Source organism: Pongo pygmaeus, chromosome X (assembly GCF_028885625.2).
Source record: "Pongo pygmaeus isolate AG05252 chromosome X, NHGRI_mPonPyg2-v2.0_pri, whole genome shotgun sequence".
NCBI classification, from domain to species: Eukaryota; Metazoa; Chordata; class Mammalia; order Primates; family Hominidae; genus Pongo; species Pongo pygmaeus.
In genome coordinates, this window is record NC_072396.2 from 89,959,937 (window position 1) to 91,113,369 (window position 1,153,433).

At 35.9% G+C, this 1,153,433-nt stretch overlaps 2 protein-coding genes, 1 long non-coding RNA gene, 1 other non-coding gene and 2 pseudogenes across 4 annotated transcripts; 3 read left to right on the forward strand and 3 right to left on the reverse strand.

Moving 5' to 3' along the window:
- Nucleotides 1-311: 311 nt before the first annotated feature.
- Nucleotides 312-673,093, forward strand: DACH2 (dachshund family transcription factor 2). Its single transcript, XM_054470661.1, has 12 exons — nt 312-969; nt 223,967-224,005; nt 357,645-357,757; nt 491,647-491,778; nt 543,504-543,662; nt 563,482-563,654; nt 580,662-580,797; nt 653,046-653,194; nt 653,320-653,467; nt 654,869-655,015; nt 656,356-656,421; nt 672,596-673,093. Exons 1-12 carry the CDS (start codon nt 482-484, stop codon nt 672,643-672,645), a joined length of 1,800 nt encoding a protein of 599 aa, XP_054326636.1. The 5' UTR covers nt 312-481; the 3' UTR covers nt 672,646-673,093.
- LOC129023831 (elongation factor 1-alpha 1-like) lies at nt 12,084-13,197 on the reverse strand. The gene is made up of 2 exons (XM_054470662.2): nt 12,646-13,197; nt 12,084-12,611 (listed from the first exon to the last, which is right to left on the reverse strand). The coding sequence occupies exons 1-2, from the start codon at nt 13,046-13,048 to the stop codon at nt 12,127-12,129; spliced, it is 888 nt and encodes a 295-aa protein (XP_054326637.1). The 5' UTR covers nt 13,049-13,197; the 3' UTR covers nt 12,084-12,126.
- On the forward strand, nt 128,070-148,362 carry LOC129025404 (gem-associated protein 8-like; annotated as a pseudogene).
- LOC129023832 (COP9 signalosome complex subunit 8-like) lies at nt 638,845-639,472 on the reverse strand (annotated as a pseudogene).
- Nucleotides 653,132-653,979, reverse strand: LOC134739001 (uncharacterized). Its single transcript, XR_010125359.1, has 3 exons — nt 653,892-653,979; nt 653,312-653,402; nt 653,132-653,207 (listed from the first exon to the last, which is right to left on the reverse strand). It is a non-coding gene; the product is annotated as an uncharacterized LOC134739001 (long non-coding RNA).
- Nucleotides 673,094-1,012,252: 339,159 nt separating the features above from the next.
- On the forward strand, nt 1,012,253-1,012,324 carry LOC129025545 (small nucleolar RNA SNORD45). The gene has a single exon (XR_008497293.1). It is a non-coding gene; the product is annotated as a small nucleolar RNA SNORD45 (small nucleolar RNA).
- The last annotated feature ends 141,109 nt before the right edge of the window (nt 1,012,325-1,153,433 follow it).

Here is a 1,153,433-nt window from a genome sequence, read left to right on the forward strand (position 1 = left end):
GGATGGGTTCACAGCATAGGCCACTTTGAGAACTCTGCGTGACATTTGGGAGTTCTCTCGTCTGGCTGAGAGGCGAGAAGCAGAGGCACCACACTGCCCCCTTCTCGGACTGGATCTCTGTTCTTCGTCGAGCCTGAACCCACTCAGGTAGTCGGACGCCGGCCAGGGAGTCTCCACCTCCTCGCCAGCGGCAGCCATTCGGAGCGCTCGGGCGCAGAAGGGGTGGGGCCCATTGGCTGTGGGACGCTGCCAGTCTCCGGAGGGGGTGTGGTGGGGGTGGGGTCTGGGGCGGCAGCGGGTCCTGGCTGCTCACTGTTTGCTGAGCTTGAGCGTGAGCCCGCTGCTGAAGACTTGCGAACAGTTCGGAGCCAGCGAGAGCGCGCCAGAGAGAGCGAGAGTGAGGGAGTGAGTGCGAGGGGATCTAGAGGAGTCAGGACGAGAAAGCGAGGGCCGGAGGACCCACGATTGAGACAGAGTGACCATGGCTGTCTCCGCATCTCCAGTGATCTCTGCAACTTCCAGCGGCGCCGGCGTCCCGGGGGGCTTATTCCGGGCCGAATCCCTGTACTCGACTCCAGGAGAGCCCCCTCGTCTTACTCCTAATATGATCAATAGTTTCATGGTTAATAACCACAGCAGCAGTGCCGGAGGCGGCGGCAGCGGCAACACCAACACCAACGAGTGCCGCATGGTCGACATGCATGGGATGAAGGTGGCTTCGTTCCTGATGGACGGCCAGGAACTGATCTGCCTGCCGCAAGTCTTTGATCTTTTTCTCAAGCACCTGGTGGGAGGTTTGCACACTGTGTACACCAAGCTGAAGAGACTGGATATATCCCCCGTGGTGTGTACTGTCGAGCAGGTCCGGATCCTCCGCGGGCTGGGGGCCATCCAGCCTGGGGTAAACCGCTGCAAACTCATCACCAGGAAAGACTTCGAAACTTTGTTCACCGATTGCACCAATGCCAGGTGAGACACTCGTTTCTTGGCTCTCCCACTTCTCTTACCCCTTTAGCCTCTTCTGCATGCCTCACCACCCTCATCCAACTTTGTTTGTAGAGTGAGTCTTAACTAGTTTGCTTCCATTCTTCACGCTGTAAATCGGTGGGGAAACAGGACTAGAAGCTTTCAATAATGCCGGTGCCTTCTAGTCCACGCTCAGTGTGCAAGGGCTTGGGTCTAAAAAAGTCCCGCACAAACTTGAGTTTGCAGTCGTCTATTGAAACTTTCCAGCCTTTTGCCCATATCTTGCATGGCTTTTGGCTGTTTGTGGTTATTTGTTAATTTCTCTATTTGGTTTTCTTTCCTGCTCTTTTGTGGCCGTACGGGTCGGATAGGTTTTCTTCTGAACACGGATACCAAGGGCTTTCTCTGGGGGCTGGCAGAGCTGTAAACTGGGCTCCTAAGCTGGCAAGCCAGAACACAGCATTTGGGGCATGCAGGAGGTGGGAAGTCTAGAATCCATCCCAGAGGGTGATTCGATCCCCATCCCGTGTGTTTGTTGTGAGAATGTGTGGGGTGTGTGGTGTTGTTGTTTGTGGTGGTGTTGGTGTGTGTGTGTGTGCGTGTGCAAGTGCGCGTGAGAACGTATGCTCATGCTTGCTGCGCAAAGCTCCCCAGTACACGATACAGGAAAGTCGATGGATACTATTTTTACAAAAGGACGAAGACAAATATCACTTTCCTGGGATCGTCCGTTTTGGGCTATCTGCAGAGGGCAATGTGGGGCATGAATCACTGTGGCTGGGACTGGATTGGAGGTTGGTGTACAAGTTGGCAGATTTTCTAGAGAGGATGCTCTCAGCTCTTCCAGGCGAACAGTTGGAAGGATCCCATTCCCTTAAAGATAGGATTCCTTAAATGATGATGGCCAGCTTCCCTGGTTGTAAGTGTACCTCCTTCATATCACAGTTTAGAAGTACACTAGTGAATAAATGTCCATTTGTATATGAGAAGCAAATTGTGTTCAATGTTTCTGAGTTTAAAAAGAAAAAAGTATACTTAAGATTATCTGACTTTTTAAACACCTGTGAATTAGTCTTCTAGTATTTATTCCATCTCCAGTTTGGTAACATCTCAGGAAAGCACAGATTGGGCACAAAAATCACCATCACGTGGTTAAAAGGAGCAAAGGATTTTGTTGTAAAACGGCACTACTGCTTATTATTTTGCAAAAATAAAATAGAATAAAAAACCAACAACTCTCTCAAAATGAACTTTAAATCATAAAATCTCTGGGTCTGTGAACTAAAACTGTAACAATTTGCCACATCTGTTGTAAAATCCAAATTGCCATGTATAGTTGAATGATACTGACAACTTGTAGGCAAACTGTTGCTTACTGCTGCAATAAGATAATGCTGCAGAACTTACAAGGGAACCTTTTTACTTCTTTTTTCTTCAATTGAGCAGTGTTTTTCTGTGTTCAAGCAATTAAACAGAAAACTATTTATGTGAGAACTCCTACCTGATTCATATTTAGGGCTTACAAAGCTGGTTTATTATATCAGCTTTTCTTAAGGAAGATAGATGGCCTTAAAACACAAAGGATAACAGCTCCCTCAATAAAACAGGCAATTATGGATTGTAAGAGTAAAAAGACAATTTTATTTCGACTACAAAGCATTTTATTAGTACGCAAACTAAAAAGGTTACAAGGGACTTCAGATAGTGGCCATCTAATTCATTTGTTGCCATCCAAAAACACTCAAACATTTAAGTAATTGCAGACATGAAAACCTATTCTCTTATTAACTCTCTCTCTTTATCAGTCTCTCATCTCCCCATCCCTGTTCTTTGTCTCTTGCCCCTCTCCCGTCTCTAAAAATGCCCATTCTTAAAGTGGAACAATTATTACACTTAGGAAATTCTTCCTTCCTCAATTAATTTGCACATTCTTGAGAAAAACCTATGATCATGATTTTCAAATAAATAGATTAGTATTTTAATATGATTTTGATACTTTTCTCTATAAATGGAAAGTTTTCCTAATTTTTATTAGAGCTACTTACTAAAAAAAAATCCAGGGGCAGGTGATCTTGTAATATTTTTGGACCCTGTTATACCATGTATTTTTAGGTTATTATTTTTATCTAATTAGCTTTTATTTACTGCTTATCATGCAATAGTAACTTTTCATGTGTGTGAATTGCTTTTGTGTATGTGTGTGTATAAAGGTGATAGAGAAATATTAAATATGTAGGAAGAAATAGATCTGTGATGTGATGCATGTGCCTTTTATTGCATTTTCTTTTCTTTATGGGTATTTGGTTTATTATATTCATATTTTAAAACTGTGTTACAAGTATTGCAATTTTATTAATTGTAAAAATTTACGAAGTATATTCTATGAGTGCAATCCATCAGTGAAGATGAGGAAAGCTACTAGAAACACACCTAAATTGCAATTTTAGATAGAAGACAACCACAATTTCTGGGAAAAATCTAATTAATGATAAAATGATATCAACAAATTTTACTGATTCGAAGTGCCCTCCTAACCACATTATTAAAATTACAAAATATAATAATGCATTTAATAAACGCTTTATGACCTTAGGTAAGATTTACAGAAATGTATACTTTAAGTTACTTCCAAAATCTGAATTTTTAAAGAAAATTGCGAAATTTTTAGATCAACATTATTTCTGTGACTTTTCTATTCAGTGGAAAGAAAGATAAGGGATGTAAATAGGAAAGAAGTCCAAAAGAGACAAAGTAAGGTAGATGAGACTCGAGGCCAGTGAGAGAGTAGAAATGCAGGAAAAGAGCAGAGTGATGCCTTGAGACAGAGTGAAAGATGGAACAGAAGAGCTTATAGAGATGCCCCAAGATCAGTGATGTACCAATGGAGATCTGGCTAAAGAGGATTGTCCTTCAGGACTCATGACTTCTTAGTGCTTCTAGCTAAGAGCAGGGAGGGAAGTGCAAGGAAAAAGTAAATGTTTAGCAAATGGAAACTCTTAAACACTATTCTTATTTCAAAGAAGAGATTCATCTTCATCGCTTGATGGATAAATGTTCATAATATGTTGTTGAATGGAAGGCCTATTTGTAATGGTGTCATTGGCAATTTTCTCTTCCTGTATAATAAACATTTCTTCTCCTCTCTGTTGAGTATGTGGGGAAGAGTACAAGTCTTGACTTAGAGCATTTGGAATGCTTTCTGCGCTATCCCAGAACACACAAAATGGACTGTTTTCAAATTGGTCATTTTCAAGGACCTTAAGGTATTCCCACTAAGTGACATTTTGATTTGCTTCAGTGCCCATTATGTGCACTGAAGAAAAATGAATGAGTGAAATATATACATAATTGTTTCTTTGATAGTACTGAAAGTCACAGCAAGAACTACCAGTGCTTTATATTAACTATTTTGTTGTTAGCCAATTATCAAAATATTCAGTTGTCTTCCTAGAAAATAAGTTAAGAAATAATATCTGCTTCAACTACTAGAGAGGTAGTAAGATTAAAACTCTTGACCATTCATTGTTCTGTTCGACAAGTCAAGGTTTCCATCACTGTAATTTCAAAGAACTGTACAACATTTTTCCTTCATGACTGTTAACTTCCAAAATTAATTATAAGGATATGATTTTGAGGATTATTTTTTAAATGATGATAAAAATAATCAACACTAAGTTGGAAAAATTACTATACTGTTTTGGATTTTGTTTTTGCAGATAAAGCACTGTGATTTCTGTTTAATATTTTGTGCAAGAAAACTTAGAGTTTTTAATACCAGAGAGAACAGGCAGGTTTAGAAAGTAAATGTTGACAATTTTCACTCTTATGCAATAGATTTTTCTTACTAAATTCTCCTAAGTTTAATGCAGCAGTAAAATAGTAAATTAAAAATTGTTTTTCCTAAATATGAAAATTACTAAACAATCAATAAATTTTAGTGTTTCTCTTTTTACCTACCTATCAATATAAAAGTAAAATATTGTCAGATTTCATGACCAGCATTTAATTTGGTTTGAGGACCAACTGATTAAATGTTATTCGGTCATTTAGAGTTAAATGGGTGCTTGAAGAAACAAGAAAGTATGATTAAGAAAATATTTTAGTAATGCATTTGGAGACATGATTCAACATGTATTCAAACAAATAGAATTCAGTTTTTAAAGTTAAAATTTCCAATTGTAGTTTCTTGTTATTTTGATGGTATATAAACAGAACATAAATACGGTTTTATATTAAAGAGATTTTTAATATCAAAGCACATTTTACAACATTTTAAAACTATTTTCAAATACTAGAAATATGGTTATTATGAGCACTCAATGAGTTTGGCTTTGTAGTCACACCTGATGAGTACTTTATAGTTCATGATCCATACAGAGTAGCATAATTTACTTTGAAAATTTATGTTTTACATTTACAGTTAGGCAATGTCAAATTTTTGCAGAACTTGAATCACTTTCCTGAGCTAATATTTTGCATGGCTTACATTTTCAGTAATGATAAAAACATTTTAGAAAAGAATCTGTGTAGTAAATGCACATTTTATTCTATAGGACGATGAAAAGATAGTCATATTGTCTGTTAAAAGCAGCCACATGGTCAACAATGCTCTGTCCTTTATGAGAAGAATGATGTCAAGATTATAATTAAAGCAATTATAATTATATGCCAATGCATAGACTTTCCATGTTTACATTCATTTTAAATATATGCTTCTGAATAACCAACAGTTGTGTATTTAACTACTTTAGCTTGTATTCATATGTGCCTCACTCATTTATTAGGTGATGGATACTACATTAAAGAAATGATCCATGACATGATGCAGTATATCTTTGGATTTTTATGTATCATATTATCCTCAATGTATAGCACATGAATGTCAATAAATAATTAGGACATGATGGTCTTCAGACATTAATGTTTTATATGGTTTTACACAGGAAATATCTAGTACCTATAGAAGATATCAAGTCTGAATTATTTGATGCTTTCTTAGGTAACCTTATTTTGTCTTAATGAAATTCATAGATGTCTTTAACATGCTTCTAGCAGACAAATCTAATTGTGAAAAGCCTAATCACAACATGTTATATTTCAGTTGGTAATCTAGCTCTCCAGTGGCACTTTATCTTATGCATTTAGAGATACAAATGATTTGGGGTTATCTACTCTCTACATTTTAAATATGTATTAAAACCATCCTAATTGATCCAAAACTGAAAATATTATGTTTTTGTGAAAAAGACATCAAACCTTTCCCTCAAAGCAAAACAATTAGGTATTAATGATATTCTTGTTGCATATTCAAAAAGCCTTTGGTTGCATTTATTTCCTCATTTTCTTCCCTTTCACCATCTCAACCTGCAAAACTCTTCACTGTCACTTCAGATCACACAATTCTAAAAAGATAAAACAACATTTAAACACATTTGCTTTGGAAGGGAAATTGAGCATTTGTACCCAATAAGCCTGATTGTGGAACTGCATGCAAATTGTGTTTTGATTTATCTCTTTTACACTTTTTTCCATTTGAATTGATCTTGCATTAATTTCACCAAGCGGCTCTGTGAGGCTGCAGATGTTGCCCTGTGTTTAATAAATCAATGAGACAGATCTGAATGAATCACTTCAGATGGATTCTCTGCTGGGTTTGATGTCTAGATGTTATTCTTAGCTTGTTATCATGACAGATGCATTAATGTTCCCATACACTGCCAGCAATGTCAAAGAGATTGAAGCTTTTAAAGTGGCGGCATCCCTTTTTCCATTTTCTGCTAGAACAACTAAATTTATTTTATTTGAGAATCAGAGAAAAATACCAAATCAATCTTAAGATTTTTCATGGGAAAGAGTCTCAATACTCATGCTATATTGTGAACTATTCCAAAATGGTGGAAATCAACATATTAAAGCCTAAATATAGTGTAGCTGCCTAATAGTGCCTCTACATTTATATTTAATCATAGGAGGAAAAATAAGAATTAGTAATATATGATTGGGACACATTGAAAGTGTCACTATAAATAGAATAATACTGTATCCAAATTGATTACAGAAGGGTGTTAGTTTTTAAATCCTTACTAATAAGCTTTTTGTTGGCTTAATGCAGCTGCAATATACTCTTATGAAGGGATTTAGAACCCCTTCAGGATTTAACATTTTTTTAGCAGAAAGGAGACAGCCTGTCCGTTGTGTATTCATCATTTATTCACTTTGTAATGCTGAAAATCCCAGGAAAGTTTATTTCATTTTAATATATTTATATTCTTGGTAATTATTTGTAAATCATAAATTATCCAGTAGCAATAAATGCTACTTTTATAGTTTAATTTCTTAAACTATAGAAAAGCATATGGTCACCAAAAGGAACTTTGATATAACGCTAGTGAAATTCATTACTTACCTGCATTAAATATCATAACTACCATACTTCATTTCATTTAACCCATGGCTTTGTTTCCTTGATTCTGAGAGAGAAACAATGCTGTCAATTGATGTGAAATATTTTGAATTTAATATTGTAGGTGATATAACTTTTCAGTTAGTCTGATATTTGAAAATGCAAATTTTAAAAAGAAGGTTCAAATTTTCTCTTATTCAGCTTTCTGAAGAATATATATTTTAAAAATCAGTTTTTAGAAGTAGATCCTCTTTGAAAGCCTATACAGTATTCCTTAATCATAATTTTATTCCTACCTTTATTAGAATAGGAAAACAGTAAACACCGTTAAATGATACTATTTAGATCTCAAATTCAGGAAAAAATGTATCTCCAGTGGTTAGGCTAATAATGTTGGATGTTTATGATACGTATACTATTATCTATGGTGGAGTTTAAAGAAAAGTTGAAAATGAACTTCAATACATTATGGACAATAGTTAACTTTTTTTTCAATGTTTCTTTAAAATGTGTAAATGCCTTTATGGTGGTATCTCACCACATCCTTCTTCAACACTAAATTTGTATGTTAAAATTGGTGAAAATATTATACTGAGACTGTGAATTTAAGAAGTAACACAAATTGTTTTATGCAAAATTGAATATATTTTAAGAAAAAGATATCTTTATCAATACCTATCATGGTATCCTTAAAAAAGAACTGAATTTGTTACATAAAACAAAACCTTGGGTTTATAATAATAATTTCTGAGGAGTCATTTTTAACTCCAGTAATTTTCTTTGAAAAGGTTCATTAAGCCTAATATTCTGTTTATATTAGACATTTAATTCACATTTGTTGAATGAATACGACTATGCATACACATATACATACATTTATTCCTCTTATCAGAATTCTTTGCAGTATATGACGTTCCTTAACCAAAGGTAAGAAATAGTTAAATAAAGTATGCAGTTATTGAAGAGATACTAATCCTGAAATTTTAAATCCAATATAAAACAATTTGTAATCATGCCATAAACCTTTCACAAATACACATGTGAAGGTATCAAAATCTAATATATGAACTTAGAATATTTGAAATGAAGTATATTTTCAAAGCAAGTATGACTTCTTGATATTTCCCTTAGGTGAAAACCCAGTAGAGATGCTCAAATATTATGAAAAGGCAAGAATTAATAAATAAAGTGAGCCTGAGACCATAAAATGATTATTGGTGATTTAGATTTATACTACTTGATATGAACACTAACCCTTGTGGCAGTTGACTTGTGATCCTGTTTTCAAACAGTAAATGCATGCGTATTCAAAATGAGTTGGTAAAAGGAGGGTTTTCCTCCCTTCTTTCTAGTCTGTGAATATAATACAAATATATGTTAAAAAGAATGATTTGATTTTTTTCCTGAATAATCTTAAGACCCAATCCAATGGAAACTCAAATTTGCATGAAGTATCTTCCTCACCACCCATTTAAAAGAATAACTTAGTTCTTTCAGGTGTAATTAATTTTGAAGAGTAAAATTTCCTTTAATCTAGGAACCCTGAAGTTGAAACTACTAGTATCTGTGTTCTATTTTGACCCATCACAATTACTTTGTTTATTAGAGCAAATTGTAGTGGAAACTTTGTAATTATACTACTGGAAAAAGTATATGGTACAGGAAAGTTTAAAAAATAATAAGCCACAGTATTTTTATTGCTATATAATCTTTTTATTTTTAAATAAATTGACTGTTTAATGGTGTGTAATGTAGTGTGTATACAAAGGTATATAGCATTCGATTGCAATTGTGTACAACCATCTTATCAGGTTGCTGGCAACTACTAGCTAGTAACAGCATTTGGGCTACATTTAGTCTATCTGCTATTTATGTGATGGGTTAAAAAGAAAAAAGTAATATTGATCTGTCGCCGGATTAAAGTTTGAAATGGGCAACAGCCTGAACACAAAAGCCTTTTTTTTATGATTTCTCAGCTTGCCATTGATCTAGTTTTATTGCATTCATTATTTATTAAAAGAATTTGCAAGCTAAACATAACGTTAAGCTAGTTTGCACACAGGGACCGCACTTAGGAAATTGAATGGAAATTGCATTAGAGATGAACATCTGTGCTATTTTTCCACTCATGTGTTTATGGGTTTGTATAAAAGGTGTATTGGATTAACAGTTATAACCATTATAGCTTACAACAATATGTTAGTTTCTGAGCTTTCAGTTATTTTGAGAGAAGTCTCTCTCTCATGTTTGTCTAAAAAGTATAGTACTATCATCACAAACAATATTAATTATGTATTTATTTTTATGAACAGTATTTAGAAAAATTTATTTTTATTATCATACTGTTAATGCATTATGTATGTTATGTATACATTATGAGATATCCTGCTATACTGAAGTAAAAACATTTTGAAAACACATGTAATTATCATATAAGACTGTACTATCTCTTAATGGCCTTTGGTAACAGGGTATATAGGTGCAATTACAGAGCACCTATTTTAAGAATCTTGAGTTTAATGCCATATTAAAGCATACTAAATTCACAGAAACTATATAAAAACTTTAATATGATAAAAAAGATCATCCATAAAATATTATATATGTAGTCAAAGCCTTGATCATTCTAAAATGATAGTAAATGTGCAGACACTGAAGACTTGCTCTATATAACACTACTGATGATAAGATGGGATGCATTATGATATGGTTCCCTTTTTGGGTTCAATCCAAGGAAGTTTAATTACCAAACCTCAAGTTGACCTCCCCAGAGGACATAAGTTAGACGGCAGTGCGTATGGGTTTTTTTTGTGTGTGTGTGTGTTTTGTTTTTGTTTTTGTTTGGGACAAGGTCTGGCTCTGTCACCCAGGCAGGAGCGCAGTGGCAACCAGTGAGTATGTCTTTTGCTGTATTGTCTTTAAGCTGTAGACGTTTGGAAAATTCATGTCTATTTAATTATTGGAATTTAAATAAAAACTTCTTCACAACCATTTTGATCGCTCATGATTAGATTTGTTATGATAGCCTGTGTGTGTGTGTGTGTGTGTGTGTGTGTGTGTGTGCGTGTGTGTGTCTATCCAGCACTTATTAAAGGTATTCTTTGTGGTGCCAGGCAGTGGTCTAGGTGCTAGGTGCTGTGAATGAAATGAACAAAACAGTCTGTTCTTTCATGGACCATACAGACTACCATCATCCTATCGTTAGCTTAGGGTATATAAGCTGTATTATCCCTCCTATTATATTTACTAAATTATGAAATATTTGAGATTACAAAATTTTGCCACATCTATTATTGAATAATCCTTAAATTTCCTTTCCCATATCTGCCTCATGCATTATATCAGTAAACATTAGACTCTTTTTCAGTCTTCAGAATTATACCAGAAAAGTCCAACTAAAAATAGTCAGTTATTAAGATACAAAACAAGGTATTTTAGTTTTATGAGTGCAGAACGTGTTCTTATCTTATAAAGTACACATAAAAAGGAGCATGAAATAAAACATGTATTTCCACTTAAGAATGACCATAGTTAATTGACCTTAGTAACTTTTTATGATATATATTTGTTAAAAGGGATATGAATTCTTAAAATTCATAAAGTTAATCAATCCATGAGACACATGTTTTTGTTATAAAACATGCAACTGTGGATTTTTAAAAAAATTTGTTAAAAAGCTTGCTTTGATTTGTGTTAAGTGTTTTAAACTAGTAAGATCCTCAATCTTAGAGCATCATTTGCTTTGCATGTGGTCCTATCCAATATTATGCCAAAAATTAAAACAGAGATGACAGTTGTTTATTTTTGTTCATCCAGAGTACATGGACCCTTAAATATGTTACATTTAAATGTAAATAACTTTACAAAACCAGATTATTTGCAAACACGTATAATTAAATGTTTAATGTTACTGTTAAGCTTGCTGCTTTGAAAATATCCTGTAATCTGCTAAACTTCTAAATTTATTTTGTAGAAAAATCTGTGAGTTCCCTCTAGGTTTTTATCTGAGGTATGCAAAAGGGGAATTTGTTCATAGAAAAAAAATTACTCCATAGTACATTTTATGCAAAGCATACAATCTTTAGGTCTCACTTTATAAGCCAATTAGCATATTCACTTTAAACATGATATTTTCCAATTCAATTCATTTCAACAAATATTTAGTAAGCACCTGCTATGTGCAAGGCTCCTTATCAGGGGAAGTGGTGATACTAAGAACTTGCCACATTCTTATTGTCTCATCTCCAGATTATCTAGGTTGAGTTTTATTGTTTCATGGTTAACTCTCAGCTAACCTACATTAGTGGAAGGAAGAGTACACAATACATATAATTCAAAAACGTGGAAAATTAAAATAACATTGATTTGGCTTTGCAGTGGATTATAAAATGTTCTCAGCATATTTACCTGTCTAAATATATTTTACTTATTCTAATATTAAATTTTATTTACCTTTTTCTCATTAAACTCTGTTTATTGGGTCTCAAAATTGTGTGACAGATTTTGATCAAGTTGTTTCCATTAAAAAGTACTGATTTTAAAAACTAATAACTTAAAACTGCCACATGTAAAAAAAAAAAACAAAAAAAAAAGTGGTCCACAAAACATTCTGCCTTCCTTCTGAAGATTTTACAATGCATTGTTATCATTAACCAGTCTTTTACTATTAAACTTAAATGGCCCATTGAAACAAACAGTTCAAAGACTCTTCTTCCACCACTGATTAAGACTGGGGTGACAGGTATTAGGGATAATATTCATTTAGCCTTCTGAGCTTTCTGGGCAGACTTGGTGACCTTGCCAGCTCCAGCAGCCTTCTGGTCCACTGCCTTGATGACACCCACAGCAACTGTCTGTCTCATATCACAAACAGCGAAGTGACCCAGAGGAGGATAGTCTGAGAAGCTCTCAATACACACGAGGTTGCCAGGAACCATATCAATGATGGCAGCATCAACGGACTTCAAGAATTTAGAGCCATCTTCCAACTTCTTACCAGAATGGTGATCAATCTTTTCCTTCAGTACAGCAAACTTGCATGCAGTGTGAGCCATGTGGCAATCTAGTTCTGGGGTATAGCCAGCAATGATTTGGCCTGGATGGTTCAGGATAATCACCTGAGCAGTGATGCCGGCTGCTTTCCTTGGTGGGCCATTTTTGCTGTCACCAGCAATGTTGCCACAACGAACATCCTTCACAGACACATTCTTGATATTGAAGCCCATGTTGTTCCCAGGAATAAAGCTTTATTTCATTTCACTCGAAGCTTTATTTTATTTCACTCAAAGCTTCCTGGTGCATTTCAACAGACTTTATTTCAGTTGTAACATCGACTGCAGCAAAGGTGACCACCGTACCGGGTTTGAGAACACTAGTCTTCACTTGACCACCAGGTACAGTACCAATACCATCAATTTTGTGGACATCCTGGAGAGGCAGGCGCAAGGGCTTGTCATTTGGACCAGATGGTGGTAGGATGCCATCTTTACAGGTGACTTTCCATCCCTTGAACCAAGGCACGTTAGCAGTTGGCTCCAGCATGTTGTCATCATTCCAACCAGAAATTGGCACAAATGCTACTGTGTTGGGGTTGTAGCCAATTTTCTTAATGTAAGTGCTGACTTCCTTAACGATTTCTTCATATCTCTTCTGGCTGCAGGGTGGCTCAGTGGAATCCATTTTGTTAACACCAACAATTAGTTGTTTCACATCCAGTGTGTAAGCCAGAAGGGCATGCTCACTGATCTGCCCATTCTTGGAGATACTAGCTTCAAATTCACCAACACCAGCAGCAACAATCAAGACAGCACAGTCAACCTGAGATGTCCCTGTAATCACGTTCTTAATGGATACAGTAGTCATTACAGATGTTAGCAGATCAAAACCTGGCAAATTACATGAGGCCAGTTATTAACTTTAACACACCTTCCTGTGTTCAGAGCCCCTAAATAACCGTCTTCCTTCAGTTAAATAAAAATTTCTTGACACCAGAGGAATTATAGCTTTGGGTTAGAATGCATTGATGAGTGTAACTCTAAATCAGATTTTTGTGAAGCGTTCCTACTCTGTGAAGAGAATAATTAATTGATTTTCAGCTTGCAATTAAGAAAAGGAACATTATATAGTCTTGATGCTGATTATATCCTGTCAAGAGCAGTCATTTTCATGATGGGCACATATAGAACATTGTGACCTCTAAGGAGAGTAGTAACTGCTCCAGTGATTAATTGGTATACGTACATTTGATATAGCCACATTCTTACATTTGCAGTTCTTTTGGGTTGTTCCTTGTCATGCTAGAGGACTGACAGGTTTTTGTTATTTTAGGGGCATGTTCTTTTTTATAAAGTCATATGATGTTTACATAATCCCTATTCTGCCACAATCTAAAGCTTTTATTATTCTTCCTTGTTTTAAAGTGAAAGCAAGTTTATCAAGAAAGTAAAGGAATAAAGGAATGACTACTCCATAGGCAGAGCAGCCTAAAGCTTTCATTATTCTTTACAGTTTTGTCTCATTGAATGGAATGGCAGATATGCTGTGTATTCAGTTTGGTATTTTGTTTCATTTTTTTTTAATTTTTATTTTTTTGTTTCCAAGATGGTTCTCAGTTTTTAAATGTAAATAAAATCCAAGAATTCCTTTTTTTTGAGGTCCTTCTCTACATTAGTGGGAAATGTGTAAAAGCCTTTGTGCCATATGGATTCATGTTCCTTCAAAGAAGGGGCAGTGAAGCTCAATAATTTAGTTTTCTGTTTAGTTAGGAAGCCTCTTGATTTTACAGACAGGTGGAGTATATTTGGGTCATGTTAGCATTGACGGAGTTCTATTTGGGAATGAACAAAGGAATGAAGCTAAAAAAGGGTGGAGAAAACTTGGTGAGAAAATGTTTCTAATGTAAATAGAGAATAGACCAGGAACTAACTGATAGGTGGGAAGTAGGCAGTATAGAGTGTACTGATAAAGGCATATCCATAGAGTTCTTGAATGAATTATCCCTTTTAATTGTCTTCATTTTAGTGGTAAGATTAATCAGATTAATAATGAACAGGAACAAAGGACATACAAATATTAGCTGTGAATAAAAAGAAAAAAACACTGAAGGCAAAATGTAGAAATGTTATTCCATTTGAGGTGGCATTAAAAACCTTAATAAAACATTTGTATACATGTTGTATTAAAGTAATATTCGTTTAGTATTCTTGTAAATGTTACTTTAATTAAAAAATTATAAAGTGTCCATTTACATGTCCTTGGTAAATGTTCTTACTATTCCTGTTCTGTTTGCTTGATTCTAGCTTACCATAGCACATTTTTGAAACGTGTTGAGAATAAATTATTTATATTTTTGTATATACACTTTTTTAGGTAAAAGTTTATTTTTAAGTTATTTTTTAAAATTTTTGTGGTTACATAGTAGATGTATGTATTTATGGGGTACATGAGATATTTTTATATAGGCATGCAATGTGAAATAACCACATCATGGAGAGTGGGGTATCCATCCACTCAAGCATTTATTCTTTGAGTTATAAACAATTTCATTACACTCTAAGTTATTTTAAAAAGTACAGTTAAGTTCTTATTGACTCTAGTCACCCTATTGTACTATCAAATAGTAGGTCTTATTCATTCCCTCTATTTTTTTTGTACCCATTAACCATCCCCACCTTCCGTCCAGCCCCTCACTATTCTTCGAAGCCTCTGGTAACCATCCTTCTACTTTCTGTGTCTATTAGTTCAATTGTTTTGATTTTAAGATCCCACAAATAAGTGAGAACATGTGATGTGTGTCTTCCTGTGCCTGGATTATTTCACTTAGCATAATGATCTCCAGTTCCATGCATGTTGTTGCAAATGACTGGGTCTCACTCTTTTTTATGGCTAATAGTACTCCGTTGTGTGTATGTACCACATTTTCTTTTTTTTAATGTTTATTTTAGGTTCAGGAATACCTGTGAAGGTTTGTTACATAGGTAAACTCATGTGACTGGGATTTGTTATACAGATTATCTCGTCACCCAGGAATTAAGCCCAGTACCCAATAATAATCTTTTCTTCTTCTCTTTCTCCTCCCACCTCCCTACTCAAGTATATCCCAATGTCTGCTGTTTACTTTTTTGTGTTCATAAGTTCTCATCATTTAGCTCCCACTTATAAGTGAGAATATGTGGTATTTGGTTTTCTGTTCTTGCATTGGTTTGCTGAGGATAATAGCCTCCAGCCTCCCACAAAAGACACAATCTCATTCTTTTTTATGGCTGCATAAAATTCCGTGGTGTGTTATGTATCACTTTTTTTTAATCCATTTCTGTCATTGATGGGCATTTATGTTGATTCTATGTCTTTGCTATTGTGAATAGCGCTGCAATGAACAGACACGTGCATGTGTCTTTATAATAAAACAGATTATATTCCTTCGGTTATATACCCAGTACTGGGATTGCTGGGTCAAATGGTAGTTCTGCTTTTTGCTCTTTGAGGAATCACCAAACTGTTTTACACAATGGTTGAACTAATTTACACTCTGCCCAACAGTGTATAAGTGTTCCCTTTTCTCCTCAACCTCACCAGCATGTTATTTATTTATGTATTTTTTGCTTTCTAGTAATAGCCATTTTGACTGGTGTGAGATGGTATCTCATTGTGGTTTTGATTTGGTTTCTCTAATGATCAGTGATACTGAGCTTTTTTCATATGCTTGTTGGCCACATGTCTGTCTTCTTTTGAAAAGCGTCTGTTCAGGTCCTTTGCTCAATTTTTAATGGGGTGGTTTGTTTTTTTCTTGTAAATTTGCTTAAGTTCCTTATAGATATTTGATATTACCTTTATCAAATGCATAGTTTTTGAATATTTTCTCCCATTCTGTAGGTTTTCTGTTTACGCTGTTGATAGTTTCTTTTGCTGTGCAGAATCTCTTAAATTTAATTAGATTCCACTTGTCAATTTTTGCTTTTGTTGCGATTGCCTTTGGTGTCTTTGACATGAAATCTTTGCCTGTTCCTATGTCCAGGATGGTATTGACTAGGTTGTCTTCCAGGATTTTAATAGTTTTGGGTTTTACATTTAAGTCTTTAATCCATCCTGAGTTGAGTTTAGTATATGGTGTAAGGAAGGGGTCCAGCTTCAGTCTTCTGCATATGTCTAGCCAGTTATCCCATCACCATTTATTGAATAGGGAGTCTTTTGCTTATTGCTTGTCTTTGTTAGGTTTGTCAAAGATCAGGTGGTTGTAGGTGTGCGGCCTTATTTCTGGGTTCTGTATTCTGTTCCATTGGTCTGTGTGTCTGTTCTTGTACCAGTACCATGCTGTTTTGGTTACTGTAGTCCTGTAGTATAGTATGAAGTTGGGTAATGTGATGCCTCCGGCTTTGTTCTTTTTGCTTAGGAACGCCTTGGCTATTCGGGCTCTTTTTTGGTTCTGTATGAATTTTAAAATAGTTTTTTTTTCTAGTTTTGTGAAGAATGTCATTGGTAGTTTGATAGGAATAGCATTGAATCTGTAAATTGCTTTGGGCATTGTAGCCATTTTAATGATATTGATTATTTTGACCCATAAGCATGGGATGTTTTTCCATTTGTATCTTTTCTGATTTTTTTTGAGCAGTGTTTTGTAATTCTCTTTGTAGAGATCTTTCACCTCCCTGGTTCATTGTATTCGTAGGTATTTTATTCTTTTTGGGGCAATTGTGTACCACATTTTCTTTATCCATTCATCCGTTGATGGAACTTAGGTTGCTTCCAAATCTTAGCTATCGTAAACAGTGCTGCAATGAACAAGGGAGTGCAGGTATCTCTTTGATATACTGATTTCCTTTCTTTTGTGTATATACTCTGCAGTGGTATTGCGGGATCATATGGTAGCTCAAATTTTAGTTTTTTGAGGACCCTCCAAATTGTTCTCCATAGTTATTGCACTATGGCGGAATTTACATTTCCGCCAACAATGTACAAAGGTCCCCTTTTCTCTACATCCTCACCAGTGTTTATTATTGCCTGTCCTTTGGATATAAGTGATTTAAATTGGGGTGAGAGGGTATCTCATTGCAGTTTTGATTTGCATTTCTCTGATGACAAATGATGTTGGGCACCTTTTCATATGCCTGTTTGCCATTTGTATGTCTTCTTTTGAGAAATGTCTTCTCAAATCTTTTTCTCATTTTTTTTTGATTGGATTATTAGATTTTTTTCATATATAGTTGTTTGAGCTCCTTATATATTCTGGTTATTAATACCTTGTTACATGAGTAGTTTGCAAATATTTTCTTCTATTTTGTGGGTTATCTCTTCACTTTGTTAAATGTATCCTTTGCTGTGCAGAAGCTTTTTAACTGGATGTGATCCCATTTGTCCATTTTTGCTTTGGTTGCCTATACTTGTGGGGTATTGCTCAAGAAATCTTTGCCCAGACCAATATCCTGGAGATCTTTACCAAAGTTTTCTTGTAGCAGTTTCACAGTTCGAGGTCTTATGTTTAAGTCTTTAATCCATTTTGATTTGATTTTTGCATATGGTGAGACATAGGGATCTAGTTTCATTCCTCTGTATATACATTTCCACCTTTCCCAGCTCTCTTTATTGAAGAGATCGTCTTTTCCCCAGGGTGTATTTTTGGCACCTTTGTTGAAAATGAGTTTACTGTAGGTTTGTGGATTTGTTTCTGGGTTCTCTATTCTGTTCCATTGGTGTATATGTCTGTTTTTATGCCATTAACATGCTGTTTTGGTTCCTTATAGCTCTGTAGTATAATTTGAAGTAAAATAATAAAACTCTTCTAGTTTTGCTTTTTTGGTTAGGATAGGTTTGGTTATTCAGGGTCTTTTGTGGTTCTATATAAGTTTTAGAATTTTTTCTTTTTCAGATTGTTCACTGTTGGCATATAGAAATGCTACTGGTATTTGTACGTTGATTTTGTATTCTGTAACTTTATTTAATTTATCAGTTCTAACAACTTTCTTGTGGAGTCTTTATGTTTTTCCAAATATAAGATCATATCATCTGCAAACAAGGATAATTTGACTTCTCCCTTTTTAATTTGGCTGCCCTTTATATTTTTCTCTTGTCTGATTGCTCTAGCTAGGCCTCCAGTAATATGTTGAATAACAGTGATGACAGTGGGCATCACTGTCGTGTTCCAGATCTTAAAAGAAAGGCTTTCAGTTTTTCCCCATTTAGTGTGATACTAGCTGTGGGTCTGTCATATATGGCTTTTATTATGTTGAGATATATTCCTTCTATCCCCAGTTTTTTGAGGCTTTTTACCATGAAGGGATGTTGGACTCACCAAATGCTTTTCTAGCATTATTTGAAATGATTACATAGTTTTTATTCTTTATTCTGTTGATATGATGTGTCAAAATGATTGATTTGTATATGCTGAACCAGCCTTGCATCCCAGCGATAAATCCCATTTGGCCATGTTGATCTTTCTAATGTATTCCTGAATTTGTTTTGATAGTATTTTGCTGAGGATTTTTGCATCAAATTCATAGGAGATATTGGATTGCAGTTTTCATTTTTTGATGTGTTTTTGTCTGGTTTTGGTATCAGGTTAATACTGGCCTCATAAATTCAGTTTGGAAGTATTTCCTCCTCTTCTATTTTTCGTAATAGTTTGAGTAGTATTGGGTTTCGTTCTTTTTAAAATGTTTGGTAGAATTTATCAGTGAAGCCTTCATGTCCCAGGCTTTTCTTTACTGGGGGAATTTTTATTACTGCTTCAATGTCATTACTTGTTATTGAACTGTTCAGGTTTTGGATTTCTTTCTGTTTCAATCTTGGTATGTATGTATCTAGGAATTTCTTCATTTCTTTTAGATTTTCCAATTTATTGCCATATAGTTGCTCATAGTAGCCACTAATGATCCTTTGGATTTCTGCAGTATCCATTGTAATGTCTCCTTTTTTCATTTCTAATTGTATTTATTGGGATTTTCTCTTTTTTTTCTTAGTTAGTCTGGCTAAAGGTTTGTCAATTTTGTTTAACAAATCAATTTTTTTGTTTTATAGATCTTTCGTTTTCTATAATTTCAATTTTATTTCTTTCCTAATTTTCATTATTTATTTTCTTCTACTAATTTTGAGTTTGATTTGCTCTTGCTTTTTAAGTTCTTTTAGGTGTAATATTAGATAGTTTATTTGAAGTTTTTCTTCTTTTTTGATGTACGCACTTACAGCTATAAACTTCCCTCTTATTATTGCTTTTGCTGAATCCCATAGTTTTGGTATTTTGTGGTTCTATTATCATTTGTTTCAGTACAATTTTAGTTTGCTTCTTAATTTCTTTATTGACCCACTGGTCATTCAGGAGTATATTGCTTAATTTCCATGTCTTTGTATAGTTTCCAAAATTCTTCTTGATATTAATTTCTAGTTTTATTCCATTGTAATCAGAGAAGATGTTTGATATTATTTCAAGTTTTTTGAATGTTTTAAGACATGTTTTGTGATTTAACATATGGTCTGTCCTTGAGAATGATCCATGTGCTGAGGAAAATAATGTGTATCCTGCAGCTCTTGGATGAAATATTCTACAATTGTCTATTAGATCCATTTGGTCTATAGTGCAGATGAAGTCTGATGTTTCATTTCGGATTTTCTGTCTGGAAGATCTGTCCAATGTTGAAAGTAAGGTGTTGAAATCTCCAGCTATTATTGAATTTGGGTTTATCTCTCTCTAGCTCTAATCATATTTTCTTTATATGGCTGGATGCTCCATTATTGGGTGCATAGTTATTTACAATTGTTATATCCTCTTGCTGAATTGACCCCTTTATCATTATATAGTGACCTTCCTTGTCTCTTTTTATAGATTTTGTCTTGAGATTTATTTTGTCTGATATAAATATAGTGACTCCCTTGCTTCTTTGATTTCCATTGGCATGGAATATTTTTTCCTATCCCTTTAGTTTCAGTCTTCGTGTGTATTTATAGGTGAAGTGTGTTTCTTGTGGGCAACGGATCAATGGGTCTTGTTTTTTCATCCATTCAAACACTCTTTGTGTTTTGATCAGAGAGTTTAGTCTATTTACATTCAGTATTCTTGATAAGGACTTATGCCATTTTGTTATTTGTTTTCTTGTCTTTTTTTTCCTTCCTTTCTTTGTCTAGTAAGGTGACTTTCTCGGTGATACAATTCAGTTTTTTGCTTTTTATTTTTTGTGTCTCTTTTGCATGTCTTTTGGTTTGAGTTTACCATGAGCTTTGCAAATACTATCTTATAACCCATTATTTTAAGCTGAAAAAACTATGCTTTGCATAAAAAAAGACAACTAATAAAAACACTATGCCATAACTTTGTCCCCTTGCTTTTTAACCTTTTGTTTTTTCTATTTATATTTTATTGTACTATGTCTTGAAATGTTGTCGTTATTTTTTTTCATTGGTTTGTTGTTTAGTCTTTTTACTTATGATAAGAGTAGTTTACACACCACATTTACAGTGTTACAATATTCTGTGTTTTTTTGTGTGCTTATTATTACCAGTGCATTTTGTACCTTCCAAACCCTTACTTATTGCTCTTTAATGTCCTTTTCTTTCTGATTGAAGTATTCCCTTTAGCATTGCTTGTAAGATAGGTCTGAAGTTGATAAAATCCCTCAGCTTTTGTTTGTCTGGGAAAGTCTTAAATTCTCCTTTGTGTTTGAAGGATATTTTTACTGGATATACTATTCTATGGTAAAAGTATTTTTCCTTCAACCCTTTAAATATGTTCTGCCACTCTCTCCCGGCCTGTAAGATTTCCACTGAATAGTCTGCTGCCTGACATATTGCAGCTCCATTTTACGTCATTTTTTACCTCTTACTGCTTTTAGGATCCTTTCTTTTTCCTTTGGGAGTTTGATTATTAAATGCATTGAGATAGTCTTCTTTGTGTTACATCTGCTTGGTGTTCTATAACATTCTTGTACTTGGATATTGATATCTTTCTCTAGGTTTGAGACATTCTCCATTATCTTTTTGAATAAACTTTCTACCCTTATCTCTACCCCTATCTTCTCTTTAAGGCCAGTAGCTCTTAGACTTGCCCTTTTAATGCTGTTTTCTAGATCCAGTAGGTATGCTTCATTGTTTCGTATTCTCTTTTTTTGTCTCCTCTGTGTATTTTCAAATAGCCTGTCTTCAAGCTCACTAAGTCTTTCTTCTGCTTGATCAATTGCATTTTCAGCTCAAAATTTGTGCTTGATTATTTTCGATTGTTTTAATTTCTTTGTTAAATTTATCTGATAGAATTCTGAATTCCTTCTTTGCATTATCTTGAATTTCTTTGAGTTTCCTCAACAAGGCTATTTTGAATTCTCTATCTTAATGGTCACATACCTGTTTCTCCACAATTGGTCCGTGGTGCCTTATTTAGTTCATTTGGTGAAGTCATGTTTTCCTGGATGATGTTGATGCTAATAGATGTTCTTTGATGTGTGGGTATTGAAGAGTTAGGTATTTGTTGTAGTCTTCACTGGGCTTATTTGTCCATCCCAAGAAGGATGGCTTTCCAGGCACTTGAAAAGACTTGGGTGTTGTGATCTAAGCTGTGTCTGCTTCAAGGGCACCCCAAGTCTAGTACTGCTGTGGTTCTTGCAGGCTCATAGAGGTACTGCCTTGATGGTCTTGGACAAGATCTGGGAGAATTTTATGGATTACCAGGCACAGACTCTTGTTCTTTTCTCTTACTTTTTCTCAAACGAAAAGCATCTCTCTCTCTCTGTCTGTTCTAGCCACCTAAAGCTGGGGGTGGAGTGACACAAGCACCTCTGTTGCCACTACCGCTATGACTGCACTGGGTCAGATCTGAAGTCATCACAGCACTGGTTCTTACCCAATTTCAGCTGTAACAACTCCCTGGCTATTGTCTATGTTCGCTTAAGGCCCTGGGGTTCTACATTCAACGGGTGACAAAGCCAGCATGACCTGTGTTCTTCCCTTCAGGGCGGCAAGGTCCTCTTGGCCTAGTGTGGGCCCAGAGGTGCTGTCAGGGATTCAGGTACTACAGTCAAAGACCTTAGAAGTCTACCTGGTGTTCTATTGTATTGTGGCTGAGCTGGCCCTCAAATCACAAGACTTAGTCTTTCCCATTCTTTTTGCCCCTTTGCCAATGCAAAGGAGCCTCACTCCATAGCTGCTGCCACCCTAAGCCACAAGGAGGACTGCCAGACTACTGTTGATGTTCTCTTAAGTCCCAAGGACTCTTTAGTCAGCTTGTCATTGTTAATCTAAAATATCTGAGACAGGTCTCAGTCAATTTAGAAAGTTTATTTTGCCAAGGTTAAGCACGTGCCTGTGACACAGCTTTAGGAGGTCCTGATGACATGTGCCCAAGGTGATCAGGGCAGAGCTTGGTTTTCTACATTTTAGGGAGACATGAGACCTCAATCAATATATTTAAGAGGTACATTGGTTCAGTGCAGAAAGGCAGGACAACTTGAAGTAGGGAGGGGGCTTCCAGATCATAGCTAGGTAAGAGACAAAGAGTTGCATTCTCTTGAATTTCTGATTAGCCTGTTCAAAGGAGGCAATCAGATATGCATCTATCTAAGTGAGCAGAGAGATGACTATGAATAGAATGGGAGGCTGGTTGGCCCTATGCAGCTCCCAACTTGACTTTTCCTTTTAGTTTAATGATTTTGGTGCCCCAAGATTTATTTTCTTTTCACACGGTGAATGGTGCCCTATCCTGCTGTAGCTGAGCTGGTATTCTAAATGCAAGACAAGGTCCTTTCCACTCTTCCCTCTCCTCTCCTCAAGTGGGAGGAAAGGGGTGTGTCTCGGAACCAGGAGCCATGCAGCCTGGGGTTATGGGAGGGGTGATGCCAGCACTCCTTTGGCTGTCCCAGCTGGTCTCTCAGTATGTCATGCCTTCCCCCGCAACCACCCCCCGTCCATATCTCTGGGCCTAGTTCAGCACTAGGACTTGCCTAAGTGTTGCAGTCTTTATGGCCTAGATTGCCTTTCAAGGTTACTTAGAGACTGAGAGCACTTTGGCCCTCAGTGGCGAGGTTTGCTGATGCTCCAGTTTGGACAGCTGGGATTGGGGATTCCCCTCTTACTAGGGCTGGTTTAAATGCGTCCTCCATGGGCAGCTGTAAGACGAGTTTGGTCTGGGATTTTTCTGCTCTAACATGACAGCACCGAGTTCAGTGCCTCACAATTGCTGTGTTCTCCCTCTCCCAGCACCCAGAGATGCTCTCTGACCCACATGCTGCTATTGCTGCTGGAGGGTTGGGGAAGGGTAGCATTAGCAATTCAGGACTTTTTTCTATCTCTTCGGTGTCTCTTTCAGCGATATGAAGTTAAAATTAGATACTATGAGTGCTCACTTGATGTTTGGTTCTTATGAAGGTTTTTTTTCTGTGTAGATAGTTGTTAACTTGTGGCGCTTTCTATTCGGCTATGTTGCTTTGCCTTGAGAATGAGTTTTTTTTAAAAAGGATTAAAATTTGCCTTTGGGTACACGTGTGAAGTTTTTATTGTATTCAGTACTAACTAAGTTCGCATTTCAGGGAGTAATTTGAACAACTGCATTCGAGGTTATTTAATGAACATTACAATTTGAATTCAAGAACACTAGCATGGCATTTTTGTCACTTTTGCAATTAAGTAAAGTTTAAGTATTTACTAAAACCCTTTTGTCTAAAACTATATCTGAAAGTTTAAATTACTATCAAGGTTTATAGTTTATACAGTGCTTTCACATATACTGGCTCATAAATCTGATCCTTAGAAGTGTCTGTTTTTATAATTTTGTGGTGAAATTTCTAAATTTTTATAAATAAATGGCTGATTACAACAAGGCATGTTTGGAGATCACTTAATCTCATTTAGACTTTTTTTTACTCAATGTTAAATCAGCATCATCCATTGTGATAATGAAGCCGACAATGCTTCTAGGAAGTAATAGTATCTCATGGTCTGCGGCAGTTCCCAGGCTGCAAGGTGTATTCACACACTATCTGAGGTTATTCTCACAACAATCCTATGAGGCAGATCACCCCATCTGAAATGTAAGTGAGAAAATGGAAATGTAGGCAAGTAAAATGAATTACCTGAGGCCTCACAGTCTATTACAGGCAGAGCCAATTCTTGAATCTAAGTCTTCTGTTGTGCTTCCTCTGGTACGTTATCCTCTCTATGCTGTCTCTTGAATGATGGGCTTGAGCAAACAAGTTTAATTACGTGGTGGATTGTTCTATATAGTCAGGGAATTATGGAAAATCTAGTGGTGGGAATTAGGGATAAACAAAGTAGAAGAAGAGAGAAGCACTACACAGGAATTTCACTGTAATTTCTTTAAGGTGCATGCCCTGATAGGAAATACTGCCTTTTAATGATGGTGTCTTCAGAAATACACTAACAAAGATCCTTTGAATGGAGACTCAATTCCACATGCATTTACAGAAAGGTTTTGGGAATCAACAAAAACTTAATAGTTTGAAAGAAAAAGTAAAAGGACATAATTCAAGAAAGTGTTTAGAGACAACAGCATAATATTGAAGTATAAAATTTAAGTATAAAACTGAGATCCAGTTACTAAGAAAATATGAATTATCCTTTGTGTCCAAAATACTATGCTAGGATCTGTGGATGCTTTCAGAAAGATTTAAATCTTATTGTAGAGAAAACACATACACGTATAAAAAAGATTACCATTCATTCATTTACTCATCAAATAGTTATTGGGTGTACTCTGCGTCAGGCACTCTTCTAGGTGCTTGGGATACATCTGTTAAAAAGAAACAGGCAAAGACCTCTTCCCTTGAAAAAGAGATTATATTCTAGTGTGTGGTATTGTGGATGTGGAAGACAATAAATAATATGCATACCAAAGTAGGAAATTATATTACATGTTAGAAGTGGTAAGTGCTATGGAAAAATAGAGCAAGTAGAGCAAAGTAGAGGTATGGGAGGATTGGAGTCAGTTGCAGTTTTAAATAGGATGGGCATTGTAGGCTTCATTAAGTATGTGAGATTTGTTCACAGTCTTGAAAGGGAGGGTAGTTAGGCAAGTAGAATCTGGGGAAAGTGTGTCAGACTGAGAGAACCGTTGGACCAGAAGCCAGGAGCATACCTGGAAGGTTTGAGGAATGTTAAGAAGCCTGCAAGAGTGAATGAGGGGAGAGTGTTCATAATGGAGTAGGAAACAGATCATAATGGTAATGTTGGGGAGTTGGCCACATGGATCCTTTTAGACCATTTTGAAGACTTTGGTTTTTTCCTGAATGAAATGGATTATTGCAGTGTTTTAAGCAGGAGTATAGGAGGATCTGACTTAGATTTTGAAAGGATCGCTCTGGCTAGGTTGAGAATAGGCTCATATAAGGCAAAGGTAGAAGCAGGATGCTATTGCAGTGAACCATGAGAGAGATGGCAATGGCTTAGACCATAGTGTTAGAGTAGAGGTGATAACAGTTGGGCAGAGCCTGGATAGGTTTTGAAGGTAGAACCAACAGCACTTCATGATGGATTAGATGCTGGGTGTGAGAGAAAGAAAAGAGTCATGAGCAACTCCAGGAATTTGACATATGCAACTGGGAGGCTGAAGTTTCCTTCATTTGGGGGAGGGGAAGCTGGAGGTAGAGTAGGTCAGGGGGCAGAGTTCAAGAATACAGTTTTTTTTTTTTTTTTTTTTTTTGAGACAGGGTCTTGCTCTGTCATCCAGGCTGGAGTGCAGTGGCATGATCATCGCTAACTGTAGCCTTGAATTCCTGAGCTCAAGCGATCATCCTGCCTCAGCCTCCTGAGTAGCTGGGACTACAGGCAAACATCACCATGGCCAGGTAATTTAAATAATTTATTTTTTAGAGACCTGAGTCTCACTGTGTTGCCCAGGCTGTTCTTGAACTTCTGGCCTCAAGCGATCCTCCTGCCTTCACCTCCCAAAGTGGTGGGATCACAGGTGTTAGCCACCATGCCCAGACTATTTTTAAAAATCTCCCTATGTAGATTGTAATGTTCTTGATCTCAGATACTATGGTTGATGATCTTTGTATTTTCCATAGTACAGAGCCTTTTGCCCATAGTTGATGTTCAGCAAACATTTGTAGAATAAATATTGAACTAAGAAACTTCTGTGATGAGGTGTGAAGATAAATGTAGTCTTTATGGATCCAGTATGCAAACTATTAGATATAAATTACAAGCATGTTTGAAAAGCTTTCTTCAATTCTTTTCTTTTTATTTTTAGAGACAGGGTCTTGCTGTGTTGCCCAGGCTGGAGTGCAGTGGCATGATCGATCATAGCTCCTTGCAGCCTTGAACTCCTGGGCTCAAGTTATACTCCTGCCTCAGCCCCCTGAGCAGCTAGGACTACAGGTACATGCCACCATCCCCAGTTAATTATTTTTAATTTTTTTTGTGTAGAGAAAGAGGTCTTGCTATGTTGCCCAAGCTGGCCTTGAACTCCTGGGCTCAAGTGATTCTCCCACCTCAGCCTCCAAAAGCACTGGGATTACAGGTGTAAACCACCATGCCCAGTGTCTTTTACCTCTTTAAGTAGAGATGTAGAGTAGGCATTAGATATACAAGTTCAGTGTTTGGGATAGATGTCTGGACAAGAGATATATGCTTAGGAGAGGAATGACTGTAAATAGAAAAGAGTAGAGTTTCAAGGACTGAGTCCTGGGTCACACTGGCCTAAAGAGATCAGAGAGAAGAGGAGGAATCAGCAAAGAGCCTGACAAAGAACATCCAGTCAGATGAGAGGAAAACTAAGAGAGAATTATGTTCTGAAAGCTAATCAAAAACAACATATCCACAATGAGGGAATAATCAGCTGTGTCAAATGCTGTTAATAAGTCACATGAGAATTGGCAATTGGATGTGGCAATGAAAGTCATTGGTAATCTTGATGAGAAAAGTTTTGATAGAGAAGTGGGAATGAAAAGTTTGAGTGGCATGTGTTTAAGAAAGAATAAGAGGAGAGGAAGTGGAGTATCAACAACTCTTTCCAGGGATTTGCTGCAAAGATAGCAAATAACTTAGGGTTGGCAGGAAGTAGCGTGAAAACAGTGGATGTGAGGGGAGGGGGTCATGAGGTTATTTTTTTATGATGATGTAAGGCGTAATAGCATATGCTATTAGGAATAATCAAGTAAAAATGAAATTAATGTTGTGTGAAAGAAGAGTATTGCTGAAGTGATATTCCTGAATAGGAAAGAGTGGATGGGATCTGATGTACAAGTAGAAGTATCTTCCTTTAGACAGAAGCAAGATTAGTGCATCTACATTAACAGGTGGGAAGGCAGAGTATGTAGATGAAGATTCTAGTTGATACAGTATTGGGTCGCCATGGAAGTCCTCTTCTAATTGTTTCAATTTTCTCAATGAAGTGGGCAACAAGATCATCATTTCAAAATGAGGATTGGAAAGGAGGTATTGCTGTGAAATAGCTATCTGGGTAAGTATTAGAGTAAACTATTAAAAGAAGTTTAATATGACTGCCAGGCAACATTAAGTGCCCATTAAGGTTGTGGTCATAAATTCAAAATGGTCAATGTGATTGTGTGTTTTAATTTCACCACGTAAAGCTGTGTCAGTACTGGTGCAAAGTAGGCAAATAATAGTATTTAATTAGAATTGTGGTTTTGCTAAGCAGTATGAGTATAACAAAGCAAGAGTGGCAGAAGAGTTGAGGGTTTATGCAAAAGGTGATGTAGTGAATGAGAATACATTTTAAATCATTTAGGTAGAAAGAAGATATCAAGGAGGTGAGAGGCAGTGATGGTATTTTCAATGAATTGGAATTCCAAGAAGGGGCCAAAGGATTGTTGGAGTCGGAGTACTAGAAGGAATGAATAAAAGAGATATTGGTGGTCAGAGAGTAGGATACACCAAATTAAGAATATGGAAGAGTTGCAGTTATTGGTAATTACAAAGGTTAGGATATGGGCTTGAGTGGCTGAAGCGCAGAGGACAAGACCTTTGGAGGAGAGGAGGTCAAGAAACTGAAAGGCTAGAGTGTTGGGATTATCCTCCACATGTGCATTGTTTATTGAAGTGTCTAAGGATTAAGAGAGGTCAATGTATCTAAAATTTTGTACTATATATAATAATACTATCAGATTTTAAGTTGTTAAACAATAATTCTTAATTTCTAAAATTTAAAAATTAAAGTTGTTGGAATTAAGAACTCTGAGAACTTGACTGAAGGTATTGTTTTCAAACTAATCCACATTCGCCATTATATGAAGGTTTGAATATTTATGCTAATAATCTCTGATTTGTCATGGGCATGCTGTGCTTCAGTGAAGCTGTCTGAAGAATACTGTGAAAATAACATTTTCCAAATAATTGAATACATTTGCTTTACATCATTTAGTGTTAACATTATTTTCCAATGGAAGATTGTAATTTATTATAAACTGATTTCATACTGGGAATGTTATTGGTGTGTTTGTTGATCTTATTAGTACGTCGTGTATTCAGGAAGAGTAAATTAAGTTCTCACTCTTGTTTTAGCACATTACTATTTTAAAATTTTTGGTTTTAATTTTCGTGGCTACATATTAGGTGCGTAATGGGGTACATGAGGTATTTTGATACAGGCATACAATGGATAATAATCACATCAGAGTAAATGGGGTATCCATCACCTCAAGCATATGTTCTTTCTTTGTGTTACAGATAATCCGATTATACTTTCTTAGTTAATCTGAAATGTACAATAAATTATTGTTGACTGTAGTCACCATGTGGCAGCACATAACTGTCTTACAAAGAGTACTACAAATCTGTTAGATACAGTGAAGAACTTAGAAACAGTCATGATCCTTTACCTATAGATGCTTCATAATGCATTCAAAGTGGCAGAAACCAAATCAGTATATATTTTTAACACCTGAGTCATTCATTATTAACCTCACATGGAAGCTACTTAGACAGCTCTTGCTGTAGTCACCACTTCTCACAGCTAGTCTTTGACTACTCTTGGGATTTCTGTGACCTTGGAGGTTTGGCGATGAAGAAATAGTTAAGCTTTAAATCAGGTTCTCATGTGAAATCATTGCAGAGCAAAGTTGAGAAGTTGGCTATCTCAATCTTGACTCCTTGCTGATTACCTAGGAAACAAATTTTCTCTGGTGGGGCTTGTCCAGTCATTCACCTGGCATCTTAATAGAGTATTTGGAAAGGAGGTTTTGGTCAGCATTTGCAAACTCCCATTAGATCCTATCACTGATTCTGAGTGAATTTTAATTTCTGCAGCTGGAGAATAGCAAGGGAAGCCATATGTAGTAACATCTGCTATTAAGGCTCTTGTTTAGGGAGAAAGAAGGCAGTTTTATTGTTAAAATTTTAGTTTTGTGGGATTGATTTAAGAAATCTTGTTTCCCTTCTTTATCTAGCATTGAAAAGCGATATATTTATGCACTAAACACGGGGTTATCTCAATCAGGATAGGTTGTCCTAAGTGTTGTAGAGAGACTGTTTAAGGCACTATGACCCTAACCTCTACTATACAAAAGCAAAGTAAAACAAACGAACAAACAAGTACTCATCCTTCCTGATATTTGATATCTGATGACATTAGAACTTCAAATGAATATTTTATCAAGGAAGAATCATTGGCAGGTTTGTTAAAACTGAATGGAAGTGCACTGATGTAATTGCCTGAGGAAACTGTTATCAGAAAATATGGGGTTGTGATTCCTTTCTAGGAGTAATTGCCCTACTCAAGCTTTTGCTCAGAACAACCATCTTTAAAGATCTAGCTGAAGTCTTATCTTCTCTATGAGGACTTCTCTCATGGTGCATGGTTGATCCCTTGCTTCTGTGAACTTTTATCTGCAGACAGCCTATCTCTTTTTTTGTATAAATTGTTAGGATTTAAAGTGTTTATGTTTTCTCTCTCTGAAAACTAGCTTGTAAATTCTTCAACTTCAGGAACAGTTTGATATGTCATTTTATCATTCACAGTGCCAAAGATAGTACATGGATGTAAGTACTGAAAATGCTTTCAGTTTGTTGGTTTGACAGTGTTAACTATGATTTATTATAATTAAATGTATTTATTCTGGGAAGTGTTCATATTTTAAGAAAATCTATTGCTATACTTTAAGGGTATGTCAGAATAACATACTCCTAAATAGAAGCCTAGAAAATTACTGTTTTGTTTCAGGCACAGTTGTTCTGATATTAATACTTTCTAGATGTATGACCATCTAAGCCTCAGTTTTTTCATCTAAAAATGGGAATAATATTGGCTACGTAAATCATGAGGTTTTTAAGATTAATAAGCCTCATGTGCATAAAATGCTTAACACAATAAGATCATAAAACATTAGCTCTTATTTCTGAAATTAGTGCTCACACCAATAAATGTGAACACACACATATATGTACATTCATAACACAAGAAAAACAGCAAATTGCAGAATAAAATGAAACAGTTTTCAGAAATTTTTGCAAACAAGACTAAATTAACTGGTTGACTGAATGACACTGTGTGCACTTCATTTTCTAGGAAATTCTTGTATGTTGACTTTCTAGGCTGATATGGCAGCTGGTAGGCCATTTATTACTAGTTCTGTTGTGGAAAATTCAGTCTTGTGTGTCATTTAGAGTTTGTGACACATGTACCCTCCCAGGGCTTAATGAGTTGTCTGCAGATGGACTGTTATTTATTACAGTCATGTAGAATAAAATTGATTGTCTTCTAAAATTAATTTTTCATTTGCCTCCAGCCTTACTTTAATAGGGGACACACAGTTGCCTGTTTGCAGAAATACTGTTTAATCACATTAATATCTCAGCCCCCCAGGCTGAAGAAGATAATTGTACAAACGAACAGCAAAATCTGCATCTTTACCTTCTTTTTATGATTAAATTATGCAAATAACTTATCTCCTGCCCTTCTAAACACTAATCATCTAATTAGGAATGATGTGTTAAAGCGATGGTTTTGAATCAGGAGAGAGAAGAATGCAGGAAGCAGAAAATGGGAGCTGACAATGAAACCACTGAAGGTACAGTAATGTGTAGTAGATGAATCTATGTATTTGACACAAGAAGAGGTGGGAAGGCTAATATGTACTATCCATATACCTGACACGTGTCATCTATTGGCAGGAAATATAATTCCTTATCTCTGATGACAAGTTTTTTGATATTAACTTCACATTTTTAGTAAGGCAAATGTTAAATTTCCTGCATTTTTGAGCACTCAAGGAAAGTAGGATATTTATTATCTCACCCAATGAGGGAGCTGGCTTGCTCTTTTAATCCATGCAGGATAATATACGGCAAAGCAATGAGACTGCACCTTGATTGTGAACATACACTAGGTTGTTCAGATTATTCCTTTAAAGAAAATATTGCTTAACGAAAAGCAGTCCTTTCTTTTTTCCTGAGAAATTAATCAAAGTCAGGACATGCAAACCCAGAACAGATATAGTCCCCTTACTGAGGGATTCAGGATTCAATTCCAAAGCATCATTCCAAATATGTATTTGCAAGATCTTGCCTTGATTTTGTGCTTCTGCCTCCAGACACTGACTGTGAAGAGTTTTTAGCACCTTAGTCCTAATTATTACATTTAATACATATATTGTGTCTTTATCCAACATAATTATTATATTAATAGTAACTGTAATAGTGATAAACAATACTATTAATGTCCCCTAGCAACCATGCCAAACCATATATATATATATGGTTCTTATAGTAATGTGAAATAAATCAGGATAAATCAGTAAATCAGGCCATAGAAATAATATAAGTTTACTGTGGATATTTTAGAACCTCTCAAAATTTTTTCTTATGGGTACATTTGTGAGAGTCAGCAATCATAATGTTCAGGTCCTTTTAATATAGTCTTATTGATTTGAATTCAGTGCTTTAACATTTTTACAGTCAACTCTGGAGTATTTAAAAAAAATATAATGCAAACCATCTCCCGAGGCATTTGAGAACAAAATTTCAAGACATATATCCAAAATAGAACATAAACAAAAATTTGTGGATTGGACCAGATAAATTTTCTCAAGTTCTTGAGACCAGTGCTGTCATTCTCTTAGTATTGCTAGTTTAGCTTATTCTCTTATATGTGCTGGTTCAGGCCACTAAGAAGACCCACTGATCACCACCAGTTGCTATTCTGTTGAAGTGTGGCAGATGCTTACTATATTGATGCCAGCTGGTTACAGTCATTTGTTTTACATCTTTCCTTTTTTAAGGGTAGGCATCAAACTACAGTCTATCTGTGTTTACAGGGAAAAATGCTTAATCTATTTATTTTGATAATCAAAGCCAGTGAGTCTAACGTATTGAACTTTCCAAGGTTGACTTTTTGAACATTGTTCTGGAGAATTTTTGGCACATGCATTCCTGTGGAGGATAGTCTTTTATAGATTTCTACAGTGAAGACAACATTGCCTCCATGGTTGCACCAAAGTCAGAAGGGCCAAGTTAGCCTGTGGAAGTGAAGGGTGAGTCCCTTAGAACTTATTCCATTGCTATCTCATGAAGCTTTATCTCACTTTTCTAAAACTAACATGATTATTACATTTCCCCAAACATAGGTGGTGCATTACCATGTCATATGATTAAAAAAAACCCTAAAGAACTGGCTATGTCCCTGTTAGACGTCATATGTCTGTCTGTCTATCTATCTATCTATCTATCTATCTATCTATCTATCTATCTATTTTTCAAATTATACTTTAAGTTCTGGGATACATGTGCAGAACGTGAAGGTTTGTTACATAGATCTACACATGCCATGGTGGTTTGCTGCACCCATCAACCCGTCATCTACATTAGGTATTTCTCCTAATGCTATCTCTCCCCTAGCCTCCCAACCCCCGACAGGCCCTGGTGTGTGATGTTCTCCTCCCTGTGTCCATGTGTTCTCATTGTTCAACTCCCATTTATGAGTGAAAACATGCGATGTTTGGTTTTCTGTTCCTGTGTTAGTTTGCTGAGAATGACGGTTTCCATCTTCATTCATGTCCCTGCAAAGGACGTGAACTCATCCTTTTTTATGGCTGCATAGTATTCCATGGTGTATATGTGCCACATTTTCTTTATCCAGTCTATCACTGATGGGCATTTGGGTTGGTTCCAAGTCTTTGCTATTGTGAACAGTGCTGCAATAAACATACGTGTGCATGTGTCTATACAGTAGAATGATTTATAATCCTTTGGGTATATACCCAGTAATGGGATTGCTGGGTCAAATGGTATTTCTGGTTCTAGATTCTTGAGGAATCACCACACTGTCTTCCACAATGGTTGAATTCATTTACACTCCCACCAACAGTGTAAAAATGTTCTATTTTTCCACATCCTCTCCAGCATCTGTTGTTTTCTGACTTTGTAATGGTCACCATTCTAACTGGTGTGAGATGGTATCTCATTGTGGTTTTGATTTGCATTTCTCTAATGACCAGTGATGATGAGCTTTTTTTCATATGTTCATTGGCCTCATAAATGTCTTCTTTTAAGAAGTGTCTGTTCATGTCCTTCACCCACTTTTTGATGGGGTTGTTTGTTTTTTTCTTGAAAATTTGTTTAAGTTCCTTGTAGATTCTGGATATTAGCTCTTTGTCAGATGGATAGATTACAAAAATTTTCTCCCATTCTGTAGGTTGCCTGTTCACTCTGATGATAATTTCTTTGGCTGTGCAGAAGCTCTTTAGTTTAATTAGATCCAGTTTGTCAATTTTGGCTTTTGTTGCCATTGCTTTTGGTGTTTTAGTCATGAAGTCTTTGCCCATGCCTGTGTCCTGAATGGTATTGCCCAGGTTTTCTTCTAGGATTTTTATGGTTTTAGGTCTTAAATTTAAGTCTTTAATCCATCTTGAGTTAATTTTTGTATAAGGTGTAAGGAAGGGGTCCAGTTTCAGTTTTCTGCATATGGCTAGCCAGTTTTCCCAACACCATTTATTAAGTAGGGAATCCTTTCCCCATTGCTTGTTTTTGTCAGGTTTGTCGAAGATCAGATAGCTGTAGATGTGTGGCATTATTTCTGAGGCCTCTGTTCTGTTCCATTTGTCTACATATCTGTTTTGGTACCAGTACCATGCAGTCTTGGCCTTGTAGTATAGTTTGAAGTCAGGTAGCATGATGCTTCCAGCTTTGTTCTTTTTGCTTCAAATTTTCTTGGCTATACGGGCTCATTTTTGGTTCCATATGAAATTTAAAGTAGTTTTTCCTAATTCTATGAAGAAAGTCAATGGTAGCTTGATGGGGATAGCATTGAATCTATAAATTACTTTGGTCAGTATGGTCATTTTCACGATATTGATACTTTCTATCCATGAGCATGGAATGTTTTTCCATTTGTTTGTGTCCTCTTTTATTTCGTTGAGTAGTGGTTTGTAGTTCTCCTAGAAGAGGTCGTTTGCATGCCTTATAAGTTGTATTCCTAGGTATTTTATTCTTTTTGTAGCAATTGTGAATGGGAGTTCACTCATGACTTGGTTCTTTGTTTCTCTATTATTGGTGTATAGGAATACCTGTGATTTTTGCACATTGTGATTTTGTATCCTGAGACTTTGCTGAAGTTGCTTATCAGCTTAAGGAGATTTGGGGAAGTTGCTTATCAGCTTAAGGAGATTTGGGGCTGAGATGATGGGGTTTTCTAAATGTACAATCATGTCATCTGCAAACAGAGACAATTTGACTTCTTCTCTTCCTATTTGAATCCCCTTTATTTCTTTCTCTTGCCTGATTGCCCTGGCCACAACTTCCAATACTATGTTGATAGGAGTGGTGAGAGAGGGCATCCTTGTCTTGTGCTGGTTTTCAAAGGGAATGCTTCCAGCTTTTGCCCATTCAGTATGATATTGGCTGTAGGTTTGTCATAAATAGCTCTTATTATTTTGAGATATGTTGTGAATACCTAATTTATTGAGAGTGTTTAGCATGACAGTGTGTTGAATTTTATCAAAGGCCTTTTCTGCATCTACTGAGATAATCATGTGGTTTTTGTCATTGGTTCTGTTTATGTGATGGATTACATTTATTGATTTGCATATGTTGAACCAGCCTTGCATCCCAGGGATGAAGCCGACTTGATTGTGGTGGATAAGCTTTTGGATGTGCTGCTGGATTCGGGTTGACGGTATTTTATTGAGGATTTTTGCATTGATGTTCATCAGGGATATTGGCCTGAAATTTTCTTTTTTTGTTGTGTCTCTGCCAGGTTTTGGTATCAGGATGATGCTGGCCTCATAAAATGAATTAGGGAGGAGTCCCTCTTTTTCTATTGTTTGGAATAGTTTCAGAAGGAATGGTACCAGCTCCTCTTTGTACCTCTGGTATAATTCAGGTGTGAATCTGTCTGGTCTTGCGCTTTTTTTGGTTGGTAGGGTATTAATTACTGCCTCAATTTCAGAACTTGTTATTGCTCTGTTCAGGGATTTGACTTCTTCCTGGTTTAGACTTGGGAGGGTGTATGTGTCCAGGAATTTATCCATTTCTTCTGGATTTTCTAGTTTATTTGCATAGAGATGTTATAGTATTCTCTGATGGTAGTTTGTATTTCTGTGGGATCAGTGGTGATATCCCTTTTATCATTTTTTATTGTGTCTATTAGATTTTTCTCTATTTTCTTCTTTATTAGTCCGGCTAGCAGTGTATCTATTTTGTTAATCTTTTCAAAAAACCAGCTCCTGGATTCATTGATTTTTGAAGGGTTTTTGGTGTTTCTATCTCCTTCAGTTCTGCTTTTATCTTGTTATTTCTAGTCTTCTGATTTTTCTTTTTTTTTGATAGAGTTTCGCTCTGTTGCCCAGGCTGCAGTGCAGTGGTGTGATCTTGGCTCACTGCAACTTCCGCCTCCCAGGTTCAAGGGATTCTCGTGCCTCAGCCTCCTGAGTAGCTGAAATTACAGGTACACGCCACCATGCCTGGCTAATTTTTGTATTTTTTGGTAGAGACGGGGTTTCACCATGTTGGCCGGGCTGGTCTCGAACTGTTGGCCTCAAGTGATCTGCCCACCTCGGCCTCCCAAAGTGCTAGGATTACAGGAGACATCCTTTTGTTTTTAAAGGAGCCAAAGAAGAGTTTGAATATATGGGAATAGTAGTAATCAATTTTATAAGCTCTGGCTTTAATAAGTTTTCCACAGCATGTCATTTGTACATGGTGATAGAACTTGATATACAAACTCACTTTTCTTACTTTATAATGGCAAAATGAATATTTTTATTATTTATTATTTACACAAAAGATTTTAAAAGATCTGTGTTAATTGGTTGAGATAGTCCCCAGATCTCTGATTCAGTTACATCATCAAGTGCTACCAATATCACTTGAGTTCTTAAAGCACTTCTATAGAATCTGAGGGCTACCGGACACAGATTTTCAAACACAACATGGAACAATTAAGTGCTTTATAAGTATTATCAAGAAAGTTGGACAATAATTCGAGTCATTTTTTTTTCTTTATTCAAGGGCTAGAATAAAGGATACATAAAACAATCTGATTATCCATCAAATAGGGGATTAGGTACCCTCTATGCAAGAGGCTTATCTTCTCTGAGAATTGAAAAAAAAACTCTGAGAAACATGTCATCTGTTGTTGCATTATAGGTAGAATTATGGCATCACTTTCTTAAAATTCCAAATTTTTACTGTTGAACTTTTAGTATACCTCCAAAGGACTTAGTGGAACAGGAAATATGGAATATTAACCTGCACCTGTTTTCTCTTTCTGTTTAATAATAGGGAATGGTGAGTGATCTTTTGAAAAACCTAAGGTTGTCATGCATATTTGGCAACTTGCTATACGTCAAATCTTGTAAATGATCCAGTGGCAACAATATATGCCTACCTGTAGGCAAGGTTCTCAGTTTCTTCAGAATATAGGGCAGCAAAGAAATAGCTTTGCTCAGTTCTCTTATTGCTGTTACTTTTGCTTTTCTCTAGCCCTTTATTCCATGTAGGGGTAGGGAATCTTAATGAGACGGGACAGGGTCTAACTTCAGGCTGTAATTTCTAGGTAATTAGTTTAAGAGGTTGAGGCAGGAGAAGAATATGCCTTTTAGTTTGCTAAAGGGTCTGATTCCTTACCCTATACATGCTTTACCTTCTGGCATACTCAGTTCTCTAGAATCTTACTCTTAGTTAATATCAGTTTGTTGGTAGTGATTTTTCTGTCTTTTTTGTAGATGCTTTTGAAGTTCACTCATTTTCTCAGTTCTAGTAAACTATCTAGAGTGACATTTATTAAATAAAGGCATTATGTAGCCTTTCATACATGATTCATATATAGTGATTACCAAATAAATGTTAAATAATTTTCTAACATTATTTAGTTTAAAAACCTGATTTATTACATTGTATTCATTACTGTGTCTATACCTAAACATAGACATGGCTTTTATACTGAAATGAAAATCTGTAAAATTCTCAGAAAAATAGAAGCCTGCCATGTTTATATAGGGTTTGAAGTTATAATAATAATTTCTTTTTATTGAGCATCATTAATGCCCAGACACTGTAGCTGGGACTTTCCATTCATTGCTCAATTTAGTCCTCACAAAACCTTACAAGTTATTTATTGCTAATATCTTTTTACAGTTGAGAAAACTGAACCTCAGGGAAATTAGGTAAATTGCCCACAGTAACAGTCAATGCAGAGTCAGGAATTCTCTGACACCAAACTGATGCTCTTTCTACTGTAAAATCCTATACTAACCGAACTAATATGTTTACTAAAAATCTATACATTAAGCCATCATTGGATTGGGCTTTAAGAAAGGATATTTGAGATAACAACATAAAATTAAAATTATGTACTTCAGGGAAGAATATAGTACACATCTTGAACATGGGTATAAACGTTTGCATTTCAGGGAGATGATAGTATTGGCAAATGCCAGTTTTCTTCAGATCTACTTTCATCAAACTCTGACTATAAAATGAAATAGTGATTGTCATATTGTATAATGAATATGAATTTATTTTGAAAGTCACTTATTTATTGAACTTATCAATAAACATTCCAAAAATGAAGAATATTATTTCAGGGGAAGTAGAATCATTGAGCCTACCCTTGTTCTGTTTCCCTTGTCTACTGCCTTTAAATGATAAAATGGAGTTTTGAAGACAGGTAGTAACAATCCTGTAAAAATAATTCAGGCTGTTGAATGTTAAGTAGGATGTTTACAAAGAGCTATAAAGTGGAAAAAGTGTTACATCTCGGCTGCACAGGATTTAATTACGCAAAATGCTGTGAATTCAAGGAAAATGAAAGACGAGGTTTCACATACTATTGTAAGAGAAGTACACTGGGAAAAGAAAGGAGTAATGAGAATCCATACAAGCTGGGATCCAGACGCCAGACAAAGGTATAGAATATGTCAATCAATTAACATTTTTCTAATAATAGTGGTGATCTAAATTTTAGGCCATATGTTGACTTTCTTCTTTATACATATATTTTCATGACACCTCTGTCAGGTTGGTACTATTTCATTTTGCAGATGGAGAAACCTAGTCTCGTAAGAACTAAATGCCTTATTAAAGTCAAATTGGCAATGATAGAAAAGAAACAGGAATTTATTTACTTTGAGTCTTCTAGTCATTGGATAATGTTTCCTATAATATTATTTTATTGCCATATAACTCAGTTTTCTTTGTGATCTTGAAATAGCTTAACAGTAGTTAATGAAGTATTACAGATATATAGGATGACAAAATTTAATGAGAGATATATGAGTGGAGTGAGATAGATATTTAACTGGATATTGAGAAAATATGGTTAGAGGTGTCACCTACTTGAAGATTATCATTGAACGCCACCAGAGGAAATTGTTAGCACGGCACAAAACACTATTAGAGTGCACAGAGAAAGGTTTAGATATAATCACTATTTCAATAACTTTTTTTATAATGTAGAAACTGTAATATATTTTAGTTCAGCTATAATTTCTATTCAGTAATTACAAATAAGGTAGCTTGCTATCTGACTTAGATTTTTTTTTTTTTTTTTTGAGATGGAGTCTCACTCTGTCACCCAGGCTAGAGGGCAGTGGTGGGATCCCAGCTCACTGCAACTTCTGCCTCCCAGGTTCAAGTGATCCTCGTGCCTCAGTCTCATGGGTAGCTGGGGGTACAGGTGTGTGCCACCATGCCCAGCTAATTTTTGTATTTTTGAATTTTTAGTAGAGACAGGGTTTCGCCATCTTAGCCAGGCTGGTCTCGAATTCCTGGCCTCAAGTGATCTGCCCACCTTGGCCTCCCAAAGCGCTGGGATTACAGGCCCGAACCACCAAGCCTAACCCTGACTTAGATTTTATTTTTTTAAACACTTCTACAAAACTTTTCCTCCAATTTGAGACTATGAAGGTAGCAGAATATATCTAAGTCTGAGATTCCACTATAAGAAAGGAGGAACCTCTAGGACATAGAATGTCAGAAGGATAGTAATAAGGTTAGAAGAAAGATATAAAAAGACATAGGATAAAGGAAATAATAATGAAATCTTAGACTTGATTTATTGCCATATACTTTTATAATAGTTTGTAGAGAACTACTGGTCCTATCTTCCAGCAACTACTGATATGGAAATGGTACACCAGTAATGAAGGAGGTTATTTTATTGATTGGACAGCCTCTTTAACCCCTAAGAAAATAAGCTTTAAAAACTTCATGTGGTCTGACATATCTGTACAATTGATGAAAGGAACGCCAAGTAGCAATTGCCAAATAACAATTCCAGGACAGCCAACCTCTGCTAATGATGTAACTGGCAGGAGTCTCTAAGACCATTTTATTTTCCCTGGTCCCCAGTCTAATTGCTGTAAATTAAAAACTAAGGGAAGATAGAGACGATAGTAGTTGAAACTCAGGGTGAATTAGCAGCTGGGAAAAGTTGTGCTGCCCTCTACTCCTAACCTTTAGTCTAGTTACAGGCAAGGAGGTGTTCTCTGTTGGGGTTTTGGATAAAGTATTTATTGGTGGCTAGACCACTGATCTTATCAAATAGGGTGTTTGATATCAGTTGTTATCTTTAAAAAATGATGTGCCCTGTGGTTGGCTCCTCAAAGTTGTACTACTCCCTGGAACCTGTGAATATTACCTTACATGATAAAAAGAATTTTGCTGATGTGATTAAGGTTAAGGACTTTAATATGAAAGATTATCTCAGATTTTCCATGTTGACCCAATATGATCAAAAGGGGCCTTTTAAGACCAAACCAGGAGGGACAGAGTCAGTAGCAGCAGATGTGACAATGGAAACAAGAGGTTGGAGTGATGCAAGGAAGGGGCCATTAGCCAAGGAATGCAGAGAAGGACTCTACAAACTGAAAAATGTAAGGGAATAGATTCTCCCCGAAAGGAACCATCCTTGTTGACACCTTGAGTTTAGACTTGAGTTTAGATTTCTGCCCTCCAGAACTGTAAGAGAAAAAGTTTGTGGTATTTTAAGTCACTAAGTTTGTAGTAATTTATTTCATCAGCAATAGGAAAACAACACATACCTTAAGCCCAATTTTCTCTCCACAGCATATAGCACATGACTGAACACATGGTAGACAGTCAACATTTATTCATTGAAGATCTTACCAGAAAAGCTAGTAAAAGATTAATTCGAAGTGACTCAGTATTTATATAGAGAATATCTATATAATCAATGGACAGTTGTTGGAAAGGATTTGGAAACGCTTTAAAATTTCTGTAAAATGCTTGAATTTTTCTTGAGCAGATTAAGGACCAAGGTTGCTAAACTGTATGCAAAGCACTATAGGTCTCCATATTTAGAAAGTGTGGGTAGTTAGTAGTCCTTAGAAAATTTGACATTGTATGTTATTTTTCAGCTCTAGCAGAAATATCTGAGTGCAGTAGGCCATCTACATTACTGTTTTTATCACTGGAATTCAAATCTAATTATAATAAGTAGGAAGAAGATAGTTTGGGGTGTTTGGGGGTGTTTGGTTACATTCATCTTCATCAACCATGTCAGTGAACAAATGTAATTAATTTAATTGTTTAAGACTCCATCATATAGATAGGTTCATATAATGGACAAGAGCATATGCAGATAGGCATGTTTAAAATAATAGCCTACATGGTGCTATAATAGCCTCAGAATGAGTTATATAAAGTAGTGTGTTTGTTAGTTTAAGTTGAAGGCCCTGAAGTAGGGTGCATTTGTTACTAAGTGAGTAGCTAAACCAAAATAATATAAATAGTACTTTTTCTTAGGCTATGGTACAAAAATTGACTGTAAAAATATTATATAAGTTGTAGCTGATTAGAAATAAACAAGATATTAAAATAGAAAATACTCATTTTAATGTCTTTCTGGTATTGAAACATCTTAAAAATGAAATTTATCATCTTGTCATTACCAGATGGCCACTCTTTCTCCTTTTTTGAGCTTGTTAATAGTGTCATGTAATCTTATAATAATTTTTTTTTACAACATCACTTCCTGGCTGGCACGGTGGCTCATGCCTGTAATCCCAGAGCTTTGGGAGGCTGAGGTGGGCAGATCACTTGAGGTCAGGAGTTTGGGACAAGCCTGGCCAACATGGTGAAACCCCGTCTCTACTAAAAATACAAAAATTAGCCAGGCGTGGTGGCATGTGCCCGTAATCCCAGCTACTTGGGAGGTTGAGGCATGAAAATCACTTGAACCTGGGAGGCAGAGGCTGCAGTGAGCCAAGATCATGCCACTGCACTCCAGCCTGGGCGATAGAGTGAGACTCCATCTCAAAAAAAAAAAAAAAAGTAAAATAAAAGCTTCATTTCTTTTGTCTTTTATATGTAAATTATAATACTAAATCCTGCTAATTCTTACTTGTTAATGTCTCTGAGACTGTCCCCTTTCTGCACTCTCATCTAATTCTCTACAATTTTGTTCTTTTCATGATTACAGAAACTTCTATATTAACTCCTTCTGCTTTTCATCTGTCGCATATTCCTATTTCACTACTCATTTCTCTCTATCATGGATGCTTTTCAGCAAACGTTTTAATCTGCTTCAATTTTCCTGAATCAAGGTGTGTTCTTTCTTGGAACACCCTCTTCATTCATTTCCACTAATGCATATCTCTTACTCCTTCAGCATGAACAGACACTTTTCGAAAGAAAACAAACACGTGGCCAACAAGCACATGAAAAAATGCTTAATGTTGCTTATCATTAGAGAAATGCAAATCAAATTCTCAATGAGATACCATCTCATATCAGTCAAAATTGCTATTATTAAAAAGTAAAAGGCCAGGCGCGGTGGCTCACGCCTGTAATCCCAGCACTTTGGGAGGCCAAGGTGGGTGGAGCACCTGAGGTCGGGAGTTCAAGACCAGTCTGACCAACATGGAGAAACCCCATCTCTACTAAAAATACAAAATTAGCTGGGCGTGGTGGCTCATGCCTGTAATCCCCGCTACTCGAGAGGCTGAAGCAGGAGAATCACTTGAACCCAGAAGGCAGAGTTTGCGGTGAGCTGAGATTGCACCATTGCACTCCAGCCTGGGCAACAAGGGCAAAACTTCATCTCAAAAATAAATAAATAAATAAATAAAATAAAATAAAATAAAAAGAAGATGCTAGCAAGGTTGTGGAGAAAAGAGAACACTGATACACTGTTCATGGGAATGTAAATTAGTTCAGCCATTGTGGAAAGCAGTTTGGTGATTTCTCAAATAACTTAAAACAGAACTGCCATTTGACCCAGCAATCCCATTCTTGGGTATATACCCAAAGCAATATAAATCATTCTACCCTAAAGACACATGCACGTGTATGTTCATTCCAGCACCATTCATAATAGCAAAGTTATAGAATCAACCTCAATGCCAATCAACGGTAGACTGGATAAAGAAAATGTGGTATATATACACCATGGAATACTACACTGCCATTAAAATGAACAAGACCATGTCCTTTGCAGCAACATGATGAAGCTGGAGGCTGTTAATCTATTAGAACTAACGCAAGGACAGAAAACCAAATACTGCATGTTCTCACTTATAAGTGGGAGCTAAGCCTCAAGTACATATAGACACAAAGAAGGGAACAGCAGACATTGGGGCCCAGTATAGGGTAGTGGGTGGGAGGAGAGTGAGGACTGAAAAACTGCCTATAAGGTACTATACTTATTATGTAGGTGACAAAATCTGTACACCAAACCCCTGTGACCTGCAATTTACCTATATAACAAATGTGCATGTGTACCCCTGAACCTAAAATAAAAGCTAAGAAGAAAACTAATTCAAAACTTTTTGTAGCTGCGGTGGCTCTCAGGTGTAAGCCCAGCACTTTGGGAGGCTGAGACGGGCGGATCACTTGAGGTCAGGAGTTTGAGACCAGTCTGGCCAATGTGATGACACCCTGTCTGTACTAAAAATACAAAAATTAGCCAAACGTGGTAGCGGGCACCTGTAATCCCAGCCACTTGGGAGGCTGAGGCAGGAGAATTGCTTGAACCCAAGAGACGGAGGTTTCAGTGAGCCAAGATTGCGCCACTGCACTCCAGATTGGGTGACAGAGCGAGACTCCATCTCAAAAAACAAAAAAAAACCTTAAAACATCTTTACTGATTAGTTTTATTCAACTTTAGTTCCTCTTTATTCTTATTGTGTTTCCCTGCATCTACTGATTCTCTGACTTGTGCTTGGTAGGTGAGGCAATGTTGGTTCATATGCACTCTGTCACTCTTGTTAGGTGCTGGCCTCATCTCTGTCGATGTCCCAGATGTGTATACTATCTGTTCGGTGTTCTTCAATGCAGATTCAGCTTTATACACAGGCAAGTTTCACAGAACAAAGGTCAAAAGCCATAGCTAAAGAAAATGGCATTTTGTGCTTATGACTGCTGTTTTCTAGGTTATTACCTCCTTGAAATCAGTAACAAGCCTTGTTTGTTTTGATTCTTCCACAAAACAGTGCCTTACAAATAATAGGTGCTCAATAAGTATTGAGCTTGACAGAAACATTATAATTAATTTTTTATTAAATATTAAATCATGCAAATAGCTGCTTTTAACTTTTACTATTCAATCTATTTGCAATCAGCATGACTTTAGTGTATGTGTATGTGTGTAGCCTAACATAGGGTCAGCTACACAGTGAATGTTTAGTTGATGGCAATTAACAACAGTAATATTTGAAAAAGATCCAGTCTTCCTTTACAAATATGCAATAGAGATTTGGTGCATTGTTGCTATAAATTGTTAACTTGGTTAACTCTATGTAACCGTCTAAAATAAATTTAACAAGTAGTGTTCACTAATGTATTTAGGATTAGAACAGGAATAGTCAATTGCCAGTAAGTAAATGATCTACTCCTGTTTCCTATCTTCAAGGAATACTGTTGGGTAATCAAAGTGTGCACACATGAAATAACATAATAACATAATTACTTGTTCCACGACATGTGACACAAAATCTTAAGTTCTGTAGAAGTTTAGAAAAGGAAGGGATGTCATCGTTTTCAGGTTTTTTGTTTAAAGTAAGTCTGCTTTTTATTTATTTTGGAATGGTTTGGAGAATCACAGCCTCTTTATCCTTACACATTTAAACTGTATACACTATTTGCAAGAATTTTGCTTTTCTTTTTTTTATGCAGTATAGTGCCCTCTGGTGAATGTTCATTCCTGCATAAGAATTCTATTTCACTTATTAATTTTGTAAAATTAATTATTGTATGAAACATAGCTAGAAAATAAATTCTATTTACATATTAATTTCTAGAAAATAGTGACATGTTGAATTAGAGAAAGATAATATTCTAGTTTATAATTAAAAATTTTAATTGATTGTGACTTAAACTCATGCAGATTTCTTTTAGTAGGTGTAAGGAAAATTTGCCTGCCTTCTTTCTGCAGTTACTTTCCTTTGTGAGAAGTAGATTATCTCTGTGTTTATTAGTAGTGTTGTTAGTTGCTATTTTTGCATTTCTTAAAGATAAACAGGTTTTACTTAAACTGATGCCTCAATGAAATACAATAAAGTCAAGGGCATTATTCTACAGGGGAAACCATTTGACCTGTAGGCTCAAATATCCCAGGTCAAACTGGGCTGCATTAATTTTTTTCCTTATTTAAGTCATGAATTATCTCTTAACCCTTTATTAACAACATGCTTACTTAATGAGACAGAATCTAGTTTTTCTGGACATAACTGAAAGCTAGTGTTTAAAATGGTTTGTAACAGTGTAGTGAGTCAGGGCAAATAGCTGTTTTAGTTAGATAGATTTTAAGATTTTGAATACAGACTATGACTTCAGTCCAATTCTTGACTTTTCTCAAGAATTAAACTAAATTTCACCAAAATAAAAAGGTGAGTATCTTAAAAGAACAGTAATTGCCCTTACCAATTTTTAAGTTCTAGGTACTAAGAACTCTTTCAGATAGTAACAAGACAACTAACTGCAGGTTTAATCTGCTATTTGTGAATGACTCTATTGTTTCTTTTAGAGACCTGATTACGGCACTTATAAAGACATTAACATATATATATAATATATATTTATATTTATTTATTTATTTTTAAGTGGACATAAGTTGAAGGGAATATATATTGAATTCTGCTAATTATTCACGTCAACTCTGCTGTTCACATCATGTTGATATGATCTTCCTTTCCCACTAGTAACCTCTATATATATCACTCAAAACTCCCTTCTGAACTGACAGATTGATGGAAATATTTTTAATTCCTTGTGACAAAGAAAGAAACCAGGCTAGCCAAGTTCGGCTAATTTGACTATTGAAGACTAATTAACATTGACATGTTTGTTGCAAAAATATCAAAGCCATGGGGAACTTGGTCAAAAATAATGCTCACAAGTTTGGAGAATTTAGTACATCTTGGATAAAGTCCTTCATATTCTTCATGAAGAAACTTATATACTCACTAAAATGTATTCTCCCTTCAAGATATAGCTAAGTAGATAAATTTGAACTGGATATTGGGGGCAAGATGGCCGACTAGATGCAGCCAGTTGAAACAGCTGCCACTGAGGGAATGAGACAACTGGTGCACTAACAGATCTTCAGAAGGAGGGCACTGAGAATGGACAGAGGGAAGACATGGAAGCTGGGCTGAAGGGGAAAGAACCTGGAAACTCTGCACCAGGCTACTGCACACTAGGACTCATTTCTGGCCTCCAGCGAATCCAGGGGAATGAATGAATTGAACTGACAAGGAGCAACCTGCTCTTGCCATGGACCTCTGGAATCCTGGCAGAAGGAGACCGACCCCTTGACCACCATGGACACTTGAGTTGGCAGGGAGAGCTGCTTAGAGAAGTGGTAGGGGCAGCATGCCAGCTGATGTGGAGTCCAAGGGTTTGGCACGGGAGTGTCTGTAACAAAGCATGGTCAGGGATGGCCACCCACTAAGCTTGACTTGCTCCCACAGGAGACATTAGCCTTAGAGGAACTCTTGGACTTGAATTCTGCAAGATAGTCTTGCCTGTCAGAGGGGGCCAGGCCGACTTGAGCATCCCTTGGTCTGCTGGCCTCTCCTGGGGCCCTATCCTGGCTGTGCCTGCTAGTAGGGCAGACTTTGGTTCTCTGGGAGCCCACGTTATACCTTCTGTGTTGGCAGACCATGCCTGACTGGTGGAGAGCTCCAGCACTGGGGCCTCCATGGCCATGCATCAGTCCTCCTGCTCCTTCCCCATACTGCAGCTTCCCCTGGGCCCACAGCAAGCCTGTACATCTTTTTGCCAGCATGTGCATGTACAGGCGGGTTTTGGTTTCCTTGCCTGCCAGCCAGAATAGTGTGTGCATGCACTCTGCCCTGCCACTGCCACAGCAGGAGTGCAGTCCACCTCCCTTTCCCTCACCAACTGCCATTGCAAATGGAGCCTTGATGGGCACAGAGCCAGCCTGCCCTGCCTCTGCCAGTGCCTTGCCCTGTGCCAACACTGGTTTGGGAGAGCAACTAGGCACAGAGAACAACATACCCTCCTCCACCCTGAGTTACTATGCCTGTGGCAAACAGAGAAAGCACACAGACCTATGCCCACCAGCACCCAGTCCCTGTTCCAACACCACTACCAGCGTGACCTCACACATAGTTGCCAGCAGGGGCTGCCTGCACCCCCACCAGTCACATTGCCTCCGCCAATGTAGTGAATGTCTGCACAGAGGCAGGCATCCTGGTACCCACTAGCACCCTGCCACAGCCAATGAGCATGCACTCTGCCATGCTACTGCTGCTGCTGGCATGTGCAAATGAGGACAGATCCCTTTGTCACAACACTATAAAATGCTTTGGGTGACACCACCCTTTGGAGTGCAGTGAGCAGTGGTCCAGGAGCACATCACCCCCCCGCACCCCAGTGCAGTGGATTCCTAACCTCAAGGAGCCAAGTTCAGGGCCCAATACAACTCCTCCTGCATTACAGCACCCAGTCCAGGAGTTGGGAACTGGGTGTTGGCTCCCTAAAATCTTCCAGAAATGAAGCCAGTAAGGTGAATCTATTTATACCATAATCAAACCCTCAAGGCAATCAAATAGGATAAAAGAAAAAACCCATCCAAAGGGCAGCAACTTCAAAGACTGAAGGAACATAAGCCCACAAAGATGAGAAAGAACCTTTGCTAGAACCCTGACAGCTCAAAACGCCAGAGTGCCTTCTTTCCTCCAAATGACCATACCACTTCTCCAGTAAGGGTTCTGAACTGGGCTGAGATGGCTGAAATGACATAAACAGAATTAAGAACATGGATAGGAATTAAGATCATTGAGATGCAAGAGTACATTGACACCCAATCCAAGGAAGCTAAGAGTCACAATAAAATGATGCAGGAGCTGACAGACAAAATAGGCAGTATAGAAAAGAACATTAACTGATAGAGCTGAAAAACACACTACAAGAGTTTATTAATGCAACCATAAGTATTAAAAGCAGAATAGACCAAGCGGAGGAAAGAATCTCAGAGCTATAAGATTGGCTCTCTAAAATAAGACAGGCAGACAAGAATACAGAAATAAGAATGAAAAGGAACAAGCAGGCTGGATGCGGTGGCTCACACCTGTAATCCCAGCACTTTGGGAGGCCAAGGTGGATGGATCATGAGGTCAGGAGGTTGAGACCATCCTGGCTAACACAGTGAAACCCTATCTCTAGTAAAAGTACAAAAAAAATTAGCCAGGCATGGTGGTGGGTGCCTGCAGTCCCAGCTACTTGGGAGGCTGATGCAGGAGAATGACGTGAACCCGAGAGGTGGAGCTTGCAGTGAGCCGAGATCATGCCACTGCATTCCATCCTGGGTGACAAAGCAAGACTCCATCTCAAAAAAAAAAAAAAAAAAAAAAAGAAAAGAAAAGGAACAAACAAAATCTCCTAGAAATATGGAATTATGTAAAGAAATTAAGTCTATGACTCATTGGTGTCCCTGAAAGAGATGGGGAGAGTACAACCAACTTCGAAAACATATTTCAGGATATCATTCACGAGAAGTTAGCCAACCTAGCTAGAGAGGCAGACATTCAAATTCAGGAAATGCAGGGAACCCAAGTAAGATACTTCAAAAGAAGATCATCCCGAAGACACATAATCATCAGATTCTCCAAGTTCGAAATGAAAGAAAAAATTTTAAAGGCAACTAGAGAGAAAGGCCAGGTCACCTACAAAGGGAAGCCTGTCAAACTAACAGCAGATCTCTCAGCTGAAAACCGACAAGCCAGAAGAGATTGGGTGCCAATATTCAACATTCTTAAATAAAAGAAATTCCAACCCAGAATTTCATATCTAGCAAAACTAAGCTTCATAAGCAGAGGAGAATAAGATCCTTTTCAGACAAACAAATGATGAGGGAAATTCGATACCAGCAGACTGCCTTACAAAACCTCCTGAAGGAGGCACTAAATATAGAAAAGAAAGGCTGTTACCAGCCCTTGGAAAAACACACTGGAGTACACAGACCAGTGACACTATAAAGCAACCATATAAACAAGTCTGCATAATAATCAGTAATATCATAATGACAGGATCAAATCCACACATATGAATACCAACCTTGAATGTAAACAGGATAAATATCTCAATTAAAAGGTGACAAATGGCAAGTTGGATAAAGAATGAAGACCCAATGGTATGCTGTCTTCAAGAAACCCATCTTGCATGCAATGACACCTCTTAGGTTCAAAATAAAGGGCTGGAGAAAAATCTACCAAGCAAATAGAAAACAGAAAAAAAAGCAGGGGTTCTAATCCTGATTTCAGACAAAACAGACTTTAAACGAAGAAAGATCAAAAAAGACAAAAAAAAAAAAAAAGAGAGCATTACATAATGGTAAAGCGTTCAATTCCACAAGAAGACCTAAGTATCCTAAATATATATGCAGTCAACACAGGAGCACCCAGATTCATAAAGCAAGTCCTTAGAGACCTTCAAAGAGACTCCCACGGAATAATAGTGAGAGACTTTAACACCCCACTGACAATATCAGACAGATCATCAAGACAGAAAATTAACAAATATATTCAGGACCTGAACTCAGCTCTGAATCAAGTGGATCTGGTAGATTTCTACAGAACTCACCACCCAAAGACAACAGAATATACATTCTTCTCATTGCTACATGGTACATACTCTAAAATTGATCACATGATTAGACATAAAACACTTCTCAACAAAGGCCAAAAGAACTGAAATCACAACAAACAATCTCTCAGACCACAGCATAATCAAATTAGAAATCAAGACTAAGAAATTCACTCAAAACCAGACAGTTACATGGAAATTGAATAACCTGCTCCTGAGTTACTTCTGGGTAAATAATGAAATTAAGGCAGAAACCAAGATGTTCTTTGAAACTAATGAAAGCAAAGGTACAACATACCAGAATCTCTGGGGCACAGCTTAGGCAGTGTTAAGAGGGACATTTATAGTGATAAACACCCACAACAAAAAGTTAGAAAGATCTCAATGTAACAACCTAACATAGCAACTAAAAGAACTAGAGAACCAAGAGAAAACCGAGCCCAGAAAACCAAATGTAGCAGAAGACCAGTAATAACCCAAATCAGAGCTGAACAGAAGGAGATTGGGACAGTTAAAACCATTCAAAAGATCAACATATCCAGGTGTTAGTTTTTCTTTTAAATTAATAAAACAGATAGACTGCTAGCTAAACTAATAAAGAAAAAAAGAGAGAAGATCCATAATTAAAAACAAAAAAGGGGATATTACCACTGATCACACAGAAATACAAATAGCCATCAGATAATATTATGAATACCTCTATGCATATAAACCAGAAAATCTAGAAGAAATGGATAAATTTCTGGAAAAATACACTCTCTCAAGACTGAACCAGGAAGAAATTGAATCCTCAAATAGACCAATAATGAGCTCTGAAATTGAGGCAGTAATAAATAACCTACCAACCAATAAAAGCCCAGGATCAGACAGAATCACAGCTGAATTCTACCAGATGTACAAAGAAGAGCTGGTACCACTTCTACAGACATGATTCCAAAAAGTTGAGGAGGAGGGACTCCTCCTTAAGTCATTCTGTGATTCCAACATCATCCTGATATCAAAACATGGCAGAGACACAACAGAAAAGAAAACTTCAGTCCAATATCCTCGATGAACATTGATGCAAAAATTCTCAACAAAATACTGGCAAACTGAATCCAGCAGCACATCAAAAAGCTTACTCACCATGATCAAGTATGCTTTATGCCTAGGATGCAAAGTTAGTTCAATATACACAAATCAATAAATGTGATTCATCATATAAACAGAAGTAAAGAAAAAACCACATGATTATTTCAGTAGAAGCACAAAAGGCTTTTGATAAATTTCAACAGCCCGTCATGTTACAAACTCTCAAAAAACTAGGTATTGAAGGAATATACCTCAAAATAATAAGAGCCATCTCTGAGAAACCCACAGCCTACATCACATTGAATGGGCAAAAGCTGGAAGCATTCCCCTTGAAAAGAGGCACAAGTGAAGGATGCCTCTCTCACCACTCCTATTCAACATAGTATTGGAAGTCCTGGCCAGAGCAATCAGGCAAGAGAAAGAAATAAAGGCATCCAAATAGGAAGAGAGGAAGCCAAACTATCCCTGTTTGCAGACACATGATCTTATATCAAGAAAACCCCATAGTCTCAGCCCAAAAGCTCTTTAAACTGATAAACAACTTGAGCAAAGTCTCAGAATACAAAGTCAGTGTAGAAACATTACTGGCATTCCTATAGAACAGTCAAGCTGAGAGCCAAATCAGGAATTCAATCCCCTTCACAATTGCCAGAAAATGAATAAAATACCTAGGCGGTAGGTATTGTAAATAATAGTAAATAGGAGTAAATACAGCTAATCAGAAAGGTGAAAGATCTCTACAAGGAGAACTACAAAAAACTGCTTAATGAAATCAGTGATGACACAAACAAATGGAAAAACATTTCATGCTCATGGATAGGAAGAATTAATATCATTACAATGGCCATACTGCTCAAAGCAATGTATAGATTCAGTGCTATTTCTCTTAAACTACCAATGACATTTTTCACAAAACTAGAAAAAAACTATTTTAAAATTCATATGCAACCAAAAATAGCCCAAATAAGTAAGGCAATCCTAAGCAAGTGAACAAAGCTGGAAGCATCATGGTACTTGACTTCAGACTATGCTACACGGCAACAGTAACCAAAATAGCATGGTACTGGTATAAGAACAGACACATGGAACAATGGAACAGGATAAAGAGCCCAGAATTATGGCTGCACACCTACAACGATCTGATCCTTGACAAAGCTGACAAAAACAACCAATAGGGAAAGGACTCCCTATTCAATAAATGATGCTGGGATAACTGGCTAGAAGACTGAAGCTAGACCCCTTCCTTACACCATATTCTAAAATCAACTCAAGATGGATTAAAGACTTAAATGTAAAACCCAAAACTATAAAAACCCTGGAAGAAAACCTAGTCAATACCATTCTAGACATAGAATCAGGCAAAGATTTTATGCCACAGATGGCAAAAGCAATTGCAACAGAAGCAAAAATTCACAAATAAGACCTAATTATGTTAAAGAGCACAACAAAAAAACTATCAACAGAGTAAACAGAGAACATACAGAATGGGAGAAAATTTTTGCAAACAATGTGTCTGACAATTGTCTAATACACAGGGTCTACAAGGAACTTTACAAGAAATTTAAAAGATAAAAGAAAACAACCCCATTGAAAAGTGGGCAAAGGACATGAACTTTTCAAAAAAAAAAAAAAAAAAGACATATATGAGGCCAACAAGCATATGAAAAAAAGCTCAAAATCAGTGATCATTAGAGAAATGCAAATGAAAGCCAAAATGAGATACCATCTCATACCTCTTAGAATGGCTATTATGAAAAAGTCAAAAAATAACATGCTGGCAAGGTTGCAGAGAAAGAGAAATGGTTATACATTGTTTGTGGGAGTGTAAATTAGGTCAACCATTGTGGAAAGTAGTGTGGCAATTCCTCAAAGACCTAAAAACACAAATACCCTTTGACTCAGCAATTCCATTACTTGGTATATACCCAAAGGTATACAAATCATTCTGTAATAAAAACCCATGCGTGCATCTGTTCATTGCAGTGCTTTTCACAATAGAAAAGACAGGGCATCAACCTAAATGCCCATCAATGATTTGATTGGATAAAGAAGATGTGGTAAATAAATATAGTGGAATACTATGCAGTCATAGAAAAGAATGAGATTATGTCCTTTCCACAAACATGGCTGGAGCTGGAGGCCATTATTCTTAGCAAAGTAACACGGGAAGAGAAAACTAAATACTGCATGTTCTCACTTATAAGTGGGAGCTAAATGATAAGAGCTTAGGAACACAGAGAAGGAAACAACAGACACCAGGGTCTTCTTGAGGGGGGTGGGTGGGAGAAGGGAGAGGATCAGGAAAAATAACTAATAGGTACTAGGATTAATACCTGGGTGATTAAATAATCTGTACAACAAACCCCCATGACACAAGTTTACCTATATGACAATCATGCACATGTACCCCTGAACTTAAACATTAAAAAAGAAAAAAGTGATAAATGTCATTTTATGCATTTATTTAAAATTAATTTTCTCAGTTGTTGTTGTTGTTCACTGTAAAATACCTAATGTTTATTGCCATCTCTTAAGCCACTTTTAAACACAGTAGCCATCAAATATTTAACAACTGTTCATATTTAATATTAAATATTTAACAAAAAAAGTTTATGGAATGAAAATGAAAAAATATAGACTACTAAGTCAGATATAAAACTTATTCAGTAGAATTCAGCTTTACTAGATTAATGTATATTTTATTTGGGTAGGCTAAGAGTACTTCTACCATTATCTGTATAAAATTCAGTCTAAATTTATACAGCTTGGCAAGTTCTTGCTATGATTTTACCTTCTTCAGACTAGAAGTATACTTCCTTCTAGTAAGAGTCAAGTGATGAAGGTTCTAGTTTGTCCCACTCCTTTTAACTTCCTGTGTGACATTAAGGCAAGTCACTTATCCTTTCTCAGCCCTATTTATATATAAAAGAGGAATTATAACCGTCTTACTTGCTTCCCTAAGTAGTTGGAAAAATTGAGTAAAAAATGTGAAAATGTGTTTGCAAAGTAACAATATATATTTTTATTTGTTTTGTTCCTGCCTTCACTAGATTATAAGCTACTTTAAGACAGAAACCACATTTTATTGTCTTATCCCAATTTTCATTTATTAAGTACTGGTAACATACTAGGCTGTGTTCTAGCTACTTGAAACAAAAAGATTAATAATGGTATCTATTCTGGAAGGGCATATACTTTATTATATGGGAGGATGGAGGAGGGGATTAAGTGGGAATGGCAGACAAGCGTTCAACCAATTATAATGCTATAGACCTATGTAACAGAGGCATATAAAAATACAAGAAAGTGACACTGAAACAGAGATGGGAAAGTTATTGATTCTGGCTTGTGGGAATCATATTGTTTCTCAGAGGAGATGGCTTTAGAAGCTGTTCCTGAAGCATAGGTAGGATATTTTTTCAGGCAAAGTTGGAAAGGAAGGGGATTCTAAGCAGAGAGAAGAACCAGGAGAAAGCACAGATGTGTAAAAGTACTTTGCATTTTCTGGAAAGACTGAGTAATTTGGTATTATTGAGGTGAAGGGTAAATGCCTGGGGAACTAGCTTGAGAAGATCCCAGAGAAGTTGGCTACGCTTTTTTTAGAAGCTTGGAGAAAATATTCTCAGAAGAAAGATTGGTTAGAGGAAAAGGAGACCAGAGGCTGGGGGATTATCTAGAAGGCTGCTGTAGTTCTCTGTAATCCTCAAAGAGATTTTGAGGATTTGGCAGTGGCAATGGGAATGAAGAAGGGATTTGTTTGAGAACTATCGCTGAAATAACATTGACAAGATTTGGTGATTGAAAGAATAATGTAAGAGAGCGAAAATGAACATTTTCAGCTCTTGTGACTCAGAACCACGCACATCGCCTTGTACATAGGAAGAAGCTATTAAATTGTTGTCTAATCGGATTGATTAAAGCTCTTTGCTAGTAGCACATATTAATAATATTATCATAAAGTTAAAGCTTTAGTTTCTTTTCTAGGCTGCCATTCCAGTAACGTTTGGGAGCATGAAATTCACTATTAAATGATTTTTAAGGTCTCTAAGGGCAAGAAAACAATTCTGTTTTTCAAGTGAAAGCATAAAGAATTTATAGATTGGCTTTCTTGTTCTTGAAGACAGAGAAATATAGATATTTGAAAACTTGCTAATTGCTATTATTTCAACAAAATTGGGTTGAAGTTTATATTTTCAGTATACTTAGCAAAAGGGCTTACTATACAGATTTATAGTAACTTTAATTAGAAGATTGCATTTGTAAAAATTTTTAATTACCTTACGTAATTCTCAAAAAAGGCCTCTGAAGTTGACTGAAAATATATTATCATACCCAAATGGTAGCTGAATATGCTGATGCTTAAAAAAGTGAAATCACTTGTCTAAGTATGACAGCTAGTAAATTCCAGTGTCAGGAATTGCCTTCATCTTTTTTTTCCCAAATTGACTTATTTATTTTTTACATTGACATATAAAATTGTATTTATCATGTACAATACAATGTTTTGAAGTATGTATACAATGTGGATAATAGCTAAGATATGGAAGCAACCGAATTGTTTATCAACAGATGAATAGATTTAAAAAATCTGGTATATATCAACAATGGTATAAAATTCAGCTGTAAAAATAACATTTTTTATTTGTAACAGCATGGGTGAATCTGGAGGACATGCCCCCATCTTTTGATTTCAATTTTTGATTGAGACCCAGGAATATGATTTTCTAACAGGCTCCTCAGGTTACTCTTCAACAGATAGCACTTGAGGATAATTACATTTGTAAACTAATCTGGGGAGTAAAAGACAAGAATAGAGTTTGGGAGGAGAATTATCTAAAATAGAAGTTGTTGTCTACGGGATTGTAATGGGATTGTAGAGGACTGTAGGGTAGAGTCTGGGAAACACGGAGAAGAAGTTAAACTTCTAAGCCCTTAACCCAATTCCTGAGTTCAGAAACATGGAGCAGTGCTTGTGGTGGTGGTACTGCTGTCTTTTTTGTTATTATTTGTGTATTTAAGCCAACATCAAATTAAGCAGAAGTGGAGCAAATCTAAGTATAAAAAGTATCTGTCCTCCCTTACTTGGACCTAATGGTGAAAATGTGTTCATAACTTCCCTGGTGAAAGTCAGAATGCATATCTTGCGCAAAATATAAGCTCCAAGAGGGCAAGATCTTTGCCTGCTTTCTTCATTGTTCTCTCTTTAGAACCTAGAACCATGTCTGCCATAGACTATGTACTACAAAAATATTTATGGAATCAAATTTCCGGTGGAAAGACATGTTTTAAATGTATCCTTTGTTCTTGTTGTTAAGAAATGATACTGTTTCTGTAATTGAAATGTCAAAAGGCTAAGATATCAGAACATAACATAAAAGCAATAGTTGTTTGGTCGCATTGCTGTTCATTGAACTTCCATAAGTACTCCCCAAGACTGGACTGAGCACTGTTTGGAAAGGCATGATCTCAGTGGCTGTTGGGTCTTTTTGAAATAGAACTATTACTCCAGGTACATTATACACTAAATAGACCTTTGTGAGCTGGCCTAGGGATATTACATTTAGAATGAGTTGCGTCAGTTGACTTGCAATTTAGGAAAAGTGGTAAATCGATGTTCAGGGGATGACTATGAAATAATCTGAAAGATGTTTGCACCTTGGTAAGGTTTAATTTTTACTATTTTTTGATAGTACTAATTAAGATCCTTGTTTATTTATTCCAAAGGCCTTTTATCCATGATCTGATTTATATTGGCACTCACGGCAGCAGCTCAATCGGATGGGAGATATTATTCCTATTTTATAGATGATGTTTGAGACTTGATCTAAAGCAAGGCACATCAAATTGCTTGGAAATTTGGTCTAGTTTTGTTGGTTATAGTTTTGTCTCCCTATGGATGAGATAAAGTCACAGTGCTGGGTTACTTTTAATTACTTTGAAAATTTAAAGTAACAAATATAAATTCAGAAACACTTTTCAAATTGTAGTCAAAGCAATAAGTGATGAGTACAGTTAGAATAATTTGCTGCTTAGCACAAGTCCAACAATATAATAAAAGATAATAATTAAAAATAATTAAAAGTGAAGAATATAATTTCCAAACATGTTCACGTCTTATTTCACTGAATTCTTGAAATAATGTCTATTTTATGGGTAAGGAAACTGAGTTTCACGGGAAACAAATGACTTACCCAGGGCTATATAACTGGAAAGAGTCGTTCCACTTCTATAAAGTATATTTCTCCAAGTGTGCCCAATAGAAAATGAGTTTTGAAGATTTTAAAAGATTTCTCCCATCTCCTCCAGAATAAGAAGCTTTATTTTCAAATAAGCCTAAGAAACACTGGGTTGAGTTCCTTCCTTCCTTCCTCCCTCCCTCCCTCCTTTCCTTCCTTCTTTCTTTCCTTCCTTCCTTCCTTCCTTCCTTCCTTGCCTCCCTCCCTCCCTTCCTCCCTCCTTTCTTCCTTCCTTCCTTCCTTCCTTCCCTCCCTCCTTCCCTCCTTCCTTCCTTTCTTCCTTCCTTCCTTCCTTCCTTCCTTCCTTCCTTCTTTCCTTTCTTCCTTCTTTTTCTTTCTTTTCTTTCTTCTTCTTTTTTTAAGACAAGGTCTTGCTGTCACCCAGGCTGGAGTGCAGTGGCATGATCATAGCTCACTACAACCTCAACCTCCTGGGCTCAACCCATCCTCCCTCCTCAGCCTCCCTAGTAGCTGGGACTACATACATGCACCACCATGCCTGGCTATTTTTTCTTTTGTAAATTTTAGTAGAGACCAGGTTTTGCTATGTTGCCCAAGTTGACCTCGAATTCCTGACCTCAAGTGATCCTTCCGCCTGAGCCTCCCAAAGTGCTGAGATGAGAAGCATGAGCCACCCGTCCCAGCCTAAGATGTGGTTTTCTATGTTCAAATGTTTGTAACTGAGTTATAACCTATTACCTACTGCCTACTCCAAATCAATAGCTTTCATGTTTTACAAAGTACTTTGATACATATTCTCTCACTGACTTTTCATAAAACTTGAGAGTCAAGTAGAGCAGACTTTTATCTCATTTTATAGGGAAGGGAAATGACTTACTTGGAGGTCTACCACTAATAAATGATTAGAAGAGCTAGTGCAATCTGCACTATATGTGTGAAGAACCAAACCCAGATCAATCCCTTGCTAGGAAGTTGTCCCTGATGAACTACACTCATGTTATCATTCTGCTCAGTCAGTATTACATATGAATTTGCATTCTTTGGTATATACATTCAGCCTGTTTTTAGGTCATTTTCACTGGGGCATGGTCCGAAAGGTGGAAAAAAAAAAGAAACTAGGTTTACTTGTTTTTCAAATCCTCTCCTAGTTAGCGTTCTGTTGGCACATGGTGAAGAATGCGCTTCCCTGAGAATCTTTTGCACTTGATGATGGTTGTGTCTGAGTCTGTCTAGTACCTTGCGCCCTTGCATTGCCTGTCTAAATGAACGCTGTTGATAAAGTACATACTGCATTTGTAAAATGTACAATGATTTGTACACTTATCTGCTGATAGAATAAAATACAAATGTATTCATTTGACTTACGAGGAAGGCATCATGATACAATAGAAAGATACCAGAAGCCAGACTAAAGTCAGAAGTCAGTAGTTCAAGTCACGGCTCCTGAATTTACAAATATGTAGTCATGGCAAAGTCATTTAGCCTTGCTAAATCTCTTTCCTCATCTGTAAATGGGAAAGATAATAGCCTGTTTGCTTCCTTGGGTGTAAACTGTCTTATTTTCTTCACAGTTTTACTATCTGGAAGCCCATCTTTGGGTCCTACCCTACCGTAGTTTTCAAACCTAGAGTGTTGCCCACACATGAAATTGATGTCAGTAGCCTGAAGAGGCTAATGCACTTTCATAACACGGGATTTTTGTTCTCATATTTTTGGAGGGAAAGTAAGTTGCATAATTGGGTAAGCACCTTAAATATTTTTCGTAATATATTTTTAAATTGATAATGTCATTTCTTAACATCATAAAGCAGTGATTCTCAAACTTAGGAGAACATTATAGACTGGAGGGAGCTTGTTAAACAGTATACATTTTCAAGTTTCACCCAAAGTTTCCATGGTTTTGGGTGGGAGAGTCACCATTAAAAACCCTGTTTCAGGCATGAAGAATCCCATGAACAAAGATGTAAAATAAAATGACTTATGAAGATTAGTCAGGCACAGATACAAGTTCCCAGTTCTGGGTCCATTATTTTGTGTTTCAGGCCACTCTTCCGTCTCTGTTGCCAAGAAGGGCAGATATAGATTGGGTGATGTTCTTGTATGTCTTAGAACACAAATCCATTGTAATCTGGTTTCATGAACTCTATAATCAGTCTCTGTGCAAATCTGTGCATCATATTGCTTTGGCACTGGTGCGAGGATCATTTTAGTGGATGTATTGCATCCACAGAATTGACTGGGTGTATGCTAAAATATATGTGCACTAAAAATAGAGTTTTAGCCTCATTTATCTTGGTGTGATTATTACACATTGTGTGCCTGTATCAAAATATGTTGTGTACCCCATAAATATATACAATCTAGTATAAAATAAAAAATAAAAATAAAAATAAAAATAAAAAAACAGATTTTTAGGATTTTGTTACTGATTATGATTCTGACAGAAGACAGTGATGAATCTAGAAACTGTCAACAACAAACTTCTGTATTTTAAAATAAAACTATTTTTGTGGATCCATAAACAGACTGAGAAAGAGTATAATTTGGTGTTGCTAATGTGAAAAGACAGGTAATGGGTGTTGGGGCTAAAGTTTTGACTTAAAACATTTATAATTGAGAATTATGCTTGTAATGATCTGCTTACACATCCTAAAAAGGAAGAAAAATACTTATTCAAGTTACAAGATAAGTAGCTTTGAGGTAAAAATTTGGACTGAACCATTTTCTATACTAAGTACTTATTTCAACTTTATTTTATTCTACTTTTTAGTGTTTAATATTTTTCATTTCCATTACTTCATAGAGGCCCTGTAACAGTATATTTGCTTTAGGTTAAAGAAAACAAAAGCAGAAACACAACCCATCCCAGTAGGTTAAGCATTTCAGTCTGCCCTCTATAGTACTTTTTAAGTGTGGTAGTCATATTTTGTTACTCAATATTAATATAATTACAATCAGAAAATACTACAGTTTCTAATATAAGGTATGAATATATCATAAATGTTTCCTGATCACAAATAATAATAATTTTTTTTCTGAAATTTAACTCCTGGGCAGACAGCGTGTTTTAGAAGACTTTGAAATCTTACTAGGAAAAACATAAAAATGTAGCTTTTATTATCATCACATGGCCATTATAACTGTAAAATTGATTGTGTTAAGAATTGAAGATCAGGGTTCATGGATTACATTGTCAATTTTGTCATAAACTTCCTATTTAACTGTGAACATCCAACTTCACACCTTTTGTTCTTGAATTTACCTTCTGTAAAATATGGTAATAATATTTAACTATGTTATACAGGATATTATGAAGCTTAACTTTCCTTTTTCAAGATACCCAAATATAAAGGACCATAAAAAATATTAGCACTATTATTCTGACTGCCATTTTTGTGACCAGTTTTAGCACAGTATGTATAAATAAATTGGTGAGGTATAGTCTCCTTTTTTCTACTATGTAGTTCAAGAATTTTGCATGTATCTTTCCCTTTTATTTCTCATGGACTCAAAGGAACTCATGGACTTGAAGGAAACATCTTGCACACCCTTTGACTTAAGATGAAAAATTATTTATTTTATTAATTGAGCAAGCATTTATTGGACACCTACATTCCAGCAATTGCATTTTGTCCTGGAAGTTCAAAAATGGTATTGTCCCTGTTCCTGCTTTTAGGGGGCTCAAAAGTATAGACCTCAAGTTTCTTCATCTGAGTCCTTCTACTATTGCTTTAGGTACAGTGCAGGAACGCAGAATGCTGATAGGGCCAAACAAACATGTCAGTTGATCATGTCTACTATTCATGATTATGTCTGCTATTTCATAGGCATGAAGCTTTAAGGCACTCAGTCTTAGTTTCCATCATTCATACATTATCTAGCTGTGAGACCTTGGGCACATCAGCTATGCTCCTTTGCATCACAGTTTTCTCGCCTGTGATCTCTGAGACCTCATTAGTTCTCAGTTTCTGTGGTTTCTATCTTCCACCTGTGGATGTGACACTGGTTTATAAAGGCAAAGAAGTTTGTTTCTTTAGATTAGCCTCATTAGACAATCAAGACTGGCAAAGAGTGTCTGGGATGCAAGGTCTCCTATCAACCCTTGAGTAAATAACATCTTCCATGGTACGTTAAAGGGAGATGATGAGCTTGGTGATTCTATCTAACCCTCCGTAAACACAAACAAACTCTTAAACTAAGTTTGTTGTCTGCTTGGATTGCATTTCCTTAAATTAGAGCAATGAATCAAACTGTATTTTACTTTGAGATTATTGTTATGTGTAGTGTTAAGTGAAACCAGAAATGATACTTTTTATTTTTCAAACAAGGGGCTTTATGTGATTTACTGTACCTTTGTAGTAGGCTGATTTATATTGCTCAGGATATCCTCATTGTTTGTACTCCTCAGAGTCCTTCGAAAACTCAATGCATAATTTCCATCCCAGTGCAGATAACACAGGCTCCCCAAAAGTTTCAACTTAGAATCTGTGTTTTTCTTTTCCTCCTTCACATGAGTGAGTGGAAGGAGGCTTACAGGGAGGAGCTGGCCTCCTACCACTTGTGTATCATGGCCCAGCAACTCAGTGCTTTAGGCCATTATTTCAAAATCCAATATATTCAAACTTTGGCCTCTGAGAACAATAATATCAGTACACAAGAACAACAGAGTGATAAATAGAGAAATTTCATCAAGGAAAAGACTGTATCCTGTCATTTTGAATCAATGTTTAGAAGATGATCTCAGCATTCACCACCTACTATGGGCTTTAGCTTTGTGCTTATGAAGAAAAAAATGATTAGAAAAGAAGGTGACTGTGCTTCTTTCAAATATTATCATGGCGTAATGAAATAAGTTTAATATATGCCAAGAGTGAGCTCCACTAACACTGTGATGATAATTTGATGTGAGTCCCTTTTGAGCCTTGTGTAATTGCTGCCATGATAGATAGTGCAGTGCAGTGAAGAATGGTTTGTGCATAGCGACCCAAAATTTAGCTGACTGGCATAACACAACTGTTAAATTTTCTAGTTTTATTTTTCTTCACAGTATTGGTTCATTTGTTACCATTAAAAATGCCCATTTTGTTCAAAAGCATGATTACTATCTCTATTTTTTTGAATTACATATTATATCATGATCACAAAAGCGATTTTGTATTAAAATGCATGTACTTTTGCATTTAGGATGTGTATAATTTTTCTGAGTGTGATTATATCCTTTTAAGAATACTAATCTAAAAACCTCCCTCATTTAACCTTGTGAGAGTTTAATTTTTAAAAAATCTCAAAAAGCAAAGGAATGAATTAGTAGTAACTTTATTGTTGTTAGTCTATGGACTTGGTTCTGCAAACTTCTGTTTAAGATTTCTTTGATAGTGAATTAAAAGAAAATAAAAGAAAGACAAGAAACACTGACATCAGCTCAAAAGGTTTTTGCTGATTTTTAGTTAAGAAAGCTCTCAATGGCTACTAGTCTTCCACCTGCAATCCAGTGTAATAAACCTTCACTGAAGAAGTCAAATTCTAGGGGAAAAAAGTTGGAAGCCCACACTTACACCATAAAACCTTGTTTATGACAACCATCAGTCTTCTAAGATATGCCCCACAATGGGATTTGGTAAAGCCATTACAAGGTGCTGTATGAGTTCCATTTGCCTACAGTAAATAGAATGTCAGAAGTGTCAGGGGGAAATAAATATCGGGCTGGTTAAAAGGGAGCAGAGATGGTTCAAAGCATCATTGAGAGGATTGATTTATCTGGCGCGCTGTAATGACTGCAGATGTGGATCTGTTATTCTAGATGAGCAATGAATTTGATGAGCTGATAACACAGGGCCAGAGAGGCCTGGTTTTAATTACTGATGAGGAATTTATTTGTGAAGCACTGTGATTTACTGAGGGTTTGTTCTGTTATTGACAGGTGACCTTGGGGCTTTTCTTTTCTGATGAGCTACAGAAAAGGAGCTTTTAAAATAAATAATCAAACAGAAACTATTTTATCTGTACTTAGAATGCAATGAAGTCATTTGAGATACATTGTTGGGGTGGAAGCTACGTTCCTGCTCACACAAAAAGTTTGCCGCTTTGGTTTTTTGCTTATAAATTACTGCTGATTTCTACTCTTAAGTATATTTATATATTTTTCCTTTTAAGCAAGACTTGTTTCTGTGACTAGATATTGGTATCTATTTGTATGCTTCTGTCATTAATATAAACTGTTGAAGCAGAATTGGAGGAAACACTGGGATGTCAAGCATAGCTGGCTCATTAAATAATAGCTAATTTGTGTACTATGAATTGGGAGTCAGAAGGGAGAATATGACTCTGATATAGTTTTGTTGGTGACCAGCAGTTTCTCATTCTTATGAATGATACAGAAAATCTAAATTAAAGAAAAGAAGGTCAAAAGAAGAGCAGTCATTGGTATTCATAGTTTTAACTCCCCTTCAAGTTCAGGAATTTGACAAATGACAAATTTTGGATATTTGTAGTGCTATTTGTATACCCTTTACCTTGGCAAAATATGGTTGATCTGGAAATCCTATGTATTTTCTTTTAAATTTAAATTTGGTACTTTGAGGCTTTCATCTAAAGTATAAATTCAAGTGTGAGTTCCAAAGCGTCACTTGTCTATTTTATTTTATTTCAACTAGCAGTTTACAGAAGTGATTCAGACTTCTGTGTTAAACATAGTAATTTCTGTATGTGCACTCTGTTAGAGTTGTTTGTAAAAAATGTTGAACCAGTTCATTTTATAGATAATTCATTTTTTACCAGCTATTTAAAAAGTCACAAAAAAAGAAAACATCTGGACTTCAAAAGTTCCTAGAGAAGACCTGAATTGCATTGAAGGGTATTTATGTGTATAAACTACTGTCGTTCATTTGGGGAGTCAAGAATCGAGTCAATTGGGAGGTAGTCAACTAATTATCTTTTGCAATCTTTGTATCTTACTGCATTTCTTTATTTTGCTCTAATTTTTGAAGAGCTAAAAGGCAATGGCACTGCAGTTTTTGTGAGGATTGCAGTGTTTTCTGCAAAATTATTATACAATCCAGAATGTTGAAAATCTTTGTGTATATAAACAGACATTAGATTGCTTTGTCTGGATTTGTATGCATGTAAAAACTAATTAAACTATTTTACATATAGTGTTATTTTATTAACTAATATTCTGAAGGTTTTGGACTGAGAAATTTTTATGAATCATGACAAATGTGACTACTTTAGAATGAATTTATGACCTAACAAGCACTCTAAATTGTATCATAACATGTACCTAATGTATGTGTTCATGCAACTATGGAATTTTTTGATTTATCAAGCCAGGTTGATTGGAATATCTTTAAAATTGAAGTGTAGTAGAGATAAAATAATAATTACAGAAGAATTTGCCTGCCTTTTTGTCTGTATTGTGGTTTTATATTTTTATTGGGGAGACATTGTTTTTCCTTCTTGCATTTTTCTATTGTGGAATTACCACTATAAACTACATGTAAATTTTTATATTATCTCATTAACTAGGAGATTCACTTCTCATCTTACTGATTTTGAATAGGTTAAGTTCCACTAAACAAATATCAAATGTGTATTTTAAGACAATGTGTTCTAAATGCTCTGAAACTCAAGCACGTTAGTTAAAGGATCAAATGGATAAAATTACAGTCTATTTTTTACTGCAACTTTTACCCAGGAGGCACAAAAGTCAGTGCCTTCCTCGAAGCATGTGACTTACTTCTGCCATAGAATAAATTTCATTTATCTGCCTTTACATACACTCTTTAAACTCTTCAGTGCAGTATTCTATTAGTATTCTATTAGTCTCCAAAGAAAATAGCAGTATTTAAATTCTCCTAACAGTATTATATTAATATTTATTAGTCTCCAGTGAAAATATAAATAAACGGCATAAATTCCCTTTACCATGATGAGACTGAAGAATTAAAATTAAATACTTTTAAAAAGTTGACCTAGGAAGGGAATGAGCATAATCAAGGGGCCAAGGCTAGACAAAGGAATAAAGGTAACATAGGCCCTCGCCTATGAATTGTGTATACAATGTGATATTTAATGAACATATCAGAATTTATTTATCCAAACAAGTTATTTAGATACAAATATTTCCCAATAATACTGCTTCTGCTCATAACAATTTTGAGTCATCCATTTTTGGAATTATTTTCTAATTATTTGGTTCATCTTTCTAAATATAGTCAGTGGTGGCAGTCCTTGTCCTTTAGGGTGGATTATTTTTCATTATAACATCACAAAATTTAGATATTAGTGAAAAGCTGGCAAACTTAAATTATCTATTTTTAAGTCTCGTTTTCCTTGACCTTCCTGCAGCCTTTGAAAAGATTGACGTTCTTTCCTTCCTTGCCTTCTGTGACAAAATAATATTTTTTCCTCTTTGATTTCTCTTCATTTGTTGGGCTCAATTTACACCCATGCCTAAGGAATAATAAAATTCTGTTCTTGGCTCTCTGTTCTTATACTTCTATATTCATTGCCAGGAAGAGTTCATGACTTAAATTACCACCTCGTCAGAAATGATCCACAAACTTCAGAAACAATAGCTTCTTTTCTTCCCTGTCTTAAAATTCCAGCTGCCTTCAGTATTGTCTACTTCATGTATCCCAAACTGAACTCAGAATTCCCATCTCCAAATCAGCCTTCATAATTGTTCATATTAATATTAACTGCTTATATAATAAGTATATATATTCTTAAGAATTGTATATAGCATCGCTATGTTTCCAGTTTAAGAATCTCAGGGTTCTCATTCATACTTCCTGACTTTTGACTCCATTTTCTTTTTTTTTTTTAAAAGAGATTTTCTTTTTTTAAATTTATTTATTTTATTATTATTATTATTATTTTATTATTATTATTATTATACTTTAGGTTTTATGGTACATGTGCGCAATGTGCAGGTAAGTTACATGTGTATACATGTGCCATGCTGGTGCGCTGCACCCACTAACTCGTCATCTAGCATTAGGTATATCTCCCAATGCTATCCCTCCCCCCTCCCCGCACCCCACAACAGTCCCTGAAGTGTGATGTTCCCCTTCCTGTGTCCATGTGTTCTCATTGTTCAATTCCCACCTATGAGTGAGAATATGCGGTGTTTGGTTTTTTGTTCTTGCGATAGTTTACTGAGAATGATGATTTCCAATTTCATCCATGTCCCTACAAAGGACATGAACTCATCATTTTTTATGGCTGCATAGTATTCCATGGTGTATATGTGCCACATTTTCTTAATCCAGTCTATCATTGTTGGACATTTGGGTTGGTTCCAAGTCTTTGCTATTGTGAATAATGCCACAATAAACATACGTGTGCATGTGTCTTTATAGCAGCATGATTTATAGTCCTTTGGGTATATACCCAGTAATGGGATGGCTGGGTCGAATGGAATTTCTAGTTCTAGATCCCTGAGAAATCGCCACACTGACTTCCACAAGGGTTGAACTAGTTTAACTAGTTGACTCCATTTTCAATCATTTACCTAATGTAAGCCAAACTTTCCTTTTCAACATTTTTTTCGGAATTTTCCTCTTTTTATTCCCCTTCCTTATTTTCCATTTCTTGTCAACTCAAACATACCACAACTATAATACTTTAATAGCCTTCTAAGTGTTTCAGTTTCTTCTTCTTCTGGTTTATCCTTCACATTGCTTCTAGGACATTCATTTTCTTTTTAAAGTTGTATGGCATGATGTTATTCTCCTTAAGAATCTTTAGTAAATCCTTAAGAGACTCTTTAGTTGCCCTTAGTAACAAATTTGAACACTTGAGCCAAGCATTCAGCCTTTTCATTTGATTGGTTATCTTCTGTCTATAAAACTTTATCTGACCTTCAGAATTTTAATTTGCACATCTTCAATTGTCACCCATGTGACTCACAAATTAATATTTTCAGTTTGATGTGGCAGAAGAAGGATGAAACCGGTAAATCAAGTTGCTTGGCTTGGCTTCTATGCAAGTAAGTGTGGGTGAGTCAGAGATCTCTACAGTGCATGCAGATGACACTTAAATATTGATAGAATTAAGATACTGCTTAAACAGTGTTCTATGACTATATCACCATTTAAGAGTAGCTGTCTTTATTTTCCTAGATGAACATTGATATCACAGGTATAGCATATCCAGACAATTTTTCGGCATTAGTTCTAGACACCCTTTTATTGTCTGTGTAAGATTCAAAATAAAGAAAATTTAGCATCTTTTATAGCTGTAACCATTTGGGTTCACAGTGAAAAACCTGGTGGTTGAACTGAATGTTCTTCCATCTGTTTAGCTGTTTAAAGTAGAAGAAAATACATAATCATTTGGCACTTGTATCACGTACAAGATAAAGGGAGAAAAATCTAAACCTATTGTATCTAACATGGAGTATATTTTATTCAAGTCATTAGCATTCTAAAAAAACAAGGTTGATATTAAATGATGGAGGAAGCATTTGTGATGTCAGGATTGGTATAAGGTGCAGAGGGTGAGATAGTTTCCTTTCTCTCTCCCCTTTCTCTGTCTTATTCTTATCTTGGTTACAGTCCTTTTCAGTATACCTATAATCACATTAACTTTTTTTTCTAATTGGAGATATTTCTTTTCTTCCCTCTCTTTCTCTGCACTTTTTTGGAAATAAGTTACCCATTTGGAAGGCATGTAGTTGACAAATTTGATGAACATCTACAGAATACTTGGACATAAGGAAAAGGTAGAGTTGAATCTCAGGAATTTTTGACCATGTAAGAATTCTTAGTATTTTACCTAGAATGGCTGAAGTTTCTTTGGTATCCTCCTTGGGAAGAATTTGCTAAGTGAAACAAAAATAGTAAGATTGAATAGGCAATATTTTAAAAAAGCTATGCAAGAGATAGTTCATTTTCCAATGTTTTAGCCATAGCTCGTCATATATAAGCAATGAGTTTACTATCCTATATTGCGTAATATACATAGACTTTTATAAAATTGAGGTTCTTTTTGAATAGGTAATGTAGGCATGTGTTAAGAAACATTACAAAAGAGCATGACATAAAAAGGAAACCTTTCCTTCCATTGACCCCTGTCTACCAGTTACCTAGTTTCCTTTGATTGAGGTTACATGTATTTGAGGTTGTCCCACTTCAATTCTGAGCACCTGTCTTTTGCTAATTAACTGACTAGCCTGAAAAGAGATTGGTTAGAGTACAAGCACAAATGCTAGGGTCTTGTCTTCCTGATAGAGGTGGGGGAAATTCTGCTATTTGCAGTAACTAGATAAGGGCAAGGATAGAGAATTACCCAAATTTCTACAAAAAAGAAGGTTGACATATGTTAGATAGACTCAAAACCTTTTATTACAATTGTAAATGAGCTACAGCTGATTAGTAAAGCAATCCTTAGCAACTTTGTTAGCGGTTCTCAGATATGACTACATGGATCTACATTCTATACATAAAAATCTTTCACTATATCCAGTGAGTATTTCCTATATTCCCAAATGAGCAAATCTATATATACCTATCAAATTCTAAATTAAATGTATTAATAACTAGTCCAGCAATAAGATGATTTTTTGTGCATGATGGCAACCACCTTTAAATACATTATTGATCTCAAATTTGATACAATATTTAATTGAGTACGTATGGACAGATTGCCAAATATTAGCATGGAGATATGTATTTTTTAAATTATACTTTAAGTTCTAGGGTACATGTGCACAACGTGCAGGTTTGTTACATAGGTATACATGTGCCATGTTGGTTTGCTGCACCCATCAACTCTTCATTTACATTAGGTATTTCTCCTAATGCTATCCCTCCCCGAGCCCACCACCCCCAAACAGGCCCCGGTGTGTGATGTTCCCCACCCTGTGTCCATGTGTTCTCATTGTTCAGCTCCCACTTATGAGTAAGAACATGCGGTGTTAGGTTTTCTGTCCTTGTGATGGTTTGCTTAGAATGATGGTTTCCAGCTTCATTCATGTCCCTGCAAAAGACATGAACTCGTCCTTTTTTATGGCTGCATAGTATAGCATGGAGATATGTTTTAGGAAATATCAATATAAATGAAAGCTTCATATTTGAGAGATAAATGTTTTTCTGGATACCTGTTTGATAGTTTGTATTTGTGATGAGAGTTACTAGTTGAATGCTGAATTCAATAAATTCTGCCCCAGAGACTATTTAGGAGGGATTTGGAAAAAATTTATATTGTTGAATAAAGAGGGAGACACCACAATTATATAGCAAGAGTTATAAACATTGAAAAGAAACAGGAGGCTGGGCGTGGTGGCTCATGCCTGTAATCCCAGCACTTTGGGAAGCTGAGGCAGGTGGATCACTCAAGGCCAGGAGTTCGAGACCAGCCTGGCCAACGTAGCTAAACCTGACTCTAAAAATACAAAAATTAGATAGGCGTGGTGACACTCACCTGTAACCCCAGCTACTCAGGAGGCTGAGGCAGGATAATCACTTGAACCTGGAAGGCAGAGGTTGCAGGAAGCTGAGATAGTGCCACTGCCTCCAGCCTGGGCGACAGAGCGAGACTCCATCTCAAAAATAAAAAAAAAAAAGAAAGAAAAGAAACAGAAATGTAATAACTATATAGGGACTCATTTTTTTCAATATGGCATTGAAATACAAAAGTTTACCTTTCAATAATGCATAAAAAAAGAAGCATAGAAAGGAACAGAAAGTACAGAAAAAGTAAAAATGAAATAAATATAGCAAGTAAAATGCTGTATCATCTGTTATAAACATCCTATTTGAAGAAAAATAGGTTGACTTGCAAATCGCTGTGCTCCATTCTACTTTTCTATTCTTAACCTAATAGGAAAACGATTATGCATCAGGGCATCTATTCATTAAATAAAACAATGACCTGTTAGGGAAGTAATAAGCATGCTGTGAATTTATTACTAATAATAAAACTATAGAAAATGTCACTTATTACATCTAAATGTTTACAATGGTAAGTTCAGACAGTGATAAGTAGAAAATGAAAGGTTCATTTATTTGAGTAGTATACTAGAATTTCAGGGAACATAGTAATACACATATAAAATGCATGCAGTGTTAGTTAAGTCAATAATCGAATCTGGCAGTGAAATATGGGCCTGGATTTGAGAGGGACAGAGAAAGAATTAAAACTATAAAAATAGAAATATTGAGATAATTGGTACATGTATAACTGATAAAAAAGAAATACTAGTACTTAAGAAAAAGAAACAAATATTTTATCATTAATAACATTATAGAAGAAATCAGGTAGATGATGACAGAAAGATCATGTAGGAAGCATAAGAAACCAAGTGATTAGAAACTGTAAGGAGAGTGAATATGGATAACAAATGTAATGTAATGAAAACTTTGAGGTTACGTATCTACAGAATGGGGTCTGATGCTTATAAAAGGGCTTCAAGTGGAGCAGCTGTATTACATGTTGGGTTTCCAGGTAGCGTTGCTTAAATGTCTCCTCTCCTGCCTTGTACTTGCTCTATCTTTATCACTCATTCTATCTATTTACTTTAGTCCAATTCCCTCATTTTACTGATGAGCAAAATGCAAAAGAGAAGGCTAGTGATCGCCCAAGATCTCACAGTTAGTATAAGGAATAGGCCTGAACATCATACTGTATATTACAACTATGTTAGTGTGTAAAGCAAAGAAATCAAGAAGGTTATATGAATTTATTGTACCTCAAACTTATTTAAATTTGAAAAGTTACTTATGTTTTCTTTGATAATTTTATTTAAAAGGCTTATTAATAAATATTTTCCATGTTATACAAGTGTTTTGTATTATCTTTAGTGATTATTATTTAAATAGTCTCCTCAGAAATAGCTATTAAATTATCTATTAATTTCTCCTCATTAGTTGTAAAATTTTTATCTAAAATTGGTCATCAGAAGCAGGCCTTCTCATTACTGACAATCAGTGAAATTCTACTGTATTGACTGACTTTTAAGTAACGTTATCAGCACTATCACATTTATTATATGGTATAATGCTTTCTGATTATTCTGCGTGTTAAAGTGTAATGGTTGTTGGTAAAACTCGTGTACAATTACATGAATTTTAAAGAACCATAAAGCACAGTTCTGTGGATTACAAACTGCAGTTTGTGAAATTTTGAAGTTCTCAAATCCCACTTCCTTTTTTTCTTTTTGTGATTTCTCATTGAGATCTGCACATTATATAAGTTGAGATTTTAATAAGGACAATTGATTTTTATGTTGTTTGTATTCTACAATATATAGCTTAAAATCAAATTTTATTAATAATAATCAATGTTTATGCTTAAAGGGAATACATCCACAGCTCCACCAATCCTGAATTCTTATCCCTGGGTTGAAATGTGATAGGAGAATATTTAAAGAAATACATACAGGGTTGATCTTCTCTCATTTCTTCTTTGATATCCTGATAAAGCCTAGGAAATAGTTTGAATGTCCACCAAATATACAATGGATAGAAGATGTCTGATGCATTTTTATAGCTTTTCTTTTAATACATAATTTTAGTAACAATTGGTACTATGACTACTAAATGTTAGTTTTTTAATGAACCGTGTATACAAACTCAGAACGTGAGTTGATGCATTTAGAATATTAGGTCTGTACTTATGTATTACCTTTAAGTGCGAACACTTCATAGAAAATAGATTCACCTGGTATCAACTTCACAGAAGAGGGTTTATGGTCTCTAGGGAATTTTCCATGGAATTTTTTTTTCTATTATGTTGGTTTAGTGCAAAAAGATTGTGACTAAACCACTTTTTAAAAACTTTTATTTTAGCTTCAGTGGTACATGTGAAGGTTTGTTTTATAGGTGAACGTGTCATGGGGGTTTGTCGTACAGATTATTTCATCACCTAGGCATTAAGCCCAGTACCCAATAGTTATCTTTTCTGCTCCTCTCCCTCCTCCCACCCTCCACCTTCAAGTAGACCCCAGTGTCTCTTGTTCCCTTCTTTGTATGAACAATGCTTTTAAATAGTAATGATTGATAAGTTGAAACATGAATTATGGAAATAATTATTTAACACAACGTTATATTATATATAACGTAATAAAGCTGTGTATATGTACATTGAAAATATTTTCTCCCATTACATAGGTTGTCTTTTCACTCTGTTGATTGTTTCCTTTGATGTGCAAAAGCTTTTTAGTTTGCATATCTGCGTATATGTATATAAACAGCTTTACTGAGGTATAATAGTTACACAAAAACTGCACAATTCATTATGTACAATTTGATGGATTTGAACACATGCACTCATGAAAACATCACTACAATCAAGGTAATACATTTATCCATCACCTCCAAAAGTTTTCTCCTGGCCAGGAGCGGTGGCTCACACCTGTAATCCCAGCACTTTGGGAGGCCGAGGCGGGCAGGGTCATTTGAGGTCAGGAGTTCCAGACCAGCCTGACCAACATGGAGAAACCCCATCTCTACCAAAAATACAAAAAAAAAAAAAAAAAAAAAAAAGCCAGGCGTGGTGGTGCATGCCTGTAGTTCCAGCTACTTAAGAGGCTGAGGCAGGAGAATTGCTTGAGCCTGGGAGGCGGAGGTTGCAGTGAGCCAAGATCGTGCCATTGCACTCCAACCTGGGTGACAGAACGAGACTCTGTCTAAAAAAAAAATAAATAAATTTTCCCGCCCCTTTGTTGTGAATGTGTGCATGTGTGTTTAGAACACTTCACATGATATCTACCGTCTTACATTTTTAAGTGTATAATGCATTATTGTTTACTATAGGCACTATGTGGTACAACAGGTTGCTAGAATATATTCATCATGCATAACAAACTTTATGGCTTTGGAACAATTCCCCATTTCCCACTTCCCTCAAACCTTGGCAACCACCATTCTACTCTCTGCTTCTGTGAACTTTTCTGTTTTAGGTACCTCATACAAGTGAAATTATGCAGGATTTTTCCTATGATTGGCTTGTTTTACCTAGCATAATGTCCTCTAGGTGCATCTGTGTTGTAACAAATGGCAGAATTTCCTTCTTCTCTAAGGCTGAATACTCTTCTATTGTATGTGTATACCACATTTTCTTTATCCATTTGTACATTAAAGAATATTTGGGTTGTCTTCGTGTTTTGGCTGTTGTGAATAGTACTGCTACGCACCTGGGAGTGCAGATATATTTTCAAGATGCTGATTGTAATTTTTTGAATATATACACAGAAGTGATTATTGAATCATGTGGTAGTACTATTTTTAATTTTTTGAGGAACCTCCATACTGTTTTCCACAGTAAATGTACCATTTTACATATCCATTGTAGTGTATAAGGATTACAATTTCTTCACATCCTTGCTAATGCTTGTTATCTTTTATAAAAATTAATAGCCATCCTAACAGGTGTGAGGTGATATCTAATTGTGGTTTTGATTTGCATTTCCCTGATGATTAGTGATGTTGAACACCTTTTTATATTTTTTTCCCTTTCTATAGGTCAACTTTTCACTCTGTTGATTGTTTCTTTTGCTGTGGCAAAGCTTTTTAGTTTGATGTAGTTCTGCTTGTCTGTTTTTGCTTTTGTTGCCTGTGCTTTTAGTGTTATTTCCAGGAGATCACTGCCAAGACCAATTCCATGATGCTTTTCCTTTATGTTTTCCTCTACGAGTTTTATAGCTTTAAATCTTCTGTTTAAGTCTTTAATCCATTTTGATTTGATTTTTGTGTATGATGTAAGATAAGGATCCAATTTCATTCTTTTATGTGTGGTTATTCAGTTTTCCAAACATTATTTGTTGAAGAGACTATCTTTTCCCTACTGTGTATTCTTAAAACTCTTATTGAAGATCAGCTAATCATATATGCATGGGTTTAATTCTGAGCTCTCTATTCTGTTTTATTTGTCTATATCTCTGTCTTTATGCTAGTGCCATCCTGTTTTAATTATCATAGCTTTGTAATATATTTTGAAATCAGGAAATGTGAGGCCATCAGCTTTGTTCTTTTTTTTGTCAAGACTGCTTTGGCTAAACAGTTGACTTTTGTGGTTCCACATGAATTTTAGAATTTTTTATCTCTGTAAAAATGCCATTTGGATTTTGATGGGTGTAACATTAAATCTCTCAGAAACTGAATTTATGATCCCTGCCATCCAACAGTTAGTGTATTTATATTCATGTTTAGTAACATAAATAGCAAACTGGAGCAATAGTAGATCCATAAAGCCAGGCACATTAGTCTGCTAGGGCTGCCTTAACAAAGCACCACAGACTGGGTGTCATAAACAAATAGAAATTAATTTTCTCACAGTTCTGGAGGCTGGAAGTCCAAGGTCAAGGTGTTGGGCAGGTTTAATTTTTATTGAGGCCTTTCTCCTTAGCTTGCAGATGGCTGCCTTCTTGCTGTATCCTCACATGGCTTTTCCTCTGTGTGTACATGCTGGGAGAGAAAGAGAGAGACCTCTCATGTCTATTCCTCTTGATAAGGACAACAGCCATTTTGGATTAGAGCCACCATTCTTATGATTTTGCTTAACCTTAGTTACCTCTTTAAAGACTCTGTTTCCAAATACATTCACATTGGGGGTTAGGGTTTCAACATATTAATTTTTGGGAAACACAATTTAGTCTATAGTGCCCTGTAAACTCTTATTTAAAATACAATTGCTGTACATGAAAATAATAGAAATGCATTAAATTGGATTAAAATATGTGAAGAGGAATCTCTCAATCCACTCAAATATTAGCAGGATGGGCTTTCTCTGGAAAGTGTTGCTTTAGATTTTGACAGGCTGGAGTAATGGGTCAGTTCTAGAAGATGACCTGTGCTGTATAAAAGTAAGGATCTGCACATACATTCAAGAAAACATTTTAGAAATACAGAATCGGCAAGATCTAGCTTAACAGCAGCACATGAGCAAATAATCTAAGATCCAAGAATACAAGGCAGGGCTCAAGGTAGGTATTATGTAGTAGCAAGTAGATTCCTTTGGGAATTGGGTACAAAACAAATATATTGGGACTAGATATTGAGAGTTCTGGGGCATGGGGTCAGTTATTGGGTGGGAAGACTTAGGCATTCAGGGACAGCAGTTAAGACTAGAACTAGTACTGAGAGAGGGTATCTGGCAGTAAAATGGTAGTTGGGGACCCTCAAAAGGCAGACTTAATTTCACAATTTACACCAGGGTGCTAAAAGGAAACTTAATGAAGAAAATGCAGTACTAGGAAATGGGACACAAAGCAGGCTACTTAACTGAGAGATCTGAATCAAGAAAAATAGCCACCAATCAGGAGAGCCTGGGAAAGAGGAGAAAAGTATGAGAAAGTGGCATGAAAGAAAGAAGGGAAATTACCTCGCCCTCATATAAAGGGAGTACAATTAGTAAGGGCCAAAGTTGAAAATGACAAACAGAGGAAGAATATACCTCAAAATGTACAATAAAGAGGAGTATGTGTGAAAGCAGAGAGAAAAGTTTAATATCTAGGGAAGAAGGTACAAACATTGGGTTATGATGCAATGTAAACTTGCCTCAAAAACCAAAAAACCAAATACCTACAGCTTCTGCTTACAAAGTGAAGGGTATTTCCAAATATGCATGCTATTAAATGGCTATAATGTAAGTCATGGATGAGTTAGTAATTCATTGGTTTGTAAACAGTAAGAGCTCATTAATACCTCACTGCTATTCAGTTATAGGCCTCTGCATTACTGCTACTTACCCTGACCATTATAAGAAATTAAAGTGTAATCACATTGCTATCTTTGTGTGTTTCATATGCAATATAGTGTCTTTACTAGAGAATGCTGCTTCCTTTTACATCAAACCTCAAAAAGGTAGGTTTTCTTTTATACATACAGATTTTGGTTTTTCTTGGTGTCTTTAAATTTTAGCATTATTCCCTTTTTGTTAAATCTCCTACATTTGCATGATGGTCCAGCAATATATTCTACTACTTGAACATAGGGATACTCTGAATTTTTGTGCCTATAAGTAATCTCACATAATTATGTATATTATGTAAGTAAATATATAGCATTTTGTGTGTATGTATAGTAATGAACATCCTTTTTTCTTTTCATAATTTATTTGGTGCTAGATTAAACAAAACCCTCTTTCTTGCACCAGAAGATAGAATTGGAAGATGTCTTTATGATGACGAGCTTATCATTAGCTCATAGATCATCCTGACAAATTCCATTTTCAAGAGAAGGTCCAAACCGAAAAGGACATCACAGTTTGTCTCCCTGACAAAGGAACAGAGATAGATCTGAGCTTTAAGGAGAAATAGCCTTTGCTGTTCATTTGACTGTTGTTGGGGTTGTGGTTATCTTCTGTTGTGTACACATTCTAAAGCACTGAATATTCTACTGATGTTCTCCTTTTTAGGTGCTGACCATCTCTTGAGAAATAGAAACTTGGTGTATAGCTTGTATGTCTTAGTGACATGGAAAGGTGATTCTTCATTTATCAAAGAGGGTTCTCTTTGAAATTCTAGTTTCATAACTTTCTCCATCTGTCTCTTCTCCATTTTTTGAATGTCATTTCTGTTTTGCCTCTGGGGCTATTGATCTGGTCTTTGCCCTTTCCTGCAGAAAGGAAGGCTGTCATTAAAAAATAATGTGAATTTTTAAGTTTATTCATGTCAGCTTTTTTTTTCACTTGGAAACTGAAAATGGGAGGAGATATGCATATTTATCTAGAAATGAGTGCAACTTGAAGATGTTATTTAAGAGCAAGTGTTTTTGTGAAGCTTTGGTCATATGTTTTAAAAAACAAATATATTCAGGAGTATCATGGGAATTTATTTGATTCTTGTGCCTGTGTTGGCTAGTATGTCCGCTATCTCTTAGCCGAAAAGCATGTTCCACGTTATCTGGTGGTTAACACTGATGCATGTGCATATTGTCACTTATTAATCACAAGCCCGCGCCTTCCACACTGAATCGTAACAATAACAGTAAATGACCCAAATTACTTAGAAATTTCAGAATAAGATTAATAGCCATCCCTATTCTTTTATTTGGAATGGCTGCTAATAACTTAGTGAGGTGGCACATGACAGTTTTTTTTTGAAATCAGGATTGTTCTTATATTTTATTGGGATGTAAAATTTGTGTATATCACAAAAATATTATAAAGAGGAAGAAATTTTGTGAAACGCTGAGAACGCAGGATTTTTTTAAACTAGTTCATCATTCTTTTAATCCTATTCCTGAAATGATTTAATATGCGATCATTTTACACAGCTTAAGAATAGGAAAATGCATGATCATCAAGAAAGCCTATAGAGTTTCCCCATTATTGGCATCACAAATGATGTGTTAACTCAACAGGGCTGCTTTGTTGTTTCTAATGCAACCCCTGCTCAATTTTTTTCCCCACAATACTTGGAGAGTCCATTCCTAGCTTTAGCAGTAGTCTTGAGTGAGCTTCTAAATGATTGGTTAGAGCTGGCAATGCTGACAGGAAATGGAAATGTTCCTTGTTAAGAGAGTCAGAGATAACTTGCTCTTCATTTATTTGTGAGCCCTGGCATTAATATTTTTTATTAAAATTATTTTGCATGTATTCAATTAAAAATTGATGAACACTCTAAAATGAGAGCTAGTTTGTATATCTAAATATGCTGATCACTTGCGTTGAGCAGTTAAGTGAACTTAGATATATCATTTCAGATTCATGTTCCAATACATAATTTTGTTGAGATTTTGTTTCAATTCAAATTCATAAGGTACTCATTCTCTACCATTACCACATTTAGAAGCCAGGAGTTTATATTTTTTAAATTCTTGATCCAGCTTATTTTCATGACTCTGGTAATTAGTGGCTTAGGATGTTTGTATTTCAGATTTAGCCTGGGAATTACCTAGTTTTAGAATTTACCAAAGAGATTTTCCCCTGTTAATTCTTTTTTGCATAAAGTGTCTCAAAATGTGACACAAAATTCTTCTCGGTGGATATTATTTTGAAGTTGTTTAAAGTGGATCTGAAATGTGATTATCTTTTGCTTCACAAGGTTTCTCCTTTAAAAAAAAAAGTCTGTAGCTAAAAAGTAGCTTATTTGCTCCAAAACATATGAAAGGGAGAGGGATAGAGGGTTGGGACCCATCTTGATAACAACGGTCTTCCTTTGTAAGGTTTCATTCCAGGCTAATGGCTGGTGAAATTGTTCTGGGTAGCTAAAATGAAATGAAATGAGTTAAAGAATATGAAGTAGAGCAAGCAGAATGGGTTATTGCTTTTCTTTGAAGTCACAATAGCCATACTCTGTCTCTTTTTGTTATTCATATCTATGTGGCAGATAAAGCCAGGGTTTTGAATGCCACGATATGGCCAAAAGAAGGCTATAAATTCAGAGCTTTGGTGCAAAATTCTGTAGCTAGCAGGTACTAGAACAGGATGCCAAAGATTTGGTTACTCAAATTGTTTTAATTGATGAGTATTCACAGTTGAAAAAAGAAGGAAGCAGAATTCTTACCCCTCTCTGAGAAACATCATGTTAGAAGTGAAATAGCTAGTGTTCTCCTAAAAAGTACACTTATTGAACACAGACATAAGAAGGAAAAGCATTGTGAAAGTCAAAATTGGTATTTCTTTCAGGACTATTCAGAAGTTTTCCTGAGAACGCTATAAAAATGAAGGCAGTTTTGAACGTGTAAAAAAGTCAACTGATAGGCTATTTATAATTCAGTTTTAAAAAGTATTCGTCTATGTGATTTTATCTTCTTTCAGTGAACAGAAAAGGACTTTTAAATGTCTGGAAGCTTGCAGCTATCAATGCAAAAGTTTCATGAATTAGTATAATGAAGTGGAAAAAAGTACCTGGTTTTACAGTGTTGTTACACAGCTGAAAAAAAAAGTGTCATATCAGGTTGGGATCACATTTGTCTAAGAAAAAATAACATAAGTCTTTCTTTTGTCAACACAGGAGATAAGCTGTATGATACCGGGAAATTATACTCTCTGATCTAGCCTTCTCTTATGGAAGTAACTAGAGATTAAAGTCTCCATCTAGAGTTGCATTACTTTTATACAGTTTTTATGTAAGGCAATTTTTGCAAGAGAAAAATACTAGCAAAAAAGGTCCAAATTTCTTTACAAAATCACAAGTCCATTTGGAATTCTGCATTTTTATTTCTTTCTCCTGGTGTTATGATATGTAGAACAAAGAAAAGCCAAGTATTCCAAGTTAAGAAGTTGTATATATGGATAGCATGTGCTTCTAATATGTCTTTATTTATCATATGTTGTGTGTGAAAAAATTTGCATATTGTTTACTCCAAATAATCTAATACATATTATAGTGTGAATATAATATGTCATTGGCAAATAACACTAATTTCCTATTAAAATATACTTTTAACATTAACTAGATACAAATCCTGTTATAAAAATAAAAATACCTTATTTTTTGAAAATTTTTGTCCTTGTCTTTTAGTTATAAGTTTAGTCATTTCATTTGGGAGAAAAGTAATATCCTACCCACTCTTTCAAGATTAGTATTCTTTCAAATATATTTACTATGAAAATAATTTAATGGATGAAATTATTAGGCACTTAAAAATACTGGTTTACATTTATTGGACATATCCTATGTGCCCAACACCAATATTCATTTTAAGCCAAGCACAATAATATGAAATGGGTTTTATGATGTGTAAATTATCTTTCATGTGTTTTTGACACTGTTATTCATGTGTTTGCCTTTTTACTACAGATTAGGGATACATGAAATATGCCATGCTGGTTTACAAAGACTTAGTTTTCTACTTGTATAAAGAGTGTTTGTCCCTGTACCCTTTGGTATGTTTACTCAATTTCTTTACTTGGTTTTATTTATCTCACCACCAAATGATATAAAATTTTCTTTATTTTGTATTATTCCTGTTTATGTTAAGCATTCTTTCAGCCATACTCTCTGTGGTAGTCTTTGAAGAACATCAAAAGGTACTCATTCAACCAAAAATATTTGTCCCCTTCCCATGAGCTAGCTTGTTTCTTGAAATTCCCAGCATTAGGCAGCCCCCTCGCCCATCTTGGCATTCATACCTCTGTTAAAATGCTGATAGATTCTTTTTTTTTTTTTTAAAAGTTTTCAAATTTAGTAGCCCTTACTACCACTTACATTGCACCCTTCCTTTCTTTTCCCTTCTATTTCCTGTTCTATGCTATTCTTCTTTTTAAAAAAAAGCTGGTCACAACCTACTAAATTATTTTAATAAACAATTACTAAAGAGGATCAACCCATCATTTGAAAAACACTAACAATATTTAACCTGACTTAAAGAAAGTTGCATTTAAAACCAACTTAAATACATTTAAAACATATATTCTTTTACCTAGAATAGTCTTTGTTTTTGAGCCAGTCAGTAATGCAATGCTGATTTCTTTTTTTACCAAATCCTTATGACTTATTTTTTTTTTAATTTTATTTTTCCATAAGTTGTTGGGGGTACAGATGGTATTTGGTTACATGAGTAAGTTCTTTAGTGGAGATTTGTGAGAACCTGGTGCACCTATCACCCGAGCAGTATACACTGCACCATATTTGTAGTCTTTTATTCCTCGCCCCCTTCCACTCTTACCCCCAAGTCTCCAAGTCCATTGTATCATTCTTATGCATTTGTGTCCTCATAGCTTAGCTCCCATATATCAGTGAGAACATACGATGTTTGGTTTTCCATTCCTGAGTTACTTCACTTAGAATAATAGTCTCTAATCTCATCCTGGTCATTGCAAATGCTGTATATGTACGTACATATATATCAGAGTTTCTTTATCCACTCGTTGATTGAAAGGCATTTTGGTTGGTTCCACGATTTTGCTATTGTGAATTGTGCTGCTGTAAACATGTGTGTGCGAGTATCTTTTTCAAATAATGACTTCTTTTCCTCTGGGTAAAGAGGAAAAAAAAAAAAAAAGAAAACCCAGTAGTGGGTTTGCTGGATCAAATGGTGGTTCTACTTTTAGTTCTTTAAGAAATCTCCACACTGTTTTCCATAGTGGCTGTACTAGTTTACATCCTCACCAGCAGCGTAGAAGTGTTCCCTGATCATCGCATCCACGCCAACATCTACTGTTTTTTGATTCTTTGATTATGGCCATTCTTACAGGAGTAAGGAGGTATTGTATTGTGGTTTTGATTTGCATTTCCCTGATTATTAGTGATGTTGAGCACTTTTTCATATGTTTGTTGGCCATTTGTGTATCTTCTTTTGAGAATTGTCTATTTATGTCCTTAGCCCACTTTTCTATGCGATTGATTGTTTTTTTTCATACTGATTTGTTTGAGTTAGTTGTAGATTCTGGATATTAGTCTTTTGTCAAATGTAAAGATTGTGAAAGTTTTCTCCTATTCTGTGGGTTGTCTGTTCACTCTGTTGACTGTTCCTTTTGCTGTGCAAAAACTCTTTAGTTTAATTAGGTCCCAGCTATTTATCCTTGTTTTTATTGCAATTGCTTTTGGGTTTTTGGTCATGAACTCCTTGCCTATGCCAATGTCTAGAGGGTTTTTTTCTGAGTTTATCTTCTAGAATTTTTACAGTTTTAGGTCTTAGGTTTAAGTCCTTAATCCATCTTGAGTTGATTTTTGTACAAGATGAGAGATGAGGATCCAGTTTCATTCTCCTACATGTGGTTAGCCAGTTATCCCAGCACCATTTGTTGAAAAGGGTATCCTTTCCTCACTTTATGTTTTTGTTTGCTTTGTCGAAGATCAGTTGGCTGTAAGTATTTGGATTTGTTTCTGGATTCTCTATTCTGTTCCATTGGTCTATGTGCTTATTTTTCTGCCAGTATCATGCCATTTTGGGGCCTTATAGTATAGTTTGAAATCAGGTAGCGTGATGCCTCCAGTTTTGATCTTTTTGCTCAGTCTTGCTTTGGCTATGCAGGTTCTTTTTTGGCTCCACATTAATTTTACAATTGTTTTTTCTAACTCTGTGAAGAATGATGGTGGTATTTTGATGGGGATCGCATTGAATTTGCAGATTGCTTTTGGCAGTATGGTCATTTTAACAATATTAATTCTACCCATCCATGAGCATGGATGTGTTTCCATTTGTTTGTGTCGTCTATGATTTCTTGTAGCAGTGTTTTGTAGTTTTCCCTGTAGAGGTCTTTTGACTCCTTTGTGAGATATATTCCTAAGTATTTTTTTTTTTTGCAGTTATTGTGAAAGGGGTTGAGTTATTGATTTGATTTTCTGCTTGGTCACTGTTGGTGCATAGAAGAGCTACTGATTTGTGTACATTAATCTTGTATCCAGAAACCTTGCTGAATTTTTTATCAGTTCTAGAAGCTTTCTGGAGGAGTCCTTAGGGTTTTCAAGGTAAACAATCATATTGTCAGCAAAGAGGGTCAGCTTGACTTCCTTTTTACTGATTTGGATGCCCTTTATCTTTTTCTCTTGTCTGATTTCTCTGCGTAAGACTTCCAGTACTATGTTGGGGTCATGAGAATGGCATCCTTGTCATGTTACCGTTCTCAGGGGGAATGCTTTCAACTTTTTCCCATTCAGTATTATGTTGACTGTGGATTTGTCTTAGATAGCTTTTATTACATTAAGGAATGTCCCTTGTATGTTGATTTTGCTGAGGGTTTTTTTCAGAAAGGGATGCTGGATTTTGTCGAATGCTTTTTCTGCATCCTTTAAGATGATCATGTGATTTTTGTTTTTAATTCTGTTTATGTGGTGAATCACATTGATTGACTTGCATATGTTAAACCATCCCTGCATCCTTGGGATGAAACGCACTTGATCATGGTGGTTGGTTTTTGGTATGTTGTTGTTGATATGTTTTTAGATATGTTGTTGGATTCGGTTAGCTAGTATTTTGTTAAGGATTTTGGCATCTATGTTCATCAAGGATATTGGTCTGTAGTTTCCTTCTTTAGTTGTGTCCTTTCCTGCTTTTGGTATTAGGATGATGCTGGCTTCATAGAATGAATTAGGGAGGGTTCCTTCTTTCTCTATCTCATGGAATAGTGTCAAAAGGATTAGTACCAATTTTTCTTTGAATGTCTGGTAGAATTCTGCTATGAATCTGTCTGGTCCTGGACTTTTTTTGTTGGTAATTTTTAGATTACCATTTCAATCTCACTGCTTCTTATTGGTCTGTTCGGGGTATGTAATTCTCCCTGATTTAAGCTAGGAGGGTTGTTTTTTTCCAGGAATTTATCCACCTCTTCTAGGTCTTTTAGTTTATGTGCATAAAGGTGTTCATAATAGCCTTGAATGATCTTTTGTATTTCAGTGTTGTCAGTTGTAATATCTCCTATTTCATTTCTCAGTGAGGTTATTTGAATTTTCTCTCTTTTTTTCTTAGGTTAATCTTGCAAATGGTGTATCAATCTTATTTATGTTTTCAAAGAACCAGCTTCTTGTTTCATTTATCTTTTGTACTTTTAAAAATTTCAATTTGTTTAGTTCTGCTTTGATCTTGGTTATTTCCTTTCTTCTGCTGGGTTTGGGTTTGGTTTGTTCTTGTTTCTCCAGTTCTTTGAGGCATGACCTTAGATTGTCTCTTTGTCCTGTTTCACACTTTTTGATGTAGGCGTTAGGGCTATGAACTTTCCTCTTAGCACTGCCTTAGCTGTATCCCAGAGGTTTTGATAGGTTGTGTCATTATTGTCGTTCAAACTGAGGGTGCTTAGCTTTGGTGGTTTAATGCTCTATTTTTGTGCTGGTTTACCACCTGCCAGGAGGTGGCACTTTCCAAAAAGCATCAGCTGTAGTAGTGTGGAGAGGGACTGGCAGTGGGCAGAGCCCTAGAGTTCCCAAGATTATATGTCCTTTGTCTTTGGCTACCAGAGTGGGTAGGGAAGGACCATTAGGTAGGGGCGGGGCTAGGTGTGTCTGAACTCAGACTCTCTTTGGGCAGGTCTTGCTGTGGCTGCTGTGGGGGATGGGGGTGAGATTCCCAGGTCACTGGAGTTGTGTACCTAGGAGGATTATGGCTGCCTCTGCTGAGTCATGCAGGTTGTCACGGAAGTGGGGAAAATCCAGCAGTCGCAGGCCTCACCCAGCTCCTATGCAAACTGAAGGGCTGGTCTCACTCCCACCATGCCACCTGCAACAACCCCAAGTCTGTTTCCAGGTGGAGGGCAGGCTTAAAAACTTGCCCGAGGCTTTCTGCCACCCAGCTGTGAGAGAAAAGGGCTTTAGTTCTTCCCTTGCCTGTGAAGTCTGCAAGCTGGATTCACACCCTCCCCTGAGTTCTGACCAAGAGGCTTTTCATCCCGCTCAAATTGTTACAAAGTTCAGCTAGGGAAGTTCTTCTCCCCCGTGGGGTTTTACCCCTTGTCCTCTGGCCTCCCTCCTGATGGATCCCTGTGGTGCCAGGCAGAAATGGGTTGCCTGGGGGTTCGGTGAGCTCCCAGGGCCTCCCTGCTGCCTTCTCCACCCCTGTATTTCACTCAGCTTGGCTCTCTAACTTGACTCAGCTCCAGGTAAGGTTGGAACATCTCCTGCAAACAGATTTTCAGCTTCTCCAGTGGGGGTGTGTGTTTGGGAAAGGAGCAAAATGCTGATAGATTCTTGAGGGTAGGCCTAGATGGTGTGCCATTGTACACAAGCAACCCTGGGCATGTTGACTCTAGATGACCAGTAGAGAGCAGGCCAATTGGGAAAAATCAAGTTGAAGATCTTGAAAAGATAACATATACACAAATCAACTGAAGATGGAATAAAGACTTAAATGTAAAACCCAAAACTGTAAAAACCCTGGAAGATAACCTAAGCAATACCATTCTGGATATAGAAACTGGCAAAGATTTCATGACAAAGACACCAAAAGCAATTGCAACAAAAGCAAAAATTGACAAATGGAATTTAATTAAAAAACTTCTGCACAGCAAAAGAAACCATCAACAAAGTAAACAGACAACTTATAGAATGGGAGAAAATATTCATGTACTATGCATCTGACAAAGGTCTAGTATCCAGCATCTATAAGAAACTTAAATTTACAAGAGAAAAACAAACAACTGCATTAAAAAGAGGGCAAAGGACATGAACGAACACTTTACAAAAGAAGACATACATCAGCCGACAAGCATATGAAAAAAAGCTAAATATCAGTAATTATTAGAGAAATGCAAACCACAACAAGATACCATCTCACACATTTAAGTAGCCATCACATTTAAGTAGCATCATACCATCATACCATCACATTTAAGTAGCCAATCAGAATGGCTACTTAAAAAGTAAACAAACAAACAAACAGATACTGGCAAGGTTGAGGAGAAAAGGGAATGCTTATACACTGTTGGCGGGAATCTAAATTAGTTCAAGTATTGTGGAAAGCAATGTGGTAATTCCTAAGAGAGCTAAAAGTAGAGCTATCATTCAACGCAGCAATCTCATTACTGGGTGTATGCCCAAAGGAATATACATTATTCTATCATAAAGGCACATGCACATGTATGTTCATTGCAGAACTTTTTACGATAGCAAGGATATGGAATCAACCTACATGTCCATCAGTGGTAGACTGGATATAGAAAATGTACATATACACAATGGAATGCTATGCAACCATAAAAAAGAATGAGATCACATCCTTTCCAGGAACATGAATGGAGCTGGAGGTCATTATCCTTAGCAAACTAATGCAGGAACAGTAAAAGCAAATACTGCTTGTTCTCACTTATAAGTGGGAGCTAAATGATGAGAACACGTGGACACATAGAGAGGAACAATACACACTGGGTCTATAGGAGGGTGAAGGGTGGAAGGAGGGAGAGGATCAGGAAAAATAACTAATGGATACTAGGCTTAGTACCTGAGTCATGAAAAATTCTGTACAACAAAGCCCATGACACAAGTTTACCTATATAACAAACCTGCACATGTACACCTGAACCTAAAATACGAGTTAAAAAAGAAAGAAAGAAAAGATACCAAAGGCAAGCCTACTTCAATTCATTTGCCTAATTAATAACACCAACTAGTTGATGGGGTGAGTTGGAATTTTGAACTGTTTTCAGAGTTACCAAGAATGCAACTCTTTTGGACCATCCATTTAAACTGGTTTCCAGGTTGGGACTTGAAATCCCAACTTACGGCAAGAGTTAATCTCATCTGCTCTAGGATGAAAGATAGTAATGAGGATAAACCTAGAGAGAAATAAATAAAGTTGTGTCTCTGGGAGGGTTTCAGGTAAACTAGAGGGAGACTGTATTAGTCCCTTTTCACGCTGCTGATAAAGACATACCCGAGACTGGGAAGAAAAAGAGGTTTAGTTGGACTTAAGTTCCACGTGGTTGGGGAGGCCTCAGAATCGTGGCAGGAGGCAAAAGGCACTTCTTACATGGTGGCAGCAAGAGAAAATGAGGAGGATGCAAAAGCAGAAACCCCTGATAAAACCATCAGATCTCGTGAGACTTATTCACTACCATGAGAACAGTGTGGGGGACACTGCCCCTGTGATTCAAATAATCTCTTACCATGTCCCTCCCACAACATGTGAGAATTATGGGAGTACAATTCAAGATGAGATTTGGGAGGGGACACAGAGCCAAACCATATCAGAGACTTTGTAGAGGAAATGCTTTATTGGAAAATGGAGGATGAGCAGTTCTTCATTGTAGGTGTTTATGGTTCAGGAGAGTAGATAAACATCTCTCTGCATTTATCTTTCACTTTGTAATGTACTTTTCACAGAGATAAACTAAGGAGACATTACACTTTGAATGAAGAGGATTTAAAAACATGGCACACATTGTCCCCTTTGAAACCCTTGGAGAGTGACATGTGCATATGGAATGAGTGGTGACCACATCAAGAAGACTAAATATAATTTGATGTATTTTGAGAAGCTTCAAGCTGATCTACAACAATTGGTATTCTTTCTATAATTTCAGTTAACGTTACTTTATAATATGAACTCTGCATACAAATTAATCTGAAACACTCAATATTCTCTAGACACATACTACTCTCTACCAAAATATTACATTGGTCACCCCCAACCCCATTTTTATAGACTTATTTTTAGGACAGTTATAGATTTTCAGAAAAATTTAGAAGTACAGAGAATTCTCATATATCCTGTACCTAGTTTCCCCTATTTTTACCATCTTAAATTAATATGGTAAATTTCTTATAATTAATGAGCCAATAGTTGTACTTTATTTGTATTTTAATTTAATTTTTTTTTTTTTGAGACAGAGTCTTGCTCTACCACCCAGGCTGGAGTGCAGTGGTGCAATCTCGGCTCACTGCAACTTCTTCCTTCCGGACTCCAGTGATCCTCCCACCTCAGCCTCCTGAATAGCTGGGATTGCGTGTGTGCACCACCATGCCTGCTAATTTTTGTATGTTTTGTAGAGATAGGGTTTCGCCAAGTTGTCCAGACTGGTCTGGAACTCCCGGGCTCAAGCTATCTGCCTGCCTCGACTTCCCAAGGTGCTAGGGTTATAGCCATGAGCCACTGCGCCCAGCCCAATATTTGTACTTTAGTATTAACTAAAGTTTATACTTTATTCAGAATTCCGTAGTTTTTACCTAATGTCCTTTTCCTGTTCTGTGATTGCATCCGGGATACCACATTCCATTTAGTTGTCATGTTTCTAGGCTGCTCTTGTCTGTGACAGTTTCTCAGATTTGCCTTGTTTTTGATGACCTTTACGGTTTTGAGTACTGGTCAGGTATTTTTTAGAATATTCCTCAATAGTATTTGTCTGATGTTTTTCTGATGATAAGCCTGGGTTTATGGGTTACTGGGAGAAAGACCATTTTCATCACATCATGTCAAGGGTACATACTATCAGCATGATTTATAACTGTAGACTCCGGGCTTTCATAATAAAGTTTTAAATCTTTGGTTTAGCTTGATGTCTAGTATTCCACCATTTTCTGTCATCAGCCCACACTGAAACTATACTGACCTCCATGTACAGCTATACAGCACTTCTTGCTATTTCACGTCTTTACACATGTGTTTCCCCGCTTACCTTCCATCTTCACCTAGGTCATGCATTCATATTTTTCAGAAATAGCACGTTTGCTGGGATGTTGCTGCTCGGTCATAATTGGATGACCTCCTTCTCTGCTAACTTTGGAGCTAATAAAAAATGTTCCATTGGCTGAAACTTTGCGTACCAACATGATGCCACATGGGTAGCAGAGATAGTAACGCCTTTGCTTTCTGATAGTTCAATGTACAAAAACTTTGTTTCATGCACAAAATTATTTAAAATACTCTAGAAAATTACTTTAAGGCTATGTGTATTAGGTGAGTATGAAACATTATTCCATGTTTAGACTTGGGACCCCTCCTCAAGATATCTCATTATGTATCGGAAAATCTTCCAAAATCCAAAATGATCTGAAATTCAAAACACTTCTGTTCCCAAGCATTTTAGGTAAGGGATACTAGGCTGGGAATGGTGGTTCACACCTGTAATCCCAGCACTTTGGGAGGCCAAGGTGGGTAGATCACCTGAGGTCAGGAGTTCGAGACCAGCCTGGCCAACATGGCAAAACACCATCTCTACTGAAAATACAAAACTAGCTGGGCATGGTGGTGGGTGCCTGTCATCCCAGTTACTCGGGAGGCTGAGTCGGGAGAATCACTTGAACCCGAGAAGTGGAGGTTGCAGTGAGGCAAGGTCGCGCTACTGCACTCCAGCCTGGGTGACAGAGCAAGGCTCCATCTCAAAAAAAATATAGATAAGGGATACTGAATCTGCACAACACTGTCCATATTTCTATACAGCACCTATTAAGCTGTTTGATAATGGTTTTCCTTGTTTGACTTTCCCACTGGATTTAAGCATCAGGACAAGAACTGTCTTATTTGTGTTTGTATCCTCAAACAGCAACATCTTGTACATTGTGGACACATAATAAGTGCTTATTGGATGAATAAATGAATAAAGAAGTGAATAAAATAACTCTGAAGCTGAAAACAAAATTGTTAACACAAGCCCATACGTTATATATTTAATACACAGTCATGCATCATTTATCGATGGGGATACATTCTAAGAAATGCATAATTCGGCAATTTTGTCATTGTGCTAGGGTTATACAGTGCACTTACACAAATTTCAATGAAATAGCCTACGACACACCTAGGCTATATGACACAGCCTATTGTTTTTAAGCTATAAACCTGTACAGCATGTTACTGTACTGAATATTGTAGGCAATTGCAACACTATGGTATTTGTGAATCTGAACATACCTAAACATAGAAAAGGTACAGTAAAAATATGGCATAAAAGATAGAAAATGGCACATGTATATAGGGCACCATGAACAATATGTGGACTGCAGGTTACACTGAGTAAGTTGGTGAAGGAGTGGTGAGTGAATGTGAAGTCCTAAGACATTACTGTAGACTTTACAAACACTACATTTAGACTACACCAAATTTACTTTAAAAAGTTTATTTCTTGAATAATAAATTAACCTTAGCTTATTGTAAGTTTTTTACTTTACAAACTTCTATATTTTTAAAAAACTGTTTTACCCTTTTGTAATAGCACAGCTTAATACAGAACCACATTGTACAATTGTACAAAAATATTTTCTTTCTTTATTTATTCTATAAGCTTTTTCCTATTAATTTTTTAAAACTTTTTATACTTTCTTGTTAAAAGTTAAGACACAAAAACAAACATGAGCCTAGGCCTACACTGGGTTGGGATCATAAATGTCACTGTCTTGCACTGAAAGTTCTTCTGGGGCAATAACACACATAGAGCTGCCATCTCCTGTAATAACAATACCTTCTTCTGTAATACTTCTTGAAAGATCTGCCCAGGGCTGTTTTACATTAACTTTTTTTTAATAAGTAGAGGGAGTACACTCTAAAATAATGATAAAAGGTACAGTATAATACATACACGAACCAGTAACATAGTCCTTTACTATATCAAGTACCATGTACTGTAAATAATTGTATGTGTTATACTTTTTATAGGACTGTCAGCACAGTAGGTTTTTTTACACCAGCATCACCACGAACACGTGAGTAATGTATTAAATCATGACACATCGACAGCTATGGCATTGTTATGAGATCCCTGGGGTATGCTTTGTCATCCAGAAACCTCTGTGGCTGGTGGCGCCTCTGCCCGAGTTTTTACTTGAGCCCACTGTTCTCGTTCCACCCATTTGGCCTGGCAGTGCTCGGCTTGTGCTACTGGCCCGAATCTCACACCTGGCAAGGGAAGCCAGGTGTGGAGCGGCAAGGGGTGTGTGAGTGAGTGAGCATGGGGTCTGGCCACTGCACATGGCTGGGCATGACGGCTGCGGTGGGGTGGGTAGCTCCAGGCACTGGCACGGACACTGGCTCCCTGTGAGGCTGTGGCTGAACCAGGCCTAACCACAAGCAGCTTTCATGGCTGACACCAAGGAATGCAGTGGTGACTGCAAGCTTGGAGATGTCGGGAATGGCAGAGCCCCAAAGAGACTGTCACAGCCATGGCTCAAGGAGCTCCTAGGTCTGGGCTCCCTGAAGTGCCACAGCTCTTCTCTCCTTCTTATCTCGCTCAATGTAGTGAGCAAGGGGCATGTTTCAGCCTTGTTTGTGTTAAGGCTCTTTCAGTCCCGCCATTCAGCAGGTCCCAAGTTCTTGTCCCATGCCGAGTTATATTTTATTTGACAGATTTTAGCAGGGTCATATTCACAATAATAAATATTTCACAGTTCTAATGATTTATCCCTAATCACTCTTTTTACCTCATTGAACTCATTTTGTTTACCTTTTAGATGCTATTTGGCAGGATCCCTTTTCTAAATGCCATCAGATTTCTCCTAATGATATGGGAAGCATTCAGGATATGTTTCTGGCAATCCAGGGTGATATTTTAAAAAGTGACATTGTTCTTGATTTTTTTTTTGTGCTAACCAACTTTTATATATAGCTTTGTCTTTATTGGAAGGCCTTCAAATATTTTCATAGCACTAGACACATGTGATACATTCTTACAAGGAGCTAATCAAGTCCCTTGTAGCAAAGAATAAAATGCCAAACTAGTAGTTTTTCATAGTTATAAAGCCTGCTCTTAAACTTTGAAAATGATATATACGTCAATAAAAATATTTATAATGTTCCAGCATAAGTCATTGCCCATTTATTCAACTGCTACAACAGTACTGCATTCAAATAATGAAAACTCAACATTCAAATGGTGTTTAATAAAATTGCTCTCTGCCTCTCTCTGATTGTTATCTTGGATGAAAGAGCAATTCAGATATAATAATAGCTTGCATCATATAATGAATGTGTGTCCCTACCAGTACATAATCCAATAACATGAAATTAATACAAATAAAAGCTTTATTTTTTTTGATATCAGTTGTATGCTTTCTTTTTGTGTTCAGTTGATTAGTGGGATAACTAAATTTTATAATAAAATTCAATAAAATTTTTTTTATTTAAAAATATCAATATTCTTCTTAAACAAACAAATGTAAATCATGATAAGATAATTCAGCTACAACAGGATGGCATTAGTGTGTTGTATATTTATGAGGATTAATGGGGTGACTGCTAAAAGTGAGAAGTACTAGAAATTCAAAAAAGTAAAGAATTTGCATTTTTGTAGCCAGTGAACCACTTCTCTGCTAACAGAGAAAGCAGTAAGGTTACAATCCCAAATTTTATTCATCATAGCTTATATTAGTTGATGTAGTATTATTTTAGTATTATTTGCTTTGATGGGATAAAGCAATCATAGTTTTTGGTTTGAGCTTTGAAGTAACTGATTTAGATTGTTAATTTTTTTTATTGAACTATAAAGATGAGTGCAGAAATTATAAGTATACAACTTCGCTGATTTTTTTGCGAGGGAAATACACCTGTGCCAGTGTAGCCAGCAACTAGGTCAACAGACCCCAGAATGGTAGGTCCACTGACCGCTTGCACCATACATCTGGAAAAGCTGCAGGTACTCATCACCAGACCATGAAAGCAGCCAAAGGTGCTGTGCCCTGCAAAGCTACAGGGGTGGGGCTTCCCAAGGCCTTACGAGCCCACCCCTTGCATCACTGTGTCCTGGATGTGAGTCAGGGAGTCAAAGGAGATTATTTTGGAGCTTTAAGATTTATTGAGTGCCCTGCTGCATTCAGACTTGCATGAAGCCTATAGCCCCTTCGTTTTGGCCAATTTCTCCCTTTGGAATGGTAGCATTTACTTAATGCCTGTACCCCCATTTTATCTTGAAGGTAACTGAATTGTTTTGATTTTACTGGTTCATAGGCAGAAAGGACTTGCCTTGTCTGAGATGAGACTTTGGACTTATTTGGACTTTTGAGTTAATGCTGGAATGAGTTAAGACTTTGGGGGACTGTTGGGAAGGCAAGACTGGTTTTGAATTGTGAGAAGGACATGAGATTTGTGAGAAGCCAGGGGCTGAATGATATGATCCGGCTCTCTGTCCCCTCCCAAGTCTCATGTCAAATTGTAATCCCCACATGTCAGGGGAGGGACCTGGTGGGAGGTAATTGGATCATGGGGGATGGGTTTCTCCCTAGTTGCTCTTGTGATAGTGAGCGTGTTCTCATGAGATCTGATGGTTTAAAAGTGTGTGGCACTTCCCCCTTCTTTCTCCTGTTCCACTTTGGTAAGATGTGCTTGCTTACTCTTCACCTTCCACCGTGATTGTAAGTTTTCTGAGGCCTCATAGCCATGCTTCCTGTATAGCCTATGAAACTGTGAGTCAATTAAACCTCTTATCTTTATCAATTACCCAGTCTCAGGTAGTTCTTTATTACAGTGTGAGAACGGACTAATATAGACGGGGGTCTCACTATGTTGACCAGGCTGGTCTCCAACAGAGTAGTATTATTTTACTTCTTGTTCTTCATTCTTTCCCAAATTGTTTTTAGAATTAGATGACATAGTGGTTACTAGGAGCTGTGTGAGCTGGAGTTGGTAGAAAATGAGGAGATATGGATCTAAAGATACAAAGGAGCATATACATAGGAAAAAAATGTCGAGAGATCTAATCTACCACCTGAAGACTATAGTGAATAAAATTTTTTTGGATTAGGAATATTTGTCAAATAGGTAGATTTTAGTTACTTTTCTAAAGAAAGTAACTATGTGAGATGATAATATGTGTTGTTTCACTATAGTAAGGATTTTACTATTTCCATGCCATAACATCATTTTGTAAACCTCAGTCACACTAAAATTCATGTTTTTTTAAAAAAAGAACTGGATCATAGTGAAGAGATAATTTCTCTGTCAGTTATCATTTTCTGGTCATTACCTGTGTAAGAGAGATTGTTTTTTTCTACCTTAATAGAGTATCTTGATTTGGTAAATTGCCCACTATTCAGAGACAGTGGATTTATACAGAGGCAGAGAATATTTTCTTTGTTGTTATCACTACTCAGGGTTCTCTCCAAGAAAAGTGTGCTCTCCGCATCTCTGCGGAGATGAACTATTTCTTTAGTTCATCAGAATAAGACTGTAAGTAAAGCACAGAAAGAACATTTGTAAGTAAAGCATAGAAAGAACATACTGTCAGTAAAGCATAGAAATAAATCAGATCAATGTTTGTGAAGTTTAATTTGTTATGGACTATTCAATCAGGTCACAAATTAATTCTAGGGTGTAATTTTCTTCAGAGTCCTGGAAACCATTTAGATCTTTCCATATGAAGCATCTATACTTCATCACCTTTACATTAGGAAATTGGCAGTATTTTATAGCATTATATTAAATATTTAATAAAAATTTTGTGTTGATAATTTAGAATAATCTATTTTTATTTTCTTATATATCAATATCTGATTACCTGGGAAATTCAATGAATCTTTTACATTCACATAGCAACATTTGTGTGTTTGGCCTACTGTAATACATTTTAATAACTGACTATTTTGCATTAAGATGTGGAAATTATTCTTAAAGGGGTTTTATTTGTTAATAGGTCCTAAGTGAAGCCACATAGCAAAGCCAATCAAAAAGATTGAGTACATCAATCTGAGTTTATTGCAGTTCTACACTGAATTTGAACACGGGACAAAAGGCTTTCTGTTCTATAATCATCCTCTGAGTTAATTGATTATCCCAATACTATCAATACTTCTTCTAATACTGAATAAATTCGTGGGAAGATACAATCATAGCTAACTTAGGGATAGTGCAAGGAAAATTATTTTATTAGATGGAGGTGTAAGCAGTGTGTTGCAGCAGAAGGAAGAATAGAAGACAGAAAATATCCAATTTCCTCCAAAATTAGCTGGGCATGTTGACATGCACCTCTAGTTCCAGCTACTCGGGAGGCTGAGGTGGGTGGATCGCTTAAGCCCTTGAGTTTGACACTGCAGTGAGCCACGATTGTACCACTGCACTCCAGCCTGGGCAGTAGAGTGAGACGCCATCTCTAAAAATAACTCTAGTCTTGGGTTGGCTGAACCTGTTGCTGTCTGTGTGACATGCAATTCGCTTAACTTCTCTTGATCATAGCTTCCTTGTCTGTAAAATGAAGAGAAATATTTACTGTTACTACCTTAAATATTTATCACAAGCATTAAAAAGTTTTTCAAATTTATAATACTCTGTAGACAACACATTATAATTAGAATTTCACAATCTGGGATAAAGAGATTGCCACTAAAAATTATTATAGAAACAGAAAATACTTGCTTCCCAATGAACACACATTATATGTAACTGGTGAAATAAGTAAAAACAAACTAGAAAAATACATCTATCACCTTGTATTATATGTAGATATGCAGTCTTTATTATTTAATAATGTTTGCACTGTCAGTAAGATATAGCCTGGTAAAGGACTTAAGGCAGGACTATAAGAACAACAAAATTAAGGTTATTACAGAAAATAATATAAGATATAATGTGATGAAACCAATACAACAAATTGTTTTTATAGCTATTATAAAAGCTGATATTGTTTTATAACTGTTATAGCTGTCTTACTTTGAAGAAACATTGAAAAAAAACTCAGTGTTCCTGCTGGCACTAACGTACCCCACCCCGCCACTGTCAGGACATGTGCATGCGCAGGCACTGCCACAGAGCCACAACTAGTGCAAGTGCATGCTTGCATTCCCCACCACCCTGACACCACCTATGCATGCTTATAGACTCTGTTGCTCCACTACTGCTGGCAGATGTGCACGAGCATGGAACATGCTGTCACCACCTGATGAGGTGCTTTTGCTGGTAACTCCCCATCAAAATGTTATTGCCAGTGTACCAGGAACATCTTGCCCCTTTAGAGCAGAAGGTGTTTAACCTTGAGGGGCCAGAGAACAAATTCATGGGCCTGGTACTAGCCCCGCGAGGTTATAGCATGTAGCCCAGGAATGCTGAGCTGATCTTTGGTCCCCTGAAACCAGCCAGAAACGAAAGCAGTTGACGGAATCAAAGTTATACTACAGTCAAATCTTCAAAGGTGTAAAAGAATATAAAAGCAAAAAATCCCATCCAAAAAGCAGCAACATCAAAGATTAAATGAATATCAGCCCACACAGGAGAAAGAACCAGCACCTGAACTCTGGCAATTCTGTAAGCCAGAATATCTTGCCTCCAAGCAACCACACTAACTCTCCAGCCATGATTTTTAACCAGGCTGAAATGGCAGAAATGACATATAGAATTCGGAATCTGGATAGCAACGAAGATAATCAGAATTCAGGTGAAAGCTGAAACCCAATCCAAAGAATCTTAGGAATCTAATAAAATGTTACAAGAGCTGCAAGATGAAGTAGCCATTTTAAGAAAGAAACAAACTGATCTGATAGAGCTGAAACATACACTACAGGAATTTCACAATACAATCAGAAGTATTAGCAACAGAATACACCAACCCAAGGAAAGGATCTCAGGGCTTGAACACTGGTTCTTTGAACCACCTCAATCAAATAAAAATAAAGAAAAAAGAATAAAATGGAATGAAGAAAGTCTCGAAGAAATACAGGATTATGTAAAGGGACCAATCATATGAAACATTGGCATCCCTGAAAGTGAGGGAGAGAACACAAGCAAATTGGAAACATATTTGAAGATATTGTCCATGAAAAATTTCCCAAACTTGCTAGAGAGGTCAACATTCAAATTCAGGAAATTCAGACAACCCATGTGAAATACTATACAAGAGGATCATCCCCAAGACATATAGTCATCAGATTCTCCTTCTCCAAGGTCAACAGGAAAGAAAAAACATTAAAGACAGCTAGAGAGAAGGGGAAGGTTGCCTGCAAAGTGAACCCTATCAGGCTAACAGTGAACCTTTCAGCAGAGACCCTATAATCCAGAAGAGATTGGGGGCATATATTGAGCATTGTGAAAGAAAAGGAATTCCAAACAAGAATTTCATATCTGGCCAAGCTAAGCCTTATAAGTGAAAGGTGAAATAAGTTCCTTTTCAGACAAGTAAATGCTAAAATAATTTGTTACCACCAGACCTGTCTTACCAGAGGTCCTTAAGTGAGTGCTAAACATGGAAATGAGACAGTTACCAGCCACCATGAAAACGCACTTAAGTATATTGCCAAAACATACTTTGACCATTGACAATACAAAGCAATTATATGATCAAGTCTGAATAACAGCCAGATAACAGTGTGATAGGATGAAGTCCACACATATCAATATGAACCTTGAATGTAAACAGGCTAAACACCTTACTTAAAAGGCTTAGAGTGGTAAGTTGGATAAAGAGGCAAGACCCAACTATTTGCTGTCTTTAAGAGACCCATTTCACATGCAATGACACGGATAGGCTCAAAGAAAAGGGATAGAGAAAAATCTACCAAGTAAATGAAAAACAAAATAAAAACATGGGTTGCTTTTTAATTTCAGACAAAACAAATTTTAAACCAATGAAGATGAAAAAGACAAAGACAGGCATTGTATAATGGTAAGGTTCAATTCAACAAGAAGACTTAACTATTTTATATTTATATGCATCCAACACTGGAGCAGCTAGATTCATAAAGCAAGTTCTGTGAAGTTCCTAACATCACATGTAGAGAAACTAGAAAAACAATTGTGTACCAACCCTAAAGCTAGCAAGAAAAGAAGTAACCAAAATCAGAACTGAACTGAATGAAATTGAGACATGAAAAACCACACAAAAGATCAATGAAACCAAATTTGGTCCTTTTAAAGAATAAATAGATCAATAGACCACTACCTAGACTACTGAAGAAGAAAAAAAGAGAAGACCCAAATAAAAATAATCAGAAATGACAAAGGAGATATTACCACCAACTCCACAGAAATTCAAAAAACACCCAGTGATTATTACAAATACCTTTATGCATACAAACTAGAAAACAATAGATAAATTCCAGGAAACTTACAACTTCTCAAGATTGAACCAGGAAGAAATTGAATCTCTGAACAGACTTATAATTTATGAGTTCCAAAATTGAATCAATAATCTATGTTCATAGATATGAACATAGATTCATTAACATGAACATAGAGGGCCTCCTCCCTAACTCATTCTATGAGGCCAGCATCATTCTGATACAAAACCCAGCAGAGACACAACACAAAAAGAAAACTTTAGGCCAATATCCCTGATTAACATAGATGGAAAAATCCTCAACAAAATACTAGCAAACTAAATCTAGCTGCACATCAAAAAGCAAATCCATCATGATCAAGTAGCCTTTATTCCCGGGATGCAAGGTTGGCTCAATCTATGCAAATCAATAAAGGTGATTCATCACATAGATAGAACTAGAAACAAAAACCACATGGTCATCTCAATAGATGCAGAAAAGGTTTTCAATAAAGTTCAATATCCCTTCATGATAAAACTCAACAAACTAGGCATTAAAAAAACATACCTCAAAATAATAAGGGCCCTCTATTACAAACCCACAGCCAACATTATACTGAATGGGCAAAAGCTGCAAGCATTCTTCTTGAGAACTGCAACAAGACAAGTATATCCACTCTCACCACTTCTGTTCAACATAGTACTGGAATTCCTAGCCAGAGCAATCAGGCAAGAGAAAGAAATAAAAGGCACCCTCATAGGAAGAGAGGATGTCAAAATAACTCTCTTCACAGACAGTATGATTTTATAGCTAGAAAACCCCATAGTTTCTGCTCCAAAGCTCCTAGATCTGATAAATGACTTCATCAGTGTTTCAGGATACAAAATCAATACACAAAAATCAGCAACATTTTTATATACTAACAACCTCCAAGCTGAGAGCCTTATCAAGAATACAATTCCATTTACAATAGCCATAAAGAAAGAAAAATATACCTAGGAATATGCAAATGGGGGAGGGTAAATATCTCTACAATGAGAATTATAAAACACTGCTGAAAGTAATCAGAGATGACACACACAAATGAAGAAACACACCATCCTCATGGATAGGTAGAATCAATATTGTTAAAATGTTGTTACTCCCCAAAGCAGTGTATAGATTCAATGCTATTCCTATCAATCTACTAATACCATTTTTCACAGAATTAGAAAAAATTGTTCCAGAATTCATATGAAACCAAAAAAGAGCTCAAATAGCTGAAACAATCCTAAGTAAAAAGTATAGAGCCTGAGGAATCACCACCATACTCAACTTCAGACTATGCTCAAGGCTACAGTAACCAAAACAGCATGGTACTGGTACAAAGACAGGTACACAGAATGATAGAACATAATAGGGAATCCAGAAATCAGATTGCTTTGTTGCACACCCATAACCATCTGATCTTTGAGAAAGTCAACAACAAAAAAAAGCGATGGGGAAAGAACTCCCTATTCAATAAATAGTGTTGGGATAACTGACTACTTATATTCAGAAGGTTGAAACTGGACCCCTTCCTTACACCATACACAAAAATCAACACAAAATGGATTAAAGACTTATAGGTAAAACCTACAACTTAAAAAACCCTAGAAGAAAACCTACTACATTCTATTCTGTACATAGCCCCTGGCAGAGTTTTCATGACAAAGCCTTCAAAAGCAATTTCAACAAACAAAAACTGATAAGTGGGGCCTAATTTAACTAAGGAGCTTTTGCAAAGCAAAAGAAACTATTAACAGAGTAAACAGACAGCCTACAGAATGAGAGAAAATATTTGTATCTTATGCGTGCAACAAATGTCTCATATCCAGAATCTATAAGGAAATTAAGCAAATGAACAAGAAAAAAAACACCCTATTAAAAAATGGGCAAAGGACATGAACAGATACTTCTCTGTAGAAGACATACACTTGGCCAACAAGCGTATGAAAAAATGTTCAATATCACTATTCACTAGAGAAATGTAAATTAAAACCACAATGAGATATCATCTCACACTAATCAGAATGGTTGTTATTAAAAAGTTAAAAAATCACAGATGCTGGTGTTGCTGTAGAGAAAATGGAACACTTATATACTGCTGGTGTGAGTATAAATTAGCTCAGCCACTGTGAAAAGCACTTTGGAGATTTCTTGAAGACCTTAAAACATAACTACCACTTGGCACAGCAATCCTATTACTGGGTATATACCCAAAGGAATATAAATTATTCTACCATTAAGACACATACACATCTATGTTCATCACAGCACTATTCACAATAGCAAAGACCTGGAATCAATCTATATGCCCACCAATAGTGGATTACATAAAGAAAATGTGATACATATACACCATGGATTACTACACAACCATAATAAAGAATGAGATCATGTCCTTTTCAGCAACTTGGATGGAGCTAGAGGTTATCATCCCAAGCATATTAATGCAGGAACAGAAAGCAAATACTACATGTTCTCACTTATAAGTGGAAGCTAAACATCAAGTACATATGGACACAAAGAAGGAAACAACAGACACCAGGGCCTACCTGATGGTGGAGGGAGGGAGGAGGGCGAGGAATAAAAAATTACCTATCAGGTAGTATGCTTATTACCTGTGTGATGAAATAATCTGTACACCAAACCCCTGTGTTGCCCAATTTACCCATGTAACAAACTTGCACATGTACTTCATGAACCTAAAATAAAAGTTGGAAAGAAAAGAAAAACTCATTGTGAATACTCTGCCATCTATTCTTCCCATCCTTGGCCAAGGAACTAACGTAATTGGGAAGATTTGAGATTATCAAAGGAAAACCATTAAAATGTTGTCAATGTGGTCATTTTCTATGCACTGGCAGGGTATATTTGAGAACTGAGAGTCTATTATTTTGGTATAATAGGAGGAATTTCAACATGTGCCTATTACAGGTATTTCTAGTTCAGAGTATTGCTTCATTCTTGGCTAATAAGTCAATATTGTTATATGGATACACAAAAAATCAACTGGAGTTATAAAAACAATTGTTAATAATACTGCATATTTTATGCCACTTTGTACTGTTTTAAAGTAATTTTACATATTTTCCTATTTCTTCTTTTGAAGTCATTACACATTTTGAAAATGTTTTCTGAGTGCTATACATTCTTATTATAAACAGTGTTTAAATGTAACTACAAAGTTCTAAGAGTGGGGAAATTAGGATGTATCATTTCAGATAACATTTATTTGGTTTTTAAGTTAATGTTGCTGATAAGACTCTGCAATATAATAATTCAATGAATCCACAGTAATTTAACACCAGATAAAGAATTTATAATATTGTTCTTTCTGGGTTATTACATCTGCTTTTAAAGGTAAGTGGAGCATTAACAACTGAGGCTACAGCATTGATTATAACATTGTTATTGTAAAAGTCTCACTGCTGTTGTTTTAATTCTAAGATAAAATAAAGTTCAGCCTACCTTTCAATCAGGTGATTAACTTTCTGGAACTGCAATTGAGGTTTCCAGTTTCAAAAAGGTATGTGTGCCTGTAGGTATCCTGACCCCTAACTTTTATAGATGCTGTAGGCATCAGATACTTACTTGCATTGTCCTTCCAGTAGTACAATTTGTCCACACCTTCACTGAGCATAAAAATGTTAGTAAAAGTATGTAAAGCATAGTTGTCCATTAAAAATAGACATACATTAAATGAGGCTTGGAGAAGGTATAAGAAATCTCCATGGTTTCATGGCAATATCAAAGTTGTAAAAGCAGCAAATTTCTTCTAAGTTTCATTAAATGAAGAAATACTTTAGTCTGTTTGGAATCTTCTCTGTTATTTCATTGACAATCGTTTTAAATTTTTATTTCCATAGGTTTTTGGGGAACAGGTGATATTTGGTTACATGAGTAAGTTCTTTAATGGTGATTTCTGAGATTTTGGTGCACCCATCACCTAAGCAGTATACACTGAACCCAGTTTGTAGTCTTTTATCCCTCACCACTCTCTCACCCTTTCCCCCGAGTCCCCAAAGTCCATTTTATCATTCTTATGCCTTTGCATCTTCATAGGTTAGCTTCCAATTATGAGTGAGAACATACGATGTTTGGTTTTCCATTCCTGAGTTACTTCCGTTAGAATAATAGTCTCCAGTTCCATGCAGGTTGCTGCAAATGCCATTAATTTGTTACTATTTATGACTGAGTAGTGTTCCATCATATATATGTATACCACATTGTCTTTATCCACTCGTTGATTGATGGGCATTTGGGCTGGTTCCATATTTTTGCAGTTGCGAGTTGTGCTGCTATAAACATGCATGTACAAGTATCTTTTTCGTATAATGACTTCTTTTCCTCTGGATAGGTACCCAGTAGTGGGATTGCTGGGTCAAATGGTAGTTCTACTTTTAGTTCTTTAAGGAATCTTCGCACTGTTCTCCATAATGATTTTACTAGTTTACATTCCCATCAGCAGCGTAGAAGTGTTTCCTTTTCACTGTGTCATGCCAATATCTAATTATTATTATTTTTTTATTGTGGCCATTCTTGCAGGAGTAAGGTGGTATCACACTGTGGTTTTGATTTTCATTTCCCTGATAATTAGTGATGTTGACCATTTTTTTCACGTTTGTTGGCCATTTGTATATCTTCTTTTGAGAATTGTCTATTCATACCCTTAGCCCTCTTTTTGATGGGATTGATTTTTTTTCTTGCTAATTTGTTTGAGTTCCTTCTAAATTCTGGATATTAGTCCTTTGCTGGATGTATAGATTGTGAAGATTTTCTCCCACTCTCTGAGTTGTCTGTTTATTCTGCTGACTGTTTCTTTTGCTATGCAGAAGCTCTTTAGTTTAATTAGGTCCCATATATTTATCTTTGTTTTTGTTGCATTTGCTTTTGAGTTCTTGGCCATGAAGTCTTTGCCTGAGACAGTGTCTAAAATGGTTTTTCTGATTTTATCTTCTATAATTTTTATAGACTTAGGTCTTAAATTTAAGTTCTTGATCGATCTTGAGTTGATTTTTGTGTAAGTTGAGAGATGAGGATGCAATTTCATTCTCCTACATGTGGCTTGCCAATTATCCCAGCAACATTTGTTGAAGGGTGTCCTTTCCCCACTTTATGTTTTTGTTTGCTCTGTCGAAGATCAGTTGGCTGTAAGTATTTGGGTTTATTTCTGGCTTCTCTATTCTGTTCCATTGGTCTATATGTCTATTTTTCTACCAGTACTATGCTGTTTTGGTGAATATGGCCTTATAGTATAGTTTGAAGTCAGGTAATGTGATGCCTCCAGCTTTGTTCTTTTTGCTTAGTCTTGGTTTGGCTATGTGGGCTCTTTTTTGTTTCTGTATGAATTTTAGGATTGTTTTCTCTAGATCTTTTATTACTTCTATTCAACATAGTATTGGAAGTCCTAGCCAGAGCAATCAGACAAGAGAAAGAAATAAAGGGCATCCCAATCAGTAAAGAGAAAGTGCAACTGTCACTGTTTGCAGTTGATATGATTATATACCTAGAAAACTTTAAAGACTCCTCTAAAAAACCCCTAGAACTGATAAATAAATTCAGCAAAGTTTCAGAATACAAAATTAATGTAAGCAAATCAGTAGTTCTACTATACACCAACAGTGACCAAGCTGAGAATCAAATCAATAACTCAACCCCTTTTACAATAGCTGCAAAAAAATAAATAAAAAAAACCCATGTAGGAATATACCTAACCAAGGAGGGGAAAGCCCTCTACAAGGAAAACTACAAAACAGTGCTGAAAGAAATCATAGACAACACAAACAAATGGAAACACATTCAATGCTCATGGGTGGGTAGAATCAACATTGTGAAAATGACCATACTGTCAAAAGCAATCTACAAATTCAACGCAATTCCCGTTGACAATCTTATCACCTCTTAAAAGCTGCTTCCAAAATTCCCTTCTATTATTTTGCTATTGCTCAAGTGATCAATACGTATTGCCTTATTGCATGTTGATGTGCAAATTTAACAATTTTTAAAAACCTTCAACAAGACTAGTGAGATTCAGATTTGCCATCTAAATAGCTGCAGCATACAAAGTTCTAAACCATTTTTGACAGAAGGCCTAAATAATGATTTTTATGTCTTCAGGTCAGAAATTCTAGGGGAGCTTGGTATAACATGTGACTCCCAGAAGAATGTGTTATTTGTGTCTGAAAAATTATTTTTGCCTTACCCTGTGTTTGCAGTCATCATTGGTTTAAGAACCAGATGGATTTTGAAAACCAGGAAACTCTGGGATGTAAGAGAAGGATAAAGAAAGGCAACATCTATAAGGCCCTATAAGTTACCTAGACATCTGATTGGATTCTTTATGCTTACTGTATCAGGGCGATGATGCCAGAAAGGAAGTGACACAGATATTTGCAAATTATATTATTTGTACTTTTTGACACATTGGTTGATAAGGTTCTAATATTTATAGAAAAATCTATTAAATCTTCACAAATATTTTTGTAAGATGTATTGGGTTTCTAAAAGTTTTCTATGGATATTATCAATCAGGGAATATTAAGTTAAAAAGAATCAGCTCCAGAAACAATCCTTGCATATAAGGGGAACATCAAACTTCTTGTTAGATGATCAGCTTTAGTCAAAATATATTCTTTGCATGTGGCTTTTACATTTTAGATCATAGGGAAATTGGAGTTCTGACAATTGGCTAACGATTTCTAATATGTTTTGTTTAGATAAATTTGACCATGTATTAAAGATCGTCCTACAGAGATGTAACAGTGTCACTTTAATATTCTTATGCCTACTTCATAGTAAGGCAAATAAAATCTTCAGAATTGTTGCTGGCTGCCTAAACATGGGTTACTGTTTATTAATATTTTCTTTTTCTTGTTTGTTACCTTTCTAGAAACTTGAGATTTTCATGTGATGCTCTCTTTGTCTCTTTTTGTATGCCCTGAAGTATTTTCTGTAAAGCAATTAAAACAGTAATTTCAGTAACTAGTTTATGTCATGTACCAAATTCAAAAATGACAGCTAAGAATGAAATTTAGCTCTAGCAAGGAGGTTTTAATTAAAGTATCCTTGCATGTATTTCAGTGACTTCCTGGTAGTAATTCAACCATCTCCTGGTTCACTATTTCTGCAGTGCTCTGAAAATGAAGCTTCTCTACTTACTTTTATTTTGTTTTGTTTCGTAAGAATTGAAGAAGCACTCATAAGAAAGGGAAAGAGGGAAAGCAAATGGACCTAGGATATCATGCCAAGTGTGTGGGGTGTTATTCAAATATATATATATGTATGTATATATATATGTGTGTGTGTGTATATATATATACATACATACATATATATACACACACACACACATATATATGTATATATACGAGAGAGAGAAGGTTTGTAAAACAAAAATTGCAGAAAGTATATTTTTACTATTTGTTTAAAGAAGAACCCATAAAAGAAGTTTTCTGAGATAAAGTTGAAAAATGCACATAGGGGCAGGTGGTGCCATTAGCCCTGCTGTTGGGACTGACAGATCAGTACTGAAGTGGCATGAGGGTAGGAAGGTATCAGCTTCAGTAATGGAGAGATGTCCAAAGGAAAGATTGCTCTATCACAGTGATGGGATCCTAGCATGTTATAAATCGAAGATTGTTCTCTCCTGCCACTGAGATGAGCAGCTCTTTCTCCTTTCGAGAATGAAATGTTGGACAGAGACAAGGAAAAGATGAAAACAAAAAAGTAGAAAAAAGTTTTTTCTCTTTGACATAAATCTCCCGGGAGAACAGACAGTGTAGTGCCAATCTCCATTTTTAAACAGGAGGCGAAGAAAATGCTCGCTTTTGGCAATTTCTTCTCATCTTAGCATACAGAATAGGTAAATTATGGTAATAGTTCTATATGTCTCTTGATATAACTTGATTCTTATTGTTTTTTAAATTGGAACTATTAATAGATTTACACTTTTTGGTTTGGAATGAAAGATATATTGAGCTGGGATGAGATTCGGTTAGAAGAAGGTGCAGTGTGTGGTAAAACCTGTACAATCCAGGTTTTGATTTCTCGCCAACTTGCTCTTACATATAACTAACTAGGAGATATTAGGCAAGATACTTTCCCTCTTTGAGTGTAGGTCTCCTGATCAGTGAACTGGGAGATGACATGTAAATAGAACCTAGCACAGGACCGTGTGTGTAGTAAGTAGTTGAAAAATGTTAGTCTCTTTTCCTTCCCAGCAGTCTAAGTTAACCTACGTGGCCAATATTTGTCTTTTTCTGGAAATAAGTAAGTGGGAACAAAATAACTTTCTTCTGATTATTTTAAAAATATTTTATTGCGTTAAGATGATATTAGTGAAGTTCTATATAAATCATGAAGTTTGCAAAACTGATTGCATTTTAATAAACAAAATTAAAGGAAACACACATAATTAACACACAAAATTTCCAACAAAATATATAAATTATAACATGGGGAGGGTTACAACTTTGTTATTATTTTAGCCACAGGTTGATTGAAGAAGCTGCCCAAACCCCCACATGAAGATTATTGACAAAGGTGGAAATGAGCACCACATTTTTCTTTCTTTCCATCTAGCACTCCAGCTTTAGGCTCATAAAATGTGTCACTGGGCAAACTAAGTTAGCATAGGGATTTTTATTTTCTTAAAAAAGGAATATAACAAAAAACAAAACTAGTGGGAAAAAAGCACATCATGTGAAGTGAGGTACCTCTTTTAGGGAAACATATAGAAGATCAGTGAAGGTACTAATTGATCTATATATTAATTAATCATCATACTAATCAGAAATAAAATACCAAATTATAACTTCTTGAAGAGAAGCATGGTATTTCTCTACATACTCTATTTTGACCAAAATAGCGAAGCATGACTTTCTTCTGAAGAGAGACATGCCACTGATGTCCAAGATGAGAATTACAATAAAAGATAAATATTCTCACAAAATAATGCATTGAATTAAGGAAGCAGTTCTCAAACTACAGTCTTGGGTACTCCCAGAGGCCCCTAAGATGCTTTCAATGGTTCCATGAGTCCCTCCTTTTTCAAGTACACATGTGTGTGAGACTAAATTTTCTCCCTGTACTTTAACCAAAACAACATACTGCATCCGACTGAACGTAGAAGAGAATTCAGTTGTCTTTTGAATTTACAAAAAATGTAAAACAGTGCCATTCTTGTCACTGAATATTGTTTTTGCTTATTTGTTTGTTTTCAAAAATAGTTACCTTGTCTTAAAATGTATTATTTATGTTAATAGATAATGGTTTTATTATTGTATTTTTAATGAATTGATAAATAAGATGGAAAACAGTCCTAAGACCAAAACCTTTGAGAACTGCCTATTTAAGGTATGAGAATTTTTGTGTTTAGAGATTAGATCTCCATCTCATTTTGTGTGTGTGTATATATATGTGTGTGTATATTCTGCTTATAAAAGTAAAATATAAGTTAGAAAACATTTGGGAATTTGTGTAAAGTCAAATATTAATCTCCTATATTCACATAATCCAAAGGTATTGCGTTATCTTTCTTCATTTCCTCTATGCACACATCTACATATTTATTTAAACAACATTAGGATCATAGGCTTTACACATTTCTGCATCTTTTTTCACTTAACATTGTATGATGAATACTTTTGTGATTTTTCAATAATCTTCAGAAATATGCTATTTAATGACTGTGTAATGATCCTTTATATAAAATCCTTAAGCACTGTGTTGGTGGGCACATTGATTGTATTTTTAGGTGTTGTTAGTATCATCTTAATCATCATCACTTTTGTCATCGTATTTAACATTTATTAGGCTCTTATTATGCTCTAGGCAATGTGCTAAACTCTTTATGTGCCTTATTGCATGTAACCTACTTTTGGGGTGTCTTGATATTTCCTCTAAGAAATGGTCTTCCTCTTTCTTCCACTTACATCCCTTCAATTATTTCTGTCATTGGATCTAGCTGACAGATCATATGGAAAAGGGAGTGAGATATATTGAACCAATTCTTTTTTTTTTTTTTTTTTGGAGACAGGTGTGATCTTGGTTCACTGCAGCCTCCGCTCCTGGGCTCAAGCCATCCTCCTCCTGCCTCAGCCTCCTGAGTAGTTAGGGCCACAGGCCCATGCCACCATGCTCATCTAATTTTTTGTATTTTTGTAGAGATGGGGTTTCACTATATTTCCCAGGCTGGTCTCCAACTCCTGGGGTCAAGAGATCCTCCCACCTAGGCTTGCTAAAGTGCTAGGATTACAGGCGTGAGCCACCACACCTGGCCTACAACTCTTGCTCTTAATATATAAGAAGTAAAGGAAAAAAATGCCTGATTATTGCAGTCTAATTCATTCTAATGACAATAACTATATAAAAATATTGTCATTATGGTTTTATTTTTTCTGCTTTTGTTTGATATGGTCAGCTAAGATGCTTTCTTTTTCTTTTCTATTCAGGATTCTTGGGATGGTGGAATTTGCTCTAGTTAGTTTGGTTAGAATCACCACAGATATGGATACAGATTGGATAGGGGCTAGATAGCCCTAAACTCAGACAAATTCTGCCTCACAGATATGCAATATACTAATTCCAGTCTGCTCCTTTAAGAACACATGTCATTGGTTATTAGGACAATCAGGCAAGAGAATGTGGATAGCTCACTATAAACCATCCATAGGGATGGTTGAGTACTACTGACATTTTGGCATATTGGAAAAAAATATTTTTCAGAATAAAGAATTGAGTATTGATTTCCTCACCATCATACAATTCTTTTTAAATTTTTTAAATCAGAAAGTTGTTCATTTTTTAAGCTTGGCTTTGCAGGTTAGGTTTTTTGAAAGTATTCAGGCACATTCTAAACTTCCCAGATGTGAGAAAATTGAAAGCACACAATGTTTACTGAAGTGTAAAACTCTAGGACACAGTTTTCATTAGTTAAATTTAAAATCTGTTCTTTTTTACCCTTTGTAAATGTGACCAGTGAGTCAGATTAAATTAGCTAGGGAAGTCAGAGGCTAAGGGTCATTTTGCCTCTCATCTGCATGTGCAATATCAACTGAAATAAGTGATTATTTTTCATTGCAATCATGATTATTATCTATTGTATTTTCATACCATTTCCTGTAGTGAAATTATGCATTATGCTTTTTAAATCTAGTATCTTAATGGAAACTCACGTTAGAAATATAGAAGCTAGCTGTGAGACTGTGTTCTTAAAACTAATGATCTAGATGCATGAAAGGATAAGAATACTTAGTTTAATATATTTTCCAGTGCATATATTTATGTGCCATCTTTAACTTCAATGTTGTATTCTTTGAACAACTTGTTCTTTAGGAATGAAATAATTTTTCAGAAGATACCCATGTTAGTGGTGACAAGACCTATTAAATATTTAAATAGCGTTATTAGGTACATCATAAAAATACATGTAGAAATTGTCTATTTAAAAATATTTAGCCATATGTCTAATATAAAATGTTACTAATGTGCTGAGTTGAGGAGACTTTGGTTAACTTTTGAGTAGGTTGAGTGTCATGTAACCTTTCAGGATTCTTTCCTTTTCTTTAAGGAGACAAATGGATGATTGTAACATGAACATTTAAAAATGGTACCATAGAGCCTAAAGTATAATAATAATAATAATAAAAAGAAAAAAAAAGTATGAGAGGATGAATATGTTAATTAACTTGATTGTGATAATTATTTCATAATGTGTATTAAAAATCACATTGTAAAAATAAAATAAAAAAAAAGAAATGCTTAATGGAAACATGAATAAATGGAAACAGATTTGCCTGTCAAAAATTAAATAGCAATATTCTTTGAATAATATCAAAATCTAATCTAAAATAGTTTTAGCCATTTCATGCAGGTGACATCTGTGCTTAAATATAATTTTCTCTCCCTGTTCTGGCATGACTGTTAATTACTTACTCAATGTAGTTCAACATTTAGTTAATAAATATGTCAAGCTTTTTCCTTAGTGTTCTTTTTGCAGAGTTGTGAATTTGCAATTAGTTTTAGATTTACAACATGGTGACAGACAGTGCTGTATAAATAGAGGTTAAACACACAATTTACATATTAATTTCATGATTCATTTATTCAATGATTTATGGGGATATAGATTATATTTAATGTCTGTCCTGTAGTTGTTTCAGGCATGACAAAAGGAATCACTATAGTAGCAGAGAAGTAGTGGTGTCTATATTGAACTACAGGGTGTTGAGGGGAAAATAAGAAAGGTTTGGAACACAATGATTCATTACCTTTAATACTCTCCAAGAGGCAAGTGAAAAGTAATAATTGATTTTTAAAAGGATTACATCTGATAATTCTAAGAGTAGGGGAGGAGATAAATTAACCCGCTAGCATAGTGTCTTGCACATAGTAGGAACTAAAATGTTTGTTAAATTGAAGTGACTTGAAGTTGAGGATCATAATATATTTTTAAGACTGGATAAAACTTAAGTTAAACTTTGAGAAGCTTTAAACAAATCTTTTTTAGCTGACTTCTATTAATTGGCCTTGTTTCCTCATGACAGGTGCCCTCATATTTTAAAAATCCTCTTCTTATCCATTATCTATGTAGATTTATTAGATATTCTTGGCCATGTTGATGCAATGTCAAACATAGATTGCAATAAGGAGATTTTCTTACTGCTTATTTTTTTTTAGACGTATCAATATGTCTGAATGATTAAAATAGGCTATGTTATGTAATGAAACAAAAACCTCTCAAGTTTGTAGTGGACATAGGTCTGCTTTCAAGATATTTCCAAAAAATCTATTCAAGATAGGTAAATGCTGTCTATACTCCTTTTTTGCAATATCAAACTTATGATTAATTAACTTATGGATTTCATCCATAAGTTTAAACCAGATAAAACTTACTAGATACAGTAATATTCCTGAAGCAACTTGTGGTCCTCAAACTGACTTCATGTTTCCCCTTTAAATGTCAACAGCAGTTATTGTGGAGCATACTTAACTTAGTGCTGGGAGACTGACCTTGTTTTCTTCTTGAGAAGATCATGCCCTACAAATCTGATACTCTCAAGAACCTCCTCTATGTAAAGGTACAAATGTAAAACCCATTAATGCTCAGCAAGGACTGTGGATTACTTTCACAGGTCACTGAGCTAGGTTCTCCGAATAGGTAAAGTACTTTGGGGACATCTTTGCATTACCTGTGTACTTTTTCAAGCCACTAGAGTTAGCAATTACTACAAGAAGCAGAATTTTTTAACTTAAATTCTAGTGGCTGGAAATCATACCAAAAACCCAGGAACTGTAAGTTTAATTTAATAAATCTGTTCAATATGCACTTGTTTAATCCCTACTTAATTCCAAGTCATTTTACATACTTGCCAAGTCCTTTTACAAAATCCAAAGATCTCATTTAATCCTTATATACCCCTCAATAGGGCATGATTAAATCCGTTTTGCAGATGCAAAATCTGAGCCTCTGGGAGGATACATGGCTTGCTTTGGAGACAGTTTTGTAAGGATTGGAACTCAAATGGGTCTGGCTCCAAGGAGTTACCTTTTCTTTCACATCACGGTGGCTCCTATTATGGGATGGAGTTAATGTGTTTGCAGAGGCACCTAAAGTATCCCAACAAGTAAAATTGGAGGGTTTAATCCAGGATGTTCCATCTTAAACCTTGGCAACATTGGTTCAACTCTTACTTAACGTTGCCCAGTCTAAATGATGCTTCCAGTAATTTTAGCAATTTTAATTAAGTAGACAGAGTTGATTACTTCAATTGCCTGCGTTTCCTTTTTTCAGCGGTTCAAATCCAGCTATTTCACATGTTCAGAGCTCCCAAGTGCTTCAGAAAAGTTCTAGGAGCTAAAGAGTTAAACGACTGGTGAATAAATCTTCACACTTTTTCACACTTCTTTACTCAGTGGTATCTCAGCATTTTTCTTGAATGGAGCAGTTTCTTATAATTTTACTAGAAAGATTAAAACACGTTTCCAGTGAAGGCAGTATGCAAATACATGACGTGCGTTGGATCCCTGAGGTAATCTAATGATATAATGCAGGGAGATTTAGTGAAAAATAAAGTCATAGCACCAAAACAATTGGTGGTAAAGCAAACAGAAAATTTCAAAGCCAGTTCTTTGGTTCCTCTTCCTCTGATGGCTCTTATCCTTTTTCTCTTTATCTTTTCCTTCTTGACTCCATTTTCTACTGCCTTGTGGCTTTCCAAACAGTGAGGCAGGGATTAAGGCTTGATTTTATTTAAAATTCACAGCAAAAATGTAATGGACTTAAAACTGCCAAAAATGATTGACTAGGAGTGGAAGATGAAGAGAAATTTCTAGGAAGAAAAATGCTTAGTGGAGTACATTTCATTCTGGGATCCATACTTGAAATTATAACCGTCCCCACTTGCTGAGCACCTAATAGGAACTTTCCAAGTTGAGCAAATAGAGGTCAATAAAATAAACTCCTTCCCATTAATAAAAGTTAGCTTATTATAGCCTTCTGCACTGTAAGCTGTCTTTTCAGCCAATGATTAATGCCACCTAGAGCTTGCATATGGAGGGAAATTGAAGTAAGGTGAGTGAAGTGATTATTTTCAACAGTAGATTACCTAGAAAAAGACAATAATGAATGAACAGGTAGGTTCATTTTTGGCCAGATTTTAAATATGGTCTCAAAAATAAACACTTGAGGCCAGGCATAGTGGCTCACATCAGTAATCCCAGCATCTTGGGATGCTGAGGTGGGAGGACTGCATGAGGCCAGGAGTTCAAAACAGGCCTGTTCAACATGGCAAGATCCCATCTCTATAAAAGAAAAAAAAAAAAAAACACATACTAGCTGGGCCTGGCGGCATGCCTCTGTAGTTCCAGCTCCTCAGGAGGCTGAGGCAGAGGACTGCTTGATCCCAGGAATCTGAGGCTTCCATGAGCCATGATCCTGCCACTGCACTCCAGCCTGGGTGATAGAGGGAGACCCTGTCTCAAAACAAAACAAAACAGACAAACAAACAAAAAAATAAACACTTGAAAGCTAAGGACAGGAGAGGGTGCTGAAGCTCACATATTCTTCTCCCATATAGATCCACAAAACTGAATCAATTGCATTTCCATTTATTTAAATAATTTGCATATATCAGCAGTGTATTCTTATCTTGGTTTGTAGATGAGTTTCTCTTTTCTTGCTGGACGTAGAGTTGAATCTCACTTTTAAATCCCTTGAAATTGAAATGTGATGAGCAGATGACTATAGGGAGCAGGTGTCAAACAATATTTAAATGACATTTTCGACAAAATAAATATTTGAACCACCCTGTCACACTGGTGATAGAATAATCTGCTCCAAAAAAAAAAAAATGCCATTCATTGTATACCGCCTCTGACATTTGTTCTTCAGGAATTACTTACAGTTTATCTTCTGAGCTGGAGCCTTTTATCAGCAAAGCAGTTGAACTACAGTGTAAAAAATGGTAATTGAGTATTTTATCAAATGCTTCTAACAAAATGGACTTTGAAACATGTACATGAAAATTAAAACCATTGGTTGCAGGGATGAACAAATTGGCATGATTTATTATCAGAAATATCAATATGTCACTGTTCAGAAATAGAAAGAAACAAACAATCTCAGTCTCCCTCCACGTTAAAACTCCCCCCATCCCATTCCCAGACATATGCACCCAAAGCACTCGTAGTTGCAGCCAAAGCAGTGGAAGGTAAGTACATTTTAATTCTTTGTGCTAGCAAAATCGCTAAAGAAAAAGGAGAAAAAGCATCATAATAATAGACCAGCTGCTGCAGGACATTATGTAAGGAAAAGAGACAGTAATAAAGGAACCATGTCAAAAGAAAGCAGCTATGAATGTGTACTTCAGTGCTGGTGGTTGCAGAAGGAGGATTAAATATAATATATGGGGCAATTTAGAAAAGTGAATTTACTGCTTATGTTTATCACCTAAGTAGCCAATGCCTTTAAAATGGGCTTTATTTAACTTATGTAACATAGCTTTAAAAAAATGGCATTGGAAGAATAGCATTGCAGGAGTATTTTATACTAATTGTTTAAATTTTGCATTTATTTAGATTAAATGCACCGTATGTGTGAGTTCAGGTTGGAGACATCAAGTAGATTAACAACATGGGTGGGAGTGGATGTGTTTTTTCTTGAATTTTATTAAATTGAATATTAAGGTTTTTCTTTTTAAAGAAAAAGATCAGAAATAAAATGTGTAAAAGAGAAACCCTTTTTGTGACAGTTCAAGCTGCTTTTAAAAATGGTGTCTTGACTTTGGGGATGTCACTGAATAAGAATGTTTAGCTTGCTTCCAGGCTGCCAGCAGGATGCCATTGTCTGTGCTGTTCTTCTCTGTGTGAATCTAAGAGTTTACTTCTCTCACCCATGATCACCCATGACTATTCACTAAGTACAAATCAAATGGGCTTACATCAGGTAGAAACCCAGACTGGGACCTTTTTTAAGGCATGCAGAAAACAATTAGGTATACCTCTTTAAGACTGGATAAAGGGAACTTTATTTTCTTCCCTCATTTCCCTAAAACTTCCATGTCCTTTAGATCTTTTGGATATAAAATTCAAGAGGCAATTGATTGTTAGTTACATGCCAAGCTTAGTATAATTTTATAAAGCAGTCATAGGTAGTTGAACAATATTTTTTAAAACCTAAGGAATCTTCTTCTACATTGCTTTTTAGACACATGAAAAGAAAATGATTTTCTGTATATAATTTATATGTAGTGTATGCTTAAAATATTTCTTTGAATTAGTTATTGCAAGCAACTTGCAAAACTGGATTCATCTAGAGGGTTGAGCAAAACTAGCAAATTTGTAGAAAAAAAGGTAAAATCAAATTACTAACTTGCACTTGGGAGAGAACATTCTGAATTAATGAAAAGTTTGACAGGATATTTTTTAAAGTTATAATTTTTCATGTACATTTAGTAACTTGAATTGCTCTTTTCTGGCGGCTGTCAGAGACTATTTTAATGAACATATATTTGCATACACTTATTGTTGGAAAGTTTTTAAGTAGCCTTTTCTCTCAGCTAAGTTAAGCCAGCTCAATTACCAGTTTATTTACATTTTTAATAATTTTTGCAAACTCATTTTTATTAGATAGTATAAAGATATTCAAAATTTGTATCTGTGAAACTGTAGGGTTGTATCCCTTATACTAAAAGCCTGATATCTTTACTAGTTCTGCCCAATCCAGGTTAAATGGGTAGTTCAATCTCATGACCTTTTAAAAACCTAAAGATGTTACGAAACTGTTGTCTTACAATTGAACCAACACTGTTACTTACTACGTCTGTCTGTTTGTGTGAAAAGGCAAAATCTTTCCCAATACTTCTATTTTTGTATTATAAATAGTATTATTGAAAGAGAGGCATGGTCATGTTATGAAAGAACTGATGGGCTTCGGCTCCTTTTTCACAGCTCGTGGCACTATGCTATATAGACTTGCCCCTCACTGTGAAGGCCAATCAATTGATTTCTTTTAGATTGAAGAAAAATAATTCCCAAGTTCTCAGGTCTCTGTGGGAAACATCCTTTATCATTTTTGCTGAAGTACAAACCTAGGGGTAGGATAACAAGAGGACTGTAATTAACATCTCCAGTCCTAAAGATGCATGGGTAGTTGGGAGGGGTTCGTAATCTCCGTGGCCATTAGATTCAAAGCCATCTTAAAAGTTCTAACCATAAGCTCAGCATTGAAATATACAGAAAATCAGTGCATACTATGAAGAGTGGATATGGCAGTTCCTTGTACTTCCATGGTTTGATAGAAGCTATTCTTTTTATAAATGAATACATATAGTTGATATTATTGCGGGACAGATGAGTGGCAAAACAAGATTCTCCCAGTCTTCCTAGAGTGTAAGTGATCTTCTCTTAAGGAAACATATGTATTTACCTCCAGTAGTACACGTTATATTATATTCCTAAAAGACTAATGTCACCCTTTGTATTCTAAAAGGCTTGTTACCACTTTTTTTTTTTTTCCCTTTCGTGCTGACCAATTCTTACAGAGCACAGGTAAAGGGTGAAAGTTTTAAAAAACAGAAAACGTTATTTATTTTTATTCTTTAGTGATTAGCTTTTCTTTTTCATTTGTCCTTGAATCATAGTCCCAGAAACTTTATGTTTTAGTTTTTCAGGAAGTACTATTTGAATAAAGGAAATCTGGTGGGCATACATTATCTTTGAAAAAACATTTTGAATATTTGCACATACTATAAAATCAGAGAATATTAATTGTGCCTCTCTATTTCTTCTTGCATCTTGTGAAAGAGTTGGTGCCTGTTAAAGTGTATTCCACAGATGCTGAGATCACAGGAAAAAAGAGATACATTTTATTCTCTTAAGGTGAAACTTTTGTGGAGGGGAGATTTCTTCAAAAAGGGAGGCAAGGGTGGAGATTGGAATGGACACATACCTGGGAGATGGCAGAGCTATCTATAAAATACACATAACATCACATCTGTTTATGTGTATTATGTAGACAGTATTATTAGTTATAGGTATGATCATGTTATTTACGTGTGTAATGTAGATAATATGTATGTGCATGTGTGTATGTGTGTGTATGTGTATATATGATTTGTGTCTTTAGGAGTAGGTGAAAAGGCTACTTTTTTACTCCGCATGTAAAACTGAAGGGATTTCAACCAACAAAATGAACTTGTTCATAATTAGAACTTGAATTTAGGGAAAACACAGTGGTTTTCAACCTTTATCATGCCTCAGAATCCCCTCAAGTGTTTGTTAAGACACAGATTACTGGGCCCCACCCCCTAAATTTCTGATTTGCTAGATGTGGGATAGGACTGAGACTTTGGATTTCTAACAAGTTCCCAGGTGATGTCCATGCTGCTTGTCCAGAGACCACGCAGCGAAACACTGTTTTAGAATCAATCTATTATATTTCACTTTCATATTCAGTTTACCTGAACTGTGCTGGAAACACGGGTGTCATACAACCGTAGTTAACAAAATGATTTAAAACAATAATAAGTCCCTGAGCTTTAGTTTCCTTATCTGTAGAATGAAGAAATTAGACTTGCATAATTTTGAAGGCCACTGCAAAACTGACATTCTAAAAACATTATAAGGTAGTGGCAACTGATACTGTCAAAGTATATAGTTTTGTCTATTCCATGTCTTCATGCAAAATTTCGTGCAACATATTGCATGCAAATTTGTAGCTTGATTTGGAGGCAGCATAATCTAATAGTTAATAGTGTGGATTCTTGAACCAGACTGCCCGGTTTTGAGTATTACCTTTGCAACTGACTATGAGTGTGACTTTGGGCGTGTTATTTAACTTCTCTGGGCCTCAGTTTTCTTAACATGTTATATGGTCCCTTCCTTGTGGAGTTATGAAAAATAAGTTGTACTATACATTAGAAGTGTATAAAACATGTTACTGCTCCATAGTAGTGCCGTATAACTATCAGTTACTAATACTATTTGTTAATTATGTACATTTATCTTTTTAAAATGTTTTTATAGAATATTGAACTGTTGTCTTTGATAGTTAATATATTTTATGGATAAAAAATAATTCAGATGGTCTGAAATCATCATACTGATGCATGTCAGAATACTTTCGAAATTATATTTTCTCAATGTTTGAAGCCAGATTTAAATCAATTTAATCAAATTATTTGATTATCTTTAAATTGACAAATGATCATGAGTTTACACCAATGACTAGCTGTGCTGTTGATTTGTAATAGTTGAAATGAATATGTCACTCATCACTGTGGATGAAGTCTTCTGTGTACAGATGTACACATATGCAATTATCTGAATATTTAATATCTAAATGTTAAAAAATATTCCTTAAGTGCTAGAACATAGAGATCAGTGAGCATAACCTTATTTATTGGAAGCTCCTATATTGATGAGACAAATGTTCATATAGAAATCTGTGAATATAACAATCTATATAAATATGAATAAGCATCTGAGGATGGTCTTGATTATTTAAATATACATTTTGTGTTTATGGAATTTTATGTTTGCGAGATTTTACACACAAAATCTGAAAATTTGAAATCTGGAAACTTCAAAAGCTATTGATTTGTCCTGAACTTTTTCATTCATGTTATCTTTAGTTTCTTGAAAATCAGTACCTAATATAAACACTAATGATTTAAATGTCTGTCAAAGATGGATTTGTACGTCTTTGCATGGGCCAGCAGGCTGTGTGTCTTTGGTCAGTTCATTTAATCTTTTAGGGCCCTCAGTTCCCTCATTTGTAAAATGATGTGGTCAGCATCAATGGTTTTAAGTTCCCTCTTAGCCATAATATTCTGTGATTCTTATACTATGAATACTTTAGGAAAGTAATCACAGTAATGTGACAAATAGAAATTATTCATGCTTCATTGTCTGCATGTTTTAAAATCACTCCTGGCTTAGGCTTAGTGTCCCCCCACCCCATTAGCTGATATTAAATGTTATAGTTCCATTCTATAGACCTAAACCTCACTATACATTGGCTGCATGGGTAATATAGATAAAAGAACTTCTCCTTACGTAAATGGCATAAACATCAGTCTGCCTAGCTAAATTCTGACATCAAAAAATTCTGACACCAAAAATTCTGACACTATGTGCTAATTGTTTTATGTCTATGTGTTTGTAATTGGGAGAACAGCGGTAGATGAGAAAAATTGTCAGGAAAGAAAAAAGATCACTAGAAAACTTAAGCAAAAAATTTCTTTCAAGGAGTTTAGTGATTTCAACTTTGCGTGTGAAAAGAGCTGGGTTAAATTCATTTTATTATGTGCCAAAAGGCCATAATATAACCGGCTTCCTTAATTGTTTAATTCATATAATGAGAAAATAACAGACTCCAATTCCTTGTGTTCTTTGAGAAAAGTAATCATAGTAAATAATAGTTAATGTTCATTGAGTGCTTACTATGTGCCAGGAAATCTTCTAACTGCTTTGTACATATTAACTCATTTAAGCCTCACAACAAATTTTGAGCTAGGTACTACCATCATCTCCATTTTTCAGATGAAGCACAAAGAAGCAAAGCAATGTAACCAATGCCACATGGGAAATCAAAAGTGAATCTTTTCAAAAAATTTTTTCATTCATTTAAAACATTTATTTTATTTTATTTTATTTTATTTTATTTTATTTGAGATGGAGTCTTGCTCTGTCACCTAGGCTGGAATGCAGTGGTGAGATCTCAGCTCACGGCAATCTCTGCCTCCAGGGTGCAAGCGATTCTCGTGCCTCACTCTCTCGAGTAGCTAGGATGACAGGAGGCACCACCACGCCCCGCTAATTTTTGTATTTTTAGTAGAGACAGGGTTTCGCCATGTTGGCCAGGCTGGTCTCGAACTCCTGACCTCAAGCGATCTGCTTGCCTAGACCTCCCAAAGTGGTGGGATTACAAGTGTGACCCACTGAGCTTGGACAATTTATTTTAATTTTTGTGGTTACATAGTAGGTGTATATATTTATGGGGTACATGAGATGTTTTGATACAGGCATGCGATCTATAATAATCGCATCTTATAAAATGGAGTATCCATCCCCTCAAGAATTTATCCTTTGTGTTACAGTCCAGTTACCCTCTTTTGGTTATTTTAAAATGTACAATTAAGTTACTATTGACTGTAGTCACCCTGTTGTGCTATCAAATACTAGGTGTTATTCATTCTTTCTAACTATTTTTTTGTACCTGTGAAACATCCCTATCTACCCCTCCCCATCCCCCAACTACCCTTCTCAGCCTCTGGTAACCAGCATACTCTCTATGTCCATGAGATCAATTGTTTTGATTTTTAAATCCCACAAATAAGTGAGAACATGTGATGATTGCAATGTTTGTCTTTCTGTGCCTGGCTTATTTCATTTAGCCTAATGACCTCCAGTATTATCCCATGTTGTTGCAAATGACAGAATCTCTTAATTTTTTTGTGGCTGGATAGAACTCCTTTGTGTATATGTACCACATTTTTGAACTTTCTAAGAACCTGTTGATGACAACTTTGAGGACTTACTCTATAAATGTTGCTGAAAGCGCTTTGGCCTACTAACATATTTGGCTTGAGCTTTTCACAGCTAAATTCTACACACCACATAAAGGGACAGTCCACTGGCACATATTTTAGTGACTCAGACAGAAGTATAACAATTTTTAAAAGTACAAGATCTGATAATACAGGTAATCAAATTTCACACTTAACAGAATATGCTGTTCTTCTTCAAGGGCAGGGAGGAAATTTTCTGAAGAAGAGATATACAGAACTCAACAATTGACTAGGTATATTATTATTATTCTTTTAACCTCCATTCTTGGGATCCGGCATGTCCTTTTACCAAAGGCAGGACTGAAATTTAGAAGTATATTACAATGAAACAAATATTACATAGAAACGACATGTTAGAACCTACTTTTGGTCTCTAATGAGGTTCTTTGAGATTTGTCATTTTGTGTTAAAAAGTACTCTGAGGCTTTTAGGGCTTTGCTGTTTGGTTTTATATATTCACTATTATTGTCAACAAGGATAACATTTTTAAGCTAATAAGAGGATTGGTTCGAAGTATAAGGCTTTCAGAAAAGTGAATATAAAACAATTCTTCACCCACTCCTCAAAGCAGGAAACAAACTAAGATAAGATTCATGTTTTAATTATATATATATATTATATATATATATATATATATATATTATATATATATATATATATATATATTTTTTTTTTTTTTCCCCTAAAGAGTTTACCACCTTTTACATGTATTTTGTCAATCAGATGATTCTTCCATTGGGTTGACTTGGCTTGGGGGTGGGGATACATGCAGATTGTAGAAATCCACATTTCCAAATGGATGTGTTTTGGTCAGAGTAAAGTTGAGTGACTTGCCAAGCTTTGAAGACGGATATCGGAACCTAGTTCGTCTGATTCCCAATCAAATACTCTGTTCTTTAGACTTTGACACAAAATATGGCTTTGAATGGTAATGCCTTTGTTTCTACACTGATATTGAATATAGAAAAGAGACAACACATAGATTGCTTTTTGAGACTATAGCAGGGGACTTCTGAGAATGGAACAAGTGGAAGGGAAAATAAGACAATGGCCATCAAGTACATTTCTCCATATACACACTTGTGAATAGCTCACTCTCTACAAAAGACTTACGAGTCAAGTGTAGTATTTCAGCACCTCTAGAAGTCACTTGGATTAAAAGATATGGTTAGATAGAGGTGGGATTCGTTTCATGCCAGATTTTTTATAAGCTTTATGAGGTTAATTCCTCAATAGTCATTGATTTTGATGCTTCAAAGCCACAAGCAGATTATCAAAACCTTCACCCTTTATATTTTCTACATATTTTAGAAAATTTTCTTTTAACTTATTTATAACTGCTCTTGCCAAATACATTGTTATATCTGGATAATGGAAAGACAGGGTGTAGACTTAACTGTGTATAAAATATTGTGTCTCCATCTGGTTTCATAGTGTACAGATTGCATCTGTGTTTCACTTTATTATGTGACTGAATGCAGATATTCTTTTCTGACTACTTGTGGGTCCCCAATAGAGGGAGAAATCACTTCTTTTTAAGAGAAATAAAAATAAATTAATATTTAGATAAACATCTGTAATATCTTTCATTTGAATCAATCAGTTAATTAACTGTATCTTGGTTGTCGACTATGTGGCCACCCTATAATAGATATTGGGAAATTTCTAAGAAATATAAGACATTTTGGCACTTACAGAACTCATAGTCTTTTGTAAGAGTGAAGATGTACAAAAAAATTAGAGTACACAGCAACCCTATAACAAATAAGTGCCAAATAATGTATTATAGAGAACAAGTGCTACAGGAAGTCAGAGAAGAGATTGATAAAAGAGAGGACCATCAAGGCTCTTCAAGAATTAGCTTGTCTGACTCTCTGACAATGTTAATGCTGTTGTTTCAGCCTTATAGGGCAGTCCCTAAGTGTTCCCTGCTTAAATTTCTATTTGTAATATTTCAAGGCAAATTCAAATTCCGTCTTTTCCATGAATCCACATAGTTAGATTTGATTTTTCCTTTTCTGTACGCAGAATATTATAATGCAATATTTCTATAATATATTTGCCTTTAGTTTCTATCACAGTACTTTGCTCATAGCAGAATTTCAATGAATGCTATATTCAATGGAACTATTAAAGATGAGAAATGTAAAGAAGCTGAGACATGAAAGATGAGTAGGAATTGGTTGAGCAGGGAGATGTAAGGAACATAGCCATGGGTGTGCAAATGAATTTGGTGATGGTAGAAGCAGTAAGAACACTACGTTCCAAAATGTACATTTTGATTTGGGTCGAATAAAAGCATTTTTAAATTTTCCATTCTACTCCCAGAACCAAGAAATTTTAATGCAAGAGCTAAAATATGTTACCTTAAATTTTATCATGTCCTTGTTAAAATAGTTTTATAAAAAGGATCAGTGTATTTCCAACTTTCCTTCCTCAAATAATGCCTACCACACTAAGTATACTTTTTGATTTGTACAAATTTGTGGGGTACAAGTGCAATTTTGTTATATGCATAGGTTGTGTAGTGGTGAAGTGAGGGCATTTAGGGTATCCATCACCTTAATAATGTACACTGTACCCAAAAAGTAATTTCTCATCCCTCACTGCCTGCCCAGCTCCTCATGCTCCCCAGTCTCCAATATTTATTATTCCACACTTTGTGACCATGTTTACACATTATTTAGCTCTCACTTATGTGAGAACATGTGGTATTTGACTTTCTGTTTTTGAGTTGTTTCACTTAAGATAATGGCCTCCAGTTCCATCCATGTTGCTGTGAAACATATGATTTCATTCTTTTTAATGGCTGAATAGTATTCCTTTGAGTATGTGTGTGTGTGTGTGTGTGTGCGCGCGCGTGTGTGTGTGTATATATATATCACATTTTCTTTATCTAATTACTTGTTTATGGATGCTTAGGTTGATTTCATATCTTTGCTATTGTGAATAGTCCTGTAAATATACTATTTTAACAGAGGGAATTTTGAGAAAAATGAGAAAAATGTCAAGATGACAAAATTTAACTTGGATTCAGACAGAACTAAAGGGTAGCAGTGCCTCACACTCCCTGCAAGTAGCTAGAGTTTGCAGGTAAGACAACAGCAGCAACAGCAGCAGCAACAACAATGAGAAAAATAGCTTTGTGTAAAAAACAGCCATGAAGAAAACATCTTTGTGTGAGCATTACTAAGATAATTTTAGATTGGAGTAGATTAGACACCTGATGAAAGGAATAGAGAGATCTCTAGTTCCTTCCGATGGAAAGTAAAAATTTCAAAACTAGTAACATTGAGGAGGGACTAAGTTTACATTGCTATTGATTTGAATTGTATGGATCAGTTTAGAAGTCAGCTCAAGTGAGGTGTTCTATGGCAGAGAAAACGAGTCCCTATAAAAGTTTACTTGATGATTCCATATAATAAAATTAGTTGAAAATTGAGGTGCTCTACATCAGAGTAAACAAGTCCCTATAAAGGTTTACTTCATGATTCCATATAATAAGATTAGTTGAAAACTGTTTTTTAACGAAGAAGATCTTTCTCTAACATTTTAAATACTATCAGATCTCTCAATGCAGTAATGTAGCTTTTAATCAATATACCAGCAAATCAGTGGCTTTCTTGGTTTATGTTGTATCTGTTGACTGCATTGTAGTTATGTTTTTGGGAGGAAGGAGATCTAAAGATTTTTAATGCTGATAGGCCCACCAAATAGGTTTCCCTTCTTCCCAAGTTGTTTCCTTCCTTTGTAAGAAAGATGACAACCAAATGGGAGACATGCAAATGACCCCATACCACTCAATAGACAAACCAATTATATGATAATAGTTTTATAAATGCATTCATGTTTCTGTTTCCATTCATAGACCTTTTTGTAGTACCCCAGGTTTCTATATGTGCATTTTAGAAGAACCAAATTGTAGAAATAAAACATTATGTATTTTTTTACCATGAATAATTAGATATTTGTTCCCAGAAGTCCTTATTTATCTTTAGTGTTCAATTAGCTCTATACATTAATTTCCTATTTGTTTATTTTAAAATGAGCCTTTTTCCTATGAAATCTCACACTTTATTTGAATAGGATGTCCAGCCAGTTTTCTGAGGATTTGCATGACTTGCTGGTTGTTAATTATAGTTTAATTGAATCTTTCTGACCTCTGTTTAGCACACTTGCATTGTTACATATTTAGTAATGCCTTACTTAGTCTTCTGAAAGAATACATATATCCCACTTGTTCCTAACAAGAATGCGGACTATGACTATTTGGTGTAAAAAACGTTTCCTTTCAAGCAAATATTCCATCAGACAAAATGAAAAATTATTAAAAAGAGTTTCAGCATACACCATCTACATTTTCTCCAGATATACAAAAGTGTGTTTTGGTATAAATGTAGTCAATGTGGGATATGATGATTTTTGAGAGATCTATAGTATTATGGTTTTGTGGGGAATAAAAATCATTCACCTGAAAACAAGCCAGGCTCTTGATATTAGTAACTTTTCAGAAAATAAAAAATACTTTGCTTTTCCAAATTTTATCATTCTGGTCTAATGGGATTACACCCCAATTCACATTTAAGAGCAAACCAGTGGGTCACACAAATAATATGCTTGTTCCTTTAGAATTTATTTGAACGTTCAGAGTACTTTCTTTTGATCTTTACAGAATGTGCATTTTAGATGTAGATATCCTATTTAGGTATTTTTATATTTTTCCTTTAGGAAACGTTATTTGCATGCATTCTGTGCTAGAAGTTTCAAGGTCAGCATTTCTTGCACAGTTGTAATAGTCCCAACAGAAAGATAAATATATATTGACTGAGGCTGGAGTTCTAGTTCTTTCAGTTGCTGAAGGTCAACAGCCCCTTAGAGATACTCTCCAACTTTCAAATATCTATAGGTTAAATTACTGATGAATCACTGCACTTTTCTAAATGGAGGAAACCGACGTTGTACTGGGAAGCAGACCTATGTATTGTGTGTTTTGACTGTTGCAATTTTGAACAAGATAGGAAGCAATTTCGATCCAGGCCTGGTTCCAAAACTTTATGGAAATGATTGCAAAACTGACCACTCAGGCTGAATATTACTAGGCAAAAAGATTTAGGGGCATCATTTCTTTGGCAGATTTAAGTTGTAACATTGTCATAGGATTTATTTAGAATGAGCTAATAACATTAAATTCTTTTTTTTTTTTTTTTTTTTTTTTTTTTTTGAGACGGAGTCTCGCTCTGTCTCCCAGGCTGGAGTGCAGTGGTGTGATCTCGGCTCACTGCAAGCTCCGTCTCCCGGGTTCATGCCATTCTCCCGCCTCAGCCTCCTGAGTAGCTGGGATTACAGGCGCCTGCCACCACGCCTGGCTAATTTTTTTTTTGTATTTTTAGTAGAGACGGGGTTTCACCGTGTTAGCCAGGATGGTCTCGATCTGCTGACCTCGTGATCCACCCACCTCGGCCTCCCAAAGTGCTGAGATTACAGGCATGAGCCACCGCGCCTGGCCAACATTAAATTCTAAAGCATGTTAACATTTAAATTATTTAGGTACTGAAGGCATGTTTGATACAGTTGGGAATGTTGGAGGAAGAATTACTAAAAACAGTAAATGACAACAAAAAAGATCACTATATAGTCATCTTCAATTAATACAAAAGGATTTGAAGCTTGAGGAAATCATATGGCCCAGTGTATTGAAAGCAGCACACCAAAATATAGTGAAAGTAAATGAGACACTTGACTTTTGCATATTTCTACTGGCATATTTTAGAGAATATGATCCCTGCAAGCCAGGGTTGAGAGAACTAAATGAACTAAATAGGCAGAATGAAGGAGAATGTATTGCAACAGCTGCTTAATTTTTTTCTCCTGTTTTACATATAACGAAGCAATATACTACAAAGGGTTTATACCACAAACTTAATTATATAACTTAAAACTTCTTTTTAATTCAGTAAAATTTACATTACAGAAAGTTAATTCCATAACTATCTTTAGACATTTTTCTTTCAAAAATGAATTCATGTACAGGGAATTGCATTTTAATTATTGTTTGATACTAATTTAGAATCATTTAAATTGAAATTTTGTTGTTTTAACCTTTAAATTTTTAATTTTAATTTTTGTGGGTACATAGTAGGTGTATATATTTATGAGGTACATTAGATGTTTTGATCCAAGCATACAATGTGAAATAAGCACATCAAGGAGAATGAGGTGTCCATCCCCTTAAGCACTTAATCTTTCAGTTACAAACAATTGAATCACTCTCTTTAAGTTATTTAAATATGTACAGTTAATTTATTATTGACTCTAGCCACCCTGTTGTGCTATCAAATAGAAGGTCTTATTCATTCTTTCTATATTTTCTGTACCCATTAACTGTCCCCACCTCCCCTTTACTCTCCCACTACCCTTCCTGGCATCTGGAAACCATCCTTCTACTCTCTGTATTCATGAGTTCAATTGTTTTTATTTTTAGATCCCACAAATAAGTGAGAACATGTGATGTTTGTCTTTCTGTGCCTGGCTTATTTCACTTAACATAATGATCTCCAGTTCTACCCATGTTGTTGCAAATGACAGGATCTCTCATTTGTTTTTATTGCTGAATACTATTCCATTATGTATATGTACCACATTTTCTTTATTCATTCATCTCTTGATGGACACTTAGGTTGATTCCGAATATTAGCTATTGTAAACAGTGCTGCAACAAACACAGGAGTGTATATATCTCTTCGATATACTGAATTTCCTTTCTTTTGGGTATATACCCAGCAGTGAGATTGCTGGATCATATGATATCTTAAACTGTTCTCCACAGTGGTTGTACTAATTTACATTCCCACCAACAGTGTACAAGGGTTCCCTTTTCTCCGCATCCTCGCCAGCCTTTGTTATTGCCCGTCTTTTGGATATAAGCCATTTGAACTAGGGTGAGATGATAGATCACTGTAGTTTTGATTTGCATTTCTCTAATGATCAGTGATGTTGATCACCTTTTCATGTGCCTGTTTGCCACTTGGATGTCTTCTTTTGAGAAATGTCTATTCAAATACTTTGCCCGTTTTTGATCAGATTATTAAAATTTTTCTATAGCGTTGTTTGAGCTCCTTATATATTCTTCTTATTAATCCCTTGTTAGACGGGTGGTTTACAAATATTTTCTCCCATTCTGTGAGTTGTGTTTTCACTTTGTTGATTGTATTCTTTGCCGTGTGGAAGCTTTTTAACTGGCTGTGATCCCATTTGTTCATTTTTGCTTTGGTTGCCTGTGCTTGTGGGGTATTGCTCAAGAAGTTTTTGCCCAGACCAATGTCCTGGAGATTTTCCCCAATGTTTTCTTGTAGTATTTTCATATTTTGAGGACTTAGATTTGTCTTTAATCATTTCGATTTTATTTTTTGTATATGGCAAGAGATAGAGATCTGGTTTCATTCTTCTGCGTGTGGAATTCCAATTTTCCCAACACTCTTTATTGAAGAGACTGCCTTTTCCCCAGCGTATGTTGTTGGTACCTTTGTCAAAGATGAGTTAATTATAGGTGTGTGGATTTGTTTCTGGCTTCTCTATTCTGTTTCATTGGCCTATGTGTCTGTTTTTATGCCAGTACCATGCTGTTTTGGTTCCTATAGCTTTGTAGTATAAAATTTGTAGTTGGGTAATGAGATTATTTCAGTTTTGTTCTTTTTGCTTAGAATAGGTTGGGCTGCTCTGGGTCTTTTGTAGTTCCAAATAAACTTCAGGATTTTTTTTTCTATTTCTGCGAAGAATGTCATCAGTATTTTGATAGGGATAGCATTGATTCTGTAGATTGCTTTGGGTAGTATGGATATTTTAACAATATTGATTCTTCTAATTTATATCCATGGAATGTCTTCATTTTTTGATGTCTTCTTCAATTTCTTTTACCAGTCTTTTATAGTTTTTATTATAGAGGTTTTTCACTTTTTTGGTTAATTTCTAGGTATTTAATTTTATTTGTGGCTATTGTAAACAGATGACTTTTTTGATTTCTTTTTCAGATTGTTCACTGTTGGCATATACTCAGTTGGTGCAAATGTAATTATGGTTTTTGCATTGTTGGAATTTGCCATTTGATATTGGAATACATTCTTAAATAAATGTGGTTATGTTATACATCATTTTAATGGGCATTTCTTGCTTTATTTTTTTTGCTAATGACATATTACTTGCTGTTTATTTCAAGTTTATTTTAGACTATGGAAATTATGTTAGACAAAAAACAAATTCAAGTGATTTTCTTATTCGAGTTAAAAATGGGCTGTAAGGCAGCAGAGACAACTTGCAACATCAACAACGCATTTGGCCTAGGAACTGCTAACAAACATACAGTGCAGTGGTGGTTCAAGAAGTTTTGCAAAGGAGATGAGAGTCTTGAAGATGAGGAGCATAGTGGCTAGCCATTGGAAGTTGACAACAACCAATTGAGAGCAATCATTGAAGCCAGTCCTTTTACAACTACACAAGAAGCTGTGGAAGAACTCAATGTCCACCATTCTATAATCGTTTGGCATTTGAAGCAAATTGGAAAGTTGAAAAAGATCGATAAGTGGGCGCCTCATGAGCTGAGCAAAAATTTAAAAAAATTGTCATTTTGAAATGTTATCTTCTCCTATTCTATGCAACAACAATGAACCATTTCTCAATCGGATTGTGACATGCGACGAAAAGTGGATTTTAGACAACAACTGGAGACAGCCAGCTCAGTGGTTCGACCAAGAAGATGCTCCAAAGCACTTCCCAAAGCCAAACTTGCACCCAGAAAAGGTCATATGGTTACTGTTTGGTGGTCTGCTGCCAGTCTGATTCACTACAGCTTTCTGAATACTGGCGAAACCATTATATCTGAGAAGTATGCTCAGCAAATCGATGAGATGAACTGAAAACTTCAATGCCTGCAGCCATCATTATTCAACAGAAAGGGCCCAACTCTTCCCCATGACAACTCCTGAGTACACATCACACAACCAATGCTTCAAAAGTTGGACCAATTGGGCTATGAAGTTTTGCCTCATCTGCCATGTTTATCTGACCTCTCACCAACTGACTACCACTTCTTCAAGCATCTTGACCACTTTTTGCAGGGCAAATGCATCCACAACCAGCAGGATGCAGAAAGTGTTTTCCAAGAATTTGTCGAATCCTGAAGCATGAATTTTTATGCTACAGGAATAAACAAACTTCTCATTGGCAAAAACGTGTTGATTGTAATGGTTCCTATTTTGATTACTAAAGATGTGTTTGAGCCTAGCTAAAATGATTTAAAAATTCACTGTGCAAAACCACAATTACTTTCATACCAATCTAAAAGAAATGCTACTGACTTTTGGAGTTTCTTTTAAAGCCCAGTGGCACCTGGAATGCCAGTGAGACAGAACTGTTCACTCCCCTGGAAGGGGGGCTGAAGCCAGGGAGCCAAGTGGTCTAACTCAGTGGATCCCATCCCCACAGAGCCCAGCAAGCTAAGATCCACTGGCTTGAAATTCTCGCTGCCAGCACAGCAGTCTGAAATCGACCTGGGATGCTCGAGTTTGGTGGGGGGAGGGGCGTCCGCAATTACTGAGGCTTGAGTAGGCAGTTTTCCCCTCACAGTGTAAACAAAGCCTCCAGAAAGTTTGAAGTGGGCGGAGCACACCACAGTTCGGCAAAGCCGCGATAGCCAGACTGCCTCTCTAGATTCCTCCTCTACAGGCAGGACATCTTTGAAATAAAGGCATCAGCTCCAGTCAGGGGCTTATAGATAAAACTCTCATCTCCCTGGGACAGAGCACCTGGGGGAAGGGGTGGCTGTGGATGCAGCTTCAGCAGACTTAAGCATTCCTGCCTGCTGACTCTGAAGAGAGCAGCCAATGTCCCGGCACAGTGCTTGAACTCTACTAAAGGACAGACTGCCTCCTCAAGTGGGTCCCTGACCCCTGTGCCTCCTGACAGGGAGACACCTCCCAGCAGGGGGCACAGACACCTTATACAGGAGAGCTCTGGCTGGCATCTGGCAGGTGCCCCTCTGGGATGAAGCTTCCAGAGGAAGGAACAGGCAGAAATCTGCTGTTCTGCAGCCACCACTGGTAATACCCAGGCAAAGAGGATCTGGAGAGGACCTCCAGCACACCTGCAGCAGAGGGGCCTGACTGTTAGAGGGAAAACTAACAAACAGAAAGGAATAGCATTAACATCAACAAAAAGGACGTCCACACAGAAACCCCAACATCAAAGACCAAAGGTAGATAAATCCACAAAGATGAGGAAAAACCAGCACAAAAAGGCTGAAAATTCTGAAAACCAGAAAGCCTTTCTCCTACAAAGGATCACAACTCCTTGCCAGCAAGGGAACAAAACTGGACAGAGAATGAGTTTTATGAATTGACAGAAGTAGGCTTCAGAAGATAGGTAATAACAAACTCCTCTGAGCTAGAGGAGCATGTTCTAACCCAATGCAAGGAAGCTAAGAACCTTGAAAAAAGATTAGACAAATTTCTAACTAGAATAAACAGTTTAGAGAAGAACATAAATGACCTGATGGAGCTGAAAAACACAGCATGAGAACTTTGTGAAGCATACACAAGTATCAATAGCTGAACTGATCAAGCAGAAGAAAGGATATCAGAGATTGAAAATCAACTGGAAATATGGAAGTATTTGAAAAGACCAAACCTACGTTTTACTGGTGTACCTGAAAGTGATGGGGAGAATGGAAACAAGCTGGAAAACACTCTTCAGGATATTATCCAGGAGAACTTCCCCAATCTAGAAAGACAGGCCAACATTCAAATTCAGGAAATAGAGAGAACACCACGAAGACACTCCTCGAGAAGAGCAACCCCAAGACATATAATCATCAGATTCACCAAGGTTGAAATGAAGGAAGAAATGTTAAGGGCAGCCAGAGAGAAAGGTCAGGTTACCCACAAAGGGAAGCCCATCAGACTAACAGTGGATCTCTCTGCAGAAACCCTGCAAGCCAGAAGAGAGTGGGGGCCAATAGTCAACATCCTTAAAGAAAAGAATTTTCAACCCAGAGTTTCATATATAACCGAACTAAGCTTCATAAGCAAAGGAGAAATAAAATCCTTTCCTGACAAGCAAATGCTAAGAGATTTTGTCACCACCAGACCTGCCTTACAAGAGCTCCTGAAGAAAGCACTAAACATGGAAAGGAAAAACTGGTACTAGTCACTGCAAAAACATACCAAATGGTAAAGACCATCAACACTATGAAGAAACTGCATCAACTAATGGGCAAAAACCAGGTAGCATCATAACAACAGGATCAAATTCACACATTACAATATTAACTTTAAATGTAAATGGGCTAAATGCCCCAATTAAAAGACACAGACTGGCAAATTGGATAAAGAGTCATGACCCATTGAGGTGCTGTATTCAGGAGACCCATCAAACATGTGAAGACACACATAGCCTCAAAATAAAGGGATGGAGGAATATTTACCAAGCAAATGGAAAGCACAAATAGCAGGGTTTGCAATCCTAGTCTCTGATAAAACAGACTTTAAACCAACAAAGATCAAAAGAGACAAAGAAAGGCATTACATGATGGTAAAGGGATCAATGCAATAAGAAGAGCTAACTACCCTAAATATACATGCACCAAATACAGGAGCATCCAGATTCATAAAGCAAGTTCTTAGAGACCTAAAAAGAGACTTAGACTCCCACACAATAATAGTGGAAGACTTTAAAACCCCACTGTCAATATTAGACAGATCAATGAGACAGAAAATTAGCAAGGATATTCAGGACTTGAACTCAGCTCTGTACCAAGCAAACCTAACAGACATCTACAGAACTCTCCACCCCAAATCAACAGAATATACATTCTTCTCAGCACCACATCACACTTATTCTAAAATTGAACACATACACAAACACACAAAATTTCAGGCCAATATCCCTGATGAACATCAGTGCGAAAATTCTCAATAAAATACTGGCAAACCGAATCCAGCAGCACATCAAAAAGCTTATCCACCATGATCAAGTTGGCATCATCCCTGGGATGCAAGGCTGGTTAAACATACACAAATTAATAAATGTAATCCATCACATGAACAGAACCAGTGACAAAAACCACGATTATCTCAGTAGATGCAGAAAAGGCCTTCAATAAAATTCAACACCCCATCATGCTAAACACTCTCAATCAACTAAGTATTGATGGAACATATCTCAAAATAATAAGAGCTATTTATGACAAACACACAGCCAGTATCATACTGAATGGGCAAAAGCTGGAAGCCTTCCCTTTGAAAACTGGCACAAGACAAGGATATCCTCTCTCACCACTTCTATACAACATAATATTGGAAGATCCGGCCAGGGCAATCAGGCAAGTGAAAGAAATAAAGTGTATTCAAATAGAAAGAGAGGAAGTCAAATTGGCTCTGTTTGTAGATGACATGATTGTGTATTTAGAAAACCCCATCGTCTCAGCCCAAAATCTCTTTAAGCTGATAAGCAACTTCAGCAAAGTCTCAGGATACAAAATCAATGTGCAAAAAGCACAGACATTCCTATACACCAATAATAGAGAAACAGAGAACCAAATCATGAGTGAACTCCCATTCACAGTTGCTACAAAGATCATAAAATTCCTAGGAATAAAATTTACTAGGGATGTGAAGGACCTCTTCAAAGAAAACTCCAACCACTTCTCAAGAAAATAAGAGAGGACACAATCAAATGGAAAAACATTCCATGCTCAGGTATAGGAAGAATGAATATCGTGAAAATAGCCTTACTGGCCAAAGTAATTTATAGATTCAATGCTATCCCCATCAAGCTACCATTGCCTTTCTTCAAAGAATTAGAAAAATTTACTTTAAATTTCGTATGGAACCAAAAAAGAGCCCATATAGCCAAGACAATCCTAAGCAAAAAGAACAAAGCTGGAGGCATCATGCTATGTGACTTCAAACTATACTACAAGGCTACAGTAACCAAAACAGCATGGTACTGGTACCAAAACAGATATGTAGATGAATGGAACAGAACACAGGCCTCAGAATGAATGCCACACATCTACAATCATCTGATCTTTGACAAACCTGACAAAAACAAGCAATGGGGAAAGGATTCTCTATTTAATAAACGGTGTTGGGAAAACTGGCTAGCCATATACAGAAAAAGGAAACTGGTCCCCTTCCTTACACCTTATACAAAAATTGACTTAAAATGGATTAAAGACCTAAAATCATAAAAACTCTAGAAGGAAAGGTAGGCTATACCATTCAGGACATAGGCATGGGCAAAGACTTCGTGATTAAAACACCAAAAGCAATGGCAACAAAAGCCAAAATTAACAAATGGGATCTAATTAAACTAAGGAGCTTCTGCACAGAAAAAGAAACTATCATCAGAGTGAACAGGAAACCTACAGAATGAGAGAAAAATTTTTTCAATCTATTCATATGACAAAGGGCTAATATCCAGAATCTGCAAAGAACTTAAACAAATTTACAAGAAACAAACAAACAACCCCATGAAAAATTGGGCAAATGATATGAACAGACACTTCTCAAAAGAAGACATTTATGTAGCTAACAAACATATGAGAAAAAGCTCTTCATCACTGGTCATTAGAGAAATGCAAATCAAAATCACAATGAAATACCATCTCATGCCATTTAGAATACTGATCATTAAAAAGTCAGGAAACTACTGATGCTGGAGAGGATGTGGAGAAATAGGGACACTTTTACACTGTTGGTTGGAGTTTAAATTAATTCAACCATTGTGGAAGACAGTGTGGCAATTCCTCAAGGATCTAGAACTAGAAATACCATTGACCCAGCAATCCCATTACTGGGTATGTACCCAGTGGATTATAAATCATTCCACATAAAGACAAATGCACATGTATGTTTATTGCAGCACTGTTCACAATAGCAAAGACTCAGAACCAACCCAAATGCCAATCTATAATAGAATGGATACAGAAAATGTGGCACATACACACTACGGAATACTATGCAGCTGTAAAAAAGGATGAGTTCATGTCCTTTGCAGGGAGATGGATGAAGCTGGAAACTATCATTCTCAGCAAACTAACACAGGAACAGAAAACCAAACACCATATTCTCACTCATAAATGGGATTTGAACAATGAGAACACATGGACACAGGGAGGGGAACATCACACATTGGGGCCTGTTGGGGGTGGGGGGACTGGGGTGGGGATAGCATTTGGAGAAATACCTAATATAGATGGGTTGATGGGTACAGCAAACCACCATGGCAGGTGTATACCTATGTAACAAACCTGCATGTTCTGCACATGTATCCTAGAACTTAAAGTATATATATATATATATATATATATATATACATATATATATACACACACATATATGAAATCCTGCTGACTTTTGTGCGTTGATTTTGTGTCCCACGACTTTACTGAATTTATCAGTTTTAATTTTTTTTGGTGTATTCTTTAGTTTTTTCCAATTATAATATTATACCCTCTGCAAACAAGGATAATTTGACTTCTTCCTTTCTAATTTGGATGCCCTTTATATCTTTCTCTTGTCTGATTGCTCTAGCTAAAACGTCCAATACTACATTAAATAACAGTGATGAAAGTGGGCATTCTTGTCATGTTCCAGATCTTAAAGGAAAGGCTTTCAGTTTTTCCCCAGTAAGTATGATACTAGCTTTTAGTCTGTCATATATGGCTTATATTATGTTCTTTCTATCCCCAGTTTTTTAAGGGTATTTATCATGAAGGGGTGTTGAATTTTATCAAATGCCTTTTCAGCATCAATTGAAATGATCATATGGTTATTGTTCTTCATTCCATTGATATGACTTATCACAATAATTAATTTGTTTATGTTGAACTATCCTTGTATCCCAAGGACAAATCCACTTGGTCATGATAAATGATCTTTTACATTTATTGTTGAATTTTGTTTGCTAGTATTTTGTTGAGAATTTTCACAGCAATATTCATCAGAGTTACTGGCCTGTAGTTTTCTTTTCTTTCTTTCTTTTTTTTTATGTGTCTTTGTCTGGTTTTGGAATCAGAGTAGTACTGGTTTCATAGAATGAGTTTGGAAGCATTCTTCCTCACCTATTTTTCAGAATTGTTTGAGTAGGATTGGTATTAGTTCTTCTTTAAATGTTTTGTAGAATTCAACAGGAAGTTGTTGGGTTGCACGCTTTTCTTTACTGGGAGACTGTTCAGCTTCGATCTCATTTATTCAATCTTGTTACTTTGATCTCATTTTGGCTTCAATCTCATTACTTGTTATTGGTCTGCTCAGGTTTTGAACTTCTTCATGGTTCAATCTTGGTGGGTTATATATGTTTAGGAAGTTGTCCATTTCTTCTAGATTTTCCAATTTATTGACATGTAATTGATCACAGTAGCCACTAATGATCCTTTGAATTTCTCAGTATTAGTTGTAATGTCTCCTTTTATATTTATTTACTTATTTGTATTTATTTGGATCTTCTCTCATTTATTTAATCTTTTTTATTTATTTGAATCTTCTTTCTTCTTTGATCAGCTAGTCTGGCTTACGGTTTGTCAATTTTACTTAACTTTTAAAAATATCAGCCTTTTGTTTCATTCGTTTTTTGCATTATTTTTGTTTCAATTTCAGTTATTTTTGTTCTCATGGTTATTTCTTTTCTTCTAGTGATTTTGGGTTTGGTTTGCTCTTGCTTTTGTAGTTCTTTAAGATATCTCATCAGATTGTTTATTTGAAGTTTTACTTCATTTTTGATGTACGCACTTATAGCTATAAACTTTTCTCTTAGTACTGCTATTACTGTATCCCATCAATTTTTGTATGTTGTATTTTTATTATTATTTGTTTTAAGAAAATTTTTCCATCTTAAATAATTGATTGACCCGCTGGTGATTTAGAAGCATATGGTTTAATTTGTGTATTTATATAGTTTCCAAAATTCCTCTTGATATTGTTTTGTTTCATTGTGTTCAGAGAAGATGCGTGGTATTATTTCAATTTTTGTGAATGTTTTAAGACTTGTTTTATGACCTAAGGTATGGTCTTTTTTTTTACAATGATCCACATGCTGAGTAGAGGAATGTGCGTTCTGCAGCAGTAGGATGAAATGTTCTGTAAATATCTATTATGTTCATTTGGCCTATAAGTGCAGATCATGTCCATTCAATATTTCTTTGTTGATATTCTGTCTGAAAGATCTGTCCAATGCTAAAAGTGGCATATTGAAGTCTTCAGTTATTACTGTATTGGGGTCTCGCCTCTCTTTAGCTTTAATAATATTTTCTTTATATATTTGGGTGCTCCAGTGTTGGGTGTATATATATTTAAATTGTTGTATTTTCTTGCTGAATTGACTCCTTTATTGTTATATAATGACTTTCTTTGTCTCTCATAGTTTTTTTTCTTGAAATCTAGTTTTTCTGATATAAGTGTAGGTACTCATGCTCTTTTTTGTTTGCCTTGGCATGGCATATCTTTTTCCTTTCCTTTGTTTTCAGTCTATATGTGTCTTTATAGGTGAAGTGTGTTTCTTGTAGGCAACAAATCAATGGTTCTTGTTCTTCCATCCATTCAGCCAGTCTGTTTTGATTGGAGAGTTTAGTCTATTTACATTTGTTGTTATTACTGGTAAGTAAGGACTTACTCCTGCCATTTTGTTGTTTGATTTTTGGTAGTTTGTGGTATTCTCCTCCTTCATTTTTTCCCTTCCTGTGTTCCTTTTAGAGAAGGTGGTTTCCTCTGGTGATACTGTTTAGTTTCTTGCTTTATATATATATTTTGGACCCCTCATATTTTTTTGCTTTAAGGTTAACATGGGGATTGCAAATTTTATTTTATAAACCATTGTTTTAAGCTCATAACAACTTACACTGTTTGCATAAACTTGCAAACAAACAAGCAAAAAGGAAATGTAACAACAACTTTATGCCTTAGCTTCATTCTCCAACTTTTAAACTTTTAGTTGTTTCTATTTAAATCTTATTTTACTATGTCTGAAAATGTAGTTGTAGTTATTATTTTTTATTCATTCATTGTTTAGTGTTTCTATATAAAGTAAGAGTATTTACACACCACAGTTACTGTGTCGTAATAGTCTGTGTTTTTTTCTGTAATTACTATTAATATTACCAGTGAGGATTGTACCATCAGATGATTTCTTATTGCTCATTAATGTTCTTTTGTTTCTCATTGAAGGACTTCATTTAGCATGTCACTTATGTGTAATAGGTCTAGGTCTGGTGTTGATTATATCCCTCAGCTTTTGTTTGTCTGGGAAAGTCTTTACTTCTCCTTCATGTTTCAAGGATATTTTTGCCAGATATACTATTCTAGGGTAAATATATTTTTTTCCTTCAGCATTTTAAATACGTCTTGCCACTCTTTACTGGCCTGTGAGGTTTCCATTGAAAAGTCTGCTGCCAGCTGTAATGGAGATCCATTGTATGTTATTTGTTTCTTTTCTTTTGCTGCTTTTACTATCTTTTCTTTATCTTAGGCCTTTGGGAGTTTGATTATGAAATGCTTAGAGTTAGTCTTCTTTGGGTTAAATCTACTTGGTATTCTATAACCTTCCTGTGCATCAATATTGATATCTTTCTCCAGGTTTTGGAAATTCTCTGTTATTATCCCTTTGAATAAACTTTCTACCGCTGCATTTTTCTCTGTCTGCTCTTCATGGCCTGTAACTCTTAGATTTGCCCTTTTGAGTCTATATTCTAGATCTTGTAGGTGTGCTTCGTTGTTTTTGTCTTTTTCTTTTATCTCTTCTAACTGTGTATTTTTAAATAGCCTGTTTTCAAGCTCATGAACTTATTATTCTACTTGATTGACTCTACTTTTAAGACTCTAATGCATTATTCAGTGTGCCAATTACATTTTTTTAGCTCCAGAATTTCTGCTTATTTTTGATTATTTCTACGTTTTAATTAAATTTATCTGATAGAAATCTGAATTCCTTCTCTGCGTTATGTTGAATTTCTTTGAGTTTTCTCAAAACAGCTGTTTTGAATTCTCTATCTAAAAGGTCACATATCTCTGTTTCTCCAGTTTTCGTACCTGGTGCCTTATTTAGTTCATTTGGTGAGGTCATGTTTTCCTAGAGGGTCTTGATGCTTGTATATATTCCTCAGTGTCTGGGAATTGAAGTGTTAGGTATTTTTTGTATTCATCTCAGTCTGTGTTTGTTTGTACCTATCCTTCTTGTGATGGCTTTCCAGATATTTGAAAGGACTTGGGTGATGCAATCTAAGCTGTATGTGCTTTAGGGAGCACCCTAAGCCCAGTTAGCTCTGTGACTCTTGCAGACTCCTAGAGGTATTACCTTGATGGTCTTGGACAAGATTGCAGAGAATTCTCCAGATTTTTAGGAGAGAGATTTTTGTTCTTCTCCCTTATTATCTCCCAAGAAAAGGAGTCTTTCTCTCTGTTCTGAGTCACCTAAAGCTAGAGGTGGAGTGACACAAGTACCTCTATGGCCACCACTTCTATGACTGCACTGGGTCAGACCTGATGCCACCACAGCACTGAGTCTCACACAAGGCCTGCTGTAACCCCTCCCTGGTTACTGCCTATGTTTGCTCAAGGCCCTGGGGCTCTACAATCAGCAGTAGAAAAGCCTCCAGACCTGTGTCCTTCCCTTCAGAGTGGTGAGCTCCCCCAAGACCCCTGGCATATCCAGAGGTGCTGTCTGGCAGGCAGGCCCTAGAGCCACATACTTTAGAGGTGTAATTGTGTATTCTATTGTACTGTGGCTGCCCTGGCACTCAAACCACAAGACAGAGTCCTTTTCACTCTTCCCTCCCTTTCTTAAATGCAGAGGAGCCTCACCCAGTGGCTACCAGTACCATAGGCCCACAGGAAATATTGCCAGACTACCACTGATATTTCCTTAAGACCCAGGGCTGTTCACTCAGCTTGTGTTGAATACTTTGACTTTGGACTGACTCTTCAGGGCAGTGGGCTCCCCTCTTGCCCAAGGCAGGTACAGAAATGCTGTACTAGAGCCAAGTCCTGGAATAAGTAACCTCAAAGGCTGGTTTGGTGCTTTATTATCCTGTGGCAGAGCTGGTACCTAAGGTTGTGGGACAAAGTCCCATTTACTTTTCTCTCTACTTTTCTCAAGTGGAAGGAGTCTTGCCCTGTAGCCACCATAGCTGGGAGTGTGTAGTCTCACCTGAAGCCAGCAAGTCTCAGTGTCTCACAGCCCTTGATGTAGTATCTGGGTATCACTGCTGGTTATTCAGGGGCCAAGGGCTCTTCAGTTAGCAGGTGATGATTTCTTCCAGGTCTTGGTCATTCCCTTCAAGTTAGAAGGTTCCCTTACGGCCCAGGATGGGTCCAGAAATGTTGCTCAGGAGGAAGGTCCTGGAAAGGATGCCTCATGACTAACCAGTGCTCTATTCTGCTGTGGCTGAGCTGGTATTCAAGATGCAAGACAAAGTCCTCCTCACTCTTATCTCTCCTCTCCTCAAGCAGAAGGATGGGGTATCTTTTGGAACTGCAAGCTGTGCAGCCTGCGGTTAGGGGAGGGTTGATGTAAGCATTCCCTTAGCTGCCTCAGTTGGTGTCTAAGTAGTTTTCATACCCAACCAGTTCACTTTCTCTGGGACCAGTTTAACACTTCGGCTTGCTCAGGAGTTGTGATCCTCTTGGTGTTGACTGTCTTTCAAGTTTATTTGCGGCCCCAGAACAGTTTAGCCCATGGTGGTGAGGCTTGTGGGAACTCAAGTTTGGACTACTTGGATTGACAATTCCCCTCTGACTAGGGCTGGTTTAAATGCTCTCTCCTTGGTCGGGCATCAGCTGAGTTTGGTCGAGTTTTGCTTTTTGTTGTAAGAGGGCAACACTGAGTTCTATGCCTCACAATTGCTATGATTTCTGTCTCCTCAGACACAGAAATGGTCTCCACAATAAGCTTCAAAAGACAGAGGAGCCAGGGGGATTTGGGATGGGTGGCATCAGAGAACAAGACTTTTTTTTTTGTACTTCTTCAGTGCCTCTTTCAGTGATTTTGAAGTTATAATCAGGTACTATGAGTGCTCACCTGATTTTTGGTTCTTATGAAGGGGTGTGTGTGTGTGTGTGTGTGTAGATAGTTGTTAAATTGATATCCTTTGGTGGGGAAGATGATTGGTGAAACCTATTCTGCCATCTTGCCTTGAACACCTAATTAAAATTTTGGATGCAATAATAATTTAACTTTTTTACCAAAAATTATTTGTGAAAATTATATATGAAATATCTTGTGAGTTCATGACATAGTTGATATAATTTGTGACAAATACATCACCTCAACTATATAAGTCAACTTTAATCTTTATTGTTAGAGATCCCATGTTCAAGTTTGCCTACAAATGCAAGAATTAGTGGCAGTGTGTTTTATAAATTTATATCAGAGGATAATCTTATTTTTTCATTATTAGACCCTCTTTGTTACTGTGCTTTCTTTTGGTTTGTCTCTAAAATGAGTACTAATAGAATCCTTTTGATTTCAAATGTATTTTGAGATGTATACATACATATCACTTTGATTAAAAATCATTCACAAAAATATTTGGTAAAATTTATGACATATATACTGGAGACTTTACACATTTTACTAGGCTTATTCATTTTATTATGGTAGATCATTCTTGAGAATCCAGGTTGTGGGGGGCATGTATAGATTGTGCACAAAAGATAAAATAATACATATGACTGGTAGTATCTTGTTGGTAGATAGTGAACTAGGAAACAGGGATGTAGCACATATTTAGACACACATGTCATAACATACACATGCATGCACATATATGCAAACATACTTTTTCTGTCTTCAGAGTCATGTATAGAAACATATACAGTCCTTTAAATAAATAGAATTGTGTATATATATATATATATATATAGACATATAATTATTAGAGCACTTAACGCAATGAAAACCATTACAATTGTACACATAGAAACCATTGGTCTGGCTACTGTATAATAGGGTAAGTAGCTCAATTTTCAGAATATTATGGGGTTAGAGAAAAAATAGCTTCAACCTTCTTAGGACATTCTTTTGGGCATTCTTTCCAAAGGCCAAGGGACAAACAAGACCAAATTCTCAGTCCATGGGTCACATCTGGCTCTCACTCTAATCTGATACAACCTCCATCACTACACAGTGATAGTGAGTACTTTTCTGTTTTCTGCTGTAAAAAAATAATTTGTCAGTTGCAGTGGTGTGTGAGCAGCTGTCTGAACACCAAAGCATATAGCAACCCCATCATAGGAGGTTAGTTGTAATAGGAATAGGTGGTCCTGTAATTATATGATTTTATGTAGAACATTTTAGAAGCCTTCTAAATGAAATCTCTTCCTGACAAGAGTAATGACAAAAAGATAATTTATTGGAAAGCAGTCAGATTGTACAAGGCTGTTAAATTACTCTACTACAGGTGAATCAGGGGCTAAGTGTGTTAAATTGGTGATAGCTGAATTGTTACTGATAACGCTTAATGGTCACACCATATTATGTTGGCTTAGAAAATGTTTCATGGTCTATTCTTATTGTTATCAGAAGTACTATCTCTGGATAAAGGAGAAAGTAAAAATATTTCCTCTAGTAGATAATTGTAGACATTTATATATAGTCAATGGGATATTAATAGGGAAATCATATACTTTATTTTCCAAACTGGAACACTTTTGAAAGTGAAAGTGACCACTATTAATAATTACATCACAACAACAGGCATAAACAAGGAAGCGGGTTCAGGGAAATTGGGATGTATAGTTACTCTAAGAATGACATATAAAACTTGACAAGATAGTTCCACAGGTGACTCAGGCCTGGCCAGCAGTGAACCTCCTTGCCTTCTGCCTTCTATTGAAGTGACATTTGTATAAATGAATTGGTTTCCATGTTATAGGTATTCATTTCATAATATGAGGATATAATATGGTTCCTGAGTGCATTGTTTGTATTGGTTTTGCTTTAGAGCCCTAGAAATGTTTGAATGTGGTAGTGTGTTGCAGTATCATTAGATGGAGATGGCTGGTACAATGGCTGTCATCCAAAATGATATATTTCCATAATTCTCAGTAGTGATTTGACCCTCTTGGTCTACCTCCAGTTTCTGTTTCCTTCTTATGATTTTTGTGGGAGGCCAATTTCTGATTTAAGAAAACATGTTATATTTTATTTACTTCCTCTTTTAACTCTATTTTTCTGCACAACTGACTAACATGAATATTGTAGTTAATAGAGGCTTGTAAGAAACACTCTTAATTCTCTTGTTTGCTCTAACGATATCTCACTGTGGCATCTTAGATAAATGACCAAGTGGTTTTGTTGACATATTTATGAAGTTTTATAATAGAATAAACTGGGTAAAGTTCATTTTATGGAGCTTACTTAGGTTTTTAGTTTAAAGACAATATAGCCACAAGGAGTAGTACTATTTCAATAAACCCCAAACTAAGTCCTTTTCATCCACAATTCTTTAATTCTCTGTTAAAAATGTCATTGTAAAGATGATCTTTATACTTTTGAAAAGTACCTAATTAGATCAATCATTTCAGGTATCTCTGAATTATTTTTACAAAAAAGCTTTCAGAGTTCAGGTCCAACTTGTAAAATGATGGCAAAAATTATTTTAGCTGTGAGTTGCTTGGCTTATTCATATTTCTTTTTGTTTTTCTGCACCTTTGGTATATTACTAGATTTACATAATTTTCATAATAGTTTGAAGAAAACCACAGTTAAGTTAAAAATTTGTTGTGACTGTGAAACTGTGCTGTTGAATAAGGACACTCCACCCTGTTCATTGGCTAAGAGGAAATGTAATCAAAGTGTTCTCTTTGTTCAGTCCATAGTCAACTTGCATTATTTCTTAATTTGTATCTTTAGATTCTGGGATATATTGAGTTTAGAAAGTTTCTTTTTACTCTGTCAACATCTTTCTTTTAAAACAATTTCTCATTTGTACACAAATATTTTAGTTGCTTCAAGCTTTACTTTTATAAGTTACACAAATGTTATTTGTGAATATAAAGTATCTTTTTTGAAGGAGAATACATAATGTTGGTTGCCTTTTATAATTAAGCTACTGTGGATCAACCTTTTATGACAAATAAGAGACAATTTTGTTATGACTCCTATGTTGCACTGTGATGCAGTTCTCTCCACTTTTCCATGCCCCCAATGAGGGGGGTTTTCATTCTACTTCAGCTTCCTTATATCCAGTGACATGTGTTTAATAGATCATGTTCAGCTTAGCAGTGATTCTGACAGTGCTCAACACAAAGTAGATGCTCAGTACTTCTTTGCTGGATCTAAGTTAGCTATTGAATTTCTTTTTGCATCTCATAAAGATATGTGTGTTGAGATATGATTACTTAAGGAATATTCAGGACAATGGGGAGCTGTTATGGTTGCTTTAGGCTGGGTTTGTTTTACCTACAATGGGGAAAAGAGTGACTACCACCCAAAATTTGTTTTATATTCTGAGAAGTCAGGTTTATTTCATAACTTGAAAAAAATGTCGGTGTTTATTCAAATGAAGAAGCAAACATTTTCAAATAATATGCATTCACATAGAGCTCGGCTTAAAATCAGGGCCATTTGTGGCATTTCTCCCCCTTTGGCCTCCTCCATTTGTCAGCTTTTTGAGAAGGTGTATATATTTCCATAAAATTCACAGTTGGCTGACAGTAACAACATAAAACTTATTTTAGAGATTATCATTGTATTTTTTAAATTTGTTATTGGTACATATTTGTACGTATTTATGGGATACATGTTAACTTTTGTTACGTGCATAGAATGTGTAATGGTCAACTAGAGGGGTATCCAACATGTTGAGTGTTTAGCATTTCTATGTGTTGGGAACATTTCAAGTCCTCCGTTTCAGCTGTTTTGAAATATACAATACATTGTTGTTAACTATAGTCACCCTACCCTGGTATAGAACATTAGGACTTATTCTGACTCTATGTTTGTACCCATTAGCCATTAATTATATAGGCATCCCAAATAGAATACTTAATGAAGAACCTTGAATGAACTGAACTTTACTTCTTTGCAAAAGAAAATTGCATGATAGTGCTTAAGAAAAATGTGTATATTTAATTTCATACTGACAATCTTGGGTTTTAATGTTATTTCACTTTACTAATGGGTTTTTTCATTTTGTATTACTTTTATTTTAATCATGAGAGAGACTTGTTTTTAAAAAGTTTATTTTATTAGTATTCCAGTTCTTAATTTATCGCAAGGACAAAAAACCAAACACCGCATGTTCTCGCTCATAGGTGGGAATTGAACAATGAGAACGCATGGACACAGGAAGGGGAACATCACACAGTGGGGCCTGCTGTGGGGTGGGGGGAGGGGGAGGGGGGAGGGATAGCATTAAGAGAGATACCTAATGTGAATGACGAGCTACTGGGTGCAGCACACCAACATGGCACATGTATACATATGTAACAAACCTGCACATTATGCACATGTACCCTAAAACTTTAAGTATAATAATAAAAAAAGTTTAGCCTAATAAAAATAAGCAAAAATAAAATTCAGGTGGGTCCTCTTCATTTAGATGCTCAGTGGCTTTATACTTGAATACTTGACTATACAATTTATAGTTATATTAGTCAGGGTATGGCACATGGAAATTGTATTTTGCCATTTTCTGTGCTCATTCAGCTTCCTTTGGTTTAAAAATTATTAAAATGGAATAAATATTTAGCACCAGCTAAGAAAAATTTTATTTCAAACTGAAGCAGTACAAAGGTTATTGGCCATATTGTGAACAATGTAGTATGAAGTGGATTCCTTTAGTTGTTCACTTATTAAGGAAGGTAACTGGAAAAAGGGAGAAAGAATACAATGTTTGTGTTATTTGTGACCTATATTGCCCTTCAAATACTGAAGTAACACATTGGACTTAAGAATGGTAAGAGGAATAAAGATTATAAAGCATATACAAAAATCCATTATTTGGGGCTTTCTCTTACATCAGTCACGGAAAAATCTGGCATGGGAGAGAAAAGTGATGGAATTATTTGTATGTCCTATAATACTAGTAAAGAACATCATAAAAATTTATTAATCAAACTTTTCCAACAAGACAATGGATTGTGCAACAGATACATCTAATGTAGCAGAATTTTCTTTGTTTTATCAGTGCCAAATATAGGTTCATAACTATATTACTGAAGACATTTTAATTTTAAAGCCTTGCCCTTCTGCTTCAGTGATAAAAAATTAGTTTTGAAATGCAAGGAAAATTATTCTTGAAATATAAAAAAACTGCCCTGTGGTCAATGATAGTCTTAACTACCTGTCAGTCAAAAGCAGAAGTTTGTTGAGACATTTAATTACAAGGTAATGTAGTCATCAAAATGTCATTGTGGTAACTGACAGCTCATTTTGGACTGAAAGTGTGCAACTACCTCCCCTGAGGTCAGAGATGTTTGGAGGTTAACTTAGTAATGACAAATCCTTTATTATTACATTATGACATTGAAAAAATGTAATTACACCAATAAATAAATAACAGTAATAAAATGACAGTCATAATTGCATAATGTACAAGTTGTCAACTGCGTTTTTGTTACATGGTTGGAATTTTTATCTTATCAGTATATTTGCAGTATGTTAATTGTCCCAAATATGGAACAGACACAGAAGGATTTCCAAAATTTTTCAAATGCCATGGTCTATACTTATGGGAGTCCAGTGTATCCATACTTTGATTCTACTCATATTCTTCCCACCTCTTTCTCTTCTGCTGTTTTACAAAGCCTTAAAATAAATAAGGAGAATTTGCAATTACCACCTGACCCAGTGTTAATGTGTAGTTAATATCCTTTTTATCTCAGAAAGTTTTGACTTCTGTCTGAAGAAAATTTTGGCTTAAATGTCTTGTACTTAATGCATCCAGAAAAAATGAAAGGAAAAGGACAGGGTTTTATACATTTATTTTATCTTATTTTATTTTATTATTTTATTTCATTTTAAATAGCTGTAGATGCAATCTTTGACTTCCTAACTTTGCATAAATATCCAAAGTAGATCTCCTTAGTATCTAACTTCCTTCTGCCTTGAAATCTTCCAGCTAATATAACTAGGAGCTGGCTAATAATAGGTTTATGCGTGTAGTGATCTAGCCATGAGTTGGCACTTGATAGATGACATTTATTTATAAAGAGAACTTGTGGAAAAAATGATTAGTTGGCTACTGTTTTCATTGACTTGAATTATAGAGAATTAATTGTATGCCTTTTCAAACTTTTCCATGGGGTAACAGATGACCTTTTAAAATGGTGATTTGCCTGTTCTTTTTATATTTGCTTGCAATTCTTTATTTATATCTTCTCCTGAGTGCACTTAGAAACTTCTGGGTGTGCTGGGAAGAAAAGGTTTGCTCTTTGGTACCCAAGTCAGAAAGTTTACCAAAATCTCTGCCAGGACCATAGATTTAATAAACTGTTAAAAGGACTGATTTCTTTGAGAGGAGTTTGAAGGTAGTATACAATAGCTTTTAGATTATGTATTATTTATATATCTATATATAGCATATATATTTTATATATAATAATTAGGAAGCTTACATTGTTTTTTCCTCAAAGGAAAGAAGGAATGCTCCAGAGTCAAATATGTTTTAGGGGAGCCTAAAGATTCTTAGGAACTCATTGGTAATATGGCTCTGCAGTGTTTTGCAAGTTTGAAAAGATGATAAATGATAATAATAACCAATATGTATTGAGTAAATTTTACTACGTTCTCAGCACTTATTAAGAAGATAGCAATGCTAACACAAACAATCTTCCCAAAATGTATGAAGAGGTACTATTATTATCTTCATATTGCAGATGAGAAACTGAAGCACAGAGCAGGTAAGTAGCTTGCCTCAAATTATACATCTATTGTGTTGTGGAGGTGGGATTCAAACCCAGACATTGTTGTCCCATAGTCCATGTTCTTAAACCACTAAGGATATTGGAGGAAAACATACATAAAGAGCACTGCACCAGGAATCAGGAGACTTGAATTCTAGTTTTACTGCTACTAAATAGTCCTTATGGTCTTGCACAATGTTACTCTGTGGTCCCAAGTTTCCTTACTCCTAAAAATGGACAAGTTCATGGGTCTGTAATCTGGTTTTATGAGAACTCTGAAAGCAGACATTCTTTTTGCATTCACTCTTTGACCATAGAGCTTTCCGTTTCCATTTGTTATGTTGGCTATAGAGGGTGAGGTTAAATGAAAAGCAATATGGGTCCAAATGTGAAATAGAACATATTAGTCTGAGCTGTCCAAAGACAGAATAGAACTTATTTAAACAAATGGTGCATTTACCATCAAATGGAAATGTTCAATCAGAGGATGGATGACCAGTTAGTGGGGTACTGAAGAGAAGACTCAAGTATCAGTTGGGAAGTGGGATATACCAGATGACTTTTAATATTTCTTTCTACCTTGGGATTTTATGTTTCTGCAAATCTCATTAATATTTTATTCATTCATTTAACAAAAGCAACTTACCTGTAATGATATATAAGAACATATGTATAATTATGTGAACATACTATATGTATATCTTTCTGTACCCATAACCTGACTTATAGAGTGAATCTTGCAAGAATTTCATCTATTAAAAATAATAAATACTATTCAAAGCGATCTACAGATTCAGTGCAATCCCTAGCAATGACATTCTTCACAGAAATAAAAAACACAATCTGAAAATTCATATGGAACCACAAAAGACTCAGAATAGTCAAAGCAATCTTGAGTAGAACAAAGCTGGAGGTATCACACTACCTGACTTCAAAATATACTATAGTTATAGTAACCAAAACAGCATGCCATTGACATAAAAACAGACTGATAAACTACTGAAACAAAATAAAGAGCCCAGATAAATCCATGCATTTACAACCAACTGATTTTTGTGCCAAGAACACACAATGGGGGAAAGAACAGTTGCTTCAATAAATGGTGCTAGGAAAACTGGATATCCACATGTAGAAGAATGGAACTAGACTCCTCTCTCTTACCCTATACAAAAATCACCTCAGAGTTGCCCTGGGAACAGCCTTCTCCTGACTACTCCTCTGTCTCTCCAGTGAAAAATGGGCCCCTGCTTGCCCACTGCTCAGAAGCTGCAAGCTGTGTACTCATGAATTTTGGAGCCCATTTGGACTTTCATAATCAGTGATGGCAGTAAAGGCATCAACTTTGAGAGCTACTGAGTTTTGGTTCTCTCATCAGGTGTATTTACGTTATTGGCAACATTATCATCATGTCATGGCTTGGATGCAAAGCCACCAGAATGCCTGTAGAAAGGCTGTGGAATCCTATTTCAGTCTTCCATGGTCATTTCCTCCTGCAGTTCTTCCCTGAAGAGCTTACGACAACCAGGCTGGATATCCTATGTCCTTCTCTGACCATCACATGGCCTGGCAGGACTCCTACCTCAGTTCTACAGATTTCAGAAGGTCTGGGCTGCATCCACATGACAGTAGTAGGATCCAGGCATCCAGAAGAGAAGACCAAGCTTAGTCTAAAGAGGAGGAGATGGAGACCAAGTCAGGTGGGGAGGTAGAATGCGACCTAAGCAATATGGAAGTCACCCAGGACCTCTGCCAGTACTTTGCAGAGACCCAGAGGCACAGAGAAGACCAATGGTGGCAGCAGCAGCTGGATGCAGAATACCTGGATGACTACATGAACGCTGACCACACACCTGTACTACAACATCTACTGGTCAGTGGAGCCCCTGACTAAGAGGCCCAGTGAGCAGCAACAGACTGAGAATAAAACATTTGTTTGGGAGAGCGCCACCAAGATCCAGGCCATGGAGGCTGCAGTGCAGCTGAGCTTTAACAAGCACTGTGACAGAAAAAGCAGCCCAAGTATTGGCTGGTCATCACCCTGAAGTTCTGTGCACTGGGCATAGGAACCCCTGAGAGTGCTTTCTGACAGAGTCCCCAGCCTCACCCTTTTTGGGGGGTACACGCTCTATATCTCTCCTTCTGTACATTTCTCATGGAAAGGAGAATTTGTAGTGAGGCACAGGCATGTTCACCAATGTCCCAGTTGTCCTGTCATGGGTGTATGTACTATGCCAGCCCCTTAGTGGTCAGCCAGATGTGTACTGTTGGCAACATGTGAAATTTTCTGCTGATATAAAAATGATAATTTTGTATATATTACACTGTTTTTGGATGTTGTCAATAACAGTTCAATTCGTTAAAGTTCTTGCCTAGAAAAAAAAATTAACTCAAAATGGATTAAAGACTCAAATGTAAGGCTCTAAACTATAGAACTGCTAAAAGAATAAGCACAGGAGAAATGCTTCATGATATTGTTCAGGGCAAGGATTTTTTGGGTAAGACCCCAAATTGTAGACTACAAAAGCAAAAATAGACAAGTGGGATTTCATCAAACTAAAATGCTTCTGCATAGCAAAAGAAATAATTAACAGAGTGAAGAGACAACATATAGAATGGGAGAAAATATTTATGAACAATGCATCTGACAAGGGATCGATATCAGGAATATATATAACAAAATCAAACAACTTGATAGCAGAAAAAAAAAACACACCCTAAATAATCTGATTTAAAAACAGGCAAAAGACCTGAATAGACATTTCTCAAAAGAAGATATACAAATGACAAATAACCAGCAGGTATATGACAAAATTTTCAACATCATTCATCATCAGGGAAATGCAAATCAAAACCACAATGAAATGTCATCTCACACCAGTTAGAATGGCTATCGTCAAAAAGACAAAAAACTAACAAATGCTGGTAATGATAGAGTTAAAAGGGAACTCTTATACACTGTTGGTGGGAATGTAAATTAGTGTAGTCATATGGGAAATACTATGGAGGTTTCTCAAAAAACGAAAAGTAGAACTACATATAATTCAACAATCCTACTGCTGAATATATATCCAAAGAAATTGAAATTTATTTGTCAAAGAGATACCTATACTCTCATCTCTATTCCAGCACTATTTGTATTAGCCAGATATGAAATCAACCTAAATGTCCATCAAAAGATGAATAGCTAAAGAAAATGTAGTATTTATAAACAATGGAATGTTACTCAGCTACAAAAGAGAATGAAATCCTGGTATTTGCAGCAACATGGATAAACCTGGAGGACGTTATGTTAGGTAAAATGAGCCAGGCACCAAAGGACAAATGTCACATCATCTTACTCATATGTGAAACCTAAATAAGTTGATGTCTGTGATGGTTAATACTGAGTGTCAACTTGATTGGATTGAGGGATACAGAATATTAATCCTGGGTGTGTATGTGTGGGTGTTGCCCAAAAGAGATTAACATTTGAGTCAGTGGGCTGGGGAAGGCAAATCCAGCCTTAATCTGGTGAGCAAAATCTAATCAGCTTCCAGGAAATATAAAGCAGGCAGAAAAACATGAAAAGGCAAGATGACCCTAGCCTCCTAGCCTACATGTGTCTCCTGTGCTGGATGCTTCCTTCTCTCAAACATTGGACTCCAAGTTCTTCAATTTTGCAACTTGGACTGGCTCTCCTTGCTCCTCAGCTTGCAGACAGCCTATTGTGGGACCTTGTGATTATGTAAGTTAATACTCAATAAACTCATATATATGTCCTATTAGTTCTGTTCCTCCCAGAGAACCTTGACTAATAAAGATTTTGGTACCAGAAGTGGGGTGATTCTAGAGGAATATAATATAAATGATGAAGTTTTTTCCTTGGTTTTGGGGTTTCTGAAGTTGGCTGCTTAATATGAGTAGACCCAAAAATGCTAAGGACTCTACTTCTAATAGTATGGAGAACACCGATATTCCTTGGCATGAACTATTTAGAGAGTTATGCAAAATAAATGCATTTGACACTCCTGATTCACTGCTCATGAAAGGCAAGGAGTTTAGTGACTCTATACATAATACCATTGGCCATATATGGAGAACCAAGGAACATAATGAATCTGGTTGGTTGCTCCAAAGTTCAGTGGACAAAATGATGAAAGAAAATGATGAACTCAGGGATTCTGTCTCCTGGCTTCAGAAGCAGATACTGAGCTTCAGATCTGCTAAGATTGCCCTGAGTGAGAGTCTTATCTCCTACTGAGAGAGAGCTGACATTGTAGAAAAACAGACACAGGTTCTTGTCATGAAAGTGGCTGACCTGCAATGAAAGATGCATGGACTTCCTTGCCAGGTGTCTACTGTTAAAGTGAAGGCATTTATTGGAAAATAATGGGACGCTGCAACTTGGAATGGGGATGTGTGAGAAGACCCTGATGAAGCTGGGGACACTGTGTTTGTAAATTCTGATGAAACTTTTTTGCCAGAAGGAACAGCTTTACCATCCCCAGTAGTGACAACATCCCCTCCCTGACCCATGCTGCCATCAGCCTTTCCACCTTTGTCTGAGGAGATAAACCCTGCACTGCCTGTGGCAACAGTGATGGCCTCCAGTGAGGCAGTTGCCAGGCAGGATAATATTGATTCTCCTCAGAAGCCACCCCCAACACCTCTGTTTGCTTCTAGACCTATCAGTAGACTAAAGTCATTGTGGGCCCCTAGAGGTGAGCTTGAAAGTGTGACCCCTGAGGAGGTGTGCTACACTTGAAAACAACTGTCTGAGTTCTCTAAATTATATAAACAGCAATCTGGAGAACAGGAATTGGAATGGATACAAAGGGCATGGAATAATGGTGGAAGCAACATAGACTTGGATCAGGTGGAATTTATTGATTTGGGCCCACTCAGTAGGGACTCTGCATTTAATGTTGCAGCTCAGGGTGTTAAAAAAGGTTTTAATAGTTTACTTACTTGGTTTGCTGAAATATAGATTAAAAGATGGCCCACTCTGAGTGACCTGGAAATGCCTGATCTCCCTTGGTTTAATGTAGAGAAAGGGATCCAAAGGCTTAGGAGATTGGGATCGTGGATTGGATTAGTCACTTTAGACCTACTCATCCCAGCTGGGAGGGTCCAGAATATATACCCTTGACCTATGCCTTGTGAAATAGATTTGTGAGGGCAGTACTTGCATCTTTGAAGAGCCCTATTGTTGTTGTTTTCTGCATATTAGGTTCCCTAAAGGTGGGAACCACAATTACTCAACTACAAAATTTAAATACAATGGGAACAATTGGATCCTTAGGTGGCAGAGGCCAAGTGGCAGCACTCAATTGTCAAAGGCAAGGTGGGCATAGCTACCATAATGGACAAAAGAGGCAAAGCAGCAATCGTGTAGAGCTCTGGCATTGGCTAATTAATCACAGTATTCCTAGAAGTGAAATTGATAGGAAGCTTACTGAATTCCCACTTAAATTATACAAACAGAAAACTTGTAAGTCGAATGGACAAAATACTAACTTGAATTATAAAAACAGAGAATCATGGCCCCTTAATCAATTTTCAGACTTTAGCCAGTTTACAGAACCAGAACCTCTTGAATGAAGGGGAGGCCGGGTCCCCTTGAGGAAGGACCACACTACATTACCAACAATTTATGTAGTGAATCTTTCACCCATCTTTCCCCAAGGAGACCACTGGCCTTTTACCAGGGTAAGTGTGCACTGGGGAAAGGGAAATGATCAGACGTTCGGGGACTAGTGGATAGTGGCTCTGAGCTGATGTTGATTCCAGGCAACTCGTAATGTCAATGTGGTCCTTCAGTTAAAGTAGGGGCTTATGGAGGTCAGGTAATTAATGGAGTTTTAGCTCAGGTCTGACTTACAGTGGGTCCAGTGAGTCACTGGACTCATCCTGTGGTCATTCACCCAGTGCCAGAATGCATAATTGGCATAGACATACTTAACAGCTAGCAGGACCCCCACGTTGGCTCCCTGACTGGTAGGGTGAGGGCTAATTATGGTGGGAAAGGCCAAATGGAAGCCATTAGAGCTGCCTCTACCTAGAAAATTGTAAATTAAAAACAATATCACATCCCTGGAGGGATTGCGGAGATTAGTGCCACCATCAAGGACTTGAAAGACACAGAGGTGGTGATTCCCACCACATCCCTGTTAAATTCTCCCATTTGGCCTGTGCAGAAGACAGACAGATCTTGGAGAATGACAGTGGATTACTGTAATCTTAACCAAGTGGTGACTCCAATTGCAGCTGCTGTACCAGATGTGGTTTGATTGCTTGAGCAAAATGACACATCTCCTGGTACCTGGTATGCAACCATTGACTGTACAAATGCCTTTTTCTCCATTCCTGTTTATAAGCCCCAACAGAAGCAATTTGCCTTCAGCTGGTAAGGACAGCAATATACCTTTACTGTCCTATCACAGGGGTATATCTACTCTCCATCTTTCTGTCATAATCTTTTTGGAGAGCCCTTAGTCCCTTTTTGCTTCCACAAGATATCACACTGGTCCATTACATTGATGACGTTATGTTGATTGGATCCAGTGAGCAAGAAGTAGTAAACACATTGGAGACATTTGCATGCCAGAGGATGGGAAATAAATCTGACTAAAATTGAGAGACAATCTACCTCAGTAAAATTTCTAGGGGTTCTGTGGTTTGGGGCCTGTTGAGATATTCTAAACTGGAGAATAAATTGCTGTATTTGACCCTCCTACAACCAAGAAAGAGGCACAATGCCTAGTAGGCTTATTTGGATTTTGGAGGCAATACATTCCTCATTAGGGTGTGTTACTCCAGCCCATTTACCCAGTGACTCCCAAAGGCTGCCAGTTTTGGGTGGGGTCCAGAACAGAAGAAGGCTCTGCAACAGGTCCAGGCTGCTGTGCAAGCTGTCTGCCACTTGGCACATATGACCTAGCAGATCCAATGGTGCTTGAGGTTTCAGTGTCAGATAGGGATGCTGTTTGGAGCCCTTGGCAGGCTCCCATAGGGGAATAACAGCAAAGACTTCTAGGATTTTGGAGCAAGAACCTGTCATCTTCTGCAGATAACTACTCTCCTTTTAAGAGACAGCTCTTGACCTGTTACTCGGCTTTGGTGGAAACTGAACATTTGACTATGGGTCATCAAGTCACTATGCGACCTGTACTGCCTATCATGAACTGGGTGCCTTCTGACCCATCTAGCCGTAAAGTGTGTCATGCACAGCACCATTCCATCATCAAATGGAAGTTGTATATACATGATTGGGCACACTTGAGCAGGTCCTGGAGGCACAAGTAAGTTACATGAGGAAGTAGCTTAAATGCCCATGGTCTTCACTCCAGCCACCCGGTCTTCTCTCCCCCAGCCTGCACCAATGGCCTCATGTGGAGTTCCCTATGATCAGTTGGCTGAGGAAGAGAAGACTAGGGCCTGTTTCAGATAGTTCTGCATGATATGCAGGCACCACCCAAAAGAGGACAGCTGCAGCACAACAGCCCGTTTCTAGGACATCCCTGAAGGACCGCGGTGAAGGGAAATCTTCCCAGTGGGCAGAACTTTGAGCAGTGCACCTGGTTGTGCACTTTGCATGGAAGGACAAATGGCCAGATGTGCGATTATATACTGATTCATGAGGTGTAGCCAATGGTTTGGCTGGATGGTCAGGGACTTGGAAAAAGTATGATTGGAAAATTGGTGACAAAGAAATTTAGGAATGGGGTATGTGTATGGACCTCTCTGAGTGGTCAAAAACTGTGAAGATATTTGTATCCCATGTGAGTGCTCACCAACAGGTGACCTCAGTGGAGGAGGAGTTTAATAATCAAGTGGATAGGGTGACCCATTCTCTGGACACCACTCAGCCTCTTTCTCCAGCCACCCCTGTCATTGCCCAGTGAGCCCATGAACAAAGAGGCCATGGTGGCAGGGATGGAGGTTATGCATGGGCTCAGCAACATGAACTTCCACTCATCAGGGCTGACCTTGCTATGGCCACTGCTGAGTGCTCAGTTTTCCAGCAGCAGAGATCAACACCAAGCCCTTGATACGGCACCATTCCTTTGGGTAATCAGCCAACTACCTGGTAGCAGGTTATTATATTGGACCTCTTCCATCATGGAAAGAACAAAGGTTTGTCCTCATAGGAATAGACACTTACTCCAGATATGGGTTTGCCTATCCTGCATGCAATGCTTCTGCCAAGACTACCATCCATGGACTCACGGAATGCCTTATCCACCATCACGGTATTCCACACAGCATTGCCTCTGACGAAGGCACTCTATGGCTGAAGAAGTGCAGCAGTGAGCTCAGGCTTATGGAATTCACTGGTCTTACCATGTTCCCTATCATCCTGAAGCAGCTGGATTGATAGAATGGTGGAATGGTCTTTTGAAGTCACAATTACAACACCAACTAGGTGACAATACTCTGCCAGGCTGGGGCAAAGTTCTCCAGAAGGCCATGTATGCTCCGAATCACCATCCAATATATGGTACTGTTTCTCTCATAGCCAGGATTCATGGGTCCAGGAATCAAGGGGTGGAAATGGAAGTGGCACCACTCACCATCACCGCTAGTGAGCCACTAGCAAAATTTTTGCTTCCTGTTCCTACAACATTACATTCTGCTGGTCTAGATATCTTAGTTCCAAAGGGAGGAACGCTGCCACCAGGAGACACAACAACAATTCCATTGAACTGTAAGTTAAGTTTGGCACCTGGACACTTTGGGCTCCTCCTACCTTTAAGTTAACAGGTTAAGAAGGGAGTTACAGGGTTGGCTGGGGTGATTGATGCAGACTATCAAGATGAAATCAGTCTACTACTCCATAACAGAGGTAAGGAAGAGTATGCATGGAATACAGGAGATCCATTAGGGCGTCTTTTAGTATTACCATGCCCTGTGATTAAGGTCAATGGGAAACTATGACAGCTCAATCCAGGCAGGATTACAAATGATCCAGACCCTTCAGGAATGAAGGTTTAGGTCCCTCCACCAGGAAAAAAACCACGACCTGCTGAGGTGCTTCCTGAAGGCAACAGGAATACGGAATGGGTAGTAGAAGAAGGTAGTCATCATTACCAGCTACAATTATGTACCGGCTGCAGAAACGAGGACTGTGTCATGAGTATTTCCTCCTTCTTTTGTTAAAAACATGTTTGTGCATGTATACACTTGTACTAAGAAAATATTTTGATTTTATTTCCTTTTCCTTTATCATGTAACATAGGATTTATTGACTCCATATCAGCATTTAAGTATTGTTAACTTTATGTAATAGTATTTGGATTGGGAATTGGTGCCATTTTAATTGTATGAAGGATAGTTGTATTATGTTAAGTGTAATTATGACCTCACTATTTTCTTTATTTGAAGATTATGTATGATCTCAGGACATGTCTATGGGTTCAAGTTGACAAGGGGTGGACTTATGATGGTTGATACTGAGTGTCAACTTGATTGGATTGAGGAATATAGAGTATTAATTCTGGGTGTGGCTGTGTGGGTGTTGTCCAAAAGTGATTAACATTTGAGTCAGTAGGCTGGGGAAGGCAGATCTACCCTTAATCTGGTGTGCAGAATCTAATCATCTGCCAGTGAATATAAAGCAGGCAGAAAAACGTGAAAGGCGTGACTGGCCTAGCCTCCCAGCCGACATTTTCTCCCTTGCTGGATGCTCCCCGCCCTTGAATATTGGACTCCAAGTTCTTCAGTTTTGGGACTTGGACTTGCTCTCCTTGCTCCTCAGCTTGCAGACAGCCTATTGTGGGACCTTGTGATTGTGTAAGTTAATACTCAATAAACTCTCCTATTAGTTCTGTCCCTCTCAGAGAACTCCTAGAAGTACAGAGTAGAATAGTGATTACTAGGGACTGGTGAAGTGGGAGAGGAGTGGGAATGGGGAGAATTTGTTCAATTGGTACAAAGATACTGCTAGATAAGAGGAATAATTTCTGGTGTTATATTGTGCGGTAGGTGACTACAGTTAATAATATTGTACTATATGTTTCAAAGTAGCTGGAAGAGAGAACCTTGAAATGTTATCATAACATTGAAATAAGCTAATCACCATGATATGATTATTATACAATATATACATGTATTGAAACATCACACTGCACCCCATAAACTTGTACTATTATATCAGTTATATAATTTAAAAACTCATATTAAAAATCTTGTAGATCTAGTTCTAAAAAAGCTGAAATGTAATATGCAATGTTCCTTATTTTTAAAAGACAAATGGTTACAATGTTTCTGTTTAGGATAAAAGTAGATCTGTACCTTAATATGACATTGCACAGGAGGTTTCAGATACATAGTAAGTAGATATTTTGGGATGGAGCATATTCAAAGTAAATGAAACTGCATAAAGAATGGTGCCTGGAATGAATTATACTCCACTTGACACTTTCTTCTTCATTTCTCAATTTAAAACAACTGAGCGGCCATAGGTAAGCGCTCTGAAGAAAACACCGACTCAACTTGAATGCAGGTCCTACTATTACTACCTGTGAAACTTGGAAAGTAATTTAACAATTTCAAACATCACTTTCCTCACTTGTAAACTGAGGGCAATTACAGACCTGCATCCTAGGGTTATTATTGGAATTAAATGATTTAATACATGGGTCTTTACACTATTATTTATATCTATGTTCTTTTTGTTTTTTTTAATATGATCCATTAGCAACTTCAAAAATTATAGTAGAAGATTGATGGTATGAAGACATACCTCATTTTATTGGACTTCACTTTATTGTGCTTCTCAGGTATTTCCTTTTTAAGAAGTTGTGGCAACCCCACATTAAGCAATTGTTTCAGCACTATATTTCTTATAGCATGTGCTCACTTTGTGCTGCTGTGTCACATTTTGGTAATTCTTGCAATACTGCAAATGGTTTCATTATTATTATATCTGTTATGGTGATCTATGATCAGTGATCTTTGATGTCCTCATTGTAATTGATTTGGAGCACCACAAACCATGCCCATGTAAAATGATGAACTTAATAAATGTGTATGTTCTCACTGCTCTACTGCTTGGCTATTTCTTAATCTCTCTCCCTCTCCTTGGGTCTCCCTATTCCCTGAGGCACAACAGTATTAATACCAGGCCAATTAATGATCCAGCAATGGCCTGTAAGCATTTAAGTGAAAGGAAGAATCACACATCTCTAGCTTTAAATCAAAAGCTAGAAATGGGCCAGGTGCCTTAGCTCACACATTTAATTACAGCACTTTGGGAGGCCTAGGCGAGAGGATCATTTGAGCCCAGGAGTTTGAGACCAGACTGGGAAATATAGCGAAACCTCATCTCTACAAGAAAATTAAAAAATTAGCTGAGCATACGGGTTCATGGCTGTAGTCCCAGCTGCTAGGGAGGCTGAAATAGGAGGATCACTTGGGCCCAGGGGGTCGAGGCTGCAGTGAGCCATGAGTGTGCCACTGCACTCCAACCTGGGTTACACATCAAGACTCTGTGTGGAAAAAAAAGAGGAGAGAAATGATTAAGCTTAGTGAAGCTTGTGGAAAACCTCTAAGATAGGCAAAAATCTAGGCCTTTTATGCCAAACAGTTATCCAGATCTTGAATGCAAGGGAAACGTTTTTGAGGAAAGTTAAAAGTGTTACATCAGTGAACGTACAGATAATAAGAAAGCGAAACAGGCTTTTGCTGATATGAAGAAAGTTTGTGTGGTCTGGCTAGATCAAATCAGCCACAACATTTCCTTGAGCCAAAGCCTAAACCAGAGCAAAGCCCTACCTCTCTTCAATTCTATGAAGGCTGAGAGAGATAACACGCTGCAGAAGAAAAGATGGAAGCTAGCCAAAGTCAGTTCATGAGGATTTAAGGAAAGAAGCTGTCTCCACAATATAAAACAGCGAGGTGAAGCAGCAAGTGCTGATTCAGAATGCAGCTAAGATAATTGAGGAAATTGTTTGGTTACATTAGACAACAGATTTTCAATGTAGATGAAACAGTCTCATAGGGGGATAACATGCTGTCTAGAAATTTGTAGCTGGAGAGAAATCAATGCCAGGCTTCAAAACGTCAAAAGACAGGCTGACTCTTTTGTTAGAGTCTAATGCAGTTGATGACTTTAGTTGAAACCAATGCTCATCTACCATCCTGAAAATCTTAAGGACCTTAAAAAATATGCTATATCTACTCTGCCTGTGCTTTGCAAATGGCACAACAAAACTTGGATGACAGACTGCACGTTTCTTTACAGCATGGTTTACTGAATATTTTAAGCCCACTATTGAAACCTACTGTTCAGAAAAAAAAGATTTCTCTCAATATATTACCGTTCATTGACAAAGCATCTGGTCACCCAAGAGCCGTGATGGAGATGTACAGGAGATTCACGTTGTTTTCATGACTGCTAACATAGCATCCATTCTGCAGCCCATGGATCAAGGAGCAATTTTGATGTTCAAGTCTCTTTTTCTAAGGAATACATTTTGTAAGGCTACAGTGGCCACAGAAAGTGATTCATCTGATGGATCTGGAAAAAGCCCATTGAACACCTTCAGGAAAGGATTCATCATTCTAGTTGCCATTAAGAACATTTCTGACTTACAGGAGGAGGTCAGCATCAATAGGAGTTTGTAAAAAGTTGATTCCAGCCCTCAGGGATGACTGAGGTATTCAAAAGACTTCATTGGAAGATGTAACTGCAGATGTTGTAGTGAAGCTGCCTAGTTGTCTGGAGTAAATACTGAGGTTCTTGCTCTCACGGCCAAGGAAATCGAGGGTCATGGACACACACACAGAGAGAGAGAGAGAGAGAGAGAGGGAGATTGGAGCAGGAGTTTAATAGGCAAAAGAAAAGAACTGCTCTCTGTCATAGAGAGGGGTCTGAAGTGGGTTGCCAAGTTGTAGTAAAAATGTCAGGGATTTTATAAGTGGACTAGTGAGGAGGAGGTGTCTTATCTTCCTAAGTCCCGAAGATTTAGTTGGGACCAGGTATGCTATCTTTTTAGAGCAGAGTTTTCTATCAGCTCTTGCCCTGTTCCTTGATCATGTAAGCAGACTCAGTCTGTCCTGCTCTGTGCTGTTTTTTTTTGTTTGTTTTTTGTTTTTTGCTTATCTGGGAGGGAGAGTTTCTGTGCCTGTTCCCAGACATCTTCTTACAGTTGCAGGCATCCCCCATGTGTCTGCTTCTAGATTCCCTATCTTAGTGTGCCTGTGTCTGCTTCTAGATTCCTTATCTTAGTGGGCCTAAGGGGAAAGGAAAGTGTTTATTAAGGCCCACTGTTTTTACTGGGGCTCATTGTATGAGTGTGAAGTTTGGTGCTCACCCAGGAGACTCCCCACTCCTTCTGTGCCTGAGTTGTTTATCTGTGTTTTACAGCCTGATCTTCCAGGCTGTCTTTTTCTGGAAGAGAAGTGATTTCTTTGAACTGCATGAGGTTAGAAAGGGAGCTATTTATGCTTTTTGTTGGAAGGAAAGTTTTCTGCAGGGGACTCTTTTCACTTGAACTGTCTACTCAAATAATTTCTATCTTCTACAACTTATTTCTCCTCTCAGGAATGGAATACCTAACGACTGTTAGGGGGAATTGGGCAATGACTTCTGGCTACTTCCTGCTGGAGGGAGGTGTTCTGTGGGGAACAGCAGCTAGGGCTCCTCCTGAGGTCGATCTCAGTGTCCCTGGTAGACGTAAATGTCATTTTCAATTTTGGCTCCATTTGCAGCACCATCTGAAGCTTGATGGCTTGTAGGCGAGAAGAGATAAACTTTACAAGGAGGTTTAGAATATAGGGTCCAAGGCCGGGCACGGTGGCTCATGCCTGTAATCCCAGCACTTTGGGAGTCTGAGGCAGGTGGATCGCGAGGTCAGAAGTTCAAGACCAGCCTGGCCAAGATGGTGAAACCCCATCTCTACTAAAAATACAAAAATTAGCAGAGTGTTGTGGTGGGTGCCTGTAATCCCAGCTACTTGGGAGGCTGAGGCAGAGAACTGCTTGAACCCGGGAGGCAGAGGTTGCAGTGAGCCAAGATTGCACCACTGCACTCCAGCCTGGGCAACAGAGTGAGACTCCATCTCAAAAAAAAAAAAAAAAAAAAAAAGAAAAAAGGAATATAAGGTCCAAATGTGAGTATTAAGACTACCATTATTAGCGGGGGAACTGTAGGCCATAACCATGACAACAGAGTTTGTTTGATACCTGTGAACCATATAGATGGTTTGTGTTGTTGTAAGTGGGTGTATGGGGCTTGGCTTTGTTCAGCTTCCTTGGTCTTACTTTCTCCAAAAAAAGGAAACCTCTGGGTTATAGGTTATCTGGCAGGATTTGTAGGATAATTGCCCAGAACTAGAACATTGTTCAAGATTTTCTACATTACCCATCCCTTTTTGTTTTCTTTGAGACACAGCTGGAGATTTGTGGTTGGCTCACAGGAATAAGCATGGTTAGTTTAAAATGTAGGCAAAAACTTAAAAACAACTGAGACTAGAAGTTAATAGAAGATTTATGAAGTTTTAAAAGATAATTTTTCTCTCTTTAGTCCTCAATTTTGTTAAAAACAACTTATGATAGGACTGAGCTGTTTGCAAAATAAACTTTAGTCTTATACTTGGCCTGATTATTTGCATAAAGCACAGCAAGTGTGATCACCTTTACATAGGCCTTTTTTATTGGCTTTGTTGGAACTCTGTTTCACAAGGAATCTCAGATAGGACTTTTTAAAGCCAAGCCCAGCCATAGGTTTGTACTTTCAAATGCCTGTGAGTTGGGTAAACTTCTTTTTTCTTGAGGTTCCAAGAGCATGGGGTTCCTAGGCCTGTTAGAAAGTGACATTCTTTACTCACTGCAAGTTAGGAACCCTGTCTACACAGGGGCTGTGTAGACAAGGTGTGAGGCCAGTTTCCCAAGGGGCTTTTATTGGCTTTGCAAATCAAGCTTGACTCCTTAAAGGGAAATACACCCTTTCAGTCAAAGTCTTGGTGAAACAACCAGTTTTTCCAATTGTGTCCTGTTGCAAAATGAAATGGATTCTTATTGCACTGATGCAAACAACTATATTGTTATAAGTCAAGAATACTTGCAACCAGTTTCTGAATTCTAGAGGAATCAGGCAGAGCAAACAAATATGTTTCAAACCTTGTTTACGGGAGTATACCTTATTTAGTTGTTAAAGGCTGTAGTTAGCTCAAGACAGGTTTCCTTGAGGGTCAGCAATGTTCCAAGCATAAGTCAAAAAATTGCTTTAGTTTTCTATAATTCAGTCCATTCCATTAACTCTCATTCTGCTTGATATTTGTAAACATTTCAGCTTTTTATGAGTGCTGTACATTTTTCTGTTATCAGAAACCTGCATTTAAGAGCACCTATTAAAATTCCACAGATGATTATAAACTATTTTTTATTTTGAACAAGATGAAAACAAGATAAAAATTGTCTGTAAATGACAAAATGTCCAGGGTGGTTACAATCAAGAGCATGATTGACAAATTTGATTATTACCATTGGCTTACAATAACCCAACATAACAACCTTAATTGTGATTAATAGCACATATTTCAACACTAGAACCTTAGACATCCCATACAGTTTTGGAACATATCTTAATATTATTCTCTAAGATATAACCTGAAGTGCATTAGACATCATTTTGGCAATTCCATGTACCTAAACATGTTAAATAATCCTATTTACCTCTCTTCCGGATGCTCCAGGGGCCCTCTGTAGCACCCAAAAGCCAGGGATCAGGAAGGACAACCTTGAGACTAAAGTTTGATTTTGGGAACCTGTTAAAGATGTTCAAAATTTAAAACACTTGATATTATGAAATAGAATTTTAGATTACCATAAGTTACTTATTTTTCCAAAATGATGAGTCAAAAATTTGAAAAAGCAAAAACCACTCATCAGCCTTTTCTATTACATGAAAATCATGTTCAAGAGAGAAAGTTAGATTTTACCCTTGCATTAATTTGCTATTAATGTTAACCTTAATTTTTTAATGAAACCTTATAGACAATTATATTCAATTTTAACCAGTTTGACCATAAGGTGAGATTTTTACATACCTGTTATAATTGACGAGTTTTGCTAAAGAGCAGATTGGCATTTTAAGAAAACCTTGTTGCGCTTTTATTTCAGAGTTTAATTTACAGAAAAAAAACCGTATAATACCCTTTAGTTAATAGGTTCACACAGAGTTTCCTTTGCAAGATTAATTTTTACAGTCTTTTCACAATTTGCTTAAACCTTCCACTTTAATTTAATTTAACACAATTCTTTATTTCTAGGCAGAATGTACGTGTCCCTGCCTTCTTATAATCTTTAACTAAAAACATATTTTACTGTTTTTTTACTCACCTTGTATGCAAATCCATGTTCAGTAGTCTCAATTACATGTCATAGCTCTTAGCAATTTTTCACTTCAATGTAAAACCTGATAAGTTGTTTTAATTATGTACTAGATGCAGATAAAATTTGACTCCTTTCAGCATAGTTAGGGTCATGGTTATTTCCATATGTTCCTAGGCCTTGCCAATTGTGAAGCAGGTAAGTTGACAGTTTTTAAAGGCCAAAGAAGCAGTTACAACCTTAAAACATTTAGCAAACCTAGTATCTGACCTGTATAATTTAGACCACATTTTTACACCTTGAAGACATTTGTATTTTACCAATAATTCCTAACACTGTTTTTATTTTTAAAGATTAAAGTTGCGTGAACTGAAAGGTACCACAGCTTTTACTTTTCTCTTAAAAATATTTGATTTAAGTGCTTATTTTTCTTAGGAAAATTAATTAGAGCTCTTTTTAAATAGACAGTACACACATAACACATATGTAACCACACAGACAAACAGAAGAAGATCCAGTAGTTATAAGATTTTTCATTTGCTAATTTCCCAATTGGATTATTGGCCTGTGGGTGAGACCCTTTAAGAACAGGGCCAGGAAGACAGTTTCCAGGGCCTAATAACCAAGCATAGCCAGAAGACAAAGACATATTTTGAGAGGTAATAATTCACCTCTAATTCCAGGAGTTCAATGAGGAAAACAGAGATTTTTTCCAAAATGGGATTTGTGGCACCTTTTGTTTTCCCTAGGAGTCCCTGGCCACCAGAAGTTATTTTAGGGTCTTTCATGCATGCACCAAGAGTGTCAAGACACACTGAAAAAAAGTAATACAGTTGACTGAGAAAAAAACCTTTTCCAGGAAAACTAGATCTATGAAGAGAAAAACATAAAGGCCTTTAAAATATACCCATAGCTTGGATATCCACTTTCAATTAAGCTGAGCACTCTTTAAGAAAATCCTTTTTCATTAATTAAACCATTACAGAGAATGTAAACAGTGATTCTTACCATTTTTCCCCCAATTTGCACCACTACCTGTTCACAGTCACATTTAGTTTCTCCAGTTTTCTCTGGGAAAAAGTGGTTGGACTCAGGCAAGGGCAGGTTTTCAACTGGACTGCAGATCCCTTTAGCAGCAAAGCTTGATAATTGAGGAGGCAATTGTCTGTTAGCTAAAGCCTTTCCTTAAAGGCCAGCGGTCCTGCTATATTGTGTGGGGTGTAAACAGTTAAGTTATTCCGCATGGTTAACCTAGTGGCCTCTGGCACCAGCAAAACCACTACTGCAACTGTGGTTTGCAGGAGGCAGGCTGACCATACTTTAGCCACTAAGCTAAGTTCCTTGGTTAAGTAGCCATTGGCTTTTGATTTGGACCTCAAGCCATAGGTAAAACTTCCAGGGCCATTTCCTTCCTTTTTGACACATAGAGACTGAATGCTTTCCCTATGGGAAGACTGAGGGCTGGTGTTTTAAGGAAGGCTTGCTTTAGCTGGTTAAAGGCTTTTTGAGCCTCAGATTCCCAAGTGGGGGAGGGGGTGAGTTTTAACCTTTTGAGTTTTTCTTACGAGATGGTATAAAGGGTGAGCCATTTCTCTGTACCCAGGTACTCACAGTCTGAAAAATTCAGTAATGCCCAATAATCCCCTTAACTGTTAAAGGAAATGGGCTTAATCTTCTCCTCACCTGGTACTCTAGTTCCTTCTAATAAGACTAGACCTAGGTTCTTTACTGAAGTCTGACAGAGCTGAGCTTTAGATTTTGAAACCCTATATCCCCTTTCAGCTAAGAAATTGAAGAGGGTCTTAGTGCCTTCCTGAGACCTCCTTGGTCCCAACCAAAAAATAATATTGTTATTATTAGGCGCAGAGGAGAGTGTCATTTACACACTGCAAAGTTTCAACTTGATAGTGAGAAAAACTAGAAAGAATTTTAAACAGGGCCTGTGTAAGCAACTTCCTCCCAATATCAGGGGCTTTCTGAGGAATGAACCTTTTCTTTACTGAATTGGGAGACAAGGAGGTGTGTTTTACTAAAACCTCTCTCAGTCTTTCTAAAAAGGCAGGGAGATTTTCATCTGGTTTCTGGTTCAACAAGGACAGTTTAGAATAATTAAGAGGTTTGGTCCTAGTCCTTTGGCCCTCTAATATGCACATTTAAAAGTGTTTCCTTTTCCATTCATCGATGGGGTCACAGGCCATCTAGTCAGGATTGTCAAGAAGTATAGCCTCTCTACTTATTGGGAATGGTTTTTCCATTATTTCCTCACCTTCCTTATCTCCCCTTTTCCTTTTTGTTCTACTATAGGGACATATTGTTCATCTCTGAACTTTTCTGCTGCTTGAAAAGCTGGCTGCTTTTCAGCTGCAGTGAGGGTTTGGCCTAGAAGCAACATAGCATCTCTCCATGTAAGATTAAACACTTGGGTTAAATTTTGGAAAGCCTGTATATATTTATCAGGGTCATCAGAGAACCTGCATATATCCTTCTTTATTTGTCTAAAGTCTTGCAATAAGCAGGGAACTGGTACTCTAGTGGTGCCCCTTCCATCTGGCATTTCTTTTAGGAGTAGTATTGAAACTTGGACAATGGGGAGCTTTGGAGATGGTGGAGCTGGAGGAGCTCATGGTGCAGTTGGAAGGGGCACCAGATGAGGGAAACTGGAAGCACTGGGGCACTTAGGAGTCACCGCCAATGGTTCCTCCAAAACTCGCTCTTCTGACTTAGGGGAACTACTCTCCACAGACCTGCCTGATTTGATTGCTAAGAGGGCTGAGTCGATTGTGCAATGCTTGATCTAATAGTTGGATAATATTAAAATTAAGGATCCTTTCCACAGGTCAGTTTTGTTCATTCCCAAGATGGTAAGAAGGCCATGGTAAGAAGATGTCTCCTTGTGCAAAAGAAAATGAGCGGCTTTTTCTTTAGAGTTTTGGGGTCAAAGGAGTTCAAAATGCACTCCAGAGGAGTGTGGGCCAAAGATGGCTTGCTACCCATCCTAGAAAAGAGACAAGATAAGAGGCATCCCTCAGTCTCCTTGTTCTTTTTAGTGTGACCCAAGGTGGAGGGGAAGACAGTGGGGGCGCCCCCACCAACTATTCTCCCTCTTTGGTCCCTGGGTCCTAGCACCATAATTGCCACCGTATGGTTGCAGGTATGACCCTCAAACATGGGACCAGAGGAAGAAGTTAATGGGGCTAGTCACACTTGCCTATGTGACCTTATTCCTCTGCCTGGTAATTGCCCTTTGACCTCCATGACTTGTATGAACTGCATGGCTCCTTGATGGATGAATCTCAGGAGAGATTATGTAACAGTTGCATTTGAGCAAGGCCCCTTAATGGAGGGAGTGTACTGGACTGAGCTTTATACTCTGCTGTTATAGACTGGAATAGAGAATTTATTCTTAGGTGGTGGTTCCAGTTAACTTTCAGACATAAAATCCCCTTTCTATTTAGATGCCATTCTAGTTGTAGACACAATAGGTGTCTTAAGAAAACATAAGGGTCAAATGGTGGCATTCCTGCTAATGGAGAGAGTATCGAGACTAAAATTTGTTTTTAGAGGACATTTTTCTCCTCACTGCTGAAAGCAGAGTTCTCCTGCTCACAGAGGGGGCATAAGGTTTGGTCTCTAGCAGAGGGACGTAAAAGGGAGAAGAATTGGAAAGCTAGAGAGAGGCTTTCGCCAAAGGGCAGACAAAGTTCCCCATGGAGAGGATTCCTATTCCACTAGGTGGCGCTGTAAGCCTTGAAATTCCAGGCAGTAACTTTGCCTCCATATGCTTTCTAAACAAAGGATGGAGAGGGAAGTCAGACATTTGGCAAGCTGTCTCCACAACATACCTCCTAGCAGGAGAAAGTTACTTCACCTCATAGAGGGACTATCCAGTTTGACTGGGCAGTGCTGGCTCCTTACATGGAAAAAGAAATAGCCTAGGTGGAGAGAAGGACATTCACTGGGGTACGGAGTAACCTCCTACTCAACCCCAGGAAGTGTTATCATTAGGAGTTAAACAGTCTTTGAGATATGGAACATGAAGTCCCCCTGTCTGTAGAAAGTCACAAAAACAGCAATCTCTTGACCTGCATGCCTGGTTGCTAAGCCTGCCTAATTGAATTATTTCCCGGGGCTGTAAAAACTCCTGCAGCATTGCATATGGAGAGGGGATGGGAGACATGGTGACCACGGAAGGAAAGAAGGAAAATAAAATGTGCAATAGGAAAGCTTGGAGATCCTATGTCTGACAACCAGTCGGGCATAGGGGGCTGGTTGGGGCTAGGGTCAGCCTAGGAGCCTTTGGACAACACCAGGGTGTAGCTCTCATCAGAAATCCTCAGTTGCTCCAGGACCTATTCCAGCCCTGCACAACGGCAAAGTTCTCCATGAAAGGAAACTTGTTTGGACAGAGCCAACATTCCTAGCACCCTGAGGGTACTGGGTGATTGACTAAGTCCTCCCCAGCAAGCCTCACATCTGAGTCTTCAAGACCGGCGGCTAGCCCTCATGGCTCATTAATCAGCTGACAGATGCTCGGTTTTTAAAATAGCTCTTTGAGAGAATAAAAACTGAGTACAGGAAACCTTGGAAATGAAAGTAGAGAGTCTGCTCCTTTACTCACTTTTCCGGTGAATTCGCCTTCTAATCCTAGGCGAGCCCCCCAAATGAAGCAACTTTATTGTCTGGGGTAAATCTTCCAGACTGCTGTTTGTTAGAAGAGAAGTGATTTCTTTGAACTGCGTGAGGTTAGAAAGGGATTTCTGAGCTTCTTTTTGTTAGATGGAAAGTTTTCTGCCAGGGAATCTTTTTACGCTGTCTAGCCAAATAATTTCTTTCTATCTCCTATAACAGTAGAAAGAGCAAGAGAACTAGATTTAGAAGTGGAGCCTGAATATGTGACTGAATTGCTGCAACCTCATTTTAAAACTTGAATGGCTAGGGAGTTCCTTCCTATGGATGACCAAAGACAGTGGTTTCTTGAGAGGGAGTCTATCCCTGGTGAAGATGCTGTGAACATTGCCGAAATGACAATAAAGTGTTTAGAATATTATATAAACTTAGTTGATAAAGCAGTAGTAGAGTTTGAGAGGATTGACTCCAATTTTGAAAGTTCTACTGTGGGTAAAATGCTATCAAACGGCATCACATACTACAGAGAAATATTTTGTGAAAGAAGTCAATTGATGTGTCAAACTCACTGTTGTTTTTTTTTGTTTTGTTTTGAGATGGAGTCTCCCTCTGTGGCCCAGGCTGGAGTGCAGTGGCATGATCTCGGCTCACTGCAAGCTCCGCCTCCCGGGTTCACGCCATTCTCCTGCCTCAGCCTCCCAAGTAGCTGGGACTACAGGCGCCCACCACCACGCCCAGCTAATTTTTTGTATTTTTAGTAGAAATGGGGTTTCACCATGTTAGCCAGGATGGTCTCAATCTCCTGACCTCGTGATCCACTGTTGTCTTATTTTAAGAAATTGTCACAGCCACTCAAGCCTTCAGCAGATCCCACCCTGATCAGTCAGAAGCCATCAATATATGGGACCAGCTGGTGGTGCCTCCACCAGCAAAAGTATTAGGACTTGCCTAAGGCTCAGATGATTGTTAGCAATTTTTAGCAATAATATATTTTTAGATTAAGATACGTACATGGTTTTTTGGATATCATGTGATTGCAAACTGAGTAGGCTACAGTATAGTGTAAACATAACTTTTCTATGTACTGGGAAAGGAAAAAAATTGTGACTTGGTTTATTGTGATATTTACTTTATTGTGGTGGCCTGAAACCCAACCCGTAATATCTCCAAACCTGTATTTCAGGCTCATATAATGTTGATGTTGCTATGTGAATATCTGGTATCTAAAAGGTATCTAAAGCATATGACTTTCATGTCAGTATACACTTGCCAGTGAGCTCATGCTTAATTGAGTATGCCACAGGTTCCACCAGAAGTTCAAGAGAAATGAGTGAAGTGAAAGAGAGATGGAATGAGAGAGAGAGAGAGAGAGGAAAAAGTTTTATGATCTTTTAATATCATTTTAATATCAAGTTAGATGACTCTGATTGTCCTTGGAAATGCTCTTGCAGAAATGTGATTCATATTGGGAGCTCAGCTTTTATTGAGGATTGAATTAAGTTTTTGTCATATAAACAACAATTTTGAATCTATTTTAATGACATTTTCTTTAATGGTCAATTTTTAATATTTTAATTTAATTTTCATTGTCACCATTTGGTATTATAAAGCTTATGCAATCAACTTGATGCAATTTTAGTGAGATCAGTTACTACTCATCACTGTTGCATAATTTGTAAATGTGAACTGGAAGTAAAAATTTTCACACAACATTTCCAACTTTAGAAGTGCCGTTATTGTGGAGTGTTGTTACATTTAGGTAAATTCTGTAATTGTAACAAGGTGAACAGAGTTTTGCCTTACAGATAGACTATTACAGTATAGCAGAAAAAGTGGGAGCTTTGGAGTAGATAGATATGGGTTTGATCCTTGCTCAGCTACTAGCTGCGATTTTGGGTAAATCAGTTAAATCAGTTTTTCTGAGCCTCAGGATTTTTTTTATTTTTCATTTGGATTAGTAATATATCTCTAAATGAGTTGTTGGAGGACTTCACTAAATATTGTATGTAAAACATCTATCAAGTGTTTGCATGCAAATAACTACTTTTGAAAAATTTGAATTTTTCACTTTGTCAGGCTACTCCCTTGAACTTCTCCACTGGTCACCATTTATACAGAATACAATGCAAATGGCACATCCTAGAATTATGCAATATGTAGTCCTTCTTTGCATTTAAAAATATCTATATCTGGCCGGGCACAGTGGCTCACGCCTGTAATCCCAGCACTTTGGGAGGCTGAGGTGGGCAAATTATGAGGTCAGGAGTTCGAGAGCAGCCTGGCCAACATGGTGAAACTCTGTCTCTACAAAAAATTAGCTGGGCATAGTGGCAGGCACCTGTAATTTCAGCTACTTGGAGGGCTGAGGCAGGAGAATCGCTTGAACCCAGGAGGCGGAGGTTGTAGTGAGCCAAGATTTTGCCACTGCACTCCAGTTAGGGTGATGGAGTGAGTGAGACTCCGTAAAAGTTAAAAAATTATACACACACACATGCACACACACACACACACACACACATATGTATATATATATAATTTTTTAACTTATTTTGGATTCAGCAGGGTATATATGCAGTTTTGTTACAAAGGTATATTGGGTGATGCTGAGGTTTGGAGTGCGAATGAATCTGTCACTCAGGCAGTGAGCATAATACTCAATAGGTAGTTTTTCATCTCTTGCCCTTCTCCCTTTTTGGCCCTCCTGTGTCCCTCAGTATTTGTTTTCCTTATCCTTATGTCCATGTGTAACCAATGTTTCGCTCCCACTTATAAGTGAGAACATATGGTTAAAAAATCTATTTATTAAGGGATTTTACATTCTAGGTAATAAAGAGGTAAATTTCAGGTTGGATGTGTTCAAAACCATTCCAAATGGCACTACCTTTTGTATGTAATGAAGACGTCAAGTAAAGGAAATAACCATCAGTCGGTTCATGTATCCATCCACCCATCTACTCATGTATTCATTCATTTAACAGATATTTTTCAAGAGTTGACTGTGTGCCAGGCACCATCATAGATGCTTAAATCTGTATGAGTGGATGAAAATGAAATACAGATTTGAACTTTAGTAATTACACCCACCCTGAGGGATAAAATTATACAATTACTTTTTTAAAAACAAGCGTTCTCTGGTAGTAGATGTAAACTAAATAAGATATCTGGAAATCTTCATACTTCCTCTTCGCTCAGGACATCTGCCCAATATTCTTTCAGTTGTCACTATGAAATATGGGGCACTTTAGAAAATGAATAGTGAAACATAAATGGAAAGGAGCTGTTACTTATAAATACTCCTTTTATCATTACTTGCAGTTTCTGGTGCTTTACCTGCCTCTGGTTTTGTTTCTCTCCAAGACACACATACATCATTCTCAGGCCAGTCTTTCTCCTTAGGCTTTAAGAAATTTGTAGAGGGATTTATGCGATCTGAAGAGAAACCAGAGTATATGGGATCTAATTAAACTAAAGAGCTTCTGCACAGCATAGGAGACTACCATCAGAGTGAACAGGCAACCTACAAAATGGGAGAAAATTTTTGCAACCTACTCATCTGACAAAGGGCTAATATCCAGAATCTACAGTGAACTCCAACAAATTTACAAGAAAAAAACAAACAACCCCATCAAAAAGTGGGCAAAGGACATGAACAGACACTTCTCAAAAGAAGACATTTATGCAGCCAAAAAACACATGAAAAAATGTTCACCATCACTGGCCATCAGAGAAATGCAAATCAAAACCACAATGAGATACCATCTCACACCAGTTAGAATGGCAATCATTAAAAAGTCAGGAAACAACAGGTGCTGGAGAGGATGTGGAGAAATAGGAACACTTTTACACTGTTGGTGGGACTGTAAACTAGTTCAACCCTTGTGGAAGTCAGTGTGGCGATTCCTCAGGGATCTAGAACTAGAAATTCCATTCGACCCAGCCATCCCATTACTGGGTATATACCCAAAGGACTATAAATCATGCTGCTATAAAGACACATGCACACGTATGTTTATTGCCACATTATTCACAATAGCAAAGACTTGGAACCAACCTAAATGTCCAACAATGATAGACTGGATTCAGAAAATGTGGCACATATACACCATGGAATACTATGCAGCCATAAAAAATGATGAGTTCATGTCCTTTGTAGGGACATGGATGAAATTGGAAATCATCATTCTCAGTAAACTATCGCAAGAACAAAAAACCAAACACCGCATATTCTCACTCATAGGTGGGAACTGAACAATGAGAACACATGGACACAGGAAGGGCAACATCACACTTCGGGGACTGTTGCGGGGTCAGGGGAGGGGGGAGGGATAGCATTGGGAGATATACCTAATGCTAGATGACGAGTTAGTGGGTGGAGCGCACCAGCATGGCACATGTATACATATGTAACTTACCTGCACATTGCGCACATGTACCATAAAACCCAAAGTATAATAATAATAATAAGAAGAAGAAGAAGAAGAAGAAGAAGAAAAAAATAATAAAATAAAAATGTATTGCCAAGAGAAAAAAAAAAAGAAATTTAAAATGCATTGAATATGTAGAAATCTCTGATTGGGGGAAAAAGAACTTGATTTAAGGAACTCAAAAGTGAGAGGCACATATATTCTTTATTAAAATGAACTTAATAAAGCAAAATTAACTCAAAAAAAAGAAATTTGTAGAGAAAAAGAAATGTTAGATTGAGATTCCTATTATTTTTCACTGATTGGCAATTCCAGGTAAATCAATGTTTTTGAATAAGGGACAAAATTAAATAGTGGTAAAGGTGTCAAGGGTGGATTATTTTCCCCCTGTCCCTGTTACAGAATGAAGCTATCATGAGTACAAGAAAAAAGGGAGGACGAAAAGTTAGTGTTGTAAACATTTAAGCTTTTCTGTGGTTTCAGTTATCTCAGAATTGTCATTAGGTTTAAGAGACATAAGAAATGTTAGAAATCATTTAGTTTGCTCTCTTAGTTTATAGATGAGGAAAGGAATTTAAGAAAATGAAATTACTTGTTTTTGGTAGCTCAAATAGCCATTGGAACTTAGTTTTTGAGACACAGCCCAGTGATCTTCGTGGCATATCAAGCTTATTCTTGATTTTCTCTTGTTAATTATTTTACTCATCTCCATGAATTTAAAGGATATCTGGAACAAGTCTTTCTTTGCAAATCACATTAAATTATTATGTTGGTATTTTTAACTTTCATTTCTGCATTTGTGTATTTCTCAATCTTCCTTATAATTTACCACCTTTTACCATTATTGCAATACTTGTTTTTTTCTTCCTCATTTGTTACTTTATTTCTCAGCAGTTTTCTTTATTTTTTCATTTCTCATCAGAAATGTCATTTACTATGACTACATACTAAAACATGAAAATAATTAAATTTACACCAGGCATATTAACTTTCGTTTTAATCTGTCTATGCATCAAGCAGGGTACAATATTCCTTTTGATAATGGATATTGTACAAGGACTGAGAGAATGAAAATCTTAGTCTAGATGTCTGTCGTGTATTAAACTTTTGGGAGAGAAGCATGTATTGTACTTGTGAGCATATTATTAGTAATGTAATATGATAATAGGAGTATCTCATTGGGGGAGTCATTCACTTAAACAATTTCATTTTCACAGATGACCATTAACCTGAAAGTACAAGTTGAAGGTAAAATAAGGAAAATTACTCAAAATTGATTTTTCAAGTAACAATTCTAAGAAATCTATTAAGTTAATCCCCATGCAGTATTGTTTTTAACCATTAATATTTTTGAACTTGTCTCTCATTTCCCAAGATGAACAAAATGATCTGAATATGTTTACTTCAGCAGAAGTTGGAAAAAACAACAAAAAAAGAAAGTTCAAAAGAAAAATGTCCTTTGATTTTGAGACCTGGGACTTCGTTTCAGCTTTGAGTCTCTAAACATAATGTGTTCTGTAGTCTGCTTCCATTTGGGTTTGAGAGGATTCTGCCTATACCTAGATTTCAAGTCATTCACCTTCAATTCCTGAATTGCAATTAGATAGAGTATAAGCCTTTTTTCTTGCCCCCAATTTCCCTTCTTGCTTTTTAGGACAGCAATCTGAAAAGTTTGAGTGAATAGGTTACCATTTTCTGCATCTCTAGTAGTCTGACTGATAAAGCTATTAAATAAAAGCCAACTGTAATTCTCTATTATCTACATGCCTCATTTATGCTCTTTGCCCTGGAGAAGAGCAGCATTAAAGATCAGAGTGTTGTTGAAAACTCCTGAAAAATAATAAACTGCTTGATCACTCAAACAATGACACAATTCCTTGGAAAAACAGATTTTACTGTGTATGTGCGGATGGGGAGGGGTATTCATCCTGAAGGATTGAAGTGGTGTGATGAGGGTGAAAAAATTATACATAAAGGACTGCTGGAGAAACATAAAGAGAAGCTGGAACATCTATATGATAAATACACTTATAATTAGTGAGATCATTAGCACAGAGTATACTTTGGTATCCACAAAGAAGTCTTTAAGCTAGGCAGTTAGCTTCACTATGAAGGGGGAAAAAATGAGCTATATACAGCTGAATAGGCTTTTCAGTCTCCAAGGAGGTGACTTGTCTGTTGATCGCCAGTGGGGGTGGAAGAGTGAAATAATTACTTAACAGCATGTAAACAAAGTGAGATGTGAAGTATGCTTCCCTGCTCCCCTCCCTTTTCATTGAGAGAGTTTCTTGTTTTGATGGCTCCAGTGGGAGAGGCAGCAGAGAAATTTGATTAAATGGATGCCTGGGGTCATGACCCTGTCTAAACATGGTTCAGCTCTCAGCATCAATCAAATAAATTTTTTTTCTTACTTAAGAAAAATCTGATCTTGCTGTATATGAGTACCAGTGAGCTTTGGATTTGGTGGTGGTTCAGTAGGGGATGTGTAAGTCTGTGTTAGCATTCTGTTTACAGAAAAATAACCGAAGAAGAGGCAGTCTTCTGGGACAGCAGAAACCTATAGCTTTATTTTAGATCATGTTATGGGACTTTCTTTTGACGATAGCTTATCAACAGCCAGTGGGATTTGGAGTTCCATTAGAATTCACTAGGACTCATTTGTTGCAAACCATTGCTGACATTGATCTGAGTGTTTGGAAGATATTTATAGTGTTGTAGTTGATGTGGGATTCCCGTGTTCAGGAACTCTCTTAGGATAGTTTTATTTGGGGCTAGTGTTTGAAAGCAGCTTGGAAGTGATTTTTCTTTGAAAATGGAGAAAACTCTGTGTTTGTTGAGATAACTAGAATAGTTGTCACTGGTGACACCAATAAGAGCAACACAATTGGAAGTTTTCTGAGCAGGCAAGTGCCATTGTATTAAAGAGAATATTTGCTTTGGATGACAGACTTGTCATTAATTCTTGTTTTAAGAAAGAGGGCAATTTTAATACAATTAAATAGTTGTTTCCTTCATAGGAATTGACATAGAAGAGTGTACAACCTATTTTAGATCATCAAAATCTTATTTTTTCCAAATAAGAAAGCTTTTGTATGAGAATGTGGATGGCTTACATCAAAAATCTTGATTAACTTAGAATCACAAGGCAAGGAGTTTCCAGCTAATTGAAATTAATCATGTTTGTGTTGTTAATCCTTGTTGAAAATAATTTTAATAAATATTATCCCATTTTATTGCCTGCCTTAGCATTGTACAGTAAATATGAATTCAACTTTAGTTGGATGATTGAAATCTTACTGCCTCAGAATCAGCTTTCTACTCATCAATTTTAATTAGACAACAAGATGGATAAAATTATAGAAGGTGCAAGAGCTTGGTCCTGCTGTCTTAGAATGTGCTTGGAAGTCAGTGATGTGTTATGAAATAATAATAATTTTAAAAACAACACCTCTAAGTAATTTTAAAATATTTTTTCTTAATGGTAGTATATAATTAAATGATGTTAATTGACTGCATTATATAATTAAATTCTGGATAATCAAGGTACGTAATTTGGGTCTTCTTTGAATAACAGTTGATTGAAGATATGTTTGCATGTTTTTGTGAAGTAAGCATACTTCTTACAATACTTTTAGACAGTAATATATAGGAGCTTAAGAAATACTAAAATGAAAAGTATTTTCCCATAAGGTGGATAATTTAGACTGTTCTGACCATGACCACGTGGATTTTGTCCCGAGTTCCTAATTTGAACAACTAGAAAGAACATGATTTCAAATATACAGAGTTCATTTGAACTAAATATACTATTTACACATGAAATTTTACTTTAAAAAACCACAGTTTCATTGTTATTCTGGGAAAATGGGAAAGAAGGAGTATGTTTTTCACTAGAGAATTATGATTCAAACCAGTTGGACTGTAAAGAATAAAACACCAGCCTTGTATTTGAACTTGGAAAGTTACTTTCAAAGCCTACCCACTCACCATGGAGTTTGCACATGTCAAAGCAAACAGTTTTTGCTATAATACATCATTGGATGAAAGGTTTATCAAGTTACTCCTGTTGAGATATTTACAAGAGTCGAGGCTGTCGGTGTCAGTAAATGCAGGTTCCCATTGACACAAACTAACCCAATGTGGTTAGCTATACTTCTTCGTGACACCTGGGCTTTAAAATAACAGCAGGGTCACTTGGATAACATTTCAGACAAGGGCTCATTTCTGAAATCTTGCTACTACCTCGAGCTTTAGAATATTAAATACACTAAATTAGAATATAAATCCTGGAAGATAAAACAAACAAACAAACAAAAAAAACAGAAGTAAGCCTGTTTGAAGTCTAATTGTCACTTACTGGTGCCTGTCCTCCAGGCTGACATTGCTATCAGATAGGGCTTTTTATAGGAAGGCTTTTACAAAAGGGGAAAATGGCAGAAAAATGTGCATATCATATCAGGGAATTATTATAGAAATTCTCAACACTTCTATTGATTGATATTTTACTGTCAGATATCTACTTTTAAGCATAATTTCAAAAATTATAGATTAATATTAAAAATACACTATAGAAGTGTCAACTCTTTCAACTTGCAGTGTATGTGATGGGTTTGATATGGGGAGGAAGATTAGAGACATGACCCAATTCTAGGATGTTACCCTTCAGCAACCTGCTCATGCTAGTGATGATACATGTACAGACTGAGTATATCAAGACCCTGGGAGGTTCTGAGCCATTGGAAAAAAATAAAAGTTGAATTATATTCCCTATCTGAGTTTATAAGACTCAGTTTGAAAAGATTTTTCACCAACATGGAGTTTTCTGAGTTTTCTCTTTAATACTTGGTTAACCTGAAAATTAAGCTAAGCGAAAGCTCAGATTTGTCTGAACAGTATAGTGACTGAGGTTTCATTACGTATTGAAGATAGTGCTTTAAATTTATGGTTATATAGTCACTAAGCTTGGAATCCAGAAAACATTGTATGTGGTAGGTAAAATTTTTATGGCATGTTGATATATGTCCCTTAGTGCTCGGAGCTATTTATTTCTCACTTTATTTTGTAACAAACAAAATACTTTAATTTTAAAATGCCTTGATTCTTCAATAACAGTTTTGCCCAGTTAATAAATACTACTTTCCAGGATACTAAATTGTATCTAAGAATCATAATTATGGCCTCCAACTACCAGGTATTGGTTCTATTTTTGTATGATTAGTCTAATAGGGCAAATCAAAAAGTACTTTAATCACTAAAGAGTAAAATGAGGCAGATTCTGACTGCAGTCCGGTCTTTACTATTGAACTCAACTTCTTAATGAAAGTCAATCTGCAAATTAATGACTATAGTATTTCTTCAATTCTTATTTTTGTATGTGTGTATTCAGATAACATATTAAAACCTTTTTGAGTTCTTTAGAGAAATATTATAAACATGTAACACTAACATCTCTAAAGCACAGGGACCTGAAAAAAATTACTGATATCATCAGGGAATTAGTTATGATAGTAAAAATTATACCAAATTGAATACTTTTTTAAAAAGACAGATTTAAATTCTGAATATTTCTTTGTCTTTTGTGTTTGCTTTGGAGTAGAAGGCTAAAATTCCATAATTCAAGTTAGAGAATTCCAGTGCAATATATTATAACAAGTTTGTTTCATCTCACCAAATGTATAAGATTATATCAGAGGAATAAAATACATTGAGGATAATAAACGTATGTGTGTATTTGTGCATGTGTTATAGTCTGCTTAATGCTATCATTTTAATCAAGCTTTCAGTAATTTATGCTTATTAGTTTTTCACTGATCTGTTGCTGTGACTAAGACTTTATAAATGGATAATATATTAACTCTTCTGCAAGGAAAATAAAACAACAATATAGAGACAGTACCTTGTGATTTAGTATATTCAAAATCTAGGGATAAATGACTGTATGATTTCATGCTGCTGGATGTAGACTTTTTATATTTTCTATTGTTCCTTCTTTAATTCTCTTGATTTCCAATTTTTGAAGTTTTTAGACTTAGCAATGACCATTTAATCTATTTTTTGAATCTTCAAATGAAATAAAACTTAAAAGATGAAGCAATTAAGTATTTAAAAATCATGCACACTTATGAAAAAGGTGAGCCTATTGGTTAATTTCAAAAGACTGTCATGAAAGCCTCCATTTTACTGCAAGAAAAATGCAAGAGAGGCTTGCTCCCTATCTCTGTGTGAATTCTCCAGTAAGTCTATGGGAAGGAGTGACCTTGCTGACCTTCTCACACTCTTAACAGTAGCAAGTGTGGTCATTTAGTTTGAACTGGAAACAAGGGGTTCAGAAAGACAACTAGAAAGCTAACAACTTAAAGTATAATAATAATAATAAAAAAATTTAAAAAAATTAAAGAAAGAAAAAAAGAAAGCTAACAACAAGAATTAGTAACTAGTGGACAAGTCCAAACATAGGCAAAAAGTGCCCTTGAAGACTTAAATCAAATAAGCCTGACAATCCTTTACATACTACTCTTTTCCCCATACAGATTAAAGAACAATAGATATTTGAGGGAAAAGTAATGAGATAGGAGAATTTGTAAGATTAATTTGGTCAAGATGTTTGATCTTTCATAATTATTTTACAATTAAATGATTATACTTATTAATTTTTAATTATACTTTAAGTTCTGGGATACATGTGCAGAAAGTGCAGATTTGTTACATAGGTATACACCTGCCATGGTGGTTTGCTGCAACCATCAACCCATCATCTAATTAGGTATTTCTCCTAATGCTATCCCTCTCCTAGTCCCCCACCACCCGACAGGCCCCAGTGTGTGAGGTTCCCCTCCCTGTGTCCATGTGTTCTCATTGTTCAACTCCCATTTATGAGTGATAACATACACTGTTTTGTTTTCTGTTCTTGTGTTAGTTTGCTGAGAATGATGGTTTCGAGTTTCATCCATGTCCCTTCAAAACACATGAATTCATCCTTTTTATGGCTGCATAGTATTCCATGGTGTATATGTGCCACATTTTCTTTATCCAGTCTATCATTGATGGGCATTTGGATTGTTTCCAAGTCCTTGCTATTGTGAACAGTGCCACAATAAACATAAGTGTGCATGTGTCTTTATAGTAGAATAATTTATAATCCATTGGGTCTACACCCAGTAATGGGATTGCTGGGTCAAAAGGTATTTCTAGGTTTAGATCCTTGAGGAATCGCCACACTGTCTTCCACAATGGTTGAACCAATTTACACTTCCACTAACAGTGTAAAAGCATTCTTATTTCTCCACATCCTCTCCAGCATCTGTTGTTTCCTTACTTTTTAATGATCACCATTCTAACTGATGTGAGATGGTATCTCATTGTGTTTTGATTTGCATTTCTCTAATGACCACAGATGATGAGCCTTTTTCCATATGTTTGCTGACTGCATAAATGTCTTCTTATAAGAAGTGTCTGTTCATATTCTTCACCCACTTTTTGATGGGGTTGTTTGTTTTTTCTGGTAAATTTGTTTAAGTTCTTTGTAGATTCTGAATATTAGCCCTTTGTCAGACAGATTTATTGCAAATGTCTTCTCCCACTCTGTAGGATGCCTGTTCACTCTGATGATAGTTTCTTTTGCTGTGTAGAAGCTCTTTAGTTTAGTTAGATCCCATTTCTCAATTTTGGCTTTTGTTGCCAATGCTTTTGGTGTTTTAGTCATGAAGTGTTTGCCCATGCCTATGTCCTGAATGGTATTGCCTAGGGTTTCTTCTAGGGTTTTTATGGTTTTAGGTCTTACCTTTAAGTCTTTAATCCATCTTGATTTAATTTATGTATAAGGTGTAAGGAAGGGGTCCAATTTCAGTTTTCTGCATATGGCTAGCCAGTTTTCCCAAGAACATTTATTAAATAGAGAATCCTTTCCCCATTGCTTGTTTTTGTCAGGTTTGCCAAAGATCAGATGGTTGTAGATGTGGGGCATTATTTCCGAGGCCTCTGTTCTGTTCCATTGTTCTACATATCTGTTTTGGTACTGGTAACATGCTGTTTTGATTACTGTAGCCTTGTAGTAAAGTTTGAAGTCAGGTAGCGTGATGCCTCCAGCTTTGTTCTTTTTGCTTCTTGGCTACACATGCTCTTTTTCAGTTCCATATAAAATTTAAAGTATTTTTTTTTCTAATTCTGTGAAGAAACTCAATGGTAGCTTGATGGGGATAACACTGAATCTATAAATTACTTCGAGCAGTATGGCCATTTTCACAATATTGATTCTTCCTATCCATAACATGGAATATTTTTCCATGTATTTGTGTCCTCTCTTATTTCCTTGAGCAGTGGTTTGTAGTTCTCCTTGAATAGGTCCTTTACATCCCTTGGAAGTTGGATTCCTAGGTATTTTATTCTCTTTGTAGAAATTGTGAAAGGAACTTCACTCATAATTTGGCTCTCTGTTTGTCTGTTCTTGGTGTGTAGGAATGCTTGTGATTTTTGCACATTGATTTTGTATCCTGAGACTTTGCTGAAGTTGCTTATCAGCTTAATGAGATTTTGGGCTGAGATGATGGGGTTTTCTGAATATGCAATCATGTATTCTGCAAACAGAGACAATTTGACTTCCTCTCTTCCTATTTGAATACTCTTTATTGCTTTCCATTGCCTGATTGCCCTGGCCAGAACTTCCAATACTATGTTGAATAAGAGTGGTGAGAGAGGGCATCCGTGTCTTGTGCTGGTTGTCATAGGGCATGCTTCCAGCTTTTGCCTATTCAGTATGATATTGGGTTTATCATAAACAGCTCTTATTATTTTGAGATACGTTCCATCAATACCTAGTTTATTGAGAGTTTTTAGCATGAAGGGCTGTTGAATTTTGTTGAAGGCTTTTTCTGCATCTATTGAGATAATCATGTGGTTTTTGTCATTGGTCCTGTTTATGTGATAGATGACGTTTATTGGTTTGCATATTTTGAACCAGCCTTGCATCCCAGGTATGAAGCCAGCTTGATCATGGTGGATAAGCTTTTTGATGTGCTGTTGGATTCAGTTTGCCAGTATTTTATTGAGGATTTCTGCATCTATGTTAATCAGGGCTATTGGCCTGAAATTTTCTTTTTTTGTGTGTCTCTGCCAGGTTTTGGTATCAGGATGATGCTGGCCTCATAAAATAATTTAGGGAGGATACCCTCTTTTTCTGTTGTTTGGAATAGTTTCAGAAAGAATGGTCCCAGCTCCTCTTTGTACCTCTGGTAGAATTCAGCTGTGAATCTGTCTGGTCCTGGACTTCCAGAGGAAGGAACAGGCAGCAATCTTTGCTGTTCTGTAGCCTCTGCTGGTGATACCCAGGCAAACAGGGTCTGGAGTGGACCTCCAGCAAACTCGAGCAGACCTGCAGCAAAGGGGCCTGACTGTTAGAGGGAAAACTAGCAAACAGAAAGGAAGAGCATATCCACTCAGAGACCCCATAGAAGGTCACCCTCATCAAAGACCAAAGGTAGATAAATCCATGAAGATGGGGAGAAACAAGTGCAAAAAGGCTTAAAATTCTAAAAACCAGAATGCCTCTTCTCCTCCAAAGGATCACAACTTCTCATCAGCAAGGGAACAAAACTGGATTGAGAACGAGTTTCACAAATAGACAGAAGTAGGCTTCAGAAGGTGGGTAACAATAAACTCCTCTGAGCTAAAGGAGCATGTTCTAACCCAATGCAAGAAAGCTAAGAACCTTGAAAAAAGGTTAGACAAATTGCTAACTAGAGTAACCAGTTTAGAGAAGAACATAAATGACCTGACAGAGCTGAAAAACACAGCATGAGAACTTTGTGAAGCATACACAAGTATCAATAGCTGAATCGATCAAGCAGAAGAAAGAATATCAGAGATTGAAGATCAACTTAATGAAATAAAGTGAGAAGACAAGATTAGAGAAAAAAGAATGAAAAAGAATGAACAAAGCCTCCAAGAAATATGGGACTATGTGAAAAGATCAAATCTACATTTGATTGGTGTACCTGAAAGTGACAGGGAGAATGGAACCAAGTTGGAAAAGACTCTTCAGGATATTACCCAGGAGAACTTCCTCAACCTATCAAGACAGGCCAACATTCAAATTCAGGAAATACAGAGAATGCCACAAAGATACTCCTCGAGAAGAGCAACTCCAAGACACATAATTCTCAGATTCACCAAGGTTGAAATGAAGGAAAAAATGTTAAGAGCAGCCAGCGAGAAAGGTCGGGTTACCCATAAAGGGAAGCCCATCAGGCTAACAGCTGATCTCTCTGCAGAAACCTTACAAGCCAGAAGAGAGTGGGGGCCAATATTCAACATTCTTAAAGAAAATAATTTTCAACCCAGAATTTCATATCCACCCAAACTAAGCTTCATAAGTGAAGGAGAAATAAAATTCTTCACAGACAAGCAAATGCCTTACAAGTCTGCCTTACAAGAGCTCCGGAAAGAAGCACTAAACATGGAAAGGAACAACTGGTAACAGCCAGTGAAAAAACATACCAAATTGTAAAGGCCATCGACACTATGGAAAAACTGGATTAACTAACAGGCAAAATAACCACCTAGCATCATAATGACTTGATCAAATTCACACATAACAATATTAATCTTAAATGTAAATAGGCTAAATGCCCCAATTAAAAGTCATAGACTGGCAAATTGGGTAAAGAGTCAAGACCCATCGGTGTGCTGTATTCAGGAGACCAATCTCATGTGCAGAGACACACACAGGCTCAAAATAAAGGGATGTAGGATTATTTACCAAGTAAATGGAAAGCAAAAAAATCGGGGGTTGTAGACCCAGTCTCTGATAAAACAGACTTTAAACCAACAAAGATCAAAAGAGACAAAGAAGGGCATTACATAATGGTAAAGGGATTAATGCAACAAGAAGAACTATCTATCCTAAATATATATGCACCCAATACAGGAGCACTCAGATTCATAAACCAAGTTCTTAGAGACCTACAAAGAGACTTAGGCTCCTACACAATAATAGACAGATACTTTAACACTCCACTGTAAGTATTAGACAGATCAACAAGACACAAAATTAGCAAGGATATTCAGGACTTCAACTCTGCTCTGGACCAAGCAGACCTAATACACATCTACAGAACTGTCCACCCCAAATCAATAGAATGCACATTCTTCTCAGCACCACATCACACTTATTCTAAAATTGACCACATAATTGGAAGTAAAACACTCTACAGCAAATCTGAAAGAACAGAAAATCATAACAAACAGTCTCTCAGACCACAGTGCAATCAAATTAGAACTCAGGATTAAGAAGCTTACTCAAAACTGCACAACTACATGGAAACTGACTGAACAACCTGCTCCTGAAAGACTACTGGGTAAATAACAAAATTAAGGCATAAATGAAGATGTTCTTTGAAACCAATAAGAACAAAGACACAACATACCAGAATCTCTGGGACACATTTAAGGCAGTGTTTAGAGGGAAATTTATAGCATTAAATGCCCACAATTGAAAGCAGGAAAGATCTGAAATCGACACCCTAACATCAAAATTAAAAGAACTAGTGAAACAAGAGCAAACAAATTCAAAAGCTAGGAGAAGACAAGAAATAATTAAGATAATTATTCTTAATAATTAATAATAATTAATTATTATTTTATTAATTAATAATTAATTAAGATAATTATTCTTAAATAATTAAGATCAGAGCAGAACTGAAGGAGATAGAGACCCTTCAAAAAAATCAATGAATCCAGGAGCTGGTTTTCTGAAAAGGTCAACATAATAGATAGACAGTTAGCCAGACTAATAAAGAAGAAAAGAGAGAAGAATCAAATAGATGCAATAAAAAGTGATAAAGGGGATATCACCACTGATCCCACAGAAATACAAACTACCATCAGAGAATACTGTAAACATCTCTATGCAAATAAACTAGAAAATCTAGAAGAAATGGATAAGTTCCTGGACAAATACATCCTCCCAAGTCTAAACCAGGAAGAAGTCAAATCCCTGAATAGACCAATAACAAGTCTGAAATTAAGGCAGTAATTAATAGCCTACCAACCAAAAAAAGTCCAGGACCAGACAGATTCACAGCTGAATTCTACCAGAGGTACAAAGAGGAGTTGGTACCCCCCTTCTGAAATTATTCCAAACAATATGAATTTATACCTGCCACAATATAAAACAGGGAGTATCATTAAATCTGCTACTATCTCTTAAAGAGAAATGACAATACCTAGTGATCAAGAACTTATTCCTTATAGAATTGTTTCTCAAGAAATCAGAGCAAGGGACTTTACCATTCTATAGTTTTAAATATTAAAGGTTCATTTAGTAAGTAAAGTAGATCTTACGGACTAAGATAAATCTTATGATTAAATCTTATAGTCTTATGATACTTGATTTATCAGAATAATGATTTTAACAAACACATCCCTTACTATCTGGCGGGCACAAACTTGAGCACTTTAATATATTTTGAACACATTGAATAAAGACAACATCCCTATGAAATAAGTACTATTATTATTCCTGTTTTACAGATAAGAAACCTGAGGCACAAGGTCAAATGACTTGCTCAAGGTCACATAGCTAATAAGTGGTGAAGCTCAGAGTCTGTATGTATTTCCCAACTCTGGCTTCAAAGTCTATACTCTTAATCTCTGCACCACACTGCCTCTTAGGTTTGGTGCCCGTTTGCCAGGAAATCAGAAAATGGAAGGAAAAAGTCTGAAGATCTGCAATAGTTTTTAAAACTTCATGCTAAAAGATTCTTCAAAATGCTAATATGATGCATATCCACTATAAATTCAACCCTTCATGAGGCTAAGTGAAATTCTAGAAAATAATACATAAAATGGCCAGGTACCATAATATTAAAACTTTGTCACAGAGATTTCTTTATGTTAGACCAAGAACTTATTGATTACATAAAGTGCCTTGATATACTTTGTACATTATCTTTATTGCTAACCTTTATGAAATATTTTTTAAAAAGGTTTTGAAATTTTTATATCTCCTCAGCACTTACACAATTAATAAATATCAATAAAAACACTATTTTTACTTTTTACGTTTGGCTTGGCTGATTTTCCTAGGATACCTTGTACAGGCATACCTTGTTTTATTGTGCCTTACTTTATTGCACTTAGTTGATATTGTGTTTTTTTTACAAATTAAAGTTTGTGGCAACCCTGGATCAAACAAGTCTATCAGCACCATTTTCCAACATCTTGTGTTCACTTTGTGTTTCTGTGTGACAATTTGGTAATTCTCACAAATATGCAAACATTTTCATTATTATTATATCTGTTATGATGATCTATGGTCAGTGATCTTTGATGTTATCACTGCAATTATTTTGGAACACCACAAACCACAGCAATGTAAATGGCAAACTTAATCGCTAAATGTGTGTGTGTCCTCACTGCTCCACTGATTGGTCTTTCCTCTATCTCTTCCCCTCTCCTTGGGTTTCCCTATTCCCTGAGACACAGCAGTATTAAAACTAGTCCAAGTAAACACCCAACAATGCCCTCTAAGTGTTCAAGTGAAAGGAAGAGTCACACATCTCTCACTTTAAACCAAAAGCTAGAAATGATTAAGCTTAGCGAGGAAGACATGTCAAAACCCTCTGAGACAGGCCCAAAGCCAGGCCTCTTACAAAAAACAGTTAGCCAGGTCATGAATGCAAAGGAAAGGTTCTTGAGGGAAATTAAAAAGTGCTATGCCAGTGAACACACGGATAATAATAAGTGAAACAGCCGTTTGCTGATGTGAAGAAAGTTTGAGTGGTCTGGCTAGATCAAATCAGCCACAACATTCCCTTAAGCCAAAGCCTAATCCAGAGCAAGGCCCTACCCGTCTTCAATTCTATGAATGCTGAGAGAGGTTAAGAAGCTTCAGAAGAAAAGTTGGAAGCTAGCTGAATTTGGTTCATGAGATTTAAGGAAAGAAGCTGTCTCCACAGTATCAAAGTGTGAGGTAAAGCAGCAAGTGCTGATTTAGAATCTGGTGCAAGTTATCCAGAAGATCCAGCTAAGATAATTGAGGAAGTTGTTTGGTTACATTAAATAGCAGAATTTCAGTGTAGATGAAACAGTCTCATAGTGGGAAAACATACTGTCTAGAACTTTTGTAGCTAGAGAAAAGTCAATGCCAGCCTTCAAAACGTCGAAAGACAGGCTGACTCTCTTGTTAGAGTCTAATGCTGTTGGTGACTTTAGTTGAAACCAATGCTCATTTACCATTCTGAAAATCCTAAGGCCCTTAAAAAGTATGCTAAAACTACTCTGCCTGTGCTCTACAAATGGCACAAGAAAACTTAGATGACAGCATGTTTGTTTACAGCACGGTTTAATAAATATTTTAAGCCCACTATTGAAACCTACTGTTCAGAAAAAAAAAGGATTTCTTTCAATATATTACTGTTCATTGACAAAGCATCTGGTCACCCAAGAGCCATGATTTGTTTTCATGCCTGCTAACATAGCATCCATTCTGCAGCCCATGGTTCAAGGAAAAATTTCGATGTTCAAGTCTCTTTTTCTAAGGAATACATTTTGTAAGGCTACAGCGGCCATAGATAGTGATTCATCTGATGGATCTGGAAAAAGTCAATTGAACACCTTCTGGAAAAGATTCACCATTCTAGTTGCCTTTAAGAACATTTGTGATTCACAAGAGGAGGTCAATATATCAACATCAACAGGAGTTTGGAAAACGTTGATTCCAGCTCTCAGGGATGACTGAGGTATTCAAGACGTCAGTGAAGGATGTAACTGCAGATGTGGTAGAAAGAGCAAGAGAACTAGAATTAAAAGTGGAGCCTGAAGATGTGAATGAATTGCTGCAATCTCATGCTAAAACCTGAATGGCTGAGGAGTTGCTTCTTATGGATGAGCAAAGACAGTGGTTTCTTGAGATGGAATCTATCCCTGTTAAAGATGCTGTGATCATTGCCGAAATGACAACAAAGTATTTAGAATATTACATAAACGTAGTTGATAAAGCAGTGGTAGCATTTGAGAGGGCTGAATCCAATTTTGAAATAAGTACTACTGTGAGTAAAATGCTATCAAACAGCATCACATACTACAGGGAAATCTTTTGTGAAAGAAGTCAATTGATGTGGCAAACTCGCTGTTGTCTTATTTTAAGACAGTTTGCAGCCAGTCATGATGGCTCATGTCTGTATTCCAAGCCCTTCGTAAGTCCGATGTAGGAGGATCTCTTGAGCCCAGGAGTTCAAGACCAGATGGCGTAACATAGGGAGACCCTGTCTCTACAAAAAAAAAAAAAAAAAAAAAAAAATTAGCTGAGTTATGTGGGGCACACCTATAGTCCCAGATACCCAGGAAGCTAAAGTGCAAGCCAGACTGCCTGAGCCTGGGAGGTTGATGCTGCAATGAGCAGTGATTATGCCACTGCACTCCAGCCTGGGTGTTAATAGAGTGAGACCCTGTCTCAAGAAAATAAAACTAAATTGGGCCAGGTACGGTGGCTCACTCCTGTAATCCCAGTACTTTGGGAGGCTGAGGCAGACGGATCATTTGATGTAAAGAATTCGAGACCAGCTTGGCCAACATGACGAAACCCCATTTCTACTAAAAATACAAAAATTAGCCAGGCATGGTGGTGCACACCTGTAATCACAGGTACTCAGGAGGCTGAGGCATGAGAATCTTTTGAACTCAGGAGTGAGACGAGATCACCCCACTGCACTCCAGCCTGGGTGATGGAGTGAGACTCTGTCTCAAGAAATATAAATAAATAAATAAATTAATTAATTAAAAAGAGATTGCCACAGCCATTGTAACCCTCACCAGCCACCACCCTGACCAGTCAGCAGCCATCAACATGTAAACAAGACCGTCCACCGGCAAAAGGATTAGGACTTGCCAAAGGCTCAGATGATTCTTAGCATTTTAAAGCACAATAATTGTTTAAATTAAGATATATACATTGGCTTTTTAGACATCATACAGTTTCACACTTTAGTAGACTTCAGTATAGTGTAAACAGAACTTTTGTATGCACTGGGCAACCCATAAATTTGTATGACTTGTTCTATTGTGATACTGGCTTTATTAGGATGGTCTTGAATTTAATCTACAATATCTCTAAGGTATGCCTGTACTACTGTTGAATTTGGGTAATGGCTTATTCTTTATCAGCAAAAGTATATATCAATCAAGAATCCATTGTTGAGTGGGAAAAGAGCCCGTTTCTGGTGGAGAGATGTTTAATTTCCAAGTTATTGAAAGTGGTTGTGGGCAGAGCTGTTTGATGTCTTTTCTTATACTTCAGATATTAAGCTTATAATAACAGTTCTTGACAAGGAAATTGGAGACTTAGCCCTATCAGTCACTGGTCTGAGTATGTTTATGACATCAATACCAATTTGCATCATCTGTCCAGAACTGTGACTTAGAGCTTGAGAAATTACATGCATAGAGTCTTCTAATCATTTTCAATGGAAGAAATATTTACTTTTTAAAGGCAGCATTCTTCTGCAGTCATTTATTGTCTAGAGGAAAAGAGAGAATGTAGCCCAAGCAGTAAATGTCAAGAATAAGAGCTAAAGTGATAATATCTTTGGCATTTTACCCATTAGGGTTTGAACTTAGAGACTTTAAGGGTAAGGTCTTTATTAAGGATTTGGCTGTAGATTGAGGGTGAATCCCAAGGATTAGCAATTAAAAATGTAAATAAAATTATTTGTAAACTTGTATTTATTATATTGATGTCCTTAGAAGACATAATTTAAAAACATTTGCCATCTATTTCATAGAGGACACATAGTGGAAACTTGGATCCATATTTTAAAAAATTTTATCATTGGAGAGTGTAGAAGGATGGTTACCAGAGGCTGGGAAGGGTAGTGGGGGGCTGAGGAGGAAGTGGGGATGGTTAATGAATACAAAAATATCATGAGAAATAATGAATAAGACCCACTACTTGATACACAACAGGGTAACTAAAGTCAATAATGACTTATTGTACATTTTTAAATAACTCAAAGGTGTAATTGGATTGTTTGTAACTCAAATAATAAATTCTTGAGGGGATGGCCACCTCACTCTCCATGATGTGCTTATTTCACATTGCATGCCTGTATCAAAACATCTCATATATACCATAAATACCATAAATATATACCATTACTGTGTACCCACATAAATTAAAAATAAAATTAAATAAATAAATTCCATCATTGGAAGAACACTGGAAAGAAGCAGCAAACAGCAAGGTACTAATGATGTAGTCTAAATTAAAAGGTACTTGGAAGTGCATGTGTGTATATATATATATATATATATATATATATACACACACACACACATTGAAATACGCATTATGCTGAAAATTGATATTGTTTTCAGTCCTCTTGTTAATATCCTCTACATTATTAATTTTTCTAGGTCTCTAGGCTTGAAACCTTATGTTTACTTTTTTGTTTTTTCTCTTAGCCAATATATCAACAAGAACTATCAACACTTATTCTGCAATGTGTTTTAGAGAAATCATACCTTTTAGTTTTATATTCTTACTTTTCATTCTGACTTAGGCTCTCTTCACTTCATATTGGGAACTTCTTTCATCAATTTCTACTCCCCTTTGCTTCTGTCTACAGTCACTTTTCCTTTCTAATCCTGCAGATAGATGCTTTTGCCTAAACACTGCTTTTATTATATTTTTTCTGTTCTTATGTACTTGTGGTGACTTATTTGAATACTTCCGCATGATCTTCAGGGTTCTGACAGTCTCCTTTCCCTTTGTCTCATTGCTCCTAGGGACCAAACATACATTTCACAACTTTCTCTCTGGTTAACTTCTTTTTACAGGATTATCTTTCTAAGCCCATTAATGTAGCTCGGGGCCAGTGGCGCAATGGATAACGCATCTGACTACGGATCAGAAGATTCTAAGCCCATTAATGTTCAACCACCTTCAATGAGTATTAAATTGTAAATGCTTGTGTTTTCTTGTATTCTGGATTTCATGTTACTGATAACCTGCTTTGGAAACTCTAAAGTAGTTATGGTTAGGAATTCCATAGTCTTACTTGAATGAGCAGTATTACAATTATATTACTTTTCCTTTCATCTTAAATCATTAAGCCTTTCAAGTTATTTCCTGTTTTCCTATAAGATTTCTCTTTTTTTCCCCACAAAAGTGGTAATTCAAAGGCTTAATGTATCTTTAATTAACTGAGCAGGGTTGCTAGGAAAAAATGTCCTTATCCAGATGAAGTTGATATGTCAGCTGTGGTTTCTTTATCCTTATGGACTCAGGAAATGGGAAGTATTTAGGTTTTGTCATGCCTTCTTTTTCATGGCCAATAAACCTTATTATAGTAGCTCCATGAGTTTAATATTTCACACATTAAATGATTAAAACTAAGAATGCAAAACCTCTCCATCAATAGATTTCCTGACATGAATTAAATTGTATTTTAAAATTCCTTGCAGGAAAAAAAATAGAAGGAAGAGGAAAGGAAGGAAAGATTGTAAAGAAAAGATGGAGGGAGAGAGGGAGAAAGTTATGAGGAAGGAATAAAGGAAAGAAGGAAAAACGAAAGAAAAGATCAATGAAGTACAGAAAAAGAAATAAAACATATTTTGAATCAAAATGTCCTTTCCTAGAGGCGAAAGCAATTCAGTATTATTCAAGTTTTATTTAGTATTATTCAATAAATTTATCAAATTTTTTAGTAAATATAATGGACCATGCAGCCTCAAGTCACACAGACTGCCTGACAAGGCAAGGCTGGATTTATGCGTGTCTCCTGTTTACCCAAGAATGCAGACATTTCCCTTACAAAATGAGACAGCCTTATCTTTACTATTATAGGGCATTTTAGTTTACAGTTTTGCTATGAGTAACATTTAGATGCTTATTTCAAGACCCCTAAATAAAAGAACAGGGAAAAATACTGCTTATTGCTAGCAATCTACATTTTTTATATTGCATGATTAAAAGCAAGTATTGCTGACAACAGAAAAATAATTGAAAATGATGATTGTGATTTATTTATGTAGAATCTGTTTGACTAACAGAAGGTAAATTGGGCTGATGAAAAAAACCTTGTTTACGTTTTTTAAATATAGGCCAGATTGTGATGACCTGGAAACTGAAGTACTGGCAACATCAAAGAAGACATTCCTCTTTCTTTTAATCTGATATTTGCCAAAATTGCCGTGATGGTAAAACATATTTACTTGAGTACTAGTACACAGTGCACAATAATTTGCCTAACCCCTAGTCAGGGCATAAATTCATCCTGTTACCATTTCTCTGACTCTGCAGGCTGAAAGACAGAGTTTTCTTTGCTATGGGATACATTTTTCTTTTTTTAGCAAAAACCAAATAATTTAGTGTTAATTGCATTGCACTACTGATACCCACAGCAGGTATCACTTTCTCATCTCAGGACAAACTTAGAGCTTCGGATTTTATAGATATCTATCCATTCCATGTCATTAAAAAAAACTGATATAAGTTAGAGCTGAGAGTATGATTTTCTTCTGAAGATAAAATCCTATAAACTAAAATAGCATGGGTTGGAGCAGTATGTACCATTTTCATCTTAAGATAAAACCCCAAAAAACAAAACAGCTGACTTGAGCTGAAACAGTGCATGCATGCTATCTCTATACTACAAATCTGTTTCTTATTTTCTAGCTATATATTCAAAGTATAAGTTCATAAAGTTTTAAGTGTTTCTCCCTTTTCCCCATCCAAATTACATATTGCTCTGTTAAAGATGAATTAAAATATGGATCCCCTATACTTTTTTGTGGTGATTGTATGCACTGAAACCATATGGAGGAAACGTGACCACATACAATCACTGGGAGCATGGACTATTTCATTTTAGAGTTGAGTATACCCTCTGTGCCTTTATAAATTATTATAGTAGTTTTTGATTATAAGGTTAGGGAAGTGAGTATACTTTTATTTGTTTTATTTTATATTTTAATTTTATGCTCTAAAAATTTAGTGCTCTCTAGACACAATGTTTTCACGGGGAATTGTTTTGTAATGTTAAACACAGTTATATTTGCAGTTGCCCATACATAATAAAGAATTATCACTATGAAAAAATTAATAGAAAATTTGGGTAGTGATTCTTCTGGTAGAAGACTAGTCAGTCTTAAAAGAATTCTGTGACGCCTACAGAGAATTTTTTTATTCAAGAAATTCTAACTATTGAAATCGTTTAAAACAATAACAAGCGAAGAAAAACCATCAATATTCAAATCATCATTATTTCATTAGCATCGCTGATTCTGTCTCTCAAGGTATTTTGCTCTGATTAAGTGCAATTTGGATTTTCTCAAGCCGTAAAATAAGCAATGAATTGCCCACAACAGAATAGTTGAAGTAGTCGGCAAAGAGAATTTGGTCTCTGTATTCCTCTCCCCTCAGCACATGGGTGCACTTGCACACATATGCAAAAGCGCACACACACACACCATTTCTATAGTTACAGTTTCACCCCAGGAGGTTTGTCTCTTCTAATTAGATACACATAATCCATTCAGCTCATTTGTAAAGTTTACAAGTTGATTTTCTCTCACTCTCTTGTCTTCACTGTCTTCAACCAGACAATGAAAACAAAGATACAGTAGAGCTCATTTTCTCATTATTGATTTCATGCACCAGCTGCCAGCTGTTTTAGCTTGTTCGTTTATATAACCCTCTGGGCAACTTTTAAAAAGTACATTTCTTTGACCATCTGCTAAATACAATTGGTTTAATAATTAAAGACTCACCATTCCATTTTAAAGAAACATAAGTGTTGCTATTGCAGCTGAGATATCAACATTTTGGTTTCAAATACAGAAACAGGTTTCATTCCATTAATCAGTATCGTACACTTTGGGACACTAGTATTTCATGCTTTTTTCTTCCATCAGTTTATGCTAAGAGGAAAAGTTCCTTATAATTTGTAAACTTTCTGTTGCAGATCTTATTTTCCCTCTCAGCTTTTGCTTCCAGTTGTTAAGTATTGATACTTAAGCCTGTTGATAGCTTGTTTTTATAAATACATAAGTCGTTGTTGAATATATATTCAGGAAGGCATATCAGCCAGATGCACTCATAAGACCACCCGTTATAATGAATGCAGATATATTTCTAGAGAGAATCAAGCTCATGGCCTCTACCGTGCCACATTGTTTACAAGTCACCATCCCACCACCCATCTTTTTCTTAGTAAAAGGCTAGTTCATGTACAGACAGAATCAGAGGACCTCCTACACAAACACTTATCATCTCGGACTGTTGCAAAAATCTACTGTTTTGTCATTAGGTTTATGAGTGATGTGATGTTTTATGTGAAGATGGATGCAACTTCCATTTGAACTCTTCTTTAAAGCTCTGACTAGGCTTAAACATTCCAATAATTTTGTACTACTTAACGTGTTATTTGGAAAACTCTTGTATATAAAACAATTTACTCTTTGTTTCCAGGGTATCTTGGAACTGAACCATAAATGTATAGTCATATGGGGTGAAAAAGTTTATTTCATTTTTATGCCATTTCTATACTATTACTGATGCATTTTGTTACAGAATCATTCAGTCAGCCATATACATCAACTGCAAAATTCATATTTGCTAAATTTGTTGAGGAAATTGGAGTACATTTTGGATTTTCGAGGTAAAGTTAATTATTTTCTTTTTTTTTTAAATCGAATAAAGCCATTTTCTTCAAAATGGAAAAAAAGGAACATTTCCTTGGTAAGGTGGACATAACTTATGTTAACTTCTGTGAACCTGAGCATTTGCACTTCGTTTTATAAAGTATTCCCCTCTTTAATGTTTTTGTCATTATAAGTGAAACAGGGAAAGTTCCCTTGTTCCCCTCGCAGGGCTTGTGATTGGCGTGTGGCTCTCTTCTTTGGTGCCCCACTGCTCATAACCCCTAGGGGGAGCAGGCAGAAGGGCAGGTTGGGGAGAGCATGGGCTCCGACCCCTAGGCAGCATCTAGGGGTGAATGCTTACAGCTCCCGAAGCCCCAGTGGGCATGCTACAGTGTGCGCCTTTAGTTTTGCCACCTGTAGGCAGCTTGTGTTAATCAGCTCAATTAGACCCTCTGCCTTATCACAAGAACAGAGGGCTTTCTGTATCCCAGGGTTCTTTCCTTGGTGTACCGGAAGAATTGGATCACTCGTGGGCTTGGAGAATTTAAGTGCAAGGTTTTTTATTGAGTGGTAGTTCTCTGCGAGGTGGATGGGGAGGCCAGAAGGGGGATGGAGTGGGAAAGTGATTTTCCCCTGGAGTCAGGCCACCCAGTTGTCAGGCTCTCACCGACCACCTGGGCCAAACTCCCCGTCATTTCGCCTCCCCGGTTGATGGCCTGCTGGTGTCAGCCGCTACCTGTTGGTGTGCTCTTCCACCTGTGTGTTCCTCTCTACATCCAGCTGCTTGTATCTCTGCCCGCTAGGGTCTCAGGGTTTTTATAGGCACAGGATGGGGGCGTGGCGGGCCAAGGTTGTCTTGGAAAATGCAACCTTTGGGTGCGAAAACAGGAGTGCCTGTCCTCACCTGGGTCCTTGGGCACAGGCCCAGGAATGGAGCCCTCGCCAGGGTCCGCGCCCTTCTCCTCCCAGCACTTCCCCGAACCCTTCCCATTCATAAACACAGCTCGAGTTTAGTCAGTTATTAACGTTGGTTCCTGATAATTCTTAAAATGGACAAGAACAAGTTGAGCTTTCCAAGATAATCTGGTTAAATACTCTTACACATCAAATTGATCTCATTCTGATTAAGGTGGTAAATTTGAATGGGAAGCTGCATTTTACAGTAATCTTTTTTTAAAAATTTTTCTGTGATTCTTCTCATCATGGTTCTAATGCATCTAATGCCTCACGATCATTTTCATTTTTAAATTGAAATATTAGATTTATTTACACTACAGTTAGTTCAGGCCGGGCGTGGTGGCTCACGCCTGTAATCCCAGCACTTTGGGAGGCTGAGGCGGGCGGATCACTTGAGGTCAGGAGTTTGAGACCAGCCTGGCCAACCTGGTGAAACCCCCCGTCTCTACTAAAAATACAAAAATTAGCCGTGCCTGATGGTGCATGCCTGTAGTCCCAGCTCCTCAGGAGGTTGAGGCAGGAGAATTTCTCCAACCTGGGAGGCGGAGGTTGCAGTGAGCCGAGATCACACCACTGCACTCCAGCCTGGGTGACAGAGCGAGACACTGTCTCAAAAACAAAACAAAATAAAACACTACAGTTATTTCACTATATTTTAAATATTCTTTTTTTTTCTTTCTATCTTTTATTTTAGGTTCAGAGGGTATATGTGCAATTTTATTCCATGGGTAAATTGTGTGTTTTGGGGATTAGGTGTACAGTTATTTTGTCACCTAGGTAATAAGCATAATACCTCATAGGTAGTTTTCTGATCCTCACCCTCCACCCTCAAGTAGGACTCAGTGTCTATTGTTCCCTTTTTTCTGTCCACGTGTACACAATGTTTAGCTCCCACTTATATGTGAACATACGTGGTATTTGGTTTTTTGTTCCTACATTGATTTGCTTAGGATAATGGCCTCCAGCTCCAGCCATCTTGCTACAGAGGATATGATCTTGTTCTTTTTATGGCTGCATAGTATTTCATGGTGTACATACATATACACATCTTTGCTATTGTGAATAGTGTGGCGATGAACATATGTGTGTATATGCCTTTATGGTAGAATGATTTATATTCCTTTGGGTGTATACCCAGTAATAAGATTGCTGTGTTGAATGGCAGTTCTGTTTTATGATCTTTGAGAAATCTCCAAACTGCCTTCCACAGTGGCTGAACTAATTACATTCTGACCAATAGTGTATAAGCATTACCTTTTCTCTGCCACCTTGACAGCACTGTTATTTTTTCACTTATTTATTTATTTAAAGACAGGATCTCACTTCGTCACCCAGGCTGAAGTGCAGTGGCGCAATTTCAGCTCACTGCTGCCTCCACCTCCTGGGCTCAAGTGATCCACCCACCTCAGCCCCTAAAGTAGCTGGGACTACAGGTACGGGCCACCACACCCAGCCTATTTTTTGACTTTTAAATCATAGCCTTTCTGACTGGCGTGAGATGGTATCTCACTGTGGTTTTGATTTGCATTTCTCTAGTGATTAGTGATGTTAAGTATTTTTTCATATGCTTGTTGACCACATATAAAGGTCTTCTTTTGAGAAGGGTCTGTTCCTGCCCTTTGTCCATTTTTTAATGGGGTTGTTTCTTTTTTGCTTATTTAATTGTTTAAGTTCCTTATAGATTCTAAATATTAGACCTTTGTTAGATGCATAGTTTGCCAATTTTTTTTCCCATTCTGTAGGTTGTCTGTTTACTCTGTTGATAGTTTTTTTGCTTTGCAAAAGCTCTTTAGTTTAATATTTGGTCCCACTTGTCAATATTTGCTTTTTTTGCAATTGCTTTCAGTATGTTCATTATGAAATCTTTGTCAGAGCCTATGTCTAAAATAGTATTTCCTAGGTTGTCTTCAAGGATTTTTATAATTTTAGGTTTTACATTTAAATTTTTAATCCATCTTGAGTTGATTTTTGTATATGGTGAAAGAAAGGGGTCCAGTTTCAATCTTCTGCATATGGCTAGCCAGTTATCCCAGCACCATTTACTGAATAGGGAGTCCTTTCCCCATTGTTTGTTTTTGTTAGCTTTGTTGAAGATCAGATGGTTGTAGGTGTGTGGCCTTATTTCTGAGTTCTCTATTCTGTTCTATTGGTCTATGTGTCTGTTTTTTTTTTGCAGTACCATGTTGTTTTCATTACTGTAGCCTTGTAGCATAGTTTTAAGTTGGGTAATGTGATGCCTCCAGCTTTGCTCTTTTTGCTTAAGATTGCTTTGGCTATTTGGACTCGTTTTGGGTTCCATGCGAATTTTAGAAGAATTGTTTCTAATTCTATAAAAAATATCCTTGATAGTTTGATAGGAATAGCACTGAATCTGTAAATTGCTTTGGACAATATGGCCATTTAAACAATATTGATTCTTCCTATCCATGAGCATGGAATCACAAAATCATTTTTATATTTATTTTTTCATGTTGTTCTGTAATTTATTTAAAAAAATAAAAAAAATGCTAGATCTTGGCAGATATATGAGTTGAAAATATTTTTTCAAGCTATCTTTTTACTTTCTTTTCTTGAATTTTGTTAATTTCATTAGCTTTAGGGTACAAGAAGAGGCTTTTGGTTGCTTGGATGCAATGTATAGTGGTGAAGTCTGAGATTTTAGTGCACCTATCACTGGAGTAGCATACACTGTACCTAGTATGTAGGTTTTTATCCCTTTCTCCCCTACTTTCTGTCTTCTGAGTCTCCATAGTCCATTGTATCACTCTGTATGCCTTTGTATACCCATAGCTTAGCTCCCACTTGTAAGTGAGAATATACTGTATTGAATTTTCCATTCCTGAGTTACTTCACTTACAACAATGGCCTCCAGCTCCATCCAAGTTACTTACTCCTACAAGAATGGCCATTACTAAAAAGTCAAAAAAACCGAAAATCATTGTTAGAAACACAACCAACTATGCAAGCTTACTTGAAATGGTCCTCTGAGTGGATTTCCTCTGTGCCTTTTAAAAGTTATATTCTGTATTTGCTTTTTAATAAATAAACTTGTATTTATCAAACTCCTGCATTTGTTATTTTTATTATGCATAATACATAGGATTACAAATATTTTGACACTTAGTTCTGTGTTTCAGTTTTAGGGACTAGACAAAGAACATGTTTTCTGCATTATAGAGCTTTAAACTGGTTGGGCACACAATGCTTTTCACATGTGAAGCAACCTGGCCTCTCTACAAGAAAACATAAGAAACATAGAGATAAATGTATTCCTTACATAAGCTAGTGTAACTTTTAGGGTCATATTACAAAGGTAATGTTTTTTATCCTTTGAGTAAAATTCCGTTATGTGACATTCTTCGTGTATTTTAATAAGTTAGAATAGAGTAATACCATTTGTATTAAGCATTTTTCTGGGCTTTTTCAAACATACAGCCTTAATAAGGTAATGTTTTCGTATTACATATATGCTTTCCAACTCATTCTTTCTTTAACCTGGAAATCAAAGGATAAAATTCACTTGTTATACACATGTGTGCTTGATCAAATGGAGTGAACTGATGAAAGGATATTACTAGATATCTTGTTTGTGTATTTCCATGTTTTATTCGGCATATCCATGAGACAAAAGTATTTATGACTATCTTCTCCCATTCATTCTTCAATCAAGGGCTTAGGTTAGTCTTGTAGGGACAGAGAAAGCAGCGCTTGAGCTGAGTTTTTAAGGACAGCTAGAGAAGTTTGTTGGGCAGACAAGGAATGTGTGTGGGTGTGTACAGGTAATGGGAACACTACATTTTTGGATTGCTCTCCTCCTCACCCACCTTGTTTTATCTTTCTTCATCCTCCCTGTCATGTCCTCTCCCACTTCATTGCCTTGTATTTTCCTGCAGGATTTTGTTAAATATTATAATCTGAGCAAACTCAAGAGTAGTCCACTATTTAATATTTGCTGTACAGCAATATTTCTATATAAAGTATCTCATTAGAAATAATTCTGTCTTTCAGCCAAGTTGTAAGAGATAGAAAAAAATCGTTTAGATCTGTATTCTAGCTAGAGTTCTCTGTGTTTCTTCCAATAAGTGTTTCTTCCAATCACTTTCTCCTTTGCTTAAACGGACTTGTTCTTATTTAGTTTTAAGTACTATTCGAAGTAGATTTACCTGAGATAGAAATGTATTTTCCAAATTATGCCATCCCAGCCCCGCCACACACACACACACACACACACACACACACACACACACACACACACACAATCCCAGAGAGAGCTGGGCAGCAATTATGGAGTGATGGCAATGCCCCTACAAGCCCTGCTGATAATTCTCTTCTTTCTACCCTCTTATCATTAGGCTATCTACAATTGCTGAGGAGCAAACTCAGCAGGAGAATCTTGGCCAGAAGCAATACCCAGTGGCAAGATGGCAACGTTAGGTAGTGGAAAAATTTCTGATAGAAGCTATTTCTTTCTCCCAGCTCATCTTTGGTTATTCTTGATTGGTAAAAGAAAAAAAAATTCTAGTCTCAGTTTTGCAAGTGACTGGTGAAAGGATGCTGTAAACATGTTGTTTAAGACTGAAATCTGATGCACTTTCCATAGAAGGCCAGTTTTCACTGGCGTATATCTGACATATGCTAGTAACTGAATTTGGAGGGAACCTTGAGCTTCTTGGATAAGAAGCTAGGCCTGCAGAATATCATTGAAGTTTAAAAAACTTTCAGATCAGATTTGAAAACGAGGAACTACTGTCACAGAGCCAGGTTGTGTAGCCAGTGGAATGTGACACATTAGTAGATGTTATATATTGGTCAAGAATGTGGCATCAGAGAAAGGGAGAAATAGAACCATTATATTTTGTCTTATGTGTGTGTGTGTTTGTGTGTGTGCATGTGTGTATTTAATTAAAGAGTGCCTTTAATTTCTTACAGGTAATTTTATTACAATTAAAATTAATTTATATTGATTCTGGTGAGAAATATAAATGCTATTATCAGATTCAAAATAAAATATAAAGTCAAATGAAAAATTTAGATAGAAATATATTGCAATACTAGTTTCATATGAAATGTCACCTGTGAACTGAACTACATTTTGATACTATACATTAAAAATAGCCACCTTCCATAATCTGTGACATTTTGTATTATCCTAGAGTGCATGATTTTCTAATAGCATTAGATCAGGGAAAGAAAGCCTAAGCTTGTATAGTCAGATAGAAGACCAAGAGAGGCCAGGTGTGGTGGCTCAAACCTGTAATCCCAGCACTTTGGGAGGCCAAGGCCGAAGGATTGGTTGAGGCCAGGAATTGGAGACCAGCCTGGTCAACATAGTGAGACCCAATCTATACCAACAATTTTTAAAGTTAACTGCATACCGTGGTGCATGTCTGTAGTCCCAGCTACTCGGGAGGCTAAGGGAAGAGAATCGCTTGAGCCCAGCTGGTCAAAACTACAATGAGCCATGATTGTGCCACTATACTCCAGCCTTGTGACAATGCAAGACCCTGTCTCAGTTAAAAAAAAACAAAAACAAAAACAAAAAAGAAAACTAAGAGAAAGCTAAGAAAGTGTTAAGTTCAGACTTTAGCTGACCAAAATTCCTTCTGCCTGCCCAGCGAGTACATTTGATTCTTCTGTTCATTTTATTTTTTATTTTTTATTTTTATTTTGAGACAGGGTTTTGCTCTGATGCTCAGGCTGGAGTACAGTGGTTCATGCAACTAGATCACTACTCGCTGCAGCCTTGACCTCCTGGGCTCTAGCTATCCCTCACCTCAGCCTCCTGAGTAGCTGGGACCATACATGTGTGTCACCATGCCTGGATAATTTTTATTTTTATTTTTGTAGAGATGGGGTCTCCCTAGGTGGCCTAGACTACTCTGTTTATTTTAGATGTTTGGTTTCTCAAAGATTGTTTCCCTCTAATTAAATATTCCTCATTTATATGGCATCCAGAACAGTGTGTTATACATCTGTATGTTTTTTTCTTTTAAGCACTATAATCCTTTGTATGACAGTAACACAGAATCAGATGTTTATATATCATCATCATTGCCACCCTACAGAATGCTCTCTTTCCCAAGGATTTTCCCCTTATGCCCCACACTTTCATTCTGTTGGGCATTTTTCTATAAAACACTGTGAGAATGATATTTGGAACTTGAGGGTAACATATACACATATACATATATTCAAGCACATATAGTAAAATGGACATTTCTCATTAATATCTTTTTCTTGTGTTTTTCCCCAAGAAAATAAGGTCATTGAATTTTTCAGTGTTTGAGAAGCCTATAAATATTTAAGGAAAAAACACACTTTTACATTTTGTCATATCAACCCAATACATGCTTTCACTCTATCGACACATTTATGTAATTGTATATGATTCTTCCAAAGTCCTGCAGCTAATGTACATTCCTTTTTGATTTAAATCCATGTGCTATCCTTTCCTGAGAAGAATTGAATCTATCTTTATCTCTTTGGTAGTAAAAAGTTTTCGTAAAACAAAACTAAATGATTTCCCAGACAAACATTTTGAACTCAGATAAATAACCAATGTATTTAAAAAAAACATTTTTGCCCTAATGGCATTAAAGGAAATGAAACTTATATATAAAATAATATTTTAATGGTATTTTAATATTTATTTTTGAGTGTTAATCCAGAATGTGCATTTTTTTTGTTGCTGAGCATATTTTGAGTGATAGTATATGCTTACATGCTTTGATTGTTATTCTGAAGAACCCTAAAAAAACCTACCATTAACACAAACATTATTGAATTGTAACACATATAAAACCTGCAATAAACTTTCAGAAGTTAAAGAACAGCTTATCTTTTTTCTACTGCATCTGGCAATCTGCTAAAATTTGAAAAACTCTTTAAAGTGTACCTGCTTTTATAGCATTTTTTCAGCAAACAATATGTAACTTGTATAAATGCATATAATTTTACTATTTTGTGTGTAGACCTACTGCTTATCTTTGTTTTGAATGGAGTGTTTAAGGTAGCCAAAGGCAAATTATGAATATTTCTCAATATCATAGGTTTTAAAAATATGATTTATATCTGAAGATGATGGTTATTGGAATAATGATACATTTTTCAGTTTACATATGATCAAAATAAAAGATGCAGTTAAATAATTTTGATTTCATTATTTTATACCAATATTTCAAAAAGAGAACTCCAACAATTATCTTGATATTTCATGACGGGATCTACCTTTCGAGCAATCCAGTGATGTTTCAGTGTGTCTAATCATAGTAAGGTTATCATTCATTCTGTTAATATTTTATTTCTCCATAAAATAAGGTAGTTTTATATTTAAGTTAAGTGTTTAGGGGCTTTATTTGCAAGCTGACAAGATACAGTGAATTTAATTGATGCTATTAAGACTTTATAGTACATTTTTATTCAAAAGGTATAAGCATATATGTACTATCACATAAAGATATAAACTTAATAAATTGTCTTCTTTTGTAAAATATCTTGACATGGTGTGCAGTTTGTGTTAAACTTACATCATTTGACAGAATTACAAATATTTTGAAATGAAAATTCAGTTGAACAGGAGGAAGTAGAATAAAATATATCTATTTTTCTCTTCTGGGTATTAAGTTAAATATGGCAGATGCAAAGTTATTTATCTTGCAACCTTTAAAAATAATATATTGGAGACCTCCAAACTCATTTAAAATTCAGAAATAAGAAAATTAACTTATCAGTTGTTATTTTGACAGTTACAATTGCAATAATTATTAAATAGTAAAATTTCATCTATATTAGTAAATCTCTTTAATATCTATAAATGATTATGCCTGTAGAAAAACATACTGAGATTATATCCCAAAAATCCTTAGATTACTGTCCCTTTTCACTCAGTAAGTATTTACTCAATGTTTAGCAAATGTTAGGATTTAGAACAATGCTAGATACTGTTTAAACCTAAATATTCAAATAAAAAGTCAGTCAGAAGTGGGACAGTTATTATGGACCAGGACGAAGATGAATGAGGAACTTTTAGTCCAGGATTTTAGTTCTACTCTAAGGTATAAATTCAGAGAGAAAATGAGAGCCTCTTAGTGGCATTAATTTTATAAATTATGAAACTGCACACGCATGCACACAAAACTGAGCTGACAGAAAAAGCAGATGGCCAAAAAATAAACTTAAAAAAATTGACTAAAATGTAGAGGTGATTAGCTTTATCCAAAACCACTGAAAGAAATCAAAACAAATTTAAGGTGGTAAACTAAATAAAATAGAAAACTTTAAAAAGGAGGATTGTTTTGAAAAACGTTCACAGGAGATCCACAATTAAAACACAATTCCACAATTAACTTGGGGGAATTGGTTTGGAAATGACAGCAGATTCCTAATTCCATGGCATTCCCCCCACACATTATAATAATTTTCTTAAGTGAAAGGAAAACATACACTTAATGTTTTCTTAGACATTTGATCTCTCCCTTTTCTAGAGCCGGTGCAAACAGAACTGCTAATTAGTCTAACATGTCTCCAACCTACTGAACTTTGAAAAGATAGTGGCTCTAAAATATTGTAGATGTGCCAGTTGCTAAACAGGTGATTTTTCAGTACCATATTCTAGTTTTAACAGTTGGGCTTACTTTTAATTGTGATAATACGTGTAGTCTAGATATCATAATAATAGCTTTGAGAGGAGCAGTTCATTAGCAGCAAAAATCCTTTAGTAAAGTGGCATAGGCTTGAAACTCAGTGCTTCAAAGCACTGTGGGTACTTTAAGTATAGGAAAATGATGCCAGAATCTAGTTCATAATATTGACCAATTTTCAATCAAAAGAAAAGTTGATTTTAGAGAAAAAATATGTGACAATAATTCATATTGTTTAGAATTTACTCCTATTTAGTAGTATTTTTCCTTAGTAAAAATTTTCCAGTTACACATGTAATATATGTTTAGATTATATTTAAGGTATATCAAATAAGTTAGGGTTTCAGTGGTAAATTTAGGTGCTTTATCTGGAGTGAGATTTTTGTAAAGTTTTTCTTTGAAAGATAGCAATTAGAGAAAGATAAATTGACTTTATGCTTCATTGTTACTTTTCAGGTGTTCTTGGTATTTCAAATAAATTGCAAAGAAAATTTTCTGTCTGGTAATCATCCTTCTTGCAACTCCATATCTTGCAAAAGTTTTTACTGAAATATTATAGGATTACCATTAAAATAATTTGATCATGTATGTGATCCTATTGATACTGTCATATGACAACATGATGAGATAAGTTTCATAATTATAACAATTATAACAATTTATTATAACAAATTATAACAGTTGTCAAAAGTATATTATAACTGATTTTCAAAAGTTTGCTATAAAGACAGCTTGTTTCTATCTGTACTCAATTGTAAATATACATGATTGCTTTCATCAGTTTCTTCTAGTAAGAGAACAAAATAGAAATTTTAATGATGACAGTTAATTATAAAATTATATTTTCTTCTGAAAAATAGTTTGGAAATATCGTGGGATCTGGTATTGAGATATTATTTCTCTGGTTGGAGCACATATATATTTGTACGTAGGTTTACATTCTATGTACATATTATGTTGAGCAGATGAAACGGATGAACCATAATAGTATGTAAAGAAAATTTTAAAATCTATTTGATTAACAGCCATTTCTAATTTAAAAACATTTTGTTTCCTATAGTTAAAAAATTATCCTCTGCTGCTGCTCCTGGGGTTTCTTTTATTTTTTGGCTTTATCACTTAAAGACTATTAAAATAGGAAATGAGTTTCTTTCCTATTAAAAGCCTTTAAAGAAAATGATGCTTTAAAAGAAAGCCAAGACACTAAACACCTTTGGGCATTTTTCTCCATCTCCTAAATGCTCTGTAATTTGTATGTAAAGAATGTAAGACCTGTCTGCTTATTTTGCATGGCATTGCTATTTAATTTTTTTTATTTTTGTTTGTCGCAATTGTTATGGGTAAATGGTGAGTGTGAGGTAATAAGGACATGCTATCTGTGAGAATTGCAAAATGTATTGTTTCATACTACGAATGCATCTTCAGAATAAGTGGGTGGTCTTTCATTGCCACTTGATGTGATTTTTAAGGGAAGGCATTCACAGATACAAAGACATTCTTCAAAATGTGATCACTATAAGACCAAGAGCCTCACAAATAAGCAGAGTAAAAGACTAAGAATCTCATATAGTATTGCTAACAATGCGTAGAGGGGAAATAAAGGAAGGCCTATTTGCCCTGGAGAGATGAGGAAGCAATCCGAAATTCCTTGATTGCGGTGTGAAGACTGTTACACTTTATACAACGTGGATGAGAAAGAAGGTAAAGCTAAGGAATCCTAAACAAGGGGTGACTTTAGAGACGTGAGGAGAAGCATGACGTGATGGGAAGGTAGGACCCACACCCCATGCTAGGGAGTATTCAATCATCTCCATTAGCAATAATTAATATTCACACAACAGGAAAGAGGAAGACTTTTCTTCTATTCTTGCACTTTTCTTTCATTTTTCCTTTCTTTTAAAAATTTGTTTGAATTAAGAGATAAGTGGATAGTAACGGTTTTCTTTAAAACCCTTTGGCATGAGAACTGATGAAACTTTAGGGAAAAAAATACATGCCTGTTGAAGTTTTAGACTTAAGAGAGCATATTGGAAGAGAGATTTGAATAAAGAAGATGCTCATGTGTTATTTTAGAAGAGAGTTACGGGAGTAACCTCTAGTAATTGATAAGATAAAAGGATAACTATACAAAAGGAATAATACAGATAGCTTTTGAAAAGGTAGAATAAAACCCACTAGCGACATAAAGCCAGAATGACTAACAGGAAATATTAGGTAGTGGAATGGCTAACAATCTTCATAGGTACTTGTTTAATTCTAATCATAACCCTCGACATGGATTTAGCTAAGAAATTTATACTTCAATAAACTCCCTGGATACCCACATATTGTACATTTTATTTGGAGGCATATTGGTGGACTTGTTCGATTTTGCTAAAACATTAAATTTGATACCAAATATAGAAGACAGTGTCAGTATATTGACTTCCACCAAGGGGAAATTATTCTTTAATTTCATTGAGATCAAGAGATAAAGGCGAAAAACTTGCATGTAAAAAAAAAAAACAGCTAAGCAAGTCCAGAATTAAACTCCTCATTACTGCTATTAGGCATTAACTTAATTGGTGATGATTATTTTGGTACATTTTTCTTTTTTTTTTTTTTTTTCTTTTTTTTTTTCCTTTTTTTTTCTTTTATTATTATTATTATTATTATTATTATTATTATACTTTTGGTTTTATGGTACATGTGCGCAATGTGCAGGTAAGTTACATATGTATACATGTGCCCAAATCCTGTAATAGAGATGGTGTTTCTGTGAAATGAAGGAAATCTATATACAAAATGTGAGAGCAAATCAAAATCAATTAAGCATACCATGACTTAGCTTCTAGAGATAAGCTTTGGAAAAACCTGAAAGATTTATTTTATTTCACAAGAAGGCAAACATCCTTGACAAGTGGGTAATACATGTTCTGCTCGTATAATTCCTATGATACAGTATTCGCTTCAGTTTGATTTAAGTAGACATCATGGAATGGTTTCTACACATTAAGCACTCTGTTAAAAGCTGCAACTACAAATAGCAATGGTGTGTGCATTTGTGTGTATGTGTATTAGTATTTTATTTTGTTTCAGGATGTGTTTCTAAATATGTAAGGACTTATAGAAAAAAATCACAGTGAATAAAAAACAAAATTTTTAATAGCAAGGGGAAGAAAATTAGGTGTATCTGTAAACATGGGTAATATAAATAATTATGCCATAAAGTCCTCTTCACTTTTGCAAATAGGACACTAAATGACAAGTAAGACATGTCCATTTGTGTTCAATTGAATATTTTCTTAGGCTGTTTTTCAGAGAGGAATGAGTGAGTGTGACCGTTCTAAACATTTTTGACTCATAATGCCAGTTTGTCCTCTGTGAAGGTTATTTCAATTTATAATCTTGCCAGCTTTGTATAACAATGTCTGTTTTTTCCATGTTAGCTAGTTCTTCTGATCATTCCTTAATTATGTTAATATATTCTTTAATTTATTTCTTATATTATTCTTCTTTTAATCATTGCCGTCCTAATTAAATAATATACCATTTCTATTTCCATTCCCATGGCTATTAAAGCAGTTGAAATTAAAAAAAAAAAAACAGATAATGTGGTACACTTTTGAGACAACAGAAAACTAAATAAAGAAGAGTGAAAGGAATACAATCATCTTTAGGGAAGGACATTTCAGTTGGAGGAAATTTCCTATAATTTAAAATGTATGGAATTGCAACAAGATAAAAAGTATTACAATCAAAGAATATAAAAAATGCAAACTTTGTTCATGAGGATTTTAACAGTATCCGTCGGTATTTGGGAAATAATAAGCATAACAAAAATGCAGATTAATTTTTAATTTCCATTAAAAAGCATGTTTTCATTGCATTGAAGACAATATAGGACCTGGAAAAAATGAGCTTTTATCTTGATAGTTATATTTGAAGTCAATACTATCGCCCCAAAGACTTTTAAACAAACACATGTCTTCTAAAGGCTTTAGTACTGTTTTATAATGTTTGCACTTTTCTTGTTCTCCAGGAAGTGTTTAGTAGTTAGGTTTTGTTTCTTTTCAATAATTGAAGCCTAGTGAGGGAGACAGGCATGCAACTGAGTTCTATAACAGAGGCACACACAAATTGCCAGGTAAGCAGAGAGGTAGGAGTCGTAATTCAGCTTGTATGTCTAAAAAATGAAGTGACCAGTGTCAAAGATTAGCAAGTTATTTGACCCGATTTTATTATTAGAAAGGAATATAGTAACTTATTCACAGCAGAGGTAGGGGTCAGAAAGTTTCACAGCTCTTTTAAGTGTTCATTATAACAACCTTTTCACACCACTATAATTAGGTGCTTTTGTGTACATTGTCTTTTGCTAGACATTACAAGGAGATATCCATTAGTTCTGGGTCTTCCTTTTGGTGCTTGGCATTGTAAATGATGAAAATCAATGCACACTCATGGGGTTAGGTAATAGTTGAACATATTAATAGATGAAAATGTACATATTGTTAATGTCCATTCACTTTTCTCTAAGGAGGATGAAGTGGGATAGTAATTAGCAGTCAGTAGGTGTGGCATGTTTTTCTCTGTGGAACTGCTAGGCAAGTAATTTAATTCATTCACTCTTTTTATAAGAATTATCCAATCAGAAAGTTCAAGATAAAACTAACTGCCTGGAGGAGAAATGAAAATTAAATGGAGACTTTCTTGATAAATGACAGCCTTGATTTTACCTGAATGCATGGTCATAGCAAAGACCTAAATAGCTACATGACTTATAATGAGATTGTATCATTCCTAATAACCCCACTTAGAATATTACATTTATTTCTGACTACCATATGATATAGTTTGGATGTTTGTCCCCTCTAAATCTCATGTCAAAATGTGATTCTTAACGTTGGAGGTGGGGCCTCATGGGAGGTGTTTGGGCTGTGGGGGTAGATCCCTCATGGATGGCCTGGTACCCTACTTATGGTAATGAGTTCACATAAGATTTGGTTGTTGAGAAGAGTCTGCGACCCCACTCCCCTTTTTGCTTCCCCTCTAGCCATGTGACATGCCTATTTCCCCTTTGCCTTCCACCATGATTATAAGCTGCTGGAGGCCTCACCAGAAGCAGATGATGGCACTATGTTTTTTGTACAGCCTATAGAAATGTGAGCCAAATAAACCTCTTTTTTAAATAAATTACCCAGTCTTGGGTGTTCCTTTATACCAAAGCAAAATGGACTAATGCACCAGATTTTTTTAAAAGGTGCAGCATTTGAAAGAGAGAATTAGATTGACCTTAGGATATGAGCTGTGAAGACAGGATAGAATCCTGAGTTTCTGTGACTTTTAAAGAGCAAATTTAAGATTTAATTGAAAATAATATAAACATATCAATGTACATAGAGATAGACAATGTCTTTTTATTATAGTATAGATTATTGTAAAAGAGATGCATAAATTTTAGCAGAAGAAAAACTTGCTGAAACAAACATCGGAGCTTCTCAGCTTTTCAAGACCATTTTTCTGCAGCGTGCAAACAGAATAATGCACTACTGATTTATTCTATGAAGGAAAATGTCTACAGGATTTTTCAGAGAGTGCTTTTCTGAAACATAGAAGAGAATGCCCCTTAGCTGAATACCTCTAACAGGCATGCAATAACTTTAAATCAGAGGAAAAAGGGTATGTCTCAGGAGTGGCAACTAAACTGCAACCGTCACTGACCTCTCAGAAGACTTTCAATGTAATCTACCTATATTGTAGGCAGGTAGCCAACAATTTAGGAATCAGAGAACTACAGGGTTTTTGAGCTGTGATGGGCTGGAGAGATCAACTTATTCAACCTTGGTTTTACAAAGAAGTGTACTGGGATCTCGAGAGGGGAAGTAATTTGCTCATGGTGACATGGTTAATGGTGACACAGTTAATGGCCTAGTTGGGACCAATACCCAAGTTTCCTTATGCCTTGTTCAGTGTTTTTCTGTTAACTCTATTACATTCAGAATTGGCTGTTGTTCATAAGTTGGAAAATAATTTTTCATGGAAACAAAGTCATAAGCTCAGAGTTCTCCTTTGTTCCATTCTATACTTAGTTTCCATAAGTCAGGCTTTAAATCATATTAATGTTGGCTTTAGACTTTCTGTTGCACATGTCCTTTCCTTTTGATTTTCATCTCCACCACCCTGAAGTAACCTCCTACTTGGTCTCCTCACCTACACACTCTCTTATAACAATCCACTCTGTGCATCTTGTCAGTTTTAATTTCCTAAAGCATTGTTATCCTCTTTCAGTCTTTGTTCTTTAAAACCTATTTCAAGACCCAAGTCAAACTTTACCTCCCTCATAGTGACTGCACTGACCACTTCAGGTAAAAGTGATACTTTCATCTTATGAATTGTTATAGTACTTAATTTAATTTCACCCATGGATTCAACATTCATTAATCAGATGTATTTGAGTATTTACTATATACCAGGAAATCAAGTGGTGCTTATCACTCACAGATATTCAATGTTACATTTGTGATCATAATTTCTCTCTTTTTAGATCATAATATTCTTGATGTAAGATACTATGGTTGAAGATCTTTGTATTCTCTTTGTATCCTCCATAGCACAGAGCCTTTTGTACATAGTTGATGATCACTAAACATTTGTAGAATAAATATTGAACTAAGAATCTGCTATGATAAGGTGTGAAGATAAATATGGCCTCTACGGAATCAGTATACAAACTGTTAGATATCAATTATAAGGATGTTTGAAGAGCTTTCGTCAATAGTCAATATTTTTACTTTCTTTCTTCTTCTTCTTCTTTTTTTTTTTTTGAGACAGGGTTTCACTCTGTCACCCAGGCTGGAGTGCAGTGGTGCGATCATAGCTCACTGCAGGTTGAAATACCTGGGCTCAAGCTATCCTCTCACCTCAGCCTCCTGAGTAGCTAGGACTACATGCATGTGCCACCATGCTCAGCTAATGACAAAAAAATTCTGTAGAGAAGGGGTTGCGCTAGTTGCCAAGGCTGGTCATGAACTCCTGGTCTCGAGGGATTACGGATGTAAGCCACCATGCTCAGCCTTTTTGATTCTTAAGTTAATTCTTTGCAGTGCATAAAAGTCACATAGCTTATTAAGGAAAAAAGCATCAAGATAAAACAGTAATTCAGTCATATTCACATAGATAAATATTAACAAGAAGTTGTAGAATACTGAATCAGATTAAAAACTCTTCAATCTCACTTTCTACATATATAATTTTCATGTATATATTACATATGAAAATATATGAAGATTCAAACCTACTTTTGCACACAAAATAGTTTTATTCTATTAGGCAATGAAGAGAAAATGCTCTGTTAACTGTAAAACTATACAACAAGTGGTATTATTATTTAAACATGAAATTTTGAACCTGTAAACAAACTTATATATATTGCTTTGAAAGATAATAATTTGTAATTTTAAATATCTGCCTCTGGTCTCTTAATTGGTAAGGAACATGGATTTTATTTTATTTTAAAATAGATTTTAAATAGATTTCAAAATAGATTTATTTATCTTATTTTAAAATATTTTATTTTAGACTATTTTAAAATATTTTATTTTACTATATTTTATTTATTTTAAAATTCTTGTCAGGGATTAAGTCAGGAGATGAATATAAGGGTTTTAATGGACTTTCAAATCGGTAATCCTCTTCATTCCCATTTTTGATTCCCAGTAATACATTAAGAGCATGTCCAGGCCAAGATTCCTTTGCTCTGACCCTGCTTGATTGTCTTCATCTACAGCTACACTAAACCAGATAGGGTTGTCAGAATGATCAATTGGCAAATGAACTCATTTTCTTAGAAACAGCTTAGCTGAGTTCTACTTACAGAATTGCTTTTCACATCTAATTTAAGCTTAATTAGACCAATTTGCCAAATGTTAGAAGAAGTTAAGGTATAATTCAAATAAATTTTATAGCATTATTTATTTTCATGAATAGCTTTATAATGAATCTATATTTTTACCAATCAATAATTCAGTATATTTGCTGCCATCAATAAGTTTGGACTTATAAAGTTTCTGATAAATTTTGGCTACTCAGAGAAAGTTTACTCAGATTCTGGAACACCATGGCTGTCCTTATACAAATCATGTGTCATAATTAATTATGTTAATCAGCACTGCAAAGTAGAAATACATTCTCAAAATATGTTTTATAAAAATAACCTTAAAGACTGTACAGTGATGATTTTGAATAAGGGTAAAGTGTCTCTTCACAAGGTCAACATTCATCTCAGTTGACAAATATTTACTGATGACTACTGCCTGCCAGCATTGTGTGGGCTGATGGAATGAAACAGCAAATATAAAGCCTAACCTACTATCTCATGGAGATTACAGTGTCACTGGAAAAGTAGACCTAAAACAAGTAAATAGGTAAAATAATTACACATTGTGATAAGTGCTAGGAAGGAAACATCATTTTAATGAGCAATTCAGGGTTGGAAGTTGACACCAAGTTCTCCACAAAGGCAGTAAACTAGGAAGTAAGCCAGTTTACTACTGTCTCAGTGTGATATCAAACCATCAAACACAAAGTTAGCTAAAAGCTGATAAAGCAGTAATTGTGTCCAATGTTTTAAGGGCTGCAGAGTATATCTACCATAAATGTTTTGTTTGGCTTCTGAAGCATTTCTTTAGTGTTTTCTGTGAGTCATTCTGAACACACAATAGCAGGACATGATCATCGACTGGAAGACATGAAATATAAATAGTGTAATGGTGCTGAAAAATCCCTTACTGGAGGCTGGCTAGAACCCCTATGCAGATCAAAGCACACAATTCAAAGGTCACCCATGATGTCTAGCCAAACCTACAAACATGAATGGCAAGACTGAAAGATAAAAAATTTCCAACAGAAACATTGTAGACAAAGATGACATAGCATTAAGTAATCTAAAATTTATGAACGTTTTGGGGAATTTTAACGTTTAAAGCTTTATACGACAGAAATGATTTCAGGCAAATTAGCTAATAATCAAAGTTTATGTATGTGACCGATATTTACTGAATTTGAATATGTGGAAGAATATCATTGAAAATACTAGTTGGTATACATTCATAGTACCACTAAAGGTATTTAATGGGCATCATCCTTGGTGGTACATATATTCATATATCACACATATTGAAACACTTATTGTTGTACCATGAGAAGAGCAAATTATTCTATTTTTTAAAATGAACATTGCCTTGAAAAAGATATTTGATGCTGTGAACAGTAATCCTATTTTTGATATTCTTTGTTTTGGTAGGACATATGAGAAATATCATTGAAACTGCTGAGGCTACTTGGACAGGACCAATAAAATATTGTTTGTATAAAGGATCATCTGTCAGAGACAATTTACATAGGGTCTTGCATTCTTTGAGTTATATTGACACTCTATGTTAATACAAGAGTGTATATATATATAACCAAAAATCCTATCTCCTACAAACAAACTAGTAAAAAAATTCCATAGGCCCATTTATCTTCACCATCACCCCATCCCATATTCAATTTTTTTTCTTTTTCCTCTTGACTCTGACTTTAAATCTCACTGATTTTTTAAAAGACTCAAGTGTGTGCACCAAAATTTATCAGAAGCAGCAAATACTTAATATAACCAAAGTTTTTGTCATTCCCAAATAATTACAGGAAAAAAAATTCTGAGAGGAAGCAAATGGTCAGTTTTACTTGTCTGGGCCTTGCTTCAGAAAATCATGTGCTTGGAGATTTAACAGACAAAGCGTTTGTTTGGATGCCTCCTACAAACTTAAATAGGCCTGAAATATACAGGCTATTAAATTTATACCTTTAAAATAAGGATATCTTCAGGTTTTTTTTCTGTTAATATATATGTTTGCCAAACATTTTTCAGGATTCCTAAAGTGATTAAATGGCTTTAAACCAGCTGCTGTGGAGCAAGTGTTGTTATATAAGATGCATAAAGTTATCATCTAAGAGTGAGGAAAGACCTTTAAAAGTTCCAACAGTGGAAATGCAACAGTTAACATGATTTGGTCAAATCTTCAAAGATAACTTTTAAAAGTTTTACCAGCACATACTTATTGGCAATTTATCCCCTACTGATGATGTCTGATGGGAGGTGGGGAGGCATTGCTTGACTTATACTTCATTTATTTATTATGTTTTATTAGCAAATAGACATTTTGTTTATTGTATTGGGCCAGAAAAATAAATTGCATGACTAAAAGATGTTACCTGTGTAAGGGGCAACCGAAACTTAATTTAGTAGTCCCCAAATATGGCAGTATATGTCAACAGCTGACTTCCATTTCAAAGCATAGGGAACATTTTTATTGATCTTTTAGAATTTTAAATATGTAGCTTCTACTCTGAATGACATTGTATCTGTGAGCATAATCAGAATTTGTTTTTTTTCTTTTATTATTATGATTATGATTATTATTATTATTATTATTATTATACTTTAGGTTTTATGGTACATGTGCCCAATGTGCAGGTAAGTTACATATGTATACATGTGCCATGCTGGTGCGCTGCACCCACCAACTCGTCATCTAGCATTAGGTATATCTCCCAATGCTATCCCTCCCCCCTCCCCCGAACCCACAACAGTCCCCGAAGTGTGATGTTCCCCTTCCTGTGTCCATGTGTTCTCATTGTTCAATTCCCACCTATGAGTCAGAATATGCGGTGTTTGGTTTTTTGTTCTTGCGATAGTTTACTGAGAATGATGATTTCCAATTTCATCCATGTCCCTACAAAGGACATGAACTCATCATTTTTTATGGCTGCATAATATTCCATGGTGTATATGTGCCACATTTTCTTAATCCAGTCTATCATTGTTGGACATTTGGGTTGGTTCCAAGTCTTTGCTATTGTGAATAATGCGGCAATAAATATACGTGTGCATGTGTCTTTATAGCAGCATGATTTATAGTCCTTTGGGTATATACCCAGTAATGGGATGGCTGGGTCGAATGGAATTTCTAGTTCTAGATCCCTGAGGAATCGCCACACTGACTTCCACAAGGGTTGAACTAGTTTACAGTCCCACCAACAGTGTAAAAGTGTTCCTATTTCTCCACATCCTCTCCAGCACCTGTTGTTTCCTAACTTTTTAATGATTGCCATTCTAACTGGTGTGAGATGGTATCTCATTGTGGTTTTGATTTGCATTTCTCTGATGGCCAGTGATGGTGAGCATTTTTTCATGTGTTTTTTGGCTGCATAAATGTCTTCTTTTGAGAAGTGTCTGTTCATGTCCTTCGCCCACTTTTTGATGGGGTTGTTTGTTTTTTTCTTGTAAATTTGTTGGAGTTCATTGTAGATTCTGGATATTAGCCCTTTGTCAGATGAGTAGGTTGCGAAAATTTTCTCCCATTTTGTAGGTTGCCTGTTCACTCTGATGGTAGTTTCCTTTGCTGTGCAGAAGCTCTTTAGTTTAATTAGATCCCATTTGTCAATTTTGGCTTTTGTTGCCATTGCTTTTGGTGTTTTAGACATGAAGTCCTTGCCCATGCCTATGTCCTGAATGGTATTGCCTAGGTTTTCTTCTAGGGTTTTTATGGTTTTAGGTCTAACATTTAAGTCTTTAATCCATCTTGAATTGATTTTTGTATAAGGTGTAAGGAAGGGATCCAGTTTCAGCTTTCTACATATGGCTAGCCAGTTTTCCCAGCACCATTTATTAAATAGGGAATCCTTTCCCCATTTCTTGTTTTTCTCAGGTTTGTCAAAGATCAGATGGTTGTAGATATGTGGCATTATTTCTGACGGCTCTGTTCTGTTCCATTGATCTATATCTCTGTTTTGGTACCAGTACCATGCTGTTTTGGTTACTGTAGCCTTGTAGTATAGTTTGAAGTCAGGTAGTGTGATGCCTCCAGCTTTGTTCTTTTGGCTTAGGATTGACTTGGTGATGCGGGCTCTTTTTTGGTTCCATATGAACTTTAAAGTAGTTTTTTCCAATTCTGTGAAGAAAGTCATTGGTAGCTTGATGGGGATGGCATTGAATCTGTAAATTACCTTGGGAAGGATGGCCATTTTCATGATATTGATTCTTCCTACCCATGAGCATAGAATGTTCTTCCATTTGTTTGTATCCTCTTTTATTTCCTTGAGCAGTGGTTTGTAGTTCTCCTTGAAGAGGTCTTTCACATCCCTTGTAAGTTGGATTCCTAGGTATTTTATTCTCTTTGAAGCAATTGTGAATGGGAGTTCACTCATGATTTGGCTCTCTGTTTGTCTGTTATTGATGTATAAGAATGCTTGTGATTTTTGCACATTGATTTTGTATCCTGAGACTTTGCTGAAGTTGCTTATCAGCTTAAGGAGATTTTGGGCTGAGACAATGGGGTTTTCTAGATATACTATCATGTCATCTGCAAACAGGGACAATTTGACTTCCTCTTTTCCTAATTGAATACCCTTGATTTCCTTCTCCTGCCTAATTGCCCTGGCCAGAACTTCCAACACTATGTTGAATAGAAGTGGCGAGAGAGGGCATCCCTGTCTTGTGCCAGTTTTCAAAGGGAATGCTTCCAGTTTTTGCCCATTCAGTATGATATTGGCTGTGGGTTTGTCATAAATAGCTCTTATTATTTTGAGATACGTCCCATCAATTCCTAATTTATTGAGAGTTTTTAGCATGAAGGGTTGTTGAATTTTGTCAAAGGCCTTTTCTGCATCTATTGAGATAATCATGTGGTTTTCATCTTTGGTTCTGTTTATATGCTGGATTACATTTATTGATTTGCGTATATTGAACCAGCCTTGCATCGCCGGGATGAAGCCCACTTGATCATGGTGGATAAGTTTTTTGATGTGCTGCTGGATTCTGTTTGCCAGTATTTTATTGAGGATTTTTGCATCAATGTTCATCAAGGATATTGGTCTAAAATTCTCTTTTTTTGTTGTGTCTCTGCCAGGCTTTGGTATCAGGATGATGCTGGCCTCATAAAATGAGTTAGGGAGGATTCCCTCTTTTTCTATTGATTGAAATAGTTTCAGAAGGAATGGTACCAGCTCCTCCTTGTACCTCTGGTAGAATTCGGCTGTGAACCCATCTGGTCCTGGACTTTTTTTGGTTGGTAAGCTATTGATTATTGCCACAATTTCAGCTCCTGTTATTGGTCTATTCAGAGATTCAACTTCTTCTGGGTTTAGTCTTGGGAGGGTGTATGTGTTGAGGAATTTATCCATTTCTTCTAGATTTTCTAGTTTATTTGCATAGAGGTGTTTGTAATATTCTCTGATGGTAGTTTGTATTTCTGTGGGATCGGTGGTGATATCCCCTTTATCATTTTTTATTGCATCTATTTGATTCTTCTCTCTTTTTTTCTTTATTAATCTTGCTAGCGGTCTATCAATTTTGTTGATCCTTTCAAAAAACCAGCTCCTGGATTCATTTATTTTTTGAAGGGTTTTTTGTGTCTCTATTTCCTTCAGTTCTGCTCTGATTTTAGTTATTTCTTGCCTTCTGCTAGCTTTTGAATGTGTTTGCTCTTGCTTTTCTAGTTCTTTTAATTGTGATGTTAGGGTGTCAATTTTGGATCTTTCCTGCTTTCTCTTGTGGGCATTTAGTGCTATAAATTTCCCTCTACACACTGCTTTGAATGCATCCCAGAGATTCTGGTATGTTGTGTCTTGGTTCTCGTTGGTTTCAAAGAACATCTTTATTTCTGCCTTCATTTCGTTATGTAACCAGTAGTCATTCAGGAGCAGGTTGTTCAGTTTCCACGTAGTTGAGCGGTTTTGAGTGAGATTCTTAGTCCTGAGTTCTAGCTTGATTGCACTGTGATCTGAGAGATAGTTTGTTACAATTTCTATTCTTTTACATTTATTGAGGAGAGCTTTACTTCCAAGGATATGGTCAATTTTGGAATAGGTGTGGTGTGGTGCTGAAAAAAATGTATATTCTGTTGATTTGGGGTGGAGAGTTCTGTAGATGTCTATTAGGTCTGCTTGGTGCAGAGCTGAGTTCAATTCCTGGGTATCCTTGTTGACTTTCTGTCTCGTTGATCTGTCTAATGTTGACAGTGGGGTGTTAAAGTCTCCCATTATTAATGTGTGGGAGTCTAAGTCTCTTTGTAGGTCACTCAGGACTTGCTTTATGAATCTGGGTGCTCCTGTATTGGGTGCATATATATTTAGGATAGTTAGCTCTTCTTGTTGAATTAAACCCTTTACCATTATGTAATGGCCTTCTTTGTCTCTTTTGATTTTTGTTGGTTTAAAGTCTGTTTTATCAGAGACTAGGATTGCAACCCCTGCCTTTTTTTGTTTTCCATTTGCTTGGTAGATCTTCCTCCATCCTTTTATTTTGAGCCTATGTGTGTCTCTGCACATGAGATGGGTTTCCTGAATACAGCACACTGATGGGTCTTGAGTCTTTATCCAATTTGCCAGTCTGTGTCTTTTAATTGGAGCATTTAGTCCATTTACATTTAAAGTTAATATTGTTATGTGTGAATTTGATCCTGTCATTATGATGTTAGCTGGATATTTTGCTCGTTAGTTGATGCAGTCTCTTCCTAGTCTCAATGGTCTTTACATTTCGGTATGATTTTGCAGTGGCTGGTACCGGTTGTGCCTTTCCATGTTTAGTGCTTCCTTCAAGAGCTCTTTTAGGGCAGGCCTGGTGGTGACAAAATCTCTCAGCATGTGCTTGTCTGTAAAGTATTTTATTTCTCCTTCACTTATGAAGCTTAGTTTGGCAGGATATGAAATTCTGGGTTGAAAATTCTTTTCTTTAAGAATGTTGAATATTGGCCCCCACTCTCTTCTGGCTTGTAGGGTTTCTGCCGAGAGATCCGCTGTTAGTCTGATGGGCTTCCCTTTGATGGTAACCCGTCCTTTCTCTCTGGCTGCCCTTAACATTTTTTCCTTCATTTCAACTTTGGTGAATCTGACAATTATGTGTCTTGGAGTTGCTCTTCTCGAAGAGTATCTTTGTGGCGTTCTCTGTATTTCCTGAATCTGAATGTTGGCCTGCCTTGCTAGATTGGGGAAGTTCTCCTGGATAATATCCTGCAGAGTGTTTTCCAACTTGTTTCCATTCTCCCCGTCACTTTCAGGTACACCAATCAGACGTAGATTTGGTCTTTTCACATAGTCCCACATTTCTTGGAGGCTTTGCTCGTTTCTTTTTATTCTTTTTTCTCTAAACTTCCCTTCTCGCTTCATTTCATTCATTTCATCTTCCAGGGCTGATACCCTTTCTTCCATTTGATCGCATCGGCTCCTGAGGCTTCTGCATTCTTCACGTAGTTCTCGAGCCTTGGTTTTCAGCTCCATCAGCTCCTTTAAGCACTTCTCTGTATTGGTTATTCTAGTTATACATTTTTCTAAATTTTTTTCAAAGTTTTCAACTTCTTTGCCTTTGGTTTGAATATCCTCCCGTAGCTCGGAGTAATTTGATCGTCTGAAGCCTTCTTCTCTCAGCTCGTCAAAGTCATTCTCCGTCCAGCTTTGTTCCGTTGCTGGTGAGGAACTGCGTTCCTTTGGAGGAGGAGAGGTACTCTGGTTTTTAGAGTTTCCAGTTTTTCTGCTCTGTTTTTTCCCCCTCTTTGTGGTTTTATCTACTTTTGGTCTTTGATGATGGTGATGTACAGATGGGTTTTTGGTGTGGATGTCCTTTCTGTTAGTTTTCCTTCTAACAGACAGAACCCTCAGCTGCAGGTCTGTTGGAGTACCTGGCCAGCCGTGTGAGGTGTCAGTCTGCCCCTGCTGGGGGGTGCCTCCCAGCTAGGCTGCTCGGGGGTCAGGGGTCAGGGACCCACTTGAGGAGGCAGTCAGCCCGTTCTCAGATCTCCAGCTGCGTGCTGGGAGAACGACTGCTCTCCTCAAAGCTGTCAGACAGGGACATTTAAGTCTGCAGAGGTTACTGCTGTCTTTTTGTTTGTCTGTGCCCTGCCCCCAGAGGTGGAGCCTACAGAGGCAGGCAGGCCTCCTTGAGCTGTGGTGGGCTCCACCCAGTTCAAGCTTCCAGGCTGCTTTGTTTACCTAAGCGAGCCTGGGCAATGGCGGGCGCCCCTCCCACAGCCTCGCTGCCGACTTGCTGTTTGATCTCAGACTGCTGTGCTAGCAATCAGAGAGACTCCGTGGGCGTAGGACCCTCTGAGCCAGGTGCGGGCTATACTCTCCTGGGGCACCATTTCCTAAGCCCGTCAGAAAAGCACAGTATTCGGGTGGGAGTGGCCCGATTTTCCAGGTGCCATCTGTCACCCCTGGAAGGGGAACTCCCTGACCCCTTGCGCTTCCCGAGTGAGGCAATGCCTCATCCCTGCTTCGGCTGGCGCACGGTGCGCTCACCCACTGACCTGCGCCCACTGTCTGGCACTCCCTAGTGAGATGAACACGGTACCTCAGATGGAAATGCAGAAATCACCCGTCTCTGCGTGGCTCGCGCTGGGAGCTGTAGACCGGAGCTGTTCCTATTCCCAGAATTTGTTTCTTATTTAATCTATGTTTATCTGATGCAACTTGCTTTAGGTGCTATTCTATATATAGGGATGTCAACTTCAAAGGTCAAAGGCTTATCTTTCTTCATTAATAAAAGTACATATGACTTTTTTTAGGTTGATAGATGATTTAGCACTCTTAGTGCACCTTCAGTCAATACCTTACACACACATGGAAGTTTTCAGAAATCCCATACTTTCTTTAGGGAAATTGATTAATTTTGGGTAAATTACACCTATAACCCTTAAAATAGCAGCCATAAAATTCATATTCTGCCTGGGACCTTGGAAATAACATAAATTCAACATAAATTCATTAACAGGGCCAGGTACAAGGTCATAAGAAATTGTGGGAACTGTGGGGAACAGTAGAGTGCATGCTCTTTCTATGGGGTAGCCATTGCTAATCTACTTTATCTAGTTGTGCCAAACCAGTAAGAATGTGAAACCAGTATTGCCAGATCTCTCTTTTTAGTAAAAATTTCAACCTTATTTTAGATTCGGGAGTACATTATTTTAGATTTGGGGGGTACGTGTGCAAGTTTGTTACGTGGGTATATTGCGTGTTGCTGAGGTTTGAGGTGTGAATGATCCTGTCACTCAGAGAGCATAGTACCTAATAGGCAATTTTTCAGCCCTTGCTCCTCTTTCCTCTCCCCTACTTCTAGTAGTCCCCAATGTCTATTGTTGCCATCTTTATGTCCATGTGTACCCAGTGTTTAGCTCCCACTTGTAAGTGAGAAGATGCAGTATATGGTTTTCTGTCCCTGTGTTAATTCTCTTAGGATAATGGCCTCCAGCTGCTTCCATGTTGCTGCAAAGGACATGATTTTGTTCTTTTTTATGGCTGTGTAATATTCCATGGTATACGTGTACCACATTTTCTTTATTCAATTCCCTGTTGCTAGGCACTTGGGTTGATTCCATGTCTTTGCTATTATGAGTAGTGCTGTGATGAACATACGAGTCCATGTGTATTTTTGGTAGAAAAATTTATTTTCCTCTGGTATGTGCCCAGTAATGAGATTGCTGAGTCAAATGGTAGTTTTTTTTTAAGTTCTTTGAGAAATCCCCAAAGTGCTTTCCACAGTGGCTGAACTAATTTACATTCCTACCAAGAGTGTATAAGCACATTGAAATTCAGATTTTATGTAAAATGTTTTGATTTTTAAAGCTCTGTACAGAAAGATCACTGGCTTAGAGATCAAGGGAGCCACAAATCTTCTCTCTTCTACTATCTAAATATATATGTAATGTTTATCAACCTTATTATGTCCCCATGAGGATAAAACAGGTATGACAGTCTTTGGGAGGACATTAAAGAAGTGGTTCTCTAATATACAGTAGAGGAAGCAGGATTAAAAATGTAGGGGCAGTAGCTGTCATTCAGGTCAGTATATTGGGTGATCTGACACTAACTTCCTCTGTGACTTTTGCCAAATAATTGAACATCTCAGGGGAAAATTTCCTTGTCTGTTGAATGGTGGTGGTGGTGGTAGGTGGTTAACCAAAGCAGTTCAGGCACCCCCATTGTATCACATAGGAAAAGGAAAAGCTGCACTAATGAAAGGATATAAGAGAATTGCTCCCTTTTTCCTTCTACTATACATTAGCAGTTTCACTGAAGTTTTTTAGAATCCAGTTTGAAATCCATTGCAGTAGATAATTCCAAAAGTTGACTGTATCTTTAAAATGCTCTGTTTGAAGTACTTTCCTTTGTTTGAAGAATCGGTGAAAGGAACAGTCTCTTTAGTTTACTTCACATCAGAGGCTGAACATAATATGTGATATTAGGTAGTGATTTTTAAATTTATCCTAAAAAGGACCTAAATACTTAAATTAAAAGATCCTGACATTTTAACTGGACTCCTTATTATGTGGTATTTTATTGCCTCTTGTCATGTGTCTCGCATGCTGTTTCTCTATATTATTAAATGAGATTCTGTGGGCTAAATTTAGGTTTCAAAAGTGAGAATATCACATCTCTGATTCTTATACTAAACTGACTGCAATCAAAGATGAGCACGCTAGGTAGCAATCACTGTCGTTAACTTTGTTGAGCTTCACATTCACATGCCCAAAGTTGGAAGAATCAAAGTATGAAAATTTATTTATCAGTGGTACAGGGTAAAAATGACCTTGACTAATTCTAAATAAAGCCAGCTCTCAATTATTAACTTCTTGGGTCTCAGCCAGAATAGAATCACCTTCTAGTCATAACTTGTGCATATGGGAAGGCTCTCTCTACAGTAAGGTTAATCAATGTCCTAATGTGGTACAATCATGATGATGATTGGAACTAGTGAGTTGTGTAGAGAACCCTCACTACTTACCACCATATGTTGTAAAACCTCAGTTGCTAATAGTTCTGTTGGTGGTAGTTGTATACTGTGTATTGTATCTGCCACAATGTTCTTGACTGTGTGTAACCCTTGTTTTGTTAGTGGCTTTATAAGAATGTGAACATATGTTATGTCAGCCACAAAGACACATTTTAGTAAATTTCAGGCCTTTTCATCATGACTTTTGTTTCATAGCCAGAATCAGAAGTGGAGAGGGGCAGCAAAAAGAAAACTTTAGTAGACAAAGAGGAAATAGAAGGAATACAAAACATTTTGGGCCAACTCCAGGGAACCCAGCTGACTTTTTTTCACATTATAACCTATTCTGTACTGAGCTAATAATATTAGTATCATCATCTGCTTATTCAATAAAGTTTTCCAAAATGTTGATTATTTGGCAAAGTATAAGGAAAACTAAAATTAATTAATTGATATCACTAAAAAGAACAAATTCAGAAGTATAGAAGTCACATTTTACTTAGAATGTCAAAAACAAAATATATCTATTTAACTTGTAGGCCTTAAAGCCCTAGAGTTATAGCTAGTTTGTTAAGCACTATTGTAAAGTACATTCCTTACATTGGACAAGATAAATGAGAAATTTTCAAATATCAAGGTAAACTCCTAATTTTCTAAGTAAGTTTTAAATTGTTAATAAAAGGACAGTTAACTCATGGGTGTTTATATATTCATTGAATAATTCTAACACGAATGTTTCTGTAGTCAATGATTTCAGAGTCTAAGTTTAACTAACCTATGAAACTCATGCCATAGGAGATGTAAATGATTTTGATTTTGGTGAGGATTAGTATAATTATATATATGTATTTATTTATATAGTATAATTATATATATTATACTATATATATATATATATATATATAGCGATAACCAAAAAAGTTTGTTGAGCTTAGAAAGTTTTATTGTTAAAAAAGAGAGGGATCTTTGGTAAAATTGAAAAAATGCCCTCAAATCCAGTCATATATAGCCCATTAAAATAAGGAAGGATGCATTATCACTGACTTGGTGTGTATGATTATATTTTATTTAAGAAAAGTGTCACCTCAGAAGAGGTTGGGTGAGTGAGTTGTAAAGCAAAATCAAATAGATATGGCAGTGGAGTGACAGAACGTAAGAGTAGGTGAAAAAAGGCTCACCTTCACTCTTACCTCCTCTCCCCAGCAACCCCAGATATATTTTGATTTTTTTTTTAGAAAGCTCTCTACAGACTTTGAGCAGAGAAGCAGTTGCTTTTCAAAAGCAAACAAAACCAAACCAAACAGATGATATTTTTGTTTTTGTTCAACAAAAAGATGATGAATTAACCACATATATTTGTAGTGGGCATTATAGGAAGGTTCCCATTTCTGTATTACTAAGAAGTACATTAAGGGTTAAAAGAACCACATTATAGTCCTCACAGTTTTTTTTGCATGTCATTTTAGATTTCACTGTTCTTTTATTAAAGGATTGGAGAACACTGAGAGTTACTGCACTGCTGGAAAGAATAATTATTTTGTTAACAAGGCTAATTATGTGTTGTTTAAAATGGATCTCTTTTGTATGTGTTTAATTTCTTTTGTGTGGATGTATGTATGACTGTGTGTGTGTATGTGTGTGTGTGTGTGTGTGTGTGTGTGTGTGTGTGTGAATGTGCATGTGTAACCCTTGTGAGGAAGATGTAAGATAATTCAGTATGCTCCAGAAAAATGTATAAAGTGATCTGTCGGAGATCAATGGCTCCATGTTTAGGAAATAAGCACAACATTGATATTGGCTTACTTTCATCATCCTGATGGCCAAATAAAAGATGAGAGAAAATTAGAAAGGGATTTTTCCCTCCAAAATGTTGGAATACCTAATGGGATGGGAAGGAAGGCTCTGAGAGAGAGGGAAAAGATATAATATTGCTGATTTTTTTTGGAATTGTTACGACCCAAGGCCACTTTCTTCAACAGAAATCTATAACCTTATTTCCTTGTCTTCATATATGGAAAAGCCCTAAACCACATGACATTTCACATTATTCTTTAGTCAATGGGGATTATACTAGAAATGTGCTAACATTATTCATATATTTAAAACACTAATAGCAATTCAGGCTTCCTTACCTTCTATGTGCTCTTCCCTGCTGGTGTTTCATTGTGTGTAACCTATCTAAAATTTCTGCAGAATTTAGGAAGATGTTTTGTGAAATATAATAAAGCCTTGCTTAATTGGAAGCTAACTAACCAGAACTCTCAATTAACCAGTTTTATTTATTTATTTTCTGCTACACTCTCCTTTTAGAAGGAAGAGGCAAATGACAAGAAAACAAGCTGTTAACAGGTATTTATGTATTTATTTTTTAAAAATCAAATTCCTGAGAATGTCCTGGAGCCTGTACAGATTCAGCCACACTTTCATAATCTTGTTCCCTGTACTATACTCACTAAGGTAGGAAAGTAGAGCCATTTAAAATTTTCAGCAGCAAATGCTGAATCTTGCTTAATCTTCAGTTCATTAGAAAAAATGAAATCCAAAGAGTGAATTACAATCTGTCCATCCAGTTGGAGGTTATAAAGCAGAAGTCAGAGAAAGGCTGCAAGGTTGGTTGGGGTTGAGTGAACATCACTGACATAAAAACTTTGACAGCTATGTAAAATAATGGGGAAGTTATTCAGATGTCCACCCGCCCCTTTGTTCTGGAATGCTTAGGAAGGTACATTCACTTTTGCAGGGCAGCACAGGCTATTAAGTGTGCTACAACGATAATGGAAAAGAATCTGGCTTTCTAATCTTCTGAGTCATTCTAAGCGTTAGGCACAGATATGTGTTGTAGGCATGTTAGAAGTTCTAAAACATTTAAATTATTTTCTTCTAATATATTTTAAACAAATATTTGGAAGTCTAAGAAGATTTATACTTGAAACCTCTTAAAATATCTATGAAAATCTTAGTAAAAGGGCAATCAGAGATAATATATTGTTCCAGGCCTCAGACATTTTAGGTTGTAGTGGTGAAAAGAACACACAGTGACTCAGAGACAAGGGCCAAGGGGGGGAACCCATGATCCTAAAATATATTTTGATAGTTCCTGTCAGTAGTGCCCCTCTTCCACACTTCTTTCTCAGGTTACATTAACTTTTGGTGATTTTTTTTTTTTGCCCCTTTCTTTAGGGCTGCCCTTGATGCAGGCTTTATCCATATTTTTCTATAAGAAAAATGTCATGGAGGTGTAGGGGAGATGAGGACTACACCATGGATTTATCCTGGATTTTCAACATACAAAATAAAACATCACTATGGTGGTGTTTCTAGTATTTGTGACATTTTCTATATTAAAAGTTAGTTTTACATGTCATGCACACTAAATAATACCCAAGTGACCTGAAGCAGTGGATGTGCCTCCTTAAGTGCCAAACTTTCTATTAGACAATGATATCAATGCTGGGGAGACTAAAACCCACTAGATTTTATTAATGACTGAGTTTAACTGTAAAATAGTAAATGGATTATGTTTTGAGTCTAGGCTTGGATATTGAAAGTGTTTCCAATTTTATATGAATGCAATTGAATTCAGGCATTGAAATTGGCTTTCACTGTATTTTTGATTTTCTAGTAAAATGACAAGCAAATTAAGCAAGTTCTTTCTTCATTAAATATAGCAGCAATTTATAACTATATAGATTTATTTCTGGATTATCAAAACATACTTTTCATATGTACATATATATATATAATATTTTTACATTTATTGCAATCAGAGAAAAACCATGAAGTGTTTTTGAAAGTATATGTATCAAGTCACTCACATAAACTATAGAGAAACCAGGAGAGTCGCAAACTCTAATGCCTACTGAGGCAAGGCTGGTAACATAAATGAAAGACTACAAGCAATATAGAGTGGTGGGGACTATGGTGAACCAGGGAGTATATATTCTTTTCCAAAGTGGTGGCTATTACTCAGTTTGGCTGATTATTACCATGTGGGAATGCAGGCTCAGTGTTGTTAAGATCTGACTTTTTTAAAAGAAGCTGGGAATTACGATTTTTCCATGAAATTCTCCAATTCTTAAATGTTGGTAACTAACTCAATAAAAAGCAAAACAAAACAAAAAAAGCAACACTGCACAGGCAAAACAAAATCCATCTGGGGTCAGGATATAGCCCATGGGCTGTCGGTTTGCGACCTCTGCTCTAAATTGTGAGTCCTCAAGATATTGCAATTGCAAAAAGAATCACAGTTTGTTATAAATGCACCTAAAGCCTTTGGTCATGGAAAATTCATATAAGGTGAATAAATAACCAGTGGGAGTGCTTAAAAATAATTATTCTGGTACTCAGAATGGTGGTTATGCACTTTGTGGGTTTTATTTTTTACTACTTCAAAATAGGCAATATAGTTTTTCCTTCAAGTGATTTGAAAATTAAAATTAAATTAGTATTTTTTTGCTTTCATGTTATCAGTGAAATGCAGTATGAAACTGATTATTACTGCCATGTCCACAAAAGAATACTTAAGTATAGTTCTCATCACATAACATAATTAAGGTTTCTATTTAAAGTCCAATTTATTTTGTTTTAATAAGAAGAAAGCCATGTGTATAACATGTGTTGTTTTATTTTAAATTGGCTTGCCTTTAAACAAATTCCCAATTCCATCTAGCGAAATTCCTTTATTTTTACAAATGGTTAAAATAAGAAATAAAAGAAATGTAAGCAGTTAACACAACAAAACTTCATTTGAACTTTTGATAGGCATTGGCAAAGATAAAACAAAGTTGGTCATCTGAGATTTTATTAAAAGGTAACTGTTTGACTGATCTGAGACTCTGCTTGTTTGTCTGTCCTGCCATGGACCTTAGCACATAATCCCACTGTGCTACAATGTTTTTGACATCTGTATGCCCCCTTCATCACTGGCAATCCAAAAGCATATTTGTCTAAAAAGGAAACAATTAAATTCCAATCTCTCTAGAAAAAAAAAAAAAAAGAAAGAAAAAGAGAAAGAAAAACACCCCACTGTTAAACCTGCTTTAATGGTCACAATGATTTGTACCATAAATCCTTAGTGAGGATGGTAAATTAACATTTTCATTTCTGATGAGAAAGTCGAGAACTTTAAAAAGAAAAGTAAAAAAAAGAAAGAGAAAGAATTGAAGGCATTATCTCAAATCCTAAATAAACTAGAAAAAATCTCATTCCTTGACAAATCATTCTAATTCCAGATTTAACACAAACACACGTAAAAGATGAGAAATTGTTGAGTAACTGGTCAACACATATGACAATGTGCAAAATAGCTGATGTTTACTTAAATAAAATTTGGGTAGACAGTGCTGCCCTTTCCAGATCATCAGCTAGCTTTGACCACAAGTAATCTGTTACATGATTGGGATGCAATATGTTTAAATATACTAATTAATGAAACTTATTTACTAAAACTCTAATAATTAAGGATCTTTAGTTAAGTGGTTAATCCTCAAAGGTAGAGAATTTAAGAAATGAGTGATTATTTGATGCATTTGACCAGCATAGACATATAAATAAGATAATTCAGGATAAAATATTGATGAACAATTAATCCTCTTTTTTTGCCAAGACATAATAATATTTAACATTTATCAAATGTGAGTTCAGCTGATTTTCACATATTAGTTCTTTTAATCACCATAACAACTCTATAAGATAGGTGCTGCAATTATAATCGTTGTCTTACAGTTGGTGGTACTGAGTCACAGAGAAGGTTAAATGATTTACCCAAGGACATACAGCCTATAAATACTAGGGACAGCATTTGAATCAAAGCAGTCTAGTTTCAAAGCTCATATGCCTTGGGCCAATATATTTTATAACCGGCCAAATGGAATCAGACTAATTAGAAAAACACCCCATTTACTATTATATATTAAATGACTTATTGAAAAATGACATTTCCATTCAGAAATCAAGTTTGGTAGCATCATTTTGATAGTGTAATAAGTTAGCAAGATTAATTATAAAATAGTTCAGATAGAGCAGGAAGGAAAAATAAGGACACAGCAGGAAATACTGAGAAAAACTTGTGGATCAATATTCAGGTCTACATTTTGCTACACTTAATCCACAGTTTAATTTGAAAAATTGTATCTGAAAAAAATTTGTATCTGTGAAACATTAATATTATGACTAACAATAATCTCCTTTTTACTCCACAAATGAAAGATGACCACTAATCCTAAAATCAGTGTGTATCATTGCTGTGTCTTTTTAAAATTATGTGTGTATTTATACACAAACAGTATACAATGTTGATTTTTGTGTTTTTTTTTATTTTTGTGTTTTAAGATGTATCAAACTGGTGTGATATCATACTATTCTTTTTAAGTATTTTTACATTATGTTTTTGAGATTTATCCATATTGATATATATAAATCTAGTTCACTTATTTTTTAATTGTCCGTTATACTACCTTGTATAACACAATTTGATAATTCTTTCCTATATCCATAGGTTGATAATTAGGTTGTTTCCAATTTTTTGTTGGAAACTGTGCTGCAATGGACATGTCTTGCACCCATATGGGAGTATTTCTCTAGGATATCAGCCTAGAAGTGCAATTTCTAGGTTGTGGGCTATGTGTGTCTTCAACTTTAATGGTTACTGCCAAATTGTTCTCCAAAGCTGTTCTGATTTACTCTCCTACCAGCAATATACAAGAGGTCCCATTTCCTCACATTATTGCCAGTGTAGTAGATATTTTTAATGAACGATCTGTTTGAAGAAAAAATAATTCTTTTTATTCTCTTATGATTATACACATACATATGAAATATTGATTCTGATCACTTAGCACAGATAACAATGTTTACAGATACTATTTTTGTCATTATTCTTCATCATAAAACATATGTAATTAAGATAAGGATTAAAGATACTATTTTAAATTTGTAAAGTATTGTCTAGGTTACAAGCACTTTCCCATAAACTTTCATTTGACGAGACAGTATGGTATAACAGCAAGAGCTCTGGGGAAAAAAAGAGTCATAAGGCCATGGACTTAACTCTGCACATAAATCTGTGGCTTTGGACCTCAGTTGCTGCATCTTTTAAGTTACAGTATTAGACTAAACAATCTGTTAGATAAATAGTATATGCTTTGATCTATGATACATATCTTCCCTTTTCCTTGAAGCTATAATTTACTTATTGTGCATAAAACATAAGGAGAAAATTGAATTTGGTCAATTTGTGAAAATTGCTGTAACACTCTCTCTGGCTCAGTTAATAAGATCATAACTTGACCGTCATTGTATTTACATTTCTTCTAATTCAAGGACAGTTAGGGGTGGATGGTGGAAGAGAAGACGTGACACATGATTTTGAATTCATGTTCAGTTTTTCCCATTTCAAAGCGTCACATTCTAAATGCTGAAATAAAAAACAATGAAAGCTCAACAACTATTTGTTATGACTTTGTGCTTGCTTTCAAGCTCTTTTTATGCACATTTCTGATTCAGAAGAAAATATTCAAGATTTTCAGCTCATTTAATGTTTGATTCCAGCAGTACTTTTATGGTGCTACACGTAACTACTTAAAGTAGAGAGAGGACTCAGGTTGACGACTCTGTATATTCTTTCTTTCTTTTCTTTTCGTTTTTTCTAAGGACACGAGCCCATGAAACAGCCTCAGGAGGTCCTGAGACACGTGCCCCCTTTATTTCTTTTTGAATAAGGGGTTAAGTAATTAGATTTTGTGTTTGGAGAGAGACTTTTTATTTGAAAGATCTGGATCTTTATCCTGAGGTTTAACACAGAACTTTCAGCTTTTCTTAGATTCTATGTGTATGGGAAAGACCACTGAGTTAGAAACCAAACTGTCTAATATTATAGGAAATTAAAGTAGAAAAGGAAATCAGTAGAAACTGATTTTATTTAAATTCTCAGAGTTGCAAATATGCTACATTCACACACACACACACACACACACACACACACACACACACACACACACACATCCTCTTACCAGCACAGAATATCTGCTATTTTCAATGACTTTTAAAAAGAAAACTTAACCTGTGAGGACATTGAACACTGGTTACGAGTGAAGCTTCTACTTATGGAAGGTGCCAGTTCTGGCAAACAAAATATAAATCAGTTAATCTCTTGTGATGAAGACATTCTTAGAGACCTTTCTTTCTATAAATAGTCCTGGGAAAATGTTTTGACTATAGCATTCCTAGAAAGTGAATTGACCTCCTACAGAGTTTCAACACCAGATATTACAAAAAAATTGTGGTTCACACACTTTGTTCAAATTATCTTCAGATTAATACAATTTGCATACATATACCTAATTGTCCAAATGTAACAATAAGCCTAGAGAATCCCACTTAAGTTGCTTTGGGCCTGTTTGTTAACGGACTGTGGGGCCCATATTTAAGAGCTTTCATTGCTATTTTTGCTAATTGCCATCCTGTTTTTAGTTGAAGCATACTCTGGAAACCACTATTTTATTGTGTTGCTTCCACTAGTTCAGAGAATCAAAATCTCTGCCAAGATAATCTACAGTATTTCTGCCCAGATCCTACCTATCCTATGTGGAGATTCAACTGGGTTAGCTAATTTTTTTCATAAACACGAAATAAATCACTTAAAACACAAGCTATCTCAAAATCTTTCATACAGTTTCAAAGATGTAGGTCAGAACATTTTCAAGACAACACTTCTTGGACATATTTCACCAAGTAACTGACAAGACTATTGGGAAATTAGTACTCTCCTTAAAAAATATATTGCAGTTGCTCAGTATTTATTAAAAAACAAGAAAGGAGGAAATATGAACATTGTCATATGGCCTTTATCACCTGCATTATTCAGAAATGCTATATGTATTTGACGCGTTGATACATCTCTATTCGCAAAACCAATTGCAGTCGTTCCTTGAACTACTCCTTATTGAGTATCCCCACTTTTGTTAGTCTGAATGAAGCCTTAGCAAACAAAACTTGTTATCTTTTATCAAAAAAACGTCAAAACCATGGACATGTTTGTCTTGACCACTGACTTCAAGAATACCCATGTGCTTTGCCAAGGACGGCATCTAGATAATAATACTATAATATTACTATAAAATATTTTCTTTTATTATTGAAAACCCAGTTTGAACCTTGAGCAAGTCATTTACATGCTGTTTCTTTGGGATTACCTACATTCTTGTCCACTCTGACCTTGTAATATTTCTCACAGTTGGAATTGTAATGCAGAGTGACTAAGATAATGTTGTTTACACAGACTTTAAGTGGAGTGACATTATAGTCAAGCAAGTGTCACATCACCCAATGTGAAGGAAGACTTAATTACCATAATCCTGTGAATACTAAAATTTCTTAGCCACGTGTAGCATAATAATGTAATGTTTTGCATGTACATTTAATAATGCAAAGGTGTCTCAGGCTGTGTGTTTCTTTAAAAATGAAAGCAAAGTGGGATTACAGAAAGAAAATAGACTTTTGAAATTGGAGGATACTTATCTGAATGTTCAGGTGAAGTCTGTCGTTTCTTTTAAACTCCAAAGAGTTGCCTAGTGATGTGAAAATGAAGGGACTGCTGAAATATCCATAAATCTATACACCAATGAGTAGGGTGACAGACCATGAATTTCTCTGGAGGGCACAGGGTAGATGTAACTAAATGACTGAGACAGGATAAAGAGGAAAGGCTCATAACCACCTATTATTTTGCAATGGGGAACATATCATTAATTTACAAAAGAGTGGTGACATTTTCTAAAATTGTATAGCCCTATTCTTAAAAGTTTGTCAGTGTAACTAATTAGTTTCTAAAATGGAGTTGATTCTAAGACCCAGTATGAATGCATTTGAAAAGGCAAGGCATTGTCCCTAAATTGGTAGGGTTTGTAATACATCTTGATGAAAGCTACAAAAATAATGTTAAGAAATAGGACTATTATGGTTTGTAGTCCTTGAAGGAATTATGCTCCATGGCAACGTGCCCTAAAGACATGTCCTGCTTTCTGTTTTTGATAACACTGAGTTTTCAATACAAAGAATTCAATTGCTCAATGGGTTCTTCTCCCAGTGTATGAGGACTCTAAAGATCTTTTGTTATTTTAGGCTATCATTGGAATTTTTGTTTTTAAACTAATGTTAATGTTCAAAAGAGGGCAAGTATAAAATGAATCAGCAATAAAATGTGAAGTTGTTTTAAAATAAATCCATTAGAAAGGTGAGATGTAAAAAATGTGTAGCTCAATCAATAGATTTATGTTAGTGATATTCATAATTTATGATTCAAAATACTGTATCAACTGAGACAGTGTTCCAGATGTTTTTAAAAATGTGCAAAAGCTATTAAAACATATAAAACATCAAACCCTGTTAATAACAGCAGCCATGCTTTACAATTAGGAGAGTTTAAAAGGATTGTGAACTGATTTATCATTATAAAATACTCTTCCAATAGAGAATACTTTTTCTGAAATATATAAACCAAATTTTCTTTGGTTTTTATTTGAACATTTTTATTTCAATTTGGACATTTTCCTTTTAGCTGGCTAGTCCTAGCCAAACAGTATATTAGTGTAACATAGTTTGTCAACAGATCTGTATTGTTTTGTTGCTTTAAAATGAAACTAGTCTAAATTACAAAAATGGTGACGTTATATGCTTTATGCTGCAAGTTTTACAAATACCCACTAAATCCCATATTAATGTTTCTAATATATTAGGTATAAAGAAGATAGTAGTTTTTATTTTTTATCATCAATTATACTTGGCATTATAGCACCCACTGTATTCAGAACATTAAGTGAAGGGATTTGGAACATCTGATTGACACATCCCATTTAAAAATGGTGTATACATAGAGGCAGCCCTTCGTATCCATGGTTCTGCATCCTTGGATTGAAGATATTTGAAAAAAATAAACAAACAATAAAAATAGCAAGACAGCAATAAAAACAAATACAAATAAAGATTCAGTATACAACAATTTATGTAGCATCTACATTGTATTAGGTATTATAAATAATTTAGAGATGATTCAGAGCATATAGAAGGATGGGCACAGGTTATATGCAAATACTATGTCATTTTACATAAGGGACTTGAGCATCCATAGATTTTTGCATCTTTGGGGGTCCTGGAACCAATCCCCCTGGGATATCGAGTGATGACTATATTTTACTTTTTAGTAGCATTAAAATCACATTGTGCTTTACATAGTTTATGACTGTCCAGATCTCTATCTTCAAAAATCACTCTGAATTTTGGAACTAAATTAGATACAATTAATGTGGGGTAAAGCACTTTTTAATAACCTTGGGTTCAGCACAGAAGTGGTTAAAGGCAGTGTGTGTGTTTTAAAATACACTTTTATTTTTAGGACAGTTTTAAAAATAAAATACAGAAAAAAAGCAAATACTGCACTGAGAGTTCCCATTCACCCCGTAGCCAGTTTCCTCTGTTGTTAACATCTTACAATTACAGAATCAATTTGTCCCAACTAATGAACCAGTATTGATACACTGTTAACTAAGTTTATACTTTACTCATATTTCTTCAGTTTTTCTCTAATGTTTCTTTTCTGTTCCAAAATGTAGGACATCACACTTTATTTAATCCGCAGGTCTCTTAAAGCTCCTCTCAGCTGTAACAGTTTCTCTCCTTGTTTTCAATGACCTTGATAGTTTTGAGGAGTAGTGGTCAGGTATTCGTAGGATGTCCCTCAACTGGGGTTCACCTGATGCTTTTTTCATGATTAAATTGGGGTTATGTGTTTTTGGGGGAAAGACCCCAGAGGCAAAATGCCATTTTCATCATATCATATCAAGGGTATATACTATTCTTTTGACTTATTACTGTTGAGATTGACCTTGATCACAGGGCTCAGGAAGTATCTGTCAGGTTTTTCTATTGTAAAGTTTACTCTCTTACTTTTTTTTTCTTTCTTTCTATATTATACCCTTTGGCAGTCTTTGGAAAGCAGTCACTGTGCAAAATTATTTGGAATTCTTCTAAATGGGGGATTTGCCTTTTCTGTCACATTTATGTATTTATTCAATTATTTATATCAGCATAGACTTCTAGGTGTTTATTTTATGCTTTGGGTTATAATCTGGTACTACAATATTTATTTTATTGCTTAAATTGTTTCAGCATTGGCCATTGGGAGCTCTTTCAGTAGGCTCCTGCGTACCTTTGACACGCCCCCAACATTGTGGATTTTTTCATACACTTCCGTACTTTCTTGCACTAGATGTTCTAGACTCATCTTGTATATTTCCTGCTCCAGTCCTAGAGTCAGAAACCATTTCTTCAAGTAGTGGTTAGGAGAATTTTTGATCTGCTCAATCCTAAGAAAGTGCTAAAGGTGGCCAAAAAAGAGGATCAGAGAGTCTCTCTTTGTTTCATTTTCTTGTTTGTCTCCTAAATTTTCCGTCATCCTGGTAATGCACATAAGTCTTATTCTCTCACCATATGAATTTGCCCATTACTCTCATAACATCCAGCAGCAAGAAAAGAATGAAAAGCCTCATAGTCTTCTACAGTCACACACCTTAATTTTCATGCATAGGTTTAGAAATGTGCTATGTAACTCCAAGATACATGTCCTACCTGAAACCTATCCCCTTATCCCGCATCCCAATACACTACTTAATCTTCAGTTTGTGAGTCACTCTGGGCTCATTTTATTTTTCTCAGAGAGGGTTTTGGGGTCAAATAAATTTGGGAAATATGGGATTACATAAAGGTAAACAAACTTGGTTACTGCAGGTCTTCTTGGAGCCTATAATTTGTTAATTTGCTTTGTGATTCTATAAGAAAATATATTATATAGAAGGCTTTCCAGTCTTTTTTGATTAAAGTAGCTTTTTGTTCTGGAAACTAGTATTCCATAAAATGCACTTTAGGAAATGCCATACGAGTGGTAAGAGGCTGGAATTTGTCTTTGGAAATCTTGTGTTCAGTCCCTCACTGGACCATCTACTGGCTCTATGATAACAAGCAAATCACTTAACATCTAGAAGTCTCTATTTTTTTAATCCATAAAATGAACCTAGGAATTTCTCTTCCAGGGTTGTTATGAAAAGCAAAAATGAGTAAAACCAAAACTTATAAGAATTCTTTGAAAATGCATAATGCAATGCAAATTTCCTAAACACTGTAAAGGTCAGGACCATGCCTTTGTTTTGCTAACCATTGTCTCTTTGGTATCTAGCATATTTTCCTGGCATTTAGGTTTCAATATTCAATAAATATTTATTGAGCAATTGAATTATATTACTAACAGTTACAGTATTTTCTATTTCTCACCAACTATTGTATAGCAGTTTATGACATTTTATAAATTACTTTTTGATATTAGAAGTCCATGTAACAAAATGCAGGCAGAAACATACAGTTGAAATGGCTATATATATGCAAAAAAAGCCCCCAAACTTTTGATTCTAGCCTTTGTTTTGCTGAGCATGTGCTCCCAGCCAATGGCTGGCTGCATTCTGATTAGTTTTCATTGCTTCAAGCTGACCAGATTTTCTTTTGAAATAAGGGCACGGAAGCTTTCACCTCAATTCTGTGGTGATGTAAAATTCCTGTTGCAGAGTCACTGAGCTGGTGCTAGAAGAAGAGGAGCACCTGTGAGCACAGGCTGTCAGGAGGCCCTTGGAGCCCTAGAGTGTTGAGGCTACAGCTGCTGGGTTGAGAAGCAGTTGGAAGCGCTTTGTCACTCCTTCTTGTGCAACCACAGGAGATCCACTAAAGGATTTTTACTTTCTTTGGATGTATAATTTGTGTTATCAGGAGTTATGGAAAGGATCTCTTTTATAAAATTGAAGACAGAGTAAAGCTTTGATGGGGGTGGCAAGTTAGGCCCTGTTAAGCAATATATTTTGGTGAGAATAGTTTGGAGATAGTAATAGGGCCCTCATGTCTCCCATTTTGCCTAGTTCCCCACAAACCAATGTATTCTGTACGTATTCCCAGAGGTAAACTTTTCCGTTTCTAGCTTCTCTTTACAGAGAATCAACTGGAGCATGTTTATTGTATTTGAATGTGAGAAGTTGTCAGCCTCCCTGGAAATGCTACGTTAATATTTGAAGTCTAGGAAGAACCCATGTAGCTTTGGAAATTGCAAAAATATTTCAATCAAATTCTAGGCTTTGGGATTAGTGAGACAATGGTCAAGATCAGTTTAGGCGGTCTTTCCTTTCTTAATATTTAAATCATAATTATATATACTAGCATACCTTTGTCCGTTATGTAATTCATGAATGCTAGAAAACAGAAATGTTTTAGTTAAAAAAACTCTGTATGGGATAATGGTGGCCTAACATTTTCCACAGGTGTTGGTCGGAGTCAGAAATTCTCTAATGATAGTTAATTTTATGGCATTGCTGTTATTCACACTCTGAAATAGCAATTTTCTCCCCATCTTTATCTCTCTTGCTCAAAAAAATATAGACTTTAAGGCTTATATAAAATATGTGTTTCGGTGAGAAAGGGAGGGCTTAATATTAGACCATACAGTACTATGACTTTACTGCCTTATGGATTTATTATTATTCCCTGACCCCACACCTGAAACTACTGCTTTTTTTAAATTTTTTTATTATTATTACACTTTAAGTTTTAGGGTACTACTGCTTTCTTTCAAAAGCTAGACTACTCATTCGTAGTATCAACTGGTACTTTCATTTAAATTATTCACTACAGTTTTCAACCAAATATCTTAGTTCTTTATTTGATTGAAATGAATAGATGGACACTCTTGCAAGTATGTTCTTGATAATTTTACAACTTTATTAGGTAAAATATAACCATCTTCTTTTAAATGATCAGTTATGGGAAGGAGTTTTAAGCGAAAATTTCAACCTCAATCCATAAATTACGTTTAGGAATCTTTACTTGCACTTTACAAATTTATTGAGTTTACTGAACTTGTAGCAGCACAGCTAAATTCCAGCAACTGCAAAAATAATTAGTGATATTAAGTTGAAAATGTTGTAAACAAGTGAAGTTATTATTCATTCTGTACCACACTACAAATGTGGGAGGACAAGTTAAATGATAAATTAGGCATGAACTGCTTTAATCTGTAAACTGAACATGTTAGCAAATGGCTTGCGTTTGTAATTAGTATTTATGGCCACAGGAGAGTGCCTCTTTAAAAACAGTGACAGAAAATTGATCAGTTTAGGTCGTCATAGCAACCAAAAAGTCCCATTGCTTCTGTTAGTTTTAGGTTATTATGCTATATACTCATGCTTAGAAATATATTTATGAACTGTAAAGATAAACAATAAACTACTCAATAATGTAAAAGAGGTTGGGATGCCAAAATGCCAAACTGACAAAGTCCAAATGAATACCGAATCACTTGATAACGAGCTTAAGTGTTCTGCGGTTGTCATGACATTTCTTTTACAAAGCAAATGATGCTGGAAAAAAATCTTAAAACTAGACTAAAATGCAAATCCTTTTATGACAGTATGTGGTTGTCACGTTCATAATAACAGGCAATAATTGATGATTTATAAGATGACACCATGGCAACAGAGTCTTTCATCATTGGCACCCCTTGGTTACTTTTATATTAGGAGCTTGAGGATGCCTGTGAAAAGTTTCCAAGATGACATACAAGAAGATCTACTCTCATTAGCTCTCGTTTAAAACAGGGTGGAAGCATTGTCGAGATTTTGGAATCACCTGACAAAATAAAAGCTGGCAATGTCTCTGGTTAAAAAAAAAAACATCTCTGCTAAACTAATTTATTCCCATGTAAGCACATTCAGTAGCTAAAATTGGACAGATTTGTTTTGGTCACTTAACCTTTCAAAGAAAGTCTGTAATGCCTCTCAAGTTTGAGTGTAAGTTGTTAGGTTGTTTAAAATAATGGTGAATGATAATATCCTTACACAGGAGGTGGGAGAAGAGGAGAGGGAGTGCAGGAAACCTTGACCTTGCTTTTAACTCCTAAAAAGATGATTTTAAAAATAGGATTTTAGTGTTGAGGACTTTATGAAAGTGGAATAAATTTGTAATTAGATATTCTAATTTATCCCATTTAATGTATTTGGTAGACTGAGGAGTAAAATGTTGGAATTTCTTAGAAGCAATAATCTAATCAGTTTTTCAATTATAGATTATTATTATTTTTTATTTTTAGAGAGACAGTCTCACTCTGTCACCCAGGCTAGAGTACAGTGATGGGATCTCAGCTCACTGCAACCTCTGCCTCTCAGGTTCAAGCGATTCTGCTGCCTCAGCCTCCGGGGTAGTCGAGATTACAGGCATGCACCACCACACCTGGCTAATTTTCGTATTTTTAGTTAAGACAAGGTTTCACCATATTGACCAGGCTGGTCTCGAACTCCTGACCTCAAGTAATCTGCCCACCTCGGCTTCCCAAAGTTCTGGGATTATGGATGTGAGCCACCATGCCCGATTATAGGTTATTTAAAACATAGGAAATATAGTAAACCTCCTCTCTTGGTTTTATTGTCAGTTTATGAAAAAATAAAATCCTTTAGTATTTGGAGCTTTTGAAAAGTTTCTCGGCCCGGTGCGGTGGCTCATGCCCGTAATCCCAGCACTTTGGGAGGCTGAGGTGGGTGGATCACCTGAGGTCAGGAGTTGGAGACCAGCCTGGCCAACATGGTGAAACTCCGTCTCTACTAAAAATACAAAAAAGTTAGCCAGGTGTGGTGGTACACGCTTGTAATCCCAGCTACTAGGAGGCTGAGGCATGAGAATCACCTAAACCCAGAAGGCAGAGGTTGCAGTGAGCTGAGATCATGCCAGTGCACCACTGCACTCCAGCCTGGGTGACAGAGTGGGGCTCTGTCTAAAAAAAAAAAAAAAGACTGGTTTCTGGATTATTCAGTCACTTATTTGATTGAACCAAAAATCTAGACAATACGTTTTGAGGTTCTTTCCAGTGGAATTGTACTATAATTTATAAGGGGTTGTAGAAACACCAACTATTTGAAATATTGAATATAAAATACTGAAACTACCACATTTAAATGACATAAGTGGAATATAACCATGTACATCAAAGTTAACCTCGTCTTTCTACATGAGGTTTTAAGAAATATGGCTTTGAGGATTTTTCTAAACACTTATTTCTTACATAATTTAAGCTTTTGTAAAGATAAAAATCCATAGTACTCATTTCCTTAAGAACATCACATAACCAATTACATAAAGTAGGATCTCTGGTCGTACTTTTTATTGATACATTCCCTACAAAGTGGTGTAAGGGATATAAAATCCTTAATTTAGGAGCCCCAACTATGCAAAGAATCAGCAAAATTTGTTCCTAGTTAACAGTTAAGAAAATGGGGTTTACCATTAAATGTAAGAATGATTTACCTTTACTTACATAAGAAAATAAGTTAAGTTTAATTCTGAATCTTATTCTAGATCGTGGGTAAATCACACAATAGAACATGATTTTTTTTGCACTAGACACTAATAATTTATTTTTCATTTTTTAAATGGTTTGTAATTTTATTTTTTTATTATACATTAAGTTCTGAGATTCATGTGCAGAACGGGCAGGTTTGTTACATAAGTATACATATTTTTCATTTTCTTTATTAAAGAAAACATGTTTTCTCCAACATTTTGCTATAATAGATGTTTCAATTATTAATTTTATATTTGTTTTCCTATCCACTTCCATAATGGAGTTCTATTAGAATAATTGCTTAGTTGAAGGGTATAAACATACATTTTGATACATAATGCTTGATTCTGAATTTAATTAAAATGATACCTGTTCTTGGCAAACATTTTACTCTGTGATGTATAAAATGTATAACATGCAGAACATATTGTTTCTGTTTTCTAGGAGTTTATAATTTAGTCCACAAAGATACCAACTATGAGCCTGAATAAACCATAAAATAATCCCAAAGTACTAAATAAAGAAAGGGTGATATTGTATGATGTATAGACCACAGACATAAGAATTAAAATTACTCAATTATTCTTGGTAAGAGAAAAAGTTAGTCTGAAATGGTTTTGTGGAGGATAATAAGTCAGGACATAAGATTATCCAAATTTAGAACTTAAGTCAATTTGGGAGATTTGAATCATCAGAAAACTGTTACTCTAGATTTTAAGAGCCCACATGACCAAAGGCAGAGAGCTAGAAATAATTATGGCATATGATGGGAATACTAAAGAACACTTTCCCACTTACACTGAAATGGTAGCACTGCAGAACAAGAAAAATAACACTTAGATATTGCTTACTCACCTGATTTGCATCTCTGTCTCCATTCTTGACTAATCTTGAGAATTAGTCCTTCCTTAACAGTGCTACACACGCTGCCCCTCTTGCTCTTAGAATAAAGTTAAAATATCTTAACATAGCTTACAAGGTCCTATGCCAGTGGTTCTCAACCAGAGGTGATTTTTGCTCCTATGGGACATTTGGCAATGTTTGGAGGCCTTTTTGGTTGTCGCAATGGGTGGTGGTGGTGCTATGGCATCTAATGGGTAGCAGCCAGGAATGCTAATAAACATCCTATAATGCACAGGACAGTTCCCATAAAGTGAAGAATTATCCAGCCTAAGATGTCAATAGTGCTGGGGTTGAGAAAAATAAGAAATGCTACCCTGTAGCATTTTATGTAACCCCCGCCCACCTTGTTAATCTTTTAAATCTTAAGCTACTTTCTCCCTACTCATTATCAATTCAATTACCTTGGTGTCCTTGAACATTCCATTTTCTCTCTCACATTCAGAATTTCACATGTGCTGTCTCTCTACCTGAAACACACTTCTGTTCCCCTCCTCCCCATACCTCAGCCCTTCATCTTGTTAAATCTACTCATCATTCTATATATGCCTATCAACTAGATTCTTTGAGTACGTGAGTCATGCTTTATCCATCTTTGTATTGCCATTGCTCAGCATGTTGTTTGAGACATAATAAATGTATGTTAAAGCAATACATAGATTACTGGAGAGTTTGGATGCTAAGATAAACAAAGGTGGTTAAGGGTTTGGGTGATTATGTATAATGGCTGTAGTAATAAAGAGAATAAAGTAACTTTGAGAGAAACTGCAAAGGCAGAACTCCCATGGCTTGGTCACTGATTTGATGTGGATTGTGACAAAAGAGTTAAAGATGATTTCTACATACCAGGTAAACTGAGGGAATGGGGACAGAAATTGTAGAACTGGGAAGGAATCTTTATTTTGAGATATCAGACAATGGGAATCTATTTTTATTTACTTGGTGATGCCTATAAGCAGCTAGAAATAGAGTTTAATTTGGGTGAACTTGATATTTCTGTAACTGTGGGAAAGTAATTTAACTTCAGTCTCTTCATTTGTAAAATGGAGAAAGAATGAGTACCTACCTGACTGGGTGGGATTAAGTGAGTTAACACATATAAAACACTTATCTTTATCCCAGTGTTGGACATAGAATTAACACTTAATAAATGGTAGCTATTTTATTATTATTATTATTTTCATCATTATAAATGTCTTTTTTTTTCCTTTGTCTCTGCATTTTGAAATTATACCTTTCAGTACAGCTACCGCTTTCCCATGAAACCTTTTATGATGTTTCAGGGTATCAATGTTCACCTTCCTCCCCTGTAACCGTATAGCATTCTACATTAAATACTTTTTTTTGCACTTCTCATGTACTGCCCAGTCCCATGATTGCATACGTGTTTACATTATGATCCCTGTTATATTGTAAGTTCTTGTAGGGTAAGACTCTGACTTACTCTTCTTTTCCTGACATACAGTAACTGCTAAATAAATATTAGTTTATGATAATTAGTTATAGTTTTATTATTGTCATTGGAAAGTCATCAACAGAGGTATTATAGTTGACTCAGAATTAATATGCCTTCCAATTTATATTCAGTATTAATGCTCTTAGTATTTTCAAAGAATATCAATTATGTTTTATGAAATAGAACAAAATATCATTTTAAATTAAGTACTAAGTAATCTGAAAAATTTAAAATGTATTTTTAATGTGCTAAGTAATCTGAAAAATTTAAAATGTATAGTCAAGTTTCATTATTATAGAAAAGCTTTCCTGATAAAAGAGTATTTCTTTTGAAAAATTTGATATTTTCAAGTTGCTGACTAATAGTGAAAGATCTTTTGCTTATAAGCTATGAAAGAATATTTTTCCTTGTAATGCCAAACCTTTGAAGAAACTGGGATATTAAACAATCTTATGAAAATGGTAAAGATTTTAAAAAATGAAATACTCTTTTATCAGGAAAGCTTTTCTATAATAATGAAACTTGACTATACATTTTAAATTTTTCAGATTACTTAGCACATTAAAAATACATTTTAAATTTTTCAGATTACTTAGCACTTAATTTAAAATGATATTTTGTTCTATTTCATAAAACATAATTGATATTCTTTGAAAATCATATTTCATACATTCTTTGAAAATGTATATCCTTTCTGACTTCCTTTAAGATATAATGTATAAAACATCATCTTGGTAAGTTGTTCAGAACCAAGTTTAGGAAATATAGCCCAGGAGTGTCTGAAGAGTTTTGTAGTCACAATAAATAACATAAGAACTTTGATATGAGACATTCTTACTTGTCTTTTGCACACAATTTACTTTGATTCATCAACTCAATAAAGTGCTCTGTGCGTAGAAAAGTGATTTATATTTGCAATTTATTTATTTACATGGCCGTCATCCCTACTTGGGCCAACCTTCTATTACTACTGATGTGTTTGGAACTGCCATTGGAAACAACTGAGACTCTAAGTGCACATCTTAGGGATACATTTTGTCTTTGGTTGAGGTATGTAAAAAGGGCAGTATCATAAATGAATCTTAACTGAAAGGTTACATGAGCATCCTCTCTGATTTATAATGATGATCTCTAACATATAGCCCCATTTGGATGAAATAATTTTCTAATGTATTACAGTATTTTCTTCTAAGCAATTTCACTCTCTCATAAAAGTAGATCCTTTCCAAGTGTTCAGTAGCTTTAGTAAAATTGTCCATAATTAATGAAGTTATTTTAGTCATTTGGGATAAATTATGTGATACAACAAACTATTTGGCATATATATTATATTTCTTTTTTTATTTTTATTTCATTATTATTACACTTTAAGTTTTAGGGTACGTGTGCACAACGTGCAGGTTTGTTACATATGTATACATGTGCCATGCTGGTGTGCTGCACCCATTAACTCATCATTTAGCATTAGGTATATCTCCTAATGCTATCCCTCCCCGCTCCCCCCACCCCACAACAGTCCCCGGTGTGTGATGTTCCCCTTCCTGTGTCCAAGTGTTCTCATTGTTCAATTCCCACCTATGAGTGAGAACATACAGTGTTTGGTTGTTTGTACTTATGGTAGTTTGCTGAGAATGATGGTTTCCAGCTTCATCCACATCCCTACAAAGGACATGAACTCATCACTTTTTATGACTGCATAGTATTCCATGGTGTAGATGTGCCACATTTTCTTAATCTAGTCTATCATTGTTGGACATTTGGGTTGGTTCCAAATCTTTGCTATTGTGAATAGTGCCGCAATAAACATATGTGTGCATGTGTCTTTATAGCAGCATGATTTATAATCCTTTGGGTATATACCCAGTAATGGGATGGCTGGGTCAAATGGTATTTCTAGTTCTAGATCCCTGAGGAATCACCACACTGACTTCCACAATGGTTGAACTAGTTTACAATCCCACCAACAGTGTAAAAGTGTTCCTATTTCTCCACATCCTCTCCAGCACCTGTTGTTTCCTGACTTTTTAATGATTGCCATTCTAACTGGTGTGAGATGGTATCTCGTTGTGGTTTTGATTTGTATTTCTCTGATGGCCAATGATGATGAGCATTTTTTCATGTGTTTTTTGGCTGCATAAATGTCTTCTTTTGAGAAGTGTCTGTTCATATCCTTCTACCACTTTTTGGTGGGGTTGTTTTTTTCTTGTAAATTTGTTTGAGTTCATTGTAGATTCTGGATATTGGCCCTTTGTCAGATGAGTAGGTTGCAAAAATTTTCTCCCATTCTGTAGGTTGCCTGTTCACTCTGACGGTAGTTTCTTTTGCTGTGCAGAAGCTCCTTAGTTTAATTAGATCCCATTTGTCAATTTTGGCTTTTGTTGCCATTGCTTTTGGTGTTTTAGACATGAAGTCCTTTCCCATGCATATGTCCTGAATGGTATTGCCTAAGTTTTCTTCTAGGGTTTTTATGGTTTTAGGTCTAACATTTAAGTCTTTAATCCATCTTGAATTAATTTTTGTATAAGGTGTAAGGAAGGGATCCAGTTTCAGCTTTCTACATGTGGCTAGCCAGTCTTCCCAGCACCATTTATTAAATAGGGAATCTTTTCCCCATTGCTTGTTTTTGTCAGGTTTGTCAAAGATCAGATAGTTGCAGATATGTGGCATTATTTCTGAGGGCTCTGTTCCCTTCCATTGGTCTATATCTCTGTTTTGGTACGAGTACCATGCTGTTTTGGTTACTGTAGCCTTGTAGTATAGTTTGAAGTCAGGTAGCGTGATGCCTCCGGCTTTGTTCTTTTGGCTTAGGATTGACTTGGCAATGTGGGCTCTTTTTTGGTTCCATATGAACTTTAAAGTAGTTTTTTCCAATTCTGTGAAGAAAGTCATCGGTAGCTTGATGGGGATGGCATTGAATCTATAAATTACCTTGGGCAGTATGGCCATGTTCACGATATTGATTCTTCCTACCCATGAGCATGGAATGTTCTTCCATTTGTTTGTATCCTCTTGAGGATACAAGAGGTTTGTAGTTCTCCTTGAAGGCCATTGAGCAGTGGTTTGTAGTTCTCCTTGAAGAGGTCCTTCACATCCCTTGTAAGTTGGATTCCTAGGTATTTTGTTCCCTTTGAAGCAATTGTGAATGGGAGTTCACTCATGATTTGGCTCTCTGTTTGTCTGTTATTGGTGTATAAGAATGCTTGTGATTTTTGCACATTGATTTTGCATCCTGAGACTTTGCTGAAGTTGCTTATCAGCTTAAGGAGATTTTGGGCTGAGACGATGGGGTTTTCTGGATATACTATCATGTCATCTGCAAACAGAGACAATTTGACTTCCTCTTTTCCTAATTGAATTCCATTTATTTCCTTCTCCTGCCTGATTGCCCTGGCCAGAACTTCCAACACTGTGTTGAATAGGAGTGGTGAGAGAGGGCATCCCTGTCTTGTGCCAGTTTTCAAAGGGAATGCTTCTAGTTTTTGTCCATTCAGTATGATATTGGCTGTGGGTTTGTCATAGATGGCTCTTATTATTTTGAGATATGTCCCATCAATACCTAATTTACTGAGAGTTTTTAGCATGAAGCTTGTTGAATTTTGTCAAAGGCCTTTTCTGCATCTATTGAGATAATCATGTGGTTTTTGTCTTTGGTTCTGTTTATATGCTGGATTACGTTTATTGATTTTCGTATGTTGAACCAGCTTTGCATCCCAGGGATGAAGCCCACTTGATCATGGTGGATAAGGTTTTTGATGTGTTGCTGGACTCGATTTGCCAGTATTTTATTGAGGATTTTTGCATCAATGTTCATCAAGGATATTGGTCTCAAATTCTCTTTTTTGGTTGTGTCTCTGCCAGGCTTTGGTATCAGGATGATGCCGGCCTCATAAAATGAGTTAGGGAGGATTCCCTCTTTTTCTATTGATTGGAATAGTTTCAAAAGGAATGGTACCAGCTCCTCCTTGCACCTCTGGTAGAATTCGGCTGTGAACCCATCTGGTCCTGGACTTGTTTTGGTTGGTAAGCTATTAATTATTGCCTCAATTTCAGAGCCTGTTATTGGTCTATTCAGAGATTCAACTTCTTCCTGGTTTAGTCTTGGGAGGGTGTATGTGTCGAGGAATTTATCCATTTCTTCTAGATGTTCTAGTTTATTTGTGTAGAGGTGTTTATAGTATTCTCTGATGGTAGTTTGTATTTCTGTGGGATCGGTGTTGATATCCCCTTTGTCATTTTTGGTTGTGTCTGTTTGATTCTTCTCTCTTTTCTTCTTTATTAGTCTTCCTAGGGGTCTATCAATTTTGTTGATCTTTTCAAAATACCAGCTCCTGGATTCACTGATTTTTTGAAGGGATTTTGTGTCTCTATTTCCTTCAGTTCTGCTCTGATCTTAGTTATTTTTTGCCTTCTGTTATCTTTTGAATGTGTTTGCTCTTGCTTCTCTAGTTCTTTTAATTGTGATGTTAGGGTGTCAATTTTAGATCTTTCCTGCTTTCTCTTGTGGGCATTTAGTGCTATAAATTTCCCTCTACAGACTGCTTTGAATGTGTCCCAGAGATTCTGGTATGTTGTGTCTTTGTTCTTAATGGCTTCAAAGAACATCTTTATTTCTGCCTTCATTTCGTTATGTAACCAGTAGTCATTCAGGAGCAGGTTGTTCAGTTTCCATGTAGTTGAGCAGTTTTGAGTGAGTTTCTTAATCCTGAGTTCTAGTTTGATTGCACTATGGTCTGAGAGACAGTTTGTTATAATTTCTGTTCTTTTACATTTGCTGAGGAGTGCTTTACTTCCAACCATGTGGTCAATTTTGGAATAGTTGTGGTGTGGTGCTGAAAAGAATGTATATTCTGTTGATTTGGATGGGAGAGTTCTGTAGATGTCTATTAGGTCCACTTGGTGCAGAGCTGAGTTCAATTCCTGTGTATCCTTGTTAACTTTCTGTCTCGTTGATCTGTCTAATGTTGACAGTGGGGTGTTAAAGTCTCCCATTATTATTGTGTGGGAGTCTAAGTCTCTTTGTAGGTCACTAAGGACTTGCTTTATGAATCTCAGTCCTCCTGTATTGGGTGCATATATATTTAGGATAGTTAGTTCCTCTCGTTGAGTTGATCCCTTTACCATTATGTAATGGCCTTCTTTGTCTCTTTTGATCTTTGTTGGTTTAAAGTCTGTTTTATCAGAGACTAGGATTGCAACCCCTGCCTTTTTTTGTTTTCTATTTGCTTGGTAAATCTTCCTCCATCCCTTTATTTTGAACCTATGTGTTTCTCTGCATGTGAGATGGGTTTCCTGAATACAGCACACTGATGGGTCTTGACTCTTTATCCAGTTTGCCAGTCTGTGCCTTTTAATTGGAGCATTTAGCCCGTTTATACTTAAGGTTAGTATTGTTATGTGTGAATTTGGTCCTGTCATTATGATGTTAGCTGGTTATTTTGCTCGTTAGTTGATGCAGTTTCTTCCTAGCCTCGACGGTCTTTACAATTTGGCATGTTTTTGCAGTGGCTGGTACAGGTTGTTCCTTTCCATGTTTAGTGCTTCCTTCAGGAGCTCTTTTAGGGCATGCCTGGTGGTGACAAAATCTCTCGGCATTTGCTTGTCTGTAAAGGATTTTATTTCTCTTTCACTTATGAAGCTTAGTTTGGCTGAATATGAAATTCTGGGTTGAAAATTCTTTTCTCTAAGAATGTTGAATATTGGCCCCCACTCTCTTCTGGCTTGTAGAGTTTCTGCCAAGACATCAGCTGTTAGTCTGATGGGCTTCCCTTTGTGGGTAACCAGACCTTTCTCTCTGGCTGCCCTTAACATTTTTTCCTCCATTTCAACTTTGGTGAATCTGACAATTATGTGTCTTGGACTTGCTCTTCTTGTGGAGTATCTTTGTGGCATTCTCTGTATTTCCTGAATTTGAATGTTGACCTGCCTTGCTAGATTGGGGAAGTTCTCCTGGATCATATCCTGCAGAGTGTTTTCCAACTTGATTCCATTCTCCCTGTCACTTTCAGGTACACCAATCAGACATAGATTTGGTCTTTTCACATAGTCCCATATTTCTTGGAGGCTTTGTTCATTTCTTTTTATTCTTTTTTCTCTAAACTTCTCTTCACGCTTCATTTCATTCATTTCATCTTCCATCACTGATACCCTTTCTTCCAGTTGATCGCATCGGCTACTGAGGCTTGTTCATTCATCACGTAGTTCTTGTGCCATGGTTTTCAGCTCCATCAGGTCCTTTAAGGACTTCTCTGCATTGGTTATTCTAGTTATCCATTGGTCTAATTTTTTTTCAAAGTTTTTAACTTCTTTGCCATTGGTTCGAACTTCCTCCTTTAGCTCAGAGTAGTTTGATCTTCTGAAGCCTTCGTCTCTCAACTTGTCAAAGTCATTCTCTGTCCAGATTTGTTCCATTGCTGGTGAGGAGCTGCATTCCTTTGGAGGAGGAGAGACGCTCTGAGTTCTAGAGTTTCCAGTTTTTCTCCTCTGTTTTTTCCCCATCTTTGTGGTTTTGTCTACCTTTGGTCTTTGATGATAGTGACGTACAGATGGGTTTTTGGTGTGGATATCCTTTCTGTTTGTTAGTTTTCCTTCTAACAGTCAGGACCCTCAGCTGCAGGTCTGTTGGAGTTTGCTGGAGGTCCACTCCAGACCCTGTTTGCCTAGGTATCAGCAGTAGTGGCTGCAGAACAGTGGATATTGGTGAACCGCAAATGCTGCTGCCTGATCGTTCCTCTGGAAGTTTTGTCTCAGAGGAGTACCTGGCCATGTGAGGTGTCAGTCCGACCCTACTGGGGAGTGCCTCCCAGTTAGGCTACTTGGGGGTCAGCGACCCACTTGAGGAGGCAGTCTGCCCGTTCTCAGATCTCAAGCTGTGTGCTGGGAGAACCACTACTCTTTTCAAAGCTGTCAGACAGGACATTTAAGTCTGCAGAGATTATTACTGTCCTTTGTTTGTCTGTGCCCTGCCCCTAGAGGTGGAGCCTACAGAGGCAGGCAGGCCTCCTTGAGCTGTGGTGGGCTCCACCCAGTTCGAGCTTCCTGGCCGCTTTGTTTACCTACTCAAGCCTGGTTAATGGCGGGTGCTCCTCCCCCAGCCTCGCTGCTACCTTGCATTTTGATCTCAGACAGCTGTGCTAGCAATGAGCAAGGCTCCATGGGTGGTAGGACCCTCCGAGCCAGGTGTGGGATATAATCTCCTGGTGTGCCATTTGTTAAGCCCATTGGAAAAGCACGGTATTAGGGTGGGAGTGACCCGTTTTTCCAGGTGCCATCTGTTACCCCTTTGTTTGACTAGGAAAGGGAATTCCCTGACCCCTTGCACTTCCCGGGTGAGGCGATGCCTTGCCCTGCTTCAGCTCACGCACGGTGCGCTGCACCCACTGTCCTGCACCCACTGTCCGGCACTCCCCAGTGAGATGAACCCGGTACCTCAGTTGGAAATGCAGAAATCACCCGTCTTCTGCATCGCTCATGCTGGGAGCTGTAGACTGGAGCTGTTTCTATTCGGCCATCTTGGCTTCACCTATATATTATATATCAAATGAAATTAATGGTTGCTTTAAAAACTGAAAGAATGGAGTTTCTTGGCTGTTGCATAAATAGGCAAAAGTGGCATGAGAATATTTATTACATTATTCATGAACATGTATCAACAACAGTTACATTGTAACTGTAAGTGAAAGGTAGTTAAACTAGTGAGGCAGTGACCAAAAAAAAAAAAAAAAAAACAACAACAACAAAAAAAACTTCAGATTAATGCCCCGATGAACATAGATGAAAAAATCTTCAACAAAATACTAGTAAATTGATTTTGGCAGCACATCAAAAAGTTAATTTACCACAATAAAGTAGGCTTTATTCCTGGGATGTAAGGTTGGTTCAACATATACACATCAAGAAATGTGATTCACCACATAAACAGAATTAAACACAAAAACTATATGGTCATTTCAATAGATGCACAAAAAGCTTTAGGTAAAATCCAACATTACTTTGTGATGAAAACCCTCAAAAGTCTAGGCATTGAAGGGGCATAACTAAAAATAAAAGTGCCATCTATGACAAACCCACAGGCAGTATCATACTGAATAAGGAAAAGCTATAAGTGTTCCCCTTGAGAACCAGAAAAAGACAAAGATGCCCACTCTCATTACTTCTATTCAATATAGTGGAGGAAATTTTAACCAGAAGAATCAGACAAGAGAAAGAAACAAAATCTATCCAAATAGGAAAAGAAGAAATCAAACTATCTCCCTTCACTTATGATATAATTTTATACATTGAAAACTCTAAAGAGTCTGCTAAAAGGCTCCTAGAACTGATAAACAACTTAAGTGTCAGGATGCAAATTCAGTTTACTGAAATCAATAGGATTTGTATACTTCAATAACTTCCAGGCTGAGAGTCAAATCGGGAACATGATCCCATTTTCAGTAGTCACAAAGAAAATGAAATACCTAGGAATACAGGTAACCAAGGAGGTGTAATATCTCTACAAGGAGAACTGCAAGACATTGCTGAAATAAATTAGAAATGACATAAATAAATGAGAAATAGTCCATACTCATGGATTGGAAGTATCAGTATCATTAAAAGGGTCATACTGCCCAAGGAAATGTACAGATTCCATGCCATTCCTATAAAGCTACCAACATCATTTTTCACACAATTAGAAAGATTTAGTCTACAATTCATACAGAACCAAAAAAAAAAAAAGAGCCCAAATAGTCAAAGCAATCCTGAGCAAAAAGAACAAAGCCAGAGACATCATACAACCTGACTTTAAACTGTTCTTTAAGGCTACAGTAACCAAAAAAGCAATATATTTTTACAAAAACAGCCATATTGACAAATGGTATGGAATAGAAAACTGAGAAATAAATCCACACACCTACAACCATCTGATCTTTTTAAGGCTGACAAAAATAAGCAAAGGGGAAAGGACTTCCTATCCAATAAATGGCACTGGGATAACTGGCTAGCCATATGTAGAAGAATGAAACTAGAGGCCTAAATTTTACCATATACAAAAATTAACTGAAGATGGATCAAAGATTTAAATGTAAAACCTCAAACTATAAAAATTCTAGAAGAAGTTCTAGGAAATACATTTCTTAACATTGGCCTTGGCAAAAAAAATTTGACTAAGTCCTCAAAAGCAATTGCAACACAAACAAAAATTGTGAAGTGGGACCTAATTAAACTAAAGAGCTTCTGCACAGCAAAAGAAATTTTCATCAGAGTAAACAGACAAACTACAGAATGGGAGAAAATATTCACAAACTATGCATCTGTCAAAGGTCTAATATACAGAATCTATCAGGATCTTAGGTCAACAGACAAAAACCAAAAAACTTCATTAAAAAATGGACAAAGGACATGAACAGACACTTCTCAAGAAGAGTCATAAATTGGCCAACGAAAATATGAAAAAATGTTCAACATCACTAATCATCAGAGAAGTGCAAATCAAAACCACAATAAGGTACCATTTCACATCAGTCAGAATGGCTATTACTAAAGTGTCAAAAACAAAAGAAAACAAAACAAAACAGAAATAGATGCTGGCCAGGCTGTGAAGAGGGAACACTTATGCACTGTGGGAATGTAAATCAGTTCAGCCATTGGGAAAAAATAGTTTGGAGATTTCTCAAAGAATTTAAATCAGATCTACCATTTGGCACAGCAGTTCCATTACTGTGTATATACTCAAAAGCAAATAAATCATTCTACCAAAAAGACACATGCACACACATGTTCATAGTAACACCATTCACAATAGCAAGACCATGGTGTATTAGTCTGTTTTCACTCTGCTATAAGGACATACCCAAGACTGGGTAATTTATAAAGGAAAGAGGTTTAATTGACTCACACTTCTGCAGGGCTTGGGAGGATTCAGGGGACTTACATTCATGGTAGAAGGGGAAGGTAACACATCCTTCTTCACATGGTGACAGCAAGGAGAAGTGCAGAGTAAAGTGGGGGCAAAGTTTTTTTTTTTTTTTTTAAAGCATCAGATCTCGTGAAAACTCACTCACTGTCATGAGAACAGCATGGAGTAACTACCCCCATGATTCAGTAATGTCCCACTGGGTCCCTTTCACAACACGTTGGGATTATGGGAACTACCATTCAAGATGAGATTTTTGTGGGGACACAGCCAAACCATATCATCCCACCCCTTGCCCCTCCCAAATCTCATGTCCTCACAATTCAAAACACAATCATGCCCTTCCAACAGTCCCCCAGAGTCTTAACTCATTCCAGCATTAACTCAAAAGTCCAAGTCCAAAGTTTCACCTGAGACAAGGCAAGGCCCCTCCACCTATGAGCCTGTTTAATGAAAAACAAGTTATTTACTTCCTAGATACAATGAGGGTACAGGCATTGGGTAAATAAACCCATTCCAAATGGGAGGAATTGGCCAAAACAAAGAGCCTACAGGCCCCATGCAAGTCCAAAATCCAATAGGGCAGTCATTTAACCTTAAAGTTCCAAAATTATCTCCCTGGACTCCACTCCATGTCTCACATCCAGGTTATGCTGATGCAAGAGGTGGGCTCCCATGGACTTTGGCAGCTGTGCCTCTGTGGCTTTGCAGGATACAACCCTGCTTCTGGCTGCTTTCACTGCCGGCATTGAGAGTCTGCGGGTTTTCCAGGTGCACGATGCAAGCTGTTGGTTGATCTAACATTCTGGGGTCTGGAGAATGGTGTCCCTTTTCTCACAGCTCCACTAGTCAGTGCCCCTGTGGAAACTCTGTGTGGGAGCTCCAACCCCACATTTCCTTTCTGCACTGCCCTAGCAGAGGATCTCCATGAGAGCTCCACCCCTGTGTAGACTTCTGCCTTGATATCCAGGTATTTCCTTACATCCTTGACAATCGATTTGGAGGATTGCAAATCTCAATTTTTGACTTCTGTGCATCCATAGGCTCAATACCATGTGGAAGCCACCAAGGCTTGGGGCTTGCACCCTCTGAAGCAGCAGCCTGAGCTCTACGTTGTCCCCTTTTAGCCACAGCCATGGCTTGAGCAGTTGTGATGCAGGGCACCGATTCCCAAGGCTGTACATGGCAGGGGTTCCCTGGACCTGGCCCAGGTAACCATTTTTCCCTCCTAGGTCTTGGGGCCTGTGATTGGAGTTGCTGCTATGAATGGCTCTGACATGCCCTGGAGATATTTTCCCCGTTGTCTTGGTGATTAACATTTGCCTTCTGGCTACTTATGCAATGGGCTAGAATTCCTCCCCAGAAAATAAGTTTTTCTTGTCTAGCACATCATCAGGCTGCAAATTTTCCAAACTTTTACACTCTGCTTCCTCTTGAATGCTTTGCCGCTTAGAAATGTCTTCCTGCAGATACCCTAAATTATCTCTCTCAAGTTCAAAGTTCCACAGATCTTTGGGGCAGGGGTAAAATATGGCCAGTCTCTTTTCATCAGAAGAATGACCCTTACTCTAGTTCCCAACAAGCTTTTCATCTCTGTCTGAGACCAACTCAGCCTGAACCTTATTGTCCATATCCCTGTCAGCATTTTGGTCAAAGCCATTCAACAAGTCTCTAGGACGTCCAAACTTTCCCACATCTTCCTGTTTTCTGAGCTCTCCAATTCTCTAGGAAGTTCCAAACTTTCCCACATTTTCCTGTCTTCTTCTGAGCCCTCAAAACTGTTCCAATCTCTGCTGGGTAATTTATAAAGGAAGGAGGTTTAATTGATCCACAGTTCCAGAGGTCTGGGGAGGCCTCAGGAAACATACAATCATGATGGAAGGGGAAACAAACATGTCCTAATTCACATGGTGGTGGTGGCAAGAAGTGAGGAGTGATGGGTGGGGAACCCCCTTATGAAACCATCAGGTCTCGTGATAACTCACTATCATGAGAAGAGCATGGAGGAAATCACCCGATGATTCAATTACCTCCCACTGGGCCCCTCCCATGACACATGGGGATTATGGGAACTACAATTCAAGATGAGATTTGGTTTGGGACACAGCCAAATCATATCATATTGAATTAATCTACATGCCTATCAATGGTAGACATGATAAAAAAAAGTAGTACATATGCACAATGCAATACTATGTAGTCATAAAAAAGAATGAGATCATGTCCTTTGTAGTAACATGGTTGGATCTGGAGGCCATTATCCTACACAAACTAAGAGAGGAACAGAAAACTAAATACCACATGTTTTCACTTATAAATGGGAGCTAAATATTCAGTAGTCCTCGACATAAAGATGGCATCAATAGACACTGGGGACTACTAGAGTGGGGAATTAGGGAGGTTGAAAAACTACCTATTGAGTACTATGTCCACTACCTGGGTGATGTTATCTCTTCCCCAAGCCTCAGCATCACATCATGCATTATAGCCATTTAACAAACCTGCACATGTTCACCCTGAATCTAAAATGAAAGTTGAAATTAGAAAAGAGAAAGAAGTTTGCTAGAGGTGTTACTAGTTAAACTGACATGGTTTTAGTTTATATTGACATGCTTAAGACACAGACATAATTGCATGTTAGTTCAGAAATGTTAAGATATGTCCAGAATATATGGGAGAATGACTGATCCCTATAGTAAGCTTTGAACTGAGTGCTGGAAAAAATGTATTCCACAGTTTCACTTTCTAACAGCAGAAACAGAATATGCATGCTTATTTTCTAAGTTTCTGCTGAGAGTGCGTCTCCTCATATATGTCTTCTGGTCCAGGATCTAAAGAACATTCTTAGATCTAAATTTAAAAATACATATTGCATGTTAATTATTTCAGTTTGTTTTAAATCCAAAGAAATTTAAAACCTAAAATGCAAATGGGAGGGAAAATGCATGCAAATCAACTAATGAAGCACTCATGTAGGAATTAGTGTCAGACCAAGTTATTTCATTTTATTTTTTGCTTTTCTGGGAAACTAAAGTAAAGCTGCATAAACACAGAGACTGGAACTAACATGATTTGGTCTGAAAAGTTTTAGTTAACATAAGAATGTAATAATCAAATAAAACAGTGAACTCATGAAGAATATTGAGAACCTATTATATTTCAAGGAATATATATAGAATAACCTATATAATTTCAAGGAATAAAGCCTGGAAGTTTGGAAATTTAACTGAATGAACATGATAAACTTGGATTTCTATCCGCACAACTGCCAGTTTCTCTGTGACTTTTGCCAGTTATATAGTCTTGTTGAGCCTTCATTTTCTTATTTATAGAAAAGGATACTAATATTCCCTACACTGTTACTTTTTTATGAGAAGATACAATACATGTAAACGACCTATCCCTCAATACTCAGTCAATAAAGGGTGGCTTTTCTCATCACTCAGAATCTTTGAATTTTAAGCAAGTGTCTGATTACAAGCCAGGCACGATTAGTACAGACAAAGGTTTTGAGGAGAGAGCGAGATCACTGTGGACCAGCATACTTTGTGACTCCATGAACAAAGAAATGGCATTTTGCTTTTATTGAATTTTGAACTGTATTCAGTTGCTAAAGAATGGGGAAGAGCTTCTAAATGGAGATAATCCATACCCAACCATACGGAGACAGAAAGGCTGATGAGTTTTGATAAGTCAGTGATGCAGTTTTTTTTAAGGCCTAGAGGCCCAAAGATTTAAAAGCATGGGGGTTACATGTGAGCAGGATAGGCAGAGCATTGAATTTTGTGGATAGAGTATGATTTTGTAGCAGACTGAAGTGGTTCTTCAGAAGAATCTGCGATAACTGAGCATTTGAAAATAATTCTTTGACTTACAGTTTCTGTTCTACAAAGCTTTCTGGTATCACAACCCATTTATTTATCAGACCATCTGTGTGAAGAGGGCAATAATAGATATTATTTTTCTCTTTTTTTCAGATGAAGAAACGAATATCATTTGTTTTATAATTAGCAAATGGCAGATTTGGGACTTAAACACAAGCCATTTGACTGAATGTACAGTGCCCCTTTCACCACACTGCTTGGCTAAGTGTTATGCAACGTCACAATGTCCCAGGTTCAAAGCAAAATGATATCGTTGTGACTACATACTATTAAATGGTGAGGGATTCTCAGTTGCACCCATTAGAAACTGTATGATCTTGCCTATGGTACTATTTGAATACAGTATAACCAGATTTGCTGATGTGTGACAGAAAATATTTAATAAACATGTATTATATGCCAGAGATTGTATTAAACATCAGAGACACAAAGATGCATGTGCCTTTATCTCTACTCTCAAGTAGCTCAGTGTTATGGATACTGGGATCAGATAGAGGGAAGTGAGTGAAAAGTTGTGGAAGATTTTATGCCAGTGGTATGACTCAAGGGCTATGGGATCATGTGAAAGCATTCCTCCTCTCACCTTAACTTAAAAATAAATTCTAATATAGATGGAGTGAATAACACTGTAGTTTCTTTTATGAGTATTATTATTACATAAATAATGTCTTTTACAACAAATATAGCATCTTGGATTATTTTACTAAAATTATGATAGTTGCTTCAATTGGAAATTTGTTATGCTAACCTCACAAGTAATTCAGCTACATTTGTATGAGGCTCTTGTGACTTGAGAGGTAGGAATAAAATTGGAGTAGAAAAAACATCTGGGAGAAGCTCTCTTTCTTGGATGTGCACTTTCTAATTATTCCTATTAGGATCTGAACACAGGACACCCCTTGAGTCATTAGTCACATACACCATATATGATTTGTGTCACAAACTATGCTGTAAAGTTTCAGAGGACAGGTATCAATAAATTTGTTTTGTTACCCTGGATGATCCAATATTGTGCATGTTAGTAGATGCTCAATGAGTAACTGTAAGGTAAATGAATGAATTGATGAATAAATATAAATAGAGTAAAGAAATGGACAAACTACTCCAGAAAGTGAAAGTACATTAAATGTTTACCACAGGTCCTTCAAGAGCCTACCTTCTTATATCTCTCCAGGATAGTCCAGGGGAGTAGGTTAGTTTTTGAGATTATTAAAGGGAGAAAAATATTTGGATGATTATCTTTGAGTAGAGAGAATTAATCATCACTCTTTTTTTTTCTGGTGATTTGTTAAGTTATTTATACAAGGCTGAATAACTTTTAGTTATTTTTGCAGACCATCACACATCCCAACATTCTTCTCAGGTTGCAAAGGTACAGTATGTGAGGCAACTGTTTAAAAGACTACTCATAATTAAGTGACCATCCATAAGTAAAGCACATGGAGTAGTAACTTGGCATAGTGGCACTTCATATTGATACTGATGTAGTTTGGATGTGTGTCCCCGGCCAAATTTCATGTTGAAATGTAATCTCCAATGTTGAAGGTGGGGCCTGGTAGGAAGTGATTGGATCATGGGGGTGGATGCCCCATGAATGGTTTAGCACCATTCCTTGGTGCTGTCCTTGTGATAGCAAGTGAGTTCTTGGGAGATCTGGTCATTTAAAAGGGTGTGACACCTTCCCCTTCTCTCTCTTGCTCCTACTTTCACCATGTGACATACCTGCTTCCCCTTTGCCATCCATCATGATTGAAAGTTTCCTGAGACCTCCCCAGAAGTAGATGCCACCACACTTCCTGTATACCCTATAGAACCGTGAACCAATCAAACCTTTTTCATTTATAAATTACCCAGTCTCAGATATTTCTTTATAACAATGCAAGAATAGCCTAATGCAGATATACAAAGGATCATATAGCAAATGTAGGAATGAAAGTAAAACTGATATTTCTCTTGTAGTTAATCTAAAGCCCATTTCAAATTGTTAAATGCCATCTGTCCAACTGAAGAATCTAAATAAAAGCAACTGAAAACTTGCTCTGAAGTAAACAGGTGAATAGTATGTAAGACAAAGCAGTTTCCCAAAGGCATTCTTAATACCTGCTCTTTATTTAACCCCTGTCTTAAAATAAACAAGGCTGATGGGATGTGTTGGAGAGGTATGATATATGACTAGTGCCAATACTGTAGGCTGATAACCTATAGCATGACATCCTTATCTATAAACTTTGTCAGATGCATCACTTTGTTATTGTCACTTCATTAACTTGCACCGTTAATAGCAAAAGACAGTCTTTCCATTATTTAAAACAGCAATACTTTACTAAGTGAAATATTTGAGAAACAATGAATGAAGTTCAGTTTTTTACCAAGGAACAATCCTTTACACTTGGATTCATATTAAGTAGCTTTTTCTCAGTATGAGATAAAGTTGTTTGCACATCAACAGCAGACACTAAACTGTTTTGCCATGAATTATTTATGCTAAATAATCATGAAAGCTTTCTTTAAAAAATAATGCTTTGCTAGAAAATGTTACTCTGGATGTCTAAATTAAACATTGTTGCCTAATATATTAATATTTTGGTCTTGTGAATTGTAATTGGAAACAAACAGCTGTTCCTAGTTGGAACTAACTACGTGATTTTCTAACAGTCATCTTTCCACTCTGTGGGTACAGGGGAATTTCACAAGCCTTCCCAAAAACATGGGAAAGTAAATCAGTCTCATCTTATTATGCATGAGAATTAAAAAACTAATGCTCTGGTGACATCTTTTCAGACAATTTAATATTTTTGCTTGCTGGATTTTCTGCCAATATCCTGATATCAGTCACCTGATATTAGATTAATTTCTTATGTCAACTTGAAATTTGTTGTCTCAAATCCCAACTAAAATGTGTTTGGAGCTAGGATGCAAATTACTTATTTCTTTGACCTTTTCCTTTCCCAAGAGATGTCCAAATATGCTTGATTTCATATTCACTGTCCTGACCTCCATAGTGTCCTTGTGTTTTGTTTTTCCAAATCTTTAACAGTTCAGCCTATCTTTTTGCCACATTTGCTTTGTCTGTACATCTATGCTAATCATATAGTATATCGTGAAAGTAGTGCTTAGTACATGTATTAGTCAGGGTTCTCTAGAGGGATAGAACTAATAGGATATATATATATATATGTATGTATATATGTAAATGGGAGTTTATTTAGTATCAACTTACATGATCACAAGGTCCCACAATAGGCTGTCTTCAAGCTGCTGAGCAAGGAGAGCCAGTCCGAGTCCCAGAACTGAAGGACTTGGAGTCCGATGTTCGAGGGCAGGAAGCATGCAGCACAGCATGGAAGAAAGATGTAGGCTGGGAGGCTAGGCCAATCTCTTGTTTTTACGTTTTCTGCCTGCTTTATATTTGCTGGCAGCTGACTAGATTGGGCCCACCAGATTAAGGGTGGATCTGCCTTCCCCAGCCCACCGACTCAAATGTTAATCTTTTTAACATTTCAACAGACACACCCAGGGTCAATACTTTGTATCTTTCAATCCAATCATCTTGACACTCAGTATTAACCATCACAGGTCCACTCCTTGTCAACTTGAACCCATACACATCTTCTGAGATTATACATAATCTTAAATCAAGACAATAATGAGGTCATAATTACACCTAACATAATATGACTCTCTCTTGTACAACTGGAAATGCACTGCTCCCCAACCCAAATACTATTATATAAAGTTAACAATACTTAAATGCAGCTATGAATTCAATAAATCTTATGTCACTTGATAAAGGAAAATTAAATAAAATAAAGACATTTTCTTAGTACAAGCGTATACGTGCACAAACATGTTTTTAGCAAAAGAAGGAGGGAATACTCACGAAAATTACAGTCCCCGTTTCTGCAGCTGGTCACGTGGTCATAGCTGGTATTGATGACTACCTTCTTCTACTACCCATTCTATATTCCCTTAGCCTTCAGCAAGCACCTCAGCAGGTTGTGTTTTTTTCCCCTGGTAACATGACCCAAATCTTCATTCCTGAGGTATCTGGGCCATTTGTAGTCCTGCCTGGATTGCACTGTTGTAGTTCTCATTGACCTTAATGACAGGGCATGGTAATACCAAGAGACACCCTAATGGATCTCCTGAATTCCATGCATACTCTTCGTTACCTCCATTTTGGAGTAGTAGACTGATTTCATCCTGATAGTCTGGGTCAATAACCCTAGCCAACACTATAACTGCCTTCTTAGCCTGTTGACTTAAAGGTAGGAGGAGCCCAAAGTGTCCAGGTGGCAATATTAACTTCCAGTTCAATGGAATTGTTGTTGTGTCTCCTGGTGGCAGCATTCCTCCATCTGGAACTAAGACCTCTAGGCCAGGAGAACGTAATGTTGCAGGAACGGAAAGCAAAAATTTTGCTAGTGGATCACTAGGGGTGATGGTGAGTGATGCCACTTCTACTTCCACCCCTTGATTCCAGGACTCATGAATCCTGGAAATGGGAAAAACAGTACCATATATTGGATGCTGATTCAGAGCATACATGGCCTTCTGGAGAACTTTGCCCCAGCCCTGCAAAGCATTGTCACCTAGTTGGTGTTGTAATTGTGACTTCAAAAAGTCATTCCGCCATTCTATCAATCCAGCTGCTTCAGGATGATGGGGAATATGGTAAGACCAGTGAATTCCATGAGCATGAGCCCACTCACACAATTCTTTAGCCGTAAAGTGAGGGCCTTGGTCAGAGGCAATGCTGTGTGGAATACCATGATGGTGGATAAGGCATTCCATGAGTCCACGTATACTAGTCTTGGCAGAAGATGGCAGGGCCTTACTTCAAAATCCTAGAGGCCTTTGCTGTGATTCATTTATGGGGGCCTGCCAAAGGCTCCAGACAGCATGCCTATCTGCCACTGGCACCTCAAGCACCATTGGACCTACTGGGTCATATGGCCCAAGTGGCAGAGTAGCTTCTACAGCAGCCTAGACCTGTTGCAGCGCCTTCTCCTGTTTTGGTCCCCATTCAAAACTGGCAGCCTTTCCAGTCACTCAATAAGTGGGCTCGAGTAATATACCCAAATGAGAAATGTGTTGTCTCCAAATTTTAAATAGGTCCACTGGGCGTTGTTCCTTTTCTTGGTTGTAGGAGAGGCCAAATGCATCACTTACCCCTCACCTTAGAAAGAGTATCTCGACAGGCTCCATACCACAGTACCCCTAGAAATTTTACTGAGGTAGAAGTTCCCTAAATTTTAGTCAGATTTATTTCCCATCCTCTGGCATGCAAATGTCTCACCAATAAGTCCAGTGTGTCTGCTACTTCTTGCTTACTGGATCCAGTCAGCATAATGTCATCAATATAATGGACCAGTGTGATATTTTGCAGAAGCAAAAAGCAATCAAAGTCTTTTCGAAGAGTTGACATACCCCTGAGGTAGGACAGTAAAGGTATATTGCTGGTCTTGCCAGCTGAAGGCAAATTGCTTCCGGTGGGCCTTATGGACAGGAATGGAGAAAAAAAGAATTTGCCAAGTCAGTGACTGCAAACCAGGTGCCAGGAGATGTGTTAACTTACTCAAGCAATGAAACCACATCTGGTACAGCAGCTACAATTGGAGTCACAACTTGGTTAAGCTTATGATATTCTACTGTCATTCTCCAATATCCATCTGTTTTCTGCACAGGCCAAATGGGAAAGTTGAATGGGGATGTAGTGGGAATCACCACCCCTGTTTCTTTCAAGTCCTTGATGCTGGGTCTCTGCAGTCTCTTCTTGGATGCTATATTGTTTTTGATTTACTATCTTTCTAGGTAGAGACAGCTCTAATGGCTTCCACTGGGTATTTCCCACCATCATATCCCTCACCCTACCAGTCAGGGAGTCAATGTGGGGGGTTCCTTCAGCTGTGAAGTATGTCTATGCCAATTATGCATTCTGGCACTGGGGAAATGACCACAGGATGAGTCCAGGGACCTACTGGACCCACTGTAAGTTGGACCTGAGCTAAAACTTCATTAATTATCTGACCTTCATTAGCATCTACTTTAACTGGAGGATCACATTGATATTTTGGGTCCCCCGGAATCAATGTCAGCTCAAAGCCAGTGTCCAAAATGCCTGATCACTTCCCTTTTCCTAATGCACAGTTATCCTGGTAAAAGGTCGGAGGTCTCCTTAGAGAAGGATGGGAGAAAGGTTCACTGCAAAAATTGTCAGTAAGGTAGTGGGATTCTTCCTCAAGGGGACCCAGCCTCCCCTTCATTCAAGGGGTTTTGGGTCTGTAAACTGGCTAACTGGCTCAAGTCTGGAAATTGTTTGAGGGGCCATGATTCTGTTTCTATAATTCAAATCAGTCTTTTTGTCCATTCAAACTGGAAGTTTTCTGTCTGTAAAAATTAAGTAGGAATGCAGTAGGCTTCCTATCGATTTCACTTCTAGGAACACCATGATTAATTAGCCAGTGCCAGAGCTCTACACAAGTCACACTGTTCTGATTTCCACTTTGCCTTTGCTGTCCATTATGGTTGCTATGCCTACCTTTACCTTGATGTTTGAGGGTCGCCAGTTGGCCCCTGCTATCTTGGGACCCAATTATTCCCATTATATTTAAATTTTGTAGTTGAGTGACTGAGGTTCCTACCATTAGATCTGACATACAGAGAAGAGCAATTATAGGGCTCTTCAAAGATTCAGCTGCTGCCCTCACAAATCTATTTCACAAGGCATTGGTCAAGGGTATATCTTTTGGACCCTCCCAGCTGGAATGAGTAGGTCTAAAGTGACTAATCTACTCCACCATCCCAATCAACCTAAGCCTTTGGATTCCTTCCTCTACATTAAACCAAGCGAGATCAGGCATTTCCAGCTCACTCGCAGTGGGACATCTTTTAACCCATATTTCAGCTAACCAAACAAATAAACTATTAGAACCTTTTTTTTAACTCCCTCAACTGCAACATTAAAAGCACAGTCCCTACTTAGTGGCTCAAATTCATAAATTCTGCTCCTCTTGAACCACTCGTGGTACCAAAATCTTTATTAGTCAGGGTTCTCTAGAGGGACAGGACTTACAGGACTCAAATGTTAATCCTTCTTTGGCAGCACCCTCATAGACACATCCAGGATCAATACTTTGTATTCTTCAATCCAATCAAGTTGACACTCAGTATTAAACATCACAGTACATGTGAATGTTTTCATGCAGCTATATGGCTTTGACAATCATATCAAGTGTTAGACTGCAAGAAGATGATATACTTCTTCTTGTTTAGATTTATTACCAATATGTCCTGAGCACCTGTGTCTTATTAAATAGACCAGAATTGATGAAAAAACTAAGACTTAAAGCAATTTGGACTGACAGTCTATTAGCTGGGATCTTTTCTTTCTTTCTTTTCAACATAGGGCTCATTTCTGTAGAAATTTTTAGAAGCACTTGGTCAAAGTTACGCAGTTCCTTCATTGTTTTTGTGGTGTGCATCAGTCACTGGAGAGTATAGCTCTATTGAAAGCAAACCAGTTACATTTGTCTTCATTTTGCCTAATTCCAAATCATCTTTTACCTTGGTTTTTCATTTGATAAGAAAAAGAAAAGAATTGTGATTTCCCTCTACATCTCTATTCTATTTCTACATCTCAGTTTTCAACAACAGGCCATCACAATGAATTTTTTATTTTAATTCAGGAGATTATCTTGCCTTGGTGTAGCTTTTTCTTTAAGTCCTCCATTATTCACCATCTTTCCTCCCCTTCATTCACGTTACTGCAATTCAATTTGCTGAATGATATGGAAATACTTTAAAGAAAATTTTCCCAAAATTATACAAAAAGTCATAAGAATGATTTGTACTCATCACAACATTTCATCTGGAGAAAATACATGGCTCTCACTGTATTTTAGCTGTAGTCCAGCATTTCCAATAAGAGGGGAATTGCAATATTCTCTTTAACCAGAAAATAATTGTTAGTTAGAAGATGTCTGGGAGAGTCATGTTTTGAGAAACTTATAAAATGTTGTGTATATATAAGAAAATAGTACTGCCTCTATAATCCACTAGGTTTCTGAGAGGAAGGAAGAAAACGTACTCATTGGTTTTACTACCTTTTTGTACTCAAGACCCCAAAGCTCCTTCTGATAAGATTTCTGGTTTGAAGTCAAGCAACATATTGCTAATTTATATTGAGAAAGAGGTAGGGGACCAAAATGAGAATTATAACTGGGAATTGGAGAAAAATCAAGAAAATGTGGAAAACTGAAAAATATATGTTTAGGAATTTTACACAATTGTATGTGCAGAAAACTCTTCTTTTGTATCTGAAATTAAAGCCACAGAGTGATGAACAGAAATGTGACTGTGTATTTGTTTGAAGAAATGAGTGGTCAGTGTAAATTCCAGAGAGCTTGACTGGGTTGGGTGGGAAGAATACAACTTATGCAATGGACTCTCACAGTGAATGGATTCAAGTCACTTATCCTCTAGTTTTACTATCTTAAGTGGGATTTATTGCATAGATGTCTATATTCTATGTGTTTCTCATTGCAGTTGATATACAGTATTTTAAAAAATATTCAAGGTGTATGTGTGTGTGGGCACACACATTTATTATAAATGATCTTGCTGTTACTTAACAGACACTTGAGTGCCTTTAAACTGCATTTCTGTTTATGAGAGTAGCAAAAGATGCAGAAATATCTGTTCATCAGCAAGATGAGAGTGAAGAGTGTCTTAGTCCATTTTGCATTGCTTGAAAGGAATACTTGAGAAAAGGGATTTATTTGGCTCACAGTTCAGCAAGCTGTATAAGAAGCATGATGTCAGCATCGGCTTCTGTTGAGGGCTTCAGGAAGCTTTCATTCGTGGCAGAAGGCAAAGGGGAGCAGACATCACATGGCAAGAGAGGGAGCAAGAGAGAGAGGGGAGGGAACTGCTAGGGACTTTTTAACAGTCAATCAGGTCTGGCCAGGTGTGGTGGCTGACGTCTGTAATCCCAGAACTTTGAGAGCCCAAGGTGGGTGGATCACCTGAGGTCAGGATTTCAAGCCTGGCCAATATGGCGAAATGCCGTCTCTACTAAAAATGCAAAAATTAGCCAAGTGTGGTTGTGGGCACCTGTAGTCCCAGCTACTCAGGAGTCTGAAGCAGAAGAATCCCTTGAACCTGGGAGGTGGAGGTTGCAGTGAGTCAAGATCATGCCACTGCACTCCAGCCTGATCAACAGAGACTCCATCTCAAAAAAAAAAAAAAAAAAAAAAAGAAACCACAATCAGATCTCCCATACACTAATAGATCAAGAAGACACTCCATTACTGTGAGGAAAGTATCAAGCCTTTCATGAGGAATCTGACCCCATAACCCAAACATCTCCCACCTGGCTGAACTTCCAATATTGGGGATCAAATTTCAATGCAAGATTTGGAGAAGACAAATATCCAAACTATATTAAAGAGCTCTAGATTTACTAAATTGTTTTAAAGTGTATTAGTCGATTTTCATGCTGCCAATAAAGACATAGCTGAGATGGGTCAATTTACAAAAAAAAGAGATTTATTAGACTTACAGGGCCACAGGGCTGAGGAGGCCTCACAATAATGGCAGAAGGCAAGAAGGAGCAAGTCATATCCTACATGGATGGCAGCAGGCAAAAAGAGAGAGAACTTGTGCCAGGAAGCTCCTGTTTCTGTTTTTAAAACCATCAGATCTCATGAGACTCATTCACTATAACGAGAACAGTGCAGGAAAGACCCACCCCCATAATTCAGTCATGTCCCACCTGGTTCCTCCCATGTCATGTGGGAATTGTGGGAGTTACAATTCAAGGTGAGATTTGGGTGGGGACACAGCCAAACCATATCATTCCACACCTGGTCCCTCCCAAATATCATGTCCTCACATTTCAATACCAATCATGTCTTCCCAACAGTCACCCAAAGTCTTAACTCATTTCAGAATTAAATGAGTTAATTCTCATTTAAATGTCCACAGTTCAATGTCTCATCTGAGACAAGGCAAGTACCTTCTGCTTATGAGCCCATAAAAATCAAAAGCAAGTTAGTTCCTTCCTAGATACAATGGGGGTACAGGCATGGGTAAATACAGCCATTCCAAATGGGAGAAATTGGCCAAAACAAAGGGACTCTAGGCTCCATGCAAGTCCAACATCTAGCAGGGCAGTCAAATCTTAAAACTCCAAAATGATCTCCTTTGACTCCATGTCTCACATCCAGGTCACACTGATGAAAGAGGTGGGTTCCCATGGTCTTGGATAGCTCCACCCCTGTGGCTTTGCAGGGTACAGCCTTCTCCCAGCTGCTTTCACAGGCTAGCATTGAGTGTCTGGGGATTTTCCAGGTGCACAATGTAAGCTGTCAGTGGATCTATCATTCTGGGGTCTGGAGGAGAGTGGCCCTCTTCTCACAGCTCCACTAGGTGGTGCCCAAGCAGGGACTCTGTGTGGGGTCTCCGACCCCACAGTTCCCTTTTTCACTGCCCTAGCAGAAGTTCTCCATGAGAGCCCTATCCCTGCAGCTAACTTCTGCCTGGAAATCCAGGTGTTTCCATACATCCTCTGAAATCTAGGCAGAGGTTTTCAAACCTTAATTTTTGACTTCTGTGCACTTGCAGGATCAACACGACATGGAAGCTGCCAAGGCTTGAGGCTTGCACCCTCTGAAGCCATGGCCCCAGCTCTATGTTGGCCCATTTCAGTCATACTCAGGGCAGCTGAGATGAAGGGCACCAAGTCTGTAGGCTGCACACAGCACGTGGACCAAGTCTGTAGGCTGCACACAGCACGTGGACCCTGGGCCTGGCCCACAAAACCACTTATTTTCTGAGGCCTCTTGGCCTGTGATGGGAGGCGCTGCTGTGAAAACCTCTGACATGCCCTGGAGACATTTTCCCCATTGTCTTGGGGATTAACATTTGGCTCCTCATTACTTGTGCTTGAATTTCTCCTTAAAAATTAGGGTTTTCTTTTCTATCACATTGACAGACTGCATGTTTTCCAAACTTCTATGCTCTGCTTCCCTTATAAAACTGAATGTCATTAACAGCACCCAAGTCACCCCTTGAATGCTTTGCTGCTTAGAGATTTCTTCTGCCAGATACCCTGAAGTTCAAAGTTCCACAAGTCTCTAGGGCAGGGCCCAAATGCCTCCAGTCTCTTTGCTAAAACATAACAAGGGTTGCCTTTGATCCAGTTCCCAACAAATTTTTCATCTTCATCTGAGACCACCTCAGCCTGGATTTCCTTGTTCATATCATTATCAGCATTTTGGTCAAAGCCATTCAAGAAGTCTCTAGGAAGTTCCAAACTTTCCCACATTTTCTTGTCTTCTTCTGAGCCCTCCAAACTGTCCCCACCTCTGCCAATTACCCAGTTCCAAAGTCTTTTCCACATTTTCAGGTATTTTTTCAGCAACGCCCAACTCTACTGGTAGGAATTTGCTGTATTAGTCCATTTTCATGCTGCTGTTAAGGACATACCCGAGACCGGGATATTTGCAAAAGAAAGAGGTTTATTGGACTTACAGTTCCACATGCCTGGGAGACCTCACAATCATGGCAGAAAGCAAGTCACAACAAGTCACATCTTACATGTGTGGCCACAGGCAAAAAGCAAGAGAGCTTGTTCAGGGAAACTCCCCATTTTTAAAACCATCAGATCTCGTGAGGCTCATTCACTAGCATAAGAACAGTGCAGTAAAGACCCACCCCCATAATTCAATCACCTCCCGCTGGATTCCTTCCATGACATGTGGGAATTGTGGGAGTTACAATTCAAGATGAGATTTGGGTGTGGACACAGCCAAACCATATCAAAAGGCTACTTTCTCATGGTTAGCTTTTGTGATGTAGAATGTGAATTTCATGAGAATGTTGCTGTTGTGAGGGGATTATCTCAGAAAATTATGTGGAATGATAACACCACAAAGTAGTCACTTTTGTAGGTAATGTCCTGATCCTTGAATTGAGGTGAGGATGCCATAAGACCATACAGATGATGCCTAGCTTCAGGAGGTAGCATGGTCCAATAGAAAGGGCGGAGTTGTTGGCATCAGAGATATCTTGGTTCAAATTCATGCACTATTTCTTCTAGCTATTGTGACCTGGGGAAAGTTTCTGAAACTCTGTGAGCTCAGTATTCTCAGATAAAAAAATTAAACTAGTATGCACGTTGATGCGTTATTGTGAAGATTAGATGAGAACTGACACAAACCACTACTTCATAAATAGCATTCTCACCTGCAGTGAACATCCCTACTCATGCAGTTTTTCTGTTGGCTTCGGATCCTCATAGAGAACGAAAACAGTTAAGGAATAAAGCAAAGTGGCTAGTCAATCATATATACCTCAATTATGGGAAGGCATGCTGGTGAAGGTAGAGTGCCAGTGCCATAATGCCAGATAAATAAGTAACTGCACTTTGTATGTTCTATATTTTATTATGCTCTGAGTTCCTGAAAAAGATATTTTTCTTTTGGCCAGAAATAATTACTGATGACTTTATTGTCTTGTGATGCATAAATGAGGGGGCAGACTGTTAATAAATTTTTGTGACAGACGTGAACATGCACACTTCTTTTTCCTTACATAATTATGAATTTGCATCTTTAGAGAGGGCTTTGTTAAAATATTCCATGGAGTTTATGCCTTGTCTAATAATGTCATAGGTACTGTGCATGTACTTGTGGCTAAATGGTTTTCTTTTTGTAACAGAACACATTTATATGAATAAAAAATCGAACCTGTCATATTTTCCCAGCGGCTTACTTTTACGGTATAATTGCATTACAGAAAATTGACCCTCTGTGTAACCCTTAATTATATTCACATGCGTCTAAAGTATATTGCTTAATGTCAGAAGTTAATAATAATAATATTCTTCATTTACCTTTATGTAGCATTTAAAGAACACAAGAAATTGTAAACGTTTAAAGTTATTTGCTTCACTGAGACATGAATTAATAAAGGTTTTGAGCCTATGAATTTTGTCTCTTAGATGTCAATAATTTTGGTCATATTTTACTTTTTCACTTTTAGAACATTTTGAACAGTTTTAAAGAAGCTTGGTAGATTGTACCCTTAAATGGTTTTTAAATGACTTTCAACTTAATAAATCAAGCCCAAAGAAAAATGTAAATATATATTATGAAGGAGTTTTCAGGAACTGATGGTAGAAGGCTAATTTTCATCCACTTCTTCAAGCAGAAAATATGTTTCTCTTCAAGACTTTTTTCTCCCCATTTGTCATGCACAAAAGCACACAATACTTTTAATATACACATGTACACAGATTTTCAGAATAAGTAAATTATAAATTATAAATGTAAACTTTATGGCACCTCTTTATAGAGCTTGAAAATTAAGAAAATATTTCATGGCAGATGCTTTCATTTATGTATCCAGCAAGTATTTTTGAGTGCTTACATCAATAGTTAACAACCATATAGTGCTTCATAATTTAATGAGTGGTTTAACTCATGTTATCTCATTTGATTTTTAAAGCAGCCCTAGGAGTTTGGTGGTGTTAAGTAAAGAGGTAGGTCTTTTAAGAGTGACAGATCAGTGATGCCAGTATTATCAATGACTGGCAGAAGATTTAAGGCAACTCATTTGAGTGGTACCTTGAAGGGTGATTGATTTGACTAAGTGTAGAAAGGGAATGGCAAAAACAAGAGCAAACAAGGTTTTTGGATGAGAACTTGGTAGAAAAATTTTCTTTGCCTTTTTCATCTCCTTAAAGATAAATCCAAATTCCCAACAAATGAAGTTATTATTTTAAAGTGAGGTTTAGCTAGTGGGAATTTTTTCATAGAATATTGACTTATATAACTAATTTCTATATTAATTTTTAAAACCTTTTGTAGTATGAATATATTGGTATTGGCTTCCTTTCTTAAATCTACTTCTATTATAAAAATGATTATATTCCTGTGGAATTGAATGGAAGTGTAAGCTCCTTGACTAAAAGTGTAGGATGTAAGTCCTAAAGAATATTTGAGATTTGGAAAAAAAAAATGATTATATTGTTGGAATGCTACTTATCTGTTAGATGGAGGGAGAAACTTCTTAGGCATATGGAAGAATTATGCATATTTTGTTTTTCCAACCATTTGTATTGGCAACAAGATCTGCTTAGTCATATAGGATAACATTTATAATAGTTAAATTCTTACCAGTGACCTTGCAGCTATGTAAATAGCTTCATAGCTTAATGTAATACACCAAGTGAGAGAAACCGTCTGAGGAGAGTTGAGGCAATGGGCCAGAATACGGCTGAAAAATTTAAACTTATGCCAATAACTTGTATGTAGGAACTACTCAGTGAAAATTGAGGGAAAAAAATTTCAATGTGTAAATATAGTTTATTGTTTCTTGGTATTTAAAGATGTGACATCCTTACAACTAAGACCCATTTTTTTTTAAGTTAGCACAGAACAGAAGGGAGCTGACATGTATAGTGTGCCTGATGAAATGAGTTGAATAAATATTCTACAGAGAAAAAAAGGTGCAGATCCAAGTTTCTATTTGATCTTTTTTTTTCTGAATCAACTGACAGGATAGTTTCAAAAGACTATTTTGTCCTTGGTTTGTTTTATATTCTGATTCCATTATTTACTTACTTTGTCTATAGTTTTCCTTCCTTTTCTAGAGGAAGTTGACAGTTGATAATAGCATTGCCAATTTTGGAACCTTTTGTGATACTTGTGAGGAAAGTTTACCCTATAATTGACTGTCTCTCATACATGAAAATCACACTTTTGAGTCTTAGAATGAATGGTTTTTCAAGTGTTTTTAAAAATTTTTTTTGTGGGTTGATAGTAGGTATATATATTTATTGGGAACATGGAATGTTTTGATACAGGCATGCAATGTGAAATAAGCACATCATGGATAATGGGTTATCTATCCTCTCAAGCATTTACCATTTGAGTTACAATCCAATTACACTCTTTGAGTTATTTTAAAATGTACAGTGAGTTATGATTGACTCTAGTCTCCCTGTTGTGCTATCAAATACTAGGTCTTATTCATTTATTCTATTTTTTGCATCCATTAACCATCCCCACCTCCCCCAAAGTCCACCACTATCTTTTCCAGCCTCTGGTAATCATCCTTCTACTCTCCATCTCCATGAGTTCAATTGTCTTGATTTTAAGATCCTACAAATAAGTGAGAACAGGTGATGTTTGTCTTTCTGTGCCTGACTTATTTCATTTAGCATAATATTCTCCAGTTCCATCCATGTTGTTGCAAATGACTGGATCTCATTCTTTTTATGGCTGAAAAGTACTGCATTGTGCATATGTACCACATTTTCTATATCCATTCATCTGTTTTTGGATGCTTCGATTGTATCCAAATCTTAGCTACTGTAAACAGTGCTGCAACAAACACAGGAGTGCAAATATCTCTTCAATATACTGATTTCATTTCTTTTGGGTATATAGCCAGCAGGGAGATTGTGGAATAATATGGTAGCTCAGTTTGTAGTTTTGAGGAACCTCCAAACTGTTCTCCACAGTGGTTGTACTAATTTACACTCCCACTAATAGTCTATGAGGCTTTCCTTTACTCCACATCCTGACCACCATTTTTTATTGCCTGTCTTTTGGATATAAGCCATTTTAACTGGGGTGAGATGATATCTCATTGTAGTTTTTGATTTGCGTTTCTCTGATGATCAGTGATGTTTTTCACCTTTTCATATGCCTGTTTGCCCTTTGTATGTCTTCTTTTGAGAAGTGTCTTTTCAAACCTTTGGCCCTTTTTAAATCAGATTATTAGATTTTTTTTTTTCTATAGACTTGTTTGAGCTCCTTTTATATTCTACCCTTTTCAGATGGGTAGTTTGCAAATATTTTCTCCCATTCTGTGAGTTGTGTCTTTGTTGACTGTTTCCTTTACTGTGCAGAAGCTTTTTAACTTGATGTGATTTCATGTGTCTATTTTTCCTCTGGTTGCTTGCACTTGTGAGGTTTTGCTCAAGAAAGTTTTGCCCAAACCAAAGTCCTGGAGACTTTTCCCAGTGTTTTCTTGTAGCAGTTTCATAGCTTGAGGTCTTAGATTTAGGTCTTCAATCCATTTTGATTTGATTTTTGTATCAAATCAAAGATCAGAGATAGGGGTCAAATCAGAGATAGGGGTCTAGTTTCATTCTTCTGCATATGAATGTCCAGTTTTCCTAGCACTATTTATTGAAGAAACCATCTTTTCCCCCAGTATATACTGTTGGCATCTTTGTCAAAAATGAGTTCACTGTAGGTGTGTGGATTTGTTTCTGGGTTCTCAGTTCTGTTCCATTACTATATATGTCAGTTTTTATGCCAGTACCATCTTGTTTTGGTTCCTATAGCTCTGTAGTGTAGTTTGCAGTCAGGTAATGTGATTCCTTCAGTTTTTTTTCTTTTTGCTTAGGAAAACCTTGGCTATTCTGGATCTTTTGTCATTCTACATAAGTTTTAGGATGTTTTTCTATTTCTGTGAAGAATGTCATTGGTATTTTGATAGGGATTTCAGTGAACCTGTAGATTGCTTTGTGTACTATGGACATTTTAACAATATTGATTCTTCCAATCCATGAAAATGAAATATTTTTTCTATTTTTTGATGTCCTTTTCAATTTTTTTATCAGTGTTTTGCAGTTTACATTATAGAGATCATTTACTTCTTCAGTTAATTTCTAGCTATTTAAATTTATGTGTGGGTGTTGTAAATGAGATTACTTTTTAATTTTTTTCACATTGTTCACTGTTGGCATATAAAAATGCTACTGATTTTTGAATGTTGAGGCTGTATCCTGCCAACTTACTGAATTTTTTAAATCAGTTCAAATAGTTTTCTTTTGTAGTCTTTAGGTTTTTCCAAATATAATATCACATCATTTGCAAACAAGAATACTTTAACTTCTTCCTTTTCAATTTTGATGCCCTTTATATCTTTCTCTTGTATGATTGCTCTAGCCAGGACTTCCAGTACTATGTTGAATAACAGTGATGATAGTGAACATCCTTGTTTTGTTCCAGATCTTAGAGAAAAGGCTTTCAGTTTTTCCCCAGTTAGTATGACACTTGCTGTAAGTCTGCTTATATGGCTTTCGTTACGAGGCATGTTCCTTCTAAAACAAGTTTTTCAGGGTTTTTATCAGGAAAGAATGTTGAATTTTATTAAATGCTTTTTCAGGATCTGTGGAAATGATCATATGGTTTTATTTTTCATTCTGTTGATACCATGTATCACATTAATTGATTTGCATATGTTGAATTGTCCTTGTACCCCAGGGATAGAGCCCACTTGGTCATGATGAATGATCTTTCTAATGTATTGTTTAATTTGATTTGCTAGCATTTTGTTTAGGATTTTTGCATCACGATTCACCAGAGATGTTGGCCTATATTTCTCTTTTTGTGTGTGTCTTTATCTGGTTTTAGTATCAGGGTGATACTAGTCTCATAGAATGAGTTTGGAAGTATTCCTTCCTCTCCTGTTTTTTGGAAAAGTTTGAATAGTATCGGTATTAGTTCTTCTATAAATGTTTGGTAGAATTCATCAGTGAAGCCATCAGGTCCCTGCATTTTCTTTACCAGAAGACTTTTTATTACGACTTCAGTCTCGTTACTTATTATTGGTCTGTTCAGGTTTTGGATTTCTTCCTGGTTCGATCTTGGTAGGTTGCATGTGTCTAGGGAATTTGTCTATTTCTTCTAGATTTTCTAATTTATTGACATATAATTGCTCATAACAGCCACTAATGATCCTTTGAGTTTCTGTGGTATCATTTGTTTTGTCTCCTTTTTGATTTCTGATTTTATTTATTTGGATCTTCTCTCTTTTTTTAAATTAGTCTGGATAAAGCTTTGCCAATTTTGTTTAACTTCAAAAAACCAACTTTTTGTTTCATGGATTTTTTGTATTGTTTTCTTCATTTCAATTTCACTTATTTCTGCTCTAACCTTTATTATATTTAAGGGTGTAGGGCTAAAGGATCAGCTTTACTTACTCTGAGTTATAGTGAAGACCTATGAAGCACAGATTATTAAGTGAAATGATGAACAAGGGTTAGGTGAGATTTGAGGTACAGTATTACTCAGATGGGCTAGGAGGACAGCTCCCGGGCAACATCAAATAACTATGTTTAGTAGTGATAAGTAGTAGAAGAACAAGTGTGCCTTGTAGTAGAAAAATAAGTTGGAAATTATGAGACCTGCAATGAGCTGGTAGTAGACTCCTTTAGGATGAAAAATTAACTTGAAAGAAGGGAATGTTTGCATTACTGAAACCGCATGCTTAGAAGACTCATATATTGGAACAATTATGTAAAGATTCTTCAGTTTTTAAATGATAAATATTGTAGCCACAAAATTGAATGGTGAGCATGGAGTTGCTCTTTCATCTTCCCTATATGGACTTTGTGTATGCATAAAGTTAGCTAGGCAAAAGAATATTTATCAAAGTATTAAAGTTGTCACTGCTGCAATTTCCTTCTGTTGATGGGGTAACATTATGTGTGTGTGCTACATACGTGAACACCTATCAAATCTTTTCCCCACTCCATGTGTGTCCTCTCTCTTCTTTGGTAGCTATAGCTGTTTCCTTCACCTCTGATTTGCTTCCTTTCTCTACTTAAGAACATACTATTTCTGAGACTTGATTTGGCTGTGTCATCTATGATGTTACTCTAAAAACATCTTTTTAATCATCAAAAAATTTCTTTAAAGCTACAATTACCAAAGAAAGCTATTGTAGAAGATTCATTAGGTAACTTTCTAATGTAATGTATTCTTAACCCTAAACAATTTTGCTAAACTTATACAGCGATATACTTTTTCCCATTTCTAGATGCTTATGTGCAGAATAGAAATAAATTGTACCTTTATTTCCCAGTCTGCCTCCAGCTTTTCTTTGCAGAGAGAGGATAATTTCCCGTCATCATAGTTTCAATATTTCAATTTATCATGCTTACTGGAATTGTACTCTAAGTCCTACACCCATTCCTAAGTCTAACCCCAAAGAGACAAGTTATACAATCTCCCAAGATAGACTGCATTTTGAGTATTTCCATTTGCCTTTATTCACCAAGTGGAATTTAAAAATGAACAATAACCAGAAATATGTTAATAAGGAACTAGTAAAAACATTTCATAAGAACACATTAAATCCAATTAAAACCCTCTAGAAAAGCTGGTGTATTTGCTTTTTTAATATATTTCATTTAGAAAGTGCCTATCAGGCAAAATGCAGAGACACCATTGAAGTATTTAGAATACATCCTTTTTTGTCAGTTTTCTTTTTGTTATTTCTCTTGCCTAATGACTCCACTTATATCATTCAAAAGGAGTCAATCCGGATGATAGGAGCTCTTTGTTACATTTAATAGCTTACAAGAGCAATTTACTCCTACCTGAGCCAGACTGCCCTTTATCTGTAAAGACAGGCTGTGCTGTAGATTGAAGTCTAGGATTGGTGGTACTTTGGACACGGATCATACCTCTTAATTGGGTCACAAAGTATTGTTGTATGTTTGAGAGATGGGGGTTTTAGATTTTTTTCCAGAAGTAATGCTGGAAATTGTGGAAAATTTTTTATAAATTAAGAATTTGAGGATCTGATGAATAGAAAATTGTTGAGGATTAGTTCCCCGACTTGAGGGAAAGATTTTTACCACTTTTTCTTATCAGTGATTTATTTTTATGAAATAAATTTGTTCTGAGCATGTGGTGAACTGTCTGTGGAAAAAAGAAGTCCATTCTGGGACTATAAATGTTGGAAATGAAAGTTGTTCTGCAATCTCGGAAGTATTTCCACTGGTTAAGAGACTATGGCTCCTTATTACTTGGAAATGCTCTAAACTTTAAGTATTCTTTGCTGAAACTGGAGCTGATTCTACATCCCTAAGAACAATTTGTTTAGAAAAAGAAGAATTCTTTTAACCAAAGTTTTCATGAAATAATGGTAAATTAAATATAAATGAAAAGCCTTAAATACATAATCTGTAAAAAGCAGCTACCATTAAGTATTTGTCAACTTGGTTCAAAAAATGGAAATAAAACAACTAAAGTCAAAGAAATATGAATCAAATGACCTAGTTGACAGTAAAAGGAAATGTTTATGTTTACATTTTGACTTTAGTCTCTTAGCTCTACTCCCAGAAAGGTTGATGGCTGAAGGATTATTTTAGAAAGCAAAAGATTGAGGTAGTGTAAGTAGTTCTTTAATTTCAGAAACTGACCTTGAACACTTTTGGTTGAGTAATGAAAAAGCGTGGATTGTTATTCAAATTTCAGCTCACTTAAATGGAAGTGTGTGCAATACTTAAAAGTTAGACTACCTGTCCTTTTTAAAAATTCTAATGGAATTTATACTAACTAGAGTAGATTGCTGAATTTAGAGGATGCACAAAATTAGGAAGATAGGTTAAATAGATCAGTTAAATCTTATATTACAAAATTTACAAATTAATAAGGTAGTAACTTAAATATAATGTGAACATACTGTATGATATACCAAATAATGATAAAAAAGTTAAGATTAAATAGTAGCCTTTGAAATTAATATTGTACATATTCATTCAAAAATGTTAGTAAAAATTCAAATAAAGGGATGAGCATAAATACAGATTATTAAATTTATAATAATTTATACTGACATATATTCCCATAAGTTACTGAATACAGGTGTTAAAGTTCTGCTTTGGTTTTTATTTTTACAAAAGCCACCATGCTAATGCCTCTTTGATTGTCATCTGCTTCAGATGGATGACTAATACTATTATGATGTTTTGGGTTTAAGGGCTGATCTAATTCTACAAATAGAATTCCTGCAGACAACTGAAAATGTCTATTATTAGAACTGGAAAGCATTCAAATGAGTGGCCTTAGAGGTGAAAGGCTATCTTACCATTTTCCTCTTTAGTTACTTAGAAATTTTTAAAAATATCTTAGCATATTAGTTGATATAAAATTTTAACGCCAGACAAGACTATACCATATGTTATTTAAATTCCCATTCTTAAGTTTTGATTCACTAGGTTTTTTTGAAAAAAAAAAAATTTCAAACGCTTTAATGGCCTGGATTTGTCTGAAACTTTACTTAGTATTATGGGAGCTCATCCTTAAGCTTGTTATTTTTCTTAGGGTATTTTATAATTTGAAGATAATATTAAGCAGTAAAGTTCAGTAACAAAGGACTTAACTGCAATAAAATTATATATACAGGATTTAATTCTCCCTTTTTAGGCAAATGAAGGGTAAATTGGAGACTTAAAAGCCCAGCATGTAGCTATAGGCTCCCTTAATTCATGGCCAGATCTACCCTGCTCTTCATTGTATCAGCATCTAAAATGGTGCATGGCCTGGCATATACTGTACAGCTTAGGTATTCTCTGAATTTGTCCTTTATAAAATTATAGAGCCTGTGGGCTTCGGAAAATGCAGAGGAGACGTTTATATTCTTTTCTGAGAAAAACAAAATTGGAATCTTTACAAAGTTATATAGAGTGAAGAATCCCTTTCTGTGAATTCACTTTCACTGGGTCCTATCATTTTTTTCTTCTCCCAGTTGCATTTTACCCCATACTTTTTATGAATTGTGTTTATCAAGATTGAAATGAACATATCTGATTTTGATTTGGGAAAACAAAAGCACTTGGGGCACTGAAATAAACACTGATTCCAAATGTAACCCGCAGGTGTTTGGGAGGATGAAGTTGTCACCGTTAATACTATAATTCAAAGAAAACATATTGTTGTTAATAAAATGACTTTTCTAAAGTGCATTTCTTTTCTTTTCTTTTTTTTTTTTTTTTTTTTTTTTTTTTTTTCTTGAGACCGTCTCGGTCTGTCACCCAGGCTGGAGTGCAGTGGTGCGATCTTGGCTCACTGCAACCTCTGCCTCCCAGGTTCAAGTCATTCTGTTGCCTTAGCCTCCCGAGTAGCTGGGACTCCACACCCGGCTAGTTTTTGTATTTTTAGTAAGGATGAGGTTTCGCCATATTGGCCAGGCTGTTCTTGAAGTCCTGGCCTTAAGCAATCTGCCCGCCTCAGCCTCCCAAAGTGCTAGGATTACAGGCGTGAGCCACCTCGCCTGGCCTAAAGTGCATTAAATGATTCCATTTCTTTTCTGAAACATAGAACTTCTAGAATTTTATAGAACTAAATCATACAAAATGAAATAACTTCTGGAGTGGAAAATGTGAATTTTCTGTTTCAGTACTGGAACAAAATGTGGAATATTTTCACACAGACTTTTATGGAATCCATCTGATTTCAGTGAAGTCCAGTGACAAATTCTGTACAATTGATATAACATTGTGGCATGGTTTGAACAAGTTTAGGCAAACTTATCTGGCATTCTTAAACTTCTTTTTATAGTTTCTATTATTTTGTACTTTGTAACATACTTTATAGCTTGTATTACAGTCTTGTATTGTGAAGCTTTAAACCTGCGGTATTTAACATGATAGGCACTAGGTGCATGTAGCTATTGAGATTTTTGAAATATGGTTAGACAAAATTGAGATGTGCTGTGAGTGTAAAATACACACTAAGTTTCAAAGATAGTATGGAAAATGTTAAATAACTCATTAATAATTTTTAATGTTGATTATATGTTGAAATTATAATATTTTGGACATATGGGGTTAAACTATTAAAATTAACTTAACTGATTAATTATACTTTTAAAAATGTTAGGTACTAGAAAATTTAAAATTACCTATGTTACCTACATGGTATTTCTTTCTACTTGACAATGCGTTTCCAAATTGTTTTAACTAAATTATATCTAAATCTGGCAATTCTCCTGTGGGTACAATGTAGGCACTGGCTTTATAGAAGAAACTGACCATGAAGGTCTTAGCCATAAGGCCATTTCCTACAGCCAGTTGAAAATGCCTATTATTGTACTGGTCATTTTTGGTTGAGTGATTATCTTTTCTTAATTCACCTTCTCTAACAATGAAGCATGGAAGGATAATTAAGGACCCCAAAAAACATTCTTCTCTCCTTGCTACACAAAAGATGCAGTGTGCTCACGTAACTCAAACCTATCCCCCTGTTTTAACCAATAGTAATAAGAGGCATGCAGAGTCATTTTGTAAGATGCTGAAGTATTATAAAATTGGTGAGACGATGACATGTTGTTACCTAAAAACCTTAGCTTATAGTCCTATTCAAAGTTGTAACTACTGTGCAAGTCCCCTTCTAAGCATTAATTCTGTTGTGAGTGACTAAACGCTATAGTTTGCTGACTTGAAGTTTTTATATTTTATTTATTGATTTTATTAAGTAAATTTCATCTCTTTAGGCTTGAGAGTGAATAATCTAGGCATGGTAATCATGTGTAGTGATTTTTTTATGGGTTTATAGTTTCTCCAAAGAGAGACCAGGAGCTGCAAAAAGCAAATCTGCATCTCTCTCTTGATGGTTTATATGACTTAAAAGTGCATAGCCAGCCTTACATAAATTTTGTGAGCCTGGGAAAATTGGGATTATTATTATTTAGTCGAATTGGTTTTATTGAATTATTTAAGGTTGAAGTAATAGGTGGTGTAATGCTTGAGATAATTTTTAAAAAGGGAAAAAAGCAAAATGAAACAAATGGTATCTTATTTAGAAGGCTGTGTCCAAATGGATTTAATTACCACAAAATTTGTCATAATATGTAGTCAGCAATTATAGAGAAGAATAATGTGAGCTTTTGAGGACTTATATCTGATGGAGAGCATGAAACATCAGACATACGATGTGAATGTGATGATTGGCATAAGAAGTGTAGTGCTGGAAATAGAATTCTTTAAATGCATGTGTCCGAATGGTATACACAGAATGACTCAGCTCCTCCAAATCATATGTTACATCACCATGGCATTGTAACAATAATAATAAAGCAATATAATAACAGTGTTATTAGAATAATAACAGTGGCCATTTGTACAGTCTCTTAAAATTTAAGGTTCTGAATAATTAGATTACTTGCTTAGTACTAGTTGTCTAATTTGTACCACAAGTAGACAGTGGCTATTTTGAATTTTTACTAGTCATCCATTTGATGTTATATTCTTCTTTAAACAAATGATAAGGTTGAATTTGTAAAGGTAGCACTAATTATTATATTTATGTTATATATTCTAGGATAATATTGGGGCAAGATAATTAGAATTAATGAAGAGCTTTCCATATTTAGTTAGAGATTTTACAGTCTCAGTAAAAAAATGTATTTGTTGTTTCTGGATTGACAACTTTATAATAAAGAGGAAGTTTAAGGTCCAGAGAAAACTCATTTTAATAAAAAAGAAATCTATCTGCTGGTTTTATTTGGATTGACAAGCATGCTCAGCATACACTGCTGGCTGCCACTGAAACATGCTTCAACAGAGAAATCTACAAAGTCCCCAAAGTCAACTTAAATGTTGAATAACTTAGAATATCAGAATCTTGGAATGGTTTGAGCAACAGAAAAGAAGCTGATTTTTTTTTTGTTTTCTCTTTGATTTGTTTGTAGGTACAAAACAGAATCCAGTGATTATTTACATTTTCCTATGATGTTGTGAATTGCTACTGTTTTAAACAAATTTTAGAGTAGAATTTCAAACAAATATCACCAAATGAGCTCAGGGTTCTGTTTTCCCTGGTACTGAGGGACAGTAATCCTGACAAAAGAGAGTTACTGCCATTAGTAAATGCTGTTATGTAGTTCCCTCCATAGTCTGTAATGCACGTTGGTAACAATAGGAAGGACCAGAAATGCGAAGAAATACCATTCATCTTGAAGCTTGGAAGAACACTGAGGTGTTTCAAATGTCTTAGGCAGATATCTTGATTAACAGAAATTTCGGTTGTTGGGCCAGACTTACATGTGACACTATGCATTGGAGACTCAAAATGATGCATCTCCTTTATAGAGAGGAATTTGGTATAAGGCAAGTTTCTCTTGACTCCAGCCTGTGGATTTATTACTGTATCTATCTAAAGAACTTCATCTATGAAATTCCATGTATCTGGAGTTTTAGGTTTAGATTTACAGAATTTTACACTTGCATAGGCAGATGAGTTGTATATTAGTTAAAAGCTGTGCTTGTGGATGTGAATCACATTGTGAAAATGAATCTGTTAAGACTACAGAACATAATTTGGCCACTGGAGAATTGGAGACAACCAGTAAAATCATATGTAGAAGAAGCATTGCGTGGTCGTTAAATACATGGACTGTGGACCCAGACTGTTCAGTATATAACCCTAGATTCATCACTTGCTAGCTACGTGGTCTTGGACAATTTGATTAAATGGGGATGGTGATAACAATAGTATCTACCTCTAGTGCTATTTTAAGAATTAAAGAGTTTAGTTTTTAAAAGTTTTTGGAACAATCTCTGACATGTAGAATAAGCATGTGTAAAATGCTACAAAGATGATACAAAAAGTGTCTGTTAAGTATAAAAATAAAATTGGGAGAAAAAATAACGTCAGCCCTCATCAATGAAATTATAGGCTGTTATTTCCTGTAGTAAGATCTAGACAAACCTTGCCTGATTAGTTCCACATGGTTAAATATGTAAAGCTAACACATATTATTGTGGTTTCTTTGATAAATTTAATGGGTGCTTCAGATTTATCCAGGGTAAGTCTTAGGATATGTCCAAACAAAATAATGTCCAGTTGTAAAAAAAAGAAAGGTAACCCTCAATAATTTATGGGATGTTTGTAACATTTCTTTTCTTCCTTCTTTTTTTCATTCTTCTGTATACAAGGCAGTATGCTAGGTAGCTAGAACTTTAATTAGAGCATAGTTAGGAAAAGAAAAGGAAATGGAGCTTTGTTTTTTAAATTATTGGTGGCTTTTACAGATAGTTTGACAGGAGGAACCATCCAGGCTGTAATTGTGGTAAGGAAGACATGGTTGAATTTCACTTTTTATGTCTTTATTTTGGAATTCTGTAGCTAGGTAGTTACAGTTATGTAAAATTAGGCTGGGAAGTTAAACTTCTACTTAATTTCTTCATGTTGGCAGATTATCGGGTGTTTATTGTAGTAAGAAAGAAGGCCCAAGCGTTGAAGAAAAATTAGCAGGAGTTTATTATATTTAACAGAGAAGGCCCAAGCAATGCCAAACATTATCATGCATGTCCCTGGGCCAAATCTTTGTGAGAACTGTTGTGTGAATGGTATGCAGTGTTCACAGAAGGTAATCTACAGCATCAAGTAATATGACAGACATGAAGGCATTAATTATTTGTGACTGTACTAGGCAGTTTGCTATTCCTTAATGTCTTTGATGTTTTGATCAATAACTGTATGAGATTAAAAAAACATACTTTTTAACAAGGAGGATTTCATTCATTAGATGTTAATGCTTTAAAAAATATATGAAAGACACAGCGATTTTTATTTTATGCTGACTTTTATTTTTTATTTTTATTTTTTGTGGGTACATAATTATATATATTTATGGAGTACATGAGATATTTTGATATGGGCATGTAGTGCATAATAATCACATAATGGAGAATGGGATATCCATCCCCTCAATCCTTTGTGTTACAAACAATCTAATTATACTTATCGCTACATTTAAAAGTGTACCCTTTTAAAATGTAAGCTAATTTCCTCACTTGTGACATGTTGATTGGTTGCTATATATTTTCTCAGTCTATCTCAGAATAAAATATTTCACTTCTCTGATGACTCATTCCTCTTATCATGGTATATTCACTTATTTTTTAATACAAGTAAAAGTATAGAAACATTTCATTATTCAAACTCATTTTGCAATTTGGCAAGATTAAGGTACAGCTGTAAAACTCCTAAACTACCTTCATTATGTGTTACCAGGTCCCATTTTGTCTCTTTTTGTGTACATCCATAGAAGATTCTTTTTTCCACCACTGTTTTTGTTTTTCTTGAATTCTCTTCAAACAGACTGTATTAGTCCATTCTTGAATTGCTATAAAGAAATACCAGAGACTGGGTAATTTTTAGAGAAAATAAGTTTCATTGGCTCACGGTTGTGCAGGCTGTACAGGAATTATGGTGCTGACATCTGCTCAGCTTCTGGGAAGGCCTCAGGAAGCTTATAATCATGCCGGAAGGTAAAGAGAGAGCAGGCACATCGCATAGCAAAAGCAGGAGAACGTGAGAGAGATTGGGGTTGGGAGGGGGAAGTGCCACATGCTTTTAGATGACCTGATCTTGTAAGAACTCACTCATCATTGCACCAAGCCATGAGGGATCTACTCCCCTGACCCTAACACTGCCCACTAGACCCCATCTCCAGCATTGGGGGTTACAATTCAACATGAGATTTGGGCAGATATTCAAACAACGTCACAGAATTCGGTGAGAAAATTGGATTTTTCAGTGAGGGCTAGACAAAAGGAGTGCCAAGTGGGTAAATGAGTTGTGACTCATCTGATGATTTTTATTTATCTTGGAAAAACACCTAACCTCTTGATTCTAGCTTCTGTTGTGGCAATTACTTTCCATATTTGTCAAGAACTTTTAGCATCAAGGTTTTCAAGTTTGGTTAAATATAAAATTATTTCAGTAATGATCACCCGCTTATATTGAAAACCTGTGCATTTCCAAATTTATATTCATTTGAATTTAATAGTTCTGTTTGTTCATTAGCAGAAACTTAAATCACATAATAAAATATTAAAACTTAAAATTGAATCAAAGCAAATGTGACTTAAAAATATTATGATCCATTCAGTATTATTGGGTTTTCAAAATCATACAATGTTTGATTTCAAAAAAATTTCCCAACTGCTTATTTTTGCTTTGGAATCTCCACATCGATACGATTTTGGAAAAATTTTTAAGTGAAGATACAGTTGCAAATTTAGGTAAAGGTTGAATTTCTATTCTTTCCAAAGCCTACCATCTTGTCGCATTGTACATAAATAAGCCTGCATTTAGTAGAGTATTAATTTGTATATTTTAGTCATAGAAAGCTGGATACAAATGTCAGGGTGAGAATGTGCATTCATTTGTAAGGCAATCCGTCTCCCTTTTTACAAATAAATGGCAGTTAGCATGTACAAAATAGCATTAAGTAGGTAATGCCTATGATTTAACAAGGGATTAGTGATCCAAATAAGTGAAATCTGTTTCTCCTAAACTTGTGGCATTTGTGAATGTCTTTATTTCATAATAGTTTGTAGAAGAACTGACTGATTTCTAACTGAATTTGATGTACTAGTAAATATATCCCACAATATTTTAGTACAAATATCTTCTGTAATTTCTCTGTGGGAGATCTATAATTCATTAATTAACACTTTATTAGTTTATAATGTATTATGAAATATGAGCAGTTCCTTTAATTATAGACCTCCCCAGGACTATACCATAAATCCTGAAATCTCTATTAAAAAATTTGAAGTTATGCTTATAAGGAAACTTTGATCAACTACCATATTAATTCAAGGGCATAACTGAAACTCTTCAGTAGTGTTCCACATTTGTTTTCATCTTGTTCAAGATTAAACTCCTGTGGCAAAAGTGGAACTGAAACCAGGCACATTTTTTTCTACCTAAGGTGGTGATATATATATATATATATATATATATATATATATAGAGAGAGAGAGAGAGAGAGAGAGAGAGAGAGAGAGTAATACATCAAACACAGATATGAATAGAACAAACATATTTTTCTTCTTTAGCCTGTTGAGGTGATGGACTGTGTTAACTGGTTTTCACAAGTTGAATGAGATTTGCATAAATGGAATAAATTCCACTTGGTTATGTTGTGTGATTATTTTATACGTTGTTTCATTTACTTTGACGATATTTTGTTGACAGATTTGGACTGTGGTTTTTTTCTTGCAATGGCTTTAGTTTTGGTATCGGGTTAATGCTAAGCTCATAGTATGAGTTAGGAAATATTTTCTTTGATTCTACCTTTAAGAAAAGATTATAGAGAATTGGTACAATTTCTTTCTTAAATGCTTGGTAGAATTAATCAGTGTACAAGTCTGGGCCTCATGCTTTTTATTTTGGAAGGTTATTGTTTATTGATTCAACTTTAAAAATAGATATAGGCCTTTTCAAAGTGTCTACTTCTTCTGTGAAATTTGGTAGATGTGTCTTTCAAGGAGCTGGTCCATTTCATGTAAGTTATCAAATTGTGAGCATAGAGTTGTTCATAATATTCATATATATTCATATACTATCCTTATATTGTCCATGAGATCTGTAGTGCTGTCCCCTCTTTTATTTCTGACATTAGTGATTGGTGTCTTCTCTCTTTTATTCTTAGGTATCCTGGCTAGAGGCTTATTGATTGTATTACTCTATTCCAGAAACAGCTTTTCCATTCCTTGTTTTTCTCTTTTGATTTGTTTTCAACTTTGTTAATTTCCACACTGATTTTTTTATTGATACAACATATTTTACATATTTATGGGGTACATATTATATTTTGTTACATGCATAGAAGGTGTAATAATCAAGTTGGGATATTTAGGCTATCCACCACATTGGTATTTATTACTTCTATGTGTTGGGGACATTTCAAGATCTCTCTTCCAGCTACTTAGAAATATACAATACATTGTTGCTAACTATGGTCATCCTACGTTTTATTAAAATGTATACATTCTATCTAACTGTGTGTTTGTTCCCATTGACCAACTTCTATCCATTCCTCCTACCCACCCACTCAACCTTCCTAGCCTCTGGTATTTACCATTCTGTTCTCTACTTTCATAAGATCTACTTTTTAAATTCCCACACTATGAGGAAAAATATGAGATTTTTTTGTGTGTGTCTGGCTTATTTTACTTAACATAATGACCTCCAAGTTCTTTCTCTGTTGCTACTAATGGCATGATTTCATTTTTAATGGCCGATAATATTCCATCGTGTATATATACCATACTTTCTTTATCCATGCATTCATTGATAGACAGTTAGGTCAATTCCGTATCTTTATTATTTTGAATAGTGCTGCAATTAACCTGTGAGTGCAGATATTGCTTTGCTACACCGGTTTCTCTTCTGTTGGATAAATAACCAGTTGTGGGATTACTGGTAGTTTTTTTAGTTTTTTTTTCTTGAAGATTTGATATATTCAATTTTATTTTTATTTTATTTGTGTTTTTTAAACTTTTATTTTAGGTTCAAGGGTAAATGTGCAGATTTGTTATATATGTAAACTCATGTCCTGGGGGTTTGTTATACGGATTATTTTGTCACCCAGGTACTAAGCCTAGTACCCAATAGTTTTTTTCTGAGTATCTCCCCCTCCTCCTACCCTGTACCCTCCAACAGACTCCAGGGTGTGTTGTTCCCCTCTTTGCGTCCGTATGTTCTTATAATTTAGCTCCCACTTACAAGTGAGAACATCTGGTATTTGGTTTTCTGTTCCTTCATTAGTTTGCTTAGGATAATGGCCTCCAGCTCCATCCATGTTTCTGCAAAGGACATGATCTTGTGTTTTTTTTTATTTTTTATTTTTTTTTGAGACAGAGTTTCGCTCTTGTTGCCTGGGCTGGAGTGCAATGGCGTGATCTTGGCTCACTGCAACCTCCGCCTCCAGGGTTCAAGTGATTCTCCTGCCTCTGCCTCCCAAGGAGCTGGGATTACAGGCCCCCACCATCACGCCCGGCTAATTTTTTTTTTGTATTTTTAGTAGAGACGGGGTTTTGCCATGTTGGCCAGGCTGGTCTTGAACTCCTGCCCTCAGGTGATCCACCCACCTCGACCTCCCAAAGTGCTGGAATTACAGGTGGGAGACACGGCACCTGGCCCAGACTCATTCTTTTTATGGGTGCATAATATTCTATGGTGTATGGGTGCCACATTGTCTTTAACCAGTCTATCAGTGATGGGCATTTAGGTTGATTCCATGTATTTGCTATTGTGAATAGTGTTGCAATGAACATAGGCATGCATGTGTCTTTATGATACAACTATTTATATTCCTTTGGGTATATACCCAGTAATGGGATTGCTGGATCAAATTGTATTTCTGTGTCTAGGTTTTTGAGGAATTGCCACACTGTCTTCCACAATGGTTGAACCAATTTACACTCCCACCAATAGTGTATAAGCATTCTCTTTTCTCTGCAACCTTGCCAGCACCTGTTATTTTTTGACTTTTTAGTAATAGCCAGTCTGACTGTGTGAGATGGTGTCTCACTGTGGTTTTGATTTGCATCTTTTATTTTTAGTTTGTTTTAGAAGTCTCCATAATGTTTTCCATAGTGGCTGTACAAATTTACATTCCTACCAGTGGTGAATAAGAATATACTTCTCTTCACATCCTTGCCAGCACCTGTTATTTTCTGACTTTTTAATAATGGCTATTCTAACCAGGGTAAGATGATATCTCATTGTGGTTTTGAATTGCATTTCCCTGATGATTAATGATGTTGGACATTTTTTCATATAACTGTTAGCCATTTGTATGTCTTCTTTTGAGAAATGTCTATTCATGTTCTTTGCCCACTTTTTAATGAAATACTTCTTATTAATACATTATTATTACTTCTTTACTATTGAAGTAAAGTATTGAGTTGTTTGAGTTCCTTGTGTGTTCTGGATTTCAGTCCCTTGTTGGATGAATAGTTTGCAAATATTTTCTCCCATTCAAGAGGGTATTTCTCCATTGTGTTGGTTATTTCCTTGGCTGTGAATAAGTTTTTTAGTTTAAGATAGTCCCTTTTGTCTATTTTTGTTTTTATTGTCTGTGCTTTTGATGTTTTAGCCATAAAATATTTGCCTACATCAGGATTCTGAAGTGTTTTCCCCATGTTTTCTAGTAGCTTTATAGCTTTTGGTCTCACACTTGAATCTTTAATCTATCTCGAGTTGATTTTTGTATACCATGTGAGATAAGGGCTCGGTTTCGTTCTTCTGCATATGGATATCCAATATTCCACTCTAATTTTTCTTCTTTCTTCTGCTCAGTTTGGATTTAATTTGCCTTGTCTTTCTTTAGTTTCCTAAGGTAGAAGATTAGATTATTAATTTTATATTTTTCTTCATTTCTAATTTGTACCTTCAATGCTGTAAATTTCCTTCTAAGCAGTTTTTTCTGCATCCCATAAATTTTGAATAGTTGTATTTTTACTTTTATTTAGTACAAAATATTTTTAAATTTCCATGGAAACTTCTTATTTGACCCTTGTGTTATTTAGAAGTGTGTTTAATCTCCAAGTATTCTGGGGGTTTCTAGCTATCTTTATGTTACTGATTCCTGTTTAATTCCATTGTGGTCTGAGAACAGACCTTGTATAATTTCCTTTCTTTTAAAATTGTTCAGGGTTTTTTTTATGGCCCAAAATGTGATCTGTCTTAGTGAATGTTCCAAGTGAACTTGAGAAGAATGTGTAATTTGCCGTTGCTGGATGAAGTAATCTACAGAGGTAGATTATATCCAGTTGATTGATGGTTTCATTGAATTCAACTATGTCCTTACTGACTTCCTGCCTGCTAGATCTGTCCATATCTGAGAGACGGGTGTTAAAGTCTCCTGCTCTAATAGTTGATTCACCTATGTATTCTTGAACTTCTATCAGTTTTGCCTCACATTTTGATGCTCTGTGGCAAATATTTTAAGGTTGTCTGTGTCTTTTTGGAAAATTGACTCCTCTCTCATTTTGTACTGGCCCCCTTTATTTCTGATAAATTTCCTTACACTGAAGTCTCCCTGGAATTAAATTAATATGGCAACTCAAGCTTTCTTTTGATTTGTGTTAGCATGGTACAACTTATCCATCCCTTTACTTTTAATTTGTGTACATATTTATATTTAAAATGGAATTTGTTGGCAAGGTATAGTTGGACCTTGTATTTTGATCCACTCTGACAATTTCTCTTCTTTAATTGATGTATCTAGACCATTGAAGTTGGATACACATCTACCATATTTGTTACTATTTTTAATTCATTGTCCTTGTTCTTTGTTCTTATTTTTGCCTTCCATCCTTTTTCTGCTTTGTGTGTGTTTGTGTGTGTTTCTTTTATTTTGGTGCAGACATTCTTTTTTAAAGTTTTGTGTAAAAATCAATGCAGGATATTTAGCATATATATTGCCTCATGTATTTATCATTTCTTTATTGTGAGAACATTAAAAATCTTGTCTTCAAGCTATTTTGAAATTTATAATACAATATTGTTAATTATAGTCTCCTTATGTAGTTACTCTACTGTGCAATGGAACACCAGAGATTATCCCTCTTATGTAACTGTAATGTTGTACCTGTTGACCAACCTCTCACTCTCTCCTCCTCCCTCACACCATTTCCTAGATGATGGAAACCACTATTCTACTCTCTTCTTCTATAAGACCAACCTCTTTAATTTTTAATTTTTATGAGTAAATGGTAGGTGTATATATTTATAGGGTGCATGAGATATTTTGATACAGGCATATAGTGTATAGTAATCACATCAGGGTAAAATGGGGAAGACTTCACCTCAATAATTTATCATTTCTTTGTTTTACAAGCATTCTGATTATACTCTTTTAGTTATTTAAAATGTACGGTAGATTACTGTTGACTCTAATTACATTGTGGTGCTATCAAATATTAGATCTTATTCATTCTATCTAACTATATTGTTATATTCATTAAGCATCTCCACTTTTCTCCCTCCTCCCAAGTGCCCTTCCCAGCTTCTGGTAACCATCATTCTCCTCTCTATCTCCATTAGTTCGACGGTTTGATTTTTAGGTGCCACAGATGAGTGAGAACATGTGAAGATTGTCTTTCTATGTCTGGTTTAACTTAACATAATGAGCGCCAGGTTCATCCATGTTGTTGCAAATGACAGGATTTTATTCTTTTTTATGACTGAAAAGTATTCCACTGTGTGTGTGTGTCTGTGTGTGTATGTGTGTGTGTGTGTATACACCACATTTTCTTTATCCATTAATCTGTTCATGAACACAAGTTGATTCCATATCTTGGCTATTGTGAATTTTGCTGTAATAAACATGGGAATGCAGATACCTCTTTGATATACTGATTTTATTTCCTTTGGATATACAACTAGTAGTGAGATTGCTGGATCATATAGTAATTTCATTTTTAATTATTTGAGGAAACTCCATATTATTTTTCATAATGACTACGTTAATTTTCATTTCCACCAAAAGTGTATGAGTTCCTCTTTTTTCACATCTACAGCAGCATTTGCTACTCCTTGTTTAAAAATTATATATTATTACATATATTATACTATACATATGTGTGTGTATATATATATATTAGTGACAGAGTCTTGCTCTGTTGTGCAGGCTAGAGTTCAGTGGTATGATCAAACTCCTGGGCTCAAGTGATTATGCTGCTTCAGCCTCTTGAGTAATTGGTATTATAGGCATATGCCACCATGCCCAGTTATTCTTTTAACATTTTTTTGTGGAGATGGGAATTTGCTATGTTGCACAGGCTGGTCTCAAACTTTTGGCCTTAAGGGATGCTTCTGCTTCAGCTTCCCAAAGTCCTGGGATTACAGGCATGAGTCACTGCACCCAGCCTTATTTTTTGTCTTTTTGATAACGGCCACTCTAATTTGGGTGAGGTGATCTCTCATTGTGGCTTTGATTTCCATTTACATTATGGTGAATGATGCAGAACATTTTTTTTTACCTGCCTGTTGGCCATTCTTGTGTCTTCTTTTGAGAAATGTCTATTCAGGTCTTTTGCTCATTTTTAAGTTGTATTTTGTGTGTGTGTGTGTGTGTGTGTGTGTGTGTGTGTTTTCTTTTTGCTATTGTCTTTTTTGAGTTTCTTATACAATCTGGATATTAACCCCTTGTCAGATGCATAGTTGTAAATATTTTCTCTCTCATTTTGTAGGTTGTCTTTTCATTGTGGTGATTGTTTCTTTTGCTGTGCAGAAACTTTTAAGTTTGTTGAAATCCCATTTGTTTCTTTTTGCTTTTGTAGCTTATTCTTTTGGGGTCTTATCCAAAAATTTTTTGCCTAGATCAGTGTCATAAACCATCTCCCCTATGTTTTCCTCTGGGGTTTTTTTTCATTTCAGGTTTTACATTTATGTCATTCATCCATTTCCAGTTGATTTTTGTATATGCTGAGAGATAAGGGACTTCTAGCTTCATTCCTCTGCAAGTGGATATCCAGCTTTCTCAGCACTATTTGTGGAAGAGACGGTCATTTCTCCATCGTGTGTCCTTGCCACCTTTGGGAAGAATCAGTAGGTTGTAAACACATGGATTTATGTCTGGGCACGCATGGATTTATTTTTGGGCTATCTTTTCTGTCCCATTGGTCTATGTGTCTGTTTTCATGCCAGTACCATGCTGTTTTGGTTACTATAACTTTGCAATATATTTGGAAGTCAGGTAGTGTGATGCCTCTAGCTTTGTTTCTTTTGCTCAAGCTTACTTTGGCTATTTGGGGTCTTTTGTAGTTCCATACAATTTTTTAGAATTTTTTATCTATTTCTGTAAGAAAATTCATTGATATTTTAATAGAGATTGCATTGAATCTGTAATATTGATGTTTTTACAATATTAATTAGTCCAATCCATAATCGCAGAATATTCTTCCATTTATTTGTGCCTTCTTCAATATCTTTCATCAATATTTTATAGTTTTCAGTGTAGAGAACTTTATCCTCATTGATTAATGTTTTTTATAAATATTTTATTTTTTGTACCTATTGATATTTCACTGTGTATAGAAATACTATTGTTTATATACTTTAATTTTGTATTCTGCAACTTTGCTGAAATCATTTATTAGTTTGAATAGTTTTTCACTGGAGTCTGTTTGGTTTCCTACATATAAGACTATACTTTCTGCAAACGTAGACAGTTTAACTTCTACTTTTCCAATTTGAATGAATTTATTTTTTTTTTCTGGTCTAGTTTCTTTGGTTAGGGATAATTCTGTGTTGAAAAAGAAGTGATGAAAGTGGGGATCCTTTCCAAGTCTTATAGGGAAAGCCTTCAACATTTCGCCATTGAGTATGATGTAAACTACAGGTTTGTCATATATGGTCTTTATTATCTTAAGGTGTGTTCCTTGTAATCCTAGTGTGTTTGGAGTTATTTTGAATTTTGTCAAATGCTTTTTCTGCACCAACTGAAATTATCATGTGGTCTTTGTCCTACATTTTGTTAATGAGATTTATCATGTTTATCAATTTGCATTTATTGAAACATACTTGCATGCCTGGGATGAATCCAACTTAATCGTGGTGACTAATATTTTTAATGTGCTGTTAAATTCACTTTGCTAGTATTTTGTTGGGGATTTTTGCATCTATGCATATTAGAGATATTTGCCTGTAGTTTTCTTTTTCTGTGCTCTTCTCTGATTTTGGTATTATGGTAATGCTGACCTTGTAGAATGATTCTGGAAATACTCTCTCACCTTTACGTTTTTGGAATAATTTGAGAGAGAATTGGTATTAGCTGTTTACTTTATTCTATTTTTTATTAAGATAAGGCCTTGCCCTGTCACCCAGGCTGGAATGCAGTGGTGCTGTCATGTTTCACTGTAGCCTTGAACTCAGCTTAAGTGACACTCTCATCAGCCTCCTAAATAGCTGGCAATACAGGCACACATGACGATAACTGGCAAATTAATTTTTTTTTTTTTGTAGAGACAGGGTCTTGCTATGTTGCCCAGGCTGATCTCAAACTCCTGGTCTCAAGCAATCCTCCTGCCTTGGCCTCCCAATAGTCTAGGACTACAGGTTTGAGCCATCATGTGTGGCTAGTTCTTCCTTATATGTTTGGTAGAATTCAGCAGTAAAGTCATGAGGTCCTGGGCTTTTCTCTGATAGTAAAGTTTTTGTTACTGATTCAATCTCAAACTTATTATTGGTTTGTTGGAATTTTTTGTTTCTTTATGATTCAACCTTGGTAGGTTGTATGAGTACAGGAATTTATCCAATTTGTTGGTGTATAATTGTTCACAATAGTTATTTTATATTTCTGTGGTATCAGTTGTAATATCTCCTTTTTCATCTCTGGTTTTGTTTATTTGAGTTTTCTCTCTTTTTCCTTAGTGTGGATAATGGTTTGTTGATTTTGTTTACCTTTTCATAATACCAATTCTGCATTTTGTTGATCTTTTGTGCTCTTTTATTTTTTATTTCATTTATTTCTTCTATGATTTTTAAATTTTTTTTCTAATGAATGTATTTATTAGGCTTATATTTAAGAGATCATATAAGTTTTATCTTAAACACTGGTTTAGTATCTGCAAAGTTTGATTAGTGGTTTGGGAGTTGTTTACATACTGAAAAACAAGTTTAAAAAATAGAAAGATATAAAATAATTTATATCATAAGCAATAAAATGAGAGCTTTTAAAAGTATTGAAATTATGGAATGCTTATCAGAAAGGCAGGGGAAAGACTTTCCCACTGTTCTCAATCATCTTCTTTTTTGGGGGGGTTTAATTCATTCTTGTTTTTATAGTTTTCTGAGGTGCACAGTTACATTGCTTATTTGAGATATTTCCTTTTTTTGAAGCAATTGTTTATTGCTATAAACTTTACACTTAGAATTGCTTTTGATGTATCCCATAGGATTTGGTATGCTGTGTTTTGAATTTCACTTTTCTCAAGAAATTTTTAAAATGTCATCAAATTTCTTAATTAAACTTTTGGTTATTAATGAGCATTTTTACAAATTTTCATGTATTTGTAGAAGTTTCGAAGTTTCTTCTATTACTGATTTCTACTGTTATATCACTGTGGTAAGAAAAAATTTGATATAATTTCAATCTCTTAAATAGGTTAAGACTTGTTTTGTGGCATAATATATGATCTATCCTAGGGAATGTTCCATATGCAGTTGAGAAGGTTGTATATTCTGCAGCTGTTTATTGTATAAATTTCACTTAGGTCCATTTGGATTCGAATGCTGATGAAATACAATGTTTCTTTGTTGGTTTTCTGTGTGGAAGATCAGTCAGTTTCTGTAAGTGAGACGTTGATGTCCCCTACTAGTATTGTGTTGCAGTCAATCTCTCCCTTAAGAACTATTAATATTTGTTTTATATATTTAAGTGCCCCAATGTTGGGTGCATATATATTTATGATTATTATATTCTCTTGCTGAATTAATCCCTTTATCATTATGTAATTACTTTTTTGTCTCTGTGTGGTTTTCATTTTAAAGTCTAATTTACCTGCTACAAGTATAGCTACTCCTCTCTTTTGGTTTCTTTTTGCGTGGAATGTCTTTTTTTATTCCTTCACTTTCAGGCTATGTTTGTCCTTACCTATTAATTCAGTTTCTTGTAAGAAGCATATAGTTGAGTCTTGTTTCTTTATTTATTCAGCCACTCTATATCTTTTAAGTGGAGAATTTAGTCAATTTTTATTCAAGGACATTATTGAAGGGTAAGGACACATTACTGCTATTTTAAAAATTGTTTTCTAGTTTTCTTATAGATCATTTCTTCCTTTCTTCATCTCTTATTGTCTTTCTTTGTAGTTAAGTGATTTCCTCTAGTAGTATATTTTGATTTCTTGCTTTTTATTTTAGCATATGTATTACAAGATTTTGCTTTGTTGTTACCATGAGGCTTATAAAAAACATCTTACAGATATACCAGGTCATTTTAAGCTGGAAACAATTTTACTTTGATCACATTAATAAAAAGTTTCTATATTTTAATCCCTCCCCCAGCTTGGATCTTTGACATCATAATTTATATCTGTTTATACTGAATATAATTTAACAAATTATTGTAACTATTATTTTTAACAGTTTTGTGTTTTTACTTACATACTTATGATATGTGATTCACTCATCATTGTTTCAGTGTTAGAGTATTCTTAACTTGTCTATGTATATTCTTTTGCCAGTGAATTTTATACTTTCAAATGATTTCAGGTTACTCATTAATGTATTTTACTTTCAGTTTGAAGAACTTCCTTTAGTCTTTTATGTCTTTTTTTTCTTCAACTTTTATTTTAAGTTCTGGGGTACATGTGCAGGATGTGTAGGTTTGGTACATAGGAAAACGTGTGCTATGTTGTTTTGCTGCACAGATTGTTGCATCGCCTAGGTATTAAGCCTGACATTCATTAGCTATTCTTCCTGATGCTCTTCATCCTCCATGACCCCCAACAACAGGCCCCAGTGTATGTTGTTCCCACCATATGTCCATGTGTTCTTATCATTCAGCTCCCACTTATAGGTGAGAACATGCAGTATTTGGTTTTCTCTTCCTGCATTAGTTTGAGGAGGATAATGGCTTCCAACTCCATCCATGACCCTGAAAAGGACATGATTTTTTTTCATTTTGTGGCTACATAGTATTCCATGGTGCATATGTACCACATTTTCTTTATCCAGTCTATCACTGATGGGGATTTAGGTTGATTCGATGTCTTTGCTATTGTGAATAGTGCTGCAATTAACATACACGTGCATGTATCCTTATGGTAGAAGGATTTATATTTCTTTGGGTATGTACCCAGTAATGGAATTGCTGGGTCAAATGGTATTCCTGGTTTTAGGTCTTTGGGGAATTGCCACACCGTCTTCCACATGGTTGAAATAATTTACGCTCCCATCACAGTATAAAAGGGTTCCTTTTTCTCCACAAGCTCGCCAGAACCTGTTTTTTTTTTTTTTTTGACTTTTTAATAATTGCCATTCTGACTGGCATGAGATGGTATCTAATTGTGGTTTTGATTTGCATTTCTCTATTGATCAGAGATGAGCTTTTAAAAATATGTTTGTTGGCCATATGTATGTCTTCTTTGATAAGTGTCTTTTCATGTCCTTTGCCAACTTTTTCATGGGGTTGTTTTTTTCTTGTAAATAATTTGTTTAAGTTTCTTGTAGACTCTGGATATTAGACCTTTGTCAAATGGATAGATTGCAAACATTTTCTCTCATTCTGTAGATTGTCTGTTCACTCTCATGATAGTTTCTCTTGCTTTGCAGAAGCTCTTCAGTTTAGTTAGATCCAATTTGTCCAATTTCCTTTCATTGCAATTGCTTTTGGTGTTTTTGTTATGAAATCTTTGCCCATGCCTATGTTGTGAATATTATTGCCTAGATTTTCTTCTAGGGTTTTAGGTTTTACATTTGAGTCTTTAATCCATCTTGAATTAATTTTTGTATATGGTATAAGGAAGGGGCCTGATTTCAATTTTCTGCAAATGGCTAGCCAGTTATTCCAGCACCATTTATTAAATAGGTAATTCTTTCCCCATTGCTTATTTTTGTCAGGTTTGTTGAAGATTAGATGGTTGTAGGTGTGCCATCTTATTTCTGAGTTCTCTATTCTGTTACATCGGTCTATGTGTCATTTCTTGTACTAGTGCCAGGCTGTTTTGGTTGCTGTAGGCTTGTAGCATAGTTTGAAGTCAGATAGCATGATGCCTCCAGCTTAGTTCTTTTTGTTTAGGATTGTCTGGGCTTTTTGGGCTCTTTTTTGGTCCCATATGAGTTTTAAAAGTTTTTTTCTAATTCTGTGAAGAATGTCAATGATAGTTTAATGAAAATAGATTTGAATCTATAAGTTACTTTGGGCAGTTTGGCCATTTTCACAATATTGATTCCTCCTATCAATGAAGATGAAATGTTTTTCCATTTGTTTGTGTCATCTCTGATTTTTTTGAGCCGTGGTTTGTAGTTCTTTTTAAAGAGGTTCTTCACTAGGATCATGTCATCTGCATACAAAGATAATTTAGTTCCCCTCTTCCTGTTGGGTTGCTCTTTATTTCTTTCTCTTGCCTGTTTGATCTGTCCAGAACTTCCAATACTATGTTCAATAAAAGTGGTGAGAGAGGACATGCTTGTCTTGTACCGGTTGTAAGGGGAATGCTTTCAGCTTTTGCTTATATATATGTTATAGACGGCTCTTATTATTTTGAGGTATGTTCCTTCATTATATAGTTTATTTAGAGTTTTTAACATAAAGGGATGTTGAATTTTATCAAAAGTGTTTTCTGCATCTATTGAGATAATTATGTGGTTTTTGTCTTTAGTTCTGTTTATGTGACAAATAACATTTATTGATTTGCATATGTGAAACTAGCTTTGCATCCCAGAGATAAAGCCTACTTGATTATGCTGGATAAGCTTTTTGATGTGCAGCTGCATTTGGTTTGCCAGTATTTTATTAAGATTTTTTGCATCAATGTTCGTCAAGTATATTGACCTGAGTATTATATTTTGTTGTATTTCTGCCAGGTTTTGGTATCAAGATGATTCTGGCCTGATAGAATGAGTTAGAGAGGAGTCCTTCCTTTTCAATTTTTTGGAATAGTTTCGGTAGAAATGGTGCTAGCTCTTCTTTGTACATCTGGTAGAATTCGGCTGTTAATCTTTCTGGTTCTGGGCCTTTTTTGGTTGGTAGGCTAGTTATTACTGCCTCAATTTCAGAACTCGTTATTTGTCTATGCAGTGATTCATTTTATTCCTGGTACATTTTTAGGAGGGTGTATGTGCTCAGAAATTTATTCATTTCATCTACATTTTCTAGTTTATGTGCATAGAGATGTTTATAGTATTCTGTGATGGTTTTTGCATTTCTGTGGAGTCAGTGGTGATCCCCTTTATCATTTCTGATTGTGTTTGCTTCTTCTCTCTTTTTTCTTTATTAGTCTAGCTAGTGGTATATCTATTTTATTAATTTTTTAAAAAATCAGCTTCTAGATTCATTGTTTTTCTGAAGGGATTTTTGTGTCTCTATATCGTTCAGTTCAGCTCTGATCTTGGTTATTTCTTGTCTTCTGCTAGCTTTTGGGTCTGTTTGCTCTAGTTCTCTAGTTCTTTTAGTTGTGATGTTAGGTTGTTAACTTGAGATCTTTCTAGCTTTTTGATGTGGGCATTTAGTGCTATAAATTTCCCTCTTAACACTTTTTTAGCTGCATCCCAGAGATTCTGGTATGTTGCCTGTTTGTTCTCATTAGTTTCAAAGAACTTCTTGATTTCTGCCTTAATTTCATTATTTACCCCAGAGTCATTCAGGAGCAGGTTGTTCAATTTCCATGTAGTTGTGTGGTTTTGAGTGAATTCTTTAATCTTGAGTTCTAATTTGATTGTGCTGTGGTCTGAAAGACTGTTATGATCTCAGTTTATTTGCATTTGCTCAGGAGTGTTTTACTTTAGATTATGAAATCATATTCAGATTAAGTGCCATGAGGCAATTAGAAGAATACTGTATATTTTGCTGTTTTTGGGTGGAGAGTTCTGTCAATATCAGATCCACTTCATCCAGAGCTGAGTTTAGGCCCTGAATATCTTTGTTAATTTTCTGTCTCATTGGTCTATCTTATACTGTCAGTGAGGTTTCAACGTCTTCCACTATTATTGTGTGGGAGTATAAGTTTTTTTGTAGGACTCTAAGAACTTGCTTTATGAATCTGGGTACTCATGTATTGGTTGCATATATATTTAGGGTAGTTAGCTCTTCTTGTTGAATTGAACCTTTTACCATTAGGTAATGTCCCTGTTTGTCTTTTTTTATCTTTGTTGGTTTAAAGTCTGTTTTGTAAGAAACTATGATTGTAACCCCTGTTTTTTTCTGTTTTCCATTTGCTTGGTAAATTTTCCTTTATTTCTTTATTTTGAGCCTATGTGTGTCTTTGCAGGTGAGATGGGTATCTTGAAGATAGCATACCAGTGGGTCTTGGTTCTTTATCCAGCTTGCTGCTCTGTGTTTTTTAATTGGGACAATTAGCTCATGTACCTTTACAGTTAGTATTGTTATGTGTGAATTTGAAACTTGTTTATGTAATTGCTTCATAGTGTCACTTGTCTGTGTACAGCAGTGTGTTTCTGTAGTGGCTGGTAATGGTTTTTCTTTCCCATATTTAGTGCTTTCTTCAGGATCTCTTGCAAAGCAGGCCTGGTGGTGATGAATTCTTTCAGAATTTGCTTATCTGAAAAGCAGCTTTTTTCTCCTTTGCTTATGAAGCTTTGTTTGGCTAGATATGAAATTCTGGGTTAGAAACTTTTCTCTTTAAAAATTTTGAATAGTGGCCCCCAATCTCTTCTGGCTTGTAGGATATCCGCTGAGAGGTCTGCCATTATTCTGGTGGGCTTCTAATTTTAGGTGACCTGAACTTTCTCCCTGGCTGTCATTAACACTTTTTCTTTCATTTTGACCTCAGAGAGTCTGAGGATTATGTGTCTTGGGGTGGACCTTCTCATGGAGTATCTTCCTGCGTTTCCCACAGTTCCTGAATTTTGATGTTAGCCTGTCTTGCCATGTTGGGGAAGTTCTTGCGGATGATATTCTGGAGTATGTTTTCCAATTTGCTTCCTTTATCCCCATCTCTTTCAGGTACCCCAATCAGTCATAGGTTTGGTTTCATTACACAATCCCATGTTTCTCAGAGGTTTTGTCATTTCTTGTCATTCTTTATTTTGTATTCTTGTCTGACTGTCTTATTTCAGAAAGATAGTCTTCAAGTTCTGAGGTTCTTTCCTCCATCTCTTTTGCTATTGGTACTTGTGATTGCCTTGTGAAGTTCTTGTTGTCTGCTTTTTAGCTCTATCAGGGTCAGTTATATTCTTCTCTAAACTGGCTATTCTGGCTATCAGCTCCTGTATTATTTGTCATGATTCTTAGCTTTTTTGCATTGGGTTACAACGTGCTCTTTTAGCGCAGTGAAGTTTGTTACTATCCACCTTCTAAAGCCTACTTCTGTGTATTCAGTTATCTCAGCCCCAGCCCACTTCTGTGCCCTTGCTGGACAGGTGTTACAGTCATTTGAAGGAGAAGAGGCACTCTGGTTTTTTTGAATTTTCAGCGTTTTTGTGTTGATCATTTCTCATCTTTGCGGGCTTATCTACCTTCAATCTTTTAGTTTTCTGAACTTTGGATGGGGTTTTTATGGGGACTTTTTTGTTGTTGTTGTTGTTTTCTGTTTGTTTGTTTTTCTTTTAACAGTCAGACCACTCTTCTGTAGGGCTGCTGTGGTTTGCTGGGGGTCCACTTGAGACCCCAGTTGCCTCATTTTTTTCCCGTACCTGGAGGTGTCACCAGTGAAGGCTGTGAAAGAGCAAAGATGGCAACCTATTCCTTCCTCTGGAAGCTTTGTACCAGGGCAGTATTGACCTGTTGCCAGCCTGAATGCACTTGTAGGAGGTGCCTGGAGACCCATTTTTGGAGGTCTCACCCAGTCAGCCGAAATGGGATCAGGGACCTGCTTAAAGAAGCAGTCTGGCAATTTTTTGGTAGAGCAGGTGTCCTATGTTGTGCTGGGGGGATTCTTTCTCTTCTGGACCATTTGGACTCTCCAAAGTTCACAAAGTAGAACAGCTGGATTCACAGAATTGCAGCGATGGTGGCCACGCCTCCCCCTGGAACTCTGTCCCAGGGAGAGATCAGAGCTCTGTTCATATAATCTTTGCTGGAGTGGTTGAAGCCCCCTCAGAGGGTCCCAGCCCAGTGAAGAGGAATAGATTGGGGTCCCAGTTAAAGAAGAAGTCTGGCCACAATCTGGCAAAGCAGCTGTGCTGCATTGTGGGGGACCCTCCCTCCTCCAGATCATTTGGATTCTGTAGAGCCAGCAGGCTGGAATGTATGCGTTTACTGAACCACAGAGAGGGTGGTCACCCCTTTCCCTGGGAACTTGGTCCCGTCTCAGGCAGACTCCAGCCTGTTGCCACTGGGTGGCTGGAATTCCAAGCCAGCGGATCTTAACTTTAGAGGTGCTGTGGAAGTGGGGCCCACAGAACAATGCTGCTTGGCTCCCTGGATTCAGCCTCCTTTCTAGGGATATCTACAGATGGGGATCCCAGGGCCAGAGTATATTAAACTCATGGGTGTCTGTGTATGTCTTAGTGGCTGCTCTGCTGAGAATTCACACAGCTTTTTGTGTCAGACCCAAGGCTCTGATGGCATGGGTTCATGAGGGGATCTCCTGATCTGTGGGTTGCAAAGATCCTTGGGAGAAGCATGGTTTCCCTGGCAGGGTAGCACAATCACTCACCACTTCCTTGGCTGGGGCTGGCAGTTCCTCTGGCTCCATGCCACTCCTGGTTGGGCCTTCGCCCCACCCTGCTTTTCTTTGTTCTCCATGGATGAAGTTGTTTGCCTGGTGAGTTTCAGTGTGAGAACCCGGATATTTCAGTTGAAGATGCTGAATTCACTTGCCCCTTTCATTTTTCTCTGAGCGCTGTGGACCGCAGCTGCTTCTAATCAGCTATCCTGGCCCCAGGCCTTCTGTTGTTTTAACTGAACGTTTTTTTTTTTTATCATTCTCTTTCCTGTTTTCTTAACATATCAATTATACTTTTTATTCTTTAGTGATTATAGTAGAGTTAGACATATACATTTAAAACTAATCCAAGTCCACTTTTGAAATAACACTAGATCATGTCACAGGTAGTGTAATTATCTTGCAATAACAAAATATTCCTAATTCCTTCTTTCTATCCCTTTTATCATTGCTGTCATTAATTTCACTTATAATATATATGTTTATATGTTTTAATAATCAAGTACATTATTATTATTTTGCAAAAACTGTTATTCATTAGATCAAAGTAGAGAAAATTTTTAAAAATTACTTTCACTTATTCCTTCTGTAATGTTCTTTCTTTTTTTTATGTAGATCTGAGTTTGTGACCTATATCATTTTCTTTCTTTGTGATAAGCTTCTTTATTTTTTTTTGTTTGTTTTTGTAAGGAAGATCTACTGGCAACGATTGCCCTCAATTTTTTTTTTTTTTTTTTGTCTGAGAAAGTATTTCTCCTTCACTTTTAAATTTACTTTTGAAGGAGAAATTGATAGGATACATAATTCTAGGTTGGTGTTTTTGTTTTTGTTTTCTCAATACGTCAAATATTCCAATACACTCTCTTCTTACTTGCATTGTTTCTTAGGAGGAGTTTGGTGTAATTTGTATCTTTGTTTTCTTGTATGTCTGATGTTTCTCTTTTTAATCTGACCTCTATCAAAATTTTTTCTTTATCTTTAATATTCTACAGTTTGACTATGACATGACTAGTTGTAGTCAAATTTAGTTTTTATGTCATTGTCTTCTACACCTGTGGAATAGGGTATGAGGGTGGGGCTAAGGAGTTGTCTCACTGACTTGATGAGAAGGAAGCCCAAGGCTTATGAAAAAAAAGTAGAAGCAGTAAGAATGAGTCATCACAGCAGCCTGTGAGACTCAAGGAATTCTGTGTAAGAAGGATGGATAACGGTTCTCTAAGTAACAGCTATTATAGGGACCAGAGTATTACATAGCCTATCACCTCAGGGAGACCAAGAGAAAGTAAAATGAGGTGTTACCTTTTATGAGACTAACTGTGCCTAGTTATGACTGATTTAGAGCAGCTAGACTTTAGGGGCAAAGTCACCCACATGAATCTCACCAATCAATTTAAATTATACTATTGTGTTAATTTAAATGTAGTGTGTGTACGTGTCACTAAATACAACTTACTATGTTGAACTTTATTAGTTTGCTAATTCACAAAATATTTATTGAAAACTTACATGCTAGGTTTTGTTTTAGGTCCGAGGAATGCAATAATGAATAAAGCAAAACTACACATTATAGTTGGAAATGACAGATAATGAACAAGTAAATGAAGTAAATCTTTATGAAATAAGTACTATGAAGAAAAATAAAGTCAAGGGAGGAATGAGAATGAATTTGTGATGTTCTTTCAATTTTGTTGGTCAGTCCTTTCTAATAAAGTGATACTTGAACCTGAGTAGATGCATGGGCAAGTAATCTAAATAATGAGTGCTTTAGGTAGAGGGAACAGCAAGTACAAAGGTTCTGAAGCTGACCTTTTAAGGCTTAGTCTGGCAAGGGAATGTTGAAAGTTTTTTACCCATGTGTATTTGCTTGGGGGTTGACAGATCTCTAAAGGAGATAGTCCCTGGGAATATTTACATTACATGAATGAAATATGAAACAATACAGTGGTCAAGTTTAAATACAATACTGCACTTCATTTAGTGACTGTATTTTAGTCAATTCTAGATTGTTTTGGGAAATTTGATTGAGAAGAAACATGAAGGCAAATTTTGCTTTTAGACCAACTTTCTTACTCATTGCTCTTTTTATCTTCTCTGAGTTTAAACTTAGAATTGAATCATCCAATCTCTTTCACTTCTAGGAAAATTTTATAGTTCATACTCTTTTGCATCATATTTTTCATGGTAAAAGTTTCCAATGAAAAGGTAAATGTTGGCAAAAACCTCAAGTCAAAAGTGATTCTTCAATTTGACACTCATGACAGGAATTGAGTCCTAGATGAAGACCCTGTTAGTAATGTGAAAAGGTAACACACTATCTGGAAATTAAAGCTGCTTCCCCAGTGTCAGGGGCTGATAAAATGTGATTAATGAGGGGGATAATGGACTTAAGAAATATAACAAAAGAGAACACTTGTCTTGGATGAGGCCTGTGTTTTGATGCATGTTAAAGGATACAATATTATCCATAATGGGACTTCATACTAAGTCATTACATGACTTCAAATAGTGATGATGTGGTCATGAAATAACACAGCATTTTTGTTCTCATTAAACACTCAATTTGTGTAAATAGGACATTATCATAATGAGTATGAAAATTGGTTTTATGTTCAAATATGTACCAAATAATTTATAATGAAAAGTGCCAGATATAGAATAAAAGGAAAATTTTATAAAGATTCTTTGAGGATAAGGGTTAAATCAATTTGGGGAAGAATTTGATCATACAGAGGCATTACTTATGATTTAAGAGCTTCAGTTGAACAATGAGAACACATGGACACAGGGAGGGGAATATCACATACTGTGGCCTGTCATGGGGTGGAGGCTAGGGGAGGGATAGCATTAGGAGAAATACCTAAAGTAGGTGATGGGTTGATGGGTGCAGCAAACCACCAGGGCACGTGTATACCTATGTAACAAAACTGCATGCTCTGCACATGTACCCCAGAACTTAAAGTCTAATAAAAAAATTATTACATTTTAAAGAAAAAATAGAGCTTAAACTATTTTAAACTAAAAACAAGAGAAGTGTTTTTAATAACAAATAATTGGTTTCAAGCTATGTAAACATTCTGAATATAAACATTTTCTTTCCACATCAGACATGAAAAAATAGCATTCTATTTTTCTCTTCTATTGTTTTATATCACATTTTTTAAACCTATGATAAACTAGTTTCCATGTTAAGCCTAAGTTGTGCATTGGGACAGATATTTATAGAAGCTGCATGAACAGTTGAAGACCATTAGAAGGCTCTTGGATGCTTCTCAAAAGCAATTTATAAAAGGGTTAATTATACTTTTGCAAGAACTTTGTTGCTTTAAAATGCTATCAGACAGAATCCTTTCAGTTATTTAAACACAACCTTTGGGCACCCAGTGTGTACCTGGAACCATGTTTTAGGCTTTATCTGTTTGCTCATTTGAATGCGTGGGGATTCAAATGTATTTTACTAACTTCTAAGTTTGTATGACAAACTAATGTAGTAAATGACCTTTAACTTAGTAAACAACCGGAAATATTAAAGGTAATTAGAATTTTCTTATTTCTTCTTTGTCACCTCTATTTTCTTAGATAATGTTTATTTTTACTTAAGGGATGAGAGGCCTGTAAGTTTTCAGTTTACCAAATCTAATGGTTAGCATGGCAATAATTTTGTAATGCAAACAGCTCTAAAATGTTAGTACGTGTGCAGACTGTTGCTATTAAGTAGAGTGTTTAGCATTTCTATTCCCAAAATGAAGTTTCTTTACTCAAATTCTCTTTGATAAAATAAAACAAATGCCATTAATGGGCTCTTGACTTTTTATAGGATTATGATTATTTTTATTATATTATTGATTACTTATTGCTAAACTACTATAAAATTGTCCAGCCAGTGATTTTCAAAATGTGTTTCCACAACTAAATTGCTAATAAAGACTTAATTTGAACATCTAGTTTGCTCCCCCATTTATATTAACAACAAAGAATTTTTTCTCCTAGTTTTATGACAAATGATAATAGTTACTTAAAAATGAAAGAAGATCAAAAGCTGAAAACCTTAGCCTGCTTTTACTTGAATAGAACGTGGTAGAAATTACGGTGATTTCTTAACAAAAAGCTTAAGAGAAACATAATTATTAGATTAGAAGGTATAACAATAATTTTAGCAAATATTTTGGAAAAAATGTGGCCTTTGAAATAGAAAAGTATTTCTATATGTTATCTCAGTATAGAACCCTCTTTTATCTATATAAGAATACTACATTTCAAAATGTTATGTGTAAACAAATTATGCGTGTTATGTTTAGAATATGTTTTCTCTGAACATTCACAAAAAGTGTTTCATATAAGGTTATTATTTGTAGAATTAAATTCTATTGTAATAGAGATTACCTTTAAAACATATATTTGATTATACTACAGGTCAAATTTCATTTTTAGAAGTATAACCAATACATACTTTAGAAGTGAATAAATATGCAATTATATGCAAGATCCTTTAGTGAGAACTTATACTCTTAGATTCTAATATATATAGCATATAAAATTAGCTATTTTAAATATAAAGATCTAAAATTTTTAGAGTATGAATTATTCATTACTAGAATGTATTCTCCTTTTATGACCAACAAAACTCAGTGATCTAAAAGACTATAAATTTTTTCAAGAAATCACAACAAGGGAAATAGCCTATATTCGGCAGTAGGTAGTACATTAAGCAAGGAAACTTACAAGTGGGACTAGAATAGTGTCACAATCTGAAAAACTGTATTCAAATTAGTAATTTTCAAGAAATTCATATGTAAAATTAAAAAAAAGTGAGATCTATGATGTTAACAAAACCCTTATTGCCTATTCCCAATACAATGATGTGTATAATTGTTAACATAATTGTAACATGGCCTCATTATTGCTTGCCTTGAGCAAATTGATAGAGACTGACTCTTTACAAGTCTAGCTCAATGTAAAACCTATTTTTAACTTTGTGAAATAACAAACAATAAACCCACTGAAATGCTTAAAGCAGTTATATCTTAACACTGAATTAAATGGCCTCACACTGTACCTATTTATGTTTTAAAAACCCATGAATTCCAGTGTAGTCTTTTAGTAACCTCCATTTCCTTGAATGACTTGATAATGTGTGAGGAATAATTTGTGCATGTTCATCATTATTTACCACCCAATTTAGAATACAAGAATTCAAGTGTTTGAGAGAAGTGCTTGTTAGCATATATTGATTAAGCAATAATAATTATTTAATTATTCTTCAGTGAATAAATTCTGAATGCTGTTAACTTATGTGTAATGTTCAACAAACTAGGATCAGTATACAAACCTTATATCCAAAGACTATTGAATTGGGGGGTGGATTCTCATTCTGACTCTACCACCAATGTTTGGAAGAGAAGAATGTTATGTAAATAAAAGTGTGGCAGAAAGGGATTTTTTTCTTTATTTACTTATTGCTAGAAAAGCTTAATGATGTTTTAGAAGTGATATTATACCTCAGAAAAGGGGTAATGCATCTTTAAAAGCTAAACTACATCTTCTTTACTTTTATCAAATTCTCTATAAATCTTTCATGACAGTTTATTTAACAAAGTGTCATTGAAACTGTATAGATGATTGATGTGACCCATGTAAAATCAACATGAAATGTTTGTAAATGTCAGCAAAATGTGACCATCTAAAAGCATATAAAAATGGAGGTTCTGTGAAAGCAAAAAACAAACAGAAAAATGTTTATCTTATTCTTTGCTTTCTGATATGCTATTACAAATTCATAGAAGAAGTATTGTGTTTTATTTTTTTGAAGTTCGTATCATCACAGGCCTAATTTGCTTTTGACATCTACTTTTTCAAAGCTTTGGTGTCTTATTCATTGGGTATATTTTCTCTGCTACCTGTGGAAAAAAATTATAGGCTCAGAACTTCTTAGCAAGAAGATAATTGTTTTGGAATGTATCAGCAGAACCTTGACCTGAAACTTTATGCACAAATTAAAGGAGGCTATCAACAGAGAAATGTCACTGAAGGGTTACCATCTACACTTGGATACAGAAAACCATTGTTGGTTTTTTATTTACTTGAAAACCTTAATGATAAAAAACATGTGCTATAAGATACAGAATAAAAGAGAAGGATGAAATAACAGTTTAAACTACAAATATCATATAAGAACAACACCTTATTGCTCACTCTGAACTGAAGAGTTTCTTTATATTTCTCTTTGATGCATTTTTGTATAAAACAAATATTATTGTTAGGCTAGAGCACATTCTTTCTTTGGGAATTATGTTTTGCTTGTTTTTGCATTACATTGTACAAAGCAGAATGCATACAGTGAAATAAATGCAAATGATGATGGGAAATTAATAGTAGATAATAGAAAACTAAAATTTGAAAATCTGTAGGTACTAGTAAAGTTTTCCTATTGAAATGAGTAAAATTTTACAGTTGGCAGGGGCAAGAGGTCTTGTACATATATTGTTCATCTAATTACACGTTCTTCATTCCTTTTTGCAAATAATTGCAGGAGTCCACAATTACCGTGGAGAATTGCAGAATACCTAATCATCAGTACAGGCTGTTTCCTATCACAGTGGTTATATATATCTTTGCATAATATATATTTGGTGTTTGGATGCCTTGCTCATTCTTCAGAGCAGGTAGGAATGCTTGGTAATGGTACAACAAAACCATGACTAATTGGAAAACAACTATTTCAGATCCTCAAGTATACACATTTCTCTCAGGAGTTATACCTACCTTTGAGGAAGTCATGGCAAGATAAAACAATACAAGAAGCACCTTGGGATCAGTGCACATTTCTTCCCATTTTCTTTGCTGTCTGCATCTCTAGAATGGCACAATGGTTAGTTATGTTCACAGTTATGACACTAAGTTATAGCAAGGTCTCTGGTCATGTGATAAAGATCCTATTTTATTTATAAACTTATATTTATAAAAGTAGGAAATTGTTCTAACATATTTTGTAAAAATATTATACCACAGGGCTTTGAGCATAATATAAATTGAAATTTTGGAACAGATTCTGATTGCAAAGCACTACGATAGACACTAACCATAATATCCAATTCCATGAACATTCCTGTTAGTTATTGTACTTTGAGAAAGAGGTTAACTATTTTTCAACCTATTATGTATGTATTATTATATTTTCTTGTATAAGATGATATTGAAAAAACTGTACTAAAAATCATGAGAATATATGTAGGCACAGATTTAGTTTCTGCTTGTCCATTGATTAATCTAGTAGGAGAAATAGTTCATAATTATTGATTATTCAAATAAAAAGTAAGAAGTGTAAATGCCTTAAGATAGGTGTAGAACATCTACAATCACCTGATTTTCAACAAACCTGACAAAAACAAGCAATGGGGAAAGGATTCCCTATTTAATAAATGGTGCTGGAAAAACTGGCTAGCCATATGCAGAAAACTGAAACTGGACCCCTTCCTTACACCTTATACAAAAATTAACTCAAGATGGGTTAAAGACTTAAATGAAAAACCCCAAATCATAAAAACCCTAGAAGAAAACCTGGGCAATACCATTAAGGACACAGGCATGGGCAAAGACTTCATGACTAAAACACCAAAAGCAATAATAACAAAAGCCAAAATTGACAAATGGGATCTAGTCAAACTAAAGAGCTTCTGCACAGCAAAAGAGACTATCATTAGAATGAACAGGCAACCTACAGAATGGGAGAAAATTTTTGCAATCTTTCCATGTGACAAAGGTTTAATATCCAGAATCTACAAGGAACTTAAACAAATTTACAAGAAAAAAATAAACAACTCCATCAAAAAGTGGGCGAAGGGTATAAACAGACCCTTCTCAAAAGAAGACAATTATGCGGCCAACAAACATGAAAAAAAACTTATCATCACTGGTTGTTAGATAAATGCAAATCAAAAGCACAATGAGATACCATCTCACGCCAGTTAGAATGGCAATCATTAAAAAGTCAAGAAACAACAGATGCTGGAGAGGATGTGAAGAAATAGGAATGCTTTTACACTGTTGGGGGGAGTGTAAATTAGTTCAACCATTGTAGAAGACAGTGTGGCAACTCCTCAAGGATCTAAAACCAGAGATACCACTTGACCCAGTAATCCCATTAACTGGGTATATACTCAAAGGATTATAAATCATTCAACTATAAAGACACATACACACACGTACATTTATTCTGGCACTATTCACAATAGCAAAGACTTGGAACCAACCCAAATGCCCATCAATTATAGACTAGATAAAGAAAACGTGGCACATATACACCATGGAATACTATGCAGCCATAAAAAAGAATCAGTTCATGTCCTTTGCAGGGACATGGATGAAGCTGGAAGCCATCATTCTCAGCAAACTAACACAGGAACAGAAAACCAAACGCTGCATGTTCTCACTCATAAGTGGGAGTTGAACCACGAAAACACATGGATACAGAGAAGGGAACATCACACACTAGGGCCTGTTGGGGATTGTGGGTCAAGGGGAAGAAAAGCATTAGTACAAATACCTAATGCATGTGGGGCTTAAAACCTAGATGACGGGTTGATAGGTGCAGCAAACCACCATGGGGCATGTATACCTGTGTAACAAACCTGCATGTTCTGCACATGTATCCCATAACTTAAAGTAAAATAAAAAAACACAAATAAATACAAAATAAATATTCAAAAAAGATAGGTGTAGAAAAATATCTGAGGTAATAGGTATAGATATCATAAAAGGATTAGTAACTTTAAGCTGCTAAAAACAGGAAGACTTACACAGAAGAAAAATGACTGAAAGTCAGTCTCTCAATAAAAAAAACACAAATCTATACTATTAAGAAAAGAACATAACTGAACTCAATATTACACATTTTTCCTAAGTACCAATTTTGTAAAACTCATAATTCAAAACTAAATAATGTTAAAATTTAGTTTGCTGTTTCTCTCTGTAATAAAGTATATGAGTGACTTTTCTTTCTGCTTTTCCATGATAGTATTTTTAACAGTAGTTAAAATATTGAATTAAACTTGAAATACAGCGAATCTTAAAATTCAGAGACAAATACACAAATAGCAAACTATTTGATAATGTCAGAAAATTACACTAAATTTTAATTCACAAATGGGAATTTTTGTTAAACTTGGCACTCTTCTCTCCTTTCAAAACAAAAAAAGTAGAGACAGAGACTTACATGAATGCTAATGTCCAAAAAACAGATGAGCTACTTTTACTTCTTTTGCAAACCCTTTGTCTTGATACAGTCTGGAATATTTGCATGTTTCCAGCAGCTTATCATTGAAAGGAGCCTGACATGCCCACCATATCATGTTTAGATACTCGAAGTAGCCAAGACTAGAGCTTTGAACTTTTGACATTCCTAAGTAGTGAAGGTCACATCCAGATACCATAGCCTATGGCAGCTACTTAGAGGCTCTTTGGAGTAAGGGGCACCACATAAAATGAAATTGAGTGGAATTTTGGCAATCTGGAAAAGATGTACATATAATGTTGTGGAATATCAAGTTGATGACTCAGGTCTTCTATGTCCTACCTTGAGCCTTACTGGCTTTTAAAAGATGGTTCAGAGTATTTATTACATCAGAAAGAGATCCCTCCTTTTAATCATAGTAGAGGGTTTGCATTAATATATTTGTTTTTTATGCTTTTTCAAAATGGATGACCTGAAGAGTCTTGTAGTTGGACTTCTCCGTATAGTAGATTACAAATATGGATAATATGTTTGTTTTGCCTATATGCCATTGATTTTCTATACCATGACTCTTCAATGTAATCATGAAAACTTTGAAAGACTCACTTTATTTTGCTATTTCTTGGCAAGAAGATTGCAGGTGTTCAAGACTATGCTATGTGATTTTTCATAGCTGTACAATTGATATGCAAACCTAACATTGTGGGTGAGATAAGTAGTAGGCTACATGTATGAATTTTTTGGATAATAAAAGTAGGAAAGGTACTGCATTAGTCCGTTTTCATGTTGCTGATAAAGACATACCAGAGACTGGGGAAAAACAGGTTTAATTAGACTTATAGTTCAACGTGGCTGGGGAAGCCTCAGAATCATGGTGGGAGGTAAAAGGCACTTCTTACATGGTGGCAGCAAGAGAAAATGAGAGAGATGCAAAAGTGGAAACCCCTGATAAAACCATCAGACCTTGTAAGACTTATTCAATTCACTACTATGAGAACAGTATGGGGTAAACAGCCCCCATGATTCAAGTTATCTCCGATTGAGTCCTTCCCACAAGATGCAGGAATTGTGGGAGTACAATACAGGATGAGATTTGGGTGGGGACACAGAGCTGGACACAGAACCAAACTCATTGCGTCCCTCCCACAACATGTAGGAATTGTGGAAGTACAATACAAGATGAGATTTGGGTGGGGACAGAGAGCCAAACCATATCATTCTGCCCCTGGCCCCTCTGAATCTCAGGTCCTCCCACTTCAGAACCAATCATGCTTCCCAACAGTCCCCCAAAGTCTTAACTCATTTCAGCATTAACCTAGAAGTCCACAGTCCAAAGTCTCATCTGAGACAAAGCAAGTCCCTTCCACTTATAAGCCTGTAAAATAAAAAGTAAGCTAGTTACTTCTTAGATACAATGGGGGTATAGGCATTGGGTAAACCTGCAGTAAACTTTTGCCTGAGTATCTAGGCATTTCCATACATCCTCTGAAATCTAGGTGGAGGCTCCCAAACCTCAATTCTTGACTTCTATGCACTCATAGGCTCAACACCGCATGGAAGCTGCCAAGCCTTGAGGCTTGCACCCTCTGAAGCCATGTCCCCAGCTCTACCTTGGCCCCTTTCAGCCATGGCTGGAGTGGCTGGAATGGAGGGCACCAAATCCCCAGGCTGCACACAACACAGGGACCCTGGACCTGGGCAACAAAACCACTTTTTCCTCCTAGGCCTCCAAGCCTGTGATGGGAGGCGCTGCCGAGAAGGCCTCTGACATGCCATGGAGACACTTTCCCTAACGTTTTGGTGATTAAAATCCAGCTTCTCATTAGTTATACAAATTTCTGCAGCCAGATTGAATTTCTCCTCAGAAAATGAGTTTTTCTTTTCTATCACATTGTCAGGCTGCACATTTTTTGAACTTTTATGCCCTGCTTCCCTTATAAAATGGAATTCCTTTAACAGCACCCAAGTCACCTCTTGAATGCTTTGCTACTTAGAAATTTCTTCCACCAGATACCCTAAATAATCTCTCTCAAGTTCACAGTTCCACAGATATCTAGGGCAGGGGCAACATGCTGCCAGTCTCTTTCCTAAAGCATACAAGAGTCACCTTTGCTTCATTTCCCAACAAGTTTCTCATCTCTATCTGAGATCAACTCAGCCTGGACTTTATTGTTCATATCACTATCAGCTTTTTGGTCAAAGCCATTCAACAAGTCTTTAGGAAGTTCCAAACTTTTCCCCATCTTCCTGTTTTCTGAGCCCTCCAAGTCTTAGAAAGTTCCAAACTTTCCCACATTTTTCTGTATTCTTCTGAGCCCTCCAAACTGTTCCAACCTCTTCCTGTTACCCGGTTCCAATGTTGCCTCCACATTTCCAGGTGGCCTTATAGCAGCACCCCACTCTCTGGGTACCAATTTACTGTATTAGTTCTTTCTCACACTGCTAATAAAGACATACCCGAGCCTGAGTAATTTATAAAGGAAAGAGGTTTAATTAACTCACAGTTTCACAGGGCTGGGGAGGCCTCAGGAAACATACAATCATGGTGGAAGGGAAAGGAAACACATTCTTCTTCCCATGGTGGCAGCAAGGAGAAGTGCAGAGCAAAGGGGGGAAAGCTCCTTGTAAAACCGTCAGATCTCATGGAACTCACTCACTGTCATGAGAAGAGCATGGAGGTAAATGGCCCCATAATTCAATTTTCTCCCCTGGGTCCCTCCCATGATACATGGAGATTATAGGAACTACAATGCAAGATGAGATTTGGGTGGGGATGTAGCCAAACCATATCACTAACTTACCTATTGTTTCATGTTATCAGTGCCAGAAGTGAGAAGAAAATTCCAATTCTTTCTGAAAATGAATGATTCAAAAGAATTACTACAGCCATCCTATATTCTATTTGGACAATATTTTAATCTAGAAATATATAGTAAATGTTGAACGGCTTCGGGTTAAGTTTATCAGTGCTTGGGCAATAATGCAGAATATGGCAAAAAGAAAATATTATGAAATATATAAAATCATTGATTTAAATTTGGTTTTACAATATTGCTGGCTACAGTAATGTTTTAAGTAGTCAGCTATCACTGTGGAGCTCTCCTCTTTCTTTGAATATATATGTGAGTGGCTTAGAAAGCTACCTCCATTTTACTCATCTTATTTATTTCTTGGTATACCATCTATCATTGGTTCTTATTCTATTTTAGCAGACTGTATCCCACTTATTTAACTACAACAACTTCTTTTAAAGTGTTAGAAACTCTGTTTATTGTAGTGTCAATTAAAAGCCTACTGAGAGTACTTCCAATTTCTTCTTGAGTTTCATGCTAAAGATATAAACTCACTGAATTTCCAGTGAAGATATCAGTAGAATACCATTCTATATGCTGATTACAAGTATGTCATTCCCAGAAATTTATAGGCCTACAAAACAAGGTCAGAGTTGCCATCAGTGAATCTTTTCAGCATATTAAAGACTTGTATTCAAAGTCCAACAAAGTCTATTGTGGGGATGTAAATTAGTACGGCCACTATACAAAACAGCATGGAGGTTCCTCAGAAAATTAAAAACAGAACTACCATATGATCCAACAATCCCACTGCTAGATATGTCTCCAAAGGATATGAATCAATATGTCAAAAGGACACTGCACTCCCAAGTTTATTGTAGCATTATTCACAATAGCCAAATATGGAATCAACTTAAGTGTCTATAAGTGGATTAATGGATAAAGAAAATGTTGTATATATACACAATGTAATACTCTTTGACCATAAAAAGAATGAAATCTTGTCATCTTTAGTAATATGGATGACATTATGGAGGACATTATGTGAAATGAAATAAGCCAGGCAGAGATAAACAAATATTACATGATCTCACTAATATGTGGAGTGTGAAAAAGTCGAATTCATAAAATCAAGGAGTAAAATGGTGGTTACCAGAGGCTGGATGATGAGGGGATTGAGGAGATGTTGGACAAAGGACACAAAATTTTAGTTAGACAATGGAATACATTCAAGGTTTCTATTGTACGTCATGGTGACTACAGTTATTTACAATATATTGTAGATATGAAAATTTCTTAGGAAGGAGATTTTAAGTGTTCTCACCACAAAAAGGATGTGAGGTGATACATATGTTAAATAGATTGATTTAGCCATTCCCCAATGTATATTTAAAATATTACATTGTATACCATAAATATATATAAAATTTTACTTATCAAATTCTAGAAGAGTCCAACAAAGCCTAAAAGACACTTATAATTTGATATTGTCTAGTGTATTTGAAATTAAGGATTTGCTTCTCTATTTAGCCCACATGGTTTACAGGAAAGGTAGGTATAAAGTGATAAGTATTAGTAGTACATGAAGACATATTTTAGTGTCTTTCATTCTAACCCCCAGTCCCCAATATAATGCTGTTGGTAGAGGAGATATGACAATAAATTTATATCAAGTTAGTTGTGGAAAATGAAAGGGGAATACATCATTACATCATTCAGTAATTACTGATTAAGGATTTGCCATGTCCCATGCATTCTACTAGGCTTTGCTAATGTGGAAATATATGTATACGTGTGTGTGTGTGTGTGTGTGTGTGTGTGTATTTTCTGAATTCTACTAGATCTGTAATAAGTGCTAATGAACAGCAAATTTTTTTTAATTCAATAAATATTTGCCATATCCAACCACCGGAATGAAAATTTAGCAATCTGTTTCTTACCTAAACTCTGTTTGTTTCTATCCTGACAGATGCTCTCAGTTAGATATTTCATTGATATTCTGCTGTGGCACTGTTAATCTTATTTTGATTGAAACAGAGTTCTGGACAGCAAAATTGATGGGTGCTTATCGGCAGAGTATCGCAAAAAAGTGATAAAAAGTCTTCACGTGTAGGTCTGCATGGGGCAAGAATTATGACCTTCCTTAAACTTGTAATTTAGAAAATACTTATTGTCATACTTTTAGCACTGTATGGATTATCAATCTATTTAAGCACTTTTAATAGCTATATTTTGATTGACATGTTTCTTGTCATTTTCAATGATTTTCTTGCCTAAGCAACATATGATAGAGTTCACAATGGACAGAGCATTTATCTTTATTTTTAGATGATGTCTTTTCTAACACTGAAGTTGAATAGCTAGTCATGTCACATAATAATATCATCAGATCCTTGAGGATAAATCATATGTAGCATATTTATTGTATATGTTAATTTTAGGGCAGTTTCATTAGATATGGAATATAAGGAAGAAATAAATTGAAAATTAATACAATATGGAAGGATGGTACGCTTAATCTAACGCACACATTAGTACACATGGACAGAGTGGAATAACAGATATTGGAGACTCCAAAAGGTGGAACAGTGACTGGGAGGTGGGTGAGGGATGAGAAATTACCTATTGGGTATAATGTATAGTATTTGGGTGATGGTTACACTAAAAGCCCAGACTTCACCACTCTGCAATGTATCCATGTATCAAAACTGCACTTGTACTCCCCAAATCTGTAAAAATAAAAGATACACATTATATGTCAAAAATAAAAGAGTTTTTTTTTTTGCAGTGCTATAATTTAGTCATTAGTCTAGCCCTTTGCTAATGGCTAAAATAAGGATTTGACCTAAACCAAATAATGAACTAAAAACTCAGTAAACATTATTAATTTGCAACACTCAACCCCCCAAAATATCATTATTATTTTTATTGAACTACAAACTGAATTAAAGGTGTTTTTTAAAAATTCAGTGATGCACTTAGAACTGGAATTGAACATATATATTTTCTTTAACAATTAAACAGTTAACAATTAAACTAGAACAAAACCAGTATATCAAAATATTTTCTAAGCATGTATCTCATTCAGTTCATACATTCCTAGCATAAAATATTTTATATTATCCTTCAAATATGTTTTAAAGCAAAGTTAGACCACTGACAATGCTGTGAGTTTTACAAACAGAATATTTTATTTGTAGTCATTGTTTGAGAGACCTTCTCCTTTACTTAAGCTTACAATAGTTCTTAATTAGTTAATTGTAATTAATGTTTAGATTACTGAGTAACATAGACTATATTGATACACAGCTTGTAAAACATCAGTCTTATTATTTGGATTTTTGGGAGTTTTATTTGCTGAAAGAACTTGGAATCTCCTTGGTTTAAATTCTGCTGTGCTTTTTCACCTCGGAAATAGTTTCCTCCCTATATGCAATTAGGAATTTACTGCAGTAAGCATAAGATATGAAGACCTGTTTACTAATAATTCAGTAAGACAGCATTTAATATTAGAGCTTCATGTCTCTGAAAGATAAATAACCACCCCAAAAGATATGGGGGTGCAGTGTTTTTCCTGAAATAGAGAAGAAATGTGTCTTTCTTGAAGAGAGACGGTTGACAGGCATCATACATTACTCTTCATTTAGGGAGATATAATAAGATAAACTTTAGTGAACAGCAGTTCTGATTTAAGTAAAGACTTTTGCCCTTAAAATTCTGGTTAGATAGGGGAAATAAGTTCAAGAGATCTATTGTACAACATGGTGACTGTACTTAATAACAACCTATTATATTCTTGAAAATTGCTAAGGGAGTAGATTTTAAGTGTTCTCATTCCAAAAGATGATATAAACATGTGATGTAATACATATGTTAATTAGCTCAATTGAACAATTCCAAAATATATGCATATTTGAAAACATCATGTTGTACATGATAAACCTATTAGATTTTTATTTGTCAATTAAAAATGATTAATTGGTTAATTTAAAAAGAACAAAAATGAAATCTAGAATGAATGCGGATTATTACGTTATTCACTCTTCTTAAGAGGAATAACTGGGACACTGGAAATAGCAAGGGCTCTCTGAGTGGCACTTTCCTGCTTATAAGATTGGAATAACAGCTCTTACTACAACATTGTCTGGGTTGTCCCTTTGTAATCATAAAGATCCTTATAGAAGAAAGAGGGAGGCAGGAGAGTCAGAGAAAGAGATGTGGCAATGGAAGTAGTGATGAGATTGCTGGCTTTGAACAGGGAAGAAGGACCATGAAGCAAGGAATACAGGCAACCTCTAGAAAGCTGAAAAGGTAGGGAAATGGATTATCCCCAAGAGCCTGTGGAAGGAAGCGAATCCTTTTGACACCTTGAAGTTAGGTTAGTAAAGCACATTTCAGACTTCTGACCCCAGAACTGTAAGACAATAAATTTGTGTTGTTGTAGTCTACTAAAAAATAAAAGACCCAAGTCCTCTAAGATAAAAATGGTATAGTAATAAATGATCACTGTTTAGCTATAGGACGCTTCTGTGGGACATATCCCCACTACACTGCATTTCTTAAAATAAAATATTCCAGACATTATTTAATTAGTTGATGAGTACCAATAGTTATTATTCTAAAGATCTGTCCCTAAGGATTGTTTTTCTGACTATAATACAATTATGGTTAGTTTCTTGATGATAATTAAAATCCATGTAGATTTAATAGGGTTTATAAGTGGAGGATTTGAAGAAAGGGTGGAAAATGAACTCTGAATGCTGGAGTATTTGACACATTAAATATCGATAGATTAGTCTTAGCATTGTTAACCGAACCTAATAACCCATGAGAGATTCTTTTGTTCAGAAGCAAACTAAAATTTTTTTTCTCAGAGTTAAATTATAGCCAAGGAGGTGACATTAAAACTCTCCCTCATACATGTTTAATATTTTGTTCTACAGTACCAAGTTTTAAAAAAATATTTAACTTCCGTGGGTACATAGTAGGTATACATATTTATGGGTTACATGAAATATTTTTTATACAGGCATGCAATGCGTAATAATCGCAACAGTTAAATGGGATATCCATCACCACAAGCGTTTATCCTTTGTGTTAAAACAAGCCAATTATATTCTTTAAGTTGTTTTAATATGTATAATTAAATTATTAAAAAACACATTTATATTAATTTTTATGGGTACATAGTAAGTATATATAGTTATGTGGTACATGAGAAGTCTTGATACAGGTATACAATGTGAAATAAGCGCATCATGTAAAATGGGGCATCCATCCCCTCAAGCATTTATCCTTTATGTTACAGACAATCCGACTGAACTCTTTTGGTTATTTTAAAATGTACAATTAAATTATTACTGACTATAGCCATTCTGTTGTACTATCAAATAATAGGTATTATTCATCTTACTATATTTTTATACCCATTAACTATCCCTACTTACCCTCCTCCCCCATCACCCACTACCCTTCCAAGCCTCTGAAAACTACCATTCTACTCTCTATTTCCATGAGTTCATTTTTTTTTTTTTAATTTTTGGATCCCACAAATAAGTGAAAACATGTAATGTTTGTCTCTGTGCCTGGCTTATTTCACTTAGCATAATAATCTCCACTTCCACCCATGTTGTTGCAAATGACAAATCTCATTCTTTTTTTTATGGCTGAATAGTACTCCATTGTGTGTAAGTACTATGTTTTCTATATTCATTCATCTTGATGGACACTTACATGGCTTCCAAATCTTAGCTTTGTGAACAGTACTACACCAAACACAAGAGTGTAGATATCTCTTTGGTTTACCGATTTTCTTTCATTTGGGTATATACTCAGCATCAAGATTATGGAATACAGTAGCTCTATTTTTCATTTTTTGAGGAACCTCCAAAGTGTCTTCCATAGCAGTTGTGGTAATTTAAATTCTCACCAGCAGTGAATGAGGGTTCTGTTTTCTTCACATACTTGGCAGCATTTGTTTTTGCCTGTCTTTGGATATAAGCCATTTTAACTGTGGTGAGATGATATCTCATTGTAGTTTTGATTTGCATTTCTCTGATGATGAATAATGTTGAACACCTTTTCATATGCCTGTTTGCCATTTGCATATCTGCTTTTGAGAAAAGTCTATGCAAAGATTTTAATACGTCCCATTTTAAAATCTGATTATTAGATTTTCTTGTATAGAGTTGTTTGAGCTCCTTATATATTCTTGTTATTAACCCCCTATCAGATGGGTAGTTTGCAAATATTTTCTCCTATTTTGTGGGTTTTGTCTTTGTTGATTGTTTCCTTTGCTGTGCATAAGCATTTTAACTTGATGTGATCACATTTATCAATTTTTACTTTGGTTGGCTGTGTTTGTGGAGTATTAAGAAAATTTTGCCCAGATCAATGTCCTGAAGAGTTTCCCCAATGTTTTCTTGTAGTAGATTTATAGTTTGAGGTCTTAGATTTAAGTATTTAATCTATTTTGATTTGATTTTTCTATATGGCAAGAGATAGGGGTCTAGTTTCATTTTTCTGCATATGGATATCCAGTTTTTCCAGCAGTATTATTTGAACTATCTTTTTCCCAGTATATGTTCTTGCCATCTTTGTTGGAAATGAGTTCACTGTGTGTGTGGATTTGTTTCTGGGTTATTCATTCTGTTCTATTGATCTATGTTCTGTTTGTTTTTTTTGTTTTGTTTTGTTTTTGTTTTTGTTTTTGTTTTGAGATGGAGTTTTGCTCTTGTTGCCCAGGCTGGAGTGCAATGGCACGATCTCGGCTCACTGCAACCTCCGCCTCCCGGGTTCAAGCAATTTTCCTGCCTCAGTTTCCTGAGTAGCTGGGATTACAGGTGCCTACCACCATGCCCAGCTAATTTTTGTATTTTTAGTAGAGACAGGGTTTCACGATGTTGGCCAGGCTGGTCTCAAACTCCTGACCTCAGGTGATCCACCCTCCTCGACCTCCCACAGTGCTGGGGATTACAGCTGTGAGCCACTGCTCCTGGCCTATGTAATGTGTTTATACCACTACCATGCTGTTTTGATTCCTACAGCTCTGTAGTATAATTTGAAGTCAGGTAATGTAATTCCTCCAATTTTGTTGTTTTTGCTCGGGATAGTTTTGGTTATTCTGGGTCTTTTGTGGTACGATATAAGTTTTAGAATTATTTATTCTATTTCTGTTGAGGAATGTCATTGGTATTTTGATAGGGATATATTGAATCTGTAGATTGCTTAGGGTAGTATGGACAACATTTGAACAATATTGATTATTTCAATCCATGAAAAGGAATATATTTTTTGTGTATGTGTCCTCTTCAATTTCTTTCATCTGTGTTTTATAATTTTCATTATAGAAATCCTTCACTTCTTTGATTAATTTCTAGGTATTTAATTTCATTTATGGCTATTGTAAACAGGATTACTTTTTGATTTATTTTTCAGGTTGTTCACTGTTGGCATATAGAAATACTAATGATTTTGGCACATTGATTTTGTATCCTGCAACTACTGAATTTGTTTATAAGTTCTAATAATTTTTTGGTGGACTCTTTAGATTTTTCCAAATATAATATCATATCATCTACAAACAATGACAATTTGACTTCTTCCTTTCCAAACTGAATGATCTTTATTTCTTTCTCTTTTCTCTTCACTCTAGTAAGGACTTCTGGTATGATGTTGAGTAACAATGGTGACAGTGGGCATCCTTGTTGTGTTTCAGATCTTACAGGAAAGACTTTTACTCTTTTCCCATTCAGTATGATACTAGCTGTGGTTCTATAGTATATGGCTTTTATTATGAGATATGTTCTTTTATATGAGGTATATGGCTTTTAAATGAGATATGTTCCTCATTTTTTGAGGGTTTTTATCATGAAAGGATGTTGAATTTTTTCAAATGCTTTTTCAACATCAATGAAAATGATCATACGATTGTTGTCTTTCATTCTGTTGATACAATGTATCACATCAACTGATTTGTGTATGTGGAACCATTGTTGTATCCCTGGGATAAATCCCACTTTGTCATGATGAATGATCTTTTAATTTCATTGTTGAATTCAGGTTGCTCGTATTTTGTTGAGGATTTTTGCATCATTTTTCATCAGAGATATTGGCCTATAGTTTTCTTTTTTTGATGTGTCTTTGTCTGGTTTTGGTATCAAGGTAAACTGGCCTTGTAGAATGAGTTTGGAGGTGTTCCCTTCTTCTCTCTTTTCCAGAATAGTTTGAGTAGGATGGTTATTAGTTTGTTGAATGTTTGGTGGAATTCAGCAGTGAAGCCATCAGGTCCCTGGCTTTTTCTTCAGTGAGATACTTTTCATTACAGCTTGTTATTGGTCTAGTTTTTTATTTCTTCCTAGTTTAATCTTGGTAGGTTGTATGTGTATAAAAAATTTCACTTCTTCTAGATTTTCTGGTTTATTGGCAAATAGTTGTTCATAGTAGTCACTAATCCTTTGAACTTCTGCAGTACCAGTTGTAATGTCTCATTTTTCACCTCTGATTTTATTTATTTGGATCTTGTCTCTTTTTTTTCTTACTTAGTTTGGTTAAAGGTTTCTCAGTTTTGGTTAACTTTTCAAAATCCAACTTTTTGTTTCCTTGATCTTTTGTATTGTTTGCTTCATGTCAGTGTCATTATTTCTGCTCTGACCTTTATTATTTATTTTTTCCTACTAATTTTGTGTTCAGTTTGCTCTAGCTTACCAGTTCTTTAAGATTCATTGTTAGGTTGTGTATTTGAAATTTTTCTTCTTTTTATGATGTAGGCACTTACAGCTGTATACTTCTCTCTTAGTATTGTTTTTGCTGTATCCCACAGGTTTTTGCATATTGTGTTTTCATTATCATTTGTTTCAAGAAGGTTTTCAATTTTCTTCTTAATTTATTCATTGAGCCACTGGTCATTCAGCAGCATAATGTTTAAGTTCTGTGCTTCTATAGTTTCCAAAATTCCTCCTTTTATTGATTTCTAGTTTTATTTCATTGTGGCCAGCGAAGATGCTTGATAGTATTTGAATTTTTTGAATATTTTAAGACTTTTTTGTGACTTAACATGTGGTCTGTCCTTGAGAGTGATCCACGTGCTGATGAGAATGTATTCTGTAGCTATTATATAAAATGATCTATAAAGATAGATTAGGTTTATTTTGTCTATAGTGCAGATTAAGTCTAATGATACTTTGTTGATTTTCTCTCTGAAAGATGTCCAGTGCTGAAAGTGGAATGTTTATTTCTCTGACTGTTATTGTATTAGGGTTTCTTTCTTTCTCTCTTTAGCTCTAATAATATTCCCTTTATGTATCTGAGTTCTTCAGTGTTGAGTGCATATATATATATAATTGTTATGTCCTCTTGTTTAATTGACTCCTTTATCATGATATAGTGACCTTCTTTGTCTCTTCTTATAGTTTTGTCTTGAAATCAATTAAGTCTGATACATTTATAGTGACACCTGCTCTTTTTTGTTTTTTTATTGGCAGGGATTATATTTTTTTCTCTGTATTTTCAGCCTATGTGTTTCTATATAGGTGAAGTATGTTTCTTACAGGCAGCAGATCATTGGGTTCAATTTTAAAAAATCTATTCATCCACTATATCTTTTGATTGCAGTTTATTTCATTTACATACAATGTTATTACTATAAATAAGGACTTACTCCTGCCATTTTATTATTTGTTTTTTGATGGTTTTGTGATCCTTTCCTCCTTCTTTCCTTTATTTCTGTGTTGCTTTTAGTGAAAGTAATTTTCTCTGGTAGTATGATTAATTTCTTGCTCTTTATCTTTTGTGTATCTATTTTATATATTTTTTTAAATTCCAGGTAACCATTAGGATTGTAGATACTATTTTGTAGCCCATTATTTTAAGCTGATAACAACTTAATACTGTTTGCTTAAACAAAGGAACAAACAGGCAAAAAAAAGGAACAAACAGGCAAAAACAAAACTAATGAAAACTCTACAGTTTAACTCTGTCCCTCTGATTTTTAACTTATTGTTTTTTCTATTTATATCTTCTTGTACTTTCTATGTCTTGAAAAGTTTTTGTAGTTGTTATTTTTGATTGGTTCATTATTTAGCCTTTCTACTTAAGAGTAGTTAACATACCACAATTACAGTTTTATATAATATTCTGTATTTTTCTGTGTGGTTACCATGACCAGTAAGTTTTGTACCTTCAGATGGTTTCTTATTGCTTATTAATGTGCTTTTCTTTCTGATTGAAGTACTCTCTTTTGCATTTCTTGCAGGACAGGTCTGGTGTTGATGAAATCCCTCAGCTTTTGTTTGTTTAGGGAAGTCTTTATTTCTCCTTCATGTGTGAAGGATATTTTTGCCACACACACTATTCTAGGGTAAAAGGTTTTTTCCTTCAGTACTTTAAATATGTCATGCCACTCTCTCCTGGCCTGTAAGATATCCACTCAAAAGTGGGCTGTCAGATGCATTGGAACTCCATTGTATGTTATTTGTTTCTCTTGCTGCTTTTAGTTTTTTTCTTTTTTGTTTTTATTTATTTATTTTTTATGTCACTATCTCCCATTCACACATCTTGCTGCTTTTAGGATCCTTTCTTTATCATTGATCTTTGGGTTGTTTTGAAACTGGAGGGGTTCCCTTATCCCCCTCACAGGGCATGTGACAGGGGTTTGGCTTGCTTCTTTGATGCCCTGCTGCTCAAATTCCTAGGGGGAGCAGACAGCCAGGCAGGTCTTGAGGAGCATTTTTGGGCTTCGACCCCATGGCAGCATCTAGGGTTGAGTGTTTACAGCTCCAGAAGCCCCAGTGGCCATGTGTTACAGTGTGCTCTTTCAGCTTAGCCATCTGCAGGCAGCTTGTGTTAATCAGCTCAATTAGACCCTCTGCCTTATTGCAAGGACAGAAGGCTTTCTGTATTCCGAGTTTTTTGCCCCGATTTACCAGAAAAATCAGATCATACATGGGCTTGGAGAATGAGTGCAAGGTTTTATTGAGTGGTGGAAGTTGCTCTCAGCAGATGGTTGGGGAGCAGAAGGGGGATGGGGTGGGAAGGTGGTCTTCCCTCAGAGTTGGGTCACCCAGCAGCTGGACTCTCCTCTGACTGAATTCCTCTCAGAGACCACGTCGTTTCGCTGTCGATGGCCTGTCGGCATCTGCCTGTGTGTTCTTCTGCCGGTGTGTTCCTCTCAACATCCAGCCATTTGTGTGTATGCCCGCTAGGGTCTTGGGGTTTTTATGGGTACAGGATGGAGGGCATGGCAGGCCAGTGTGGTCTTGGAAAATGCAACATTTGGGCGTGAAAACAGGAGTGCCTGTCCTCACCTAGGTCTGTGAGCACAGGCCTGAGGATGGAGCCCTCAGCGGGTACCCCACCATTTTCTACCCAGCACTTCCCTGCCCCCTGTTCCATATCAGTTTGATTATTAAGTTCCTTGAGGTAGTCTTTTTTGGGGTTAAAACTGCTTGGTGTCCTATAACTATCTTATACTTGAATGTTGATATCTTTCTCTTGGTTTGGGAAGTTGTCTTTATCCCTTTGAATAAATTTTCTTCCCTTATGTTTTTCGCTGTCTTCTTTTTAAGCCAATAACTCAGATTTGTCCTTTTCAGGTAACTTTCTAGGTCCTCTGGGCAAGCTTCAAATTTTAAAATCCTTTTTTCTTTTGTCTCCTTTAACTATGTATTTTCAATTGACCTGTCTTCAAGCTCACTATTTCTTTCTTCCCCTTTACCAATGCTATTTAAAGATTCTGATGCATTCCTCAGTATGTCAATTGTATTATTCAACTCCAGATATTCTGCGTCTTTTTAAATATTTCAATATCTTTGTTAAATTTATCTGATAAAATTGTGAATTCTTTTTCTGTGTTATCTTAAATTTCTATGAGTTTCCTCAAAACAACTATTTTGCATTCTTGTTCTGAAAGGCCACATATCTCTGTTTCTACAAAATTCATACCTGGTGGCTTATTTAGTTCATTTTGTGAGGTTGTGCTTTCCTGGATGGTCCTGGTGCCAGTTGACATTTGTCTGTGTCTGGTCATTGAAAAATTAGTTTTTTATTGTGGTCTTCATAGTCTGGGCTTGTTTGTACCCATCGTTTCAGGGAAGGTTTTTCATGTATGCAAAAGAACCTGGGCATTGTGATTAAAGCCATATCTACATCAAGGGGCATCCCAAGCCCAGTAATGCTGTGGTTCTTGCAGACTTGCAGAGGTACCACCTTGGTGGTGTTGGATAAGATCCAGAAGAATTTTCTCATTTACCAGGCAGAGACTCTTGTTCTTCTCTCTTACTTTCTGCTAAACAAATGGATTCTCTGTCTGTTCTGAGCTTACTGGAGGTGGGAGTGAAATGATACAAGCACCCCTTTGGCCACCGCCACTGGGATTGTGCTGGGTTAGACCTGAAGCCAGCACAACACTGGGTCTTACCAAAGGTCTACTGTAACTCTACCTTGCTATCACCTATGTCCACTCAAGAACTTGAAGCTCTACAATCAGTAAGTGGTGAAGCCAGCCAGGCCTGTGTGTTTCCCTTCAGAGTGGCAGGTTCCCCCAGGCTCAGAGTACGGTATCAAGTACATAAACCCCATTCCAAAAAGTAAGAAGTACTGCCTCTTGTAATAATTTTGGATTTAACTTACACGACAAATATAGGCCTATTATCTGTTTTAAGGAAATCATGATTTTGCAAGTTAAAGAAGATGTTAGAAATAAAAAACATATAATCTTTTCTGATAAAATAATTCCACTAATGTTACTATGTTTGTATTCCAGCTAATGGTTAACTCAGGCTACTATCATATGGCAGTAGAATATAAGATTGTCTAATGGTCAATATTTGACGTATGTAAAAACACAGTTTATACTAAATCAGTTGGATAAACCATGGAAAATAGTATAAAATTAAGAGATACAATATTTATTTCACATAAACATGGGAGATATTCTTATTGTTCCTGTGTTTTTCTGCTTTGATCATTAGCCAAATTTTCAAGTTAGTTTTTATTATGGGATTGTTTAGGAGCACATATATGAAAATTGCAGTGATACAGAGAAAGATTAGTATGTCTTCTCTACAAGGCATGCACATTTGTGGAAGTCTACATTTTGATCCTACTCATGTTTAAAAACTAGACAAATTGCCACCTCCTTTGGTCTCCTCAGGTCAAATATTTCTCTCTTTTATGCTCTGTAATGCATTGTTTATTTCAGTTCTATTGCCATTTGTGTACATATGTATCTTTCTCATTAGATTATGAACTCTGATCCTGTAAAATACAACTTTATATTCCCCACAGCAGCTAATCCATTGACTTGTAAATAGTGAGCAGTCAAAATGTTTTTATGGAGTTGAGTTTTGTGAGTCATTTGCTGAATATTAGCAGCAGGACACACTCATACAAACACACAGGCTTATATAAATTCCATCTTCTCCATAAGTAAATATCCTATATAAAATAAATGAGAGAAGAACATTTAAATTCTCTAGTTGTTATCTGTATACCAAGTATATCCCTGTATAAATGACTTTGTAATGGCTGAAATTGAAAAATTTAGGCAGAAATAGCTAGTTTCTCTAAGGATCACCAAGTATAGAAGATTTGAATAATTAGCATGCACACACTAAATCACTTATGCAGATGACTGCTTCATACGAGAGTAATTCAGCACATGTTTACATTGTGCTCACAGTTGATCAGGACCTGAAATGAATCTGGAAGATCCCTGGAGCTCATACCATGTACATTCCTAACTATAGATACAACGTTGAATGGATGACAGATAATTATGGAGCCCTTTGGGTCTAATTCTTACAAGGCAAAGTTCCTTTGACTTTTTTGATCAACTTTCTCTGTTGCCAGTTTGTTAAACATGCGATAGCATGAATTATTATTTTATTCATCCATTTGCTCTATTATAAGCTATTTTATGGTTAAATACACTCAATCATTGATGCTATTTTGTAAATGGTATTTTTGTCTCATTTAAAAATTTTAAATCATGATCAACTGGTAAAGATTTTGGACAGAAAGAATATGTCTTATTCTTTTTTTGAACTCTGTTGCACATTGTGGTGAATACAGTTAAGAACAGAGTATTTTACCTTTTAAAATTGCTGAGAGTAAATTTCAAATATTCTCACCACAAAAAAGTATAGTATTTTCGGTAAACGATATGTTAACTAGTTTGATTTAATTATTCCACATTGTATTCATAAATTATAACATCACTTTGTAACCCATAAATTTATGCAATTATAAATTTTCAATTTACAGTTAAAATTGTTGCATCTTCTTATAAAAATACAAATACATAAAAATAAATTATCCAGTTTCCATAAATTTTAGAAGTTTTGCATATGCTCAGATGATACAGGAAGTGGTGGCGTATTTTAGAAAAAGAGAGGAAGTGATTGTGTGGGGCAGAACAACTGTCCTTGGTCCAAGCAGCATCTTTACCGGCCAATGGTTGTCTTGGAATTCTAAAATAAATATATACCTGATGTTAAGAAATAAATTCATGCAAAATATTGTGATAATCATTGATCTATGCTGGAGATAGCCTACCTCATTATATCATTCGAATTGCCTCTTTCTTTTTATTGTATGTGGTGTCTTATAAGCAAATCATTTTTCCTTTGGGACTACTGGAATGGCCTTTGTTCTCAGTATGTATAACGGATAAACGCGTCTTGTAACAGCTTATATCCCATAAGGAAAATGTAGCATTGCTTCTCTTTGGTTGTAGAAATGGTGCTAAGAAAGACTTGCCGGGCTGTGTGTGGTGGCTCACGCCTGTTATCCCAGCACTTTGGGAGGCTGAGGCTCAAGTGATCCACTTGAGCCCAGGAGTTCGAGACAAGCCTGGGCAACACGATGAAACCCTGTCTCTACAAACAATACAAAAATTAGCTAGGCATGATGGCATGTGCCTGTGGTCCCAGCTACTTGGGAGTTGAGGTGGAAGGATTGCTTGAGCCTGGGAGGTGGAGGCTTCAGTGAGCCATAATCGTGTCACTGTACCCCAGCCTCAGCAACATAGTGAGACCTTGTCTCAAAAAAAAAAAATGCAGTCAGGAAAAGTTATGAGTATCTTGTTTTTGCCACATCTAAAGCTTTCAAAGTGTTCTGAATGAGCCACTCTAGACTCTGACATTTTCACCACTCTTTCTCTATTTTTGTGCGTGTATGTATACATGAGTGTCATATATGTATGTACACACCAAAAACACAGTTTTATATATATATATATTTTATTTACTCATATATGCCATGCTAAACATATAATTGCCTTCTATTTGGTTGGAGGGATGATTTGTAGTTTAACTACTTTGTCTGGCTTTGCTGAAGCTCAGCAATTATTCTGTATCTTTACTGTAACTTTAAAACATTACTATGAGTGGGAGAAGGGCTGTTGAATTCTCACCACTATACATTTGCATCAAGATTAAGTAAAATGTTAATCTCTGCCAAACTGATTTAGCTGAATAGAATCTATCAAAGTATAGTCATAGTTTCCTAAGCGTGCTTGGGGCTCTGCAGATGTGCAAAGAAATACCATATGGAAGTGGCTTTCTCCACGGCACGAGTGGTATGGTTTTGTGTGTTGTGGTGTGTCTGTTGCCATTGTTGGCAGTTCAGCACCCTGGGAAAGGCATTGCTTTCAAACATGAGTAATTGATGAATTGTATGTAATATGCAAATGTGAATGCATAAATCTCCTGAATGACAGCTTAATTTATGTGAGCTTTTAAGAATGTGGTATTAGATTTTAATTAAGTATCTTCAAAGGCGCTCTGACTTATTCAGGTTTTTGGCTGCTGTCTTTAGAAAGAAGTGGGTGAAGGTTTAAATCATAATTTTACACACATTCACATTTTTGTACTAAATGGTCATTGTTTCATAGAAAAATCAAGATATATAAAGTAGAAAGGCATTTGTCTTTAATTTTAAAAACACTGCTTTTATATTACAGTGGTTATAGTTCATCTTATATGATAGATACAGGAAAGTATAAGTGATCTGAAAATTAATGTCTTAAACTTCAAATGTAATCTTTGAGCATATTTCAGATACTGCCATATATTTTACTATGCAACATTAAATAATGACAACTGCAGATGAAATTTCTTAGCACATATTGTTGGGATGTTAATACAGCATATGACTTTCAAAGTATAATTATCTTAAAAATAACCAAAAGAGTTGATAGAGATACAGCTGTCTAAGTCCACTTTATTCTTAGATAGGAAGTATGTATAAATGTAGCTCTGCATGTGTATTTTTGTGTGTGTGTAGTTTTAACCTATATTTGGTAATAGTATTTCAAACCTTATATAATATACAGATTAGGAAAAAAGATATTAATTATAAAAATTATAAAATTTACAAGCATTTTTTCCTCTTTAATCTTTCTATGCAATCAGGTAATGAATTAAAAGGATATGAATTTAATAGATCCACTTAAAGTTTGCTGTAAATGCTGTTAATTCTTTACAAAATATATTCCAAGAGAAGCACTGCAAGATCTCACTCATATATGGAGTCTAAAAAGTTGATCTCATAGAAGTAGAAAGTAGAATAGTGATTGCCAGAGAATGGGGAGGGCAGGCTAAAGGGGACTGGAGAAAGATTAGTTAATGGGTGCAAACCTACAGTTAGATAGGAAGGATAAGTTCTGGTGTTCTATTGCATAGTAGGATGACCGGAGTTAACAGTAATGTATTATATGTTTCAAAATACCTAGATATTCTCATCACAAAGAAATTATAAATGTTTAAGGTGATAAATATGGCAATTACTCTTATATGATCATTACACTATGTATACATGTATTGAAACATCATATTGTATCCCATACATATGTACAATTACTATGTCGATTATAAATTTAAAAAATCTTTCAACCGATTTATAGTTTATAGTAAATCACATTGCCTTTAAGTGATAAATACAAAAAAAACTCTTGATCAATAATGAATTATGCCTACCTTTTAACTGTTTTTCCCACATATTTGTTTTCTCTTAATTTATATTCAAGAGCTTAATTTTTGACTACAGCAACAATTAAGCTATACTTTTTTACTTGAATGTGTTTCTCCTCTGATGTATCATTGTAGTGGTTAATTGCACAGACTTTGGAATTATACTTCATAGTTCTTAAATGCCAGCTCTGACACTACCTCCTGTGTGACCTTGGGCAGAGCAATTAACTGTGTCTAAGTTTCTGGATTGTTGTTAGAATTACATGACTTAATACAAAGTGCTTAGAAGAGTGCCTGGCACCTGGTAAGCCCTATGCAACTTATTGTTATTATTTATTTCCACCATACCCTCATTTTTACCTGGCAGGACTGTTTCCTTGTTGACTGGCCCCAAGACCACTTAATTCCCATTTTCATGATTTTGTCTGGAATGTGTCTACCATGTATACTCTCCCTGTGCAGGTTCTATTCAATCTTGAGACCTAAGGGTCCCTTTTTTTCTAGGAAGTCATCATTGACTCCTTCCTCTGAACTAGCTCCATTTTTTGTCAGTTTTCTTCTATCACAGTATTTTTTTGTTTAATCGTTTCCATATTTATTTTTGTTTATACCAAGCTTACAACTGTGAAACTTGTAGTCCACTTACTTAGTTTCTGTCAAGTATGTTGACTTGAAAATTACATCTAGTGTGAAGTTCCAGCTTCCTTTACCTAATTTGCCTTTATCTAGGTTTGGTATATCATGGAGATACAGGATGTTTCAGTCTCCAAGGGAGATGGCCGTGCACAATTCTCCTCTTCAGACTCCTGCTATTCTGGTTCTCTTATGGTTGAGACTGTTTTTTCCCACTCTGAGGAGGGGCTTTTCTGTTTATTAGAAATTAAAGATGGAAAAGTCATTTGTCTCATGTTGAAAAATAAACTCATACAATATAATATATACAGTCAAACAGATAAGGGCTACAATTCTGGTCCTGCTGTCTGGCTTTCAGCAAGTTAGCCTCTCTGAGGCTTAACTTCTCACCTTAAAATAGGGATAGTAGTACCAATTTCATGGAACTATTTAGAGAATTAAGTTGATGTGAACCTTAGCATAGTGCTAGACATATACTATGGGTTAATTTACCAGTATTTTTCTTCCCATTAATCATCTAGCAACAGTAACAAGACTTATAATAATGGGCTATGTGATGGGATCAAAGCTATTCCTTAACCAAAATATTAAACACAATGCCAGTGAAGAGTTTGTCCAGGAGCAGTGTGAGACTAAGTTTTGTAATTTCTTCTCTAAAGGGACCAGAATGTATAGACACCAATTTTAACATATACTATTATTTTTTAAAGTAGAGATCAGTATGCATCTGTTCTGTACTTTTAAAATCAGAACATAGAAGCTAGCTAAACATAAACACTTAGGTTGCCCCAACTTTCACAGAGGAAGCCAAACTATTCAACTATGGGCATACTGGAATTGTACTCACTTTAAATGTAATCACTCTGGTTGTAGTCATTTCAATGCTAGCAAAAGCCTATTATATATTCTTTCCTGTTCAATTTTGTGAAGCTGGTATAACATTTTCTGTAATGTAAGTCAACTTACATTTGTGTATAAGGTGCTATTCCAGGAACGGTGGTAGACTTAAAGATGGAATTAGTAAGCCCCACATAGCCCTGGCCATGTGTGCCTAATGTGGTGAGGAGATCTTGCAGAGCATTTTGCACCAGCTAGGTGGTCAGTAAATATTTATTTAATTTGACAATTCAATTTTTAGTGGATAGAGCTTCTTTGCAGTGCATGTCAACATGTAAGACTGTTACTCATACTCACTTTTCAAGATAATCCTTTTATAAATTATATAGTCATATTGCAAAACACTTGATGAGATTTTAGTTTAAACAACTTTTCTTTTACTTCATTAGATACAGCTTAATGCCAAATACTTTATAAAAATAATATGGTGTTTAATTAATAAATGGTATTTTAATTGCAACCATTCTTGCCAACAGCATATAAATTGGAAAAATAAATTTTGAACTTATTATAAAAGTCCAAAAATATTTCTCCACGAAGTAAAAGTTGCAAAATATCTTCAAATTATAACCACTTTTCAGTACAAATAATGTAGAAGTTTAGAGTCTAGCAGATGTGCTTTTGAGTTCTTATACTAGCTCTGTGACATTAGCTGTGTTATCTAATCTCTGTGAGCCTTAGTTTTCTATAAATTGGGGACAATAATGTCTACTTGCAAACTTTTGGTAGGTATTATACTTATTGTATCTATATCTCTATCTATCACTCATCTATCATACTTTCTAGATCACACTTTATATTTCAATGTTTCCATTTATTGTTGCTTCTACACAATCAAATTCAGCTCAGATAATTTTATATATGCATCATTTTTAATAGTTAAGATGGGATGAATGAAACATAAGAAGAAATATTTAAAAGGATTATAGTCATTGTTATGGTAAGAACCATGGATTGGAAGTCAGTAAATGTGGGTTGCAATCATGGTTTTTCCCTAGCAAACTGTGTGATCACAGATAGGCAAGTCATTTTACCCCATTGAGCTTTTGCTTCCCTATCTGTACAAATAAGAATTTTCACTAACTCTTGTCTATGGTTTCATTCAGCTTTAATATTCCTGGATTATTTATATTCTTTGGCTCTTGAGATAACATAGCATAGTGAGTCAGTGTGCTGGATCTAGATTCAGATTTACTGGGCTCTAATCTCAGTTCCCCAGAGTAATAGCGTTATGACTTGGCCAAGTCATTTATACCCCTTGAACCACAGTTTCATTATCTTTAAAATGAGTATGGCAAAAATAGCTAAAAGTGAGGATTTTAAATATTCTTACCACAAGGAAATATAAATATTTGAAGTAATGGATTACTCATTAGCCTGATTTGATCATTCCACAATGTATACATGTATTGAAGCATCACCTTGTGCCCCATATACAATTATTATTTGTCAATTCAAAATAAAATAAAACTTTAGAAGTATTTAACAAGGATTGAAATCATTGAGAAGTTAGCATGGTAATAACAATACATACTTCATAGTGTTATTCAAAGTATTAAATGAGTCAATATATATAAAAAATTTAGAAAAATGCTTGGTGCATAGTAAGTATTCGCTAACCACTACATATGATCATTACCTAATGATACAGAAGTGTGACTAGTGAAATATGTTCCTCTTATTTCAACTCCTGATGATGCAAGCATATATCTATAAGGCAGGCAGTCAGTGGCTATAGACAGTAATCCAGCATGGTACTTTATTCATCTATTCCCATACTGAGATCTTATTTTGAATCTGCATAGAATTGAATGATCTCAGTTTACACTAATGTTATGTTTTCTTGTAATTTTAGGTATCCGTTCATAAATTTATATCTTAATTTCCAAAGTATTTGAAGATAAGATTCATACCTCATATTTCCTATTGCACCTCATTGAGATCACCTGAGATTGGACCTTGTATCTAGTAGATACTCATAAATAATTGATTGATGACATAGATTTTAATTCTTCCCTAGATAGATGCATTTAAAAAAATCCCCAAAGTTTTCATTTTTAAGTTTAATAAAACCTCAGGCACATATTTATGGAAGAATGTTTCCTGAATTATGATAAACAAATAACAATATCACATAATATGGAATAATATAAATTATAGATTTTTTTCTATTATACAACATGGTAACTATAATAATATACTGTATACTTGAAAATTGCTAAGAGAGAAGATTTTACACGTTCTTGCCTCAAAAAAAGTATGTGAAGTAATGCGTATGTTAATTAGCTTGACTTAGCCATTTCACAATGTAAATATATATCAAAATATCATGTTGTACACCATAAATATATACACTGTTTTAGTTGTCAATTAAATAAAAAGATTATAAATGATCTCACTTCATAAATTACATTTTAGTCTAAACCGCGTTCACTGTCACTTTTTTAACTGAATTTTTTTAAGTAATATATCCTCATATATTATCTTCCTAGATGAATAGTGCTCATTATTGTGCATTAAAATTGGAAAAATATTGTCTTGGTAGAAGAAGAAAATTACTCTGGATAAAATCTGGAATTTATTGTTTGTAATTATTTAGAATGTCTACCTAGTATGATTTACATGAGGACTTAAAATAAATAGACTAGAAAGTTACTAGAAAATAGCGCCTTTGGACAAGGAAATTTACTCTGTCATTAACGTTTACTTAAGAAAAAGCTATGTAATCAAAGCCAGGAAGTATACTTTGGAAGGAATGTTAAACTCTTTTTGTCTGCCACCATTTGGACGTAGTTGCATCCATGTGCTTTTTTATTCACTTTTTAATTTATTTTGCCCCATACATTTTAATTAGAGAACACCCACATTAGGTACTACCCACATCATGTAGGTTATAAAGTGGAGGCAAGCTATTCTTTATTTTTTCTTCCTAATCAGAAGAAATAGCAAATATAGATATCTCCTTTTTGCCTTATTGGGTCAACATACAACTCATTCTAAGCAAAGTTTTGCATGTCTCATTGTGAAGACAACTGAGCTCAGGTCAATTTTGCAGAATATCATAGAGAAGAAAAGAGGGTAAACTTCCACTACTGATCCTTGTGCTGGAGGCAGTTGTGGATCTTAGAGCTATGTGTTATCACTGGTATCATAATCTGGAAGCAAAAGGGGAGATGGCTCTAAGAAATAGAAATGGACAGTCAGTCTGACTGTATCTGAATAATAATGCCAAGATATGTAATGATGGAATATAGCAACTGCCTTTGGCCACATTTGTTCAATTCTAGAAGAATTGATCCTAATCCAGAGACGTGCTTCCCTTTGAGTTATCTGGGTTTGAGATGGCTACGTGTTGGTTATATCCTATGATGTTTTTCTGTGGCTTAAAATTCACCTTCGTTTATTCGATAAGTCTGGGATAAGGCATAGGTGGTTATAATTTTTAAAAGCTCTATAGGTAATTCTGATGTATAGATTGAGAATTATCAGGTTAACCTTCTCTGTGATAAAAATTGTCTCAATTTTCCCTTTAATATAGGATGAAGCTGCTTTCCCTTTGAGAGGCTACTAATTTACTGAACAATGTCATGCTGTAAACATTAGAATATTTACATTGGTGGACTTTTTGGGTAGAGAGTTATAGCCTATTTCTTGTACAAGTAGGCAGCTCCTTTGAGTGGAGGCATGAGTATGAGTATAGATTTGGAGGATTAGAGTTTGGAATCATTAGCCAAATGATAACATAAAATACACAAAATCAGCCTAATTGTCAGAAATAATTTCCAAGTAGAAGTAAATTGAGTTTCCTAGCATATGTTATGCACTCAGTAAAGAGAAATCCTGAGAATAGTTCTACATGAAAATAAAACTATAGCCTAAAATGTGAAAAATTCAGTCTGTCTGTCTTCTTACTACCTGCTGTACACGATGCTTTTACTCCAGATGTTTCAGTCTCATGGACATACATTGTACAGGACACACTTCTTAACAGAATGGTTGAAGTTTTCATTACTCATATAGGTATTTTGTTGCAACACAGTTGCCACCTCAAAATGTTAAACCTGTGCAGGAAGGGGAGTTTTGAAATACAAGGACCTCTAATTTTATTCAACAAAATGTTTGCTTCTATATGAAAAGAGAAACAAACCTTTATTTTGGCAGCAAATGTTTCCAAAGGAAGTAAATGTTTTAGTGACTGTGGCCAACATAAATGTTTTCTTTTAGGCAGTTAAGGCAGACAAATATTTTCATAGCATTTTCAGAGTGTTTCCACCCTTTATTTTCACAGAGAGAGTCTCTCTCCTTCCCACCCATCACCCTATGGAAATATTTTCAGAACGTATTTTGACCATGAAAACAACGAAAACATTTTGCATGTGTTGTCTTTATAATAGTTAAAAGGATGTTCTCAATGTTTAAGAAAGAGAAAACAAAATGACAGTCAGGATGAGACAGCTGAAAGAATACTAAAAGCAGCAAAACTGAGATCTAGCTTTTACCCTGCTACTTACCTGCTGGGTGACCTTTAACTGACAATTCACCTTTCTTGGCTTTCACTATTAATCAGCAAGATGAGGGAGTTCCATTAAATGTTACCCAATCTACATTTTGCATTTTCTTTTCATAAAAATGATAGTCATATAATTAATACATGTGCCTTTTAACATCAACATACCCTATCTATATTTTTGTAAATTTTATTGTGTTAAAAACACTTAACATGAGACTTATCCTCTTAACAATTTTTGATTATATAAGTTTGACTATTTTAGATAGCTCGTGTATGTGGAATCCTACAGTATTTGTCTGTCTGTGACTGCTTTATTTCATTTAGCATATCCTCACAGTTCATTCATGTTGTCACATATTACAGATCAAAAACAACCCGTATCATACTTTTGGTTTTTTTAATGACAAATTCTTCTAAGTCTGTGTTTTGTTTTAGGAATAGAATCAGACAAATAAAATACACATAGTATTCTAATACCTGGATAAAGTCTTGCCAGCTGTGTGTACTGATCTCCTAGCAGCTATGGATGAATTCAAACTTTTTCCACTACAACACAATTACCTTAAAACCAATCCAAAATATTTCCCTTCTTGCCTCAGTTTCCCAGATAGAACAAGTAAAAATACTTGAATCTATTTTGAGTTCATTTTTTATTTAAACTTTTTTGTAGGTTCAGAAGGTGCATGTGCAATTTTGTTACAAAGTTATATTGCATGATGCTGAGGTTTGAGATACAAATGATCCTATCACCCAGGTAGTAAGCATAATATCCAAGTTAGTTTTCCAAACCTTGCTCTTTCCTCCCTCTTCCCTCTAGTAGTCCCCAGAGTCTATTGTTGCCATCTTCATGTCTGTGAGTACCTGATATTTAGCTCTCACTTATAAGTGAGAACTTGCAGTATTCTGATTTTCTGTCTCTGTGTTAATTCACTTAGGACAATGGTCTCTGGCTGCATCCATGTTGCTGCAAAGGACATTTTTTCTTTCTTTTTTATGGCTGCGTAGTATTTCATGGTGTATATGTACCACATTTTCTTTATTCAGTCCACTGTTGATGGGCACCTACATTGATTTCATGTCTTTGCTATTGTGAATAGTGCTGTGATGAACATATGAGTGTATATGTCTTTTTGGTAGAATGATTTATTTTCTTTGGATATATATCAAGTAATCAGATTTCTGGGTCAAATGGTAGCTCTGTTTTAATTTCTTTGAGAAATCGCCAAAGTGCTTTCCCCAGTGGCTGAGCTAATTTCCATTCCCAGCAACAGTCTATAAGTGTTCCCTTTTCTCTGTAGCCTTGCCAGCAACAGTTTCTTTTTTTTTTTTTTTCACTTTTTAATAATAGCCATTCTGACTGGTGTAAGATGGCATCTCCTTGTGGTTTTGATTTGCATTTTCAAGTTAAATTTGACAAATAAGGAAAAAGTGAATATAAACCCTAAATGAATCATGAACAGTACTTTTTCATTATACCACCATTTGTGGTTCAATACTATTAAGTTCCCATAGGAGTTTTGAGTTTAACTCAAACAGTACTCATAAGAGGTTTAAGAAAAGCAAAATACCATGCTCAATAGGTACTATATCATGGTGAAAGCAAAAAGTTAGAATTAAGTAAACTATACCAATTTAGCAGTTCTAAGATTCTTAATTATACTACTACTACCATTAATAACCGCCAAATTATTAGGCAGGATTGTTAAAGACTATGTACCAGGCACTACTCTGAAGGCATATTTTCTCTCTCTGATGTATATGTTTGTGTACGTGCATGTGTGCATGCATATGTGAGTACGTGTATATCTTTATTACAGCTCTGCAAGGTAGGTGTTAATACTTCCAGTTTACAGATTAGGAATATGATTCCTATAGACATTAAAAGACAGATGGTATATGTGAGCTGATAGCTGATAGATAATAGGTTCAAAACATGGTCTGCCTGATAGTAAAATAATTTAAACTACTTATGTGTTTGTCACAAAACAGTGGCAGATAACAACTTTATAATAATAATACATTAGGTAGGTGAAGGATGTGAGCCAGACAGTTTCATCAATTGCTAGAGACCTTTTCACTTGAATGCTAGAATGAGAGTAGGATAGAAGCAATCTTGATTGCCCTGAAAAAATGATCTGTCCAGAGCTAGGCTTCAAAGTCAAACTCTGGTCATAATTCTTGGAGATCTATTTGGTGCCGTATGACTTAGAAGGCCGCAAGGTACTCTCAGCCCATTATTGTGTCCTAAATGGAGAGAGTGCTGGCCCTGCTCTGGCCTGGCCGTTGTTGATTTCTGCCTAGTTCTGAGTGGCAGTGAAACCCCTATGATTGCAAGAGAGAAAATAATTTAACAAAGTTACAGGAAGATGTAGCTGTGACATTTTATGTACATGGAACAAGCCTTTAGCAAATGAAGGAAAGTTGCAGGGAGTGGCTTTTAAAAACTTACTTGTTTTTAAGGATTGCTCTTGATTTATAATTGCTTCTAAATGAGAAGTTTTCCTTTCTGGGTCAATGTTTGGAACTCACTAATAGATACTGAGTGGCTACTATGAGCCCAACCCAGCACTCTTTTTTTCTCAGCATCAAAGGTGGATGTAAGTAAGTGTAAAGATGCAGGCTTGCTCAAAGAAATTGAAATACAGTTAGGAAAATGAAAGGTTAATTAAATTTTTAAATATGGGATTTACATGACAATATCCAATAAGGACGTAAGAAATGTCACATGGTGGATGAGCGCAATGAGCAAATAAAATGTTTAACTTCAGAGCTCTGATTGGGCATCTAACTCCTAACCTTGAAATCTCATCAATATGTTTAATCTTGTATTTTTTTGGTATAAACCACTGTGCATAATTCTTTTCCATCTCTGAGTCAACAAGTGGTACCTTAATCTTCTTTCACGTCATCTTGTCTTTTTCAGAGACTCTTATTTTATGTCAATGACATGAAACTTAAAAACCAAAATTATCAATTGCAATAATGCAATTGATATTTTACAGATATAAGTACTATATAAATATTCAAAATGGGCATTGCCCAATAGAAATATAACGTGAGTCACAAATGTTACATGTAATTTCAATATTTCTAGTGGCCGCATTTAAAAAGTAAAAAGAAACAGGTGAAATTAATTTTAACAAGTTTTGTTTAACCCAATACAGCCAAAATATCATTGCAAAATATAAAAACATAAAATATTAATGAGATAGTTTGCATTATTTATTCATTCATTTATTTATTTATTTATTTTGGAGACCGAGTCTTGCTCTGTCACCCAGGCAGGAGTGCAGTGGTGCAATTTCGGCTCACTGCACGCTCCGCCTCCCAGTTTCAAGTGATTCTCTTGCCTCAGCCTCCCAAGTAGCTGAGACTACAAGCGCCTGCCACCAGGCCTGGCTATTTTTTTTTGTTTTTTTTAGTAGAGATGATGTTTCACCATTTTGGCCAGGCTGGCCTTGAGCTCCTGACCTTCTGATCCACCCGCCTCGGTTTCCCAAAGTGCTGGGATTACAGAGGTGAGCCACTGTGTCCAGACTTTTTTTTTTTTTTTTTTTTTTTTTTTTTTTTTTTTTTTTTTTTACTAAGACTTCAAAATCCAGTGTGTATTTTACAATTACGCATCACAATTTAGACTCGCCGCATTTCAAGTGCTTAATAGCCACATGAGGCTGATGGTTACCTTATTGGTCAGCAAAGCTATGGACTCATACAGACAAATAAGAATTCAAGCTGTGTGGCCTGGCATGGTGGCTCAAGCCTGTAATACCAACACTTTGGGAGGCCAAGGCAGGAAGATCACTCGGGGCCAGTATACTGTTCAGTACCAGCCTGGGCAACATAGTGAGATCTCATCTCTAAAAAAGAAAATACAAAAATTAACCTGGTATGGTGGTCCATGACTATAGTCCTAGCTACTCAGGAGGCTAAGGCAAATGGATGAATCCCTTGAGTCAGCCCAAGGGTTTGAGGCTGCATTGAGCTATGATTGATCATACCGCTGCACTCTAGCTTAGGAAAAAAAAAAAAGAAAGAAAATAAATTCAAGTTCAAGCTGTGACCTTGTGCAAGCTATTTAACCTACCTTTGATTCATATTTCTTTTCTAAAAAATGGAACAATAGTACCTAAGATGTTACAATAGGTACAATAACGTACCTAAGATGTAGGTACTATTATTGTTCCATTTTTTAGAAAGTGGAACGATTTGGGATTAAATTAAGTGACTTGGGATTAAATTAAGTGATTATGTATAAAGGCTCAGAACAGTGCTTTGCACATAATAAGTGTGAAGTGCTTATTATCTTTACACTATGGAATATAAAGCAAGGCATATTTTAATATATAGATAAATTTCTATATTTTGTTTACAACTATTATTATCATTGATTTTTAAAATGAAAAACAATTTGAATGAAGGAAGTGAAACATTTATCTAAATTAAAAATGTGATAAACTAATTCTTTAATACATAAACCCATCTTCAGAAATATAATACATTATTTTATACTAATTCTTTTATATTCTTTTTATATCAGTATCCTTAGGACGTTTTTCTTGGGCTAGTATAAATTTCCAGATTCAGATCACCTTACATTATTAGGAAATATTTTTACTCTGACATTTATTCAATAGTGTAGGTATAGAATTCTAGATCCTCTAATCTTCTTCCTGGTATGTTTGTACCCAATTTTCAGTAATGGGGAGGGGAAAGGTCCTCAAATTTGATATGTAAACTTTTACTTAATTCTACCCATGTAATTGCATAGGATGATTTTTCTTAGGTTCTTTCAATGTAAAGAGAAGGGAGGGGGGATCTTTGAGCTCTGGGAGAATTGTTATGATCACCCTGTAAAAGCAGGAGGGATTCCAGTCCAAAGTTTGGTTCAGATGTTGAGACTGATGATGCCACACACACATGAAAAAGCTATGGAAAGGTTTATTACTTACAGAATTCAGGTCTCTAGGAAGAGCAGGGCAGGCCTCTCAAGCAGATCCTAAATGGCTTGAAAGAGCTAGGAAAGGAGACTGGAATGGGTGTTTATTGCTGTTAGGTGATGCTAGCCCAGGTAAGGGTTCACTTGCAAAGAAGATTGCATGGTTTGAATCTCCCACCAATGCCAAAGCAGGGAGCCCCCAGGATTTCTTATCAGCTTGCCTAGATGTGGGACAAAAGAGGAAGAAGGAAGGTGAAGGTTAATGAAGTTAATCCTCATTACAGGAATGCTCTGGACAGAGGGCAGAACATTTAAGAATGGCTTCCACTTTCAGAAAATGTTACAAGGGGAGATTGTCTTACCAAGGTCTGAGATAGAGAAAGACTTTAATTTGAAAGCTCCAATTTTCCCTTTGTATGGCTAATGATGAGGTCAGGAGTATGTAGGTGATTCTACTGCTAGGAAAACTTGTTAAATGACCTTTCATATGCAGTGGCTCTCAGAGTATGAGAGATCACCAGCAGCATCAGCAGCTCCAGAGAATTCATTACAAATGCAAATTCTCTGGGGATGAGGCCTTACAATATTGGTTTTAACAACCCTTCCCGTGATGCTAATACTTTCTCAAATTTGAGTACTTTAGATGTAGAGTATGCAAGCTAATCCATGTCTGGGAAGGAGCTGGAGAACTAAATGGCACAGTATCGTGGGCATAATGAAGAAAAGGACTTTTGAATTTTTTATTGGCAGGTGGAAGAGACAGGAAGACAGGTCATGTCCCTGGGAAGAGCAGGTACAGGGGAAGATTCCTGGAGAGAGGAGAGGAGCCCTACAACATGGCAGGAGGCTAGGGTCTGAGGAGGAAGAGAGCTGGTGAGAATTTCCAAGGGGTAGGGATGGTTAAAAAGGTCTTAAGATGGTGATGTGTGACACTCTGCTTTATGCTTTCTATGCTGTAATATTCCTCTCTCAGTCATGAGTGGTCAGTAGAAGTCAATTATACTGGCCAGGCATGGTGGCTCACGTCTGTAATCTCAGCACTTTGGGAGGCTGAGGTGGGCAGGTCACTTGAGGCCAGGAGTTCAAGACCAACTTGGCCAACATAGCAAAACCCCATGTCTACTAAAAATACAAAAATTAGCCAGGCATGGTGGCACATGTCTGTAGTCCCAGCTACTCGGGAGGCTGAGGCACGAGAATTGCTTGAACCCAGGAGGTAGGGGTTGCAGAGAGCTGAGATCGTGCCACTGCACTCCAGCCTAGGGAACAGAGTGAAACTCTCTTTCAAAAAAAAAAAAAGTCAATTATGCACAACCAAACTATAGTAGACAGTGGGGAATGAAGAAGAAGAGGTCAAGGAGGAAAAAAATTACCATTACTCTGTGCAGAGAGAGGATGTCTTTTTAATTTTTTCTTATCAATGCATTCAGTATTCACTCACTGACTGACTAAATAAATGAAATGTCTGAGTACTTCTAGATTTATGGAAGGGACTTAGGCCTATTTTTTTAAAAGAAGTAATTTGTTGCCTTAAGCATATCATGTATTAAAAATAGAAATAAAAAAAGAAATGTGATAAACTAATTCTTTAATACATAAACCCATCTTCAGAAATATAATCAACTAATTCTTTTATACACCATCCTCACTAAACAGGCAAATAAAATTAAGTGACCATAGATTTAGCATATGGCTGAAGAGTAATATTTGCAAATATTTTACATCACAGGTAGATGATTTATAAGAACATTGACAGTTATGTTCCTGGCATAGATGCATTATTAGCATGTTCATGTTTTGGAAAGGCATTCTGTTTCTGCACATCACGTTATCTGTACCTTCCGATGTGGAAACACACTTGCTGTGAATCATTCCTCAGAATTGTTCTTGCTTAGGAAACGAGCAGTTACTGAAGAGTCGTCTTTGACTTTATGTTTTTACTTTGAATCTTTAAATTTAAGTAAATCTTTCAAAGACTCCTACCTGGCTTATAGTTATGAATTGCCATAAATTTTAATGAAACATCAAATTATGTAAAGATGACCTAAACCATTTTACTCATGTGCCATATTTTCCCTTCAGCACTTGAATATTTATTTTTTGCCTGCCTGTTGAATAGCACTTCTCTCAAAAGTGCATGATTTTTTATTCTGATTTAAGTAAGATAAGTTTTGTCTTTGTTGCTCTTAATCTAGAATGTTTTGATTTGTATATTATTTTAAATATTGTTTCTGGTTATAGAAGCTGATTACTTAGCTGCTTTGTATTTCTTTTACCCGTGTACTTAGAGACCTTTAAAAATAATCAGCATTTTAAATATTTTCATCATATCACAAGTTATGTCTGGCAACATTGTGCATTAGCTACCAACATATGCATAGGTACTTTACTTATTTTGAAAGTTCCTGCCAACGTTATATAAAAACAACTTTGGATTTGAAGCTGTCTATCTTCAATGGAAATAAGGAAATTGTTGCTTGAAGTGCAACTGGTTTAGCATGCTATTCATTGACATTTCTGGACAGATAACGTACAGAAAGAGAATTCCTGATAATGTAGGAAGGTAAATGGCAGAACTGAGACCCCTAAGGGATAAGAGTTGCTATTAAGTTCCCATAACCCATTCCAATCATTCCAATTGGTATTCCCGCCTGCTCCAAAAAAAGATAGGAAAAACTGATCAGTATGGAGGCAAGTGAAATGTTCCATGGTATGATCACAAAAATCCTGTAATATTAAACTACAAGGCATAGAGGAGGTCATTTAGCCTAATATCTTCAGCTTATAATTATAGAGGGATGGTATTCAGAGGGGCTAGATAATTTACCCAAGATCACAGATATAATAATGCGACTCCCAAATCTGTTGTAATACTCTCATGCATCTATGCTCATTTTCACAACTGCTAAATGTTAAGAAAAATGGCTTTTCACGTGTTTTAGTACATAGACATGTTTTTCATAGTTAAATTTTGCCAAAATCAGATACATTATCATGTCTTCCTTCATGATTTTTCATTGCAATTGTAATGGTTTTATCTTCAATTACATAAAAAATGAAAATGACAAGCTCAAAAAGAATTATTTGATTTAGAAAATATTACCACAGTGCTTTCCTTTCGGGCAATCATGTGCTGGTAAATGTTTAACAACTGGCTGGGGGTGGAGCAGGAAGGGGTGGGATGGAGCTGTGATAGGATTTGCTGATTTCTGTGGTGTGAATACTGCCGCCATGGCCAATTTCAAGCTACCAACATGAGGTCCTCAATGTGAAGTTGGGAATTGATGCACACAATTGGTGCCTGCAAGTGGATACAAGCTGGTTTTATCACATCATTGTTTTCAGAGCACAAACAACAAAACTTGAGGTCCAATTTGGGATCTTTCTTTTATTTCAGTTGAGTCTTGATTTTCAGTTTATATACATATATGTGCACTCATACATTTGACCCCTGAATTTTATGTTTTTGTCTACATTCTCTTTAAATCCAATATACACTGGTTTGGTAGTAGATCACTATTTCTTCGCCTATTAAAGGCATTTGAATTATAACATTTTGTTCATAGGAGGATGTAAACCCTAACCGTAATCAGTGCGTTTCAGGGGAAAAGAACAAAACAAAAGAGAAGGAATTCCCTAATAATTCATACATAGCAAGATTTGAGAAAAATCTCTATGCCTTTGCCTTTGACTTTAGGTTCTAAATAATATGACATACTTCCCTAAGGAACATCTTCTATCTGTATCCCACACGCCTACTCACTCCTTCAAGAAATAAAACTGTAAAAAAAATGTCATTTAAAGTAGAATCCTGAAAAATAAACAGTAAGCTTCTAGTGTAATGTTTCAGAGGACAGAAAGATCTTGTATTCATTGTAATTTATCTGGAACACAACTTACTTGACTTTCTGTGGTCCTCTTGAAGGTGATTAATCACCAATTTTAGAGCACCAACAATTGCACAATATTAATGTTTAATTAGCAAAAGGGAAGCACCTGGAGTGTGGAGGAAGCTACTCTAAGATTAGACTATATGCTTTCAGGTTATAACAAAAGACAAATTTAATGACCATACTATTTATCCTTAGGGAAAATATAGTTGATAAGTTGTTAGATAGCCTCAACTCAAGGAGAGTACAAGCAGTAAGTAACCTTTTGCATGTTTATTTCATTGCCGACTTTTTACCAATAAATACCAATGAGGCATATTTGTGAGCTTTTCTATCCTTCCAACACAAAGGGAGGCAGATTGTGCTTGGGATGATGAGACAGATCTATGACACCATCGGTTTGATGTGTCATGCTTTGCACTTGACATGTTGCTTCTCACCAAAATAAATTGATTTGTCTTCCCCCACCTAATTATCTTCTTCATCAGCCTTCTTGTATTCAAATGGAAAAGATTATTCTAAATGCTTGCTTAACACCTTTCCTTTGCTGCCACTTTTATATTCATAATTATCCTTTTATGAAAGTATAAAAAGATTTAAAATGATTATTCTTGGCAGGAGGCCCAAGGTGAAATCCTGTTGTATTTAATGTTAAAACCTAAAGTATAATAATAAAAAAAATTATAATGTGTGCAGTTTTGAAGCAGGGTTTTGGTGAAATGCTCATGTAACTGCAAAAATTTAAAGGAAGCTGTCAAAGAGTTTACACTCTTTCATGGCTAATATTAATTGAAAAACATCTCATAATATGTTATATCTGAAGGATAAATGGATAATTTAAGTTAAACACAGCCATTAACTTTCTGGAAGACAGGAAGATAAAGGATTACAATAGCCTCTCAGCAAGGGTTTAGGAAAATGCAAAACCCCTTCCTTTCCTCAGTTACTTTGAAGCGTATTTGAAATGATTAATTTTCCTGTGAATATTAAGAGAATTAAAGAATTGAGAATTGAATAGAAACTGTGTTACCTTGCGGACCTTGCTAACAACTGACCTTGCTTCCCCACTTTTCAAACTGAACTTGTGTATGGCTTTTCTGACCAAATGCATCTGAAGCAAAAACAATCCTTTCATCTAAATAGAAAACTAAAGGAAAACATTTTTTAGTTTTTATATTCTGCCAATTTTCAAAAACTCTCCCCTTCTAAATTTAGATTGTAAAAATATTCAGTGTGCTTGTCTCCTGTTGTGCTAACTGGTAACCCTGCCACCTGTTAATTTTGGTATTTTAAACCAGTTAGAGCGGGGTTGATGAAAAAAATCAATATATTTGGATCTTATTTCTACCTCCAAAACTCCAAAGAAAACTCACAAAAGTGCTTACAATAGCACAGTACAAACATTTTGAATAATCCCTCCTTCCTTCCTTCCTTCTTTCTTTCCTTCCTTTGAACCAAGAACTATGTTAGACACAATCAAGGAATACTCACATGGTAAGATACAGTCCCTACTAACAGTAAACTTAAGAGTCTGGACAAGTAGCTATATCTTACTTAATTTAATTGTTTACAACAGGTAGAGTAGGACAAACTGCTCACTTTACCATGGTGCTGACATTAAATAATTTAAGTTGATAAAATGCCTAAAAGGATGAAAGTGCTGTGCACCTGCAGGAAATGCCTGGAGCTGGAAAGGGTGTTAGGGTGAAGGTTATCACAAGTTCTCTCATGAAGTGGAGGTTTCATTGTTTAGCCTACCCCATTGATGGACTTCAGTTGCCCAAAATATTTTAGAACTTTAAATCTTCAGTGGTTTTCACCTTGAGAAATATTATTTATTCTACAAAAAGAGAAACAATCAACAGATTTTTTTTTTCTACTGAAGACTGGCCTTTAAATTCTATTTAACAATTATGTAATAGGAACATGTTCATTGAATTTGTCTTAGAAAAAGTCTTCACTGATGACTACTTTTCATTTCAGGATATAAAGGTGTGTTTTTATCTTCTCTTGCCTTCAGGGAATGTTATTTAATAGCATATTTGTGATCTTCTAGCCTTTTGTGCCAAAAAATAGCATTCCCTCAAAGCAGAAAATAGATAATTCCCAGAAGGAGAAAGTCCAAAGACAACAAATACATACACCGAGCTTGTCCAACCCACAGCCCAGGGGCTGCATGTGGCCAGAACAGCTTTGAATGTGATCCAACACAAATTTGTACACTTTCTTAAAACATTATGAGATTTTTTTTTCTCATCGGCTGTCGTTAGTATTAATGTATTTTATGTGTAGCCCAAGTCAATTCTTCCAAGTGGCCTAGGGAAGCCAAAAGATTGGACACCTCTGACATACACTAGGGGATTCTGTCACAGAAATTATTTTCTAAAACAGTAATTATAGTAATACTAATATAAGAGCAATGGTCTAAAGTCATGACACAAAATAAAAGCAAAAACACACAATACACACATAGTCTCATTTCTCATTTAAAAAATAGAATTCCCTCATGTAAATTTCAAAGAGGTTTTTAATATGTTTTCTATTCTCTTCCCTTACCCATATTTAAGGATAAATGTTGTGGTTTTAGGCATTAAACCGTGAATGTAAGGGTGTTTTACACAGTGAACACATTTACTGACAGTAAAGCTACGGTTTTACAATTTGAGCTGTATCAGGATATGTTTCTAATCCTGAACTGAACTGATCACTAAACTATGGGTTTAGTCATCAGGAACATACCCGTCCTATCCTTATAGGCCTGTACATCTGAACAGGATTTGAATCTAAAGTTAACTAATGTATTAATTAGTGGAATTTGATTTCATGCATATTTTTGTATAGAAGTCAGCTTTTAGTTACTTGGAATACATTGCCTTTTTGCAACATTGTCTCGTTGTTAGGTAGGAACTATATATTCAAATTATCATTAGTAGTATCAAAGGGACTCTCACATGAAATGCAGATCCACAATGGTCATGGCCACTGTTGATTTCATTTTGCTTCAGAATATTGCAAAACATTCCATGGTGAGTCAAAAGTACTCATAAGGGAATGCAAAAAAGCAGAATCTTAAATAAGCAAATGGTATTGTTTTATTCTTTCTATGGTTAAACAAAAGATATGTTATAGGTATGGGGGGAAATATCACACTTTTAGGAAAAGGTTGTCTTTTATAGAAAGGGTTTATTTATATTGAGTCATTGGAAGCCAGAAGGAAATAGGAAAATAATCTTTGTCAGCTGTTGGATCTTGGTAGGTTTATTTACTTAAAATAGTGAGAGAAAAGGAGATTTTAACAAATTGAGTAACTGAAAGTGATACTGCTGTTGACTAGGAAAAGTTAAAAAAGGGGAAAATATAACTTCAGAGACATCCTTATAGAAACATGATCAAAGTGATTGTATAGTGCTACCACTATTATATCAGATGACTATTCATTTAAATTGGAAAATTTTGCTCAAAGATGTTCACATGTTGGTTGTTTCTTTTTTCCTTTTGTACATTATTACATTATGAAGGATTTTAGAGAGAGGAGCTGCCAATTCCTCATAATTCTTTGAGTCAAATCATTTTGGTACCAAATAGCAGATGAAACTGAAGCATAGAGGTTGAGTTTCTCAGGGCCACAAACTGAATCAATGGCATAGGTAAATTCAAACAGCGTTTTTGAGTCCACAGTTTATTTCTGGTTTGTTGTATTGTGCTACCTCCTGGAAACTATAATTTAGAAAGAAAAATTACTTTTTAGGTGTATTAGTCTGTATCCAGTTTCCTGGAATCAATTGTCTTAAGATTTACTTGTGATATTTGAATCTACCCAAATTTACCTGGCTTCAAGTTCAAAGTGAGGGAGGGAAAAAAATAGATCTTATTTATTTATTTATTTATTTTAAAATTTCCGTAAAATACACAAAACATAAAATGTACCATCTTAACTGTTTTTAAGTGTATACTTCACTTGTGTTAACAATATTCATGTTGTTGTACAACAGAACTCTGGAACTTTTTCTTCTTATGACATCTAATTGCTCATGAGCATGTCCACTGCCATGGCAACTTTAAAGATCTTCATGCTCATTTATTAAAGTCTAGCAATTTATCCATAATAATACAGTTATGAACAACAAAGAAAATTATGATTTACTTCTCTATTTCCCAGTCAACTGCTATAATCTATTCTGTCCTTGATGAAAATCGTCTTTATTAGCTTGAAAAAGGAAAGAAGTGTGGGGCAAAGATTTTGGGGGGAGAGATGCCTCACAAATGTTTTCCTGTCAAAGTAAGGAATGGGGAAGGGAAAATAATGAGAAACAAATCTGCATATAAACATGAAAATATATTGCAGTTATATTAAGAAAAATTACAGTTGTGAAATTAAAATGCAAAGCTTGAACTCTTTAATCCTGCCTTAGAAGTAAGGACGTCTCAAGGTGTAAATTAAGTGTGTGTTATAGATGTAAGAGATAGTTGGGAGTGTTGGTAATTCTAGTATTCAGGTGAGGCAAGTTTTGCAGTATGTAAACTTCATGATGTATCCCTCTAGATTTTTTTTCCTTTGACATTCAAAATGATTTCAGTGGAAAATGTGAATCTATTAGTAACTGCAAACATAGCAACAATACTGTCTTATAAATGTATATAACTTTTAAAAAACTGCGGTAAAATGTATCTTCTTAGCTATTTTTAATTGTACAGCTCGGTAGTGTTAACTATATTCACACTGTTGTGCTGCAGGCCACTGGAACTTTTTCATCTTGCAAAACTGAAATTCTATACCCATTGAACAACAACTCCCCATCTTCCCCTCTTTTCAACCCTTGGCAACCACATTCTTACTTTTTGTTTCCATGAATTTGACTACTTTAGATACTTCATGTAAGTGAAATCATATGGTATTTGTCTTATTGTGACTTCACTATTTCACTTAGCATGATGCCCAAAAGTTTCATCTATGTTGTGGCATGTGTCAGGATTCCCTTCCTTTTTAAGTTGTTTAGCACTTGTAACCTTGAAACCAGTGTTCAGATATATTGACTAATTACACGCATGTATCAGTTGGAGAAAATGCTATGGCATTATGCACAAACTGTGTGTTTTATTTATTTATCTTTCAATTTTCCATAGGACCAATCCTGCAACTTAATGTAACTTAAAATAGAAATTAAAACAGACAGATTAGAAAGTGAAAATATGAAATATATTTTGAAGTTAATGAATTATCTGCATTTGACCTGAACTATAACATGGTTATAATGATCAAATTCGTAGATTATTAAGTTTACATCTCCAATCCTAATGTGGTAAAAAACTTCTAGAATAGTGATGTGATTTGCCTGAGGTCACACAGCTCAATATGGCAAAACTAGTATATTAGATTTCTGTTGCTATACAACCAATTGTGACGGACAGCAACTGAAAATAACACCCATTTATTACCTTGCAGTTCTGTATGTTAAAAGTCTGGATGGGCTTGACTGGGTTTTCTTCTAGAGTCTGACAAGGCTGAAATCAACGTGGTAGCCAGGCTGGGCTCATATTGGAAGCTCTGCAGGGAATAACTGTCTCAAAAGCTCATTGAAATTTTTGGCAGAATTTAATTCATTATGATTGTAGGGCTTATGTTGCTGTTTCCTTACTGGCTGTCAGTACAGGGCTGAGTTTGGCTTACTAAAGTCATTTGCATTCCTTGTTGTGGCCCCTTCCATCTTCAAACCAGTAGTGGTATGTTCTTTGTTTTTCTTTGCACTTTATTTTATTTACTTATTATTTTTGAGACAGTATGTTGCTGTCTCACCCAGGCTGGAGTGCAGTGGCACGATCATAGCTCATTGCAACCTCAAACTCCTAGGCTCAAGTGATCCTTCTGCCTCAGCCTCCTGAGTAGCAAGGACTACAGGTGTGTGACATGATGCTCAGCTAATCTTTTAATTTTTTGTAGAGATGGCTGTCTTGCTATGTTGCACAGGCTGGTCTCAAACTCCTGGCCTCAAGTGATCCTCCTTCCTCAGCCTCCCAGAGTGCTGGGATCATAGGCATGAACCACCACACCTGGCTCTCCTTTCCACTTTTAAAGGGCTCACATGATTAGATTGGCTCACCTGGACAATCTCATTTTTTATTAACTCAGAGTCAACTGATTTGTTATTTTAATCACATTGGCAGAATTTCTCTTGCTGTGTAATGTAACATAATCTTGGGCATGATAGCTCATGATATTCACAATTCTATTAAGTAGGGCTGGAAATCTTGTCATGGAGACAATTTTGGAATTCTACCTACTGCAACTGGGATTAGAACTCAGATTTCACTTTAAGTGCTTTCCACTGCACTACCTTGAATATCTACGATTGTTCAAGGTACTTTTATTTTAAGATTAGTTGCTAATATTTATCCATGAAGAGCAAAAGTTTAAAAGAAGTTTAAGTCAGCAAGGAAACTGGCTTCTGAGTTTATTGATTGAATGTGTGCTTCCAGGCTGTATCACTATCCATAGAGACTAATGCAGGCAGGTTAATAGTGATCAGCTTTCTGATGGACTTGCTCAAGTTCCTAAGATATCCTAAATTGTAATATTAACGCCATGCTGCTGCATTTTCTGATTGCCATTCAAACTTGAAATGCTGAATGTTGAGGTTATCATGAGATTATAGACTGACAATATTACAGGCTGATGATTATTGATGAGACTTCATTTATCAGGCATGGAAAACATTATTTTGGCTAGTTGCAATAGTATCCTTCTTGCTGCTATTAACATGTCCTTTGCAATAACCATTAAAGAAAGTCTGTTTGATGACACAAAGGAAAAGTCAGTGACCTTTCAAAAAAAAAAAAAAAAAAAAAAAAACAGCGGCAGTTACAGCAAATTACACAGAAGCCTTCCCAAGGCAGTGGAGCTTAACAAAACATGGCCCCAGGAAACCTAATACCTTGAGATGTTTCTTCTGTGGTTAAATACTACGGTTAGCATGTAGTAAATTCACTAGTTTAGCTGGAGTGGAGGACTCATTTAAGTAGTAATTGGAGAAAAGGCAAGAAAGATATATTGGAGCAGGTTACCAGACTAAAGTATTTAGACTTTATTTTGTATGCAGTCAGAAATATTGAAGGTTCTGGAGCAAAATATGACATAATGAAAGGGGTATTTCGTCAAAATTCATTGCAGTTTATTTAGAATGGATTGGAACACAGTGAGGCAACCTGTTACAAATAACTAGGGATGAAGGGATGAAGGCTTGAATTAGAGTGTCAGAAGTAAAAAATGGAGAGAAGTGAAATATTGCAACACATATTATGATGGAACAAAAATATTGAAGACTCTAAATGAAAGGAGAGGACAAGGAGAGAAGTTTATAGTTTTCGCAACTGAGAGCATTCCTATATTGCTGACAGAACAGAAGAGTGGAAAATGGGATATGAGGGAAGAATATGCAGAATGTAAGGCACCAGTGGAATGTGTCCAAATGTGAATGTTAATTTCTTATCCATTCATCGTAAGTTTTCCACAGTGATACTTTGTAAACTCCAGAATAACTTTGTTTTACAAACATTGTGTCTGACAGTGATATGATACACAATAGAAGGGGAAATATTTATTTAATTTGATTCACTCTAAGATTTACTAATGTGCAGCCCGGCGAAGTGACTCTCACCTGTTATCCCAGCATTTTGGGAGGCCGAGGCAGGCAGATCACTTGAGGCCAGGAGTTTGAGACCAGCCTGGCCAACATGGCAAAACCCCGTCTCTACTAAAAATACAAAAAATTAGTCGGGCATGGTGGGGCACGCCTATAGTCCCAGCTACTTGGGAGGCTGAGACACAAGAATCGCTTGAACCCGGGAGGAAGAGGTTGCAGTGGGCTGAGATTGCACCACTGCACTCCAGCCTGGGTGACAGAGTGAGACTCTGTGTCAAAAAAAAAAAAAAAGATTTACTAAGGTGCATTGATTCTACTGATGTTAACAGGAATTACACAAGCAGAAAGAGAAAAGGTTGCTAATAATTCAAGTCATACACTAGCATTTATGTTATAAAATCATTGTTAATTATATGAAGGTCTTTATTAGAATTCAGTGAATTTAGGACAAAAAGTAAACTTGTTTAAAGGTGCTAACACCAGATTTAGAGCACATTTCATTTAAACAGGGAACAGAATCAAATAAATGAAGTATAAAATAGCTTCACAGTTATACTTCCTATCAAGTGTGTAGTCAACCCATACGTTGTCTATGCCATCAGATTTCTTTTGTTTTTGAAGGAAAAGAAACAGAAATTCAGCATTAGTGTGAGAAAGAAGCATCACCATTTTAAAACATAGCTATAAATAATTCAACTTATTATAATTATAAAATTAATACATAAACACGGGTTGTTCTACATGAGCCTTAACATTTTCATGCATGACCCATTGACAAGTGGAGGTTTTCCTTCATCCGCCTCAACAATCTTATGTTAATTTCCTTAACTTGCCTGATACTAATGAAATGCTGGTGTTGATGCTTTTAATATATCTACGCTTAAGTTTGGGATATGCGTATAAGATCTGAAAAGGGTAGAAAATGCTAATAGAATCTAAATGATCTTCTCTCTGGTGTGTTTTTTAATTCTTTGTATTGATCACTCCTGAAGACAGGATAAACCATACTTTAAGTTCCCATGAACCAAGAGCTGATTGATGCCCAGTTTAACATAAGCACCATTTTATGAGAGTTACCATAGTGATCAGGTTCCAGTTATCAGCTTGAACAATTTAATATATGATTAATGTTAATTGCCCATTTTGCATGGATGACTTCTTCCTGGTTGCTGAATTGGTTGCTGCTGCCTTTGATCTAGTTGGAAATTCAATCCAGTGTAATAGTTAGGCAAGTGATCTGTTTGCCAGCACAGAAAAGATGGATTCAGGTTGCTGTGAGGTCAGAGTTTGTTTCTCTTCATAAACACTGGAAGGTCAGGTAGAGTTTAGCTACCATTGGCATCCTTGAAATGTTGTAATAAATGTCAGACCTAAGAGATTATTATTAATCCACACAGCAATTGGAAGTCTTACTGTTCTGGCAAAATAAAGAGATTCTTATTTAATATAACATGCACATTGAAACTCAGAGCAGCACTTTCATAGTCAGGTAAACAACGCCTTCAAAGCTAATGTCATTTTTGCTTTTCTGGCTTCTAATGTACGCTAAACAGTGATACATTCAGGTACCATCTCAAGGGATTTTAAATATCAGTGATATTTAAATTAAATATGTGATATTAAATCAGAGATAACTCTGAAAAGTAAATCCCAGGTCATTGGTAATGGCTTTCACTTCAGGAATTCAATTGCAGTGGTTTTTACAAGTTGCTGCTAATACCACCCTTAACTACCACTATATTTGCAGCAGTTTTCACAGACTGTCCTGGGATGTTATAAGTGTTTCTTTAAGAAGTAGGAAGACAAGCTTTCATTGAAGGGATGACATAACCTGTGATTCCTTATTAAATCAAGGACTGCTCGTATGATTTGTATTAAATATCTTTAAGGCTTATGACATAATTAATTAATTAACTGGATTTTTTCTTTGGAACAACAAAAATCACTCTTCTTACTCAGTTGCTTACTCCTTGATTCACAAATAGCTGATGACATGAAATAAAAATAAATTCAACGGTCAAATTTAGTAATCTTAATGAATGATGTATGAGCTACTTTGTCTATTGCTCAACTTGGAATAGATATATCACAGAATGTGTCCTATCTTATTGACACTAGAAGACCTGCTGAAATTCTCTCTTAGGGAATTGCCAACTCTACAAAGTTTGTAAACCTCAAGGTAATGCTCTGATGGTAATCCACTTCAACTGCAGAAATATGAAGTACTGTTAATATATATTTTAAGTTGGTTTATTTTTCAATCTCAGGAAGCTGGGTGAGTATTTCATTTCTTCTAAAGAAGTTTACAGAATGAAGGGGAAATCATATGAGGATAAATTATGTTAAAGGATAACCTGGGCCCAGAGAAATTATGATTATTTGGTGTAATTTCCCTTTAAATAACCGATAAATATTACACTTAATGTGAATTCTATAAAGCTGAATCTCTCCAAGATTTAGCTGAGGTATTTAATAAGTTTGTATGGGGTTTTTTGCCTTGTACCATAACAACTTTCCTTTACAGTGTACATGAGTGATATATTGGCAGAGCCATTTGGATGGGAACTTTGTAAAAAGGCCTGTTTTATTTTACAGACTACAAATAACCTTGTAATTAAACTGAAAACAAATAATTGCGAAGAAACAATTATCGTTCAATTAAAGAGTAATTACATGGTTATTTGTGCCCTGTAAAATAAAGCATTACTAAGATCAGTAATGCAATCAACATTTTAGTAGAAGCAGGATGCTACAGTGATGGACCTTTCAACCTATGCTGATTAAATTGTCATCCAAATAACAGTTACCTAGTTAAACCACCACATGTTTATTTGCCTTGATTAATATGTGAATATCTGCCTGATGCTAATACAGCTCTTAAAGATAAGAAGTATGGCAAGATCATATATCAAGAAAGATCCTTCTCGACTTTTTACAGAGTCCTCCACAATCTTTCATCATGTTGTCAGGCTCGTGTTCTTTAAAATGAAATGCAGGAATGTCTAGGAATGTCATACTATGGAGAATCAGTAGGTCTAATAGAATAAAGCTATCTTATATTTGTAGGTAGGTATATTGACTGTAAAGCACTTTCACAAACTTCATTCCAATTAATTTACTCTTGGGGCCCAAGTCTTTGTTCCAAAATTAAAAACAAAGAAATCTGAATGTGATATTTGATGACTGATAAATGTAAACAAGTTTGGAAGCAGTTATCTCAGAACCATACTCACTAAAGGGTCAATCAGAAATTTTAAATAACAGGGCAAACACACATCTCTATAACTAGACCACAAGCTCCTGAAAGGCAAAACTTGTTCCAGGTTCTCACAATATATCAATGAAAAAAACAAACCAAAATCTTTGCCCTCGTTGAGGTTACATTTTACCCTCTGTGTCACTGATACCTAGCATTATACCACACACATGCTTAATGGGTACCTAGTGCATGTTTTTTTACTAGATGACTGAATAAGTGATATCGTTACTGCATATGTGTGACTGCAGGGGCCTTTATTCCTTAAGCAGATCTTGAAGCTTGTAGGGCTTCTAAGTGAATAAGACAATGGGATCTATCCATAGCCTTCTTTAGCCTTGTACACAGTCAGATTTGGGTTGATCATGTTTTGAAGCTGCTATAATTATTGTGAAGTTCAAGATTTAAAAACATAATTATGTTATGATTAAATGAAACTGGCACTCTGTTCTTGTGATCAAAGAGACCACAGTAATTGAAGGAATATTTGGAAACTGTACAAACAGTGAAAGATTGTTTCCTATGTATATTAATTAATTGACTTAATTAACTTTTTGCTGGATCTTACTTTCTGCTAGAAACCATCAGAACTGCTTAGGATACAGTATCAAACAAAACCAGACAAGTATGCTACTTTCATGGAGCTTAGATTCCAGTTGGGGAGATTCACAACCATACCAACAACATAAAATTATGAACTGCGATGAAAGTTAGGATGGAGAATATGGTCCTCCTGGATTTTATAACATGTGGAATAGATAGTACCAAGCCATTTGTGAAATAAGCTGTGAAACCATTTTTTTTTTTTTTTCAAATCTTCACCTTTAAGGTAGAACTACTGGACTAAGAGGCCTCTAATGCTTCCCAAGCCTGGGTCAGATTGTTGGAAAAGAGTTGCTTCAGATAGTGAGAACTGACCAAGAAATTTGGAACAGAACTAGTTAAACCTTATGGCTTTCAAAGTGTACTGTTAACTGCTGGCAGTCATATGGCTCATCACGTGGAAGTAGAGGGAGCATCAGGCTGCTTAGTTCTGGAGGCAGCCAGTCTGAAAGTGTTCATGAGAATGGAGATAGCACTGAGATGTTTACAGTGGAAAAATACAAAGAGTAATTAGGTGTGTTTAAATAAAGTTAGTAGGCTTGAGTTCTGACAAATAGAAGGACACAAAAAAGCATTTAGAGAGTATAGATTTGATGAAGTTTATTCAATAAAATAATGTGTCTTTCTCTGATGCCTGGATATACCCCGATGAATATTTTTCAGTGATATTGGGATCCTTTAGAACATTCGAAGTACATAGGATATTTCTGCTTCCAGCATTCCTTAAAAGAGTCAGAAAGCCATAAAATAGGGCAAAGGCAAAGAAGGTAAAACACTGACTTAAAGAAAATAAATTACGGCCCAGAATCAAGTAGAAAGAAGGAGAGGAGAGTCCATTTATAAAATTGAAACATCAAATGAGAAAAACAGAATCTTTTGCGCTAGATTGATATATAATATTGATGTACAATAGAAGAAAATAACACTAGCACTGTGTATGAAAAATGAACTGGGTAATGATACCTCCGTGTAAGGTTGCTAGAAGTTGTTTTTCATTTAAAAGCGGAGTTTGTCTTACATTGATGGAGCATTTTGCTACTGCAAAGTTGATAGAGTGAAGTTTAACTTAAATTTCTTTGTAAACCAAAAGTCATTTTGGGATATGTTCTCTATCTGAACCTCATACATTTTTGCTGCTGAAGTTATTTAATATAGTATTTTGCAGTATTTTGTCAAAACTCATATCATTCAGCTTTGTAAAATGCATTTCTACTAAAAGGCAACAGCAATATCTTAGGCAACATTAGAAAGTAATATTTGAAATATATTGGGTGACTCGAGAATAACTTGATCCTAATGTTCTATGACTTACAAGTCTCTTCATGTAGTGACAGCTTTAAAATATTTTCAGTACCCTAACTCTATTACAGTACAAGATGGAGGCAACAGATACTGACTTTTTATTTCATTATTTTATGAATTAGCATTTGCAATTACAGTTTCTGAACTGCTCATGGGTGAAGAATGTACAAATGCAATGGGTTAGGTTAATGTTATAAGTTTATCATCAACTCATTAGTTAAAAACACCAATCAATCTGAGAGAAAAGACAGCCTAGATTGCAAAGGTGGCAGGTTTTGTTAGTGTGGCCACTCCAAGAGAGTGAACTGCTTGTTATACAGCTTGATTTAAAAACTACATAGGAAAACAAAACCTACTGAGGGTGGTAACCCTTTGTTCCTCATGGGCTCCCAGCAGCTGTGGAAATGCTAATAAACATCAGCTTCTATTCTACATCTCTCAGCTCTTTACCATTCACCTCTGGCATGCTGGGCAGAGACTTAATTACTTCACATTCTATATAATCTTAATTCTGTGAGTCACTATCTCAGATCTCAGAAGCATTTATTAATACTTCAGATCAAGTGTAGCTTTAAAAACAGGGGTAACTTAGGGTTTCTCACACAACAGGTAAGCTGCATTGCAAAGTGCTGGCCTGTAAATGGAATCTAAACTAAAATTGATCCCTTATGGCGCTAGTGTTTGCCATAACAATGGTGGGAAATTTAGCAGAAAGTAAAGAATTGGTCTCTTAGTAATCCACGAAAATAGTCTTTAATGTAAAATTCTATCACTTTTGGCAATTAAACAAGATTTAAAAGGGAAATATTGCAAGTGATGGTTTTCTCAAAAAGAGTACATTTTTAACCTTTATCTATATTTGTCTGTTTTTCAACAGTTCAAGACCTGGCAGGCCCCCTAAGCGTTCTTTGGGAGTGTTGCAGGAAAATGCCCGCCTTCTGCCCCATGCAGTCCCAGGCCTCTTATCGCCAGGACTTATCACTCCAACAGGTAATAAAATCCATCTGATGATCAGCCATGTCTCTTCGTACTGCCCAGCATTTGAAATAAACCAATATTGATCTAACTGCCTTGTCCTTCAGAGCTTTTCAAGCTCTATTAGAGGTTACATTATTGAATTTTTTTAAGTGTTCGTGAAAACAAGTTTTTTTACTTGAGCGACAAATCAAATGGATGTGATTTTAAAAATTGTCATATCATTGCAGAAAATCCCTTTCAAGTCCTTATTGTTTGTATATATGTATATGTTTCTGTGCTAGGGACGAGAATGGAGGCACTGGCCCAAACAGCATCATCTCAAAGCCTCCCATAGGGTGCAGCACTCCTGTATACTTAGGTCTCAGTAATATTCTTTTAGTTTCCAGGGGTTCTGGGCATCCGTTTATGTTGTCCAAGTTATTACTCTAGGTTAAAAAGTGACCTAAAATGCATCCTTGGTATAGGAGCCTTATGATTAGAGAAGAAGAAGGTGCAGGTGGTCATTGTCCTGAACGATGTCTTAGTGTTTTTCATTGGACACTGTGAACAACTGGTAAAATTCCAGTGTCATAAATTAGCACTGAACTTTGTTGAGTCCCTAAAAAAGTACCTGAGAGTACACAAAAACACTTAAAAATAAGCTTAATATTTCTATAATTGAATCTTTAAAAATCATTAAAGCTATTACATTATAGAAAATGAATTTAATAACAATGATATCTTTATATATAATGATACGAACATTTATAAAGCATCTGTTGTGTTCTGGGTACTCATTTCTAGGCATTGTAAAAATATACGAGTAGTGGTCCTTGCCACGCTAGAACTGGGGAGAGTGGAATGTAAATTAATAATTGCATTAAAGTGTCATAGAGGCCAAAATACAAGCACATACAAGGTGCTATAATATCACATAAGTGGAAGCAGTTATATCAATTTTGGTAAGTTGGGTAATACTCCATAAGATGGAAACTTTGGAGCTGTATTTTGTAGGCTGAGCATTGGACAGATGGAGAATCAGAGGAAGAGCATTCCAAGCAGATAGAAGAGTACAGATGGATGAGAAAAAGCCCAGTGTGTTATGGGGAGTACCAGTTAAGTTGAAGAGACTGGAGCAGAGCTTTAAGGTAGAAGACTTATAGGTGATGTGGTTGGAATAGAAAGGGAGGGAAAAGCCAGCTTGTGAAACCAGTTTTTGATTTACCATGTTAAGCAATTTAAGTTCTTTCCTTTAGACCAGTGGTTTCCAAAGTGTCTTTCAGGGCTTTCCTTACTGGCTGACATAGAAGTGAGGAAGTATTTCCATGCTCCACACTTCTGCCTCAGTTAGAATTTTATATGTTCTCCTTCGCATATGATTTTGTTTTGTTTTATTCTTAAAGAAACTTCTATAGGTAAAAGGAGCCCTTGCTAAGGAACTGAGTAAATGATCGGAAAACAATTGCCTGGAGGGTAGATAGCAATGAAGGTAATGAAATGAAGGAATATCCGTTGCTACTGTTCAAAGGAGAAATATTGAGGGCCTGAAGGCAAATCCAATAGAATGGAGAAAAGGTTCTGAGTGCTTCAGTAATTAGAGTTAATCACACTTGATAACTGATTAAATGTAGAGGCTAAGGTGGTGGTCTAGGATTATTCATGTCTAGCTTGGGTGATAGGCTGGATGATGGTATAATTAACTCAGACAGAGAACTTGGGAAGACACTCAGGCTTTGAGGGGGAAGATAATGAATTTTCAACTTTAAATATTTATAAACAAATTCTGATATAAGAGAGTAGCCCTGTGCATATAAATGAAGATAGAAAGCATAACAACATCTGAAATATATCTCGGTATTCAATGAATGACCATCTATTTCTTGCCTCCTGAAATACATTCCTAGAGCCTAGAAAGAGTACCATGCAAATAATCAAATCTGTGTCCTGGTTTTGTGGGAATGTACAGATGAAAGAAGAAAAGGATTTTAAAATTGCCTTGAAGCTAAATCATTTTGAGTAAACATTAATAGGTTATTTGTTGAGGAAAAGCTCTAATATATATTAAGTTCTTTTTATGTACTAGCCGTGGGTGCCAAGTGTTTTATATATACTTCATTTAATCTTCATAGTAGCCTTATTGACAATGGCTTCATTTTTAAGGTAAACAATCTATGGCTCTGTGAGTTTAAATTATTTGCTTAAGGTCACAAAGCAAGTGAGTGGCAGAACTGAGTTTCTTTTTTTTAATTTTATTTAGTTTAATTAATTTATTTTTGTTTGTACATATTGTTTCATCACCCAGGTATTAAGCTCATTACCCAATAGTAATGTTTTCTGCTCCTCTCCCTCTTCCTGCCCCTTCTCAAGTAGACCTCAGTATCTGTTGTTTCTTTCTTTGTGTTCATAAATTCTTATCATTTATCTCCCACTTATAAGTGAGAACATGCGGTATTTGGTTTTCTATTCCTGCATTAGTTTGCTAAGGATAATAGTCTTCAGCTCCATCCATGTTCCTACAAAAGACATGATCTCTTTTTTATGGCTGCATAGTATTCCATGGTGTATATATACTACATTTTCTTTTTTCAATCTGTTATTGATGGGCATTAGGTTGATTCTGTGTCTTTGCTATCATGAATAGTGCTGCAATGAATATTCACGTGCATGTTTCTTTATCATAGCATGATATATTTTCCTCAGGGTGTATATACCCAGTAATAGAATTTCAGGGTGGTAGTTCTGCTTTTAACTCTTTGAGGAATTGCCATACTGCTTTTGACAATGGTTGAACTAATTTACACTTCCACCAACAATGTATAAGTGTTCCCTTTTCTCTGCAAACTCGTCAGCATGTTTTTTTGACTTTTTAGTAATAGCCATTCTGATTGGTGAAGGATGGTATTTCATTGTGATTTTGATTTATCACAAATCTAATGATCGCAAAATCTAATGATACCACAAAATGTAATGATCAGTGATATTTAGCTTTTCTTCATATGCTTGTTGGCTGCATGTATGTCTCCTTTTGGAAAGTGTCTGCTCGTGTCCTTTGCCCACTTTTTGTTGTTGTTGTTTTTTTTTTTTTTTGAGATGGGGTCTTGCTCTGTCACCCAGGCTGGAGTGCAGTGGTGCAATCTTGGCTCACTGCAACCTCTGCCTCCTGGGCTCTCGCCATTCTCCTGCCTCAGCCTCCCGAGTAGCTGGGACTACAGGCGCCCACCACCACACCCGGCTAAATTTTTTTGTATTTTTAATAGAGACGAGGTTTCACCATGTTAGCCAGGATGGTCTCAATCTCCTGACCTCACGATCCACCCACCTCAGCCTCCCAAAGTCCTGGGATTACAGTTGTGAGCCACCACGCCTGGCCCTTTACCCACTTTTTAAGGGGTTATTTGTTTTTCTCTGGTAAATTTGTTAAAGTTTCTTATAGATGCTGGATACTAGACCTTTGTCAGATGCATAGTTTGCACATTTTTTTTCCATTGTGTAGGTTGTCTGTTTACTCTGTTGATAGTTTCTTTTGCTGTGCATAAGCCCTTAAGTTTAATTAGATGCCACTTGTCAATTTTTGCTTTTGTCGTGATTGCTTTTGGTGTCTATGTCATGAAATCTTTGCCCATTCCTATGTCTAGGATGGTATTGCCTTGGTTGTCTTCCAGGGATTTTATAATTTTGGGTTTTACATTTAAGTCTTTAATCCATCTTGAGCTGATTTCTGTATATGGTGTAAGGAAGGGGTCCAGTTTGTCTTCTGCGTATGGCTAGCAAATTATCAAAGTGTCATTTATTGAATAAGAAAGTTTTCTTCCCATTCCTTATTTTTGTCTGCTTTGTTGAAGATCAGTTGGTCATAGATGCATAGCATTATTTCTGGGTGCTCCAAACTGTTCCGTTGGTCTGTGTGCCTGTTTTTGTATGAATACAATGCTGTTTTGGTCACTGCAGCCTTGTAGTGTAGTTTGAAGTTGGGTGACATGATGCCTCCAGCTTTGTTCTTTTTGCTTATGATTGCCTTGGCTATTTGGGCTCTTTTTTGGTTCCAGATAAATTTTAAAATAGGTTTTTCTAGTTCTATGAAGAATGCCATAGGTAGTCTGATAGGAATAGTATTGAATCTGTAAATTGCTTTGGGCAATATGGCCATTTTAATGATATTAATTATTCCCATCCATGAGCATGGGATGTTTTTCAATTTGCTTATGTCTTCTCTGACTTCTTTGAGCAGTGTTTTGTAATTCTCATTGTAGAGATTTTCACCTCCCTGGTTAGCTGTATTCCTAGGTGTTTTACTGATTTTATGACAATTGTGAATGGGATTGCCTTTCTGATTTGGCTCTCAGTTTGGCTGTTATTGGTGTATAGGAATGCTAGTGAGTTCTGTATATTGGTTTTGTATCCTGCAACTTTGCTGAAGTTGTTTATCAGCTGGAGCAGCTTTGGGACTGAGACAATGGGGTTTTCTAGATACAAAATCATGTTACCTGCAAATGGAGGTATATCAACTTCCTTGCTTCCTAGTGGGGTGCCCTCTGTTTCTTTCTCTTGCCTGATTGCTCTGGCTGGGAGCTCCAATAATATGTTGAATAGAAAAGTTCAGAAAGGGCATCCTTATCTTGTTACAGTTTTCAAGAGAAATGCTTTCAGCCTTTGCCCATTCAGTATAATGTTGGCTGTGGGTTTCTCATAGATGGCTCTTATTATTTTAAGGTATGTTCCTTTAATACCTAGTTTATTGAGCATTTTTAACATGAAGATGTGTTGAATTTTATCATAAACCAGTTCTGCATCTATTGAGATAATCATGTGGTTTTTGTCTTTAGTTCTGTTTATGTTATTAATCACATCTATTGATTTGAATATGTTGAACCAACCTTACATCCTGAGGATGAAGCCTGCTTGATCTTGATAGTTTATCTTTTTGATGTGCTTCTGAATTCAATTTGCAAGTGTTTTGTTCTGGATTTTTTCATCGATGTTCATGAAGGGCATTGGCCTGAAGTTTTCTTTTTTGTTGTGTCTCTTCCAGGCTTTAGTATCAAGATGATCATGGCCTCATAGAATGAGTTAGGGAGGAGTCCCTCCTCTTTAATTTTTTGGAATAGCTTCAGTAGGAATAATACCGGCTCTTCTTTATACATCTGGTAAAATTTAGCTATGAATCCAACAGATCCCAGGTTTGTTTTGGTTGGGAGGCTATTTATTATGGATCCAATTTCAGAGTGTGTTATTTGTCTGTTTAGAGAATCACTTTCTTCCTGGCTCAGTCTTTGGAGGGCGTATATGTCCACGAATTTATCCATCTCTTGTAGTTTTTTTAATTTTGTGTGTGTAGAGGTGTTCGTAGTAGTTTCTGATGGTTGTTTTTATTTCTGTGGTGTCAGTAATAACATTCCCTTCATCATCTCTAATTGTGTTTATTTGTATCTTCTCTCTTTTTTCCTTATTAGTCTAGCTAGTGGCCTATATATTTCATTAAATTTTTCAAACAAACTTCCTGGATTTGTTTATCTTTTGAATTTTTGTTGTTGTTGTTTCTCAATTACCTTGAGTTCAGCTCTGATTTTTTTTATTTCTTCTCTTCTGCTAGCCTTGGGCTTCATTTGTTCCTGCTTCTCTAATTATATCAGTTGTGAAGTTAGGTCGTTAATTTGAGATCTTTCTAACTTTTTTATGTTTACATTTAGTGGTATGAATTTTCCTCTTAATACTGCCTTAGCTTTGTCCCAGAGATTCTGGTATGTTGTGTCTTTGTTCTCTTTATTTTCAAAGTACTTTTTGATTTCTGCCTTAATTTCATTATTCACCCAAAAGTCATTCAGGAGCATGTTGCTTAATTCCCATGTAATTGTATGGTTTTGAATCATTTTCATCATCTTCACTTCTGTTTCTATTGTGCTGTGGTCCAAGAGTGTGTTTTGTATGATTTTGGTTCTTTAAAAATTTGTCAAGGATTGTTTTATGTCCAATTATGTGGCTGATTTTAAAGTATGTGCCATGTGGTGGTGAGAATGTATATTCTGTTATTTTTGGGTGGAGAGTTATGTAAAGTTCTATCAGACCCAGTTGGTCCAATGTTGAATTAAGGTCTTGAATATCTTTGTTCATTTTCTGCCTCAATGATTTGCCTAATACTTTCATTGGAGGGTTGAAGTCTCTCACTATTATTATGTGGGAGTCTATGTCTCTTTGTAGGTCTCCAAGAACCTGTTTTATGAATCTGGGTGCTCCTGGGTTGAGTGCATATATATTTAGGATAGTGAGGTCTTCTTGCTGAATTGAACACTTTACCATTATGTAATGCCTCTTCTTAAAAATATTTCATTGGTTGGAAATCTGTTTTTTCTGAAATTAAGGTTGCAACTCCTGCTTTTTTTCTGTTTTCCATTTGCTTGGTAGATTTTTCTCCATCCCTTTATTTTTGAGCCTATGAGTGTCATTAATTGTGAGATGGGTCTCTTGAAGACAGCATGCCTTTAGGTCTTGCCTTTTTATCCATCTTGCCACTATGCGCCTTTTAAGTGGGGCATTTAGCCCATTTACATTCAAGGTTAATATTGACATTTGTGGATTTTATCCTGTCATTGTGCTATTAGCTTGCTATTACGTTGGCTTGTTTGTGTGGTTGCTTTAGGGTGACACTGGTCTGTGTGTTTAAGTGTGTTTTTATATTAGCTGGCTGTGGTCTTCCCTCTCTTTGCTTAGTGCTCCTTTCAAGATCTTTTGTAAGACAGGTCTGGTGGTAAGGAATTCACTCAAGATTTGCTAATCTGAAAAGGATCTTATTTCTCCTTCACTTAGGAAGCTACGTTTGGCTGGATATGGAATTCTTCGTTGAAGATTTTTTCTTTAAGAATGTTGAATATAGGCTTCCAATTTCTTCTGGCTTATAGGGTTTCAGCTAAGAGGTCCACTGTTAGCCTGATACGGTTACTTGTGTAGGTGACCTGCCCTTTCTTTCTAGCTGCCTTTACCATTCTTACTTTCATTTTGACCTTGGAAAATCTGATGATTATGTGTCTTGGGGATGATCTTGTGTAGAATCTTGCAGAAGTTCTCTGTATTTCCTGAATTTGACTGTTGACCTCTCTAGCAAGTTTGGGGAAGTCTTCATGGATGACATTCTGAAATATGTTTTTCAAGTTACTCATACTGTCATACTCCTTGGATTCAAGCTCTGTTTTACTTCCTGCCACTTGGCTTTACCATCAAGTGAGCCATTGAGACAAAACTCTTCAATTTTTAGTCCTTTGCTTGTGCCTAGAATGGGATTATAGAGCTAGACAAAACGTTGAGCGAGGAAAGACATGAGCACATTTGTTAAAGATGCAGACAGTTAAAAAAGTAATCAAGGAAAGGTGGAGGAATCTGCAGAGCTCTACATAAATTCCTTCCTTAGTTTACATGAATTTATTTTATATGCCCAACAGTATCTTTTTCACCTGCATTCAAATGTGTGGAGGAAAAGTTAAATTGTTGGTCTTTTTTCCTCAGCAGGTGCATGCAAAAAATGCCAGTGAAAAGGGTTAGAAAAAGCTCAGGCATCATTCTTAGATTTATTTCAGAATAGTCCTTTAATTTATATAGCTTGACATGTAAATCATCCAGGATGCAGTATAATGTTAGGTGTGCCATATTGCTTTATTTGCATACTATAAAGTCTTCTATTTTTATCCGATTTTATTTTCTTCTGTAATTTGTATTTTTGTTTTAATTTAAAAGACATTTATTTTACTCTTGGTTATATTTTTCCTACATAAGGAAACCTGATTTATTTAAACTCCACCAGTTCAGAATTTGTGAGAGTTCAGACAGTGTATATGCCAAAGTCTCTGGTATTAGTAAGAATATCTTATTTAGCAAATGAATGTATGAACAATAAGTGTGTGTGTATGTGAATATGTGCACAAATGTAGTGTCGTTAAAATATTTTGGGGTTATTTAGGTACCTGAAATCACTTTAGTAAGATCTATTATACAAGTAATCAACATACTAACTAATACTAATTCATCTTTATTCACTAAGGTAAGTCTCTTAGGATCTATTGTTGATAATATTGTCAGATATTCATTTAGATATTATATCTATGTAACTATTGACATATATACTATTGAAATAGATTTAGAGCTATATATGCATTCATTCTTTCATTTAACATTTATTCATTGAACATCTGCTCTGTACCAAACAATATAAGAATACATTATAACACTAAAATAACATTCATTTTGTGAGTTAGAGTTTTCCCAGATTCCACCTAGCCTTTCTCTAGATGTTCCAAAATAATGAAGTTAGACTGCTTGTTGCCTTTATATATTTGAACTACTGATATTCCCATTTTATGTATTTCTGTCTTTGTTTCCATCATATAATCAATAGCTTAATTCTCCAATAGCTCATTCTTATATAAGAATCCCATTTTCTAGTATTTTCTATAAAACATTTAGGGATACACAGGGAGAAAAGGAGAGGGAATATTATATACATCCTTCTGTGTATCTCTGCAGAAGTGCTGATATCTCTGGATCATGCTGATGGGATGGATTTGTTGTTTGTGCCTTTGAATTTCCCAAAAGATGATGGCTTCCCTTTCCTCAACTTATGAAGCATTTCTAATAGACAGATGTGAAATTTGGCCTGAGAAAGATTTAAACTGACAGCTTACAAGGAAGTAATAAAGTGCTTCAGATGAAAATTCTGTAGTGTTCATTCCTTAAAAGATTCTTAAGTTGGTTTGTTTATTCTAGCTTTATCATGGCAAAATTGTTTTTTAAGAATGTCAGATGCCATTCACGTCTTCAGGTAACTAAGCCCATGAAGATTCAATTCAGCAATAGTACCTACAACACTCAACTCAGGATTAGCAAAACCAAAAGTAGAATTACATCTAGTGTTGACAGTGTGAATTCAATCTCATAATATAAGGCCAATTAACTTCATTGCATCATTGGTATCAGTATCCCTCTCTTTTCATGATGCGTTTCAAATTTTCACTCACTTAGATTGGATGCTAACAAGTGGTCATAAAGAGATGTCCTAGGACATTCTCAGTTTAAAAAAAAAATCAAGCCTTCATTTTAGAAAACAAACTAAACTTTCTGATAGTTTCCTTAAATCAAATAAATTTTTCCTTTTTTAGCAGTAAAAAATAGTTTAATTGACATAAAGACAATCACACAGGAGATGAAGTTATTACTCAAATCAATCTCTAAAGGCTTGTAGGTTAGGGTTTTTTTGGACAATTCTGTGGGCAGGGGACTGAAAAATGGGTGCTGCTGATTGGTTGAGGAATGAAATCATAGGGTTGTGGAAAACAGTTTTCATGTGCTGATCCTGTCTCTGGATGGGATCGCAGGACAAGTCGAATCCCAAGTCATGAATCTGGGTGGGGTCAGGCTGAAAAAAATATCCAAAAACCAACCTTAGATTCTACTATAGTGATGTTATCTACAGGAGCAATTGGGGAAGTCACAAATCTTAAGACTTCAGGCCACATGTCTCCTGAGCAGTATTGGGTTAGAATAACTACACCTATATTTTATCAGAACTCAGGCCCCTCCCATAATCCCAGTGTTGTTGCTTTACATGAATTTTACCTAGGCAGTTTTATCCCCAGAACAGGGAGTGGACTAGTTTGAAGGAGGAACTATTATCATCCTTGCTTCAAAGTTAAACTTTAAACTAAATTCCTCCAAAATTTACCTTGGCCTATGCCCAGGAATGACCAAGGACAGCTTGGAGGTTAGAAGCAAGATGGAGTCAACTATGTCAGATTTCTTTTACTGTCATAATTTTGCAAAGGCAGTTTCAATCTCCCTCTTTCAGTTTCAGCACACCTCTATCCTGAGTTGTGAGCTAAGGAGTTGGGAAAAAGCTGATGACTGCTGTAACTACTTCCTGCTGACAGGGGGTGGAGTTGGAGTCAGGATTGCTCCTTGGATGAGAGGAGTGAAAGCAGTGAAGCTGTTTTACAGTGTCTAAAAACATATCTTTTCCTAAGACTACCTTTGGGTTTTTTAACGAGCAATATTGTAAAGTATGCTTCATATCATATAAACAGTATATGGTGTTTTTTATGTCATTGCATTTTCTTTAATTCTTGTGTGCTCACGAAGAAACATTGGTGTAATAGGAGCTAGAATTTGAATTACTAATATTTCTAACGTAGAGTTTAGACTAACATGCATTTGCATATTCTCTACTAAAGAAAAAGCTTAAACACATCAGCTTAATAATTAGAACTACATTTATTATATTAGCTGAATCTCAGTTTCCCAAACACAAATTTTTGTTTTAAGATGTCTGTCAGTGCTCCTTATTCTATATGTAGTATATTTATTTTAACTTAAAAATGTCTCCCCCCAATTTTTTAGGCTCCTGCCAATAATATTTGTCCTGCATGGCTGGGTCATAGGGCAGAAGACATTGCTTATTTCTGGAGGTGGAGGGGAGAAATTTAAGCAAACCTATAGGAAGTTGGTGATGGTGATGGTGATGATGATGGTAATGATGATGATGACATATGTTAATAATCTATATAGTGCTTTATCAAACATCCTCACATCTTTAATGTCTGTATATGTATATGCATGTAGCTCTATGTTATAAAGAACTATTTTCAATTGTTTCTCATTTGATCCTCTCAGCAATCTGGTGAGGTTAGCATTTTTAGCATTTCTGATTAGGAAATGAAGAAAATGAGTTTTTAAGAAGCTCAGTGACTTACTCTAAATCTCAGAGACAATAAAGATTTGAGCCAGAATTTATAAGGCCAGGCTTTTTATTTATCATAAACACCATACTTTCCCAAATACGCTGAACTATCTCTGACAAAAACAAACAAAAAAACCCTAGGTATTAAAAATTGAGGTTATGAATCTTCAGGCTCGTATTGGAACCACTTAAGTTAAATGTAGGAGATCAGATGTTTGGTGTTTCAGAAATAGGAAATCCTTGGAATAATCCATCTATTTATCTGTTGTTGATCATATAACTTCAATAAAATAAAACACTTTAATTTTCTTTTTTGCTCCTTCTTATAGTAGTTTACGTGTGGGACAGCTAGTATAAAAACAGTTGATGATTATTGTTATTATTTGTTGTGGCTACAATTTTTCCTTCTAAGAAGTATGCAAAATCTCCTGAATGACTGCAACCTACTTTTTTGTGTAGAGAAAGGTAACAGTTACAAATTGTTCCTTGTGACAATTCCTGAGTGAATTACTTTGATATATATGGCTAATGAATTAATATGATTAAGTTAATGAGAAATGCAAGTGTTGCCAAACTCCACTACTCTGGCAGTAATGCTGCTCCACATTTGCAGTTTTAGCTTCCCCCTGTGTTGAGAGGATCACTGATGCCTACACATTGTCATTGTGATAAATGATGTATCCCACAGTGCCCTGCTTTCCATCTGGTCCATCCTCAAACCATCCCCAAATGAGAGATCTCTTACAAAAATTACATAGTCACAAGCCAAGTCTATTGGATTATAAAAAGACATTTCCATCCCTAGGGCCCATCCTTCAACCACATTTTCCCCATAATACACAAATTACATGAAATAAAATACACAAGTTTTCACCTACTACTTGTGTTACTCTTTCATTGTCTGCTCTTTATTCTGGTGAGCTTTTGTTTTTCAGGGCAGAAAGGGAACATTTACATAGCACAATAAAGCTTTCCGTTGTATAATATGCCTGACAAATGATAAGCTGCCTTGTTACTACTTTATTTTATTGGATGGGTGGATGGCTGTACTAAAATAACCCATTATACTAAAGCATGTAGTTTATCAAAAGATATTCTGTATCCTTCTTAAACAAAATACATTTTATCAATCATCCAAGGGATCCTGCAGAGCAAAATAGAGTGTCTATCATTTCCTATTGAAGAATTAAAGAGTAATAAAATTTAGCATATGCAAGTATCACCTACATATTGTGACCAAAAATGAGTAACAAAATGTATCCTTGGCACCTAGAACTCACCTTTTAAAAATTGATAGACAATAAGGTATTCTGCTATTTTAATTAACCAAAGGTTGGGGAACAGGAATTGAGTACTTTGATTGTAGTGGTGAAAATTTTTTTTGTGACTTCTTTGCTCCCTTTCTGGCAATGTCTAAAATCTAGATCATGTTTTGAACTAATTTTCAGTTTATGTTCAATGTAGGAAAAATTATGAGAGCTCTCAAAATGGTAGTTCTTAGTAACACATTCATACACATACCTGAGTCAAGGTAGAGAATGCCCAAACGTAGAGCTTAAAAATGTTATTAATACCTGTTTTTGTTTTCCCAGAGGGCTGTTATTTAACTCTTTTAATGTATACCTGAAAGTGTCAGGTGAGAATGCTTTCTGAAACACTGTGTTAGATCAAACTGGGTTAGCAAATCATGCTTTCTACATGATTAGTAGAAATGAAAATTAGAATTCCCAGACTAAATTACAACATAAAAAGGGGCAGTTACACTCTGACTTAATTTATTATTTTTTTTCTGAACTCTCAACAGTAATGACGCTTCATTTCTCAGTAGTGTTACTTGCGTAATCAAGGGACCAACAGAGAAGAACTATATTTTTAGTAATATAGAAGACCCTTTCTCCCTTAAACCTTATATGACAATATATGAAGTCACATAAACAACTGTAAAAAGAGTAACTGAAGTGGGTCATAGTAGATAGCAAAGAATATTAAATTGAGGTGAGGGTAAGAAAGGAGGGCGATTTTCTCATATAGCACCAATATTGGGTGAAAATTTAATAATCAGTTGATAGATGTCTGCCTATCTATAGTTATTTGAGAAGACTAAGGTCCTTGTTAACAACTACTTTCTTTAAAAAAGGTTTTGCTGAGGTATAATTGACATGGAATAAATTGTACATAGAAAGTACAATTTGAGAATTTTGGACTGTTGCTCACCTATGAAACCATCACCACAATCAAGATAGTGAGCATACTCATTTTCCCAACCTTTCTATTACTACACCTTTTCTTCCCTGTCTGTCTCCCAGGTAACCACTGATCTGTGTTCTGTCAATATATATTAGTTTGTATTTTCTAACGTTTTATATAAAGAGATTACGTAGAGAATGCACTATTTTTTGTCTGACTTCTTTCCTTTAGCATAATTTTATTGAGATTCCAAATTGTTGTGCATATCAATAGTTCATTCATTTTTATTGCTTAGCAGTATTTTATGGTATGAATATAACATAATTTGTTTATATATTTCACTCTTTCAGACATTGGAGTTCTTTTCCCAGTTTTTATCTATTGTGATTGACACTGCTTTAAGGCTTTATGTATACATTTTGTGTGGAAATGTTTTCATTTACCTTGATTAAAACTAGAAATGGAATTGCTGGGTTGTATGGTGAGTGTATGTCTATGTTTATAGGAAACTTTAAAACTGTTTTCCAAAGTCGTGTCATTTTGCATTCCCGTCAGCTATGTATGGTTGTTCATATCATTGCCAGCACTTACTGTGTCCAGTCTTAGAAATATATTTTCAACAATATATCCCACTTGAATTCAAACATTTCGCCAACATACTGTCTCCTGTCTAGAAGTGGATTTTTTCATTAAAGTAAGTCATACTTTGTTTGATCATGACTTAGTATAAATTAGTATCTATTTCTGCTTAAATACAGGTTTATAGTCTAGGAGTAATGGAAACTGAGGTCCAGAGTGAAGGGCATATTATCTGGGGGTGATCAGTGGTTTGGCTCTCTACAGCATCATGGACCTTCACATTGTGAAGAGGAACTAAAAGAGCAAGAGAGAGGAGCATAGAGAAAGTGGAAAGGTGACCCAAACAAATTCTTCCTACTTCTCAGTTTTGCTTAGTGTCAGTCTAGTGTATAAAACAAATATTTGCAAACTAAAAGTTGGAATCATACTATTTATGACTTTGTTATAGTCACACAGTTGGCTTTTTGATCTGGATCACATTTAAAGCTGAAAAAGATATCCTTTGGAAGGAAAAAGCAACTTCCTGCAAGGCTAAAGGAGAAAAATGATTTTCCTTGTATTTGTGGCAAGGGCATTGTGAAAAAAAAAGCATACTTTTTGGACTTAGGGTACTCTGACCACAGGAGATAAAAGACCCATGTTTAGTTTCAAAGGAAAAACTCTTAAGATATTACACCTCATTGTAAACGTGTGAATTGAATTCTAAGCTTAATTAAAGTAATTAGGTAAATGGATAAATAAATGGGAAGACATATTACCCTTAAACTGTCTGAAATGTATGGCATTTTGTCACAGTATTAAACTGAAATTGAAGTTTGAAGTCAGTGTCTGGTATGCATTTTAATGAAAAATATATGATTTAGAGAAGTAAATCTTTTTATTTTCAGAGTGTAACCACTATGCTTCATACTTTTTAAAAATTGGGACCCAGGCTAATATTTGGTTTCTGTAGATAATTTTTTGAATTTTTTAAATATATTATACTTGTACATACTTATGAAGTACATATGAAATGTTATTACATGTGTAGAATGTGTAATGACCAAGTCAGGGTATTCAAGATATCCATCACCTGAGTATTTATCATTTCTATGTGTTGAGTACATTTCAGATCCTGTCTTGTAGCTATTTTGAAAAATGCAATACATTGGTGTTAACTGTAGTCACATAGTCACCCTATTCTGCTACTGAACATTAGAACTTATTCCTTCTTTCTTTGTTTTTAGAGAAAAGGTCTTGCTCTGTCACATAGGCTGCAGTGCAGTGGCATGATCATAGCTCACTGCAACCTCGAATGTCTGGGCTCAAGTGATCTTCTCACTTCTCCTCTGCAGTAGCTAGGACTACAGACACACACTACTACACTTGGATAAATTTTTAAACTTTTTGTAAAGACTGGGTCTCAGTGTGCTGTTCACGCTGGCTTTGAACTCCTGGCCTAAAGTGATCCTCCTGCTTCAGCTTCCCAAAGTGCTGGGATTATAGGTGTGAGCCACTACACCTGGCCTTAGAACTTATTCTTTCTATCAAACTGTATGATTCTATCTGTTAACCTACCTCTCTTCACCCCCTCCTGTACTCATACCCCATTCCCAGTCTTTGGTATTTATCATTCCACTCTACCCCCATGTGATCAACATTTTTTTTTTTTTTTTGAGATGGAGTCTCACTCGTCGCCCAGGCTGGAGTGCAGTGGCACAATCTTGGCTCACTGCAAGCTCTGCCTCCCGGGTTCACGCCACTCTTCTGCCTCAGCCTCCTCAGTAGCTGGGACTACAGGCACCCACCTCCACACTCAGCTAATTTTTTGTATTTTTAGTAGAGACGGGGTTTCACCATGTTAGCCAGGATGGTCTCAATCTCTGACCTCGTGATCCATCTGCCCCGGCCTCCCAAAGTGCTGGGATTACAGGTGTGAGCCACTGCTCCCAGTCTTGATCAACTTTTTTAGCTCCCTCATATGAGTGAGAACATGTGATGTTTGCCTTTCTGTGCATAAATAAGCTATGGCTTATTTCCTTTAACATAATGACCTCCATTTCCATCCATGTTGCTGCAAATGACATTACTTCATTTTTCTGTATGGTCAAATAGTATTCCATTGTACATACACACACACACACACACACACACACACACACACACACAATCACATTTTCTTTATCCATTCATCTATTGAGATTTTTTTAGGACCAGAATATCTATTGACTTTTTTGTGAAAGATAACTAAAGTAAACAAGGGCATAGAGAAGCTTGCCTATAAAGCATATTAGCCCATTCAAGGCATGGACTGAGTGATTAAAGTGATTAAAAATTATTTACTAATTTAAAAAATATGAAATAATATCTCAAAGATCATAGAAGGAAATAGGAGTAATACTTGAAAATTTTATAGGCTGAAAGGGAGAGGGAAATATAGATTTTCTGGTTTAAAAGTTTGTCCCAATCATAGTTTATATGGTTTGGCTCTGTGTCCCCACCCAAATCTCATCTCAAACTGTAATCCTCATGTGTCGGAGGAGGAACCTGGTAGGAGACGATTGGATCATGGGATAGATTTCTCCTTCGATGTTCTCATGATAGAGTGAATTTTCATGAGATCTGATGGTTTTAAAGCGTGGTACTTCCTTTCTCTCTCTCTCTTTCTCTCTCTTTCTCTCCTGCCATGTAAGATGTGCCTTGCTTCTCCTTTGCCTTCTGCCATGATGGTAAGTTTCCTGAAGTCTCCCCATCCATGTGGAACTGTGAGTCAATTAAACCTCTTTTCTTTATAAATTACTCAGTCTTAGGAAGTTCTTTATAGCAGTGTGAAAATGGGCTAACACAGAAAAGTGGTACTGAGTGAAGTGGAACATTGCTATAAAGATACCTGAAAATGTGGAAACAACTTTGGAACTGGATAAGGGGAAGAGGTTGGAAGAATTTGGAGGGCTCAGAAGAAGACAGGAAGATGAGGTAAAATCTGGGGCTTCCTAGAAACTTGTTGAATGGTTGTGACCAAATTGCTGATAGTGATAAGGACAATGAAGTTCAGGCCAAGGTGGTCTCAGATGGAGATGAGAAACTTCTTGGGAACTGGAGTAAAGGTCACTCTTGCTATGCTTTAGCTAAGAGACTGGAAGCATTGTGCCCCTGTCCTAGAAAGTTGTGGACCTTTGAACTTAAAAGAGATTATTTAGGGTATCTGGTGTAAGAAATTTCTAAGCAGCAAAACATTCAAGATGTGACATGACTTTTTCTAAAAGTGTATGCTCATATGCGTGAAGAAAGAGATGGTCTGAAATTGGAATTTGTGATTAAAAGCGAAGTAGAGCATAAAAATTTGTAAAATTTGCAGCCTGACCATGAGGGAGAAAAGAAACACCCATTTTCTGTGGAGAAATTCAAATCGGCTGCAGAAATTTTCATGAGTAACAAGGAGCCCAATGTTAATAGCCAAGACAATGGAGAAAATATCTCCAGGGCATTTCAGAGATCTTTGCCCCAGCCCCTCCCATCACAGACCTGGAGGCATAGGAGGGAAAAATGGTTCTGTGGGGTGGGCCTAAGGTCCTGCTGCTGCTCTGTGCAGCCTCAGGATTTGGTGCCCTGTGTCCCTGCCACTCCAGTTCCAACCATGGCTAAAAGGAACCAAGGCACTGCTTGGGCTGTTGCTTCAGAGAGTGCAAGCCCCAAGTGTTGGCAGCTTCCACATGGTGTTGGGTCTACAGATGTGCAGAAGACAAGAGTTAAGGTTTCAGAACGTCTGCCTAGATTTCAGAGGATGTATGGAAATGCCTGGATGTCCAGGCAGAAGTCTGCTACAGGGGCAGAGCCCTCATGAAGAATCTCTACTAGGGCAATGCAGAGGGAAAATGTGGAATTGGGGCCCCCACACAGCATCCCCACTGGGGCACTGCCTAGTGGAGCTGAGAGAAGAGGGACACCATCCTCCAGAACATGGAATAGGAGATCCACCAACAGCTTGCACCATGAACCTGGAAAAGCCGCAGGCACTCAATGCCAGCCCTTGAAAGCAACTGCTCAGGCTATACCCTGCTGAGCCACTGGTAGAGCTGCCCAAGTTCTTGGTAGTCCACCCCTTGCATCAGCATGCCCTCGATGTGAGACATGGAATCAAAGGAGAATATTTTAGAGCTTTAGGATTTAATGACTGCTCAGCTGGGTTTTGGACTTGCATGGGGCCTGTGGCCCCTTTGTTTCAGGCAATTTCTCCAATTTGGAGTGGGAACATTTAAGCCATGCCTGTTCCCCCATTGTATCTTGGAAGTAACTATATTGTTTTGATTTTACAGGCTGATAGGTGAAAGGGCCTTGCCTTGTCTGAGATGAGACTTTGGACTTGGACTTTAGAGTTAATGCTGGAATGAGTTAAGATTTTGGGGTACTGTTGGGAAGGCATGATTGGTTTTCAGTGTGAAAAGGGCATGAGATTTGGAAAGGGCCAGGGGTAGAATGATATAGTTTGTCTCTGTGTCTCCAGCAACGTGTCATCTTGAATTGCAATCCCTATGTGTCAGAGAAGGGGCCTGGTGGGAGATGATTGGATCATGGGTACAGATTTTGTCCTTGCTGTTCTTGTGGTAGCATGTGAGTTTTCACAGAAGCTGATGGTTTTGAAGTATAGCTCTCTCTCTCTCTCTCTCTCACTCTCTCTTTCTCTCTTTTTTGCCACCATGTAATATGTGCCTTGCTTCTCCTTCATCTTCTGCCATGATTGTGTTTCCTGAGGCTTCCTCAGCCATGCAGAGCTGTGAGTCAATTAAACCCCTTTTCTTTAAAATTACCCAGTCTCAAGTAGTTCTTTATAGCGGTATGAAAATGAACTAAGAGTCTAGTTCAAGTTCTGTTAGAGATACTTATTGAGATAATAAATTTATAGAGAGTGATTTATATAACCTTAGGTTTTTTCATAATAAGCTCATTTTTTTCTGAAGATGACATCTGTTGAAGTTTATGATCTCAATTTCCCAAATATCCTTCTTGAGTATCCTATTTGAGATAGAATCATACATTGTTCATTTCTAAAGCAATGTTTTAGAAATGTATAACATTGTTTAAAAGAAATAAGTAAAATAAAGTTCTCTGTTTCTCTTTGTTTCTTTGGAATTTATAACAAAAACCATAATTTGCTTACCTTTTAGTTTTGTTCATTTGACTAGCAATGGACAATTTTCTAACAACTTACATTGTTTTATTTATTTATTTATTTATTTATTTATTTATTTATTTTTAAACACAGAGTCTCACTCTGTTGCCCAGGCTGCAGGGCAGTGGCATAGTCATAGGTCACTGCAGCCTTGAACTCCTAGACTCAAGTGACTCTCCTGCCTCAGCCTCCAAATTAGCTAGCACTACGGGAATGTGACATCATGCATGGCTAAATTTTTTGTGTTGGTTTGTAGAGGTTTAGTCTCACTGTGTTGCCAAGGCTGGTCTCTGACTTCCCAAATTATTTTACATTTATTTTTATTAATTATCTGTCCCTTGCTTGAAACTCATCTGTGCCCTTTCATTGAAAGTAAAGTTAAAATTCCTTAACATAGAAAAAGTGTTTTTCTGATCTTCTTTATTGTAACTTTCTATCATCATCTCCAATAACTTCTTTAAATACAGTGTACTCTGTAACCTAAATAAACTTCTCTCTGTTCTTCATATATCTCTTACTCTTTCACACTTCTATGGCTTTTTGCATGCTCTTCACTCTGTTTTGTATGATTTATGCAGGTAAGCAAAAGCTTATTATCAAATCATATTATTTTTTGACATAAGTACTTCTGAGTTAGTATAGCAGAGCATTAATTACATACAATCATTTTTATTCTCTTTAAAGTAAAAATAAAATATTGAATAGTGAGACCATTTTCCCCAATTTATTAGGAGTACCAAGTTCTTTCTACAAAATAATTTGAGCAATGATTATTGACCACCAGCTCCATTTTCTACTCTTACAAGTTCTTTGGTGCCACTACTTCTGTGCCATTTTTTTTTTTTTAATTCCAGAATGGTAGGATCAAGGAGGCCAGATAAAGCCCGTGATATCTCATGTGATATTTGTGGCTTGTCAAATGTATGCAAAAACAAGAATTTCTATGAAGACATCTCCTTTAATTTGTGTATCTGAAAAAGGGTACTGCTAACCTTCTTAGACTCCTAAGAGTTTCTGCACATACTCTGCTACTCAGAAAATTGGACTGATAACTTAAGGCTGCTAAAAGTGCTCTGGCATATTTATTAATTTACTAGCAAATTCCCTATAGCCTGATTGCTTCCTATTTGAATTTGTTAATTTGAAACCTTGGTCACTTGTCTTTGCAGTATTCCATGACGAAGTTAGGGAGAGTGGCTATAAGGCAAATCAAAACAAAAGATGGTGGGAGGTAAAGTGCCCCAAGTTGAAGCTTTATCATAGTATGGCAACAGTTTTGTGTAGTTATAGGAAGGGAAGGAAGAAGTTAATTGGCCATTTGTATTTGTCTAGACAGAATGAAAGTAGGTTGTATGAACTATTTCTGTTCACGGAATAGAAAGCTGAAAAATTATTTCTGAATTGTATCATGTATGTTGGATGACAAGATGACACACAAATAGGGAATGAAGTAGCAAATTATTTGAAAGTCATTATATATTTTCTTCTGTTAATATCTGCAATATCACTTAAAAATAAAAACCTCAATGAACAGAAAACTCAAGAGTTTGAAATTTAGCTCTACTGGTCAGACCATATTTGGCTTGAGCTAAATCACGCATTAGACTCTACTTGGCTTTCTTTCTAGACTCAGTAACACCCTTCTCTGTTTCTATTGCTGAATGACCTAGTATTCCCTTTCATTTAGCCCTATAACTTTACTAAAATGCTTTCTCTTTTTTAATTGTTTATTTTCCTTTATGGATTTCATGGTTGCATGCTTTTGGCTTTATTATTGTATGTCTTTTTACTTTAGGATTGTATACTCTCTCAGTTTTCTCCTATGTCCCATTTGCTGTTCACTTCAATTTATGCCTTTTAAGTGGACTTTCAAGGAATTTAATAATCACATGATAAATTAAATTTATATTTTTTCAAAAGTCTTTAAATTTTAATTTATCTTATCAAATTTGCATTGATCATCAACTAAATTTAAAACAAAGTTATCTAGTTGTCTGCTCACAATGAACAAATTTATAATTTTTATATCATGCACATTATTTTAGAATAAGCAAGGAGGTAGAAAGGACAGCCAATATATTGATGTTTCTTGATTAAAAGTTATGAATAGCTCTATTTGAAAAGCATTGTTTAATTTTATGTTTTTTTAGGCAGATGGGATGAAAGTCATAATTTCATTTTTGCAATGTCTTCTTCATTCAACTCATCCATTTAGTATTTAGTCACCGTCTGTTATGTGCCTCAAAATGAGAATTCAAAATTGTATATGATATGATCCTTGCCTTCAAAGAACCAGTCCTCCAGATTGAGAGAATGTCTTAGTATGTTTTGTGCTGCTGTAACAGAATATGTGAGACCGGGTAATATATAATTATAAACCAAAAGTAATACTCTAAGCCCCCCAGCCAATTGAATAGACTCCTCTCTTGGCCATGGGTATCCCAAGGAAATCTGAAAAACTATTTCAGGCCATGATGGGAAGCAGGGGTCAGGATGTGCCTCATTATACTTTCTTCCCTTTGCAGTTTAGACACATTGAACCCACATTAACATTAAAACAGAGATCTTAAGACTGACAAAACACACTGTAGCAATAAGATATCAACTTCCAACCTGACTCTGGTATAGCATCGCATTGTAACACCAAAGGTTCTTGCCTTAGCCACGCCAAAGTATTGGTGTGGTGGTGGCCCGTGGCAAGAGAAATACACGGATCTGATAGAGAGAAAAAAAGCTGTAGGCTTTATTGAGCAGAGTGACAGTACAAAGCTTCCACGGCGTGGAAGGGGTCCCAAGCGGGTAGCCAGTGTTAGATTTTTCGATCACCTTTTAAACTCTTTAAGGCGGGAAATACGTGCAGTGGGAAGACGTTACCAGAGCGAGAAACAGGGACAATTAGCATGTCTCAGATCTTGAGGAAAACCGGAATTGCAACTTAAGTTTTATCTACTTTATGACCTTGCAGCGGCATGGCAAAGGAGACAGGATCTCACAGGATTTTACAAATTGTGTTACAAGAAATTGGAATTGGGAGCATAGATAAGGTCTGCTGGTCACAGAAGAACGGGCTTTTAACATTCCTTTTAGTTGCAGGGGAAGGGGAAGGGAGAGAGGGAGAGAGGACACAGGGAAGCTTACAGCACAATTTTTGCTGTTTATAGCTTTCTTTGGGAAGAAAACACATGCACAAATTCTGATGTTAGGAATATTTTAAGCATATATCTTCAATATTATTCATCCAGGACCAAAGTAAGTCCTGATGGGGGAAATGAGTGAGTTTCACAGCTTTCTGAGCCCCTACTCGACCCAGGAAGCCCAGCTGGCACCTCCTCTCAACATGACATGTAACATTCCCTGAAGGAAATCAAAGTATTTTATCTGAAAATATATTTCTTTGGCATGTTTTGAAAGGGCCCTGCAAAGCTGTCTCTTATGGGGGAAATTTGCTCTCTGTAGAGAATCTCCTTCCATTACTATGTCTTTTCAAGAGAGTCTGACAAGAGGACATCCACCATCTATTTTCTCTGGAACCTGATACCTGGAGGCTTCATCTACATGATAAAAACCTTGGCTTCTACAACCCCCTTTATCTTGAATCAAGCTGAGTTCAACTCTTCAGGTGGTGTTCAACTCTTTCAATGAATTGTCAGTCAGGAAATCTTTGAATCCACCAATGACCTGGAATTCCCCCACTTCAAGATGTCCCACCTTTCAGAGCCAAACCAATGTATACCTTATATGTATTAATGTATGTCTTTCCTGTAACATCTGTCTCCCCAAAATGTATAAAACGATGCTGTAACCCAACCACCTTGGGTGCATGTTCTCAGGACCACCTGAGGCTATGACAGAGGCCATTGTCCTTAATCTTGGCAAAAGAAACCTCTAAACAAATTTAGACTTGTCTCAGATAGCTTTTGGTTTATATAATGAACAGAAGTATATTGGCTCACAATTCTAGGGTCTTGTGGATGGCCTCACTCCCACAGTTCTGCTGGGCATTGTTTTACTAGAAGCTCTCTGTGGTGGCTCCACCACCATGACAAGTCTCTGCCTGAGTTCCCAAGATATTGGAAACATCCTTTGAAATCTGGGTGGAGAAAGCTATGCCCCACATTCCTTGCATTCTTTGTAATTGCAGAATTGGCACCATATGTAGGCTGCCAACGTTTATAGCTTGTACTATCCAGTGTGTCAAATCAAGCCACCCTTGGACCCACATGAGCTATGGCTGCGTGGCTTAAGAGTGTTGCATTAGAATGTATTTAGCAAAGACTTGAGGTGACCCTAAGCAGGGATTCCCAAAGTCCCAAGCATGCCCCAGGACTCTTTTGATGTATTTCCTTCCTCCAGGTCTTCTTCCTCTGGGCCTGTGATGGGAAGGGCAGCACCAGTAATTTCTAAAGTGCGTTTGGGGTCATTCTCCCATTGTACTGATGAATAACCTCTGGCTTTGTTCTATTTATACTAATATTTGCAAACATTTTCTGGGCCACACTCTTGTTTTCCTCCCCTGAAAATGCTTTCATTCTCTAACACATAGGGATTCTTCTAATCAATAAATTCTGTTTCCTTTTAATTATAAATTCCATCTTTAAATTATTTTTTCCTTCTCAAATTTTACTATAATCAGTTAAAAGAAGCCACACAGCAACTTGAATTCTTTGCTTCTTAGTTATTTTTTTCACCAGATATTCTAGTTCATTGCTCTTAAATTTTACCTTCCACAAAGCCCTTTGGCATGGATACAATTCGGCCACATTCTTTGCCACTTACAACAATGATGGTCTGTCAGGCCTCTGAGCCCAAGCCTGCAGGTATACATCCAGATGGCCTGAAGCAACAGAAGAATCACAAAAGAAGTGAAAATGGCCAGTTCCTGCCTTAACTGATGACACTACCTTGTGAAATTCCTTCTCCTGGCTCAGAAGCTCCCCTACTGAGCACCTTGTGAACCCCGCCCCTGCCGGCCAGAGAACAACCCCCTTTGATTGTAATTTTCCACTACCTATCCAAATCCTATAAAATGGCCCTACCCCTATCTCCCTTTGCTGACTCTCTTTTTGGACTCAGCCCACCTGCACCCAGGTGATTAAAAAGCTTTATTGCTCACACAAAGCCTGTTTGGTGGTCTCTTCACATGGATGCATGTGACATGGTCTTTACTCTATTTTCTAATATCTTGTTCCTCATTTCCTTCTGAGACCTCATCAGAATGTTCTTTACCATCCATATTTCTCTCAACACCCTGATAATCACCACTTAAATAATCTCTAGAAGTTTCAGAATTTTCTACAATTCTTTTCTTTTGAGCCCTCACCAAAATTTTCCTTAGCACTCTATTTATGGCAATCTAGGCTTTTTCTTCCCTTCACCTCCAAATTATTCCAGCCTCTACTAATTACCCAGTTCCAAATCTTCTTTTACATTTTCAGGTACTTGTTATTAACAGTAGCCCCACTTCTCAGCAATAATTTTCTATCTTAGTTCGTTTTTACTTCTGTATCAGAACATCACAGACTTGGTAATTTATGATGAACAGAAATTTGTTAGCTCACAGTTCTGGAAACTTGGAAGTCCAAGATCAAGGGGCTGGCAACTGTGCAGGCCTTCCTGCAGAATCAGCAGGTGGCAAAAGGCAAGATAGCAAGAGAGGGCAAGAGAGCAAACTTGTACCCTCAAGTTCTTTTTATAATCAGTATTTTTCAATTCATGTGAGTGGAGCTTTCATGACCCAAACACCTCCCCTTAGGCCTCACTTCCGAACACTGTTGCTTTGGGGATTACATGTTGATCACATGCTTTTTGGGGGACATATTCAAACTGTTGCAGAGCGTGTCCCAATAAGTAAAGAGTTATGAGATAATTTTATTTAAGTATCTCTGCATGTGAAGGAGAGGACTCATGAGAAAGTTTGAAAGCTTCAAACCAAAGAAATAATCATGAGTTAGAAATAGCTACAGGTGTAGGGAGCCAAATGTGTTTACCATAGAAAGATGTGGCACACATCTATGAGAGTATAATGAGTGCAAAATGGAGAGACTGATGAGATACTAATATTGTTTGGCTCTGTGTCCCCACCCAAATAAACTGTTTTCAAAATTCCACCAGCAGATGGATTTAACCTAAGGTAGTAGATGTTCAATGTTTGGCTCCATGAGCTGATCTTGTATTTGAGAACTCCCCAACACCTCCTACCTCCCTTTCTTCTTCTTCTTTTTCTTCTTTTTTTTTTTTTTTTTTTTTTTTTTTTAGACAGAGTCTTGTTCTGTCTCCCACTGTCACCCAGGCTGTAGTGCAATGGTGCAATCTCGGCTCACTGCAACCTCCGCCTCCTGGGTCCAAATGATTTTCCTGCCTCAGCCTCCCGAGTAGCTGTGATTACAGGCACGTGCCACCAACCTGTCTAATTTTTTTGTATTTTCAGTAGAGAAGGGATTTCACCATGTTGGCCAGGATGGTCTGAATCTCCTGAACTTGAGATCTGCCAGCCTCGGCCTCCCAAAGTGCTGGAATTACAGGCTTGAGCCACTGCGCCCAGCCAACACCTCCCTTTCAAACTGGATCGTGGGGCAGATGCCTCAAAACTACTGTTTGAAAATATCTACTTACCTACTTTTTTGCAGGTTATAAGCCTTCTGAACTGCGCCCATTTTCACTTGTTTTTAATGATTAGCACTACAAGACTTGACCCTGTCCTCCCTTGCCCTGGTTGTGTCCTCTTCACCTTCTAATCCCCTTTATCTGGACCCACTATACCAGTAAAGTGTAGACAAATTCAGGCCATGCACCTGTGAATTAGATACCCTTGTTTTTAGTATAAGAGTGAGAACAACATGAAATCCTCCAGTGCTCCAATCCAGTTGTTTTGTCCGAAGTCCCTTTGACATGTCAGAGAGAATCCCGATTATGTAAAGAAATAGGTCAACCTGTGGAAACACAATATGGGTTCAGTAAAACTTTATTGAATACCTCCAATGTGCATGGCAATTAAATGAAACCAAGGGAGTTTCCTTAGATAAAATTAAAAAATGTCATTGGCCAGTGGGACTATCTATTATGTATCTCTAACAGATAGAAATAAATTTTGCAAAGATCGCTTTTTATTAGTAAAGTTTTGGATTTATAATTCTTTGTTATTTTCTCACTGAAGATCATTTCGACTTTTTCATTGGATTTGTTATCTTGCATTATGTTAGTATGGTGCCATTTCAGTCACCTTTTAGAGAAAAGGAAACCTAACATGCTGCAGAAACACAAACACACACACACACACACACACACATCACAGCTGCCTATAGTGAAACACATTACAGAAATGATTCAATTTTGTTTGATTCAGAGTGTCACTTAAAGTGTTTTCTTTTGTTCATTTGTAGTTCATTTTAAACACGTATTTTAAAATCTACTAGTAAAGGAAGAGAACATACCATTAGCGCTGATTGGGAAGGGTGGTTACTTGAGGATGTAAAATGGCTAGCTCCATTTCACGTTACATTTAATATGGAAAGGAAATCATAATACTGCATTAGGAAGAGTTAATTCTGACTGTCATTAATGCCCAGTAGTTCTGCACATGTATGCAGAAAGCTGCTGTTCTTGTTACTCCCTGCACACACTCTGTGCTCAGTGGAGTGCAATTGTCTTGGCCCCAGCAATTGCTGAGCAGGTGACTTGATTATACTGAAATCAGGCAGAAAATGTCCTCTTCTGGCCACTCAAGTGAATCAGTCAAATTATTGAGTGGCAAAACTAATTCTATGCCTTGGGCCATCAGAACTGCCACTTCCTATAAGTCAAGCCTTCACTTAGTGTGAAATTGTTTTTTATTTTATTCTCTTTCATTTATTATGCTTATTTCAGCTAATCCACTTAGTGGATGTGAATTAGCTCACATGCTTGGGCAGCTTTAGATATGCAACTTTCTGATCTAGTAGTGTTAAAATATTTTGGATTTCCAATTCATTTAAGAAACATCCAAAATTTTTTATGATCCATATTGCTGGGAGATACAAGGCAATGCTTGTGATTTTAAAATGAGGTACAATAAGAAAGAAAAGATAAAATAAGATGAGATTTAATGAAATTTTACTTCTACTAAATTTTTCTTAATAGAATTACAGACATTTAAGCTTCAGAAAATGGGAAATTGGTTAAATGCAGATTCTTAAGTGAGAAATAATTTACTGTTGCTTAGTCACATAGTTCCTCTTGTCCGTCTCTGAAACAAATCTCCATGCAGTTCCTTATATACTTTTGAATTTCTGGGTCAAATTTTATGCTTATTAACAGTCATTGTTATCATTGTCATTGACAAGCTGGGGAGTATTTATTCATGAATACTGCTGACACGTGAAACCCATTTTCCTTAAGTTAGAGAATACCAAAAGACAGCATCTTGTGTGCATGTGTGTGGAAACTTAAGGTGTGCATTAGAGTTTTATATGTCTATCAACTTCTTTATTTGCCATTTGAATGGGATAAAGTATTTATACCAACCATCTTAAAATATTTAACAAATAATTTGTATAACATGTAGTTTTCTGTTCACTTCTGCTTATTCCGTGATACATAAGAGGAAAATGTACTATTTTGGAGCAATCAAAAACCTGAACTTGAGACCAGTGTTTTAAAGAATAGCAAATATTTGCTTATATTTCCATGACAGGGAGCATTTTTTCAGTGATCTAACAGATTCTGTGAAGATTTATTCTCCTATTAGAGAATGCCCCTTAAATCTTGGAGGAGGGAAATGGCAGTTGAATTGTTGAGGGATTTCTGCCTACACATATTCATTTAACAAAACTAGATGGTATTTGCAGAAGTGGATGAGCTATAATGTCAGATATTGTATGTCACATGTTAGATGTCACACACATGCATTTCTTTAGGTTAATGGCTGGGAAAAAAATCTCATGTTCTACATATTTTGTTTGATAAGACATATTTGCATATTTAGAGATACACATGTATGAACTCTTTTCTCTTGGAACAGGTATCCAAATAATATGATACATGTTTAAAAAATAATAATGATAATATTTTCCCTTGAGATAGCACAGTTTAGATCTATAAGGCCATTATCAAGAAATAGTCTTTGGCATGTTTAATAGAGTTTTGCACAATTTTTAAGTATAGATTCATAGAATTCTAGTAACATGTAAGAGAAACATGGAATATTTAAAATCTTATTTTAAATGTATAATTATTTCTGATACAGGAATCAGGAGAGAAAGCCTTTTTTTCTTTTATATTCTTTCAGGTATAATTTACGAATACTATTTATCTTTTTTTAAATTAAATTTTTATTTTTGCCTTTCTCTGAAAAAATGATATTTTTCTCTATAACAATTTTGAGGTTCTGAAGACTTTTTGTACCTAGAAAATCACTAAAAGTATAGTGAAAATGTAGTCAAAATTAAAACATTTTATTAAATCCACATCTGACATTACTGGTGTATTTTTAAGAATAGTTATTTAGATAATAAAATGTATTTAGAAAAAATTAATTGTGTTTGATTAATTTCAACTTTCACTTTTCAATTTAATTTCTATAAACAGTTTTTTTGCAGCCAAGGAATACATTAACTAAAAATTATTATTAGTCAATCAATACTTACATTTAATAAATGACTAGATTTATACTCATAATGTAAATAGTCCTCAATCAACAGTTTCTTTGAAAACTGTTATTTATCAGTAAAAGATGAGGCTTATTTTCTTGGCTCATAAATGTGTATATCTGTAAAGATAATTGTAGTAATCTTTGTATTGATAATTGTAGCCCTTGAAATCTAATGGGTGTCACTTCTGAATGCAAAATGTTATACACTAGTGAGATAGAATTTGAGTGTTGCATAATTCTTGGTGATACAAAGAAAATCATAATGAACGATGCATTTTGATATTTTTGAACTTAAGGTGAAGCATATGAAAAGTTTTCAAGCCAATAAAGAAAGAATAGAGAGGATAATTTTGAATAGTTTTGTTTTACATTTTTGGAATTTTGCAGTATCTTATAGGAGATAATTGAATTTTATTTATGGAAAAAATTTATTTGAAATTAGTATGTTTGGGTTTTTTTCTTCATGGCAAGGTGGTAGAAATGTTTGGGTATTTTAAGTGTAGAATAACAGCTTCTAGGAGTAAACTATTAGATAGATGTAATAAAGTATTCTGTTGCATAATTGGTCATTTTTCACTGTTTAACTTAGCAGTGAAAACTCTATTAAGTCACAAGGCCACCAAAAGTCCTATATTTTTCTTCATACTAGGGCCATGTCATGAGGTCCCTGTGCTATTCTCAGGTTGTGACAATCTGGTGTCATTGGCCTTCCTAGAGGAAAAAATTCTGCACCCAGAGATTTTTATGGGTAAAAGACAGTCTGTGGGTAATGCTGTTTGTTTTCTCTTTACCAGTTACAAAAAGAAAGTGCCCTATGCGAAGCTCCATGGTGAATACTTTCATCAAGTGTTTGGGTTCTACAGTTAGAAGACTGACTAAAAGTTACACCATTGCTGTGGAAACTGTTAAGCACCATGTGGAAAAAAATGGCCTAATTGTTGTGTACCTGATAAATGTAATTCCTAAAGGTTGTTTTACGCGGAGTATATGACTGTTTCAACAAGCTTTTAAAAAGTGAAGGGTGCAAAGGGGGAATATGGTTTCAGTGTCCTTTCAGTGGCAAGAAATGAAAGGTTTGTTCCTCATTAAATCATTTATTGATGTTTCCCAATAGATTTTGAGCTGAGCACTTGTTAATCTCAAAGCTCTGACAAGCGAGGCCTGCAAAATTAGGCCAACCACTGCTACAAATATCTAGTGTACATGAAACGGTAATCATTGCTTTCCAGTCTATTATTAGATTAACTTCATAGGAATTGCTTTTTTCTCTTGTGAGTTGATGCATAAATGGCATGCTTTATCCTCCAATAAATCTAATAGCAGAGTGCCTATGACATGATGTTCATAGCCCTTGGTCCCATGACAGATTATTTTTTATTGCTGCTGGAGTTCAGAGCAGCTTGAAACCATTAGAATTTGAAGGCATCCTTGAATATTACAGCATACCTGACTCATACAGAATACTGCTGACTCTGAGTTATGTTCACAGCTTTTTGTCCCATGGTCTTGACTGTCACTCTGTGACAAACTTAAGAAATTATTTAGAAATTCTCAATTGAGTTAATAAACAATTTTACGACAAGATGTAAGAGTGGTATCTCCATCTCTTGAGGATTCCTAGCATTGCTAAATGTCACCAGGGAGAGTTTCTGTTGATATTTTGCATCTCACTACTCTGAAACTTCTTTTCCTTGTTATGAGTTACATTAGAAAGGTGTGATATTAGATGCCAAGTCTCTTATACAGGGAATTCTAAATACATTCTTTCTGTAGCAGATCAGTAACTTGTATTTTGGTTGATATTTTCTTTTCACCTCAACATGCAACTTCCTTTCTGATGACTTAAATCCAATCTGTTTATCATTTCTCAATCTTGTAAAAATGGCTAAGATAAGCAGTTAGTAGAAACTGATCTGAGTGTGCTTTCCCCAGGTTGTGGAACTTTGAAGCTTTCAATGTATACAAGTGTGGTTCTAAGTGTTTCTTGGTTCTCTGTCAATTTAATTTTAGGAGAATCTCATGTTTTATACCCAGGGTGATTTATTTTCCTGAGATATTTTTGGTTTATGTCTGTTTTGATGCCCTATCTAGTTTAGTGTTTTATCACTATCTAAAGTGTTTTTGTTTGAAAAATAAACTATACAGTTATCTTTCTTATTAAACCAACTAATCTTTATATGAGTAAATTGATCTATGGGTGTCTTGGGGTTTCAGATGTATGGAAAGAAATTGTAACCTTGTTACTGACTCTTTCTCTTTTTTAGCCAATACCTTTAATTCAACATTTCTCTACGTGAATATAAAGAGACATATAATACATAGTAGGCCACCTCATTTCAGATCTTCTATGGAGACAATTGTAATACTAAGTTGAGTCTAAAAAGTTTGAAGCATTGTTGCACCAAACATTGATCTTCACCCTTTCCATGCTAAAACAGCCATAAAGTAACACATCATGTACCTCAGTTTTTTTCCCTATTATCACAATGTGAAGCACTAAAGACGTATTTACTTATATGTTTCTATTCATTGCATTAGGCGTAGGCATTATTGCAAACCACCCCAGGCAGCACAACTAATGAGGGAGTTAAGGATGGACCTCTTCTTAGGGAAGATTAAAACACAAAACAACTTGGAATTGCTTTAATGAGAAATTTTGAGCATTTAAAAATTTGTAAGTAACAACGCAGTGCATGCTATGAAAATGCATGGTATGCCTGACTTTAGCTGCACGTGTAGTCAAGTGTACTATAATTTGATTGAGAAATGCCTTCATTAATTGTATAGTAAGATTTGCTACACATAGAACCTAGACCCAATGTGAATCCAATTTAATACAATGGTTTTTTTTTTTTTTAATAATTGACTTTCCTGGCTTCTATGTTAAGTATATGGTAGCAGTTTGACAGCATTGAAAGACCCATAGGGAAGCAAAAAATGTTCCCAATATAGTGGTGTTTATTGTTATTTATGTAGTACATTTTAATGACTAAATATGCATCAGATGTTACACAGCATGGTATATAATCAGCGACCAAACAACAGACACATTGAGGGATAAGAGCTTATTTCAAAGTGTATTAGTCAGGGTTCCCTAGAGGGGCAGAACTAATAGGATAGATGTATATATGAAGGGGAATTTATTAAGGAATATTGACTCACACAATCACAAGGTGAAGTCCCACAACAGGCCATATGAAAGCTGAGGAGCAAGGAAGCCAGTCCGCATCCCAAAACCTCAAAAGTAAGGAAGCTGACGGTGCAGCCTTCAGTCTGTGGCCAAAGTCCCTAGAGCCCCTGGCAAATCACTGGTATAAGTCCAAGAGTCCAAAAGCTGAAGAACTTGGAGTCTGATGTTCGAGGGCAGGAAGCATCCAGCACGGAAGAAAGATGAAGGCCAGAAGACTCAGCAAGTCTCCTCATTCCACTTTCTTCTGCCTGCTTTATTCTAGCCATGCTGGCAGCTGATTAGATGGTGCCCACTCAGATTGAGGGTGGGTCTGCCTCCACCAGTCCACTGACTCAAATGTTAATCTCCTTTGGCAACGTCGTCACAGACACACCCAGGAACAATACTTTGCATCCTTCAATGCAATCAAGTTGACACTCATTATTAATTATCACAAGTCCACCTCTTGTCGACTTGAACCCATACACATAATCCTGAAGTTGACAATATTAACCATCATACAGAGAGAAAAAAGCATAAATGTTCATAGTAATGGTAAGTAGATGAGTTTAGACATTTTGTAGGTAGGTAGGAAAGTTTTGTATGTATGTAGATATGTTTAGAAATCAGATGAATTCGATAGGGCTCATTTCAAACGATCAACTATAAAGGTCAGATGTGGTAAACCACTGATTCCTACCTACTTCCAGGTTGCTTGGATCACCCCCATGGCAAACAGGCTTTCTTGATCATGAGTTTAGAAACACTCCTTAACCATATTTGCCAAATACAAATGATTCATGGGTAACTATAGGGAAAAAAACCCCACAACACATGTCTGAGTACTGAGGTCAGAGCACCTTATCCAGTGACTGCTCAGGATAATTTTTTTTTTTGCTTGACAATGTGCTTTAAAGCAAGTTTCTTGTGTGTGTGTGTTTGTGTGTATGCTTGTGTGTGTGTGTGTGTGTGGCATAATATGTGTTTCTATAATGCAGCTAATTTAGAAACATTTGATAACTCATATATTTTGTATTACATAAATGTATGAACACAAATGAGAAGTTAATACAAGAGTTTTGATGCTTTAGTTGGATTTTGTATAGTTTTTGTAAGTATCAAGTAGAATGGTGTAATAATATCACCCAGAGGCAGTCTGCACATAACAACAATGATATTATTAATAGTAACAATCTGTATATAACAAAAACAACGACAACATATATGAAGTAAGTGTTTCTATCATCTTTGTGGAAATGTATTTTGTGTTTTAGTCTCAAGATTTTAAATGGTCAACTCATTTTATTATTAAATTGTTTGTCATGCCTATACTGAAGCTAGAACCAATAAATCAGATAGAAAGTTCTACAGATTTTTTACACAGGGGCATATATAGCATATAGTAATATGTCTTTTATGAAATAAATCATGTCATATATTATTCTAATTATAATTGATGGATTAGGATGCAGCTGGACAAAAGGAAGTATTTATGCTAACTTCAATTATAACTTGGAGAGTACCAAAATGTTTCTTATCTTCTGACTCTGTTATGGCAATATGATGCCATAGAATGAGATTGGATTGAGTCCTATCTAACGACCAATTAAGTATTGTTTCTGATAAGCCATTTATCTTCTCCAAGGAATATTTTTTCTTCTCTGTAACATGTAGATAGTCATGCTTGCCCTGCTTATTTCTTACCTTGTTATGAATTGCATATGAATATATAAATCATATGTGAAAGCATTTTGAATGATGCAAAATACTGTATGTGGTATGTTTTTTAAAAATATTTCTTTGAATTTCTTTGCTTTTTGTCAATTAATGCTTTACTATTACTGTAGGCTATATTTTGGAATAAGAAAATAGATTTTGTTGGAAAATGAAGAAAAACATTTTGATTTTATGGGTATTATAGTCCAGCTCATGATGAGCTCAATGATTTTTTTTCTTGACCTATAAAATATATTTCATTACCACCAAAATGTATTATTCATCCACTGTTTATACCCAGATGGTTTATAACATATGGAATAAATCTACACACCTGCAGTGTAACAAGTTCCTCATGCTATAGCATAATATCTTAAGTAATGCCACAGGATACTTATAATGACTTCAAAGCTATTCAGAATCACATGCATACTGAAAACATTTTATTATTTGTAATTCTTGGATTTGTCTATATTAAATGTAAAAGTAATGAGTTTTGTAGAAAGTTGTCTTTCCACATGTGATCAATATGTTTTGAAGCTCACATATGCTCTCAGGAATTAATGTTTTCAATATTTACAAGAGTAAATCATTCTGAAGGTCCTAGTGCTATGTATGCTATCAGATGGGCAGGCAGCCACCATTTGGAAAAAAGTCTTCTAATTTCTATCATCCTATAGTTTTGTACAATTTAAAGCATAATTTATATCTTGGAGAGGAAAAATGCTAGTTGAAATCATGTCATAAAAATGTAATTTAGCAAAACTGTTAGTTTTGGGTATTTTACTATTTTAAGCCAAATATTTTTTAAATCACTTGAATATTAAATAGGTTGTAAAATTGTGTTGGGTATCAGCACATTATGTCTTCAAATGCATTTTAATTCTCATTTTCCTTTGTTTAAATAGTGAAAACTTTATAAATTAGAAACTGAAATTAATTGAATAAACTCCAATAGGACATTTTTGTATGCATTTAAAAAAATGTATCATAAATATTTTAGAGCTTGTGATGGTGGGTAACGTGTCCATCCCTCTGGATTTTAATGCAGTACCAGGGGAAATAATGCTAATATCATGTGAAGCACAATTTATTTTCAGTTTTTAAGCCCATCATGGTTACTCAGTTAGTATATACTTTAATGCCAGCATCTAAAATATCTAAATTAGATTTTAATAGCAAGATTTCCCAACCAATACAGAAACTATGATTTGTGCCATAGCTATTTCATCCCACAGACTCCCAAAATACCTTATGTGATGATGAGTAAAAGAGAGGCATTTGCCAATTTAATGACATGTTTTCTATATGCTTCAGATGCCTTTATTCATTTTAATAACAGAACTCATAGAATCCTAGAAGTGCTAGAAAGCTCGCAATAGGGGAAGCTCTCCTGTTTCTCATACAAGGAAGCCTCTCAATAGGGTCATACAATGGTGGGGAGGGCCTAACTCTCATTTATCAACCTAGAAAGCCAATTGTTGCCTGTTCTGGAATAAGAGTGCTAGGTGCTTTACATCTCTTATCTCATTTAACTCCTGTAAGAACTATGAGGTAAGCGTTCATTATCTTTGTTGTGTAGATGAGGAAACAGAGAAGCTTCTAGACGTCACACTACTAGTGAATCAATGCCAAATATAACTGGCTTTTCGAAGATTGTGTTCTTAAATACTTGGCCACATTACTTTTCTCAAGTTCTAAATATTGGCCAAAAGAAAGGCCCTGTTTTGGTATCTGCTAGTTAGTGTAGAATATAAGAATCACAGAAAGATAATGGGCTGTTTCTAGTCCTTGATGCACCTTTAGCCAGATTTTGAACTGAGGTAAATCACTTAACTTTATTGTTGTATCATCTATCAAATGAGAATGATAGTCTCTGCATACGGGTCATTGGGATAATAAAATTAGGTGAGAGATGTGTATTAGTCAGAGTTCTACAGAGAAACAGAACCTATATATATATATATATAGAGAGAGAGAGAGAGAGAGAGAGAGAGAGAGAGAGATAAAAGAAGAAATGTACTACGGGAATTTGCTCACGCAGTTATGGAGGCTAAGAAGTCTTGCGATATGCTGTCTGCAAGCTGGAGAACTAGGAAAGCCAGTGATGTAATTCAGTCCGAGTGTGAAGGCCTGAGAACCAGGGAGCCTATGGCATAACTCTAAGATCTACATCAAGGTCTGAGAACTGAAGGGGGCTGCTGGTATAAGTCCAGGAGTCTGAAGGCCTGAGTGCAAAGAATTCAGGTACCTGAGGGCAGGAAAGGATGGATGGTGCAACTGAAACAAATGCAAATTCATCTTTCCTCTTTCTTTTTGTTCTATCTTGGCCCTCAGAGGATGGGATATCTACCCACATTGGTGAGGGTGGATTTCCTTTACTAAGCTTACTGATTCAAATGCTAAACTTTTCCTGAAACACCCTCACAGACACATCCAGAAATAATGTTTTATCAGCTATCTGTGTATTCCTTAACACAGTCAGTGGACTCATAAATTAACCATCACAACATGTGAGTGGGCTTTTAAAAAATCTTTTGAAGGTGTTATAAAAATGAATTTATATTCCAAAGGTAAAGCTTCCCACCAACACATACTTTTTTTTTTTTTTCATTTTTTGATATTTGGGAGCAAGGTGATATTTTCTCATTTTTCTTTTCATGGGGGTGGCCAGGTAGTAATAGTAACTATTGTACTGTGGCCTGTCAGGATGGTTGAGTTTTCAAGAAGGCGACACGTGTTTTTTTTGTTTTGTTTTGTTTTGTTTTTTGCCAGTAAAATTTGTTTTATTTATTTCTTCTTCCTTTTTCCCCCCTCAATTTATCTGTGGCATTGAGATTATCTATTTCATTGAGAAAAGATAGCACAATTTCACTTCATTTGAAAGAACGTGGGATGCCTTCCTAATTATGTGACTTATGAATGGTATATGCTTGAAAAGAAGGATTAGGAAAGTTTGGAGGAGTGAAGAGCTTTTCTCATTTTAACCAGACAGTGTATCTAATCATAACAATCTTTCCAAAACCTCTTAACCTAAATGGTCTGCATTTCACATATGAGCTACCTATTTAATGTTGCTTAAAATTGTATACACATATAATACATACATAAATTCACCAAATTAAGGTTTTCTCTCTGTGTGTGCATACAGATATTTTGTGTGTATGTGTAAAACTTCGGTATTCTAGCTTTTAATCCAAAAGAGTTTTAATCCAAGCTTAGGAAGGTTTTGTTTGAAAAAAAGTATATGAATATGCATTTTACAAAAAGGGACATGATCTTCTAGAACTCTGCTTTTCCATGTTATTATTTCTAATGATTACATGATATGTTGATACCTTAACTGTATTGCGTCATGAATGCATGTTTCTAATACTTAATTTCCTTATTCAAAATCCAACATTTATTTGGAAACAGGTAGGTGAAAAGATAGCAACATAAATATGATTCTATAAACATTTCTCTTTATATTAGAAGGTAGAAATTGTAAATGGCCAAATGATAACTTGAAAGGCATATACAGAATATTTGGACTTCATGACTATATTTTGCTGCACTAGACTTTAGATTGGTCTAGGTTTCCTAAGAAAGGAGTGAGGGAAATCTAGTTTTGTCTCATGTTCACCTTTAGGATAATTATCTTTTTTTTCCTGAAATAGACAACACTTTATAAGTATGGTATGGGTACTAAGTAGAGACTGATCATTGGATTTCTACAAAATAGTGGGAGTTTTAAAGGAGTCAATGCCATTGACCTAATTTTAAGGAAATTTTATTATTTTGTGTATAGTTATAGCACCAATTAAGAACTATCACAATTATTTTTGGATTTCAAGTAAATGTTAAAGAAGAATAATATATTAATTTTATGGTCTTGACCACTTACATGGATATTGCCACCTTGATAGTTCCACTAGTTGTAATACAGGGTTTAGCTATAAAACAACAGCTGTGTATAGATCCAGTAGTTGTAATATTGAAAATAATTTGAAATTCATTTGAAAATGTAATATTAAAATTATCAAAGGGAAAGATTTCAGACTATTTTGGGATATAACAATCCAAATATGAAACAATGCTTATTATTAACCAAGGGACCCAACATTATGTAATTAAGAAATAAATGGAATGTAAGATGTCCGACCAAGAGAACACATGTAGTCATGTAAGCAGTCTCATGTTTTGTCTTACTCCAGTCACTTACTAGTTCTGTGTCCTTAGGAAAGTCTTTTATCAGGACTTCAATTTTTAGTATGGACTACTATCTCCTATGTCCCTCCTAAGTTCAATACCCATTGGCCCACCTCTGTGAAGCACCATGCAAACATAATGTGCGATTATTGGTTGTATTATAAGATAAATAATATCACTGGCATTCTAACAAATAGCTATAAAAATCACAATATTTTGTTGATTATACAAATACATTCCCTTATTTCCACATTTTTGTGTTACCTTACAGAAATCTGTACCTCTTAATTTTTAAAAATTTTCTCACTTAACCCTTCATATGTACTACATCAATATATACTTCTCACAGAAGACAGTGATATTCAGGAGCAGCCAATAAACCTTAAGATAACTGAAGGAAGAACACTTAGATGTTTCCTATTTTTCTTCCTCAAATATGGTACAAAATCTGAGTCAATGCCGTATTGACACAGCTTTTCTATTTGCTATCATTTATAAATTCTGGGATTATCTGAGTGATTGTTTTCTCAGAAAACCATAATGTAATCTCAAACCTAATACTCCAACTATCATGCACTAATTAAAACTGCAATTATATTTTTGCTCAAACAAAACGACTTAATAAACATTATTGCAAACTGTTTACCCTTCCCCAAAACAATTTATGTTCACTAATACAATTTTCCATTAAAACTGCTGCCAGGTAAATTAAAAACTATGAAAATAGTAAGTAAGTGGGAAATTAATTCAACAGTTTAATCTAGACCTAATAACAGTTGCAAGCACAGAAAAAGATTGCTACAGTGGGGAGTTAATTAACAGCTTATTCCCCATTTGATAAAAGTAATCCACTTTAATTCCAGTGTAATTTACCTCAATGTAATATAAAACCACAAGCTGCCTCTGGTGCTGGTAATTATTAGCTTTGTCCTGTGGCCACATTGACAATAAAAGTCAGCAGTATCTTAATAATAAGAGACTATCTGCTAAACACCCACAATTAAAGATGTAATATGAAATCTTCTAACAGCAGCAACCATGTGTATTGCTATACAAGCAGGGTTGCAGTGGATTTAAACTGCATTTAATTGTTCCACCTACTTCTGGAAAGCAGGTGTGGCGTGTGAAAAGTAAGCATTTTATTGGCTTCATATAAGGAAGCACAGGGAATATTAGTGATGCGTTCATCCCATTGTTTCCATCCCTACTACCAGTGTCTCAGTACAGCTATCATCTCTTTTCACTTAGACTACTGCACAAATCTATGCAGTTTCTCCACCCACTTCTCACTCCAACCCATCCTCTATGTAGTCAGACACACAAATTTCATCATGTAACCTTCATGGATATAAACCTTCATTGACATTCATTTATTGTTCACAAGATGAAATTGAAATTCTCTGCATGATGTAAAAGTGGTTCCATATTCTGCCCTCAATCTACCATTCAAACCTTATTTATCAACTTGAAAAATAAAGAAGATAAATTCATCTGCAGCACCCTTTCCTTGCTTGTCTCCTATCTCCTCTGTGAAGTTTTCTTAGACACTCCCCATGAACATTTAGTCATTACTTTTTCTATTCTTTTACAAGACTTTATATTCACCTATTATTTCACTTTTCAAATTGCTGTTTATTTCTATTAACATGTCTGTATCCACCTACTAGACTAGTGGCTCTCAAAGTGTGGTCCCTGGACCACCAGCATTAGCATTACTTGGGTACAAACTTCGAAGCAAATTCTCAGGCTTCACCCTAGACCTACTGAATCAAAAACACTGGCAGCGGGGCCCAGCAGTCTGTCTCAACAAGCCCTCTGGGTGATTCTAATGGATAGTAAACTTTGAGAACCAGTCTCAACTGTGAGTATGTTGGGGATATATACAGTGGCTTATTCTCTTTTTATTTTCTTCATCTGGCCATTTATAGCACATAGAAGGTACTCAAAAATATTTTTTGAATAAATGAGTTATGATGGAATAAGTGGTAGCAAAAATAGCAAATCTAGGGAAGGTATGGAAACACAAGTGACCTCCAAGTTGCTCCTTTATCTAACTAAAATGAAAAGTCTGTGTTTCTCTGAGAGAGTAGATTATTTAAATAGGAAAAGTCAAGAATCTAAATTATTATCAATATTTCAAGTCCTTCTGTGCAAAAAAGAAAAATCACACAGAAGTATGTTTGTATGATTACTGATATTCTCAACAGGTTAATCTAGTTTCTTTTCTCTTTGGAAGTTATGGTTTCGGTAAAAAAACATTTAGACTGTGTTAGGCAGCCAATATTGTCTAATTCTTTTAAATGTTATAATTATTACTCTTTTTTAAAAACTCATAACTTTTAGCTAACACTATGTGTTAAATGCAATAGCATATGTTGTATGTACATATTATTTTGGCTGTGGACACTAAACTAAAAAATTTGCTTGCTCTTAACTGAATTCTTTAATATAGATAAGTAATATGTAGATAAATTAGATCATTAAAAATAATAGACTTTCTCAAACTACAATGAAGTCATTTAAAAGTACATTTGTGGGGAGGAGCCAAGATGGCCGAATAGGAACAGCTCCGGTCTACAGCTCCCAGCGCGAGCGACGCAGAAGACGGGTGATTTCTGCATTTCCATCTGAGGTACCGTGTTCATCTCACTAAGGAGTGCCAGACAGTGGGCGCAGGTCAGTGGGTGAGTGCACCGTGCGCCAGCCGAAGCAGGGGCGAGGCATTGCCTCACTCGGGAAGCACAAGGGGTCAGGGAGTTCCCTTTCCAGGGGTGACAGAGGGCACCTGGAAAATCGGGCCACTCCCACCCGAATACTGTGCTTTTCCGACAGGCTTAGGAAACGGTGCCCCAGGAGAGTATAGCCCGCACCTGGCTCAGAGGGTCCTACGCCCACGGAGTCTCACTGATTGCTAGCACAGCAGTCTGAGATCAAACAGCAAGTCAGCAGCGAGGCTGGGGGAGGGGCGCCCGCCATTGCCCAGGCTCGCTTAGGTAAACAAAGCAGCCTGGAAGCTCGAACTGGGTGGAGCCCACCACAGCTCAAGGAGGCCTGCCTGCCTCTGTAGGCTCCACCTCTGGGGGCAGGACACAGACAAACAAAAAGACAGCAGTAACCTCTGCAGACTTAAATGTCCCTGTCTGACAGCTTTGAGGAGAGCAGTGGTTCTCCCAGCATGCAGCTGGAGATCTGAGAACGGGCAGACTGCCTCCTCAAGTGGGTCCCTGACCCCTGACCCCCGAGCAGCCTAACTGGGAGGCACCCCCCAGCAGGGGCAGACTGACACCTCACACGGCCGGCCAGGTACTCCAACAGACCTGCAGCTGAGGGTCCTGTCTGTTAGAAGGAAAACTAACAGAAAGGACATCCACACCAAAAACCCATCTGTACATCACCATCATCAAAGACCAAAAGTAGATAAAACCACAAAGATGGGGAAAAAACAGAGCGGAAAAACTGGAAACTCTAAAAAGCAGAGTACCTCTCCTCCTCCAAAGGAACGCAGTTCCTCACCAGCAACGGAACAAAGCTGGACGGAGAATGACTTTGACGAGCTGAGAGAAGCAGGCTTCAGACGATCAAATTACTCCGAGCTACGGGAGGATATTCAAACCAAAGGCAAAGAAGTTGAAAACTTTGAAAAAAATTTAGAAGAATGTATAACTAGAATAACCAATACAGAGAAGTGCTTAAAGGAGCTGATGGAGCTGAAAACCAAGGCTCGAGAACTACGTGAAGAATGCAGAAGCCTCAGGAGCCGATGCGATCAAATGGAAGAAGGGGTATCAGCCCTGGAAGATGAAATGAATGAAATGAAGCGAGAAGGGAAGTTTAGAGAAAAAAGAATAAAAAGAAACGAGCAAAGCCTCCAAGAAATGTGGGACTATGTGAAAAGACCAAATCCACGTCTGATTGGTGTACATGAAAGTGACGGGGAGAATGGAAACAAGTTGGAAAACACTCTGCAGGATATTATCCAGGAGAACTTCCCCAATCTAGCAAGGCAGGCCAACATTCAGATTCAGGAAATACAGAGAATGCCACAAAGATACTCCTCGAGAAGAGCAACTCCAAGACACATAATTGTCAGATTCACCAAAGTTGAAATGAAGGAAAAAATGTTAAGGGCAGCCAGAGAGAAAGGTCAGGTTACCATCAAAGGGAAGCCCATCAGACTAACAGCGGATCTCTCAGCAGAAACCCTACAAGCCAGAAGAGAGTGGGGGCCAATATTCAACATTCTTAAAGAAAAGAATTTTCAACCCAGAATTTCATATCCTGCCAAACTAAGCTTCATAAGTGAAGGAGAAATAAAATACTTTACAGACAAGCAAATGCTGAGAGATTTTGTCACCACCAGGCCTGCCCTAAAAGAGCTCCTGAAGGAAGCGCTAAACATGGAAAGGCACAACCGGTACCAGCCACTGCAAAATCATACCGAAATGTAAAGACCATCGAGACTAGGAAGAGACTGCATCAACTAACGAGCAAAATATCCAGCTAACATCATAATGACAGGATCATATTCACACATAACAATATTAACTTTAAATGTAAATGAACTAAATGCTCCAATTAAAAGACACAGACTGGCAAATTGGATAAAGACTCAAGACTCATCAGTGTGCTGTATTCAGGAAACCCATCTCACGTGCAGAGACACACATAGACTCAGAATAAAAGGATGGAGGAAGATCTACCAAGCAAATGGAAAACAAAAACAGGCAGGGGTTGCAATCCTAGTCTCTGATAAAACAGACTTTAAACCAACAAAGATCAAAAGAGACAAAGAAGGCCATTACATAATGGTAAAGGGATTAATTCAACAAGAAGAGCTAACTATCCTAAATATATATGCACCCAATACAGGAGCACCCAGATTCATAAAGCAAGTCCTGAGTGACCTACAAAGAGACTTAGACTCCCACACATTAATAATGGGAGACTTTAACACCCCACTGTCAACATTAGACAGATCAACGAGACAGAAAGTCAACAAGGATACCCAGGAATTGAACTCAGCTCTGCACCAAGTGGACCTAATAGACATCTACAGAACTCTCCACCCCAAATCAACAGAATATACATTTTTTGCAGCACCACACCACACCTATTCCAAAATTGACCATATACTTGGAAGTAAAGCTCTCCTCAATAAATGTAAAAGAACAGAAATTATAACAAACTATCTCTCAGATCACAGTGCAATCAAGCTAGAACTCAGGATTAAGAATCTCACTCAAAACCGCTCAACTACATGGAAACTGAACAACCTGCTCCTGAATGACTACTGGTTACATAACAAAATGAAGGCAGAAATAAAGATGTTCTTTGAAACCAATGAGAACCAAGACACAACATACCAGAATCTCTGGGATGCATTCAAAGCAGTGTGTAGAGGGAAATTTATAGCACTAAATGCCCACAAGAAAAAGCAGGAAAGATCCAAAATTGACACCCTAACATCACAATTAAAAGAACTAGAAAAGCAAGAGCAAACACATTCAAAAGCTAGCAGAAGGCAAGAAATAACTAAAATCAGAGCAGAACTGAAGGAAATAGAGACACAAAAAACCCTTCAAAAAATCAATGAATCCAGGAGCTGGTTTTTTGAAAGGATCAACAAAATTGATAGACCGCTAGCAAGATTAATAAAGAAAAAAAGAGAGAAGAATCAAATAGATGCAATAAAAAATGATAAAGGGGATATCACCACCGATCCCACAGAAATACAAACTACCATCAGAGAATATTACAAACACCTCTACGCAAATAAACTAGAAAATCTAGAAGAAATGGATAAATTCCTCAACACATACACCCTCCCAAGACTAAACCAGGAAGAAGTTGAATCTCTGAATAGACCAATAACAGGAGCTGAAATTGTGGCAATAATCAATAGCTTACCAACCAAAAAAAGTCCAGGACCAGATGGGTTCACAGCCAAATTCTACCAGAGGTACAAGGAGGAGCTGGTACCATTCCTTCTGAAACTATTCCAATCAATAGAAAAAGAGGGAATCCTCCCTAACTCATTTTATGAGGCCAGCATCATCCTGATACCAAAGCCTGGCAGAGACACAACAAAAAAAGAGAATTTTAGACCAATATCCTTGATGAACATTGATGCAAAAATCCTCAATAAAATACTGGCAAACCAAATCCAGCAGCATATCAAAAAGCTTATCCACCATGATCAAGTGGGCTTCATCCCTGGGATGCAAGGCTGGTTCAATATATGCAAATCAATAAATGTAATCCAGCATATAAACAGAACCAAAGACAAAAACCACATGATTATCTCAATAGATGCAGAAAAGGCCTTTGACAAAATTCAACAACCCTTCATGCTAAAAACTCTCAATAAATTAGGAATTGATGGGACGTATCTCAAAATAATAAGAGCTATCTATGACAAACCCACAGCCAATATCATACTGAATGGGCAAAAACTGGAAGCATTCCCTTTGAAAACTGGCACAAGACAGGGATGCCCTCTCTCACCACTTCTATTCAACATAGTGTTGGAAGTTCTGGCCAGGGCAATTAGGCAAGAGAAGGAAATCAAGGGTATTCAATTAGGAAAAGAGGAAGTCAAATTGTCCCTGTTTGCAGATGACATGATAGTATATCTAGAAAACCCCATTGTCTCAGCCCAAAATCTCCTTAAGCTGATAAGCAACTTCAGCAAAGTCTCAGGATACAAAATCAATGTACACAAATCACAAGCATTCTTATACATCAATAACAGACAAACAGAGAGCCAAATCATGAGTGAACTCCCATTCACAATTGCTTCAAAGAGAATAAAATACCTAGGAATCCAACTTACAAGGGATGTGAAGGACCTCTTCAAGGAGAACTGCGAACCACTGCTCAAGGAAATAAAAGAGGATACAAACAAATGGAAGAACATTCCATGCTCATGGGTAGGAAGAATCAATATCATGAAAATGGCCATCCTTCCCAAGGTAATTTACAGATTCAATGCCATCCCCATCAAGTTACCAATGACTTTCTTCACAGAATTGGAAAAAACTACTTTAAAGTTCATATGGAACCAAAAAAGAGCCCTCATCGCCAAGTCAATCCTAAGCCAAAAGAACAAAGCTGGAGGCATCACACTACCTGACTTCAAACTATACTACAAGGCTACAGTAACCAAAACAGCATGGTACTGGTACCAAAACAGAGATATAGATCAATGGAACAGAACAGAGCCGTCAGAAATAATGCCACATATCTACAACTATCTGATCTTTGACAAACCTGAGAAAAACAAGAAATGGGGAAAGGATTCCCTATTTAATAAATGGTGCTGGGAAAACTGGCTAGCCATATGTAGAAAGCTGAAACTGGATCCCTTCCTTACACCTTATACAAAAATCAATTCAAGATGGATTAAAGACTTAAATGTTAGACCTAAAACCATAAAAACCCTAGAAGAAAACCTAGGCATTACCATTCAGGACATAGGCCTGGGCAAGGACTTCATGTCTAAAACACCAAAAGCAATGGCAACAAAAGCCACAATTGACAAATGGGATCTCATTAAACTCAAGAGCTTCTGCACAGCAAAGGAAACTACCATCAGAGTGAACAGGCAACCTACAAAATGGGAGAAAATTTTCGCAACCTACTCCTCTGACAAAGGGCTAATATCCAGAATCTACAATGAACTCAAACAAATTTACAAGAAAAAAACAAACAACCCCATCAAAAAGTGGGCAAAGGACATGAACAGACACTTCTCAAAAGAAGACATTTATGCAGCCAAAAAACACATGAAAAAATGCTCACCATCACTGGCCATCAGAGAAATGCAAATCAAAACCACAATGAGATACCATCTCACACCAGTTAGAATGGCAATCATTAAAAAGTCAGGAAACAACAGGTGCTGGAGAGGATGTGGAGAAATAGGAACACTTTTACACTGTTGGTGGGACTGTAAACTAGTTCAACCCTTGTGGAAGTCAGTGTGGCGATTCCTCAGGGATCTAGAACTAGAAATTCCATTTGACCCAGCCATCCCATTACTGGGTATATACCCAAAGGACTATAAATCATGCTGCTATAAAGACACATGCACACGTATGTTTATTGCGGCATTATTCACAATAGCAAAGACTTGGAACCAACCCAAATGTCCAACAATGATAGACTGGATTAAGAAAATGTGGCACATATACACCATGGAATACTATGCAGCCATAAAAAATGATGAGTTCACGTCCTTTGTAGGGACATGGATGAAATTGGAAATCATCATTCTCAGTAAACTATCACAAGAACAAAAACCAAACACCGTATATTCTCACTCATAGGTGGGAATTGAACAATGAGAACACATGGACACAGGAAGGGGAACATCACACTTCGGGGACTGTTGTGGGGTGGGGGGAGGGGGGAGGGATAGCATTGGGAGATATACCTAATGCTAGATGACGAGTTGGTGGGTGCAGCACACCAGCATGGCACATGTATACATATGTAACTTACCTGCACGTTGCGCACATGTACCATAGAGCCTAAAGTATAATAATAATAATAATAATAATAATAATAAAAAAAGTAAAAAAAAGAAAAAATAAAAATAAAATATAATAAAAGTACATTTGTGTTTCTTATAGTACATGAATCCCAATTACAGATGTAAAGTAATGTATGTTATTATCCCACAACATTAGATGTTAGCAAGGATTAAGTGTTTTTTATTCCCCATTATTGCCTATAACGTTTGTTTATAACATGAGTCCATTTGAGCAGCCTCCTTCTGGGCTTTTAATGTATTCTTTAGAAAGAGAGTGACTTTTGAGGGGAGTACTATCAGATAGAGAAGCCAAACAAATTCAAGTGATGTTGTAATGCAACCTTTCTATTATTCTATCTAGAAAATGTATATGATTTTCAGGAACAGAAAATAAGTCTTAGTCGATTAAAAACTGTTAGCTATTGTATAGGAGCATCATACATTATACTGCTCATGTAGATATACGTAAAAACAGATATTTGTGAGACATGAATTTATGTGTATGCCCATACTACGTGGTTACCTTTATTGTGACTTTTAATGATGGCTATTTTAAAAGCAAACAGTTCTGTACATGCAAGTGTACTTCATCATCATCATCATCATTATAATGACATAAAAACATCTTTGTGTTTCAAAATAATTTCACATTCAATTTCTTATTTTATCCTCGCAAGTATCCTATAAAATACTCAAAGCAGATATTATCCTTATTTTGCAGATGAAGAAACCAAAATCAGATAAATTTAAATGAAAGACAAAGCTGGAATTAGAGCCCAGGTTGCCTGAATTCTACTTAAGTGCTCCTTCCACTTTCTTACACTTCTCTTACATATGTATGAACTTAATTCCATTGACCAAACATGTACAGAGTGACTACTATATGTCAGGAAATATGCTTGGGTATATTTGGGTGTGGTGCATTTCAGTGTATGTCTTGAAGGATGGGTAGTGTTTGGATATTTTGTAAGTAAAAAGGAAACAAGCTTAGGGTGGAATGAGGGCATAATCAAAACAGATGTGGTTTAAGATGAGGCATATTGAAGAATGGGTGATGAATAAATGATTCACTTTAGAGAAGAGTGGAAGATGAAGTTGGAAAGATAGGTTGTGATTTATTGTCATGATTATCTTTTTCCAAACTGGAGTTTTAAATTTATTCCATAGTCAATAGGAAGCCAATGAAACTCTTCCGAACAGAGGATACTGGAACAGGAATTTTAACCAGATTTATCTGGCAGATCTAGGTGGTTATATTGGAGCAGAGTGGTAGGTATGAAGAGTGTCTGGAGCTTGGGCTCTAATTAGAAGCTGCAATAATCCCATCTTGAGGAGATAAGGCCTGAGCTAGAATATCAGCAGTGGCCATAGAAAAGAGTAACACGTGTGTTCCTCCTTTGTACATGTATGGAATGTGCTGACTTTCTCCCTTGTTTATAAGATTTTTGCTAGTTACTATGTACAGTTTTAAAAATTTCTACATATCTCCCACAGAGCTTGGCAAGTACAGTGCCGTGCTTATTGTAGGTGTCCAGTAAATATTGTTAACTGGCCAGCTGTTTGAAATGTTCACAGTATTTATAATAGATGAGGCTGTGATGGCATTTTATTGTTAAACTTTAGAGTTGGCCATTGTGGCTGAGTTTTTTAAAAGTCCACACTTCTTGGTATTTTCACAAATGAGCTGAAAACTTACATCCAAATAAAATCTGCATAGTGATGTGTATAGCAGCTTTTTTTTTCATAGTTTCCAAAACATGAAAGCAACCAAGATATTCTGCAGTAGGTGAATGGGTAAATAAATTGTGGTACATCAAGGCAATTGAATATTATTCGCTGCTAAAAGAAATGCAATATCAAGCAATGAAAAGACACGGGAGTAGCTTAAATGCATATTGCTAAGTGAAAGAAGCCAATCTAAAAAGGCCCCATACTGTATTATTACAATTGTCTGACATTCTGTAAAAGGCAGAACTATGGAGACAGTGAAAAAGAGTTTGGAGGGAATGAGGGATTAATAGGAGGATCACAGAGGATTTTTAGTGTGTCAAACTATTCTGTATAACACTCTAATTGTGGATAAATGTCATTATACACTGCGAAATCACATAGAATATACAGTACTGACAGTGAATCCTAATGTAAACTCAGGGTTTTGGGTGATTAAGATGTGTCAATAGAGGTTCATCAATTGTAACAAATGTACCACTCTGGTATGAGTGAGTGGGAGCCGGGAGGGGTATTATGATGTATGGAGTAAGGTGGTGTATGGATCTATATTTTTTTTCTCAATTTTGCTATGAACAGAAACTGCTCTAAAATAAAGTCTATTGAAAATCAAAACAAAAGAAGTCAATTAGCTATTAAAACTTTCAGTAGTTGGTGTTAATTAACATATGAGTCGAGAGAGGAAGATTAAAGTGGAAGGTTAACAGTGAGTGTTTGAGTTACCTGTTTTTAGAAAAGTAATATCAAACCTTCCTAACTTTTCTATACATTATATGGATGAAAATATGAGGTGTGAAGTGTCAAGTTGTGAAGGAAGTTCTTTTTTCATTCATGTTTGCAGCATTTGTGTTAGATTCCTGATGCACGAATGGGGCTGTGTAAAGCTATATGCTAGACACTACTCCTTAATAAACATGACCATTCCTTTTTGTTATTTTGTTATTTAAAAAGGTTGATGTGTGGGCAGTAAAATAATAAAGTAAATATCAAAAATCCAAAGTTATGGAGACATTGACTTGGGAAGAAATTAGTTACGTCTGTCTTGATCACTTCCGATTTCACCTTCTGGGTATTTTCTTCTTCTGTGGTTCTATTTATCTCCTATCTTCTGTACAGAAGCTCCTCTGTATCTAAGCAGATCTAAAACTCACAAGGTTTTACATAAACACATTTGTTTTTAAGTTGAATGTGACAGACAAGATTTAGCCCACAGTCTTTACATGCATTTTTACTAAATGGTACTGTGAGTTGGTCCTTCAGGGCTTTGATATCAGTCAAACTCTTGTCTTCCTTACTAATACTCATTTCACCAAGCACCTTTTCCCAAAGTAAGCTAGATTTGGTTTGTGATAATAACGTGTTAAGTCAGGTAATGCTCATCGTTGATGAGCTTCACAATTGCCCTAGGGAACTTCTTAGCAGCCCACTTTAATGCTGTACAGATATAATAGCTTTTGAAATTATGAAGCCATCCATGACTTGTGACAAAGGTGTAATTAGAAGCACTTTCTCTATGCTTAACCTTTAAGTTCTCAACCATTTGCATAATCAAAAACAAACTAACCAAACCAAATTGAAATGAAAATATATCGTTTCTAAAAAAGAAGGAGGGGATGATCAAATACCAATACAGATCCTTCACCTGAGCTCCAGATTATACGTTCACCCATCTACTGGGTCCCTACGTGTCCAAAATGCGACTTAAACTCGGCATTTTGAAAGTCAAGCTCATCTTCACCCTCAACAATTTATCCTTCTTCTAAAACTATAAAAACCCTAGAAGATCTAGGCAATACCCTTCAGGACATAGGCATGGGCAAAGATGTTATGATGAAATCTCCAAAAGCAGTTCTGACAAAAGCAAACATTGATAAATGGGATCTAATTAAACTAAAGAGCTTCTGCATAGCAAAAGAAACTATCATCAGAGCAAACAGACAATATACAGAATGGGAGAACATTTTTGCAATATATCTGTCTGACAAAGGTCTAATATCCAGAACCTACAAGGAACTTAAACATATTTACAAAAAGAAACCCAAAACCATTAAAAAGTGGGCAAAGGAAATGTACAGACATTTCTCAAAAGAAGACATTTATGTGACCAGCAAACATATGAAAAAAAGCTGAACATCATTGATCATTAGAGAAATGCAAATGAAAACCACAATGAGATACCATCTCATGCCAGTCAGAATGGCAATTACAACAAGTCAAGAAACAACAGATGCTGGCAAGGTGTGGAGAAATAGGGACACTTTTACACTGTTGGTGGGAATGTAAATTTATTCAACTACTGTGGAAGACTGTGTGGTGGTTCCTCAAAGATTTAGAGCTGCAAATACCATTTGACCCAGCAATCTCATTACTGGGTATATACCCAAAGGAATATAAATCATTCTATTACAAAGATACATGCACGTGTATGTTCATTGCAGCACTATTCACAACAGCAAAGACATGGAATCAATCCAAATACCCATTAATGATAGACTAGATAAAGAAAATGTGGTACATATACATTATGGAATACTATGCAGCCATAAAGGGGAATGAGATTATGTCCTTTGCAGGGAGATGGATGAAGCTTGAAGGCCATTATCCTCTGCAAACTAATGCAGGAACGGAAAATGAAATACTACCTGTTCTCACTTATAAGTGGGAGCTGAACAATGAGAACACATGGACACAGGGAGAGGAACAACACACTCTGGGGCCTGTTGGGGGAGGGTGAAGGGGGAGAGCATTAGGAAAAAGACAAATGCATGCTGGGCTTAATGCCTAGTTGATGGGTTGACAGGTTCAGCAAACCACCCTGGCACGCGTTTACCTATGTAACAGACCTCACATCCTGCACATGTGCCCAGAAACTTAAAAAAAAGTCTGTTTAAAATGCTCAAAAATCTTTTGCTCATTTTAAAAATGGGGTTGTTGGTTTTATATTATTGTTTTGTAAGATTTCTTTATATAGTTTGGATGGAAGCTCTTTGTCAAATAAATATTTTACAAAGATTTTATCCCAGTTAGCCATTTGTCTTTTCCTTTTCCTAACTGTGTTTTTCAAAGAGCTGTAGTTTCCAATTCTAATGAATTACATTATATCAAATTTTTATTTTATAGTTTGTGATTTTGTGTTTTGTATAATACATTTTTGCCTAACACAATGACACAGAGATTTTCTACTGTGTTTTCTTATAGAAGTTTTATCATTTTTGCTTTTATATTTTAATATATGATCCACTTTGAGTTAATTATTATTTGTGTTATGAGGTAAACTTTGAGGTTTTATTTTCTACATGAATATTCAATTTTCCCAGAATCATTTGTTGAAAATCTTTTCCACAGGGAATTACCTTGGCAACTTTGTTGGAAATTCAATGACCATATAAGTGTGAGCCTATTTCTGGACCCTCTATTAGGTCCCATGGGTTTTTATTCTTTTTTTATTATTATTATACTTCAAGTTTTAGTGTACATGTGCACAATGTGCAGGTTTGTTACATATGTATACATGTGCCATGTTGGTGTGCTGCACCCTTAACTTGTCATTTAGCATTAGGTATATCTCCTAATGCTATCCCTCCCCCCTCCCCCCACCCCACAACAGTCCCTGGTGTGTGATGTTCCCCTTCCTGTGTCCATGTGACATGGATGAAACTGGAAACCATCATTCTCAGCAAACTATCGCAAGGACAAAAAAATAAACACTGCATGTTCTCACTCATAGGTGGGAATTGAACAATGAGAACACGTGGACACAGGAAGGGTTTTTATTCTTAATCTCACATCAGGACCCCACTGTGATGATTATTGTAGCTTGTAAGTCTTGAAATCGGGTAATGCAAGATTTTTTTTTAAATTGGCAATCCTAGGTCTTTTGCCTTTCTATATAAATTTAAATTAAAGTAATTAATTTCTTCTAACAAAGCTTACTAAGAGGATGTGATTGGAATTATATCAAATAAATAGATCAATTTGGGGAACATTACCATGTTAACAACATTGAATCTTCCAATGCATGAATATATATAGGTGTCCCTTTAAGTATTATTTTATTTCCTTCATAAAGGAATGCTTTATGATTTTTAGGGTATAAAACTTGCACATATTTCACTAAATTCATTCCTGTATCTTGTTGATGCCTTTGTAAATATAGATTTTTTAAAAAAATTCAATGTTCAATGAGAACCCTTGGACACAGGAAGCGGAACATCACACACTGGGGCCTGTCGTGGGGTGGGGGGAGGGGTAGGGATAGCATTAGGAGATATACCTAATGTAAATTACGAGTTAATGGGTGCAGCACACCAACATGGCACATGTATACATATGTAACAAACCTACACGTTGTGCACATGTACCCTAGAACTTAAAGTATAATAAAAAAAGATAGACAATTCTTACCATACTATGCCAAACTCCATCTATTCTGTTACCATTAAAGGAAATACTGAAATGCACAGAAAAATTCAATGTTCAAATGTTTATTGCTACTTTGTTGAAGTGTAATTTTTTGTTTATTGATGTTGTATACTATGAGCTCACTAGATTCAGCTATTCATTTTAGTAGCTTTCTGTAGAATCCTTAATCTTTTCTACATGCATGTTCATATTATTTAGGAATAACAGCAGTTTCACTTTTTCTTTTTCATTCTGTACATCTTTTACTTATTGCCTTATTTAACTGGATATGACCTCCAGTAAAATACTAAATAGAAATAGTGAGAGTACACATTCTTGCATTGTTCCTGGAAAGCATTTAGTATTTAGATATTGAGTATGATGTTGGCTGTAGGGATTTTGTAGATGCCCATTTTCAGATTCATCATATATATCAGGCCGTAGTTCTCCTAAGCATGCCATACTGCTTCAAACCTCTGTTACTTTACATAACCTCATTTCTCTGTTTGATTCAAATGTTGTGCCTAAGCTTCACCTAGCTAATTTTAAACTCTTATTACTAGTCTCAGGAAGCTCCTTTTTTTTCAGCAAAAGCTTTAGTGATTTCACATGATGCTCTCTCCTCCCACCCACCACTCTGTGCCCCATTACAAACTGTGTCATGTGTTCTTCCTTTGTCATTGAAAAGTACCAGGCAAGTGTAGCCTTCCTTATGTTTGCTAAATTTGATTTCTTTTTGCTCTTATTTAACTTAGGTTACTGAGTTCTAGGGCTTTGAGCATTTATCTCTGCATTTTCAGTCAGTGCCCAGTACATAGAAAATGCTCAACAATCACTAGAATGAAAGAAGCAAAGGAAAGATCAGAGGAAGACAGGAGGAAAGAGAGGGAGGGAGGAAAGAAGAAAGGGGGAAAGGGATAGAGGGAGAAAACAAGGAAAGAAATAAGGGAAGAGCAGAAGGAAAAGACAAGGGAGGGGAGAGGTAAAGAACTTTTCAGTAAATATCACCACTGGTAGTTTTAATTGGAGACAAGAGAACTGAAGAGTGTATGCTCCTAGAGCAGACCTGGATCTGACTCACTTCTGCCATTCATATTAGAAACTGGAAACATCAATCTTTAAAAACATCTGTCATCATTAATCCTCCGGGGCTCTCCCATGCATTAGGAAGATTTACAAAAATAAATGATGTGAAGAAATTCAAAGAGATTGCTTGTTGGATAGCAGTGATATATCCCCTAGAAGCCATAGAGTTAGTTCATTGCTTGGCCTAGACCCATGCTACTGACACTCAGTCCAGGCTTGTATTGGCATCTCCTAAAATGATAGACCCTATAAATTGACCAGCCTCCACCTGTGTGATTATAAATACCTGGACTGAAGTTTCTTCCTCCATAGGTTTTATTGCTCTCAAGAATAGCCGTGCTGCCAGAGGAAAAATGTAATGTACTTACAAATATAAAGCAAATACTGTGTGCCCCCTATGTGCCTAATTCCACAATACTATTCAGACTACTTCTGTCCAACTGTATGTCCTCACTCAACTGGTTTTAATACCATGTTACCCCTACTCAGGCTGCAAATACTTTTATGTCTCCTCAATACAGCCATACAATATGTGCGTGTTTTAAACACCATTCTACCCTTAAAGGCGGTTTTAGTCATGACTCTTCTCCTCATCGTTAAAAAAATTCAGCATATTCTAACCCAAGTGAAAAGCACAGTATTATTGAAAAATCCTATTTTATGTTTGCTTATGTGCTGAATATATCTACATGACCCAAGGGTTTAGGAAGTATGACCTGGTACCTATTCTGATGTCACTTATTCAGTCAGGGCATGATCTTTTATTCTGCCATGATGGAATTGAAGTTACCCCAAAGAGTAGAGTAGAACTACTCCTCAAATTGGGTGGAATTCGTTCTCAAAATACACACAAAATTCTGATTACTCCAAGAGGCTCCTGGTAATCTAAATCTGTGGCAACAGCTTTTAGGCAGCTCTGTTCAAAGCAGGTCTTCTTTAGTAGCTATACAAACAATCTCTCTCAGTTGACCTAATTTTTACCAGCCAATTAAAACTATGCATCATTAATGCTTACTGTGATGACATTTAATTGGTGAAACCTGCCTGACCCTCCATTATTATTACTCTGACCCATTGATCTTAAAAATTACAAACCTAAAAGTTCACCTATGAATATCCTTCATATTAAGAAATGCATGTGCCTAGGCATAGAGATATACATATTGCCATTTTTGAGATTTTCAGTATGTGGCTTCTCTTCTTTTTCACACTCAATATGTATAACCATCTATCTGTGCCTGGACAGGTATGGAGAGCTATGCACATACATTCTGGACATTTAAAACTTTAGGCAGGTATTTTAAATATTAAAATAAAGGAATGTATTGTTACATGTGAAATTTTTGCATTGTTTATTAAATATGAGTTTCAAAGTAAGTTGGGAAATCTATTTTAATATGCCTTTATGCTGCAGCAATGTTTCAGTGGAGAAGGTCAGAATATTTTAGGTTCAGTTCCCCAAACCTGAACTCTTTCTTATCAGGAATACATCAAGTATTGATAAGCTGAGATGTGCACATTAGTTATTCTCTCTTTATATAAAATGTATTTGTTAGTAGCTCATGGGCATATATGAAATCTCAAGTTAAAAAAATCTCTCATGGTAAAACAAAATAGCATACAAATATTTCTTAAATACTAATTTATGATAAATATTTTAGTTATTCCTATATCAATATGAGAGATGGGTGAAAAATAACTTAATGGAAGGAAAAAATTTCTTCTTTATGTGAATGTGGATCATTGGTTTGCTGATGTGTCAGGTTGAGCACTTGCTCATAAAGAGCAGTGTTTCCATTATAAACATCATTTCAGTGAGGTAAAAAAATAATCTATGAAGACTGATGCCAACTTTAAACTCTTTCTATAATAGATTTGGCACTTGAGAGCAATCTTTTCTTTACAAATTTTAATGACCAAAAAATGGATCTGTCTTTCCTGTGAGTTACAGTGAATTAAAAACAAATTGTTCATTATGTTCAGCTGCAATGGTGGGGGGGAAGCTTAAAATCCCAAAAAATGACCATGATTTCAATAAGAGTTGGCAAGTGATTATTCAGTTTTAGTTGCATTGTATATGCCATTTAAAAGAAGGAGCCTAAGAAGGTCATTTAACATTGAAGTATATTCTATCTAATTTGCAAATGAATTTTATGTGGTGCTCCTAACCTTTTTAAAAAATTCTCTGGAACTCCACTATAACATAATTGTTCATAGGTCAGAATTCTGTAAAACTTGAATTAATTTTATGCCTAAAAGAGGGTATAGTTATTAATGTAATAGAAGAAAAATCACATTAAAACACATTGAAAATACAAGGCTACTTGTATACACAAGTGCACAATAAGTACTGAAGATCAATCATACTTTGATGTTACAGTGTGACATGGTCAGTTCAGCTAGGTTTCACACCATACAAGTAAAGTACATGTTGTAGGATTTTGGGAGAACTTAGTCCCATGGTCATAGATGGTAGCCTCCCCTCAACCAACACTTGTATTAATATGCGATACTGGTCACAGAAAAATAGACTGTATAAACTGTAGATGGAACAATTAATATCTTTACTAGTTATGAAAACTACCTACTGGTTACATGTATGCATGTGCAGATGCACAGTGAACCCGCAAAATGTTACATTTTGAAGTCTAATTTTCAAAATAAACACAATGTAATTGTGATTATTCCTTTCTTCATCCATTCATTCATTTACTCAACAAATACTTAATGCCTTTTTTGGTCCAAGCACTATGATAAACATGGAGCACGAATAGATAAAGAAGATAACATTTGTCCTTAAGAGCTTAAAATCTGTAGTAGTCTAAAATCATTCACAGATAGTCAATGCTGAATACAAATACTGTTAAGAGAGAGGCAAAAAAAAAGTCACATTACATTTTTGTGGGGCAATCAGGATATGCATTACAAAGGAGATATGTGAATGCTAGATACAAGAAAATAGTACCTGATTTTGCCTAATATACATTAACATATTTTACTCTAACTTTATAAGGGCATCCTTTTTAAAAACATACATTTTTATTGGTGTTTGTTAAAATGTAGTCTTTCCTTGAATTCAACATAGACTAAAACATGAAATATGCACAACATAAAATATGTGGAATGTTCTTGAGGTTAGAAAAGTTTTACTGCAAATGATTATTTCCAATCTAGCCATTCTGTTTCATCATCTGCATAAGGGGTTGATTTCAAAGCAACATTTAAAAATTTTCTTTTCAAAATTGCAGACTTAAACCAAATACTAGATACCATTTACTTCACTCATTATCGTATGCCATAGTTTGGATGCTTGTTCTCCAAATATCATGTGGAAATTTGATCCCAATTTTGAAGGCGGGGCCTACTAGGAGGTGTTTGGGTCATAGAGTCTGATTCCTCATGAAGAGATCAATGCCCTCCCTTGGGGGTGAGCTCTCTGTTAGTTCCCCTGAGAACTGACTGTTGAAAAGAACCTGACATCTTCCTCATCTCCCTCTCTCATTTCCTCCCTTGCCATGTAATCTCTGCACACACCAGCTGCCTTTTGCCTTCTGCTCTGAGTGGAAGCTACCTGAGGCCCTCACCAAAAGCAGATGCTGGCAACATGCTTCTTGTATAGCCTGTAGAACTGTAAGCCAAAAAACTACTTTTCTTTATTAATTACCCAGTCTCAGGTATTCTTTTATTGCAATGCAAAATGAACTAAGCCATCGTAATAACTATATTCAAGAAATATTTACTTTATACTATATGTCAGGTACTACAATGGGTAAAACATCTAATTTAGATATCGAACCAATGGCAGTTGCTATTAATTTCATTTTCTAAAGATTTTGGGGATGTGCGTTTCTTTGTTTCTGAGTGCTTGTGTGTGTGTTTTGTTTTGGAGCAAAACAGGAGGAGTTAGTTAAGATGGGAGAAAATAAGAAGTAGATGTCTTTCAGGTTGTTTTTAATAGGCTATTATAATTAATACTATAGCCTTCTTTATAGTAAAATTCTCTATTATTTAGAATCTTAATCTACTGTGTTCCTCCATTAAATTTTAACATTTAAAATTTATTTTTAATAATATGGAAGAATAGGCTTATTTATTATAGGATTTTATAAATATTTTAAATAAAAGATATAAAAATATTTTTAGATTTACAGAAATGTTGCAAAGATAGTACAGAATTTTCCTCTATACTCTTGTGATATTATAAAGTATGTATTTGGTCTTTAATGATTTCCTGGCATACAACTACTAAAATCCTCAGAATCTCCAAAGTGATGCCTTTTTGTATTCTAATGAGTTGACTTATGGCTGGCAGCCCCTGGGGGTCTAGTCACCAGAAAGACCAAGCTATGATTGGAGGGCAAAACTTCCGGAGAGTGTACAAAGGCTGAAGATTAAGTTGATCACCATTGACCAATGGTTTAATCAATCATGCCCACCTAATAACGTCTTCCTAAGAACCCAAGAGGGCTGGCTATGTAAAGCTTTCGGATTGTTAAATATGTGGAGGGTCCTGGAAGATAACATGTCCAGGGAAGGCCTGGAAGCTTCACACCCCTTACCATATACCTTGACCTATTCAAATATTTGAACTGATTTTAGTATCCTTTGTAATATCCTCTATAATAAACTGGGAAATGTAAGAATTTACATGAGTTCTATGAGTGGCACTAAGAAATTAATCAAACCACAAATGGGGAGTATGTGAAGCCAAACTTGAAACCTACGGGCCAGAACTTTCAGAGGCCCAGGCTTGATTGGTGTCTGGTGGAGAGGTCAGTCTTGCAGGACTGAGCCCTCAATCTGTGGGATCTAATGCCATCTCCAGGTAACATCAGCATTAAATTGGAGGAAATTCAGCTGGTGTCACTGCAGAATTGATTGCTTTCTTCTTGTTGGAGAGAAATCCCCACACATTTGATCTCATAACTCTCTGTGTTCATTGTTGTGTGGTGTGAGAGGAGAAGAAAAATAGGTTATTTTTTTTTTTTTAACCTCAGGCATTCGATTTTTCCTGTTGTTAGCATCTCAACATTACTATGGTATATTTGTTACTTTTGAACCAATATTGATACATTATTTGTCACTAAAATCCATTATTTACTCAGATTTCCTTGGTTATTAATTCACATTTATTTGGTTTTGCCATTTCAAGAATGTTATATAATTGGAATCATAGAATATCTGACTTTTTCAGACTGGCTTCTTTATTTAGCAATATGCACTTAAGATTCATCCATATTGTTGTGTGGACTGGTAGGTCGTTCCTTTTGTATTTCCCAACATTGTGTAGATGTACTATAGTTAAGCCTTTCACCTATTGAAGGACATCTTGGCAATCACCATATTTTTGGTGATTATGAACAAAGTTGCAGTAAAAATTATAGTGGGGGTTTTCTTGTGTAGATTAGTTTTCAGTTCACTTGAGTACATATCGAGGAATGTTATTACTGAGTTGTATAGTATATAATGGCTACATTCTCTTTGAAAGTGTATGTAGCATTTTGTATTCCCACCAGCAATGTTCGTTCTAGTTGATCTTCATCTTTGACAAATTTTTTAAATCAATATATATATATTTCTAAATTTTAGCCATTCTAACAGATACCATGGTATTGTGACATGAATTTACTTTGCATTTCCCTAATTGCTAATGATGCTGATTATTTTCTATGTGCTTATTTTTCACTTGCATATATTATTTGGTGCAGTATGTGTTCAAGTTTATTGTTCACTTTTTAGTTTAGTTTTTTTTTTTTTTTTTTTGAGACGGAGTTTCACTCTTGTTGCCCAGGCTGGAGTGCAATGGCACAATCTCAGCTCACTGCAACCACCGCCTCCCAGGTTCAAGCAATTCTCCTGTCTCAGCTGGGATTACAGGCACCTGCCACCATGCCTGGCTAATTTTTGTATTTTTAGTAGAGTTGAGGTTTCACTGTGTTGGCCAGGCTGGTCTCGAACTCCTGAACTCAAGTGATCCACCCACTTCGGCCTTCCAAAGCGCTAGGATTACAGATGTGAGCCACTGCACCCGGCTACCATTTTTTAGTTTTTTTAAACTGGAGTTTTGAAAGCTCTTTATACATTCTGTATATAATATATGTCTCTCAATAGGTGAATGGAAAAAAGAAATGCACTGTAGTACATCCATACAATGAAATAGTATTTAGAGATAAATACAAATGAACTACCTACCGATCAACGCAATGATTTGAATTTGTGATTTGAAAATATTTCCACCTATTCTGTAGCTTGTGTTTTTTATTCTCTTAAAAGTGCCTTCCACAGAGCAAATGTTATTAATTTTGATGAAACCCAATTTATTATTCTTTTCAGTATGGATCTTGTTATTGTTTTACATTTAGATATAATTTGTATTTTGCATAAAGTGTAAGGTTTAGGTAGATGTTCCTGTTGGCATATAGCTTGCAATTTTTACGTATCATTTGTTGAAGATGATTGTTTTCCATTCAAAAATTAGTTAGCACTTTGCTTACACTGCTATACCACCACAGCCGACATGCGTGCAGCCTGCTGTGCTGCCATGGCTGCTGGCACCTGCAAGTGAGCACAGATTATACTGCAGTGACTTTGATGAAGTGCTTTGGCATGCACCACCCAGAGGAGTTCGGTGGCCAGCACACCAGGAACACCTCGGCCCCTCCAGGGCAGCAGGTTTCTAACCTTGAGGTGCCAGTGAACAAAGCTGGGAGCCCAGTACCAGCTCACGGGAGTTTGAGCATGCAGACCAGGAGCTCTTACTTGAGTCTAAGCCCGCTAAAATCTTCCAGAAATGAAGCCAGTTGACTAAATCCCACCTTATGCTACAATCAAATCCCCAAGGGCATCAAAGAAGATAAAATTTTTAAAATCCCATTCAAAGGATAGCAACTTCAAACACTGAAGGAACATTAGCACACTGAAATGAGAGAGAACCAGTGCAAGAAATCTGGCAACTTGAAAAGCCGCAACATCTTCTCACCTCTAAATGACTGCACTAGTTCCTGAGTAATGGCTCTTAACCATGCTGAAATGGTATAAATGACAGAAATAGAATTCAGAATATGGACACAAATGAAGATTACTGAGGTTCAGGATAAAATTGAAACCCAATTCAATGATTCTAAATAATGACAAAAAATGACAGAGGAGATGAAAGATGACATGGCCATTTTAAGAAATAACCAAACTAATCTGATAGAGCTGAAAAACTCACATCAAGAATTTCATAATACAATCACGAGTAATAACAGGAGAATCAACCAAGCTGAGGAAAGAAACTAAGAGCATGAAGACTGGTTCTCCAAATAAGTCAATCAGATAAAACTAAAGAAGAAAGAATAAAGAAAAATGAACAAAGCTTTTGAGAAATAAGGGATTATGTGAAGAGTACAAATCTAGCACTCATTAGTGCCCCTAAAATAGGGAGAGAAAATAAGCAACGTGGAAAACATATTTGAGTATATCATCCATAAAAATTTCCCCGCTATTGCTACAGATCCCAACATTCAAATTCAGAAAATGCAGAGAACCCTTGTTGAATGCTGTACAAGATGACAATCCCCAGGACACACAGTTATGAAATTCTCCAAGGTCCACATGAAATTTTAAAAAAATTAAAGGGAGCTAGAGGGAAGGGGCAGGTCACCTACAAAGGGAACCCCATCAGGCTAACAGTAGATCTTTCATCAGAAACCCTATAAGCAGAAGCGAATGGGGGCTTATATTCAACATTCTTAAGGAAAATAAATTCCAACAAAGGATTTCATTTCTGGCCAAACTAAGAAAGGAGAAATAAGATCCTTCTCATACAAGCAAATGCTAAGGGCAATTTTACCGCCAGATCTGCCTTCTAAGAGATCCTGAAGGGATGCTAAATATGGAAAGGAAAGACCACTACCACCCACCTCAAAAACACACCTAAGTACATAGATCATTGACACTATACAGCAATCACACAAACAAGTCTGCATAATAACCAGCTAACATCAAAATGACAGCAAATCCACACATACCAATATTAACCTTGAATGTATGTGGGCTAAATGCCCCAGCTAAAAGGCACAGAGTGGCAAGTGGGAGAAATAAGCAAGACTCAATGGTGTGCAGTGTTTGAGAAATGCATCTCACATGCAATGACACCCGTAGGCTCAAAGTAAATGGAGCTTGGAGAAAACTCTACCAAGCAAACAGAAAACAAAACAGAACAAAACAAAACAAACAGGGTTGCTGTTGTAATTTTACAAAAAGCAGATTTCAGCATAACAAAAAGTAAAAAAATAAAAAATAAAAAATTGGCATTACATAATGGTAATTAGTTCAATTCAACAAGAAGAAGTAACTATCCTAAATATAGATACACCCAACACAGGAGCACTCAGATTCATAGTGCAAGTTCTTAGAGACCTATGAAGAGACTTATATAACCACACAATAATTTTGAGTGGGAGACTTTAACACCCCACTGAAAGTGTTAGACAGATTATTGAGGCAGAAAACTAACAGAGATATTTAGGACCTAAACTCAACACTTGACCAATAAGCCTACCCTAAAACAACAGAATATACATTCTTTTCATTTACAGATGGCACAGACTCTAAAATTGACCATAAAATCTGGCATAAAACAATTCTCATCCAATTCAAAACAGAAATTATACCATTCACACTCAAAGACAACAGTACAATAAAATGGAAATCAATACTAAGGAAATCTGTCAAAAACATATTACATTACATTGAAATTAAACAACCTTCTACTGAATAACTTTTGGGTAAACAATGAAATTAAGACAGAAATTATTTGAAACAAATGAGAAAAAAATACCATAAACTAGAATCTCTGGGAAATAGCTACAGGAGTGTTATAGAGGAAAATTTATAGCACTAAATGCCCACATCAAAAAGTTAAAAAGATCTGAAGTTAACAACCTAACGTCACACCTAAAGGAACTAGAGAAACACAAGCAAACCAGCAATATAGGTAGCAGAAGACAGGAAATAACCAAAATCAGAGCTGAAATGAACAAAATTAAAATGCAAAAATAAAAAATAAAAAAGAGCAATGAATTCAGGAGTTTATTTTTTGAAAGAATAAATAAGATTAATAGACTGGTAGATAGATGAATAAAGAAAAAATCCAAATAAACACAATAAGAAATGATAAAGGCATATTTCCATTGACCTTACAGAAATGCACACACACACACAAAAGCCCTCAGATACTACTATGAGCATCCCTATGCACACAACTAGAAAACCTAGAATTAAATGAATATATTCCTGGAAACGCACAACATCCCAAGATTGGACCAGGAAGAAATTGAATCTCCTAACTGACCAATAACGAGATCTGAAATTCAGTCAGTAATAAAAAGCCTACCAACCAGAAGAAGCCCAGGACCAGATGGATTCACTGCTAAAGTCTACCAGATGTGTAAAGAAAAGTCTACCAGATATGTAAAGAAGAGCTGGTACCATTCCTACTAAAACTATTTAAAAGAAAATGAGGAGGAGAAACTCCTGCCTAACTCATTCTATGATGGCAGCATCATGCTGATGCCAAAACCTGGCAGAAACAACAACAAAAAGGAAAATTTTAGGCCAAATTTTTTATGAAAATAGATGCAAAATTTCTCAACAAAATACTAACAAACCGAATTCAGTAGCACATCGAAAAGCTAATCCACCACGATCAAGCAGAGTTTATCCCTGTGATGCAAGGTTGATTCAACATAAGCAAATTAATAAATGTGATTTATCACATAAACAGAACTAAACACAAAAAGTAAATCATCATCTCAATAGACGCAGAAAAGGCTTTCACTAAAATTCAACATTCCTTCATATTAAAAAACCCTCAACAAACTAGACATTGATGGAACATATCTCAAAATAATAGCCATCTATGACAAACCCACACCCCAAATTATACTGAACATGAAAAAACTGGAAGCATTTCGTTTGAGAACTGGAATAAGACAAGGATGCCAAACCTTATCACTCTTATTGAACACAGTACTGGAATTCCTATCTAGAGCAATCAGGCAAGAAAAAAAAAATGGAAAGGCATCGAAATAGGTAGAGCAGAAGTCAAAGTATCTCTATTAGCAGATATGATTCTATACCTAGAAAATCCCATTGTCTTTGCCCAAAAGCTCCTTGATTTGATAAACTACTTCAGAGGAAATTATCTTCTATTTCTATTTGCTGTTTTTTTAAACCATACTTTATTATTGGATTTTGTCAAATGTTTTTTTCATCAGTTGATAAGACCATATGGTTTTTCTTTTTTAGACTGTTAGTGTGGTGAAATACATTGATTAATTTTCAAATAAATAACCAGCCTTGCATCTCAGGAATAAACCCCACTTGGTCATAGTGTGTGAGTGAGTGTGTGTGTGTCTACGTAAATATTTGTAGAACTGAATTCTGTTAATATTTCTTAAGAGTTTATGTTTCCATATTGTTGAGACAGATTCACATGGAGTTTTCTCCTTTTTTACACAATCATTTTCTGGTTTGGTTATGAGAGTAATGCCTGCTTAGTAAAACGAAATTGTAAGTGTTCAGTTCTCTTCTACTACCTAGAAGAGATTATGTAGAATTGGTGCTATTTCTTATTTAAATGTTTAATATTAATAGAATTCACCATTGGAATCACGTGGGCCTGGAGATTTGTTTTTTGAAAAGTTTTCAACTATGAATTCAATTTCTTTGTTTTCAAATTTTTACTTAATTTCTTTTATTTAATTTGAACTTCTTTGAAGATTTTAGAAATAGGCTGTCTCTGTGCAATCTATATCAGTTTGGGTGACTTCTGGTGGTTTGCAGTTTTTAAGGACTTGTTCTTTTTTATTTGAATTTTCCAATTTATGGGCACATATTTATTAGTTTTATTCTATTATTATTATCTTGAATTATTCTGGATGTTTAAGATATTCTCTCTTTTATTTCTGATACCTTTGCCATTTTTCACTTTTTCATGGTTTGATATTTTCCTGTTTTATTAATCATTTAATAAACAGCTTTTGCATTCATTGATTTTCTCTGTTGTTTTTATATGTTACGCTTATTCTTTTAATATGATCCTTCATTCTGCTTTATTTAGGTTCATTTTTCTCTTCTTTTTGTAGATTCTTAAGGTGGAAGTTTAAATTGTTGATTCAAAATCACCTTTCTTTTATAATATAAGCACTTAATGCTATACTTTTGCTCTCAGCACTGCTTTAGTAGCATATCACATTTTTTGGGTCATTCATTAATTTTCTTGGTCATAATCTTTGTGAGTACATAATAGATGTATAGTTTAAAATTTAATTTTAGATTCAGGGGATATTGCATGACACTGGGGTGTGTTGTATGAATGATCCTATCATCCAGGTAGTGACTATAGTACACAATAGGTAGCTTTTCAGCTTTTCAATGTTCTAGTACACCCCGGTGTCTATTGTTCCCATCTTTATGTCCATAAGTGCCCAGTTTTTAGCTTTCATTTATATATGAGAACATGCAATATTTGATATTCTGTTACTGCATTAATTCATTTAGAAGGCCTCCACCTGAATCTATGTCACTGCAAAGAACATGATTTTATTCTTTTTTATGGCTGTGCAGTATTCCATGGTGTACATGTACCAGATTTTCTTAATCCAACCCACTGTTGATGGGCACCTAGGCTGATGTCATGTCTTTGCTATTGTGAATAGTGCTGTGATCAACATGTGTATGCATGTGTCTTTTTGGTAGAATAATTTATTTTCCTTTGGATATATATGTTTACAGTAATGATACTGCTGGGTCCAATGATAGTTTTGTTATAAGATCTTTGAGAAATCTCCAAACTGCATTCCACAGTGGCTGAACTAATTTACATTCTCACGATCATTGTAATGTTTCCTTTTTCCATAGCCTTTCCAGTATCTGCTATTTTTTGTGCTTTTAGTAATAGTTATTCTGACAGATGTGAAATGGTATCTCAATGTAGTTTAATTAATTAATTAATTATTATAATTTAACTTTTATTTTAGGTTCAGGGGTACACATGCAGGTTTGTTATACAGGCAAATTGCGTATCATGGGGATTTTGTATACAGATTATTTCCTCACCCAGGTAATAAGCGTAGTACCCTATAGGTATATTTTCTGATCCTCTCCCTCCTCCAACCCTCCATCCTCAGGTAGGCCCTGGTGTCTGTTGTTCCCCACTATGTGTCCATGTGTTCTCATTGGTTAGCTCTCACTTATAAATGGGAATGTGTGGTATTCAATTTTCTGTTCCTGCATTAGTATGCTTAGCATAACGGCCTGGGGTTTCATCCATGTTGCAGCAAAGGACATGATCTTGTTTTTTTTTTTTTTTATGTCTGTTTAGTACTCCATGGTGTATATGTACCACACTTTCATTATTCGATTTGTCATTGATGGGAATTTAGGTTGATTACGTATCTTTGCTATGTGAATAGTGCTGTAATGAATGTGTGTGCATGTGTCTACATGGTAGAATTATTTATATTCCCTTGAGTATATACCCAATAGTGGAATTGCTGGGTCGAATGGTAATTCTGTTTTAAGTTCTTTGAAAAATTGCTGTACTGCTTTCCACAGTGGCGAAACTATTTTAGACTCCCCCAACAGTGTATAAGCATTCCCTTTACTCCACAACCTTGCCAGCATTTATTTTTTTTCATTTCTAATAATAGCCAGTCTTACTGGTATGAGATGGTATCACATTGTGGTTTTGATTTACATTTCTGTGATGATTAGTGATGCTGAGTATTTTTTCATATGCTTGTTGGCTACACATATGTCTTCTTTTGAAAAATGTCTGTTCATTTCCTTTGCCCACTTTTTAATGGGGTTGTTTGATTTTTACTTGCAAATTTGCTTAAGTTCCTTACTGATTCTGGATATTAGACCTTTGTTAGATGCATAGTTTGCAAATACTTTCCCCTATTCTTTAGGTTGTCTGTTTACTCCGTTGGTAGTTTCTTTTGCTATGGAAAAGCTCTTTAGTTTAATTAGGTTCCATTTGTCAGTTTTTGTTTTTATTGCAATTGCTTTTGCCATCTTCATCATGAAACCTTTGCCAGGTCCTATGTCCAGAAGGATATTGCCTAGGTTGTCTTTCAGGGTTTTTACATTTAAGTTTTTACATTTGTGTTTTACATTTAAGTCTTTAATCCATCTTCAGTTGATTTTTGTGTATGGTGAAGAAGAGGTCCAGTTTCAATCTTCTACATGTGACTAGACAGTTATCCTGGCACCATTTATTGAATAGGGAGTCCTTTCCCCATTGCTTGTTTTTGTTGGCTTTGTCTAATCAGATGGATGTATTATACAGGCTTAGTCTGGGCTATCTATTCTGTTCCAATGGTCTGTGTGACTGTTTTTGTATCATTACCATGCTGTCTTGGTTACTGTAGCCTTGTAGTATAGTTTGAAGGCAGTTAAAGTGATCCTTCAGCTTTGGTCCTTTTGGTTAGGGTTGCCTTGGCTATTAGGTATCTCTTCAATTCCATATACATTTTAAAATAGTTCTTTAAGTTCTGTGAAGAATGTAATTGGTAGTTTGATAGGAGTAACACTGAATCTGTACATTGCTTTGGAATGGCCATTTTAACGATATTGATTCTTCCTATTCATGAGCATGGAATGTTTTTCTATTTGTTTGTGTCATCTCTGACTTCTTTGAGCAGTGTTTTGTAATTCTCATTGTAGAGATCTCTCACCTCTGTGGTTAGCTATATTCCAAAGCATTTTATTCTTTTCATGTCAGTTATGAATGGGATTGCGTTTTTGATTTGGCTCTGTTTGGACGTTATTGGTGTGTTGGGATAGTACTGATTTTTCTACATCGAATTTGTCTCCTGAAACTTTGCTGAAGTTGTTTTTTCAGAGCAAGAAGCTTTGGCGAAAAGACTATGGGGTCTTCTAGATATAGCATCATGACATCTCCAAACAGAGATAGTTTGACTTCTTCTCTTGTTATTTGGATAACTTTTATTTCTTTCTTCTGCCTGATTGCTCTGGCTAGGAATTGCAGTACTATGTTGAACACGGGTGGTTAGAGTGATCATCCTTGTCTTGTGTAGGTTTCGTGGGGAATATTTCCAACTTTTGCCTATTCAGTATGATGTTGGATGTGGATTTGGCATCTATGGCTCTTATTTTGATGTATGTTTCTTCAATGCGCAGTTTGTTGAGAGTTTTTAACATGAACCTCTAATGTTTATCAATGATAAGCATTTGTTCAAATGTTTGTTGGCTGCTTGTATGTCTTCCTTTGAAAGTGTTTATGTCCTTTGCCCATTTATAAATGCGGTTGTTTATTCTCATTGATTTAAGTTTCAGATTAGGGATATTAAACCTTTATTGAATGCATAGTTTGCAAATATTTGCTTCTATTCTGTGCATTGTCTGTTTACTTTCTTTATAGTTTGTTTTGCTGTGCAAAGCTTTCGTTTAATTAGGTCCTACCTGTCAATTTTTGTTTTTCCTGAAATTGCTTTTGAGGATTTAGTCATAAATTCTTTGCCAATGGTGATACGCAGAATGGTATTTCCTAGGTTTTCTTCTAGGATTTTTATAGTGTGAGGTCTTAAATTTAAATCTTTAATTAATCATGAGTTAAGTTTTGTGTATTGTAAAAAGTAGGGATCTAGTTTCCTTCTTCTGAGTATGGATAGACAGTTATCCCAGCACCATTTATTAAATAGGTAGTCATTTTCCTGTTGTTTATTTTTGTTGACTTTGTTGAAAGTCAGATCACTGTAGGTGTGCAGGATTTTTTCTAGGCAGTCTATTTTTTCCATTGGTCTCTGTGCTGTTTTTATGCCAGTACCATGCTGTTTCAATTATCATAGCCTTATAGTATAGATTGAATCTGATAACATGATGTCTTTGGCTTTTTTCCCCCTTAGGACTGCTTTGTATATTCAGGCTGCTATTTGGTTCAATATGAATTTTAGAATAGATTTTTCTAATTCTGCAAAAAGTGACATTGGTGGCTTTATAGGAAGAACATTAAATCTGTAGATTGCTTTTGGCAGTATGGCTATTTTAATGATATTAATTCTTCCAATCCATAAGCATGGAATATTTTTCCTTTTGTTTCTGTCATCTCTGATTTCTTTCAGCAGTTTTTAAACATTTTCTCCTCATAGAGAAATTTCACCTCCTTGGTTAGCTCTACTCCTAGGTATTCTATTGTTTGTGGTTATTGTGAATGGGACTGTGTTCTTGATTTGGCTCTCAGCTTGGAAGTTATTGGGGTGTAGAAATGCTACTGGGTTTTCTAAATGGATTTTGAATCCTAAACCTTTACTGCAGTCATTTATCAGATCTAGGAGCCTTTTGGTGGAGTCTCTGGGGTTTCCTAGGTATTGAATTGTTTTGTTAGCAAAGAGTTATTTTGACTTCCTCTCTTCCTGTTAGGATGATTTTATGTTTCTTACTCTTGCTTGATTGCCATGGCTAGGACTTTCAGTACTATGTTGAGTAGGAGTGCTGAGAGCTTGCATCCTCATGTTGTTCATCTTCTTAGAGGAAATGTTTACAGCTTTTACCCATTCAGCATGATGTTGGCTGCGGATTTGTCATAGATGCTTTTTATTACTTTAAGTTATGATTCTTCAATGCCTTGTTCGTTGAGAGTATTTATCATGAAGAGATGTTGGATTTTATTGAAAGTTTTTGTCTTTCTATTGAAGTGATCGTATGGTTTTTGTTTTTAATTCTGCTTGTGTTCATTTGGATTTTCTCTCCTCGTTCTATGTTAATCTAACTATTGATCTATTGATCTTATTTATTGTTTCAAAGAACCAAGTTTTGGTTTTTTGAATACAACTTTGTATGAATTTTTGAGTCCCAATTTTATTCAGTTCTGCTCTGATTTTAGTTATTTCTTTTCTTCTGCTAGATTTAGAGTTAGTTTTTTTCTAGCGAATGGAAAATATTACCTCACTCTATTTTTAAAAAAAATCATATTATTTACTTTTAGATACATTTTAAGTTTATAGAAATGGAATGGAATGAATGGAAACTATGGTGACTTTTTATACGTCCCTCTTCACTTACACACTATTTTCCTTTTATTAAATTGTGTTAGTGTTGTGCATTTGGCATAAGTGTTGGACCAATAATGATACATTATTAAGTAAAGTCTATAATTTATGTAAAGTTCATTGTATGTGTTGTAGAGTTCTACAGTTTTCACAAATGTATAATATCATGTATTTATTATTATAATATTACAGAGAATAGTTTGACTTCACCTATTCACCTCTCCCTCACTTCCCCTGAATGCCTGATGACCACTGATCTTTGTCTTGTTTCTATAGTTTTGCCTTTCCTGGAGTGTTATCTATTGGAGTTTTACCATATGTAGCATTTTAGCCTGCATTCTTTCACTTAGCAATATGCACTTAAGGTCTCTCCATGTCTTTTCACATCTTATACCTCATTTCTTTTCATTGTTGAATAACATTCCATTTATTGGATTTACCACAGTATGTTTATACATTCACTTTTTTAAAGGTGGGAAATTGGTTAAGTGTTGGAGTATTGAAATATCAAAGAGAGGACACTTAGGAAACACAGATAATAAATAACTAAAGCAAGCAGTTACCACCTCTAAGGTTGGGGGAACAAAGAGAAATGGTTGGCTTGTAGAAATTTAGTCCCCATTATACTGGGACTCAGACCTCTGAGGAGGGGTCACTGTCTCACCGCTGCTAGTTCTTTGGAAGGGGCTCAGTGACACTGTTTAGGAATATAAGAAAGAAGCTGAAGATTGATATTAACTGCTCTGCTAAGGTAAAGGGCCATTGCTGAGGCAATTTGAGAACAGGAAGCAAAGCAAAAAGGAGTATGTCAGTTCTTCCTCCTCCAGCCTTGCAGTCTCTTCTAGTACCTTTATGGAGGAAGAACCTAAAAGGAAGCCTCCTTTTCAAAGGAACAATGAAATCTAATAAGTCCTGGCCCCATCATCACAAAGCAGAGTTCAGAGGAGTAGGTTTGTTACAGACAGAATATTGTTTAGTAACTGGTACATTCACTTATTGAAGGACATCTTAGTTGCTTCCAAGTTTTAGTAATTATCAACGAAGTTGCTGTATATATTTTTATGGAGGTGTATATGTGGATATACATTTTCAGCTAATTTGGGTAACTACAAAGAAGCATAACTGCTTTATCATACGGCAAGAGTATGTCTAGTTTTGTATGAAACTAATAATTTGCTTTCCGATGTTTCTATCATTTTGCATTCTCACTAGCTGTGAATATGAATTCTGGTTGCTGCACAAACTTGCCAGCATTTTGTGGTGTTTGTGTTTTGGATTTTAACCATTCTAATAGATATATAGGTAAATAGGTAACTCACTGTTTTATTTTTTTAAATTTTATTATTACTATACTTTAAGTTTTAGGGTACATGTGCACAACGTGCAGGTTTGTTACGTATGTATATACGTGCCATGTTGGTGTGCTGCACCCATTAACTCATCATTTAGCATTAGGTATATCTCCTAATGCTATCCCTCCCCTCTCCCCCCACCCCACAACAGTCCCCGATGTGTGATGTTCCCCTTCCTGTGTCCATGTGTTCTCATTGTTCAATTCCCACCTATGAGTGAGAATATGTAGTGTTTGGTTTTTTGTCCTTGCGATAGTTTGCTGAGAATGATGGTTTCCAGCTTCATCCATGTGCCTACAAAGGACATGAACTCATCATTTTTTATGGCTGCATAGTATTCCATGGTGTATATGTGCCACATTTTCTTAATCCAGTCTATCATTGTTGGACATTTGGGTTGGTTCCAAGTCTTTGCTATTGTGAATAGTGCCACAATAACCATACGTGTGCATGTGTCTTTATAGCAGCATGATTTATAATCCTTTGGGTATATACCCAGTAATGGGATGGCTGAGTCAAATGGTATTTCTAGTTCTGGATCCCTGAGGAATTGCCACACTGACTTCCACAATGGTTGAACTAGTTTACAGTCCCACCAACATTACAATTTTTTAATAACATAGGATGTTGGGCATTTTTCATATGGTTATTTGCCATCTGTGTATCTTCTTTGATTAGGTGTCTGCTCAGTTCTTTGGCTATTTTTTTTTTTTTTTTTGAGATGGAGTCTTGCTCTGTTGCTCAGGCTGGAGTGCAGTGGCACAATCTCTGCTCACTGCAACCTCCGCCTCCTGGGTTCAAGCAATTCTTCTGCCTCAGCCTCCCGAGTAGCTGGGACTACAGGCGAGCACCTCTACACCTGGCTGATTTTTGTATTTTTAGTAGAGATGGAGTTTCATCATATTGGCCAGGCTGGTGTCGAACTCCTGACCTCGTGATTCACCCGCTTCAGCCTCCCAAAGTGCTGGGATTACAGGCATGAGCCACCGCACCTGGCTTCTTTGGCTAAATTTTTAATTGGATTGTTTATTTTCTTATTGTTGAGAGTTGTATATTCTTCATATATTTTAGAATAAACCCTGTATCATATATGTGTTTTGCAAGATTTGTTTCTGGCCTGTGGCTTGTCTTTCCATTCTTGTAATAACCTTTTTGGCAGAGAAAAAGTTCTAAATTTCCAAAATTTTTAAAGTTCTTAACTATGATTTTTTTTTATTTTATCGATTGTGCTTATGTTGTTATATCTAAAAAGTCTTCATCAAACCCAAGGTATATTAGATTTTTTCCTATGTTATTTTCTAGGAGTTTTATAATTTTGTGTTTTATATTCAGGTCTAGAATCCATTCTTAATTAAATTGTTGTAAATGGTGTAAGATCTGTATCTAGATTCATTTTTTTTTTGCATGTGGATATCCAGTACCATTTGTTAAAAAGACTATGATTTCTCAATTGACTTGCCTTTTCAGTTTGTCAAAGTTGACTATATTTGTGTGGGTCTATTTCTGGGATCTCTAGTCTGTTTCATTGATGTTTTTGTTTATTCTTTCACTATTACCCACTATTACCACACTGTCTTGATTACTATAAATTTATAGTAAGTCTTAGAAAAAGGTAGTATCAGTCCTCTGACTTTGTTTTTTTCTTTCAATATTGTGGTGGCTATTCCAGGTCTTTTGCATTTTCATATAAATGTTAGAATGAGTTTACCAATTTCACAAACTAATCTTCTGGGATTTTGATTGGGATTGTGTTGAATGTATAGATCAAGTTGTATAGAACTGTTATCTTAATTATATTAATTGCTTACATCCATAAATGTGGAATATGCCTGTATTTATTTAGGTCTGCATGGATTTCTGTTATTAGAGTTTTGTAGTTTTTCTCCATTTCTTATAAATACTTTGTTACATTTATATCTAGCTATTTCATTTTTGGTGCTAATGTAAAGGAAGGTTTGTTTTCAAGTTCAAATTTTAATTGTGCATTGCTGGTATAGAGGAAAGCAGTTGACTTGGATATGTAACCATGTATCCTGCAAACTTGCTGTAATTACTTATTAGTTCAAAGAGTTATCTTATTTGGGATCGGCTGTATACACAATCATGTCATCTACAAACAAAGGCAGTTTTAATTTCTTCTTTTCAATATGTATATCCTGTATTTTCTTTTCTTTTCCTATTGTGTTGGCTTGGACTTTCAGTATGATCTTGATGATAAATGGTGAGAGGGGATATCCTCGATATTTTCTTGACCTTAGCAGAGAAACATCTAGTTTCTGACCATTAAGTATAATATAAAATTAGCTGTAGGATTTCTGTGGATGTTCTTTATCAAGTTGAATAGATTTTTCTCTATTTCTGTCTTGTTGAGAGTTTTTAAGGTGAATGAGTGTTTCATTTTGTAAACTGTTTTTTCTCATCTATTAATTTTATCACATTATTTTTATTCTTTATCCTCTTGATATGACTGATTAATTGAATTTTGTATGTTAATCCAACCTTGCACACCTGAAGTAAACCCTATTTGATCATGATGTAATTCTTTCATATATATATACATATATATATACACATATATATACACACATATATATAACTATAGCTCATATATATAGCTATAGTTATATATATAATATATATATAGCTATAGTTATATATATAATATATATAGCTATAGTTATATATATATGTGTGTGTATATATATATATATATATAACTATAGCTAAATTACAACCAGAAAAGGCAGAAAAGGAATAGGAAACATATATAGAAAGAAAGACAAAGGGCAATGAATAAAAATAGTTACAAACATGGAAGATACTAACCAACTATATCAATAATCACTTTAAAAGTCAATGACTTAAATACCCAAATAAAAAGACTATATATATATATGTGTGTGTATATATATATACATATATATGTATATATGTATTTTATCTGTATATATGTATATATATATGTGTGTATATATATATATTTTATTTGTTTTGAGACAGTATCTCACTCTGTCACACAGGCTGGAGTGCGGTGGCAGGATTTTGGCTCACTGAAACCTCCACCTTCTGGGTTCAAGCGATTCTCCTGCCTCAGCCTCCCGAGTAGCTGGGATTACAGGCTCCCTAAATCATGCTTGGCTAAGTTTTGTATTTTTTGTAGAGATGGGGTTTCACCATGTTGACTAGACTGATCTCGAACTCCTGACCTCAAGTCATCTGCCCGCCTCGGCCTCCCAAAGTTCTGGGATTACAGGCATGAGTCACTGTGCCTGGACAATATATTGTTGAATTTTAGTGGCTGGTATTTTTCAGAACATTTTCATCTATGTTTTTCAGTAACATTGATCTGCAGTTTTAATTTCTTGTAATATTTGTATCTGTTTTTGGTATTAGGGTATCACTGGCCTCATAGAATTAGTTAGGAAGTATTCCATTTGCTTACATTTTCTGGAAGAGATTACAGAGAACTGGTATAACTTCTTCCTTAAATGTTTGGTAGAATTCACCGGTACACCCATCGTAGCCTGGTTATTATTCTTTTAGAAAATTATTAATAATTGATTCAGGTTCTTTAATAAATTTGATCCTCATCAGATTGTTTATTTCTTCTTGTGTGAATTTTCGTAATTGACTCTTTCAAGGAATTGGTCTGCTTCATCTATGTTATCAAATTTGTTGGCCCACAGTTGTTTATAATATTCCTTTATTATTTTAAAATTGTTTTTATGAACACTAGTGATAATTCTCTTCTCATTTTTGATATTAGTAATTTATGTGATATCTCTTTTGTTTTCTTAGTTATCCTGTTTAGAGGTTTACCGGTGTTATTGATTTTTTTCAGAGAATCAAGTTTTAGTTTCAGTGATTTCATGTTATCAATCACATTGATTTTTGCAGTAATTTTTATTATTACTTTTTTCTGCTTATTTTGTTTTAATATGATCTTCTTCTTTCTAGTTTCCAAAGGCAAAAGCATGGATAACCTATTTTCTTTCTTTCTTCTTTCTAATATATACATGCTGATCTACAAGTTTCTCTGTAAGCACTGCATCATTGCATCTAATAAATTTTGATAAGTTGTATTTTTATTTTCATTTCATTCAAAATACTTTTCATTTATCTTGAAACTTTTTTTTCCATAAACGTGTTATGTAGAAATGTGCTGTTTAATCTCTACATATTGGGGTTTTCCAGGTATTTTTTGTTATTGATTTCTAGTTTAATTTCATCAGAGCCTGGGAGCATTTTATAGCTTAGATTCTGGTCAGTCTTGGTAAATAATCCATGTAAGTTTATAAAGAATGTGTATTTTGCTGTTATTGGATGAAAAATATATAAATATCAACTAGAGCCAGTTGACTGATGGTGTTATTCAGTTTAATTCTGTCCTAAGATATTTTCTGTCGGCCAGATCTGTGAATTACTGATAGATGGCTGCTGAAATGTCCAACTATAACAATGGATTCATTTTTTTACCCTTGAATTTTTATCAGTTTTGCCTCATGTATCTTGTGCTGTGTTGTTAGGCACATTCACCTTCAGAATTTTTATTTCTTCATAGGAAATTGACTCCTTTATCATTTTTTAATTCCCTTGTTTGTAAATGTTTTGGTTCTGAAAGTTTCATTTATCTGAAATTGATAGAGCTACTCCAGCTTGTTTTCTTCTTCAATTATATATTTTTTAATTTTTAAAGTAAGGATCTCACTCTGTTACCCCAGCTGCAGTGCAGAGGCATGATCATAGCTCACTGCAACCTAAATTTTTTTTGGCTCAAGCGATCCTCCCAAATAGCTTGGACTACAGTTGTGCATCACCCTGTCTGGATAATTTTGGTTTTTAAAATTTTTTGTGGAGACTGAGTCTTGCTATTTTGCTCAAGCTGTTCTCAAACTTTTGGCCTCAAGTGATCCTCCCACCGCAGGATCTCAAAGTGCTGAGATTATAGGAGTGAGCCACCATACCTGGCTAAGCTACTTCAGCTTTCTTTAGATTAGTGCTAGCATGACATATAATTCTCTATCTTTTTACTTTTAATCTATTTCTGTCTTTAAGTTTAAAGTTGATTTCTTGTAAAAAACAGAGTTGGGCAGTCTTAAATCCACTGTGACAGTGTCTGTCTTTTTATTTGGGTATTTAAGTCATTGACTTTTAAAGTGATTATTGATATAGTTGGTTAATATCTTCCATGTTTGTAAATATTTTTATTCATTGCTCTTTGTCTTTCTTTCTATATGTTTCCTATTCCTTTTCTGCCTTTTCTGGTTGTAATTGAGCTACAGTTATATATATAGTTTTACATATATATAGTAGTATATATAGTTTTATATATATAGTTTTACATATATTCAATTTACAAAGTTACAGTATTGTACAACTCTCACTAATATGTAGTTTCAGAACTTTTTCTTTTTTTTTTTTTTTTGCAGTATTAGATGCCATGTTTTTTTTTTCTTTTATTATTATTATTATTATTATTATACTTTAGGTTTTATGGTACATGTGCGCAATGTGCAGGTAAGTTACATATGTATACATGTGCCATGCTGGTGCGCTGCACCCACCAACTCGTCATCTAGCATGAGGTATATCTCCCAATGCTATCCCTCCCCCCTCCCCCCACCCCACAACAGTCCCCAGAGTGTGATGTTCCCCTTCCTGTGTCCATGTGTTCTCATTGTTCAATTCCCACCTGTGAGTGAGAATATGCGGTGTTTGGTTTTTTGCTCTTGCGATAGTTTACTGAGAATGATGATTTCCAATTTCATCCATGTCCCTACAAAGGACGTGAACTCATCATTTTTTATGACTGCATAGTATTCCATGGTGTATATGTGCCACATTTTCTTAATCCAGTCTATCATTGTTGGAACTTTTTCAAGACCTGAAAGTGAAACCCCATACTCTTTAAAGTTACTTGCTATTACTCCCTAGTCCCTGCCTGTTGTTACCACCAATCTGCTTTCTGTCTCCAAATTCTGGATATTTATCTATTCTGAATATTTCATTTCATGTAAATGTATTCATACAATATATGGCCTTCTGTACTTGGCATCTTTCATATAACATAATGTTTTCAAGTATCATCCATGTTGCAGCAAGTATTAGTTCTCATGTTCCAGCAAGTATTAGTTCTCATTCTTTTGTATGGCTGAATAATAGTCTGTTATACAGATATATAACAATTTTTAATCCATTTATCAGTTGATGGACATTTGCTGCTATAAACATTTTTGTACAATTTTTATTTTAATACCTGTTTTCAATTCTTTTGAGTATTTACGTAAGAGTAGAAATTTTGGGTCATATGGTAATCTCGTGTCTAACTTTTTTAGGAACCACCAAACTGTTTTACACAGTAATTGCATCATTGTACATTCTTACCAGCAATGTATATGAATTTTAATTTCTCCACGTCTTTTCAAACGCGTATTTTCTGATTTTTTCATTATGACCCTCATTGTGCATATTTCATTGTGGTTTTGATTTACTTTTTACTAATGACTAATGATGTTGAGCATTTTTCTTGTTTTTATTGGCCATTTGTACATGTTCTTTGGAGAAATGTCTATTCAAACCCTTTGTCTTTACTTAATTGGTTTAATTGTTTAATTTTTTGTCTTTTTTTAAGTTATTAGGGTTCTCTACATTTTTTGGATATAGATTTATCAGATACATAGTTTTAAAATATTCTCTCGAGTTCTATCAGTTGTCTTTTTAACTCTCTTGATATGTCATCTGATGCACAAAATGTTTTATTTTTGTGAATTCCAATTTATCTATTTTTCCTTTTGTTGCTTGTCCCCTCAGTGCCAAATCTAAAAAACTATTGCCACATCCAAAATCACCAAGATGTACCCTTATAATTTCTTCTAAAAGTTTTATAGCTTTAGCTGTAGTTATCCCAGCACCATTTGTTGAAGCAACTGTTTTTTTCCCCATTGAGTGTCCTTATCAATGTTGTTGAAAATCAATTGACCACAGATTTATAGGTCTATTATTGGATTTTCCTTTCTCTTTCATTGATCTGCATGTCTATCTTTACAAAAGTTCTAGACTGCCTTGATTAATGCAGTCTTGTAGTAAGTTTTGAAATTGGGAAGTTTGAGTCCCTGAGCATTGTTTTTCTTTTCCAAGATGTTTTGCCTATTCAGGGCCCCTTGCAATTCCATATGAATTACATGTTTGGGTTTCCTAGTTCTGCAAAAAGGCAATTGTGATATTGATTAGAATTGCATTGAGTCTGTTAATTGCTGTGGTGAGCACTGACATCTTAACAATATTGTTTTCCAAACCAGGAACACAGGATGTCTTTCTGTCTTCATTTTTAGTGTAGTATTTTACAGCTGTGATTTCTCCCTTAAGTACTTCTTTAGCTGCATTCAATGCATTTTGGTGTTTCGTGTCTTCATTTTTATTAATCTCAAACTACTTTCTAATTTTCCTTGTGATCTCATCTTTCATCCTTTGGTTTAGAAGCGTGTATTTCAATTTCCTTATATTTCCTAAATTTCTTTTTGTAATTAATTTCAAATTAGTTCTACTGTGGTCAGAGGATATACTTTGCTTGATTTAAATTCTTTAAATTTATTGATATTTGTTTTATTGTGTAGCATGTGGTTTTTCCCGGAGAATGTTCCATCCATGTGCACTTGAGAATAGGTTTCCACTGGGTTTTGGTGGAGCAGTCTCTAGATGTCTTGTTTATCTAATTGCTCTACAGTATTGTTCAAACTTTATATTTCCTTAGTGATATTTTGTCTAGTTTTTCTATGTGTTATTGTAAGTGGAATATTGAAGTCTCCGATCATTATTAGAATTGTTTATTTTCCCTTCATTCCTTCAGGCTTTGCATCATTACTTCAGGGCTGTAATTTTAGGCACATATATTGTATTAGTCCGTTTTCACACTGCTGATAAAGATATACCCAATACAGGGCAATTTACAGAAGAAAGAGGTTTAATGGACTTACAGTCTCACGTGGCTGGGGAGGCCTCGCAATCATGGTGGAAGGTGAAAGGCACATTTCACATGGTGGCAGACAAGAGAAGGGAGCCTGTGCAGGGAAGCTCCCCTTTTAAAAACCATCAGATCTCGTAAGATTTATTCACTGTCACGAGAACAGCATGGGAAAGACCTGCCACCATGACTCAATTACCTCCTACCGCGTCCCTCCCACAACACGGGAATTCAAGATGAGATTTGGGTGGGGACACAGCCAAATCATATCATGTATGTTTGTAATTATCACATCTTCCAGATATAGTGACCATTATAAAATATGCCTCTTTATTGCTGGTAACATTTTAAAAATGTTTATTTTGTGTGTCCTTAGAGGGTGCATCCTTAGGCCTAAGTACAGTCATCATGAAATTGCAAGGTTTTAGCATCGTTCTCTTTGACTGTCACTTTCACTGGTATCTGTGTTAAGCCATTTGTCTGTTGGTATCACACCCAGCTGTTAGCTCTGAGTTACAGTTAATTATTCTATTGCTTTGACAGTGCATTGGGACATAAATGCTGCATAGTCTGATCCAATTATATTCCAGTGTCTTTGCAAGGGTAGTTTTATAGGGTAGTTTTTGCGGTTTTTTTCTACCACAGGAGAGAAATTACTCTCCTTTGCATGATCCTTGCTGGTTAACAAGCCGGTCTGTGGCTTAGCTTTTTTCTCTCATGGAGCTAAGTTGTAGCCCCTTTTTTTCTCTCCTCTTCACTGCTTACATCTAAAATCTCCATTGTATTTAAGAGTACCCTTAAGTTTGAAATTCCCACACTGTTCCAAAAAAAAGTTAGCCCCCTTAGGGAGAGCTTCTTAGTTTTCTTTTCTTTTTTTTTTTTTTTTTGTCTTTATTATACTTTAAGTTCTAGGGTACATTTGCACAATGTGCAGGTTTGTTACATATGTATACATGTGCCATGTTGGTGTGCTGCACCCATTAACTCGTCATTTACATTAGGTATATCTCCTAATGCTATCCCTCCCCCCTCTCCCCACCCCACTACAGGCCCCAGTGTGTGATGTTCCCCTTTCTGTGTCCAAGTGGTCTCATTGTTCAATTCCCACCTATGAGTAAGAATATGCGGTGTTTGGTTTTTTGTCCTTGCAATAGTTTGCTGAGAATGATGGTTTCCAGCTTCATCCATGTCCCTACAAAGGACATGAACTCATCCTTTTTTATGGCTGCATAGTATTCCATGGTGTATACGTGCCACATTTTCTTAATCTTAGTTTTCTATTATTGTGGCCTATTCCTTCCTTTCTAGGGGAAAAACCTGCATCTCTGCTCTGGAGTTGGGGGTAAGGAGGGTGGCTCATTTCTCTCAGAATAAAAAAAGAAATTGCCTCTTTTCTTCTTTCTTTCTCTTTCTTTCTTTCTTTTTCTTTCTTTCTTTCTCTTCCTCTCCCTTTCTTTCCCTTTCTTTCAGAAATTGCCTCTTTTCTTCTTTCTTTCTTTTTCTTTTTCCTTTCTCTTCCTCTCTCTTTCTCTTTCTTTCTTTCTTTCTTTCTTTCTTTCTTTCTTTCTTTCTTTCTTTCTTTCTTTCTTTCTTTCCTTCTTTTCTTCTTTCTTTCACAGAGTCTCTCTCTGTCAACCAGCTGGAGTGCAGTGGCACAATCTTGGCTCACTGCAACCTTCACCTCCAAAGTTCAAGCGATTCTCCCACCTCAGCCTCCTGAGTAGCTAGGACTACAGGCGCACGCTACCATACCCAGCTAACATTTGTATTTTTGCTAGAGACAGGTTTTGCCACGTTACCCAGGATGGTCTTGAACTCCTGACCTCAAGTGATCCACCTGCCTCAGCCTCCTAAAGTGCTGGCATTAGAGACATGAGCCACCATGCCCAGCCAGAAGTTGCCTCTTTCATTATTAGCTTGCCTATCCCAGAATGGAATCTTCACCCTTTGAATCTCATGGGGCAAGGATGATATGGGCCCCATTGTTCTTGTCCTACTTTACCTGTATTAGAGCTACTACCACATGATATGTGATTTGGTGGAGTGAGTGAGCTCCAAAGCTCTCAGCTGCTCGGGAAGAGAGTTTTGCAACATGGAACTGGAGATGATGAGAAATGAGAAATGGCTTGTGTCTTTTAGGAGATATTGTAACATTCAGCTGTAAACTGGGAAAAGAGGGAGCCCTGTGTTTTTTGTCACATCAATTCAGAGTGGAGCACCTATGTTACTGAGTGGAGGTAGGGAGAATTTCGTGGCTTTTGTTGTAGACACTTGCTATTCTCATTGAGATTTAGCAGATATTTTTTAATAAATATTTTTTCTTTTGCTATATGCAATTTGGACTATTTCCAGAGGCTTTAAGTTTTTGTTCTAAAATCTCACCAATTATGATTTTTTCCCCTGGGGAAATTTTTCCATGAAAACTTTTGAGTTTACTCTGGGTCTAATAATTTTTGAACTATATGCTGTATATTTTGAGTATTATACCAGTATTATTTAAAGTCTAGGCAGAATGTTCCCTGTGCAGAATGCTGATAGTTTTTCTTTCTAGTGAATGGGACTATTCACGTTTAGGCAACAATTTCTCATCTATGCTGTGTGTACTGTGCTTTCAAGGTAATTGCTGTTTTTAAAGTCTGTGCAGTGATTTTTGGATCTATCCTTTGTGTACATTACCTAGGCCATTTTGGCACTTGGCCAGTGGTATATCTGTTAATTTAGATATTAAAGTCTTTGGCAGGCACATTAACATCAGATCCCTGTGTATGCACAGCCCAGGATTGATTTCAGGATGTCATAGCCACTTTTATTGGCTCATTGTCCTCACTGCCTCCTTTTTTCCTAAGCTCTCCTGTACCTTCCAGTTCTTTGGGTGTCCTCTTTTCAGTCTTTTGGCCGGATGCTTGAGACTTAGTTACCCCACTATATTGTGCACTTCCACTCCTGTGTGTGCGTTCAAGTTCAAGTGGTGGGAAGTCAGAGAGCAAAAACAAAACAAAACAAAAAAATCAATGTGCTTGGCCCCACTTTCTTTATGCCATAGCTCCTGTGGTCAGAGAGGGAGATTCCTGTGTTCCTGTTTCTACCCTACAGATTACATGGAATCTAGGACATAGGCAATAGACAAGGAAAATGTACACCCTTGGGACAGTAGGCATTCACCTTTCTGCTCCCTGAACCAAAATTAAAGGGGGTTTTCTATATTCCTCTCTGTACCCCAGTGCCTATTCATGGTATTCGGAGTGCACTTTTGAAAGTCATATCAATGGAAATTCATATACCCCAAACAGTTTTTATTCCTGAAAATTGAGGAAATTATTAGATTTTCCTGAGTTTTTATTGGGGCAGATACTGGTTTTAAAAAAATTCAAATATTAATAAAACAAATATGGAAACTTTCAGAATTCTGTAGGAAGCTGTTAAATAAAAAGTATACTTAGTTACAGTAAAGAAAAATGCTGTCCTGATTTCAACTTTTATCCATTCAATAAACATTTATTGCATACTAATAATTGTAAAAATATTGTTCTAGTCAAGCATTGTACACTGAAATAGCTTTTGTTGATGGAAATGATGGCCAACATAGTGGCTAGTATGGTAACCACTAGCCACATGTGGTTATTAAGCACTTGAAATGTGGCAAGTGCAAATGATAAACTAGCTAAAGACTATGATATTGTACAGTACAGTTCTAGACATTTTTGAGAACACAAATATAACTGCTAATGAGGTAGTAGTTATCTATTGCACATTGTATTAATATTTTATGTTTGTTTATCTCATTCATTATAACCATTTGATCATTATATGTTTATAGCAGAAGAAACTGTGGTCTAGAGAGGTAAAGTAACTTTTTCAAAGTCACAGAGTTATGAAACAGCAAAATTTGGCTTCACAGCCATGTACGTATTATTTGAGGGTCTTTTATTGGAAACTGCACTATTTATTGACAGGGATACTGCAGTACAATTTACATACATGGAAATTCACTATTTAGAGTATACCATTCTATAGTTATTGATAAATGAATTCAGCTGTGTAATCATCACCACAAAAATAAACATAAAGAATATTTCCATCAATCAAAAAAGTTAATTCCTGCCCCTTTGTAAACCCTTACACTCATGACCAGCAACTACTGATCTGTTTTGGTATCTCTACAATTTTGCCCATTCAAGAATGCAATATTAACAGAGATTTATGTTATAAATAGCTTCTTTGAGTCTTGATTCTTTATAATCATCAGTGTTGTAGCCTTTGTTAGTAGTTGGTTTCTTTTTATTTCTGTGTAATGTTCCATTGTGTGGATATAGCACCATTTGTTTACTCGCCAATAAGAAGATATTTTTGTTGCTTACGGTTTCTGCCAATTGCAAATATACCTTCTATAAACATCTGTATACAGATGTTTGTGTGAATATCATTGTAAGTTGTGGATAAATACCTTGAGTAGGACTAGTGGGTTATGTGGTAACTTTATGTTTATAAGAAAATGCCCAACTGTTTTCCTGAGTGGCTGTATAATTTTGCATTCCCATTGGCAATGAATGAGTTTCCAGTGAATGATTCACATCCTTGTGAGAAATTGGTAATATCAGTTTTGTTGGATTTTAGGCATTTTAACAGGGATGTTGTACTATCTAATTGTGGTAGTCATTTGCATTTCCTGAATAACTAATAATGCCAGAGGTATCTTTATATGTGCTTTCGTGCATTTCTTCTTTGGTACATGTCTGTCGAGATCTTTTGTCATATCTTATTGGGTTAATTTTTATCATTGAGTTTAACTATTTCACATACAATTTATTAATCAGATATATCCTTTTCAAATATATTTCCCCCATTTTTGGGTTGTCTTTTTATTTCGTAACAGTGCCATTCTAAGGAACAAAACATTAAATTTAGATGAAGCTCAAATTAACAAGTTTTAAAGATGCTGTTTTTTCATATTATTTAAGAAATCTTTGCCTAATCCAAGGTCACAAGATTTTCTCCTATGTTTTCCCTAAAATATTTATAATTTTAGGTTTTACTATAGGTCTATTGTATTAATTTGCTAAGGCTCTCATAACTAAATACCACAAACTTGTTGGTGTAAACAACAGAAATTTATTTTCTCACAGTTCTGGATCCTGGAAGTCAAAATTCAAGGTGTCAGCTGAGTTGGTTCCTTCTGAAGGCTGTGAGTGAGTGGTCTACTCTATGTCTGTTTCCTTGGTTTGTAAGTGGCCTTTTCTTTTTCATATTGTTTTTCCTCTATGTGTGCCTGTGCCATATTTTCCCTTCTTTCAGGGCAGCAGTGATATTGGATTCGACCTCACCCTAATTACTTGATCTTAACTTGATTACCTCTATAAAGATCCCATCTCTAAACAAGGTCATATTTTGAGGTACTGAGGGTTAGGATTTCAACATTTGAATTTTGGGGAGGACACAACTGAACCTATAACAGTCTGTCCTTTGCCTTCCCACAGTTCATGTCCTTTTCACATGCAAAATACATTCACCCCCATTCCAACATCCCCAAAAGTGTTCATCCATTTTAGCATCATCTGTAATTCCAAAATCTCATAAAAATCTCATCTAAATCAGCTATGGATGAGACTATGGTTATGATTCATGTTGAGGCAAAATTCTCATCTAGCTGTGAACCCAGACAACAAGTTATCTGACTGCTTTATTAATTACTATTAATTTTTCAACTATCCAGCTTTTGATTTCATTGTTTTTTACTATAAATTTTATACTTTTATTTTCATTGAATTCTCTTCATCTCTGTAGCTTCTACTCTTCTTGCACTTGGCTTGATATGCTATTCCTTCTCTTGAGCTTAAAGTGAAATAATTGATTTGAAATCTTTCTTCTTCTCTTAAGTATTCTCATTAATACTAGAAATTTTCCTCTAACCATTGTTTTACTTTGTTCCCTTTTCATTTACAATGATTTCAGAACTAATTTTCTATTTGACTTCTTCTTTGCCATGGGTTATTTAGAAGTGTGGTGTTTATTTTTAAAGTGTTTGGGGATTATCTAGATATTTTTCTCTTATCAGTTTCTAGTTTCCTGAAATTACAATCAGTCTTATATCTGTGATTTCATTCCTTTTAAAACTGAGGTTTCTTTAATGGCTCAGAATTTGGCCAGTTTTAAAGAAGACAGTGTGTTCTTGAAAAAAAGTATATTCTGCTGCTACTGGATGGATTTTCTATTAATAGGATTTAAGTCAATTTTAAAATAATGTTGTTTAGCAATTTTGTATCATCACTGATGTTATGTTTACTTATTCTCTTGTACATTTGGGTTGAGTATAGATAATCATTATGTTTTATCTCTACTAGGTAGAGGTATACATAATAAACCTCTTTCCAAATTATTTTAGTGTTTGCCCTAGGGTTTATATTATACATCTTACTTTTATGCTGTCTATTGTTAAATAATGTTGTACGCCTTCATGTATAATGTAAGAACGTTACAAGAATATATTTTTAATTCCGCTCTTTGATGCTCTGCTATATTACTTTATTACATTATGTTCCTGAATATGCTATAAATCTGAATAAATTGTGAGCATTCTGATTTAGATCATAGATTATTTTGAGTGTTTGCATATTAGAAGACATGTATTTTATATTTGCCTTGTATAGTAGGCAAAATTCTAAAGACTTCCCCCATGCTTCCCATCTCCTGATGATTTAAACACTAATCTATTTCCTCTGTTGAAGGGATTTGATGATGTAATTAAAATGACTTACCAGCTGATCTTAAAATAGGAAGATTATCTTGGATCATCTAGGTAGCCCCAATGTAATCACATGAGTCCTTAAAAGCATATGAGGAAGGCAGAAGTGTCAGTTAGAGGGATGTAGTGAAAGAGCAAAGTGAAAGTGGTGACTCAGAAGGGGAAGTCAGAGCTATTACATGTATGAGAAAGATATGAAGATATGTTGTTATTGGTTCTGAGATGTAGGAGCCCATCTGTGAGGACTCAGAAAAAGCCTTTAAGAGCTAAGGCCTATCACTGGCTCACAACCAGACAAAAGAATGTAATCTCAGTCCTATAAGTGATAAAAACCTAATTCATATAATAACCTGAATGACCTTATAAATGGATTCTTCCCCTGAACCTTGAGTAAGGCTCTTCTGATGCAATTATTCTAGTGAGTCCTGTGTTAGACTGCTGGCCTACAGAAACTGTGAGACAGTAAATTTGATTTGAATCAAGCAGTTTAGTCTATTCCAATTTGTTACATCAGCAATATCAAATTATTGGACTTTCATTTTAGTTATTTCTGTTTCTTTTCATTTCTTTGTTTACATGCAAACTCCTGTCTGGTATCATATTGTTTCTATCTGAAACCCCCCCTTTAAAAAACATTTCTTTTAATGCTGGTCTGCTGGTACTTTGTTCTCTTAGCTTTTGTTCATGTATAACAAATTCTTTATTTTGCCTTTTTTCTGAAATGCATATATTTATGGGTATGGAATTCTGAGTTGGCACATATTTTTGTCTTTAACGTCTATAAAGATGTCACCCATTTCTTTTAATTTGCATAGTTTCCTATAAAAAGTCTGATTTTAAAAAAATCTTTGTTCTTTTATATGTAATATAACTTTTAGCCTCTTGTTTTCTTCAATAATTTGTTTTTAATCTTCATTTTGTAAGCATTTGGCCATTTTCTCTTCAAATAATTTTTGGCCATTTTCTTTTAAAATACTTTTTCAGCCCTTTTTGCTCTCTCTTGTTTTCCTTATTCCAATTATGCATATGTTTAGCCCTTTGATATTTTCTCACAGTTCTTGGATGCTTTTTCTCACAGTTCTTGGATGCTTTTTTTTTTTCCTTTTTTCAATCTTTTTTTTTGTCTTTTTTACTCAATTTGGTGTTTTTATTAATCTACTTCAAGTTCACTGTTTCTTGTTTGTATTGAGTCTGTTGATGTCACAGGCATTCATTTTTTCTTTGTCTTTTTAAAAAACTGTTTTAATTTTATACTTTCTTTTAGTTTACATCTCTGCTTAAATTCTCCTTTGTTCATGCTGTTTTTTACCTTTTCCAATAGACTCTATAGTATATTAACTGTGGTCCCCATGTAATACTTTTGATTTTGACATTATCTCTGAATCTGGTTCTATTGTTTTGTTTCTTGGCAATGGTTTGTTTTCCTTGCTTGCTTTACTGTGTGTCTTATAATCTTTTATTGAATGGTAATCATGTCTTGTAGAATAGAAGAAACTTAAGGGGATTATATTTGTGTCTTAAACTGGGCATGCTTCTTCTGCTCTAATCTTTATTATATCTTTTTTCTAGTAATTTTGGGTTTTGCTTACTGTTGCTTTTCTAGTTTTTTATGAGACATGACACATTGTTAGATTTTTTATTTGAAGTTTTTTTTTTTTTTGATGTAAGCACTTATAGCTGTAAACTTCCCTCTTAGTACTGCCTTTTCTGTATTCCATAGTTTTTGGTATGCTGTGTTTCCATTATCATTTGTTTCAAGAAATTTTTTCAATTTTTCAATTAATTTTTTCATTGACACACTGGTCATTCAGGAGCATATTGTTTGCTTTCCATGTATTTGTATAGTTTCTAAAATTTCTCTTGTTATCGATTTCTAGTTTTCTTTTATTGTGACCAGAGAGGATACTTGATATTATTACATCTTTTTCTGAATGTTTTAAGGCTTGTTTTGTGACCTAACATATTGTCTGGTCTTTCTCTGAGAGTGATCCATGTGCTGAGGAAAAGAATGTGTACTCTGCTGCTGTTGGCTAAAATGTTCTCTAAGTATAGATTAGATCTATTTGTTCTATAGTGCAGATTAAAACTGATGTTTGTTTGTTGATTCTCTGTCTGAAAGACCTGTCCAATGCTGAAAGTGGGTTGTTAAAATCTCCAGATACTATTCTATTGGGGTTTATTTCTCTCTTTAGCTCCAATAGTATTTACTTTTCACACCTGGGTGTTCTGTTGTTGGATGCATATGTATTTAAAATTGTTATATTGTCTTGCTGAATTGAGCCATTTATCATCATATAGTGGCCTCGTTTGTCTATTTTTATAGTTTTTGTCTTGAAATCTACTTAGTCTGATATAAGTATAGCAACGTTTGCTTTTTATGGTTTCCATTAGCATGGGATATCTTTTTATTTTTAGTCTGTGTGTGTCTTTATAGATGAATTGTGTTTCTTGTAGGCAACAGATCAATGGTTCGTTTCTATTATTATTTCAATCACTCTATGTCTTTTGATTATACTGTTTAGTCCATTTTCATCCAACATTATTATTGATAAGTGACGACTTATTTCTGTCATTTTGTTATTTGTTTTCTGAGCATTTTGGTGTCTTTTCATGCTTCTTTCTCTTTTTCCTGTGATTTGTCACTGAAGGTAATTCTCTCTGGCAACATGATTTAGTTTCTTGCTTTTTATTTTTGTGTGTTTGTTGTATATTTTTTGGTTTGAGTTTACCATGAGGTACATATATGCTATCTTATAACCCATTATTATGAGGTTATAATGGCTTAACACCATTTGCATAAATAAAGAAACAAACAACCAAAATAGAAACTAATAAAACTCCACATCTTAACTTTGTTTCCCCAGTTTTTATCTTTTTGTTGTTTCTATTTATATCTTATTGTACTGTCTGATTATCTTGAAAAGTTGTTTTAGGTATTGTTTTTGATTGGTTCATTATTTAGTCTTTCTACTTAGGATAAGAGTAGTTGACATACCACAGTTACAGTGTTATTACAGTCTGTGTTTTTCTGTGCACTTATTATTACCAGTTAGTTGTGTACCTTCAGGTCATTACTTATTGCTCATTAATATCTATTTTCTTTCTGATTGAAATATTCCCTTTAGCATTTCTTGTAGAACATGTCTGGTGTGGATGAAATCCCTCAGGTTTTGTTTGTCTGGGATAGTCATTATTTCTCCTTCATGTTTAAAGAATATTTTCACCAGATATATTACTCTAGCGAAGAAGTGGGGTTTTTTGTTTTGTGTTTTGTTTTGGTTTGGTTTTATCCTTCAGCACTTTAAATATGCCATACCATTCTCTCCTATTCTGTAAGGTTTACACTAAAAATTTGCTGTCAGGCATATTGGAGCTCCATTGCATGTTGTTGGTTTCTTTTCTTCTGCTGCTTTTAGGATCCTTTCTTTAGCCTTGTTCTTTGGAAGTTTGATTATTAAATGCCTTGTGGTAGTCTTTTTTGGGTTAAATCTGTTTGGTTTTCTATAATATCCTTGTACTTGGATATTGATAACTTTCTCTTGGTTTGGGAAGTTCTCTATTATTGTCCCTTTGAATAAACTTTCTACTTCTGTCTCTTTCTCTGCCTCCTCTTTAATGCCAATAACTCCTAGGTTTGCCCTTTTGAGGCTATTTTATAGATCCTGTAAGCATGTTTCATTTTTTGAACCATTTTTTTCTTTTGTTTTTCTGACTGTATTTTCAAGTAGCCTGATGTCAAGCTTACAGATTGTTTCTTCTTGATAATTCTGCTTTTAAAGACTCTGATATATTCTTCATTATGCCAGTTGCATTTATCCGCTCCAGAATTTTTGCTTAATTATTTCAATGCATGTGTTAAATTATCTGATAGAATTCTGAATTCCTTCCTTGTGTTATCTTGAATTTCTTTGTGTTTCCTCAATACAACTATTTTGAATTCTCTGTCAGAAAGTTCATATATCTTGGTTTCTCCTGGATTGGTCTCTTGTGCCTTATTTAATTCAATTTCTGAGATAGTGTTTTCCTGAATTATCTTTATACTTGTTGGTGTTTGTGTCTGGTTATTGAAGAGTTGAGTATTTATTATTGTCTTCACAGTTTAGTCTTGTTTGTACCTTCTTTCTTTTTTGGAAGGCGTTCAGATATTCTAAAGGACTTGGGCTTTGTAATTTAAGTTCTATCTGCTTTAATGGGAACCTCAAGCCCAGTAGTGCTGTGTTTATTATGGACTCATAGAGGTACCTTTCTGATGGTCTTGGACAACATATGGGAGAGTTCTCCAGATTACCATACTGAGACTCTTGTTCTTTTCCCTTACCTTCTCCCCTGCAAAATAGAGTCTCTTTCTCTGTTCTGAGCCACCTATTACTGGGGGTGGAGTGACAAAAGCAGCCCTATGGCCACCCCCTTAAGACTGTGCTGAATGATAACTGAAGCCAGCACAGCATTGTATCTCACCCAAGACCTGGTGTAACCACTTCCTGGCTTCCACCCATATATACTTAATGATCTGGGAATTTACAATCAGCAGTTGGCAAAGTCAGCCAAGTCTGTGTTTTTCCCTTCAAGGCAACGAGGTCCCCTAGGCCTTGAGGAGGTTCTAAGTGCCATCCAGGAGCTAGGGACTAGCTAGGGACTAGAATTTAAAACCTTAGAAGTCTATCTGATGTTCTGTTCTATACTGCAGCAGACCTTCCCATTCTTCCATTCTTCCCTCCCATTTCCAAAGGCAAAGCTGCCTCTTCCTGTGGCCACAGCTACCTCAGCCCCATGTGTATAGTACTGCCAGAGTAATGACAGTGTACTTGTTAAGACCCAAGGGTTTCTTTCTTTCTTCCTTTCTCCTTCCTTCCTTCCTTCCTTCCTTTCTTTTTCTTTCTTTCTTTCTGACAGGGTCTCACTCTGTCACCCAGGCTGGAGTGCAGTGGCTCAATCTTGGCTCACTGCAACCTCCACCTGCCAGGCTCAAGCCATCCTTCCACCTCAGCCTCCTGAGTAGCTGGGACTACAGGTGTGTGCCACCAAGTGCAGCCCAAGCTCAGTTAATTTTTGTGTTTTTTTGTAGAAACGGAGTTTCACCATGTTGCCCAGGCTGATCTTGAACTCCTGAGCTCAAGCAATCTGCCCACCTCAGCCTCACAATTGCTGGGATTACGTGTGTGAGCCACCATGCCTAGTCGCCAAGGGTTCTTAAGTTAGTTTTGGTGAATAATACCTGTCCTGGGACTCATTCTTCGGGGAAGTTGACTCCCTTCTGGCCCAGGGCAGGTCCAGAAATGCTGTCCAAGGGCCAAGTCCTCAAATCAGGAACCCTAAGATCCCACTTGGTGCTCCCCCACCCTGTAGCTAAGCTGGTGACTATGGTTCAAGAAAAATTTCCTTTACTTTTCCCTCTGCTTTTCTCAATCTGAAGGAGTCTCTCAGTGTAGTCACCACAGCTCACAATATGTTGGGTCTCACCTGAAGCCAGCACACTACAGTCTCACTCAAGGCCCTCGGTGTACTACCTTGGTATCACTGCTGGTTATTCGGGGCCCAAGGTCTCTTTATTCAGCAGGTGATGGGTTCTGTTAGGTTTGAGCTCTTGCCTTTAAGGAAGTTGGTTTCCTTTTGGCTCAGGATATGTCTAGAGAAGTTTTTTGGGAGCTAGGGCATGGAATGGGTGCCTCACAACCCTAACCTGTGTTCTGTTCTACAGTGGCTGAGCATGTATCCAAGATGCCAGGCAAAGTCCTTTTTACTCTTCTTCCTTTCTCAAGCAGGAGCAAGGGATCTCTTTTGGAGCTGCACGCTGTGCCACCTGGGGTTGGGAGAGAGGTGGCACAATCCCTCCCTTATCTGCCTGGGCTGTTGTCTCAGTGGGTTGCATGCCCCTCAAGTCCACTGGCTTTGAGCCCAGCTCTGCACTAGGACTTGCTTAAGGATTGCAGTTCTTGTGGCCTAGGCTTCCTTTCAAGTTTGTTTGGGGCCCCAGATAATTGTAGTCCATGATCATGAAGCTTGCCATAATTAAAGATCTGACTGATGGGAAGGGAGATTTCCCTCTGGCTAGGGTTGGTCTAAATTCTCCCTCTGTAGGCAGGCATCAGTTGCGTTCAGCCTGGTTTTCCTTACCACTGTGACAGGGCAGCACTAAATTCAATGCCAAGTCTCACAATCTCCGTGCTCTTTCTCTCCCAATCCCACAGACTCTCTCTCTACATCACAGTGCTGCTATCACAGGATGGGGCAACGGTGGTGTCAGTGATTAAAAACTGTCTTTCTTACCCTCTTCAGTGCCTCTTTCAGTGATGTGACATTAAAACCAGGTACTCTGAATTCTCACCTGATTTTTGGTTCTTATTAATGTGCTTCTTTTGTGAAGACAGTTGTTGAAATTGTTGTTCCTGTGTGTGTGTGTGTGTGGGTGGGGGGGGGATGATAGGTGGATCCTTATATTCAGCCATCTTGCCCAGCCCCCTCTCTAAAAGGTTTTTTTTAGTCAGCAGGTGATGAATACTGCCAGGACAGAGTCCTTCCCTTCAAGGTAGTGGGTTCCCTTCTTGCTCGAGTTTTGTATAGAAATGTCATCCAGGAATTAGTGCCTGGAATGGGGGGCCTCGCCACTCTGCCTGGGACCCTATCCTATGTGACTGACCTGATACACAGCTCTGTTGCAAGACAGATTTCTTTTTACTCTTCTCTCTCCTCTCTTCAAGCAGAAGGATGGTGCTCTTTTGGAGCTGAAGCTCCACTGCCTGGTATTGGGGAAAGGGTCATGCAAGCACTTCCTCAGCTGGCCCACACAGGTTGTGTGCCTCCCTAGTCCACTGGCTCTAATCTCAGCACAGCACTAGGAACTGCATAAGAATTTCAGTCTTTGTGGCCTAAACTGCCTTTTGAGTTCATTTAGAACCCCAGAGCACTTTAGCCTACAGGGTCAAGGCTTACCAATGTCAATTTTTGAATGTTAAAATGGGAAATTCCCTTCTGGCTAGGGCTGATCTAAATGCTCCTTTGTGGATGTTGGTGTTGGCAGCACTAAGCTCCCATAATAGCTGTGCTTTCTCTCCTGCCAACACATAGATTCTCTCTCCATACCAGGTGGCTGCTGCCAGGGGATGGGGCAGAGGTGGCGTTCACAATTCAAGACTGTCTTTCCTACCCGCTACAGTGCCTCTTTCAACATATGAAGTTAAAACCAGGTCTTGTGATTGCTCACCTGATTTTTGATTCTTATGAGCGTACTTTTTGTGTAGATAATTGTCAAATTTGGTGTTCCTACAGGGAAGACAATTGTTGGAGACTTCCATTGAGTCATCTTGCCCCACCTCATGACCTAGTTTTAAAAGCCAGATCATATTTAACCTATTGTTCTAGGACTTGAAATAGGCTTTTAAAGTTACAGAATATTTACTATCAGGAAATTCATCTTTTAAACTGATTGAAATTTGTTTTGCCATGTTGTTTTTCTGGCTAAATATCTAGGTTTTCCTATCCAAAGTCAAATGCATGTTAACATGAATAAATAGCAGCATATAGTTTATTATATAAAATATTTCTGCTTTGCAAGTTCTTTAATCCTTAATATAGATATTTTGTGCAAATCTGCCACCTGTAATTATCAGCTTTGTACTTTCAGTAGTTCTCTGTTTAAAATAATCTATAATTTATTTTTGGTTAAAAAATGTATCTGTGTCCCTTAGATGAAAGGTCTTCAGAGTTTTTTCAACTTTCTGGCTCCTGTCAGTGATTGTGTTTCTCTAACTCTTACCTTTCTTTTTCCTTTTCATCTGCATATCTCTTATGTTTACCTTTATTCTGTGCTGACTAGTGCTCCTGGCACCTTTCTATTTCAATGCTTATATTAAAAAAAACTTTATAACATTCCTCTTTAAATTACTATTCTGTTACTATAGACTATAAAACCAATTATAAATTTTTTTGGTTAATGAAAAAATATGGGCAATGACTTCCCAATGGTGTATACTATAAGCTGCTCAGTGGTTAACTTCTTGGTTTTGAGAAAATAAATCATCTTCAGTTCTTCATTTTGCCTACCTTGGCAGAACCTCATAATTAAAAAATTTGTTTAATTTTGGGGTTATCTAGGTTCTGGTGTTTCCTGAGAATAAGGTACTATCATTGATGCCTTCTTGCCAGATAGTATGATCTCTTGATTTTTCTTATAAAACATAATATATAAGCATAAGTATCAATAATTCAGTATCTATGGCATAAGTCAGTCACATGGTCTGTTCTAGAAGATAGAGTAGCTCCTTCTACTTTCATACTTAAGACCTAATTTATAAAATATTATTCAGCATATTTCTATGTAACTCTCATGTACTTCATAAAGGGAAAGTACAGAATATACTCTTTGGTATAAATTAATGTAGAGCCTTTTTGACAAACTTTTTACCATGCACATATTCAAATATTAAAGGTGAACTAACTGTGTGAAATAGTTCAGCATTTTACTCAAAGGTAAACTACATCACAGTAACGTCATCATTTTATTAAATAAATCTGTTTTCAAGTGAGATACCTGATCTACTGAAGAAAACATTTTGTTTATTGAGTTTTATACAGGCACCTTGACCAAATGACTATATTATTTAGATGGATAAGTGAGTATTCATTACTATTGAACTATAATTATGTCAAGATTCATTATCTTAGGTGGAACTTTATAGTGTTTAGGAAATCTTATACTCTGCCTCCAAAAAGCAAGCTTGTTAATGGGGAGTAGAATTTATTTGTAATAATATACTCAGATTTGTAGAGGATTATTAAAATGATCTTGAAAAAATAGAAAAAATTAAGAAAAATATAATATTGTGACCATTTAAAAGGTCTTGAGAAAAATAACTCTCTTGGATATGTCTAATGTTTGTGAAAGTATTCTTCATATCTCTTGTAATAAATCTGCAGAGAAGATGTTATCCCATTTTGCAGGTGAGGAAATCAAAGTTTAGAGTTTCCCATTAGTCCTTTGATATTCTGTTCAGTATCTTTTTTTATCACCTTCACAATGGACTTTTTAGTTTGATGACAATTTAATTTTATCTAATTTGACAATGGAGAGCTGGCCACTGCTATTTATGTCACAGCAGAGGGATCAGGTAGTGTTGTTGAAAATCCTACAAATTCTGCTTTCCATAAAATTTTGAGTGGAATACAGCTCAAGATAGCAGTGCTCATCAGCAAAATGAGTTAATTCATACTCTCATTTAAGGTGAGCTGTACCTAGCAGGGTAATCCCAAAAGGCATTTTAGGACGGTTGAATGTAAAGAAGAAAAAATTATAGAAGATTTTCTCTATGTTTTTGATACAAAGTCTCAGCCATCATTTGGCAAAGAATAGCAAGGTTTCTTGAATTTGTCTGTTCCTTACAATTTTGTATCTTTTTTTCTATACAAAGCCTTCTTTGTGAGGAAACAAAGTGAATAGGTCCATAAAATGTTAGATCACCTTGAAATCTTCTAAAGCACTCTATCAGTGCCTGTTGTCACCCACTCTTATTGGTCTTTTCTGGAAAAGATCTTAAGGCAAATCATACTAAGAGAATCTCTTCATCTGAAGAAAGAGAAGCTCTATTGCTATCAGAATGTGGATTTGAGTTTCATGAAGGAATTCAACTTTTCCCCTTTGAAATGACATTTCAAGTATTTCTGGGATGAAATTAGCAGATACAAACCTATTATAGGTCCAACTACCTTGTCTTCATATTATTTAATTATTATGACAACACTGTGAATGAATATTGTTGCTCCCATTTTACATAGGCGAGAACTAAAGTTCTGACAGATAAAGTGACTTTGTCAAAGTAGGTGATAGAGCTGAAACTTGAAATCAGATTTACATGTCTCCAGATCACCTTGCTCTGGTGGCAGAACTGGATTTCATAGTTCAAGACTAATAATACTAATAATACTCTGTCATATTTTGACTGCTCAGTGTATTTATGTTTTATTTTCCTGAGCTGTCTTACTCAGCGCAGTAACCCCACAATTTGTAAAGTATAGTAATTGACTTTGTTTTATAAGTGAGAACCCTGAAGATTTGCACAAGATTATACATCCAAGGAGTAACTAAAGCACTATTTTAGTGTAAATCTTTCTCTCCCGTTATCCTATAATCTGTATTATATACCACATAGAACTTATAGAGTGACAGCAGCCATTTAACTGCCTACTGATTTTTTTTTTTTCATTTCAGGTTCAGGGGTACATGTGCAGTTTTGTTATATAGGTAAACTTGTGTCCTGGGGGTTACTTGTACAGATTATTTCATCACCCAGGTACTAAGCGTAGTATCCAATAGTTATTTTTTTTCTGATCCTCTCCCTCCTCCCACACTCTACCCTCAACTAGGCCACAGTGTCTGTTGTCTCCCTCATTGTGTCCATGAGTTCTCATCATTTAGCTCCCACTTATAAGTGAGAATATGTGGTGTTCGTTCTGTTTCTACATTAGTTTGCTAAGGATAATGGCCTCCAGTTCCATCCATGTTCCCCAAAACACATGATCTCATTCTTGTTTACAGCTGCATAATATTCCATGGTGTATCTGAACCATATTTTTTTAATTCAATCTGTCATTGATGGACATTTAGGTTTATTCCATGTCTTTGTTATTGTGAATAGTGCTGTAATGAACATTCACATGCATGTGTCTTCATAGTAGAAAGATTTATATTCCTCTGGGCATGTACCCAGTACCGGGATTGCCGGGTCAAACTGCAGTTCTGTTTTCAGATTTTTGAGGAATCACCACATTGTTTTCCGCAATGGTTTAACTAATTCACACTCCCATCTACAGTGTATAAGCGTTCCCTTTTCTCCACAAGCTCACCAACATCTGTTATTCTTTGACTTGTTATAGCCATTCTGACTGGTGTAAGGTTGTATCTCATTGGGATTTTGATGTGCATTTCTTTAATGATCAGTGATACCGAGCATTTTTTCATATGCTTGTTGGCTGATGTATGTCTTCTTTTGAAGCGTCTGCTCATGTTCTTTGCCCACTTTTTAATGGGGTTGCTTGCTTTTTACTTGTAAATTTCTTTAAGTTCCTTATAGATGCTAGATATTAAAACTTTGTCAGATGTATAATTTGTATTTTTTTTCTCTTTCTATAGGATGCCTGTTTACTCTGTTGGTAGTTTCTTTCACTGTGTAGAAACTATTAAGTTTGATTACATTTCATTTGTCAAGTTTTGCTTTTGTGGCAATCGCTTTTGGTGTCTTTGTCATGTAATCTTTGCCTATTTCTATGTCCGCAATGGTATTGCCTAGGTTGTCCTCCTCGGTTTTTATAGTTTTTGGTTTTACATTTAATTCTTTAATTGACCTTGGAGTTGATTTCTGTATATGGTGTGAGAAAGGTGTCCAATTTCGATCTTCTGCATTTGGCTAGCCAGTTATCACAGCACCAATCATTCAATAGGGAGTTCTTTCCCCATTGTTTTCAACTGCTTTGTTGAAGATCAAATGGTTGAAGGTGTGTGCCATTATTTCTGGGCTCTTTATTCTATTCCATTGGTTTATGTGTCTATCTTTTGTACCAGTACCATGCTGTTTTGGTTATTGTAGTCCTGTAGTATAGTCTGAAGTTGAGTAATATGACACCTACAGCTTTGTTCTTTTTGCTTAGGATTGCTTTGGCTATTTAGGCTCTTTTTTTTTTTTTTTTTTTTGTTCCATACGAATTTTAAAATAGTTTTTTTTTTCGACTTCTATGAATAGTATCATTGGTAGTTTGATAGGGATAGCATTGAGTCTGTAAATTTCTTTGGGCAGTATGACCATTTTAATGATGTTGATTCTTTCTAGCTATAAGCACGAGCTGTTTTTCCATTTGTTTGTGTCTTCTCTGATTTATTTTAGCAGTGTTTTGTAATTCTCATAGTTGAACTCTTTCTCCTCTCTATTCAGCTGTATTCCTAGGTATTTTATTCTTTTTATGTAACTGCTTACTGTTTCTAGAGTTTATTTTCTGCAAACATTGGTAACACTTCTCTTTTTTTTACAAATATTGGTAACATTTGTATCAACCTTCATGTGGTACATGTTAAGCATGCATATGTTGACCAAATATTATTAGAAAAAGTGCTCTTTCTACCATCAAATAAAATTTCAAGTACAAGTACTATAAAATGTGAATTATCAATGCAGAATAAGGGTTTTTCTGACTTTTAAATCCAATTTTGAGCAATGTAACCTGAAGTAGTCTGGTTTATTAAAACATTAGTTTATAATGAAAGCCTTTGCATTGAATTCTGTTTTCACCATCGCTTAGCAAACTGAATAAGCTATTTAATGTTTCTTTGTTCCACTTTCTTTACCTGTAAAATGAGATAGCAACTTTTAGTTCCTTTAAGATTATGATGAGAATTGACTGAAATAATTTATATTAAAGAAACTATCAGCTGAGCATACTGGCTTGTGCCTGTAATCCCGGGTAGTTGGGAGGCTGAGGTGGAGGCATTGCTTGAGCCGAGGAGTTTGGGACCAGCCTGGGCTACATAGATAAACACTGTCTCATATATTTAGCCAGGCCTGGTGCTGTGCATCTGTGGTCTCAGCTATTTGGGAGGCTGAAGTGGGAAGATTACTTGAGCCCAAGAGTTTGAGGCTGCAGTGAGTTATGATTGTGCCACTGCACTCCAGCCTGGGTCAAGACCCCATCTCAATAAATTTTCAAAAACAAAAGTATCATATTGCCAGATATCGTTTATGAGCTCAATGAATATTATTTTGGTGATTCAGTGAAAAATATACTATAATATGTTTGTTTATCATGAATAAAAGAAAAGAATGGAAAGAGTCACAATTTTATAAAAATCTTTCTATGTTTGTTGTTTTTGTTTATAATCTTTGCTATCATAGCAATATAAAATGGATAAATGTATCATACATAGTAGGTGTTCATAATATAGACTTATTGACATAATCTAAGCCTAGAGTGTACTACTTTGTAGAAATTTTTTCATAATTCAATGATACATGTACAAATATGTTTTACATAAACTGTGAATCTATACATAGATGTAAACTATTATTAATTGTTTAGTTATCATAATATTGTTTTAAATAACCAAATAGATATATATGATAATATGCAAAGTTAAAAGACAGTGTTTTGAGTTATCGACTTTTCATGAGTAGTTTTATCTTTTTATGCTTTACATTAGATTTCTTACAATTCCCTTATTTTTTTCTAACTCTCAATTCTACTATGGTTACTTAAAAATGCATTCAGTTTTAAAATGGAAAGTTTTGAGAATTTGGGGAAGGAAGAAGAATTTATACTTGCTTATTTATATAAACTACATTGACTAACACACTAGAATTGGCTCTTACCATGACTTAGGTTCAGTTCTTGCTTTTTAAACACCATACATTCTCTCATGTATTTTCTCCCATATTGTCCAGCTATTCACATCAACTTGTAATTTTCTGTGAAAATACACTTGCTAGTCTAAAATGAATTTCTCCAGCTGGAATTTTTAACAATGTTTGCACAGAAATTTAATCATCAATTATAGCCAAGATCCTATAATTATTTTTGTAAATCAGAGAGAAGATGAAATATTCAAATGCTTGTTTGAGTAGGTCTTCCCAGAACCCTACCACATAAAGGCACAAAATAACTCTATGTAAAAATTACCTTTGAAAAATCCATGTCTACTGTAGTTGAATATCTATGGTTTAGACTTGGGCAGCTGCCCTATGTAATATTTTATCTTCTTTATTTTCTTCTTTCTTGCAACTAAAAAAACCTTTAACCCAGTATTCCTGAAGCCAGAAAAAACAAATCAAGGCTAATATTCTCGTGTGAATTTTTTAATGACATAAGTAGGGACAAGAGAGGATATAGTAGAAATGATTTTAACGTAGTGCAGCATATACCAATTTATTGACCCCAATATTTTTCTATTTATAAGGAAGTAACTATTCTGAAAATTGTCCTATGCACTCTGTGGCATTAACAATGAACTCTTGAGATTTCTTCAAGCCATAGATCTTGACTGACAGTGCTATTAAATAAACCATGGTCCTTAGAATTACAGATACTGCATAATACTGACCTATCATTTTTTCCCACGCAAACTGTGCAAGTGAATTGCTGAATGAACAGGAAGGGGCACTATCAGTTGTTCTTGGGGCAGATAATATGGCATTTCATCTTAGTTACTGTACCATGAAATGTTGCATTACAATCACTCTGATAATTTAACGACATTTAAAAAATGAAAATGCTTAGAGTTGTGCTATATAGGCAAACATTAAATGCTTACACTACAAAGCCATTATACACAAAGAGACTGCAATGCAGTTGTTAGGTAGATGCCAATTTTTCCTGGGAAAAATTACAGCAAACTTAAAATATGTTTCTTTTTAATCCAGTGACTTCTCTACCTAGATTGCAAACTTTAAATTAACCCTGATTGAGATGGGAAACCTAGCCATGACTGTTTAAAGGATGCCTTTTCAAACTTATTCTATTACAAATATCCACAGAATTATTTAAAGTGGCTAACTTTTATTTTATTTAGGCCTTAAGTTACTGAAATACTTTGTTACTGTTGGTAGTAAAGGTAAGGTGGTTCCAGTGAACTGTTAACTGGTCCTTTATGGTCATAACTTTTAAAGTGGAAAAGTTAGTTGCCTTTAAAGTTGTACATAGAAAAAGGCCGTGAACTAGGATGGTATCTTCTCTTTATATCAGGTAACAAACTGCTGAGGCTCTCAGTTGTGCTTAGTTCCCCATCGCTTTAGGACTAGAGTCGGGGAATTGGTTTTGAAACATGGGGAATATTTTTTTCCTTTTCCGTGGGTATCACGGACAGCAGCTTTCCCTGGCTTTCTCACACTGACACTCATGAAGAAAAGCATGAGAGACGATAACTGCTAAAATATCCTCAGTATTCCCCTAACATATTGGTCTATTTTCTCTCTGAAACTGGAATGCCAAACATATTGTAAATCCTCTGAGTCTCAAATATATTTTAATCTGAGCCTTCTATCCTTAGGACATATAAATTTTGATTTATTCCAGAGAACAGTAACATAGTTCTTTTGTTAGTTTCTCCATTGTGCCTTTTGTTTGTGATTGAGAGACTGTGGAAGGGCTGAGGGCTGGGGACTGAGTAGTGGGAACAGTGCAGGAGGGGAATAAAGGCCACTAAATAATCTTTTGACAAGCAAATAAAACAAAAAAAGTGGGAGAAAGAGGATATTTAATCTACCCCATGTTTTTCAAAGACAAGTAGATTCGAGAGGATCTCTGCTTCTGGGAAGTTCTCCGTTTTCAGTATAGAGAGTCCTTAATCTTTGTGATTGACATCCCTCTTTTTAAAGGCTAGTGTGACATAAGAATTATGGGTCTGTCTTTTAATACAGGTGAAATATTTAAAATATGTTAAGAAAAGGCTACTACTTATAATGATTCCTTTGGGCTTTTTCTATTTTATTCTAAAAACATTTGTTAATCTATTAATTTGGAAACTCCAGTTTATCATTAGAATCACTGAGCTTTGTGGTGATCATTTGTATTTAAAAATACATTGAGTAAAGTCTTTTGATAATATATGAGAAGATGTCTTCTAGAAAGCTCTAGTTCTAATTTTTTTCAAATCATTACAAGATGTAGATACTTGGAGACAGCTTGCACCTGCAAAGAGAAGTGGCACAGTGAGACAGTTATTAGCATCATTGAGGAAATAAGACACAATACCCTAAACTTTCACAGTGGTAATTTGTAAATATTAGACAAAACATAATTTGGGGAGGCATGAATTATCTAGACAAGTGCTTGATAAATTAAGTGATATAACTCTTCCCCTATATCTCAATCCCTCATACTGGATTATATAAGCCTAACTAATTTATTGCTCTAGTTTTGAGAATGATTTAATTCATGGAACTATAAAAGAACTTTTTTGGTTCCAGAATTTTAATAATTAAAAAAAACATAAGAAGAATAGAACTTTCGAGTTAGATTAAAGCTTTGCTCAAATCTCTGCCTTATTACTTATTCACTATGTGATCTTGCCCATGCTAGTCAGTCTCTCTTGCCTTTGCTTTCCTCATCTGTGTAATTGGCATAATAGTTCTTGCATTTTCATAGAGTTGTTTTGAAGATTAAATAAGATAATGTATGTGAAGTTTCGAAATAGTGCTTGACATACAGCAGTGGGTGTCCAATAATAGTTCTCATTTTTTCTCTTACATTGGCTCTGTCCAGTGATGAGCTAAAGTAGCAAACTGTTTTAGTTCATGGAAAATGTACATTCAAAATAATGTAGCTTAAAATTAAGAAGGCTCTTTGCCATTTGCAAATTTAGTGACTTCAGTGCTGATTTTCTTTCAAGAACCTTTCATAGGAATTAGTTTTTCAGCTCCCTTTCATATTTTTGGAAAAATCTAGTGTGTATATCATATAATAGTGGTATTTATGAATGAAAAAAACTTGTTTACAACTAATACTGCAATACCAGTTTAGAAAACAGGGATCTGCTTCACTAAACTTTGCTAAATGCCAAAATAATACATAGCTATTAAAACCTCAAGAAAAAAAAGACAATTCATTTCAGTCACGATATCACCTAAAACTAAAGTATTATAAAAGCTAAACAATGCCAAGTGGATTTTGTTGAGATCAAAAGTCAAACCAATTTATTTATTTTATTTCATTTTCAGTGTTTCTTTTCCTAGGACTATCACCTTAGTCAAACATCTACTAGAGTTAGCTTTTGATCTCAACCTTCTTTTGGGGTAAAAAGGAAGTCAATCTTGAATTTTTTTCTTCTAGAGACAGTCACTCTATTGTGTTTTAATGTTCCAATAGTGTGTGAGTAAATAAGATTCTCTGACATATGTGATAGAAGACTGGTTAAATGGGACAATCATTTTTGTGTAAGAGACAAGAATCAAAAGGAAGCATTCTTCACAAGCTATTAACTGAAAAAGAAATCCCCTCAGGTCAGTGGAAATATGTTAAATGGTCAGTCTTCTGCCTTTTTAGGTCTTTTGATGAAAATGCCTTGTAATTTGATAACAGATAGTTGCTCATTAGTAGTATAATTTTCTCCTTACCATTCGTAGTTACTCCATGATTAATCAGGAGGAAATTTTTTTTAACCTAGATATTTTGCTTAAAAACTTTGCTTAAAATGTCTTAATATCTCTAGAAAGGATCATGCATTTTTCATTCTTCTTGTCATAGATTGATCAAACTATAGGGAAATTTTCATGATATATTAAAGACACAAGAGACATGACAACACATGATGATTACAGTTGAATTAAAAAGAAAAAAAACTGGTGTTTGCTGGCAGTGAAGGTATGTTTGTGAGTACTATTAACCCATGTGTATGACTACATTCTAACTATTGAAGATCTTTATATCACCTTTACTAAATCTATTTCATTACATGGTAAATTCATTAGGCAGGTATTTATCAAGTACTGCCTACCTGGGAAAGACCTCTCTAGGTCATACTGTGAGTACAAAGCTGAGTAAGACATAGTCAATGACCTATAGCAGACTTCACAGCCTTTCTCTGAGTTGAGAAAATGAGACCTACGTGTAGACATAATTATAATAAAAGGCAAAAAACCCATATTTATAAGCATACATATGTTTGTGTAAATATGTCTATGTGATATAGGGACATTCAAAGATGAGAGTAATTATTAACAGTTGTGGGAATTAAAGAAAATATTTGGTGTTGATGGCATTTAATTTGTGCCTTAAAGATTGGTTAAGTTGCAGTTGGCAAAACAGGGATAAAAGCATTTCAGGGGAAAGTGGCAATGGTCTGAACACAAGCAAATATTAATACCAAGTTTTTTTGGGTAACAGAGAGTTCAGTCTAGCTAGAATAGTGGGTTTATGATGGAAAAAAAAGGAGCTCTGTCTGAAGATGGGTGGGGATAGATTATTGGAGATTGTAACTCCCATATTAAAAGTTTTGAACTTTATTCTACAGGAAGTATCAAACCACAAAACACTTTTTTGTAGGTGAGCTATGTGAAGATACTCCTCTTTACAAGAATGTCACTATTAAGAGAATATACCATAGACTGGAAAGGCAAAGAGTTAGAGGCAGAGAGATCACTCAGGAAGTTCTTCAAGTAGTCTAGCTGAGAAAGAATACAGACCTATTAAAAAGTGGCTGTGCAGTTCATATTTCCTTTTATAGAGTCAATAAATCTCCTTTAGACTTACAATGTATAACTCTGAAGTAATGCTATTTAAACCTGCTTTGGAAAATAAATGTGTTTGAAATCACTAGTAGCAGGATTTCAAACTAAAAAATAAAGTGTACTTTATCTATACATTCCTATCAGTTCATGTAGAATTTTCTAACGTTCCTATGCTTCTGATTCAATTGCAACCAAGCAGATCATATTGCTTTTTTAAAAAAATGTGTTTATCTTACATGAGGTACATGGCAATTTTTAAAAAATGGCACATAAGCTATACTAAGATTCTGTGTTTCTTAAAAGCAAAAAGAAGAGAAAGTATAATTTGACAAAAAGTTGAAAGGGGTTCATTATTAGGATCACAAACAGAAGGAATGGTGGTATAGATCACCTGGAAATTATACCTTTGACTTTGGAAAGCTCATGATTTATGCCAATCTGTTTGAACAAGTTAAGAAGTTACCACAGTCTTTCAGGGAACACAGTCTTCCAACAATATCCAAGATCTAGGAGGACAAAATGGGAAAAGGAAGAAATCATTGAAATGAACGGGAGTAAACACAACATAGTTTAGTAAAATATTATCTAGGGTGATGTTTCTATTCTCATTTTATTGATTCTGAACATATACAGTTATATTCATGGCAAAAATACCCATGGAAATTCTCAAAGCTACAAAAGATGGAGTGCCTTTTCTCATCACCAAGATGGTATAGTGTTACTAGCATTGTGCTGGGCCAACCCATCCTCATCTACCTCCCAGCTGTGTATGTTTGCTTATCTCTAGCATAGCAGTTTTAAGGTCAGACATATTATTACAAAAATGTTTCAAATTCTGACTGAAAAAAAAGGTAGGAGAAAGATAAATTTCTTTATGGATTCTGTTTAATTTGACCCATTTGAGTTAGTATGCCCGTTAGCAACCTCAAGATATTGGTTCCAAACATAAAAATGGTTTGTATCTCTTTTGGAATTTATTGTTAATAGGACTGTGACAGAATTCAGGAAACCAGAAAGAATATTCCACCTTACAAATCATTCAACTATCCCATATCTCTATACAAAAGCCTTCTTTGTGTGTGTGTGTGTGTGTGTGTGTGTGTGTGTGTGTTGGGGGGGTGGGTTTCTCTTTCCTCTATTAATAACCTGGCATAAATTATTTAATGGAGAAATATTTTTCTATTAACCAAGAACTACCTTGCATATATCAGATAATGACACTTTTGAGCAGGATGAGCTGATATCAGAATTTTCCTTTGCACCTATTTTTCTCCTGAGCCATTATGAAATACTGTCTGTGTGTAATTCAAACATGTCATTTGAGTGTCCTAACTGATAGTAATATGCTCCACAGAAATTTTAGGAGAAAATTATGCCAATTGTATATTTTCTTAGTGTTAGAGGCAATACACTAAACCCCACTGTATTAGTCTCTTCTGATGCTGTTAATAAAGACATACCCAAGACTGCCTAATTTATAAAGGAAAGAGGTTTATTTGACTCACAGTTCCACATGGCTAGGGAGGCCTCACCATTATGGCAGAAGGCAAATTAGGAGCAAAGTCACCTCTTACATGGCAGCTAGCAAGAGAGAGTTTGTGTAGGGGAGCTCCCCTTTATAAAACCATCAGATCTCATAAGACTTATTTGCTATCATGAGAACAGCATGGGAAAACCCCACTCCATTGATTCAATTACCTCCCACCAGGTCTTCCCCATGACATGTGGGGATTATGGGAGCTACAATTCAAGATGGGATTTGGGTGGGGACACAGCCAAACCTTATTATTCCACCCCCAGCCCCTCCCAAATCTCATGTCCTCACATTTCAATACCAATTATGTCTGCCAAACAGTCCCCCAAAGTCTTGACTCATTTCTACATTAACTCAAAAGTCCACAGTCCAAAGTCTCATCTGAGGCAAGGCAAGTCCCTTCCACCTATGAACCTGTAAAATCAAAAGCAAGTTAGTTACTTGCTACATACAATGGAGGTACAGGAATTGGGTAAAACACACATTCCAAATGGGAGAAATTGGCCAAATCAAAGAGGCTACAAGCCTTTTGCAAGTCTGAAATCCAGCAGGGCAATCAAATCTTAAAGCTCTTAAATGATCTCCTTTGACTTGATGTTTCATATCCAGGTCATGCTGATGCAAGAGGTGGGTTCCCATGATCTTGGGCAGCTCCACCCCCGTGGCTTGCAGGGTATAGCCCCACTCCTGGCTACTTTCATGGGCTGGTGTTGAGTGTCTGTGGCTTTTCCAGGCACATGGTGCAAGCTGTCAGTGGAAGTACTATTCTGGAGACTGGAGGACTGTGGTTCTCTGCTCACTGCTCCACTGGGCAGTGCACTAGTGGGGACTCTGTGTGGGGGATCCCACCCCCCATTTCCCTTCTGCACTGCCCTAGTAGTACATGTTCTCCATGAGAGCCCTGCCCCTGCAGCAAGCTTCTGTCAAGACATCCAGGAGCTTCTGTACATCCTCTGAAATCTAGGTGGAGGTTCCCAAACCTCAGTTCTTGACTTCTGGGCACCCAAAGGCTTAACATCATGTGGAAGCCACAAAGGCTTGGGGCTTGCACCTTCTGAAGCAACAGCCTGAGCTGTATGTTGGTCTCTTTTAATCATAGCTGAGACACAGGGCATCAAGTCCCAAGAGTGCACAAAGCAGCAAGGCCCTGGGCCCTGCCCAGGAAACCATTTTAACCTGCTAGGCCTCCTGGCTTGTGATGGGAGGGGCTGCTGGGAAGACCTCTGACATGTCCTGGAGACATTTTTCCCATTGTCTTGGCAATTTACATTTGCCTCCTTCTTACTTATGCAAATTTCTGCAGCTGGCTTGAATTTCTCTCAGAAAGTGTTTTTTTTTCTTTCTATCACATCATCAGGCTGCAATTTTTTTAAACTTTTATGCTCTGCTTGTCTTTTGAACATAAGTTCCAATTCCAAAACCTATCCTTGGGAATACATAAAACTGAATGCCTTTAAAAGCACCCAAGTCACATCTTGAATGCTTTGCTGCTTCAAAATTTCTTCCTCCAGATACCCTAAATCATCTCTTTCAAGTTCAATGTTCCACAGATCTGTAGGGCAGTGGCAAAATACTGCCAGTTTCTTTGCTAAAACATAGCAAGAGTCACCTTTATTCTAGTTTTTAATAAGTTTCTCATCTCCATCTGAGACCGCCTTAGCCTAGGTTTTATTGTATCTATTTATATGATATCTATCTTTTCTTGTCACATAACAATTGTTAATGTTGTTGTTGGTTGTTTCAGGTAGCTTCTAGTACAATAACTATACATTCCAATAGTTAATAGAAACATAGTTTTTGATATTTGTATCTCAAAACATGTGGATATATAATTAAATATTATTGTTATAATAAGCTTAATTTAGGTACTGTCTAAATCTCTTGTTTCTGGAGGTTGAGAATCAGTCTCTTAAAAGTGGTAGATTATAAACAATTAGGATTCACATTTCTTTACATATTATTCAAATGCAAACCTCTGAAATGTGATTACAAGTCTATTCATACATTCATATCAATACATCTATATTTAATTTTATGTACTCATTAAATTGAGAATGACAAGTTCTGTCACAAAGTTTTCACATAATTGTGTCCACTGTATCATATTGCTTTGCTTTCTAAAACAGATGCTTGATGTATTTGGCTTCAGTAAATACAAGCATAAACTGATGATAAAGAATGAAACCATCAGACAGTCAAAGAGTAAAACAAAGGCAAACACTTTCAGTGTTTGAGTGAACCATCTTCGTCCCTGTGCACTTCTCACTTTTGTTGTTATGTCTTAACAGGATAGTCAGGCAGAATGTGATTGTGAAGAGAACGTAAAGTAGACCTGCTTCTAGAGAAGCATACTTGCCTACCAGCATTGGGCTAATAGCCCTTTTTCCTCCTCCTGCTGTTGTCCCTTCTGAACATGCATATTGTTATTCTGCAGTTGTTTCCTGGGCATCACTATGGACTCACTACTGTGTCAGGCAACAGGGAATACAAAATATAAGAATAATACACTTCTAGTTTATGGTAGTCAGCACCTTACAGCCTTGGTAAGGGAGACATTATTAATATATACAATTAATAAATGACTAGTTCATTTTGGTTATTTTGGAAGTATTTCATTCCGCTTAGACTCTCTGAAGTTTAACAGTGAATTGAACCTCATTTTAAAGACATGCACATTGATTCTTAAGATAAAGTGACTCAGATACGCATACAAGTAGCTATAGATAAATGCAGTTTTAATATCCAGACTTTATGATTCCTCAGTCAGTATTCTTTACATCATAATTCGGGCTAGACAAACACTATCCTCGTTGTTTTCTCAGGTCTTTCTTGATGTTATGAATTACACATTTAATTATCATAAATATATTGCAAGCAACATTAAAAATGCAGCTTTTTAGACAAATTAACATCTCCAGATGTATTGCTGGATTCTTTGTCCTTCATTTAAGTAGTATACACATATTTAAAACACAAAATATCACAATGTTGAATAAAAACAACAAAGAATCACAGTAGTTGCTCTCTGCGGCAACAGAGCATGACACTGGTTGAGAATCACTATTCTGAAGAGTGGAGAATTGATTGCACGGTTGATTCTCTGGCATTTATGTGGTATATCCAAGAGAAGACTGGCTACTGAAAAGCCACAAGAGAAGTGATCTTTAGGAAGCCAATTACCTTTCTGGAAAGTGGTTCATTATTGAGATTTAATATTCTCCTACTGGCAGTTTGATATCTTTTAACAAGTACAAAACACATTTGAATTTTCATTAGCTGCTACACAGAAGTTAGCACTACAATTTAATTTTAGACTAAAATATATTATTGAATTTGAGGTTAATTTCCCATTTATTCTACTTATAGAGGGAAATTTATTGTACTGTATTTTGCCAAGTATTGCCGGTTTTCTACACAGACAGAACTGCCTTTCTAAAAAACAGGAGTATGTGTTGCTGCTAGTTTTCTTGGTTTCCCAGCATTTCAGGTAGTCTTCCTGCATTTCTGGGCTAACTAGGCATGGAAAGAGTCACTCTTGGCCCAATGTCAGAAATTAGGAGTGTTTTGTCACCTCTAGTCCATATCTAATGCACATTCTCTCCTAGAGTCACAATGGTATTTGCTGGTCATACCACTTCTGATATTCTGATTTAGATATCATTGTCCTGTGGCAAGTCAGGGCTGGAAATTCCTTAAAAATGATCTTGAAACATCCAGTAATACTCTATAAAAATGCTCAAATAAGTCACCTTAGGGCAGAGTGCAACTTACTGGAATTTGTATATAATATTAATAATTCTTATGCCTCAAATTTTCTTAAACAAGAAGATTGTCTATTCAGTGGTACCAGAAAGACAATTAATTATAATGTATAAAAAATATAATGTATAAAAAGAGGAAACATTTAAAATTTAAAATATCACCAGTGGGCTGGGTGCGGTGGCTCGTGCCTCTAATCTTAGCACTTTGGGAAACTGAGGTGGTTGGATCACTTGAGCCCAGAAGTTCAAGACCAGCCTGAGCAACATGGTGAAACCCTGTCTCTGCAGAATAATAAAAAAAAAAAAAATAGCCAGGCTTAGTGGCACATGCCTGTAGTCTCAGGAGGCTGAGGTGGGAGGAGCCATTGAGTCTGGGGTGGTTGAGGCTGCAGTGAACTGTGATTGTGCCACTGCACTCCAGCCTGAGCAACAGAGCGAGACCCTGTCTCAAAAAAATTAATAATAATAATAAATGATAAAAATAAATTACCAACGGACAAGTATAACTCATGATTACCCAATGAGAGAACAGATGAACTTTATATAAATTTTAAGAAATCCTGATATCAATATACAGCTTAAATTCAAATTCAGAAAATAGTAGTATCCAAGCAGATGAAGTTGAGCTTATATCCTTTGCTAAAAGAAATAGATTTAGTGCAGCATTTTTCAGACTGTGTTCTACAGAGTTTTAGTATCTTTAGATCAAATAATAGGTATTCCATTTTATGTCTGTTTTGGAAATTCATTAAAATATTACATGTGTAAAGCTTTGAAAAAACTGCCATTAAAAAAACCTGGAGTACCTGGGTTTAAACCCCAATTTCAAGATTTATTAGCTGTATGACAATAGACAAGTTATTCAGTTTCTTTCTTGGTTTACTGATCTGAGAAATGGAAATAGTAATGTTATTACCCTCTTTTAAGGTTGCTTTGAATTATATACATATATATGTGTATATATGCACATATATACACATATATGTGTATATATACGCATATATAGTGTATATATACGCATATATACACATATGTGTATATATACGCATATATACACATATATACATATATATACACATATATACATACATATATATACACACATATATATATATATATATATATGAGCGAGAGAGAGCTTGTGGCATATGATAAGTGCTAGGTAAGGTTTTTATTAACTCATTGTTACCTAATTTGGCCTGGGAAATTTCTTACCCAATTTCTCCATTTTTAAATGGATGCTCTTTTAACATTTTGTGGAACAAGTAGTCAAATGAAAAGTAGTTTGGAAAAAGTTGATATAAGACAGGTTCTGTATGGTGCTTCTCTTTTGTTTTTAATCTTTTAACAATAGATGTAATAGGAGTGTCTGAAGAGCTTATTAAACTTTTTTTTTTTAACTGAGTCTTGCTCTGTCGCCCAGGCTAGAGTGCAGTGGCGTGATCTCAGCTCACTGCAACTTCCGCCTCCTGGGTTTAAGCGATTCTCCTGCCTCAGCCTCCAGGGTAGCTTGGATTACAGGCACCTGAAGTGCCTATTATGCATTTTCAGAAAGGTAACTGCAAATTCACTGCCTGATTATGCATCCTCCAATTGTTGTTTTGGTGAGGCAAGTGGAACTTTAGCACAGATTGTGTATTCTCTCTTAATATCTATCTGTAACTCAACAGATATTTGCAAAATATAGTCAACTTCTAGTGCTCACATCACATTCACTGATGTGTAGCAAAATGCAGCTCCTGTTGAATGTTTTGAGATCCTTCCAAAGCTGTATTGTGTCAACTTTTCCCTCACTGCGGAAGAATTGAACTAAATTTTAATCTTTTGTCTATCCATGAATGGTGATACTTAAGAACCACCGGAATTTTTGTTCCTCATTTGTTTAGCCTATAACTACCTTCATGTGGTTTATTTACTCTTTCAGTCTCTAGTATTTTTCTGAGTAGAATTCAAAGCCTAGGCATCTACTGAAAATAAATCCAAATACTACCTCTATTTGGAAAGATTTGCATCTTCCCAGTTGATTTGTAGAGAATTTCAAAATTGTTTCCGGTAGATTCAATGTGATATATAACATTAACATTTCATACCACCAGCTGTTTTATTAATAACATTTTGATACATCACATTTGACCCAAAGTAGCTTTGATTGCAATAACAAACAAGCTAACACATGGTACTTGACAGATAGACTGAAATAATATGGCAGATCTAAACTGCTTTTCATTTTTGGAGGGATATTATCATTTGCAATGCCTTGACTGTTAATTTAATTGTGTTATTTTTAAAATATAAAACCATATTTCAGTGAACTGACTCACCATTACATTTAGTTAATTGTAAACCTCAAGATTTGATTACTCATAGTTCTCCCTTGGTTAATTTACTTGCTCTCAGTATTGACAGAAAACATTTCAAACTAATATGATGGGAAGGACATAGTTCACATCACTGTAGGAACCCAAAGTTACCAAACTTTTTTGGTTCTTTTTCTTGTAAATTGTATTGGAAGCCATCATTTTTTTTTCACATATTGATAGTTTAAGGACTGTAGATCACATAAAGTTGTAAATCAAATCCTTGCTTACTAGTGAGAAAGCAGTACAAGATAAACTTTGTTTTAGTGCATGCGTGAATGATTAAAAAAACAATTTCAGAAAACTATCTAGTACAAAGCAAATCTAGACAGAATCATTGCTTCATAAAGGACCTTAAGGACAATCTGGCTGAACTCCATTTTGCACATGAATAAACTGAAGTCCAGAAAAGTTATATGACGCAATTTCTCCTTTATTCTGGTCAGTGACATATAAAGTATCTCTGCGAATCCATTTTAGAGAGTTTTAAATAAGTTCAAATCAAGATTATGAATTTTGGGATTAGTAAAGAAAGCACTCAGGCAAAAAGGCTTCATTATCTCCGTTTGGCATGGAACACCATCCAATTATTTGAAGTTTTCCATTTTGTGTGGACTTTATAACTCTACCACTGACTGACTCCGTTATCTTTAGCCCCTGCTTCACTTTTCCACTCTAGACTTAGAGTTTTGCATTTATAAAATGGAGGGATTGATTTAGATGTTTATTAAAGTTATCATAACACTTAAGAACTTCTCTCAACATTCTAAGTCTCAAGTTGGACCTAATATACGTGCTAACAATTATAACAGTCATACACACGCACACACACACATATATGGGTTGTTTTTCAAACTGTTATGTTAAATTTTAAGTTAAGAAGAGGATGTAGACAGAATACACAATGGGGACAAGCTAGTCCCTCCAATACATGGTGTTGGGAAAACTTGGTATTCACTTCAGAGAATGAAGTTGGACCTTTCAGCAAACACAAAAATCAACTCACAATGAATTAAAGATAGCCTCAATAAATTGTTTAAAATTGAAATCATATCAAGTATTTTCTCAGACCTCAGAGAAAACTAGAAATCAACACCAAGAGGAATTCTAGAAGCTATACGTATACCTGGAAATTAAACAAAATGCTCCTGAGAGTTCTTTGGGTCAATGACAAAATTATGATGGAAATTAAAAACTTTTCTAAAACAAAAATGAAGATACAATATACTAAAACCTATAGGATACAGCAAAGGCAGTGCTAAGAGAGAAATTTATAGAGTTAAATTCTCACATCAAGAAAAAATAGATCACAAATTAACCAAATGTTGCACCTCAAGAAACTAGAAAAAGAAGAGCAAACCAAACTCCCAACCCAAAGCTAGCCGAAACAAACAAACAAATAAACAAAACAAACAAAAACAGAGATTAGAGTGAACTAAATGAAATAAAGACCAAAAAAATACAAAGGATAAAGGAAATGAAATGTTGGTTCTTTGAAAGATAAACAAAATGGATAAAGCTCTAGTTGGACAAACTAAGAAGAGAGAAGATCCAAATAAACATAATTAAAAATGAAAAAAAGACATTACTAATGGTAACACAGAAATACAAAAGATCGTTAGAGACTACTATGAAGGACTATAATACACTCGCCAATTAAAAAACAGAGAAATTGGATAAATTCTTGTAAATATACAACCTCCAAATATTGAACAAGGAAGAAATGCTGAACAGACCAATAATAAGCTGTAAGATTTAATCAGTAATAATTAAAAACAATCTCGCAACACACACAAAAAAATCCTGGGACTAGATAAATTCACGGATGAATTCTACCAGACATGCATAGAAGAACTGGTACCAATCCTCCTAAGACTCTTTCAAAGTATCTAAAAGGAAGTAATACTCCCTAACTCCTTCTACAAGGCCAGTATTTCCTGAATTCCAAAGCCCGACAAGCACACAACTAGAAAAGGAAAACTACAGGCCAATATCCCCAATGAACATAGATACAAAAACCCTCAATAAAATACTAGCAAGCCAAATCCAACAACACAACTAAAAGAAGCAGAACTAAATGGTAATACACCATGATCAAGTGGTTTTTACACAAGAGATGGAAGCATGGTTCAACATACCTGAATCAATAAATGTGATTCACCATATTAACAGAATTAAAAACAAAAACAACATGACCATTTCAATAGAAGCAGAAAAATGCATTTGATAAAATTCAGCATGCTTTCATAATAAAAACCCTCAAGAAATGAGACTGGGTAATTTATGAAGAGAAGAGGTTTAATTGACTCACAGTTACACAGGCTATATAGGAAGCATTACTAGGAGGCCATAGGAAACTTACAATCATGGTGGAAGATGAAGGGGAAGCAAGCATTTCTTACCATGGCTGAGTAGGAGAGAGAGAGCAAGTGAAGGGGGAAGTGCCACACACCTTTAAACCATCTGATCTCATGAGAACTCACTCACTATCAGGAGAACAGCAAGCGGAAAATTCACCCCCATTATCCAATCACCTCCCACCACTGCTTCCTCCAATTTGACATGAGGTTTGGGCGGGGAGACAAATCGAAACCATATCAACATAGAACATACATCAAAATAATAAAAGCAATACATAACAAACTTACAGCCAACAACATATTGAATGGGGAAAAGATGAAAGCAATCCTCCTAAGAACTAGAATAAGACAAGGATGCCCACTTTCACCACTTCTACTCAACATATTGCTGAAAACTCTAGCCAGAGCAACTAGACAAGAGAAAGAAATAAAAGACATTCAAATTGGAAACAGGGAAGTCAAATTGGTCCACTTTGAAGATGACATGATCTTATATTTAGAATACCAAAAGACTCCACCAAAAAACTCAGACTTCATAAATGAATTTAGTAAATTTTCAGGACACAAAATCAAGGTACGAAAATCAGTGGCATTTGTGTACACCAACAACAATCAAGCTTAGAACCAAATTAATCCCATTTATAATAGCTACAAAAATTAAAATACCTAGGAATATATTTAACCAAGAAAATGAAAGATCTGTAAAAGGAAACTACAAAACATGGATGAAAGAAATTGTAGAGGACAAAAACAAATGAAAATATATACCATGTTCATGAATTAGAAGAATTAATATAATCAAAATGACAGTACTGCCCAAAGCAATCTACAGATTCCCTGCAATCTTTATCAAAATATCAAAGTCTCACAGCTGAATTACACTAGATATGAAAAGAAGAGCTGGTACCATGCCAGCTGAAAACATTCCCCAAAAAATTGAGAACGAGGGTCTCCTCCCTAACTTATTCTATAAGGCCAGCATTATCCTGATGCCAAAACCTGATATAGACATAAGGAAAGGAAAACTTCAGGCTAATACCTTTGAGGAACATCAGATGCAAAAATCCTCAACAAAATACTGGCAAAACAAATTCTGCAGCACATCAAAAAAGCTTATCTACCACAATCAAGTAGGCTTTATTCCTGGGATGCAAGGTTGCTTCAACATGCACAAATCAATAAATGTGACTCATCATATAAACAGAACTGATGACAAAACCAGATGATTATCTCAATAGATGCAGAAAAGGCTTTGGATAAAATTTAACACTCCATAGTGTTAAAAAAAAAAAAAAAACCTCTCAAACTAGGTATTGAAGGAGCATACCTCAAAATAGCAAGAAACATCTATGACAAACCCACAGCCAACATCATACTTAATGGTTAAAAGCCAGAAGCATTCCCCTTGAAAACTGGCACAAGACAAAAATGCCCTCTCTCACCACTCCTATTCAGCATAATATTGGAAGTGCTGGGTAGAGCAATCAATCAAGAGAAAGAAATAAACTGCATGCCAATAGAAAAAGAGGAAGTCAAGCAATCTCTGTTTGCAGATGACATGATCCTATATCTAGAAAACCCCATAGTCTTGGCCCAAAAGCTCCTTAAACTAATAAACAACTTCAATAAAGTCTCAAAATACCAAATCAATGCACAAAAATCACTAACATTCCTATACACCAACAACAGTCAATTTGAGAATCAAATCATGAACACAGTCTCATTCACAATTGCCACAAAAAGTATAAAATTCCTAGGAATACAGCTAACCAGGGAAGTGTAAGATCCCTACAAGAAGAACTACTGAACACTGCCCAAGGAAATCAGAGATGACACAAACAAATGGAAAAACATCCCATACTCATGGATAGAAATAAATAATATTTTTAAAATGTTCATACTTCCCAAAGCAATTGATAGATTCAGTGCTATTCCTATTAAACTATCAATGACATTCTTCACAAACCCAGAGAAAACTATTTTAAAATTCATATGGAGCCAAAATGAGCCCAAATAGCCAAAGCAATTTTAAGTAAAAGGGACAAAGCTCGGGGGATCATGCTACCTGAGTTTAAACTGTATTACAGGTCTACATTAACCAAAACAGCATGCTAGGCTGGGCACGGTGGCTCACACCTGTAATCTCAACACTTTGGGAGGCTGAGGCAGGCAGATCACCTGAGGTCAGGAGTTCGAGACCAGACTGGCCAACATGGTGAAACCTCATCTCTACTAAAAATACCAAAAATGAGCCGGCTGTAGTGGCGGGTGCCTGTAATCCCAGCTACTCAGGAAGCTGAGGCAGCAGAATCACTTGAACCCAGGAGGTAGAGGTTGCAGTGAGCTGAGATCACCCCATTGCATTGCAGCCTGGGCAGCAAGAGTGAAATTCCATCTCAAAATAAACAAACTAACAAAAAAAGAAAACAAAAAAACAAAAACAAAAACAAAACAAAACCAGCAAGCTTCTGATACAAAAACAGACACATAGACCAATGAAACCGAATAGAGAGCCCAGAAAAAAGGCCACACGACTACAACTACCTGATCTTTGACAACACTGACAAAAACAAGCAATGGGGAAAGAACTGCCTATTCAATAAATGATGCTGGGATAACTGGCTAGCCGTATGCAGAAAATTGACACTATACCCCATTCTTACATCATACACAAAAATTAACTCAATATGGATTAATGTTTTAAATGTAACACCCCAAACTATAAAAACTCTAGAATACAACCTATGCAATACCATTCTGGACAAAGGAATGGGCAAAGATTTCATGACAAAGACACCAAAAGCAATTGCAACAAAAACAGAAATTGACAAATGAGATTTAATTAAACTAAGAGCTTCTGTACAGCAAAAGAGAGTATCAGCAGAGTAAACACGTAACCTACAGAATGGGAGAAAATTTTTTCAAAGTATACCTGTGACAAAGTTCAAATATCCAGCATCTATAATAAACTTAAACAAATTTACAAAAAAAAAAAAAAAAAACTGAGTAATCCCATTAAAAAGTGGGCAAAGGACATGAACAGACACTTTTCAAAAGAAGACACACATGCAAAAGAAGCATATGAAAAAAAGCTCAACATCACTGATTATTAGAGAAATGCAAATCAAAACCACAATGACATACCACCTAGCATGAGTCAGAATGGCTATTACTGAAAAGCCAAAAAAAACAGATGCTGGTTAGTTTTCAGAGAAAAAGGAACACTTATATACTGTTGGTTGGTGTGTAAGATAATTCAACCATCATGGAAAACAGTGTGGCTATTCCTCAAAGACCTAAAAAAATATACTATTCAACTCAGCAATCCCCATTAGAGGATTGCTGTGTTGAATGCTATTATTATACCCAAAGATATTTGCAGCACTATTCACAATGGTAGAGACACAGAATCAACCTAAATTTCCACCAATGGTAGACTGATTAAAGAAAATGTGGTATATATACACCATGGAATACTATGCAGCCATAAAAAAGAACAAAATCATGTTCTTTGTATGAACGTGGATGGAGTTGCAGATCATTATCCTTAGCAAACTAATACAGGAGCAGAAAAGCAAATACCACATATCCTCACTTATAAGTGGGAGCTAAATGATGAGAACACATGGACACATAGAGGGAAACTACACATACTGGGGCCTACCAGAGAGTGGAGCTTGGGAGGAGGGAGCAGATCAGGAAAAGTAACTAATGGGTACTAGGCATAGTACCTGAGTGATGAAATAATCTGTGTAACAAACCCTCGTGACACAAATTTACCTACATACTAAACCTGTACATGTACCCCAAAACCTAAAGTACAAGTTAAATTTTAAAAAATACCAATGTCATTTTCCTAAAATTCATGTGGAACCAAAAACGAGCCTAAATAGCCAAAGCAATCCTAAGCAAAAAGAACAAGGGTAGAGGCATCACAGTACTGATCCCAAATTATACATTAGAGGTACACTAACGAAAACAACAAGAAACTGGTGTTAAAACAGACACAGAGATCAGTGGAACAGAATAGAGATCCCAGAAATAAAGCCATACATGTACAGCCAACTGATGTTTAACAAAGTTGACAAAAACATACACTGGGGAATGGACAGCCACCCTCTTCAATGGTGCTGGGAACATTGGATTACCATATGCAGAAGAATGAAACTGGATCCCTGTCTCTCACCATATGAAAAAACTAGCTCCAGATGGATTAATGAGTTAAATGTAACACCTGAAATTATAAAAATATCAGAAGAAAACCCAGGAAAAACTCATCTGGACATTTGTCTAAGCAATTAATTCATGATTAAGTCCTTAAAGGCACAAACAATAAAAACAGAAATAGACAAATGGGAATTAAACTAAAAAATTTGGCACAGTAAAAGAAATAATCTACAGAGTGAACAGACCACTGGAAGAGTGGGAGAAAATATTTGCAAACTCTGCATCCAACAGGAGATTGATAGTCATAATTTATAAGAGACTAAAACAACTCAACAACAAATTAAAAAAAGACCCCGTTAACAAGTGGGCAAAGGACATGAATAGACACTTTTGAAAAGAAGACATACAAACGGCAAACAAGCATGTGAAAAAATGCTTAATGTCCCTATTCATCAGATAAATTCAAATTAATACCATAATGAGATATTATCTTAGACTGGCTATTTTTAAAAAGGAAAAAAAAGATAACAAATGTTGGTGAGTAGATGGAGAAAGGAAATGCTTATACACTGTTAGTGGGTATGTAAGTTAGTACAATCTATATGGAAACAGTATGGAAATTTCTCAATGAACTAAAAATAGAACTACCATTCAATCCAGCAGTCCCACAACTGGGTATCTACCAAAAGGAAAAGGAATTATTATATCAAAAATATACCTACACTTATATGTTTATTGCAGCACTAGTCACAATAGCAAAGATATGGAATCAACCTAAATGTCCATCAGTGAATGAGTGGATAAGAAAATAAGGTAGCGATGAGTGGCCAAGATGGCCAACTAGAAGCAGCTAGTGTGTGTGGCTCTCACAGAGAGGAACAGAGAGGAACAGAAACTGCCAGTAAACACAACATCTTCAACTGTAACATCCAGGTACTCACATTGCAATTGATCCAGGAAACAACTTGACCCACAGAGAATGAAGAAAAGCAAGACCGGAAAACAGCCCCCCTGGGAGCAACATGAAGCCTTGCCCAGGGAAGTGGTGAATGAATGAGCAACCCTGGGAAACCACACTTCTCCCACAGATCTTTGCAACACTCAGGTCAGGAGATGTCCTTGTGAACCCAGTCCACCAGGGCCTTCAGTCTTCAGTCTGACCGACAGAGCTACGTGGAGCTCTGAGCAGCTGCTCAGGTATGTGTTGGAGACCCTGGAGCCTTAAATACTTGGGCTTACTGGCAAAAGTAGCTGCAGCTCCTGCAAAATGGGAGGTTAGACTATGGTACATACCCCTAGGAAAGAGGCTGAATCCAGGGGGCTGAGAAGCAACAGCCTGCAGGCCCCACTTCCAAGGCGCATCACAATATAAGACCCACTGGTTTGGAATTCCAGCCAGCTACCAGTAGTGGCATTGCACCTCCCTAAGAAGGAGCTCCTTGGTGGAGGGGCAGGCCACCATTTTTGCTACTGGGGCACCTTAGTAGTTCCAGCCATCAGGCTTTGAAGATTCTGAGCTGACCCAGGGCAGAAGGGATCCCCAAGCATAGCACAGCTGAGACTGCTGCTTTAAGTGGATGCCCGATCCTATTTCTCCTCACTGAGAAGGACCTCCCAACTAGGGTCTCCAGCCACTTCCTACAGGTGCTTTTGGAACAGCAACAGGTTTGTACCTCCCTGGGATAAATCTCCCAGAGGGAGGGACAGGCTACCATCTTTGCTGTTTTGCATCCTTCACTGATGACACCTCTGGGTTCTGGAAAATCCCAGGTGACTAGGGACTGGAGCAGGCCCCAAGCATACTGCAGCAGCCCTAAGGAAAAGTGGCCAGCTTGTTACATGGGTGCCTGTTCCCATATCTCCTCATCTGGCAGGCCCTCCAGCCTGTGCTTCCAGCCACCCCCCGCCAGAGCTATTGAGCCAGTACAAACTCAGCAACTCCCTAGACAGAGCCTCCAAGGGCAACTGAAAGCCTCTCTGCCGCTGCCTCTGCGGTGGAACTGTCCTTGCCACTCCCAGACTAATGAAGAAGCAAAGACCCTAAGTGCTTTATCCACATCTCCAACAAGCTACAGTTGACACAAGGAGAGGCCAGTCAGTCTCCCCCATGCCCCACACACCTCTCACGGTTCATAACCAGACAGTAAACCCCTGGCATGGGCCCAAAGCAGAAACCTTCTCTCTTGGGCTGACTGGATGGAGTGATTGCTTACACATGCATCTCTCTCTGCGGTAGATCCCCCCCAAGAGTCAAGCAAAATAACCCTTGGCCACAACCACTAAGATCTCTTCATCTGCTGCCTCTGAGCTGGGGAAGGAACATAAACACTGAGATCGCCTAGGAACTGCAGTGGGCAGCTAAGGAGTGCCAAGTCATGAACTACAGCAAGCACTCAAGGGGGAGAGGAAGCCACCCTTTCAGAGCATGAGAGGGAACACAGCTGCAACTGTGAGGAAGCATAGGGGAGCCACACAACCAAGCAAGGGTCTACCAACTGACGAATAAGGCTAAGTGTCACCTCCTGGATCACATCCCAAAGCTTCAACCCCAACAATACTTTACTGTCATTTCCCCATCTGAAACCAGAGATGAAAAGTCAGCTGCAAATAAAGACTCTACACAAAGCCTTGGCCCAGTGAAAACATCCAAAAAAGAAGTCTATTGACTCTATTCAATTTACACTGCAATTAAAGGAACAATCACACACAGAGATGAGAAAGAACCAGCCTAAGAACTCTAATGACTAAAATGGCCAGAGTGTCATATATTCTCCAAATGATCACACCAGCCCTCCAACAAGAGTTCTTAACCAGGCAAAACTGCCTGGAATAACAGAAATAGAATTCAGAATATGGATAGGAACAAAAATCATTGAGATTTAGGAGGATGGCAAAACCCAATCCCAGGAAAATATGAATCACAATAAAGTGATACAGGAGCTGAAGGACAAAACAGTTGGTGTAAAGAAGAACCTAATGTGTCTGGCAGAGCTGAATAACACAATAGAAGAATTTCACAATGCAGTCACAAGTGTCAGCAGCAGAATAAACCAAGTTGATAAAAGAATCTGGGAACCTGAAGACTGGTTCTCTGAAATAAGACAATCAGACAAAAATAAAGAAAAAAATTAAAAATGAATGACAAGAATATCCAGGAAATATGGGATTATGTAAAGAGGCAAAATCTATGAATCATTGGCATCCCTAAAAGGGAGGGGGAGAAGCAAACAACTTGGAAAATATATTTCAGAAGATTGTTCATGAAAACTTCCCAACCTTGCTAGAGAGGCCAACAGTCAAATTCAGCAAATATAGAGAACTCCTGCAAGATTCTACACAAGAAGATACTCCCCAAGACACATAACCATCGATTTTCCAAGATTGAAATGAAAGAAAGAATGTTCAACACACCCGAGGAGAAAGGGCGGGTAACCTACAAAGGGATGCCCATCAGGCTAACAGCAGACCTCTCAACTGAAATCCTACAAGCCTTAAGAGATTGGGGGCCTATATTTATTCAACATTCTTAAAGAAAAAAATCTTCAACCAATAATTTCATATCCAGCCAAATGTAGCTTCCTAAGTGAAGGAGAAATAAGATCCTCTTCAGAGAAGCAAATTGTGAGGGACTTTATTACCACTAGAAGTGTCTTACAAGGGATCTTGAAAGGACCACTAAATATAGAAAGGAAATATCACTACCAGCTAAGACAAAAACACACTTAAACACACAGACCAGTGTCACTGTAAAGCAATCACACAAACAAGCCAACATAGTTACCAGCTAACAGCATAATGACAATATGAAATCCACACATATCAATACTAACCTTGAATGTAAATGGGCTAAATGCCCCACTTAAAAGGTACACAGTGGTAAGCTGGATAAAAAAGCAAGACCCCATAGTATTCTGTCTTCAAGAGATCCACCTCACATGTCATGACACTCATAGGCTCAAAATAAAGGGATGTAGAAAAATCTAGCAAGCAAATGGAAAACAGAAAAAAACAGGAGTTGCAACTCTAATTTCAGAAAAACAGATTTCCAACCAATAAAGATAAAAAAAGACAAGGAAGAGCATTACATAATGGTAAGTGTTCAATTCAACAAGAAGAGCTAACTATCCTAAATATATATGCACCCAACACAGGAACATCCAGATTCAGAAAGCAAGACATACAAAGAGACATACACTCCCACCAAATAAGAGTGGGAGACTTCAACACTCCACTGACAGCGTTAGATAGATCATTGAGGAAGAAAATGACCAAAGATATTGAGGACATAAACTCAGCATTGGACCAAATGGATCTGATAGACCTTCACAGAATTCTTCACCCTAAAACAACAGAATATTCATTCTTCTCATTGCCACATGGCACATACTCTAAAATCAACTAAATAATTGAACATAAAACAATCCCCAACAAATGGAAAAGAACCAAAATCATTCCAAACACATTTTCAGACCACAGCTCAATAAAAATAGAAATCAACACAATGAAAATCTCTAAAAAATATACAATTATATGAAAATTAAACAACATGCTCCTGAAAGATTTGGAGTAAATAATGAAATTAAGGCAGAAATCAATAAGTTCTTTAAAAATAATGAGAACAAAGATGCAACATACCAGAATCTCTGGGACACATAGAAGGCAGTGTTAAGAGGGAAATTCATAGCAGTAAATGCCCACATAAAAAAGTTAGGAAGATTTCAAATTAACAATCTAATTTCACAACAGAATTAATTAGAGAAGCAAGAACTGATCAACCCCAAATCTAGCAGAAGATGAGAAATAACAAAAATCAGAGCTGAACTGAAGGAAACTGAGGCCCATAAAAGCCATTCAAAAGATCAGTGAATCCAGGAATTGTTTTTTTTTTTTGAAAAAAATAAAATAAAATATGCCACTAGCTAGACTAATTAAGAAAGAAAGAGAGAAGATCCAAATAAACACAATTAGAAATGAGGAAGGGAATGATACTACTGACCCCACAGAAATCAAAACAACGATCAGAAGCTACTACAAACACTTCTACACACACAAACTAGAAAACCTAGAAGATACAGATAAATTCCTGGACACATACAACCTCCCAAGACTGAGCCTGGAAGAAATTGATTCCCAGAACAGACCAATAACGAGCTCTGAAATTGAATCAGTAATAAGCCTACCAACCAAATTTTTTTCAATCTGCTCCATATGGCTAGCCCAGTTATCCCAGCACCATTTATGAAATAGGGAGTCTTTTCCCCATTGCTGATGTGATGGGTCACATCAGCCCAGGACCTGATGGAATCACAGCCATATTCCACCAGATGTACAAAGAAGAGCTCATACAATTTCTACTGAAATTATTTCAAACAACTGAAGAGAAGGGACTCCTCCCCAACTTATTCTAAGAGACCGTCATCATCCTGAAACCAAAACCTGGCAGACACACAACAAAAAAAGAAAACTTCAGGTGAATATCCTTGATGAATATTGATGCAAATAAAAACCTCCACAAAAATATTTGCAAACCAGATCTTGCAACATATCAAAAAGCTAATCCACCATAATCAAGTAGGCTTCATCCCCAGGATGCAAGGTTGGTTCAACATACAAAAATCAATAAATGTGATTCATCACATAAACGGAACAAAAGACAAAAACCAAATGATTATCTCCATAGACGTAGAAAAGGTTTTTGATAAAATTGAACACCTCTGCATGTTAAGAACTCTCAATGAAGTAGGTTTTGAAGGAACATACCTCAAAATAATAAGAACCTTCTATGACAAACCCACAGTAAACATTATACTGAACATGCAAAAGCTGAAAGCATTCTCTTTGAAAACTGGAACGAGACAAGGATGCCCTCTTTCATCACATCTATTCAACATAGTATTGGAAATCCTAGCCAGAGCAATCAGGCGAAGGAGAGAAAAAAGGGCATCTGAATAGGAAGAGAGAGAGGAAGTCAAATGATCTCTGTTTGTGGACGATATGATTCTATATCTAGAAAACCCCATAGTTTCGGCCCCAAAGCCCCTTCAGCTGACACATAACTTCAGCAAAGTTGCAAGATGCGAAATCAATGTACAAAAATTACTAGCTTTCCTATACACCAACAACAGCCAAACTGAGAGCCAAATCAGAAAGACAATCCCACTTATAATTGTCACAAGAAATTAAAATACCTAGGAATACAGCTAACTAGGGAGGTGAAAGATCTCTGCAATGAGAATTACAAAACACTGTTCAAATAAATCAGAGAAGACACAAATGGATGGAAAAACATTCTTTGCTTGTGGATAGGAAGAATCAACATAATTAAAATAGCTAGACTGCCCAAAGCAATGTACAAATTTAACACTATTCCTATCAAACTACCAACAACATTCTTCACAGAACTAGGAAAAAATAAATTTATATGGAACCAAAAAAGAGCTGGAATAGCCAAGGAAATTCTAAGCAAAAAGAACAAAGCTGGAGAAATCACATTACCTGACTTCAAACTATACTAAAAGGCTACAGTGTCCAAAACAGTGTGGCACTGGTACAAAAACAGGTGCATAGATCAATGGAACAAAATAGAGAGTGTAGAAATAACTGAATATCTATGACCATCTGATCTTTGACATAGCTGACAAAAACAAGCAATGGGGAAAAGACTCCCTATTTCATAAATGGTGCTGGGATAACTGGGCTAGCCATATGGAGCAGATTGAAGCTGGACCCCTTCTTTAAAGCATATACAAAAATTAACTCAATATGGATTAATGACTTAAATGTATAACCAAAAACTATAAAAATCCTGGAAGACAACCTAGGCAATACCATCCTGGACCTAGGAATGGGCAAAGATTTCATGAGAAAGACACCAAAAGCAAGCACAACAAAAGCAAACATTAACAACTGAGATCTAATTAAACTTCAAGGCTTCTGCACAGCAAAAGAACCTATCAACAGAGTAAGCAGACAACTTACAGATTAGGAGAAAATATTTGCAAACTATGCATCTGACAAAATTCTAATATCCAGCATCTATAAGGGACTTAAACAAATTTACAAGATAAAAACAACCCCTCTAAAAAGTGGGCAAAGGACATGAACAGACACTTTTCAAAAGAAGACATACATGCAGTGAACAAGCATATGAAAAAACAACTCTATATCACTGATCGTTATAAAAATGCAAATCAAAATGGGTATCATAAAAAAGAAAAAAAATAACATATGCTGGCAAGGTTACAAAGAAGAGGGAACACTTATGCACTGTTGATAGGAGTGTGAATTAGTTCAATCTTTGTAGAAAGCAGTATGGGGATTCCTCAAAGAGCTAAAAGCAAAACTACTATTTGACCCAGCAATGCTATTACTGGGTATATACCCAGAAGAATATAAAGCATTCTACCAGAAAGGCACATGCATGCAAATGTTCATTGCAGCACTGTTCACAACACTAAAGACATGGAATCAACTTAAATGTCCAGCAATGATGGACTGGATAAAGAAAATGTGGTACATATACCCTATGGAATATTATGCAGCCATAAGAAGGAACAAGATCATGCCTTTTTGGGGAACATGGATGAAATTGGAGGCTATCATCCTTAACAAACTAAGGCAGGAACAGAAAACCAAATACTGCATGTTTTCACTTCTAAGTGAGAGCTAAATGATAGGAACTTATGAACACAAAGAAGGGAACAGCAGACACCGGGGTCTACTTTAGGGGAGAGGGTGGTGGAGGATATAAGCAAAAAAGATAACTATTGGGTACTGCGATTAATACCTGGGTGATGTAATAATATGTACAACAAACTCCCATGACATATGTTTATCTATGTAACAGACTTTCTCATGTACCCCCAAGCCTGAAATAAAAAGTTTAAAAAAGAAATAAAATATGGTTTACACACACACCATGGGATACTATTTAGCTGTAAGAAAGAATGACATGTCTTTTGCAGCAACATGCGTAGAACTGGAGGCCATTATTTTAAGTACAACAAGTCAGAAATGAAAATTCAAACACTGCATGTTCTCACTTATAAATGGGAGCTAAATGACATGTATACGTGCACACAGAGTGTAAAGTAATATTCATTGGAGATTCAGAAGGGTGGGAGGGCAGGTAGGAGATGAGGGTTGAGAAATTACTTAATGGGTACAATACAAACTGTTCGGATGATTGTTACACTAAAAATTCAGAGTTCACCAATACACAATATATCCATAAAACTGCACTGGTAACCCTTAAATATATACTTTTATTTTAAAAAAATGGAGTTAAATATAAGACCTGACGTGACAAAACTGATAGAAGAAAACATAGGGAAAAAATTTCTTGATATTGGTCTAGGCAATGATTTCTTGGATATGACACCAAAAGCATGGGTAACACAAGCAAACATGAAGTGGTACTATATCAAACTAAAAAGCTTCTACACAGCAAAGAAAGCAATCAACAGAGTGAAAGGGCAACCTACAGAATGGGAGAATATATTTTCAAATCATATACATAACAAAGGGTTAGTATACAAAATATATAAGGATATCCTGCAACTCAATAACAAAAAATAAACACTAAAAGCCCAGACCTTATCTCTATGCAATATATGGATGCATGAAACTGACACTTATACATCCTAAATATATTTAAATAAATAAATAAATGTATAGGCAACAGAGCTGAAAATATTTTTTTCTTGAAATAAGACATACAAATGACCAACAGGTATATGAAAAAACATGTTCAACATCACTAATCATCAGGGAAATGCAAATCAAAACCGTAATGAGATATCACCTCACACTTGTTAATAGGACTATTATTTTTAAAAATATATGTAAGAAATAATGGAGAAAATGTGGATTAAGAGAACGTTTGCACAATTATATTGGTGAGAATGTAAACTGGTTTAGCCAGTATGGAAAACAGTATGTTGGTTTCTCAAAAAATGAAAAATAGAACTATCATACCATCCAATGATCCCACTTCTGAATATATATAAGAGGTAAAATCATAATCTCAAAGAAATATCTGCACTCCCATGTTCATTGCTGCTTTATTAACAATAGCCAACATGTTAAAAAGCCTAAATGACCAACAATGGATGAATGGATTTAAAAAACCTGGTATTTATATATTATATACAATGGAATTTTATTCAGCTTTTACAAAGAATGAAATCTTCCCGTTTGTGACAACATGAATAAACCTGAAGCATGATATGCTAAACAAAATAAGTCAGACAGAGGGACAAACACCGTGACACCACTTATATGATGAATCTAAAATAGTCAAACTCATGGAAGCAGAGATTAGAATGGTGGTTGCCGTGCACTGAGAAGAAGAGGAAACAGGGTGCTATTAGTTGAGATGAGCAAAGTTTCAGATGTACAAGATGAATAAGTCCTAGAGATCTACTGTACAGCATAGTGTCTATAGTTAACAATACTGTATTGCATACTTAAAACTTTGCTAAGAGGGTAGGTCTTATGTTACATGTTTTTATCACACAAACAACAACTGTAATATATAAAGTGGACAGGCAGAAACTTATGGAGGTTTGTGGTATAGACTATGGTAATGGTTTCATGGATATATACATATGTCCAAACTCATCAAGTTTATGCATTACATATTTACAGCTTTTTGTATCTGAATCATACCTCAGTAAAGTAGTTTTTAAAAAAGAAAATAACAAATCAAATAACTTAATAAATATATTTAAATTATAAAAAGAAGAGTGTAGAGTACCATAAGGGCTATACGTTATGACTTGGTCAATAATTACAGTGACTAGACATTGAGGCAATAATGAAATCAAGTGAACAAGAATAGAAGGCATTGAGGATACAGAAGTAAATGCTCAGTTATCAGTCAGTGTAAAATGTGAATGTTTTCCCAGTAACATTGAATCTCTGCCTTTCCAAACCAATTTCAATGATTTAAATATATGTAATTTGAACATAATGTAAATGTGTTATTTTCAGATTCAGTGACTGAAAAGGACAACTTTTATACTTCTAGGTACATGTGTGACTTTTTACCTATATTGTAGCACTTTCACTTTTAAATGAATCTTTTCATTTTCATCTAACTTACTATTTTCTAGTTGTCCGGTGCAAGTTGAAATTTTGGTTCCCAAGTAAAATTTAACTAAGTAACTCCAGAATCAGCTTTATGTATTGCCCTTTTTATGTATCATTCCAGACCTGCATTTTGAGAACTTGTGGCCAGGTGCTAAATTGCTATTCTAAATCTATCAGTGTTACACTGAGAAGCTTCCTGAGGATAAGAATTTAATTGAACAGTTGAATAAAAGGCCAAATTGCTATGAAAAATTCATATGAACCAAAACATCTTTCCCACTGTTTTCCTATCCTTGACTATAGTTTTATCTGAAGACACAGATATTCAGGTGCTGTACTGAAGACTAAACAAATAGGATTTAAGAGTTTCATAAGCTTAAAGTCACTGCAATTATGGTATAAATTATGGTGATGGTTTCATGGGTATATACTTAGCTCCACGCTCATCAAGTTGTATACATTATATATGTACAGATTATTGTATCTCAATTGTACCTCTGTAAAGTAGTTTTTTAAAAATAAAACAAAAAATCAAATAAAATTTTTCTGCACCATGAGGCAATACAAAATATATGTTATATAGGCTATACCTCTAAACTTTGAATCAAGTGTAAGGAGCTATATAAAAGACAACAAAAAATGCATGACCATATGTGGTAAGGGGATCTCATCCTTTAGAGATTTTTTTTAACTCATGTGTGAGCTACTTTAGGACTTTAACAAATACATCTAGGTTCCATCAGGAAACTTGGACTTCTGCTCCATATCTTCACCTAAATAACCGACCTATAATGGTTCAATCTGAGACTCAGTTTCCTCATTTGCAAACTGAAGAATTAAACTAGCTCCTAAATCTTTTGTACAAATTAAAAATATGTGGGGAGTCTGGCTCATTAATTCTTTTAATATCATCATAGGAGACAAATATTTTACCATGAATTTTCTTTATCTGTGAGAGGGTTTAGATATTTGTATACCTTTCGTTTTCAGAGTTAGGAAGTATATATTGTTCACTGAAATCCATTATTTACCCTACAAATAATAAAATACCTATTAATTCAGTAATTATCATAGCCAGGATTCAGTTCTGAGGAGCCAATGTAAATTCTGGAAACTTATTGATACAGTTTTGATTATGAGGCACTCAGTCATGGTGGTCCTAAGCAAGGTCCATTTGTTTAAATCATTGCCATCGTATTTTCTGTCTAGACATACCCTTTGGGAGCTGAATGGGTTATTCGGGGGACTGGAATTTTACAAAGCTAAACTAGATGTGGCAAGAAAATCTCTTTGGCCGTCAAGATAATGTACAAATGTAAATCATTAGTTTAGATACTAAGGAAATTTCCCTTCAGATTTTTTTTTTGCCATGATTTAGAGACAATCTAATGTGATGAAAAGTTTGCTTCATTATGAGTTTTCTATTCATAAGGAGTACAGAATGGCAAAATAGAACCTTAGTTATTCTACCAAACACACTGTTAGATGGTTTAGGCTGTATTTACCTCAGCTTACATATTTGATAAGGATTCACTTTACCTCTTAGAATCAGGATCTTCTAGTGACAGTTATGATTTTTTTTTGAAAAACCAATATTTGCCTTCTTTTCCTTGAATCACATTTTTATGGTAGGATGAATTTTACTGAATTCTGAAATAATCCTTCAAAATCTACCAAATCAACAGAATATACCTTTTTTTCAGCACCACACCACACCTATTCCAAAATTGACCACATAGTTGGAAGTAAAGCTCTCCTCAGCAAATGTAAAAGATCAGAAATTATAACAAACTGTCTCTCAGACCACAGCGCAATCAAACTAGAACTCAGGATTCAGAAACTCATTCAAAACCGCTCAACTACGTGGAAACTGAACAACTTGCTCCTGAATGACTACTGGGTACATAACGAAATGAAGGCAAAAATAAAGATGTTCTTTGAAACCAATGAGAACAAAGACACAACATACCAGAATCTCTGGGACACCTTCAAAGCAGTGTGTAGAAGGAAATTTATAGCACTAAATGCCCACAAGACAAAGCAGGAAAGATCCAAAATTGACACCCTAACATCACAATTAAAAGAACTAGAAAAGCAAGAGCAAACACATTCAAAAGCTAGCAGAAGGCAAGAAATAACTAAAATCAGAGCAGAACTGAAGGAAATAGAGACACAAAAAACCCTTCAAAAATTAATGAATCCAGGAGCTGGTTTTTTGAAAGGATCAACAAAATTGATAGACTGCTAGCAAGACTAATAAAGAAGAAAAGAGAGAAGAATCAAATAGACGCAATAAAAAATGATAAAGGGGATATCACCAACGATCCCACAGAAATACAAACTACCATCAGAGAATACTACAAACACCTCTACGCAAATAAACTAGAAAATCTAGAAGAAATGGATAAATTCCTCGACACATACACCCTCCCAAGACTAAACCAGGAAGAAGTTGAATCTCTGAATAGATCAATAACAGGCTCTGAAATTGTGGCAATAATCAATGGCTTACTAACCAAAAAGAGTCCAGGACCAGATGGATTCACAGCCGAATTCTACCAGAGGTACAAGGGGAGCTGATACCATTCCTTCTGAAACTATTCCAATCAATAGAAAAAGAGGGAATCCTCCCTAACTCATTTTATGAGGCCAGCATCATCCTGATACCAAAGCCTGGCAGAGACACAACCAAAAAAGAGAATTTTAGACCAATATCCTTGATGAACATTGATGCAAAAATCCTCAATAAAATACTGGCAAACCAAATCCAGCAGCACATCAAAAAGCTTATCCACATGATCAAGTGGGCTTCATCCCTGGGATGCAAGGCTGGTTCAATATACGTGAATCAATAAACGTAATCCAGCATATAAACAGAACCAAAGACAAAAACCACATGATTATCTCAATAGATGCAGGAAAGGCCTTGGACAAAATTCAACAACCCTTCATGCTAAAAACTCTCAATAAATTAGGTACTGATGGGACGTATCTCAAAATAATAAGAGCTATCTATGACAAACCCACAGCCAATATCATACTGAATGGGCAAAAACTGGAAGCATTCCCTTTGAAAACTGGCACAAGACAGGGATGCCCTCTCTCACCACTCCTATTCAACAGAGTGTTAGAAGTTCTGGCCAGGGCAATTAGGCAGGAGAAGGAAATAAAGGGTATTCAATTAGGACAAGAGGAAATCAAATTGTCCTTGTTCGCAGATGACATGATTGTATATCTAGAAAACCCCATTGTCTCAGCCCAAAAATCTCCTTAAGCTGATAAGCAACTTCAGCAAAGTCTCAGGATACAAAATCAATGTACACAAATCACAAGCATTCTTATACATCAATAACAGACAAACAGAGAGCCAAATCATGAGTGAACTCCCATTCACAATTGCTTGAAAGAGAATAAAATACCTAGGAATCCAACTTACAAGGGACATCAAGGACCTCTTCAAGGAGAACTACAAACCACTGCTCAAGGAAATAAAAGAGGATACAAACAAATGGAAGAACATTCCATACTCATGGGTAGAAAGAATCAATTTCATGAAAATGGCCATACTGCCCAAGGTAATTTATAGATTCAATGCCATCCCCATCAAGCTACCAATGACTTTCTTCACAGAATTGGAAAAAACTACTTTAAAGTTCATATGGAACCAAAAAAGAGCCCGCATCACCAAGTCAAACCTAAGCCAAAAGAACAAAGCTGGAGGCATCACGCTACCTGACTTCAAACTATACTACAAGGCTACAGTAACCAAAACAGCATGGTACTGGTACCAAAACAGAGATATAGATCAATGGAACAAAACAGAGCCCTCAGAAATAATGCCACATATCTACAACTATCTGATCTTTGACAAATCTGACAAAAACAAGCAATGGGGAAAGGATTCCCTATTTAATAAATGGTGCTGGGAAAACTGGCTAGCCATATGTAGAAAGCTGAAACTGGATCCCTTCCTTACACCTTATACAAAAATTAATTCAAGATGGATTAAAGACTTAAACGTTAGACCTAAAACCATAAAAACCCTAGAAGAAAACCTGGGCATTACCATTCAGGACATAGGCCTGGGCAAGAACTTCATGTGGAAAACACCAAAAGCAATGGCAATAAAAGCCAAAATTGACAAATGCGATCTAATTAAACTCAAGAGCTTCTGCACAGCAAAAGAAACTACCATCAGAGTGAACAGGCAACCTACAAATTGGGAGAAAATGTTCACAACCTGCTCATCTGACAAAGGGGTAATATCCTGAATCTACAATGAACTCAAACAAATTTACAAGAAAAAAACAAACGACCCCATCAAAAAGTGGGCAAAGGACATGAACAGACACTTCTCAAAAGAAGACATTTATACAGCCAAAAAACACATGAAAAAATGCTCACCATCACTGGCCATCAAAGAAATGCAAATCAAAACCACAATGAGATACCATCTCACACCAGTTAGAATGGCAATCATTAAAAAGTCAGGAAACAACAGGTGCTGGAGAGGATGTGGAGAAATAGGAACACTTTTACACTGTTGATGGGACTGTAAACTAGTTCGACCCTTGTGGAAGTCAGTGTGGCCATTCCTCAGAGATCTAGAACTAGAAATACCATTTGACCCAGCCATCCCATTACTGGGTATATACCCAAAGGACTATAAATCATGCTGCTATAAAGACACATGCACACGTATGTTTATTGGGACACTATTCACAATAGCAAAGACTTGGAACCAACCCAAATGTCCAACAATGATAGACTGGATTAAGAAAATGTGGCACATATACACCATGGAATACTATGCAGCCATAAAAAAGATGAGTTCATGTCCTTTGTAGGGACATGGATGAAATTGGAAATCATCATTCTCAGTAAACTATCGCAAGAACAAAAAACCAAACACCACATATTCTCACTCATAGGTGGGAATTGAACAATGAGAACACATGGACACAGGAAGGGGAACATCACACTCTGGGGACTGTTGTTGGGTGGGGGGAGTGGGGAGGGATAGCTTTAGGAGATACACTTAATGCTAAATGATGAGTTAATGGGTGCAGCACACCAGCATGGCACATGTATACATATGTAACTAACCTGCACATTGTGCAAATGTACCTTAAAACTTAAAGTATAATAATAATAAAATTTTTAAAAATCTACCAAATTTTTCTTTTTTCTTTTTGGCCCGTGGTAGCAGAGTACCAGTAGATGATTAGGGACATTATCTAAAAATAATTAAGTTGAATTCACTAGACTTTTTGGAGGACATCGTTGGAGTATGGATTTTTCTGGTACTTTTAGTAGTTGTTTCCTTATATATGGTTGTGTTACTGTCTGATATAGACTTCCTAGGAGAAATAATTTGAAACTTACATATTCACTTTTTAATCTGTGGCCATTCCCCCACACCCCACCTCTTTATACCATTATGCTGAGAGCTTTATTTTAATATCTGACTTTTATTAATACAAAAGATTATAACTATACTACAGATGCTGGCTATATAGGTGGCATGCCATGTTTTCATTCATTTGGTCCCTCAGTGTATAAGTATGAGGCAGATAAAAAGGTAGAAAGAATACCTGAAGTCTTTTCCTTCTTCTCCCCATCCCTGCTAAGCTGATCCTCATAGGGTAGGCAGCCTATACTTTATAAAAGTGCCAGCAAGGATATGCACTAGAAAAGGGTTCCTTTAGATATGCACTAATGAGGATACACACTCAAAGGGGTTTCTTTTAGAATTTCAGAGTGCTCCCACTGACAATGTTGTTTTAGATGGAATTTACTACATAGTGAATTCTGTCCAAAATAACTGTCCAAAACTCTTAGCAGACAAAAGAATACATTAGCAAGAGTCTTGGAATTTTTTAAACTATTTGCATTTTACTATCTTTGTTTTATTTGTGTTTCAAATTGGGGATCAGATATATATTTAATATTTTTTTAAATTTATAAACTATTCATTGTAGCATGAAGGAATTATAAGAATTTAAAGTTACATTGTTAAAATATTAACAAATTCAAGTTAATTTTGGTTTGTGCTATGTAGCATAGCTCTGTTAAATAAATTTATCCAGCTTTCAATTACATTAAGAAATGATCCCCATTTTCCAAAGGATCATCCATAGCTCAAACCTCAGTATCATGCAGTATTTTCATGTGAAAAACCTGCCCTTGTACCCCCAAATCTAAAATAAAAGTTGAAATTATTAATATAAATCAATAAATGGAATGAAATAATTCTGCTTTTAGGTATAACAGCTGCAGCAATGGCTGAGGCGATGAAACTGCAGAAGATGAAGCTTATGGCTATGAACACTCTTCAGGGAAATGGAAGCCAAAATGGGACTGAATCAGAGCCTGATGATCTTAATTCTAACACAGGTGAGTGTCTTCCAGAATCCCAGACAGGTGACTCTTACTGTTTTATTGTGGGGCAGCAGAGAGGTGGGATGAGGATGGAGGAGAGAATAATAAGTCTACTTTGGTTATAAAGATACTCAAGAGGGATGCTTAGCTCTATTGCTAACATTTGTACACTGAAATTAGAAAACAGTTACAAGTCATAATCTCATTTTGGAAACATTTAGTTATCTTCACTGTTTTGCTGTGGTATAATTGTATTATAATTCCTATAGTGCTAGCCATTGTGCTCTCTGCCTGACAAAGACTGGTCCACTCCAGTATCACCCCAGGTTTCTTACTCCATCCTATTCTAAATAATTTACCACTGAAAGGCAATGCTGACAGTCCAGGTTGGCTGGGCTGAAGTCTTTTCAGCTGGAGTACCACTTCCTTAGCTAAAGGAAAGTGCTGGCTGACTCCAGGCATTATCAACAGGGATTAATGAAAAGAGGTAGAACCGGGAGCAAGCAAAGAAGAAAAGATGGATGAAAAGAAAATAAAACAGAGGTGACCTGTAGAGTGGAAAGTCCTCTCCTCTCATGTTACTTGTTTCTTTCTTTTACCCCGTGATCATTGTACCTTGGCCTTGATCATAAGACCCCTCAGATCCCTTTGGAAGGTAGGTGGGATTATAACTATCAACATACATGAATGGATGGATGGACGGATGGAAAGATGGATGGATGGATAAATGGATGGATCAATGGATGATAGAAGGATGGACACATAAATAAAGGAAAGATTTAAGAAACATTTAATTTTATTTTAGGTTTAGGAGTACATGTTCAGGTTTGTTAAATAGGTAAATACATGATTTGGGGATTTGGTGTACATACCGATTATTTTGCCACTTGGGTACTAAAGATAGTACCTGACAGTTTTATTTCTTTTCTGAACTTCTCCCTCTGCCCACCCTTCTCCCTCAAGTAGGCCCCAGTGCCTATTGTTCCCTTTTTTTCTGTTCATATGTTCTCATCATTTAGCTCCCACTTATAAGTGAGAACATGCAGTATTTGATTTTATGTTCCTGCATTAGTTTGCTATGGGTAATGGCCTCACTCCATCCATTTTCCTGTAAAGGAAATTATCTCATTGTTTTTTATTGCTGCATAGTATTCCATGGTGCACATTTCCCACATTTTCTTTATCCACTCTCTCATTGTTGGACATTCAGGTTGATTCCATGTCTTTGCTATTGTGAATAGTGCTGCAATAAACATATGTGCATGTGTGTCTTCATGGTAGAACAATTTATATTCCTTTGGGTGTATACCCAGCAGTGGGATGGTTGGGTCAAATAGTACTTCTGTTTTTAGTTCTTTGAGGAATCACCATACTGCTTTCCCTAATGGTTGAACTAATTTACACTTCCATCAGCAATGTATAAACATTCCCCTTTCTCTACAACCTTGCCAGAATCTGTTATTTTTTGACTTCATAGTAATAGCCATTCTGACTGGTGTGAGATTGTATCTTATCGTGGTTTTGATTTGCATTTCTCTAATAATCAATGGTGTTGAGCTTTTATCATATGCTTCTTGGTCACATGTATGTCTTCTTTAGAAAAGTGTCTGTTCATGTACTTTGCCCACATTTGAACAGGGTTGTTTTTTGCTTGCACATTTGTTTAAGTTCCTTGAAGATTCTTGATATTAGACCTTTGTCAGATATATAGACTGCAAATATTTTCTCCCATTCTCTAGGTTGCCTTCTTACTCTGTTGATAGTTTCTTTTGCTGTGCAGAAGCTCTTTACTTTAATTAGGTCCCATTTCTCACGTTTTACTTTTGCTGCAATTGCTTCTGGCATCTTCTTCATGAAATCTTTGCTAATTCCTGTGTCCAAAATGGTATTTCCTAGGTTATCTCCCAAGGTTTTTACAATTTGAGGTTTTATATTTAGGAATTTAATCCATTTTGAGTTGATTTTTGTATATGTCATAAAGAACGGGTCCAATTTCAGTCTTCTGCATACAGCTAGCCAGTTATCCCAGCACCATTTATTGAATAGGGAGTCCTTTTCCATTGCTTGTTTTTGTCAGCTTTATTAAAGATCAGATGGTTGCAGGTCTGTGACTTTATTTCTGGGTTAGCTATTCTGTAACATTGGTCTAGTGTTTGTTTTGTACCTGTAGTATGCGGTTTTGTTTACTGTATCGGTGTAATATAATTTGAAGGCAGGTAACATGATGCCTTCAGCTTTGTTCTTTTTGCTTAGGATTGCTTTGGGTATTTGGGATCTTTTTTGGTTCCATATGAATTTTAGAATAGTTTTCTCTAGATATGTGAAGAATATCATTGATAGTTTGATAGTAATAGCATTGAATCTGGAAATTGCTTTGGGCAGTTTGGCCATTTTAACAATATTATTCTTCCTATCCAAGAACAGGAAATGTGTTTCCATTTGGTAATGAATTGCCTCAGCATTTGCTTGTCTGGAAAGGATCTTATTTCTCCTTCACTTATGAAGCTTAGTTTGGCCGGATATGAAATTCTTTTTTTTTTTTTTTTTGAACACTCTATCGCTCAGGCTGGAGTGCAGTGGCACAGTCTCGGCTCTCTACAACCTCCACCTCCTGGGTTCAAGCAATTCTCCCTGTCTCAGCCTCCCAATTAGCTAAGATTACAGGTGCCCACCACCATGCCTGGCTAATTTTTGTATTTTTAGTAGAGAAGGGGTTTCACCTTGTTGGCCACACTAGTCTCGACCTCCTGATCTCAGGTGATCCACCTGCCTCGGCATCTCAAAATGCTAGGATTATAGGTGTGAGCCACTGCGCCTGGCCACTGGTATGAAATTCTTGGTTGGAATTTCCTTTCTGTAACAATGTTGAATATAGGCCCCCAACCTCTTCTGGCTTGTAGGGTTTCTGCTGAGAGGTTTGCTGTTATTCTGATGTGCTTCCTTATGTAGGTGTCCTGCCCTTTTCCTCTAGCTGCCTTTACCATTTTTTTCTTACATGTCAGCTTTGTAGAATCTGATGATTATGTGTCTTGGGGAAAATCTTCATGTGAAGTGCTTGTGAAGGTTTACATAATTTCACATTTCTCAGATATTTTGTTTGTTCCTTTTCATTTTTTTTCGTTTTTAAAAATAATCAAAAGACTGAAATTTGATTAGATAAAGATGCTATTAGTAGAGGAATATATGAAGGCTCTAGCAATTGTTGCCCGACTGGCTACCAGTGGCAGAGTTGGGTGGTGGTAGCCAAGTTTGGGTCAAAGCAGGACTGCTGGGCCAGAAGCTGGCACTGAGCCCTGGCTGAAAAACGGTGGTGGAGCAGTGTTAATGTTCCCTGACATTGCAACTGTGGCCTCTACTGGGGCTGTGGCACATGTGCTGGTTTGTTCCAGGGTCCAAGACTTATGGAGGTCCCCTTAGACTTGGGAGTTACCCCCACAAAACCTTCAGGTGGCTCTTTGCCTCAGTCTAAAAGCATGGTGGAAGGGTGCGGGGGAGCAGGGTGACTCCCCATTCCCAGTCTTGCACAGGTCCCTGTGGGGAGCACGAATCTCCCTGGGGGCTCTCACTCACTCACCCTTTCCATGTTAGGGAGGTTCTCCTGGCTATTTTAACAATATTGATTCTTCCTATTCAAGAACATGAAATGTTTTTCCATTTAGTAATGAATTCCCTCAGCATTTGCTTGTCTGAAAAGGATCTTATTTCTCCTTCGCTTATGAAGCTTAGTTTGGCTGGATATAAAATCCTTTTTTTTTTTTTTTTTTTTTTTGAGACAGAGTCTCACTCTATCGCCCAGGCTGGAGTGCAGTGGCACGATCTTGGCTCACTACAACCTCTGCCTCCTGGGTTCAAGCAATTCTCCCTGCCACAGCCTCCCAAGTAGCTGAGATTACAGGTGCCCACCACCACGCCCGGCTAATTTGTGTACTTTTAGTAGAGAAGGGGTTTCACCATGACAGCCAGGCTAGTCTCAAACTCCTTACCTCAGGTGATCCACCTGCCTCAGCCTCCCAAAGTGCTGGGATTACAGGTGAGAGCCACTGTGCCCGGCCAATATTTTTTAAGATGCTGATACCTAACAGGTTGGTGGCCAGCTTTGTTCCTCTCTGTCCTCTGTTTCTTCCTGCTGCCTTGATGGATCCCGACATGATTTCTCTGTTGATTGGCCTGCACGGCAGTGGTCTCTAGCCCTTTGCTTTCTTCTCCATGAGAGCAGTGCACATGAACTGCTTCTAGTTCATCATCTTGGCCCTGTCTTCCAAACATTTTTAGTAAAAAAAAAAAAAAAAGGCAATTAAAGATGGTTTTAGGATCCAGAGATTTCCAAGCTAACTCAGCAGTTAAATTCAATATAATGTGATAGGTAAATTGGCAGCAGCTTTACATCTCTTTTTCTAGCCTCCTGGAAATTCAAGCATGGTGGGGCTTTATTTTGCAGGGAAGTGGGAAGAGCAATTAAAGAGGAAAATCATTGAATGAAATTAGTATGAGAAACTACTCTGACTTCAGGACAGTGTAGATCACCTCATGTAAAATTACAGTTTTCATGGTGAAATACAAGATGAGAATTGCTCTTCAACCAGTACTAACAGTGACTTTTTTCTACATAGCCTGGATGCAATTTACTGGGGAATCAATGGAAAATTCATATTTTACTGGGTTCTTGGAAACTGAAAACAACCCATAGATAAGAATAAAATTAACACTAAATAATAATAATAGCAACAGTAAGAATAGTTGCTAGTTACTATGTACTAAGTGTCTCACATAGTAACTCATTTAATTTTGACCTAAATCTTGAGAACAAGGTACTTTCAATACTCCCATTTTATAGATCAGGAAACAGAAGCACAAAGGTTCAGCCTTGCCCATAATCACAAAACTAGTAAATTGCAGACCTAAGTTTGAGGCTTGTGTCTAGTTAAATCCAAAGTGTTTGCTTTTCCCACATTATGCTTCCTCTTCAATGCTTGTTTGTAATGAGAATTTGACTTTATCAAACCCCTGGAATAAAAAATGTTAAAATGAAGATACAGTGAGAAAACTGATTATCAGTTTCCTAATCCTAATGCCAGTTAACTCATACTGGCTTTCAAATCTTAAAGTAACTCAGAAGTGACCAATATTCTAAAGGAAGCCTCTTATAATCTAATGTTGTTATAAAGCAGTGTTTTGTACCAATAAAAATTAGTGAGAGTTCACACAGTAATTTCTTTCATGTTTGTCTCAGGAATACCAGTTTCTGGAAACAGATTTTCTACAAAGTTTTTAATGTGTCTCCTTTGTAATAAGCTGTCATATTTGAGAGCTATACTGGCGCCTAATTTTAAACTTGCTAAATAGTTAATAATTTTCCTGGCTAGATATAATCTGGCCTAATTCTGAATATCTATCATTGTGATAAAATAAAGATTTCCATCTGTGTATGATGTTATACTTGGTGCAATAGAAATTGAGTGACAGAAGTCATTGTCCTTGGCCATGCAGAGATTACAATCTAATTATCCTTATCTTGTTGTAATGAAGTGAAGCTGACTTGTAGTATTATAATAATAATTATTATATAGATTTAAATGAAGTTTCTGAAGCATTTCAAAGTCTGAATAAATGAAATTCCTGCTCTACTGGAAAGTGAAACTACTACAATTTCATAAATGATCATTTGTAAATGAAAATGTATTTCAAGCATTTTAGATCTGAAAATTTTTGGTAATCTGAGGACTAGTGTGTCTTTGTTGCCCTTTGGGTCACCTATCTCACCATATAAACTGAGATCAAAGACTGGGCTTGATTTCTCTGTTTCCAACTTTTATCTACTTTAGTTCCTTCCAAGAAGCGACAGAAGTAGATCATTTCAACAAGGGGGATCAGGGTTCATAGCATTTATGGTCTGATTATTAGTTATGAGAATGTTCTCTCTGAATGCTCATGGTTCAAGTAGGACTGGGAAATTGGCTATTTAATCCAAAGGAAAGCTAGATCTTGGAGAAACATTAAAACTTTTTTCACAAAATAAGTACTAGATCTAATCAGGCAAAAGAAAAGCAGTCAGTTTGGTAAATATTCAATTGTGTGGGCTGTGAGGTATCCTGAGGGATACAAATTGAATATTTCCATCATTTATGTGGTGACATAGAAGTGAGTGTTAGATTATGATAAAATGCAGTTATTTTCAATTTTGTTGTAAAGAATTCCAGTTGTATATTTGAAGTGACTAGCAAATAATAGACATTCCATGAAGGGCAAGTACATAAATGAAATAAGCAGTGTGGCTAGTGACTATTTCTAAACCACTCCATGAGGGATTAGAGTAATTCTTGAATATGATTCTCAACAAAATTCAATTTAATATTTATTAGGCTCCACAATGTACAATATTCCAACAGTTAAAAAGGCAATATGTTGGTAGTCTGAGGAGAGAAGACAAAAAAAATCACTGTATTTCAAATGCTTATGATCCAGATAGGAGAGGAGATAAAAATGAATCAATATATAAATGACTATACTCTGACGTGGAATGTGACAAAAGCAAAAAGAAGAACTGTGACAATATAGAGAAAGAAAAAATTACTTCTAAGATAATCAAAAAGAGATTCAATTGTAGGATGTAGCATTTGAACTGTTCTTTGAAGGAGGTGAAATTGGACATCAGAAAAAAAGTGCATAGCTTTGAATGAAGTATTAAACAGATTGTCTCAATTGTGTTGAGTGCCTCCAGACCAAGGAGTATATCATCAAGACTTTGTCCAGTGCGGAAGAGACCAAGAAATAAAGCTCCCCCCACTTATCTGTACATAATGGCCTCAGTGATTACATAGATTAATCACTAAAATAAAACAAGCCTTCAAAAAATAAACACACTGTACTATTCCCCTGGACAGTCATTTTAAAATAGTGATTCTCAGAGACCTCAGGACATTTCTAGGGGTTGGGTAAGCATTGAGGACATGGCTTGAGGAAATTTTATGTTTGATTGCTAGAAAGTTTTGATCAATTACATTTTTAGGTTAACTATAAAGCACCTATTGTTTACAATCTTATTGGCAAAGATTTCTAAAATTAAAATTTAGAGTCCTAAGTAACTTCAGATAATTAAATCCCAACCCCTCATACTACAGATGATGTTTGAAGCATGAGAAATTGGCCAGTAATCACACAGATAGGTAGTGAGAGATCTGGCACTGATTCACAGCTCCTTGATCTTTCCATCGTAACATTATGCTTCTAATGTTTGAATCAATTTTCTAGTATAGTTTAAGCTACATAATCTAATTTCTTTCTTTTATATTGAATCTCAATCAATAAACCTAGAGATAGAGATGCAGCTGATAAAGGAGATTGTCCTTAATTTGGCTTGACTAATATTTTGTTGACAAAATAGTTACCAGACTTCAGATTAGACCTGACCTGACCTCAAGATCTACTCTGGGAATTACTGTTTTCACTACAACTCTGATAGATTTTCTTTCTTGATATCATCTTTTTTCTCTTCAATTAAGTAAGATATAGAAAACAAATGTTTCACTTGAAGTTCTGAAACTGTCCAATTAATCAAGCCATAAAATACATATACATATTAAAATACATACATATATATATATATAGTGAAGTAGTGTTCAGCCATAAAAATATAACAAGATCCTGTCATTTGCAACAACATTAATGGAACTGGAGGTTAATACATTAAGTGAAGTAAGCCAGGCAGGGAAAGACAAACTTTGCATATTCTCACTTATTTGTGGGAGCTAAAAATTAAAATGAGTGAATACATGGAGATAGAGAGTAGAAGGTGGCTCAGAAGGGTAGTGGGGAGTGAGGTGGAGAGGTGATGTGGGGAGGGTTAACGGGTACAAAAATAGAAAGAATGAATAAAACCTAGTATTTGCTAGCACAACAGGGTTACTATAGTCAAAAATAATTTAGTTGCACATTTAAATATAACTAAAAGAGTGTAATTGGATTATATGCTTTGTGGATAACACAAAGGGTAAATGCTTGAGGTGATAGATACCCCATTTACCCTGATGTGATTATTATGTTTTGTATACCTGTATCAAAATATCTCATGTAATCCATAAATATACTTACCATGTACCCACAAAAATTAAAAATTGAAATTAAAAATCTAGTTAGATCCACAAATATTATAAATTATTAAATATGATTTAGAATTCTATATTGTTTTAAGTGTAAACTCAATGATTTAGAGCCCTGCTCTGAAATTGAGCTGAGTGCATATTACCTTTCCTGTTTTCTCCCTTATGAGTGGCATTTGTTTTTATAAGACACAATTATAAATATAAATGAATGGTCTCTGTTTGTTGAATGTATTTTTGGTCATATGAACATTTTACTTGAGAAAGGACAATTTTTGCTTCTTATAAGCCATTTTCACAATGGTTTGTGTAGCCAGAAAATTTTAAAAATGAGCTTGTTTTTCAATTTAAGAGGGAGCACACTCTGTTTTAAATGCCTTATTGTGGCAGGATTGCTGTTTAATTTCATTATTGTTATTAGTGGCTAAATCCCCTGAAGGCAAAATATGGCAGATATAAAAACATGCCAAGTATTCAATTAAAATTTTTCTGCTGGTGTTAATATGTTTATCTATCTTGTCATTTTAAAAAGGATCATATTTTATTTTCTCAGCATATTCCTTGTAACTTTTTATTCTAGCCCCCCATTACCCGTTGATTCTTGCCATTTAATTATGGAGGTACTGGCTTTTATTTGTGAAAAGCTTTATCAAAATAGGGATTAAAATATCATGTTTTCACAATTCAACTAAACAGAGAAATGTACAGCAATGTACTATCTTCCTAGAGGGTATGAGATCAACCATTGTGCATTTTGCTCTTCACAAAAAAACCAACCAGCGTTGTCAGAGAGCACCTACTTCATGACCTAAGGAAATTTCCAAATTTATTGACACATCCTGAAATAAGCAGGACACTGACCTAAAAATATTGGAAGGCTGTATTTAGTTGAGATGTTTGAATGTGTGTGAAAAAGAGTTTTTCTGCTGGGAGTTCTTACATCTTCTATTTTGCTTAAGTTGATATTTTTGGGTGATTCGACAAGAGCAGAGGCAGGACAGTATGAAAATAGAGTCAGTATCATTAAGCTTTAAAAGGAAAAAGCAAATATAGGAGTTAGAATATTCTTTTTTTTTCTTTTATTATTATTATTATTATTATTATACTTTAGGTTTTATGGTACATGTGCACAATGTGCAGGTAAGTTACATATGTGTACATGTGCCATGCTGGTGCGCTGCACCCACCAACTCGTCATCTCGCATTAGGTATAGTTAGAATATTCTTACGCAAGAACCGAATTTTCTCTTTGAAGGCAGACCTATAGTTTCTTTGATTTGAGGTTTGTTTAATAGTTTCCATAACGGCTGCACCATGACTCTGCATCAAGATTTCAGCATGAATAACAACTTCTTCATGTTTCATTTAGCTCCAAATGAGAAATTCTGTTTTTTATTGTTTTAGGAAATTAGTCTGTGTACTATTTCTCATGGAGCTTTATAATTAATCACTAAAGGTTATGGCTGTAGAGAGTTTGTGGGAAATAGATGCTTGAATGATTATAATCGTAGCTGTCAAATTAGAAATATAGTTGTACAGTAGCAGAATCTATTTTTAAACTATAACAAAGACTTCCAGGGTTGCCCATTTACTTGTAGAAATAAATGGAGTGTTTTTAACTGCATTGCTTATTTCAGGAAGAACTATGCTCAGTGATGTTCTCTGGAGAACCCACGATTATAACCATGTAAATCTTTATCCTCTGAGTCCCTGCCTTTTCTGACTTTTGTGTCAGTTTTGCTTCCATGGAGCAGATGTTGAGTACTTTACCTTTTGGAAAGTATAGTTTATAGTGGAGAGAATCAAAGTGTATATGGTTGATTAACTTGCAAAGTTGAATTAGAAAATCCCAAGATTGCCTTCTTTCTTTATGTTATCCAAACACCTCATTAGATATGGAGCAATATGTTTCTAGGGAATCAAGCGAGGCATGTTGTTTTTATTAGCTCCTGAAACCAAGAACTGTTTTGAGAGGGTTTTCTTTCCAGGTAGAATTTTCAACTTTTACTACTCTACCCATCTTTCTTCTGTGCTTATGACCCCTTAAAAAGTAAGCCAGAAGAACCTATTGTTTTTTAAGTACCCTTCTATAACTCATTCCAGGAGTAAGCAACTCTCACTACTGGGGAATTGTTTATTATGTCTATTCCTAATACCTCATCTAGTGAATTACATTTCTTGTTTTGTCAGTAATATTAAGGTCAGTTTGTATTAAGCCACCTCAGAGTTTGGCCTAATGTTATCTCTTCCTCACAATTAATAATTTGAAATGATGTGATCTATCCTTATAGATCTTACTAGCCAACGCGTAATCATTCTGATCTTCCTAGTCCTCCACCTTCCTCCTGTCCCCAACTATGCTATTATCAAATCAAAGGGCAGAACTTCACTTTTGAGAAGATCTAGTCAGTGTTGAATATATTGTCTTGGTTCCTACATGTTATTCTCAGTTAGTGTTTCTGGTTTTTTGTACATTAATGCTAAATATCTAGCTCTGCTACAGTTTTGTGTGAGTCAAAACAAGTGATTTCTAACAAGTATCCTCTCGTGTGCCTTGATTACAATGAACGAATCTGAGATAATCACATTGCCTTTGAATTCTAATCTTCATTATTATAATTCTTGAGCATCATTAGTCTAGTCCCATCTTCTGTTTGTATTGTTTTTACTTAATGGGTACTCTCCTGAATCTGTTGCTCTCATAGTCCATACTACTTATTCCTTACAGAATCTTTCACTTAGTGATGTCACTTCAGGTTCTGAACCCTTCCTTAGAAGTTTGAGGTTAGTGTCATGTAATCAAAATGTGCCTCTGTCCATGTTCAGTACACTGACAGAAATGTTTTTGCTGCTTTTGGGATTTGGAAAATACTTTTTTGTATAATTGCCTCAACTTAACATTTATTCATGGGTGATCACTCTTCGTGCCCCTGCTGGGAACTCTCTTCAGGTGTGTGATCTGACTGGACTTTCACAATATATTGATGAGCCAATTGTTTAGAATGGTCTCAAAAACCTTAGTAAAGTCAAAATAAATTATATCTATTGCTTCCCCTCTATCTCCCAGGCTGTCATTCTGTCACAGGAGATTAGATTCGCCTGACAAGACTCAATCTTTAGGAAGCCATGCAGGGTGTTATCCAGCATACTGTTCCCTTCAAGATATTTGCAAATTGATTTGCAGTATCTTCCAAGACACACACGTTATCCTTGCAGGTTAAGTACAAACAGGTAAAAAATAACAGAATGGGAAAATATAGGCAATGGTTCTTAAACTGGGCCAAAAAGTAATAGAATTTTATTTTATTTTCTAAAACCTTTGAGGATATTATTGTCATATCTATTAGTTAAGAGATTGTGTTCATAAACGGAGTTTGCAATAAGTAATTATTGGTATACGCTATCATTTAAGAAGTGTTCCTTCATGAATTAACTGGAACATGACAAAATATTCAATAGTAATTTGCTTAATACAATGCCAGATTTCAAAGTTAATTTACAGCATATATTGATTTTGAGTATCTACCTCTTTAGAGTATATATGTATCTAAAAATCAAAATAATAGTAATTCTGCACTGTCATGGTATACATATATACTCTTATTATTTTGTTTCTGTTTACTTTTTTAAAGGCAGTTTAATAAGCATATAGTTTCACATAGAGTTGGGCTCATTAAATATCTCCCACATTTAATGGATTCTACTTTTACACTGGACATACTAGTGTAAGGGACTCAGAAATAATCACTATTATTTTTTCTAAATCCTAAGTTTCTATGATCCTATACTCGGATATTAACATCACAGTCACGGATATGATCAGTATATACAGTGAACCTAGTTCATGCATTGAACTCCAGTAAGAAATACTTGTGCCCTTATGGAAAGGTTTGGATGTTCTGTAGTATCCAAAGTGAAAATTTTATGAGTTTTATTGAGGTAAAATTCACATACCATAAAATTCACTCTTTTGAAGTGTAGAAGTCAGTGGTTTTAGTATATTTACAGAATTATACAACTACTATCATTATCTAATTCTAGTCCTAATAACTTGTTATCAAATTCCAGAAATATTTTATCACTCCATGAAGAAATCCTGTACCCATTAGGATGCCCATTTCTCTGCATCCGCAAGAACCTAGAAACCACTAATCTACTATTACATCGTACTCTCTGTATGGATTTACCTATTCTGGATATTTCATGTAAATGGAATCATACAATATGTGACCTCCTGTGTCTGACTTATTTTACTTGGAATAATGTTTTTAAGGTTCATCCATATTGTAGCATGTATCAGAACTTCACTTATTTTAATGCCTCAATAAGATTCCGTTTTATGAAAATACTACATTTTGTTTATCCGTTTATCTGTTCATGGCCATTTGGGTTGCTTCCACTTTCTGGCTATTATAAATGATGTTGCTATAAACATCTGTGTGCAAGATTTGTGTAGACATATGGTTTCATTTCTCTGGGATATATACCAAGGAGTAGAATTGCTGGGTAAAATGATAACTCTGTTGTTAACACTTTGAAGAAATGCCAAACATTTTACATTTCCAAAGTGAATTTTATACATTACATATTCACAGATTGGTTTCAAAAAATAGATTTTCATACACCATGCATTTCCTGGATACTCTGCACTCTATGGTCTTTCTTATGCAAATTTCTTGATATTCCAACATTGTAGTTCCCCTTTTTAGAGGCAAGCTGATCCTGCCAAGTAGCAGAAACTTTAATGCCCTCAATAATAAAAACAAAGCTTGTGACTTTAAAGAAAGTTTAAGAAGTGAAATATGATGGTTTGGTTGATATGTATAGAGAGGAATTTACCTCTGACTTTTCTAAAGTTTATAGTATAAACAATATAGAGTGAGAAAATAAATTATGCCACATAGGGGTCATCATAGCAGTATTGTCATCAAAACCAATGCTTTCATAGACACAGCTCTACTAGAATTAGCCTAGTATTCTAACCCTTGGCTTCTGGTCACATATGGGGTAAGACAGTTCAGATTCAGGGGGAGGAAATGTAGGCAGAGTAAAGTAGGACGGTATTGAGAGGTGACATGGTGCTGGCAGTCCTCACAGCCCTCGCTCGCTCTTGGCGCCTCCTCTGCCTGGGCTACCATTTTGGTGGCACTTGAGGAGCCCTTCAGCCCACCGCTGCACAGTGGGAGCCCCTTTCTGGGCTGGCCAAGGCTGGAGCCCACTCCCTCAGCTTGCAGGCAGGTGTGGAGGGAGAGGCGCGAGCGGGAACCGGGGTTGTGTGCGGCGCTTGCGGGCCAGCTGGAGTTCCGGGTGGGCATGAGCTTGGCGGGCCCTGCACTTGGAGCAGTCGGCCAGCCCTGCCGGCCCCGGGCAATGAGGGACTTAGCACCCGGGCCAGCGGCTGTGGAGGGTATACTGGGTCCCCCAGCAGTGCCAGCCCACCGGTGCTGCGCTCAATTTCTCGCCGGGCCTTAGCTGCTTTCCCACGGGGCAGGCCTTGGGACTGCAGCCTGCCATACCTGAGCCTTCCTCCGCCTCCCTGGGTTCCTGTGCAGCCCGAGCCTCCCCGATGAGCGCCGCCCCCTGCTCCATGGCGCCCAGTCCCATTGACCACCCAAGGGCTGAGGAGCGCAAGCACAGGGCGCGGGACTGGCAGGCAGCTCCACCTGCAGCCCAGATGCAGGATCCACTAGGTGAAGCCAGCTGGGCTCTTGAGTCTGGTGAGGACGTGGAGAGTCTCTGTATCTAGCTCAAGGATTGTAAACACACCAATCAGCACCCTGTGTTTAGCTCAAGGTTTGTGAGTGCACCAATCGACACTGTATCTAGCTGCTCTGGTGGGGCCTTGGAGAACCTTTATGTCTAGCTCAGGGATTGTAAACACACCAATCGGCACTCTGTATCTAGCTCAAGGTTTGTAAACACACCAATCAGCACCCTGTGTTTAGCTCAAGGTTTGTGAGTGCACCAATCGATACTCTGTATCTAGCTGCTCTGGTGGGGCCTTGGAGAACCTTTATGTCTAGCTCAGGGATTGTAAACACACCAATCGGCACTCTGTAGCTAGCTCAAGGTTTGTAAACACACCAATCAGCACCCTGTGTTTAGCTCAGGTTTGTGAGTGCACCAATCGATACTCTGTATCTAGCTGCTCTGGTGGGGCCTTAGAGAACCTGTGTGTCGAAACTCTGTATCTAACTAATCTGATGGGGACATGGAGAACCTTTGTATCTAGCTCAGGGATTGTAAACGCACCAATCAGCGCCCTGTCAAAACAGGCCACTTGGCTCTACCAATCAGCGGGATGTGGGTGGGGCCAGATAAGAGAAAAAAAGCAGGCTGCCTGAGCCAGCAGTGGCAACCCACTCGGGTCCTCTTCCACACTGTGGAAGCTTTGTTCTTTCACTCTTTGCAATAAATCTTGCTACTGCTCACTCTTTGGGTCCACGCTGCTTTTATGAGCTGTAACACTCACCACGAAGATCTGCAGCTTCACTCCTGAACCCAGCGAGACCACGAGCCCACCAGGAGGAACAACAACTCCAGACGCGCTGCCTTAAGAGCTGTAACACTCACCGCAAAGGTCTGCAGCTTCACTCCTCAGCCAGTGAGACTACGAACCCACCCGAAGGAAGAAACTCCGAACACATCCGAACATCAGAAGGAACAAACTGCAGACGCGCCACCTTAAGAGCTGTAACACTCACCGCGAGGGTCCGCGGCTTCATTCTTGAAGTCAGTGAGACCAAGAACCCACCAATTCCGGACACAGTATCACTAGTTGGGACAAAGCCATGTCTATTTTACTTCAAAAGGTGGGAGGTGGCTCACACCTGTAATTCCAGCACTTTGGGAGGCCGAGGCGGGCAGATCACGAGATCAGGAGATCGAGATCATCCTGGCTAACACAGTGAAACCCTGACACTACTAATACTAAAAATACAAAAAATTAGCCGGGCATGGTGGCACACTCCTGTAGTCCCAGCTACTCGGGAGGCAGGAGAATAGCTTGAACCCGGGAGGTGGAGGTTGCAGTGAGCTGAGATCACGCTGCTGCACTCCAGCCTGGGTGACAGAGCGAGACTCCGTGTCAAAAAAAAAAAAAAAAAAAAAGTGGGAGTTGGGGGTTATGTAAGTTTTTTCTACTGAAATAACATGAACAGTAGTACAAGGAGAGAAGAAAAAGCAAATTCTGGGGAAGTTGCCACTGGGTGAACTGTCTTAAGATACAGTCTCATAGGTTTTGGTAAGTCCTTAAGGGAGTTATATCTTCCTAGATTTTTTTCTCTTCTCTTCTGGCTTACTATGGAGAATTATGCCTAAATCTTAAACCTTACAACAGTTAAATAAGACCCCTTTCAAAGGGATTAACACACTGAATATTATATACATACAGATTTATATTTATGCGCCATACACATATATATTCTTTATCTGTATATAAATATGTGATGATAATGATAAAAGGACAATGATTACACATAGGATAAACATTTATCAAAAATTGTACTATAAATAGTAAAACAGTAAAATATAAAGTGAAATAAAAAATAGAACACAATTATAAACAGTGAAAATTAGTAGCTTTTTAATAAGAAGAGAAGAATATAGTTGGAGAAACTTTCAAGAAACCGCTATTAAGACCATTGACTCTCGGAGTAAAACTCAATATAGGAACAATGTAGGCACTCACCATAGGAAATATTCATTTCTCTCATGTATGAGAGTTTTGGTTTTTAACTTACTGAGGGAAGTTGATGGGCACAGATTCTAAAGGGTATGTTTCCTTTCAGAATTAGATACAATTAATGAAGTAACATAAGACACTTTCTCAGAGCTAACCTTATCTTTAAGTAAGATAATTTTATGGACTCTGAGAAATTGTCATGTTTCTGCCATTGCCATCTCTTAGGATGTGTTTAATGCAAAGCAGAAAGTTAATTGTAAAGCTACCCAGGGTATTATATTTTTGACACTTATCAGTTGTTTACATGTTAGTGTGAATCAAAGTTTGAGAGCTAAAGCTGATGAGAGGAGGGAATTCCCTGGATAGAGATTTTAAACAACAGGAGAGAAAAAAGAACTAAAAGTTAGGGTCCCAGACACAAATTCTACCTGTTTCAAAGTTTACCTCATTCTTTTCTGAACCTGCAATATTTCCTAATGAACGGTATTTCTAAATCTTATTGAAGACGCCTAACTTCTCTTTCTTGGCAAAAAAAGGAAGTTGTTCCTTCACAAGGATCATTCTCCATGTGTGAATTGACACCAGGTCCACTTAACTTAATGCATTATCAGACCAGGTCTCTTTTTTTTTCTACATGAATTAAATTGTCAAGTCTCTCTAGCTGCATCATAAATGGTTGGTTACAAGTGCCTCCTCTAGGTGATCATAATAAGATCCTAATGTTTATCTTAAATGGCTTGCAGAAATTTGCAAAGAAACCTCTATAAACCATTAGGACTGATTTGCATCTAAATCATTTTTAACCAGGAGGCAAAATTTATTTTCTGCAGATGGTCAAGGTTTGTATTTTATAGGCAGCAGCATCTATGAAAAATACATACCTCATTATAGAAATAGAGCACAAATGCTATTCCCTTCTAACTTTCTGGCTTTTAGACTTGTTTCTCCTACTGGGACATAATCAATGGAACATCAATGCATTGTACTGGAGACAGTACCTGTTCCCATAAAACACTGAGCAAAGAACAAAGCATTTGTTTTCCTAGTGTAGATGCTGAAGTTAACATGCATTATTTAATAAATATATTTTTGCTTTCTCAAGAGATATATCAAGCAGTAGTAAATATTTCAGTGTTATTTCTTTAGGAAGTTCAAATGTTTTGAGTGTAGAACTTCTTTTGGCAGGGTAGAGGGTGGTGTTGGTTCGGAGGAGGGAGGGAGTTGGAGGTATCAAAGGAATGAGGAAAAGCATCATGCTGTAAAGTTTGATTGTTGTTCTACCCCTTTTTCCAACTATACCTGCCATGGAGTTTTCTCATAAATGCAAACATCCTTCATAATAGTTTAAAAACAACAAATACATCACTTGGATGAATATTTAAGGAACCATCAGGAGGGGAAAAACTCATTGGTTTAATGGAATGCTGTCAAGGCAAATCAACATCATGAAAGACACTGGGGCAGAATTGATACCTTTGCACTGACATGTTAAAAGAAAAGCCCATGCATTATTTAGAAAACCCAGAAATCTGTCAACTGCATGATTGCCGAGTTAGCAGATGCAGGAGGATTCTGCTCGAGTTGAAAAGAAATGCGTAGGCACAGATCCATATTGTAACCTTTCATGTTCTACACCCACCATGAATTCTCAGCTATTATGCAGTCAGCATTTTTGAGTTTTTCTTTTTTAAATTTTCAAGTGCTTCAAAAGGCAAAAGGGGTACATCTTTTAGTCTAAAAAAGCAAAATGCCTAGGCTGTTATTTTAGTGTTAGAGTAAAGATGACAAGACCAAAGATTGTTTTTCATGTTTCTGAGTGTTGTGCAAGGTTCCCAGGAGTGTTTTGAAGTTGTTACAGTAGGTATTACTTTTACACATTTATCCCATGAACAAAGTGTTTTCTTAACCATTTTGCCTTCAATAAACATAAGGAAACACTTTATTTTAGTGATTTAAGCACATGAGCATGCCATTTATAAACATGAAAAGTTTTATAGTCTACTAATACAAAAACGAATTTATAGATACTATACATGTAAGCATTTAAAATAATTTTATTGAATACACAAGGGCAGCATTCTCTAGTAACATCTTGCCAAAATATAGTTATTGACATACTTATGCCTTTGTATTACCCCTATGAGGCAAGTAAGAAGCCAGTATTCTGACTATTATCATAGAAGAGACAAAGAGAGGCACAAAAGAATCAAGTGTGTCTCTAAAGGTTACATATTTTGACAATAAGAGAAAATTAGTGGTAATAGAGCCAAGATTTTGTGTTTTCAGTCTAGTGAGCTTAATGTGTTTTCCACTCTACTGCTGCATCCCACCATTTCTCTGTAAGCCTCTCTGCATTTATAAGTGTTTAATTGTCTCTAAGCCAGAAAATACTTAATGAAAATCTTCTATTCCATATTAGCTGCTAATTTATAGCCAATGAAGGAAAAATCACAACCAGCCAATCAGGATTAATGGCATAGAATTGGAAAGTAATATTTTTTGTATCATCTATATTTTGGAAAAGTCTGTCCAAATAGATTTCAGGAAGTTAATTGCTGATGAGGGTTCGATTTAAAATTATATATTACTTTGTTAAGAAAAAACCCTACAAATCTTTTGATGGGATTTCCACTGGAAATAATGAATAGCAAAATTTATAAAACATATGTTATTCCCTGATTTCTGGGTCACTAGCATTTCTATGGAAACAGATGTGCATACTTCGACATATAGATGGTTAAAATTTCTTTTCATAAGTTCTTGTGGATTTTGTATTGCATACAGGACTTCTTTGGGAGGAGCATTAATTTACACTTTTTTATTTTCAGAAAACTCATCATCATCACTATTATATGCTATTTCTACTGGCAAAATAACAATAAGTGAAAAATTCAGGAAGCTAAATTAGTATTTTGAGTCAACTTGTAGAATGGTCTGAGGTCTGGATTCTCATTTTGCCTGGTTCCTTTGCTTCCGGATGATATTTTCTAACTGTATCCTCTCTTTTTCATCTCCACCAACCTCTGTTTACTCCTCTTCTCTACTACGTCTACCAGATATATTAAGTTAATAAAGGCATTCATATACTTCAGCAATGTTTTTGGAGTGGGATGTGTGTGTGTGTGTGTGTGTGTGTGTGTGTGTGTGAGAGAGAGAGAGAGAGAGAGAGAGAGAGAGAGAGAGAGAGAGAGAGAATAAGCACATGCATGCTGAAGTGCTGAAGCACCTGCATCAACATTACTATCACTACAGTCATAGTCCAGGAAAGATGTCCCTGCTTTCAAGCAAGAAACAAGAACTACCATGATGGTTTGGGAATGAGGAAAAATAAGAGGGTGAAATAAGAGAGTGCATTTGACATTAAGTTGGGAAATTGCAGAGGAAGCAACCTAACATTAGGTGTTAAAAGACCTGGATTCTAGAACCACCTCTGCCAAGAAGTAGCTGCGAATCCAGGTAAGTCTCTTTCTGTACCTAAGCCTCAGTTTTCTGATGTGTAAAATAGTAAGTGCGATTAGATTACAGTAAAGACAATTCTATTCACTCTGATGGTAGTTTCTTTTGCTGTGCAGAAGCTCTTTAGTTTAATTAGATCCCATTTGTCAATTTTGGCTTTTGTTGCCATTGCTTTTGGTGTTTTCGACATGAAGTCCTTGCCCATGTCTATGTCCTGAATGGTAATGCCTAGGTTTTCTTCTAGGGTTTTTATGGTTCTAGGTCTAACGTTTAAGTCTTTAAACCATCTTGAATTAATTTTTGTATAAGGTGTAAGGAAGGGATTCAGTTTCAGCTTTCTACATATGGCTAGCCAGTTTTCCCAGCACCATTTATTAAATAGGGAATCCTTTCCCCATTGCTTGTTTTTCTCAGATTTGTCAAAGATCAGATAGTTGTAGATATGCGACGTTATTTCTGAGGGCTCTGTTTTGTTCCATTGATCTATGTCTCTGTTGTCATACCAGTACCATGCTGTTTTGGTTATTGTAGCCTTGTAGTATAGTTTGAAGTCAGGTAGCGTGATGCCTCCAGCTTTCTTCTTTTGGCTTAGGTTTGACTTGGCGATGCGGGCTCTTTTTTGGTTCCATATGAACTTTAAAGTAGTTTTTTCCAATTCTGTGAAGAAAGTCATTGGTAGCTTCATGGGGATGGCATTGAATCTATAAATTACCTTGGGCAGTATGGCCATTTTCATGATATTGATTCTTCCTACCCATGAGCATGGAATGTTCTTCCATTTCTTTGTATCCTCTTTTATTTCATTGAGCAGTGGTTTGTAGTTCTCCTTGAAGAGGTCCTTCACGTCCTTTGTGAGTTGGATTCCTAGGTATTTTATTCTCTTTGAAGCAATTGTGAATGGGAGTTCACTCATGATTTGGCTCTCTGTTTTTCTGTTATTGGTGTATAAGAATGCTTGTGATTTTTGTACATTGATTTTGTATCCAGAGACTTTGCTGAAGTTACTTATCAGCTTAAGGAGATTTTGGGCTGAGACAATGGGGTTTTCTAGATATACAATCATGTCATCTGCACACAGGGACAATTTGACTTCCTCTTTTCCTAATTGAATACCATTTATTTCCTTCTCCTGCCTAATTGCCCTGGCCAGAACTTCCAACACTCTGTTGAATAGGAGTGGTGAGAGAGGGCATCCCTGTCTTGTGCCAGTTTTCAAAGGGAATGCTTCCAGTTTTTGCCCATTCAGTATGATATTGGCTGTGGGTTTGTCATAGATAGCTCTTATTATTTTGAGATACATCCCATCAATACCTAATTTATTGATAGTTTTTAGCATGAAGGGTTGTTGAATTTTGTCAAAGGCCTTTCCTGCATCTATTGAGATAATCAGGTGGTTTTTGTCTTTGGTTCTGTTTATATGCTGGATTACATTTCCTACAAAATGGGAGAAAATTTTCACAACCTACTCATCTGACAAAGGGCTAATATCCAGAATCTACAATGAACTCAAATTTACAAGAAAAAAACAAACAACCCCATCAAAAAGTGGGTGAAAGACATGAACAGACACTTCTCAAAAGACGGCATTTATGCAGCCAAAAAACACATGAAAAAATGCTCACCATCACTGGCCATCAGAGAAATGCAAATCAAAACCACAATGAGATACCATGTCACACCAGTTAGAATGGCAATCATTAAAAAGTCAGGAAACAATAGGTGCTGGAGAGGATGTGGAGAAATAGGAACACTTTTACACTGTTGGTGGGACTGTAAAGTAGTTCAACCCTTGTGGAAGTCAGTGTGGCCATTCCTCAGGGATCTAGAACTAGAAACACTGTTTGACCCAGCCATCCGATTACTGGGTATATACCCAAAGGACTATAAATCATGTTGCTATAAGGACACATGCACACGTATGTTTATTGTGGCACTATTCACAATAGCAAAGACTTGGAACCAACCCAAATGTCCAACAATGATAGACTGGATTAAGAAAATGTGGCACATATACACCATGGAATACTATGCAGCCATAAAAAAGGATGAGTTCATGTCCTTTCTAGGGACATGGATGAAATTGGAAATCATCATTCTCAGTAAACTATCACAAGAACAAAAAGCCAAACACCACATATTCTCACTCATAGGTGGGAATTGAACAATGAGAACACATGGACACTGGAAGGGGAACATCACACTCTGGGGACTGTTGTTGGGTGGGGGAGTGGGGAAGGATAGCTTTAGGAGATACACCTAATGCTAAATGATGAGTTAATGGGTGCAGCACACCAGCATGGCACATGTATACATATGTACCTAACCTGCACATTGTGCACATGTACCCTAAAACTTAAAGTATAATAATAATAAAATAAAATAAAAAGAAATCTTAAAAAAAAAAGACAATTCTAGCTGTGGCAATTTTCTCTTTTTATATAGAGTAATGAGTTATTGCTGTCACTCTAATTGCAGAAGGGAAAAAGAGAGGTGTGGCAATACATAGGTAAGATGCCCATTTAGTTCAGGAACTGTCTGTAAAGAAACTTTAGAAAATTAATAATCCAGATATTATTTCATTGCCAATTCTTCATTTTCTTCTAGAATTCTAGAATAACTACATTTCCTTCATACACGTTAGAAAACACTGAGTTGCTGTGTGATGCGTCTTAACAGTGCATAGTAAAGAATGTGGCCCTGGGCTAGGCGTGGTGGCTCTCGCCTGTAATCCCAGCACTTTGGGAGGCTGAGGCAGGTGGATCACTTGAGGCCAGGAGTTCCAGACCAGCCTAGCCAACACGGAGAAACCCCGTCTCTACTAAAAAAAAAAAAAAAATTAGCCTGGCGTGGTGGTGCAAACCTGTAGTCCCAGCTACTTGGGAGGCTGAGGCACGAGAATCACTTGAACCTGGGAGGTGGAGGTTACAGTGAGCCGAGATCACACCACTGCACTCCACCCTGGATGACAGAGCAAGACTCTGTCAAAAAAAAAAAAAAAGAAAAAAAAGAAAGAAAGAGAGAGAGAAAGAGAGAGAGAGAGAGGAAAGAAGGAAGGAAGGAATGAATGAACGAAGGAAGGAAGGAAAAAAAGAAAGAAAAGAATAGAGAAAAAAAGAAAGAAGGAAGAAAAGCAAGAAAGCAAGAAAGAAAGAAAGAAGAAAGAGAAAGAAAGAAAGAAAGGAAGGCCCTGGTCTTAACCACTTTCCATCCACAATAAAAGAGTAAAAGGATTGATGTAATATATTAGATTTGTCATTATTCTTTAAAGAGTTAAAATTCAAATGAGAAGCCTTCTCTCTCCTTTCCCTGTGTGACCAGAGCCATCATATTTAACTTTCTTCAGTTTAGAATTGTTTGGATCTCCATGAGCTATATGGCTTAAAATACTATGAACAGGGACACTTTAAAGTTCTGTTTGGACTACGTGAAACAAACTTTCCATAAGAAAATTGTAAGTAAATAAAGTGCAAAAAATGTGTCCTTCAGACATTCAGCAATGTCTTCCCTGGATTCATTAACGTTAATGAGAACTGCACATTTCATTGAAGGAAAATATATACCTCTTAGTTTATATTTCATCCATTTAGGGATATTGCATGAACCACTTTACTTGGTTTATTTATTCTGTTACCTTCCTTGTATTTGAAGAATTAGCACTGTGTTTTAATAGGAGAAAAAAAAATAACTTTGTCTTATTGAATCAAAATTACCTACTTGAAAGTAATCTATTTTCTTATGTAAGTTTTGTTGTAGCACATTTACTTTGAAGTATGAGGAACATGTCTTTGTAGAGCACAAGGAGATACCTCCAGGCACCTGCCAAGCAAGAGAGAAGGAATTTTTCAGTTTCTTGTTAATTTCCATATGTACTAAATGCAACACAATAAAAACTAATGACAAAATGCAAGTAGCACAGCCTAAGCTACATAAAATAAAGCATTTTTACATATCTATAACTTTGCTGATCTTTGACAAATTTATAGTCTCTAAGTACAGAGGTCTAAATCTTCAAAGCTTGAAAAGCAGAGGTGCAGCATGAACTAATCTTCATTTTTCCCCTATCTTCTTACAGCAGCATTAATGGAAATGTATTTTGTTTAATGACTCTGAAATCCTGTTTGTAATTAGATGTGGGAATTGGTCTTACTTTGCAACAGATGATACTGGAATAATAATATGAGAGATGCTACACTGAGACCACTATCCTCCTAAATCTATATCATTTTTCATTTTATTGACAAGAGATGTGTACAAGAAACAAAGAAATTGATTTTAAAAGGGAAGAAAATAATATCTAATAAAAACTTCCAATCCAAATATTTTAGTGTTATTTTCAATATGTTGCAGTGGGGAAAGGAAAGAGTATGCACCTTGTTTTTAATTTTAGGAAACAAGGGTTTTGGATTTGTTGCTTTATTCCTGATAATGATCTCTGAATATTATTGCAAAGACTAGGTAGAGAAGTTTAATTAAGCGACAGATATCATATCATTGAAGCACGTATTATATGTTAATATGGTTATACAAAATAATATCGTCTTTTAAATAAAAATTTTATGTTCAAACAAAGAATTTAATGAGTTGACAGGCTAAATGTAACAGCTATTCCATATGTTACGTACTTCATCATCAGTAAATGCTACAGTCACAAATCATTCTGGTCACTGAAGACTTACTAATACCTGGAGGTCTTAGATTTTTTTCTTGTTTAATGTTAATGGACTCCAGGGGCCAAAAAAGTAGCCTAAAAAGAAATTATATGCATTAAGAATAGGTTTCATCTTCCCTTCAAAACACATGTATTATTGCCCATTGATAATAGTAAGAATGATCGGAAGTACTGACACATTCTTGGTGGTGTTTCCGATTATACCTATCTAATAGTATATGATTATCAGCTTCAGTCATGCTGCATTTGTTTGCTTTCCAATTCTTGTTTTAGACCCTTCTTAGTAGATACAAGAATTGGCAAAAAAAAGATATTATATATTGGATATTTATTTGGAGGCTCACATTTGTTTAGCAATTTAGTTCACAAAGCAGTTTCACATCAACATATTTCCTTTGATTATCGTGAAAATTCTATAAGGCAAGTAGAGCGAGTAGTATCATGATTTCTCTTTGGTATTAGAAGAAACTAAGGCCCAAAGAGGCTCAGTGATTTAGTAAAGTTCAAATAGACAGTATATGGTCAAATACATGAATTTTAACTCCAAAGCTTACATTATTTTCATGGCAAAATAACTCATTGTAAATAAATTGAGAACACGTATGATTCCATCAATGTACAGGTTAATAGATTTTGGTGACATCATAATGGGTAAGAACACAATGTAATTAGAATGGAAATTTTCCTAAACCCTGGGTTCTTGACTCTGCATACTGCAAAGCAGTAGAGTAGATTTCAGTTTGATGATGGTGAACAGCACCTTTTATTTGCTATGATAACTAGCATTAGGTTTTTTTTTTAAAAAATGATATGTAACACTGTCACAGGGGTCTCTATCTTTTTCTTTCTTTTGCAAAGGAAAAGACAGCTATTACAATCAATTTATTTGTTCTTTGTACATGCAATCTGTTAGTGATAAACGCTAATAAAAATAACCTGTTTGAGCTCAAATGTACAAATCAACTGTAAGGGAGTCTAGCTGCTTCATTATGAAAGCTACTTATACTTATTCAACAATGTAATACTTGTCTGTTTTTCATTTTTATGTTCATTAGTCTAGAATAGTGTCTTACATAAAGTTAGGATGATAAATATATCAAGAATAGATCAATTATTTCACCTTTCACACAAGTTTCTGGCCGAAAGTAGGCACTCAATAATAAATATTTGATGAATGCTGATTGTGTAGTGTGCCATTGCATTCTATATGTTATGCTGAGAGTTATGTGGATTACTGTATTGTAGGACATACTGTTATTCTGGCTCCGTCTTCGTTATAGACAAAGATTCTTTCGTCAATAAAAACAAAGAATTGCCTCTCTCTACAATGTCCAAAATAAATAAATAAATAAATAGAAATTTTATAATAAACATTGATTTTTCTTCTAATCAGTCTACTGGAAAGTGTATGCAGAGGTGAAATAATTATAATGAACAAATCTGTGATAAGTTTCAACTCAGAAACTCTGAAGGAAAACATTAAATTTGTTGCTGTGATTTGATTTGCTGCTGCAAAGTCAGTAACAGCAGTTCTTATAAATGCATTATTTTGGGTCACTTCCAAGTTGAACAATACACTTGTCTCAGTAAAGGGAGCACTAGTACAGAGAATTTCAGGTATTAGGCATGGCAGTTAACATAAACAAGTGATCATACAGAATTTGAAGCAAGTTCAAACAACTGAGAGCACTAGAGTATAAGATATTTTGACGTGCTGCTGATAGCATGTGTCGGGGTAGATGGAAGAGGGCAGTGATGGGTGTTTGGTCAGTAGATATAAAGCTAGAAGGAACAGGAGCAACGTATATTAAACCAGTAGGGCCTTGATATCCCAAAAGCAAAAGTCAACTAATGGTTGCAATGGGGTAATTGGAAACCTGTTGAAAGTCACAATATTGAATATAAAAGAGGTTCCAATAAGATAAAATCCACAAAGGCTAGGTTACAATGGTCAATAAAATAAGCAAAGAAAAAAATGCACAAGAGCAAGCATAAGCATACCTACATTCTTCACCCATTTGTGGACGTACTTAGAGAATCTCATCACATCTGAGTTGAATTCAGTTATACAAATTATACTAAACTACGATAGTCCTAAATATAGGACTGCAATATAAGTTAGGACATTGCCATGAAGCTATAATACTAAAGAAGAATTACGGCAAGGTTGTGCACTTAGGGATTAAAATATCCTTACAAATACAGAATTGTAGAGACAGATTATTACAGACATATTGCTAAAAATACTCTAAAAATGAATACCAGTCTACTTTGTTCTTTTCTCCCTATTAATTTACACATTTACCCAAACCCCTTATTCCTCTATCTTTTAATTTATATATTCATTCAATAAGCCCTTATTGATTGCCTAATATGTGGCATTGATGTTAAGGAGAATAAGACACAGTCCTTTTCGTGGAGGTACTCATAGAACTGTTGTGAAAATAAAATGAAATAATGGATTTAAAAGTGCTTTCAAAAGTTAAAATGCTTACAAATGCTGGGAATTTTTATAACAAAGTCCATTTATGTATTTGATAATTTAATAAACTTGGATAGTATATACAGACTGTTTATTTGAGTGAATTAGACCATGCTATTATCTTTTTTCCTACTACTTCTGAGAAATATATTTGAGAGGGGAAGTGGTTAGCAAGCTTTTCACTTAATTGAAATAATAATATATTAAAGTTATATAAGTTATACAGAAATTTTTTGTCAAAGCTATTTTACTTTCATTATCTCATTATTTTTTGTTGTGAAAATAAAATGAGGTTATGGATGTGAAAAATACTTTGTAAATTCTAACAGTCAAATATATGTGAGGGGTGATTATTTACATATTTTAAGAATGGAGATTGTTTTTCTCCTATGGCCAGAAAAGAGGTGCCTCCCTCAGTAGAACCCTGTGGATTCTAATGCTGCTCCCAACCTAAGCTTGATCCCTATAATGGCCCTACATCTTAGGGATGACTTATACCTCTCTGCCTATCTTTTTGGCTGATGAACAAAAACAGCTTTTAACAGTAAACTAATGGTTCATCCACTAATTAGCAGTTGACCTTGGCCTTCATTTATGTTAATCTCAGGTTTCCCTATCAGTAAAATGATCGTTTTAAAGGTTCCTTTCTTCTGAAATATGCTCTGTTACCATAAGGACAAATTACAGTATGTTGACTCTTTTTAAAATCTATAGCATGAAGAAATAGTATATGGACATTGTTATAGTGACTAAATTGACCAGCATATTTTAATTTACCCTTTAGTGAGGCTCTATTGTCTTTTCTGAGGAGTCGGTGCTACACAGCCATTTGGTGCAAATAGAATCGCTAGTGACACATATAAAAAGGATAGGATGTTTTCAATAAGATATATTCACAATCCAAATTCATTGTGTGTATTTCCTTGCATTTAATTGTTTCTTTTGTTTTAGTAACATAACAATTGAATCACATTCGAGTGACAAAAAGTCTGTATGTCTTCTCTGCCATATGAGTATAAAATGGACTGGTAAAGCTAGAAATAAATACCATTATTTTTTAGCACTACAGTTCTCTGGGATCTTCATTGTATATACATGATACCTTCTAATTCAATTAAGATCAGCCATATTCCACATTAGGTTGTATGATAAAATCCATAAAGGATATTGCAACGAAAGGTATTAATTTGGTAATACCAGATTAACTAGTTTTAGCTTGTGAACTTGATACCAAAAGTGTTATAGAGGCTGGTATGGTTTGTATTTGTGTCCCTGTCTGAATCTCATGTTGGATTGTAATCCCCAATGTTGGATTGTAATCCCCAATGTTGGAGGAGAGTCATGGTGGAGATGATTGAATGACAGGAAGATTTTCCTCTTGCCATTCTCATGATAGTGTGTGAGTTCTCAAGAGAGCTGGTTGTTGAAAAGTGTGCAGCACCTCCCCCTTTACTCTGTTCCTCCTGTTCCAGCCATGTATAACATGCCTGCTTCCTTCCCCTTTGCCTTCCGCCATGATTGTAAGTTTCCTGAGACCTCCACAGCCAGACTTACTGTACAGCCTGTGGAAGTGTGAGCTAATTAAAGTTCTTTTCTTTATAAATTATCCAGTCTCAGGTATTTCTTTATAGCAATATGAGAATGGAATGATACAGAATATTAGTACCGAGGAGTGGGGCATTGCTATAAAGATACCTGAAAATGTGGAAGCAGCTTTGAAACTGGGTAACGGGCAGAGGTTAGAACAGTTGCGAGGGCTCAGAAGAGGACAGGAAGATGAGGGAAGTTTGGAACTTCCTGAAGCATTGTGGAGTGGTTTTGACCAAAATGCTGATAGTAATATGAACAGAGATGGCCAGGCTGATGAGGTGTCAGATGGAGATGAGGAAATTTTTGGGAACTGGAGGAAAGGTCACTCTTGCTATGCTTTAGTAAAGAGACTGGCAGCATTGTGCCCATGCTCTAGGTATCTGTGGAACTTTGAACTTGAGACAGATTATTTAGAGTATCTGACAGAAGAAATTTCTAAGCAGTAAAGCATTCAAGAATTAGCCTAGCTGCTTCCATCAGCCTATGCTCATATGTGTGAGCAAAGACACGATCTGAAACTGGAACTTATATTTAAGAGGGAAGCAGAGCATAAAAGTTTGGAAAATTTACAGCCTGGCTATGTGGTAGAAAAGAAAAACTGATTTTCTGGGGAGGAATTTAAGCTGGCTAAAGAAGTTTGCATAAGAGGTGCCAAATGTTAATAGCCAAGACAATAGGGGAAAATGCCTCAAAGGGATTTCAGAGACATTTATGGCAGCAGCCCCTCACATCACAGGCCTGTGGGCTGAGGAGGGAAGAATGGTATTGCAGGCTGGACCCAGGACTCCAATGCTCTGATCAACCTCAGGATGCTGCTCCCTGATCCCGGCTGCTCTAGCTCCAGCCATGGCTAAAAGGGCCCCAGATATGTCTCAGGCTGCTGCTCCAGAGGGTGAAAGTTGTTGGCCTTGGCAGCTTTGACATTGTGTTAAGCCTATGGGTGTGCAGAGGGCAAGAGTTGAGGCTTGGGGGCCTCCACTTAGATTTCAGAGGGTGTACAGAAATGCACAGATGTGCAGACAGAAGCCCACTACAGTGGCAGAGCCCTCATGGAGAACCTCTACTGGGGGCAGTGTGAGGGGAAAAAATGTGGGGTTGAAGCTGCCATGCAGAGTCACCACTGGGGCACTGCTTAGTGGAGCTGTGAGAAGAGGGTCACCATCCTCCAGACCCCAGAATAGTAGATCCACTGACGACTTGCATTGTGCACCTGGAAAAGCTGCAGACATTTAATGCCAGCCTGTGCAAGTAACCAAGGGGGCTGTACACGCAGACACACAGAAGCAGAGCTTCCCAAGGTCTAGGGAGCTCGCCCCCTTGCATAAGTGTGGTCTGGATGTGAGACATGGAGTCAAAGAATATTTTGGGCCGGGCATGGTGGCTCACACCTGTAATCCCAGCACTTTGGGAGGCCGAGGCGGGTGGATCATGAGGTCAGGAGATGGAGACCATCCTGGCTAACATGGTGATACCCCATCTCTACTAAAAATACAAAAAAATTAGCCAGGTGTGGTGGTGGGCACCTGTAGTCCCAGCTACTCAGGAGGCTGAGGCAGGAGAATGGTATGAACCCGGGAGGCGGAGCTTGCAGTGAGCCGAGATCATGCCACTGCATTCCAGTCTGGGGACAGAGCAAGACTCCATCTCAAAAAAAAAAAAAAAAAAAAAGAAGAAGAAGAAGAAGAAGATTTTGGAGCTTTAAGATTTAATGAATTCCTTGCTGGGTTTCAGACTTGGCATGGGGACTGTTGCCCCTTTGTTTGGGCTTATTTCTTCCTTTTGCAACAGGTGTATTTATCCGATGCCTGTACCCCCATTGTATCTTGAGAGTAACTAACTTGATTTTGGTTTTACAGGTTGATGGGCAGAAAAGACTTGCCTTATCTCAGATGAGACTTTGGACTGTGGAATTTTGAGTTAATGCTGAAATAAGTTGAGACTTGGGGGACTGTTGAGAAGGGGTGATTGTATTTTGTAGTGTGAGGACATGAGATTTGGGAGGGGCCAGGGGCAGAATGATATGATTTGGATTTGTGGCCCTGCCCAAATCTCCTGTTGAGTTGTCATTCCCGGTGTTGGAGGTGGGGCCTGTTGCGCGGATTTCTTCCTTGCAGTTCTTATGATAGGGAGTGAGTTATCAAGAGATCTGGTGTTTTAAAAGTGTGTAGCACCTCCCCCTTTGCTCTCTTCCTCCTTCTCCAGCCATGTAGGACATACCTGCTTCCCCTTCATGCTTCCACCATGATTGTAAGTTTCCTTAGGCCTCCCCAGCTAGGGGAGCCTGTACAGCCTGTAAAAGCATGAGCTAATTAAACCTCTTTTCTACGTAAATTACCTAGTCTCAGGTAGTTCTTTATAGCAATGGATGAATGGACTAATCTAAGGCAAAACCTTTGGATAATTCTGTTCCCTACATAATTCCCCAGAATGCTAAAAATTCATTGTAACCCTCAGGTCTTCTCTTTGATTTTCTCTATTCTCTTTGGTTAGTGTCAAAATTTACTATTGGTACATTTTTGCATGTGTACTCAGAGGACATTGTTCATTACTCTTTTCTGAAATAAGCCTTTAATAGACTCTCAAAAGAGAAGTAATTTACCACCGTCTAGCCACAGTCTCTTAGTTTGACAACTTCAGAAGTCACAATTCATTGGAGTTTACTAGCCACTGGGCTCAAGAAATAAGCAGTGATTAGAACTTGAACTACAAATATTCAAATGTTCTACCAGCAAAGAAGGCTGTAAAACCTCCATTGTCAAGCTTGTTCTATCTCGAATTGATTTTTATGAGTGTGTACATACAGTTGGTTTTGATATTTTACAGCTGAATGGCCAAAAGAGCAGAATAGAATCATGTTCAATGGAAATTTTAGCTCAGGACCCACTCATTAAGATGTTGAACTTATTTCAAATAAGCAATGTCAGTGTGAATAGAAATATCTTGAGTATCCAGTGTTTATCTTTTCTGGCTCCGGAATCTCTTATTGCAGAAATGACAAGTCTGTTACCCTTCTGCATTTTTTCTTTGTCATATCCAAAAACTGATGAAAATACTGGATTTTGGCTTTGAAAGAAAATGACAAGTATTTCAAGCTAGTTTTATAATCTCTGAGCAATCTGGGCTCATCATCCACTCCTCTTCTACTTGTATTTCCTTTAAAGAAGTCTTGCCCCGTGCTTTTATGTAGCACAGCCTAACATCAGATAACTTGATTCTTAGAATCAAATGGAGTAGCCATTCAGTAATTTCCTCATGCTATCTTTTAAAAATATTAGAATTGAAAAAAACAACATGTAATATGTATAAATTATTAGTGAACTCATTAGACAACTCAAGAACTAAAAGATTATCAGAAGCTTGCATTTACATATATGCACATCCCTTTTCCCATCCCTCTGCCTCCCAACCAAAGATAAGCACTCTCCGGGATTTTGCATTTAGCATTTCACCACTTTTTTGTGCTGCTTATATTTAAATAAATATTTATTTATAGAAACAACCTATAGAATCATGGAATGCCAGAGCTGGAAGGCAGCTTTGAGATCATCCAGCTCAACTTAATAATTGTACAAGAAAGGAAACTGAAACCTATAGGAGGCAAACTGAGGATGTCTAGTCTTTTAGTGGGAAGGTAATCATCAATTGAGAGGTTGGAAAATTACTAGTATTCTATGATTCTATCCATTTATTTATAATTGCAACATAAAATTTGATATTAAGGCTAGGTGCAGTGGCTCACACCTGTAATCCTAGCACTTTACGAAGTCGAGGCAGGTGGATCACTTGAGCCCAGGAGTTCGAGCCCAGGAGTTCAAGACCAACCTGGGCAACATGGCAAGAGATCGTCCCTAGAAAAACACAAAAGTTTGCTGGACATGGTGGCACATGCCTATAGTCCCAGCTTCTCGGGAGGCTGACATAGAAGGATCAGCTGAGCCCAGGGTGGTTGAGGCTGCAGTGAGTGGTGATTGTGCCACTGCACTCCAGCCTTGGTGGACAGAGTGAAACACTGTCTCGAAAAAAAATTGATATTAAAATGCTTAACATTAAAACTTGGTGCTACGAGTCTCAAATTAAAAGTTTTTTTTTCTTTTTTTTTTTTTTACTTAAAACTATGCAATTTGTAAGAGAACATATTTACAGATAAACTGCTTATCAAACTTGTTTGTATTGCATTTATCAGTCTCTAAATTATGTTATAAACCAAGAGCCTCGGTCCTATTGAAAAGTAGTAAAATTTAAAAGATGCAATAAAGTCTTTTTAAAACAATTTCAGTGAAAAATAATTTCCGATAAAAATATTAATCTGCTCTGATTTTATTTAGAATTGTATTGCTGAACATGTGTGTGCACATACACATGTGTATGTAATATTTTCAGACTAGCTGAGCATAGCATTAATTTCCAAAGTATTCCCCAGAAATTGTAGCATATTATTTCTTTGATTTTATGGTCATCACCTTAAATAAGTAATAACCTAAGACTTATTTCTGATGACTTTCCATTGTCACACTACATACCTTGGCTATGTAAGGGAAATTGTGGGTAAAATAGCAGATATTTAGCTGAAGAATAACCTTTTCTAAAGTTTCTTAAAACCTTAAAAAGACATTGGTGCTTTGTAAACACACCCATAATGTTTTTCTAATGTTTATCAACTAAGCCTATTGAAACTGAAGCTTCTAGCACTCCACCTGAGAAAATTGAAGGAATTCTGAATCCCTTTGTAAACTGAAGACTCTGACTTTGATTTATCTGTTCTTACATCCCTAGTCTGCCTACAGTTCAACCTCACTAGTTTGTGTGAATGGGGTGGCAGTAACTCTGAAATATAGACCAGCAGTGACCAATAGAACTTTCTGTGATGATGGAAATGTTCTTCCATGCTGTCCATCATAGTAGGCTTGGTGTGATTGAGGAACTGAATTTTCCATTTTATTTATTTATTTAAATTTAAATAGACATATGTGTCCAGTGGCTACTATATTACACAGCTCAGATAAAAAAAAACAATTTAATTTGTGTTTTCAAGAAATAAGAATGTAACCATAAAGAGTCCTCATACTGCATGTATATGCCTGAATTGATCAACATTTGTAATTAGCATACCGTTTGTTTTGAAATAAATACTTTTAGGTTGTTGGTTTTGTGAGCGAAACAAATCACAAATTGAAAAAGCATTTATCTTGCCACATTCCTTTTCATAGAGTGGGCAAAGGCATCCATCACCCCACACTAGATTAGTACAGTTACATATTCTAAATTTATTAATTTAGTTTTATTGTTTTCTCACAAGAAGTAACAATTCAAAGGCACACAGAGATATTTACAAATGAGATAATGAGAATAATTTTTACATGACAAAATAGAGAAAAAATATCAACGGAGATACTGCACCTCAAAATATTTAATTTCTATGTTAGCATCCTCAACTAAATGCCCAACATAGCCATTTCTGTAGTTAGAAAAAGATATTTCATATTTTAAGTTAGTCGCTGCCTAAACATGTTTGTAGTTAACTTTGACAGAGCTGCCATTTTCATTTAGGAAGCATAATAATGAAAATAACAAGCTTAATATAAATATGTAAATTTTACCTTAGAAAATACTGGTTTTGCCAATCTCTAAAGATGCCTTACAGCATGTTTGTAAAGCTGGCCCTGCCTTTTCATCACAAACTATCAAAAAGAATGCAGTTTGCACACTATTCTCCTAAAATTAAAAGATAAGCTGCTTTTCACTCACTCTGAAGAGTTCTCTTGGCTTCTAATCATGTAAAAATGAAAGAACTGCCAATTTGTCCTAAACACTGGACCACAATTAAGGTAAAATGGGCTTCAGATTCTCACTGTATTCAGGTTGTAAACACTTGCGTGACAACAACTGAAAGCAAGGAATTTGGGTATTTGGAGGTGGGTATTAGTCCTGAAGTATAACAGGTGTAGTAGCCCTCAGTAATTAGGACATTAAGAGACTGTGTGAGAAACAACTTTACCAAACAACTAACTGAGTTATCAGAAGTGAAAAGTGAATTCTCAAGTTTTATAAAGTATAAGAGCTTTGGGAAGTGTGTGTTTGTCATTATGGTTAATTTGCACATACCTCACTGAAGAAAAGGCCAGGGGAGCTAGGCCGAGAACACAGCTGTACAGGCGGCTCAACTAATTGCCTATCCACCCTCAACCTCATTTATCTTCATTTCTTCCCAATTATACCAAATTATCAATAGTCTCTGTTGCATCAGAGTCTTAATCCCCTTTATTCAGGCAGCATTAGGTGGTGGCAGATGAATACTTGGAGGGAGTCAGGGTAAACAGCCATGAATGCCACCTCTGGCAGATGGCACTGCTTACAAGAAATGTGACAAAACATTTGGAATTTGTAACTGGGCATTGGTATGAGGATGCAAGCTGTTAATATTTTTTTAAAGGTAATCAAGGTGATACATGGTAAAAATGCAACCCGTATTTTAAAGAAAAATACAAGGGTGCAGGTGTTCACATCAACTTAAAATAATACATTTTTAGATAGTATATTCCCACTGAGCACTGTAACCATGAAATTTTTTCAGGCTATGATATTTTATGATAATCAGTGGCCTATTTCCATTTGAAGCAAGGTATACATGTTCTGTATTCAAAGAAAAAATATTATTTATTTTTCTTTCCAATCAAATAACAGACTGTGCAATATTTATTGCGTCCATTGCCAAATTGGAAATATGTTTCAAAATTGGATAACAAATTGAACAGCCAAAAGAAAACATGATAGTGAGAAAAGAATGTTTGAAAACATTTACAATTATTACATTTTTCACTTGGTAAAAATAAGACAATAAGAATTAATGTTTTGTGTCATTTACAAAAATATCAATACTATAATAGAAACATAAATACTTTATTTTCATTCAATAACAGATTTGGTACTTTGCAGAAATAATCACATAACTTATGTATGCTTTTATGAATTTCAGTTTCAGGAGCATATGAACTATAGATGTTATCACATAGATGGAATGAGTAAATAAATAAATAAATAAGAACAATCATTAAAATGAAACATAAAATAAAAAAAAAATAGGCCGCTTTCAAGTATTTTATTATCAAGTCATAGATCTTTTTAAAAGAGCCGGCTGATTTAACTTTGACATTTTCTGGAATAGGTAGCATTGCTTTAAGTAGTGGTATCCCTTTCATCTTTGTCATTTACATATTGGTGCTGAATTCAATTGCATGACCACAAATTAGATTTCTTGGTCAGAAACAGAGAAGGTGAAAAGTAGACAAAACTATGGAGCTGCCTGTTCCCTTGGTATCTTAGGTTCCAGATCTCCATGTCCTTTTATCCTCTCCTTCTTTGGCTACACCTAGGCAACTGTATCTTCCACCATTCTCCCTGTCCTACACAATCCTACCCAAGTTATCTCCCACAAATGTTCTTTCCCACCTCCATTTCTACAATAATTTAAATTTTTTATACTTACTTTATAAAATATGTCTAAACTGTCTAGACTGCATGAGGTAAGACTGTATGAATTGAGTCATTAATCAAGTTTGGAAGGTAGTAATTGCTAGCCTGTTTTCCAAATTTGCTTTTAAGGCCTTTTGATTTGAAATCCAGTTTCTTAGGCTACTCTGTATATTGTGCATTGTTAGGATGGCAGAGCTTAGGAAGTTTGTGTGAATGTGTAGGTATGAATTACCCCCATATACATCTATGAAGAACTATTTCTTTTTACTTTGAGCTTGGATGGTGCTCTTTCCTGTTCTACAAAGTTCTAAAACATACATATTGCTACTGTTGACAATACACAAATATTTTCAACACAAGAAAACTTTAAAATGCCAATAGTTTTGCAATGTTATTAACTTTGAAGTTACTATTATTTTATAAAACTCCAAAAAGTTAAACTGTAGCATACAGACTTCGCTTTTGGTGCCAGGCATAGGTTTTATATGTCTCTCTCTCTCTCTGTCTCTGTGTGTGTGTGTGTGTGTGTGTGTGTGTGTGTGTATTCCCAAATATACTTATCATGCCAGGTTGTTGGCCTTGGAAACAAGTCTGTAAATTGGCCAAAAGCATCACACATTATTTTGCTATAAGTGTCTGCTACTTTTGCTGCACTGCCAACCCTAATAAACCGAGCCTTATTAGGTGTGTGTGGTGTGCTGGTGTGTGGTATGTGTGGTGTGCTGGTGCATACTTAACCTTACCTCCTTACAGAAATGGGTCTGAGCTTAACGGTCATTATGTATTAAAAGTTGGTAGGCTGTGGGCAATAGAGAATCTCATACTAAATTATACTGTGCAACTGAATTCAGGCTTGTATGTGAAAGAATATCTAGTCTATTAGTGATTCACAAGATTTTTATATTTAGGCAAAACAGACTCATTTGTTTATATTCTACTCCCTCTCTTGTGAGCATACTATACATCGTGTGAAGAGACCAATTCAAATAATTTAATGATAGCAAAATATTCCATTTTTAAAAAAGATCCAGACATCTCAAATTGTGCTGTTGTTAAGATCAATCTCTCTCCTCTCTCTTCCAAACCTTACTGAATTTTGAAATTGAATATTGAAACATAACTGCATGCTTTAAAACTTTTCCAACTATTGTAACTGCTCTGGAGAAACTAAAAGTTCTTAAAAATATAATTATCATCCAGCCATTAACACAAAATATATAATCATATTTTGTAAACATCCTTCTATTGTGTGTAGGTAGTAAAAACTGCAGCTAAACTATTAACGTATTAAATTGCATAAGTTAATCCAATATTTGATACTTTTCTTTGAAAAATATGTCCAAAGGAACAATCTGGAATGAAAACAAATTACCAGATACTATTTTTTACTGCCCTGTTGCCTAACGTGTGTTGAATGACCATTTGGAAAGCAAGTCAGTGCTTCTCCTTAATCACTTGAAAATTTTGTGCATATTTTAACTATACTCATCATTATTTTCTTTAAAAGAAACTAATGGCTTTTTCAACCCGTAAATGTATTTTAATTATTGAATTCGTAATGACTCATTTCTTTTTTTTTTTTTTTTTGAGACAGGGTCTCACTCTGTCATCCAGGCTGGAGTGCAGTGGTGAGATCATAGCTCACTGCAGCCTTGACCTCCTGGACTCAAGCTATCCTCCTGCCTCAGTACCTGGGACTACAGATGCATACCACCTGCCTGGCTATTTTTTTAATTGGTTTTTATTTTTTGTAAACATGGGGCCATGCTATGTTGCCCAGTCTGGTCTTAACCCCTTGGCCTTAAGCAATCCTCCTGCCTCAGCCTCCCACATTGCCACTGGTGTCAGTCCTTGCATCCAGCTGCCCTTGAACATTTCTAACATCGGTGGACAGGGAGTGGATACTATGCCTTCCATATGCATCTATGTATCTATATCTATCTATCTATCTATGTATCTATCTATGTGTCTGTCTATCTATCTATCTATCTATCTATCTATCTATCTATCTATCTGACTCCCTTCTATCTTGCTTGATATAATTTTCTTGAATTTGTTTCTTTATGATATGGTAAGCATTTCATATTAACAAAACTGCAACTTGAAAAGGATGTGTTCTTTTGTTTTGGTCAAGAAAAGCAGACAATCTTATTCTTAATGCTTGTCTAGCACACTACTTGAAAAATAATTTTAGCTGCTCAAAGAGAAGTTCAGGAATTGAGGTTAAGAAAAACAATGTTTAAAAAGTTTTCTCGGCCAGCTGCAGTTGTTCATGCCTGTAATCCCAGCACTTTATGAGGATCATTTGAGCCCAGGAGTTCAGGATCAGCCCGGGAAACAGTGAGACCCCATCTCTACAGAAAATAGAAAAAATTAGCCAGACATGGTGTTGCACACCTGTATTGCCAGCTATTCGGGAGGCTGAGCTGAAAGGATCACTTGAGCCCAGGAGTTCAAAGCTCTAGTGAGCCATGATTGCACCACTGCACTCCAGCCTGGGTGACAGAGTGAGACCCTCTCTCTCTCTCTCTCTCTCTTTCTCTCTCTCTCTCTATATATATATATAATATATATATCATATATATCATATATGTTATATATGATATATATGATATAATATATAATTATATAACATATATGATATATATGATATTATATATATGTTATTTATATTATATATATATAGTCTACTTGTGTCATTTTTATTGTATTCTGAATTAGATATATTTTCATTACTTTAAGCCCATGGCTTTTAGTACTTTTTTCTGATCATTAAAGAAGTGTTAATAATCACATTGGATGTAGTAATAATGCCTTTTCCACTTAAATTATTGTTTTCAATTGTGGAATTAGGCCTTGTATGTTCTGTCCTTCTTTTAGTGATTGGCTTCCAAGAAATACCATTATTTTCCCACTCTTTTCTCTTCAGGCATCAACTTGGCCCTTTTCCTTCAGATGCTTTGCAGCCTTACCCTCATTTTCAGAAGACAGAAAAAACACTACCCATAATTGACTCATATCATTTATATTTTAAAAAGACTTCACTTTAAAGGAGGGACGTGAATAAGAAAGTAGCTTTCCTATGCCACTTGGAATTGAGGGATTTTCTCTGAAGGCCTTCGATACTTCATGATTCCCAGGTCTGCCCACTACAGATCTCAGACTAGGCTGAGATCTTTGAAACTACCACTTTCTTAGTTCTCTTCACCAAAATGCCTCGTTTTGTTGCTCAGATTCTAAACCATGCACATTCACAATCAAAGCCTCAGTTAAAAGGACTTATATGCCTCATATCAGTAACAATTGAGGATAGTGATTTAGTGTGTGTGTTCTGGAGCCTTTCCTGGTTTGATTCTTTACTAGTGGTACAAGTGTGGGAAAATCAGTCTTTGGAGTTTCAGTTTTCTCCATAAAATGTGGCTAATTATAGTACCTATCACATGGTGTTCTGAGGATTAGGTGAATACTTTCTACCACACGTCAAGTGCCCAGTGTGCTTTCAACGTTTTTCAGGCACATAGTGTGTGTTCAGTGAATGTGATTTTCACAGGTATTAGACATATATGTGGTAAGTGTTTTGTAAGCAGTGGCCGGTAACTGATAATTGTAGTTTTAATTACTCAGTGTAGTGATAAAATCCATTTATGAATCTCTTTGATATCATCATCAGTAATTCATGAGCCCCAGTGTAATACAAGTGAAACATCCATTCCATACACTCATAGGCACTACGATCCCAGAGCCAGTAAATGTTCCATGTCAAATCTATACTTGCTATATATTGATTCTATCTATTGATTTATTTTACTTCTACTCCATTTTCTTCTTTTATTTTTCATTAAAAAACTGTATTTCCTTATCCCTTTCTTTTTTCCATATAGAAGAATTTTTGGTGATAAAATTAGAATTATTCAGTCTAATGCCTCAGCTTAACAAATATGTTTCTTTCTCTTTGTATTGTTATTTCAGGCTCTGCCATGTATTTCAATTTGTCATATTTTTCCCAGTTTTATAGATTTCTCTGAATTTGAGTCTGCGGGTTTTATCTTTATTTGGGTAAAATGATTATTTTTTTCTTGCTGAAATTCTTTCTTTTTTGTGTCTTTCATGTTCGTGTTCTATGCTTGCCTCTTTCCTCTTATCTTTTGTTTTATCTTGTATTCAGTTTAGAGCAATATGAAAATTACTGGCAAAAGTTATTCTCCATTATTTCTACCAACTTTCTCCTCTTTCTTCATATTGAATATTTTGTTCTTTCTTATCATTCTTCTTTTAAGAAGTCCTAGGATTAATAATCAATGTTTACCAGCCAAACCCAGTCTTTTCTGTACAGAGAGAGAAAAAACAAAGAGCCATCTGCTTCTGCTTTCTCAAGAGGAGAACAGGCTATATATGGTTGTTTAGTCTCACTGCTGAACCACTTGATACATTATTAAAAGTAGCCTAGTAAAGCCGTATCTGGAGTCCTCCTTTTCAATGTTTTACTGTATCCTATTATACAATCTGCTTTAAGAGCAACAAGTTAAAATGCACATGGCCATGAAAATTAATGTGGTTAACTGCAAAAATAATAGAGTTTTACCTTTGCAAATTATTCCTTTAATTCTTGGGGTCACTAGTGGTCTTCATCATCTTTTGTTAGTAGTATAGTTAAAAAGGTAGTCACCCTACAGACAGGTTAATAAAGTTAATACCCTATTTTGTCCTTTATATTCTAAAAAAACTTAAATGATAACAGCTTACACTTATTTAGTGTTTGTTATGTCTAGATATTGTATTGTTTTACATATTCTGTCTCATTTAATCCTTAAAACAACCCTAGAGCAGGTAGACTATATTTCCGTATCAGATATTAAGAAACTCAGACTCAAAGAACCCTAATGTCATTTCCAAAGCCCATAGATAGTAAATAGAGCGGCCAGAATTCAACATCAGGTCTGTCTGATGCTCCTTCCACTATGCTGTTAGGATTTTTTGAAGGATACAATTCTTCCCTCTCTATTTTGTGTCGGTCTCTATCTGCCACTTTCATAGAACTTTGCCAGTTAACCACTACCAGTCAAGTAAGATCACTTTAACCTCACCACTCCAAAGCATACAGACAAGCTGAAATCTCAACAAGAAAACTTGCTGTGTGAGTAATAATTAACTCTCACCATTGGCTGCAAAAGATCATAATGCTTTCATCTCGATTTATTGGTCAAAATAAATTCTGTTGTCTAGAGACTGCATTATGGTTTCCCTAAATAATTTTTTGATAGCTGTAAGAATTGCACTGACAGGAAGATATTTATACCTACAGAAATGATATTAGCTTATGTGCAGGGATAAAAAGAAGAGACAAACTATTCTGCCTCCTTCTATGTGGCCAGTCTTGTCCTCTGCTTTTTGGTTTAATTCATTAGCTTCTAAAGCATGGCTTATTTGGTTAAATTAACAGTGTAATAGAAAAAGTACTTTAATTATGCTTTGGGTGAGTATATATGCTTAAATTATATTATGGGTAGGGAAATATACTTAAATTATGTAGGTATATATACTTAAATTATGTTATGGGTAGGTATATATACTTAAATTATGTTACAAGTAGGTAAATCTATTTAAATTGTGTTATGGGTAGGTAAATATACATCCATAATATTACACTTTTACAACACTAATTTTTCATCTTCTTAGTTGATCTATGAAAAATGAGTGTTGTAAATATATAATATTGCACATGTATGTTTTAAAAAATTTTCTGATTGATTATGAAAAAAACTGTAAATTTGTGCCGTTTAAATTTTTTTTAATTCAAGGCAGTCATTGAAACCTTATGTTCATACACTCTACCAGGTAAATAATAAGTATGCTCTTTTAGTGTACATAAAGTAAATTTCGAGCTGTATACATGCACTAACATATGCACACAAAATAGAAATTAAATAGAAATAATTAACAAGATTAAACAAGATTTTAACTAATAAATTTTATTAATTACATAAAACTTTTAAAACATATATTCTTAGTATCAGTGAGGACAATGTGATTAATACATCAAATCTGATGACCTTTACAATATTTTACTTCTTAATGAAGGTGATAGAGTTCCTACATTGAGTAGGAGAAGTATCAGCTCTGCTATTTTATATCTCTTCTTCTGTGCTTACATTATTGTCTTCAGTCTGAGGTTGTAATGTGTTGTTCACTTTGTAAAGGCTAGTTTATTGAATCCACTCAGTTGAGTGTACGTAGAACATATCACAATGAGTTCAGAATAAATAAAAGTCTAGGGCTGCCAATGGCCAACCACTTGCCCTGCTGAAAACTCCTACTCTTTTTTTTCCTCTGGGTTCCTCTAATACTTGAGTGGTGAAGGCATCAGTGATGGTTCATATCTTAAATATTGGTGACACATAATGTTGTACTTACTTTTTGATTAACATGTAAAATAAATATTAAAACTCAAATATCTTACTCTATCTTTGTAGGTCAGCTTTTACATTTTCTAGGGTATGCATAACCTCATTTTAAGGACCTCCAATTTAAGGTATATCTTACAAGAGCACATGTCACAGCTTATAAATTCTAGGAACTAGCTCTTTAAAACAAATAATTTGCCTGTATTCTCAGTAATTGTTCAATATTTCAGAAATATGACAAAAGAGGGAAACGATAGATGGTGATTCTGCTTGGCTTCTGGTGAAGCCTCAGGGAGCTTTTATTCATGGTGGAAGGCAAAGGGGGAATAGTCACATCACATGGCAAAAGCAGTAGGAATGGAGAGAGGGTGAGGGCGAGGTTCCACACACTTTAATTAAATCTTGCAAGAACTCACTCACTGTCAGGAAGACAGCACCAAGCCATAAGGGTTCCATTCCCATGATCCTAACACTTTCCACCAGGCCCCACCTCCAGCATTCGAAATTAAAATTCAACATGAGATTTGGGTGGGGACAAATATCTAAGCTATATTGGTGGCATTATATGATTATTTACTGCGAAGTGACTTGATAATATGTTTGTCATTTAGACAGACCACATGTTATTAAGAATGAAAGAAGGAACTCAAATTCAGATAAGAAAATGCTATCACTGTCTTGAACTTAGATTTTTCGAGTCTTTCAACTTGCAATACTTACACTAGCAAGAAATGAATTCAAATTTCCAAAAAGTGTCTTGTCACACATAAACAAATTTTTCTGTACTTGCCAGAGCAGACAGGTTAGATAGAATTGAAGTGTATTTTTATTTATTTATTTTTTGAGATGGAGTCTCGCTCTGTCGCCAGGCTGGAGTTCAGTCGTATGATATCGGCTCACTGCAACCTCTGCCTGCTGGGTTCAAGCAATTCTCCTGCCTCAGCCTCCTGAGTAGCTGGGACTACAGGTGCGCACCAACATGCCCAATTAATTTTTGTATTGTTAGTAGAGACAGGGTTTCACCATGTTGGCCAAGATGTCTTGATCTCCTGACCTCGTGACCCGCCCGCCTCAGCCTCCCAAAGTGCTGGGTTCACAGGTGTGAGCCACCATGCCCAGTCATTGAAGGGTATTTTTTAAGAAAACTTCTACTCCAGGCAACATAACATAATACCAAGATAAATATGACAATTTAAAAATTGGGGGGGTTCATAGGAGAGTGAATAAAATAAGATTATCATTTGGAATTTCAAAATAATATCTGGCATAACCCCATTTTCTTCATGTCCACAATAAAATATCTTTTAACCAGAGTGTATTTTAAGTTATGCAAACTAATAGTTTGCAAGAGTTTCTCCAACCATATCATCACACTCAGCAGGTCATATGGAAGAGCACTGTGCTTCCATCACTTGTGATATAATTCCTGATACAATTAAACTAATTTTTGAAACTCAATAATGTGATGTTCAAGTTTTAGCCATTGTGCTTTAAAGTGGCACTCAGGGAATACTTACATCTTGCAACATTTTAATTTAGAAACAAAAATTTTGGGACTTTTTTTTAATTTAACATTTACTTTGTGAAACATATTAGCCTTATTTTTAGCAATATGTATGAGTTAGGTGCAATTTACTTGAGTAAGCCTGTGGTGAGTACTTATTTTTTTTTTAATTATTAAGTCTACTTTGAAGCATCAGTTCCTTTTAAATCCAGAAACAAATTTGTTCACTATTAATTTTGAAACTTTTGAACTAGACTCCTGATCTTTTTGGATGATGGTGATGATAAAAGTATAGAGTCATTTGTTTGATTTTTTTCATTTGTTTGTTTGGTTGGTGGTTTTGCTCGTAAAGATAAGGCACCCAAAAAACATATGTAAAAAAGCTCATCATCACTGGTCATTAGAGAAATACAAATCAAAACCACAATGAGATACCATCTCACACCAGTTAGAATGGCTATCATTTAAAAGTCAGGAAACAACAGATGCTGGAGAGGTTGTGGAAAAATAGAAACGCTTTTACACTGTTGGTGGGAGTATAAATTAGTATGACCATTGTGGAAGACAGTGTGGTGATTCCTCAAGGATCTAGAACCGGAAATACCATTTGACCCAGCAATCCCATTACTGGACATATACCCAAAGGATTATAAATCATTCTATGATAAAGATACATGCAAATGTATGTTTATTGTGGCACTATTCACAATAGCAAAGACTTGGAACCAGTCCAAATATCCATCAATGATAGACTGGATTAAGAAAATGTGGCACATATACACCATGGAATACTATGCAGCCATAAAAAAGGATGAGTTCACCAGGCGCGGTGGCTGACGCCTGTAATCCCAGCACTTTGGGAGGCTGAGGCGGGTGGATTACGAGGTCAGGAGATTGAGACCATGGTGAAACCCCGTCTCTACTAAAAATACAAAAAATTAGCCGGGTGCAGTGGCAGGTGCCTGTAGTTCCAGCTACTCGGGAGGCTGAGGCAGGAGAATGGCGTGAACCAGGGAGACAGAGCTTGCAGTGAGCCAAGATCGCGCCACTGCACTCCAGCCTGGGGGACAGAGCGAGACTCCGTCACAAAAAAAAAAAAAAAAAAAAAAAGGATGAGTTCATGTTCTTTGCAGGGACATGGATGAAGTTGGAAACCATCATTCTCAACAAACTATCGCAAGATCAGAACACCAAACACCGCATGTTCTCACTCATAAGTAGGAGTTGAACAATGAGAACACATGGACACAGGGAGGGGAACATCACACACTGGGGCCTGTCAGGGGGTGGGGGGCTAGGGGAGGGATAACATTAAGAGAAATACCTAATGTAGGTGATGGGTTGATAGGTGCAGCAAACCACCAGGGCATGTGTATACCTATGTAACAAAACTGCACATTCTGCACGTGTAACCCAGAACTTAAAGTATAATAAAAAAAGAAAGAAGATAATGCTTATATATTCATACAACAGTTGTAGTGCATGTTGGTCCATCCATCACACTCTCTCAGAGTCTTAGCACATTTCTTGGAACCCCTTGAGGGTTTGTATATAAACATTCTGGTCATGCAACCAAGGTATTCTTTTCTTTCTTCTTGGGTACTGCTCTGCTCAGTTTTATTCTCTTCTTTTTAAATTGTCCTTTCTGATACTCCATCTTCTTTATTTTTGTTTTTCATGTTTATTTCAGTTGTTATGTCAAGGGCCAATTGGAGGAGATGAGGCTAGTAGTAGGAAAGGTAGTTAAGAGTCTCTTGAGATGATTGTAATGTGTGAGAGTCATGAGGGTTCAAACAAAAGCAGTGTCAGTGGGAATGGAAGGGAACCCAGTGTAAAGTCAATTCCAGATAATTTGGCCACTTACACAGAGTGAATGGTTAAGAGATGATAATGATACTTATTATTAGACAGAGATCTTTGAAGGCAAGGGATTTGCCTTTTATTTCTATATTCTCAGTACCTGCAAATAGCACCTGACACATGTTAAGTACTCAGAAATTTCCCATTGAAACAATTGCATTATGCCACTAACAGATATAGGAAATAAAGGAGCAAGACCTGTTTCATTGAATAATGGTCAATTTAGTTTCAGACATGTTGAATTGAAGATGCTGTAGATACCTGTGTTTTAAATTGTTTTACACAAACTGCTTATACTCTAGGATAGCACTTTCTAGTATAACTTTCTGCAACGAAGTAAATTATCAATATCTGTGCTTCCCAATATGATAGTCCCTAGCTGCATGTGGCCTTTGAGCACTTGTAATGTGGAGCTGAATTTTTTCATTCTTTTTACTTTCTTTTAATTAATTAAAACTTATATTTAAATAGCCACAGGTGACTAGTGGCTATTGTATTGGCAAGTGCAACCCTAGCAGCTCATCAATTAGCTGCTATTATATCTCTGATTAAACTTGAAATTCCTAGACCATCGCCCTGTGGTGTGGCTCTTCCTAGGTAATGTTTTAAAGTAAAAGAGGAGATAAACTAGTTGAGACCTTCTCAATATTTTAAAGTGAATAATTGTTATCTATTTTCTATCCATATCGGTTCAAATTTCAGATACAGTGCATGATTGCACTACTGAAGTCACCAGTCTGGTAAACTGCTGAATATTCTATTTTCTGAATGCATACAGGAAAAGCAAATAAAAGAATAATATGATAAGGTTGTAGAGTATAGCACCTCTACACATACACGCCTCGTTTTCCATTCATGTGTTAGCACTTTACAATATACTAAACCCTGAATTTGTGTCTACGTGTGTGTGTACACCTCCCCGCTACACACACTTATACTATATTATTATTTAGAAAAAATAAGTCTTTAATGGTTTAATTATGATTTAAAATATCTTTCTACTACAAAATGCTTCATGCTGTGTAGATTCATCAAACAATGTGCATTTATCTAAGATTCTAGCTAAACAAATATTCTATGGCTGAGAGAACAAGCTCGATTTAGGCCGTATGCTTCATAGACCTCTTCCCATTTGACTTCTTTTTCTTTGCCTTATGTACATAATATTACTGGAAACATGATCAATTTAGACCTATATTTTCAAATAATCTGACTTATATGTTTTGTAGTAGCTACAAAAGTTTCAATGTAAGTACAGCTTTTTATAAACACTTCTATTTTTCACAGTCAAGGCCATAGTTTTGAATTTAATAATTACCTTATATATTTTTTCCTAGTAGGTGGCTTTTAAATTTGTACATTGCAAAATATAGTAGCAACTGCTACTATAGTATTCCTCTAAAATATTAAGTTACACTCAACTTGAATTCATAAGACAGAGATCATTTTTAAATTATGAAACTGTTGCGTATGACTCACACAATTCTAGTAGTCTTAGAAACTCAAACCTACAGAAATTAAAGCTTATGCATTTATAAAGAGGATCACTGATCCCTATGGGTGGATGAGGAAGACTGTTTACTAAATTGTCTTGATTCTCTTCAGTGAATATTTTATTAGCTTCCTTCACTCATTCTTAACAACATGGTGCTAAGGTGAAGAATGATTGCTTGGAATTTTTATTTAGAGCCTTACTGCTGGATTTCCTTTATATTCATTTGAAACATTTTGGTGTTTGGGTGTTTTAGCTTGTAGGCTTATGCTAATTTGTTTGAACACATCATAATGATCTTTGCTATTGATTTTCACAAACCTGACCATAGTAAGCATTCTGCTATTAGAATGGGAAATGCAGAAGTGCTAATTAGACAAAATTTTAGCAAATTAAAAAATTAAAATACTGCTTTGGGTCCCACCCATGATATGCTCCTGCTCCTTTTTCAAGTTATTATTTTTAACTAAATGGATAAAAAGGTCCTTTTTGTGTCTTAAATTCCATGTTTCTGTTGTAAGGTCCCCATGATTCATAGGTCTCTGTCCTCTACCCACTTATCCTACAAAGAAAATGCAACAAAAACAAATAACCTTCTGGGAACCCTAACATTTTAAAATGGGTTTTTTAAAAAGGTCTAAATTGCAAACTGAAGAGTTTCTGACTAAGGCAATAGAAGTTTGTCAGATGCCTTGTTAAATTAATGTTTCCCCATAGTGAATCACTTTATTGTTCTTACACTGATTCTAACTAAGAATATATACTTCTACGAAGTAAGGGCTTATAAAAAATGTAGTTCTCTCTAGCTTTCTTATTGGTAAAGTTGGGATTAAATTAGTTAGTGTTAATGTAGCAATAGTTGCTTGTAATACTGTTTATTGTGTTACATTCTTTACTGTCATCAATTTAGTTTTACTAAATATTGTGCTAAAACAGTGATAAGTAGTTGATATGGAAAAGCTCAAATAAATTATTCAGTTAATAGGGATTTGCTGCATTTTCTACATCATCTTTACATACTTAGGACTGTGTTGGGTTACGTTTATACTTAATACAAAATTTCTTGAAGACTTAAAGAGGTTACTTTATTTTCCCAAACCCACTGCTTACCGTGCTGGCCTCTTAGTCATGCCTTGTTAAAAATGCTGTTCAGTTTCTCTCCTCTTTACTGGAGGAATTCCCTCACAAAGCTAGTATGGTCTGGTTCCAACAAATGTGCATACTTTAGTGTTATGGGCTGAATCATGTACCCCTAAAATTCAGATATTGAAGCCCTAACCCCTAGTTGCTTTGAAATGTGACTGTATTTGTAGCTAAGGCTTTTAAGGAGGTTATTAAGTGTATTTTAAAATAAAGAATCTAACTCTATTACTTGTAACTCAAAGGATAAATGATTGAGGGGATGAATACCTCATTCTCCATGATGTACTTATTTCACATTGCATGCCTGTATCAAAACATATCAGGTACTCCATAAATATATACACCTATTCTGTAACCACAAAATTTAAAAATAATAACAATTTAAATGGATAAATAAATCCGGCCTAGAGTGGATTCTAATCCAGTCTGCTTGGAGTTCTTATAAGAAGAGGAAACTTGTGCATAAAAGAGTTACCAAGGATGAACTCGCACAGAGAAAAGAGCATGTGAGGACATAGGGAAAACACAGTCATCTGCAAACCATAGAGGAAAGCCTAAGGAGAAACTAATCCTGCCAAAACCATGATCTTGGACTTCTGACCTCCAGAACTGTGAGAAACTAAATTCTTGTTGTTTAAGCCATCCTGTCTGTGGCAGCCTTAGCTAACTACTGCATTTGGAGGTAGACAGACAGACAGATAGATAGGATGAGGAAAGTGGATACCCAAGCCTTCAAAATAGTGGTTAATGAAAGGCTGACTGTAGCTTAGATTAGTCAAAATACCTTGCTAGTTTTAAGGGCAATGGGTATTACTGCATCTTGACAAAGAGGCATAAAAAATGCAAATATTGGGGTCACTGAACATTCCAGATTGAGTCATAATTAATGTTTACACTTAAAAATGATAAGAGATTTAGGTCAAAAGACAAAAATGTGTTCAGAGCATTCATACCTCCTAATCCAAATATCTAGAATGTTCCACACTCCTCAGCCACTCGATTCATATACAGTTGCCTTTACATTGCAGGATAATACTTACATCCACATTTGGTGGAGGTGGGAAGAGATGGAAACTACCTTTTCTTTTTTTTTATTATTATACTTTAAGTTCTAGGGTACCTGTGCACAATGTGCAAGTTTGTTACATATGTATACATGTACCATGTTGGTGTGCTGCACCCATTAACTCATCATACATTAGGTATATCTCCTAATGCTATCCCTCCCCCTCCCCCCGCCCCACCTTTTCTATCATTAACATAGTAGTTAACAAAGGTGTGAGCTGTTGGAAAATGTGTATCCAAAGTTCTCATCAAAACATACACAAAACCATATTGAAATCCTTTGATAAGATTTTAAAAGCATTTCTATTCAAGCTTATTTGGAAAATGTGATACACAAACCATGAGAATACTACCTAATGTACCATTTAATATTAAATGTAGAGTAAACAGTTTTAAATTTATAAAATAAATATTGATATAATCTCAGCTCCAATATTGCTGTGTTGCTGTTGCTGCTGTGATAGTGCAGTACTATATTATTATCATATGGTATAATTTAATGTCTTCTAAATGTATCTTCTTTTGTCAATATTTTGCTCATTTTATAAATTACAGTTCTGCAGTGGTGGGGTAATTCATATCTTGAACACAGTGCTAAAATGATGTAGTGCTTCCATTTTTGCTCAGCAATTGATCTTTCAAATTTTTGCATTTTCTGGTATTAATCATGTTTATTGGCCTAATGTTTCTATAAAGAATTCTCAGTGTTGCAGTGGTTACTTTCATAGTTTATTAAAATACTCCCTTCCCCCACCATCTCTCTTCATTACAGTATAACAATGTCTTATTGATTTTAATTGAAATTCCAAATTTGTTAACACTAAAATATGTCAATGCACCAAACCATAAATTACTTTCTTGCTCTTAAGCACATGCTGTACAACAGCCAACATCTGGATGAAAAGAGAGAACAAGTGGTAATCATAGAAGTATTGCATGTTTTCAATGAACATAGCAGACCTCAACATGATCAAGGGAATGATTTCTGGTCCATTAAACCAGTCTATCAAATTCAACCAAATTTCCTACCTACTAAGCTTTCATGCATCTTATCTGAATGGCTTATAGCAGGACCCCAACCAGTAACTGCTAATTTCTTCCCACGTTTGATTGGAAAATCTGTGTCCATATCAGCAGGGCCAGATACCCTTCAATCTTTACATATACTGTGCTAGAATCCGGTGTTTCCTTATCTCAGCTCATCTAGTTGGAGGCTCATCAAGACTCTCACTTTTGGATTAGAGATTAACTTTGGCCACAAAAGAGCTTGAAAGAATACCGAAGAGGAGGACTGGAATAAGGTTCTTCCTCTTCAGGACTGGGGTAAAAGTGGATGAGTGGACAGGAAGGTTAAACAATCCTTTCAGAGATTCTTAGCATGTAATTTGCTTGAATAAATGTTAAATCTTGAGGGGGGATACCAATTGGGCCTGAAGACATTTCCCTGAAAAGTTTACAACTCTCAAAACTGCTTTTGCAAATGTGGTTTTTGAAATAAAAGTATAAAAATGTTTGTCCCCTTTGACTCAAATTCCACTCAGGGAATTAATTGATTCTAAGGAAATAATTTAAATGAATGTTTTTGTTATAATGTAGACTATAATAGTGACAATTGGAAGCAAAGTCCAGTGTTTAATAGTCATTACCCTTTGTAGATATGATACCTGAAGCGACATGACAGGCTGCTTATAATGTAAAAATGGGTATCCATATGAACAAAGTGTGGGAGGGAACTCAAAGAAGTGAAAATAATCACAATATTCAATGTTGTGGATATGAGTATGTTGATTTTTCTACCTTAAAAAAAACATTAAATATACGTATTTTACAGAGCTCCCAAGAGTCCCAAGCCTAAACCCCACACACAGTGTCAGAGTTTTAGGCAGTAAGTGGGCTGGTGTGAGCCAGGTAGAGTGCTAATGTTGCAGTCCCAGCATGGGAATGGAGGCGGAACCACTGACCCCTGAATGAATGAAGCACATCAAGCAAATAGATGGAGCTGCCTGCACAACCATTTTGTTTTCTAAAGCCAGACTATCTGCTCCTGCAGTTATTGGAATCCCACCCTTTACTCTCCTGTTTAAAGTATTCTCTTGAAAGAATGTCCTGGAAATTATTCTGTGTTTGTTTTCCATATGGTTTTAAGCAATGGTTCTATCCCCCATAGTATGCTAGACACCAGATAAAATAGCTATGCCAATGTAGATCATGATAATACAGTATTCTGCATTTATATACACTTTACCTGACTCTCTAGCATGAAGGATCAAAATAAGTATAATTTCAAATTGGAAGGAATGGTTTCCTATTTTCGTCCAGCTTATTTTACACAAAACTCTAGTGTGTATGAATAGATTTGCTTCTCTGAGTGACCTGAGAAGAAAAGATCATTTTGTTTCTTACCATGTATTTTTGCATGTTGTCATGCTCTTACAAATGAGTGTGTTCTTTTTCAGTGATCAGTACAGTCCTTTAAAATATAATATGTGTATGTTAAAGGTTTAGAATACAAGGCAGTGGTGGTCAATTAATGTTCCTCAACATGTAAGTGCTTCTAAAAGCTATTCATTATGATTCCAGATTTGTTGAGACTACCAACAAGTCAAGAGTGCCTATACTATTATTGAGAATGATTTGGCCTTCCCAGAGGCAGCTTACATCTCTAGACTATTGAAAGTTTTTGAAACTGTCATAAAAATGAGTTAACTGTGTTCAATAATAATTTTCTAAGAGGTAGTATTCATGATTACAGCCCTAAAAGGGAATTTTAAAAAGCTTTCTTATGGAAAGTTGTCAAGTTGAAATATGTTTATATGAATATTTTTCAGGTGGAAGTGAATCCTCCTGGGATAAGGATAAGATGCAGTCTCCATTTGCTGCACCTGGACCCCAACATGGAATTGCTCATGCAGCCCTAGCTGGCCAGCCAGGCATTGGGGGTGCGCCAGCCCTCAATCCACTGCAGCAGAACCACCTGCTAACCAATAGTATGTATACTGTCCTCACAAAACTGGGTGTGTTGAACAAAATACTATCCAAGACCTACTAGAAACCTTTGGCTGGCAGGGCTTAGTCTATTTTTCTTCAGTAAGGTTTAACAATTTAATATCAGAAGGGGAGGTAAAGAAGGACTCACTTTCCCTCTTTACCTCCCCTTCTGATATTACATGGTTAAATCTTAGATACATGTAAGGGTACATGGGAGGTACGTGGAAAGTAGAGGTACATAAATAGAGGTACATGGGAGGCTATGTATCACAGTAGTTAAGAATATTGGCTAAAGTCACACAAACTTGTGTTTGAATTCCACATTTTGAATTTTCTTTTTTTAATGGAGTTTTGCTCTTGTCGCCCAGGCTGCAGTGCAATGGCGTGATCTCGGCTCATTGCAACCTCTGCCTCCTGGTTCAAGCAATTCTCCTGCCTCAGCCTCCCAAGTAGCTGGGATTACAGGCATCTGCCACAACGTCCAGCTAAACTTTTTTGTATTTTTAGTAAAGACGGGGTTTCACCATGCTGGCCAGGCTAGTCTTGAACTCCTGACCTCAGGTGATCCACCCACCTAGGCCTCCCAAAGTGCTGGGATTACAGGTGTGAGCCACCACACCCGGCCACATGTTTTGAATTCTACATCATTGTTAGACGTTGGAGAAGTCACCTAACCTTTCCAAGCCTTAATATCCACAACTATAGACTGTGGATAAAAATACATCCACTTAAGGTTACCGTGACGTCTCCAGATAATAAAGTAAAATATGTTAACAGTGAATTGCATATAGTAAGTACTGTATATATCACAAGTAGTATTATTACTTAGCAATCACACTATAGCTAATGTATACAAATTCAGGTTTACATGATGTTTTAGGGACTTCAAAGACTCACAAGTCTTTCTGCAGCAAAGCAGATCTTGTGTATATTACTTTTGTATATATCTTACTTTTCTTACAAATGGATAATCCAGGATAGGGTTTCATTACTCTCTTCCCTGACATTTTTATTCTCCCATTCTACCTTAGGATTAAGGCAACAGAGGAATTCTAAGACATTTTAATATGATGTTCCAAATCTTAGTGAAATTGGTCAGTTACTAAGCACACAAAAATAAGTTATGGTGTGTTACTTTAAAGTGGTTATAATATCAAGCATAAAATGTCCCATACAAAATGAAATGTTAAGCAAAAGCAAATGAAATGAATGCCAGAAAAGTTATAAATATTATGTTATGAAAAGTTAAAAAAGGACTGATTAAAGTAGATTCAGGTTATAAAGAGGGTAATTTAGAAGACTTTGGCCTCTAGTCTGACATATAAAGAGCTTGGAAGTCATTACTCCCATCCTTGCAACTAGAAAAAAGATAAACAATCTGAAAATCACTAACTCTTATTAAAGCCATCAGAGTTTGAGGTCACAGAGCCGCACCATGCTGGAAACTAGAGAGAAAGGCAGCACAACTCATAAGGAGAAGAAGCCACAGCTAGATTCTGGTAGAAGTATTTAAAAGATAATTGAGTAATTGCAGGAGACTCACTGTAGATCTAGCTCGAGAGACAAAAACTCATGGGGGCCCTGTCTTATGGGGCCCCTACACTTTCATGAGTTTTATTTCTAGGAGCTATACCAGATTCTCAGGGTGAAGATATGAGAAAATTCCCCTCATGTTTCTAGCAAGGGGAAAGGAAAAGTAACAACTTTGAAATATGCTCATAGTGCTCTGTTCTCCTGAAGGCCCGTCCTCAAAGAAAACTATTTTACCAGAACGTAAACTACTTGGTTTTGCTAGAGCCTAATTGACCTGAGGAAAGGGATATACTAACCTCCAACACCCTCTAGCTTTTATGTAAGGGGAAAAGAATAGTACAATTCCAGCAGCCTTAAGCCTCTTGTCTCACCTAAGGACTTACGGGAGCTAAAAATCACTTGTGAAAGTCACAGCCCAAGGATACAGGCTCACTAAGGGACTAAGACCTAATCATAAGATTATAGAATGTTTGTTCTCTCACATTTAACTGTCGCTACAGTAGTGCTCGTGTATAACAAAGGGGGATTACAGCTTAAAGAGCTGGAATTTTCAGACCCTATTTATGACAGGTTCTCTAGGGAGAAGCAAAAATAAGGAGGAGAGAAACAAGACTAGAGGAAAATGTAGACACTAATGCCACAGGTAGAGCAAGCATTTATGATAGCCTAACTCCCAGCCAGATCAGCATAAAACCTATCACCAAAGGCCTATTTACTTCAGTCTCTCCTAATACATCATTTCTGGCTTTAAACGAAAAAAAATGCAAACATAAAATCAAGTAACACAATCTGAAGAGACAGAGCAAACAACAGAACCAAATTCAGACATAGCTGATATTTTAGAATTATCAGACTGAGAACTTAAAAAAACAACTAATATACTAAGACAATGGAAAAAATGAACATCATACAGAACACATGAGATAGTTAATCAGAAAGGTAGAAACCCTAAGAAAAAATCAAAAGAAAATGCTAGGAATGAAAAAAAAAAGAACTCCAACAAAATGAAGGGTATCTTATATGAAATCATCGATAGAATACACAGAGCCAAGGAAAGAAACAGTAAGCTTGAAGATGTTTCAACACATACTTCCCAAGGTGAAAAAAGAGAAACGATGACTGAAATAAAATAGCAGAATGGACTAAGAACTGTGTGACAAAGAGAAGAAAAAGATGAAAGAACAGAAGACATATTTGAAATAACAACTGAGAGTTTTCCAAAATTAATGAGAAACACCAAACCACAAATTGTTCAGCAAACACTAAGTAGGATAAATACCAAAATCTACAAATACCCATATCATATTCCAACTGCAGAAAACCAATCACAAAAAGAAAATCTTGAAAGAAGACAGAGAAAAAAATTTATTTTCATACAGAAACAAAGATAATAATTACACTGGACTTCTCTTTAGAAACCAGGCAAACAGGAAGAGAGTAGAATGAAATATTTAGAGTGTTGAAAAAGAAAACACCATAAATGTATACCCCTACTATCTAACCACAAGAATTAAAAAATATATATTTAAAACCCCACAAACCTAGAATTCTGTCTCCAGGAAAATTTCCCTTTAAAAGTGAAGGAGAAATAAAAACTTTCTCAAACAAAAATTGAGGTAATTTGTTACCATACCAGTAGACCTGCATCGTAAGAAACATTGAAACGTCTTCAGAAAAAAAGAAAATTGTATACGTTGGAAAGTTTGATTTATGTAAAGAAAGGAGGAGCACTAGAGGAAGAATAAATTTAGATAAATTAATTTTTTTAATTTCTTCTTTTTGTTTTGTTAGTTTGTTTTTTTTTACAGGGTCTCACTCTGTCACCCAGGCTGGAGTGTAGTGGTGTGATCATGGCTCACTGCAGCCTTGACCTCCCAGGCTCTGGTAAGCCTCTCAACTAACCCCCTCCACCCCCCAGTAGCTGGGACTACAGGCATGTGCCACCACTCCTAGCTAACCTTTGTATATTTTAGTAGAAACAGGGTTTTGCCATGCTGCCTAGGCTGGTCTTGAATTCCTGGGCTCAAGAGACCTGCCTGTCTTGGCCTCCCAGAGTGCTGGGAATACAGGCATGAGCCACCATGCCCAGCCAATTTATAAAAATTCTTAATCTAACACATAATGGTCTGTTCAAATAATAAAAACAACATAAGCAGGAGTAGCAATTCTTATATCAGATAAAACAGACTGTAAAACAAAAGCAGTGAAGAAAAGACAAAGAATGTCATTATATTAATATATTGATAAAAGGATACATCCAACAAGAAGATATTACATTCCTAAATATACCTGCACCTAACTCTGAAGCTCCCAGATTCATAAAACAGTTACTACTAGACCTAGGAAAAGAGGTAGACAGCAGCACAATCATAATGAGCGTCTTCAACACTCCACTGACAGAAATAGACAGAACATCAAAGCAGAAAGTGAACAAGGACTTAAACTGAACTCTAGAACAAACGGACCTAAAAGTATTTACAGAACATTTTACCCAATAAATTCAGAATTTACATTCTTCTCATCAGCACATGGCACATTCTCTAAGACAGAACATGGATTAGTCCATTTTCACGCTGCTGGTAAAGACATACACAAGGCTGGGCAATTTACAAAAGAAGGAGATTTACTGGACTTACACTTCCACATGGTTAAAGAGACCTCACAATCATGGTGGAAGGCGAAAGGCTCTTCTTACATGGCGGTGGCAAGAGAGAGAATGAGAACCAAGGGAAGAGGTTTATCCTTATAAAACCATCAGATCTCGTGAGACTTATTCACTACCATGAGAACAATATGGGATAAACCACTCCCATGATTCAATTATCTCCCACTGGGTCCCTCCCAAAACACATGGGAATTATGGGAATACAATTCAAGATGAGATTTGGATGGGGACACAGAGCCAAACCATATCAGCCCATATGATAGGCCAAAAAACGTGTACAATTTATTTCCATTCAGCTCAGATTTTGATTATTTTTGTCTTCTGACATGTTTGGGGTTGGTTTGCTCATGCTTCTCCAGTTTCTCTAGTTGTGAGATTAGGTTGTTAATTTGAGATCTTTCAAACTATTTTATGTAGGCATATAATGCTATAAACTTCAATACTAACACTGACTTCGCTGTGTCCCAAAGATTGTCATATGTACTATCTTTGGTCTCATTAGTCTCAAAGAATTTCTTGATTTCTGCCTTAATTTTATTATTTACCCAAAAGTCATTTGGGAGCAGGTTATTTAATTTCCATGTAATTATATGATTGAATTTTTTAGTATTGATTTCTATTTTTACTATCGTGCTGTCCAAGTGTGGCTGGTATAATTTCACTTTTTTCAATTTGCTGAAGATTGTTTTATGTTTGATTATGTGGTCAATTTTAGTATGATTTCTTTTTTTCTCAATTTTCTGAGATTTTTTTTATATTTGATTATGTGGTCAATTTTAAAGTATGTGCATGTGCAGATGGGAAGAATGTGTATTCTGTTGTCTTTGGTTGGAGAGTTCTGTAAATGTGTATTAGGCCCATTTGGTCAAGTATGAGTTCAGGTCTTGAATATCTTTGTTAATTTTATGCTTTGATGATTTGTCCAATACTGTCAGTATAATGTTGAAGTCTCTCACTATTATTGTGTGTAAATCCAAGTTTCATCATAGTTCTCTAAGAACTTGCTTTATGAATCTGGGTGCTCCTCTGTTGGGTGCATATTTATTTAGGATAGTTAGGTCTTCTTGGTGAATTAAACCCTTTATTATTATGTAATGCTCTTTTTTTAATCTAACCCCAGTTAAAAAAAAAAGGAATTCATGATTTTGTTCTTTGAAAAAATTAATAAGATAACATAAACCACTAACTAGACTAACAAAGATACAAAAGAGAGAAAATCCAAATAAACACAATTACAAATGACAAAGGGGACATTACCACTAACCCACAGAAATACAAAAAATCCTCAGAGACTTACTATAAATACCTCTATGCACACAAACTGGAAAATCTAGAAGAAATTGATATATTCCTGAAAATATACAACCACCCAAGACTGAACAAAAAAGAAATGGAATATCTGAACAGACCAATAATGAGTTCCAAAATTGAAACAGTAATAAAAAGTCTACCAAACAAGAAAAGCCAGGGACTAAATGGATTCACAGCTGAATTATATTAGATGCACAAAGAAGGGCTGGTACCATTTATGCAGAAAATATTCCAAAAAACTGAGGAGAAGGTACCTTTCTAACTTGTTCTATGAGGCCAGGATCATCCTGATACCAAATCCTTGCAGATGCACACCAAAAACAGTAAAAGGTAAAAAGAAAACTTCAGAACAATATCCTTGATGAACACAGATGGGAAAATCTTCAAGAAAATACTAGCAAACCAAATTGAGCAACACATAAAAAGCTAATCCACCATGATCAAGTATGCTGTATCCCTGGCATCCAAGGTTGTTTCAACATATGAAAATAAATACATGTGATTCATCATATAAAGAGAAGTAAAAAACCACATGGTTATCTCAATAGCTGCACAAAAGGCTTTTGGTAAAATTGAAGATCCCTTCATGTTAAAAACCCTCAGTAAACTAGGCATTGAAGGAGCTACCGCAAAATAATAAGAGCCATCTCTGACAAACCCACAGCCAACATCACATTGAACTGGCAAAAGCTGGAAACATTCCCCTTGAAAACCAGCACAAGACAAGGATGCCTTATCTCGCCACTCTTATTCAACATAGTACTGGAAGTCCTGGCCAGAGCAATCAGGCGGGGGGAAGAAATCAAAGGCATCCAAAAAGGAAGAGAGGGTGTCAAACTATCCCTAATTGAAGATGACATAATTCTACATCATGAAATTAACCCAAATGCCCATCAACAGTAGACTAGATAAAGGAAGTGTTGTACATATACACCATGGAATACTACACAGCCAAAAAACAGAATTAGATCATGCTCTCTGCATCAGCATGAATGGAGCTGGAGGCCATTACCCTAAGAAACTAATGCACGAACAGAAAACTAAATACAACTTATTCTCACTCAAAAGTGGGAGCTAAACCACGAGAACACATGGATACAAAGAGGAAAACAACAGACACTTGGGCCTACTGGAGGGTGGAGGGTGGAAGGAGGGAGATGATCAGAAAAAATACCTATTGGGTACTATGCTTATTACTTGAATAAGGAAATAGTCTATACACCAAACCCACATGACACACAGTTTACCTATATAACAAATTTACACATATACACCTGAACCTAAAATAAAAGTTAAAAAAGTCTCAATAAGTTTTTTAAAAATAAAGTTATATGAAATATCTTCTCAGGCCACAGTGGAATAAAACTAGAAATCAACTGCCAAAGGAACCCTCAACACTATAGAAGAACATGGAAATTAAACAATCTGCTCTTGAAAGATTTTTGGTTTGACAATAAAATCAAGATGGAAATTTAAAAAATATTCAAAATGAATGATAATAGTGACACAAGTTATTAAAACAGCTGGGATATAGAAAGAAAAACAGTGTCAAGAGGAAGGTTTATGGTGCTAGATGCCTACATCGAAAAGTCTGAAACGTCACAAATTAACAACCTAACATCACACCTCAAGGAACTAGAGCAACTAGCCGAAACCAAACCCAAAGGTAGCAGAAGAAAAGAAATAACAAGGATTAGAGCAGAACTAAATAAAATTGACACAAAATCTATGAAAAAGATCAATTAAAGAAAAAGTTGGTTCTGTGAAAAGATAAACAAAATCAATAGAACATTAGGTAGCTTAATCAAGAAAAGAAGAGAGATGATTCAAATAAACTCAATTAGAAATAAAAATGGAGCTATTACAACCAACACCACAGAAATTCAAAAGATTATTTGAGACTACTATGACCCCCTCTGTGCACGCAAACTAGAAAACCTAGAGGAAATGAATGAATTCCTGGAAACATACAACCCTTTTAGCTTGAATCAGGAAGAACTAGAAATCCTCAACAGACCAGTAACAGGCAATGAGATTGAATCACTAATTTAAAAATTGCCAATGAAACAAAAGCCCAGGGCTAGATGGACTGAAAGCCAAATTCACTGGACCTTCAAAGAAGTGGTACCAATCCTACCGAAACTTTTCCAAAATATTGAGGGTGAATCCCCTCCAACTCATTCTATGAAGCCAGCATCACCTTGTTACCCAAGCAAGGAAAGCACATAACCAAAAAAAAAGATAACTACAGACCAATATCCCTCATGAACCTAGACGAAAAAATCCTCAATAAATTACGAGCAAACCAACTCCAACGACACATCAAAAAGATAATACACCATGATCAAGTGGGTTTCATCCCAGTGATACAGTGATAGGTCAATGTACTCAAGTCCAGAAATGTGATTCACCACCTAAACACAATTTAAAACCTAAAGCATATGATCATTTCAATAAATGCAGAAAAAACGTTCAATAAAATCAAGCATTCCTTTATTATAAAAACCCTCAACAAATTAGACATTGAAGAAACATAATTTAAAATTATAAAAGTCATATATGACAAACCAACAGCCAGCATCATACTGGAAGGGCATACACTGGTGGAATTTTCCCCATAAGAAATGGAACAAGAGAAGGTTGCCCATTTTTACCACTCCTATACAACATACTACTGGAAGTCCTAGCCAGAACAATCAGGCAAGAGAAAGAAAGAAAAGACATACAAATAGGAAAAGAGGACATTAAAATATCTCTCTTCACTAACAATATGATTGTATACGTAGAAAACCCTATAGACTCTATCAAAGGATTTCAAGACGTGCTAAATGACTTCAGTAATGTTTCAGGATACAAAATCAACATACAAAAAAATTGTAGCATTTCTATACACCCATAAGATTCAAGCTGAGAGCCAAATCAAGAATGCAATCCCATTTACGATAGTCACAAAAATGTAAAATATCTAGGAATACATCTAAACAATGAGTCAAAAGATCTCTACCTAGGAATACATCTAAGCAATGAGTCGAAAGAGCTCTACAAGGAGAACTACAAAACACTCCTGAAAGAAATAATAGATGACACAAACAAATGGAAAAACATTCCATGCTCATGGATTGGAAGAATCAATATTGTCAAAATGGCCATACTGCCCAAAGCCATCTACAGACTCATTACAATTTCTATCAAACTACCAATGCCATTATTAACAAAAAAACTATTATAAAACTAATATGGAAGAAAAAAATTGGCCTGAATAGCCAAAGCAATCCTAAACAAAATGAACAAAGCTGCAGAGCCATCACATTGCTGGATTTTTAATTATACTACAAGGATATAGTAACCAAAACCAAAACAGCATGGTACTTATATGAATATAGACATATAGACCAGTGAAACAGAATAGAGAACCCAGAAATAAAGCTAATTTTTGACAAAGCATCCAAAAACATAAGTTGGGGAAAGGGCACCCTATTCAACAAATGGTGCTTGGAAAATTGGATAACCATGTGTAGAAGAATGAAACTAGATCCCTGTCTTTCACCATATACAAAAACAAACTCGAGATGGATTAAAGACTTAAATCTAAGACCTCAATTAATAAAAATTCTAGAAGAAAACATAGAAAAATCTCTTCTAAACATTGGCCTAAACAAAGAACTTGTGATTAAGACCCAAAAAGCAAATGTAATAAAAATAAATAAATAAATGGGGCCTAATTAAACAAAAAAAAAGCTTCTGCACAGCAAAAGTAATAATCTTCAGAGTAAACAGCCAACTCACAGAATGGCAGAAAATGTTTTCAAACTCTGCATCTAACAAAGGACTAATATCCAAATTCTACAAAGAACTCAAACAAATCAGCAAGACAAAAACAATACCATCAAAAATGTGGGCAAGTGACATTAGTAGACACTTATCAAAAGAAGATATACAGGAAATGCAAATCTAAACCACAGTGCAATACCACCTTACTGCTGCAAGAATGGCCATAATCAATAAATCAAAACATAATAGATGTTGGGTTGGTGTGGATGCAGTGAAAAGGGAACACTTCTACACTGCTGGTGGGAATGTAAACTAGTGCAACCACTGTGGAAAACAGTGTGGAGATTCCTTAAAGAACTAAAAGTAGAACTACCATTTGATCCAGCCATCCTACTACTGGGTATGTACCCAGAGGAAAAGAAGTCGTTATACAAAAAAGATAAATGCACATTTATAGCAGCACAATTCACAATTGCAAAAATATGGAACCAGCCCAAATACTCATCAATCAACAAGTGAATAAATAAATTGTTATATATATGTATATATATAAAACATGTTATATATATCTCACATATATATGTGAGAGATATATATATGTGATATATATATAATGGAATACTACTCAGCCATATAAAGGAACAAATTAATTGCATCCACAGCAGCCTAGATGGAACTGGAGATTATTCTTCTAAGTGAAGTAACTCAGGAATGGAAAACCAAACATTGTGTGTTCCCACTCATAAGCAGGAGGTAAGCTATGAGGATACAAAGGCATAAGAATGACACAATGGACTTTGGGGACTCTGGAAAATTCGGGAGGTGGAAGAGGGCTAAAAGACTATAAAATGGGTTCAGTGTATACTGCTTGGGTGATGGGTGCACCATTCTCAGAAATTACCAAAAAAGAACTTAATCATGTAACCAAATGCCACCTGTTGTCCAAAAGCTCATGGAAACAAGAAATAAGAAAAAAGATATACAAATGACAAAGAGCATATGAGAAAATGCTCAACATCACTAATCAATAGGGAAACGCAAATTAAAACCACAACGAGATGCTACCTTACCCCAGCCAGAATGGATATTATTAAAAATTTTTTAAAAAATAGATACTGGCTTGGATGTAATGAAAAAGGAACGCTTATACACTGCTGATGGGAATGTAATTTAGTACAGCCTCTATGGAAAACAATATGGAGATTTCTCAAAGAACTAAAAGTAGATCTACCATTCAATCCAGCAATCCCTCTACTGTGTATCTATCCAAAAGAAAAGAAGTCATTATATCAGAAAGACACCTGTGCTTGTATGCTTACCACAGCACAATTCACAATTGCAAACATATGGAATCACCCTAAGTGTTCATCAACTGATGAGTAGATAAAGATAACGTGTTATATGTATACACCATGGAATACTACTCAGCCACAAAAAGAAGAAATTAATATCTTTTGCAGTCACTTGGATGGAGCTGAAGGCCATCATTCTAAGTGAAGAAGTAACTCAGGAATGGAAAACCAAGTATTGTATATTCTCACTTAAAAGTGGGATTTAAGCTATGTGTATGCAAAGAAATACAGAGTGGTATAATGGACATTGTAGAATCAGAAGGGAGGAGTGTGGGGGGTGGGTGAGGGACAAAAAAACTACTTATGTACTTATGGGTACAGTGTACACTTCTCAGGTGACAGGTGCACTAAAATCTCAGATTTCACACTATACAATTCATCCATGTAACCAAAAGTTACTTGTACCCTCAAAGCTATTGAAATACGAACAATAACAATACAAAGTAATTTTAAAAAGAATGTATTGGATGATTATACCTTGTGGATAAGTGAAATAAATGAGAGCAATGTTATAAAGGACTGAAAGGAGGAATTGAGAATTGAGAATACTCTGTTATAAGGTATTTTTAGTACCCCTAAAGTAGTATAGTGGTATTTGTAAATGGAATAAGACTAATTGTAAATGTATATTGAAAGCTGTAAGGCAAACACTAAAAAACATTAAAAGTTTTAATAGTTTAATTTTTAAAATATTAAAAATTTTAATAAAAATTTTAAATTCCTCTTAAATTCTTGTGGAACATTCACCAAGATAGGACACATTCTGGGCCATAAAATACACTTTAACACACTTAAAAGAATAGAAATTAGACAAAGTATGCTCTCAGTCATAAAGGAATTAAACGAGAAGCCAATAACAGAAAGACAGCTGTAAAGTCAAAAAATACTTGGAGACTAAACAGTACACTTATAAATACCACACAAGTCAAAAAAGAACCCCCAAGAAAAATTCAAAAGTATTTTAAAGTAAATGACAATAAAAATATAATTTATCAAATTTCATAGGATGTAGCAAAAGCAGTGCTTAGAGGGAAATATATAGCATTGAATTAATTAATATATTAAAAAGGATAAAGAGATAAAATCAATAACCAAAGCTTCTACCTTAGGAAAATAAAAAGATAAAAAATTAAATCTAAAGCAGAAGAAAATAAATAATAATTCTTAGTATAGAAATGAATGAAATTGAAAACAGAAAATCAACAGAGAAAATCAATGAAACCAAAAGCTGGTTGGTTCATTGACAAGACAAATGAAATTGATAAACCCCTAGGCAGGCTAACTAAGAAAAAGAGAGAAGATGCAAATTACTATTATCAGAAAATAGAGGCCATCACTATTTATCCTATGACATTAAGATGATAATATAGGAATACTCAACAACTCTATACCCACAAATTTGATAACTTGGATGAAATTAGCCAATTTTTTGAAAGATACAATCTACCATTACTCACACAAGAAGAAACAGATAATCTGAAAAGGCCTGTACATATTACAGAATTAGAATCTATAATTAAAACCCTTCCACAACAGAAAGCACCATGTTCAAATGGGTTCACAGGTAAAGTCTACCAAACATTTAAAGAAGAAAATATACCAATTGTTTGCAATCTCTTCCAGAAGATAGAAGCAGAGGGAATACTTTCTAACTCATTCTATGAGATCAGAATTACCCAAATACCAAAATACCACAGAAAGGCAACATAGGAAGGGGAAACTACAGATCAGTATCTCTGATGAACATAATGCAAAAATCCTGAAAACAGAACAGTACATTAAAGTTAACAATGTATAGGAAAAATTACACACCGCCCAGGCGCGGTGGCCCACACCTGTAATCCCAGCATTTTAGGAGGCTGAGGCCGGTAGATCACGGGGTCAAGAGATCGAGACCATCCTGGCCAACATGCTGAAACCCCGTCTCTACTAAAAGTACAAAAATTAGCTGTGTGTGGTGGCATGCACCTGTAGTTTCAGCTACTTGGGAGGCTGAAGCAGGAGAATCGCTTGAACCAGGGAGATGGAGGTTGCAGTGAGCCGAGATCACACCACTGTATTCCAGCCTTGTGACAGAGTGAGACTCCATCTAAAAAAAAAAAAAAATTACACACCATGACCAAGTGGAATTTATTCCAAGTATGCAACGGTAGCTCAACATTGGAAAATCAATTGATGTAATGTATTACATCAGTAGGCTAGAGAATAAAAATAATATGATACTAAAAGTAGATGCAGAAAAACTTTTTGAGAAAATACAATACCCATTCATAACAAAAACTCTTAGAAAAAAATAGGAATAGAGGGGAACTACCTCAACTTGTTAAAGAACATCTATAAAAACCTACTGCTGACATCTTTTTTTTTTTTTAAGAGAATACTGCTGTGCATTTCTTTTTTTTCTTTTATTATTATTATTATTATTATTATTATTATACTTTAGGTTTTATGGTACATGTGCCCAATGTGCAGGTAAGTTACATATGTATACATGTGCCATGCTGGTGCGCTGCACCCACCAACTCGTCATCTAGCATTAGGTATATCTCCCAATGCTATCCCTCCCCCCTCCCCGCAACCCACAACAGTCCCCAAAGTGTGATGTTCCCCTTCCTGTGTCCATGTGTTCTCATTGTTCAATTCCCACCTATGAGTGAGAATATGCGGTGTTTGGTTTTTTGTTCTTGCGATAGTTTACTGAGAATGATGATTTCCAATTTCATCCATGTCCCTACAAAGGACATGAACTCATCATTTTTTATGGCTGCATAGTATTCCATGGTGTATATATGTCTTACTCAATGGTGAAAAACTAGATGCTTTTCCCCTAAGATCTAAAACAAGGGAAGGACGTTACCTCTTATCACTTCTATTCATCATTATACTGGAGGCCTTAGTTGGTTAAAAAATGACAAAAAAAACGAAATAACATTTATACCAATTAGGGAAGAAAAAATTATATTGGTTCAAAGATGACTGATTATCTTTGTAAACTTTCAAAAGATTTTACAAAAAAGTTTCATAGAACTAATAAGAGATTATAGTAAGGTTGCAGGATACAAAATTAATGTACAAAATCAACTGCTTTCTTGTATACCAACAATGAACAGTTGCAATTTGAAATTAAAAACACATCTTAAGTGAAACAACTCTGAAACAGAAAGTCAAAAACTTATAAGTGGGAACTAAATCATATGTACACATGGACATAGTGTAGAATAATAGACATTGGAGATTTGGAAGGATGGGAGGGTGGGAAGGGAGTGGGGGAGGAGGAAGTACTTAATGGGTACAGAGCACATTGTTTGGGTGATGATTACAGTAAAAACCTAGATTTCACCACTACACAATATATCCATGTAACAAAACTGCACTTGTACCTCGTAAATTTATACAAATAAAAACACAAAATTGTTTAAATTAGCAACACTAATTGAAATACTTAGGAGTAAACATAGCAAAATATATATAAGATTATTAGAATGACTACTGCAGAACTCCGATGAAAAAATCCAGGAATATATAAATAAATGGAGAGATATCTTATGTTCATGGATAGGAAGACTCAATATGATTAGAACAGCAATTCTTCCCAACTTGATCTATAGATTCAATATATTCCCCATCAAAATCCAAGGAAGTTGTTTTGTGGATACTCACATAGTGATTCCAACATTTATATGGAAAGTAAAAGACCCAAAATAGCCAGCAAAGTATTGAACAAGAAAAAATGTAGTGGACTGACACTACCATACTTCATTATTTACTATAAAGTTACAGTAATCATGATAGTGTGATTTTGGCAAAAGAACTGACAAGTAGATTAATATTAATAGAACAGAATAGAGAGCCTAGAAATAGATCCACACAAATGTAGTCAATTGGTATTTGATGGAAGAGCAAAGACAATTCAATAGAAAGATCATAGCATTTTTCTACAAATTACAGTGGAACAATTGGGATATCACAGGCAAAGAATGAACCTAGACACAGACCATCTGCCCTTCACAAAAATTAACTCAAAAGGGTCATAGGCCTAAATGTAAATTGCAAAACTCTGAATCTATTAGAAGATAACATCAGAGAAAAGCTAGGTGATCTTGGGTTTGACAATGAGGTTTTAGATGCAATATCAAAAGCATAAACCTTAAAATAAACTAATAAGTTGGATTTCATTAAACTTAAAAACCGTTCATGACGCACACTGTTAAGACAATGAAAAGACAAACAACAGAGTAGGAAAAAGTCTTTGCACAACTCATATATGATAAAGGACCAATAGATATACAAAGAACTTTTAATCTCAACAATAAGAAATAAGCAACCAAATTAAAAAGTGGACAAAAGTCCTAAACAGACATCTCATTAATTAAGACATAGATGGATAATAAGCATATGAAAACATGTTGAATATAATATGTCACTAGGGAATTGCAAATTAAAACAACTAGGAGATACCCATACAAACCTGTTGAAATAACTAAAATCCAAAATTGTCAACTTCAATTGTTCACAAAGATTTGGAGCAACAGGAACTTTCAGTTTGTTTTTAATGGAAATGCAAAATACTATAGTGACTTTGGAAGACATTTTGGGCATTTTTTTAACTAAAGTAAACATAGTCCTGTATGTTTACTTTAGTTAACATACAAGTCCTCCAAATCAATGGAGAACTTAAAGTTCACACAAAAACCTATACACCAAAGTTTATAGTAACTTTATTCATAATTGCTAAAAATTAGAAACAACCAAGATATCCTTTAATAGGTGAATGCATAAAACAACTGTGGTATATATGTACTATGGAAACATATTTAGCAATAAATACAAATGAGCTATCAAACCTTGAAAAGACTTGGGTGAACCTTAAGTGCAAATTGCTAGGTGAAACAAATCAGTCTGAAAAGGCTAAATAGTGTGTGATTCTAACTAGATAGCATTCAGGTAAAGGCAAATCTATAGAGCCTAAAAAGACCAGTGGTTGCTAGAGGTTGGGGAGAGGGATAAAACAAGCGACCTCTGCTGTAAACTGTGGACTCTGGTTAATACATCAATACTGATTTTTCAAATGTAGATATATAACAGATTATTACAAGATAGTAATATGAGGGCCAACTGTGTGATGGCAGAGTGGAGATATAAGGAAATTCTCTGTAACTTCTGCTAATGTGTTTATTAATCTAAGACTGCTCTAAAACTAGTCTATTTTTTAAAGGGAAGGGGTATTTATATAGGCAAATCAATTGGGATAGAAAGGCAGATTCCAGAGAGAAGCATTAACATGAGTGAAGGCTAACGTGAATTCAAACTGTAGATGTAAATAGTCCAGTGGGGCTAGAGAACAGCATACAGAGAGGAATATAATGAAACATTACAACCAGAAAGGTAATTTTGGATGAAATAAAAATGCTTATATTTTATTCTGGTAGCCGTAAGTAGTCACTGGAAGTCTTAAAAACGGAGTGGAAAGGCAAATGAAAAGCCATAGGAAGACAGATTGGGAAGATAGGGTACTTGTATCAAGGGATTAATGCCTGGTAGTCACTGTAGAAATGACAAAATATTACAGAAGTCAACGTGACTTAGAAATCAAATCAATGTGGGATTTAGATAGACAGAGGATTATTAAAGTTTGTACCTTTCATGGCTAGAAGGAGGTGGTGCTATGCACTTACATAAAAATTATAGGAGTTGCTGAAATACCAAGATGCATTAGAAATTATTCTTACAGGCCCAGCTCTGTGGCTCACGCCTGTAATCCCAGGACATTGGGAGACCGAGGCGGGCAGATGACTTGAGGTCAGGAGTTCGAGACCAGCTTGGCCAACATGGTGAAACTCCATCTGTACTAAAAATAAAAAAAATTAGCTGGGCATGGTGGCACATGCCAGTAATGCCAGCTACTCGGGAGGCTGAGGCAGGAGAATCGCTTGAGCCCGGGAGGCGGAGGTTGCAGTGAGCCGAGATCTCTCCACTGCACTTCAGCCTGGACGACAGAGTGAGACTCCATCTCATTAAAAAAATAAATAAATAAAAAATAAAAAAAGTAAATTAAATTAAAAAAAGAATTATTCTTTTAGTAACTTGCATAATGTCTGCGAAGTCAATAGGAAAAGAGATAACCCATTTTGGTGATTTTTAAAAAAGATTTGTCTTTATTACCATGCTATTAAAAGGCTACCTGTATATCTAGCGTGTGACTAAGTGAGCCAGATTGCGGGTGTGGTGTGTACTACTGATGGTTTTTAATTTCATGTGTTCAGTTTCAGAAAAGTTTGACTTTCATAATTCAGTATTTGCATATGCTTTGCATGGAGAACTCATGTGTGGTCACTGTTAAACTGGCCTGTAATGTAAGTACTAGCTTGGGGTAAAGTCTAGGGCATTACAGTCAATTGACAGTTATTGCAGGTCATGATTTCAAAGTATGAGTTTTAAGCCTTTCATGGTCATTTGAAATGTTTGATGAATTAGATTTTAAAACTGCCAATGGGCTGTTAAATTCTTTTTGTAGTTTGCATTTAGTTTGCATGTCAATTGGACTTTAAGTAGGCATATTTCTTATTATCACCAGATGGTGTCTAGGTGATGCTGAAAATCTTTGGAGAATGAGGATAGATTATTACACTGTTAAGGGAACTGTAAATTGAACAAAAGCTTATTTAAGCATTTGAATAGTAAATAGGAGCCCTGATGGCTACTTTTCATCCAAGTTTGATCAATTTGTGACTGAAGCAGTGTACACAAAGAAGGACTGAAGTGTATAATTACCTTGGGCTTGTGGTAAATGATAGCCTTATATAGAAACCTACTTAGGTCATTGATTGTCGTTATTATGTTGAGCATCATGTGAAGGTTTCAGGAGAAAGATAAACAGTGATTAGTTTAATATATATTATAAAATATCATTATAGCATAAGCTATATGATAATTTAAGTATAAAAATGCATATGTACCTAAGTAATTTTAGAAGGCTAACTGAAAATATGCTTCTAGTTTTAAAGGGAGTGAGTTCCACATACAAATGAGATTGTATAGCATTTGTCTTTCTGTGCCTGGCTTATTTTGCTTAGCATAATGTTCTCCAGAATGACAAGTGTTTGAGGTGATGGATATATTAATTAGCTTTATTTAATTATCCCACATTGTGTGTATATATATGTATGTGTGTATATAGGTGTGTGTACACATATATAATATATAATAGGATCACTTTGTATTCCATAAGTATACACAATTGTAATTTGTCAATTTATAATAAAAATTTTAACTATTAAAAATAAAAATAACCAAAAGTGAGTGGAAAAGGCCACTTTGAATTCAATGTTGTAAGAGTTGTTTTGAGGCCTCATTGATAAATTAATAATTGCAAGAAAATTGTTTCAGAGCTCGTAAGTCTAGTTTGGAAGGTTGTTCCTAAAAAGGATTTACAGATAGTGAGCCATAAGTGAACACGGATAGGAGAAAAGTTTAAAATATTTTCTGACTCTAGGATATGGAGTCAGATAGGGAGTACAGAGAATGTTTCCTTTCCTGAGTTCCACGCAGAAACCTAACCTAGGTTAGGTTTTATCCTTATGTAATTCTGATAACACTGCATTTTGTGACTATCTTTATCAGAAACACTGGTGGCTAGTGTTTTCTTTATTTAGGAATTCCTTTCATTGTGATGATCACTTGAGTGTTGTATGAGACCTTACCTACCTGGAAATGTATTCCATTGCTTGTGCTGCCTTTGTACTTTCTTGTTAACAGTTTTAGATCAACCATTATAATTGAAATCAGGAGACAGACATCAAATAAATTAACACTGCTTCTTCCTTCTAGCTCCCATTAAAATTGGACTTTATTAAAATTAAAAACTACTCTGTGAAACACATTGTTAAGAAAATGAAAAGAAGCCATAGAATGCGAGAAAATCTTTGTCCTAAAAGTATATGTGTTTTGAGTGTTTGTATTACTGCCACTTTGTTTTGAGGAATGAGATTTAGGGAGCTTTTTAATATACTTCCTATAGATTCACTGATGTTCTTTTTCTGTTGTGATAAGGGAAACAAGGAAAAGTGAAGCGATTACCAAGAGTAAAAAAGGACGTTATTAATACTTAATATTTGTGCACAGAATCAACATAAATGCTGTCCACCATAGAATTTCTGTAGTCTGTGATAATTTAGAAAAATTATAAGCAGGGATATTTTAGAACAACTATTAAAGACTACTGATTTCTGGGCTTCTGTCCAAAATTAGGCACGATTACTGTAGAGGTAATTGTTTTTAATAAGTGCTATGGTTTGCTCACAGTCACGTTCACATCCATGAAGCTAGACTAAATTTTAGTAGACTCTGCTCAACCTCCTTTCCTCCTACAAATTTCAGCCTATTAAGGGATAAGTAGACGATTTTAATGTTACCTTTTACATGATAGCATACCTGTGGCTACCAGAAGTTGAATGTGGATAGTAATTGAGATATATTCTTTCAGATATTTCAAATGTGTGAAAATTATTTCAACTTGCATAAGAAAAAAAATGAAATTCCTGAAATGGCCTAACAATATTTGTTATTAAGTATTTCTTATTAAACTAGAAAATAGGTTGATATTTTGATAGGGGAGTTATTATTTATTGACAAAGAGTTTAAATTAAAGCTATTAATATAAGCATTCATTTTAGAGATTTATATCTAAAAGGTTATAACATACTCCAAGTCTTGTTTTCTTCTACAGTTCTGAAGCTTAGAGAATCTACATCCTGCCTTATCAGCACCTCTGTTAAGTGTCTTAAAGAAATTGTAAAGCTGTCAACTATCAACACATCAATGCATTATTGTTATGATGTTACAAAATGGTTATAATGATTAAGAAGAAAGTTCTTATTTTTGAAATGCAATGATGTTTGGCTTAAAGATTTGTGTTTGTTTTATGGGTAAAAATTTTGCATCTTATAAATATTTGGGGAGTGAAAGCAAGAACAAAGCATATTTATAATTAAATGTGTGGATACAGGAAGATTTTTAAAATTATTAAACAATATAAAATACCACAGGTACTATTAATGGCACAAGGAGACACTAAGATATAATAAAAATTGTTTTTATAAGAAAACTAAGAATGAATTTAGGTACTTTTTAACAAACTATTTCAGATAATCATAATGTAACAAGTTTAATATGCACTGTCTCTTTTAGGACTGGATCTGCCATTTATGATGATGCCTCATCCCCTACTTCCAGTCAGCTTACCTCCTGCATCAGTTGCCATGGCAATGAATCAGATGAACCATCTCAATACTATTGCCAACATGGCTGCTGCAGCACAGATTCACAGTCCACTCTCCAGAGCTGGTACCTCTGTTATAAAGGTAAGAATCGTGATTTAGAAAAGGACAAAGGTGTCAATTTCATGGAAATTTTGATAAAATATTAACAATCCCACTGGATCTTCAGTAGTAACTCAGCTCATTGACTCAGTTAGTTAGCATACAGTATTGATGGGTTTAGTTTGTGACCAGGCCTGCCAGGTTTGTTGTTGTTTGTTTGTTTTCATTCCATGGCCACAGATCTCACTTTTAATTCTATTTCCTGTCTTACAGTCATGTGCACAGTGTGTGGGAGGCATGGGCAGACTAATGACAGAGTAGAAGAGTGTGCAAAAACCATTCCCATGGCTGGGGTGAAACAAAGTAAACACTGTGCATCTTTTTGGAGTTTGAGAGACAGTTATGAGGTATGATATAACATACAGGACTTATAGTCAGACAGATTTGGGTTCCAATTCTGATTTGCAACTTAGCTAAATGAACTTGGGTATGACAGCCCTCCTGAACATGTTTCCTCAACTATAAAATGAACGTCATAGTTAATAATCTATGCTGCTTATTTCATGGGCTGTCTGGAGATAATATGAGTAAAATATGTGTAAAAACCTGTAAAACATTAACAATATTTATGATAATATATTGCATTAACATTATAATGTTAGAATACTATTTTTTTCAAGTTTATGGGCATTGGATAATGAAACACAAAGGATATTTCGTAGCTACCCCTTCTTTTTCCTCTTAGTTTGGCATATGGCTTTTCTGCTCTCTTTCCAATTATCATATGAACTAGGCTTTTGAATGCTTTTTCTTCTTGTGAGGAGGTGATATATGGGTACATAGGATCCCAAGATTTTAGTTAATCACAGAAACCCATTGATTTCCTCCTTTATTCCTTCACTTACTGAACAAATATTATACCCTTAATAATTACATGCCAGGTTATTGAGCAATATGGGAAATTTATAAGTAAGATATACACCTTGACTTCCAGGAGCTCCCAAACATAAATGTGAGACAAACAAGTACCCACTTAATTTGTACTAACAAGACAGACTATGATGGATAACATAAGAGAACCACCAAGTATTACAGCAATTTAGGGGAAGGAGTGATTATACCTACCTTTAAGAAGAGAGGAGGCGGGGATCTGGGAAGGCATTATAGTTGATGGATTTCAACTGAGCCTTGCAATATTGATATGATTGTAATAGATAGGCATGGAGGTGAAAGAACTGAAGGCAGAGGAAATGTGACATTTTGGACATATTTGTTTCATTTTAAAATCAGCTTGTAATTTTGGAGGCTTCTAAAGCACTGAAAAAAATTTAAAGCATAACCTTTGTAAGAAAGGAACAGAAAAATTGATCATTTTTATAAAGCTTCATCTATATATTTAAAACACCAAGTGGAAGCATGCTTCCTGGAAAGACTGGTTACAGACTTCACCACTACACAAGTTCCCTGGCAACAAAACTGCACTTGTATCCCTGAATCAATCAAAAAAATTAAAGGGTAAAAATAAAGCCTGTGGTTGATAATGGATTAGTCTATCCTAACTAATGAGAGCTCTGTTACTAAAATATTTGATGGGAGTGTAAACTTGGAGTTAGAGTTGTCTTTGAGAAGAAAATTACCCATGAAATGTGGGATAAATTTCCCATTATGTTGAAACTGGATGGCTATTAAGAAAATATGACAACACAAACAAATTGTGAAATTATATTAAAAAGCAAACCTGGGAGCAGTGGCAGTGACATGTGCCTGTAGTCCCAGCTGCTTAGCCGCCTAAGGAGAGGAAGATCACTTGAAACTAGGGGTTCAAGATCAGCCTGAGCAACATTGTGAGACTCCTTCTCTAAAACAAACAGACAAACAAAAGCACTTCAAAGTAATGGTATTGTCATATTGGCTTTGGAATGATGGAAGAGTACTCTTAATAGAGGCGTGCATATGACTCTTCAAAAGTACATTGGTTTGTTTTCATAAGTACCATATTTAATTAGCTATATTTTGTTTGAATGTTTGAGACTTCAGTTAGCTTTGTGAATAATTTGAGTCAAGAGGCACATGGAAATGTGATTCATAATTGTGGTCCTGGAAATGGAAAAGATAATTATCTTCTTAATCCAAATATTGTTTTATTTTTTACCCATTATGACAATATAACTGAAATTTTGTTTAGGGCTTATTAGTCTATTTCATATGCAACCTTTTAAAAAAGAAACTTGGAATTGTCACAAGCAATTTTACACAACATTTTAAAAGGTGAAATTAGATCACATGCTTATTTATGTCCTGCCAAATACACAAATACACAGAAACCATTTTATGCTAAAGAGAAATGGATCTACTTTCATGTGGTTATTTTGACTAAAGTAAGTTAAGAGAGATATATTTAATTAAAACACTGATAAAAATTTCTATTTCTCTACAAATCTATCAGCAATATATTTTGTCATATGCATAGATTGCATGGTGGTGGAAAAAGGGCTCTTTGGGTATCCATTATCTAAATAATGTACATTGTACCCAGTGAGTAATCTCTCATCATGCACCCTATTCCATCCCCTCACCTTTCCATTGTCTATCATTCCACACTTTACACTCCTGTGTACACATTATTTAGTTCCCACTTATAAGTGAGAACATATGGTATTTGTCTTTCTGTGCCTGACTTGTTATGCTTAAGATAATGGCCTCCATTTTCATCCATATTGCTGCAAAAGACAGATTTCATTCTTTCTTATGGCTAAATAGTATTCCATTTACATATATAGATACATAGTATTCATATACACATATATGTATATGTAGATAGATAGATAGGAATTTGATAATGAGTTAGTCTATCCTAACTAATGAGAGGTCTGTTATTAAAATATTTGACTGGAGTGTAAACTTGGACATAGAATTGTCTTTGAGAAGAAAATTATCCATGAAATGTAGGATAAATTTCCCATGATTTTGAAACTGGATGGCTATTAAGAAAATATGACAACACAAACAAATGGTGAAATTATATTAAAAAGCAAACCTGGGAGCAGTGGCGGTGACATGTGCCTTATTATATATAATATATATATATATGAATACTATTTGGAATATATATATATAATGGAATACTATGATCCTAAAAAAGTGCAAGATATATATTTTTATATATATATGCATATGCATATGTGTGTGTATATATATATATCTTGCAGTTTTTCTTTATCCTATCATCTGTTGATGGACACATAGGTTGATCACATATCATAGCTGTTGTGAATAGTACTGCAATAAACATATGAGTACAGATATCTTTTTGATATAGTGAGTTATTTTCCTTTGGGTAGATACCCAATAGTGGGATTGTTGGATTGAGTGGTAGTTCTATTTAAAGTTCTTTGAGAAATCTCCATACTGTCATAGTGAATGTACTAATTTACATTTTTACCAACAGTGCATAAGCATTACATTTTCTCCTCACAAACATTTGTTATTTTTTCTTTTGAAAAATAGCCATTCTGACTCATGTAAAATGATATCCCATTGTGGTTTTAATTTGCGTTTCTCTGATAATTAGTGATGTTGAGCATTTTCATATGCCTGTTAGCCATTTGTATGTTTATTCATGTCCTTTGCCAACTTTGTACTGGGATTATTTTGAGTTTTCTTTTTGAGTTGTTTGAGTTCCTTCTAAATTCTGGTTACTAATCCCCTGTCACATGCATTATTTGCAAATATTATCTCCCATTCTATAGGTTGCCTGTTCAATCTTGATTATTTCTTTTGCTGTGCAAAAGATTTTTGGTTTAATTAAGTCCCATTTGTCTATTTTTGTTTTTGTTGCCTGTGCTTTTTACATCTTATTCATAAATACTTTGCCTAGACCAATGTCCAGGAGAATTTTCCTTAGGTATTTTTACAGTACTTTTATAATTTCATGTCTTGCTTTTAAGGGTTTAATCCATGTTGAGTTGATTTTTGAATATGCTGAAAGATAAGGGTCCAATTTCATTCTTCTGTGTATGGCAATCAAATTTTCCCAGCACCATTTGTTGAAAAGGGTGTCATTTCCCCAGTATATGTTCCTGTTGATTTTGTCACAAAAGAGCTGGCTCTGAGTGCATGGCTTTATTTCTGTGTTCCCTGTTGTGTTCCCTGTTTTTTCCCTTGATCTATGTGTCTATTTTTATATCAGTACCATGCTGCTTTGGTTACTGTAGCCTTATAGTATAATTTGAAGTCAGGTAATGAGATGCCTCCAGCCTTATTCTTTTTGCTTAGTATTTATTTGGCTATTTGGGCTCTTTTTTAGTTCCATATGATTTTGAGGATAGTATTTTCTATTTCTGTGAAAAATGAATTTTTTTAGGGATTGCATTAAATCTATGGATTGCTTTGCACAGTATGGTCATTTTAATAATGTTAGTTTTTTCTAATCCAAGAGCAAGGGATATTTTTCCATTTGTTTTTGACATCTACAATTACTTTCACCAGTGTTTTGTAGTTTTCCTTGTAGATATCTTTTACCTCTTTGGCTAAAATTATTCTTAGTTTATTTTTCACTAGCTGTTGTAAATGGGATTGCTGTCTTTATTTGTTTATCTGCTGGATCATTATTGGTATGTAGAAATGCTACCAATTTTTTGTAAAGGGATCTTCAAACTTTACTAAACTAATTTCTCAAATTCAAAAGATACTTGGTGGAGACTGAGGTTTTCTAGATGTAGGTCATATCATCAGTGAACTGGGAAAATTTGACTTCCCCTTTTCAATTTGGATGCCTTTTATTTCTTTCTTTTGCATGATTGCTCTGGCTGGGTGTATTAGTTCCTTCTCAAGCTGCTATGAAAAAATACCTGAGACTGGGTAATTTATTTTAAAAAGATGTTTAATTGACTCACAGTTCCACGTGGCTGGGGATGCCTCAGGAAACTTACAACCATGGCAGGAGGCAACTCTTCACAGGGCAGCAGGAGAGAGAATGACCGCCAAGAGGGGAAATGCCAGACATTTATAAAAATCATCAGATCTCAGGGGGAGGGATAGCATTGGGAGATATACCTAATGCTAGATGACGAGTTGGTGGGTGCAGCGCACCAGCATGGCACATGTATACATATGTAACTTACCTGCACGTTGCGCACATGTACCATAGAGCCTAAAGTATAATAATAATAATAATAAATAAAATAAAATAAAATAAAGAAAAAACTTGGAATAAAAGCACACTATTCGTTTTAGAAAATTGGTGCTCTCATTACTCCACACCCTGTCCCCAACCAATAAAGGCAATATAAATTAAAAAAAAAAAAAAAAAAAACATCAGATCTCATGAGACTCACTCTTTCACAATAGCAGCATGGAGGAAACCACGCCCATGATTCAATTACCTCTACCTGGTCCTTTCCTTGACATGTGGGGATTATAACAATTCAAGGTGAGATTTGGGTGGGGACACAGAGGCAAACCATATCATTTCACCACTGCCCCTCCAAAATCTCATGTCCTCACATTTCCAAACACAATCATACCCTTTCAATAGTCCCTCCAAATCTTTTTTTTTCTTTTTTTTTTTTTTGAGATGGAGTCTCTCTCTGTCGCCCAGCCTAGAGTGCAGTGGTGCTATCTTGGCTCACTGCAAGCTCCACCTCCCAGGTTCACACCATTCTCCTGCCTCAGCCTCCAGAGTAGCTGGACTATAGGCCCCCGCCACCATGCACAGCTAATTTTTTGTATTTTTAGTAGAGACGGGGTTTCACTGTGTTAGCCAGGATGGTCTTGATCTCCCGACCTAGTGATCTGCCTGCCTCAGCCTCCCAAAGTGCTGGGATTACAGCCATGAGCCACTGCACCTGGCCTAGTCCCCGCAAATGTTAATGCATCCCGGCATTAACCCAAAAGTCCAAGTCCAAAGTTTTATCTGAGAAGGGACTCAAGGCAAGTTCCTTTTGCCTATGAGTCTGTAAAATCAAAAGCAAGTTAGTTACTTCCTAAATACAGTAGGGGGACAGGCATTGGGCAAATACACTCATTCCAAATGGGAGAAATTCGGCCAAAACAAAGGAGCCACAGACCCTATGCAAGTCCGCAATCCAATAGGGCAGTCATTAAACCTTAAAGTTCCCTAATAATATTCTTTGACTCCATATCTCACATCCAGGTCATACTGATGCAAAAGGTGGCCTCCCATGGCCTTGGGAAGCTCTGCCCCTGTGTCTTCGCAGGGTACAGCACCCTTCCAGCTGCTTTCACAGGATGGTGTTGAGTGTCTGTGGCTTTTCCAGGTGCACGGTGAAAGCTGTTGGTGGATCTAACATTCCATGGTCTGGAAAACAGTGGCCCTCTTCTCAATGTTCCACTAGGCAGTGCTCCAGTGGGGGACTCTGTGTGGGGGCTCGCACGACACATTTTCCTTCTGCACTGCCCTAGCAGAGGTTCTCCTTTTGGGCTGTGTCCCTGCAGCAAACTTCTGCTGGATATCCAAAGGTTTCCATACATCCTCTGAAATCTAGGCAGAGGTCCCTGAACCTCAATTCTTGTCTTCTGCACACCTGCAGGCCTAACACCACATGGAAGCCACCAGGGCTTGGGGCTTGCACCCTCTGAAATATTGAACTGACCTGTATATTGGCCCCTTTTAGCCACAGCTGGAGCAGCTGGGACGAAGGGCACCAAGTCCCTAGGCTGCACACAGCAAGGGGGCCCTGAATCCTGCCCAGGAAACCATTTCCCCCTCCTAGGCATCCAAACCTGTGATGGGAAGATCTCTTACATGCCTTGGAGGCATTTTCCCCTTTGTCTTGGTGATTAGCATTTGGCTCCTCATTACTTATGCAAATTTATGCAGCTGGCTACAATTCCTCTCCAGAAAATGGGATTTTTCTATTGCATCATCAGGCTTCACATTTTCCAAAGTTTTGTGCTCTGCTTCCTCTTGAATGCTTTGCTACTTAGAAATTTCTTACACCAGATACCCTAAATCATCTCTCTCAAGGTCGAAGTTCCACAGATCTCTAGGGCAGGGGCAAAATGCTGCCAATCTCTTTGCTAAAGCATAGCAAGAGTCACCTTTATTCAAGTTGCCAACAAGTTTTTTATCTCTATCTAAGACCACCTCAGCCTGGACTTCATTGTGCATATCACTGTCAGCATTTTGGTCAAACCCATTCAATGAGTCTCTAGAAAGTTCCAAATGTTATCACATCTTCCTGTCTTCTTCTAAGCCCTCCAAGGTGTTCCAACCTCTGTCTGTTACCCAGACAGTTCCAAAGTTGCTTCCACATGTTTGGGTACGTTTACAGCAGTGCCGCACTATCTCCACACAATTTACTATATTAGTTCATTCTCATGATGCTATGAGACTGAGTAATTTATAAAGAAAAGAGGTTTAATTGACTCACAGTTCTGCATGACTGGGGAGGCCTCAGGAAACTTACAGTCATGGCAGAAAGCAGCTCTTCACAGGGCAGGAGGAGAGAGAATGACTGCCAGCAGCGGAAATGAAAGCCTGATGCTTATAAAACTTCCAGATATCCTGAGACTCACTCAGTATCATAAGAACAGCATGGGGGAACCCACCCCCATGATTCAATTACCTCCACCTGGTCCTGCCCTTGACACTTGGGGATTATTACTATTCAAGGCAAGATTTGTGTGGGGACACAGAGCCAAACCTTATTACTGGGACTCCAGCACTATGTTGAATCAGACTGGTGAGCATAGGCATCTTTGTCTTGTTCCAGTTCTTAGAATACTTTCAACTTTTCTCCAGTCAGTATGATATTGGTTGTGGGTTTGTCATAATGGTTCTTATCGTTTTGAGGTATTTTCCTTTTATGGAACCTTAGTTCATTGAGCTCTTTTATCATGAAGGGAAGTTGGATTTTTATTAAACGCATTTTCTGCATGTGTTGAGATGATTATATGATTTTTGTTTTTAATTTGTATTGTGTAATATATCTTATTTATGTATTTATGTATTTCTTTATTTAAAGACAGTGTTTTGCTCTCTCATTCAAGCTGGAGAGCAGTGGGGCAATTATAGCTCACTGTAGCTGCATACTCCTGGGCTCAAGTGATTCTCCCACCTCAGCCTCTGGAGTAGCTGGGACTACTGACATGTTCCACCATGCCTTGCTAATGTGTTTTTTTTATTTTATTTTTTGTAGAGGTAGATGTCTTACTATGTTGCCTAGGCTGGCCTTGAATTTCTGACCTCAAGCCCTTCTTTCAACTTGGTGTCCCAAAGTGCCAAGATTATCACATTTATTGATTTGTATATGTAGATTCATCCTTACATTCCTAGTATAAAACACACTTGATCATTATATATTATCTTTTTGATGTGTTATTGACTTAATTTATTAATATTTTGTTGAGGATATTTGCATCTATGCTTTTCAAGGATATTGGCCTGTAGTTTCCTTTTATTGTTGTATTGTCCTCTGGTTTTGTTATCAGGATGTTACTGGCCTCATAGCATTATTTAGGGATAATTTCCTCCTCCTCAACTTTTTGTAACAATTTCGGGATGATTGGTGTTTAGTAGAATTTGGCTGTGAATACATCTGATCATGGGCTTTGTTTTGTTTGACGGTTATTTGTATTAATGATTCAATCCCGCTACTCATTATTGTTCTGCTCAGGTTCTATATTTCTTCTTGGTTCAATCTTGAGAGAATGTAAGTTTCTAAGAATTTATCCATTTCCTCTAAGTTTTCAAGTATGCAAGCTTTTACTTCTTCATAGTAGTCTCTGATGATCTTTCATTTTTCTGTGGAATCAATTGTAATGTCTCCTTTTTATTTATGATTTTTATTTGTATCTTTTGTTAGTCTAGCTAATGGGTTATCAATTTTGTTTATGTTTTCAAAGAGCTAATTTCTCATGTTGGTTTTTCATACTTTTTCATTATTTATTTCATTTAGTTCTGCTCTGGTATTTATTTCTTCTGCTAATTTATTTATTTTTTTTTGCTTTTTTGCTTTTCTTGCTCCTTGAGGTGTGATGTTAGGTTGATAATTTGTAAGCTTTCTACATGTTTGAAGTAGGCAGTTAATGGTATAAACTTCCCTCTTAGCACAATTTTTGTATGTCTCATAGGTTTTGATATGTAGTGGTTCCATTTCCACTTGTTTTAAGAAATTTCTAGATTTCCTTCTTAATTTCTTCCTTAAGCCAATAATTGCTCAAGAGCATGTTGTTTAATTTCCATATATTTGTAGTTTCCTTAGTTTTTCTTTTCAGTGATTTTTAGTTTTATTCCATTGTGGTCTGAGAAGATGCTGGATATGAATTTGAATTTTAAAAATGTGTTGATATTTGTTCTGTGGCCAAGTATATGGTCTATCTTGGAGACTGTTCCATGTGCTGAAGAGAAGAAGGAATATTCTGTAGTTGTCAGATAGAATATTCTATAGATGGTTCTTCCATGTTGAGTGCTTATGTTTTTAGAATCGTGATATCCTCTTGCTGAACTGATCATTTTATCAGTATCACTTGAGTTCTCTTTTTTTTTTACTGTTTTTGATTAAAAGTCTGTTGTATTTGATATAAATATAGCTACTCCTGCTGGCTTTTGATTTTCATTTGCATGAAATATCTTTTTTTTCACCCCTTTGATTCTGTATTTGTTTTTAAAGGAAAGTTTCTTGTTATCAGCATAAAGTTGGATCATGTTTTTTAATGTATTTCACCCATCTATGTCTTAAGTGTAACATTTAATCTATTTACATTCCAGGTTATTGTTGACATGTGAAGTTTTGTGCCTGTCATGTTTTTTATTCCTTTTAATTGTTTTTATAAATTATTTGCTTTTTCCTTATTCTCTATGTTTCTTTATGATTTGATGGAATTCTGTCATGTTGTCATTTGATTATTGCTCTTTCTGCTTTGTATGACTGTTTTGTAAGTCTTGTGAGTTTTATACTTCCACATGTTTTCGTGATGGTGAATAGTGAACTTTTGTTTCCATGTTTAAAACTCTTTTGAACATTTAATGTATGATCAGTGTGGTGGGGAGGAATTATCAGTGTTTGCTTGTCTGGGAAATATTTTATTTCTCCTTAACTTATGAAGCTTCCTCTTGTGGATAAAAAATGCTTGTCTGGCAGTTTTTTCTTCTTTTAACACTTTGAAAATGTCGTACAATTCTCTTCTGGCCTGTAACATTTCAGCTGAGAATTCCACTGTCTGATGGGTGTTCCTTTATAGATGACTAGATGTTTTTCTCTTTCTGATTTTAAAATTATTTATTTCCTGTTGATTTTAGTTATTTTGACTATAATGTGGTATGGTGAAGTCCTTTTTGCAATGTGTATTCTTGGAGATTGCTAATTCTCCTTTAGATGTCTGACACTCTTGCTAGAAATGCAAAATCCTCATAAATTACTCCCTCATATAGGTTTTCTAGACTTTTGGTTCTTTCTTCCCCTTTGGAAACACAGATAATTCTTAAGTTTGTTGCTTTATGTACTTCAAAATGTGCTCTAGTCTTTATTCATTCTTTTAATTATTTTTTTTGACTGACTGGATTATTTCAAAAGACTGGTCTTCATGTTATGAGACTTTTCCTTCTGCTTGGTCTTGTCTATTACTGAAATATTCAAATGTTGCAAACAAATGTTTCTTGTTGTTTTTTGTCAGTAGATAGTTTGGGAATATTGCTACACAAGGCAAATGGTAAATTTTAGTTCTGGCTCAGATCCCTTTGGTGTTGGCTCAACTATTAGCATGTGTAGCTAATAACTAATATAGCTATAACATGAATTGGAAATTGCATTATGATCATTAGGCTTGCAAGACTATTAATCCTTCAATTATATTACTGAATGTGGCAAAATCATGAAGACAAAAATAGGTAAAATACCTTACTGTTATGGAATTCTATTCCCTGTTTGACATTTAAGTGTCTTACAGTACATTTTTCTCTATTTGTGGGAAACTGTGTAATGTCAGTGTGCCATAGCTTTTTTCTGATAACACATTTAAGAAATTTAAGTTGGGAGCTGTTATTTGGCAGTTTACCAACACCATCTGATTAGCTCTGTTTCTTGTTTGGCTGAGCAGCTGGCAATTAATGAATTGATAGGAAATGGTCACACGGCAGTGGCACTAGCGTGTGAACATCTGGTATTAAAATTAGTCAATACAGAGAGGTTTTTGTGTGATAATTCAAATTTACTGACAAAAATCACTACTTGGGTATCCTTCTAAGTGCTCTATGGAAAGAGAAAGCTATTACTATCTCAGAGCATGAGATGAAGATGCATTGAGTGGGCATTAAGGGTTGTTTGTGTTTGTTTGTTTGTTTGTTTGGGTGGGTGGGTGGGTGGCAGAGTTACAAGCCCACAACTTAACTTGGAAACCATGCATTTTTCCCTCTGAACTATCTATTCTCCCACTTGAAGGTATTTTATGCTATGGTCAGATATTATGGCTGATTCCTTTAATCTGTAAGCCTTTTCCAGGACAAGTTCATCACATTAAAGAGATGAGAGGGTTCTTTGTTCAAACACCGCATAGGTCACACATAGGGTGTGTGTATTATTTTGGACTCTCGTGCTTACATATTCCAGCTGCACCCCCAATCTGGCATTATTTCTTATGCATAATATTATATTACCTCTTCTAATTCGGGATTGAAATTATGCCTTTAAAACCACTGAAGAGTGAAAGCTCCCAATATCTAGAATATTTTTTCTGAGTGGTGAGTTTCTTAACCACTCCTAGAGAAACAAGGTAAGATTATTGCGGATTCACTGTTTCATAGACTAATGAAACACATATATTGTGATAACTTCTACCCTGGAATAGGGAGTTTAGCAATTACTAAATTGCATAATTTTTCCTTTTTAACCTCAAGAGCCCTTTTACCATTTTTTAAGTTTATGAAAACTTCGCTATATTCATCATTGTTAATTTAAATTCAATGGTAAATTGGTGATTGTAGAACACAGACCAATGCTTGAATTGGTTCATAAAGATCCATAAAGTGTCATGCTTCCAATAGTATTTAGATATACCAACTTTCAGCATCAAATTACTCCCCCTGTTTAGTGGTAAGCCACGTTAGTAACAACAATGAGCAAATTTTTATTTTACTGTCTCGGTTTTATTATTAAAGTCTTTCAAGTTACGTCTGTTCTGTTTCTGCAGAACTCTGGTGACAACACAAAAGAAGCATATCAATTAAATATGAAATATCAAGATAAATACATGCATAAAATATCCAGCATTCAAATGAACTTCCAAAAGCCACTCCTCAGTAGCAAAATGCCATTAAATCCTTTGGGAACTCATTAATAGATTAACATTTGGAAAAGTGATTACAATGAGAGTTGAAGTCAAACTAAATAAAAAAAGAAGACATCTATTACGTAATTCTACTGAATTCTTGAAAGAAATCAACATAATAAAATATCAGAGGAAATTCAACGTTGAGACAGTTGTTTTTAAAAGGCAATGGAACATGTGCACATACATATTACCACATGGTAGAGATATTTAACACACATATGTTAGTACTTCATAAATTCTGTGTATACTTCCATATTTCCAAGAATGTAAAATAATATATTGAAATGAAATAAATGGCCTCTATGAACATGGTCAGAGTTGATACTTTAGTGCCAATAAACTGAATCCTAAGCCAAATTGACTGTGTTAAACCTTATAAAAAACTAAATTTTCTAAACATTGTCCCGTTCTTTATGAAGGTTCAAATGTACTTTCAAATTATTTGATATAATGGGCAACATTTTTAACCGTTTGTGATATATCTCTAAAGAAAAGGAACTGGTATAGTAGAGGAAGGGATTGTATGTACTAATTAACAGCATTTTCCATAACAACTTGTTCTTTTTAGGCAAAGTCCTTGAACTGTGTAAGTACACATCAGAATCTGAGTTATTATTGAAGATTGTATTACTAATTGCAGGGAAAAATAGGAATTGTGAGAATGTATAAATTTTGGAAATCTCTGTCCTTTGCTACTTTGGATTTGGAGAAGACTTCTCTGGTGTTTCATAGGAGCTACAGCTATTTTCGATGGGCCACAAATTAAATACGTGAAAAGTAACAGGGTTGTAAAAGTCATAAATGCCACATAAATGAAGTTATCAATGAGTAAAAGTGATTAGGGTTTTAGATTTGCAAGTTTCCTTTTTAAATGTACTTATTGATTTGTTGCAAATACTGTTAACCCTGTATTTGGCAAATGGTGAAGGCATTATCACTTGTGTTCTCATTTGTAATAAAACAGATTAACTTGTTTTGAAATTTTAACTAGGCTGAGACACAACAGTAGCCACCTAATGAACCAAAGCATATTGCAGTTAAGCATCTATGCTAAATAGATGCATAGTTATTACAGGGCTAAAAAATGGATCTGTTTACTTGCAAAGGAGAAATTGTTCATATAATTATTCATTATTTTAGGAGAACTTAAACATTCCACTTCCACAGATAATTAAAAAAAAAAAACACACAACACCTAATTCTTAATCAATGTAAGACACTGCATTCATATAACATGGTTTGCATGGTGAAAAAAGTCTGACTTCTGTGCTGCCTTAGAAAAATAACAATGGACTGAACCTTGATCGAATTTGGTAAGTACAGGCTACAAAATCTTAAAGGAGAAAATTTGCTTCATGCAAAATGTTACTGTCACTCTTAATATTCACCTTCTAAATTATGTTCTCAAAGTTAGTTCATTGTTTCACATAATATGCTGCTGAAAATGCAAAGAAGGAGTTTCAGCATAAATTATTGGAGTTTATATCATTTTATCCTATGCTAATTTTAAATATGTTAGGGGAATCCACTATTTTTTCTTAATATTAGTTAATATCAATTGCATTTTTGTTAACGTTCTTGATATTTTCTGTTTTTATAGGTACTCTTATGATTTTTATTTATTCATAATGAGCATTCAGTTTTTATTAGGCAGAGTGAGCAAGACCAAGTATCACTGTCAGTTGGATTCTCTTGCTTTTTTAAACCATGAAACTGTAGGGATCACTCAAAAATTGTTTATTTTTATTCCAGCAGCATACATTGCTGTATATGTGATTCTGGTTTGCTATTACACAGTGATTTTCCTTTTGTCGGTTTTATTTTTTCACAATAACTGCTGCACTTTTTCCCTCTCCATTCATTCAGAGGTCCGTTAGAGATAAACATAGTTCATTGAATTACACATATTTAAAGGAAATTTTCAGGGTTGGAATTCAAACACAAATAGTGAATGTTCTGCAGTTTTTGCACATATTTTGGCATGGAATCAGTGAAACACAATAATGAAAGGCAAAAAAATGGCCACATATATTAAATTCCTTTTATATATATACACATGCACACACATACTATTTAAATAATATATTTTAAAGCATTATAGTTTAAGTTGAATTTCACAACTGATAAACTACAAGTCTATTTTTAAAAAGTGAAAGGGTATGATAGAAGGGCTGTATGGATATTGCTGTCAGTACCCATACCATCCCTCCAAAATGTGAATAGAATTATTGGGGGAAAAAACTTGATTCTTTTCTTCTGTTTTGCTTCTATATTTCTTTTTATTTTTCCTTGCGGACATTATGTGACAAGTAGATATTTTCCTGCATACTAAATATAAAAGAAATGTATCAGTATTCTACTCTGTTTGGAAACATTGTTTTGGAGGCATGACAACAGCAATAAAGTCCTTAACATGTAATACACATTTAAAATTATTGGTATTTAATTAGCATATACTGTAGCTAATATACTCAAAGCCTACTATTCATTTCACTGAAGTTATTGGATGTTAATGAAATGCTAAGCAATAATGTAAAACAAATTTAAAAATATGCATACTACATTGATGACCGTATTAATGTTCTATTGTTGCTATAACAAATTGCCACAAATTTAGTGGTTTAACACAGTGCAAATTTATTATCTGGGAGTTCTGTAGGTCAGAAGTTGGACATGAAGTTCACTAGGTTAAAAGCAAGGTGTGGTCAAGGTGTGCTGCATTTCTTTCTATAGGCTCCAGAGAAGAATCTGTTATCTGTTTTCTTTTATTCTTTTAAAATAATTTCAACTTTTAATTTAGATATATGGGATACATGTGCAAGCTTTTTACACGGATATATTATGTGATGGTGAGGTTTAGGGTACTAATGATCCTGTCACCTAGGTAGTGAGTATAGTGTCTAATAGGTAGTTTTTCAGCCCTTTCCCTCTCCCTGTCTACCCCCTCTAGAAGTGCCCAGTGTTTATTGTTAAAGGTCACTCACATCTCTTTGCTCATGGCTCCCTTCTTCCATCTTCAAAGCCAGCAACGTTGCATCTCTATGACAATTCCTCTGCAGTCATGTCTCCCTCTGACCCTTTTCTGCCTGTGTCTTCCACAGTTTAGAATCCTGGTGATCAGATTGGGTCCACTAAGATAATCCAGTACCATCTCCCTATTTCATGATTCTCAATTGTATCTGCAAAGTCCCTTCGGCCATGTGAAGTAACAAATTCACAGGTTCCTGTAATTAAGATGTGGATTGGAGATTTTAAGTTGGAGAGGTGGCATCACTGTGCCTGCTGCAATGCCAGACATTGGATAATGTTAACCACTGCTAATGAAATAATAAATTTTAACTTTAATGCTATTACTTTTGCACTAAACAAACAGTTTTTTAGGGGGGTTATTTGGGCTTCTCATGCAAAATCAATGTAGAAATGTACAAGCACATATTTGACAAATTATTTCTTAATGTTATGATGATTAGAATAATGATGTGATTACAGATAATTAGACACAACATTTAATTGAAGAAATTTATTATGGATGAATTAAATATTTTATAGAACATTCTCTGTGCTGGCATGTCTATCACCCAGTCACATTTATTGCATAAGTGCATAAACTCTGCAGTTTGGTTCTTTTATTGATCAAATTAACTTAATGATTTGGATTTAGTCATCAATTTGTGATGCATAAATAGAGTGAATAGCTTCAGTGTTTTATAGCAATTTTAATAATCAGAAGTCTCGAGAGCCATGTTACTGCAGAAGTATGCAAAAATATTTTATTAAAATACATTATTAAAAACTAAAAAAATCTATGGAATACTAGAAGAATTGACCTTGATAGATCATAGTGTAAGTTTGAAAAAAACAATAATGGTGTACTGTGACTATTAAAATATATATACTTGTTTTGATATGAAGCTTTGCTCTTGTTGCCCAGGCTGGAGTGCAAAGGCGTGACTTTGGCTCACTGCAATGTCCACCTCTTGGGTTCAAGAGATTCTTCTACCTCAGCCTCCACAGTAGCTGGGATTACAGGTGCCTGCCACCATGCCCAGCTGATTTTTTGTATTTTTAGTGGAGACAGGGTTTCACCATTTTGATCAGGCTTGTCTCGAACTCCTGACCTCAGGTGATCCACCCGCCTCGGCCTCCCAAATTGCTGAGATTACATGCGTGAGCCACCATGCCCAGCCTATTAAAATATTTTGTTGGCAGAATTCAACATAAGTTATTAAGGTCTGAGAGGTTACAGGTATCTAATATACAAGTATATTATTTCTATAAATTTTGTCCATGCAGAAAAGCGCAACATGTTCCAGGTGCCACAATTTGTGAGTTTTATTCCAGGGCTCTCAAGTCTTTACATTTGGGAGTTCTCCTTCTTAATGAGATAGGAGTATCACCCTCCAGGTCTTGCCACGAACTTTACATCAATCTAGAAACTACAATAACAATAACCTTCAAAACACACCTACACAGTTAATCATTTATGAATTTTTTAGCAGAGCAAATGGAAATTAACTTTTCTTGACCCTTTACTATATTTTTTTGACTTTTTCTATAATTTAGCCCTCATGATATTTTATTAATTTCACAAGAATCAAAAACATATTTTTGTTTAAATATATGTATTTAAGACCAATTATTGTAGATGTGTACACTTTCACAATAAGTGAGAGGTCAACATTTCAAATGTGTAGACTCAACCAACATAAAAACTTGGCGCATAGATGACATTTCCTTTTGTGTTTCCTTTTGTGTCAGGAGCGGATCCCAGAGAGTCCTTCTCCTGCTCCTTCTCTGGAAGAGAATCATCGTCCTGGGAGCCAGACCTCTTCCCACACCAGCAGCAGTGTGTCCAGCTCTCCCTCTCAGATGGATCATCACTTGGAAAGAATGGGTGAGTAACTTTTCTGAAACAGGTAATTGGAAAATATTGTTTCTGGAAATTAGTTTTTAGGAAAAATAGAGGAGAAGGAAAAGCTGGGGAAGCTGACACCTCCTTAATATAAATAGCTTTTTGAAATTTGGTCTTTTGTAATTGCTGAAACATATGACCAACAAAATGAAACTTACATTGTGAGAAGTTTGTTCTCTGCAAAGATCTTCCTTTACTGTATCATTCAGTCTCATGGAAGTAATATGATGAAATTTTTGTAGAGTATGTATGAGTTCTATATGTGATACAATACACCTGACACAGTCACAACATCTTTTGAATAAGGGAAGTTAAAATATCCTTTAGGCAGTTGCCCATTTAAGAGTGATTAAAAAGTGAATCAATGTAAGATTTGCCACAATCTCAACAACTTAGATCACAAATATTTAACATGATTTCCCCTACATTTATATACATGTTGTTTTCTCAGAAGCCTTACACCATAGATGCTATTCCAGAAATTGGTTGTGATGTGGCATATTGGGAACTTTAGTCTAGCTATAGGTCTGGCACTAACTAGCTATAACATCTTGTATATGCCACTTAACCACCATGAGTTTCTTTACCTATTATATGGAAAAAACTTATCACCCTGTCTAATGCACTGGATTATTGAGCGGTGAAATGAAATATTATGTGAAAAAAGTGCCAAGGAAGTGTGGGCGATAAAAATTACTCTTCTCTGTGTGACTTGACTTTGATTACTTACCATTTCCTTCTATCTAATTCTACTCAGGTATATAGAAGTTGACAGGTACATTCAGCTGTAACAAATTCACATTTAGTATATAGTAATTACAGATCAATTGAGCTAGGTAAAATATTTGTTAATCTTCTATACCTACACAGTCCAATTTCCTGTGTACCCACTTCCTTTCAGGAAAATGGTTTTTGCTCTTCCTTTAGTCTTACAAGGGGGAAGTTCTTTAAGGGAACTCTGAATATTTACAGCTCATAATAGTGATTGCTTTCAGCCTTTCCAAAATAATGTATTTTCTTGGGGGAAGAGAAATTTGGGAGACTAGGGAAGGTTTTAGATTCCAGAAGGATGAAGACTATCTCTTGGGGAAATTAATCCAAATCTCACTTAGTTTGTCAGTATTATATGTTTTTTGGAGCCCTTTAGCTTCATAGTGAGCATAGCGGTTCTCAAATCTGGCTCCCAATTATAATCACCTATGGAGTTTTTATTAATATGGATGCTGAGGCCACACGCTCAGAGTTTGATTCACTTGGTCTGGAATAGAACCTGGGCAACAGCATTTTGTTTTGCTTTTCAGCATTTCTTCAAGAGATTCTTATGTGTAGCCAGGGTTAAGAACCAGTGGATCAGAGCTTGAGGCTAATGTCCCTGAGAAAGTAAGTTTAATTCCTGGAAGACATGACAGACGTCTTCTAGCTTTACTCTTTTCTATGACGTAGACTACCTGGTTGTTACTACATTGTGTATAACTGATTCTAGAAAGTCTGAGAAAGAACGAGAGTCTACAAATGAGTGACCACTAATGAATTAAGAAACAAAAGGACACATTCTTCTGTTGGTATACCATTCATATTTTACTTCAGTTTATTGTACTTCACCACAGGGTAAATTTTTCGATCTACTAAAGGTGCCCATAATATATAGAAAAAATATTTCATGAACTGAAGAGTTAATGAAGAATATTTTCTCTTTTCTGTAAACTGAACGTGCTTCATAATTACCTAGATGAGCATTTTAGTTGGAATTTGAAATAATGTATGATTTTAATTTCATTGATCTATGGTTGGTTTCCTTGCCACATGTTTTGTCTTTTCTTAGCCTGACAGTAAAAGGCTATACCCTCTGGGGCTCCAAAATGCAAAAGATTGATTTCAGAATAGTTGTCAGAAAGAAAGTCAGGTTCATGATATTAAACTATCCAAACTCTTGCACAGGTAATGAAAGTCTAGTTATAGTTGAAACTTCATTTATAACCCAGCAACAATTTGTTCCTGAGACTTTTTTCCCACTATGTCATGACTATTTAAAGGACATCTTGGTAGTAAAGCAGCTTTGCTAGGAAAGTCCCAAGCTGTACATGATGCATATGATACAATCAGAGCTGCAAACCCCACAAGTCGAAATGGCATTTGGGACTGTCCCGTGTACTGCAGCACTCAAGTATACACTATTGTGTCTTATGAAAGATCAGTTCAAGCGTTACTACAGATGTACAGTATCTGATTTTCATAAAATATATAGTAGTATGCACTGGGATTTCTGAATTTCTTGCTGTGTAATGGTAGAATATTACTTGTTTAAATCAAATAAGTTGGTCACATATCCTGTTGAGGACATTAATAAGCAAGAGTGGCATATTAAACTGCACCCCAGTTATAGTGGAAAGGTTTTTTTTAAAAAAAATGGGATTCTCTATGTCAAGTTCTTCCAGTTATATTTGTGACGGTAAGAAAAAAATATATTTTCCTGAAATAGAGTTTAGTTATTAAAAGGAAATGAGTTAAAGTAGAAGTGTCAACATTTATTAACTGTGACAAGTAAGCAGTTTATACAACTGTGGCAAACATATGTTTTCACATCTGCTTTGAGTATCATCATGATTTTAAAAATGATTTATAGCTCTGAAAATTATAAAATGCCAGCTTTGCTATTACGGAGGAATTTTCAGAACATAAAGACATACCTTTAGAGTATTCATGTAGCCCACCCTTACTGTATCTGGTAAAACTGGATGACATTATAATACATGTCTCAAAGTCTGTATGACCTAAGCTTTCATGGCATTGATATCCATTTTGACTGTGCCCGATACTGTGATTTTAGTTTTGAATCAAGTATTTTGAATAAACTGACTGATCAGTCAAATAAAGCTTTCGATTTTATTTTTTCACAGACTATGTCAAATAAATTGACCAAATTAATCACGTTATGACATTGTGTTATGTGGTCTTTAACAGTCAGTTCTGGGATTCTTTAGAGTACAGCAATTACGACTATTCACTCTACTTTACCTGTGTGGAAACAAAGGCACAGAGTAAAACCCCTTCCTCTGGCAGCCACTCGTCTCTCAAACTGCTATCAAGAATAGGGTTTTTGTGATATTTTGCACTGGGAAGTAAATGTTTTCAATAGAAAACTCTCTATGTGCAAGGTGCCCCAAGCACTCTGATGATCAAATCTGATATGCTACAGAAATAGTGGAACAATAAATTCACCATCCAGCCCAAGAATTTAGCCCATTGAAATGTTATATTTTAAGTTAACCCACAGCCTACAGATGAGCAGCTAATAGTTTCAACATCCTTTGGTCACAATAATATATATTATACTTCACCTGGAATAAAAGCATTGTCATATTTCTTTTTCAACTTTTAAGTTCAGAGGTACAAGTACAGGTTTGTTATATATGTAAATTCTGTGTCACTTGGGTTTGGCGTACAGATTATTTTGTCACCCAGGTAATAAGCATCGTATCTGACATGTAGTTTTTCAATCCTCTCCCTCTTCCCAACCTCCAACCTCAAGTAGACCCCAGTGTCTGTGGTTCTTTTCTTTGTTTCTATGTGTTCTCAATATTTATCTTCCACTCATAAGTGAAAACATGCAGTATTTGGTTTTCTGTTCCTGCATTAGTTCTCTCTCTTAGCCTCCAACCCCATCCATGTTGCTGCAAAGGACATCATCCTGTCCTTTTTTTATGGCTGCATAATATTCCATGGTGTATATGCACCATGTTTTTAATGGGCATTTAGGTTGATTTAATGTCTTTGCTCCTGTGAACAGTGCCGCAATGAACATACACATGCATGATTTAGAATGATTTATATTCCTTTGGGTACATATCCAATAATGGGATTGCTGGCTCAAATGGTAGTTCTATTTTAAGTTCTTTGAGAAATCGCCAAACTGCTGTCCCCAGTGACTGAACTAGTTAACATTTCCACCACCAGTGTATAAGCATTCCTTTTTCTCCACAAGCTTGCCATCATCTGTTGTTTATTGACTTTTTAATGATACCCATTCTGATTGGTGTGAGATGGTATCTCATAGTGGTTTTGGTTTGCATTTCTCTAATGATCAATGATATTGAACATTTTTTATATGCTGCTGGCTGTATGTATGCCTTCTTTTGAAAAGTCTGTTCATGTCCTTCGTCCACTTTTTAATGAAGTTGTTTGCTTTTATTTTTTATGGTGGAATATTATTTCATTGCATGGATACATCATATTTTGTTTATCCATTCATCAGTTGAAGGATATTTGGGATACCTCCACTTTTTGGCTGTTACGAGTAATGCTGCTGTGAACATTTGCATACAGTTTTCGGTTGACTCATGTTTTCATTTCACATGTATATATACTTAGGAGTGAAATTGATGTGTCTTACAGTAATTTTGTGTTTAACCACTTAAGAAACTACTACACTCTTTGCCAAAGTGGATGCAGCCATTTACATTTCCACCAGCAATATATGAAGGTTTTAATTTCTCCCTGCTCTCTCCAACACTTACTATTTTCTGTGATTTTGATGATAGCTAGACTAATGTTTGCGATGTATTATCTCATTTTGGCTTTGATTTGTATTCCCTGATGAATAATCATTTTGAGCATCTTTTCCTGTGTTTATTGGCTATTTATACATCTTCTTTGGACAAATATCTGTTTAAGTCCTTTGTCAATTTTTTTATTAGGCATTTTAATTCTTTATTTTATTTAATTTATCATTTGTTTTTAAGTTGTAGGAGTTCTTTTTATATTATGGATACAATATCTTTATCAGACATATGACTTCTAAATATTTTATCCCATTTTGTGGGTTATCTTTTTACTGTTTTCATAGTATCCTTTGATGGACAGGTTATTCATTTTCATAAAGATCAATTTATCTATTTTTTGACACATGTGCTTGTGGTGTTGTATCTAAGAATGCTTTGCTCTTACACTTAGATCTGTACTCCCCTTTGAGTTAATTTTTGTTGTGTTAGATAGGGGACCAACTTCATTATTTTGCATTTGAACATTTGATCATCCTAGCACTGTTTGTTTTAAACATTTCCTCGTTGAATTAAGTAGGCACCCTCATCAAAAATCACTTCTCTGTAAAATTAAGCACTGATTTCTGGACACTCAATTATGTTTAATTATCTGCGTGTCTATTTGTTTGCCAATATCATACTATCTTGATTATAGCTTTATAATAAGTTTTAAAATAAAGACATATGAGTCTTTTATTATTTTATTCAGAATTGCTTTGGGTCTATTTGATCCTTTGTGTTTCTACGAGAATTTTTAGATCAGTTTCTGATAAAATATCAACTGGAATTACAACAAGGATTCTATTGAAACTGTAGGTACATTTGCCGAGTATTGCCATATCAGCAGTATTAAGTATTTTGATCCATGAAAACAAGATATTTTCCTTTTATTCAGGTTCTCTTCAATTTCTTCCAGCAATGTTTTGTCGTTTTCAAACTATACATTTTGCACTTCTTTAAAGTTTACTCCTCAGTACAGCCACACCCCAGAGATATCATGTGTTTGGTTCCAGACCACCACAATAAAGCATATATTGCAATAAAACAAGTCACACAAATTGTTTGATTTCTCAGTGCATGTAAAAGTTATATTTACACAATACTGTAGTCTATTAAGTGTGTGATGCCATTATGTCTAAAAAACAGTACACATACCTTAATTTGAAAATACTTCACTGCTAAAATAATAGTAATGATTATCTAAGCCTTCACCGAGTCATAATCTTTTTACTGGTGGAGGGCCTTGCCTTGATGTTGATGGCTGCTGACAGATCAGGGTGGTGGTCACTGAAGGTTGGGGTGGCTGTGGAAATTCCTTAATATAAGACAACAATGAAGTTTGCCACATCAATTGACTTTTCCTTTCATGAAAGATTTCTCTGTAGCATGTGATGCTGTTTGAAGGCATCTTACCTGCAGTAAATTTCTTTCAAAATTTGAGACAATTCTCTTAAACTCTACCACTGTTTTACCAACTAAGTTTATGTAATATTCCAAATACTTTGTTGTCATTTCAACAGTGTTCACAACATTTTTATCAGGAGTATATTCCATCTCAATAAACCGTGTTCTTTGTTCATCCATAAAATAACAACTCTTCATCTATTCAAGTTTTATCATGAGATTGCGGCAATTCAGTCATATATTCACATTTTACCTCTAATTCTAGTACTTTTGCTATTTTCACATGTGCAGTGACTTCCTCCACTGAAGTCTTGAGTCCCTCAAAGTCATCCACAAGGGTTGGAATAAACTTCTTCTAAACTCTTGTTAATGCTGGCATTTTGACCTCCTTCCATGAATCACAAATGTTTGCAATAACATTAGTATGGTGAATCCTTTTCAGAAAGTTTTCAATTTAGGTTGCTCAGATCCATTAGAGTAATCTCTATATATGGAAGCTATAGCTTTGCCAAATGCCTTTCTTAAATAATGAAACTTGAAAGTCAAACAATTACTCCGTATTACATAGCTGCAGAATGTATGTTGTGTTAGCAGGCATGAAAAATGAATTTCTTTTTACAGAGCTCTCAGGTAACTAGATTCATTTGCAGTGAGCAGTAATATTTTGCAAGGAATCTTTTCTTTTTGAGTCATAGGTCTCAATAGTGGGCTTAAAATGTTCAGCAAAGCATGCTGTAAATAGATGTGCCATTATCCAGGCTTCATGGTTCCATCATAGAACAGAGACAGAATAGAATTTGGCATAACTCTTAAGAATTACAGGATTTTTTTTTTTGTAATGGAAAATGTGCGTTTGCTTGAACTTAAAGTCACCAACTGCATTATCCCCTAATAGGAGAGTTAGCCTGTCCTTTGAAGCTTTGAAGCCAGGTATGGCTTCTCTTCTCTAGCTATGATAGTCCTAGATGGCATCTTCTTCCAATATAAGGCTGTTTTGTCTACATTGAAACCTATTATTTAGTGTAGCCACCTTCCTCAATGATCTTAGCTAGATTTTCTGGATAACTTGCTGCAGCTTCTACATCCACACTCGCTGCTTCACCTTGCACTTTTATGTTAAGGAGATTGTTCCTTTACTTAAACCTCATAAACCCACGTTTGTTAGATACCAACTTTTCTTCTGCAGCTTCTTCACCTCTCTCAGCCTACAAGGAATTAAAGAGAGGTAGGGCCTTGCTCTGGATTAGGATTTGGATTAAAGAAATGTTGTGACTTGTTTGATCTTCCATCCAGATAACTACAAGTTTCTCCATATCAAGAATAAGGCTAGCTCACTTTCTTGTCATTTGTGTTTTCACTGGAGTAGCACTCTTAATGTCCTTCAAGAACTTTTCCTTTGCATTCACAACTTGGCTAACTGTTTGGTGCAAGAGGCCTAGCTTTCAGCCTATCTTGGCTTTTGATATGCCTTCCTTACTAAGCTTAATCATTTCTAGCTTTTGATTTAAAGCGAGATACATGTGACTATTCCTCTTACTTGAACACTTAGAGGCCACTGGAGGATTAGTAGTTGACACAATTTCAATATTGTTGTATCTCAGGGAATAGAAGACCTGAGCAGAGGAAGAGAAATGGGGGGATGACAGGTCAGTGAAGCAGTCAGAACATGCAAAGCATTTATCAATTACGTTTGCCATTGTATATAGGAGCAGTGCATGGCGTCCCAAAACAATTACAAGAGTAACATCAAAGATCGCTGATAATAGACCACCATAACAGATATAATAATAATTAAAAGTTTGAAATTTCATGGGAATTACCAATATGTGACACAGAGACAAAAAGTGAACAAATGCTATTGGAAAAATGACACCAATAGACTTGCTCAGTGCAAGGTTGACACAAACAATTAGTTTGTAAAAAATATAGTATCCGTAAAGTGCAAAGAACGGGGTATGCCTGTATTTTGTTTTTTAATGTTTTCAAATTTATAAGTGAAATTGTTTTGTTAATTTTAATTTCAGATTGCTCACTGCTGTGTATAGAAATATAATTAATTTTTCTATATTGTTCTTATATTCTTCAACTTTATTAATTTTTTTAGCTTTAGTGGTTTTTATATAGATTCTTTACAAATTTTTTCTGTAGTTTCTTGAAGAATTTTCTCTATATAAGATCATACTATCCGCAAATTGAGATAGTCTTATTTATCTTTTCCAATCTATATGCCTTTTATTTCTATTTCTTGCCTAATTCTGTGGCTAGAGACTGCAATACAATGTTGAATAGACATGGTGAGAGTGAATATCCTTGTCTTATTTCTGATCTCAAGAGGAAAGCTTTCAGTTTTTACCATTAAATATTATGTGATTAGTGGGCATTTTATAGATGTCTTTTATCAGATTGAGGAAGTTTTCATCTATGCTTAGTTTGTTTTGTGTATTTACTATGAAAACACGTTGTATTTTGTCACATTGTTTTTCTGTATCTATCAAGATGACATTGTGGTTTTTGTGCTTTATTAGTACAATTCATTACATTGATTTTTCTAAGTAAATTCTATTATTATTCTTTGTTGTAAAAACTTAATATGCTTAATATGAGACCTACCATCTTTCACATTTTTAAGTGCTTAATAGACTGTTGTTGACTGTAGGCACAATGCTGTACAGCAGATCTCTTGAACTTATTCATTTTGCATAACTGAATGTTTAAACCAGTTGAATAGCAACTCTCCATGTCTCTCTCTCTACAGCCCCTGGCAACCACTATTCACTCTTTGTTTCTATGAGTTTGGCTATTTTACATAACTAATATATGTGGAATCATGCAGTGTTTGTCCTTTTGTGACTGGCTTTTTTCATTTAGCCAAATGTCCACCAGGTTCATCCATGTTGTCACATATGGCAAGATTTCTGTCTTTTTTAAGGCTAAATAATATTTTATTGTATTATGTACCACATTTTATTAATCCATTTCATCCATAAATTGGCATTTGGGTTATTTCCATGTATTTGTTATTGTGCATAATACTGGTATCAATGTTGGTGTACAAATATCAGTCCAGGTTCCTGCTTTTAATACTTCTGGTTTTATACCCAGAAGTGGAAAGCTGGATCATATGGCTATTTTATGTTTTAAAAATATATTTTGAGGAACTACCATACTGTTTTCCACATTGAGTGACTGCACAATTTTATATTGCAACTAAAAGTGTGCAAGGTTCTAGTTTCTCCAAATCGTTTTTTCCTATCTTATTCTATGATACCAAAACTTGGCACCAAAACCTGATACCAAAACCTGGCAGAGTTTTCAAAAAGAGAAAACCTCAAGCCAATATCCTTGATAAACATCAATGCAAAAATTCTTAACAAAATACTGGCAAACTGAATCCAGCAGCATATTAAAAAGCTACTCCGTCATGATCGAGTAGGCGTCATCTGCAGATACAAGATTGGTTCAACATATGAAAATCAATAAATATGTTTCATCACATAAACAGAACTAAAGACAAAAACCACATGATTTGCTAGGTGAGACTAGTGTGAAAAAAAACATCAACAACACACGATTATCTCAACAGAGGCAGAAAAGGCTTTCAATAAAATTCAACACCCTTCATGTTAAAAACTCTCAATAAAGTAGGTATTGAGGGAACATACCTCCAAATAATAAGAGCCACCTATGCTTTCAACATTAGGTCAAATTAGATACAATGAAGGGCGCTCATGCTACAATATAATTAGATTCTAGCTAAATTGACATGTGTTTTGTGCATTGTTGGACTCACAATATGTAAATACTGGTGAAGCACACAAAAAAACAAGAAGACAGAAGTAAAGGCAGGTAGGCAGGCAGGAAGGAAGGAAATAGGAAAAAAAAAGAAAGTATGCACAGGATTGAAAGCCAACTATCAAAAATACACATGCACTCATATGTTTATTGCAGTGCTATTCACAAAAACAAAAATATGAAATCAACCTAGCTGCCCATCAACAGTGGATTGGATAAAGAAAATGTGCTACATATACACCATGGAATACTACAGAAATAAAAAGAACAATATGGTGTCATTTTCAGTAACATGGATGGAGCTGGAGGCCAATTATCCTAAACAATCAAATGCAAGAACGCAAAACCAAATACCACATATTTTCACTTATAAGTTGGAGCTAAACATTGAATACATATGAATGTAAAGATGGGAACTGATGGACGGGGGGGTGGGCTGAAGAACCGTTTGTTGGGTTCTATGCTCACTTCCTGGGTGTCAATATCACTGGGACATCTAGCCTCAGAATCAGGATTTACGCATGTAACAAACCTATACATGTACCCTTTAACCTATAATAAAATTTGAAATGATAAAAAAGCTGTACAAATTTCTAATTTCTCGACATCCTTTCTAATATTTATATTTTGTTTTTTGATGAAACCACAACAGCAGGTGAAAGGTGATATCTCACTGTGGTTATGATTTGCATTTCCTTGTGATTACTGATGTTGGCCAACTTTTCATATATCTATTGGCCATTTTTATGTCTGTTTTGGAGAAATAAATAAATAGATATATATATATACCTTGACATAAGGCTTATTATTAAAAGGTTAGACTTTTGAAATAAAGTTTTTATTTTAAAAGGTACACATAATTATCCTATGATTTTAGCAATCACTATGTAATGCTATTATCTCAACAAACAGATTTTAAAGAACCAGGATAACTAAATTACAATACTACAAATAATGCAACTAAGGCTATTTGATTTTTTGCAGGAATCGTAGATTTGATTGTTTTGGATCAGAACATAGCATTTTTCTAAATAGTAATTGCAGATTATATCCTTGCATAATAAATCCTGCTAGTATGATGGGTGACTATGGAAGTCTTGGAAAAAGAATAAGTAAAATGTAATTTAAAAATATTCTATTTTATGATAGAGAAGAATCAAGTAAACTGATATTTGTACATTTGTATTCAAATTACTATATTTTCAATTAGCTTAATCCTAAATATAAACCACGTTATCACTACACTAATATCATCATATGAAGTTATTAGAACAGTTGTATAAATATGACTGAGATTATTTTTTTTTCAGTAGTCATTTTTCTACTTTATTTTACTAAATAGCAGAGTTTGTCCTTGCTTGATATAGTTTCAGCTTGAGTTATCAATCTCATCCTTAATAATAATATTTACTGTAGAGGCTAGAGAGCTATTTGTGAGTAGTCTGGCAGTGGTTTCTCCTTAAATCTACTAATGTGTGTCTCTGCTTCACATGCTTATGTCTCTAGAACCAAAGAAGCAACACCTTGTATAGTTTGTGAGTTTTTTCTCAGTGTGCTTTCATCATATTTAGGACCAGTATAACTTTTTTCTTTCTCTCTCAGTTTTGCAATCTGTCAACTACTTGGTACTTAATATAGAATTAGCAATAAGTAAATTTACATTATTTGAGCTCTCATATTTTATATCTTTTAATTCAACATAATCTCAAATGCTGCCTGTAGAATTTAGCCTTATTAAAAATACACACACACACACACACACACACCCCAACATACACATATCACGGTTCATTTACTGTTTTAAAATGGCTCTTGGTTAAAAGGAAGAGAAATACACTCCGGTTACTTCCAGTCTGTTGTATGTGTTATTACTGATTTTCATGCAGACTGTCTAAATAAGGATGTTTGAGAACTATAATAAATCTCGACATCAGGTGCAAATAGAAATTTCTCCAAAACAGACATAAATACATTCATTCATTCATTCTGGATGCATTTGTTTAGATAACTGCATTATATAAGTCACTGGGAAAAAGAATAAAAAAGTATTTAAAATTCCTTATGATGCATTATAGTTAGATAAATGTATTTACTGTTTATATTATCATAAACAGAGGAATCTAGATGGTTTCAGTGATGACAATAGATCAGACCTGATCTTGTTATTGTATTACGAGAGTGAATGTTATCAAAGTCTAGTTAGCATTTCATATGACAGTGATATAATAACAAAAAGAGTTTTCACATGCACGGTTTTATCAGGATCATAATTCCAGTTCTTACTATGATTTCCATTAATTATTTTTATAAATAATGTCTTCTGTACCCTACATTATTTCAGGCACTGAGAAAGTAATGATGAGAGATATTATTCCTGTCTTCAAGGAGCTCACAGAGAATGCCATAATTCTAAAATGCATCTAAAATACAGGTGCTTTTCTTCAGAGTAAAGTTGTGTTTGTTTATGATAAGAGAGTGCTACTGACCTGAAGGTCCTGTCTATATTAATAGGAGTCTCAAATTCAGCATCCACACCTTACTGTGGGCTCAAGGTTTATCTTTTGATCTCACTACCTGTATTTGAGGCCCTTAAACTGAACCAAATATGAGCTCACAATAAAAAAAATCAAATGTTCAAACACACAAGGAATCCAACCACCATGAAAGCATCACAGAAACAGCTAAGCATAGATTTAGATCCGTAACTATTCAGACATGTAGTTATTTTACACTTTATCTGAGCTGCCTAGGGAATTAAAACATGGAATTAAATTAATAAGCAAGAAACTAGAGATTACTAACATTTCAAATAGATTTTTAAAGTACCAAATATGATTGTTAGAAATAAATTAACATAAACATTGAAATGAAAAACTAGATGAATGAGTTAATCAACAGAATAAAACTAAAGAAAGAAGTACTGAACTGAAAAATAAATATGAAAAAATCATCTAGAATGTAGTACAGACAGACAAAGTGACAGAAAAAAAATGAGAGTTTAAGATGAATGAGGATAGGGAAAAATATAAATGAGGATATGGCAATAAGTTCTAACATTTATAGGTGGCAGGAGGGACTAACAAACTTCAGAGAATAGCTTTCATCTATTTAAATGGAGAAACAATATTTATATATAATACCCTGTTTTTATTATATATTTGCTACTCTGCTATCTAGCATTTTAATTAATTTTTTCTATCTAAATATATAGTTGTGCTCTTTGTAGCCAACCTCTCTTCATACACCCCTCCCACCCTAATACCCTTCTCAGCTTCTGGTATCCATCATTTTTCTCTCCACCTCCATAAGATCAACTTTTATATCTCCCACATATGTGTGAGAATATGTGATATTTGTCTTTGCTGGGCTAATTTCACTAAACATAGTTACCTCCAATTCCATCCATGTTGTGGTAAATAAGATAATTTTATTCTCTCTTTGTGGCCAAGTATTATTCAATTGTGTATTATACCACATTTTCTTTATCCATTTATCTGGTGAGGGACACTTAGGTTGATTCCCAATCTTTGCTATTCTGAACAGTGCTGCAAAAAACATGTGAGTTGTAGTTATTCGTTTGGTATACTGATTTATTTTTTTCAGATAAATACTTAGTGGTGTCATTCCTGGATAATATGATAGTTTTTAGTTTGTGAGAAATTGCCATACTGTTTTCCATAGTAGCTGTACTAATTTTTATTCCCACCAACAGTGTATGAGTTCCCTTTTCTCCGCATCCTTGCCAGCATCTGTTATTTGTTATCTATTTAATAATAACCATTCTAACTGGGATAAGAAGGTATCTCATTGTGGTTTTGATTTGCATACTTAGTGATGTTGAACATTTTTCTCCTATATCTGTTGGCTATTTTTACGTCTCCCTTTGAGAAGTGTCTACTCATGCACTTTGCCCACTTTTAACATGATATTTATTATTATTTACTGTGGACTTATTTGAGTTCCTTGTATATTCTGGATATTAATCTCTTGCTGGATGAATAGTTTGCAAGTGTTTTCTCCCATTCAACAGGATGTCTCTTTACTTTGTTTATTGCTTCCTTTGTGGTGCCAAAAGCCTTTTAGTTTAGTAGAGTCCTATTTGTCTAGTTTTGTTTTTTATCGCGTGTGCTTTAGAGGTTTTAGCCATAAAATTGTTGCCTAAATCAAAGCGTACCTGAAACATTTCCCCTATGTTTTCTTCTAGTAGTTTTATAGTTTCAGGTCTTACATTAAAGGCTTTAATCCACCTTGACCTGATTTTTTTTTTTTTTTTTTTTTTTTTTTGAGACAGAGTCTCACTCTGTCACCCAGGCTGGAGTGCAGTGACGTGATCTTGGCTCACTGCAAGCTCTGCCTCCCAGGTTGACGCCATTCTCCTGCCTCAGCCTCCTGAGTAGCTGGGACTACAGGCACCCGCCACCACACCCGGCTAATTTTTTGTATTTTTAGTAGAGATGGGATTTCACCGCATTAGCCAGGATGGTCTCCATCTCCTGACCTCGTGATCCACCTGCCTCAGCCTCCCAAAGTGCTGGGATTACAGGCATGAGCCACCGTGCTCGGCCGACCTGATTTTTTTACATGGTGAGAGATTCGGGTCTGGTTCCTTTCTCCTTCATAAGGATATCCTATTTTCCCAGCACCATTTATTGAAGAGGATGTCCTTACCCCAATGTATATTCTTGGTGCCTTTGTGAAAAATAAGATGGCTATAAATGGGTGGATTTATTTTTGAATTCTCTATTCTGTTTCAGTGGTCTTTGTGTCTAATTTTTATACCAAATACCATGCTGTTTTGGCTACTATAGCCTTGTAATATATTTTGAAGTCAAATAGGGTGATGCCTCCAGGTTCGTTCTTTTTGCTCAGGAATCCTTTGGCTATTTGGGCTCTTTTTGATTCCATACGAATTTTAGAATTGTTATTCTACTTCCATGAAAAGTGATATTGATATTTCAGTAGAGATTGCATTGAATCTGTAGATTGCTTTGGGCATTATGGTAATTTTAATATTAATTCTTCTGATCCATGAGAACATGATGTCTTTTCATTTGTTTGTGTCCTCTTCAATTTCTCTCATCAAAGTTTTGTAGTTTTTCTTCTAGAGATCTTTCACCCCTTAGGTTAAATTTACTCCTAGTTTTTTTTTTTTTGTAGCTATTGCAAATGGGATTGCCTTGTTGATTTCTTTCTCAGCTACTTCTTTATTGTATAGAAATGCTACTTATTTTTTGCATGCTAATTTTTATCTTGCAAATTTACTTAATTTATGTGTTAGATCTAAGATTTTTTGGTGAAATCTTTAGGTTTTCTGGATATAAGATTATGTCATCTGCAAACAGGGATAACTTAACTCCTTCCTTTTCAATTTGGATGACTTTTATTTCTTTCTTTTATATAATTGCTCTGGCTAGGACTACCAGTACCATGTTGAATAGATGTGCTGAAAGTGGGCATCGTCGTCTTGTTCCATCTCATAAAGGAAAGGCTTTCAACTTTTGCAATCAGCATGATGTTAGTTGTGGGTTTGTCATTTATGACCTTTATTATGTTGAGTTATGCTACTTTTATACCTTTTTAAAGAATATTTATTATTAAAAGACAGTGAATTTTATCAAATATTTTTTCTGCTATTAAGATGATCATATTTTTTATCCTCATTCTGTTGATGTGATGTATTATGTTTATTGATTTGTGTATGTCGAACTATCCTTACATACCTGCAATAAATTTGACTTGATCATGTATTTTTTGATTTTCTGTTTGATTCTGTTTGCTAGTATTTTGTTTAGAATTTTATTTTTTATTTTTTAAGTATTATGGATATATAATAGTTGTACATATATATGAAGTAAATATGATATTTTGATGCAAACATTCTGCACCCCTATGTTGATTGTAGCACAGTTCATAAGAGCCAAGATATGGAATCCACCTTATGATGTTGAGAATTTTTGTGCCTATGTTCATCTGAGATACTGGCCTGTGGTTTTCTTTTTTTGTTGCATACTTGTCTGGTTTTGGTATCAGGCTAATGCTGGCTTTGTAGAATGAGTTAGGGAGAATTCCTTCCAATTTAATTTCTTGAAATAGTTTGAAAAGAATCGGTGTTAATCTTTGGAAAGTTTTACAGAATTCAGCTGTGAAGCCATCTGGTCCTGGACTTTTTTTTCTTGCTATGCTTTTTATTACTAATTGATATGGTTTGGCTCTGTGTTCCCACCCAAATCTCACGTTGGGTTGTAATTCCTATGTGTTGGAGAAGATGCCTGGTGGGAGGTGAATGAATCATAGGGGTCGACTTCTCCCTTGCTATTCTCATAATGGCGTATGAGTTCTCACAAGATCTAGTTGTTTAAAAGTGTGTAGCATTTCTCCCTTCACTTTCTCCTCCTCCTGCTCCAGCCACGTAGGACATGCTGCTTCCTCTTAGCCTTCCACCATGATTGTAAGTTTCCTGAGCCCTGCCCGAGCCATGCTTCCTGTACAGCCTGCAGAACCATAAGCCAATTTAACCTCTTTTCTTTATAAATTATCCAGCCTCAGGTTGTTCTTTATAGCAGTGTGAGAATTTACTAATACACTAATTCAATCTCATTATTCATTATGGATCTGTTCAGATTTTCTGTTTCTTTCTGATTCAATTTTGGTAGGCTGTATGTGTCTATAAATTTTTCTATTTTCTCTGGGTTTTTCAGTTTGTTAGTGTGTAGTTGTTCTTAAGCATCTCTGATAATATTTTATATTTCTACATTCTTAATGTTAATATGTCATTTCTCACTTTTATTTTGTTTCTTTGGGTCTTCTCTCTTTTGTTCCTGGTTAATGTAACAAGTGGTTTATCAATTTTATCATTTCAAAAAACCAACTATATGTTTTGTTGATTTGGTTTAGTTCTCTTCTGTTCTTTGTTATTTTTTTCTGGTAATTTGGGGTTTGGTTTGTTCTTGCTTCTGTAGTTCCTTGAGGTGTATCGATTAATTGTTTATTTGAAATCTTTCTGCTTTTGGATAAATATGTTTATTGCTATAACTTCTCTCTTAGCACTGCATTTTCTGTATCACACAGATTTTGGTATGTTGTGTTTCAATTTTCATTTGTTTCAAGGTATTTTAATGTTTCCTCCTTAATTTCTTTCTTGACCCTATTGACATTCAGGAGCATGTTGTTTCATTTCTCTGTATTTATTCAGTTTCCAAAAAGTTCATTTTATTATTTATTTTAAGTTTTAATCCATTGTGGTTTGAGAAGATACTTTATATGATTTTGATTTTTAAAAATTTGTTGAGACTTATTTTGTCTTCTAATATATAATCTGTCCTTTGAAATGTTTAATGTGCTGATGAGAAGAATATGCATTCTGTAATTGTTGGATAAAATGTTCTGTAAATGTCTTTTAGGTCTATTTGGTCTAACCTGCAGCTTATTTTATAATTTATAATTTTTGTGAGTACATAGTAGGTACATATATTTATGAGGTACATGAGATATTTTGATACAGACATGAAATGCATAATAATCACATGATAGTATATGAGGTACCCATAACCTCAAGCATTTATCCTTTGTGTTACAAACAATCCAATCATATTCTTTTAGTTATTTTTAAATGTACAATTAATTTATTATTGACTATAGTCACCCTTTTGTGCCATCAAATGCTAGGTCTTATTCTTTCTATTTTATTGTACCCATTAAGAATACCCACTTCCCCCATTCCCATGCCCAGACTCTGGTAGACATCCTTTTCCTGTCTCTATCCATGAGTTCAGTTATCTTACATTTTACCTCCCACAGATATACTGTGCTGTTTAAATCCAATATTTATTTGTTCATTTTCTGTCTAGATGATCTGTCTAAAGCTGATGGTGGGTTGCTGAAATCCCTTACTATTATTGTATTGAAGACTATCTCTGTCTTCAGATATAATATTTGCTTTACATATCTGGGTTCTCTGGTATTGGTTGCATATATGCTTAGAATTTTTAAACGTGTTTGCTGAACTTATCCCTTTTTCATTATATACTTACCTTATTTGTCTCTCTCTGTTCTCTCTTTGTTACTTTTGACTTAAAGTCTGTTTTATCTAAGTATAGCTACTCCTACTTGCTTTTGGTTTTCATCTGCATAGAATGTCTTTTTCCATCACTTTACTTTTAGTCTGTATATGTGTTTAGAGGTGAGATGAGTTTCTCGTAGGCAGCATATAGTTGTTGTTTGTTTTTTTTTTTTAAAAAAAAAAAAAACCATTCAGCTAGTCTGTATCTTTTTAAGTGGAAAGTTGAATTTGTTTACATTCAAGGTTATTATTGATATGTGAAGGCTTATTCCTGTCTTTCATTTATTGATTTCTGATCGATGGTATACTTTTTGTCCCTTTATTTTTCTCTTACAGATATCATTGTGATTTGGTGAATTTCTGTAGTGGTAACATTTGGTTGTTTTCCTTGTTTTTGCGCTAGCTCTACCAGTGTATTTTGTAGTTTTGTGTGTTTTCATGATGGCAGATATTCTTCATTCACTTCTGGGTGGAGGTCTCCCTTGAGCATTTATTGTCAGGACTGTATAGTGCCAATGAATTCCCTCAACTCTTGTTTAGCTGGGAAAAAAATATTTCTTCTTAATGTATGAAGGATAAGGATAACTTTGCTGAGTATAGTGTCCTTGAATGGCATTACTTTTCTTTTAGCACTTTGAATATATCATTTCATTTAATCCTGCCTTGTAAACTTTTTCATAAGAAGTCATTGGGGTTCCATTATAAGTGACTAGACACTATTCTCCTTCTGTTTTTAGAATTTTATCATTGCTTATGACTTTTGACGATTTGATATAATGTGCCATGGAGAACACATTTATGTCTTGCATGTACTTGGAGGTCTTTGAGTTTCCTATATCTGTGTGCCTAAGTCTCTTGCTACACTTGGGAAGTTTTCATCTATTATTTAATGAAATAGGTTTTCTAACCCTTTGCTTTTCTCTTTGCCTTCTGAGACATTGAAAATTTGAATATTTGATCATTTTATCATTTCCCATATACCATATATGCTTTGCTCATACTTTTTCCATTTTTTTCTTTATTTTTGTTTGACTGTGTTATTTCAAAATACCTGTCTTCAAGCTCTGAGATTCTTTGTTCTGCTGTAGTCAGTTCATTATTGAAGCTTTCAGATGTGTTTTCTATTTCATTCAATGAATTATTCAGTTCCAAAATTAGTGTTAGATTTTTTTAGTCATGTCTATATTTTTGGCAAGTTCCTCTCTCATATTCTGAATTGCTTTTCTGATTTCTTTGTATTTTTTCCAGTATTCCCTTGTATCTCACTGAGCTTCTTTAATATCGATATTTTAAAATATTTTTCCAGGATTTCATAAATTTCTTTTTTATTTGGATCTGTTGCTTAAGAATTATTTTGTTCTTTTGGAGGTGTCATGTTTCTTTGCTTTTCCCTGTGTCCTTTTTTTTTTTTTTCCTGTGTCCTTAGGTTGATATCTGCACATCTGGTGTGAAAGTTGCTTCTTTCAATTTTTTGCTTTAAATTTGCTCTCTTAATGGAGGACTTTTTCCTAAAGATGTTTTTTGGTGATGGTTTGGTAGCATACTTTGGCTCTGATTTTGGATGCATGCAGTAGTGTTGTTTCTGTGTGATTTTTTTTTCAACTGTAAATGGCATTAGCAATATTATTTATTTTTGCTTTGTTTTTTAATTTTTTATTTTACTTGAAGTTCTGGGATACATGTGCTGAACGTGCAGGTTTGTTACATAGGTATACATGTGCCATGGTGGTTTGCTGCACCTATCAACCCAGCATCTAGGTTTTAAGCCCTGCATGCATTAGGTATTTGTCCTAATGCTCTCCCTCCCCTTTCCCCCCATCCCTGACAGGCCCCAGTGTGTGATGTTCCCCTCCCTGTGTCCATGTGTTCTCACTGTTCAACTCCCACTTATGAGTGAGAACATGCGGTGTTTGGTTTTCTGTTTCTGGGTTAGTTTGCTGAGGACGATGGTTTCCAGCTTCATCCATGTCCCTACAAAGGACATGAACTCATTTTTTTAAGTGTGGAAACAACAGATGCTGGCAAGGATTCAGAGAAATAGGAATGCTTTTACCCTGTTGATGGGAGTGTAAGTTAGTTCAACCATTGTGGAAGTCAGTGTGGCGATTCCTCAAGGATCTAGAACCAGAGATATCATTTGACCCAGCAATCCCATTACTGGGTATATACCCAAAGGATTATAAATCATTCAACTGTACAGACCCATGTACATGTATGTTTATTGCAGCACTATTTACAATAGCAAAGACTTGGAACCAACCCAAATGCCTATCAATTATAGACTGGGTAAAGAAAATCTGGCATATAAACAACTATTATTTCATTGGTGGCTTGGGGTGTGGTTGTTAGTGGAGGCTGTGGCAAACTTTTTCTGAAGAGTAGGATACCAAATGAGCAAGTCTTTGAGCCCCAGTGTTGGCAGGAGTGGGTCAAGAATGCCTGTTTGGGGCTCCAGTGTGGCATACACTGGCACCATGATAGTGGGTCTAAAAAGGCTGATTCTTGAGCCTCCACGTGGCTTGCTTAGATGCTAGGAATAGAACCAGTGGGCTGGGTGGGTGGGTAATTCAGTTCTTTAGTCCTTAAGCAGTGGGCATTGCATGGGCAATGGCAGTAGCCATGGTGGAACAACCCTCTGAGATCCAAGCAGTTCATACTCGTCTTAATTTTAATGGTGGCTGTGATGGGCTGGGGGCAGCCTCTTAGATAGCAGATTGTTCATGTGTCTGGGTACCAACTGTGGTGGTAGTGGCAGATTGAGTGGGTTTGACATTCCAATCTGGAAGGACTGCACAGGTACCAACAGTGGTTGAAATGGGCTGGGCAATTCCCAGAGCCCTGGAAAGTGTGCAGACATGGGGGCGGCAAAGGCAGGGCTGACCAGCTCTCAGGTCCCCTGGTGGTGTCTGCAGTTGCTGGGTGTGGTAGGCAGGATGCTCACATGCAGGTAGAACTGGCTGTGCCATAGCCCTGTTATTGGGGGAAGTGAAGATGCTCTCAGTGGGAGCATCCATAAGCAGGTGGCTGGAGAGCATGTGATTCACTCATGCTTCAGCCGTGCAGATGCCAGAAGAGGCAGAAGTTGCAGAAAGTGTGATTTGCACTTGGAGCATGTGAAAATGTGTGACTGCCCTTCCTGTAAGGCTGGAGGTTCACTGTCCCCAGCAGTGGTAGCTGTGGGAAGGTAACGTCAATGGGGCTCCAGATATGTCTAGATGCACGGGCATCCTAGAGCAGGATGCAGTATGATTGTGGCTGGGCTCTCAAAATGCTGCCATGCTGCAGCTGCTTAGGACTTGGTCGGTATGTGGGACTTGGCATGATATCCCTCTCTAGATAAATGACATTGCATGGTCTCCAGGCAGCTCCCTACGTTAGTATCAGGACCTGCAAGTGTTGAGCAGATTTCCTATGGCTAGGATTGTAGGAGCCTGTGGCAAAAATGTGGACCATTGAAGGTCCCTCACTTACTTTTTCCCTGCTATGAGGAGCCTCTTCAGGCTCCCAGCTGATCCTGGACAAGTGGACAGCCTTGCTTCCCTCTCCTTCCTTGCTTTCAGTGCTTCCCATTGCTTGTCTGTTGAATATCATTGTTCTCTATTAAATGGTCTATTCGAGGGGTGATTATCTACCCACTATTTTGGTTCCTCTCCATGAAAGAGACAAGTACCAGATGCGTCCAGTCAGCCATCTTGAAGCCTTTCAAGAAATTACTTTTAAAGGATTTTGTGGTTGGACTCATACTTGTTAAAGGTCAGAAGAGATGAACAAACAAACAAAAACAAAATTTAAACAATCATAGACATTTAACTGCAAATACATCAAAAGGGAGAAGTGACTAGGTCAGTTCATTAACTTCCTGCAAAAGCTTTGTCAAGTTATTCCCTAAAAGATCATTACTTAGACTAGTGAAAAAAAAAATCTGAAAGACCTTATTATCTCTAAACTGGTATCCACAAGCAGTTATTTTCAAATAATTAGAGCTTTTTGTATAAATTCTTATAATCTTCTGCTCATTAATGGGCATGGAAATGAGGAGAGAAAGGCAATTTTATTCCCCACCCTTCCATATTCTGTCTTTAGATCTTTCCATATGGAAAATACTTTACTAATCTCTGGAATCAGGCATCCAGCTTCTAGATAATTGGGAAAATTAGGTATTGAGTCTTTTTCTTGATAATGAGTAGAAAGATTAGAGATCCATCTGCATGTTGCTAATTCAGAATAACAAAGGCACAATCTTTGTTAAGATGTCAACACTCCACTTTTCAATTTTTTAATTTAATTTTTCATTTGTAATTTTTATGGGTACATAGTAGGCATATATATTTATGAGTACATGAGATGTTTTCATACAGACATGCAATGTGAAATAAGCACGTGATGGAAAATGGGGTATCCATCCCTTCAATCATTTATATTTTGCCTTAAAAACAATCCAATTAAACTCTTTATTTTAAAGTGTACAATTATGTTATTATTGACTATAGTCACCCTGTTGTGCTATCAAATAGTAGGTTTTATTCTTTCTATTTTTTGTACTCATTAACCATCCCCACATCACCCCCAATACTCCCTACCATTCCCAGCTTCTGGTAACAATTATTTTGCTCTGTATGTACACGAGCGCAATTGTTTTTGATTTTTAGATTCCACAAATAAGTGAGAACATGTGACGTTGCTTTCTGTGCCTGGCTTATTTCTTTCACTTAACATAATGATCTCCAAATCTTGATGATGACTGAAAGCTAATGTATTTCACCACTAGCATATCGTACTTTAAAAAAGAATATTCATAACAGCACTATTTTTTCCAAAACCTGGAAATTACCCAAATGCCCATGAGCAGTAGAATGAGTAAAAAAATTCAGATATGTTCAAAAAATAGAATGCTATTCAGCGAGGAAATGGAATGATTTACAGCCACAAACAATAATGTGTTTGAATCCCACAAATATAATACTGACTGAAAGAAGCTAGACATGAAAATAATTATACTTTATGATTTCAATGATATAGAGTTCAAAAATAGGCAAAATGAATCTATGGTGTTAAAATTTAAGATGACGTTTACTTTTTTTTTTTTTTTTGAGACAGAGTCTCGCTCTGTCACCCAGGCTAGAGTGCAGTGGCGCGATCTTGGCTCACTGCAAGCTCCGCCTCCCGGGTTCCCGCCATTCTCCTGCCTCAGCCTCCCGAGTAGCTGGGACTACAGGCTCCAGCCACCACGCCCGGCTGTTTTTTGTATTTTTAGTGGAGTCGGGGTTTCACCGTGTTAGCCAGGATGGTCTCAATCTCCTGACCTCGCGATTTGCCCGCCTCGTCCTCCCAAAGTGGATGTTTACTCTTAGGACAGATGATGTTCTAATGACAGGAAAGAGGTGTAAGGGGAATTTCTGGTTTTGGGTAATATTCTGTTTATTGACTGATTGCTGGTTACACAAATATGTCCAATTTGTGAAAATTCATTGACTTGTGTACTTATAATTTATGCAGTTTTTAATATAAATAATATGTTTCAATAAAGGTATGGAAAATAGAAGATTAGAAAGACATACACTAAAATGCTAACAGTAAATATCTCTGGTTGCTGTGACCATGGATATTCAGAAACTTTTTTGACCTGTTCTTATATATTCCAACCTAATAATAATGTTCAGGTCTTGTTATTTAAATCCAAATAAAATATTACAGCTTAAAAATGAATTGAATCTAAATGATCATTCTGATTTTAGATATAAAGGAATAAATATTATAACAAATCTGGGTATAACTACCACAATGTTATATCCATACAACATCATCGAAGAATAAGATTATATATGTGAATTTCCTTTTCCTGTTTTTATATTTCAACATTTATTATAGGTTAAAGGGTACATGTGCAGGTTTGTTACATGGGTAAATTGTGTGATGCTGAGACCTGGGTTCCCAATGATCCCATCACCTAGTTAGTAAACACAGCACCCAACAAGTGATCTTCAGCCCATTCCTTCCTCCCTTCCTCTCCCATCTAGTAGTTCCCAGTGTCTGTTGTTCCCATATTTATATTCATGTGCATGCAGTGTTTGGCTCCAACTTATAAGTGTTAACATCCAGTATTTATTTTTTTGTTCTTGCATTAGATCACTTAGGATAATTGCTCCCGGCTCTATCCACGTTGTTGCAAAGGACATAATTTTATTCTTTTTTTATGGCTGGATAGTATCCCATGGTGTATGTGTACCACATTTTCTTTATCCATTTGACTGTTGATGGGCACATAGATTGATTACATGTCTTTGCTCCTGTGAATAGTACTGCAATGAACAAATGGGTGAATGTGCCTGTTTGATAAAATGAGTTATTTTTCTCTGGGTATATACCCAGCAGTGAGATTACTGGTTCAAATGGTAGTTCTATTTTTAGTTCTTTGTGAAATCTCCAAGCTGCCTTCCACAGTGGCTGAACTAATTTGCATTCCCACCAACAGTATATAAGCTTTTCCTTTTATCTACAGCCTCACAAACATATGTTGTTTTCCTACTTTTTAGTAATCACCGTTCTTACTGGTAAGATGATATCCCACTGTGGGTTTGATTTGCATTTTTTCTCACGATAAGTGACATTGAGTGTTTTTTTCATATTTGTTGGATACTTGTATGTCTTCTTTTGAGAAGTGTCTGTTCATGTCCTTTTCCCATTTTTAAGTGGATTTTTTTTTGTTTGTTTTTGGCTTGTTGATTTGTTTAAGTTCCTTGTAGATTGTGGACCTTTGTCAGATGCATGGTTTGTGAATACTTTTTCCCCTTCTGTAGGTTGTCTGTTTACTCCATTGGTAATTTATTTTGCTGGGCATAAGTTCTTTAATTTAATTAGGTCCCACTTGTCAATTTTTGTTTATGTTGCAATTGCTTTGGGGAAACTTAGCCATACATTTTTTGCCAAACAAAGCCTAGTTTAGGAAGAGTATTTCCTGGGTTTTCTTGTAGGATTTTCATATTTTGAGGATTTAACATTTACATTTTTAATCTATATTGAGTTAACTTTTATATATGGTGAAAAGTAGGGGTCCAATTTCATTCTTCCACATATGGCTACCCAGTAACCCCAGCACCATTTATTGAATAAGGAATATTTTTCCTATTGCTTGCCTTTGTCAATTTTGTTGAAGATCAGATATTTGGAGATGTGAAGCATTATTTCTGGGTTATCTATTCTGTTCCATTGGTCTATATATATATTTTGTGCCAATACCATGTTGTTTTGCTTAGTGTAGCCTTAGAGTATAGTTTAAAGTCAGGTAATGTGATGCTTCTGTTTTTTTTTTTTTTTTTTTTTTGCTTAGGAATGCTTTGTCTATTTGGGCTTTTTTTGGTTCCAAATGAATACATTTCTCTTATTCTGTTAAAAATGACATTTTTTTTTTATACCACAGTGTTGAATCCATAAATTGCTTTGAGCAGTATGGTCATTTTAACTACACTGATACTTCCAATCCATGAGCATGGAATATTTTTCTACTTATTTGGGTTGTCTTTGATTTCTTTCAGCGGTGTTTCATAATTCTCCTTGTAGAGATATTTTACCTCCTTGTTTAGAGTACACCATTCTTGAAACCTATTTCTTCCCTCTATGACTTGGACCAATCCTAATTTCCCCCCTTATTTTCTGACTATTCTTTTTATGTATTTCACCAGTAAGCTTCTCTCCTTTCTTCTCCAAGCCAAGATGTTCCCAGAACTCTTTCCTCAGAACTCTTATAAGTATTTTCTATCTTGGAAATTCTGCCCATGCCCGTGCCTTTAACTTTCTGATTTCAGTAGATGACTCCTAAATCTAATCATTCCTCTGTTAAAAGTTCTTAAATGGTTCCTAATTGTATTCTGAAATAAATATTTTTATGACCCTGGCATTCAAATTATTAAAATAGTAGTGTGCTATGTTTGTTAACTGGCTCTCCCAACCCAAATAAACACAAAACCCTGATTTGCAGCATTTGCTGAATTCAACGGTGTAAGTTTTCCCACCATGGCCAAATTCAAGCTAACAGCGTGATGTCAGTGAATGCAAACATGGGAAGAGATGCTAATAGTAAGCTCTTGCAAGGAGGTGTGAATCAGTTCCAACATATCATTGCTTTAACCACATCTTCAAATTCTCTCTCTAGCCTTCTCTTTTCTTCCTACACCAAACTAGATTAAAAATTGTTTGCTGAATGTGCACCACATTTATGTTGTGTACATTGCCATTTTGTTCTTGCTATTGACTAAGCTTGAAAAAGTCTTACCCTCAACCCTTATTTATTGAAATCCCAATCAGGCTTTCAAGGCCCAATTACTGGAATATTTTACCAGTATTCACATTTTCTCCATGTTATATTCTTCTGTGAGTTTTTCTTACTAATTTCAAACTTCCCTAGTTTTTCCCACCAACAAGATTCTAAACATCTTGAGTCCAGGATTTTTTTTTTCTTTTTCCTAGTGGCATTCGCAGAGTCTTACTTATATCCTTAATATCCACAGTTGAAAGAAATCGATAGCTGATGAGCAAATCAGCCTCTCATTTGCAGCTGTTCAATATGGTTTGATATATTCTACTGATACATTTAAATTTTCTTTCACCCCATTTTGTAAAATAGCAGAATCAAGTTTTTATGAAATTGTCACTCATGTCCTAAATAATCAGTTGTCTAATCTTTTGTATACCTGACCTATATCCAATGATTCATGGCAGTGAACAGTTATCTTTAATAATTTAACATTAGGGATTTAATTGACTGTAGAATTTTGCTATTATGGGGAAATCAATATCACTGAGGCTTGAACTTTTGTGCTTTATCTATTCATGGGCTTCATAAGGTGTAAACAGGGGATTAACTCATTGGCTAGAACCTCTGAAGCAGTATTTGTTTCCTATACTACTGTTAATTTGTATTTTACTTGTGGCATTATTTAAACATATGTTCCTCTCTTTCCTTCCTAGTTTGAGCATAATATCACAGAGAAAGAAATGTCCCCAGTATCAAATGATATTTGCATTTTCTCTAGAAAGCATCAAGGAAGGAAGGTACCTGTCAGAAATGCAGGTTGGTAGGTGGTCTGAGAATGTATTTGCATAATTAATTAGTGTGTATGCTTTTAGACATTTCTCCTCCAGGTACTATTAACCGAATTATAGAGTGACACGCTGATGTCAGCACTTAATTTAGACATTTTCTGTTACTTGCCACTGTGTATATTCTCTTTGGAAAATTTATATCTCAGTATATCTCAGTTGGTTTAGGCTACCCTTCACTATATTGGATGAATTAGGCAATAAACAAATACACAAAAAATGCTTCATAGGTGAATTCCATTCAGAGAACTAGGTGAGAAAATTGGAGAAGAGAAAGGTTATTGGAATTTGACCACTTTGACACAGCTAATAAGCACAACACCAGAATTTGAACCCAGGTGTTCCAAGTTCTTTCCCCTCTACCACACTGCTTGACCATCTTCACAAAGTATGTTATGGACAATGAGTCTGCTGGGTTTTTTGTTTGTTTGTTTTTTGTTTGTTTGTTTGTTTGTTTTTACTAAAAAAATCGTTCATTCTCTGGTGGCTTATAGATGAAATGCCAGGAAAAGTCAAGAGATACAGCTATAGAGAGTTAGCGAGATTCTAACTTGAGTGTTAGCAAGTTCAGGGTAAAGGTTTAATAATATATCTCACAGGTCTTAGAGTACTGTGCTCAAAGCACTGTTTTTGGAAGGTATATGTGTTGGTCATTTGCAGGATAGATTAGAAGAGGAAAAAACTAAAGCTGTGTTTGCTGTGAAAATTGGGATTTGGGGCAAGTTCATGTTTAAGCAAAGTAATTACAATTGAAAATTCTCTTAAAAATCATATCATTTAATTCACAATCAAAAGAATTTACTGTTGTGGATTATTCTCTGTATTGGATTTTCTTTTCTTTAGTATCTTCCCTTTGTGTGGATAATTGAGAATCGGCTTTATAACAATGAATATCTTCCCTGTAGGTTAGCATATGCAATTCTATTTCTAAGTTACAGATCATATGCAGATTCGAACCAAACTTAACTATGAATTATTTCATCATGTTTAATAATTCGAAAGTGATTCATGGATTTTTTGTAGGGCCACTTACACTTATTATCATTGTAATGGTAAAGAGAAAGATTGGGTGTTCAGCAGAATTTCATTATTAGTAATGTCAGTGTCCCAAAGTAATTATATTTATTTATTTATTAGTTTTTATTTTAGATTTGGGAAGCATGTGCAAGTTTCTTAAAAGGATATGTTGCATGTTCCTGTGGTTTGGACTTTATTGGTCCCATTACCCAAATAGTGAACATAAAACCCAATAGGAAGTTTTTGGTCCTCACTTCCTCTATACTTCCCCTGTTTTGGAGTCCATAGTATCTATGGTTTTCATCTTTATGTCTGTATGTATTCAAAGTTTAGCTCACTAAACTCTTACTTGTAAGTGAGAACACACAATATTTGGTTTTCTGTTTCTGTGTTAATTCGCTTAATCCACCAGCACATCAAAAAGTTAATTTGCCATGATAAAGTGTGCTTTATTCGTGGGATGCAAGGTTGATTCAACTATGCAAATCAATAATTTGATTCACTACGTGAACAGAATTAAAAACAAAAAAAAATGATCATCTCAATAGATGCAGAAAAAGAATTAGATAAAATCCAACATCGCTTCATGATAAAAATACTCAACAAATTAGGCATCAAAGGAACATATCTCAAAAAAATAAGAACCATCTATGACAAATTCACCAATAAAATAGATATCTAGGAATACATTAACCAACAAGGTAGAAGATCTCTGCAAGGAAAACTACAAAACACTGCTGAAAGAAATCATGGATGACACAAGTAAACGGAAAAGCATTCCATGCTCATGGATTGAAAGAATATGGTTAAAATGCCCATACTGCCTAGAGTAATCTACACATCCCATGCAATCGCTATCAAACTACCAATGTCATTTTGTGCAGAATTAGAAAAAGCTATTCTAAAATTCATATGGAACCAAAAGAGAGCCCAAATAGCCAAAGCAATTTTAAACAAAAAAAAAGTTGGAGGTATTACATTACCATTTTTCAAACTGTACTACAACTAATTTTTAGAAAAGTGCTGGGGTATGTATAGGACTAGCTCATTTGAGATGACTTAGAACATTATAATATTACTTTATACTTTTTTTAAATTCTAGGAGCATGTATCTGTAGTCATATAGACATATAGTCATATAATCATCTAGGAATCAAAGATATAAACCGTTTTATATTTTTCGCAATGTCAGAGTAGGTTGGGATAAAGTTATTTCACCTTAAAAGTCACATTTATTATTTTAATGACAAAATGCTGTTACTGGTTTTGAAACCTTAAATGATAACAGAAGCTTTGTGAGATTTCTCTGGTGTATCAATGGTAGAAAAGTGCAATTATAGGCCAGGCGTGGTGGTTCACAACTGTAATCCCAGCACTTTGGGAGGCTGAGGCAGGAGGATTGTCTGAGCCCAGGGATTCGCAACCAGACTGGGCAACGTGGCAAGACCCCATCTCTATAAAAAAAATAAAATAAAAAAGATAAGAAAAAACAGCAAAAAGAAAAGTGCAATTACAATGGCCCTTTAAACTGTCCTCATTTTATATGGAGAGTACAGAGTGAAGTCACCAGAAATTTTAAAGCACACAAAGGCATTCATCAATGACATAATAAGAGCCACTCATTTTTTTTTCATTCAAGCACTAATATACCACATATTCATGTAGGTGGGCTATATTTCTACAGCAAAATTATTGTGATGAGTTATACTTGGCTCTAAAAAACCTGTGGAGTCCAAGATAGCATCCTAATTTCAATGTGTTAAAGGATACTTAAGTGCTAGGCACCTTAGTTCAGAACATATTTTGAGGAATCATGGAGAGCTCTTGGCTGATTTTGACTTGAGGTAGTTGTCAGCAATTTACTTGACTTCCCTGTGGTTTCTCCATGTCAGATTAGCTCATCTTTCCTAGTCAATTGAAAACATAAAACAAAATACTGCCTTTCCTCCTTGCCCGACTGTCACCTCCAAATTGTACATAAAAGATGCACTTATAAATCTATCAATTCCTTTACTCAGTGATAGCCAGAGTATGTTTCTCACCTGGCAGTTTCTATCATTATTTGGTAAAGTGACAAGGTTGAACTTTCAAATATATTTACATTCCTTATTTTTCCGGGGAAAATATCACACTTTGGGCAAATTTTATCTATAACCAAATAACTAATTCAACATTATTTAGTTCTAACATGTTCTGAGGGCTTTGTATATAACAAGCACAGTTAAGATACAGAACATTCCTTGAGGACTATGTTCTTATTTTCAGTTAATGTGGTAACACCTAATACAGTGTCATATGCCCCAATGGTACTTACAAAATGCTATTAAGAAAAGGAATTTAGTGAAGCATTCAGTGCCTACTTCCCAGGAAAAAGATAATATATCACATAAATGTGTGTTTAAATCCCATATTTTGTCTACTTTATTTTTGTGGTAGATTTGGGAGTTTTTGGTGACGTTTACCATTTTGTAAACAAAAATATTCATAGCCTTTTCATATGAGCATCATAGACATCTCACATGTTTTGCTTAAAAGCGAGGCTTTTGCTGACATAATATCCAGGAGTTAGGCTTAGCTCTGCTTTTAAGTCAGCTTGCTGATGAGGATACAGAAGTTATTTTTCCACTGCATTTATTTTCTGAGTTTCCTCGCTTATTAAATTGATTATTGATGCTTTTCATTTGCCATTGTTCTAGAGTGAGAATGAAAATGATATTCCATGTTTAACTGCATTACTTCTTAGTGCTAAAAAAATGTAAAATATATAAATAGACACTAAAAAGGCTTCTTGCATTTCATTAAAATATAAATTGAAAGAAATGTTTCAAAAATATTTGAATAAGAGCTAGAAATTATGGTTTCCATGGGGAAGAGTGATACTAAAGTTTCTACCATTTTGTTTGCTTTGAAAGATGAGTTTGAAGTTAATACTGATGCTAAAGTATGAAAGCGTTTAAGTGGGAAGATAATGTTAACTCAGCAGTATCATTGCTTTGATCTTTGTTTAATGTCTCACAAAACTAGATTGCTATTTGATTGACAACCTTGTCAAAGAGTGAATGAAGACTGACACCATAATATTGAAAATGCAGCGTTTACAAAACTTGAAACCCAAGTTTTCTCATGGTGCTGCTTCTTTTGTGGAAGGCTGCATTTTACATTGTTTTTAAATAAGCGTGTACCGTGCTAGAATACAAGTAAACATCATGTTTTTTATCTCTTGGTTTCCTGAATTCCATTCACCTCCTTACACACATGGCTTAGGTATGTCCCTATTAGCAAACATTATTGAGAGTTTTTACTTCAAGGAAAACTCAAAAACCAAAGCCTCATCATTCCAGTGTCTGTTCTTTTTCAGAAGATAACTCTGTTTGTGAAATGTTAGTATATCAGTTCAGTGTACTACAAGCTAGGGATTATGCTGTGTAGTTAAGTTGCTAACAGTGCAGAATCTAGAGTGAGACAGAACTAGATTCAATTCTGAGCCTTGCTGTGAATTTGGGCAAGCATCTTTTAACTTTCAATGCCTGTTTCCTCAGCTAGAAAATGTGGGAATGATAGTACCTGTTTTATGATGTTGGTATGAGGAATAAATGAGATAATTAATGTTAAGTGCTTAGCACGGGACTTGGCACCTTTGTAATTATTACTATTATTATTGTGCTTAGTATAATATTATGCTTACCAAAACCAACAAAGAATACTTGGAGACTGAATTAGTAGAACAAATAACTATTTGTCTTAGAACATTTAACTGTCCCAATAGCAAGAAGCTTGAAGTCAGTTCCAGTTCCAATTACTCCTTCTGAGTTTACAAACCTAGTTTATTTTTTATTGCTCCCAATTTTAACCTTATAGAAGTATTTATACTGTACAAAGTGCAAAGTACTCATTCATCGTCAGTATACATAACTAATAAAACCATGAAAACTTTGAGATTGTGAAATCATTAAAAGTAACGCATGAGTGTTTTTCCTTTCATCTAAGAATAGTAGAGATAGAATACTGTATTTATTCATCTTGCAAGTAGGGTAAAAATTTAAAATAAAAGAATGAAAACAAAGAATACTGTGTTTGGGAAGAGTGAGAAACATAAAGGGAAAGTGCATTGTCAGAGTTATTATTCCCTTTTTAATTGCCAGAAATATGACAGGGTATATTTCTACTTCCGTTGCATAGAACTAGTGTTCCAAAATGGCTTCACTAGACACACAGTGTGAAATGATATCTGGGGCTGAATTGCCTCAAGGGAGTCACATCATCATCAGTAAAAGACATTTAGAGAATTCCTAAGCCCTTTGAGGACAGTTTTTTCCTACTATATAAGACAGTCATATTTGTGCTATTATTGTTTTAAGGAAAACATCCTGTAAGCCCACAGACATTGAGCATTCAATCAGGTGCTTCCGTGGAAGTACATGAACCACACAGATCTATTTCCTGCTTGCCAAGGGCTTAAAATCTGACTGAGGAAACTAAAATTTCTTCCACAAATCCAACCTTAAATTATTTGTAACTAAACCAGTGATTTTCCTAACCTAAGGAACCTGATTAAATTGTGGTCAGTTCACCTCATTTTAATTTTTTAAGCCAGTAGAAGCTATTTAATGCTCTGAAAAGAAGGTTCCTGTTTTTATTGGCAACGTAGTAGAATCTGAAAGAGTTCCTTATCCTGTTTAAGAAGAAATTGTAAATCTTGGCTAAAGACACAAATGCTTGGGGGAGAATACCTAGGTATTAGCTTAGTTTTCATTGCTTGTATTTCTATATGGAATTTTGAGAGTAAAATTTAGACATTTGCTTTAGTGCAGCAAAATTAAATTGCTCCTTAAGGAAAAAATTCTGACAGAATGAAGTGTTGAAGACTATTTTATATATAATGCATATACTTCAAGCTTGGTTTAACACTAATCTGATTTTGGCTAAGTATATTTTATTAGTAAATAATTGTTCATTTTCTTTCAAAGTATTTTTTACTGTGGTGATGTGATCATTTTTACAATTTTATAATTTAAATTTATACCTTTAAATTATAAATATCTACAAGGCAATAATGAGAACAATTCCAAGACCGTTACTTTTTTCACTAGTTATGTTCTTTGTCTATCGGTTTAGAATTTCAACACATTCCCACAGTTACCCATTGGTGGCACTGGGAAAAAGGCAATGAAATACATTGGACTTCAAATTCGCAATCCATCTTTACCACCACCACACCACCACCACATATCAAAGCCTTTTTGCATCAGCTTTTGTCATTTCCTTTTCCCTTTCTGATCATGCCCATTTAACTTTGTGATTCATTCATAGCTCTAATCATTGTAGAAAATGTCTAAATTAGGCATTTACAAACTAATGATTTCCCTTCTTTTGGGTATGTACCCAGTAGTGGGATTGCTGAATCATACGGTAGCTTTAATTTTCGTTTCTTAAGGAACCTCCAAACTCTTCTCCACGGTGATTGTACTAATTTACATTCTCACCAACAGTGTACAAAGACTATGTACCCACAAAAATTAAAAGTCAAAAATTAAAAAAGAAACTAATGAAATTCCCTTTTGAAAACAAATATTCTTCTGGTGTTTCACTTAATAACTCAAGTTTAGAAAAGCTGTTAATTACCTCCCCTCCAAGAATTATATATGCAAATAGAAGTAATTCCTATGTAAACAGTAGCTTAAGTATCTTCATCATATTTGGAGCTCAGAACATTTCCTTTAAAAAGAGAAGTCACAGACCGCCTTCTAAAACATGAACATTTGTTTATTGTTTCCTTTCATCTGTTGAAATAATTACTTTTCTTTTTGCCTTCAATAGTTTGTTCTGGTCATTAAGATTTCTGTAAAATTCAGTTTGAAAGGTGCTTTTAACGTTCAGATAGACTGCAGTGCACATTTGGCTATTAAATAGCCAAATCTACTTAAGGCTGAACTAATGTTTAACACTTACAGCTGTTTGAAGTAGTTCACTGCCAAGTTTAATGGTGCTGCCAAGGGAAATGATCGTATTACTTGCTGTTATATTTTAGGGGGTTTGTTATTCTAGTAATAAAGACAATCAACGGCATTTCTGAACACAGTGGTTCGGATCCTTTACATAGTGCTTTCCCACTACAAGTTGCAAACTATAATTTCAGTGGAAATGGTAAGTGGGAGGCATTAGCTGTGTTTTATTTCACAAAAGTTCATTGAGAAAAGCAATTATATTCATGACAGGATTTATAATTGTGTGTGCCTGCATGTTTATATACACACAAATGACCATACACTTATGTGTCAGTGATGAATATAAACTTAGGCAACAAGGCTTTTATTGTATATGGACCTTTTAGAAATCAATCTGATTGTATTATTATCATGTATAAAATAGAATAGGGTAAAACATAATCAACAAATAATTATGGTGAATCTTCCATGTATGCACTGTTCTAGGTGCTATAGGAATGTAAAGAGGTTAAAGACAGGGCCCTCACTATAGGGACTTTATAGTGTATTTAGGAACAATAAACACATCAGAAAAGTGAATGTCACAAAGCATTAAAAGATTACTTTGCAAATGACTAGTAAAGGCAATTGATGCTTTAAGTGTAGGCGCAATGGACTGTGTAGTCTCGAAGGGCTTTGTGGAAGAGGTGGGATCTGAGTTAAGTGTTGGAGGAAGAATATGTTGTGTTTAAATAGAGTGAAGATATGAGGTGTTTTATTTCAGGGGTCCCCAACCTCTGGGCCTTGGACCAGTACAGGTCTGTGGCCTGTTAGGGTCCAGGATACACAACGGGAGGTGAGCTATAGGCAAGGGAGCATTACTCCTCGAGCCCCGCCTCCTGTCAGATCAGAAGCGACATTAGATTCTCATAGGAGTGCGAGCCCTATTGTAAACTGCGCATGCGAGGGATCTAGGCTGTGGGCTCCTTATGAGAATCTAACTAATGCCTGATGATCTGAGGTGAAACAGTTTCATCCTGAAACTATTTTCCCCCACTGTCAGTGGGAAAATTGTCTTCCATGAAACCAGTCCCTTTTGCCAAAAAGGTTGGGGGCTGCTGTTTTAGGCGACATGAATAAATGTTCAGAGGCTAATAATGTGCTCAGTTCATATTGTTATTAAGCAGAACAAAACAATAGAAATTTCATAGCAATATAAAACTTCTTAAGTACTGTGTTTCTACCAGGGAAGTGTTATATTTGCATTTACATTTTGTTCTTATCTACTCTCTCACATTAAAAATATTTTTTAAAAAATATGACAACAATCAAAATCTAATAAGATCTTATCTCAGGCCAAGTATGGCTCTAAGGACTTTACAATTATTAACTCATTTAAACTTCAAATCCACATTATCAGGTAGATACTATTGTTAAGTCCATTTTAAAGATAAAACTGTGGCATAGAGAGAAGGAATTTGCCCAAGGTCACTCACTAAGTGGTGGAAACTTAATTTGAACCTAGGCCATCTGACTTCAGAGCCTGCCTGCTTAATAACTATAACATGCTTTTTTCCAGACTGTCTGTCATAGGCAGTAGATATAGGAGGTAAAGGAAGTCACGTACTACTTTCATAAAAACTCCAAAAGAGCGTGTCTGAATCAGTTCAGGCTGCTATAACAAGAATACCATAAACTGAGTGACTTAAACAGCAAACTTTTTATTCTTAGAGTTCTAGAGGCTCAAGAGTCCAAGATTAAGGTGCCGGCAGATTCCATGTCTAGTGAGAGCCTGTTTCCAGGTTTGCTCATTTGGTGGAGAGACAGAGATATTGAATCTCACTTGTAAGTGCACCAATCTCATCTGAAGCTAATTACTTCCCAAAGGCCCCACCTCCAAATAACATAACATTGGAGATTAAAGCTTCAACATATGAATTTTGAGAGAACACTAATATTTACTCCATAGTACCACATATAGTTTAAGTCAACTGAGAATGGTGTACAAATAGGAAAGCTCTGGTTTTCCTTGAACAAGTACATTTTTTAGACTTTAAGAGTTTACCCATTGGTTAAGGAGAATGTCTGGGACAAAAGTTCTTTTTATTATCATTATTATTATTATACTTTAAGTTCTAGGGTACATGTGCACAACGTGCAGGTGAGTTACATATGTATACATGTGCCATGTTGGTGTGCTGCACCCATTAAGTCGTCATTTACATTAGGTATATCTCCTAATGCTTTCCCTTCCCCATCCCTCCACCCCACAACAGGCCCCAGTGTGTGATGTTTCCCTTCCTGTGTCCAAGTGTTCTCATCGTTTAATTCCCACCTATGAGTGAGAACATGCGGTGTTTGTTTTTTTGTCCTTGCGATAGTTTGCTGAGAATGATGGTTTCCAGCTTCATCCATGTCCCGACAAAGGACATGAACTCATTGTTTTTTATGGCTACATAATATTCCATGGTGTATATGTGCCACATTTTCTTAATCCAGTCTATCAGTGATGGACATTTGGGTTGGTTCCAAATCTTTGCTATTGTGAATAGTGCCGCAATAAACATATGTGTGCATGTGTCTTTATAGCAGCATGATTTATAATCCTTTGGGTATTTAACCAGTAATGGGATGGCTGGGTCAAATGGTATTTCTAGTTCTAGATCCTTGAGGAATCGCCACACTGTCTTCCACAATGGTTGAACTAGTTTACAGTCCCACCAACAGTGTAAAAGTGTTCCTATTTCTCCACATCCTCTCCAGCACCTGTTGTTTCCTGACTTTTTTATGATTGCCATTCTAACTAGTGTGAGATGGTATCTCATTGTGGTTTTGATTTGCATTTCTCTGATGGTCAGTGATGATGAGCATTTTTTCATGTGTCTGTTGGCTGCATACTTTCACACTTGTCTCTGCACATCAAAAAATCCCTAGAGAAGAGGGTTATCAGTGGTTTCAGGGAGAAAGGAAGCTTACCAAATTTTGAAAATTTATTGAAAGACACACTTCCTGATATTAAGTGACTCTCTATTTTCTGGTTCTGTTTCACATTATGTCCTATATCCTTAAACATCACTGTTTTGTTGAAAATACAAATAACTATACAAATAAATATATAGTTTCTATATTTATTCTGCATTTATAATATTCATGTCATTTAAATAGCTTAAATAAATCCCTTACTAGGTGTTTTTTGTCTCTCTCTAAATAAAAATGTTATATTTAAATAGGTTACTAAGAAAATTTTCAGTTTTCCTTTCTGAAATAAGTAGTTTGTGAACACCACTTTCTGCTGTCATCCCTTGCCACATTCCTTTGAGTGGATAAACTGTGATCTGCAACTTTAATGACAATAATATCTATTTTAGTATAAATAAAAATAGGCAATGTCTGTCAAGATGCCCCAGGTAACATATATACATTTCATTTAAAGTTTTTTAAAGGGGGAATTAAAATAAAAAAATATGGATTTGAGTAACCTTTAATTTATATGCATCATCAAATAGTCATTAAGCATGGTGTAAAAAGACATCAAAAGTATAATCCATTCATTTATAGATGGGCAATTAGGTTGATTCCATATATTTGCTATTGTGAATAGTGCTGCAGTAAACCTGGGTGTGCAGATGTCTCTTTGATATACTGATTTCATTTCCTTTGCATATATACCCAGTAATGGTATAGCTGGATCATATGGTAGTTTTATTTTTATTTTTTTGAGATCCCTCCATACTGTTTTCCATAATGGCTGTACTGATTTACATTCCCATCAACAGAGTATTAGAGTATCCCTTTCTCCACATCCTTGCCAGCATTTATTATTAATATTTTGTCTTTTTGATAATAGCCATTCTAACTGGGGTGAGGTGATATCTCATTGTAGTTTTTGTCTGCATTTCTCTGATGATTAGTGATATTGAGCCAAAAATGGAAGAATGGTTTCTTCAGTAAGTTTAGAAATAAGTCAAACACATGCAATGTTAGGTAGTAATAAAACAACTAACTACTGGTTTAGGACTATAGAAAAGAAAGTCACAGCCCAATATATGAATTATTAAATGAATACTATTCTCTGTAAATGCCACAGACATTCATTATGCCCCGAAAAACTAGAACCTTAATAATATTTTCATTTTTTTTTTTTTTGAGACAGAGTCTCACTCTGTCACCAGGGTGGCAGTGCAGTGGCGTGATCTCAGCTCACTGCAACCTCTGCTGTCTGGGTTCAAGCAGTTCTCCTGCCTCAGGCTCCCAAGTAGCTGGGTTTACAGGTGCCTGCCACTGCACCCGACTAATTTTTGTTTTTTTAGTAGAGACGGGGTTTCACCATCTTGGCCAGGCTGGTCTTGAACTCCTGAACTGGTGATCTACCCGCCTCGGCCTCCCAAAATGCCATTACAGGTGTGAGCCACCGTGCCTGGCCAATATTTTCATTTTTGTTTCAACCATTTCACAAACATTTATTGACATTTTACTATGTGCCAGGGGGTATTCTAGATGCTAAATATATACCACTAAATAAAAGAGACAAAATTGCCTACTGTTATGGAGACTATATTAGTTGGAGGCAATAGGTAATGAGGTTAATAATAAATATGTATATACACATATATAACGTTATATTTGTATATTAATGTCTGTCTATTACCTATTTATTTAATGTTACATTGTAATAAGTGTTATGGAAATAATAGATCAGACAAGAGGGATGGTCTGTGTTAGTGGAGACTAAAGGCATTCTGTTTAAAATAAGGTGACCATAAAAGGCATCATAGAAGGCAATATTTGTGTAGTAGATGAGGGAGCTAACCATGCTGATATCTGAGGAAAGATCATTATAGCCAGAGACAACGGTAAATACAAAGACCTTGATTGAGTGTGGCTGAGGCAAAGGGAATGAAAGGGAATGTAGTAGAAGATACAATCAGAGAATTAAAGGGGTCCAGATCATGTAAGACTTCATAGGCTATTTTAAGGATTTAAAATTGAAGCTTCTGAGAAGATATGAAGCCTCTGGAGATGGAAAGCCACTGAAGGATTCTGAACAGAAAAGAGATATAACCTGATTTGTGTCTCAAAGTATCACTCTAGATACTGGTAAATAACACACTGGAGGGGAGCAGAAACTGAGGCAGAAAGAATAGTCAAATTACAACTGCAGTAATGTGATGTGAGAGTTGCAGTGCCTTGGATCAGGGTAGCAGCAATGGAAGTGGTAAAAAGTGGCCTGATTCTGGATATATTTTGAATGTAGAGACAAAACAGTTCACTGAGGGATTTGTTAGTTTATGTGAGAGGAAAACAGAAGACAAGGTTGGCTCCAAAGTTATTTTGTTCTCAGCATTTCATCGCTAGTACCAATATGGAAAGTTTTGGCTGCTGGCATGTATATGCAAGCATGCATCCCACTGCCACTGCCCCAGTGAAGCACTTTGGCTGGCACCAGCCATTAGGTTGTTGCTGCTCATGGACTGGGAACATCTCATCCTCCCAAGTGCAGCAGTTTTCTAACCTTGAGAGGCCAGAAAACAAAGCTGGGAGCCTGATACCCATCCCCCAGGGTTAGAGCACACAGCCCAGAAGTGATTAAGCTGAGCCCTCGCCCCCTGAAATCTTCCAGAAATGAAACCAGTTGACTGAACCCTACTTATGCCACAATGAAACTCTCAAGGGCATCAAAGAATATAAATACAAAAAAAAAAAACCATCCAAAGGACAGCAACTACAAATATTAAAGAAACATCAGCCTACACAAATGAGAAAGAAACAACACAAGAATTCTGGCAACTCAAAAACCCAGAATGTCTGCTTACCTCAAAACAACCACACTAGTTCCCCAGAAATAGTTTTTGACCAGGCTGAAATGGCTGAAATGACCGACATAGTATTCAGAATATGGATGGGGATCAAGATTCAGGAGAAAGTCAAAACCCAATCCAAAGAATCTAAGGAATACAATAAAAATATACAAGAGATGAAATGCAAAATAGCCGTTTTAAGAGGGAACCAAACAGATCTAATAGAGCTGAAAAATTTACAACAGTATTTAACAGCGTTGTTACATTTAACAACATTAAATGTAGAGTCCCTACTTCGTGGGCACAAATCAATAAATTCAGCCTGATCCAACACTATATTCCTTCCCACTATCCCACACCCTTAATATTCATTCCCTTGCCTGTTCTCCAGATTTCTGTTTATATAAATTAGAAAACCCAAGCAGTTCTTTTCGAGTGTAGCGCACCTCCTCATGGGTCACACTCTCAAACTCATCCCTAAGTGTCCCCCAGGACTTTAGTTATAGGTTTAGAAGCAAACAGGGTTGTTGGGGATCGCTCCTGAGGAGAATCAACATTATCTTACCTGGCACCTGCCTCAGGGGAGGCCATAATTGTTGCCTCAGGTAGTGCAGGGTTTACCTCCTCAAACAAAGGTGGAAAGGCTGATGGCAGCATGGGTCGGGGAGGGGATGTTGCCACTACTGGGGATGGGGAAGCTGTTTCTTTTGGCAAGAAAGGTTCATCAGAGTTTTTAAACTCAGTGTTTCAGCTTCATCACGGTTCTCCCACGCATCCCCGTTCCAAGTTGCAGGGTCCTATTCTTTTCCAATCAATGCCCTCACTTTATCAGTAGACACCTGGCAAGGCTGTGCATGCACTTTTCATTGCAGGTCAGCCACTTGCATAATAACAGCTTGTGTTTGTTTTTCCACAATTTCAGCTCTTTCTCTACAGGAGCCAAGACTCTCACTCAGGGCGATCTTAGCAGATTTGAGGCTCAGTATCTCCTTCTGAAGCCAGGAGATAGAATCCCTTAGTTCATCATTTTCTTTTATCACTTTGTCCACTTAACTTAGGAGCAACCAACCAGCTTCATTATGTTCCTTGGTTCTCCATAAATGGTCAAAGTAATATGTATAGAGTCACTAAATTCCATGCTTCTCACAAGTAGTGAATCAGGAGTGTCAAATGCATTTATTTTGCATAACTTTCCAAACAGTTCACCCCAAGAACTATCAGTGTTCTCCATACTATTAGAAGTAAAATCTTTAGCATTTGGGGGTCTAATCATATTAAGCAGCCAACTGTAGAAACCCCAAAACCAATGAAAGAACTCCATTCTTAATATTCTGTTCCTCTAGAACCACTCCTGGTACCAAAATCTGTACTAGTCAGGGTTCTCTAGAAGGACAGAACTAATGGAATATATATATGGGGATTTTATGCAGACCCACAGCTAGTATCATACTGAAAGGGGAAAACATGAAAGCTTTTCTTCTAAGATCTGGAACATGACAAGTAAGCCCACTTCACCATTGTTACTCAACATGGTACTGGAAGTCCTAGCTAGAAAAATCAGACAAAAGAAAGATATAAAGGGCATCCATATTGGAAAGAAATAAGTCAAAGTATCCTTGTTTGCAAATGATATGGTCTTATATTTGGAAAATTTTAAAGACTCCACAAGAAAACTATTAGAACTGATAAACAAATTCAGTAAAGTTGCAGTATACAAAATAAACAAACAAAAAGCAGTAGCATTTCTATAGGCTAACAGTGAACAATGTGAAAAAGAAATCAAAAAAGATATCTCATTATCAATATCACAATAGTGACACATAAATTCAATGCCTAGTAATTAACCACAAAAATGAAAGATTTATATAATGAAAAGTATCAAATGCTGATGAAGAAAATTTAAGAGGACACTAAAAAGTGGGAAAATGTTCTATGTTCATGGATTGAAAGAATCAATATTGTTAAAATGTCCATACTACCTGAAGCAATCAATAAATTCAATGCAATCTGTATTAAAATACCAATGACATTCTTCACAGAATTAGAAAACACAATCCTCAAATTTACATGGAAACACAAAAGACCAAGAATGGCCGAAGTTACAAACCAGTTACTCTCTTTAAGTTACTTTAAAATTTACAATTAAGTTTGTAACTTAATTGTAAGCAGTTAAACAAAAAGAACAGAACTGGTGGAATCACATTGCCTGACTTTCAATGATACCACAGAGCTATAGTGTCCAAAACAGAATGGTACTGGCATAAAAATAGACACATAGACCAATGGAACTGAATGGAAAACCCAGAAACAAATCCACACACCTACAGCCAACTTATTTTTGACAAAGTTACCAACAGCATACACTGGGTAAAAGACATTCTTTTCAATAAATGGTGTTGGAAAAATTGAATATCCATATGCAGAAGAATGAAATATCAGGTCAATGTCTCTCACCATACACAGAAATCAGATCAAAATGGATTGAAAGACAGAATTCTAAGACCTCAAACTATGAAACTACTACAGGAGAGCTTTGGAGAAAATCTCCAGGACATTGTTCTTGGCAAAAATTTCTTGAGCAATACCCCACAACCACAGGCAATCAAAGAAAAAAAAATGGACAAGTGGGATTATATCAAGTTAAAAAGCTGCTGCGTGGCAAAGGATACAATCAAAAAAGTGAAGCGACATCCCACAGAATGGGAGAAAATATTTGGAAACTACCCATCTGACAAGGGATTAATAACCAGAATATATAATGAACTCAAACAGCTGTATAGGAAAAAAATCTTATAATCTGATCAAAGAAAGGGCAAAAGATTTGAACAGACATTTCTCAAAAGAAGACATACAAATAGCAAACAGACATATGAAAAAGTTCTCAACATCATTGATCATCAGAGAAATGCAGATCAAAACTACAATGAGATATCTTCTCACCACAATTAAAATGGCTTATATCCAAAAGATAGGCAATAACAAATGCTGGCAAGGTTGTGAAGAAAAGGGACCCCTCATAAACTGTTGGTGTGAATGTAAATTAGTACAAACACTATGGAGAACAATTTGGAGATTCCTCAAAATCTAAATTGAGTTACCATATGATCCAGCAGTCCTACTGCTGGGTATATACCCAAAAGAAATGAATCCAGTAAATCGAAGAGATAGCTGCACTCCTATGTTTTTTGCAGCACTGTTTACAGTAGCTAAGATTTATATGTAACCTAAGTATCCATCAACAGAAGAATGGATAAAGAAAATGTGGTGCATACACACAATGGATTACTATTCAGCTATAATAAGGAATGAGATCTTGTCATTTGCAACAGCATGGATGGAACTGGAATTTATCATTTTAAGTGAAATAAGTCAGGCACAGAACAAAAAACTTTCCAACAACATGGATCGAATTGGAGATCATTACCTTAAGTGAAATTAGCCAGTCACAGAAAGTCAAACATAGCATGTTCTCTCTTATTTTGGGGATCTAAAGATCAAAACAATTGAACTCATAGACATACAGAATAGAAAGAAGGTTACCAGAGGGTGATAAGGGTAGTGGGAGGGTCGGGGGAGGGAGTTGGTGATGGTTAGTGGGTGCAAAGTGTAGATAGAAACAATGAATAAGACCTACTATTTGATAGCACAACAAGATGACTATAGTCAATAATAACTTAATTGTAAATTTCAAAGTAACTTAAAGAGAATAACTGGTTTGTAACTCGAAGGGTAAGTGCTTGAGGGGATGGATACCTCATTCTCCATGATGTGCTTATTTCACATTACATATTTTTTATTAAATCATCCCATGTACCCCACAAATATATACACCTACAATATATGGACAAAAGATAAAAATAAAAAAAAAACTAAAAAGGAAACAATCTACAAAGTAAACAGACAGCCTACATAATGGCAGAAAATATTTGCAAAGTATGCATCTGACAAAAGTTTAATATCTAGAATCTGTAAGGAATGTAAGCAGATTAAGAAACCAAAAACAAACATCCCCAATAAAAAGTAGGCAAAGGACCTGAACAGACATCTTTCAAAAGGAGACAAACCCACAGACAACACACATATGAAAAAAAATGCTCAACACCAACAATTATTAGAGAAATGCAAGTCAAAATCACAATGAGACACCATCTCAAACCAGTCAAAATGGCTATTAATAAAAAATCAAAAATAACAGATGCTGGCAAAGCTGCAGAGAAAAAGGAACACTTATACACTGCTGGTGGGAATTTAAACTAGTTCAGCCGCTGTGGAAAGCAGTTTGGTGATTTCTCAAAGAACTTAAAACAGAATTACCATTCAACCCAACAATCTTATTATTGGGCATATGCCCAAAGGACTATAAATCAGTCTATCTTAAAGACACATGAGTGCATATGTTCCTTGCAGCACTTTCACAATAGCAAAGACATGGAATCGACAGAAATGCTCATCAGTGCTAGACAGGATAAAGAATATGTAGTAAATATATAGCAGAGAATACTTCACAGCCACAAAAGTAATGAGATCATATTCTTTGTAGCAACATGGATGGAGCTGGAGGCCATTATCCTAAGCAAACTAATGCAGGAATGTAAAACCAAATACCACATGTTCTCACTAATAAGTTGGAGCTAAACATTGAGTACACAAGGACACAAAGAAGGGAACAGCAGACACCAGTGCCTGCTAGAGGGTGGAGGGTGGGAGGAGAGAGATGATCAAAAAACTACATATCTGGTACTATGCTTATCTACTGGGGGGTGAAATAATCTGCATTCCAAACCCCCATGACATGCAATTTACCTGTATACCAAACCTGCACATGTACCCCTGAACCTAAAATAAAAGGTTTTCAAAAATAAAGAAATAAAAGTCTCTAGAAGGAGAATTTAGGTAGGGGAGATGATCATGTAAATTTTGAGGTACTTATAAGACATCCACTGAAGATGTTGAGTAAGCAGTGAAATATACAGTCTGAAATCTAGGACAGAGGTACAGGCTGGAGGTATAAATTTGGGAATAATAAACCTATAGATTGTGTTTAAAGTCATGAAATTGGACAGAATCACCAAAGGAGTGATTAAAAAAGAAAAGAAGCCCAAGGATTTAGCCCTCAGACATTCCAATGTAGGCTTGACAGATGAAGAGGAACTTCTGAAGGAAACTGTGAAGGAGGAGTAAATGATGTAGGAAGAAAACTAAGAGAATTGACCTTTGGACTTAGAAATATGAATAATTGGCCACCTTTATAAGAATAGGATCTTTGGACAGATGGGACAAAGGCTTAATTGAAGTAAGTTTGCAAGAAAGTCAAGTAAGTACAGGCAACTCTTTCTGGGAGTTTTGCTGCAAAATGTAAGAAGAGGAGTGATGTGGTAGTCGGGCAGCATAGGGTCAAGAAAAATCATTTTTAATATGTGAAAATCTTAGGAGCATAATTCATCAAGTCAACAAGACCACAGGTAGAATTGTGGAGATGAAGTTCGAAAAATGGAGAATTCTAAAGGCATTGCTTCCTATATGCTACATATATGCCATGTATGTTTCATTTTTGCTTCCCCCCTAAATTACATTTCAAAGGATATTCTTCTCATAAGTTTCAACAAAAAGACAACCTAAGATAACTAGCTCTCAAACATGGCCAGAAACAAGATTTGATGATTCCTATCTCAGAATTCGACAGTCATATTACAAGAATAAACTCTCTGTAGGAATATATGGGAATCTATAACGTTATACATGAGAAGCCATGAAGACAAGAAATTGGAATCCTGCTCCTTTCTTCCATAATACTAAATATAGACCATAGTGACCCCCTAACACCACCCCCACTGTATATACTCTGAAGAAAGATTGGAGACAGAAGGCAGAGTGGAAGACAGTCAGATAGATAACCATTTTGCAGTGGGGTGACAGAATTGAAATAAACAAAATGTGCATCTTGGCACTATTTCCTCTCCCTTCAAACTGGAGCACTGAGAGCAGTACCAGAAGTTCTTGCAATATTAAGTAGTAGAGTGGAGATGCACATGCACTTATGACCTAAAGAGCAACCTGCTGCCCATTAGATTATCAGTGCTTGTTAATGATTATATCACAGTTGATACCTGCAACCTGCAGATACCAAGCCACGAGCCGTATGCCTTTGTGTCATGGTTATCATCACAATAAGGAGACAGCCAAACTATTACTGTAAATGATGAATAAGAAAGTAGATAGAAACAGCATGTCCAAATTGGTCTGATGAAAATTCTTACTGATTTTGTCATAAAAGATAAAGAAAATGGCAGCATCTCAAACATTCACAGTAGTGCTGGTTTAATTGTTTACAAAGTGCTTATAAATAATTCTACATAACATTTTTCTGTTAAGATTTTATTTGCCAATTCCAGCATGATATTTTGGCTGCTGGCTTGGGAAAATATTTCTAATTTAATGAACAGGAGCCATGAACAAATTCAAGATTACTGAAGTAAAAAATATTTTCCTCCAAAAGTAATTTTGTTCATCATCATTGCTGATATGGTTTGGCTGTGTCCCCACCCAAATCTCATCTTGAATCCCTATGTATTGTGGGAGTGACCCGGTGGGAGGTAATTGAGCCATCAGGGCAGGTCTTTCTAGTGCTTTTCTCATAATAGAGAATAAGTCTCATGAGATCTGATGGTTTTATAAGGGGGAGTCTCCCTGCACAAGCTCTCCTGCCATCCATGTAAGATGTGGCTTGCTCCTCCTTGCCTTCTGTCATGATTGTGAGGCCTCCCTAGTCATGTGAAACTGTAAGTCCATTAAACCTCTTTCTTTGGTAAATTGCCCACTCTTGGGTATGTCTTTATCAGTAGCATGAAAACGGACTAGTACAATTGCCTTTAACGAGGAGTTGAAAAATAAATCTTAAAAAAAATAGCACCAAATTTTAGTGTCAACATAGAAGCATGTTTCTAGAGTTTTAAATGGAAAATAATAATTTTGTGCTGACACTTTTGAGTGAAAATTAAAAGATCCAATTTACTCTCTCAGGGCTAGAAAATGAAACACCACATCCAGGGGTGGTGGCTCAGGCCTGTAACTCCAGCACTTTGGGAGGCCAAGGCGGGTGGATCACCTGAGGAGTTTGAGACCAGCCTGACTAACATGGCGGAAGCCTGTCTCTACTAAAAAATACAAAAAAATTAGCCAGGCATGGTGGCGTGCACCTGCAATCCTAGCTACTCAGAAGGCTGAGGCAAAAGAGTCTCTTGAACCCGGGAGGCGGATGTTGCCATGAGCCGAGATCGCACCATTGCACTCCAGCCTGGGCAACAAGAGTGAAACTCAGTCTCAAATAAAAAAAAAAAAAAAAAAAAAGAAAAGAAAATGAGTCAGCACTTATTTTACAGTGTGAAATAAATGTAGATGCACTGGCCAGAATGTGAAACATAAATAGGGTTTTTTACTCCAAAGCACAACACTGTAATGCAACTTGTTATTTTGTTAGCTGCAGAAAATCCATATGTGTCTGAGCAACCTCAATTCTTTCCTCCTCCAAAGAAATAATTGTACTGAGGAGCATAAGGCAGAGAGAGAGGAGATATCAAAGCAAGTTTTAGAGAAGAAGTGAAAATTTATTAAAAAGTGTTAGAGCAGGAGCGAAAGGAAGTAAAGTTCACTTGGAAGAGGGCCAAGCGGGCAACTTGAGAGATTCGAGTGCACTACTTGACCTATTGACTTGGGGGTTTTATATGTTGGCATGCTTCCAGGGTCTGTGTCTTATTGTTCCCTTGAGGTGGGCTGTCTGCATAGGTAGTGGCCTGCTAGCACTTGGGAGGGGCCGCATGCGCAGTTTACTGGAGTTGTGAGCATGCTCACTTGAGATGTTTTTTTCCTTATCAGTCAAGTATTCCTATAGGAAGATCATATACCAGTTAAACTCTGCCATTTTGCTTGCCTCTTAGTGTGCATGCTTAAGCTTACTCGCCCAGCTCCTGAGATCTCATTGGGAAGCTGCTGATCACCGGCTTCAGGTGTTTTCTATCTAGTGGGAGACTGATTTTCCCTGGTGCTAGCTGCAACCAATTACTATTTTAGAGAGACAGCTTCACAACCACCTGACCACCTTATGGTTGCCTGACATTCCTGGTGGGGTGTGGGTCTCTTGCCTGTTCATTTCCACATAACTACCTACTCTAATTTGAGACCCCAGTGTATGCAACTGAATTTTCTTCTACATGTTGCATGTCTTTTCACAATCATTGGACTGCAATGATATGCAAAACATTATTTGTAATCATACCACTTTCCCACTTTTTCTTCTCCATTATGATTTCTTTTATTTTGACTCATAATACCCACACTTCAATCTAATGAGGATTTCCCCTTTCCCTTATTGTTACTGAATGGAGATTTTTCTCACACCAATGGCTGAATTGCAGAGTAGAGAGGAAAACAACTGCTCAGAAACTATCAGCCAGGAAACGAAACCTTATTTATATTCACATTACATAGAAGACACATTTAAGTCACTGGAAACTCACTTTAAGTTTCTCTTTTTTTTAACCTCCTTCATAAAATACCAACTTAAATTTAAAGTTGAATGGGGCTCTAAGAATATTTAGAAGGTATTTGTTTGTTTTAAATAGGCTGGCTCTACTCCTAAGGTACATCTAAGTACACTTTCTCCTGATTTGTCCTTACTTATACGGTTAGCTTTCCACTTTTTGAGAATTCAAGAGGTATTTTTAAAATCCATATGTCTGCATCTTAAGAGGTTTTTTTCCCCCTCAGACAAACCTTTATTCTCAATTTATATTACTTTAGACCATTTTACTATGAATGTAAAAATTGTGTAACTATGATTACTGATTCATGAAATAAGAACAAAGTTGTGATTTGTTATTACAAATGGTTAAATTGTAGAGGCTTCTTTGTGGTTTCAGTAATGGAAAAGGACAGCAGCTCCCATGAGGTAATTTTATCTTCCTTGTGAAAGAAGGGAATCACCCGTGTCTCTGATGGAATTTTTGTGTGGCTTTACAGCATCAGGTATTCAATCTTAGGTTAGATCTTTAAAGGATGATTGAATATTTGGATAGTGTTTAGTCTGCATGGCTAACACAAATACATTTACCCTAACTTTTAGGTTTCAACAACCTCTTGAAACCATTAAAACCCAAAAGGTTGCATCTGGTATCAATAGTTTTTTAAAAAATTCCAAAAACCATAGATGGAGTCTGTTTCAAATGCTCTATACAATTTATAAAACATATCCCTGTCTTTTAATTATTTTCAGTGAAAATGTTCTAAATCATTGTGTTTATTCAAAAGGTGTGAAAAGGAGTCTGACATCTTTTAAGCCCTAGATAACAGCATATAGCTCTATCTTGGTTCTAATAAATGAATTTGAGCAAAGTATAAGATATGGCCATGTGCATAACACTGAAGGGAGATAAGAAGATAAAATGTAGTTAAATACTATACATTTGTGTGTAAATGCATTTTCTGTGTATGGAGACGCTGCAGCATAGAGGTAACATTTTTGCATATAAAATATGATGCCAAAAGGACTCATAAAACTACCTTTTTGTCAAGGCAATAGAAATAGATGTCACCTATTTCCCTAGTGATGTACATTTTGACAAAGGTGGAGGAATGGAATTAACCAAAGGAAAATTACAATGAATAATTGAATTTCTTGGTTGTAATTCAATTTTGGATAATACTTCAGTACTATGGAAATTATTTTATTTTGCCTAGAAAAATATTTCACATGTGTACTGTGTTTCTTGGTAGAAATGGAGAGAGTAGCTTTACGTTTTATATGCACTTGACTATCATATACATGTATGCACACACAGAGATTTGTCATTAAAATTGAATTGGACAATCAATTCAATCTGAAAAGATGTCAACTTTGCAAGATAATTGATTTGGTTTCTTTTTGTTTGAATTTACTAAATGTTTTTACACCCAAATGATTCAACAATAAGGGTCAATTAGTTGTATGCATAGACACAGCTCAAGTTGTATACAGCTATGGCTAGTCTTTTTTGAAAGTACAGCATTCAGTATTAAATTATATTTGTTGTATGTAATAAAGAACAGGTACACAAGAGATTAGAATCCACAAATTTAAAATTCTGTTTTTCTACATATTATGACTTAAATAGAATAAATCCACTTTACATTGTAAATACCATTGACTCTTGAACAATGCAGAAGTTGGGGCAGTAACCACCACCTGCCTCCAGTCAAAAATTCACATATAACTCTTTGTTTGTTTGTTTGTTTGTTTTAAGCAACAGCGTCTTGCTCTGTTGCCAGGCTGGAGTACAGTGATGCAATCATATCTCACTGCCGCCTCAACCTCCTGGGCTCAAGGAATCTTCCACCTTAGCCTCCCAAGTAGCTGGGACTACTGATGTGTACCACTATGGCTGGATAATTTTAAAAATGTAGAGACAGGGTCTTGCTATGTTACCCAGCCTGGTCTAGAACTCATGGCCAAAAGCGATCCTCCTGCCTCAGCCTCCCAAAGTGCTTGGATTACAGACATGAGCCACCATGCCTGGCCACATGTATAACTTTTGACTCTTCAAAAACTTAAAACTACTAATAGCCCTCTGTTGACTGGAAACTTTATTGATAATATAAATTGTCAATTAACACATATTGTATGTTACATGTATTATATACTGTATTCTTACAATACAGTAAGCTAGAAAAAAGAAAATTTATTAAGCAAATTATAAGGAACAGAGGATATATTTTCTATTTATTAAATGGAAGTATATAATCATAAAGGTCTTCAACCTTACTGTCTCCATGTTGAGTAGGCTGAGAAGGAGGAAGAGGACTGGTTAGTCTTGTTGTCTCAGGGGTGGCAGTGGTAGAAGAAAATTTGTGTAAGTGGACCTGCACAGTTCAAACCCATATTGTTCAAGGGTCAGCTGTAGTATGTTGTTACTAAGGACATAAAACAATTTGGTAATTAACTCTCAGAGAGTAAGAACCTAGTTCACACTAAGCATAGAACACTACTTAAAGAAATGATCTCCAGTAATGCTAGAAGAATCATACAACACTTCTTTTCCACTTATATAAACCCATTCATTTTGAATTTAGGGAATATTCATTTGATAAGCAGTGAATCAATACCTCAAATCCTCTCCTAATTACTGGCTTTCTGACCACTAGACATGTTTACAATATTGAACAATCCCACTTCAGCCACATTCAACAGAATGAATGTTAAGCTGTTGAGTGCTCTTTCCTTAAATTAAGGATCATGGGAAGTTTCTAGGAATTCAGTCTAGGAATCTATTTCCCTTAGGCTTTTGTATTCTAAGCCTTAATATGTGCTCTCTAAGAAGCTCTAGCTTATTTCTAATGTTCATATGACTTTCTGTCATATGTAATTTAGAAAACAGATATTTATTGACTGTCTACTGTGTATAAAGCAAAATGATAGCCTCTGCAGAGGAAAAAGAATAAGTAGGTCATAGTCCCCACTCTCAAATAATTTAAGTCTAACTAGAGATTTAAGATGTTAACATGTGAAGTTTTTTTACTTTTATATTAAGTTCAGGGGTACAAGTAAAGGTTTGTTACATAGATAAACTTGTGTTATGGGGGTTTGTTTTACAGATTATTTGATTACTGATAAAGCATATAAATAACATTTGTAGAACGTATTTTAGTAGGTAGTATGAGATTCTATATGTGTGGTCAGAAAATTTATACTGCATAGGATTTCAAAGTTAAAGGTTTTTGTACTATATCTTTGCTTTCTTCAAAAGTGTGGACATCTTTAAGAGGCAGGGAGGAATGATTCTTGTTTAGGCTTCAATATTTTGGCAGGCATGTTACATAATCTTAAAAAGAGGCAGCTAGATAACAGGTGGAGGTTTTATATTTCCTTATTATAACTTTATTCTTTTTGCAAAACAATTGGAAACTGCCAGTAAAATTTATTGATATATAATATTTGTATATTTTATGCAAGATATGCAGTATTTTGTCACAAGCATAGAATGTGAAATGATCATGTCAGTGTATTTAGGGTATTCATCACCTCTGGCATTTGCCATTTCTATGTGTTGGGAACATTTCAAGTGCTCTCTTCTAGCTACTTTGAAATATATAATATATTGTTGTTAACTATAGTCATCCTATGCTGCTATCAAACATTAGAACTTATTCCTTCTATTTAATTATATTATTGTACCCATTAACTAACCTCTTCAACTCCTTCCCCCAACACACATACCTTTCCCAGCCTCTGATAACTATCATTCTACTCTCTACCACCATGAGATGTTTTTTAGCTCCCACGTATGGATGATAGCATATAATATTTGTCTTTCAGTACCCAGCTTATTTCACTTAACATAAGGACCTCCTATTCAATCTATGTTGCTGCAAATGACAGGATTTCATTCTATTTTATGGCCAAGTAGTATTCTATTGTGTATATATACCGCATTTTCTTTATCCATTCATCCCTTGATGGACACTTAGGTTTATTCCATATCTTTGCTATTGTGAATAATGCTACAAACCCATGAGAGTTCTGATATTCCTTTGATATACTGATTTCTTTTCCTTTAGAAAAATATCCAGTAGTAGGATTCTTGGATCACATGGTAGTTCTATTTTTAGTTTTTCAAGAAATCTCCATTCTGTTTTTCATAGTGACTGTACTAATTTACATTCCTACCAACTTTGTATCAGTTCCCTTTTCTCCACATCTTCTCCAGCATCTGTTATTTTTTTTTCTTTTTAACAGTAGCCATTCTAAGATGACATCTCATTGTGGATTTAATTTGCATTTTCCTGATAATTAGTGATGTGGAGCCTTTTTTATCTACCCATTGGCCATTTGTATGTCTTCTTTTGAGACATGTTTATTCATGTCTTTTGCCCACTTTATAATGGGATTATTAGGTTTTTGGTTTTTTGGGGTTTTTTTGCTATTGAGTTGTTTGAGTTCCTTGTATATTCTGAACATTAGACCCTTGTGGGATGAATGGTTTTCAAATATTTTCTCCCATTCAATAGGTGTAGTGTCTTTATTCTGTGGATTGTTTGCTAGTACATTTTGAAGAAAGGTACTAGTTAATAAAATTGATTATTGAGATACATATAAGAGAATACACTCTTTGGGATAAAGGAAGGATGTGGGAAGTGCCATTTTACTCTATCTTGAAGGGTAGGGAGAGAATACACACACATCACACACGGTTCCCATTCACAAACATAAATAAAATTTCTGAGGACTGACTAGAAGGCAAAGTGTAATAGCAAGAAAGATCATAAAAACAGAAAAAAAATTTCCAAATTTCAATTCCAAAAATTCTGAATTTATCATTAAACTGTTTTTGCTTCTAATTTAAACTCTGATGTTCTCTACTTTGAGGGCTTTTTTTGCTACTCTGGCTCATTGAAAACTTACACAAACGTGTAAAGCACATTGAGCATGTAACATGTCATTTTTATTTGCCAAATTATAGTCATCAAATGATACCTTGTACAGAAAGAGTAAAACCTATGCTGAAGTGAAAATGTATTTCCTGGATTCATTTTGGAAAACATGGTAACACTGCAAGTTGGAAGCCTGATTTTTCATTGTCATACTAGCACACAAAGTGCATTGTACTTAAATCTTTTTTAAATTTCAAAAGCAAGACATGTAAAAATGAAAGAAATTTAAAGAATGTGGGCTTTGGTATATAAGAAGACCTATTCTCACTCTTAAAATTATTTAAATAGGTGCTATGGGAAGCCATTGCCTGTATAAGGCTTTTAAGATATTTACAACAAAACATTTCCCTGTGATTGAATTTTTCCAAGTACTAAAATACCATGGAGAAATATGTTTACCACCAGTTTTATGGCTCCCTACATGCATTCTCTATAAACCTTGTATCTGCTTGGACACAAACAGTATTGCAAAAAGACACCACGCCATTTGAACAGGGTATACAGCTTTGAAAGCGTATGCCACAGTACTAATGGGAATGTCAGTAATATTATGAGTAATACAGTTTTAATACCATTCTTTTATTACAGGAGACCTAAGTAATTGTTCTTATTTTACATCTTAATTTTAGTAGGAGTATTTTATATCTGTAGAGATACTACCACTATTGTGTTACAGTTTTTGGCCTCGGTGCTGATATGGGATATAACATTTGTGAAGTCTAAGCACGGAAAAACATAATGGTAAAGTTTTCCTTTACAGCATGTATTATTCCATTGAAAAGCAAATAAGAAATAATTACCTGGGACCTGAAAATGCAACCCCCATATGCTTCAAAGGTTTGGGTTGACAATGTTTAAAAAGCTACAAGGTATCAATAATAGAATTTTGCTAACCAGTGAGTCAATTTTCTAGGCAAATGGGGCAAGACAACACATGTTGTAAGTAACTAGATGAGAAAGTATCTTCTGGAAACGTGTAGCAGTGGCAATAAAGCAAGACACATCAGTGTTCAAACTTGAATAGCATATTGTATTGCTTTTCACCCTCAAAATTTTTTAAAATATGCCAACTGTCAGAGACAGTGGTAGGTAAGGTTAGATGGTTATACGGATTATTAGTAAAGTCTCCTGAGAAATTGGGATGTTGATGGTGGTTGAGAATCATAGGCTGACTATGATGCACTTCACCATCTGTTAATATAGGTATTTTAACTGGCGATAAGATCAAATATCTTGTCATTAGCCAAGAAGAGGAAGTAATTTCAATGCCATGTTAAAAATACAGTATTTAGCCATTCACACTGGAAAAATGCCTAATGGGAAATGAATAATGGAGGAGAGGTGACAATGGACAGAAAGGCAGTGAGCAAAGTGATCTTCTCTAGTGATCAAATAGAATTAAGAAAGTTAAAATCTCTAAGTGAAGTGAGTAGATATAGCTTTTCAGGCGACGGAAGCATGTTCTTTTTTTTTTTTTTGAGACGGAATCTTTGCTCTGTCGCAAATGAATAATGGGGGAGAGGTGACAATGGACACAAAGGCAGTGAGCAAAGTGATCTTCCCTAGTGATCAAATAGAATTAAGAAAGTTAAAATCTCTAAGTGAAGTGAGTAGATATAGCTGTTCAGGTGATGGAAGTATGTTCTTTTTTTTGAGACAGAATCTTCGCTCTGTCGCCCAGGCTGGAGTGTAGTGGCGCTATCTCCACTCACTGCAAGCTCCGTCTCCTGGGTTCATGTCGTTCTTCTGCCTCAGCCTCCCGAGTAACCGGGACTACAGGCACGTGCCACCACGCCCGGCTAATTTTTTGTATTTTTAGTAGAAACGGGGTTTTACCATGTTAGCCAGGATGGTGTCGATCTCCTGACCTCATGATCCACCTGCCTTGGCCTCCCAAAGTGCTGGGATTACAGGCGTCAGCCACTGCGCCCGGCCGCATGTTCCTTAAGGTTATCCAAAGCAAACATGAAGGCAGATGCAGAACAAATGCAGAAATGGCTAACATATGATACTGTGTCTGGAATTTATTCCTTCCAGTGGGTTCTTGGTCTTGCTGACTTCAAGAATGAAGCCGCGGACCCTCGCAGTGAGTGTTACAGTTCTTAAAGATGGTGTGTCCGGAGTTTGTTCCTTCAGATGTTCAGATGTGTCCGGAGTTTCTTCCTTCTGGTGAGTTCATGGTCTCACTGACTTCAGGAGTGAAGCCGCAGACCTTCGCAGGGAGTGTTACAGCTCTTAAAGGTGGCACGTCTGGAGTTGTTTGTTCCTCCCGGTAGGTTTGTGGTCTCGCTGACTTCAGGAGTGAAGCCACAGACCTTTTCAGTGAGTGTTAGAGCTCATAAAGGTAGTGCGGACCCAAAGAGTGAGCAGCAGCAAGATTTATTGTGAAGAGCCAAAGAACAAAGCTTCCACAGTGTTGAGGGGGACCTGAGCGGGTTGCGGCTGCTGTCTTGGGTGGCCGGCTTTTATTCCCTTATTTGGCCCTGCCCACATCCTGCTGATGGGTCCATTTTACAGAGTGCTGATTGGTACGTTTACAAACCTTTAGCTAGAAACAGAGTGCTGATTGGTGCGTTTTTACAGAGTGCTGATTGGTGCGTTTACAAACCTTTAGCTAGACACAGAGTGCTGATTGGTGCGTTTTTACAGAGTGCTGATTGGTGCATTTACAAACCTTTAGCTAGACACAGAGCACTGGTTGGTGTGTTTACAATCCTTTAGCTAGACAGGAAAGTTCTCCAAGTTCCCACTTGACCCAGGAAGTCCAGCTGGCTTCACCTCTCAATACTAAACTGAAAATAACTTCATGGGACTCAAATGTTATAATGTTGATTTTTAAAGCACTTTATCCAAATAAATGACTCACAAAATATACCAATTTCATAGAATTGGAATTTAGGGCAGAAATTTTGGGTGCTTTGTTTAAGTCTGATTACAAGATATTAGTATTGAAAGATCTTACATATTAATTTTCTCTTTATTTTCCTTTCTTCATGTTGCAGAATTTCTCTGGTTATTGAGTTCATAATATTTACACATTCATAAAAACAGAAAATGTTAAACATCTGCATTTAATACTAATCGTTGAATTTTGTAGCGCTTCATGTGAAGTATATCTTAAAAATAGTGTTTCTCCTAAAGAAGTATCATTGGCTCTGAGTACAATAGTCACACCTTATTTGCGGGGGATATGTTCCAAGACGTCTGGTAGATGCCTACAACAGTGAAGAGTACTGAACCCTATACATATTGTTTTTTTTTCTATACATACATACCTGTGTTAAAGTTCAATTTATAAATAAGGCATAGTAATAAATTGACAACAATAACTGATGGAAATATAGAACAACTATACTAATATACTGTGTAAATGTTATATGAATGTGTTCTCTCTTTCTCTCAAAACATTTTATTGTACTGTACTCCCCTGTTGTCTGATTGCCATTTACTAAGAGTAACAGAAATCTTTGGAAAATGAAATCACAGATAAGGGGCAACTACTGTGTGTATAAGGATAGAATCCAATTGGGAAAGAAAAGAGGAAAAAATAATAGTGACTAAAATGTCACTGGAAGTTGAGAACTGACTATATTTCTCTTTACATTTCAAGCTTGGACAGATGTTAAAGATGTTTAATAAATATTTATTTTACATACATAAGTATATATATAATATATATTTATATTTGCAGGCTACTAAAAGCATCACACTCTTACTGTCTGCATAAACCCAGCCTCAGCATAGACATAGTTTTATATTCGGTAAACACTTAACATTCTTCTTTCAAACTAAAGCACTTATGATAGAAAAATGAGAAAAAAATTCTCGAGTACTAGGGCTATTAGCAAAAGTGAAACATGTCTGTAGTGTCTTCGCTTCAACATTTGCCATTCCGTATGGATCCATAAATATTTATAACAATAGTAAGTAAAGGAATTTTAGCATTAATAAAATAAGGTCGAATTTGCCAGGAAAAATTAAGATAGATTTTTCATATTTCTTTCATTTAAATGTTTATTGAACAAAAGCAGAATAAATGAACTAAGGGTTGTTTTAACCTGTAGATATAAAACAGCAACTTCAAATATTCAGAAGGGTGTCACACAGAGAATGAAAGACTTGTTTAGTATTTCTGCAAAGGGCAGAACTTGACCCAAAGGATAAATGCAAGCAATCAGTAGGCCATTGGATAGTTGTACAAAGTGTATCACATATCTTAATTGCTTCTTTCTCCATATAATGCGTTCCACACTTAACTTTTCCCATCTTATAAAAGGAGATAATACAACGTAATGCTTCTCATGAACTTCTTAAATAAGTCACATTTTCATGGCAAGCCCTCCACTGCCAGCAATAGATGTACTCATAGTATTGGAAAACATCTAAAGTTAACAAACTGGTTTAGTATAAAAATGGTTTATTTGTTCCTCAGACATATTTCTGCATTTTACATTAGTGAATCTCAGAAGTTGGGGAGAAAAGAGAGCATAGTCTCCAAAGAGGGTGAATCATAATCCCTAGCAATACAGATATTGCCCTCAAACTCCAAATGAATCATTACCACTATCCAACAATGGTACAGATGAGAGTGCGGTGTGTGCTGGGGCATCTGCATAGACAAAAGACAGTTGACAACCACTGTTCCACAAGAAACAGGAAATCTTATTTCACAAGTCACTAAAAAACAAACTAACTGCTGTAGTGATGAGAGGCTCCATCCAGACTGTTAAATATTACAAAGTGAGAACTGTTTCAACAACTATTCAGCATAATGTTTAAGAACAAAATGTACATAAAACATTGTACTTTATATGTATATTTTATCACAGTAAGAAATGCTGAGGTGCTTCATCTATGCAACAAATTGAAAATAAAAACTTTACATTTCTATATTTGTCAATATACAGGATTCTGAAGGTGGATCTTAAACTCAGGATGATAAATCAGTTATCAAGGAAAGCCACATAACCCGTCAGTCTGGATAACTGCTTTTCACTGGGGATGGGTGAACTGGAATTGGCTCTGGCAAAGGAATAAACTTGTTAAAAGAAACATCCAGGGCCCTTGCAATTGGCTTTCTGGGCATAACCATTCTTATGGTTGGGTCAGCTTGCCATTCTTGTTTTAATATACCTTTCACAGCCTCTTCTACAGGACATCCAACAAAGGCTTCAAAATCATCAGCGATTATTGAGCTATACGCTTGAGAGGGCAGGGCAAAGGCTCATCTCCTTGTTGTATCTCTAAGTGCTTCCATAATTGACTGGAACGTCTTAGGCTACTGGTAAGCATTGAGGGTTGTATACATCCCGAAGAAATCTCTATGCCAGAATTTTTTTCCTATTGAGCAAATTCTCCCAAGTTCAGAATTTGCAGATTTTATAGCAGATGGTACTCTTTCCCAAAGATATCTTGGATTATTCATGTCTTTATGGAGCAAATAAAAAGCTAGAAGCTGACCATACACTGGGGGTGCAGCAGTTCCTCCAAGAGCCTGGAACTCTTGGTTCTCACACTGATCCAACAACTTTTTGAAACTGAGACACTTTCCTTCATCATTGCCACTGGCATCTTCCCAGCCTATCTTGCAGCCACCCCTTCCCAACAGCCAGACCCCAAACTGTCCCCCTTTTCCTATATTCTTAGTATAAAGTACACTTATCTTAAACTTGCAAGTCTGCATGGGAATAAATATACAACTTAAATTAAATTTGAGGGGGAAATGCGACTCGGTGGCTGGCAAGATGGCCGAATAGGAACAGCTCCTGTCTGCAGCTCCAAGGGAGATCAATGCAGAAGGCAGGTGATTTCTGCATTTCCAGCTGAGGTACCTGGCTCATCTCATTCCGACTGGTTGGACAGTGGGTGCTGCCCATGGAGGGAGAGCCGAAGCAGGGTGGGTCGTCGATTCAGACTACTTCGGTAGTTTGAAGACTTCAGGCTCAAACTACTTTAGAGCTAATCTGAGAGAGTTCACTTACAGAATTACAAGTTTATTCTTTTGTCTGGTTATTAGGAAGACAAAATACAATGCTATAATACCTTTATTAATTCATGACACATTAAGTAAATTCTTCACTCAGTTTACCAGAGTAAATTTTTTTAAAGAATTTATTGGGTAAATCCTGGAATCAATGTATATTCAGTGCACTTCTTTTTCTTGAACATTCCAGATCTAGAAGGCTAGAATAGCTTCAGATGTAGCTCATCTTTTTGAGGGCCAACTATATGCTCAGTACCGTGCTAAGTGTTTTGCATTTGAGTTTTTTCCTTTAAACTTCCCACAAACGCTCTGAGGTAGATCTTTATATTCTACAAATAGGGTCACTGTGTAACATCCCAACACACAGAGACATTCAGTAATGTTTATTGTGCTATAAGAAGAAGGTAGACTCATAGGAAATAAGTTAAAATCAGAAAGGGACGTATCAGATGATTAACCTTTGTATAATCATTTACGTTCAACTGCATGATACATTTTTGAAAGATTTCTAATTAATTGAAAATTTTTTTTGAAAATATTCCTCTTTGTCTAATAGTTATTAGAGAAAATCACCACCACACTTTTCAATTTATACCATTTTGATTTATGCCACAATACAATGCACAACTAGGAACTCAAAAGTGTTTCTGATAAAAGTCATTAAGTAAGGTGAGACTATTGAAATAGAAGAAAGTAAAGTTGAATGAGTCCCCACAAACTAGAAATGAAGATGGGGAAGAGGCAGTGTTAAAACACAAAACAAAATGGCACATTCACATGTTCTAGTGCTGGCATTTACACATCCTTGCCTCTTTGGATATATATTATGAATTATTTTGTTATTATTTTTATCAGAAAAAGAGTGTCCATAAGATGGTATGAATTTTCATAGCAATAGACAGCATCTAAAACTAGGATTGTGCTTTTGGTAAAGGTTGTTAAATTAAGCATTACTAATAGATACAAACTTCTTTGATAAAACATAAGAAATTTTCAGGCGAGAAGCAACAGCTTTTTTGTTTGTTTCTTTCTTTGTTTGTTTGTTTTTTGAGATGCAGTCTCACTTTCTTTCCCATCCTGGAGTGCTGTGGTGTGATATCGGCACACTGCAACCTTCGCCTTCTGGGTTCAAGCGATTCTCCTGCCTCAGCCTCCCGAGTAGCTGGGATTACAGGCACCTGCCACTGCGCATGGCTAATTTTTGTATTTTTAGTAGAAATGGGGTTTCACCATGTTGGCCAGGCTGGTCTTGAACTCCTGACCTCAAGTGATCTGCCCACCTCAGCCTCCCAAAGTGCTGGGATTACAGGCATGAGCCACTGTGCCTGGCCGCAACAGTTTTTATTATCTTAATGTCTATATTACACAGGACAAGAAAAAAAAATGTGAAAATTGCAGTGCTTTGCCTTGTTAATTAAATATATATTTTTTGAGTTAGCTAGGTTTATAGCAGTATTGAAATTATGGTTTCAAACTCATCTATTAGGAAAACCCTTAATTTTTGTATAAAACACGTGATGGCTCAGTGCCTCAATTTTTTTAAAAAATTTTTTGAAGAGGTGGAGTCCCACTACATTGCCCAAGCTGGAGTGCAGTGGCTATTCGTAGGCATGATCATAGTGCGTTGCAGCCTCAAACTCCTGGGCTCAAGTGATCCTTCTACCTCAGCATCCTGAATAGCTGAAACTACGGATTCATGCCACTGTACCAAGCCCATTGCCTCCATATTTTAGCTAAGACTGAAATATCAGTATATATTCTCAGTGATTGTGGGTATGTGCACATACGTGCATGTGTGTGAACAAGAGAAGGAGATGACTAATGAAAACAGAACTGTCTATCATTAGTACTGTGGTAACATGAAAATGTGAATATGCATAGATTACAGACAGGTATAATTGCACAGTTATTAGTGAGCATATTGATAAAAATGTCAAATCTGTGTAATTAAGGGCACGTTCCTCATGAAAGACTTTATAGGAGGTGACAAACTGTGAATTCTTTGTTATACAGACTGTTTTCCATGATAGTGTCATTCTGATTTTGAATTATCTTTAATTTTTAATCTTAATCCTCTAAAATATCTTCTTTATACCTTTATTGGATACAAGTAAATTTATAATCCATAGAATTCATTCTTGGAAAAATATTTTCCTTTTATTTGTATGGGCTCATGTTTTTTACTATTTTGTTTCCTGAATCTGTGTTACAAATTGGCCCATTATGCATGTTTTTCTGCAGTGTAAATTGATTTTCACAACCTCTATATCTATAAAACCAACTGGTTGATATATGTCTTTAATTTTATTCGATTTCTTGAAGCTTTGGCGATGCATCCTTAAAATTAGGTATCATTTTTGAAACGATTTTTTGAAATGTGAAAAATAACTAGTTAAAAAATATATTGTGATAGGAAGCAATATTAAAATCTTGTAAATGTAGCAAAAATTAACCTTTATATAGCCCAGTGGTTTTTTGAATTGTGATTCCCACACCAGCAACTTTAGCATTAATTGGGCACTTATTAGAAATTCAAATTGCCAGGCTCTACTCTATACCTACTGAGTAAGAAACTATGGAAGCAAGGAATGTGTATTTAAAAGACTTTCAGTGCATTCTTATGCATGATAAAGTTTGAGAACTATGCTCTAAAGTGCTGGATGAATAACCTGCTCCCTTCTACCTTCCATTGACTCTTTCTACTCAGTCAGATAAGTTAACTAACCAAATATGAAAGCAGTGATTTTTAAATTTGGCACCTGAATTGCCAGGTCAGAACAGTAAATTTCCCTTCCTGATCTGTGCCAGATTAAGAAGAGAAGTTTCTTTCTTGGTTGAAAAAAAAGACTGGATGTCTCCTGGCAGGGAAGCAAAATGAGAAATCTGCTTTGCAGCCTCTTTGGCCAACCAGATGCCTGAGCCCCCAGTAAGACTAAAAGCAAACCTGTATTAGAATCCTGGGGAATATGGGCAACATGGATGACTTGACACATCAGGTTGAAAGCTGCCACTGAGGGACCACGGTGGTTGGCATACTCAGATTTCAGAGGGAAGGCACAAAGCCATTTTACAAATGAGCCAGAGTGACAAAACATTATCACCTGGAAGGGTCATCTAATTTATGGAAATGGGCGCCTTCCTCCTCCATCTATCCCAAACACATCTCTTTAAAACAGCAGCTTTCTTTCTACCTTACCCCATTCCCAATCCTGCCTCTTGTTTGCCAATTTATGATGCAAACTGTTATAATGTTACTTGGCACTCATAAAATGTTATTTTTTGTGCAGCCTTTTACACAGAGGTAGCCAGGCTGGTTTTCTGGAGAAGGGACATGTACATGCCTTTGGTGCTTTTTGTTTGTTTATATCAGAAGTTCTTGTTTTTCTTTGCAGATTTTAGATCAAATTCTAGTCTGTTTCTGGAACCTCAGCAGTTTTGTATTTCTAGGCTCTATAAAATATAGAGTTACTCCAAAAAATCAGTCAAGTCTTCTTTATCTCTGATAGAATAATAGATCATCTCAGAGATGATGGGAAACTATGTGTGTGGGAGAGAAAGGTTTATGCTTTAAATTTTTTTGCTCAGAAGACTATGCTATGTAGACAAGTTCAATAAATTTACACTAGACATTCTGTGACAACTATACAAGCTATTTTTCGAAATTGTAAAATTTCAATTTGTCACAATATTTGTAGATTATAGTAATCATTTATTTTATTGGAGAGACTAAGAGTTGACCAGAAACTCTTTACAGCCATCCCCTTTCTTCCTTCATTCTACCACATATTTGTAAATAAATACATACATAAATTATATATTCCTGTACAATCTTGTCTTCTTGAATAAAAAAGAAATAGTGGAATCAATCTGATGATTCGAAATCTTACAGGGCTTTAAGGTTACCAGTCTACATATCAAATATCATTGCATATGTTATAGATAGACACATGATGGTGACTATTCTAGATACTGAGGAGACAACAGTGAGCAAATAAAAATCAGACAAAAGTCACTACCCTCAAAAAGATTCAATTGTACTGGAATAAAATATTTAATAAAATAAATAATTATATTATATTGTATATTAAATGGTGCTTAATTTTACAGAACAAATAAATCGTCTCAATGGGGTAGAAATAGGGGTGCAGATTGCAGAGTTAAATAGGATGGTCAGTATAGGTTTCACAAAGAAGATACCATTTGAGCAGATCATATGGGTGGCAATCTCAAATGAAATGCATAAACACTCTAAAACACACCTTGTAAAGCATTTTGTTAGTTCTAAATTTTTATTTGACTTTTTTTCTTATTAAGCTTATTATATTCTCTACAGTTTGAATATCCCTTATCTGGAATGCTTCAGACCACACATGTTTCCATTATTGGTCCATTCTTGCATCGCTATAACGAAACACCAGAAACTGAGTAATTTATAAAGCAAAGAGGTTTAACTGGATAATGGTTCTTCAGGCTGTACAGGAAATATGATACTGGCATCTGCTCAGCTTCTGAAGTGGCCTCAGGAAACTTTCAGTCATGGCAGAAGGCAAAGGAGAAGCAAGCCTGTCTTGGCACACATGTTTAAATAACCAGATCTCATGAGAACTGACTCACTCACTATCATCATGAGAACCGCACCAGGAGATGGTGCTAGACCATTCATGAGAACTTTCTCCCAGTGATCCAATCACCTTCCACCAGGCTGCATCTCCAACACTGGGGATGACAATTTGACATGAAAAGTAGGTAAGGACACAGATCCAAACCATATCATTCTGCCCTGAGCCCTCCCAAATCACATGCCCTTCTCACATTTCAAAATACAATCATGCCTTCCCAACAGTACCCCAAAGTCTTAACTAATTCCATCATTAACTCAAAAGTCTGCAGTCCAGAGTCTTATCTGAGACAAGGCTAGTCCTTTCTGCCTATGACCCTGTAAAACAAAAACAAGTTAGTTACTTCCAAAAAACAATGAGGGTATAGACATCGGGTAAATACTCCCATTCTGAAAGGGAGAAATTATCCAGAAGAAATGGGCTACAGGCCCCATGCAAGTCTGAAACCTAGCAGCGCAGTCATTAAATCTTAAAGCTCCAAAAGAGTATCCTTTGACTTCATGTCTCACATCCAGGGAATACTGGTACAATAGGCTCCCAAGGCCTTGGGCAGATCTGCCCCTGTGGCTTTGCAGGATTCAACCTCCACGGTTGCCCTCAAGGGCTAGTGTTGATTGCCTGTGGCTTTTCTAGGTTCATAGCGCAGCCTGTTGGTGAATCCATAATTCTGGGTTCTGGAGGATGATGGCCCCCTGTCACAGCTCCACTACTAGGCAGTGCCCCAGTGGGGACTCTGTGTGGGGACTCTAACTCCATATTTCCCTTCTGCTCTACACTCATAGAGGTTCTCCATGAGGGCTCCACCCCTGCCACAGGCTTCTGCCTGGGGAACCAGGCTTTTCCACACATTCTCTAAAATTTAGGCACAGACTCCCAAGCCTCAGCTCTTGCACGCTGTGCTCCTGCAGGCTTAACACCACATGAAAGCAGCCAAGGCTTATAGCTTGTTCCTCTGAAGTATCAGTCCAAGCTGTACCTGGGTCCGTTTTAGCCATGGCTGAAGGTGGAGTGCGTGGGATGCAGGGAGCAGTGTTCTGAGGCTACACAGGGCTGTGTGGCCCTGGGCCTGGTCCACAAAACCATTTTTTCCCTCCTAGGCCTCCAGGCCTGTAATGGAAGGGGCTGCCAGGAAGTTCCCTGAAATGCCTTTGAGGCATTTTCCCTATTGTCTTGGCTATTAACATTTAGCTCCTCTTTACTTATGCAAATTTCTTCAGCCCACTTGAATTCCTCACCAGAAAATGGGCTTTTTTTTTTTCCTACACATGACCAGGCTGCAAAATAAGTTCCAGTATCAGGTCATTTGTTTGCTCACACATAAAAGCATACACTGTTATAAGCAGCCAGGCTACATCTTGAACACTTTGCTTCTTAGAAATTTCTTCTGGCAAATACTCTAAATCATCACTCTCAAGTTCAAAGTTCCACAGATCCCTACAGCAGGCACACAATGCAGCAAGGCTCTTTGCTAAAGCATAGCAAAAGTGACCTTTCCTCCAGTTTCCAAGAAGTTTCTCATTTCCATCTGAGACCTCCTCAGTCTGGGCTTCATTGTCCATGTAACTATAAGCATTTTAGTCATAACAATTTAAAAAGTCTCTAGGAAGTTCCAAACCTTCCCTCATCTTCCTGTCTTCTTCTGACCTTCTATATTCCTCCAATCTCTTCCTGTTATCTAGTTCCAAAGCTGCTTCCATGATTTTAGGTATCTTTATAGCAATACCCCACTTCTGGTACCAATTTTCTGCATTTGTCTGTTCTTGCACTGCTATAAAGAAATACTTGAGACTGGGTAACTTATAAAGAAAACAGGTTTAATTGGCTCACAGTTTCACAGGCTGTACAGGAATCATGATGCTGGCACCTGCTTGGCTTCTGGGGAGGCCTCAGGGAACTTTCAATCATGGTAGAAGGCAAAGCGGAAGCAAGCATGTCTTATATGACCAGAGCAGGAGGAAGAGATAGATGAGGAGGTGTCATACACTTTTAAATAACCAGATCTCATGAGACATCACTCACTCACTATCTTGAGAACTCCACTCCCACAATCCAATCACCTCACACCAGGCCTCATCTCCAACACTGAGGATTTTTGATGTGAGATTTGTGTAGTGACACAGGTCCAAACCATATAATTTTTAATTTGAGGTTTTTCAGATTTTGCAGTACTTGCACATACATAATTAAATATGTTGGGGATGGGACTCAGGTCTAAACATGAACTTAATTTACTTTTCGTATACACCTTATAAACTTAGCCAGAAGGTAGTTTTATAAAATGTTTTTAATAACTTTGTGCATGAAACAAAATTTTTATTGTATTTTGACTGTGATCTGTCACATTATGTCAGGTGTGAATTACTCCACTTGTGGCTTAATGTCTGAGCTCAAAAAGTTTTACATTTTGAAGCGTTTCAGATTTTAGATTTTCCAATAAGGGATCCTCAACCTGTAGAAGGGGAAATCTAGTTAACTGTCCTTTCATTGTGATTTTCCTATATGAAAAATAGGAAAGAACAGTGCTTCCCAACCAGTATTGACATTTGGCCAGATAATTCTTTGTTGGGAATCCAGCGGTGGTCGGGGGTGAAGGGCTTTCCTGTGCTTTGTGGGTGTTTTGCAGCATCACTGGCCTCTACCACTAGATGTCAGCAGTACTTAGTCTTGACAAACATTTCCCTAGCTATTGCCATATGTCCTCGGTGCAACAAAATTGCTCCTGGTTAAAAACCACTGACCTGTGTCTTCAGGCCTTCAATGACTTGGAAAGCAAAAGTGGGCTAATTTAAGGTGAAGCTGGGCTCATCCAGTTTTTATCTAGAGAAGGATATTTCCAAACATTGTGTTTCATGAGGTGTTAATAGATGCTTAGGTTGTCAAATATATGACTATATACTCCTCTTCCACTGCTGTAAATTTTCAACTGCCATTTAATTTATTTAACAAACATTTATACTGCATTTACTTTGGGTCAGAAATTATTCTATCAATTTTGCTAATAGTAGTTCATTAATCTTTATAACAGCCCTAAGAGGTAGGTGTTACTATTATCCTAACTTTATAGATAAATAAAATGAGGCATAGAAAGGTTAAGCAACTTTCCCAGGGTTCTACAAATCATAGAGCAGGGATTCAAACCCAAGAAATCAGGCTCCAGTGTATTTTGCTCTTCATTATGCTCTCTGCTTCCTCTCTTGACATATAACATATGTTAATATTTACTATTCGTATTTTATTTATTAAAAAAAATTCCACAGGATTTTGGGATACAGTTGGTATTTGGTTACAAGAGTAAGTTCTTTAGCAGTGATTTGTGAAATGGGGTCTGAGATGTTCTGCTCTAAAAGATTTAGCAAGTTAGAAATAAAGGAAAACTGTGCCCTGTGAAATATGAGTTTCAGATAAATGAGACATCAATTTTTAGTCTAAATATGTCTCATGGAATATTTTGGACATAATTATATTAAACAATGATTTGCTGTTTATCTGAAATTCAAATTCCACAGAGCACCCTGTAATGTATCTAGCAATCCTAGCTTTAAGGAAAAATTGTTAAATATTGTTTAGGCCAGTTTTCTCAACACTAATTTGAGCAAGGAAGCTTTTCTTGTTAGAACACCTAATATCACGGGGAAGTTCTGTGGGGCTTTAGTCTAAGGACAGTGGGAATGCCTTTCAGCTAGAGAGTGAACAGATTATTAAGGGTTCAATCCAAAGTACAGTGATCTCTTCTTTGAACTCCTAGAGGCAAATAACAATCTATGCCGCATGAACATGATTCAAGCTTAAGTGTCCACTGTTTTCCTAAATAATGTATCCGCTACTTAATGACAAGAACTGGGTATCATATTTCTTCCAAACCTTTTACTGGACATAATATTTGTTATTGGAGTAATATTTTGTCTAAAAGACGACTGAATTCCAATACATGATTTATAAAGGCGCCTGTTATGTGAAATTGCTAATCTAAGGATCCACAGCAAATGAACATAATTGGTTTTAGAGTATCTGTGTCACTTTCTCAGGCTGGTACGTCTTCATTCCTTTGCTACTAGTTTTCTGTTTTCATTTATCTGTGTTATTTTTATTTCATCTCCTTAAATAAATACAACAATTTGGGGATCAAGCTTTTCTTTTCCACATTTGATGATGGCAATACTTGAGGAGTCATTGAAGCTATGTACACTTCCTTATATTCACGCAAGTCACATTACACAGCAGTTGGTCATTTTATTGTTGTAATTGTTCCTCAGTTTGTTAGAGGGAAGCAGGTGTCTCACTTGTCCCGAGTGTAATAATAATGACATTGCGAAAAAAAAAGAGTCACTTGGGACAATTGTATTTAGGGAAAAGTTCTCAAATAAAATAATAAAGTATAATTTACTTGATAACAAATAAAACTGATGACCTGGTAGGTAGCTACATTTTTCTACTGCTGGGTTAGTCAGCTGTGTTAAGTTTATATTCCTGTATCACAATCCTTAAAGCCCAGAGGAGAGACACTCCATGGAAAATGGGAAAATAAGCACTAGAATCATATAGAGAGCCTCTAGCAGCCTGGACTTAATTTTCTGGGTGATTTTTCTATTTTGAGTATTCACTATATATTTATCTTTTTTTCCTACAAAAATTCTTGTCAACTTTTATATCTATTCATCTGGGCTCTACGAAATAAATTAAAATGAAGAGCTTATTCTCTAAGTGGATACCCAAGTGCTATTACAAAGTGTGGCAGGTTTAACAAACGGCTTAATAAAAGTGGTTTCCACTTTGCTTTAATAAGTGAAGAGATCACTCATGTCCTTGACTAGATAGCAGTTCTCCTATCCTTACTTTGTAGTTTATACTATTATGTTCTATGTGCTGATAAAGGTTTTACTATTTACATTTTGAATACCAGCTTTTTAAATAAAAAAAATCGAAATCCTTTTTCCTGGGTTCAATAAGAGATGCTCTTATTTAACCAATAGCCTATGTTTCTAGAACTTGCCCATTTTAAATTTTATTGCCAATTAGGATTTTTCAACCCTATCTAGTAAACGACTACATAACAGTGCACTTATTTAAATTCTGAGCAAAATTCAGATGCTGTTCAGATGTAAAAATATATTACAAGATTGAAATTGATTTCCAATTCATTTACCATTCATTTTTGTAGCAAACGAGTTAAATAGGAAAAAGAAATCTGATGTATGGTTTGACAGTTTCCTCTTGCATACACTAAAACATAATACACTTCTACTACTTTTGGGCTATTATGGACCTTAACATGCAATGTGACCTTGGTCTGAAAAGCATGTTTGGTTAGCACAGAAACTTAATCATAAGAAGTCATAAGTAGAATCCTTTTTCTTTATGGCCCTTTTTCTAGGACTAGGGAATTTATTGCTTGTGGGACAGGTAGGATATGAACAATGGGCCAAATAGAGTCCAGGGTTATCTCATCCATGTTAAAACTGCTGCTGAAAATCGATGTGACCTCTGCTACACTGTCATCCCAGTTCCCACCCTCTGTGTCCTATTTGTCTTTTGATAGAAGCTTAGATCCGTGTGCTGTCTCTATGTGTCTCTCTTGGGCCAGATTATCAAAATGAATCATTGCCTGCATACCTCTTATATTTCTATTTATTTTCCTGGTGTTGACTAGGTCTGATGAAATATGATTCTTTTTGTATTTGATCCTCACTGCAGCAAGCAACACCTAATTCAGCTGTGTCTATCTCTTTAAAGAAGAGTAATACTATTTTGAAACTCCAATTTACTGTACAGCAACATTATAAACCATAGACCATGCAACCTGTCTTCATCATCAATAGTAATTTTCCTTTCAGCCAATTTAATGTCATTTTTTTCATCTTCAAATAGAAGACTTCTAACAAATTTAATGTAGTTATAATTTTGTTTTATGCATACTGAATGTATTGCTTTCCTTTTCAGCTATCTTGTTTGTAAAGTAACCCTCAGAGTCTCACCACTGAGGTTATACATATGTGTAGGTGATATGTAACAATGAATCCATTATTTTAAGAACTCTGTTCTTGACACAAAATATTTATTCAGGGAAATGATTATATTGTCTCTGAATCAGCAGGAAGTTAATGTTATAACTTTGTAGCACTTCATTTTATAATAGTAGCTTTTCCAGGCCACATAAATTAATAATTTAAGATTCATAAACATCAGTATAAAAGTACAGAACCTTTCCAGCTATTATAAATATTGATATATCATCATTATAAAGTCATTCCATCCACTTAATGCATTCATGTGGAGAAGGAAAAAATACTACTTAAATATAGACATCAAACAATGCAATTGTAGCATAACACTGTGGTTAACTGTTGAGAAATGTACCTTAGAAACCTTAGATCTGTGGCCTAAGACATGTTTTAGTAGTGTTTTTATAAGATAATACTTCAAAAGAAACCATGTAGCTGAATAAGGTCACAGAGTTTGTGATAATGTGCTGATTCTCTCTGGAATAATTTACCTCTTCTAAACCTATCACTGACTTTATAAAAAGAAAGTAGAGAGGCAAATGTCTTGAAAGAGTTTAGGGTTAATTTTAAATAGTCAGAGTTACATAAACTAGAGTATGAAAATAAATTACAAGTGAGTTGTAGAAAACATTTGCGTCTGTGAACAAAATATTGTTTTCAAAGCTTTACTAAAAAATAATTCCTGGTAAGTTATTCTCATAGCTTTCTGTGCTAAAGAAAATTAATGGTATAGTTCATGCATTTTATTGAATTGTTTAAGGTCAATAAACAAATGCTGTTTTTAATATTTGGATTCAAACAGTGTGAAACTGTTGACTCTAATATAATCATATAGCATTTTTTAAATTGCTATTGGTTTGGAAAAATAAAAAATGTAAAGGTGATACATAGTAAGAGCCTTTTATTCAGAGATAGTACTAAGTAATCTCACTGAAGTTTCCCACAAATGAATGGCACAACTTGCCACACAAGAAATTCCACAGCAAAAGGTAACTGTTAAATTAATAGGGCTCAAGACTCTGCACACTGCATATGTAGGCTGCTTGCAACAGAAAAAAATGAAGTCTTAATATATCACAAATCCATATTCTATACCTATAGGAACCAGAACCAATAGACTTTTTTTTTGTTTCCAAACCATGTGAAATTGGTTATGTCTAGATTTAAGCCAAGTCTTTATTCTTGAGTGAGTCTCATTAGAATATATGGAGTCACTGAATTTTTTTTCTGACAAGAGAGATGCATACTTTTTAAACTTTGCCTGTGCTCTCTTGCTGAAATTAAGATACTCCAGTGAGCAGCGTAACTGTTTGAGGTGCTATGATTCACCCCATCATGCACTGCTGATGAACTCAACTAAGAGTAACTGAATTTCTTTCGTTAACATCCCAAGATTACCTCTCCGTGGCAGTTTCTTTTTACATATGTAGTTACAGAAGAAAAATTATCTAATTCGTACAGGTTATATGAAAGATTGTCAGCTAGAATAACCAAGTATTCAGGGTTCTCAAAGTAGGAGGGGATTCCCTTTATAATTAAGTATATCTGTTTGAAGCAAATATAAAACATATTTATAAACAAAAATTCTACTCATAGCTCTTTATTGAGTAATGAGAATATTGAAGAATACGACATAAAAATAAAAGAGGAGAATAGATGTAACTTGTGATTTTATGTCATACGTGTTATTTTCTGATAAGGGATATTCCATGAAATAAAAAGTAACACTGGAAACAATCCAAATAGTCATCAACTAGAAAATGTTTAAATGCAAGCTAGTATATTCATGAAACAAAATACTACTCAGCAATACAAATAAACTACCGATACCTGCCACAACATGGATAAGCTTAAAAAGCATGCTAAGAGAAAGAAGCCAGACACAAAAAACCATGTATCGTAGGATTCTATTTATATGAAACATTCAGAAAAGGCAAACCTTTGGAGATAAGGCAGATTAATGGTTTTTAGGCGCTGAGGTGGGAAAGAAGATTAACTGTAAATGGACATGAGGAGTCTTTATAGGGGAAATTAAGATGTTCTAAAATAGATTTGTGGTAATGATTAGACAACTCTAGAAATTTACTAAAAATGAAGTGTATACTTAAAATAGGTGAATTTTATTGTAGGTAAATTGTTTCGATAAAGCTGTTAAAATAATCAAGATAAATAAATTGATTGATACATTAATAGATTTATAGAGGAAAAATAAAATGTTGCTTACGTTTTTCCAGGAAGTGATCTGAATATTTAATTTATAGATATTCATAAGCACATATGTCAGTTGTATGTATCTTAAATTTTTTCTCCAGATTTTATAACTTTTTAGCCATAAGCATTGTTTCAGTTTCACAAGTTCTTTACTGAAATATTTATTTTTTGAAATTAGAGGCAGCTGGAGAATAAATATGACTTCTAATTATGAGAATGTCAGCCATTTAGTTTTAGAAACAAAATCTTTATAGATGCTTAGTAGAGGTGGCTTAGTGAGACTTTTGAGCTCTTAATCTGTGAACCTTCTGATACTAATTTTGTTTTTGCAGAAGAGGTACCAGTTCAAATTCCAATAATGAAGTCACCCTTGGACAAGATACAGCTGACTCCTGGGCAGGCATTGCCCACTGGATTCCCTGGACCATTCATTTTTGCCGATAGTCTGTCCTCCGTGGAGACTCTGTTGACCAACATTCAGGTCAACAATATTTCTATAAACAAAATAAATGTAATACAAGACATTAGCACCTACATATATTATTTTATATTTGATAAATTAAAACAGATAAGATGAACTGCATGTCATTTCCTGTACCTTGACAGGGTCTGCTGAAAGTTGCTTTGGATAATGCTCGCATCCAGGAGAAGCAGATTCAACAAGAAAAGAAGGAGCTGCGACTGGAGCTCTACAGAGAGAGAGAAATTAGAGAAAACCTTGAAAGACAACTTGCAGTTGAGCTTCAAAGCAGAAGTAAGTTTTACAAGTTCAATTACAGAGTGAATATTATGTTGGGGGTATTTTCAGTTCTAATAGAAATATTCTCCAAGATATCTTGGAGGCTGAGGCGGGAGGATCACGAGGTCAGGAGATTGAGACCCTCCTGGCTAACACGGAGAAACCCCATCTCTACTAAAAATACAAAAAAAAAAAAAAAAAAAAAAAAAAAAATTAGCTGGGCGTGGTGGCGGGCGCCTGTAGTCCCAACTACTCGGGAGGCTGAGGCAGGAGAATGGCGTGAACGTGGGAGGTGGAGGTTGCAGTAAGCCAAGATTGTGCCACTGCACTCCAGCCTGGGCGACAGAGGGAGACTCCGTCTCAAATAATAATAATAATAATAGTAATAATAATAATAATAACAACAACATAGCTACATGAAACCTTGGAGGTCACTTACCTTGGTCCCCTGGCCAACTATATGGTCCTTCGACTTTGAAACAACTACCTATGTGATCTTTGGTCTTCAGGCTTTGAAAACTAGTAGCTATGTTATCTTGGGTAAATTTCTTGACCTGTCAAGGACTCAGGTTCTTCATCTATAAAATTGAGATAAAAGTGTTTTTCTTACTTGAAAGTTTATTTTTATGACTGGCAGCACAGTAGATTTATTTGCACCAGCATCACCACATACCCACTAGTAATGCATTGCACTAGGACATTAGGATGACTACAGTGTCACTAGGTGATAGGAATTTCCAGCTCCGTTATAATCTTATGGAACCACCATTGTATATGCGGTCCATCATTGACTGAAATCTCATTATGCAGCCTTTGACTGTATATGCACATACAGAGAAAGAGCAAGAGAGAGGCAGAGAGAGAGAGAGAGAGACTGATGATATGTACACTAAACAGACAGATATTTGCCTTTAGAACTGGTAACATTTCAGATGAATGGACACTTGCCATTTTCAGTTTTAAAGACTGTATTTTGCAACCTAATAGATATTTTCAGGATTATTTTTGCATTTTGAAATATGAATAGTAATCAGTAACCTGATGAATAATAAGAATATTTTTCTTAAGAGAATTACAAAATGTTTAAAGAATCATTAAATGCATATAGAGAGTCAAAGTAGAAGACAATTCTCCACCACCACTACCACCATCATACAAATGCATGTGTATTACAGAATATACACTCTGGAAATGTGGAAATAGAAAGAAGTCAGTTGTGTGATTGAAATACAGTAAATAAAGCACTCCTTAGATGACCCTGATGAGAAATAGTACCAAAAGAACGCTAATCATATGTCAAGTGAAATATTTCTATATCTCTCTGTATCTATACCTATATCTGTGGCTTATAATTCATCAAAACTGGCATCCCTATTTCTTTGCTCAAGTCTTTGCAAACTACCTTTTACATTTCAGCTACCATGCAAAAGCGCCTGAAGAAGGAGAAAAAAACCAAGAGAAAATTGCAGGAAGCCTTGGAATTTGAATCAAAGCGCCGGGAGCAAGTGGAGCAGGCACTTAAGCAAGCCACCACTAGTGACAGTGGCCTGAGGATGTTAAAAGGTAATGTCTGATTTGGACTTTCACACTCAAGGTAAACAAAGCAAAACTGATTGAAGAAAAATAGAAGAAGGAAAAAAAAGAGGAAGGCAGGAAGAAAGGAAGGGAGAGAGGGAAACACAGACGTATTTTGTCCAGGAATGATTAAAAAATCAATTTGAGGCCAAGTGTTTTAAATCATGAATTAAATCCAGTCAAAATAATCACTGTTCAGGAGATACAAATAGCCTTGGAATAATAGGAAGTCCTACTGACTTTTGCAGTAGAAGCAATAACGCTGATAACCATCCTGCACCTGAAATGTAGGTGGATTAGGTCCATTCATGTTAGAATATGCTGATGTTTGGTGAACTGTATTGTGATTAGCTATACAATGCTTGTTCCTTCAATGCAGATTGCATCAGTGTTGCCATGCCTAAGGACTACCAGGTTGAAAAAACATGTTCTAAGTAAATCCCTGCAGATCCTGTAAATGGAGATGCTTGAATTATGAAAGATCTTAATTCCAAACTTTTCTGATTCCATTTTTAATTCTGAGGCCTCATAACATTGTTTCATCTCACTCAGACCCAATTTCAAGTAAATGTTCAAGTAAATATGTACACACACAAACAGAACCTTTTTACATCAAAATTACTAGCTTTTACCTGAACAGCACAATCATAAAACATTTGTCCCTAGAGCCAGTACTACATGAAGACCACAAACCATAATGAGTATTTTGGTATTCACTTGCACTTACTATATATACACACACACATATATATATACACATATATATACACACATATATATACACACATATATACACACATATATATACACATATATACACACATATATATACACATATATACACACACACACACACATATATATATACACACATATATACACATATATACACACATATTTATATATATATACACATATGTACATATATAAATATGTGTATATATATGAATATATATATATCATAAATAATATCATCAATCACATTTTACAAAGGGAAAATATACCATGAGGATGGGGGCAAGTTAACCTGATAGTCTTAGGGGGTTTTAACGGACAGACTATTTTCCTAAGATTTATTTTTAAAGAATAAAAAAAAAATAGAGGTATTTACAATATACCTAGAAATATATGCTCAATTATAAAATTCAGCTGCAGTTTATAATCATCCCTCCTACCATTAAAAACAAACAGACATACAAAAAACAAAAATGCCACCCAAGGTCTTATGTTATCTATAGGACCAAAGTACTGGCTTACTGGAGTTTTCTCTTTAAATGGAATCGGGAACCACCTAATTGTACCTTAATCTTGCATATCATTTATTTCAGATACTGGAATGCCAGATATTGAAATAGAAAACAATGGGACTCCTCATGACAGTGCTGCTATGCAAGGTACAGTCAACTGAAAACTTCTTTCTATGACTGCTTAATATGTGACCCCTGGGGATGAGGTGGGGATGAGCTCCTGTGATGATACTCTTCATATAAATAAAATAAATAAGTTTTGACACTTCTTACTTTATGACAAAGGAAGCAATTTGCAGTTTTTTGAGAAAAAATACTTAATATGGCTTTGAAAACCCAATAACTCTGGTTACATAGGGACTAATAATTTTACATATACGATGTGAGCAAATACGTGTAGCTGTAAAAAGAATACACATTTGTATGTCAGGCATATTCTAAAAATGCATAAATGTGAATGTAATTTACCTTTTAAAAGTGTACAATGCCATGAGGTATTTTTGTAATTTCACCACTTTGCTGTTTGTAAAAGCCACAGGTACAATAATTGTAACCTATCAAAATTTTGAAGGTATTCAAGACAACATTTTTTTATCCTTTAAATTTTGATGTTAATCTTAGAGACCACTTAAGTATGAAAATCAGAACATGACTTATAATTCGTGATTTACATGATTATCACAATTGCTTACATCTTAAAAAATATTTGAAAATATTCAGTAGTAAGAGAACAGATGAAACAAATCAATATAGAGTCTCACTGGAGTGCAAAAGCACATAAAAATATGAGTTAAATGTGACCACTGAAAATTTTCCAGTGTGATTCCAATGCACTTCTAGACTTTTGCATGCAGATTACATTTATTTTCACATTTATTGTGATAAAATGCCTCACTCTAATAAAAAATAAAGAATATTTTTATGAGAAAACTATTTCCTAACTTTGAAAAATTAGGACAACCATGAATATGTCGCTCGCTGGAATTAATCAGTGCCTTTCTCCTATGTGATGAGTGGATCTTCATAAAGGCAACAGAACTGGTTGTGACCAAAATATCCATTTGGGTTCATCTAAGGGTCACCATTTTATGTGGTAGCTTCATAAGTTGTTTTACATGTAGTTTTACAAGTCATCTTTATAAAACCAGAAATGTTAGCTCTCCTGGATACTCTAGTGATGCATGATTCTGTTGCAGCTGGGTAGACCTAACTAATGCACTAACTATGTTAGGTGTAAAAGCATGCATGCTTAACTCATTCAATGAAGCTTTTGCTGGTTCTTATCCCTTTTTTGCTTGCCTGCTTTATTCCCTCAGCTTAAAGGCTTTGTCTATATGAGCAAAACCAATTCAAATGGGATTCAATGTTTGTCCAACCAATTCATCACAGCAAATTCACTAAGAAGTGCCCCACTAGTTGTGGGCCTGGTATTTGAGTTTGCCATCATATACCAGCTCCGTGGTAGAGATGAATAGCCTGAAGCATTTGATCCCTTCTGAATCAGTGACACGCAAATATAGACATAGTCTTTAAGGAACGTTGAACTTGATTGTGCCCTGCTTTGAGTGGGTTTAAGGTCAGCTTTGGAACTGGAGAGGGTAATCCAAATACACCACTAGTGAGTTTTATCTTTATTATCTTTTAACCTGCACCTCTGATTTATTGCTGTTTGTTTAATTTATATGATACCTTTAGTTCATAGTAGTAACATCTTTCTTAACTCTGAGAGAAGTACAAGCTTTTGAACTGTCCTAAAATTATTTCATTTCCATGTAACAAATAGTGATATTTTATTCATGGGCAATTAGGAGATACAAGCAAAAGGTAGATCCACTCTTCGTTTCCAAATTCTTTTATGAAGTCTACCAAGAATGGCTTTTGCATATTTACTTGCACTTAGGGAAGGACACATTTAATACTTGTTTTCATTGTGCATACTTTTAATAAGTTCTACAAGTTTTTACTTGCTAAATATGAGATAGCTGTCTAAATATTGGATGTCTGTCTTTTACATTACATTAAATAAGGTTCCATATAAATGTGATAAAAATGGAAAAATACACATTATCTCTTCTCTTTGCATGACATTTAAGCACTGTAAATGATAAAGCCCCTGTCATCTCCTTATGAAAAACTATAGGTAATGTCTTATGTTAATATGACAGTAGAATCACAATTTAATCAAAAAAATTTAGCAATAATGTTTTATTCTTTTAGCCAGGAAAATAGTTGCCTACAAATATTATCAGAACTAATCTTAAATAGAGTTTACCAAATCAGTCAGGTCAAATAATTATCTTAAAATCCCAATCATTTTGCCTATTATCTGTAAAATAATAAAAAGTAATAAAAACATTACTTTTGAATGTATCTATGAAACTCAGAAAATGTATAATGTTGGAAAACATGAAATGCAAGCTTAGCCATTATTTTTCTATTCTTCCTAATAATTTTGATTTTGTGAGTTATAGTTCTTTTTTGTGACTTATTTTGATACTGTTTTAATCTTTTCCATCTCCCTTGAAACCTGTTTTTTAACTTGAAAAATCATTTCCTATCATTGTGAGGGTCAGTTCATGTATGCCAATACAATACCATTTCCAAAATTCATCTCCATCACAGGAAATAATTCTAGCATCAGTAAAGTTCTTTCTCTTCCTATTGTCAATAGCTCTGCTAGATAGAAATCTATCATTCACCTAGTACTCTCACTTTGAAATTCAATTGATTCCACTGTGACATCTTAAGAATTTAAAAGGCACTTGGAAAAACATTGCATGACTACCCCTGGAAGCAAAAAAGTCATATCCAGTTTTATGGTAATTTCCACATGGGTTTTAGTGTGGACAAACTGCACATGTACCAGAAATCTTATATATATATATAAGATTTTATATATATTTACTATATATAGTATATATACATATAATGTATCCTATATAATGTATTACATGTAATACATTATATAGGATACATTATATGTATACATTTTATTACATGTAATACATTATATGTATATAATACATCTCTTCAGCTTAGTTATTTCATGTCTTTTATGCTTTGAATGTTGTTTGGCAGAGAAGATAATATGCATAGACCAAGTTTCTATAAAAGGATATATGTATCTTTATATTTTCGGAGTCTACCATAGCAACTCCTACAGAATGTTTTCTGGTGATCACACAATGTGTATATACTACTCCAATGGTTATGTCCACTATTTCTAGAGATGAAGGATTTGGTGGAGCACTTGTGCTAATGTCATTCCATCCAAATTCCTATAACTCAGTTGAGGGCCTGCAAGATAGCACATCAACCATCTTATCAACCAATCCCTGTTTCACATAAAATAAACATACTGAGTGTCATTAAGTGCACCTTCAGATCAATGATTTTTTTGCAAATGACATTCAAGTGCTGTTTGCGTAGTGCATTTTTGCTGATAAAAGCAAATTAAATTAGCACAACTACAAGTGTGCTGATAAAAACTAAAACTGAACAGCAGTACCATTAGCTAACAAAGTAATATTTCTTTTTACTGCGTTCTGCCATTTAGTTATTATCCTATTGGAAATCTAATTATAATCCTTTTACTCCCTAGTCAAACTTCACAGTTTTTGCAAGCTTAGCACTGACAAGTGATTTCATTACATTTGATTGCCTGCGCCCAGATTGACTTAACTTCACTTGGAGACCTAAAAGCCCTCTCAGTTTCTCAGATTCCCTGTTTGCACATTACTGCAACAGCTCCTTTAATTAATTAGCATGAACAGCAGTAACATGAACTGCTGAACAGAAAATAACATCATTTTATGATCTCAGGGAGACTTCTCCTTTTGCATGTTTATACCTTAGTTAACTTTTGTGTGACTATATTTCATTGTTAGTGGCTAGTGGTATAGTTGACAGTGCATGTTTCCTAAATTTAAAAAAATTGAAGTTAACATCTTAATAACAATAGGTAAAACAAAAACAGAATATGAAGCTCCTACATTTTAGAAAATAGACAACTGCCATCATGAACTGACTTTATAGTAATAAAATAAAATACTAAAGTTCAGGGGAGATAACGTCATAAAGTACAAGGGCACAGTGACATACTGCCCCTGTATCTGCCACTGCATTTGCTTGGGGAAAAAAAATAAACCACAAAATGAGTAACTGTGTTTTGCCCATGGAATGTCAATTTCTGTGAATAATTTTTACATTTTATTTTAGGTATACGTGTTTGACAAAGACACAAGATGATTTAGCACTGGAATATATTTTCCTCTGATATTTTTTCCATAAACGTGGTGGCATCCTAAATAATTTTTTATTCCTTTTGCTACTGACACACTAGAAGTAGATATGAAGTCAAATCTACATGTGAAAGGAAATCAAAATTTGATGTAAAAGTAAACCTACTAGACCTTTTTTTTTTCCTGAACCATTTTTGCTCAGAAAAAGGGGATCTTATTAAGACTACAGACTGGCCATTCAAAGATATAAAAGTCATGATCTCATCTATGCAGTAACTGATGAAGCTGCCACTGAAGAATTAAAAGCAAAAAAAGTGTCATTTGACTGCAAAAGCAGCAAATATCATTTTAACATCTATTATAATATATTAAAAATTACAATTTAGGGCATAATTTAATATGCATACCTTATGGCATAGAACATTTAATATATATTCATAATATAAAATATATGCAAATATGTCTATTTTTATCAATTCTCTCAAAATCAATTTGAACAGTGTCTATCCTTCCTTGACCCCTTAGACCTCCTTATTATCTTTTCTCTTTGGCACTTGCTTACTAACCTAAAACAACATTCCTCCCAAGAAGTTAAGATGCCATGCCAATATTTCCTAAAAGCAACTACCCTTGGAATAGGATTATCATTGTAGAATTTGGAAGAATAGTAAGAAAAGTGATAGTAAGAGTGTGAAAGGGAGCCAGAAAAAATAAATTGCATATGATTTATTGCCATGTATGTGATATGACAAGAAAAACTAAAAGGAGAACAGATGGAATTTTATTATAGACTTTTCTAATTTCCTCTACCACAGTGTGCTCTCCATCTTTCTCTATCTCTAGGGGTTCCACTGACTGCTTCCTACCCTAAACTCACCAACCATTAATTATTAATTTCCCTCCCATTGATGCCTTGTACTGTGTTGGAAGATATACACAGGTACTCTGATGTTCCCATTGTAAAGTGAAAATATTTTCTTATAAATTGGAGGTATATAGCAAATCAGAGACCAGAGGAATTGTGGGAAGTAGGTCTTAAAAATTTTCTTTTAAATGCTTCCTTGAAGAGTAGGATCCTTTTATTTCCTAGAGAAACTTTATTGCAATGACCATGATACAATGGGAAAAGACCCTAGCACACACCCCACAGAGAAGATACCAGCATCTTTCTCTAAAGCAGCAAAAATTTTTTTCTGTACAGTTTATTAAATGGCCTGTGTCTTTTTATTTTCTTTCTCAGAAAGTATTTTCTCCTAACTTTCTTCATCCTCCCACAGGATTTTTATCCTGACTGGTGGTACCTCTTTGCTGTGAAATATCTGTCAGACCATAGTACACATTCTAATTTTTTCTTAGGAGGATGGGAAGAGCTTGCATCAATTATTTAATCGTTTAGGGCCTGGTTGTCATGGATTCGCTTGCACCACACACATGCATTGTTAACAAAATTATTTTCAGTGACCACAAGACTGTCATGGTAATTATGATGGTAACATACAATCTCATATACAGATCAAAGACTTGCAGTTCTAGCTACATGTTAATTACATAACAGATCAAATTGCAGTGATAGCAAATAGTGAGACTTGCCAGCCATGATAAGTTGTTCTGCTAGTCAGCATGTTGAGTCTACAGGAGTAATTCACTAATTAACAGGTGTTTTTTACTATAATCTAGGAAGGGCTGTTTAACTTAACTCTGATAACTGCTTGACCAGTTACTTTATGCCCCATCCTGTTTACATATACAATACAATTTTTGAAGCTTAGTATTCACCATATGCCAACCCCAACCCAGGTATACCTGAAGGACATGCAAAAGGAAAAACATTTTCCTAATTAAAAGATTAAGTCAAGTTTTACTTTTTTACTTCCATATTTGTGTTTTAATAAATAAAACAAACAGCATTTTCATAGAAGGCTGTAATCACATGCCATCATTTTCATAGTACCTTAAAAATTAAAATTATGATGTTGCTACCACATGAATCTGTGGAGGTTCTGTTCCAAGATACTTATCATTCTGAGAATGAGGAATTCATAGCCTAAAATTGGAATAGTGAAAAAAGAAAGGCAGGACCTATTATATGTATAGCATGATGTACTTTGTGTTATCCTGTAAATAATATCCTCTAGGAGGATTATTTCTGGGAGGTAGTTTGGAAAGATGTGATTAACTTCTGTTTTGTAAGTATGAAAATAACCTAAGTTAATTTGCTTGCCATTGACAGTGGGAACTAAAACACAGGAATCTTAACTCTCACTCATTTATCTCACTGTGCATCACTATCAATCCATTCTTGTAAATATCTCACATAGTTAGCTAGTTAGGATAAGTAACAAGACTACAGTATTATCCCATGCAAGACAGTGCATTGGGGTTCAGGGAAAGGGAAGAAGCTTCTCTACGTCATAGTTAATTAATCAAAATAGTCTAAAAGCAGGTGTAATTTAATAATCACTTCTGCTTTTAAAAGTTTACACTTCAGGGACTGTTGTGGGGTGGGGGGAGGGGGGAGGGATAGCATTGGGAGATATACCTAATGCTAGATGACGAGTTGGTGGGTGCAGCGCACCAGCATGGCACATGTATACATATGTAACTTACCTGCACATTGCGCACATGTACCATAGAGCCTAAAGTATAATAATAATAATAATAATAATAATAATAATAATAAAAAGAAAAAAGTTTGTAAAGATTGGGGTAATATTTATAAAATTTAGACAAATACCACACAACTCCCTTTTCTATTTAAAACTGTGTGGAGCAGCTGAAATAGTAACAGAAATAAACTTTTTTATTCTTACTAAACTCACTTCACCCTGTCTGTCAGAACTAGATTCCAACAGAGCCTTGCTATCTAATTTTACATTTTGTTTTATTTTATTTGTTGAGACGGAGTTTCATGCTTGTTACCCAGGCAGGAGTGCAGTGGCATGATATTGGCTCACTGCGACCTCTGCCTCTCAAGTTCAAGCGATTCTCCTGCCTCAGCCTCCCAAGTAGCTGGGATTACAGGTGTGGGCCACCACACTCAGCTAACTTTGAATTTTCACCATGTTGTTCAGGCTGATCTCAGGCTCCTGACCTCAGGTAATCCACCTGCCTCAGTCTCTCAAAATGCTGGGATTACAGGCGTGAGCTGCCACTCCCAGCCACTTAACTAATTTTAGACTGGGATTCCTTATGCAGCATTAGCATAAAGTTTTATTTATTTGCTCTAGGGAACTTATTTTTCATTTATAATAGACATGTAACATTATCTTTTGGAAATTAAAATGAATTTAAAGAAAAACATTCTTTTGGATTTTATACACAACTCCTTTAAGGCCCCTAACCTCTTGACCCTTTCAAGTTTACATTTTACTTTTTTAATATTTGAAAATTAACATTGCTAATGATCCACATACTTCAGCTGGAATCTACTTTTTGTCAGTAATGCAAATGATTTTTGGAGCAACAGTTCCACCAAATACTTTATTAGCTTTCAAGAAAGCATCATTATTTTACAAACATTTCTTTCCTATCTTCCTGTTCTTTCACTATCAGGGGAACCTGCCCCCAGTATTTCAATGTAGGTTCTTTCTATTTTCCATAAGTGTCAGCCGGCTGAGAAATAAAGAGAAAGAGTACAAAGAGAGGAATTTTAAAGCTGGGACACCGGGGATGACATCACATATCGGTAGGACCGTGATGTCCGCCTGAGCCTTAAAGCCAGCAAGTTTTATTAAGGATTTCAAAAGGGGAGGGGGTGGAAGAACAGGGAGTAGGTCACAAGATCACATGCTTCAAAGGGCAAAAAGGAGAACAAAAATCACATGCTTCTGAGAAAACAGGACAAGGGCAAAATCAGAAACTCCTGATAAGGGCCCAACAAAGATCACAAGGCAAAGGGCAAAAGCAGAATTACTGATAAGGGTCTATGTTCAGTGGTGCACGTATTGTCTTGATAAACATCTTAAACAACAGAAAACAGGGTTCAAGAGCAGAGAACAAGTTTGACCTCAAATTTACCAGGGCAAGGTTTTTCCCCACCCTAGTAAGCCTGAGGGTACTACAGGACACTGGGGTGTGTTTGAGTCCTTGTCTCAACCTCATAAGACGGACACTCCCAGAACAGCCATTTATAGACCTCCCCCCAGGAATGCATTCTTCTCCAGGGTATTCATTATTAATATTCCTTGCTAGGAAAAGAATTTAGCAGTATCTTCCCTACTTCCACATCCGTTTACAGGCTCTCTGCAAGAAGAAAAATATGGCTCTATTTTGCCCGACCCCACAGGCAGTCAGACCTTATGGTTATCTTCCCTTGTTCCCTGAAAATCGCTGTTATTCTGTTCTTTTTCAAGGTGCACTGATTTAATATTGTTCAAACACACATGTTTTACAATCAATTTGTACAATTAACACAATTATCACAGTAGTCCTGAGGTGACATACATCCTCAGCTTACGAAGATAACAGGATTAAGAGATTAAAGTAAGACAGGGGTAAGAAATTATTAAAGTATCATTTGGGAACTGGTAAATGTCCATGAAATCTTCACAATTTATGTTCCTCTGCCGCGCGGCTCCAGCCGGTCCCTCCATTCAGGATCCCTGACTTCCTGCAACATTTCACAAATGTCTAAGTGCTCTTGTTTTCATTAAAATAATAAAAATGAATAGATGCAATGTTGATCTCAGCATCTGTGAGCAACCATTTAATAATGAGTGAGGAAAAACCCTCAATAGAGAGCACTAATAAACCCTCAAATCTTACTATTCCCTGATAACTGCATTTCAACCTTCTATGGGAAATGTTGGATGTCATCATTTTTAACATTGTACAAGTTAACATTTGTTTATCCATTACTTTCATTTTTCACTTTCCTCTTTATTTTTATTTGTTTAAAATTGAGTATTATAGTGTTCTATCAGTTTAGCAGACAAAAGTAGTAGTTAAAAGTTATTTAAAAATAGAACTTAACTATACTTTAAAATGTTACCTAAAATATTTCCAATCTGCATCTGGTACAAAACTTAAATCAATTAGACTTTTAAGAAACATTTTGTGGCCAGGCGTGGCGGCTCACGTCTGTAACCCCAGCACTTTGGGAGACCGAGGCAGGTGGATTGCCTCAGGCATGGAGTTTGGGACCAGCCTGGCTAACATGGAGAAATTTTTAGACTCTACTAAAAATACAAAAAATAGCCAGGTGTGATGGCACATGCCTGTAGTCCCAGCTACCTGGGAGGCTGAGGCAGGAGAATCGCTTGAACCTGGGAGGCAGAGGTTGCAGTGAGCTGAGATCACACCACTGCACTCCAGCCTGTGCAACAGAGCAAGACTCTGTCTCAGAAAAAAAAAAAGAAAAAAGAAGAAAAAACATTTTGTAACTTATATGCTTATGGAAAGTGGGGGACTTGATCTCAGATTATTTAGAGATTTAGAGAAATGGCATAGAAACATAATTCACACTTTTCACTGTAGCATTATCCACAACAAGAAAATAATGAAAGAGGATGGCATTCCATATATGCCATATCTACATGTGGAGTGGCTCCTGACATAGTGTTCCATATGTGTTAGTTTTTATTTATTCTCCTCTCCCTTCCTCTCTCTTCTCAGATGAAAAATAGAATTTCAGTACTTCTAAAGCTCTTAATGTGGCTCAACAGTTGCAGATCTCTGTACTGGACATGTGCACTTCTATTGCCATTTTATAACCAGTATGTGAGAGGCACAGTGAAGTGGCAGAAAGAGCACTGATCTAGTAGTCAGAATTTCTCAGTTACTAACTCGCTAACTCAGTTACTAACCTTGAGAAGTCATTTACCTTCTCTCTGCCTTAACTTTAGTAAAATAGGTATCATAATACTTGCCTATTCTTCCTCATCAATAAGTTAGATACATACTATCTGATAAGTATGGCAAGCACAAGGTATAATTATTACTGTGCCCTATAAAATACACTCAAATTTGATTTTGTGTTTTCTAATGTTGATTTCAGTAGGAGTGAACTATTTGGCCTATAAGTGATGTGTAAAACTTCCTCTAAAGAATGTGCTCTCCCGTAGATGGTTATGGTTAGTGACATCTCTACATTTTATCCCCATGTGTGAGCAGAAGGGCATTCATGCTTCCTTTTTAGGGTATGTTTTCTAAGAACTAGAGATTCAATAAAGGGGAAAGGGATGTATTAAATAATTATTTCACAAAACCAGGGTGCATTACAAGTGAGTGAGATAGTTTGATACTCCATTATGATACCATTTGCACAAAAAAAGATGACCTATTGACCTATCCTGGTCTTTATTTTGAATAAATTGTAAGTCAGATATTTTTAAGGCTAATGAGCCCAAATGGTTATTATTTTCAAGAAACCTCTGTTTTTAAAAAAATATGTCATGTTCTAAAAATAAACACCAGAACCTTCTGAAAAAAATGACTCCAAAATAGCGCTCTTCTCTAGACAAAGAGTAATCAAACACTATATTATATCTTCCCCTTGCTTGCAATTGTCTGCTTTTCCTACTTTCAAATTAGTAAGTGATATTTATACTACTGCAATAATAACTGACTGGACCCCAAACTAATCTCACTACTGTCACTTCTTTGATTTGAGAATATCATGTTCTGAACATATTTCCACAACTAAAGTTGAGTTTCTACAATTAATTCTACATTTAATTAGGATTGAATCTAAGACTGAAGTGGAAAACAAGTGGAGCATTAACTAGCACATTATTTTATCTCTCTCTTATTCAGGTTAGGAAAACATGACCTTCAAGAGATTATCTTACTTGCTGCTAAATAATATAGTGCCCATTTGTAAATCAGAAGCACAGCACTAATTAAGCAACATAAAGAAAACATAGAACTTACTTCTTAGCGGGAGAACTCATTAGAAAATATTGCCAATAGTTCAAGAATAGCTTAGCTACCTCAAAAGAAAGGTTTGATAGCCTAAAGTACACCTGTGTGAATTCTATTAGTTCGTATTGCAGTCCCATTGTTTATAGAGGTAAACAAGTGGTGAGGAGACATTTGGAAACAAACATGAACCTTGGGTAGGAAAAATCACAGATGCATTTTATTGTAAATATAAACCTCTAAACATATTATAGATACAGTTCTTGGTAGTTTTTTGAAAAATAAAAAGTGAGCAATTACTTTCAAATAACCATCCTGTCAGGGAAGGAAATCTCATACTGAGGGAACATTGCAGTCATTAGCAAAGATTTTGACTCACAAAAAACGGTATAGGCCTTTACTAATGTTTTAGACTGTGGAGGAAAAAACAATTCCTAAATGCCTTGCTTATTAAGCTAGTTATGCATTTTGCTGCAGGTTGTAAAGAAGAAGAACATGCACAAGGGGCTCATAAGCATATTTTAGAGTTAGGGAATATCATTTACTCCATATTTATATTGTCAATATCACACCTAGAGAATAAGATTAAGCTTTAAAATACTGTAAATCTACGCTTTTGCTCACCTTTGTATAATTTCATTTTTAATAAAATGAGACTCATATAAATGAATATTTGATTAAGGGATAAACCTAATAAAATAATACATTAATTGCAGAGAGATTTATTCAAATCTTGAACATATATAGCACAGCGAAATACTAGAAAGTGAGTTTGTGGTTTTCAGTGAAGTGCATTGAGTAGATTTTGAATTTCCTTTGTTCGAATGAAATTTTGACCAGGTCTTATTGTTTTTTCTGTGCAGCCTGAACACTGATGCCGGAACTCCAACTGATCATAGGCACGAATAGGGTGCTGTAGCAGTTACCTGCTTATCTAGTGTTGTAAATTATTTAGAATTCATACTCAAATCCTTAAAATATGGAACCTTTAATTAGTGTTTGTTCATTACTGATAAATAGAACCTTACACATACAGGAAAAATGTCCTAGAGAATGGGTTTCACAGGTTTTTAGGGGATAGTCATAATAATGACTGAACACATTTTACGCTTCTTTAACCTCTTTCTTTCAAGGAGTTCATAGTGCTTCAAAAACATTATCACATTAATTCACACAGAATCCTAGTGGGGTAAGTAGGTGGAAGAATTTTTAAGACAGAGAAAATGCTATTTCTAAATGGTGTGAGACAAATTAAAATGCAGGCACACCTACTTTAAGCTGCAATTACTGTGAAATAACTACTTGTCTGACCTGGTATTTAACAGAAATTATATCAGGTGGTAAATCATTTGTGCAAATGATCGATATTTGTTATCACTGCTTTGGAGCTCTCATTTCTAAAAGAAACACTTGGCCTGTAGTGTTCTCTAAGAAAATATAAGGAGCTCTAGTTTTTAGATTTTACCACACCCAGTTTTTCCTTTGAACTGTTGATGGTGGAGCAAGTCCTTTAACCCCTTTCTACTAGCACATTCCTGATTTGCAAAGAATGCAATGATAAAAACAGATACCCAAGCTGCTAAAAATACCCCTTTACTATTTTCTTCTCTCCTCCCATCCCCAATCTTGCTTCCTCTTTATTAAGCTATTAACAAGCAAACAGAATGAAAAATCTATAGGCATAAGAAAAGAGAAAGACAGATGGGTCAGTGAGATTATGGATATTTTATACTGTTCACTCTCTGGTCTAGACATAGCCAGATTCCTAACGTGTTCAAATGATTAGGACCAAATGGGTCATTTGGCTTGAATTGCCCAGGAAATGGCTTCAAATATTTTTAACTGTTTACTTAGAGGAGATCTGACCATTGGCTGGGGGCAGATACCTGTTATCATCATTTTGATGCCTACTAAAAATCTAATAGAGCAGCATTCCAATGTGTTATATGGTACTCTGATGATCAAAAAGATTTAATGCTCCTCCTAAAGTGCCCTCCTTACATTAAACAAAATCTAATCCATTGTGTTGTTTTCACGTCTGCCCTAGCATTAAGTTCTGATGTGACAGAAGCACCAACTATCTTCTGCAAAAAGCCAACTGAGTTTTTATCCATTTTCTAATAAGAGGTTCCCCATGGCAGTACATGCAATTTCTGCAGGAATGGCCACCCACTCTAAACACTTAAAAATATTACATTAATTCATATCGATGTGACATTTCAGTAATTCCATGCTCTGAAGGAATGTTTTGTAAAGCATAAGCATTTGGATTCTGGTATTCTTCACAGGCTGTAGAAGGTCTGCTTATATAGAGTAGGTGTACTGTTTTAGCCCAATTCAGTGAAATAATGCCAAATTAGAAATAAGTCATGGAGAAGGATTGAAGCAAGTCAAATAAAAACTTTTATTAATATCAAATATCTGAAATAAATAACAGTGACAGGTGACTAAAAATATAACATCCAAGAAAGTCTCATCATTAAACAGAATTTCCAAATTAACTAAGTTACTTCAAAATAAACTAGTGTCTTTTGTTTAAATAAGTAGATATGTTTAACTTACCTTGTTTGAACTATGAGGACTCCTCATGTGTATTTTTTTCTGGCCTTTTCCCATATATCTGCCTTGTTTATGACACATGATTTTAGCTATTCTGGCTCATAGGCTTAGGATATATACCACAGGGCAAGTCTCACATTTACTTGAGTTTGGAGCAGCTATTTGTGGCCCAGTAAAGATAACTCAACTGATTAGGAGAGGTTCATCTCCTGTATGGAGTGTCCACACTGACCTTCTGTGTCATGGCATATGCCCATGTCAGGCAGTGCTGTGCTAAAGGAAGGATTGCATGGACTTTTGTTTTTACTTTAAAAATGGTCACATTTGTATGTATCAGATTCCCCTTTTTACCTATCTGATAAATCCCAAAGCAATAAACTCTGTCAGCTCTCCCCAAATGTCAGCATGTGTCCCTCTTTTTAAGTTCTCAAGCTCGGTAACATTCCCCTGGAGAGACTTTGTTAGTTTCTCTTCCTGATCTTTAATCTTATTGACATCCAGAGTTCATATCAGATCATCTCTGTTTAGAGCTCAAGAACAAACCCTTTTAAGAACATGAAACATTCCATTACTAATTAGCTGTTTCCTGTTCCTAATGAAGCGAGCACACTGGGTCTGGATTAAAATTCAGCTACTACTCCTCTCTGTTTATGGTTCCAGATGTTTTTTGTTTATCTAGGAGATTACTTTGACAGCTACTACTAAGTGATAAATCACTCATATTATAGCTGAAATGCATTTTGAAATTGAAATGTGGCAAACTTTGAGATTGCTCCAAGGATCAGTGTCAGTTAGCAGTTCATTACTGGCATCTTCCTTATGATCATTCAGCATTGGCACATGTAAAACAGTAACCAAATATGTGTCAACATTATACAACATGCTACACAGGGGTCTATTTTGCTACTGTCCTCAAAATTGGGAGAAAAAGTTTTACTACGATGAAATCTCAATTTATCGTCTTCTTGTAGAAAAGTTGATTCACTTAATATTGTTTTCTTCTTGCTAGCCTAGTTTTTCTTTCAATTTTTGACCAGCTATGGAAACTATTCCTAATAGGCCTTGTAAGCAGACACATAAAGGATGTGGGCAAATATTTCTGTCTCTAAATAAAGGCAAGAAATAAACATAACAAAAGTAGAAATTTTTCAGAAACTGCATTTTTCTAAAGGACAAATGGTGATTGTCTTTCGCTATTCATTGCTGAGTTCATGTACCCTTTTTAAGGGGACATAGTGTGTGCTATTCCTTTCCAGTTTGTAATGTTCACAATTTGTGTTGCATGATTTAAGCTTTAGCTATTTTGTATAAATTTCAATCCTGGTAAAATGACTGTCATTTCATGTCGAACAGCTTTCCTTTGACATTTAGGCTGTGTATACAAAGGATGAGGTAGACTGGAGGACTGAGCAAATATTTGGTCAATTCATCAGAGTAAATATTCTCAGACTCCACAAAGGAGTTGGAACAATTACCAGTGTCCAAAAATTCAAGCTTTGTTTTCTTCTGGTCCCTGGAAAAGTTTAAGTGAATTCCATGGGCTTCTTGGAAAAATGTCTGGTTGCCCTCTGATGAAGTCCAACCCTCCATGAGTCTGACTAACCCAAATCCCAAATCTTTTATTCATCTATTACCTTACTACATCTTTATTTTTGGTTCTGAGGTATTATCTAGAAAATTCTGCTACTCACCATGATACCTTATACGCAGAAAGAATAAAGATTTTAAAGATATTATACACAAGGTTAAAAAAGGGTATAATTTCCTCCTAACAAGCTTTGACCAGATTGACTTAATATTTTAGATTAGACATATTAGTCCAACAATGATAATGTCCTCTCCATTATATGTGAAAATAAAGCACTTGACTCAGAAACATTATCTTTAAGTATTTCTCAAGCACAGGTAATGGATTTGTACTGATTCATCCACACTTCTTTTCCTACTTCTTTTGTAACCAAAAGCCAGTCTTTGTGATGCATCTAAATAGAGACTCGGGTTATAAGCCATTGCTATGGAAAATAACAAGGTTTGACAAAAAGAGGTAGAAGAAATTTTTTTAAAAAAATTTCCAACAGTAACTTTTACCCACCCAAATTAAATATTATCTAACTCTAGGATGGCATGGGCTCTTTTAATGACTATCATTTAGAGGGATACCAGTTTGACTAAACACTGTAGCTAAAACGATATTCAGAACTAGTCTCCCTTCATGCAGTATACACAGTCTCAGGGTTAACCCGGGACAGGAAATTTTAAATGTACAAAGCTGTCATTATCTTAGTTCATAACCAGATATTCTTTTCCCCCTGTTTTGGTAAACCATAGGGATGGTATTTCAGATGCACCATTATATACAAAAAGAAAAAGTAATATAGATTATTACAGACATTATAATATAGTTCATGAAGAGCCTTTATCAGTCTTCAATGTCTCCGGTGCTGTGGAAAGAAGAACAGAAGCTATAGCATAAAATTTGAAGGATCTTTGAAAACTGACAGATGAAAATATAGAAATGTTAAGAAATGTTAAATTTTACCAACACTAAATTGAGCCTGTTACATCAGATCATTTTAGATTCCTGAAGATAGAAGTTTTAGTATTTTTAAGCACGTATCAGAATGACTCTTCATAAGAACTAACTTGTTTTCTTTTTTTTAAAGGAGGTAACTATTACTGTTTAGAAATGGCACAACAGTTGTATTCAGCCTGAAAGGTCCTCGCTGGCTTTACATAAATGAAGATGCTTGTGATTCCAGTTTATCTCTGAAACTATTCAACATGGAGTTATTTCAATTTTGTTTATCAGCAAAGCTTTGTTTACTGAAGGAGCTATTTAATCTATGTTACGTTAAAAAAGAAACACGTGTACATTTTAAAAGCAATGATGTAAACTTTGTTCTTGCATTAGATTGACCAGTTTAAAAATATGAATGAAATCCTAATGGCTAAAGTAACTTGACCATATTTGATGCTTTTCTATGCTCATTTCAACTTGGCTTTTTGTCTTTTAAATTTAAAAAAAAATGCAGTAGTGTGTTAGAGACTAGAAACTTATATGTATGGTTTCCCTGTTCTACTATATATAACGTTAAAGTACACCTTCTTTGTTAAAAATGTACTTGCTAAACTGCAGCATAAATAAAAACTTTTTGACTTTGTCAATTGTCACTGAGTATTTCTTTTCAAACTGCCAACTGCAGTCATTGAAACATATAGTAGAGTCAGTGCAAATCAAAATACAGGAACTAGCCAGATGTTTGCAAATCTTCCTCTAGTTTTGTTATTTTCAAGCAGAGAAGAACACAGTTCTTATTTCAGTTCATCTGTTTAAGCAGGCTGATATTCCTGTCCTCGACTGTTATATTGATTCACACTGGATTGCGTTTTCCTAGTTATGTGTGCATAGTGAACCTGCTTCCAGGAGGAAGGGTTACATTGGGAAGCAGGAAAAGTGGGTGCACCAAGAACTAGAAAATATTTTCTGAGTATCTGTTATCATCAAAAGTTTATTCTAGGGCCACCTACACTAAAAAGCAAACAAAAATGGAAGGGATATATATCTTCTCTGGCCCCCCAAAATATCAAGTCTCTTTGTACATCCAAGTGCCTATCACAGTGTAGTGAAAAACCAAGGCCAGTTATAGCCCTGCCCTACAGTTTATTTAATGTGTGCTCTTACTTTCTCTTGGTTCACTTCTGATAAAATATTGGAGCTCACTCAAATTCTGGTTGATTATAAAACCTCTCAGGTTTTCCTACAAAGCGTCAGTGACACTCCCACTCCTTGCCTATCTTTTGAAATGTATTGTGTCTCACAGTATTCTAGCTGGTCACCCAATGACTGTAGGTCTTCTACTTTGGAACCATGTTGGTAAATCCACAGATGTTTCTTCTCACTATCATGTCCACACCATCCTTGTTTATGGAAATCTTGAGAATCCTGACAGGACTACAAGCTCTTTCTGTGTTATAAAGGACAAAGATCCCTAAGATTTTTGTTTGCTAAGTAGGCCTGCTCTGGTAGCATACTATAGCCCCTGCCATAACACACAAAGCAAGTCCTCAATAGGCAAATATATGATATTCAGGCTTGCACTATTTAAAAGTCAATCTAACAATCAAGGAAAGCATGTGCTAGTAGCTGCCCTACTCTCAGGTATTCAGGTGCCTAATGCTGCCTGTGGGTTTATCTAACCTGGTAGAAGTTATTTGCACTGGCTTAACATCAATGGGCATAATTTGATTTTGGGTCCCATGGATGGTTAGGACTTCTAAAGAAGTGAAAGCAATTATAGGAATCTTCTGGTTATTTGAAAGCCCACTTAATTGACCATCAGAAGAAACTGAAACAGAAAAATATTGGGAGTGAGGCCCACCATGTACCTTCAAGTTTACTGGGATAGGATTGCTTGTTATTTCAATGCTACCCCTTGACAACCCTTCCACATCCTCCTCTTCACAACCACCTCCCTCCTCCAACAACATAGGAACCTTAGCCTTAAGAAAAGGAACTGGGTCAAGGATAAGAATTCCGTCATTGCTGGATGGTGGTTTCACTGTATATCAATTCTTTCTCAGTAAACGCTTTTCTCCTAGGGTTGGGAGGATCCACATTACATTATTTTCCTTTGCACTCTCTTTGGAGAAAATACAGTTTATGTTCATCCTGGAAATATGGCTGTAGGAGTTGGATCAGCCTCATGCAAATTCTATGGTCTCTGACTTCCTTAAATTCACTAATCATGGAGTAGGGGTGAGGGATCACAGCTGCTCCCACCACCAGACATACTCATGACACTGTCATCTATAATTACAATCCTAGTCTGAGTGTCTTCCCATACCTTACAAGTCACCTAAACTTTTTGCCAGATACAGCTGTTTCTGTTCTTCCCAATGTATGCCATTCACATATAATGCTATTTATATATAACTGAACCCCTATGTATTTGGTTATAAAGGCCTCTCTTGCCCAGCAAACACTAGCATTGTGCCCTCTTACTTAGGGATAGATGTCGATGTGGATGGAGTTCTAAAAATAATTTAAAATAGAATATGAGATTAGGGAGTGAGTGTGAGGGTCTATAAAGACCATCAAATGTCCAATATATCAAAAGGAGGCAAACAATTACTCTTTGAAGAATTATAATGTCAAGGAGCTGCTTCTTTTGTTAGACAGCTGTCAGCATTATAAAGACCAAAAGTGATATTGAACCGAAAATTTACCACTTCAGCTTGAACTTGGAGGAAAACTACCCCCAATCACGAACATAGCTAAATGACTCCCTCATTTAAAATTATAGAAATCTGTCAGATATTACAGGTAAAGTAAAAGGAATCAGCATAGTTTTATTCCCTTTTGCATTCATATGCATGCATGTGTGCATACACACAGAGGATATATGCACAAAACACTCCTGCTTGCCTTTGTCAATGAATTACTGAAACCTAGCCTGGGCATTTGTCCAGTTTCACCTGATTCAACTCTCTCTTAAAGCATATGAGTAGCTAAATTATGAGATGTAAAGCAAATGTGAGGTATGACGATAGTAGGCAATCATTGGGAGGGGTGGTACTCATTTTGAATATAAAATGCCCAGATTATAATAATAATTCTGAAACTCAGCTCTTTAGTTGTCTAAACAAAAAGTCCCCTCTCCTGACCCCAGCTGGCCATGTAAGAGTTCATTTTTTACACCTCTGTCAATTACCCTGCAATCCTTCTCTAAAGTTTCTAGGTTTAAACTGAATGATAGTACAACTGAGAACACAAGCACGGAACCCTACTTTATGTTCTAATACATTAGAAGTATGGGAGGCAGAAGCTCCAGAAAGGCAATTGTACTAATTTTAAAGCTCCTTGATTACCAGGCATATTTATTAACATCTTTGGAATTATCTATGCCTCATGGACAACGTCTCTCACTTATTCAAATAAGAGAGCTACAATAACCACAAATGCATTTCAACTCAACTAATAAACATTTTAGTACATTACACAATAATTCATTATGCTCTCATGGGGAGAGTATTTCTTCGCTTTTGGATGCTTTTTTAAACGCATGAAACCCATAATCTTTTGTGTAATATTTGTGCGAAAAATTTAGTAGAATATGCCTCTTGGGTTCTTCATGCCATTTATGAGATTAGCAGTATGTGAAGATCTTAGAAGTTCCAGAACAACATTAACACACCTCAAAATCTATCTTAATTAGTCAAACGGGAGCATTAAATTAAGTATTTAGGTATAATTTTGTGTCTGGCATAGAAAAGGATACTTTATATAGCAAGAAAGTTCTAATAGAACTGAGAAAACAGTGTTCACATTATAAACAATTAAAAGTCACTACAAATGCTAGATAATTAAATGCCAATATGTATGGTACAGAGATAAAGAAGGAAACACATGTTATGTGCAAGAATAATGGATAGGTTTTGTGAAACTTGATTACAGCCCTAAATAACAAGAAGGATTTGTGGGAAGAGGAAAAAGGTAAGAGTTCAGTAGCAGCTAAGCCCCAGGGTAAGAAAGTAAAATGGTAAGTACTATTCATGGAACAGAAAGAAATCCACTCTAAGAAAGCACAGACTTCTTGTCCAGCTTTACTGGGAGATAAGATTTGATAGTTAAAATGGGGCTATATTATGGAACACCTTGAGTAGGTAGTAATGAACACATAACAGCAACTCTTTTGGCACATCAATCTGAGAGCAGTGTGGGATGAAGCGATTGGAGAAGTTTCAGGAAGAGAGACAATTATATGTCATAAAATTACACTTTTATATTATTCTCTACATATTTTTAATTTAAAAGGAGAGTTCAGTATAACCAAGGATGGTACACATGCTATCAATTTTCACAGATGCTTACAATTCTAGCTAACTATGAGAATGCAAGGTGTTCCATGGGTCAAACAACATAAACTGTTCTTGGCAAGGTTCAATATTTGGATTTAAGCTTCCACAAATATCTATAAAATCATAAGCCAGAAATGGAGTTTTATTTGAAATAAAACATTTCATCTGAAGTCTCAATCTAATTTTTTCAACTTTACTAATATAGAACATCCCTGAATTCTAAGAGTCATTACAACAGAACATCTTTTATATATGAACCATGGCATCAGCTAGGCCTCACCTCCATTTCTACCCTCCAAAGTTTCACTCCTTTTACTACTTTTAGACGTAGGGTTTTTTGCCACCTTAAGAAGACAAAGTCCCACTGAAATCTTATCCTACTTCTTACCACCTGTACTTCCCTGACCAAGCTAACCCCAAAGTCAGAGCCCCTACAATATTTACAGTCCCATTAAAGTCCTTGCTCCTATCACCCAGCACACTGAAATGAGGAAGAATAATTATATATCCTGCTACTGAGAACGCACTGGTTGCTATATCTTTATGGTTTAATACAGAACTCAGAACGAGTCAGATTTTTTTTTTCCCATGGACAAATTGTTAGCTTTGACAGATAGTTGGAGGTTTAAAGCACAGACGGTTCTACGCTTCCTGGAGAAAAAGACATCTCACTTGCAACTTGAAGGACAAACGCAGTTCACTAGAGGAATAGAGGTTAGGCCACCTTCAAGCAAATATACAATTTACTTTCGGAAAAATGCCACCCTTATTCTCCTAAAGTTCTTTCATCTTTAATATCTTGGTGCTCCAGGAATAAATAAACCTAAAGTCTCCTCTTATTTCTTTTTCTCTCCTCTGTATCCAATAGTTTGAAAACACAGAAGTAGAGAGTAGAATGGTGGTTACCAGATGCTGGGGGTTGGGAGTGTGAATGTGGAAGGGGAAATATTGGTCAAAGAGTATAAAATTTCAGTTACACACTAGGAATAAGTTTTAGTGTTCAATTTCACAGCATTGTAACCATAGTTAATAATGTATTGTTTATCTCAAAATTGCTAAAATGGTAGATTTTAAATGTCCTCACTGCAAAAATTAAGTAAGTGAGGTGATGGATATGTTAACTAGCTGGATTTAATTATTCCACTATGTATACATATATGAAAAGATCACATTTTCCTATAAAATGTACAATTACTATTTTCCATTTAAAGTAAAATAAAATTAAAAAAATAAAGGTGGCCCCATGTACTAAGTTCTCACTCTATAGCCCATTGGGCTTGATGGGTTTTAAAGCCCCTAAAAGCTTCCAGTGCTTTAGCTGCCCATACATTTCTCCCAGGTTAAACCACTCCTTCTTAGTTCTTACAATATCTGCAACTATGTGAAGGTAAAAAATGTCTTATTCTCTTGGTATTTATGGATGACTGGTTTTACCTAGAGTGACTAAAACCATAGCACATATTTGTAGCAATTTGCATTTGATAAATTGTCTTTACACAAATCATTTCACTCGATATCAGTTATTTAACAAGTTTCTAAGGGAATATACTTTCCTTTATTTTCATATATTCCTCTATTGTACAACCTTGATTCTTGTAAGAGCTCTTCACGAAGTATGGCATGAGTGACACAGGTCTCAGGGATAGATACTCAAGCTCATTAAATTTTAATAGGTGTAAAATTTATGTCTTTATGTCAGAGCCAACAGGCATACATACTACGTTTTTAGACCAGAGACTTTGTGAACAATCTTTCAGGCTCCCAGGCTGATTCACTTATTTCTGAACTTAGAAGCTGGTTCTGAATATATACGACCACAAATCAGAAAGTCAGACAATTCGAAATTGCTACCAAAGTAACAAAATATCGTCTTACTGGTACACAAACATTTCTGGCCTTATATTTCCAAGTGTCTGCTGGATATATTCGTTCAGATATAATAATGAAGGGCATGAAATATATTAAAAACAACAATTTTGATCTTCTCTTTCAAACATGCCCCTTTTGGAATAATCCTTTTCTTTTAGTTAATCCATAACCATCATTGAATCTCTCAAGCTAGAAACCTCAGGGACATTCTGAATTTTTCTTTTGATTTATTACCAACATACAAACAGTCATCGAATCCTATCACATCTACCTCAGAAATATATTTCAAAATCATTTCTCTTCCAAATTGCCATTATCTTAGTTTAAACCTCTATTATCTCCTACCTGAAGAATTTCAGTCCAACTCGTCTTTCAGGTAGCAGTCTTTTCAACCGCATTCTATGATAACCAAACTACTAAAGGACTCTTCCTAGGATTTTATTAGGGTCATGTTATTATTAGTCTTAATCCATTAATGCCTCCTCCCTAATTGGAGATGGCATACAAGGCAGTCTTACTTTTTAAATCTCAATACCTGCTACATCCCCTCATATGCTAAACATACGCCCACAACGTACGCAATGCATAGATTTAATGCTTCCATGTCCTTAGAACTCATGCTCTCTTTGCCTAAAATGATCAGGACCCAGGACCAGCTACATAATTCCTGGGATAAGTGCAAAAGGAAAATGTAGGATCCCTTGTTTAAAAAGCAAGAAATGAGTGCCTTTAAAGTTATATATAAAGGTTTTCCCTTTCTGCCATGTTCTCTTTTTCTTGCTAACATAACATTTTTTAAATTGCAATTTAATGTCATTCTATGAAAAATATAAATTTTTACCACAAATTTAGCCATTCAATTTTATTTTTGTGTGAAGCCAGTTTTAAATGCCAAAGCCAGCTCTGCCAGTATCTCCTTCCCATCTTGTGTACTCCTTTGAGACCGAGTACAATCACTTTCCTTCTGTGAAAGAAAGGTCCATTTATTTTTAATCTGCTTTGTAACCTATACACTTTTCCCTGTCAAAGAACACAGGCTTTTGAAACAGGGAAACTTAGGTTTGAATCTCAATTCTGTCTCTGACATTAAAAAAAAAAACAAATTTACTCACCCTGAGCCTTAATTTCCTTGTCTGAAACGTAGAGAATACTACCTATAGGATTTATATAGGCTTAAAGGAGTTGAAGTACTTAAATAATTTGAACAATGTCTAGTACAAAGGAGGCAAGTACTAAATGGTAGCTTTTACTTTATTATTGGCCAGTGACAATATACTAGAATTATTTTCAATTGTATTTGTCTCCCCACTGGACTAGAGATTGTCTTTATTACTCTGTAACTCTCCTAATATCTACCGTAGCACCCAGCACCCCCAATACAAAATGATGAATTAATGAACTAATGCTTTTATTGAGCACTTAGCACAGAATCTGGTACATAGCACTCATTCTTTTGGTGTTTGTTGTATTATGTGTGAAGCAATGGTTTAATGATGTTTCCACCACCTTGACTTACATTTCACTTGAAGTTGATATTGACTGCTACAGATGCACAGTAACCTCCAATTGTGTCTCCTTCTGCCCAAAACAAATAATTTTCTAGAACTCATACAAACAGTTATTCACTTACCTCCTGTATTTTGCTAAAATCAGAGTTCTCAAAGGCATCCAAAATTAGGAAGCAATGGATGAGTTTGGGAGAAACCAAAGGCAGAAATGTTCCTTCACTCTCTAATTTTTAAAAGGAAAGCATTGGCCGGGCATGGTGGCTCATGCCTGTAATCCCAGCACTTTGGGAGGGCAAGGTGGGCGAATCATGAGGTCAGGAGATCGAGACCATCCTGGCCAACACGGTGAAACCCCATCTCTACTAAAAATACAAAAAATTAGCCGGTAGTCCCAGCTACTTGGGAGGCTGAGGCAAGAGTAGCACTTGAACCCGGGAGGTGGAGGTTGCAGTGAGCCGAGATTGCGCCACTACACTCCAGCCTGGGCGACAGAGCAAGACTCTGTCTCAATTAAAAAAAGAAAAAAGGGAAAGTATTGAGGTGAGGAGAGTCTCTATAAAATGTTTCTAGTGATTTCTACTTTACATTTTGAGGATGTTGGGTTTTTTTAAAAAGGATTTCTGAATTAGGCTATGATATATATATTAGAGCCAGTTGCCATATGGAAGGCTTTGTGTGTGTTTTGTTATTGTTTTGAGACTAGCTCTCAGACTTCCACAGTAAAAAAAATAGATAGGATAAAGCATTGTTCTAAATTCCAGGTTTTCAGTGTTCCTATTATACTCAAATAGTAAAAGAAAATGCTGCTAGGATTACGTCTGATGTTCTGTCACTAAGCAGCCAGTTTTTCAACACAGCCAGAATATCAGCCCAGGGCCATCTGTATTGATATCCTTCTGTGAACTCTTAGCATGAAACCTCTGGGCACAAGTCTGTCAATCAGTTCTCACAGTTATTGCTGATTGTTAGAATTAACAGTACTATTTCCTCTTATGAATAAACTCCCAGTGCACTTACACTGGCGTAATTTAGGGAATAAAAGTAAAGTTTAATGGAAAATGTTTCATGGAGAACTTTGAGAACCAAGTGTCTCTATTTTCTTTAACATCTCTGGGGGATGTAAAATAGGGTTTGAGGGGAAGTACTGTAATTGTAGTACTTCCCCTCAAAACCTGCTTTACATTTTTGTAAACTACACTGATATTAGCTTGGTAAGTATGTCCTTGATTTCTAATTTGCCCTTCTAAAAATAATTGAAAATGTCAAACTACTGGCAAATGAAGTTTAGGGAATTGATAAGTTTTAAAGAAGAAAACTGTTGCTAAATTCTTATTAGCTTGCTACTGATATATATTGACAGGCCGGGGTATGAAGAACAAATATTTCAGCTTTACCTAACAAAATAGCTTGTAACTAATATTTTCTTTTGCTGAGTTTTCTCATACTCTCAATAAGAGCAAATTAGGATTATCTGTGGGCAATGACTGATTCCTAAATATGACATTCAAATTAATTAATATGAATCCAACCATTGTCTCTGTGTAACTCCCATGAAACACGCTGACAGAAAATATCTCTACACCATGAATATTTTTATTTCAGCAATGCTAAAACGCTCCAGAATAGTAATGTTTCTTAGTGGGATTTTCTTTCAAGGTGAATATCTCCCTATACAAGGGAGCCCCCAGTGATGTATAGAAAAGAGTACAGAAAAGAGTAAAGCATACATGTGTGATTGCAATCTAGGGAGATCACTTGCAGAAGTTGTAAGTCACCATAGCAACTTTCATGCCATAAAAGCATAACTCTAATGGATGGCCATCTCCACAGCATCACTTATTATGTAATTAAATATTTAAAATATTTATTTGTAACACGGCGTGTCTCACAGTGCCTGACGACAAATTGCAGCAATGGAGTGCTACCGAAGACACTTCGATTTTTTTTTTATAAAATAAAAATTTCTTATCAGACAACAATCTTCAGTGAAAAAACTGGGGACAAAGCACATTACTGTTATCCAGTACTAAGTTATTCTACCTTGAAAGTTAAAATAGTTCTAGTTACTGTGTACAGAGTAAAACACAAAAGTATACTGAATAGGCCGGCCACGGTGGCTCACGCCTGTAATTCCAGCACTTTGGGAGGCCAAAGCAGGTGGATCACGAGGTCAGGAGATCAGACCATGCTGGCTAACATGGTGAAATCCCGTCTCTACTAAAAATACAAAAAATTAGCTGGGCGTGGTGGCGGGCGCCTGTAGTCCCAACTACTCAGGAGGCTGAGGCAGGAGAATGGCGTGAACCTGGGAGGCGGAGCTTGCAGTGAGCCGAGATGGTGCCACTGCACTCCAGCCTGGGCAACACAGGCAGACTCCATCAAAAAAAAAAAAATATATATATATATATGTGTATGCATATATATGTATGCATATATATGTGTATTATATATACGTATGCATATATGTATATATGTATGCATACATATGTATATGTGTGTATATATGTATGTGTGTGTATATATATGTAGGTATGTGTGTGTGTGTGTATATATATATATATATACACACTGAATATTAGTTTCTCTAACTAAATGGCAGTCATCAGCATCACTATCATCATCAGAACAGGCTTATTTGAACTATCAATTATCCAAAGGAATTACTAAAGGAAAATTTGGTTGATAATTGGTACAGAAGATGTATGGCATATAATGAGTACACTCTCGAATAACGTGGTGTATTTTGGCTGCTGTGCAGTGTAACTATAGACATAAAAATGTTGCTATGATATTATATTATCAGCCTTCAAATGCATATAATGCCATAATATATGGGCAAATCCAGGAATGTTTTGTAACACAGTCACTGTATGATGTTTTGGGATATAGCCATGATGACAGTGAAAAATTATGGCTAAAGCATCAATTATTTGATAAACCCATACGTTGTTAACATGCACATACACATATCCCTACAAAGACAATAACAGATGCTTCTGAAGGAGAGAAAAAAGAGTAGATTGGTTTAAATATATATAAATGTACATACATACCTCTATATGCATAATTTTATGTTTGTGGTTGTAGAATATTACAAAAATAATAGTGAAACATTTTATTTAAGAATGACAATTATTTTCTTCATTAGAAGATATTTTAAATGTGCCTACATGGAATTTGCAAACTTAATGACTGCTAAATTTTTCAAATTAGCAAATCTTTCAAATATTAGATTTTTCAAATCTAATAGTAATAATAATATCAGATATTTCAAATTGTAGTAGTGATAATATTAGACTTAACCATAAAAGTCATTAAACTAAAATGGATTAATATCTATATCATGTTATGAAGAGGAAGGCTTTGGAGGCATAACTTTTGAGGAAGAAGCCATAAAGGTAGACTGATGGATTTGGCTCTTAGCAGTCAACCACACGTGTATGTAAAACACACTATAAAACAAAAACTAAAAGACAACAACAGATAAAACATTTACAATATAGACTGTTGAAGAGTTAATAATTTTAATATATAAAGAGTTATTGCCAATCAATAAGAAACTGTCAAATGAAAATGGGTAGTTTAATCAATTTATTTTTAAAAAGATATAAATTTGAAACTTATTTACCTCACTTATATTAAAATTCAAATTGAAATGAGAGAGCTTCCTTTTATGTATAATATTGACAAGAATAAAAAAAAAATCATTATGACCAGAGTTAATGAAGTTGTGTGGAAAAAGTCACACACTGCAGTTGATAGGGTTTATTGTTAAATTTGGGGGAGGATAATTTGTCAATACGCCTCAAAAGCCATATAAATATGCATATCCTTTAGCTTTGTACTTATTCTTTTATATACTTGCTGTAACTGTACAAAAATGAAAAAAGTTATTCACAGTAACTTTTTCTTGTATCAAGAGAAAATGGAATAAACCTTAAATCTTAAATAGTTATAAATTTTAAAAATTATGGCATCTTCATTAGGAGACTGAACTGTAGCCATTTTATATATTAATGGGCTTAAGAAGAGGTATACAATATATAAATTAGTGAAAAATCAAACTACAAAATTTTATATGCCATAATCACACACACATTGTAAGGTTGGAAATGGTATTATAAATAGAGGTGATTTTCTTATTTGAATTTTCTAACTTTGCTATAATGAATTCTAAATGTTATTGTAAGTATTTAAAGTTTTTTGAAGATAAAAATGTGTATTAATAAAGCATTGGGCTAAGAAAATCCACAACTAGGGTCAGCATATTATATTATTCAGCATGGATCCTGATTAATTCAGATAACTTTGTCTGTGAAATTCAGATGCCAATTTATAAAATGCATGGACATTCTCAATTGCAGTGTTATTTCAATAAAATGTATTGTTTTTTCTTATTAGAAAAACAATATAATCTCTTTGTAGATAATGTTTAAAAGGAAGTAATAAAATGAATTTTGCCAATAATTTTACCATCAATATATGATCACCAATAACCTTTGATTTATGCCCTTTTCACCCTGTTTCTAGTTGTTCTTGAGATAAGATACAAATATGGATCTAAAAAGGTTTTACAAAATTAGAATAATATTATACATATTTTAAAGATAGCATAGAGTTGGGACTTGATTTTTTATCCACTCTGACAATCTGTGCCTTTCCATTGGTGTATTTAGACCATTCCTATATAAAGTGATTATAAATATAGTTGGTTTAATATTACCATATTTGTAAATATATTCAATTTGTTGCCTTTTTTCTTTGTTTCTCATTTTGTCTTTTACTCTTCTGCTTTCTCTGGTTTTAATTGAGCATTTTATATTATTCTAATGTTTCCTTACTTAGCATTTCAACTCAACTTATTTTTAAAGTTTTAAGTGGGTGCCCTGGAGTTTGCAGTATACATTTACAACTAATCAAAGTCAAATAACACTGTACATTTCATGGGTAGTGAAAGTGTAACAGGATACTCCCAATTCCTTTCTCCCATCCCTTATAATAATGTTATCATTTCCTTCACTTATTCATAAAAAATATTCACTGAATTCGTTGTTGCTGTTATTATTTTTAATAAACTATATGTTAAATCCATTCAAATTTTAAAATAAAATATCTTATTTCACTTTTATTTATTTCTTCTCTAACAATCTTATTTTCTTACATAGATCAGAGTTTATTGTCTATATAATTTTCTTTCTCTCCAAACAACTTTCAACATTTCTAGCAAGGTATGCCTATTAATGACTAATTTTCTCAATTTTTTGTTTGTCTGAGAAAGCCTTTATCCCTCCTTCACTTTTGAAGAATAATTTCACTGGACACAGTGTTTTAGGTTGATGGTTCTTTCCTTTCAACACTTTTAATACTTTAACCCATTCTCTTTTGGCTTGCCTGATTTCTGTAGAGTCTTTCAATGTAATTCTTATGCTTATTTGTCTATAAGTAAGGTGTTTTCTCCCTATGTTGTCATTCAAAATTTTTTCTTTGTCTTTGATTTTCTGCAGTTTAATATTATGTACCTAGGTGTAGATTTTTTTGGTATTTATCCTGCTTGGTGTTCTCTTAGCTTCCTGGATCTGTAGTTTGATGTCTGTCATTAATTTTGGAAAATTCTGTCATTATTGCTTCAAATATTTCTTCTGTTCATTTCTTTCCTTTTTTTCTAATGGTATTGCCATTTTGCATATGTTACACCTTTCGTAATTGGCTCACTGTTCTTAGATATTCTGCTCCACCTTTTATTTTTTACTATTTTTCTCTTTGCATTTTAGTTTTGAAAATTTCTATATTCAGATCTTTACATTCATCAATTATTTCCTTGCCCATGTTTAAGCTACTGATGAACCCATTGAAGTCATTCTTCATTTTTTTTATAGTGTTGTTGATTTCTAGAATTTATTTTTGGTTCTTTCTTATGGTTTCCATCTCTCTGTTCACATTACTCATGTGTTTTTCATGTTGTCCACATTTCCCATTAATTTCCCATTAATTATGATTAACATTAATCAAAATTATGTTTAATTCAGTTCATAATTCCAAATTTTCTGTCATAGCTTAGTTTAATTCTGATACCTATGTTGCCTCTTTATTCTGTATTTTTGCCTTCTAACATGCCTTGCAGTTTTTTGTTGAAATCCAGGTATAATATATTGAGTAACATGAACAATATTGTGAAATGTTATGTTTATCTGACTGAGACCTAGTCTGTGTTTATTATTTGCTGTAGCTGTAGTGTCAAATACTCAATTTTTCTCTCATGTCCTTGTTTTTGTCTTCCTGTTGAGTTTCTTTAGAGACTGTTTTTTTAAACAGGGTCTGAATGTTGCAGTCCTTAAATTGTAATCTAATTATTGGTGTGGCAGTAAGGTGTGAAGGACAGGAAGGATTCTAGGATTAGATCTCAATCTTTCAGAAGTATGTGTCCCTAGGCTGTGACTTTCCCAAGTGCTTCTTAGACTTTTTTCCCATAGGTAAGACAGGGTGGCTGGGCCACTGGAGTTGTGTATTTCTCTTCCCTTGTGCCAGTTAGACTCTAGTAAAAACCAGGTAACTTAGTCTCTGGTAAATAGTGTTTTATTTTGAGAATGACCCACGTTTAAGGAGAACTGAATGCTCTGGCTGTCTTACAAAATGCTTACTTTTCCCCTCCCCATGGAGTATCACAAGAGGATTTCTCTCCAAAATTCACCCTTAGAACCTGGTAGGTTTTCTGGAGATAAAAATTACAAAATTGTGGGTGCCATGTTAAAACTGTCCCCTCAAGATTCTTACTTCTCAAGCTAGATCACCTTGCGCCCTCAGCAACTCATCAATTAGAGATCAAGTGTTCCTAACAGTACTGGCTCCAGTGGCAGGCTTCTGATACTGGTAAGCTACAACTTTCAGCACTGACGTTTCTCTCCAGTTTTGGGGACAGTTGTTTGCCCTCTACCTCAATTCTCTGATGGATCTAATAAGAGTTGTTTGTTTTCAGTTCAGTCTTTTATTTTGTTTCAAGGACGGCAATGATGACCTGTAACCTCTTTATATGTCAGACCAACATGCAGAAGTATCTTGTAAATACTATTTTGAAACCTCTTTTATTCATATAACAATGTATACTACCATTTTTGGGGATCTATAACATGTTTTCTAATGAATACATTGTATTCTGTGTAGGTACACTAATTTAACTAATCTCATATTGTTAGACATTTAAGTTATGCAAAATACTATTATGTTGTAGATATATGTATACATTTACAGAAAAATTCTCAGAAGTAGAACTACTGGGCTCAAGTTTATTGGCATTATTCATATTCATTCGAGGTAAAGCACACATGACTTGAAAGTCACCATTTTAACAAATTTAAAGTGTACAATTCAGTGAGTTTTAGTGTATTCACAATGTTGTGCAACCATTACCACTAATTCCATAAAATTTTTATTACCTCCCTTAAAAAGCCCCATACTTTTTAACAGTCACTCCCAATTTCTCTTCCTCTCAACCTCTGGCCACCACCAGTCTCCTTTCTATTTCTATGGATTTGCCTATTCTGAATATTTCATATAAATGCAATAATAAAATATTTATTTTGTATAATGTTTTCAATATCCATCCAAGTTGTAACATATATTACTTTTGTTATACTTTTTTATTGCTAAATATTATATTATTTTATGGATACACATTTTTTCACCCACTCATCAATTGATGAACATTGTATTGTTTCCATATTTTGACTTTATGGATAATGTCACACAATCATTTGTGTACAACTTTTTGTTCTGAACACTTTTTTTCCATTTTTTGCTATATGTGTAGGAGTGAAATTACTGAATGATATGGTAACGCTATGCTTAACAGTTTGAGACATCAATAAACTGCTTTCCACGATATCTGCACCATTTTTATTTGCATAAATTTAAATGGTACAAGTGTCATTTTGTTACATAGCTATATTGTTTAGTGGTGAAATCTGAGCTATTAGTGTTTCATCACCTGAATAAAGACATTGTACCCATTAAGTAATTTCTTATCATCTCCCTCCCTCCCACTCTCCCACCCTTCCAAATCTTCGGTGTTTATCATTCCACGCTATGTCCACGTGTTCACATTATTTCACTCCCATTTATGAGTGGGAATATGGGGTATTTGTCCTTCTGTTTCTGAGTTGTTTCACTTAAGATAATGTCTTCCAGTTCCATCCATATTGCTACAAAATACATTATTTCATTATTTTTAAGGCTGAATCATATTCCATTGTGTATATATGCCACATTTTCTTTATTGAATCATCACTGATAGACACTTAGGTTGATTCCTAAGTGTCTATTGTGAATACTACTGTGATAAACATACAAATGCAGGTATCTTTTTGATATAATGATTTATTTTCCTTTGGGTAGATACCTAGTAGTGGGATTGCTTGATCAGATGGTAATTCTATTTTTAGTTTTTCACAGAGGTTGTACTAATTTACTTGCCCATCAACAGTACATAAGCATTCCCTTTTCTCCACATCCTTGCTAACATCTCTTATTTTTTGTCGGTTTAATAATAGTTATTCTGACCAGTGTGAGATGATATCTCATTGTGGTTTTAATTTGCGTTTCTCTGATAATTAATGATATTGATAATTTTTCATATGCCTGTGGGCCATTATTTGAAAAAGTCTATTCATATCCTTTGCCAACTTTTTAATTTGGTAATTTGGTTTATCTTGTTGTTGAGTTGTTCGAGTTCCTTGTAAATTCTGGATATAAGTCTTCTGTCTGATGCATAGTTTGAAAATATTTTCTCCCATTGTGCAGGTTTTTTTTTTCACTCTGTTGATTGATTATTTCTTTTGCTGTGCAGAAGTTTCTTTTTTTAATTAAATCCCATTTGTCTATTTTTATTTTACTTGCTTGAGCTATTAAGGTCTTAGTCATGAACTATTTGCCTAGACCAATGTCCAATGTCTATAAGAGATTTCCCTAGGTTTTCTTCTAGGATTTTTATAGTGTCAGGTCTTCCATTTAGATCTTTAACCCATCTTGAGTTAATGTTTGTATGTGTTGAGAGATCAGAGTCCAGTTTCTTTCTTCTGCATATGACAATCCAATTTTTCCAGTACTGTTTATTGAAAAGGGCATCCTTTCCCCCACATATGTTTCTGTTGACTTCATCAAAAATCAACTGGCTGTAGATCTCTGGTTTCTTTTCTGGGTTCTCTGTTCTGTTCCATTACCTATGTGTCTATTTTTATGCCATTTCCATGCTGTTTTGGTTATTGTAGTCATGTAGTATAATTTGAAGTCAAGTAATGTGATGCTTCCAGCTCTGTTATTTTTCTTAAAATTGCTTGGGCCATTCAAGCTCCTTTTTTTGTTTAATATTAATTTTAGGGTTTGAGTACATTGAAGCTTTTTGATGTGCTGCTGGGCTTGATTTGCTAGTATTTTTTTTTTTTTTTTGAGATGGAATCTCACTGTGTTGCCCAGGCTGGAGTGCAGTGGCATGATCTTGGCTCACTGCAACCTCTGTCTCCTGGGTTCAAGCAATTCTCCTGCCTCAGCCTCCCGAGTAGCTGGGGTTACAGGTGCCTGCCACCACACCCAGCTAGTTTTTGTACCTTTAGTAGAAATGGGGTTTTGCAGTATTGGCCAGGCTGGTCTCAAACTCCTGGCCTCAAGTGATCCACCCATCTGAGCCTCCCCAAGTGCTGATATTACATGTGAGAGTTACCATGCCCAGCCTCTTTAAACCATTTTAAATAAATTTTTTTGCTTGCAATTTTTTTAAATTTCCATAGTTTCGGGGGTACAGGTAATTTTGGCTTATATGGATAAGATCTTCAGCGGTGATTTCTGAGATTTTGGTGCACCCATCACCTGAGCAGAGTACACTGTACCCAGTATGTAGTCTTTTATCTCTCACCCACATCCCAGCCTTCCCCCTGCATCCCCAAAGTCCATTATATCATTCTTATGCTTTTGTATACTCATAGCTTAGCTCCCACTTATAAATGAGAACATACGATATTTGATTTTCCATTCCTGAGTTACTTCACTTGGAATAATGGCCTCCAGTTCTATCCAAGTTGCTGAAATGGCCAATATTTTATTCCAGTTTGTGGCTGAGTAGAATTCCATGGGGTATATATACCACATTTTCTTTATCCACTCATTGGTTGATAGGCATTTAGGTTGTTCCTATATTTTTTCAGTTGCAAATTGTGTGTGCATATGTCTTCTTATATAATGACTTATTTTCCTTTGGGTAGATATCCAGTAGGTGGATCACTGGATCAAATGGTAGCTCTGCTTTTAGTTCTTTAAGGAAATTTCATACTGTTTTCCACAGTGGTTGTACCAGTTTACATCCCCACCAGCTGTGTGAAAGTGTTCCCTTTTCACCACATCCACATCATCATCTATTATTTTTTTGACTTTTTAATTATGGCCATTCTTTAAAAAGTAGGTTGGTATCTCATTGTGGTTTTAACTTGCAATTTCCCTGATAATTAGTGATTTTGAGCCTTTTTTATATGTTTGTTGGCTGTTTGTATATCTTCTTTTGTCTTTGCCCACTTTTTGGTGGGATTATTTGTTTTTTCTTGCTGATTGGTTCGAGCTCCTTGTAGATTCTGGATATTAGTCCTTTGTCAAATGGATAGTTTGTGAATATTTTCTCCCCCTCTGTGGGCTATCCATTTACTCTGTTGATTATTTCTTTCGCTGTGCAGAAGCCTTTTGTTTTAATTAGATGCCATTTATTTATTTATTTGTTTATTTTGCATTTGCTTTTAGGTTCTTAGTCATGAATTCTTTGCCTAAGTCAATGTCTGGAAGAGTGTTTCTGATGTTATCTTCTAAAATTGTTATGGTTTTAGGACTTAGATTTAAGTCTTTCATCCATCTTGAGTTTATTTTTGTATGAAGTGAGAGATGAGGATCTAGTTTCTTTCTTCTACACGTGGGTTGCAAGTTTTTCCAGAACCATTTACTGAATAGGGTGTTTCTCCCCCACTTTATGTTTTTGTTTGCTTTGTTGAAGATCAGTTGGCTGTAAGTATTTAGTTTTATTTCTGGGTTCCCTATTCTGTTCCATTGGGCTGCATGCCTATTTTTATATGAGTACCAAGCTGTTTTGGTAAGTACAGCCTTCTAGTATAATTTGAAGTTGGGTAATGTGTGATGCCTTCAGTTGTGTTCTTTTTGCTTAGTCTTGTTTTGGATATGTGGACTCTTTTTTGGGTCCATATGAATTGTTGGATTGTTTTTTCTAGTTCTGTGAAGAATGATGATGATATTTTGATGGGACTTGCACTGAGTCTGTAGATTGCTTTGAGCAGTATGATTATTTTCACAGTATTGATTCTACCATCCATGAGCATGGGATGTGTTTCCATTTGTTTGTGTAATCTATGATTTCTTCAACAGTGTTTTGTAGTTTTCCTTTTAGAGATCTTTCACCTGTTTGGGTAAGTATATTCCTAAGTATTTTATTTATTTATTTATTTTTGCAGCTGTTGTAAGGGATTATGTTCTTAATTTGATTCTTAACTTGGTCGTCGTTGGTATATAGCAGTGCTACAGATTTGTGTGCATTGATTTTGTATCCTGAGACTTTACTCAATTTATTTACCAGGTTTAGGAGCTTTTCAGATGAGTCTTCAGGGTTTTCTAGTTATAAGATCATATCACTGGCAAACAATGATAGTTTGACTTACTTTTTCCAATTTGGATGCCCCTTATTTCTTTCTCTTACCTAATTTCTCTGGCTAGGACTTTCAGTACTATGTAGAATAGAAGTGGAGAAAGTGGACATCCTTGTGCTGTTCCAGTTCTCAGCGGGGATGTTTTCAACTTTTCCCCATTCTGTGTGATGTTGGCTGCGGGTTTGTCAAAGATGGCTTTTATTACTTTGAGGTATGTCCTTTCTATGCCAATCTTAAATGGAATCTGGATTTTATCAAATGCTTTTTCTGGATGTATTAAGATGATCATATGATATTTTAAAATTCTGTTTAAGTGATGTATCACATTTATTGACTTGCATATGTTAAACTATCCCTGCATCCTTGGTATGAAACTTACTTGATTATGATATATTATCTTTTTGATTTGCTGTTGGATTTGGTTAGCTAGTATTTTGTTGAGGATTTTTGCACCTATGTTCATCAGGGATATTGGTCTGCAGTTTTCTTTTTTTATTATGTCCTTTCCTGATTTTGATATTAGGGTGATACTGGGTTCACAGAATGATTGAAGGATTCCCTTTTTCTCTATGGGTGATGTGAAGTAAGGGTCCAAGTTCATTCTTTTGTGTGTGGATATCTGTTTGTCTCAGCACCATTTGTTGTAAACACTACATTTTACCCACTGAATGATTTTGGCACCCCTTTCAAAATCAGTTAACCAAAGCATATGAATTTATTTCTAGACTTTTAATTCCATTTCAGTTTGTCTGTACTACATTGTTTTGATTACCGTAACTTTGCAATAAGTTTTCAAAACTGCACATGTGAATCCTCAAACTTGATTCTTCTTTTTCAAGATTGTTTTGGTTATTCAATATTTGGACATTCAGCAGTACCTTGCTTTGACATATGAGTATTAGAATAAATGTGTCCATTTATTTAAAGAAAGAGCATTGAAATTTTGATAGAGATCATTTTGGACCTATAGATTAATTTGGCAAGTATTGCCATCTTATCATCTTTAAGTTTTCAGATCCAAAAAATCAGACACCTTCCCATTAACTTAGGTATTCTTTAATTTTTTACAAAATTCTACAGGTATTCTACAATGTTTTATACAAGCATTGGGCTTCTTTAGTTAAATTTATTTAAGTATCTGGCTGGGCGCAGTGGCTCACACCTTGAATCGCAGCACTTTGGGAGGCCAAGGGGGGTGTATCACCTGAGGTCAGGAGTTTGAGACTAGCCTGGCCAGCATGCCAAAACCCCATCTCTACTAAAAAATACAAAAATTAGCAGGACGTGGTGGCAGTTGCCTGTAATCCCAGCTACTCAGGAGGCTGGAGCAGGAGAATCGCTTGAACCCCAGAGGCAGAGGTTGCAGTGAGCCGAGACTGTGCCATTGCACTCCAGCCTGGGTGACAGAGCAAGACTCTGTCTCAAAAAAAAAATAGATAAATAAAAATAAATTTATTTAAGTATCTTATTATTTTGATGCTCTTGTAAATGTATTTATTTTCAAATTATTTATTTCTAGTGTATAGAATTACAACTAATATTTATATTGATCTTGCACCTGCAACTTTAGTGAACTCATCTAGTAGCTTTAACAGATTTTTTCTTCGTGAATTCCTTACATTATTTCATTTATAAGATTATGATCTTTATGGATAAAAATAGATTTACTTCTTTTACAATCTATATGGTTTTATTTATTTTTCATGTCTAATGCCCTGGCTAGAACTACCAGTGCAATGTTGAATAGAAGTGGCATGAATGAACATTTTTATCTAGTTACTTATTTTAGAGGCAAAACTTTCAATCTTTCACCATCAAGTATTTTGTGTGTGTGTGGGTTTTTCAGAAATGTCTTTAAACAGTTGAAGGAGCTTCCTTCAATTAGTAGGGGTTTTTGAGACATTTTTTAATGTGGAAGATTGTTGAATGTTTTCAAATACTTTTTCTGCATCTATTATGATAATGTGATTTTTTGTTTTATTAACACGGTATATTACTTTCATTGACTTTTATATGTCAAACTACTCTTTATTTTTGGAACAAATCCCACTTAGTCTTGGTGCATCATCCTTTTAATATACTCCTGGATGCAGCTTACTAGTATTTTGTTGAGAATTTTAAAAATATATTTCTAAGAAATATTGTTCTATAGTTTCCTTTCTTGTAAGGCCTTTGTCTGGCTTTGGTATTGTTCTACTATAGTAGTGGAACACTTCAGTACACCAGTTTCAATGATGGATAGAAAAATCAAACACAAAATCAATAAGGAGATAGAGAACTTAAACAACACTATAAATCAACTATACGTATCAGATATATATAAAACACTCCAGCTAATGATAGCAAAATACACATTCTCCTCAAGTGCATATGGGACATTCTCCAGGATAGACCATATGTTTGTCCAAAAAACAAATTCTAACAAACACACTCTAAACACAAAAATTCCAAATTTAAAAAGAAGGAAATTGCTGTGGCTGACTCCTGAATCCCAGCACTTTGGGAGGCCAAGGCAGGAGGATTGATTGAGGCCAGGAGTTCAAGACCAGCCTGGACAACATAGTGAGACCCTGTCTCTACAAGATTTTTTTAAAACTTAGTTGGACAGGTTGGTGTCTTCCCGTAGTTCTAGCTACTCAGGAGGCTGAGGCAAGGAGGTAACTTTAGCACAGGAGTTTGAGGTTACAGTGAGGTATGCTCATACCACTGCATTCCAGCCTGGGCCACAGAGTGAGACTGTGTCTCAAAGAAAATTGTTTAAGAATAAATTTGTAGAAAGTGTCTTCTCAACAAGAATAGAATGCATCTAGAAATAAATAACAGAAGGAAAACGAAAAATGTACACATTTGTGGAAATTAAACAATACGTACATAAAGGACCAATGGGACAAGAAAAATCACAATGGGAATTGAAAAATATTTATTTATTTACTTTTTATTATTATACTTTACATTCTAGGGTACATGTGCACAACATGCAGGTTTGTTACATATGTGTGCATGTGCCATGTTGGTGTGCTGCACCCATTAACTCATCATTTACATTAGGTATATCTCCTAATGCTATCCCTCCCCCCTCGCCCCACCTCACAACAGGCCCCAGTGTGTGATGTTCCCCTTCCTGTGTCCATGTGTTCTCATTGTTCAATTCCCACCTATGAGTGAGAACATGCAGTGTTTCGTTTTCTGTCCTTGCAATAGTTTGCTGAGAATGATGGTTTCCAGCTTCAGGAATGTCCCTACAAAGGACATGAACTCATTCTTTTTTATGGCTGCATAGTATTCCATGGTGTATATGTGCCACATTTTCTTAATCCAGTCTATCAGTGATGGACATTTGGGTTGGTTCCAAGTCTTTGCTATTGTGAATAGTGCCGCAATAAACATACGTGTGCATGTGTCTTTATAGCAGCATGATTTATAATCCTTTGGGTAAATACCCAGTAATGGGATGGCTGGGTCAAATGGTATTTCTAGTTCTAGGTCCCTGAGGAATCGCCACACTGACTTCCACAATGGTTGAACTAGCTTACAGTCCCACCAACAGTGTAAAAGTGTTCCTATTTCTCCACATCCTCTCCAGCACCTGCTTTTTCCTGACTTTTTAATGATTGCCATTCTAACTGGTGTGAGATGGTATCTCATTGTGGTTTTGATTTGCATTTCTCTGATGGTCAGTGATGATGAGCATTTTTTCATGTGTCTTTTGGCTGCATAAATGTCTTCTTTTGAGAAGTGTCTGTTCATATCATTTGCCCACTTGTTGATTGCGTTATTTGTTTTTTTCTTGTAAATTTGTTTGAGTTCATTGTAGATTCTGGATATTAGCCTTTTGTCAGATGAGTAGATTGCAAAAATTTTCTCCCATTCGGTAGGCTGCCTGTTCACTCTGATGGTAGTTTCTTTTGCTGTGCAGAAGCTCTTTAGTTTAATTAGATCCCATTTGTCAATTTTGGATTTTGTTACCATTGCTTTTGGTGTATTAGACATTAAGTCCTTGCCCACGCCTATGTCCTGAATGGTATTGCCTAGGTTTTCTTCTAGGGTTTTTATGGTTTTAGGTCTAACATTTAAGTCTTTAATCCATCTTGAATTAATTTTTGTATAAGGTGTAAGGAAGGGATCCAGTTTCAGCTTTCTATATATGGCTAGCCAGTTTTCCCAGCACCATTTATTACATACGGAATCCTTTCCCCATTTCTTGTTTTGGTCAGGTTTGTCAAAGATCAGATAGTTGTAGATATGTGGCATTATTTCTGAGGGCTCTGTTCTGTTCCATTGGTCTACAGCTCTGTTTTAGTACCAGTACCATGCTGTTTGGGTTACTGTAGACTTGTAGTATAGTTTGAAGTCAGGTAGCGTAATGCCTCCAGCTTTGTTCTTTTGGCTTAGGATTGACTTGGCAATGCAGGCTCTTTTTTGGTTCCACATGAACTTTAAAGTAGTTTTTTCCAATTCTGTAAAGAAAGTCATTGGTAGCTTGATGGGGATGGCATTGAATCTATAAATTACCTTGAGCAGTATGGCCATTTTCATGATACTGATTCTTCCTATCCATGAGCATGGAATGTTCTTCCATTGTTTGAATCCAGGAGCTGGTTTTTTGAAAAGATCAACAAAATTGATAGACCGCTAGCAAGACTCATAAAGAAGAAAAGAGAGAAGAATCAAATAGATGCAATAAATAATGATAAAGGGGATATCACCACCAATCCCACAGAAATACAAACTGCCATCAGAGAATACTATAAAAACCTCCACGCAAATAAACTAGAAAATCTAGAGGAAATGGATAAATTCCTCGGCACATATACCCTCCCAAGACTAAACCAGGAAGAAGCTGAATCTCTTAATAGACCAATAACAGGCTCTGAAATTGAGGCAATAATTAATAGCTTACCAATCAAGAAAAGTCCAGGACCAGATGGATTCACAGCCGAATTCTACCAGAGGTACAAAGAGGGGCTGGTACCATTCCTTCTGAAACTATTCCAATCAACAGAAAAAGAGGGAATCCTCCCTAACTCATTTTATGAGGCCAGCATCATCCTGATACCAAAGCCTGGCAGAGTCACAACAAAAAAAGAGAATTTTAGACCAATATCCTTGATGAACATTGCTGCAAAAATCCTCAATAAAATACTGGCAAACCGAATCCAGCAGCACATCAAAATGCTTATCCACCATGATCAAGTGGGCTTCATTCCTGGGATGCAAGGCTGGTTCAACATACGCAAATCAGTAAACGTAATCCAGCATATAAACAGAACCAAAGACAAAAACCACATGATTATCTCAATAGATGCAGAAAAGGCCTTCAACAAAATTCAACAGCCCTTCATCCTAAAAACTCTCAATAAATTAGGTATTGATGGGACGTATCTCAAAATAATAAGAGCTATTTTTGACAAACCCACAGCCAATATCATACTGAATGGGCAAAAATTGGAAGCATTTCCTTTGAAAACTGGCACAAGACAGGGATACCACCTCTCACCACTCCTATTCAACATAGTGTTGGAAGTTCTGGCCAGGGCAATCAGGCAGAAGAAAGAAATAAAGGGTATTCAATTAGGAAAAGAGGAAGTCAAACTGTCCCTGTTTGCAGATGACATGATTGTATATTTAGAAATCCCCATCGTCTCAGCCCAAAATCTCTTTAAGCTGATAAGCAACTTCAGCAATGTCTCAGGATACAAAATCAATGTTCAAAAATCACAAGCATTCTTATACACCAGTAACAGACAAACAGAGAACCAAATCATGAGTGAACTCCCATTCACAATTGCTTCAAGGAGAATAAAATACCTAGGAATCCAACTTACAAGGGATGTGAAGGACCTCTTCAAGGAGAACTACAAACCACTGCTCAAAGAAATAAAAGAAAAAAAATTTAAAGATAAATGGAAACAAAAACACAACATCCCATAACTTATGGAGTGCAGTGAAAATAGTCCTCAGAGGGAAATATATAGCTGTACACTTAGAATAACTAGAACAAAAATGAGCAAACTAAACTGAAAGTTAGCAGAGGGAAGGAAATAAAAAGTTAGGGTAGAGATTTTAAAAGAGATAATAGAAAAACAAGAAAGAGGATAAGTGAAATCAAAGTTGGTTCTTTAAAAAACCAATAAAATTGACAAGCCTTTAGCTGGACTGACAGAAATTAAAGTGAGGAAACAAATAACTAAGTTCTTAATCATAAATGAGTACATTACTACCAACCTTGCAGTAATGAAAAGCATCATGAGTATTCTATAGACAATTGTATACCAACAAATTGGATAATTCAGATGAAACAGAGAAATTCTTAGAAGCACAAAAATTACTTAAAGTGATTTCAGAAAAATTAAAAAATATCAACAGTGCTCTAATATGTAGAGAAATTAAGCCAGTAACCAAAAACCTCTTAATTAAGTAAAGCCCAGGACCAGAAGGTCTCAATGTTGCATTCTATCAAACATTTTAAAAGAATACTTCTAAAAGTCATCCAAGACATTACCTAACCCATTCTAGGAGATGAGCATTACCCTGACACCAAAGACAGATAAAGCCTTCACAAGAAAAGATAACTGCACACCAATATCCTTTAGTAATATATATATATATATGTATATATATATATATATATGCAAAAAGCCTCAGTAAAATGCTAGCAAACAGATTTCAACAGCATATTTAAAGAATTAGAAACCAAGGCAAAGTGGGGTTCATTCCAGACATGCAAGGGCTGGTAAGAAAATCAATGAGTTTTTTTTTTTTTTTTTGAGATGGAGTCTCACTCTATCACCCAGGCTGGAGTGCTGTGGTGTGATCTCGGCTCACTGCAACCTCTGCCCCCTGGGTTCAAGCCATTCTCCTGCCTCAGCCTCCCAAGTAGCTGGGACTACAGGCACCCGCCACCGTGCCCAGCTAATTTTTTGTACTTTTAGTAGAGACAGGGTTTCACCGTGTTAGCCAGGATGGTCTCGATCTCCTGACCTTGTGATCTGCCTGCCTCAGCGTACCAAAGTGCTGGGATTACAGGCATGAGCCACCGCACCCAGCCCCAATGAAATATTTTTAATCATGAGAAAATCAATGTAATATTACACATAATATATCAATGAGAAAAAAAGATTATCTCAATTGATGCAGAAAAGGCATTTATTTGACAAAGTGCAACACCTTTTCATATTATAAATACCCAGAACACTAGGAATGAAAATATACTTCTTCAACATATTAAAGAGCATTTATGAAAAACACACAGCTATCATCATACTCAATGGTGAACAAAAGGAAACAATTCCCTTCCAAAATCAGGAACAAGACAGGAATGCTCACTTTAACTACTGTTACTCAACATTGCCCTGTAAGTTCTAGCCAGATACATTAGACAAGAAAAAGAAATAAAAGCCATCCAACCTGAAAAGAAAGAAGTAAAACTATTTACAGTTGCTGAAGACAAGATCTTATATATGGAAAAATACCAAAGCATTCACAAGAGAATTACTAGAACTAATTAACAAATTCAGCCAAATTTTAGGGTGCAATCTCAATGAACAAAAATCACTTGTGTTTCTAAACACCAGTAATGCACAATCCAAAAGGAATATAAAAAAACAATTTCATTTATAATAACCTCTAAAACATAAAAATACCTAGATATACATTTAAGCAAGAAGGTAAAAGATGGTACAATGAAAACTAGAAAACACTGCTGAACTAAATTCAACAATACCTAAATATATGGAAAAAAGCACAAATTCACAGTAGAAATATTTAATTTTGTTGAGATGTTAACACTACTCAAATAATTTCTAGATTCAACACAATCCCTATCAAAGTTTAACCAATAGTTTTTTTTGCAAATATAGACAATCTAATTCTCCAATTTATGTGTAATTACAAGGAGCTGCAAATAACCAAAACAATAAAGAAGAACAATGTTGCATGTTTCCCTCATTTAAATTTCAAAACACTACAAAGCTGTATTAATAAAACAGTGTAGACCTGGCAAAATAATAGGCATATAGACCAACAGAATATAATTGAAAGTCATGTAATAAACCCATGAATCTATGTCCAATTGAGAATTTTTTTTTTGTAGATATAGGGTCTCATTCTGTGGCCTTGGCTGTGGTGCAGTAGTACAATCATAGCTCACTAAAGTCTCAAACTCCTAAGCTCAAGTGATCCACCTATCTCAGCTTTCTGAGTAGCTGGGATTTCCACGTGCAAAGGAATGAAGTTGGACCCTTACCTCACACCACATACAAAAATTATCTCAAAATGTATAATAAAGGCATAAACATAAGAGCTAAAATCATAAAATTCCAGTAAGAAAACTTAGGAGTAAGGTATTTATTTATTTTATTTTATTTTATTATTATTATACTTTCAGTTTTAGGGTACATGTGCACAATGTGCAGGTTAGTTACATATGTATACATGTGCCATGCTGGTGTGCTGCACCCATTAACTTGTCATTTACATTAGGTATATCTCCTAATAATATCCCTCCCCCCTCCCCCACCCCACAACAGTCCCCAGAGTGTGATGTTCTTCCTGTGTCCATGTGTTCTCATTGTTCAATTCCCACCTATGAGTGAGAACATGCAGTGTTTGGTTTTTTGCCCTTGCGATAGTTTACTGAGAATGATGATTTCCAATTTCATCCATGTCCCTACAAAGGACATGAACTCATCATTTTTTATGGCTGCATAGTATTCCATGGTGTATATGTGCCACATTTTCTTAATCCAGTCTATCATTGTTGGACATTTGGGTTGGTTCCAAGTCTTTGCTATTGTGAATAGTGCCACAATAAACATACGTGTGCATGTGTCTTTATAGCAGCATGATTTATCATCCTTTGGGTATATACCCAGTAATGGGATGGCTGGGTCAAATGGTATTTCTAGTTCTAGATCCCTGAGGAATCGCCACACTGTCTTCCACAATGGTTGAACCAGTTTACAGTCCCACCAACAGTGTAAAAGTGTTCCTATTTCTCCACATCCTCTCCAGCACCTGTTGTTTCCTGACTTTTTAATGATTGCCATTCTAATTGGTGTGAGATGGTATCTCATTGTGGTTTTGATTTGCATTTCTCTGATGGCCAGTGATGGTGAGCATTTTTTCATGTGTGTTTTGGCTGCATAAATGTCTTCTTTTGAGAAATGTCTGTTCATGTCCTTTGCCCACTTTTTGATGGGGTTGTTTGTTTTTTTCTTGTAAATTTGTTTGAGTTCATTGTAGATTCTTGATATTAGCCCTTTGTCAGATGAGTAGGTTGTGAAAATTTTCTCCCATTCTGTAGGTTGCCTGTTCACTCTGATGGTAATTTCTTTTGCTGTGCAGAAGCTCTTTAGTTTAATTAGATCCCATTTGTCAATTTTGGCTTTTGTTGCCATTGCTTTTGGTTATGACCTTAGATTTGGCAATGGATTTTTCAGCATGACACCATATTGGTTTGCTAGGGCAACTGTAACACAGTACCACAGATTCGGTGGCTTAAATAATATAAATTTATTTTTCACAATTCTTCAGAATAGAAGTCTGAAATCAAGGTGTCATCAGGGTTGATTTTTTCTGAAGCCTCTCTGCTTGGCTTGTAAATGAGTGTCTTCTCCCTGTGTCTTCACATGGTATTTTTACTGAGTGTGTCCAGATCATAATCTCCTCTTCTTATAAGGACACCAGTTATACTGGATTAGGTCCCAACCTAATGACCTCATTTTACCTTAATTACCTTGTTAAAGAACCTATCTTCAAAAAGACTCATATTCTGAGGTAATAGGTGTTGGGACTGCAACATATGATTTGATGGAGGAGATGTGGAATTTTAGCCAATAACAGACAACAAAAGCATATAAACAGGAGAAAATAGAAATGTGACTTTATCAAAATTAGGCACTTTTGTGTATCAAGGGACATTATCAAGAAGGTAAAAAGACTGTTCACAGAATGAGAGAAAATATTTGCAAATCATATAGCTGATTATGGTTTAATATCCTGAATATGCAGAGATCTCCTGCAATTCAACAACAAAAGACAAATGTTTCAGTTACAAAATGGGCAAAATACATAGATGGACATTTCTTCCAAAAATATATACAAATGACTGATAGGAACATGAAATGATGTTCAACCTCAGTCACTAAGAAACTGCAAATCAAAACCACAGTGACATACCACTTCACACCAGTAGGATAGCTATGATTATAAACAACAGAAAATAGCAAATGTTGGCAAGGATGTATAGAAATTATTACCCTTGTATGTTGCTTACTGGAATGCAAAAGGTGCAGTCACACTGGAAAGTGGCTTGGAGTTTCTTCAGAAAGTTAAACATAGACTTACAATATGACCTACCAATTCTATTCCTATCTATATACTCAAAAGAAATGAAACTAGAGACTCAAACAGAGACTTGTTTGACAATATTCATCACCACATTATTCACAGTACCCAAAATATGGAAACAACCCAAGTGTTCATCAACAGATGAATAGATGAACAACATATGGTATATTCATGCAAATAAAAATTATTCAACCATTAAAAATAATGAATTACTGATGCATGCTACCACACCAATAAACCTTGGGAACGTTATGCTAAGTAAAATAAGACAAACACTAGTGGCCATATTTAGTTTGATCCCATTTATACAAACTGTCCAGAATAAGCAAATCCATAGAGTGAAAACAGACATTGAGTTCCTACAAAACTGATGGGTTTTCTTTGCTAGTGGAAGAGATCTCACAGCCTCCAATGGAAGCAGACTCCCCACTCAGTGGCAGCAATATCCCCAAATCTCTCCATTCCAAGTAGTATAAGATTTTTCACCCATCTTGGTTTGAGGAAATTAACTCTGCATTGACTGAGAAAACTGTAATGGGCTTCGCTGAGGCAATTTTCATGCAAGACAATGCTGCTTCCTTTCAGGATCCACCCCACTACATCTTTTGCTTCTAGATCTATAACTAGACTCAAGTTCCAGCAGGTCCCTAAAGGTGAGGTATATAGTATGACTGGTGAAGAGGTGTGCCACACTCCAAAATAACTACTTGAATTTTTCTAATTCATACATACAGAAATCTGGGGAATATGTGAGAGTAAATTCTAGGGGTATGAAATAATGAAAGGAACACTAAGTTGAATCAGGCTGAATTTACTGGTATGGGATCACTAAGCTGAGATTCTGGATTTAATGTTGTAGCTAGGAGAGTGCTCTAACAGTTTGCTCGGTCGGGTGAAACATGGACCCAAAGGTGCCCACAATGAGTGATTAGGAAATGCTAGACCTGACTTCCTTTAATGAAAGGAAATCAAAGGCTTATGGAGATTGAAATGTTACAGTGTATTTGTCATTAAGACCTACTCATCCACAATAGGAGGGTCCGGAAGACATAACTTTCACCAATACTTCAAGAAATAAGTTGATAAGGGGGACCCAGCATCCTTAAAGAGCTGCATGATTGCTTTTCTCTGTAGGCAGCAGTTTCCATTGTTACAAAAATGGAAATTGCTGCCACTTAATTGGAAACCCTAAATGCAATGGGATTAATTGGATTTTGGAGTGGCAGCACTCAACTGCCAAAAATAGGTGGGCATGGTTACTATAAAAGAGAGCAGAGTCAAAACAACGATTATGAGTAGACTCATACAGAGCTATGGCATTGGCTCATTGATTATGGGATTTGTAGAAGTGAAATAGATATGAAGGCTACTAAATTCTTACTTGATCCATATAAACAGAAAAACTCTAAGCCAATTAAATAAAAGACTAACCTAAATCATAAAAAATGGAAATGTATCCTCCCTCAATCAATTCTTAGACTTGAGCCAGTTTACAGATTCAAAGCTCTTGAATAAAGGAGAGGTCAGGTACCTGTGAGGAAGGACTCAAGTATCTAAAATTTTTAGATACTTGACAAATTTTTAGATACTTGACAAGTAACACAAATTTTTGCTGTTAATTTTTCTGTCAGACAAACCCAATGGGGCCTACAGGCTTTTTTAGGGTAACTGCATTGGAAGAAAGAAAATATTCAGATCTCTCAGGGACTACTGGTCACTAGTTATGAATTGTCATTAATTTTGAGAGACCTAAAAAGTCACTGTGGCCTGCCAGAAAGAGTAGGAATTTATGGAGGTCAGTTTATCAATGGAGTTTTAACTCAGATCAGTCTCACAGTGGGTCCATTGTTTTCCAGAAGCCATCCTGTGGTTATTTCCCCAGTTCCAGAATTGATAATTGGAATAGAGATACTCAGCAGCAGGAAGAATAATCATCTTGGTTTCCTGACTTATATAGAGTGAGGGCTATTATGGTGGGAAAGGCCAAGTAAAAGCCACTTAAACTGCCTTTAATTAGGAAAATGGTAAACCAAAAGCAATACTGCATTCCTAGAGTTATTGCAGAGATTAATGCCACCACCAAGGACTTGAAAGATGTAAGGATGGTGGTTCTCACCATATTTTCATTCAGCTCACCTATCTACCCTGTGCAGAAGAAAGTTGAATCTTGGAGAATTGCAGTGAATTATTATAAGCCTAACCAGGTGGTGACTCCAATTGCATCTACTATAACAGACGTTATTTCATTGTTTGTGCAAAGTAATACAGCCCCTGGCACCTAGTATGCGGCTATTGCTCTGGCAAAGGATTTTTTCTTCATTCCTGTCTATGAAGCCCATGAAAAGCAATTTGTTTTCGGTGGACAAGGCCAGAAATACAGCTTCACTGTAGTACCTTAAGAGTATATCAACTCTCTATCCCTGTGTCATAACTTAGTTTGCAAGAATCTTGATCTCTTTTCCTTTCCATACCACACTGATCACACTGGTCCATTACATTGATGGCATTATTCTGATTGGATTTATTGAGAAGTAGCTACTCCAGACTTACTGGTAAGGCATTGTTCCAGAGGGAGATAAATAAATACAACAAAACTTCAGCCTTCTTCTACTTCAGTGAAATTTCTAGGGGTCCAGTGGTGTGGGGCCTCTTAAGATATTCCTTTTAAGGTGAAGAATAAGTTGTTGTATCTGACCCCTCCTACAACCATAAGGAATGCACTATGACTAGGACACCTCTGGATTTTGAGGTAACATATTTCTTCATTTGGGTATGTCACTCTGGTCCATTTACAGAGTGACCTAAATGCTGCTAGTTTTGAATGGTTCCAAGAAAAAAAAGAAGGCTCTGTAAAAAGTCCAGGCTGCTGTGAAAGCTACTCTGACATTTGCATCATATGGTTCAGCTGATCCAATGATTCTAGAAGTGTCAGTGGCAAGTAGGGATGCTCATTGGAGCATTTGGCAAGTCCCTATAGGTAGACTATAGTACAGATGCAGGATTTTGGAGCAAAGTTCTGCCATCCTCCACAGATAACTACTCTTGTTTTGAGAAACAGCTTTTGGCCTGCTACTGAGCCTTAATAGAAACTGAATGCTTGACCAGAAGCCACTAAGTTACCATGCAACCTGAGTTGTCCCTCTTGAATTGGTAGTAATATGACCCACAGTGTCATAAAGTTGGGCACACATAGCAAAATTCCATCATCAAATGGAAGAGATATATACATATTCAGGTCCTAGCAGGCCCTGACAACATATGTAAATTATGGAAAGAAGCAGTCCAAATGTCCATGATCCCCACTCTTGTTACATTACCTTTTTTCCCCTGGCCTGCACCTATAACCTCGTGAGGAGTTCCTTATAATCAAGTGGCAGAGGAAGAAAATACTTAAACCTGGTTTATAGATGATTTGACATGATATGTAGGCACCACCCAAAAGTGGACAACTTCACTATAGCCACTCCCTGGGACATATTTGTTGGACAGTGGTGAAGGAAAATCCTCTCAGTAGGCAGAATCTTGGACAGCATACCTGCTGTGAACTTTGTGTGGAAGAAGAAATGGCCAGATATGTGATTATATACCAATTCATGCACAAAAGCCAATGGTTTGGCTGGATGGTCAGGAATTTAGAGAGATGATGATTGGAAAATTGATAGCAAAGAAATCTGAGGAAGAAGTATGTGGATAGACCTCTCTGAATGGGCAAAAATGTGAAGATATTTGTGTCATATGTGAATGATCACCAAAATGTGACCTCAGCAGAGGAAGATTTTAATAATCAAGTGAAAACGATGAACCATTCTGTGGTTACAAGTTGATACTAGTCAGACTCTTTCCCCAGCCACCTCTGTTATTGCCCAATGGGCTCCTAAACTAATTCTCCAGGGTAACAGAGATTAAGATTATGCATGGGCTCAGCAATATGGACTTCACTCATCTCGACTGACCTAGCTACAGCCATCGCTGAGTGCCCAATTTGCCAGCAGCAGAGAGCAGCATTGAGTTCCATATATGGCTGTGATGTGGCACTATTTCTCAGGGTGATCAGCCACCTACCTGGTGGCAGATTAAATGCAGTAAACTGCTTCTATTAGGAAGATAAAGAATTTTGTCCTTACTAGAACAGATACTTATTCTAGATATGACTTGCTTTCCTTGCATGTGATATTTCTGCCAAAACTACCATCCTTGGAATCACAGAATGGCTCTTCCACTGTCATGGTATTCCACACAATATTGCTTCTGATAAAAAACATTTCACAGCACAAAAATATATAACAGTGGGCCAATGTTTATAGAATCCATTAGTTACCATGTTTCTCACCATTCTGAAGCAGCTGGCTTGATAGAACAGTGGAATGACTGTTTGAAGGATCAATTACAGCATCAGCTAGGTGACAATGTCTTGCAGGTCTGGCACAATGCTCTCCAAAAGGCTGTATATATGCTTAATCAGTGTCCAATATATGGTGCTGTTTCTTCTATAGCAGGATCATTGGTCCAGGAATCAAGAGGTAGAAATAAAAGTGGTAGAACTCTCCATTACCCCTAGTGACCCACTAGCAAATATTTGCTTCCTGTTACTGTAACTTCATGCCCCACTTTCCTAGAGCTCTTAGCTCCAAAAGGAGAAATATTCCCACCAGGAGACACAACAATAATTTCATTGTACTGGAAGTTAAGATTGCCATCCAGCCACTTTGGACTCCTCTTTTGCCTCTGAATTAACAGGCAAAGAAGGGAGTTACTATGCTGGCTGTGTTGATGGATCTTGACTAGCAAAAGAAGATTGGACTCTTACTCCACAATGGAGATAAGGAAAAGTATATCTGGAACACAGGATATTTCTTAGGGCATCTCTTACTATTACCATGCCCTATGATTAGAGTCAATGGAAAACTAAAACAACCCAATCCAGGCAGATTGGCACAAAACCTTCAGGAATGAAGGCCTGGGTTACAACATTAGGTAAAGAATAATGACCAGTTGTGATGCTCGATAAAGGCAAATAACATATAGAATGGGTAAGAGAAGAGAATAATTAAAAATATCAGCTATGATCATGTGACTAGTTACCAAACTGAGGACTGTAACTGTCATGAGTATTCCTCCTTATTTGGTTATGAACGTGTGTGTGTGTGTGTGTGTGTGTGTGTGTGTGTAAAATATATCAAATAACTATTTTCTTTCATCTCTTATTTCTGTATCATGTAACATAAGATGTATTGACTTCATATCATACCATCTAAGTATTGTTAATTTTACTTTATACTATTTAAGTTACAGGATATGAAGAAAATGAATAAAAATAACTTAAGAACTTTGGGACAAAATTACTCTTCCTTTAGGAAAGGGGTTAGTGTGTTTTTGGTTATACACAGTATTGCTGTATCATATTAGGAGATATTTTGACCCAGTTTTGTCTTTATTTGGAAATTAAGTATGTTTTATAGAGATGCATATTATTGTCAAGATGACAAGGGGTGAATTTGTGATAGTTAATTTTATATGTCAACTTGATTGGATCATGAGATGCCCAGATATCTGGTAAAACAAATTAATTCTGGGTGCTTCTGTGTGTTGTATATTTTTATTTTCTGTATATCATGAAGTTTTGACATCATAAAAAAACCTTTCTGGCTAGGGAGAGACTATTTCAGGGATAGACAATACTCAGAGATAGCAAAGGTCACAGATAGGGGCATCCCTTTGACATGAAAATTAACCAGATCCATAACTTTTTTATCTGGCCCACATACCTCAGGAGGCAATATTCTTCAGCCTTAAGCATCCTAGGACCAGATACCAGACAACAAGGGATCATGTCTACAGGTGAAAGCCTGCAAAAATTGTTCAAACTAGCCAATCTTAAACTGGTCATCCTCCACTGCCATGCATTTCCCACAGAAACTCCAATAAGGGCTCTGGCTAACACTCCTGTCTACTGTCTACTGCCTCCTGACCACCCTAATGTCTTTACAATGTGGTTTCTTGTGGTGTGCTATGCCACCTGTCTCTAGGACCTGTGAGTGTAATAAACTTTGTTTTCTTCAGCCTCTCTGGTGTCTTCTTTTGTGGCCACACCTGACTGACCACCAAACAAAACAATACAAAACAGTTTATGAGGTTATTTCCAAAAGAGATGAGCATTGGAAACAATAGACTAAGTAAAACCTATTGCCTTCCCCAATGTGAGTGGGCCTCATCCAGCCCATTGAGGACCTAAATCCTACAAAAAGGTGGAGGAAGGGAGATTGTAGAGTTTGGCTGTGTCCCCATCCAAATCTCATGTTGAATTGCAGCTCCCATAATCCCCACATCATGGGAGGGACCTGGTGGGAAGTAACTGAATCATGAGGGTGGGTTTTTCTTGTGCTGTTCTTGTGATAGTGAATAAGTCTCACAAGAACTAATTGTTCTATAAAGGGAAATTCCCCTGCACATGTTGTCTTGCCTACTGTCATGTAAGATGTGCCTTTGCTCCTCCTTCACCTTCCACCACAATTGTGAGTCCTCCCCAGCTATGTGGAACTGTGAGTCCATTAAACCTTTTTCTCCTTCATAATTACCCAGTCTAGGGTATTTCTTCATAGCAGTATGAAAATGGACTAATAAAGGAGGATTCTCTCACTCTCTGCCTGAATGCTGGAGCTGAGACTTCAATTTTCTCCTGCTGCTGGTACTCCTGTTTCTCAGGGCTTCAGACTCAGATTGGAATCTGTAACTAGCTCTTCAGTCTCAGGCCTGTGAGCTACACCATCAAGGCCTTCAGCTTGCAGACAGCAGATTGTGGGACTTGTAAGCCTCCATAATAATGTTAGTTAATACACTATATAAACTATAGATAGACATCGTCTATTGGTTTTGCTTCTCTAGAGAATCTTGACTAATACAAGTATTTAATGTGATATGTTTCTTTTGGGATCATTCACCTACCCAATATTATAAACTTTATTTCTCTTACTCCCAGTGTTCTATCCATGTGCAAAATAGTTTTGATTAGAGTGATTTATCTTCTGAAGAAAAAATATTATTTTTGGAGCTTCACGGGGTTTACTGTTATTATACTTTTCAGTTCTCTTATGCCCATATACATTTGGTTTCTGCATTCTCCCACAATTTGAATATTCTGAAAGCTTTTTCCAATTTTATTGGTTCTATGATTTGTAAGCCTGGGGATATTATCAATGTAGGATCTTTCTATCTCATTGTTAAATTTATCTGATAGAATTCTGAATTCCTTCTCGGTGTTATCTTTAATCTCTTTGACTTTTCTCAACAACTATTTTGAATCCTCTCTCTGAAAGGTCACATATTTCTGTTTCTCCAGGATTGGTCCCTGGTGCCATGTTTTGTTTATTTAGTAATGTCATATTTTTCCTGGATGGTTTTCATGCTAGTAGATGTTGTTTGGTGTCTGGGCACCGAAGAGTTTACTTATTGTAGTCTTTAGTCTCTGGGATTATTTGCAGTTTTGTTCTTTGGGAAGAAATTCTAGATATTTAAAAGGACTTGTGTGTTGTAACCTAAGCTGTTTATGATTTGGGGGCACCCCAAGCCCAGTAGCACTGTCATTCTTGAACACCCAGAAGTACAGCCTTGATGGTCTTGGACAAGATTTGAGAGAATTTTCTGGATTAACAGGTAGCGATTCTTTTTCTCATCCCTTACTTTATCCCAAACATACAGCATGTCTCTCTCTGTTCTGAGCCATCTAAAGCTGAAGTGGAGTGACACAAGCACCCCTGTGGCCACCACCACAGTGAATGCACTGGGTGAGATTGAAGCAAGCACAGCTCTGGGTCTTGCCCAAGGCCTGTTGTCACCACTTTTTGGCTACTATCTATGTTCACTCAAGACCCTGCGGCCCTATAATAAGCAGGTGGCAAAGCTACCAGGCCCATGGTCTTCCCTTCAGGGTAGCGAGATTCCCCCAGATTCCAGGTGGGTGCAGAAGTGCTCTCCTGGAGTCAGGGACTGAAGTCAAAAACCTGAGAAGTCTACCTAGTATTCTATTGTATTGTGGTTGAGCTGGCATTCAAACCACAAGATACAGTCCTGCCCACTCTTCCTTACCCTTTCTAAAGGCAGAGAAGCCTCATTCTGCAGCCACCACCACCCTTGGGCAGGAGGAGTACTGCCAGACTATCACTGATGTTCCCTTAAGGCCCAAGGTCACTTAAGTCAGATTGTGGTGAATGTTGCCTAACCTGGGACTCACCCTTCAGGCTAGTAAGATTTCCACTAACCCAGGGCAGGTCAAGAAATTCAGTCCAAGAGTCAAGTACTAGAATTGGGGACCCCATGAGCCAGCTTTGTGCTCTACTCTCCTGTGGCAGTGGTGGTATCTAAGGTGTAAGATAAAGTCTCTTTTACTTTTCCCTATGCTTTTCTCAAGCAGCAGTTTTGCCTGGAGGCCACACATTTGGTAATATGCTGAATCTCACCTGAAGCCAGCAAGTCTCAGAGGCTCACTAAGTCTTTCATTGTAGTACCTGCATATCATTGGTGATTATTCAGGGCTGAAGGGCTTTTAGTAAGCAGGTGATGAATGCTGTCAGAACTGCGTCCTTTTCTTCAAGGCAATAGGTTTCTTTCTTGTCCAGGGTGTGTCCAGAAATGTCATCTGGTAGCTAGGGCCTGAGACCAGAACCTCATTAACCTGTGCCGTACCCTGCTGTGGCCGATCTGGTATCCAACATGCAAGATAAAGGTCTCCCCACTCTGCCCTCTCCTCTCCTCAAGCAGAAGGAAGAGGTCTTTTTTCAAGCCGTGAGCTCTGTAGCCTGGGCTTAGGGGAGGGATGATGACAGCGTTCCCTTGGCTGTCCCACGGGTGTCTCAGTGTGTCAAGTGCACCCCCAGTACACTGTCTCCGAGATTAGTTCAGCCATGGGACTCGCCTAATAGCTGAAGTCTTTATGGCCTAGACTACCTTTAAAGTTTACTTAGAGACTGAGAGCACTTTGGCCCTCAGTGGTGAGGTTTACTGGAACTCAAGTTTTGACTACTGGGATTGTCAATTACCCTGTGACTAGGGCTGGTTTAAATGCTACCCTGTGGGTGGGGATCAGAGGAGTTGGCCTTGTTTCCCTGTCTTTTTTTTTTTTTTCTTTTGAGTTGGAGTCTTGCTCTGTCACCCAGGCTGGAGTGCAGTGGCGCGATCTCAGCTTACTGCAACCTCGGCCTCCCAGGTTCATGCCATTCTCCTGCCTCAGCCCCCCGAGTCACTGGGACTACAGGCACCTGCCATCAGGCCCAGCTAATTTTTTGTATTTTTAGTAAAGACGGGGTTTCACCATGTTAGCCAGGATGGTCTCGATCTCCTGACCTCGTGATCCGCCTGCCTCAGCCTCACAAAGTGCTGGGATTACAGGCGTGAGCCACAGTGCCTGGCCTTCCTTTCCTTTTTAACAGAACAGCACTGAGTTTAATACCTCACAATTGCTGTTTTCTCCCTCCCCCAGTGCTCAGGGATGCTCTCTTCACTATGCCTTGATGCCCGGGGTAAGGGAGGGATGGCATTGGCCATTCAGAGATGTTTTTTCTATCTCTTCAGTGCCTTGTTCCATAATATAAAGTTAAAACCTGGTACTATGAGTGCTCACCTAATTTTTGGTACTTATGCATGTTCTTCTGTGTAGATAGTTGTTAACTTGGTGTACTTGCGAGGGGGATGAATGGAGGAGCTTTCTATTTTGCCATGTTGCTCTGTTTCTCACACATAATTTCATTGTAGTTTGAGAATATGATATATATGATGATGTGATGGTTAATACTGAGTGTCAACTTGATTAGATGGAAGGGTACAAAGTATTAATCCTGGGTACATCTGTGAGGGGGTTGCCAAAAGATATTAACATTTGAGTCAATGGTCTGGGAAAGGCAGATACACCTATAATCTGGGTGGGCACAATCTAATCAGCTACCAGCACAGCTAGAATATAAGCAGGAAGAAAAATGTGAAAAAAGAGACTGGCCTAGCTTCCCAGCCTACATCTTTCTCCCATGCAGGATGCTTCCTGCCCTCGAACACAGGACTGCAAGTTCTTTAGTATTGGAACTTGGACTGGTTCTTCTTGCTTCTTAGCCTACAGGCAGCCTATTATAGGACCTTGTGATCACGTGAGTTAATATTAATAAACTCATATATATATATATATATTCCATTAGCTCTGTCCCTCTAGGGAACCCCAACTAATACAAATCTTGGTACAAATAGTGATTCAAGAAGAACAGAATATTAAGGATGGAGTTCTTTCATTGGTTTGGGGGTTTCTGGAGTTGGCTGCTTAATATAATTAGACCCAAAAATGCTAAGGACTTTACTTCTAATAGCATGACGAACACTGGTAGTCCTTGGCGTGAAGTGTTTAGAGAGTTATGCAAAATAAATGCATTTGAAACTCCTGATTCATAGCTTGTGAGAGACAAGGAGTTTAGTGACTCTATACATTATATCTTTGACCGTATGTGGAGAAATGAGGAGCATAATGGTTGGAACTTGGTTGCTCCTTAGCTTGTGAGAGGCAAGAAGTTTAGTGACTCTATACATTATATCTTTGACCATATGTGGAGAAACAAGGGACATAATGGTTGGAACTTGGTTGCTCCTAAGGAACTTCGTTGCTCCTAAGTTCAGAGGAAAAAGTGATGGAAGAAAATTATGAACTTAGGGATTCTATCTCCTGGCTTCAGAAGCAGATACTGAGCCTCAAATCTGCTAAGATTGCCCTGAGAGTCTTGTCTCCTATAGAGAAAGAGATGAAATTGTGGAAAAACAGACACAAGCTCTTATCATGCGAGTGGCTGACCTGCAATGAAAGGTGCATGCACAGCTCATCATGTGTCTACTGTTAAAGTGAGGGCATTGATTGGAATGGGGACATGTGGGAGGACCCTGATGAAGCTGGGGACACTGAGTTTGTAAACTCCGATGAACCTCTTTTGTCAGAAGAAACAGCTTCTCCAACCCCAGTAGTGGCAACATCCTTTCCCAGACCCATGCTGCGATCAGCCTTTCCACCTTTGTCTGAGAAGATAAACCCTGCATTGCCTGAGGCAACAGTGGTGGCCTCCCCTGAGGCAGTTGCCAGGCAAGATAATGTTGATTCTCCTTAGGACCCACCCCCAACAACCCTGTTTGCTTCTAGACCTATAACTAGACAAAAGTCCCAGCAGGCCCCTGTAGGTGAGGTTGAGAATGTGACCCATGAGGAGGTGTGCTACACTCAAAAAGGACTGCTTGAGTTTTCTAATGTATATAAACAGAAATCTGGAGAACAGTCATGGGAATGGATATTAAGGGTATAGGATAATGGTGGAAGGTACATAGAGTTGCATCAGGCTGAATTTATTGATTTAGGCCTGCTAAGTAGGGACTCTGCATTTAATGTTGCAGCTTGGGGAGTTAAAAAAGGTTCTAATAGTTTACTTGCTTGGTTAGCTAAAATATGGATTAAATGATGGCCCACTGTGAGTGAGCTGAAAACGCTTGATCTTTCTTGGTTTAATGTAGAGGAAAAAATTCAAATGCTTAGAGAGATTGGTAAGGTGGAATGGATTCATCACTTCAGATCTACTCACCCCAGCTGTGAGGGTCCAGAAGATATACCCTTGACCAATGCCTTGTGAAATAGATTTGTGAGGACAGCACCTGCATCTTGGAAGAGCCCTGTAATTCTTCCCTTTATGTTCTTCTCTGTATGTCAGATCTAACAGTGGAAATCCCAGTCACTCAACTAAAAAATTTAAATACAATGGAAATAATTGGATCCCGAGGTGGCAGGGGCCAAGTGGCGGCACTCAATCATCAAAGGCAAGGTAGGCGTAGCTACCCTAATGGACACCAGAGGCAAATTGGCAATCAGAATAATCTGACTCATGCAGAGCTCTGGCATTGGCTAATGAATCACAGTGTTCCTAGAAGTGAAATTGATAGGAAGCCTACTGCATTTCTATGTAAGTTGTATAAGCAAAACACGTCTTGGTCAAATGGACAAAATACTAATTTGAGTTATAAAAACAGAGAATCATGACTCCTTAATTAATTTCCAAACTTGAGCCAGTTTACACAACCAGGATGCCTTGAATGAAGGGGAGGCTGGGTCCCCTTGAGGAAGGACCCCACTACACTACCAATAATTTATGCTGTGAACCTTCTCTCATCCTTTCCCAAGGATACCTCCAGCCTTTTACTAGGGTAACTGTGCATTGGGGAAATGGAAATGATCAGACATTTTGGGGACTACTGAAAACTGGCATTGAGCTGACGTTGATTCCAGGGGACCCAAAACATCATTTTGGTCCTCCAGTTAAAGTAGGAGCTTATGGAGGTCAGGAAATTAATGGAGTTTTAGCTCAGATCTGACTTACAGTGAGTCCAGTGGGTCTCTGGACTCATCTTGTGGTCATTTCCCCAGTGCCAGAATGCATAATTGGCATGGATATAGTTAGCAGCTGGAAGAACCCTCACATTGGCTCCCTGACTGGTAGGGTGAGGGCTATTATGATGCGAAAAGAGAAATGGAAGCCATTAGAGTTGTCTCTACCTAAGAAAATAGTAAATTAAAAACAATATTGCATTCCTGGAGGGATTGCAGACATTAGTGCCACCATCAAGGACTTGAAAGACGCAGGGGTGGTGATTCCCACCACATCCCCACTTAACTCTCCCATTTGTCCTGTGCAGGACAAAGATGGATCTTGGAGAATGACAGTGACTGTAAGCTTAACCAAATGGTGACTCCAATTGCAGCTGCTGTACCAGATGTGGTTTGATTGCTTGAGCAAATTAACACATATCCTGGCACCTGATACACAGCTACTGAAATGGCAAATGGCTTTTTCTCCATTTCTGTCCATAAGGCCCACCAGAAGCAATTTGCCTTCAGCTGGTGAAATCAGAAATATACGTTTACTCTCCTACCTCAGGGGTATGTGAACTCTCTGGCTTTGTGTCATAATCTTATTGGGAGAGACCTTTATTATTTTTGGCTTCCTCACGATATCACAATGGTCCATTACATTGATGACATTATGCTGATTGGATCCCATGAGCAAGAAGTAGCAAGCACACTAGACTTATTGGTGAGACATTTGCATGCCAGAGGATGGGAAATAAATCAGACTAGAATTCAGGGAACTTATACCTCAGTAAAATGTCTAGAGGTCCAGTGGTGTGGGGCCTGTCAAGATGTTCATTCTAAGGTGAAGGATAAGTTGCTGCATTTGGCCCCTCCTACAACCAAGAAAGAGGCACAATGCCTAGTGGGCCAATTTGGATTTTGGAGGCAACACATTCCTCATTTGTGTGTGTACTCAATGTTTAGCTCACACTTATAAGTGAGTACATGAGGTATTTGGTGTTCTGTTCCCTGCTTTAGTTCACTTAAGATAATGACCTCTAGCTTCATCGATGTAGCTACAAAAAGCATGATCTTGTTCTTTTTATGGCTGTGTAGTATTCCATGGTGTCTATGTACTACATTTTCTTTATTCAGTCTACTGTTGATGGGGATTTAGATTCATTCAGTGTATTTTATATTGTGAATAGTGATGTGATGAATATATATGTGTCTTTATAGTAGAATAATTTATATTCATTTGGATATATATAAAACAATGGGATTGCTGGGTTGAATGATAATTCAGTTTTAAGTTCTTTGTCAAAGATCAGATGGTTATACATGTGTGGTATTATTTCTCAACTCTATTCTGTTCCATTTGTCTATGTGTCTGTTTTTGTACCAGTAGCATGTTGTTTTCATTACCGTAGCATTGCAGTATAGTTTGAAGTTGGATAATATGTTGCCTCCTGCTTTGTTCTTTTTGCTTAGAATTTCTTTGGCTATTTGGACTCTTTTGTGATTCCATATAAATTTTTAAATTGTTTTTTTCTAATTCAGTGAAGAATGTTATTGGTAGTTCAGTAGGAATAGTATTGAATTCTATGAATTGCTTTGCACATCCTTGTCTTGTTCTGCTTTCCATGGGGAATGCTTTCAGCTTTTGCCCATTCAGTATGATGTTGGCTATGGGTTTGTCATAGATGGCTCTTATTATTTAATTTTCCTTCATTGCCTAGTTTGTTGAGGGTTTTTAACATAAAAGAATGTAAATTTTATCAACAGCCTTTTCTGCGTCTATTGAGATAATCATGTGGTTTTTATTTTTAGTCTTGTTTATGTGATGAATCACGTTTATTAATTTTCGTATGTTGAACCAACCTTAAATCCCATAGATAAAGCCTACTTCATCATGGTGGATTAACTTTTTGATGTGCTGTGAGATTCAGTTTGCTAGTATTTTGTGGAGAATTTTTGTATCTATGTTTATCAAGGATATCGGCCTGAAGTTTTCTTTTTTTGTTGTGTCTCTGCCAGGTTTTTGTATTAGGATCTTGCTGGCCTCATAGAATGAGTCAAAAATGAGTCTCTCCTAAGTTTTCTGGAATATTTTCAGTAGGGATGGTACCAGCTCTTCTTTATATGTGAGGTAGAATTCAACTGTGAATCCATCTAGTCCTGAGCTGTTTTTGTTTGTCAGGCTTTTTACAAATGCTTCAGTTTCAGAGTTTATTATTGGTCTGTTAAGGGAATCAATTTATTCCTGGTCAGTCTTGTGAGGTTGCATGTGACCAGGAATTTATCAATTTCTTCTCTATTTTCTACCTTGTGTGCATAGATGTATTTGTAATAGTCTCAGAGAGTTTTTTTTTTTTTTTAACTACTTTGGAGTCAATTGTAATGTCCCTTTGTCATTTCTCATTGTGTTTATTTGAATTTTCTCTCTTTTTTTTCATTATTAGTCTAGCCATTTATCTTATTTTTTTTTTTCAAAAAAAAAAACTTCTGAATTCATTAATCTTTTGTATGGTTTTTTGCATCTCAATTTTTTTTTCAGTTCAGGTTGGATTTTGATTATTTCTTGTCTTCTGCTAGCTTTGAGGTTGGTTTGCTCTTGCTTCTCTAGTTCCTCTAGTTATGATGTTAGGTTGTCAGTTTGACATCTTTCTAACTTTTTGATGTGGTCATTTAGTACTATTAACTTCACTATTAATATTGCCTTAGCTGGGCCCCAGAAATTGTGGCATGTTGCATCATGGTTCTCATTAGTTTCAAATAATTTTTTGATTTCTGCCTTAATTTCATTATTTTCCCAAAAGTCATCCAGGAGCAAGTGGTTTAATTTCAGTGTAACTATATGATTTTGAGTAATTGTCTTAGAACTGATTTCTATTTTTATTGCACTGTAGTCCAAGAGTGTGGTTGGTATGATTTAGGGTTTTTTTGATTTTGCAAAGGATTGTCTTATGTGCAATTGTGTGGTTGATTTTCAAGCATGTGCCATGTGCAGATAAGAAGAATGTTTATTCTATTCATGGCGGTGGAGTGTTCTGTAGATGCCTATTAGGTCCATTTGTTCAAGTGTCAAGTTCAGGTTCCAAATATCTTTGTTATATTTCTGCCTCAATGATCTCTCTGATACTGTCTGTAGAGTGTTGAAGTCACCCACTATTATTTTGTGGTTATCTCAGTCTCTTTGTAGGTCACCAAGAGCATGCTCAGTAAATCTGGGTGCTCCTATTTCGAGTGCATATATATTTAGGATACTTAGGTATTCTTGTTAAATTGAACCCTTTACCATTATGTAATGTCCTTCTTTGTCCTTTTTTGTCTCCCTTGGTTTTAAGTCTGTTTTATCTGAATTACAATAGCAACCCCTGCTTTTTTTTAATGTTTCTTTTTGCTTGGTAGATTTTTCTCCATTTCTTTACTTTGAAGCTACAGGTGACATTGCATGTGAGAGGGATCTCTTGTAGACAACATACCATTGGGTCCTGCTTCTTTTTTTTGTTTTTATTTTGAAATTGTTTATCCTATTTTTTTCTTTATTTTTCCATAGGTTATTGGGGGTACAGGTGATGTCTGGTTACAAGAGTAAATATTTTAGGGGTGATTTGTGAGATTTTGGTGTACTCATATCCCGAGCAGTATACACTGCACCCTATTTGTAGTCTTTTATCCCTCGTCCCCCTCCCACCCTTCATCTCAAGTCCAAAATTTCATTGTATCATTTTTATGCCTTTGCATCCTCATAGCTTAGCTCCCACATATCAGTGAGAACATACAATTTTTTCATCTTCCATTCCTGAGTTACTTCACTTAGAATAATAGTCTCCAGTCTCATCCAGGTCACTGTGAATGCCATTAATTCATTCCTTTTAATGGCTAAGTAGTATTCCATTGTATATATATACCACAGTTTCTTTATCCACTCATTGATTGATGGGCACTTGGGTTGCTTCCACGATTTTGCAATTGCAAACTGTACTGATATAAACATGCGTGTGCAAGTATCTTTTTCATATAATGACTTATTTTCCTCTGCATAGATACCCAGTAGTGGGATTGCTGGATCAAATTGTTGTTCTATTTTTAGTTCTTCAAGGAATCTCCACACTGTTTTCCATAGTAGTTGTACTAGTTTACATTCCCATCAGCAGTGTAGAAGTGTTCCTGATCACTGCATCCTGGCCAACATCTAGTGTTTTTTTTTTTATATTTGATTATGGCCATTCTTGCAGGAGTAAGGTGGTATCGCATTGTGGTTTTGATTTATGTTTCCCTGATCATTAGTGATGTTGAGGATTTTTTATATGTTTGTTGGCTATTTGTATATCTTTTGAGAATTGTCTATTCAGGTCCTTAGCGTACTTTTTGATGGCATTGTTTTTTTTTTTCTTGCTGACTTGTTTGACTTCATTGTAGATTCTGGATATTAGTTTTTTGTCAGATGTGTAGATTGTGGTGATTTTCTCTCACTCTGTGGGTTGTCTGTTTACACTGCTGACTGTTCCTTTTGCCATGCAAGAACTCTTTATTTTAATTAAGTCCCAGCTATTTATCTTTGTTTTTATTGCATTTGCTTTTAGGTTCTTGGTCATGAAATCCTTGCCTAAGCCAATGTCTAGAAGGGTTTTTCCAATGTTATCTTCTATAATTTTTAAAGTTTCAGGTCTTAGATTTAAGTCCTTAATCCATCTTGTGTTGATTTTTGTATAAGGTGTGAGATGAGGATCCAATTTCATTATCATACATGTTAATAGCCAATCATCCCAGCACCATTTGTTGAATTGGGTGTCCTTACCCCACTTTATGTTTTTGTTTGCTTTGTTGAAGATTAGTTGGCTATAAGTATTTGGATTTATTTCTGGGTTCTCTATTCTGTTTCATTAATACCAGTACCATGCTGTTTTGGTGACTATGGCCTTATAGTATAGTTTGAAATCGGGTAGTATGATGCCTCCAGATTTGTTCTTTTTGGTTAGTTTTTTTCTTTGTTTGTTTTTTTTGTTTTTTTTTTTGTTTTTGTATTTTTCTTTTTTTTTCTTTTATTATTATTATTATTATTACACTTTAGGTTCTATGGTACATGTGCACAATGTGCAGGTAAGTTACATATGTATACAGGTGCCATGCTGGTGTGCTGCACCCACTAACTCGTCATCTAGCATTAGGTATATCTCCCAATGCTATCCCTCCCCCCTCCCCCCACCCCACAACAGTCCCCGAAGTGTGATGTTCCCCTTCCTGTGTCCATGTGTTCTCATTGTTCAATTCCCACCTATGAGTGAGAATATGCAGTGTTTGGTTTTTTGTTCTTGTGATAGTTTACTGAGAATGATGATTTCCAATTTCATCCATGTCCCTACAAAGAACATGAACTCATCATTTTTTATGGCTGCATAGTATTCTATGGTGTATATGTGCCACATTTTCTTAATCCAGTCTATCATTGTTGGACATTTGGGTTGGTTCCAAGTCTTTGCTACTGTGAATAATGCCGCAATAAACATACATGTGCATGTGTCTTTATAGCAGCATGATTTATAGTCCTTTGGGTATATACCCAGTAATGGGATGGCTGGGTCAAACGGAATTTCTAGTTCTAGATCCCTGAGGAATCGCCACATTGACTTCCACAAGGGTTGAACTAGTTTACAGTCCCACCAACAGTGTAAAAGTGTTCCTATTTCTCCACATCCTCTCCAGCACCTGTTGTTTCCTGACTTTTTAATGATCGCCATTCTAACTGGTGTGAGATGATATCTCATTGTGGTTTTGATTTGCATTTCTCTGATGGCCAGTGATGGTGAGCATTTTTTCATGTGTTTTTTGGCCGCATAAATGTCTTCTTTTGAGAAGTGTCTGTTCATGTCCTTTGCCCACTTTTTGATGGGGTTGTTTGTGTTTTTCTTGTAAATTTGTTTGAGTTCATTGTAGATTCTGGATATTAGCCCTTTGTCAGATGAGTAGATTGCAAAAATTTTCTTCCATTTTGTAGGTTGCCTGTTCACTCTGATGGTAGTTTCCTTTGCTGTGCAGAAGCTCTTGAGTTTAATTAGATAGCATTTGTCAATTTTGGCTTTTGTTGCCATTGCTTTTGGTGTTTTAGACATGAAGTCCTTGCCCATGCCTATGTCCTGAATGGTAATGCCTAGGTTTTCTTCTACGGTTTTTATGGTTTTAGGTCTAACACTTAAGTCTTTAATCCATCTTGAATTGATTTTTGTATAAGGTGTAAGGAAAGGATCCAGTTTCAGCTTTCTACATATGGCTAGCCAGTTTTCCCAGCACCATTTATTAAATAGGGACTCCTTTCCCCATTTCTTGTTTTTGTCAGATTTGTCAAAGATCAGATAGTTGTAGATATGTGGCATTATTTCTGACGGCTCTGTTCTGTTCCATTGATCTATATCTCTGTTTTGGTACCAGTACCATGCTGTTTTGGTTACTGTAGCCTTGTAGTATACTTTGAAGTCAGGTAGTGTGATGCCTCCAGCTTTGTTCTTTTGGCTTAGGATTGACTTGGCGATGCGGGCTCTTTTTTGGTTCCATATGAACTTTAAAGTAGTTTTTTCCAATTCTGTGAAGAAAGTCATTGGTAGCTTGATGGGGATGGCATTGAATCTGTAAATTACCTTGGGCAGTATGGCCATTTTCACGATATTGATTCTTCCTACCCATGAGCATGGAATGTTCTTCCATTTGTTTGTATCCTCTTTTATTTCTATTCCAATCAATAGAAAAAGAGGGAATCCTCCCTAACTCATTTTATGAGGCCAGCATCATCCTGATACCAAAGCCGGGCAGAGACACAACCAAAAAAGAGAATTTGAGACCAATATTCTTGATGAACATTGATGCAAAAATCCTCAATAAAATACTGGCAAACTGAATCCAGCAGCACATCAAAAAGCTTATCCACCATGATCAGGTGGGCTTCATCCCTGGGATGCAAGCCTGGTTCAATATACGCAAATCAATAAATGTAATCCAGCATATAAACAGAACCAAAGACAAAAACCACATGATTATCTCAATAGATGCAGAAAAGGCCTTTTACAAAATTCAACAACCCTTCATGCTAAAAACTCTCAATAAATTAGGTATTGATGGGATGTATCTCAAAATAATAAGAGCTATCTATGACAAACCCACAGCCAATATCATACTCAACGGGCAAAAACTGGAAGCATTCCCTTTGAAAACTGGCACAAGACAGGGATGCCCTCTCTCACCACTTCTATTCAACATAGTGTTGGAAGTTCTGGCCAGGGCAATTAGGCAGGAGAAGGAAATAAAGGGTATTCAATTAGGAAAAGAGGAAGTCAAATTGTCCCTGTTTGCAGATGACATGATTGTATATCTAGAAAACCCCATCGTCTCAGCCCAAAATCTCCTTAAGCTGATAAGCAACTTCAGCAAAGTCTCAGGATACAAAATCAATGTACAAAAATCACAAGCATTCTTATACATCAATAAAAGACAAACAGAGAGCCAAATCATGAGTGAACTCCCATTCACAATTGCTTCAAAGAGAATAAAATACCTAGGAATCGCCATAATTTCAGCTCCTGTTATTGGTCTATTCAGAGATTGAACTTCTTCTTGGTTTAGTCTTGGGAGGGTGTATGTGTTGAGGAATTTATCCATTTCTTCTAGATTTTCTAGTTTATTTGCATAGAGGTGTTTGTAATATTCTCTGATGGTAGTTTGTATTTCTGTGGGATCGGTGGTGATATCCCCTTTATCATTTTTTATTGCATCTATTTGATTCTTCTCTCTTTTTTTCTTTATTAATCTTGCTAGCGGTCTATCAATTTTGTTGATCCTTTCAAAAAACCAGCTCCTGGATTCATTTATTTTTTGAAGGGTTTTTTGTGTCTCTATTTCCTTCAGTTCTGCTCTGATTTTAGTTATTTCTTGCCTTCTGCTAGCTTTTGAATGTGTTTGCTCTTGCTTTTCTAGTTCTTTTAATTGTGATGTTAGGGTGTCAATTTTGGATCTTTCCTGCTTTCTCTTGTGGGCATTTAGTGCTATAAATTTCCCTCTACACACTGCTTTGAATGCATCCCAGAGATTCTGGTATGTTGTGTCTTGGTTCTCGTTGGTTTCAAAGAACATCTTTATTTCTGCCTTCATTTCGTTATGTACCCAGTAGTCATTCAGGAGCAGGTTGTTCAGTTTCCACATAGTTGAGCGGTTTTGAGTGAGATTCTTAATCCTGAGTTCTAGCTTGATTGCACTGTGATCTGAGAGACAGTTTGTTACAATTTCTGTTCTTTTACATTTATTGAGGAGAGCTTTACTTCCAAGGATATGGTCAATTTTGGAATAGGTGTGGTGTGGTGCTGAAAAAAATGTATATTCTGTTGATTTGGGGTGGAGAGTTCTGTAGATGTCTATTAGGTCTGCTTGGTGCAGAGCTGAGTTCAATTCCTGGGTATCCTTGTTGACTTTCTGTCTCGTTGATCTGTCTAATGTTGACAGTGGGGTGTTAAAGTCTCCCATTATTAATGTGTGGGAGTCTAAGTCTCTTTGTAGGTCACTCAGGACTTGCTTTATGAATCTGGGTGCTCCTGTATTGGGTGCATATATATTTAGGATAGTTAGCTCTTCTTGTTGAATTAATCCCTTTACCATTATGTAATGGCCTTCTTTGTCTCTTTTGATCTTTGTTGGTTTAAAGTCTGTTTTATCAGAGACTAGGATTGCAACCCCTGCCTTTTTTTGTTTTCCATTTGCTTGGTAGATCTTCCTCCATCCTTTTATTTTGAACCTATGTGTGTCTCTGCACGTGAGATGGGTTTCCTGAATACAGCACACTGATGGGTCTTGAGTCTTTATCCAATTTGCCAGTCTGTGTCTTTTAATTGGAGCATTTAGTCCATTTACATTTAAAGTTAATATTGTTATGTGTGAATTTGATCCTGTCATTATGATGTTAGCTCGATGTTTTGCTCGTTAGTTGATGCAGTCTCTTCCTAGTCTCAATGGTCTTTACATTTCGGTATGATTTTGCAGTGGCTGGTACCGGTTGTGCCTTTCCATGTTTAGCGCTTCCTTCAAGAGCTCTTTTAGGGCAGGCCTGGTGGTGACAAAATCTCTCAGCATTTGCTTGTCTGTAAAGTATTTTATTTCTCCTTCACTTATGAAGCTTAGTTTGGCAGGATATGAAATTCTGGGTTGAAAATTCTTTTCTTTAAGAATGTTGAATATTGGCCCCCACTCTCTTCTGGCTTGTAGGGTTTCTGCCGAGAGATCCGCTGTTAGTCTGATGGGCTTCCCTTTGATGGTAACCCGTCCTTTCTCTCTGGCTGCCCTTAACATTTTTTCCTTCATTTCAACTTTGGTGAATCTGACAATTATGTGTCTTGGAGTTGCTCTTCTCGAAGAGTATCTTTGTGGCGTTCTCTGTATTTCCTGAATCTGAATGTTGGCCTGCCTTGCTAGATTGGGGAAGTTCTCCTGGATAATATCCTGCAGAGTGTTTTCCAACTTGTTTCCATTCTCCCCATCACTTTCAGGTACACCAATCAGACGTAGATTTGGTCTTTTCACATAGTCCCACATTTCTTGGAGGCTATGAACCAAAAAAGAGCCCGCATCGCCAAGTCAATCCTAAGCCAAAAGAACAAAGCTGGAGGCATCACGCTACCTGACTTCAAACTATACTACAAGGCTACAGTAACCAAAACAGCATGGTACTGGTACCAAAACAGAGATATAGATCAATGGAACAGAACAGAGCCGTCAGAAATAATGCCACATATCTACAACCATCTGATCTTTGACAAACCTGAGAAAAACAAGAAATGGGGAAAGGATTCCCTATTTAATAAATGGTGCTGGGAAAACTGGCTAGCCATATATAGAAAGCTGAAACTGGATCCCTTCCTTACACCTTATACAAAAATCAATTCAAGATGGATTAAAGACTTAAATGTTAGACCTAAAACCATAAAAACCCTAGAAGAAAACCTAGGCAATACCATTCAGGACATAGGCATGGGCAAGGACTTCATGTCCAAAAGCAATGGCAACAAAAGCCAAAATTGACAAATGGGATCTAATTAAACTAAAGAGCTTCTGCACAGCAAAGGAAACTACCATCAGAGTGAACAGGCAACCTACAAAATGGGAGAAAATTTTCGCAACCTACTCATCTGACAAAGGGCTAATATCCAGAATCTACAATGAACTCCAACAAATTTACAAGAAAAAAACAAACAACCCCATCAAAAAGTGGGCGAAGGACATGAACAGACACTTCTCAAAAGAAGACATTTATGCAGCCAAAAGACACATGAAAAAATGCTCACCATCACTGGCCATCAGAGAAATGCAAATCAAAACCACAATGAGATACCATCTCACACCAGTTAGAATGGCGATCATTAAAAAGTCAGGAAACAACAGGTGCTGGAGAGGATGTGGAGAAATAGGAACACTTTTACACTGTTGGTGGGACTGTAAACTAGTTCAACCCTTGTGGAAGTCAGTGTGGCGATTCCTCAGGGATCTAGAACTAGAAATTCCATTCGACCCAGCCATCCCATTACTGGGTATATACCCAAAGGACTATAAATCATGCTGCTATAAAGACACATGCACACGTATGTTTATTGCCGCATTATTCACAATAGCAAAGACTTGGAACCAACCCAAATGTCCAACAATGATAGACTGGATTAAGAAAATGTGGCACATCTACACCATGGAATACTATGCAGCCATAAGAAATGATGAGTTCATGTCCTTTGTAGGGACATGGATGAAATTGGAAATCATCATTCTCAGTAAACTATCGCAAGAACAAAAAACCAAACACCGCATATTCTCACTCATAGGTGGGAATTGAACAATGAGAACACATGGACACAGGAAGGGGAACATCACACTCTGGGGACTGTTGTGGGTTGGGGGGAGGGGGGAGGGATAACATTGGGAGATATACCTAATGCTAGATGACGAGTTGGTGGGTGCAGTGCACCAGCATGGCACATGTATACATATGTAACTTACCTGCACATTGGGCACATGTACCATAAAACCTAAAGTATAATAATAATAATAATAATAATAATAATAATTACAATAAAAGAAAAAAAAGAAAAAAAAAAAATACCTAGGAATCCAACTTACAAGGGATGTGAAGGACCTCTTCAAGGAGAACTACAAACCACTGCTTTTTGCTTAGTTTTTCTTTGGCTATGCGGGCTCTTTTTTACTTCCATATGAATTTTATAATTGTTTTTTCTAATTCTGTGTAGAATGATTGTGGTAGTTTGATGGGAATTTTGTTGAATTTGTAGATTGCTTTTGACAGTGTGGTCATCTTCACAATATTAATTCTACTCATCCATGAGCATGAGATGTGTTTCCATTTGTTTGTGTCATCTATGATTTCTTTCAGCAGTGTTTCATAGTTTTCCTCATAGAGATCTTTTGCCTCCTTGGTTAGGTATATTGCTAAAACTTTTATTTTTTGCAGGTATTGTTAAAAGGGTTGAGTTATTGATTTGATTGTCCACATGACTGCTGTTGGTGTATAGAAGTTACTTTCTAGGTATTTAATGTATATGTGGTTATTGTAAACGGTATTACTCTTTTATTTCTTTTTCTGATTGTTCACTGTTGACATATAGAAATGTCACTGATTTTTTTGTTGATTTTTTATCCTGCAACTTTACTGAATTTGTCATTTCTAAAGGTTTTTTCATGTAGTCTTTAAATTTTTCCAAATATTAGATCGTATCATCTGGAAACAAGGCTAATTTAATTTCCTCCATTCTAATTTGGATGCCCTTCATTTATTTCTGTTTTCTGATTGTTCTAGCTAGGAATTTCAAACCATGTTGAATAACAGTTTTGGAAGTGGGCACTGTCATCTGCTAGATCTTAGTGGTCAGGCTTACAGGTTCTCCTCATTCAGTGTGATAACAGCTGTGGGTCTGTCTTGTATGGCTTTTATTATATTGAGGCATGTTCTTCAGTTTTTTTAGGGTATTTATCACAGAAAAATGTTGAATTTTATCAAATGCTTTTTCAGCATCAATTGAAATGATCATATGGTTTTAATTATACATTCTGTCAATATGATGTGTCCCATTGATTGATTTGCATATGTTGAACCATTTTTGCATTTTTGAGATAAATCCTACTTAGTCATGATGAATCCCACTTTTAATGTATTGTTGAATTTAGTTTCTTAGTATTTTCTTGAGAATTTTTGTATCAACATTCACCAGAGATATTTCCCTGTAGTTTTCTTTTTATTGATGTATCCTTCTCTGGTTATGGTATCATGGTAGTACTATCTTTGTAGAATGAGTCTGAAAACATTTCCTCCTCCTCTACTTTTTAGAATAGTTTGAGTAAGATTGATACTAGTTCTTTTTTAAAATGTTTGGTAGAATTCAGCAGTAAAGCCATTGGGTCCTGCGTTTTTTTTTGTTTGTTTCTTTGTTTTGTTTTTAACTGGGAGACAATTTACAGTCTCCATCTCGATAATCTTGGTATGTTGTATGTGTCTACAAATTTGCCCACTTCCTCTAGATTTTCCAATTTATTGTTATATAATTGCTCACAGTAGCCCCTAATAATTTTTTGAATTTCTGCAGTATTAGTTCTAATGAGTCATTTTTCATCTGATTATATTTGGATCTTCTCTCCTTTTGTTCCTAATAATCCCCACTAAAAATTTGCTAATTCTAAATTTTCAAGAAAATGACTTTTTGTTTCATTGAACTTTTGTATTTTTCATTTTAGATTCATTTATTTCTGCTATAACCTTTATTATCTCTTTTATTCTACTAATTTTGGATTTAATTTCTTTGTTTTCTCTAGCTCTTTAAGATACATTATTAGGTTATTTATTTGAAGTTTTTCTTCTTTTTTAATGTAGGCACTTGTTATAAACTTCCTTCTTAGTACTGCTTTTCCTGTATTTCATGGCTTTGAGTATGTTGTGTTTCCATTATCACTTGTTTCTAGAAATTTTTAAATTTCCTTCTTAATTTCTTCACTGACACCATGGAAATTCAAGAGCATATTGTTTAATTTCCATATGTTTATATAGCTTCCAAAATTCCTCTTGTTATTGATTTCTAGTTTTATTTCATTATGATGAGAGAAGTTGCATGATATTATTTCCATTTTTGAAGATTTTAAGATTTGTTTTGTGACTTAACATATGGTCTATCCTTGAGAACAATCCATGTGCTGAGGAAAAGAATGTGTATTCTGCAACCATTGGATGAAATGTTCTGTAAATATTACTTAGATCCATTTTGTCTACAATGCAGATTAAGTCTTAATGTTTCTTTGTTGATATTGTGTCAGGAATACGTGTCCAGTGCTGAAAGCAAGGTGCTGAAATCTTTAGCTATTATTGTATTGGGGACTACCTCTCTTTACCCCTAATTATATTTACTTCATATTTCTGGGTGGCCCAGTGTTAGGTGCAGAGAAATTTAAAATCATTACATCCTATTGCTGAATTGATCCTTTATGATTATATTGTGACCACCTTTGTCACTTCTTATAGTTTTTGTCTTGAAATCCTAATTTTTCTGATATAAATGTAGCTACTCTTGTTCTTTTTTGGTTTCCATTGGCATGGAATATATCGTTCCAACAATTTATTTTTAGTCCATATGTGCCTTTATAGTGAACTGTCTTTCTTGTAGGTTACAGATCACAGGGTCTTTTTTTTTTTAAATCTCTTCTGCTACTTTATGTGTTTTGCTCCAAGAGTTTAGTCCATTGTTATTCAATGTTATTATTGACAAGTAATAATATACTCTTGTCATTTTGTTATGTATTTTAGTCTTGTGTGGTGGTCTTCTCTTCCTTTTTCTCTCCTTTTTTGTCAAAGAGATTTTCTCTGGTTATATAATTAATTTCCTGTTTTTTTTTTTTTAAACCTAGTGTATGTTTTGTTTTGTTTTGTTTTAGGTACCATGAGCTTGCAAATACTATCTTATAACCCATTATTTTGAGCTGATAACATGTTACCACTGTTTGCATAAACAAACAAATGAACATAAAGAAAACTAATAAAGACTACTTCTTAACTTTGTTCCCCCACTTTGTAACTGTTTGTTGTTACTACTGAAATCATACTTTATCGGCTATGTTTTGAAAAGATGGTTGTAGTTATTATTTATGTTTGGTTCATCATTTAGTCTTTTTTTTACTTAAGATGAGAGTAGATTACATGCCAAAGTTATAGTGTTATAATATTCTGTGTTTTTCTGTGTACTTATTGTTACCAGTGAGTTTTGTACCTTCAGATGACTCTTATTGCTCACTAAAGTCTCTTTCTTTCTGATTGAAGTACTCCCTTTAGCATTTCTTGTGGGACAGGTCTGGTATTGATGAAATCCCTCAGCTTTTTGTCTAGGCAAGTCATTATTTTGCCTTCATGTTTGAAGGATATTTCACTGGATATACTATTCAAGGGTAATTTTTTTTCTCCAGCACTTTATGTCATTTCACTTTCTTTTTTCTGGTAATATTATGAATGAGAAGTCTGCTTTCAGATGTGTTGGAGCTCAGTAGTGTGTTATTTGTTTCTTTTCTCTTGCTGCTTTTAGGTTCCTTTCTTAATCCTTAATATTTTGGAGTTGGATTATTAAATACCTTGAGATAGTCTTCTTTCTGTTAAAACTGCTTGTCATTCTGTAACTTTCTTGTACTTGGATATTGCTTTCTTTCTCTGTTTTAGCAGTTCTCTGTTATTATCCCTTTGAATAAGTTTTCTACCACTATCTCTTTTCTCTATTTGTTCTTTAAGATCACTAACTTCTAGATTTTCCTTTTTGAGAATATTTTCTAGATCCTGTAAGTATGCTTTAGTGATATATATATATATATATATATATATATATATATATATATTCAATCCTTAACTAGGTATTTTCAAATAGCTTGTCTTCATGGTCACTAATTCTTTCTTCTCCTTGGTCAATTCTACTATCCAAATTCTGATGTTTTCTTCAGTATAACACTTGCATTTTTTTTTAGCAGCATAATTTCTGTTTGTTTTTTGTAAATTACTTCAATCTCTTTGTTAAATTTATCTCGTAAAATTCTAAACTACTTCTTTATGCTATCTTAAAGTTTTCTCAAAACACTTATTTATAATTGTCTGTCTCAAAGGTCACATATCTGTGTTTCTCCAGGATTGGTCCCTGGTGCCTTGTTGACTACATTTGGTGCGTTCATCTTTTACTGGATGTTATTGATGCTAGAGATGTTCTTCAATGTCTGGACATTGAAGAGTTGGGTACTTATTGTAGTCTTCATTGTCTGGGCTTTTTATTTAACTTGCCTTTTTTGGGAAGTTTTTCTAGATATTTAAAAAATCTTGGGCATTGGGATCTAAACTGTGTCTGCTTTAGTGGGCAACCCATACCCCATATCTTTGTAGTTCCTGCAGACTTGTAGAAGTACTGCCTTGATGGTCTTGGACAAAATCCAGACAAATTCTCTGGAGGATCAGTCAGATAACTCTTGTTCTTGCCCTACTTTCCTGCGAACAAATGAAGTCTTCTTTCTTTTCTGAGCCACCTAAAGCTGGGGTTTCGAGTTACACATATACTCCTGTGGCCACCACCATGATGACTGTGCTGAGTCAGACCTGAGGTCAGCACAGCACTAGATCTCACCCAAGGTCTTCTGTGCCACTACCTGGATACTGCCTTTGTTCATTCAAGGGTCTAGGGCTCTACAATCAGCAGATGGTAAAGCTCACCAGTCCTGTGTCCTTCCCTTCAGGGCAGCAAGATGCCCCATTTCCCAGGTGAGTCCAGAGATGACAGCCAGGATTCACAGACAAGAGTAAAAAAACCTTAAATATCTACCTTCTGATCTCTTGTACTGAAGCTGAGCTGGCACTCAAACCACAAGGTGCAGTCCTTCTCATTCTTCCTTCCTCTTTGCAAAGGCAGAGGAACCTCACCCTCTGACCAGTACTATATGTCCATGTGGAGTACTGCCAGACTACTAGTGATGTTTCATAAGACTTAATGGCTTGTAAGTCAGTTTGTGGTGAATGCTGCATGGCCTAGGACTCACCCTTCAGGGTAGTGGGCTCCCCTCTGGCCCAGGGCAGGTCCAGAAATGCCATCCCAGAGTCAAGTCAAATCAAAACTACAATGTTATATCATTTTACCCTAGTTAAAATGGCTTACATCTAAACGACAGGCAATAAAAAATGCTGGTGAGGAAGTGGAAAAAAGGGAACCCTTGTATGTTCTGGGTGGGAATGTAAATTAGTACAACCACTATGGAGAACAGTATGGAGGTTCCTCAAAATCTAAAAATAGAGCTACCATATGATCCTACAGTCCTACTGCTAGTTATATACCCAAAAGAATGTAAATCAGTATATTGCAGAGATATCTGCACTTCCATGTTTCTTGCGGTACTCTTCACAATAGCCAAAATCTGGAGGCAACCTAAGTCTTCATCAACAGATGACTGGATACAAAAAATTTTGTAGTTATACACACTGGAGTACTTTTCATCCATAAAAAATTAGATCCAAGTATTTGCAACAAAATGGCTGGAACTGGATGGAGATTATTATGTTAAGTGAAATAAGCCAGACACAGAAACACAAACATTGCATATTGTCACTTATTTGTGGGATCTGAAAATTAAAACAACTGAACTCATGGAGATGCAGATAAAAGGATGGTTATCAGAAGCTTGGAAAAATAGTGGAAGGGTAGGGGGCAGTTGGGGATGGTTAATGTGTACAAAAGTAATAGAATATTTTAATAAGACCTAGTATTTGAGAGCAAAAAGGGTAACTATAGCCAGTAATAAGTTAGTTCTACATTAAAAAATAAAAGAGTATAATAGGATTGTTTGTAACACAAAAGATAAATGCTTGAGATGATAAATACCCCATTTTCAAGGATGTGATTATTTCACATTACCTGCCTGTATCAATGCATCTGATGTACCCCATAAATATATACACATAGCATGCACCCACAAAAGTTAAAAACAAAAAGATCTAAAAAAATTTCTATCTGCCCTTCAAAAATTTTAACTTCATAAGGGCAGGAACTTTGCATGTTCTTGTGACCTGCCAAATCCACATCACTTGGAAAAGTGCCTGGCAATATTAAAGGCTCAAACATGTTTTAGAGTGAATGAATGAATCACAGACAGATGAACAATTGGAAATCTAAATTGTTAATATTTATTCATTTATGGATTATCTAATACTCATTTGGATATCTTGTATATATATTAATACAATGTTCTGAGGTAGTATACTTTAGTTTCCATTCCGGTTAACTTTAAGAAGGAGTCTGTTTTTTGTATTTTAAATTGTGTATAAGAAAGTACAATTAAAAGTGTTTGTATTTTAAATACATTTTAATATCATTAGACTGTTTGCCTTAGCTTGTGTCCTTCATGAAGTAGAGCCTGGAGCAAAAGCACATGTGCAGTACTTCCAGAGAATGGAATGTTATTCAGCATTAAAAAGAAATGAACTAGCAAGGAAATTTAAATACATGTTAACCAGTGGAAAGAAGATAATATCAAAAGTCTACATACTGTATTATTTCAACTGTATGACATTTTAGAAGAGGCAAAACTATAGAGATGGCAAAAAGATCAGTGGTTTCCAAGGGTTGAGGGAGGGAGGAATGAACAGGCAGAGCACAGAGGAATTTTAAGGCAGTAAAACTACTCTATGTGGTACCATAGTATTGGATATATGCCCTTATACATTTGTCTAAACCCATGGAGTGGGAGATGTTAATACTAGGGAGATTATGCATGTGTAGAGACAGGGAGTATATGGGAAGTCTCTGCACTTTCTACTAATTTTTTTTTTTTTTTTTTTTTTTTTTTTTTTTTTTTTTTGGTGATGGAGTCTCACTCTGTTGCCAGGCTGGAGTGCAGCGGAGCGATCTGGCGCCATGGGTCCAGATTTCTTTCATAGTGATAGTCATTAAAAAACAAACTTTAAAAGGGGAAATAATTTGTCTTATAATTTATATTAAAACTGCAGTAAGAGTTTTGATTATTTGGATAATTTCCTTAGGTGTTTCTTAGCGATAATAAAGTCTCTCACCAACCCCCACCCTCATTCTCTATGATGTTTCCATCATTGGTGGATGTTAAATAGGAGAAGAACAATCATTTTGTCATCATTAGACTGCTTATTGCATATTAGTGGTTTGAGAGATGATGATTTGCAAATAAATAATAATAGAAAATTGTGGCAAATGAATATCATTAAAATATGACATGTAAATAGAGCAATGTAAAATGAATTGATAAATGCCAAAACATGTTTACTATATTTGAAAAGTATTTCTATAGAGTCCTAGTTATTACATAGCATTATGATGCATTTATACTTACAGCATATACATTCATAAAACTTTAATTTGCTTTTCACTTTCAGCATTCATTTTTCAAAAAACAATGAAAAAGATATTCCTTCAAAACCATAAAGAATCAATAAATATACCCCAAAAGTATGTTTCACTGGACACATTCTTCTTATTCCATTTTAGGGTAAAGTACATTTTCCTTCTATTTCTGAATTTTTTCAATTATCCTTCCTGTTTTAGGTGGGAGAGAGGAAAACAAAAAGGTCAGGAATGGAGAGTAAGAGAGGGTTTAATCTAGTTAAGATTGTTAGCACAGGCTGCATATTGGTCACTGACAGAGTCTCCATTACATAGTAAAAAAAATAAAAAAGAGGGAGAAAACTTTCGATGAATAGACAACATCTAATTTCTGTGCAAGAAAATCTTAAATTACTTTCAATTATTATTCCAAAAGGCAAAATTAATTGTAAATAACTAGATGTCATTAAAGCCAGATTCTGCTGGGTAATGCAAATCTTTTACAGTTTTGTTTCAGTTAACTGCCTCATTAATGATTTATAGATGTGTATACAGCTGTGGGAACCATAGCATTATCTAATGCACTCAGAGCATAATTACATATGAAAAGAACTATGCAGCTCATGGGAAAATCTCTGAAATTACTTACTGCTTTAACTTCAACTATATTAAGATGTAAAGCATTTTGAAATAGACTTTGATGTTTTGTCATGTTTTTGACTCAAAATGTTGCCAACTTTTAAAGAAAAATTGGGATTTGCCATCAAATAAAAATGTTTGCATACTTCCTCAGTGCACACAGCATGCAGAAACATTAAGGCTTGTTTAACAAAGAAATTAAGCAATTTATTTATTATTTAGGAAGCCAGTTCAGAAAACATTTCTCTTTGTGCATCTGTTATGTATGAAGAATAAAAATTTACTCAACAAAACAAAAGCATAGTCTTTTTTATCATTATACTAGAACACAGATCATTTCAAGATAAAAGTCTTAGAATACCAATTTTCTACCAGATTTTATCTAGTTCTATAGGGTAATACTTTTTATTTTAACCACTATTTCTTTACCTCTAGGAGAGCCCAGCTCTTTTTTTAACATCATTTGTTCTAGTTCTCCATTCATTTCTTCTTTGGTGAGTATTTTTTTCCTGAATTTTAACTGTTTAGATGATATTATACATCATCGACTATTTCTGGACTCTTTTTCCTTTTACATTTAATATACACACATATAACTTTGAACATCTAAGTTCCTAATTCTGACATATATATGTAAATGTAATGTAAATATATATATATATATATATGTATGTATGTATATTCATAGTTTTAGGACTTTCTATTTACCCAAGTGAAACTTCAATGTTAACTCACTCTTGGTTTTCTGGGTATGTGCAAATAAAATAGTAGTTGATAAAAAATGTGGGAGAGAAATTTAAAAATGATACATTTTTAATTGTTAACACACTGCCTAGGAATAGGTACTCTATAGATAAAGACACAAACATCCAATTTGTTATTAGGTAAAAGAGTCGTGCCAAATGCAATTAAGTTTCTCTTTCTTCCTATCAGAGTTTTACTGAGCTCCTTTCTGGCTGGAAACATGGAGGTTGTCCGAGAGAAGAAGAAGATTCCTGCTGTGTCAGAAATGCTTAAGAACAAGTGAAGGATTTAGCAGAGCTGAAAATCAAGTGCCGGAGAAAGAAGTTTTTGCCCAAAAGAGGCTTCGAAAGGTAAGCAGGAAGCTTATCTATGAAAAAGCGAAGTACTATCACAAGGAATATAGGCAGATGTACAGATCTGAAATTCGAATGGCTAGGATGCTAAGAAAAACTAGCAACTTCTATGTATTACACCTGCAGAACCCAAATTGACATTTGTCATCAGGAACGGAGGTATCAATGGTGTGAGCCCAAAAGTCTGAAGGGTGTTGCAGTTTCTTTGCCTTTGTCAGATCTTCAATGGAACCTTCATTAAGCTCAACAACACTTCACTTAACATGTTTGGATTCTAGAACCATATATTGCATGGAGATACCCAAACCTGAACTTGGTAACTGAACTAGTCTACAAGCATGATTATGGCAAAATCAACAAGAAGCACATTGCCTTGACAGAAAACACGTTGATTGCTCCATCGCTTGGTAAATATGGCATCATCTGCATGGAGGGTCTGATTCATGAGATCTCTACTGATGGAAAAATGCTTCAAAGGAGCAAACAATTTCCTGTCGCCCTTCAAATTATCCTCTCCATGAGCTGGAAAAAAAAAAAAAAAAAAGACCACCCCTTTTGCAGAAGGTGAAGATGCTGGCGACAGGGAAGACCAGAACAACAGGCTTACTAGAAGGATGAACTAATGTGTCTATCATAATTATTTTTCTAATCTGTTCAGTTTATTAACAGTGCCTGTTTTCAAATTGGAAAAAAAAAGTTACTGACTTAGGCTTTAGATGATATTGAAATAACTAGTAACTCATACACAGCACTTTCCCACTGAAGAAAGTGATCAAATGTACACATGACTGTTAAGAAACAAAAATAATGGTTCTTAAATAATGCATGAAATCAGCTGAAGATCATAAACTTAAAATAGGACTTTGTACTCTTCCATTAGGGATGGAATTTTAATTAAAACTGCACCATAAAATCAAATCAATGTGTATTCTGTTTTTACAGTGAAACCATGACTCTTAATAAAATAAAATGTATATTTAGAAAAAACGGAGGCTGAATAACATGACCAATATGTCCTTTAAATTTCTAACTTATAGAATTAGGTGGTCCATATGTAGAAAGCTTAAACTAGATCCCTTCCTTATACCTTATACAAAAATTAATTCAAGATGGATTAAAGACTTAAATGTTAGACCTAAAACCATAAAAACCCTAGAAGAAAACATAGGCATTACCATTCAGGACATAGGCATGGGCAAGGACTTCATGTCTAAAACACCAAAAGCAATGGCAACAAAAGCCAAAATTGACAAATGGGATCTAATTAAACTCAAGAGCTTCTGCACAGCAAAAGAAACTACCATCAGAGTGAACAGGCAACTTACAAAATGGGAGAAAATTTTTGCAACCTACTCATCTGACAAAGGGCTAATATCCAGAATCTACAATGAACTCAAACAAATTTACAAGAAAAACACAAACAACCCCATCAAAAAGTGGGCAAAGGATATGAACAGACACTTCTCAAAAGAAGACATTTATGCAGCCAACAGACACATGAAAAAATGCTCATCATCACTGGCCATCAGAGAAATGCAAATCAAAACCACAATGAGATACCATCTCACACCAGTTAGAATGGCAATCATTAAAAAGTCAGGAAACAACAGGTGCTGGAGAGGATGTGGAGAAATAGGAACATTTTTACACTGTTGGTGGGACTGTAAACTAGTTCAACCATTGTGGAAGTCAGTGTGGTGATTCCTCAGGGATCTAGAACTAGAATTAGGTGGTAGATCTTTTCCACTTGTTCACACTAATTGTATAATAGGCTATGTCAAAAGATCAAAAATATTATCACATGAATAAATTTTAATACTTTCATATTGGTAATCTAGTGGATGAGACCAAAATATAATAACAATGAAAAATAAATAGAAATGATTCCCACGGAAGGCATTTTAGTTCTTTTTGTGTGTGCCTTTAAATAAGACTTCTATCATTATTTGCATGTGTAAAACATGTTCACTGGGAACACTTTATCATTTTTATATAATTTTGTTTGATCAAGATTTCTACTACTTCTTTGGGAGTCAAATTTTCATGCTTTCCTAGCTTATGCACCTTTGTAATTTAAAAAGAGTTTGTAAGGTATTATTTACATTGAAACTATCTTAAAATTACTCAGATACAGGAACATAAAGTTGTTTTCTCATGTTCTAATAATTCTAGACTTGGGACACATGAAAGCATATCTTCAGATTTTCAGTTTTAAATGGAAGAGAAAAATGGTACCTGACAATATATTTCTCCTTCAATTCTCCTATAGTTCCCAATGAAAAAATGATTTTAACAAAGCAAAAATTAATAAGATACAATAGCAAAATGATTTAGAAAACAGCAAAAATTTTTAAAAAAATCAAAAAAAGGTAGCAATGACTAAATAAGGCAAGAGGTGGAGCCCAAAATAATTAACTTCAAAAATGACAACCAAGAATAGAAACAGTTAATACTGTGACAGACCAGATATTAAAAAGGAACACGACAAGCTATCCTTTAGATACCATAATAGTGATTCCACAAAAGCCTGAGAATTTTAACTAATATTACCAAATGTAAAAAAGCAAGCTAATTGTATATCTTTGTGTTGACTCTCTTCTGAAGAGGTAATAGGGGAAATAGATGCTGTAAAACTGAAGAAATTAACAATGAGATTGAATTTATCAGAGAAAAGTAAAGGTTCTAAGTATAAAGAATAATTAGTAGAGTAAATTTTATCTTAAATGATACCCCAAATGAATTTAATACACTTAACAGTGAGGTGCAGTACATCTGATACAGCAGATATAACGAAATCTGGGAAAGGAAAGGTGAGCTCAGTATTGTTCTTTCTTCTTTCCATGACTGCAGGCTACAGAAAAGCTGACTAGAACATTTTAAAGGCAGCTGAAAATAACTGCTTTTTGGGAAAAGTAAGTCTCAAAAGAATTGGAAAGGAATTAAATTCACCTACACTATAGAGATTTAAAATATAGTCTGGACAGAGCTGAGGAGATTCCAAAGTGCGAACAAGCTGAAAGAGTCTGGCATGGAAATTAAGCCTATGCATAATACCAGAAAAAAAAAATAAGTGAGATACTTTCAATAAAAAGGACAGAGAAAGAAACTATAATGGAAGAAAACATAACCGAAGGAACCAAAGGAAAATTGCCAATGATGCTTTGTACTCCACAAGGACTCAGATTAAATAAAATAAAGAGCAAAAAGATGAGAAAAACTGAGATGATTAACTTACAATACAAAATAAAGGGTCAAAATATATTAGTGTAATTAATAAACTGAAAGGTGCAATGAACAGAACATATATGGAAAAATGCAAATTAATTACATGCTAACATGGAGGAAAGGCTTGGAATAATTACAGTGAACACAGCTGTGAAAGATCAAGTAATCAGAAAAAAACAGATATGCAAGACAAAGACAATCTCCTATATGAATTAATGGTTTCCCTGAAGAACTCAACATATGGATTAGGAGAATTATTAAATATTTAATAAAATAAGTTTCCATGAAATGAAGAAAGAGCCAAAAAAGATTCCAGGAAACATTTACACTGAAGCGTTAAGATATATCACATGTGTAAGTAATTGAATTTAAAAACAAAGTTTTTTTTCCTAAAAGAAATAAAATGTGATGCAAGGATTATTTATCAAAAAGAAAATGTTGAAACCTGAAAGCCTTAGGAATCCTAAACCCAGAAAAATTGTAAAAGAAACATTTTGGAAATTTGGTTGGAAATAAAAACCTCTTAATGATGAAACTAAATAAATTAAGAAATAAGTAAAAATAATGAATATGTGAAAACATAAAGTAATGAACAAGTTTATACATACAAATATACACTTATAAAAACTAGTAACAGAACAGAATGTAAATGCTATAAATTTTGGTGAAATAAAATTAACATAAATCACAAATCAGAAAGAGGAAGGAAGGGAGGTAGGACAACATGAAAGAGTGCTAATGTCTTTATCTTTTATAGCAGAGAGCCAATTGATGTGTATAGAGTTTAAAAGAGGAGTTAAAGGTGCATAATCTAAAAATCTATATTTAAAAAATTTTTTATATTTAGAAATAAATTGCAGGAAACAATTTATTATAGTGAGACAATATTTCATTCAGTTTCATTACAGTTTCCTGTTAATTCACATAAACTTACATTGAACACATATTTTTTAAAATAAGGCATGTGTTAGGACCCAATATTTATAAAACATTTTTTATTGTCAATTTGTCTATCTATATGTCATATCTATTATATCTATCTATCCATCCATCTATTCATCCATCTATCCATCGATCCATCTATCTTCCTACGTTTATAATTAGTTGATTGAAAAGATATTCAGCTGGTGTAAGCATTTTGTGGTGTTACAATATAGAATGTAGTTTTTGCATTTTACTATGCATTTTCTCAATTGCCTAAATTATACATAATATGTAGTATTTTATTGCAAAAAGAATAAATTCATTATTTTTATCATAAAATTAACCCAATTTGATAAAGTATGATGCAGCAGTTCCATTATTTAAATAAATCATAATCTTCCATGCCTTAATATCTGGTACCTTTATTTTTGGCAGCAATATTGGGTAATAGATACTTACCTAATACTTTGAGAGGAGTCATAACTGATGCATGAATGTTTTAAACAACCTGCAGATTGTCATCCAGTATCTGTGTTAAAATCCTTAATGACCAATAACTCAATTTGTCACAAGGCTTCCTTTTCCATTTCAGGATATCTTTCATTTTTTGAAACACTTTTTTTTCCTTTTTGGCTTAAACAACAGAAACTTTTTTTTTCATAAATCTGAAGGCTGTAAGCTCAAGATCAGGATGTAAATAGGACTCTTTTTTTCTGAGGCCTCTTTCCTTGGCTTTTATATGGCCATCTTCTCCTTATGGTGGACACAGGTTGATTCTGTATCTTTTCTGTTGTGAATAGTTCTATGGTAAATATATGAGTGCAGATGTCTCTTCCACATACTGTTATCATTTCCTTTGGATATACACCAAAATGAATATATATACCATATAAGATATGGTATATATATTCATATAAGATATGGTATATATATTCATATAAGATATGGTATATATATTCATATAAGATATGGTATATATATTCATATAAGATATGGTGTATATATATATCTTATTTGAGTTTATGTATACTTAATGTTTAGCATGTCAATTTGTCATGTATACTTAATGTTTACAAATGTCATGTATACTTAATGTTTAGATACCACTTATAAATGAGAACATGCAGTATTTGGTTTTCTCTTTCTGTGTTTCCTTTTATCCTAAGTTTCCTTAGGATAATGAACTTTTATCCTAAAAGTTTCCTTAGGATAATGAACTTTTATCCTAAAAGTTTCCTTAGGATAATGAACTTTTATCCTAAAAGTTTCCTTAGGATAATGAACTTTTATCCTAAAAGTTTCCTTAGGATAATGAACTTTTATCCTAAAAGTTTCCTTAGGATAATGAACTTTTATCCTAAAAGTTTCCTTAGGATAATGAACTTTTATCCTAAAAGTTTCCTTAGGATAATGAACTTTTATCCTAAAAGTTTCCTTAGGATAATGAACTTTTATCCTAAAAGTTTCCTTAGGATAATGAACTTTTATCCTAAAAGTTTCCTTAGGATAATGAACTTTTATCCTAAAAGTTTCCTTAGGATAATGAACTTTTATCCTAAAAGTTTCCTTAGGATAATGAACTTTTATCCTAAAAGTTTCCTTAGGATAATGAACTTTTATCCTAAAAGTTTCCTTAGGATAATGAACTTTTATCCTAAAAGTTTCCTTAGGATAATGAACTTTTATCCTAAAAGTTTCCTTAGGATAATGAACTTTTATCCTAAAAGTTTCCTTAGGATAATGAACTTTTATCCTAAAAGTTTCCTTAGGATAATGAACTTTTATCCTAAAAGTTTCCTTAGGATAATGAACTTTTATCCTAAAAGTTTCCTTAGGATAATGAACTTTTATCCTAAAAGTTTCCTTAGGATAATGAACTTTTATCCTAAAAGTTTCCTTAGGATAATGAACTTATCCTAAGTTTCCTTAGGATAATGAACACCAGCTCCATTCATGTTGCAGCAAAGGAGATGATCTCATTCTTTTGGGGGGCTGTGTAGTAATCCATGGTGTATATGTACCACATTTTCTTTATCCAGTGTAATGTTGATGGGTATTAAGGTTGGTTCCATGGATTCATTATTGTGAACATCAGCAAGCATGCATGTGTCTTAACGGTAGAACAATTTATATTCCTTGAATCCAATAATGGATTGCTGGGTCAAATAGCAGTTCTAAGTTACTTGAGAAATCCCCAAATGGCTTTCTACAATGGATGAATTAATTAAAGTTTCCACCAGCAGTGTATGTGTTCCTTTTTCTTCACAACCTCCCCAGCATCTGCTATTTTTGACGGTTTGATAATAATCATTATGACTAGTGTGAAGTGGTATCTCACTGTTGTTTTTTAATTTGCATTTATCTAATAGTGATGTTGACCTTTTTTTTTTTTCACGTGTTTCTTGGACACATGTATGTCTTCTTTTGAAAAATATCTGTTCATGATTTTTGCCCACTTTTTAATGGGGTTGTTTGTGTTTTGTTTGTAAAGTTGTATAAGTTCCTTATAGATTCTGGATATTAGACTTCTGTTAGATGCATAGTTTGAAAATGTTTTCTCCCATTCTCTAGGTTGTCTGTTTAATCTGTTGATAGTTTATTTTGCTGTGCAGATGTTCTTTAATTTAATTAGGTACCATTTGTCAATTTTTGTTTTTGTTGCAATTATTTTTGGCCTCTTAGTCATGAAATCTTTGCCTGGGATCTCAGGTTATGTTCCAAGGTTTATATAGTTTTAGGTTTCGTATTTAAGTTTTTAATCCATCTTTAGTTGATTTTTGTATGTGGTGTAAGGAAAGGGTCCAGTTTCTATCTTCTGCATATTTCTAGCCAGTTATCCCAGCATTATTTATTGAACAGGACATCATTTCCCCATGGCCTGTTTTTTTTTTATTATTATTATACTGTAAGTTCTGGGATACATGTGTAGAACATGAAGGGTTTTTACATATGTATACATGTGCCATGGTGGTTTGCTGCACCCATCAACCCGTCATCTACATTATGTATTTCTTCTAATGCTATCCCTCCCCTACTCCCCAACCCCTAACAGGCCCCAGTGTGTGATGTTCCCCTCCCTGTGTTCATGTGTTCTCATTGTTCAACTCCCACTTATGAGTGAGAATATGCGGTGTTTGGTTTTCTGTTCCTGCATTAGTTTGCTGAGAAGGATAGTTTCCAGCTTCAAACATGTCCCTGCAAAGGATATGAACTTATCCTTTTTTAAGGCTGCATAGTATTGGTATGGTGTATATGTGCCACATTTTCTTTATCCAGTCTATCATTGATGGGCATTTGGGTTGGTTCCAAGTCTCTACTATTGTGAATAGTGCTGCAATAAACATACGTGTGCATGTGTCTTTATAGTAGAATGATTTATAATCTTTTGGGTATATACCCAGTAATGGGATTGCTGGGTAAAACGGTATTTCTGGTTCTAGATCTTTGAGGAATCGCCACACTGTCTTCCACAATGGTTGAACTAATTTACACTTCCACCAACAGTGTAAAGCGTTCCTATTTCTCCACATCCTCCCCAGCATCTGTTGTTTCCTGACTTTTTAATGATCACCATTCTAACTGGCATGAGATGGTATCTCATTGTGGTTTTGATTTACATTTCTCTGATGACCAGTGATGATGAACATTTTTTCATGTGTCTGTTGGCTGCACAAATGTCTTCTTTTGAGAAATGTCTGTTCATATCCTTTGCCCATTTTTTGATGGGGTTGTTTGATTTTTTCTTGTAAATTTGTTTAAGTTCTTTGTAGATTCTGGATATTAGCCTAATGACCAGTGATGGTGAGAATTTTTTCATATGTTTGTTGGCTGCATAAATGTCTTCTTTTGAAAAGTGTCTGTTTATATCCTTCACTCAGTTTTTGATGGGGTTGTTTGATTTTTTCTTGTAAATTTGTTTAAGTTCCTTGTAGATTCTGGATATTAGCCCTTTGTCAGATGGATAGATTGCGAAAATTTTCTCTCATTCTGTAGGTTGCCTGTTCACTCTGATGATAGTTTCTTTTGCTGTGCAGAAGCTCTTTAGTTTAATTAGATTCCATTTGTCAATTTGGGCTTTCGTTGCAATTGCTTTTGGTGTTTTAGTCATGAAATATTTGCCCATGCCTATGTCCTGAATGGTATTGCTTAGGTTTTCTTCTAGGGTTTTCATGGTTTTAGGTCTTATGTTTAAGTTTATAATTCATCTTGAGTTAATTTTTGTATAAGGTGTAAGGAAGGGTTCCAGTTTCAGTTTTCTGCATATGGTTAGCCAGTTTTCCCAACACCATTTATTAAATAAATGGTGTTTTCCATTTATTTGAGGATCATTTTCCCATTGCTTGTTTTTGTCAGGTTTGTTAAAGATCAGATGGTTGTAGATGTGTGGTGTTATTTCTGAGGCCTCTCTTCTGTTCCATTAGTCTATATATCTGTTTTGGTACCAGTACCATGCTGTTTTGGTTACTGTAGTCTTGTAGTACAGTTTGAAGTCAGGTAGCATGATGCCTCCAGCTTTGTTCTTTTTGCTTAGGATTGTCTTGGCTATACGAGCTCTTTTTTGGTTCCATAGGAAATTTAAAGTGTGTTGGTTGGCAAGATGGCCGAATAGGAACAGCTCCTGTCTGCAGATCCCAGTAAGATCAATGCAGATGGTAATTTCTGCATTTCCAACTGAGGTACCTGGCTCATCTCATTGGGACTGTTTAGACAGTGGGTGCAGCCCATGGAGAGTGAGCTGAAACAGGGTGGGACATTGCCTCACCTGGGAAATGTAAGTGGTCAGGGAATACCCTCCCCTAGCCAAGGGAAGCTGTGAGGGACTGTGCCTTGAGGAACAATGCACTCCCGCCCAGACACTACACTTTTCCCATGGTCTTCACAACCTCCAGACCAGGAGATTCCCACATGTGCCAACACCACCAGGGCCCTGGGTTTCAAGCACAAAAATGGGTGGCCATTTGAGCAGACATCAAGCTAGCTGCAGGAGTTTTTTTCATACCCCATTGGTGCCTGGAATGCCAGCAAGACAGAAATGTTCACTTCCCTGGAAAGGGGGCTGAAGCCAGAGAGCCAAGTGGTCTATCTCAGTGGATCCCACCTCCACGGAGCCCAGCAAGTTAAGATCCACTGGCTTGAAGTTCTCACTTCCAGTACAACAGTCTGAAGTCAACCTGGGATGCTTGAGATTTGTGAGTGGAGGGGCGTCCGCCATTACTGAGGCTTGAGTAGGCCGTCTTCCCCTCACAGTTTAAACAAAGCCACCAGGAAGTTTGAACTGGGCAGAGGCCACCACAGCTCTGCAAAGCCACTGTAGCCAGACTGCCTCTCTAGATTCCTCCTCTCTGGGCAGGGCATCTCTGAAAGAAAGGCATCAGCCCCAGTCAGGGGCTTATAGATAAAACTCCCATCTTCCTGGGACAGAGGACCTGGGAAAAGGAGTGGCTATGGGTGCTCCTTCAGCAGACTTAAACATTCCTGCCTGGTGGCTCTGAAGAGAGCAGTGGATCTCCCAGCACAGTGCTTGAGCTCTGCTAAGGGACAGACTGCCTCCTCAAGTGGGTCCCTGACCCACATGCCTCCTGACTGGGAGACACAACCCAGCAGGGGTCAACAGACACCTCATAAAGGAGAGTTCCAGCTTGCATCTGGTGGGTACCCCACTGAGACAAAGATTCCAGAGGAAGAAAGAGGCAGCAATCTTTGTTGTTATGCAGCCTCTGCTGGTGATACCCAGGCAAACAGGGTCTGGAGTGGATCTCCTGCAAACTCCAGCAGAACTGCAGCAGAGGGGCCTGACTGTTAGTAGGAAAACTAACAAACAGAAAATAATAGCATCAACATCAACAAGAAGGATATTGTCACAGAAACCCCATCTGAAGGTCACCAACATCAAAGACCAAAGGTAGATAAATCCACAAAGATGAGGAAAAATCAGCACAAAAAGGCTGAAAATTCCAAAAACCAGAATGCCTCTTCTCCTCTAAAGGATCACAACTCCTCACTAGCAAGGGAACAAAACTGGATGGAGAATGAGTTTGATGAATTGACAGAAGCAGGCTTCAGAAGGTGGGTAATAACACACTCCTCCAAGCTAAAGGAGCATGTTATAACCCAATGCAAGGAAGCTAAGAACCTTGAGAAAAGGTTAGAGAAATTTCTAACTAGAATAACAAGTTTAGAGAAGAACATAAATGACCTGATGGAGCTGAAAAACACAGCATGAGAACTTCGTGAATCATATACAAGTATCAATAGCCGAATCAATCATGCGGAAAAAAGGATATCAGAGATTGAATATCAACTTAATGAAATAAAGTGTGAAAATAAGATTAGAGAAAAAAGAATGAAAAGGAACAAGCAAAGCCTCCAAGAAATATGGGACTATGTGAAAAGACCAAACCTGCATTTGACTGGTGTACCTGAAAGTGATGGGGGAGAATGGAACCAAGTTGGAAAACACTCTTCAGGATATTATCCAGGAGAACTGCCCTGGTAGTTTTTTCTAATTCTGTGAAGAAAGTCATTGGTAGCTTCATGGGGATGGCACTGAATCTATAAATTACCTTGGGTAGTATGGCCATTTTCATGATATTGATTCTTCCTATCCATGAGCATGGAATGCTTTTCCATTTGTTTGTGTCCTCTCTTATTTCCTTGAGCAGTGGTTTGTAGTTCTCCTTGAAGAGATCCTTCACATCTCTTGTAAGTTGTATTCATAGGCATTTTATTCTCTTTGTAGCAATTGTGAATGGGAGTTCACTAATGATTTGGCTCTCTGTTTGTTTATTATTGGTGTATAGGAATGCTTATGATTTTTGCACATTGATTTGGTATCCTGAGACTTTGCTGAAGTTTCTTATCAGCTTAAGAAGATTTTGAGTTGAGAGCCTGGGGTTTCCTAAATATACAATCATGTCATCTGCAAACAGAGACAATTTGACATTTTGCTTAGGATTGTCTTGGCTATGCCGGCTCTTTTTTGGGTCCATATGAACTTTAAAGTAGTTTTTTCCAATTCTGTGAAGAAAGTCAGTGGTAGCTTGATGGAGATAGCATTGAATTCGTAAATTACTTGGGGCAGTCTGGCCATTTTCGCAATATTGATTCTTCATATTCATGAGCATGGAATCTTTTTCCATTTGTTTGTGTCCTCTCTTATTTCCTTGTGCAGTGGTTTGTAGCTGTCCTTTAAGAGGTCCTTCCCTTGTAAGTTGTATTCCTAGGTATTTTATTCTCTTTGAAGCAATTATGAATGGGAGTTCACGCATGATTTGGCTCTCTGTCTGTTATTGGTGTATAGGAATGCTTGTGATTTTTGCACATTGATTTTGTATCCTGAGACTTTGCTGAATTTGCTTATCAGCTTAAACAGATTTTGGGCTGAGACGATGGGGTTTTCTAAATATACAATCATGTCATCTGCAAACAGAGACGATTTGACTTCCTCTCTTCCTATTTGAATACGCTTTATTTCTCTCTCTTGCCTGATTGCCCTGGCCAGAACTTCCAATACTATGTTGAATAGGAGTGGTGAGAGAGGGCATCCTTGTCTTGTGCCAGTTATCAAAGGGATCTGCTTCCAGTTTTTGCCCTTTCAGTATGATATTGGCTGTGGGTTTGTCATAAATAGCTCTTATTATTTTGAGATACTTTCCATTGATACCTAGTTTATTGAGAGTTTTTAGCATGAAGGGGTGTTGAATTTTGTTGAAGGCCTTTTCTGTATCTATTGAGATAATCTTGTGGTTTTTGTTATTGGTTCTGTTTCTGTGATGGATTACATTTATTAATTTACATTTGTTGAACCAGGTTTGCATCCCAGGGATGAAGCCAACTTGATCGTGATGTATAAGCTTTTTGATGTGCTGCAGGATTTGGTTTGCCAGTATTTTATTGAGGATTTTTGCATCGATGTTCATCAGGGATATTGGCCCGAAATTTTCTTTTTTTGTTGTGTCTCTGCCAGGTTTGGGTATCAGGATGATGCTGGCCTCATAAAAAGAGTTAGGGAGGATTCCCTCTTTTTCTATTGTTTGGAATCGTTTCAGAAGGAATGGTACCAGCTCCTCTTTGTACCTCTGGTAGAAAATGGCTGTGAATCCATCTGGTCCTGGACTTTTTTTGGTTGGTAAGCTGTTAATTACGGCCTCAATTTCAGAACTTGTTATTGGTCTATTCAGGGATTTGACTTCTTCCTGGTTTTGTCTTGGGAGGGTATATGTGTCCAGGAATTTATCCATTTCTTCTAGGTTTTCTACTTTATTTGTGTTAGGGTGTTTATAGTACTCTTTGATGGTAATTTGTATTTCTATGGGATCAGTGGTGATATCCCCTATATCATCTTTTATTGAGTCTATTTGATTCTTCTTTTTTTTTCTCTTTCATTAGTCTGGCTAACGGCCTATTTTGTTAATCTTTCCAAAAACCACCTCCTGGATTCATGGATCTTTGAAGGGTTTTTCGTGTCTCTATCTTCTTCAGTTCTGCTCTGATCTTAGTTATTTCTTGTCTTCTGCTAGCTTTTGAATTTGTTTCCTGTTGCTTCTCTAGTTCTTTTAATTTTGATGTTAGGGTGTCAATTTTAGGTCTTTCCTGCTTTCTCTTGTGGGCATTTAGTGCTATAAATTTCCCTCTAAACACTGCTTTAAATGTGTCTCAGAGATTCTGGTACATTGTGTCTTCGTTCTCATTGATTTCAAAGAACATCTTTATTTCTGCCTTCATTTTGTTATTTACCCAGTAGTCATTCAGGAGCAGGTTGTTCAGTTTCCATGTAGTTGTGCAGTTTTGAGAGAGTTTCTTAATCCTGAGTTCTAATTTGATTGCACTGTGGTCTGAGAGGCTTTTTGTTATGATTTTCGTTCTTTTGCATTTGCTTAGGAGTGTTTTACTTTCAATTATGTGGTCAATTTTAGAATAAGTGTGATGAGGTTCTGAGAAGAATGTATATTCTGTTGATTTGGGGTGCAGAGTTCTGTAGATGTCTATTAGGTCCACTTGATCCAGAGCTGAGTTCAAATCCTGAATATCCTTGTTAATTTTCTGTCTCGTTGATCTGTCTAATATTGACAGTGGGGTGTTAAAGACTCCCTCTATTATTGTGTGGGAGTCTTAGTCTCTTTGTAGGTCTCTAAAAACTTGCTTTATGAATCATGGGTCACACTCTCAATCTCACATCTAGGGGCTCGCTGGGACTTTTGTCCAGTTATAGGTCTAGAAGCAACAGGGGTGTTGGGGGTGGCTGCTGAGGAGAATCAACCTTATCTTGCCTGGCAACTGCCTAAGAGGAGGCCATCACTGTTGCCTCAGGCAGCGCAAGGTTTATCTCCTCAGACAAAGGTGGAAAGGCTGATTGTGGCATGGGTTGGGGAAAGGATGTTGCCACTACTGAGGATGGGAAAGCTGTTTTTTCTGGCAACAAAGTTTCAGCAGAGTTTACAAATTCAGTGTCCCTAGCTTCATCAGGGTCCTCCCACATGTCCCCGTTCCAAGTTGCAGGGTCCCATTCTTTTCCAATCAATGCCTTCACTTTAACAGTAGACACCTGGTGATTCTGTGCATGCACGTTTCATTGCAGGTCAGCCACTTGCATGATAATAGCTTGTGTCTGTTTTACCACAATTTCAGCTCTTTCTCTATTCTCACTCAGGGCAATCTTAGCAGATTTGAGGCTCAGTATCTGCTTCTGAAGTCGGGAGATAGCATCCCTGAGTTCATCATTTTCTTTTATCACTTTGTCTATTGAACTTAGGAGCAACCAACCAGCTTCATTATATTCCTTGGTTCTCCATATATGGTCAAAGTTATTATGTTTAGAGTCACTAAACTCCTTGCCTCTCCGGAGTAGTGCATTAGAAGTGTCAAATGTGTCTATTTTTCATAACACTCTAAATAGTTCATGCCAAGGATTATCTGTGTTCTCCATACTATTAGAAGTAGAGTCCTTAGCATTTTGGGGTCTACATATTAAGTAGCCAACTACAGAAATCCCAAAACCAATGAAAGAAGTCAATCCTTAATATTCTGTTCCTCTAGAACCCCTCTTGGTACCAAAATCAGTATTAGTCAGAGTTCTCTAGAGGCACAGAACTAATAGGATATATATATTCATATATATATATACACACACACACACACTCATATATATATATATGAGTTTTTTAAATACTAACACACAATTCCAAGGTCCCAAGCTGAGGAGCAAGGAAAGCCAGTCCGAGTCCCAAAACTGAAGAACTTGGAGTCCAATGTTTGAGGGCAGGAAGCATCTAGCATTGGAGAAAGATGTAGGCTGGCAGGCCTGGACAGTCTCCTCTTTTCACATTTTTATGCTTGCTTTATATTCTAGCTGTGCTGGCAGCTGATTAGTTTGTGCCCACCCAGATTAAGGGTGGGTCTGCCTCTTCCAGCCCACTGACTCAAATGTTAATCTCCTTTGGCAACATTCTCACAGACACACCCATGATCAATACTTTGCAACTTAAATCCAATCGAGTTGACACAGTATTAGCCATGGCAATAACTTAGGAAATACCATTCCGAATACAGGCCCTGGGAAAGATTTCTTGATGAAGACACCAAAAGAAATTGCAACAAAAACAAAAATTGACAGCTGTGACCTAATTAAATCAAAGAGCTTCTGCACAGCAAAATAATATATCAACAGAGTAAATAGGCAACTTACAGAATGGGGGGAAATATTGGCAAACTGTGCATACAACAAAAGCCTAATATGCAGAATCGATAGAAAACTTTAATAAATTAACAAGCAAAAATCAAACAACTCCATTGAAAAGTTGGTGAAATAGTCTGAATATTTTTCTCCATCCAAATCTCATGTTAAATTGTAATCCCCAATATTGGAGTTGGGGTCTGGTGGGAGGTGCTTGGATCATAGGGATGGATCCCTCATAAATGACTTGTGTCATTCTGTTGTTGATAAGTGAATTTTTGCTCTGAGTTCACATGAGATCTGGTCATTAAAAGTGTTTGTTACCTCTCTGTCACTCTCTCTTTCTCTTGTTCCTGCTCTGGTCACATTACATGCCTCCTTCCTCCATAATTGTATATTTCCTGAGACCTCTCTAGAAGCCAAGCAGGTGACAAGACCATTCTTTCTGTAAAACCTGTAGAACCATAAGCCAATTAAATTAGCTTTCTATATAAATTACCCTGTCTCATGTATTTCCTTATAGCAATAATAGAATGGCCTAATACAGTGGGTAAAGGATATCAACAGACAGTTTTCTGAAGAAGACATACATGCATCCAGCAAGCATATGAAAGAAAGCTCAATATCACTAATTGCCAGAGAAATGCAAATTAAAACCACAATGAGATACCATCTTACACCGGTCAGAATGGCTATTATCAAAAAATCAAAACAGGAAATAATAGATTCTGGTGAGGCCGTGGGGAAAAAGTAATGCTTATACACTGCTGGAGGGAAGGTAAATTAGTTTAATCACTGTGGAAAGCACTGTGGTGATTTCTCAATTTGACCTAGAAATCTCATTTTTCTGTATACTCCCACAGGAATATAAGTTGTTCTACCATAAAAACATATGCATCTGTTTATCACAGCACCATTCACCATAATAAACACTTGGAATCAACCTAGATGCTCCTCAATTATAGATTGGATAAAGAAAATGTTATATATATTTATATATCATAGAATATTATGCATCCATAAAAAATGAAATAATATTTTTGCAGCAACATGGATCGAGTTGGAGACCATTATCCTAAGAGAACTAATTCAGGAACAGAAAACCAAATATTTTATGTTCTCACTTATAAGTGTTAGCTAGACATTGTGTACACATAGACCCAAAGAAGAGAACAACAGACACTGGGGCCTACTTGAGGGTGGAGGGGGGAGGTTGGTGAGGATCGATAAACTACTTATCAGGTGCCATGCATATTAACTGGGTGATGAAGTAATCTGTATACCAAACCCCCATGATATGTAATTTACCTATATTACAAACCTGCATATGTACCCTTTAGTGCTTTTCAGGAGTAAAGTTTGGGGGCAGAGTGTTTGACAGCAAGGGGCTAGCATGGATGTAATCATTTTAAATTAATATAATTTTCCTATATTTTGATTACAGTAATGGTTATGTGACTCTATGCATTGGTCAAAACTCATAAATATTCCTCAATAGGTGTAGACTTAATTTTATATACATTCTAAAAAATATTTAAAAAATGAAATTGATGACTAGACCCATTATCGGGCATCAAAATAATGAGCACAGTGTTCCTCAATTGTAATGTTATCAGAACAAAAAAGTACTAGGATACAAATGAAAGGTAACTCAGGTGTAGTACAAAGTACATTGGACTTTGACTAAAAAAAGTTTTCTTTTAAATTTCTGACTGTTAATAAGTAATATTGAGCAAATCACTTAGCTTTTCTTCACCTCGGCTTTCTAATTAGTGAAATAAGGTAATAATTATTTCTCAAAAGTTCTAATGTTTAAATGGTATTATTTACCTGAAATCACTTTATAGGCTATAAAATGCTCTTCTAAATTTATTTCATTAAGCAAATGTTAAAGAAGTGACTTGTCTTAGCAAGCCATTATACTAAATACTATAGGAAATAAATACGAAGATTAGAAATAAATTATGCACACTTGGAGCTTAGTGACAAGAACAGTAGCACATGTAGAAAGTGAATATAATACAAGGTAGAACGTGGTAAGTGCAAATGAAAGAAAATGAATAGCTGCTACAGAAGCTTTTGCATCCAAATTTTTACCCTGGAGTTTTATTTTCAATGATAACACATAAACTTGGAAGTTGGTATTCTCATCAACCCAATAAAAAGAAAGACTAACAAAAATCAATGGCTTTTCCTGAATACATCAGAAAACTGAGGTTCCAGGGGAAACTATCATTCTGAATTCTGAAGACAGAAGCTCAAGGAAAGAAACAAGGTAGAGATCTATTTACCAGAAGAAGAAGCTGCTGGGAGCATAAACTGGCAAAAAGTGAAATTTATTAATTTTGACAAATCACTAAAAGCTGAGTGTGAACTAGCTGGAGACTAAGAAATTCATGGGTACCACAATGTTAGGGGAACATCTACATTTTTGTGGGCTTTCCCTCCAGGAGTCCCACTAGTTCCTAATGAAAATCTCATGGTAGCTCTGGTAGAGGAAGGGGCAAAATAATCATTGAAAAATGTGCTCAGAGTCTTCTCCATAACAAAGTTTTATATCACAGGAGAAAATACTTTGCCAGACCCTTATCCTAGTTTAGGGAAAAACATTCCTTCTACTCCAGCCTCCTCTAGTGTTTCTGTTTCACCTCATGGAGTGAAATAACATAGCCAACAGGAGTAAAGGTGTAAAGAAAATAGGTTTAAGTGCTGCAGCCAGTGAATGAAATAGGAGCTTGTGGAGGAGGGGAGAGATATACTATTGGAGAAAATCTTGTGAAGACCACAACCCTAAGAAAGAGGCCCATTAAAACACTAAGAATTAATGGGAAGATTATAGAACACTTCATCTTTCCCACATCTTATGACCACATCAATAAGGCTTCAGTATAACAACAATAAATTACAGCTGAATGCATTGCCCAACACAGATTCTCAATGAGGAGGGGCAGTTAGAGAATTTCACAGTCAAGAAAGCCTAAAACGTAACGTATAATAATAATAAAATAATAAAAAAAAGAAAGCAGACAATAACAAAAACACTAAAGGAGTTTGAAACCTCTGATACCTATGGCTATGGGAAACATTAAACAAAATTATAATACTAGTTGTATTATCATAAATCATCATCATAAAGGCTTATTTAGCTCTGTTTCTACTATCTGAAACATCATGTCTGGCTTTCAACAAATAAATACAAAACATGCAAAAAGGCAAGCAAAAATACAGTCTGAGGAGGCAAAGTAATAATCAGATCAAGACTCAGATATAACACAAATGTTAAAAATTAATATTCAGAACATTTAAAATAACTGTCATTAATAAAGTACTGTAAAAGAAAAGTACAGCATGCAAAAACAGGTAATATAAGCAGGAAAATGGAAACTTTAAGAAAGAATCAAATGGTGATATTAAAAGTAAAAGATATTGTAACAGAAAAACAAATGCCTTTGATATGCTTGTTTGTAGACCTACGCAGCTGAGGAAATTATCAATGGGCTAGAATATATGTCCATATAAATTTTCTAAAATGAAATGCAGAACGAAAAAAAAATCAAAAAATCCCAGTGGAACAGAATATCCTAAAACATTGGGTTCATTTCAAAAGGTGTAAATCACACATAATTAAACTATAATAAGGAGAAGAAAAAAGAATGAAATAGAAGAATTATTGAAGTAATAATGGTCTAAAACTTTTTGAAAATTAAAACCACACACCAATTCACACAGCAAGGAAGCTCAGAGGACACTAAGCAGCACTAATGCAAGTAAACAAACAATAAACACACCTGGACACACCATATTTAAATTTCAGAAAAACAAAGCCAACTAAAAATATTTAAAGAAAACTAGAGGAGAAAAGGACCTTACTTACAGAGGAATAAGGATTAGAATGACATTGGACTTCAGAAACCATGAAAGCAAAAAAAAAAAAAAAAAAAGCTTTGAGTGAAATATTTAGTTTTGAAAGAAAAAAATTACAAACTGAGAAGAATATATTTAGTATAAATTATTCTTCAAGCATGAAGTTAAAGTTAATGATCAAGGAATTAATTTTCCAAAAAAAAACCAATATTTAACATAAATTCACCTAAGGAAGCATCAAAATATATGAGGCAAAACCTGATAAAACTTTAAGGAGAAATGGGCACATATACTCTTAAAGTTAAATGTTTTAACGACACCTATTCAGTTATTGATAGAGGAAGTAGACGCAAAAGCAGTAAGGATATAGTGGACATACGCTGCTTATCAATTTAATCTAATTGACATTTTAAATACTTCATCTAACAACATCAGAATATGCATTATTTTCAAGCTCAAATGAAACATTCATCAAGAGAGAACACAATTTGTACCAGAAAATATGCCTTAAAAACTTTAAATAATAGATATCTATTGAAGCTTTTTCTTAGTCCATTTTTGTGTGGCTATAAGAGAATACCATAGGCTAGGTAATTTATGAAGAAAATAAAGTTATTTCTCACAGTTGTGAAGTTTGAAAAGTCCAAAAGCATTACACTGGTATCCAGTGAGAACATTCATGCCGCATCATCCCATTGTAGAAGGCTGAAGGGAAAGAGAGTGTGGGAATGAGTGAACAAGAGAGGGCCAAACTAGATTCTATAACAACCCATTCTCATGATAAAGAACTCACTCCAGTGGTAATGGCATTACTGCATTCATGAGGATGAAGCCTTCATGGCATAATCATCTCTTATCAGTCCCACTTCTAAATAATGTCACAATGGCAATAAAATTTCAACATGAGTTTTGAAGGGGAAATGCAAACCATAGCATTCTGCTCCTGACTCCCCAAAACTAACGTCTTCCCACATACAAAATACATTCATTCCATCTCAATAGTCCACAAAATCTTAACTGGCTCCAACATCAACTTAAAAGTCAAAAGTCCAGACAGACACTGATGTAAATCAGATATGGATAATACTTGAGGCTTAATTAATCCTGAGGCAAATTCCTCTCCATCTGTGAACCTGTGAAATTAGCAAGTTACATGTTTATAACAAATGCTGGCGAGGATGTGGAGAAAAGGGAACCCTCATACAACCTTGGTGGGAATATAAATTAGTACAACTACAGTGGAGTACAGTTTGGAGGTTCATCAAAAAAATAAAAATAGAGCTACCATATGATCCAGCAATCCCATTTCTGGGTATATACCCAAAAGAAAGGAAATCAGTATATTGAAGAGACATCTGCACTGCCATGTTTTTTGCAGCAATGTTCTCAATAGCCAAACTTTGGAAGCAACATACGTGTCCATCAACAGATGAATGGATAAAGAAAATGTGGTACATACATACAATGGAGTACTATCCAGCCATTAAATTAAGAATGAGATTCAGGCATTTGCAACAACATGGATAGAACTGGAGGTCATTATGCTATGTGAAATAAGCCAGGTGCAGAAAGACAAACATCACATGTTCTCAGTTATTTGTGGGATCTAAAAATCAAAACAATTGAACTTAAGGAGACAGAGAATAGAAAGATGGTTACCAGAGGCTAGGAAGGTGAGTGGAGGGGCGAGGGGGAAGTGGGGATGGTCAATGTGTACAAAAAATTAATTAGAAATAATGAATAAGACCTACTATTTTATAGCACAACAGGATTACTGTAGTCAACAATAATTTAATTGTACAATTTTAAATAACTAAAAGAGCATAATTGGATTGTTTGTTACATAAAGAAGTGCTTGAGGGAATGAGTATGCAATTCTCCATGATATGATTATTACACATTGTATGCTTGTATCAAAACTTCTGAGGTACCCTTTAAATATATACACCCACTACATACCCAAAACATTTTTTAAATTAAAAAATAAGTTATATGCTTTCAAAATACAATGTCGGGAAAGACATAGAATAGACATTCTCATTTCCAAAAGGAGAAAAAGGCAAGAATAAAGAATAGGCTTCAAGCAAGTCTGAAAACTAACAAGAAAAACATTAAGTCTTCAAGCTGGAGAATGCTCTCCTTTGACACCATGTTGTACATCTTGGGTACAGTGAAACAGGGATTGGGCTCCTAAGGCCTTAGGCACACCCCACCCTATGGCTTTACTGGGCTCAGTCCACCCAGAAGCTCACACAGCTTGGAGTTTTGTTTCTGCAGCTTTTCCAGCCTGGAGTTGCATGCTAGTGGTCCTGCAGTTCTATGGTCTTGGAGGTTTCCTTACTCCCACTGCACCACTAGGTATTGCTCCAGTGGGGGCTCTCTGCAGTGGCTACCACAGTGAGAAATCTCTCCCATGGGCCCCGAGGCTGTTCACAACATTCTTTGAAATCTGGGTGGAAGAAGCCATGCTCACACAGCTCTTGCATTCTCCACACATGTAGAATTAACACTGTATGGACACCACCAAAGTTTATGGCTTGTATCCTTCATGGGGTAGTTTGAGACACACCTGGACCTGATTGAGCCAAGCCTGGAGTGGCTGAAAAGTGTTGTGCTGTAATGCAGAGAGCACAGACCTGAGGCACCTGTGGGAAGAAATCCCATGGAGGGCACTTGAGGACCCTCTCCCCAAACCACTCTGCCCTTCTAGAGCTCTTGATCTGTGAACAAAGGGGCAGTCTCAAAGACCTCTGAAATACCTTTGTGGTCCTCCAATTGTCTTGATTTTTCCTTATATCTGTATTTTTCTTTTTAGGAAATGATCACTTGGCTCATTTTTGGTTTGCTTCCTCAAACACATTTTTTCATTCTTCACAGGGTCAGGCTGAAAGTTTTCGAACTGTTTTCATTCTGTTTCTCTTTTAATTATAAATTTAAACTCTAGGTTATTTTTTTTTCTTTTACATCTTACTGTGTGAGATTAAAAGTAGCTATGCAGCTCCTTCAATATATTGTTGAGAAATTTCTTCTGCCAGATATCTTAGTTCATCACTCTTAAATTTTTCTCCTATAAAGCTCTAGGGCATAAACACAATTCAGCCAAATTATTTGCCACTCTATAACAAGATTGTCCATTACTCACATTTCCAGTACTTCTCTTCATCTGAGACCTCATCAGAGTGGCCTTTAATGTGCTTATTTCAATCAACATTCTGATCATGACCACTTAAGTAATCTCTAAAAAGTTTCAAACTTTCTCTACAACTCTCCTTTTCTAAGCCCTTGCCAGAATTACCTTGAATACTCCATTTATGGCAATCGTCTTTTTTTAGCCTGTTTCTCCTAATTCTTTTATCCTCTATCCATTATCAAGTTCCAAAACTACTTCAATATTTTCAGGTATTTGTTATAGCAATAGCTCCACTTCTCTATGTGAATTCTCCATCTTAGTCTATTTTTCTTGTTGTTGTTGCTGTAACAGAATAATACAGACTGGGTAATTTATTTTAAAAAGTAATTGATTTTTCACAGTTCTGGAGGCTGGGAAGTTCAATATCAAGGTGCTGGCCTCTTTGCTGTTTCATCCCACGACAGAAAGCAGAAGTGCAAGAAAGCATGAGAGTGAGTGATAAAGAGAGGGTTAAACTTTCTTTTATAACAATTCACTCTCATAATAATGAACCCACACCCACGATAACCATATTAATCCATATAATCCTATAACTCAAACATTTGCTCTTTTAATGCTCTCCGATATGTTTTCTTCATTTATTTTCATTTTTTTCTGCTTCTTCCTTGGATTGTATATTTTCAAATAACCTGTCTTTCTTCAAATTTCACCAATTCTTTCTTATGCCTGCTCAATTCTGCAATTGATGCTCTCCATTGCATTTTTAATTGTATGTATTATATTTTAGCTCCATAATTTCAACCTCCCCATTACATTTATAATTTTGATTGTCTATTGTTTTCCTGATATTGTTGAATTGTTTCTGTGTATTTTCTTGAAGTTTTCTGAATATCAGAAAATAATTAAAGAAATTAAAAGCAATTAAAGAAATTAAAAGCAATTAAAGAAATTCTTTTTTTTTCAGGTGGTTCATAAATATATATTTCTTTAGGATCACTTACTGGTGCTTTATTTTGTTCCATTGATGGTGTCATTGTTCCCTGATTATTATTGAAACTTGCGGCTATGCATTGGTCTCTGTCCATTTGAAGAAGTAGAAACTTAGTCCAGTATTTTTAGACTGGCTTTGTCCGGCAAAGCTCTTCACTAGTCAGCAAGTCCACAGATTCTGGGCTGGCCATCTGGCATGGTCTAGGGGTGAGTCTGCTGCTCGAGTTTTGGTACACGGGCGATGGCCTGTAGGCTTGGTCCCTAGAGGACAGCCTGGAGGCTGGGTCTGAAAGTACTGGCCTATATTGTGGGGCTATTGGGCCATCCTGGTTCCACAGGGGCAATCCTGGAGCTAGGTCTGTGGAAGCTTGTCCAGCACTGGAGCAAGCTTGAAGCCAAGGGCTGTGGGATCCAGTCTGGCAATAAAAGCCTTTCCACGGATACTGGCCTAGAGTTTGGGACTCTGAGGTTCTTTCCAGAATTGAGATTTATTGAGGCAGGCCTCGTTCTCGAATGCAACGCAAGTTTGATGCTCACGTTCCTCTTTTTTCCCAAATCAGAGGGTATCTTTAACACTGTGGTTCTTGCAGACTCATAAAGGTACCACCTGGATCATCTTGGACAACTTACAGGAAACGTATCTGGATTACCAGGCAGAGACTCTTGTTCTCTTCTCTTACTTACTCAAAAAACAAAACAAAACAAAACAAAAACACACAGAGTCTCTCTCTCTGTCTCTCTCTCTTTTCTGACCAATGAAAGCTTGGGTTGGAGTGACACAAGCACCCTGGGGCCACCACTATGACCGCATTGAGTGAGGCCTGAAGCCAGCATGGCATTGTGCGTCACTGAGGGCCTGCTGTAACCACTTCCTGGCTACTGCTTATATTCGCTTTAGGTCCTGGGACTCAATAGTCAGCTTGTGGCAAAGTCAGCCAGGTCTGTGTCTTTCCCTTCAGAGTGGCGATATGCCCCAGGCCCTGGGTGGGTCCAGAGATGATATCTGTAATTCAGGTACTACAGTCAAAACCCTTAGAAATCTACTTGGTATTATATGGTACTATGACTGAGCTGTCAGTAAAACTGCAATATGCAGTCCTTTCCACACTTCCCTTTTCTTTTCAAAGGCAGCCACCATTACCCCATGCCATGAGAACCACTGCCATAATACTTGCATTGTTCTCTTAAGTTTTAAGGACTCTTAAATCAGCTTGTGGTGAATGCTGCATGGTCTGGGACTCACCTTTCAGGGCAGTGGATTCCCCTCTAGTTCGGGACAGGTCCAGAAATGACATCTAAGAGTCAAGTCCAGGAATCAGGGACCCCAGGAACCCATTTGGTGCTCTACCCCACTGTGGCCTTAGTTGTACCTAAGTTGCAAGACAAAGTCCCCTTTACTTTTCCCTCTGTTTTCTTCAAGCAGAAGAGGTTTTACCCCAGAGCCACCACAGCTGGTAATGTGCTGAATCTCACCTGGAGCCACCAAGACTCAGAGGCTCACCCAAGATCCTCAATATATTACCTGGGTATCACTACTGGTTATTCAGGGCACAAGGGCTCTTTAGTTGGCAGGTGATAATTGCTGCCGGCACTGGATCCTTTCCTTCAAGGCAGCAGGTTTCTTTCTGGCTTAGGGTGTATCTAGAAATATCATCTGGGAGCTAGGGCCTGGAACAGGGGCCTCATGACTCTGACAGGTGCCCTATCCTTGTGTGGCTGAGCTGGTATCCAAGATGCAAGACCAAGTCCTCCCCACTCTCCCCTTTCCTCTCTTCATGCAAAATGAAGGGATCTCTTTTAGAGCTGTGAGATGTGCAGCCTGGGGTGAGGGGAGGGTGATGCCAGCACCCCCTTGGCTGTCCCAGCTAGTATCACATTATGTCACCTGCCCACCTAGTTTACTGTCTCTGGGCCCAGTTCAGCACTAAGACTTAATCTAAGATTTGCAGTCTTTACGGCCTAGATTGTCTTTCAAGCTTACTTGGAGACACAGAGTGTTATAGTCCTCAATTGTGAGGCTTGAGGGAACTCAAGTTCAGACCCCTGGAATTGACAATTTCCCCCTGGATAACACTGGTTTAAATGCTCCCTGCATGGGTAGGCATCAGCTGAATTTGGTCCACTTTTCCTTTCTGCTCTAACAAAACAACACAGTGTTTAATACCTCACAATTGCTGTGTTTTCTCTTCCTAAGCCCCCAGAGATGCTCTCTGCACCACTGCTGGGGGTGAAGGAGGTGTGGTATAGGCAATTTAGGACCGTTTTTCCATCTTTTCAGTGCCTTTTTCAGCAATATGAAGCTAAAACCAGGTACTATGAGTGCTCACCTGGTTTTGGGTTTTATGAAGGTGTTTTATATAGTTGTCAAATTGATTTCCTTGCCAGGGGATGATTGATAGAGCCTTCTATTCTGCTGTCTTGCTCCCCACGTTATTTTATCATCTAGATTCACCAAAATGTAAAGAACTTGAGCTTTACAGTTACTGGTGGTGTGTGATAATATTTTTCTGTGTTAATGACATGAAATAATATTAATATTCTAACAATAGCTTTATTATTTAAATATTTGAAAATTAAAATTCTTAAACTTGAGAAAGGCTGGAAAATATCAGAGACCTCTATAAAAGTTATTTGGCTCACATATGCTAATAATGAAATTCTGATCATTCAAAATGTGAAGCATTTTAATTAGAAAAAATTTTATAGAGCTTTATTAGAGAGATGGAGGTTGGAACTGGTAGCATCTAACACCAAGTAACTGAGATGCTTTTTTCTGCTTGGTGATAATATAGATATTAGCGTTTCTAACTCGTTATTCCCTCTCTATTTTGTTAGTAGCAACATATTTATAATGGTCTGAAGTGAACAGATTTATCAATTTTGTACGTTTAAATATTCTTAAGGTGAGTTTCTAAAATGAGTTCTATGCACATAGGAATTTTCCACTGTGAACATATAGTTTCAGAAATAGGATTTTTCCAACTAATGGCCAATCAGAAAATGTTTGAATCTGCCTATGACCTGTAAGCCCTCACTTTGAATTGTTTAATCTTTTGAGTCTGAACCAATGTAAATTTCACATGCATTAATTTTTGTGTATGATGAAAGAAAAAGGTCCAATTTTATTACTGTGCACTTGGATATTGTTTTCCCAACACCATTTATTGAAGATAATATCATTTTCCAATTGTGTATCTTAGTGACAATGGGAAATGAATTATGTCTTCTTACAACGTATAAAACCAATGAAAGCTTGGTGTGGTGTGACACAAGCTCTCCTATGGCCACCATCACTATGACTGCATTGAGTGAGACTGCAAATGTATGTCTTATGTCTCCCTAAAACATATAAAGCCAAGCTATAACTCAACCACTTTGGCCACGTGTTCTCAGGACCCCTTGAGACTGTGCCTCAGGCCATGATCACTCATACTTGGCTCAGGATAGACCTCTTTAAATATTAAAAAAGAAATCAAATTTTTGTTTCTTCTGTGTTAATTGAAAACCTCACTCTTTACTACTTTCCCCAGTGCTAAGTGGAGTGTTACACACAGTAGAACTTTAATTCTAACTCAACTATTTAACTGTACTGTTTTCTCTGCACAGACAAAACAAGTACATTAGAGAAAAGTTTAGAGGACATAAAGCCTAGTGAAAACCAAAAGGTAACATCACATTTTTGTAAAGTGTGCTGCACCAAGATAATAAATAGCTCTAGTTTTTAAAAAATTCTTCTCATTGTGTGTGTGTGTGTGTGTGTGTGTGTGTGTGTGTGTGTGTGTGTGTGTGAAATCTTACTTATTTAAGAAGGCTACTTCTTGGAGGAGAGAAAATCTGAAATCTGTTGGGCACTATAGGGGGCGCTGTTGTGTACTACCCAGATTCCCATTACCCTGACCCTTGAATGTGCCACCTCTTTCAGAAATTAAAAACTCATTCTCCTAGTTGCTGGAAGTGGTGGCTGGCAGTTATCATTTGTGTCCTTCTCTTTGTTTGCCAATCACAGAAGGGGACAGCATTGCCCAAGATTACACCCCTGCCTGGGGCAACTCATATCCAATGAGTATTCAATGTCACCATCTTTGCCCCAATTTAGACCACTCTAACGCAAGAGCTCTCTACAGGATCTGTGAAACTTTTGCTGCAACTACATGGCACTCCATCTCCTCTCTCTGTCCAGTCCTGCTGCCTTTATTTCCTCATGGCAGTGATCCTGATAGGACACTTAATAAATGCCCTACATGCAAATTTCCATCTAACTGTTGACTTTCAGGTTAACCAACGTGTGGCAGACACACTTTAACAAGTGAAAAACAAATATTTGAAACAATAATATGTCTTGGACTGGGATTTACTAAATAACAAAAACAACAACAAAACCAACAGTAATAATAGCTACTTTAAATGAGCCCTTTCTTCATGTCAGGTATAGTTCATTATTTTATAAAATCCTCAAAAAAGTTATTAAATAAATATTAATATTGATAGTGAGGGGGGACAGAGAAAGTCTAAACAGAAAACGGTGGTCCCTGGAAAAACCTGAAATGCATGGCTAGCATTTGCAAGGGCCAAGATACAAGAAAAAGTATGCAGCATATGTAAAGAATTAAACATAGTTTAGTATCAGTAGATGTAGTGTTAAAAATTGAGAGGGGTAGGATATGAGACAGAAGGAACAAATAATACCAAATCATATATACCCATGTAATGGAAAATCATAGATGAATCATGGACTTATATAATCAAATTTACATTTCAGGAAGATTTGTAGAGCTGCAATGTGGAACACAAACCAGAAGGAGGCAATACTAGAGATAAGTATTCCAGTTAGATTGCAATAATCTCAGTGAGAGATGATGGCCTAGACTAGGGTAGACTAGCAAAGTTGGAAAGATATTAATGGATTCAGAATACTTAGGAGGTAGAACTGGTAGTGCTTGGTTATTGCTTGCCTATAGAGTTAGAGAGAAAAGGAGGAATAATGCATGACTCCCAGATTTGAGACTTAATCAAATGCATGGATATTGGTTCTTTATCCATTTACTGAGAATGGGCAAAAAGAGGATACAAATTAACCATAGGGACATAGAGAAGAGCCTGCTGATGCTCTGTCCTATATGTCCTCAGCCTATCTGAGTTCACTTCTCACTGTTGCAGATAGGCCCTATGCACACAGACAGCTTTCTCAAGTGCCTATGTATTCTGACTTCACTAAACTTTCATGCTCAGTCCACTCTCAGGGAGGATTGGAAGTGCTAGAGAATTAACACTACCAAGGGCTGTTGTAAAACAACTACACTACAAGGAGTGTGCAGATGACTGAGCTAAAAGAGGAAACTACTGGATGATGACAATAATGAAGATTGGTGACAATCAGCTGGAATTGATCAAATATGATGAAAAAGAGGCTAAGGAAGGAGACGATGGCAGAGAAAGCGCCAACACTGAAGATGACTCTCAAGCACATAGTATGAGTTAGAAATCTAATCTCATTATGTCTTTACCTAGGTGCTTGTCTAAGATCAAACTTTTCATCAGACCTTTTCTCCTAGTGTCTTCAGCACATGCTCACTGTTCTTCCTATCCTCATCCTTTCCATGTTCATTAGTTCATATTTCCTTGTGCCTAGCCCCATTCTCACTTCCTTTGATTCTCCTAATAATTATGTTGTCTTAACATGCAATTTTTGCTTTCATTTTGGGTACCTCTTTATAACTTAATAAAAAGGATGTACAGTTTAATTTTTAATCAACAGTCTCCAAAATGATCTCTTGTTATGCATTCAGTACAGTTCTTTCCATTCATATGTGAGTTCAGTAGTTGCTTTCTAAACTGCAAAGGCAATCTTATTTGGTTGAGTAATCCCAGAAAGCATCATTGAATTAGAGGTATTTGTGTTATACCCTATATAAGAGTGCTGTGTGGGGTTGTTCAACACAAATGTAACAATGTGTTTTTGTAAATAAGTTTTGGCATGTCAAATGTATCCTCTAGAGAAATGATTAGTGTAATAGTCTTAAGATTTGCTTTTTAAAGTTGATATTGTGGGTTATTTTTGTAAACAGCTTGATGTTTGAGACTTTTTTTCTCAAAATAAACAAGTCCTTATTAAGACAGGAATTTGGAAGAAGAAAAAGAAAACAAGACAGGAATGAAGGAAGAAATGAGAGAAGAAAAGAAGGAAGAAAGGAAGCAACGAAGGAAAAGTTAATCCAGCAATGGGATGGCAGAGGTTTCAGCAAAGATATTATAATGTGGCATTTGATGTCCTATTGGGGTTTATTTCAACAAGTTTTGCATGGTCAAATTCCATTACTAAGCTTGCCTTCTACCGGGGATATGTGTGTCTCTCTCATCTTCCATGGTGTCCTCACTGTAAGAAAACCTCACCTCACCTGCTTAATCATAGCACATTTCTAATTGATTTTTTCTTGCTCATTATTAGCATGAAATTGGTTTAGGTAAAATTAGAACTTTAAATACATTGTTTATTGTGTTTTATTGTTAATTACAAATAGAGAGAAAAAAGGTTAAAAAGGCATAACTCTATATTCTTTAGGTAAATAATAAATTAGTATTTAAAGCTTTGTATTATCTCATCTTTCCAACTAGACTGTGAATTATAAATAAGAATTGGTGTATTCTACTTATTTTAATAACCTACCATATATTGTTCACAGTAGTATCAGTGAGTAATATAAATTTCAATAATATTGTAAAATCTATACTCATTCTGAATTTTTTACAAGTTACTGGCCAACGATTCTTGCTATATATTCTTCTAATTTGGTCTTGAGATCTTTTTCAGGAGAGTGGCTATAAACTCTAGCCCTGTCTTGACTAGATGCTAGGGGATTTAGTCATGGATAGTTACAGCATTCCTGTCCCTGGATACTTCTTCATCCTGGCTCATGGCCTAATGCCTAAAGTGTCTGGCCAATTACCAGGTATGTCCCTTTAGACGGAAACTTGTTTATACTGGAAGATGGACTTGTGTCTCTTCTCTAACTTGTGTTTGATTTGTTCCTGTCAAGATAGCCACTCTCTAGGAGAGCCTTGACTGGAAAATAAGATAGGTTTGGGTATGCTGGGAAAGTGAAACATAGAGGACGCAACTTAACAAAACGCATGAAGTAACAGAAGCATTGTATTACTTACAAATCCCAGAGAGAAGAGGGTAGCGTGCCTCACAAAGCCAATAGAAATGGGAGAGCTGTTCAGGACATGTATGTTCAACCAGTGAGTGAGGAACAAGAAAGAAATAGCAAGGAACATATGGGTCAAAGCCTTTGTTGGTTCAGGCTGTTACCCAGGCAGGGTTCCCATGAAGAGTTCTAATTGGTGGATTTAGAGAAAGCTGACACAAGCTCCATGCATTCACACTGTGACTGACAAGTGGTTATTGTGGCATATCTACACAGTTCATGTAGGGTTAGAGCATCAGTGGGGTGAGTCAATGAGGTTGTACCTGTTTCAGAGGGAGATGGTTACCAGGAGGCACTTGTATAAGGCAGATATCTGGATCAACCACATTAAAAACCTGGGAAGAAGCAGATAACTAGAAACTATGCTAAGCGTGACTAAACCTGCTTATGATATGAGAAAGTTAAAGGACGTGTTTGCTTCCCTTTTCACCATGATTCTAAGTTTCCAGAGGCCTCCCCAGCCATGCAGAACTGCGAGTCAATTAAACCTCTTTCCCTGGTAAATTACACAGTATCGGCTATTTCTTCATAAAAGCATGAGAATGGCCTAATATACATGCTCAGTAGCCAGTGATTTGCATGCTTGGGGGAAAGAATGAGGACACGGTGGTATAGGGCCTCTATAAGTGCACGAGAATTTGGGGAAACAGAAAAACCCCATTCTTCTCAAGTGAATCTGATGTGTTTCTCTGTACCCTAACCTCTCTATACCAATTTTTGAATCACTGCTATGCCCATTTGCCTGTTTTTCCAAATATAACCATAAGGTAACAGGCAATCAAATTATTTTAAATATTCATTATATTAAGCTGAAAATTTTAAATAAATCAGAGTAGGTGATATTATAATTTAAATAAATTCTCAATCCAAAGAAGAAAGGAATCAATAAGAGGAAAGAAACAGCAGTATATTTGAGCTTGGGTGTGGGATTAGGCCTTGTGGCTTTGGATGTGTGGCAAGCAATAGTACTCAAGATTAGGGGTAAGCAGTTTCGGTTCAGGTTAGACTGCTAGGCAACTGGAGCAGTTGCAGCAGTTTGATGCAAAGTGAGGGAAATAAGAATCAGAGGTAAGTCAAGGGAAGGAGTTAACAGAAATAAAGAGAGAAACATATTCCCAATATGTAGTTGGACTCCTCCCAGGCATGAGAGTTGTGAGGAGATAGAAAAAGCCCAAATATGAAAGAGAACAAAAGTTTAAATAGCCAATTAAGCATATTTACCTTTTCATGAGCAGAGAAGAAAGAGAAAGCTAATTCCTGATAATATTGTGCCCCCAAATGCACTGAGCTATCACAGGAGAATGAATATCCTGCCTGAATTGGGTTCATTGGTTAACAGAAGAGATTTGGAGTGCCTACAGGAGTTGGATTATCATGCTGTATTGTTAGTTGAAGACGGGCTGAGAACAGACAGGACTTAACACCACAGGGTGGACAAATTTCCCAGAGCTAAGCAATGATAAACTCTCCACTTATACCTAGTTTTCATATACAATTTCCAATAACATCATAATAGTATTATTTACAGTATTTTTCCCTTTTATTCAATTAATTAACTGACTAAAGATTCACATCCTTTGCCATATAATATTTCCATATTTATGCCAACTCTGTGGAACTTGTGAGACTTACACATTTTTCCATTAGTATAAGCACTTTAAGTTTTTCCACTTCCCACCCATTTTTATCTAAAAAGCTCAAAACATAATAAAATATTCAAATGATCTCCCATTGTCAACAAAGATAGTAAGGCTTCCCAAACTGGACACAATATTTGACTGACAACTGATATAAAAAAGTCTGAATCTTATATGTGAAAGGCAGCTTAAAGACAACATTTATTACACATGAACATGTGGAATATTTGAATGGTGGATTCATGGAAGTTGAAGACTGCTTATACAAAAATACATATGTTATGTGCAGAGTATGCCTAGAGCAGCATTGCCCAAATTCCTTGTTTTCAGAGCACTAGTATTTTGTTGTGTTTGTGTCTTTGATTATGATGAAATATCAATAGTATCTCCAAGAGAAAAATATTTTCATGGTCAAATAAATGTTACTTGCTACACAAGTTATATCCCTTTTTGAGAATCACAATTTACTATAATAAATTATAATAATAGGACTTCCTAGACATCTTGCAGTAAAGAAACCTGTTTATCTTTGAGCAGTCACTGTCCCAAATTCCTCTCCATAGAACACTTCTTTTTTTTTTTTTTTTTTTTTGAGACGGAGTCTAGCTATGTCGCCCAGGCCGGACTGCAGTGGCACGATCTCTGCTCACTGCAAGCTCCGCCTCCTGGGTTCACGCCATTCTCCTGCCTCAGCCTCCCAAGTAGCTGGGACTACAGGTGACCGCCACCACACCCTGCTAATTGTTTGTATTTTTAGTAGAGACGGGGTTTCACCGTGTTAGCCAAAATGGTCTCGATCTCCTGACCTCGCGATCCACCCACCTCAGCCTCCCAAAGTGCTGGAATTACAGGCGTGAGCCACCGCGCCCAGCCCTCTCCATAGAACACTTTTTAACAGAAAATGTATTGTGGCTAACATTTATGGGGCCATACTCAACAAACGTGCTCCCCTCCTCTTTCTTCTATGCTAATAAAGGCTACCTTCCATTAACAAGGTAGAAAATGCTAATTACTACCTTTCCAGCTTCTTTTTTTTTTCTACTAAGGCATCAGCCAATGAGCGTGGCCTGATTTTGACAAATAGGATTTGAAGATAAATATGCGGTTGGCTTCAGGAAGAGAAATTTTCTCTCTAACAAATACTGACACATAATAGAAAATACACCCCCCTTCCATTGATTATGCTTTTTGTCTACTGTGACATTTGGACTTTCTGCAGTTATTTTGTGCTTATGAAGAAAAACATAATTAATGTATGAGAGACAGCAAACCAGAATTGGAAAGAACTTGAGTCCTTCATGTCATTGACTTCTTAATTAGCCATTTTAGGAGTTGCCTACCTCACGACTTCTTGTTATATATGATAAATTGTTTTTTGTTTAAGTCATAATTATTTGTGTTAGTTGATGCTTACAGCCTAAATCATTCTAACTGATGCACATATTAAAATCCCAAACATATTTTGGAAAATACTGGCTACAGGGAGCCATAAGGCAGCCAAGACTCCATAATATTATCTGCATTACAGCTATGCATTGTTTTCTAAGAGAAATATTTATTAAGATATAACACGTTATGTTTTACACTATACCCAAGAAAAAAAAAATCTCTAAGTGGTTTGGAAATCAAAATGTAAAAATATAGAACCAAACAAGAACCTGGGAAATATCGGTGAATTATTCTACAAACTCGATATAGTTTAAAATTTCTCCCATTAACTAGACAAAAACTTTCAGACTATGACTCCAAATGGTTGATTTGTGGGAGGAGGTCAGGGAAATGAGGAGTGATTTACAAAAAAAATTATAGTGGAATGTTGCAGAGTGTTATATTTGCTGGTGGAAATGTTGTTATAAGAAAATTGATTTTGAGACCTATATTTGTTAGATGAAGAAATAAAAAGAAGAATGGAAAAATGGAATAGTGAAAAGAAGGAAAAAGAAAAGAGATTAAAAAATAATAATAATAAAAAAGAAGGGCCAGGCCTGGGAGCTCACATCTGTAATCGCAGCACTATGGGAGGTCGTGGCGGGAGGATCACTTGAGATCAGGAATTCGAGACCAGCCTGGCCAACATGGTGAAACCCTATTTCTACTAAAAATACAAAAATTAGCTGGGCATGGTGGTGCATGCCTGTAATCCCAGCTGCATGGGAGACTGAGGCAGGAGAATCTCTTGAACCTGGGAGGCAGAGGTTGCAGTCAGCCGAGATGGCACCACCGCACTCCAGCCCGGGTGACACAGCGAGACTCCATCTCAAAAAATAAATTTAAAAATAAAAAAATGAATAAATAAGAAAAGGAGGAGTGATGATAAAATGAAATTCAATTTAATGTATTAAGAAACTACTATCGGAAAACACTAAGTTACCTGTATAGATAATTAAAAGATGTAAAAGTAACTGTCCCTGCCTTATAAAGTGCTTTTGTTCTACTGAAAGTGACCAATACGAAACATATTTTGAAAAGTAGACTTTATAAGTATTACAATTGTGGTGCAAATAATTCAGTGAGAATGGGAAAGGGAGAAAGTAGGCTATCTGAGAGGATTTGTAGAAGGTTTAGGGGTTTAGACGGGCCTTATATGCCTCAACAACAGCTATGGGTTCAGGGAAAAAAAATAGGATATCCTTAAAGAAGGATTTTTCTTTTTAAATCAGAGGTACTTAAACAGAAAGGAGGCAACTTTTTAAAAGAATGGCAAGATGACCAATATGGCAGAAATAGCGTGTCAATGAAAGGGGACGCAGGGTTGGAGTTTGGGAAAGTAAAACTGGAAATACACATACAGGCCTATCCATGGACATTATGTTACATGAAGTAAGCAGGAACATAAAGTTAAACATTGCATGTTCTCACTCATATATGAAAGCTAAAAAGTGTTCATCTCATAGAAGTTAAAAGTAGAAACGAGGATAGTAGAAAAGGGTAGGGGATGGGAGGAATAGGGAGAAATTTGTTAAAGGATGTAAAATTACAGCTAGTAGGATGAATAAGTTCTAGTGTTCTATAGGACTGTAGCATGACTATAGTTAACAATAATATATTATGTAGTTTAAGTAGCTAGAAGGAATATATTGAATGCTCCCAACACAAATAAATGATATATATTTGAGATGAAGGATATGCTAACTACCCTGATCTGCTCACTATACATTATATGTATCAAAACATCACTATGCACTCCATGAATATGTACAGATATTATTTGTTAACTGAAATATAAAATAAAATAAATGACAACTATAATACTATTAGAAGAAACCTTGGAATAATTTATCTAAAACCTCGGAATGGAGAAAACCTTCCAAGTTATGACTTGAAATCCAAGAGTTATGAAAGATTGATAATTAATTAAACTACAGACGATCACCGACTTAAGATGTTTTACTTAATTTTTGAGTTTATTTTGGTGCAAAACTGATATGTGTTCAGTAGAAACTGTGCTTCTATTGCAATGCTGGGTAGTGGTAGTGAGCAGCAGCTCTCAGCTATGCATTTTTTACTTACTCTGCTTTAAATTTACAATGGGTTTATTATAACATAATTCCATTTTAAGTTTTTTAAAAATGTAGTCATGTGAGATTAATAGAAGCCCAAACCCTAGCATCATGGAATATACTCATGTAACAAATCTGCACATACACCCCTTGAACTTAAAATTTAAAATTTAAAAATAAATAAATATGTAGTAATGACTAAATAACCCATAACCAGACTTCAAATACAGATACCCAGCAGGAAAAACATTTGCAGTTCCTAGAATAAAGAACTAATTTCTCTAATATATAAATAGCTCCAAAATCAAAAATAAAAAAGAACAATCACCTAGTAGAAAATAGACAAAGAATAAGAAAAAACAATTCCTGAAAAAAAAAAATACAGATAACTCTCAAATTTAAGAATAGTTGTTCAGGGCCGGGTGTGGTGGCTCATGCCTGTAATCCCAGCACTTTAGGAGGCCAAGGAGGGTGGATCACAAGTTCAGAAGATCAAGACCATCCTGGCTAACATGGTGAAACCCTGTCTTTACTAAAAACACAAAACATTAGCCAGGCGTGGTGGCGGGTGCCTGTAGTCCCAGCTACTCGGGAGGCTAAGGCAGGAGAATGGCGTGAACCCAGGAGGCGGAGCTTGCAGTGAGCCGAGATCACGCCACTGCACTCCAGCCTGGGCAACAGAGCGAGACTCTATCTCAAAAAAAAAAAAAAAAAAGAATAGTTGTTCAACCAAAATTGTGGTAAGAGAAATAGAAATAAAACAATATTGAAGTAGCATTTTTTTCCTTATAAGACATTAAAAGATTCTAAAAGTTTGATGACACACTCTGTTGCTTAGGCTGTGGGGAAACTGACACTTGAATATTGCTGGTTGGAATGTAAACCAGTATAAGACTTGGCAATAATTATCAAAAGTACCAATTCATATATCCTTTGATAGCACTTTTCTACTTCAGGAATATTTTTGCACATTTCAGTAGCACACACACAAAATGAAACGTATGCAAACATATTCATTGCAGCTTTGTTTGTAAGAGCAACATATCAGAAATAATATACACTTCCACCAAAGAGAACTCTTTATGTTACAGCATGTGTGTACAATGGAATATTATTTATCTGTAATAAAAGAGTGAACATGCTCTAAATGTACTGTTTAGAAAATAATACTAAAAGATATTAAGAGAGAAAACAACATACAAATCAATGTATGGATAAACTGTTTTGTGTAAAAAATGAGAATACATTACAAATTTTTGTATGCACAATTACCTTATGGCAGAATACAAAATAAATTAATGAAAATCGTCATTTTTGTGTAATGGGAGATAGAGTGAAACTGAGTAAATGTGAAATGAAGGTGGCAAGGAGAGTTGTATTGTATATCTTGCATTTTTTATTGGAACCAAGGGTATTTATTAGCTATTCGAATTTTTTAAAAGAATAAAACTTCTGATATACTCTATATAAAATTACGACAATGTGATTTTGAACTTATGTACATACAAGGATGATAATGCTGCTACCAAAGAGAAAAAAATTGGAAAGAAAAATTTGGAATATTTAGAGAAAAGCTGACTGAGTTAGGTTTTGACTATGTAGGTGGGAGGTACCTAGGCCTATATGTACGTAGAGATGCCCAGCAAACAGGACAGTGGGAAATAGGTGTCTCAGGAGATTTTAATTTGAGGGAGAAATAAAAGTATAAAAGCAGAAAAGACATAATTGCCAGTGTTTTGTTATCTCTGTCAATATTGCCTAAGAGTAATTGGTGAAGCCATTTGAAATCATGAGGCTATTTGAATAAAATCTTTTCAGAGGCATTAGTAGGTGAATCCCATGAAACCTTACTATAAATCAGAGGTTGACTTAAGGGCAGTTCTGCAGCTTCTCACATACGTGATTGGAAGGATAGTTTAACTTAGGTTTCCGGGTCAAATTTTAAATATTTGGAGAAAATGAACTATCCCCTTTACAGACAAACAAAACAAAAATTGTTAGCTTATTGGCTTTCCTCTTTGATCCTTCCTTTCTTGAAGTCAAAGCAAATTGTAAAGGCCAGGGGAAGCATTTTATAGATATACAAGAACACAAAACATTTACAATACACCAATCCCCTTCAGAAATACCTATTTAAGGCTTAAAACACTTGTCAAACACATATACCCAGTAGTGTATTAGTAATTAATCATGGAAACCTTACACTAAAAGTATATATGTGAATGTGTATATTTGTCTTCTATTGCTGCATCACAAATTACTATAATCTTAGCAGCTTAATACAACACAAATGTATTATCTTCCATGGGTCACATGCCTGAGTATGAGTTCACTGGGCCCTCTGCTTAGGGTCTCACTACAGTGTATTTAGCACGTTGGCTGAAGCTGTGATCTCATCTGAGTCTTGGTGTCCTCTTCCAAACTCACTAGCTGATTGCAGAATTCACTCCTTTATGGTTGTAGGACTGAGGCCCTTATCTTCTAGGGTCTTCCTATTGTTCCCTTCCATATGACTCTCCCAACAACATGGCAGTTTTATTCTTCAAGACCAAAAAGAGAATGTCTGCTGCTTCTTCTGTCTTTGACTGGCTCACCTGATAGCATAAGGTTCACCGAGTGTAATTTCCCTTTTGATTAATAAAAGTCAACTGATTAGACAGCTGAATAACATCTTCAAAACCCCTTTTCTATGCAGAGTAACACAATCATAGGAGTGATACTCCATTACAATCATAGTTTCCACCAACATTTAAAGGAAGGTGACTGCATAGGATGTGTACCACTGGGGAAAGGAATCTTGAGGATCATCTTAAAATTCTGCATACCACAGTGTGTGTGTGTTCTCTCTGTGTGTGTCCAAGCATGCACAACCATACTCATGCACAGGCAATTGGTTTTGGAAAATGGTAAAACTATAGGGTATATTTGCATCGTTTTTGCAGACATTCCAGGTTTTTGTCAGATATTGTGAGGTGTTTCTTTTGTTTGTTTGTTGTTGTTTTTTCTGACAGAGTCTTGCTCTGTCACCCAGGCAGGAGTGCAGTGGTGGGTTCTTGGTTCACTGCAACCTCTGCCTCAAGGTTTCAAGTGATTCTCGTGCCTCAGCCTCCTAAGTAGCTGGGACTACAGAAGTGCACTGCCAAGTCCAGCTAATTTTTGTATTTTTAGTAGAGACGAGGTTTTGCCATGTTGGCCAGGTTGGTCTCAAGCTCCTGGCCTCAAGTGATCCGCCCACCTAGGCCTTTCAAAGCGTTGGGATTACAGGCAAGAGCAACAGCAACTATTTTTTTTTTGAGGTTTTTAATGGTCAATGTAGTTCTCACTTCACTTGTCATTTTTCCTCACAGAATCCTTTTTGATTGGCACATATACAACTTAATGTAACACATAGCAAAACATTTAGCATACTTAATGGTACACTAGAGGCCAGAAAGTGTTAAAGGATAAGGCCTACATTATAGTTAGAATTTTTTTATAACTCTTTCTACTTAATATTTCTCATCTTTGAACTTCATTGATAAAGATAAGCAGTGGATTAAGGGGAGAATATTCAATGATTTCTGGCCACAGTCTGGTTGAATAGTACACTGAGGGTGTATGAGGAAATGAATATAGTTGTGAAGTAGTTATGAAGCAGTACTAAAATCATCAATTATATCTTATACATACAATGTCTGTGGGACACCAGTGGAGGAACTATAGGAGCTCTGTACATAGTCTTGGTGGCCTTGAATAGTCAAGATAATTAAAAATGAGTTGAAAAGTGTTCTTCATATAGTTTAAATTTGAACTGCAGTCTGTGTATTAGTGAGACTTTATATGAATATGATTTTAAGTACCACTGATTGAATTATAAATATATAATCATGCGTTTAGTTTTTTGGTATACTCTGGTTTTCATCTTCAGAGGTTATAAATAAATGTCTTCTTGTATGAAAATTCATGCAAAGCCAAATACCAAAAGAACGTATCATGTAATTTCATAATTGTATTTTATTCATTATGTTTTATGTATAATTAAATGTGATCGTGTTATATTATTTTTATATACAGACAAATTTTTGCATGATTTTTAATAATCATATTTCTGGGCTATGAGAAAATAAATGAAAATTGAAATGCTAGAGTGTTTCCAAATTATTCATTGTACAGAGACTGGGAACTGATTACAGCATAATCTAAGCAACTCTTCTGCAAAATTTTATGGCAGATGACCTTTAATTATTGTAAAGATATAATATTTTATATTTATTCACTTCTCTTACTGGGCAGTAGATGTCTGCTGTGAAGCATAAAGGGGTTTTTTTTGGTCCTAATCCCTGTGATATGACATGATTAATGAGATAAAATTCCCATTTGGAGTTTCCTACCAATCAATAGGCAGATGGGCAATAGTGGATGTCGAACAAGACAGCAGGAGATGCTTAAGCTCTTGTTGCTTTCATAAAGAAAAAAATATTTGGAGAAATTTATTTAAAGCTACAGTCAACATTTTCTGTACCATCTTTTACATCATATTTCTTTCCACTTGAGTTGTAGATGTCTGAAACATAAATATTATTGTTCCAAGTGAAGTTTATAGTATATATGTACTCATAGTGGCTAAAAAAATTAAAACGGCAAACAGGGAGTCTCCAACACTTTGCTCTTTGAGTAAAGATTGCATAGATGTTAATATGTGAATGAATAGAACTATATATACAGTGCTTTAGTAGATTCTTTTCAATTTTTTTACTTTTAATATTTGTGGGTACATAGTAGGTATATTTTTAATAGGGTACAGGAAATGTTTTGATACAGGCATCCATGGTATAATAATCATATCATGGAGAATGGGGTAGGCATCTCCTCAAGCGTGTATCCCTTGTATTACAAACAATGCAATTGTAATCTTTTAGTTAAGATTCTTACACATCAAAATAAATATTGGTAGACTGTAGCAGTTAATCTTCCATCTACAATACAGTTGCCTATTAGACAAACCACCTGACATGTAGATTGTGGCCTGCATGAACATATGCCAGAGATATCTCTCTTTTTCATTCTTTTATAAAAGGATGAAAAGAAACCCCAAATTTGAAAAACTCAGTATTATATTATTGCATATTGTGCACATCTTGCAGAATGTAGACTTATTTGCAAAGCTCTTTATCCCTTTTTATTTTACACCTGAGGCTATGTATCACAAAATCTTTTTTCATCTTGACATTATTTAATAAGTGACACATAAAAAGAAAGGAAAAAGGACCATTCTCTGAATTCTGTCAGTGAAGAGCACCTGTAGTAAAAGCATGAAGTATGAACTTAGGGCTTGGTCAAATAATAGACAATTTCAAAATGAATTTATAAGGGCCCTAAGAGAATAGCAAATTTTATTACACAAGTTTATTTTAAAGAATTACCCACATACATTATGAAGTCTTTCAGAAGTTAAAATTCAACAAATACTAGTGTTATGCAGATAAGAAACAAAGGCGGATAGGTGCAATTTATACCATTAAAATTTTCTAAAAATAATTATGATTTATATAGAGTTTCTCCTGGGGACTATAGAATCACTATGATTACTCTAAAAGCAGACTGACAGGTGGAGAAAGCCAGTGAGTTCATTTGACAAAAAATTTTAAAGTCCAATGTGTCAACTTTACTCTTCTCTGTCATTCATATTCCCCATGTGCCCTATAAGAGGACCACCCTAGTTCTTTCAGTATAAAGACATTCAAGAAACATTTGCTTCTGTATCATGTGGAGACTGTTACTGGTCTTATGTATATTCTCGCTACTCAGAAATGTGCATATTGTGTTTTTGCCCCTTTATATACATGGCCCATGTCTTCTTTTAAAATGAAAAAGAAATTAATTGGCTCTATTATATCTTTAAATTAAAAAATACAGAGACAATGGTAAATACATTAGTGTAGAAAAAGTTCTATTGTCTGATCTGCTCCATTTCCATGCTTAAGCATTATTGATAGCTGCGATACATTTCCTTGGTTCTTTCTAGGTTTTTCTGCAGTGTCTCCAGGAAGAATGTTCTTACATCAGGTTGGTGCTAAAGTAATTGCAGTTTTTGCCATTAAAAGTAATAGTTGAAAACTGCAATTACTTTAGCACCAACCTAATAGCATACTGCTATACAACAGTCGACTCTTCAGCAACATACTAGAGATCTTTGTATGACAAAGTTGTCTGTCCCTGATAGCTGTCCTCTTCCTTTAAGAGATTCTCAATTCCAAACACATATATACAGTAGTCTTTACAAATTCCTTACAAAAATTATAAGTACAGGTTTTACTTTTCCTTCTTTGCTCCTAGACTTATTGCACCCTATTAAACTTGAAAGAGAACTGTGATTTTCATGTAATTTTGAATTCTTATTATCTAACATATTTTAGAGAAGGATATCTCTATTTTTGCTTGATAATTTTTTCTCAAGTAAGAGATCTTGTATGTAAATCAACCTTTTAGTTTAACATTGATGTTTAGACTTGAATCCACTTCTTTGGACTGAAGTTAATGCAATCTACTTGCCTTTTGATACATATACTTAAATTGGTTCATAAAATTAAATCACTTTATTACGTATCAGATTGGTTTTAATCAACATTAAAAAGGAAATGTAACACCCTACAAGGGATGGGTACATATTTTATGAAATTTCTTAAGATAACATTTCAAAGAGACAATGCTAGAAACCAATAGCGAAATTAGTTTGCTCATCATATTAAACTATAACAATATTTTCTCAAGTTAGAAGTGTACTTACAGCCTATTAAAACATCCATTATTTTTATGCAAACTATATCTTGTGGGCCAAATCCAGTCTGTTGACTGTATTTGTAAATAAAGTTTTGTTGGAACATAACCATGTATTTATATTGTCCATGGTGCTTTTGCACTACAATGGCAGAGTCATATTGTAGCCAGGACTGCATGGCCCAAAATGCTAAAAATGTTTACTATCTGACCAATTACAGAATATGTTTACCAACTTCTGTACTAACAGTCCTTCTTTATACTGAAAATTTGTGACGGCATAAGTGAACCTGGCAGATATTATATTAAGTGAATTAAGCCAGGAAGAAAATGCAAATACTGCATAATCTCCTTTATAAATGGGATCAAAAAAGTTGAACTCGTAGAAGTAGGGAGTATAATGGTAGGTACCAGAGGCTTGGAGAGGGGAGTGGTTAGGTAAAGAAAAGATGCTGATCACGGGTAGGGAATTTTAGATAGACAGATGGAATAAGCTTTAGTGATCTGTTGCACAGAATGGTGACTATAATAACGTGCTGTGTATTTCAAAATTACTAGAAGAGTAGATTTAAATGTTTTCACCACAAAACATGATAAGTATGTTGTATGGTTTGGCTCTGTGTCCCCACTCAAATCTCACCTTGAATTATAATCCACGTAATCGCCAAGTATCAAGGGTGGGACCGGGTGGGGGTAATTGGATCATGGGAGTGGTTTCTCCCATGCTCTTCTCATGATAGTGAGTGAGTCTCATGAGATCTGATGGTTTCATAAGCATCTGGCATTTTCCCTGCTTGCACTCACTTCATCCTGCCAACTTGTGAAGAAGGTGCTTACTTCTCCTTTGCCTTCTGCCATGATTGTATGTTTCTTGAGGCCTCCCCAGCAATGAAGAACTGTGAGTAAATAAAACCTCTGTCCTTTTTTTTTTAAATTATTATTATACTTTAAGTTTTAGGGTACATGTGCAAAATGTGCAGGTTAGTTACATATGTATACATGTGCCATGCTGGTGTGCTGCACCCATTAACTCGTCATTTAGCACTAGGTATATCTCCTAAAGCTATCCCTCCCCCCTCCCCCCACCCCACAACAGTCCCCAGAGTGTGATGTTCCCCTTCCTGTGTCCATGTGTTCTCATTGTTCAATTTCCACCTATGAGTGAGAATATGCGGTGTTTGGTTTTTTGTTCTTGCGATAGTTTACTGAGAATGATGATTTCCAATTTCATCCATGTCCCTACAAAGGACATGAACTCATCATTTTTTATGGCTGCATAGTATTCCATGGTGTATATGTGCCACATTTTCTTAATCCAGTCTATCACTGTTGGAAATTTGGGTTGGTTCCAAGTCTTTGCTATTGTGAATAGTGCCACAATAAACATACATGTGCATGTGTCTTTATAGCAGCGTGATTTATAGTCCTTTGGGTATATACCCAGTAATGAGATGGCTGGGTCAAATGGTATTTCTAGTTCTAGATCCCTGAGGAATTGTCACACTGACGTCCACAGGGTTGAACTAGTTTACAGTCCCACCAACAGTGTAAAAGTGTTCCTATTTCCCCACATCCTCTCCAGCACCTGTTGTTTCCTGACTTTTTAATAATTGCCATTCTAACTGGTGTGAGATGGTATCTCATTGTGTTTTGATTTGCATTTCTCTGATGGCCAGTGATGGTGAGCATTTTTTCATGTGTTTTTTGGCTGCATAAATGTCTTCTTTTGAGAAGTGTCTGTTCATGTCCTTCGCCCACTTTTTGATGGGGTTGTTTGTTTCTTTCCTGTAAATTTGTTTGAGTTCATCGTAGATTCTGGATATTAGCCCTTTGTCAGATGAGTAGGTTGCGAAAATTTTCTCCCATTTTGTAGGTTGCCTGTTCACTCTGATGGTAGTTTCTTTTGCTGTACAGAAGCTCTTTAGTTTAATTAGATCCCATTTGTCAATTTTGGCTTTTGTTGCTATTGCTTTGGTGTTTTAGACATGAAGTCCTTGCCCATGCCTATGTCCTGAATGGTAATGCCTAGGTTTTCTTCTAGGGTTTTTATGGTTTTAGGTCTAATGTTTAAGTCTTTAATCCATCTTGAATTAATTTTTGTATAAGGTGTAAGGAAGGGATCCAGTTTCAGCTTTCTACATATGGCTAGCCAGTTTTCCCAGCACCATTTATTAAATAGGGAATCCTTTCCCCATTGCTTGTTTTTCTCAGGTTTGTCAAAAATCAGATAGTTGTAGATATGCGGCGTTATTTCTGAGGGCTCTGTTCTGTTCCATTGATCTATATCTCTGTTTTGGTACCAGTACCATGCTGTTTTGGTTACTGTAGCTTTGTAGTATAGTTTGAAGTGAGGTAGTGTGATGCCTCCAGCTTTGTTCTTTTGGCTTAGGATTGACTTGGCGATGCAGGTTCTTTTTTGGTTCCATATGAACTTTAAAGTAGTTTTTTCCAATTCTGTGAAGAAAGTCATTGGTAGCTTGATGGGGATGGCATTGAATCTATAATTTACCTTGGGCAGTATGGCCATTTTCACGATATTGATTCTTCCTACCTATGAGCATGGAATGTTCTTCCATTTCTTTATATCCTCTTTTATTTCATTGAGCAGTGGTTTGTAGTTCTCCTTGAAGAGGTCCTTCATGTCCCTTGTAAGTTGGATTCCTAGGTATTTTATTCTCTTTGAAGCAATTGTGAATGGGAGTTCACTCATGATTTGGCTCTCTGTTTTTCTGTTATTGGTGTATAAGAATGCTTGTGATTTTTGTACATTGATTTTGTATCCTGAGACCTTGCTGAAGTTGCTTATCAGCTTAAGGAGATTTTGGGCTGAGACAATGGGGTTTTCTAGATATACAATCATGTCGTCTGCAAACAGGGACAATTTGACTTCCTCTTTTCCTAATTGAATACCCTTGATTTCCTTCTCCTGCCTAATTGCCCTGGCCAGAACTTCTAACACTATGTTGAATAGGAGTGGTGAGAGAGGGCATCCCTGTCTTGTGCCAGTTTTCAAAGGGAATGCTTCCAGTTTTTGCCCATTCAGTATGATATTGTCTGTGGGTTTGTCATAGATAGCTCTTATTATTTTGAGATACGTCCCATCAATACCTAACTCAGGATTAAGAAACTCACTCAAAACCGCTCAACTACATGGAAACTGAACAACCTGCTCCTGAATGACTACTGGGTACATAACGAAATGAAGGCAGAAATGAAGATGTTCTTTGAAATCAACGAGAACAAAGACACAACATACCAGAATCTCTGGGACACATTCAAAGCAGTGTGTAGAGGGAAATTTATAGCACTAAATGCTCACAAGAGAAAGCAGGAAAGATCCAAAATTGACACCCTAACATCACCTCTGTCCTTTATAAATTACCCAGACTTGGGTATTTCTTTCTAGCAGTGTGAGAATGAACTACCAAGGTATGTGAGGCACTGGATTTATTAATTTGCTTGACTTAATCATTCCATAATGTAAACCTATTGTACACATCACATTATAACAACGTAAAGATCACATTGTACCTCATAAAAATATAACATATAAAATTATTATTTGTTAATTAAGAAGAAAAAATAAACAGGATTCTCTAATTGTCCAGCTTACTCAAAATAACTCATTAAAAAAGAGACTTCATTAAAAATACAAACTTATTTACTCATCTTTTCTCGCTCCAATTTACTGTTGGTATAAAATTGAGTTCTCTTTCACTTGCTAAGAAAATATACTTTCTAATGCCTCCATTAGTTTGTATTTGACAGATGGTTAATGTGTTCTTGAGAAATATACCAATCCATTTCCTCTCCTTGAATTTCTCTTCAAAAGGACCTAGGTACAAAGTACTTACCTGTTTCCATTTTTGTCCCCACCCCCACTAATTATTTTATTTGAAAGAAGCCAGGGAAAAACATTGTGAAAATACCAGTTCCTCTGCTATTCTTTTGTAAACAAGACCAATTGAGCAACTTTTCAAAGGAAGTGCCTAGCATTCTATGGATTTTTCAGATAAATGTGTACACACAGGAAGACACATACTTCAGATGCACACATACACTTCACAGTCACACTTATTTAAACTACAGGGTATCTGTCAGTAAAACAGTTGCAGTTGTCTCTCAAGCATAACCAACTTGTCTATTCATACCAAACAGAAGCTTCTGAGGGCTTCTGGGGCTCTCAGTACCCTCCTACATATTTGCCTAGACTGAGGTTGTTGTTTTTTGGATCAACTTGAACAAAAAGAGGAGATACTGATGGTATGTAGCTATTCCAAGATTGTTAAAAGCAGCCTATTACATGCAGGAAGGTGCCTACAATGCTAAAAAAGATGACAAAAGGAAAGTAAAAAGAACACACATTTTTGGAAGTGATCTTTTGGAAACAATTAATTTAATTGGAGGAACAAAAAATATATGCATACTGCAACCCCCTAAACACTTATGGATTTGCTTTTATAGATGAAATCAGAGTGTTTTCCCCCAACAGTTATGGACTAATTGGTGAAAGAGATCAGAGGTAATAACTAAACAAATGGGAAAAATAAGTTTAGGCATTAGATAAAGAAGACTATCTTGTTAAAATGAGTAAGAACCACGTAGCATTGGAACAAAGGTATTTGTTTAATTTGAATTATTTTATCATGGTAACATTTGTTTAACATTAAATATACCATCTTAACTATTTTTAAGTGTACAGTCCAGTGGTATTAAGCATGTTCACGTTTTCGTGCAACCATCACAGCACAACAATCCATCTCTGGAAAACTGCATCTTCTCAAGTTGAAACTCTATACCCATTAAACACAATCTCCCCATTCCCACCTCTTCTAACCAGCATGCTATTTACTGACTCTATGAGTTCAACTGGTATAAACAAAACCACACAATATTTGCCTTTTTCCGTTGTTTATTCCACTAGCATAATGTCCTCAAAGGTTCATTCATGTTGTGCCCTGTCAGAATTACTTCCTTTTAAGGATGAACAGTATCGATTGGAATGTTTTTTTTTCTTTAATTCCAACTTTTATTGTAGGTTCAGAGAGTATGTGTGCAGATTTGCTACCGTGGTACATTGCATGCCCTGGGGATTTGAGGTACAGATTATTTCGTCACCCAGGTAACAAGTATAGTACCCTATAGGCAGTGTTTCAATCCTCACCCTCCTACCACCCACCATCCTCAGTAGATCCCCATTGTCCATTGTTCCCTTCTTTGTGTTCTCACCTACTCAATGTTTAGTTCACAATTATAAGTGAAAATGTGCAGTGTTTGGCTTTCTATTCCTGCTGAGTCAAATTGTCAAATGGTACTTCTGTGTTAAGTTCTTTGAGAAATCCCCCAACTGCTTTCCAAAGGGGCTGAACGAATTTACATTTTCACCAGCAGTGTGTAACGATTCCCTTTTCTCTGCAACCTCACCGAAATCTGTTATCTTTGACTTTTTAATAATAGACATTCTGACTGGTGTGAGATGGTATCTCACTGTGGTTTCAATTTGCAATTCCCTGATGCTTATTGATTTAGTACACTTTTTCATATGTTTGTCTGCTGTGTCTATGTCTTCTTTTAGAATTGTCTGTTCATGTCCTTTGCCCAATTCATAATGAGGTTGTTTATTTTTTGAGTGTTGATTTGCTTAAGTTCCTTACAGATTCTGGATATCAGACATTTGTTGGAAGCATAGTTTGCAAATATTGTCTCCCATTCTGTAGATTGTCTGTTTACTCTGCTGATAGTTTATTTGGCTGTGCAGAAGCTTTTAAATTTAATTAGGTCCCATTTGTCAATTTTCATCTTTGTTGCAATCAATTTTGAAGTCTTTATCATAAAGTCTTTGCCAGGGTAGATGTTCAGAATGGTATTTTTAAGATTTTCTTCAAGGGTTTATATAGTTTTAGGTTTTACATTTTTTAAATCTATCCTGTGTTGAGTTTTGTATATGGTATAAGACAGGGATTCAGTTTCAATCTTCTGCATATTGCTAGCCGGTTATCCCAGCACTATATATTGAATACTGTCTTTCCCCATTGTTTTCTTTGTTGACTTTGTCAAAGATCAGATAGTTACAGATTTGTGGCTTTATTTATGTGCTCTCTATTCTGTTCCATGGGTCTATATGTTTGTTTTGGTACCATCACCATGCTGTTTTAGTTACTATAGCCTTGTAGTATAGTTTGAAGTCAGGTAGTGTGATGCCTCTGGCTTTGCTGTTTTTGTTTAGGATTACTTTCTCTCTTTGGTCTTTTTTTTTTTTTTTTGGTTCCATACGAATTTTAGAATAGTTTTTCTACTTCTGTGAAAAAATATCCTTAGAAGTTTGATAGAAATAGCATTGAATTGGTAAATTCCTCTGGGCAACATGGCCATTTTAACAATATCGATTCTTCCTATCCATGCACATGGCTTCCCTGATTAGTTGTATTCCTAGGTATTTTGCTCTTTTGTGGCTACTGTTAATGAGATTACATTCTTAATTTGGCTCTCAGCTTGAATGTCATTCATGTATAGAAATGCTAGTGATTTTTGTACATAGATTTAATATCCTGAAATCATGATAGAATTGTGTATTGGTTCTAAAAGCCTTTGGGTTGAATTCTTAGCCTTTTCTAAGTGTAGAATCATATTTTCAGTGGAGAGAGATAGACTTATTTTCATATTTGAATGCCTTTTATTTTATTCTCTTGCTTGACTGCTTTGTCTAGGATTTCAAGTACTATATTTAATAGGAGTGGTGATAGAGGGCTTCCTTGACTTGTTGTAGTTCTCAAGATGAATGCTTCCAGCTTTTGCCCATTCAGTATGATGTTGGTAATCAGTTTGTCGTAGACAGCTCTTATTATTTTGAGGTATGCTCCTTTGACGCCTTATCTTTTGAGAGTTTTTAATATGAAGTAATGTCGAATTTTATTTTATTGAAATCCTTCTCTGCATCTATTGAGATGATTATGTGCTTACTGGTTTTAGTTCCATTTATACAATGAATCAAATTCATTGATTTGGAGCAACCTTGCATCCCACAGATAAAGCCTACTTGATTGTGGTGGATTAGCTTTTTGGTTTAGTTTCCTAGGATTTTTTGATATTTTTTCATCTATGTTCATCTAGAATATTGGCCGAAGGGTTTCCTTGGCCAGTTTTGGTATCAAACTATTTCTCAGTTTTGGTATGAAACTTCTAGGTTTGGGTGTCAGACTGTTCCTGCCCTCCTATAATGAGTTTAGGAGGAGTCCTTCTTCCTCGGTTTTTTGGAATAGTTTTAGCAGGGTTGGTAACTGGCTCTTTTTCATACATGTGGTAGAATTAGGCTGTGAGTCTGCCTGTTCCATGGTTTTTCATAGCTGGTAGGTTTTTAAAACTACTTACTGTATTTTGGAACTTGTTATTGGTCTGTTAAATATTTCAATTTATGCCTGTTTCAATCTTCAGAGGTTGTATGCTTTCAGAAATTTATCCATTTCTGCTAGGTTTTCGAGTTTATATGTATAGAAGTATTTGTGATAATTTCTGAGGGTTGTATTTATGTGGGGCTGATGGTCATTTCTGATTGTGTTTATCTGAATATTCTCACTTCTTTTTCTATATTATTCTAACTGGTGGTCTATCGATCTTATTTATTCTTTCAAAGAATCAGCTTTTTGTTTAGTTGATCTTTTGTATGGTTTTTCACATCTCAATTTAATTAAGTTCTGTTCTGATTTTGGTTATTTCTTTTCTTCTGCTAGCTTTCAGGTTTGTCTTCTTCTGTATTTCTGGTTCCTCTAGGTGTGACATTAGGTTTTTAACTTGAGATATTTCCAACTTTGTTATTGGGTGTTTAATGCTGTAAACTTTCCTTTTAACACTGAATCTCCTGTAGATTCTGCTATGATGTAACTTTATTTTCATTAGTTTCAAATAATTTTTTGATTCCTACCTTAATTTCATTGTTTACCCAAAAGCCATTCAGGAGCAGGTTAGTTACTTTCTATGTAAGGGCAGTTGATATGATTCTGGTTCTTTTGAAATTGTTAAGAATTACTTTTTGGCTTAGTGCATGGTTGATTTTTTAGTATGTACCATGTGCATATGAGAAAAATGTATATTCTGTTGTTACTACATGGGATGCTCTGTAGATGTCTGTTAGGTCCATTTGGTCTAGGTCCTGAATAGCTTTATTAGTTTTCTGCCTTGATCTGTCTAATACTCTCAGTGGCATATTAACATCTCCCAATATTATTATATGGCTATTTAAGTCTCTTCATAGTCTCTAAGAAACTGTTTTATAAATCTAGGTGTTCCAGTGTTGATTGCATGTATATTTAGAATAGTTGTCTTCTTGTTGAATTGAACAGTTTATCATTATGTAATTCCCTTCAGTTTTCGTTCTGATTAATGTTAGTTTAAAGTCTGTTTTATCTGAAATAAGAATAGGAACTCCTGCTTTTTGTTGTTTCCTATTTGCTTGATAGATTTTTCTCTATCTGTCTACATTAGGCCTATCAGTGTCATTGCATGTGAGATAGTTTTCTTGAAGACAACATAACTTTGGGTCTTGTTTCTTTATCCAACTTACCACTCTCTGCCTTTTAAGTGGGGGCATTTAGTCCCTTATATTGAAGGTTAACATTATTATGTGCAGATTTGACCTTGTCACCATGTTGTGAACTGTTTGTTATGTAGGTTTGATTGTGCTGTTCCTTTATAATGTCAACTGTCTATGTACTTTTGTGTGTGTGTGTGTGTGTGTGTGCGTGTGTATGTGTGTATAGTTGTTTGTCATTGGCTAGTAGTGGTTTTTTGTTTCCAAGTTTTTCACTCCCTTAAGGACGTCTTGTAAGGTAGGTCTGGTGGTAATAAATTCCCTTAGCATTTGTTTGTCTTACTTTGCTTATGAAGTTTAGTTTGTTTGGATATGTTTCTTGGTTGGAAATTCTTTTTTTAAAAAATGGTGAACGTAGACCCCTAATCTCTTCTGCCTTGCAAGGTTTCTGTGAGAGGTCCACTGTTATCCTGATGGGGTTGCTTTTTTAGGTGACATTCCCTTTATCTCTAGTTGCCTTTAATTTTTTTTTTCATTTATCTTGGAAAATCTGATGATTATGTGTCTTGCAGATAGACACCTTGTTTAGCATCTCACAAGGGTTCTCTGCATTTCCTGAATTTTAATGCTGACCTCTCTAGCAAAGTAGGACAAATTATCGTGGACAATATCCTCAAATATGTTTTCCAAGTTGCTTGCTGTCTTTCCCTCTTAGAGATGCCTTTGAGTCATAGGTTTTGTCTGTTTATATAAACCCACATTTCTTGGAAGTTTTGTTTATATTTTATTCTTTTTTAAAATTTTTGTCTGACTGAGTTAATATGAAGAACTGATCTTAGAACTCTGAGATTCTTTAACCAGCTTTGTTTATTTTTATGTTAATTTTCCAATTGAATTATTAATTCTTGCAGGAAAATTTTCCGCTTTGTCAGGTCAGTTTGGTTCTTTTTTAAATGGCTATTTCACCTTTCATCTTTTCTGTCATATTACTTGGCACCTTAATTCCTTGGATTGTGTTTCAACCTTCTTCTGAATCTTTATGATCCATGATGCCATTCAGATTCTGAATTCTATGTCAGCCATTTCAGCCTGGTTAAGAACCATTTTAGAGGAGCTAGTGTTATCATTTGGTCAAAAGTCATGGTGGCTTTCTGAGTTGCCAGAGTTTTTGCACTGGTTGCTTCTCATATGTGTGGGCTGATGTTCCTTTAAACTTTGAAGTTGCTCTCCTTTGGATGGGGCTTTTTGCTTTTATATTGTTGAACAATTATTGTTATATCAATATATAAGCAAATAATATATTGTTTTCTAATATATTGTTTGATATAAAAGCAAACAGCCCCATAAGGGTTTCACTGTAGTATAAGTTGGGTTCAGGTGACTGGCTTTGATTCTGCAGGATTTTAGGAATCCAAGGCTAAACTTAGCACTTTTGGGCTGCATGCTCTAACCCTTGGGTGGCTGGGACCAGGCCTATGGCTTTGTTCTCTGTCTCCTTGAGGCTAAGCACCTAATGTTCAGGAGGGACAAAGGTGTTTCCAGTCTATCAGTAACAACATTCTGATGTGGGGGTAATAGGAAAACAATTTCACTGGGTCAGTGGCTGTGAGGTCTGTACTCACATGTACACATCAGCAGTGGTTAAGTGGCAGCATGGCATAGTCCATGTGCACGTGTACACTGGCAGCAGTGGAGTGTCAATGGTGCAGTATGGCAGCAGCTTTGGCTGGGTCTGCTTGTGTGCGTGCATCAGTAGTGGCATGGGGGTGGTGTTCATGTGCATGCACACACCAGTGGGTGTGGTGGCAAGTTTCATGTGTGTGTGCCCACTGATGGCAGCTAGACAGCAAGGTCAGTGTGTGTGCTTGCACCAGCAATGCAGTGGGGGTATGTTAGGGGTGAGTGACCGTGGAGGCCTTTCTATGGAAGGTCTCTGATGATCAGGTGAAGCCTGCCAGTGAAAGAGCTGTGGAAGTGGTAGTCACCACTTCCAGGGCTAAAGTGCCCTGGTTAGGCATGTGAGGCTGCACTGCAAGTGGGTGTAATCATGCAGGGACCTTGGGAAAGGGCAACAGACAGAGGAATGTTCAGGTCAGACTGGCTCTGTCTGTGGGCAAGATAATCAGGTTCTGTATAGATCCCAAAATTAACAAAGTCCAAAGGTGTGGTGAGTATTACAAGATAAGCATCTTTGGCTGCGCTTCATTGCAGAGATTCCTATTCCAAACCCTCTGGGCCCTGCATGTGCTGGGATCCCATTCCTGCCTATTCTCCAAGCAGTTCTCCCTGCCAGCTCAAATGTCTGTGGGGGTCATAGACTCTTTCACGGCTAGAATTCCCAAGGTCCACAAGAGGATTGTGCTACTCCATGCCTATTTAACTCATCCTTTCCCCAGGAGGTGCTTGGGGCCAGGAATCAGTATTGGTGCTCTGCATCCTCGTGCTGAGTTTCGAGATTCCTCTCCCTTCAGCCTAGGGGACAGGATCCTCCCTCCATCCACTCTGAATGTCTTCCTTCCAAAGAACTGCTTGGAGTGAGCTGGTCGTCTTGATGGTCTGGTCTCTTTGTGGAAAAAGATTTCTTTGCTGCATCCAGTTGGCCATCTTGGTTCTTTCTTCTGATTTGATTTTTATAAAATAAAAGTGTGTTTTCATAGGGCTGATATAAATGCATTGTTTTTTAAAATGCTCCTTCTGGAGTAGTTCTGGTTATATTTGACCGTGTCCATGTGTCCTGATCTGTGGGATAATTCACAAACTGCTGAATATCTCCAGTTGCATTGTGTAGTACTGCCCCATTGCAACTCCACCGCTGCTGGTGCACATGTGCAAACAGATTACGCCACACTGCTACTTGGCCCCTGCTGATCTGCACACATGAGTGCAGACCCCATAGCCACTGGCATAATAAAATGGTTTTTTCCATCACCTCCCCATCAGGGTTGTTACTGGCTTGTGCAGGGAGGTCGATCACCTTGAATAAAAAATTGAGAAGCAGTTAAAGGAAAAAACGATTGAATCCGTCGTCTGTGATGTACAAGGTAGAGCTAAATGATCTGGTGCCTCATACAGGTCTCCATGACACATACTTCCACCCAGAGTTCAGTGGCCAGTGCCTGTGTCTCATGAGCCCATTATTCCTGCCTTCTAAGAGATTGGTACTTGGTCCACTCTGAGCACCTGCATGCAGAATATTATTTGGCTATCTTGTTGTGGGTTTTAGTTCCAATAATGCCACTATCTTAGTTTGTGTCCCGCATCCAGGCTTTAATTTTCTCACCTGGGAAATATGGGGATTGAAGTTTTTCTCTGCTTTCCTCTAGTTTCTTCCTTTTAAGCCTTTCCTCTTCTTTTCTTCTTACCCTCTTACATTTCTGTTTCTTCTTCTTCCCAAATTTATTTTTCTAAAAAACTTTCCTATTTTACAATAGTTATTTGTTATTTCTTTAATTAATTTTTAAATTGACAAACATTTGTTTGTCTATACATATGTACAACATATGTTTATGTTGTACAATGTGTACAACATGATGTTTTGATATATGTATACATTGTGGAATGATTAAGTCAAGCTAATTAATGTACACATCACCCCACATACTTAACATTTTGTAGTGAGAACATTTAAAATATACTTTCTTAGCAACTATTAAATGCACAATACATTACTATTAAGTATAGTCAACATATTGTACAATAGATTTCCAGACCTTATTTGTCCTATCTAATGGAAACTCTGTACCCTTTGACCAACACTTTCCATTCACATTCCTTCTCTCATTCTCAGCCTCTGGTAAATACCATTCTACTATCTGAAAACAAAGATTTTCTTAATCAACAGATAATTCATTAAAAATATTTCCTGCTAAGGCATGATGCCAATGCACAATATTTGTTCATCCTAGAGTGAGTCATGTCTGCAGCACAACATTAGACATTCAAAGTCACCATTTAAATAGATTTGCTTAAATGCTTAACTTTATTAAAACTTCATATTGATGTATGTCTAAACTAATATTTTTACATTTTGTTCTGGGTTTTAAATTGGGCTAAGGAAGTTATTCGAGTGTGAATATTTAATTAATCAACCCATATGCACAGTCTGCCAGCTTAAGCTGTTAATAATTTATTAGATATAAAACAATATTTATGGGGAAATAAGAATAAAAAAATAAGTGAAGGCCTCAAATAAACAAAACGTGCAAACAACAAATGTATTTTAATGTATGGGCATTCTAAAAAAGTTAGCAAAATCTTATAAGAATTTCTTTTTATCCCATAAAATCCTCTTTGGTTAAAGGCAAACATTAATGGCAGTTGAATTCATGAAGATGCCTGTGACAATCCTATTCACTTTAAATACAAAATTGTAACTTTATTAGTAGAAAAACAAAAATGAACAACTTAAAATGAGTTACTTGTTCGATGACACTTTGGAGGAAAAAAATTGTGCAATTAGAGGGGTCAATGAGGATGCTTAAGAGTATTTTGTTAGGTTTACATAAATTTTGTTTACCCCAAAGTGATGAGAGAACAGAAAATAAAATAATCTTACCCTCTAATCAAAGGATGAATGTGTTGATTGACCTATCTACAATTTAAAAATTGCAAAATATTGAGTCTGAACTGTCAGAAGTAGACTAATTGAGTAGGCCAAGAAGAGTTCTAGACATAAAGCCTGTTCAAAATATTAAATATCATTAAACATGTATAAAAGTTATTAGGAGTTGGACATACTCCCAAATCATTAAGGAGGTGTATTATCCTGGTAGCTAGGGTATAATTAAAAAAAGAGACAGAAAACTACTGCTAATTTTCACAAAATCAATTATTCAAATGGTTCTTTGAGATTCGCATTTGATTTATATCATTTCCAACTTCCAGTGTTGACACAAGATTAGTCCCGTGTCATAGTTTTCAGTAGCTTAAATAATAATTCACAATTTAAATAAATAATGATATGGATAAATTCAAATTCTTCACCTCATTGAACTTATGAAGATACTTCTTGTATTGTTTTGGTACCGTTACCTGATAATGCTTAATACAATATTATGCACACAGTAAGAACTTAAACACTCATTCTATGAACTGGTTTATGTTAGGACTAATACATTTAAGTTATAACTTTTTATTGAAAACAATAAGAAATGATAATCTTTCTTCTGAAATAATAAATTTGTTAAAAATTAAAAAGGTAATTTAATTATTGAATAATAAGTAAAATGTTACGTCAATTTAAAATGGTGGTTACCAACATGGTTTCACCTGCTGAGACAAACCATATTTTTAGTGTCCAGAAAACATTGGCTTAAATTATTTTTAATTGTTCTAAGGAACAATCAATGTTTATGCATATACAATAACATTAATTATTAAAATACACTAACAGTATAACAAAATGCATTCATTCAGGTTAATTTTGGTTCTATCATGTAGATAGAACTACAATGTAGTCTTATATATACAAGGGGAAATGTGTGGGAGCATACTGAATGATGTTTACCAGGAAAAGCTAATTACCTATGGTTGCTGTTTATGAAAAAGAGGGACATGAACATTAAAATGAGGTGATAATTGTTAGTTTTTGGAAAAGCACCAAACTCAAACCTAAGCCCACAAATTTATTGAGTATACATAGTTCTTAGTCAACTATTTTAATTTGGGAGTAATCAGCATATACATGGCACTTCATTTATAAGACATACAGAGAACAAGAGTTAAAATTGAGCAGAGAAAGATGGCCTAGAACCAGATTTTTAAAAATGTCATTGGGGGAGAGGGAGAGGAAACAGGAGAAAGTGTTGTTATGGAAACCAACAGAAAATAAAACTTAATTTGTTTTGTTTTCTGCAGAATGCCTAGAGCCTAGAATGGTCATTGACTTAGAAAATAGTGTTAAAAATTTTGTTGAATAAGTGAATGAGTCTTAAGCTAAATGAGGATGATTGTCCAGGGTGGTTTATCATAGTGACAGTGAGAGGAAGAAAATTGTCTGAGTAAATTGCATGGGCCTTAAAGCACAAAGAATTTTATTCTAATGAGATAGAGAGTAAACTATAATGGTGACCAAGGAGGATGCCATGGGTGAGAAACATTAAACAGTCTGCACTAAAGAGAACTTCAAATAAACAATGTTTTTTGAGGAAAGATGATGGAGACAGGAACATAGCAAGTATTTCAGATACTTTGAGGTGAGAGATAGGGGAGGCATATTAGCAGAGATAAGAAAATACACAGTAGGCATTAGAGATGTCCAGAGTATGAGGTGTCATTGTTTTCTTTAGTCATTGATGAAAAGAAAAAAGATATGATGAATTTAGTTTCAAAAATTTCTTTGAATTGGAGAAATCCCTGAGCTTTGGCTTTAATGCCCATAAGGCTTGTTTCTTCTAAGTGGGTAATGGAAGATCTCAGAGAATGAATCTGATACATGGTTGGCAATTGCTTTATAGCGGCTAACTTTTTCATTCTTGAGATACACCATGTGTGGAATTTCTAAAAGTAAAGATAAATTCCACTATCCTCAAAGAAGTAATAATCAATTTTATCGACAAGCAAATTAATAATTGTTTCTGGCATCTTAAAAGTTTATCCTGAATTTTACAGGATCATAGATAACCAACCCTCTCTTCATGTTATCTCCCATAGCACTTTGAACTATTTTTCTATTGCTTGTACTACAAAATTAATTAAAGACAATAGTATGAGGAAAGGTGTGTTATATAATATAGCCAATACATTTACATTAAAATATGTAAGCACACAGAAACTTAGATATAAACACACCTGAAAAGATACACATACCCATAAATATTGATGACACATTTTCCCTGGTTAAAAAGAATATAGTGATGTATATTTTATCATTTTGCTTAAGTAGATAATACATTATCTACAAATAATATATACTGATTTTGGACTGAGAAAAACCTGTATGTTTAAAACTGAGACACCTATATTTTTAAATGTATAAAAATTATGATATCACCTATATTTTTAAATGTATAAAAAGAAATAACCATATACACTGAAACATTAATGTTCTGATAGAAATTAACAAAAAGGCAAAACTTCCTAAGTAGCATGAGGAATACAATTGTTGATTTAAGAAAAAAATTACAAGATGTCATAAGGAACAGAAGTAACTTCACAAAATAAGTAACACTTAAGCCGAACATTTTTAAATGGTAGGGGTTTAGAAAACATTTTGTTCTGGGTGATAGAATCAGGTAACTTTTTAGTAAATCTCTATGCTTTTCTGTTTTAAAAATTTAAAACCTATAATTGGTATGCCAAGGGCTCCAATGAAAAAATAGACAATATGAAAGAACTGATAATGTAAGCAGAGAAATATAAATTCTAAGAAAAAATTGAAAAGAAATGCCAAAAATCAAAACACTGTAACAGAAATGAAGAATGCCTTTGATGGGCTAATTAGTAGAGTAGACACATCTGAGGAAAGAATCAGTGAACTTGAGAATATATCAATAGAAACTTCCAAAACTGAAAAGCAAAGAGAAAACAGAATGAAAGAAAAAGAATAAAATATCCAAGAACTGTGGGACAGCTACAAAAGGTGAAATATTCGTGAAGTGAGAAATCAGATGAAAAAGAAAGAAAGGAAGAGAAGCAACATTTGAAGCAATAGGAACTGAGAATTTCCCCAAATTAATTTGGATATCAAACCACAGATCTAGAAAGCTCAGGAAATATTAAATAGAATGAATAGGGGTAGGGGGGAACTACACCTAGGTATATCATATTCAAACTTCAAGAAGTAAAACCTAAAGAATAAAATATTGAAAGAAGTCAGAAGGGGAAAAAAGGGAAACAATGATAAGAATTACACCTAACTTCTCAGAAGCTATGCAGGCAAGAAGAAAGTGGAGTGATATATTTGAAGTATTCAGAGAAAATAACATAGTAACCTAGAAAATTTTTCGGGAGAAATAATAACAGCATGGATAATAGTATAGGGAAGTGGAAATAAGAATGAATACAGAGCAGATATAGTTGATCAGCCTACTAGAGAAAACATAATTAGTTTTGTGGAGAGCTGTGGCATTGTTAAAAAATTAAGCCAACGATATCAGATTTTCACCAATTTCGTTAGAATGAGAATCATTGCCTTAAGAGAATGGAATATCTGCGGTACTCATAGCACAAAATGGTGCTTACTTCTCTGATGTTCCTTCTCAGTTTCCATTGCTTCATCTTTCCATTGCCCAAATTCTAAATACAGGCATTTCCCAAGATTCAGTACTAGGACCATTTTTTTCCTGTGTTCTCTAACCTTTAAATATCTCCTATATTCTTATGGTTTTAATAATGTGTAATACAAAGTTTTCTATTCCCAAATCCATCTCTCTAGGCTAAAATTTTTTTAAGCTTCAGTCTGGGAAATGCACAAAATGTGGGATATTTCCTTCATAGCTCTGACCATCAGGTACTTCAATCAAAGTATTTCTAAAACCAAATATTTTCCTTCATTTTACAACCATATTCCCCATTAGACATCTCAATTTTCATTATATTGGACTTTTTTTTCTTTTTCCATCAACTTCTCTCTCATCCCACCTTTCTCATCACAATCATCTTATCCTAAGACGTTATGACCTCATGCATGGATCACTGCAATAGTCTTCTAACTGATCTCACCACCTGTAGTGTCTCCCCCAATTCATTCTATCTCATTATCTCCAGATTAATCTTGCTGAAAGTTTGCTTTGATAATGTTACTTTCCCCATCCTAAGTCACCATGACTTCCCACTGCTTATAGGATAACGCGGACCTCTCTTTCAAACTGAGAAAATGTTTTCTTACTCATTTTACAATTTATTCCAAAATTAATCATCTTCTCCAAGGAAACTGGCCTATTCACTCCCTCCCCCACAAAGCACTTTACACTTTCACACTCTGATGGCTTCACTAATGGCATTTTTGCCCTTTATTCCACCATCTAAACTCTACTAATCTTTTGGCCCATAGTTCAAAGCTCCTCTTATATGTGAAATATTCATTCAAACAGGGTTTGACGAGTCTTTACTCTGTGATAGGATCTGTGCTATCATTTAAGAATGTTATGATAAGAAACAGCACTTTTGGTCAGGTAACTTGTGTTCTAATAATGGAAATGAACAAAAAGGCAAAACTTTTTAAGTAGAATGCGAATGCAATTGTTGGTTTGTTAACAAATTACTAGATGTCATAAAAAACAGGAATAACTTCACAAAAGAAGTGACATTTAAGCTGAGCATTTAAAAATGACGGGGGTTTAGAAAACATCAGCAAAAATATTAAAGGGACTAAGCAGTTTTAACATAGAGTAATGCAAGGGTAGAAATAACGGCTGTTTTCAGATATTCAAATGGTGATTATGCATAAGACAGTCTTGTTCTGTATTATTAGGCTTTGGCTATATTAAGTTGAGGTTCCTGTATGAAATTCTAATGTAGATATTTAGTAGGTTGTTAAATATACAGTGCTGGAGTTCAATAGTGTTGTTATTAACAACAATGAAGATATTTCTCATTCATTAAAAATAATTGAGGGTCTACTATGGGTCCAGTGCTTTAAAAAATATTGAAATGTATTGTTTTGTTTTATCTTCACAGCAAGCCTATGTGGTAGCTATTATTGTTCTCATTTAACATGTGAGGAAACTGAGGTATAGAGAGAGACATGAGAGTAGTCATCAGTGGTAGATGAGACATGATGCAGGTGAGATTATTTAAGCTAACTGGTAAACTCACAGCACCATCGAATAGAAGTTTCTTCAATAGTAAAAATATTCTATAATCTGCCTTGTCTTATACAGGAGTCATTAGTCATTTGTTGGTATTGAGCACTTAAAATATGGCCAGTGTGACTGAGGAATTTAATGTGTAATTATATTTATTTTAGTTAATACAATTTAAATTGGGACAGACGCTTGTGGCTAGTGACTACTGTACTGGACAGGGCAGGTAGAGTAGGGGGAGATAGGGTTGTGTTAGAACTTAGAGGATGTCAAACTGCTAAGAGATGGGTAGAGGATTAAATCATTTGAAGGGTACCTTTGGCCACCTCAGACTAAAGTGACTTATTTATCTGCAAACCTTTTCACCCACCTGCCTTCCACTTTGTTCATTTTGGACATAACATACACTGCCTGCTTGGTTCACAGCTAATCACGACATAATCATTAGCAAATATAATGCAGAAAACATTTTTAAAATTTGAACCTTGTTCAGTGCATAATATACTGTTAGTAATCCAAGAATCATTTCTACTTGATTGATTTGTTTTTGGTCTGAATCTGCTTGCAATCAGTTTTTGGAAGCAGTTTAGCTTTTATATATTGACAATTTGGGTCTGAGTAAGCGAACAAGAATCTCAAAAAGTACAGAAATTGTATTCAAGGTAAATAAACAGTGGTGGAGTACAGACAGCTATATATGCTTTTAAAATTTTAAAAAATGCAAATCTTTAGCATGTCAACATCTTTCAATATTATGAATAATAATATGACAAATTTTGGTAGACTATGTTAATTTCAGTGAGAATTATTATTTAATAAACACACCATTGCAATTTTTTGAGGCAGTATTTTTTACCCGTTGGTATTTTGTTATTGCTACTCTGCAGTGATTCATAAAAACAATCGTATTTCTCATCACTTTGTTGGAATTTCTATCTTGCAATTAACAAAGGGTAAAGAGCCCTTTTTTGAATTTTTTCCCATGGAGTTCCAGAAATGAAACTTACATTCACAGTACCTACTTATGCTGGTCAGGGGAACAGTCTAGGTTTTATTATGATTTACTGTTAGTTAATTAAAAAACTATTGCTGTTTTCCTGAGTTTAAAACCTCAAAACTGAAAACTAAACCCACAGATGGTTTGCTGGGATTAAATTGTGACCAAAGAAGAGCTGCAGGAGTGTGACAAACCTAATGCGAACACTCTTACCCTACCATGTAAGAGTGAGAGTATCCAACTACTGTGTGTTGAAGAGAACAAATTGTTTTTATTATAATAGGAACACAATTTTAGACCAACTCTATATGTACTCTTTATTTGTGGTTAGTCTATACTAATTGGAAGATGTAAACACTTTACAAATATGTCTTTGTGAAGCCTAATGATAAACTTGAACATAATGATAGACTCTTAAGAAAAATTATACTCAATTTGGATGGCAAATTAGATCTTTCTGTCTATGCCATCTCAACACTGATTATATAAGTGGGAAGAAAATAAGTGGGAAGAAAGTTAATCTGAAGTTTTTGTTTATATGACCAATACATGACCATTTGTGCAAATATTAGTTTTAAGTTATTTGGGATCATATATCATCACCCAAATTTCAAGGAGATAACAATTATAAAAACATCTGGACTGAGAATGAAAGCATCTCAGCCCTAGTCTTGATTTTGCCATAAACTGGATATGCAAACACAGCTAATAATCTGAACATTTTTTGGATCAAATCTCATTCTAAAATGAGGGAGTTGGACTACTGGATAATCTTTAGGGTGTCTTCTGGCACTCTGAATGTATCAGAGATCATATTTGGTAATTATTAATACAGAAAATTCAACTTAGTAAACTGTACCACCAGGCTTTTCCAGAGGTAATATTATGTGATGGCTAAAATACTGAAGGCAAATTTTCTTCTGGCTACCACACATATGGGTTCTACTAACTGGAGCAATAGCTTAGGCTTTGATTCTAAGACAGTACCAAAACCAGTTTAAAATTAACTATCCCATTGTCATGCTCAGCTAGAGAAAAAAGGCTGGCCAACCAGATTTACTAGTTTCCTTCTCTACAAAAAAATCGATATATTACATAAGTTGCATGATTACAGAAATTTTAGCTAAAATTGAAAGTTAAAAGCAGAAATTAAGACTAGAAATACCATTGTCCCATCCATTTAAAAAATAGAATGAATAAAAAACTTTGACATTCTTAAAGGAAACAATGTGAAGTGGAATAAGTGAGATCAATACTACACAGAAGAATGTTGCTACACTGCCACTTAGTGGTAGCCATGTGAAACTTAGTTGCGTGAACATGAGTCAAAAACTAGTCTATTAATGAATTACTGGTAGCTCTTACTTCAGAGAACAGGTTAATTCTAGCAGTGTTGCATAAAACAAAGTTACATCAAGAGGACAGTATTTTACCAGTGTTTGAGTTATAAAACCAAAAATACAGTCTCAAGGAAAGTGCTTTGGCAAGTGGACATAAAGTGATAATTAAGAATGAAACATAATTTAAGTATTTTCAAAGGAAAATAAGTCTTAAAGCAACAAAATAAACATCTTCTACTCAAAAGTCACAAAACTATAACAGTGAAGTAAACATGCAAAATGTAACCGTAGTTTTTACCTCAAAATATTTATTTCCAACATGCAGGCAATAATCTATGAAATAAAGATAGCTAAAAATTTTTTTTTTGCCAGAGTCTTTAACTTGTTTCATATCTCTTTAACACTATTTTTATATATAAAGTATTTACATTGATTTATTGCACATTTTAAGACTTAAAGCTTACTGGTATATCTGTAGTGTACATCTACTGATTTTTGTTTACACATACCCAATTCACCCTTTCTAATTACCAGGAAGTCATGACACTCAATATAGAAATTATAGGACCCCTAAAAACGTTAGCCAAAATGGTTGACTCAAAATGTGAAGGTATGAAAGACGTCATAATGTTAAGTGTAATTGTATTAGTCCGTTCTCACATTGCTATAAAGAACTGCCTGAGACTAGGTAATTTATAAAGAAAAGAAGCTTAATTGATCATGGTTCTGCAGGTTGTACAGGAAGCATGGCTGGGGAGGCCTCAGGAAACGTACGATCATGGTGGAAGGCAAAAGGGAAGCCAGCAAGTCCTACATGGCTGGAGCGAGAGGAATAGAGAGCAAAGGAGGAAGTGCTACACACTTTTAAACAACCAGATCTCATAAAAACTCAGTCACTATCATGAGAACAGTAAGGGAAAAGTTCACCCAGATGATCTAATCATCTCCCACCAGGTCCCTCCCCCAACACTGGGGATTTCAATTCAACATGAGATTTAGGTGGGGACACAGAGCCAAACCATATCAGTAATTTACTGGAATGTTTTGACATTGAATCTAAGATGTCAAAACACAATAGAAAAAATAAATTAATTAATTGATTAAAAAGCTTATAAATAAAAAGAAAAGAAAGAGCCTCTTTTTTGTCTGGCCACAAAGTTTCAAAAACAAGAGCCTGGACTTGGCAGCAGATATGTCTGCTGCTCTGTAGGAAAAATGTAGAGCATTGTTAAAAAAAAAAAAAAAAAAAAAAAAAAAAAAAAAAAAAAAAAAAAAAGTAAAGCATTGTTTGTAAGTAATTAGAGACAAAAGAGAGAGAGAGAGAGGGAGAAAGTATCCTGAAAGCATTATATTCCCTGGTTTGAGTCAGGTTCAAATTTTGGACATGTGGCTTTAACACATTTTTTGGATTATGTGAATTGTACCAGTTTCTAGCTAATAACTCTACTTATTTTTTTAAAGTTTGGGCTAGATTTCTGTTGCTAGCTTTTTTGACTCATTCTGAAGTATGTAGTGTGTATATGCAATTTTATGTCTAGTATCAATTCTAGCTCTGATAATAATCACCCTTACTCCAACAGAAGTGGATTTGTAGCCCCAAATAGTTTGAGAATGTTTATTTACTGAATTTTTGAAACTGTTTTTCTCTATGTTTACAAAGTTGTGAGGTTAGCCTAGAAGCTGCCTAAGATTATTTTCCCTTCCATACAGGCAAGAGAGATTCCTAAAACCATTTAAGGTGCTAAATCCGGTTATCCTTAAGACAAGATCTTCCAGTGACCTAATCGCAACTTGCTTAAGTTACTTTAAGTTAGGTTTCTGTTATAGCAATCAAAGGAATCCTTAATAAATGGAGCCTTCTGACTGATAACACAAAATTTTGCTCAAACATCTTGAAGGGAAAGAGTTAATATAGCACGTATATTATATGAAACAGCTCGTTTGTGCTTAAGAATGATTAGCTTCAATCTGTGGGGAAAAATATGGCAGATTTTCTTTTTATTTCAATCAACTAAAAACATGACACTGATATTTAATCCAGAACTGAACACATTAGCTACAAAATACTAGTTGGTCAATTTTTAAAAAGTTCTCATGCTATTATGTTTTTAATCTACACAAATAAAATATGGATCTACTAAGTTCATTCTAGTTGTAAAAGTTTTGAGCAACAAAGAAATAGAGTAGAACACAAAAGTTCTCTGTCAATTCCCAGTAATTCCTACTTTTCTTTACAGAAGAAGCCAGTGCTAATAGTTTGGGATATATTATTGTAGCCATTAATATAATCATTCGTATCTCAAGAAATCTTCATTTATTAATATATATTTAAACATGATATGCATTGCATTTTATATATTTTTTCTGAGAGGCAGGCTTTATGTTAGGATGTGTGGTTACGTGGTGGCAGTTAGATAGGTGTAAACATCCTCAAATAGCAAAAAAAAAAGAGAGAGAGAGAGAGATTTTGAGTGTTGATAGTTTTTAGCTTATTTCCTTCCTGGGTAAAGTTACTATCTGTTTCTCCTCTCTATTTCTGTTGTGGAGAAAGAGATATACTTCTGCCTTTGTTTTTCCTGATGTGTCGCAACAAAATTAGAAATATTAGACACTCTGATAATTTTTGGGTTATTTTATTCCTGGTAAAGTTACTATTTGTTTCTCATCTCTAGTTCTGTTGTGGAGAATGAAATTTACTTCTGCCTTTTTTGTGTGTGTGCGTTCTTTTTTCTGATGTATCACAACAAAACTAAAAATACTAGGCACTCCCTTTCTTTAGAGATGACATCTCAAGTTTATTCTGGGCACAGATAACAATGCTGCCAGTAAGAACATTTTTTGCATATGAGGTAAAGAGAGTGGAAGTGTAATAGGAAAATGGCCATACATGGTTCTGAAAGTAAATGCTTAATCACTGCTTAACATCTATTTGTTTTCAGTTTGGAACCTTGCTATGTCTCTCCATGAAATACTGTCACTTCTTTCAGAAAATGAACAAAATCTCATACACAAAGGAATTTTGAAATCAGGAAAATAAACCCATGAATAAAAGAAGACCAATAGTTAGAGGGTACAAATTTGCATGAAGGGTTCTAAGTTCTTTGCATTGTTTAGGACTTACCCACAGATATATACACAGAAATTATTTTAAATAGCTTCAAAAAATCATAATAAAATTTAGAAAATATCTTGAAATTAATAAAAATTTAACATATAAAACAATGAGATACAGCGAAAGTCATGCTTGGAGGTAAATATATAGCCTTAAATTCATATATTAGAAAAGAAGAAAGATTGGAATTTAATAATCTAAACAGTCATTTCAATAATTTGGAAAATAGAACAGTTAAGCCAAAATCCAGTAAAATTAAGAATTATTTTTATTTTATAATTTTTATTAACAGTAAAAATTAAGATCAGAAGCTATTGAACTACAAAACATACACCAAGGAGTTTTAAAATGCAGAAGTTCTTTCCTTTAAAAATGATTGATAATTACCTTTACTTAATAAAGTAATTATCAAGATAAATAAGGAAAAAAAGACAAAATGACAATTTTAGGAATGTGACTGGTCATGCAGACATTAAAAAATGAGAGGACATTAACAACATTGGGAATACATTTAAACATTCAGATAAAATTGTACTATCCATGACTGACACAAGCACACAGAATGTCTGAATAGTTTTATATCTATTAAAAATCAATTCTGTAATTTGAAGTTTTCTACCACCAAAACTCCAGGCTTAGATGACTTCACCAGTGAATTATTACAGACCACTAAGGAAAGACAATGACACCAATATTAACCTAAACATTTTATGATAATAAAAAAAAATTAAGGACTTACTGTGTAATTAAAGTATGACGCCAAAATCCGGAGGAGCCAAGATGGCCGAATAGGAAGAGCTCTGGTGGTCTACAGCTCCCAGCGCGAGCGACGCAGAAGACGGGTGATTTCTGCATTTCCATCTGAGGTACTGTGTTCATCTCACTAGGGAGTGCCAGACAGTGGGCGCAGGTCAGTGGGTGAGTGCACCGTGTGCCAGCCGAAGCAGGGGCGAGGCATTGCCTCACTCGGGAAGCGCAAGGGGTCAGGGAGTTCCCTTTCCAGGGGTGACAGACGGCACCTGGAAAATCGGGCCACTCCCACCCGAATACTGTGCTTTTCCGACGGGCTTAGGAAACGGTGCCCCAGGAGAGTATAGCCCGCACCTGGCTCAGAGGGTCCTACGCCCACGGAGTCTCACTGATTGCTAACACAGCAGTCTGAGATCAAACAGCAAGGCGGCAGCGAGGCTGGGGGAGGGGCACCCGCCATTGCCCAGGCTCGCTTAGGTAAACAAAGCAGCCTGGAAGCTTGAACTGGGTGGAGCCCACCACAGCTCAAGGAGGCCTGCCTGCCTCTGTAGGCTCCACCTCTGGGGGCAGGGCGCAGACAAACAAAAAGACAGCAGTAACCTCTGCAGACTTAAATGTCCCTGTCTGACACCTTTGAGGAGAGCAGTGGTTCTCCCAGCACGCAGCTGGAGATCTGAGAACGGGCTGACTGCCTCCTCAAGTGGGTCCCTGACCCCTGACCCCCGAGCAGCCTAGCTGGGAGGCACCCCCCAGCAGGGGCAGACTGACACCTCACACGGCCGGCCAGGTACTCCAACAGACCTGCAGCTGAGGGTCCTGTCTGTTAGAAGGAAAACTAACAGAAAGGACATCCACACCAAAAACCCATCTGTACATCACCATCATCAAAGACCAAAAGTAGATAAAACCACAAAGAGGGGGAAAAAACAGTGCAGAAAAACTGGAAACTCTAAAAATCAGAGTACCTCTCCTCCTCCAAAGGAACGCAGTTCCTCACCAGCAACGGAACAAAGCTGGATGGAGAATGACTTTGACGAGCTGAGAGAAGAAGGCTTCAGACGATCAAATTACTCCGAGCTACGGGAGGATATTCAAACCAAAGGCAAAGAAGGTGAAAACTTTGAAAAAAATTTAGAAGAATGTATAACTAGAATAACCAATACAGAGAAGTGCTTAAAGGAGCTGATGGAGCTGAAAACCAAGGCTCGAGAATTACGTGAAGAATGCAGAAGCCTCAGGAGCCGATGCGATCAAATGGAAGAAAGAGTATCAGCCCTGGAAGATGAAATGAATGAAATGAAGCGAGAAGGGAAGTTTAGAGAAAAAAGAATGAAAAGAAACGAGCAAAGCCTCCAAGAAATGTGAGACTATGTGAAAAGACCAAATCTACGTCTGATTGGTGTACCTGAAAGTGACGGGGAGAATGGAAACAAGTAGGAAAACACTCTGCAGGATATTATCCAGGAGAACTTCCCCAATCTAGCAAGGCAGGCCAACATTCAGATTCAGGAAATACAGAGAACACCACAAAGATACTCCTCGAGAAGAGCAACTCCAAGACACATAATTGTCAGATTCACCAAAGTTGAAATGAAGGAAAAAATGTTAAGGGCAGCCAGAGAGAAAGGTCGGGTTACCATCAAAGGGAAGCCCATCAGACTAACAGCGGATCTCTCAGCAGAAACCCTACAAGCCAGAAGAGAGTGGGGGCCAATATTCAACATTCTTAAAGAAAAGAATTTTCAACCCAGAATTTCATATCCTGCCAAACTAAGCTTCATAAGTGAAGGAGAAATAAAATACTTTACAGACAAGCAAATGCTGAGAGATTTTGTCACCACCAGGCCTGCCCTAAAAGAGCTCCTGAAGGAAGCGCTAAACATGGAAAGGCACAACCGGTACCAGCCACTGCAAAATCATACCGAAATGTAAAGACCATCAAGACTAGGAAGAGACTGCATCAACTAACGAGCAAAATAACCAGCTAATATCATAATGACAGGATCAGATTCACACATAACAATATTAATTTTAAATATAAATGGACTAAATGCTCCAATTAAAAGACACAGACTGGCAAATTGGGTAAAGACTCAAGACCCATCAGTGTGCTGTATTCAGGAAACCCATCTCACGTGCAGAGACACACATAGGCTCAGAATAAAAGGATGGAGGAAGATCTACCAAGCAAATGGAAAACAAAAACAGGCAGGGGTTGCAATCCTAGTCTCTGATAAAACAGACTTTAAACCAACAAAGATCAAAAGAGACAAAGAAGGCCATTACATAATGGTAAAGGGATTAATTCAACAAGAAGAGCTAACTATCCTAAATATATATGCACCCAATACAGGAGCACCCAGATTCATAAAGCAAGTCCTGAGTGACCTACAAAGAGACTTAGACTCCCACACATTAATAATGGGAGACTTTAACACCCCACTGTCAACATTAGACAGATCAACGAGACAGAAAGTCAACAAGGATACCCAGGAATTGAATTCAGCTCTGCACCAAGCAGACCTAATAGACATCTACAGAACTCTCCACCCCAAATCAACAGAATATACATTTTTTGCAGCACCACACCACACCTATTCCAAAATTGACCATATCCTTGGAAGTAAAGCTCTCCTCAATAAATGTAAAAGAACAGAAATTATAACAAACTATCTCTCAGATCACAGTGCAATCAAGCTAGAACTCAGGATTAAGAATCTCACTCAAAATTGCTCAACTATGTGGAAACTGAACAACCTGTTCCTGAATGACTACTGGGTACATAACGAAATGAAGGCAGAAATAAAGATGTTCTTTGAAACCAATGAGAACCAAGACACAACATACCAGAATCTCTTGGATGCATTCAAAGCAGTGTGTAGAGGGAAATTTATAGCACTAAATGCCCACAAGAGAAAGCAGGAAAGATCCAAAATTGACACCCTAACATCACAATTAAAAGAACTAGAAAAGCAAGAGCAAACACATTCAAAAGCTAGCAGAAGGCAAGAAATAACTAAAATCAGAGCAGAACTGAAGGAAATAGAGACACAAAAAACCCTTCAAAAAATCAATGAATCCAGGAGCTGGTTTTTTGAAAGGATCAACAAAATTGATAGACCGCTAGCAAGATTAATAAAGAAAAAAAGAGAGAAGAATCAAATAGATGCAATAAAAAATGTTAAAGGGGATATCACCACCGATCCCGCAGAAATACAAACTACCATCAGAGAATATTACAAACACCTCTACGCAAATAAACTAGAAAATCTAGAAGAAATGGGTAAATTCCTGGACACATACACCCTCCCAAGACTAAACCAGGAAGAAGTTGAATCTCTGAATAGATCAGTAACAGGAGCTGAAATTGTGGCAATAATCAATAGCTTACCAACCAAAAAAAGTCCAGGACCAGATGGGTTCACAGCCGAATTCTACCAGAGGTACAAGGAGGAGCTGGTACCATTCCTTCTGAAACTATTCCAATCAATAGAAAAAGAGGGAATCCTCCCTAACTCATTTTATGAGGCCAGCATCATCCTGATACCAAAGCCTGGCAGAGACACAACAAAAAAAGAGAATTTTAGACCAATATCCTTGATGAACATTGATGCAAAAATCCTCAATAAAATACTGGCAAACAGAATCCAGCAGCACATCAAAAAGCTTATCCACCATGATCAAGTGGGCTTCATCCCTGGGATGCAAGGCTGGTTCAATATACGCAAATCAATAAATGTAATCCAGCATATAAACAGAACCAAAGACAAAAACCACATGATTATCTCAATAGATGCAGAAAAGGCCTTTGACAAAATTCAACAACCCTTCATGCTAAAAACTCTCAATAAATTAGGTATTGATGGGATGTATCTCAAAATAATAAGAGCTATGTATGACAAACCCACAGCCAATATCATACTGAATGGGCAAAAACTGGAAGCATTCCCTTTGAAAACTGGAACAAGACAGGGATGCCCTCTCTCACCACTTCTATTCAACATAGTGTTGGAAGTTCTGGCCAGGGCAATTAGGCAGGAGAAGGAAATCAAGGGTATTCAATTAGGAAAAGAGGAAGTCAAATTGTCCCTGTTTGCAGATGACATGATAGTATATCTAGAAAACCCCATTGTCTCAGCCCAAAATCTCCTTAAGCTGATAAGCAACTTCAGCAAAGTCTCAGGATACAAAATCAATGTACAAAAATCACAAGCATTCTTATACATCAATAACAGACAAACAGAGAGCCAAATCATGAGTGAACTCCCATTCACAATTGCTTCAAAGAGAATAAAATACCTAGGAATCCAACTTACAAGGGATGTGAAGGACCTCTTCAAGGAGAACTACAAACCACTGCTCAAGGAAATAAAAGAGGATACAAACAAATGGAAGAACATTCCATGCTCATGGGTAGGAAGAATCAATATCATGAAAATGGCCATCCTTCCCAAGGTAATTTACAGATTCAATGCCATCCCCATCAAGTTACCAATGACTTTCTTCACAGAATTGGAAAAAACTACTTTAAAGTTCATATGGAACCAAAAAAGAGCCCGCATTGCCAAGTCAATCCTAAGCCAAAAGAACAAAGCTGGAGGCATCACACTACCTGACTTCAAACTATACTACAAGTCTACAGTAACCAAAACAGCATGGTACTTGTACCAAAACAGAGATATAGATCAATGGAACAGAACAGAGCCGTCAGAAATAATGCCACATATCTACAACCATCTGATCTTTGACAAACCTGAGAAAAACAAGAAATGGGGAAAGGATTCCCTATTTAATAAATGGTGCTGGGAAAACTGGCTAGCCATATGTAGAAAGCTGAAACTGGATCCCTTCCTTACACCTCATACAAAAATCAATTCAAGATGGATTAAAGACTTAAATGTTAGACCTAAAACCATAAAAACCCTAGAAGAAAACCTAGGCATTACCATTCAGGACATAGGCATGGGCAAGGACTTCATGTCTAAAACACCAAAAGCAATGGCAACAAAAGCCAAAATTGACAAATGGGATCTAATTAAACTCAAGAGCTTCTGCACAGCAAAGGAAACTACCATCAGAGTGAGCAGGCAACCTCCAAAATGGGAGAAAATTTTCGCAACCTACTCATCTGACAAAGGGCTAATATCCAGAATCTACAATGAACTCCAACAAATTTACAAGAAAAAAACAAACAACCCCATCAAAAAGTGGGCGAAGGACATGAACAGACACTTCTCAAAAGAAGACATTTATGCAGCCAAAAAACACATGAAAAAATGCTCACCATCACTGGCCATCAGAGAAATGCAAATCAAAACCACAATGAGATACCATCTCACACCAGTTAGAATGGCAATTATTAAAAAGTCAGGAAACAACAGGTGCTGGAGAGGATGTGGAGAAATGGGAACACTTTTACACTGTTGGTGGGACTGTAAACTAGTTCAACCCTTGTGGAAGTCAGTGTGGCGATTCCTCAGGGATCTAGAACTAGAAATTCCATTTGACCCAGCCATCCCATTACTGGGTATATACCCAAAGGACTATAAATCATGCTGATATAAAGACACATGCACACGTATGTTTATTGCAGCATTATTCACAGTAGCAAAGACTTGGAACCAACCCAAATGTCCAACAATGATAGACTGGATTAAGAAAATGTGGCACATATACACCATGGAATACTATGCAGCCATAAAAAATGATGAGTTCATGTCCTTTGTAGGGACATGGATGAAATTGGAAATCATCATTCTCAGTAAACTATCGCAAGAACAAAAAACCAAACACCGCATATTCTCACTCATAGGTGGGAATTGAACAATGAGAACACATGGACACAGGAAGGGGAACATCACACTTCGGGGACTGTTGTGGGGTGGGGAGAGGGGGGAGGGATAGCATTGGGAGATATACCTAATGCTAGATGACGAGTTGGTGGGTGCAGCGCACCAGCATGGCACATGTATACATATGTAACTTACCTGCACATTGCGCACATGTACCATAGAGCCTAAAGTATAATAATAATAATAATAATAATAATAATAATAATGAAAAAGAAAGAAAAATAAATAAAGCATGACGCCAAAATCCAATGAAAACATTACAAGAAAAGAAAAGAACATGCAAATATCTTTTAGGAACATGGAAACAAAAATCCAAAATATATTAGGAAGTCAAATTAAATGATATATGAAAAGGTCAATATATCATAATCAAGTTTGTAATAGAAATGAAAAGTTGATTTAACATTAGAAAATTAATGTAAGTCATTATGTTAAGAGTAAGGAAAAAATGTAAGAATCTCAATAGATGCAGAAAATTTATGGGATGCAATTCAACGCTCATTCATGAGCCAAATACTTAGCCACTAGAATTTCAATGGCAATTTATTAATATTTAAAAGAGTTTCTCCATAAACTTAAATATTTTTAACAATAAAATATTGAGTTTTTTTGTGGAATTTGCATTAGGCAAAGGGGCAAAGTGTAAACTCTGTAATAATGTGAGAAAGGAGAAATGAAAAGTAAGGATTGCAAAAGAAATAATAGTTATTCACAGATGACATGGTTGAGTATGTAAAATCTGAATAAATCTGCATAAAAGATTATTAGAATTAACAGATAAATTGAGACTGCTAGCCACAAGGACAATATACAAAAATCAATTGCATTTTATATACTAGCAACAGTTTAAAACAATGAAATAAACGGAGGAGTATAGCCTATTCATAGATTGGAAGACTGTTACAGGAAAGGAGTCCAGAGCCAGACCCGAAGAGAGGGTTCTTATATCTCATGCAAGAAAGAATTCAGGATAAGTCCATAGAGTAAAATGAAAGCAAGTTTATTTGGAAAGTAAAGGAATAGAAGAATGGCTACTCCATAGACAGAGCAGCCCTGAGGGCTGCTGGTTGCCCATTTGTATGGTTATTTCTTGATGACATGCTAAACAAGGGGTGGATTATTCCTGCCTTCCCTTTCTAGACCATATAGAGAAACTTCCTAATGTTGCCGTAACATTTGTAAACTGTCATGGCACTGGTGGGAGTGTAGCAGTGAGGACAACTAGAGGTCACTCTCATGGCCATCTTGGTTTAGGTGGGTTTTGGCTGCCTTCTTTTCTGCAAGCTGTTTTATCAGCATGGTCTTTATGACCTGTATCTTGTGCTGACCTCCTATCTCATCCTGTGACTTAGAATGCCTTAACTGCCTGGGAATGCATCCAAGTAGGTCTCAGCCTCATTTTACCCAGCTCCTATTTAAGACGGAGTTGCTCTGGTTCACATGCCTCTGACATTTCCCTCCTCCCTTTTATAAGAGAACCCTTAATCTTAAGGGTTGCAGAGGGGCAAAGATCCATCTTCTGTAACTTCTTCAGGCGGAATAGGGGCAATGATATTCCTGCCTATTAGGGTCTCTTGTATTTAGGGTAGAGAGAAACTCAGTCAGAAAGCATCAGTATGGTGAGGGTCAGTCATGACTCTTGAGTTCCAACAAAAGGTGGTATCTGGAAGATAAGGATTGCAAAAAGAAATAATACAGTTATTATTCACAGACAACATGGTTAAGTATGTAAAAATCTTTAAAAATATGCATAAAAGATTATTAGAATTAATAGGTGAATTAAGTGAGACTGCTAGCCACAAGGTCCATATATAAAAATCAATTGCATTTTATACCCTAGCAGTAGTTTTAAAAATAAAATAATGGAGGAGTATAGCCTATTCATAGATTAGAAGACTACGTATTTTAATGATGTCAGTTCTTCTAAACTTCTCGGTCATATTCATCCAATCCTCATCAAAATTCTATTAGATTTTTATGAAAATTAACAAGATAATTTTCAAATCTATTTGGATAAGTAGAGCACCAGAAATAATATAAGTGAAGGATGAACCAACAGCTATCAAGACTCATTATATATCTACAGTAAAGATGAGAGTGTGGGATTGAGGTGAAGATAGTCAAATAAATCATTTGAACAGTCTAGAGTTGTGAAATAGACAACACATATCTGGACAGTTGATATATGTTAAAGATGGTTCTAAAGAGCATGCATAAAGGACCATATTTTAAATAAATATGTTGACAACACTGTGGAGAAAAGTGAACCCATCTACACTGTTGGTGGGAATGTAAGCTGATGTAGCTTCTATGGAAAACAATATGGGACATTCCATAAAAAATTAAAAATAGAGTTGCCATTTGATCCCGTAATTCCTCTTTGGCATATATATGCCAAAAAATTGAAATCTGGATCACAAAAAGATGTCTGCAATCCTATGCTCATTGAAGCATTATTTGCAATAGCCAAGATGATTAAAACACCTAAACGTTCATTAATGGATGAACGGATAATGAAACTGTGGTTGATACATACAGTGGAGTATAATTTGGCCTTAAAAAAGGAGGAAATATCGACATTTGTGACAATATGGATGAACCTGGAGGACATTTTGCTAAGTGAAATATGTCAGACACAGAAAGACAAGTACTGCATGATCTCACCTATGTGTGGTGTATGAAACAGTCAAATCCAGAGAAGTAGAGAGGAGAATGGTGGTTTCCAGGGGATAGCAGGATGGGAAAATGAGGCAAAGTTGATCAAAGAGGACAAAGTTATAGTTACGCAAAATAAAAAATTCTAGAGATCTACTGTGCAACATAGGGCCTATGATTAATAATAATATATTGTATTCATAAAAATTGCTAAGAGCATAGATATCATATTGAGTGCTCTTATCACAAAAGGCGGAAAAATAAAAAAAAAACAATTTAAATGGGGGAAACTTGGAAGTGGTGGTTGAATTTATTGCATTGATTGTGGTTATGGTTTTAAAGGTGTATAGTTATCTCTAAATACATCAAGTTGCATATGTTAAATATCTACAGCCTTATATATGTCAATATTATTTAAATAAAGTAGTTTAGAAACATGAATATTGGACTCTCACACAATACACAATAAAGCAATCCTAGGTTTACTATATATACATAGCAAAGTTAAAACAATGAAAATTCTAGTAGTATCATAGGAGAATATCTTTTTATTATCTTGAAGTAAATAAATATTTTATAAACAAGATAAAATAATGCTGACTATAAAAGAAACAGCTACTTTAGACTCCACTAGTAAAAATGCATTGTTCAATAAGAGTTAAAAAAAAAAAAAAGCTAAACTAAATTACAGAGTGGGAGGAGATAGTTGTAAACAATGTAATGGAAAAAAAATATCAAAAACATACAAACAATGACTGTAACTAAATAAGAAATAGACAAGCAATCCAAATTAAAAACATAATAATCAAAAAGCATCAGCAGGCACTCCACAAAAGTACATAGCCAAATGGATAATAAATATGAAAAGTAAATGATTTCAATGGTTATCAGGAATATGTCACAATTAGACACCACTATAAAATTATCATAATGGTTAAAATTAAAAATGCCATAGTGCTGAAATAGTGTTCTCATGTATTTTTGGTCTTTCTTGTGTTTTTAAGTTACTTTTAATTGGTACATAATAATTTTCCAGAAGATAAAGTACGATTTATTGATAGCTGTATACAATGTGTCATGATCAATTTAGGGTAATTAGCATATATGTCTCCTCAAACATGTATTACTTCTTTGTGTTGGGAACATTCAAAATCCTCTTTTCTTGCTATTAGAAAATATAGAATAAATTATTGTTAATTATACTCACCACACTTGTCAATTTTTGCTTTTGTTGCAATTGTTATTTGTGTTTTTGTCATGAAATTTTTGCCCGTTCCTATGTCCAGGTTGGTGTTGCCTAGGCTGTCTTCCAGGGTTTTTATAGCTTTGGGTTTTACATTTAAGTCTTTAATTCATTTTGAGTTGATCTTTGTGTATGGTTTAAGGAAGGGCTCTAGCTTCAATATTCTGCATATGGCTAGCCATTTATTCCAGCACCATTTATTGACTAGGGAATCTTTTCACCATTGCTTGTTTTGGGGATCTGATTAAACTTACCATCTTTGGCAAAGCAAAATAAACCATCAACAGAATAAACAGACAATCTACAGAATGGGAGAAATTATTTGCAAACTGTGCATCTGACAAAGGTCTAATACCCAGCATCTATAAGGAACTTAAATTTATAAGAGAAAAGCAAACAACCCCATTAAAAAGTGGGCAAAGGACATGAACAGACACTTTTCAAAAGAAGGCGTACATGCAGCAAACAAGCATATGAGAAAAGCTCGATGTCACTGATTATTACAGAAATGCAAATCAAAACCACAATGAGATACCATCTAACACCAGTCAGAATGGCTATTATTAAAAGCCAAATAATAACAGATTCTGGTTAGGTTTTGGAGAAAAAGGATCACTTATACAATCTTGGTGGCAGTGTAAATTAGTTCAACTACTGTGGAAAGCAGTATGGCAATTCCTCAAAGAGCTAAAACCAAAACTACGATTTGACCTAGCAATCCTACCGCTGGATATATACCCAGAGAAATATAAATTATTCTACCATAAAGACATGCACGCGAATGTTCATTGCAGAACTATTCACAGTAGTGGAATCAACTTAAATGCCTATCAGTGATAGATTAGATAAAGAAAACATGGCACATATACACCATAGAATACTATGCAGCCATAAAAGAGAACAAGATCATGTCTTTTGTGGGAACATGAATGGAGCTGGAGGCTATTATCCTTAGCAAAATAACATAGGAACAGAAAACCAAATACTGTATATTCTCACTTATAAATGGGAGCTAAATAATAAGAACTTATGAACACAAATAAGAAAACAACAGATAATGGGGTCTACTTGAAGGGGGAGAGTGGGAGGAGGGACAGGAGCAGAAAACATAACTATTTGGTACTAGGTTTAATACCTGGGCAATTAAATAATATGTACAACAAACCTCTGTAACTTGTGTTTACCTATGTAACAAACCTTCACATGTACCTCCAAACCTAAAATAAACGTTAAAAAATCAAAAAAAAATATAGTCACCCTACAGTGCTCTAGAACACTAGAATTTATTCCTTTTACCTAGTTGTAACTTCCTATTTGTTAAACAATCTATCTCTATCACCCTCATTCCCTAGTCTTCCCAGCCTCTAGTCACCACTGTTCTGTTCTCTACGTCTGTGACATCAACTTATTTAGCTTCCACATATGAGTGAAAACATGTGGTATTTATCTTTCTGTGCCTGGCTTACTTAACATTGTCTTCCAGGCACATCTATTTTGCCAAAAATTGCAGGTTTTCATTTTTTATGGCTGAATAGTATTCCATTGTGTATATATTCCACATTTTCTTTAATTTGTTAATCTGTTGATGAACACTTAGTTTGATTACATGGCTATTGGGAATAGTGCTGCAATGAACAAGACAATGTAGATATCTCTTTGACATACTGATTTCCTCTCTTTGGATATAAACTCAACAGTGGGATTGATGGATAATATGGTAGTTCTATTTTTAGTTTTTGAGAAACGTCCATATTGTTTCCTGTAATGGATGTACTAATTTACATTTCTACCAACAGTGTATAAGAGTTCCCTTTACTCCACATCCTCAGCAGAATCGATCTTTTTTTTTGTCTTTTTGATAATAGCCATTCCAACTAGGGTGAGATCATATCTCACTGTGGTTTTGATTTGCATTTCCCTGGTGAGTAGTGATGCTGAGCATTTTTCAACTATTCTTTTGCCATTTTCAGATCTTCCTTTAATAAATGTCTATTTAGATCATTTACCCATTGTAGAATCAGATTTTTATTATTTTACTGTTGTTTCAGATTCTTTGGTATTCTGGATATTAATTTTATTTCAGATGAAGAGTTTGTAAACATTTTCTCCCATTCTTTATGTTGTCTCCTCACTCCGTTTTTTCCTTTGCTGTGCAAAAGGTTTTTAGTCTCACATAATCCTATTTGTCTATTTTTACATTTGTTACCTGTGGTTTTGAAGTCTTATCTGTAAAATCTTTGCCCAGACCAATGTCTTGAAGCATTTCCTCTATGTTTTCTTCTAGTACTCTCACGGACTTGGGTCTTACATTCAGGTTTTTAATCCATTTTGAGTTCATTTTTGTATATGTTAAGAGAAAGGGGTGCAGTTTCAATCTTTTGCTTATGGCTATCTAGTTTTTCCAGCAGTTTTTATTAAAGAGAGTGTCCTTTTCTCAGTGTATGTTCTTGGTGCCCTTGTTGAACATGAGATGGTTGCAAATATGTGGATTATTTCTGGGTTTTCTATTATCTTCCATTGGTGTATGTGTCTATTTTTAATGACAGTATCATGTTGTTGGTTACTATGGCTTTGTAGAATATTTTGAAATTAGGTAATGTGGTGCCTGTAGCTTTGTTCTATTTGCTCAGATAGGAATTGGCTTTCGGGTTTTTTTGGTTCTATGGAAATTTTACGGTTGCTTTTTCTTGTGAAGAATGTCATTGGTATTTTGATAGGCATTGCATTAAATTTGTGGGTCACTTTGTTTTTTTTTATTTTTTATTATTATTATTATACTTTAGGTTTCATTTTAACAATATTAATTCTTCCAATCCATAAATATGGGATGCCTTTTCATTTATTTTTCTCTTCAATTTATTTCATGAGAATTATATAATTTTCATTGAGTAGATCTTTTACATCATTTGTTAAATTTATTCCTAGATATGTTATTATTTTTAGTTGGCTGTTTTAAATGGAATTATTTTCTTGACATTTCTTTTTCAGCTACTTCTCTATGCATGTATAAAAATTTTACCAATTTTTGTATGTCGATTTTGTGTCTAGCAACTTTACTGATGCTGTTTATCAGTTCTAAGAGTGTTTTGGTGGAATCTTTAGGATTTTCTCTTTATAAGATCATGTCATCTGCAAATAAGGACTTTTTAAAGTTATTACACTTATGTGTATATGCATTTATTTGTTTATATTATTAATTGTGCATACATCATAGTTGTACGTATTTATGGGGTACATGTGAAATTATGATACAAGCATACAATGTGTAATGATCAAATCACAGTAGTTGGGATAAACCATCACCTCAAGCTTCTATCATTTCTTTGTGCTACAAACATTCCAATTCCACTCTTTTAGTTATTTTGAAATATGCAATAATTTACCTTTAACTATAGTCACCCTATTGTGCTACCAAACACTAGGTCTCATTCCCACTATCTAGCTGTATTTTTGTATCAATTAACAATTCTCTTCTTATACCCCCTCCCCACTACCCTTATCAGTCTCTGGAAACCATCATTCTACACTCTATCTCAATATTTTTTAGTTCCCACATATGAAAGAGAACATGCAATATTTGTATTTCTGTGCCTGGCTTACCTCGTGTCACATGTTTTCCAATTTCATTCATGTTATTGCAAATGACAGAATTTTATTCATTTCTAGGGCTGAATAATAGTCCATTGTGAATATATGCCACATTTTCCTTATCCATTCATTTGTTGATGGACAGTTAGGTTGATTACATATCTTGGCTATTGTGAATAGTGCTGTAATAAACATGAGAGTACATATATCTCTTTAATATGCTGATTTTCTTGTTTTTGTAAACGTATACCCAGTGATGGGACTGTTGGATCATATAGTAGCTCTATTTTTAGTTATTTGAGGTACCTCCATACTCTTCTCTACTGTGCCTTTACTAATTTATATTCTCACCAACAATATGTGAGGGTTCTTCTTTCTCTGCATTTTCTGAACCATATGTTTTGTTTTGTTTTTTGTCTTTTGGAAAAAGTCATTTAGCTAGAGTGAGATGATATCTAATTGTACTTTCAATTTTCATTTCTCTGATATCAGTGATGTTGAGAATATTTTTATATGCTGTTGGTCATTCATATGTCTTCTTTTGAGAAATGAATATTTATATATTTTGCTCGTTTTTAAATTGGATTACTTATTTTTTTTCCTACTGAGTTGTTTGAACTCTTTATATATTCTGGTTATTAACTTCTTGTCAGATTGGTAGCTCGCAAATATTTTCTCTCATTTGGTGAGTTTTCTTTTTACTTTGTTGATTGTTTCCTTTGTTGTGTAGATGCCTTTTAGCTTGATGTTACTGCATTTGTCCACTTTTGTTTAGGTGGCCTGTACTTTTTGAAGTATTACACAAAAATTTTTCTCATCCCAATGTCTTGGAGAGTTTCTTCAATGTTTTCTTCTAGTAGTTACATAGTTTCTCATTTTTGATTTCAGCCTATAATCCATTTTGATTTGATGTGTATATGGCAAGAAATAGATGACTAGCTACATTTTTCTATATAGAAATAACCCACTTTTATCACTTTTATTTAATATAGTACTGGAAGTCCTAGCCAGAACAATTAGACCAAAGAAAGAAATAAAAGACATACAAAATTGAAAAGGAAGAAGTCAAATTATTCTGGTTGCAGATTATACTATTTTATATTTAGAAAAACTTAAAGACCCTACTAAAAAAAAATTAGAACTAATAAACAAATTCAGTAAAATTTCAGGATAAAAATCAATATAAAAAGTTGGTAGCATTTCCATATGCTAACAGCAAACAACAGAAAAATAATTTTATCTCATTTATTATAAGTAAAATAAAAATATATCAGAATACACTTTACAAAAGAAGTGAAAGATCTCTACAATGAAAACTGTAAAATATTGACAAAAGCAATTGAAGAAAACCTCAAAAATGGGAAAATATTCTGTTTATTGATTGCAGGTATCAACATTTTTTCAATGGCCATACCACCTAAATAATCTACAGATTTTATGCGATACAAATGGTATTCTTCACAGAAATAAAAAAAAATTCTAAAATTTATACAGAACCCCAAAAGACCCAGAATAGCCAAAGCAATCCTGAGCAAAAAAATAAAAGCAAGCTCAAGGCATCACATTATTTGATTTCAACATAACCCACAATGCTGTAGCAAACAAAACAGCAAAATATTGCTATAGAAACAAACACATAGACCAGTGTAAGAGAACACAGAATGAAGAGATAAATACACACAGTTACAGTCAACTCACCTATGAACATAGAATGTTTTTTCATTTTTTACAAAGGCGCCAAGAACCGACATTTAGAAATGACAGTCTCTTCAAATCATGATAATTTTATTTCTTCCTTTCCTATTAAGATGCCCTTTATTTTTGTATCTGGTGTAATTGCTTTGGCTAGGACTTCTATTACTATGTTGAATATGAATGGTAAAAGTAAGCATCCTTGTCTTGTTACAGTCCTGAGAAGAAAGGTTTACAGCTTTTTTATATTTAGTACAATGATAGCTGTAGGTTTGTTATACATGGCCTTTATTGTGTTGAGGTATGTTTCTTATATACCAAATTTGTTGAAAGTTTTTATGAAGAATGGATGTTGAATTTTATCAAATACTTTTTCTGCATCTATTGAGATGATAATATGGTTATTGTCTTTCATTCTGTTGATATGATGTATCAAATATATTGTGTTGTATATGTTGACCTATCTTTCCATCCCTGAGATACATCCCACTTGATAATGGTATATAGTCTTTTTGATGTACTGTTGGATTCTGTGTGCTAGTATTTTGTTGAGGACTTTTGCATCTATATTTATCAGATATATTGGCCTTTAGTTTTATTTTTTGTGTATCCTTGTCTGGTTTTGGTATCAGAGTAACTCTGGTCTTGTAGAATTCGTTCAAAAAATTTTCCTCCATTCAAGTTTTTTTGAAGAGTTTGAGAGTTGGTGTTGGGTTATCTTTAATTGTTTGTTATAATTCAGCTGGGAAGCCATCTGGTCTTGGACATATCTTTAATAGGAAACTTTATGTTAGTGATTCAATCTTTTTTTTTTTTTTTTTTTTTTTTTTTGAGATGGAGTCTCGCTCTGTTGCCCAGGCTGGAGTGCAGTGGTGCGATCTCGGCTCACTGCAAGCTCTGCCTCCTGGATTCATGCCATTCTCCTGCCTCAGCCTCCTGAGTAGCTGGGACTACAGGCACCTGCCACCACGCCCAGCTAATTTTTTGTATTTTTAGTAGAGACAGCGTTTCACTGTGTTAGCCAGGATGGTCTCGATCTCCTGACCTCGTGATCTGCCCACCTCGGCCTCCCAAAGTGCTGGGATTACAGGCGTGAACCACTGCACCCGGCCTACTGATTCAATCTTGTTATTTGTCTGTTTAAGTTTTCTATTTATTTCTTGTTCAAAATTAATAAGTTTTGTGAACAGAAATTTCTCCATTTTTTTCTAGGTTTTCAAATTTTCTTTTTTTTTTTTTTTTATTTTATTTTTTTATTTTTATTTTTTCTTTTATTATTATTATTATTGTTATTATTATTATTATACTTTAGGTTTTATGGTACATGTGCGCAATGTGCAGGTAAGTTACATATGTATACATGTTCCAAATTTTCTCATAATAGTCTTCAATGATCCTTTGTATTTCTGTGATATCACTTGTAATTTCTCCTTTATTATTTCTGATTTTACTTAGTTAGTTCTTTTTGCTTTGTTAGTCTAGGTAGTGCTTTGTTGATTCTTTTATATTTTAAAATTAATTTTTTTCATTTTTTTGAAAATTTTTAGTGTTTATTTTATTTCTGCTTTGTTCTCTATTATTTCTTTTCTTCTTTTTTTCCTTTTTACTAATTTTTAGTTTGGTTAACTGTTCCTTTTCTTGTTTCTTCAGATACAGGATTAGGTGGTTTATTTAAAATCTTCATACTTTTATGATGTAGGAGTTTATTGCTATAAACTTTTATAATACTACTGCTAGCGCTGTGTCTTACACTTTTTTATGTTTGTACTTTCTTTTGTTTCAAAATAATTTTAAATTTTCTTCTTAATTTTTTCATTGATCCATTGGTCATTCAGGAACATGTTTCTTAATTTACATGTTTTGTACAGTCCGAAGTACTTACTGTCATTTGTTTCTAGTTTTGTTCAATTATGGTTAGAAAAGATACTTGATATAATTTTAATGTTAAAAATTTGTGGTATTTGTTTTATGTCCTAACTGATTTTATGGTCTGTCCCAGAGAATGTTTCAAGTGCTAATGAGAAGAATGTATATTCTGCACCTGGTAGATAAAGTGTTCTCTAAGTGTCTGTTAGTTTCATATTGTCTATACTGCAATTTAAAGTGAATGTTTGTTGGTTTTCTGTCTAGATAATCTCTCCAGTCTTGGGAGTGAGGTGTTAATGTCTCCAACTATTATTGTATTGGAGTCTAATCTCTCTCTTTAGATGTACTGATATTTGTTTTATGTATCTTGGAGGTCCAGTGTTGGGTAAATATATTTACAATTGTTGTATCCTCTTGTTGAACTGATTTTTTTATTATTATATAACCATCTTCTTTGTCTATTTTAACAGCTTTCGGCTTAAAATCTATTTTGTCTGATATATGTATAGCTGCTCTTATTCATTTTTGGTTTCTGTTTGTGGGAAATATGTTTTCTACACCTTTTGGTTTTAGTGTATGGATGTTTTTACAGGTGTAGTGAGTTTCATGTAGGCCAAATATAGTGGTGTCTTTTTTATTCACACAGTATATATAAATAAATAAATAAATATATATATATATATATATACTTTTTTTTTAGAGGGATTATTGCTCTGTGGCCCAGGCTGGAGTGCAGTGGCATAATCTCAGCTCACTGCAACTTCTGCCTCCCAGGTTCAAGAGATTGTCCTGCCTCAGCCTCCCGAGTAGCTGGGAATACAGACATGCACTACCACGCCTCGCTAATTTCTGTATTTGTAGTGGAGATGGGATTTCACCATGTTGGCCAGACTGGTCTCGAACTACTGGCTTCAAGTGATCAACCTGTCACAGCCTCCCAAAGTGCTGGAATTACAGGCGTGAACCACTGCGCACAGCCTCAGTTTATATATTTTAATTGGAAATTTAATTTGTTTACATTCAATTTCATTATTGATAGATTGGGACTTACTCCTGTCATTTTATTTATTTTTTATTATTTTGCATAACTTTTGTTAATTTCTTTCTCATTGTTTATGTTTGCAGTTTAGTGGTTGTCTGTAGTAATAATATTTCATTTATTTTTCTTTCTCATTTATGTTTCTGCCCTACGAGTCAGTTTTATAGCGTCTGTTTTTTTCCGATTTTTTAATGACAGTCAGTATTGTCTTTTTACTTCAAGGAGTAAGACTCAAGCATTTATTTTAAGGCCAGTCTAGTGGTGATGAATTCTCTTAGGCTTTACTTTTCTAGAAAGTTTATTTGTCCTTCATTTCTAAAGGAAAACTTTTCTGGGCATAATACTCTTGGCAGTCAATTTGCTTTTCTTTGAGCTGTTTAAATACGTCATCCCATTTTCTCCTGGTCTGCAAAGTTTTTGCTTATAAATGTTAATCTTCTAACAGTGTTTGCCTTATATGCAAATTGATGCTTTTCTGTTGTTGTTTTTATAATCATCTCTTAGTCTTCGACTTTTGACAATTCAATTATAATGTACCTCAGTGAGAATCTTTTTGAATTGAAACTCATTGAAGATCCTTAAGCAGCAGGTGCTGGGCAACTGGTCCTCAGTCCACAGGGGTGCACACCATGCATGGCAGCTCCACAGTTGGAGGGTTCAGAGCTGTTTCCTGCAGCAAGTTCTGGGCAGCCAGTTCTAGACACTGGATAGTGCACATGTATTCTACCTGAGTCTTTAGGCAGCCTTCCTGCTGTGCTGGGTAACTTACTACCTGGAGTGTAGGACACTGCAATTCTAGTATGTGAATACTTAGACATAGAAATTATGAGTCTTGGAGTCAGTGGTAGATATTATCAGTTTTTCAAAGTTATTTTGGTATCAGTTTACACTTCTAGCAGTGTATCAGAGTTTTGGTTGCAACACATACCTCTCAATACTTGCTATTTTTCACCTTTTTTCATTTTAATGAGTTCTAACTTTCATGTTGTCTATGTTATTATTTTCCCTTTATAATACAAGTGTTTTGAGTCCTGCTTAAGAAATATCTGCTTACCTCAGGTCATAAAGGTATTTTCTTAAAATTGCTTCTAAAAGTTTTACTAGTTTACCATTCACATTTAGAGTTGCAATTCTTCTGAGACTGATTTTTGTGTACACTGTGAAGTAAGAGTCATGGTTCATTTTGTCCAACATAAATATCAAATTGACCCAGCACCATTTATTGAAAAGCACACCATTTTTCCACTACTGTGCAGTGTCACATTCTTAGTAAATCACATCAACATACTCATGTGGGACTTTTTGTAAACATTTTCTTAGTTTTATTCTTCTATTATTGAACTGACACACAGTCTTAATGACTATGGCTCTCCTGATATCTAGTAGTTTAAATCCTCTAGCTTTGTTCTTCAGGTTTGTTTTGGCATTTCTTGGTCTTTGTTAATTTTCCTGGAAAAAAAAAAGGCCAAAATAACTCTGGGATATTGGTTAGGTTTGCACTGAATGTTTACATTCACTTAAAGAGAACTTGCATATTTAAAATATTAAGTTTTCCGATACATAAGCAAGATATCTATCTCCATTTATTTAGTTTTCTGTTTCTCTCACTATTATTAGGTAGTGTTTAGCATAGATTTTTCACATTTTTATTATAATTATTCCTGAATATTTGAAGATTTTTTATGTTATTGTAAATGACAAATATTTTTAAAATTTTATCTTTGCTAACTTATAGTATACAAAACCATAACTGATCATTTTGTATATTGGCCTTGTATCCAGCAGTGCTCCCTAATTTTTGAAACGTACTTTTATCTTTCAATTTATTTTATGATTTTTAATATGTTTAGATATACCACCTATTCTTGAACCATTATAAGACTTTACATTTTCCACAAAACTTCTAACTTTTGCATAGATTCTGAAATTTATTGCTACAGAGTTGTACAGAATATTATTTTTAATTCTGCCATATTTCTTATGTGGCATCTCATTTTCAGATTATTTTTGTTTATTTTTCATATTGATCAAATTTGCCCACATTTTGTCCTATATTGATCTTTTCAGCAAAATATATTTTTTATTGAACATCTCCAAATTTTTGATTTCGTAAAATATCTTCATTATTTTCTACTCACTTTGGGTTGCTTTTTTGAATTTGTTGACTAACTTCTTATATACTGGCTTAGTTTTTTTTCTCAATACTTCCTTATTTATACACTCAAATATTTGCCAAGTAGATCACTTATTGCAGATATTAAAATAGATTTTATTTGTTTTAAGAAAATTCCAGGTAGATAGAGATTTGGAAACTATACAATAATGTAAATTAATTTTGTTGTGTTCATCTAGGCCATTTTCTTATTTTCAACGTTTATTTTAAGTTCAGGGGAACATGTGCAGGTGTGTTATATAGGTAAATATTTTCATGGGTGTTTGTTGTACAGATAATTTCATTGCCCAGGAATTATGTCTAGTATCCATTAGTTATTTTCCTTAACCTTTTCCTCTTTCCTCCATCTACCCTCCAGCAGAACCCTGTGTCTGTTGTCTCCCACTATGTGTCCACATGTCTCATCACTTAGTTCCCACTTATAAGTGAGAACATGCAGTATTTGGTTTTCTGTTCCTGTGTTAGTTTGCTAAAGATAATGGCATCCAGCTTCATCCATGTTCCTGCAAATGACAGTATCTCATTTTTTTTGGGTAGTGTTGTATTCCATGGTATATATTGACCAAATTTTCTTTATCTAGTCTAATCATTGGTGGGAATTTATGTCGATTCCATGTCTTTGTTATTGTGAATAATGCTGTAATAAACTTACATATGCATGTATCTTTATGACACAACAATTTATATTCCTGTGGGCAAATACCTATTAATGGGATTCCTGGGTCAAATAGTAGTTCTGTTTTTTGATATTTGAGGAATTGCCACACTGTTTTCCACAATGGTTGAACTAATGTACACTTGCAACAACAGTGTGTAAGCATTCCTTTTTGTTTATCCTCACTAGCACCTGTTATTTTCTGACTTCTTAATAACAATCATTCTGACTGGTTTTAGATGGTGTCTCATTGTGGTCTTGAGTTACATTTCTCTAAAAATCAGAAATGCTGAGTTTTTTTCGTATGGTTTTTGGCCAAATCTATGCCTTCTTTTGAAAAGTGTCTGTTCATGCTTTGCCCACTTTTTAATGAGGTTGTTCGTTTTTGTCTTGTAATTTTAAGTTCCTTATAGATGCTTCATATTGTAACATTTTTAGATGCAGTTTGCAAAACTTTCCTCCCATTCTGTAGTTTGTCTGTTTAATCTGCTGATAGTTTCTTTCTTTCTTTTTTTTTTTTTTTTGAGACGAAGTCTCACTCTGTCACCAGGCTAGAGTGCAGTAGCGCGATCTCAGCTCACTGCAATCTCCGCCTCCCAGGTTGTTCAAGCAATTCTCCTGCCTCAACCTCCTGAATAGCTGGGACTACAGGCAGGCACCACCATGCCCAGCTAATTTTTGTACTTTTAGTAGAGACAGGGTTTCACCATATTGGCCAGGATGGTCTCAATCTCTTGACCTTGTGATCCTCCCACCTAGTCCTCCCAAAGTGCTGGGATTACAGACATGAGCCACTGTGCCTGGCCTGATAGTTTCTTTTGCTGGGCAGAAGCTCTTTAGTTTAATTACATCTTATTTGTCAATTTTTGCTTTTGTTGCCATTGCTTTTGGCATCTTCATCATGAAATCTTTACGAGTGTTTATGTCCAGAATGATATTTTCTAGGTTGTTTTCCAGGGTCTTTATAGTTTTAGGTTTTACATTAAGTCTTTACTCCATCTTGAGTTGATTTTTTTATATTGTATTATTGTATGAGGAAGGGGTCCAGTTTCAATCTTCTGCCTATAGCTAGCCATTTATTCCAGCACAAGACTCCTTACTGAATAAGGAGTCTTTTCTCTATTGCTTGTTTTTGTCAGCTTTGTCAAATATCTGAAGGTTATGAGGATTTGGCCTTATTTCTGTGCTCTCTACTCTGTTCCATTGGTCTATGTACCTATTGTTGTGCCAGTCCCATGCTGTTTTGGTTACTGTAGCCCTGTAGTATAGTTTGGAGTTGAGCAGCATGATGCCTCCAGCTTAGGTTATTTATTTCTTTTGCTTATGATTACTTTCACTATTTGGGCACATTGTTGTTTCCGTATAAATTTTAAAATAATTTTTCTTACTTCTGTGAAGAATGTCATTGGCAGTTTGATAGGAATACCATTGATGTTAGGTTGTTAAATTAAAATTGTCATAACTTTTTTATTTGGGCATTTACTGCTATAAATTTCCCTCTTAACATTGTCTTAGATGTGTCACAGAGATTCTGGTATATGGTATTTTTTTTCACATTAGTTTCAAATAATTTCTTGATTTCTGTCTAAATTTCATTATTTACCCAGAAGTCATTCAAAAGCAGCTTATCCAACTTCCATATCATGTATGATTTTGAGTGAATTTCTTAGTTTTAATTTCTAATTTATTGAGCATTGGTCCTAGAGAGTGATTATTATGATTTCAGTTATTTTGTATTTACTGAAGAGTATTTCTTGTTTGATTATGTTGTTGAATTTAAAGTACGTGCCATGAGATGATAAGAAGAATGTATGTATTATGTTGCATTTTGGTGGAGCATTTTGCAGATATCTATCCGATCCATTTGATCCAGTACTGTGTTTAGGTCCTGAATGTTTTTGTTAATTTTCTGTTTTCTGCCTTGATAATGTGTCTAATACTGTCAGTGGGATTTTGAAGTATTCCACTATTATTATGTGGTAGCCTAAGTTTCTGTGAGGTCACTAAGAACTTGCTTTACAAATCTGCATACTCCTGTGTTTGGTGCATATATATTTAGGATAGTTAGGTCTTCTTGTTGAATTGAAACTTTTACCATTATGTGATGTTGTTTGTTGTCTTTTTTGAACCTTGTTGGTTTAAAGTCAGTTTCATCTGATATTAGGATTGCAACTCCTGCTTTTTTCTGTTTTCTGTTGGCTTGGTAGGTTTTCCTATATCCCTTTATTTTGAGCCTGTGGGTGTCATTACAGTTGAGATGAGTCTCTTGAATAGAGTATAACATTGGGTCTTGGTTCTTTATCCATCTTGCCACTCTGTGCCTTTTAATTAGGGCATTTAGCCTGTTTACATTCAAGGTTAGTATTTATATGTGTGGATTTGATCCTGTCATCATTATGATAGCTGGTTGTTATGCAGAAGTATTTGTGTGGTTGCTTTAGTGTCATTGATCCGTGTATTTAAGTGTGCTTTTGCAGTGGCTGGAATGATCTTTCTTTTCCATGTTTAGTGATTCATTCAAAAGCTCTTGAAAGACTGGTCTGGTGGTAATGAATTCCCTCAGCATTTGCTTGTCTAAAAAGGATTGTATTGCTTCTTTGTTTATGAATCTTAGTTGGGCCAGATATAAAATTCTTGATTGGATTTTTTTTTAAATAATGTTGAATATTAGGCCTCAATCTTTTCTGGCTTATAGGGTTTCTGCTGAGAGGTCTGCCATTATTCTGATAGGCTTCCTTTTATAAGTAACCTGACCTTTCTCTCTAGCTGCCTTTAAATTTTTTTCTTTTATTTCAACCTTGAAGAATCTGATGATTATGGATCTTTGGGATAATCTTCTTGTGGAGCATCTTAATAGGGTTCTCTGCATTTCCTGAGTTTGAATGTTGGCCTCTCTAGCTAGGTCGGGGAAGTTCTCATGGGTGATACCCTGAAATGTGTTTTCCAAATTGCTTCCATTCTCCTTGTCTTTTTCAGGGACTCTAAACAGTCATTTATTTGGATCTTTACATAATGCCATATTTTGCAGAGGTTTTGTTCATTCATTTTCACTCTTTTACTCCATTCTTGTCTGACCATCTTATTTCAGAAAACAATTCTTCAAGCTCTGAGATTCTTTCTTCAGCTATATCTATTCTGCTATTAATACTCGTGATTGCATTATGGAATTTTTAGTGTGTTTTTCAGCTCTATCATGTTGGTTATGTTCTTCTCGACACTGGCTATTTTGTCTGTCAGCTCCTATATTGTTTTATTGTGATTCTTACCTTCCTTAGATTGGGTTTCAGTGTACTTCTGCATCTCAATGATCTTCATTCTTGACCACATTCTGAATTCTATTTCTGTCATTTTAGCCATCTCTGCCCAGTTCGGAACCTTTGTTGGAGAGGCAGTGCAGTCATTTAGAGGACATATGGCACTCTGGCTTTTTAAGTTATTAGAGTTCTTATGCTGGTTGTTTCTCATCTTTTGGGCTAATGTTCTTTCAATCTTTGATGTTGCTATTTTTTTTATTCTGTTCTATTTGATGACCTTGAGGGTTTGATTGTGGTATAAGGTGGGTTCAGTTGACTGGCTTTATTTCTGGAAGATATTAGTCGGGGGGCAAGTCTCAGTTCACAACTCCTGGGCCATATACTCTAACTCTGGCAGACTTGCATCAGGCCCCAACTTTGTTCTCCTTTTCTTTGATGTTAGAAATTTACTACACTGATAGCAGGGGTTGGGTTGATAAGGTGCTCTCAGACTGCTGGTCACTACACTCTGAGGGGTAGTGCCAGACAAACCATTTTGTAGGGTGATGGCAGCAGGATCAATTCTTACTCACATGTACTAGCAGCAGCAGCAGTGACAGTGTTGTGGGATGCATGCTTATTCATTGTGGCAAGGTACTAGCAGGTGCTGGGGTGCCTGCATTTATGTGAGTGTTCACAGCAGTTGCAGAGACAGCAAGGCTTGGGGCCCCCACACTGGCAACTTTGTACATGGTTGTGCTTGTAGTGGTGTTAGCATGGGGGCAGGGTGCTGATGGGTGCAGGTTCGTGTGTGCCCTGTGTGGCTGCCCAGGGTGGGGAAGAGTCCAGTTTTCTCCATGCCTGGTTTCACTCTAGGGGCACTGTTGGTGCTGGGGCAGTTCACCAGAAGGAGCAGGGCTGGTGGGCTTGATACCAGCCAATGCTCTGGCTTCTGTGGTGGTACAGCGAAGTAGAGGTGGTGGAATGCACTCCTGCCAGCAGTAAAGTCAGGAGAGGGTGCACACATACACATGCCTTGGCAGGGCAAGGAAGGCAAAATACACACACACACACACACGCACACACACACTCACACACACACATACACACATGCGAAGCCATATGGGGGGTGGCCATGGGCTCCAGAAAAGCTGCAATGAGAGGGAAAGAGTGGGTGTGCTAGTGTGTAGCCATGGGGGCTGCCCTGCTGGAGCTCTCTGTTGGTCATGCAGTAAGCCAGCACAGGAGCTATGTGTGGGTCCCCAAGTCACCCAAGGTGACCCTTCAAGCAAGCACAGCCAGGCTGGGTTTCTGGGAGACACCAGCAGACCACTGGATGTTAAGGTCAGACTATTCTTGTCTGGTGGGCAAGACTGCTCTGCAGAGTTCTGGTCTGACAGTTTTCCTAGGGCTAAATTATGGGAGCCAGGATAGATGTCTCTGGCCATACTTCGCTACAGAGACTCCTAGACCAAATTATCTGGGTTCCACATCTGCTGGCATGCTGCCCCTACCACTTCTCTAAGCAGCTGTCCTTTCCAATTCAAGTGTCCTTGATGGTCGAGAGGTTTCCTCTTGCCAGGATTCCAGATGTCCATGGTGAGAGTGGCTTGCTCTTTGTCCATTCAACTCACCCATTTCCCTGGATTCACTGGCAGTCAGAAACAAATCCTGGTGTTTGGTGGCCCTGTGCAGAGTTCCCAGCTTTCTTCCCCTTCAGCGTAGCTTCTGTGTCTTCCCTCTGCCTAACTTTAGTGCTTTCCCCTGTGAAGATCTGTTAGGAGTGCACCAGTCATCACGATCTCTCAGTGCCAGCTGTTGTCACACATAGATGCATCTAGTTGGCCATCTTGCTTTAATCCTAGTTTATTTTTATTGTAGGTAATCTTAAAAAAATTATCTTTCTCTAGAAGTGTTAAGATTTTCAGTTTATCATTGTTGATTTCAAATGGTTCACTTTTTAGAATACTTTCTTTTCTTTTACTCTGCCCAACACAAATGACTGCCTTTATTCTAGAAATTTCACTTTCAGAAACTCCCTTCAAATGGCAGTTGGAACTTTTATATTTATCTTACACATGTCTTAACTTGTCTTATATATTACATCTTGTGGTTTCCTTGCTCAGTTTACTATGGAATATTTAAAATATTATTTGCCAACAAACTGATTCACTTTTTAGCTGTGTCTCTTCTATTAACCCCATCCAATAAGCTTATAATTTTGAATATTTCCTTTCCTTTCAAGATATTATTTTTATGTGTTTGTAATCCAAGTTTCTCTAAGAATGTTCAACGTAATTATTTTGAAAATGTTTATTAACTTACTTTCTCTCTGATGTTTAATTTTTTGACGCATTCAATATAAGACCTCTCTTTCTCATAATGTTTGTTTTTCAGAAATAATTGGAGGTTATCAATTCTGTGCAAATATTTGTATTTGACAATTCTTTTTTACTTGTATTTTAATGATGTTTTTTGTTATTTTTAAACTGCAGTTTACCTTCAGTGTTTATATAGACACAGACCCTGTTTTCCAGTGAAATATGTCAGTAATTTACTTTCTGGGTATATGTACTCTGAACTTGTAAGTCAGTAGTTTTATGGAATAGTGCTGTGTATTTCTGTTCCAAGTATTCGCACTTATTTTTTGGCTATGAAAACACACACATGCACACACACACACAAACTCACACACATGGTTGTAGCTCAGGCTGCCATAAAAAGTGCCATATAATGTGTTACTGAAATATAAAGATTTATTTTCTCACAATTTTAGAAGCTGAAAATATGAGATTAGAGTGCCAGCAAGTTCTGGTAAGTGCTCTCTTGCTGGATTGTTAATGGCTGTCTTCTCGTTGCTCTCACATGGCATTTTCTTGGTTTATATATTTGAAGAGATAGAGAGACAGAGAGAGAGAAAGAGAAACTTTCTCTTCTTATAAGACCACAAATCCTGTTAAATTAGGACCCCATTTTTATGAACTCATTGAACATTAATTACCTCCACAAACCCCAATTTCCAAATACAGTCACTTGGCAGTGAGGGCTTCAATATATGAGTTTTGGAGGGGTCACAATTCACAATTCACAACACACATACACTATAATGTATTATTTTCAGAATAAACATGGAAGGATGCAGAGAGTTACGGACATTGCTGTTCCAAATGCTGTTTCCTATTTAATTTTCCTGATGGACTCTTTTCTATTTATTTCACATATTGACTCTGAAGAACTAGCTTCCTTAAAACCTGTTCTTATTTATACTGTTTGGAATTTAGGTGGTACCTCCTTGTATAACAATTTCTTTACAGATCTCGTCTAATTTGAATTTGTTGTGTATTTTTCAAACTGTCAAATCTGCTCTTAATTTATTGTTGCTTTCATACACGGTTACTCTTTATTTGCATGCACTAATTTTGCCAGCATGACTCAGTTAGATGATTTAACTGATGGCTAATTGAAAAATAATCTGACAGAGAATCTGTCATTTTCGAAATTAGTTAATTGTTATAGCTTAGAATAAAATCATCTGGGGATCCCTGGGGGTGACAATAACAAGATAAAAGAGATCATATGGTCATTTAGATCATATGGTTTTCATTTTTTAGAAAAAAGTAGTGAAAGTTAAGATGGCCAATTAGATGCAGTAAGAAAAAAACATCTTTCCCCAAGAGAACAGGCCATTGGGAAGACTGGCTCACTCAAAACAGACCACCTTCAGTTGGAAAGCATTGAGAGTATATGGAAAGAGGACACAGACAGTGGGCTGCAGGGAGAGAAAGTTGGGAACCCTTCACAAGGATACTAAGCACCAGGACTCATTTCTGGCCCTCCGTGCCTCCTGGGGAAGGGGTAAGTTAAACAGGTGAGACATGGCCCAGTCTTGCAACAGCACTCTGGAATCCTAGCTCTAGGAGACACAACAACCCCCACAGACAATTGAGATGTCAGAGAGAGCTTTCTGGAGAGGGGTCAAAGGCAGGAATACAACCTGTGTGAAGCCCAGAAGATCTGACATGGGAATAACTGCAGTGGAGTATGCCAGGTACAACTATCCCCAAGGCTCCCCATGCTGCTCTAGGTGGCATTGGACTTTGGTCACTATTGGACTTGAACAGAGCAAGGTAGTCTTACATGTGGAATGGGACAACTTCAATATCAGCATCTCCCTGTCTGTTGGAATATTTTGGGGACACAGCTTGGCCACACCTGCTTGTAATGCAGCCTCAGATGCTCAACCAGCATGCTTCCTGGGGGCTGTCATCATAGCTCCTTCACCAGCAGACCACATCTAACCATCAGAAAGTTCCAGAACATCAAACATCACTGACACACACCCAACCACTCACAGCATCCACCATCACAGCCTATACCCACTGCTTTGCCAGCATACATCTGTACATGCCCCAACCCACTGCAGTGCTAGCACATGTGTGTGAGCAGACTTTGTCTCCCCTCCCCCACAGGTACATGTATATGCATACACTCCACTAACATACTGTTGCTGGCACAGGCACATGACCTGATGCTGCTGCTCCACCCCTGCTGGCTCCTCAACTAGGCACCCTACCACTCTGAAAACTGTGCACCTCACTGCACTGCTGCTGCTGGCACATGCCTGAAGATGAGACCCTGCTGCCACTGCCCTGATGAAGTACTTTGGCTGGCACTTTCACTGGACTGGTATGGCCTGCGAACTGGAAAAATATTTGGACCTTCCAGTGCAGCGGCTTCCTAAGCTTAAGGGGCCATAGAACAAAGCTGGGGCTCCAGTATGAGTATTCCAGGAATATAGCAAACATCCCATCTCAGGAGTCATGAGTTGTCTTGTCCCCTTAAATTCCTGGAAATGAAGCCAGTCAACTGAACCCATCTAATAACACAACTAAAACTTCTAAGGCATCAAGGAATATAAAAGCAAAAACCCAATTGAAAGGAAAGCAATAATTAAAGAAACATCAGCCCACACATATGAAAAATAGCCAGAGTGCAAAAACTCTGGCAACTCAAAAAAGCCAGAATGTTTTCTTACTGCCAAATGACTGTAGTGGTTCTCAAGACATGGTTATTAACCAGGCTGAAATGACTGAAATGTCAGACATAGAATTCATAATCTGTATAGAAATGAAGATCAACATTCAGGATAAAGTTGAAACAAAATCCAAGGAATCTAAGTAACCCAATAGAAAGATACAAGGACCAAGACAAATGCCCTTCAATGATAGACTGGAGAAGGAAAGAAAGAAAATGTGGCACATATACACCATGGAATACTATGCAGCCTTAAAAAAGGATGAGTTCATGTCCTTTGCAGGGACATGGACGAAGCTGGAAATCATCACTCTCAGCAAACTAACCCAGGGACAGAAAACCAAATACTGCCTGTTCTTACTCATAAGTGGGAGTTGAACAATGAGTACACATGAACACAGGGAGGGGAACATCACACACTGGGGCCAGTTGGGGGGTGGGGGGCTAGAGTAGGGAGAGTATTAGGAGAAATACCTAATGTAGATGAAAAGTTGATAGGTGCAGCAAACCACCATGGCACATGTATACCTATGTAACAAGCCTGCACATTCTGCACATGTATCCCAGAACTTAAAGTATATATATAAAAAAGAAATAGCCATTTTAAGAAGAACCAAACTGATGGGATAGAGCTAAATATCTTACTACAATAATGTCATAATACAATCACAATTATTAACAGTAGAATAGACCAAGTTCAGCAATGATTCTCAAAGTTTAAGTATTTGTTCTTCAAACGAACTCAGGCAGAAAAAATAAATAAAAAATAATAAACAAAACATTTGAGAAATAGGGGATTATATTGAGCAATTGAATATGTGACTCATTGGCATCCCTGAGACAGATGGGGAGAAAACAAGAAACTTGGAAAACAAGTTTGAGATTTTTTTTTTTATAAAAATTACACCAACCTTGTCGTAGAGACCAACATTCAAATTCAGGAAATGCAAAGAACACCTGCAAGATACTATACAAGGTGACCATACATAAGGCACACAGTTATTAGATTCTCCAAGGTCAATATAAAGGGAAACATATTAAAGGCAGCTAGAGAGAAGGGGCAGATCACCTACAAAGAGAGCCCCATCAGGCTAACAGTGGACCTTTCAGCCAGAAACCCTACAAGCTGCAAAAGATTGGGGGCCTATATTCAGCATTTCTAAAGAAAAGAAATTCCAGCCAAGAATTTAATATTCAGCCAAACTAAGCTTTATAAGCAAAAAAGAAAGAAGACTCCTTTCCATTCTTTCAAGCAAATGCTAAGAAAATTTGCTACCAATGGATGTGCCTTATAAGAGTTCCTTAAGGCCAGGCATAGTGGCTTATGCCTCTAATCCCAGCACTTTGGGAGGTCAAGGTGGGTGGATCACCTTAGGTCAGCAGTTCGAGACCAGCCTGGACAACATGGTGAAACCTTGTCTCTACTAAAAATACAAAAATTAGCCGAGTGTGGTGGACTGTGCATGTAATTCCAGCTACTCAGGAAGCTGAGGCGGGAGAATTGCTTGAACCAACTAGGAGGTAGAGGTTGCATTGAGCCAAGATTGCAACACTGCACTCCACCCTGGGCAACAAGAGCGAAACTCTGTCTCAAAAAAAAAAAAAAAAAAAGTGTTCCTTAAGAGAGTGCTAGATATGAAAATAAAATACCATTACTGACCACCACAAAAACATACCTAATGAACTAATGACACTATAAAGCAACTACACAACTACGTCTGCATAATAACTGGTAACAACATGATGACAGAATCAAATACACACTTACCAAGAACGTTATTGAGCTAAGTTCCCCACTTAAAAAACACAGAGTGGAAAGTTGGATAAAGAAGCAAGACCCCAACTGTGTGCTATCTTCAAGATAACTATCTCACATGGAATGACATTCATAAGCTCAAACTAAAGAGTTGGAGAAAAATCTACCAAGCTAATAGAAAACAAAGCAAAACAAAAAAATAGGGGGTGCTACCCTCATTTCACACAAAAAAACTTTGAATGAACAATGATTATAAAAGACAAAGAAGGGCATTACATAATGGTAAATGCTTCAATTAAACAAAAATCCGTAACTATCCCAAATATATATGCATGAAACACAGGAGCACCCAAATTCACAAAACAAGTTCTGAGAGAACTATAAAGAGACTTAGATAACCGCACAATAATAGTGGGAGACTTCAACACTACTCTGACAGTACTAATTGAATCACTGGGACAGAAAACTAAAAAATGTTTGGGACACAAACTTGATCCTTTACCAAATGGACCTAACACACATCTAGAGAACTCTCCACCCTACAACAACTGAATACACATTCTTCTCATCTGCACATGGTGCACACTCTAAAATCAACCACATAATCGGCCATAAATCATTTCTCAGAAAATGTTAAAAGGCCAAAATAATACCAACTACAGTCTCACATTATGGCTCAATATAAAAATAGAAATCAATAGTAAGAATATTGCTCAAAACCATAAAATCACATGGAAACAAAACAATCTTTCTGTGAATGACTTTTGGGTGAACAATAAAATTAAAGCAGAAACCAAGAAATTTTTTGCAAGTAAAGAAAACAAAGATACAGCATATCAGAATCTCTGGAACACAGCTAAGGCAGCATTCAGTGGAAAGTTTATAGCACCAAATGCCCACATCAAATAGTTAAAAATATCTCGAATTAACAACCAAATAGCACACCCAGTGGAACTAGAAAAACAAGAGCCAACCAATGCCAAAGCTAGCAGAAGACAAGAAGTACCCAAAATCAGAACTGAATTGAGTAAAATTGAGATGAACAAAATGATAAAAAAAGATCAACAAACAACTAAAGTTAGTTGTTGTTTGAAAGAATAAGTAAGATTGATAAACCACTAGTTACTTTAATAAAGAAAAAAAGAGAATGTCCATATAAACACAATCAGAAATGACCAAGGGGACATTACCATCAACTTTACAGAAATATTTAAAAAATTCTCAGATAGTATTATAAATACCTCTATGCACACAAACTAGAAAACCTACAAGAAATGGATAAATTCCTTGAAACACAACCTCCCATGATTGAACCAGAAAGAAATTGAAATCCTGAACAGAGCAATAACTAGTTCTGAACTTGAATCAATAATAAAACGTTCACCAGCTGAAGAAAGCCTAAGAATGTGATTCACAGCCAAATTTTCCCAGATATATAAGGAAGAGTTGGTTACATTTCTACTGAAAATATTCCAAAAAACCTGGGGAGATACTCCCCCATAACTTATTTTTTGAGGCCAGTTTCACTCTGACACCAAAACCTGTCAGAAATACAACAGCAAGTAGAAAACATCAGGCTAATATTTTTCATGAGCATAGCTGAAAATATCCTCAAGTAAATACTACTGAATTGAATTCAGGAGCACCAGAATAACACAAGAATGCTTACTCTCACCATTCCTATTCAACATAATAATTGAAAATTCTAGCCAAAGTAATTAGGAAGAGAAGAAAAGAAAATGCAGCCAAACAGTAAGACAGAAAGTCCAACTATCTCTGTTTGCAAATGACATGATTTTGTACCTAGAAAACAACATAGTCTCTGCTCAGCTTTTGATATCTGATTAACAACTTCATCAAAGTCTGAGAATACAAATTATTGTGCAAGTATCATTAGCAATGACAATTTCCAACCTGTGAGTTAAATGAATAATGAAATCACATCCACAATAACTACACAAATATTAAAATACCTAGGAATATGGCTAACCAGAGAGGTGAAAGATCTTTACAATGAGAATTATAAAACACCACTGAGAAAAATCAGAGATGACACAAACAAATGGAAAAATATTGTATGCTCATGGATAGAAAGAATCAATATATTAGTGTTAAAATGGCCATACTGCTTAAAGCAATTTACATATTCAATGGTATATCTATCAAAACTACCAGTGACATTTTTTACTGAATTAGAAAAAAAACCTTCTAAAATTCATTTGGAACAAAGAAAAAAAAAAAGCCTGAACAGCCAAAGTAATCCTAAACAAAAATAAAACAAAGTGAAAGGTATCACATTACTCAACTTTAAACTGTGCTACAAGACTACAGTAACCTAAACAACATGGTACTGGTACAAAAACTGACATATAGACCCTTGGAGCAGAATAGAGAGCCCAGATATAATGCTACACACCTGCATTCATCTGATTATCACCAAAGTCAACAAAAAGGCATGGTAAAATGACATTCAATAAATGGTGCTGGGATAACTGGCTAGCCATATGCAGAGGATTGTAACTGGACCTCCTTCATTTCACCAGATACAAAAATCAGCTTAGGGGGATTAAATACTTAAATGTAAAACCTAAAACAATAAAATCACTAGAAGAAAACATAGGCAATACCATTCTGGACATAGGCCCTGGCAAAGATTTTATGACAGGCACCAACAGAATTTGCAACAAAAGCAGAAATTGACAAATGGGACCTAATTAAACTAAAGAACCTCAGAGCTGCAGACGAAACTATCAACAGAGTAAATAAACAACTTACAGAATGGGAGAACATATTAGCAAACTATGCATCTGACAAAGGTCTAATGTCCAGATTCCATAAATAACTTAAACAAATTAACAAGTAAAAAACAACTGCATTAAAAAGTGGGCAAAGACCGTGAACTGACACTTCTCAAAAGAAGACATACATGTGACCAACATCCATATGAAAAAAAGTTCAACATCACTAATTATTAGAGAAATGAAAATCAAAACTACAGTGAGATATCTTTTCCCACCAGTCAGAATGGTTATTCTTAAAAGGTCAAAAAATAGCTGATACTGATAAGGTTTCATAGAAAAGTGTATGCTTATGCACTGTTGACAGGAATGAAAATTAGGTTAATCACTCTGGAAAAACATTTTGTTGATTTCTTAATGAACTTAAAACAGAAGTACCTTTGAACTCAGAAATCCTATTATCGAATATACACCCATAGGAATATAAGTCACTCTTCCATGAAAACATGTGCATGTGTTTCTTTCTTGCAGCACTCTTCACTATAGCAAAGACCTGGAATCAACCTAAACGCACATCAACCGTAGACTGAATAAAGTGATTGTGCTACATATACACCATAGAATAACATGCAGCCATAAAATAACAGCATAATAATGTCTTTTGCAGCAACATGAATGGACCCAGAGGCTATTATCCTAAGCAAATTAATGCAGGAACAAAAAGCAAATACCACATTTTCTCACTTGTAGGTCGGAGCTAAACCTTGAATAAACGTGGACACAAAAAAGGGAACAATAGAAAATAGGACCTACTTGAAGGTTGAGGATAGACAGAAGGTGAAGATTAGAAAACTGTCTATTGGGTACTGTATTTTCTAACTTGGTGTTGAAATAATCTCTACATCAAACCCCCATGATATGCAATGTACCTATATAACAAACAAGCACATATACCTCTGAACCCTAAATAACAGGTAAAAATATCATTAAAAACTTAGGAGCTGTATGTATTTATTTATACTTTTAATTTTTAATTTTGTGGGGAGAGTGTAGGTATATATATTTATTAGGTACATAAACATTCAGGGATTGGTATCTTTTCAGTACCCATTTTTAAAATAGTGTTTTGTTATAGTTTTTCATGCATTAAAACAAACAAATTTATAGTCTATACTACAGAGGGAGATATTTATGTTTAATTTGTTTACTGGATGGTATTTCCTTTCTCCTGAGAAACATTGTTTGCCAGAACACACTTGGTCAGTGGAGGTGGGGACTTACGCATCCATTTAATCATTAATAAAAATATATAAAATACTTCTATTTATATGCAAGTGTCATACATTGGGAATTTAGGAATACAGTAATGACTATGAGGTAATCAACGACACTTCATGTTTGTACATCTTTCTACAAACATAAAGATGTTTCTAAAAACATCTTTATGTTTGTAGAAAACAGTGTTTAAAGAGATATTCGATGTTCTATACTGCAAAGACCACATTTTGATTTTTTTTTTTTTTTAAGAGAGACAGTGTCGGTCTCACTTTTTTGCCCAGGGTGGTCTTGATTTCCAGGGCTCAAGCAATTCTCTCATCTTGGCTTTCCAAAGGGCTGAGATTATAGCTGTGAGCCACCATGCCCATTCTGAGACCACATTTTTAAATGTTAAGAGTGAAAACCATGTTTAGCTTAGCCAGTTGCCTCTCAGAATAGTTTAATTTATATACACAATTTCTTCCACTTGCTCTTGAAGCCGTGATATATTTACTTCAGCAAAAGATTATGGTGGTAAATATAATACTTAATATATTAATTATATTCTTACAATAATATTTATAATATAGAAGTGAAATTATCCTTAAACATTAAATCTCATTATTTTGCAGATAAAAAATTGAGTTCTCAGGTTACATGATTTGTGAATAATCACTTGGATGACAAATGGCAGTTTGACATTATGACACATTTCTTGAATTCCAGTTGAAAGTCCTATCAATAATTTTTGATTTAGAAATTTAATAAAGGTCTTCTTATAAGTTTTGCATGGGTGATATTTAAGCACTATATGCTAATTTTATGAATATATGAAAATTATACGTTAGTGTTCTAGTAAAAGAACAAGGGAAAAAGATGAAACAGGTGAAAGTAATTACAGCAAGACAGCAGAGTAGTAAATTATAGCCTTTATTCCCACAATAAGGAAAAACAATTGAACAACTATCCACAAAGAAAACATAATGCTAGAAAAGCTTGTGCCCAATTAAGCAGCTACAGCAACAAAGAAGACAAAAACCAAGAATGACCACACAAAACAAGTAAACAATTTTATTTTTATGCATTATTCCTAGCTCACAAAATGCCCCGCAATAAAAAGGAGATCAGAGTGAACAACAAGCTTCTCTAGACTTTTGGGACACTGCCAGAAAGATACACTTTATTTTCAACCCCATTCAAATTGCCGGGTTAGACTGTCATAGCCAAGACATCTGGAGACAGCTCAGAAAAAAAAAAGATTGGGAACTCTCAATATTAGTCGTGGAGAGGGAGCCATTGTACTCTGCAGTGTCCTCCTCTACACAAGACCCAACAGCCTTCTCAGATGAGGGCCACAACAGACCTTGCAACTGTCATGGAAGCCTTGCAACTTTTATCGCAGAGCCCTCACAGTGCTCAACACAAAAGACTCCAAAATCCTGCTCCCCAGTGGAACACAGCAGCTTTTGTTGCTGAAGAAACATTAATCAATATTGCTGTAATAGATACCCTACCACTTTCAATGCCAAATGCCTTCAGGGTTTGTTTTTTTTTCTTTGTTTTTTGTTTTTTCTTTTTTCATTTTTTGCCCTTGCAGTCCTTATCTTCCTGATCTGTGAACCCTCCATCTCTTTTCCCTGGAGCTTCCTGAGGTGTGGCAATTGTATGTGCCTGGAACAGGTACCCCACAGTGCCACCATATGCATATCCACAAAATGTGCACATCTCGTTAAATGTAAATGAACTAGATTCTCCAATCAAAAGACATAGAGGCTTAGATATTTTAAAAGAACACAAGACATAACTGTTTGCTGTGCACAGCAGACTAACTTCAACATTAAGGAAATACATAGACTAAAAGTTCAGAAATTTAAAATGATATTCTATGCAAATGGAAACTGAAAAAGAGCAGAGATAACTATACTTATATCAGACAAAATAGACTTTAAGTCAAAACTGTAACAAGAAATACAGAGGGTCATTCTCTAATGAAAAGGGAGTGAGTTCATCAAGACGATATAAAAATTATAGAAATATCTGTACCCATCAGTGGAGCACCTAAACATATAAAACAATTATTAATTGGTCAGAAGAGAGTGATAGACTGAAATACAATAATAATAGGGTAATCCAATACCACACTTTCAGCAACGGACAGATCATCCAAACAGAAAACCAGTATATTAACATTGGGCTTGAACTACACTTCAGACAAAATGAATCTAACATATTTATACAAAAGATTCTATCCACCACGGCAAAATACATGTTTTTTTTTTCAAACACACATGGAGCATTCTCTGGAATCGACCATATGTTAAGCCACAAAACAAGTCCTATAAAGTTTAAGAAATTGAGATCATATCAACTATATTTTCTGATTACAATGGAATAAAACTAGAAATCAATAACAAGGAAGAAAACTAGAAAATTCACAAATATATGGAAATTAACATATTTCTGTGCAATCAATGTATCAAAGAAGAATCTAAAAGGGACATTAAAAAATCTTAAGAGACACAAAAATTGAAACACAACATATCAAAACTTATGCGATGCCACAAAAGAAGTTCTAAGAGAAAGGCAACAAATGCTTACATCAAAAAAGAAGAAAGATAAGCAAATAAAAAACCCAAAGTTATACCTCAAATAACTAGGAAACAATGAACAACCTAAGCCCAAAGTTAGTAGAAGAAGTCAAATAATAAGATCTGAGAAGAAAAAACGTAGACTAGAGAAAAAATAGAAAATATAAAAAAAGAAGAGGTGGTTTTTGAAAGATAAACAAACATTTAACTAGACTAAGAAAAAAAAAGACTCAAATAAGTAAAATCTGAAATTAAGGAGAAAACATTACAACTGATACCACTAAAATACAAATGATAAGAAGAGACTATTATGAACCATTATACACCAACAAACTGGATAACTTAGAAGAAATTAATAAATTCCTAGAATCATATAACCTAATCAACACTGAATCATGAAGGCAGAGAATCTTAACAGACCAGTAACAAGCAAAGAGATTGAATCAATAATAAAAATGTCTCATAAAAAATCTTTCCAATCCCATTTTATGAGGACAGCATCATCCTGGTATCAAACCCAGACAAGAACATTACAGAAAAAGAAATTACAAGCCAGTAGGACTAATGAACATAGATATAAACATCTTCAACAAATGCTAGCAAATCAAATATAAGAACACATTAAAACCATCATACACCATAATCAAATGATATTTATTACTGAGATGCAAGGATGCTTCAATATACGCAAATCAATAAATGTAATACAGTAGATGAACAGGCTAAAAATCAAAAGCATATGATCATTTTAATTAATGTAGGAAAAGCATATGGCAAAATTCATCATCATTTCATGATGAAAACCTCTCAAGAAATTAGGTATAGAAAGAAAGTACCTCAACATAGTAAAGGCTATATTTCACAGGCCCAGAGCTAATATCAAAAATAAAAGTTGAAAGCTTTTCTTCTAAGATCAGGAACAAGACAAGAATGCTCACTCTTGACACTTCTATTTAACATAATACTGGAAGTTCTAGCCAGAGCAATTAGCAAAAGAAACAAAACCAAAAACACATCTAAATCATAAAAGAAGGCGTTAAATTGTCTTTGTTTAAAGATGACATTTTATATATATATGTGTGTGTATGTGTGTGTGTGCATATATATAGATAGATACATCTCCATACATTACTTCTAGAGGTGATGTATATCCCTATATACTGCACAAAACACCTTTAAAAGTAATGTACATATATATATATACGTGTGTGTATATATATACACGTATATATATACACATATGTATACATGTATACACACACACACATACACACACAAACATACCCACATATCCCTGTAGACTGCACAAAACACCTCTAGAAGCAATGTATGAATTTAGGAAAGTTGCAGCACACAAATTAACAAACAAAAATCTGTTGCATTTCTATGCACTAACAAAGAACTATTCAAATAAGGAAACAAACAAAAAAAAAACAGTTAAATTTAGAATAACATCAGAAATAACAGAATACTTAGAAATAAATTTAACCAATGAGTTATAAAACCTGTACACTGAAAACTATAAAATATTGAAAAGAGAAATTAAAGAAGACTGAAATAATAAGAAACATAGCCCAAGTTTATAAACTGGAAAAATTAATAATGTCCAAATGTTTATACTACCTTAGTCCATTTTGTGCTGTGATAAGAAAACACCTAAGACTGGGTAATTTATAATGAACAAAAACATATTTGGATCACAGTTCTAGGGGTTGAGAAATTCAGGACTATGGCTATGACATCTTGAGGGTCTTCATTCTGTGTCATCCCATGGCAAAAGTTGGAAGAGCAAGACTGTGTGTGAAAGAGGGAAAGCAAGAAGAAGATGAACTCATCCTTTTTTCAACAATTCATTTCTGTGATAATTAAACCACTATCATGATAATGGCATTAATTCATTCATGATGGCAAAACTTTATGAACTTATTATATTTTTAAGCTCTTACCTCTCAACACTGTTGCATTGGGGATTAAATTTCAAACACCTGAACTTTGAGGACACATTCAAAGCAAAACAACCTAAGTAATCTACAATGTCAACATAATTTCTATCAAAATTACTATAGCATTTTTCACAGACATAGAAAAGAAATCCTTAAGATTGTATGACAAAACCACAAGGAAATCTGTGTAAGGATTTCAACCCCACATTTCCCTTTGGCACTGCTCTAGTAAATTCTCTCTGTTGAGGCTTTGCCTCTATGACAGGTTTCTGCCTGGCCCTGAGGCTTTCTTACACGTTCTCTGAAATCTAGGTTGAAGGTGCCAAGCCTCCTTCACTTTTTCATTCTGTGCACCTGCAGGATAAATACCACATGGAAGCTGCCAAGGCTTATGGCTTGAGCTCTCCAAGGCAGCAGCCTGAGTTATACCTAGGGCCCTCTGAGCCATGGCTGGAGCTGGAGCAGCAGGGATGCATGGAGCAGTGCTCCACAGGGCAGTGGGGCTTTGAACCTTGCCCACAAAACCATTCTTTCGTCCTTGGTCCTTTGGGCCTTTGACAGGAGGGTCTGCCTCAAAGATCTCTGAGATGTCTTTGAGGTCTTTATACTATTGTCTTGAATATTAGCACTTGGATCCCTTTTAGTCATGCAAATCTCTCTAGCAAGTGGTTGCTCCACTGCCCATTTTAATTCCTCTACTGAAAATGCTCTTTGTTTCTCTATCACAATGCCAGGCTGCAAATTTTCCAAACTTTTACACTCTGTTTCCATTATAATTATAATTTCCAACTTTGAGAAATTGCTTTCATATGTGATTATAGACTTTTAGAAAGAAGGAACCAGACCAAATCTTGAACACTCTGTTGCTTAGAAATTTTTTTCTGCTAGATATGCTTAGTCGTCACTCTTCATTTTAAACACCCACAGAACCCTAGGATGTGAACACTTTGCAGGCAAGCTCTTTCCTAGAATGTAACATTGGTGACCTTAACTCCAGTTTCCAATCACTTTGTTTCCATGTGAGACCTCATCAGCTTGACCTTTACTGTCCATATTTCTATCAGCATTTTGTCCACAATCACTTAAAAATTATCTAAGAAGTTCCAAACATTTCCTTATCTTCCTGTCTTCTTCTGAGCCCTCCAAACTCTTCCAACCTCTGCCTATTTCCCCATTCCAAAGTTTCTTTCACATTTTCAAGTATCTTTTTAGCAACGTCCCACTCCTCAGTACCAATTTTCTGTGTTAGTCCATTTTTACACCACTATAAGTTAATACCAGAGGCTGGGCAATTTATAAAGAAAAAAGGGTTAATTAGTTTATGATTCTTCAGACTGTACTGAAAGCTTGGTTCTGCCATCTGCTCAGCTTCTAGTGACAACCTTAGGAAGGTTTCACTCATGGCAGAAGGTGGAGGGGGAACAGACCTATCACACAGTGAGAGCCAGAGCAAGAGAGAGGAAAGGTGCTACACTCTTAAGCAACCAGATCTCATGTAAACTCATAGAGCATATAAACTCATAGAGCAAATCTCACTTATTACTGCAAGGATATCACCAAGCTATTCATGAGGAATCTTCCCTCATGACTCAAACACCTCCCACTAGGGCTACCTATTACATTGGAGGCCAAATTTCAACACGAGATTTGGAGGGGACAAAACATCCAAACCATATCAAATCCTACACATACATAGTCAACTTTTTTTTTTAACAAAGGCATCAAGAATGCAAAATGGAAAAGGACAGACTCTACAATAAATAGTGTTAGAAAAAGTGGATATCCATATGTAAAATAATGCAATTGAGACTTTCTTACATCACACACAAAAATCCATTTTAAATGGATTTAAAAATTAAATGTAAGTAATGTAACCTAAAACTCCTAGAAGAAAACATAGTGGAAGAGATCCTTGACATTGGTCTTATCAAAGGCTTCCTGTATTCGAAATAAAAACTGTCAGAGGCATTTGAATCAGAGTGACTATATCATGAATAGGTGCCCAAGTAAAATAAGTCTGAGACCTACTGGGCTGCATTCCCAGGAGGTAAAGCATTTTAAGTCACAGAATGAAATAGGAGGTCGCCAAAAGATACAGGTCACAAAGATGTTGCTGTTAAAACAGGTTGCAGTAAAGAAGCAGGCCAAAACCCACCAAAACCAAGAGAGCAACAAAAGTAACCTCTAATCATCCTCACTGCTCATTATACACTAAGTTTAATGCATTAGCATACTAAAAGTCATTCCCACCAGCGCAATGACAGTTTACAGATGCCACGGCAATGTCCTTAAGTTACTCTATGTAGTCAAAAAAGAGGAGGAACCCTCAGTTCTGGAAAGTGCCCACCCCTTTCCTGGAAAACTTGTGAATAATCCACGCCTTGTTTAGCATATACTAAAGAAAGATCCATAAGAATAGCCGACCAGCAGCCCTTGGGGCTGCTCTGCCTTTGGAGTAGCCATTCTTTAATTCTTTACTTTCTTAATAAACTTGCTTTCACTTTACTCTATGTATTCACCTCAAATTCTTTCTTGTACACGATCCAAGTACCCTCTCTTGGGGTCTGGATCAGGACCCCTTTCCAATAACAAAACTAAAGGCAAGAAAATAAAAAATAAACAAGTGGAACTACATCAAACTAAAAAGTTGCTCCACATCAAAGGAAGCAATCAACAAAATGGAAAAGCAGCCTATGGAATCAGAGATGTTTGTAAACAACATACCCAATAAGAAGTTAATGTCCAAAAATATAAAATTACAACTCAAAAGCAAAAAATTCCAAATACTCAATTAAAAAAGGGGAAATGACATGAATAGACATTTCTTAAAGAAGACATACAAATGACTAATAGGTATATAAAAATACATTCAGCGTTACTACCCATCCGGGAAATGCAAATCAAAACCACAATAATAGATCAGCTCACACCTGTTAGGATGGCTATAATTTAAAAAGTTCATAGATAACAAGTGTTGGTTAGAATGTAAGGAAAAAGGAACTTTTATATACTGTTGGTAGAAAGGTATATTGGTATATCCATTATGGAAAACTGTATGGAGGTTGCTCAAACAATTAAAAATAGAACTATCATATGATCCAACAATCCTATCTCTAGGTATACATACAAAGGAAAAAAAATCACTATATTGAAGAGATATATGCAGTCCTATGTCCATTGCAGCATTATTCACAATTGCCAAAATGTGAAAACAACCTAAGTATCTGCCCATAGATGGAATGGATAAAGATAATTTGATGTGTGTGTGTTTGTAAAATTAAGCCTTATAAAAGAAGGAAATATCTTTAATTTTCATTGACCTGTAGATTTCAGTGTACGCATGTTTTGTGAGATGTATCATCTTGTGTTTTTATTCTATTACAAATAATATTTTAAATTCATTTTTTCAATAGCTTATTGATATTATAAAGAAATACAATTTGTATTTTGTAAGTTGATCTTGAATCTTGTAACTGTACTAAACTCACTAATAAGATTTAGCAATCTTTTTGTAGATTGTATAGACTACATGTATACATTGTATAGACTACATGTATACATTGTATAGATGACATGTATAGATCATGTCATCTGTGAATAAAGAAAGCTTTACATACTTCTTTACAATCTGGAAGCCCTTTCCACCCCATTTCTTGCAATATTGCATTCGGTAAAACTTCTAGGACAATGTTGAGCGGAAGCGGTGAAAGTGCACACATTATCCTGGTTTACGCTTTTTGTAAATAGCATACAGTTTTTCAACTATAGGTATGTGATATCTGTATGTTTGTTGCAAGTTTTAATCAGGAATGGATGTTGAATCTTTATGCACCTATTTGGATGATCATATGGATGTTCTGCATTAGGCTGTGAATATGTTTAATTTCATTGATTTATTTTTGACTGTTAAATAATCCTTGCAATTCTGGGATAAATCAACTTTGTCATGCTGTATTATTTCTTAATATGGAGTGATTAGGTTTCCTAAAGGTTAATACATTTTGCATAACTATTTATGAGTGATATTTTTGTGTAATTTTCTTGTAATATCTTTGTGTAGTTTTGGTATCACTCACCTCTTAGAATGCTGGCCTCCTAGAATGAGTTGGAATATATTATATCATCTTTAACTCTATTGAGTAATTCACATATATTTGCATGACTTCTTTGTTAAGTGTTTGATAGAATTCATGAGTAAAGCCATCTGTGCTTGTGATTTTCTTTGTGGGAACTTTTGCAACTAAAAATTCAATTTATTTAATATACAAAAGTTTATTCAGGTTATCTATTATTCCTCTTCTTTTTTTTTTTTTTTTTGAAATGGAGTCTTCTCTGTCACAGAGGCTGGAGTGCAGTGGCATGATCTTGGCTCACTGCAACCTCTGCCTCCCAGGTTCAAGTGATTCTCTTGCCTCAGCCTCCTGAGTAGCTGGAATTACAGGCAGCTGCCACCACACCTGGCTAATTTTTTGTATTTTTAGTAGAGATGGGGTTTTGCCATGTTGGCCAGGCTGGTCTCGAATTCCTGACCTCTAGTGATCTGCCCGCCTACGCTTCCCGAAGAGCTAGGATTACAGGCGTAAGCCACCACACCCAGTATTCTTGAGTAATCTATTCTCAATTTATTCTTGAGTAAGCTTTGTACTTGATGTCTTTTAATAAAATGTTTCTTATATTTAAATTATCAAATTAGCATGAATTTGTTGATATCTCTTATCATCCTTTTTAACATATTTAATATCTATAGAATATGTAGTCATATCATCTTTCTCCTTTCTGATATGAAAATTTGTGTCATTTTTTTTTCCTGATAAGTCTGGCTAAAATTTTATTTTAAAGAACTAGATTTTGACTATATTGATACACATTATTAACACTTGTTTGTTTTATTGATTTATTCTTTCATTCTCTTCATTTTCTTTCTACTCACATTGAGTTTCCTGTACAACCTACTGTGTACTGATATTATACTACTTCACTTATAGCATTACAACATTGCAAAAGTATACTTCTACTTCTCCCTTAGTTTTTGTCTTTTTAGTTCTACATATAGTAAACCTAGGAATAATTTGTTACTAATTTGCTGATACAGTCAATTGCCTTTTAAAAATATAAATATAAATAATAAAAATTTTATATATTTAATTATGTATTTCTTATTTCCAGTGCTCTTTCTCCCTTTGTGTAGATCCATATTCTCTGTCATCATTTTCTTCTGCCTAAGGGACTTTCTTTAAATTTCTCGTAATATAGGTTTATTGGTAAACTTTTTTTCCAGGTATTATATGTCTGAAAAGGTTTTAATCTCATCATTATTTTTGAAATAAATTTTTATTGGATAAAGAATTGCTGGCTGACATTTTTTTTTTCAATTCAGAACTTAAAATATGTTTCTCCAACATCTTTTAGCTTGCACTGTTTGTGATAAACAATCTGGTGCCATCTTATCTTTATTTCTTTGTACACAACAGTTCATTTCCCTATAGCTGTTTTTAGGATTTTTCTCTTTCTTACTGGTTGTTAGCAAGTTGATGATGATGTAGCTTGGCATAGTAGTACTCATGTTTCTTTTTCCTTGGGGTTCAGTTAATATTTTGAATTTGTTGGTTTACAGTATTCACCTTATATGGAAAATGTTCAGCTCTTTTTTTTTTAAATTTTTTCCAAGCCATTTCATTCTTTCCTCTCTTTCAAAGGCTCTAATTGCATGTATGGTTGGTTACTTAAAATTTTTCCAGAGTTTCATGATATACTGTTTATTTTTTTCCATTCTTTTTTTTCACCCGTGTGTTTCCCTTTTGATAGATTATTTTGCTGTTTTGAATTTCACTAATTTTTTTACAATGCCTTATCTGTTATTAACGGAAGTGTAGTTTTAATCTTATACGTTACAGTTTTTATCTTTAAAAGTTCAATCTATCATTTTACACATTGCTAATTTTATATATTGGGTGTTGTGTATATATATATAATTTTGTGGGACATGGTTAAATCGTTTGGAAACAGTTTTACTCTTTTAGATCTTGCTTTTAAGCTGGGTTAGGCAGAATCAGAGTTTCATTTAATCTAGAGTTAATTCTTCCCCACTACTGGGGAACCAGATACATTATCTTTTGTCTTCTGAATTATTCCAAAACACTCTGGGTTTTGGAAACAGGCACTATTTTAAGACCTAAGTTAGCTCCAACCAGAGCTTCCTCTACTCTCTTCAAGTAGCTTTTCCTTGGGATTGGATATTTTTCTCACATATATGCACTGGCCTATATTCACCTGATATTTGGCAGGGAATGTTTGAAGATTTTTGGATTTCTCACTCTCAGACATATTTCTCTTCTTAATAATCTGCTCAATGAACTCTAGCCACTTTGGCTTAGGCAGAATCCTAGCTTCCTATTTTTATTTCAGATGGACTACCAGTCTTGGCCTGACTTTGCCACCCTGTGCAGAGCAAGGGACTAAAATCTTTTTTGTTCAGTAATCTGATACATTCATACTGTTATTTTGTCTGGTTTTTCAGTGCTTATAGGTGGGATTACTCTGTTACTTCATCTTGGCAGGAGGCAGAAGACCTATACATTTTAATAAACTACCTTCTGCTTTATCAAGATAATAAATAACTTATTCATGGGATGGTAACATTGCCAGATGGCAAACTACAAGGTCGCATTAAACATCTCCACTGCAAGTGCAGCAATTTAACAAATATATACACAAGAAAAGCACCTTCTTAAGAACCAATAATCAGGTGAGCACTTATAGTACCTGGTCTTAACCTCGTATCCCTGAAAGAGGCACTGAAAAGGTAGAAAAACCAGTACTGAATCACCAATGCCATCCCTCCCCCACCAACTGGCATCCAAGGTGTGGTGCAGAAAATGATTCTGTGTGCTGAGGGAGGGAAAGTGCAGCAATTTTGAGACACTGAACTCAATGCCTTCCTGTTATACCAGAAATAAAAACTGGACCAAACTCAGCTGCCGCCCACCAATGGAGGGAGCATTTAAACCAGCCCTAACCTGAGGGGAATTGCTTATCTCAGAGGTGGAAGCCTGGCCTCTCACAGACCTCATCACCGTAGGATAAACTGACATAGATTCTAAAAAAATTTGAAAGGCAGTCTAGGCCAAAGGACTGCAACATTTAGGTGAGTCTTAGTGCTGAACTGAGCCAAGAACCAGGAGACAGGGGGACATGACCTACTGAGACACTAGATGGAGCAACTAAGGGAGTGCTGGCATTTCCAAAATCCTAGGTTGCACAGCTTGCAGCTCCAAAAGAGACTCCTTTCTTCTGCTTGAGGAAAGGAGAGGGAAGAATGGGGGAGACTTTGTCTTGCGTCTTGGATACCAGCTCAGCAAAAGCAGGATAGGGCAATGGTGAGAGTCATGAGGTCCTCTTTCCAGGCCCTAGCAACCAGATGACATTTCCAGACATACCCTGGGCAAAAATGGAACAACACACTCTGCTGCCTTGAGAGGAAGGACTTAGTTCTGCTAGAATTCATCATGGCTGACTTAAGACCCCTTGGGTCCAGAATAACCAGAAGTGATACTACTACATTGAGGACCTTGGGTGAGGCTTTGAGACTCGCTGGCTTCAGGTGAGACTCAGCACATTTCCAGCTGTGGTGACTGTGGCAAGAGACTTTTTCTGTTTGACAAAACAGAGGGAAAAGTAAAGGTGACTTTGTCTTGCACCTTAGGTACAAACTTTGCCACAGAGAGGTAGAACACCAGGCGATCATGTGGGTTTTCTGATTCCAGAACATGGCCCTTGGACATTTTAGGACCTGCTTACGGCCAGAGGGGAGTCCACTGCCCAGAAGAGTGAGTCATAGGCCAGGCAGTATTCATCACAAGCTGACTGCAGAGCACTTGGCCTTAAGGAAACATTGGTAGTAGTCTGGCAGTACTCCTTGGGGACCTGCTGTGGCAGTGGCCATGGGGTAAGGCTCCTCTTTCTTTGGAAAGGAGAGGGAAGAGTGAGAAGGACTGCATCATCTGGCCTGAGTGTCAGCTCAGGAATAGTACAATAGAACACCAGGTAGATTTCTAATGTTTTTGACTCTAGTTCTTGGCACTTCTGGAACCACCTTGGGACTGTGGGAACCCCTGCCCTGAAGGAAAGAACACAGGCCTGACTGACTTTACAACCTGCTTACTATAGAGCTTCAGGGCCTTGAGAAAACTTAGGTAGTATCCAGGTAGTGGTTATAGCAGGCCTTGTATGAGGCCCAGTGCTATTCTGGCTTAGGTCTGACCCAGCACAGTCATAGTAGTGATGGCCACAGGGGTGCTTGTGTCATTCCACCCCCAGATTTAGGTGGCTCAGGAGAGAGTTAGAGAGAGACACAGAGAGAATGAGAGAGAGAGAGAAAGAGAGACTGTTTCTTTGGGAGAAAGTAAGGGAAGAGAACAAGAGTCTTTCCCTGGTAATCTAGAGAATTCTCCCAGATCTTATACAAGAATATTAAGTTGAAACCTCTTGGAGTCTGCAAGAACCACAACATTACTGGGCTTGAGATGTCCCCAAAAGCAAATACAGCTTAGATCACAACATCCAAGTACTTCTGCATATCTGGAAATCTTTTCCAGAGAGGATGGGTGCAAACAAGCTCAGACAGTGAGGACTACTATACCTAACTCTTAAATGCTCAGGCATTAAAGAACATCTACACATATCAAGACATTCCAGGAAAACATGACCTCACCAAATGACCTAAATAAGGCACCAGGAACCAACCCTGGATAAACAGAGTCATGCGACCTTTCAGACAGATAATTCAAAGTACTTGTGTGGAGGAAACTCAAAGAAATTTAAGATAACACAGAGAAGAAATTTAGAATGCTATCAGATAAACTTAACAAAGAGATTGAAATAATTAAAAATAAACTAGCAGAAATTCTGGAGCTAAAATGTAATTGGCATACTGAAGAATGAGTCCTTGTTTTTTTTTCTTTTCTTTTCTTTTTTTTTTTTTTTTTTTTTTTTGAGACAGGCTGGAATGCAATGGCACAATCTCTGCTCAATGCAACCTCCGTCTAGAGAATGATATCAATATCCAAGTACAAGAACGTTTTAGAACACCAAGCAGATTTAACCCAAAGAAGACTTCCTCAAAGCATTTAATAATCAAACTCCCAAAGGTCAAAGATAAAGAAAGGGTCCTAAAAGCAGTAAGAGAAAAGAAATAAATAACATGCAATGGAGCTCCAATACATCTGGCAGCAGACTTTTTAGTGGAAACCTTACAGTTCAGGAGAGAATGACATGACATATTTAAAGTGCTGAAGGAAAAAAACCAAGAAACAAACAAAAAAACTATTACCCTCTAATAATATATCCAAAGAAAATATCCTTCAAGCATGAAGGGGAAATAAAAACTCCCAGAGAAACAAAAGCTGATAACAACTTAACACTATTCACGCAAACAAACAAACACGCAAAAAGAAAACAAATAAACTTGCCTTAACTTTGTCTCCTCTCTTTTTACCTTTTTCTTTTTTATATTTATATTTTCTTGTACTGACTATGTCTTGAAAAGTTGTAGCTATTATTTTTGATTTTCTTTCATTCAGTCTTTCTACTTAACAGTTGTTTACACAGCACAGTTACAGTGTTAAAATAGTTAAAATATTCTGTGTTTTTCTGTGTACTTATGATTACCAGTAAACTTTCTACCTTCAGGTGATTATTTAATGCTCATTAATTTTTTTCTTTTTGATTGAAGTGTGCACCCTTTGTTATTTCTCATAGGATGGGTTTGGTATTGATGAAATTGCTCAGCTTTTGTTTGTCTGGGAAAATCTTTATTTCCCCTTCATATTTGAAGGATATTTTTACCTGATATCTTATTCTAGGATGAAAGGCTTTTTTTCCCCTTCAGCATTTTTAATATGCCATGTCATGTCATTATCTCCTGGTCTGTAAATTTTTCATAAAAATTTCTGCAGCCATTTGTATTGGAGCTCCATTTTATGTTTGTTTGTTTCTTTCTTTCTTTCTTTCTTTACTCTTGCTGCTTTTAGAACCCTTTCTTTATTGTTGACCTTTGGAAGTTTGATTTTTAAATGCCTTGAAGTAGTCTTCTTTGGGTTAAATATACTTGGTGTTCTGTTACCTACTTTCATTTGGATATTGGTATCTCTAGGTTTGGGACACTGTCTGTTATTAACCCATTGAATATACTTTCAACTCCTATCTCTTTGACTCTTCTTGAAGGTCAATAGCCCTTAGATTTGACCTTTTTAGGATATTTTCAAGATCATGCAGGCATGGTTCATAGGTTTTTTTAATTCTTTTTGATTTCCTCTGACTGTGTATTTTTAAATATCCTGTCCTTAAGCTCACTAATTATTTCTTCTGTTCTTTCCAATCTGCTACTGAAGGACTCCAATGCATTCCTCAGTACACCAATTGCATTCTTCAGCTCCAGAACTTCTGCTTGACTCTTTCCACGCCTGGCCAGGAGGAGTACTGCCAGACTAACTATGTTCCTTTAGGCCCAAGCTCTCTTAAGCCAGCCTGTGATGAATGCTGCCTGGCCTGGTAATCACCCTTCAGAACGGTAGGCCTCTCCCTGGCCCAAGACAGGTCCAAAAATATCATGTAAGAGTCAAGCCCTGGAATCAGGGACCCCAAGAGCCTGCTTGGTGTTCTATGCCCCTGTGTTGGTGTTGATACCTAAAGTCCAAGAAAAAGTCCCTTTCACTTTTCCCTCTGCTTTTTTCAAGCAGTTTTGCCCCAAAGCCACGCAGTTGGTAATGTGCTGAGTCTCACCTGAAGCCAGCAAGTCTCAAAGGCCCACTAAGGCCTCTGATGTAGTATCTGGGTATTACTCCTTGTTATTCAGGGCCCAAGACCTCTTCAGTTAGCAGATTATGAATGCTGCCATGACCGACGTTTTTTTTTTAAGCAGCAATTTTTCCTGTGGCCCAGGGTGTGTCTAGAAATGTCATATTGGTACTTGAAACTGAAACGGGGCCTCATGACTCTGACTGGTGCCCTATCATGCTGTGGCTGAGCTGGTATTCAAGATGCAAGCTAAAGTCTTCCCTCTCCTCGCCTCAAGTAAAAAAAAAAAAAAAGGGCCTTTTTAAGAGACAGGAGCTGTGAAGCCTGGTGTTAGGTGAGGGGTGATGCCAGCACTCCTTTGTCTGCCCAAGCTAGTGTGCTAGTATGACAAAGCAGTCAATTCAGCAAGAGGAATAACAATTTCAAATACATATTCACCCAAAACTGAAGCACCAAGATATATAAAGCAAATATTAGGGCTAAAGAGAGAGATAGACCCCAATATAATAATAGCTGATGACTTTAACATCCCACTTTTATTACTGTATAGATCTTCCAGAGAAAATCAAAAGAGAAATGTCAGACTTAATCTGCAATAGAGATCGAATGGATCTAATTGATATTTATAGAATATTTCTTCCAAAAGCTGCCGGATATGCATTTTTTACCACCTTGATTATTCTCAAGGATAGACTATATGTTAGGTCACAAACAAGTTTTAAAACATTCAGAAAAATGAAATAACATAAAGTATTTTCTCTTACTATGATGGAATAAACTATACATTAATAACAAAGGAATTTTAGAATCTATACAAGTAAATGAAAATTAAACAATATGCTCCTGAATGACCAGTGGATCAATGAAGAAATTAAGAAGAAAATTGAAAAATGTCATGAATCAAATGATAATGGAAAAACAACATACTTTTATTAGTCTGTTCTTGTGTAACTATAATGAAATACCTGAGACTGTGTAATTTATATAAAAAAGAGGTTAAATGGGCTCATTGTTCTTCAGGATGTAGAGAAAGCATATTGGCTTTTGATTCTAGGGAGGCCTCAGAAAACTTACAGTCAATAAACTTACAATAGCAGAAGGCATACGGAAAGCAGGCACATCTAACATGGCTGGTGCAGAAGACAGAGAGAGCATGGGGAGGTACCACACACTTTTAAATGAACAAGTCTTATGAGTACTCTATTATGAGAACATCACAAAAGAGATTGTTCTCAGCTATTTATAAAATTCCACCCCCATGGGACCCACCTTCATTATTGAAGATTACAATTGAACATGAGATTTGGGTGGGGAAACAAATCTAAACCACATCAATACGAAAACCTATGGGATACAGCAAAAGATGTATGAAGAGGGAAGTTTGTATCTATAAATGCCCACAACAAAAAAGAAAAAAAAGTCAAATAAACAATCTAATGATGCATATTAAAGAACTAGAAAAGTAAGAGCAAACAGAACTCAAAATTAGTAGTAGAAATAATAAAGATATGAGTAGAAATAAATAAAATGAAATAAAAAACAATACCAAAGAACAATGGAACTAAAATTGGTTTATTGCAAATTTCAACAAAAATGACAAACCTCTACCCAGATTAAATAAGAAAAAAAAAAGAGATCCAAATTAATAAAATCAGAAGTGGAAAAGGAGACATTATAGCTGACACTGCAGAAATTCAAAGGATCATTAGTGGCTACTATGAGTAACTATATGCCTCCAAAATTGGAAAATCTATCAGCAAAGAAAAAATTCCTATATATATTCAACCTACTAAGATTGAACCAGGAAAAAATCCAAAACCTGAACAGACCAATAATAAGTAACAAGATAGAAGCTGTAATAAAGACTCTCCCAGTGAAAAAAAGCCTGGGACCTGATGGCATCACTGTTGAATTCTACCAAACATTAAAGAAGAATTAATATCAATCCTCCTCAAACTATGCCAAAAGATAGAGGAAGAGGGAATACTTTCAAACTCATTTTATGAGGCTGGTATTACCCTGATACCAAAACCAGACAATGACACATCAATGAAAGAATACAGGCCAATATTTCTGATAAATATTGATGCAAAAATCCTCAACAAAATACTAGCAAACTGTACTCATTAATATATTAGAAACATCATTCGTCATGACCAAGTGGGCTTTATCCCGGGGGTGCAAGTATGGTTCAACATACACAAATCTATCAACGTAATCATATAAACAGAAGGTGATTGACGCTCTAAAAGGGTTTGATGCAATTAAAAGTCCCCTCCTGGAAAACAAAACAAAACAAACTCATAAAACTAGGAAGAGAAGAAACATACCTCAACATAATTAAATCCATATATAATAGGCCTACAGCTAGTATCATACTGAATGGGTATAAACTAAAAGCCTTTCCTCTAAGATCTGGAACATAACAAAGATGTTCACTGTCACCATTGTTATTCAACATAGTATTGGAAGTCCTAGCTAGAGCAGTCAGACAAGAGACGGACATAAAAGGCATCCAAATTGGAAAGAAAGTAGTCCGACTATTCTTGTTTTCACATAATATGATGTTACATTTATAAAAACCTAAAGACCCCACATGAAATTTATTAGAACTCATAAACAAATTCAGTAAAGTTGTAGAATACAAATTCAACTTACAAAAATAAGTAGCATTTATATATGACAACAGTGAGCAATGTGAATTAGATATTCAAAAAGTAAACCTATTTACAGAAGCTACATAGAAGTAAATACCTGGGAATTAACCAAAAAATAATTGATCTCTATAATAATAACTATAAAATACTGATGAAAGAAATTAAAGAGGACACCAAAAAATAGAAAAAAAAAATTCCATGTTCATGAATTGGAAGCATCAATAATGTTAAAATATCCATTCTACCCAAAACAATCTATGGATTCAATGCAGTCCTTATCAAAATACCAATGACATTCTTCACTGAAATATAAAAACAAGTCTAAAATGTATATGGAATCCCAAAAGACCCAAAAAAAGCCAAAGCTATACTAAGCAAAAAGAACAAAACTGGAAGAATTAAATTACCTGACACCAAATTATACTGCATAGCTATCGTAACCAAAACAGCAAACAGCATGTTACTGGCATAAAAACAGAAACATAGACCAATGAAATAGAACAGAGAACCCAGTGACAAATTCACCCACCTGCAGTGAGACTTCCTGGTATACTGTTGGTGGGAATATCAATTAGAAATATCTACTATGGGCTGGGCGCGGTGGCTCACGCCTGTAATCCCAGCACTTTGGGAGGCAGAGGTGGGCGGATCACGAGGTCAGGAGATCGAGACCATCCTGGCTAACACGGTGAAACCCCGTCTCTACTAAAAATACAAAAAATTAGCCGGGCGTAGAGGCAGGTGCCTGTAGTCCCAGCTACTCGGGAGGCTGAGGCAGGAGAATGGTGTGAATCCTGGGAGGCGGAGCTTGCAGTGAGCCAAGATTGTGCCACTGCACTCCAGCCTGGGCAACAAGTGAGACTCCATCTCAAAAAAAAAAAAAAAAAAAAAAAAAGAAAAGAAATATCTACTATGGAGAACAGTTTGGAGGTTCCTTCAAAATACTAAAAATAGAGCTGCATATGATCCAGCAAGCCCATTGTTGGATGTATACACATCAGAAATGAAATCAGTATATCAAAACCATACCTGCACTCTCACGTTTGTTGCAGAATTGTTCACAATAGTCAAGATTTGGAAGCAATCTGTGTCCATCAGCAGATTAATGGATAAAGAAAATGTAGCACATACACACAATGGAGTACTATTTAGCCATACAAAAGAATGATATCTTGTTATTTGAAACAACATGGATGTAAGTGGAGATCATTAAGCAGAATAAGCCAGACACAGAGAGACAAACATTGCATGTTCATTTTTTCATACAATATGAAATAAGCACATCATGGAGAATGAGTTATCCATTCTCTCAAGCATTTATACTTTGAGTTACAAACAATCCAATTATACTCTTTAAGTTATTTTAAAATGTACAATTAAGTTATTACTGATGATTTCTTAGTTGTGGGATCTAAAAGTAAAAAAATTGAACACATAGAAGAAGAATAGTTACCAGATGCTGGGAAATGTAGGGGTGTTGGTGGAGGAAGGAGGGGAAGTTAATAGGTACAAGAACAGAAGAATGAATAAGACCTACTATTTGACAGCACAATAGTGTGACTACTGTCAATAATAACTTAATTATACATTTCAAAATAACTTAAAGGTGTATAATTGGATTGTTTTTAACTCAAAACTTAAGTGGTTGAGGGACCGGATACCCCTTTCTCCACGATGTGATTATGAATACATAGTACTTGATAGCAAAACAGGATCACTATAGTCAACATAATTTAATTACACATTTCAAAATAACTTTAAAAGTCTAATTTGATTGTTACACAAAGGATAAATGCTTGAGCAGATATATACCCCATTTTCCAGAATGTGATTATTACATATTGCATGCCTATATTAAAACATCTTATGTGCCCCATAAATATATACACCTACTATATACCTCCAAAAATTAAAAATAATAAAAAGATAAACAATTATAAAGGAATAGGGGTTACCTAAGGTAAAGAACATGTGAACTAAAAATATTTAATATGAAGTTAGTGAAACAATAAAAAATAAAGAGCCAGACTATTGAAGCAGAATTGATTAAAAGCATATTTTTAGCTTTTAAAACTTTTCCCTGAGTTTTATTCAAGTGAAGTATCTTACTGAGTTGAAATAATCTCACTTGTAAACAAGCAATCATTAGGAAAATTTAATAGTAGAATAGAAATTTTTGAAAGATAATGCTACTCAGTGCAATGTTTGACTTGCACTTTGCAAATACTTGACTTGCTTGTAGAAAGTCCTCAGTCAATATTTTACATTGTTACTACTGGAAAGATGATAAATACACTTTTTGCACCATTATTTAAGAAGACTAAGGTTTAGATAATTCTGTCTTGAATTCTGATAAAACTTCCAATACATGGCTGGCTATTGTAGTCTAGGTATCAGTCATGTAATATCGTGTAGAGAAGATGCTAAAACTATTGATTATCTTTGAAGCACCCTGTTATTTTCACGTGAGTCTTTCTGAATACAAAGAAATTACAAGCTCCTTTTATCCAGCAATGATATTGCAATCTACTTTTACTTAAGCCCTCAAACAGATAGTGTGGAAGAATTGTCTTTATGACTAATTTTTGTCAAACTATATTTAAAACTATGTCAACAAATATGACATTTTATACTGCTCTGCAGGAAGCCTGTAAAATATGTTCATGATTTTAAACAGCAGGGAAGCATCCACTACAGGGATTAACTGGTAACATATGCCACTGCTGCTGAAATAATTTTTAATCCTGTTATACATTAATGTAGCATTTTTCTTCTGTTACAATAAGGCAGCCATCTGTGCCTTAACCTACTGGGAAACTGTGGATATACATATAAAAAGGGAAGGGAGAAAGAAAGGCAGATAGGCAGGAAATTTACCTTTGTAAAGTTAGCATCTAAAGTCAAAATCTTTTAAACACATTATTTAAGGAGTTTGATAGATATCTAAATAGTTTTCAACTACTAAATTGAAGCAACTACTTAACTACTAAATTAAAGCAACTGCTTTTTAATTTTTACATAAATAACTGCTCTTTACTTGTACTAAAGAGTTCTTCTTTACCCACCTATCTCTGAAAGGTAAAATGTATATAATTGAGCCTGGAAATATTTGTTATTGTTTTACAAAATATGCTTTGCAATTGGCACTGACTCCCAAATATTCATAGAAGACAGTGTGGATGATCCAAGAGCTGCTGTAATTCAAATGCAGTGTAACTGCATTTTAGATGCTTATTTTAAAAAGTGATGATTCAGAAGGCAGAAAGGGAGAAGGAGTAGCTAATTGTTAGCAGCTTTTGCCAGTTACAAATGAACACTTGAACCCTAGGATGCTGAAATGGTAGTGTTTGGATTTTCACTGACCTGCCTCCTCTAGATAAAGCATAAAGAAGCACTTCTTCATATCTCACATGAATATGTGTTACTTTAATGGAAGGCAATATTCTTTACTAAAAGAAATATGCTACAGGGTAAGAAAGTCACAAGACTTAGGTTCTAGGACTTCTCTATCATATAAATATATACAACAACTTTATTATCCTGAACCTGTTTCTGCATTTACAAAGGAACACAGTAGACTAAATTGTTGACTTTCAGCCTTTTTTCAGTAGTTGAATATTTTGAAAAAAATCTCACATAGGAGCATATTATATAAAACCATAAAGTGTAAGCTGTTTTTATAAAATGGAATGGGTGACCCACAAGATCCTTCACCTTAGAGTGGAGGGAGAATTAGATAGAAAATGCATGAATTTGATTTATAAAACTACATATTAGTGGAAAATGGTAGTAGTTTATTTATTTATTTTTTGTTGTTGGAAAATGTGTCTAATCATGAATTAATGGAAAGTTACAATATCTGTTGCAATGAAAAACTATAACAAAAATTCCAAGGGGGAAAATAATAAAACATAAATGGATCACAACCTGAAAATATATATAAAAAGATAAAGAAGCAATACAATATTAATAACAAAGTATTGGCTAGGCATAGTGGCTCATGCCTGTAATCCGAGCACTTTTGGAGGCTGAGGCAGAAGGATCACAAGGTCAGGAGATCGAGATCATCCTGGCCAGCATGGTGAAACCTCATCTCTACTAAAAATACAAAAATTAGCCAGGCGTGGTGGCAGGCACCTGTAATCCCAGCTACTCGGGAGACTGAGGCAGGAGAATGGCTTGAACCTGGGAGGTGGAGGTTGCAGTGAGCTGAGATCATGCCACTGCACTCCAACCTGGTGACACAGTGAGACTCCGTCTCAACAACAACAACAACAACAACAGCAACAACAACAACAAAATAACAAAATATTAAAGGAGAACAAATTTAATACTCTGCAGAATAAAATAACGGACATCAAAATCTCTAAAATCATTAATCTATAATGTCCATTATATAATTTATCAAAAATTTTAATCTGCATAAATATGTGCCTTATAATTAATATAAATGGACAATAGAAGCGACCTGAACATAATCCAGATGTTGGAGTTATCACACAAAGACTTTAAAACAGTCTTTTTAAAGTCTTTAAAAAGTCTTAAGTCTTATGCTTAGGGATTTCTAGGAAAATGTGAATATAACAGAGTAGACATGGGAAATTTGAGGAAAGAAAAGAAACCTTAAAATGAAAACCTTAGAAATAAAAAATGCAACATCCGAAATAAAATATATATATTAGATAAAGGAAGATTGGATGCCATATAATAAATAATCAGTGAACATAAAGAGTGACTAATAGAAACTAATGTAGCTGAAGGACAGTTAAAAATAGACTTAGAAAGTATAGCTGAAGCTAGATAACTTGTGGAACAAGGTTATCTAGATTCCAGTCATCAAGTGGTCTAAAATGCGTGTTACTGGAATCCCAGAAACAGAAAAGAGAACAATGGGGAAGTAAATGTTTGAGTAAATATTTGTGAAACATTTAAAAACATATTCAAAACTGAAAAGAACACCTATGCAGAACCAAAAGTGAAACTTGACATGCACTGGTGAAACTTCTGAAAATCAAATATAAGCAGGAAATCTTCAAATCTGCTAATGGAATGGTGGGTGTATTAGTCGTATTAGTCTGCTATCATGCTGCTATGAAGAAATACTTGAGACTGAATAATTTATAAAGACAAGAGATTTAATTGACTCACAGTTCCATATGGCTGAGAAAGCTTTGGGAAACTTACAATCATGGCAGAAGGTGAAGGGGAAGCAAGGCACGTATTACATAGTGGCAGGAGAGAAAGAGAGAGAGAAGAGGAAATGCCACTCTTTTAAACCATCAGATTTTGTGAGAACTCACTATCATGAGAATAGCATGGGGAAAACTGTCTCCATGATTTAATTACCTCCTGCTGAGTCCCTCCCACAATGTGAGGATTATAGAAACTACAATTCAAGATGAGATTTGGGTGCGGACACAGTCAAACCATATCATTCCACCCCTGACCCCTCCCAAATCTCATGTCCTCACAATTCAAAGCACAATCCTGCCCTTCCAACAGTTCCCCAATCTTTGCTCATTCCAGCATTAACCCAAAAGTCCATGTCCAAAGTCTTATCTGAGACAAGGTGAGTCCCTTCTGCCTATGAGCCTGTAAAACTGAAAGCAAGTTGGCTACTTCCCAGATACAATAGGGTTACAGGCATTGGGTAAACACACCTGTTCCAAATGGGAGAAATTGGCCAAAATAAAGGGGCTACAGGTCCCACGCAAGTCGAAAATACAATAGGGTAATCATTAAACCTTAAAGTTCCAAAATGATCTTCCTTGACTCCACGTCTCACAACCAGGTCATGCTGATGCCATAGGTGGGCTTCCATAGCCTTGGGCAGCTCTGCCCTTGTGGCTTTGCAGGGTACAGTCCCCTCCCAGCTGCTTTTACAGGTGGTGTTGAGTGTCTGTGTCTTTTCCAGGCACACAGTGCAAGCTGTTGGTGGATCAATCATTCTGGGATCTGGAGAATGGCGGCCCTCTTCTCACAGCTCCACTAGGCAGTGCCCAAGTGGGGACTCTATGTGGGGGTCCCAACCCCATGTTTCCCTTCCACACTGCCCTAGCAGAGGTTCTCCAAGCAGGCCCCACCTCTGAGGCAGACTTTTGCCTGATCATCCAGGCATTTCATACATTCTCTGAAATCCAGGCAGAGGTTCCCAAACCTTAATTCTTGTCTTCTTCACACCCGAAGGCTTGTCATGAAGTAGAAGCTTCCAGGGCTTGGGGTTTATACCCTCTGAAGCAATGACCTGAGATGTATCTTGGCCACTTTTAGCTATGGCTGAAATGGCTGGGAGGCAGGGCACCAAGTCCCTAGGCTACACACAGCAGGGGCGCCTTTGACCCAGCCCAGGAAACCAGTTTTCCTTTCTAGGTCTCTGGGCCTGTGATGGGAGGGGCAGTCATGAAGGTCTCTGACATGCCCTGGAGACATTTTCCCCATTGTCTTGGTGATTAACCTTAGGCTCCTGGTTACTTATGCAAATTTCTGCAGCAGGCTTGAATTTCTCCCCAGAAATGAGTTTTTCTTTTCTATGGCATAGTCAGGCTGCAAATTTTCCAAACTTTGATGCTCTGCTTCCTCTTGAATGCTTTGCCACTTAGAAATTTCTTCCAGCAGATATCCTAAATCATCTCTCTCAAGTGCAAAGTTCCGCAGATCTCTGGAGCAGGGGCAAAATGCCACCAGTCTCTTTGCATAGCAAGAGTGACCTTTACTCCAGTTCCCAACAAGTTCCTCATCTCCATCTGAGACCACCTCAGCCTGGACTTCATTGTTCATATCACTATCAGCATTTTGATCAAAGCCGTTCAACAAGACTCTAGGAAGTTTCAAACTTTCTCACATCTTTCTGTCTTCTCCTGAAGACCTCTCTAGGAATTTCCAAACTTTCTCACACTTTCCTGTCTTCTTCTGAGCCCTCTGAACTGTTCCAACATCTGCCCGTTACCAATTTCTAAGGTTGCTTCCACATTTTGGGTATCTTTGTAGAAGCACCCCATTCTCTGTGGTACCCATTTACTGTATTAATATGTTTTCACAGTGCTATGAAGAAATACCTGAGACTGGGTAATATAAAGAGAAGAGATTTAATTGACTCACAGCTCCGCATGGCTGGGGCAGCCTCAGGAAACTTACAATCATGGAAGAAGGGGAACCGAACACATTCTTCTTCCCGTGGAGGCAGAAGAGAGAAGTGCTGAGCAAAGGAGAAAAAACCCCTTATAAAACCATCAGATCTCATGGGAACTCACTCACTATCACGAGAACAGCATGAGGGAACCTGCCCCCATGATTCAATTATCTCCCACCAGGTCACTCCCATAATACATGGGGGTTATGGAGATTACAGTTCAAGTGAGATTTGGGTGGGGACACAGCCAAACATACCAGTGCAGATCATTTATATTGAAAGAAGCAATAAAATTCAAGGTGGGAATTGGGTGGGTACACAGCCAAACCATATCAGTGGGGATCATGTATATAAAAAGAAGTAATAATATAAATTAATATGACATTTAATAATTCTTACTTAAATAATTCTTAATAATTTTAGTGGAAATAATGAAAGCCAAAAGTCAACGTAATGCCATATTTCAAATGCTAAAAAATAAGTGTCAACTTAGAATTCTATATCTAAGGAAAATGCCTTTCAAGTAGGAAGACAATATATAGATATTTTTTAGAAAAAGAAATCTTGATAAAATGTACCCCCACTACACCTACACTAAAATAAATCTCTAAGCTACTTTTTCTGGCATAAGAGACAAAGATAACGGTTTGAAATTAAGATCTACATGTACGAATAAAGATTACTTGAAATGATAAGTACATGGGTAAATATAAGACTGTTTCCCTTCTTTTCACAGATTCTTTGATTCCTACTAGAGCCAATAAGTAAGTTCAGCAAGGTCAAAAATAAAAGATCTTCACACTCTATTTTTATAGAGTAGAAAAGAATAACTGGAAATGAAAACTTTTTAAATTGCAATACACAATAGTATTGAAATTCCATGGAATACATAGGAAAAAATCTGTCAATACATGTTCAAGATTTGTATGATGGAAACTATTAAACATTGATGAGAGAAATTAAAAGAAAACTAAATAAATGGAGAAATATGCTCTCTTCATGTAATAGAAGACTCAATAATGTTAGCAAGTGCATCTTCCCTAAATTGATCTATAGATTTAAGTCTACTCCAATAAAAACATTATGAGGTATTTTTTGAAGAAATTGACAAAATTGTTCTAAAAAATTTACATGTAAAAAACAAATTATCTTAAATAGCCAAGACCATTTGAATAATATGTGAAAAGTAGCTCAAGCTCTATAATTTCAAGACATATTATAAAAGTATGACAATAAAGAAAGTGTAGTATTAGCATAAATATAGACATATAGATAATTGATAAACATACAAAATCTAGAAGTAGACCTTTTCCATATACCGTGAATTAATTTATAACAAAGTTAGCAAGGTAGTTCAAAGGGAAATGACTAGTCTTTCAAATAATTTGTGTTGGGAATTATATCAGCAAAGATGGCTGACTAGAGTTTTCTGTTTCTAGTCCACCCCCACAAAAAGTAAGTAAAACAATGTATATTTTGACAGGAGTGACTGAAGAATTGTGCCAGAGAGCACCAGGAGAATAGCAAAATGCCTGTGGAGCACAAAAGCTCAGGATAGCTTCATAGGGATGGGAGCAACTCATCCTGCCTCTGCCATACTCTCTCCCCCACCAGGATCATATTGGAGCTGTAGGACCTCTTTTTTATAGAAAAAAAGGTAAGGTGGAGACCCTCAGCATTCTCTATCACTGACACAGATGCCAGTAGTCACTTCTACAGGAAAGTCCTTCAATTCTCACAGTCCCCAAGTCCAGTGTGAACAGTTACTGGGACTCCATGCAGCTGTACTCCTTAAAAGCAGGAACTTTCTTAACACCCCCACATTACAACCTAAGTGACTATGACACAGAATCCCCTTGAAACTGGACCCATATCTAGAGTGCATTCTACCTGTGGGGGGGGGGCAGAGGGGGGCAGTAATCACCAAACCACTCTGTGTAAAGCACCATTTTCATTTCACTACATTTACATAGGTGATTACAGCACCAATAGTCCAGCTGCCTAAAGCCTAGGCCCAAATGAATGACTGGAATGTCAATTCCCAAACTCACAAGGAACCAGATCATCCAGAGAAACAGGCAGACCTGAACAGCAGAAAGGTCTTTTGCATCCACTGAGTCAGTGTGCACCTACTCCTGTTTTTACATCCAACCAGAGACAACCCCAGACCACCAGAGTGTCCCACACAGCCTCTGTGCCTGAACATTCCCAGCCCGAGCTTTAAAGAAGATCTGGAAGTTGTCCTACCCAACAAGATAGAAATCTTTCTCAGCTACCCAATTCATGTATACATGCCCCCAGCCCAACAGCCAGCTTAACAGTGACCTTACCATTCAGGACAGACCTATACACAACCTACTGGCATGCCACAATCACACGTGACTGACAGACAATCAGTCCAGTGCCCCCACTAACAACAAAACTACATAACCACAGCAACAAACTACTGTAGTCTAGGACATTGAGAAAATTGCAGCCATCTCAGGGAAGAATTACAGCCAAAGAATTTGTATGGAGACCATGCTGCTGAGTTTACTCAGAACTAAAACTGATATAGCATTTCCAACCAACATCCTAGGACCCTTCTACAGGAAAAAGCCTCTTGCTGCAAAAGTTACTCCATAAAATTGGAAAAAAAACCCCACTGTTTTCCTAGATAAATAGATATCAACACGTGGACAAAAGAAATATTTAAAAAGCAAGTAAATGTGACTTATGCAAAGAAGCAATATAAGTCCCTAGTAAAAGATTCCAAAGAAAAGGATGTTTGTAAAATGCCTGAAAAATAATTCAAAATAAAAATCTTGAGAAAACTCAGCAAGATATAAGAGAATACGAACAATACAGTGAAATTAGAAAAACAATTCATAATCTAAATTAGAAATTCAACAAAGAGATGGATCATAAAAAGAACCAAACAAAAAACTTGGAGCTAAAGAATTCAATGACAAAAAAATGAAAAATACAATTGAGAGCTTCAACGACAGACTAGATCCAGCAGAAGGAAGAATATAAAAGCCAAGAAGACTTACGGGACACAATTAAGTGGACAAATATTTGTATTATAGGGGTGCCTAAGAAAGAAGAAATAGCAGAAGGCATAGAAAATTTATGTAATAAAATAGTAGCTGAAAAGTTCCCAAGACTTGGGAGACACAGGGACATAAAGATTCAGCAAACTTAAAGGCTTCTGATGAAATTTAAATGATAAATATTTTCTCTGAGACACATTATAATCAAACTGACAAAACTCAAAATGTCAAGTCACAATAAAATAATTTCTATTTGACATTCAGCAGATATCTCAGCAAAAACTTTACAGGCCAGGAGAGAGTGGGATGACATATTAAAAGAACTAAAAAAAAAAAAAATGTCATCTAAGAATAGTACATTGAGCAAAGCTATCATTTAGAAATAAAGGAGAAATAAAGACCTTCCCAGACAAGTAAAAACTGTGGAACTGTGGAGATTCATCACCACTGAGGTAGACTTAGAATAAATGCTTAAAGGAGTACTACAGTAGGAAATAAAAGAAAAATAATTGATGTAAAGGTACCTGAAAGTACAAAATTTACCAGTATAGGTAAACACATGCAATAATCAGGATACCCCAGTGATGTAATGTTGCTATGTAAATCCTTCAATCCTGTAGTATGAAGATTCAAATTAAAAAAGTCAAAAACATTAAAAGCTAAAATTAGTGATGAAGAAAGATACAAACAATAATGATATAAATTAAAGCAATCAGAATACAAATTGTGGGAGCGAGGGGAAAAGGCTAAAAGTATTTTTATGTGACCAAAGTTAAGTTGTTATCAGCTTAAAATAGTCTTATAACGAGACTCTATGTTACCAACATTGTAACCACAAAAATACATAGATGACAAAGAGGAAAGGAAAAAAAAACAAAACTTAGCATTAGATAACTACAAACCACAGATAAACAAGAGATTAAGAAGGGAACAAAGATTTACCAAACAACCAGAAAACAAATGACAGAAGTAAGATCCTACCTATCAATAATAAACTTAAATGTGAATAAATTAAATTCTACAATTAAAGGATATAGAATGGCTGAATGAATCAAAAAATCCACCTATATTTTGCCTACAAGAGATGTACCTCACTATTAAAGACAAACAGAGTGAAAGTGAAGGAATAGAGAAAGATATTACATGCAAACAAAAACCAAAAATGATCAGGAGAAGCAATACTAATGTTAGACAGAATAGATGTTAATTCAAAAACTATCAAAAAAACCCCACGAAAAGTTTATTATACAACATTAAAGGGATAATTAAATAATAAGATAAAACAATTGTAAATATATATGTATCCAACACTGGAGCAGACAAATATATAAAGCAAAGATGAATAGATCTAAAAGGATAGACAGACTGCAATACAGTAATAGTTGGAAACTTCAACAGCCTATTTTTGGCAATGGACAGATCATTAAGGCAGAAAATCAACAAAGAAACATCAGAGTTAAACTATATTTTTAAACAAATAGTGCTAATAGACATTTACAGAACATTTTATTAAATTGCTGCAGAATACAAATTCTTCTCATCACATGTAACATTCTCCAGAATAGATAATATGTAAGGTCAAAAATATCTATTGGCAATTTCAAAACAGTCAAAATTATATCACATAACTTTTCTCAGTATGAAGGAATAAAACTAGAAATCAATAATAAGAGGAATTTTAGAAACTGTACAAATACATAAAAATTGAATAGCCCGTTCCCAAATGATCAATGGGTAAAGAAAGAAATTAGAATGAAAATTTAAAAAAAATCTTGAACAAATGAAAGAAGAAGCACAACATAACAGAACCTATGTGATACAGCAAAAGCAGTTCTAAGAGGGCAGATCATAGCAATAAACACCTACATCATAAATATAAAAGAATTTGTAATAAACCACCTAATGATGCACCTTAAGAACTTGCAAAGCAAGAGGAAACCAAAATATAAATTAATAAAAAATAAAGATCAGAGTAAAAATAAATGAAATTGAGATAAAATCAAAATGCAAAATGTTAACAAAATGAAGAGTTTATTTTAGATAAGTTAAATCTTACAAAACTTTAGTTAGGCTAAGAAAAAAGAGTTAGAAACACAAATAAATAAAATCAGATATTAAAAAGGAAACATTACAACTGATACTGTGTCCGGAATTGGTTCTTTCTGGTGGGTTCTTGGTCTCACTGACTTCAAGAATGAAGCCACATACCCTCACAGTGAGTGTTACAGTTCTTAAAGATGGTGTGTCCGTAGTTTGTTCCTTCAGATGTTCAGGTGTGTCCAGAGTTTCTTTCTTCCAGTGGGTTTGTGGTCTTGCTGACTTCAGGAGTGAAGCCACAGACCTTCACAGTGAGTATTACAGCTCTTAAAGGTGGCGTGTCCAGGGTTGTTTGTTCCTCCCGGTGGGTTTGTGAATCTCGCTGACTTCAGGAATGAAGCGGCAGATCCTTGCAGTGAGTGTTACAGCTCATCAAGGTAGTGCGGTCCCAAAGAGTAAGCAGCAGCAAGATTTATCGTGAAGAGCAAAAAACCAAAGCTTCCAGAGCGTGGAAGGCGACCCCAGCAGGTTGCTGCTGCTGGCTCAGGTGGCCAGTTTTTATTCCCTTATTTGGCTCTGCCCACGTCCTGCAGATTGGTCCATTTTACAGAGAGCTGATTGGTCCATTTTACAGAGTACTGATAGCTCCACTTTACAGAGTGCTGACTGGTGCATTTACAATCCTTTAGCTAAGCACAGAGTGCTGATTGGTGCATTTTAACAGAGTGCTGATTGGTGCATTTGCAATCCTTTAGCTAGACACAGAGCACTGATTGGTGCATTTACAATCCTTTAGCTAGGCAGAAAAGTTCTCCAAGTCCCCACTCGACCCAGGAAGTCCAGCTGGCTTCACCCCTCAATACCACAGAAAATAAAAGGATTATTAGAGACTACTATGAATAAGTTTATATCAATAACATGAAAAAGCTGGAAGAAACTGATAAATTTCTGGACTCAGACAACCTACTAAGATAGAAGCATGAAAAAAATAGAAAACCTAAGCAAACAAACAATGAGTAATGAGATTGAAGCAGTAATAGTTATTTTTTCATAAAAAGAAAGCACAGGCCACAGGGGTTTCACTGCTGAATTATATTACACTTGTAAAGAAAAACTAATCCCACATATACTCAAAGTATTTTAAACAATTGAATATTAGGAAATACTTCCAAATTCATTGAACAAGGCCAGGATTACTCTGAAACAAAAACCAGAGAAAGGTAAGGCGGAAAAAAAAAAAAAAAAAAGTATAGGTCAATATCCCTAATGAGCATAAATACAAAATCTTCAAAATAATACTGGCAAAACAAGTGCAACAGCTCATTAAAAAGTTATTCCTCATGATCGAGTGGAATTTATCCCAGGGATTCAGTGATTGTCCAATATATGCAAATTAATATACTGGATACATCACATTAACAAAATCAAGGACAAAAATTATATAACAATTTCAATAGATGTTGAAAAAGTATTTGATAAAATTCAACATTCCTTCCTGATAAAAACTCTGAACAAGTTGGGCACATAGGGAAAATACCTCAATACTACAAAAACCATATATGAAAATGAACAACTAATATCACACTGAATGGAGAACAATGAAAAGCCTTTCTATTAAGATCTGGAACAAGACAGGAATGCTGCCTTCTTTGCTTCTATTCAACATAGTACTAAAGTCCTAGACAGAGTAATTAGGCAAGATAAAGTAATAAAGGGCATCCAAATTAAAAAGGAAGAAGCAAATTATTTTTGTTTGGCGACAACATAATCTTATTTGTAGAAAAACCTGAAGACCCAACAAAACTCTTACAAATAACTAACAAATTCATTAAAATTACAGTATACAAAATCAATTTACAAAATTAGTAGCATTTCTATATACTAGTAGCAATAAATCTGAAAAAGCGATCAGTAAAATAATCCTGTTTAGAATAGTTACCAAAAAATACTTAAGAATAAATTTACATAAGCTAAAAATCTCTACAAAGAAAACTATAAATTACTGATGAAAAAACTAAGAGGATACAAGAAAAAAGAAAGATGGCCCATGTTTATAGATTGGAATAATTATTAGTATTAAACATCTATACTTTCAAAAGCAATCTACAGATTTATTGCAATTATTTCAAAATTCCAATGATGTTCTTCACAGAAATAGAAAAAACAATTGCCAATTTACTATGGAACCAGAAATTATCCCACATAAAAACAGCAATCTTGAGCAGCAGCAACAAAGCTGGAGGCATCACACCACCTGATTTCAAATTATACTACTAGGCTATGGAACCCCAAACATGTCCCTGGCATAGAAAAAAACAGATTTACCAATGGAACAGAATTAAATTCACTCACAGTCACCTCACTTTCTACAAAAGTGCCAAGAATTTCCACTGAGGAAAGAACAATCTCTTTAATAAATGGTGCTGAGATAACTAGCTGTTCATATGCAGAAAAATGAAACTATATCCCCATTTTTCAACATATATATATAGAAAAATTAATTCAAAATGCATTAAATACTTAAATGTAAGACCTAAAACTTTAAATCCACTAAAAGAAACCTTGGGGAAAATGTTATAGGACATTGGTCTGAGCAAAGATTTTTTTTGGATAAGAATTTGAAATCGCAGACAATAAAAGCAAAACCAGACAAATAGGATTACATCGATCGAAGAAACCCAGCAACAACAAAACATCAATAAAGAGACAACCTACAGAATGGGAGAAAATACTTGCAAACGATCTATCTCACAAGGGATTAATACCCAGAATAGATATGAAACTCAAACAACTCAATAACAAGAACAAATAATCCCATTAATAAATAGGCAAAATCCTTTAATAGATATTTCCTAAAAGACAACATATGAACAGCCAAGAGCTGTATGAAAAAAATGTTCAACATCACTAATCATCAGGAAAATGCAAATCAAAACCACAGTGAAATAACATCTCACCCAAGTTAGAATGATTCCTATGAAAAAGACAAAAAATAAATAAAATGCTGGCAAGGATGTGGAGAAATAAGAAAGTACATACATTGTTGGAGGGAATGTAAATTAGTACAGCCATTATGGAGAACGATATGAAGGATCCTCAAAAACACAAAAATAGAACAACTATATGAACCAGTAATCTCACTGCTGGGTATATATCCAAAAGAAAAAAATCAGTATATCAAGGAGATATCCACACTGTCATATTTATTATGACACTGCTCACAATAGTCAAGATGTGGTATCAACCTAAGTGTCCATCAATGGATGAATGAATAAAGAAAATTTGGTGTACTTACACAATTAAATTTTATTCAACCAGAAAACAGAATGAAATTCTCTCATTTACAGCAACATGAATGGAATTCAGGTCATTATTGTAAGTGAAATAAACCAGGCACAGAAAGGCAAATATCACGTTTTAACTGGTATATCAGAGCTCAAAAAGTGTGTCTTACAGACATACAGAACAGAATGGTGCTTACCAGAGGCTTGGAAGAGAAGGAAAGAGGGAATGAAGATAAGCTGTTGGTTAGGGGGTACAAAAATACAGTCAGTTAGAAGGAATAAGTTCTAGTATTGGATAGTACTGTAGAGAAATTACACTTAAAATAACTTACTATGTATATTAAAATAGCTAAAAGAGAAGAATTTCAATGTTTCCAGTTCCAAGGAAAGATGAATGTTTGAGGTAATGGATAGTTCCATTACCCCAATTTTATTAATACACATGGTAGGCATGTGTCAAAAATATCACATGTACCACAAAAATACATACAACTATTATATATCAATAAAATATTAAGACAAAAAGAAGAAAGATTTCTAATAAATAACCAAAACGTAAACCTCAATGAACTAGAAAAAGAAGCAGCTAAGTTCAGGGCAGAAATGAACAATATAAGAACTAAAACAACAATTAAAAAGATCAACAAAATTAAAAGTTACTTTTTTGAAAATATAAGCAGAATTAACAAAGCTTTATCTAGACTAAGAAGAAAAGAGAAATATTCCAAAGAAAACCAGAGATGAAAAAGAAAACACTTTAACAGACATCACAGAAATACAAAGGATTGTAAGAAACTACTATGAACAATAATATGTGAAGATATTCAAGAACATAGAAGAATAGAAAAATTTCTGGGCACTTACAACCTATCAAGATTAAAGTAATAAATAAAAAAAATAGAAAATATGAACAGACCAATAATGAACGAAGCTCAAGATGACCAACTAGATGCAGCTGGGAAGTGCTACTCCCATAGAGAGAGACCAGTATTTCCACTAAACCAACATAATTTGGGCAGTTCTTTGGAGAAAAAAATGCTAAGTATGGATGAACAAAATATGCAGATGCTGAGGTTGAAGAGGGAGGAAGCTGGGAACCCAGCTTGTGATGACTGAATGCTAGGGCTGGTGCCTGGCCCTGAAGAGTTCCTGGGGAAAGGGTGAGTAAAGAGACCGGAAGACTATGGACTGTCACCATGGACCTCTGTGATCCTAGCTTTAAGGGATCACACACTCCTCACAGACATTTGAGCTGGTGAGTAAATCCCACTGGAGATTCGATGGAAGTGGAGTTGTAACAGGCATGGAGCCAGAGGCCTTTATGCGTGGGACAGCTCCAGCAGAGTCCAGCTGTTAGTGCCCATTACCTAGGGTTCCTCATCTCCCTCTGAGAGGCTCTGGCCCTAGCTAACCACCAAGAAGAAAGCAGAGCTGTCTTCCCCACAGGACTGAGGCACATCTGCCCTGCAGGCCTGCCTGCCCACCAGTCCCTCCCAGGGCTCCTGCCTGGCTGCTCCACCGGAGCATGCACAAAGTGCAGCCGCACTGCCCCGCCTGGGTGTTTTGCTAAACCTGGGTGTGTTTCAGCAGCCTGAGAGAACTTCAGATCCCACAGCACACATGAAACCAAACCCCAGGTGTTCAGAGGAGGGAACTAGGAACAGGTCCTGGCTCCCATGGGCTGTGGTCCATGGCTTAAGAGTGCTAAGCCAAAATCTGTGCCTGCCTCTTAAGCAAGGGAGGAGACCACATTCTCAGAAAACTGAGAGAGGTGGAGTCACACAGGTTTGTGGGCTGGTGTGGGATCTAGGCATGCCTCCCTCTACAGGGCTGGTAGAGTAAGTAAGGATGTGGCCTATTTCCCTACTGTACCTTTGCCTGAGGGAGCCCTATGGCCCGAAACGCCTACCCAAAAGTGAAGAAAAAAATTGAGAGCACAGCGCCAGTGATTGAAGATGGCTCCCCCAAGGCCCAAGAGTGAAACTGGTGTAGGGCATTATCTCGCCACCTAGCACCACAGAGCACAGCTGCAAATGAAAGAGTACACAAAGGAGCTACAAGGCTGAGTAAGAGCCTATCGGCCATCCCATTGCTCTCAGCTGTTGTCTACTGGATTACCGCCTAAACTATAACACCAAAAAACACTGTTAATTCTTTCCCTCAGTGAAATCAAGGGCAATAACTTAACAACAAATCCTTGTGCAGGGCCTTAGCCCTCTGAAAACTTCCATAAATGAAGCCAACTGAATATACTCAATTTATACCACAGTTATAAAGAAAATTCTCCCACATGAAAAAGAATGCAAGAAGTCTGACAATTCAAAAAGCCAGAGTATTTCCTTATCCCCAAAAAAGCCCATCAGCTTCCCTGCAATGGTGATTAACCAGTCTGAAATGTCTGAAATGACAGACATGTAAATCAGAACTGGATGACAAGTAAGCTGATTGAGATACAGGAGAAAGTTGAAACTCAATCTAAGGAAGCCAAGCAGTCCAGTGAACTGATCTAAGAACTGACAGATGAAATAGTCATTTTAAGAAATACCCAAACTGAACTTCTTGAAGTAAAAGAAAAAAAAATCACTACAAGAATTTCATAACACAATTGGAAGTATTAACAGCAGAATAGACCAAGCTGAGGAAGTAATCTCAGAGTTCAAACACTGGTTCTTTGAATCAACTCAGTGTGACAAAACTAAAAAAAAAACAAAATGAAGACAAAAATGAACAAAACCTCCAAGTAATATGAGATTATATAAAGAGACCAAATACATGACTGATTGGCATTCCTCAGAGAGAAAGAGAGAGAATAAGCAACTTGCAAAGTATATTTGAGGATATAGTTTATGAAAGTGTTCTTAATATGGTTGGAGATGTTGACATGCAAATACAAGGAACACAGAGAACCCCAGCCAGCTACTATACAAAATGACCACCTCCAAGGTACATACTCATCGCACTCACAGATTTCAATGCAAAAAAAAAAAAAGTCTTAAAGGCAGCTAGAGAGAAGTGGCAGGTTACTTACAGAGGGAATCCCATCAGGCTAGCAGCAGAACTCTCAGCAGAAACCTTAAAATCAGAAGAAATTGAGAGCCTAATTTCAGCGTCCTTAAAGAAAAGAAATTGCAACCAAGAATTTTATATCCCACAGAACTAAGCTTCATAACTGAAGGATAAATAAAATCCTTCTCAGACAATCAAATGCTGAGGGAACATATTTCAACTAGACCAACATTATAAGAGGTCCTTAAGGAATCAAAAGAATTCCACCTGATACCACAATAACACAGTTAAGCACATAACCCACAGCCACTATAAAGCAACTATGCAATCAAGTCTACCTAACAAACAGCTAACAACAGGATGACAGGATCAAAATAACACATAGCAATACTAACTTGAATGTGAATGGGATAAACACCCACTTAAAAGACACAGAGTGGCCAGCAGGACAAAAGGATAAGACCCAAACATCTGTTGTCTTCAAGAGATCCACCTCACATGCAATAACACTTACAGCATCATGGTAAAATTTACCATGCAAATGGAAAACACAAATGGGAAGGAATTGCTATTCTTATCTTAGATAAAACAGACTTTAAACCAATAAAAATTAAGAGAGACAATGAAGGGAGGTACATAGTGATATAGGGCACAATACAACAAGAAGCCTTAACTATTCTAAATATATATGCATCCCACATTGGAGCACCCATATTCATAAAACAAGTTATTCTAGGCCTACGTAAAGACTTAGAGAGTCAGACAAAATAGTGGAACACCTCAACACTCCACTGACAGCACTAGATAGATCATCAAGGCAGAAAAGTAACCAAAAAACTCTAGATTTAAAGTCAACACTCAACACATAGGACCTAATAGCCATCTACAGGACATTCCATCCAACGACCACATAATATACATTTTTCCCATCTGCACACATAATATATTCTAATATTTACTACATGCTCAGTCATAAAGCAAGTCTCAAGAAATTAAAAAAAACTCTGAAATCATAACAAGCATATTATCAGACCACAGTGCAAGAGACACTGAAAGCAATATCAAGGAGATCGCTCAAAACTGTACACCTATTTGGAAAGTAGCTAATTTACTCCTGCATAACTCCTCGGTGAACATCATAGTTAAGGCAGAATTTTAAAAAAACCTCATTGAAATTACTGATAATGGGACACAACTTAACAATATCTCTTGGATGCAGCCAAAGCAGTGTTAATTTAACATAAAAGTTTATTGCCCTAAGTGCCTTCATCAAGAAGTTAGAAAGACCTCAAATTAACACTCTAACTTTGCACCTAAGCAAAATAGAAATCTAAAAAAACCAAAATAGAGAAAAAGAAATAACTAAAGTTAGAGAATAACTTAATGAAATTGAGATGCAAAAATTTATACAAAAGATCAATGAAACCAAGAGTTATTTCTTTTCTAAAAAAATAAGATCGACAGAATGTTAACTAGATTTACAAAGAAAAGAAAGAGAAGATTCACATAAGCATAATAGAAATGACAAACGGAATATTACAACTGATCCCACAGAAATACAAAAGATCCTCAGAGACTACTATGAACAACTCTATGCACACAAACTAGAAAATTTAGAGTAAATGGATAAATTTCTGGAAGGATATAATCGCTCAAGATTGAATCAGAAAGAGTTTGAAACCCTGAAAAGGCCAATATCAACTTCTGAAATTGAATCAGTAATAAAGAACTGACCCAAAAAACAAAACAACAACAACAACAACAAAAACAAAGCATTGAATCAGATGAATTTAAGCCAAATTATATCAGATGTACAAAGAATAATTGATATCAATTCTACTGAAACTACTCTGAAAAATCGAGGAAGAGGGGCTCCTTCCTAATTCATTCTATGAAGCCAGCATCTGCCTGATACAAAAATCTGGCAGAGACACAATGAAAAAAGAAAACTTCAGGCCAATATAGTTGCTGAAAATAAATGCAAAATTCCTCAAAAAATACTAGATAACCAAATCCAGAGGCAGTCAAAAAGTTAATAACTCATAATTAACAAGATTTTATTCCTAGGATGTGAGGTTGGTTCAACATAAACAAATCAATAAATGTGATTTGCCACATAAAAGAATTAAATGCAAAAGCTATATGATCATCTCAGTGGATGCAGAAAAAGTAAAAGGTTTTGATAAAATCCACTATTTATTCATTATAAAAATCATCAGCAAACTAGGCATCCAAGGATCATTCCTCAAAATATGAAGACCCATCCATGACAAACTCACAGCCAACATCAAAGTGAATGGGCTAAAGTTCAAACTATTCCCCTGGAGAAACGGAACAAGACAAGGATGACCACTCTCACCATTCCTTTTCAATATACTACTGGCAATTCTAGCCAAAGCAATTAGGCAAGATAAAGAAATGAAGGGCATCCAAATAGAAGAAAAAGAAATCAAACTACCTCTGTTTGCTGATAATATGATTCTATACTTGGAAAGTCTTAGCGTCACTGCCAAAAGACTCTGAGAACTGATAAATGACTTTAGCAAAGTTTCACAATACAAAATGAAAAGTTCTCAGAAAAATAGAAGCCTGCCATCTTTGTATAGGGTTTGAAGTTATAATAATAATTTTCTGTTTATTGAGCATCATTAATGCCCAGATATGGTGTCCAGACACCATAATTTGGTGTAGATGGAACTTTCCATTCATTGCTCGTTGCAGTGCAAACAAAAATAGTGAAGTAGGAACTAAGCTAAGGAGCTTCTGCACAGCAAATTCAACTATCAACGGAGTAAACAGGCAACCTACAGAGCAGGAGAAAGTATTTGCAAACTATGCATCCAACAAAGGTCTAATATCCAAAATCCACAGGTAACTTAAATCAATAAGGAAAAACAAATAACCTCATTAAAAATGGACAAAGGACATGAAGAGACACTTCTTAAAAGAAGACATACAAATAGTCAACAAACATGAAAAAATGCTCAGCATCCTTAATCATAAAGGAAATGCAAATCAAAACCACAATGAGTTACCACCTCACAGCAGTTAGACTAGTTATTATTAAAAAGTCAAACAACAACAGATGCTGGTGAGCCTGTAGAGAAAAGGGAACACTTATATACTGTTGGTGGGAATGTACATTAGTTCAGCCACTATGGAAAGCTGTCTGGAGATTTATCAAGGAACTGAAAGCAGAACTACCATCCAACCCAGCAAGAGCATTACTGGGTATATACTCTAAGGAAAATAAATTTTTCTACCAAAAAGACACATTTACTTATATGTTTATTGCTGCACTATTTAGAATAGCAAAGAAATGAAATCCACCAAGGTGCCCATTAATGGTAAATTGTATTAAAAAAAAAAGAAGTGTTAAGTATACAGCATGGAATACTGCAGAGCCATAAAAAAGAAAAAAATCCTGTTCTTTTCAGCAACACTGGTGAAGTGGGAAACATAATCCTTAGCTAATTAATACAGGAACAGAAAAACAAACATTGCATGCTCTCACTCATAAATGAAAGCCAAACATTGAGCAGACATGGACATAAATATGAGAACAATAAACACTATGGGAAGACAGGAGAGAGCAGAGGGAAGGAGGGGAATGAGTTGAAAAACTACCTATTGAGTGCTATGTTCACTACGTGTGTGATGAGATCCGTACTCCTATCTAAGCACCATGCAATAGTCTCATGTAACAAACCTACACATGTACCACTTGTATCTATGATAAAAATGGAAATTAAAAATGATGAGTGAGGAAGAGTGAGAAAATTGAATCAGTAATAATAAGTCTTTAATTAAACAATAGCCCACATCAACATGGCTTAACTGCTAAATTTTAGCAAACACATAGAGAAGATATAATACCAATTCTAGACAAACTATTCCAGAAGAGGAACAATTACTTCCAAACTCATTCATCTGGCCAACATTACCCTCATTCCCAAACCATTCAGTAGTGTAACAAATAGGCCAGTATCTTTGATGTACATACATGCAAAAATCCTCAACTAAATACTATCAAGCAGAATTAAACTGCATGTTAAAAATATTATCAACTATAATTAAGTGGGCTTCATCTTTGGAATACAAGGATAATTCAACATATGAAAATAAATAAATAATATACACCACATTAACAAAAAGAAAGGTGAAAACCATGTCATCAATTCAATAGACATGAAGAAATGATTTGACAAAACTTTCAAACTCTTTTTATAGTAAAAACTCTCAACAAAATAGGTATAAAAGGTATGTACCTCAACATAATAAAGGACACATATAACAGCCCCAAAGCTGACATACTGAATGAGGAACAGCTGAAAACTTTTTCTCTAAGATCAGGAACAAGACAGGGATGCCACCTTTCATCATTCTTTTTCAACATAGTATTGAAAGTTCTAGGCATAACGAATAGGCAAGAGAAAAAATGAAAGGCATCCTAATTAGAAAAGTCTAAGTTAAGTTATCTCTGTTCATAGATAACAAGATCTTCTATATAATATAGAAAATAATAAAGAATGCACCAAAAAGCTGTTTGAAATAATAAACAAATTCAGTAAAGTTGCAGGATACAAAACCAACATACAAAAATTAGTATCATTTCTATACATTAATGGCAAACTATCTGAAAAAATCAATCGAACAATTCAATTACTAGTAGATACAAAAAACAAGATACACCCAAATAAATGTAATAAAGGAGGCAAAAGATCTCTACATTGAAAACTGTAAAATATTGATGAAAGAAATTGAAGACACAAACAAATGGCAAGGTTTCTTATGCTCATGGATTGAAAGAATTAATATTATTGAAATGGCCATACTGTCCAAAGCATTCTGCAAATTTAACAGAATCTCTATCAAAATACCAGTAACATTCTTAACAAAAATAGAAAAAAAAATCCTTAAATTCCCATGGAAGCGTAAAAGATTCTGAAATACCCAAAGCAATCCTGAACCAAAAAATTGACACACAGACAAATGGAACAGAATAGACAGTGAATAAAGAAATTCACACCTACAGCCAACTGATATTTGACAAATGTTTTAAGGACACATATTGGGGAAAAGCCAGTCTCTTCAAGAAATGGTTCTGGGAAAATGGAAAAGCCTCATGCAGAGGAATGTGAGCATATTCCTGCATCTCACCATATATAAAAATCTACTCAAAATGGTTTAAAGACTTAAACATAAAACTGACACTATAAAACTAGTAGAAGAAAACTTAAGGGGACACTTTATGGCATTGGGCGAAACAATTTCTTTTATTTTTATTTTTATAGATTTAGGGGTACAAGTGCAGTTATGCTACATTGAAATATTGCATAGTGATGAAGTGTGGGCTTTTGGTGTACCCATCAACCAAATAGTGTATGTTGTACCAAGTACCAAATACCAAATAGGTAGTATTTTATCCCCTTCCACCATCCCACTTTTGGAGTCTCCAATGTCTGTTATTCTACTCAGTGTGTCTACATGTACACATTGTTTAGCTCCCACGTATAAGTGAGAATGTGAAGTTTTTGACTTCCTATTTCTAAGTCATTTTATTTAGGATAATAGCCTATAGTTCCATTCATGTTGTTGCAAAAAACATGATTACATTCTTGTTATGGCTGAGTAGTATTCCATTGTGTGTGTGTGTGTGTGTGTGTGTGTGTGTGTGTGTATATATATATACACACACACACACAGAGAAATATATATATTTATATAAAATATATATATTTATCTCTCTATCCCTCTCTGTCTCTCTCTCTCTTTCTATATATATACACACAGACCACATGTATGTCATTCAGTCATCCACTAATGGACAGTTAGGTTGATTGTATGACTTGGCTATTGAGAACAGTGTTGCAATAAATGTAAGAATGCAGGTGTCATTTTGATAAAATAACTTCTTTTTGGGGAGTAGATACTCAGCAATGGAACTTCTGGGAAAAAAGGCAGTACTAAATTCAGTTTTTTGAGAAATCTGTTTTCTATAGAGTAATTTACATTGTCACTGACGTTATATAAGTGATCCCTCTTCTCTACATTCTCAACAATATCTTTTGTTTTTGACTTTTTAGTAATAGTCATTCTGAATGGTATAAGATGGTACATTATTGTGGTTTTAATTTGCATTTCTCTAATACCACAAATTAGCGATATTGAGCATTTTTATTTTATGTTATTGCTGGCCATCTGTATGTCTTCTTCATTTGTAGGTCTTTTGTCCATTTTTTAATAATAATAATATAATTTGCTATTGAGTAATTTGAGTTTCTTATATATTCTGGTTATTAATCTTTTGATAGACTGATGATAATTTGGAAATATTTTCTCACATTTTGGAGGCTAGTTAGAATGGCTTTTACTAAAAAGACAATAGAAAACAAGTGCTGGTGAGGATGTGGAAAAAAAAACCTACACATTTTTGGTAGGATCATAAATTATTATAGTGATTATGGGAAAAAATAGGAATAGTTTTCAAAAAATGTAAGTAGAACTTCTGAGTGATCCAGTAATTCCATTATTGAGTATATACCCAAAGGAAATCAAATTGGTATTTTGAAGAGATACCTGCACTCCTGTATTCATTGAAGTACTATTTCTGATAGCCAAGATGTGAAATCAACCAATTTCTCCAATAATGTGCTAATAAAGAAAATATGGCATATATACACAATAGAATTATGTTCAGCCATTGAAAAATAATAAAATTTTGCCATTTGTCACCACATGTATGGGCCTGAAGGACATCATGTTAAGGAAAATAAGCCAGACACAGAAAGACAAGGACCACATGGACTCACTCATATCTGTAATCTAAAAAAATGTAGGTATCATAGAAGCCGAGAGTAGAATATTAATTTCCAGAAACTGGGGAGAGGAAAGGGGAGAAGAATAGAGAATGGGGAGAAGTTTGTCAACAGGTACAAAATAACAATTAAATAGTAGAAATAATTATGTTGTTTTATTGTACAAAAGGATAATGACAGTCAACATTGACATATTGCATAGCACAAAATAGCTAGAAAATTGGCTTTGAATATTCTTATCACAAAGAAATGATACATGCATAAGGTGATGTATACTCTATGTAATCTGATTAGATCAGTATACTATATGTGTGTGTGTGTTTATAATAATCAAATTTTACCCTACAAATATGAACAGTTGAACTGTGCCAATAAAATAATAAATTTAAAAAGTGTCAAAAATATTAAATAAAACAATTGTTGATGGAATAGTTAATATACATATTTTTAAAATACCTTAATTTTTATGTGATACCATTAATAAATTAACTAAAAATAGATTATAGGATAAACATAAAATCCAAAGCTATAAAACATTTTATAGTAAAAACAGGAAGAACTCTTTAATATTCTGAGTTGCAAATATTTGTTAGTGTATTAATCTGTTTTCACATTGTTATAAAGAACTGTCCAAGACTGGGTAATTTATAAAGGAAGAAGTTTAATTGACTCACAGCTCCACATGGCTGGGGAGGCCTCAAGAAATTTGCAATCATGGTGGAAGGTAAAGGGGAAGCAAGGCACCTTCTTTACAAGGTGGCAAGAAGAAGAATGAATGCAGGAGGAACTACTAAGCACTTATAAAAACATCAGATCTCATGAGAAATCATTCACTATCATGAGAACAGGATGAGGGAAAGCATACCCATGATTCAATTACCTCCACCTGGTTCCTCCCTTGATACATAAAGATTATGGGGATTACAATCTAAGATGAGATTCTGGGTGCGCACACAGCCAAACCGTATCATTCTGCCCCTGGCCTCTCTCAGATCTCATGTGTTCACATTTCAAAACAATCACGCCTTCCCAAAAGATCCCCAAAGTCTTAACTCATTTCAGCATTAACCCAAAACTCCGCGTCCAAAATCTCGTCTGAGACAAGGCAAGTCTCTGATGCTTATGAGCCTGTAAAATCAAAAGCAAGTTAGTTAGGAAGTAACTAATTAACTAACTTGCTTTTGACCTGCCACCATGTAATGCATTTTTTGCTTCCCCTTTGCCTGCTACCATAATTGTAAGTTTCCAGAAACTTCCCCAGCCATGTGGAACTGTGAGTCAACTAAATCTCTTTTCTTTACAAATTACCCAGTCTCAGGTAGTTCTTTACAGCAGTGTGAAAATGGACTAATACAGTATGGCTGCTCACTTAGTTCACTTGAGCTTCTATGACAAAATACCACAGGCCCGGTGGCTTATAAATAACAGAAATTTATTATCACAGTTTTGGTGGCTGAGATTTCAAGGTCAAGGCACTGAACAGATTTGATGTCTGATGAGACCTCATTTGGATCAGAGATGGCACCTTCTTACTGTGTCTTCACATGATGGAAAAGCCAGGGTCGTTCTCCAGGACCTCTTTAATAAGGGCACTAATTTTATTCATAAGGCTCTGCTCTCATGACCTAATCAACTGTCAACAAAAACCTAAAATGTTCTATTACAGTTGCCTTGGGGGAATTTCAACATATACATTATAGAGAACACATTCAGACCATAGCAGCTGCATTTATTGGATACTCTGGAAAAGGTAATACTAGAGGAACAAAAATTAGACCAGTTGTTTTCAGGGGCATGGGAGTGGTGGGAGGAGCTGATTTAACATGGACATAATAGTACTTTCTGATTGTCATGGTGATTACATTATTGTGTAGGTTTGTCAGAACATCAAAGAGTACACAATAAAAAGGTGAATTTTACTGTGTGTAAATTATGCCTCTATAAATCTGACAAAAGTGCAAAAGACAAACATTTTACTGTTTAAACAAATATTTTGATGTATTGTGGGATTTAGAAAATAGGCAAAAGCAGAATCTATGACAATACCACAAAACATGGTAAGGGTAAACAGAATTATACTGCTGTAAGATCTAAAAAGATATATATATATATATAAAAAAAATATATAAAATGAATTATGGAAATTTCTTATCGAAATTTAATATAAACAGATAAATATTTTAATTGAAAGAAAAATAATATCATATTTGCATAAAAGGAAATATGTGGATTACAATAAACAAAATTTAAAACATGATAACAGCTGAAAAATAGGATGTGTAACATGATTCTAGGCAAATATAATCTATAGAAGAATGCAGAGTGACATCAGCAAAATGGCAGATTAGGAATTGTACAGCTTTCACTCCCTACCTACACAGAAACCCAACTAGCAACTATCTATAGGTAACAATACTAACCTGAATATCCCAGAACTTGGGGTTGAGGCTGATACACTCCCTTGGACTACAGAACCAAGAAAATCTATGATCAAATGGTAAGACAAATGGTTCTCTTTGACCATACTCCCCCTCCCCAAGCTAGCACAGGGCCACGCACAGAGAATTCCTCTGGACCTATGGTTTCTACAGTGTTATAAGTAAATCAAAGGCAGGCATTTAGCTTCCCCATGATTCTGGGATTCCACGCTAGGGACTTACTCCTGTCTCATCTTACAGGAAACAGTGGGAGTGCCAGCAGGGCTGGACCACCTTGAGTTACTTAGGAGCAAAAAACTGTAGTATGGCTTACATAAACTAGACCTCAGATTTTGGTTGCTGCTCTACATTTCTGCCAATGAAGGCAACACACTAAAGAAACTAGCTGACAACAATTGTAGCCTGAGATAAACTAGCTGTAGCCTGAGATAAACTAGCTGTGTTGACCTGAGGTTTAAGATTCCCCATGGGCTTGCAATAGCTGCAGTGATTATGGCTTTGGAGATCACACCAGATGATTTTCCCACAATATCTTGAAAGGTTTACTGTTGACGAACGTTCCTAAACAAAGCCAGACTGCAAAGACTAAAGTAAATCCTTACTTCTTCAGTGCACAGACATGGCTGCAAAAGCACAAGGATCAAGAACAAAAACACGACACCACCAAATGGACAAAATAAGGTGCCAGTAATTGCCAATAAAGAGATAAACATGTATGAACAGTCTGAGAAAGAATTCAAAATAATTACTTCAGGAAGTGCACAGAAATTCAAATAAATACAGAGAATAATTCAGAAATTTATCAGAGAATTAAAAAAATTGAAATAATAAATCAAACAGAAATCTTAGGGCTGAAAAAAATGCAATGAACAAAATAAAATATGCAATAGATAGCATCAACAATGAATTGATCAAGCAGGCAAAAACATCTGTGAACTCAAATATCAGTTATTTGAAAATGTACTATCAGAGGAGAAAAAGAAAAAAATTGGAAGGAATAAAGAAAGCTTAGGAGACTTAGGGGACTACGTTAGAAGAGCAAATGTATGAGTCATGGTGATCAAGAGGGAGTAGGGAAAGATAAAGGAGTAGAATGTTTGTTTAAAAAATAATAGCAGAAAACTTTCCAAAGCTATAGAAACATATAAATACCTAAGCATAGGTCAATCAAATATCTTCATTCAGATTCCATTCAGATAAGACTACTCCAGGACATATAATCAATGTGTCAATGATGAAAGACAAAGAGAAGGTCTGGTAAACAGAAAGAGAAAATAAGCAAATAACATAGAAGGCAGTACCAATACACATTGCAACAGACTTCTCAGCAGAAACCTTATAGGCCAGAAGAAAGTGAGATGACATATTCAAAGTAAGTACCGAAGAAAAAAAAAAAAAGAACTTTCCAACCAGAAATATTTTGACCCACAAAACTGTCCTGCAGAAATGAAGGATGGATCAAGATATTCCCAAACAAACAAAAGCTGGGGGAATTTATCACCACCTGACTAGTCTTACAAGAAATGCTACAGGGACTTCTTCAAGCTGAAAGAAAAGGACACTAGTAAGTAAGAGGAAAACATTTGTAAGTATACAACTCACTGTTGAAAGTGAGTATTTAGTAAAATTTGGAATATTCTAATACTTTAAGATTGTTGTGTAAATCACTTAAGTCTTTAAAAGTTACAATAAAAAACTATTAAAATAATAACATTATAAATTGCTAAGGAATATGCAATATAAAAAGTAGTAAATTATGACATTTCATATTCAAAATGTGGAAGGAGAGTGGAATTAAAGTATAGAGTTTTTTTTCAATTAAAGATATATTGTTATCAGACAAAAAAATAACTTGTTATAACTATTGTTTTATGCAAGCCTCACGATAATCACAAGGCAAAAACCTATAATAGATACTCTAACAATATGAAGCAAGGCATCAAAATATACTACTAGAGAAAATAACTATGAAGAAAGACTAAGAGGGAAAATATACAAAACACATAAACTAAAAAACATACGTTTTCGAAAATTTTTTAGGCAATACTTCCTGATTTCCACATATACAATTACGGTATATGTGAAGAAAGACAGTTTTATTTCTTCCTTTTTGTCTGTATATATGTTATTTCCTTTTCTTGTCTTGTTGCATTAGCTAGAAATTCCAGTATGATGTTGAGAAGGGGTGGTGAAAGGGAATATCCTTGTTTTGCTTCTAATGTTGGCAGGAAATTTTGTAATTTTTTTTTTTTTTTTTTTTTTTTTTTTGAGACAGAGTCTCACTATGTCGTCCAGGCTGGAGTGCAGTGGCACGATCTCAGCTCACTTCAAGCTCCACCTCCTGGGTTCAGGTGATTCTCCTATCTCAGCCTCCTGAGTAACTGGGATTACAGGTGCATACCACTACACCCAGCTAATTTTTATTTTTTGTATTTTCAGTAGAGATGGGGTTTCACCATGTTGGTCATGCTGGTCTTGAACTCCTGACTTCAAGTGATCCGCCTGCGTCAGCCTCACAAATTGCTGGGATTACAGGTGTGAACCACCACACCTGGCTGGAAATTCTGTAATTTCTCATCATTGAGTATGATGTTAGTTGTAAAATTTTAAATTCAAACTTTAATTTTAGGTTCAGAGGATACAAGTATAGGTTTGCTACATGAGTAAATTGCGTGTCATTGGGGTTGGTGTACAAAAGATTTCATCATCCAAGTAGTAAGCATAGTACCCAATAGGCAGTTTTTGAACCTCACCCTTCTCCCCCGCTTCACCATCAAGTAAGTCCTGGTGTCTATTGTATACCTCTTTCTATCTACATGCACTCAATATTTAGCACCCACAAATAAGTGAGAACATGAAATACTTGGCTTCCTGCTCCTTTATTAATTCACTTAGGGTAATGGCCTCCAAATTGATTCCTGTCATTGCAAAGGACATAATTTCATTTTTATGTCTGCGTAGTATTCCATAGTATATGTGTATTACATTTTCCTTATATAGTCTACTGTTTGTGGGCATCTGAGTTGAGTCCATGTCTTTGCTATTCTGAAAAATGCTGCAGTTAACATATGTGTGCAAGTGTCTCTGTGGTAGAATAATTTATATTCTTTTAGATACATGGCCAGTAATAGGATCGCTGAGTCAAACAGGAGTTTTGTTTTAAGTTATTTGAGAAATCTCCAAATTGCTTTCCACAGTGGCTAAAGTAATTTACATCCTCACCAGCAGTGAGTGTATAAGTATTTCCTTTTATCTGTAACCTTATCAACATCTGTTATGGTTTTTTTTTTTTTTTTTTACTTTTTAACAATAGCCATTCTGATCGGTTTAAGATGGCATCGCATTGTGGTTTTGATTTGCATTTCTCTAATGATTAATAATGTTGAGTATTTTTTCATATGCTTGCTGGCCATGTGCGTTTCTTCTTTTCAGAAGTGTCTGTTAATATCCTTTGCCCGTTTTACTGGGGTGAGTTGGTTGTTTCTTGTTGATTTATATAAATTACTTATAGATTCTGGATATTAGACCTTTGTTGGATGCACAGGTTGAAGTATTTTTCTCCCATTCTGTGGGTTGTCTGTTAACTCTGTTGATAATTTATTTTGCTGTGCAGAAGCTTTATAGTTTAATTAGGTCCCACTATTTGATTTTTTTTTTTTGGTCTTTGTAAAAATATATTTGCCAAGGCCTATGTCCAGAATGGTATTTCCTAGGTTTTCCGCTAGGGTTTCTATATAATAGTTTTAGTTTTAAACTTAAGTCTTTCATTCATCTTTAGTTGATTTTTGTATGTGGTGAAAGGAAGTGTAGTATAAATTTTCTGCATATGGCTATCCAGCAGCATTTATTAAATATGTAGTCCTTTTCCAAATGCTCATTATTTTCAACTTTGTTGAAGATTTGATAGTTGTAGTTATGCAGCTTTATTTCTGAGCTCTCTAATCTGTTCCATTGGTCTATGTTTCTACTTTTGTACCAGTAGCGTGCTGTTTTCTTTATGGTAAAATTGTAGTATAGTTTTAAGTCAGATAATGTGACTTTGTTCTTTTTACTTAGGACTGCTTTGGCTCTGTGGGCTCTTTTTGGCTGTATATGAATTTTCAAATCAATTTTTTTTTCAAATTCTGTAGAGAATGATGTTCATAGTTTGCTACAAATACCATTGAATCTCTAAATTTCTTTGGACAATATGTCCATTTAACAACATTGATTCTTCCTACCCATGAGCATGGGATGTTTTTCCATTTGATTGTATCATCTCTAATTTCTTTCAGCAGTGTTTTGGTGTTTTGTAATTGTTATTGTAAAGATCTTCACCTACTTGGTTAGCTGTATTCCTAGGTATTTTATTCTTTGTGGTGCTATTGTGAGTGGAATTGTGTTCTTAATTTCCCACTCAACCTGGACATTGTTGTTATACAGAATTACAACTGATTTTGCACTTCGATTTTGTATCCTGAAATTTTACTGAAGTTGTTTATCTATTCTACGAGTCTGTGGGCAGAGACTAAGGGGTTTTCTAAGTATAGAATCATATCACCTGTGAAGAGAATTAGTTTGACTTTCTCTCTTCCTATTTGGCTGCCTTTTATTTCTTTCTCTTGCCTGATTGCTCTGGCTAGGACTTCCAATGCTATGTTGAATAGGAGTGATGAAAGTGGGCATTCTTGTCTTCTTCCGATTCTCAAGGGGGATGCTTCCATCTTTTGCCCTTTCAGTGTGATGTTGGCTATGAGTTTGTTATAGATGGCTCTTATTATTTTTACAGTATCTCCCTTTGATGCCTGGTCTGTTAAGGGTTTTTAACATGAAGGGATGTTGAATTTTATTGAAAGCCTTTTGTGCATCTGTTTAGATAATCATGTGTTTTTTGTTTGTTTTAGTTCTGTTTTTGTGGTGAATTATATTTATTGATTTGATTTGCGTATAAGCTTTTTGATGTGCTGCTGGGCTTGATTTGCTGTTTTTTTTTTTTTTTTTTTTGATAAAGGCTTACTGGATTGCCCAGGCTGGAGTGCAGTGGCATGATCTCGGCTCACTGCAACCTTCACCTCCTGGGTTCAAGCTAGTCTCTTGCCTCAGCCTCCCAAGTAGCTGGGATTACAGGCGCCTGCAACTACACCTGGCTAATTTTTGTATTTCTTGTAGAGATGGTTTTTTGCCATGTCGGCCAGGCTGGTCTCGAACTACTGACCTCAAGTGATCTGCCCATCTCGGCCTCCCAAAGTGCTGGAATTACAGGTGTGACCATCATGTCCGGCTGATTTGCTAGTATTTTGCTGAAGATCTTTGGATCTCTGTTCAACAGGGGTATTAGCCTGAAGTGTTTTGTGTGTGTGTGTGTGTGTCTCCCTCAGGTTTTGATATCAGAATGATGCTGGCCTCCTAGAATATATTAGAGAGGAGTCTTTACTCCTCAATTTTTTGGAAGAGTTTCAGTAGGATTGGTCTTCTTCATATACCTTCTAGAATTTTTATCTGAATGTGTCTGGTCCAGGGCTTTTTTTTCGGTTGGTAGGTTTTAAATTACTGATTAAATTTGGAAATTGTTATTGATTTGTTCAGGTATTCAATTACTTTCTGTTTCAGTCTTGAAGAAATACAGTTCTGATATTGTTAAAAACATTTAATAAAAAAAATTTAATAAGCATAGAAAAGTCATATTTGTGAAATAAAGATAAACCTTTCATTGTGGGAAAGATAACTTGCAAATTGCATTTAAACAACATCCTTCTTTGCTTACAAGCCCTTTACATCAAGAGAAGATCAGTATGGTATTTGGGAAAGCCTCCAGTGTTTATTATTATTATTATTAATAGTTATTATGAAGAACTTCTGTTTTCTATTTTTGTTTTCTGTCCTCTCTTTGTTGTCTGACCTCCTAACATGTGAAATAAGCAATCAGCCTCCACAGCTTGAGATTCTGCAACCAATTTCACATTGTACCACAGGCAAACAGTTGAAGGCATGGCTTAATTGAGATTTAACTTCATTAAAAGCTGTATTTCTAAACTGGACTAGAGTTTAGAGAGAGAGAGAGATTATATATATATATAAAATAAGATATATATACATATATATATAATTCTCTCCAGTCTCCTCCCCTCCCCCTCTCAACTATAGAGAATTGTTTGGATTTTGTATCCACCAGATTGTCAATAATTAGAAGACAACTGTAATAATTTCGCATATGAACACATTTGGGTTTCCAAATGTATTTTTCTTTTTAATTCGAATTTGAAAGTTAAATAACATATCTCTTGAAGGTAAGAGGCCCATTGGTCCTGATTGTGGTCTGGATATATTGAAATATGTAGGGAAATAGAATGCAAATGTAAACATTTTACCTTCTAGTTCTTAACTAGCAATTACAGAAAAATTTTTAAAAATCAGATTTTTAAACTCTTTTTGATAGTACCTGTAATGCTCTAATATTAATAAGTAGTATAAACAAAAGATTATACCATTTTATCTGAGACATAGCTAAATTTGTTAATGATATTGAAATACCAATCAAAATTCTGTAATATTTAAACTGTTTAAAAAGCCATTTTTCCTGTTGTATCCAACTGACTTCTGGCCCCAATAACTGAGAAGACAGATTATGCTAACTTAACAAATGAGATAATAAACCATACTAATTAAAGTCTTTTAATTCGGATAAGAGAAAAGCTGAGAATAATTTCAAAATACAATGTCAGAATAGCTGTTATCTACTTGAAATATTTACTCGCTTAATATACTGCAGAATTTTACTAACCAAAAACTTGTTTAACTGGAATTAGAACATTGAGCTATTCACTGCTCAAGAAAATTAATTTTAGGACAATTGGCATTACTCAGCTTTTCCTAATAAAAATTATAATTGATTAAATTGTTGATAGTTTAATAAATATCGTCTTCTAGCTTGCACAAGAAATATGACTTAACATGATCCATGCTATATTAACGTAAAGATAGAAAACATCTGCAAATAACAGAAAAATACTCTATCAGGGAATAGATAAGACTACTTTTCTATTACTAGTAGGACAGAATAATGGTAATGAATTTAAGTTCATCCATATTCTCTCTTCTACTCATATTCAATCCCCCACATATTCAATAGCAAACATTTGTGAACATCTGTTGGAGACTCTAATCTATATTCCTGAAGAATTAGTATGACGTTACCTGACCCATAATAAATGATCAGAATCTGAGTTTGGCCTTACTAGCACTCTTTCTAACATTACTCAAATGAATTGATATCAAAATGTAAGCCATAGATTATTGAATAAGTTATGCTAGGGTATATTGGCAACCATTTCAGGAAAAAAAGTCTTATCTCTGCTTTATATTTTGAATGTATAAAAGACAAAATAATTAAGTTACTGGAAACACATATACACTCACAGACATATGTCACTTTATATAATCCTAGTTAGTGTAGAACATTTTGAATTTAATGCTAAAGTCAAAACAAAGTAAGAGATTGATAGATCTGATATCAAAAAAGGTAGTCAGTAGTTGCACAAATACAAAAGGCAATTTAGAGTGATTGTAACATCTGTGGCATGTATAACGAAGACCTAATAATTTTAGTATACATATAGTTTTTACAAATTAATTTAAAAAATAAAATTTTACCACCCAAATAGAAAAACGTAGAAAATATATGTCTGGGGAAACAAGAAAAGACAAATGAGTGGCTAAAAGAACAAAAAATTTCAATCCTCATGGTAACAAGAGAAATGTAAATTGTAACAAATTTATAAAATAATTTTCTTTTCTAAAATTTAAAAATATTTTAAAATTTTTTATTCTCAATGTCAAAATGAGAGTTTTGTTATCTCTACACATTACTGATAACACTGTAAAATATTTGGGCATGTACAAAAAATAATAAATTTCTGGAACTAGATATGGAAGATTAAAAGTTACACACATTTTTAAATAATGCTACAATGAACATGAGAGTACAGATATCTCTTTGACATACTGATTTCATTTTTTAAAATATATACCTAGAAGTGGGTTGCTGGATTATATAGCAATTGTATTTTTAATTTTTTGAGAAACTTTCATACTATTTTCAGTAATGGCTGTACTAATTTACATTTCTATCAACAATGTATAAGCATTGCCATTTCTCCACATCTTTATTAACACATCTTTTCTTTTTTTAAAAAAAACTAATATCCATTCTAACAGGTGAGGTGACATTTCATAGTGGTTTTGATTTGTATTTCCCTGGTGATTAACGATGTTGAGCACCTTGGGCATTAGTGTCTTATTGGAAAAATATGTATTCAAGTTCTTGGCACATTTTAAAATTGAGCTTTTGTTTCTTGCTATTAAGTTGTATGAGTTCCTTATATATTTTGGATAGTAACCCCTTTTCAGATCTCATGTTAATTACAGCATTATTTTCAATAGCCAAGATACAGAAACAAATGTCCGTCAGTGGATGAATGGATAAAACATATAGAGTATTTCCATGAACGGAATACACTGTTATTAATTTTTAAAAATAAATATGTGCTAATAGTTGAAACCACATGGATAAACCTAGAAGATGGTATGCTGAGTGAAATAAACCAGACACAGAAAGAAAAAGACTGCGTCTTACATATATGTGAAATCTAAAATAAAACTCACAGAGACTTGAATAACATTTGCCAGGAATAGGGCTGGGGAGGGAAAAGGGAAAAATGGGGAAATATTGGTCAAAGGGTACAAAGTTTCAGTTAGGCAAGATAAGTAAGTTCTGATAATCAAATATACAGAATGGTGACTACAGTTAACAATAATGTATTATAGACTTGAAATTTGCTAAAACGGTATATGGGTATATGTTGAATGTCCTCACAATTAAAAAAAAAGAAAATGGTAACTATTTGAGGTTACAGATATGTTAATTGGTCTGATTGTGATTATTTTAGTGTATACATATATCAAAACATTAAGTTGTACATGTTAAATATGTAAAATCCCTATTTGTAAATTATATCTCAATAAAGCTGAAAACAAAAAAATAAACACATAAAAGTTATACACGTTTTAAACTAGTACTTTCTAGAGGAATATCATTCTCTTTTCTGCACAATATTTTTAGTTTACATTCCCCAGAAGCAGACTTAGAAACAAGATACAAAATGTAAGTAATTTATTTGCATGCTGATCTCAGGAAGTGTATGTAGAAAAGAGAACTGAGACAGAGAGGAGACAGCAGTAAATACAACATGTTCTTTATTAAGCAACTTATTACTACAAGCAATTGGAGCTTAATTCCTCTGGAGAACTCTGAGGACCAGTATGGAACGTGTCCCTCAGAGTTTATCTCACTCAAGAGAGAGAGGGGCTGCTTCCTATTTATGTGGGAGGGATAATTCATTTCGCAATGAGATGCAGATGCTATTAGTTGGCAGTCAAGCTACAGTGTATTGAAATGGTAAGACTCGAAAACTTGTAATGGGAACTGTTATGCCACCTTATATATATATATTATATATATATATATATATATAATTTCACCCCCTACAAGCACACACACTCATACACACACATTATCTCACTCCTTCATTTATTTCTTCCTTAACATTTTATTACTACAAATTTTACTTATTTTTAAACTTACTGTTTATACATCCTCTCTAAAGTACCAGCTATATTAGAGAAAATAGATTGCCTAATTTTTCTCTGCTATTTTTCCAGTGTTTGATCTGACTTCCACTTATCACAAAAAATTAGTGAGAATTTTAACCCTGGTATATTTTAGTGAAAAACCCCTGGTGTTATACCTCACGCTTGGAAGCTCTTTGGTGGGAAGGGTAAACTATATTAACTCTGAGGCTGCAGTTAAAGGGCTTCTTATAAAGTTAAGGAACTTTAAATTTAGTGTAGTATAGTGGTTGAATGTTCTGGCTCTGAAGCTAAATTGGACTACAGTCAAATTCCAATTCTCCTACTTAATGGTTAAGTGACTTGAAGACTGAGCTCTTGATCTCTGTGATTTTTTCATAATACCAGGAAACAATAATCATGCTTTTTAATGCAGTTTTTAACAAGGAGGACTATATTTAACACTGTGTTTACTGAGACAAATGGAATAGAATGTTTATTACTTGGATGATAAAATCAATATACCACTATTTACTCAGTATTCTGATTCAACTTTTCCTGAGTGAATTTTCCCTCATAATTATCTCAGTTACTTTGTTTACTTGGAGCAGGGGTCATTGTAAACTTTGTCTGCAAAAGGCCAGAAAGTAAACATCTTAGGCATTGCAGGCAGTAAGGTCTCTCTCACAACTACTCAACTCTGCTGTTGGAGGGTGAAGCCAGCCATAGACAATATGTACAGGAATAGGTGTGATGGTGGTCCATTCAAAATTAAAATACCAAAATAGGTGGTAGGCCAGATTTGGGCTATAGCTATTACTTTACTGACCCCTGGCATAGAGCATATAGCCTAATGTTAAAACCGAAGATAAAATTATGCCAAATATTTTTTTCAGAAGTATTCCTTTATGTAAGAATATTATATAATTAAAAAAAGTTTTAGATGTTTGAAAATGAGTTTTTCCTTAATATTTCACCTACTAAATAAATAAAACAAAATCATGATATTATAACTTGTAAATTTTCACTTTATGCTAAAAAATGTATCTGATATTTTTAGGGTTGTTTCAAATAAATTCATGTAAAACATTACCAGATAAATAACTTTGAAAATGAATTGAATTCAAACTAAAGGACAGGAAACACATCAACTAAGAAATATGCTGCACCATAACAGATGTTGTTTCACTTGAATCAATGCAATGAAAACCAAAGTTGAAGAACATCTGGAAAATTTCCCAAAATCTATATTTAGAAAAGCCAACAGTCTCTGTTCTTGATCCTTGAATCATTTCTAAATTATCATATCTTCCTTTATAATTTAAAAAATCTTTTAAGTGCCTCACTTAAGATGTGAAAAAAAAATACATATTTAACTACAGAATGAGAAAATATAGAGGAAAAGCTTAGCCTCATGTAAGAGTTTTGAAGGGCTCAAAAAAGGCCTGTCTGCCTGAAAGTTCATTTATTCATACTATACTAAAAGTTTGATATCAGAATCATTACTTTTAAAGGAATATCCTGTTAATAGACAAATACCCTGAGAAGAACTTTGTTTTTTTATCAAAGTTACACTTTAGCATTAGTATACTATCTACTTTTTAAATAACAATTGGCTAAGAAAAGCACAAATACAATTGAAGTTAATGAAGGAAATGTGGTTAGAGTGCAGAGAACGCACCACTGCATTCCTGTTTTCCTCTTTTGTTCCTAATAGTAGAGCTTATAACTCACTCCACCCTCAGACCTATCATTTTGTTATAGCAAAAGTTTTCAGCAGCATCTCCTGGGAATATTGCTAAAAGGTAGTTGCTTGGGTCCTACTTTAGATATACTGAAATTAGAGGAGTGGGTTTCAGGAATATGCATTTTTAAAAGCAACACAGATGATTCTGAAGCACAGTCAGAGTTAAGGGCGACTGTTCTAAGACCTTTCCTGGGCATATCTTTCTACTTGGAGGACATTTCCTTATCCTATAGATAAAGAAAATTATTAAGGGCAAAAAAATTGAGTAAACTCATATCAGATGTAGGCAATCACTTTACCTCAAGATTGGTTGGCATTTTAAACATTCCAGTCCAATAAATAAAGTCCACCACCCTGTGTATACTTTTCTACTCAGGAGTAATTCTTCCAGGGTAATTTTTGGTTAACATATTAAAATTAAATATGGAAATAAACATGAATATTAAGATGCATATTATCCACTACAGAATCTTAGCAAAATTTAGTTCAGGCTCAGATTTTGGCCAATTGATTTCTTGAAAATATCATCAATCCTATGTATGTCCTCAATTTTTTGGACTGGAACACATATTTCCATAGCCATTGGAGCTTGACAGCTAAGGCTTTTGCTGCTCACAGACATAGTGAAAATCCTGGATAAGTGAAGGATGAAAAATCCATAGTAATCAGAACTTTTTCGCTTCTGAGTGATAGATCTGGTTATGCAATGGTAAAGTTCAGGAATATCTGGGTTCAGAAAATGCTAGACTCAAGTTCTCAAACAATGTAATGAAGAATTTATCTCTCCAGCTCAAGGCTGTCCTGTTCCCTGTGCTAGCTTCACTCTCAAGCAGACTATTTCTACAGAATAACATGGCTCCCGGAATCTCCAAACTTAAATTGTACTAGCTCAGGAGACCCCATGAAAAGATAATTTCCTCTTCCCAGTAATTCAAGTAGACATTACATAATTTGTTCTGACTGCATGAACTTGAAATCATATGTTTATCCCTGTTCCAATCATTGTGCCAGAAAGATGAAATATGTATATTGCCTGGATCTATTTCTTGTGATACATTTCAATCTAGAGAGGTAAGACTAGCCCCACCAAATCAAAAAAATGAAACCAACAATAATACCTAATGTTAAATTGGCACTATGTGCTAAACACGCTTCTACATGCTTTATAGATATTAACTAATTTAATACTTATTACAACCCTACGGAGGGTGAGAAAATATTATTATTTTATGGAGGAGAAAACCGATAAACAGAGTAGTTAAGTAACTCACCTACAGTTACATAGTTGTGAAGTAGTAAAGCAAGGATTTGAACCCAGGTAGTGTCGAAACAAAATTAACACTTAACTAATACACTATATAAAAGAGATAGTTGAATGGCCATGGAAACATTAGCCTGCTATTAACAAAAGAGGGGACAATGTAAGGTGGCTAAGAATAAATTATGTCCCCTATGTGGGACAGTCAGAAAAGAGCATTAATATTATTGAGTCAGTGGCAACGATAAAGCAAAATTTTTCTATTAGGCTGCCAGGAAATATTTTAGTTCACAAAAGATTCCTGTATCTGCTTTTGATATTCATACTTTCTGGCGCAGTTTAATTGTTTCCTGAAGTCAATATCTTTACAATCCTATTTTAAAGAAGTTTTATTTATTATTATTTTACAGCAAACATTCACACCACACACACATACAATATTTCATTTCAACCAAGAGGAATTATTTCTCTCTCCTTCACTGCAAAGAATTGTAGGATAATTCCAAAGAGCTTTTGTTGGAACTAAGTAGTTCATGGACAATTGCCTTCCTGGAACCAATGTCTATTTGAATCTATTTATTAAGTTTTTAATTAACAGCTATTGTTTTATCACAGGTGTGTATGTTTATCTCAAGGATACTTTCCCTATGAAGGAATGGCGCCAAGATAGTTAAATTGGAAAGTAATCCCATACAAATTTTTTTCTAATAATTATCAGTCAGAAACAGGAAATTCAGTGACAGATTTATTATTTTAGAAAACAAAGCCCCTGAGTGAGAATTTTAGCATGGCTTCCTGAATACTTTCTACCATCACACTTCCCACCCCAACACACATACAGAAATACACTAACTCTTTTTATTTATGTTTCTTTATTTATTTTTACTTTGATATGTAGTTCATGGCACTTTCCTTTCAATTCTACAAAGGAAAATATCTTTGGCATACAGACATGTATTTGGCATTTTAAAAGTCTCCAGATCCAAACAGCTGGCAAACAGAATGTGAGAGTGAAACAGTCTCCTTCAGTCTTGGCAGAAACTTACATATTTAGAATCTGGAAAATGCCAGTTGCCTAACAGTACTATCATGTCCCAACAGAAAGTGGGAAAAATGCTGTATTTAACTTGGAATAGAGAGGGAAATTATACCTAAATTAATCACTTAAGTTTCAGTGTTTTCAATTTCAATGTTTCCATTCTTTAAAAAGAAAAAAAAAGACACTTGGACTTTTTAAAGTCTAAGCAATTCAACTTTCGAATCTGCAACCCTTCTACAAGAGTGGGACCATCAGCAACTTTGTGCCTACAAAACCAATTTTTGTGTAGTTCTCAGTACTCATTGAGAAGGAAGTACAGCTCCTTAAGTAGTTCAATGCTCTCTCATTTTCTCTTGTATTCTGAAGTATACTGCAAGCATTTTAACTTAAAGACTATTTTCTCTATATTTATGTTCCTGAGCAAAATATAAAACTTAGGAAAATATGGCTACTCAATGAATACTTGAATGAATCAAATAATAAAAAAATTGAAAAAAAATTATGTCATCTAAATGGTTTCCAAAGTTTCATACAATTGTTATGAAATAATGAGAGAAATGATGTTATTGTGACAAAAGCTCAAGTTTCTCTTTGTTTTCAAATAGCATGGACTTTTCTTTGCAATGGTTTGAATTTCCAAATTTCTCCTAATTTAAATAGGGTATTTTATTTTGTTCACCAGTTTCCTATTTAGAGATATAAATACAAGAGTTGGAGAAGGACACTTACTACCATGCCCTAAAAATTTCAGAGAGGGGAGAGGACTTCTGCTTAATTCCACAAGAGAGATCAGTACTGTAGTGAAAACTTTCATTCTTCTCTCTTGCTGACTTACTCCTCCCTATGGCAAGAGAAGAAGCTTTAGCAACCTGGGACAGAGACACATATTGGACCATACCACTCAAAAAACAGGATCTATATTTGATATGGTTTGGTTGTGTCTCCACCTGAATCTCACCTTGAATTGTAGCTCCCATAATCCCCATGTGTCATGGGAGTTACCCAGTGGGAAGTAATTGAACCATGGGGGTGGATTTTTCCTGTGCTGTTCTGGTGATAATGAATAGGTCTCACGAGATCTGATAGTTTTATAAAGGGCAGTTCACCTGAACATGCTTTCTTGCCTGCCACCATGTAAGACATGCCTTTGCTCCTCCTTCATCTTCTGCTGTGATTGTGAGGCTCTCTAGGCATGTGAAACTGTAAGTCCATTAAATCTCTTTTTTTAAATAAATTACCCACTCTCAGGTATTTATTCATAGCAATATGAAAATGGACTAATACAGTAAATTGGTACTGATAGAGTAGGGTACTGCTATAAAGATACCTAAAAATGTGTAAACAATTTTGGAACTGGGTAACAAGCAGACGTTGGAAAACTCTGGAAGGCACAGAACAATATAGAAAAATGTGGGAAAGTTTGGAACTTCCTAGTGACTTGGAGGGCTCAGAAGACAGGAAGATATGGGAGAGTTTGGTACTTCCTAGACAGTTGTTCAATGCCTTTGACCAAAATGCTGATAGTGATATGGACAATAAAGTCCAGTCTGAGGTGTTCCAGATGGAGATGAGGACCTTGTTGGGAATTAGAGCAGAAGTGACTCTTGTTATGCTTTAGCAGAGAGACTGGTGGCATTTTGTTCTTGCCCTAGAGATCTGTGAAACTTTGAGAGAGAAGATTTAGGGCAGAAATTTCTAACTGGCAAAACATTCAAGAGGAAGCAGAGCACAAAAGTTTGGGAGATTTGCAACCTGACCATAGGATAGAAAAGAAAAACTCATTTCCTGGGGAGAAATTGAAGCCTGCTACAGAAATTTGCATAAGTAACCAGGAACCAAATGTTAATCACCATGACAATGGGGAAAATGTATCCAGGGCATGCCAGAGACCTTAGCAGCAGCCCCTCCCATTACAGTCCCGCAGACCTAGGAGGGAAAACTGGTTTCCTAAGCCAGATCCAGGGTCCCCCTGCTGTATGCAGCCTAGGGACTTATTGCCCTGAATCCCAGCTGCTACAGCCATGGCTAAAAGGAGCCAAGGTACACCTCAGGCTGTTGTTTCAGAGAATGCAAGCCCCAACTTTGGCATCTTCCATGTGGTGTGGAGTCTGCACATGCACAGAAATCAAGAATTGAGGTTTGGGAACCTCTGCCTAAATTTCAGAGGATGTATGGAAATGCCTGGGTGTCCAGGCAAAAGTCTGCTGCTGGGGTGAAGCTCTCATGGAGAACCTCTGCTAGGGCAGTGCAGAAGGGAAACGTGGGGTTGAAGCCCCCACATAGAGTCCCCACTGGGGCACCTCTTAATGGAGCTGTGAAAAGAGAACCACCGTCCTCCAAACCTCAGAATGGTATATCCACCAACAGCTTGCACCATGCACCTTGAAAAGCTGCAGATACTCAATGCCAGCCAGTGAAAGTAGCTGGTATGAGGGGTATACCCTGCAAAGCCACAGGGGCAGAGCTGCCCAAGGCCATAGGAGCCCACCTCTTGCATCAGTGTGACCTGGATGTGAGACATGGAGTCAAAGGATATCATTTTGGAACTTTAAGGTTTAATGAGTGCTGTATTGGATTTTGGACTTGCCTGGAGCCTGTAGTCCCTTTGTTTTGGCCAATTTCTCCCATTTCAAACCGATGTATTTACCCAATGTCTGTAAGTTAACCCCCATTGTATCTAGGAAGTAAATAACTTGCTGTTGATTTTACAGGCTCGTAGGCTGAAGGGACTTGCCTTATCTCAGATGAGACTTTGGACTATGGACTTTAGAGTTAATGATGAAATGAATTAAGACTTTGGGGAACTGTTGGGAAGGCATGATCATATTTTAAAATGTTAGGATATGAGATTTGAGAGGGATGAGGGGCAAATGATATGGTTTGGCTGTGTCTCCACCCGAATCTCATCTTCTATTGTAGCTCCCATAATCCCATGTGTCATGGGAGGGACCTGGTGGGGGATAATTGAATTGTGGGGCTGGGTTTTTCCCATGCTGTTCTCATGATAGTGAGTAAGTCTCATGAGATCTGATGGTGTCATAAAGGGCAGTTCCCCTGCACATGCTCTCTTGCCTACCAACACGTAAGACGTGCCTTTGCTTCTCCTTCATCTCCCACTATGATTATGAGGCCTCCCCAGCCACGTGGATCTGAGTCCATTAAACCTCTTTTTCTTTATAAATTACTGAGTCTTGGGTATTTCTTCATAGCAGCGTGAAAATTGATTAATATTGAAAAGTCAATGTATTCTGTCATTGGGTGATTGGGGTTTGTCAGGTGGGTAATGATCTTTCATGCAACTGCTTCGCATACTCTTTGTAGGTGGTTGTGAGACATTTGGTCTCAGGCCTAAAGACATTCTCTAACACTCTTTTTCCAGAATAATAAAAGTGATAGGTTAATCCTCTTCTGGCTCCATCTGTCCTGTCTCAATTGGCTAGAATTCAGAAAGAGGTTGCTCACGGAAGTGACTGGTAACACAAACTTACAATAGTACCAAGAATAATTAACTTTAAGGCTTAGAAACTACTTTGGAGTCATGACTGACAATTTATTACTTTCTGATTAATTAGATATTTGTGGTTGAGGATTTTCTAACCAAAAATGTTAAAAGTATTTTAACGATAATTTATTTTTTATTCTTTCAGGATTCAAAAGGCATTTCAGGAGATGATGTCAGTGAAAATGGCAGAGTAAAACTTCCCAAAATTCTCTCTTCCATAAAAGCACTGAGAAAATAAATTAAAACTTCAGAATTAACATTTTGAGAACACCACACATAAACCAAGGACTTGCAAAATTTTGGGAAGCATTTATTCAAGAAAATAAAAAAGTTAACCTCAGTAAGAACAGCAGCCTATGTGGTCTTTTAACTTGTCCTGTTTTCTTTGTTCTCTCTCCAGCTCCACGATGACAATGAAAACCAATAGCTAACAGTCATGCTAAAAAAGCAGCAGCGTGGCAGCCACTGGGGACAGAACAGGTTTGGAGTTACACTAAAGCCTCATTCCTGGAGAATTATTATTTGACTTATCTGGTAGCCCACAGGAAGGCAATCTTCCAAAGCTATCTTTATCTGAGTTAGAGAATCCACTTTAAAGTAGATTTATTCTCATCAACAAGTTGTGATGACCAAAGAATCAACTGGAAAAAAAAAATAAACTGATAGCAATATAAAAAACATGTATTCATTCTTCTTTCTTTAAATTATTAGCCTTTTAAACATATTGTTGTGTGTACATAGTAGTTGTATATATTTAAGAGGTACATGTGATATTTCAATACAGGCATTCAATGTGTAATAATCACATCATGGAAAATGGGATATTCATCCCCTCAAACATGTATCCTTTGTGTTACAAAATCAATCAAATTAAACACTTTTAGTATTTTTAAATGTAGCATTAAAGTATTATTGACTATAGTCACCCTGTTGTGCTATCAAATACTGGAACTAATCCAGTCATTCTATTTTTTTTTTTTTCCGTAAACATTAACCATCCCCAACTCCTCCCCACCCCCAACACTACACTTTTCAGCCTCTGGTAACCATCCTTCTACTCTATCTCCAAGAATTCAACTATTTTGATGTTTAGAGCTCACAAATAAGTGAGAATATGCAATGTTTGTCTTTCTCTGCCTGTTTTATTTCACTTGACAAAATGATCACCAGTTCCATCCATGTTGTTGCAAATGACTGAATCTCATTCTTTTTGAATGAATAGTACTCCATTGTGTATAAGTACATTTTCTTCATCCATTCGTCTGTTAATGGACATTTAGATTGCTTTCAAATCTTGGTTTTTGTGAACACATCTGCAAGAAACATGGAAGAGCAGATATCTCTTTGACATACTTATTTCCTTTCTTTTAGGTATATATCCAGCAGCAAGATTGCTAGATCAGATGGTAGCTTTATTTTTACTTTTTTGAGAAACCTCCAAACTGTTCTCATAATGGTTGCATGAATTTATACTCCTACTAACAGTGTATGAGGGTTCCCTTTTCTCCACATCCTCCCCTGCATTTGTTATTGCCTGTCATTTGGATACAAGTTATTTGAACTGGGGTGATATGATATCTCATTGTAGTTTTGATTTGAATTTCTCTGATAATAAATCATGTTGAGCAACTTTTCATATGTTCGTTTGCCATTTGTATGCCTTCTTTTGAGAAATGTCTATTCTAACCTTTTGACAATTTTTGGTCAGAGTATTAGATTTCTTTCCTGTAGAGTTGTTTGAGCTTCTTGTATATTCTGCTTATTAATGCTTTGTCAGATTGGTAGTTTGTAAATATTTTTTCCCATTCTGTGTTGTCTCTTCACCTCATTGATTGTTTTCTTTGCTGTGCAGAAGCTTTTAACCTTAATGTGATCCTATTTGTCCATTTTTGCTTTGGGTGCCTATGCTTGTGAGGAATTACTGAGGAAATTTTTGCCAAGACAATGTCCTGGAAATTTTCTCCAATGTTTCATTTCTATGTGCCTGTTTTTCTGCCAGTATTATGCTGTTTTGGTTACTATAGCTCTGCCATATAATTTGAAGTCAGGTAATGTGATTCTTTCAGTTTTATTCTTTTTGCTTAGAATAGCTTTGGCTATTTGGTTCTTTCATGATTCTCTATGAATTTTAGGATTGTTTTGTTCTATTTCTGTGAAGAATGTCATTGGTATTTTGATAGAAATTTCATTTACTCTGTAGATTGCTTTGGGTAGTATGGACATTTTAACAATATTGTTTCTTTCTTCCATGCCATGAACATGAAAATATCTTCATTTTATGGTGTCCCCTTCAATTTCTTTCATCAGTGTTTTATAGTTTTCATTATAGAGACCTTTCACTTCTTTGGTTAAGTGAATTACTATTTAATTGTATGTGTGGCTGTTATAAATGGGATTACTTTTTAAATTTCCTTTTTATATTGTTCACTGTTGGCATACAGACACGCTACTGATTTTTGTATGTCCATTTGTGTCATGCAGCATTAGTAAATTTGTATCTGTTATAATAGTTTTCTTATAGAAGCAGGGTGACTGGGTCCATGAGTGCATGCTTGCACCATGGGGGGCTGGATGGCAGGGTGCATGTGCATGGATGCCAGTTGGAACAGGGCCACAGGAAGTTCTGTGTGCATGTTTCCTGGTGGCAGTGGGGTGGCCAGTTCTGCATGTGTGAACATGCTGGTAAAACAATGCAGGAGGCTGAAGATGCTAGCCAAGTGGTGAGGGTGGCTATGGATAAGTGCACACTGGCAATGTGGTTGGGGTATACTGCAGATTGGTGTGCATCATTGGAAGCCTGTCTTCTTAAGCTCTGTTTTGTGCAGGCAGGATCTGATGGTGAAGAGGATATGGTGGCAGCCATCAAGATGGGCCTTATTTGGGCATCTGAGGCTGCACTGCAAAGTAGGCACAGGCTCTAGTAGTAGCAGGTAGGCAAGGGGGCACTCAGATCAGACTGGCCCTTCTTTGTCTGGGTCTGACATTCAACAATGGAAAAAGCCACTTAAAGGAACCTGGTGAGCCTTCATAGGTGGACCTCTCTGGCTGTGTTTCGTGCTTCAACCTCTCTGGGCTCTGCACAGGCTGGAGTCTTGTCCCTGCCACCTCTCTAAGCAGCTCTCCATGTCAGTTCAAATGTGCATGGGAGTCATGTGTTCTCCTGCAGCTAGGATTTAAGAGGTCCATGGAGAGAGCGGGCCACTCTTCATCTATTTATCCTACCCTTTGCCTATTCAACTCACCTTTTCCCCCAGATCTGCTGTAGGCTGGAAATGAGTCCTAATGTTTTTCAGCCTTGTGCAGGGCTCCTAGTTTCTTCCCCTTCATCCCAGGGTCTGCATCTTCCCTCTGTCTACTCTCAATGCTCTCCTTCTGAAGATCTGCTCAAAGTGTGCCCATCTTTGTGATGGTCTATTTAGTCAGTGGGATATGCTTTTCCTGGCTTCATTTAGTCAACCTTCTTGGTTTTCCACCCCTGCGCTATTTCTAAGCACCATTCACCAATTAAAGGATGCTTTGGTTGCTTTCAAGTTTTAGCAATCATAAATACACCTGCTATATACATTAGTGTGTGGGTGTTTGCATAGAAATCAGCTTTCAATTCAGTTAGAAAAATACCAAGGACTGGATTGTATGACAAGAGTGTGTTTAGTTTTGTAAGAAACTGCCTATAATGGTTAATTTTATGTGTTAACTAGATTGGGCCATGGGTTACCCACATATTCAAACATTACGCGTTTGTTTGTGAGAGTGTTTCTGAATAAAACTAACATTTTAATTGGTAGACCGAGAAAAGTAGATTGTCCTCCCTAATGTTGATGGGCCTCATCTATTTAGTTCAAGGCCTGAACAGAACAAAAAGACTGAATAACAGGTGCTATGGTCAGAATGCTTGTGTTCCCCCAAAATTCGTATGTTGAAATCCTAACCCTCAATGTGATCATTTTAAGGGTGGGGTGATTTTGGGAGGTGATTGTATTATGAGAGTGGAGCCATTATGAATGAAATTAGTGCCCTTATAATAGAGACCCGGGAAAGCTTGCTTACCCCTTCCACTATGTGAAGCCATAGCAAAAAGGCACCACCATGAAGAACAGGCCCTTAATAGACATCAAATCTTTTCACCTGGATCTCTGAGTTTTCAGTCTCTAAAACTATGCGAAAGTAAATATTCATTTTTATAAGCACCTAGTTTATGGTATTTTTTATAGTAGTTTGAATGAACTAAAAAATATGGGAACTTCTCCTGCCTGAATGCCTTTGAGGTGGGACATTGTTTATTTTTTACACTCTCAAACGGGAACTGAAAAATTGCCTCTTCCTTCAGGCCTGCCAGGGTTTGAATCGGAACTATACCATTGGTTCTCCTGGGTTACCAGCTTACTGACTCCATATCTTTGGAATTGTCAACCTTCATTATCTGTGTGAGCTAATTCCTTATAATAAATCTCTCTCTCTCTCTCTCTCTCTATATATATATATATAGATAGATAGATAGATAGATACACACACACACACACACACACACACACACATAATTGTTCCTTTTTCTCTGTAAAACCATGTGAATACACCGCCAAACTTTCTTCCAAAGGAGCTGTACTATTTGCCTTTCTACAAGCAACGGCAAAGAGTTCCTGTTGCTCAACATCTTCACCAGCATTTGATGTTCTCAGTATTTTGGGTTTTTTCCATTCTAATAGGTATAGAGTGGTATCTTATTTGTTTTAATTTGCATTTTCCTACAAATATAGGATGTTAAACAACTTTGTATATGCTTATTAGCCATCTGCATATTTTCTTTGTTGACATATATAAATCTTTTGCCATTTTTAAATCTAGTTGTATATTTTATTGAGATTTATTTATGTATTCATTTATTTTTAGACAGTCTCACTCTGTTGCCCAGGCTGGAGTGGAGTGGCATGATCTCAGCTCATTGCAACCTCTGCCCACCAGATTCAAACAATGCTCCCACCTCAGCTTCCCTAGTAGCTGGGACTACAGGCGTGCACCACCATGCCTGGCTAATTTTTGTATTTTTTTTCTAGATACGGGGTTTTGACACATTGTTAAGGCTGGTCTCAAACTCAAGACCTCAAGTGATCTACCCACTTTGGCCTCCTAAAGTGCTGGGATTATAGGCATGAGCCACAGTGCCCAGCCTGTTTTACTGAGTTTTTAAAATTCCCTTTATAAGTTGGATAGCAGTCCTTATTAGATACATGCTTTGAAAATAGCTTCTGCAATCTGTTGCTTGTTGTTTCATCTTTGAACAGTGTCTTTTGCAGGATAGAACTTGGTTATTTTAATGGAGATGAACTTATCATATTTTTTCTTCATAAATTACGCTGCTGATGTTGCATCTAAATTATCATCAAGCCCAAGGTTATCTAGATTTTCCCCTATGTTGCCTTCTAGAAGTTGTATAGCTTTGCATTTTATATTTACACATGACCCTGTTCAAGTTAATTTGTGTGTAAAGTGTGAAGTCTGTGTCTATATTTGTGTGTGTGTGTGTGTGAATGTCCAGTTATTACAGCACCATTTGTTGAAATGACTGAATTTTCTCCACTAAATTTACTTTGACCCTTTGTGAAAGATCAGTTGACTATATTTGTGTGGATCTATTTCTGGGCTATTTTTTATTGGCTTGTCTAATCTTTTCCCTATACCATACTATTCTCATTCTTGTGGCTTTACAGCAAGTCTTGAAATCTAGTAGTGCCTTATACTTCAGTATTTTGTTGGCAATTCTGGATGTTTTGACTTTCTATAAAAACTACAAAATGTGTTTATAAATGTCCACAAAATTACTGACTGTGGTGTTAATTAGTATTGAATCTGATTGAATTTATCAATCAGGTTGGGATGATCTAACACCTTGGTATGTCCTTATATGTGTACATTAAATGTCTCTCTATTTAAGATTTTGTTTCATTTCTTTGATTAGAGTTTTTAGTTTCCTCATATATATATATATATAATACATATTTTGTTAGCATTACATTTAGATATTTCTTTTTTTATGTGAATTATATATTCCAAAGTTTCCATTTACATTATTTAATATACCTAGTTTTTATTAAAACTGCAAAACATGCAAAGAAACAAAACATATGGGAACTAATATGGGAAAGAACAATCAATAAAAAATGTTCCTGTGGAAGCTAAGACATTGGACTTTCTAGACAAAGATATTGAATCAGTCATTTTACATATGTTAAAATAACTACATGTAACCACATGTAAATTACTAAAAGAAAACTTGAGAATGTTATCTCTGCAAAATATAGAATATTGATAAAAAGGCAGATACTGTTTTATCAAAGAGCCACATACAAATTCTGGAGGTGAGAAGTATAATAAATGCAGTAAAAAATTTACTAATAAGCTCAAAATAAGTTTGTATCAGGTAGCAGAATGAATTAGAAGCATGAAGATAGCTCAGTGGAGATCATCTAGTTTCAGAAAAGAAATTAAAAAAAATAATTCAGAGCCTCAGAGTAATGTGGGATACCATCAATCATACCAATGTATGCATATGGCAGTTCCAGGATAGGAAAAAGAGCAAGCAACAGAAAGATAATTGGAAGAAATAATGACTGAAAACTTCCAAAATTTGACAAAAAACATTTATCTTTGTATTCAAGAAGTTCGAATACTCCAAGCAGTATAAACCCAAAAAGAACAACACCTAGACGTACCATAATCGAACTGTCAAAACCAAAACACAAAGAGAGAAACTTGAAAGGAGCAACAGGAAAGCAATTCATTGTGTACAAGTGATCTGCAATAATAATAAAATCCATTTTCTTTTTAGAAACAAAGGAGGTAAGGAAACAATCGGATGACATATTCACAAGTACTGAAAGAAAAATTATAAAGCAAGAATTCTTTATCTAACAAAATTGTTATTCTAAAATAAAGGCAAAATTAAAGTATTTCCACAAAAATAAAACAGAGTCTATCACTAACAAATCTGTACTACAATAAATACTAAAGGAAGTATTTCAAGATGAAATGAAAGGATGCTAAAAACTAATTCCAGTACACATGAAGAAATAAAAGAGCACTGGAAAAGGAAAAGGTAATTATGTATTGATAAAAGATGGTATTTTAAAAGTAATTTCTTCTTTCAACAAAGGATAAAACAATATGGAAGATCAAAAAGGAAATGGAAGTCTTGAACAACAATGTAAACAAAATTTACCTAACATACATATATAGGAAACTCCACCTAAAAGCAACAGACTATACATCCTTCTCAGGTGCACATGTAGCATTCTCCAGAGTAGATCTTAAACTTGTATATAAAACAAGTATCTATAAATTTAAAAGGACTGAATTAATACATAATATTTTCTCCAACCAAATGGAAAGAATACAAATCAGTAAAAGAAACTTTGAAAATTCACAAGTATGTTTAAATTAAACACTACCACCTTAAACAACCACGGAGTCAACGAAGAAATCATACACAAAAAAATAGCAAAATAACTGGGGATAAATAAAAGTCAAAATCCCACTTACCAAAACTTATAATAAAATTAAGCTAAAGCAGTGCTTAGTGGGAAATTCATAGTTCTAAGTGCCTGTATTATGGAAGGGTAAATAGCCAAATTAACTCAACTTTGTAACTTAAAAACTAAGAAAAGCAAAGAAAACTAATGCCGAAGCAAGCAGAAGGAAGGAAAATGAAGTCCAAAATAAATAAAGGTGATAAGAAACAAAATGTTAGAAAACAACCAAAAAATCGACTCTTTGTAAAGGTCAACCAAACTGATCAACCTATAGCTACACTGACCAAGAAAAAAATGCAATATACTAAAATCTATAATGAAAGGAGGAGACACTACTATCAATCTTGTAGAAATAAAAAGGATTTTAAGGTAACGCTCTGAAGGAGTGGATGTCAACTTGTTAGATAATACAGATGTAATACATACATTCCTAGAAGTTCACTGCCAAAACTGATGTAAGAGGAAACAGAAAATAAAAATAGAGGAGTAACAAGCAAAGAGACTGAGTTGGAAAAACCAAGACTTGCTACAAAGAAAAGCTCAGGACCGCATGGCTTCACCAGAGAATTCTTTCAAATGATTAAATAACAATTATCACAAAATTTTAACAAACTCTTTAAAAAAGTGGAGAAATGAACACTTTCCAACTCATTCTATAAAACCGTGTTTTTTTAATTCCAAAACCAGACAATGGCATTGAAAAATTGATAGACCGCTAGCAAGATTAATAAAGAAAAAAAGAGAGAAGAATCAAATAGATGCAATAAAAGATGATAAAGGGGATATCACCACTGATCCCACAGAAATACAAACTACCACCAGAGAAAACTACAAACACCTCTACGCAAATAAACTAGAAAATCTAGAAGAAATGGATAAATTCCTCGACACATACACTCTCCCAAGACTAAACCAGGAAGAAGTTGAATCTCTGAATAGACCAATAACAGGATCTGAAATTGTGGCAATAATCAATAGCTTACCAACCAAAAAGAGTCCAGGACCAGATGGATTCACAGCCGAATTCTACCAGAGGTACGAGGAGGAACTGGTACCATTCCTTCTGAAACTATTCCAATCAATAGAAAAAGAGGGAATCCTCCCTAGCTCATTTTATGAGGCCAGCATCATCCTGATACCAAAGCCTGGCAGAGACACAACCAAAAAAGAGAACTTTAGACCAATATCCATGATGAACATTGATGCAAAAATCCTCGATAAAATACTGGCAAACCAAATCCAGCAGCACATCAAAAAGCTTATCCACCATGATCAAGTGGACTTCATCCCTGGGATGCAAGACTGGTTCAATATATGCAAATTAATAAATGAAATCCAGCATATAAACAGAACCAACGACAAAAACCACATGATTATCTCAATAGATGCAGAAAAGGCCTTGGACAAAATTCAACAACGCTTCATGCTAAAAACTCTCAATAAATTAGGTATTGATGGGATGTATCTCAAAATAATAAGAGCTATCTATGACAAACCCACAGCCAATATCACACTGAATGGGCAAAAACTGGAAGCATTCCCTTTGAAAACGGGCACAAGACAGGGATGCCCTCTCTCACCACTCCTATTCAACATAGTGTTGGAAGTTCTGGCCAGGGCAATTAGGCAGGAGAAGGAAATAAAGGGTATTCAATTAGGAAAAGAGGAAGTCAAATTGTCCCTGTTTGCAGATGACATGATTGTATATCTAGAAAACCCCATTGTCTCAGCCCAAAATCTCCTTAAGCTGATAAGCAACTTCAGCAAAGTCTCAGGATACAAAATCAATGTACACAAATCACAAGCATTCTTATACACCAATAACAGACAAACAGAGAGCCAAATCATGAGTGAACTCCCATTCACAATTGCTTCAAAGAGAATAAAATGCCTAGGAATCCAACTTACAAGGGATGTGAAGGACCTCTTCAAGGAGAACTACAAACCACTGCTCAAGGAAATCAAAGAGGATACAAACAAATGGAAGAACATTCTATGCCCATGGGTAGGAAGAATCAATATCGTGAAAATGGCCATACTGCCCAAGGTAATTTACAAATTCAATGCCATCCCCATCAAGCTACCAATGACTTTCTTCACAGAATTGGAAAAAACTACTTTAAAGTTGATATGGAACCAAAAAAGAGCCCGCAGCGCCAAGTCAATCCTAAGCCAAAAGAACATAGCTGGAGGCATCACGCTACCTGACTTCAAACTATACTACAAGGCTACAGTAACCAAAACAGCATGGTACTGGTACCAAAACAGAGATATAGAGCAATGGAACAGAACAGAGCCCTCAGAAATAACGCCGCATATCTACAACTATCTGATCTTTGACAAACCTGACAAAAACAACAAATGGGGAAAGGATTCCCTGTTCAATAAATGGTGCTGGGAAAACTGGCTAGCCATATGTAGGAAGCTGAAATTGGATCCCTTCCTTACACCTTATACAAAAATTAATTCAAGATGGATTAAAGACTTAAATGTTAGACCTAAAACCATAAAAACCCTAGAAGAAAACCTAGGCATTACCATTCAGGACAGAGGCATGGGCAAGGACTTCATGTCTAAAACACCAAAAGCAATGGCAACAAAAGCCAAAATTGACAAATGGGATCTAATTAAACTAAACAGCTTCTGCACAGCAAAAGAAACTGCCATCACAGTGAACAGGAAACCTACAAAATGGGAGAAAATTTTCGCAACCTACTCATCTGACAAAGGGCTAATATCCAGAATCTACAATGAACTCAAACAAATTTACAAGAAAGAAACAAACAACCCCATCAAAAAGTGGGCAAAGGACATGAACAGACACTTCTCAAAAGAAGACATTTATGCAGCCAAAAAACACATGAAAAAATACTCACCATCACTGGCCATCAGAGAAATGCAAATCAAAACCACAATGAGATACCATCTCACACCAGTTAGAATGGCAATCATTAAAAAGTCAGGAAACAGCAGGTGCTGGAGAGGATGTGGAGAAATAGGAACACTTTTACACTGTTGGTGGGACTGTAAACTAGTTCAACCATTGTGGAAGTCAGTGTGGCGATTCCTCAGGGATCTAGAACTAGAAATTCCATTTGACCCAGCCATCCCATTACTGGGTATATACCCAAAGGACTATAAATCATGCTGCTATAAAGACACATGTACACGTATGTTTATTGCGGCATTATTCACAATAGCAAAGACTTGGAACCAACCCAAATGTCCAACAATGATAGACTGGATTAAGAAAATGTGGCACATATACACCATGGAATACTATGCAGCCATAAAAAATGATGAGTTCATGTCCTTTGTAGGGACATGGATGAAATTGGAAATCGTCATTCTCGGTAAACTATCGCAAGAACAAAAAACCAAACACTACATATTCTCACTCACAGTTGGGAATTGAACAATGAGAACACATGGACACAGGAAGGGGAACATCACACTCTGGAGACTGTTGTGGGGTGGGGGGAGGGGGGAGGGATAGCATTGGGAGATATACCTAATGCTAGATGACGAGTTAGTGGGTGCAGCGCACCAGCATGGCACACGTATACATATGTAACTAACCTGCACATTGCACATATGTACCCTAAAACCTAATGTATAATAATAATAAATAAATAAAGTAATTAATTAAAAAAATAAAAAAAGAAAGTAAACAGCAGACCAATATTCCTTATGAATATAAACACAAATATCCTCAACATGTACTAGCAACATCAATCCAGTGTACTCTCTCTTTCTCTCTCTCTCTCTCTCTATATATATATATATATAATTTTTTTGCTTCTTATCTCCTTTATTTGTTTTGGACTTCATTTTCCTTCCTTCTGCTTGCTTTGGCATTAGTTTTCTTTGCTTTTCTTAACTTTTAAGAAAATTTATATAAATCTCATATATATATATTTATCATATGTATATGATTATATACCAAGTCAGAAAATGTTTCATGATAAAACAGTTATTGAATTTCCTCACTCTAATAAAGGACATTTACAATAGAACTTACCAGTAACATTGTACATAATGGTGACAAATTAAAAACTTTCCCCATAAGATCAGGAAAGAAAACAGGGTGTTTATTCTTGCCATTTCTATATAACATTTAACTACAGGTTCTATCCGAGGCATTTAGTCAGGAAAACAAAGGCATACAGATTGGAAGGAAAGAAGTAAAACTATCTCTCTTTTCAAATGCAATTATTTTGTGTATTGAAAATTCTAAGAAATCCAGAAAATAAAACTATAAGAAATAGTAAATATCTTCAGCAAGGTTACCAGATGCAAGATTAATATACAAAAATTAATTGTATTTCTATACACTACCATGGAAAATCTGAAAATAGGATTAATAAATGACTTCATTTACAATAGCATTGAAAGGAAAAAAAGGCTTAGGTATAAATTTAACCATGGGAGTGTATACTGTACACTTGTTCACTGAAAACTAAATAAGAAATTGTTGAAAGTAATTGAAGGAGACCTAAATAAATGCAAATGTATTCCTTGTTCATAGATTGGAAAACTTAATATTATTAAGATGGCAATATTTTCTAAATTGATATTCAGACTCAATGAAACTCATATTAAATGTCCATTTGTTATGTTTTCAGAAATGGACAAACCAATACTAAAATTCATATGAAATTTCAGGTAATGGCAAATCGTCACAACCAATCTTGAAAAAGAAAACAAAAATAGAACCACTTCACCAATTTCAAAACTTAGTACAAGGCAATGATAACCAACACAATGTGGTGCTGACATAAATACAGCCATGTAGATTAACGAGATTAAATTGAGAGTCTAGAAATAAAACCATATATCTGTGGTCAACTAGTTTTAAACAAAGGTGATAAAACAGTTCTATGAGGAGAAATGTTTTTTAAACAAATGATGTTTGGATATGTCTACATGCCAAAGAATGGAATTACACCTTTACTTCATACCATATACAAATATTAGCTCAAAATTGATCAGATACCTAAATATAAGAGCTAAAACTATAAAAGTCTTAGAACAAATAATAGGAGTGAGTCTTTGTAACTTTATATTAGGCAATGATTTCTTAGATACAATACAAAAAGCACAAGAAACAAAACAAAACAAAACGTATATAAATGGTCCTTATAAAATTAATAACTTCTTTGCCTCAGTAGAGTCCATCAAAAAGTGAAAATTCAACCCACAGAATGGGAGAAGATTTTTGCAAATTATAGATTTGACAAGTGACCTATATATGTTACATATTACAACTATTACAACAATTAAATGGGAAATGTCTAAATTAAAAATGCAGAAAAAGACTGAATAGTTTTTCAAAGAAGGTATACCAATGGCTAAGTGTATGAAAAGATGTTCAACATCATTAGTCATCAGGGAAATGTAAGTCAAAACTGTATAGATGGCTATAATCAATAGGTCAGATGATAACTAGTGTTGGTGGAGATGTGAAGAAACTGGAATCTTAATACACTGCTGCTGAGAATGTAAAATGGTGCAGCTGCTTTGTAAACTGACAGCTCCTCAAATGGTTAAACATAGTTACCATGTGATCTAGTAATTCCACTCCTAGGTAGATACTCTTGAGAAATGAAACATGTATTGACACATAACTTATAAATTACTATTCATAGTATCCAAAAGTGGAAACAATCCAAATGTCCATTAATTGATTAATGGATAAATATTTTATATCCATACAATAAAATAATATTAAGCAATAAATAGAAAGAGTACTGATCTAAGCTATACTATGGATGAACCTTGACACCCTTATAGTAAGTGAAATAAGACAGTTGCAAAAGATCACATACTGTATTATTTCATTTATACAAAATGTCCAGAATAGGAAAATCTCTGGAGGTAGAAAATAGATTTATGGTTAGGGTTGGCTGGGGATAAATAGAGGTGGAAGTGGGTAATAATTAAGCAACTTGGGTGGTTTTTTTTTTGAGTGATTAAAACGATTTAAAATTGATTGTAGTGATGGATGCACAAGTCTGTCAATATACTAAAAGCCACTGGATTTTACACTTAAATGGGTGAATTTACGGTATGTGAATTATATCTCAAAACACACACAGACAGACACACAACCCCAGGAATGGGATTGTGTTGAAGGTGCATACTTTGATTCATATTTATTTAATTTTTGAAACAGTTTTTTTGCGGGTCCAAAACTTTTTCATAGGGCTTTCAAAACACTATTGACCTTAGAGATGAGATTGTGCTGATGATGCATACTGAGGAAAACAGGACTGGCTGTGATCAAGATGGGGTTTTAGAGCCAGGCTGACACGAGCTCAAATTCCAGCTTTGATATTGACTAATTACATGGCCTTGGATAATTTACTAAATTGCCCAGCACACCAGTTTGCCAATCTGTAAAATAGGAAAAATATCTTTTTCTCAGATTTGTTATCAGAATCAAATTAAATAATTTTAACCATAACATAATTAATTTGACATAATAGTCATAATCATAATTATTATTTAAATGTGCCTATAAGGATTGATAGAACACTTAAATATGTTCCAATCATACAAGATGGTCATTCCAAGCAGAGAGAACCATTTGATTAAATACATGAAGGTGAATAGCATGAGACATATTTGCAGAACTGTGAATGACCCACTTTGATTAAAGTGTATGGTGTGTGAAAAGGAATAATGTATGGAAAAGCTGAATAAATTGGTTGGTACCAGATCTTAGAAGGCAAAACATTTGAAGATAAGGAGCTATGAAGAAGCAGTGTGAACATTTTTTATTCATTTTTTGAATCCTCAAGACCTAGATCTAACAATTTGATAAAGAAGAATAAAATTGGAGGTTTAAATTATTTAACTTAAAAAACTAAAAATTTACATTAATCATGACAGTGTATTAATGACGCTAAGATAGATATATAGATCAATGGAGTAGAATAGATCATCTAGACTCAGAGTCCACACACATGATGATTTGGCTTTTGGCAAAGGTGTAACGAGGCAAGTCAGTGGAGAATTCATATTCTTTTCAACACATGGTGCTAGAAAAAATGAATATTAATATGCATAAAAATTAACTTTAAGCCATAATTCACACCATACACAAATATTAACTGAAAATGCATCATATATTTAAATATTAAACCTAAAATTATAAAACTCCTAGAAAAAAACATAGGAGAAAGTTTTGACCTTCAATTAGACAAACACTTTTTAGATACATCCAATCCCCAAAAGCATGATTTATAAAAGTATATCTAAATAAATTGGACTTCATAGTAATTAAGATCCCTGGTCTTCAAAAAATAGCTAGTGGATGGAGAAGGCAAAGCACATATTGGGAAAAAATATTTTCATATCATGGTAGTGTATAGAAATACAATTAATTTTGTATATTAAACTGTTTGATACACAACTGGTTTCAGGAATATATCAAAATAAGGGAAGGAGCAGAATATTTGAAAAGACACTTCACCAAAAAAGATATACTGATAGCAAACAAGAATGTAAAGAGATGCGCAACATCGGTAATCATTATGGAGATAGTGCTATACACCCATTAGAACGGTTAAAATTAAAAACATGGCCATCTTAAGGATGTGGAATAGCTACAACTGTCATATGCTACTGGCAGAAATTTAAAATAGTACAATCACTTTGGAAAACTGTTTGGCAGTGCCTTAAAAAGTTATCTATAAATCTATTATATGATCCATGTAGTCCACTCTTAGGTATTCACTCAAGAGAAATAAAGGTATATTAAATTTAAAGTCCCTCATGTGAATGTTCATAGCAGCTTTCTTCATAGCAGCCCCAAACTGGGAACAATCCACATTTCATCAATTAAATGGGCAAACAGAATGTGGCATATTCATAAAATTGTGTTTTACTCAACAATTAAAAAATAACTATGATACATGCAACAAGGATGAATCCCAAGGAGGAAAATGAGGGTGAGATTACAAAAGAATACTAAGATACTTTTCTATGTGATAAATGTATTTTCTTGATTGTCATGGTTGTTTTACGGGTGCATACATGTATCACAACTTATCAAATTGTGTATTCTAAATGTATATGGCTTATTGTATATAAATTATTACTTCCTAAAGCTGTTTTTACAAGGGCATTTCAATGTTTTTCATTTTGTGTTTTGATTACCATATATCATTTTGTGTTTATTACGAAGAATGATTTGTATCCAGAATAATCAGAGCAGGAGAAAGGATACACATTAAACTTGAGTATCAATCCGTGGACAAAGGGAAAAAAAATCTTCAAGACTTCAGCGAAGCACAACTTCCAACAATATTCCTGTGCTATGAATGGCTGAAAAACTGTCAGATAAACTGGTCTGGCACACACAACTGAGGAATGATCCAGTAACTCTTGAGCAAAAGGTGTGTTAATTCTATTGAATCTTAACATGCAAAGACAAAAGTGAGATTTTCCCTGCCAATAGATTTGTTGCATCAAATAAATAGTATCTTTGTATTCAGTACTGAAAGGAAAATTCCCCTTATTACATGCCTTATCTATCAGTCAAGATTCATTTTGAGTCTCGTGATCCTTCAGAAAGCATTCTGATAACTCAGTCATTAACTTCTGATCTTTTTTTTCTTATATATGTATATCTCTACTCTTAGCTTCTTGCTAAGTATCTTTTGCTGAATTTAGGTCAGTCACACAAAGTTTAGCATTTGATTCACCTATAGTTCTTTCATTGAGATCCTTTACTTTTGCTTCCTGACATTGTAAATTTTGAAGCTTTATTGCCTTATAGTGTAGCCACTAATCAGATGCGGTTGCTTAGCCCTTGAAATGTGGCAAGTGACACATAATTGGATAATAATATATATTTTGGGTTAAATATAATATACTATCATAATTAGTTTCTTTCTTTCTTACTACTTTTTAAATGTGGCTACTATGCAAATTTTAAATTCCTATGTGACTTGCATTATATTTGTATTGGAAAATGTTGATCAGGAGAGCAGTCTTTTATCTCATGATGCTTGACATAGTTTTGGCCATGCATTGTGCACTCAGTAAAGCAAGTTGATTACATTATTGATAACTAGAAGTTAATAATGATTATTATAAATTATTAAACATTTAGTATTTACCAACCAGTGTGTTAAATGTACTGTATAAACTTCTTGTCGTCCTATAAAGTAGGTATTATTTTTCTAATTTTACTTACTAAAAAGTGAAGTTCAGACAATATAAATTACTTGGCCAAGGCCACACATCAGAACTATTTGAACCAGACCAACAACTCTGCCCTTAACAGCTAACTTGTACTACCCTCTCAATGGACTTGTTCTTCTTTGCAGCCACGTCTATATTGAAAATAGTGACTATCAATTTTTGAGCATCATGGAGTACCACATGAAAATTCTTAAAGTACACAAAATCTGGACTATAAGCTACTTCTGAAGACTTTTTAAAACATTCTTTAATAATGCCATGTTGCTGGTGTATTATAATATCATTGCTTTATTACCCTTGTTTTATTGAACAGAGGAGGTTAATGGCATTAAGTTAAAAATGGAACACCAAATTTGTGGAATATATAATTTGATTGCACATTAGACCTAAAGCCAAAGCTCCTCCCTGCCTCTTATTTTTTTACCTGAATCTCCTCTTCTCATTTTCATTAAGGAAATGTTTGCTTTTTATTTGCCTGTTCTCATATTTTCACTGATTTTTTTTTTCCTTACTGTTTTAATTGGTTTAATGATAACTTCCTTTCATTTTCTTGATTTGGGTTCCTCTTAGCACACAATATTTGGAGGAAAATGGCACTTTTGTCAAATTATTGCCCCATTTCAGTATTGTAGCAAAAGAAATTCTATACAAATTAATCATTGCAAGTTACTGCTAGCCCACAAATTCTAATACAATGAGAAATTGAAACAAGAGTAAAAAAATCTTGTGGCGGGTTACAGGCAGTATACAGAGGTGCTAGAGAAGTGTCCTTAGAAGTACAACAAAACACATAATTTTGATCTCTGATAATTAAATTAACTCAACTTGTAATGGGAGTATAAGGCAACAACCAGTTACCAAGAGCCAAATCACTGATATCAACACTTTTCTTTTTTTTTTTTTTTTTTTTTTTTGAGACGGAGTCTCACTCTGTCGCCCAGGCTGGAGTGCCGTGGCGCGATCTCCGCTCACTGAAAGCTCTGCCTCCCAGGTTCCCACTATTCTCCTGCCTCAGCCTCCGAGTAGCTGGGACTACAGGCGCCGGCCATCATGCCCGGCTAATTTTTTTTTGTATTTTTTTAGTAGAGACGGGGTTTCACCGTGTTAGCCCAGGGGATAAGCAACATAGAAAAATATGTGAGTCAGAGAAGTCCTATTTAGTGAATTCAGCACTGTCCAGAAGAGAGAGAGAGAATAAAACTGCAGAAGAGAAACAATTTATTAACCAAAAAGGGGTTATTGTTTGGGGACAGGAAATATTTTACCGTACCTGACAAAATACTGTCGTACAAATTCTTCATATTTGAAACAGAGATTTTACTTGTTGGAAATTATTCTAAGTAAATCAAAATACAAATTGTAAGGGAATAATGTACAAGGTTGCTTACAGCAGTTTTCTTTGCAGTGTCAAAATTTCTTTCTTTATATAAACTGATACGTAGATCAATAGATATCTATATAAAGACATAGATACTGATATATATATCAGATAAATTTTACTTGGAGTCTTATATGATTTGGTACTCCATTTCAGTTATTCATGATTATCTGCTTCCTGCTCATAATTTAAAGAAATGAAAATAATAAACCATTGTTCTGCCTGCCATTATAACCAAGGTAATATATTGTTGAAGCAATATATTACAGAGATAAAATCAATCTTCTATGCCTTATGGATCTTAGAATTGATTTTAGTTCAATAAACTTTTGAAATTTAAGTCTTTTTAACTTTTCAGATTTAAGAATGAGTAGATCATAAGTACCTTAAAGGTCATGTCAACTCAATATGTGTCTCAAAAATTTGTGAAAAAATAAAAAAAAAGATACAATTCAGAATTCTTCCTGATATAAATTACATTTTTCAGAAATTGTTTTTTGAAATAGCTCTAATCTGGATCAAATTTGTGGTTTTCTACATATCAGAGGAAAGGGTCAAGTTTCTATTTTATATTAATTTTAAATAAAATTAAGTCTAATTACCATTTCATTTAGATGTGTTGCCATTAAATTACTTGTAATTAGTTTGCTAGCTTTCAAGTTTTTATTTTTCAGTTTATATGATAGAGTTTAGCTATTACATTCTTACTACATAGTCATACATCTGCACAATTTTGGTGAAAAAAAATTCACTTTCTAAAGACTCTTTCTTTTTTTTTAATATTTTAACATTTTTGTTTTTCCTGTGCTAACATATCTTTTATTTTTGCAAATAATACATTGTTATTTGTTGTACTTATCTTTTATCCAGGTATTAACTAAGTCTTTAGATCTGATAGCTAATGCAGTAGCTTCTTGTGATATGAAAAAATGTGTGCATAGAAAGCAGTTTTATTTGGTTAAAGCATTGTTAGCATTTCCTCTCATGAGAGAAATTAAATAATTTCATGCCCAACAGCTTCAAATATATTTAAACTTCTGTAAACCTAAGATTGCCAAAACCTAACATATGTTATGTGGTATTTAATCCTTCAGGGGAACCAAAGAAACAAAACATGTCTGTTACAGCAATTAATAAGCTGCAAAAGAGACAATTAGAATCTTTTCTATCAAAATGAGCCATATCCTTCTGCAGGTCACATCCAACATATACTATTTTAAAAACTTTATTAGGCAGGAATTGTAATTAAAGTTGAGTTTTCTATTCATTCGTAATTCTTTTAAAGATATGCATTTCTTCTGGATTATATTAAGAGTTAAAATGATGAAACATTTTCTTGCAATTAACATGATCTATATAGAACGCTTTAATTTCTATTTAAAGTAAAGTAGTAACACATTTTTATTTAGTTGCAAAAAAAGAAATCCCAGCAGGATGAGTAAAACCGGTCACATTTGTTAAACATAAATAAAGCAAATTTTATTGGCTTTGATTTGCATTTTCTTGAGACATCACTTCACATCTGTTAGAATGACTCATCAAAAAAAAACAATGAAGTTGTGGAGAAACTAGAACTTTTATACACTGTTGATGGGAATGAAAAATGGTACAGTAGCTATAAAAAACAGAATGAAAGTTCCTCAAAAAGCAAAAATAGAATTACTGTTATGATCCAGCAATTCCACTTCTGGCTGTGTATCCAAAGAATTAAACTCAGGATAGAGGAGATACATTTGTACTCCCGTGTTCATTGCAGCATTATTCACAATAGCCAAGATATAAAAGCTATCTCAATGTCTGATGACAGACAAATGGATAAAGAAAATGTGATCTATACATCTGCCTATATATCTATGTATCTATGTATCTATCTATCTATCTATCTATCTATCTATCTATCTATCTATCTATCTATCTATCATCTATCTATCTCTCTATTTATTTGAATATACACAATGGAATATTATTCAACATTAAAAAGGAAAGAAATCCTGCCATTTGTGACAACACAAATAAATCTGGAGGACATTATGCCAAGTGAAATAAGCCAGTCAAAGAAGGACAAATACTGCACTATTTCACTTATATGAGAGATCTAAAATAGACTCATAGAAACAAGGAGTATAATGGTGGTTGCCAGAGGCATAACAGGGAGAAATGGGAAATTACTGTTCAAGGGACATAATGTTTCAGTTACACAAGATGAACAGGTGCTCGATATTTTCTGTACAACATTGTGCCTGTAGTTAACAATAGTGTGTTGTGCACTTAAAATGTTTTAAGAGAGTAGATCTCATGTTAAATAATAATTTGATGGGCAAAAAATTTTTAAATATATGCATACGCTCACAGATTAGTAGGAAAGAGACAAACAACTTCATCAAAATGTCCTGAGGCTGAAACTTGCATGAAACTTTGGAGTAACAACTAGGAGGTCAGTGTGGTTGCATACAGTATGCAGTGACTCACAGTGAAAGATGAGGTTTGTGAGGGTATCTGCAGGTCCCGGTAAAGCTTTCACTTTATGCTATATAGAATGAGACAATTTTAGAAGGTTTTCAGCAAAGAACTGACATGACTTCTCTCATCTTTTTTTATTTAAGATTACATTCCTTGTTATGTGAAATATAAGCTGCAAGGATCAAGGGTGGAAGCAAGTAGACTATTCAAGATGGTATTAGCTAGCTTGGACAATGGACATGGCAGAAAAAGCAGTGAAAAGTAAGTGGGTTCTCAATATCTTTTGAGGGTATAGTCAACAGAATTTGCTGATGGATTAACCATAATGTGTGATATAAATCAAGGGTGATTGCAAGATATTTGGCCTGAGCAACTAGAAAGATAGACTTGCCTTATAGTGAGAGGGGACAAACTGCAGATGTGTCAGTTTAAGGGAAAGATCATAAACATGGCTTAGTCAGAATACTTCAACAATGATTATTAGACATCCAAGTAAAGACACTGAGCAGGTAGTTGTACAGGTGAGGTCAGGAATAGAGATATAAATTTGAGATTTACAAGGGTCCATTTTGCCTTACTATAAAGGAATACTTGAGACTAGGTAACTTATAAAGAAAAAAAAGTTTATTTGGCTAATGGTTTTGCAGGCTGTAAAAGAAGCATGGCAACATCAACTGCTTCTGGTAAGGATCTCAGAAAGTTTCCAATTATGGCAGAAGGAGAAGAAGGAGCAGGTGTGTCACATGGCAAGGTAAGGAGCAAGAGAGAGAGGAGGGAGGTTCAAGACTCTTTTAAACAACCAGATATCAAGGGAATTAAAAACAAGAATTAACACGTTACCATGAGGGCAGCACCAAGCCATTCATGGGGGATTTTCGTCTATGACCCAAACACCTCCCATGAGGCCCCACTTCCAACACTGGAGATCACATTTCAACATGAGATTTGTAGGTCACATATATACAAACTATATCAAAGGGTAAAAATAAGTTTCCCAAGCCATAAGATTAAATGAAATTCTCAAGGAAGTGAACTTGAAAAATAAATGTTGTCCAAAGACCGAATATTAAGCACTTCAATATGTGAGGTTGGAAAAATAAAAATGAGCAGGAAGCATGTTCACTCGATCCACATTTTAAAATTAAACTTACAATATGATAATAAAAGTAGAATTGGTATTCCCCAGGATATCAGAAAAAAGACTATTTTTATTCACTTTTTGTGAAAATATATGTATTAAATATATTTTTTAATATTTTATTTTTGTGAAAATATAGGTATTAGATATATTTACTTCTAGAAATCTATTCTAGTGGACTACTGCATATCCTTGTGCATCTGTGTGTACATATATATATATACACACATGCATACATACACACACATATATGTGTATATATAGATTTTTGTATGTTCGTAGCAGCATCTGTTGCTGTGTAAATATTTGCTCAACATTTAGCAACTTAAAGCAACACATTTTTAAAAAATCTCTGTTGTTGTGGGTTAGGAATTCAGAAGTTAGTTAGATGGATTATTCTGGTTTGGGATTTTTCGTGAGGTTGTAGTCAAAACACAGTCCAGGGCTCCTTACAGATCCACTTCCAAGATGGGTTACTCACATGGCTATTTCACAGAAGGTCTCAGTTCCTTGCTGGCTATTAACAGGAGCACTGTATTAGTTCTTTCTCACATTGCTTTAAAGAACTCCCTGAGACTGGGTCACTCATTTATAAAGAAGGTTTAATTGACTCACAGTTCTGCAGACTGTACACTAAGCATGGCTGAGAGGCCTCAGGAAACTTACAATTGTAGCGAAAAGTTAAGGAGAAGCAGGCACGTCTTACCATGGCAGAGCTGGAGAGAGAAAAAGAGGGAAGGCGTAAGTGCTACACACTTTCAAACAACCAGATCTCGTGAGAACTTACTCACTATCATGAGAACAGCATGGAGGAAGTCCACCCCCATAATTCAATCATCTCCCACCAAGTCCTCCCTTCCACGCGTGAAGATTACAATTGGACATGTGATTTGGGTGGGGACACAGAGCCAAACCATATCAAGGACTAATTTTCTCACAAAATTGACCTCTTCATAGATTTCCTTAAGTATCCTCAGAACATGGCAACTGACTTCTCCTCAGAAAGAGTGGTATAAGAGAAAGAAGAAAAAATCCCAATGTCTTTTATGGTATAGCTTAGGAAATCGCACATTATCACTTTGTCACATTCTATTTTTTGGAAGAGAGTCACTAAGTACAGCTCATACTCAAAGGTAAAAATATTTGGCTCCTTTCTTTTGAAAGGAGTAGTATCAAATAATTTATAGACATTTTAAAACCTCAACAATGTGGATTGGTTAAACCTTTTCAGAAATAAATCTAGTAATGACATGAAAATTTAAGATGTGAATTCTGTTTTAATAATTTTACTTCTAGAAATCTATTCTAGTTCACTACTGCATATGCTTGTGCATCAGTGTGTGTACATATATATATACACACATACATACATACACATATGTGTATATATAGAGACAGATTTTTATATGTTCATAGCAGCATTAGTAGTAGTAAAAATTACATACAGTTTTAGTGTCCAGCATTAAAAGAGCAGTTAAATTCATTATAGTGCAGCTATACAATGGGGTAATATGTAGCAGCTAAAAGAATGAGGTAGATCTGTATGTACTGAAATGAAAAGAGACACGAGAAGATGTCATTATAGATTTTGTGAGAAATACAGTTGCAGAAAATTTTCTGTAGTACTTTTGTAAAAAAGTAAATTACAAAATCTGTAAGTGTAAATGATGTATAAAACAAAAATGATGAATAGGATATAATCATTAAGTAATTTAATTTTATAACCCTTGCCCCTTTGCATTTTATTCACTTGGATATAAAATTCAAGCCAGCAACATGACTTTTCTGGTAATTTATGAGTTATACAAGGATTTTTGGTCAAAATTAAAGTATCCGATCTCATATAAGAGTAAAGAAGTGGGCATGTTGAAAGCAGGACACATTCAAGTGTGTGGCAGAGATGCATGATGGAAAAGATGTCCATCTTTTCCGACATAGTATTTATAATCCTTCTCTCCTAGTTGTTATTCTCATTTAATTTGTCCTCCAAGGCTACAGAATGAGGAAACTAAAGATACAATGAAAGTAGCGAATTTCTCATCTGACTGAAAATGTCATAATCTGTCTTCATGTTTTCTCAGGGTTTGGCAGTCCTTTCATGCATGCTGACTTTCCGTGGACTTTCAGTTCTTCAAAAACACTCCCCATCACTGGGGATCTCTCATCTGCAATTCCCTTGAAAGGAGTAAATCCTGTCCTATTCTAGCTAGTTGCCTGCCACTTACTCCATAGCCCCAAGGCATCTGGCAGTACCATTTCCAGTTTTCTTCACAGAGATCCCCTTGCCCTTTCAGTTATTCTCTTAGACATTATAACTAAGACACACCCATACTAGCTCTTTCATGTTTGGCCCACATGCAGTTTATGGGAAACAATCATACATTCTTGCCCTTGAGAGATTCTTGTAGTGTAGTTGTTTTACAACAGTCCTTAGTAGTGTTAATTCTCTAGCACTTCCAATCCTCCCTGAGAGTGGACTGATCATGAAAGTTTAATGAAGTCGGAATATATAGGCACTTGAGGAAGCTGTCTGTGTGCATAGGGCCTATCTGCAACAGTGAGAAGTGAACTCAGATAGGCTGAGGACATGCAAGACATAGAATCAACAGGTTCTTCTCTACATCCCAGAACTTTACCAAAAACCTGGTTAATTTTCATCTTCTTTGTGCCCATTCTCAGTAAATAGAAAAAGAACCAACATCCATGCATTTGATTAAGCCTCAAATCTGGGAGTCATGCATTATTCCTCATTTTCCCTCTAACCCTATAGGGAAGCAATAACCAAGTATTACCAGTTCTACCTCCTAAGTATTCTGAATCAATGAATATCTTTCCAACTATGCTAGTCTACCCTAGTCTAGGCCATCACCTCTTACTGAGATTATTGCAATCTAACTGGAATACTTATCTCTAGTATTGCCTCCTTCTGATTTGTGTTCGACATTGTAGCTCTAGAAATCTTCCTGAAATGTAAATATGATTATGTCAGTCCTCTACCTTATATTCGTTCATAATTTTCCATTACGTGGGTATATATGATTTGGTACTTATTTATTCCTTCTGCCTCGTATCTTACCACTTTCCAACTTTAACATTACATCTACTGATACTAAACTATGTTTAATTCCCTATATATGCTGTATACTTTTTCTTGCATCTTGGCCTTTGTAAATGCTAGCCCTGCTGCCTAAAATGTGTTTCTCCATACATTCCATCTTTACCCAGCTAACTCCCAGTCATCTTTCAGATATAAGATAAGTAGGCTGACCGTATATTTCAATTTTCCTGTAATAATTATTATTTTGTCCTGTTGTCTTCTGTGTAATTATTAATGATATAGCATTCATGTTCAAGTGTGACCTAGTTTAGGGTGATAATTTTCTATAATTTTCTTTAAGATAGAAATTTCTTCCTTCAGGAAACCTTCCCTGACTTCCCCAAGTCTATGTTGAAACCCCTTTTAAGTAAAACAATGGAAACTCATACTTTCCTTTGTTTATTACCTATCTGTCTTACCTTTTAGAACTGTGAGTTCCTTCAGTGCAGAAATGAAATTTGTTTGGCTCACTTCAGCACCGATTCTTGTGTCTTTCCCATAAGTGATCAAATATGTTTGTTCAACACATGCAAATGCAAAACTCCCTTTGTTAATTGATGAGATTTCTAAGCGTCACATAATCTGAACATCAGTAATCATGAACAGGCAAAAGTAATTGACATATCATTATTAGTAGTCAGTAAGTAATCATCTCTAAGGGGATACTGACTGTGAAGTGGAACAGGGAGCTTTGGAAGTTCTGGAGATATTCTGTATTTTTAATAGGATTTCATTGATGTATATATCTGTACAATTTAATCACCCTATACACTTAAGATTAAGATATTTAATTCTATCTACATTATATTTCAATAACAAATAAAACACCAGCACATACACACAAACACACATAGTTTGTGACTATATGCATTAGAATCAGATATCAGCCATTTGCTAGCTGTATGACGCTGGACAATTTATTCAACCCATTTGAGCTTCAGTTCTATCCTTTACAAATTGATAATAATAATAATAGTACCTATTTATAGGCTTTAAGGAATAAGCAACGTCACATATGAAATGCACTTATAATACTATGTTGGCCAGGCGTAGTGGCTCACACCTGTAATCTCAGCACTTTGGGAGGCCAAGGCAGGTGGATTACCTGAGGTCAGGAGTTCGAGGCAAGTCTAGCCAACATGGTGAAATCCCATCTCTACTAAAAATACAAAAATTAGCCAGGCGTGGTGGCAGGCACTTGTAATCCCAGCTACTCGGGGGGTTGAGGCAGGAGAATCACTTGAACCCGGGAGGCAGAGGTTGCAGTGAGCTGAGATCGTTCCACTGCACCCCAGCCTGGGCGACAAGAGTGAAACTCCATCTCAAAAAATAAAAAAAATAAAAAAAATAAAATAAATAAAATTAAAATAAAATAAAATAAAATAAATCAACACTATGTGGCCCAGTAAGTGTACTCTACCCTTTGTATTATTTTACTTTTTAGTCTGAAATTCCAATCAATGGAGGATTCTAGTGTCCATGTACATTTTTAAATGAAGTTTGAATTTATTCTATAAGTACGTTTCCTTTGGAGTTTTTAGGGCATCTGAAGAAATACTAACATTTGAAGTAATCTATTCTCTTTAAAAGTTCTAATTTTCTAAACACTAATAAAGCATGTATGGATTAAATGTAAACAGAAAGTGGTTTGTGTTCCCCTTTCATCTTAGCTAACACTCTTTTATATTCTTATAGTCCATTGAATATAGTCATATTGTATTAGTTTCATGTTGCTGCTGTAACAAATTACCATAAACTGAGTGGTGTAAAGCAGCATATTTTTATCTTACATTTCTGGAAATGTTAAATTTTAAAAACCAAGGTGTTGACAAGGCTGAGTTCCTTCTAAAGGATCTAGAGGATAATCCATTTCCTTGCTTTTTCCAGCTTCTAGAGGTCACTTGCTTTCCTTGACTCATGCATGGCCTCCTTCCTCCATTTTCAAAGCCAACATTGCAACATCTTCAAATCTCTTTCTCTCTGATCTCTGCTTTCATCATCAAATCACCTTACTTCTCTCTACTTGCACAATCACATCTCCTTCTCTGACTCACCTGTCTCTGTCTCTTCAGAAACTTTTTGGTTATGCTGGTCCCACCTGGATAATCCAAGTTCATCTTTCCTTCTGAAGATACTTAACTGAATCACACTCCCAAAGTCCCCTTTTCATGTAAAGCTTTTCAAAGGGTTTTGAGACTAGGATGTTGATACCTTTGGGGTGGTGTTATTTAGTCTATTGCATGTATATAGCTGTAGCCAGTTACTGTCTTGCTGTTATCAGAAGCTATATTCCCAGTTTTTCAGTTGCAAAACAGCGAGTAAATTAGAGACCATTGTCCACATTCTGAGCTTGAAAAAATAAAAAATAATCCTTTTTATAAGAATTACTGAGATAATACCTTGCCAAATTCAGAGGATATTTTTTTCATGTCTTCTCACACATTTAGAGATCCTGAGCTACACAGGTAAGATTATGCTAGACTGTGGGATACGTACATAGCCATCTACCTGAAACAAAGTTACCTTTTTAAATAGTTACTAAACTTTGTGCCCTAAAACAAAGGGCTAATAAGAAATTTTGAAGTTCTGTCATAGACTAGTGTTTGTAACCTGAAATCCTTTTCAAACACTAAGAAAAATGTTAAAGAAAATTAAGTTTTAGAAACAAGCCTATTTGATATTTATGGCAAAAAAGCCAATTTTCAGAAGACAAGGCATACTTGTTTTTTGTTTCCAGAGAACCCAATAAAGTTGTGACAGGGCTGTGAGTACACATTTACAAGATTAGTCATCAAGTCTCAAAGCAAAAGTAACTATTTCACCAGGAATTGTATGAGAAGAATCAGTGTGGTGCAGTGAAACGGGAAATATCTTTGAAGGCAGAAAACTAGTTTCTGTTCTCTGCTGGTGACTTTAGTCATGTGACGACCACAGGAAATCACTTCATTTCTCTGACCTCAATTTTCTATACAATAAGGGAGTTGTACTAGGTATGTGTTATTCAAATATTCCTACCATAGTACATAGATCAGTAGCTCTAGGGTATGATCTAAAATAACCTTAACCCCTAAAAGGCTGTCTCTTTGCCCTTGCAATGGGTCTCACAGTTTTCATAAAAATAAATATTGCAAATATGGCATGGATTTAGGAAAAGGTACTTTTAATGAATTGGAGAAAAATCACTCTACAACTTTAAATATCATTAAAGGGGAATTCAAAGTACTTCTGTGACCAATGGTTGAAAGGAAATAAAGGTAGTGGCTGGCTAAGTGTAATTCCATTATGGGGAAGATAATAGTCAGCAAACTTGCCTGATCTTGTTTTCTTTTGGCTGTGCTTATATTGCAGAAGATATCTCAAAAACTTATGTGAGGAAACTTATAGACCTACTATCCTTGATTGACAGTGTAGCCCAAATTGCAATGGCTTTTTAAGAACCAAAGAAGAGAAGCATGAAATTTTGAGAGAAAAAAGATATTCGGCAGCATTTTTTGTTTTTTCTATAAAAGATAAAATGCTTAGTCTTTGAGTCCACAGCTTCAGTCAGAATTCTTGGCTTTCAAAATCTAGAACAGTTGAGTGGTAAGATGTGCCCAGAACACTTGTGTTAAAATTTAATGCATTGCAGAGAAAGCAATAATTATTTTGCTCAATTACTTTAATCTTCAGTAAGTCACAAGAGGAATTTATCTAACAACTACTTTTTGTGGAATAACCCTAATAGAACATGAAACAGTCTTTTAAGACTTTCGAGAAAGTAAAAAGAGTAAAAGTATTTTGAGGTCTTCATCTACTCTTTTTTCTACTTCACCTACTTCATCTATTTTTATGTCACAGGGAACAAAACTACTGTGCCTCAATGCCTAAAGTTTATAATATCGAGCACAATATCAGCATTTTATGAAAAATACTTATATTTCATTTTTATGCAACCCATAAACTATGTTCATTTTTCTAACACAACGTTTTCTGATTGTGACAGAACAGATATTTTTGGCCTATATCTTAGGACTAGCTTCTATTTGGGGGGATCTTTTTGTAAACAAGGAAAAGGCTTCTTATTAGACATAACTTTTTTGTTAATAACTCACAGCTTATCGAAAATGTTTCTGTGAATGCTACATACTGGCAAACTCTTGTGACATACTTGACAGAATAAGTACCACTGAGACCTAATGTTTCTGAGGTATTAGGCTGATACTGAGAGGGACATAAAATTAATAATAATTAAACTAATATGTATTGGGTATTTTAATATTTATCAAGAACTAACTTAAATGCTTTAAATGTATTATGCCATTTAAGATTCACAGCACCCTATGTGGAGGGTTTAAATATTATTCTCACTTTACAGATGATAAATTAAGCTACAGAATAAAATTAACTGACTTGCTCAAGGTTACTGAGAAAGTAAATCATGAATTCAGATTTCAGTCACAGATAATCTGATGCTAGAGTCCATTAATTTCTTTGTTTTACTATTTCCCACTAACCAAAAAGAACTTCTGATGTTAGTAAACTTAAAAATATAGTAGGAATATCGATGAATGAGTATATAATTACTATATAAAGTTGAGCCCTGTTCATTCAACAAATATGAATCAAATGACTTCTATGTAAATAATATCATTGTCATTAGAGATAGGACAATGACAAAAAAAACTACTCTAGTAATCTAGGTTAAAGATGATGACAGCTTGGACAAAAGTGGTATCATAAAGGTGCTGAGAAGTGGTCAAATTTTGTATATATTTTGAAGGTAGACCCCAGAAAATTAATAGATGGATTGGACATGGGTGTAAAGGAAAAAGAGATTGGTTCTTTTAAAATTATTGAAGCAAAATCTAGTTCTTTGTAAAAATCAATAAAATAATAAACCTATAGATACCTTAATTAAAATAAAAATAAGAATGAAATAAATTACTAATATTAGAAATAACAAAGAGGACATCATCACAAATAATATATATGAAATATAATAGGATATTATGTACAATTGTATGCAAATAGATTCAATAATTAGATGAAATGGATAAGTTCCTTGAAAAATAAATATATTAAACTGTTGCGAGGAAAGACAGAAAAACTGATTAGTCATACATCAATTAAATGAATTTAACACACAATTGAAACACATAATTGAAAACTTCTCAGAAAGAAAATTCCAGGCCTGCAGATGGTTTCATTGGTAAGTATCAAATAAACATTTAAGAAAGAGAGAAGACTAATCATATATAAATTATTTAAGAAAATAGAATAGGAAGCAATTTTTAATAACATTTGTTTTTCTTAGGGACACTTTTGAGGAGACTTTCCTCAAAGACAATAGTTATTCACTTTAACAAAAGTTAATATGTTAGTTTTGTACACCACATATGCCCATCATTTCATCCCAGGAAGAGCGGACCATAGAGGTTTCCCCTCTCAGCGTTCAGAGTACTTTGTGCATTGCTTATTATTATTATATTCCCTTTCTCTAAGACAAGCAGAAACCTCAGGGTCTGAGTCCAGAGCACACTGTAGAATCTTGTTCTCCTTGACTGGACACAGAGGTGGAACAGAGTTGGCCTGAAGGTGGCTGATTGTGGAACCAAGGGCTGGGGAAACAGTATTCAGCGGAGAGAAAAGAAGGTAAAGCTGTGTAAAAAAATACTGAGGCAGAGGCGGGAAGATCACTTGAGACCAGGAGTTCAAGACCAGCCTGGCCAACATGGCAAAACCCCCTCTCTACTAAAAATACAAAAATTAGCCAGGCATGGTGGCACATGTCTGTAGTCCGAGCTACTTGGGAGGCTGAGGCAAAAGAATCACCTGAACCTGGGAGGCAGACGTTGCAGTGAGCTGAGGCCGCACCACTGCACACCAGCCTGGGTGACAGCACAAGACTCTGTTTCCAAAAAAAAAAAAAGTATATATGTATGTGTGTGTATATATATATATATAAAACAAAAGTATATATACAGTATGTATTTATATACACACACATGTATATACATACACACAAAAGTATATATATGTATACATATATACACACACATATGTGTGTATATGTGTGTGTGTATATATATATGTGTATATATATATAGCAATTAGGCAGATAAAGAAAAATAAATGAGAAACACTAAAAGCAAACCAGAACAAAAGAGGTAAAAAGCAAGCTTGAAAGTTAGGGAGTGGGAAATTTCTAAAGCAGAAACTTAGATGTTTTTATGTGCAGGAGGAGATGAGATACTCGAGTCCATGAACTGTCTCACAAAACTATGACTTAAAATATAGAATTGTAGTGTCATAGGTACATGTTGTTTTCCCTTCTGTACTGAGGTACTTGAGAACAGGAACCTTATCATAGTTTTTCTGCATGTACCCTGGACTGAGTTCTGTGCTTGGCAAATGGTAAGTCCTCAGTTTAATGTACACAGGCCTGCATAAATGAATGAATGTTGACAAAGTACGACCAGTTGCTTTACGCCATGTCTATCTTTTACTGAATTTACAAAAGTTCAGCAATTTAATAATGATTTATTTCTAAGCTTCTTAAAGAAAGGATTCAAATCAGTAAGGAAAGAATCATTTGCCAAAATTCATTCAAATGAATTTAAATATTTGTTTTGATATGTAATTCTGCTTCCTTGTTCTACTAAATGTTCATCTTTTCTTCCAATCAAACCACATATATTTAACTTCCAGTTATTTGATTTATTTGTTTCACATTCTATGCAGTACAGTAACTAGTTCAGTCACTGATGATATTTTTGTTTTCTCGTTGATACTGCTAATTATGCTTCCCGTGGAAAGAACTGGCAGAAGGAAAACTATAATAATATTCCTTTCAATAGACAAGACAATCAGCCACCCTTTACTATTTTTACTAGAAAAAAATAAATCACTCAAAATTATTTAGCAGTTGACTGCACAAACAGCTGTGTAAAATACCTCTTGGGATGGGGATTCTTTCATTTTATTTATATCATTAAAAAAAAAAACCATTTATCAAGTAAAAGTACCATTCTTCTTGCACCTAATAACCCACAGAAGAAACAAACAGATATAAGTGGCCATTGATCTTTCAAATTTGAAAGGTTAGTTGTATAATAGTCTTAAAGTAGAATATTATTATCCCATCAAACAAAACTCTTCTCATTTCTGATATCAACACCCAATTATTTATTAACTTACTACATATTTTGTGCAATACACTGCATATGACTTATTACTAATATGCACTATGAATACTAATGTTAATTATGAACATCTTGCACATGTGATTGCTGATATTTTGGTGGTCAGCATACTATGGACATTACCTGAATGGCTATTTATACTGTGAAACGAAAGAAGGTTTGGAATGAAAAACCTTTCACTTCACTGTTAACCAAGTAAAAATGTACTAGGATGTTAAGCAGAAGTGATTTCAGCCAATTTTTCATGTGGGACTGTTTCTTAGTCTGTTTTGTGCTACCATAGCAGAAAACCACAGGCTGGATAATTCATACTGAACAGAAATATATTAGCTCAGGATTCTGGAGGTTGGAAGTTTGAGATCAAATGGTTGGCATCTTCTGAGGGCTTTCTTGCTGCATCATCCCATGATGTAAGGGAAAAGAGAAGGGGAGAGGGAACAAAAGGAGGCCTAACTTGTCCTTTTATAAGGAACCTACATGTGCATTAATGAACCCATTCCTACCATAACAGCATTAATCTATTAATCTACTAATTTTCATTCACTTCTAAAAGGCCCCACCTGTTCATTCTGCTACAGTGGTGATTACATTTCCAACACATGTGTTTTGGGAGACACATTCAAACTGTAGCAGAAGGTGAAAATATGTATTGTGTAACATAACTATATTTGTTTATGTATTCTTATTTTATTTTTAACTTTATTTTACATTCAAGTTACATGTGCAGGTTTGGTATATAGGTAAAATGTGTGTCCTGGGTGTTTGATGTACAGATTATTTTGTCACCCAAGAAACATGCATAGAAACTGAGAGGTAGTTTTTGGATCCTTACCCTTCTCCAACCCTCCATCCTCAACGAGGACCCAGTGTCCATTGTTTTGTTCTTTCTGTCTATATGTACTCAATGTTTAGCTTCCACTTATAAGCGAGAACATGCAGTATTTGGTTTTCTGTTCCTGTTAGTTTGCTAAGGATAATGACCTCCAGCTCCATCCAAGGTGCTGCAATGGATATGATCTCATTCATTTTATGGCTGCATAGTATTCCATGGCGTATATTTACCACATTTTTTTTATCCAGTCTACTACAGATGGGCATTTATGTTGATTTTATATCTTTGCTATTGCGAATAGGGCTGTGATGAACATATGCATGCATGTGTCTGTATGGTAGATCAATTTATATTCCTTTGGGCATATACTCAATAATGAGATTACTGGGTACAATAGTAATTCTATTTGAAGTTCTTTGAGAAATTGCCAAACAGCTTCCACAATGATTGAACTAATTTACATTCCCATCAGCAGTGTATAAGTATACCATTTTCTCCACAACCACAATGGCATCTGTTATTTTTTGACTTTTTAATAACAGCAATTCTCATTCTGACTGGTGTGAGAAGTATCTCATTGTGGTTTTATTTGCATTTCTCTAAAAATTAGTGATGTTGAGTATTTTTTTATATGCTTGCTGGCCACATGTATGTCTTCTTTTGAAAAGCATCTGTTCATGTCCTTTGCCCACCTTTTAATGGGGTTATTTGCTTTCTGCTTACTAAGTTGTTTAAGTTCCTTATATATTCTGGATATGAGACTATTGTCAGATACATAGTTTGCAAATACTTTCTCTCATTCTGTAGGTTGTCTGTTTACTGTTAATAGTTTCTTTTGCTGTGCGGAAGCTCTTCAGTTTAATTAAGTCCCACTTGTCAAATTAAGCCCAACAAGCATTTTTGTTAAAATTGCTTTTGAGGTCTAGTCATAAAATTATTTCTGAAAAGAATGGCATTTCTTGTTTTCTTCTAAGATTCTTTCTTATAATTTGAGGTCTTAGATCTAAATATTTAATTTATCTTTTGTTAATTTTTTACGGTGTAAGGAGGGGGTCCAGTTTCAATCTTCTGCATGTCTAGCCAGTTATCACAGCACCATTCATTGAATAGGGAATCCTTTTCCCATCTCTTGTTTTTATCAGGTTTGTGAAAGATCAGATAGTTGTAGGTGTGCGGTCTCACTTCTGGGTTCTCTATTCTGTTCCGTTAGCCTATGTGTCTGTTTTTTTAACAGTACCATACTGTTTTCATCAATATAGTCTTGTAGTATAGTTTGAAATTAGATAATGTGATCCCACCAGCTTTGTTCTTTTTACTTAGGATTGTGTTGGCTGTTTAAGCTCCTTTCTGATTCCATACGAATTTTAAAATAAATTTTTCCAATCCCATGAAGAATGCCATTGGTAGTTTGTTAGGAGTAGCATTGAATCTATAAATTTCTTTGTTCAATGCAGCCATTCTAAAATGTTGATTTTTCTTATCCATGATCATAAAATATTTTTCCATTTGATTGTGTGATCTCTGACTTCTTTGTGACATGTTTTGTAACTCTCATTGTAGAGAACTTTCACCTCCCTGATTAGCTATATTCCTAAATATTTTATTCTATTTATGCTTATTGAGAATGGGATTGCATTCCTTTTTTATTATTATTATACTTTAAGTTCTAGGGTACATGTGCACAATGTGCAGGTTTGTTACATATGTATACATATGTCATGTTGGTGTGCCACACCCATTAACTCATCATTTACATTAGATATATCTCCTAATGCTATCCCTCCCTGCTCCTCCTACCCCATGACAGGCCCTGGTGTGTGATGTTCCCCTTCCTGTGTCCAAGTGTTCCCATTGTTCAATTCCCACCTATGAGTGAGAACATGTGGTGTTTGGATTTTTGTCCTTGTGATAGTTTGCTGAGAATGATGGTCTCCAGCTTCATCCATGTCCCTACAAAGGACATGAACTCATCGTTTTTTATGGCTGCATAGTATTCCATGGTGTATATGTGCCACATTTTCTTAATCCAGTCTATCATTGATGGACATTTGGGTTGGTTCCAAGTCTTTGCTATTGTGAATAGTGCCACAATAAACATACATGTGCATGTGTATTTATAGCAGCATGATTTATAATCCTTTGGGTATCTACCCAGTAATGGGATGGCTGTGTCAAATGGTGTTTCTAGTTCTAGATCCTTGAGGATTTGGCTCTCAGATTGGTTGCTGTTGGTGTATAGAAATGCTACTGATTTTTTTACACGGATTTTGTGTCACAAAACTTTCCTGAAGTTGTTTATCAGATCAAGGAGCTTTTGGACAAAGACTATGAGGTTTCCTAAGTATACAACCATGCTGTCTACATATAGGGACAGCTTAATGTTTTCTCTTCCTATTTGGATGCCTTTTATTTCTTGCCAGATTGCTCTGGCCTGGACTTCCAATATCATACTGAATAGGAGTAATGGAAGAAGGCATCTTGTCTTGTTCTTCTTTTCAAGGAGAATGCTACCAGATTTTGCCCATTCAGTGTGATGTTGGCTGTGGGTTGCTCATAGATTGTTGTTATTATTTTAAAGTATGTTCCTTCAATGCCTAGTGTGTTGAGGATTTTTAACATGAGGGAATTCTGATTTTCACTGGAGGCCTGTCCTGTATCTATTGATCTGATCATGTGGTTTTTGTTTTCAGTTCTATTTATGTGGTAAATAACACATTGTTTTGCATATGTTAAAGCAACCTTGCGTCTCAGAGATAAAGCCTACTTGATTGTGATGTATTAGCTTTTTGATGTGCTGCTGGATTCAGTTTGATATTTTGCTGAGGAATTTTGGATCTGCAATCATCAAGGATATTGACCTGAAGTTTTCTTTTTCGTTGTCCATGCCAGGTTTTGGTACCAGGTTGATGTTATCCTCATAAAAAAAGTTAGTGAGGAGTCCATCCTCCTCAATTGTTTGGAATATTTTCAGTAAGAATGGTACTAGTTCTTTTTTATCCATCTGGTAGAATTTGGGTGTGAATATATCTGGTTCTGGGCTTTTTCTGACTGGCAAGCTTTTTATTATTGACTCACCTTTTGAGCTCATTATTGGTTTGTTCACGGATTCAATTTCTTCCTGGTTCAGTCTTGGAAGATTTTATGTGTCTAAGAATTTATCCATTTCTTATAGGTTTTCAAGCTTCTGTGCTTAGAGTTGTTCATAATAATCTCTGATGGTTATTTATATTTCTGTGGGGTCACTGGTAATAATCAATTTGTCATTTTATTGTTTATTTGCATTTTCTCTTTTTTTTTAAATTCTAAGTTCTGGGGTACATGTGCAAGATGTGCAGGTTTGTTACATAGGTAAACATGTGCCATGGTGGTTTGCTGCACCTATCAACTCATCACCTGAGTAATAAGACCAACATGCATTAGCTATTTTTCCTGGTGCTCTCCCTCTGCTCCCCCAACTCCAGACAGGCCCCAGTGTGTGTAGTTCTCCTCCCGGTGTCCATGTGTTCTCATTTTTCAGCTCCCACTTATACATGAGAACATGCGGTGTTTGGTTTTCTTTTCCTGTGTTAGTCTGCTGAGGATAATGGCTTCCCACTGTACCTATGTATCTGCAAAGAACATGATATCATTCCTCTTTATGGCTGCATAGTATTCCATGATGTATACGTACCACATTTTCTTTATTCAGTCTATCATTGATAGGCATTTGGTTTGATTCCATCTCTTTGCAATTGTGTATAGTGCTGCTGCAATGAACATACATGTGCATGTATCTTTTTAATAGAATGATTTATATTCCTTTGGGTATATACCCAGTAATGAGACTGCTGGATCAAATGGTATTTCTGGTTCTCTATCTTTGAAGAATTGCCACACCATTCTTCACAATGGTTGAACTAATTTACATTTCCACCAACAGTGTAAAAGCATTTCTATTTCTCCACAACCTCGCCAGCATCTACTGTTTCTTGACATTTTAATAATTGCCATTCCGACTGGCATGAGATGGTATCTTATTGTGGTTTTGATTTGCATTTCTCTAATTATCAGTGATGTTGAGCTGTTTTTCATATGTTTGTTGGCCGCATGAATGTCTTCTTCTGAGAAGTGCCTGTTCATGTCCTTCGCCCACTTTTTATTGGGGTTGTTTGTTATTTTATTGTAAATTTGTTTAAGTTTCTTGTAGATTCTGGATATTAGACCTTTGTCAGATGGATATATTGCAAAAATTTTCTCCCATTCTATAGGTTGTCTGTTTGCTCTGATGATAGTTTATTTTGCTGTGCAAAAGCTCTTTAGTTTGATTAGATTTTATTTGTCAATTTTTGCTTCTGTTGCAAGTGCTTTTGGCAATTTTGTCATGAAATCTCTGCCCATGCTTATGTCCTGAATGGTATTGCCTAGGGACTCAAATGAACCCCCAGCATACCACAGCATCCCTACAGAAAAGTGGTCAGACTATTTTAAGGGAAAAAAAAAAGCTTCAAATGTTTGTAATCTCAAGTATGGAAGGTCAGTAAGCCCACAAAGATGAGAAAGATTCAATGCAAGAACACTGAACACTCAAAAAGCCAGAGTTCCCTTTTTCCTCCAAGTGACCACATCACTATTCCAGCAAGGGTTCAGAAATGGGCTGAGGCTGAGATGGCTAAAATGACAGAAGTGGAATTCAGAATATGGATAGGACTGATGTTCACTGGGCTAAAAGAGTGCATTGTAAACCAGTGAAAGAAAGGTACAAATTATGATGAAACATTACAGCAGCTTACAGACAAAATAGCCAGTATAAAGAAGCATGTAACCATCCTGATAGAGCTGGCCTACACTGCAATAATTTCATAATGCAATCACAAGTGTTAGTAGCAGAATAGACCAGATGGAGGAAAGAATTTCAGAGCTTGAAGACTGCCTTTCTGAAATAAAACAGACAGAAAGGGATAGAGAAAAAATAAAAGGAATTAACAAAACCTCCAAGAAATATGGGATTATATAAAAGACCAAATCTATGACTGATTAGTTTATATGAAAGTAATGAGGAGAACAGAACCAATTTTGAAAATATTTGTGGGGTGGGGGGAGGGGAGAGGGATAGCATTGGGAGATATACCTAATGCTAGATGACGAGTTGGTGGGTGCAGCGCACAAGCATGGCACATGTATACATATGTAACTTACCTGCATGTTGCGCACATGTACCATAGAGCCTAAAGTATAATAATAATAATAATAATTATAATAAAAAGAAAAAAAAAAGAAAATATTTCAGAATATCATCCATGAGAACTTTACCAACCTAGCTACACAGACCAACATTCTAATTCAGGAAATGCAGAGAATCCCAGTAAGATACTCCAGGAGAAGATCATCCCTAAGACCTATAGTCATCAGAATCTCCAAGGTGAAAACGAAAAAAAAGAAAAAACGTTAAAGGCAGCTATAGAGAAAAGCCAGGTCACCTACCAAGGAAAGCCTATTAGACTAACAGTGGACCCCTCATCTTAAACCTTACAAGCCAGAAAGGATTTGGGGCCAATATTCAACATTCTTAAAGAAAAGAAAGCCTAACCCAGAATTTTATATCTGGTCAAATTAAGCTTCATAAGTGAAAGTAATAAGATCATTTTCAGACATGCAAATCTTGAGGGAATTTGTTACCACCAGACCTGTCTTACAAGAACTCCTAAAGGAAGCACTAAATATGGAAGGAAAAGGCCATTACTAGCACTACAAAAACACACTGAAGAACAGACTAGTAACATTCTAAAGGAATTATGTAAACCAGTCTGCAAAATAGCAAAATAACCAGCTAACATCATGATGGCAGACTCAAATCTACACATATTACTACTAATCTTAATGTAAATGAACTAAATGTCTTAATTAAAAGACACAGAGTGGCAAGCTGGACAGAGAATCAAGACCCATGCTGTCTTCAAGAGACCCATCTCGCATGCAATGACATGAATAGGCTTAAAATAAAGGCATGGAGATAAATCTACTAAGCAAATTGAAAACAGATAAAACAAGGGTTGCGATGCCAGTTTCTGACAAAACAGACTTAGAAACAACAAACATCTTAAAAGACAAAGAAGGGAATTACATAATGGTAAATGGTTCAATTCAACAAGAAGATTTACATATTCTAAATATATATGTGCCCAACACAGGAGCAACCAGTTTCATAAAGCAAGTTCTTAGAGACCTTCAAAGAGACTTTGACTCCCATACAGCAATAGTGGGAGACTATAACACTCTACTGACAATATTAGAGAGATCATCAAGACAGAAAATTAACTAAGGTATTCAGGACCTGAACTCAGTACTGGATAAAATGGACCTGATAGAAACGCACAGAACTCTCCACCCCAAAACAACAGAATATAAATTGTTCTCATTGTCACATGGCACTTACTCTAAAATCGAACACGTAATCGGAAGTAAGACATTCTCAGCAAATGCAAAAGAAGTGAAATAATAACAAACAGTCTCTTGGACCATGGTGTGATCAAATTTGAAATCAAGACTAAGAAATTCACTCGAAATCATACAATTACATATAAATTAAACAACCTGCTCCTGAATGACTTTTGGGTAAATAATAAAATTAAGGGAGAAAACAACAGGTTTTTTGGAACTAATGAGAACAAAGATATAACATAACAGAATCTATGGGACACAGCTAAGGCATTGTTAAAACAGAAATTATAGCGCCAAATGCCCACAACAGAAAGCTAGAAATATCTCAAGTTAAAAACTTAACATCACAACTTAAAGAACTAGAGAACCAATAGTGAACAAATCCCATAGCTAGCAGAAGACAAGAAATAATCAAAAACAGACCTTAGGCCGGGCGCAGTGGCTCACGCCTGTAATCCCAGCACTTTGGGAGGCCGAGGCGGGTGGATCACGAGGTCAGGAGGTCGAGACCATTCTGGCTAACATGGTGAAACCCCATCTCTACTAAAAATACAAAAAATTAGTCAGGCATGGTGGCAGGCGCCTGTAGTCCTAGCTACTTGGGAGGCAGAGACAGGAGAATGGCGTGAACCCGGAAGGCGGAGCTTGCAGTGAGCCGGAGCTTGCAGTGAGCAGGAGCTTGCAGTGAGCCGGAGCTTGCAGTGAGCCGGAGCTTGCAGTGAGCTGAAATCGCGCCACGGCACTCCAGCCTGGGTGACAGAGTGAGACTGACTCTGTCTCAAAAAAAAAAAAGGACCTTAACAAAAGGAGATAGAGACACAAAAAAATTACAAATCCAGGAGCTAGCTTTTTTTGAAAAAATTAATAAAGTAGATAGACCACTAGCTAGACTAGTAAAGAAAAAATAAAGAGAATATTCAAATAAAAACACAATCAGAAATGACCAGGGGGATATTGCCACCGACCTCACAGAAATACAAACAATCATCTGAGAATATTGTGAACACCTCTATACACATAAACTAGAAAATCTAAAAGTAATGTTTAAATTTCTGGACACATACACCCTCCCAAGAATAAACCAGGAAAATATTGATTCTCTGAAGAGACCAATAAAGAGTTCTGAAATTGAGGCCATACTAATTAACCTAACAACCAAAAAAAAAAAAAAAAAAAAAAACACAGTACCAGAGGGATTCACAGCTGAATTCTACTATATGTACAAAGAAGAGCTGGTACCATTCCTATGGAAAGTATTAAAAAATTGAAGAGTGTGATGTTCCCCTTCCTGTGTCCATGTGTTCTCATTGCTCAATTCCCACCTATGAGTGAGAACATGCGGTGTTTGTTTTTTTCTAGGAGATATACCTAATGCTAAATGATGAGTTAATGGGTGCAGCACACCAACATGGCACATGTATACATATGTAACAAACCTGCACATTGTGCACATGTACCCTAAAACTTAAAGTATAATAATAATAAAAACAAAAAAAAAATTGAAGAGGAAGAACTTCTTCCTAACTCATTCTATGAAGCAAGCATCATTCTCATACAAAAAAACGGGTAGAGATAAAACAAGAAAAGAAAACTTCAGGCCAATATATTTGATGAAAATTTATGCAAAAATCCTCAACAAAATACTGGCAAAATGAATCCAGCAACACATCAAAAAGCTTATCCATCACAATCAAGTAGGCTTCATTCCTAGGATGCAAGGTTGGTTCAGCATACACAAATCAATAAATGTGATTCATCACATAAACAGAACTAAAGACAAAATCCACACTATCTCAATAGATGCAAAAAAGGCTTTCAATGAAATTCAAAATCCACTAAGGTTAAAAACTCTCAATAAACTAGGTATTGAAGAAACATAACTCAAAATAATGAGAGCCATCTATGACAAACCAACATGGCGCATAATACTGAATGGAAAAAAGATGGAAGCATTTTCCTTGTGAAGTGCCAGAAGACAAGGATGCCCTCTCTCACCACTCTTATTCAACATAGTATTAGAAGTTCTGGCCAGGGCAATGAGGCAAGAGAAAGAAATAAAGCACGTCCAAATAGGACTAGAAGAATTCAAACTATCCCTTTTTGCAGATGACGTGATCCTACATCTACAAAACCCCATAGTCTCAGCCCAAAAGCTTCTTAAGCCAAGAAACAACTTCAGCAAATTCTCAGGATCAAAAATAAGTGTGCAAAAATCACTAGTATTCGTATACACCAACAACAGTTAAGCTGAGAGCCAAGCCAAGAACGAACTTCCACTCATAGCTGCCACAAAAATAAAATATCTAAGAATACAGTTAACTAGAAAGGTGAGGGGAACAATTTCTTCAAGGAGAACTACAAACCACTGCCAAAAGAAATCAGAGATGACACAAACAAATGAAAAACATTCCATGGTCATGGAAAGGAAGAATCAATATCCTTTAAATGGCTATAATGCCCAAAGAAATTTATAGATTCAATGCTATCCCTATTAAACTACCATTAACATTCTTCACAGAACTTGAGAAAACTATTTCAAAGTTCACATGGAACCAAAAAGAGCCCAAATAGTCAAGGAATTTTTAAGAAAAAAGAAAAAAGCTGGAGGCATCATGCTACCCACCTTCAAACGATACTACAAGGCTACAGTAACCAAAGCAGCATGGTACTGGTACAAAAACAGACACAAAGACCAATGGAAGAAATAGAGAATTTGCAGAAATAAGACCACACACCTACAACCATCTAATCTTTGACAAACCTGACAAAAACAAGCAATGGGGAAAGGATTCCCTATTCAACAAATAGTGCTGAGAGAACTGGTTAACCATATGCAGAAAATTGAAACTGGACCCCCTTTTTACACCATATACAAAAAGAAATTAACTCAAGATAGATTACAGACTTAAATGTTAAACCGAAATCTATAAAAACCCTAAAAGACAACCTAGGCAATAAAATTTAGGACATAAGCATAGGCAAAGATTTCATGATGAAGACACTAAAAGCAATTGCAACAAAAAGAAAAATTGACAAATGAAATCTAACTAAACTAAAGAGCTTGTGCATAGCAAAAGAAACTATCAACAGATTTAACAGGTAACCTATAAAATGGGAGAAAATTTTTGCAAACTGCATCCAACGAAAATCTAATATTCAACATCTATAAGGAGCTTAAATAAATTTACATGAGCAATAAAAAACAAATTACTCCATTAAAAAATGGGCAAAGGACATAAACAGGCACTTTTCAAAGGAAGACATACATGCAGTCAACAATCATATTAAATAAAACTCAACATTACTGATCATTACAGAAATGCACTGCAAAACCATAATAATATATCATCTAACGCAAGTCAGAATGGCTAATATTAAAAAGACAAAAAATAACAGATACTTGTGGGGTTGTGCAGAAAAAAGAACAGTTATACACTGTTGTGGGAGTGTAAACTTGTTCAGCCCTTGTGGAAGACAAGTGTGGCAATTCCCTAAAGACAAAAAGACAGAAACATTATTCTACTCAGCAAACCTACCACTGCATATATACCCAAAGGAATATTAATTATTCTATTATAAAGACACATGCACATTCATTACAGCACTAGTCACAATACTAAAGATATAGAATTAACCTAAATGCCCATCAATGGTAGACTGTATAAAGAAAATATGGTACATATACATCGTGGAATACTATGCAGTCATAAAAAAGAAAGAGATCATGACCTTTGAAGGGACATAAATGGAGCTGGAGGTCATCATCCTTAGCAAACTAACACAGGAACAGAAAACCAAATACTACATGTTCTTACTTATAAGTGGGAGCTAAAAGGTGAGGACACATGGACATATGAAGGGAATAATACACGCTGGGGCCTTTTGGAGTGTGGAGGATGGAAGGAGGGAGAGGATCAAGAAAAATGACTAATGGGTACTAGGCTTAATATCTGAGTGGTGAAATAATCTGTACAACATACCCCCATGACAGAAGTGTACCTATGTAACAAACCTGCACTTGTACCGCTGAACTTAAAAGTTGTAAAAAAAAATTGTAATAATAGCAAGATTAAAAAAAAAATACAATGGAGATCCAGTATGTTAGGAAGCAAACTTTTCAGTGCAAATTGTACAAACCAGGAAAGAGGCATGATGTGCTTAAAGTGATGAAACAACAACAACAAAAATCTACCCTAGAATAATATATCCAGCAAAAATATGATTTAACCATGAGGGAGAAATAAAAACTTTCCAGAAACTAGAAGTTGAGGGATTTCATCAACACCGGACCTGCCCTACAAGAAATGCTAAAGGGAGTTCTTCAAACAGAAAGAAAAAAAACATTCATGAGCTAGAAAAAAAAAATCCTCTGAAGGTAGAAAACTCACTGGTAATATTAAGCACACAGAAAAGCAAAAAATATTATGACATTATAATTGTGGTACCTAAAGTACTCTTATCTTCCATAGAAAGACTAAAAGGTAAACCAATAAACAATAACAACTAACATAACTTTGCAAGACATAGACAGTACAGTAATATATCAATAGAAACAACAGTAAGTTAAACAGCGTGGGGGCAAAGTTCATGTATGGACTTTTTATTTGTTTTCTTTTTGCTTGTTTGTGCAATGAGAGTTAACTTGTAATCAAATTAAAATAATGGGATATAAAATAGTATTTGTAGGCCTCATGGCAACCTTAAATCAAAATAAATAAAAGAAATAACTAAAATTAAAGAAAAAATGAGGTAAATCACCACTAGAGGAAATCACCTTTAATAAAAGGAAGACAGAAAGGAAGAAAAGAAAGAAAATCATACAACAGAAAACCAGGAACAAATAACAAAATGGCAGGAGTAAGTCCTTACTTACCAACAATAGATTGAATGTAAACGGGATCAGCTCTCCAATCAAAAGACAGAGTGGCTCAATGTATGAAAAAAATAGGACCCAATCATCTGTTGCCTACAGAAAACACACTTCACCTGTAGACACACACATAGACTGAAAATAAAAAGATGAAAAAAGATATTTCATGCCATTGAAAACCAAAAAACAATCAAGACTAGCTATACTTATATCACACAAAGTAGATATCAAAACAAAAACTGTAAGAGGAGACAAACAATGGCACTATGTAATGATAAAGGGGTTAATATAGCAGGAATATATAATGATTATAAATATATATGCATTTAATGCTGGAGCAGTCAGATGTATAAAGCAAATATTATTAGAGCTAAAGAGAAAGATAATAGACTTAACTATGATAATAGCTGGAGACTTCAACACCCCACTTTCAGCGCTGGACATATCATCCAGACAGAATATCAATAAAGAAACATGAGATTTATCTGCACTACAGATCGAATGGACCTAAGAAATATTTGCTGAACATTTCATCCAATGGCTGTGGAATACACATTCTTTTTCTTATGTACATGGAACATTCTCAAAGGTAGACCATATGTTAGGCCAAGAAACAAGTATTTAAAACACTCAAAAAATTGAAATAATATCAAACATCTTCTCTGACAACATGGTAACAAAACTAGAAACCAATAACAAGATAAATTATGGAAACTATACAAACACATGGAGTTTAAAACAATATGCTCCTGAAAGGCCAGAGGGTCAGTGAAGAAACTAAGAAGAAAATTTTTAAAATTCTGGAAATCAAATGTGATAAAATATGACATACTACAACCTATGGGATACAGCAAAACTAGTACTAACAGAGAAATTATGACTATAAGTGTTTACATTTAAAAAGGGAAAATCTTCAAATAAATAACCAAATGAGGCATCTTAATTAACTAGAAAAGGAAGAACAAACCAAACTCAAAATTAGTAGAAGAAAAAAAATAACAAAGATCATAGCAGAAAGAAATTTAAATGAAGAACAAACTAAAAAAAAAGATAAATAATCTGAATAGCTGGTTTTTAAAAATAAGCAAAATTTAAAATTTTTAGCCTGACTAATAATAACAAAAGAGAAGACCCAAATAAATAAAATCAGGGATGAAAGTGGAGACATCACAAATGATATCACAGAAATACAAAGGATCATTAGTGGCTACTATAAGCAACCATATGCCAATAGTTTGGAAAATCTAGAAGAAATACATATATTTCTAGACACATGAAACATACCAAGATTAAACCATGAAGAAATCCAAAACCTGAACAGGATAGTAACAAATAAATTAATCAAAGCTCTAATAAAAAGTCTCCCAGCAAAGAAAATTCTGGGATCCAGTGGTTTCATCACTGATTTCTCCAAAACAGTTAAAGAAAAACTGACACCAGTCTTACTCTAAGTATTTTTAAAAATATAGGCAGAGTGAATACTCCTAACGCATTCTACAAAGTCAGTAATACCACGATACCAAAACCTGATAAAGACACTTAAAAAAATAACTACAGGCCAATATCTCAATAAATACTGATGCAAAATTTCTCAAAAAACAGTAGCAAAGTAAATTCATCAACATATTAAAAAGATCTTTTATTATGACCAAGTAGGATTTATCTCAAAGAACCAAGGATGGTTCAACACAGGCAAATCAATCTGTGTGAATCATCATCTTGACAGAATGGAGAACAAAATTCATAGGAATATTTTAATTGTTTCTGAAAAATTACTAAATTATATTCCACAATTCTTTATTAAAAAACTGGAAATAGAAGAAACATAGTTCAACATAATACAAGCCATATGTGAGAGACCCACTGCTAGTATCATATTGAAAAGGGAAAATCTGAAAGCCTTTCCTTTAAGATTGGGAACATGACAAGGATGTCTACTCTTACCTCAGTTATTCAACATAGTACTGGAAGTCTTGACTAAAACAAACAGACAAGAGAAATAAATAAGGGCATCCAAATTAGAAAGACAGAAGTCAAGTTATCCTTGTTCGCATAAGATACAATCTTATATTTGGAAAAATCTAAAGATTCCACCCCCAAATTTAGAACTGATAAACAAACTCAGTAAAGTTGCAGAACACAGAATAACATACAAAAACCAGTAGCATTTCTGTAGGCCAAGAGTGAACAATCTGAAAAATAAATCAAGAAGAGTAATTTCATTTTCAATAGCTGCAAATAAAATTAAACACATAGGAATTAACTTAATCAAGGAAATGAAAGTTCTCTACAATGAAAACTATAAAACACTCAGGAAAGACCTTCAATTGGACACACAAAAATATGGAAAGACATTTCCTGTTCATGGATTGGAACAATCAATATTGTTAAAACATACATACTACACAAAGCATTCTGCAGATTCAATGCAATTGTTGTCAAAATAACAATGGTATTCTTCATAGAAAAGAAAAATCCTAATAATTATATGGAACCACAAAAGACCCAGAAAAGCAAAAGATATTCTGAGCAAAAAGAATAAAACAGGAGGAATTACATAATCTGACTTAAAATTATACTACAGAGCTATAGAAAATTAAACAGCATGGTACTGGCATAAAAACAGACACATAGACCAGTGGAACTGAATAGAGACCCCAGAAACAAATCCATACATTTACAGTGAACTCATTTTCAACAAAGGCGTCATGAAAATACTTTGGGAAGACAATCTCTTCAATAAATAGTAATACCACTATGCTATCAAACTGTAGATCTTATTCCTTCCATAAAACTCTGTGTTTGTACTCACTAGCCAACCTCTCTTCACCAACCCTCACACCCTTTCCAGCCTCTGGTTACTATTATTATACTCACTACCTCCATGAGATCAATATTTCAGCTGTCACATATATGAGTGAGAATATGAAATATTTGGTTAATTTCATTTAACATAATTACCTCCAGTTTCATCCATGTTGCTGTAAATGACAGAATTTCATTAGATTTATGGCTGAATATTATTGCATTGTATATATATGCTGCATTTTCTTCATGCTTCCATCTACTGATGGACACTTAGGTTGAATATCTTGACTATTGTGAATAGTGATGTAATAACAATGGGGATGGTTTGATATGCTGATTTCCTTTCCTTAGATAAATACCCAGTAGTTGAATTGCTGCATCACATTGTAATTCCGTTTTCAGTTTTTTGAGAAACCCCCATAATGTTTTCCATAATGGCTAATATAATTTACAATAGTGTGTATGAGTTACCTTTGTGTACAGCATGATGTTTTTATATACATATATATAGCCACATATAGTGAAGGGATTACTGCAGATAAGCAATTTAACATATCCATCCTCTCACATTCTTACCCTCTTTGAGGTAAGAGCACATAAAATCTACTGTCTGAGAAAATATTCAGCATACAACGCAGTATTTTTAACTATAGTCCTCAGGCTGTATTTTAGACGTCTAGGTTTATTCATCCTATATAACTTCAATTTTGTACCCTTCAACCTACATTCCCCTTTGCCCTCTCTCAGTCTTCACCTCTGGTAACCATGCTTCTATTTTCCATTTCTGTGTATGTGATTTTTCTTTTTTAAAGATTCTACATATAAGAGAGATTATGTAGCAATTTTTTTCTCTTTGTCTTATTTTATTTAGCATAATGCCCTTCAAGTTAATTCATGTTGTTGCAAATGCAGAATTTTCTTTTCAAAAGCTGAATAATATTACATTGTACATACACCACAATTTCTTTATTCAAAAATCCATTGATGGACATTTAGATACTTATCTATTCATTACTTTATTTACTTTATCTATTCATAAACCAAGATAAGAGGCCTCAGAATTAAACCTGCCTTGCTGACACCTTGATCTTGGACTTCCTAGCATTCAAAATTGTGAGAAATAAATGTCTGCTGTTTAAGCTACCCAACCTATGGTATTTTGTTATAAAGATCCAAGTGACTAATATTTGTGTTCAGTTTTAGTAGATACTACTATGGTGTTTGAAGTGTGCATACCAATTTATACTTTTTATTAGCAATGTATGGGTGTTCCAGTTACACATTCTTGCCATAGCATGGTGTTTTCATTTGTTTTAATTTTAGATATTCTCGTACATAGGGAATGGTGTCTCTTTCTGGTTGTAACAGCATTCTGTGATTACCAATTAGATGAAAACTTATTTATTTAATTTTTACACTTTTAATTTAGGTTCAGGGGTACATGTACATTTTTGTTATATATGTAAACTCATGTCTCAGGGGTTCAATGAGTAGATTATTTTGTCACCCATGTACTAAGCCTAGTACTCAATAGTATTTTTTTTCTGCTCCTCTCCCTCCTCCCACCTTCCCCCCACTGGTAGGCTCCAGTGTCTCTTGTGCCCCTCTTTGTGTCCATGTGTTCTCATCACTTAGCTCCAACTTATAAGTGAGAACACATGGTATTTATTTTTCTGTTTCTGCATTAGTTTAGTTTGTTAAGGATAATGGCCTCCAGCTTCACCCATGTTTCCACAAAGGACATTATCTAATTCCTTCTGACAACTGCATAGTATTCCATAGTGTATATGTACCATATTTTCTTTATCCAGTCTACCACTGATGGGCATTTCAATTGACTTCATGTCTTTACTATTGTGAATAATGATATAATGAACAGACACATGCATGTGCCTTATTGATAGAATAATTTATATTCCTTTGGGTATATACCCATTAATAGGATTGCTGGGTCGAATGGTAGTTCTGCTTTTAGCTCTGTGAGGAATTACCACACTGCTTTCCAGAATGGTTGAATGAATATAAACTTTTGCCAGCAGTGTATAAGCATTCCCTTTTCTCTGAAACCTTACAAACATCTACATTTTATTTTTTTGATTTTTTTAGTAATAGTCATTCTGACTGGTGTGAAATAATATCTCATTGTGGTTTTCATGTGTATTTCTCTAATGATCAGTGATATTGAACAATTTTTTGTATGCTTGTTGAATGCCTGTATGTCTGCTTTTTAGAAGTGTCTGTTAATGTCATTTGCCCTCTTTTTAATGGAGTTGTTTGTTTTTATCTTGTAAATTTGTTTAAGTTCCTTACAGATGCTGGATATTAGATCTTTGTCAAATGTATAGTTTACAAATATTTTTCCCATTGTGTAGGTTATCTTTTCACTCTGTTGATAGTTTCTTTTGCTGTTCAGAAGCACTTTAGTTTAATCAAATCTCATTTGTCAATTATTACTTTTGCTGCAATTGCTTTTGGTGTCTTTGTCATGAAATCGTTGCCTGTTTCTATATTCAGAATGTTATTGCCTAGGTTTTTCTTCCAGCTTTTTATAGTTTTTCACTTTACATTTAAGTCTTTAGGCGATCTGGAATTGATTTTGATATATGGTGTAAGAAAGGGGTTCTGTTTCAATCTTCTGCGTATGGCTAGCCAGTTATTCTAGCAGCATTTAATAACTAGGGAGTCCTTTCCTCATAGCTTTTTTTTGTCACATTTGTCTAAACTCAGATGGTTGTAGGTGTGTGGCCTTATTTCTAGGCTCTTTATTTTGTTCCATTGGTCTATGTGTCTGTTTTTGTACCAGTACCATGTTACTTTTGTTACTGTAACAGTATAATATGAACTCAGACAGCATGGTCCTTCCTGCCTTGCTTTTTTTTGCTTAGAATTGCCTTGCCCATTTCTGCTACTTTTTGGTTGTATGTAAATTTTAAAATAGTTATTTTTCCAGTTATATACAGAATTTCCTTGATCATTTAATAAGAATTGCATTGAATCTGTAAATTGCTTTGAGCAGTATAGTGATATTGATTGTTCCCATTCATAAGCATGGAATGTTTTTCCATTTGTATCATCTCTGATTTCTTTTAGCAATGTTTTAAAATTCTCATTGTAGAGATCTTTCAACTCCTCAGTTAGCTCTATTCCTACATATTTTATTCTTTTCGTAACAATTATGAGTGCTATTGCATTCCTGATTTAACTCTCAGCTTGGCTGTGGTTGGTGTATAGGAATTCTACTGATTTTTGTATGTTGATTTTGTATCGTGAAACTTGGCTGAAGCTGTTTATCAGCTTAAGGAACTCTTGAGCCAAGACTATGGGGTTTTCTAGATATAGAACCTTGCCATCTGCAAACAGGGATAGTTTGACTTCCTTTCTTTCTATCTGGATGCCTTTTATTTCATTCTCTTATCTGATTGCTCTGGCCAGGACATCGAATACTATGTTGAATAGGAGTAATGAAAGAGGGCATCCTTCTCTTGTGCTGATTATCAAGGAAAATGCTTCCAGCTTTTGCCCATTCAGTATGATATTGGCTGTGGGTTTGTCATAGATGGTTCTTATTCTTTTTATGTACGTTCCTTTGGCAACTAGTTTGTTGAGAGATTTTAACGTAAAAAGATGTTGAATTTTATCAAAAGCCATTTCTACTTCAATTGAGATGACCATGTGGTTTTTGTCTTCAGTTCTGTTTGTGTGATGGATCTTGATTATTTATTTGTGTATGTTGAACTAACTTTGCACCCCAAGGATAAAGCCTACATTATTACTGTGGTGGATAAGCTTTTTGTTATGCTGCTGGATTCAGTTTTCCAGTATTTTATTAAGGATTTTTGCATCGATGTTCATCAAAGATATTGGCCTGAACTTTTCTTGTTGTTGTTATGTATCTGCCAGGTTTTGGTATCAGGATGGTGCTGGCCTCATAGAAAGAGTTGAGAAGTCCCTGCTCCTCAATTTTTTAAGAATATTTTCAGTAGGAATGGTACCAGCTCTTCTTTGTACACCTGGAAGAATCCAGCTGTGAATATAACTATTCCTAGGATTTTTTGTTTGTTTTGGTTGGTAGGCTATTTATTACTGATTCAATTTCAGAGCTCACTATTGGTCTGTTCAGGGATTTAAGTTCTTCCTGATTCAGTATTAGGATTATGTATGTGTCCAGGAGTTTATCAATTTCTTCTAGATTTTCTAGTTTATGTGCATAGATTTTTTTTAAAAAATAGTCTCTGATGGTTATTTGTATTTTGTGGAGTCAATGGAAATATCCACTTTGTCATTTTTGATTGTGTTTATTTGGATTTTCTCTCCTTTTTAAATATTAGTCCAGCTAGTGGTCTATCTAATTAATTCATTCAAAAAGTCAGTGGCTGGCTTCTTTGATCTTTTGAATTTTTTTTATGTCTTAATCTCCTTCAGTTTAGCTCTGATGTTAATTGTTTTTTGTTTTTTGCTACTTTTGGAATTGGTTTGCTCTTGCTTCTTTAGTTATTTTAGTTATGATGTTAGGTTATTAATTTGAGATCTTTTCAACTTTTTGATGTGGGTTTTTAGTGCTGCAAATTTTCCCATTAACACTGTCTTAGCTGTGTCCCAGAGGTACTGGTATGTTGTATCTTTGTTCTCATTAGTTTTAAGAAAACTTACTGATTTCTGCCTTAGTACTTTTATTCACTCAAAAGTCATTTAGGAGCAGGTGGTTTAATTTTTGTGTAATTGTTGTTTTGGGGCAGTTTTCTTAGTCTTGTATGTTATTTTTTTGTTTGTTGTGGTCTGAGAGAGTGGTTGTTATGATTTCAGTTCTTTTACATTTGCTGAGGATTGTTTTATGTCCAATTGTGTAGTTGATTTTAGAGTATGTTCCATATGCAAATGAGAAGTATTGTTTTTGTGTAAAGAATTCTTTAGATGTGTATTAGATCCATTTGGTCCGGTGTTGAGCTCAGGTCCTGAATATCTTTGCTAACTTTCTGCCTTGATGCTCTTTCTAATACAGTCAGTTTAGTCTTGAATTCTCTCACTATTATTATGTGGCAGTTTAAGTCTCTGTGAAGGTCTCTAAGAAATTGCTTTATGAATCTGGGTGCTCTTGGGTTAGGCGCATATATGTTTAGGAAAGTTAGGTCTTCTTGTTTAATTAAACCCATTACCATTACTTAATATCCTTTCTTGCATTTTTGATGGTTGTTGGTTTAAAGTCTATTTTGTCTAAAATTAAAATTCCAAACCCTGCTTTTTTCTGTTTTTCATTCGCTTGGTAGATTTATATACATTCTTTTATTTTGAACCTATGTGTGTCACTGCATGTGAGAGAGGCCTCTTGAAGGCTGCATATCATTGGGTCTGAGTTTTATATTTAGCTTGCCACTCTGAGCCATTTAATGAGGACATTTAGCCCATTTACATTCAAAGTTAGTATTGATATGTGTGGACTTGATCTTGTGATCATGATGTTACATGTTTATTATGCCCAATTTTTTGCATTGTTGCTTTATAGTGTCACTGGTCTGTGCACTTAAGTGTGTGCGTGTGTTTTTTTTAGCAGCTAGAAATGGTCTTTTCTTTCCATATTTAATGCTTCTCTCAAGAGCTCTTGTAAGATAGGTCTGGTAGTAACTAATTTTCTCAGCCTTTACTTGTCTGAAAAGATTTTATTTCTCCTTTGCTTATGAAGCATAGTTTGATCAGATATAAAATTTTTGATTAGAATTTTCTTTTCTTCAAGAATGTTGAATATATATCCCATTTCTCTTCCAGCTTGTAAATGGTTTCTCTGAGAGGTCTGCTGTTATTCTGATGGGCTTCACTTGTAGGTGACCTGTTCTTTTTCTCTAGCAGTATTTAACATTTTTTCTTTCATTTCAACCTTGGATAATCTGACAATTATGTCTCTTTGGGATGATCTTCATGTGAACTATTTTGCAGATGTTCTCTGCTTTTTCTGAATTTCAATTTTGGCCCCTATAGCTAGATTGGGGAAAATCTCATGGCTGGTGTCCTGGAGTATGTTTTCCAAGTTGTTTTTATTTTCCACAACCCTTTCATGGATGCCAATGAGTCACAGACCTAGTCTCTTTACATAATTCCATATTTCTTGGAGGTTTTGTTTTTTCCTTTTCTTTCTTTTTTCTTTATTCTTGTCTGACTTCCTTATATTGGAAAACTGGTTTCCAAGCTCTAAGGTTCTTTCTTCAGCTTTGTCTATTCTGCTTTTAATACTTGTGTTTATATTATAAAATTTATACAGAGTGTTTTTTAGCTTTATCAGATTGGTTACATTATTTTTAATGCTGGCTATTTTGCCTCTCAGCTCCTGTATTATTTTATTTTGATTCTTAGATTCCTTAGATTGGATTTCAACATTCTCCTGATACTCAATGATCTTCATTTCTGTTTATATGCTGAATAATATTTCTGTCATTTCAGCCATCTCAGCCATGCTAACAACCCTTGCTGGAGAACTAGTGCAGTCGCTTGGAGGAAAGAAGACACTCTGGCTTTTTGAGTTGTCAGAGTTCTTGCACTGGTTCTTTCTCATTGTTGTGGGCTCATGTTCCTTCAATATTTGAAGTTTCTGTCCTTCAGTTTTTTTTATTTTATCCTATTTGATGACCTTGGGGTTGGACTGTGATATCAGATGTGTTCAGTAGACTGGCTTAATTATTGGAAGATTTTATGGGGCCAAGCCTTTGGTAAGAACTCCTGAATGGTGTGCTGTAATGCTGCGGGACTGGTATCATGCCCTGGCTTTTATCTCTGCCTTCTCAAGGATGGGAAGCTGCTTCATGAGAGAGGTCAAGGTGCCCTTGGACCACTGGTCACAACACTATGATGTGTGGTGCCAGCCAAAGCAATTCATAAGGAGGTGGCAGTAAGATCTATCTTCATTCACACATGACAGCAGCAATGGTAGCATAGTGGAGTGAATGGTCATCACCAAAGGCAGGGTGCTAGCAGGTGCTGGGGTGCCCACCTCTGTGCAGGCATTTGCAGCAGCAGCAGTGGCAGTATGGCTAAGTCGGGGAGAGGAGGAGAGGGGAATCTACTGGTGAGGACACATGTGTTTGCACCAGTGGTGATTTCATCTTGGGAGCAAGGTGCTGGTGGATGCAGGACTGTTTTCACCCTCTGTGCATGTTCATGTTGGCAGCAATGGCCGCTCAGAGCTGGGAGTGAGTCTGCTGTTTTTTATGCCTACTTTTGCACTGATGGCAGTGTCAGCACAGGGGTAAAATGCTGGTAGGTTTGGAGCTTTTTAATTTTTATTGGTTATTTGAATATTCTATTTTATGAAATGCCTGTTTGAGTCCATTGCCATTTTAAAAATAAATAGGATTCTGTCTTTTCCTCATTGATTTGAGTAGTTATTTATGTATTCATCACACAAGTATTGCCAAAATAAGATCTGGAAATATCTTCCTCCCACTCCGTGGTATTCCTTTTTATCACTTAATGGTATCTTTTAATGAAAATGAGTTATTATTATTATAGTCTAATTTATTTATTTTTACCTTATGACTAATGATTTTTTAATCTTCTTTAAGAAATAATTCTCTAGACAAGTCATGAATATATTATTTTACGTTTTTACTGGAACATTTCATCTTTAGTCATTCATACCCATAACCACAACAGAAATAATATTGATATTTTATATGATGTGAGTACGATTCAAGATCAACTTTCTCCCACATGAATATGCATTTAACTTAATTTTTTTTTTGATTTTCAGTTTTTCCTTTGTCATATTCAAGGGTACATATATTTTCAATTTGTTTATGAATTATATTTTATTACAGTTGTCTGTTAAAGTGTTCTTGCACCAATACTTTATTATGGCAATTACTGTATTTTTATACATATTAATAGGGAGCAAGATGGCAGAATAGTAACCTACACCTTTCTTTACCTCTGCTGGAACACAAAATTTTAATAACTATCAATACACAGAATTGCTCTGTCACAAAAACCAAAAATTTGGTGAGCAATCACAGTACTTGGTTTTCTCTTTGTATCAACAAAAAAGGCATCAAACAGGGCAGAAAAGACAGTCTTGAATCATCAATGCCAACCCTTCCCTATCCCTCAGTGGCTCTGAAGTGCAGAGAATTTGTGCACTGCGGAGAGGAAAAAGTGTAGTAACTGTGGGACTTTACATTGAACTCAGTGCTGTGCTGTCACAATAAGAAATAAAACTGTGCTGGGTTCAGCCAGCACCAGTGCAGGGAGGGAGCGTTTGGATCAGCCCTAGCCATGGGGCAATCACGTATTCCAGCAGTCAGAAATTGAGTTTGTCGGCAATCCCTGCCACTGTAGGCTGAAGTGTTCTGGGGTTCTAGGTAAACTTGAAAAGCAGTCTAGGACACAAAGACTGCAATTCTTAGACAACCCGTAGTGGTAGGCTAGGTTTAGAGCCAGTGAACTAGGGTGGCATGCAACCTAGGGAGATACTCACTGGCATGGCTGAGAGATGGTTTGTACCATCCCTCCTGCAGCACCAGGCAGCAAAATGCATAGCAACCAAAATGACTCATTTCTCCTGCTTAAGGAGAAGAAATCAAAGCATAAAGAGGATTTTGTCTTGCATCTTGGATACCATCTCATTCACAATAGGATAGGGCACATGGCAGAGTTGTGAGGCCACTACTCAAGGTTCTAGCTCCTTGATGACATTTCTAGATAAACCCTGGACCAAAAAGGAACACACTACCTTGAAGGGAAGGACCCTGTTTTGGCAGAATTAATCACCTACTGACTAAAGAGTCCTTGAGCACTAAACAACTAGCAGCAATACCCAGGGAGTATATAGTGGACCTTGAACTCTGAAACATGCTGGCTTCAGGAGAGACCCAGCACATTCTCAGCTGTGATGGCTATGGTGAAAGACTCCTTTCTGAGAAAGGTAAATAAAAAATAAGGGGACTTTGTCTTGCATGTTAGGTACCAACTCATCCACAGTGGGGTAGAGTAAGAAGAAGATTCTTGAAGTTTCTGAGTTCAGGCCTAGGCTGTTGAAAGCATTTCTGGACATGTTCTGGGACAGAGGGGAGCCAAGTGACCTGAAAGATGAGTCCCAGGCCTGGTAATATTCATCACAAACAGTTATATGTGCCTTTGAGTTTTAAGCAAATATCAGTTGTGACCTGTCAGAAACCTCCACACACTGGTGATGGTGAGGGCTACAAGAAGAGACTCCTCTGACTGTGGAAAGGGGAGGGGAGGGAAGAGAAGGAAGGGGATTATATTGCTGTCGGAGTGGTAGCTTAACCACAGTAGCATAGAACATCAATGTAAATTGCTAAGGTAAATTGTTACTGTAAACCCTGGAACCAAAACACTACCTCTGGACATATCCATAGCCAGGATGAACTCACCACTCTGAAAGAAGGGCCTTGGGCAAAGACCAGTGCTGTGGTAGCTTCAGGTCTGACCAGTGCATTCTCAGTGGTGGTGGCCACAAAGATACTTGAGTCAGCCCAGCTGCAGTTCCAGGTGTCTCAGCACAGAGAAATTCCATTTATTTAGGAAAAAATGTAAGAGAAAGAACAAGATTCTTTGCCTGTAAATACAGAGCAATCTTCTAGATCTTAACCATGACCACCAAATCGGTACTTAAGAGTCTGCAAAACTCACAGCATTATTGGGCTTGGAACCCAATTTATGTAGAATATTTTGAAAGCCTTCCCAACAAAGACAGACACAAACAAACTCAGACTGTTAAGACTATAATAAATACCTAATTATTCAATGCCAAGAGACTGAGAGACATCTACAAGCATCACCACCATCCAGGAAAACGTAACTTCACTATATGAACTAAGTAAGGCACCAGAAACAATCATGGAGAAACAGAGATATATGTCCTTTCAGAGACAGAATATAAAAGGGCTGTTTTGAGAAAAGTCGAAGAAATTCAAGATAATGCAGAGAAGACATTCAGAAGTCAATTGGAAAAAAATTAATAAAGATTGAAAAAATTAATAAGAATCAAGCAAACATTCTAGAGGTGAAAAATGCAATTAACATGTTGAAGAATGCATCAGAGTCTTTTAATAGCAGAATTGATCAAGCAGAAGAAACAACTAGTGAGCTTGTATCCAGCCTATTTGAGAACTCACAGTCAAAAGAAAAAGAATGAAATATAAAAATCTAGAAAATTGCCATAAAAGGGCAAACCTAAGTCCAAAAGGCCTTATGGAGGAGGTTGTAAAAGAAATAGGGTAGAAAGTTTATTCAAAGTGATAATATCAGAGAACTTCTCAAACCTAGAGAAAGATATCAGCATTCAACTACAAGAAAGTAATAGAATATGAAACAAGTTTAACTCAAAGAAGACTACATCAAGGTATTTAATAATCAAAGTGCCCAATGTCAACAATAAACTAAGATTCTATAAGCAGCAAGAGAAAAGAAACATACATACAATGTAGTTCTAATATGTCTGGCAGCAGACTTTTCAGTGGAAGCCTTACAGGCCAGGAGAGAGTGGCATGACGTTTTTAAAGTGCTGAAGGAAAACAATTTTTTCCTAACCTTGAAGATCTTGTGAAAATATCCCTTAAGCATGAAGGAGAAATAAAGACCTTCTCAGACAAGAAAAAAATCCTGAGGGATTTTATCAATACCAGAACTGTTCTACAAAAATCCTTCAGGGAGTTCTTCAATCTGAAGGGAAAGGATGTTCATGAGAAGGAATAAGTCATTCGAAAATACAAAACTCACTGGTAATAGTAAGCACACAGAAAAACACAGAATAATATAAAAACCTAATTGTGGTACATAAACTACTCTTTACTGAATTAGAAAGGCTAAATGATGAACCAATAAAAATAATAACTAAAATAAGACACAGTACAATAATACATAAAGAGAAACAAAACAATGCTAAAAAATGAGAGACAAAGTTAAAGTGTATAATTTTGATTAGTTTTCTTTTTCTATGTTTGTTTATGCCATCAGTGCCTGTCCAGAGATTAAGGCAGAGGTTATTCACGCAATTTTTAAATCCCTCTTTCTGGCCCTATACTATTTAGAATTACCCCTTCAGTTTCCCATGGCAGTGGTTGTGCCAACTTCAAGTTCCTTGTTCTTAAGGCCAAAAATGTGTGGACTCCCTATTGGAGTTTAAGCTACCCTATGTGCTTGCTCTTAGGTTAAGAAGCAGCAAACAATAAGGATTTTATCATATGCCATTTTCCTCTTCTAAGTGAAGACTTCCCTCAAAAATATGACTATTTTTGTTGACTTTTAAGATCCTTCAGTTAGATTTTTTAAATTTTTAATGGATTTTATAGTTCTTATCCGCAAAATGATTATCAAATGGAGATTACTGAGCCTTACCAGTAGCAGAGCTTCCTTGATACAATTTTAAGCAAAGAAAAAAAAAGTTATATAAAAAGAGTATGGTAAGAACTAAATAATTTAAATGATTTTAATATATCTAACATTCCTTGAGCATTTGAGATGTGCCTGCCTTTTTCATAATTGCATTACATGTGTTGTCTTATTGTTACCACCATATGAAGAAATTTTCCTGATTTTGTAGATGGGGGAAAATGTCTCAGATAAGTTAGGTAAGTTGCCTAAATTCATTTATCTAGTAAATTGTGGAGCTGGAACTCCAAGTATAGTTCTTTGACTCCAAATCAACATACCTATGAAACACTACCCTTCTACATTCTGCATAGTTTTAACATATATGACTGGAAACATACTGAAAATTGATAAATCTATTCTGTATGAATTACAGGATAGTGGGTTATTTTCTCCTCATTTTTATATATTGTATCTTTTCTAACATTCCTTGAGCATTTGAGATGTGCCTGCCATTTTCATAATTGCATTATATGCATTGCCTTATTCATTCCTCATTACTATCACATGAAGAAACTTCCCTGATTTTGTAGATAGGGGAAAATGTCTATATGTGGTCCATATAATTGAAAAGAAACAATTTTTTTTCTAAAGTAAAGAAGTTGGTCAAGAATGTCAAAGCTATTTAGTTACATTTTGAGGATTTCTTTTACATTTTCCCTAAAGTGAGATACTAATATATGGTTTGTTTATACAAAGTGTTTTCACATTAGTTTTTTTAACAGAAAAAAGCAATCTTACATGAAGAACACAGCTTGTAATTTAATCTTGATATGTAACAACTTGTAATAGATTGCATAAATCATAGAAAAATTCTTTGAGAGGAGAATAATTCCTTATGAAGCTCAGTCATCCATTAAGCCGTGAAGAAAAATTACAGAGTGAGAGGAAGATATTTCTAAAACTTGTTTTGACTGGCACTGTAAAAAAGTAGTAGCTTTGTCACAGCTTTGTTACTCTTGGAACTGTGTCTGAAAAATCCAGTCTCTTGGTTGTATTATCTTATATGCATATCCACAAAACTTGAAGAAGATGGTACTTCTGGTTATGGACAAAGCAGGCTGTGATGTCAGCATTATACCTACCCATTGCAATCTTTAATATACAGTGTTCCCACAACAGAAAGCAGGAAAGATCCAAAATTTACACCCTAACATCACAATAAAAAGAACTAGAAAAGCAAGAGCAAACATATTCAAAAGCTAGCAGAAGGCAAGAAATAACTAAAATCAGAGCAGAACTGAAGGAAATAGAGACAAAAAAACCCTTCAAAAAATTAATGAATCCAGGAGCTGGTTTTTTGAAAGGATCAACAAAATTGATAGACCACTAGCAAGACTAATAAAGAAAAAAAGAGAGAAGAATCAAACAGATGCAATAAAAAATGATAAAGGGGATATCACCAATGATCCCACAGAAATACAAACTACCATCAGAGAATACTACAAACACCTCTACACAAATAAATTAGAAAATCTAGAAGAAACAGATAAATTCCTCGACACATACACTCTCCCAAGACTAAACCAGGAAGAAGTTGAATCTCTGAATACGCCAATAACAGGATCTGAAATTGTGGCAATAATCAATAGCTTACCAACCAAAAAGAGTCCAGGACCAGATGGATTCACAGCCGAATTCTACCAGAGGTACAAGGAGGAACTGGTACCATTCCTTCTGAAACTATTCCAATCAATAGAAAAAAGAGGGAATCCTCCCTAACTCATTTTATGAGGCCAGCATCATCCTGATACCAAAGCCGGGCAGAGACACAACCAAAAAAGAGAATTTTAGACCAATATCCTTGATGAACATTGATGCAAAAATCCTCGATAAAATACTGGCAAACCAAATCCAGCAGCACATCAAAAAGCTTATCCACCATGATCAAGTGGGCTTCATCTCTGGGCTGCAAGGCTGGTTCAATATATGCAAATCAATAAATGTAATCCAGCATATAAACAGAACCAAAGACAAAAACCACATGATTATCTCAATAGATGCAGAAAAGGTCTTGGACAAAATTCAACAACCCTTCATGCTAAAAACTCTCAATAAATTAGGTATTGATGGGATGTATCTCAAAATAATAAGAGCTATTTATGACAAACCCACAGCCAATATCACACTGAATGGGCAAAAACTGGAAGCATTCCCTTTGAAAACTGGCACAAGACAGGGATGCCCTCTCTCACCACTCCTATTCAACATAGTGTTGGAAGTTCTAGCCAGGGCAATGAGGCAGGAGAAGGAAATAAAGGGTATTCAATTAGGAAAAGAGGAAGTCAAATTGTCCCTGTTTGCAAACGACATGATTGTATATCTAGAAAACCCCACTGTCTCAGCCCAAAATCTCCTTAAGCTAATAAGCAACTTCAGCAAAGTCTCAGGATACAAAATCAATGTACAAAAATCACAAGCATTCTTATACACCAATAACAGACAAACAGAGAGCCAAATCTTGAGTGAACTCCCATTCACAATTGCTTCAAAGAGAGTAAAATACTTAGGAATCCAACTTACAAGGGATGTGAAGGACCTCTTCAAGGAGAATGACAAACCACTGCTCAATGAAATCAAAGAGGATACAAACAAATGGAAGAACATTCCATGCTCATGGGTAGGAAGAATCAATATCATGAAAATGGCCATACTGCCCAAGGTAATTTAGAGATTCAATGCCATCCCCATCAAGCTACCAATGACTTTCTTCACAGAATTGGAAAAAACTACTTTAAAGTTCATATGGAACCAAAAGAGAGCCCGCATCACCAAGTCAATCCTAAGCCAAAAGAACAAAGCTGGAGGCATCACACTACCTGACTTCAAACTATACTACAAAGCTACAGTAACCAAAACAGCATGGTACTGGTACCAAAACAGAGATATAGATCAATGGAACAGAACAGAGCCCTCAGAAATAACGCTGCATATCTACAACTGTCTGATTTTTGACAAACCTGAGAAAAACAAGAAATGGGGAAAGGATTCCCTATTTAATAAATGGTGCTGGGAAAGCTGGCTAGCCATATGGAGAAAGCTAAAACTGGATCCCTTCCTTACACCTTATACAAAAATCAATTCAAGATGGATTAAAGACTTAAACATTAGACCTAAAACCATAAAAACCCTAGAAGAAAACCTAGGCATTACCATTCAGGACATAGGCATGGGCAAGGACTTCATATCTAAAACACCAAAAGCAATGGCAACAAAAGCCAAAATTGACAAATGGGATCTAATTAAACTAAAGAGCTTCTGCACAGCAAAAGAAACTACCATCAGAATGAACAGGCAACCTACAAAATGGGAGAAAATTTTCACAACCTACTCATCTGACAAAGGGCTAATATCCAGAATCTACAATGAACTCCAACAAATTTACAAGAAAAAAACAAACAACCCCATCAAAAAGTGGGCAAAGGATATGAACAGACACTTCTCAAAAGAAAACATTTATGCAGCCAAAAGACAGATGAAAAGATGCTCATCATCACTGGCTATCAGAGAAATGCAAATCAAAACCACAATGAGATACCATCTCACACCAGTTAGAATGGCAATCATTAAAAAGTCAGGAAACAACAGGTGCTGGAGAGGATGTGGAGAAATAGGAACACTTTTACACTGTTGGTGGGACTGTAAACTAGTTCAACCATTGTGGAAGTCAGTGTGGTGATTCCTCAGGGATCTAGAACTAGAAATACCATTTGACCCAGCCATCCCATTACTGGGTATATATCCAAAGGGCTATAAATCATGCCGTTATAAAGACACATGCACAGGTATGTTTATTGCAGCACTATTCACAATAGCAAAGACTTGGAACCAACCCAAATGTCCAACAATGATAGACTGGATTAAGAAAATATGGCACATATACACCATGGAATACTATGCAGCCATAAAAAATGATGAGTTCATGTCCTTTGTAGGGACATGGAAGAAATTGGAAATCATCATTCTCAGTAAACTATCGCAAGGACAAAAAACCAAACACCGCATGTTCTCACTCATAGACGGGAACTGAACAATGAGAACACATGGACACAGGAAGGGGAACATCACACTCTGGGGACTGTTGTGGGGTGGGGGTAGGGGGGAGGGATAGCATTAGGAGATATACCTAATGCTAAATGACGAGTTAATGGGTGCAGCACACCAGCATTGCACATGTATACATATGTAATTAACCTGTACATTGTGCACACGTACCCTAAAACTTAAAGTATAATTAAAAAATATATATATATATATATATACAGTGTTGTGTTAATAGACAATATTTATGCTTCAAGTTATTCCCTTGGATTGTCTCTATATTTTTGTCTATCTGTTTGTTTGCTTTCTTTTTTTAAATTTATTTTAGGTTCTGAAAGTACATGTGCAGGTTTGTTACATTTGTAAATTGTGTATTGCTGATGCTTGGTGTATGAATAATCCTGTCACCAAGGTAGTGAGCATAGTACTCCACAGGTAGCCTTCCAACCCAGGTTCCATTCCCACTCTTCCCACTCAAGCATTCCCCAGTGTCTGTTTTTTCTATCTTTGTGTCCATATGTATTCAATGTTTAGCTCCCACTTACAAGTGAGGGAATGTAGCATTTGTTTTTCTGTTCCTGTGTTCGTTCTCTATGCTTTTGAATACAAATGTTCTTGTCACTCTAACACTTGATTTACTAAAAATGAAGTCTTAGTTTATTATATCATATAGTATTGAAATATTTTCTCATTGTCTACCACATCTCCTTTATCGTGTTTATTGGCTTACTCCTTTGTATATTTATAGTTATTCATAAATTCATTTTCAAGTGTATTTGATTCATTTTTTTGTCTCATATGTGATGTTTGCTTGGTTTCATCCTGGGACTTCAAAATCAGTGGCAACTTGTTGGAGAGCAGAATAGGGCTGGACAAACTATCAAGCCATGTATTAAAGTACTACCTCATCACCAAATGTGAGTGTGTCTTTTTTGTTTATTTACAGATGATACAATTATACACACACAGATTCACACATGCATACTCCTATCTCACCTGCTATATAATTAATGGCAGAAAAATAACATATTTTTCCTGGGAAGCAAAGCACTATCTGCAAAGTTGTATAACATTATTTAATTTTGGCACTTTAACATCTTGAAATGGGTGTGGGAGAGTGTTATGATGGACACAGGGAGTACAGATCTATCATTAATACACTGTGTATCTGTAGTGGAAGCTCCAAAAAAAATCAGAAAATTTAGTCTATCTAAATAATTGTCCCAGGCTAATAACTTTTGATGTAAGTACCAAGGCCAATTTCTATTTTCAGTCCATATTTGGAGTTGAGTCTTGTTGAGATTCAATACAAACCTATTATATTATTTGTCTTTTATTGATGTAGACTACTCTAAAACCAGGCAGCTGGCTCATCAAAGTATGCATTCTGGTCACAAAGGGACCAGAGAGATTTGAGAGTTCAATCCAACTCATCTTGAATAGTAGATAGAAAAATTAATGCTGAATGAATTGCTTCGTTTCTGTTTATAAAGACATACGAAAACGATTAGTTGTTGGAAAATATGGCCTAGAGTTTCTTAAAACATTTTTGTCTTTCCATGGAAAACTGTCCAATTTGCAACACCACATTAAAAACACCACTTTATGATTTAAAAAAGTGCCAAAATTCTAGCAATGTCAATAATTAGGAAAATGCCATTAGTTCTAACTTTCTTATTTGTGGGGATTCAGCATAATAGGAAAGGTGTCCATTTCCATAATATACATACCAAATTTTTTCATCTTATACAATCTCTGTTCAGTTTTTTTTTAATATTTAAAACCCTCTGCTGTCAATTAAGTAGCTTTATTTAATACGTGACTTCTACTAACATACTAACATATGCTTGCTTGTTTGTTTTTCTTCTCTGTTGGTGCCTTGCCTTCACTCAGCGCATATTTTTCTTGCTTTAAGTTGAGCTGATGATAATTTAGCAGGCCCAGCTGTAGAAATTCAGCCTCAACATAGTCAGATGTTCTCATCAAATTAGCTAATTGGCAGTGGCTTTATAAATTCCTTAATTACAGCTGCAAACATGTTATTATAGGAAACAAACCAAGTAGAAAGACCCTTAAAAATTCTCATTTTACATGGTTGTAAATGTCCTTAAGTGGAGAAAATCTGATAATTTTGTTACTATGCTAACACATTACTGTTCTAATGATAGGGAATTAGGTATATGAGAGATGTAAACAAAGAATGAAAATGTTTGATGGGTAAAATAACATTCGCTTTAAAGACTACATTGTTTTACATTTTTCCTTCAGTGGTTTGGTTGCCTACTAAAATCATACAAAGTTAATATGCATTATATCAGTTGTCTGGCTAAGCAGAAACTATAAATGTTTGTGCAAAATATACTTATTTGTTCATATAACTATCAATAAGACAATTTAAACTTCTTGTCAAATGGGATTTGTCTTACATCTTTTGTAAAGGGTTTCCAGATGTTTATTATTGAATTAATTCAATGATGAGGTAGTTAGAAAATTTTTTATAGTTGAAGCATATTAAATTTGTGTCCTGCTTGCTGAGACTATCCTTTATCTAACCCAATTCAGTAGAAAATGTAAAAAGTAAACAGATTTTTAAATTAACAGTTTGCTCTATGAATCTGAAATCATGGTATATTATGTTCACTGTTTTAAAATTACTACCCTCCAAGGGTATTATTTGTAAGTATAATTTTGTAGTAAAGGAAAAACAGGACTGATGTTGAAAGGAAATGAACTTTCAGAATCTGCCATAAAATTAATCTAATATTTCACCATACAAAGCACACAAATGTAATTTCTCACTTACAAGTAGAAAAAAGAAAATGTTGATTACATGCATAAGAACAAAAATAAGAATAAAAAGCTTTATTGCTGTGGTCTGAACTAATGAATATTAAATTGATATTTACAATATTTAACAAAGACTATTTTTAAACTATTTTTAAATTTCCATTTTGTTTCTATATCATCAAAAATATTGAAGGTAGCATAAATTCTGGAGTGTTTTAAATGCTTTTATAATTCTTTGTGGTAACATATTAAATGTATCTGTATGTGCAGTTTTCCTTGTTTCCAGACTATGTATTTAAAAGCCAACCATTTTCCACATGAAACAAAATGGAGTAGGGGTTGTATAAGTGTATCTGAAGAAAATAATATATAAAAATTGCTCTTCAGAAACCTCAAATTCAGAAAGTATGTAAAAGAAGTAGTGTGTGTATATATATATACAGACACATATATATCTTATTAAACAAAAACACAGCAAAAATTTAGAAATACCTTGTCACTATTGATAATACTTGATTATTGAAGAAATTAAATTTTTATGTATTATTATAAAGTGTATTAAATGTCTACTTTATTATTGTTAATAAGAAATAAAAGATAAACCTCAAATGCTAATCAGTAAAATAAAGGGATTTCAATCCTTACTTTGCTAACATCCTAACATGTCAATAGCTAAAAAATTTTATGACTTTTTCAGAAAAAAAAATTATCTCAAATAATTATTTTTAATAAATATATACGAGAAAGCAGTTTATGAAAAAGAGTGCAAGAACTAGAAACAAAAGTAATTAATGAGGAGAGAAACAATTCCAAAAACACATGATATTTTTATTATGATATTTTACTTCACTCAGGAAAACAATGCATAGCCGAACCTAGGATGAAAAGGCTTTTATTTGAATTATTCGAAGTCCTGTATGAAAGTGATTTCATTTTTGTCTAAAGCATATTTTCATTTGCCCTCTATTATAGCGTTACCTACTTTCTAGCCCCTTTCTTCAAAGGTTTATGGTAAAGTACCTTCAAAAGCCTACCTAGCTCAATGAATTTCTGATTTTCACTAAAATTGGAAAATGTATTCTCAGAGCTAAGGACCATTTTAGCAGCTAATCTTCAATTTGGACTCACATAGCTTAAAACGTTGTCTATAATTGTATTTGTTATTCAATATAGTCACCAACTCCATAACTTAGTGAGATTTTTCTTCAAGTTTGTGGAACACCTGCATCAGACTCGCATAGAGATAACTGAAAATTAGATATCTGGGAGTTATCAGTACCTGCTGAATGGAATTTTTTCTGGTTCTTTTCAGTAACATGCAATTTTAAGAAACTTCCTGGATAAGTCTAATATGTAGTAATAATTGAACACCAATGGAAGTGCTTGATTCCTATGCCTATGGAAACAAACAGATCTGAGTTATATATTTACTATCTGTGTAAATATATAACTGTGGCCTTTTCTGAATGCCCATCATTTATAACACTTTGTAAAAGAGAAAAAAAATTGTATTCAATGTTTTTCAAGAGTGGTCCATTGACCCTTCAAACTTAATAGTGTTCAGCACTGTGGTAGGTTGTAGTCTTTTTTTTCAAACAGCTTAAAATCTAGTGGAAGAGTCAAGACTAACAGAAATTAATCTATAGAAATAATAGAGGATGGTATATGTGTCATATTATATGGTATCAACCACATATTGTCAATGTTTCAGGAAATAAAGAAATTAATATACAGAAATATAATACAGATAGAATTCAGAAAAGGAGAAGAAAGGGTATTTTTGGCAAAATACCCTTGCTCCACTGGTTTTCAGTTTTAACTGTACATTGTATTTATCCAGGATGTTTGTTAAAATTGCACATTTATGAAAAAAATACATACAGAGATTTCCATTCGGCAGATAATATTTCCCAGAGACCAGATATTTCTCAGAGTTCTGATTCTGAATGATTTTAAGCAACAACAAAAAAAATTTGTAGGACATCAAGATAAACCCAACTACAAGCAAGCAAGTTAATGGAAGGATGAAGAATTTGATAAATAGTTGGGTTATGTCAGACAAAAGGTCCTAAAAATCCAGGAAGAAGATCTAGAATTCATAGTGTAAGCACATATATATATATATATATATATTTAATAGAAAAGTGTAAATAATTGCTTTTATTTATATTAAGATTTCAGTATTAACTGAAAGATATCAACTTTGGCCATATACTACATAAAACAAAATATTATTACTTGGGTTATAAACTATAATATGATAGAATTTAAGGAGACTTTTACTTCTGATCATGATAGAGTAGCTGACACCAGACTTGTCATAGCAGTTAAAATAACCATAAAATTGGACAAAAATTGTGAGACAACTTTTCTCAAGCACTAAACCACAGGTAGCATGAGAGTGCAATCCTCAAAAGAAAGAGAATTCATGATGTGAATATCATATTGGCAATAGCTTTCTTACTAGGGACAATTTTCAGATTGTAGTACATAGAACTGGAACTCAAGCAGAACATAATCGTTCTGCTGAGCTCACAAGGCAGACGTCAGAGGTGTGGGTAAAGTAGCAGGAAACTGTGAGTCAAAGCACCACAGAGAAGGGATCGGCACTGAGTGGCAGAAGTCTACTGGAAGTTTCAGACCTGTCTTTGGTGAGGGGGTAAACTGTGAAGGATCAGGATGATACCATGTGAAGATAGCAACATAGGACTTACTACTCAGATGAGAGTAAATAGTTAATAGACGTTGAGCAGTGTCAAGAAACATTGGTATTCTAGTCCAGTCACAGTGAAGAGACCTAACTAATAAGTACCCAGGGAATCCAGCTAAGATAAAGGAAAGATATTGCTTAAGAAGAAAGGATGGTGGGCCGGGCGCAGTGGCTCACGCCTGTAATCTCAGCACTTTGGGAGGCTGAGGCGGGCAGATCACGAGGTCAGGAGATGAGACCATCCTGGCTAACACGGTGAAACCCTGTCTCTACTAAAAATACAAAAAAAAAAAAAAAAAAGAAAAAAATTAGCCGGGCATGGTGGCAGGTGCCTGTAGTCACAGCCACTCGGGAGGCTGAGGCCAGGGAATGGCGTAAACCCAGGAGGCGGAATTTGCAGTGAATGGAGATCGTGCCACTGCACTCCAGCCTGGGTGACAGAGCGAGACTCCGTCAAAAAAAAAAAAAAAAAAAAAGAAGTAAGGATGGTGGGGAGAAGCCAATATGGCTGACTAGAAGGAGCTGCCATTGGTGGCTCTCACCAAGAAGAACAAAAAGAGTGGGTGAATCCTCCACCTTCAGCTGAGGTATGGGTGTTCTCTCATTGGGACTGACTAGACCGTTGATGTGACCCACAGAGACCGAGGAAAAGCAGGGTGGAGTGGCAGCCCACCCGAAAGCTGCAGGGGGCAAGAGGAGCTCCTACTCCCAGCCAAGGGAGGAAGTGAGTGATTGCGCTACCCAGTCTGGGAAACCACATTTTTTTCCATGGGTCTGTACAACCTGTGAATCAGGAGATCCATTTGTGAGCCCATGCCACCAGGGCCTTGGGTCCCAAGCACAGAGCTGTGCAGGCTCTCGGCAGCCACTCAGGTTATGGCAAGTGGCAGCAGGCTGGAGACTGTCTAAGATGACCGAATTGCCAGGGGTAAGGGTGCCCACCATCACTGCAGCTCCAGTTGGCCATTTTCCCCTACTGGGGCCAGGGAGACCAAGTGGTTTGGACCAGGAGGAATTCCCCCGCAGTGCAGCACAGTGGCTATGGCAGATAGTGGTCAGACTGCTTCTTTAGGTGGTCCTGGGATTCATTTCTCCTCACTGGGCAGGGCCTCCAAAACAGAGCCCAAATAGCAAAGACAATCCAAAGCAAAAAGAACAAAGCTGGAGGCATCATGCTACCCAAATTCAAACTATACTACAAGGCTACAGTAACCTAAACAGCATGGTACCAATACAAAAATAGACATGTAGACCAATGGAACAGAAAGGAGAACTAAGGAATAATACTGCACATCTGCAACCATCTGATCTTCGACAAATATGACAAAAACAAGCAATGGGGAAAGGATTCCCTATTTAATAAGTGGTTCTGAGAGAACTGGCTAGCCATATGAAGAACATTGAAACTGGACCCCTTCCTTACACCTTATACAAAAATTAACTCAAATGGGTTAAAGAGTTAAATGTAAAACCCAAAACTATAAAAGCCCTAGAAGAAAATCTAGGCAATATCATTCAGGACATAATCATCAGCAAAGATTTCATGATCAAAATGCCAAAAGCACTTACAACAAAATCAAAAATTGACAACTGGGATCTAAATAAACTAAAGAGCTTCTGCACAGCAAAAGGAGCTATCATCAGAGCAAACAGATAACCTATGGAATGGGAGAAAAATTTTGCAATCTATCCATCTGACCAAGGTCTAATTTTCAGAATCTACAAGGAACTTAAACAAATTTAGAAGAAAGAAACGAACAACATTAAAATTGGACACAGAACATAAAAAGACACTTCTCAAAAGAAGACATTTATGTGGCAAAAAAGCATGAAAAAAAAGCTCAACATCATTGATCATTAGAGAAATGTGAATCAAAACTACCATAAGAGACCATCTCATGCCAGTCAGAATGGCAATTATTAAAAATTTAAGAAACCACTGATGCTGGCAAGGCTGCAGTGAAATAGGAATGCTTCTACCCTGTTGGTGGAAATGTAAATTAGTTCAACCACTGTGGAAGACAGTGTGGCAATTCCTCAAAGACTTAAAACCAGAAATGCCATTTGACGCTGCAATCCCATTACTGGGTATATATCCAAAGGAATATAAATCATTCTATTATAAAGTTATATGAATGCGTATGTTCACTGCAGCACTATTCACAACCGCAAAGACATAGAATCAACAAAAATGCCTATCAATGACAGACTGAATAAAGAAAATGTGGTACATATACACCACAGAATACTACGCAGCCATAAAGAGGAAGGAGAGTATGTCCTTTGCAAGGATGTGGATGAAGCTGGAAGCCATTGTCGTCAGCAAACTAATGCAGGACCAGAAAACCAAACACCGTGTGTTCCCACTTATAACTGGGAGCTAAACATTGTGAACATATAGACACAGGGAGGGGAACAACACATACTAGGACCTGTTGGCAGAGGGGAGGCAGAGCATCAGGAAAAATAGCTAATCCATTGTGGGCTTAACACTTAGGTGATGAGTTGATCTGTGCAGCAAACCAGCATGACATACGTTTACCTGTGTAACAAACCTTCACATCTTCCACATGTACCCTGGAACTTGAAATGAAATATAGAAGTAAAAATTACACCCTACAATGAGCAAGGCTTGTTTTACCAAAGGCAAGCAAGACTTGACTTACCAAAGCATAAAATAAAGTTATGACAAGACACTTGGGGAGACAATTTTTTGAGATTGAGTCTTGTCGAACTAGACTGGCATTGGAAGAACCTTTATATGTTCAAAGGTAATACCACAGTGAAAAATCAAACCTAAACAAACAAAGGTTAAAAAACTCCTTATGTTAATAGACTGTTTAACAAAATCATCCCTCTTCAGAGGAAAACAACCAAGATCAGAATATTTACAAAATACCTTTTCGCATGTGCAAAATAGAAAAAAAAAAAAACAGTTACTAAACACAATTTCTGGGTAAATAACGAAATGAAGGCAGAAATAAAGATGTTCTTTCAAACCAATGAGAACAAAGACACAACATACCAGAATCTCTGGGACACATTTAAAGCAGTGTGTAGAGGGAAATGTATAGCACTAAATGCCCACAAGAGAAAGCAGGAAAGATCTAAAATTGACACCCTAACATCACAATAAAAAGAACCAGAGAAGCAAGAGCAAACAAATTCAAAAGCTAGCAGAAGGCAAGAAATAACTAAGATCAGAGGAGAACTGAAGGAGATAGAGAAATAAAAAACCCTTCAAAAAATCAATGAATCCAGGAGCTGGTTATTTCAAAAGATCCAAAATTGATAGACCACTAGCAAGACTAATAAACAAGAAAAGAGAGAAGAATCAATAGATGCAATAAAAAATGACAAAGGGGATATCACCACCAATCCCAGAGAAATACAAACTACCATCAGAGAATACTATAAAAACTTCTATGCAAATAAACTAGAAAATCTAGAAGAAATGGATAAATTCCTGGACACATACACCCTCCCAAGACTAAACTAGGAAGAAGTTGAATTGCTGAATAGATCAATAACAGGGTCTGAAATTAAGGCAATAACTAATAGCCTACCAACCAAAAAAAGCCCAGGACCAGATGGATTCACAGCCGAATTCTACCAGAGGTACAAACAGGAGATGGTACCATTCCTTCTGAAACTATTCCAATCAATAGAAAAAGAGGGAATGCTCCCTAACTCATTTTATGAGGCCAGCATCATCCTGATACCAAAGCCTGGCAGAGTCACAACCAAAAAAAGAGAATTTTAGACCAATATCCTTGATGAACATTGATGCAAAAATCCTCGATAAAATACTGGCAAACCAAATCCAGCAGCACATCAAAAAGCTTATCCACCATGATCGACTTGGCTTCATCCCTGGGATGCAAGGCTGGTTCAACACATGGAAATCAATAAATGTAATCAATCACATAAACAGAACCAAAGACAAAAACCACATGATTTCTCAATAGATGCAGAAAAGGCCTTTGATAAAATTCAACAGCCTTCATACTAAAAATTCTCAATAAGCTAGGTATTGATAGAATGTATCTCCAAATAATAAGAGCTATCTATGACAAACCCACAGCCAATATCATACTGAATGGGCAAAAACTGGAAGCATTCCCTTTGAAAACTGGCACAAGACAGGGATGCCCTCTCTAACCACTCCTATTCAACATAGTGTTGGAAGTTCTGGCCAGGGCAATGAGGCAAGAGAAAGAAATAAATGGTATTCAATTAGGGAAAGAGGAAGTCAAATTGTTCCTGTTTGCAGATGACATGACTGTATATTTAGAAAACCCCATCGTCGCAGCCTAAAATCTCCTTAAGCTGATAAGCAACTTCAGCAAAGTCTCAGGATACAAAATCAGTGTGCAAAAACCACAAGCATTCCTATACATCAATAACAGACAAACAGAGAGCCAAATCATCAGTGAACCCCCATTCACAATGGCTTCAAAGAGAGTAAAATACCTAGGAATCCAACTTACAAGGGATGTGAAGGACCTCTTCAAGGAGAATGACAAACCACTGCTTAATAAAATAAAAGAGGACACAAACAAATGGAAGAACATCTCATGCTCATAGATAGGAAGAATCAATATCGTGAAAATGGCCATACTGCCCAACGTAATTTATAGATTCAATGCCATCCCCATCAAGTTACCAATGACTTTCTTCATAGAATTGGAAAAAACTACTTTAAAATTCATATGGAACCAAAAAAGAGCCCGCATTGCCAAGACAATCCTACGCAAAAAGAACAAAGCTGGAGGCATCATGCTACCTGACTTCAAACTATACTACAAGGCCACAGTAACCAAAACAGCATGGTACTGGCACCAAAACAGAGATATAGACCAATGGAACAGAATAGAGCCCTCAGAAATAATACCAGACATCTACAACCATCTGATCTTTTTTTTTTTTTATCATACTTTAGGTTTTAGAGTACATGTGCTCAATGTGCAGGTTAGTTACATATGTATACATGTGCCATGCTGGTGCGCTGCACCCACTAACTCGTCATCTAGCATTAGGTATATCTCCCAATGCTATCCCTCCCCCCAACCCCCACCCCACAACAGTCCCCAGAGTGTGATGTTCTTCCTGTGTCCATGTGTTCTCATTGTTCAATTCCCACCTATGAGTGAGAACATGTATTGTTCGGTTTTTTTATTGCATTTCTCTAGTGATCAGTGATGATGAGCTTTTTCTCACATTTGTTGGCTGCATAAATGTCTTCTTTTGAGAAGTGTCTGTTCATGTCCTTCGGCCACTTTTTGATGGGGTTGTTTGTTTTTTTCTTGTAAATTTGTTGGAGTTCATTGTAGATTCTGGATATTAGCCCTTTGTCAGATGAGTAGGTTGTGAAAATTTTCTCCCATTTTGTAGATTGCCTGTTCACTCTGATGGTAGTTTCTTTTGCTGTGCAGAAGCTCTTAAGTTTAATTACATCCCATTTGTCAATTTTGGCTTTTGTTGCCATTGCTTTTGGTGTTTTAGACATGAAGTCCTTGCCCATGCCTATGTCCTGAATGGTAATGCCTAGGTTTTCTTCTAGGGTTTTTATGGTTTTAGGTCTAATGTTTAAGTCCTTAATCCATCTTGAATTGATTTTTGTATAAGGTGTAAGGAAGGGATCCAGTTTCACCTTTCTACATATGGCTAGCCAGTTTTCCCAGCACCATTTATTAAATAGGGAATCCTTTCCCCATTGCTTGTTTTTCTCAGGTTTGTCAAAGATCAGATAATTGTAGATATGCGGCATTATTTCTGAGGGCTCTGTTCTGTTCCATTGATCTATATCTCTGTTTTGGTACCAGTACCATGCTGTTTTGGTTACTGTAGCCTTGTAGTATAGTTTGAAGTCCGGTAGTGTGATGCCTCCAGCTACGTTGTTTTGGCTTAGGATTGACTTGGCGATGTGGGCTCTTTTTTGGTTCCAGTACCATGCTGTTTTGGTTACTGTAGCCTTGTAGTATAGTTTGAAGTCTGGTAGTGTGATGCCTCCAGCTACGTTCTTTTGCTTAGGACTGACTTGGCGATGTGGGCTCTTTTTTGGTTCCATATGAACTTTAAAGTAGTTTTTTCCAGTTCTGTGAAAAAAGTCATTGGTAGCTTGATGGGGATGACACTGAATCTATAAATTACCTTGGGCAGTATGGCCATTTTCATGATATTGATTCTTCCTACCCATGAGCATGGAGTGTTCTTCCATTTGTTTGTATCCTCTTTTATTTCATTGAGCAGTGGTTCATAGTTCTCCTTGAAGAGGTCCTTCACATCCCTTGTAAGTTGGATTCCTAGGTATTTCACTCTCTTTGAAGCAATTGTGAATGGGAGTTCACTCATGATTTGGCTCTCTGTTTGTCTGTTATTGATGTATAAGAATGCTTGTGATTTGTGTACATTGATTTTGTATCCTGAGACTTTGCTGAAGTTGCTCATCAGCTTAAGGAGATTTTGGGCTGAGACAATGGGGCTTTCTAGATATACAATCATGTCATCTGCAAACAGGAACAATTTGACTTCCTCTTTTCCTAGTTGAATACCCTTTATTTCCTTCCCTTGCCTCATTGCCCTGGCCAGAACTTCCAACACTATGTTGAATAGGAGTGGTGAGAGAGGGCATCCCTGTCTTGTGCCAGTTTTCAAAGGGAATGCTTCCAGTTTTTGCACATTCAGTATGATATTGGCTGTGGGTTTGTCATAGATAGCTCTTATTATTTTGAGATAGTCCCATCAATACCTAATTTATTGAGAGTTTTTAGCATGAAGGGATATTGAATTTTGTCCAAGGCCTTTTCTGCATCTATTGAGATAATCATGTGGTTTTTGTCTTTGGTTCTGTTTATATGCTGGATTACATTTATTGATTTGCATATATTGAAGCAGGCTTGCATCCCAGGGATGAAGCCCACTTGATCATGGTGGATAAGCTTTTTGATGTGCTGCTGGATTCGGTTTGCCAGTATTTTATCGAGGATTTTTGCATCAATGTTCATCAAGGATATTGGTCTAAAATTCTCTTTTTTGGTTGTGTCTCTGCCCGGCTTTGGTATCAGGATGATGCTGGCCTCATAAAATGAGTTAGGGAGGATTCCCTCTTTTTCTATTGATTGGAATAGTTTCAGAAGGGATGGTACCAGCTCCTCCTCATACCTCTGGTAGAATTCGGCTGTGAATCCATCTGGTCCTGGACTCTTTTTGGTTGGTAAGCTATTGATTATTGCCACAATTTCAGCTCCTGTTATTGGTCTATTCAGAGATTCAACTTCTTCCTGGTTTAGTCTTGGGAGAGTGTATGTGTCGAGGAATTTATCCATTTCTTCTAGATTTTCTAGTTTATTTGCATAGAGGTGTTTGTAGTATTCTCTGATGGTAGTTTGCATTTCTGTGGGATCGGTGGTGATATCTCCCTTATCATTTTTTATTGCATCTATTTGATTCTTCTTTTTTTCTTTATTAGCCTTGCTAGCGGTCTATCAATTTTGTTGATCCTTTCAAAAAACCAGCTCCTGGATTCATTAATTTTTGAAGGGTTTTTCGTGTCTCTATTTCCTTGAGTTCTGCTCTGATTTTAGTTATTTCTTGCCTTCTGTTAGCTTTTGAATGTGTTTGCTCTTGCTTTTCTAGTTCTTTTAATTGTGATGTTAGGGTGTCAATTTTGGATCTTTCCTGCTTTCCCTTGTGGGCATTTAGTGCTATAAATTTCCCTCTACACACTGCTTTGAATGCATCCCAGAGATTCTGGTATGTTGTGTCTTTGTTCTCATTGGTTTCAAAGAACATCTTTATTTCTGCCTTCATTTCGTTATGTACCCAGTAGTCATTCAGGAGCAGGTTGTTCAGTTGCCATGTATTTGAGCAGTTTTGAGTGAGATTCTTAATCCTGAGTTATAGCTTGATTGCACTGTGATCTGAGAGACAGTTTTTTATAATTTCTGTTCTTTTACATTTGCTGAGGAGAGCTTTACTTCCAAGTATGTGGTCAATTTTGGAATAGGTGTGGTGTGGTGCTGAAAAAAATGTATATTCTGTTGATTTGGGGTGGAGAGTTCTGTAGATGTCTATTAGGTCTGCTTGGTGCAGAGCTGAGTTCAATTCCTGGGTATCCTTGTTGACTTTCTGTCTCGTTGATCTGTCTAATGTTGACAGTGGGGTGTTAAATCCTCCCATTATTAATGTGTGGGAGTCTAAGTCTCTTTGTAGGTCACTCAGCACTTGCTTTCTGAATCTGGGTGCTCCTGTATTGGGTGCATATATATTTAGGATAGTTAGCTCTTCTTGTTGAATTGATCCCTTTACCATTACATAATGGCCTTCTTTGTCTCTTTTGATCTTTGTTGGTTTGAAGTCTGTTTTATCAGAGACTAGGATTGCAACCCCTGCCTTTTTTTACTTTCCATTTGCTTGGTAGATCTTCCCCCATCCTTTTATTTTGAGCCTATGTGTGTCTCTGCACATGAGATGGGTTTCCTGAATACAGCACACTGATGGGTCTTGACTCTTTATGCAATTTGCCAGTCTGTGTCTTTTAATTGGAGCATTTAGTCCATTTACATTTAAAGTTAATATTGTTATGTGTGAATTTGATCCTGTCATTATGATGTTAGCTGGTTATTTTGCTCGTTAGTTGATGCAGTCTCTTCCTAGTCTCGATGGTCTTTACATTTTGGCATGATTTTGCAGTGGCTGGTACTGGTTGTTCCTTTCCATGTTTCCTTCAAGAGCTCTTTTAGGGCAGGCCTGGTGGTGACAAAATCTCTCAGCATTTGCTTGTCTGTAAAGTATTTTATTTCTCCATTACTTGTGAAGTTTAGTTTGGCTGGATATGAAATTCTGGGTTGAAAATTCTTTTCTTTAAGAATGTTGAATATTGGCCCCCACTCTCTTTCGGCTTCTAGAGTTTCTGCCGAGAGATCCTCTGTTAGTCTGATGGGCTTCCGTTTGAGGGTAACCTGACCTTTCTCTCTGGCTGCCCTTAACATTTTTTCCTTCATTTCAACTTTGGTGAATCTGACAATTATGTGTCTTGGAGTTGCTCTTCTCGAGGAGTATCTTAGTGGTGTTCTCTGTATTTCCTGAATCTGAATGTTGGCCTGCCTTGCTAGATTGCAGAAGTTCTCCTGAATAATATCCTGCAGAGTGTTTTCCAACTTGGTTCCATTCTCCCCGTCACTTTCAGGTACACCAACCAGACGTAGATTTGGTCTTTTCACATAATCCCATATTTCTTGGAGGCTTTGCTCATTTCTTTTTATTCTTTTTTCTCTAAACTTCCCTTCTCGCTTCATGTCATTCATTTCATCTTCCATCGCTGATACCCTTTCTTCCAGTTGATCGCATCGGCTCCTGAGGCTTCTGCATTCTTCACGTAGTTCTCGAGCCTTGGTTTTCAGCTCCATCAGCTCCTTTAAGCACTTCTCTGTATTGGTTATTCTAGTTATACATTCTTCTAAATTGTTTTCAAAGTTTTCAACTTCTTTGCCTTTGGTTTGAATATCCTCCCATAGCTCGGCGTAATTTGATCATCTGAAGCCTTCTTCTCTCACCTTGTCAAAGTCATTTTCCATCCAGCTTTGTTCCGTTGCTGGTGAGGAACTGCATTCCTTTGGAGGAGGAGAGGTGCTCTGCTTTTTAGAGTTTCCAGGTTTTCTGCTCTGTTTTTTCCCCATCTTTGTGGTTTTATCTACTTTTGGTCTTTGATGATGGTGATGTACAGATGGGTTTTTGGTGTGGATGTCCTTTCTGTTTGTTAGTTTTCCTTCTAACAGACAGGACCCTCAGCTGCAGGTCTCTTGCAGTACCTGGCCGTGTGAGGTGTCAATATGCCCCTGCTGGGGGGTGCTTCCCAGTTAGGCTGCTCGGGGGTCAGGGGTCAGGGACCAACTTGAGGAGGCAGTCTGCCCGTTCTCAGATCTCCAGCTGCATGCTGGGAGAACCACTGCTCTCCTCAAAGCTGTCAGACAGGGACATTTAAGTCTGCAGAGGTTACTGCTGTCTTTTTGTTTGTCTGTGCCCTGCCCCCAGAGGTGGAGCCTACAGAGGCAGGCAGGCCTCTTTGAGCTGTGGTGGGCTCCATCCAGTTCGAGCTTCCAGGCTGCTTTGTTTACCTAAGCAAGCCTGGGCAATGGCGGGCTCCCCTCCCCCAGCCTCGCTGCCACCTTGCAGTTTGATCTCAGACTGCTGTGCTAGCAATCAGTGAGACTCCGTGGGCGTAGGACCCTCTGAGCCAAGTGCGGGATATAATCTCCTGGTGCGCCGTTTTTTAAGCCCATCAGAAAAGCACAGTATTCGGGTAGGAGTGACCCAATTTTCCAGGTGCCGTCTGTCACCCTTTTCTTTGACTAGGAAAGGGAACTCCCTGACCCCTTGCGCTTCCCGGGTGAGGCAATGCCTTGCCCTTCTTTGGCTTGCGCACGGTGTGCGCACCCACTGACCTGCCCCCACTGTCTGGCACTCCCTAGTGAGATGAACCCGGTACCTCAGATGGAAATGCAGAAATCACCCGTGTTCTGCGTCGCTCATGCTGGGAGCTGTAGACTGGAGCTGTTCCTATTCGGCCATCTTGGCTCTACAACCATCTGATCTTTGACAAACCTGACAACAACAAGAAATTGGGAAAGGATTCCCTGTTTAATAAATGGTGCTGGGAAACTGGCTAGCAATATGTAGAAAGTTGAAACTGGATCCCTTCCTTACACCTTATACAAAAATCAATTCAAGATGGATTAAAGACTTAAACATTAGACCTAAAACCATAAAAACCCTAGAAGAAAACCTAGGCATTACCATTCAGGACATAGGCATGGGCAAGGACTTCATGTCTAAAACACCAAAAGCAATGGCAACAAAAGCCAAAACTGACAAATGGGATGTAATTAAACTTAAGAGCTTCTGCACAGCAAAAGAAACTACCATCAGAGTGAACAGGCAATCTACAAAATGGGAGAAAATTTTCACAACCTACTCATCTGACAAAGGGCTAATATCCAGAATCTACAATGAACTCCAACAAATTTACAAGAAAAAAACAAACAACCCCATCAAAAAGTGGCCGAAGGACATGAACAGACACTTCTCAAAAGAAGACATTTATGCAGCCAACAGACACATGAAAAAATGCTCATCATCTCTGGTCATCAGAGAAATGCAAATCAAAACCACAGTGAGATACCATCTCACACCAGTTATAATGGCGATCATTAAAAAGTCAGGAAACAGCAGGTGCTGGAGAGGATGTGAAGAAATAGGAACACTTCTACACTGTTGATGGGACCATAAACTAGTTCAACCATTGTGGAAGACAGTGTGGTGATTCCTCAGGGATCTAGAACTAGAAATACCATTTGACCCAGCCATCCCATTACTGGGTATATACCCAAAGGATTATAAATCATGCTGCTATAAAGAAACATGCACACATATGTTTATTGCGGCACTATTCACCATAGCAAAGACTGGAACCAACCCAAATGTCCATCAATGATAGACTGCATTAAGAAAATGTGGCACATATACACCATGGAATACTATGCAGCCATAAAAAAGGATGAGTTCATGTCCTTTGTAGTGACATGAATGAAGCTGGAAACCATCATTCTGAGCAAACTATTGCAAGGACAGAAAACCAAACACCACATGTTCTCATTTATAGGTGGGAATTGAACAATGAGAACCCTTGGACACAGGGTGGGGAACATCACACACCAGGGCCTGTCATGGGGTGGGGGGATGGGGGATTGATAGCATTAGGAGAATTACCTAATGTAAATGATGAGTTAATGGGTGCAGCAAACCAACACACCACATGTATACATATGTAACAAACCTGCATGTTGTGCACATGTACTCTAGAACTTAACGTGTAATAAAAAAAATTATTTCATGTTCATGGATAGGAAGACTCATTTTACTTTAAGATGTGTGTTTTTTTCCAGCTAAATATAGAGATTCCATGCATCCCACTCATAATTCTAGCATATTATTTTGCGGATATTGATAAATCAATTTTAAATGGAATGTAAATATAGAAAGGCAAAAGACCCAATAATAGCCAGCATATCTTTGAAGGAGAACAAATTTGGAGGACTGAGGCTACCTAAAATAAAGACTTACAATAAAGCAACAGTAGTCAGAGAGTGCGATATTGACAAAAGCATAGACAGATCTTATTGGAAACAAATAGTGAGGCTAGAAAGATATGTATACAAATATAATCAATTTAGCTTTGACAAGGGAACAAAGACAATACCATGGAGAAAATATAGTCTTTTCAACAAATAATGTTAGAACAACTGGATATCCATGTACAAAAATAATGAAAGTAGAGGCAGACATTACGCCTTTCACAAAAATTAACTAAAAGTAGTCTACTGACCTAAATGTAAACACAAATCTCCCAGATGTAAATATAAATACAAAACATAAATCTCTTGGAAGATAAAGTGGGAAAAAAATTTAAGTGACCTTACTTTAATGATTATATATATGATATCAAGGGCACAATACATAAAAATATTGATAAACTGTACTTCATTGAAATTAAAGATTTCTATTCTTTGAAAGACATTCAACAGAATGAGAAGAGAAGACAAAGGCCAGGATAAACTTTTGATATATATATATAATTAATTATATATATTATTTATATATAATATAAATTTATATATAATATAAATTATAAATATATTTATATATATTTTATATATTTATATTATATATATTATATATATTATATATATTTATAAATATAAATATATTATACACAATAAATTTATATATAATATAAATTTATATATGATATATATAATTAATTATATATATTATTTATATATAATATATATAAATGGACTGCTATTCAAAATATACGGAGCTGTTAAAACTCAAAAATAATAAAACAATTAAAAGTGGACAAAAATCTGAACAAATACCTCACCAAAGAAAATATACAGAAGGCAAATAAGTATATATGTCATTATATAATTGAATTAAAATGACAATTAGATAGCAGTACATGTCTACTAAAATGACTAAAATGAAAACACAGCAAATGCTGGTGAGTACGCATGCCACAGAAACTCTCATCCGCTGCTGGTGAGAATACAAAATGATATAATTTAATTGTAATTGCTAAAATGTGATAGCATGTAAAATGTTTAAAAGGTGGATGTAAACAAACAAATGGTACACCATACAATGGAGTATTATTTAGTACTAAGAATAAATGAGGTATCAAGCCTTGAAAATTCATAAAGGAAACCTTGAAAGCACATTGCTAAGTGACAAACCAAACTGAAGAGGTAAGATTCTCCATGATTTCAAGTATATGGCATCAAGAAAAGGTAAAATTATGGAGACAGTAAAAAGTTTACTGGTTTCCTACTTCTTTTTCCTAAAGGGAAAGAGAGGCAGGGATAAATGGATGGAGAGCAGGGAATTCTTAGGGCAGTGAAACTATTCTGTATGTTACTTTAATAACAGATACATGTCATTACACATTCTTCAAAATCCATAGAATGTACAACAGAAAGAATGAACCCAAATGGAAGGAGAGCAGGGAATTCTTAGGGCAGTGAAATATTTTGTATGTTAATTTAATAATGGATACACATCATTACACATTCTTCAAAATCCATAGAATGTACAACAAAAAGAATGAACCTTAATGTAAACTGTGGACTTTAGTCATAATAATGTATTAATATCTGTTCATAAATTATAACAAATATACCACACTAATACAGGATGTAAATAATACAGAAAACTGTGTGTGGGGGTGGGGAGAGGGTTACCTGAGAACTATTTGTATTTTCTGATCAATTTTTCCGTAAATCTACACTTTTCTTAAAACTGAAGTTTATTAACATTAAATGTCACTAGACATAAGAAGAAACATGAAAATGTGAGTTAGAGCCAAGAATAAAAGCAGTAAACAGAAAATGAGTGCATAGTATTCTATGCTGGATTTCACTTACAGAAGTTCCATTTTGGATCTAGTTGACAAAAGCTTTTAAAGTAATTATAAATATGTTTAGAAACTTCAAGCAATTTTTCATCATAATGAATGACTAATGGACCATTTTAGGAAAGAAATAGAAATATATAAAAGGATCAAGGTGAAATTCTAGATTTGAAAAAATGTGGTAACAAAAAATTTCACTTGAAAAATTCAGATATTGGGAAATAGAATGGGGCAGGGACCATAAAAATAAAATTATTATAATTATGCAATTTTAAAACCTGAGAGAGAAAAAAATAAAAATGAATAAAAGAGTTGGGGAGAAAAATATTTAAAGTAGTGACTGATATTTTCCAATATTTAGTGAAAGACAAATATACAACTTCAGGCAGCTATGCATATCCAGTTGATTCAAATACAAGGAAAATCAGTTAGTCAAAACATGATCAAACAGCTAAAAACCAAAGATAAAGATAAAATCTTGAAAGCAGCCAAAGGAAGACAAAACTCACATATATTTTCATGAGTAAAAATGGTTAAAGAAAACCATCATACTTCATACCATTAAGACTGCAGACAAATAAAAACAACAACCTATTGACATACACAGCAACTTGGATGGATCTCAATGGTGAGAGTTGTGGCCATAAAAGAGTAGCGTGAGAGATAATTATAGTGATGGAAGTATTGTGGATCTTAATTGTGATGGTTGTCACATGAATCTACACATAAGTAAAATTGCATAGAACTAAATACAGACACACAAAGAAGTGCATGCAAAACTGGTGATATCTGAATAAATTTGGTGGATTATATCAATGTCGATATCCACATTGTAATATTGTACTTTAAATACACAAGCCATTTTTATTAGGGAAAACTGGGTAAAAAGGTACAAGTGAACTTTCTGTTCTAATTCCTACAACTGTATGTGAAACTACAATTATCTAAAAAAAAAAAAAAACCAAATACATGTAGGAAAAATAGACAGAAATAAATAGTCAAATCTGTAATAACAGCTGTAGATTTTAACGCCTCCCCTAAGTAATGTGTAGTTGGCATTTACACAATATTATGACAATAATTTAAAATTACACATTTTTGTAATGTGCGTATGAACCATTTACAAAGTTGGATCTTATGCCATTTTACTTAAATATCAATGTTTCAAAAGTTCATAATCATACTGTGCATCTTTTTCTTTAAAAATGAAATAAATTACAAATAAATACTTTTAAGATATCTAGAAAATTAACAAGTATTTTGAAATCACATAAAACATAATTAAATGTCTCCTAAATTTAAAAAGATATCACAAGGGAAATTAAAAAAATATTTTGAACAAAATGACAATGAAAACACGTCAAAATTGGAGAGATGCAGTTTAAAACAGTGTTTAATGGAATTTTTATAGCTTTTCATCCTATATTAATATTAAAAAGTACAATATGTTTGATTTAGAATTTCATCATAAGAATCTAGAAAACATATGAGCAAATTAAGCCTAAAGTATAAGGAAATTAGTCATGAAGAGTATAAATCAATAAAACAGAAAACACACTATTTCTTTGAATGTCTGGTAGAATTCTGCTGTGAATCTATTTGGTCCTGAACTTTTCTTTGTTGGTAATTTTTTAATTGGTATCAATCCTTTTGACACCATTCCACAAGATAGAGAAAGAAGAAACCCTTCCTAATTCAAAGAGACGGAAAGTAGGCTAATAATTACTAGGGGCTGGGTGAAGTGGGAAGTTGCAAATTATTGTTAAATTGGGTACAAATTTCAGTTTAGAATGATGAATAAGTTCTGGAGGTGGATAGTGATTAAGTGCATTCCATGTGAATGCACTTAGTGCCACTGAATTGTACACTTCAAAGTGGTTATAACTGTGAATTTTATTTCATGTATATTTCATATGCTAAAAGACTATATGATACATGAAAACAAAAACGGTAAAATAGCTATGTCCAATTGTAAGTGTCATGGCTGACTTTTTAAAGGATAAGAATCATATTTTTCTTTATCTGTAAAGGAAAAAACATTATTTCTCAGAAAAAAATAAAATCTATCATGATACTTTTTATGAAAACTCACAAATTAATCTATTTAGATGTTTCTTCGATAAGAAAATTAAAATTGTTTTCGATTAGTTATTTTGATATATACAAAATCTTGCCATCACCTGGGGCTTTCAGTTGAGTGAGAAATAAATGATAGGCTTTTGATCTACTGTTTGATGCGAAAGAAAAACCTAAAACATATTAAAAGCAATGGAATAAAATTCATAGAAAAAAGATAAATAGGAGGAAGCAAAGAAAGATGGAAAATAGTAGCCTCTACCAATTGTCCTCTACACAGGGGCACCAAATTAAGCAACTACCCACACACAAAAAAACACCTTAATAAAAATCGAAAATCAGTTATGCAATCACAGTACCTGCTTTTAACTTTATATATTTTTTAAAAAGAGCCACTGAATAAGGTAGAAAAGGCAGTCTTTTTTCTTTTTTTTGTTTTTGAGACAAGATCTCCCTCTGTCACAGGCTGGAGTGCAGTCATGCAATCTAGTGTCACTACAGCCTTGACCTCCTGGGCTCAAGTGATCCTCCCACTTCAGCCTCCTGAGTAGCTGGGACTATAGGCCAAAATCACCACAGTAAGCTATTTTTTTTTCTTTTTTTTTATAGAGAAAGGGTTCTACTGTGTTGCCCAGGCTCATCTCAAACTCCTGGGCTCAAGTGACCCGCCAACCTTAGCCTCCCAAAGTGCTAGGACTACAGGCATGGGCCACTATGCTTGGGCAGAATAGCGAGTCTTGATTTACCATCACCAGTCCTCTCTCATTCCTTGCAGCAGCCACGTGGCATGGAGAAATAACATTTGCACTGGAGGAGGGAGACTGCAGTGATTATGGGACTTTGCATTGGAACTCAGTGCTTCCCTGTCACAGGGGAAAGCAACAGTAGGCAGAACTCAGCCAGCATCTATAGAGAGTACTTAGACCTGCCCTAGCCAGAGGGGAATTGCCTATGCCAGTAGTAGAAACCAGAGTTCCGCCTAGTGAGACATCAATGCAAGTGGCCAAGTCAGTGCTTGTGCCACCGCTCCCCCAACCCCAGAAAGTGCAGCTTGCAGGTCCAAGAGAGACTTTTTCTTTGCTGAAAGAGAGTAGTGTGAAGAGTAAAGAAAACTTTATCTTGCAACTTGGATACAAGCTCAACCACAGAAAGATAGAGCACCTGCCAGGTCCTGAGGCTCCTATTCCAGGCCCTAGCACCTGGATGACATTTCTAAACACACCCTGGACCAGAGGTGAACCTGCTACCTAGAAGGGAAGCACTCATTCCTGACAGGATTCATCACATGCTGACTAAACAGCCTATGGACCATGAATAATTAGCAGTGGTACCCAGGCAGTACCCACCTTGAGCCTTGGATGAGACTTCGAGACTTGCTGGTTTCAGATGTGAACCAGCACATCCCCAGGTATGGAGACAATAGAAAGAGGTTCCTTCTGCTTGAGAAAAGGAGAGGAAATAGTAAAGGGGACTTTATTATGAAGCTTAGCTACCAGCTCAGCCACCCTGGAGTAGAGCATCAAGTGGGTTCTTATGGTCCTGGATTCTAGGCCTTGGCTCTTGGATGGCATTTCTGGATCTGGCCTCAGTCTGAGGGGAAACCATGGTCCTAAAGGGAGAGTTCCAGACCTGATAACATTCACCACAAGCTGACTGAAGAGGCCCTTGAGGTTTGAATGAACATTGGTGGTAGCCAGACAGTACTCACCATAGGCCTTGAATGATAGTGGTTATGGAGAGACTCCTCTGCTTGAGGAAACGGGAGGGAAGAGTGGTAATGATTATGTCTTGTGGCTTGGATGCCAGCTCAGTTGCAGTAGAATAGAGCCCAGGTAGATTCTCAAGGTTTCTAATTTTAGGCCCTGGCCCCTGTATGGCATCTCTGCACCAGCCTGGAACCAGAAGGAACTTGCCAATGTGAAGGGATACGAGGCTGGCTGGCTTTACCATCTGCTTATTGTAGAACACTAGGGCCTTGAGGAAACATAAACAGTAGCTAGACAGTTGTTACTATGGACCTTGGGTAAGACTCAGTACTGTATTGGCTTCAGGTCTAACCCAGAGTGTTCCTAGTGGTGATGGTCATTGGGTGCTTGCTTCACCCCTCCACCAGCTCTAGGCAACTGAGCACAGAGTGAGAGTCTAGGTTTGAAGGAAAGTTAAAAAAAAAAAAAAAGAGCAATAGTCTATGGTAAACTAAAAAAAATCTGTAAGAGCCACAGTGTTATTGTGCTTGGGATACCCCTTAAAGCAGATATGACTACAGTGACCATAGATTTAGATTACAACACCCAAGTCTTTTTGAATGCTTGGAAAGGCTTCCCAAGAAGGATGGTTATAAACAAGCCCAGACTATGAAAACTATGATAAATACCTAACTTTCCTACACTAAGACACCAATAAACATGCACAAGCATCAAGGTGATCTGGGAAAACATGGCTTCACCAAATAAACTAAATAATGCAACAAATATCTATTTTGGAAAAAAAAGAGATATTTTACCTTTAAGATATAGAATGCAAAATGGCATTTTCAGAAAAGTCAAAGAAATTCAAGATAACACAGAAGAAATTCAGAATCCTATCACATAAATATAACAAAAAATTGAAATAATTTAAAAGAATCAGATAGATTCCCAGGAAAAATGGCCAAATAGTAAGAGCTCCAGTCTGGAGCTCCCAGTGAGACCAATGCAGAAGGTGAATGATTTCTCATTTCCAACTGAGGTACCCAGCTCATCTCATTGGGACTGGTTAGACAGTAGGTGCAGCCCATGGAGGGCCAGCAGAAGCAGGGTGGGGTGTCACCTCACCCAGGAAGCTCAAGGGGTCAGGGAATCCCCTCCCCTAGCCAAGGGAAGCCATGGGTGAGGGATGGTGCTATCTGACCCAGATACTAGGCTTTTCCTACTGTCTTTGCAACCCACAGACCAGGAGATTTCCTCAGATGCCTACACCATCAGGGCCCTGGGTTTCAAGCACAAAACTGGGTGGACGTTTGGGCAGACACCAAGCTAGCTGCAGGAGGTTTTATTCATACCACAGTGGCAACTGGAATGACAGTGAGACTGAACAATTCACTCCCCTGGAAAGGGGGCTGAAGCCAGGGAGCCTAGTGGTCTTGCTCGGCGGATCCCACCCCCATGGAACCCAACAAACTAAGATCCACTGGCTTGAAATTCTCACTGCCAGCACATCAGTCTGAAGTCAACCTGGGATGCTCGAACTGGGTTGGGGAAGGGGTGTCTACCATTATGGGAGCTTCAGTAGATGGTGTTCCCCTCACAGTGTAAACAAAGGCACCTGAAAGTTCCGACTGGGCAGAGCCCACCACAGCACCACAAAGCCGCAGTAGCCATATTGTCTCTCTAGATTCCTCCTCTCTGGGCAGGGCATCTCTGAAAGAAAGGCAACAGCCCCAATCAGGAGCTTATAGATAAAACTCCCATCTCCCTGGGACAGAGCACCTGGGGGAACGGGTGGCTTTGGACACATTTTCGGCAGACTTAAGTGTTCCTGTCTGCTGGCTCTGAAGAGAGCAGCAGATCTCCCAGCACAGCGCTCGAGCTCTGCTAAAGGAAAGACTGCCTCCTCAAGTGGGTTCCTGACCCCTGTGCCTCCTGACTGAAAGACACTTCCCAGCAGGGGTTGACAGACACCTCATACAGGAGAGCTCTGGCTGGCATCTGGCAAGTGCCCCTCTGGGATGAAGCTTCCACAGGAAAGAGCAAGCAGCAATCTTTGGTTGCTGGTGATACCAGGCAAACAGGATCTGGAGTGGACCTCCAGCAAGCCCCAGCAGACCTGTAGCAGAGGAGTCTGACTCTAAGAAGGAAAACTAACAAACATAAAGCAATAGCATCAACATCAACAAAAAGGATGGCCACAAAAACCCCATCCAAAGTTCACCAACATCAAAGGCCAAAGATAGATAAACCCACGAAGATGAGCAAAAACCAGTGCAAAGTGGCTGAAAATTCCAAAACCAGAATGCTTCTTCTAAAAAGGATCACAATGCCTCCTGAGCAAGGGAACAAAACTGGATGGTGAATGAGTTTGACAAATTGACAGAAGTAGGCTTCAGAAGGTGGGTAATAACAAACTCTTCCAAGCTAAAGGAGCATGTTCTAACCCAATGCAAGCAAGCTAAGACCCTTGATAAAAGGATACAGGAAATGCTAACTAGAATAACCAGTTTAGAGAAGAACATAAATGACCTAATGGAGCTGAAAAACACAGCACAAGAACTTCGTGAAGCATACACAAGTATCCATAGCTGAATCAATCAAGCAGAAGAAAGGATATCACAGATTAAAGATCAACTTAGTGAAATAAAGTGTGAAGAGAAGATTAGAGAAAAAAGAATGAAAAGGAAGAAAGCCTCCTAGAAATATGGGACTATGTGAAAAGACCAAACCTATGTTTGATTGGTGTGCTTGAAAGTGATGGGGAGAATGGAACCTTGTTGGAAAACACACTTAAGGATGTTATCCAGGAGAACTTCCCCAACCTAGCAAGACAGGCTAACATTCAAATCAGGAAATACAGAGAACAACACAAAGATACTCCTCAAGAAGAGCAACCCCAAGACACATACTCATCAAATTCACCACTGTTGAAATGAAGGAAAAAATGTTAAGGGCACCCAGAGAGAAAGGTTGGGTTACTCACAAAGAAAAGCCCATCAGACTAACAGTGGATCTCTCTGCAGAAACCCTACAAGCCAGAAGAGAGTGGGGACCAATATTCAACATTCTTAAAGAAAAGAATTTTCAACCCAGAATTTTATATCCAGCCAAATTAAGCTGCATAAGTGAAGGAGAAATAAAATGCTTTACAGACAAGCAAATGCTGAGAGATTTTGTCACCACAAGGCCTGCCTTACAAAAGCTCCAGAAGGAAGCACAAAATATGGGAAGGAAAAAACGGTACTAGCCACTGCAAAAACATACCAAAATGTAAAGACCATCGACACTATAAAGAAACTGCATCAACTAACAGGCAAAATAACAAGCTAGCATCATAATGATAGGATCTGATTCACACATAACAATATTAACCTTAAATGTAAATGGGCTAAATGACCCAATTAAAAGACACAGACTGGCAAATTGGATAAAGAGTAAAGACCCATCAGTATACTGTATTCAGGAGACACATCTCACGTGCAAAGACACACATAGGCTCAAAATAAAGGGATGGAGGAAGATTTACCAAGCAAATGGGAAGAAAAAGAAAATCAGAGGTTACAATCCTAATCTTTGATAAAACAGATTTTTTTTCCAAAGAATGTCATTTTATTTCTTTTTTTTATAATGCATTAAAAACAAATTTATTTCTCTTTGAGGAAACTTTGTACCACATGCCTCTTTTTTTATTTTATTTTATTATTATTATACTTTAAGTTTTAGGGTACATGTGCACAATGTGCAGGTTAGTTACATATGTATACATGTGCCATGCTGGTGGGCTGCACCCATTAACTCGTCACTTAGCATTAGGTATATCTCCTAAAGCTATCCCTCCCCACTCCTCTCACCCCACAACAGTCCCCAGAGTGTGATGTTCTCCTTCCTGTGTCCATGTGTTCTCATTGTTCAATTCCCACCTATGAGTGAGAACTTACGGTGTTTGGTTTTTCGTTCTTGCTGTAGTTTACTGAGAATGATGATTTCCAGTTTCATCCATGTCCCTACAAAGGACATGAACTCATCATTTTTTATGGCTGCATAGTATTCCATGGTGTATATGTGCCACATTTTCTTAATCCAGTCTATCATTGTTGGACATTTGGGTTGGTTCCAAGTCTTTGCTATTGCGAATAGTGCCGCAATAAACATACATGTGCATATGTCTTTATAGCAGCATGATTTATAGTCCTTTGGGTATATACCCAGTAATGGGATGGCTGGGTCAAATGGTATTTCTAGTTCTAGATCCCTGAGGAATCACCAAAGTGACTTCCACAATGGTTGCACTGGTTTACAGTCCCACCAACAGTGTAAAAGTGTTCCTATTTCTCCACATCCTCTCCAGCACCTGTTGCTTCCTAACTTTTTAATGATTACCATTCTAACTGGTGTGAGATGGTATCTCACTGTGGTTTTGATTTGCATTTCTCTGATGGCCAGTGATGGTGAGCATTTTTTCATGTGTCTTTGGCTGCATAAATGTCTTCTTTTGAGAAGTGTCTGTTCATGTCCTTCACCCACTTTTTGATGGGGTTGTTTGTTTTTTTTTTTTTTTGTAGATTTGTTTGAGTTCATTGTAGATTCTGGATATCAGCCCTTTGTCAGATGAGTAGGTTGTGAAAATTTTCTCACATGTTATAGGTTGCCTGTTCACTCTGATGGTAGTTTCTTTTGCTGTGCAGAAACTCTTTAGTTTAATTAGATCCCATTTGTCAATTTTGGCTTTTCTTGCCATTGCTTTTGGTGTTTTAGACATGAAGTCCTTGCCCATGCCTATGTCCTGAATGGTAATGCCTAGGTTTTCTTCTAGGGTTTTTATGGTTTTAGGTCTAATGTTTAAGTCTTTAATCCATCTTGAATTAATTTTTGTATAAGGTGTAAGGAAGGGATCCAGTTTCAGCTTTCTACATATGGCTAGCCAGTTTTCCCAGCACCATTTATTAAATAGGGAATCCTTTCCCCATTGCTTGTTTTTCTCAGGTTTGTCAAAGATCAGATAGTTGTAGATATGCAACGTTATTTCTGAGGGCTCTGTTCTGTTCCATTGATCTATATCTCCGTTTTGGTACCAGTACCATGCTGTTTTGGTTACTGTAGCCTTGTAGTGTAGTTTGAAGTCAGGTAGCGTGATGCCTCCAGCTTTTTTCTTTTGGCTTAGGATTGACTTGGTGATGCAGGCTCCTTTTTGGTTCCATATGAACTTTAAAGTAGTTTTTTCCAATTCTGTGAAGAAAGTCATTGGTAGCTTGATGGGGATGGCATTGAATCTATAAATTACCTTGGGAAGGATGGCCATTTTCACAATATTGATTCCTCATATCCATGAGCATGGAATATTCTTCCATTTCTTTGTATCCTCTTTTATTTCCTTGAGCAGTGGTTTGTAGTTCTCCTTGAAGAGGTCCTTCACATCCCTTGTAAGTTGGATTCCTAAGCATTTTACTCTTTTTGAAGCAATTGCAAATGGGAGTTCACTCATGATTTGGCTCTCTGTTTGTCTGTTATTGGTGTATAAGAATGCTTGTGATTTTTGTACATTGATTTTGTATCCTGAGACTTTGCTGAAGTTGCTTATCAGCTTAAGGAGATTTTGGGCTGAGACAATGGGATTTTCTAGATATACAATCATGTCATCTGCAAACAGGGACAATTTGACTTCCTCTTTTCCTAATTGAATACCCTTTATTTCCTTCTCCTGCCTAATTGTCCTGGCCAGAACTTCCAACACTATGTTGAATAGGAGTGGTGAGAGAGGGCATCCCTGTCTTGTGCCAGTTTTCAAAGGGAATGCTTCCAGTTTTTGCCCATTCAGTATGATATTGGCTGTGGGTTTGTCATAGATAGCTCTTATTATTTTGAGATACATCCCATCAATACCTAATTTATTGAGAGTTTTTAGCATGAAGGGTTGTTGAATTTTGTCAAAGGCCTTTTCTGCATCTATTGAGGTAATCATGTGGTTTTTGTCTTTGGTTCTGTTTATATGCTGGATTACATTTATTGATTTGTGTATATTGAACCAGGCTTGCATCCCAGGGATGAAGCCCACTTGATCATGGTGGATAAGCTTTTTGATGTGCTGCTGGATTTGGTTTACCAGTGTTTTATTGAGGATTTTTGCATTGATGTTCATCAAGGATATTGGTCTAAAATTCTCTTTTTTGGTTGTGTCTCTGCCCGGCTTTGGTATCAGGATGATGCTGGCCTCATAAAATGAGTTAGGGAGGATTCCCTCTTTTTCTATTGATTGGAATAGTTTCAGAAGGAATGGTACCAGTTCCTGCTTGTACATCTGGTAGAATTCGGCTGTGAATCCATCTGGTCCTGGACTCTTTTTGGTTGGTAAGCTATTGATTATTGCCACAGATAAAACAGATTTTAAACCAACAAAGATCAATAAAAGACAAAGAAGGGCGTTATATAATAGTAAAGGTATCAATGCAAAGAGAAGAGCTAACTATCCTAAAAATGTATGCACCCAATACAGGAGCACCCGGATTCATAAAGCAAGTTCTTAGAGACCTACAAAGAGACTTAGACTCCCACACAATAATAGTGGGAGACTTTAACACCCCACTGTCAATATTAGACAGATCAACAAGAGAGAAAATTAGTGCAATCAAAGTAGAATTCAGGATTGAGAAACTCACTCAAAAATGTATGACTACATGGAAACTGAACGACTTGCTCCAAAATGACTACTGGGTAAATAACAAAATTAAGGTAGAAATAAATAAGCTCTTTGAAACCAATGAGAACAAAGAGGCAATGTACCAGAATCTCTGAGACACAGCTAAAGCAGTGTTAAGAGGGAAATTTACAGCACTAAATGCCCACATGAGAAAGCAGAAGAGATCTAAAACTGACACCCTAACATCACAATTGAAAGAACAATAGAAGCAAGAGCAAACAACTTCAAAAGCTAGCAGAATAAAAGAAACAACTAAGATCAGAGCAGAACTGAAGAAGATAGAGACACGAAAATCCCTTCAAAAAATCAATGAATACAGGATCTGTTTTTTTAAAAAGATCAACAATACAGGTAGACTGCTAGCCAGACTAATAAAGAGGAAAATAGAGAAGAATCAAATAGACACAATAAAATATGATAAATGGGGTATCACCACTGATCCCACAGAAATACAAACTACCATCAGAGAATACTATAAACACCTCTATGCAAATAAATTAGAAAATCTAGAAGAAATGGATAAATTCCTGGGCACATTCACTCTCGCAAGGCTAAATCAGCAAGAAGTCAAATTCCTCAATAGACCAACAACAAGATCTGAAATTGAGACAGTAATTAATAGCCTACCAATGAAAAAAACCCAGGACCAGAGAGATTCACAGCCAAATTCTACCAGAGGTACAAAGAGGAGCTGATACCATTCCTTCTAAAACACTTCCAAACAATAGAAAAAGAGGGACTCCTCCCTAACTTATTTTATGAGGCCAGCATCATCCTGATACCAAAACATGGCAGAGACACAACAAAAAAAAAGAAAATTTCAGGCCAATATTTCTGATGAAAATCAATGCAAAAATCCTCGACAAAATACTGGCAAACCGAATCTAGCAGCACATTAAAAAACTTATCCACCACAATCAAGTCGGATTCATCCCTGGGATGCAAGGCTGTTTCAACATACACAAATCAATAAATGTAATTCATCGCATAAACAGAAACAAAGACAAAAACCACTTGATTATCTCAATAGATACAGAAAAGGCCTTCGGTAAAATTCAACACCCCTTTATGCTAAAAACACTCAATAAAAGAGGTATTGATGAAATGTATCTCAAAATAGTAAGAACTATTTATGACAAACCCCCAGCCAATATCATACTGAATGGGAAAAAGCTGGAAGCATTCCCTTCCCTTTCAAAACCAGCAGAAGACAAGGATGCCCTCTGTCACCACTTCTATTCAACATGGTATTGGAAGTTCTGACCAGGGCAATCAAGCAAGAGAAAGAAATAAAGGACATTCAAATAGGAAGAGAGGAAGTCAAATTGTCTCTGTTTGCAGATGACATAATTGTATATTTAGAAAACCCCATCATCTCAGCCCAAAAACTCCTTAAGCTGATAAGCAACTTCAGCAAAGGCTCAGGATACAAAATCAATGTGCAAAAATCACAAGCATTCCTATACGCCAATAATAAAGAAATAGCGAGCCAAATCATGAGTGAACTCCCATTCACAATTGCTACAAAGAGAATAAAATACCTAGGAATACAACTTATAAGGGATGTGAAAGACCTCTTCAAGGAGAACCACAAACTACTGCTTAAGGAAATAAGAGAAGACACAAACGAATGGAAAAACATTCCATGCTCATGGATAGGAAGAATCAATATTGTGAAAATGGCCATGCTGCCCAAAGCAATTTATAGACTCAATGCTACTCCCATGAAGCTTCCCTTTACTTACTTCACAGAATGAAAATAAAACTTTAAATTTCATATGGAACCAAAAAAGAGTCCACATAGCCAAGACAATCCTAAGGAAAAAGAACAAAGCTGGAGGCATCATGCTACCCAACTTCAAACTGTACTACAAGGTTAGAGTAACCAAAACATCATGGCACTGGTACCAAAACAGATATATAGGCCAATGGAACGGAACAGAAGCCTCAGAAATAACATCACTCATCTACAACCATCTGATCTTTGACAAACCTGACAAAAACAAGAAGTTGGGAAAGGATTCCCTATTTAATAAATGGTGTCAGGAAAACTGGCTAGCCATATGAAGAAAACTGAAACTGGACCCCTTCCTTACACCTTATACAAAAATTAAGTCAAGATGGATTAAAGACTTAACGTAAAACCTAAAACCATAAAAACCCTAGAAGAAAACCTAGGCAATGCCATTCAGGACATAGGCACGGGTAAAGACTTCATGACTAAAACACCAAAAGCAATAGGAACAAAACCCAAAATTGACAAATGGCATCTAATTAATCTAAAGAGCTTCTGCACAGCAAATGAAACTACCATCAGAGTGAACAGGTAACCTACAGAATGGAAGAAAATTTTTGCATTATATCCACCTGACAAAATGCTAATATCCAGAATCTACAAGCAACTTAAACAAACTTATAAGAAAAAAAACATCAAAAAGTGAGCAAAAGGTATGAACAGACACTTTTCAAAAGAAGACATTTATGCAACCAGCAAACATAAAAAAAGCTCATCATCACTGGTCATTAGAGAAATGCAAATCAAAACCACAATGAGATACCATCTCACACCAGTAAAAATCTTACATGCCATGAGAAAAATGACATTTTTAAAGTCCTGAAGAAAATAAAGAAATTAACCTAGCATATTATATCCAGTTAAGTTCCTTCAAGCATAAGGAGAAATAAAGACTTTCCCAGAAAAACAAAAGCAGAGGAATTTTATCAACACCAGATCTGTCCTATAAGAAATGCTAAAAAAAAGTTCTTCAATTAAAAATAAAAAATCAATAGTGAGCAATAAGAAATTATTTGAAGGTACAAAACTCACAGGTAAGAATGAATACTTTAAAAAAATAAAACACTGATGGCCGGGCTTGGTGGCTCACGCCTGTAATCCCAGCTCTTTGAGACGCCCAAGTGGGCAGATGATCTGAGGTCAGGAGTTTGAGACCAGTCTGGCCAACATGGTGAAACCTCATTTCTACTAAAAATACAAAAGTTAACTGGGCATGGTAGTGGGTTCTGATAATCTCAGCTACTCAGGAGGCTGAGGCAGGAGAATTGCTTGAACCTGGGAGGTGGAAGTTGCAGTGAGCTGAGATTGCACCATCGCACTCCAGCCTGAGCGACAAGTGCAAACCTCCATCTCAAAAACAATCAAACAAATAAAACAAAACAAAACAAAAATGCTAATTACTATAACACTGCAATTGTGGTGTGTAAACTACTCATATCTTGAGTAGAAAGACTAAAATATAAACCAATAAAAATGATAACTACAACAAATTGTCAGAACATAGACAGTACACTAAGATATAAATATAAACAACAAGCCAGGCACGGTGGCTCACGCCTGTAATCCCAGCACTTTGGGAGGCCGAGGTGGGCAGATCACCTGAGGTTGGGAGTTCAAGACCACCCTGACCAACATGGAGAAACCCTGTCTCTACTAAAAATAAAAATTAGCCAGGTGTGGTGGCACATGCCTGTAATCCCAGCTGCTTGGGAGGCTGAAGCAGGAGAATTGCTTGAACCCAGGAGGCAGAGGTTGCGGTGAGCCAGAGATCGCGCCATTGCACTCAAGCCTGGGCAACAAGAGCAAAACTCTGTCTCAAAAAAAAAAAAAAAAAAAAATAGAAACAACAAAAAGATAAGAAACAGGGTATGAATTTAAATTGTACATTATTGATTAGTTTTCTTCTTGCTTTTTATGCAATATGATTTAAGTTGTCATCAGTTTAAAATAATGGGTTATAATATAAAAAGATAAGAAACGGGAAACAGGGGCATGAAGTTAAATTGTACATTATTTATTAGTTTTCTCCTTGCTTTTTATGCAATATGATTTAAGTTATCACCAGTTTAAAATAATATGTTATAATATAACATTTGCAAGCTTCGTGGAAACCTCACATCAAAAAACATACAACAAGTATACAAAAAGGAAAATGCAAGAAATTAAAACACTGTATTAGTTTTAATTGACTCAGAGTGCCACATGGCTGGGGAGGCCTCAGGAAACTAACAGTTATGTTAGAAGGCACCTCTTCACGGGGCAGCAGGAGAGAGAATAAGTACAAGCAGGAGAAATGTCAGATGCTTATAAAACCATCAGATCTCATGAGATTCACTCATTATCATGAGAACAGCATGGGAGAACCTCCCCCATGATTCAATTACCTCCACCACTTCACAACCTTGACACATGGTGATTATGGGGATTACAATTCAAGGTGAGGCTTGTGTGGAGACACAGAGCCAAACTATGTTCCACACCATCATAGAAAATCACCTTCACTTAAAGAAAGACAGGAAGGAAGGAAAAGAGGAAGGAAAGATCACAAAACAATCAGAAAACAACACATAAAATGGCAGAAGCATGCTATTACATATCAATCATAACAAAGAATATAAATGGACCAAACACTCTAATCAAGTAGTATAGAGTGGCTTACTGGATAATGAAATAAGACTCACACTTTGTTGCCTACAAGAAACATACTTCACCTATAGGGACACACATAGACTAAAAATAAAAAAAAGTAGAAAAACATATTCCAGGCAAATGAAAACCAGAAAAAAATAGAAGTAGCTATACTTACATCAGACAAAATATATTTTAAGGCAAAAACAATAAAAATGATAAAGGAGGTCATTATATAATGATAAAGAGATCAAATCAGCAAGAGGATAATACTTTTAAATCTATATTCACATAACACTGGGGCACCCAGATACATAACGTGAACATTATTAGAGGTAAAGAGATAGACTCCAGTACAGTAATAGCCGGGGATTTCAGCACCCTACTTTTCATGTTGTACAGATCATCCAGGCAGGAAAAACAAAAATTAGACTTAATTTGCATTATAGACCAAATGGACCTAATAAATATTTACAGACCATTTCATCCAACAACTGCAAAATACATAGTCTTCTTTAAAGCACATGGATCATTCTCAAGAATAGACCATGTATTATCCATAAAACAAGTCTTAAAAATTCAGAAATAATGAAACCATATTAAGCATCTTCTCTGAAGAAAATTGAATAAAACTATAGATCAATAAGAAGAATAATTTTGGAAATTTTGTGAACACATGGAAATTATAAAATATGCTGCTGAATAACCAGTGCATCAATAAAGAAATTAGGAAGAAAATTTAAAAATGTCTTCAAGCCAATGAAAACAGAAACACAACATACCAAAACCTGTGGGATACACTAGAGGGTATTAAAAGGAAAGGTTATCACTATAAGTGCCTACATGAAAAATTTTAAAACTACAAATAAACAATCTAATCATGTATCTTAAAGAATTAGAAAAGAAGAACAATCCAAACCCAACATTATTAGGAAAATAAGTAGAAACAAATGAAATTGAAATAAAGAAAAAAATACAAAGACCAACAAAATAAAAAGTAAGTTTTTTGATAAAATAAACAAAATAAACAAACCTTTAGCCAGACTAAGTTAAAAAAAAAAAGAAGACATAAATAAATTCAGAGATAAAAAATTAGACATTAGACATTACATCTGATACTGCAGACATTCAAATGATTATTAGGGGCTACTATGAGCAGCTATATGCCAGTGAATAGCCAAAACTAAAAAAAAATTGATAAATTTCTAGATACATACAGCCTACCAAATTTGAACCATGGATAAACTCAGAATCTTAATAGATCAAAAATACGTAATGAGATTGAAGCCACAGAAAAAATAAAATAAAATAGAAACCTCTTGCAGCAAAGAAAATCCTGGAACCCAATGTTTTCACTGCTGAATTATACCAAAACATTTAAAGAAGAGGTTATATCACTTGCACCCAAGCTAGTAAAATAATAACAAAGGAGGGAACACTTCTAAACTCATTCTATGAAGCAAATACTACCCTGACACCAAAATCAGACAGACACATAAAAAACCTACCTGTCAATATCCCTGTTGAACATTGATGCAGAATGGTTACCAAAATACTAGCCAATTAAATTGAACAACCTACTGAAAAGATCATTTTTTCATGATCTTCATGATTATTCATGATAAGTGGGATTTATCCCTGGGAGGCAAGCATTGTTCAGCATATGCAAAACAGTCTATGTGATAATTCATATCAGCAGAATGAAGGAAAAAAACTATATGATCACTTCAATTGATGCTGAAAAACCACTAGATAACATTCAACGTACTTTCACGATAAAAATCCACAAAAATCTGGGTATAGAAGGTCCATTACTTCACACAATAAAACCCATGTATGACAGAACCACAGCTGGTAAAATACTGAAAGCCTTTCCTCTAAGAACTGGAATGTGACAAGGATGTCCACTTTCACCACTATTATTCAACATAGTATTGGAAGTTATAGCTACAGTAATCAGACAAGAGAAAGAAAGAGCATACAAATTGGAAAGGAATAAGCAAGTTATCCTTGTTTGCAGACAATATGATCTTGTATTTGGAAAAACCTAAAGACTTCAGCAAAAAAAAAAAGTGTATATATATATATATATATGAAGTGATGAACAAATTCCATAATGTTGCTGGATACAAAATTAACATGCAAAAATCAGGAGCATTTCTATATGCCAAAAGCAAACAATCTGAAAAAGAAATCAAGAAAGTAATTCCATTTAAAATAGCTACAAATAAAATAAAATACCTGGGCATTAACTTACCAAAGAAGTGAAAGATCTCTACAATGAATATTATAAAGCACTTTCAAAAAAAATTGAAGAGAATACCATAAAAAAGGGAAAGGTATTCTACATTCATGGATTGGAAGAATCAATATTGTCAAAATGTCTGTACTACCCAAAACATTCTACAGATTCAATGCAATTTTTACCAAATTACCATGACATTCTTCACAGAAACTATTGTAAAATTAATATGGAATCATAAAAGACCCAGAGTAGCTGAAGCTATTCTGAGCAAAAAGAATAAAACTGGAGGAATCACATTACCTGACTTCAAATTATAATGCAGAGCTATAGTAAGCAAAACAGCATGGTGGTGGCATAAAAACAGACACATGAATCAATGGAACAGAACAGAGAACCCAGTAATAAAGCTATACATCTACTTTCAATTCATTTTTAACAAAAATGCCAAGAATGTACACTGGGGAAAGGATAGTCTCTTCAAAACATTGTGCTGGGAAAACTGAATATTCATAGGTGGAAAACTGAATATTCATAGGCAGAAAAATGACACTAAATTCCTGTATCTCACCATATACAAATATTAAATCAAAATGAATTAAAGACTTAAATCTAAGACCTCAAACTACGAAACCACTGAAAAAAAATTGGGAAACTCTTTAAGAGATTAAATTGAACAATGATTTCTTGAAAAAAACACCCACAAGCACAGGCAACCAAAGCAAAAATATACAAATGGAAGCACATTAAGTTCAAAAGCACAGCAAAGGACAAAGTGAACAAAGCGTAGAGACAACCCACAGAATGGGAGAAAATATCTTCAAACTATCTTCCTGGCAAGGAATTAAAAACCAAAAAATATAAGGAGCTAACAAAACTCTAGGAATAATTATAACAATCTGTTTTAAAAGTGGTAAAAATATCTGAATAAACATTTCTCAACAGAAGACATACAAATGGCAAACAGGCATGTAAAGCTGCTCAGCATTATTGATCATAAGAGAAATGCAAGTCAAAACTACAATGAGATATCATCTCACTCCAGCTAAAATGGCTTGTATGTAAAAGACAGGCAATAACAAATGCTGACAAGGATGTGGAGAAAATGGAATGCTTGTAAACTCTGGGGAATGTAAATTATTAGTACAACCAATATGGAGAACAATTTGGAGATTCCTCAACAAACTAAAAATAGAGCTACGATGTGATCCAGCAATCTCACTGCTTGGTATATACCCAAAATAAATGAATTCAGTATATCAAAGAAATATCTGCACTCCCACATTTTTTACAGCACTGTTTACAGTAGCCAAGACTTCCAATCAACCTGAGTCCATCAACAGATGAATGGATAAAGAAAATGTGGAACATATACACAAAGGAGTGCTATTCAGCCATTAAAAAAGAATTAGATCATGTCATTTGCAACAACATGAATGGAACTGGAGGTCTTTATGTTATGTGAAATAAGCCAGGCACAGAAAGACAAACTTGGCATATCCTTACTTATTTGTTGTAGGAGCTAAAATTAAAACAATTGAACCCATGTAGATAGAGAGCAAAATGATGGGTACTAGAGGCTGGTAATGACTTGTCAACAATAATTTATTGTGCATTTTAAAATAACTAAAGGAGTATCATGGGATTGTTTGTAAAACACAGAAAAGATAAATACTTGAGGTGACTGATACCATATTTACTCCCATGTGATTGTTATGCATTGCATGCCTGTATCAAAATATTTCATATACCCCATAAATATATACATCTACTATGTACTCACAAAACTTAAACATTAAAAATTTTAAAATAAAGAAAAAAAGTAGACAAAGTGAAAACCAGTTATAATAAAGTCAGAAAACACCTTTCTGAACATTTTGCTTCTAAGAGTAAAAGTAGATACAAGTTGTTTCATTTATCTACTTCAATTCCATGATAGAAGATTTCTCTAGTTATGAATCTAAAAGTAAGATTGATAACCTGTTCTTAGAAACTGCATTACAACAAAACAAAACAATCAAAAGCAAAAAGCTTCTATTTAGATATATTAATTTAAATGCAATTGTTGACTAGGCAAAATTTTAAATTGAAAAATTAACATAAAAAGGTACAATTACATTCTGAGTTATAGTATGGTGGTTAAGAACTTAGGCTTTGTAGTTAGGCTACAGGAATTTCAATTTTGACTTCACAAGTCATTAGCTGCATAACCTTAGGTAAGTTGCTTAACTACTATAAACCTCATTTCACTCAGCTAAATTGAGGAAAATAGCTTACCTCATAAGGTTGGTAGCATTAAATGAGTCAATTTATGTAAATCACTTGGAATAATGCCTGGTTCATAGTAAGCACTAACGAATCATCGTGTCTTCTTGTTTTTGTAGTGATCTAAAATTATTCATTAATTTCTGTATACAAAAAAACCCCACAAATAGTAAGTATACATCTCAATATTTTTTAATAAAGTAAACATCCAAAGATAACCAGAACCTGGGTCAATAAAGTAAACATTTACAGCACTCAAGTCCACCTTAATGCTTCCAAAGCTAACAATTTTCTGGACTGCTAATGAAATGGGAGTGCTGGGAAGGGAAGAGCATGGTCCCTTTAAATGATACAGAAGCGGGAAGGGAAGAGCTGGGTAGAGAAAGGCGGGTCCCTGGATAGGGCTCCACCCCCTTAGACCTAGGTAAGGACAAGCATTTCCTGTCCAAATGTTGCATTTCCCAAGACCACCGTGGCCTGCCATGCCTCCATCCTGGGCCTATAAAAACCCAAGACCCTAGCGGGCAGACACACAGGCAGCCAGACGTTGAGAGATGCACATTGGCCAAAGAGCACGTCGGCAGAATAAGACACAAGAGTCTGGTCGTTCTGTGGACTTGGAGAGGAGCACGCTGGCAGAAGACCACACGAAGACCACACTGACAGGCACTGGCACGACTGGCGGGAGGATGTGGAGTTTGGTTGGGGCAGTTGGAGAAGAGCGGCCAGACTCCAGGGGAAAACCATCTCCCTTCTGGCTCCCTCATTGGGTGGAGAGCTACAGAAATCCCTCTGTCCTTTTGATAAAGAAACGGGTCCAATTGAGCTGATTAACACAAATCGCCTATAGATAGCAACTAACAGAGCACCCTGTAACACACACCCACGTTGCCTTGGGGTCGAAGCCCTACAACTTGCCCCTCTGTATGCTCCCCTAGAGGTTTGAGCAGTGGGAGCACTGTAGAAGGGAGCCACCCCCGCATCGCACACCCTGCGAGGGGAACAAGGGAACCTTTCCGGTTTTACTAACGGTATAGATTAGTTTTTTCTCTATTGAAAACTTTTGCAAATAAATTATACAATATACTTGATCTGCTCCAACTATTACGACTAATAATGTTAAGCATCTTTACATACATTCATTAGCCATGTAAACATCCTCTTTTGAGAATTAACTATTCCAGAGTTTTACTCATTTATCACTGAGTTGTCTATCTTTTACTAATGGATTTACGGAAGTTCTTTATATATTATGAATGAGTCCTTTTACAGATATATTTCTTGAAAATATCATTTCCCACACTAGAACTTGTTTTTATACTCTCTTAATGCCTAATGGCAAACATATATCTTTAATTTTAATGAAGTCTAGTTTCAACATGTAGATGCATATATTTTTCTTTACATTTAGTGCTTTTTGTGATCCATTTTTAAAATATTTTCACATTCTAAATTCATAAAGGTATAAATGTTTTCTCCTGGATATTCTTCCTTTTATTCCTCACAGTGCAATCTATAATCACTTTGTGCATAATGTCATATAGAAATCAGGATCCATTATTTGCATATTAATATCCAAGTGACTCAATAATATTAATTGGAGATTTTATTTTTTTTTCATTGAACTTCAGGGTCATGCATATCATAAATAAATATTTTTAAAATATCTAAGGTTTCTATTCCATTTTATTGGTCTAATTGCACATCCATGTTCTTAATTACTGTAACTATTATAGCCTGATAAATGATATGTATATTATATATACATATACTAATCACCTGAATGTGAGATGTCCCTGTGTAAGAAGATATAAACATAGATAGCAAAGAAGTTGAAAAAGATAATACAATGTATGTGCATGTATAACAATAACATAAAATTGCTTAGCATTGTTCTCAGAAAGTGGTTTCCTCTAATAGTCCTTTCTTTTTAACAGTTTTATTATTGCTTACAAAAGGCCCTCATTGTAATTATGTTTTGCTTTGTAATTTAAAGATTAAAATTAAAGCAGTTCAGCATAAAAATTATGTATTTGCACTTAAATTTTAACATTCTGTCTCAGGCAGAAGCATATTTTTTATTTAGAATATCTTGAAACATTAATCACTCCAAGGCCTATATCTACAAGGTAAATAAAAAGAGTAGATAAATTATGCTATTTCACTTTAATACAAACAATACAAGAGATATCTTATGTACTACATATATGTTTATTCTGTAATTGAAGGTACATATTTTTCAAATTCTATTTTGATAAGGGATAATTATGCCAGAGTTAATTCCCAGCACTTTCTTTCTGGATGGTACATAAGATAATAGTAAATCTGAAAATGATTGGAAGTTTAGAATCTGTGAAATATGATAATTAATATTTAGTTTTGCTTCTAAACTTTTTATTTTCTTTTCATACTGCCCTCATTTTTATCTTATCTTTTCACATATTTCTCATATTTTCTATTTTTTACAAAATGCATCAGAAAATTAATTGCAGCAATACTTATAGGAGAAGTATTTGAAACAAACCAAATATCCATCAACAGGGGTATGGATAAATATGCTACTCAATGTTCATATTAAGTAAAATTCTACAACTATTTATTTTGTTGGAGTGAAAAATATGTATTGATAGAGAAATATTAGCATATTTGTAGGCAAAAGGAAGTGACCAATAATATTTCTTTTATAATCTATGTTTGGGAAAAATAGGCACATTTATATTTAGAAAAACACAAAAAAGGTTGTACACCAAATAGTTAAATTTGCTTACTTCAGAGTTGCAAATTTGGAGCAAAAAATATGAATACATTAATTTTCCCCTTTTAATATGTAATGTATATTAACTTCAATGACATTTTATCAAGAAGAATGGCTTCTGTTTAAATTATGTAATTCATATTGTCAAAAATAATGTCTGATTGTAGTCCTCAACAATATTTCCAAAGTGTACTTCCATGGCCATTGGAAGCCAATGGAATTAAAGCAAATAAAATTGAAGTCACTAACACATTAAAGAACCTGTCTACAATTATTTTATTATACATATGTTCTTTGGAACAGATGCACAATTGTTACATTGAAATTTAATCTGCAAATTTGCTCTAAAATAATAAAAAGGTAACAGAGAACCTGTTATGAAGTAGAGCATAAACCTCAAATAAAGACATATGGATGCTATGAAAACTTTCTCCCTCCTTTTCAAAATATCAGGTTAATGTTGAGTACTACATGATATCACCCATCAAATTATTTCACCTTAACCTATCCTGTTAAAATACGTTTTAAATTTTATAATTTACAGTTGTTCTATAAATTCTTTTCTAGAGCTCAAAATAGGAAGAAATATGAAATTGAAGTTATGAAGTCAAACAAATTCTGAGTATCAGCAAGAAATATTTTGTGTTTTGCATTTGTAACTGTGTGCTCAAAAACAAACAGAGGAACAAAAAGGTGCATGCTATTTGCTAGGAAAAATGTTAGAATATTTTTTCAGTTATCCAGCCAAGTGTTCTTTATCATTCTTAAATTGTCATTAGTTCTCTGAAACAGTTTTTTCTTCTCTGAATAAGGGCCAATTTTTAAGTCCAGATTCCTGAAGAAAATTAAAACCTTGTCAAAAATTAGATACGTTTCTTTTTTCCACTTCGTCTGTATAATCCACATTTTTATACCAAAATTTTGTAAATTCTTCACCTGTAGATAATTAAATGCTCTTAGTATTAAAGAAAAATATTTTTTTTCAGGACAACTAACAAATAAATACTTATTTTTATTCCGGGTGTTCTGTAACCTGATGGTTTTCTGAAAACTAGGCAGCCCTATACCTATATCTTTTACAAAAATTTATCTCAACCAGCTGGGTGGCTCACACCTGTAATCCCAGCCCTTTGGGAGCTCGAGGTGGGCGGACCACCTGAGGTCGGGAGTTGGAGACCAGCCTGGCTAACATGGTGGAACCCGTCTCTACTGAAAATACAAAAATTAGTTGGGTGTGCTGGCGCACACCTGTAATCCCAGCTACTCAGGAAGCTGAGGCGGGGGAATCTCTTGAATCCAGGAGGCAGAGGTTGCAGTGAGCCCAGATCACGCCACTGCATTCCAGCCTGAGCAACAGACACTGCGTCTCAAAAAAAGAAAAAAAAAATTGTGAAGATTCTTTAAAATAAGTGGCTTCAGACATGAACCACTGTTTCTATGTGAGTCCACTATCAAAAGCTGTGCTTCACTCGAAATATCTTAGTGTTAGGGGTTGTATATCTCATTAATTTTGCCTTATCTTTGTGTAATTCATAATTCTAGAGATAACTCCAAACTTTCTGAATCAGTTTCCAGATAAATGATCCATTACTGGATCAGAGGTTTCACTTTTTGTTTGTTTTTTCTTTTTTTTTTTTTTGGAAGTTGATGCCTTTATGTGATGAAAGCCATGCTTTCTTCTTCAAAAGGGATGTCGTATATTAAAAGATATCAAACATAGCTCTACAAAGTATTATCTCAAAACCCGTGGATCTACAATACTAAATATTAAAGGACAGCTCATTTTACCTTCCACCCACTTTCTTGCTGTCTGGAAAGTTGACAGTAGGCCAAACAGACACGAGCATCATTTCTTGCTAGTTTTCTGCATCCCCTCCTATCTGCTGGCACACCCATTACTAACTTGCCAATTCAGCTTCTTGGCACTTGTGACAGTATCTGTAGCAACCAGCATGTTCATATTCTTTGATTTTTTACAATGACCATGCATTTTATTTTACTTCAAAAAAATGTTATGGTGCCAAAGCTGCAGAGGCGTTTTGAAACGCGTATTTATTATTACTTCCAACCACAAAACATCCGAATCATGCTATATTTTTAACTTAAATTTTGTATGTGGTATAAGATAAGGGTCCAATTTCATAATCTTGCATGAAGATATCCAATTTTTCCAAGACCATTTATTAAAGAGACTATTCTTTCTTCATTGTCTATTCATTCACCTTTGTCAAAGATCAGCTGACTGTGAATGTGTAGGTTTTTTTCTGAGATCTCTATTCTGTTCCATGTGTCTATGTCTGTTGTTGTAGCAGTACTAAACTGGTTTGACAAATGTACATTTTTAATATGTTTCAAAATTAGCAAGTGTGATGCCTCTTGCTGTATTCTTGTTCAAGATTACTTTGGCTATTTGGGGCCCTTTCTGATTCCATGTGAATTTTAAGATTATTTTTTGTATATCTAAAAAGAATACCACTGGGACTTTGATAGGGATTAAAGTAAATCTGTGATACCTTTGAGTGGTATGGACATTTTAACAATATTAGTTCTTCAAATCAATAAACATGAAGCATTTTTGCATTTACTTGTGGTTTCTTTAATTTTTTACGTAATTGTTTTATGATTTTCAGTGTAAAACCTTTCACTTCTTTAAGTTTATTCCTAAGTATATTTTTTGCTATTTTAAATGGTATTGTTTTGTTAATTTTTTCAGACAGTTCATTACTATTGCATAGAAACCACTGATTTTTGTATTTTGATGACATCTTTGCATGAATTAAAGACTTACACTTAAGAGGTGAAACCATAAAACTACTAGAGGAAAACATAGGAAGAAAGATTCTTGACATGGATCTTGACAATAATTGAACATAACATCAAATGCAGAGGCAACAAAAGCAAAAAAAAAAAAAAAATAGACCAGTGATACTACATCAAAATAAAAACCTTCGGTACAGCAAAGGAAACAATCAAGAAAGTGAAAAGACAACCTATAAAATGGAATAAAATATGTGCGAACCATATATTTGATAAGGGAATAATATCCAAAATATATAAGGAACTCATAAACAATACCAAAAAAAACCCTATTAAAAATGGATAAATGACCTGAACAGACATTTCTTGAAAGAAGACATACAAATGGCCAATAAGTATAAAAAAGGAGTTCAACATCACTGGTTATCAGAAAACTGCAAATCAAAACCACAATGAGATATTACCTCATGCCTGTTAGAATGGCTACTATCAAGAAACAAAATATGAAAAGTGATGGTCAAGGTGTGGAGAGAAGGGAACTTTTCTATGCTGCTGTTGGCAAAGTTGGAGCAGCTGTTATGGAAAACAGTATGGAGGCTCCTTAAAAATTGAAAAATACAACTACCTACCATATGATCTAGCAATCTCACTTCTGTGTACATATCCAAAATGATTGAAACCAGGATCTGGAAGAGACATTAACACTCTCACATTCATTGCAGCTTTATTCACAAGAGCTGAGATATGTAAACAATCTAACCGTCCATCAATGGATGAATCGATTTTTTTTTTTTTTATTATTATTATTATACTTTAGGTTTTATGGTACATGTGCGCAATGTGCAGGTAAGTTACATATGTATACATGTGCCATGCTGGTGCGCTGCACCCATTAACTCGTCATCTAGCATTAGGTATATCTCCCAATGCTATCCCTCCCCCCTCTCCCCACCCCACAACAATCCCCGAAGTGTGATGTTCCCCTTCCTGGGTCCATGTGTTCTCATTGTTCAATTCCCACCTATGAGTGAGAATATGCGGTGTTTGGTTTTTTGTTCTTGCGATAGTTTACTGAGAATGATGATTTCCAATTTCATCCATGTCCCTACAAAGGACATGAACTCATCATTTTTTATGGCTGCATAGTATTCCATGGTGTATATGTGCCACATTTTCTTAATCCAGTCTATCATTGTTGGACATTTGGCTTGGTTCCAAGTCTTTGCTATTGTGAATAATGCCACAATAAACATACGTGTGCATGTGTGTTTATAGCAGCATGATTTATAGTCCTTTGGGTATATAGCCAGTAATGGGATGGCTGGGTCAAAAGGAATTTCTAGTTCTAGATCCCTGAGGAATCGCCACACTGACTTCCACAAGGGTTGAACTAGTTTACAGTCCCACCAACAGTGTAAAAATGTTCCTATTTCTCCACATCATCTCCAGCACCTCTTGTTTCCTGACTTTTTAATGATTGCCATTCTAACTGGTGTGAGATGGTATCTCATTGTGGTTTTGATTTGCATTTCTCTGATGGCCAGTGATGGTGAGCATTTTTTCATGTGCTTTTTGGCTGCATAAATGTCTTCTTTTGAGAAGTGTCTGTTCATGTCCTTCGCCCACTTTTTGATGGGGTTGTTTGTTTTTTTCTTGTAAATTTGTTTGAGTTCATTGTAGATTCTGGATATTAGCCCTTTGTCAGATGAGTAGGTTGCAAAAATTTTCTCCCATTTTGTAGGTTGCCTGTTCACTCTGATGGTAGTTTCCTTTGCTGTGCAGAAGCTCTTTAGTTTAATTAGATCGCATTTGTCAATTTTGGCTTTTGTTGCCATTGCTTTTGGTGTTTTAGACATGAAGTCCTTGCCCAGGCCTATGTCCTGAATGGTAATGCCTAGGTTTTCTTCTAGGGTTTTTATGGTTTTACGTCTAACATTTAAGTCTTTAATCCATCTTGAATTAATTTTTGTATAAGGTGTAAGGAAGGGATCCAGTTTCACCTTTCTACATATGGCTAGCCAGTTTTCCCAGCACCATTTATTAAATAGGGAATCCTTTCCCCATTTCTTGTTTTTGTCAGGTTTGTCAAAGATCAGATAGTTGTAGATATGTGGCATTATTTCTGATGGCTCTGTTCTGTTCCATTGATCTATATCTCTGTTTTGGTACCAGTACCATGCTGTTTTGGTTACTGTAGCCTTGTAGTATAGTTTGAAGTCAGGTAGTGTGATGCCTCCAGCTTTGTTCTTTTGCTTAGGATTGACTTGGCGATGCGGGCTCTTTTTTGGTTCCATATGAACTTTAAAGTAGTTTTTTCCAATTCTGTGAAGAAAGTCATTGGTAGCTTGATGGGGATGGCATTGAATCTGTAAATTACCTTGGGCAGTATGGCCATTTTCACGATATTGATTCATCATATCTATGAGCATGGAATGTTTTTCCATTTGTTTGTATCCTCTTTTATTTCCTTGAGCAGTGGTTTGTAGTTCTCCTTGAAGAGGTCCTTCACATCCCTTGTAAGTTGGATTCCTAGGTATTTTATTCTCTTTGAAGCAATTGTGAATGGGAGTTCACTCATGATTTGGCTCTCTGTTTGTCTGTTATTGATGTATAAGAATGCTTATGATTTTTGTACATTGATTTTGTATCCTGAGACTTTGCTGAAATTGCTTATCAGCTTAAGGAGATTTTGGGCTGAGACAAAGGGGTTTTCTAGATATACTATCATGTCATCTGCAAACAGGGACAATTTGACTTCCTCTTTTCCTAATTGAATACCCTTGATTTCCTTCTCCTGCCTGATTGCCCTGGCCAGAACTTCCAACACTATGTTGAATAGAAGTGGTGAGAGAGGGCATCCCTGTCTTGTGCCAGTTTTCAAAGGGAATGCTTCCAGTTTTTGCCCATTCAGTATGATATTGGCTGTGGGTTTGTCATAGATAGCTCTTATTATTTTGAGATACGTCCCATCAATACCTAATTTATTGAGAGTTTTTAGCATTAAGCGTTGTTGAATTTTGTCCAAGGCCTTTTCTGCATCTATTGAGATAATCATGTGGTTTTTGTCTTTGGTTCTGTTTATATGCTGGATTACATTTATTGATTTGCGTATATTGAACCAGCCTTGCATCCCAGGGATGAAGCCCACTTGGTCATGGTGGATAAGCTTTTTGATGTGCTACTGGATTCTGTTTGCCAGTATTTTATTGAGGATTTTTGCATCAATGTTCATCAAAGATATTGGTCTAAAATTATCTTTTTTTGTTGTGTCTCTGCCAGGCTTTGGTATCAGGATGATGCTGGCCTCATAAAATGAGTTAGGGAGGATTCCCTCTTTTTCTATTGATTGGAATAGTTTCAGAAGGAATGGTACCACCTCCTCCTTGTACCTGTGGTAGAATTTGGCTGTGAACCCATCTGGTCCTGGACTTTTTTTGATTGGTAAGCTATTGATTATTGCCACAATTTCAGCTCCTGTTATTGGTCTATTCAGAGATTCAACTTCTTCCTGGTTTAGTCTTGTGAGGGTGTATGTGTTGAGGAATTTATCCATTTCTTCTAGATTTTCTAGTTTATTTGCGTAGAGGTGTTTGTAATATTCTCTGATGGTAGTTTGTATTTCTGTGGGATCGGTGGTGATATCCCCTTTATCATTTTTTATTGCATCTATTTGGTTCTTCTCTCTTTTTTTCTTTATTAATCTTGCTAGCGGTCTATCAATTTTGTTGATCCTTTCAAAAAACCAGCTCCTGGATTCATTTATTTTTTGAAGGGTTTTTTGTGTCTCTATTTCTTTAGTTCTGCTCTGATTTTAGTTATTTCTTGCCTTCTGCTAGCTTTTGAATATGTTTGCTCTTGCTTTTCTAGTTCTTTTAATTGTGATGTTAGGGTGTCAATTTTGGATCTTTCCTGCTTTCTCTTGTGGGCATTTAATGCTATAAATTTCCCTCTACACACTGCTTTGAATGCATCCCAGAGATTCTGGTATGTTGTGTCTTGGTTCTCGTTGGTTTCAAAGAACATCTTTATTTCTGCCTTCATTTCGTTATGTACCCAGTAGTCATTCAGGAGCAGGTTGTTCAGTTTCCACGTAGTTGAGCAGTTTTGAGTGAGATTCTTAATCCTGAGTTCTAGGTTGATTGCACTGTGATCTGAGAGATAGTTTGTTATAATTTCTGTTCTTTTACATTTATTGAGGAGAGCTTTACTTCCAAGTATGTGGTCAATTTTGGAATAGGTGTGGTGTGGTGCTGAAAAAAATGTATATTCTGTTGATTTGGGGTGGAGAGTTCTGTAGATGTCTATTAGGTCTGCTTGGTGCAGAGCTGAGTTCAATTCCTGAGTATCCTTGTTGACTTTCTGTCTCGTTGATCTGTCTAATGTTGACAGTGGGGTGTTAAAGTCTCCCATTATTAATGTGTGGGAGTCTAAGTCTCTTTGTAGGTCACTCAGGACTTGCTTTATGAATCTGGGTGCTTCTGTATTGGGTGCATATATATTTAGGATAGTTAATTCTTCTTGTTGAATTACTCCCTTTACCATTATGTAATGGCCTTCTTTGTCTCTTTTGATCTTTGTTGGTTTAAAGTCTGTTTTATCAGAGACTAGGATTGCAACCCCTGCCTTTTTTTGTTTTCCATTTGCTTGGTAGATCTTCCTCCAGCCTTTTATTTTGAGCCTATGTGTGTCTCTGCACGTGAGATGGGTTTCCTGAATACAGCACACTGATGGGTCTTGAGTCTTTATCCAATTTGCCAGTCTGTGTCCTTTAATTGGAGCATTTAGTCCATTTACATTTAAAGTTAATATTGTTATGTGTGAATTTGATCCTGTCATTATGATGTTAGCTGGTTATTTTGCTCATTAGTTGATGCAGTCTCTTCCTAATCTCGATGGTCTTTACATTTCGGTATGATTTTGCAGTGGCTGGTACCGGTTGTGCCTTTCCATGTTTAGTGCTTCCTTCAGGAGCTCTTTTAGGGCAGGCCTGGTGGTGACAAAATCTCTCAGCATTTGCTTGTCTGTAAAGTATTTTATTTCTCCTTCACTTATGAATCCTATAGTTTGGCTGGATATGAAATTCTGGGTTGAAAATTCTTTTCTTTAAGAATGTTGAATATTGGCCCCCACTCTCTTCTGGCTTGTAGGGTTTCTGCCGAGAGATCCACTGTTAGTCTGATGGGCTTCCCTTTGATGGTAACCCGACCTTTCTCTCTGGCTGCCCTTAACATTTTTTCCTTCATTTCAACTTTGGTGAATCTGACAATTATGTGTCTTGGAGTTGCTCTTCTCGAGGAGTATCTTTGTGGCATTCTCTGTATTTCCTGAATCTGAATGTTGGCCTGCCTTGCTAGATTGGGGAAGTTCTCCTGGATAATATCCTGCAGAGTGTTTTCCAACTTGTTTCCATTCTCCCCGTCACTTTCAGGTACACCAATCAGACATAGATTTGGTCTTTTCACATAGTCCCACATTTCTTGGAGGCTTTGCTCGTTTCATTTTTTTCTTTTTTCTCTAAACTTCCCTTCTCACTTCATTTCATTCATTTCATCTTCCAGGGCTGATACCTTTCTTCCATTTGATTGCATCGGCTCCTGAGGCTTCTGCATTCTTCACGTAGTTCTCGAGCCTTGGTTTTCAGCTCCATCAGCTCCTTTAAGCACTTCTCTGTATTGGTTATTCTAGTTATACATTCTTCTAAATTTTTTTCAAAGTTTTCAACTTCTTTGCCTTTGGTTTGAATATCCTCCCGTAGCTCGGAGTAATTTGATCATCTGAAGCCTTCTTCTCTCCTTTCGTCAAAGTCATTCTCCGTCCAGCTTTGTTCCGTTGCTGGTGAGGAACTGCGTTCCTTTGGAGGAGGAGAGGTACTCTGCTTTTTAGAGTTTCCAGTTTTTCTGCTCTGTTTTTTCCCCATCTTTGTGGTTTTATCTACTTTTGGTCTTTGATGATGGTGATGTACAGATGGGTTTTTGGTGTGGATGTCCTTTCTGTTAGTTTTCCTTCTAACAGACAGGACCCTCAGCTGCAGGTCTGTTGGAGTACCTGGCCGGCCGTGTGAGGTGTCAGTCTGCCCCTGCTGGGGGGTGCCTCCCAGTTAGGCTGCTCGGGGGTCAGGGGTCAGGGACTCACTTGAGGAGGCAGTCTGCCCGTTCTCAGATCTCCAGCTGCGTGCTGGGAGAACCACTGCTCTCCTCAAAGTTGTCAGACAGGGACATTTAAGTCTGCAGAGGTTACTGCTGTCTTTTTGTTTGTCTGTGCCCTGCCCCCAGAGGTGGAGCCTACAGAGGCAGGCAGGCCTCCTTGAGCTGTGGTGGGCTCCACCCAGTTCAAGCTTCCAGGCTGCTTTGTTTACCTAAGCGAGCCTGGGCAATGGTGGGCGCCCCTCCCCCAGCCTCACTGCCGACTTGCTGTTTGATCTCAGACTGCTGTGCTAGCAATCAGCGAGACTCCGTGGGCGGTAGGACCCTCTGAGCCAGGTGCGGGCTATACTCTCCTGTGGCACCATTTCCTAAGCCCGTCGGAAAAGCACAGTATTCGGTTGGGAGTGGCCCGATTTTCCAGGTGCCCTCTGTCACCCCTGGAAAGGGAACTCCCTGACCCCTTGTGCTTCCCGAGTGAGGCAATGCTTCGCCCCTGCTTTGGCTGGCGCATGGTGCACTCACCCACTGACCTGCCCCCACTGTCTGGCACTCCCTAGTGAGATGAACACGGTACCTCAGATGGAAATGTAGAAATCACCCATCTTCTGCGTTGCTCACGCTGGGAGCTGTAGACCGGAGCTGTTCCTATTCGGCCATCTTGGCTCCTCCGAATTGATTTTTTTAAATGTGGTATGTATACAACATTGGTCAATGATGTAATGGCATGTATTAGCTGAATCCAAAGTTGATGTGAATTCTAAAATTACACCAAGAACTTGGGGGAAAAAAAGAAAAGAAATGTTAAAAAAAAAAAAAAAAAAAGGGCTGTATCTATGACATAATCCTGTTGGCCCAGCACAGTGGCTCAAGCCTGAAATCCCAACACTTGCGAGGCCAAGACGGGTGGATCACCTGAGGTCAGGAGTTCTAGACCAGCCTGACCAATACGGTGAAACCCTGTCTCTACTAGAACTACAAAAATTAGCCGGGCTTGGTGGTGTGCACCTGTAATCCCAGCTACTCGGGAGGCTGAGACAGGAGAATCACTTGAACCCGGTAGGCGGAGGTTGCAGTGAGCTGAGATCATGCCACTACACTCCAGCCTGGGTGACAGAGCGAGACTCTGTCTCAAAAAAATAAATAAAATAAAATAAAATAAAACAAAATAAACCTGTAAGACATTATGCTAAATAAAATAAACCGAGCACAGAAATAAAAATAATGCATCATCTCTCTTATGTGTGAAATATGAAATAATCAAACTCATAAAAACAGATAATAGAATGATGGTATCAGAGACTTGGCGGAGAGGGAAATGAGAAGACTTTGGTCAAAGAGTACACATTTTCAGTTATGCAAGATGAATTATTTCTGGAGAGCTAAGGTATAGCATAAGCATACTCACCATAGTTAACAACATTGCTGTTATATTTAAAAATTTTTAAGGTTTTTAAGAGTTCTTGCCACACACACACGCCCACACATGAAAAAAATAGAAAAGGAAATGGTAACTATGTGAGGTGATTGATATATACAATTTTTTTAGACAGTTATATCTTAAAGCTGAAAACAATTTAAAAGTTTTAAGTAAGCAAAAAAGTTTTGATACTTTTCAAAATCCTCACATCCAATTACTGTCACATAGGGAATTAGACATCAACATATACATTTCTGGGAATATAAATATTCAGTCCATATCATTCCACCCCTTACCTCTTAAAATTCATGTCTTTCTCATAGGCAAAAGAAATGCATTCTATCCCGACTGCTCCAAGAGTCCTAACTCCTTCCATCGTCAACTTTAACATCTGTAGTTCAAAGTTTCATCTAAATATTATCTAGAACAGATATGAGTGAAACTCAAGGTACAATGCTGAAGCAAAATTTCTCTCCAGATGTGAATCTATGAAACCAAAATAGTTATATGCTTTCAAATGCAGTGATGGGATGGGCACAGAATAGACATTCTCATTTTGTAAAAAAGATTAGGGAAGAAGCAAGGGATAACAGGTTCTACACAGATCTAAAACCTATAACAGCAAACAGTATGAGTTCCTAAAACTCAATGATAATCCTCTTTGGCTCTATGTTCTGCCTTCCAGACTCACTTGGGTGGTGGTTCTGCCTACAGGACTCACTGAGGTTGGATTATGCCCCCACAAATATGAGTAGCCCTGCCCTCGTGCCTGTGCTATATAGTAGTCCCACTCTTTGAAACCAAGGTGGAGGTAATCCTGCTCCCCAGGTTCAACACTCTGGATCCATGGCTGGAGTGGCAGCCTTAATCCAGAGTTCATCTTTGGCATAATTCTCTTGTCCTGAAGAATAGCACACATTTTACAGCCAAATAGCCCTATAATCTGGTCCTATAGTATCTAAAAGGTCTGATGGCCTTCTTTCATTGTATCATGTCTTCCTTCAGTTCAAATTAGCAGTGTTTCTGCTGGGGTGGCTGATTAAGACTGTGCTTCACACCCATACTGATCCTTTTATCAAACGGTTGTTGGGCAATTTGCAATATGAATAGACTGCAATATAGATACGTTGCATATGTATAGGCTGAGAAATCTCTAAGTATTTTTCTGCTCATTTTTGTTTAAGAACTCCATCTTCAATATGTTTCTTTCTTCTTACATTTTATTATAATCAGTCAGGAGTAACCAGGCTGCTCCTTCAATACTTAGCTTAGAAATCTCAGCTAAATAGATATATTTATTTCTTGCAAGTTCTATATTCCAGAAAACACTAGAATATGAATACCACTCAGCCAAGTTATTTGCCACTTTATAACAAGCATTACCTTTTCTCCCTTGTCTAATAACCTTTCTTCATTCCCATCTAAGACTTCATTACATTGTCCTTCACCATTCATATTTCTACCAACATTCTATACATGATTGTTTGTGTTCCTTATGAAAATGGGAGCTTCTTCTCCAGGTCTCTATGTCCTGTCTAACACCCACCAGAATTGCTCTGAATAGTTCATTCAGGGAAATATAATATTGGTTTTATTTAGCATGTATATCAGTACTCTTTCAGCCTTTACTTATTATCCAGTTCCGAAGTAACTTCCACATTTCTCCCATCCAGAGCATTTATTTTAGAATACAGTTCAGTATAGAAAAATGAAGATGATGCAACCCATTATTTATGAGTTTATAAATGTGTGGGATAGAATGTCTCACTCATTCAACATAACTAATTGTGAAGTTAAAAATCTAATTTGTTATTTAAACACTAATGAACAGACATTGCAGAACCAAAGACATCTCTTTAGCTAACAGCCTGTACTGAATACTTTTCTTAGTTTTGGTTTCAGCTACAATAATACAAAATTTTTAAAACTATCTCCAGTCATTTTGTCACTTAACATCATGACTCCAAAAACAGCAAAAAGCAAAAATACCCAGGAATCAGCATACTAATAAATCTCATAGGTATAAAAATATTATTCTTTTCAAAGCTAATAACTAATGCTATTCAAATAAGTATGGTTTTTAAAACAGAAGTTTGCCTTTCTGAAGCCATTTAATGGAAATAACATTACAAAAAAATACATCCAATAGAACTTTTTTCAGATTTTAAACTTTATTAATAACAGTACACAATCCTGAATTCCCATTTTTAATTTTTTTCAACTTTTAGGTTCAGGGGTAAATATGTAGCTTTAACAGGTAAATTGTGTTTCACAGATGTTTGGTGTACAAATTATTTTGTCACCCAAGTAATAAGCACAGTACTTTATACGCAGCTTTTCCATCCTCACCCTCCTCCTAGCTTCCACCTTCATGTAGGTTCCAGTCCAGGTTGTTCCCTTCTTTATATCCTAATGTACTCAAAGTTTAGCTCCCACTTATAAGTGAAAACATTTAGAATTTGGTTTTCTGTTCCGGTGTTAGCTTGCTTAAGATACTGGCCTGCTGCCTTCTATGTCCAAAATAGTATTTCCCAGGTTGCAGCTCCATCCATGTTGATGCAAAGGACATGATCTCATTCCTTTTTATGGCTGCATCGAATTCCATGGTATGTATGTATGTATGCATGTGTATATGTGTGTGCATGTGTGCATATGTGTGTGTACACATACATATATATACATATGTGTGTATATGTATATATTTGTGTATATATATGTGTGTGTATATATACATATATGTGTACGTGTGTGTGTGTATATATATGTATATAACATTTTCTTCATCTAGTCTACCATTGATGGGTACTTAGGTTGATTCCATGTCTTTGCTATTGTTACTTGTGCTGCGCTGAACATGTGTGTGCATGGGTCTTTATGATGGAATGATTTGTATTCCTTTGGGTATATACCCAATTATGGGATTTCTAGGTCAGAACGTAATTCTGTTTTATTTGAGAAATCATCAAACTGCTTTCCACAATGACTAACCTAATTTACTTTCCCATGATCATTGTATAAATGTTCCCTGTTGTCTCCAAACATACAAGCATCTGTTACTTTTTGACTTTTAATAATAGCCATTCTGACTGGTGGGAGATGGTATCTCATTGTTGGTTTAATTTGCATTTTTCTAATGATTGATGATGTTGAGCATTTTTTCCTATGCTTTTTGGCTGCATTTATGTCTTCTTTTGAAAAGTGTTTGTTCATGTTCTTTGCCCAGTTTTTCATGGGATTGTTTGTTTGTTTGCTTTTTGTAAAGTTGTTTAAGTTCCTTACAGATGCTGAATATTAGACCTTTGTCAGATGCTTAGTTTGCAAATATTTTCTCCCATTCTGTAGACTGTCTGTTTACTCTATTGATAGTTTCTTTTGCTGTGCAAAAGATCTTTTGTTTAATTAGGCCCTTTTTGTCATTTCTTTTGTTTTTATTTTAACTGATTTTTGGCATCTTCATCATGAAATCTTTGCTACCTTCTATGTCCAAAATGGTATTTCCCAGGTTATCTTCCAGAGTTTTCATAGCAAAGTTTAACTCATCTTAAGTTAATTTTTGTATATGATGAAAATAAGGAATCCAGTTTAAATCTTCTGCATATGGCTAGCCAGTCATTCCAGCACCATTTAATAAATAAATAATCCTTTCCCCATTGTTTCTTTTTGTTAATTTTGTTGAAGATCAGATGGTTGTAGGTAACAGGCTTTGTTTCTGAGCTCTCTATTCTGTTTCATTGGTCTATATGTCTGTGTCTGGTTTTATACCATTACAATGCTTGTTTTGGTTACTATAGCCTTGTAGTATAGAAGTATAGATTGAACCCAGTTAATATAATGCCTCCAGCTTTGTGATATGTGTGTGTGTGTGTGTGTGTGTGTGTGTGTGTGTGTGTGTAGGATTACCTTGGCTACTTGGGCTTTTTTAGTTCCATATGAATTTTCAAATAATATTTTTCTAATTGTGTGAAAAATGTCATTGGTAGTTTGATAATGATAGCATTGAATCTGCAAATTGTTATGGATAGTATGGCCATTTTAATAATATTGATTGTTCCTATTCACAAACATAAAATGTTTTTCCATTTGTTTGTGTCATCTCTGATTTCTGTAAGCAATGTTTTGTAATTCTCATTGTAGATGTCTTTCACCTTCTTGGTTAGATGTATTCCTAGGTATTTTATTCTTTTTATTGCTATTGTGGGTGGGACTGCATTCTTGACATGGCTCTCGGGTTGAACAATGCTGGTGCACATCAATGCTACTGATTATCGTACATTCATTTTGTATCCTAAAAGTGTGCTGAAGTTGTTTATTAAATCAAGCAGCTTTGGGGCAGAGACCGTGTGGTTTTCTAGGTACAGAATCACATCATCTGCAAACAGCAACAGTTTGATTTTCACTGTTCCTATTTGGATGCCTTTTATTTCTTTCTCTTTCTTGATTGCTCTGGTTAAGACTTCCAGTATTATTTTGAATAAGAGTGGTGAAAGAGGGCATTCTTGTCATTTTCTGGTTTTCAAGAGGAATGCGTTTAACTTTTGCCCCTTTAGTATCATATTGGCTGTGGGGCTGTCATAGATGGCTCTTGTAATTTTGAAATATGTTCCTTCAATGTTTCGTTTATTGAAAGTTTTTAACATGAAGTGATGTTGAATTTTATCGAAAGCCTTTTCTGTATCCACTGAAATAATAGTGTGGTTTTTGTGTTTAGTTCCATTTATGTGGTGAATCACATTTATTGATTTGTATATGTTGAACCAATCTTGCATCCCAGGGATAAAGCCTACTTGATAGTGGTGAATTCCTTTTTGTTTTGTTTGTTTCTACGTGCTGCTAGATTTGGTCTGCTAGTATTTTATTGAGTATTTTTGCATCTATGTTCATCAAAGTTATTGGACTGAAGTCTTCTTTTATGTTATGTCTTTGCCAGGTTTCAGTATCAGGATGCTGCTGGCCTCATAGAATGTGATAGAGGGGAGTCCTACCTTCTCAGTTTTTTGAAACAGTTTCAGTAAGAATGGTACCAGTTCTTCTTCAAGCATCTGGTAGAATTTGGCTGTGAATTCTTCTGGTCCTGGGCTTTTTCTGGTTAGCAAGCTTCTCATTACTCATTCAAATTTGGAACTCATTATTAGTCTGTTTAGGGATCCAATTTCTTCCTGATTTAATCTATGGAGGTTGTATGTCTCCAGGAATTTATCCATTTCTTCTAAGTTTTCTATCATGTGTGCATAGAGGTGTACATTATAGTCTCTGAGGGTTTTTATATTTCTCTGGGGTCAGTGGTAACATCCCTTTTATAGTTTCTGATAGTGTTTGTTTGGAGCTCATCTCTTTTTTTCTTTATTAGTCTAGCTAGTGGTCTATCTATTTTACTAATTCTTAAAAGAACTAGCTCCTGTATTCATTGTTATTTTGAATGTTTTTTTGCATCTGAATTTCCTTCAGTTTAGCTCTGATTTTGGTTATTTCTTGCCTTCTGCTTGCGTTGAGGTTGGTTTGCCCTTGTTTCTATAGTTCCTCTAGTTGTGATGTTAACTTGTTAATTTGAGATCTTTCTAACTTTTTTGTGTGGGTGTTTAGTACTGTGAACTTCTCTCCTAACACAACAAACATTTATTTCCCATAGATCTGCAGGCTATGAAATTCAAGGGAAAGGTACTGGCAGACCCAGTGTCTGGATATTTCCCACCTCTTGGCTTATAGACACATTATTTCTTGATGTTTTATCACATGGCTGAGAGACAAATACAGAAAGAGAAAGAGAGAGGTGGTAGGGAGACAGACAGAGAGAGAAAGAGAGAGAGAGATTGTATATTTGTCTCTTCTTAAAAGGGCACTAATTCAATTCATGAGGCTTCCATCATCATGACCAAATCAGCTCCCAAAGCACCTCCAAATATCATACCACTGGGAATCAGGCTTCAACATATGACTTTGGAGTGTACACATCCAGCCCATAACAACCTCCAAATATAATATTTAAAAATATTTGCAAAAAAAAATTTGCTTCCTATATGTATTAAAATGATCATGTTTATTCTTTATTCCCCCAAAATATAAATTGCACTTATTTTTGAAAGCTAAAACAAACATATTTTGGCTTATTAAATGTTTTTTGTTTGTTAGCTTTAAATAGAAACTGTCCTATAATTTGTATTTATTCTACTGTTCTTATTAGGTTTTGCTTTTGAAGATGTAAGTTAGAAAGGGTTTTGTTGCCCACTATCTAAAGAAGATATACAGTTCATGTTACTTCTTTCTTAAATATTTGAAGAAATTTACCAAGAATGCCTGCTCATCGTGGAGTGCTTTGTTTCACTTTGTTTTGTTTACCCTGATAAAACATTCGATTATAGATTAAATATATTTATTTGAAATAAGAATATTAATATTTTCTATTTGTTCTGTGTCACGTTTCATAAGTGGCATTTTAAGGAATTTTCACATTTTTTCCAAATATTTAAATCTTTTTGTAACAAAGATGTTTATAATATCCTCCTATCCCCTTGTCCATAGGATCTATAGTGGTCTCCCATTTTTCATTTATCTAATGTAATGAGCAATTTGGGTATTTTCACCTTCTCCCTCTCTATTTTTTTTTCATCTTTCACATTAGTGGTTAATAAATTTGATTAATGTTTATAAAGATCCAATTTTTGCATTTGTCAATTTTATTTATTTTACATTTCTTCATTCATTCTTCAGAATTGTTTTAATTATTCCACCTTTTACCATTTAACTTGTTATTTTTATTTTCTGTTACTGTAGATTTAGTGACATATTTCCTTGACCTATTACTGTGTAATTTAGTAATTTTACGACTTTGCAATTAAATACATTACAATACTGAATACCATTTATTCACTGTAAATCTTTTATGTTTTTGTTATGAAGTATTTTAATTCTCCTTATATTTTAAACCCAACAGCACACTAATATTATTATTATTATTCTTGCTTTGTAGAGTAAATATTTATTTAAGTTAACCAGATATTTACCCTTTGGTTATTCTGTATATCTTTATAAATCCCCATGCTTCTATGTAAGATCATATTTTTTACCTGAATAAATCATTTTTAACATTTTCTTTTAGTGTGAGTCTACCTGTGAGAAATGCTCTTGTGTTTATTTGTCAAAAATATATTTATTATACCTTCATTTTGATAATTTTTTGTGCATAGAACTCTAAATTAGGCAGCTATTTTTCCCTGAATTTTAATATGTCATTTCATTGTTTTCTGCTCATTCTTGTTGAAAAATTAGTTGCCAGTATTATGTTACTTATTAGATAGTAGTGTGTCTTATATATTCCCTTTTGTTGCTTTAAGGTTTTTCATATCTTTGGTTTTTATCAGTAAGGTACTTAGATTTGGCTTAATTCATATTTATTCTCTTGGTGTTCAGGAGCTTCTCAAATCTATGGATTGATATTTTATTGAGTTCAAAAACATCTTAGCAATAATTTCTTCAAATGTTGCTTCCGAATCATTCTTTCTCTATTCTTCTGGGACTATAATTATACGTATTTTTGACTTTTTTTTAACTTTCTGTGATATTTTCTATTTACCTATGTTATCTTACACTAATGTTGCCTTTCATTGTTTCTAATACTATTTCACTCATCTACAGAAAACATGATTTCAGTGACTTAATTGTACAGTTCTAAAATTTCAATGGTGCTTATTTTTACACATCTAATTTTTCTCATGAAATTGTCTACATTGTATATTCAAAATATTTATATTTATTGTAAAGTCTATAACTGATCATTTCAGTATTTGGATTATCAGTGTGTTTCTTAATCTATTTTTTTCCTTTTGGATATTGTTTATTTCTTCCAGATTTTTAGTATGATATCTGGTAAATATTTATTGACCATAATGCATGCAAATATTTAAAGACTCTAGATAATTTTATTTTATTCCAGAGAGGATTTATATTCATTCTGACTAATATTAAGAATATTTCATATCCCTTTGATCTAGCAAAAATTGAAAAAATTTGAGGTGAAATTCTCATCCAATAAGAGCTTTCTGGACATTGTTATATCCTTCAGGATACTCGATGGAGGCTTGGTTTAGAGTCCCTCCTCCTAGGAAGATTTTGAACACTGAAATATGTCTGTTCAGTCTCATAAAACTGCTCAAACTCTATGCTGTGACTATGTACTTTTCCCCTTAGCCCTTGTTTTTGTACATCTTATGAATTAACAGATGCTCTGATTATAAACGTTGTGGAAAAATTTGGCTCACCACAAATCTTGGCTTAGTTGCTCTCCAATGTCTTCAAACACTTGTTTTAGTATTGTTTCCCATTTTTTGCTTGTTCTCAGCAGATGTATTGCTCAGAGTGAAGCTACATCGTAATAGCTACAAGGAGAAGTCCATCTTTAAAAAATTACATATTATATAATAACTACTATAATATACTATATATTGTCTTCTTGATATCAAGAATGAAATAATGATCCTTAATAAACTAAAACATGGAGCTTACCTGCATTTACTTTCTATTTTTATGCCTCCCATTTCCTTGCAATTTAGGGCTTATATACTTTTTACTTTTTAATTTTTTGGTACATGGTAAGTATATATATTATATATGGTGTACATGAAATATTTTAATACAGTCACACAATGCATAACAATATCAAGGTTAGTGGAGTATTTATTTCTTAAACACTTATCATTTATGTGTGTTACAAACATCCCAACTGTACTATTTTATTTATTTTAATAAGTATTATTTATTATTGTTAACTATAGTCACCCTATTGTGCTGTAAAAAACTAGATCTTATTCATTCTAACATTATTTTTGTAACCATTAACCATACCCAACTGCCCCCATCCCTCACCCAGTACTCTTAGCAGACTCTGGAAACATAATTCTACTTTCAGTCACCATGAGTTCAATTGTTTTAATTTAGGGCTTCCAAAAATAAGTAAGAATCTGTGAAGTTAGTCTTACTGTGCCTGGCATATTTCACTTACCATAATGTCCTCCAGTTCCTTCTATGTTGCTGAAAATGATGGAATCTTATTTCTTATGGCTGAATAGTGCTCCATTGTGTATATGTACCATGTTTTCTTTATCCATTCATTCATGCATGAACACTTAGATTGCTTCCAATTCTTGCCTATTTTGAATAGAGCTGCAATAAACATGGAAGTGAAGATACAGCTTTGATATATTGATTTCCTTTTTTTGGGTTGATGTGGGCAGTATATGCCTAACAATTAAATTGCTGAATCACATGATCATTCTATTTTTATTTTTTTGAGGAAACTCCATACTGTTCTTCACAGCAGCTGTACTAACTTACATACCCTCCAACAGTGTGCTAGAGATCCTTTTTCTCCAGATCCTTGTCAACATTTATTATTGCCTACTTTTGGATAAAAGCCATTTTAACTGGGGTGTGATTATATCTTCTTGTAGTTGTGATTTGCATTTCTCTGATGATCATTTATGTTGTGCACTTTTTCATATACCTGTTTTCCATTTGCATGTCTTCTGTTGATAAATGTCTATTGAAATCATTTGCCAATTTTAAAATCAGATTATTATATTTTTTCCTAGAGTTTTTTGAGCTCCTTATATATTCTGGTTATTAGTTCTTTACCAGATAGATGGTTTGCAAATATTTTCTCCCATTGTGTGGACTTTCTCTTCACTGGGATGATTGTATCCTTTGCTGTACAGAAGATTTTAAACATGATGTGATCTCATTTGTCCAGGTTTGCTTTGGTTGCCTGTGTTTGTGGGGGTATTGATTAATAAATATTTGCTCAGACCAATGTTCTGAAGATTTTCCACAATGTCTTCTTTTAGTAATTTCATAGTTTGAGGTCTTCATTTAAGTGTTTAATCCATTTTGGGTTGATTTTTGTATATAGTGATAGATAGGGATCTATTTTCATTCTTCTGCATAGGGATAGCCAGTTTTCCCAGAAGCCTTTATTGAAGAGATGGTCCGTTCCCCAATGTATATTCTTGACACTTCTGTTGAAACTCATTAGGTTGCTGCAAAAGCATCAGGAGCATATTGTTTAACTTCTATGTGGTTGTACAGTTTCCAAAGATTTTCTTGTTATTAATTTCTAGTTTTATTCCATTGTGGTGAGAGAATATACTTGGTATAATTTCAATTGTTTTGATTTTTTAAACTCTTGTCTAGTGGCCTAGTATATGGACCATTCTCAAGAACAATCCGTGTGCTGGGGAGAAATATGTGTATTCTGCAGCCATTGGATGAAACATTCTGTAAATTTATATTAGGTCCATTGGGCCTAAAGTACAGATTAAATCTGATTTCTTTTTCTGTCTGAATGATCTGCACAATGCTGAAGGTGGGGTGTTGATGTCTACAACTTTTATTTTATTGGGGTCTATCTCTCTTTTATTTCTGATATTATTTGCTTTGTATATCTGGATACTCCCATATTGGGTGAGTATGTATTTACAATTATTATATCCTTTTGCTGAATTGACCTCTTTATCACTTTATAATGACATTCTTTTTACTTTTTATAGTTTTTGTCTCAAAAATTATTTTATTTGATATAAATATAGCTTCTCCTTATCTTTTTTACATTTCCATTTGCATTAAGTATTTATTCCATTCCTTTGTTTTCGGTCTATGTGTGTCTTTATAGGTGCAGTTGGATTATTGTAAACAACAGATTATTGGGTCTTCTTTTTTATTGATTCAGCCTTTCTATGTCTTTTGATTGGAGAGTTTAGTCCATTTACATTTAGTGTTATTATTGATAAGTTAGGACTTAAGATGAGCCTTCCAAATAACACCTTATAACCAATTATTTTAAATGAATGATAACAACACTAACTGCAAAGACAAACAAATAATCTAACAAGCAAAGAGAAAACTAATGAAAAATCTACACTTTAACTTCATCCACTCTGCTTTTAATAGTTTTGATACTTCAATTTTTTTCTTATTATGATATGTCTTTATAACTTGTTATAGTTATTTTAATCAGTTCATCTTTTAGTCTTTCAGGTTAAAATATGAGTAGTTTACACACAACAAATATTGCTATAATAGTTCGTGTTTTTCTGTGTACTTACTATTACCAGTGAGTTTCGTATCTTCAGATAACTTTTTATTGCTCATTATTATTCTTTTCTTTGAGACTGTAGAACTCCCTTTAGCATTTCTTGTAAAACAGATCTGGTGTTGATGAAATCACTCAGCATTGTTTGTTTGGAAAAATGTTTATTTCTCCTTCATGTCTGAAGGACATTTTCACTAGATATCTTATTCTAGGGTAAAAGTTGTGTGTGTGTGTGTGTGTGTGTGTGTGTGTGTTTCCCTCTTCTTCAGCACTTCAAATATGTCATACCATTTCCCACTGGCCTGCAAGAATTCCACTGAGAAATCTGCGCCAGACATGTTTAAGCTCCATTCTATTTTTGTTTATTTTATCTTGTTGCTTATGGAATACTTTCTTTATCTTTGTCCTTTGGTATTTTGATTATTAAATGCCTTGTGGTAGTCTTATTTGGTTAAATCTGTTTGATGTTCTATAACCTTCTTGTACTTGAATATTGACATGTTTCTCTAAGTTTGGGATATTCTCTGTTATTATCACTTTGAATAAACTTTATTCCTCAGTCTCTGTCTCTACCTCCTCTTTAAGACCAATAACTCTTAGATTTGCTCTTTTGATGCTATTTTTTAAAGATATTTTCAATATGCTTTATTCTTTTTTATTTTTTCTCTTCTGACTTTGTGTTTTCAAATTGCCATTCTTTAAGGTCACTAATTCTTTCTTCTGCTTGATCAATTATACTATTGAGAGACTCTGATGCATTCTTCAGTATGTCAATTAAATGTTTCAGCTTCAAATATTCAGCTTCATTTTTTAAAAACTGTTTTATTCTATTTGTTAAATTTATCTAACAAGATTCTAAATTCCTTCTCAGTGATCTTTTGAATTTTGTTGAGTTTCCTCAAAACAGCTACTTTAAATTTTGTGTCTGTAAATTCACCCATCTCTCTCTCTGGGTTTGGTCACTGATGACTTGTTTAGTTTATTTGGTGAGGTCATGCTTTCTTGGATGATCTTGAAGCTAAGGAATGTTCATCCATGTCCGGGCATTAAAGAGTTTGGGATTTACTCTACTCTTCACTATCTGGGTTTGTTTGTACCAGTCCCCTTTGGAAGGATTTTCCAGTATTCTAAGAGAATTGAGTGTTGTGATTTAAGTCTTTGGTCGCTGCAGCTGAATCTGCATTAGAGGGCACTGTAAGTCCAGTAATGTTGTGACTCTTGCAGATTTTTAGAGATACCTCCTTGGTAGTCTTTATTAAGATCTGAGAAAATTTTTGGATTACCCAACAGAGACTCTTGTTCTATTTCCTTACTTTCCCACAAACAAACAGAGTCTGTCTGTGCTGAGTTGCCTGGATCTAGCAGACAAGTGACAGAGGCACCCCATGGCTACCACCCTGGAACTTTGCTTCGTAAGACCTGAGGGAATACAGCACAGGGTATTGTTAATACACATCGTGACCACTGCCTGGCTACTATCAATGTAAATTCAAGGCCCAAGCCCTCTTCATTCAGCAGATGGCAAGTCTTGTTAGGCTTTTGTCCTTTCTTTCAGGGCAGCAAGTTTCTTTCCAGCCCATGGCAGGTCCAGATACACCATCCAGGAGCCAGGGCCTGGAGCCAGGAACCTCAAGAATCTACTTCTCCTCTAATCTACTGTGGCTGGGCTGGCACTCAAGAAACAAGATAAATTTGTTCTGATGAATTCTTCTCCTTTTATCAAGTGGAAAGTGTCCCTCTCCATGGCCATCACTGCCCCATGCTCATAGCATGTTTTGCCTGGCTACTGCCGCTGTTCACTCAATGCCCACAGGCTCTTTAGTCAGCTTGTGGTGAATGCTGCCAGGCCTGGGTCTCTCCCTTCAGGGCAGCAGGCTCCGCTTTGATCACAGGCTGGTCCAGAATTGCCATCCAGGAGCCAAGTCCTGGAATAGGGAACCCCAAGAGCCTGCTTGGTGCTCTACCCCACTGTGGTCAAGCTGGTTCCCAAGCTGCAAGACTAAATCCCCTTTACATTTCTCTCCTTTTCTTAAACAGAATGAATCACTCCCTGTGGCCTCCATAGCTAGGAATCCACTGGGTCACACCTGAAGCTTGCATATCCCTGGGTCTCATGCAAGGCTCATGGTAAATACTACCTTGGCTGCCACTGATATTCATTCTCAGCCGAAGTGCTGTTTAGTCAACAGGTGATAAATCATGCCAGTACTAGGTCCTTCACTTCAAAGCAGATGGTTTCTTTCTAGCCCAATGTGTGTCTAGAAATGTCATCTAGGAGCTAGGGCCTGCAATGGGAACCTCCAGATTCTGCCTGGTTTCTTATTCTACTTTGGCTGAGTTTGTATCCAAGTTGCAAAACAATCTCCATTCCTTTTTTCTCTACACTGACTGTCTGGAAAATTCATGTAGTACTCTGTATATGGTCATACATACAAGCTTAGGGAAGGATATTAATACAACTTTGGTGGGTGATGTGGGAATCTGGGCTACCTGCTCATACATCTTATTTATGCTGATTTTTTTTTTTTTTGGCTCGATTCTGGATACACCTTCTCCATCTTAACATGACTTCTCCTGAGCTCATCTGCCTTTATGACTTGGTATGTTCAACAGAACCCAACTCATAATGAAAAACTATAAAAGTATGGACACTTGGTGCTCCATGCTTAAAACTTCTGTCTACCAGGGCCAAGTACCATGTCAAGTGCTGTCTTTCAAATGACATGTAATTATCTGCTGTGGTTGAAATAGCCTGTCTCCAGGGTCCCAGGGGTCTGCTTTGTGATTCTCACTCTAGTGCTTGCCATTAACTACACTCTATGTCATTTTTATTGGGTATAAGGCATCATATGTCTAAAGTTGCAAGGACATTTGCACCACAGGCTGGACCTGCTATGAAGACTCTTTCTGCATTAGATGCCAGAGAAAGATGGAAGCCATTATTGTCACCTAGTTTATGGGCTAGGTAGTATTTCATTGAATAGCAAGTGTAGACTGGAGAACAGAGACCTACTGGATTTTGTGCTTTCTTCTTTTTTTTGCAGGAGCTATAAGGTGCAGGTATTTGTACTTTACTATTTTGGGGGTTGGATATCCATACATGCCCCTGATAATTTGTTTTCTAAAAGCTTCAATTAAGTGACAGGTTCTAGCATTTTTATAGAATTTATTTCTCACCTCCTGAAAAACATGTTGCTTACCAATGCCTTTAGTGGATTAACCACCTCTTGCTCATCCTGCCCAATTATATGTCATTATAAGGTGGCAGTATAATTTGTGGGATATCTGAGTGGCTCTGATCTTTGTGAATATATTATGACAGAGGAAGGAAAACATAGCACAGAGGCAAAACTGTAAATAATACTGTTGTCCATCTGTATGAATGCAAACTGCTTTTGATAATCTTTGCTGACTGGGATTAAAAATAATGTAGTTGCCATATCAGTGGCAGCCTACCATGTACCCTAATACTTATTAATATCCTGTAGCAATGATAACATACTCACCCAAGCAGCTGTAATTGGGGATATTCATTCATTAAATTTATAATAATCTTCAGTCATTTTCCTGGATCCACCCATTTATTCAGAGGCCCAAACAGCAAATTAAATGGATATATAATAGGGATCAACATCACTACATTTTTTTACGTAGGGGGTTTAACGATGGCAGTAATCTTTGCCATTTTCTTAGGAGGCAGTTGTCTTTTCTATTTACTAACTTTGACTGTGTGGAGGTGGGCAGATTCTGTGGTTTCCATTTAGCTATCCCTGCTATGATAGTTCTTATACAATAGGCCAAGGACTCGGTGTGGGTGTTATCCCAACTACAAGTATACATATTCCAAATATACACTTAAAGACTGCAAAAATGACCACTAGCATTTCCTGTAGAACCAGTGAGTCCATTATAAGACAGGCTTTAGTCAGGATCCTATTTATTACTTCTTTAGTCAATGGACTATGGATCTGAAAGTTGGCTTAGGTTCCAAAACTGAACAAGAACTTATAAATTTTTATTGGATCTTCCTTAGTCTCTTGCTCCACCACTGTACTATTTCTTTGTTGTTGATGCTGTTGGGCAACACAATTGTTTGCTTTATTTTGCCCTTAGAGATGTCTTACATTGGTGAACATCTTTAAAACTTACTACTGAACACGTCCCTTTCACTATTTCATCAATATTTTGGTCATTAAAGTAATTGTTTTCTTGGTTTCCAGCAGTTAATTTATCTAGTAACTATGTTAATATCCAGTCATTCTAATAGATATCAATAAGCTTAGTTCTGCTCTCCTGTTGGTAGTCCTATACTGGAAACTTCTTAGTGATGCTGATGTCACTCTCACTAGCACATTGCTTATAGCTTTGGTGAATGTTGTACCCTCTGTACCATTCTGTGAAAGATAACCCTGTTGTGAGTCTTCCGACCCAGCAAAATATATCCATTCTAATAGGTCTACTTCCATAAACACCATTATTCCTTCCTCTATTGTTTGCTAGGGCAGCCCAGGCATTTCTACTTTACCTAATTTTGATGATGTCCATTGCTTTTTATAGGCTACTTAGAGTCATATAAGCTGAGTTTGCCCCATTTACTAGTGTCCTTCCCAGGATATTAAATCATATAGTCTGAGGAAGTACCTTAAATTCAATGAATTCCTGCTTATCCAGTTTTTAACTTTAAGCACTTTAAATCAGTCACCTTCAAACTTTAATCCCAGTGGTATTTACCTTGTTTTAAGCAGAAAAATGTTAATTCTTATAGCTTCATCAGTGTACAATCTTTTTTCCTTCATTATCTAGACCAGCGTTTTTCAACTAGGTTCATTTTTGAATTTAATAATTATCAGCCTAGCAGTCAGGAGAGGAGGTGGGGCTGGTTTATGAAGAGGTACACATCTTACCTTGCAAGGTTTCAACATCTGTAGAGTCTTCCAGCCTGTAGAAAGTATAAGCTTGCTTCTATGGAATACTATTTTACCTCTGCAGACTCTTGTTTCAGGGGATTCTGCCATAGTCCCACCTGATGTTCCCATCCTGTTTCAAGGTCCCAAATTTTCTTAAAAACAGAGCATACGCTAGCATTGAGACCTTATTTGGCTAAGGTTTACATGATTCTGGAGCTCTACAACTCTATCAAATCTTCAGGTTGTTGCTTGATTGTATCTACCCTTTCACTGCCAAAGATAAGGACTTCCTTGTCAACTACCAAAGAACCCCTGGGGCTCTCTCACACTTAGTTTTTGTTTTCAATGTTATTTTTATTGACTTTACTTTGTGTTAAGAGCTGTCAGCTTTTTATTATTCCTCTGAAGACCATAAATACAGTTTAACAGCAGTCAATAAATCTCTCTTTCCTTGTATACATTATTTCATCCATATTTTTAAAACGTAATACTCTTTATATGTGCGATCACTGTCCTTTACCAGTATGTTTTCCAGGACACTTTCAATTAGCGATTACAACACCACCGTAGTGATAGGCCGCCTCTAAGATGGCCTCTCAAAGATCTCCTCTTCCTGTTATTTATGACCTTGTGTAATCCACTTTCCTTGAATAACTTGTTTCTAAACAATAAAATACACAAGGTATTGCAACTTTTCTGGTGCTGTCTCTGAGTCTTAAAAAGATCATTCTTTCACTCCATAAATCCAGATACTTGAGTATAAAAAGGAATATGTAAGGTCAGTGAATTTCATGAGCATAGGTCCATTGCTCCACTTCATTTGTGGTCACATGAGTTCATTGATCAGAAGCAATGTTGTGTGGAATATCATGATGGTGAATAAAGTATTCGATAAGCTCATGGATGGTAGGTTTGGGAAAAGAATTGTGTGCAGGGAAGGGAAATCTGTATTCCGACTCTCTACTCCAGTAAGAACAAAATATTTCATCTTCCATGGTGAGGGCAGCCCAATGTAATCGACCTGCCACCTGGTAGTTTGCTGATTACTCTGATGCATGGTGCCATATAAGGCACACAAAGTTGATCTCTTCTGCTGACATATGGACACTCAGTAGTGACTGTAATCAGGTTATCTTTGGTGAGTGGAAGTCTATGTTGCTGAGCCCATATAAGCCCACTGGCAATGGCAGAAATAGTTGTGGTAGGAGGCTGAAACTTATTTGAATAATGAGTCATCATATTCACTTGATTATTAAAATTCTCCTCGTGAATGTCACTGTTTGGTAAGCATTCACATGAGACACAAATATCTTCACATTTTTCCCCCATTCAGAGAGGTTCATCCACATACCTTGTCCCAGGGATTCCTTGTAAACAACTTTCTTGTCATGTTCCTCCTAAAACCTGGACAATCCTGACAAACCGCTTACCAAATTCCGTGAATCAATATATAATAACACATCCGGCCATTTCTCCTACTAACCAAAGTAAACAACCAACTATGTAGGTGCGTTGTATGGAGTTATGCCTACTGCAAAGATTTTCGTTCATGACAGTACTTCAGAGATGTTCTAGGAAAAGGCTATAATGCTGCAATTGTCTACCTTTTGGTAGTACCCACATGTCATAGAGAACTATTTGTAAACCAGGCCCAAGTTTTCTCTTCCTTGGTAAACTTCTTGTAGGGAACTTCCTAGGAGGCCATAGAATTGGGCTGGGAGGAAAATGACAGTATATTAGTAGTAGGGAGCATGAATATTTGGACTTTTACCTTGTGTTACTTGCTTGTGCCCTTAGGGCCTGCTCAAGCCCGATCTCATAAATATTACTTCCATTTGATAATGCAGGGCTGTTGTTCATGTGCACATATATTAGTCGGTTCTTGCATTGCTATAAAGAAATGCCTGAGACCCAGTAATTTATAAAGAAAAGAGGTTTAACTGGCCCACAGTTCTGTAGGAAGTACAGGGAATATAGTGGCTTCTGCTTCTGGAGAGGCCTCAGGAAGCTTCCCATCATGGCAGATGGCAAAAGGAGACATCTCACATGGTGGAAGTAGGAGCAAGAGATGGTGGGGGTGGGGGGCAGAGGTGTTACACACTTTTAAACCAGATCTTACAAGAACTCACTATGATGAGAATAGTGTCAAGGGGATGATGCTAAACCATTCCTGAGAAATCACCTCCATGATACAATCACCTCCCACCAGGCCCTACCTCCAACATTAGGGATTACAATTTGTGTGGGGACACATAACCAAACCATATCATTCCTCTCCTTGCCTCTCCCAAATCTCATGTCTTTCTCATATTGCAAAATATAATCATGCCTTCCCAATAATCCCCAAAGTCTGAAATAATTCCAGCATTAACTCAAAATTCCAAAGTCCAAAGTCTTATCTGAGACAAGGATAGTCTCTTCCACCTGTAAGCCTGCAAAATAAAAAACAAGTCAGTTATACCCAAGATACAATGTGGGTATATGCATTTGGTAAACATTTCTGTTCTGAAAGGGAGAAATCAGCCAAATGAAAGGAGCTATAGGCCCATGCAAGTTTGAAACCAAGCAGGACAGTCATTAAATCTTAAAGTTCCAAAATAATATTTTTTGACACCATGTCCCAAATCCAGGGAAAACTGGTAGAAGTAGTGAGCTCCCAAAACCTTGGGCAGCTCTGTCCCTGTGGCTTTGCAGAGCTCAGCCCGTATGGCTGCTCTCACAGGCTGTTGTTGAGTACTTGCAACACTTACAGGCACAGAGGGAAAGCTGTCAGTGGATATACCATTTTGGGATCTGGAAGACAGTGGCCCTCTTCTCACAGCTCCACTAGGCAGTGCCCCAGTGGGGTCTCTGTGTGGGGGCTCCAACCCCAAATTTTGCCTCCACACTGCCCTAGTAGAGGTTCTCCATGACAGCTATGCCCCTTCAGCAGGCTTCTGCCTGGACACCCAGGCTTCTCAATATATTCTCTCAAATCTAGGTGGAGGCTTACAAGCCTGATTTCTTGCACTCTGGGAACCTGTAGGGTTAACACCATGTGAAAGCCACCAAGGATTATGGCTTGTACCATCTGAAGCAGTTGTCTGAGCTGTGCCTGGGCCCCTCTGAGCTGTGGCTGGAGCTGGAGCAGCTGGATGCAGGGAACATTGTGCAAAGGCTGTGCAGAGTAGCAAGACCCTGAGCCTGGCCCAGGAAACATTTCAGTCCTCCTTGGCTTCCAGGCCTGTGATAGGAGGGGCTGCCAGGATGGTCTCTGAAATGCCTTTGAGGCCTATTCCCCATTGTCTTGGCTATTAGCACTTGAATTCTTCTTACTTATGTAAATTACTGCAGCCTGCTTGAATTATTCCCATGAAAATAGGCTTTTCTTTTCTACCACATGGCTGGGCTGCAAATTTTTCAAACTTTTACACTCTGCTTCTCCTTTAAATAGAAATTCAACTATAGGTCATTTCTTTGCTCACACATATAAGATAGTTGGTTAGAAGCAGCCAGATCACATCATGAAGAGTTTAATGCTTAGAGATTTCTTCTGCCATGTACCCTAAATTATCATTCTCAATTTTAATGTTCCACAGATCCCTAGAGCAGGGGCACAATGAAACCAAGTTTTTTTCTAAGGCATAACAAAAGTGACCTCTGCTTCAATTCCCAATAAGTTCCTCATTTCCACTTAAGACCTAGCCAACCTGGACTTCACTTTCCAAGTCACTATTAGTATTTTGGTCAAAACCATTAAACCAGTCTCTAAGTAGTTCCAAACTTTTCCTCATCTTCTTGTCTTCTTCTGAGCCCTCCAAACTCTTTCAACCTCTGCCTATTGCTGAATTCCAAAAGTTGCTTTCACATTTTCAGGTATCTCTATAGAAATGCCCCACTTCTCAGCACCAATTTTCAGAAGTAGTCCATTCTTTCATTGCTATAAATAAATGCCTGAGACTGGGTAATTTAGAAAGAAAAGAGGTTTAATTGGATCGTGATTCTGTAGGCTGCATAGGAAGCATAGTGGCTTCTTCTTCTGGGGAGACCTCAGGAAGCTTCCGATTATGGCAGAATGCAAAGAGAGAATGAGGCATCTTTCATGGCAGGATCAGGAGCAAGAGAGCAAGAAAGGGGGGAGGCACTACACACTTTCAAACAACCAGATCTCAAGAGAATTTACTATCAGGAGGACAGCATCAAGGGGATGGTGTTAAACCACCCCTGAGAAACCACCCCCATGATTCAATCTCCTCCCATCAGGCCCCACTTCCAACACTGGGGATTATAACAGAACATGAGATTTGGGTGGGGACACATATCTAAACCATATCAGCATGCATACTATTCTGTCTTGAAAAATAAATTCTGTCATTTGTGACATGAGTGAACCTGGAGGACGTTATGTTAAGTGGAATAAGCCAGGTACAGAAAGACAAATATCACATAATCTCCATTACATGTGCAATCTGAAATAATTGATCTAATAGAAATAGAGAGTAGAAGACTGTTTACCAGGAGCTGGAGGGGATGTTGGGAAGGTGTTTGTCAAAGGATACAAAATTTCAGTTAGATAGTAGGAATAAATAAAGAGATCAATTGCACAACATTGTGACTATTGTTAATAACAATATATTGGATTCTTAAAATTTGCTAATAAAATAGATTTTAAGTCTTTTCACTACAAAAATGATAAGTCTGTGACATAATGTATGTTATTTAGCTCAAGTTGGCATTTCACAATGCACACATATTTCCAAACATCATGTTGTATACACATAAGTTCAACTATTAGGAAGGATATGAAGCAAGAGAAACTTTTATAAACAGCTGATATAACTATGAACTTTTTTTTTTTTTTACGATGGCGTCTCACTGTGTCACCGAGGCGGGAGTGCAGTGGCAGGATCTCGGCTCACTGCAACCTCTGCCTCCCCGGTTCAAGCAATTCTCCCTTCCTTAGCCTCCAGAGCAGCTGGGATTATAGGCACCTGCCACCACACCCAGCTAATTTTTGTACTTTTAGTAGAGATAGGGTTTTGCTATGTTGGCCAGGCTGGGATTATAAGCTTTTAAACTTCAGAGAGCAACTTTGCAATATCTAGTAAATTAAAATTTTCATACATCCTTTGACCTCGCAATTTATTATCTATGTGGATTCCCTAGAAAAAGTTTCACATATTTGAACAAAGAGACACACACAAAGGTATTAATTTCAAAATTCATTTGTAATAATACAATATTTTTAAAGACCCAAATGTTGATTAGCAACAGAATGCATAAATACATTTTGGTGCAGCCATATGATTGAATATTATACAGAAAATAAAGTTAATATATAAAACCTACATATATTGACTTGGATAATTCAGAGAATAATATTGAGAAAAATAGAGCAAGTTACACAATAATAAACACACTATAATGCCATTTACATAAAACATGCAGATATATTGATTTGCAGTAAGACTATAAAAGCATTGATAGGAAGGGTATAAACAATCTCTATAACAGAGTGAAGGGAAGAAAGGGCAATGAAATTAGGGAAAAGGGAATTCAAATGCATCTAATAAAAACATATCATTTTAAACACAAAAAGTAAAATGCTCAAAGTATGTTTCATTTATTTTCTCAATTTTTTTCCAAATACTTTGTGAAGATTTTTTAATTTTTTTTCTCCAGGGAGTATGAATTATCATTCCATCCTGGTATACAAAGTTTAAGAAATGTGTTCACTACCACAGAGTTAATGAGTGACAGTCATCTCACCTAGGTTTCTTTATTTTCTTCTTTACTTTCGTTCCTTCTTATTTTCTTTATTTATTTTTAATTTTTATTATTATTATTATACTTTAAGTTTTAGGGTACATGTGCACAATGTGCAGGTTAGTTACATATGTATACATGTGCCATGCTGGTGGGCTGTACCCATTAACTCATCATTAAGCATTAGGTATATCTCCTAATGCTATCCCTCCCCACTCCCCCCACCCCACAACAGTCCCCAGAGTGTGATGTTCCCCTTTCTGTGTCCATGTGTTCTCATTGTTCAATTCCCATCTATGAGTGAGAACAAGCGGTGTTTGGTTTTTTGTTCTTGCGATAGTTTACTGAGAATGATGGTTTCCAATTTCATCCATGTCCCTACAAAGGACATGAACTCATCATTTTTTATGGCTGCATAGTATTCCATGGTGTATATGTGCCACAATTTCTTAATCCAGTCTATCATTGTTGGACATTTGGGTTGGTTCCAAGTCTTTGCTAATGTGAATAGTGCCACAATAAACATACGTGTGCATGTGTCTTTATAGCAGCATGATTTACAGTCCTTTGGGTATATATCAGTAATGGGATGGCTGGGTCAAATGGTATTTCTAGTGCTAGATCCCTGAGGAATCGCCACACTGACTTCCACAATGGTTGAACTAGTTTACAGTCCCACCAACAGTGTAAAAGTGTTCCTATTTCTCCACATCCTCTCCAGCACCTCTTGTTTCCTGACTTTTTAATGATTGCCATTCTAACTGGTGTGAGATGGTATCTCATTGTGGTTTTGATTTGCATTTCTCTGATGGCCAGTGATGGTGAGCATTTTTTCATCTGTCTTTTCACTGCGTAAATGTCTTCTTTTGAGAAGTGTCTGTTCATATCCTTCACCCACTTTTTGATGGGGTTGTTTGTTTTTTTCTTGTAAATTTGTTGGAGTTCATTGTAGATTCTGGATATTAGCCCTTTGTCAGATGAGTAGGTTGTGAAAATTTTCTCCCATTTTGTAGGTTGCCTGTTCACTCTGATGGTAGTTTCTTTTGCTGTGCATCTCTTTAGTTTCATTGGATTCCATTTGTCAATTTTGGCTTTTGTTGCCATTGCTTTTGGTGTTTTAAACATGAAGTCCTTGCCCATGCCTATGTACTGAATGGTAATGCCTAGGTTTTCTTCTAGGGTTTTTATGGTTTTAGGTCTAATGCTTAAGTCTTTAATCCATCTTGAATTAATTTTTGTATGAGGTGTAAGGAAGGGATCCAGTTAGAGCTTTCTATATATGACTAGATGGTTTTCCCAGCACCATTTATTAAATAGGGAATCCTTTCCCCATTGCTTGCTTTTCTCAGGTTTGTCAAAGATCAGATAGTTGTGCGGCATTATTTCTGAGGGCTCTGTTCTGTTCCATTGATCTATATCTCTGTTTTGGTACCAGTACCATGCTGTTTTGGTTACTATAGCCTTGTAGTATAGTTTGAAGTCAGGTACCATGATGGCTCCATCTTTGTTCTTTTGGCTTAGGATTAACTTGGTGATGTGGGCTCTTTTTTGGTTCCATATGAACTTTAAAGTAGTTTTTTCCAATTCTGTGAAGAAAGTCATTGGTAGCTTGATGGGGATGGCATTGAATCTCTAAATTACCTTGGGCAGTATGGCCATTTTCACGATATTGATTCTTCCTACCCATGAGCATGGAATGTTCTTCCATTTGTTTGTATCCTCTTTTATTTCCTTGAGCAGTGGTTTGTCATTCTCCTTGAAGAAGTCCTTCACGTCCCTTGTAAGTTGGATTCCTAGGTATTTTATTCTCTTTGAAGCAATTGTGAATGGGAGTTCACTCATGATTTGGCTCTCTGTTTGTCTGTTATTGCTGTATAAGAATGCTTGTGATTTTTGTACATTGATTTTGTATCCTGAGACTTTGCTGAAGTTGCTTATCAGCTTAAGGAGATTTTGGGCTGAGACAATGGGGTTTTCTAGATATACAATCATGTCATCTGCAAACAAGGACAATTTGACTTTCTCTTTTCCTAATTGAATACCCTTTATTTCCTTCTCCTGCCTAATTGTCCTGGCCAGAACTTCCAACACTATGTTGAATAGGAGTGGTGAGAGAGGGCATCCCTGTCTTGTGCCAGTTTTCAAAGGGAATGCTTCCAGTTTTTGCCCATTCAATATGATATTGGCTGTGGGTTTGTCATAGATAGCTCTTATTACTTTGAGATACGTCCCATCAATACCTAATTTATTGAGAGTTTTTAGCATGAAGGGTTGTTGAATTTTGTCAAAGGCCTTTTCTGCATCTATTGAGATAATCATGTGGTTTTTGACTTTGGTTCTGTTTATATGCTGGATTACATTTATTGATTTGCATATACTGAACCAGCCTTGCATCCCAGGGATGAAGCCCACTTGATCATGGTGGATAAGCTTTTTGATGTGCTGCTGGATTCGGTTTGCCAGTATTTTATTGAGGATTTTTGCGTCAGTGTTCATCAAGGATATTGGTCTAAAATTCTCTTTTTTGGTTGTGTCTCTGCCCGGCTTTGGTATCAGGATGATGCTGGCCTCATAAAATGAGTTAGGGAGTATTCCCTCTTTTTCTATTGATTGGAATAGTTTCAGAAGGAATGGTATCAGCTCCTCCTCGTACCTCTGGTAGAATTCGGCTGTGAATCCATCTGGTCCTGGACTCTTTTTGGTTAGTAAGCTATTGATTATTGCCACAATTTCAGATCCTGTTATTGGTCTATTCAGAGATTCAACTTCTTCCTGATTTAGTCCTGATTTAGTATGTGTCGAGGAATTTATCCATTTCTTCTAGATTTTCTAGTTTATTTGTGTAGAGGTGTTTGTAGTATTCTCTGATGGTAGTTTGTATTTCTGTGGGATTGGTGGTGATATCCCCTTTATCATTTTTTATTGCATCTATTTGATTCTTCTCTCTTTTTTTCTTTATAAGTCTTGCTAGTGGTCTATCAATTTTGTTGATCCTTTCAAAAAACCAGCTCCTGGATTCATTAATTTTTTGAAGGGTTTTTTTTTTTGTCTCTATTTCCTTCAGTTCTGCTCTGATTTTAGTTATTTCTTGCCTTCTGCTAGCTTTTGAATGTGTTTGCTCTTGCTTTTCTAGTTCTTTTAATTGTGGTGTTAGGGTGTCAATTTTGGATCTTTCCTGCTTTCTCTTGTGGGCATTTAATGCTATAAATTTCCCTCTACACACTGCTTTGAATGCATCCCAGAGATTCTGGTATGTTGTGTCTTTTTTTCCCATTGGTTTCAAAGAACATCTTTATTTCTGCCTTCATTTCATTATGTACCCAGTAGTCATTCAGGAGCAGGTTGTTCAGTTTCCATGTAGTTGAGTGGTTTTGAGTGAGTTTCTTAATCCTGAGTTCTAGTTTGATTTCACTGTGGTCTGAGAGACAGTTTGTTATAATTTCTGTTCTTTTACATTTGCTGAGGAGAGCTTTACTTCCAAGTATGTGGTCAGTTTTGGAATAGGTGTGATGTGGTGCTGAAAAAAATGTATATTCTGTTGGTTTGGGGTGGAGAGTTCTGTAGATGTCTATTAGGTCGGCTTGGTACAGAGCTGAGTTCAATTCCTGGGTATCCTTGTTGACTTTCTGTCTCGTTGATCTGTCTAATGTTGACAGTGGGGTGTTAAAGTCTCCCATTATTATTGTGTGGGAGTCTAAGTCTCTTTGTAGGTCACTCAGGACTTGCTTTATGAATCTGGGTGCTCCTGTATTGGGTGCATATATATTTAGGATAGTTAGTTCTTCTTGTTGAATTGATCCCTTTACCATTATGTAATGGCCTTCTTTGTCTCTTTTGATCTTTGTTGGTTTAAAGTCTGTTTCATCGGAGACTAGGATTGCAACCCCTTCCTTTTTTTGTTTTCCATTTGCTTGGCATATCTTCCTCCATCCTTTTATTTTGAGCCTATGTGTGTCTCTGCATGTGAGATGGGTTTCCTGATACAGCACCCTGATGGGTCTTGAGTCTTTATCCAATTTGCCAGTCTGTGTCTTTTAATTGGAGCATTTAATCCATTTACATTTAAAGTTAATATTGTTATGTGTGAATTTGATCCTGTCATTATGATGTTAGCTGGTTATTGTACTCGTTAGCTGATGCAGTCTCTTCCTAGTCTCGATGGTCTTTACATTTTGGCATGATTTTGCAGTGGCTGGTACCGTTTGTGCCTTTCCATGTTTAGTGCTTCCTTCAGGAGCTCTTTTAGGGCAGGCCTGGTGGTGACAAAATCTCTCAGCATTTACTTGTCTGTAAAGTATTTTATTTCTCCTTCACTTATGAAGCTTAGTTTGGCTGGATATAAAATTCTGGGTTGAAAATTCTTTTCTTTAAGAATGTTGAATATTGGCCCCCACTCTCTTCTGGCTTGTAGAGTTTCTCCCAAGAGATCCGCTGTTAGTCTGATGGGCTTCCCTTTGTGGGTAACCTGACCTTTCTCTCTGGCTGCCCTTAACATTTTTTCCTTCATTTCAACTTTGGTGAATCTGACAATTATGTGTCTTGGAGTTGCTCTTCTCGAGGAGTATCTTAGTGGTGTTCTCTGTATTTCCTGAATCTGAATGTTGGCCTGCCTTGCTAGATTGGGGAAGTTCTCCTGGATAATATCCTGCAGAGTGTTTTCCAACTTGGTTCCATTCTCCCCGTCACTTTCAGGTACACCAATCAGATGCAGATTTGGTCTTTTCACATAGTCACGTATTTCTTGGAGGCTTTGTTCATTTCTTTTTATTCTTTTTTCTCTAAACTTCCCTTCTTGCTTCATTTCATTCATTTCATCTTCCATCACTGATACCGTTTCTTCCAGTTGATCGCATCAGCTCCTGAGGCTTCTGCATTCTTCATGTAGTTCTCGAGCCTTAGCTTTCGGCTCCATCAGCTCCTTTAAGCACTTCTCTGTATTGGTTATTCTAGTTATACATTTGTCTAAATTTTTTTCAAGTTTTCAACTTCTTTGCCTTTGGTTTGAATTTCCTCCTGTAGCTCAGAGTAGTTTGATCGTCTGAAGCCTTCTTCTCTCAACTCGTCAAAGTCATTCTCCATCCAGCTTTGTTCCATTGCTGGTGAGGAACGTTCCTTTGGAGGAGGAGAGGCGCTCTCGTTTTTAGAGTTTCCAGTTTTTCTGCTCTGTTTTTTCCCCATCTTTGTGGTTTTATCTACTTTTGGTCTTTGATGATGGTGATGTACAGATGGGTTTTTGGTGTGGATGTCCTTTCTGTTTGTTAGTTTTCCTTCTAACAGACAGGACCCTCAGCTGCAGGTCTGTTGGAGTTTGCTAGAGGTCCACTCCAGACCCTGTTTGCCTGGGTATCAGCAGCTGTGTCTGCAGAACTGTGGATTTTTGTGATCTGTGAATGCTGCTGTCTGATCGTTCCTCTGGAAGTTTAGTCTCGGAGGAGTACCTGGCCGTGTGAGGTGTCAGTCTGCCCCTACTAGGGGGTGCCTCCCATTTAGGCTGCTCAGTTAGGGGTCATGACCCCTCTCAATTAGGGGTCAGGGACCCACTTGAGGCAGTCTGCCCTTTCTCAGATCTCCAGCTGCGTGCTGGGAGAACCACTGCTCTCCTCAAAGCTGTCAGACAGGGACATTTAAGTCTGCAGAGGTTACTGCTGTCTTTTTGTTTGTCTGTGCCCTGTCCCCAGAGGTGGAGACTACAGAGGCAGGCAGGCCTCCTTGAGCTGTGGTGGGCTCCACCCAGTTGGAGCATCTAGGCTGCTTTGTTTACCTAAGTGAGCCTGGGCAATGGAGGGCGCCCCTCCCTCAGCCTCGCTGCCACCTTGCAGTTTGATCTCAGATTGCTGTGCTAGCAATCAGTGAGACTCTGTGGGTGTAGGACCCTCCAAGCCAGTTGCAGGATGTAATCTCCTGGTCTGCTGTTTCCTAAGCCCATCGGAAAAGCACAGTATTCAGGTGGGAGTGGCCCGGTTTTCCAGGTGCCATCTGTCACCCCTTTCCTTGGCCAGGAAAGGGAACTCCCAGACACCTTGCACTTCCTGAGTGAGGCAATGCCTCGCCCTGCTTAGGCTGGCATACAGTGTGCTGCACCCACTGTCCTGCACCCACTGTCTGGCACTCCCTAGTGAGATGAACCCGGTACCTCAGATGGAAATGCAGAAATCACCGGTCTTCTGCGTCGCTCACACTGGGAGTTGTAGACTGGAGCTGTTCCTATTTGGCCATCTTGTTGAATAAATCCTCCTTCTTATTTTAAATGGGTTCTCAGCCTGTGGTTTTCAATGATTTTCTCATTGTACTTGAGGTACTTAAAATGTGTATGGTTAAATATTAATTAATCCATGTGAATTTTATTTGTGCTTTATAACTTAGTATTTAGGTACAAGTGTTACAAAAAGCTTTCAGCTAAGTAAGCCAGGGGTCACAGTTTGAATTAGAGTCATCATCAAATTAAATTATCTTATTTTTAGGTAAGTGCAAGAGCTTGCCCTCATTCATGTATAAGAATGAATCTTTATGGAACTGAGAAATTCTACACAAAAAAAATACCGGCTGATAGGTAAATAATGAATAGCATAGTAATTGTACTTGCCATTATGAATACTAAAATATTGTATTCATGTACTATCACTACTTTGTAATTATTTTTCCTTAACTTGACTAATGTTATTTTGAGTCTTTGGTTTATTTTGAGGCTTTAATTATTTGAGTGTGTGAACAAATTTGGTTATGTGAAAAGGTTTTATTAATAAAAAGCTTGAACATAATTAATCTAATCATCAGTTGATTTAAAGCCTGAAACTCTAATGCACAAAGGACTAGATTTCATCAAAATAATCTATACATAGATATTTATTATAATAAATATTTTTACCAATAAAAATATATAAAGCTGAGATATTATTAACCGAATTGTGTCCCCTTCTGTGAGAAAAAAATTAATTAGTTGAAGCCCTAAAACTTAGTGTGACTGTATTTCAAGATAGAGCTTTTTAGGGGGTAATTAAGGTTAAATGTAGTACAAAGTGTGGGGCCCTGATCCAATAGGACTCATGGTTTTATAAGAAGAGGAAAAGGCACCAGGAGTATGTGCCTAGAAAGAAGGCCACATGAGAACACAAGAAAGTGGCCATCTTCAAACCAAGGAGAGAGGCCTCAAGAGAAATCAATCTATTGACACCTTAATCTTGGAATTCCTATCTCCAAACTATAAAAAAAGAAATATTTAAGCCATTCAGTCTATGTTATTTTGTCATGACAGCCCTAGCAAAGTAAAGTAGTCTAACCTTATATGTAGTTTTGCCTTCTGCAGTTTCAGTTATTTGCAGTCAATTGAAAACATTAAATGTAAAATTTCAGATATAAACAATTTATAAGTATTAACTTGCACGCCATTCTGAAGTTCATGCTAAAATCTCTCACCTTCCTACTCCATCCTGCCTTGGACATCAGTAAATCCTTTGTCCAGCATAGCCATGCTGTATTTGCTATTTGCTTTTTAGTCACTTAGTAACCATCTTGGTCATCAGATTTAAAAAAAACAAAACCTTAATATGTATAGTTTTCAGTATTATCCATGATTTCATACATACACTGGGGTGCTTGAATAAGAAAGACTACTATAATATAGATTTTGATACCAAGAACTGGGATACTACTGTAACAAATACTTAATAATATGAATGTGGCTTTGGAATTGAGTAATCAATTGAGGCTGAAAAAGTTTTGAGGTGCATGTTAGAAAGGCCTCTACTACTTTAATAAGACTGTTTCTAGGAATATGAATATTAAAGGTGATTCTCGTGAGGTCTCAGAACAAAATGGAGAACATGTTATTGGAAACCAAATAAAAGACAATTATTGTTGTAAGGTGGGCAAAGAACTTGGCTGAACTGTGTTCTAGTGTTTTGTAGAAGGTAGAAGTAGAAAGCGATGAACTTCGATATTTAGTTGAGGGGATTTTCAAGCAAAGTGTTAAAGACACAGCCTGTTTCTTCTTTACTTCTTATAATGTGAGAAGAGAGAGACAAGTTGAAGGAATTGCTGAACAATGAGAAGCCAGGGATTAAAGATTTGAAAAATTAACAACCTATCCATATTGCAAAAAGTGAGCAAATTTGTACTGAACAGAACACCAAGGACCAAGGATGTGGTTGGAAAATTATTTGCTAAAAAGACTATGTCTGTGATGTATAGATTTAATGAGCATATCAGCAGAAGCCAAGCCAAGAATAGCAATGAGAATATACTAGCAGAGGCACTGTTAGATCAGACTGTGGAAAGAAATAAGATAAAATTAAGAAAGGTTGTTGAACCTTGGGGATTCTAAAAATAGGACAAATGAACTAGTTGGCTTTGCACACTTACTATCCTTCAAGGAAAAGGAAGAATGACCATGAGTTTTATTTTTGTGTCTTAAATTGTGGTAGAATTTTCCTTGCTATGTGTTGGACTTCCTTGGGACACCTTTCTTATTTCTGATTCCTCCCTTTTATAATGTGAATATCTATCTTATGAGCATTCTACTATTGTATTTTGGAAAACATAAGTTTTCCAGTTTTAAAAGTTCATATATAAAGAATAATCTTGACTCTGGATAAATCCTACATCTAGATTCACCCACAGCTGGTTTGGATGATATTTACGTAAAGCTTTGAATTTAGAGTTGATGATACAATGAGTTAACACTTTTAGGGATGTTAGGATAGAGTGAATATATTTTGCGTATGAGAAGGACATTAATTCAAGGAGAAGGATAGACTGGAGACTTTTATGGGCTTAATTTTGTCTTGCCTCCCAAATTAATATGTTGAACATGTAACCCCCAATGTGACTGTGATGATAAGATCTTTAAGGAAGTAATTGAGGCTACACAAAGTTGTAAGGGCCGGGGCTCTAATCCAGTAGAACTTGTGTTCTTATAAGAAGAAGAGATACCAGGAGTGTGCATGCACAGATAGAAAACCATGTGAGGGCACAGGAAGAGAGTGGCCATCTTCAAGACCATAAAGAAGCCTCAGGAGAAACCAAACCTACCAAGACCCTGGTCTTTGACTTCCAGCCTCCAGAAGTGTTAGAAAATACAATGCTATTGTTTAAGCCACCTAGTATGTGGTATTTTGTTATAGCAGCTACAGCAGACCAATACAAGAGATGAATCTGTGATATATCATGCAACTATTCCTCATTTCTACATTATCCTTTCAGGGCTTATTTCAGGTGTCATGGCTTTTACTTTTATTTTGAAATATACCATGTCTTTGCAAATAGATGTCAGCCTGAGTAATTATGCAAATAGTATGATAATATTTCTTCTGTAATTTTTACTTCTCCAAACATTGAATTGGGCCTATGTGTCCTGGTGTGAAGGCATTGCATTTCAGATTCCAGGGAAAACATACTAATAAGATAATTCAATTTTTACAAACAATCTTCAGGGAGTCATGGAGAATAATCCCTTTTTTCCCAAAATATCAAGAAGCTAGAACTTGGACATGGTTCCAGAATAATCATGGGCAGTGTGGTTTAGAAGAAATTTATTGGCATGGATTATTAAAAACCAGCGCTTATTACCTAAGAAAAAGTAAAGCTACACCGATTTAATTTACTTTTTTATACAGTAGGATAGACAAAAAATCAAAACAAAGTCAAAATAATCATGTTGTTCTTGAAAGACAGAGGAAAATAGAGTTGTTTAATAGTTAAGTGGTCTCCTAAATAAATTACACGCACTTCAGTGAGAACTTAAGACAATTAATTGGGGTAACAGAAGCAGTCTTTTAATTTATTTTTTAATCTTTTTTACAGTTTAAGTTTTTGTAAAATTTTATACTATATATATTCATTTAGTAGTATATGTATACAATATTAAACAAAAGGGAATTGAATTTTTTGCTCAGTTTTAGTTTGTTGATAGGTAGTGCAAGCAGTTATTTCAAAGATTACTGATCTAGATAACTGCTTTTACCAGGGAAAAGCCTAAAGTATACTGATCAATGGTTTAAACAAGAAAGGGGAATTTCTGGTTTTAGTCTGTACAGTTCTGTGTTAAATTTTTTTGTGTGAAATATTATATAAATGACATTGTGAGGGAAGTTTATGTAGAGAGATAATGCTTAAATGAGAGCAATAGCTAATTTGCTGAATAGTTGAGTGAGGATCCGAAGTAATGTCAACATCTTGAAACAGTAGGCTTAATCTAATAAGCTAAATGTAGTTATTCATATAAAGACTTCCACATTAAAAATAATGAGATTAATGTCTGTAATCCCAACACTTTTGGAGGCCGAGGCAGGTGAATCATTTGAGCCCAGGCATTTGAGGCCAGCCTGGGCAACATGGTGACACTCTATCTCTACACAAAATACAAAAACTAGCTGGGAATCGTGGTGCATTCCTGTAGTCTCAGCTACTCAGGGGGCTGAGGTGGGAGGATCACTTGAGTTCAGGGATGTCAAGTCTCCAGTGATCTATGATTGCACCATTGTACTCCAGCCTGGGTGGCAGAGTGAGAGCCTTAAAGAAAAAAAGAAGAAAGAAAGGCAAAGAAAGACAAAGAAAGACAGAAAGGAAGGAAGGAAGGGAGGGAGGGAAAGAAAGAAAGGAAAGAAGGAAAGAAAGAAAGAAGAAGAGGAAGAAAAGAAAGAAGAAAGGAAAGAAAGACAGAAAGAAAGAAAAAGAAAGAAAGAAAGAAAGAAAGAAAGAAAGAAAAAGAAGAAGAGGAAGAGGAAGAAGAAGAAAAAGAAGAGAAAGAAAGAAAGAGATACCTAATGCTAGATGACGAGTTAGTGGGTGCAGTGCACCAGCATGGCACATGTATACATGTGTAACTAACCTGCACATTGAGCACATGTACCCTAAAACCTAAAGTATAATAATAATAAATAAATAAAAAATAAATAAAGTCACCTCACAGTGTTAAAAAGAAAAAAAAAGAAAGAGAAAGAAAGAAAGGAAAGAAAGAAAGAGAAAGAAAGAAAGAAAGAGATAGAAAAAGAAAGAAGGAGTAAAGCTAAAACTCACATATGGTACTATATAATGCAGAATAGTATCATAGATGAAATATTATGGCTAATGAGAGCTAAATAGAGAAAGTTGTATTAATCAACTTTTGACTTCCATAATAGCCTCTTGAGTTAATTTCAGAGGTAATAAAAATTTTAAATAAAATGTTTTTATTGGAAAAAATTAACTGGACTTTTTTGAGGGAGAAAAGTTTTGTACAATAAATGGCAAATTTCTGAGATAGGATACAATCAAGTTTATATATTAAAACAAGTGTTGACAGAAGAATAGATGAATGCCTAAAATAGCCCTGCATTGGGAAAGAGTCAAAAGTTGTCCTGAATGTGTAATAGACCCTCAATGGATCAGTGGAGAAATGAATGTTTGTGTTGAGACAGACTCTTATGATACAAATGCCTTCTGTGGCATGCAACAGAGAACTGTATGGTAGTCCAACACTTTCTTAAATTTTCCATTGTTCATTATTTTTCAAGTAACTTCCACACAGTGCCATGTATTACGTGAATTGTCCTTCTCTATAATATATGATGAAGACATCCCATTATTTGTGCTACTTGCACATAACTTGTGTAATAATCCAGAAAACATGATCTTACCTCAAATTATCACTTTTCAATAGCTCAGGGCAATAATATTCACTTGTCCAAAAGATGGGAAGTTTCCAGATTCCCAGAAAACCAAATGTTGGATTATGGCAAGGAAAACTCTGGTGTTTGTATCCGGTATTTAGTGGGACTAAACAGAAACATTGGAAAATCAACCATTCCATTTGAACCAGAAAAGTGGAAAAGCCTACCATGAGCAGTTTATTACTATCCAATGTACACCTATTACACAATATATATTAACATTTGAGATTATGTCTGTAAAGGACAGAAATAGAAATATAGTAGGATATGAATCCATTACATGAAAATATAATTGAAGAGAGTAAGACTATTAAACAGGCAAGTGAAAACTATTTTCAAATATTTCACTTGCTATGCGAAAGAAGCTTTAGAATTATTCTGTGTAACTTCAGAGGGAAAAAAAGACAAAGAAAATTTTCCTCAAAACAAAAAGGAACATATGCTACTTTATCTTGATAGATAGATAGATAGATGATAGATAGATAGATAGATAGATAGACATTCTGTGTATATTGTTTTTCCTGTCAAAGCACATTTCTAGGTGAATATTCTACATCATACTGTGTCTCTCACTATTTCAGTCATGTTATTAACAGGTTTTTCTATTAATTTACTTTAATTCAAAATTTATGTGCATTTTCAAATTTTTGTAATTGTTTTAATCTGATTTTTCTAAATTTAATTTTAAATTCCAGGATACGTGTGCAGGACCTGCAGGTTTGTTACATAGTTAAATGTGTGCCATGGTGGTTCGCTGTACCTATCAACCCATCAACTAGGTATTAAGCCCCACATGCATTAGCTATTTATCCTGATGGTCTCTCTCCCCCAACCCTCCCACAGACCCCAGTGTGTGCCATATCCCTCCGTGTGTCCCTGTGTTCTCATTGTTCAACTCCCACTTATAAGTAGGAAATGGGGTGTTTGGTTTTGTTTTCCTGCATTAGTTTGCTGAGGATAATGGCTTCAAGCTCCTTCCATGTCCCTGCAAAGGATGTGATCTATGGTTACAATCACTTTAACTTTTTAACAAAGAACACTTGGAGATCTCATATTGCTAGAGCAAGGAAAGTCTGTCTTTTGTATTTCATATCTCATAGTAGGATTATTTTTTTCAGAATTATTTTGTTGGAATTATGAGATGAATATCAATATAACAATGATATTTGCTAAGAATTATTTTTATTCTTAGCAGGAAAAATGAAATAAAACCAGATTTTGTAGTATAGTTTGAAATCAGTCAGCTTTGTTCTTTTTGCTTAGGATTGTCTTGGCTATACGGGCTCTTTTTTGATTCCATATGAAATTTAAAGTAGTTGTTTCTAGTTCTGTGAAGAAAGACAATGGTAGCTTGATGGGGATAATATTGAATGTATAAATTACTTTGGGCTGTATGAGCAAGGCTACAGTAGCCAAAACAGCATGATACTGGTACCAAAACAGATATATAGACCAATGGAACAGAACAGAAGCCTAAGAAATAATGCCACACATCTACAGCCATCCAATCTTTGACAAATCTGACAAAAACAAGCAATGGGAAAAGGATTCCCTATTTAATAAATGGTGCTGGGAAAAATGGCTAGTCATATGCAGAAAACTGAAACTGGACCCCTTCCTTACACCTTATACAAAAATTAACTCAAGATGGATTAAAGACTTAAACCTAAGACCTAAAAGCATAAAAACCCTAGAAGAAAACCTAGGCAATACCATTCAGGACATAGGCATGGGCAAGGACTTCATGACTAAAACACCAAAAGCAATTGCAACAAAAGCCAAAATTGACAAATGGGATCTAATTAAACTAAAGATCTTCTGCACCACAAAAGAAACTACCATCAGAGTGAACAGGCAACCTACAGAATGTGAGAAAATTTTTGCAATCTATCTATCTGACAAAGGGCTCATATCCAGAATCTAAAAGGAACTTAAATAAATTTGCAAGTAAAAAAACAACCCTATCAAAAGTGGGTGAAGGATATGAACAAATACTTCTCTAAAGAAGACATTTATGCAGCCAACAAACATATGAAAAAAAGCTCATCATCACTGCTCATTAGAGAAATGCAAATCAAAACCACAGTGAGATACCATCTCAGACCAGTTAGAATGGCGATCATTAAAAAGTCAGGAAATAACAGATGCTGGAGAGGATGTGGAGAAATAGGAACGCTTTTACACTGTTGGTGGGAGTGTAAATTAGTTCAACCATTGTGGAAGACAGTGTGGCGATTCCTCAAGGATCTGGATCCAGAAATACCATTTGACCCAGCAATCCCATTACTGGGTATATACCCAAAGGATTAATCATTCTACTATAAAGACTCATGCAAACGTATGCTTATTGCAGCACTGTTCACAATAGCAAAGACTTGGAACCAATCCAAATGCCCATCAATGATAGACTGGATAAGGAAAATGTAGCACATATACACCATGGAATACTATGCAGCCATAGAAAAGGATGAGTTCATGTCCTTTGTAGGGACATGGATAAAACTGGAAACCATCATTCTCAGCAAACTAACACAGGAACAGAAAACCAAACACGACATGTTCTCACTCATCAGTGGGAGTTGAACAATGAGAACACATGAACATGGGGAGAGGAATATCATACACCAGGGCCTGTCGGGGGATGGGGTGCTAGGGGAGGGATAGCATTAGGAGAAATACCTAATGTAGATGACATGTTGATGGGTGCAGCAAATCACCATGGCAAGTATATACCTATGTAACAAACCTGCACGTTCTGCACATGTATCCCAGAACTTAAAGTATAATAATAATAATAAAGCAGATTTTAAACTTAGAGAAATATATCCACTCCTTGAAGAACATTGACCATTTTTATGCGTGAAGAATGCTTGCTATAAAAGTACTGCGTAGCTTTGTAACTTTTCTGTTTTGTTTTCAGTCAGAAAAGGAAGTAGGCTCCAAAATGGGTCTGCAATTATGTTGACTATGTTCCTTTAGTAAGAAAGGTTGGAGATTACAAGCTTTTCATAGTAACACATCTTTATAGAAATTTAAGCCATAATATGTGTGCTTAAAGCCGGAGTTAATTTTAATGCAGATTTGCATCAAAGCATATGACCTTTGTCTTCTTGTTAGGAGCATCCTGCATTATTTTCTTCTGCAATGTTCCGTTACTCTATTACAGATCAAATGTGCTGTAACATCTTTTATGCATTAGGCTACATATAATTTAGCATGAAACAATTTTGATAAATATAATATTTTTAAATCCAGATAATGAAAGAAATTCAACTAAGTAGCTTATTGGGCAAATGAATAATTTTAATTTTAGATTGATTCTAGAATTATTTGAAACATTTGTTTTCTCAATTTCTAGGTGAAAAAATATGTTTTCTAATTTTTTAATAATTTCTAGTTTTGTAGTATTAAGGTTAGATAATGTTCAATTTGTGGAATTAAATGAGGATTTTGTGTAGCCTAGTAAGTACTCATTAAACTTTAATACACATACAAACCACCTGGGGATATCGTTAAACAAATTCAGATTCAGCATGCCTGGGGAAAGGTCTAAAATTCAACAGTTCTGACACAGCCCTTGGTAACACTGACACTGCTGATTCTTGTATATCAAGGACCTACTAGATGGTGATTTCCATGTAATCCCAGAGGTATATTATCAATTGCCTTGATATAGAATACATATCCATAAAACACATATACATACATAAATTCATATCTCCTTTATTAATTATATAACTTAGATCTTCAATACACTTTTTAAATTACGTACATTTAATTCATTATGTACTCAAAGGTTTAAATAGAAGTCTTCCATTGGATTTCATTTTATTATGTTTTATCTGCTTTAGTTTATTTTCTCCGACACTTGCTACTGTAATATCTGATGTATAAAGAGTCATTTTTATATTCCTCTTTTGAACTGTAGCCTTTAGCATTATAAAATATTCTTTATTGTCTTGTGTAGAGATTTTTGAGCCTCTGTTTCAAATTCTCTGATGGCAAGATTACATTTACTTTCTTTTTTGTTAGCATTTGCCTAGTATTGCTTTTCCAATGATTTTCTTTTAATTTTATTTGACTCTTTGTAAATAGGTAATACATACCTATTATTCCAGAGAATCTGTATAAATATATACACACATTATAATATTATGTATTTATTCGTTTTGTTCATTTAAACAATCATTTACAATGTTATATTTAGATATAATATACAATTATATGTATTATATATGTATATGCATCACACATGCTTATATTCATTCTACTCTTCCTCCTATCTTCTGTAGAAAACTATTTTTTAAAATTTATCTTTTATGTAGCTTTCAAATGCTTCTTTATGCAAATACAAGGGGCTGTGAAAAACCATTATAACCCCCTTTTTAATCAAAAGTTGATACTTTATATATTGTCCTATGTGTTTTTAAACCCACTTAAAATACATGAGGATTACTACCAGTAAATGGGGATGCAAATCTTAGGATCTTACTTGGCCTTCCCAGACACCACCTCAGTAGGAGTGCTGTGGCAAGTCATTACAGCCATGCAAGGGTGAAAGTCTTGTTTCCCTATTTGGCAGTTGCTGGTGTGAATGGAGTGGGCCATAGTTTTATTCTGTAGTGTTTGCATGGAGTTGTGGAATTATTATTTGAAAGTTTCCTGTCTTTCGAGGATACATTGTTTTTTGTTTTTTTGACAAGATGAAGCAGGTTTTCTTGGGTCTCTTTTTGTTGGCACTCATTGGTGTGTCTGTATTACTGGCTTTTCCAGCACCATCCTGGGATATACCAGGTGAAAAGAAACTCAGTGACCTCACTACCATGTCATCCTTTGGGCCTTAAGTTCACTACCCAATTTGTTTTTTTTTCTCTACAATCCAGTCATCTTCTTATATTTGTATTACATACAATTTTAAGTGCTTTTAGTTGTATTTGATTGGACGAATAAGAAAAAAATTTGTCTCCTCCATTTTCCTCAGAGAGGAAGGAACCAACTTTTCATTTTTTATATTGTATATATTTGCCTTCTCTGACTCTTCTTGATAGTTTTGTCAAAAATTTACATTTGCTTTTAAATGCCAGCTTTTAAATTTATTATTTCTACTTTTTCTTTTTACTTCATTAATTTATTGTTAGTATTTTATGCATTACTAATATCCCATAGATTTTGCTAGCATCTCCATTATCATTTTTTAGAAAATATTTGATTTCTATTTGCATTCCTTCCTTTACCCAAGGGTTATTTAACATAGAGCTTTTATGATAAGTTTCCAGATTGATGGGCCTTTTGGTATTCCATTTATTTAAGTAGACTTTTTTTTTAGAGTTGTATTAGTTTCAGAGCAAAACTGAGCAGAAAGTGTATTGTTCCCGTATACTGCCTGACCACCCACACATAGAGCTTCTCCCACTACCAGAATTTCACACTAGAGCGGTACATTCGTTACTACCAATGAACCTAAATTGACACATCATTATCACCCAAAGTTCAACATAGTGTACATTAAGGATCGCTGTTGATGTTGTACAATCCATGGGTTTTGACAAATATATACTTACATGTATCCACTATTATACTTTCATGCAGAATAGTTTCACTGCCCTAAAAATTATCTGTGCTCCAGCTATTCATTCCTCCCTACCCTACATCCCACGTCTACCTCTGGAGTCCAATGATGTTTTTTACTGCCTTCATAGTTTTGCCTTTTTCAGAATGTCATACACCTGGAATAATAAACTCTGTACCTTTACAAGTCAGTTTCTTTCACTAAGTAATATAGACTAAAGGTCTTTCCATGTCTTCTCATGGTTTAGTAGCTCATTTCCTTTTAGCACTGAATAATACTTTATTGTCTGGATGTATCACAGTTTGTTTATACATTCACCAACAGAAAAACATCTTAGTTGCTTCCAAGTTTTGGAATTATGAAGAAAGCTGCTATAAATGTCTATGTGTAGAATTTTACGTGGGCCTAAGTTTTCAACTCATTTGTTATATACCAAGGAGCACAGTTACTGGAAGTTATAGTAAGAGCATATGTAATTTTGTTACAAACTGCCAAACTATCTTTCAAAGTGGTTGTGCCATTTTTGTATTTTCACCAGTGATGAATGAGAAATCTTGTTGCTTCATACTCTCACCAGCATTTAGTGAATTTAGCTTTTAGAATTTCACCATTCAAATAGACCTTAAGTGGTACCTAGTTTTTTACATTTGCAGTTCGTAAATGGCATATAATGTGGAGACCCTTTTCATGTGTGTTTGCCAATGGTATGTCTTCTATGGTGAGGTGTATGTTCAGCTCTTTAGTCCATTTTTAATCGAATTTTTATAACTTATTGTTAAATTTTAGGAGTTCTTTATATATTTTGAATAACAGATATATGTCAGTCAACTGAGCTGCCATAACAAAAATATCATAGGCTTTATGGCCAAGATACATGTGCCAATATTGTCAGATTCTATTGAGGTCTCTCTTCTTATCTTGCAGACAGCTGTCCTCTCACTGTGTCATCACATGGCAGAGATGTAAGAGAGCAAGCTGTCTATTGTCTCTTCTTATAAACACTAATACCATCATCTGGGCCTGTTGTGCTTTCTATTGTTATGGTTTATTTCTAATTTGGTCTTGAGGTTGCTCTCTTGGGAGTGACCATAAGCCAAAATTGTTGCTCTCTAGGAAAGCCCTGACTAGACAGTGAAAGTTCAATTCTGGTGTGTCCATCAGATGAGGCACAATGAATAGGTGAAGTTAAAATTTATAAGAAGGCATTCATTACTCACAGTTCTAGAGAAGTAAGGGATGCCAGTGGGGGGACAATGGGAATTTCTGAGGTGACAGGGAGCTTAACTAACAAGTGAGAAGCTAGAGAGAGTGAAAGAAAAAATATTTTATATATATATATATAGAGAGAGAGAGAGAGAGAGAAAGAGAGAGAGAGAGAGAGAGAAGACATGTGGGACTGTGTGTTTATTAAGGCCCACAGGCACTATTCCTTAGACTTTTTTTGCAGGGTTTCTGGATTTGCTAGTTTAAATAAAACACTTGCAAAAGGGGGAGATTATTCACATGACTCTGGTGGAGATCAGTAGGTTTTATTGTGCTCAGCAGCTATGGGTTGTGTTGGGTTTTGGGTCTGTGAGATAAGGAACAAGGGATTGGAATGGGGCCTCAGGGGTCTGCCCAGTACCCTATTTTACTGTGGTTGAGCTGGTATCCAAGTTGTAAGACAAAAGTCCTATTTATTCTTTATTCTTCTGTCCTCAAGAAAAGGGAGTCTCTCCTGGAGATGCAAGCTGCACTGCCTGGAGTTAGATGAAAGGTAGAACAAGCACCGTTTTGGATGCCTCCACCGGTGTCCCACTGGGTCACGTGCCCCCTAATGTTTATTGGTTCCAAGCCCGGCTCAGTACCAGGACTTGCCCAAGAATTGCACCCGTTATGACCTAGACTGCCTTTCAAGTTTATTTAGAACACCCAAGCATTTTAGTTCACGGTGGCAAGGCTTGCCAGAACTCAGGTTCGACTACTGGAATGGGCAATTTCCCTCTTCTAGGGCTGGACTAAATGCTCCCTCTGAGGACGCTGGCTGAATTCAGCCCAGTATTGGTTTCTGCTGTGACAGGCAGCACTGAGTTACAAATGCAAGTCTCATATTCACTGTACTCTCCCTCTCTCAACTGCACAGATTCTTTTCCTGCACCATGCAGCTATAGCCATGAGATGGGAGAGGGGTGGTGTAAGCAATTCGAGATGTATTTTCTGCCCTCTTCAGTGCCTAAATATAAAGACAGGTACGGTGATTGCTCACATGATTTTCAGTTCTTATAAAGGCGCTTTTTATTCTTTCATTTTTTTAAATTTTTTTTTTTTTTTTTTTTTGCATGGATAGTTGTTCAATTTGTTGTTGCTGATGGTGGGGAGAACGGGGAGTGTATTACCACTGGAGGCTTCTTTTCAGCCATCTTGCTCTGCCTCCAGGATAAAATGTCTTGTATGGCTGGTTAACTAGCAACAAGTTTCCTCAATTTTTGTTTGTCCAAGAAAGTCTTCATTTCTTCTTAAAATCTGAAGAATATTTTCAAAGGGTACATAATTTTAATTTGGTGTGTTTTATTTGTCAACACTTTAAATATTTTATTTCACTATCTTTTTGCTTGCATGGTTTCTAAGGAGACATCTGATATAATTTTTATTTTTGTCCTTCTCTAGGTGAGAGTTTTTCTCCACTTCTGCCTTATTGTAGAATTTTTCTCTAATTTTGATTTCCTTTGATTTGAATACTATAAGCATATGTGTAGATTTTTAGATATTTGTGTTGCGTGGTGTTCTCTGAGTTTTCTAGGTCTATAATTTGATGTTAAGACATTAATTTGGGAAAATTCCTAGACTTTCTTGCTTCAAATATTTCTTATGTTCCTTTCTCTCTTTCTTCTCCTTCTAATATTTCCATCACATGTATATATTACAAATATTGTAGTTGTCTAATAATTGTTGGATATTCTGTTCAATTTTTCAGTCTTTTTTCTGTTTGTTTTTATTTTAAAAGTTTTTTTATTGACATATCAAGTTCACTGATTCCTTCCTCATGTATGTGTATTCTACTAATGAGTCAGCCCATCAAAGACATTTTTTTTCTGCTAGAGTTTTGCATTTCCAATTTTTCTTTTTAGTTCATTCCTATAACTCCTATCTCTCTCCTCATGTTCCCCATCTACTATTGCATGTTGTCTACTTTTTCCATTAAATCTTTAGCATATTTATCATAGTTCTTTTAAATCTCCAGTCTTATAATTCCAATATCTTTACAACATTGGTGTCTGATTCTGATGCTTACATGTTTGCTTGCAGTCTCTCTCTCTCAACTCTGTTCTTTGGCTGTTTAGTATGCTTCACCAAATCTTTTTTTCACTCACTCAATTTTTTGTTTAATGTTGAACATGATGTACTGGGTAAAAGGAACTCAATATTTGTTCTCATGGAGATTTATGCTCCTTTGTTTCTACTAGATAAGTTGTGATTCTCTGTGTAAGTCTGTCTATCTCTCTAGTTCTGGGAACAGCAGTTTGGCCAATAACTACAGTTCTCTGATTACCTAAGAAGAATGATAATTTTCACTTTTTATAGCTTTTACCTGTTAGGATGGAATGATGCTTATAGTGTGTCTAGATCAATGAATTCCGCTTTCTATGTTTTAGAATTTTCTGGGTTTAATGAAATGTGATCAAAAGATAGTATCTGCATTATTTCTACTTTTGGAATTTATTATTTTAGGATTTTCTGTAATGGTAGTTTTTTAAATTAATGTTCTGTATGTACTTAATATTGTGTATCTTGTATTATTAGAGCACAAAATTTACATATATTCACAAGACCTACCTTTTCATTATTTGTTTTAGTATCTTGGTATGCTTATTATTTGTTCATTTTATCAGTTATTGACTGAGAGAAGTGAATTAACCTCTTCTGTTATTGTTGCTTTTCTGTTTACTTTTGCTACTATAATTTCTATGTTTTGGAAAACTACTGTGATGTTACAGCATGGGGATTCATGAATGTTATAGTTTCAGCTTGAATTACATTCTTTAGCATTTTAACCGCTCATATTGTCTAATTTTATGAATTTTACTCTAATTCTGATATTTGATATTAAGATTGTGAACTTCAATTTTTTGGCATTTTCTGATATAACTTTGCCGATTCATTTACATTCCATTCTCTTCTCAATTACATTATTTTCATCTGTCATTTAAAGTACAGAATTTGTTTCTGCTTTGAGGTATAATCTGAAAAAAAATACATGAATTAAACCTCTTTATATTCAATGACATTATTAGTATGACATTTTATCTTTGTTTTGAAATCTTCCATATGAAATATACTTATTAGATTTATCATTATATTTTTAAATAAAATATTTTCTGGACTTCCTTTTTACTATATACTCTTCATTAATTATCTACTCTAAATAAAAATGGAATAACCTTGAGTCCTGTTTCTCCACAACCAGAATTACTTCAGTATTAGTTTTCTTAGTGTTTATATTTGAATTCTTAGATAGGTTTAAATTTCAATTATCTGACATGTTACCTTCAAATGTTTTAGTCTTGGGACTGTTAGTGAGCTTACTCTACTTTCCACCTTTTTTTAATCGTTCCCATATTTGTTAGTTGAATAATTTCTATACTATCAAACTGTATAAACTTTACAATGTTTTCTGTTTCCCTTAGCAAATTGTTTTTTTCTCATTTGAGATTAGACTTGCAATTAAACATAAGTAATGCCCACTGTAAGTCCTGTTGCTCAAACTACCCCTCACATCACTTGGTTGATTTGGAATTAGTTTTCTAAAGTAACATCTTTTCATCAATATTGCCTAAATTCTTATTCGTTCAAATCTGTTTTTCTGTAGCTTTTACTTTTTAAGTAAAGTGTATTATTCAGGGATCCTCAGAGAAACAAAACCAAATATAGTATGTGTGTGTGTGTGTGTGTGTGTGTGTGTTGGTTATGTGTATTTGAATACAAAGGATAAAGAGAAAAAGAGAGAAAGATATATTTATTTTAAATAATTGCTCATGTAATTGTGTGGACTAGAAAGCTCAAAATATGTAGGGTAGGATGGTAGGCTGTAGACTAATGGAACAGTTCATACTTCAGTTTGAGTTTAAAGGCAGACTACTTGCAAAATTCCCTCTTTGAGGGAAGTCATTCTTTTTCTATTAAGGCCTTCATATGAGGACCACTCACTTTATGAAGAGTAATCTCCTTATTCAGAATTCACTAATTAGTAATTTCATCCCCCAAATACCTTTACTGTAACATCTAGGATAATGTTTGACAAAATATCTGGGTACTGTAGCCTATAAATTAACCATTATAGATAGTTCAGCTGAAAATATAATCTTTGACTTACGCATTATCTTTTTGAGTGTGTTGTACATGTTGCTCTAGTGTCTCATGGCATAGAAAGATGAAGTATATATGATGTTATTCTAATTTTTCTCTTATAAGTGACTATTTTTGTCTTTGCTCAAAAATCATTTTCCTTAAAATCAAATGTTTTAATAGCATATTTCTCAAAATTTAATCTAACAGGTTAATTTTCTGGAGAAACAAGTCACTGAGGCCTATTATGAAACTACAGTGATTAAGACAGTGAAGCACTAGCATCAATAAATCAATGGGATTAAATAGAGTCAAGAATAGGATTCATGGCAAACATAACAGTATAATGTAATCATAAATGGATAATTGATTTATTCAGTAAATTGTACCTAATTAATTGGATATTGTTTTTACATATATATACATATATGTGTATATATATACATATACATGTAGCTATATATATATATATATAGAGAGAGAGAGAGAGGAAATCTTACTCTGTCTCCCACGCTGGAGTGCAGTGGCATGACCTCGGCTCACTGCAAGCTCCGCCTCTGGGGTTCAAGTGATTCTCCTGACTCAGCCTCTTGAGTAGCTGGGATTACAGGCGTGTGCCACCATGCCTGACTAATTTTTGTATTTATAGTAGAGAAAGAGTTTCACCATGCATGTTGGCCAGGCTGGTCTGAAACTTTTGACCTCAAGTGTTCTGCCCAACTTGGCCTCCCAAAGTGCTGGGATTATAGACCTGAGCCACCTCGCCTGGCCTTGTTATAAAAAATATTGATCCTTGTATCATACACAAAGATCTAATTGGACATCAATGGTATATCTGTATTTGAAAGGCAAAACAACAGAGGTATAAGATGAAAATAAAATAATATTCTCATCACCTTGATATAAGCAATAATTTCTTAAATGGAAAACCAAAACAACGACAACAAAACAACAGTAAGAATAAAGGAACTGTATTGATAAATGTTACTATGTTAAGATGAAATCTTCATGTTCACCAAAAGGCACCATTATGAGAGAAGTAAAGAGTTAACTCCCTAAAACGGATAACATATTTTATGTATATATAGATACATACATACTTATATACATACATATTTTAAATATTTATTTTAAGAAATTTATTTTAAAGAATTGCTCATATAGGCTCATGTAGGCAGGTAGGCTAGAGACCTAGTATGTATACACACACACACACACACACACACACACACACATATTGTTATGTATAATATATATCCTACAAAAGAATCATGTCCCCCAAAATATAAAAATATCTTCAAATATTAATAAAAAGAAAGTAAGGTAAATTGAATAGTATGGACAAATATTTGAAAAGGCATTTTGTGAAATATATTTTAAATTGTTCAAGGAAATTATGAAAGGGTTCTTGACGTTATTTTTCATTAGTGAAATGCATAATAAAATCACAGCCTGATGCCATTATATAATCGCCTGAATGGCTTAAAATTTAAAAACATCTTATAATAGCAGATGCGAATGAGATTGTAGAAAAACTGAAAATTATGCTTCGTTGAATGTATAAATTTGGACAAAAACTTTGAAAAGCTCTTTGATATAATTGATTAAAATGGAATTTACTTCTACCTGTGACTCAGAAATTACATTCCTAAGTATAAATTCAAGAGAAATGCATGTGTATGTATACCAAAAGACAAGTACAAGGCATTTCATAGCAATATTCTTTATAATAAACTTCAAGTGGAAACTAACTGAACGATTAGAAACAGTAGAATGGATAAATTATTCTATATTCACATAATGGAATATTATATAATAACTGTGAATGAACAAACCACATCTATATACAAGAATATCCTACTATCCCATATTGAATGAAAGAAGCCAGGCATAGTGTAGAAAATATATAATTTATTCATATGAAATACAAATTCAAACAAAACTAATTTATTGTGTAGGTCACGACGGTGATTACTTTTGTTTTGCCTGAACAGTGGTTACTTTTACATAATTAAAAGAGACCTTGAGATTTCTAGGGTGTTTTTTATGTTCTCCTTCTTGATCAGGGTGCTGAATGCATGGACATATTTAATTTTACGAAAAAATGTCAATCTGTACATATCTGACTTGTGCAGTTTCTGTATTTATGTTATACTCCAATGAACAGTTAAAAGTTTATACAATAAGATACAAAATGCTTTTTATATATATAGATTAAAGTCTTTTATTTTAAGGCAGCTTTCTTGAATTATATTACTACGTATTTGTTCAGTACTAATGGTTTTTTTTTTCTATTTGGGTGTTTCAATAAATTATGGAATACATACTCTTTTCCTGTTTTCTATATTTAAAATTTTCCTTCATTGGGTCCCTGGGCAAGCAGGAATGACTTGTAACTACATTAGGGAAGGGCTATAGCTTGGTTAAAGGGCATTTCAGGATTCCCAGTTGGGGATGACATCAGCCAGCCTTTTTCCAGGGATGTGGACAAGTGTGGTTCCTTCTGGGGTCCTTTGGTGGATGGAGCTGGTTACAAGACTACAGCCAAGTGACCCTGGAGTTGAATTCATAGAGGACAGTGTTGCTTTCAGTCTGGAGGTAGAACCATATTGAGTGAACTACAACCAGAGTGTAGGCCTCTCTTTTCAAAGCACCTTTCCTGAGTCTTTGGCTTCACTGGGGTTTTGCAGTCTCCAACCTGGAGCCCAAAGCTTCCACAAGGGCCCTTTTTTTCTGTGGATGGTTGTCAGATCACTGTTTGTGTGGGCGAATGCCAGAGGGGTACCTCTTATTTTATCTTACTGACATCACCACATATATCCCTTTTTGAGTGTTTTAAAGTAAGTATTAAGGGTTTTTTCAAAAGACTTCTTTCATTCTTAATGTTTCAAATCCATATATTTTCTATTTTTTTTTCTTGAACAGTTTTGCTAGAGGATTATCAGTCTTTCTTTTCAAATAAAGGCTTTTAGGTTGATTCCATATATTGCCTATTGTGAATAGTGCTATAATAAACCTGAGAGTGCAGATGTCTTTTTGACCTACTGATTTATAAAAAAAGTTGATTTTATAGAAGGAGAGATTAGAATGGTGATTAACAGAGGCTGGAGATAGTAAGGGGCAGGGTGAAACAAGGAAAGTCGGTCAGTGGATAAAAAGTTATAAGAAAAATAAGTTTTGGTGTTCTATTACACACTAGGGTGACTATAGCAAATAATAATGCATCATATATTTCAAGATAGATGGAAGATTTTGAATGTTGTCATGACAAAGAATGCTAAATGTTTAAAGTGACAGATATGGTAATTGCCACAATTTGATCATTATAGTATGTATACATGAATTTAAACATTGTGGCCTAAATATATGTACAATGATTGTTTGTCAAGTATACATTTAAAATTAAATATATAAGAATACCATTTTCTCTCTAATGTTTATTTCTGGTTACTTTAATTTTTCCTTTTATTTTTCCAAATTTTTTTACTTATAATTTTCCTACTCAAATAATTTTTCAATCCACATCCAGTTTAATTACTAGAATAGATTTTGCACTTGTTTTTCTTTTAAGATATAAAATTGCCTTCCTGCCTTGGTCTAGAAGTATTTGAAATAACAAAAATACCGGGCCCTAGATATTTTCTGGGACTAAAAGGAAAAATAAATTCATAAGTTGCTATACTGCCATTATCTATATTAATAATCTAAATATAATTTCAAAGTGTTTGGGAATATTTTTTATTAAACTCCAATAGAATTTTAATATGTTATGATTGTCTTTCAAAATATACAAGAATAAAAAGGCAAATAATCTATTGTTTATGTAGCAAAAGAACAAAAGAAAATATAAAAGAAATAAAAACATCAAACAAGATGACAGGAGTAGGATCAAACATATTAATTACAATAAACTGTATAAATGCATTGGAGTCCCAAAAATAAGTGTCAAAAATAATTCATATTTGATTACAAAAGTTAAAAAATAATAGTCCTATAATAAAAGGAAGACCTACAAAAAAAACTTCTAAAACAAAATAAAATGTAAATTTGACAGTTTTTAAACCTATAAGAGAAAAAATCTCACAAACAGCATAAAACTTTGAAGTTGTATGAAAGCACATAACTCGTTTCCCCAGATAACACTACTCCAAGTAAAACAATATCTTATTAATAACTCAATGGCTAATGGCTTCTGCTTCTACATGCTATGCAGAAAGACATTCAGCTCACTGCAAAATCTCAAATCCCTTAACATTTTGTGTTTTCTGGAGTACCTAGAGTGAATTTCACATACGCTCACAAGAAATTCCCCTACTTTCTATGTTTCCAGTTATTCTACCTTCCACTGGGGATCTACTGGACACTGTTGTGTTTGTAAAAACAGTTATTCATCACGGGGCTTATACTGGTATAGCAATTATAATCTAGATATGTTACAATAACAACTGACTTCAACATTTCAGTTCTTTAAACCATACAGGCATATTTCTATTTCATGCTATGTACCTACAGTGGCTCACTTAGGGCTCCAGGATGGCAGAAACTTCATTACAAGAGCCACTTTCACATCCATCATAGCAGGAGGAAGGAATTGTAGAAATTATGCATTGGCTCATAAAGTTTTTACCAAGAAATAATATAAGCCATTTTTATCCACAATTTCTTGGCCAAAACAAGCATAATTGTTTTATCTAACTTAATAAGTGGAGAGAATGTTGAATTATTTGAGGAAGAATTATATTGGAATATGTGTATATAGTCCTTATGACTACCATGACCAGATATTACTCTCTCCTGCAATAGTTGAAGCACTAGAATCATTGAAGCACTGAGGTGCATAGTGTTTTGTTGAAATAAATATTAAATGCCTAATTTCTCTTTTGTCTTATGTTTACCTTCACTTGAGATATTCCAAACAGTAATTCTTTATCTAAAAGCCTTACGGAACCCTTGTTTTCCATTACAGTTGGAAACATATTCAGTGGGGACTGGGCTGGATAGGCAGTAGATATTCAGTACATACATACTGACTGAGTGAATGCTTAAAATAAATCTGAGAGATGATTCTCATGCAGCACTGATGTGGCTCACTTTCAGATGACTAGGGCTGTCTTATGGTGTCAAGCTCATTTTACTTATATCACCTGGATGAGTTTCTAGAAATCTCTTAATAACTCAGGCAAATGATCATCTGAGTCCCAATTATCAATTAATTAGGTATATCTAAATCAATGTGAATGCCCTTAGGATTAAGCTGGGACTGCATGCATATCAGATAATATAAAATTTAATCTTAATCAATAAAACAAAGTAGCATAATTTTATATTGACAAAAAGTACTATCTATGCCTAACTATTTTGCAGAATAAAAGCATCAAAATAGATGAAGAAAACCTATTGGAAGTTCAAGCAGAAGACCTGGAAAAAATTCTAAAACTATACTTGAGATCCCTGGCAAAGTCATGTAATGATATTTTCTTCCCACAGGTACAAATGAGGCTAATAGAAATGATCATGATTATTAATTGTCTTGATTTGGATTCCCACAAAAGCAGACACCTAAGACAAGCTTGCATGAAGACAATTTGAAAGTGGTATCTCAGGAAGCAAAAATTAGGACAGTGAGAGAAGGGACAGAAAAAATTCAGTAGAGAGCATGCTAATGAGAAGTTAACACTTTGGAAACTGTGACTCAATCCCACTGGAGACCCTCTGAAGAACCACACAAAGTGTGTCTCAAAATAATCCTATGAAGGAATGAGAATGCTGAGCTATTTATCTACCATACTGCATTAGGCGAAGATTATTCTATGGAGTTGAATTTCCAGCAGCACTGAACTGTCTTGCAAGTGGTCTTACCAGGCTACTGAAATGCCAGAGAAAGTCTCCAGTTAGAGAAACTGAAAGACAAAGGCACTTGAGGTGGAAAGCTGTCAGATCACTAGATACTGTTTCCTTCACTTATAGATTAATTCAGAAATGAGCCAAGGGCATATGGGATAGCACATCAATGATAAGTATTATATTAACCTGAGTCTGGCAGAAATTACACTGCTGCTTCCTGAGAAATAAGGTGCGTATTTTCTTTTTTATTATTTATTATACTTTAAGTTCTAGGATACATGCTCAGAATGTGCAGGTTTGTTACATAGGTATACATGTGACACGGTGGTTTGCTGCACTCATCAACTCATCATCTAGGTTTTAAGCCCCACATGCATTAGGTATTTGTCCTAATGCTCTCCCTCCCCTTGCCCCCCACCCCCAGATAGGCCCCAGTGTGTGATGTTGTTCTCCTCCATGTGTCCACATGTTCTCATCGTTCAACTCCCACTTATGAGTCAGAACACACAGTGTTTGATTTTCTGTTCCTGTGTTAGTTTTCTGAGAATGATGGTTTCCAGCTTCATATTTTCATTGAAGGAAAATTAACAACATTGGAATATCCTTTGCTTAAATTACTTGGATAAACATAAACTGTATTTACTTGCTATTTTTGATTTGTACATATCCATAGTTAGATTAGGTAAGAAACAAACTAAACAAAAAAAAAAAGCAAAAATAGAGCACACTCTCACAACAGTATTTTGATATGTATAAAGTAACTCAGATGTAAGTATGCCTCTTTGTACATCAGTCTTCTATTTACAAAATGCCTGTTTTAAGACTTAGAATCCTTTGTACTGTTTAAAGTTACTACTATCAGACTGAAAGCTTGAAGCATTAAGAAAAATTTGCATATTGATTTGGCATATCATTTTAACATGCAAAAGGCATGTGAAACACCTTTACTAATTTGTTTTTACATTCTGAAATTACTGTTTTATTGAGACAAAATAATCAGATAGATAAGCACATTGCATATCCAATTTAATATACTAATTTTAAACAATTTAAGCCAGTGATTCTCAAACTATTCCATTAATTCCCACATATTTAACACACCTTGTCCCCAGTAACTAAATATTAGTGATGCCTCCTACTCATTATGACCACACAGCACTTTATTAACAAAATAAGAATTTCAACAAAGTGCCATTATAAAAAGAAACTATAAATAACTTCTGGAGCTGAAAACTAAAATAACTAAATAAATAATTGAAAAATTTAGTAGAGGATTTCAATAGCAGATTTGGGCAATCAGGGGACTGTTGCGGGGTGAGGGGAATGGGGAGGGATAGCATTAGGAGATATACCTAATGCTAAATGACCAGTTAATGGGTGCAGCACACCAGCATGGCACATGTATACATATGTAACTAACCTGCACATTGTGTACATGTACCCTAAAACTTAAAGTGTAATAATAATAAAATAAAAAAAAAACATGGCAAATGCTGACATTGCCACATAGAATCAAAAAAAAAAAAAAAGAATCAGCTAAACTGAAGACAGGATAATATATTTACCTTTGAGAAGCAGAAAGCAAAAAAGAATAAAAAAGTGAACATAGCTTAAGGGATTTATGGAACACCATCGTGTTAACCAATATACATATTCTAGAAATCTCAGAAGGAGAAGAGCTAAAGAACCACCAATATTGTTAAATACTGACCCAAACTTCCCAAATGTGATGGAAAACATTGATCTACAAATCCAAGGAGTGCTAGAAACTCCAAGTAAGGTAAATCCAGAGATCTACACTGAGACATATTTTAAATAATTAAACAATTAAAAGACAAAGACAAAATCTTGAAACCAAAAAGAAAGCAGTGACTCATGGTAGGTAAGTGGTTCTTAATAAAGTGATCAGCATAATTTGAAGAATAAACCTAGAAGGCCAGAATACAGTGGTTGATAGATTTAAAGTGCTGAAAGGAAAACAAAAGTAACTGTCAACTAAGAATTCTGCATGTTGCAAAGCTGTCCTTCAAAAATCAGGGGGAAATTAAGACACTCCCTGATAAATGAAAGCTGAATAAGCTTATTTGCAGTGGACATGTCCAACAAAAAAATGCTAAAGGGAGCCCTGCAGGTTCAATAAAGGGACACTAGAAAGTGGCATATGAACATACAAAGATTATAGATAAGAGCAAAGAAATGGGAAATTATAAACAAAAAGTATTATTGTAATTTTGGTTTGTAAATTTTTATTTTCTGTAGATTTTAAGAGAACTATACATACAAATAATTATAATTTTATGTTAATGGGTACACAATGTATAAAGATGTATTATTTTGCCATCAGTAACATATAATGGAGAGGGTATACATCTATACAGGATGAAATCTTTTGTATGCAATTAAAGTTAAGTTGGTATCAATTCAAATTACATTGACATAACTTTAGAATTCTAACTGAAATACCTATGGAAACAACAATGAAAATATCTATACACTATAGCCTAAAGCAAATGAGAAGGGAATCAACATGTGTTACTTTCAGAAATTAACCACATGCAAAATGCAATAAAAGAGGAAATTGAGGGCAAAAAAGAGCTACAACTAATAGAGAAAAAAATGATAAAATGGCAATAAGTCATTTCTTATCATTAATTACTTTAAATGTAAATTAATTAAACTCTACTATCAAAATATATAGAATGGCACAATGAATAAAAAACATGATCCAACCCTATGCTATTTACACAAGTCTCGATATATATGTAAAGATGCAAATTGGTTAAAAATACAATACTTGGAAATAAACTTAGCCAAGAAGGAGAAAAACTACTACTCTGAAAACTATAAAACTTTATAGAAAAACTTAAAGATGACACAAATAAATGAAAAGGCACTCTATGTGTACTAGATGTATAAAGAAGAGTTGATACCAATTATACTGAAACTCTTTGAAAAAGAAAGGAAAATGGACTCTTTCATAACTCATTCTACAAAATCAGTATCATCCTGATACCAAAATCTAGCAAAGACACAGAAAACAACAACAACAACAAAAAAAACTACAGGCCAATATTCCTGATGAACATAGACACAAACATCCTCAACAAAATACTAGCAAACTGAATCCAGCAGCACATCAAAAAGTTAATTCACCACGATTAATTGGGTTTTATTTTGGGGATGCAAAAATGGTTCAATTTATGCAAATCAATAAATGTGATTCTCCACATAAATCGAATTTAAAACAAAAAACATATAATCATCTCAATAGATGTAGAAGAAGCATTTAATAAAATTCATGTATTGGAAGATTTAATATTGTCAAGATGACAGCACTACTCAAAATGGTGTACAGAATCAATGCAAACTCTATTAATGTCCAATGACATTATTTTTGAGAAATAGAAAACCCATTTTAAAATTTATATGGAATATCAAGGGAACCTAAATAGGCAAAAAAATTAAATGACACAAACAAACTTGGAGGGTTCACACTTCCTAATTTCAAAACTCACTACTACTACTGTGTTGCAATAATCAATGTAATACCGGCATTACAGTATTGCATTGTACAGTCCGATACATGAATACAATATAATAGAGAGCTAAGAAAAAAAAACTCATATATATGTTGCTATGGTTTGAATGTTTGGCCCCTCCAAGACTCATGTTGAAATTGATGTTGCCATTATAAGAATATTAAGTGGTAGGAATTTTAAGAGATAATTAGGCCATAAAAATGCTTCCTTCATCAATGGATTAATGTCATTACTGTATGAGTGGGTCCCTTATAAAATGATTAATTTGGCCCCCTTTTGTCTCTCTCACCCTCTCTTTAACCTCCCACCATGGGATAACACAGCAAGATGGCCATCTCAAGATGCCAGGCTCTCAATACTGAACTTCACAGCATTCAGAACTCTGCGCCAACAACTTTCTGTACACTACAAATTATTCAGTCTGTGATATTCTATCACAGCAGCAAAACCAGACTAAGGCATATGTCATATAATTTTCAGCGAGTATGTCATTCAAGGGGAAAAGGGATAGTTTCTCCAACAAATTGCTATTTAAAAACTGGATTTATATATTCAATAGAAGAAAATTTGACCCTTACCTCAGATCATGTACAAAAGTTAAGTCAATATAAATCAAATGCTTAAACATTGAGCTAAAACTAAAGAACTTTTAGAAGAGAGGTTAAGAGAACATCATAACATTGGATTTAGCAAGGATTTCTTAGGAAACTAGGCTACAATGATAGATAAAATGGACTTTATAAAAATTAAAAATTGCGTATCAAACAGAACTATAAATAGAGTGAAAAGACAACCCAAAATATGGGAGAAAATATTTGCTAATCATGTATCTGACATAGGATTATATCTATAATATATAAAGAGCTCCTATAACTCAACAAGCAAAACCAAACAACTCAGATAGAACAGACTTGAATAGACATTTCTACAAATAAGGTATAGGAATCACTGATAAGCACATGAAAAGGTTTTGAGCATCGGCAATCAGTAGGGAAATAAAAATCAATACCATGAGATACCACTGCACCCCCATTATGATGTTTATTATAAAACAAACAAAAAAACAGAAAATACCAAGTGTTGGCATAGATATGGAGATATTGAAGACATTGTGTATGCTGCTGGGAATGTAAAGTGGTGCAGCGACTGTGGAAAACAGCAGGATGGGTCTGCAAAAAATAAAACATAGGTTTACCACATAATTCAGCAATTCCACTTCTGGGCATGTAACTAAATGAATTGAAAGTGGGGACTTGAGCAGATATTTGTACAGCAATTTTCTTTACATTATTATTTACAATAGCCAAAGATGGAAACACCCCAAGGGCCTATCAACAGATGAATAAAATGTGGTATATACACAGAATGGAATATTATGCAAAAAGGAAGAAAACTCTGACATGTGTTACACTGAAAACATTATAATAAATGAAAGAGGCCAGACATTATTTCTCAAAGTCCTAAAGACAGAAATGCCATTTGACCCAGCAATCTCATTACTTAGTATATACCCAAAGAAATGTAAATCATTCTATTATAAAGACACATGCACGCATATGCTCATTGCAGCACTATCCACAATAGCAAAGGCATGGAATTAGCCTAAATGCCCATCAATGATAGACTTGCTAAAGAAAATGTGGTACATATACAAAATGGAACACTATGCAGCCATAAAAATGAATGAGATCATGCCTTTTGCAGGGACATGGATGCAGCTGGAAGCCATTATCCATAGCAAACTAATGAAGCAACCAAAAAAAAAAATACTGCATGTTATCACTTATAAGTGGGAGCTAAATGAAGAGAACACATAGACATATAGAGGGGAACAAAACACACTGGATTCTGTTGGAGGGTGGAGGGTGGGAGAAGAAAGAGGATCAGGAAAAATAACTAATAGGTAATAGGATTAATAGCTGGGTGATGAAATAATCTGTACAACAAATCCCCATGACACAAATTTACCAATTAATAAAGCACATGTACCCCTGAACTTAAAATAAAAGTTAAAAAAGAAAGAAGCCAGGTAAGAAAGAGTAAATACTGTGTAATTCTACTTACATGACGTAAACAGAATTGTCAACTTCATAGAGACAGAAAGCAAAATAGTGATTGTTAGGGGATAGCAACAGGAAGAAATAGAGAATTCTTGTTTAATTGGTACAGAGCTTCAGTTTGGGATTGTGAAAAATTTTTAGAAGTGAATGTGCTGATGTTTAGACAATAATATAGATGTATTTAGTTCCACTGAATTATGTACTTAAAACTGGTTAAAATGGCAAATTTTTAATGCATATTTTAACATACTAAATAACAGGATTACAAAGAAAGCATTTATGGTGAAAAAAATAAGTGAAGTGGAAAATGTTAATGTAGTAAGTTATATATACATATATATGTAATTAGATCGTAATATTAAATATGTAAAAATATATATAAGTAGAAAAATTACCATAAGAATACAAGCTGCCATATCAACAATGGTACCTGACCGTTCTATCTTCTAATTTTCACTTTCTTTCTGAAATTCATATTATCACTAAGCTATTGCATTTACTCACTCTTGACTATTAGCTTTGTGAGAACAGTTTCTAATGTCTTCACTATTGTGTCCATGGCACCAGCAGGATGATTGACATATACAGTAACCAAAACAGCATGGTACTGGTACCAAAACAGAGATATAGATCAATGGAACAGAAGAGAGCCCTCAGAAATAATGCCGCATATCTACAACTATCTGATCTTTGACAAACCTGACAAAAACAAGCAATGGGGAAAGGATTCCCTATTTAATAAATGGTGCTGGGAAAACTGGCTAGCCATATGTAGAAAACTGAAACTAGATCCCTTCCTTACACCTTATACAAAAATTAATTCAAGATGGATTAAAGACTTAAACATTAGACCTAAAACCATAAAAACCCTAGAAGAAAACCTAGGCATTACCATTCAGGACATAGGCATGGGCAAGGACTTCATGTCTAAAACAACAAAAGCAATGGCAACAAAAGCCAAACAAAATCCCAATGGCAACAAAATCCCAAACAAATGGGATCTAATTAAACTAAAGAGCTTCTGTACAGCAAAAGAAACTACCATCAGTGTGAACAGGCAACCTACAGAATGGGAGAAAATTTTCACAACTTACTCATCTGACAAAGGGCTAATATCCAGAATCTACAATGAACTCAAACAAATTTACAAGAAAAAAACAAACAACCCTATCAAAAAGTGGGTGAAGGACATGAACAGACACTTCTCAAAAGAAGACATTTTATGCAGCCAAAAAACACATGAAAAAATGCTCACCATCACTGGCCATCAGAGAAATGTAAATCAAAACCACAATGAGATACCATCACACACCAGTTAGAACGGCAATCATTAAAAAGTCAGGAAACAACAGGTGCTGGAGAGGATGTGGAGAAATAGGAACACTTTTACACTGTTGGTGGGACTGGAAACTAGTTCAACCATTGTGGAAGTCAGTGTGGCGATTCCTCAGGGATCTAGAACTAGAAATTCCATTTGACCCAGCCATCTCATTACTGGGTATATACCCAAAGGACTATAAATCACGCTGCTATAAAGACACATGCACACGTATGTTTATTGTGGCACTATTCACAATAGCAAAGAATTGGAACCAACCCAAATGTCCAACAATGATAGACTGGATTAAGAAAATGTGGCACATATACACCATGGAATACTATGCAGCCATAAAAAATGATGAGTTCATGTCCTTTGTAGGGACATGGATGAAATTGGAAATCATCATTCTCAGTAAACTATCGCAAGTACAAAAAACCAAACACCGCATGTTCTCACTCATAAGTGGGAATTGAACAATGAGAACACATGGACACAGGAAGGGGAACATCACACTTTGGGGACTGTTGTGTGGTGGGGGGAGGGGGGAGGGATAGCTTTAGGAGATATACCGGATGCTAAATCACGAGTTAATGGGTGCAGCACACCAGCATGGCACATGTATACATATGTAACTAACCTGCACATTGTGCACAGGTACCCTAAATCTTAAAGTATAATAATAATAAAATAAAATTTAAAAAAGAATGTATCCTAGGAAATAGTCAGAAATGCGTACAAAGATATATACACAAAGATAATCATTACAGTATTTATTAAAAAAAAGAAAATAACCCACATAGGTTTTTTTTTTTTCTTTTATGCTTAATATCCATTGTTCCTTTTCATTCAGTTGAAGAAACTCTCATCTCACAGGGGAAAAACACATTACAGGCTTGTCCCAATTCAGTCATCTTTCTTTGTAACCTACTTTGTAATGTTAGCCACCACCAATAGCAAATGGTAATAGGAAATGAGGGTAATGATTAATGTAACATAAACTTAGCTACTATAGTCATCACCTATGTAGCTGATTGAGGCTTAAGTTGAAAATGATAACTTCTTTCTTCTGCTACTTGTTCCTAGTTCTCTTTACTTTCTGATGATACATCTGCGGAATGGATTTCTTTACCTTGGAGGGTGTTAAAACTTCATTTCCAAAGAATCTGAATCCTAGTAATCCTGCTAATTGAGTTGCTGCAGGTTTTGTTTTTATTAGAATAGGGGTTATCTTTATTATAGGAAAATCAAGTATTAAAAGGAACCCCAGTGAAGCTATTAGGCTCCAGTTATTGATCTGGAGCATGTCTACAGCAGCAAAAAAATATTTATCTTTAGTAATCTAGAAGAGTTGACACAAACATTACAGTAACTCCTTTCTTATTGTTTCATGTAAGTGGCATGAGGAGCCCAAATGAGCTAAAGTTTATTTTAACTACCAAGTTAATGGAATCATTTGCTGTGTTTCCAGATCAAAATATTTCTCCTTTGGATACTAGAACATGCAAGCACACCAAACCCATGGTTAAAAGGCACAAAGCAAAGATTCTCTAAGTCAATTATGACATATAATAGTGGAAAGATCTACTCCTACCCTTACTATTTCATTAGTGGACCCATATATTATAGTATCGTATATTGTTTCTTGATTTAAAGTATATACTACCACCAGCTATATTGTACCCCAAATATTCAAACGTGTGGCTTTCTAGATGTTGACATAACCATTTCTTGAATTTGATTTTGCTTTGTACTGTTATGTCAGGCCACCTCCTTCTGGGGGATGAGGTATGTATGTAGTCACATCAATAAGTTTAATAGGCATGAGCTCAAATGATTCAGCCCGTATGGTTCAGCCTCAAAATAAACATAATGGACAAAAGGGATCGTGTGATGGATTTGAGTGGAGGTTATTAAATAGAGAACAGTCAGGACACTTCACTTATCATGAAGTCTCAAAAAGCTGAAAAGACAGAGATGGTTCAGGAATGACAAAAAGAAACCATGCTTGCTGGAAGCAACATGTTGGTGATATAAATGAGAGGAGAAATTACATTGAAAGAAGCCCTGCTTTACCCATCTCAGTAGACTTAGGAGCAGGGGAAGCTAAATAAATTTGATGGCATAAGTGTAATCTACCTTGTCCTGAAATATGTTCTTTGCCTCTGACCCACAAAATCTACCTGCAAATATATAGTCTAGGAAGGATTTATCACATTTAAAGAAGAATAGTAATAAAAGGTGAACCAACACAGGGCTTATTAAAATATATTATATTGAAAAGCAGAGGAAAGGAGCAGAAAAAATTAATGGCAAGTAAATATTTACCGCCAAGAAAAGGTCTTAATGGAGCAAATGAAAATAATTTTAAAAATTATCATTACTTAAAAAATATAATAAAGCAATTACCTAATGCAAAGTTTTGAGACCATAGAAAATTGACATTTTGATACCAATAGGATGTGGATGTATACTAAAAAGGTAATTAAATTAAATATATATATTATATTAGAGAGAAAATGACAGATATGTGACACGAGCAACAGAAAATGCAACATATGTATTTTTCAATTCCCAATGAAGAAAATCAAAATAATGGACCAAAACAATGATTAGAAGATAACACTTAATTTAAAAATACAGAAATAAGAAGATAGAATCTAAAAATCTATGGGACAGAAAAAAGTCAGAACAATCAACATGAAGAAATAGTCAATATAATTATCTCCATTTTAAATATAAAGGAATTAAATTTCACAAGGTTACATACATAGTAAATAGAATAACTTGAATTCAAGCAGAGCATATATTTGATTTCATAGACCAGCCTCTCACAGAAACTTCTCCTTCAGCCTTTTAAACACGCAGGACTGGCTCTGGGGCTCTGCTGGGTAGCAAATTTACTCTAAGCGGAAATTGAGACATGACCCTGATCAGATAAAAAATGTATCAGGTATATGTCAAAAAACTATAACTTCTATGCATACACTGATTGTTCTATAAATATAAAATGGTTAAATTAACAGTGCAAAGAGTTTTACAAGTGAATGGATAAGCTGTTTGTGAATTTTGGAATAAATTCATGAAAATCATAAAGATATTAAGTAAGTAAAATATTCAGGAAAGAAACCACAATTTTTGTCACTTATTTTTTAAAAGTGCTATTACATATACAATAGTAACTATGAAAATGTAACTTTTATATATTATAAGCACGCATTTTAAGCAAATACTAGAGCACTTTAGCCATTTTATTGTGAAAAACAATTCCCTCAAAATTAAAAAGAAAATATTATTCATTATTTCACCACCTTAGTATAATACTTAAGATAATATTTTAAACATAATATTTAATTACAATGTTTACTTTTAGACCAAGAAGACCTGAAGTATCACTCCAAGAAAAAAAAAGAAGTAAGTCACTTGGACACAAGATAGATTGATGACAAAGTAATTTCTATGATCATTAATGAATACTAGGAATATTAGTCTTTAATTTCTCTTTACAAAATTCTCTAAAACTGAATCTATTAGCTTCAGTCCTGTGGTAATTGATTCTTTTTGGTTAGCATAGATGCATTATCTGGCTTTTAGTAATCCACTTTATCATTGTATCTAAAGAGCTGCAAATATCATGCCAGGAATAGATTAAAGATAAATGGGAGAAGCGCAGGAGGATGCTGATGACTAAATTCTGGACAATGCCATAGAAAAAATTACAAAAATAGTGTTTCTTTATATTTAATGTGCTTCTAATAAATTATCTAGCTTGTCAATGGAAAATAATTAAGTTATGAATTGGTAGTCTACATAAAGCAGATTTACCTCCCTAATGTGGGTGGGCCTCTTCCAAACAGTTGAAGGCCTGAATAGAACATAAAAGCTGAATAAAGGAAAACTCCTCCTGCATGACTGCCTTTAAGCTGGAACATTGTTTTTTATGCCTTTGGATGCAAACTGAAACACTGGCTCTTCCTGGGTCTTGAGCTTGCCAAGCTTCCTGTTAAAGGTACTTCATTGGCTCTCTGGAGTCGACAGCCTGCCAACTGCAGTACAGATCCTGGGATGTGACAGTCCCCATAATTATGTAAGCCAAATTTTTGTAATAAATATTACTCTCTCTTCTGTCTTCCCTCTCTCTCTCTTTCTCACACAGACACACACACATATAACACAAACACACACTCTCTTTCTCTCTCCCCACTTTCTTGCTCTATCAATTACCCTATGGCTTCTCTTTCTCCAGAGAACTCTAATACACACATCATAATCATAGAGCCCACATACATAAAAGAATAAGCAGATCATATATCATATGTGAATATTAAAATTATTTATGCTAAATCTGGAATTTCTAAGAGCAAGAAGGAAGGAAAATAAAATGCTTATTTTGAAACTAAAAATTTTAAATAATGGTAATATCACTGGTAATTAAAATAAATTTTGCTTGTACATTTTGGAAGTACTTTAAGGCTATCAGGGACAGAAATATCTGCAGCATTCTACTGTATTTTTTACAAAGAAAAATTTGACCATAGATGCATCTGATCCAGGTAGAACATTTCAAATATCAAACAAATATCTTGTGAGTCTTAATAATCACTCCAAAAAAGTTCATCACCTAATTAAAAAGTTGCCAAAAACTAATACTCATGTTTTAGTTTTAATGTGAAAAATTTATAACATACTGAAACGTCCAATTTTGAAGTTCTTTTCATCCTATAGGACTGCCATATGCAGTAGGTGAAATACTTCATAATGAGGCCCTAGGGATTTTTTTTGATGACAACACCCAAGAAGGTACTACAGAGAGATGTTTCATAATAAAGTCTGCATAGAGAATGAAGAAAAATTAGCTAATTCACTGCCTCTACTATGTATTTGTGCTTATTTAAAAATTATTTGGAGGGACTTCAAGAGGGCTGACTGGAGGCATCTGATATTCAGCACCTCTATGAAAATGAACCAAAATAGGAATTTGGTAATCACACTACAAATAGATCATCTAAAAAAGAAAACTGGAATTCAACATAGAAGTGACCAAAAAAAAAAAAAAACACTTATCGCAAGAAAGGAAATGAAAATGAGACAACCTGCTTGACCAGGATTATACAAGATTCCAGAGAAGCTAGGTGAGTGAGATACCCTCAGTGATCCACATCTTCAACACAAACTACAGCAATTCTATCCATGAGACAGCCCCCTAACTGTCACAGACCCTGAGACTAACATCGGGAGCTGCCTGGACAATGGTTGATGGCATTACTCTAGAGAGTGACTCACAGGGTCCCACGTACCTCTGAGTCTTAAGCAGCTACTGCAAAGCCACACAGAACTCCATCCTTCCTTGGGGCACAACAGTCCTTCAATCTCCACATTCCTGTAGCCCCATTGACATCCCCCACCTGCAGGCACCACTGCTACTGGCTGCTACCACCAGGGCCAAAGTGAAAGCCATTAGCAGTTTGAATGTCCCCAGCAGCAGGGCCACCATGAATTTATATCACCCTGAAGACAGACAATCCCACCTGCAACCACCACCTGGGGCTAAAGTGGAGTGCATCCCAGCTACCTGTCTATGGCTGGTGCAAATAAAAGCAACCCTACCCTCCTTAGCATCTGGGTCACAGCACTGGCACTGTCATCCCCACAAGAGCATTCCACCATGGATGTAGGAGTAACTCCACTCCTGCCTACTACAGACAGCACCTGCATGCACAACTGGAAGGCCTGCAAACAGACCCTCCCAGTGCAGCATTACCTACCCCACTGCCCAAGGCCTAGGAATTGCCCTGACTTATATTCCACCTTTGACTCCTACATTTCTACCAGGAGCCTGAGGATGGGCATACCTATCTACCACTACCACCACAGCTGCCACCAAATCACATGTGGCACCTGCAATAGGAGGAACTGGTGTGACCAGCCAATTGCAGTTACTGCCAAGACCAGCATGAACCACATGGGAGGCAGAAGGTTGTCCCGCCTTCTGTCATTGCTTACATCACACCTACTGTCATTGCTTATGTCACACCTGCTGTCTATGGGCCTGAGGAGTCACCCATCTGCCTGGGTCACTTTTGCCACTGCTAGAACCTGCAAAACTCAACTGGGGATTCAAGAGTCAGCCTGTGTGAACTTGCTAACACCAGTGCAAAAGTACAATGCCCTGGAACCCAAAGACAGGTATGCTTGACCTGATGCTGCCACTGCTAAGTCTCAAAGACTGGAAGTGGCATCGCCATTCCCAGAAAAAAATTACTACAACTTCCAATAACAATTGTACCCTAAGCCACAAGAAAAATCACAGACACCAATGATGCTGATTACCACCAAATAAATAATATAGCAACTACATTGCTGCACACACCTAGAATAAAAGCCAAAGTGCCTTACCCACCCAACACTATAGATACATCTTCAAAATAAAGTCCCCCTCTATGAAAACACATTCAAAAAATTGGAAAAAGTAATGGTTACATGAGATGTGCAAATGTCAATGTAAAATAACAAGAAACACAACAAAGTAAGGAAGCATGATACTACCAAAATAACACAATGATTTTCCAGCAACAGATTACAATTAAAATTATGAAATCTGAGAAAAATAATTTAAAATAACAATAGTAAACAAGCTGAGTGAGATAGAAAAGGATATAGAAAAACAATACAAATAAATCAGAAAAATATGAAGATATGAGTAAGAAATTTGTCAAAGTTATAGAGATAATAAAAAGAACCAAATAGAAATCTTGGAACTTAAGAATCCATTTAATGAACTAAAAAAATTAATTTGAAAGCTTAAACAACATACTAGTTCAAGTCCAATAAAGAATTTCAAAACTTGAACACAGGTGTGGGGTTTTTTTAAAAATATCTCAGTAAGATAACAAATTTATAAGAAAGAATATAAAAGAATGAAGAAATCCTTTGTGACATATGGGACATTATAAAGAGATGAAATAGTCAAATTTTTAATAACCCAGAAAGCAAAGAGAAAACCAAAGATATATCAAACATATTCAATAAAAGAATAGCTGAAAACTTTCCAAGTCTAGCATGAGATTGAGCTATCCAAATACTCCCAAATAGATACACTGAAAAGGGTCTTATCCATGGCACATTATTATCAAACTATCCAGAGTCAAAGCCAAGGAGATAATTCTAAAAATAGTAAGAGAAAATCACCTAGTCACTTATGTGAGAAACACCATCAGATTAACAATAGATTTCTCACCAGAAACATTACAGACCAGTAACAAATAGGATGATATATTCAAAGTGCTATTAAAAAAATCTGCCAGCCAATGATACTATACCCAGAAAAGTTGTCCTTCCTAAATGGAAGAGAAAAAGCCTTTCCCAGACAAGCAAAAGCTGAGGGAAATTCTCACCACTATACCATCCCGATAAGAAATACTTAAGGGAGTCCTACAACTGGAAGTGAAAAGATATCTGTCATCATAGAAATACGTGAAAATATAAAGCCAATTGATAGAGTAAACACACAATAAGGAAGAGAAAGGAAACAAATATAACCAGTACAGAAAACAACCAAACCACAATGATAATAAATTAGAAAAAAAGGGGATATACAAAACAACCAGAAATCAATTAATTACAAAGGTGCCAAGAGCATACCTGGAAAAAGGACACCATCTTCAATAAATCGTGCTAGGGAAATTAGGTATCCATATGCAAAATAATAAAATTAGATCCCTATTGCTCACCATACATATTAAAAAATCAACTCAACATGGATTAAAGACAAGTGTAAGACTCGAAGTTGTAAAACTAATGAGAAAAACTAGGGTAAACACTTCAGGACATTGGTCTAGGCAAAGATTTTATGACTAAGATATCAAAAGTACAGGCAACAGAAACAAAATAAGACAAATGAAAATATATTAAACTTAAAAATGTCTGCACAGTAGAAGAAACAACAAAGTGAATAGATAACCTGTTGAATGGGAGAATATACTTGCAAACCATTCAACTACCAACAAATATCCATAATATACAAGGAACTCAAACAAATCAACAGAAAAAAAAGCAAATAATACCATTTAAATGTGGGCAAAAGTCCTGAATAGACATTTTTCCAAAGACACACAAGTGGCCAACAGACATATGAAAAAAGCTCAACATCACTAAATATTAGAGAAATGGAAATCAAAACCACAATGAGATATCGCCTTTCCGAGAATGGCTATCATTAAAAAGATTATGAATAATAGATGTTAGTAAGGATGTAGAGAAAAGGGAACTTTCTTTCTTTTTTTTGTTTTAGACGGAATCTCGTTCTGTTGCCCAGGCTGAAGTGCAGTGGCGTGATCTCAGCTCACCACTGCAACCTCCACCTCCTGGGTTCAAGCAATTCTCCTGCCTCAGCCTCCTGAGTAGCTGGGATTACAGGCGTGTGCCACCACTCCCGGCTAATTTTATTTATTTTTATTATTATTTATTTATTTATTTGTATTTTAAGTAGAGACAGGGTTTCACCATGTTGGTCAAGCAGGTCTTGAACCCCTGACCTCGTGATCCACCCGCCTCAGCCTCCCAAAGTTCTGGGATTACAAGTGTGAGCCACCACGCCAGGCTGAGAAAGGGGAACGTTCATACACTGTTGGTGGGAATGTAAATTAGTATAGCCACTAATATATTGTGGCTATAAAAATGGAAAACAGTATGGTGATTTCTCAAAAAACTCAAATTAGAACTGCCATATGATTCAGCAAACCACTACTGAGTATCCAAAGGAAAAAAAAGTCAGTATGTCAAAAATATACCTGCATTCCCATGTGTATTGCGGCACTACTTACAATCGTAAAGATATTGAATCAATCAAAGTTTCCATCAATGGATAAAGAAAATATGATAATATATATGATGATACAGTATTTGGCCATGAAAAAAATGAAATCATGTCATTCATAACAACATGGATCTAACTGGAGGTCATTATATTAAGTGAAATAAGCCAGGTACTGAAAGTAAAATATCACATTTTCTCACTCATATATCAGAGTTAAAAACTTGATCTTATGGTAGTAGAGAGAAGAACGACAGATACCAGAGGCTGGGAATGGTATGTAGGTGGGAGAGGGATGAACAGAGGTTGGTTAATGAGTATAAACATATATTCAGAGAAGAGAAAGAAGTTCCAATAGCAGAATGGAATAACTGTGGTTAACAACAGTGTACTTTATATTTCAAAATATCTAGAAGCGAGTACTCAAATGTTCCCAACACATAGAAATAATAAATACTCAAGATGATGGATACCCAAAATGCCCTAACTATAATTACACAACTTATGCATGTAACAAAATGTCACATATACCCCATAAGTATGTACAAATATTATGTGTCAAAAATAAAAATAGACATAACTTATGTACATATTTTAAAAGAAACATTTAGATAACTGGACTCTGATAATACTGAATGTAAGTTATTATATTTCAAACTTGAAATGACCTATTTTTAACAGTATTAATCAAAATGAAAAAATAGGAAAGAGTAGAACTATGTTTAAAAAAATGGATATAATCCCCTTAATTAGATTTGGAAGCTGGAGGTTTGTTTTAGTCTCAGTTCCAAATATTTATATAGTTTTGTGAAAAATACTTTTGAAAAAGTCATCCATTGAGCAAGAGGCATTTTCTGAGCACATTTTTTCCTGCTTCTAATCTTCCATACTTATTATAATGAGATGAAAAGATTACAATATTCTAGAGGAGTAAAATAAAATGAAATTAAATATTGATAACAACCCAATTAGCATGAGACTCATTCTTTACATTTTTAAAAGTTTTTAAGACTGCAGTACATAATAACAGGGTGCCCTGTAGACAATGACTAGGTAAGGCACATGATAAAGTGAGAGTATAATCATTTTTTAATTTAATAATATTTAATATTAAAAACTAACTTTTCAAAAATTGAGTGTGTTTTATTCTGTCACGTCTTTTGAACCATACTTTATTGTATGGTTGCTACATTATCTTATTATTTTATAATATTTATGTCCTCTTGAAAGGTTATCTAGCCTGATTCACCAATTTGTGAGACTGATCAGGATTCTGCAGACAGACCCTGAAAGTGAACAGCTTTAAATATTACTTGAACTTTTCTTTAAAGCATTTGAATATTTAAGAAAGACTTCTGGATTTCAGGCTGACATAGTAAGAGATTAGATGTCAAAAATATTGACAAAACCATTGCCAGAGTAACTAAAAAAAATAGAGAAGATCCAAATAAATAAAATCAGAGATGAGAATGAAGACATTACAACTGATATTGGAGAAATTCATAGGATCATTAGTGGCTATGATGAGCAATTATTGACATCAATAAATTGGAAAATCTAATATAAATGACAGATTTCTAGATATATACAATGTACAAAGATTGAACCATGAAGAAATCCAAAATAAGAAGGAAAAATAATAAGTATTAAGATGGAAGCCATAATAAAAAGTCCCCCAGCAAAGAAAAAACTGGAGCACAATGGATTCATTACTGAATTCTGTCATACCAGACATTTCAAGGACTGAAACCAATTATACTCCAACTATTCCTTCCAAAAAATAGAAAAGGAAGGAATACTTCCAAACACATTCTAAGAGGCCAGTATTACCCTGATACCACAACCAGACAAAGTCACACACACACACACACACACACACACACACACACAAACTACAGGCTAATATATTCATGGAATTATCCTTGACCAAATAACAGCAAACCAAATTCATCCATATGTTAAAAAAGAGTATTCATCTTTAGCAAGTGGGATTTATCCCTGAGATGCAACATACAGAAATCAATCAATGTGATGCATCATATCAATGGAATGAAAGACAAAAGCTATATGACAATTTCAATTGATGCTGAAAAAATTTGATAAAATTAAATATTTCTTCATGACAAAAATCCTAAAAGAAACTGGGGATAACTCAACATGAATATTCAACATCCATTGAGCAAGAGGCATTTTCTGAGCACATTTTTTCCTGCTTCTAATTTTCCATATTTATTATAATGGGATGACAGATACACAAATAGCATCATACTGAATGTAGAAAAATGGAAAGGCTTTCCTCTAAGATCTGAAACACAATAAGGATGCCCACTTTGACCACTGTTTTTTTAATGTAATACTGGAAGTCCTAGCTTGAGTAATAAGAAAAGAAAAAGAATTAAAAGGCATCTGTATTAGTCTGTTCTCATGCTGCTGATGAAGACATATCTGAGACTGAGAAATTTATAAAGAAAAAGAGGTTTAATAAACTCACAGTTTCACGTGGCTCTGGAGGCCTCATAATCATGGTGGAAAACAAAGGAGAGGCAAGGCACATCTTACACGGTGGCAGGCAGAAGAGTTTGTGCAGGCAAACTCCCATTTATAAAACCATCAGATCTCCTGAGACTTATTCACTACCACACAACAGTATGAGGGAAAATGCCCCCATGATTCAATTATCTCCATCTAGCCCCACCCTTGATATGTCGTGATTACTACATTGAAGATGAGATTTGAATGAGGACACAGCCAAAGCCTATCATTCGCCCCTGGTCCCTCCCAAATCTCCTGTCTTCACATTTCACAGTACAAAGTCCCATCTGAGACAAGGCAAGTCCCTTCCACCTATGAGTCTGTAAAATCAAAAGCAAGTTAGTTACTTCCTAGGTACACTGAAGGTACAGGCATTGAGTAAATACACCCATTTCAAATGAGAGAAATTGGCCAAAACAAAGGGAATACAGGCTCCTTGCAAGTCCAAAATCTAATAAGGCAGTCATTAAGCCTAAAAGTTCCAAAATAATCTCCTTTAATTCCATGTCTCACATCCAGGGCACACTGATGCAAAAGGTGGGTTCCCCTGGTCTTGGGCACCTCCACCCCTATGGCACTGCAGGGTACAGCCCCCCTCCTGGCTGCTTTCACAGGCTGGCATTGAGTGTCTGTGCCTTTTCCAGGCACACAGTGCAAGCTGTTGATGGGTCTACCATTCTGGGGTCTGGAGGACCGTGGCCCTCTTCTCACAGCTCCACTAGGCAATGCCCCAATTATTGACTTCTGTGCCCCCACAGGCCCGACACCACATGTAAGCTGCCAAGGTTTGGGGCTTGCACCCTCTGAAGCAATGGCCTGAGCTGTGCCTTGGCACCTTTTAACCATGGCTAAAGCTGAAGCAGCTCGGATGCAGGGCACTGTGACCTGAGGCTGCACAGAGCAGAGATGGGAGGAGCCTGGGCCCTTTCTACAAACCCATTTTTCCATCTTAGGCCTCAGGCCTGTGGAGGAAAGGGCTACCCTGAAGGTCCCTGGCATGCCCTGGAGATGTTTCCCCCACTGTCTTGGTGATTAACATTTGACTCCTCATTACTTATGCCAGTTTTTGAAGCTGGCTTGAATTTCTCCCCAGAAAATGGACTTTTCTTTTCTACTGCATTGTCAGGCTGCAAATTTTCCAAACTTTTATGCTCTGCTTCCTCTTGAACATTTTGCTTCTTAGAAATTTCTTCTAACAGATATCCTAAATTATCTCTCTCAAGATCAAATTTCTGCAGATCTCTAGGCCAGGGATGAAATGTCACCATCTCTTTGCTAAAGTATAGCAAGAGTGAAATTTACTCCAGTTTCCAACAAGTTCCTCAACTCCATGTGACACTACTTCATCCTGGACTTCACTGTCCACATCTTTGTCAACATTTTGGTCAAAGCCATTCAACAAGTTTCTAGGAAGTTCCAAACTCTCCCAAATCTTTCTGTCTTCTTCTGAGCCCTCGAAACTGGTCCAACCTTTGCCTGTTACCCAGTTCCAAAGGCACTTCCACATTTTCAGGTATCCTTATAGTAGTGCCCCACTCCCAGTACTAATGTATTGCATTAGTTCATTCTCACACTTCTGTGAAGAAATATCTGAGACTGGGTAATTAATAAAGAAAAGAGGTTTAATTGACACAGTTCTAAATGACTTGGGAGGCCTCAGGAAAGTTTCAAACATGGTAGAAGAAACCTCTTCACAGGGTGGCAGGAGAGAGAATTAGTGCCAGCAGGGGAAATGCCAGACTCTTATAAAACCATCAGATCTCATGATAACTTACTATTGTGAGAACAGCATGGGTGAAACTGCCTCCATTATTCAATTACTTCCACCTGGTCCCACCCTTGGCACGTGGGGATTATTACAATTTAAGGTGAGATTTGGCTGGAGACACCAAACTAAGCCATATCACCAACATTCTAGGATATTTTGTTTTCAAATTTCTCAACCCAGAGAAACATGACTTTAGAAAACTCTGCTCCTTGCTGTGTGATTAAGATGTTAAAATCAGATCATCCATTTACTTTCCAAGGGATAGTGAACTAAGATACTCCTGGAAATTATGAATTTTTATTTGAACAAACATTTAGTATATAACCTAAGGGATGCCTATATTTGAATTTCAAGCCAACATACTTTGTTTTCTCATACAGTTGCAATATATTGAAATAAGTAGTCACAGAAAAGGGGAAGCATCTTGAAAAAAAACTCTACTTACCACTCTCTGTCACATAGGATAATAAATTATTGTATATTATTACTTCCTTGTGAAGTTACCTTTCTTAACATGAATTGCTCTGAAGTCCTGGTGCTCAGAAGGTCTATTTTTTTTTTTACAAATAAATTGTAGTAAAATAGACGGACATGTTAGTTAAGATAGCACTGGCATTAGTAATGATTATTGTAGGAGAAATAAGAATAATTGACTATTGTATTCTTTGAAGACTGAATGAAGCATGTAAACTAATTTCAATATCTAAATTGCTGTGCCTGCTGCCCATTCCTGTACCAAATTTATTTTTCCTCACTGTTTATTCCTATTTCTCAAAAATCAATCATCCACTGATTTAGGCAGTTCATTAGAAATATGCTTCCAGTTTCTGTGCATGCTTCTTTCAGTCCTATACAAAGAAATTTCTTATTAAAATGTGCAGAAATTTTGCCAACATGTCTGCAGCTAGCATATACATAAGTGGCTTTGACAATTTACAAAGTTTCACAATGCCATGGAACAAAATGAAAATTCGTCTCAAACTTAAAACACCTTTTGTCACATTCTGTATTGTTTCTAAAATTTCATCTAAAACTCTAAAGCCATTTTCATGAAAATCCACACCTCAGTACCTAATAGCCTAAGCTGTGTAATATTTGAGCTAAAGATGTGCCATCTGTCATGTGCCAAGTGAGAAAGGTTTACCTATGGCTTAGAAGTAGATTAATTACAAAAAGAGCCATCATTCACTAAAGGAAACATGGTTTACTATGCCCAACTGATATGGTTTGGCTGTGTGCCAACCCAAATCTTATCTTGAATTGCAGCTCCCATAATTCCCATGTGTTATGGGAGGGATCCAGTGGGAGATAATTGAATCATGGTGTTGGGTCTTTCCCATGCTATTCTCATGATAGTAAATAAGTAAATAAGTCTCATGAGATCTGATGGTTTAAAAAGTGGAGTTTTCCTGCACAAGTTCTCTTGTCTGCCACCATGTGAGATATGACTTTCACCTTCTGCCATAATTGTGAGGCCTTTCTAGCCACTTGGAACTGTAAGTTTATTAAACTTCTTTCTTCTGTAAAATTGTCCAGTCTCAGGTATGTCTTTATCAGCAGTTTGAAAACAGAATAATACAGTAAATTGGTAGCAGTAGAGTCAGGCACTGCTGAAAAGATACCAGAAAATGTGGAAGCACCTTTGAAACTGGGTAACAGGCAGAGGTTGGACCAGTTTCTCAGAAGAAGACAGTAAAATGTGGAAAAGTTTTGAACTCCCTAGAGACTTGTTGAATGGCTTTGATCAAAACATTGATAATGATATGGACAATGAAATCCAGGCTGAGGTGGTCTCAAATGGAGATGAGAAACTGGTTGGGAACTGAAACAAAAGTGACTCATGTTATGTTTTAAGAAAGAGACTGTAGATTCTGGATATTAGCCCTTTGTCAGATGAGTAGGTTGCGAAAATTTTCTCCCATTTTGTAGGTTGCCTGTTCACTCTGATGGTAGTTTCTTTTGCTGTGCAGAAGCTCTTGAGTTTAATTAGATCCCATTTGTCAATTTTGGCTTTTGTTGCCATTGCTTTTGGTGTTTTAGACATGAAGTCCTTGCCCAGGCCTATGTCCTGAATGGTAATGCCTAGGTTTTCTTCTAGGGTTTTTATGGTTTTAGGTCTAACATTTAAGTCTTTAATCCATCTTGAATTGATTTTTGTATAAGGTGTAAGGAAGGGATCCAGTTTCAGCTTTCTGCATATGGCTAGCCAGTTTTCCCAGCACCATTTATTAAATAGGGAATCCTTTCCCCATTTCTTGTTTTTGTCAGGTTTGTCAAAGATCAAATACTTGTAGATATGTGGCATTATTTCTGACGGCTCTGTTCTGTTCCATTGATCTATATCTCTGTTTTGGTACCAGTACCATGCTGTTTTGGTTACTGTAGCCTTGTAGTATAGTTTGAAGTCAGGTAGTGTGATGCCTCCAGCTTTGTTCTTTTGGCTTAGGATTGACTTGGTGATGCGGGCTCTTTTTTGGTTCCATATGAACTTTAAAGTAGTTTTTTCCAATTCTGTGAAGAAAGTCATTGGTAGCTTGATGGGGATGGCATTGAATCTGTAAATTACCTTGGGAAGGATGGCCATTTTCATGATATTGATTCTTCCTACCCATGAGCATGGAATGTTCTTCCATTTGTTTGTATCCTCTTTTATTTCCTTGAGCAGTGGTTTGTAGTTCTCCTTGAAGAGGTCTTTCACATCCCTTGTAAGTTGGATTCCTAGGTATTTTATTCTCTTTGAAGCAATTGTGAATGGGAGTTCACTGATGATTTGGCTCTCTGTTTGTCTGTTATTGGTGTATAAGAATGCTTGTGATTTTTGCACATTGATTTTGTATCCTGAGACTTTGCTGAAGCCATAAAAAATGATGAGTTCACGTCCTTTGTAGGGACATGGATGAAATTGGAAATCATCATTCTCAGTAAACTATCGCAAGAACAAAAAACCAAACACCGCATATTCTCACTCATAGGTGGGAATTGAACAATGAGAACACATGGACACAGGAAGGGGAACATCACACTCTGGGGACTGTTGTGGGGTGGGGGGAGGGGGGAGGGATAGCACTGGGAGATATACCTAATGCTAGATGACGAGTTGGTGGGTGCAGCGCACCAGCATGGCACATGTATACATATGTAACTTACCTGCACATTGCGCACATGTACCATAAAACCTAAAGTTTAATAATAATAAATAATAATAAAAGAAGAAAAAAAAAAAAAAAAAAAAAGAAAATTAAAAAAAATAAAAAAAATAAAAAATAAATCTACAGTCATCAAGACAGTGTGGAATTGTTTTATGGACAGACATATAGAGTCATAAAACAAAATAAGGATTCCCCAAATATATGTATATAATATAAAATTTAAAATATGATAATAAAATTTATATATTATTTTTGAAAAAAAAAAAAAAAAAAAAAAAAAAGAAAGAGACTGGTGGCATTTTGCCCCTGCCCTAAAGATTTGTGGAATTTTGAACTTCAGTGAGATGATTTAGGGGATCTGACAGAAGAAATTTCTAAACAGCAAACTACTGAAGAGGTGACTTGGGTGCTGTTAAAGGCACACAGTTTTAAAAGGGAAACAGAGAATAAAAGTTTGAAAAATTTGCAATCTGACAATGTAACAGAAAAAAAATCCCATTTTCAGAGAAATTCAAGCCTGCTGCAGAAATTTTCATAAGTAATGAGAAGCTGAATGTTAATCACAAAGACAATGGGGACAATGCCACCAGGGCATGTCAGAGACCTTTTCAGCAGCCACACCCATTACAGGTCCCACCCAGAGGCCTAGGAGGAAAAAGTAGTTTTGTGGGCCAGGCCCAGGGTCCCTCTGCTGTGTTCAGTCTAGGGGCTTGGTGCCCTGCAACCCAGCTTCTTCAGCTGTGACTAAAAGAGGTCAAGGTACAGCTCAGGCCATGGCTTCAAAGGATGCAAGCCTTTGCAGCTTCCATGTGGTGTTGAGCCTGTGGGTGCACAGATGTCAAGAATTGAGGTTTGGAAATCTCTGCCTAGATTTCAGAGGATGCAGGGAAACACCTGGATGTCCAGGCAGAAGTTTGCCTCAGGGGAGGAGCCCCCATGGAGAACCTCTGCTAAAGCAGTGCTGAAGGGAACTGCTTTAGCAGTTCAGAGTGGGGTCAGAGCACCCACAAAGAGTCTCCACTGGGGAACTGCTTAGTGGAGCTGTGAGAAGTACACCATCCGCCAGACCCCAGAATGGTAGATCCATCAACAGCTTGCACCATGCCTCTGGAAAAGCCAGACATTCAACGTCAGCCCATAAAAGCAGCCTAGAGGGAGGCTGTACCCTGCAAAGCCAAAGGAGTGGAGCTGCCCAATACCATGGAAACCCTCCTCTTGAATCAGCATTCCCTAGATGTAAGACATGGAGTCAAAGAATATTAATTTGGAGTTTTAAGATTTGACTGCCCTGCTGGATTTTGGACTTGCAAGGGACTGGTAGCCTTTTTGTTTTGGCCAATTTATCCCATTTGGAATGGCTGTATTTACCCAACGCCTGTACCCCCTTTATATCTAGGAAATAACTAACTTTCTTTTGATTTTATAGGCTCATAGGTGGAAGAAACTTGCCTTGTCTCCAATGAGACTTTAGACTGTGGACTTTTGAGTTAATACTTAAATGAATTAAGACTTTGGGGGACTGTTGGGAAGGTATGATTGTTTTTGAAATGTGAGGATATGAGATTTGGGAGGGACCAGGGGTGGAATGATATGGTTTGGCTGTGTCCCAACCCAAATCTCATTTTGAATTGTAGCTCCCATAATTCCCACGTGTTGTTGGAGGGAGATGGTGGGAGATAATTGTATCATGCAGGTGGGTCTTTCCCATATTATTCTCATGGGAGTGAATAAATCTCATGAGATCTGATGGTGTTATAAATGGGAGTTTCCCTGCACAAGTTCTCTTCTCTTGTCTGCCACCATGTGAGACATGCTTTTCACCTTCTGCCGTGATTGTGAGGTACTCTCAACCACATGGAACTGGGAGTCCATTAAACCTCTTTCTTTCACAAAAGAAAAAGGTTTATTGACCAGTCTCAAGTATGTCTTTATCAGCAGCATGAAAATGGACTAATACAACTTTTCTCAATATGTCTTCCCCATTAATATACCAACATTATCTCAGTTTTTTCTGTTTGTTTGTTTGTTTGTTTTTGAGATGGAGTCTCGCTGTCACCCAGGCTGGAGTGCAGTGGCACAATCTCTGCTCACTGCAACCTCTGCCTACCAGATTCAAGCAATTCTCCTGCCTCAGCCTCCTGAGTAGCTGGGACTACAGATGTGTGCCACCGCATCAGGCTAATTTTTTGTATTTTTAGTAGAGATGGGGTTTCACCATGTTAGCAAGGATGGTCTCAATCTCCTGATCTCATGATCCACCCTCCTCGGTCTCCCAAAGTGCTGGTATCACAGGCATGAGCCACCACACCTGGCCTAGTTTTTTTTGTTTTTTTTTTTTTTTCCCCACCAGAGGCCTGTAACACGAATGCTGCATTCTTAGGAGAAAACTATTACAGGAATGGGAAATATGTAAGAGAGTTGGACTACATACTAAATGATCTCTAAATTTTCCTTTCAATTTTAAAGTACAAAAATTATGCTAGGCATCAAAAGTGTCAAGGACTTGTAATAACTTGTTTAAACTCAGTAGCTACTGGTTATTAACTTTGTTTGCCTCCAACTCATATCCCTTGGGAAATGAGTTAGTTCTCAAAATTTCTAAGACTATTTCAGATGAGTTACACTAAATGTATAGGTTTCATGATATATTTCTGTATGTGTATTGGGATGCTAAAAAGAAAGAAAGGAAGAGGTAAATTTATGAGGTAGAGAAAGAAAGAATATGAGTGATAGTGTCAATTTAACCTGACGTACATGTTCCTTAGAGTCTTTCTTAATATAATTCACACCTGTGTGCCAATTCAAAGTGGTCTATAATTGGCAAGGTATTTATTTGTAGATCAAGCCCAGAATATCAGAAGCCTTATGTTATTTTCAAATATTATATAATGGTTCTATAATGTAAAGCAATGTAATTACTTAAAGTAGAAAATGTTAATTTCGAGGACTACCTTATGGTATCAAAATCCACATTAATGCATATTTATTTCTTTTCCTGAAAAAAATCTATTAATAAATATTTTCATAAACCAATATTACTAATATAATACATCTTTATTTTATCATATTGATTTACAATTAATTTATAATAAAAACAATGCTAATATGTCTTCTAAAAATATTAAGTTGCCCTAGAGAATGGACATGCTAAGAACATTAAATTATGATACTGGATCAGCTGTCTTTCTTTATGAAACTCACATATTTAATGGTATCAATTAGCAAGAACTAGATTCGAAAGTCCTGTGACAAAAGTTAACCATCTGTTCCTCTCATTTATTCTCCACTTTTCATTACTTAAGTGTAAAATTTAAATCTCTTGGATATATTTGTAATACTGTTTTTATTTGTATTATTTGAACCATAATTTTGAATATTCATTCACATTATAATTGGATTTGGAGTCAAGGTCCATGATTCTCAGCTGTATCTGTGGTTCCGAGGACACTAAAGGGAAATTTTCCTTGCTAATTTTTTAGTAATTTCAAGAATCTTCATGCATACAACAATCTAGAAGCTGGCAAAATGTGATAAAAATCATATATGGAATTAGTTAATAAATTACCTGATCACATCCACAAGACTGTGAGCTTTATGAATGCAATTACTCTATTTCTTACCTCTGAAACAGTGGCTGGAACATAGTAGACACTGAAAAACTGTATTTTAAAAAATTAAACATAAGGATATTCTGTAATCATTTTTCTTTTCCTTTGGCAATTTTCTTAAACAAGGCCAATTAACTAGGAGTGTCTCTATCAGAGTAAGACTTATTTTGAAATCTTGAAAATGTATGCCAAGAAACATAAATATGTAAAACAGCCATATAAGGAAATTATACCGAGATTTAATAGGAGAGTTATCTCAGAGAATTAAGAATCACAAATTGGTGATTGTCTTAATAAAAGGAAGAAAGATATTTTAGACATACTATGGTCAAAATCTCTTATTTACAAATGAGAAAACAATTATACTCTTCTCTTTTGCAGAGGAATTTTTATGCTGTCTTGATTTTCCTCATCAGATAATATATGACATAAATAAGTTTAAAAGAGCTATTTGTAAATAACACCTGTACAATAATAGAGTTAAAATCTATATATATTTGGTTATTTCTTTTTTATATAAATTTATTAAGTTTTATAACTGTATTTATTTGAAAATTGCTACCAGTTAATGTTATTTGTATCAGTATTGGCTTTGTGGTATACATTTCGTTAAAAAAGCACCTTTGTGTCAGAAAGATGTCAAACTAGAAAGCTCCAGGCCCTTATTTCCGCACAGAAACATCAAGTAGGCAGAAGTAGATTGAGTAAAATTGGTTTGTGAGAATTCCAAAAAGCATTCACATTCAAGGGTAGACATCAACCAAGCAAATACCCAATCAAGAAAAAGACATGCTCAAAACGGTAAAAAAAAAAAAAAAAAAAAAAAAAAAAGAAGAAGAAAGAAAGAGAGAGAGAGAAAGAAAGAAAGAAAGAAAGAAAGAAATGTGGTGTAGCTTGTTTGGGAGGAAGCTACTCAATGTCCAGCTCCTATATCAGGACAGAAGATAATTAGTATTACTTATTTCATCTGAGACCCTCCCAGGGGATGAGTTTCTGTCTCACTTGACTCAGACCTCAGCAGAAGCTATAGCATAATTTTTATATCAGATTGGAGGCTGATGAAAGCAGCAGAGGGACTACAGATCCATGCATACATGAAAGCAACAGATTATGAGCAGGAGAATACAACATAATATTTTAAGACCTTGAGAAAAAATAAGAGTGAGACTCCTAGGGAAATAAGGATGAGTGAAAGCAGCTGTGTATATGTTGAAATAAGAACATGCTCAAACCTAGGAAAAATGCATATGTAGATAAGGCCTGAGAACACCTTATGCTTTTTTTTTTTTTTTTTTTTTTTTTTTTACATTTAGTTTTCTCTTCTATTTTCTTTTTTTTTTTTTTTTTTTTCTTTTATTATTATTATTATTATTATTATTGTACTTTAGGTTTTATGGTACATGTGCGCAATGTGCAGGTAAGTTACATATGTATACATGTGCCATGCTGGTGCGCTGCACCCACCAACTCGTCATCTAGCATTAGGTATATCTCCCAATGCTATCCCTCCCCCCTCCCCCCACCCCACAACAGTCCCCAGAGTGTGATGTTCCCCTTCCTGTGTCCATGTGTTCTCATTGTTCAATTCCCACCTATGAGTGAGAATATGCGGTGTTTGGTTTTTTGTTCTTGCGATAGTTTACTGAGAATGATGATTTCCAATTTCATCCATGTCCCTACAAAGGACGTGAACTCATCATTTTTTATGGCTGCATAGTATTCCATGGTGTATATGTGCCACATTTTCTTAATCCAGTCTATCATTGTTGGACATTTGGGTTGGTTCCAAGTCTTTGCTATTGTGAATAATGCCGCAATAAACCTTATGCTTTTAAATCACTCAGTTTAACGAAGGTATTTCCTTGCATACAGCCAGTCTTCAATGGCAGGGAGAGGTGACTGTTTTCCATTAATGCCGATTTTTCAACCAAAAATAATGGGGACACCTAGAGAAACAAGGAATTGTGGTCATTTCAAAGGACCAAAATAAATCTTTAGAAACTGAAAAGAAACATAGGCTATGGATTTATTAGATAAGTATTTTTAAATATTCCTAAATATTCTCAAATAAACTAAAATTTAAAAAATTTAAAAATGGAAATTTTCAATTTAAAAAATGGAAAGATAACTAAAATAAATATGGAAAACAATATGTAAACAAAATAGGAATATTCACAAACAGGTAGAAAGGGCAATAAAAAATAGATATTCTGGATCTGAAAAATTTCAAAACAATGAATTTAAAAATTTACTAGGGGGTTCAAGAGCAGTCTCATACAGAAGAAAGAGTCATTGAATTTGAAGCAGGGTAATTTGAAATTATCAAGTTTGAGGAGTGAAGCAAAAACAGAAAGAAATAAAGAACAGTCAGCAGAACCTAAGATCTTGTTGGGACACCATCAAGTGGACCAATGTGTACATTTTCAAAGTCCTAGAAAGAGACAAGAAGAAAGCAGATAATTTTCTAAAAATAGCAAAATACTTCCCAAATTTGAAGACAGACATGGATATACAAATATGAGACATTCAGCAAACACCAAGCTGATGCAAGAGACCCACATGAAAACACATAATCTAACTGTTGAAAGTCAAAGATAAAGAATCACAAATGCAGCAAGAGGAAAGCAACACATCACGTATAAGGTGTCAATAACATTATCAATGAATTTTTCAGCAGAAAGATTTGAGGCCAAAAGGCACTGGGGTGATATATTTAAAGTGCTGAAAGGAAAAATATAAAGCAGTCAATTAAAATTTCAACATTTAGTTAAGTGTCTTTCAAAAATGAGGAAAAATATTAACATTATCAGATGAGGAAAAACTGAAGAAGTTTATTACCAGGTGACCTGTACTACAATAATAAAGGACTCTACAAAGTAACTTGGTGCCAAACAAAACTATAAAGGTCTTTGGTAAAGGCAAATATATGAAGAAATATATAAATTAATTTTATTGTAAATTTGGTTAATAACTCTTCTTACTTCTTTATAAGATTTAAAAGACAAAATTATAAAAAATACAAATCTACATTAATGAGCACAAAATAAAGATGACATTTGTGACATCAATAACGTAAAGTTGACGTAATGGGGTGAGAAATAAAGAAGTAGATCTTTCATATGCAATTGAAGTTTTCCATTTAACATGTACTCCTATAAGTTTAAGATGTCATGTGTAATCCCATTAATAACTAAAAAGTATATATCTATAGAATATATGCAAAAGACAAAGAAAGAAGTCAAAATGTCCCACTAAAAAAATACAAGACAAAAGAAGGCAGCAAGTGTATAAATTAGGAAAATAATGTTATAAGACATATCAAAAAAATACAAACTGGCAATAATAAATTCTCTCCATCAGTAACTACTTTAAATGTAAAGGGCTTAAACTTCCCAATAAAATAAAAAGTATTAGAAGAAAGGATTAAAAAATAGCCTCCAACTATGTTGTGTACAAGAAATTCACTTTAGACATAAAGACATACATAGTTTGAATGTAAAATTTGGAATAAGATATCTCATGGAAATAGTAACTAGCACTGAGATAGCAGTGCAATGACTGTAGAAATATTACACACAATAGATTTAAGTAAAAAAAGTTTACAAGAGAGAAAAAGACATTATATAATTATAAAAGTAATAATTCATTAAGAAAATATAACAATTATAAATATGCGTGCACCAAACATCAGGGCTCCTAAATATATGAATTAAAACACTGACAGATTGAAAGGAGAAATAGACAGCACTACTATAATAGTAGTAGGTTTCAATACTCTCTGCTGTGATGGATAATATTGCATGTCAATGGGGACAGTGTTTTTGGATGAGATTAACATTTAAATTAGTGAACGCTGAGTAAGTAGATTGCTCTCCATAATGTGAGTGGGCCTTACTCAATCAATGGCAGGCCTGAATAGAACCGAAAGATGGGCTTCCTGAGCAAAAGAAAATTTATTCAGCAGACTGCCTTTGAACTTCATCTACATCATCAGCTTTCCTGGGTCTCTGAAAACAACAAAGCCATCCAAATTACAAAGAAAGAAGTAAAATTTTCAGTTTGCAGATGACAAGATCTTACATATAGATAATCTTAAGACTTTGCAAAAGCGTTAATTAATAGAATTAATTTAGTAAAGTTATAGAATATAAAATCAACATGAAAATAACAGTTTGGTTTTCACACACTAGCAATCAATAGCCAGAAAATAAAATTAAAACAATTTTATTGCAATGATATCAAAAATACTTAAAGATAAAATTTTCTAAGTTATAAGATATATAACAAAAAGTAAAAAAAAATACTATAATGAATTAAAGAGGACTCCAATAAATGAAAATATATTCCATTTTCATGGACTGGAAGACGTAACATTGTAAAGTTGTCAATTCATCCAAAATGATGTATAAATTTAATGCAATCTCTCTCATAATCTCAATAATGTTTTTTTCCAGATAAAGAAAAAATCCATCTGAAAATTTATAGGGAATCTCAAAGGGTCCTCAATAGCCAAAATAATCTTGACAAAAAAGAACTTTGAAAGTCTCATACTTATTGCTTTTAAAACATACTAAGAAGCCAGAATTATCAAAACATTGTGGTACTGGCATGAAGATAGACATACAGAACAATTTAATAGAAAACAAGCCCATAAAATACTCTCACATCTATAGCCAAATGATTTTCCCATAGGAGTTCCAAGATCATTCAATAGGGAAAGGACAGTCTTTTCAATGAATGGTATTGGATAAATAAATATTCATATGCAAAATGATCAAATAGATTTCTAATCTTATTGCATATACAAATATAGTTACCTCAAAATGGATGAAAGATCTAAACATAAGAGCTAAAACTAAAATTCTTAGAAAAGAAAATAAGAGAAAAGCCTCATGGATTTGGCAGTGATTTGTTTTTCAAAAAAAAAAGGCAAAAAGCTGTATAAATTGGACTTCATGGAATTTTACAACTTCTGTGCATCAAAAAACACAACAGAGTAAAAGGCAATTCATAATAAGAGAGAATTTGTTACTAGACATCCCTCTCACAGGAAACTTGTTTATACTGTCAGTCACCCTTGTGGTTCTTCTCTGACCTACATCCAGTTTATTACTACCAAGATACCAAGATAGCCCCTCTAGGAAATACCTAACAAATAGATTAGGTTTGGGTGTGTTGGTCAGGTGAGACTCAGAAGAGGCAACACAATAAAACACATGAAAAACAGAAGCATTGTATTACTTTCACATTCCAGAGAAAAGGGGGCAACCTGCCTTGCAGAGCCAAAGGGATAAGGGGGGCCCTCTGGGACACATGCACTCCACCAGCAGGGGGAGAGGGAGAAGAGACAGAGAGAGACAGAGAGAGAGAGAAGAGAGAGAGAGAGGAGAGAGAGAGAGAGACACAGAGGAGAGAGAGAGAGAGACAGAGGGGGAGAGAGAGAGAGAGAGAGACAGAGAGAGAGAGAGACCTGTGTGTCAAAGCCTTTCTTGGGGTCTGGGATTTTACCCAAGCCAATTTCCCATGGAGATTTCTAATTGGTGGGTTTACAGAAAGTAGACACAAGTTCCATGGAGTCACTGGAGTCGTACTGTGACTGAAAGGTGGTCATAGTGGCTTACTTGCACAGCTCATTTGGGTGTAGGGGTCACTGGAGTAAGTCAAGTAGGTGATATATACATATATATCCCATAAATAAATATCTACATATGGTGTAGATATTTATCTTTCTATATATAGAAATATTATTTCTTTCTATATACAGAAAGTTTATTATCTTTCTATGTATATATTCCATAAAGATGGTCACCAAGAGGTGACAGTACAAGGAAGACATATAAATCAAACACATTTTAAAACTGGGAGGAGGCAGATAAATGGAAAGTGTGTTAAGGGTGACTAAGCGCTATTTCTGGTATAAAAAAGTTCAACTTATATTACAAAATGGAAGCCAAGAAACCAAAAAAATATAGAAATTTACTACAAATTAAGTGAAATAATCTAGTCACAAAAGAAAAATTACTGTATGGTTCAAATTATGTGAGGTATGCAGAATAGTCAAATTCATAGAGGTAGATAGTTTTGGTATAGTGGTGAGCATAACTGCTTTCTAAGTTCATAGAAACAGACAACAGAATGGTGGGGAGAATGAGGTGTTACTAATGAGTATAAAATTTCAGTTTTTTGAGTTAAAATGTGTTTTGTGGATGAATGGTTGTGATGATAGCATAACAATGTAAATATGCTTAATGGTACTGAAACGTGCACTTCAAATGGTTATGATTGTACATTTTATATTATTTTTATTTGTATTTAATTACAATTTTATAAATGTGGAAAATAGGCTTCAAAATCACATTTTGAAATCCGCTGAATAAACATTTAATGAAATGCTTGATTTATTTCAAGTCAAGCAATTTATTTAAAATAAGAAAATTATATGTAATTTATGAGAACTAGTGTAGTACTGATTTATTAAATTTTCTGGTTAAATGTGGGTTAAATCTAAATACAATTTTTTACTCTTCTCTTACTGTAGTATTTTCAAAATGTAAAAAAGTGAATAAAGTTGTGTATTCTTTTCTGTGTACTATGGGGGGGTATTATACAAAGATCAGTGATCAATATTTAAAATATTGCTAGAGTTGCTTGTCAAAGGATGTCAAAATAAGCATGAGTAGACCCAAGACATTCCAAGGAAATTTTCCTTCCTTCCTTCCTTCCTTCCCTTTCTTTCTTTCTTTCCTTCTTTCTTTCCTTCTTTCTTTCTTTCTTTCCTTCCTTCCTTCTTTCCTTCTTTCTCTCTTTCCTTTCTTTCCTTCTTTTGTTCATTCATTCGTTCATTCTTTTTCTTTCTTTCTTTTTTGCTAAATCTCTGATATGAATTGTTTTTTTAGAGTTGACTCTCTTATAGAAGTACATTTTTAAAAGAAGTAATTTTGATTATCTGAGCTTTAACCACATGTGTCTTCTCTTAGATTTCTAATTGGTGGGTTTACAGAAAGTAGGCACAAGTTCCATGGAGTCATTGGAGTCATACTGTGACTGAAAGGTGGTCACAGTGGTTTACTTGCACAGCTCATTTGGGTGTAAGGGTCACTGGAGTAAGTCAAGTAGGTGATATATACATATATATCACATAAATATATATATATATATGGGATATACAGATTCCAATGTCTTTATAATTTTACATTTAGCTTAAGATAAGGATAATGAGGTTAATAATAGAACATTTTTAAATAGTAAATTTTAGAGGATGTGTAATAATTTACAAAATAAAAATTATGAAATAAAACTCAAAGAAAAATTTTACTACAAGTTGTTAAGAACTTCTAACCAAATTTCATACTTAGGCCACTTTGTTTATATAACCTACATTATTTATTTTGTTATCTTTAGAGTTAATCTGTAAAATAGAAATAAAATGTTTAGGTTTCAGTTTTCACTATAGGCCTTTAACTTTAAAATAAATCTCAAGTTGTTTTATATTCCATACAATTTAACAATCAAAGTACATTTTAACGTGTTTTCATTCTGGTATAAAACACCTAGAGGCACAACAGATTTTTGAACATTGACTTTGTATCCTGCAATTTGGCTAAAATTATTTATTATCTATAATAATTTGTTTTGTTATATTTTGTGACTGTTTATGTTTTGTATATTTAAAATAATGTTATATATGAACAGAGATAATTTTACTTCTTTTTTGATATGGATGCCTTTTATTTCTTTTTATTGCCTTCAGTATTTTAACATTGAGAGTGATATTATTTGTGGGCTTTTTATATGTGGCAGTTATTATGTTAGGTTATTTCTCTCTATTCCTAGAATGTTAAGTGTTTTCACTATGAAATATTGTTGAATTTTGTTAAATACTTTTTCTACATCTATTGAGATAACCATGTGATTTTTTTTTCCTATTGTTAATGTGATATATCATACTGATTGATTGCTTGTGTTGAACCATTCCTGAATTGGTTACATGGCATAATTCTTTTAATATTCTGTTAAAATAAGTTTGCTAATATTTGTTGAAAATTTTTGAATATCTATTCATCAGCAATACTAGATTATTGTTTTCTTTTCTTACAGTGTCTTTTTCTAGTTTTGGTGTCAAGGTAATGCTGGCCTCCTAAAATAAGTTTCATAGCATGTTTTAGTCCATCTTTGCTGTGATAACAAAATACTACAGATTGAACAATTTATAAATAATTTAAATTTTTCCTCACATTCTTGAAGGGTAAAAGGTCCAATATCAAGGCTCTGACAAATTTGGTGTCTGGTAAGAGATGCTCTCTCTTCTTCCAAAATAAAGCCTTGTTGCTGTGTCTTGTGGATGGTTTGAATGCTGTGTCCTCACATGGCAGAAGGCAGAAGGGCAAAAGAGGGTATGTTCTATGTCCTCACGTTACAGAAGAGTTAAAGAGCTAAAAAAGACTAAGTTTTCTCCACCCTTCTTATAAGTCACTAATTCATGTATAATGGAACCCTTATGACTTAATCATTTCCCCAAAGTTTCCACCTCTTGATACCACTGCAATGGGGATTAAGTTTCAGCACATGAATTTAGCAGCACACATTCTGATCACAGAAAAGTGTTCTTTCCTCTTCAATTTTTGAAAAACTTTGAGATTGATTTCCATTAATTCTTGAAATATTTGGTAGAATTCACTAGTGAAAGGTTGGGTATTTGCTTTGTTGGAAGGATTTTGATTGCAGATTCATTCTTCTAACTAGTGATAGGTCCGGCCAGATTTTTTATTTCTTAATGATTCAGTATTGGTAAGTTGTATACAACAAGGAATTTATCCTTTTTTTATCCAATTTGTTTAAGTATAAATGTACATAACATTTTTACCAATTCTTTTAATTTCTGAGGCATCAGTTGCAAGGTTTCTTCTCTTATTTCTTATAAATTTGCATATTTTCCCTTTTCATTTTCAGTTAATCTAGCTAAAAGTTTGTCAATTTTATTGATCTTTTTAAAACATCAACTGTTATTTTTGTTAATTTTAGATTCAGTGGGTATATGTGCAGGTTTGTTACATGGGTATATTGAGTGATGCTGAGACTTGAAATACAAATGATCCCATTACCTAGCTACTGAGCATAGTATGCAATAGTTAGTTATTCAATCCCTGTTCCACTCTCTCCTTCCACTCTGTAGTATGACACACACCAAGTGTCTACTGTTACCATTTTTATGACCATGAGTGCTTAATGTTTAGCTCTCACTTATAAGTGAGAATATGTGTTACTTGATATTCTGTTCCTGCATTAATACACATAGGATAATGGCTTCTAGCTACATCTGTGTTGTTGCAAGAGACATTTTTTCCATTGTTTTTAATAGCTGCATAGTATTCCATGGTGCATATTTACCATATTTTCTTTATCTAGTCTACAGTTAATGGACCTCTAGGTTAAATTCATGTATTTGCTGTTGTGAATAACAATGAACATATGTGTGCATGTATCTCTGTAGTAGAATAATTTATTTTTTTTGGACATATACCCAGTAATGTATATGTAGGTTGAATAGCAGTTCTGATTCAAGTTATTTGAGAAATCTCCAGAATGCTTTCCACAGTAGTTGAACTAATTTACATTACCGTTAACAGTATGTAATTGTTCCCTTTTCTCAGGAGCCTTACCATCATCCATTGTTTTCTGACTTTTTGATAACAGCCATTCTGCCTGGTGTGTCATAATATTTCATTGTGGTTCTGCTTTGCATTTCTCTGATGATCATTGATGTGGAGAAGTTTTTCATGTTTATTGGCCACTTGTATAAATTATTTTGGGTAGTGTCTGTTCATGTCTTTTGCCAACTGTTTAATTGGGTTATTTGCTTTTTGCTTGTTGAATTGTATAAGTTTCTTATAGATTCTGGATATTAGACCTTTGTCTAATATATAGTTTTGTGACTATAGTCTCCCAATCTGTAAGTTGTCTGTTTATGCTGTTGCTAGTTTATTTTGCTGTGCAGAAGCTCTTTAGTTGAATTAGGTCTCACTTGTTGAGTTTTGTTTCTGATGCAATTGCTCTTTACGATTTAGTCATAATTCTCTTTCAAAGCCAATGTCAATAATGTTTCCTAAGTTTTCTTCTAGTATTCTTATATTCTGATGTCTTATAGGTAAATTTTTAATCGATTTTAGTTAATTTTTTTGTATGGTGAAGGGTAGTGGTCAAATTTCATTCTTCTGCATACGGCTAACCAACTATCTCAGCACCATTATTGTATAAATAGAGATTCCTTTACCCATTGGAGTACACAGATTCCTTTATCTATTGCTTTTTCAGTCAACTTTATCAAAAATCAGATGGCTTAGTTGTGTGATTTTATTTTGGGGATCTCTATTCTGTTTTATTGGTCTATGCATCTTTTTTTTTGTATCAGTACCATGCTGTTTTAGTTAATATACCATGATAGTATAGTTTGAAGTCAGGTAATGTGATATTTCCAGCTTTGTTCTTTTTACTTACAATTATTTTTATTGTAATTGTAAGACCCAGGGTCTTTTGAGTTCCATACAAATTTTAGAATAGTTTTTTTTTCTAATTATATAAAAAATTACACTCTAATTTTGATGGAAATAGCATTGCATTTCTAGATTGCTTTGGGCAGTATGGCCATTTTAACAATATTGATTCCTCTAATTGATGAGCATGAAATATTTTTTCACCTGTTTGTGTTATTTACTATTTCTTTTTTTTTTTTTTGACTTAATGAAATTTTTAAAATGTGTGCATCAGAAGACACTGTCAACAGAGGAAAGACAATCCACAGAATGGGAGAAAATATTTATAAAGCATATATCTGATAAGGGATTGATATCCAGAGTATGTAGAGAACCCCTAAATCTCAACAACAAAAAAACAAACAACTAGATTCAAAAATGGACAAAGGACTTGAACAGAGACCTCTGTGAAGAACATATTCAAATGGCCAGTAAGCACATGAAAAGATACTCAGTATGAGTAATCATCATTAGTAGCATTTCACAGTTATCCTTGTAGAGATCCTTCACCTCTTTTGTTAGATGTATTCCTAGGTATGTAATTTTTTTGTGGCTATTATAAATAGGAATGTGTTCCTGATCTGGATCTCAGCTTGAATGTTATTGATGTATAGAAATGCTACCGATTTTGTACATTGATTTTTTATCCTGAAACTTTACTGAAGCCATTTATCAGTTCAAGGGACCCTTTGGTAGAGTCTTCACTGTTTTCTAGGTATATAATAATATCATCTATGAAAAGAGATAATTTCACTACTTCTTTTTCTATTTGGATGTCTTTTATATCTTTCTCTCACCTAATTGTTCTAGCTAGGACTTTCTGAATTTATTTTTAGTGTATTCAAACTGAGTCACTAGCATATCTACATTGAGCACCTTAGTGCAAATTAAAATGCCAAAACTACACTAAAATCAGTTTTTACAATATGTGGAAAAATGTCTGAATGAAGCCCTATTTGGAAAAATATACCTATATTGCTTCCTTCAGAACTATTTTAAGATTTTTTTCAATGTCAGAACAAGCTATAACTTGGTAGTTTCAGATGCTTCCATTAGCACTTACACAAAGAGAGTTTAAAATAATAACAAACTTAATCAAATGTCAATATTATCATTTAATGCATAACATAGAACATAAAACCTGCAGACGACATGATTGTATATCTAGAAAATCCCATTGTCTCAGCCCAAAATCTCCTTAAGCTGATAAGCAACTTCAGCAAAGTCTCAGGATACAAAATCAATGTACAAAAATCACAAGCATTCTTATACACCAATAACAGACAAACAGAGAGCCAAATCATGAGTGAACTCCCATTCACAATTGCTTCAAAGAGAATAAAATACCTAGGAATCCAACTTACAAGGGATGCGAAGGACCTCTTCAAGGAGAACTACAAACCACTGCTCAAGGAAATAAAAGAGGATACAAACAAATGGAAGAACATTCCATGCTCATGGGTAGGAAGAATCAATATCGTGAAAATGGCCATACTGCCCAAGGTAATTTAGAGATTCAATGCCATCCCCATCAAGCTACCAATGACTTTCTTCACAGAATTGGAAAAAACTACTTTAAAGTTCATATGGAACCAAAAAAGAGCCCGCATTGCCAAGTCAATCCTAAGCCAAAAGAACAAAGCTGGAGGCATCACACTACCTGACTTCAAACTACACTACAAGGCTACAGTAAGCAAAACAGCATGGTACTGGTACCAAAACAGAGATATAGATCAATGGAACAGAACAGAGCCCTCAGAAATGATGCCGCATGTCTACAACTATCTGATCTTTGACAAACCTGACAAAAACAAGAAATGGGGAAAGGATTCCCTATTTAATAAATGGTGCTGGGAAAACTGGCTAGCCATATGTAGAAAGCTGAAACTGGATCCCTTCCTTACACCTTATACAAAAATCAATTCAAGATGGATTAAAGACTTAAATGTTAGACCTAAAACCATAAAAACCCTAGAAGAAAACCTAGGCAATACCATTCAGGACATAGGCATGGGCAAGGACTTCATGTCTAAAACACCAAAAGCAATGACAACAAAAGCCAAAATTGACAAATGGGATCTAATTAAACTAAAGAGCTTCTGCACAGCAAAAGAAACTACCATCAGAGTGAACAGGCAACCTACAAAATGGGAGAAAATTTTCGCAACCTACTCATCTGACAAAGGGCTAATATCCAGAATCTACAATGAACTCAAACAAATTTACAAGAAAAAAACAAACAAACGCATCAAAAAGTGGGTGAAGGACATGAACAGACACTTCTCCAAAGAAGACATTTATGCAGCTAAAAAACACATGAAAACATGCTCACCATCACTGGCCATCAGAGAAATGCAAATCAAAACCACAATGAGATACCATCTCACACCAGTTAGAATGGCAATCATTAAAAAGTCAGGAAACAACAGGTGCTGGAGAGGATGTGGAGAAATAGGAACACTTTTACACTGTTGGTGGGACTGTAAACTAGTTCAACCCTTGTGGAAGTCAGTGTGGCGATTCCTCAGGGATCTAGAACTAGAAATTCCATTCGACCCAGCCATCCCATTACTGGGTATATACCCAAAGGACTATAAATCACGCTGCTATAAAGACACATGCACACGTATGTTTATTGCGGCATTATTCACAATAGCAAAGACTTGGAACCAACCCAAATGTCCAACAATGATAGACTGGATTAAGAAAATGTGGCACATATACACCATGGAATACTATGCAGCCATAAAAAATGATGAGTTCATGTCCTTTGTAGGGACATGGATGAAACTGGAAATCATCATTCTCAGTAAACTATCACAAGAACAAAAAACCAAACACCGCATGTTCTCACTCATAGGTGGGAATTGAACAATGAGAACACATGGACACAGGAAGGGGAACATCACACTTCGGGGACTGTTGTGGGGTGGGTGGAGGGGGGAGGGATAGCACTGGGAGATATACTTAATGCTAGATGACGAGTTAGTGGGTGCAGCGCACCAGCATGGCACATGTATACATATGTAACGAACCTGCACATTGAGCACATGTACCATAAAACCTAAAGTATAATAATAACAAAAAAAAAGTATTGCTAAAGTATTACTAAAATAATTTAATGGCACAGAAATACATTAATCCATAGTAAGTTTAAAATAGCCACTTTCTCATGTAAGATAGCATATATCAATGTGGTGGATTTAATATAAATACACAGAATAACATAATCATAATAATGAATTCCAATCCACTATCATTTAGCATGAAAGTGCTTGCCAGGCAACTCTATTTTCCCCTCAGTATAAATTCATGCATCACAACGTCATGATATTTATAGTGCAATTTTGCCTACACTTTGTGCAAAGCAAGGTTTTACATGATATCAATCCATCGAGATTCAATATCATTATGTAATGTCAGCTTAAAGTCCCTGAACATAATTTTAAAACTATGCACTCCCTCTGAGCAGTAGTATAAAACAGAAAAAATCTCAAATGGCATGTAAGCTATTGATTGATATTATGGAAAGAAAACAAGGCTTTCCTTATTGGTATATAAAATATCAATGAATAGAATTGCAGAGCTGAGTTGTGTCAAAGTAACAGGTAGCTATACATTTGCTAAAAGTAATACATTTGGGGAAAACATAATACTGTTTTTTAAACGGTCATAAGATATATCTCACCATTACTGCAACAAGCACCCATGACAAAAATTGTCTTACTCTCCAGACAGAAGAGAAAGACCAATTCCAGACCACAGGGCTTTCATGGTATAAGCAAAAGGAAATTAAATTTGTTACAAAAGGAAAATATTTTAAATAAAATGATGATTAAAATAATGAAAAAAAATAAATTATTATAAATGCCATGACAGTAAGAAGTATGCCCTTGATGCTTCATAATAGTTCCCTTTTCCCTAATAATAGTAATGTTTTCAAAATTTTCATCATATTTTACCATAAGAATAAAAGTCTATATTTATACCAGATAAATCTTGGCCATCAATACTGCATTGTCTAGCCCCAATATTTTTTGCCTTTCCCATTTGTATTTATCTATAAGAAGTTGGAAGGTATATTGATACATATGATTGCCTGACCATTGTGGCCAATCGGTTAGGGGATCGCATAGGCCAGTTATTTGTGTAAACTCTATCAAGTATTCTTGTTTTAATCAAAATTCAATTATTTTGAGAGTAACAACTGTTTTTCATCCTAAAAAAATTGACACCATATTGCAAAATTGCCATGCTGAAATTGAGTACCTCCCTGTGTAAGCAGAGGGCAAGCTCCAACCAATGAAAGGGGGAGATCATTCTAGGTTGGTAGGTAGTCAAATAATCATTTAGGAAGAGCTTTCATATGAGGCTGTTTTGGGTGGCAGCAAGACAAGGTAGATCTCTGCACTTGCAATGTGTATCTGTCTAGTCTTTTATACCTTGAAAAGAAAAGGGAAAGGGGAAAAAGTCACTAATGGTGTATTAAGCTTTCTTAATCTGTGCATTTTCTAATTAGTGAGGTTGTTTGTGTCCTTACAATCTGATCAACATTTCTAAAAGAATGAGAATGTTCTAGGCAATAGCACTTATCTTGGCACCTTTCTGTTTCCTCTAGTCACTGCAGATCTCAACTCACTTCATGGTCATGTACCTAGAATACATTTACGCAATACATTGAAGGAGGTCAGGGAATGTCATCCTGTAATATGCTACCTTCGTATGCTGACTGCCTCAAATTGAGGGCACTTTTGGAACCATTAATGCAGGGAAAATCTTTCTCTAAGCTTCCCTTACCTACCTAAATATGGAGCCCACAAAAAAGCCCACAAATGGGATGAAGTCCCTCCCTGGGAATTTCATCAACCAGAGAAGAATAAATTTTTATCGCAGGAGAGAAGACTGTTGACATCACACCCAGATAGACTTTGTCATAGGCTATTACCTATTCTTTTAAAGACCCATTCATCTTTCTCCAAAATGATTCACTTTTCCCAAAACGACCTGCATTGCTCCTCCCTCTCCCCTAACAAGAGAGTGTGTAAGCTTCTAGATTTCACTTGGGTTTGGATATTGACTTTTCTTTCATGTGATGCTCCCATGTACTTAATAAATTTGTTTACCTTTTCTCCTTTTAATCTGCCTCCTGTCAGTTTATTTTGTAGACTTTATTATTGAACCCTCAGAGAGTAGATGGAAAGTCTTCCTTTCCTTACAACACCAATAAGACTCAATTATATTAATTCCAAAATGTTTGCTGCCATCTAGAATAGTCATTTATCAAATTTAAACAGGAAAAGACAACTTTATTCTGATCCCACCAAAAAATATCTTAAGAATTGTTCTAATAGTCTTTTTATATTCTATGATAAACAGATGAATTGCTATTCCAACCATACAAGGAAAGCAATATTAATTTTCATCTATGGAGAAAGACAAAAAGAAAGCAGCTGGTGGGGTTATTCTTTTTTGCTGCAGTTCTAACTTCCTCTTGTAGAGTAGAAAAAAATTCTTCCTCTGCCCTCTTAGATTCAAAAACTGGAGCCGATGAATAAAACTGATATTGTTACTGGAAAGGGTCCTGGTCCAGACCCAAAGAGAGGATTCTTGGATCTCGCACAAGAAAGATTTCAAGGCTAATCCATAAAGAGCAATCAAGTTTCTTAAGAAAGTAAGGAAATAAAAGAATGGCTACTCCATAGGCAGAGCAGCCCTGAGGGCTGAAGATTCACTGTTTTTATGGTTGTTTATTGATTATATGCTAAACAAATGGTAGATTATTCATAAATTTTCTAGGAAAGGGGTAGGCAATTCCCAGAACTGCGGGTTCCACCCATTTTTCCACAAAATAGCGTAACTTCCTGATGTTACCATGGCATTTGTAAATTGTCATGGCGCTGGTGGGACTGTCTTTTAGCATGCTGCATTATAATTAGTCTATAATGAGCAGTGAGTATGACCAGAGGTCACTTTTGTCACCAACTCAGTTTTGATGGGATTTGGCTGGTTCTTTACTGCATGCTGTTTTATCAGCAAGGTCTTTATGACCTGTATCTTTTGCTGACCTCCTATCTCATCCTGTGACTAAGAATGCCTTAATATCCTGGGAATGCAGCCCAGTAGGTTTCAGCCTTATTTTACTCAGCCCCTATCAAGATGGAGTAGCTCTTGTTTGAACACCTCTGACAATATAAGGCAAATTAACAGTATAAAAAAAATTAATTATGTTCATACACATGGAGTTCTCAAAGAAATGTGACTCAATAAAGTGGTTAGAATTTGAAGTTTATATAACATTTTAAGAAAGGGTGGTACAGAGATGCTCTGTCCACTTGGCAAGGCTGGCAGGAAGTCTCCTGACAGGAAGTCTCCAGCCAGCAAAGTGACCGAGAAAATCCTATATCAATATTATTGTTATCCTCAAGGGATAGGGTGGTACACAGAAAGACTGACGGTAAAAAAAACAACTACAGTAAGGGACAACAATGCCACAAGAGTACCAGCAACAAAGTGTTCCAAGACCCATAAAAATAATAATCATCTCCTCATTAATCTTATATATTCATCAGACCTTACGTCCACTGAACCCTGGAGTACTGGAAACAACCCAAACGTCCATCAGCTAGTAAATGGATAAACAAATTCCACACGCTGAGTACTACTCAGCAATAATAGGAATAAACTGTGGATACACACTACAACCTGGATGAATCTCAAAATAATTATGCTGAGTAAAAGAAACCAGACAAAAAAAAAAGCCATATGATACATTTGTATACAATTCTAGAAAACGCAAACTAACCTGTAGTGACAGAAAGCAGATCAGTACTTGTCTGGATAGAAGCTAGGGCTGGGGGCAGGAAGGGGAGAGAAGGGTGAAGCAGAGAGATTGCAAAAGGGCCTGAAGAAACAATGGGAGTGATGGGTATGTCCAACATCTGATTGTGGCAATGGTTCCACTGCCATGTATCTAAAACTTACCAAATTGTATACTTTAAATATATGCAATTTATTGTATGTCAATCACACTCAATAAAACTGTAAAAATAAAAAATAAAAAAAAAGAAAGGGTGGTAAATTGTGGAGAAGTAACTAGACAAAAGAAGAAAGTGTGGATATCTGGGGATGGCAAATTGTGGGAACGTAAATAGAAAAAACCAATAGAAAATAAGAGGGTTTTTTAGTAAGTTTTATTATTCAGACTCAAGATATTGCCTTTTTTTGGCAAGAGTAATCCACAGTGATAAAGAGTCTTCCTCATTTTCCTGCAGGAGAAGGAAAGACATTTACAAATGATAATTTTCTTTACCAATAGAAATTTATTCCTTATTTTTACACAGGTTGGGGAGGTAAGATACATTTTTCTGTCTGCTGTGTCTCAATTGCTTTCAGTTTAAAATGATCCTTATGCAAAAATGGCATAATATGTGGTGGCACATTCTGATGCTTTTTACTGTCAATGTCTATTGTACTTTACCGAAATACCAAATGAAACATTAAAACAAGTAAATCACTGATTTTCAACTTCTTTATTAGGGGGCTTACTTGAAATAAAGTAGAATAATATTCAGTTTTAGTACAGTTTTAGAAACTGAGTAAAAGTATCTCTATCATGATATACCTGCCATTTTTTTTTCTTTTGAGGCTATGTTAGTACTTGCTACATTTAAGTTTAAAAATAATTGGTTCCTATACCTGTGATTTAAAGTTTTTGGTTTGCCTGCTCACCAATCACTTGAAAAGATGCATTGGGTATTAATTTATATGTAACTGAATGGTTTAGAACAATGATTCCCAAATATCTTTTTTCCCAGATAGTGAAATTAAATGTAAGATCAGCTAAAGGACTTCTCTGAGCCACAGTTAGTTATGTAATTCAAGTCTATTAACTGCCATAATAGCTCTTGATAATTAACTCAGAAATTTTCTGAGTAGTAGGTGGCTAATGGTTATTTTCCTTAGCCTACATGGAGTCCTCAGCCTGCCTCAGTGAGACAAACTAAACTGCTAAGTAAGCAAGGTGCTAGTCTTCTACATCCCATGAAGTAGGAAATAAACAGAAGGAGCAAGAGCCACATACATGAAAAAATCTAACGACAATTTTTATACTGACATGCGTATGTAGAGCCAATGTCCTCTTATATCATCCTTTAACAGTGAAAATATTTCTTTGCTTAGCTATCACTTCAATGACTTATCTTGTAATCATGTGAGAAAAGACTTAACCCAACAGTTGGTTTTAATTTGGGACTTACTAAATGATGAACAGCTAGTATGTTGAGGCCTGTTAAAAGGTTATAAGCCAATACTTGAATCCCTGGAAGTTGGGTTGGTGGCCAGAGCTGATTGCAGGGAAAAGGGATGTTTGTTTCTTCTGAAAATTAGCTGACTCAGAAAGTACGGAAAAGTACTATAAATAGGTGGTGGTGTTACAAGATTTCAGTAGTGTCATTTTTATAGGTCAGTACTGAAGGACAGTAGTGTCAACCTTAAATAATGAGATTCAGAATATGTGATTAAGTATAGAGTCTGTACAGGTGCAAAGCTTGAGAATAGCCACCTGGAAAACACTGACTCCAAACAAATGCGGTTTGTTTTCCAAACTGGAGAAGTTAAGTATTCATTTATATAGGCAGAGTCAGAGGAGTTTTAGCAGGATTATAACACATTCCATACAAGACCAGTGAATATGCTACAGTAATTTGATTGGTTACAGACTGCTACATTCCCAGAAAAATCATTTTATAACTTTATGAGGAGGCCTAGTGATCTGAGAGTGTCTTAAATATTTAGAGGAAAATAAGACAGTAGTTGCAGCTGCGTGCTGCATGATTCAAACTGCGTAGCCATATACCTCTAAAGGCTCAGAATAATTTAAAGTTCCAACAACTTTTATTTAATTTCACACCACTAATTTATGACATGGGAATAACACGTAATAACTCTCTGTTAGAAATTAGTATTGCATACCCCTCAAAATGTGAAACTTTGAGAGACTTCACAATTTACATAACTATATATTTCATCTAATTTAAGCAATATTCACTTACTGTGGTATGGATGTCATCTATTTAATAATTTTAGCTTTGTGGCTTATATAATTCTATAATTACATCATATATTTGTTATTTAATTGAATTTTTACTATGCATTAGGCATTTATACTATGTAAAATTATTCTCTGTGAGTCTAGGTTTGAAAGAAGAAAGTTTTAAATAGAAAGTATAGTCTTACCTGTATCAAGCAAACTAAAGTTTGATAAACCAAGCTGAAGAACAAATGCATATTTTAGTTTCCAAAAATCAACTGGAAAGCTGTGAAAAGTCAAGAAGCTCATGTCAAATTTCAAAAAGCTAAGATATTTTTAAAATATGAAAGTGATATATCCACTCTAAACAATGTTTCTCTTGAAGATACCTGTATACTCAGTAACAAAACATTATATATCATATATCTATTCCTTTACATAGCCTGAAAAACATTTAGAAGAAGCTAATGGTTCATAGACTAAGATCATTTTTTCAGGCAATATTTTGATTTAGTTTAAAGTGTTATTTTTATTATTAAAATTTTAAACAGCTTTCTTCAGGCATATTAGAAAACTGCACATATTTGAAGCATAAATTTTAATAAATTTTGCCATATGTATGTATCCTGAAACTATCACTATAATCAAGGAAATGAATGTATTCATTGCACAAAATTTTTCTCTTGTCCCTTTGAATTCCATTCCCACATCTCTGTGCTCACAAAACTACTCATCTGTTGTCTCTCACTGTAGGTGAGTTCACATTTTCTAGAATTTTATATAAATGAAATTGCATGAGGTGTCATTTTTTCAATGTGGCTTCTTCATTGTGCATGATTATTTTTAAGTATATCCGTGGTCTTGTTTGTATTAACAATCATTTTTGTCCCTGAGAAGTATCTCATTATATAGATATGCCACTGTAGGTGTATCTTTTCACTTGTTAAAGGAAATTTGGGACTTTTCTTGTTTTGGCTACTGAAAATAAAGCTGCTTTGAAAAATCAGGTAACAATATTTGTATGAACATATGCTTTTATTTCTCTTGGGTAAATCACTATAAGTGGAATGTCTGAATTATATGGTAGGTGTGATGGTTAATACTGTCAACTTGATTGGATTGAACAATACAAAGTATTGATCTTGGGTGTGTCTGTGAGGGTGTTGCCAAAAGAGATTAACATTTGAGTCAGTGGGTTGGGGAAGGCAGACCCACCCTTAATCTGGGTGGGTACAATCTATTCATCTGCCCGTGCTGCTATAATATAAGCAAGCAGAAAATTGTGAAGAGACTGGCCTGGCCTCCCAGCCTACATCTTTCTCCTGTGCTGGATGCTTCTTGCCCTCAAACATTGGATTCCAAGTTCTTCAGTTTTGGAACTCAAACTTGCTCTCCTTGCTCCTCAGCCTGCAGATGGCCTATTGTGGGAACTTGTGATCATGTGAGTTAATATTTAATAAACTCCCCGTGTGTGTGTGTGTGTGTATTTCATTAGTTCTTTCTAGAGAATCCTAGACTAATACAGACTTTGGTACCACGAGTGGTTCTGGAGGAACAGAATATTAAGGATGGAGATCTGTCATTGGTTTTGGGGTTTCTGGACTTAGCTGGTTAATATGATTAGACCGAAAAAATGCTAAGGACTCTACTTCTAATAGTATCAAGGACACTGATAGTCCTCTGCATGAATTGTTTAGAGAGTTATGCAAAATAAATGCGTTTGACACTCCTGATTCACCGCTCATGACAGGCAAGGAGTTTAGTCACTCTATACATAATAGTTTTGACCGTATGTGGAGAATGACGGAACATGTTGAAGCTGGTTGGTTGTTCCTAAGTTCAGTGGACAAAGTGATGAAGGAAAATTATGAACTCAGGGATTCTACCTCCTGGCTTCAGAAGCAGATACTGAACTTCCAATCAACTAAGATCGCCTTGAGTGAGAGTCTTAACTCCTGCAGAGAAAGAGCTGAAATTGTGAAAAACCAGACACATGTGAGTGGCTGACCTGCAATGAAAGGTGCAAGCACAGCCTCACCAGGTGTCTACTGTTAAAGTGAGGGCATTGATTGGAAAAAAACCTGGACCCTGCAACTTGGAATGGGGATATGTGGAGAGACCTTGATGAAGCTGGGGACACTGGGTTTGTAAACTCTGATGAACATTTTTGTGCCAGAAGAAAGAGTTTGCCCATCTCCATTAGTGGCGACATCCCCTCCATGACCCACGGTGCCATCAGCCTTTCCACCATTGTCTGAGGAGATAAACCCTTTGCCGTCTGAGGCAACAGTGATGGCCTCCCCTGAGGTAGTTGCCAGGCAAGATAATGTTGATTCTCTTCAAGAGCCACCCCTAAAACCTCTGTTTGCTTCTAGACATATAACTAAAGTCCTGGTGGGACCCTAGAGGTAAGGTTGAAGGTGTGACTTATGAAGAGGAGTGCTACACTAAAAAAATGAAAAACAGCTTAAGTTTTCTAATTTATATAAATAGAAATCTGGAGAACAGGCATGGGAATGGATATTAAGTGTGTGGGACAATGGTGGAAGGAAAATAGAGTTGGATCAGGCTGAATTTATTGACTTTGGCCCACTAAGTAGGGACTCTGCTTTTAATGTTGCATCTCAGGGAGTTTAAAAAAGGTTCTGATAGTTTATTTGCTTGGCTACCTGAAATATGGATTAAAAGATGGCCCACTGTGAGAGAGTTGGAAATGCCTAATCTCCCCTGGTTTAATGTAGGGAAGGGATCCAAAAGCTTAGGGAGATTGGGATGTTGGAGTGGATTAGTCATTTTAGACCTACTCATCCCAGCTGGGCAGGTCCAGAAGATATGCCCTTGAGCAATGCCATGTGAAATAGATTTGTGAGGGTAGCACCTGCATTTTTGAAGAGCCCTGTAATTGCTCTTCTCTGTATGTCAGATCTAATGGTGGAAACCACAGTCACTCAACTACAAAGTTTAAACACAATAGAAATATTTGGATCCTGAGGTGGCAGGGGCCAAGTGGTGGCACTCAATCATCAAAGGCAAGGTGGGCATAGCTACTGTGATGGACAGCAGAGGCAAAGCAGCAATCAGAATAGTATGACTTGTGTAGAGCTCTGGCATTGGCTAATTGATCATGGTGTTCCTAGATGTGAAAATGATAGAAAGCCTTGGAGAATTGATAGAATGTCTTGGAGAATGACAGTGGATTAAGATAAGCTTAACCAAGTGGTGACTCCAGTTGCAGCTGCTGTACCAGTTGCAGTTTCATTGCTTGAACAAATTAATACATTTCCTGGTATCTGGTATGCAGCCATTGACTTGGCAAATGCCTTTTTCTTCATTCTTGTCTGTAAGACCCACCGGAAGCAATTTGCCTTCAGCTGACAAGGCCAAAAATATAACTTTACTGTCCTACCTCAGAGGTATATCAACCCTGGCTTTGTGTCATAATCTTATTTGGAGAGACTTTGATCATTTTTCACTTCCACAAAATATCACACTGGTTCATTACATTGATGACATTATGCTGACTGGATCCAGTGAGCAAGAAGTAGCAAATCCACTGGACTTATTGATGACACATTTGCATGCCAGAGGATGGGAAATAAATATGACTAAAATTCAGGGAACTTCTACCTCAGTAAAATTTCTAGGAGTACAGGGATGTGGGGCCTGTCAAGATATTCCTTCCAAAGTGAAGGAAAAGTTTCTGCATTTGGCCTCTCCTACAACCAAGAAAGAGGCACAATACCTAGTGGGCCTACTTGGATTTTGCAGGCAACACATTCTTCATTTGGATGTATTACTCCAGCCCATTTATTTAGTGACCCAAAAGGCTGCCAGTTTTGAGTGGAGTCCAGAACAGAAGAAGGCCCTGCAACAGGTCCAGTCTGCTGTGCAAGTTGCTCTGCCACTTGAGCCACATGAGCCAGCAGATCCAATGATGCTTGAGGTGTCAGTGGCAGATAGAGATGCTGTTTGGAGCCTTTGGAAGGCCCCCATAGGTGAATCATAGAGGAGGACTCTAGGCTTTAGGAGCAAGTCCCTGCCATCTTCTGCAGATAACTGCTTTCCTTTTGAGAGACAGCTCTTTGACTATTACTGGGCTTTGGTGGAAACTGAATGTTTGACTATAAGTCATCAATTCACCATGAGACCTCCACTGCCTATCATGAACTGGGTGCTTTATGACCCATCTAGCCATACACTGGTTCATGCACAGAAACATTTCATCATCAAATGGAAGTAGTATATATGTGATCAGGCTTGAATAGGTCCTGAACTCAAGTAAGTTACATGAGGAAGTGGCTCAAATGCCATGGTCTCCACTCCTTCTACCCTACCTTCTCTCTCCCAGCCTACACCAATGGCCTTAAGGAGAGTTCCCTATGATCAGTTGACATAGGAAGAGAAGACTAGGGCCTGCTTCACAGATGGTTCTGCACGATATTTAGGCACCACCCAAAAGTGGACAGCTGCAGCACTACAGCCTCTTTCTAGGACATCCCTGAAAGACAGCAGTGAAGGGAAATCTTCCCAGTGGGAAGAACGGCGAGTACTGCACTTTACATTGAAGGAAAAATTGCAAGATGTGAGATTATATACTGATTCATAGGTGGTAGCCAATGGTTTGGCTGGGTGGTCAGGGACTTGGAAGAAACATGACTGGAAAATTGGTGACAAATAAATTTGAAGAAGAGGTATATGGATGGACATCTCTGAGTGGCCAGAAACTGTGAAGATATTTGTTTCCCATGTGAGTGCTCACCAATGGGTGATCTCAGCAGAGGAGAATTTTAATAATCAAGTGGATAAGATGACTCATTCTGTGGACAACACTAAACCTCTTTCTCCAGCCACCCCTGTCATCTCCCAATGGGCCCATGAACAAAGTGGCCATGGTGGCAGGGATGGAGGTTACGCGTGGGCTCTGCAATGTGGACTTCCACTCACCAAGGCTGACCTGGCTATGGCCACTGCTGAGTGCCCAATTTGTCAGCAGCAGAAAACAGCACTGATCCCTTGATATGGAACAATTCTTCGTGGTGATCAGCCTGCCACCTGGTGAAAAGTTGATTATATTGGACATCTTCCATCATGGAAAGTGCAGAGGTTTGCCCTCACTGGAATAGACACTTACTCTGGATATAGGTTTGCCTATTCTGCACGCAATGCTTCTTCCAAGACTACCATCTGTGGGCTCATGGAATGCCTTATCTACCATCATGGTATTCAACACTGCATTGCCTCTGACCAAGGCACTCACTTCATGGCTAAAGAAGTGCAGCAGTGGGCTCATGATCATGGAATTCACTGGTTTTACCTTGTTCCCCATCATCCTGAAGCAGCTAGATTGATAGAACAGTGAAATGGCTTATTGAAGTCACAATTAGAGCACCAACTAGGTGACAATAGTTTGCAGGGCTGGGGCAAAGTTCTCTAGAAGGTCGTGTATGCTCTGAATCAGCTTCCAGTATATGGTACTATTTCTTCCATAACCAGCATTCACGGGTCCAGGAATCAAGGGGTGGAAGTGGAAATGGCACCACTCACTATCACCCTTTGTAGATCCACTAGCAAAATTTTTGCTTCCTGTTTCTGCGACATTACATTATGCTGGCCTAGAGGTCTTAGTTCCAGAGGGAGGAACGCTGCCACCAGGAGACACAACAATGATTCTATTAAACTGGAGGTTAAGATTGCCACCGGGACACTTTGAACTCCTCCTACCTTTAAGTCAACAGAATAAGATGGGAGTTACAGTGTTGCCTGGGGTGATTGACTTGGACTCTCAAGATGAAATCAGTTTACTACTTCACAAAGAATGTAAAGAAGAGTATGAATGGAATACAGAAAATCTATTAGGGCGTGTCTTAATATCACCATGCCCAGTGATTAAGGTCATTGGGAAGCTACAACAGCCCCATCCAGGCTGGACTACAAATGACCCAGACCCTTAAGGAATGAATGTTTGTGTCACTCTAGCAGGAAAAAGAAAACATGACCTGCTGAGGTGCTTGCTGAAGGCAAAAGGAATACAAAGTGGGTGGTAGAAGAAAGTAGTCATCAATACCAGCTACAACCACATGACCAGCTGCAGAAACGAGGACTGTAATTGTCATGAGTATTTCCTACTTCTTTTTGTAAAGCCATGTTTGTGCATGTATGCACCTGTACTAAGAAAACATCTTCATTTTATTTCCTTTCTCCTTCATCATGTGACATAAGATTTATTGACATCACATCAGCATTTAAGAATTGTTAACTTTGTGTAATAGTATTTGGGTTGGGGATTGGTAGGTTTCTGGTTGTACGAAGGATATTTGTATCATGTTAGGCATAATGTTGCCCTTATTATTGCCATCATTTGAAGATTATGTATGATCTCAGGAGATGTATATGGGTTCAACCTGACAAGGGGTGGGCTTGGAATGGTTAATACTGAATGTCAACTTGATTGGATTGAAGGATATAAAGTATTGATCCTGAGTGTGTCTGTGAGAGTGTTGCCAAAGGAGACTAACATTTGAGTCAGTGGGTTGGGAAAGGCAGACCCACCCTTAATCTGGGTTGGCACAAACTAATCAGCTGCCAGCATGGCTAGAATATAAGCAGGTAGAAAAATGTAAAAAGAGAACTGGCCTAGCTTCCCAGCCTACATCTTTCTCCCATGCTGGATGCATCCTGCCCACAAACATCGAACTCCAAGTTCTCCAGTTTTGGAACTTGGACTGGCTGTCCATGGTCCTCAGTCTGCAGATGGACTATTGTGGGACCTTGTGATCATGTGAATTAATACTTAATAAACTATATATATATTCCATTAGTTCTGTCCCTCTAGAGAATCCTGACTAATACTATAGGTGTGTGTTTAATTTTTAAAGAAACTTTCAAAATCTGAAAAGAGTTATTTCTTAATATAAAAAAATGCCCCATCCATAAAATGAAAAAGCAAGTGCTATTTTACAAAATCATGTTACCATATATTGGTAAAATTATTCGCTGGAGAAATAAAGAAAAATAGAGCTTGCCTATCAAACTTTGACTGAAATATACAATAATGTGTATAATTTAAAGTACTAGTTTTAGTTAAGCTCTCAAAATTGTTGCACATCAACTCATATAGTTCTCTGTTCACCATAAAAAGGATCTGATTTGGTAACTGAATGCTTGTGCCTTGTGGTCATTCCATGATGAGCTAAGTCTTGTCTAAGGAATTACTCTGTTTATTTGATTGTTTAATATTAATTTAAAAAGTTTATTGAAAAAGGTTTGTTCTTATATTGCATTTTGCTAAACAATACTACTAGTAAAAGATATTGAACCAAAATAACAATTAAGCAAACAAGGATTTCAGTGTTTAACACTCACTGTATGTAGCAACAGTGAGGCTGTACTGCTTGAGGAAAATATCACAGGGACTGTATCACATATCCAAAGTGTGGCACCTGAAAACAAAATCATTATTACATGCTAAAGAGAACACTAAATGGCACTATGTAAGTGTTCATCCCATTAAAACATTCTAATCATTTAAATTACCTTTGACCATGTCAATTACATTTGATCTTATCTAACTAGACCATGGTAAAAGTTGATATCCAGAAAACAACTTTTTTTTTCCATACAGAGATACCGTAAAGTGACTTTCAAGTAGTAAATTTCAAAGTTTCTTGAGGGTTGTCATAATTTTCATGGTTTCTACCCTTCATGTTGTCTAATGGTTTGACACACTTTTTTTGGCAGCTTACACATATATCCTCTGTATATTTTTTTGTATGAAATTATACATGAGTAATCCATCAATGCACAGAAAAATGTGACATAAGTTTTTGTCAGTTGATAAAACATGAATATTTACAAAGAAAACTTTAATTGGAGGCCATGACTGAAGAAGAATATATAGTTCATTTAATTTCCTATATCCAATGACTTTTGAATTGATCTGAATTGCAGAACTAATTTAAAATATCTTTTGCATAGACTCTAGGAACTATCCACTGTTGTACTATGTTATATTATTCCTCTCTAATGATAATTATTGGTTTCTACATTTATGCTCATTAGTAGTGAGAATTTTCTTGATGAAACATTAGACTCAAAGCTAAAACAAAACTCTCATAAAACTTACCTGAAAAATATTTGAAGTAGACTAACATATGATAACAGAAATACTAAAAAATGTGCATCCTGTCTTTCTCTTTACTTTGCTATACCTTGTGAAAGATATAATGGAAATAGTATAAGAATAGACTTAACTTTTCACTTAGAATGAGTACACAATTGTATTATTAAGCATAGAAATAATTTTAAAAGGGCACATACATTTTATAATCCATGGCAAAAGTATGCCATAGTGTATTATAAATGTGTTATAATACAATTAGTTTAATTTAGTAGACATTCTTTGCTTTTCATTTCTGAAATAAGGTTTCTACACATATATAAATAATATTTAGATATTTCTAGCAGCACTTAACATTTATGTGTTTAAGTTAAGCATATATTATATCTCATGAACTCATACTAGGATTCAACACTTTACAATTTCAAAAGTATTCTGCTGAGCTAGGCCAAGCATATGTGTGGGCCAGTAAGTACCCTTGAGTAATGATTAAGTATTTAGAATTTCCTCTACCAATAATATATAAGGAAGTAAGCACTAAAGATAAAAATAAGGCTGGGTGTGGTGGCTCCCGCCTGTAATCCCAGCACTTTGAGAGGCTGAGGCAGGCAGATCACCTAAGTTTAGGAGTTTGAGACCAACTTGGCCAACATGGCGAAGCACCGTCCTTACTAAAAATACAAAAATTAGCTGGGAGTGCTGGCACGCACCTGTGGGACTAGCTACTTGGGAGGCTGAGTCAGGAGAATCCTTTGAACCCAGGAAGCAGAGCTTGCAGTGAGACGAGATTGCACCACTGTACTCCAACCTGGGCAACAGAGCAAGACTCCGTCTCAAAAATAAAATACAATAAAAAAAGGCCGGGTGCAGTGGCTCATGCCTGTAATCCCAACACTTTGGGAAGCCAAGGCAGGTGGATCACCTGAGGTCAGGAGTTCGTGACCAGCCTGGCCAACATGGTGAAACCTCGTCTCTACTAAAAATGCAGAAAATTAGCCAGGAGTGGTGGCAGGTGCCTGTAATCCCAGCTACTTGGGAGGCTGAGGCAGGAGAATTGCTTGAACCTGGGAGGTGGAGGTTGCAGTGAGCCGAGATCGTGCCATTGCACTCCTGCATGGGCAACAAGAAGGAAACTCTGTCTCAATAAATAAATAAATAAATAAATAAATAAATAAGAATATCCCTGTCCAGACAGATCTCTAGCTCAAAGAGTCACTCAAGGAAAGAGCATCAGCATAAGGGAAACTGCGTAAGAGGACTCTTTGAATTAGGGTTTTAAGAACGTATCAGCTGTGTTGACTTTCATTATATTAATCAAATAAAGGAATCTAAAAAAACCAGTGTAACACATTTCCAAAAAACTTCATATAGTAAGATACAGCAGAGGGACCTGACAGAATCCACAAGTGCTATAGAAGACCTTGAGGCAGTAACAGTAAAACAAATTCTTATTCTAAGATGGGCCTCCTAATGCATCTTTTCATCAAAATATTTTAGAAATCCTGCTCTAGGTAATGGGGAGACTAGTAGTTGGCATAGAAATAATGACAATTTTCTAGTATTTTTAAAATCTAGGGAAGAATACAATTTAGTCTTAAGATGGCATCCTCATCACATGAGCAATATTTAATACTGCTCCTGTATTTATAGAGCTATCAATTTAAGGACTAGACTCAGGCAGATAGTAATGTTTTCAGTGTGATTTCATTACTACAACTGTCAATTTGTGCACCAAGTCGAATTATTCAAAAATAAATATGTATTCCCCAGGGTTATTTAGAGGGACAGAACTAATAGGATCGATGGATATATAAAGGGGAGTTTACTAAAGAGTATTGACTCACATGATCACAAGCTGAAGTCCCACCTTATGAGCAAGGATGAGGAGCAAAGATGCCAGTCTAAGTCTCAAAACCTCAAAAGTAGAAAAGCCAACAATGCAGCCTTCAGTCTGCAGTTGAAGATCCAAGAGTCTCAAAGATGAAGAACTTGAAGTCTGATGTTCAAGGGCAGGAAGCACTCAGCACGGGAGAAAGATGGAGGCCGGAAGCTTAAGCCAGTCTAGTTCTTCCACGTTCCTCTGCCCGCTTTTAACCTAGCTGCACTAGCAGCTGATTAGATGGTGCCCACCCAGATTGAGGGTGGGTCTGCCTCTGCCTCTCCCACTCCACTGACTCAAATCTTACTCTCCTTTGACAATACCCTCAAGACTCACCCAGGAACAATACTTCGCATCTTTCAGTCCAATCAATTTGACACACAATATTAACCACCACAAAATACATTTTATTAAGACAAAGTAATAGTAAAGAGGAAAACTAGACATCATGTAGGAGACTGAACTGAGTAAACTCCAAGTTTGGTTTGAAATCTATGATTATATCAAAAGTTGGTGAAGGCTTGCCCATTATTAATTTGTCTTATTTATTCCAATAAAGGACACTGAATATATTAGATTAAGAGCTACCAATAGTTAATTTCAATTTTTCACAATGTATTGTTATTTAAAAATTGAGTGTGATTAGTTTGTGTAGAAATTACCTGATTTACAACTCATTTGGGAAGAAAGCACTAAAGATGTCATTATCATATTTATTATTATGAATGATTTAGAACACTTGTATATCTACCCTCATCTTTCCATTTTCTGAGTTATGTTCATTTAATCAGGGAGGGTAAACCAATTCTGGAACAATTACTGGTTTTATCATGTAACTCTTCAAGATTTTACTTTTTGCATTCATTTATTTTTGTCATGTTGACAGCATAATTTATATTTAATCTTATATGGTTGATTGATTTAAAGATTTACCACTTGTCATTTTATACTACTTTTCCTTTCTTGACTTGTTAATGTTCAATTAGTTTTTATTCAGTTAGAATATGTCTTCGTGTAATTATTTGTATAAAGGTCATGTGAGTGATACATTCACAAAGCCTGTGCCCATCTGAATACGGCTTTTAATTTGTCATTACACAAGAAAGGTTTATTGTTGCTGAAAAATCTAAAACCACATGACTGGTTCTTTTGCAGGTAAAGTATTAGCTTTCTTTACTGCTTTTATGCTTGTAGATTTTTCAATTTTATCTTTTTTATTTTTATTTTTCATTTTACTTTAAGTTCTGGGATACATGTGCAGAATGTGCAGGTTTATTACATAAGTAAACGTGTATCTTTAAAACTAAATTTGATGCAGGAACATATATATACTTGTGGGACCTATTTTGTCAATCTTTCTTCCGTAATGTAATGTAATGAACTCCCTTTTTAAAATATTTTGGCCAACTATTTTATTCAGATAGACTGAGGGAAAATCAGGGCATTTAAGATACAAGTAGATTCCAGGAGAATAAGAAAAGACTATTTGCTTAAAATGTTCAATAAGTCTTTCTGTGATCAACAAGTGTGGTGATATGTGTTTTAATTGCCATATAGTAAACCACACCCAACTTTCCTTGAAAATCTTAGGGCAAATAAAGCTCAAGGGGATGTGGGATGTGGTAAGATTTTCTATTTCAAATTTAATTTCTTTAATGACAAACAGCCAAATGATTTGATATTTTAAGTCTCCTTAAAATGTACTAGAATTAAATAGCTGCATCAGAATAATTACATCAAAATGGTATATCCTCCTGCTAGTTTACAATAATGGCAATCTAGAAATATAAAGATGTTAGAAAATACTCTGATACTCGGACAGCAATTAAGAATTTTAGTACAAAATTAAGCTGAAAACTGGTTTTCCTTTTTAGCTTATATTGAAATTGTTATTTACTGTATCATTTTTAGGAAAAACACATTCTTATTGCTTTAAACATAGCATTTCTATGAATTCAGAAAATTAAAACATAAGATATTGTTTCAAGGAAATATATATATATATATATATACATAATTTTTTTTTTTTTTTTGAGACGGAGTCTCACTCTGTCACCAGGCTGGAGTGCAGTGCCACATGATCTTGGCTCATGGCAACCTCTACCTCCTGGGTTCAAATGATTCTCCTGCCTCAGCCTCCCAAATAGCTGGGACTACAGGCACACACCACCACATCCAGCTAATTTTTATATTTGTAATAGAGACCAGGTTTCACCATGTTGTCCAGGATGGTCTCAATCTCTTGACCTCATGATCTGCCCGCCTCAGCCTCCCAAAGTGTTGGGATTACAGGTGCGAGCCACCATGCCCTGCCAGAAATATGAATTTTTTAATACACACAACAGATTCCATAGACTGATATTAGCATTCAAATAAAAATATTCAGATACAGAAGATTCACTATAATGGATATTTAAAAAGAATTTAAAATATTTGTGGCAGCTGTGGAAGCAGAAAAAATTAAAAGATTTTACTATTAGAGGAAGTAAGCATAGATAATAGAGTCTGGTGTTAATTTTTATACTGATTCTTGAGCTCCTCAGTAGATTATACAATTGGAGAATCACATCTTCATCAGTAAAGAAAGGATTGCAGAAATAGGTCATACTGAGCTCAGATATACTGCAAGGGTGGCTCACCATTAATTTGCAGTTAAGATTCTGAAGGCTACAGCAAAGTTATAAATCAATTAATAAAGAATATATGTGTTTCCCATCAACCTATGTGAATTGAGAACCATAATATATTAAAAAATGCAAGTGCATTTTAAAAATTAAGAGATGTTGACTGTACAAACTTTAACGCATTTTATTTGGCTATGGTTAACAGTTTTGTTATATTTATTTATCACAGGAAATATACACATAGAACCAAGCAAGCTGAACTTTTAAAAGGATTAAAGAATAAGAGTTTATAAGGGGTGCACGTTAATATTTAGCTAACGGCCATGGTGAAAAAAAGCCACAAAAGGCTTATTTCTAAGCAAAATCCTGCCTTCTAAGATCAGTAAGCGTATCTTCAGTATTTACAAGAAAACACTAATGCTACCTTGTGCGGCTTATCTCATTTTAATAAAGACGGGACTGAGCCCCCTGTTTTTATGTTTGATTTTTGTGCAGAGTAAAATGAAATTCTCCTGTAATGTATATGGCTTTATTTCTATTGATTTAATCTGCATTTATCTGCATTTTAGTATTGTTATTTTTTGAAGTTTTTTGGTGCAAGTATTTCTTTTTAATTTTAAAATAATTATAAATTCATGGTAATTTGCCAAGATAGTACAGAGAAGCCCCATGTACCCTTCATCAAGTTTCCCCACATTGTTACATCTTGCATAGTTATAGTGTAATATCACAACCAGGAAATGAACATTGGTACAATTTAAGTGTATAGTCCTATGTTAATTTAACACATGCATACATTTGTGTAACTTCCACAACAATCAAAATATTGAATTATTCTATCAACCCAAAGACATCCGTCATGATACCCCTTTGTAACAATTGCACCCAAGTCCTTCATGCTACCTCCAAAATCTACACAACCTCTAATTTGTCCACCATCTCTGTAATGTTGCCATATTGAGAACGTTATATACATGGGATCACATACAATGTGACATTTTAACATTGGCTTATTTTGTGGTGATCTGTTTCTGAATTTTGTATTCTGTTCCATTGATGTTGTATGTTTTATCCTCCACTGATGACACACAGTTTCTATCATTGTACCTATATAACAGGTCTTAAAATTCATTAGATGAATTCCTACAAATCTATTATTTTTATTCAAAATCATTTTAAATATTCTACTTTCTTTGCATTTCCAATATATTTTAGAATAATTTTGTCTATATCTACAAAAATCCTGCTGCAGTTTCTACCAGAATTGCATTAAACCTACTTAGACATTTGGAAGAATAAACATCTAACTATTCTGAGTCTTTGAATTCATGAATGCGGTGTGTATCTCCATTTAATTTATATCTTCTTTAATTTATTATCATTTAAAAAACAGTGATTTTTTTTCGTCTTTTCTCACCTTCTTCCTTCTCAGTATTGTGAAAAATGGAATATAGAAAATATAGTTACTGGAAGAGGAGGTGGAGCAAAATGGCAAAATAGAAGACTCCACCCATCAGCCCGTCTGCAAGGACGCCAATTTAACAACTATCCACATATAAAAGGCACCTTCATAAGAACCAAAGATCAGGTGAACACTCACTGTACTTGGTTTTAATTTCATATTGCTGAAAGAGGCACTGAAGAGGTAGGAAAAAAAAAAAAAACATTTTGAATCCTCAGCACCAACCCTCCCCCACCACCCTGCAGGAGCATCATGCTGCAGAGAGCATTTCTGTGTACTGAGGAGGATGAGCTCATCAATTGTGAGGCATTGTACTCAGTGTTGTTCTTTTATAGCAAAAAGGAAAACTGGACTAAACTCAGCTTATGCCCACCCACAAAAAGAGCATTTAAACTGCCTCTTGCCAGAGGAGAATTGCCAATCCCAGCAGTCAGAACTTGAATTACTGCAAGCCTCACCACCAGGAGCTAGAGTGCTCTGGGTACTAAATGAACTTAAAAGACACTCTAGGACTAAAGGAGTACAATTCCTAGGAGAGTCCTAGTGCTGAACTGGGCCCAGAGACAGTGGAAGGCAGTGGCATTTGACCTACTGAGACACCAGCCAAGGTGGCTGTGGCTGTATTAGTCAGGGTTCTGTAGAGAAAGGCGTAGGCTGGGAAGCTAGGCAAATCTCTCCATTTCATGTTTTTCTTCCTGCTTTACATTTCTGGCAGCTAATTAGATTGTGCTCACCCAGCTTAAGGGTGGATCTACTTTCCCCAGCCCACTGACTCAAATGTTAATTGCTTCTAGAAACACCCTCACAGACACACCCAGGATCAATAATTTCAATCCAATCAAGTTGACACTCAGTATTAACCATCACAAGTCCACCCCTTGTCAACTTGAACCCACACACACCTGAAATCATACATAATCTTCAAATAAAGACAATAATAAGGTCATAATTACACCTAACATAATACAGCTATCCTTCCTACAACTGGAAATGCACCAATATCCAACCCAAATATTATAACATAGGGTTAACAATACTTAAATGCTGATATGAAGTCAATAAATCTTACATCACATGATAAAAGGGAAGGAAATAAAATAAAGATATTTTCTTAGTACAAGTGTATAGATACACAAACATGTTTTCAGAAAAAGGAAGAAGAAATACTTACGACAATTACAGTCCCCATTTCTGCAGCTGGTCATGTGGTCATAGCTGGTATGGAAGACTACCATTTCTACTATGCATTCTGTATTCCCGTTGCCTTCATCAAGCACCTCAGTATGTTGTTTGTTTGTTTGTTTGTTTGTTTTCCTGGTGGAGTGACCCAAATCTTCATTCCTGAGGTGTCTGGGCCATTTGTAGTTCTGCCTGGATTGGGCTGTTGTAGTTTTCCATTGACCTTAATCACAGGGCATGGTAACACTAAGAGATGCCCTAATGGATCTCCTGTATTCCATGCGTACTCTTCCTTACCTCTGTTGTGAAGTAGTAGATTGATTTCATTTTGACAGTCCAAATCAATCACCCCCACGAACACTGTAAGTCCCTTCTTAGCCTGTCGACTTAAAGGTAGGAGGAGCCCAAAGTGTCCAGGTGGCGATCTCAACTTCCAGTTTAATGGAATCGTGGTTGTGTTTCCTGGTGGCAGCATTCCTCCCTCTGAAACTAAGACCTCTAGACCAGCAGAACATAATGTCATGGGAACAGGAAGGAAATATTTTGCTAGTGGATCACTAGGGGTGATGGTGAGTGATGTCACTTCCACTTCCACCCCTTGATTCCTGGACCCCTGAATCCTGGCTGTGGGAGAAACAGTACTATATATCGAACGCTGATTCAGAGCATACACGGCCTTCTGGAGTTTCATAGTTTGATGTCTTAGTTTTATGTTTTTAATCCATTTTGATTTGATTCTTATATGGAAAGAGATAGAAGTCTAGTGTCATTCTTTGCATATGGATATCCAGTTTTTCCAGCACGATTTATTGAAGAGACTGGCCTTTCCCCAAAGCGTGTTCTTGGCACTTTTGTCAAAATGAGCTCACTGTAGATGGATGGTGTTTATCTCTGAGTTTTGATTATGTTCCAGTGATCTATGTGTCTGTTTCTATGCCAGTACCATGCTGTTCTTGTTACTTTAGTGCTTTAGTATAAAGTCAGATAAAATAATTTATCTAGTTTTGTTCTTTCTATTCAGGAGAGCTTTGATTATTCTGGTTCCACACACATTTTAGAATTGTTTTTTTCTATTTCAGTGAAGAATGCCATTCAGATTTTGATAGGGATTGCATTGAATCTGTGGGTTGCATTGAATCTGTGGATTGCATTGGGTAGTATGAACATTTTAACAATATGGATTCTTCCAATCCATGAGCATGAAATATCTTTACATATTTTTGTGTTCTCTTCAATTTCTTGCATCAATGCTGTATTAGTTTGTTTTCATACTGCTGATAAAGACATACTATAGACTGGGCAGTTTACAAAAGAAAGAGCTTCAATGGACTTACATTTCCACGTGGCCAAGGAGGCCTCACAATCATGGTGGAAGTTGGAAGGCATGTCTCACATGATGGCAGAGAAGAGAAAAGAGCTTGTGCAGGGAAACTCTCCTTTTTAAAATCATCGGGTCTCATGAGACTTATACACTATCATGAGAACAGCACAGGAAAGACCTACCCTATGATTCAATTACCTCCCATCCGGTCCCTCCCACAACACCTGGGAATTCAAGATGAGATTTGAGTGGTGACACAGCCAAACCATATCAAATGCTTATAGATTTCATTGTAGAGTTCTTTCCACCTGTTTGGTCAAGTTAATTCATAGTTATTTTATTCACAGCTGTTGTAAATGGGATTGCATTCTTTATTTCTTGTTCACTGTTGGCATGTACAAATACTACTTATTTTTGTTTGTTGATTTTGGATCCTGCAACTTAACTCAATTTGTTTATCAGATCCAATAGCTTTTTGGTGGATTTTCTAGCTTTTTTTCAAATATAAGCTCATATCATCAGAAAACAACGATAGTTCGACTTCTTCCTTTTGAATTTGGATGCCCTTTATTTCTTTCTCTTGTCTGATTGCTCTAGGAAGGACTTCCAATACTATGTTGCAAAACAGTGGTGACAGTAGGCTTCCTTGTCATTTCCATCTTATTTGAAAGAATTTGCTTCTCCCCAATCAGTATGATACTAGCTGTGGGTCTGTTGTATATGGCTTTTATTATATTGAGGTATCTGTTTTCTATACCCAGTTATTTCAGGGTTTTAATCACAATGGGATGTTGAATTGTATTAGTTTTCCAGCATGAATTGAAATGACCTTATAATTGTTGCTCTTTATTATGTTGATATGATGTATTACATTAATTGATTTGTATATGCTGGACCGTTCCCCCACGCCTGGGATAAATCCTACTTGGTAATTATGGATGATCTTTTTAATATATTGGTGAAATTTGTTTGCTAGTACTTTTTGAGGATATTTGCATTAATATTCATCAGTTATATTGGCCTATAGTTTTATTTCTTTGATATGTCTCTGTCTGGTTTTGGTATTAGGGTAATACAGTTTGGAACTACTCTCTCCACCTCTATTTTTCAGAATAGATTGAGCAGTATTGTCATTGGTTTTTTAATTGTTTGGTAGCATTCAGCAGCGAAGCCATTAGGTCCTCACTTTTTCATTGCTGAGAGAAATTTTACTACCACTTCAATTACATTACTTGTTATTGGTCTGTTCAAGATTTAGATTTCTTTCTGGTTCAATAATGGTAGGTTACTTATGTCTAAGAATTTATCCATTTCATCTAGATTTTCCAATTTCTTGTAATATAGGACATAAAGTTGCTCGTAGTCTCCACTAATGATTATTTGAATTTTTGTATCACCAGATGTAATGTCTTTTTTCCATCACTGACTTTAATTGGGTTTTCTCCTTTTTCTCTTAGTCTGGCTCAGGGTTTGTCAGTTTTGCTGAACTTTTCAAAAAAAAACAACTTTTTTTGTTTTGTTGAATTCTTGCATTCTTTGCTTTATTTCAAATTCATTTATTTCTGCTCTGATTTTTTTTTTTCTTCTAATTTTAGGTTGGTTTTCTCTTGCTTTCCTAGTTCTTTAATATGCACTGTTAGGTTATTTTATTTTTTTCTTCTTTTTTGATGTAGGCACGTATTGCCATAAACAGCTCTCATAGTACTGCTTTTGTTGTATTCCATAGGTTTGGGTATGTTGTGTTTCCATTATCATTTGTTTCAAGAAAATTTTCAATTTTATTCTTATTTGTTGACCCACTGGTCATTCAGGAGCATATTGTTTAATTTCTATATATTTGTATAATTTTTGAAATTCCTTTTGTTATTGATTGTAGTTTTTATTCCATTGTGGTCAGAGCAGATGCTTGATATTATTTCAATTTTTTGAATGTTTTAAGATTAGTTCTGCAATGAGAACACATGGACACAGGAAGGGGAACATCACACTTTGGGGACTGTTGTGGGGTGGGGGGAGGGGGGAGGGATAGCATTGGGAGATATACCTAATGCTAGATGACGAGTTGGTGGGTGCAGTGCACCAGCATGGCACATGTATACATATGTAACTTACCTGCACGTTGAGCACATGTACCATAAAGCCTAAAGTATAATAATAATAATAATAATAATAATAATAATAATAAGATAAAAAAAGTAGATAATTCCCAATCTCACCACAGAGATAACTTGTAAATATGCCACTGAATTTTTTCCAATTATTTATATATTTAATAAAACTTCTTATTATGGAAATCTTAAGTACATTTTAAAGTGGAGGGAATAACATAGCACAGAACTATGTAGCCATCATCTATTTACAAAAATTATCAATTTTTAGAAATCTTTTGATATATACTCCTTGATATGGTTTGCCTGTGTCCTCACCCAAATATCATCCTGTATGGTAATTCCTGCAATTCCCACGTGTCATGGGAGGAACCTGGTGGAATGTAATTGAATTTTGGGGGTGGGTCTTTCCTGTGCTGTTCTTGTGATAGTGAATAAATCTCACCAGATTTGATGGTTTTTTAAAAAAGAAGTTTCCCTGCACAAGCTCTCTTCTCTTGTCTGCTGCCATGTGAGACGTGCCTTTCACCTTCTGTCATGATTGTGAGGCCTCTTCAGCCATGTGGAACTGTAAATCCAATAAACTTTTCTCATTTGTAAATTGAAAAAAAAAAAAAAAAAGATTAGTTCTGTTACCTAATGCACTGTCATTCTTGTGAATGATCAATGTGCTGAGGGGAAAAAAATATGTATTCTGCAGCCATTGGATAGAATGTTCTGAAAAGTTCTATTAGGTCTATTTGATCTGTAATTACTATTATGTTGAAAATTTATTTGCTTATATTCTCTCTGGAGAATCTGCTAAAGAGTGAAAGTGGGATTTTGAAGTTTTTAGCTATTGTTGCATTGGGATCTATTTCTCTCTGCAGCTCTAATGGTACTGGCTTTATATATCTGGGTGTCTAAATGTTGGGCATATATATACTTACAATTATAATATCCCTTGCTGAATTGACCCCTTTATCATAATATAGTGACTTATTTGTCTCTTACAGTCTTTGTCTTGAAGCCTATTTTGTCTCATATAAGTATAGTGACACCTGCTTTTTTTGTTTTCCATATGCATAAAATATTTTTCTATCCCTTTATTGTCAGTCTAGGTGTGTCTTTATAGGAGAAATGTATTTCTTTTAAGAGAAAAATCAATTGATATTGTTTTTATATTTATTCAGCCAGCCTACGACTTTTAATTGGAGAGCTTAGTCCATTTATATTCAGTGTTATTATTGATAAGTTAGAATCTACTCCTGCCATTTTCTTATTTGTTTTCTGGTTTTTTTTTTTGGTCTTCTCTTTCTTCTTCACTTCCTTTCTTCTTGTTTTACCAATGATGATTTTCTCTAGTGGTATGATCTAATTTTCTGCTTTTTATTTGTGTATCTGTCATACGTCTTTTGGCTTTAGATTACCATGAGGCTTCAAAATACTCTCTTATATACAACTATTTTTATCTGATAACAACTTAACACTGTTTGTGTAAGCAAACAAATGAAGAAGCAAAAAAAAAAAAAAAAACTAATAAAAGCTCTACATCTTTCCTTAATCCACCTTCTTTTTAATTTTTGTTGTTTCCATTTGTATCTTGCTGTACTGTTGATGCCTTTAAAAGTTGTTTTAGTTATTATTTTTGATTGGTTTATCATTTTTCTTTCTACTTAAGATAATATTAGTTTTCACATCACAGTTACAATGTTATAATAGTCTCTGTTTTTCTGTGTATTTACTACTACATGTGAATTTTGTGCTTTCAGATGATTTCTTCTTGATCAGTAATGTCCTCCTTTTCCTTCTGATTCAAATACTTCCTTTAGGATTTCTTGTATGATAGGTCTACTTTGATGAAATCCATCAACATTTTGATTATTTGAAGAGTCTGTTCCTACTTTACATTTTAAAGATTTTTTATGAGATATATTATTCTAGGGTAAAAGTACTTTTTTCCTTCAGCACTTTAAATATCTCATGTCTCTCTCTCCTGGTCTATAAGGTTTCCACTGAAAATTTTATTACCCAGACGTATTGGAGTTCCATTGTATGTTACTTTTTTCTCTTGCTGCTTTTAGAATCCTTTCTTTAACCTTGACCTTTGGGAATTTGATTATTAAATGCCCTGAGATAGTCTTCTTTGGGCTAAATCTGCTTGGTATTCTATAACCTTCTTGTACTTGGATATTAATATTTTTCTCTAGGTTTCAGGAGTTCTCTATTATTACTCCATTAAATACACTTTATACCCCATCTCTTTTTCTGCTTTCTTTTTAAGGACAACTGAAATTTTTCCTTTTGAATATATTTTCTAGATCCTGCTTGGCCCAAACAAATAGAGTAACTTTCTCTTTTCTGAGCTGCCTTGAGCAGGGGTGACAAATGCACACCTATGGCCTTCACCACTGGGTCTGCACTGTGTCAGAGCTAAAGCCAGCAGAGCACTGGGTCTGACCCAAGGCCTACCATAACCATTACTCAGCTGCTGCTTATGTTCACTGAAGGTCCTGGGTCTCTACAATTAACAGATGACAAAGCCAGCCAGGCTTGTGTATTTCCGTTCAGGGCATTCAGGGTTGTGAGTTCCATCATGCTCTGAAAGGGTCTAGAGGTGCTGTTTGGGAGCAAGGGACTAAAGAATTCTACGTGGTGTTCTATTGTACTGCAGCTGAGCTGGCAGCCAAACAAGAAGATCCAGTTTTCCCTGCTCTTCTCTAAGCTTTCCACAAGCAGAGAAGCCTCACCGCATGTCCACCACCACCACAGGCCCACAGGCAGTACTGCCAGGCTACCGCCAATGTTCACTTAAGGGCAAAGGGCTTTTTAGTCAGCTGATGGTGATTGCTGCCTGGCCTGGGACTCATCTTTCAGGCAGTGGGCTTCACTTTGACACAGGGGAAGCCCAGAAAGGTCATCCAAAAGCCAATGCCTGGAATAGATCATCCCAACTGCCCACGTAGTGCCCTCCCCCACCCCATGGCCAACCTGGTACCTAAGATGCAAGACAAGGTCTCCTTTATGTTTCCCTATGCATTTCTCAGTGAGATAGAATCTCTAACTATAGCAGCCACAGCTGGGAATGTACTGAGTCTCTCCTGAAGCCAGTAAGTCTGAGAAGCTCACTCAAGGCCCATGGTGTACTATCTGAGTATTACTGCTGGTTATTCAGGGCTCAGTGGCTCATTAGTCAATGTTTTCTTGCCTAGACTGGATCTTTTCTTTCAAGGAAGTGGGTTCTTTTCTGGTCCAGAGTGTGCCTAGAAATGTCATCCTGGAGCTAGGGCCTAGAAAAGGGACATCCCAAATTTGATTGGTGCCCTATCCTACTGTGGCTGAACTGGTATCCAAGATGCATGACAATATGGTTTTTACTCTTTCCTCTTCTCTCCTCAAGCAGAATAAAGGGGACACTGTTGGAGCCAAAAGCTGTGCTATCTCTGGTTGGGGAAGGGATGGCACAACCACTTTCTTGGTTGCTTTGGCTGATGTCTCACTAGGTCACATTTCCCAAAGTTTCCGGGCTCTGAGTCTAGTCCTACACCATGACTTGCCTAGTAGTTGCAGTCCTTGTGGCCTAAACTACCTTTCATGTTTCCTTAGAGACCCACAGCACTCTAGCCTTTGGTGACAAGGCTTGCCAAAAGTAAAGTTCTGATCAAGGGGATGAGTGATTCCCCTATGGTTAAGACTGGTTTGAATAATTTCTCCATGGTGAGCATCAGCTGAATTCATCCCAGCTTTGCATTCTACTGTGATGAGGCAGCACTGAGTTGAGTGCAATGTCTCACAATTGGCTTTAGTGTCCTTCTGCCAAGCCCACAGACGTTCTCTCTGAGCAACATGGCCAACACTGGGGGATGTGGAAAGAGTGGCATTAGCAATTCGACACTGTCTTTTCCCTGGGTCACTGAAGACCCTATTCAGTGCTTCTTTTAGTCATATGAAGTTAAAACCAGGTACTGTGAGAGATCACTTAATTTTTTATTCTTATGAAGGTGCTTTTTTTGTTGTTGTCAAATTTGGTGCTCTTGTATTAGGAATGATCAGTGGAGCCTTCTATTTGGTCATCATAATCTGCCTCTCTCTGAATCTATAAATCTTTGTGTCTATAAAGACATTATATGTATTTTAGTACTGAATGTTTAAAAACCAGACATCTAAAGAGTTATTTAGATGTGAAACTAAAAAAAAAAAAAAAAATCTTATAAGGTGTTATTGTTTAATGTGAAAAACCAAGTTAGAGTTGAGCAAATGTCTAATTTATTTGAGTTAAAATTATTGTATTATGGTGCCAGTGTTTTATCAGCACACTTTCACTTTATATCTCTGTGTCACATTTGGTAATTCTTGCAATATTTCAAACTTTTTATTATTATTATATTTTATGATGACCTGTAATTAGTGATCTTTGATGTTGCTATTCTAATTGTTTTGGGGTGCCCTAAACCACCCCCAAATAAGATGCTAAATTTAATTGATAAACATTGTGGGTATTATGAACACTCCACTGACTGGCTGTACCCTATCTCTGTACCTGTCCTCAGTCATCCCTATTTTCTGAGTCACAGCAATATTGAAATGAGGACACTTAATAACCCTACAATGGCCTGAAAGTATTCAGCTGAAAGAAAGATTTGCACATCTCTCCCTATAAGTCAAAAGCTAGAAATACTTGTGACCAGTAAAGAGGACATGGCTAGAAGTAAAGTTTGGCCAAAAACTGGGCCTCTTTTGCAGTTAGCCAAGATGTGAAGACAAAGCAAAAGGTCTTGATGGAAATGCAAAGTGCTTTCCACTGAATCAACAAATGATAAGAAAGTGAAATAGCCTTATCATTGATATGGAGAAAGCTTTAGTGATCTGGATAGAAGATTGAACCAACCACAACATTCCCCTTAACCCAACCCTAATCCAGAGCATGGCTTTAAATCTGTTTACTTTGAGAGAGGTAAAGGAGATGCAGAAGAAAAGTTTAAAGCTGGCAGAGGTTGGCTTAAGATGTTTAAAAAAGAAGCCATCTCCATAACATAAAAGTGCAAGATGAAGCAGGAAGCATTTTGTATAAAAGCTGCATGTTCTCCAGAAGATCCAGCTAAGATAAATGATAAATACGGTTGCAGTAAACAACAGATTTTCAAAGTAGAAAAAGCAGCCTTATATTGATTTAAAAGAATGCTACCTAGTACTTTTATAGTAGTTAGGGTAGAAGCTAATATCCAGCTTTAAAGCTTCAAAGCAGACTTTCTTGTTATGACCCTAATGCAGCTGGCGACTTTCAGTTAACATCAATGCTCATTTACCATTTTAAAAAACTTAGGACCTTTGAGAATTATGCTAAATTGACTCTGCCTGTGCTCTATAAATGGAACAATGAAGCCTTGATGACAGCACATCTGTTTACAGCATGGTTCACCAAATATTTTGAGCCCGCTGTTGACACCCTCTTCTCAGAAAACAAAGATTCCTCTCAAAATGTTGCTTCTCATTGTCAGTGCACCTGGTCACCCAAGAGCTCTGATGGAGATGTACAGAGTGTAATGTTGCTTTGATTCCTATTAAAACAATATTCATTTTAGAAACAATAGATCAAAGAGTTATTTTGGCTTTCAAGTTCTTTTTAAACTTTTATTTTAGATTGAGGGGTATACAGGTACAGGTGTGTTACATAGGTAAATTCTGTCACAAGAGTTTGTTGTACACATTATTTTGCCACCCAGGTAATAGGCATAGCATAAGACAGGTAGTTTTTTAATCCTCACCCTACTCCTTCCCTCCACCATCAAGTAGGTATTAGTGTCCTTTGTTCCCTTCTTTGTGTCCACATGTATTCAGTGTTTAGCTCCCAATTATAAGTGAGAACATGTGGTATTTGATTTTCTGTTTGTGTGCTAGTTCACTTAGGATAATGAACTCCAGCTTCATCCACATATCTGCAAAAGACACAATCTCATTCTTTTTATCACTGTATAGTATTCCATGGTGTACATTTAGTACATTTCCTTTATCCAGTCCATCCTTCAGGGGCATTTAGGCTGATTCCATATTTTTGTTATTTTAAATGTTGCTACAATAAACATATATGTGCATGTGTCTTTATGGTAGAGCAACATATTCCTTTGAGTATATAACTAATAAGAAAATTGCTGGGTTGAATGGCAATTCTCCTTTGAGTTCTTTGAGAAATTGCCAAACAGCTTTCCACAATAGCTGAACTAATTTACATTCCCATCATCAGTGCATAAGCATTTCCTTTTCTTCACCACCTTGCCAGCATCTATTATTTTTGACTTCTTAATAATAGCCATTCTGATTGATGTGAAATGGTATCCCATTGTGGTTTTAATTGACATTTCTTTAATGATTAGTGATGTTAAGCATTTTTGATATGCTTATGTGCCATATGTATACCTTTTTGCTTTTGAGTAGTGTCTGTTCATATGTTTTGCCCACTTTTTAATGGCACTGTTTGTTTTTTGCTTGTTGAATTGTTTAAGTTCCTTATGTATTCTGGATATTAGACCTTTGTCAGATGCACAGTTTACAAGTATATTCTCCCATTCTTTAAGTTGCCTGTTTACTCCCTTGATACCTTGATAGTTTCTTTTGCTGTGTGGAAGCTCTCTAGTTTAATTGTTTCATTTTTCAATTTTTGTTGTTTTTGCAATTGCTTTTGGAATGATCATCATAAAATGTTTGTCAGGTCCTATGTCCGGAATGGTATTGCCTAGGTTATTTTTCAGTTTCTTCATAGTTTTAGGTTTTACACTTAGATCTTCGATCTAAATTGGGTTAAATTTTGTACATAGTGTAAGGAAGTGCAGTTTCAATCTTCTGCATAGGCTAGCCAGTTATTCCAGCACCATTTATAAAATAGAAATTCCTCTTCCTATTGCTTTTTTTGGTTAAGCTTTTTGACTATCAGATGGTTGCAGGTATGTGGCATTATATCTGGACTCTCTAATCTGTTCCTTTGGACTATGTGTCTTTTTTAACCAAATACCATGCATGCTATTTTGTTTACTATAACATTGTAGTATAGTTTGATGTTGGGTAACATGACACTTCCAGCTCCTTTCCTTTTGTTTAGAATTGCTTTTGCAATTCAAGCTCTCTTTGGGCTCCATGTGAATTTTAAAAATCATTTTTTTCTGATTCAGCAAAGAATGTCACGGGTAGTTTGATAGAAATAGCATTGAATTTGCAAATTACTTTGGGCAGTATGGCTATTTTAACAAAATTGAGTCTTGTTATCCATAAATGTGCAAAGTTTTTTCATTTGCTTGTGTCACCTCTGATTTATTGGAGTAGAGTTTTGTAATTCTCATTTTAGAGATCTTTTGCCTCCCTGGTTAACTATATACCTAGAAATTTTTTCTTCTTGTGGCTATTGTGAATGGAATTGTGTTCTTGATTTGGCATTCAGCTTAGATGTGGTTGGTGTATAGAATTGCTAGGATTTTTGTACATTGATTTTGCATCCTGAAACTTTGCTGAAGTTGTTTATCATATCAAAGAGCTTAGTCTCTTAATGTATTTTTAAGAACTTGCTTTATGAATCTTCATTCTCCTGTGTTGGGTGCATATATATTTAGGGCAGTTTGTCTTTCTGTTGAATTGAGTGTTTTGTTGATATGTAAGGCCCGTTTTTTGAGTTTTGTTGCTTTAAAGTATCTTTTATCTGAAATTAGCATAGCAAATATGTGTGGAATAGATTCTGTCATTGTGTTTTTAGGTAGTTATTATGCAGACTTGTTTGTGTAGTTGCTTTCTTGTGTCAATAATTTGTGAACTTAAGTATATTTTTGTATTGGCTGGAAATGATCTTTTCTTTCCATATTTAGCACTCCTTTCAGGACTTCTTGTAAGGCAGGTCTGGTAGTAATAAATTCCTTTCGGATTTGTTTGTCTGAAAAAAATAAAACATTTCTTCTTCTTTTATATAGCTTAGTTTAAATGGATATAAAATTCTTGATTGAACCTTAATTTTATTTTTGGCTACTGTAAATGAAATTACTGATTTTAAATGTCTTTTTCCCATTGTTCACTCTTGTCAAATAGGAATGCTACTGGTTATTCTATGTTGATTTTCTATCATGAATATTTAGTGAATTTGTTTATCAGTTCTAATAACTTTTTGGAAGCATATTTAGATTTTTCCAAATATAAGATCATATAATCAGCAAACGAGGATTCTTTGACTTCTTTGTTTCCAATTTGCATATGCTTTTTGTCTTTCTCTTGCCTAATTGCTCTAGCTAGGGCTTCCAGTACTATATGGAATAACAGTGATGACAGTGGGCATCCTGGTCATGTTCCAGATCTTAGAGATGTTAAAAGAAAAACTTCAACCAAATTAAATTTAGAGGAGTTTAAATGAGCAATGAACAATTTGCAAATCAGGCAACCCCTAGAATCACAGAAGATTCAGAGAGACTCCAGGAGTGCCTCATGGTCAGAACAAATTTATAGACAAAAACATAAGGTGACATGCAGAAATGGGAAGTGAGGTACAGAAACAGCTGTATTGGTTACAGCTCGGCATTTGCCTTATTGGAGCACAGTTTGAACATTCAGCCATATAAGACTGGTTGAAGTATGGCTGCTGGGATTGGCCAAGACTCAGTGATTGTTACAGGTGCATACTCCTATGTCTTTAATCTTGTCTACCTATTAAGTTAGGTTGCAGTTCATACACAGTGACTCAAATATAGAAGTATGAAGTCCTTCTCAGGCCATATTTAGTTTGCTTTAACAGAGAAAAGGCTTTCAGTTTTTCCTCATTCAGCCATGGATCTGTCATGTATGGCTTTTATTATGTTTAGGTATGCTCTTTCTATCCCCAGTTTTTGGAGGGTTTTTATCATGAAGAGATGTTGAATTTTATCAAATACTTTTTCATTATCAATTTAAATAATCATATGTTTTTTGTTTTTTGTTTTTTTTTTGAGATGGAGTCTTGCTCCATTGCCCAGGCTGTAGTGCAGTGGCACGTTCTTGGCTCACTGCAAGCTCCGCCTCCCAGGTTCATGCCACTCTCCTGCCTCAGCCTCCTGACTAGCTGGGACTACAGGTGCCCACCACCACCCCCGGCTAATTTTTTTGTATTTTTATTAGAGACGAGGTTTCACTGTGTTAGCCAGGATGGTCTCGATCTCCTGACCTCGTGATTCATCTGCCCCGGCTTCCCAAAGTGCTGTGATTACAGGCGTGAGCCACCACACCCAGCCAATAATAATATGTTTTAAATCTTCATTCTGTGGATATGATGTATCACACTGATTGATTTGCCCATGTTGAACCATTCTTGCTTCCCAGAAATAAATCTCACTTGGTTATAATGAATGATCTTTCTAATGTGTTGTTGAATTCTGTTTGCTTGTATTTGGTTGAGAATTTTTGCATCAATATTCATCATAAATGATGAACCTGTAGCTTATTTTGTTATTTGTCTTTGTCTTGTTTTGGTATCAACGTAATACTGGCCTTGTAGAATGAAGTTGAAAGTATTGCCTTATATTAAGGTAGAAATAGTTTGAAATGAAGGAATTACTTACCTTTTCATTTGAAGATACATTTTAAATTCTGCAATCACTCATAAGAATACTCAGGTTTTGGTCCTTTAATTGGTTCTTTGCAACCTTTCCAAGGTTTTTTTTGGGAATGTTGGATCCAACTTAAGATGCCAGGAACTTTGATAGCTATTGGGTTCTGTGAAAGGGGAGCAGATGAGTAGGTCATCTACATACTATAGAAGTTGTCCCCCTTCGAGAGATGTCATCATTAGGTTGAAGATGTCCACCTTCAAGACATATTGTTGTTAGATTTTTTTTTTTTTTTTTTTTTTTTTTGCTAGGGCTTGTCTGAATAAGGATGGGCTATCTCCAGAGTTCTGTAATAGAACAGTCAGGTTTCTCAGGAGAAATTTGGCTATTGGGGGAAAGATAAATTTGGAAGTTGAGTAAATATTAAGTAGGTACTAATTTTGGAAATTATATTCCTACTCAAAAGTGTCATGAGGCATTTTGACATTTCCAAGAGCAGGTGGGAGAACAGTAATTGGTCCTATAAGCAATCTAATAGGGTTTGAATATTTTGGGGGAGAGGGTGATATTTGCCCCCATTTTCTGGCAGGAATTGGAAAAAAGCTGCCCAAAGAAAAAGGTCAGCACAAAGTACATGGCCCTTGTATTTAAAAGGAAATTTATAGTTCTACCTGCCACTTCCAGATTTGCCCCTGGCTCTATTCCTTTAATTATGATCTCTGATTTGGAAGCTGACCAAAGCAGAGGGCCCCTTTAGCTCAAGGCCATTATTGGATGGCGGTACAACCAGGAAGACATTTGGCTTCCTATATGGGGCTATGTGGGGTTTTTCCTCATTTTGGCAATTCTTTCTCCACTGGCCCAGTCTTCTACAATAACGTCAATTACCTGGAAGAGTGTCCTTAGGGCACCCTGGAGGAAGCTGGTAGGATTGTAAGGCAGCCAACAGTTGAGCCTGCCTCTTATGCTTGCATTTCTTTCTCTCCTCAGCCCTGATCTCTTCATCCTGATCTGGGTTATAGAAGACCAAGGTAACTAATTTGAGTATTTCTGGCATAGGGGCACTGGGTCCCAAGGCTGACTTCTGTAACTTTTCCTAATATTTGGGGTGGCTTGGGTAGATAAACGATCTTTTATGACTGCTTGTTCCTTAGGGGATTCTGGGTTTAAGACGATGTGCTTAATAAGGGTTTCCTGTGGCTTTATGAGAAAGGCTATAACATCTTCATTTGTTCCTTCCTCTGGAAGCTTCCTCCAAGAGGGGCACCTGCCAGATGCCAGCCAGAGCTCTCCTGTATGAGGTGCCTGTCAGCCCCTACTGGGAGGTGTCTCCCAAACAGGAGACACAGGTGTCAGGGACCAACTTGAGGAAGCAGTCTGATACTTAGCAGAGCTCGAATGCTGTGCTGGGAGATCTCCTGCTCTCTTCAGAGCTGTCAGGCAGGAACGTATAAGTCTGATGAAGCCACCCCTCCCCCCAGGTGCTCTGTCCCAGGGAGATGGGGGTTTTATCTATAAGCCCCTAACTGGGGCTGCTCCCTTTTTTTCAGAGATGCCCTGCCCAGAGAGGAGGAATCTAAAGAAGCAGTCTGGCCACAGCAGCCTTGCTGAGCTGCAGTGGGCTCTGCCCAGTTTGAACTTCCTGGAGGGTTTATTTACACTGTAAGGGTAAAACCGCCTACTCAAGCCTCAGCAATGGCAGATGCCCCTTCTCCGACCAAGCTCGAGCATCCCAGGTCAACCTCAGACTGCTGTGCTGGCAGTGAGAATTTCAAGCCAGTGGGTCTTAACTTGCTGGGCTCCATGGGGGGTGGGATCTGCCAAGCCAGACAACTTGGCTCCCTGGCTTCAGCACCCTTTCCAGAGGAGTGAATGGTTCTGTCTCGCTGGCATTCCAGGTGCCACTGGGGTATGAAAAAAAAACTCCTGCAGCTAGCTCGGTGTGGCCGCCCAGTTTTGTGCTTGAAACCCAAGGCCCTGGTGGTGTAGGCACAGGAGGGAATCTTCTGGTGTGTGGGTTGGGAAGACCATGGTAAAAGCACAGTATCTGGGCCAGAATGCACTGTTCCTCACAGGACAGTCCTTCATGGCTTCCCTTGGCTTGGAGAGGGAATTCCCAGACCCTTTGCACTTCCTGGGTGAGGTAACATCCCACCCTGCTTTGGCTCACCCTCTATGGGCTGCATCCACTGTTCAACCAGTCCCAATGAGATGAACTTGGTACCTCTGTTGGAAATGAAGAAATCACTTGCCTTCTCTGTCGATCTCTCTGGGAGCTGCGGACCAGAGCTCTTCCTATTTGGCCAGCAATCTTTGCTGTTCTGCACCCTTCTCTGGTGATACCCAGGCAAACAGGGTCTGTAGTGGACCTCCAGCAAACTTCAGCAGACCTGAGGCAGAGAAGCCTGACTGTTAAAAGGAAAACCAACAAACAGAAAGAAAGCATCAACAACAAAAAGGATGTCCACTCAGAGACCCCATCTGAAGGACACCAACATCAAAGACCAAAGGTAGATAAATCCACGAAAATGAGTAGAAACCAGTGAAAAAAGGCTTAAAATTCCCAAAACTAGAATGCCTCTTCTCCTCCAAAGGATTACAACTCCTCGCCAGCTAGGGCACAATACTGAACAGAGAATGAGTTTGACGAATTGACAGAGATAGGCTTCAGAAGGTGGGTAATAACAAACTCCTCCAAGCTAAAGGAGCATCTTCTAACCCAATGCAAGGTAGCTAAGAACCTTGAAAAAAGGTTAGACAAATTGCTAACCAGAATAAACAGTATCGAGAAGAACTTAAATGACCTGATGGAGCTGAAAAACACAGCATGAGAACTTCATGAAGCATACACAAATATCAATAGCCGAATCAATCAAGAAGAAAAAAGGATATCAGAGATTGTAGATCAACTTAATGAAATAAAGTGGGAAGAAAAGATTGGGAAAAAAAAAGAATGAAAAGGAAAGAACAAAGCCTCCAAGAAATATGGGACTATGTGAAAACACCAAATCTACGTTTGTTTGGTGTCCCTGACAGTGACAGAGAGAAGGGAACAAAGTTGGAAAACACTCTTCAGGATATTATCCAGGAAAACTTCCCCAACCTAGCAAGACAGGCCAACATTCAAATTCAGGAAATGCAGAGAACACCACTAAGATACTCCTTGAGAAGAGCAACCCCAAGACACACAATCGTCAGATTCACCAAAGTTGAAGAGAAGGAAAAAATGTTAAGGGCAGCCAGAGAGAAAGGTCAGGGTACCCACAAAGGGAAGCCCACCAGACTAACAGTGGATCTGTCTCCAGAAACCCTACAAGACAAAAGAGAGTGGGGGCCAATATTCAACATTCTTAAATAAAAGAATTTTCAACCCAGAATTTCATATCCAGCCAAACTAAGCTTCAAAGCAATGGAGAAATAAAATCCTTTACAGACAAACAAATGCTGAGCACCAGGCCTGCCTTACAAGAGCTCCTGAAGGAAGCACTAAACATGGAAAGGAACAGCTGATACCAGCCACTGCAAAAACATACCAAATTATAAAGACCATCAACACTATGAAGAAACTGCATAAGCTAACAGGCAAAATAACCTGCTAGCATCACAGTGACAGGCTCAAATTGACACATAACAATATTAAACTTAAATGTCAATGGGCTAAATATCCCAATTAAAAGACACAGACTGGTAAATTAGATAAAGAGTCAAGACCCATCGGTGTGCTGTATTCAAGAGATCCATCTCACATGCAAAGAAACACATAGGCTCAAAATAAAGGGATGGAGGAAGATTTTCCAAAAAAATGGAAAGCAAAAAAAAAAGCAAGGGTTGCAATTCTATTCTCTGATAAAGCAGATTTTAAACCAGCAAAGATCAAAAGCAACAAAGAAGGGCATTACATAATGGTAAAGGGATTACTCCAACAAGAAGAGTTAACTATCTTAAATATATATGCTCCCAATACAGGAACACCTGCATTCATAAAGCAAGTTCTTAGAGACCGACAAAGAGACTTAGACTCCCACACAATAGTAGTGGGAGACTTTAACATCCCACTGTCAATATTAGACAGATCAATGAGACAGAAAGTTAACAAGGATATTCAGGACTTGAACTCAGCTCTGGACCAAGCAGACCTAATAGACATCTACAGAACCCTCCACCCCAAATCAACAGAATATACATTCTTTTCAGCACCACATCACACTTATTCTAAAATTGACCACATAATTGCAAGCAAAACACTCCTCAGCAAATGCAAAAAACAACAACAACAACAACAACAACAAACAGAAATCATAACAGTCTCTCAGACCACAGTGCAAACAAATTAGAACTGAGGATTAAGAAACTCACTCAAAACCACACAACTACATGGAAACTGAACAACCTGCTCCTGAATGACTACTAGGTAAAAAACAAAATGAAGGCAGAAATAAAAATGTTCTTTGAAACCAATGAGAACAAAGAGACAATGTACCAGAATCTCTGAGACATATTTAAAGCAGTGTTTAGAGGGAAATTTATGGCACTAAATGCCCACAAGAGAAAGCAGGAAAGGTATAAAATCGACACCATAATAGCACACTTAAAAGAACTAGAGAAGCAAGAGCAAACAAATTCAAAAGCTAGCAGAAGAGAAGAAATAAATAAGATCAGAGAAGAACCGAAGGAGATAGAGACATGAAAAACCCTTCAAAAAAATCAATGAATACAGGAGCTGGCTTTTTGAAAAGATTGACAAAAAAGACCCCTAGCCAGAATAATAAAGAAGAAAAGAGAGAAGAATCAAATAGACACAATAAAAATGATAAAGGGAATATCACCACTGATCCCACAGAAATACAAACTACCATCAGAGAATACTATAAACACCTCTATGCAAATAAACCAGAAAATCTAGAAGAAAGGGATAAATTCCTGGACACATACACCCTCCCAAGTCTAAACCAGAAAGAAGTCGAATACCTGAATAGACCAATAACAAGTTCTGAAATTGAGGCAGTAATTAATAGCCTACCAACCAAAAAAAGTCCAGGACCAGACGGATTCACAGCTGAATTCTACCAGAGCTACAAAGAGGAGCTAATACCATTCCTTCTGAAACTATTCCAAACAATAGAAAAAGAGGGAATCCTCTCTAACTTACTTTATGAGGCCAGCATCATCCTGATACCAAAACCTGGCAGAGACACAATAAAAAAAGAAAATTACAGGCCAATATTTCTGATGAATATCGATGCAAAAATCCTCAATAACATACTGGCAAACTGAATCCAGCAGCACATCAAAATGCTTATCCACCACACAGCATGAGAACTTCATGAAGCATACACAAATATCAATAGCCGAATCAATCAAGAAGAAAAAAGGATATCAGAGATTGTAGATCAACTTAATGAAATAAAGTGGGAAGAAAAGATTGGGAAAAAAAAAGAATGAAAAGGAAAGAACAAAGCCTCCAAGAAATATGGGACTATGTGAAAACACCAAATCTACGTTTGTTTGGTGTCCCTGACAGTGACAGAGAGAATGGAACCAAGTTGGAAAACACTCTTCAGGATATTATCCAGGAAAACTTCCCCAACCTAGCAAGACAGGCCAACATTCAAATTCAGGAAATGAATCCACGATCAAGTTGGCTTCATACCTGGGATGCAAGCCTGGTTCAACATACGCAAATCAATAAATGTAATCTATTACATAAACAGAACCAAAGACAAAAAACACATGATTATCTCAATAGATGCAGAAAAGGTCTTCGACAAAATTCACACCCCTTCATGCTAAAAACTCTCAATAAACTAGGTATTGATGGAACATACCTCAAAATAATAAGAGCTATTTATGACAAACCCACAACCAATATTATACGATATGGGCAAAAGCTGGAAGCATTCCCTTTGAAAACCGGCATAAGACAAGGATGCCCTCTCTCACCACTCCTATTCAACACAGTATTGGAAGTTACTCATATTCAACATAGTATTGGAAGTTCTGGCCAGAGCAATCAGGCAAGAGAAAGAAATAAAGGGTATTCAATTAGGAAAAGAGGGAGTCAAAGTGTCTCTGTTTGCAGATGACATGATTGTATATTTAGAAAACTTCATTGTCTCAGCCCAAAATCTCCTTAAGCTGATAAGCAACTTCAGCAAAGTCTCAGGATACAAAATCAATGTGCAAAAATCACAAGCATTCCTATACACCAAGAACAGACAAACAGAGAGCAAAATCATGAGTGAACTCCCATTCACAATTGCTGCAAAGAGAATAAAATACCTAGGAATACAATTTACAAGGATGTGAAGGACCTCTTCAAGGAGAACTACAAACCACTGCTCAAGGAAATAAGAGAGGACACAAATAAATGGGAAAACATTCCATGCTCATGGATAGGAATAATCAATATCATGAAAATGGCCATACTGCCCAAAGTAATTTGTAGATTCAATGCTATCCCCATCAAGCTACAACTGACTCTCTTCACCGAATTAGAAAAAACTACTTTAAATTTTATATGGAACCAAAAAAGAGCATGCATTGCCAAGACAATCCTAAGCCAAGAGAACAAAGCTGGAGGCATCATGCTACCTGACTTCAAACTACACTACAAGGCTACAGTAATCAAAACAGCATGGTACTGGTACCAAAACAGATATATAGACCAATGGAACAGAACAGAGGCCTCAGAAATAACACCGTACATCTACAACCTTCTGATCTTTGACAAATCTGACAAAAACAAGCAATGGGGAAAGGATTCCCTATTTAATAAACGGTGTTGGGAAAATAGGCTAGCCATATGCAGAAAACTGAAACTGGACCCCTTTCTTACACCTTATACATAAATTATCTCAAGATGGATTATAGACTTAAACTTCAGACCTAAAATCATAAAACCTGTAGAAGAAAGCCTAGGCAATGCCATTCAGGACCTAGGCATGGGCAAAAACTTCATAACTAAAACACCAAAAGCAATTGCAACGAAAGCCAAAATTGACAAATGGGATCTAATTAAACTAAAGAGCTTCTGCACAGCAAAAGAAACTATCATCAAAGTGAACAGTAACCTACAGAATGGGAGAAAAATTTTGCAATCTATCCATCTGACAAAGGGCTATTATCTAGAATCTACAAAGAACTTAAACAAATTTACAAGAAAAAAACAAACAACCCCATCAAAAAATGGGTGAAGGATATGAACAGACACTTATCAAAAGAAGACATTTATGCAGCCAACAAACATACGAAAAAAAGCTCATCATCACTGGTCATTAGAGAAATGCAAATCAAACCACAATGAGATACCATCTCAAGCCAGTTAGAATAGTGATCATTAAAATGTCAGGAAGCAACAGATGCTAGAGAGGATGTGGAGAAATAGGAGCGCATTTACACTGTTGGTGGCAGTGTAAATTAGTTTAACCATTGTGGAAGAGTGTGGCAATTCCTCAAGGATCTAGATCCAGAAATACCATTTGACCTAGGAATCCCATTACTGGGTATATACCCAAAGGATTATAAATCATTCTACTATAAAGACATATGCACACATATGTGTACTGCAGCACTGTTCACAATAGCAAAGACTTGGAACCAACCCAAGTGCCCATCAGTGATAGACTGGATAAAGAAAATGTGGCACACATACACCATGGAATACTATGTAGCCATAAAAAGGGATGAGTTCATGTTGTTTGCAGGGACATGGATGAAGCTTGAAACCATCATTGTCAGCAAACTAACATAGAAACAGAAAACCAAACACCACATGTTCTCACTCATAAGTGGGAGTTGAACAATGAGAACACATGGACACAGGGAGGGGAATATCACACACTGGGGCCTGTTGGGGTGTAGGAGGCTAGGGGAGGGATAGCATTAGGAGAAATACCTAATATAGATGATGGGTTGATGGGTGCAGCAAACCACTATGGCACACGTATACCTATGTAACAAACCTGCACGTTCTGCACATGTACCCCAGAATTTAAAGTGTAATAATAAAAAAAGATATAGGTGGCAGAAATAGTAATAAATAGCATCTGAGCAATGCAAAAAAAATTCATTTGGCCCCTTATGCACAGTGTGTATTTTATTATGGTTTGTAGGGTTGACCTTACTCTATTTTGCTGCCTCTATTAGGAGCATATAGCTGCTGGCCCATATTCCCACTTGGGTATTGTAGTCCCAACAGTGATTTTGTTGGGAAACAACTGTAGTCCCTTCAGTGTGGGTAGCATTTGCCAGGTGTAAGTCATCCCCACAATAAATTGCTGCTTTCACAGTTTCTGTTTTCTCTCATTTGAGGGCTTCTCCCCTCCAAAATTCATCTTCATCCAAGATAATCTAAATGTTAAAAGAAAATTGGAAGTCCTCCTTTAGCTTCTTGGGGTCTTCCAAGAACTTTCCTCAGTTTTCCTAATTTGCCAAAGGTCCTGCATGAAAAATGGGAACTGGACCTGGACCTGGATAGGTCTGATTGGGTCTCTTACCTCCTGTAATGGGCAGGGTCTGGAGGGAGAAATAAGGAGCCCAGTGTAGGGTAGGGTCAATTCCAAAGGTCTGGGAGTGGCATAAATAGGGGAAGGGGCCTAATTTGCCCTCTGGAAGAGGAGGCAGTTTTTCCCCTTGGCTTCTGGAAGAGAAATATCAGAGGGTATTCAGCAGGTAAGTGTCCAAGGCCTCCTAATGGAGAGTCCTGGAGCAGGTGGCTAAGCATAGCTAGAATGATTAAGTCTGCCTTACAAGCTTTACAAGGATTAAGGTCTTCCCTCCAGGTTATGAAGGTTTATAAATAGGCCCTGACTATTTGCCCTGATGGTGGCAGAAAAGGTCCAGCTAGAATCAGAGGTTAAACCAGATGGCTGAATAAAAAAGCTTCACTGATCATCCCCCCCCTCCAAGAAATATACCAAGTCAAAATCCACACAGAACAAAAAAACAAAAACCAAACCAAACAAAAAACAACCTTCATAAGTAGCAAAAATCAGGTAAGCACTTATAGTACCTGGTATTAAATTCATATCATTAATAAAGAAATTGAAGAGATACAAAAAAAAGTCCTGAACTGCCAACACCCTTCCCATACCCCTAAGGGCAGTGGCCTGGTGCAGAGAGCATCTCTGGGTGCTGGGGGAGAGAAAAGACAGCAATTGTGAGGCAGTGAACTCAGTGCTATCCTGAAAGAGCAGATAGAAACACATGACCAAACTCAGTTGATGCTTGCCCATGAAGGGAACATTCAAACCAGCCCAAGCCAAAAGGGAATCACAAATCCCAGTAGTCTAAACTTGAGTGCTTGCAAACCTCACCAGCAAGGACTACAGCACGCTGTGTCTCCAAGCAAACTTGAAAATTAGTCTAGGCCATAAAGACTGCAGCTCTTAGGTGAGTCCTAGTGTTGAACCAAGCCAAGAGACAGTGGATTGAGAGGGAATGCAACATACTGAAACAACAGCTGGGGCAGCCAAGGGAGTGATGGCAGTACCACTCTCCTAATTCCAGGCTGCACAGCTCATGGATCCAGAAGAGACCCTTTCTTTCTGCTTAAGGAGAGGAAAGGAAAGAGGAAACTTTGTCTTGCATCTTGGATGCTACCTCATCCACAGCAGGATAAGGCACTAGTCAGAGTCATGAGACCCCTTTCCAGGCGCTAGCTCCAGGACAGCATTTCTAGATACATCCTGAGCCAAAAGGGAACCCACTGCTTTGAAGGAAAGAACCCAGTCCTACCAGCATTTATCATCTTTCAATTGAAGATCCCTTGAGCCCTGAATAACCAGAAGCAATACCTAGGTACTACATTAAGGGCCTTAGTGAGCTTATGAGACTTCTGGCTTCAGGTGAGACTTAGCAAGTTACCAGCTGTGGTGGAAATGGGGCAAAACTCATTCTTCATGAGAAAAGCAGAGGGTACAGTAAAGGAGACTTTTTCTTGCACCTTAGGTACCAAAACTGCCACAGGATGATAGAGCACCAAGCATGCTCTTGGGGTCTTCAATTTCAGGACTTTATTCTGGGATGACATTTCTGGACCTGCCCTGGGACAGAGGTGAGCTCAGTGCCTTGAAGGGTGAGTCACAGGCCAGGCAGAATTCATGACAAGTGGACATAGGAGATGATGGGCCTTAAGGGAAAATCAGTGGTAGTCTGGCAGTACTAATGGCCTGGGATGATGGTGGCTATGGGATGAAGCTCCTCTGCCTTTGGAAAGAGGAGGAAAAAGTGGGAAAGAGTGCCACTTTTGTTGTGGTTTGGGTGCCAGATAGGATGGCAATACAATAGAAAAACAAGTAGACTTCTACAATTTTTAGATTCTAGTCTCTAACTCCAGAACAGCACTTCTTGACCCACCTGGGGCCTGGGAAACCTTGCTGCCCTAAAGGGAAAGACACAGGCCTGGCTGGCTTTGTCACCTTCTGATTGTAGAGCTTCATAGCCTTGAGTGAACATAGGCAGTAGCCAGGAAATGGTTACAGCAGGCCTTGGGTGAGACAGTTCTGTGCTGGCTTCAGGTCATCCTAAGCAAGAAGAAAACTTTAGGAATCACATTACCCAACTTCAAGTTATACTACATAGCCATAGTAACAAAAACAGCATGGAACTGGAATAAAAAACAGAAAAATAGACCGATGCAGCAGAACAGAGAACCCGGAAACAGATCCAAACACCTACAGTGAACTCATTTTTGACAAAGATACCAAAAACATATACTGGGGACAAGATAGTCTCTTCAATAAATGATGCTGGATACACTGGATATCCATATGCATAATAATAAAACTAGACACAAAAATAAAATCAAGTAAATCAAAGATATAAATTTAAGAACTGCAACTATTAAACTACTACAAGAAAACTTCAGAAAAAATCTCCAAGACATTGATGTGGGCAAAGATTTTTTTTTAGCAATTCCCAACAAGCACATGCAACAAAAGCAAAAATGGACAAATGAGATCACATCAAGTTAAATAGCTTCTGCACAGAAAAGGATACAATCAACAAAGTGGAGATATAACCCACAGAATGGGATAAAATATTTGAAAATTACCCATGTGGCAAGAGATTAGTAAACAGAATGTGTAAGTAACTCAACCAATTCTAAATGAAAAAGTCTAATGATTTCATGAAAAATGGTCAAAAGATTTGAATAGACATTTCTCAAAAGAAGACATGTAAATAAAAACAGGCATACGAAAACAGGCTCAACATAACTGATCATCAGAGAAATGGAAATCAAAACTTCAATGAGATATCATCTCACCCCAGTTATGATGGCTTATATCATAAAGACAGGCAATAAATGATGGCGGGGATGTGGAGAAAAGGGAACACTTGTACACTGTTGGTGGGAATGTAAATTAATTCAACCACTATAGAGAACAGTTTAGAAGTTCCTGAAAATACTAAAAGTTGGTCTAAAATATGATCCAGCTATCCCACTACTGGGCATACCCCAAAATTGAGAAATCAGTATATTGAAGAGATATATCCAGTTCTATGTTTTTTGCGGCACTGTTTACAATAGCTAAGATTTGGAAGTAACGTAAGTATCCATCACTAGATGAATGAATAAAAAAAAGTGGTACATAAACATAATGTGGTAGTATTCAGTCATAAAAAAAGAATGAGATTCAGTCCTTTGCAACAACATGGATGGAACTGGAGATCATTATGATAAGTAAAATAAGCCAGGCACCGAAAGACAAACATCGGATGTTGTCACTTATTTGTGGGATCTAAACTCATGGATATAGAAAATAGAAGGATGTCCACCAGAGGCTTGAAAGGCTGGTGGGGTGCTGGGTGAAGTGGGGGAAGTTTAATGGGTGTAAAAAAGTAGTTATAAAGAATAAGACCTACTATGTGATAGCACAACAGAGTGGCTATAGTCAATAATAACTTAATTATACATTTTAACACAACTTCCATAGTGTAATTGGATTGTTCATACCTCAAAGGATAAATGCTGCAGGGGATGAATACCCCATTCCCCTTGATGTTCTTATTTCACATTGTAAGCCTGTTTCAAAACATTCTGTGTACCCCATAAATATATACACCTACTATGTGCCCACAAAAATGTTAAAGAAAATTACAAATAAAAAAATATGAATAGGTTCTGCTGGAGGATGTTATTAAAATTTATACTTTCTTTCTCTGGCCCTCTGATTCTAAAATGGAAAAGTGTTTTTCATTTTAGGATTTGTGGGTCAAATTTATCCTCAGTTTTAAGCATTCATCCAAGTGGTGAGCCCCAGGGTATGTGTGATTACCAATCTGTAAAACAAAACAGAGCAGAGGAAGGAAGAAGAAAGAGTCTTTTCTTGTTACCCTTATACCATAGACAGGATTGAATAGGGCATCTTCCATACATCCTGGGCTTTCAAAATAAACTGCTGCTTACAAGTACCCCTAACCTTGGTACTTTATTGTCCGTCTATGACAAGCCTTCATCTGTGTCCTAATGGTAATCTGTTCTGCACTTATGGCTTCTGGCTGGGCTGTACCTTTGACCCCATAACTTTACAGTCACTCTCATTTGTAGCATTCCAGCAATGAAATGGTTTTCAATTCTTTCATATTCCCATTTCTCATGTCCCTGTAGGTAAGTGAGGACCTTATCCTCAGCCAGTAGCTGTAAGAGAACTGGGTATTTCTTTCCTAGGTACAGCACATGACGTCCTGGTGCATGTTATGAATGGCATGTGTCCTGGTGCATGTTACAAATGGCAGAGGAGTGGAGAAAAGCCTGCATTTGAGTCCCCCATCATCGCCAATGTGGGTTTTTGGGGAAGCACGCAAAACAAGTATTTAAAAAGCAGGGCAATTTCTCTGAGATTGGTGGGAATGGGAGAGAATGAAAAGGACATTTGTGAGATGTTTTTGTGCAGTCACAAAAATCAGTAGCCCTCAGAACAAAAAGGACAATGCTTATTGGTATTCTTGACATAGAGGAGAAACCACCAGAGGGCCAAGGAGTTTGGGACGGGAGTCCACAAAAGCTAGAGAAAGAATTGTCCCTCTTCCCAAAGTAGGGACAGCTGTAGAAGGGAGATGGGAGATAATATTAATGAGCCACAGACAGATGCCCTATGGAGGTGAACAAATCTCGTCAAGAGCCACCGGAAAACCTGGTCTTATAGTATAGCAGGAATTAAAAATGCATAATAGGTAATAAGGAGTTGGTGGAGTCATGGTCCTCCAAGTGTTAAGCAGAGAAAAAAGTCATGGGATACATAAAGCAAAAGTAGAGAAGCAGCTAACTTGTCCCCAAAAAGAAGCAGAACGAGGTTCAGACTTATTGTGGAGAAGCCAGTTTTAGTTAAGAAAATGAAGGTCTCCAGTCCTTGTGGTGGAGGCTGGTTAGTGAGTGAGAAAATTAGAGAAAGAAGACCTCATGTAAGCAGAGTTAGGCGTCTTCAGTTGAGGAATTTGAGGCACAGAGGGGTCTTACCAAGAGGCAGCAATCTGAGTCATGGCAATAAAATATGTTACTGGTGGCGAGTCTGGATGGCGTACACAATCCTCAATTCTTGTCTTCTTGGGAGAAATAATTTGGCCAAGAGAAAAAAAGTTGATTTAAGGCAGAAACAAGAGATTACTGAAGCAAAGAAAAATACACTTGGAAGAAACCAAGCAAGCAACTTAAAGGATTGAGTGACTTGCTTGATTGTTAGCTCAGGGCTCTTTTAGATTTATAATACTATTTCCTGTCATCTCTCCCCCTAAGAAAGCTGTTGGTTAATCAAAACATGCACAGTGTCTTGCCGGTATCTGGGAGGGGTCTCGTGCACCATATGGTGGTTGAAATTATGCACATGCTTTCTTGGGGAGATTTTCTCCTACTGAACTAGTGCTCCCAGAGGAAGGTAATACATGGGTGAAATTCTGCCATTTTGCCCCTTATTGCGCATGCCTGGACATGCTCCCAGAGGAAGGAAAAACTTTGCCATTTTGTCCCTTAATTCTCTTACTGTGCATGCCTGGACATGTCCCCAGAGCAAGATCAAAGTTCACCATTTTAAGTTTTTATTGGTAAGTTATTGCCCACAAGCTCAAGATGTCTCCTGTTTTGTTAGGAAATTTTCCCCTACATGCCATCAGCTGCATGACAATCACCTGATAGTCAACTGACAGTCACCTGACATTCTTTGGGGCCTTATTCTGCCCTGCTCATACCTGCTTATGCCGTTCCTAACAGTTCTGTCAAATATCATCACATGCTACAGATAAATATTTCATGAAAGGAAGAGTCAATTGATGCAGCAAACTGCATTGCTGTCTTATTTTAAAAAATCGCCACAACCACGCCGACCTTCAATAACCGCAACTGTGATCAATCAGGAAGGTAATACATGGGTCAAATTCTCTCATTTTGCCCCTTACTGCGCATTGATATGAAGTCAAAGTCCTCCAACAGCAAGTCCCTCCACCAGCAAAAATATTACAATTACATGAAAGCTCATATGATCATTAGCGTTTTTCAGCAGTAAAGTATTTTTAATTTTTTTGATACATTACATTTGTACATATTTAGGAAGTGCCTGTGAAATTGTGTTTCATGCATAGAATGGATAATGATTAAATCAGAGTATGTAGAGTACTCATCACCTCAATATTTATCATTTCTATGTATTGAATACATTTAACGTCCTCTTTTCTAGCTATTTTGAAATATATCATACTTTGATTGTTTTTAACTATAATCACCATACTCTGCTATTTAGATGTGTTCATTCTATCTGCATGATTGAACCTGTTAATTGATCTCTCTTCATTTTCCCTTCAGCCACCCACGCACTCTTCTCAGTCTCTGATATCTTTCTATGCTTCTGTCTCCATGAGTTCAGCTCTTTTAGCTCCTACATGAGGAAGAACGTGATATTTGTCTTTCTGTGCGTGGTTTATTTTACTTAACATAATGACTTCAGTGTTTTCCATGTTGCTTCAAATGACATGTTTTAATTTTTATGGCTAAATAGTATTATATTGTGTATATAAACCATATCTTTTTTATCCATTAATCCATTGGTGAACACTTAGATCGATTCTATACCTTTGCTATTATAAATTGTACTGAAATGCATAGAAGTGTGAGTATCCCTTAAATATCTTGATATGCTTTCCTTTGGATAAATACCCAGTAGTGGGATTGTTGGATTGCATGGTACTTCTAATTTTAGTGTTTAAGGAAATATCCATACTCTTTTCCATAGAGGCTGTACTAATTTACATTCCCATCAACAGTGTATAAGAGTTCCCTTTTCTCTGCATCCTCACCAACATTTTTTTTTCTTTTTAGTAATAGTCATTTTAATCAAGGCAAGATGATATCTCATTATGGTTTAATTTGCATTTCTCTGATGATTAATGATGAGCATTTTTTGATATATCTCTTGGCCATTTTTTGTCTTTTTTTAACTACAGTATATACATTGTTTCTTAGACATAATGCTATTGTACATTTCATAGACTACAGTAATGTGTAAATGCAACTTTTATATGCATTGGAAAACTTTAAAAATAATGTGACTTTCTTTAGTATGATATTCACTTTATTATGGTGATCTGGAACTTAACCCACGATATCTCTGAGATATGCCTGTACACAATTGCATTTTGACCATTATAATAGTTTATTTCCTAATCATTTGTTTATTATGCAGTGATAAAACGGTTGATAAATGCAATCAAAATAGTCTTTTAAGTCTTTTAATTGATTTTCCACATCTGTAGACACATTGTTTTATGCCAGTAATTTAATTCCATGCTCAAATTTGCATATAAGTATATATTG

Coding starts and splice junctions, on each gene's coding strand:
- DACH2 (XM_054470661.1), top strand. CDS start 482: ATGGCTGTCTCCGCATCTCCAGTGATCTCTGCAACTTCCAGCGGCGCC. Junction 970..223,966: donor ACCGATTGCACCAATGCCAG/GTGAGACACTCG, acceptor CTCTCCTTTTAG/AAGGAAGAGGCAAATGACAA. Junction 653,468..654,868: donor AGTTGAGCTTCAAAGCAGAA/GTAAGTTTTACA, acceptor TTTACATTTCAG/CTACCATGCAAAAGCGCCTG.
- LOC129023831 (XM_054470662.2), bottom strand. CDS start 13,048: ATGGATTCCACTGAGCCACCCTGCAGCCAGAAGAGATATGAAGAAATC. Junction 12,612..12,645: donor CCAGGAAGCTTTGAGTGAAA/TAAAATAAAGCT, acceptor TGAAATAAAGCT/TTATTCCTGGGAACAACATG.